The sequence below is a fragment of the Panthera leo genome, chromosome C1, assembly GCF_018350215.1.
Source record: "Panthera leo isolate Ple1 chromosome C1, P.leo_Ple1_pat1.1, whole genome shotgun sequence".
NCBI lineage: Eukaryota > Metazoa > Chordata > Mammalia > Carnivora > Felidae > Panthera > Panthera leo.
The window spans coordinates 142,913,000-143,932,999 of record NC_056686.1 but is presented as its reverse complement, the minus strand read 5'-3'; the positions used below and the strand labels follow the sequence as shown (position 1 = coordinate 143,932,999).

Genomic DNA, 1,020,000 nt, shown 5'->3' with positions numbered 1-1,020,000 from the left:
GCTCTAACACCTTGTGAGACACAATGATATTCTGTTTTCGAGCTTGCTAACAGAGATAATGGTCTGCCGCCGAATACTATGTGTTATATTCCTGAGTGGTTTTGCAATGGTGCTAAATTCTTCTGAAGTGTTGCTTTGGCCTTTCTTGCATGAAGGTCTTGGCACATGGATCAGGAGGCTCTATATAGTTTATCAGAACATAATTATTGAGTTTCATGTAGGCCTGGCACATTCATGAAAATGATGAAATTACCTAGACTGAAATGAAATCCAAATTTTGATCATGAGATAATTCCGAATTACAGATATGTTCCCAGTTGAATCTAAGGTGAAATAAAGCTGTAAGACTCTGTAGTTTATATGTGGCATATTTATTTATTGTAGTTACATTCTAAGCTTTTTTAGTAAGAAAAACAGTTGAGAAAATCTAGAATAAGTAGTTCACGAATACATTTAAATGTCCCAAGAATCTTGTGAAGTAAGATACTGCTGTTATACCCATTGTAAAGAAATCGAATTTACGGTCTTAAAGCAATTTGTTCAAGGGCACAAAGCTAGGAATTGGCAGAACAAATAATAAAATCCAGTCTGGCTTTGCAGCCTACATATTTTATCACTATGCAAATTGCCTCTCTATTTAGTGATGTCTAAGGAGAACTATTGGCTTTCTTAAAAAGGTGGAGAAGTTTATTGCACATTGCTGAAGTCAAGATATAATGCCAATTATAAAATCCACTTTAGCCTTTAATCATGCCATTTGCACTTGTGCATACCCAAGTCGTGAATATTCAGGAGTCATTTACATGTAAATTGCCTTTACCTAGCTTCTGTTAATTTAACACGATTTAATGATTGAGTTGTATATTGGAAAGCAATCTGGAAAATATACAAGAGTTGGGATGCCTGGGTGGCTCAGTTGGTTGGTTGTCCGACTTCGGCTCAGGTCATGATCTTGCAGTCCATGGGTTGAGCCCCATGTCAGGCTCTGTGTTGACAGCTCAGAGCCTGGAGCCTGCTTTGGATTCTGTGTCTCCCTCTCTCTGCTCCTCCCCCACTCATGCTCTGTCTCTCTCTCTCTCTCAAAAATAAACAATAAAAAGATTTTAAAAAAAGAAAATACACAAGAGCAAACACAGCCCTCAATGTTTCAAACAGCTAATTTGAATCCTTCCAAAATAATAAGCAAATTATTTAAAGTTATTTTGGAGTCCAACAGAAACCCGACTTAATCAGTCTGTAATGGTCAGGTGGACTATACTGCATGGTACAAATGACCCTGCAAGGGAGCAATTTCCATAGAAGAGAGGAGTGGGCTATACAGTCACCCCGGAAGGGAGTCAGCAATTGCTTATGTGAATTAAGTCATTTAATTCAAATTATCATTAATGGATCCTAATGACCAGCTTGCCCTATTATTGTGCACAATGAAAAAGAAATTCTGAAAAATAGAAAGTTTCAGCTTAGGAGATATGAATCAAAGCCTGCTAGAGTATCTTCATATCAAGGTAAGAGACACTTGCCAACTCACCATGAGAAGGGATGCTATCCAGTTTCCAACTTCCTATAGGAGCTGAGAAGTAAAATATGCTCAAAAAGCAGAATGAAGTAGATCTCGTAGCAACCAAATTAATCTTTCATTAGCAAATAAAAACCACATATCCTCATCCAATCTTAAAAACTAAATAGTAAAAATCCCAGGAGCTTAAGACATAAAACATACCATTGAAGCTTGAATATCTCATCTATGAGTAAAAAGAAGTTCAGAAATTCAACCATTAGTGCTATCCTTTTCTAATTTATCAAGTTCAGCTTCCACCTTCAGTTAATGTATTTTGGGTGGAAAAAGCTCTTTATGTGAGTCATGCTGAGGAAGAGAATGTAACGTTTATAGGGTAGAAAGCTCAACACAGAAAAAGGAGGAGATGCTAGCAATGGCATTTCCACATCGACACTGCAAGGAAGGCATTCTGCCATAGAAACTGAACTAATTCCAAAGAAGATTAAGGGAAATAGAGACACATTTCAGACCTATTTAATGCATTGTAATCATTCCCCTTTGCTTTGGCTAAACCACCAAAGCAGGCAGTCTGGTCTTTTCAAGGAGGAAGGAAAAGGAAAAGAAAAATGAACACACACACACACACACACACACACACACACACACACACACAGAAAATCTTAGCTGACATTTTGAATGTAATAGAAAGCATGCCAAATTGTTCAGCAATAGTTTTAAAATTTTATAGTGCCCGCCACCATAAATGCATAATTCAAGGTTAACTTGGTTTATACAATAAGAAGAGACAGTAGAAGGCTCTCTGCTGTGATAGCTTATAGGGGACAGGAGTCAAATGTAATGTGGCAAATAAAAGTTCTGTGCCCCAATATTTTAGAGATTCCCATATTTTGTTAATTAATTTTTCAATGGTATTGCTCTTCAAGTCTTTCTAACATACTACCTGTTCTGTGGTTGACCCAGCACCGGAATTAGAATCAGAAAGCATGGGCTTAAGCTGGGCCCTGTTAGGTGTCGTCATTTAGCAAAAGTAATGTCACTTCTAAAGTGGAAAAAAATAAAACCAAAGTGACATATTTGTGATGAAGATTAAGTGAGGTTGCATGTATGAGACCAACTTGTAAGCACTATATATTCTACTATAAACTCTAGGTCGTTACTCTACTACGAAGTATAAAATGTTAGGCAAATAATAATAATAATAATAATAATAATAATAATAATAATAATTACTTTTGGCTAGCCATTTGTTAGTATTAAGGTATAATAGTACATTATTACCTGGATTTATGGCATGGATTTTGTAACATTCAACTTATAATCATAAAACACTAACTTTCTACATGGGGTGAAATTTTGTACAGAAATATAGGATTCCCTAGATAATATGAAAACAAGATTTTCCACTTTTAATGCTTGTTCTCTACATATCCTGTTAAAGTGTCTATGACTATATCCAAAAAGCCAAGAAATAGTAGAACTGGAACTAAAGATAAAATTAAAATCATATGTCAACAGGTAAAGGAATGTTCATCAACTTTATTATTGGTGAAAATTTATTGGGAAACAGAGGCTTGAGTTATGCATGATGTGCTTTATCTTCGGTAAATAAACATACCAAAAAAAAACTCTCTAAAAACAAACAGAAAAGCATATTCTTGAAGTTCTGAGTGTGGTCTGGGACCATGGGACTAGCAGCGTCAGCATCAACTGGGACTTTGTTACAAATACAAATACAGCAAATTACAGGGCCAAACTCAAGGCCCTTACCAACCAGGTGATTTCTATAACCACTGAAATTTGGGAACCACTGGCACAAACACAAAAAAACACAAAGGAAAACATTTTGATTTATACTTATCCTATGATTTAACTCCAAAAGAAGAATTTACAATGGCTCAAAACAGATGAGTAGTATTATTCCCACCTTCAGGTCAAAAAATTAAGAAACGGGTCTTAAGAGATTTGACCAACCAGCACAATCAGGAAAAGTCAGAACTAATGTGTTAATTATTTCACCTTGAAAATTATTTCTTTCTTAACCATTGATATATACCACTTGCCTAGCTTTGAGACCAGTAGTTTGAAAACTACTTTAAGTAAACAGAAAAAAAAAGGAAGCTTCTTGCTTGCTGTTTTCAAAAACATTGTAAGGGACACGTCTGGATATTTGTAAGATGCAAACAAAATTAAATGGGAGGAGAGAGACAAAAAAGATGGGTGAAGAAATATGAGTGTGAGAAATCCCAACAGACAGTGGCAGAATCAGATTTACATTCATAAGAGTAGAATAAAAGCAAACAAACTGGGGAGACAGAACAGAATATGAAAGTAAAAGACAATGTTGAAACTATGACAGAGAAGATAAAAGACATGGAATTCTGACAACTGAGATGTAAACAAGAACGGCATTGGTTTTCAAGTAAAATATAAAAGCAGGAAGAGAAGCCCCAATATATGATACAACATGGGGGAAAAAGTCTGGCAATGAGAAAGGACTGAGTATACATATGTGTAGCAATCACAGAATTCTACGTAAAATTGATGATAGGGCACCTGGCTAGCTCAGTCGGCAGAGCATACAACTTTTGGTGACAGGATTGTGAGTTCAAGCCCCACACTGGGTGTGGAGCCTACTTTAAAACCACAGCAGCAAGTGATGATAAAAGACCAATCTACAACATGACATATGATAATTTCGTATATTATTCGAATTCCAAAGGTAGAAAAATAAAATTCACAAAGCACCCAGGCTCCAAATCTATACAACATTGGAAATAAATGAAGGTCACCAAAATGAGAACAAACAGAGGCTATTCAGTCAGAGCTTGCTATAATAGCGAGAATCAGCTACCATCACTTGGATTTGCCAGAGACCTAAAGGCCGGCAAGGAAGCGGGGAAACTTTATAGTGAAAAGAGAAAAAAAAAACAAAACAAGAAAAAGAAGAATGCCTCAGGAATGCTCTGATTGGAAGTCGATGGCATGAGGAGGTGGGCTAATTAGAAGCAGGGCACCTTGTGTGTTTTATTACGGGAACATACATAGCTTCCTCTGGTGGATCCTGAGTTAGAAGTAGAGGCAAGAATTAGAGCAGCTGGACGTCATTGACCAACTCCTGACCATGCTAAGCTGTGGGCTGTGGTCTGTGGAGGTAGGGCTTTGGCTTCCCAGACCCGTTGCCACAGAGGCTGTTGGTCAGAGCTCCACTGTCATGTATAGTTTTACTGTTCATACCGATTGAAGGAAATAGTTAAATTCTCCTGCTTCTACATATAAGCTTGCAGGCAGTACAAATTTCATTTGGTCACAACCACTTCTGTATTTATTAGACTTGTATAGATGGAATGTATTAAAAGATATTTATAGTATTTCAAATATTAAAAAAAAACTTTTTTGTAGGTTAAAAAATTTAAGCCAATAAAATGTAGAAAAATGTATCAGAATATTTAACTGACATTAGATAATGAACAATTTTCAGAGCTTAATAGCAATAGAGGATATCACCAATATCTCTAAGGAAAGGATGAGTAGATTTTACTGCATAAACATTTATGTAAATTGCAATGAAAATGTAATATTAAAATGTACAAATACGAAAATAAAAGGTATTTTATTATTTTAATTCTAGTATTGCTAATATACAGTGTAATATTAGTTTCACGTGTACAATATAGTGATTCAACAATTCCATACAACACCCAGTGCTCATAACAAATGCACTCCTTAATCCCCATCACCTATTTCACACATCCCCCCCTCTGGTAACCATCAGTTCATTCTCTTTTAGCTAAGAGTTTGTTTCTTGGTTTATCTTTCTCTATTTTTTCCTTTGCTCATTTGTTTTCTTTCTTAAATGCCTTAAATTCCACATATGAGTGAAATCACATGGTATCTGTCTTTTTCTGACTGACTTGTTTTGCTTAGCATTGTTTTGGCACATCTTTCCAGTTCATCATCGTATTATTATTTTTTTACTTTGTTTCACACAACATGCACTCTGAATTTCTGATCTAGTACTGTTGATTTCAAAATGACCCCACACGTGGAAGTCACTGAGAAACTGAAGAAAGAGGCAGACAAGATTGGTAGGTAGGTGGCAGGTATAACAAAGTGAAGGAACTCACAAGGCTTGTCTTGGGCAGCCACAAAACAAGTTAATCTCTGCACTTGCTCACCAGAATCTTAAAAGTTTATACAGAGGCCTTAACTGGATACAGTCATATATAGCCTCTGGATGGTCTCAACACCACATTGCTCTCTCAAGGCTGCATCCTTGTAAACAGTTCCCACTGTGGGAACAGTAGGCAGGATGTACATTTCACGGACAAGGAGACAGTGGGGAGCCTCTGATGGCCTGGGATAGGCTCCTGGGTCAACTGGTGGTCATTTCTTCTCAATTAACTATTACCTACTCCAACAAAGGAATTGTTTTTCTTTTTTTTATTATTTTTTAATGTTTATTCATTTTTGAGAGAGAAAGACAGAGACAGAGACAGAGCATGAGTGGGGGAGGGGCAGAGCGAGAGAGGGAGACACAGAATCTGAAGCAGGCTCCAGGCTCTGAGCTGACAGCACAGAGCCTGATGCGGGGCTCGAACTCATGGATCGCGAGATCATGACCTGAGCCGAAGTTGGACACTCAACCAACTGAACCACCCAGGTGCCCCAGGAATTGTATTTTGCATAAAAATCATCCCCCTCCACAACCCCTTGCACATCCCATTAAGAAAACAAAACAAAACAAAACAACATAAAAACGTTTTTAAAAGTGGAAGAACCCCTTGATGCTGGTACAGAAAGGAAAACAGGCACACATATCCATTACTTGTGGAAGTGTGAAATCGTACTATCTTTAGCAGGCAATTTAGCAAAATAAATCAAATGTTTAATTGGAAGTATTCTTTGACCTTGTGATGACAGCTACTTCTAAAAATTTACCCCCAGCTGTTCTTCTGAACTTGATTTTTCCATGTACTTTCAGGATATTGATATGGTATCCCAAGATTTACTGGAGGCTATGGAGTAAACATAGTACTTTTCCTGGCTCACATTTTGAGGAGGAAATAAAAGGAACTTCTCATTTTTTCTTAAACAACTTGGTCACATACATATATGCAAATTATCAGTATCCTGGTTTGATGTGGGAGTATTCATTGTTTCCTGACATCAAAAAAGTAGCATTTCCAGGGCACCTGGGTGGATCAATTGGTTATGTGTTCGACTCTTGATTATGGCTCAGGTCATGATCTCACGGTTGTGAGATCAAGCCCTGCATCAGGCTCAGTGAGGAGCGTAGAGCCTGGTTGGGATTCTCTCTCTCTCCCTCTCTCTCTTTCTCTGTCACTTCAATGCTTGTTCTCTCTTTCTCTCTCAAAATAAATAACAATTAAATTTAAAAATATATCTAAAAATAGCATTTCTATGAGCGTAGACTGACAAATATGGAACTTTTGTTTTGGTAAACTCCATAAAATGCAGTCAACACAAATTGGGCTAATCATTACTCTTGGCTTCTTTGAACAAGAAAGCTAGATTATGTGATTTCTCTGTGAGCCCTAAGAGTTCACTGAGATTCATGTTTTTAAATGTGTCAGCAATTTAAAGTTTTTCTCTATATTTTAATTCACCCTTGAAGAAATATACATTCTAATAAATCAGTTAAGCTTCATGTGAATGTTGCAATTAATTAGACTTAGTAACATTTCTCTTTGAGTTACTTATTAACCGCAAACATTTTTTTAAGTGGGAGGCCAGTAATTTTAATATCAATTTGTGTCTTTTTAAATTTTTTTTTTACATTTATTTATTTTTGAGAAAAAGAGTGAGACAAAGCGTGAGCAGGGAGGGGCAGAGAGTGAAGGAGACACAGAATCTGAAGCAGGGTCCAGGCTCTGAGCAAGTGGTCCACACAGAGCCTGATGCGGGGCTTGAACCCATGAACTGTGAGATCATGACCTGAGCCAAAGTCAGATGCTCAACCAACTGAGCCACCCAGGCGCTTTATAAAAGTATGATTTTAATTGTGAATGTAGAGTTGTACGTAAAACCAGCAATTTGATGTGTTACTTAAAAACTCTGATAGATAAGATAGGAAAATGCAATACATAAAATCCTAAATCTCAAGTGTTTATTATTATATTGACCTGAGGCTCCTGATAATGAAGATGACGTAAAAGACCTATGAGAGTGATGAGAGTGATAGTTCTTTTCAAAACCTTTATGCACCAGAATCCCTTTCATCATGATTTAACAAATACATGTTGCATTGAAGGTTTTGGGTTTTTTTTTTATTATTATTTTTCTTCATTGTCAGTGGAATTAAATTTGAAAGAAATAAATGGCTTAGATATTTATTTTAAAGAAATATTTAATGAAATGGAGAAAACTTGTAAGAACTAGTTCTCTTAGGGAAATCTATGCTAACCTCAAGAGAAAGAATGTTCTGATAGATTTTTTTAAACTCTGTTGTATTAAAATTTTTGTTATGGAAGGAGAAATAGCCAAACGTGTGATTATATACCTATTCATGGGCTGTGGCCAATGGTCTAGCTGAATGCTGAGGGACTTGGAACGAATATGAAAAATTGGTGGCAAGAAAATTTGAAATGTGAGGCTCTTGGGTGGCTCAGCCAGTTAAGCGCCAGACTCTTGATTTCAGCTCAGGTCATATCTCAAGTTTAGTGAGATAGAGTCCCACATCAGGCTCTGCACTGACAGCACAAAGCCTGCGTGGGATTCACTCTCTCCCTATCTCTCTGCCCCTCCCCAGCTCATGCACTCTCTCTCTCTTTCTCTCAGAATAAATAAAGTTAAAAAAAAAAAAAAAAGAAAGAAAGAAAGAAAGAAAATGCAATATGTGGACAGATCCTTCTGAATGGGCAAAAGATGTGAAGTTATGTGTGTCCCATATGGATACCCACAGTAGGGTAACCTCAGCAGAGGAGGATTTGAAAAGTCAGGTGGATAGGTGACTGTCATAAAGGGACAGCATTTTGTTTTACTAAAATAAATATTCTAGATAGAGACTTGCCTTCCCTATGCACGATGCTTCTGCCAAACTACTACCTCTAGACTTACAGAATGCTTTATTCACCATCATGGTATTCCACAGCATTACTTCTGATCAAAGAACTTAACTTGCAGGGAAAAACAAAGACAAAAACAAACAAACAAACAAACAACAAAATGTGTCAATGGGCCCATGCTCATGGAATTCACTGGTCTTTAGTTAGAATGGTGGAATGACCTTTGGAAGGCCAGCAGATGCTAGGTGGTGATACTTTGTAGGACAAGGGCAAAGTTCTCTAGAAGGTTGTATATGCTGTGAATAAGCATCCATTATACAGTGCTGTTTCTCCCATAGTTGGGTTCACAGAGGTAGAAATGGAAGCAGCACCACTCGCGATTACTTACACCTAGTGACCCCCTAGTTCAATTTTTCCTTCTTGTTCTCAAGGCTCCATGCTCTGCTGGCCCAGAGGTCTTAGTTCCAGAGGGAAAAGTGTTTCGATCAGGAAACACAATGATTCTGCTGAACTAAAAGTTAAGACTGCCACCCATCCACTTTGGGCTCATCAAGACTCTGAATTAACAGGCAAAGTAGGGAGTTATGGTGCTGGCTGGGGTAGTTGATCATGACTACAAAGGGGAAATTGGACTACTTCTCCACAGTGGAGATAAGGAAGAGTGTGTCTAGAATACAGGAGATCCCTTAGAGCATCTCTTCAAGGCATTTCCATGCCCTGTGATTAAGGCCAATGAAATACCACAACAACCCAATACCGGCAAGATTACTAAAGGCCCAGATCCTGCAAAATGAAGGTTTGGGTCACTCCACACCCATAGAGAACAATTACCAGCTGAGGCAATTGCTAAAGGCAAATGGAATACAGAATGGGCAGAAGATGGTAGATATAAATATCAGCTACAATCACATGACCAGCTACAGAACTGAGGACTATAATTGTCTTCAGTATTTGCTCCTTATTTTGTTATGAATATGTTTGTGTGTGTATGCATGTTTGATTTCTTTCCTCTCTTACTCTTTTATCATGTAACATTAAGATATATTAATTAAAGAATTTAAGTTTGTTAATGTTACATCATAGTATTTAGGTTACAAGATATCATGGAGAAGAGTAAATATCACTCAAGACCTTTACTTCCTCTTCCGGAGAAGCAGTTAGTGTATTTTCAGTTGTATGCACGATCTTTGCATCTTATAAGGCAGTTATTATCTTGTTAATCTATTCATTTGAAGATAAGTATGGTTTAAGGAGTGTGTATCCATGCCAAGTAAACAAGGGGTGATGGTCAAATTGATTGGGCCAGATGATGCCCAGAGAGCTGGTTAAATTCTGTTTCTGGGCATGTCTGTGAGTAAGGCAGATGGTCCTCCCCAGTGTGGGTGGGCATTATGCAGTCGCCCTGTCCTTTGAGGGCTTGAATAGAACAAAAAAGCAGAGAGAGTTTGAATTCAGTCAGCCTGATTGCCTTTCTGGGACATGGATCTTCTCCTGCCCTGGGCACTTCTGGTTCTCAGGCCTTCGTCCCCAGACTGGAATCTATACCATTAGCTTTTAACTCTCAAGCTTTACAAACCCCTGGCTTTCCTTGGTCTCCAGCTTTCACATGGCAGATCATGGGACTTCTCAACCTCTGTAACCATGTGAGCCAATACCTCATAATAAATCCCTTGGTTCTATTTGTCTGAATAACCCTGAGTAATGTATCTTCAAAAATAATAATTGCATGATTCTGATATGTAGAAATTCTATAAGAAAATGGTCAAATCTAAAATTTAAAATAGTTAATTAAAGTTAAAACATCAAAATAAAAAATTTAGTTTTGTTTGTATTTGGGCTACTTTGAAGCCATATTTTATATTAAACCCAAAGAATACAGAATATGAAGTTTCTAAAGTAACCATATACAAAAGTAAAAAAAAAAAATTAAATAAGCTTAATTCTTTAAAGGTTTTAAATTCTTTTCTACCAAATATATCAGACAAGGTAATAGCTTGACTCCTTAGAAACTGTGAAATATTCCTTGAAGATCCAGATTGCTTTACTACGTTTCAGTAGAGGCAGGCATCTATATACACATGCTAGTGGATGATAAGTTAGTGCAAAAACAAATGGTTTAAGATATTCAATTAACCAGCCCAACAATGTAGAACAAGTATTAAAATAGATTGAATAAATTTCCATGAATCTGATGCCGTGTATCCAACATAGGGCATATACTCTATTGTATAGTGTTAATTCCTATGACATAATATAATGATTATGACTTTTTAAATAGAATTATAATTAACCATACAATATTATAGTAGTTTCAGTTATGAAAGATAGGGATTTGATAATTTTATACATTATGAAATAGTCACCATAGGTTCAGGTCTAGTTATCTTCTGTCACCATACAAAATTATTATGATGTAATTGACTCTGTTGTCTATGCTGTATATTTAATCTCTGTGACTTACTTTCTAACTGAAAGTTTGGCACCTTTAAACCCCTTCACCAATTTTGCTCATACCCTCACACCCCTCCTCTCTGGCAACCACCAATTTGTTCTCTGTAGCTATGGGTCTGTTCTGTTGTGTTTTGTTTGTTTCTTAGATTCTATGTATAAGTGAAATTATACAGTATTTGTCTTTCTCTGACTTATTTCACTTGGCGTAATAACATCTGAGTCTGTCCATGTTTCCCCAATGGCAAGATTTCATTCTTAATTTATGGCTATGTAATATTCCATACACTCTCTCTCTCACACATACACACACACACATACGCACACACACCACATTTTCTTATCTATTCATTGGACACTGAGGTTACTCCCATGCCTTGGCTATTGTAAATAATGCTGCAACAAATGTAGAGGTATATATCTTTTCAAACTACTGTTTTTGTTTTCTTTGGATAAATACCTAGAAATGGGATTACTGGATTATAGAGAAGTTCTATTTTTAGTTTTTTTTTTTGAGGAACCTCCATCCTGTTTTCCACAGTGGCTGTACCAATTTATACTTTACATTCCCACCAACAGCATGTGAGGATTCCCTTTTCTCCACATTCTTGCCAACGCTTGTTATTTTTTATCTCTCTGATAATAGCCATTCTGACTGATATGTGAAGGTATCTCATCAGAGTTCTGATTTGCACTTCCTGATGATTAGTGAAGATTGAACATCTTTTCATGTGTTTTTTTGCCACTTAGAAAATATCTATGCAGGTCCTCTGCCTATTTTTTAATCAGGTTATTTGGGTTTTTTATTAATAAGTTGCATGTGTTCTTTCTATACTTTGCACATCAACCCCTTATCCAATATAACATTTCAAGTATGTTAAGAAGGATGCATTTATGTGTTGTGGGACATATGTGATGTTTATGTCATTCATTAAACAAAAAAATCATTTTTCAGGTGCCTTTAATGTACCAGAACCTGTGGTAAAGAATAGAAAAATGAACAAGCTATAACTCCTCCTCTCAAGAATTCTGAGTCTGGTGAGCCCCAAAATAATGAGAACCAAAAGACACAGCTCAAAAAATGTGGACTATGCAAGGTGAATTAGAATCATGGAAAAGAAACCGAGGAAGTGAGGTGCTCTAAGTCTTTCTGTCTGAATGGGATACTAAATGCCTTAGTGTGGTCTGCTATTCTCTGAATGAGGAACGTGTGTGTGCGCGCGTGTGCACATGTGTGGGCAAACATGCCCCCAGGCACAGCTGGTGGAATGAGGAAATACCTGCCCATGAGTAGAAGCTATAGAAGCAAAGAAAAGGAGGACACAACAAAAGGCTAGAAATATTCCTTATTTCTTGATACCCACCTGAGAATCACGCTTAGAAATCATAGCTTTGCTTTAATGCACTGCGTTCATGACACTCAGGGACATGACAGATTGATCTTACAAAGGAGCCAATTCATCTTCTATAGATGGGAGGTTTATTTCACACAGAATCATTCAGAGAAGGAAAAGGAAAATTATGCACTAATATTTATTGAAAACCAAAGAGAATAAAGAGAGAGACACGTATTCCAGCACACATTGAGAAATACACTTGAGAACAATTGTACTAGACGCCAATTTGCAGTGTGTTCTAGGGTAAAAATGGGAAAATGGAAATGTTTTTCCAAACCCAAGGTGAAAATGAATACAAAGTGTAATAACACTAATAATATTTGTAAATGAGGCACTCAATTACAGAATATTTTTATACTCTGAATCCTGGTGCTTTTTAATTTTCAGATATAAATTTGGTTAAATTTCTTCTATTTTAAAAATGATTCCCTCTGCTATAATCTTCTTTAATATATAGTAATAGAACAGCTTGAAAGCTTCCTCACAGAAGGTTGCCACAGCAACATCCCTTCAATACGTATGCATGGAATTGGGGGAAGGGGGGTAGAAATGCAGGTGAAACGCAGTGGACTATGGAATGTAATTTAGTCGACTTTCAAGGGAGGAATAAAAAATCCAAGGGAAATGGAGAAAGGGGAAAAGATCAGACTGCAGAACATGCAGACTATTTTAGTCCTGATCACCTCTGTTCTTGTGTCACTGTGAACACACCTCTAGGTAACCTAAAAGGAGAGATGCTGCTTCTGAAAGACAGGCAAGGAGAATGGACACAAAGATGATTCTTAAGGTAGGAACAGGGAACACATTAGGTCCCAAGGCTGGCCCACAGCCAAACAGAGCCAAAGTGAGGTAGCTACCCAAGAGGGAGGCTCAGCCTACTTTACTCCCAGCTGCCTTCAATGCCAAGTGTGCCTATGTCTTTGCCAATATTTTTATGCTTCTTTACACTCTGAAGAAAAATTGACTTGAATTTAGCTATTTCACCCTCTTCTTGAACACTTTGGTCTTACTGAAAGAAGTTGTTCCTGGCTGAACAAATCCAGTTACACTTAAAAAGAAGGCAGTGTTTGACTTAAATATCAATTCCCTGCTTCTTTGGAGATTCAAAAACAGTCTCGGTACTCAGGTGTCTAATATCAGAGGACATGCTGGGCAACATTCAAATTCCAATACCCATTTTCTCATCTCCTCCCTAGAATTTCCTCCCTGTATAATTTTCCCTTTTTTCTCTATTTATATGGAAATTTACATTAACCTCCCCCTTTTCCTCAGGACCCTGGTAAATAATTTCAATCAATCTAATAGGAAGGGCTAACTTTTATTGAGATACTATTGGCCTACCTAAGCTCTTTATAGGTATTATCTCATTTCATGCTTATAACCATATCTACTATATGGTCATAATATCTACTATGAGGTAGATATTATTCTCATTTATAAGGTTAGAAACCTTAGAAACCTGAGTTTTAAAGGTGTTACATCACTTGAATAGTGTCACACAATTAATTTATGAATGAGCCAGGAATTGATCCTGGCTCAATTGGAGTACTATCTCAAGGTTCACCTCTTTTTTTTTTTTTTTTAACTTTTTAACATTTATTTATTTTTGAGAGACAGCGAGAGACAGATCATGAGCAGGGGAGAGGTAGAGAGAGAGGGAGACACAGAATCCAAAGCAGGCTCCAGGCTCTGAGCTGTCAGCACAGAACCCAATGCGGGGTTCGAACCCATGAACTGTGAGATCATGACCTGAGCTGAAGTCAGGTGCTTAAGTGACTGAGCCATCCAGACACCTCTCAAGGTTCATCTCTTAGCCATCACATTCACTAACCCACGTGAAACATCTATGATCTGTAACGGGCTCAGTGTGTTTCTTTTCTTTGGAAAACTATTTCCTTTTTTTTTTTTTTTTCAGATAAATCTTTAATGCATCAGTAGAAAGAATCGATTATGAAAGAGATTTCAGATTGGAGTATGTTTGGGCCAGTCTCTCAAATTCTACCACACAGTGACTATTATTTCCACTTTCACTAGAATTTTTGTTTGAGTTTCTGCTCTGTTTCTGTCAAGGAAAACCTCACATTAATATTTGTGCATCTGTCTACCTCAAGAGTCCAATGTCAGGGGTGTAGGCCCTTGAGGCTTTTCTGGGTGACACACTGCTCCCTCTGCTGGACTACGGAGGACACAGACAAAAGCATCTTCAAATCCTAAAGTTTGACAAGGTACATTAATTTTTTTTTTTTACTATTATTGAGAAATTAGGAGACATAAAGATCACAAGGAATTCAAGGGTATTATGATCTAACACAACTGAAAAATAGGTGATTCCAAAGAGACGTGTCCCTAGCACAGATGTGTCTTCTGTGACCAGGTTTTATTTTTTATTTAGGAGGGATTGCAAAGATATGTTGTTCACACCGCAGGAGAAGCTGACTATTGTCATCGTGATCTCTTTTGAAGATAGAGCTGCCATCATTATCTTAAATTTCTGCTATTTGTGAACCATTTCTGGTGTGTAGGCTGCACATGCTTTATTCTTCTGGGAATCTTTTATAATCTAGAAATATATCAATGTAAAAAAAATATGCAGTGACAAAGTGAAACAATTCATAGCAAAGATAATCTACATTTACTACAATGCAGACATGATTCTGAATTATGTGCAGTGTAAAAATATGGCAAAAGTATAGTGGTTGAGTCATTTCAAACCTTAAAAGACTTTATATAAATTCAATTAACACAGCAAGATTCACGGTATGTTATTCTTACTAGTCTATTCATCCATTCATCCAACAGACACTTATACACTTCTGACTATGTGATAGGGTCAGAGTTGGCCACAGGGACCTTTTTTTTTTTTTTAATGTTCTCACAAAAGCAAACACTGGGACAGGGTTTGGTTGTAAGTTGTGTTTCTCTGGGAAGTGATGGCAGGAAGCACTTGAGTAGGGGAAGGGGCAAGTGAGACAGGTAAGTTATGGCAGCCAATGAAGGGTGTGGAATTAAGCCAGCTACTACTGTGGGTAACTATTCACATGTCTGCTGGAGGACCACTAACCACTAGAGTGGTTAGGACACATTAATGGGCCTAGAAAAACTCACAGTTTTGTGAGAGACAGAGGTCAGGGACAATTGGGGTTGGTATGGGTTGACCAGGATTGATCTGAAAAAAGAGAAATACCCTTGAATTATTTGTGATTAGAGGCCAGATAATGAAGTTGAGAAATAAGTCTGTCACTGGAAGTACAAGCAATTAATAAATTAAAGATTACAGGCCTCATCTTCTGAGGAAATAGGACTTAGAGAATCCATGAGAGTCAGAAGAGAGAAGATTCAGTGAAAGATGTTCAGGGAATTGGAAGGAGAGACAATTAAGGACATTTTGAGGGGGGGTGTCACACATAATGTTGAAATAAGTGTACAGAAAAGCATTTTATAAGAATTTCAGTTGCAAAACATACATTTTGGGGGTTTCTTGGACCACATGCGTAGAGAGATATTTAGTGAAGGGTAAATAATGTATATACTTTTCGATAGAATTATCATCTGTCTTGTAACATGCTCAGCTTGTCTCTGAAGAATCTGATTTTACTGTGGGTCAGCACTGAGAACACCAGCATTCCTAACCCACATCAAATCACTCACACTTAAAATCTTAGATTATGGAACTAATATCCATGGAAACTTTTTAAAGCAAAATGCTTTCTATCCTTCATCCACTTCTATGAGTGTTTTCTTACTTGATCACAATTCTTGCTTATAGCACCATAAAGATGCATGGCTGAATCACATTTTCTTAGTGCCTCTTAGGATGCCTTTCACTGAATTATGAATACTTCTTGTATCTTTACATATTATGAAAGATCTGAAATAGTCATATGAAACTTGATTTTATATTTGCTTTGAATTTTTCATTAATGATATTGCTCATTATATGATCAATGCCTGCTTTGAAGACCCATATGAAAAATTTTCTTACTTCAACTGAAGTAATGATACACATTCTCCCCTCTGACAGTAAAATGCTAGACCTTCTTTTGCCAATATTACCCTGGCTAAAAGGAGCTTGGAAAAAAAAACATGATACCTGATTTTTTATTTTCATTTACCATATTGGCCATTTGCTGTTTTATTCTGTTATGATTTTCTTTTTTTAAATGTATTTTTGAGAGATAGAGAGGGCATGAGCAGGGGAGGGGCAGAGAGAGAGGGAGACACAGAATCTGAAGCAGGCTCCAGGCTCTGAGCTGTCAGCACAGAGCCCTATGTGGGGCTCAAACTCACAGACTGTGAGATCATGCCCTGAGCCGAAGCCAGACGCTTAACCAACTGAGCCACCCAGGCGTCCCTCAGTCATGATTTTCTAGGTCTATTTTTATTGTTATTATCATTGTGAATTTGTATGTGGCTGAACATCTCATTTTGGAAAAATATACGTAAATAAATTCTAAAGTGAAAATAATTTTTAGAGCAATGTAATTTTTAAAAGAATTACAAAACATGAATGTCCAAAGGGCATATGGCTATACATAGAATGAAGCCACTTATTTATGCTAACCCCAGGGCAGCAAAAATCACTGTTCTATCTTTACCACGACATGTCTTTTCATGCTGATATGATTTACAGTCTACAGGGAGTCTATGATATAAATATATCTGCATTTCAACATAATGAAGCAGCTCATTTTCTACCTCCACACACCTAGGAAGAAGACCCAGATTCAGTGAGACTCAATTTGTCACTTTAAATTCATCAATGTATCACATCCTCTGAATAATCCCATGAGGTGGACTGCATTTCATACTAGCTAAGTAAACTTGCTGTTAACAGAAGAGGTCAGGATTCAAACAAATCTGTCAGAATTTAGAACGTTCTTTCTGTCAAACACTTTATCGTGACTTTTGCCTTCCAACTATACAGATAACAGTATGTAAAGAAGAAAAGAAGTGTATATTAATACACTTTCAATGCCTGGTGATTATAAAAGTGTGAAAAGCTTCACAGTGCCAGCATTTGCAGACAATTACTTGTATCAAATCATTAATTGTTTGTGTCATGTAATGTGGCATTTCATTCTTGCGTGCTTTTAAAGAATAGTTTATATGTCTCTACGAGGCTTTTCTTTTAAGCTATGTCATAGGAAATCATCAAATTTGCACATATGTATTTTCTGTGGAAATGGAGATGAAGTCAGCCAGGTGGATGATTCCAATGGCAAGACTGAGGCCCTTACGACGGGTAGCTGAACTCACTCTATGCTGGCAGAACTAAAAGCAGAAAGATGGATGATGGTAAGAAAGACACACATGTGTGATATAGCAAAGTAGCCATCTAAGAAATGGAGTCAGTACATCTCTCTTTTGCAGCTTGGGTGTAAAGGATGCAAGCTACTGGTCTTCTGTAATTTGCACAGCGGTGTGAAAGAATCAGTGTATTGTCACTGATGCCGAACAACAAGGATATCCACTAATAGATGATGTTATCATAAGGAAGGGCTGATGGCTAATGGTAAGGAGTTTCTCCTCTCCAGGTTCACCTGATTTCCTCCATCCTTTCACTGACAGTAAGAGCTGCTTCATAGGCCATGGGTAGTGCAAAAAAACATCACTGAAAGTACTTGCTGTAATCATTGGGCGAAGATGCCTGGGGAGAATGCTACCTGTTATTACAGTCAAAACCCTGTTAACAAGATCGATTTTTGCCAAGAGCAAGGCTGAAGTAAGAGCTACATCTCAATGATAGGTCACCCACCCAGTTACGATTACAGGGGTGGTTGGAAAATGTCAAGGAGATGTGTGACATGGGCAGGCACCTTTTACACCACGGCACTTTTCGCCAGTGTGGTCCTTGTGGTTGTGCACCATATTCCCGTAAGGGTGGTTTTGAAAATTGACCAAATCAGAACCTCTGAGAGTGGCAACCAGAAATCTGCATTTGTCGCAAACCGATCAAGAATTTCAATATTGAAATTGACCATTACTCACTTTAGTTGGGCCATCAGTCTACTCCAGCTTGAAGGGAAAGAAGTAACTTTTCCTTAGTCTCTACCATCCAGTAAAACTGTTACACTAATAAGGATTGTTTATAACGAATGAATACTTCTTTTTCATTGTAAGTGGTTCAAATTTTGAAAATTCTGAAACCTAGATCTCAGGCTGTAAGCTAATTCTCCTTTATTATCAATTTTAAAATACAATAATTCAAATAGTTCACATCAATGTGATAATTGTTGAATAATGTTTTAAATTATTACCAATATTTTAGAAAACATAATGACTAAACCTCTATATCCTTCAAGCCAGAGCTATTGTTTTAACAAATTATCCTTATCTCCCTTTATACCAAAAAGGATTTTAGTCATTTTTGTGATTGGCTTATCATGGGACTAGCCAGAGAATTCTGCCAGTCTGATTAATATGGTTATGAATAAACCATACCTTTTAATTGTGAGTTCCTGGATGGCTAATTTGGTCACTTGCTCTTTGCAAAGTTCACATAAAAGGAAAATGTGAATTATACAACCTCATTTGCTTATGAAATTCTGAGCAAATATGTGTGGCCCAGAAGTTAATGGGCATATAATTAAGATAGCTATAGGTAGAATAAATGATAGTAGAGATGGGTGAAAAACTAAGGGGAAAAGTAAAACAAACAAACAAAAAAATGGATAAACAAAAAGTTGGTGAAGTCTTAGTTTCTTGCAAACACCTTAAGGGTGAGTTAATTTTATAGGAAATTGTTTTAACTTCTATATCCCTTGACTAGGATTTGATTCAATAGTGCTACATGAGGATTTCAATATCATTTTTTCACGTGAGTGGTATAAATTAGGAATTCATTTTCTGAAAGAACAAGGCAAAACCGAATTGACAGATCATGGTAAGATTTGTAGCTTTTCACAACTAATGACCAATTTAAGTTCTTCATGCTCTTATCAAACAGCCATTTAACAGAATATTAGTACTGGCACACAAATAGCATTAGTGTAACATCAACTTCAGAAACTGTATGATATTTACAATGTATTGCTTCTAGCCCAAGCAATTACAATGGACACATAAAACAAGAAATAAAATTTTAAAATACATTTTTTACTTATTTACATACACATTGATTTTTCATGTATATTAATTAAACATCTAATAAATGTGACGGTTTATATAGACACTCATTAAACTGAAGAAAGAAACAATTATTTGATATATGTCATTTATGCGAATTCATGAAAGTCTACATTTGGAAGAATAATCTTTAAGTCTATTTAATTTTACATTTGCTTTGTGCCTACAAATACTAATCCATGTATTCCTCACACCAGCCTTATGAGTTACACGTAACTCCTGTCATCTCCATTTTTTCATATAAACAAAATCACGATGCAGAAAAGAGCTTACCACACATTTAGTAAGCCATGATATAGAAAGATTCAAACGCAGTCTAAAGTTCATGTACTTAATGGCTATGTTCTATGGACTCTGACACAGGACCACTGTTAAGAGGTGAGAATACAGTCATACATATAAATCATTTTCTTGCTATGCTTTTTTGTCTGTATGTATATTTTAATTTGGGTAAGTTACAGACCTGTTGAGAAGCCTTCCTACCTATGACAATGACCTAATGACACTTGCATGAACCATTAAAAGCTCTCCACTCTGTTAAGTTTCCAGAAAGCAAATTCAATTTTTTTATTTAATAATTTATATTCTATTTTTTCTATAAAATAGCTTCATTAATGACTATAGATAGTAATAGTGTCTATAATTTATAGAAATCACAGTAGAAATTATGGAACTCTAGAGATAAAAATAGGATACTGTTATGATTATTCTGAATAAACCAATTTTGAAGATAAAACTCAGAGAAATTAAACACTTTGGGCTTGTTTGCTGTACAATGGGCAGCACTCAATTTCTGTCTGCCAAGGATCTTGGCCTCCCCCCCTCATAGGACCTCCATTTCCTATTGAGGAATGACTCGTCCCCATTTCAGTCATATTGAAGGGAGTGAACAATTGACATTGTGAATGTCATTGGGGCCACATCTTCCCTCTTCTTGGCCAACTGCACCTGTGGCCCACATATATCATAATCTTCACCCTCAAGGGAATTTAATCTTGAGCATCTGAGGTAAGTATGAGAGAATATGAGTTGTCCCAGTGGAACATGATGGCAGTAGCTGATTATATCTGGTGTCTTATACCTGCAGCGTCTTAGCTTTGAAACAGTTTCTCTTTTTCTTATTTCTAGCCCTTCAGAAGAATTGCTGGTCTTAGTTTCTACTCCTTAGTCTCCAAGCCTTACGTAGATCCTTACAATAAAACAGGGTTCAGTTAATTAGCTAGAATTGGTTTCGGTTACTTACGACTGTGAGTTGTAACCTATATTTATTGGTTTAATCCAATACATATCTTGCCAACTCCCTGGTTCCTGGCCACACAAACATAAAGCACAGAAAAAGGACTTGAATGAGTCTCTCTCCTTACTTGAATTGTCACACCTTTTCATCAAGGAATCCTGCCTCCCCTATATACCCAGTACCTTCACTGTCCTTCACACACAAACTCTTGCTATATAAACTCTTGGTATACAAAACCCAGAACCCTTTCTCTCCAAGTTATTTATCCAAGTGATCATGATTCAAAATAAAGAAACAAATCAATGGAGAGAGAAAGGGATATATGATGGGGGCATAAACTCATTCTATAATTCATATTACCCATATGGCATAGCAAATGGATAGTTACCAAATAAATTTTCTGAATAAGGAGTGACATTTTATATTGAGACTCAGATAACAATTGTAGAATTAAAGACTTATGAAAAATGTAGTGATAGGGTAGTACAATATCCTTTCAAATAGCTTTCATTTCTTTAAAATATATACACCATTCTGTAATAAACATTATATGTAACTGCCTGCATCCTAAGTTCTCCTAGGAAAACTTATGACTCATTATAGAAAACCATCTAAAAACCTATACCCTATGATACGACTCTCCTGAACCATAAATACCAACTGGTGCTTTAGAAGTTGCTTTCATGTAAGAACATTAGAAATTTCAATTCCTCAGATTGTGATAAAATAACCTAAATGAGAAATCTATTATGTTAACGGTCAGAGATTGTTCGACTTGCAAGGAATCATAATGATTATTTAGCTTGAAATTCACATATTTATAAATGTAGAAATGGAGGGTCAGGCTGATAAAGTGACTTGTCTAAGATCCAGGGCTTGCTAGTGGCCTTTTCTGACTCTAGGGCTAGTGTTTGCCCTATTATACTACATGTATGGTTGACAAATAACTTCTATTTTGTTTTTGGTTATTATAATGCTTGCTTTTCAAATTATATTCACTAAATTTCATAAAATTTTACAATTCACAAACATGTTTTATTAGGCTCGCTATACCATGTATTGTAAATCATCATGCTTTCAGACATTTAAGGCTTTGGAATGTCCTATTCCACTGAACAAGACCAGGTTACAAAGAAATAGTGTGGGTATATGGAACTATGGAGCAAAGAAGCCTGATGTAAGAAGTAATTCAGAAGCAAAGTAAAATAGGAAAATACTCTAAGCAAAGAGAAAATACATCAGGCTTAAGTCTAAAAGAGAATAATGTGGGTTTCTATTTGACAGGGAGAGGAAATACTCGATGGGAAACATTAAAAAGGAAATGATTCATGGCACTTCACTCGAGTCTTTATACATAAAAGATGTCACTTGTGTTCAGACGAGCGGAGAAGGCCACACCATAGGGAGGAGTGCAGGAATCATTCTGACATAGCAAAGAATAAGATGACATGGATGAACTCTTTATACCTGTAGGAACTATATTTTAATAATTTAAATAATTTTTCAATACTCTATCAAGTTAATATAAATGACTTTTGACATTCAGAAAAGAAAGACAGCCAGATGTAAAATCTGGGAAAACTAAAGAAGAAAAAAATTATTAGAGATGAAAACTCTTTAAATCTACCATCAAATCTTTCAGATAAAGTTTTCTTGTTGTTATAATTACTGAGGACATTGAAGATCCATTTTGTGCTAAATATCAGAACCATACATTTATTAACCAGTGTGGAATTTCACCATAATTTCCTTCTGCCTCTACATATAGACAGGGCTGATGATCTCTAATTGTTTTAATGCTGTATCTCTTTATGAAGCAATGACATTCAGCATAATCATTATAATATTCATTTTCTGACTAGTGTCTCTATACTATAGCTGCTCAATTGTAGAAATTAATTAGATGATCCTTATGTTGCTGAACATAAAACATCAATAGTTTGTACAATAGTTATTCTGTGGCTTCTCAGAGACATGAAAAGGGTGATCACCCCATAATTTAGAGATTTTTGACACCATGACTTACCAGTTTCCCTGCTTTGGTTCTGTCGAAAACTGAAGCTAGCCAGTGCCCGAATCACCAACCATTGTGGTCATAGTCTCTTAAATGCACCTTCTGCCCAGGTTCTGGGAAGAACTTCTTAGTGACAGATAAGGCAACACACCACAATGGCAGTGCCCTATCAAACATGTTATTTCACCTGGTCCTTACATAGACGAAGATGGGTGGGATTTCATTTTGAGATGTGATATAAGCAGTGCCTGGTCAAATGTCAATCATGTAGGCAGCAGACTAGAAAAGTTTGCCACAATGAGTGCCTTCTTTGGGTTCTTCACACTATTACACCTTTGTCAAATACACTTCTGTTGCTTGAGAGGTGTTATTTTTTTTTAATTCCCTAATCCCAGTGAATAAAGATATAGAATTTAGTTTCTTACATTAATCAGAAACGGTTCAGAAGATAGAAGACAAGTACACTTTGATGGAAGAGAGAAGCTTAAAAAATAAAGCTACTAATTGGAGAAAATATGTAGATGAGACTCTCAGCAGTCACAGAACAGCATGAGTGCAATAGATTCTAACAGCAAATGGTTGAACAAGGACCAGTATTGAAATTTGCCAATGTCCTGTTCAAATTCGTGAGACTATGTCCCAATAGGGATTACCTTTAATATCTGATCCTCTCTGCATTCTCCAAATGAGTGACTAACAAATACTGCAAACTCCAAAGTTTGGGCAGATATTAAGGCAAGTTTATGATATCATGCTATATAATTAACAAGTGTCAGAATATTCCAGAAGAAACATTCTTCAGGCTTACTGCAGTAGTGCACACTGCTGGTTGCCTACTTCCAAGACAATTCTTTATGCTCTTGCATCCTCTCAGACAGGACCCTGATTTTGTTCAGGTGTTAGATGGTCATGTGTTTCAGGGGAAGATGAGCCTACGCCAATCATAGCAGTCTCATTACTCTTGCCATTATACTTGATTGGCTTAGTCTGAGAAAATGTTTAAATTCTAGCCAATGAAATATGAAGACAAGTCTAGTTGATACCACCTAATTCTTATAAAGCGACACAATGTAAAAACCATCAGTTCTTCCATGATATCTGGAACTAAGAATTATCCCAGGACCATGATGGTAGCCAGTCTAAAAAGACAACTCAGTATAATGAGAATGGCAACACAGAAAGATTGAAAGAGAATGTATCCTGGATATTTAACCTCTCAATTAATCAATCTAGTTGTCTTATTTTTTGTATTTATTGGATGGAAATATCTCATTAGAAATAGTTGTGTTGGTTTTTTCATTATTTGTAGCTGAGCACATCTTCACTTTATATAGTAGCCAATTTATAGCATCAATATGGAATTGCAACTCCCTATCTTCTTTAGACTGGAGTGATTTAGATAGATGGAATATAAATTCATGAATAGAAGATATGAATCAGGAGTATGTGAAAAATATGGCTACTTTATGAAGCAGGACCCACAAACAATACATAAATCCATTGCCTGTTAAAAGTAAATGGCTCATTCAAAATTAATTCATCTGTGAAGGAGACAACAAATACTAAATATGGTGACAAAACTAACAGGAAGTAGACATTTCCAACTGAAAACACAGAGCATATTACACCTAGCCTGAAGAAAGTCCACATTCACTATATAAATGGAAGAAAACATTATGGGAGAAAAAAAGAGTCAAAGTCAGAGTAATTTTAAGGAGATTTGGAGGAAGTTCTAGTCTACTAAGTGACTGTAATCCTTAGAAGACCTATCCCAGGTGGGTCAGGCAGTAAATTACTTGATTATCACAATCCCAATCCAGCAAGTAGTCTAATCCTGAAGCTTTTTAAACTTTCTTCGCCTTCCTTCTCCTGGCAGATAAGCCTGAGTGGATCATTAGCCCGGCCATTTCCACACCACTGTGATTCTTGACTTCATCTCTATTTCCTGTGTCTATTTCCACTTTCATAATCCAGGCCTTTAACACATCTGACCTAGATCATTTTAAAGATGTCTAATGGATCTTCCCACTGCTAATCTCCACACACTTTCTTACCATTATCTTTCTAAAACACAAATTCAGTAAAGTCAAACCTCCTGCTCAAAAATTATTCACTGACTCTTCACTGAGGGCCTAAAAATTAATGCTCAAGCTCCTTATCACTATTTAAAATATAAAGCTTTCAATTTCATTTCCTACTGTTGCCAGTTACATTAAAAATGTTCACTTTTTTCTCATGAAGTCATGTGCTTTTTATTCTATTTTTAAAATCAGATACACTCATACTTACATGCTTTACTTCATTCTGCTTCTTCTTGTATTTCAGGGATAATTTCGTATTCAAATTTCTTTTGCCTAGAACCTCTTTAAGTCATCTTTAGGCCTTTCTCAAATACCACATTCCCTATGATATCTTCCCTAACTTCCTCAAGTCAGAAATGTTCTCTCCCACTTCTGTCTTGGTTGTAATGAGTTCATACAATGATACAGCTCTTTTCAAAGTCTGACTACAACATTTTAGTTATATCTGACTGAGAGCTCTTTAAGGTCGGGAATCAGCGACCTTTAGATTCCCACCTTGTTGGATGGGGTTGGTGATGGAGGAAGAGGTGAGTTTACTAGAGATGTGTACTAACTGCTCTCTGTCTCATTGGGTGGAAACTCCCTGCTGTTCAGGTATGAAGGGCTAGAGAGAAAAACAACAAAACAAACAAACAAAACACCTTATTAAAGTGTGAGTACAAGGTACAAACTGAAAGGTTTCTGATGGCAACATTATTTTACCTCTAGTATGACAGATTCTATAAAGATTCATGTTATTACAACACATTGCCTTTTAAATAGAGCAATGTTAGGCAGATTCTCCTGAGTTTGAGCCTGTCGCTCTCTATATGGTTTAATTACACCCCATTCTTCATTCATGTCTTTTAAAAATATAAATTAGATCCTATCTTTCCCATAAGTCTTTACCATAATATTATTGAAAAACAAAAACCAAAAAAACCTCCTTCCTCCCAAGGCCTACAACATCCTTTTCAATCTGGCCACTGGTGCCTCCCTCTGATTCTCATATCTCACTTCATTCATCAGGCTTCAAAAATCCAGCCTTTTTTCAATCCCTCATCAAATTCATTCCATGTCCAGGGGTTTAAGTCTTCCAGTTTCCTCTGCCTGGAGACTTCTGAGACCAGCCATTTGCACAGCTGGCTTACTCTCTCACTCATGTTTCAACTCAAATGTATTCTTCCTGACATGGCCTTGCCACAACACAGTAGATAGTTTTGTTCTGTTTTGTTTTCATTGTCTAAAAATATTTTAATTATTAGTTTGTTTGTATGCCTGCTGTGGGTTTCCTTGGTTGAATATAAACTCGTTGAGGGTAAGGCAGATTTTGCCTTTCTTGTTTATTGCTGTATCCCCAGCAAAGAACATAGAATATAGTTAAAGATCAATATGTTTTTATTGAATGAATAAAAAGAGAAACAAATGAATAATATTCTTAGAAAGATTTTTGGAGAATTCTCGGGAGGATATGACCTCAGCATTGCCAGCAGAAGTGCAAGAGTATTTACTCTGAAGTTGTAATGCACTGGACTTTCCAAACCACTTCCTGAATTAGGAACATACTGATGGAGGGCAATTTAGATATGAGGATTTTAAATATATTGAATAGATTTTTCTTTACAGTGTTCAATAGAATCGAGTGTACTGTTTCAGATTCTTTAAAAATATTATTTATTTACCCAGATAACATGATACTCAATGGTGAAAAACTTAGACCTTTTTACCTAAGGTCAGGAACAAGACAAAGACATCCACTCTCACCTCTTTTATTCAACTTAATACCAGAAGTCCTAGCCACAGCAGTCAGACAACAAAAAGAAATAAAAGGCATCCAAATCTGTAAGGAAGAAGTAAAACTTTCACTACCTGTGGATGACATGATACTATATGTAGAAAACCCTAAAGATTCTGCCAAAAAACTATTAGAAATGATAATTGAATTCAGTAAGATCACAGTAAGATCTATAAATTAATATATAGAAATCTACTGCATTTCTATACACTTTAATAAAATATCAAAAAGAGAAATTAAGAAAATAATACTATTTACAATTCTACCACAAAGAATAAAATAACTAGGAATAAACTTAACCAAATAGGCAAAGGACCTATACACTGAAAACTATAAAACACTCATGAAAAAATTAAAGATAACACAAAGAAATGGAAAGACATTCCATGTTCATGGATTAGAAGAAAAAATATTGTTAAAACATCTATACTACCCAAAGCAATGTACAGATTTAATGCAATCCCTATCAAAATACCAACAACATTTTTCATAGAACTAGAAAAAACAATCCTAACATTTGTATGGAACCACAAAAGACCTAAATAGCCGAAGCAATCTGGAAAAAGAAAAACAAAACTGAAGGTATCACAACTTATGACTTCAAGTTATATAACAAAACTCTAGTAATCAAAACAGTATGGTACTGACACAAAAACAGACATACAGTTCAATAGAACAGAATAGAGAGCCTGCAAATAAACCCACAATTACATGCTCAATTAATTTTTGACAAAGGAGGCAAGAACATGCAATGGGAAAAAGTTTCTTCAACAAATGGTATTGAGAAAACTGGACAGCTACATGCAAAAGAATGAAACTGGACCACTTTCTTACACCATACACAAAAATGAACTCAAAATGGATGAAGGACTTACCTGTGAGACAGAAAACCATAAAAATCCTAGAAGAGAGCACAGGAAGTAATTTCTCTGACATTGAACACAGCAATACTTTTCTAGATATATCTCCTGAGGCAAGGGAAAGAAAAACAAAAAGAAACTCTTGGGGCTACTTCAAAATAAAAGCTCCTGCACAGGAAAGAAAACAACCAACAAAACTAAAATAACACCTACTGAATGGGACAAGAGATTCACAAATGACCTAACCAACATAAGGTTAATATCCAAAATCTATAAAGAATTTATAGAACTCAAAATCCCAAAAATGAATTATGCAATTTAAAAATGGGCAGAAGACATGAACAGATGTCTCTCCAAAGAAGACACACAGATGGCCAACAGACACATGGAAAGATGCTCAACACCTCTAATTATCAAGGAGATGCAAATCAAATTCCCAAGGAGATATCACCTTACATCTGTCAGAATGGCTAAAATCAAAAACACAAGAAACAACAAGTGTTGGCAAGAATGTGGAGAAAAACAAATCAAAAACCCTTGTGCACTATTGGTGGGAATTGAGACTGGTACAGCCACTGTGGAAAACAGTATGGAGCTTCCCCCCAAATTGAAAAACCATATAATCCAGTAATTGCACTACTGAGTATTTACCCGAAGAATATGAAAACACTAGTTTGAGGGGATATATGCACCTGTATGCTTTTTGGAGGAGTATTTACAATCGCCAAATTTTGGAAGCACCTCAAGTGTCCATCAATTGAGGAATGGGTAAAGACAATGTGGTACATGTATACAGTGGAATATTATTCAACCATAAAAAAGAATGAAATCTTGCAATTTGAAATAACATGAATACAACTAGAGAGTATAACGTTAAGTGAAATAAGTCAGTCAGAGAAAGAAAAATACCATATGATTTCACTCAGATATGGAATTTAAGAAACAAAACAATAACAAAAGAAAAGAAAGACAAATCAAACATCAGTCTTTTAACTACAGAAAACAAATTGATGGTTACCGGAGTGGGGAGGTCGGTGGGGGATGGGTGAAATAGGTGAAGAGGATTAAGAGTACACTTATCATTTGGGGCACTTGGGTGGTTCAGTTGGTTGAGCGTTTGGCTTTGGCTTGGGTCATGATCTCACGGTTTGTGAGTTTGAGCCCTGCGTCTGGCTCTGTGCTGACAGCTCAGAGCCTGGAGCCTGTTTCGGATTCTGGGTCTCCCTCTCTCTCTGCTCCTCCCCTGCTTGTGCTCTGTCTCTCTCTTTCTCTCAAAAATAAATAAATAAACATTACAAAATTTTTGAAAAGAGTACACCTATCATGATGAGCACTGAATTATATATAGAATTAATGAATCACTATACTGCACACCTGAAACTAATGTTAACACTGTATGTTAACTCTCCTGGAATTAAAAGAAATATATTTTTTACTTAAAAATACATTTATTTAATTCTGACATCTTATTACAAACTATGAGAGGGAAAAACCATTCAAATTCTCCAAAAAAATCATCAGTTTTTGTTTCTTAGCTGCATAATTACCTTTAAGGTAAATTGCATGCATGCTTTGTCTTAAAAGATTTTCTTTAGGCTTTCAACATAGAAATAAATAAGTAGAACATAAAAATTTAAGCACAAATGTTAAGCTTTTTAATGCTTTCACAGAGAATGGAAACCACATTTAACATTAAATAACCTTTGTGTATTTTTAAAAATAAAGGTGATATTTTATAATCAGTAATTTTCCTTATTTTCTAAGCTACTGGGTTTTTTTTCATATTATTTATTCTTTCAGTTGTTCTCACAGATCTCCTTCATCTAATGAGTTACAAGACAAACCTGATTTGACCAGTATCTGGCTTTTCAAATTATGTTTTTAGCGGAAGGCAGAATTTCTGGCAGAAAGTTATGCAAGTGTGGAGTCAAAGGTTTGGCTCTCTAAGTCTTTCAATTCTTACAACAGCTTCATGCGGCTCATTAAGCCATGCTCAATTGTAACAGATAAAAGATAAAATCCTGGATTTTACTGAAAAACATAATAAGCTCACATCAAAGTGAAAAGGTTAAAAAAATAAGAACATAGTTTCCATAACAGATAGATTCGAAACTACTCTCCTTTCCCTCTTTAAACATGTTGACTTAGATGACAAGGACATGGGTGGGTTGCTGAATTACTCGAATACTTACAACTATCATCACTGTCTTGTTCAAAGCCAGGCATATCTCAGTATTTGAAAGCTGGTTTTATTTTTTTCTTCGAAAGAGGAGGATAGCCATTATTTTAGGAAATTCAAATGATGTAGCCATGTGGAGCTTTAGCTCATGGCCGTAGTCAAGGGACTGCTTGAAGTCGCAGTGCCAAGATGGGGGCAAAAATATAAGCTCAAGGGTACAAGAGCAAGATGTTACAAAATTAAATATTTAATTGCCTGGGTACTTAAACCAAGTAATTTGTTGATTTAGTTTTCAAGAATCAGGCTGATCTACCAAGGGCTCGTTTGGACATCATATTGCATAGGGACACAAGCATGACTGTATTGCTATGGCCAGGTAAGCATTTCCCGGTGAGCAGTGGAAGTGTTAGAACAGCCAGAGAGATCAGGAATTGGCTGCCGCTCGATGATAGTGGACTATCACAATTCATAAAGGTAGCACAAGATACAGTGCACTTGGAAAAGATAGAGAAATAGATTACTTGTGTTAAATTAATTAAACAAAAAGGTCATCAGACCGAATTGACTGCAGTGCTTTGGCGGCCTAGGTAAGCAAACCAAAACCTAACGCTGTAAAGGCTTCAAGTTAAAAAATTCAAAACGGAAGAACAACCAGTTACAGCCAACTAGGCTGCTCCAAATCAGGCAAACACGTAAGCTACAGCCATTCAAGTAAGTTCCTTGCTTGGCTCTCCCATCCTATAAGCGTTTCTCCTGAGCTCCTGTAGGTGGAGCGCTCCTAACCACTCCCAGGTTGGCCTGACCAATTAGACTTGATCTTTGCTCAATTAAACTCTTAAAAATTTTAATGTGCCTTGTATCTTTTAACACCTGTGAATTAAAAACTATAGAGGATTCTAATATTCTGGAGAGGGATAAAGAGAAAGGAGGAGGAGGAGGAGGGAGGGGTAGCAGCCATGGAGGTGGTGGTGGAGGAGAAGGAGGAAACGAAAGATACAGAGTTCGCAAACGTTTTTGTTTAAGTGTGAAAAAAACATGAAGATGGAATTTGACTAGAAGTATTTCATCTTCAACCAGAATATGATGGGAGGAATAAAAAACCGTTCATAAAAATAATTGTTGGGGTTTTCCAAAGCAGTAAAACTCAAAAACTAGTAGATACTTGTTATAGATTTATGGCTTAGGAAAAATAAAATAAAAAAGGGGAAACACATATATTATAAAGTCTATCTCCTTCCTGAAGTCATACTGGGTAATGCCTCCTAATATCCCTAGAGCTGTCAGTGGAATCGTTTTTGGGAACAGAGTTGCTCCTTCTCTTAAAGGTTCATATTAACAAGTAAGGTAGCAGTGAAGCCGTTAATCAGAGCTACTATTTATGTATGCTACATACAGAGGAGAATTTGAGCAGCAAGGATCTCCAATTACTTCATCTGAATATTGAGTGAGTTGATCATACTGGGGAAACCTGACAAGACTCTGGGAAAACTGTAAAGAAGAAACACATTGACTTGAAAAATAGCAAAATGCTCTAAAAATATTATTATGGTAAAGACGACATGAAAGATGATGAGATTTCGAAGAGGCACACATATGCAGTCTTCTGAAAATAGCACCATTCAAAGAATCTTAGGATGCTCACAATAGCAGGGAAAGAAAAAGAAAAGCCCAAGTATTTTACTACTTGCAGTGTTTTAATCTGAACTTCTGGGGGCTTGCACAAGGGTGGTGCTTCAAGTGTTCTGAGCTTATACTGGAAACCATCTCTTTCTACATGAAAGAGAAAAGTTTTAAATTTGACAAAGCTAATCAAGTCCTGCCATATCTCTATTTATACAGATATCAATGTATCTACAAACGTGTTCAATGAAAAGCAGTTCATAGCTATTGTTTTGCAAATTAAAACAAAGTTATCCTGTCTCGTGTAATTATTATAGGATTCCCACCATTCTAGGTGCTAGCAAACAGATCACGCTTTATTGTCAGTTACCTGCTTTGACCTTTTGTATATAGTTCCAGAGACTGGTGCTTAATATGTGTCTATTAATGGATACAGGAAAACATAAATGAGTGTATAAGTAAATTACTGAGTAAATATCAAACCCCTCATTTTTTTGCATTAGAAATAATAGTACCTTAGCTTAAAGTAGTCTCTAGGAATTGTCTAACAAAGCCTAGTAACTTGTTTCGTTAGCTCCCAATACATTTTTATCAGTCAGAGGTCACTCGTCTGATTGCTGCTGCTATTTTACAACAAATATTCCATGTCTGTGGTTTGCAAGCCCAGGGTTTTTTTACTCTTTTTCCTTATTTTTTAAGTGACAGCTGATTAAGAAATCAGTCTCCTGCCTTAATATGCTAATATCTGATGTACCATAGCCTACTGAATTTTAAAACTGTAATCTGTTCGAGCTCAGAGAGAATGTTGTACAATTGAAATTCATTTCAGTTTAAGCTAGTTTAGTTAAATATCAGATTTCCAGTCAATAAGAAGATGGTGAAGATACCTATGGATAATGATCATTTGCTGCTTTAGAAAAGATCCCAAATCACCATTTCATACATACTCACAAGTATGGCATTGACATCTGCATAATGAAATAAATATACAGATTTCTGTAAGGCCTTTTACCATTTGCAAGATTTATTTGATTATACTATATCCTGGTAAGGCATTTATACTTTACTAAATTCTTGATATATTCCAGTACCATGTCTTCTTGTTAACAACTATGTTATTAGTTTAGTCTTTGGAGTCTTCATTTGCAGTCTCTGTGAGTGGATGTTGGACTGAAGGAGACAAATAGTCACTGAAGAAATGGAAATCTGTTTTTAAGTAGACTGACACTAGGTTTGCCAGAAATACCATGTTTAATTATGAAAAGGCAGAGTGCAACTTATAACCCTGCACTTGAACGAGAGAAATAAATGGTGAGATGGAACATGAGTGAATACATTGCCATGGGTTTATTGGCTTGAAAAGCTGCACCTACTCTGACAGCTGCAATATAAATAAATTTGGAATGCAAAAAAAGGATGTAATGGGGCATACACAGACAATTTTCTATTCTCATCAATAACTTCCATATTTTAAAAAAATGTTTCCCTTCTGTTCTTTGGTTAGCCTTTTCTCTTAATTAAAAACACTGTGAGCTTTCCCTTATATAATCAAAGTGTCTATTTCTCTTCTCCCACTTCCTTTGATGCAGATGCCACTCAGAAGGTAGACATACAAATATAAATCTACCTTTCTGCTGATAGGTTTCCTTTGTGTTACACACATGGTAGTAATGACTTTTTAGGTATTTTATTTTCTTTGGCATTTTTTCATTTAAAATGTGAAGTGCTAAGCTAGGAAATGGTAAAAACAAATAGTATAAGAGAGTTTTCACTCTCTCTGTCACCAATGGTAATCAATACTGAAGTTTGCAGCTCCAATTCTGCGAATACCTTTCTGCCCTAAGCGATGTCTATGGTTCTACAAGCAAATGGTTGGGAACAACAAGTCTGTAAGGGAGGAAATAATAGCTTATTCCTCTACTCATCTAAATTCTCAACTGGGACCTTTGTAACAAAAGACAGATTAACAAGAGAAAAACATACACATTTATTGACTCTAAGTTTTATATGACAGAAGTCTTCATGAGGAAATGACGAATCAAAGCAATGGTTAAACCCAAGTGCTTTTATGCTAGGTGTGATGAAGAGTGGAAAGTTGTGGAAAGATGTGACAGGACAAAGGTGAACTGAGTGTAACGAACTGGGGGGTGCAGTTAGCAAGGCCTGTTCTTTTAGATGCCTTCTCTGTGTCTCTTTGTCTTTGGACATAAGGATGCTCCTTTCCTCTGGGTATAGGAAGGGGGTCTCCCACATGAGGGTTTTTGACTTACTTCCGGGGAAGGTCCACAAACCCTTCCTTCACATGCCATTTCTCAAATTCCTACAGCTTGAAATATATAATATGCCATGGTACCATATTTTGGGGTAGCATATCCTGACCATATTGATTCCCATAAAGCTATTTTTGAATTAAAAATAACAGCAGAAACAACACAACACAACAGCAAACAACACAAACAACATAAAGTCTTCAAACAGACATTCTCAGGCACAGGGCTGCTGGGATGACCTGAAGAGAGAAATTCTGACCACCCAGGGCTGGATTTACTGTGGGTAATCTCATACCTTCTTATGTTTGCAAACAGTTGGGTAGGGCAGGGAGAGAACCAACCAAGCTAATGAGGTAAAACTTTGCAATCAAGCTTTCTCGGTAGCTGTGAGAAACCAGCTATTCTGGGATGTAAGTCTGGAGAATCTGAATATCAGAGGTTTTACAGGTTTTTCTGCATCAGGCTTGGCCACCTAACGGAGAACTGCCTAGAGCATTCAGCTCCAAAATAGGTTTGTCTCTCTGTGGTTATAAGATTGTGAGTTTTCCTCAGGTGGTTAATAGCCCCACAAAGAAACAAGCAAGCCCTTGTCTATACCAGTGTTCCCATAACTATTTATCCCAAATGATTTTTTTTTCTCTCTCACTTCATTGCACTCAAGGCAAGAAAATTCAGGGTTGAAGGGCCGAGGAGTACTCACTGAGAGATGTGCTTTGTCTCTGGGGGAAGGCTCAGAGTAAGGGTCTTAAAAGGCACTAAATAAGGAAGCAGGCATGATTTCAAGTAAAATAGCCCATTGAAATTCTTATTTCTGCATTTCTCTCACTGATAACCCTAGAAGACCATCTGTTGTACAATAAGAGGAAATGATATCTGATCAACAAGGGTGTTGTGAAGATTGAGTAAAACACTGTACATGAAGTACTAGTCCAAATCTTGGCAAATACTATATGCTAAATATGTGCACATTTTCCTCCACCTCTAAATGGCCAAAGATCCCTCGAATAGGCAGTTAATTAGGCTTTAACAGGATACCTGGAGGCCGGCATAGGGGAAGGGTCGGCCAGCTCTCAGAAAAGTCAGAGGCCTGTCCTCAAGAAGTGGATCAAACTAGACAGGCTCAAGATGGTGGGTGCCATGACAGGAAACCACTGATCAAATAAGGAAGAAAAGGCAAGAAATCTTGCTTCCAAGAAACTCCTGCCCCAAGTGATGAATATTCTACCCCCTAGTGAACAACTGTTAATAAAAGGTAGAAACCCACCCCGCAGAGTGTGCAGCTTATACTCGCTCTCTCTGTCTCTGTGTCCCTGTCTCTCTCTCTCTCCACTTGTGCCACCCAACCACTGTGTCAGCCTGCCCTTGAATTCTTTCTTGCGAGGAACCTAAGAGCCTCTGGCAAAATCCTGGGGACAGGCTTGGAGGCAGTCTCAGGACCCAGGGGTCTCCCAAGTTCACCCTGCGATACCTCCACATCTTGACTTACTTCTTGAAGTCCAAATTTTACCAAAATAAATCTATGGATTCAGGAGAACAAATGAATCTTCATGGCTCTCCCTGAAATTATCCAGTTAGTCAGGATCAAGTCTTCAGATTAGAATATCAACCACACCATATCTCATAACCACCTTTGAAAGAATACTTTGGATTTAATATCCAATAGACACTTGGGCAATACTTCTGTATATAATTGAAAAAGGTGTTATTTTACTTAAGAGAGCAGATGAAATTTGAACCTGTTTAAAAAGCAAAGTTCAACTGGGTAAATTTTAATACCTTATTGTCTCTATTCAATGATTCATGAATTGGGCAACATTTCACTTAGCAGAAAGAAAGGAGCTCTGAGGAGCTGTACAAAATGAAAGACTTAAATAGGAAGAAAGAAGCAGGACAAGGAAGTTCTGACAGCAAGAAGAGGATTGATTGTGGTAAGGTCACCTTCCTTTAAGGGACAGCAGGGGTCTATCAGGCAAACTACTTCACTAGTGTTGACCACACATTTTAAATTGACTGACTTAAGACTGTACTCTAAATAGGTAATTAATTTAGGTATTAAGGCTTGGTTTGGTGACATGGGGCTTAGCATAAATGACACAATTTGAAATATATTGTCTTTTCTTTTAGCAAACCTGAACAACAAACTAGGAGTTTTCATTCTCAGTTTAGCAATTTGCTGAGAAAATTTGATGACTGATGAATTTAAGAAACTTAAATTAACAAAAGTACATCTGTGACCCTCACCACCAATGAAATAAAAAATAATTATAGGTAGACTTTTATTTTATACAATCTCAAATAATTATGGTAAAAAGGACATGCAAACTTATACCTGATTGTTTTTCTAAATGTCTGGAAAATACGTAGAGATTATTCCCACATATTTCACCGGAAAAAAACAATAAAACCAATTACACTTTCTAATGCAAAAAAACAAAACAAAACCTAAAAAACTCTACAATTTAGCTCTGTAGAAATCTCCCATTGAAGGACAAGTGAATTATTATAATAGCCTTTTAAGAAGTAGTTCAAGTCATCCCACCCATATTTAAATATGGGAAATGGAAATTAAACACCCGTATAATTCTAGAATGTTCTAACATGTCTTGAACTCAATAGGTGCCTAGTAACTATTTATTGTCAGATGTGCATGCCTTGACCTTTGAAAATAGAACATACATTTAATTTAGCAAGCTTCATACATAATGCCAAAGCATAATTATGAATACAGTATGTTTCAAGGGGACAGTAGCCTGGAAAAATGGGAAAGACCGTGATAAATTACTCCTCAAATAATGTTCTTTTTGAAGACACAATGACCCAGTGAGCAGTGCCACACTTTTTATCATGTCAAGTATATTCCCTCCTCCCCCCAAAATTAACAAGCATGTCTATAAGGAAGAAAATGTCTAAAATATGATGTAGTTATAAACCTAACATTTTAAATTTATTTTTTATTTTTTTGAGAACAGATTGGCCCTGGCTACAATTTATAACTGGAGGTTTTGGTGTTATTCTGTCTTCCACAGTCACTGAACCCATTGCTTTCCACCATTAGGACACAAGTGGCATGTTTATGCACAAGCCACATGTTTATTTCTAGGATATGAATACAATGAAACCCAACACAGACCTTCTTTTGTCAAAATATCTTGGAAGTTTATCTTCTGTTCTTTGATGATAATCTTTCCGGTAAACCAAGCTCTTGTGACAATGGATGTTACCAAGTTTCCAGTTAACCTTCTTATTTTTATATAATGTTCCTGGAAACTCTACCTTTTTGAAAATTATTGGTTTTGGAGGAATATCAGGAATATAACATATTATGCCTCAGAAAACATGTTTCCCTTGAATTCTTTGAGGTAAAATGTCACCTAAGTACCTGCCGTGTTCACTGTAATCAAATCTGTACCTGAAAGAATGGATATTTTTCTGATTTTCCCTGAGGACCTGGTTTGTGGTCTAGTTATATGAGCTAAGAATAGAAAAGGGAATAATCTAATACCAGCTGTGGCTCAGGGTCAGTTGCTGTTATAAACCAGTCTTATCAGAAAAAAAAATCAAATTAAAGTAAATTTTTTAAAAAAATTCGCAGGAAACTTCACAGCTGTCCTCAGACCCTTAAAATATTTCTATTTTATATCCTCTAAAACTATTCCTTTTTTTAAAAAATCTCCAAAAATTACATTAAGGGCTAGGCAGAATACATAAGGCCAAAGAAGCTTTTGGCTTCAAGATATTAAGTAATACCATTTACTATTGAAAAATATCTAAAATATAGTTCTAATAAGTCCAGAATGAGAAAGAATTTTAATCTTAGTTTATTATTATAAACAATTTTATAATGGTTCAACAATTTTTATAATATATATGTTGCTGAAAGTATGTTTGTATTTCGGCATGTATGTTAAATAAGGTAACCTTAGCTACTGTATTAAATAAACCCTGAAATCTCCATAGGTTAATATTATTAAAGTTTATTGTTTGCTTATTTAAAGTCCAGTTAGAGGCAAAGGCTTAAGAAATACACTTTAGTGATTCAGGAGCTCATATTGATGGAGGCTCTGCCATCTTGAATACATGTCCCTGAAGATCATCTTACATATTGATATCCAATCAGCATGCAGAGAAAGATAGAGTCTGGAGGACAGAATGGGAGACTTTTACCAACCAGGCTTGGTAATCACGTACATCACTTCCATTCACAGTCTATTGCCATAATTTAGTCACCTAACCCTCCCTATAGAGGTAGGCTGGGAAGTAGTCAAAGAAGACAAGAAAGAACAGAAAAACAGTTTTGCTAAATGGCTAACCAGTGTCTTTTGCAGTCCCTGATTCCATTAACATTCCTGTAATCACATAATTTCAATGTGTCTTCCTTTAAAAATGTTTGATCTCCAGATATATTTCTTAGGCTCATGTAAAAAGCAAACAAAATTGATGTGTAACTAGAGATTAGCAAATATCTTACCAATATTTCTAATACAATAGAGGAATATTAAATATAATAAGAGGTTATGATAAACAATGAGATAGGTATTTGTTATAAGCTCTGGTTTCTGTAAAAGAGGGCTCTCAAGAGAATAAAGATGTAACATATGACACAACTTAACCACCCAGTGGAATCATTTGTACTTGTTCAGTGTGCCTATCCCTGAGCAGCCACGAGTATTGATCAAGGCTCACATCTACAGGTTCTCCAGATCCTTGCCCTTCATTAATTGGAACCACTTCTTTGCGAGTTTCCTTTGGGTTACATGGTGGGATTTATATTTAGTACAAGAGTGGTGGGGTTTACAAAAGTCTAGCTTTCTTGCCTAAAGTTGGGACAGAATCTGGATTGCAGAGTAAGTTCTCATTCCTTGAGGGGTACACAGAAGCTAGACTACACCTGCTAACCAGGGACTAGTACTTCAGCTTCCTCTCTCTTGTCTGGCTCCTCTCATTCCCTTACAGGTTTTGCCTAATATGACTCCCTTAGCAAATCTCTTTCATGCACAAAAATCCTCACTTCAGTCTCTGGTTTTAGGAAAACTGACTCAATACAGAAGATAAGACATTTAAAGTATGTTTTTAAGTCCCTAGACATATTTAGTATAGGTAGTGAAGCTGCAAAGACTCTGCACTGAAATTCTGGAAAATATGTCTGCATCATCTCTTTACAAATCAGACTTTTCTTGTTTTGCAACTATGCTGAGAGCCTTTGGTTTCCTTTATACTCATCAGGAGCACACATGAAAAAGCAGTGAATAAACATAAATTAAAAAAAAATAAAGTTAGAAAATGAAGAAAGTTGACCACAGCAAGCTGATGAACAGAAAACAAGGAATGCAAGGAAATTGATTACCAATAGGAACTATTTCAAGTTAATCCTGAATCAGTAAGTACATATGTAACTGAAGTCAAGTATATTTAATGTCCTAAACATTTTGGCATACACTGAATGATTCTGACCTACACAAGGCTAGGCTACTTTAACAGATTTTTTTAAATTTGATTATTCAGAAAATTTAAATATACCTTCTATATCCTAGCAATTATTGAAAACAAGAATACTAAAGTGTTACATTTTGCCAAATTAATAGATAGATGTTTTGCAATCAAAAGAAAAATCTCAGGGGCACCTGGGTGACTCAGTCAGTTAAGCATCCAACTTTGGCTCAACCGTCATGATCTCATGGTTTGTGGGTTCGAGCCCCACATCGGGCTCTGTGTTGACAGCTCAGAGCCTGGAGCCTGCTTCAGATTCTGTCTCCCTCTCTCTCTGCCCCTCCCCCATTCATGCTCTGATTCTCAAAAATAAATAAACATTAAAAAATGTAGAAAAAAGAAAAATCTCAGTAGATGTATGTATATGTGGAAATTGACAAGCTGTCAATCATAGCTATATATAAATGTAAAGGGCAAAGAATAATAGATACTATTGAACAATTCTTACCCTTACTCTGTTCGGTATCAAGATCTATTACAGAGCTATAGTAAATAAGAACATCTATATGATAGAGATATTGATGAATGAAACAAAACAGAGTTCATACACTGAATAATGCTTCTTTCCCCAAATATGTTCAAATCCTAATCCCTGTGAATGTTACTTTAAATGACAAAAGGGACTTTGCAGATGTGATTAAGGCACAAGCCATCAAAGAGATAAATAGTGGAAAGATTTCTTTATGATGAGGGTAAAGGATTTAAGAATCAAGAGAAACACAAAGGGGTCTGTAAAAAAATGTACCACTTATGGGGTATTTAGGTGGCTCAGTCAGTTGAGCATCCCACTCCTGGTTTTGGCCCAGGTCATGAAATCAGGAATTGTGGGTTCAAGCCTCAGGATGAGCTCTGTGCTGACAGCACAGAATCTTCTTGGGACTCTCTCTCCCTCTCTTTTCTGCCCCTCCCCTGCTCTCTCTGTTTCAAAAATAAATAAATAAACATTTTTTAAAACAAGAAAGAAAATTTTTACATGTAATACATCTAATACCTGTAGTTGTATTAGAAATTTAAAATTCTCATTATATACTATCAAAGACAAAAACAAACATCATGAATATTCTAAACAATAGTCTAGATCCCAAGTTTCAGTTCATCAAGAAAGATATAACTATGTTAAATTTATGTGTATCTAATAAAACAGCTTCAAAATAAATGAAGCAAATGTTTATAGTAATTAAGGCTAAATAAATATTATATGTTACATTTAAGTTATGTATGTTAATGTAAAATTAGATTAATTATACAGTTCTATCAGCCTACAGTTGCATAAGGCTAAAGATAAAATCCATAAATCTACTGGAGAATAACACACACACACACACACACACACACACACACACACACACACAAATCTGTGAGTACACAGTGTCAACCATAGAAAGAGAAAACAGATTTGTATATTTTTATGGTGGAATACTATTGATCAAAGGTTCTTTGAACACATGAAATTAAACTAGAAAACAATAATAAAATATGACTAGAGAATCCCATGTTTGTAAGTTTAAAATATAAATACAAATAAATGAATAAATAAAATCATACTGAGAATTTTTAAATATTTTAAACTGAATCACATAAAATGCAAGAGATACAGCTAAAAGATTACTTTGAAGGAAACTTATCAAGCTAAATGTATGTATTAAAAGAATAAATTTTTTAAAATTAATATGGCATTCATTCTAAGAACTAGGTGGGAAAATCAGCAAATAAACCCCAAGAAAGTAGAAGGAAGGAAATAATAAAAAATCAAAGTAGAAAATAGGGAAATGGAAGCACACATATAATGAAAGATCCACAGACTGATTAAGAAAGGAAAGAGGACACTATAAAACAACTTCACAAATGAAAAACTGTGCATTATTACAGATACTTCACATTAAAGATCTATAAAACAATTACTATGAACATTATGCGAAGAACTTAAAAATGTATACAAATAAAAAGATAAATCCCTAAAAAAAAATCCAACTTTTAAAAACTGACTCAAGAAGAAGTAAAAACACTGATGGAATACAGAATTTACCAAACAGTGAGTAGTCACTCTTCTAGTCATTGAATACACGTAGGCAATGCAGTACCAGTAAAAGTTTGTTTCTTTTGGTTAAATGAAATCCCTATGAGTCTGCATTGACAATTCACTTTTTTATATAAACAGTTGTATGTCATCTCAGTAAAATACCAGACTTAAATTTCACTGAATATTAACAATAGTTTCTGGGGGGGCATGCTATATTTGCTGTATTTTGGAGGGCTTTTATTTAGTGTTTTAATTTATAAATAAAATTTTAAAATAATGTTTTATAAAATGTAACATACTCAATACACTCCATTTTTAGCTCCTAAGTAGTTTATTTGAAAGTTATTTAATAGAGTACTGCATAAAATTATTTAGCAACCTGTGTAATATTTAGCAGCTTGCAATTGTGACAACTTTCTTTCTATGTAGCAAGTTGTTATGAATAATTCCAGAAACCTGAAATTGAGAGTATATTATAGAAACATTTATTCATAGCTGGTGCTTCTAAAATGTAAAGTGATTTTCAAGGAAAATCAGGGACATATTTAGAAAGCCACTACCACATGCATTCACTACACAGTGTCAACGGGTCTTCAGTTTTACAATATTAGTCAACTACCTCAGCTAGAGAATCGTCTCTTACACAAATGACTCAATTTTCCAAGGCTGCCAGCTACTCTGGGATTTAAAAATAATTTTAGTATTCTGAAAACACCGCTTCTCCTCCCTCTTTTTATTTAAATGTTATTTCATCATCCAAACCCAGGAATTGGAAAGAAAGTCTTTCTTATGAAATAATAAGTGTATATATAAAGATAAAAGCATAAAAATTAAGTCAATTTTAAAATTGCCCTTTTAATGAACACTAATAATTTCATTTTTCTGTATCTGAATAATAAATGTGATCCTTATCTATGATTTGTTCGATATAAATTTATTTGATTATTTCTTCATTTCCTAAGGGACAAGTTAAATTGCAATACTATATAACACTTCAAATGCAGTCTTGCACATTGTTCATATAAAAACCCCATCAACAACAACAACCATATAACATAACTAAAACTATACAAAGTTTATCACATTTGATTTTTTTTCTTTTTCTTTTTCTCTTTCTTTCTTTCTTTCTTTCTTTCTTTCTTTCTTTTTTTTATGAAAACCACACACTTGACAGTTTGGAAGATTCCACTGTTATGGTCATCTCCCTTCAGAGACTATGTATCTAGAAAGAAATTCCAATTCTTTAATTTAGAATCATACAATACTAAGCATAAAAATGAAAAGTAAAAGAAGGGATTCCACAATTTAAAAAGAAATACAACCACATTTAAAAACATGTATTTAAAAAAAATTTTAATGTTTATTTATTTTTGAGAGAGAAAGAGAGAGAGAGAGAGAGCCACAGAGCATGAGCAGGGCGGGGGTTGGGGGGGGGGCAAAGAGAGACAGAGATACAGAATCTGAACTAGGTGCCAGGCTCTGAGCTGTCAGCACAGAGCCTGTCATGGGGCTCGAACTCACAGACTATGAGATCATGACCTGAGCCAAAGTCTGACACTTAACCGCTGAGCCACCCAGGCACCCCTAAAAACATATCTTAATGACTGAAAATGATGACACCATGTGGGGAGAAAACTCCTCTCATTCACTTACTTATGTTTACATAAATTGTCCTAAGCCTTTTGAAGGAAAAATGATCAATATATGTGAAATTAAATATGTGCATTGTCTTTTTCCTAGAAACCTCATTATTTAGAAATCCATAATCCATACAAATAGTCACATGTATATGATAACACAAGAGTGCCCATTGTCATTTTGCTTGTGTAGCAAAACTATAGAGATAAGTTAAAAGGTTATTAACAGAAAATGGCATTCGATCATGTTACCATGAAATACTATGCAGCCATTCAATACAAAAAAAAAGTTACTTATACAGGAATAAAAATGTGGCTTAATTACATTGTTATGTTTAAAAACTCTCCTTACATTTTATAATCAAACATATTGGAGAAATAGAATTATTCACACATTGGAAGGATAAAAAGAATATAAGATTATAAGAAGAAAATACAAACAAAAGAGTAGAGAAGGGTATCAAGTTTTCAGTTTAAATATTGTCTCTGCCTTTGAAGAAATTGATTCTGATAAAACAGCTCTTACTTTTAACTATTTTCTCTCTAACGAGTCATGTAGGAATAGTAGTATGCCCAGGGGAACTCCCTGAGTTACCATTACGTGTAAAGTGCATTGTAGATTAATCTCACGGCATTCTGCTCACTCCTGCCACTTGCATTCACAATTGCTCCCACCATAGGTGAGGTGTCTTACCAATCTTTTGACAGGTCTCCTGCAGCTAAACCCTATTCTAATTGACCTGTGAGTACACACTGAAGAATTGAGATAAAATCTATATTATACAAAGGAGTTTCATGAAACAAATTTGCCATCATTTTAAAATGAAAAAAATATGGTGCATAGTACAGATCACATGCTCAATCTAAAGCATCTGAATAAAAAGATTAATATTAATCTCAATTTGACAGTCATTACCATTTATGGCCTTAGGGACATTTTTATTCAAATAATGTCCAGAGTCATTTCTCCTCATCAGCTGGTTGTGACAGTGGAAATCAGCACCTCCCCAGTTTCTTTCTTCCCACACAAGAATACCTGTACAGATATTTCATACAATGGAAAATTGAAGGGAAGGGAATGAGAAGTTTAGGCATATATATTTTCTTTTTATATAATATACATATCTTAAGTCCCCCAGTTTCAAACATGAACAATACTATTTTTAATCTCTCCTATTCACAGGTGCTTCTTTTGACAATTTCCAACTCTCTTGAATATCCAAACCCTCAAACATGTAAAATAATTCAGTGTTCCTTAAATCACTCATTATAATCATGATGAGATGCATGATTAGTCATTGTTATAATGAAAGGGGAAGATGTAAGCAAATATTTATAAATGATAGTCAAGATGTGATCACTCTGGTGAAATTCGTTTTTCCACAAAAGGTGATGAAAGAATTATCTCAGTGTTGACAAATTTTTCTTTTGGATATAACACATTAAAAGTAAATATTAAGCTATCAAGATCACAATTTATCCATCTTATGAGCTTAAACTTTTGCCCATATACCAAAATGTTTCCATATAAAAACTTTTATTTTAAGGTGCTACATATGTATAACAAACAAACAAACAAAATACAACTTTTATCTGTGTGATGTTATTTAATCCTCATAAAAATCCCTTAAATTACGGTACGTAATTTTTACATTGGAGATTAGGAATCTAAAGTTCAGACAGAAAAGAGACCATACACAAGTACTAGAGCATAGATCAATAAAGTATGGACTTGGGACCTAGATATTCTAGGTTCAAATCCTCTCTACTTCTTATTTATTAGTTGACTTTGTTCAAGTTACTGAAACTCTGTTTCTCAGTTTCCTTATCTATAAAATGGGGTAATGGACATGATAGTACCTTTCTCAGAGCCTTATGATGAGAGGTAAATGAGTTTAAATGTTCCTGAAACAGAAACATTCTTGGCATATAGAAAGTATAATATTAGTGTAGGATATTATTACTTTAAAACTGGCAACTGATTGAGTCCAGATTTGATGTCTTTTGATTTCAAGTTTGGAGTTTGGAACCAAACAAACCTGGATTCTACTTCTTACCCACTATGCAAAAGGTGTGATTTTGGGGGTGAGTAATTTTCTTCATCAATTGAATGGGAATAAGATACATATAATGGGACTACATACATAACAGACTGCTTGTGAGGTTTGTCGATATAAAAAGGAAAACATATAATGTACTACAGAAGGTTGATGTATACCAGCAGGTTAGTAGATTATTCCACTTGCAAGTCCTGAGCAAGTACTTACATGTGTCTGTTTATGATATGCTGATAAACAAGTATGTTTATTGAAAGCTTAATGCACACACAGTGCTGAGTTCAATGACTCATTTATTTCTCAAAACAATCCATAAGGTATTATCCTCAATTTACAGATGAGGAAACCAAGACAGAGAAAGTTAGGAAACTTATTCAAGATCATAAAACCAAGTGATGAGGTAAGAGTGAGAATCTAAACAGTTGGGCACCAGACCCTGTACATTCTGCTGCCTCTGAGCATTGCCATATTTAGATGTGATACATAACGAAACAGTCCTTAATGTGATTACTTTTTTAAAAAGAACGCATAAAAATGCTATCTATTCTGGAAACCTAGGCGTCAAGATTGCCTAAAAATGCTTCCTCCACCAAATATCTAGAAATACTGGAAAAAATGCAACATTTTCCCAAATTAAGCGATCTGCCCTGAGGCCAAAAATGACAAGGCAGCCGAATGAGTTTTAATCAGTTTCTAGGAGTATGCCGGTCTCCCTGGCTGAGAGACTCGTGACTTAAAAGGCAAGCTGTAAACAAGAGGTGAGGCTTTGGACTCAAGCAAGGTGGAGAGCTGGTATGTCCCACAAAATACTGGATCTCTAAAACATGGGCTAAGGATCCATTCACTGGCTAGCAAAAGGAATGGACTAGGAACACATATTTCCTGGCCAGGACTCTCGGTAGGAAAAGAAAGAAAAAAAAAAAAATCTCTGACAATTCATAATCACTGGATTAACGTTCATTGGTTTGTTGTGCAGATTTATACTCTGTGTGTTCCAGGAAATCCTAAATAAAGGAATGGTTCAAGAAGTCCAGATTTTAGCATGGCAAGGCCCTTAGCTGAGGTAAATGCAAATCATTTCTTAAGAAATTCACCCACAACACAGGGCTCGTAACATTTCCACGGATTAAAATCAGCTGAATATAAGCTCAAAAATCACATTCATAAAATAAATATGCAGTGAACACTATCTATGAGAGTTGGCAAAAACAACACACATTAGTCCCGCAAGGATTTTGTAAATTTAAATTATAAGATGTGGAATACAAAATAGCATATCAAAGAGAAAGAAAAAGACTGGATTTTTAAAATGCAAATTAATTAATTAAAATGATGAAGTAAACGCTTAAATTATTAATAAGAAAAAAAAAAGAACATGACCAAGAAACATGATACAATTTTAAAAGTCTAGGCAGATTTGAAAGGACATTAAATAGTACTTCAGGAAATGAATGCAACCATTAAAATAAAATATAACTCCAAGGACAGGTTAAACAGCACAGTTGACACTACTGAATATGGAATTAATGACATAGAAATATGGATCTGAAGATATAACCCCAAATGTAAGATATGGAAAATAAAAAGAGTTCATGCAATGAGAGAGAGTGGCATGGTCTTACAGAGAGGTCTATTTGAGTTCCAGTAGTCTGACTCAGGCTGCAGATTGAGGCCAACTTATTAACAACAAAAGACAAAAGATGGGAAAAATTTTTCCAAGATGCTGTGAAAAAGTCAGCATCAAACAATTACTGAGAATTATGATTTAAATTAAGATAGTCATTGAGATGCAAGAATAAAATACAGACATTTTCATACAAACAAAACTGATTTTATCACTAATAGACTCTACGAAAGGAACTTCTGAAGGATGTCCTTCCGGAATAAAGAAAATGTGAAAATGATCCTGCAGAAACGTCTAATGCTCAACACAATAATATAAAGAAATAGGAAATATATAGGAAATGTAATAAAAGACTAATTGAATAAAACAACAATAATAATGGCAACATCTGTTTGGATAATAAAAGCCAGAAAGGACCGTAACCATGGACAGCAATAACAGTAAGATAGGAATGAAGGGAAAGATATAAGACATTTTTTAAATTTTGTATTATTCAGAAAGAAGGTAGAGATTGATTTCGTATAGACTTCATGAATATGAAAAATGTTTAAAGTAATTATGAGAATACAATATCTGTATAATGTTTAACATCCAAACAGTTATGTTATAGAAAATTTAAGTAATATAAAAAAGGACAAGAGAGAAGGGGGGGAAATGGGGGAAAAAAAACAGGTCTTAGAGAAGGCACAATACAAGTGGTTGAAATAGATCCAAATATCAGTAATCACAATAAATGTGAATAGAATAACACTATTTAGAGGCCAAACATTGCCTGAATGCAAAAGAAAATCGATTCGCTCATTGTTTTATAAAATTTACTTTAAATAAAACAAAAACCAAAACACAGTTCTTTTACACGTAATAAAAAATAAAAAGAAAAAATACCTGTAAAATAAAATCAAAGAAATGCTGCTCTTGATATATTAATATGAAGCTAAAATAGTTTTTTAGACGCAAAACATTGTCAGGAACCAAAAGAGTCACTACCTTAGGATAAAAGGTTCATTTTATCAGAAGTATTGTACCTTTCTCAACTTAAAAGTGGCCTTAGAAAGCAAATATTCTCCATCAAACAGAGATTTTAACTGTCTTACTAGTTGATAGATGCAGCTGACACAAACATAAAGCAACTTTTTAACAATATGACTTAGCAGCTTGATTTCTCTACCTCCAAAGTAAGAGAATGCATATTTCTCAAGCTTTCATTAATAAACAAAATGTTACATTTTAAGGCATAAAGACAGTCTCAAATATATTTTAGTAATTATTTAATATAAATTAAAATCCTCTAAGTTAGAAAAAATTTAAAAAATTAGAACAATCAGAAGAAAAATCAACCGTATACTTAAAAGTAAAATTAACAAATCACTTCAAAACAACTCACTGGCAAATAAACAAATAAATAAATAAATAATATTTTTAAAAAATATAGCATAAATTGAAAAATATAAAGACTTGATAAAGAAAACACTACAAATCAAAATGTAATACAGGCAGCCATAGAAATTAAAGAAACTTTTGTTTTCTTAAAGTTTTTTTTTTATGTTAGAAGACAACAAAAATAAATAAATAATGAGCTCAGCTTTTAATGTAAGACATTAGATAACATAGAACAGAACAATTAAAATATGAGCAGAAATTTAAAAAGGAAAACAAAAAGACAAGTTGAACAGGTATTGAGTTGTTTTCTTTAAGTCAACTAAACAAATAAAATAGACCCAAACTTCTGATCAGCATATAAAAAGACAAATTATAGATACAGCATAGGTGGAAGAGAAGTGTGTAATTATTTTTATGCCAAAACAGATGAAATGAGATATTTATAAGAAAAATAAAATTAGCAAAACTGACTCAAAAAAAATCTGAATATATCTATAACTATGTAAGAAATTAAATCAGATGATAATCCTATATTCCCCCTTATCCACCTCTGAAATAAAAAAGAAACAAAAACTTAAGAATATATGGGGTTTCAGATCCCATTCAAAGAATGAATAATTTCATCTGCATACAAGCTCTTTCACAAAATAGTACATACTGACCCATTTTATGAAGCTTATATAATCTTCATGAAAAAACAAAAAAAAATTACAAGAAAGACAAACTGAAGTTCAGTATTATGAATACAGTGCAAAAATTCTAAATACTAACCCTTTATCTGACATGTCATTTGTAAATATCTTCTCCCATTCTGTCGGGTGCCTTATCAGATAAAGGGTTAGTATCAAAATCTACAAAGAACTAATCAAACTCAACACCCAAAAAACAAATAATCCAGTGAAGAAATGGGCAAAAGACATGAAGAGACACTTCTCTAAAGAAGACATCCAGATGGCCCACCGACACATGAAAAAATGCTCAACATCACTCATCATCAGGGAAATACAAATCAAAACCACAATGAGATACCACCTTACACCTGTCAGAATGGCTGACATTAACAAAAACAGATGTTGGCGACGATGCGGATAAAGAGGATCTCTTTTGCATTGTTGGTGGGAATGCAAGCTGGTGCAGCCACTCTGGAAAACAGTATGGAGGTTCCTCAAAAACTAAAAATGGAACTACCGTATGACCCAGCAATTACACTACTAGGCATTTATCCACGGGATACAGGCGTGCTGTATGGAAGGGAAACATGCACCCCCATGTTTATAGCAGCACCATCAACTATAGCCAAAGTATGGAAAGAGCCCAAATGTCCATTGATGGATGAACGGATAAAGAAGAGGTGATATATATATATACAATGGAGTATTGCTCGACAATCAAAAAGAATGAAATCTTGCCATTTGCAACTACGTGGATGGAACTGGAGGGTATTATGCTAAGTGAAATTAGTCAGAGAAAGACAAAAGTCATATGACTTCACTCATATGAAGACTTTAAGAGACAAAACAGATGAACATAAGGGGAGGGAAACAAAAAATAAAAACACGGAGGGGGACAAAACAGAAGAGACTCTTAAATATAGAGAACAAACAGAGGGTTACTGGAGGGGTTGTGGGAGGGGGGGATGGGCTAAATGGGTAAGGGCACTAAGGAATCTACTCCTTAAATCATTGTTGCACTATATGCTAATTAATTTGGATGTATATTTAAAAAAAATAAAAATTAAATTAAAAAGAGTATAAATAAATAAGACTCTAAATATCAGCTTTCAATTCGGCCAACTACTGACCTTAGAGCTATTTAAAAAAAAAGTCGTGGGCGCCTGGGTGACTCAGTTGGTTAAGCCTCCGACTTTAGCTCAGGTCATGATCTTACAGTTGGGTGTGTTAGAGTCCCGAGTCAGCTCTGTGCTGACAGCTCATAGCCTGGAACCTGCTTCGAATACCATGTTTCCCTCTCTCTCTGCCTCTCCCTCACTCGTGCTCTGTCTCTCTCAAAAATAAATAAAGATTAAAAAAATAAAATTAGGAAAAAAATGCTAAATAAAATACTAGCAACCTGAGTCCTTTAACATATAAAAATAGAGTAGGTCATGAGCAATTTGGGTTTTTACCACTAATGCTAGGATGGCTTAATAATTAAACATTGATTAATATCATTTATCATGTCAACATATTAAAAGACAAAAACATATGACTAGCTCAATAATCATGGGAAAATAATTTTTTGAAGGGAAACACCAATTTATAATAAACATCATTATTACATTAATAACATTTCATCCATGATAAAATGTGTTGGTTGCAGACAGCATGCTCATCAAACATTTCATTTTCTCCTATATTTCCTGCATCCTTTGTAGTAAGGCAGAACCAAATGACTACGTATGCCCAGTGAATTGTGAGTGAACTATGGGCAATTTTCCATTTTTTGTTCCCTGACTTGACCATAAATGTGCCATAGTTCAAAGCAACTTAAATCCCAAAAGAGCTGTCTGGATCTGAAGTAGCATTTGTGTCAATCCAGAAACAAGTTGTTGATGTGCTAAATTCACTGACAATTTGGAATTATTTAATAGTGAATCACAGCCTACCCTATCATTAGTCATACAGACAAAAGACTTACAACCAGAATTTACAACACAATAGAAAAAAAACAAAACTATAAACTATCCAATAGAAAAAATAGGCAAAGGACATAAACAGACTTCACAAAAGGTGAAATTGAAAAAAAGAAACCTAAACACGAAATAAACATAAAAGAAAATACTCAACCTCAATATGGAATGGAAAAGTGCAAAATAACATCATAATGGTTTACAATTTCTTACCAACATATTGACAAAACTTCAAATGTGTGATAATGTTAACTTTTGGCCAAAAAGCAGAGTACCAGGAACTCATATATGGCTGGTGGGTGTGGATTGAGACAAACATTTTAGCAAACAATCTGGCAATATTTTGGAATGTTGAAAGTGCTCATAATTTCAACATATGCTCAAATGGTAGGACCCTCCATAAGCCCTTTCCTGACTCCCCAAACAGTCTGAGGCAAATCTCCTATATTTGCACTAAATTATAGAAACTTGCGTTAGAGTTATAACAGACATTAGTTACTTCAGGCTTCCCAGAATCCAAACGTACATTCTCTCTTGGGGAAATACAAGACCTCAACCAGAGGAGGCTTTGTTATCGGTAAATAATAGTCTCACTTTCTCACTAACTTATTTGAGGCTAAGGCAATTATCTTCTTATACTTGTGTCTCAACATCTAGCAGAAAACCTGCATAGTAAGTATGCAAATATGACCATTCAATTTAAAATTGTTGAGTTATTCCTGGGCACCAATTAGATTCTATGCATTGTGGTTCATAAGACATTACATGTAATATCAGCATAGAAACTTAAGAGTGAAACCATTCTAATAGTCTGTATGGTGGTTATTCCTTAGTGAGGAAGTTGTTCAAAGATAAACTCATTCAATGTGCAAGTTTTGGCCTATTTTATAGAACTTACAATTTCTTCTTAATTTATATGGTTTTTCCAAGGTACTATTTTTCTCTACTGGGAACAAATTATTTTTGAACTCCAAGAACCCGAGGTAACTGTCAGGATGTTGTATCTCAGATGCGACAAAAATTCATTTAATTTAGAAATGGAACTAGAAAAAAAATTCCACAACTTACATATGTGTGAAATGCTTTTCCATCTTACAAACATATATGGCCTTTCCCTGTCACAAGCTTCCTGTGTTCAAATGTCCATGAAACATCTGATAACTTTCTGAATTGTAAATCACAGCGATCTTGCAGAGCCAGGGAAAATTTGCTTGATTTTCTTTTATTTTTTGCATTGTGCAGAGTAGTCCATGGCATATTCAGGGAGATCAATAGAGTTTCAGCTTTGCTTTATACAGCTGGGCAGGTACAGTGGTGACTGAAAGTTCATCTGGGATTTTAATTGAATGTGCTTCTAGAGATGCACCAAAACGGATCAAAATGACTTGCTTTTAATTTCCTTTGGGGGCAACTTGCTGGCATGGGCAATGCCAAATTACCATCTTGCCTCTTTCTCTTCTTTTTGAGTTTGTCCCTTTGAGCAATGCTGTTATAGCTGCTGGTTATGCAATTAGGCATCTCTGTCTGCCTCCCCCTTCAATCTTTTTCTCCTTATTAAGCTAGTAGGAAAATGTTAAGCCCCTAGGCATTTGCATCTATTAATAGGAAGAGAAGATTAACTGTCACTGTTGCATAGATTCATGATTAGTAGACTGCTAGCAGAGTTCTCTTTTATTTCCTCCTTTTTAGCAACAAGAAAGCCATAGGCATCATTGCAACATCATAAAGTGGCTCTGCTGTAGGACCTCTAATCTGGGCCTGATGGAAGATTATTGGCGCTCCATCTTGAATTGCCCATCCACAGGATTAAGACAAAGGAAATTATTAGACTTAGTCCAACATTCTCATTTCATAGAGAAAGTGACAGAGGTCATATGACCTGTCAGAGGGTAGGCAGGTAGGTAATTCATAACAAAGCGAAACAAATCGAGTATCTAGGCCCCTTGTTATTTTAAGTTATTATACTGAACTTGTTATATTGCTTATTATTTCAGTACCAGGATTTAACATTTTCCATAAGTCAAATACTTAGAAAATTATTTTCTGGGATAATGGAAAAATTTATGAGGAGAATTTCCTGGACAGAATTACTGGAAATGAGCTAACTGTAAAGTCTGATACGAGGAATTCCAAAAGATGTTTTACTTAATTCAAAAAAGCTATTTTCTGAATCATCTGACAATTCTCAATTCACATAATTCATCTGGGTCTTAAAAAGGACAATTTTAAGCCATAATTATGTAAGTTAAAAACTAGCAAGCACAGAGAGGTAGTATGTCACATAATGAAGTGATTTTCCAAGGGTGATGCCTGAGCCAATCATCTGGGAACTTGTTAGAAATCGTCAACCTGAAAATAAAGAGCCAAAATGAGAGGCAAAGAAGAGTTTATTTAGGATTAAAGAATTGTAACTTGGGGAGCAAATATCTAGGTAGAAACTCAAAGAGTCTCCCACATGTGAGATGAAAGCAAAGAGGATTTTTGTTTTGTTTTTTTCTTTTTCAAATTTTTAAAAAATTAATTAATTAATTTCAATATTTATTTATTTTTGAGAGAGAGAGAGCAAGCAGGGGAGGGGCAAGGGTGGGGTGTGGTCGAGGATCTGAAACAGGCTCTGTGCTGACAGCAGATAGTCTGATGTGGGGCTCAAACTCATGAACCATGAGATCATGACCTGAGTTGAAGTCAGACACTTAACTGACTGAGCCACCCAGGCTCTCCTCTTTTTCAAATTTTTATTTAAATTCTAGTTAGTTAACATATACTGTCATATTGGTTTTAGAAGTAGAATTTACTACTTCATCACTTACATACGAAACCCAGTGCTTATTATAACAAGTGCCCTCCTTAATGCCCATCACCCATTTAGCCCATCTCCACCCACCTTCTTCCATCAACCCTCAGTTCTCTACCATTAACAGTCTCTTATGGGTTGTTTGCCTCCCTCTCTTTTCCCCTTCCCCTTATTCATCTGTTTTGCCTCTTAAATTCCACATATGAGTGAAATCATATGGTATTCATTTTTCTGTGAATGACTTACTTCACTTACCACAATACACTCTAGTTCCATCCATATCATTGCAAATGGCAAGAATCCATTCTTTTTGATGACTGAGTAATATTTCATTGGATGTATATAACACTATTTAATCCATTCATCAGCCAATGGATATGTGGGATCTTTCCATAATTTAGCTATTGTCGGTAATGTTGGTATAAACACCGGGGTGCATATATCCCTTCATATCTGTATTTTTGTATCCTTTCGAAAAATACCTAGTAGTGCAATTGCTGGGTGGTAGGGTAGTTCTATTTTTAACTTTTTGAGGAACTTCCATAGTGTTTTGCAGATTGGCTGCATCAATTTGCATTACACCAACCGTGTAAGAGGGCTCCCCTTTCTCCACATCTTTGCCAACATCTGTTGTTTCCCGAGTTGTTAATTTTAGCCATTCTGAGAGGGATGTTGTGGTATATCATCATAGTTTTGATTTGTATTTCCCTGATGATTAGTGATGTTGAGCATCTTTTCATGTGTCTGTTGGCCATCTGGATGTCTTCTTTGGAAAAATGTCAGCTTATGTCCTCTGCCCATTTCTTAACAGGGTTATTTGTTTTTGAGCTGTTGAGTTTAAAAAGTGTTTTTTTTTCTTTTTTTTAATTAATTTTTTAAAAAATATTTATTTATTTTGATAGAGACAGAGTGTGAGCGGTGGAGGGACAGAGAGAGAGGGAGACACAGAATCTAAAGCAGACTCCAGGCTCTTAGCTGCCAGCAGAGAACCTGATGCCGAGCTCAAACTCATGAATTGCCAGATCATAACCTGAGCCAAAGTCAGATGCTTAACTGACTGAGCCACCCAGGCACCCCAAGTTGAAGAAGTTCTTTATAGATTTTGGATTCTAACCCTTTATCAGGTATGTCATTTGCAAATATCTTCTCCCAATCCATAGGCTGCCTTTTAGTTTTGTTGATTGTTTCCTTTGCTGTGCAGAAGATTTTTTATCTTGACGAACTCCCAATTGTTCATTTTGGCTTTTATTTCCCTTTTTTCTGGTGAGTGTCTAGGAAGAAGTTGGTACGGCCAAGGTCAAAGAGGTTGCTGCCTGTGTTCTCCTCTAGGATTTTGATGGTTTCCTGTCTTACATTAAGGTCTTTCATCCATTTTGAATGCATTTTTGTGTATGGTATAAAAAGTGTTCCAGTTTCATTCTTCCGCATGTTTCTGTCCAGTTTTCCCAACACCATTTGTTGAAGAGACTGTCTGTTTTCCATTGGATATTCTCTTCTGCTTTGTCAAAGATGAGTTCACCATATAGCTGTGGGTCCATTCCTGGGTTTTCTATCCTGTTACATTGATCTATGTGTCTGTATTTTGTGCCAGTACCATACTGTCTCGATCAATACAGCTTTGTAATATAACTTGAAGTCTGGAAATGTAATGCCCCTAGCTTTGCTTTACTTTTACAAGATTGCTTTGGCTATTTGAGGTCTTTTGTGGTTCCATACAAATTTTAGCTCTGTGAAGAATGCTGGTGGTATTTTAATAGGGATTGCATTAAATGTGTGGATTGCTTTGGGTTATATAGACATTTTAACAATGTTTGTTCTTCCAATCCTTGAGCATGATATGTTTTTCCATTTCTTTGTGTCCTCTTCAATTTCTTTCATAAGTATTCTCTAGTTTTTAGAGTACAGATCTTTTACGTCTTTGGTTAGGTTTATTCCTAGGTATCTTATGATTTTTCATGCAATTGTAAATGGAATTGATTATCTGATTTCTCTTTCTGCTGCTTCATTACTGGTGTATAGAATTGCAACAGATTTCTGTATGTTGATTTTATATTCTTCAGCTTTGCTGAGTTCGTATATTAGTTCTAGCAATTTTTTGGTGGATTCTTTTAAGTTTTCTGCATAGAGTATTTCATCTGCAAATAGTGAAAGTTTTACTTCTTCCTTGCCTATTTGGATGACTTTTATTTCTTTTTGTTGTCTGATTGCTGAGGCTAAGACTTCCAGTACTATGTTAAATAGCAATGGTAAGAGTGGGGATCTCTATCTTGTTCCTGACTGTAGAGGAAGAGCTCTCAGTTTTACCCCATCGAGGATGATATTAGCTGTGTATCTTTCTTATTTGGCTCTTATGATATTGAGGTATGTTCCATCTATATGTACTTTTTTGAGAGTTTGTAACGATATTAGATGTTGTATTTTGTCAAATGCTTTTTCTGCATCTATTGAGAATCATATGGTTCTTATCCTTTCTTTTATTAACGTGGCATACCATGCTGATAGATTTGTGAATATTCAACCAGGCCTGCAGCCCAGGAATAAATCACATTTGATTGTGAATGATTCATTTAATGTGTTGTTCGATTTGATTTGCTAATATCTAGTTGAGAATTTTTTGCATCCATGTTCATTAGGGTCATTGGCCTGTAATTCTCCTTTTTAGTGGGGGTCTTTGTCTAATTTTGGAATCAATGTAATGCTGTCCTCCTTGAAGGAGTTTGGAAGTTTTCCTTCCATTTCTATTTTTTGGAACAATTTGAGAATAGGTACTAACTCTTCTTTAAATGCCTGGTAGAATTCCCCTGGGAAGACATCTGGCCTTAGACTGTTGTTTGTTGGGAGATTTTTGATTACTGATCCAATTTCTTTGCTGGTTTTGAATTTTCTCAAGTTTTCTATGTCTTCCTGTTTCAGTTTTGGTAGTTTGTATGTTTCTAGGAATTTGTCCATTTCTTTCAGATTGCCCACTTTGTGGGCATATAGTTTTTCATAATATTCTCATAATTATTGGTGTTGGTGGTGATCTCTCCTCTTTCATTCATGATTTTATTTATTTGGGTCCTTTCTCTTTTCTTTTTGATAAGTCTGGCTAGGGGGTGGTCAATTTTATTCTTTCAAAGAAACAACTCTCAGTTTCATTGATCAGCTCTATTTGTTTTTCATTTGTTTGTTTCTATATCATTTATTTCTCCTCTAATTTTTTATTATTTCCCTTCTGCTAGTTTTATGCTTTATTTGCTGCTACTTTTCTAGCCCCTTTCAGTGTAAGGTCAGATTGTATATTTGAGACTTTTCTTGCTTCTTGAGAGAGCCTATATTGCAATATACTTTCCTCTTGGGACTACCTTTGCTGCATCCCAAAGGCTTTGGACTGTCATGTTTTCATTTTCATTTGCTCCCACGTGTGTTTTTTTTTTTTTTTTAATTTCTTCTTTAATTTCCTGGTTAACCCATTCATTCTTGGTTAGGATGTTCTTTAAGCTCCATGTATTTGGGGGCTTTTCAATTTTTTTTCTTGTGGTTAACTTCAAGTTTCATAGCGTTATGGTCTGAAAATAGACATGTTATAATCTCGATCTTTTTGTACCTGATGAAAGCTGATTTATGACTCAGTATGTGATCTATTCTGGAGAATGTTCCATGTACACACAGAAAGAATGTGTATTCTTCAGCTTTAGGATGGAAAGTTCTGAATATATCTGTTAAGTCCATCTGTCCAATGTGTCATTCAAAGCCATTGCTTCCATTGATTTTCTGCTCAATCTGTCCATAGCTATAGGTGGGGTGTTAAAGTCCCATACAATTATTGTGTTATTTTCAATGAGTTTCTTTATGTTTGTTATTAATTGAATTATATATTTGGGTGCTTCAAAGTTGGGACATAAATATTTATAATTGTTAGACCTTCTTGATAAATAGGCCCTTTAATTATGATATAATGCCCTTCGTCATCTCTTGTTACAGTCTTTGTTTTAAAATCTAATTAGTCTGATATAAGTATGGCTACCCAGCTTTCTTTTGATGTCCATTATCATGACAGATTGTTCTCCATCCCCTCACTTTCCATCTGCAGATGTCTTTAGGTCTAAAATGAATCTCTTATAGGCAGTATATAGATGGGTCTTTTTTTTTTTTCTTTAATCCATTCTGATACCATATGTCTTTTGATTAGAGCATTTAGTCTATTTACATTCAGAGTAATTACTGAAAGATATGAATTTAGTGCCATTGTATTACCTTTAAAGTTAATGTTTCTGGTGATGTTCTCTTTTCCTCTCTAGTCTTTGTTGATTTTGGTCTTTTGTTCCCCACTCAAAAAGCTCCTTTTAATATTTCTTGCAGAGATGGTTTAGTAGTAATGAAACTCCTTTAGTTTTTGTCTGGGAAATTCTTTATCTCTCCTTCTATACTGAATGACAGTCTTTGTGAATAAACTATTCTTGGCTGCATATATTTCTCATTCAGCATGTTGAATATATCATGCCACTCCCTTCTGGCCTGCCAAGTTTCTGTGGACAGATATGCTGTGAACCTGATCTGTCTTCCCTCATAGGTTAAGGACTTTTTTTTCCCTTGCTGCTTTCGGGATTCTTTCTTTGTGTATTTTGTGAATTTGACTATGATATGTCTTAGGGATGGCCAGCTTTTGTTAAATTTAGTGGGAGCTCCCTGTGCTTCTTGGATTTTGATGTCTGTTTCCTTTCCCAGATTAGGGAAGTTTTCAGTTACAATTTGCTCAAATAAACCTTCCGCCCCCTTTTCTCTCTTCTTCTGGGACTCCCATGGTATAAATGTTATGATACTTTAAGGAGTTGCTGAGTTCCCTATGTCTATATTTGTGATCCAATACCTCTCTTTCCCTCTTCTTTTCAGCGTCATTATTTTCCATATTTTTTTTCTTCTATATCACGGATTCATTCCTCTGATTCGTCTTTCCTCATTGTCATGGCAACAGTTGGACTTGCAACTTGGTTACAGCATTTTTTTTATTTTGGCCTGACTAGTTTTTAGTTCTTTTATCTCTGCAGTAAGGGATTCTCTAGTGTCTTCCATGCTTTTTTTTCAAGCCCAGCTAGTATTCTTATAATTGTTGTTTTAAATTCTTCTTCAGACATCTTACTTATATCTGTATTGATTAAATTTCTGGCCATTACTTCTTTCTGTTCTTTCTTTTGGGGTGAATTCCTCTGTCTTGTCATCTTATCAGGTCACTGTTTTCTTGTGTAATTGTTAGAAAAGCCTATTATATTCCTGCTCCTGAGAGTAATGGCTATGTTAAGAAGAGGTCCCAAAAAAGGGGGCAGAGGATCCAATATGCACTGTGCTATTGTGTTTTGGCTGCTCCCACTCTTAGATCAGTTTTGTGCAGAGTTTCTCCTTGCCTAGTGTGAGAGGTGTTTAGAATTTGTTCACTGTGTGGCAAGTTTTAAGTAGGTATTTTTTGGTCTGCTAATAAGAAGCTAGATGGGAAGAAAGAAGGAAATGAAGGAAGGAAGGAAGGAAGGAAGGGAAAGAAGAAAGAAAGAAAGAAAGAAAGAAAGAAAGAAAGAAAGAAAGAAAGAGAAAAGAAAGAAAAAAAGAAAGATCCTATTTCCCTGAGAGCTCAAGATTTGTAGCACGCTATGATAAGTAGACTTGGTGCATGCAAGGGGTTTGGGCTGCTGTTGTGGGAGTGTGGTCTGCTGCACTGATTCTCAGGTAGACTTGTCCTTGTGGAGATGCACCTACAGGGCACAGGTAGGTGGGGCTTGCTGTAAGTGGCTCTGGTCTCCACTGGGGGGCCATTATGTTGCTTACTGAAGTTGGTCATTGCTGATGGGCTTAGAGAAAACAGGGTCATCTCACGCTCTCATCCCTGGATTGGGGAGTTCACACCCACTAATCTTTAAGGAGCCCTCAATAGAAGAGCAAACAAACATCCCTCTTGTGTCCCTGGCTTCTGTCAGATCTGCCTTTACTCCATCTGTTTCCAAGCTGTCTGCCTGCCAGGCTGCACAGTACTCCTGTGTTTTCTCTCAGACGCATGGCTGGGTTTCAAAAAACCAAATTTTATGGACACACACGGTGCAGACCTGTGCTGATCTTCCAGGGGAGGGCCTCGCCATGCTTCTGCCATTTGCCAGATTATCCCAGAAAATCAGTCACATGACCACGGAGTGGTTCAGAGTTTATGATGAAATGCAGCAAAAAGCCACCACCAAGGTTCGCTGCCCTCAGCCGGTGTCTTTGTTCCTTTGCTAGGGAATGGGGCAGTACATTGGCATCACCAGTTCTTTTGTACCCAGAAAGGCCATGCCACCACTCCTAAATGCACTCCAAGCCGGGGAACTATTTCTCCCCATGCAACCTAGGGGATCCTCAGACCACATTGCCCCCTTTGGGTGTTTGCCCTCCTTCCCCACAGGAGCACCACTAAGCCTGCCAGGATGACCCTGGTGATGGCATGGACTTCTAAAACTTTAGACTTTGCACTCCACTGCTTATAATAACTGAAAGCAAAGAGGTTTTATGAAGAAAAAGGAAGAGAGACAATTACAGGTGTTGAGGAAAAGGAAAAGCTTTCTAAGAGTGTCAACAAATTAAATTAATCTGGGTTATACATTGATTGACTACTGATTTTATCTTCAGAAAGTCCACAACTATCAGTCTTGTGTTTAGGATGTCTGTTCTTCTGATGACGTCTTAAAACATTGCTTAAAAACATTCTTATTTTGTCTAGTCCAAAGCTTTGGGCCCAGTTTAAATGGAAACAAATAAGGCAGGTTCTCTGCTGTGGCTGCTCCATTTAAAATTGGCTCAATCCATGTCAATTCTTCACAAAACGCAAATTCTCAGGACATGCTGCAGACCAACTGCATCGGAAATTTTTAGAAAGGCATTTTAACAAGCACTCCAGGTGATTTTGATACATGCTGAAATTGGAAGAATATAGGCAGAATCGTTCAGAGCACTGTCTCTGAGGTCAGTCACTTGGCTTGAATCCCTGCCTGCCACTTAAGTATATGACCTTAGGCAAATCACTTTATCTCTGTTCTTCAGTTTCTTTTGTAAAATGATGAAGGCAACATTAATACTACTTATTTCACAGTGTTGTTATGAACATATATGTAGAGTATGTGCCTGGCACATTATAAGCATTATGTATATTATGTATCCTTATTATTAACATTATTATCACACTACAACTAATCTACTGAATTAAGTGATCAGAATTTATCATTAAGAATGGACTTGGAGAACAAGACTATTAAAAATAATGAACAAAATGATTTTAAAAAGTTCTACTGGGAAGACAAGCCTGAGTTGAAGGACTCACTAGGCTGAGAATGAAGACTGCTTATGGACCTAGAAATTTCTACATATAATTAAGAGGCATTTGTCATAAAAATGCAATAGAAAACAAGTTCATTGCTTCATGTTTCATCATGAGCTTTCTAAAGAAATGCCTAACTTCTATGAATAACAGGGCTTTATTTTCCACACAAAAATTCTCAATTGGTTCCACAGTTCTTAGAGAAAACTAAGATGTTTTACCTGTTCCTGTCCTATGATCACTTTATAGGAATTTGTAAAGAAAATATTGAGACATTCTTTGACTACAAAACAAAGGAATGAGGCCTGTCATTTTTTTACTCTTTTGTCTTCCTTGTCCAGTGCTTCTCAAACATGGATGTGCATACAGATCACCTGGGAATCTTGTTTATATGCAGATTTTGATTCACTGGGTCTCCAGTGGGGCCTGAGACCCCACTTTTCTGTCTAGCTTCCAAGACATGCCAATACTTCCGGCCCAATCTTCACACTTTATGTAGCAAGGATTTCTATCACATATGATTATTAATAAATCCTGTTTATGCTTTCTCTACAGACTTTGAATACCATTTCTTTTGTAGCCTACCTGGTAGGGACGGTTAACCTCCCAACCTTGTTTCTGATTTTTAGTCTTCCTCACTACGATTCACACATCTTAACCACTGCCAAAGTCATCACTTCGAAACAGCTTTTAGATCACATTCCCCCTGGGCTCAGAAACTTTCAGTAGATCCCCTGCCTAAGATTCATTTACTGGCCATCAACTATATGATGGGATGATCTCTGTTAAATCCTAAGAATACAAAGATTAAAAAACACAGTTTCTGTCTCTGATAAGCTCAGACATAACAAAACAATTTTAAAACAATAAGAAAATGACAATGGTATAAATATATCTATGAGATGTTATAAAAGCATCAGAAAAATGTTTAAGAAGAATTTCTGAATTTTAGTGGATGGATGAGTAGCTTTGAAAATAAAGCCAGGTGAAAATAGGGAAGTTCATGGAAGAAAAGTAGTCAGCAGAACAAGAGCAAAAAGGTAGTGGCAGGATGCTAAATGTTTCAACAAGAGACTCTGGGAAATAAGTGTACATAGTTGGCTCTTTCGAGCAGCTGGGAGCAGACCTCAGCACATCACTTAATAGATGTATGCAGCAGTGTGGAAAGGGGAGCAGGGAACTATAAGTAGTTTGGTGTTACCAGAACATAAAGTATGTCTTTGGCTGCTATTATTCAGGATTTTCCATAATTTAACCAGACTTGTAGATTAACACTTTATGGAGACTTGGGTTAGTCACAAAACCCACTTCCTTAGATTTCAATTTACTCTTAGAGAAATCAAGGGGTAGAATCAGGCAAAGTCTAAAGGACACTACATCTCAACTCGTACTGGTATCATTGAATTTTAGTCATTAATTACCATCATTCACCTTCATATGCTCCATATATGAGTGGTTAGATTTTCTAGACCACCCCCAAAAGGCCTTGTGTTGTTCCTTTCCCAAAATTATGTTGTAGTAGTAGGGATGCCAGATCTTCAGCCAAGCTTACTGTGTCCGATATATAGGAAAAATTACAATTTAAGTCCATTTTCACTATAGCAACCATTGCTACCAAGGCTGGAAATGTAGTCCTTTGGCTGGCTCAGTTAGACTTGAGATACAGAGACAGTAGGGTCAGTTAGTATAACATGGTAGTTTAGCCAGCTCTGGGGCCAGATCAATATTGTTCTACCACTTACAGGTAGGCTATTTGGAATACTTAACAGCTTTGTACCTTTGATTCCTCATTTGGAAAAGTAGAGATAATAATTAGACTTGACCTCTGTGAATTTCTGAGAAGATTAGGTTGAATGTGATAAAAGTCCAGTTTAAGTGGCAGAAATATATTGAGTTCTCAGTAAATATTAATGAAATTGTTCATTTTATGTATTAATTTGTCTGGGCCATTGGGAACCCAGATATTTGATTAAACATTATTGCAAGTATATCAATGAGTGTGTTTCTGAATGAGATTAACACTTGAGTCAGTAGACTGAGTAAAGCAGATTGCTCTCCCCAGTATGTGTAGGTCTTGGAGGTCTGAATAAACCAAAAGATTAAGTAAGGGAGAATTTGCTCTCCACCTGACTGTCTTCAAGCTGAGACATTGGTTTTCTTCTGCTCTCAGACTCAGACTCGAATTAGGACTTACATCATTGATTCTGCTGGTTCGCAGGCCTTTGGACTCCAATTAGAAATATACCATCTGCTCTCCTGGGTCGAATTGGCAACTGCAGATCTTGGCACTCCTCAGCCTCCATAATCACGTGAGCCAATTCCTTGTAAAAATACACACATACACACACGTCCTATTGGTTCTGTTTCTCTGGAGAACCTTGATTAGTACAATTAGTTATTCTTGTTATCAGAAAGACTGCCCAGAGGGACAAAGATTCAAAGTAATCTAATCACAAAGTTAGTGGTCAGGGTAAAGGTTGTAGAAGGTCAGATCAGAATCCTAGAAGACTTTTGTTGCTGTGATTAAGGCTTCTCATTTTCCACAGCCTTCTATGCTACATTAGCCCCACATTTGGGATGGATGATTCTACAGTTTCAAGAATTCAAGATTTATTATTTTAGACCATAAATGATATTTAGGACTCTTTGGAGTCTGTGCTAGTTATGCAATCCATGTCTCTGCTGTACTAAGAGTGAGGCCTTTGAGGGCTAAGGGGTGGAAAAAATAATTTTCCCTGAAACTCCTGAAGATCCTGTGAAGTCTGGTATATTGGGTACTGGACTGGTGGAGAATTTCTGTGTACAGAATCATCCCCCCTTTTCTCTAAGCTTCTCATATTTGAAGCTACTTGTGTCATTTTACGTACTGAAGTCTAAACAGAAGATGAGCCCCTCGTAATGATTTGAGCATTCCTGCTCCCCTACTGAAAATAGCTTTCTTTCTCTGAGAATATATCTCTCATGTCCTTTAAGGTCCAGATTCTCCAAAAAGGCTTCTCAATTTATATCAAGTTTTTAAGTAACCTCTGATTCTTCTTAATTCTCAGAGAGTTTCATGGCTAGACACTCAATGGAGGTTTATCATATGCTTCATTATTTTCTAAATGTTCTGCAAAGTTCTTAGAACTTAAAAGACAGAGACACTCTCTGGCATTTGCATGTAATCTGAAAACTATTCCATATGCTAGTTATGTTGGTATTTTCATAAACACTTCATGGTGAAGATGTGATTAGTGGGTTCAGCACTGGGATGAAGTACTATTTTTGGGACAATATCCAAATGGAAGATCCCTTTCTCAAAAGACAATGAACATATTGGAGCCAGATATATGTATACTTCATCTGGAGAAAATAATTTGTGGGTGACCTGATAACTGTTCTTAAATATTGAATGGACTTCCTAGGAAGCTGGGATTGGACTATTTGTGACAGAATATTATATACTGTATTAGTATTATTATTTCCACTTCAAGCTAAGCCAGAAAGCATGATGGCACTTTGGTTACATGGACAAGTTCAGAAAAAGGAAGAAGCCAGTGCATGTGGGAATCAAGTCTACAAGACCTGACTTGCGGTGTAGCCATGCACAAGGGTAGAAAACCCACACTCCACCTAGTCAATATCAAAACACTAATTAATAAGAGTTTGCTCAGAAAGAAGGCAGGACTGAGTCTGGCACTTAACAGCCTCAGTGCCAGTAGCTGTAAAGAGCCAAGGAAGACAAGGCATCATCTGGAAGAAAGTGACAGAAATAAATATTTTATTTCAACCATTTTTGAAGATGTGCTTTCTCATTGTTAAAAATAGCTCTTTGCTTATAACAAAGATATAAGAAATTTTATACTTCAAATATTTTCTTATAAAACAAGGCATGCTTTCAAAAGGAAACAAGTACAGGGTTTTCCAATTTGTTCTGTCCATTCTACCCAAGTGACAAACAAGCAAACAGCATAAAGAAGGTAGACAGAACCTCTGAGCATGGAGAAAAGTTTACATACAATTTAAGATGAAGCTAAGGCAGAGTCTACAGCAAAGACTTGTACACACAAAGCTGTTGGGAAAATGTTGATACTGATATCACATACTTTGGATATCTTTTAAAAAGTAAACTTCATTTTTGGAACAGTTTTTGATTTAAAGAAAAATTGCAAGAATAATGCAGAGAGTTCATATATACCTATGTGAGTCATTATTAACATCTGAGTATATATTTGTTATAATTAAAGACTCAATATTGGTATATATTATTAACTAATATCCATACTTTATTCACAGTTCCTTAGTTTTTACCTAATATCCTTTTTTGGCTAAGGTCCTTCCAGGATATTACCTGAGATTTAGTCATCATGGTTCCCTAGACTCCTTTAGGTTATGAGAGTTTCTCAGATTTTCTGTTTTTGAGGGCCTTCACAGTTTTAAGGAATATTAACCACATATTTTGTGAAATATTCTTCAGCTAGTATTTGCCTGGTGTTTTACTCATGATTAGTCTGAAGTTATATGTTTTGGGAGGAAAAACACAGAAGCAAGGTGCCATTTACATCACATCACATCAAGGGTACATACTATCAACATGACTATAGGAATTTTTCTAGATGTTCTTTATCAAGTTGAGCAAATTCCCCTCTATTCCTGGTTTGTTGAGAATGTTTATTATTGATGACTTCTGGGTTTTATGAAATTTTTTCCTGCCTCAATTGATATAATCATATGATTTTCCTCTTAACCTTGTTTATGTGATAGATTACATTGGTTGATTGATTTTCAAATATTTATCCAGCCTCGCATACCTGAGAAAAATCCCACTTGGTTGTGGCATATAATTTATACACTGTATACATTATTGAATTTGATTTGCTAATATTTTGAGGTTTTCTTTAAAAAATCTGTGTTCATGAGAGATATCGGTCTATAGTTTTCTAGTAATATCTTTACTGGTTTTGGTATTAAGATACTGCTGGTCTTACAAAATGAGTTAGCACATGTTCCCTCTGCTTCTTTTTGATGGGAGAGATTGTAGAGAATTGATATCATTTGCTCCTTAAATGTATGGTAGAATTCACCAGTGAAACAATCTGGGCCTGTCACTTTCTTTTTTGGAGAATTATCAATTTTTGACTCAATTTCTTTAAGAGATGTAGCCTAATAAAGGAGGTGACTGGGGTGTGAGCTCTGGATTGGTTTGTTTGTACTTGAAAAGCACAATTGCTGACAAGTTGTTTACTATCTCTAGACGTTGGCTAACCTTGGAAAAGGCAGTTCCTCCAGGGTCAGCAAAGGTCCCAGATGTTAAAACATCAGGATACAGGTAATAAAAGACCTGGTTAATACATGGCTCCAGAGACTTCTACTCCAGGTAAACAAAATTTACTTGTAACTCTGAATTCTCCTGTCTCTCCAGATTTCAGGGTGACACTTTCCCTGCAACTACAGTTCTCTGATGGATCAAAGACAAGTTATTGATTTTCTTTGCTGTGTTCAGCTTTTTCTTGTTGTAAAGAAACAATTGAGGACTTTGAACCTCATTACATGCCAGAACTGAAACCAGAAGTCTTTAACTTATTTTTAATTGTTCTGCTGACTTTAGTTTTATGCCAAACTGAAAATATTGGTAGTAGTTTCCAGATCCAATACAATCACCCTAAGAAGTTTCTTTTTATGGAATTTTTTGCTCAGCCTAGGAGTGAGATGGGAGGCAATTCATTCATACAGCATTAGTATGTGCTTTTATTTTGCTTTAAATGTAAGATTAAAACATACAAAATATTATCTCATGGTTATCTTTTTAGGAAACTATCAGTAAATTATTTTCCTTAACATGTTAGTTATTCAAACATTCCTTAAATCAGCTAAGAAATAAATTACACAAAATTACAATAATCTCCATAAAGACTGAGATTAAAAATAAAATAAGTGAAGCATAAACAAATGAAGGATAACAAACCAGACTTGTCAAAATAAACAATCAAGTTCATGGTTTCTCAGAATAGTTAGCTAGGGAGTTTAAATTGCCTCTGTGACAGAGGACACTCCTGTTAGTGGCTGGTGTAGTCAAGTGGGGATTCCAGTACCTATTACCATGACTGTTGACAAAACCAATAGAGTTCCTGGCTTGACAATATATCTTTTTCTTTAGCAGCAAATTCTACTCAAATGACAAACTACAGACAGAATATGACCATAGACTATGTTTTGGGTAATACCACTGGGCAGAGAAATTCATTGCCCCATAAAGCATAGAGGTGAGGGTAAAAATCTCCCTAAATTGTCTGTTTACCACAATTGTGTTTCTATATTTTTAACATTGAGCATGGTGAAGTCTTATTACCCACTGTTTGTTTATACCTTGGTTTCATAGCAAATAGCATCATGTCTTGCTAAAGTCCAAATGAATTCACCTGGCTATTTAATGTTAGGAAAGGGTGAGAAAGAATTAATATTATTAAACTGTTCACATTACCCAAAAATAAACCTATAGATTCAATACAATCCCTACCAAAATTGCAATAAGATTTTTCACAGAACTAGAACAAACAATTCTGAAATATGTATGGAACCACAAAAGACCCCAAACAGGCAAAGCAATATTGAGAAAGAACAAACCTAGAGGCATCACATTGTCTGATTTCAAACTACATTACAAAGCTAAAGCAATCAAAGCAGTATGGTAATGACATAAAAACAAATACATAGATCAATGGAACAAAATACAGCTCCCAGAAATGAACCCATGCTTATATGGCCAATTAATTTACAATAAAGGAGGCAAGAATATACAATGGGAAAAGGAAAGTCTCTTCAACAAATAATGTTGGGAAAACTGGACAGCCACATGTAAAAGAATGAAACTAGACCAGTGTCTTACACTATACATGAACATTAACCCAAAGTGGGTTAAAGACTTGAATATAAAACTGGAAATCATAAAACTCCTAGAAGAAAGAAAAGGCAGTAAGATCTTTGACATCACTCTTGGAAATAGTTTTTTGAATCTGAGTCTAAAGGCAATGACAACAAAAACAAAAATAAACAAATGGGACTACATCAAACTAAAAAGCTTCTATGCAGTAAAGGAAATCACCACTAAAATAAAAAGGAAGACTTCTGAATGAGAGAGGATTTTCAAATTATATATCCAATAAATTATTATTAGCCAAAATATAAAAAGAACTCATATATCCTCAAACAAAACAAAACAGAAAAACAATTTGATTAAGAATGGACAGAGGGCCTGAGTAGACATTCTTCCAAAGGAAACATACAGAGAGTCAATGGGCACATGAAAAGATGTTCAACATCACTAATCATCAGGGAAATATAAATTGAAACCAAAATGAGTTATCATCTCACACCCGTCAGAATGGCTAGTATCAAAAGGATAAGAAAGAAAAAGTGTTGGCAAAGTTATAGAGTAAAGGGAACACTCCTACATTACTGTTGGGAATGTAAATTGGTGCAGTCACTATAATTACCATATGATCTAGCAATTCCATTTCTGGGTATTTATGTGAAGAAAACAAAAACACTAATTTGGAAAGATATATGCACCCTTGTGTTCTCTGCAGTATTATTCACAATAGCCAAGATATGAAAACAACCAAAGTGTCCATTGATGGATGAATGGATAAAGATGTGGTGTATCTCTCTGTTACTCTTTGTCTCTCTCTTGATACTACTCAGCCATTAAAAAGAATGAAACCTTGCCATTTGTGACAGCATGGATAAAAGTTGAGGGTATTATGCTAAGTGAAATAAATCAGACACAGCTAGACAAATACCGTGTGGTTTCACTTATATGTGGAATCTAAGATACAAAACTCATACATGCAGAGAGCAGATTGATGGCTGCCACATGGAACAAGTGAATGGGAGTGAGCGAAACGGGAGAAAGAAGTCAAGAGGCACACACTTCCAGTCATAAAATAAATAACTCACGGGAATATAATGTACAACGTGGTGACTATACTCAACAATATCGTATCCCATATTATGTAAATTTATGTAGTGATAGATGTAACTAGACTTATGGTGGTGATCATTTCCCAGTGTATTCAAATACCAAATCATTATGTTGTGCACCTGAAACTAATATAATATGTCAATGATACCTCAACAAAAAAAGTAGAGTATAATCATACCAATTTTATTTAATTACCATAATGTTCTTGAGAGATAAAAATGTAAATGAATGGTGCATAGAATACTGCCATGTTTTGATTATGTAAGTTGAAATTTTGATGTAGAGTTATTAAACAATTTTGTCAGACGCTAACACTTTACAGAGTACAGCTAATTTTCTTTTTTCTTGTTTTGACTAATCAATGTTACTTTCATAGAATTTTTTAAAGACCCTTGCTGAAATTTTAATGAAGACAGTCCCTAGAAGAGATTAATAAGTCATCAATTGTCTAAAGGTCATTTAAAACAGGCCATTTCTCATAAATATTCACTAAATAATGGAAAATCACCTTTTGAGGGTGAATAGGAAGACAGGTTAAAGTGTAAAAATCATTCTGAGCGTGGCAACTGAGATAGAAAGTCAGATCATAAATGCTGTAAATTTACCTACTGTATGTTAACATAACAAAAGTAACACCAACAATAAATGAGTTCATTTATCTGTTGTTTTCTAGGAAACAACTTCTAGTAAATTTCAAGGTTTCAGAATAACAAACTCAAACTATAATGTGTCTTTAAAAAGGCAGTAAAGGGGAAACTTCTAGAGTGTAACCTTCTCCTGGAATTGCTTATTAAAAGAAGATCCTGAAATAAGCAACATTTCTAGACATATTTTAATGGACTTTCTGGTTATACTCTATTTTATTTGACCAATGTATGTAGGAAAAAAAAAACTATGAAATTTATTTTTAGAGGCATAGTTTTAATGCATTACAATCTAACATAGCTAATTGATTAGCAAAATACTTTTGGTATGTAAGACATAAGGTTTTTCACTGTGTAAGTTAAACACTTGGTACATTTAGTGCATATTCATAGAATATAAAAGTACTCTTTTAAAAGTTATATTTATATTTTTAAAATAATTATATCCTTCTGTCACCTTACTTTTCTATAAACCATGAAGCTTCTCAAAAGAGTAGTCTTCACACACTGTTTCTATTCATTAAACTCTAATTTGAATTTATTTATAAATTATAGTATTTAATATTATGTAAATATATAAATTATTTTAAAATTAATATTTAAAACACACATATATCCTGAGACTAACAAAATTATAGATGAATTTGCCCTTTTATTTCTGTACAAGTATAAAACGATGGATGCAGAGATGGGCTAAATGGGTAAAGGGCATTAAGGAATCTACTCCTGAGATCATTGCTGCACTATAAGCTAACTAACCTGGATGTAAATTAAAAACAACAACAACAACAACAAAACAACAAAACAATGGATGCATGTGATCATTCATTGTAACATTATTTGTTATAGCAAAAAGAATGAATTAAATGTATATCAATAGGGCACTAATTGAAAATAACTATTTACTTAATTAATTTACTTAATTACCTACACAATGGAACTAAATGCAACTAAAAAAGGACAGAAAATCTGTACACCAATAGGGAGTAATCTATAAAGTACATTTTTAAGTTAAAAAAGGCAAAAAGCTGAACAGTTCACATAGTAGTTGCATTTTCTATAAGAAAGAAGAAATTGTATAAATTGAGTACACAAAACACATGCATATCTGCTTACTTTTGCATAAAGAAGCATTGGAAATATAAACCTAAAGCTAAAGTAGACAACTACATGAGACAGCGAAAATGTGCTAGAAATAAAAAAGGAAAAGACACTTCTCTGAATAAAAAATTCTACATAATTTTTACCCTGAGTTATATATATGCTTTATCTATTCAATAATATAAAATTACCTAAAAAGCAAACACTAAAACTTCAAATAGATAGATATAAATGATTCTAGCTATTTATCAGTTTGTTAACATTAACCACAGAGGGAGGGATATTATATCAAGAGATTTTAAAGACTGTATTTTGTACATTCTTGATAGTATATATGTGAAGGAAGGAGGGAAGGAAGCAAAGAAAGTAGGAAAGAAGGAAGGAAGGAAAGAAGGGGATTAGGAAGGAAGGAAGAAAGGAAAAAAGAGAGGAAGGGAGATCACCAAAGAAATCTTAAATCTAACTCAATAGGTATAATGTTAGTTATAAATTACCAATGTAATATTCACACCATTCTAATCATACTATAAGATAAAGCAAATAAGTAATTATGTTTATATATTAACATTATTAGGTACTAAGATTCTCAATGCAAGAGAAAAGAGATGCAGATATTATATCAAGCACACTAAATAAAAAATATCAATATAAATACATCATGCGTATGAAAAAAATTCCTAGCTCTGTTTGCTGAAAGTAAGTAGAATTATCTCAGTAACAGCTCAATAGTAAGTACCCTTTGTTCCCAAATCTTCATTTCCAATAACATACCCAGCTAAAAGAAATAAGGACTTTGTGGAACAATTGCTATTCCAAGTAAAGGGCAGGGAAAATACAGGTGAATTGTGGGACATCTTCTCATGTCAGAAAGCAAGAAAAATTTTAAAAATTACTGATGCTGTATCAAATGGACCCTGGAAACAGACTTATCACCAAATTAGGTAAAATATAAACATCTAAATAAATAACATCTGCAATTGATGGTTACACACTGAATACATATAAACCTATAATGAAAATCAAAAAACCAAAAGGAAGAAAAAATACATCATTAACCAGGTTGACTATTACAGGAACTCCTTACTCCAAAATTGGAATTAAAGATAAAAAACTAATCATTTGCCCTGCATTTTCATAAGACACTGGAATTCATCTCAGTAGATAATTAAAGTCTCGTCATTAGGTAATAATACTAGCTAATAAAACAAGAAAAAAATGGCAGAATTAGAAAATCACAATTTTGCAACCCTACATGAAGTAATTAGTTCATATAAGTATCATTAATAGATAATAAAACCATGAGGTAAAAGGTCGATGAAGCAGATATTTGCACATTACCTGACAGATTACTTTCTGAATGCAAGGGAAAAGGCTTTCCAGAGAAATATCTGACTGTGACTACCATAACCTAATAATCAAACCTAACACCACGAGTGGTACTACCTAACACCCCATGCTTCCTGATATGATGCAGTATGAAATACCCAGCATCATTGATAAATATTCTTGCCAAAAGTGTATAAAAAACTAATCAAGCCTTTAGTCCTAACTCCAAATGTTCCTAAGTAATTTTGTTATTACATTAAAATCAGTATTCTTTTTTTTTACTGCTTAAGACTATCTGAATATGGACTAATATTCAACAGTGCTTTAATTTCCACTTCTACGGTTACCAGTTAACCGGAATACCCATATTTTCTCTTCTCTGATTTGCTAGTATGCAAAATCTATTTTTTTATTTGTAGCAGGAATTTTACATAATGTTTACATTGTTAAGTATATGAAGATAAATTTTCTTAGTCTGTGGTTCTCAACCCTAATTACACAATATAATAGCTAACGAGGATTTAAAATTTCAATGCTTAGAGTGCAGATTTCATACAATGATTGAAATCTTTTTATTTGCTTGCACAGGCTATTACTGCCCCAATTTTCATACTTTCCTCTTGGCTTTGGACCTTGCCACTTGTATATTGCTTTTGATCATTATTCCACACATGCCCATCTTTTTCTCAGATTTCAGTGAAGCATCCACCGAGCGTATTGCTGTGCTTTCTCTCATTTTTGGTGTACACAGCTCTTTAACATGTTGTTGGGTTATTGGCTTTGGTTATCACAACTAATCCTCTTCAACCTTGCCTATGCACTTTATGTTTCACTGCTATTTTTTCTGATGTTTTGAAGGGAAATGCTAAAATAAACATAGGGCCTTGTTGACCAGGTTATCTCCATTTTTCAACCTGTCAGCTACCTAGATCATTAAAATCAGTAAGGATTTTCAATTCTTTCCTTATTATTCAGTCAATGAAGTCATAAATACATTTATTCTGCTTTCTACCTGCCATGCACTCTACTGGTTGGAGAATGATGAAACCACCATCTTGCTCCTCACCAGAAAAGAAAACTAAAATCAAAGAACAAAATACCTGTCTTTTAGCTCACAGCTTAATAGGAGAGCCAACCATCACATATTGATACCAAATGCAAAATTACAACTGTGATAATTATTAATAACTGGATATAAATAAAACTATAATAATATAAAATTTAGATAAATTGATCACTGAGACTAGGAAATCTTTTCTGAGTTATTGATGGTTGAGCTGATACCTAAAAAAAATGATGGTTGAGCTTATGGTTCTTCTGATACCATGGAAGAACTAAGTTTCCTTTTATGTCTACTGTTTTTGAAATACTGTGTGCTACTGTGAAAAAGAAAGTATACTGTAGAAATTATGGAAGAATTAGCCAATGTTAAATATTTGATTAACGTTATTTCCTGTGATTAGATCACCAATGATGCAGACAGTCTGTTATCTTTGATTTAATAACACTAGCAGAATCCAAATATTTTAGGATATATTCTCTCTTGATCACAAATCATTATGTAACAGGAATTAATCATAATTTTCAGTATCTTTCCACCTATAAGTACTTGTGACCTATGCCTTTGAAGAAATACCAGCTTGTTTTCTCTGCTGTGGCTTTTTCCTATCAAAGTATTTCATGCATTGACCTAAAAGGAATGATAGAAGTTTTTTGATACTGGTTTTTATATACTCTTTGTTAGAAGTACTTTCTAATTAAGGTTCAATGATTGAATACTAAACAAGAAAAAAAATTATTTGAGCTTAGAATTTTCTAGTGAGACTCCTGAGTGAAAAATCTTCTTGTAAATACACTAGAGTTAGAGGTCCAATCTATTTAAAAAAAAAATAGAAAATCATAATGATGAGAGAAAAAAAATAAACTATGATTCAACCCTTTGACAACAATAAAGATGATATCACTTTCTACATTAAAATTAGGAATCTAAAGTAAGTGGTAATTACTATTGGATTACTTCTTTTTAGTTAAAACCACTTAGTTCATTCATCGATAAAGGTAATAATACAAGGTTTTTAAAGTTCCACATGCTGAGAAAATTCCAAGTTGTGCTATTCTTGCTTAATAAGAATGCTCATTCCCAAAAGTTAAGAATTCCCCAAAGTTAAGAATGCAAAATATTGAACATCCAATTACACAAATACCTCAATATTCTATAGTTACAGGCAAAGCATCTATGAAAAAATATTGGAAGAGGGCCTCACTCTTCTTAGCACCCAGCTACTGGCAGCTAGCCAATATTTTGCAAGCATGACTCTAAACTGACTTTGTGGGGAAGCTTCCTTATTTGTACAAGTAAATGGAAGAACCGGAGATAGTTAACTTGATGTTGCAGTTAAATAAAAATGGAAGAATGGAAATAAATAATAAATCCACTGGAAGAATATAATATATATAATGGGAATTATATATATTAATTATATAATGAGGGTTATATTATTAATATACTATAGATTATATATTATATGTAATTATAATATATATTATATATACATACATATATACATATACACATACACACACACACATATATATATAATGAGGATTATAAAGACAACTCAATAGTCAGAAATTCTAGACCTTTACCTTAAAAGCACAAGGGATTTTATTTCAGGGCAATTAACCCTTGAGTATACACAGAACATGTAAATCATTCATCAGTTTCTTTAAATATCCAGTCTACAGTGAGTATAGCTTCAGGTGCATACACACTCTTAGAAAAGGCAATTTCTTCTTACATATGTAAGTGCATATTATGTAGTCTCATAAATACATATATGTCAGCAAATCATACATAATTTTAAATATTGTAATCTTAGAGTTTTCTTCCCTTTTCCTCCATTGCCCAAAAGAGGAATTTTGACTCATTTGCATTCTGGGATATTCCAAGGCACTAACATTCTTGATATTAGATCAGCAATTAAAAAAAATCTACTCAATGGAAAATACTATTTTTAGGTGTTATTCAGAGCACATGCTCAAAGCAGGAATGTCTCAGTATATTTATAATGGATTCATTATTTATTTTATTTTGCTCTTTTACAGAGTAGATACAATAACATCAGCCTTGGTCTAAAATTATTATTTTTGAATTATGGTAAAAATTGTGAAGTCCTCAAAGCTAATCTATCTACCAAAAGGTTTGTTTGTGTAGATGTTCTAACATATACACACAAAAAGAAGATAACTTTATTTCATGTTAATGCACCACTCATAAATCATCAGTCATAACAAAATAGTATAGAAAAATCAACAACTCCATTAAAATAAAACTCTACATGCCATTATATCAAACAAGATTTTCTTCTCTAGCAACAGTTGCATAATTATTTTCACTGAGTCATATCACCATATAGCACAGTTGTCTACCATTTTCCTTTTCACTCTTAAAATATTCTGGGTTGGAAAATACTTTTAATATAATATTTTTAATTTCTAACAAAATAATTTCCTTCTTCTAGGAAATGCTTTTGTCAGGGATTTGGCAAGTGCTCCACTGAACTATAAACTCTAATTGCTACCTGAGCACGTAAGCTCCTGTGGCAAGGGACTAGCAGGCAAGAAGAGTAACCATTTTGAAATGAGTTATTAACGTTGATCATGAGGAAAAAGTCATGTTGCTATTAAACAGGGAGAGCATTTAAGAATATGGTTGGCACCAAAGTGATTAACTTGGGTGCCACTCTTTTCTCCCTTGGTCAATTTGACAGTAAATAGTCTGAGAAAGTCATGGTGACCAAAGACACAGAACTCTCAGAAATGATGGTCAAGACATCAAGAAGACAGGTCCACCGTAATCCTGTAAGAGTTTTCTCAGGCCTTATATGAAGAAATGGATCAGAGTCTTACAAAGATTAGTCTGTAAAGGATGCTGCCTATATCACCTAGACACCCTTTAGAATTAAAAGCCTTATTATCCCAAATGCTGGGAATATTGCCAACACATATTCCTCACCTATTAGTCCCTTTGGGGGATTGCCTTATATAATAATAGGTGCCTCACCCAAGGCCATTCTTTCTTCTCAAGGCAGACCACAAGAAATGCGTAAATGACATGGGGTAAAGGACCGGCCCTTTTGACCCAACTTGGGGTAGCTCTGAAAGTTTATCCTAGTAAAGTCAGCTGATGCTTTGTTAAGACTGTATCTCTCTCTGCCTAATTTTGCTCCCTTTCTTTACCTTCCACAAATGTTTCCCCCTAACAGCACTCCATGAATCCTACTGGCTAAACAAATAAACAAATCAACTATGGAAAACAGAAGAGGATTCAGAGTGTATATTTGAACTCTTTATGGGGGTGCCTGGCTGGTTTAGTAGGTAGAGCATGCGACTTTTGATCTTAGGGTTGTGGGTTCAAGACCCACATTGGGTGTAGAGATTACTTAAAATAAAATCAACCCCCTTATGAATAAAAACAATTTTTACATTATTTTTGTTTTGCACATGTGCTGTATATGATTGTTCACCTTCATTCCCATAATCCTTCATATATTTGCAATTCAGAGAGAGGAAAGCTAGCATTATTTTCCCAGACTCTGTTTTTGCTAGCGTTCTGTATATTGTTTGGTTTCATCCATGGTTGAACAGCCAAGGAAGAGGCCATTCTCCTGGTGAGAAGGAAACCATTCTTCAGAGGCTTCTTGCTGTTGAACAAGGACAGAAACATTTCAAGCCAGAAGAAAGTAAAGAGTTCTGCAGATTTACATGCTCATCATGAGAATAGAGTTACCCTATTAACAGGTGCTTCTTACTGTCTGTACCTCATATAATCCATAACAATGATTCTGAATGGAATAAGATAGCACCCCCAATTATGAGTGGTTTAGGGACTATACACTTAGATTTCTCATATTTCAACCTTAAGATAGTTTTATGAAGTTATTTTCATGTATTTTTATTAATTTAAAAATTGAGACAGAAAGCATTAATAAAATATAGGGCCCCTGGATGGCTCAGTTGGTCAAGCGTCCAACTCTTGATTTTGGCTCAGGTCATGATCTCAAGGTTCATGAGTTCAAGCCCTATGTCGGGCTCTGCATTGACAGAGCCCTCTCCTCCCTCTCTACCCCTCCCTCACTCACATGCTCTCTCTCTCGCTCTCTCTCTCTCTCTCTCTCACTCAAAATAAATAAATAAACTTCTAAAAATGCATTAATAAAATAGTTTATTTTTCACTTTTCCACCCATCAAATGGAAGACTTATTTTTTTCTCTCATTGCCTGAATAAGAATAGGGAGCCACCACAATTGGTTTTGTCCATATGAAGCAGTGCAACACAACTTTAGAATATAAATTCTCAACCCCAGTGCCAAGCTCTCTTCACCAAATTCTACAAAAGTTTCCAGCAGACTTGTTACATGAAATTTTAAGAACTGAAATTAACTTGTTTCTATTTTCTGTATTAGACTTTCTATTTAGAGGAACAGTACACACTTAAAAAAATAATATATATATGTATACACACACACACACACACACACATATATACACAACTTTAGGTTTTAAAGTATGTATTTCTTGAAGAGCATTGTGATACATCTGAGCATTTTTAAAATAGCTCATATAACATTTCATCTGCCAGGAATCATTTGCTCAGTAGGACAATTCTAACACTTTAGGTGGAAGTGTATGGTTCCTTGGGTAATGTGTATGCTATTATATTTCTGTACTTATTTTACAAACACTGTGGATCTGAAACAGATCTGTATATACAGAGCACATATTTTAGAAAAAAAATGATACACAATTTCAAATAAATAAACGTTCCACTTGCATACACCTACCAATTTCATTACCTTTGTGGCATCCACTTCACATAAAACTCCATGTTGTAATTCATCTATTTAACCTCTCACATAAACATCTCTCCACCCCACCCCACCCCCGCTCACTCCACACTCACTCCCAAACTCCTTCCACAGTAATTATGGCATCTGTTGGCTTCCAGTGTAGTCTACAAAACTGGAAAACATAAAACTGCTCAGAATTAATGGACTACTTGAAAGTGAAGAAGGTGAAGCTCTCCAAGAAGTATGTTTTGATGAATGTTGGTATCAATTACAAAAATACCATCACTGAAATGAATATTTATCCTGAGTCATATATTCTTGGTAAATAGTTTCCAAGAGTATTTTCATTTCAAGAGATAATTTTAGGATGCGGTTTTTTAAATCCTAATTTGCAAAAATTTTTTATGCCAAAGGAAAACCTAGTTTCCTAATACAGCCAAAAAGGCTATAGACAAGAAAAATGTGGTAGATTTCCAGAACCATCATAAGCTAATTAGTTAGATAATGAAAGAAACATGAGATCCCATACACAGAGAGTTAGACATTACAATTATCAGCATTCCTAAAACTAACAAACCTCTGTAGTTAATACAGGTTGAGAGTAATTCTAAAATGGTACTATTGCCCATCAAATAAAGAGAATAAATAATAGCTTCTTGTATTTCTTTAGCACTTACATGCCCAAACTCTTAACTACAACACTAGACTTCCTAGTTTATTCAGATTTTATATTTGTCTTCTATAACCCTCTGAAGTCTTCAAATCCTTCTGTATCTCATTGGATCCATCCAGAGAAACAGAATCTACTCTAGCATTTCAAACAAAGAGTAGTTAATAGAAGAAAGAACTGGCTACAAAAGTGTTTAAAGGGTCAGAGAGTAGAATTACCCAGAGCCCATCTCCAAGGCCACTACTGTGTCAGCAGAATGCGATGGAAATGTCACCAAGTTAGATAAACAAGCAGCTTATCTAAGACCTCAGAAGACAGAGCAACAATGACATGGCTTCTTCTTAGAATTCTACTCGAGTACAAGTGCCTCACTTCAGTAGAGCTTAACCACCAAACAGCTGGCAAGAGAGTCTAAGAAACGTAATTTCAGGTTTCTAGCCCATAACACAGGGCAGAGTGAATGAGAAATTGGACTCAGAGACCTATTTAGCACTATTCCTAGAGAGATATTGAATAATTATATTTTAAGTTTTTTTTTTTTTTTTTGGAGGGATGATTGATATCTATTAGTATTATATATAAGAAACATGTGCTATACTGGTGTGGTCATTAGAAGCAGTGTCCTGATAAGAGTATCTGTAGGGTTAGGTTGCCATTAATGGACCCTCAGTATCTTTCACAGCTCATATTTTACACTGAAATAAATCTTACTTATTAAGAACAGCAAATTATGCCACGAGAAAGTGTCTTCCCCATAATAAGCATGCAACTGATCCTAAAATATCTTATCACTGCTAGGTCTGCTAACAGTGCTGTGCTGACACAGGGAACCTGTAATACAAACTGTCAATAGTTCCATGAGGGTCTTCTGTTAGAAGAGTCTTAATTGAAAATAGAGTTTTCGATTGCAGTCCATACATTATTCAGTAGTAGACAATTTCTAAAATGCATAGATAGTTGCTTATGGTACCCTGTATTCTAGATTCATGGATTTCCAGATGTTTTTAAATAATATTTAAATTATACAATATGTTTATGTGTGTGTGTGTGTGAACGCGTGCGCATGCACAAGTGCATGTGCATAGGGAGACATATGTTGGGATAATGTAACACAAAGATCTGAATACTTAGGGATATTAATGTCAAGACTCTAATATGAATGTAATACCTCCTAAGAGAATGCTGGCCAAATAGAAATCTAATCTACATGTATTTTTCTTTACTAGACTGTAAGAGGTCGGAATATAAGACATTTTTTAAATTGTTGATTGATTTTAGAGGAAATATTTCTAATATTACAACCCTAAATGTAATGTTTCTTGTATATTTCTGGTCTATCAAGTTGGACATGTTCTTTGTTTTTCTGGTTTACTGTTTTTAAGTTAGAAATATGTAATAAGTCATATCAAATATATTATTTATCTTTCCTTAATGTTTTTAGTATTTTAATTTATTAAAATAGTTAGGCTTATATGTTGTCTAGTGCTATTCTTACATACTTCTAGGATGACTGGGACATATTGTATTAGTCTGTTTATACTCTGCTGGATTCCATAAACAAAGGTCTAAGGCTATTTGTAATTATTTTTAATTAATTTTGGATGTGATTATTTTGTTTTGTATTTCTATTATTCTTATACTGTTGTATAATCAGGGATATTACTCTTACAGAGTATTAGAAAACTATATTTTTCTGTTTTCTGGGGGAAAATGTATATACGTTAAAACTATGTTACTTGAAGTTGCCTGGGTCAGGTGACTTTAAGGTTAGAAACTAGGATGGAGAGTTTGATTTGGATACCATTTTTTAAATTAGTACAAGATTCAAATCTTCTACTGTTTCATGAACCAATTTTGGATATTTTCATTTTATGAGATTTACTGCATCCATTAATGAAGTTTTAAATTTACTGGTAAAAGTTTTAATGAAATTTTTATTAAAATGTTTATTTTCCACATATGTGGTTCTAACCCTTTTCTCACGTTTAATATGGTTTCTTAATATCTGTTCCCAAGTATTAGGGACCAAATTGTGTTCTTCCTCAAAATTCATATACTGAGTCCCTAACCCTTATACTTTAGCATGCAGCTGTATCTGGAGATGGAGCCATTGAAGAAGTAAGTAAAAATAAGGGCTTCAGATTGGGCCCTAATCCAATTGGACTGGTATCCTTATAAGAAGAGAAAATTATGACATACCAGGAGAGAAAGCAGGAAAGCCATCACAGAGAGGAAGGGCCATGTGTGGACACAGTGAGGAGACCACCATCTTCAAGCTAAGGAGAAAGGCTTCAGGAAAAAAACCTACCAACACCTTGATTTGTACTTCTAACCTCAAAAACTGAGAAAATAAATTTCTGTTGTTTAACCCATCCAGTCTGTGATATTCTGTTATGGCAGCCCAAAGAGACTAATATACCTGGTATTGATCAGACTTACCGCAAGTTTGCTTTTTTATTTTTCCTCTGCCTAAAACCAACTTTTAGTTTTATTAAGTTCATAGTTTTAAATTTATTTTAAGCTATTTCTGTTGTTGCTTTTATTAAGTCTCCTGTATTTTAAAAAGCAACTTATTTCATTTGTTTCTACTTTCTCCAAACTTTCATAATTTTATAAATATATACTTAAGGTTTATTCCAACTGATTCCATCAGTTTACCTATATAGTCCCTTCTTTCTATCTATAGAATCTATAAATTTCTAAGATTTATAATTTCAGTGGCATTTAAAAAATTTGTTTTAATGTTTGCTTATTTTTGAGAGAGAGATTGAGAGACAGAATACAAGCGGGTGAGGGGCAAAGAGAGAGGGAGACACAGAATCTGAAGCAGGCTCTAGGCTCTGAGCTGTCAGCACAGAACCTGATGTGGGGCTCGATCTCAATGGACTGCAAGACCATGACCTGAGCCATAGTCAGATGCTTAACCAACTGAGCCACCCAGGCACCCCTGCATTTTTCTTTTTAATCTCAACAGTTATTTATAAGGGGTTTATATAGAAATGGATTGTGTTTGTTTCTTTTTTTTGCTTTTTGTGACTAATTTCTAGAGTATTGCATTGCATTTACACAACATAGCCCATATAATTTCTAAAAAAATAATATATTCCTTGTTGCTAAAAACATGGCTTATCTTTAAATATTCCATGTGTGTTTTACTCACTCATTCTTTCAACAAACTTTTATTGAGCAACTTTTTTTGTGTGCCAGGCTGTGGAAAAAGCAGGGAATAGCACCATGAATAAGAAACAAGGTCACAGGGATAAAGCTTACATTTGAAATAAGGGAGACAGATAAACAGAAGTAAGCAAATAAAATAATTTCAAGTCATTAACAAAAGTTCTAATAAAAACAAATAAGGGCTTAGATAGAGAATACAAAGGAAGGCCTAATCTAGGTAGGGTGGTCATGGAAATCTTCCCTGAAAAGATGACATTGTCTGAGATTCAAATTAGAGAAAATCTCACCATGAGAAGTTGGTTGTATGTCAGGGGGAAGGTGGAGCCAGGGGCTGTGCAGGGGAGAGCTAGGCCTGCCAAGAGGGTTCCTTTCCACTAGTATTGTGACTAACTTACCTTTTACTCTAAGGAGGATGGCTTACCGTCTGGTGGCCTAACAGTAACTGTGGTACTGTTCCACCTCTCTGGCTCCAGTACCAACTCTATGAATCTCCTTGTCACAAGATCCATCTTATTTGGAGAATTATATGCATAGATTTAATCTGCAAAATTCTTCATCATAGCCTTTTCTTTTGCTTAGCCTCCACCAGTCCTGATGATGGAATTATTATGTTTCTACCAGAAAAATTCAGCTTTTGGGATTTTCTATATTGAGCTGGCAGAATCCTCAGTTCCTTTGGGTTTCTGTCTCAAACTGATAGTATTTGCCTTATAATTTTTTGAATTCCTATCTATTTTGTCTTGTTGATGGAACTTTTCTAGCTGCCTAGTACTGTTGTGAATTTATTCTCATGATCACATTTTTTTCCCCTGTCATTTCATTGGGATTTGGGAAATGACTAGAAGTAAGTACACAAGATCAGTCAACTCTATTTGGGGTTGGGGAAGGGAATCATTTTCCCTCCACCCTTCTAGATTCTTAGCTGAGACCACCATGTAATGAAGGATAGATTAACAGGAGAAAAACAAAAGTTTAATTATATTTATACCTCTTGTATACATAAAATATATCCTGGAAAACTGAGTAACTCAAAAATATTTGAAGCTAACATTTTGGAGATGTTACTAACATCTCCAACTAAGGACAAAAGAAGCTGTGGGTGAGGGGAATCAGTTATAGGAGGACACCAGGAAAAACACAGTAAACAAGAATAGGTTGTTATGCAGAATAAAAGTTACTAGAGACTTAGAGTCATTCTTCTTTTCCAGGTACAGAGAGGGATACAACTTTACAAACGAAGATCTCCCTTATAAATGAAAACATCTCTTACATAAAAGGGTAACTTCTGCATTTTCAGAGTTTAAGCTGTGTCTGATATTTCTTAAAAATAACCAGTTCTAAATAATCAATATGCCAAAGAGGTATATTTAAAATTGTTCTTTTATTATTTATTTGAGAGAGAGAGAGAGAGAGAGAGAGAGAGAGAGAGAGAGAGGTGTGAAGGGGTAGAGAGAGAAGAGAAAGAACCCAAGCAGTCTTCACGCTCAGTGAGGAACCCACCATGGGGCTTGATCCCATGACCCCAGGATCATGACCTGAGCTGAAATCAAGAGTAAAACACTCAACTCACTGAGCCACACAGGCACCCCACCAAAGGCTTATATTTTAGAGTAGAATTTTCTACTCCAGTTTACATTGGAGTCCTACAATTTATTTCAAAAGTATCCTTTCATATATTTAAAACATGTTCAATGAAGTCCAAAAGCAATTGTGAATGTTTGTGCATTAGTTTGTGAAAATCTTTATGAGTCGTTGTCACCTGCTTTTAGAACTTCATCTTTATTTCTTCCCATTTCCCCTCATTTTTCTATATTCTTCTGTGCTATTACTATTCATTTTTGTGCATTTCTAACTGTCTATAATATTGTGATTTATCAGAAAAAATACATATTTGGTCATTCAGATGACCAAAATATGCTTCTCACATATATTTGTTCTTGTCCATGGTTTCTGACTCACAGCTCCAAAAACAATTGGAATTTCCTAAGTGACAAAAGCTTAAAGGTGTCTCATATGTTATTTAATAAGGTGACTTTCAGAAGGTACCTAAGGCTGGGGACTGTGTGCCAAGAGAACCAACCATTGTATTAGAGGGTTGGGACTTTCAGTCTTACCCCCTGACCTCTTGGGAGGGGAGAGGGGATGGAGATTATTAAATCACCAATGGCCAGTGATTTAATCAATTGCTCATATGTAATGAGGCTTCCATAAAAAAACCAAAGAGACAGGGTTCAGAGAATTTCCAATTGATGAACAATTTGGAGGTGGTAGGAGAGTGATAAGCCTGGAGAGGGCATGGAAGCTCAGTGCCTTGTTCTCAGACATTGCCCTGTGTATCTCTTCCACCTGGCTGTTCCTGAGTTATATCCTTTTTATAATAAGCCAGTGATCTAGTAAGTAAGTAAAATCTCTTTGGAAGTTTCTCTGAGTTCTTTGAGCCACGCTAGCAAATTAACTAAGCCCAAGAGGAGGTGGTGGGAACTTCTCATTTATGGCCATTTTTAAATCTCATATATGTGTACGGTGATTGATTTAAGTAGGATATGGGTATCTATATGGCTTGTGACTGGCATCTCAAGTGTGACGGGAGGCAGTCTTGTAGGACTGAACCCTTAAACTGTGGAATCTGATTTCATCTCCAGATAGATCAAGTCAGAATTTAGTTGAATTCTTAGGGAAACCCTGTTAGTAGCCAAGAACAGCTTACTGATGGTGTGTGGAACTCTCCACCATACACACACACACACACACACACACACACACACACACACACACACGGAATTGGTAGTAGAACCCATTGGGTATAATGATTAGTATTCCAGTGAATTATTTATTAAATGAATGAATAATGCAGAATAATTTGGTCCCTCTTACATAATGTATATAAACAGAAGAAAAGGAAACCAACATTTACTGTGCCTTTACAAAAACCAAGGCACTTTGTATATATTTTATATAATTACACATTAAAACAACCCAGTCTAGTTATAGCTCTAGTATACTTGTTCACTTACCTAAGATCCCAGAGTTAACAGCTGATTTAGCCAAATATTGGAACCCTGTTTACTGTTTCCAAATCCTTGCTCCTCAAAATCCCCAACAAAACCCCAAATCCATAGCAAATGGACAATGCTATACACACAATTTTTAAGAAAAGGATCTGAAACTTCTGAAAAAAAAACTGATGCAGAAAGACTACATTATATTCAGAAAAGGATGAAAGAGGGAGAGAATGGTTAACTACAGAAGGGCATTTCTAATAAACAGGGAAGTTACCATTTACTGCCACTAGTATTACCCCAGAACCTCAATCTCATCCTGTGGTGGTTCACAGGAGAAGACAATGGCTTCAGCATTTGTTGCCATGAGAACACTGATTATATTTGTTTTCTATTTCAAGCTGCAGATTTCTCACTTCAGTGCTTTTAATAGTGACAAAAGAATAATCAGTCCTGTTCATCATTCATCTGTCCTGTGGTATGCTTTAGAAAACATTGGTCAGGATCATATTTGATAAGCTTGGGAAATTGCTTGATTTTTAGCAAAAAAATGCTGTGCAAAATATTAAGTAACATGGCAATAAAATAATATTAAGTAACATAGCAAGTAACAAAGCAATAAATAGTGACGTGTATTTTTAAATTGAGGTAAAATTTACATAAAATGAAGAACAGACCTTAGGTAAACATTTTGATAACTTTTGATTGATGTAACCACCCATATTCCCATTAAGATATAAAACATTTCCATTACCAGTTACGGCGATAGGTTGATAAGCACGTAAGCGTTCATTAATAGGTACTGGTTATATCAATTATGGCAAAACAGAAAATGTATACTTGTATCTTAATAAAGCATATCTTTGTGTATTAACTTAGAAAGAATTCCATAGTATATTAATTAAGTGAATAAAGGTAATTCCCATACCCTAGGATCAAAAGTATTTTTAAATCTCATATATGTGTATGGTGATTGATTTAAGTAGGACATGAGTATCTGTATGCATATTCTCGTAAATATCCAAAAATTGATTTGTTAATGAAACTAATTTCTGGGAAACAATTGAGAATGGAAAGAGTAAAGAAGTATCTGTTTCAAACCAACAAATGGCTTTTAAAATAAAGAATAAATAAAAGAAGCAGAAGAGGGAAGCACTCTCTGAGGACCTAGTTGTTCTTTGCAAATTGCTTGCTGTGCATGGCCATGCCATACAGAACTCACTTTGTAGCTTTCTTCAATTTGCTCATTTTTCTGGATAACTTGGGAACTCGTCTGAAATATCTGGATATGCATTAGACAAATAACTACATAAATAAATTCAAGTACCCAATGGAGACCACCTCTCCAGCTTAGTTCAGGAAAATGGGTAGATAGCACCTGACTCTATTTTACCCTTTACTTAAAAATGGACTTTAAAAGATAGCAGTAGCCCTGGAATCATCTCCTAATGAAATGTGAAATCTAGGAATCTTATCATCTTCTATTACATCTTAAGCATTGTTGAATGCCCATACTCCTTCCTGTGCTGAAGAGAACTGGTTACTATAACAACCACTGCAGCAGTATTACTAACCACACACACACACACACACACACACCACACACAAAACCCACAACCTCAAACTGACAAATGTTTCTGTGTTCACAGTTTTATCAGGTAATTTAAAAATAGACAGAAACGTAGTAACAAAGGAAGAAAATGAAAGGGATTTGAAATTAGATACAAATGCATAAAGCAAGTTTAAACAAAATAGAGGACAGAGAAAACTAAACAGCTAAAGTGGCTTATACCTTGTGCTTCAGGCCATACTGTTCTGCCTTGGGAGGGCAAGACAGCGGCATTACAACTATATTCAGAGAAGCAAAGTCACAACCTTGCTTTCCATCTAGCCTCGTAGCTACAGGTGACATAGGGAGAGATAACCATTGATGCCAGACGAAGCAATGTCTATTTCCAAATATGCACCCTGATTTCATAATAAAGGCTACTGGTAGCGGTGAGAGCAACTGAAGTACAAATTTGGGAGCTTTTATTTTTACTTGGTATAAAATGGAGGTAACATTTCTCCTCCTTTCCTTATTACTGTGAGTATAAGGTGACATAGCTCTCTTAGAAAGTGATTTAAAAGCAGTTAAGTTTTATAAGATATACGTAATATGTCTAATCAAGGAAATTTAAATAACTAAATATCTGTAATTTATTGACAAGCTGCTATTTGTCATGTTTTTAGTATTGTCATTTCTCCTTTAACAACAAAAATGTTTATATCTGAGACTCAAACAATATCCTTCTAATTCTTTTCAATCAATTTAAAACTCAGTGAGTTAAAAAAATGAAAATAAATTAAAAAGCATATCCAAGAAGGGGTGGATATAGGGAATTTTGAAATAGAGTCTGAGTCTGAGATTGTAAAATATTTTGTATGTAAGTCTCAAAAGAAATAACCTTTATTTAAACTCTCCCTTTTATATGTGCATTTGGTAGTCAATCAGTAGCCTTTTGCTTTTCAGAATTTAATTATATTTAAAATACCATATTCTTGCTATGCTGCTAAACATATTTCCTTCCATATAAGAGCATAATGATCCCAGTTTTGTTTTGTTTTCTTTTGTTTTTAGATAGAGAAAGAGCACACGAGCAGGAGAGAGGGGCAGAGGGAGAGAGAAAGAGAATCTTAAGCAGGCTCCATACTCAGTTCAGAGCCCAATGTGGGCTCAATGTGGAATAACATGGGGCTCGACATGGGGCTCAACACAGGGCTCATCATGGGGCTCGATCCCATAATTCTGGGATACGTATGACCTGAGCCAAAGCAAGAGTCAGCAGCTCAATTGACTGAGCTACCCAGGTGCCCCCCAAAGAGTTAACTCATTTAATGGAGCCATCTTTATGGCTGTGAGAAAGTAAGTATAAAAATAACAATCTCTCATTTTAGCCCAGTTTTTCTGAAACTAAGAAGTAATCAAATTAGCTTGTTTTAAAGAGAAACAAAAAGATATGTGATCAGCTTGTCTCAAATGAGCTCATATATACCAAATCTAAACTGTAACAGTATTTTTATAGCTAACTGATAAATGTTGGTAAGCTTTAACTAAAGAGCTGGATTCTGTTTCTATAAACACCAGACTTACAAAACCCTAGATGATTGTCCTATGTGTTAAAACAGAACACTAGAAAGGAAGTACAGAACATAGCAGTGAGTGTGTGAGTGTGTACCTTTAGAACTAGGGTTTGGTTTTTGTTTGATCAAGTAATATCTATGATTACTTTTATGAATCACCCACCATGCTAACAAAGGCAGAGTCTATAGAAAACTAGGAGAGGAAAGATACACAGTCACAACTTCTCCTCACAGCCTGTGGAATGTCAAATTCTACATCAGTAAAGCAGCTTTTCCTGTGGCTATGAAAACCAGAGCGTGTTTCTAGCCTTTAGATTTGATGTACCTTATCTTTATAACAGTACTAAAGAAAATATCAGGCATAATAAATTTCTAATCATTTAAAATCTATATATATTTATTTTTTCTTCTAATGAAAATTATTTCTGCATCAGGAATTCTGTTAAATTTTGTTGTTGTTGTTTGTTTTAATATTTTGTATGCAGGATTTCAAATCTGAATTTTGTTCTTTGCTTTCACTGTAAAAAAAATATGGAGAGAGAGATTCTACTAAACTGAGAAAATTTGAGATTCTTATCTAAGGAGATTTGGTCCAATGTTAGCTAGAGACATGACACAATTTCAGATGACATTTTTGAGTAAATTTGATCAGATGGTAAAATTTTTCTGCAAAGGTCCTAAGCCCTTTATCAATTTACCATTATCCTTGGAAAAGTCTAACCTCTGGTCTGGCGTTCAAAGTGCTCTGCTATTCATCACTGTCTCTCTCTTTCATTGTATTTCCTCTTATTCCTTGACACAAATCACTCCAGCAGCCAAATCTGCAAGTTATCCCCCATCCACACCAACGTCTAGGTCTTTGTTCATTTGATTCCTCCTTGGAATTTCCTTTCTGTTTCATTCTGTTTATCTGCACTTAACTAATCCCTCAAAGTCTAGCTCAAGTCCCTTCTTCATGAGGGTTGCCCATGTACATCAGCCTTGAGTAATCTCTTCCTCATCCAAACCTTAAAATGCCTAATGCATTTTGCTCATTTGGCACACATTTGCTATTGAACAGTATTTGCCACTTACATGAAGTCCTTGGTCTTTAACCATATTGCACTAAGGCAGTAGGGAAGAAAATAAAAGAAAAAAAAATAATTCCACAGAAGCTAGCAGGTTTTCTTGAACATAAGAATAGTGATGATAACCAGCTATATTTATGGACTTATCATTGTATTGACTGTGGAGGAAGAGATATAAGTGAGTTTTAATCCAAACTTCACCATTTATTAGCTTTGAAGTTTTGATCAAGTTATGTAATATTCCTAAGACAATATATTAAAGACTTCATAAGTGTTACCTCACTTAAGTTTCAACATAACCTTGCATGACAGCTTCTATTATTAGATCAGTTTAAGACTGAAGAAAGTGAAGTCTGGGAAGTTTGTGTAAGGGCCAGAGCTAGTAAAGAAAAGAGGCCAGGATTTCCTTGATTGAGAGCCAGAGCTGTGGTCTTACCGGGAGAGAGACATAAACTTACACAAAAAATAACATGTTGCATATGTCCTTGCTAGCAAAATGGATTTCAGGGTTATTGGGGGATGGCAAGAGAAGATGAACCTTCCTAATTACAATAAGAACCAGTTACATGAATCAAAGGACGTTCTAACATTCACAGGAGGGAACTGTCAAAGGACAACTTCCTATTTGCAGAGCAAAGCTAAAAGCCTGCTGTTCTCCCTTACACTGGTAGGCTGGATACTTTTGGTTAAATTCGCTCCCAAATTTACCCAAATGAGTAAGGACATGACCTGCTAGAGGAGGTCTGACGTCAGCTAGCCATGGTTACAAGGATAGTTTTCTTCAACTACAACTGGGCATTTGAAGTTGAAGCCGGTTTCCAATTAACCATTCAAAATTAAAGCAGAATGTATAAAGGAAGAAAAAGGAAATATCTCAAGCACTTCTGCTTTTTAATAGGTTTGACCTTTTTAAAGTTGAATTTTGTGACAGGCTATGCTGCAAGAAAACCTGGAAGAAACAAAACTGCAAGGTTCTAAAAATATGAAGTACAAATTGTAATTTTAAAAGAGCGTAAGTCACAATTCAGCTCAGATGTCCTAAGTACAAATACCTCTTAATTACCACCCCAACGCTCTCTAAGCCACGCAAATAGACACATATAGACAGTCTTTATCTGCTGTCTCTCCCTGTCTTCACCAATTCCTCTCCTCCTGGCTTTGCTATCAGATCTATTTTGTCATAACTTCACTCAAGCATTAAGCTGATAGTCATTGGCTACATTCCTCCAGGCTAAAGCTAACACTCTTTTCTAAGTGCTTATACATGTGGATGTCTCATTTCCATTGAGGACCAAAGGCCACCCAGTGGGTTCCAGAGGCCAGTCAAAAATTAGGAAGACCTGTTTTATAGGCTACAGCTTTTCCGAAAACTATAGCAGTTGTAAGATCTTGCCTAAATCACAACTATTCTTGATCTCAGTTCTCTCATTTAGGAAATAAAATTTTTTCTAGATTACAACCAAACATGAAACTCTCATTCTTTGCCTGTGAACCTACCTATCCTGCATAGCTTCCACATCTGTAAACTCTTCCTTATCTTCTCTAACATCAGTTTGTGTTTCTTTTCTGGTTACCAGGCACTACCCTCCCCTAAGCTGATTTTCAAGCTTTTTCTGCCCTTCCACTATTTCCAACCCTATTCATTTTCTCTCTGCATTCATTAATTCATGGGATTTCAGCTGTCAATTGTTTGAGACTGAATACCAAATTTCTATCTCCAATTCTGTAACCATCATGTAATATCATTTTTTCCAGGTAATTGATATTAGCCATACAGGTCCTTACAGCAAGGTATTTTCACATCCCTAAGTTCCAGAGTTTCTCAATCTTGGAGTCAATTTATACTCCTTCAACAGTATTCACAGATAAATCTTATTCTCTCTATAAGCTTTGATATTTGAAATCGCCTGCACCATATAATTCAACTGTTGGGTCTGAGAACTGACGCCATTTACATCAATATAGCTGTTTGCTCGAGGAAATATTTTCCCCATAAACATAAGGCTATAACCCAAAGGACAACAGAACAATTTGTTTCAAGAAAAAACAAATTGTTTTGTACCAGATATGAAATTTTGATATCCAGTAGGATAACCAACACCTATGACTATCAGCCCCTGGAGGAAGCACTGGGTAAGGAAAGGTCTGAAGGTAGAGTCAGAGGATCGGAGGAGGCACCTACCAGTCCATCTGAGAAGCCAGAAACTGAAACCATTGAAGTCAAACTGAGAAGGGTGAGTTGGTAGAGAAGTCTATAGGAAGCTGCTGCCTCTATGGGTCTTTAGCCAGGGTCTGGTGATGAGCCTGAGGCTGCTGTTAGTCAACAAAATCAGCAGTTGGGTGGAGTCCAGACCTGGAGTGGAGGAGAATGAAGAGAAGCTGAAATCTCTTATCACCTGTGTGTCTGTATTGTCACCACATCTAATGCTAGAGACCTTCAGGGAGGAGCCACATCACTTCCACTTTCCAAATCTCATGTAAATTTTCCTTTTAGTCAACATAATCCAGAACCATGCAAAGAAGAGGACTAGAGGGGCAAAACAAGTTGGGCCTGTTAAATCAAGAGAAGTTTAAGTGAAGGTAGTTGACCTGAGAACAAAGAGTGGTGGATTAGAGATGGCTGCAAATTCTCAGTTGCTCTCCATAAATACGCAGAAGCTATGTCTCCTCCCCTTGAATCTTGGTTGGGGTTCGAGACACTCTGGTTTGCAGAAGTGAAGCTATGCCTGTTCTTGGCCTATCCTTTAAGAGACTTTGCAGGGATTCTGGTTGACTGGACCCTCAACAGCTTTCTTCCTGGATCCACCCCTGGGTCAGTATTGAGGCCACACTTTACTCCAGATTCTCCTATCTAATGGTCAGGCATGGCAGGGGCACTAATGTAGATCCATTGCTATAATGCTTCAACTTATGACTTTGGCTTGAATATTCCTTATTGGCCTGACAGAAACATTATCGTAACTGTGCTACAATCTAAAATCCCTTTTACCTGACATTCCTTCCTTTCCTCTCCTTCACAGGTGGAAGACCTTCCATGGCTTCCTTTCTATTTATCCTTCACAGACATTTCTCTCAAGAAATGTCTTGCACATCTAACCCCATCTTGCTATCTACTTCTTGGAAGACCTGAATTAATATAACTGGTTTGTTATGAGGCAACAAATAACTGAAACAGTTGGCCATTCTTCCACATTTGTCTAAGACATATCATGTAATGAAATTCTATTCAATAAAGATATTTTTATAAAGTGTTTGATTAAGGGCTATTCATTTATAAATTTTATATAAATCACAAATTAGGGAACAAATAGCCTTTGTTCAAGCCAGGCATTCTTTTATTTTTATAATAGGATGTATGTTTTGAAAAGAAATACCACATTCTCATAAAAACCATCTTCAGATTCACGAGCTTACAATGAGCAATCAGCAAATCTTTTCTGAGTGCCTGCTTTCTGAGAGGTATAAACCCCTGAAGAAAACAGATTGATAAGACAATGATTATATCTTCAAAGCATGTATTGTACTATGGAGAAAATGAATTGACAATTCTAATCAACAATATCATGAGGTTCACTCCTGGTTAGTCTACTTTCTTTATCTATTCACTACTGGAATAAGCTAGTAATTAACCCCAGAAATGGCTGCATTGGCTAGTGTTTGTAGAAAGAGTGGTGTGTAAAGGAGATAAAGGACCAGCAAAGAGGACAAAAATAAAAACAAAAACAAAAGAGTACTTAAAAAAAAAAAACACACACACACTAATTCCAGACTCAGTGAGAATTAGAATCGTTCATGGAAAGAAAAATGGGACTTTCAAGGTGAGCCAGGAATTTTCACTGGCAGCCTAATTTTATTGTCAAAAATTATCAGCAGAGTGAACTCTATCCTAATATAGGGAACTTGATGCTTAAGGAGCTTGAGAGTCTGGAGCATCAAGGTTCTTTACATGGCAGAGCAAGGATTCAATATTACTCTAATTTGTTTAAACAGGGTAACTTGTGGGAATTCAGAGGGTAAGAAAGGAAAGTTGAAGCCATAGCAGCTAGGAAGAAGGAAAACAGAGAAAAAAATTACATTGATAAGAGGTCATTTGAAACCTTCAATATTACAAATTCATATAGAGTGAAAAATCCTATTTCCAGGAGTATGTAACTAAGAAACCACAACAAAACCCTTAAAAAAGAAAAGACTTTGAAATTCAACATATTTTTTTCTTCTAACTTTCCATTTTCCTTCTAATTCTTGGTTGGTGAAAAGTAGAAAATTTTTTAAATTCCCCAATCAGAACTCTGGGCCACTTTTGAAAGAAAAAGGATTACTAAATCAGGCAAGTTAGCCCAATGAGTTGTTATAACTTAATAATAATGACCCCCTTTATTGAGTGATGTTATGTGTCAGGCAAGGCATTCAATGTACTATCTCATTTAATCTTTCCCAGAGGGTGTAGAGAAAGCACTATTTCCGCCCCATTTTTTTAGATGAGGTCTCTGCTCCACAAAGTTAAAATGAAATTACTCAAATTCACACAGCCTGTAAGTAGTGGAGCCAAAGATCAAACCCTGACAGAAGTCTTGTATCTATATCCTTTTATTTATAATTCAACTGATGTTTTAAAATTGTATTTGCTATTTTTTTTTTAAAAAGTTTTATAATCACATGGTTCAAATTACAAATGTTAGTAATCAATGTTAGATTTCGTATGTTCTAAAAGAAAGACTATAAGCATACATAAGCAAAAATGCATATACATGTGTATGTATAATTGCTATTTTTAAAACACAAACTATCAGGGTGCCTGGGTGGCTCAGTCCATTAAGTGTCCAACTCTTGGTTTTGGCTCAGGTCATGATCTTCAACTTCATGGATTTGAGCCCCACATCAGGCCTGCTTGAGATTCTCTCTCTCTCTCTCTCTCTCTCTCTCTCTCCCTCCCTCCCTCCCTCCCTCCTCTATCTGTCCATCCCCCACTTTGTGCTGTCTCTGTCTCTCTCAAAATACATAAATAAATTTTTAAAAAATTAGAAAAGAAGCCCCACACCCTATCACAATGTAGGCTTCTCTACAACATGCTTTTTTTAAGTTACTAATTTTCAATATCAGCTTAGAAGAAACTGCTTTTGTTGTTGTTGTTGTTGTTGTTGTTGTCATTTTTGATGGCTACCTAGTCTTCTTTCATATGGCTGTATCATAATTTGTTAACCAGCCCACTATGAGTTGGGCATTTAGATTGTTCTCAATCATTTGCAGTTACTACCATTAATAACCTTGTATTTACTTCATCTTACATGTCTCCCAAGTTCCTCTTATTCCTACCCATGCTGCTTTTCTGAGATACCTAAATCATTCTTGGTATAACCCCAAGATATTTTTTTAAGTTAGCACATTTTGAGATATGCCAATATGTCAGTGTAGTATTTTCCATCACATAGGGAGGACTGAACATGAATTTTTACCTCAAAGCATTTGTTAAACCAATAGAACAAGTGGGAGACAATGTTAGAAAAAAAAGGGTGAACAGGATTGAGGACAATTAGGAGTGACAAACAAGACTAGTCATCAAGAGGTCTTTAATGACTCCTATGTTTTAGCAAGGCTATTCTTCAGAAACTAACCTCCCACAAATGTATATCCCGGCTAATACACTGCATGTGTTTTGCCAGCTAATTCTCTCACCAAACATTTGCCTGATGCCTAGACATACTTTAAAGAGCTCTGGAAGCTATAATAATTAGTCCTAGAGGTTATTTTTTTCTCACCCATATTAATTACTTATTTGGAGAGTCAGTTCATAAAACCGAACAACTATCTTCAGCAAATCAATTTTTTTTTGAGCTCTCCGGAGGATACTTGTTATATAAACCCACAGTAAAGTTACGAATGATACTATTCTTGTTAATAACAGGGACTTTGGAAATTTTAATGCTTCTATTTTGAAGATATTTACTAAATGTATCTGTTCTCTGAACATTTGCTCCTTCTGGTTCTTTCTTTCTGATTATGCCAATCCCATTCCAATGCAATCTTATCTCACCCCATTAAGGAGAATAAACTTTATTAAAGCTCTTTAAGGGCAGGTCAGTAGAGTGAAACCCTCAGATATTAAAGTCAGAAGCTTAGAGGATGTTCAATAAATGCTATTGCTGTAATGATGATAAAATGACATTTGCCCAAGATAAGTAGGAATTAAGACAGAGGAGACTTCTTTAGCCTTAGATTGTTCGTCTTCTATTAACTCTTGATGATCAGAGGTTGAGCAGTCTCCGATGCTTTAGCATCACTAAGAAAAGGTTCATCATTATATATCTTGGTTTAGAAATCTTCCCCACATACAAATGGTATAATGAAAATATTTCTCATAAAGACTAATTTATATCTAGCTTTTGTTCTCAGTTGAATGATTATGAAAACATTTATTGAGTGAAGCTATAATCAAAGGAAGAAAAGACCAGAAGCTATTTCTAAAGTATAGGTGAACATAGAAAATATATCTTCCTCAAGCAAGCAGTATCATTCAGTTATGAATTCATCGATTAACATTTATTGTGAGCCTACTCTATGCCAGCTATTAGGATAGGAGCTGATGGTGAATAAGGCATGGTTCTTGTTTCTGTCTAGTAGGAGACACATATATAAACAAATTAATGTTATAGAATAGTATACCTATAGTAGTAGTAGTAAATAAAATTGAAAAACTAAGAGCTGGAATGGTCAATGGGTTTCATCTTATCTACCAAACCTCAAAGGTTGCTGTTAGCTTCTATATTTTTTAAAGTGTATTTATTGACTTTTTAGAGATAGTAAGAAAAAGAGCGAGCGAGCATGCGGGAGGGGTAGAGAAGGGAATAGAGAGGGAGAGTGAGAGCCTAACAGTGCTCTAACAGTTAGAGTTAACTCTAACTGTTAGAGTTAGCCTAACAGCCTAACTCTAACAGTGTGGAGCCTGATGTGGGGCTCAAACTCAGGAACCATGAGATCATGACCTGAGCAGAAATCAAGAGTCAGATGCTTAACCAAGTGAGCCACTCAGTCACCCTAGTTGCTGTTAACTTCTAGAGCATGATTTAGAAGCATTTGAAATGGAGTCAGAGATATGATCAGTGATGTCTATGGGATGGAGAAGGTCAGTCTTCACATTGTCTATTTGCTGTCTCTGCTGTTCTGTGTAGCGTAGAACAGTTGTACACTGGGTGCCTAGGTGGCTCAGTGGGTTGAGCATCAGACTCTTGATTTCAGCTCAGGTCATGATCCTGGAGTCATGGGATCGAGCCCTAGATGAGGCTCCATGCTGAGAGTGGAGCCTGCTTAAGATTCTCTCTCTCCCTCTGCCCCTCTCCCCTACTTGTGCGCATGCTCTCTCTCTCTTAAAATAATAAAATAAAATTATATATATAGTGGCCTGAGGTTTTAGAAAAGAGTTGACATTTGTGATGAGCCTTGAAAATTGGACCTAACTTTGAAGAAAGTGATGAAGGGCAGTCAAAGTGAAGGGGAAAGTATGAAGAAAGGCAAAGTTATAAAATAGCTGCAGTATTACATTCAGCACTCCCTATAACTAGAAAGCGGGTTGGAAGAGAAGCCAGGGAGTTACAGGCTAGTGTTCAACAGGAGGCAATCATAGGTCCCATTTCATGTAAACTGAGGAGCTGGAACATAATCCCCTGGGCCAGTGTTCCTGGGAACTGTAGTTCACAGATCAATTGTATCATATTTTCCAAGATGCTTGTTAAGACAACCAAATCAGAATATCTGGATATGGGGTTAAGAATCTTCATTTTTCACAAGCTTTCTAGATGATTAAAAATTGGGAAACCATTATAGCGTGAAGATCAGACTGTTCTGGGAATTTTCATGCTGAGTAGTTAACTCGTGTGTTCACAAATATTTCTCACACTAGAGCAGGCCAGGCTCGTGTTCACTATCAGCACCTGCATCCACATCCTCTCTGAATCCCCTTCATGGGCCAAGCAAAAGCAGCACTCCAGCTGTTTAATTTTATTCAGTAAGAACCTTCTGTGTAGTGAGCAAATTATAACACTAGAATTCAATTGAAATTGGAAGTATACACTCAGTTTAATCTGAGCATGTTTTAGCAAATTGGAGAAAAGGGAGAGATTTCATCCTGGTCAGAAATTTTCAGCTGTGCCAATAAAAAGCTTTAGCAATGGGCGGGATGGGGGGTACCTGGATGGCTCAGTTGGTTGAGCATCAACTCTAGATTTCAGCTCAGGTCATGATCTCATGGTTCTTAAGTCTGAGGCCTGCGTTGGGCTCTGTGCTGAAGGCACGGATTCTGCTTGGGATTCTCTCTGTCCCTCTCTCTCTGCCCCTCCTGCCCTCATGCTCTCCCTCTCAAAATAAATAAATTAATTTAAAAAAAAAAGAAGCTTTAGCAAGGGAATAACTTGCTGTCATCAGAATGGTCCTGGTCATGGCTAGGTTTGCAACAGTTGCCTACTTTCAGCTATGGACTTCTCCTGGTTTATCACAGAAAACAAAGGAAAAAGCTACTGCTATTTAATGAAGCACCCTACTTCACTAAGCAAACTCTTCCTAGTAGGTAAGTAACCCACAAGTAATTGAGATGTGTTCCCTATTTACATGTGTATATAGTATACAACCCAGTAGTTGTTTGTTTTATTTCTTTAAATGCAGGTTTGTAAAATACAACCAGAAATTTCAGATAGAGATAAGAAGATCCTGAGGATTGGGATGTGATTACTCTATACAAATCTTTACTATGCTTGTTATTATTTTATGGTACATGTTATACTCACTACATGGCATTTATTATTATTACTGGTTCATTCATTCACTTATTTATTCAAGGGATATTTATTGCCACAATGCTAGGTAATGGGGACAATACCTAACATAAAGACTCTCATATGGACTCATGACTATGAAAATAGTTTCAACTATAATAAGTGCTTTGAAGCAAAGTCACATAACACCATGGGACTATCAAATAGGAGAAAAAGAGCACATATTTAGGTGTAGGAAATAAAAACCTTAGAGAATGACCCCTCAGAACTAAAAGTAGTAATTATGAATTGGGAATGTGGGAATTGATTTTAGGTAAAGATAATTTTATATTTTCAGGCCAGGAAGATGACAAGTTTAGGGAACATAAAATGTGGAGGGACAAGGGAGGAGCGCTTATAATGAGGAGTTATGTCAGGGCTGGCAATGAAGCCTTTCAGCCATGTAAATAAAGTATTTAGGTCTTTGATTCAAGCCCTTGATAAGATCAGTTAACATTAAGTATATACTAAATGGCAGGTTCTGTGTTTATTTTATATGAACGGTTGTAGGATATGCTGTGGTGTTGCCCAGAAAACCACGCTCCTTTCAGGACTGAAATGCTCATTCCCCTGGCTGCTGGGAGTGTTGCCTGCTGACACAAAACCCAGTCCACCCCAAAGTTCCCTTGACCAGAACAGCTGCCTCCTGTAAGATTATGCTCATTCCCTGGGGCAACCCTCACTCCACGACTGGTTAATGCAGGTAAAGGCCTCTCCCCTTCACTCTTGTAAAGTGAAAACGTATTTATGAAAATTATGCATTATTCTATTAAATCTTTCACTGAATGAGTTCTTAACAGTCCTTTAGGCTACTGACCTATCAGAGTAAATATTAGCTGAGAAATACAGTATATGTAACATCGTATCAACAGGTATACTACTTTGATTCTGCATATAAAATAAAAATAGTATAATATCAATAAAATAATAATCAGATAATCGAATAAAATGGCTTTTAACATAATTGGTCAAATATGTTGAAGGAGGCAAGCAGATTTGTTGAGATTGCTTTATGCAGTAAACCATTCATAAAATGCCAAATTAAAAAAGATGTTTTTCTATTCTTGGCTATTCTATATCTTTGCATTTGATACTTTTGAGCCTTTCTTAAACTCTGTACCCTTGCTTTCATGCCATTACGTGTACTGGTTTCTCCTCAACCTTTTCTGACTATTCCTTTTCTGTCTCGCCAGGGTTCTGCTCCCTGAGCCCACCCTGCAAGTGTAAGTAGTCACACAACTCAAGCCTCACATCTACTCCTATCACTCGTTTTATTGTACTATTACTCTGACTATTCTCAGAATTTCACCCGTTTTTATGATTTAGCTACTTCCTAAAAGATGAAAAGAGATATTTTAAATCTCTCTTTTTTAATTCCCAACTTACTCCTCTGGCTTAAAATCTCCATCTTCAGGTGTTTGCTGTACAGTTTCAAAGCTGGGTATAAAAACACAAAACAAACGAAAGCAAAAATCCTGAACGGAAATCTTAGATTTTTCCCCAAGTTTTTTCTCTATCTCAACTTATGGCTTAATGTATTTGTGGCCTGTGACTCTTCCTCTTAAATATTTCTAAAATCGGTTCATTATTTCAGATACAGCCTCCACTTGGCAAAAAACAAAAAACAAAAACAAAAACAAACAAAAGCACAACGACAACAAAAAAAAACCCAGGTTTTCTTTACCTCTTACTTTTGCCTCTGATCTTATCTCCCTCAGATTCATCTTTCATTCTACTACCAGAGTGATCCAAAGAAAATCCTAATTCAATGTGTCACTTCCCAGCCAAGAATCCTTCAGTGCTTTTTTATTTTCTACATATAAATTCCCAAATCCTTAGGCTGACACATAAATTTCTGAAGATATAGCCCCTGATTATCCCTGTAGCAGTAGATCTTATCTTCATTTAAGTGATTCATGGAGCATTCTGTATGGTATTTAGTAGCACACAAAACATATTCAGAAGTGAATTACTAAATGAATGCTAGACATATTGTAATAGATTATCATGGATGACTGGACAAAAAGATCTATAGGCAACAGTAAGTGATTCCACAGTGACATAACAACATTGCCAATAGCTAAGCAGTAGTGATGGGTAATAAAACAGCTGATATGGCAATCTGAACACATGTGTTGCACAAATAAGACAATTAATTTGTCCACTGATTGGTATCTGTCTGCTCTAGAACTAGATACAAATAAAACCTCCTAAGAACAATTGGGCAAAATCTTTTTTGAGATCAAAATGAGGTGTTCCATAACACTCTTCCTATTTTAAGAAGTCCTTACCCGTTTTGAATTGGAGACCCCTTCTACAGCAACTAAATGAATGCTAAAGGCACTTTTAGAAGAAAAGTATATTTGAACCTGCATTCGCAAATGTTTACATAAAATTTCAGTGCATTTACTGAGCTTGACTTAAAAATCCCTGCTATAATCAATCTTTAATACGAATTAAATTTCCCCTATTGTTTGGTTAGGTAAGGTTTAAAGGTTATATCAAGAAAAATTTCAATAGTGTTATATACTCTATTAGAGCAGATGGTAAAACCAAAGGCAAACGATTGGTTTAAGCATAATAGGTCAATTAAAAATTAGTTTTATTAGTAGTAAAGATTTCTGCTATTAAATTAAGATGTGTATCTATATGCTAACAGTCTCACAGAGGCATGTTGCTGAAGTAGATGCAGACATGATATTTGAACATAGGTCCATCAGTATAGAAACAATTGTGAAAGTCAAAAAACATGACTATTCACATTTAATCTAAAAAATCCAGATGGTTGTCTCATGCATATGTTAATTTTTAAAATGTATTTTTCTGGACTTTCAGTCTTACTTTTCCCTTTGAATTTCAGACACACACAGAAGCAAAAATACAACAATGCTTTAGCATTACTCGAAGCGTTTAATTAAAGAATAAACATTGTCATTCCCTTTTTCAGCCCCATAGGCAAAGATTGCATTATTTAAGGAAAAAAGAATGAAGAGCTGAGCAGTAAGTGAGTGATTCAAAGCTGTATAAACACCCCTCCTGGAGTATTCAGTCAGACTCTTACCCTTCATCAAGCTCAGGATTCAGAGGCAGAATTATATGGACAATTTCCCCATCTTTCCACTCTGCCATCTGTCCGAAAGTAACCATTATTTTTCTACAACAGTTGCATTGTGGAATCTTCATTAAGGAACAAACCACTACTTGGAACAATTAGGCCGGCATTGAGGCTGTTGGCCCAGCAAAGTACATTATTCACAAAACCCACATGCTCCACATATGTTGGTTCCACTGCAGTCAAAACTGAAAGTCTCTAGTTTTACTCTGATTGAGAGCTGAGAATTAAAGCCTAGTAAGTTGGGTAATTCAAGCCAAATTTCAATTTTAGGTAAGAACTAAGGGTCAAGACCTTTTGAAGTCCTCTTAATTGTGGGCAGCAACTGGATAACCGGATACTTTCACTTTATGTATGTGCTCATTGACCACAGTTCTGTTTAAAGCCTCCCGTTCGATTTTTATTCCTTTCCTTTGTACGTTGCTGTCAGCAATTACAGATGTCAGTTGACATAGCTCACAACCACTGAAATGAGTGAGAGATTTTGTGTGTTTGACAATTCAATAATGTCATGCCCTACTAACTCTCCCTAAGAATTGAAATAATTTTAAATGATATGTGTACTAGATAAAAATACCAGATCAGTGTTCTCTTTATTCCTTTGTTCAATAGCATGCAATCAATACCTGCACTAGCACTTATGATCAGTCTGAAGAGCCCAGGAATAAAACTGATGTTTAAGCAATTGGGAGATGGCTGTATTTATTATATTGTTATACAGTAATAGAATCAAAATAGTAGATTTCATCAAGCTACTTTTGTCTTATTTTCAGGCGTACCATTCATTTGCTCTGTTTGCTTCTGTTTGGCAATTAGTGAAAGTAAAACACGTATGACAAAGGTTATTTCCTATACATAAAATTGCCTATAAATTCTTTTTCTTAAAATATTTAAAAATATTTAATCATAACTCTTCATGCTAATGGCTAACAGAAATATCTGGAATATTTTTGGCAGACTCAAAACTAAAGAACACCAGGTCAGCAGAGAGAACAGAAAGTTGATACATGTATATGTACTACTTTATCATTTACAAATTCCTTTTTGTCTATGCAGAAAGGTAGGGTGTTCTTCTAAATCCATGTAATATTTTAATAGATAGTATAAGGAATTAGGAAGGACGTTTTCCACACTGTATTTGTAAGAGAAGTGGAAATCTTCTGTCAAAGAAAAGTAGTTATGGTTTTATATGAATAATCCACCAAGTTATTATTTTATTAATAACCATTGTCCCTCCCAGAAATGGAAGCAAAACCCAACACCTTCTCTAATAACCATGCTTTACCAAGCTTAAATCTAAAATATTGTCAAATGTAGGTAAAATATATTTTATATTCATTAATATGGCTGTTATAAAAACGGAAAATAAGCATTGGTAAAGATGTAGGGAAATCGGAACCCTAGTGCACTGGTAGTGTAAATGTAAAAGGATGCATCCACTTTGGAAAATAATAGGGAAGTTCTTCAAAAAATTAAAAATAGAGTTACAATATAATTCAGCAATTCCACTTCTGGGCATATATTCAAAATAATTGAAATCAGGGGCTAAAGCCTTGTTGATAGCAGCATTATTCATAATAGCCAAAAGTTGGAAGCAACTCAAGTGCCCACTGACAGATGAGTAGATAAACAAAATGTGGTGTATACATACCATGGAATATTATTCAGCCTCAAAAAGGAAGGAAATTCTGACAAACGCTACAACATAGATGAGGCTTGAAGACATTTATGCTAAGTGAAATTAACCAGTCACAAAAGCACAAATAATATATGATTCCACTTGTATGAGGTACCTAAAGTAGCCACATTCATCGAGACTGAAAGTAGAATAATGGTGGCCAGGGACTGGAGGGAGGAGGATGGAGTGTTATTGTTTAAAAAGTATAGAGTTTCAGGGGTGCCTGAGTGGCTCAGTCAGTTAAGCGTCCAAGTCTTGACTTTGGCTCAGGTCATGACCCCAGTGCCATGGGATTGAGCCTTGTGTCAGTCGCGCGCTGAGAATAGAGCCTACTTGGGATTCTCTCTCTCTCCCTCTTTCTCTGTCCTTCCCCCATTTTCACTGTCTCTGTCTCTCTCTCTCTAAATAAATAAGTAAATAAATAAGTGAACTTAAAAAAGGAAAAGAAATAAAGCAGTACTAAGTAACTTGAATAGTGTTTTAATTACTTGTATTTCTTAGTTTTCATTAGTGTAGGCAATTAAATAAGTTTCTTCAGCATGAGTATAAGTCAATAAACAATTCTGTTACATTTAGTATTTTTAAACCAAAGGATGAGTTCATACTCCAAACCTTTAAAAAATTGTGCAATAGTTATCATTGTCTTTAAGACCAAATGCCACTAGGATGTTTTTAATTTTTTTAATGTCTACTGTTTATATCATACTCATATTTTTTCAAGGCTCTCTCTGTGCTAAATTTGCAAGGATAATTCATCTCCAACACTCTCCCATTTTCTAATCGTGCTCCTTGTTTCTTTACAATATCCCACTATAGACCATGAGGACATTGATGTCATTTTGCCACACAGGCTGGCTCCTGTATCCAGATATCTCTGTGTTCTAGATCTTTGCTTCTTTTTTCAAATTCTAATGTAAACATAACTTTTCTGTGTCTCGTTTTCTTAAAACCATGTTTTAGTGAAAACTAGCTAATTTGTTTAACCCAAATGCTAATTAGTTTGTAAGACTCCATGGTACAATGTTATCCATCTTTGGTAAAAAACTAATCTAAGCCTTCTAGGGACAATTAATCTAAAGAAATTTATATTGTGTTTGGGATTTCAGGCACTAATTTTGGGCTTAAAGGAATATTTTTCTTTAGTCAGCTGGTTGTTAGTATCCCTCAGTACTTTGCTACTCAATGTGTAGACCTCAGACTTTCAGGTCCCTCCCCTGACCTGATCAATAATAATCTGAATTTTGGGACACCAGCGTGGCTCAGTGGGTTAAGCGTCTGACTTTGGCTCAGGTCATGATCTTGCAGCTGGTGAGTTCCAACCCCAAGTTGGACTCTGTTCTGATAGCTCAGAGCCTGGAGCCTGCTTCAGATTCTGTGTCTCCCTCTCTCTCTCTGCCCCTTCCTGTCTTGTGCTCAGTCTGTCTTTCTCTCATATAAATACACATTTAAAAATTTTTTAAAAATAATAATCTGAATTTTAACAAGATTCCTAGGGATTTACGTGAACATTAAAATATTTGGTAAGCACACTTTAAGCCCCATCATACTACTGCTTATATAATAATACTATGTATAAATACTAAGACCTAATATTTTGGGTATTACTATGTGCAGGCACCATGATAAGTACATTGCATGTGTTATCTTACTTAACCCTCATGATACCTCTAGAAGGTCGGTACTGCTGTTATTGCAATCTTACAGATTGGGTGCAAAACCTGAGAACTTCCATAGTTTGCTTCAGTTCACAGAGCCATTACTTGGAAGAGTTGGGAATTAAACTCCGTCCCACTGAATGCCTAACCATGATAATTTGACCATCTTTTCTGCATGCAGAAGGGCTTATGCCACTGGGCAAAACATGGAAGTGGTAAGAACATTACCCTGGGATCACTACACCTAGTAGCCGTGGTGGTTGTATCTTCAGGTGGAAATGGCCAAGAAGAGCATTTTATCCATCCATCCATATCGGGTGAATAAGGCTCCAAAGCTCATAAATCTAACAAGAAATGATAAGCACACAGGATCTTCTCAGTTCTACTTTTCCCTTTTTCTCTAGGGTCACTTTAGCACATTATTAGCCATGCAAAATCCATTTCTGGAGACTTGACCTTGCCCTGTTTCCTCTTTCTATGTTACCATCTTGGGGGATTTAAAATCAAAGTTTCAGGTATTAAAGATTTCCAAGTATATCAGAAAGCAATTCTACTTGCCTTTTCAAAGAAGTAGTACTGGGAAAATGTTTGACTTGGATAGGAATAGCAGCTTCTTCAGACAAAGACTAACTGGAGGAAGCAAACAGAAGTGATGGTATGAAATGGAAAATAGAGAGGGACTCCAAAATTAGTTTATTTTTAATATGAATATTCCTCTTTTTATATAAAATATAGGATTATTTAAATAATACAGAGATGCTAAAAACAGAAACTGAAACCACTCCCAATCTTGTCCTTACAATTTTACTTTCCAGAAACGACCATTGTTAAGCTAGATGATTAGTCCTTACAGGGCTACCTGTCTCCCTATCACATCTATAATTTTATAAAGTTTATTTATTTATTTTTGAAAGAGAGAGAGAGAGTACACAAGCAGGGGAGGGGCAGAGAGAGGAGAGAGAGAATCCTAAACAGGCTCTGCACTGCCAGCACAGAACCCAATGCAGGGCTCAAATTCATGAACCGCAAGATCATGATCCGAGTGAAAACCAAGAGTCAGACACAACTGACTGAGCCACCTAGGCGCCTCAATTAATATAATTTTAATTTTCAAAAATTTAGATTACACAAATCATGTTATTTTGTACCATGCACTCATCTACTAATAATAAATTATAAATTTATCTTACTGTCAGGATATTTAGATCTATGCCATTACTTTAGTGGCTGCAGGTAGTCAATTGTACAGAGCCATATTGTAAAAAAAAAAACAAATTTTTATGGATAAATGTTTTGTGTCATTTTATTTCATCATTACTGTGTGACAGAAAGTATCCTGAATCCATATCACTGCATACTTACATGAAAATGTGAATATCTTTAAGGATAACTTACTTGGTATACATTTAAGGTATACTTCTACATTGCCAAATTGCTCCTTTTTACTTTCATTTTTATAAGATTTTATTTAAATTCCAGTTAGTTAACATACAGTGTATGTTATACAGTGTAATATATATACAGTGTAATATCAGTTTCAGGTGTAGAATTCAGTGATTAAACACTTACATGCAACATCCAGTGCTCATCACAAGTGCCCCCCTTAATACCCATAACCTATTTTACCCATCCCCCTACCCAACTCCCCTCTACTAACCATCAGTTTATACTCCATAGTCAAGAGTCTGTTTTCTCTCCCCACCCCTCCACGTTCATTTATTTTGTTTCTTAAACTCCACATATGACTGAAATCATATGTATTTGTCTTTTTCTGACTTACTTTGCTTAGCATAAGACTCTCTACCTCCATCCATGTTTTTGCAAATGGCAAGATTTCATTCTTTTTTATGGCTGTGTAATATTTCATTTTATTGTATATATATATATATATATATATATATATATATACCACAACTTTTTAAATGTTTATTTATTTTGAGAAAGAGAGAGACACAGAGTGCAAGCACATGAGTAGGTGACGGGCAGAGAGAGAGGGAGAGAGAATTCTAAGCAGGCTCCATGCTGTCAGCACAGAGCCTAGCATGGGGCACTCATAAACCATGGGATCATGACCTGAGCTGAAATCAAGAGTCAGACACTTAACCAACTGAGCCACTCAGACACTTAGCCAACTAAGCCACCCAGGTTCCCCTATATCACATCTTCTTAATCCATTCATCAGTCAATGGATATTTGGGCTCTTTCCATAATTCGGCTATGGTTGCTAATGCTGCTATAAACATCAGGGTGCACGTATGATTTCAAATTAGTATTTTTGTATCCTTTGGATAAATACCTATTAGTGCAATCGCTAGGTTATGGGGTAGTTCTATTTTTAACTTTTGGCGGAAACACCATACTGTTTCCACAGTGGCTGCAACAGTTTGCATTTCCACGAACAGTTAGAGAATTCCCCTTTCTCTGCATCCTCCCCAACATCTGTTGTTTACTGTGTTAATTTTAGCCATTCTGACTGGTGTGAGGAGGTGATATCTCATTGTAGTTTTGATTTATATTTCCCCAATGGATGATGAATGATGTTGAGCATCTTTTCATGTGTCTGTTGACCATCTGTATGTCTTTAAAAAAATGTCTATGTCTTCTGCCCATTTCTTCACTGGATTATTTGTTTCTTGGGTGTTGTGTTTGATAAGTTCTTTATATATTTTGGATCCTAACCCTTTATCAGGCATGTCATTTGCAAATACCTTCTCCCATTCTGAAGGGTTCCTAATTACATTAGAAAATTTTTATTTCCTAATTTGCTCTCCATGAGCAGGGAAGCTCCCTCAGGGCTCTATTCCAGTCAAGCCCACCAACCTTTAAAACTCCAGGCTTTAAGCTCCGTTGGTTGCAAGAACTCACAAAAATCAGGAGGAAGATGGCGGCATAGGAGGACGCTGGGCTCACCGCGCATCCTGCTGATCACTTATATTCCACCTACACCTGCCTAAATAACCCAGAAAACTGCCAGAGGATTAGCAGAACTGAGTCTCCAGAGCCAAGCGCAGATGAGAGGCCCACGGAAGAGGGTAGGAAGGGCGGAGAGGTGGTGCGCTTTCCACGGACTGGCGGGAGGCGGCCAGGGCAGAGGGGTGGCCCGCCAGCCAAGCAGAGCCCCCGAGTCTGGCTGGCAAAAAGCGGAGGGGCCGGACAGAGTGTGTTCCCACAGCAAGCGGGACTTAGCATCTGGGAAGTCATAAGTGAACAGCTCTGCTCAGAAAGCGGGAAGGCTGGAGGACAAAGGGAGGGAGAGTTGCTGGGCCCCAGGACAACAGAGCTCAGTTTGTTGGGGAACAAAGGCTCTCGCCAGCGTCATCTCCCTTGCCCATCCCCCAGCCAAAATCCCAAAGGGAACCAGTTCCTGCCAGGGAACTTGCTTGCTCCGTGCAAACACCCAACTCTGTGCTTCTGCGGAGCCACCCCTCCAGCAGCGGGTCTGACTCCCTCCCGTTGCCACAGGGCCCCTCCTGAAGTGGATCACCTAAGGGGAAGCGAGTTAAGCCTGTACTCCTGCCCCCTTGCACCTTGCCTACCCACCCCAGCTAATATGCCAGATCCCCAGCACCACAAGCCTGGCAGTGTGCAAGGAGCCCAGACGGGCCACGCCACCCCACAGTGAATCCCGCCCCTAGGAGAGGGGAAGAGAAGGCACACACCAGTCTGACTGTGGCCCCTGCGGTGGGCTGGGGGCAGACATCAGGTCTGACTGCGGCCCCGCCCACCAACTCCAGTTATACACCACAGCACAGGGGAAGTGCCCTGCAGGTCTGCACCCCTCCAGGGACTATCCAAAATGACCAAATGGAAGAATTCCCCTCAAAAGAATCTCCAGGAAATAACAACAGCTAATGAACTGATCAAAAAGGATTTACATAATATAACAGAAAGTGAATTTAGAATAATAGTCATAAAATTAATCGCTGGGCTTGAAAACAGTATACAGGACAGCAGAGAATCTCTTGCTACAGAGATCAAGGGACTAAGGAACAGTCACGAGGAGCTGAAAAACGCTTTAAATGAGATGCAAAATAAAATGGAAACGACGACGGCTCGGATTGAAAAGGCAGAGGAGAGAATAGGTGAACTAGAAGATAAAATTATGGAAAAAGTGGAAGCTGAGATAAAGAGAGATAAAAAAATCCAGGAGTATGAGGGGAAAATTAGAGAACAAAGTGATGCACTAAAGAGAAATAATATACGCATAATTGGTATCCCAGAGGAAGAAGAGAGAGGGAAAGGTGCTGAAGGGGTACTTGAAGAAATAATAGCTGAGAACTTCCCTGAACTGGGGAAGGAAAAAGGCATTGAAATCCAAGAGGCACAGAGAACTCCCTTCAGACGTAACTTGAATCGATCTTCTGCACGACATATCATAGTGAAACTGGCAAAATACAAGGATAAAGAGAAGATTCTGAAAGCAGCAAGGGATAAACGTGCCCTCACATATAAAGGGAGACCTATAAGACTCGTGACTCATCTCTCTTTTGAAACTTGGCAGGCCAGAAAGGATTGGCACGAGATCTTCAATGTATTGAACAGAAAAAATATGCAGCCGAGAATCCTTTATCCAGCAAGTCTGTCATTTAGAATAGAAGGAGAGATAAAGGTCTTCCCAAACAAAAACTGAAGGAATTTGTCACCACTAAACCAACCCTACAAGAGACCCTAAGGGGGATCCTGTGAGACAAAGTACCAGAGACATCGCTATAAGCATAAAACATACAGACATCACAATGACTCTAAACCCGTATCTTTCTATAATAACACTGAATGTAAATGGATTAAATGCGCCAACTAAAAGACATAGGGTAGCAGAATGGATTAAAAAAACAAGACCCATCTATTTGCTGTCTACAATAGACTCATTTTAGATCTGAAGACACCTTTAGATTGAGAGTGAGGGGATGGAAAACTATTTATCACGCTACTGGAAGCCAAAAGAAAGCTGGAGTAGCCATACTTATATCAGACAAACTAGACTTTAAATTAAAGGCTGTAACAAGAGATGAAGAAGGGCATTATATAATAATTACAGGGTCTATCCATCAGGAAGAGCTAACTATTATAAATGTCTATGCGCCGAATACTGGAGCCCCCAAATATATAAAACAATTACTCATAAACATAAGCAACCTTGTTGATAAGAATGTGATAATTGCAGGGGATTTTAACACTCCACTTACAGAAATGGATAAATCATCTAGACACACGGTCAATAAAGAAACAAGGGCCCTGAATGATACATTGGATCAGATGGACTTGACAGACATATTTAGAACTCTGCATCCCAAAGCAACAGAACATACTTTCTTCTCGAGTGCACATGGAACATTCTCCAAGATAGATCATATACTGGGTCACAAAACAGCCCTTCATAAGTATACAAGAATTGAGATCATACCATGCATACTTTCAGACCACAATGCTATGAAGCTTGAAATCAACCACAGGAAAAAGTCTGGAAAACCTCCAAAAGCATGGAGGTTAAAGAACACCCTACTAAAGAATGAGCGGGTCAACCAGGCAATTAGAGAAGAAATTAAAAAATATATGGAAACAAACAAAAATGAAAATACAACAATCCAAACGCTTTGGGATGCAGCGAAGGCAGTCCTGAGAGGAAAATACATTGCAATCCAGGCCTATCTCAAGAAACAAGAAAAATCCCAAATACAAAATCTAACAGCACACCTAAAGGAAATAGAAGCAGAACAGCAAAGGCAGCCTAAACCCAGCAGAAGAAGAGAAATAATAAAGATCAGAGCAGAAATAAACAATATAGAATCTAAAAAAAACTGTAGAGCAGATCAACGAAACCAAGAGTTGGTTTTTTGAAAAAATAAACAAAATTGACAAACCTCTAGCCAGGCTTCTCAAAAAGAAAAGGGAGATGACCCAAACAGATAAAATCATGAATGAAAATGGAATGATTACAACCAATCCCTCAGAGATACAAACAATTATCAGGGAATACTATGAAAAATTATATGCCAACAAATTGGACAACCTGGAAGAAATGGACAAATTCCTAAACACCCACACTCTTCCAAAACTCAATCCGGAGGCAATAGAAAGCTTGAACAGACCCATAACCAGCGAAGAAATTGAATCAGTTATCAAAAATCTCCCAACAAATAAGAGTCCAGGACCAGATGGCTTCCCAGGGGAGTTCTACCAGACGTTTAAAGCAAAGATAATACCTATCCTTCTCAAGCTATTCCAAGAAATAGAAAGGGAAGGAAAACTTCCAGACTCATTCTATGAAGCCAGTATTACTTTGATTCCTAACCAGACAGAGACCCAGTAAAAAAAGAGAACTACAGGCCAATATCCCTGATGAATATGGATGCAAAAATCCTCAATAAGATACTAGCAAATCGAATTCAACAGCATATAAAAAGAATTATTCACCATGATCAAGTGGGATTCATTCCTGGGATGCAGGGCTGGTTCAACATTTGCAAATCAATCAATGTGATACATCACATTAATAAAAGAAAAGATAAGAACCATATGATCCTGTCAATCGATGCAGAAAAGGCCTTTGACAAAATCCAGCACCCTTTCTTAATAAAAACCCTTGAGAAAGTCGGGATAGAAGGAACATACTTAAATATCATAAGCCATTTATGCAAAGCCCACAGCTAACATCATCCTCAATGGGGAAAAACAGAGAGCTTTTTCCCTGAGATCAGGAACATGACAGGGATGCCCACTCTCACTGCTGTTGTTTAACATAGTGCTGGAAGTTCTAGCATCAGCAATCAGACAACAAAAGGAAATCAAAGGCATCAAAATTGGCAAAGATGAAGTCAAGCTTTCGCTTTTTGCAGATGACATGATATTATACATGGAAAATCCGATAGACTCCACCAAAAGTCTGCTAGAACTGATACATGAATTCAGCAAAGTTGCAGGATACAAAATCAATGTACAGAAATAAGTTGCATTCTTGTACACTAACAATGAAGCAACAGAAAGACAAATAAAGAAACTGATCCCATTCACAATTGCACCAAGAAGCATAAAATACCTAGGGATAAATCTAACCAAAGATGTAAAAGATCTGTATGCTGAAAACTATAGAAAGCTTATGAAGGTAATTGAAGAAGATATAAAGAAATGGAAAGACATTCCCTGCTCATGGATTGGAAGAATAAATATTGTCAAAATGTCAATACTACCCAAAGCTATCTACACATTCAATGCAATCCCAATCAAAATTGTACCAGCATTCTTCTCGAAACTAGAACAAGCAATTCTAAAATTCATATGGAACCACAAAAGGCCCTGAATAGCCAAAGTAATTTTGAAGAAGAAGACCAAAGCAGGAGGCATCACAATCCCAGACTTTAGCCTCTACTACAAAGCTGTAATCATCAAGACAGCATGGTATTGGCACAAAAACAGACACATAGACCAGTGGAATAGAATAGAAACCCCAGAACTAGACCCACAAACGTATGGCCAACTCATCTTTGACAAAGCAGGAAAGAACATCCAATGGAAAAAAGACAGTCTCTTTAACAAATGGTGCTGGGAGAACTGGACAGCAACATGCAGAAGGTTGAAACTAGACCACTTTCTCACACCATTCACAAAAATAAACTCAAAATGGATAAAGGACCTGAATGTGAGACAGGAAACCATCAAAACCCTAGAGGAGAAAGCAGGAAAAGACCTCTCTGACCTCAGCCGTAGCAATCTCTTACTCGACACATCCCCAAAGGCAAGGGAATTAAAAGCAAAAATGAATTACTGGAACCTTATGAAGATAAAAAGCTTCTGCACAGCAAAGGAAACAACCAACAAAACTAAAAGGCAACCAACGGAATGGGAAAAGATATTTGCAAATGACATATCGGACAAAGGGCTAGTATCCAAAATCTATAAAGAGCTCACCAAACTCCACACCCGAAAAACAAATAACCCAGTGAAGAAATGGGCAGAAAACATGAATAGACACTTCTCTAAAGAAGACATCCAGATGGCCAACAGGCACATGAAAAGATGCTCAACGTCACTCCTTATCAGGGAAATACAAATCATAACCACACTCAGATATCACCTCACGCCAGTCAGAGTGGCCAAAATGAACAAATCAGGAGACTATAGATGGTGGAGAGGATGTGGAGAAACGGAAACCCTCTTGCACTGTTGGTGGGAATGCAAACTGGTGCAGACACTCTGGAAAACAGTGTGGAGGTTCCTCAAAAAATTAAAAATAGACCTACCCTATGACCCAGCAATAGCACTGCTAGGAATTTACCCAAGGGATACAGGAGTACGGATGCATAGGGGCACTTGTACCCCCATGTTTATAGCAGCACTCTCAACAATAGCCAAATTATGGAAAGAGCCTAAATGTCCATCAACTGATGAATGGATAAAGAAATTGTGGTTTATATACACAATGGAGTACTATGTGGCAATGAGAAAGAACGCAATATGGCCCTTTGTAGCAACATGGATGGAACTGGAGAGTGTGATGCTAAGTGAAATAAGCCATACAGAGAAATACAGATACCATATGTTTTCACTCTTATGTGGATCCTGAGAAACTTAACAGAAACCCATAGGGGAGGGGAAGGAAAAAAAAAGAGGTTAGAGTGGGAGAGAGCCAAAGCATAAGAGACTCTTAAAAACTGTGAACAAACTGAGGGTTGATGGGGGATGGGAGGGAGGGGAGGGTGGGGGATGGGTATTGAGGAGGGCACCTTTTGGGATGAGCAATGGGTGTTGTATGGAAACCAATTTGACAATAAATTTCATATATTGAAAAAAAAAAAAAGAACTCACAAAAATCAGCCCCTCTCATTTTTCCAGTCTATGGCTTTGGGGAAGTGTTCTCCTTGTGCATTCCCCTATGTGCCCCTTCTCTCTCTCTCTCTCTCTCTCTCTCTCTCTCTCTCCCTCTCTCCCTCTCTCCCTCTCTCCCTCTCTCCCTCTCTCCTTCCCTCCCCTTCTCCATGACCATGGCTCCCTTTCCTCTGCAATCCAATCTATTTCTCCCTCAAACTATGATCTACACTTTCTATCTTCTTCAATGTGGCTTCTTCTTTCTCTTTAGTTGTAGAGTTTGATGTGTCAGTCTTCAGGTTGATTTCTGGGGTATTTAGGAAGATTTGATAGTTATCTAGCTGTGTTGGAGGGAAGACCTCTACTCTGTCCCCTTAGCTCTGCCCCCAAACTGCTCTTTTTTTTAAAAATGACATCAGTTGACACTCCCATCAACAGTGTAAGAGCCTTCATATTGGTTATCTCAGACTTTTTAAAAATACTACCCATGTGGCAGCTGAAAAGTTATACCTTATTTGGTATTTTTATTTTTTATCTATTTGATTATTAGCAAAATTGAATGCTTTCATATACTTATTGATCTCTTGTATTTCAATTTTTGTAATTTCCTAATGTAATTATTTTTCCTATTTTATATTTGAATGTTCATATCATTATCTGTAGGATTTATTATATATTATGGGTGTTAATGCTTTCCAGAAGTTATACACTTTTCCTAGCTTGTAACTTAACAGTAATAGTAACTCTTATACAAATACTTCAAATTTTAGGAAATAAAATCTGTAAAATTTTTATATTATCTTAAAGCTCAAGTTACCATACTCTGTAATCCATTTTCATTTCTGGAAAACATACATATGTTTGTCAACCAAAAATTAAAAATACATTAAGGTCCAATGGCTTCATGCAACTTTTGGTCATTGTGAGTAGAGCTGGAAAATTATTTATTTTAGTTTGTCCATTCTTTACTGATTTTTAGGTCATATTAGTGATAACTTCCTAAATTATTTTTGTTGGCAGTCATTTTGGACTGAGTGTCTCAACCGAAACTTATTGGCATATAATTTTTCATAGTATTCCCTGATAATTGTTTGTATCTCTGAGGGATTGGTTGTAATCATTCCATTTTCATTCATGATTTTATCTATTTGGGTCATCTCCCTTTTCTTTTTGAGAAGCCTGGCTAGAGGTTTGTCAATTTTGTTTATTTTTTCAAAAAACCAACTCTTGGTTTCGTTGATCTGCTCTACAGTTTTTTTTAGATTCTATATTGTTTATTTCTGCTCTGATCTTTATTATTTCTCTTCTTCTGCTGGGTTTAGGCTGCCTTTGCTGTTCTGCTTCTATTTCCTTTAGGTGTGCTGTTAGATTTTGTATTTGGGATTTTTCTTGTTTCTTGAGATAGGCCTGGATTGCAATGTATTTTCCTCTCAGGACTGCCTTCGCTGCATCCCAAAGCGTTTGGATTGTTGTATTTTCATTTTCGTTTGTTTCCATGTATATTTTAATTTCTTCTCTAATTGCCTGGTTGACCCACTCATTCGTTAGTAGGGTGTTCTTTAACCTCCATGCTTTTGGAGGTTTTCCAGACTTTTTCCTGTGGTTGATTTCAAGCTTCATAGCATTGTGGTCTGAAAGTATGCATGGTATAATTTCAATTCTTGTAAACTTATGAAGGGCTGTTTTGTGACCCAGTATATGATCTATCTTGGAGAATGTTCCATGTGCACTCGAGAAGAAAGTATATTCTGTTGCTTTGGGATGCAGAGTTCTAAATATGTCTGTCAAGTCCATCTGATCCAGTGTATCATTCAGGGCCCTTGTTTCTTTATTGACTGTGTGTCTAGATGATCTATCCATTTCTGTAAGTGGGGTGTTAAAGTCCCCTGCAATGACCACATTCTTATCAATAAGGTTGCTTATGTTTATGAGTAATTGTTTTATATATCTGGGGGCTCGGGTATTTGGCGCATAGACATTTATAATAGTTAGCTCTTCCTGGTGGATAGACCCTGTGATTATTATATAATGCCCTTCTTCATCTCTTGTTACAGCCTTTAATTTAAAGTCTAGTTTGTCTGATATAAGTATGGCTACTCCAGCTTTCTTTTGGCTTCCAGGAGCATGATAGATAGTTCTCCATCCCCTCACTCTCAATCTAAAGGTGTCCTCAGATCTAAAATGAGTCTCTTGTAGACAGCAAATAGATGGGTCTTGTTTTTTTATCCATTCTGATACCCTATGTCTTTTAGTTGGCGCATTTAATCCATTTACATTCAGTGTTATTATAGAAAGATATGGGTTTAGAGTCATTGTGATGTCTGTATGTTTTATGCTTGTAGTGATGTCTCTGGTACTTTGTCTCACAGGATCCCCCTTAGGATCTCTTGTAGGGCTGGTTTCGTGGTGACAAATTCCTTCAGTTTTTGTTTGTTTGGGAAGACCTTTATCTCTCCTTCTATTCTAAATGACAGACTTGCTGGATAAAGGATTCTCGGCTGCATATTTTTTCTGTTTAGCACACTGTAGATATCGTGCCAAGCCTTTCTGGCCTGCCAAGTTTCAAAGGAGAGATCAGTCACGAGTCTTATAGGTCTCCCTTTATATGTGAGGGCACGTTTATCCCTTGCTGCTTTCAGAATTTTCTCTTTATCCTTGTATTTTGCCAGTTTCACTATGATATGTCGTGCAGAAGATCGATTCAAGTTACGTCTGAAGGGAGTTCTCTGTGCCTCTTGGATTTCAATGCCTTTTTCCTTCCCCAGTTCAGGGAAGTTCTCAGCTATAATTTGTTCAAGTACCCCTTCAGCACCTTTCCCTCTCTCTTCCTCCTCTGGGATACCAATTATGCGTATATTATTTTTTTTTAGTGTATCACTTAGTTCTCTAATTTTCCCCTCATACTCCTGGATTTTTTTATCTCTCTTTCTTTCAGCTTCCTCTTTCTCCATAACTTTATCTTCTAGTTCACCTATTCTCTCCTCTGCCTCTTCAAGCCGAGCTATCGTGGTTTCCATTTTGTTTTGCATTTCATTTAAAGCGTTTTTCAGCTCCTCGTGACTGTTCCTTAGTCCCTCGATCTTTGTGGCAAGAGATTCTCTGCTGTCCTGTATACTGTTTTCAAGCCCAGCGATTAATTTTATGACTATTATTCTAAATTCACTTTCTGTTATATTATGTAAATCCTTTTTGATCAGTTCATTAGCTGTTGTTATTTCCTGGAGATTCTTTTGAGGGGAATTCTTCCATTTGGTCATTTTGGATAGTCCCTGGAGTGGTGAGGACCTGCAGGGCACTTCCCCTGTGCTGTGGTGTATAACTGGAGTTGGTGGGCGGGGCCGCAGTCCGACCTGATGTCTGCCCCCAGCCCACCGCAGGGGCCACAGTCAGACTGGTGTGTGCCTTCTCTTCCCCTCTCCTAGGGGCGGGATTCACTGTGGGGCGGCGTGGCCCGTCTGGGCTCCTTGCACACTGCCAGGCTTGTGGTGCTGGGGATCTGGCGTATTAGCTGGGGTGGGTAGGCAAGGTGCACGGGGGCTGGAGGGGCAGGCTTAGCTCGCTTCTCCTTAGGTGATCCACTTCAGGAGGGGCCCTGTGGCAGCGGGAGGGAGTCAGATCCGCTGCCGGAGGTTTGGCTCCGCAGAAGCACAGAGTTGGGTGTTTGCGCGGAGCGAGCAAGTTCCCTGGCAGGAACTGGTTCCCTTTGGGATTTTGGCTGGGGGATGGGCGGGGGAGATGGCGCTGGCGCCTTTGTTCCCCGCCAAGCTGAGCTCTGCCGTCCGGGGGCTCAGCAGCTCTCCCTCCCTTTGTCCTCCAGCCTTCCCGCTTTCCGAGCAGAGCCGTTAACTTATGACCTCCCAGACGCTAAGTCGCGCTTGCTGTCGGAACACAGTCCGTCCGGCCCCTCCGCTTTTGCCAGCCAGACTCGGGGGCTCTGCTTGGCCGGCGAGCCGCCCCTCCGCCCCGGCTCCCTCCCGCCAGTCCGTGGAGCGCGCACCGCCTCGCCGCCCTTCCTACCCTCTTCCGTGGGCCTCTAGTCTGCGCTTGACTCCGGAGTCTCCCTTCTGCTAATCCTCTGGCAGTTTTCTGGGTTCTTTAGGCAGGTGTAGGTGGAATCTAAGTGATCGGCAGGACGCGCTGTGAGCCCCGCGTCCTCCTACGCCGCCATCTTCCCAATACTCTCAACCGAAACTTATTAAGACCCTAGAGAGTATAAAGTAAATAAATAAATGCAACGTGTACACAGATTTCTAATCTGGTGTTCACACTTTTACTGCACTGCACTTTGAACTCTAATAAATGTGAGAGATCACTAGTAAAGAAGGTTATTCTTTCAAATGGACTTGGAGATTCAGGAGGATTCTATGCAGTTCTTGTGACAAGAAAAGAGGAATTGTGCCAGGAAGGTCAGTTAGATCTATGGTGATAGATTAGTGGAATGGCAGATATCATGGTCCTGTTGTCTATTCATAAATAGAACAGAATCCAAGGTCAAGCTAGATTCAAAGAATCCTGAAATATTTGCAAAGCCACCTCATTTGTTATTTATTCCCCAAATCTCTTGCTACCAAAGATTATTTAAATTACCTAAATTTAGACAACTCTCAGTCAGATAAAGGAGTATTTCAAGACAGTAGACATTGCAGTTTATCATGAGAGTATGTTAATAACAACCAAAATGCACATAGTTTTAGAAACAAAATATTTCCCCAGTGGTGCTGGAGCACAGAAGACACCCAAGATGTACATGTGAAGATAGGGAGGATGGCAGAGTAGAGAATGCAGAGCAGTTACTCCATGGGGCTCTCTGTGTTAGGAAAGGTCAGCTTCAGGAAAAAAAAAATGACAACGGGAACAATTCCCACCAGAAACAAGACTTAAGACCTGTCGACTGCCTACTCCTCCCCCAGGAGACCAACAGAATAATCTGTGATCAAGCAAGCAAAGTTTACTTAAGTTATTTCAGAAAGAATGAACAATATCTTGACATTTTTAATAGTATCTCAGAAGAGGGAAATCACATAAAGATATTTATAGGGTTTTAGGTTTTGTCTCAGTGGTTTAATTCAGGTCTAATAAAGCTTTTGTTTGATAAGTTAGCTGTTTGCTCAGGTGAGGAAATTATTTGCCTAAATAAATGGATCTTCAGGAATTTCCTGAAGTTATTTATTATTTTACAGCATTGTTGTCTTGGGTAAGAATTTCCTGGAAGGAATGTTTACATCAAGTTGACACAGGTGATCTCATTTCCAAATCCTGATAATTAAATGCTCAGGATGCAATTAGTCTCAATGCTAAGATTTCTAAAAAAAAAAATTACATGGGAAACAAGTCTTTCTGTCTTCTAGCTCATTGTCAGTCGTCACCTCATAGCCATCCTAATCGTCTACAAGATTCTTGTTAATTGCTATGGAATAACTTCAGAGACCTGCCAGCACCCCAGAATACTATGCGTTACATGTGATGATGTCCACATTTATAATTAGACAGGCTTACAAGACAAACAATTGGTTAAGGCATGGCTAAAACTCCTTGAAATGAATGTGTGATCAGCCCATTAACCACCAAGCTTAAAAAGATGAAATAAATGTGTCCTCTGTTTCGAAAGGATGAACAGATATAAGAGAACAGAAGCACTTTACTATCTAAAATCTGGAGGAGATGGACATTCAAAGTAGAAGCAAAAGATGGAAACAGAACAAATAAGACCAGGGTTCATTATTTTGGTGTAGCTATTGCAGGCCACTTTAGTTCTGTTTGTAATGAATGTGAAGAATTAACTAGGTACATGAATAATCTAATTATTATAAAATGCAGGTTTAATCACTGTTAAACTTTCAAAAATAAAATAAATCTTGAGCTTGTCCCTTTTAACTTGTTTAGAAAGTTTTATTTTATCCATTTATTTTTTAATGTTTATTTATTTTTGAGAGAGAGAGACAGACAGACAGAAAGAGGGAGACACAGAACCTGAAGCAGGCTCCAGGCTCTGAGCTGTCATACAGAGTCCTACACAGGGATTGAACCCATAAGCTGCAAGATCATGATCAGAGAAAGTATTTTAAAATACTGAGTCAGTTTTACCTAACTGTTCACTGGCCAAGTGAATCAAAATACAATATAACCTACTGACACATTTTTAGGATGTAGAGACAAGTAATTTTAGTGTATATGATCCAAATCTGGACCCAGATACAAAATATTTACCACCATATATAACATTTACTGTAATCTCCTGCCTGACCTTTTTTACATGTAAAAAGACACTAAGAATTCTCTGTATGAAGTCAGAGCCATTAGGTGTTAATACCATGTAACTTAATTTGTGAAAAGTACAAAATAAATATGCTGTTTGGGTGTCACTTCTTTTCAGCATATGTTTATCCTCCTAGAATTACTTGTCTGACAACAGGTGGCCTCCTAAGAATACAGAATGACAGTTTCTCAGTAACTAATCTGTAAACATTTCTTCCTGGAGGACTAGCAATGAAAGTAAACAAGTCACAGTTTTCACATTACCAGATTTGAAGAATAACAGCCAAAATTTAACTATTATATCTAAAGCAATCTTAAGTACTGTTCTTATTATGCATAATTAAGGCAGGAGAATGCCTATATTTTGAAGTATTTACAGATAAATATGTAAAGATGGTCATTCTGTTTTGTTAATTACATTTATTAAATGCTATGTATATACACTAATGATTTTGAGATACTGAACATAAATTATTTCTTTCAATCATAGGTATACCCCTCTGGTGCATTAAATTCATATGGAAATTTTTCTGGCACATGAAAAGGATAGGGAAGATGAATATTCTCATTTACTGTAGCGATGATTGATGTTGACATCGACCTCCACTATTTCATGCTCTTTAAAAAACTATGACTAGAATGAGCAAGATTATCATTATAATTTTTAACTTTCAAAATAAGAACTCCACTGCCCAGCATTTTTTGAAAATTAAAGCAATGGATTCATTCTACTTTTTATTAAAAAGAACATGTCAGCTCTATTAACAATTATTAGAGTACTCTCTTCCCATAATCATTAATCTGCTTCCATTTTATATTCTTGAATAGAATACAATTATGTACTCAATAGTCCTTATACAATATTCTGATTTACAAATAATTACAGTATACAAAGAGGTGATTTATTTGTTTCCAAAAACTGAGCTGATATGAAGAGATACAGTTTCACTGTTTCATTACCAGAACCTAAAAACGATATCAACATATATTTTCAACAGATCATTTCTTGCATTTTTTTTTCTGCTGCATTCTTTGATCAAATTTAGGATTTTTAATAGGAGGTAAAAGCAAGTCTTCATGTTTGGGAATATTGACTGAAGTAAACAAAGAACAAGATGTGCCCCAAAATGCTCACTTTCTTTTTTTTTTTTTTTTTTTTTTTTAATTTTTTTTTTTTCAACGTTTTTTATTTATTTTTGGGACAGAGAGAGACAGAGCATGAACGGGGGAGGGGCAGAGAGAGAGGGAAACACAGAATCGGAAACAGGCTCCAGGCTCCGAGCCATCAGCCCAGAGCCTGACGCGGGGCTCAAACTCACGGACCGCGAGATCGTGACCTGGCTGAAGTCGGACGCTTAACCGACTGCGCCACCCAGGCGCCCCCAAAATGCTCACTTTCTAAAGCATCCTGAAAGGCTAGCACTTTCCACCTCCAGGCTACAGAAAGAAAGGCTGCAAAACACAGAAGGAAGAATGTCTGGAGAAACTTCTTTGCAAAGATTACTCAAGGATTGTCTTCTTTTCCCCGCCCTTCTGCTCAGAAAAGGGAGCAGCTTCTGTCTTTATCAATCACGTTGGGTCATGCTCAAGAGAACCCCTTGGAGAACTTAAAAGTTGGGTGTCCACAACAACTGGTATCTTCCTCATATGTAAATAATTGCTAATGGTCAAAGCCTGGCTGGAGCTATCTCTGTAAGAAGAGAAATGAGAAATCTGCAATGGGAACAAGCCATTCTTTTACCAGTGACAGGGCAGAGGTGCTTCGAGGAGCCAACTATGGCACCTGAAGAACTGAGTTAGAATTCAGTTACCTTGAAAGGAACCCCATGTACAAGGCCTAACCGCATGGCCAAAGTCCATTCAACCAAGAGCATCTTTTGACAACAGAAGCCAAGAGCTGAAGAAGTCATAAGCAGCCAGCTGGAGAAAGGTGTCACCTGAAGAGCAACTCAGCTTTGGGAGGTCACAAATGAGTGGGACTTCTTAGTAGTCACAGAATCACCCCATGAGAAAGGTAGCATTTGGGCATCTCCCGGAGAGAACTCCAGAGACAAATTATTTTATTTTATTTTATTTTATTTTATTTTATTTTATTTTATTTTATTTTATTTTATTTTTTATGAAATTTATTGTCAAATTGGTTCCAAACAACACCCAGTGCTCATCCCAACAGGTGCCCTCCTCAATGCCCATCATCCACCCACCCCTCCCTCCCACCCCCTATCAACCCTCAGTTTGTTCTCAGTATTTAAGAGTCTCTTATGGTTTGCCTCCTTCCCTCTCTGTAACTTTTTCCCCCCTTCCCCTCCCCACTGGTCTTCTGTTGAGTTTCCCAGAATCCACGTATAAGTGAAAACATATGGGAGGAGCCAAGATGGCAGAACAGCATGGAAGCTTTTTGTGTGTCTCACATCCATGAAATACAGCCAGAACAACACTAAACCATCCTGCACACCTAGAAAACTGACTGGAGGATTAACACAGCAATGTGCACAACATGAACCACAGAATTCAGCAGGTACGGAAGTGCGGAGAGGTGAACTTGGGGAGGGAGAAACCGCAGTGGGGAGGGAGCCACTTTTGGGGGCGGAGAGAGGATGGAGATGGAGGGGGAGGATATGGGAAAAGCACCCCTCCCCAAAAGCAGCTGGAGACAAAGTGGAAATTGGAAAGAGGCGCAGCAACTAAACTAAAAAGGGAGAAAGAAGAAAAGAGAGGGTTTAAATTCCACTAAGACTGTAAACAAGGGGAGCGCAAAGGCTGCAACTCCGCAGCTCTATACCTGACGGTGCTCTGGCGGGAAGGGCGAATCCCCAGGAACAGAGTGGGGTCCGGGAGGTCCTCGGGCCACATGGGGAAAAAGCAGTTCCACTGCTGGGAAACACATTTGGTAGAGACTGTTGAAGCCACCTGGTCCCAGCAGACCCCAGAGAACTGCCACATTCGCTGGTGCTGGAACAAGGTCGTTAAGGGTGAATCCTCCTGCCAGATGTATGTTGCGATTTTCCATAATCCCTGAATCCCTGCTGCTAAACTGTGTCGCGAACTTTTTCTGGGGCGGGCTGGCACCTGGCCGCAGTCTCTGGGCACCAGCAGCAGCAGGGTCCAGCAAGCGTTCCTGGGTGCAGCCGACATTTGGCCATTGCTCTTTCAGCCATTGCTCAGTGAGACCCTCCCGCAAAGGAGCGGAACGGGTCAAAGCCGCAGTCCTTCAGAAGTGAGGGGCCGGGGAAAACAGCCGCATCTGAGACAAAACACGAGAGAGAGGTACTGCCTGGGTCCCGGTCATGGAGAGTGAAAAAGCGGGGAGTGGGCAAAAGCTGAAGACAGAGGACGGGTGCGCAATTGCTGATTGGAGAGAAAAGTTCCTATACTAGAGGTTCAGGATCTGGATGACTCCATTTTCACCCCTCCCACGCATGCGCTTATGCATCTATGAGCCCTGCAACAAACGACCCCAGTAGGCTAGCAGCGCCATCTAGTGGAGAACAGAGCTGTTACACTGAGCCCCGCCCAACTGGGCCAACCTCCGTCTTCAAGAACACAAGTCTCACCAGATGCTTAGTTTATGAACTATAAAGTGCTTCATAGTCTGACTTCTAGGGAAAAACGAAGTAATTTAAGACCTATTTCAATCTGTTAGCAGGACCATCTATTCAATTCTCTTTATTTTTTCTCTTTTTCACTTCTTTTCTTTTTCTTGAATACAGAAAGAGAAAAAATTCATTTTTATTCTCAATTTCTATTAAAAATATTTTTAATTTTTTTACTATATTTTTAATTTTGTGTAAATTTTTTCAAATTCTATTTTACTTCCATCATTTTATTTTAGTCTACTACAGTGTATTCACTTTTTCAAATTTCAAACGATTTCCTTTTTTTTAAATTTTTTCTCTTTTTCGTTTCTTTTCTTTTTTCTTAAATACAGAATAAGATTAATATTTATAATTTTTATTAAAAATATTTTTCTTTAATTTTTTCTACTATATTCTTTACTTTTGTGTATATTTTTTCAAATTCTATTTTACTCCCATCATCTCACTTTAGTCTACTTCAGTGTATTCATTTTTTCAAATCCTCAAACAATTTCCTTTTTTTTTACCCCCCCCTTTTTTCTTTCTAATATGTCAAACCACTATCAACACCCAGACCAAAACACACCTAGGATCTAGCATCATGTATTCGATTTGTGTGTGTGTGTGTTTCACTTTTAATATTTTCTTAATTTTAATTTTTTTAATTTCAATTTTTCTACTTCATTAATTCCTTTTCTTCCTTCAAAATGACAAAATGAAGGAATTCACCCCAAAAGAAAGAGCACGAAGAAATGACAGCCAGGGATTTAACCAACACAGACACAAGCAAGATGTCTGAACCAGAATTTAGAATCACGATAATAAGAATACTAGCTGGAGTTGAAAATAGGTAAGAATCCCTTTCTGCAGAGATAAAGGAAGTAAAAAATAGCCAGAATGAATTAAAAATGCTATAACTCAGCTACAATCACGGATGGGTGCAGCAGCGGCAAGGATGGATGAGGCAGAACAGAGAATCAGCAATATAGAGGACAAACTTAGAGAATAATAAAGCAGAAAAAAAGAGGGAGATGAAGGCAAAAGAGCACAATTTAAGAATTAGAGAAATCAGGTACTCATTAAAAAAGGAACAACATCAGAATCATAGGGCTCCCAGAAGAGGAAGAGAGAGAAATAGGGGTAGATGGGTTATGTGAGCAAATCATAGCAGAAAACTTTCCTAACCTGGGGAAAGACACAGACATCAAAATCCAGGAAGCACGGAGGACCCGCATTAGATTCAACAAAAACTGACCATCTACAAGGCATATCACAGTCAAATTCACAAAATACTCAGGCAAGGAGAGAATCATGAAAGCAGCAAGGGATAAAAAGTCCCTAACCTACAAGGGAAGACATGTCAGGTTTGCAGCAGACCTATCCACAGAAACTTGGCAGGCCAGAAAGGAGTGGCAGGATATATTCAGTGTGCTGAACCAGAAAAATATGCAGCCAAGAATTCTTTATCCAGCAAGACTGTCATTCAAAGTAGGAGAAATAAAAAGTTTCCCAAACAAAAATTAAACGAGTTTGTTACCACTAAACCAGCCCTGCAAGAAATTTTAAGGGACTCTCTGAGGGGAGAAAAGATGAAAAAATACATACATACATACATACATACATACATACCAAAAGCAACAAAGATTAGAAAGGACCAGAGAACACCACCAGAAACTCCAACTCTACAAGCATCATTATGGCAATAAATTCATATCTTTCAGTACTCACTCTAAACGTCAATGGACTAAATGCTCCAATCAAAAGACATAGGGTAACAGAATGGATAAGAAAACAAGGTCCATCTATATGCTGTTTACAAGAGACCCACTTTAGACCTAAATACACCTTCAGATTGAAAATAAGGGGATGGAGAACCATCTATCATGCTAATGGTCAACAAAAGAAAGCCAGAGTAGCCATACTTATATGAGAAAATCTAGACTTTAAAATAAAGATTGTATCAAGAGATGCAGAAGGGTATTATATCATAATCAAGGGGTCTATCCACAATTGTAAACATTTATGCGCCAAATGTGAGAGCACCCAAATATATAAATCAATTAATCACAAACATAAAGAAACTCATCAATAGTAATACCACAACAGTAGGGGACCTCAACATCCCACTCACAACAATGGACAGATCATCTAATCAAAAAATCAACAAGGAAACAATGGCTGTGAAGGACACACTGCACCAGGTGGACTTAATAGATATATTCAGAACATTTCTTCCTAAAGCAGCAGAATATACATTCTTCTCCAGCGTACATGGAACATGCTCCAGAATAGACCATATATTGTGACACAAATCAGCCCTAAGTAAGTACATACTGTGCATATTTTCAGACCACAACGCTATGAAACTCGAAATCAACCACAAGAAAAAATTTTGAAAGGTAACAAATACTTGGAGACTGAAGAACATCCTACTAAAGAATGAATGGGCTAACCAAGAAGTTAAAGAGGAAATTAAAAAGTTCATGGAAGCCAATGAAAATGATAACACCATAACCCAAAACCTCTGGGACACAGCAAAAGCAGTCATAACAGGAAAGTATATAGCAATCCAGGCCTTCCTAAAGAAGAAAGAAAGATCTCAGATACACAACCTAACTTTATGCCTTAAGAAGCTGGAAAAGAACAGCAAATAAAACCCAAAACCAGCAGAAGACAGGAAATAATAAAGATTAGAGCAGAAATTCATGCTACCAAAACAAAAAAACAGTAGAACAGATCAATGAAACCAGAAGCTGGTTCTTTGAAAGAATTAACAAAATTGATAAAGCACTAGCCAGTTTGATCAAAAAGAAAAAGGAAAGACCCAAATAAATGAAATCAAGAATGAAAGAGGAGAGATCACAACCAACACAGCAGAAATACAAACAATAATAAGAGAATATTATGAGCAATTATATGCTAATATAATGGGCAATCTGGAAGAAATGGATAAATTCCTAGAAACATATACTCTACCAAAACTGAAACAGGAAGAAATAGAAAATTTGAACAGACCCATAACCAATAAAGAAATAGAATTAGTAATCAAAAATATCTTAAAAAACAAGAGTCCAGGACCAGATGTCTCTCCAGAGGAATTCTACCAATCATTTAAGGAAGAGTTAACACCTATTCTCTTGAAGCTGTTCCAAAAAGTAGAAATGGAAGGAAAACTTCCAAACTCTTTCTATGAAGCCTCATTACCTTGATTCCAAAACCACTAAAGAGACACCACTAAAAAAGACAATTATAGACCAATTTCCCTGATTAACATGGATGCAAAAATCCTCAACAAGATCTTAGCCAACTGGATCCAACAATATATTAAAAAGATTATTCACCACGTCCAAGTAAGATTTATACCTGGGATGCAGGGCTGGTTCAATATCCACAAAACAATCAATGTGATTCATCACATCAATAAAAGAAAGGACAAGAACCATATGATTCTCTCAATAGATGCAGAGAAAGCATTTGACAAAATACAGCATCCTTTCTTGATAAAAACCCTCAAAAAGTAGGGACAGAAGAAGCATACCTTGAGATCATAAAAGCCATATACAAAACACCCAACGCTAATTCCATCCTCAATGGGGAAAGACTGAGAGCTTTACCCCTAAGGTCAGGAATAAGACATGGATTTCCACTCTTGCCACTGTTATTCAACATGGTATTGGCAGTCTTACCCTCTGCAATCAGACAACACAAAGAAATAAAAGGCACCCAAATAGTCCAGGAGGGGGGTCAAACTTTCACTCTTTGCAGATGACATGATACTCTATATGGAAAACCCAAAAGATTCCACCAAAATAACTGCTACAACTGATTCATGAATTCAGCAAAATTGCAGGATATAAAGTCAATGCACATAAATTGGTTGCATTCCTATACGCCAACAATGAAGTGACAGAAAGAGAAATCAAGGAATCGATCCCATTTAAATTGTACCAAAAACCATAAAATACCTAGGAATAAATCTAACAAAAGAGGTGAAAAATCTATACACTGAAAACTATAGAAAGCTTACGAAAGAAATTGAAGAACATACACACACACACAAAAGGAAAATATTCCATGCTCCTGATAGGAAGAACAAATATTGTTAAAATGTCAATACCATCCAAAGCAATCTACATTTTCAATGCAATCCCTATCAAAGTAATACCAGCATTCTTCACAGAACTAAAAAAAATAATCCTAAAATTTGTATGGAACCAGAAAAGACCCCAAATAGCCAAAGCAATCTTGAAAAAGAAAACCAAAGCAGGAGGCATCACAATCCCAGACTTCAAGCTGTACTACAAAGCTGTAATCATCAAGACAGTATGGTACTGGCACAAGAACAGACACTCAGATCATAGGAACAGAATAGAGAACCCAGAAATGGACCCACAAATGTATGGACAACTAATCTTTGACAAGGCAGGAAAGAATATCCAATGGAATAAAGACAGTCTCTTAAGCAAGTGATGCTGGGAAAACTGGACAGTGACATGCAGAAGAATGAATCTGGACCACTTTCTTACACCATACACAAAAATAAGTTCAATATGGATGAAAGACCTCAATGTAAGACAGGAAGCCATCAAAATCCTCAAGGAGAAAGCAGGCAAAAACCTCTTTGATCTTGGCCATAGCAACTTCTTAATACATCTCTGGAGGCAAGGGAAACAAAAACAAAAATGAACTATTGGGACCTCATCAAAATAAAACGCTTCTACACAGCAAAAGAAACAATCAGCAAAACTAAAAGGCAACTGACAGAATGGGAGAAGATATTTGCAAACGACATATCAGATAAAGGGTTAGTATCCAAAATCTATAAAGAACTTATCAAACTCAACAACCAAAAACAAATAATCCAATGAAGAAATGGGCAAAAGACATGAATAGACACTTCTCCAAAGAAGACATCCAGATGGCCAACAGACACATGAAAAAATATTCAACATCACTCATCATCAGGGAAATACAAATCAAAATCACAATGAGATACCACCTCACACCTGTCAGAATGGCTAACATTAGCAACTCAGGCAACAACAGATGTTGGCGAGGATGTGGAGAAAGGTCTCTTTTGCATTGCTGGTGGGAATGCAAGCTGGTGCAGCCACTCTGGGAAACAGAATGGCAGTGTCTCAAAATATTAAAAATAGAACTATGCTATGACCTAGCAATTGCACTACTAGGTTTTTATCCCAGGGATACAGGTATGCTGTTTCGAAGGGGCACATGCACCCCCATGTTTATAGCAGCACTATCAGCAATAGCCAAAATATGGGAAGAGCCCAAATGTCCATCGATGGATGAATGGATAAATAAGAGGTGGTATATATATACAATGGAATATTACTTGGCAATCAAAAAAAAATGAAATATTGCCATTTGCAACTATGTGGATGGAACTAGAGGGTATTATGCTAAGCAAAATTAGTCAGAGAAAGACAAATATCATATGACTTCCCTCATATTAGGACTTTAAGACACAGAACAGATGAACACAAGTGAAGGGAAGCAAAAATAATATAAAAACAGGAAGGGGGACAAAACATAAGAGACTCTTAAATGTGGAGAACAAACAGAGCATTACTGGAGGGATTGTGAGAGGGGGGATGGGCTAAATGGGTAAGGGGCATTAAGGAATCTACTCCTGAAATCATTGTTGCACTATCTGCTAACTAATTTGGATGTAAATTAAAAAATAAAATTAAAAAAAAAATGTTTAATCCTACCAGCACTTTTATTTCCATGGAGAACTTCATTCAGCTCACACATTATCCCACTCTTCATAAATCACTCAGCTACTGACTTCAAACTTCAATGCACTCAATTCAACACTTATTGAGCAACTAGCAAGTGCCAAGGATTGAATTGGGGCTTGAGGGAATTCCAAGATAAATAGAACGTCGCCTCCACCCTCCCGAGGGATCACAGTCCAATAGGGAGGAGAGAAACATACACCAGTAATTGTAAAACAAGAGGTCATGGAGTGCCCAGGTGGCTCAGTCAGTTAAGCATCCAACTCGATTTCAGCTCTGGTCATGATCTCATTGTTCATGAGATCGAGCCCTGCATCAGGCTCTGTGCTGACAGCCTGCTTGGGATTCTCTCCCTCTCTCTCTGCCCCTCATCCATATATACCCTCTCTCTAAAATAAATAAACATTTTTTAAATAAAATAAATAAGTAAAACAAGGGGATCTTTGATGAGTGTTTCTACTATTATGTTGTGGAAAGAGAGATGATTCTGACTGTGTGCAAGCATCTAGGAAGACCATTTTCTTTCTTCCATTGATGACTTTTGCAACCTCCTCATAGAAGACTCAATTTTTGCTCACCGTGCTATGACATATTACTAAGTACAACACTTACAGTTGCAAGTACAATAATAATTAGCCTTGGCTTAGTGAGAAAAAGAAATCTTACACACAGAAAATATAGTTTGACGTAGATGATTTCTAAGTGAGGTGCAGTACCTTAAGGATATCATTAAGGACCTGGGCTCTTTCTAACTCTCCACTCTGTCATCTTCAGTACTTGATCTTTAATTATTTAGTTTGTTACTCTCTGGTTGCAAGAGGGCTGCCTCAGCTATAAACATCATTTGCTATCTAATCTATCCAAAGTAAGAAGAAAGGGGTAAGATTTCTCACTGTTTCTTTATAGCCCGGATGAATATCCTGCCCACTAGCAACCCAGGACATTTCTCTTACATCTTCTTTGCCAGTCCTGAATCATGTTTACACATAAAGGAATTACATAGCAAAAGGGAAAACAGTCATCTTACTTGTCTTTCAGCAATTATATATCATTTCCTAAATCTGTGAAGGGGCCTGCTTTCCCTGAGTCTGTCATTGTCCAAACAAATCTGAAACTGTGTTGACCCAAAAAGGGGAGGAAAACAGAACTGACAACCAAGAGAATCTGCCAGAACATATAACCAAAGTCTCAGCAATTACATCATTACTAAAACTGCACCATCACCCAATGACTTACACTATCCCCAAATCTAAAATAATTTTTGCTGATACAAAATCACGGGGCAAAAAAGGTGAAATTGTGGAGGATGAGGAATAGATTCATGGCTCAGTCAGGGGTTCTTGGTGTGTGACATAAAGGCACAAGCACTTACACACTTGATTCTTAAGCCACATTCTAAAAGCCTGAGCTGCTTTTAAAAGTACTGATGCCTACTTTCAATACCTTGCTTAAGTGGAATTACGCAGTATTTGTCCTTCTGTGGCTGACTTATTTCATTTAACATAATATTCTCAAAGTTCATCCATAATGTAGCAGGTGACAACAGTTCCTTCTCTTTGGGGCTGAATAACATTTCATTTATGTCTATATACCACATTTTCTAATGGCTTATAATTTTAGTCATGCAGGATGAAAAAGTTCTAGAAGTCCTAGAGATCCGCTGTATAACAATGTGCATGTCGTTAACAATACTATATTGTATTCTTAAAAACTTGTTAACAGGGTAGATTTCGTTCTATATGTTTTTTTACCACAGTTACACACACACACACACACACACACACACACACACACACACACACACACGTAAATGTCTATGTCACTAGAGATACTGATTTTTAGATTTAATTTGTATGGGCTAGGGCCTGGGATGTTCTTGGTTTGGCTTTTGATTGGCTAGTTGTATATTACCATGACAATTCTAAAGTATAACTGACCAAGATAGTCTCGATGGCTCCCTTAGCTTGACCAAACTTAAAACAGGTTTCTTCCTCACTGTAGGCCTCTGCCCTTCCTTTTCTCAGAGCATTTACTTTAGAAAGCTTGAATTTTTTTTTCTCTGCTCCTTTGAAATGTATGGAAATCTTTCCCTAGCCTCTTGCCAGTTTTATAGACCAAGAAGTATCTTTCTCAAGGACCTGCTTACCACTTTCTGGAATTTAAACATTCATAGAGAAAGTCCCTCACTCAGGAGTAACTCAATGTGCTCATTATACCCCATTGAAGAATATTCCTTCTAATGTCCTCCAGGACTTTTCAACTAAATCACCCCAACCCATAAAAACCCTCCCACCCTTTGTCCCAGTAGAGTTGGCTGTCTACACTTGACCTGTGCTCACCCCTATTGCTAACAATAGTATAGAATGAAATTAACTTCTGTCTTCCGACCAACCAGTGTGACTTTTTTTACTTTAGCCATACCACAGTTAAGAGTATCTAAGTGCCTTTAGAAGATCTTTCTTGGGGAGCCTGGGTAGCTTAGTCAGTTAAGTGTCTGACTCTTGATTTAGGCTCAGATCATGATCTCACAGTTTGTGAGTTCAAGTTCCATGTTGGGCTCTGCGTTGACAGTGTGGAGCCTGCTTGGGATTCTCTCTCCCTCTCTCTGCCTTTCCTTGCTCATATGCACATTATCTCTCTCTCTCTCTCTGTCTCTCTCTCTCTCTCTCAAATAAACTTAAAAAAATCTTTCTGTCTACTGAACTTCAATAGGGCTTCATTTCCCCATATGTAAATAGCACTCTCATCATAAAATGACTATAGGGATTAGGTGAGACAGGCACACTTCCTGACCTGGGGTGGGAGAGCACTTGAGAATTTCTTCCCTTGGGAACAATAGTTGCAGGGATAAGCGTTAGACAAGCTGACCTCCATAGGCTTCAGTTTATTTACTGTAAGTCCACAGTGTTACATTTCTCTGTTAATACAACCACCCAAAAATAATTTTGCTTCATATGGACTGCTATGATTAACCAATCTCATCATTAGTCAGACTTTAAGAATACAGAGGAGCCAAAGAGCTGGGATAAAGAGTTAATTGACTTGCATTTTAAGTGCTGGAAGCCGAGCTATCCCAGCCTGAGTGGCAGGGCCCGGGCTGTGGACGGATTGGTGACTGCAGGGGGGCCCACAGACAGTGAAGCTTCTTGTACTCCCGCTTTTAGGTAATTTGGCCTTAAAACTACCTGGGGTATTGTCTGTTGGGGAATCGCCCTGGGCAGGACCCCTGGGAAAAGAACCATTAGGGCAAAAAATAAGGTTCTGCAAAAAATTGTGCGGCCTTACATTTAGCCCTTGCTATCCTCTATGGAGAGTCCTCTACTTACAGGAAGGGTAGCCTCGCACCTTTGCCAGCAAGGAGGGACTGTAAAGGAGAGACATATGGATTTGAAAGCCCCACTCCGGCAACTAAGGAGTGTATCTCTGGGCACAGGTGACTTCAATCCCTAGGCCCACCCGGTCCCCCGGAGGCATTCCAGATGATGACTGAACCTAGTCGGTTAAGCTACAGAATGGTTCATTGGTTCCTAGGTGCATTGTCTCTCTGAGAATGTATGAGGCATGGGTTTCTAAGGCTTTTTCAGCCCCTTTCTGGCACCTCGGACCAAGGCAAACACTTTGTTCATCTGACCTCATGTGGTTAGGAGGTCATGTCCCTGTAACTGTTCCACTTGAGGTGTTGAGAAATGGAGGGCCTTTCACGAGAACAGCAAAGCAAATGCTTTGTAGATTATAGATAAACGCAGATGCGTAATGGGATAATGTAAGAAATTAATCTATAATCAAAGGGTATGCGGGAAAGTTAGGGGAAAATCACCATGTTATTTCTTAAAGGTTGTTTATACATAGGAACATTTTCAAAATTAGGTAATGTTAGAAAAACATAGATGACGTATGCTACAAGGAAATCACTAGCATACATAATGCCACGTTTACTGCAATAAATCGGCCAGTTCAACACACTGCTGTTGTCTGTGTCCATTTTTATTTTAGTTTTAGTTTTTGTTTTAGTTTTTTATTTTCTAGTTTTTTATTTTAGTTTTGTTTTATTTTCACCGATGCCGTTCTTCCTTCGGGAACCCCTGGTTGCTGGAGCTGGTCTCCGGCATTTAAAGGCAATGAGAAGTGATTATATTCTGGGAGTTACCCCACAAAGAATATTCAAGTAGGCTGTCTATCTTTTTCATTGTGTCTCTACTCTAAACTTCCTTTATGTCTGAGTACAGAGTTAAATTCTCTCTGTGGACATTACCCTCTATTCCAGCTTGTTTGTTTCCCATCATATTGCTAATGCTGGGCTTTCTCCTATTGTCTTCTGTTCCTTATTTTCTTCTGTTTTTTTTCTTAGCATTTAACTTCACATGTGTGTTTGTTTATACCCCTCTCCTGAGCCTCACACCCTCCCTATGAGAAGGGTAAGCCACATAAACCCCATTATAAATTAATAAACTAAAAGCAGTATTTTTCACAATCTGAGTAGGTAGCCATTGGAAACGGTTGGATGAAATTCCCATGATCTAACTCTAAGCTCAGTGTATTTCTATGTTGTCATGCTAACATATTCTAAAATATGTAATCAATATACCTTTATATTTCCAGCATTCATGAAAACATCAGGTTAAATATCGACATCCAGGCCCCTAGGGCTTATGTATTACTCTTCCTTAATTAAGCCACCTGCCTGACTGAATTTTTGAATAATGAGAAGACTGCTAGTTACCTGTGTACTGAATGGCATATTTACACTTTTGGGGTATACTTGAAAAAAACTGCTGAATTAGATTAAGAGCTGTAGATGGGCTCTTTGGTGATGCTGTTCCAGCGGCCAGGCTTCCAGATCTCCAGCGTTCGGCCATGGCTGCATGCCCCCACACCATAGCTAGTGCCAGAGTTTTCTTTACCTCCGCCTGTCTCTTTGTGTTAGGACTCTGTACCCCAAGCCTGGGCATGTTGAACTATGATAGATATCAGTGCTGGATAAATGTAGTTGTCAGATAAATGCATCCTTAACTATAAAACCTTTTAAAGAGATGAGCTTGGTAATGGGCTCACCAGGTCCTATCCAAATGATCTCTTTCATGGCCAAGGCTAATAATGAGAGAGAAAGTTTGCCTTCTGATGTAAATCAAGGCCTCATATGTAGACTTCCAGGATTAAAAATCACAAATGATTTATCCTACCACTGTATAAAGGAATTTTAATACTTAACTAAAAACATTTTTTATTGCCAATATGAGAAAATTTAACCCCCCAAAAAGAAAATTAGGCTTAAAGTCAAAAGTTATTACTAATAATTAAGGATTCAGAAAGTTGTCCAGCTGTTTGTTTCTTTAAATTTTGCTTAACATTGTACCTTTCCTTAATTTGAAAGGCTTTTATATTTTTAAAAATTATGTTTATAGGTTTCAAAATCTAACAATTCATTGAATCTTACATCTAACAACTAATGCTTGTCTTCTTCCCTTTACTATGACTTGAGTGTTACACAATCTGATGGAATGACAAGAACCTAGCTTGAATTGTGTGGCTCAAGTTTTTCTCCCTGGAAGTAATGGGCAGAATGACTTTTTTTTCATATATTCTTCAATCTGAGGTTCATTTGGGCTGTCAGTTGTTTTAAAAAGAAATATCTCATTTTTAAAATTTTTTTAATGTTTATTTTAGAGAGAGAGAGAGAGGAAGAGTGTGAGTGGGGAAGGGACAGAAAGAGAGGGAGACACAGAATTCAAAGCAGGCTTCAGGCTCTGAGCTTTCAGTGCAGAACCCAATATGGGGCTCGAACTCATGAGTTATGAGATCATTGTCTAAGCTGAAGTCGGACGCTTAACCAACTGAGCCACCCAGATGCCCCTAAAAAGAAATATCTCATGTTAATATCCATCCTCCATTACCATGTCCATTATCCCTTACTGTGAATTATTAACATCAAAATGCCATCTACCTTGTCAAGGACTGAAACAAAGGGACTTTTTGCTTTAGAAGGGGAAGAAATGATATAAAGCTATTTGGATGGCCAGAAAGATGCAGGAGGACAATGTTTAGACACCGAACACTAAATAAGCTCCTAATTCCCATAGGGAAGAAGGAAGGATAAGAGATGGAGAAAAGAGGGTGACAAAGATAAAACTAGTCCATTTTCAGGGTGCTTCTGAAAATTATTGCTATAGACACTGCAACCTAAGGTAAAAAGACATTGACTAGTTTAACATAAATCAACAGCCTAACTCACCCTAAGCTAAGTACCAATTTTCTACATTCAAATCTTTCCCTCCGTGTAGCAGGAAGGGATAGGGGAAAAGGACACTGATGACACTAAAACCTGTATGTCCTCCATTCTTCAGTGTCAAGTTAGGGGACGATGTCTGGCATATGTTGACTGTAGAACTGATTGCCCGTGAGTGAGGAATATTGGCCAGATCTGCAGGAACAATTCCCTGGAGACTCTGAAAATTCAGGTCTCAGACAAGAAGGTATGTCTGGAAGTTGGAGAGAACCTTCATTCTCTCCCTGCATGGAAATCAGCACTATCTACAACCTTTACTACCCTTATTGAGAGAAAGACACCATCCTCTGGCATAGGTATTGGCATCCCCATGTAGATTGTGGTAATGGCAAAATTTCTCCAACAAGATCAAGCAAGACCCAAGGGGGAGTCAAAGCAGAATGGGAAGAAGCCATATTGGCACTGAAGCTGACAGAAAAGATTTTAAGGTACAGGTGAAGCACCCCTTTGGTAGTGTTAGAAACAACATACTTCTCAGTTAAAACTATGACTAAACTACCAATATAAACTAGCAAAAACAAAAACATCCAAAAGCTCATTTTTTCTTGGGAATGGCTTAGATAAATTGATTCTATGGTAGTCAATACTGTCTCTCAGATAACCATGTCTGGACTGACCATCAAGCTGTTTGCCATTGAAACTATAGGCATAGTACCTAAGGAAGGACCAGGCTGTTCAGGGCTGGTCTTACAGATAAAACACATGAGGCAACTTTAGGTATCACACACGTTTCCAATCTTCTTTAAAAGTTCAGAGTCGGGCGCCTGGGTGGCTCAGTCGGGTAAGTGTCCGACTTCAGCTCAGGTCATGATCTCGCGGTCCGTGAGTTCAAGCCCCGTGTCGGGCTCTGTGCTGACAGCTCAGAGCCTGGAGGCTGTTTCAGATTCTGTGTCTCCCTCTCTCTCTGACCCTCCCCCATTCATGTTCTGTCTCTCTCTGTCTCAAAAATAAATAAACGTTAAAAAAAAAAATTAAAAAAAAAAGTTCAGAGCCAATCACCAGCCTAATCAGTTTATCCACTTCCTGAGTACCACTGTAAACACAAACTCATTAACTCTTTCTACCTATAATAAAAGACTGACTTTTTGGGAAAAGCCTGAACATCTTCCTTGATCAGAACTTCATCAAGACTACAATATAGAACTATTAATATTATTTCCAGATAAACCTTTTCTCCAAAAATGAACACAGGTAAATTTTTTACGAAGAGCCCAGGAACCATTTCTCCACCTAATTCAAAACGTGTTCATTCATCAAATGTTTGCGGGAGGCACTTGGTGCCCAGCACCACAATGGACGAGGGAAACACTGCCGAGCAAAGGGAACGCAGCCACAGCTCTGACTACAATCACAGTTCAGTGGAGGTACTGAGCATGAAGGAAATATGCCCGGTAACCAAACTATCCTGAAGGAAACAAGATCCCATCTTGCACTTATAACTAGATTCCTGGCCGTGAGTGAGGATTGGAAAAGAACTCCATAGGGAAGTGACAGGAGACGGGAGAGAGAAGGATTAAAGAAGTTAACCGGACGTAATTAACTCAGCTTTAATTCAAACCAAAGTGACTAACAACACACCAGAAACTCTGCAGTTTGAAAACAAAAATCCCTGGAGAGAGCTACAGTTTAGCCTTCAGCCACAGTCTGATCTTTATAATCACATGCAGTGTAACAGGACATAGCTGCAAGAATAGGGTCAAGTAAAATGTTGTTCATGTGGCAGACACAACCTTAGGAATTTTTCTTACAATCGACATTTCAAAAAAAAAATTTTTTAATGTTGATTTCTTTTTGAGAGAGAGAGAGTGTGAACGGAGGAGGGGCAGAGAGAGAGAGAGAGAGAGAGAGAGAGAGAGAGAAAGAGAGGGAATCCCAAGCAGGCCCTGTACTGTCAGCACAGAGCTCAATGGGGGCCTGAACCCACAAACTGTGAGATCATGACCTGAGCGGAAAACAAGAGTCACTTGACCTACTGAGCCACCCAGGAGCCCCACAACTGACACTTTTGTATTGAATGTGATGTTCCCCTCCAGTTAAGACTATCAGGCTTGCAGCTAAGCCTGGCCTACATGCCCATAGCAATGGTGCCCCCTTGTTCCCTGCGGTTCCATGAGGAACAGCAACTACTATTACCTGTCATCTGTGTCTTCATTACCACGTGATGACAGATATTACCTCATAAGTACGTAATAAAATGTGAAATATTCTTAGCCTTAAAATTCCATTAGTGCTTTCAACATACCACTGTGAAATAGTAGAAAGAGCAATCAGAAAAATGGAAAAGGCTTGAAAAGATGCAGACGTGATTGTGGGGATTTACCATTCATGAAGCTTTAGTCTCCCATCTGTAGCAATATCACTCTGTGATCCCGAGAAAGTCACTTATTCTCAGTCTCCTGAATCTACATTAACAGAAGGGGTTTGTTATTTTGCTCTTCCTCTAGCTTTTAAGGGTAGAATAACACAACCTTGAATGCACCCATCTTCCTTTTCTACTTTGTTCTTCCTAATTTTCAGGAGGGTTTTTTGTTTGTTTGTTTGCTTGCTTTATTTTTAATTAATGAAATGTTTCCTTTGGTTTCACAAAATCTTACTCTTGACCCTTGTGAGAAAATAAAGCTATTACATACATGTAGTCACTTGAAGAAAAATAAGAGCAAGTGTGTGAAAACAACTTGAGCTCTAAAAGAACGTAATTGTCATCATTCACCATAACTGAGCACTCATTGTGTGTCAGACCTTTTGTCATTAAGTAGTAAACATGGGTTCTCTCATTTAACTTTCAAGATAACCATTTGAAGTAGGTATTATTACTATGCCATTTTACAGAGGGAAAAACTGAGGCTTGGGGAGAATAACTTCTCAAGGGGATACATTTAAGTAACTGTTAGAACTGGTATATTTTTCTTGAACATGTTCTGAATTATATCCTTACGTAGTATAAATTATGTAACTCTTCATCTATAGCTGGATTTACATAAAAAAAAAATTTACCATGCCAAGTTGCAAGGTCAATTCTCTGTAGGTAGCATTCTTCTGTACTTTCACCTTTCCAGGGAATGCAAAGTAATTCAGGTAAAAAGTCAATATACCTGTTCCCTAGGTTTTTTGTTTAGCCCTGCCATCTTGGAGGGAATCTCCAGGTAGATAGTCATACTACTCTTAATACACTGATTTGTTTTACTTTCTCCCCCAAAATTCAATCTAGCAGACTCAGGGTATGAAAAATATATATATAAATAAACCAGGAAGAAATTAATTAGTAGTGCCATCCTTTCCAACACTTCTTTGTGTGAAAATCATACAGAATATCCAGGGAGGAATAAAAATAGACCAAAGTCCACACCCAGATCCCTGCACATTTAAGCACATTTCCTCAAGGGTATTTGATGCCATAGTTTCATCTTGCTAGAGGAAATATTAATAAATCCCTAAGAATATTCTAAATATTAGGACACATTCTTGTCTCATTTTTGTCTCTTTTTGAAAAATGTTTATTTATTTTGAGACAGAGAGTGAGAGAGAGAGAGAGAGTGCACAATCAGGGGAGGGGCAGAGAGAGAGAATCCCAAGCAGGCTCTGCACTGTCAGTACACAGCCGGACATAGGACTCCATCCCATGAACCATGTGATCATGACCTGAGCCTAAATCAGGAGTCAGAAGCTCAAATGAATGAATCACTCAGGTGCCCCCTCATTTTTGTCTTTTAAAGACTGAATCCCATGCTCTCCTGTAACTGGAAATCACGAAACTTGGTTTCTGAGTCTGACGATTCAAATCCAAAATTATTTAAAGAACAGAACATAAGGAAACACTTTTCTAATTTGACCTTACACAATTCAGTCCTCAGGGGCTAGAATTTGCAAATTCTATAATCAGAAAATAAGACCCTATACACTAAATCTCTTCAATTGATATGAAATTAGAGAACAGAGGCAAACATTCAGCTAATTTCGACAAAACAGGGTTGATTGACATGCTAAATGGGTTACTCATTCACTAACTTCTTAGGTGAGCCTATTATGGACCAGGCTGAGGATTTCTACAAGGGTATTAGTACTTGCTATACACTATCTTCTACTATGGGTTTTCAGAGTAGAGTAATAACAAGGATATGGGCTTCTGGTTAATTTCCAGCTTAGCTTCTTACTATTTATGAGGCATTATACCACGTAGTTAGACTGTCTGAGATTCATTTGCCCATCTGTAATACAAGGGCAAATAATGTTCACTTATTGTTATAAGCACTAAATAAAGCAATGTGCATCACAGAGAGTGGAAACTTTCTTCCAGATTTCTTTGTATCTTTGGGAATGCCCAAAATACTGAGATTTACTAACCATTTTTTCTGAAGATTATCAAATGTAATTTCTGATAATTCATCATTAGAGTTGTCCCCAGACCAATAATTCATAATTGGAACAGTTCCCATTTACAGAATAACACCACCAGCATCATCACCCAAAAGTTTCAATTTATAAGGTCCACACACATGATTTTATAATTTTATGGCCTTCTTTCCTAGGTGTTGTGCAAAGCAGTTAATTGGTGTTTGGCTTTGAGACTCTCTCCTCTGAATTTATTGGCCTGTGAATCATTCCAGATCCCTCACTGTTCTCTACCACTCCAAAGGCTTAACCTGCTTCATCCACTAGGGGCTTTGATTTCAACTAGTTCTGATCTTGTTTTGATAGGGTGCTTCTAAAGTATTGGATTGAAAGGGATTCATCCATTCATTCCATAAATATTTGTGAGGTGCCAGCCACATATAGGAACTGTTGCTAAGTATGAAAACATTATACGTGACATAAGCTATTGGTTTTGTTTTGTTTGTTTGTTCACTTGTTTGTATCAGGGTTCTACCCAGTATCAACCAAATCATAGCAAGTAAAGCCACTTTTCTACCCTAAAGAGTGCCTTATTTTATAAAGATTAATAATGACTCAATCCCAAAGGCCAGTAAGAAAGAGAGAACTTTAAGTTCCTCATTATTTAGGGGATGAAATTTAAAACAGTAGGCAGAGACTGGAGGTGATAACCCCTTTCCTCACTGCTGCATACTCGAAGCAAAGACATAGTTGAATATGAATCACCCTCCTCAGCAAGCTTTAATTAAACGGCTAATTACATGTGTTGTTCTAGAATAGAACAAAGACAATTAACCCAGCAGATTTTCCACCTAAGACTAATGTGCCTAATATGGATATGCACACACATTTTGCAATAAAACAATCCAGAAATCCTTGATCAAATCTGTATGAAGACTACATAGATATGAAAATGTTTGCTTCCAATTTTGATCAAAGTGAAGTATTTTGGGTTAGAAAAATGTGATTACAAATAAAAGCCTGTGCCAAGTTCATTGATGTTTCCCATTTTAGGGTAAATGAGATGCTTCTTTTTTTTTTTTTTTTTAACCAATATTCTGATTTGTCTTGGGGGAATAAAAGATTTTAAATCATATTCCATGTTGTATGTTCTGGAAGGTCTTACTGCCTACTAATCCCATTGCCATTTCTTAAATATAGTAGAAACTTCTGATAGTGGGTATATAGCAGTGGTTTAAAAAAATTCCCTTGACCTTTTCATTGTTAGTTCACGGAAGAATAAGAAATAAAAATGGGTAAGATGGTGTTTTGAGAGCTAAAGAAAGAGATGTTCTTTCTCTCCTCACTTACTGCCCCAGTAAAATATCTGTCAAGAAAGTTAATACCCTTGAAAGGGAGTTTGGTCTTCACTCAATTCTAATCAATATTGGAGAATGGAGGTCTTTGACATGCACTGTTTCCAGCACTCAATATTTCCTAGAGATCATTCTTCATAGTTTGGCTTTTTGAAACTACCTTGTTTTATTTTTTTTCTAATCAAGTTACCATCTCTTCTACTTGTTTAAGAGAATTCATGAAAATTTTCTAAATCTAACATAAGTGATATAGGTCTTGGATTTTTATTTTTCATTATGTATTATACGACTCATCTTCCATACACCTCTCTTGCTTCCCATTGTATTTCCATGCCTGGTGCCTGGCATGCAGAATAGGCCCTGTTTATTAAATAGACTGATGAATCTCCTTTCCATAGGCATTACCTCCTGTCCCCCAGACAAAGGAACTAAATATCCTATCAGTGATGTTTACTTCTCGTGAGTTGTGGTAAAATGCATGCTGCATAAGATTGAAATTATTTACCAAAATGAAACTTCAAAAGTTGACTGTGACTATAATCTGTAATGACGGAATTGGCACATTTTCATATATGGTGTGGAATAATCATCAAGAACACTTCTCTAGAGTCACAGTGTTTGGAATGAAATTCTGCCTCCAACACTTCTTACCCATGTGATTTGCATAGATCATTTACAAACTATGTGCTTTGCTTTTATCATCTGTGATAACTATCTCATAGAGTTTCAGCAATTTAAATATGATTATCCATATAAAAGGCATCGGGATGGTATCTGGTCCATAGTAAGTTGTTGTCTACATTATATCTATTCCATCTTATTCTGCCATGGAAGAGTGCTTTCCCACATACACCACTGGCTGCAGCCTGCATAACCACCAAAGGAAAGTAAGAATTGTCTTGACAAGGAAGGATATTGTTCACAGGGGCATTTTATCTCCTGTTTTTAAGACAAAGAAGGAAGATCCCTCTGTGCCCCAGCAACAACACACTAACCAACGCTTGCAACCAACAAGGAACCTCTCTGACCTCAAACTTCTGTTCTTCTCCAATGAACTTTTGCTTAAAACAACCCTTCTTCCCACTTTTCTCATAAAATCTAATAAAAGCTGACCTTCCCTTTGTCTCTCCAGATCTGCCTATGATTCAGTACAGCTTGTATCTCAAATTGTTATTCCCCTGCCATTCCAGAACAAACTCATTTTGCTAGTAAATAACTGCCTGTTTCATTTTGAAGGTTGACAGCTCCAAAAGAAGGTAGCGATGCTTGCCAACCTTACTGTTTTTCTGCCCCCTCAATTTGGAGATAGACAATTTGGGTTCTAGTTCCAACACTGGCACTAATTACTGTGGGCAAAAAAAATTCTGCTGTCTGGGCCTCTTATTTCCTCCTGTGAAAAAGTAAGAGGTTAAATGAAATGATCTCAGCGGTTCATTTCAGCTCTAAAGTTGCATGATTTTATAAGTTTTCCGTCTTATACTCTCCTCAGAAGGGATTATTTGGACATGATTTTTATAAGCGTCAAAATTAGTAAGTCAAGGGGTGCCTGGGTGGCTCAGTTGGTTAAGCGACCGACTTCGGCTCAGGTCATGATCTCATAGTTCGTGGGTTCTAGCCCCATGTCTGGCTCTGTGCTGACAGCCCAAAGCCTGGAGCCTGCTTCGGATTCTGTATCTCCCTCTCTCTCTGCCCCTCCCCCACTCTCCCTCTGTCTCTCTAAAATAAATAAACATTAAAAAAAAATAAAATTAGTAAGTCAAATTTTTACATTTGCTAATAATTGCAACCTTATATTATAGCTATTTTGTCGTAATTTATAAGCAGTAAATACTACCAATTCGTTCAGGAGTAGTAAACAACTATACTTCCCAAATGATTATTTTAATCATCAACATCATTATTATTTATTTCATTAGAATTGAAAAGTGTTGCTTGCACAGCATTTTATATTATATGGTTTTGCTGTTTATTAGAGAAGTGCAACTTATATTTAGGAATCTTAGCATTGGGTGAATCGTTAGTGACACTTTTGCAAGGATTTTGCTCTTCTGCATTTTATTTATTTTATTTTTTATTTTTATTTTACAGAGAGTGAGAGAGAGCATGCCCATAAACAGGAGGGGGGCAGAGGGGGAGAGAGAGAGAGAGAGAGAGAGAGAAAATCTGAAGCTGTGTGTTAATCCCAAGACTTGGATCATGTCCTGAGCCAAATTCAAGAGTCCCATGCTTAACCAACTAAGCCACCCAGGCTCCCCTGTTCTTTTGCATTTTAGTAACTCTTTTATAATTATTGGAAATTACTAGAGGCAGAAATGAAATTATATTCTTGGAAATACACAAAATGTTTTAGAAATTTCACAATATATGTCCTAAAAACTTTAGCACAGATGAGACTGAACTCTGCCAAGTTTAGGTATGTTACTTCATTTGGGAGAGAGCATCTCTGCAGAAAATGAAGCCTGTCTTGATGACATATACATCAAGGCTTATTGTGTTTCAGCTACCAATTTGAAAGGAAGTGTTTCAACATTTCCAGGCATCTCATTATTTTCTTACTTTCAATAAGATTCGAAATGACCTTTAGAAACATTTTGAAAAATATTCTCTGATGCAAACTTTGGAGGAAAAAATAATGCCATGAGCAATCAGACACAGCATACTGCTGTCTGCCAGCCATTAATATACCCTACGGATCTACAACAGGAGGGAGAAGCCTGGAGGATATATTTTCCAAACATTTGCAGGGTGAAAGCTGCCCTACTCTAGTGGGTATATTTGTGCAGCTGCTTTGGAAAACATCCCCTTGATAGGGCTCCAGTGAGCAGCTTTTTCAGCAGCTTTTTCTTTTCTTCTGGTAGTTGCTTAATCTCTTAGAGCTGGGTTAAGCATTCTTTTCTCTAATTTCTCCCAGACTGCTGCATTCATTCATTAATTTCCCACCAAGCACCATGGCTCAGGTAGGCTGGAGAACAAAGAGGGCAGGCATTAAGCCACAAATACTGTCTTTAAAAGAAAATCATCAGTACAGTTTCTTTTGAGAAAGGGGGTTTTGCAAATGACTTGTGCTGACCACTGCTATGTTAGGAAGCTTGACCCCGGTGGCCCATTACCTATCTCAAGGAAACAGCAAATTTGGAATTCTAAACGAGTTTCCCAAACTCATTTAACCTTGAGATTGTGCTGGTGTTATAGTATATCCCTATGATTCTGAGTTCAGGAGGTAAAAATCACTTATTAACTTAAAAAGACACACAGCCTCACAAATCAATTGCTAGAAGAAATTATCAAAAGGAGATGATAAAAATCTGAATTTGGGGGCTGAAGTCATCATAGTAACTCCTGAAAATTAATAGTTTTAAGTAAGTTTAATTCATAGTTTTAAGATTACTTTTAATATTTACAAAAGCAAACGACTTTTATTCTGCAACACTGTTACAAAACATTAATTTAAAAGCATTTAAAACCAGAAGAGTGTTTTACTTTTTTTCAGTAATTGAATATTAGACATTGGAAAAATATTAGAAATATTGTTGAGTTTGATTCTCACCTCAAGAGCAGCATCCTGCTTATCATAATACCTTGTTTACACTATCGAGTAACATATATATACTATGCCTTAGGATATATAGAAAAAGAAGAAACATGGAATCACACAATTTTCAGGTTTTAAAAGAGTTTTAAATTATTTAAAAAACAAAAATAAAAATTGTTTCTTCACCAATAATTGAGCGTTTCTTTTAAAAATCAAAATATACAATGTTTAGAAATTTATAACTACTATGAAAATTGCAAATGTACATAGAAAATGAGAGAATAAACTTCCATGTTCCTATAAGCAAGCTTCAATAATTACCAACATGTTATTTTTATTATTTTACCAATAATTTCCTTTATTTTCTGGATCTAGTTAGTTAGATCTACTTATTGAGTATTATATTGAGCATCCCATTGCATTGCATTAAGAGACAGATTGTATCAGTCCTCTGAATTTAATATTATAAAGATTCATCAATAGATTCCTACAATATCATCCCTTTCTTACATCCCTATCAAATTTTCACTGAAGGATTTTAGCATCTATTAATGTTATTGCCTAGGTATATTATTCCTTTAGTTATTGGACTTACAGGACTTTCTAGTTTAGCAGTCCTCCTGCATTGAATAGCCTTGATTCTTACATAAAGAATCTGAATCAACAATTTGATGACTTAGAAAATCTACTGAAGACAGGGGAATGTTTGATTCCTCCTTTTTGTTAATTCTCAAAATAATTTTGAGTTGGTGCCCTTTCTTAAGGAGACCAACAATTTTTTCTCTGTTCTGTCATTTGTTTTAAGAACCCATGCATTTTAGCATACTTTATGATTTCAGTCCATTGCAACCATAATTTGTATGTGTGTGTGTGTGTGTGTGTGTGCGCGTGTGTTCAAGCTATCCTGTCAATGCCAGTGACTCCTGTTTCCTCTTTGCTGGATTTCTTGCTTTTAGGTACAGCAGTCTATTTCAAGTTCATCTTGTACATTTCCTGCCTTAGACTCTGAATCAGCCGTTTTCCCAAGGACCACAGTTCCTTTCACTGGTAAGTTACATTTAGGGATGACACTATGGGCATTAGGAATGCTGCTTGCTTCTAGAACTTTCAGGGCACAGAGCTAGAAGATATACAAATTGTAGAAAAACAATAGATTATGAATTCATGCTGATATTTGGAATTAGCATCATATGGTTTAATGTGTAACACTTTACACGATTTTTAAAATATGTATATTTTTTCTCCTAAAAACTTGGGAATCTAAATGATGTTAGCATAATTATATTTGCTTTATCTTATGCTAATATGTATGTGTGTTACATCCAACACAGTTTGTGTATGTATATTATATAGTTTCAAAATATAATTATCCACATTGTCATTTAAAATAAGCCTGTCCACTGAGGGCAGTTTACAGTCTGTGTTGTTCTTTTCAGAACTTAGAATATGTACTTCTGCATTTTTGAGTCAAGTATTGTTTTTAAAAGTCATTTCAAATAACTGCTGTACCTGGTTATTCCACCAAGTTTATATTCTAACAGGCTCATTTTTGGTTTCTTCCATTTTAAGGGATTACTTTGGTTTTTCTGTTTGTTTTTTATTTTGGCTTTAAATTAATGAAAAATATTGACAGGATTTCAAAGTCAAAACTATGAACTAAAACACTTTCGGTTTCCAGCTTCGTCCTCTTCCCTCCTTATTCTCTCTTTCCCATAGAGTAACCATTTTTCTTACTTTCCAGATTATCTTTCTACTTAAAAAAAAAAAAAAAGTTAAAATACTTTACAAACTCTTCTTGAATGTATTAGGATTTGATCAGTGAAGGAGAACTACTATGAGTGATATAAAGGATTTATTGTAGGGATTAGACATTATGCAATCAAGAACGCTGGTTAAGCTGTCTATGTAAGCCTTGTGCCCCTGGATCTCGTGCTGGGCTTAAAGTCAGCCTGCCCAGCCGTCGGGGAAGGAATGCTGCACATAAAGCGAGGAGAATAGGGACAAACCAGAGCCTTTGAAGAGGCGCTGGAACCTACATCTGTCTCTCATCTGCACTGGCAATGGTGTCTCAGCATCTCCAAGCCTCTGACTCTGATGATGTGGATGACGTGCCCAAGAGCTGGAATGCTTTGCCACAATGTTAGCCCCCCACACCACCAGTATTGGCAGAAGCTGAAGGAGAATCCAGGGGAATTTGAAGGAACTGCCTGCTGAGCCGCTGCCCTATGCAGAGCCATCACAATGACATAGGCTGTATGAGCTGCAATGGTGCCTGACCTCACATTGATAGAAGTATATGTCTAGCAGCTGATTCCAATCAGTCTTCAAATACCATGCAAATTTCGCTTGTGACCCATCCTAACCTAGAACTATGCATGGAAGAGAACTCTAGAAAACTTAGCTCCAACTAAGCTGACACCATACAAAGCTACCACAGTCCATCCTTTGTCAATCTGTTATCCAATATGCATCTCTCTTTTATTCATACTTAAGTGTCCCCCAAAATTCAATAGCAAAATCATGATTCCATCTAACATAATGCAACTATACCTCATTTAACCAAAAACATACCACCCTCTTCCCAAAAGAGGACACAAAGTTCCTTTACTCATCTTGAGTAATGTTCATTCCTCTTCTTGGTGAAGCATGCTTCCCCTTTGGTATTCTATAACTTAAGTACTGACATGGTGCTTCCTACTATTAACACATTAGATGGTAGAGAATGGTAGAGAGTAAGAAAAAGATGGCTTACGTATATATGTAACAATGTAAACATATATGTAAACACATATGTTTATGCATGTATATCAATGTGAGGAAGAAATATTCATGACTATCAATTCATTTCTTCAACTTGACAAATGGTCATTACTGATTTTATGATGATCCTCCACTACACATTCCATTTCCGCTATGACCTTGGCAAGCACCTTAACGGATGGTGGTTCCTTGCCTAGGAGGGTGACCTAAATCTTCATTCCTGAAGGTCTGGGCCATTGGAATTGCTCCCTCTATTGATCCATTCTAGTTACCACTGACTTTAGTGACAAGACATGGGGGTTCTCAGAGGCACCCTAAAGGATCTCCTGAATTTAGCTGTACTCTTCCTTACTCTCATAATATAATGGCAACCCAATTTTCCCTTGATATTTAGGATCAATCTAACCTATAAGTGTAATAACTCCCTTTTTGCCTATTGGTTCCAATTTAATGATTCATTCCTGTACCCCATGGTGGAAGCATTTTGCCCTTGTAATCTAAGACCTCCATATGAGCAGAGCCCAATGTTACAGATATAGGAAGCAACTACTATATCCCTGGGGTTATAGACAGAACAGCCACTCCTACTCCCACTCCTTGATTCCCAGATGCATAAATCCTAACTCTGAGAGAAACCATATTATATATTAGTTGTTCATTTAGAATATACACTGCATCCTGGAAAATATACACTCTCACTCCACAAGGTATAGCAAACAAGCTGGTTCCATTACTGGAACCAAAGGCCAATCCGCCCAATATACATGAACTCATTGCTTCATTTGCTGAAAAATTAGTTTCTTGGTCAGAAGTTTCTTTGTAGAATATCATGAAAGTGAATAAGGCATGTTGTAAATGCAAAGATGGTGATTGTGGAAATATTGTGGGAAGGAAGGGAAATCCACATCTAGAATTAGTGTGTATTCCACTGAAAATAGAGTGCTACTCTATCCATGATGAATCCATGCTACTCTATCCATGATGAATATAGTCAAAAGTAATCAACCTTGTGACTGGCAGAAGTTAATTGCCATTTATAACCTAGTCTTGGAAGTGACATAATTCACTTCCACCATACCTTAATGAGACAGTCAAAAAGTCTCCTGAGTTTCAAAGTGAGATATGTATCTTTATATACTCAACTTGAAGGAGGAGTAGCAGGGTTCAAATGAACATGTTAATGTTGGATGAAAAATAAGTTGAACAATTCTTGGAAAATAGAATATACTATTCTATAAACTGAAGTTTTATCAAGAATAGGTATTTGAGATCACTACAGAGTAATATAGACAGATATTTTTTTATAGCTGCATCATATTCCATTGTGTGATTATACCATAGCTCATTCAACCAGCTCCCTACTGGTAGATATTTTGGTTTGGTATAAAAAATAGGTTTGTTTAACAAAACTAATTGTTATACAAGTAATGCTGTAATGAATAACCTAGTTCAAAAGTCACTCTTTTTTATTTTTTGTGTGTCTTCAGAGTTAAAAGTATGCATTTGTAAATTTTCTATTTTTGCTTTTTAATCCAAATTCAGTGAGAAACAAAAACATTCTATTCTTTTCTTGAGATGAGCCACTTTTATTCACAGATTCTTAGAGGGATGCATTTGTGGACTATAAATTAACATTATACAATAAGAACCAAATAATATCCCAGACATATTTGGAAATTATGGTACATATTACATAACAAAGAAGCAATCATTGAATAGACAGTGTATTAGAATATTCATTATGCAGCATTATGTGGTTTGTACCTTGATGAGAAAGCAAATTAATCCTTCTAGCTTCTCAAACAAGTCCACAAGAAGAGAAAGTCTTTAAAAAATACCATTGATTTTAAAAATACCATTGACTCCAGCATGAAATTTTTATGACTACATAGGATTCTGCAAAAAACAGTGATCCATGCTGTTTCAGATCTAGTTAAAAGCAGAATTCAATTTTGATCCAACTAAGTCTGTGGGGATTTCCTCTAACATCACACTACAGCTTTCTCTGTGAAAATGAGGTTTTTCTATGATTTAAGTAAAGAAAACTGATTCAGTCTGTCAATCTAAGTCCACATGCACCAATATCATTAAACTTTTCATTGAAAAATACTGTATTTATGTGAGATAATTCAGCTCTAAGAATTGAAACTGATGATTTTCTTTGCTTTTTTTTTTTTACATTCTTAGTCATGTTTTATATTCTTAGTCATTAAGGTGTGAAGTAATCTAAGAAGTTTAAAATACCTGAAGTAGAGCATTCTTTTTTTTTTTAATTTTCAAAGTAAAAAGAAATATTTTTAGAGAGAGAGCAGACATGTGAGTGGGGAGAGGGAGAGAAAGAATCTTAAGCAGGCCCCACGCTCAGCACAGAGCCTGACATGGGACTGGATCCCATGACTGGGATCATGACCTGAGCCAAAATCAAGAGCTGGACACTCAACCAGTTGAGCCATCCGGGCACCTCCTGAAGTAGAGTGTTCTTAAGCAGGTATGAAAGGATGCTGAAAAAAATTTTTTGAAGCTGATGAAAGTTCAGAAATTACTATGGAAAAAGAAATGGGGTATTGAGAAAAAGATGAGGCTTCAAGACTCAGGAGACTGGATGAGCCAGGCATATAGGATCAGTGGGTGTGAAGTAAGGGTATATTGTTTGTAGGGGCAGGACAGATAAGATGTGTAATAGGCACTACACCAAATGTTGAACTACCCAAATGTGACATCCATCAGCCTGTGGTTGCATAAGAAATTTTCGTTAAAAGGGAATTATAGATGGATTTGAAAAGAGATGAGAGCATTCCATGTGGGTTTTGCAGCTCATTACTTCCCTGGCTCCCTTTTACTTTCTCTATCACCTCCTATTCAGATTTCTCTTCCCATGCCTTCTCCTTACACGGTCCCCCAGTTTTATTGCCACTTTTCTCTACTTCTCACTCTACATTAATGCTTTGGAAACTTTGTTATGTATAGTAATAAATATATTTTATATTATGACCCAGAACACAAATATACATAATTAAAAAAGTAAAAGTTTTAAGACACAATACTTTCCTCCATTACATTCAATATATGCTCATATTTTGTATTCTATCCAACCCAGCTACTGTATTACTATGTCACACACACACACACACACACACACACACACACACACTGGTTTCCATCCCCTAGGGTGATATAATATCTAATTTGCATAATTCCTTAAAGTACTTACTGTACATTAATGATTTCCAAATCTAAAATTCCAACCTAGATTTCATTGTTGAAGTCTAGACATGCATATACGTATTTTTATTGGGTATCTTTCTATTGATGTCCTACATGTCTCACAAATCCAACTACCTATCAAACCTTCTCTCTTCTATTTTCCAGCTTAATGAATGGAACCAACATCCACATTGTCACTGAAAGTAGAAATATGGGAGCTGTGCTAGATGGAGAAAGAAGTTATTAATTAATGCTTTTTACCTGCAGGTAACAGAAATCTTAAACTGATTTAAACAAGGATATTTATTAGATCATTAAGGTTGGCTTAAATCCTGGCTTACTCTTAAGAGCAGGAAGCTTCTTTCCTAGAAACTCACAGAAAAACTCCCCTGGCATCTCACTGACCTGAACTGCCATGCTCATTCCTAAACTAACCACAATGTTTGGGGAAGTGTCAAGTGGTGATTAGCGTTGGCCTCAGTTCATAAACCAATCCATCTGCAAAGATGGATTGGATAACTTATCATGAATATCTACTGAAGTTTCCTTATGTGAACAACTTTTCTCAAAGAATATGAATTATATCCCAGAGTAGCTGTCTGGGAGAAAATTAAAGTTCTTGAAGGAAGAGAGAATGGGGAAACAGTTTCTAGTTAGGCAACCAATAATGCCATTTTCACATGACAAATGTACCCCATCTCTCCCTTCATGCCAACCAACTATGTTTAATCCATCACTTTTCTAGAACATGCTCAAATAGCCCTCCAATCACTCTGAACTGAGGACTCCCGGCAGGCACTTTAAATTCATCAGAGTTATCACTCTGTATTGAAATCTATTTGCTATTCCTGCCCTGAATTCTTCCTTCTACTTCATCCCCATCACCTATTAAGTCATAGAATTTCATCTCTGACACAACCCACAAATCACTCCTAAGTCACAGCTCTATTTCAAGGTCTAATCCTTTCAAGCCTAATCTATTGCAAAAGTCTCAACTTCTCTATTCTATCCCTTCTGGTTTTAAAGAGGTATTTCTAAAATGCAAATAAAACCTCCAAATCTTTGTGAGGCATACAGAGCTGTCCATGACCTGGCCCCCTCTTATTCCTGTCTGCCCCCATATAAACTGCAAGCTCCTGGCACAGTAAAACTCATACAGCTCCTTAAAATTGTACCATCGAAATTTGTATCTTTTTTTTTTAATTTTTTTAACGTTTATTTATTTTTGAGACAGAGAGAGACAGAGCATGAACAGGGGAGGGGCAGAGAGAGAGGGAGACACAGAATCTGAAACAGGCTCCAGGCTCCGAGCTGTCAGCACAGAGCCCGACGCGGGGCTCGAACTCACGGACCGTGAGATCATGACCTGAGCCGAAGTCGGTCGCTTAACCGACCAAGCCACCCAGGCGCCCCAACGAAATTTGTATCTTTATGCGTTGCATATATTACTTCCTCTGCTCAGACAGTTCTTCCTCTTGACCTACCAACTTTCTCTCACAAAGACATCCCGTGGTTCACCATGATATTCACCTTGCTGTGACAAATTAATAAACTTGATTTTGTTTGACAATGGGTGTGTTTCTCATTGTCTTTGGGCATTGTGCTTTATCAGTATAGAGCAATGCTTCATGGCACAGTCTGGCAGCAGAAAGCACCACCTGTCTTAAAGACTGAGGTATAGCAACATCTCTATACCTTTAACCTAATATTCAGTGTGAAGAGTTCTAACAGGAGATTTTGGAAAAATGATGACAGGTAGAAAAGATTACTTTTGGCAACAATCCTGTATATAAACTCCTACCAAGCAAATCAAAAGCCATCATCAGAACCCCTTTCCTTGAGGCACCTGGGTGGCTCAGTTGGTTAAGCATTGACTTTGGCTCAGGTCATGATCTCACAGTTCCTGAGTTCAAGCCCCATGTCCGGCTGCTCTCTGCTGTCAGCACAGAGCCTGCTTCAGATCCTCTGTCCTCCTCTCTGTCTGTCCCTCCCACACTCTCTCTTGCTCTCTCTCTCTCAAAAGTAAATAAACATTAAAAAAAGTTTCAAAAGAACCCCTTTCCTTATGAAAAGCAGATTGTTACACATGGTTACCAAATGTCTGACCCTTCAAGGAAGGAGTTTCATCGTGTTTCACTTCCAATTCCCCATTTCTTTAATTAAAGTATTTCACAGAATAAGGAGTGAAAGGGACAGCTCTCTTCATCTTACCACATTCTCAGAGAGATTTCTCCACTGCAGTGATACGGCAATGTTTCTTATTTTGGCCTGACTGCCCTGGTTATTAATGGAGTCTTGTCCATGTAGACGTTAGAACCACATGAGGTGAGACTCAAATCAAGTGGAAAGCTTGAAAATAACATTCCATACCTCTTAATGTTTCTTAGAGGAAGTTCTGATTGGTAATCATCAGTATTTATATAAAGGAGGTAGGGAATAGGGAAGAGTATTACAGAGAAAATGTGTGAGTATAAAACAATATTCACGTTTTTGGAAGAAAAGGGGGTATGGAAGAATAGGGACAAAGCATGCATAAGGTATAGAGCATGGATAAGAATAGCAGTAATTGAAGGCAACTAAAGTGCCTCCATGACTTCCTTAACACTTTTGTTTTTGTGAGTGAGCTTTAAAGGAAGAGGCAAACCTTAAATGGCATGGGTTGGATTGTGTCTCCCCAAAAAGATATGTTGGAATTCTAACCTCCAGTATCTCAGAATGTGGCCTTATTTAAAATAAGGTATTCCCAGGTATAAGTGAGACAAATGAGGTCATTAGTGGAGGCCCTAGTCCTATACAACCAGCCTATGAAAAGGGGAGACAGATAGGCACAGAGAGGACAATATGAGAGGAGGTGGCCACATGACTGAAATGATACTTCTCTATAAGTGAAGTAACACCAAGGATTGCCAGCAAACACCAGAAACTGGAAGAGTCAAGGAAGGATTCTCCCTAGAGCCTTCAGAAGGAGACTTGTCCTGCTGAAACCTTGATTCCCGGCTTCTAGCTTCCAGAATAGGGACAGAAAAAATTTCTGTTGTTTAAGTTACTCAGTTTTTGGTACTTTGTTACAACAGTTCTAGGAAAAGATGGGTGGCTCAGTAGGTTAAGCATCCAACTTTGCTTAGGTCATGATCTCGCGGTTTGTGGGTTCGAGCCCCGCATCGGGCTCTGTGCTGACAGCTCAGAGCCTGGAGCCTGGTTCAGATTCTGTGTCTCCCTCTCTCTCTGCCCCTCCCCGTGGGCATTCTCTCTCTCTCTCTCTCTCTCTCTCTCTCTCTCTCTCAAAAATAAAACAGTCCTAGGAAAAGAATACACAGAGAAAACATCCTGGAGGCAGCTTGAAAGAGAAAGGTGACCTTGGAAAGCAACCGGGTTAGATCAGCTCTGACAGGAAATCGTCACAGGAAGCCCCACTGTTCTTCCCACCCCTGCTGTGCTTATCAGAGATGGCAAAAGTGCCTTGAAGCTTTATTTTCTGAAGTTTAGCAGAAGACTGAATTCAGAATACCCAACTTTAAACTCCAAGCCTGGGGGCACCTGGGTGGCTCAGTCGGTTAACCGTCCGACTTCGGCTCAGGTCATGATCTTGCGGTTCGTGAGTTCCAGCCCCACATCAGGCTTCGTGCTGACAGCTCAGAGCCTGGAGCCTGCTTCGGATTCTGTCTCCTTCTCTCTCTGCCCCTCCCCACTTGTGCTCTGTGTCTCTGCCTCTCAAAAATAAATAAATGTAAAAAAAAAAAAAAATTAAACTCCAAACCTGTTCCATCAAACCAAGGGAAGCATAGCAGATTATTCTTAGGCTGGTCGCAAGCCTGTATCTATTGTTGGTTTTTAAAACAAGATCTCTTTACACACATACACAGACACACATGTGCATGCTAATTGATGGGTGGTTTTGAAAGGTTTCTCTTCAATAGAATTTAAGAATATTTTTATAATTTAAGATTTTGTGTATTGGCTTTAGGTCTACATTTTATAACTATTAAAAGTCTTGATTTCACATCTTTATTAGGAAAGCCAGTCACAAAAATACTTGCTTTGGCCTCTGAAGGATTACCTTTGAGGTTTTATTCTTGCTATAACACAGCTACTTTGGTTTCAAGCACTGACTCGATAGCACACCTTTCCCACAGACAATATACTAAATGATATTGTATTACTAGAATATTGCATTTACTCCATTATACTAGACAAAATTACAAAGTTAATATATTCTCAGATGACACATGAAGGTAAGCAAGGGTGACAATAATGTTGATGTCTTTTCATAATATCATTATTTAACCATCTTACTTATAAAAGCTCCTAGAAAGTGGAAATTAGGTCTATTAAATCATTCACAAAGTATTTAGCTTTAGTTCTCAGAAGATAAGTGCTTAAAAAATTTAAGTGATGAGTATTAATTTTCATATTGTGATGAGTATTAATTTTCATATTATTACTTATGTTATTCACAAGACTATTCATAATTTAAAATTGTGATGAATATTACTTAATATTCATATTACTCATGTTAATCATGTTATTGCTGGTATTATTTGATAATTTAAGTGATGAAAACATTCACTTGATCTAATCAAATACAAAGTGATTTATCTTCTCCAAAGTAAATTTCATCATTGCTTTAATCCAGTCATATCCCTTGTCACTCATTGTCCACAACTAAGACACTTAGTTGTGTCTTGATTTTAAAAAGACTTTTTGGGGTGCCTGGGTGGCTCAGTCAGCTAAGTGTTCAACTCTTGACTTCAGCTTAGGTCATGATCTCACAGTTCGTGAGTTTAAGCCCTGCATCAGGCTCTATGCTTACAGCACGGATGCTGCTTGGGATTCTCTCTCTCCCCTATCTCTCTGCCTCTCTCCTCCTTGTGTTCGTGTGCTCTCTCTCTGTCTCTCTGTCTCTCTCTCTCAAAATAAATAAACTTAAAAGAAAACTTTTAAAAAGACTTTCTTATTAGATGCTACAGGTTTGGAGAATCTATTTTATGGGAAGCAGAATTATAATGGCTTCCTTTATAATAACCAAGGGCATACTTTAACAGAGGTGAAGGTTTTGGCTATAAACAGGTAGAATTATAGCTTATAATCACTGTACCTCAGATGCTATTTAATAAACACATTTTTATACTTGAAGCCATTACATTTTAAAAGTAGCTAATATAGTCCAAAAGATATTTTTATCTTTATAAAAACTTAAAAAAATCATCTCAATTGAGAGAAATTTTGATATTAAAGCCCACTTTTTTTTTTTACTAAAACACTGAACATTAAAGAAAAAAAGTCACTGTCATTTAGCTTAAACTCTAGGTACATTAATGGTGTGTAAGCATGTCACTTGGGTACATAATAATGTCTGTTTTACATGCTCTTTTTCTTTGGTGTATTGGAAATAAGAGTGGGCAGAAAAAACTAATTTCTTTTGTATACCCTCTTAACTCACATACAGTCAGATGACTTGCATAGATTACAGTTTATAAGAAATATATGACATACAGGGCGTCTGGGTGGCTCAGTTGGTTAAGCGGCCAACTTTGGCTAAGGTCATGATCTCATGGTTCATGAGTTCAAGCCCCGCATCAGGCTCTGTGCTGACAGTTCAGAGCCTGGAGCCTACTTCAGATTCTGTGTCTCCCTCCCTTTCTGCCCCTCCCCCGCTCATGCTCTATTTCTTTCTTCCTCTCTCTCAAAAATAAACATTGAAAAAAGAGAAATATATGACATGCATTTTATCATTTACACTGTGCAAATAAGGAAACAGATGCAGCCAGTTTATGTGATTAGCTAGCATAATCTTATTTTCATGTGCCTAAAACCTAATCTAAACTAGTTTAAAGAAAAAAGGCAGTTATTGATGCATTAGTCAAACAAAAGAAAGGATGAGGATAGGACTGGATTTAGTGATGTTTGGATCTATGACCCCAAACTCTTTAAACTCTTTTTCATTATTCTCTATTCTCTGTATTTTCTTTCAACTCATTTCTGCATGAGGCTGGAACACAGGCTCTTTTAATTGATTCTTAGAGAAAATGAGAATATTTCCCAATAGGTCCAAATACAACACTTAAAAAAAATTAATTGGCTTAGCTTCTGTCACAGGTCCATTTCTGGAACAATCACCACAGCCAGGAACAGAGAGTTCCATTGGCTCATTCTGAATCATGTGTTTATTCTTGTTGTTTGGGCTTGCTACCTCTTATCAGAAGAGGGTATGAGGTAGGGATGGCCGGTGTAGTTGACCCATGAAAGCAATATTTTTAAGACACTTTCCCAATGCTGCCACTGTCAATTCACTTGGGATCTATCAACTCCAGTGCTATCCTTTCAAATGCACCCCATTATTGTAAAAACACATTTACTATAATTATGGAGGGTTGGGTTAAAATTGAGTCAAACTATGTTGAAGAAACATCACAGACATTTTCTTTTGACTATACAGCTTTGACGTAGAGGGGATACTTCTTATTTTCAAGTAATAAAATAAATAGTTGTTATAGTAGGCAGGAAGTCATAAAATAAGTCAACATCACAGTAAATGTGTGAGCATTTCTCTCCGTCTACCCATTTCATCACCACCTGAATATTCAAACAGCAGTCTCCTCACAGAGCATCTGTCAGAAACTAGATTTATGTAATTACATGTTAGCTCAAGAGCTTTAATTTGAGAATGATTTTCTAACCATGTTCTCTAACCATGAAATACTAGCATATAAGCATAAGGATTCATGTTACTATATCCTTCTTGTTTTCAGTGCATTTGGGTTAGCAGATCACAATTTTCCTTACATATGCGTGTTATTTTAATTAGAACAATATTTTTTTACAGAGATTTATAAGAATTTCAGTTTTGTTTTGTTTTGTTTTTTTAACTCACTTTTCTCAACTGCTTTTTTTGCCTTAATTCCACCTTCCCTTGCCTCAGATCTTGGCAGATTTCCGAAGTGCCAAAAGCACATCATCCTGGTTGGGAAAGGGAGGGGGGCGGGGAATCAGATTGAAACATTCTGCCTCAGTGGAGAACAAAGGATGAGGTGAGTTCTTTTGCTTTACTTGGGTCCCTTACCCTTTCTGAAGCTTATGACTTCATGAGTCAATTTAAACTTAACTGTTAGAAAATGCAAATAGATGCTTTTCACCTTTCTTTAATTTTTGGATAGTGACATTAGACAGTAATCAGGTAATAACTGCTGTTTGATGTTTAATTATAATGCATACTGCAAGTCCACACACACCACACACACTGCGATCACTTTCTTGCACCAAGTGTTCTTATGCTAAGCTTCCTAGCAAAATTCAGAGCATAAAAAAAAAGTCAATAAATTTTATCCTCTAAGAGAATCTGGCAGTTGACCAAAACCAAATGGTTTCAGAATCACAAACTGTACCTGTAGTCAAATGTTTCTCACTTAGTGACTTTCTCCGTAAATAGGTTTTTTTTTTAATCAGAAAATATTCTAACAAGTCATTATGGGCAAAATAAATGGTTCTAATTTTTAGTCCTTGGTAATAGTTAATGATATTTTTAAGTTCAATGCTATAGGCAACTTCAGCTTCTCAGGTCAGAACTAATTTATATAATGACTCATGTATATGCACATGTACATTAACTTGAGCTTTGCTGATAATTAAGTCTTTTGAAAAACAAAGCAGCAATAACTCTAACAGCATTGGACATCTTTTAAAAATATTTATCTGCAGAACCCAGAATCAGGGATCAGTAGAGCTTATCACAAGGAGTTTTGTATTTCGGTAGCTACTGAGGAGCAGCTTAAAATGTTTGCATTCTGGGCTTCTGCAAATCTATGTTGCTTCTTTTCAGAGAAGCTGATCTGAAGTGCTTCTTACATAAAGTTCCTAAATTCCAGAATGAATCTGCTTCAGGGTGCTCTAGTTTAAATCCTATCCCACTGATTGTGGGGCCACAGGGATAAACACAGGGCTTTTAGCTGCTTATTGTGCAAAACAGAAGCTTATTTCCACACGCGGTGGGAAAATGAGGGATAAGTACGAAATGCTTGGACATTTCCTATCCATCAAAAGCATGCTTTGTGTCAGCTATTCTTCTAGATCGAGGAATCGACAATGAGCATGCCAGACACAGCATAAACCGGCCCTGTGTATCTTGCATTTTGTTCAAGAAACACTTACCTGAATCATTGCTAACCCTCCCACGGGCTCTTCAAGGTATGCCCTGGGTGGGCATGTTGACTGATAAGGACCAGGATGCTTGCAGCTTTGCAGATGTGTGGCCCACATGAAATGGCCATATAAGTCACCTGGTTTCAAAATCCGTATTCTTCCCACTACACTCTAATTACAGGGTTAGAAGGTCAGGACGCATTTCAAGGCAAATAAGACTGACCCCCGTGCTTATCTAAACAAGAATAGCTCTTCTGGTGCTTTACTGGTATTGAAATGGATTTCTGACAGGTGCAAGCAACTGTCATTAGATCTTCCAAGTCTGCCCCCTGTACTGCAGTTAACAAGAGCCTCTACTTTCACCTGTTGCCAAAAGTGACATAGTGGTTAGAGCTTCCTGGATTTGCCCATGGCAGATGGAAAAGAGAAAGTCCTAGTGTAGAGGTAATACCACTTTAGACCTGGGAACATAATAGGGAACAGGCCACCTACTTGCCCACATCCAGAGACTTGTGCACATACATTTTGACCCCAACGAACGGCACAGCAGGGAAAATTTAACTTTCAGTATTTTTAAAATTTGAAATGTATGCATTTATACTATGTATTTTCTTTAAATGCATAAACATACATCTTTAGAAATGTCTAAGTGCAGTTTTCAGAATATGTCTGAAGTCCATTTCAGAAATGTCTAAGGACGCAGTTTTCAGAAATAAATCTTAGATGAGCACCTGGATAGCTCAGTTGGTTGAGCATCTGACTCTTGATTTTGGTTCAGGCCATGATCTTGTTGTCCATGAGATGGAGCCCCACTTTGGTCTCCATGCTCACAGCATGGAGCCTGCTTCAGACTCTCTCTCTCCCTCTCTCTCTGCCCCTCCCCCGCTAATACTCCCAAAATAAATAAACTTAAAAAAAAAAACAAAAGAAAGCTTAGAAATTACAATCAATAATTACAAATAAAGTTCGCCTGTGATAGCAAACTTTTTTTTTTTTTTTTTTTTACATTTCAGGTGTTGCCCTGTCATCCTAACATTTCATTATCCTATCACAAAATACCATGCTTCTTTTAGAGGAAAAATGCCCATCGGGGTCACATCAAATTTAATTACTGTAATATTCACATAATTATGCATTTTCTCAAGTTCCAAATGTATTATCTTAAAAATTAACTGTTTTGCAATGAAGAAAGACAGTGTAATTCTTATGGGAGGACATTTAAAAAGTAAAGAGGAAGCTAAAATATCAACGCAAAAATAATGAGAAAAATATTTAAGTCCTTCTCTCTCTGCCTCCCCCTTGTCCTCTGCATGTAGGAATATAGTACACCAGTAGAGGGGAGAAAAGATGCAGATTAATTCAATACTCAACAAATATTTGTTGGATGCCTAGTATGTACTAGGCATTGTGTCCTAGATACATGCAATGTATCACAATGATGTTGAGATCCCTGCTCTTTGGTATCTTGTATTCAAGCGGTGGATGCTTGGTAGGGGTGTGAGTTGGAGAGAAAAAGACAAAAGTAAGCATTAAAAAATAATAAATAAGTAAACTAGATAATATGTGAGCAGGTAATAAGTGCTATGGAACAAAAAGGTGAAGCAGGATTATGGACTGGTTCATTTGGCGAGAGAGGGGAGGTAGGCCAATGCGTGAAACAAGTGGGAAGGGGAGCCACCTGAAAACATAACTTGTAATCAAGGTGAGGGAATTAGCATGTGGATATCTCAGAGCAGGTATTCCAGGCAGAGGCCCTAAACCAAGAGCACTCCTGGCTTGCTCAAAGAAATGGCAAGGGGAGTGACTGGAATGAAGCAAACGGATGGGGTAGGAGTAGGAAAGGAGGCCAGAGAGTATACAGGAGTCAAAGCATGCAGTGGCTTTTAGGCTCTTGTGAGGCCACAGTCATTTATTCTGTGTAAAACAGAAAGCCACTGGGGGGTTTGGAGCAGCGCAGAGGCATACTGGGTTACATCCGGCAGCATCATTCTGGTTCTCTGGTGAGAACAGATGGAAGACGCAAGGGTGTAACCAATTACAAGAGCACTGTGGTAAACACGATGATGACCCTGACCAGCGTGGGGTAGCACAGGTGTCAAGAAGTGGTCGAACCTGGGAAATATTGGGAAGGTGGGATCAACAGGATTTGCTAATTGAGAAGGAGGTACCAAGGACACCAATATTTTTGGACTGAGTCACTGGCAGAATGGAGTTGCCACCAATTGAGATGGAAAGATATCTTTGAATTGAACATATTTGTCGGGTAAAGTAAGGACTTCAGTCTCAGACACATAAAGTTTGGTATGCGTATTAGTCATCCCGTGGAGAAGTCCAGTGGAGAGTTGAATTTTAAAGAGTTTGGACCCAGGAGAGGCATTTGGTAGAGAGCAGCCTGTGGCAGGTACCAAAATCCACAGTTCTAGAAGAAATCCCCAAAGGAGCAAGTGTATCTAAGAGAAGATGACCGGGGCACCTGGGTGGCTCAGTTGGTTAAGCCTCCTCCAACTCTTGATTTGGGTTCAGGTCATGATCTCATGGTTCGTGGGTTTGAGCCCTGCCTCAGGCTTTGGATTCTCTCTCTCCTTCTTTGTCTGCCCCTCCGCCGCCCGTGCTCTATCTCACAAAATAAATAAGTAAACTTGTAAAAAAAAAAAAAATCAGAGACGATGACCAAGGCTTGCATTCTGGAGCGCTCCAATAGTAAGAGAGGAGAGGAAGGAGGAAGGCCTCCCGGGCAGGCGCCCAGAGCACAGGTGCCACTCATCCTTGTGAAGGCCGTTTTCAATCGTTTCGACAGGGCCCATCTCTTGGTCTCCACCTTGGGAAACAAGTTACCACGTGGTCCGCACGGGGTTCTTGCTGCGCCAGGCTCACGTGTCTCCTTAACAGAAAATTATGAACAGGCGTTTGTGTGTTTATCTAGGTTTCCGCTCCACAAAATTGGTGAAGAGATTTGTCAGCAGAAATTCAGTCGATTCTCTGCCAACTCTTTCTGATGGTAGAAGCTGAGCCTGGTAATATCCTCTGCCACGTGGCAAAACATAATCGTTATGTCAGTAAAGAGGGAGTTACCAGCGGCCAGCAAATAGCTCCTCCACTGAGGACGCAGGAAGGAGCCGCTGTTGAGCAGAAGAGCCCACATTTTGTTGCTACCAGGCGCTGAAGACAAGCAAAGCAGGTAAGGTACAGGACTTTACTCCTGCTTTACTAGGAGCTGCTTTACTGGTTAGCCTGGTTAGTGCTTGAAATGCAAGGCTGTGCTGCTGGGCAAGAGTAAGAAAACAGAAAGCCGGTTTAACAGAGAGTCCCGCCTGGGTACAGAAAACCAAGAAGGGACTTCTTAGGGTGCGTGAGACACAAAGTCTAGACGACGTACTTTCCTCTTACTAATAGTCATAGAAAACTTTTTGGAAAGTTAATGAGCTATTCATGGTGTTTGCAAATCAATCAGCTTCCGAATCATGCGAACGATATTTTAGGTGAGTTTTCTTCAGAATAAAATAAAATATGAAACTAGCGTTAGAATCCTCCCATCCTCCTCCCTTCCTTCTCTCCTCCCTTTTTTTCTTCCTTCTTTCTTTCAGCTTAGCAAATGAAGGGATAACTCTCTCCCTCGAGTCTGTGTGTGACTAGCTTTGCAGGGTTGATCCTGGGAGATACTATCCTTGGAAGTGGTAGCCTCTTCCACCTTCCCCTGCTAACCGTGACAGAGGGTCATCTAGGATTCCAGTATCAGAAGCAAGGAATTTGCCATGAGTCACGTCAGTCTGAAGAATAATTTTCTGTTTTTAAATGTTTTATTATTTATTTCTGAGAGCGAGAGAGAGAGAGCAAGCAGAGGAGGGGCAGAGAGAGAGGGAGACACAGAAACCAAAACAGGCTCCGAGCTCTGAGCTGTCAGCCCAGAGCCCAATGTGGGGCTGGAAGTCAAGAAATGCAGGATCATGACCTGAGCCGGAGTCGGACGCTTAACCGACTGAGCTACCCAGGCGCCCCAAATTTTCATCATATAATATGAAACATTTTAGCTTTCCTGTTTCATTTTTATAAACCAGAAAGAAAAAAATGGATCAATTTCAAATCATTTTAGAAGAAAAATAAATAAAATGATAAATTCTTCAAATCATGCACATTTTAATGTTTCTATTTTATGTATTTTTTGCTGTCAAAATTGTAGGATCACAATATTTTCTTACTGCTAAGAGATATCCATAGGCACTTAATCATTTATTTAAATAATCTACAAAATGGAGCATAAGCATGAAACACTGAACTTGTTTGTTTAAAATGCTAACATTTTTTTTTAAAAAGACAGCATGTAGCAGAAAACTAAATTGGTATTTTTTTAATTCTACAAAAATGTATAAATATTTAAATTTATAGCAAAAGAACAATTATACCATTTAGTAATGCTTACAATATTTAAAATGTGTAATTCTTTATGCACAAGCTACTTTTATAAATGTTAAAGAATCATGTGCCAAGCATATATCTAAACCATTTTTAAGATTATTTCACGTTAGCTGTGGCTACACTGAACAAAAAACAAAAGCTCCAAAAAAATAAAAATCATATAATCATCAAGTTCTCTTTTTTCACTTGTGCTATTTTTAGTGGAGAGTAGAACTGAAAGCAAGCAGCGGCTTACATTCCTTTTTACACCAAATTAAATGCATGAGGAAGATTTCATTTTTTAAACCATTATAGATCTAGCTTTAATCATCTAATGTTCCACTCTCATTCGAACTCATTAAAAACCTAGTATTAAGTGATTTGTTCTCCCTAACTAAAAACAAAAACAAAAACAAAATAACTCTAATGATGATATTGGTTAACATAGAAGCGGTCTTTATCTAAAAAGATAGTTAACAAAAGATCTGCCCTTCATCACTAGGATTTCAGAGAGATTTTGTGAACAAATACAATGAAAATTGCCTTTAGAATTTATTGAACAATATAAAACAAAAGTTGGACACATGCACACAAACTATTTAAAATACGTTGCAGGTGTCCATTCAATGCCTTCAATTCCTACAATAGCTGACACTTAATAGGGCTTTGAATGTGGTATAGTCATACCAGATGAGTTCATGTGCTATACAGAAGAGCTCTGATTTTACCTATTCCATACTTTGACATATTGGGGAAAAATAAGAAAAAAAAGCGGTGGGTAGTGACTGAATCCTGGAAAACAAACTGCTTTCAAACTTAATTGAATTTTTTCTGTTCAGCTTAATTAGAAATTTATCCAAGATGTGCAGATCTCCACTTTGCAGAAACACAGCTTGTGGACAATGACACATCCGTTAAGATCTTAAATTTCTTAAATCTTCCTATTTGTTAAATGAGTATACTCTATGACTTATGCATATAAGTTTTGCCTCCTCTGAGTCTAGACAGAACATCTATAAGATACAAATAAAATGGTTGTGATTTACATACAGTCATCATTTCTCAAGTGGTAAAAAGCAATGTAGGTGGGCAGCCAATATTTTGAGGTTTACTGAACCAATTCATACTATTCTCTTAAGTTCCCACTAAGAAAAAAAAGATAACATCATTCCCATTGTTTTATGGTTGTAGTTATTCATTTTCTTTCTCTCTCTTTGCTCCCCCCCACCTTTTATTTATTAGGCTTCTTCCAAGAACCATGGCAAAATCGAATTTATGGGTGGTGTTTACTGGAGTCTAGAGAGCTCCACTGGGAAGCAGAGAAATCTCTAGTGATTACCCTGCTGACTTTAAGCCTGCATAGCCTAGAATCTACCCGATGCTCACAGTAATAGATCTTCTAATTTTCTGTGCAAGCTATAGGACAATCATTTTTAAGTGGAACATAATTATAAGGAAAACATAAGTGAGGAGAGGGTATGCTCCATTACTTCTTAAGAGGCTTGCTTCCCTGAAACCCATTTTGCCCAATAATGCCAGGATGTTCTGGAATCCTACTGTTTCCTGTTAATTTCTTTATTGTTGCTACAGGTCTTTATTTCCTGTTGTATTATTTTATAGAACTAAGCTTACTTAAATACGAAAGGTAGTGAGAAGTTATATATCTCTAAGGAATCAATGTACATATCACAAAATATTTAATGAAGACATTTTCTCATTGTTGTGCTCTTTCTACTTTTTTGAGTGCTTTTTAATGGAAGACAATAATAGGTTATATTAACAATGATGAGTCTTGGCAACACCGCTTATGGTTATCTGATCCCTGGGCAAGCCACATTACATATCTGGATGTCAGTCTCATTACCTGTAAATGAAGAAGCGGGGAATAGATCATCTTAAATTCCTCTCAAAGTTACTATGCTTGTGTTTTGTTCATAGACTTGCACCGAGAAAGTAAGTCATAGCTCCTATGAAACCATGAAAATACATGTGATTTTTCAGAGGCTGATACATCTCTACTCTAAGAGGGGCGGGGGGAAAAACTCCTTCAGGTAGCCATTGAATACAACCAAAAAATAAAAATTTTTATCTTAATAAAGCAACTTAAATAATATAGCAGCATGTTTATAATCTGCCATATTTCACTTTCATAAGGCAGGATATTTTACCATAGAGAACAAAATATAGTCCATACTTTAATGTAAAGAATATTAGGAAGAAAATTATCATTTGGAGACAAAGCTATGCAAATCTTGTCTAAATATATTACTAGATTTTATTTTAAAATTTAAAATACTGTGCAAAAAATATGATACAGTAGCACTTAGCAACTTTAACACACATTTTTCAGTTCATTAATTCAAGAAATATTTAAAGAATACTTACTTTGTGCCCAGAACTATATTAGATGCTGGGGATACCACAGTGAATAAAACTGGCAAAAACTGGCCTTAGGGGGTTTATATTCTAGGGTGTGTAGTGAGAATGTTGGGGAGTGGGGAGACGTTAAAGGATAGACAGAAAATAAGGAAGAAAATTTAGTTTGTCAGAGAACACACAGGGGATTGGGAGGACGGACACGGGGGAGAAGAGTTTGCATTACTGATGAGATAACATTTGGACAGACACCTAAAGAAAGTGAGGTGAGAGAACTCTGTGGGGCACAGGGAGCCAAACAATAGCACGGACACTTGCTTGGCAGCCAGAGTGGAGCAAGTAAGGGAGCACTTGAGCAGATGCAGTCAGAAATGAGTGCTTGCGGGTGGGGGGGGTGGGGGGTGGGGGGGGGAGGTGGGTGGCGGTGCGGGGGTGTGGAATCAAGCGCGCATGCGTGAGTTCAGAGGTGTAGTTCACCAGGGAACTTGAAGAATACCGTAAGAAGTTTGGTTAGAGAGACACGGAAAGTCCTTTCAGGGTCGTGAGCAGGGAAGTGGCCCAACCAAATTTATGTCTAACAAAATCACTATGTCTGTTGTATTTGATAGAGACTGTTAGAGGCAAGGGCTGGGAAATCGGGGAACCAAATTACAACCCTATCACAATTTAAAAAGTTAGAGGTGGTGGCACACCGTGGACGTCGTGGTAAGTCCTTGGTTTCTGGTTATATTTCAGAGATAGAATCAAGGGAACTTGCTGATGGATTAGATGAAAGTTGAAAGAACAGAGGAATCAAGTGACTTAAGGTTTTTGATCTGAACATCGGGAAGGTTGGAATTGGCATTCAGTGTGGTGGGGAAAACTTTAGAAGGGGAAGTTTGAAAACATTTGAAATTATCTATTAGTCTAGCCCCACAGATAACATGTATTGTGAATCCAACTGTCATTTTTAGTTTTCTGTACTGCATACAATAAGTATTTTTGTTTAAATTGAGTGTTAGTCATTGCTTTCTGGGTTTTGGTGTTTTATAACATTTTATGCCTTTTTTATTAGACACTGATACAATGTGTTTAAACCATCTGAGTGTTCTTTGAAAATCTTCTGTGGCATGAAATTTACAGTTTTAATTTTTCCTGTATTGTTGCTATATAATGGACTTTCATATGTTAAAAATGCTGCCACAGTGGGTCAAATTCAGTTTCTGTGGAGCAGCTGTATTTTTAAAAATTTGTCATTGTCCACTTTGTAGATAACCTAAGAATTTTTATTGGCAAATCCATAATTGGAACAGATAGCATAAAGAATCCTTGAGTGTTTGAGCTTTTCAAGTTTAAGGAAGAACACAGTGCAGGGACATTTTACTGTATTTTAGTCAAGACAGGAGGCAAAGAGAGCAAAATGGAAAATGTGATTGTTAACTCAGGCTTCGGTTGTCTTGTGAGGACACTATCAATTTAAGGCAGTGGTTCACTGGTTCTTGGGAGTCATAGTTCCTTTGAAGTTTGCTGGAAGCTATAGATTCTTTTCTCAAAACATTATGCCCCAACAGTCAAACTTTTGTTTATAATTTTTGGGAGATCAGGGATTCCAAGACACCATGAGGTAAGGGGTATGTATGTACACTTGAAGGAGTAAACCTGAAATGCTTCAGGTTGTAGAAACTTCTTTAGATTTGTACCAGTATATAGCCAAAAGAGAAAGGGATGCTAGCTAAGAAAGTCATACAAGAGTTTACTGGCCTTCAGAAAGTGTCCTCCTTTTCATTATAAAGCTCTGTGTGTGTGTGTGTGTGTGTGTAGAGAGAGAAAGAGAGAGAGAGAGAGAGAGAGAGAGAGACAAAAACAGAGGGTTTATGTGTAGAAAAACTGATTAAAAAATCTGAGATTTTTAAGATGAGGGCCAGAGATGTAGCATCTGCTGCTCCAGAGGATGCTTTCATTTTTCCCCCAAATTTCTTTTAAGCAGCTGAGTGTACTTCTAATGAATAAGATATGTTGAGCAACTCTACGGGCATTTTAAATGGTATCAGATACTAAAACTTACTAGCACAAATCTCAGATAGATTTCCCTTCCTTTTCACGTCTTCTACTCATGGATTTTGAACACAAAGAGTTTTAAGATGGAAAAAGAACATGTGAAGCTAGCCTAGTTATGATTGTGCTCTTGAACTACAGTTTATGGCAAATTACTTTAAGCAGTTTAATTAGAAGAAAAGTTTAATGGATGTTTATTGAGTTCATTCCCCTGATGATGAAAACCTTAGGTACTGTTGCATGGCAATGAAATTCTGATAGTACTGCATTGTTTTTTAAAACATGAAGTTAAAGTGGTAATAGTGACCTAACTAGAATCTTTTTAAATGCAATAGAATTAAAAATTATGGATAATACTCTACCCTTCCCTACAATTCTGTATAGCCTAAGAGACAAGTCATGCTCTAGAGTGAAAAGGGTTTATGTAGTTTATGCGACACAGAGGCAGTGGTTAAGAATTGAGTTTTTGGCATCAACTCTGGGACCAAGATGATGGTTATGCTCAAACTATGTTAGGAGTGATTGCAACCCAAACAGAATATCTTTTAAAATGATTTATTTTTTTTTCACCTTAGCTTCACCTTGCCCCCCTCAATGCCTAACTAGTTTCTTCTGATTTCATGCCCTTTAAATTGAACTTTCAAACTCTCCTCTATTCTGTGTAACTGATGCTTTTATGAGGACTCTGTGAGAAGTCAATATCCAATTTAATTTTTTCCTACAAAATTGAAACTTATTTTGTACGATGAATTCACTGCTCAGAAATAATTCGTGGCCTTGTTGACACAGAAATTCAACATGTTTCCATGAAGGTCCATTAGAAACCGAGTGAGTTTTAAAAACATTTGATAATCTATCCTAATGAAGATATTTCATAAGGCATTTACATTGTTTCTCTTTCAATCACTAGGACAAGAACAAAATTAAAACAAGCCCCTGACTAATCTTGTGAGATGAGGGCAGTAAAGATTTCTTTTTAAAGCAAACACAATTTCTTTTTCAAGTTGTTCTGATGTTTAATAACAGTTTGCTGTTATTTATGTATTTTATGTGCTTCTTTGATCAGATACAAATTTTAGTAGGGAAATAAGCAAACATTCCTAAAAATGAATTATAAACAACTGTATTTTAGAATACTAAAAGGATTTTAAAACTTCCCACTCAGCAAAGTTAATATTTTTCCCTAATTGAAATAATGGAAAAACAAAAGTGTAGACACTTCCACGGCTTTGGGGAAACGATCTTCATGCCCCCAAGGTCATGTTTCTTAGCAGCCATTGTTGGGATCTGCTTCCACTACAGTCCTGCATGGTAGGCACCATTTTGTCTTCTTCGGAAGGTTCATCGAGGCATTGGTTACTGTTAACATGCCTCAAGGTGAGTCTCTGTAAAAGATAACCAATAATCAGTGCAACCTATTTTATCTTGAACTTCACTAGCTCATCAGATTAAATCTCTTTTAAAAATCCCTGATTTTTTTACTGTAAACCCAGTGATCTATATGTTTGTGAATTAAACTGTGCATGTGGCTCTGAATTATTATATAACTTTTACTGTTACAGTTTCATCATTGTCTAATGCACCTTTATCTGCAGATGGTTAAGGAAATTGGCTGACCTTTATCATGCATTGCCAAGAATTCAGGCTCCTTTGCAAAAAGCCCATTTGTGAGCTCTGAGTTCACTTGAGGGCTGCAAATATTAACATGCTTTCACAAAGCCTTCATTTTCTTAGGCATGTATTCTTCAGTAACCATTTGGTAAACATGCAAAGAGATGTCACAGCTGTGACCCAAATGAACAAAACTGCTAGAGATGTTCCCATTTCAAAATACTAAACACACCATAGTATCTGTGCCTATGAGACATTCAGTGTAGAAGAATGATTATCATAGCAACAAAGAACTGTGTTCCTTGATAGTATGCTCACCATATTTTGGTTTTCATTTTTAAGCATATTAAAAATGTCTGTGCCAAATATAAAAAGGGATGTTATAGTCATATATTTTAAAATCTTATGTCTGTATTTTACTTTCTGCATAATAATGATATTCATTAATAAGCATCCTCTCAGTACCCAAATGCTGAAATGTAATTTTAGTAGTTGTACCATGTGAACCAGTCATCATGTATTTTGTCTTTTTTGAGTTCACATTTATATAATTTTTTAAAGTTTTATTTATTTTGAGAGAGCGAGAAAGAAAGAGAGCATGAGCAGGAGAGGGACAGAGAGAGAAGGAAAGAGGGACAGAGAGAGAGAATCCAAGCATGCCCTGCGCTGTCAGCACAGAGCCTGGTGCAGGGCTCAAACTCAGGAACCATGAGATCATGACCTGAGCCAAAACAAGAGTTGGATGCTTAACCAACTGAGCCACCCAGGAGCCCCAAGTTCACATTTATATTTTGAAATCATACTTTTAAACTTTTCAAACATACATTTTAAATCCACATGTTTTATGCATATTGACTTATGCACCTAAATTATATAAATTTCTGCTCAGTTTCATGGGCAATGCCTAGAATCCTCTTATATGAAAAAACTCCCAACCTCCCAACCTGAAGAAAATTGTTTGAACATATGGCAGGTGATTTGCCGGTATATCTTGAAAAAAGCACACATTATACTTTTGTTGCAAATACCAAAATTAAATGTCGACAAGTCTTTTTGGGGGAAGGGGGGGGTGGATCTTGATATTACATTGACAGTTGGATTTTAAAAATGTGGAGGGAGCCCCTGGGTAGCTCAGTCAATTCAGCACCCAGTTCTTGATTTTGGCTCAGGTCATGATCTCACAGTTCTGAGATTCAGCTGCATAGTGGTCTGTGCTGGGTGTGGAACCTGCCTAAGATTCTCTCTGCCCATTCCCCTGTGTGCATACACACCCTCTCTCTCAAAAAAAAAAAAAAAACAAAAAAACAAAAAAAACAGGGGGCATGAAATAAAAACGGTGGAGAAACACTGCCTGGACAGTTGTAATTTGTTTGGATTAGGACTGCAAATACCCTGGACTGCACTGTCCTGAGAAGAGATGGGATGGAAAATAGGCTTGTGGGGGATGCTTAATAGACAACAAGCAGGAAATTAAAAGCACAAGGCTATTAAACGTGAAGAAGATTTCAAGATTGAGGCCTTTGTTGCTCTTTCAATACATGAAATCAAGCTATTTATACTAAAAAGAGAGAAAATGAAATGGCAAAAGATAGGCAAGAAGATGGATGATGATGCCAGAAGATGGCTTATGATGCTAGAAATTATGCTGTTGGCTAATGAACCAGCAACCAACTTGAAAAACAAAACATTTCTAGAAAATTTTCATTAAAATCAACAAAATATTCTTTATTTTTGTTACTTACCTGAGGTCCTTCGTATATACATGTCCTCTTTCAAAAAAAGCAATTTAGCCTTGATTGCTTCCATTAGATCTTTTTTTTAAATGTGACTTTAAGGATCAGCTTATCAAGTACGTAGTGATAATTTACACAATATTAGTATATTTTCCTAAAAAGTATTTTCTTTGAAGGAATTCGTTAATAGTCAAAAGCCACCACTGTAAAGATAACAAAGAACTCACCAAAAACCTCTCCTTTTTAATGTAGTGCAGTAGAAAGACCAGACCTTTTAGGGTCAGGTAGACCTAAGTTTGAATTCCTGTTGCCCCAGTTACCAGCCATGAACACTTGGGCAAGCCGCCAAATCATTCTGAGGACCTGATTCTTTATCAGAAAATGCTTAACTATACATATGAGTATTTAAAAATGCTTTTCCCCATCTGCTTAACAAATTTAACCTTTATTCAACTATGTAACTGTGATCCCCCTTAGTGATCTGATAAGGGTAACAATGTTAACATGTTTCTAGGCAACATTAAAAATAACCTCTGAATGATAAACTGCATCTGTATCTGATACGCCGCATTATAAACACCTGATAGGAAACCAAATCCTGGGCATCTCTAAGCACCAAGGCTTGTAGTTTTGCATACTCTTTTGGGTTCCTCAGAGCTGGGCCTATGGAGTGGTAACACACATATGTGTTCAGTGCTTCAAGGGTGGTTGCCACACCACCCTGATATGGCTCTCATCCCTTCACAGAGGGCTGTCACCTGTTGAAGAGCTAGCTCCCCTAAGGCTAGATGAACTGCTGCAGGGTCTGCTGACAGAAGCAAGTCGTGGTTTCTGCCCTAGAATTATGTAAATAAACTTGGGACACTAAGTGTCTAGTTAACTCTAAGAAGACCCCTTTTGGGCATTACACTGCCAGGTAGGCTTTGAAAACAAACTAAGATAATATATGTAAATTACCTTGTACACAAGTTCTCTGTGCAAAACATCCAAACTTTCCCAGCTTTCTAACACGTCTCGAATGTAGTTCTAATGTAAATAATGCCCCTTGTCTTCACTCGTCTCCATACCCCGTTCAGCCTTGTCACTGAGCATTCCAAGCTCCATTGTGTCTTCTACTAACAACTTGAACTGGTTCATTCGAACCAGAATAATGCCCTAACTTCCCATGTGTTCTCATAGGAAGCTATTGCACAATGTAATGTCCTTTATTTACAGGACAATAATCCCCTTAAGATCAAGAACTAGGACATGTTCTTATTTGCACTCTTTATAAGAGTTCCATACTGGTTTTTTGACTTAAACTGAATAACGATTCTTTTCATTGCTTACTGAGAAGATATTCACAAATCACACAGGTGATAAAAGGTATAATTTTTAAAAAGCTTTTATTGTATCACTTAGCCAACCACAAAGAAAATCTTAGATATAATTTATGTTATAAACTTACTGAAAATTACATTTTAGTTTTCAAAAATGCATTTCCTTAAAGCTTCAGGTTAAAATAATAAATTCTAGAAAAGCTACCCTAAATCTGCACACAATGGAAGTATCTGAATAAATTAACACGATTAATTAATTTTAATGTTCCCAAAACAATCCATAGTTTTGGCTATGTTTTTTTAATTGATTATTTTTAGCTCTAATGCAAAATCTATTATATAAACATGACTATAGTTAGCCTAAGAAAGCTAATATGTCATAATGTATTCCATTAATTATATTTATGCATATATAAATATTTGAAATAAAGTAAAAACTGGAAAATGTCTATTAATAATTGACCAAACACTTCTTAATATAGTCAGCCTCCAAATTAATAAGCAGCTAAAAGTAAAAGACAGAAAAATAACTCCATGGAGAAATAGCACATAAAGATTTTTCTTAAGTACATTTTAAAGAATTTCTAGATTTCAATAACAGAACATAACAAAAATAGTAAAATAAATTTAACAGTCTGCAAAACAAATTTACAAAAACTTATTAGAGAATGTAATCAGTAGGATTCTCAAAAATATTTCTAAAAACTTCCATTCTTGTATAGTTTCTTAGTAGCCATTTTTGCAAAGGGCTATCATTACATGTTTCCACAGTGGGCTTCTGGGAGCCATCAGCTACTTTGCTTACTGAGAGACAGGACTGGGTGATTATGTGAAGAAGAGTGTGGGTCTGTTTGACAAAGAAAATAATGAATAATGACAAAATCAAGTACAAAGGCAGTAATAAATCAATCATTCTTGGCAACATACAATTTCTACTGGGTAAGGATGGAAGGCACACGTCATAATAATTGCATCCATGGAGCTAAGAGCCACATCCTTTTAGATGACTTTAGTATCAACTGTATTAAGTAGGAGCAAATGAAGATAAGACTGGGAAGATGGAGCAGAGCCTGAGATCAGATGTTGAAACATTTTGAGCAAAAGGTTATTTTGGACAGAAAAGGTATATTCTCAATGTTCACTCTAGTGATAAAAATATTTTTTATAGTGCTAAATGGGTTATTTTGTGAGTAGATATTCAAAATTGTTGAATACCCAGAGTTTTTTCAGTTATGGTTTGTGAGTTCCTCACTTCTTTGCCCTAAACTTGAACAGATGCCAGGGAAAAATCCAGGGGAGAATATATTGATTTAATGCTTTGCTTTACTTTGTACAGTATGGTACTCAAATTGTTTCCACCATGTTTTCACGCAGCTGACCTGTGTTAAAAGTGTTGCACATATGCATTGCCGAATTCATCTAAATGTCAATTAGAGAGTTAATGAAGAGAGGAAAAAGAAAAGGTCAGCTCCACTTGGGCTCTTAATTTGACCTAATTCTCCAAACACAATTTGTAATTAATTTTTTTCTTGTTTTCGGTCTATTTCCTCCTCAGGAGCATTAGCTCCAGGAAGGCCAGGAACTATAACTATATACATCAAGCCTAGTGCCTGCCCACAGGAGGCTCTGTATAAGTTCTGATTGAAACACTTATGAAAGGCCAATGCAGAAAATAAATTCTGTTAAAATTAAACTACATCTCTTTTGCTGCTTAATGGACACAAATCATTGGATTTTCTATTTCAAGGACTTCGTGTCTATAGTAAAATTGTAGACAAATGATTTATAAATATACAAAGGATAACATGTATAATTATATTATCATATATATGATTGTCATATATATATTTTATATTTAAGATTTTATATATACATATATATGTATATATATACATATATAAATAAGATTTTATATATATATATAAATGTATATACATTTATATATATATATGTATATATATATATATATATATATATATATATATATATATTTAGCCAAACTTGAATTTCCTGTCTATACTGTTGAAAATTCCTAAGCTTGATAATCCTCTATCTTCAGTGATGTTTCTTTTCATAAAAAAATTTTCTTGGTAAATGTCATGTTAACATCAAAGACTTTAGTGTTAGTGATTGTGAATTTCATCTTTTATTAAAACGAAAAATGAATTATAAAGTTTTCCTTGATTTCAAACAAAACAAAACTTGCTTTACCTATTCTCAGGAAATATAACTCCAGAGCATAAATACAGTATAAAATTTTCCATAAAAAATACTATTATAATATTTCCCCTAAAGTGTTTAACATGAGTGACCATGAAAAACATTCAAAGAACTTTCACTCCTGGTACTTCTGAAAAGCCAGTAGGGGGGTGCCTGGGTGGCTCAGCCAGTTGGGACTCCGACTTCAGCTCAGGTCATGATCTCACGGTTTGTGAGTTCGAGTCCTGCGTTGGGCTCTGTGCTGATAGCTCGGAGCCTGGAACCTGCTTCAGATTCTGTGTTTTCCCCCTCCTCTGCCCCTCCCCTGCTCATGCTCTGTCTCTATCACTCAATAATGAATAAATGTTAAATTTCTTTTTAAAGCCATTAAGCCAGAAGAAAAATTAGAAATCTCAAATAATCCCATTGGGATAAAAAGTATTTTTTGTTTTAAAAACCCCACAAAAACATTGAGTTTTCATTTGTTTGAAAAATAAGTGTAGTTTACTTATTTTTTCTCAGTGTTTCTCAATGATTAATATTTTATGTGTTTTCTAGTTATTTTTAGTGCTCATATTATGCAAATTTATATTCATCCAATGAAATATCCTTCCACTTTATCGTGGTCTTTCTTATTCTGTATTCAAAAAAATCTAAAAACATAAGAATTACACAATTTCTACAAAGTAGATTTGCCAAAAATCCTTTCCCTTTTCCATTTGGGGGAGTATCTTTCCAATTTGGAGCTATTATAAATAATGCTATCATAAACACCTCTGAACATCTCTCTCCACATGTATAGTCACTTATTTAGAAATTATTCTTGAAGTGAAATCACAAGATCAAAAGGTATGAACATTTTAATACATACTAGCAAAGTTTAAAAAACATCTACGATACTTATTTTGTAATAATAGCAGTAGCAGCTAACATTTCTCATGATTATATGCTAGGATACTGCATGGGTGTCAGTATTACTACATCTACACCAGTGTTGTGTGTTCCATTAAAAACATTTCTCGACAAAGACAGGATAGAGAAATAAATATAAGAACACATGTGAAATGATTTTTTTTATTTACGTATTTCTGATAGTTCTAAATAGCCAATGACAATGAAAGAGAAAGTTAACTTAAATATTTCTCCTGTGCTGATTATTCAAGACCTTGCAGAGTTTTATATTAGGTATACTTTTTATTTTCTATGAAATACTCTATTCAGCATATCAGCCCTTATCGTACTTGTTGCAAATGCCTCTCACAACTTTGGAAGACTGTCATGTTAATTCAGTTTTGAAGGTAATGTGACATACAGGCTGACATGAAGCATACTGCCGAATATCTTTCCCTATTGCTTTATTTAAAATATTGGCTGGAAAACAAGGTAAGATGAACCCTAAGCCAGGATTGGTTTTTGTTTATAACCTTACTTAATCATTTTCCTTTGAAGTATAAAACATTAGTATTTTCTGGGATTTACAAAATTTGAATTATACTATTTAAAGATGTGTAAGAAAATAATTCCTGTCTTTAAACATATACATATGTTTTGCTATCTAAGACAGGATGTGTCATGCATGGAGTATCCCTAAATCTACCCTTTTGAAAAGATAATTACTGTTGAAAGCCAAGTGACCTCAGACTAAGAAAACGAGTTTAATGACAAAGTGAGAATTATAAAATTAGGTCATACTTTTGCATCTTCTTTATTAGAAAGCACTAAGTGAAAAACTTGATAATTTAATGAATGAATAGAAGTGACTGCCTGGTCGGTTAAAGAACCAATCATACAGGCTTCAGTTTAAAAGATTCCTTACTAAAATTTAGTTTAGAAAGTTAAAAATTTTAAATGAAACTCGATTGTTATATATAATAAGCAAAAACAACGTTATATTCAATAGCAAAGGCAGTAAGATTTCCCCTATTGATAAAGTATGAAATAATAATTATTTAAACAGTAATATATAATGAAGTTGTTATTCAAAATATTAAGTATGATCTCCTGACATGGTGAACTGTGTTTCATTAGAACAGAATATGAGTAGTCTAAAAAAAATGAGTGTAATGTTTCAGAAACAAGAACTAAAATTACAATACTAAACTATTGAAATTCCTATTCACTAATTGAGTCTACATAAGAAACCACAGCTATGGGTCAATGGGAATGTGGAAAGGTAACACTAGTCAGATATACACAGCCTTCTAAAGGTAAATTGAGTCACTGTTTTTATTAGGAGTGCTACACAGGGAAATGGCTGGGTTGCCATTATAGATTACTTACCTTGAAATTATATTGCCATTTACCTGCTTTCTGATGAAGGTAAAAGGAGGAGGTGTTAGGTAAAGTCTAAATATAAGCTTCTGTGATTTCAGTAAATATCAGTCCAACATATTTTACCTACTGAAAAAAAATCCCTTATCTTGTGACTCTGGGAAACGTTTGATACAGATAGATATTGAATTCATTTTTTCAGTCAACTTGCTCAGTCACATGAAAAACAAGACTTATTTTTAGCATCATATTTTGCTCCCTTATTTTTTTCTTTGTTGCGTAGTGTTTGTTGAGCATAAGTGCTCTGTCCTAAAATTAGATTCTTACACTGTATATAGCTGCTTGAATGTTCAAAAAGAAATGTGATTATATGCGCTTATTGTCAGAAAATGTAAATTTCAAATGCATTGGAACACAACTGCAATGTTCAAATTGAATATAAGGAAATCTAGAATAGAATGGATGGATGACAACTTTATAAAAGTAATTTTTAAAATGTTTCAGTGCGATGAAATTTAGATTTCTTTTTTCTTTTTTCTAATTCTGTGGCAGTTGCTTTCATAGCACCATAGTGTTCAGGTAATTGATTTAAGAGGTTATAGACCAGATCTTGTAGTTTTGTTGGTGATGCTCAGTTGCCCCCAAACTGAACATGGTTAGCCAGGTATAAAGCGATACCGAATTAAATTCATGGCTGTGTTAAAAAAATATTAAGAAAGTGAAAAATTCTATGTTTCAAATTAAAGTTGGCCAAAGACCTGTATCTATTGCCAACATGTGCTTAGTTTCACTCAAATAAAAGAACCAATTAGATATTAAATTATGAATATGTATAAAGTTTGTAAGCAATTAGACCATACTGGCAAAGTGGTTTTATGACTGTTCGTCTAAATAGTCTATTGCAGAACATCTTTCCAAATATTAAGGAAAGGAAAAATTGTATGTGAATAAAATTGGTAAATTTTAACCAATTGATAATTGATGATATTTAATCCCTTTCATTTATAATAATACACGTTTAGCTTATCAGATCAGCATCATTAAAAGCATCAAATTGTTTCTAGTTTTTCAATGACCTCAAAAGGCAATGTAGGGTAGTGGAAAAATTGCTGGATTCAGTGCCAGAAACCTGGGGTCTAAAACCTAGAGAAACTGTTTTAACACTTTAAACTTACATTTACTAATATAAAGAATACAAATAATACTAATATCTTACAGGACTATTAGAATTTTTTGAGAAAACAGATGAAATTATAGACACTCTAAATTTCATTCCCTTCGCTTTTCCCTTCACTTATCCAAGAAGCAAACAAACTGGAGAGGCTCCATGTTTTGAGGCTTTATGATACTGTTTGAATTTTTCTCTGGATTTTCTAATAATTCTCCTATTAATGACTTTTCTAAAATTGAAAGTGCTATGGGAGATGAGGTGATGGAATGTTTCAGTTGTACACACTGTGAGATTTGCAGTTGTGAGTTGCTAGATTTCCAGTCACTAGCTTTCTTCGATTACTATATTAGAATGTCATTTCTGCCCCCATCGCTGGCAGTGTGATCTTTGTGCTTACTTCCTGCCTGATAAAGGCTGAACGAAGAGAACTTTAAGAAAAGTTTCAGCTCTTGTAATCCTGTGAACTCCACCAAGTTTTATTCTGCTTTGATAGTATACCACCCTCAGGTTCCTCAAAGAAAACTAATTTTGCCTTGATAGCAGTAGATAAATAACTGAATTAAAGAAGCAGCAAGTACCACTTTCTACTTCCCACAGGGTGGATGCCAGAAGACCAGCACTACTTGGCAATGACTCCTCTTTCCCAGCACCTCTCACCCTTTACTCCCTATCCCTCCCCCATCTCTCCTGAAGGCCTGTCATTTTCCAAAGTATATTTATGCCTTTTCTTAACTTTTCAATAATTCCAACAGTTTATAAAAAGACTAAGGAAGATAAGTAGATGTTTGGCCACTGTCTAGACCTTCTCAAACTTTAATATGTATGTAAATGACTTGGGGATTTGTTAAGATGCAGACTCCGATATAGTCTTGTAAAATTCCAAATTTCCAAAAAGTTCCCAGGTGATGTTCCTAGTCTGAGAATCACACTTTGAGTGGCAGGAGTTGGGACTGTTCTGTAGACTAAGTATTAGATTTAAATTTCTTTAAAAAAAAGTCTCTATTCTTCTGACTTTTTTACAAATAAAATCAGTCTTATTTCAAAGCTGAAAATTCCAGAAAGGTGATTCATTATTCCTACAATTATTCTACTCTTATGACCTCTCCACAGTATGATTTATACACTCATAAATTTGGCAAAAAATCTCTACTATGACTTAAATATTAATTTTAGACAAGTTGAACATCATGATTTAATTTTAAAAACAAACATAGGGTAAAGTATGTTATATAATTATTACTATGATCAGATCTTTTAAAACCTAAACATTTCTCAATATTTATGGAATATTATAAGCTTTTTCATGTGTGTTCCAGAAATGAAGTTTACATGACACAAGGTATTCCAATGCTATAAAGATACTACAGTAGCTAACTACTAGTCAACCAAAATAGTAAATTTACAAAAACATTTCTTTGTCTTAGGTGAAGCAATCTATTTTTTTTTCTCTTTTCTTTCAAAATCCCTTAGTATTCAACAGTCTTACTGCTGGCTGATGAAAATATAAACAAAATATACACCTAAGTACCAATAATATAGTTATTTCAGAAATTAAAGAATCTGAGTTATGACCATAGTAGCCATTGCCCACTCAAAAAATAAGGAAAGTTTGAAGATTAAAAGTGGCACTCTGAAATTCAACACTGCTTTACCTTATCAAAAGTACATATACTCCTTCTTTCCTTATAAATATATATTCTAGATTTCTTAATTTTTAACACAAGGCCAATAAAGTTCTGGGTTCATTGCGAAAACTAAAGAGCAACAGCAACATAAAGTTTTATTTAAAAAAAATGCTACTTGTAGGATTTCTCCTTTATCTGTACATTTATCTGTACTGTACAGAAGGAGGGAGCCAAGGGTCCAGGTTTACCCCCATGTATAATTAAAGGAAGTATCTTCTGCAGTCTTAATATAAAGGGTGGTGATGATGATAGCTCAAGAGAAAAAATGGGGGTCAGACAAAGGTGAACAAGTTACAGGGGAGACAGGAGTCTGAATAGAACACACTGGTGCATTATCGGAATGATTCAGGATGTTTGCCCTTAATTATGTCACAGAAGAAGAATATTTTATGTCCAAAGAGCTTGATTATATAAATTTTGGAGCCAAATTTTAACCCTACATAATCAATTTCAAATTATGTAAAAATTCAGTAAGTTTTCCTGCTAAGAAACTACAACATCATGCAAATTGGAAGGACATTCAAAAAGTTTTTTAAAAGAAATTATTACAATATCAATAATACCAACGACTATACATTGGTTTTTAAAATGTTACACTTGCAGAGTATTTTAGGCTTAGGTAAAACAGTGCATTTGTGAAATTTCTTTACCTCTAGTGCATTATTTATCTTGCAAGAATAGTTCTTATTTTAAGTCACCAACCATTTAACGAGGAAAATGTAACACGGATGACCCAATTCATTTTGTTAAGCAAAGGGAGTGGAAAGGAACGAAGCTGTTTCAAGGCAACCTCCTTATGGAGAAGAAAATATTTCTTTTTTATTAGCTCCATCTGATGGTTGATCTGGTTTTTACACACAGCCTGGCTATAAATTCCCAACAGTAATTTTATTGTTTTCTCTCCCTCTCTTCTATCAGAAAGATGTACTACATTGAGGAAATGCTGCTTGGCTGATTATGTACCTAATTAGGTTATCGAATTTTGCAAAGTATTTACCATTATAAAGAGCATTCTTGCTAATCTTATCAGCTTTTTTCTTTTTTCCTTTAAGTTGGGAAGCTGTAAAATTTAAAATTTGAAAATATTGTTGATATTGTCCTGTAATGCGCATCTTCATATATACCTCTCACCTAAGCGTAGCTGGCCACTTGCCTAACTTATATGAACCATGTACATGTGGTAACACATTTTAAGCACATAAAAAATGAATTTACTTTCCTTATTCGTGTTTTACACAAGTGGACTAGTTTGGCAAAAACCTGTTTATATGCTATACCATCCAAATGCTATCAGAGGCGTGCATGCTTGAAAAGAGAGTTCTTCCAATGCAGAAAAAGTAGCTTAGCATTTAAATGTATTTGAAATATATAAATGAGTTTAAGCACTAAATAATAAGTAAATTGAAGAAAATACTGTACCTCCGCATCATATTCCCATAACTGATTTCCTCTCATGTGGTGGCATTTTAACATGATTACAGGTCCGCTGAGTCTAGACACATCCAAGCACAAATCATCAGTTCGGATTTCTTTGTCAGCGGTATAAGAAAACACCTGGGAATATAAAATTCAGCTAATAAAATAATCTTAAAAACAAAGAAACCCCACAATATAGCAGATTTCTCTGTGGAAGCATTGATACCAACTTGTGTTTTCAAATAGTCCCTGCCGTGTGATATTGAGAAAGCTAGTTGACCTCTGAGTCCTTTCCCTCAACTGCAAAATAAGGCAGTGTCATCTGTTTCATAAAGTTTTCGTGAGGCCTCAGTTTAATAAACTAAAATAGTAAATACTTATTATTTGGTGGCACCACATTTCCTGCACTATACTTGTCTCGTATATCATACAACCGGTTCAATAAAATAAACTTTGTTAACCATATGGGGCTCAACAAAGGGCACTCCTTATTCTCACCACCATACGACCAGTACCCCAGCTCTATAGAGCTCATGATGTCTTTCATAAAGACGTTTAAATCTTTCTTTCCATAGGTACATCATGTAAATTTTATTAAATATTGTCAGTGTGTTTCCAAAGGTTGTAGAATTAGCTTCTCCAGAGAGCTCATTAAAGGTAGGCTCTCTGCTTTTCTTATACGGTTATAGCTGGGCTTGGCTACGATTCTCAAAATATCCAACAAATGTCAAGGTGGATTGTGGATTCGTTGTTAGCTAATTTAAACTGATACTATAAGAATCTCTTTTTTTAAAAAATTCCTGGTATGAATAATTTATTTATAACATTGATTATTGAAGGTTCATGAGTTAGTAAGTACCTAAATTACAAAAGTTATTTTCTTCTGTTAGCTATGATAAGCATGGTTCAGTGTTTTGTGGGTATTTTTTTCTTTGCAATGTCAAGAGGGAATATAATAAGGAAGATTATATGAGGATCTTTTAGTTTTCCAATGCAGTCTGATAAAATTGGAGGAAGTCAGCTCTAGAAATCAATTATACACTCTGGAGCCCTGGCCTGTAAGCTGAACAAGTTAGTCTTGAAGGGGTTGGCCTCTTCAGCACCGAGACTCAGGACTTCTCTGAAAATCACAAGTGGTAAGAGAAGAATGCAAAGTCAATGATAAGGAAATTCTTCACAAAGGTTGTACATTCTACTCAACAGTATAAAACCTTGAGAAGTGTATGAAATTCATTTAATTAAACTATGTAAAATATAGATTTGATGTACGTCATTCAGAAAAAAAATTTCCTATCTTTTGTACTTTTTAATGCTCACACTTTTAATGGGAATTATGAGTAACCAAAAGAATAAAAGAAATACCTATCAAACATAAGTACTATATCCTTTCCAAACATGGTATTTATTAATACAGTATTCAATTTAATACAAACATATTTAATAGCTGAATTTAGTAGGAGACCTTGATTTGAAGGAGGGAAATTTCTGGAGAAATTTCTTTTATCTTTTGTTTTAATGTGAAGTATAATTTTCCACATTGAAGTATTTTCTTTTAGTTGTATACAGATGCCAGTGTAAATGGAAACACCAAAGCATTCACATTTGCCATTAATTTTGTATGAGGAGTACAATCACAGCCTGAAAAATGATTTTTCCTCAGGTCTCTTATGATAGTTTGGAAACTTTACCACATTCTTTTTTCCTTGATTACTAATTTTAATTCAATCAGTAGCTATCTTAAGTGATTTATACTCAATAAAGATATATTTGTAGAATATATTCTGAGCCTATATATATATAGTACCTGAAATTATGTTTCTTTGGCCTTTGCACTTGAAAAAAATTAACTGATGTTAAAATGCTTGGTCCACAGATAATTTTTTCCTAAAAAAAATCTGTATATAATGCTTTATTTTCTGGCATTAATTTGTTCACAAATCCTAATAATTAATATGATTAATTTATTTTTCATACCTGAGAATCTCATTTTTATGCTTGATTACTATTTTTTTCTTGAAGTAAGTAGCATACTTTATTACACAGTGGTAAATGGGAGGATGGACTTTATTTTTTTAATATGATATTTATTGTCAAATTGGTTTCCATACAACATCCAGTGCTCATCCCAACAGGTCCCCTCTTCAATGCCCATCACCCACTTTCCCCTCCCTCGCACCCCCCCATCTACTGTCTGTTTATTCTCAGTTTTTAAGAGTCTCTTATGGTTTGCCTCCCTCCCTAGCTTTTTTTTTTTTCCCCTGTCCCATCTCCATGGTCTTCTGTTAAGTTTCTCAGGATCCACATAAGAGTGAAAACATATGGTATCTGTCTTTCTCTGTATGACTTATTTCACTTAGCATAACACTCTCCAGTTCCATCCACATTAGTACAAAAGCCCATATTTCATTCTTTCTCATTGCCAAGCAGTATTCCATTGTGTATATAAACCACAATTTTTTTTATCCATTCATCAGTTGATGGACATTTAGGCTCTTTCCACAATTTGGCTATTGTTGAAAGTGCTGCTATAAACATTGGGGTACAAGTGCCCTATGCATCAGCACTCCTGTATCCCTTGGGTAAATTCCTAGCAGTGCTATTGCTGGTTCATAGGGTAGATCTATTTTTTAAATTTTTTGAGGAACCTCCACACTGCTTTCCAGAGTGGCTGCACCAGTTTGCATTCCCACCAACAGTGCAAGAGGGTTCCCGTTTCTCCACATCCTCTCCACCATCTATAGTCTCCTGATTTGTTCATTTTAGCAATTCTGTCTGACTTGTGTGAGGCGATATCTCAGTGTGGTTTTGATTTGTATTTCCCTGATGAGGAGTGACGTTGAGCATCTTTTCATGTGCCTGTTGGCTATCTGGATGTTTTCTTTAGAGAAGTGTCTATTCATGTTTTCTGCCCATTTATTCACTGGATTATTTGTTTTTTTGGGTGTAGAGTTTGGTGAGTTCTTTATAGATTTTGGATACTAGCCCTTTGTCTGATATGTCATTTGCAAATATCTTCTCCCATTGTGTCAGTTGCCTTTTAGTTTTGTTGATTGTTTCCTTGCAGTGCAGAAGCTTTTTATCTTCATGAGGTCCCAATAGTTCATTTTTGCTTTTAATTCCCTTGCCTTTGGGGATGTGTCAAGTAAGAAATTGCTGCGGCTGAGGTCAGAGAGGTTTTTACCTGCTTTCTCCTCTAGGGTTTTGATGGTTTCCTGTCTCACATTCAGGTCCTTTATCCATTTTGAGTTTATTTTTGTGAATGGTGTAAGAAAGTGGTCTGGGTCATTCTTCTGAATGTTGCTGTCCAGTTCTCCCAGCACCATTTGTTAAAGAGACTGTTTTCCATTGGATATTCTTTCCTGCTTTGTCAAAGATTAGTTGGCCATACATTTGTGGGTCCAATGCTGGAGTCTCTATTCTGTTCCATTGGTCTATGTGTCTGTTTTTGTGCCAATACCACACTGTCTTGATGATTACAGCTTTTAGTAGAGGCTAAAGTCTGAGATTGTGATGCCTCCTGCTTTGGTCGTCTTCTTCAAATTACTTTGGCTGTTCGGGGTCTTTTGTGGTTCCATACAAATTTTAGGATTGCTTGTTCTAGTTTCGAATGATCTAGCATTCGAAGAATGCTGGTGCAATTTTGATTGGGATTGCATTGAATGTGTAGATTGCTTTGAGTAGTATTGACATTTCAATAATACTTATTCTTCTAATCATAGAGCATGGAATGTTTTTCCATTTCTTTGTATCTTCTTCAATTTCCTTCATAAGCTTTCTATAGTTTTCAGCATACAGATCTTTTACATCTTCGGTTAGGTTTATTCCTATGTATTTATGCTTCTTGGTTCAATTGTGAATGGAATCAGTTTGTTTGTCTTTCTGTTGCTTCATTATTAGTATATGGAAATGAAACTGATTTCTGTACATTAATTTTGTATCCTGTGACTTTACTGAATTCATGTATCAGTTCTGGTAGACTTTTGGTGGAGTCTATCGGGTGTTCCATGTACAATATCATGTCATCTGCAAAAAGTGAAAGCTTGACTTCATCTTTGCCAATTTTGATGCCTTTAATTTCCTTTTGTTGTCTGATTGCTGATGCTAGCACTTCCAACACTATGTTAAACAACAGCGGTGAGGGGCGCCTGGGTGGCTCAGTCGGTTAAGCGTCCGACTTCGGCTCAGGTCATGATCTCACGGTCTGTGAGTTCGAGCCCCGCGTCGGGCTCTGTGCTGACAGCTCAGAGCCTGGAGCCCATTTCAGATTCTGTGTCTCCCTCTCTCTCTGCCCCTCTCAGCTCATGCTCTGTCTCTCTCTGTCTCAAAAATAAATAAAAACATTAAAAACAAAAAAACAACAGTGGTGAGAGTGGACATCCCTGTCATGTTCCTGATCTCGGGGAAAGCTCTCCATTTTCCCCATTGAGGATATTAGCTGTGGGCTTTTCATAAACGGCTTTTATGATGTTTAAGTATGTTCCTTCTATCCCAACTTTCTCAAGGGTTTTTATTAACAAAGGCTGAATTTTATCAAATGCTTTTTCTGCATCGATTGACAGGATCATATGGTTCTTTTCTCTTATTAATGTGATGTATCACATTGATTTGCAAATGTTGAACCAGCCCTGCAGCCCAGGAATGAATCCCACTTGATCATGGTGAAGAATTGTTTTTATATGCTGTTGAATTCGATTTGCTAGTATCTTGTTGAGAATTTTTGCATCCATATTCAGCAGGGATATTGGCCTGTAGTTCTCTCTTTTTTTTTTTTTTTTTTTTCCTGGCTCTCTGTCTGGTTTGGGAATCAAAGTAATGCTATCTTCATAGAATGAGTCTGGAAGTTTTCCTTCTCTTTCTATTTTTTGGAACAGCTTGAGCAGGATAGGTATTATCACTGCTTTAAATGTCTGGTAGAATTCCCCAGGGAAGCCATCTGGTCCTGGACTCTTATTTGTTGGGAGATTTTGATAACTGATTCAATGTCTTCACTGGTTTTGGGTATGTTCAAGTTTTCTATTTCTTCCTGTTTGAGTTTTGGAAGTGGGTGGGTGCTTAGGAATTTGTCCATTTCTTCCAGGTTGTCCAGTTTGTTGGCATGTAATTTTTCATAGTATTCCCTGATAATTGTATTTCTGAGGGATTGGTGGTAATAATCCCATTTTTATTCATGATTTTATCTATTTGGGTCCTCTCCCCCCCCCTTTTTTTTTTTTTTTTTTTGAGAAGCCTGGCTAGAGGTTTATCAATTTTGTTTATTTTTTTTTTAAAAAACAACTCTTAGTTTCATTGATCTTTACAGATTTTTTAGATTCTATATTGTTTATTTCTGCTCTGATCTTTATTATTTCTCTTCTTCTGATGGGTTTGGGGTGTCTTTGCTGTTCTGCTTCCAGATCCTTTAGGTATGCTGTTAGATTTTGTATTTGGGATTTTTCTTGTTTCTTGAGATAGGCCTGGATTGCAATGTATTTTCCTCTCAGGACTGCCTTTGCTGCATCCCAAAGCATTTGTATTGTTGCATTTTCATTTTCATTTGTTTTCATATATTTTTTAATTTCTTCTCTAATTGCCTGGTTGACCCATTCATTCTGTAGTAGGGTGGGGTGTTCTTTAACCTCCATGCTTTTGGAGGTTTTTAGACTTTTTCCTGTGGTTGATTTCAAGCTTCGTAGCATTGTGGTCTGAAAGTATGCATGGTATGATTTCAATTCTTGTATACTTATGAAGGGCTGTTTTGTGACCCCGTATGTGATCTATCTTGGAGAATGTTCCATGTGCACTCGAGAAGAAAGTATATTCTGTTGCTTTAGGATGCAGAGTTCTAAATATATCTGTCAAGTCCATCTGATCCAAGGTATCATTCAGGGCCCTTGTTTCTTTATTGATCCTGTGTCTAGATGATCTATCCATTGTTGTAAGTGGAGTATTAAAGTCCCTTGCAATTACCACATTCTTATCAATAAGGTTGCTTATGTTTGTGATTGTTTTATATATTTGGGGGGTCTCATATTCGGTGCATAGACGTTTATAATTGTTAGCCCTTCCTGATGGATAGACCCTGTAATTATTATATAATTATAATATATAATTATTATGAATATATGAATTATATATATATAATTATGAATATATATAATTATGAAATATATATAATTATGAATTATAAATATAATTATGAGCCCTTCTTCATCTCTTGTTACAGCCTTTAATTTAAAGTCTAGTTTGGGGGCTCCTGGGTGGCTCAGTCGGTTGAGTGTCCGACTTCAGCTCGGGTCATGATCTTGCGATCTGTGAGTTCGAGCCCTGCATCAGGCTCTGTGCTGACAGCTCAATGCCTGGAGCCTCCTTTGGATTCTGTGTCTCCCTCTGTCTCTGTCCCTTCCCTGTTCATGCTTTCTCTCTCTCTCTCTCTCTCTCTCTCTTTCTCTCTCTCTCTCTCTCTCTTTCTCTCTCTCTCTCTTTCTCTCTCTCTCTCTCTCTCTTTCTCTCTCTCTCTCTCTCTCTCTCTCTTTCTCTGTCAAAAATAAATAAACATTAAAATTAAAGTCTAGTTTGTCTGATATAAGTATGGCTACTCCAGCTTTCTTTTGACTTCCAGTAGCATGATAACTAGTTTTCCATCCCCTCACTTTCAATCTGAAGGTGTTCTCAGGTCTAAAATGAGTCTCTTGTAGACAGCAAATAGATAGGTCTTACTCTATGTCTTTTGGTTGGAGCATTTAGTCCATTTACATTCAGTGTTATTATTGAAAGATATGGGTTTAGAGTCATTATGATGTCTGTAGGTTTCATGCTTGTAGTTATGTTTCTGGTACTTTGTGGTCGTTGCAACATTTCACTCACAGAATCCCCCTTAGGATCTCTTGTAGGGCTGGATTAGTGGTGGTGGATTCCTTCAGTTTTTGTTTGGGAAAACCTTTATCTCTCCCTCTATTCTGAATGACAGATTTGCTGGATAAAGGATTCTCGGCTGCATGTTTTTTTTCTGTTCATCACATTGAAGATTTCCTGCCATTCCTTTCTGGCCTGCCAAGTTTTAGTAGATAAATCCATCACTAGTCTTATAGGTCTCCCTTTATATGTTAGAGCATGTTTATCCCTAGCTGCTTTCAGAATTTTCTCTTTATCCTTATGACTTTATCCATATGACTTTATGCTTTATCCATATGACTATGATATGTCATACAGAAGATCTATTCAAGTTACGTCTGAAAGGAGTTCTTTGTGCCTCTTGGATTTCAATGCCCTTTTCCTTCCCCAGATCAAGGAAGTTCTCAGCTATGATTTGTTCAAGTACACCTTCAGCCCCTTTCTCTCTCTCTTCTTCTGGAATTCCTGATACAGATATTGTTTTGTTTGATTGCATCATTTAGTTGTATAATTCTCCCCTCATACTCCTGGATTTTTTTTTATCTCTTTTCCTCAGCTTCCTCTTTTTCCATAATTTTATCTTGTAACTCACCTATTTTCTCCTCTGCCTCTTCAATCCATGCTATGGCTGCCTCCATTTTATTTTGCACTTTATTTATAGCATTTTTTAGTTCCTCATGACTATTTCTTAGTCCCTTGATCTGTGTAGCAATAGATTCTCTGCTGTGTTCTATGCTCTTTTTCAAGCCCAGCGATTAATTTTGACTATTCTAAATTCTCGTTCCATTATATTGCTTAAATTGGTTTTGATCAATTTGTTGGCTGTCACTACTTCCTGGAGTTTCTTTTGAGGAGAATTCTTCCATTTCATCATTTTGGGTAGTCCCTGTGGTAGCTCCAAACTGCAGGGCACTTCCCCTGTGCTGTCTGGAGAAACTTGTGTTGGTGGGTGGGGCCGCAGTCAGACCGGATGTCTTCCCCCAGGCCACCACTGGGGCCACAGTCAGAATGGTGTGTACCTTATCTTTCCCTCTCCCAGGGGCAGGACTCATTGTGAAGTGATGTGGCCCCTGTCTCGACTACTTACACATTGCCAGGTTTGTGGTGCTGCTGTGATGGGATCTGGCGTATTAGCCAGGGTGGATCTGCAAGGTGGACAGGGGTGGGAGGGGCAGGCTTAGCTAGCTTTGCTGTCAGTGGTCCCCTGCAGAAGGGGCCCTACAGCACCAGGGTTGGGGTAGGGGAGGGAGGCAGGCCTGTTGGAGGGATGGATCCACAGAAGCACAGCATTGGGCTTTTGCATGGTGAAAGAAAGTTTGGTGACGAGAACTGGTTCCCTTTGGGATTTTGGCTGGGGGATGGGCGAGGGAGATGGCGCTGGCTAGCACATTTGTTCCCTGCTGAGCTGAGCTCTGTCTTCTGGGGCTCAACACCTTTCCCTCCTGGAGTCCTTTCACCCTCCCCACTCTCTGAGCACAGAGCTGTTGACTTTTAACATTCCAGATGTTAAGTCCTGCTGGCTGTCAGAACTCACGCAGTCCGGCCCCTCCACTTTTGCCCCTCTGCTTTTGTAAGCCAGACTCGGGGGCTCTGCCTTGCTGGGCGACTGCCCCTCCACCACCCTGGCTCCCTCCCGCCAGTCCGTGTAGTGTGCACTGCCTCTCCGCCCTTCCTACCCTCTTTCGTGGGCCTCTTGTCTATGCTTGGCTCCAGAGTCCGTTCTGCTAGTCTTCTGGTGGTTTTCTGGGTTATTTAGGCAGATGTGAGTGGAATCTAAGCGATCAGCAGGACGCGGTGAGCCCAGAGTCCTCCTAAGCTGCCATCTTCCCCTGACTCTACTATGCTTGAGTATTTCTAGGATGGTTTTTATTCTAATAATAAAAAAGTTAATGTATGTCATGTATATGTCTTTCTTGATTTTATTTGGAAATTATTAGGCTTGATCTCCATTATTTACTCCTTTTATCTATCCGCTTTTTACCCATAATTATCATCTTTATGCTTTTTCATATCTCCTACTGTAGGAGGTTCATGGAATTCACTTTGGGATAGACTAAAATTGCATATGCAAAATACTTTGCAGAGATCCAGGTACCCAGAAAGCAGTCAGTAATTGATATTTAGTGTTACTATATCAGTCTTAGAGGTCCTCCCAGGTTGTGGCCTTGTATGTGAATTCCTGCCTTGATAGTATGCACAGTACCCAAAGAATTTTTAGGACAGGGTCCAGCAGGTTTTGCTCTTACCTATCTGTGCTGAGCCCTTTGCATGCAGTTCTGAGGAGAGGCTCTAATACCTGAAGACTATCCTGACACTTGCAGCATATATAGTCACCCTTTACTGAATTTCTTATGACTTTGGGGACAATGTCCTTAGATTCCTTAGGAAGAAGGTGCTCCTTACGGCTGTTGCCTATTGGCTGTGTCAGTACCCCACATACGCTCCCTCAGGTGGTATGTGTAGCTCCTGGAAGAGTATCTGCCCAATCTGTTCTCCTGCTATAATTAAAACCTTTATTCCTGATTATAAGGTAAGGTATTTCAATCCTGAACACATATGAAGCACATTAACTTAAACATCACACATGTTGATGACTTTGAGATCGAGCCCTTCATTAGTGAAGTCTAATTGTATGTTCTTTTACAAAAATTGGACACTATTCCTCCCTTTCTAGTTAAAGCATTGAAATTGCTTTATCATTGGTTATCAGTACTGATTCTTACCAAAACCAGAAGTGAGTTACATAAATACTATATTTAGCATATATTTCCAGTTGCTCCAATGCAGTTTGATTCTAATAACAATTGGTTAAATCAAAGTCTAATTACTTTAAGTTGACTAGAAGCAGAGTAAAATAATCTCAGTGTCTTCCCATCCATTATAAAAGAGGAATAAGGAGGAGGTTAACATTAATTGAGCACCTGTTGTAGAAACCATGTATAATATGATTCCTATATATTACATTAAATTTGCCCTTTTGTTTCATTGTACAATTACATTCATGTTCCTATGCACACCAACTTAACATTATTGCAAAGCATAATAAGTAGAGCTCTTTACATGAATTGTACAGGTGCAATAATTTATGGTGCTTTGCTGATTATTTACAAAACAGAATTTTCAAATTTAACACAAAACATTATGACCCATCTAGCATTATGCATCTTCTTTTGTAGTCTGCTGGTCAAGCTAGCTCTACAAACAGCCACTAAAAAGGCCATTTTTACTCAATTATTTTAAGTTCAGCTACCTTATAAGAAGTGATTGATCCTTTGTTCCATTTTGTGAGCCCTTTTAGTTATTATGCCTTCCAAAACTACTTTGATGACTATAACATTTTAGTTTTTATTGTCTCCTATTACATTAGTTTGCTAGGGCTGCCGTAACAAAGTACTCCACACAAGGTGGTTTTTAATCTCCTCAGAGCACTGGAGGACAGAAGCCCCAGATCAAGGTATCAGCGGGATTGGTTTCTTCTGTGCACCCCTCTCATTTGCTTGTAGATGACTTCTTTTACTTTGTGTCTTCACATGGTCTTCCCTGTGGCTGTGTCCTAGTCACTTCTTATAAAAACAACACTCTTATTAGGGCCCACCCCTATGATCTCATTTAATCTTAATTGCATCCTTAAAGATCCTATATCTTCCAATGTAGTCCTATTCTGAGGTATGGGACTAGGACCTCAACATATGCATTTGAGGTTGGGGAGAGACACGATTCAGCCCCTAAAGCCTATTAACCCCTTAAACTGAAAGAAATAGCATGTCTTTCCCTACCTCTAGTTGGGTAGATTTTTCCACTTGTCTAGGACCCCTAGGATTCAATTCAGAAAACATAATGGCCTGTTGAATATTACTAGTGAAAATTCTGAATGAAATGTAATCCCAGACTGTCTTCCCTTTTCCTAGGTTGGAAGCCTGCAGTGGGGTAGAATATAGTTGACTCCTTTATCTCACCATTTTAAGAACTTCTTTTCTTTCTTATCTCTCCTGCCCACTCCCACATTCCCCCACACTTCTAATTGGTTTTTGATTCCACCAGGGTGGTAGAAAGTATAAGAGGTCTTACCTGAACTGTCCTTGGTAACTCCTTCCTGTTCTCTGGCCTGGCAGAGATTTAAAGCTCCCTCTTTTGAGAGTGTTTAAGGTTCTTTAGAGATTCCCATAGCTAAGCACCTCTTACTGCAGTGCTGAGAAGACAATGCATATTTTATAAGTGGGCCACTTAAAAAAAAATGTTTATTTTTGTGAGAGAGAGCATAAGCAGGGGAGGGGCAGGGAGAGGGAGGGAGGGAGACACAGATTCAGAAGCAGGCTCCAGGCTCTGAGCTGTCAGCACAGAGCCTGAATCGGGCCTCAAACCCAGGAACAGTGAGATCACAACCTAAGTCGAAGTCAGCCACTTAACTGAGCCATCTAGTTGCCCCAAGTGGGCCACTTTTTATGGCTTGACCAAGGAGGCAAGCTGACTCAGGCAGTGCAGTCACTTCAATTCAGTTGTCACAGGCCAGCTGTACTATGTGTGAGTCAAGTCACAGCCTGCCATATTCCCCAAAAGCATGAAGCGCATAGCAATGAAGCCCTTAAAATGGTGTTCTACATAATGTTCAGGGCACAATGAACTGCAGGATTTTTTTCTTTTTTTTTTTTTTAATGTTTATTTATTTTTGACAGAGAGGCAAAGAATGAACAGGGGAGGGGCAGAGAGAGAGAGGGAGACACAGAATCTGTAGCAGGCTCTGAGTTGTCAGCACAGAGCCTGACGCGGGCTTGAACTCACAGACCGCGAGATCATGACCTGAGCCGAAGTTGGACGCTTAACCGACTGAGCCACCCAGGCGCCCCAGCAGGATTTTTTTCAAGAATTATTAAGACTTTCAAATTTCAAACCATGCTTGACTTCATGGGTTGTGCACCCAGGAAGCTGCCACCCCTGCCTTGAGTCCTCTCAATAAGGTTTGTCCCTGAAAGCTAGACTCCCACCCCCTCCTCTCTAGAGGGCGGACAACTACTCCCTCCATAGAAAACCTCAGTCTTCTCCACCCTTTGATGCCCCCTGTCATGGGTTGAATTGTGTCCCCCAAAAGATATGCTGAAGTACTTTCTTGTAAGCACCTCGGAATGTGAATGTATTTGGAAATAAGGTCATTGCAGATGGAATTAGGTAAGTTACCATGAGATCGTACTGGAGTAGGGTGGACCCTTAATCCAAAATGACTGGTGTCCTTAGGAGAAAACAGAGACATACACAGAGAAAATGCCTCTGTGATGACGGAGGCAGAGATTGGAGCCAGGTGTCATCTACAAGCCATGTGGATTGCAGGCAAATACCAGAAGTTAGAGGCAGCAACAGAGGATTCTCCCTTACAGGTTTCAGAAGGAATACGGCCTTCCCGACACCTTGATTTCAGACCTGTAGCCTCAAGTATTGAGAGACAATAAATTTCTATTGTTCAAGGCACCCAGTTTGTGATAGTTTGTTAGGGCAGCCCTAAGAAACTTATATACCTCCTTCTATTTCTTATGATGGTTGCAATATGATGGTTGCAAATTTTGCATAGTAAAGTCTGATTTTAGATTTCACATCAGTGGCATCTTGGTGTCTGGGCTGAAAATGGTAACATCCAGTTATACTTTCCGAAAGCATCAATCATTTTTATAATCATTTTTCTATTTAAATACATCTTCATAAAGTGGCTCTTTGCTGTATGAGGTGAATAACCTGCTTTCATTGTAGATTTTATAGAGATCAGATTAATTTCTGTCTCTGAATTGATGTACTCAAATAACTGTAGGAGTAATGCCCAACATATAAAAGATGATAGCCAATTTCAATCTGTTCCTCTCAATCAACATTTTTTTTTTTTTTTTTTTTTTTTTTTTTTTTTAGAGAAGGTAAGCATTTTCAATATTTCACCTATGCGTATGGTTTGTTCTGGATTTTTCACTTTGGAAAGTATGTTCAAAGGCATTTATTTCATATTTTTTCAAATATCTACAATTAAAACATTTTAACAATTTTCAAGGATTGTTGTGAGAATGATCTAAAGTATTTTTGCATTCATTCTTTATTTCACACAATTAAAGATTGTGTCTATACATACCTTGCTTAAAATGCTAATGTTATACAGATACTTTTTTGAAACTACTTTTATCTTTACCCCTTTGAAAAATTTGAAGTTTGAAAAATTGCAAGCAAATTTTGCTCAGATTTGTAGCATAAGCAGCTGTATGCAAAACCACTCAAGCAACACAAGTTGCAAAAGGAAGTTCACTGTTCTGAGCCAGGGGTTCAGGAGCTAAAACGCCCTCTGGTGGCTCTTCATTGTTACAGTATTTCTTCTAACATGAGGAAATACTTTGTAATACACACACTAATTTTTCTATTTATATTATGTTTATATGTATTTTGTGTTTAAAGGGTTAATAAGTGTATTTTATTCACCTTTATTACATAGGCTGTGATTTTTCTAGATTTAGTTTTGAATTTGTAAAATACTTTTCCTGCTGAGTCCTCCTATTTACTATAAATGTTCTCAGTTTGAAGGGATGCTCTGTCACTGTATGCCAACTGCTGCACTTTCTAGATGAAGAAACTAAGCAACAGAGTTACAGGATTCGCACAATTTTCCAGAGCCACTTAGTGACGGAGGTCTTTCCGGACCCCAAATTCATTGCCACTATTCTTTTACTTGAGTACACTACCCCTTAAACCCCCGTCACTTGGTCATTTTGGAAATTTGCGCCCTCTGGGAGATGACTTTAGGTATTTCAAGTGTGGTCAATTTGAGAAATCTGCTAAGAATCCAGAAGGATAAATTATTAACATTCCCCCACTAACACACACATATCATAGTAGTTTTCCTCCCCCTCATTCTGTAAAAGTAGCCCAGGAGAATTGTTTAACAATAAAAGACCTTTAGCAATGTGATTTATTTTTCAAAATATCCTCTCAGTGTATGTCACACCATTGTGACATTAGCATGAAGAATGCATACATGGAATTGAATTCATCAATGGAGCTGCCAAGGAAAGAACCTTTGCTTCTAGACCGGATCTTTTTCTGTCTTAATTGATTATTTCAGTTTTCATCTCCAGCCTGTTACCTCAGTGGTCTGTGTGGAAGAGGGTAAGGAGAGTAGGTAGCTTCTGGCTGTGTGCTCTTTACTTATCTTACATGCCTAGATGATATCTATGGTTTTTTACAGATTTGATGCTCTAAAACTCTATTATTAAAAACAGAATGTTGGTACATATCTCGTATTCAATATTCCCATCCTCTCTTCAACATCAGCCATGATGCATCAACTCTTTCCCCTTTTACTTTGATGTAACAACTTTATATTTCTGAATTTGTGATCAGCAAGTCACTTCATCCTTCCATCCCTGACTGGGTATGTTTTGATCACTTGATTAGGGTTCTCCTTCCCATTCCACTTTTCCCAGAAAAGGGCAACTCTCCTTAAGGTTTTATTACTTTCTTCACTTTCTTCTTGTAGCACTTTGTAACTACTCTCATCTACTCATCTGCATTGTATTGCAGGTATGGTATCGTTTGCACATATGGTGAGTGGGATGGCACTCAAACAATGGGCTTTGGGAAAATGACACAGACCTGGGTTTGGCCTTCCCTCTACTACTCATCAGAACCACAGTTACTGTGAGCCTTTGTCAAAATCTTGCCTTCCTTATCTGGGAAAAGGGATAAAGATGCCCACTGTTTTCTGGGCTACTTCAGAGGTTGAATGAGGTAATTCATGTAAACTCTAAACACAATACTTGATGTAAGTAACATTTCAGTACTCGTTGTTATCTGTACAAAATCCAGGCATATAATTCACATTTGATTACATTCTGTCTCACCTCTGTGTTCTATTTTATTTTATATTTCAAATCTTGCTGCCCCAATAACAAATCCTAAGGATATACTTTTGAACACCTATGGAAACAATTCTAGGAAAAGAATATTTGCCCAATAATTACTTACTCAATTGAAATGAAAACAATTTGTCTTTGGAATCTCTAGTTCACTTTGTGAAAATTAGTGCAGGAGAGTTAGGTAATATAAGCAGGATGCACTAATACAATAACAAAATGTTACATTTCCTTCTTTATGTTTCTATTTTCCTTCTACCTCATTGTTAAATCCTCCCATTTTAGACACTATTGATGTTAAAGTTTATGTATGTTTAATACTTTACTGTCTTGAAGGGGTTTAAAGGAAGGCTTCAAGAAATGTAAAATATAAACATTGGGCTCCAAGTACTCATATTTTAGTATTGTGCTACTGAAGAATATAACTTACAAATTTAAGCCCCATTGGATATCCCACTAGATACGTTTGCATGTGCAGATGTTGTTTTCTATGCCATTGTGGTAGAATTCTCAGATGGCCCCAAGATTCCTATCCTAATACACATGCCCTTTATAAACACCCTTTGCTTGAGTGTGTGTGAGACTCTTCTCTGACAGGAAAGTCACTCCATAACTATATTATGTTATATAAGACCTAGAATTAGAAACCCAAGAGACAGATTTTCCTGCTGCCCTTGAAGATGCACACTGCCTTGTTTTGGAGACAGCCAATATGGCAGGGGAACTAGAAGAGCCCCCAGCTGCTGAGAGCAACTCCTGGCACACAGCCAGAAGAAAAACAACACCAAAAACCAATGATGGAAGCTCAGTTCCCCAACTGCAAGGAGCTAAAATCTGCCAATAACCAGGAAGCTTGGAAGGGGGCCCTGAGTCTCCAATGAGTTCTCAGCTCTGGCCAACATCTTGATCTTAGTCCTATGAGACTCTAAGCACAGAACCAGTCATGTTGCTCCTGAATTATACCTGTAGAACTGTGAGATGATAATTTTGCATTGTTTTAAGCCACAAAATTTGTAGTATCTTGCTATACAACAATAGAAAACTAATACGGTGACCATTAGGAAAAAGGAAATATATATAAAAATTCAAATTATTCTTACCATGTGAATACCTTCTCCCATGCTATGTCTCTATCGTTTAGGTATTTATTCAATTATTCATCCATCTATTTATTCAAATACTTTTGGGCATGTTAAATGCTTCAGGCCTTATCCAAACTATATAGGCTCTTCCTGAAACTGAATTCAAAACCCAAATAATCTAATTGGGTGCCAACATTTTTGTAAGAGATTCCTCCACTATTCCAGCCTACCTTAAACTCTGTTTTCCATGTTCCCATTGTAATGATTTTCTGTAACAAATTATCTTTCTCTTGATGGTATTCTCTGCTACATTTACCCTGATTATATTATTCCTTATATATTTATTCTCTGAAGAATTTGCCCTCACATATAAATTGCAAGGAAAGTCAAATGAATTACTGGATGGGATATTTTGTTTCAGCCATGGGAAATATAATACACACTTTCCCTTTATCACTAGCTCATGGAGTGATACCGTTTATCACTAGTACCATGGAGCACCAAGATATTTGGTCTTTAGGTTCTTACTGACTTATGCCTGCGAATGTAAAATAGACATAGCAGCAATAATATATATCATTCATGTGACATCTATATAAACTAGTATATTTGTTTGTGTTTATTAGCCAGAAATTCATGGTAGAAGACTTTTGTGCCATCCTTTCTGAATATATTTTTAACTGGTATTTTGATAATATTTCATATCTTAAAAGGTATCCACTTATATCATTAGGTACTTCTTGAAAGTCTGGTGTATGGAATAATAATTAGATAAAAATGATTGAATATATGAAAAGCCCCAAAAGGCAAATTATGTCGTAGATGGCACAAAGATACATTTATTGTGTATCAGTTACAACTGCCTCTTATTTGTAAAGGTAAACTATACTTTAGATTGAATTAGACATAATTTTAAAAATAATTTCCAGATTATTATAGCATTTGCACTGAATGCAAATAAAACTAAAATTTTCCAGGTGATTTCAAACTTAAAGTAGTCCTTTTAATTTATACCAGTCATCATTGCTGCAAAGATCAGACTCTATTTAGTTTGCAAGTCAAAGATTCAAGTGTAAGTAGTTTATTACTTAGATGATCCCAGGAAAAACCAGTAGGTGAGTAATGAAGGAAAAGAACTAACAAATGGTACATTACAAATTAGTTGTACTATGGATAACTGGAACTTACGCCTTTGGGGATCTCTGCATAGAACAAGCAGTCCCCTCAAAGGGTGAAGAATTTGGGATAATGTATGTTATCTGCCATCAGTTTGCTTGGGATGTGCATCCGGATGGAAATCCCCAAGAGTGACTAGGTAGGCAAAGCAGATTCTGGCAGTGAAAACCCTCAGGCAAAGGGACAGAGGTTGTGGCCTTTGGATGTTGGGCTGAAAGCAAGTGGAAGGAGAGAAAGAACAGACCACTGGGGAACACCTGCTGTGTGTTAGGCAAGATGGAAGTCATTTTAAATATACTGCATACCCTAGGTATGATAATCCACATATCATATGTTATATGTTTCTTTAATAACCTTTCGAGGTAAGCATTAGAATTCTTCTTTTATAAATGAGGGGTAAGGGGTTTGAAAGGTTAAATAAATTCCCCTCAGTCACTCACTGTCTTTGATGTACAGCCTATCAGCCCCCAAATCCCATGCTCTTTTCACACACTTAACATTTCCTTCTTTGATAGTTTAAACATTAAGCTCTAGACTATTCAGATTTCAATATTTTCCCCTAAACTGTCCATTTAATCTCCTATTCATTTTTTCCCAGGATACCACATTACATTTAGTCATCATGTCTTCTTAGCCTACTCAGACAGATGCTCAGACTTCCCTCTTTTTGATGACTTTGACAGTTTTGAGGAGTATTGGTTAGGTATTTTATAGATGTCCCTCAGTTTGGGTTTGTCTAATGTTTATCTCATGATTAGAATGTTTTTGAGAGGAAGACCATGAAGGTGAAGTGCCGTTCTCATCACATCATATCAGGGGTTCATGGTACCAACATGCCTCACAGCGTAGAGCCTTGATCACTTAGGTAGTATCAGCCATGTTTCTCTACTGTAAACTTACCATCACCACCACCTTCTCTGTTTACTGTTTAAAAGTAAGTCGAGAAGTACAGACCACCTGAAAGGTGGGCAAGAGCGTTAAAGTCTACCTTCTGGAAGGGGGATTCTCTACATAAATTATTTGGAATTCTTCTTTACAGGAGATCTCAGAGATCAATTTTAACATGTCTCTAAAAACTTCAGGCTAAAATTGGGGGCCCTATGTTTATAATAGGTTTATCTGTAACACACTATGACTCCCGTAATAAATCTTCTCTGGGCCACTTGTTTCACCGGCAAGATGAAGGAAAGTTCTCTTTAGTAGATGGAACTATAATGTGACCATTTTTACCACAGAGAAGTGGCATTTTCTCTTAGCTGTGTGTAAGGCATGGATTGAACATTGGCCATTGTGAACAATAAAAACCACTGTGATCATTCCTTGGTGTTTCCATGACCATAAAATGCACCTCTGAATTTGAAAGCTTTTTTTTTTTTTTTTTTTGAAAAAAATGCCTCAAAAAAAAATTTCTGCAAATCCCCACCAGATACACAAATTTTACTTCTTAAAAAAAAAAAAAAAAAATTCTGGGGCACCTGGGTGGCTCAGTCAGTTGAGTGTCCAACTCTTGATTTCAAGTCAGGTCATGATCCCAGGGTTGTGGGATCAAGCCCAGTGTTCAGCTGAGCATTGAGCCTGCATGAGATTTTCCTCTCTCTCTGTCTCTCCTGCTGCCTCTCTTCCCTGCCCACACAGTTTCTCTCTAAAAACATACACAAACCCAAAACCAAACCAAACTGAAACAAAAAATCCCCAAATCTGTTTAGAATGTTAGTAACTAGAAAGTTTGAGTAGAAATATATCTATCTGATAGGTTTTCGTTAGAAGGTTAAGATCCTTCATTAGAAACTGGAATGGACACTAGGCTGTTTTTATGGTAACCTAGTGAAGCCTTTTTCTCTTGAATGGAAAGGTGTAATTTCTGTATATACTACATGTAGCTTCTTGCTCTATATTGGATCAAGTCCTTTGATACAAGAATAAAAGAAATGAGCTGAAATAAAGGTCTATAGTCTGTCTCTGCTTGTGGTCAAATTATACTTGGGTTCTAAATAACCAGAATAAAAAGCCCTTTTCAGTTTGGCTGCATTCACCATGTCATTTTTAATAACAGAAGTGCATGTCCAAGTATTTTCATGAGGTTGTATTAGAAACAGGTTACAAGCTCTCCTTTGACAGCATTTACAGCCTGAAAGCCCTTTGCTCCTTTGTCCCTTCAAATCAAAATTCCCTTGCTTGACATTTACATTCTATTATCATCTTATCTCCTCTACTTAGAAAACTTAGTTCCACTATACTGGAACTGAAGTTCCAATAGAAGCAGGCTTTCTACTCCATTTGGGCCAGGTATCTTCACTGTCCTTCCATATACTCCATTCTTTGTGCTCACTGACAGCTGTGAAGCCTTTCAGACCCACTCCTGTTCTTATCTGACCTTCTTCTGAACGCTTCCTCAGGTGTAGCGGTGCAAATACTTTTTGTTTCAATGATGATTGTTTTGTATTCCCATCAAGATTGAGTATGGGGATTGTGTACCTATTATGTTTCATCTCATAAAAAGGTGGAAGTGGATTTCAACAGAATTTTACATAGATGTGTAACATACAGATAGTAATAAGAAAAATCCATCCACATAAACATTGGTAATGTTTAAAAGAAAGTATCCAATATAAGGTCAATATATTTTTCCATAGAACAATATTAATGGCCTCTGGATGGATCAGGTATTTGGCAATAAAAGAGAAAAGAAAAACCTATCTTGGGAGACAACCAACCCTTCCTATTACTCCGTGGGGTATAAAATTCTCTCAGGGATACTCATGGAAGGAATCTATGAGATGCAACAAACAGTATCTTCACCAACTTCTTTATACACAAAATAGTTTGAGTTTTAGGTATATTTTTGTGTTCCTCTTGGTGCCCATACATTGCTGAGTATATATACAGTGCTCAATGAATTCTTGATTGATAGAGTTTGTTTCTTTAAATCATTAGGTTTTGGTTACTGACAGTTCAGAATTTTCACATTGTTCTAATACATTTTCTAAAAACGTTTATTTTCTACATGTTTTTTCTCTAAATTCAAGCCATGTCCCCTGTCACTGGAACAGAGATTTCACAAATCATCTGGACTTGCTGCTCTTACTTGTCTAAAGATAGAGATAAAGACTATTAGAACTGATGAACATCTAGTTCAACCATATCAATTTTACCATACTAGAAACTGAGGGCAGAAAGGATAACTTCCATTCAGCCAATGCTATGAAATGGATGTTTGTGTTTCCCCCTCTCCCCAATTGATAATGTGACCCTAGCTGCCAATCTGATGGTATTTGGAGGTGAAGTGTTTGGGGATTAATTAGGGTTAGATGAAGTCTCGAGGGTGGGGCTCCCGTAATGGCATTAGTGCCCTTACAGGCAGAGGAAGAGACCAGAGTCAGCTCTCTTTGTGTCATGTGAAGACACAGCCAGAATGCAGCAGTGTAGTGTACCAGCCATCAAGAGTGTCCCCACAAGAACTTGACCATGTTGGAACCCTCATCTGGGACTTCCAGCCTTCAGAACTGTTGAGAGAATAAATGTCTATTGTTTAAACCAACCAGTCTATGATCTTGTGTTATTGCAGCCTGAGCAGGTTTAGGGTAGTGGACACTCAGGCCTTCTGATGTTATCTTGATGTTTTAGCATGGCTGATTCAGATCAGATATAATTAATGCTGTATAGTAAGGTATATGAAAAATAGAATGCATTTATGATACTTTTCTATTAGGGTTATTGTGAGAATCAAATTCCAGGCATATTTAAACCATCTGGTAAAGGTCTACCATAGGACTAGTGTTCAATATATGAGTTTCCATGCCCATCACTGTCCTAGACTGTTGGGACCAAGAGTTCATGCTCCATTCTTAAAAAGCTTATAATAATAACTAAACCATCTCATACTGCTGATCTGGGCTTTAATTTAGTATAGGATGCAATTAGTCTGAAAAAAAACATTGAGAAGTACTATTTTATGCAAAGAAGAAATTATTGGCATACTTCTATTTAAATAAGAGTGATAGGTTTTAATGATGAGAATAAATTATTAACTAGGAAGACAGCGCAATAGAGTGAGAAAGAATCATTAAAGGCCCTAAAACCATTAGGACCATTAAAATATGAAAGATATTTTGATATTTTGTCATGATTATGTCTACATTTCTAACAAGGAAAAATATTTATGGAATATATACTCTGAACAAATAAAATATCTAAAACATTTTGTTTTCTTGCATATCATAGATATGTAAGCTTGTATTTACTTACCTACTTATTTAAAGTTTTTATTTTTTTTGAAAAGATGGAGAAAGTGTGTGCATGAGAGAGAGAGAGGGAGAGAGAGAAAGAAGAGGAGGAGGAGGAGAAAGAGGAGGAGGAGGGGCAGAAAGACAGGGAGAGAGAGAATCCCAAGCAAGCTCTGTGCTGTCAGTGTGAAGGGTCTCCATCCCATGAACTGTGCGATCATGACCTGAGCTGAAACCAAATCAAGGATGCTTAACTGACTGAACCACCCAGGCACCCCTATGTAAGCTGCATTTAATTGGCTCATCTTCATAATATCTTATATATGATGACTCCTTTTAAAAATTGGTGTTTTAAGTAAAGAATTCTTACAAATCTTGGTGCTGTAAAAAATTATACCTGACATTTTATTTGCCTTGCAGATTTTACGGATTTTTTTTCTTTTTCCAAACTTTGTTTCTTTTTCTGGCATTGGTTAGTCAAGTATTTGATTATGAATTTCTTTCCTAGTTTTGTTGTTGTTACTGAGGCTTTATTGTACTACCTTTTCTTCCCTAAAAAAACAAGCTTTCATATTTGAAAGAAAAACAAAGACCTAGAAATTCCCTTTTCTGTCACTTCTATAGAATTTAATAACTATGATAGAATTAAGAACACAGTAGGATGAAGAATATCTTAGGTATAGCAAAGCAAATCAAAATAAGGATGGATTCTGCTTGGCTTCCAGTGAAGACAAAGTGAGCTAGCCAACCCTGTTAATTTGGAAATCATAGACACTGTTACCTTACTTAGAAACTAATAAAGTGGCCTTTACTATTAGATTAAGCCAAGATTAAATTTCATCTAAACTGCTTCAAATGGTAATTTTAAATAATTATTTATGTCCTCTGTGAAATTTAGGCATACACATGGAAAAGGGGGGAGAATAGGAGTTCATTTCAAAGGACCTTAATATTCATTATATATAGTAAATTCATGCATTCACACCATTAGTTTTTTTGGTATTAAATGTATGAAAACGTTGGCAGGAAGTTCACCTGAACAAAGAAGCAGCTGAGGGTAATGATTAAGACTCAGGTGTGGAGTCAAGAAGAATTATGCACAAGTCAGGAGAAAAGCACTTGAAGATAAAATGGAGAGAGGAATCAGGTTCAGAAGACTGAAACAAGTGTAGAGAGGAGAGCTCTGCTGGCACTTAATGGTTTAATGGAGACAAGCCTATCCTGGTAATGTTAGCGGGAAGCTTGGAGTCTTGTCTTGTACTTAACAGGGCTGCGGAGCAGATAAACAGGTGAGCCCAGGGTGAGACGGGAACAGATGGACCCTGCTAAGATTTTTGTGCTAACAGCCTACCCTTCTCAGTATGAAAAGTTCTTCTGATGGTGTAAGATAAGTACTGTGTGTGTGCTCACGGGTGTGTGTGTGTTGGGGGGGTAGATTTTATTAAACTAGAGTAGTATTAAACTTTCCTCATTATGAGAATGTATGATAGTTTAACTTTTCAAGGGAATTTTTAAAAAATATGCTGGGAATCCCGTTAGTAAAATGAATACAGATTTACATGAATTATTTCCCTAAGAGCTTAAAATATTTTAACATTTACGCCCTATAGAAATTTAATTTTAAGTTCTTTAGAGCATAGACTGATATGATACACTATAATCAATAGAATAAATAGTTCTTTTGTCCTGCTGTGTGCAGTGACATACTTTGATATAATTTCCTAAGACTGTTGTTCCTCTAGGTTTGGTCTGGTGTCCCTCCTTGCTTTTTTCTATTTTTTTTTTAAATTTACATGCAAATTAGTTAGCATATAGGGCAACAATGATTTCGGGAGTAGATTCCTTAGTGTCTCTTACCCATTTAGCCCATCCCCCCTCCCAAAACCCCTCCAGTCGCCCTCAGTTTGTTCTCCTTATTTATGAGTCTCTTCCGTTTTGTCCCGCTCCCTGTTTTTACGTTTTGTTTCCTTTCCCTTATGTTCATCTGTTTTGTCTCTTAAAGTCCTCATGTGAGTGAAGTCATATGATTTTTGTCTTTCTCTGACTAAATTCACTTAGCATAATACCCTCTAGTTCCATCCATGTAGTTACAAATGGCAAGATTTCATTCTTTTTTATTTTTTTTAACGTTTATTTATTTTTGAGACAGAGAGCATGAACAGGGGAGGGTCAGAGAAAGAGGGAGACACAGAATCTGAAACAGGCTCTGAGCTATCAGCACAGAGCCCGATGTGGAGCTCGAGCCCATGGACTGCGAGATCATGACCTGAGCCAGAGTCGGACGCTTAAACGACTGAGCCACCCAGGCTCCCCATGATTTCATTCTTTTTGATTGATGAGTAATACTCCATTGTATATATATACCACATCTTCTTTATCCATTCATCCATTGATGGACATTTGGGCTCTTTCCATACTTCGGCTATTGTTGACAGTGCTGCTATAAACATGGGGATGCATGTGTCCCTTTGAAACAGCACACCTGTATCCCTTGGATAAATGCCTAGTAGTGCAATCGCTGGGTCATACGGTAGTTCTATTTTTAGGTTTTTGAGAAACCTCCATACTGTTTTCCAGAGTGGCTGCACCAGCTTGCATTCCCACCAACAATGCAAAAGAGGTCCTCTTTCTCCGCATCCTCGCCAACATCTGTTGTTGCCTGCGTTGTTAATGTTAGCCATTCTGACAGGTGTGAGGTGGTATCTTGATGTGGTTTTGATTTGTATTTCCCTGATGATGAGTGATGTTGAGCATGTTTTCCTGTGTTGGTTGGCCATCTGGATGTCTTCTTTGGAGAAGTGTCTCTTCTTGTCTTTTGCCTGTTTCTTCACTGGATTGTTTTTTGGGTGTTGCATTTGGTAAGTTCTTTATAGATTTTGGATATGTTCTTTATAGAGTTTGGATATGTCCTTTATATGATATGTCATTTGCAAATATCTTCTCCCATTCTGTAGGTTGCCTTTTAGTTTTGCTGAATGTTTTTCTGTGTGAAGAAGCTTTTAATTTTGATGAGGCCCCAATAGTTCATTTTTGCTTTTGTTTCCCCTTGCCTCTGGAGACATGTTAGTAAGAAGTTGCTGCGGCCAAGATCAAAGAGGTTTTTGCCTGCTTTCTCCTCAAGGATTTTGATGGTTTCCTGTCTTACATTGAGGTCTTTCATCCATTTTGAGTTTACTTTTGTGTATGGTGTAAGAAAGTGGTCCAGGTTCATTCTGCATGTCGCTGTCCAGTTTTCCCAGCACCACTTGCTGAAGAGACTGTCTTTTTTCCATTGGATATGCTTTCCTGCCTTGTCAAAGATTAGTTGTCCATACATTTGTATTTTAAAGTCTAGATTGTCTGATATAAGTATGGATACTCCAGCTTTGTTTTGTTGACTGTTAGTATGACAGATGGTTCTCCCTCCCCTTGTTTTTAATCTGAAGGTGTCTTTAGGTCTAAAGTGGGTCTCTTGTAAACAGCATATAGATGGACCTTGTTTTCTTATCCATTCTGTTACCCTATGTCTTTTGATTGGAGCATTGAGTCCATTGACGTTTAGAGTGAGTACTAAAAGATATGAATTTATTGCCATGATGATGCTTGTAGAGTTGGAGTTTCTGGTGGTGTTCTCTGGTCTTTTCTAATCTTTGTGGCTTTTGGTATGTATGTATGTACATATGTATGTATTTTTTCATCTTTTCTCCCCTCAGAGAGTCCCTTAAAATTTCTTGCAGGGCTGGTTTAGTGGTCACAAACTCTTTTAATTTTTGTATGGGAAACTTTTTATCTCTCCTTCACTTTGAATTACAGCCTTGTTGGATAAAGAATACTTGGCTGCATATTTTTCTGGTTTAGCACACTGAATATATCCTGCCACTCCTTTCTGGCCTGGCAAGTTTCTGTGGATAGTCTGCTGCAAACCTGACCTGTCTTCCCTTGTAGGTTAGGGACTTTTTATCCCTTGCTGCTTTCATGATTCTCTCCTTGCCTGAGTATTTTGTGAATTTGACTGTGATATGCCTTGTGGATGGTCAGTTTTTGTTGAATCTAATGGGGGTCCTCTGTGCTTCCTGGATTTTGATGTCTGTGTCTTTCCCCAGGTTAGGAAAGTTTTCCACTATTATTTGCTGATATTACCCTTCTACCCCTATTTCTCTCTATTCCTCTTCTGGGACCCCTATGATTCTGATGTTCCTTTTTATGAGTCACTGATTTCTCTAATTCTTAAATTGTGCTCTTTTGCCTTCATCTCCTTTTTTTTCCTGGTTCATTATTCTCTGTTTGTCCTCTATATCGCTAATTCCCTTTCTGCCTCATCCATCCTTGCCGCCGCTGCATCCATCTGTGATTGCAGCTAAGTTATAGCATTTTTAATTCATTCTGGCTATTTTTTACTTCCTTTATCTCTGCAGAAAGGGATTCTGATCTATTTTCGACTCCAGCTAGTATTTTTATTATTGTGATTCTAAATTCTGGTCCAGACATCTTGCTTGTAGCTGTGTTGGTTAAATCCCTGGCTGTCATTTCTTTGTGCCCTTTCTTTTGGGGTGAATTCCTTTGTTTTGTCATTTTGAAGGGAGAAAAGGAATTAATGAAGTAGAAAAATTGAAATTAAAAAATTAAAATTAAGGAAATATTAAAAGTTAAAAACACACACACAAATTGAATAAATGATGCTAGATCCTAGGTGTGTTTTGGTCTGGGTGTTGATAGTAGTTTGACAGATTAGAGAGAAAAAAGTGGGGGGGGGGGGAGTAAAAAAAATTGAGAATTTGAAAAAATGAATACACTGAAGTAGACTAAAATGAGATGATGGGGGTAAAATAGAATTTGAAAAAAATATACACAAAAGTAAAGAATATAGTAGAAAAAATGTTTTTAAGAAAAATTAAAAAATATGAATCTTTTTCTGTGTTTAGGAAAAAAAAGAAATGAAAAAGAGAAAAAGAAAATGAAATCGTTTGAAATTTGAAAAAGTGAATACACTGTAGTAGACTAAAATAAAATGATGGAAGTAAAATAGAATTTGAAAAAATTTACATAAAAGCAAAAAAATAGTAAAAAAATATTTTTAATAGAAATTGAATGTAAAAATGAAGTTTTTCTGCATTCAAGAACAAGAAAACCGAAAGAGAAAGGAAAAGAAAAAATAAAAAGGAAATTAAAAATTTGAAAACGTGAATACACTGAAGTAGACTAAAATAAAATGATGGAAATAAAATAGAATTTGAAAAAATTTACACAAAAGTAAAAATATAGTAATAAAAATTAAAGAAAAATATTTTTATTGAAAATTGAAAATAAAAACGAATTTTTCTTTATTCAAGAAAAAGAAAAGAAGAGTAAAAAAAAAAAGGAAAGAAAGAAAACTGAATAGATGAACCTGCTAACAGATTGAAGTAGGACTGAAATTACTTCATTTTCCCCTAGAAGTCAGTCTATGTAGCGCTTTATAGTCCATAAACTAAGCCAGCAGTGAGACTTGTGTTCTTGAAGAGCAAAGTTGGCTCAGTTGAGAGGTGCTCAGTGTAACGGCTCTGTTTTTCCGCTAGATGACGCTACTACCCTACTGGGGTGGATTGTTGAGGTGCTCATTGGTGCGTAAGCGCATGCATCGGGGAGGTGAAAAATGTTGTCACCCTGCTACCCAGTCTGTTCTCCTGATCAGCAATTGCGCATCTATCCTCTGTCTTCAGCTTTCGTCCACTCCTCGCTTTTTCACTGTCCGTGACCAAGCCCCAGGCACTACCTCTCTATGAGTTTTGTCTCAGGTGTGGCTGTTTTCCCGGCCCCTTACTTCTGAAGGACTGTGGCTTTGACCTCTGCTGGAGGGTCTCACTGAGCAATGGCCAAAAGAGCAATGGCTGAATGTCAACTGCACCCAGGAACGTTTGCTGGACCCTGCTGCTGCAGGTGCCCAGAGACTGCACCCAGGTGCCAGCTCGCCCCAGGAAAAGTTCCTGAGATGGTGTAGCAGAAGCGTTTCAGGGATTATGGAAAATCACAACAGACATCTGGCACCAGGCTTCACCCTTAAGGACCTTGCCCCAGCACCAGCAAATGTGGCTGCCTTCTGGGGTCTGCTGGGTCCAGGTGGCTTCAACAGTTTCTACCAAATGTCCTTCCAGCAGTGGAACTACTTTTCCCCCTGTGGCCCAAGAACCTCCGGACCCCACTCTGTTCCTGGGGATTCGCCCTTCCCACCAGAGCACCACCAGGTATGGAGCTGCTGAGTTGCAGCCTTTGCACTCCCCTTGTTTACAGTCTTAGTGGAATTTAAACCCTCTCCTTTCTCCTTTCTCCCTTTTTAGTTTAGTCGCTGCGGCTGTTTCCAATTTTCCACTTTCTCTCCAGCTGCTTTTGGGGAGGGATGTTTTTCCCGTATTTTCATCCCCCCCACCCCCACCCCCAGTCTCCATCCTCTCTCTGCTTGCAAAAGCAGTTCCCTACCCTCAGCGGCTTCTCGCTCCTGAAATTCACCTCTCCGTGCCATGTACCTGCTGAATTCTGTGGTTCAGGTTGTGCAGATTGTTGTGTTAATCCTCCAATCAGTTTTCTAGGTGTGTAGGATGGTTTAGTGTTGGTCTGACTGTATTTCATGGACCCTTGCTGCTTTATCAGGATTCACATTAGAAATTTTTATCATTTCCAATACCAGGAATAATTGAATCATTTTGAGGGTGGCTTGTTTTTATATTATTGACACAGTTAATCATATAACCAATTTCATACTTATTAGCTAGAAAGCTCAAAGCCAAAGGTGTGGCTTGTTGAAATGAATGTAGGATTTCAGGAAATTAATTTTAAATATTTTACAGTAAAATAGTAAAAGTATATGCTAGGTTAACTTGCACTGCCAATTTTTCTATAGCTTTTGAAAAAAAATGTCATGTGATAAGATAGTGATGAGGGAAATAAAGGCAAAAGAAATGTGGCATAAATTAAATCTCCTTACAGCTTGCAGCCCACCTGTAGACACCTGAAACATGCAGTGTGACCTTCCTCAAGGAACTCATGGCTGCCTTACTTCCTTAATGCTTTTGTTTTACTAAATACTAAAAGTCACCTTATCTTAATAGTAGCTAGCCCCTCAAGGTTCTGAAAGTCTTCCAAATTCCTTAGAAACTTAATCTCTATCCCTCCTCCCTCCACAAATCTAAAAATTTATAATCAGTCAGTCTTCACAACCTCAGTGCAGCTCTTTCAGCCCATGGGCCCTGTCTCCATGCTTTAATCAAATCACCTGTTTTGCACCAAAGATATCTCCAGAATTCTTCTTAGCCTTTTGCTCAAGAATCCCATCAGATAGTAACTATCATTATGTAGAGACACAAAAATTAGACTGTAGAAGAAAAGATAAATCTAAGAAAAGGCCAATATTAGGGCTCATTTTTTAGGGACCCTTAAGAAAAAAATTTCACAGTCTCTGAGTAACGAAAGAAAGGGGTTGAACACAACAGATTTGCTATTTGTTTTTATGCCAGGAAACACTCTAGCCAGGCAAACTAGACAGAATCACATCATATGTTTAAGTTCCTGCAAATTTCCATCAATTCAAGCTTACTAGATGTTCCTTTAATATAAATAATGATGCTCTCTTCTAGGTTGCTATCCAGACCATTTAAACATTTAATGAATGGTAAGTTCCTTCTTTCCTCTTAGGCTATTTCATTTCAGTTGCAAATTTACCCTGGTGAGTTTTAATTCTAGTGCGCAAACTTTACTAAAAGGGGACCAAATTAATGTAGAAAGGGCTTCTAAGTAATTATAATACTTATAAAAATGCAAACTGTAAAGTCAATTCATATCTGTTGAATGAATGTATTCATTACAATCTGTGAGTACATTAGAATAAAATTATTACTAAAATAGTTTTTTTAGGAGAGGGTCATAATAAGGAAACTATTTGTTTACTCTCAAAATTTATTTACTGCCATAAGGTGAGATTCTTTTTAAATATAATCACATTTTAGAGGAGAAGATATTTGAAAGTATTGATAAGACCTAATAATCTCTTCTTTACCTTGGCAGAAAACAAGGTTAATAAATGACTAGCATAAGCTTCCCTAAAGGCTTGCTACCTTGAAAAATGGCTGTGAATCATTTACTACAATAAATTACATGGAATATTTCCATATGCTTTCTAGCTCTCCCCAGATGAGTGGCTCCAGGGAGAAAAAGAATCATTAGAAATGCATTTGCTAAAATATGAGTATTTTTCCATCATTTTAGATTTTTTGTCTTTAGAAAAATTGAGTACAATATATATGGGGGCTGCTTTTTCCCCCTTTTTTGATTAAAAAGGTATTATAATTCAAAGGAAGGACTCACCACTGGATGTTTAAAAATTTTATATTCATATTTGATATTAAAGTACAATGGTTATTTTATAAATATTAATCTAATTTATACCCAATTATATTTTATAAAAATTTTAAATTAAAACTAGTGTCAGATATAATATATGACCAATAAGACTAAGGCCGGTTTGCCAATTTTGATATTGGCTCTTTAAAGATCATATAAATGGGGGTGCCTGGGTGGCTCAGTTGGTTGAGCATCTGGCTTTGGCTCAGGTCATGATCTTGTGGTCTGTGAGTTCGAGCCCCGCATTGGGCTCTGTGTTGACAGCTCAGAGCCTGGAGCCTGTTTCAGATTCTGTGTCTCCCTCTCTCACTGACCCTCCCCCATTCATGGTCTGTTTCTCTCTGTCTCAAAAATAAATAAATGTTAAAAAAAAATTTAAAGATGATGCAAATGACATTTAAAATCACCTCATCAAAAAAGAGTAGTAGGGGTGCCTGGGTGGGTGAGTTCAGTGTCAGACTCTTGATTTTGGCTTAGGTTGTGATCTTGGTTCTGCTGACAGCTGGAGCCTGCTTAGGATTCTCTCTCTTCCTCTCTCTCCACCCCTCCCCCGCTCACATGCTCCTGTGCTTATGTGTGCTCTCTCTCTCTTTCAAGATAAAATTAAAAAAAAAAAAAAGTATTTCTACATCAAAAAGAGAAAGCAAAAGACAAACAATGATTGGAATAAATAAGCTGTTTAAAAGTCTGTACATGAAAACACACCAGAAATAAAATGTCAGGTCAGAAGAATGTCTGCAACACATATCACAGAAGGTAGTAATCTCAAAGTATTTGTATAAGTGGACAAGAGAAACAAGAACTCCCTCAATCAGCAATGAAAATATAGGCAAAAACATGACTATAATATCTTCAAAGTATTGATGTCCATTTTTAAACTGCTTAAGTGCATTGATAATGTTAGAGATACGATTTCAAATAAAATAAAATGTTTCTCATACTAAATTGGCAAAGTTCAAAAACAACGCAAAAATACAATACCTGTTTAGAGTTCTCCACTCTGACCATAATCCTGGGGGAGTGGAGTTGGAAATCAATACAAATGCAGTGAACATACACTTGGTGGGGAGTCGGCCAGATTCAGAATCAAACTGGCTTTACCCCCTAATCATGTTACCAATCTCTCAGGGTTCCCATTACACTCATGAGTAAAATCAGGAAAGTAACACTATGTATTTCATAGATTGTTGTGGGAATCAAAGGCGGTAATGCATATAAAATGTTTAACATAGTACCTCTCCCTATTTTAGCTATTAGTCCCATTAAACTGGTAAAACCTTAAAAAGAACAATTTGTCACCATATATAAAGCCTCATAATGTTGCATCAGTTTTGACCTATAAAATTTACTTCTAGACACTATTTTTAAAGAAGTGAATATGGATACTCACTAGATTTTTGCTACAAGGTTATTGATGAGCCTGATCTATAATGATAAAAATTCACAAATGGTACTGTGTATTAAATAATAAGGGACTGGTTAAATAAGAGCTATGCATTAAAAATAGGCCCTGTTTAGGTTACGAAGTTATTAGTCAACAGCTGAAAAGAAGCTAAATTTTTTTGGTTTTAAACAGTGAATATGTCTTAAGTTTGTGAGTGTAGTGTGTGGTCAATAGTGTAAGTAGAACACTAACAGTGAATTGAAGATACATGAAAATGCACAGAGCACACACAGAACAGAAAATTAGCAGACATATGTCTAGAGTACAAAAAAACTATTAGAACATCAAGGGAGACAAGGCTGGAAAGTCAGATGGGGATGAAATTATGTGGGATTTTGTATATATCATTAGTAAGGAATTTTTATGTTATTCACTGGGCAGTGGAGAATCGCTGGAGATTTTAATCAGATTTTAATTCTAATGTGGTATATACAGAATGTATGTATGAAATTCCATATGATATATGGAAATGAGGTCTTCTGACCACACAGGTGAAAGAAAATACAGACTAGAACAAAGATGTAGGCCCTAGTTACAAAGGGTCTTAGAGGTGGGAGTCAAGGGATATCATTTTCATGGAAATACCAGGATTTGGTGGCCAAACTTCGGAAGTGTGTATGCTGGATTTAAATTTTGGATGCTTATGTGAAAGAGAAGAAAATGGGTACAGTGTGGAACAATTGAGTTTGAGATGCCTGTAGAGATTTCCAGTAATTAATTGGCAACAGATTCCAGAGTTCAGGAGAGAGGTTGGGGATGCAGATATAAATCTGAGTTATTAGCACTGGAGGGGACATGGAACTGCTTCCAGAGAATTTCATCTTTTCAGAAGTATAGAGAAGACAATCCCATAACTTTTTAGTATGTACTTTCTACTAGGAAATTGTTCAGTTTTTCTTTCACTTGTAAAAATTTGTGTTCAAGTTTTAATCAAATTCCTCTTTATTTTCATTCTTTTGAAAGTGTTTAATGATCTCGTATTACTTGTTAATGAAAGCATTTCAAGAACAAATAGGAATGGGCTTTCTAATTTATTCTTTGAGATAGAAGATTTTATTATTAAGGTTCTAAAAGAATACCTCAAGATCAAATGTTGAATGTAATAATTCAACAGTTGATATCTTGTTTTTTATGGTATTCGGGCTACAAAAACTTCCATGCATTCTTTCATTTACTTGGCTAGTTTTTATTAGGTGCCTACCATATCCCAAGCCCTGCAGGTGCTAGGGGTGAGAGAATATGCTGGATATTTGAGTGTTTAAGAAAAATATTTCCAACAACTACTGAAAAGAAGTTTTTTTCTGATATCTCCAAGAAAATTAAAACCAACAAACAAAACAAAAAAACTGTGCAAGGAGAAATGGTTAAGGGATAGTTGTCAATTAACATAAAGCACCTTCTCTTAGAAATGCAACTGAGTGGGGCATCTGGGTGACTTAGTCAGTTAAGTGACTCTTGATTTCAGCTTAGGTCATGATCTCACAGTTCATGAGTTTGAGCCTTGTGTGGGGCTCTGGGCTGTCAGTTTGGAGCCTTCCTCTCTCTCTGTCCCTCCCTCTCATTCTCTCTTTCAAAGGAAATAAACTTAAAAATAAAAAAAGAAACCCAACTGAGTGGAAATGCTAAAAAAATGTTAACATTTGTTATGAATTTTGTGCAAAGAGTGAGAAATTTGAATATTTTATATGGGTTGGGGCTACTTTTAAAAATTTTAAACTAAATAACCATAAAAATAGATACTGCTTCCATGGTAACATAAGAGAATAACAATAAAAAACAGGGAAGGTAGCTCTGAGAATAAAATCCTAGAATCTGTTCTTTTTTAAAGTCAAAAGTGTAAACATGTTCCTAAATATAGACTAACTAGGATTAATCATCCAAGAAATATTGAGTTCCATCAAAATATAAATCATAATAGGGTTTTTATGTGATGGTTTAATTTTTTCATAATATACATTAAAACAAGAGAGGCAGTTAATTTTATTAAGCTTAATAATACCATTGAAAGTGTTGTACATTTTATCTTGCCTCTGGCATTAGCCACTGAATGAACACTTTATTTTTTTTTATAGAGAAAAGAGAAACAATTGAGAACAGAAATGGAAATAAGAGAATTGATGGCAATAGACCAATATATGTAATGAGTGTCTAGAATATGCCAAGCTAGTATTAGTTATGCAAATTTTACTAATCTGTAGAGGAAAAAAAGGGCAAAAGTCTTTTATTCACTTTGTAAATAAAATATTAAAGCTAAAAAATATTAACTAATTTACCATAAATGACCCAATTAACCAGAACAGAGCAAGGCTCTAAAATGATACTCTTTTATACTCAATAGTTCAATTTTCTCCATTTTAATTACGAAAACAATAGATATATACAGAAAAATGGGGTAAAAAGTAAAATTTCCCATTCCAATTCATTGTTCTCAGCAGAGGTAATTATATTCCAGATATAATCTGTTAAGAATGCTTAGAAATCTATTACATTTATATAAATATAGGTATTATAGATACTTTGAGAAAAATGTTCATATACATTTTTCATAAATAAAATAATTCAAAGTAAGTCATATTCCAAATTTCTTCCCTTTTCAATTTTCCATGATAATAAATATAGACCTCTCTTACTCCAGTGGCTATATAGTATTCTATATTGTAGATGCACTGTGATTTCTTTAAACATTCCTATCTGGGTAAATATTTAGTCATATCCATTGTTCATGTTATAACAAAAAGGGCTCCTATATAGACTTTTTTCTATGTGTATTTGTAGACCTGAATTTATGTAGATGGAAAAATACTGGTTTTAACTCCTATCTTGCCATTAAGTTGATAATATAGAAACATTAGAATACGTGTAGGTATGGGCTTTTTGCTTATTGTTTGTTCACTTTATTAATGAATCCCTAAGATTGATGTCTTTAGATACTTTTGGTTACTATGACAATAACAACACTTTTTGGCAACGTCTACATAGTTTTTAGGTACCTGCCATATCCCACGCACTCAGCCAATGGCTGGAGATGAAGACAGGAGTAAGACATAGTTCCTGCCAACAAGAAGATTATGGTAGAGTGGGGTAGCTTATTCCTGCATATTTGAACACTTATAAATGAATAATGTAATTTTTAACATTTATGATCCAGGTGTTTTGTGTCACTTAGAAAAATACAGATATATGACTAGTTATCCTTTTTAATACTATGGCAACTTAAAAAACTTTAGGAGGATTGGGGTGCCTGGGTGGCTCAGTCGGTTGAGCGTCTGACTTCGGCTCCGGTCATGATCTCGCAGTCCATGAGTTCGAGCCCTGCGTTAGGCTCTGTGCTGATAGCTCAGAGCCTGGAGCCTACTTCGGATTCTGTGTCTCCCTCTCTCTGCCCCTCCCCCGCTCATGCTCTGTCAAAAATAAATAAAAAAACATTTAAAAAAAACTTAGGATAAATCATCTAGGTTATCTTCCTCCTTCATTTTCATCTGCATTAGAATCAGAAGGATGTCATAAATAGTGTAGCTTTTTGGAATTCTATAGATTATCATGGTCCAGATGATCAGTTGACCTTTTTTCATAAGCTGCTGAAACACATTATGGGAGACACTTCTACATGTCCACTCAGTATCCATGGTAAATGAACTGTATGGAGTAGTCACATGTAAGTGTAGTAAAATATTCAGTTTTTGTGCTAGAGGTATTCAAGTAACACATTTCTGGCCAAAAAGACTTATAGGGAGGTATGTGAAGCCTTTAGGGAGTCTTGTTTTTCCTAATAAAAGGACAATCATGGTTACTACAGCTCTTCTCTACCCCTATTTCTTCCTGCCTTGAAAGTGGACATGATATCTGGAGTTTCAGCAGCCCTCATGTGACCAGCCAATGATAAAAGTTAACTTTACGGATTGAAGAATGCAAAGATAGAAAGTTTTTGGTTTCTTTGCAAAGTCACTGAGGACCCAAACAAATGTTAAGAGTTGACTACTTTCAAATTTTTTACTGTCATTTGGGAAAAAATTAAACAATGCACAGTTAGTCGTCTAACAGTTCAACTTTTCCATTTCCAGCTGAATTAATTGGGATTACATTGGTTTTGGTAGTAGAGGCCTCTCACATTCACGGTGAATCAATATACAAGCTGGACCATTTGTGAGTGCTCTGCCATTGTTCTGCCTATATTGTTGTTCCTATTTTGTTTCATAAAGTTACTTTTCCATGCTTTAATTTAGAGACTATGGTTTAAATATTTTCCTGCTTACACTGAAATTTTGGACAATTAGGATTTTAATAAATATTTTTTTGGTTTTTAAAAAATTCCTTTTTTAATGTTCTCCATTGAATCACACAGATCCTATTTGAAGTATAGTGTCAAAACTCAACATGGCTATTGCTTTTTCTCTGTAGATTCTTGGCACATTCAACTGCTTTACCTCTGTAACCATGATGTGCTGGACAGAATAACTTTTGTTTCCTAATTTTACTCTAATGTACTAAACAAAGAACTCACTGGTGTATGTCTCCTCCACTTTTGTAGACAACTTGTCTACTGAGGATTAGCTACTTCATACTCCATTATAAATCTCTACAAATCCCAAATTCTGTTTCTCAAAATGGCCACAACAGCAGGGCTGCCCCATCTGAAGACTCACAGCTAAGCAGCCTCCACATGCCCACCTTGCAGAGCCACTTTTCAACATTTAAAGAGCGTACAAGAAACTTGTTATAGTCTGACAGGACTCTAATAATTGGACTGCAACACACACACACACACACAAAAAAACTGTCTTGGACTTTTAATCAAGCATCAATTTTGTTTAAATACTACATTTTTTACCTGGTCCAAAGAGCATCTTCAGACACCCAAAGCAAAAATGTAACAGATGTGCTTACTCATGCATTTAAAAATTTTACTGAACCCCAGAAATTCATAGAAAACACGATATACATAAACATATACAAAAACAATTTAGAATAAGCACCATTGGGAAAACATCATAGTTGAGGGGTTATTTCATACTATTCAGTTAATAACAGAATAAAATGTGGTCCTCATTTGCCCATACATGGTAAAATGAGATAGGTCTAAAATATTTGGCTATCTTCATTAATTGGGATCATTGAAAATGCTGCCCTATTAAATTCTGTAGTGCTTTCTTAAGATACTTAGGGTAATAGGGAAATTAGTTCTTGATTTGAATGCCCATTAATTTCTTAAGCTAAGACTTTATTGTTATTGGCATGTGAGTCCTGATTTACTATGATTGCTTCACAGCAATATTCTCCCCCAAAGATGAAGCTGATAAAAAAAAAAAAAAGAGTTTACCTGATTTCCTCCCATACCATGACAGTTGAATATACCCACTTTTTCATTTTCCTTGCGGCCCATGTTGTCTAAACACTGGTTGGTTTCAACATTTCTTATCTAAAGGAAACATACAAAAACATGTCAGAAAGTCTTGCTGGTGTTATCAAATTGTATATTGATAATAACATGATAAATGTTTGCAAGGAAATTTCTCCAAGAAGAACACAAAATATTTGTCTTTTTTTCTGTCTAAACTCCTACTTAAGTAAACTTGAACAGCAATGGCATTGTCATTAGCATATAATCAAGAGGCACTCCTTGTTCAGAGAATGGGGAAATATCTATATATTACAAATTATTCATTCCCAAATCCTTTTAAAATTAGGGCAGTTGCCAAATTCCACTCAAAAATCCATAGTCTATTCTTGAACTCCTGTGGTACTGTATGCAAAGGAATTGAAACAAATTGGTTAAATATTCAAATTTATGTGTCTTTAGATTGCTTTATTACTAGATATTCCATCATATGTTAATAAAGATTAATTATTGTTTATTTCTGTAACTAAAACCTATCCATTCATCTTTTTTCATACCTAATGCCAAACTTAATGGAAAAGAGTTGATCTAAGAAGAGCTATTATAAAGCTAAATGGTGATTTCAGATTAAAAATCCCTCAAAAACAAGATTAAATTGCCAAGTGCAAGCATAAGATTCTTGGTTTACACTCAAATACTGCATTAGTTCCATAATTAATATAATGTCAATTTGTCTTTGGGACACATGTAATTACAAAAGCCAATCATTGAGTTTAAAGATGCTAAAATTACTAAATCAAGCACAAACGAATAATTAAAAAGGCATTTCTAATAAATGGAATGGGAATGTTTTTAATTTTTCCCTTAGTCTAAACTACAAGTATGTATTTATACTTGTCCACTCTGCTTCCGAAAAGTTCTTAGCTGTGACTCTTATTAGAACCTGCATATCTTACTATTCACTTATACGTTATTTGCATACATCTAATTAGTCATCTATGCTTTAGGTACATATTTCTTTCTTCATATTGGCAAATGAATAAGATCACAAACTTCTAAAAAGGGTAGATGAGGTTTATACGAATCACTTTTTTGTCTGATGCAGAATGCAAAGGGCAAGTAATGGTTCCTGGAATTGGGAAAAGTGGTGTGATTTGCTTTAAGGCCCCAGTCAGCAATTGAGAATAGTGGGGATTGGAATTCATACTTTGCAAAGGTTGAAAGAGCTGAGCAGAAGTGTCAATGCATTGAGATTTAGAGCAGGATTATAGATCCTTTCATCAAGAACCTGAGCTGCAACACATTAGAAAGATCAGAACACACCATGAATATTAAAGAGAAAGGACGTAAGCTTCAAGAAGCAAAATCATGTTCTAGTTCCACACTGGTAGGTTTAGGGCTGAAATACACTCTTAATCTGATATAGGTTGGTTCAGGCACTGAAGGATACTGAGACTATAAGTGAAGATTAAAGGTTTCAGGACCTGTAGCTTGACAGAATTGAGAAAGGTGACAATTGATAGATGATGTTTATCAGGCTGCCTATGTTGCATATGACCTAATCAACACATGACATAAAAGTTTATATTTAAATTCTTTATATCCTACTTTAACATTTCATAAAAGGCAAACTTCTTGAGAAATAATAAAATGCTATATTATTCTTAAAAAGTACAGAGTAGTATAATACTATAACCCTTAGAGGAATAAATTGTCACAAAATGATTAATTCACCTTTACATGTAAGCTATGCAATCTGATTCAGAGGACCTCTGCTAGATTCATGATACTTGAATAGATTCTGGTTAATAATTAAAGGGGCAACATGTTGTCATTTATAAAATTTTGTCTTTTTGATGGACAAAAGAAGATTTGAAGCCATATTCAGACCTGTACATACTCTGACAGTAGCATTTTAAAGGGACATATGAGGATGCATATCATCCTACTTTTTGACAAACTAAGCACAGAACTTAAGGATGCTTCCAAAGTATTTTGTCCCCAGTAATTATTATTAACCTATAGCTTATAGACCTATAAGCTTGGTCTGTAACTCCTCTTATGAATGCATTTATCCAACAAATATTATTGAGAGTATGTATACTTCATGTAAACACCATTGAAGGTGCTGAGGCTACTGAAGTGATCGAAATAAACATAGTCCTCTCCACCATGAAGCTTATATTTTAGAGAAGAGTTTAATGCACAAATACATTTGTAATATATCAGAAGCTCAAGAACTTCTATGAAGAACACAGGAAGGGTAGAGAAAGTGATGGAAGGAGTACTATTTTAGATAGGGGACTAGGAAGGCCACTCTGAGAAAATGATACTTGAAGATATACCTTAGTAAAGTGAGAGAATAACCATATTTCCATGTGTGGAGAAGTAGTCCAGACAGAGGGAACATCAAATGTATGCTCTCTGCAGCTGAGAAAAACTGAGTCAAACAACAAGCTTAGCAATATGGCCAGGGTGCAGTGAACAAGGGGCAGAGGAGAGAGGTATCCAACGCTAAATAAAGTAAGAAATCATTAAGTGTTTAAGCCTGAAGATGACCTATTTATAGCTTTCTCTGGCTGCTGTGAGAACAGATTAGAGGGAGTAAAGAGTAGAGGCAGAGAAACACGTAAGGGGAGTCTTGTCGTCATGCCGGCTAGAGATGGTGGCTGCTTGAAATAGTAGGATAGCGATAGAGGTGGATAGGTCAAACTGGGGATGTTTTTAAGACAGACCCAAATAAGATTTGTGATTGAATTGGATATGAGCTATGAGAGGAAAAAAAGACAAGCATTCCAAGGTTTTGCCTGAGCAAATGGACAAATGATGTTTCCCTTTACTGGAAACAATTTTCTGAGTTCTTGCATGTTGATAAATATATATATGGCCTTTATATTTGAAAATCAATTTGGTATATCTGAAATCCTTGGCTCACAATCTATTTCCTTGAGTATCTTTAAAATGTTATGCAATTTACTTCCAGCATAAATAGTTGCTTTTGAAAAGTCTAATGATAATCTGGTTTTCTTTGCCTTATTCTTTTTTACAAATGTCTATTTGCTTGAATGCCAAACTGATCTTTTTCTTTTCTTTAAAGTTCAATAGAGTTAACACTATGCATCTTAATATCATTCATTCTGGATCACTCTTCCAGAAACATAGCATTCCTTTTCAACATGTAGTTTCAAATTTACTTTCAGGAAAGCATTTTCTTAAATTATAGTTAGTAATGTTCATTTTATTTTATTGTTTTGATTTTTCCCATTAGAAAATCCTATTGTTTTGGATCTTCTTGCTTCTCTTCTATATGTGACCTTCTATTAAAAGTGGAATTATTGGGGGTTTCTGGGATTATTGACTTGTGTTGTTTCAAGGTTAGTCTTTGTTTCTAAATGAATTCATTCTTTAATTTCTAATTCTTTACTACATTTCATGCACTCATTTTAAAAGTATTTCTAAGTTTGATTTATAGCATTATTTTCTACATTTTATCATTATACAATTTATTTTAGTTCATTTTGAAATATTAGGTACACTTTTCCTGTCTATGGGCATAAAGCTTTGGTGTCCATGCATTGTTTGTAGAGAGATCATTCCCCTCCTTGTTATCTTTATTCTTACTGTGGCCATCCTCTTCTAATTATTATTGTTCTTATTATTACATGAATCCAATTCTCCTGACCTTTTAAGAGAGAGGGTTTTATCAGGAGACCATTTCTTTCTTTTCTATTTTTGGGAATCAGCTGGAATCTTTAAACTCTTCTGTTGCCTGATTCCCAAGTCCACACATTCCCATTTAGATGGTGGAGGGTATCACTTGGCCATCTGGGGTTTTAAAATCCCCCCAGGTAATTCTAATGTCCAGCAAAGTTTAACAACTAGCATTTTGGAGGGAGTTATGCAGGTTTTTGATGTTAAATGGTGACATTACTATTATAATTAGTCTTCCTTTCTAAAGTAACTTTTTCAGTGGTTCCCATCTGGAAAGCTTTTATAATATGGTTCTGCCTGGCCTCGCCCTCATAGATTCTGATCCAAATGCTCTAGAATAGGACCAGGAGAGAGCTTAAAGCTCTGCACATAACTTGAGTGTATATTCAGGGTTGAAACCCCTTGCATCGGTAGAACATAGTGGAGTACTTGCTAGTTGGAGGACTACCTATTTTGAAGACTCTGGGTGCTGGTGGAGAGAAAAGGAGGTCTTCATAAAGTCGATTCCCTCAGTGCCCAGTGGGAAAGTTGAAGGGCAAATGTTCCCAGCTGTCCCAACTGGGAATGTTTATATAGAAGACCACTTCTAACTAACTTCACAAGTCTGGCTCTCCCGTTCCTGTACTTTTCTGAAAAGTTGAAATAATAGCCTTCTATTTTTTGAGATCTCCTGGTTCTGTTCATTTCTCCTATTTTCATCTGGATTTTCCATTTCCTTTGTCCTCATTGTTTCTTACCCCTTAATTGGGCTTTATTCCTTGAAGTTTCTTCTAAGAAGGAACTTCAGCTAGTGAGTTTTAAGAAATCACAAGTCTCAGAGTGTGTAAGCCTTTCAGACATTAGAAAGGAGACTTTTCACTGACTTACAAATTGGACTGTATGGAAACACCTCTCCCAGTTTCAGCTACTATTATCAAAGTGGCCTGAGGCAATTTCTCATGAGTATCTGTTAGCACTTTGGGGGTTATCTGGGTCTCATTTCCATCAGACATCCCATTGCTTTCTTTGCTTCCTCCGGCAAAGATTGGAGTATCACATGGTCATGAAATTGACAACTTCTATTTTGGGATTTGTGAGAATACCTGCCACCTAATTTGATAGTGTTTTCTATCAATTTTTTGTTTTGCTATCCTGGATGCTCTGTTTTAATGGGAGAACTCAAAGAGATTCAAACACTGCATCACTGCTGCCACTGCTTATTTTTGGATTTCTAAAATAGACTGATTTGGGGGACTTCATGAAAAGATGCTTGTGCTATTTTTGATAATGTTCTAACTATTCCACAAAATGATTTGGTAGTTTCTAGACATGTAATATTACCTGTCCCTGAGGATATAGCAGGTGCTAAGAAGATATAAAATAGAAGCTCAAGTCAAATCTGATGAAGTTGGCTAGATTTGGGATCTGGACTAGAAACAGATAGGAGTCAGTGGTTTAGGACAGCTGTCAGAATGAGATGAGATGGGGTGACGACCACCACCACTAATACCACTGCCACTGCAATAATAATAATTAGCAATCATTATAATTGTATGTGCTATGTGCTGTTCCAAACACTTATGCGTAACAGGTAATTTAATATTTACAACCAACCTATTACCCCCATTTCATAAATGAAAATATTAAGATACAATGAAGTTAAATAATTTGTCCAAACAAGGAATTGAAAGCTATTATCATGACATTGGGAATTGCCCAGTCCTGACCTCCAGATAGGCGAGCAGTATTTATCAGAAAGGAGATGAGAGGAAGGAGCAAGGAAGGATTGAGTTCTAGCTAACCAGAGGTAAAGGGTACAACAGGTCATTCAGACAATGGTGAAGACATATGGAACAAGACACATGAAAGCAGGCTAGGATCAGACCTAGGGGACTAAATCATGAAGACTAGATGCCCCACTGTTGGGCTGAGGTCATGTAAATCATTTCTGGCTATGGCTAGGATGACATTAGATGCAAAAAGGATAGAACACAGAATGGGTATCAATAGCCAACTTAAAAATCGAGAGACAGAGACATCACCTGGATAGAGACAATATCAAAAGGTTTATGTCACTAGGCCGATACAATCCAGATTAAAAAAAAAATCCATGCAGATTAGTATACATCAGATTATTCTCGTCTGAACCCAACACTATGGGAATCTGCTTTATTTTCATAAAAATATAAAAATGGTCACCAATGTGTACTGACAGTCCTCATCAAGCAACTCTTACTGTAAATGATAAGGTATTGGCATACAGGAAAGTTCAATCTATGTACCTTATTTTTTGAGATGCAAAAGATGATGTGATTTAGGATGATCTTGTGTGATTTTTAAATCAGAACCCTTCTAAGTGTACCCTGGGGCTTCAAAGAATGTTGTTTAAGCAAAACAGTCAACTTCAGGAAAGACCCTGATCTCATCACTGGTACCATATTACCTGAAAACATTACCAATTATTTGGTAATGCCATTAATTCTGAGAAAAATCTAGGCAGCCAACCACTGATGATCTTCATTCATTAGAAATTCCTTACCGATTCTATTACCTGTATTCACATAAGAAGAGCAGGCCAGTACTTCTCAGATCTGTAAAATTCTTTTGACTCATTGCTTATGGTATGGGGTATCTGTGAATATGTGGCATAGGGCCAACATAGTTTTAACTTTAATTGTTGTCTGCTTTGAGATTCCTTTGTTTACACATAATCTTTTATTGCTTGGAAACAATTTTTAATGACATAAAATTGAGAGTATTTTTCCCACTTGTGTTTTTGTGTTTGAAATCAGCAAGCCTTTTTCTAAATGTTTCTACTCAGCAGCAGCCATGGTAATGTTCTTACCACTTACATAGTTTGTTCATTAGCTTTTGCTCCCTCTGCTGGATTGTAACAGCAAGCAACAATGAGAACTCTCAGTTCTAGAAAAGAGGCATATACTCCCCCCCTCACCCTCATACCTTTGCATTTTGAAACCAATATGTAAAATCCATTCTAAAGATAATAATCTAAACTTAAAATAGTTTTTTGCTTTAATTACTCCAACACATGCTTATCTTTCAATTGCACATTATGTTACTCATTATCATTATTTTACATATGTCAACCTCGTTTGGTTTCTCTTTACTTCCAAAGAAAATAGGCACATTTGCAGTGAATTCCAGTTTAATGTTAATGTTTCCATATTATAATTGCTGTAGTGAATATGCATTTAAGTAGATTTTTCTCTTTACCAAATTGTGCATAAATCAGAAGGATGAGTGCAAAATCTATATATTTGAAAAATCCAAGCTGACTGCTTATGTAGACCTGGGTTTAAAATGCCCCAATTTTAAAATTCTGACTATATGGCATATTTATCCCTGTCCACACACATACACTCAATGTAAAGAGCATAGAAAATCAAATAATTTCATTTATTTTGGTGGATAACAAAAGCACACAAGAATATTGAGAGAATTCAGTAAATGCCTAATTGGCATATAATTTGTTATGATTGTTTGTGCCAATATCTATTTAAGTAATACAATTAGAATTAGTTCTAGTCTATCAGCAATGTGAAGTAAAAAATTTTTTTTAGGTGATAAACTCACTTTGTTCTCAGGTGGGTTACACAACCCAACAGCCTTCAAATTAACATCTGATGAAGGAGTAACATTTTTTTTTTTTCCTGTACATAGGCATGTTCAGTTATCCTGGGTTGAAAATTAGCTACTGGATCCCAAAGAGTTTTAGAAACATAATGATGGGCAGAGAGAATGTGCTGTTTGTGTAAATCATCTAAAAGGAGGCTTCCTCACTGGTTATCCTATTGAAAGGTCAGGAAGACTGTGGATCTATAAATAGATCTGATTACCAACAGAGGGTAAATCTCTAAGCATGTTAGCCTCTGAGTTCAGCTGTCACTGATTGTACCCTCAATCCCTGAAACCTAGCAGCTTCACGTTTCCTATTTTTAGTTACACAAATTTGCTTTTTAACAATATTTATAGAATATGGTACCAATATGCAACAGCACCCTTAACCAAAGCTGCTATGGTTAAAGGATACAAAAGGAAAAAGAAGTTGTGAGGTCAGGAAGGCAATCCAAACTGCACAGGCTAATGTCTAAACGTCTCTGAAGCAACATGCAAGTGTAAATTATGAGCCCCAAGAGTCAAGTCACTTGGCTACAGAAATCCCTTTCTCCTTATACTCCTGTATTCTACATAGCTCACAATGCATTTTTTCCCCTCAAAATGCTGGCCTGTCATTGGTCCAAAAACTTGAGGTGAGACATATGACTTTAGAATCTTATTTTTCAATCCTATAGTACTAAAATTGGCCTTTATATTTACAAGATCAGAAACTGACATTCTAAATCTCCATAAGCTAAAGGGCTAGTTAAGAAAGAATTTAATGCTATGAAGAACTCAACTTCCTTATTCCATTATGATATGCTTCCTGAGCCTAAAAGGCACATGCTTCATTAAGCTATTTAAAGGTTTTAGTTCAAAACAATTGCACAGCTTTTAACTTCCCATTGGGAATTGTATGTAATTCATGGGCTGGATAAAGTAACATTTCAATTACCTGAGTAAGATTCAAACATAAGAAATTAAGACACTGGTATCAATAATTTTCCTAATGATTATTTTGGTGATGATACAGGATAATGAGAAACTGAATATCACATTTGCATCTTCCAAAACAGCTAAAAATGTTATAAAGAAAAAACTGACAGGGAAGCATTTATATTCACCAGTACACTGTGATATTAAATAACAGGCTTTGAACAACATTGAAGTTTAAGGAAACTTAAAATTGTTAAATGCTACCAATTTCATTTTAAATTAAGTGATGAGCACCTATGAGAAATATACATATTACAAAGAAATCATTTGTTGTCTTGATAAGTAGCTTAGATATCTGATACCACTCTGAGGCTCCCACTACTTGAAAAAAAATAACCCTCATGTATAAGGAAAGACAGCTTTTACTTTCTTCCAAAAATGGTTAATGGCAGGAGGTAAGAAAGAAAAAGCTTTAAGTAAATGTCTGTTGTCCATTAACAGTTGATCCCAAACTCATTATCAAAATGTCCGTCTTAAATTATGTATACATGACTATGCAAAATTGAATTGGGAAGTAGTGCTTGGTAAAATTGTCCTTCTGTTTCCATGGAAACAGATGCTAGATAGCATCTCTTTAAGGCTTGTTTTAAAGTGGAAAACTACAGCACATTAATATCCCACTATCCAAGTTTAAAACTTATTATATCTCATAGATTTTTGAATTTTGGGGGATTTTGAAGCAGCACTTCATAGCATGCCTATATACTTCATATAGGGCATCTTTTATTTCTTGGGATTTCTTAACTATTTGTGGGTTTTTTGTTTGTTTTTTTTTTTGTTTTTTTTTTTTTTTGCCATATCTCCTGCCCCCATTTCGGTAGAATGGGTTAAGAGTAAAGGGTTTCACTTATTTGACTTTGCATCCTTAGCATGTAACATATAGATTCCAACTCCACCTCTTATTTAATGAAAGCACTTTGAATAAACTGTAGTAACACAAGCTATTTTGTCTTTCTAGTTATAAGAAAAAGCAAGCTTTAATGTCAGACTAACATGTATTTGAATCCTGACTTTAATAGGTAGCTCAATGACCTATAGGTGAATCACATAAAACTTCTATATGTCAGTTTCCATTTTAAACGGGGATAATAATAAATCCCAAGTCATGGAGTTGAGATTTTTTAGTAAGAAATTAAATACTTTTTAAATATACATGGAATTGTTATAAGGCATCTAGCGTAGTGTTTGACTAAATGAGACATCAGTAAATGGTAGCTATAATAATTACAATAACTGTTACTACTGATGCTGCTCTACTACTCCTTGCAAGGCATTATGCTAGATGCTTTATATCTTCAATCATCACTATAGCCCTTTATGATTGTCTTCACATTGCTAACAGGCAGCAGAGAGGATACCTAGTGCCATTTGAGTAGTAAGCTATGACTTCAGGATTTAAACCTTCCTCTGCTTGCCTCCAAGGTCTGGGATTTTTTCAATACAACATGCTGCCTTTTCTGGATAGGTTTCAAAAACCCAGAAAGGTGCAATCTCTCTCTTTCAACCCATTTCTGTACATTAAAATACGGCCAACTGATCTATCACAGAAGACAGCCAATTCAAAATCAGTAGGTTGTACAAAGGAATTTACCCACACTATATTTTTAGTTTTTTAGCAAGTCAGTTAATTAGGTTTCCTTGATGTAACACAGGAAACCATAAGATTGGATTTAAAGAGAAAATTTTTAATGCTTATTTTTGAGAGAGAGACAGAGAATGAGCGGGGGAGGGACAGAGAGAGCTGGAGACACAGAACTTGAAGTAAGCTCCAGGCTCTGAGCTGTCAGAGCATAGCCCCACGTGGGGCCCAAACCCTCGAACTGCAAGATCATGACCTGAGCCGAAGTCGGACGGTCAACCGACTGAGCCACCCAGGCACCCCATAAAATTGGATTTTTAACAAAGAAGTAAATATCTAGGTTCTGTTTTAGAGCCCTTTCTCAGGAGTCACTCTGGTGGCCCCAGAGAATTTCAAAAAAGTCTCCTTACTCTTATCTGTTTTGTTATATGCCCTGGTGATACCTCATTTTAGAAAAAGTAATCCATATTTACTCATTAGCTGGGTCCACTGACTACAGCCAGAGAAACACTCTACTACAAGAATGGAAACATGCCCTTCTTCTTAGGGTACTGTCAAGTTCACAATTGTTAAACTTTTCAGTAAAGAAATGAAAGAAAGTATTAGATATTGATGATCTTCAGTAGCATTAGATCATAATAACTAGCATGCAAACAGTGTTCTAGTTTAAAAAGCACTCATTTTTTTATGTATTAAGTATAAATCACTGTAACATTAGTACTTACGTGGAAATATTGCATATTTGAAAAACAATGGCAACAACCTCCCCCCAATAAAAGCCAACAAGAATTAAAAACAACAACACCCTGAGGCACAGTACTATTAACTAGAATGACACTTAGAAAGTCATACATTCACTGTTATTACACATGAATCTTTGCACTACATTATTCAGATTAAGGTTAAATAGATGTAAACTGAAAGATTCTATAAAGAGATATTTACATGGTTAACCAGGAAGAGGAGATTTGACAAATAGTGCCGGGATGTGGCACAGAAAAACAGCCTTTAAAAACCAATTCAGTTAGGGGTCCACCCAGTTTCAGTGTTTTTTTTCTTCAATCATTTTCTACTTAATCATAAATAAATTACATTTATAGATTAAAGTTACAGATTTTTATTTTCAGCAAATGAATCAAAAAAGTGCTAGATTATATTCTATACATTTCAGATATTCTATTATCCAAGAAAATGGCAATTTTAACCTAAGGACAGACCTAATTAATAATTATTTTCCAAATGCATTGCGTCATTGCTGTCAAAATTATTTAATTACAGCCAGTATTAAATTAGTTATGATTCTCAAATCTAATCCCTACTAAGTGGAAAATTACAAATTTGGAACATATAATTCATAAAGGAATGGGTTTTAAGTTTGAGACACTGAATATATGTTTATATAGTCATAATGAAACCAACTATGTATTTCTAAAGATAATAGACATTTTAGAAAACAATGGCATAGGGTCAGTGGTTTTCAGTGGGCCTACACAGTCAACACGATTTAAATTACACTGAGATATTACTTCTCATGGATGTACAAGGAGACTCTCAGAGGCTACACGATGTGTGATATTACAGTAGACTGAGTACCAAAACAGATGACTCCAGTTAACTTCTATTAGGCCAGACAGTAATGCAATTTACAAAAATATAACTGATGCTAATCTTACTATTTGATTTTGCTTTGGAAAATATATTTTTTAAACATACTACTTATATTAACATGTAAGGGATATCATCATCATCATCATCATTCATTTTTTTTTTTTTTTAAGTAGATTCCATGCCCAGCATGGAGCCCAATGTAGAGCTTGAACTCATGACCTTGAGATCAAGAGTCAGATGCTTAACCAACTGAGCTACCCAGGTGTCCCCAGATAACATGATTTTTTTAAAAGAAATTTTCAATGTTTATTTGAGAGTGCGCGAGCATGTGTGAGCACGAGTGGGGAAGGGTCAGAGAGACAGAGGGAGACACAGAATCCAAAGCAGGCTGCAGACTCTGAGCTGTCAGCACAGAGCCTGACGTGGGGCTCGAACCCATAAATTGTGAGATCATGACCTGAGCTGAAGTCGGACGCTTAACCGACTGAGCCACGCAGGTGCCCCTAGAAAACATTATTTTTAATGGATTAATAAGTAAGTTTTAAAATTATCAGGTTTAGTTTCAATACATTAAATATAGATTTTATCCCACTTAAACCAAAGCTCTTAGCGTTCACAAGAAATTATAAGAGTGGAAGATCCATATGACCAAAAAGTTTCTGACCTGTTGGTAAATAAACAAGAAAATACTAGTCTTAAACTATCCCTTACTTTTGCAAATCTCAGTGATAAAGACCTTTACAGTCTTTGAGACTATAAGTGATTTGAGAATTTACTTAAAATAGATCTATGTAAAAACGCTTAAACCATTTTATTCATAACATAAAAAAACATTGAGTTCCTTAGAAATTGCTCCATTTGCAAAATATATTTATGACTTAACCAAAATAAATAATTCATACCTCACCAAGTGAGTAATAACGTCTTGGGATCTGGGAGTCCGGATAGATGTTTTCAAGGTACCAAGAAAAGGGCTTACACTTCAGATTTTCTCTTAGTGTTTTTCTGACTGACACATCTCCGTAATCCACTTTGACAACACCTGGAATTTTTCAGAGAAACACGCAAATCAGTTCTATTTTCGTTTTAGTACTGTTTCACTCTGTTATCAGTTTGCTATCAGTTTTTTTCCCCCTCTATAATTACAATTCCATCAAATTCAAGTGCATTTGCAGCTGCTACTAAACTGATTTTCTTACTAGCAACAAATTAGTACATGAAATAGATATCAAAAACAGATTTTCCTTTGGTTATGGCTTTTCAAATGCAAATATTTATTACCAAGTACTTACACTTCTTAGATTGAATAATTAATCAAATAAGTGTAAATTGGTATTAATTTAGCACCTCATAATTAAAGCTTAACTGAGCCGTGTGATAATGTAGCTGCTTCTCTTTATTAAAAATTCCAATCTTCATATTTTCCTAGTGTCTTTTACTCACCACCATAGATTTCATGATAAATTTATATAAATATGATCCTCACAATGAACACTTGTGTGTTCTAATTTTCTCTCTTCTAGAAATTTTACTCTATCTCAGTCTGCCATAGACCTGATTTTTTCTTTATTTTTTTCCTGTATTATTTTATTAATTAATGTAAGCCAGCTTGAATTCTTGGATAAGTTAGTAAATAGATAAGAGGTTAACATAAACAAATGACTTATACTCACATATGTACATTAAAAATGCTTAATTTCACTTCATGTAACAGTATAATATATGAAATTAAAACGAATATTTCCATTGATGGTCATAAAAGATGCTTTCCAACTGAGAATTAAAACCAACAGTGCTTGGGTCGGCTTTAGCTCAAGCGGTTACTTCGCGTGTGGTTACTAAAACCAACAGTGCTACTAATTTTTACATAAAAAGAAATCATGGTGGTATTATTTGTTCATTACTATCAATATTAAAAATGATTTGAATGAAATAATGATGAGAAGATTACATTTCTTAGATTACTTTGAAAAGGTCTCTGTTTAACCTGTTTCCTTTGAGATGAATAAGCAACCAGACTTGGGCATGCGCGTGCGCGCGCACACACACACACACACACACACACACACACACACACACCCCAAATGGCCCAGTACTTGGTATATACTGTCCCAATTAAGCAGCAAAACCTAACAATCCTATAAAATGAATAATTGTTTAGACCATCCAAATATCTGTAACTAATGTCATTATTTGAGTCACTGTATTCAAGAGGCAACACTCTTGAAGTTCATTACCTGTTAGTTTCCCCCTTCCCCCACTGTTCTTCAAACATTCTTCAGAATTTTTGTTTTTCCAAAATTAAATGCCTTAGTGTTGTTAGAAAGCATTCTGATGATGCTTAAGCAGCCAAACCATTTCCTTTTAAAAGACAATATTGATTTTTCTAGCTGGTGTTTGGATGGAAAACAATAAGGTCTTTGGGCTTTTAAAACAGATAAATATTTGCTTTCAAAATAATTCTATTCAGAACTTCCAATCTGGAGAGTAACCTTTAAAAAAAAGAGGCTGGAAAACATTTACAAAACAGATCACTACAAGAATTTCTCTTTGTATTAACTGCTACATGAATTGCAATGACCTAATAAACACTCTTGAAAATCATATATAGAGATGCTATATATAGAGTGGGGGGAGGGCAGAAAGAAAGGGAGACACAGAGAAGGCTCCAGGCTCTGGGCTGACAGCACAGAGCCCACACAGGGCTCAAACTCACGAACCATGAGATCATGGCCTTAGACAAAGTCGGATACTTAACCAACTGAGCCACCCAGGCACCTCTTTCCTAGAAGGCATTTATGAGTAATTTTCTGATTAAAAAGGAGTTTGAAGATTCATTTACATATGTTTTACATTAGATAAGAGAAAATGTTAATTGCCCACATCAGATTTGGCAAAGATTTGGTTGGTGGAAAATGACAGATGCTATTAGAAGAAGCTAAAACCTTCTCACCTTACCACCTCTAAGCCACCCCTTGGCATTGCCACTACAACATGGGTTTGTCTTAGTCCTAGATAATTACTTTAAATTACTGTTAGAAATGTACCAAAATACTATGGGCTTATGTTAATATTTTGGTGTGGATGGCTTTTTCCCTCTGTTTTTACCCACATAGAAATCAGATACTATGAGGGTCAGTATCCAAAATACATAAAGAACTTACACAACTCAATAGCCAAGAAACAATCCAATTAAAAAACAGGCATAAGACATGAACAGAGTTCTCCAAAGGCCTGCAGATGACCATCAGACATGAAAAGATGTTCATCGTCATTTATCATCAGGGAGATCCAAATCAACATTACAGTGAGGTATCGCAAGTGTCAAAAACACAAGAAACAAAGTGTTGGCAAGGATGGGGAGAAAAAGGAACCCTCTTACACTGTTGGTGGGAATGCAAACTGGTGCACCCTTTGTGGAAAACAGTATGGAGGTTCCTCAAAAAATTAAAAATAGAACTACCTTACAATCTACTAATCACACTACTGGGTATCCACCCAAAGAATATGAAAATACTAGGAGGGTACATACACCTCTTTTTTATAGCAGCATTATTTCCAATAGCCAAATTATGAAAGCAGCCAAGTGTCCATCAATAGATGAATACATAATATTATTCAGCCATGAAACAGAATGAAATCCTGCCATTTGCAATGACATGGATAGAGCTAGAGAGTATAATGCTAGGCAAAATAAGTCAGAGAAAAACAAATACCATATCATGTGTCTCATGTGGAATTTAAGAAACCAAATGAGCAAAGAAAAAAAGAGAAAGACAAACCAAGAAACACACTCTTAACTATAGAGAACAAACTGATGGTTACCAGAAGGGAGATTAATGGGGAGTGGGTGAAATAGGTGATGGGGATCAAGGAGTACGTTTGTCATGATGAGCACTGGGTGATGTCTGGAATTGTTGAATCACTATATATACACCTGAAACCAATATAACACTATGTTAACTATACTGGGAATAAAATAAAACTAAAACTAAAAACAACTATTCATTGAGCCCTAAAAAAAAGTGATATGTGAGAGACAGCAGTGGTTACCCAACATTCATGTATTTTTCCACATTTCCAGCCCTTGCAGTTATTAGGCAAGGGTATTGACTAGTCCTGGGCAATAAGCTATTAGGGGAAAGGGATAAATGTCACTTCTTGTCCTAAAGACAGAAGACCAGGTGTGACACCCTCTGGCTCTTTTTTCATCTATCATAGGGGCTAAGGAGGCCTTGTACCACAGTGGGTACGGCTACAAGATGGTAAGGCCTTTGTTAGCCTGTGTCAATGAGAGACTGTGAAGTGGAGACTGAATTATCCAGTTCCATGGCTTGAATTGATCCCCCCTCCCATCATCCTGGGTCATTGCTCTATCCTCTATTCTGCTTACTCATTCTCCACTTGTTTCCCAAACTCTTATCTACAACCCAAACCTCCCTAAAGTACTTTATCCAATTGTTTACCTAGCAATTTCACTGGGATCTAAATAGGCCTCCCAAATTTGGTATGTCCAAAATAGTCCTCTTGATTTTCCAGCTTCATTCATCTCCAGGGTTCTCCTTTCAGCAACTACCACAAATGTCCACCCATTTTCTCAGGGCAAAAACATAAGAGTAATTATCTTTAACTCATACACACACACATTCAGCTCATTAGCAATTCCTATTTGTTCTACACTCAAAATATGTCCTCAGCCCCTCAAAAATCGCCTTTGCCATCCTGGTTGCACAGTCTCTCATCTCTTGCCTGAACCAGCATTGAAACAGGCTCCTAAATAGTCCCCCCCGGCACCTACAATTCTCCATCTATCCTTTATTCACTATTGCCTACTCCCTGGACAATACAATTGAAATATAAAGTCATGTCACTATCCTGCCCCAAAGCTTCCATTGATTTTTTTCATTGTGCTAAGAATAATTGACAATATCCCAGCCATTGCCTATGATCCTTCATGAAATGAATCTTGATTATCTCTATTACCTAACCATCTGTATTCACTTCACTGTAGCCACAATGGCTTTTTTGTATTATTCTTTCCTTTTCTTCAAACATGCCAAGTTCTTTCCCAACTCACAGCTTCTACTTGTCCTTTTTCCTGTCTGGTATGATAATAATCAGGACCCTCCATGAGTTGTCCTTCAGTACACTGAAGTGTCTGCTAAGACTTCACTTCCTCAGAGTCATTTTGACCTTCCTACCTAAATGGATCCCTCCCTCCCATCATCCTGCATCATTGCTCTATCCTCTATTCTGTTTAATCATTCTCCAGGGTACTTATAACTAATTGACATTATATTATAAACTTTCTTATTATATCCCCAATAAAAATTTTGTATAAATTAATCTCTTGAAGCCCAGGGTATCCTATCTGATAATGTCTCGTGCGATGTTGTGAATACTATGTAATACATGAAAAGAGCACAGTATGTAGTATAGTGTACATTATTGGTATATAATAATTACTGAATACATATTGTATATTTTAATGTATATCTCTTGTTTCTGCATGCCTGACATCCATTCTGCCTTCTGATAAGGGCATTCAAATTCTCTTTGAGCAATCACTCCTCTCTCACTTTCAGTTTGTGTGAATTGATAACCACACCGCTCTTCCCATCTTTCCAGCTCCAACTGGGTACATAAACTAAAGGGATATCACCAGGGAATCTTGTTTAAATGCAGATTCTGATTCAATTGGTCTGAATGAGGCCTGAGAATCTGCATATCTAATAGGCTCCCAGGCGATGCTGTTGTTGTTCAGGCCAAATCCAAGTAACACCCAAGACAATCAAGGCTTTCCATTTTTCCATCTTACGCATAACCCATCATGATGATTGGCTCAGGAATGGACCTATGAACCAGCCAGCCTAATAAAAATATATACTCTGAGAATTTTCTAGGACTATTATGAAGTTGAAGCTCTATTTCCTCTGGAATTGCTAGCTGTAAAGATGATTTAAGCCTGGAATTTCTGAGGCTACCATATAGAGAAATGCCTAATACAGTGACATAAATACAGGAGTGAAATAAACACATAGATAGAAAAAGAAAGTGAAAAAAAGACAAAAATACAGAACAGAGGCCAAGCCAAGATTAAGTCTGCAGATATTTATTGTGTCCCAACTATATACAAGGTACATTTTCTAGACACTTGGGATATATCAATGAACAAATTAAAAATATCTTCCTCTATGGAGTTTACATTCTAGAGGAGAGAGACATAAACAGTAATACATTCGAAGGTGATACATGTTATGACAAAAATACACTAGTGTGAGGGAGGAATGTTGTAATAGATTCATCTTAATATGCTATTATTTTTTTCAAAGACAGCTTATAAAAGTTTCAAGTTTTTAAAGTACATCTTTAAGTGAGACTTGCAGAGACACTGGGAAAGCTCTGACAGTTAGATAAAGCTTCATAATAAGTTAAAAAGATTATTTTTGTCAACTCATGATTTGTAAGTGTGATTAATAGGTAAATAACAAGTACAGTTTTGTTATCCTTTATTTAATAACGTGTCCTTTGTTCATCATTTTAAAATCTATTTCAAGGTAGTATTAAATTTAGATATGTAGAGCAATCATGCTTTAAATTTTTAAATTGATAATAAATTGAAGATCAATAATCTCAGTTAAGTTTTTCCTTAGTAGATGGCTAATAAGCCTATAGTTATGGTTCCCTATAATCAAGGTACAGAATGGCCTGATTATAGGCCAAAGCTTAGAGTTTTATATGAAAGAATATATATTGCAGCACAGCTTAATGTGGAGAGAAGGGGAAATTATTTCCTTCAATCAGGAATATGTAAGTAGATCAATGGTATGTATATCTAATTATCAAAATACATATATTGAAACAATTAGGTCTATATGAGAATATGGAAAAATGTTAATAAAATACAGATAATTTAAATATATATAAATATTTTATTGTCATAACTAAATAAAACAAATGTGAAACAAAAAACAAAAAAAAAACCAGCACATTCCCTTTGCTACTAAAGGAGAGGAAAAAAAACTTTTAAAAAAATCTATTTTTTCCTTAAGCACACTTAAAACTATGCAGCTAATCAGTGTTTTTTATGTACAATGATATCATATTAACAATATACTTGTATATTATAGTAGACCATTATACATAGTTTCAACTCAATTTTTTAATATACTTTCAAGATTCCTTATTAATAGAAAATCACCTTCTTTCTTTTTTCTTTATTTTCTTATTTACTTTGAAACTTTATCAGGAGCTTTATGGATGAAGATCTGCATTTCTTTCTCCTCAAAAGTATTCATAATAAAAAATCATTTTTAAATATTTATTTACTTATTTTGAGAGAGAGAGTGAACACAAGCAGGGGAGAAGCAGAGAGAGGGAGAGAGAGAATTCTAAACAGTCTTAAACTCAGGAACTGTGAGATCATGACCTAGGCCAAAACCAAGAGTTGGTCACTTAACCAACTGACACACCCAGGCACCCCTAAAAATCATTTTTAAGCCACTTAGAGATTATTATATTCTAGAGTATTTAAATACTATATTTCAAATTTTTTTAACTGAAAACTATTCTTTTAAGTCACCATTTTAATTTTTATCTGTTCTTGATATACACACAAATTACCCAGGCTCATAACCACTCACTAGGAAGTTACTGGGTAGAATTACATTAACAGGCTGATGGCACATGCCAGCTAATAATATATAGTGATTATCTGTTGAATTTATTATTTCCTATTATTACTGCAATTTTATTTTAATGGAATAAAAATGAGATAATGAATTGTGCAATGATTATAGCTTCTACTGAGAGATATATCACATAGAAGCTGCAAATAAAAGACAACTTCTCAATTTATTTAAGTCTGTCTGATTCCATAGTCAATAGTTTGGGCAGGTCTTGAGGCTACATTTTCTAGGTAATTGCCTCAAACTTCAGTTCAATTTGGTAATAAAAACCTCATTTTCAACTGCTTACTCCCAGATCAAGGAGAATATGGGAAATAAGAAAAGTGAATCTTTGCAATGGCCTTTAAAAATAAAGGTAAATTTAGTATCATTTAAGGCAAATGGACTATAAAATCTATGGTAGGAAAAAAAAATCCAAGTAAGGATGTTCAAGGCAGTGTTTAGAACACTAGAACAGCCAGATTATGTAGTCATCTTCTCCGTATTCTATGGAAAATGCAAAGGAGATATGGAGCCAATAAAAATACTAGTGATCTAGGGGCACCTGGATGGTTCAGTAGGTTAAACGTCTAACTTCAGCTCAGGTCATGATCTCGTGATTCGTGGGTTCGAGACCCATTAGGGTTTGTTCGGACAGCTCAGAGCCTGGACCCTGCTTTGGATCTGTGTCTCCCTCACTCTCTGCCCCTCCTCGCTCACCCTCTGTCTCTCTTTCTCTCAAAAAATGAATAAACATTAAACAGATTTTTAAAAAATACCACTGATCTACTTGCATGAATTTGTTTTTTATCCCCCAGCAGTAAGGAAAAGTTTGCACACAATTTATATATTGGTCTTTTTAAAACCTCTTACAGGGGCACCTGGGTGGCTCAGTGGGCTAAGCGCCCAACTTCAGCTCAGGACATGATCTGGTGGTTTGTGAGTTTGAGCACCATGTCGGGCTCTGTGCTGACAGCTCAGAGCCTGGAGCCTGCTTCAGATTCTGTATCTCTCTCTCTCTCTTTGCCCTTTCTCTGCTCACACTCTGTCTCTCACTCTGTCAAAAATAATATAAAAACACTTAAAAATTAAAAAAAAACTTCTTATAGTTATTTGAGATATATTCATTGCAGATAATTCTAAAACATTAGTAAATATGTAAAGTAAAATAAAAATCAATTGTAATATGGCTATATTTACCTTATGGTATTGATTTTTCTAGATTTCTATTTATGTATAACTGTAAGATACATTTCTTACAAAAAATGATTCTGTAATATGTATAATGTAATATTAACTTGCAATGTAATTTTTTGCTAAAACAGTATGTCATGATAACTTTTCAGGTCAACTAAACTCTTCTATACCTTCGTTTTTAATGCCTCTGTGGTATTCTATTTTATGAATTAGTAATAATTCATTTCCTATACTTGGACATTCAAGTTATTTCTAATTTTGGACTTTAAAATCAATGAACATCTTTGCACATTTTTATCATGCCTTTTATTTCATTAGGATAATTTTTTAGAAGCAATGTATTTTGATAAATTATGTGATTTCAAGACATATATATGTGTGTGTGTGTGTGTGTGTGTGTGTGTGTGTGTGTGTATATATATATAAAACTAACCTGCTTTCCAGAAAGTTTCAAATTTACATAACTTCTTACAGTGTAGGAAGCTAATTTCCCTTCCAGAACACTGGCTATTTTAATTTATCCTTTAATTTACCATTTTTTAAATAATGTGAAGGTAAATGGTATTATATTACTATTTAAAATTGATTACTAGTGACTTCTGGGGAAGATGGAAGAAGAGGAGTATGGTAAGCTCACCTCATCCCATAGATACAACTAGATAACACCTACATGACTATAAATAATCCAGAAAACAATGAGAAGACTGGCAGAACAGACTCTCCACAGCTAAATGTACAGAAAAGGCCACAGCAAAGAGGTTAGGAAGGATGAGGAGGAGGTCAGGAGCTAAATAGACCCGTGGGACCGTACACCGGAGGGAGGGATGCCATGGGCTCAGGAAGAGAAAGAAACAGACCTTCATACCAGGCACCCCAGCCACAGGGAACTCACATAGGGAAGACAATCCCCATAATATTTGGCTTTGAAAACCAGAGGGGCCTAATTTCATAAGTTCTTACAACTAGGAGGGCTTAATTATAACTTTAAAAATCAGCAGGTTGAGCTATAGCGTAGAAGCAACAAGTTGAAAAATGCCTGTTGTATATGAGAGGGAGATTTGTTTACTAATCTCAAAGCTTATGCTGGAGAGGCAGGGATCCTTGAGAGACTTCTTCAAGAACAAAAGATCTGGCAGGTGCCATTTCTCTCCTCTGGTCCCCAGCCTAGATACACAAGCACCTACAGACACTAGCCTGCCCCCTCCAGCCAGGCCTCAGCTCCAGGCCCCTTCCCAGAGCAGACGTGCGAAAACTTTCCTAGCACCCCATGCCCTGTACCTGCATTCTCCCATAGACCTATTTTCTCCAATATGCTCTCAGCTAGAGCCCATCCATGGTGGTGCCACAAGCCTGGCAGTGTATAAGCAGCCCCAATAGGGGCCAGCATCACTCCAAAGTAACTCCTGTCCTGGGGAGATAGGAAGACAACCACATGCTCCAGTACAACTGCAGTCTCTGCAATGGGCTGGAGGCAGAAATCTGGTCTGACTGCAGGCCCCATGGACCAACAAATACTTCCCAGGAAACAACATAGCAAGAGCACCCTACAATTCACTGCTACTGCATCTCTGGCAAATGCCTAACTTAAACCCAAAGTAGCCCTAGACTGGCTCACTAATAACACAGGGACCAAACCCTGCCCACAACAGGCAAAGAGAGCCATTGCCATATGTGAAAAACCCACAGCCAACATCATAATAGTGAAAAACAGATTTTCCCTGAAGATGAGGAACAAGACAAGGATGCCCACTCTTACCACTTTTATTCAACATAGCACTAGAAATCCTGGCCATAGCAATCAGACAAGAAAAGTAAATAAAAATCCATCCAAATTGTAAGGAAGAAGTAAAACTTTCACTATTTGCAGATGACATGATAGTATATATATATATACTATAGATATATATCTATATATATATATAGATATATATATAGAAAGACTCCATGAAAAAAACTAGAATAAATTCATAAGGTTGCAGATACAAAATCAATATACAGAAGTATATTTCATTTCTGTATATTAATAATGAAGCAGCAGAAAAATTAATAAAAGGATCCCAATTAGAATTGTACCCAATATAATAAAATACCTAGGAATAAACTTAAAAGAGGTGAAAGACCTGTGCTCTAAAAAGTATAAAACATTGATGAAATTAAAGATGACACAAAGACATGGAAATCAACACTAAAAAATAATTCAATTTTATTTATTGGTTTGCCTTTAAAAAAGGCAAAGCAAAACCATAATGAGATGTCACCTCACACTTGTCAGCATGGCTAAAATCGAAAACAGAAGAAACTACAAGTGTTGATGACAATGTGGAGAAAAAGGAACCCTCTTGCACTCTTGGTGGGAACAGAAACTATTGCAGCTACCATGGAAAACAGTATGGAGGTTCCTCAAAAAAATTAAAAGTAGGGGCACCTGGGTAGCTCAGTGGGTTAAGTGTCCAACTTCTGCTCAGGTCATGATCTCACTTCCTTCGTTGGGCTCTGTGCTGACAGCTTGGAGCCTAGAGCTTGCTTCAGATTCTCTCTCTCTCTCTCTCTCTCTCCCCCCCCCCCCCGCCCCCTGCTCACACTCTGTCTCGGTCTCTCTCTCAAAAATAAACATTAAAAAAATAAAACTGATTACTAGTGAGAATTCTTCTGGTAACCTTGCTAATTTTTTCTTTTATGAATTGCCTATTCTTCCCCTTTTCTCAGATCTCCATAGAAGTGTTCACTTTTTGATGTTTAAGCACCCCTGATATAAATATATTTGGGGGGTGGGGTGTCCGGGTGGCTCAGTCAGTTAAGTTTCTGACTTCAGCTTAGGTCATGATCTCACCTTTTGTGAGTTTGAGTCCTGTATCTGGCTCCATGCAGACAGTATGAAGCCTGTTTGGGATTCCCTCTCCCTCTACCTCTCTCTCTCTCTTTCTCTCTCTCCCTCCCTCCCTCTGTCTCTCTGTCCCAACTCCCACTCATGCACAATCTCACACAAAAAAAGTGAAGTACAGTAAAACATTAGTCTGTAACTTGTTCTGCAAGCATTCTGCAAGATGAGCAAACGTTTCTAATAAATTTTAACTTGATAAACGAGTGGTATCTTGCATCACTTCATAAACACTGAATGTCACACAATTACAATTGAGCCAATCAGTGGTTCTTCTCTTTCTCTCACTCACTCACTGTGGGATTGTGGGTGATCATCCCTTATGCCAATGCTTAGTCTCAGGCCACAGTGTTTGGCAGAAATCTGATTTTTCAAAACATTGGAAGGTGCCCACAACTGTCACTAGTGTATTTTTTGTCACTTCAAAGCACCTATGGACAGTCCTTTGCTTTTCCATGCAAGAGTAGCTTAGGAATGCTTTGCTTCATTCTAGGTCAGGCTGCCTGCAGATATAGACCCTTTCCTCTGCTGCCTTATTGCTAGTTACATACCAGTATATGACAAGAGTTTATTAATACTGTACTGTAGTCAACATCTGTGCGAGCATATATAATGTCCCTCATGCAGAAAAAGGTTGAAAAGAAAGGTGGTAAGAAGGAGATAATTACGTTGGAAGTTAAGAAGGGAATCATATAGAAGTACAGACAAGGTAGGCGAGTGGCCGAAATTGCAAGGTTTCATAAGAAGTCCTCGTCTGCATCTCATCTGGAGAGGAGGAGAAGATTTTATAAGAAGAAAGAAGAGGAATCGTTCACTTCAAATGAGGTTAGGTATATGTGTAAAATGTGAGAAACAGTGCAAAATTTTGTAGAAAAGCACCAACCAAATAAGGCTGTAGCAGTGTGAGCGGTGAATCTTTTTAATGACACTGCAATGTCACATTTCTGTGAAATCCTCAAAAGGCAGTAAAAGCAAGTGTCATCGGATAGGTTCCTATTAAAGTTGCATGAAAAGAAAAAGATTCCACTGAGCCAATAGATAGTGATGATTCCGTTAGTGATAGTGAAAGTCATACTACATGATAACCCTCCTCTCTCTCGTCTCCCTCACATCAGCCATGAAAGTTTTCAAAGGTAAGTGCAGGTTAATGTGTTTATTTTTCTTTATATTTTGTATTTTCTTTATTATTTTGTATTAAATACTGTAATAATTTTTATATGAATATTTTGGGGTTTTGGAACGAATCATGTGAGTTTCCATTATTTCTTATGGCGAAATTTGCTTTGATTATACACATGCTTTGGATTACAAGTATACTTCCAGACTGAATTATGCTCACAAACCAAGATTTTACTCTATACTGGGGACATCTCTTGTAAATATTTAAATTTTCAAGTGCTTTTTTTTGCAGTACAAAACTTTCCCTTTGTTTTCTGCCCTTTATATTATGCTTAGAAAGGCCCTTACTATCCTAAGATGTAAAAAATGCCTAGCTATATCTTCTAACATTCCTAAAATTTTTCACTTCATATTTTTTTTTCATTTAATCATCTGAAATTCATTTTAGTGTATCTCCAACCATGTTCCTTTTGGCTTTTGCTGTTTTTGTTTCTTAGTACATATAGTATACATATTTTTTAAAATGATTCACTTGTCTTTCCTTCAGTTTGCTTTAATTAAGGACACGTAACTAGCTCTGTAATATATCTTATTGCTTGAACCATCTGTAGGCTATCCACTTTTGTAACCTAAATTTTATCTAGGATCAACTTAGTATAATATAGAGCTGGGATTTTATTTTTTTTTAAGTTTATTTATTTTGTGAGAGAAAGAGGGAGAGTGTGTGTGTGTGCACAAGCAGGGGAAGGGTAAAGAGAGAGGAGAGAGAGAATCCCAAGTAGGTTCCATGCTGCCAGTGCAGTAGAGCTATGCTTTTAGATGACATTATTTTGACCCCTCTGAAATCTAAATGAGAATTTGCTTTATGATATTGGATTTCATTAAGGGTAAATTAACAAAAAAACCCTGCATTATGGATAAGCTGAGGTCCTTGAGTATCTCATCACATAACATTGTTGGCTTTGTTTTTAATAAGAAGCCTTAGTAGCAATTTCTTTTATGAATCTAGAAACAGGAAAGGTTGTATTTTTCCTTAACAACTAATATGTTTTTATCCTATAAACACTGATAACTTTATAACTGATAAGGTAGCTTTCTATATTCTCTCCAGTGTATCATATGAATTTAGAATTTAGGAAGACATCTCAAACCATTCTTGGTTTAGGACAAACATCCATCCATCCAACCACTGATGGCATAGTATGGTTTGGTTCGATAGCAGAAGTATTAGAAAAATACAAACAGCATTATTTAAAGGACTTCATTCTCAAAATTCCACAATAAACACTTTTGTGTATACTTTCTCATTAAGTCTCTATAACTTCTCTATTATGGTGGCTTTGGTTTAAGAATGAAAGTTAACTTGCTCAAGCTTACTTAGAAAATATCAGGAGAAGGATTAGAAGTCACTCATACCCATCTAATATTTAACTCCATGCTCTTACCCACCATTCTGGAATGGGAGCAAAACACTGGAGAAACTTTGAAAAAAATCTATACAGAGATATCATTCTCTAGATGGCGGTACAAAACATGGTAATTATCATTCCTTGAAGTATAGAATAGGATCCACTTGGCAAATTCTCCCCGTCTCAACAGATCAATGTGGTCCAGGATACTGGACAAACTTGAATTTACAGAGACAAATGATCAGTAATGATATAAGTGGAATTTATTCTACTGATCTGACAACTAAATACAAGCTGGAAAGTTTCAGTGTGCAATTGACTAACCAATGTATTTCTGTAAAGTGCTTCACAAATTGTACATTATTCATCACTAGTTCCATAGAATGCTAGATATAACTGTCTTCAGTTTTTGACACATACTATATTATTATATCATCCCTGAAATGGTGATATATTTTATAATCAACGTTATCTTACATTTGAGAAAAGACAACTGTAGTGTAGGCATGGCTTGACCATGTGCAAACTTGTTTTTCTCTTTGTGGTAAACTAGCAAATTGCAATTTTAGTAATTAATTAATGAGCATTTAAATCAATGGGCATTTAAATGCATCCCTATTGCCTGAAAAACTTCCATTTGATACTTCTAGTAAAACTAAGAAAGTGTCAGGGTACCTGGCTTGCTAAGTCAGTAGAACATGCAACTTGATCTCGGGGTTGTGAATTCAAGCCCACGTTGGGTGTTAGAGAATACTTAAAAAAAATCAAGAAAGTACCAAAATGAAAATTTGCCAAATGGTTGCAGGGACTTGAAAGAAAATCCCAGGGATGACAATGTTTGTAGACATACTACATCACCGATCATCTTGATGGCATTGAGAACAGAGTAGGTGGAAAACACGTACATACCAGCAAATCTGACCCAAAAAGTTATTCAAAAGAGTCAACCTCAAAATATGAAGTTTCTTGATCAATTTACTTTTCTTATTAAAAAAAAAAAATTCTATGTATGTACAAGAATGAGATATCAAAAAGCTGTCTGAATTAGTTTGTGTCTGAAACACTTTAAAAGGGACACAATAATTCTAAGTGATGAGGTTTTACACTATAGTTTAATTGGAACTTTTTATTAGTGGTATATAATAAAATGGTGATCTTTAAATTGATGACAGCTTAAATTAGATTAAATGCAGTACTTACACATTTATTATCTGGTCATATTTTAATAAAAACAATGAGTTAAACACAGGTAACTTTACTACAGGACTTCTCATAACCTTTCTTATGATGAAGAGTATTAAAAATATCCTAACTGGATAATATTTCCCAAACTTATTTGTCCTTTTCCAAAATTTTGAGACAATGCTCCATTGAAAACATTTTGAGAAACACAGCTTTATTGTGTTTTCTATGTCTAAACCAATACATTAGTCATTCACAGGACATAAACTGATATTAGACAAAAATCTTTGTGGGGAAAAATTCTATATGCTTTTCATTTTTTTTTTCATTAGGAAGTTTCCATCTTAAGATTTTAATTAAACCAAGAAAATGGTGTGAAATACTTATACATATTTGTTAATGTATTTATGTTCAGTTCCTAGAATAGTATCTGGCATTAATGGACATTCTTTAGATATTAATTGCACTACTCTCTGGCATATGCTCTCTTTTCTCCTTTCCATCTCATTCTTTCTCTGCCTCACATATATGTATGTATAAGAAATATGGCTCTATATAATTTGCTTTCATGACTTAAAATGACTATATGTATTAAACATGTTTTGACATATGTATATTATAAATAGACCATGAGAAGATGCTCAAATATACATACATACATACACACGTGTGTATATACATATGTACACATGTATGTGTATGTACATATGCGCACATGTGTGTATACACATGCACACATGTATATACATGTATACACACACATATACATATGCATGTATACACACACACGTTAGAGGAGGGGGGAGAGTGAGTTTATGCAAAGTTTGGTTCCAAAGTGCTTGGTCTCATTAATAATTATTAGTATTTATTAAAGTGCATTTTCCTAGTTTGTATTTAGTCAGCACTCTTGTCTGCAGAGCCAATAAGGAAGTATAATTATGTTTTTGAATTATGGGAAAAAAAGGAAAAAAAACCTAACACGACCCAGAAAAACTAGTGTGAATTGATTATCCCATCTTATTATGGCAAACGATATCTGAGATTATATTATGGGACGTGTTAAAGGCAATATTAAGTACACATAGTCAATTCTTGATTATCAAGTTTAACAGAATGTAAGCCTAGGGTATATAATTTTTCTCAGTAGAATGACTTCTATAGCATTAAATATTTCTACTTATGCAGCAAAGGAAAGGGATCCTGATTATATGCAGATATGATTAAAGGAGATTAAGAATATACCAGTGCACTTAAGGACTGATTCACACTGCCTGAGTTTGAATTCTGTTCTGCTACCTACCAGATGTGTAATTTGGGGCAATATAAGCAACCTCACAAGGCCTCAGTTCTTTCCTCTATTAAATGGGCATGATAATAGAACCTCCTTCAGAGTGTTAGTGTGCTTATTCACTGAGTTAACATGTAAAACAAATAGTGCATGATACATAGTAAGTGCTCACTAAATGCTACCTGTTATGTTCGTTGTTTTATGGTGGATATGGACTTTGAGGGGCACTTCATTCCCTAATAGAAGAGTAGGCTGGTTATTCTCTGAGCCTGTGCATTTCTGTTGTATATTAGACGAATAAAGTGGGAAATCAACAACTTAACTTTGGCCCAGATGCCCTTTCAGTGAGAAGTATACCGTGCACTGCTTTTAAGACTCCTCAGAATGGCACTACTATGGACACCATTCAAGGTCTCTACCCAAGCATTTTTGTAAACCCAAGCATTTACTAATAAAATGAAGCTGAAGTGCCACATGTCTCTGCACCAGCCACTTCCCCCATCCATATTTGTGCACTGCTGTGATTGTCACACATATGCCACACAAGAAAAACAAATTCCATAATCACGGTCTTTCAGTGTAGATGATACGCTACTAAGTACAGTATGAGTTAAGATTAAAAAAAAAAACGTTCTAGGAGAACACACTGATTTTATGTTTTGAAAGAAAAATTGCAAAAGTATACTCAGACTCCGTTGTCAACAGATTTCCCCCTTGTTTCTAAACATACTATAAATGAGTGAGCTGGGAAAGGCTGAAGGAGAGCCATTAGTCACCCCCTGGGACACTGTGCCATTACTGTGGAACAGCCAATGACAAAAATTTCAATAAGCATGAGTTTGACTTATGATGTTGGGAATGGTCGAGTAACATATTGCTCCTGGGTTTCCCATGCAGTATTTATCTTCTTCCAGCACTAGGCATGTCAAAGACTTGATACGGAAAACAACACAAAGTTTATTTATTGCATACATAAGATGCAGTTCACAAACCAGACTTAACATTGGTTGGCATGAGAACTTCTCAGCAGTTACTACACAAGAGCAACATTCAGTAATGATGAAAACAGGCCAAGTGTGTCAGCTGTGCTATTGTGATGCTAAAATATCCTTCTACATAATAGTCTAGTACCCCATTATACAGACAATTCTAACATGTCTCTCTTCTTTTTTAGAGCTTTGTATTATTCTTAGGATGTCACTGGGCTAAGTCTATACTACCCTCTAATTGAACGAGGCCTCTGGGTCCATACAGAGGATTGGGCAGCTGAAGGGAAAGGCAGAATGCCAACATCTTGCATCGTTGCATGCTTGCAATGTAGTTTTTTTGTTTTCTGGTGAGGGTGTGATTTGTCTAGAGGAAACCAAAGTATTCTGAATCACATAATAGCTATGGTATTCAAATACAAACTCTGAAGGATATCAGTATTCTTTAAAATGTAAATGATCTTGCAGATGCTGTTTAGGCTTCTCACGTTATTTCTTCTATCCTCTGACTTTACTTGTTGCCAGCAGGTTAAAACCTCAAAATCAGTGGTCAAAGACAGAGGAGTAGTTACTGAAAACTGATGGAAAAAAAAATTCAAAGCAGTGGAAATTTACTGATTAACAACTGTATAAAATCACAAAATTGCGGCAAAAAAATTATTACTGTTTGAGTTACAACTGACCTTTCATGGATGGAAAACGTAGGTAAGGCTCAAAAAGTTGATTGGACCTGTGTGAGGTAGCACAGCTGATAAGAGAGTTTATATTGGAACCCAGGTCTCTTCATTTCCTGGTCAGTGCCCATAATTCTGCTCTTTCACTCAACTTGTTTTCATTGTTTCTCTGTGTTACATATTGTGCTCGGTGATATGGATGTTGAACAAAAACTATAAATGGTTTCTTCCCTCACAGCCTAATCAGTAATCAAATAACCAACACAAATGAAAATTACCAAATGTAAAGTCAAAATGTATTTGAGAGATGTTCAGGGTATAAAAGCATAGAATTGATCCTCTGCTGGTTAGAGAAGGGCAGGTCAGGGAAGGCTTCTTTGAGGAAGTTGTCATTGAGCTGAAATGGTAATCAGATGTGGGTAAGATGAGATGGAGAGTGAATTGGGTGGGCATTACAGTAAATGTCACCTAGTTTTCATTTTTAGGAACGTTTTGATTAAAAGGGTATTTTTCTTCAGCTCTTACCAAGGAATACTTTTTTAAAATTTCTGTATAATTTTCTGTGGCAAATAGACTCTAAGATGGCCTTGATTAACTTGACTTCCTGGTATTCAAGCCCCTGTGTGGGCTCTTTTTCCTTGAGTATAGGCACAACCTGTGACTTGCTTCTAATGAAGAGAATATAACAATGATGAGGGGATGTCACTACTGTATTAATGTAAGTTCCTTACTTACATCTTGCTAGCAGACCCTCTCCATTATTGGCTTGGTGAATAAGTTGCCGTGTTGTAACTCTGGCACACAGAGAGCTGAAGAATTTCAACTACTCTTATGTCAAAAAATTATAAATGCCTTTTATTCAGTTATTTTCAGTTAAGAATTTCATAATCTAATGACAAATTGCCATCTTATTCCACTTTTTGAATAGATACAAATGAGAAAAATTTCATGTTTAACTACATTCCTGCTGCTGAATTGGAACAATTTTAAAGCAATTTTAACTGATTTTAGTCACATATTAGGATATTTGCTATTGCAGATATTAGACATTAAGATAGTTCTTTATTAATATTTTCATGGGGCTCAATGATCTTAATCCCTTTCATATTTTTTTTGTAGTCCTTAATCTTGCATTTTTTCCCTTCCTGCCCAGTATTCAGTGTTTACTGAGGTAAGAAGTACTCTACAAAGTAGTGTTACAGATTTCATCACAAGTTTTTAAGAACGTTAAAATTATATCGTTGCCATATAGTATAATCACAGATTTCTGCTTGATGATAAACCAGTGTTTCCTGTTTCAGTATTGCACATAACATAAACACTATTGGACTTAATTCATATCTAGTAATTATTAGCATATTAGCATGCTTTTACGTTTTAAATGGTTGCTAGGTACTTAATTTTTTAGTGTTTTTTTTTTTTTTTAATTTTAGGTATACAACATGAGAATCAAATAGCCTTCTAAGAAACTATGTGGGAAAATATTAGACAATGTCAATAAACCAAGTATGAATTTCTTTAACATTATCAACACTATGCATAACTCTATGGTCAACTGATCTTCAACAAAGCAGGAAAGAATATCCATTGGAATAAAGACAGTCTCTTCAACAAATAGTGTTGGGAAAACTGGACAGCAACATGCATAGGAATGAAACTGGATCACTTTCTCATACAATACACAAAAATAAATTCAAAATGGATGAAAGACCTAAATGTGAGACAGGAAACCATCAAAATCCTAGAGGAGAACACAGGCAACAACCTCTTTGACCTTGGCTGTAGCAACTTCTTACTAGACATGTCTTCAGAGGCAAGGGAAACAGAACCAAAAATCAACTATTGGGACTTCATCAAGATAAAAAGCTTCTGCACAGCAAAGGAAATAATCAACAAAACTAAAAGTCAGCCTACAGAATGGGAGAAGATATTTGTGAATGACCTATCTGATAAAGGGTTAGTATCCAAAATCTATAAAGAGCTTATCAAACTCAACACCCAAAAACCAACCCAGTTAAGAAATGTGCAGAAAACATGAATAGACATTTTTCTAAAGAAGACATCCAGATGACCACAGACACATGAAAAGATGCTCAACATCACTCATCACCAGGGAAATACAAATCAAAACCACAATTGGATACCATCTTACACCTGTCAGAATGACTAAAATTAACAACTCAGGAAACAAATGTTGGTGAAAATGTGGAGAAAAGGAGAACCCTCTTACACTGTTGGTGTGAATTGAAACTGGTGCAGCCACCCTGGAAAACAGTATGGAAGTTCCTCAAAAAGTTAAAAATGGAACTACTGAACGACCCAGCAATTGCACTACTAGGTATTTACCCAAAGGATACAAAAATGCTGATTTGAAGGGGCATATGCACCCCAATGTTTATAGCAGCATTATCTGCAACAGCCAAATTATGGAAAGAGTCCAAATGTCCATCGACTGATGACATGTGTGATGTACACACACACATATATAAACACACACACAATGGAATATTACTCAGCTATCAGAATGAAATCTTGCCTATTGCAACAACATGGATGGAGCTACAGTGTATTATGCTAAATGAAATAAGTCAGTCAGAGAAAGACAAATTCCATATGATTTCACTCATATGTGGAATTTAAGGAACAAAACAATCAAAGGGAAGGGAAAAATGAAGAGAGAGGGAAGCAGACCATAAGAGACTCTTAACTATGGAGAACTGAGGGTTGATGGAATGAGGTGGGTGGGGCAATGGGTCAAATCGGTGATGAGTATTAAGGACACTTGTGTTGAGCACTGGGTGCTATATATACTTGCTGAATCACTAAATTCTACTCCTGAAACCAGTATTACAGTATATGTTACCTAACTAGAATTTAAATAAAAATCTGAAAAAATATTAAAATAATATTACCTATACTAAAGTATATTATGTTAATTTTGATTCATAGCTTCATAACCAAGGTCTCTACTCTTAAATATGGTCAATAGTAACATTAACAAATGGTTAAGATTTTATCAAACCTTAACAAAAATTCAATTTAAGTCTTTCTTAAAAAAGTAGAGGAATCTCCCTGACATTTTACATAGTGTGTTTATTTCATTAGGACATATAATTATTAGTCCTTAGCCAATATGATACATGTGTCATTATACATAAATATAAAAATTTCAACTGTTTTACCAAGAAGGGCCAAAGACATAAAATTTAGATGGCTTTTTAAAAAATAACTGCTGATGTGGTTTTGTTTTCTGGTTTAAAAGATCTAGGTATCATTTATTAAGCAGACATTATATATTTCCAGCCACCTATTATATGTTCTCTGAAATACTATTTTTAGGGTTTAATTTTATACAGGAAAGCTAAATTTTCCTGAGCCTGGGCCTTAAATATAAATATAAAACTACAGTTTATCAAATTTTAAGTGCAGAGAATAGTTTTCTTAATTATGCAGGCCAAAGCAGAAACACCATAATAAAATGGTGCAGATTAAGGTTAATCCTAGGGAAATTTACTTTTGACTTTATAATATAGAAGTTTTAATACATACTTTTGTAATACAAGAAATTGTTGCAGCCAACCTGCCCTCTGCCTTAACTTAGACAAAATAAAATGCCATTTTTATGCATATGTAAACTATTTCAGATAAGGTGCCTGAACAGAGGAGAAATAATAGTTTTGGTAAGTTTCCTAGAGTTCAGGCTTTTCCTATTAGAAGGATATTCAGGAAGAAGTCATTTTTCCTAACATATAATATTAATTATACACTTACTCATTTAATCAAGAGAAGCATAGAATTGCACATCACAGATCATTCATAAGGTAGTCAACCAGGGGGTTTCAGTGACATTTATGATAACTGAACAATTCTTAATCTGAACATTGAGTATGTGTATTAGAGCAACCTCCTGCTATGATCCCTGTGAACTTCTTAAATGGGTGTTTAATTTAAATGTGGTGTATTGGGATGGGATTCCCTGTGACAGTTCCCTCGACAGGAAACTGGAGGTAAAATGGTCAGTGGGTCTGAAATTTGAGAAGTCTACTTAGGTTTAAGGGTACTCCCAGATAATGGGGCTTATATGAACATAGTCACAAGGAGGTAGGTTAGGATAACTCAGCTAAAAACATACTATGTCCTCAAAGACCTCTGAGCTTCTCCACCAGCAGGCCACAGTACCAAGTATAGTCAAATCACTAACTCCTCTCCATGAAGCCTTTCCTAACTACCCTATCTAACCTGGCACAGCTAGTTGGGCCCAGTCCCCTTTCATGACCTACTAATCTCCTTAGCTATATCATTATCAAACATACTATTTATTTATCTTATTTAATGTCTTCCTAATATAAGGTAAGCTCCATGAAGATAAGGATTTTTGTCAATTTTATATACTTCTCGATCCTCAGAACCTAGAAGAATGCCTGGCACGTATTAAAAAGTCAATACATGTTTGTTAAGTAAATGAATAAACTATTCAAGTCAGATCAACTAATTTTATATAACTTCTCATTTTTGTCTCATTTGTAAAGTCCCCCTTAAATAATTTAAGGTTAATGCACAGACTAAAATCACAGAGTGATTATTTATTGCTAAATTTAGAATGTCTGGGCTTGATTTTGTTAGAGGAGAAAGTGCAAAGAAAAAGATAATTTCTGCCTGTCTCTCCAATGGCAATAAATTTTCCAATGCAAAAATAAAAAGTTATTGGTGTCAATTAGCATGGGCTATAGATATGTGATAAAGGTTGGTCATACAAAAGATAACGAACAGAACATGCACAATTAAAAATGAGGAAGCTATGGGACTAAAACAGGCCCTCACTAAAGAGAATTACTATCACATCATTGTTTGTAATTTAATATTTGTTGAATATACATATCAAGCTAATGTATACTTAAATATAAACTACAGTATCTATTATTCTCAGCAGACCATTTCACAGTCTTCAAAAATCCTATTTTAGGGTAGTCTTCAGGTATAAATATAAGGTCATATCTCAACTGGGTAGATTCTAACATCTAGTATATTCCAGGTTCTGATGCTAAGAGTATTCAAGATGAGGTCCATGGCAACCCTAATGAATTGTTGTAGCAAGACTTAAACTTTTTTTAGATGTGGAATTATATATTCACTAATTTGTAAAGGAAGGAATTTAAAGTCCTAGGGAACTCACCTGGGAACCTTTAGGTATTTATTGTACTTTAGGAGACAAATCAACATTCCTCTGCTTTATTTCTTCAACCAAGTCTTTTGGGACTGTGGAAAACCCACAGATAATAGTGTCCCAGATATCTATGAGTTTAAAGTAAAAATTTTTTTTTTCTCAGGACTTTTAAATTTTGTCTTATTTGTCAAATAGTTAATGCATACACATAGTTATACATAGACATTAACCTGGAACTTCTAGTTCATTTTCATTCAGTATAAAAGATATTCAGTATGATTTATACATGAATTAGGATTACAAATTCAAGAGACTTCAGTAAGACATAGACACCTACAACTTATGCTGCATGTACGAAGTTTGTTTTAAATAAAACCTTAAATTCTAATGTTCTTTTTAAAAAAAATCCAAACTTTGGTGGGGGATAGAACTTTACCTCTTTGTATTGACTCAGCAAGATTATAAAAAAGGAATTATCGGGGCACCTGGGTGGCTCAGTTGGTTAAGCATCCGACTTCAGCTCAGGTCATGATCTCATGGTTTGTGAGCTCGAGCCCCGCGTCAGGCTCTGGGCTGACAGCTCAGAGCCTGGAGCCTGCTTCGGATTCTGTGTTTCCCTCTCTCTCTGCCCCTCCCCTGCTCATTCTCTCTCTCCTCTCTCTCCTCTATCTCCTCTCTCTCTCTCTCTCTCTCAAATAAACATTAAAAAAAATTAAAAAAAAAAAAAGGAATTATCACATGACTTATCTCAAATTGTGTACATACCCCCTAGTGTAGTTCAGTGTATGCCCCCTAAAAGGACCCCTGCTATTATCTTTGTAATGCAACATTTTGGCACGAAGATATGTCATTGGGCACCTGGGTGGCTTAGTAGATTAAGCATCCAACTCTTGATTTTAGCTCAGCTAATGATCTCCAGGTGAGATTGAGCCCTGCGCTGCGCTCTAGGCAGACAAAGTGGAGCCTGCTTGGGATTCTCTCTCTCTCTCCTTGTCTCTCTGCTCCTCCTCAACTCGTGTTCAGGCACACTCTTTCTCTCTCAAAATAAATAAATAAACCTCCAAAAAGTCTTAAAAAAAATGAAAAAAAGTAAACATGAAAAAGAACATGAAAAAAAGTAACATGAACTGAACTGAAACTAGGGTCACTCTAATGGAGTTTGTGAAATGGCAATTTTTAGAAAAGAAAAAAAGTGAGGTGACTATTTGTATAAATAAGACATTCCATTACTTCCAATCATTTTGATACTCCATGTCAAAGTTATTTTCATTGCAGATTTTCTTAAGAGAACTTTTTTGTTGGATATATTACTGTTTCATAGCATTTTTTAAGGGAAAAGGTGTTATGTATTCCTTTTGACTCCCTTGTGTAACATAAAGGGGGGAGGTTTTGTAAAATCTGGATGTGTTCATTAACAAATAGAGTCTTAAAATGCAATTTAAGAGAATTATGAAACCTCTAAGTGGACATGCCGGGTTGTGCACTGCCATCACCAAAAGAAAATCTAATGTGGAATCATAGTCCTTATTACTCAAAGAATCCAGTAGATGGAAGCCTTTCCCTTTTAAAACTCAAACTGCTTCAAAAGCTTGTGGATGTATTTGCTATTCCTGATGAGAGAGTAGCTGAAAATAGCTGGGGGGGGGGGGGGGAGGCGGTGGTGAGGGAAGCTTGCTCTCTTAAGAGCATATCAGAAAGACCACAATTTACCTGCTTTGTAAGTGGTTTGAAAATTGCATTATCAAAGTCAAGTTGTTTTGACCCCCATGAGGTGAAGGAGAAAGGGAAGAATAAATAAATCGATTGATTCCTGAGGCCAGGCTCTTGGTGGCTGCAGTTTGGTTTGTCTTCCTGCATTAGTGTCCCAAGTTCTAGTTACCCTACCTCAGTGATAAATTCCTTAGGCTAGTGGTTACATCTGTTTCCTTCCATTATGCTTCTTTACTCAGATAAGCGAGGACATCCAGAATTAGGCTCCCCTGGGCCGGGATTTCTCCTGACAGAGGACACTGAAGTGCATGGCCTGGATGTTTCTCTCTGTACCTGTGTATGGTCTCTATCTTTCTCACTCTGCCTTCTTACTAGAATCCTGAGTATTATCTCTGAGGACATCCATAGATTGTTCTGACACTTGACTATCCAGGGAATAAATGCATTCTAAATAATTGATCAGATTTAATTACTAAGCTGAATTAAATCACTATTAGTCTATTAGATTGGTTGTTTAGCTCTCGGTCTCTCAGAAAGATATTCAAAACTAGGATAGTTACAATGTCTGGGTTTGGAGCATTTCACTATACAGTGTAAGCTGAGTATTTTTGTCAGTTCAAATCTCAATATGGAATTAACACTCTGGCAGGAGACCTACACTTTTCTTTAATTCTAAAAGGGGCAGTTGAATGGTGTTTTTCTATGTGTTTACAAGTCAAACTAATGAAACGATTATGTACAATGGCAACCTCTGCTAGTGTAGCTAGGGTACTTGAAATCAACACTACCTACTTTCCACTGAATTGCATTACAATTAGATAATGGTTCCCGCTCCCTTTGTTACTCAGTTTTGAAGTTTATAGTTAAGCTTTAATTTAGAGCTTTATCTCTGGTAATGGCTCCTAACTGCTCTAACTGCTCATCAGTTTTCCTTGTACTAAGCAGGAGCCATCAACTCACGTTTCATTGAAAACTCATTTAACCATCTCCCATATGTTTTTAAGGACGAAAAAGCAATATACTTAATTAAGATTTGAAAAACAACAGCTACAACAACTTCTTTAGGTTAACAGTATGGAAGCATTCTTCAACACGCGGAGATCTGGATAAAATATTTGAATGATGTTTGCTGAATACTGGAAATTCATCGTGTATCTAAATGGCTTACAGTGAAGCAATTAAATAATTTTCCAATTTGCAAAATGGAGAGTTTCATCTCCCAGTCACAGACCCAACTTCTATACTGCACAAGAACCAAGAGAGAAGGAAGCAGGAAAAGGGAGGAGGCCAGAAGTAGAAGAAATATCATTATAACTGGCGAACTGTTTCAGTTGACAAGGTGTGAAGGAGGAACTCACAAAAAGGCTTTGAGGAGTTACTGCATATTTGAACACAACTTTAACCTTACAACATGAGGCCAAAAATAGCACTCAGATGTATGAAATTTGCCTTAGACAAACCAAACAAAGCACAATACACATAAAATCCACAGAGCTGTTAGTATCTTTGTTACTACTCACACCCCATTTAAAAATCTTTAAAAGTCCTTAAAGCAGTATTCCCGCTACACATGTAACTACAAATAGAAGGTCAAGGCAAAATTTGTGCCCAAGATGGACAAGCATTTGTTGTAATCATTCTGTGATCAAAACCGATTTTGTGCCTTTGACTTAGCCAGTTGTAAGATGAAGTAATTTTTTAATTAAACTTTTTAAATGTAGTTTAAATTTTTTAAATGAGTTGTTCATTTATTTTAAAAGCAGGTATAGATTTTATATAAGAGTTTGGAGAAAAAGAAAGTCCAGTGATGGGGTACTGTGGTCTATCCATATTGTCTTTGTGATCTTCAACAAAGAAAATCTATTTTTGTACATTGCTTTTCTTAGTTGGGGGATAGACCAGATGATCTGTACATTACGTTCAAGGTTTTTGAATGATTAGAGACATGGACAAAGAGGAGAAAGGGACAGAAAAATCCTGGTGTCATTCAGATTCAAGTCTCAATTAAATTTTTGAGAATACAAGTGTCATACTACTTCAATTTTCTCGTCATTCCTGTATTTACTTTGACGACTAAAACAGCTAAGTTCAACGCTTTTTTTTTTCCCCTTTTAATTAGTGTGTTTCCTCATACATTATGCCAGATGTCTCAGTCTCTGCATCAGCATCTGGTAATAAATTACAAGTGCTGAAGCTTTATTACAAAATGAGGGATTCTTTTTGCACATTATTCGTTTTTCAAAATGTTTCTATAACTCTAATTTGTATATATAATTAAATTGAAATATCAAATCTCCATCTTTTAACTTATTTTAATGTATTGAAAAGTAAAAAAGTAAATGGAGTTTATAACATTTTCATTATTTGACTTCATCTACAAAAGGCATGACTTTTTCTTAAATATAGAGAAATATATGCTCAGTATGGAAAGTTTCAAATATATGGAAAAGAAAGAAAAAATAATCATAGACAATCCCCACTACCCAGAAATAAGTAAAAGTTATGTTTTATCACATTTATTTTCAATATTTATTTTCTATGTATTTTTCATCTCACTGAAAACATAAAAACACACAGTATTTTACATTTTTGTTTTTGCTTTTATATTTTATCATACTTCCTAAGCAATTTCCTAATGAAAACAGTTTATATATATTTTAATGGGCATATGATAATCTATTTGATGCACCATTATTTACTTAGCCCCTAACTGTTGTTAGATCTTATCCCTGTACAATATTATAAGTAACAGTGTGATAAATACACCTGTGAATAAATATTTGCATGGATTTTGTAATAACCTGTAAACCTCTTTCATAATGGGGCTCCAGGGAGCAAAAATCTTTTTTCTATTGCTTCTAGTTGCTAGGAAAAACTTACAACCACACAAATACATCAGCAAAAGCAAAGGGAATAGTGAATTCTTCCACACCCTAAGATCTTGAGACCCCTAGGATTATTAGTCTAAGCAAGTTCTAGACTCCTCTCTAAATCAAATTCAAGTTAGTTTGACAATAAAATCTCACTCAACTTGATGAATTTTCTAAGTTTTGAATTTTGAATGAATGTGTAAGTTTACACATTCATTTTGTGTAAATCCAAGTAACTTTCCTGTAATCCAAAAAATGGCTTATTTGCTTTTTGTAAAGCCATTAAGCTTCAGAATCTTCTCAAAGATGTCTGAACTATTCATCAAAAAGTAGCCTTCTATATTCTCCAAGCTTGATGAAAGCATCTCTTCAATTCTACTATATTACAATGATGTATTGAATATGATTTTAGGCAAGAGATTTCCATTTTGTTAGTATGTCAGGTGTAAGCACTGTGTCAGGTGTAACTTGCTCTCTTAAACTTAGAAAAGCTCTGTATTGAATAAATTGTTCATGCTAATTTAACTAAATATGGGATAGGTGAGTATTTCTAGACATGTCTTCCAAAGCTTTTGATCACAGTGACCCCAAAAGACTAATGCTTCTATGGGAAATAAAAAATTAACTAAATCACTAACGTGTATTGAGAACTTTATTAAGAAACATAAAAGATAGAAAAATCATGAACAGTTTATAAAATTGTTTTTGAAAATGATTTTTTTTTAAAAACCTAATGACCTGTTTCATGTTTTCTCCAGTCAGGATCAGACTACAGCTGCAAGTCAGGCAAAATGAATCCCTTCAGTGATAGAAAATAAACATGTCTGCTCCTGCTAATAGAAGATAAGATACCTGAAATTATACAGTTTTTGTCCCTTCTGGCCTCCTCAGGACTTCTTTCTTGCTATTGTTGCTCTTTATCCTAAATTATTAACTTCTCCCTCTCTACTAGATCCTCCTCATTAGAACATAAATATCCTCTAGTATTTCTGGTTTAAAAAAAACACAGTCAAAACAATAATGACAATAACAACCACAACAAATACTTTTCTTGCCACTGTCGCCTGTCTTCTTTCACACACACAAAACTTCTAGAAACATTTGACAATAAAAGTGTCTCTCAATACTGGCAGCAAATTAGAATTGCCTGAGGAACTCATGAAAAATAGTCCAAGCTCCAATCATACTTCTAAGCTCTTTCCTCTACTCCTTTCCTCCCTCCCAGAGGCTCTTGTTTAACTGATTTGATATTAGACTCGTTTAGGATTAGGCACCGGTAATTTTCAAAGTTCCATAGGTGATTCTAAGTTGAAAGGTTGAAAGATGATTGTTTGTATTCCCTGTTTGCAATTCCACACCTCCCATTTTGTTTTCAATCTACTCTAAATTGGTTCCCATCAACACTACTCCATTGAAACTCCACTAAGGGAGGTCACCAATCACTTCCACATTACCAGATACAATAGTCACTTTTTGTCCTCAACTTACCTTCTCAGTAGTATCCCTTGAAGGTGACTATTCCCTTCCTGCCAGCTTACTTTTTCTTAGCTTCCACAACACCACAATCTTGGTTTTCTTCTATCTCAACAGCCACTTTAGATTCTCTTTGGTGCTTCCTCTCTTGCTAGGCTTCAAAATATTATGTCCCAAAGTTCAATTCTGAGACTTTTTGTTTTAATCTCAACTTTCTCTCTAGGGAATCTCATTTTCTCCAATGGATTTAGATACTAGCTATACAGAGATGACTCTCAAATTGTTAATACTACTCCTGACAACTCAAGATTTGTAAATCCAGCTGCCTATTTGACATCTACACTTGAATATCTAGAAGGGCACCTTAAGAAGTACAAAACAACTCTGGATTCAATTCTACTCAACCTGAAGCGGCTCTTTTCCAATTTTCTCCATTTTAGCAAATGGTACCTCCAACCACTCAGTGGCTCATAGCTAAAATTCAGAAGATTCTTATTTCTATTTCTCTTACCATGCCCCCTCCCATCCAATCTATTAACAAGCCTGTTGACTCTACTATGGTATACACTAGTGCGGATCACTGTGTCACCCTGCTTACCACTGTCCCCATTAAAGCTAGCATGAATTCTCCTTTTGACTGTGAAAGTAGCCTTCAAACTGGTTTTCTTGCTTATACTGTTTCCTCTTATATTCAATATTCCAAAGAGCCACCATAGTAATTTTTTTTTTAAATGTAAGTCAAATTTTAATATGCTTTACAAACTCTCCAATGAGTTCTATTACCTGGGATAAAATCAAACTCCTTAGAATAGTCTAGAAGACTCTGCATGATCTAGTGCCTCTCTATTGGTCCATCTATATCTTATAACAATCCCTCCTTCAATAATTAAGGCTTACTGGCTGCTATGGATTGATATGTACTCCCTTCTCTCCTCCCCCACATACTATGTTGAAACTCTAGCCTCCAATGTGACTATATCTAAAGATAGGGCCTTTAGGATGTAATGAAGGTTAAATGAGGTCATAAGAGTGGGTCCCTACTCCAATAGGATTGGTGGCTTTACAAGAGGAGGAAAAAAGAGAGAGATCTCAGCACGCTCACAAAGAAGAGGTCCTGTGACCACACAGTGAGATGTGGACCACCTACAAGCTAAGAGAAGAGGCCTCAGCATAAATCCTACCTCACTGATACTTTTATCTTGGACTAGTCAGCCTCCAGAACTTTGAGACAAAACATGTCTGGTGTTTAAGCCACCGAGTCTATAGTATTTTGTTATGGCAGAATAAGGAGAACATTCTTTCTTTTCCTCAGAAACATCAAGTGCATCCTTATGGTTTTGCACTGTCTTCTGCCTTGACCACTGTCTCCCAGATCTTTACCTCGTTGCACCTATTCATTGGTTCAGATGCCACTTGCACAGAGAGACATTTCTGAACCATTCAATCTACAGCAGCCATCTCCTCCAGTTGCTCTTACCTGATTTTATTTTCTTCATAGCACTTTGTCTTTGAAATTGTCCTATTTATTTCCTTGTAAATTATTCATCTACTCCACTAAAGTTAAACTCTGTGAGCACTGGGACTGTATGTGTCCTGCTCATGTAGTATCTCTAGCATTTAGAACAGTGCCTAGGTTAATAGAGGCTTGTTGAATGAGTCAATATCTAAAAATCATAAGATAATTTAATAAAGCCAAAGGACTTCTGAAAAAAGAAGACAAATTCCATGATCTGAGAAATACTTAAGTGATTTGAAGGAGCTACTCAAGGTTATTGATACAGTAGTGGCAAACATGCATTGATTAAACAGAGGTCTTTGATTTCCTTCCTCTCCTGAGAGCTGGTATGGACTGGGTGGAAATTTTGCATAGGTATTGTACTGTTTCTTAAATAATTTTCACAAAACCCAGGCACATATGGATTATGATTTCATTTCATTTAAGAATACCAAAGCTCCTATAAGTGAACCTTAACCAAAGTTACAAAGTAAGCAGGATTTAGCCCAGTCTGCTTAAAAATTTGTGTCATGCTCAAAGTCCCTTTAGATACAACTAGGCACAATGTTATCTGAAAGAAATTTTGTCTCAGGCTTTAAAATTCCCCAAGGACTCTGTCCTAACAGTGTGGAGCCTGCTTGAAATTCCCTCTCTCTAGTTCTCTCTCTGCCCCTCCCCCACTTATGTTCATGCTCTCTCTCTCTCTCTCTCTCTCTCTCACACACACACACACACACACACACACACACACACACACACATAAATGAACTTTAAAAAAAAAAACAAAAGTTCCCCAAGGAAAACTTTGTCTTGGATAAATTAAATACAATCCACAAGAAAATAAACTTGGTGGCCCCTTGAAGTCTCTACTAGATACTCTGTAATATGGGAACATAATGGAACCTTCACTTGATGAAATGTGGTATAAAACTAGCAAGATCTAACTTGTGAAGGTAGTTAAGGACAATGGTGCCTCTGTAGCATCTTATTGCCACCAGCTCTTACTAGCCACCACAAACTTGTGGAGAATTTTCTGGGATGTTACACTGAGGTAATAATGACAGTAGTCAACATTTATTAAGGATTTCCTCTCCCAGGTCCTGTTCCCATAACTATATTATGCAAGTGTTATATCCCCATTTTCAGAATGAGAAAACCGAGACTCAGAAAAATTAACTGTGAGGCCTCCAACAAGGCAATGGCAGAAACAGGATTCAAACATGGGTCTGGCTCCAGAGTTCTGGTTCTCTAGGCCAACTCAGTCCCACTCCCTACCTCCCATTAGTCAATTCCTCCAAAGTTAAAACCCAGTCGATTTTTACCCTCCAAGTAAAACATGAACAAGGTAGTATCAGGGAGACATCTGATTGAATATCTTCCGTAAAGATTTTCCTTCATCCCATCTAAACAGCACCCACGATTCTTTAAGAGAAAGACTGGCCTGCAGCTGGTCAGCCATCTCTCCCAGAAGGGGCTTTGCTATTATCTCAGTGTTGGTGGGGGATTTCCAAGTTGTGGCCAGCTTTGCCTGAGCAATAGTGACCTTTGTATGGTCTATTCTACTATAGGAACAAGCTCATAGTAAAAATACCAAAAAATATTAATGCAGGATTTTCATTATGAAGTTGTAGTAGCAAGTCTGTGACATCAGAGCCAGAAATATTTTTTTACATATTTTATCCACTTTATTATCTACTGATTTTTTTTAAATCAAAGTGAATTCATTGGAGACATATACGCATAGTTTATTCTAAGGGAAAAAAAGACCCTACATTTCAAAATTCATATTTTACTAAAACCAAATCTTTCCTATCTGTAAGACTGGCCTATTGATTCTTTATAATCTAGCACTATTCATTTTCAACCATATTTCAGAAAATATCCTGAGAATCTGTATTATAATAAATTATTACACCTTACTCTTGAACTTTCTTTTCTTCCTCCAGGATTCCCATTTCCTATGACAAATGTTTTCATTCTAACTGCTTTTTGTTCCATCACTATTCTACTTTAAACAATTTTTTATCCCTGCTTGTCATCTAAAAATGCTTTTAGATATCTCTACCTTTCCCAGTCTTGCTTTATCAATAGAGAAATTGGCAAGGTCATAAAAACTTAGCCTTATAATTTTGTTCCCTGCCAGTGAGAATGATCATACTTAGATCATTTGTGTTTTATCTCTTCATTCATGGTTTACACCACAGTTATCTTATAACCAGGACCTTTCCACACAGTAAAAAGTAGATTCTATTTCTACCCCATTATAACAATTTGAATTTAAAAAAAGTTTATTAATTTTATTGCCTTCAAACTCCATCTTTATATGCATATGTTTCTCTTTGATTTCCAGCATATATTTTCTCCTGTTCTTTCAGGATTAAATATTTATTTCTTCAATCTTCTTAACTTATATTTGTAATGGTAATCTCCAAAACCTTGGTATAACTCAGGGTTATACCACTCCAGCCATTTATTGAGATTTTACTATATTCTAAGCTCTGTAGTAAAATCTCCTTATGTATATACTAATTCATTTAATAATGTCCTTTAATATCTTAGAGATAATTTTTTCTCCATTTTCCTTAAAAAGAAACTGAAGATAAAGGAGGCAATGTTAACTTTTAATGTGACATAACTAATAATCAACATAATCTGGATCTAAGGGTAGCCGTTTCTAACTATGCTTTTAACTACTCTATTTTGATTCCTCCAAGGATATGGTCAACAAGTTCTATTTTGTCATAGACCAAATCAACTTTAGACTCTATGATAATACATAGTTTACTTATGGGTAGATTTAAGAAAGATATCACAGTGCCTATGATATCTATATAAATGAAGCTACAAGGCAGTAGCAATGAAACTCCTTCTCACAGTGTCCAACCAGGCATAAGAAAAAGAGTACTCCATGGTATTTCTTGATTTACATCACTCATAATCCAGTCTAATCAGTCCCCATACACTTACCTTCAATGTGTGACCCAGTTTGTTGGGACTCTTGCACCTTTAGTGACATCTTGGAATTGACTCATATATGATCACCTGACTTCAAAGTTGGACTTGCTTTTTCTGTGTAACTATCTTCTCCTTCTATCCTCCCTGTTGACCTTTTTTCATACATTAAATATTGCTCAACTCCACTCCAGTCTCTATCCATTTCACAGAGAGGGTTTGTTCCATTTTGTGTCAATTCCTGCCCAGTCCCTTGAGAGGTCACCTTAATTTTCACCTGATAATTTTCATCTAATTAACACTATGTTAAGTTCAGAAGTCTTCTATGTTCAGAAGTCTTGACATATTATATCACATAGAAGTCTTCTATGTTCAGAAGTCTTGACATATTATATCACATTTTGGAAACTAATGCCAGTTTGGAGCAGATATGAACTTGATTTAACAGTTTAACTCTTTGTGGGGTGCCTGGATGGCTCAGTTGGTTAAGTGTCTGACTTTGGCTCAGGTCATGATCTCGTGGTTCATGAGTTTGAGCCCCACATCGGGCTCTGTGCTGACAGCTCAGAGCCTACAGCCTGCTTTGGATTCTGTGTCTCCCTCTCCTCTCCTCTCCCTCCCCTAATTGTGCATTCTCTCTCTCTCTCTCAAAAATAAATAAACATTAAATAAATTTAAAAAAACAGTTTAACTCATTGCATTTGATGTCTTATTAGTTCAGAAGAGATGTTCGTCTCTTACATGCATGCATATCTACATATAAATACATTTATGTTTATATTTATATTCCTATTTCTATAGACACATGCACATACTCATAGGTATTATTGTGTTTGCATATACACATACATATATTTTCTAAACTATATACATCAAAGACAATTTTGAAAACTTTTTTTTTTTTAAGCAGGAATTTTACTATGGCTTCAAACATAATATCAGATTAGTTCATTGTTGGTAATTAGGGCATTTTTTGAAAAGGAAGATGAAAAATAAATAGAAGAATAGCCCTAGAACTGATATGCCACTAAATCTTTCCTAATGGCTTTGGCATAAATCAGCGTTAAATGATGTATGTGCACACAATCAGGAAAATATTTAATGTATTATTAATTAAGATTAATTACAGGAATACATCAACAGCCTTTAGTTCTCATCAATGATATTTATTTCTTAAGTACTCTAGTGCAAAACATAAAAGCATTTGATGATTGTCAATAACATTGACTTTATACTAATGGACACAGGGCTAGGTCTCTTCACCAAGCTGGTATTAGGTCAGATTTCTCCAGAGGGAAATATTCATTACTCTTTGCATTAAAGACATCCTTCAGAAGATTTGTCTATCAAGGGGGATTTCCTTTTACAGAGATAGTTCCTTCTATGAAGTAAATAAGACTGTTTAGTCAGTCAATCAATCTAATTACATTTATTGAATAACAGGAAAGAATGGAGGCAATGGAATCCTAAGCTTATGGATGTTTCTACTTACTCTGAATAAAACCAGTGGAGACACATTTCCTTGTTTTAGACAAAATGGCAAGTCTGGGTCCATTTATGGGATGATTGTGTCACACCAGCCCATATTACTTTATGGAATATGCTTTCACATACTGAATCTTACCTTTATTGGGAAAGCTTACTCTTTCAAGAAATTTTGGTATGAATCATTACAATAGTGCACCTGTGAGACTGTGGAACTTTATGTAACATAAATGGCACATTCTATGGGGTCAAGTTTTTTCATTCTTTTTTTTAAATATTGGGATTTTAAAGCAAAAACTGAATATACTTTTCTTTCTATTCTTTATTGGTACCATAGTTGTGTTTTCCTGGTTTATCTAAATTTAAGGTTGCAGTTGGGAACAATGTACGTAAAAACTGTATCTAACAACTGATTGGATTAGGAGAAAAAACATGCCTATTTTTGTTTTCCCAGAGCCTACTGTAGGAACAGACTTGGTGGAAGTGGTTAGTGAAGGGAATAAATGAGTTAATAGAACCATTCAAAAGAAGAAAGCCGTAGAGCAGAATGTAAAAACCACCCCAACTAAGTGGGATTCTATTTCACATATGCCAAGAAAGGATTATGGAACTAGATTATCTAGGAGGTGCTAAATTGGCAATTATATTTATGCAGAAAATATAAGAATTATATATATGTGTACATAAATTCTTATATATAATATAAGAGTGTACATGTGTAGAACAACAATACTTAGTCCTAAAAGAAGATGGATTAAAATTTAATTTCTAAAACACAGCATTTCGGGTGAGATCTGATTTCATTGGGCCCAAAGTAGTCTAACTATATTAATTTGTTGTATTTTCCAGTTGCTATCACATCATTTTCACAGTCTTGAAGGAATTCCCCAGAAATGATATGTTCTCCCTTCAACCTTCAAGGCCATTCCACTGTAATCATCAAATTTTGCTGATTTCCCACAGGGGAAGTAATATTGAACAATATGTTAATGCTTTATAAGGTTAGGCTAAATGTCTTCTTGCCAACAAGGAGGTTGCATTATGAGGTTCCCAAAACATTAATTAAAAACTGTTTCTATTTTAACTCCATGAGATAAAATTAGAAATGTCTACAATTATAAGAGTTGTAAATTATTTCTTTGTCTCTTAGTGCAATATCACTTGCTTACAAATAGGTATTCTGAGATTATTTGAATTCTATAATGAGAGACAATAGTATCTTACCTCTGCTCAATATAAGAGATTTTGCACTGTATTCCATTCAATACATAACCTGTGTGATCTTTGGCTTATGCAATTTGCAGCTGAAGGATGATGGATTTTAGATGCTCTTTACATCAAAAAATAATTATTGAAAGGTAAATGATTAGACCATTTCACTTTTTAGACACCTCTCCCCTTAGTTAGTTTCATCTGATGGCTATAAAGGGATTAAAACTTTTATGCCAACCCACTGAGCAGTACTGAAATGTGATTCCTTTGTAGCTGGGATAAAGCACTTGGGTGATATTTTCAGATGAATAAAGACATTGACTTAAAAACACAATTGCATAAACATGATGTGGAAGGCACAGGTCTGGGAAGTCAATTCAACACTTCTATTTAACTCCAGTCTTTATCTTTTATATTTATTCTAAAAGAGCTTCACATAAAAACTCCCTACAGACAAAGAATTTGCCCACATTTAAATTTCAGTCTATAGACATAACCATTTCATTTCATCTTGCTGCTCTTTGCTTTTTTTCATATTTTGGAGTGTGCTTTAATTTTCTTTCATTACTATAATGGGTCAGAGTATGCAGAAAAGTGATTGCAGCAAAATTGAGTTTTTAAGAAAAGGTCGTGCAATTAGCTGATGGATTGACAGAGATAACTATGGTTGGCAAATCCTCACTAGGTCCATCACAGAAATCCATAGAATAAATGATCAGGACATTTACCCAAAAAAAGATAAAACAAATGCCATAGACATAATTCAGAGTGCTGCTCTGAGAAGGCTGGAGGCAAGCCAAAGTTTGAGAACATCTAAGCCGTAACGGGAAGATAAGGTTGATGATGAAAGGGTAGTGTTTCAAACTGGGATGAGATGGTTGGACAGGCACACATCTGGCTCACCAAACCTTTTTGGGTTTTTGACATAACTAAGGTATTACAGTGCTAGAGTTACAAAAATAAAACCTGGATTCAGAAAACTTCGGCAAGTCCCAGAGATTAGTAACACTGGATGAGAAAAAACAAACAAAAAACAAAATACAAGCACTGAATGCATTTAAGCCTAGAAAATATTCATGGGTTTAAGTAAATCAGAAATAAAAATAAATGCGGGACAATGACAATTTAAAATCTGCATAATGAAGTTTGATACCTCAAAAACAGACTATAAATTTTACTTGTGATTTAAATCTGTTATGGTGAAAATTCAAACAATGTATTTAATACTTGCAAGACTTTAAAGATTGACCTAAACTCACTGTGGAGCCAATAGAGTCTCCCTAGTTATGAAAATAAATATGGAGAAAATGAAAGCTGGAATCTCTTCTTTAATGGGAAAAGCTAGTTGGCCACTTGTTAGTGGAGATATTTTAGTGGAGATATTTAGATATTTACCAATGCGATGCATCGGTAAGCATAGCAGTTAACTTCTGCTACAGAACAAACCGCTCCAAACAGTGTCTAAAACAAGAGGTAGTTTTTTTGCTCACAATTCTGTGGGTCATCAATTTGGGCTTTTTTTTAGCTTTTTTCTTGTCTTTGCTGGTTGAAGGTTCATCTTGCATTTGCAAAGAGCCACTTAATTAGTGGGGCTGGCTTGTTCGTGACAATTTCAGCTGGGAAGGCTGGAATGAAGTGAAACTTCTCTCCACTTGGTCTCTCACATTGCCACCGGCTAGAATTTGGCTTGCTCACATGGCAAGCCTTCTCTCCCCCAGGATGGAGGACTGAGGTGCACAGGCCTCTTTCGTCCTAGGTTCAGAACTTAGTCATTTATGCCACAAAAGTAAATTATAAAACCAGTCCATATTCAAGAGGTGGAAAACTAGACTCACTTCTTCGTGGGAGGGAAGGATTTGTGGTCATTTTCTGCACTCTCACGTAATACGTGTTAGAATGGAAACTTTTAAGGACCATGCTGATTCTTACTGCCTATGTTTTTGCAATGATAAGAGAGTATCATCTTTCTCTGTGGTCATCTAGGTCTTTACATAACTTGGATGCTTGCCTTACCCCTGATTTCCTATTTCTAAAGTGATAGCCCAGTCTTTGTCAATTCCCTGTGATTGGGTATACTAGTCGTGGCATCTCTTACTTAGAACTGTGAATAAACTAAATCAAGTTTGGCAGCCCAGGAAGATTTACCTTAAAAAATGGGTCTAATTAGTTTTCCAAAAATAAGTCAGGCCTTAGGGGAGTACCAGAAGCTAAACTACGAAGTCCTAGGAAAATCAGAACTAAAATTCAAGTATTAGCAGTCAGTGTCCAAGGCCAAGGCGAATAATGTTGATAAAAACATTTTTGGGGCACCTAGGTGGATCAGTTGGTTAAGTGTTCAAATCTTGATTGCAGCTCAGGTCACAATTTCACATTTTGTGAGATCAAGCCCTACATCAGGCTCTGCGCTGACAGTGTGGAGCCTGCTTGGGATATATTCTCTCTCTCTGTCTCTGTCTCTCTCTCTGTCTCTCTCTCTCTTTCTCTTTGCCCTTCACCCACTTGTGCTCTCTCTCTCTCAAAATAAATAAATATTTTTTAAAAAGGCTGGTTTTCCACATTCAAAGGGTAAGAAATTGAGTGAACATTGTTATTTTACTAACCAATATAGTATCATAAAAGGTAGCATCTGTTAAGCAAGTCACTACATGACAGAAAGTGGGCTAAACACTTCACATTTAATCTGAAGGCAGCTTTGTGAAGTAGGAACCACTATTTTCAAATTATTATTAAATGATGTTAAATTTTATAAATTATTTTAATTTTACACAAGAGGAATTTGAGGATTAGAGAATGCCCAGTATTATAGCAAAATGAAAAATGTTACACAGCTGGTAAGTACTATACCTAAGATTTGAGCCCAAGACAGTTTGACTCCTTACGTTCTGCTTTGAACCACAGAATTATATGGTCATTCCAAAGAAGATTATAGCTGAAAGAAATACTAGAGACCACCTAGTTACATTTCAGAAGGGCTGATAACTTAAGCCAAAGTGACATGTTTGGTCACTGTCAGAACTGGAACTATAATTTATGACACACACACACACACACACACACACACACACACACACACACACACTACACAGATACATTGTTCTGTCTGGTTATCTGCAAATATGCCCATTTGTCGTTACATCCAGCAGTGTTGAACACATTATGCTCAATAAAATCTTCTTTGAACTTAAATAATAAAAAATAAATAAGATATTATTTTAGGTGTGTCAGTCTGAAAAATACATAGGAAAATTAGACTGTTCAAGGTCTCCCTATCTTCTTTCCTCACCAAATTTCCATGCTCCAATTACTTTATGTAAACCACCCTTCCAAATTAGGTACTGTATTTCTCTTGCTTTATTGAATTCCCTAGCTTTTTCACCAATAACAACTTCACCCTGCTACCCCAACCCTCCAAAGTACAGTTCATCTTTATGGACCAACTCAGATGCCACAACATCCCTTGGATGGAGTAATCTCACTCTCTCCCCTCTGAGTTCTTGGAGCATTGTATGCACACAGTTTGCATAGGACTTACTTTGCCTGATCGTTACTGCCATCCCACGCCAAAAAGTTCCTTGAAAGCAGAAGGTCTGCTTTAAGTTTCTTTATATCCCTGGTGTTTGGTATACTACTTGGTACAAATTATATACTCAATAAAAGTTTAGTGAGTGGTCTCATCTATGAGAATAGGCTTTCTCTGGGACATCTATCCACACACAGGTACACTGTTGCAAATTTGTCACTATAAATGGATATGGAATCAGAAGCACAACCCATGATGAACATTTCTAGTGGAAAACCAAAAGCTCACAATCATTTTGAAATATGTTTTGTTTTCTGCCAAAGTAGCACCCTGTACTGGAATAAAACCTAATCTTCTGTATCCCTTCTGACACCTTCCTCTCCTGTCTGGTCTTTCCAAACCTCCAAGATCTACCTAAGAAAAAGAGATGGACAGAGAATTGCTTGTTCCCTTAATGATCAGGAACATGAATGACTGGATGGTTTTTGTGTTCAAGAACAAGCTTGAATAGAGAGCCAATGAACTGTATATGGATTATCATTTTCTTTACATTGTAAGCAACAGCAGTAAACAAGGACATAAATGTTAATGATTTTCTTTCAGCTGAAGCCATCCCGTCAGCACTCTTGCATTCAGAGCAATGATTAAACTACTGTAACATATGCATATGTGAATATTTGCAAACACCCAATCTAGGAGGAAAAGCAGTCGATGTAATACTGTATAACTCAAAGGAACATGATTATCTATCTTTTTTATAAGATTTATTGCCAAGCCTTTTTTTTCCCAGAGATTTGCTAAAATTCATTAACTACATTTTCAAAGACACAATATGGTCCCTTCGTATGATATTTATATCTATGCTCATTAAATCATAGTATCTTTTGCAAATGTTTATTTTTGAGATCAAGAGCTGCATTTTCAGTCAGTTCACCTTAACAGATTGCCTTAGACAGCATTCTATCACATTAGGTTTAAGAAAATAGCTGTTCTAACTTACAATCCATTTTACTGGGGAGCAGCAATCTAATTCACATTGATTTTGAATAAACCTTTACATACCCATCTGCTCCATTTTAAGCTGGACTTGTACAAATCAATGCATCAACATGCACTAAGTAATCAATGGGTAAGGAAAATCATTATTTACTGCTCAGTAATAGTGTTTACATTCAAATAAAATATAATAAAATCTGTAAGGCCATTTTGGAGGAAGAACAAGTGACCCATGAATCACAAGCAGACTGTCTTCCTTTGAGTAGAGGATCTAAGGAATTTTACCAGAAAAGGAAGTCTCAGTGTGGCCTGATTTTAGCCTTTAAGTACGGAGGTAGTTGTCAACATTTTCATGATCTTTCAATCCTAGGAACTCTCCAGTTGGTGAACAGCAGTTCCAGACACTATGCTCCAGGCAGTAGCCCTCTTTGCTGGATTATGATGAGCTCCAGACCAGATCTGGTCTCTATCCACCTGCTCGCTCTTGGCTCTGATCCCTCATTTTAATTACCCCTCTTGTTTTTTGAACTTGGAGTATATAGTGGGTCTCTCTTGTGTCTGAATCCATTCTCCCTAGTGGATTACAACTTGGACTCATCCCGCTAATTCTCTAATAGGATACCTGGGCTCATTCCAACTCCACCTGAACTCCCTTCTCTGGTCCCACTGGATACCTGATTGCTGCTGTAGTCCCACTGCGAAGGCTGGGGCTGGGAGTCAAGCAACAGCCCCAGAAATAAATGAAATACCTTGTTGTTTTGATTCTCCACACTTTCATAAGGCAGCTCTACAAACAGCAGGACACATAAGCCCAGGTTTCTGCCACACAGCATAACCGAACAGATGGGCTGTGATGAAATTGCCCATCAAAATTTGTTTTGTCCTATTTTATTACAGTTATTCAGGCAAGGAATGCAGAATGAAATAAGAAATGGCTGAAAATAGGTTCTCTCTTTAGTAAATTTCAGTGAAGTTAAAAAAAATCATAGTACCATGAATGCAAACCACACATTTCTTTCACTGAAGTTTCTTGTAGACTAAAAGGGCTGGAGATTGTACTTGGCAAGTATGTGAATAGTAAAGCTTGATGTAGAAGACTTGGAATAGCACAAGGAAAATGGCAAGTACCTTGCTCAAAGATCCTGCAAATCTGCGGATCAAATCATCAAATAAAGATATATTTTGAAAATGGTAAGATTGTAGTCCTGAGAAGGAAAAGAATTAAACAAACTAGTAAACAAAACAGCACCTGTTATGAATCTTTCATTTGGTATTGTATAACCTTTCCTATAGTTTGAAGTTATTAAAACACATGGAAAGTCAAGTGATTTTGAACTCAAATAATGTTTTAAGAGATAAGACTGTAAAATTTAAAGAAAAGCAAACATAGTTTTATGGACACACATAGAATTGGCTTAGAATGAATGATAAGTGATCCCTCAATCTGCTGATCTTTAACCAAAGCGTCTAATAAAATGCAACCATGTTTAAAAAAATGTGAGCAACTCTGAGTTCACATAATGAAGAGCAGAGAAAAAACTATTTTTGGAAATACCAAAATTCACTTAAAATAATCACCTTATGACATAAATGGCAGAATTTTCAAATGAGTGATTCACTAAAAGAAATAAGAAGGAAGAAAAATAACATCAAAGATAACTAGATCCCTCTTTCATAGTAACAGAACTTGCTGTTTGGAAGAATAGTCTTCTTGGTTTTAGTGCGTATATGTAGTGCACCATGTAATTAGTGTCAGGGCAAAACAACCAAGGAGATGATTTCGATAGGTATCCTAGTAAGCAATATGCAAAAATATTCACATTCTGTAGAAATATTTATAGTTCATAAGGGCATAGTCCACATAAAGCTCAGCTATGTTCAAAATCTACTAAGTTAGAACCTCAGTATAGAAGACCAAAGAGCAATTAGAGGCAAATTTAAACAAAGGAGAAAAGTCAAAATGTTAATAGTTTCATTTTGTCTAGTAGTAATTTAATCAGTAGCTTATTTTATTAATCCATAAACATAACCAAGCATCATACTGCCATTTTTATCTTCTCTAAGGCGCACACTGAAAGATCAATGATATCTATCTATTCCTGCCATTGCACCAGCTTAACCTCAAACCTGGCTGATAATGATGTGTTAGAGAGTGTCCTGACCACCTCCACTGAATGATCAGCTATCCCAATACTATACCTATATATGATCAGCTATACCAATACTCTCATGGCAGGTCAAATAATTGTAGCTTTGGTACAGGTGGAGAACATGGAAGATCTGAGGATTTGAGTAGCTTGCCCAATGTTATAAAGAATATCAAAGTCTTTCTTGGACTGTTTTCCACCAAGCACAATGCCTCACAATTACCTCCTGCTAGTGGCTAAACTTAGCTAACCATAGAATTTGCATTCCTTAAATATCAGAAGCACCCTACTTCCTACACTGAACATGTAGTCAAATAAGAATGAGGAACAGACCTGGGATGCCAAGCCAGACCTTGAACTCTAGGACGGTTACAAGAACTCACATGGAACATCCTCTCTTCAGTGATAGAAGACAATTTTTTAAAAGTAGTAATAGTAACACAATTTCAAAGATGTGTTATCCAAGATAAAACATCATCCAAGAGTTCTATATACCATTTCTGACTCTCCCAGAAAGTTAAAAGCTTGAAGGTGTCTTAGCAAATCTATAGTTTAATGTGGAGATGAAGCAACTGATCTTGTCTCAGAAGATTATGTACTCAAAACTGTATCACAAGAAAGAAATACAAAGTTAATTAGAAGATAGATCACTTCTTCTAATTCCCAATACTATGTTCTTTTAACATACTGCCTGAGTCTCCACACCTTTTTTTTTTTTTGAGAGAAAGGGGTGCAAGTGAGTGGGGGGCATGGAGAGAGAATTCCAGGAGGGGCAGAGAGAGAGGGGGAGAGGGAAGGCAAGGGGAAGAGGGAAGGTGAGGGGGAGAGGGAAGGCAAGGGGGAGGGGGAGGGGGAGGGCTCACCTGATGTGGGACTCGAGCTCACCTGATGTGGGACTCGAGCTCACCTGATGTGGGACTCGAGCTCACCTGATGTGGGACTCGAGCTCACCTGATGTGGGACTCGAGCTCACCTGATGTGGGACTCCAGCTCAGGAACTGTGAGATCATGACCTGAGCGGAAGTCAGATGCTTAACAACTGAGCCACCCAGGCACCCCTATTTCTCTACAATTAACTTCCAGGTTAATAGAAACAGGTCAAGTATCCATATTTATATAAACAGGTAGGAAACCAAAAGCTTTTCTTTTCTTCTTCTTTTTTTTTTTTTAATTTTTATTTTAGAGAGACAGAGAGAGACCACAAGCAGGAAGTGAGGCAGAGGAAAAGAGAATCTCAAGCAGGCTCCATGCCCAGCATGGAGCCAGTAGTGGAACCCGATCCCACAACCCTGGGATCATGACCTGACCAAAATCAAGAGTCCGATGCTCAACTAAATGAGCCACCAGACTCCCCCAAAAGCTTTTCTTAAAAAGGTACCTGTGCCCCTAGGGGAAAACATGATTTTTAGGAGATGTGGTAGATACAAATTTAAATCTTAATAGCTATGTATGTATTTAATGTGCATCAATCTAAAATTTCATAGTTGAAGGTTTGGTTAAATTGGTGGATTTAAAATTGATTTAAATAAATAAAAAGTAAATAAAGGTTAGGATATGGCAAAAATAATAAAATATGCAAATAAATTAATTACATGTTTGGGAACTACTGATCTGAAAAAGAATATATTAACAGAAAATTGAGAAAAGGGGTTATTTACCAAAAGCTACATCAGTGATTCGGTTTCTTAAGTGGAATAATGTAGTGTGATTAAATGCCTCACCTAAATATGAAATAAGCTAGAATACTCCATGATATTCACCCTATAAAGGTTTTTTTCAAGATAATTTATTTCTCATGCTTTGCTTTATTGCTATATTGATTTCAAGAACTGATTAAGAAGCACTTTTTACATGGGTCTAGATTTCTCATAACTGAAATCCAATCCGAGCAAATTGAAAACTGGCAATTCCCAGGCTCTTAAGTGAAAATTCAGGATTTTAGAGTAGGAGTTTAGAAAATCTGAATAATACACTAGAGGCACTATTCTTCAAGTTTTTTGTTCCAAAGAGTGCTAAGGAAAAATCTATTTGATAGCAGTTAGATTTATATTTGCTTGATTAATAGCAGAAAGCTAATGGGAAGATCTGTAGATAACGTTGTTGAAAGTAAGGCAAACAGGTTTTAAAAACAATTCTAAGAGGCTTTGCTCACAAATAGTCATAAAACAGTGATCAAAGAGAAATCATTAGAAATCATGTTTAGTAGAGATTTAGTGAACAATATCAGACCTAAATGAAGTCAAATTGAGATACATGAAACATTTTAAGGGGAACTTGATGACAGACAAAAAAAATTCTGTTCTCAGTAAGAACAAATGGCAATTAAAGATATTGAGAAGAAGAGACAGTGCTGAGATTTTGACTTTCCACTAACAAGGGAACTTAAATCCTGTCCTTGGTGCACTGGTATCAGGAGGAAAAATGTGACCTCACAGTCCATTATTGAAAACGCTTTGATCTCAGAACATAGTGTCTAAAGTTCTAGAACATAATGAAATGGATAATTTTGCTTCAGGAAAGTACTTATTTTATGCCGTCTACTAAACAAAAAGCTGTCCTGTGGATGCTATGAGATTTTACTAGTATGCTTACAAATAAACTCTAGGGTTATCAGCTAAGCATATCAGCAATAATGAAAATGAACTTTTCACAATTCTAGAATCAACTTTTATTCTATGTGTTTTGTGTTTCATATATATGATTTTAAAAAGCAGATGGCTTCTGTAATATGTAATATACATTCTGAGGTGCTATCTACCAACATCTGAAATATGTTTGTTTCCTAAAGATAAATTTTAAACAATGTCAACCAGAGTTGTGATTCGTATCACATGGATTAACTACATTTGCCTAAAATGAAAGAGTAATCACATTATCTAAAATAATAGTGTAGGGGCACCTAGGTGGTTTAGTTGGTTAAGTGTCTGACTCTTGGTTTCGGCTCAGGTCATGTTGTGCTGGCATGGCATAGTCTGCTTGGGATGTGCTCTTGTGCTCTCTCTCTCTCTCCCCCCCTCACCCTCTGCCCCTTCCCTGCTCATGCTGTCTCTGTCTTCCTCAAAATAAACAAACTTTAATAAAATAATAATAATAATAAATAAATAAATAAATAAGTAAATAAATAAATAAAATAGTATATGTGGTAGTGAAGAAGGTTCAAAAGATTTGGGGCCCTCATCAATAGTAGCTATGAATAAATGCCAAATACCTATTAGGTGCCAAAATTAAAGATGTCTTACAACCACAGGTTCCCCACTAGTTTCATTAAGACTACACTGGATGCTCTTTCAGGCTCAGTAGTGAAAATAACCAACAGCGCCAATAAATTAAGTCCATAGACAACTACTAGGCATCTTAGGGGTTACCAGAATATTGGACAAATAAGAGACAGTGCAGATACACATGGACATTTCAAGAATTGGCATTATACTTGTGAAATCAGTCTTATGTCTCAATTTCTGTACAGAAATCATGTTACTTTCAACCTCAAAAGTCTTACATATTTCATTGCTTTAAATTATGTTTAAATAATTGAAATGCACTTTAACTTTAAATTATGTTTGAATAATTGAAATATATCTTATCATTTTTAAAGAATCTCTACCTTCTCTGAAATGTTTGAAACATTGCATTTTCCTAAGATGACCAATCCATTGATGTCAAAACTCTATTTAAACATTTAGATGTATAGACACTTAAGAAAAATAAAAAGTGAGTTATTTTAGAAAAATATTCAGATAAAGTGAATATTTTTTGCCAGCCTCTGCTGTACCTCCCAACAGTGTAAAATAGTCAATTATTTTAAAATGGTTCATTAAAATGATAGGATCTATATTACCCAACACAGCCTTGAAAAAGAACCACTTTATTTTTTTTTTAAATTTTTTTGATGTTTATTTATTTTTGAGAGAGACAGAGACATAATGTGAGTGGGTTGGGGCAGAGAGAGAGGGAGGCACAGAATCTGAAGCAGGCTGCAGGCTCCAAGCTGTCAGCACAGAGCCTGACGCCGGGCTCGAACTCACGAGCTAAAAGATCATGACCTGAGCCAAAGTCACACGCTTAACTGTCCCACCCAGGTGCCTTGAAAAAGAACCACTTTAAAAGACTTATCTCACTTCAAGACCTATAAAGCTACAGTAATCGAGATACTGTGGTATGCACAAAAGAAGAGACTTATAGATCAGTGGAACAAAATGAGGAGTCCAGAAATAAATATACATTTAAATAGATACTTGACTCTCCAGAAAGGTGACAAAGAAACACAATGAGGAAATGAAAATATTTTCAAAACTCTTGTTGAAATAACTGAGTAACTACACAGGCAAAACAAAACACTCCACCCCTACCTCACTACATATAAAAAATAATTTAAGATTAATCACAGACTTAAATATAAAAGCTAAGCCCATAAAGCTTTTAGAAGTAAACATAGGAAAACAACTCTGTGACACAGAGGTAGGAAAAGAAGTCTTAGGGTATCATAAAATCACCATGAATAAATTAGAATTCATCAAAAGTTTAAAAATTCTGCTCATCAAAAGACACTATTAAAAATGAATAGGCAAATCACAGAGAGAAAATACTTAGAAAACATATCTGACAAAGGACTTACATACAAGATATATAAAATTCTCCACAAGTCAATAATATAAAAAGACAACTCCATATTAAAAACTGGAAAATATTTGTACAGAACTATTTCAAGTAAGGATATTCAAATGGCCAATAAGCACACAAAAGGTTCTAAACATCATTAGTTACTTGGGAAGTGAAAATTAAAAGGAGATACCACCATAGACACCCCAGAATGGTAAAAATTAATAAGCCTGATAACGTCAAATCTCTGTGAAGATGTGGCAACATCTTCATATATTGTTGGTGGGATTATAAAGTGATCTGATTATTTCCCATAAAACTTAAATCTGCAACTATCTCATGACTCAGAAATTCTGCCTCTAAACATTTATGGAAATTATATGAAAGCAGATGTTCACAAAAAATATGTGTTCATAAATGGCCATAGCATTTTGATTCATAATAGCAAAACAAAACCAAATTGAACTGGAAACCACCCAGGCATTGATTAATAGCATAATTAATTGGTAAACAAAGTGTAGTATATCTGTATAATGGCATTCTATTTTAGCAATAGAAGAGACCACTGATGTATGTAATATCCCAGACAAATCTTTAAAAATGCATAATCAAAGAGGCCTTACATACCATGAGTCTATTGATACGACGTTCTAGGCCAAGCATCAGAGTTGCAGTGGAGTTGCAGCTGATTTCGGGACGATGGGACCGGCAGGTGAAGGGCAAAGGGCAATTTTTTGGGGTGATGGTAATGTACTATATTTTGAGTAGAGTCTTGCGTTACATAGTAGTTAGTATCCATTTGTCAAAACTCAGAAATATGCACTTAAGATATTTATATTTGATTGTAGGTAAATTTCACCTCAAAAAAAATGTCTCAACAAATATTGACTTTAGCTGGTGCTATTTAAGTATTTAGTGCTGTTTCAGTATTTAAGTATTAAATATTTAATATTAAGTATGAAATACTTAAATATTTAGTATTTACATAAACTATTACAGTTAAGTATACAGGGGAAGTGTACTAATGTCTGTAATTTGCTTTAAAATGCACTAAAAATAAAATGGATTAATGTGTAAAAGGTTAGGTAGGTTAATAGGTATGTGATAAAGGAAGTATACAATAAAATTTTAATAGCAGAATATAGGTGGTTGGATACACAATTGTTCTTTGTAAAGTTCCATCAACTTTGCTGTATGTTTAAAATTTTTCATAAAATTTTCAGGAAAAAGTATACTATTTTACCTATAGATAAAATAGTAGAAAGCTAACATAACTGATAGTACATTGAAAAATATATACATAGGACACTATATCCCCACAAAATGAAATTGTTTAGGGTATTTTACTTCAATATGGAGAATATAAGGACAGTGTTATCTATCACATGTTAAAATTGGTTTGATGACAGATTAAAAAGCTCTGTTTTCCTCATCAAACACCACACTTATCAACAAGGTTTTAGAACTCATTTGAAATCTGTAATGACATCCTTAAAAGAAGGTTAGAGGCACCCAGTGATTTCTGCAAACTAAAGCAAGAACAGTATTTTTGTAGTACTTATCCATGCATCTTTGATCACAACTTCTGTGAAATGGTGTCCATACAAAAACTATCTTTCTGTTTCATGTTAAAAGCTTTGAGCTTAATTAAAATATAATCATAATTATTCTTTGCATTTTGAGACTCTCAACAATATTTTGAGTACTGCTTATAAATCATTAAAACACTTAAACACTTTTAAGTAAAGTGCCCAAGGCACAATGTTTCATTGATGTACGTTATTTCATCTATTTTGAGAAAACTGATGTTCTAAGGGTAATATGAGTTTGCTAATCTCATACAAGAGATATCTCTGAATGAAGTTCAAAAAACCATTTATTTCAGGTTCCTTTTTTTTTTTTCCTTAGGTTCCCATTTTTACCAATAGCTCAGATACAAGCAAACTAAGTGTCCATCAATAGATGAATGGATAAAGATACAGGCACGCACACACTGCCACCACCACATGATGGAATATTACATAGCCATAAAAAGGGTAAGATTGTGGGGCACCCGGGTGGCTCAGTCAGTTAAGCGTTGGACTCTTGATTTTTGACTCAGGTCATGATCTCATGGTTTGTGAGATCGAGCCCCACATGGGGCTCTGTGCTGACAGCACTGAGTCTGCTTGGGATTCTCTCTCTTTCTCTCTGTCCTTCTGCTCATTCTCTCTCTCTCTTTCTTTCAAAATAAATAAACAAACATTAAAAGAAGAGATAAGATCGTATCATTTGAGACAACATGGATAGATCTAGAGAGGGTGTTACGCTAAGTGAAATTAGGCTGAGAAAGACAAATACCAGATGATTTTACTCATAAGTGGAATCTTAAAAAAATGAATAAACAAACAAAAAGAATCCAACTGATAAATACGGGGAAAAAAACTGATGGTTGCCAGAGGGGAGGGAGGTGGGGAGTTGGGCAAAATGGGTTAAGGGAAGTGGGAGGTACAGCTTTCCAGTTATGGAATGAATCAGGGGAATAAAAGGCACAACATAAGGAATATAGTCAATGATACTGTAAGAGTGATGTATGGAGACAGATGGTAGCTACACTTGTGGTGAGTACAGCATATAAACTTACTGAATCACTATGTTGTGTACCAGACACTAGTGTAATATTATGTGTCAACTATTCTCAACTGGAAAAATAGATATGAAGCTATTTTGCATAATGAAGGCTTAATACACATATACTACTCATTAAGTAGTGCCTGATAATTTTAGTTAATTTGTCAATTCAGTTAATGAAGATTTATTAAGCAGCTACAGTGTGTCATTGTGCTAAGAAGGATACATTGAATTTATAGGTTTGTACAGAAGGTTACCCATCTTTTCATATTGAACACATAACTAAAGAAGGATTAGTGAATATAACACAAGGTAAGAACATCAAGGCAGACTTCCAAGCATGACTGGAAATTTATCTTTGGGAGTTGGAGAGAGAAGGAAGAAGCTAAGGAGGCTTGCGTGTTATATCCCTTGATGATGTCAGGACAGCATCTGATAGAATCCCATTTTTTTGTACAAAGAGAAAGCCTAAAGATGGCTTCTCTCGTTTCAGTGTGGTAAATACCACCCTGTCAGAATGAATCTGAAAGTACTTAGTACACGACAAATATATCTTTGGCAATACAACCTGAGTTTGGGAAGAGGGAAGATATGGGGCCAGGTATGGGTGCAAGGCTAGGGTGTATTATTCTGCTTGTAGGTGAGTGAGGACTAACACTTAAAAGTTGTTTGCAAATTCAAAATCAGTCCACAGAAGTTAAGAATTACATGTTTAATCTTAAATTCCAATTGAGTCTAATTTCTGGCTGCAAAGGATTATGGCAGAGATCCAGACAGGAAGAAAATCAGTATCATAGTAACAAATGGAGAATCCCAGTCATGGAAACCCTAGCATGCAAGTAGAGGAATCCAGACGTGAGGGAACTAGAATACAGAAGAATGAATTGGTATGGAGAGAAAGGGTTAAGAATTCTAACAAGATGAGGGTGGTATGTGTGTGTGTGTGTGTGGGGGGGGGCTTGCTTGTTTGATGTCTGGGTGGCTCAGTCGCTTTTCTGCCTTTCTGCTGTCATTGCAGAGCCCGCTTGGGATCCTCTCTCTCCCTCTCTTTCTGCCCCTCCCCTATTCTCTTTTTCTCTCTCAAAAATGAATAAACATTAAAAAATATTTAAAAGAATCTTAACAAGACAGATTTATTGAATGCTAATTATAGGAGGCATTATGCTAATAGCCTCTACATCCATTATTCAGTTTGAATTGGCAATAAGCCCAATGAGAAATATAGTATATATCCATTATTCAGATGGTAAAATGAAGCTCAAAGAGTTTAAGTCACTTGACAAAAGTCATACAACTAGTAAATGGCTGAGCTGATGTTTGAAATGGGATCACTATAGTGCAAAAGTCATGATCATTCTATAACTTTCTACAAGAAAATTACCCATTCGCCACATAAAAAGGCCCATTCTCCCTCTGTGAGTAATTAGCATGCCAAGTTAGACTCCAGCTTCCAAGGAACCAGAGCAACAAGATCCGTAAGATACTACCAGTAAGACTAATGCTGCTCAGAGAAGCATTGTCCTGTTAGACTCTGCACTTGACTTGCCAAGTTCTCAGAATGCTAAGAGGAGGCTGACTCAACAAGCTTTGGTAGGCAGAGCTGGAGGAGAGTGAGTGGGTACACTGGGTAGGACGTACATTAAAGATTCCTACACTAGTAGGTCCACCAAGGGACCTTAGGTAGTATTGGGAATCATTTCTTACAATGGTTGCCATGGAAGGGGAAAGGAGATGAGTGTGGGCAAGATAGGGGCCATGGAGTTAGGCTCAGATTAAGTTCAAGCTTTTTGTGCCACCACTCCCTACATGGCAGACTTCAAGAAGTTATTTTAACTCAAATTTGCCTCACTTTTCTCATGTGTAAACTGGGAAAAATAAAAGGACCTGCCTCAGGGGCTATAAGTTTTAAATGAGATAACGCAATGGACCCCACTCAGAACTATGTCTGATAACATCAGCAAGTACTGAATAAAGAGCAGCATTTGTTGATTAGAAGGTAATGCAGGTTACTTTTCAGAAGATGGTTATAAGTAAATACCTGTTTCATCTACCTGAGAATTAAAGCCAAGTTTTAGGGAAACCAAGCATGGCACAAATTTAGAGATAAAGTGGCCCAGACTAGGAGCAGGTTAGGCAGAGCTGTGGAAGGGCAATTGCAATGGCAGGTCTGTGGTTCAGTTGATTGTTTATTAGAGTGTAGGCAAGGCAGGCTACCGTAAAAAATGGGGTTAAGGCAGGTACAGTGATACTTGATGAATCTCTGCTACCCTTGGGCTTCAATTTATTATTAAAAGGGTTAGTGCTAGTTATTTCCTATGCTGTTACAAGGATTGTAACCAATTAAAATTGTGTAACTACACTTCCTAAATTGGAACAATATGGACACTAGCTTTGTATTATCAAACAGCATTGAAAAAGAATTAAAAAATGTTCCTCATGGAACTGAAATGTAGAAAAAAATTCTTATGAAATAATTAGACATTCTGAGAGTTGGTGTATTTAGTAAATAGTTTGTCTCAAAGAAAATCAAGCCCTATGACAAAGCTTTTATAATCCATGGCTGATTAATATGCGTATTTTACTTTTTCATTTTTATCTACTTATATAAAACTACTTGCTTTATTGATCAAAGTGGTGAGAACCTATATTTTTCCTTGTGATAGAGATGCATGGATCAATACAATCTTAGATTTATTTGTGTACTGGTGACTGAGTGATCTCATAAAATACAGCTCTGGTCTTTATTGAATTTTTTTTTTTTTTCAGTTCAGCTCTAAAAGCTCACAACTGCAAACTCCTACAAGATGCAAGAATATTATAATGCTAACTTAGGCTTCCAAATAAATTTTTCAGCTTTATTTAATTTGAGATCTTTCAAAATAATGAAATTATGTTTACAACACCATTTCCAAAAAAGTATTCCATGACTTTGCCATTAATGCTCAGACTGAGTCAGAACTAAACTGTGCTAAGTCATCCCTGTGGCTAAAAGTCCTTCCATTCCTATGTTCTTCATAATAGAGACCAGAGTTCTTTATGTGGCATATGTGAAACTTCATGGAACTGTAAATGTCCTTTCTCTTCAGCTTCAAATCCTGCATCCCCCATCTTTTTCACCTCCAGCTCCTACCCCACACCCATATACATATCTTCTTAATCTTTAGTAATAAACTACTTCTCACTCTCCAGTAATCCAGACCTTAATAATACATACACACACACACACTTCCTCTGTCATACTCTTCTTGAAGTGGAATTACTACTTTCTACCGGTCATTTAAGACATGATTCAAGTGTGAGGCTTTCTGGTAAGTCTTTGCCTGGTCCTGGCTACCTTGTGCCCTCTGCTACATGATACTACTTTCCATTTGTTTACCCACATGTCTCCTAACTTGAATAGAAGCATATGGGGGCTACTGTACCTTTTATTTCTATGTTCCTAAAACCAGTATGTTCATTTGCACATAGTAGGGAATCCATGAATATTTAAAAAATTTTTAATGTTTATTTATTTTTGAGAGACAGAGTATGAAGCAGGGGATGGCCAGAGAGAGAGGGAGACATAGAATCCGAGGCAGGCTCCAGGCTCTAAGTTGTCAGCACAGGGCCCCACGTGGGGATCAAACCTATGAACTGTGAGATCATGACCTCAGTCAAAGTTGGACACTCAATGGACTAAGCCACCCAGGCACCCCTATTTACATCATTTAAAAATTATTCATGGGGGGCACCTGGGTGGCTCAGTCGGTTGAGCGTCCAACTTCAGCTCAGATCATGATTTCATGGTTTGTGGGTTTGAGCCCAGCATTGAGCCCCATGTCTGGCTCTGCACTGACAGTGCAGAACCTGCTTGGGATTCTCTTTCTCTCCCTCTCTCTCTGCCCCTCCCCGACTCATGCTTTGTCTTTCACTTAAAATAAGTAAATAAACTTAAAAAAAATAAATGAATAAATAAAAACCACCCTTACTGCTGACTCTGAATTAACTTTTTAAATACATTGCTTCTGCTTTATTCTTTTGTCCTTGAATCCCATAAGCTCTAGGTTACTGAATCTCTCTTGCTCTAAGCAGCACCTACGAGATTGGACATCTATTTCTGATCTGCTCATAGTTTAATAAAGCAGAACCCTCAGACTTCCAAAAGACTTGACTGACATGGTCCTCCTTCTGCTTCTCATCCAGAATTGCTATGCTCCGCAGTCAATGAGCAAGCCTCGAAGTTACTGAATACTGGATTCATTTTACATTGTTTGAGGGCTTAGATGGCCACCTAGAAAGTGTCCATAGACTTATGATATTAAGTTTGCCGGGTTGGACATCTTCCAAACTTTAGTTTCTGGATACGCCCATCTCCTTCCTTCTTGGCTTCTTTATTGCCCCTGTGTCACCCTAGGTTTGGATTTACGTCTGTTCCCTGATCTTTCCCAATTTGAATGATTTCACACTAAGTTAAGCCATAATGAGCCACATCCTAAAGAGTGGCTTCTGATAGCTTTAATATTAGATCTAACAGCAGTGCTGCTTGTGAATAATTTGACTTTATACAAAGAAGATTTTGATTTCTTCCACTTTCTAAGGAAAATATCATTAAAAGCATTTATGTTCATCTATATTTTAGTCATGGAGGAGAAAAGTCTGCATGTCAATCCCTGTTGTCAAAAATTATTTAAACTATTCTACATGGTACATAGATTATCCTTGCAATATTTCCATAAGCAAGATATGATGGTTGTACTTTATCTACATTTCATGAATAGGAAAATTTAACAGGGTAAATCCACTGACTCATTCCCTCAGTTATGTGTCTGATTATTAATGATAACTAAATGGAGATCCTTGGATCCCTATTTTATGGCTCTCTCCTTGGATTATACAAACCTGTTTACTGATGATTGCCCAAGTGCACATTCTTGGTACTCTCTAGAATTGCATTTGGGTTATAGAACAAGTATGAGTTATGGCATTTTCAAATATTATGGTAATTTCAAATACTTGGATATTTAAGGTATTTTAGTGAATCGGCAACAGAAGTGATCTGGCAATCACAGTATTCATTTCTAAAAATCTAGTGAAAAGTGCAGAAAGGCAGAATTATTAGAAGGGATTCACTAGTCTTTTCATTTCCCTGACCCTTTAAAAAGTTTGGAAAGGCTCTGTTTGATTCTGACTATGCTCTTTCATCCTTAATGCTCACCTCTGAATAATGTGTCAACTCCAGAGAGTGAGACATTCAAGTGCATTTCCAGGACCTTGTAGAATAAAAGTGTCAAGGACTGCTTTGTGAAGGTTTTCCGACTGTCTGGTGTAAAATGGTATTGGGACTTCCTCAAATAGATTCCCCTGCTGTGACACACAGTTGGGAAGCAACTCACAACACATCAGAGACAGGCCAGGCCCAAACATGAAATAGATACTGTGGCTTTGTTATGAATATGGCAGACTTCAGGGTCAAAGCTCCTGTCAGGAGGGAATGCACACTGTTTTTCAAAGGAGCTCTAGTCCGTGCTAGGAAACCTCACTTGTGTGGGTGTTTCTTCTCTCTTAACTCTGATTTCTGACTAACAGAAAGTACACTTAAAGAAAGCAAATTTTTAACACTGTGAAACTATTAAAGAGTACCAGCACTATTAAACTTGCAGTGAATACATTAAGTGCCTAATCAAGCCAATGTGCTAAAAACAACAATAACAAACTACCTGGGCAGCAATTCCTGAAAGTAACTTCTTTCCACTCTGAAATGGCTGGGAAGTCATTTAAAGTATGAGATAATACACAGTAGTTTGAAGCAGGACTATAGACTGGTTAAGGGCCAAGAGTTTGGAACAAAACCAAGATTATAAGCCTCTACTACTTGACAATTCTGTGACCTTGAGCCTCTGTATTCTCATCTTTAAAACAGGGATGTAATACAACTCTATAAAATAGTGATCAATACCTAATAAGATTAAGCGCAACAAGTCTTGAGTAGGGTACATGTTTCCTAGGAAGGATCGATAATTATTAGCTATTTCTGAATCATTAACATGAATGTACCTGAAGGTAAGGTAAGTGGCCATCGAAATATCATTCTGGGGACGGGAATATGGACAGAAGCAGTTGGATCTGGATCAGGAAGCCAGGTCCACTAATTTCTAGGACATGATTTTAGCACTTAGCCTTTCAGAGACTCAGCTGCTTCCCCTCTGAATAAGAATAATATCTACTTCTGAAATTTGTAAATAACATTAAATAAGGTCACAGATGCCGAATGCCTACTGTAGTACTTGACAAGTCCCTTTGACCTTCATGGGAAATCTATGGTTATAATGCTTTAATCTTATAATCTTTTTTTCCATCATTTTAGTTGGACAAAACCAAAGAAACCAAACATTTCTTTCATGACTCTTGTCTGACAATATATGACCTCTTTTCTGATGATATTAATCTAATTAGTCTAATTCTGTTAACTTCCAATCATGAGCAAAGACAGAGATAAGAGCAAACAAAATATATAAGCAACTGATTGTTAGAGAAAGAACAAATTTGACAATAATTGGCCAAACCATTGGGGAATGAATGATTTACAAAGTTCAGAAGAGATAGAAAAAAGTTACAAAGAACAATAAATTCAGGTTTCGGTAAATAAATATTTTGGAAGTCCTACCCTCAAACTATGTTACCAAAATAAAAAAAAGGCATTTGGAAAAAAATGTTATATTTATAACAAACATGAGAGACCAAGGGTTATTTCTTTTGTATAATATGTGCTCACATGAATTGACAAGATACTGATAAATAAATGGGCAAAACCAAAAATAGACTTTACAAAAGAAGAAACACAACTATTAAATAAACATAAACCAAGATGTCCAGAATTTTTCTTAATGCAAGCATGTAAACTAAAATACTGAAATAGGATTAGTCAGCTATTATGTTAAAATTTAAATTAATAATTACTACTGGTGATGATGTCTAATAGAACTCTAACTTTCTAACATTGAATTTCCTCTACTTTTCAATTTTTTTGATGCAGATTATTCTTGACCTTTTTACATAAAATAGATACAGATATCTATTAATTTTACATAAAATTAGTATATAGATATCTATACATTAATTATATCTATTAATATAGATATTATATCTATATATCTGTATATCTATATATCTGTATATCTATACATTAATGTATCTATTAATACATAGATATCTATACATTATCCATATACATTACATCTATATACGTTACATATACATACGTACATATCTGTATATCTATAAATTAATATATCTATTAATTATATCTATTAATATATAGATATCTATATACTAATTTTATGTAAAATTAATAGATTAATAGATATATCTATTATTATATAACACATTATATGATTATATATATTTATATATATTTATATATTATATATTTATATATTTACATAAATGTATATTATAATTATGTAATAAATATATCTATTATATATCTAATAGATATATCTATTATATCTGTATATCTGTATATGTGTATATCTATATATATCTGTATATCTATACAATATATCTATTAATATATAGATATCTATATACATTACATCTATATACATTACATATACATACATATATATCTGTATATCTATACATTACTATATCTATTAATTATATCTACTAATACATAGATATCTATATATTAATTTTATGCAAAATTAATAGATATAGATATTAGACTAACAGGTTTGGAGTAGTTTACAGAAATTTTCATACCAGAATGAGACATAGGGAACCCACAGTTCATTGCTATCTATGATGATTACATATTAAATCTTTTTTTGAGAGTGTTTCTGGAAACTAAGTTACATGGGTATTTGATCAAAGTCTAAGAGAAAATCTATGCATCGGGGAGTAAATGCATGCAGTGTTACATTTAAAAATGGAAAATATAATGTCCACTGTGAATATTTGATATTAAATATGAAACTTAAGAAATGGGAAGAAAGGATGGACAACTGACAAATTAATTATAATTTCTGACATTTCCCTAACATTTTATTTCTTTAAGGCACTGCCATACATGTTTCTCTCCTCTAATCCCTTCAAAGATTCTGTAAGATATATATTATTGTGCTTGTGCAGATGGGGATAAAGAGCACGAAAGAGGTTAAATGACTTCCTTCCTCAAGTTCAGAAAGCCAGTTAAAGACTTCAGCCAGGGCTTGAACCTCAATCTCTTGATTAAAGGTTCTCTACCGTCCACTATGCCAGCCTGATGGAATAAGAATTGGTATATGAGCTTCAATGATAAAGAGTAAGTAAACTATCATAGAGATTTTGGACAGAGAATGAGGTGGATAGAGAGAGAATGACACATACAAATGAAGTTTTCTTAAGTTTTTACTGTTTTGAGAACATTGGATAAAATGTTCTGCCAATTGCTAAATTAACTGCAGTGAAGGCCAGAAGCATTGTTGGAAATTGGAACTTGAATGGCTTTGGAATAAAGAGGAGCATTTGCACCTGACCTTGTGTTAATAGTTACCAGCTCTGAGGCTCTCCATACAAAGTTAATGGAGATCCCAGCAGAGATTGAACTTCCATAATTATTGGAAGTTTGTGTGACTATAGCATTCCTTAGTAGGTCTCAAAAGTGATTTGATTTTAGAGCTATGCTTTGGGTCAAGTATTACTCTCTCTAGAGCTGCGCTATCCACATAATATAAATTCAAATAAAATTAGAAAAGCAATTCCTTAATCATTCTAGGTACTTTTCAAGTGCTCAATAGGCAATACAGGTAGTAGCTACCATGTTGAACAGTGCAAAATGGTAGAACATTTTTAATTATTGTAGAATATTCTATTGGTAACAAATTTCCTAGAGTCTGGCTACTTCTTTGTGGGGCAGGAGGTGGGGTGGGGGGACGACTCTCAACTCTGAGAACATGGGAAGTTGTTGAACAATTTGGCAAGCTTGAATTCTTTCTCTAGGGTTGTTCTTGATCTCAGAGGACCATTTGTCTCATGCTCCAGGTGTTTGGGGATTACTTACGTACTTTCCACCTACCAAAGAGTCAAGAAAGAACAGCAAAAGCTAGAAGGAATCACATCAATCAACAGTACTGTTGGGAGTGCAGTGTGTACTTATTTAAAGTTTCCTAGAAGAGCTCTATCTCAGGAGATATACAAAAGCTGCTCATGGGAAATTCTACTCTTCTTGACATAATTCCCCAAATAGTAAATCTTCAGGCATTTCCAATTTGAAGCAAAGTTGTACAGTACATGGAGTTTGTTTTTAGCAACAATCAGATATTGTTCTAAGTGTCTGTATCTTTCCATGTTTTTAACCACAGTAGGCTTGCAGGCTTTAAGACTTCCTCTCATGGTCCTACCACTCGGCATGTGATCCTAGATAACTTCTCAAGCTCAAAATTTATCCTGCTTTTATCCCTCCATCTGCCATAAAAATACACCTTTCATACTTCTCTCCAGCTAACTGCATTACGAATTCTTGTCTATATAGTTAATGATGATGTCATAAAGAGAATGCCCTAGAAATAAGAGTAGTTGGATTTCATGTGTTTGTAGTAGTTTTACAAGTCTGTATTCTTGAAAGAGAATGAAAATTGGGATAAAACCACCTGGATTTAGTGCTGTTTCCACCATGTCTTAATCATGTAGCTACAGGCATAGTATTCAACTATCCAACTATATTGAGCTGGATTCTTCATATGAGGAATAGAGACAGTAATACCTACAACACATGGTTTTTGCAAAGATTAAATGAGATAATGGATTTGGATATAAATCCATTCTAACAATTTTTCCCCATGATGTCAGATTAATATCTTCACCAGTTTTATTTTATTTCTTTGTGAAAGCATTGATGTCAGCTCAGGGCTGTTTTCTGCAGAAAAATTCAGATGTCCTTTAACACTGTCAGAATGTTTTTTGTTAGTCTGAAGATAAAAGGATGACAGTAACGGCAACATAATGGCACATTAACAGTCTTTGTCAGGCCAGACAACAAGCAAAAACTTCTATTTGTGAGCTGTGTTGTAGGAGTTAATTTGCTTTAAGTTTTGCAAATTTATACTATGTAATTATGGAGTTTGCAAACAAAGTCTTTTGTGCTTTAAAAGCAGAAAATTTTAGATCTTAGGTTAATGTTACTGCCAGATAAAGGGTTTGTAAAGATCATAGACAGGATGCATAAAACCCTTCTTTAGAAATATTCTATCAACTAATGGGTCATAAAACCTACAAAGGGGAGAGAAAGTAGTATATATTTGGAGCCATATTCCTATTTCCAAGCCACTGAGGGGACACTCAAAAACACTGAAGCATTCTGTCTATAAAGAGACAAGTGACAGAATCATATATCTTCTCAAAATGCAAAATGTTCTTCTCAGGGGTTCACTTAGGCCTAGTAAGTCAACAAGAGCAACTCCCTTCCCAGGTTTGAATAACCCATATTAAAAAAAATTCATAATTATCTTATTTCATGCAGCCAAATCCCAAGGACTTTTCCTTTTCGAACAATACCAGTAATTATGAGTGGACCTGTTTCATTGCACACAGTGTTACAATCATGATTTGGGATAGCATATTCAAGATGACCTACAATTTCCAGGACACGGGACAAAAGGCATGTTGGGGAAGGGCACGGCTGTTTGATTGTCAACTGATATTTTTTTTTTGGATGTAAATTTCAAAGGTTAGTAATAAACACCAAAGTATTTTTTAATGAAAGCTCTAGTGTTCTAATGTATCGGGTCTATGAGATCACGCCTATTTATACCTCTTTCATAATAAAGTTGCCTATCTGACCATTGGTTTTAAAATTTCTGAAGTCAAGGAATGTGTCATTTATCATTTATCTCCAATTAAAGTCACTTTCTGAAAATAAATTTATGAAGAGTAATACGTGTAATTAACAGATATCACTCAATTCCAGCCCACCCAAAACAAATAGCTTTAATCTTTTCAAGCAGGCAATAGGCTCTAATACTGCATTTAAAAAAATCATTTTAATTACCTTTCTCTAAATCTCTGAATATTCTCCAAATCTTTGGCATCTTCTTTGAGAGGACCTGCTGGAGGTGCATACGGCAGGTCAGGTGCTGATACCACATATATTTAATTCCACATGTTAGGATGACAATAGAGTAAAAGAAATCCCAGACTTAAAAACGAGTTTGTACTCCGATATCTAAGTCAATCTCTCTTACCCTCAACTTTCTTATCTGTAAAATGGGGATAGAAAACTCATACTAAATGTGATAATTTGCAAAGCACTTGGCACACAGCAGATGCTCAAGACATGGTAATAGGCTCAGTGAGCTTAACTCAGGCAAATTCAATGTGTGTTCCATAAAAACATGTTTTAAATATCTTTAAAATTAAAAATCCTAAAGAAAATTCTGTATACATTATAAATGTCTGTATGTATACACACACGCTTAATTATATAGTGTGCCTTACTTACATGTAAGTGCATAGAATTGTATAAACCAGTAGTTGTCAAATTTTTCTGTAAAGGGCCAGACGGTACATATTTACAACTACTCAGCTCTGCTATGGTGGTGCTGAAGCAGCCCTAAATAATACATCAACAAATGAGCATGGCTATGTTGTAATAAAACTTTATTTATGGACACTGAAATATGCATTCCATAGAATTTTCAGGACCTAAAACATTACTCTTGATTTTTCCCCCAGTCATATAGAAATGTAAAAACAACAACAAACAACATTCTTAGCTCACAGGCCATAAAAACAAACAAACAAACAAACAAACAAACAAAAAAGCAGCCAGCAGGCTGGATTTGTCCCATGACCATAGTTTGCCAACTTCTGGTATAAACCAAGTCATGTATACTGAATTTATGGGTGATTTAGGGAATTTTTAAGATTACGTTTACTATACAGTTTTTCTTCCTATGTGCTAACTTAATAACTCAACCACCTTTTGAGAGGCGAATTGACTGTTATTATTAGTGTCTTTGAATGGCATTAGATTTGAACTTATTAGATCTCATTTTCTCTACACCTACTCTTGTGGTGAATTCATCCAGTGTTCTGACTTAAAAATCATCTGCAAATTGATGGCTCCCAAATTTATATCCTCAACCTAATTTTTTTCCTGAACTCTAGATTCATATTTCAAAAACCCTATTCAACATCTTCACCTGGATGTCTAAATTTGACCTCAAACTTAATGTGCCCAAAATTAAATTCATAATCTTCCTTCTAAAATTGTTTCTCTCATAGTCTTTCTATCCCAATTCATGGCAACTCCTTTCTGTTTGTTCAGGTCAAACACTGACTCACCCTGATTCTTTTCTCTCTCTTACAACACACTTTCAGTCTACTTGCAAATACTCTTGGCTCTATCTTCAAAATATATTTTAAATACAATCATTTCATGTCATCTCTATGGTTACTGTCATTATCATCTATCACTTGAATTATTGCAATAGGCCCCCAACTAGTCCCACTCTCTGCCCCTCCCCCCAACTCCTGGCTATCTATAGTCTATTCTCAATACAAGATTCAGAGTAATCTGTTCCAGTCTCAGCTCGATCATGCCACTTCTCTGTTCAAACCTTCTGAAATGGCTCAATTTTACTCAGAGAAAATGCCAAGGTCATGCTTTTTCCTACATAATTCACCCATATTCCTCATTTCCTCTTCTCCCCCTCCCCAAACTGCCAACCTCCTCTTCCTCAACTCTTGTAGTTATCACCTGCTGCAGCCACATGGATCTCCTTGCTGTACTTTAAGCATGACAGGCACATCTCTGTCTGTAATACTGTACCTAAGGCTGTAACATAGGTTTTTACTCAAATGTTACTTTCTCAATGAGGTACTTCCTGATTACGGATTGATTTCATCCCACAAATCTAATCCCAACACTTTGCTGCTTAATTTTTCTCCATCACACTGTCACTGTTTGACAAATACTGCACAATTTAACTATTTAAACCATCCTATCACAATGTAATCTTTATGAGATCAGGGATTTTCATCTGCTTATTTTCTCACTGCAGTTATCCCTACTAAAGTAGAATGGTATGTGGCAGAGTGGGACTTCAAAATGTATTTATTGAATAATTGAACAGTTTAGTGCTGGAATTATGGGAGATCTTTATTGTTTCCTTTGTGCATGCCTATATTTCCTATTTAGAAAGTAGAACAAACTTTAGATCAAGAGACACAAATGTTGGGCTTTAGTCTTGGATAGGTCACTTTACATCTGTGTGAACTTGAGTAAGTTCAAAAGTCTGTGACCTGAATTTGTATCTGTATGACTAAAATATGATAAAATGGTATATATTACATAATGTGTATATATATGTATATAGGTGTATACATATACATGTATATATAGGATTATATATATACATATATATAATGAAGTAAAAAGATACTCTATGACTGCCTAACATGGATTATTTTGAGGATAAAATATGATAAGTGTTTTTGAAAATATTTTGTAAACTATTGAATGCTATTCAACACGAGATCATTAGAAAGAGTTTACTATATGTATTTCTACTAATCATTTTAGGATAAGCAATAGACTCAATTATATTCACATATTTATTTCTGTTCCATAGACTCTATAATCTGAATTTAATGAAGGACTCATTTTGAATCTAAATTCAGGTTGATGGTATATTGTTTTTTTTTTTTTTCTTCAGCTATGGAAGAAGAAAAGAAGTCTTGAACAAAATTCAATTTTACCATCAACATCAATAAGGTACATCAGGTGACACAGGAACAATAAAAAAATGAGTTGGAAAACCATTTTATTAAGTTGAAGTCATTAATGAAACAATGTCAAGCAGTATTAAAAGCCAAATAATTTTCATGCACTGCATTTAAAGAAGATTTGTGTATTACATAGATGAGGAAGGATGAGAAGGAATGAAGGGGTTCAAGGATGATTTGTGGAGTTGCAGCTAGAGGATGAGGGAGCCTTGGTCTCCTAACCAAGTTAGACAGTTGGGGTGATGGAAATCTGCTAAGACATCGACAATGGGATTAACACAATACTATGCTGGCTGGTTTAGGAAGTCTCAACAGGTTCTATTACCTAAAAGCCATATACAATATTCCATTTCTTTCCACATCTATCATTTGAAGAGGGAAATGAGAAAGTTCTTTTTAAATTCAGTTTGGGGGCACCTGGGTGGCTCAGTAGGTTGAGTGTCTGACTCTTGGTTTAGGTCAGGTCATGATTTCACAGTTTGTGAGATTGAGCCCCACTTCATCAAGCTCTGCACTGTCAGCACAGAGCCTGCTTGGGATTCTTTTTCTCCCTGCCCTTCCCTCATGCTCGTGCATGCTCGCTCTCTCTAAAAAATAAACTTAAAAAGATCAGTTTGCTTAATCATCTAATGTACCTGCAAAATATTCTTGCAATAAACATGAAATATATATTTACAAGGAATGTATTGCAACTGACAGTATATATATATATATATATATATTTTTTTTTTTTTTTTTTTTTTTTAAGTTTATTTTTTGAGAGACAGAGAGAGAGAAAGAGAAGGAGAGAATGAGTGGGGGAAGTGGGGGGAGAGAGAGAGAGAGAGAGGGAGGGCGGGCGACACAGAATCTGAAGCAGGTTCCAGGCTCTGAGCTGGCAGCACAGAGCCTGACATGGGGCTGGAACTCAGGAACTATGAGACTATGACCTGAGCCAAAGTCGGAAGCTTAACTAACCGAGGCACCCAGGTGTCCCTGAAAGTATATTTTTATCTTTCAATAAACTTCTACTAGATTGAACATAAAAATCCCTTCTAGGGGCACCTGGGTGGCTCAGTCGGTTAAGCACCCTACTTCAGCTCAGGTCATCATCTCCCAGTCCAAGTGTCTGAGCCCTGCGTGGGGCTCTGTGCTGACATCTCAGAGCCTAGAACCTGCTTCAGATTCTGTCTCCCTCTCTCTGCCTCTCCCCAACTCATGCTCTGTCTCTCAAAAATTAATAAATGTTAAAAATTTTTTTTAAAAAATCCCTTCCAGTCATTGGGAAATAAGCCATCAATCTGAGAAACTGTGGTATACATGGAGAGAGAAGGCTCAGGTCCCAAAACTGATTGTCAACATAGAGTTTTTAGCACTAATAGTGATTCAAATCATTTCTTGGAAATCAGAATTTAAATCAGTAATTGGCAAAAACCTAACAATTTAATACCCACTGTCACTAAAGTGTATATTCATTTCTGTGTGTGAACTGAACACAATTCAAAGCTAAAACTCTACCCATGTCCTCACAGCAAATTTTAATCCTTATATTATTTCCAGTCAAACATGTGTGTAAGAACATCTATATTAGAGAAGAAACCCTGCAATTTCTTTCCAAATAATGAGTATATTTCAAACATCCATTTGGCCAGCATACTTCTTGACTATTAAGGAGGGTGGTAAGTACTGAACTTTATTAGAACATTAATGCTAGCTTAAAATATGTTTATTATTTTATTGAGTCACTGCAAAAAAAAAAAGGCTATCAATTATCCTCCAAATTAAGATCAAATTGTATAATAGTATTGGCTTATTAAAGAGTAAGGCAAGTCTGAAAGCCTAAACAAGTTATTATATATAGAATATACAGAAGATAATGATAGATATACCAACTACATATTAGTTACTCTTGGTTTTGGGACATCTTGTATTAATATACTTTATGGGAAAGCTACATTAGTATGATGCACTTGCAAATTAGTTTCTGAATATAAGTTAAATGAAAGCAGGGTCTGTGCCTGATTTTGTCCATGACTAAATGCCTAACGTGAGGTAGGTGCTCATAAAATATTTGCCTAATAAATACATGATTTTCACAACCATGTTATCTTTGGTCTAATTCCCTTAGTCCTCATGTGCGTTATGCACTTCAGCTCATTCATTAAAACCATCATATGTGATATCAGTTTGTGTTAACCATACCTTTTATTTTCTATATTATGATGCTTTGACATCCGGGACCTTGCTGATCCTGAACGGACTGACCCTCCCAAAGTTTATTTCTGGATACAGTAAACAACCTACCAGGGAGCATGCCTGACACACATAAACCAATATGGAGCCCACACCCCCATGACTTCTATCGGACTCTCACAGTTTTATACTGCTCTTCAGTGACCAAATAATCCACTTGTCCTAATCACCCAGGGCTAAGTACCAGATAACAAGGGACAGTCCCTATATACTAGAGCCTGATGGACACATTACAATAGCCAATCCTAAGCCTGCTCACCCTGCTTTGTTTGTTCCTTCCCATGGAAACTACAGGAGAGGCTCTTGTACACATTGCCTCATTCCCTCTGGCTCCAGACTGACCCCCTGTATTTTTCCCCAAGTGCCCCCCACCCCTATGTCATATCTGTTTCTAGAGATCTGCGAGTATAACAAACTTCTTCCTTTCTGATAGTTGTTTTCATCCCCACTTGTTTTATCATACCTGACTAAAACAAATCTCTGGGAAAATGTTTCCTTCCAAATTGTTGGGAAATGAAACATACCTCTACATTTGGAAAAACAGATGATGAGAGACTTCTCACCTGTGAAGTTAGCACACGTTTTTAAGTTGGTCATTCTGAGTATACTTTGGTGCTAACTTTCCACTTTGGTAAAGCATTTTGGTAACACTTAAACCAATAATGCAATGATTAACTTGTGATAGGAAAACAACAGCAACAAAAAAACTAGCTTAAATGCGTGACGGAAGAGAATGATTTTAATAATATACATGACTCTATAACATGTACTGTATCTTCTCAGGGAATGTATAATACATTGTTCAAAGACAAATATAAAATGTGTAATTCCACATTTATAAGAAAATATGTATTTGGTTATTCATACAACAAAGGCTGGAAGGTTAAACACTGAAATGCTGAATGCGTATCCTGTGCAGTGAGTTTAGGAGTGTTTTACATATTTTAAAATTTTAAATATTAAGAAATAGAGAAATTAAACTACGTACCTATAAATCTAGGTGTAACAGAGGCAAATTGTTTACCATATTAGCTTTAGATCTCTTTTTAAAAAATAAAGCATTACAAATACAACCAGAAGGCCACTTAACCCTCTTCCTTTCCTTCCTCCCCATAATTTAGCTACAAAACAATGATGTTCCACGTAATTTTTTACAGTTTCTGTAGTAAATATGTATATTACTTTGTAATTAGGAAAACCATATTAAATTTATCTGGTGTGGTACTATAACATATCCTCATACTGAGCTAATGTTAATCTACATCACTATTTTATTTTTTTAAATGGTAGCGTTTCCACTAAAACCTTGACTTTAACTTGCAATACTTATCGTATGGGTCCTGACATTCCACTAGAGGCTGCCGGGCATACCAGGGATCCTTTGACAGGGATATGTATATATTTCTTTATAGAGAAATATTATAACCATTTAAGATTTATATTCATTTGTTAATAATTAAAAATGGTAGATTCACAAAGTTACTGATTATAATGGTTACTGGTGTAATACTGATTATAAATTTCGCATCAAAGTAGAAAAAAAACGGCAATATCCTGAACCAATTAGAACTCTTGCACGAGGGGCGTCTGGGTGATCAGCCAGTTAAACCCGACTTTGGCTGAGGTCCAAGCTCTGAGTTGGGCTCTGTGCTGACAGCTCAGAGCCTGGAGCCTGGTTCAGATTCTGTGTCTGCCTCTCTCTCTACCTCTATCCCGCCTAGGCTTGGTCTCTCTCACTCTCAAAAATGAATAAATGTTAAAAAAAAATAAAATAAAATAAGAACTCTTGCACCAGGGATTTAGCAGTTAGGTAAACTGAAATTCTTTGCACCAATAAGTCCCACTCCAGGGGAATGACTGTTAATTTGAAGTAATTTCACCATTTCCTTTACTAATAAATATCAGAGCATTAAAATTTGAAACAACTGAATGCCAAGTTATAATTACTGTATCAATAAAATTTAATCAGAATAATAAATTTGACCATTTCAAACTAATGTTATAATTATATTGACACAGACTCTGGTTTTATGAAGTTTGCTTAGACAGAAGAAATTGTCCAAGATCTCCAATTCTAAATTCAATTCTAAAAGCACCCTTTAAACATAAACTCACTTTAAATAAAATGTTCCACCTGTAGAGTAACTTTGTATTCCTTTGGTGCTTAACAGGGGAAGTTCTCCACTTGAAATAAACCCAACTGATGATTTGAAATTTAAATTGACCCCTGTGGTCTCACAAATGAGCTCAGAGCCAAGAATATCCTTCATCACAGTGCAGCAGTTCTAACTCAAGTGCATGGGCTCTTACTGCCCAAGTTGACAAAGCTGTCTGGTTTTCCCGATGGTCTTTGGGTTGACCAGGCGAGGGCCACTTTTAAAAGAACACCAAAAAGTTTAGGGCTCTTAACTTCACAAAATGCAATTCTTATTTAAAATATTTTTACCACTAGTCATTCCAGTTGCTCCGCACAATCTGTTCTTTTAATCTGAAACCTAGCAGGAGCTCGCTTAGCCAATTAGACCTCTAGATGTGGTTGGTAGTTGTATATGCAGGAGGCACTCCATTCCGTCTCCTATGTCTCTCCTATCTGCTAGTCAGGCTCTTCAGCCCTTTGGTATTATAATGGGTTTGTCATTCATCCTGATAGTTAGATGTTCTTTTATAACCATTATCTATACATTATTCATCTTAGAAGCCTTAAGGCCTCCTAATAAATTAATTCACCAAGTAGATAATTAATGAATAGACACTAAAAAGAAATTAATGTAAACTTAAAGGTGATATAAGGAATAAAGGAAGTTGTCAGATCATGAAAAAACTCAGTTCTTTTATTTTACTGTGTATTTCAACATTTTAACTTCTAATGATTTTTACTAAGGATGGGCAAAGATTTAGTTCCAAAACATTCATTGCTATGTTGCTTACAACATATTTAAAATGATCTAAAATCCCACTAATTGGAGTTTGAGTAACTTCGATTAATCTATATAATTTAACATAATGCAGTCACAATTAATGAAGTATAAATATAATTTCTGAATGGGAATATGTTCAAGGTATACATGTTAATGGCTTTCCTTTTTTTTTGATCTAGAGATTAGAAAAATATGTACAAAAATGTTCCCAGTATTAGATTTACAGCTATTTCTCATTGTCTTTTTAAAAATATATTTTATTTCTATTTTTGTTGCATAGACATTCATTTTATGATAAAATATGAATTATTAAAAATGATTACATGAAGTGGCTTAATGATTAAAATGATTTTTTTTCTTAGCCAGTTGCTCGAGTGCTGCATTGAATACATAAATGCTTTATCTAGGAAACTTTATTCTTTGTAAGAAATGCAATTATATTTTCAGTTTCAAAATAATGGTGCTCAGCATTTGCCATTTGTTGAACATACTCATTGAAGAACTTTGTAAGTCTCTAATTGCGGGGACACATTTTCTATAAAATTGTTCTACTTTCCCTTGTTATTTCGCATTATAATACTAATTGTGAATCCTTTGAAATAGCAATGAATTCTTTATATCTCTGCTTAACTGTAAAAGAAATGCCAAAAAATGTCTCGAAATATCAGTAGTGAGCAATGACTACTAATAGTGGTAAATCAATACCTCCTGCTATTGTAAAGGCAATTAGCACTTTATCCCTTCTCGTAGACAAATTAAAATTATGAATATTTCTCCATGTTAAAGGAAAAAGTGAGTTGTTCTACCAAATCTGCAAATGGCAGCGGATGCTTCCTTTGAAACTAGCCTTTTGTTTTAACATATGAAACTAATCTAATGTCTTTGCTTGGCTACAAATCATGGAAGATAATATCAGAGAGGCCTTTATCTACAATTGTAGTAACTTGCAAAGCTTCACAGACAGCTGAGTTCATTATGTTGGAACTGCCAATCACATAGGCAGTCATTTATATTGCTTTTGAGCTTTCATTGTTATGGTTCCTCATGGACATTTCTTTTCTCTGCTCTTTCATAGAATATTTAAACATTCCATTCTATATCCTTACAAATGACATTCTAGAAGATCCCCATAAGATTTTCTTTGCCAAAACAGAGGAATAAAATGTTTTTTCATTCCACTAATGTTCAAGATATGATTCCTCAAGCTATTCTCAAATTTTTGAAACCATTATCACTATTATCTTGAGAATTTCTTTTTCTGTCTGCACTTATGAAAAACCATAGGATGCCATAGCCTTCTACACACTATAAGTTCATTATGAATTCCTATAACATCCATGAAAATAATTCACTGATGTCCAAGAAATCAATAAACACCCTTTAAACTGAATTGGAACTAGAAACATTCTCAGCCCTCGAAAAATTGAAGCTGTAAATATGACACAGCACACAATGTTGAGGAATTGATGTGGGTTTTCAGTCCTTATCATCTAACCCTTAAAATCCCTGCACCAGAACTTTTCCTTGGTGTCCCCGTTTCAAACAAAGGCAATAACTATCCACTCACTTGTTTGCAACAGAAAACTTGCGTCATCGTGGGCTTCATTTTCTGAATTTGAAGCTTTTAAACAATCAGTACGGTTTGTTATTTGTACCCCCCAAAATATTCCTGGACTTTGTGCACACCTCTCCATTCTCACTACTATACGAGTTTAGGCTATCAACGTTTTACCCTTGGTTTAGAACACCACAACTTGTAGTCTCCAACCTCGCCCCACTCCCATCCTTCTACCATATAACAGCCAGAATGATCTCTCGAAATAAAATCAATTCACTTTCCACTTATGTTCTTTGATGGCACCCAGTTGGCCTGTGAGATAAATTCCGTGCTGCCGTGTAACTCTTCCAACCATGTCAAATTTCTCACTTTCAGTTCCTGGAAAGCATCATGCTTTCTCTTAGTTCTCTGCAGTGACAGACTTTAATCTTTCTGTCAGAAAAACTCCATTTTCCCACTAGTCTCCTTTTCCCTGGCTAACTTCAGCTCATCATTCAGGTCTCTGCTTAGAAATCACTGCACTCAGGAAGACTGCGCTGACCTCCTAAAAGTATTTTCCCAAGGCTTCCTCTACGTTCTCTTGTCCACGCTGCCATCCTACCTCCTGCTTTGCAACTTCATCCTAACTGCTTATTTACTTGCCTTTACTTACCTTTATGGGGTAACATTAATGAGAATGGGAATATCGTTTTTTTGTTCAACATTTGTTAAAAAGGGGAGGATTATTCAAGACTTAACAGCAAAAATTATTCATATACATTTCATGACAACTCTAATTTATTGCCAGATGATTAGAACTACCTAATTTTCTTCCAGCTCAGGGCTTCTCCTTAGCCTTGAGTACCTTAAATAACCGTCCAAAAGACATCACGCTTCTTTTATATTGTTCCAATTTTTTTCCCCTCTCCTTTCAGAGGCTGAGATTTTTCTGCCTTCTGTACAAATAAAATCCATTTCTCTCTCACAAGCAAGTTTCCTATTAGTTTTATAGCTGGGTCCTTACAGTGCCCAAACACCAAGGACAATAACCTAATAACAGACTCCTTGGACTCTTCTCCATAATGGCCTTTGTTGGAGTAGCTTGCTCTTTCTTATAGCCCTTCCATAAATGTATCCATGTGAATAGAGAGCATTGTTTCAAGTGAAAAAACCCTCACTTGCTTAGCACCAAGTTGAAGCAGCGATACAGCCTTCCATTATTATCAACATTTGTGAAAAATAAGGTCTCTCTGATTCAGAGAGACTGTTTTTCAAGAGTCCATATAATTTTTCAAGAGTCAGTATTTCTTGAGGTCCTACTAAATCTTAGATGCAGAGCTAGGCAGGTCTTGGTAATACAAATAGGACAAGATTAGTCTCCTAACCATCTTCCTTCTTGGGTGGGGGTGGGGAGGCAGACTCATAAACAGATAATTCCAAAACACTGTGTCATTTTAAATCTAAGTTTTGAGGGATTCTACAGAAGCATGGAGAATGGACTGATTGATTCTGCTCAGGAAGAACCAGGAAAGGGAAAGGTAAGAGGTAGGGAGAGTATGCTTCCAAGAGGACACAGCACACACCTATGTGCTCTGAAAACACGTATGAATAAATAGATTTATTTTTTTCATTTTCTTCTGTTGTCAGGTGTTTAAAAAGACCACTAATGAATTTTCTGCATTTGCCTTTAGGCTGAAATATAATTTCATAAATTTCCCCAGTTTCAACAGACATCTTACCACTAATCTAGCTCTGGGGGGAGGTAAGTACAGGCTGCAGCTATTGACAAGTTTGAACACAAGGAAGCCATCCCAAATCATGTTTTGGTGATATCTTGGTTGCTGGGTGAGCAACTAGATGACTTAAGTGAATTATTGTAAAGGCATCCCTTAGCTTGTGTGTTTGAACGCTCTGCATCTAGAAAATTGGGTCCAGCAAAGACTACTACTTTAAAAAAAGACACCTCATTTGCAAACCACAAGTCAGGGCTCTATAGACCATATATCATTCCTTTAATACCTCACTTGGTTAGATACTCAATTTTTCTGAGGCTAGTTAGGGTAGAATTTACTATTCCCATTTTACAGATGAGTTGCTAAGGCTCAGTGTAGGTCAAGGATTTATTAAAACGAGGGAAGTCTTGCAAATACAGGGTTTGAACCATCTGCTATAAAGCATGTGTCTATGTTCCTCATTTCTAGACTTGGCCAAGGTAGAAAACTATCTTTTTATCTCTAACACAACATTCACAGACATATAAAACATTCACATTTTAATCACTTAATAACAACCTCAATACCTTTAATACCTTTAATTTAAACAAAATTTAATACCACCAAACACTAGCTTTTCTCATAGGCCATAATGTCTGAAGCAATTTACATGCTAGACAGTATGGGGTGATTAGACAAATTATAAATTCATAGTGTTCAAATGTGCTTGAATCAATAAACACTACTTTTATTCATCCATCCATTCATTCATTCATTTACTACTTATCTATTTTCCTGTTCACACATAGGGGAGCATTTGCGCCAAGCACTGGGTGAAAATATATGAATAAATCAACATGCTCACCCTTGAGAAACTCCTAATTAACTTAAAGATATAAAGAAAAACACATAGTTATAAATGCAATTTTAGAGACACGGATGAAGTGCCATGGAAGAAGATTCAACACAAAGTAATAGTTGATTAGGATTTTGAAGGCATTTTTCAGATGAATAAAGGATAAGGACATTCTGGGCTAAAATAAGAGTATGTACAAAGATACAGAGGCTAAAATGTGTCTGGACTGTTTGCCAAGTATGAGAAGCATGGTATTTTGAATACTGAGTCCAATAATTAACAACTTCAAATATTTTCCATAAGATATAATAAATTATATAACCCACTACTATTTTATTCAAGCCCAAAATAGGTCACACAGAGTCAGCACATAGCTGCTGTTTAAATTGTTTAAACCAGTCAAATGAATGTCTTCATTAATGAAGAGCCTTGGGCATTTGCCTCCAGAGCTTTTGTCTCTTTCAGAAATAACACATTTACCCTTCTCTATTTCTGTAGCAAGAAGTAACTATTAACTTATTCCAAGAGTGAGATGTTTGTGGTTTAAAATATTTTTTTAATGTTATATTTGAGAGAGAGAGAGAGAGAGAGAGACAGAGAGACAGAGAGACAGAGAGAGAGGGAGACAGAGTCTGAAGCAGGCTCCAGACTGAGCTGTCAGCATAGAGCCTGACACAGGGCTTGAGCACACCAGCCATGAAATCATGACCTGAGCCAAAATCCGATGCTTGACTGACTGAGCCACCCAAGGGCCCTTGTTTGTGGTTTCAAAGAAAAAAATTAAAGGTATTTCAAATTAATTCCCAGTATTCCAGGGCAGATGTTCACATGTTAAGACTTCCAGGTTGTTGATAAAGATAGGCATCATTCAGAGTACAAAACAGAATGCATAAACATTACTTTGTCCTTTGTCAAAATTTGATTATATCCTCACTTTTTCTAAACTAACTTTTTAGAAATTTATTTGGATTAAAATTCTAGAGGAGTTGTTATTTGTAAAGAAAATTATATTTTTGAAACAGAAATATAGGAACATTTCTAAGTAAAAAAGTGTTTTTTAACAGATTTTTGCTACTATAGATTATTTCAGAGATAATTTTATCCAAATCTTGCCACATACTTTTCTCTCCATTTTCAAAACCTTGCATTATTTTTGTTTATGTATAGCCGATGCCTTGATTGAAGTTTATCTTACATTTCATTTTAATAAAGAATAGTGTTATAAAGGGAATATTGATGATGAGCCATTAGTTTTTTATGTCCTCATAATGATAAAATAACAAAGTGCCCAGGCATGTTAATTACTTCAATCCTACTTTTGTCATATTATCTTTTGTCCTTGTTACCCTTCCAGCCAAGACAAGGGAAATCATAAATTGTGGAAGAAAAATATTTGTATTGCAATTCCTTTCAATTTACATTACAAAGGGAGGAGGATTTAAAACCAGTGGGAGACATAGCAATGGGAGGAATAAGATTACATTGTTTAAATTTAGGTCATACTGGTTATTTTCTGTCATACTTCAGGTCATTTTGTAATTTAAACTTCTACAATTTCATGTGCGTTATGTTACATAATACAGCTGAACTTAATGTCAAATGGAGGCTAGAATAAGGTGTGAACTTTTGATCCATGTTGTGGTGTGGTCTGAATTAAAAAATTTATATGCCTGTTGAGAGGTATTTCAGAGATTTCTGGAAATAAGAGCTGAATGCCCAAATCACTGGTCCCTGAACATACAGAAGCAGAGTAAGCTGGGAATCAGACTAGCTTCACTCTTAGTTGACCATAGCCCAATGTGTTAATAGAGAAAAAAGAAAACAGATGTATACATTAGGGGCATAAGGCTATTAATGTCTAATTTTACCGTATTTGCTTTTTGGCCAACAGGTGAGGGAACTTGAGAATTTTATATTCATTCTATTGCCTTTGTGGATATTTCCACCCCCAACTGTGGAGGCAGGCATGGCAAATTTGACGAGGATCAGCCCCAAACACTCACTGAGCATGTTATGCGAATGGATTTCCTTGCCCCCACAAGCAGAGACAAAAGCTCTAGTCTCTCCAGTACTTCCTGTTTGCTTGTGGTTAGTGAACATGTGGTCATTCTTTCTGGGTTTTTAAATTTCCTTTGACTGGGTTCCTAGGTAAGATTGCACCTTCTCTGGAATTTTGCTACCAGGATGGGCACATTAGCTCTCCCTGGCTCTAATAGGTAATCTTTGATTCCCATTTAGCTATTTTTTTTTCTTGTCTATACACTCCTGGGAAATAATTGCCTAGGATATAAAGGGGTTGGTAGGTCCAGGTATGAGAACTTCACTGTGACTTCTGTTCCCAAAAATGTGGAGTAATAGATGTCCAGAGAAACCAAACTGGCAAGGCTCAACAACTAAAAAAACACCTGATACGCATTTTAAAAATATAAATGTGACTATATTAAAAAAAAGAAAAACTGCAATTAATCAACTTCATAGAGATTAAAATTGCAAGTCATAAAATGGGTGAAAATACTTTCAATACTTATAAACAGCAAAGAGTAGTACACAGAATACACAAAGAATACCTTAAAATCAATAAGGGGTCAAAAATTAAAAAGTTAACAAGATTATGAACAAGGTTTTAAGTAATATCGATTGATGGTCAACAAATAATTGATGCTCAACCTCATTAACAAGATGACTGCATAGAAAACTGATATGTAAATATCAACTGCATTTATACACATTGATAATCAGCAAAATATAAAAATAACATCATTTTCACATTTCCATGTTACACTATTTTAAAGCCTGAAAATACCACTGTTGGTGACAGTATTGGAGCAATAAGAACTTTTTGGGCAGTAATACACTGGCACAACAACTTTGGACAAACACTTTTTGGGCTTTCTCTTGGAAAAAAAATAATTGAACTTGTTCAATCATTTCACCCTAGGTATATACCTAGTGCTTTTCAAATTTAATAGCCACAGAAGGATATTATAAGATGTAGTTCTGATTCAGTGGATCTAGGGTGGGGCTTTTTTTTTTTTTTTTTTTTTTTGAGAGCGAGCGAGAGAGCACTGGAGCATGAGCTGGGGAGAGGAGCAGAGAGGGAGAGAGAGGGAGAGAGAGGGAGAGAGAGGGAGAGAGAGGGAGAGAGAGGGAGAGAGAGGGAGAGAGAGGGAGAGAGAGGGAGAAGGAAGGAGGGAGGGAGGGGGATGGGGGAGAATCCTAAGCAGGCTCCACATGCAGCATGGGGGCAGGGGCGGCATTGCCTACACAGGGCTTGATCCCATGATCTTGGGATCATCACCTGACCCAAAATTAAGCTCTGGTTGCTTAACTGACTGAGCTACCCAGGTGCTACAGAGGGCAGGGCATTTTTAATAAGCTATAAATAATGCTACTGTTGCTGGTCCGTGAACCACATACTTTCAGTACCATGCCCCAGAGAATCTCTTGTACCTATGCATCAGGAGCCTTGTAAAAGAATGTTCACAGCAGTACCATTTGCAATAAGAGACAGTTGAAGACAACCCAAATATCTATATTTGGTAGCAGGAATAAACACATTATGATACAGTTATATCATAGAATACTATGCAGCTGTGAAAATGTATCAGTATGGGTGAATATTAGAAACATTCAGCAAAAACATACACTCCAGAAGAATACATAAAAAATAGTTCCAGTTGTGTAAAAGATCAAAGACAAGCAAATAAAAATGTATGTGGTAAAAACTAGCAAGGAAAGGAAGCAAAAGACTATCACAAAATTCAAAATTTAGGATAGGCAGCAGGAGAGCCAAGATGCTGCAATTAAGAAAGGACCCACAGGTGCTCTTAGTACAATCAGTACCTAGTTTGTTTGTTTTTTAATTTTTTTAAAATTTATTTATTTTTGAGACACAGAGAGACAGAGCATGAACTGGGGAGGGTCAGAGAGAGAAGGAGACACAGAATCTGAAACAGGCTCCGGGCTCTGAGCTGTCAGCACAGAGCCGGACACAGGGCTCGAACCCATGGACTGTGAGATCATGACCTGAGCCGACGTCAGACGCTCAACCAACTGAGCCATCCAGGCGCCCCAGTACCTAGTTTTTAAATAGCATGCTGGGTACAAGGATGTTTGATATTATTCTTTAATCTGCACTTTATCATGCCAGTGCTGGTCTTCATAATTAAAACAAAAAGTATTCTATACTAATTCTCTAATTATAAATTAAAATAATGTAAATGTAATACAAAAAAGAAAATGGAGGTTAACAAAATAAAAAAAAAGGAGAATCAAAATGCATGGACTATATAACGAATAAAATTTGAAGGCAAGACCTAAAAAGAGATTTCAGAAAAGGCAATTCTGCCAAAGTGATATGATCAAATTTACACCTCTCCAGTGCTAATTTGAACTAAAAAACAGACTTTAAACATACAGAGGAGTGCGTTGTTAGCATCATATCCCTTAAATATCTTCTGTAAGACTTTTGGTAGAACCCACAAATTCTATGTCAACTCTACTCGTATAGCAAGAGTTTAAATTGCAATAATGAGTTTGCTGATTCAGATCATTTATGTCAGTTCTGGAAACCTACTTAACAGAGACAGGCTTTATATTACTGAAACAAAAGGGTGCTCTCATCCAGTGTTCCCATCCAAATAAAAGTACACTTCATCTCCTCACGGAGTTGGGCCCAAGGACAACTGATAGGAAATTTCTTCAGGAAAGCGTCTTAGTTACTTCCCAGCACTGAGCTAGTATTCCACTGCAAATCCCCAACACGGATTATAGCAGAGAGAGTTTTAACCAAAAACAAAAACGAAAACACTCCAAGCAGACATTACCAGAACCTCCAAGACTAAAAGAACCTTCAGCTGTGATCCAGCAGACAGAGTATCAAATTTAAAGCAACAGGGACTCCTGATGGGCATGCCAGAATGACCTCATGGCAAAATATGCCCTTGGCGCCTGAAAGATTTAACCTATCGCAGAGAATTGTTGACACTGAATTTTGGATGACAGAGAATATTTTCCAAAAGGAGGATTTTTTTTTGTATTTTCATAGTTGATTTGAAGTCCTTCCTGCTGACAAATGTTGGTTAATGCCAATTCCTGCTTTCTAAGGCTTTAGTCAATGATGCCTTTTGTAGGTAAACAAAGGCATACAGATGCTGACTTACTGAAGGGTAGAGACTAGGATTTCAGCTTCCATCTCATCCAAAAAGAACAGAAAAATTGTCATATAAAAACATATGGCTGTTTTAGCAAATATCCACATTGATGTTGCCAGGAATTAAAAGTTTCTGGGGGAAGGGGGATTTTTGAGCTATCTGTGGAGTTGCCAAATGTAGCACATAAAAATATAAGATGTCCAATTTATCAGTATAAATATGTCCCAAGTATCAAATACTACACAGGACACACTTACATTAAAATGCTATTTGTTGTTTATCTGATATTCAAATTTGACAGGAAGTCTCATTTGGGGGAAGGGAGCTAGAATCCCTTCTATATGGAGTAATCATAAAGCTTAGTGGTTTGATTTTAGAATTATGGGGCTCAATGTTGGAAAAGCCTGTGCATCTATTTCAGGGGCCAACAAGAAGGCTAACCAGAGAAGACAAAAATGAGCCTGCACAAACTTTAAAGTGCACCAGAATCACCAGAGATCTTGTCAGAATGTAGATTTTGTTACAGTGGTGTCTCAGGACTATTGTAACAAAGCACCATAGACTGGGAGAAGTGGGGAATTATAAACAACAGGCATTTACTTCTCACAGTTGTGGAGGCTGGAAATCTGAGATCAGGATGCCAGTGTAGTCCCGTTTGGTTGAGAACCCTCTTCCAGGTCACGGACTGCCAACTTCTCGTTACAGCTTCACGTGGCAGACAGAAGGTGGAAAGGCTCTCTGGGTTCCTTTTATAAAGTCACTAATCTCATTCACGAGTGCTCCATTCTCAGGACCTAATTATCGCCCTAAGTCCCACCTCCCAATATCATCATATTGGAGGTTAGGATTTCAACATATGAATTGCTAGGTCTCATGAACATTTAGTTCCACAACAGTGGGTCTGCAATGAAGGCTGAGACTGTGCATTTCTGACAAGCACAGGGAATGATACACTGTTGGTACTTGGAACACGTGGAATAGAAAGGAGTTACAACAGTGGTTCTCGCTTTACTGCCCATTGGAAGCAGCTGGAGGCTTATTAGAAACAGATTCGTGGGCACTGTCCTCAGAGTTTGTTTCTCAATTGCCAGGTGATGCTCATTTGGCTGGCTGGGCCCACGCCACAAGAACCATGGGGTTTGAGTTTACCTGCGCAGTTGATCTCTAAATGCCTAAGCTAGTTATACACTAAGTAAAAGTTATGTGCTTATGTATGAAAAAGTAAAGCTAGGCAATATATGTGTAAAAAAGTAAAGAAGGGCAATATATGTGTAACTGCATATAATGAAAAGGAAATGTCTCATTTTAAAAATAAGTTACAAAAAGAAGGTTAAAGGGAAATTTTAATTCTTAGACTGTGAAGTGTAAAACTAGTGCCAATAATAGCAAGATTTATTGCTTTCAAAACTTCATCTCATTTACTTCTAAATATTCAAGCAAATTTGAGTGTTTGAATTTGGAGGAGTCCAATCTAGTTCTTTTAATGCAGAGGTAGTGAGGTATTCTGGTTACTGATCCTACATTCAAATTTAACAGATAATCTTGGGGCACCCAGATGGCTCAGTTGGCTGAGCGTCTGACTCTTGATTTTGACTCAGGTCATGATCCTGGGGTCGTGATATTGAGCCCTGCATCAGACTCTGCACTGAGTATGAAGCCTGTTTAGGATTCCCTCTCTCCCTCTGCCCCTCTCCCCTGCTCACATTCATGCTCTATCTCTCTCTCTCTCAAATAAAATTTAAAAAATTTAACAGAAAGTCTTATATTATTATTTTTGGCTTGAATCCCTTTCTATACATAGTAATCATATTACAGAGCATAATAATTTTAGAATTAAGAGATACAGTGTTGGAAAAACCTGTGTACCTATTACAGGGACCAGAGAGAAACAAGGAAACCAACAAGAGGAGATTAAAAGAGAGAGAGAGAGAGAGACTTAATAATTCTTTCAAACTTTAACATGCACAAGAATCACCAGACTCTTGTTATAATGCAGACTCTTAAATACGGAGAACAAACTGTTGGTTGCCAGAGGGGAGGTGAGTGAAGGGTGCACGAAATAGATGACAGAGATTAAGAGGTACAAACGTCCAGCTATAAAATAAGTCATGCATATTAAAAATACAGCACAGGGAATATTGTAGTGACATTGCATGGTGACGGATGATGACTACACTTATCATGGTAGACACAGCAATATATAGAATTGTTGAATCAATATTTTGCACACTTGAAATTAACATTGTATATCTATTATATTGCATTAAACAATAAATAAAATGCAGACTCTGATACAGTGGTGTCTTAGCTCAGGCTGTTATAATAAAGTACGATAGACTGGTACTTCAAGCTCACCTTAAATAATCATGTCTCACATAAAGAGAAAGAGCAAAGCTTTCTGTTCTGGCATGGCCATGAGCCACGAGCTGTTATCTTGCTCTCCTGTGAGGCTGGCCTGGCTCATTTCTCAGGGGTAGGCTCAGAGAGGAGTTGGTTCCTATTCTATTGGCCCAGGATCTCCTGCAGAAGCATCTTTTTTTTTTTTATTTTCTCACCCAGTCACTTCCACGGGGAGCTAAGATATGTCAGGGCTTGGCCTCACACAGATGAGATTGTGGAGATTCTGACCATAGTGGAAGCACCAGTTCAGGACAGGGAGGGATGGTGACTGGGTCTCTCAGGAATGACACAGGAATAAAAATGAGGCACACAATTTAATTAGGAGAAACTGTGCCACAAATAAGGTTGGATCTCTTTCTTGGAAACCAACTACTACTTCTGGAGGCCATGTCCAAGGCACTGTGGCAGAGCTGAACTATTCCCACCCACTATTCCGACCTGTAGCCCCAAGTGACCACATTCCTTCCAGGGAGCAGCAAGCTCTAGGGCACTCAGTTACAAAGGGTGGCCTCATTTTTGCTCTCTCACCAGAACCATTGTATCCATTCCCACCTCTTTGTTTCAGGGTCAGGACCAGCCTGCTACTCTTCCTTACCTTCTCTGCAACCTATTTTCTTCCTTGTGGCCATGCTAGTTTAACCCCTTAAATATGGAACTTGAAAGAGCATCGATTGCTTGAGGAAGGCCATGGGCTCCTCATGCAAACCAATTGACTTTATCTCCATAGACCAGAGCTTTGTAAAAGATGCTGAGATGGCATTAGCCAGTCACAGAAAAGCTTTTCAAAATTTGTCATTCAAGTATAGTACAATGTAAAAACATAAATCTTCATGCCCTTCACTGCTCAATAATATCCAATGGACCAAGATCTGATTTTATGTATTAAAAAATAGTACAGCAGGGGTGCCTGCATGGGTCAGTCGGCTAAGCATCTGAATCTTGACTTTGGCTCAGGTCATGATCATGTAGAGCATAGAGCCTGCTTAAGACTCTCTCTCTCCATTCCCCTCTTTCCCTCCCCTGCTTTCACACATGTGCATGCACGTGCTCTCTCTCTTTCTCAAAAAAAGAAAATTAGTAAGGCAGGCACCTGGGTGTCTCAGCTGGTTAAGCCTCCAACTCTTATTTTCTGCTTAGGTCATAATCTCACAGTTTGTGAGTTCGAGCCTCTCATTGGGCTCTGTACTGACAGGTGACAGTGTGGAGCCTACTTGGGATTCTCTCTCTCCCTCTCTCTTCCCACCCCCCCCCCATGCTCTCTCTCCCTCTCTCAAATAAATAAACTTTAAAAATATTTTTAAAAATAGTAAAGCAAATTTATACCCATTGCATGTGATTTTAAAGTTAGTAAGAACAAGACATAGTTGTACTAACAAATTGGACAACCTAGAAGAAATGGATAACTTCCTTGGAACATTAAACCTCCCAAAACTGAGTCAGGAAGAAAAAGAAAATTTGAACAGACTAAGTACTATCAATTAAATTGAATTAGTAATTGGAAACACCCAACAAACAGAAGTCCGGGACCAGATGGCTTCACAGGCAAATTCTACCAAACATTTTAAGAAGAGTTAATACCTATTCTTCTTAAACTATTCCAAAAAATAGAAGAGGAAGAAAAGTTTCCAAATTCATACTATGAGGCCAGCATTACCTTGATACAAAAACCAGATAAAAACACTACAAAAAAGGAGAACCACAGATCAATATCTCTGATGAACACAGATGCAAAACCCCTCAACAAAATAGTAGCAAATTGAACCCAACAATACATTACAAAAATCATTTACCACAATCAAGTGGGATTTATTCCTGGGATGCAAGGTTGGTTCAATATTCACAAATAAATCAATGTGATACATCAATAAGAGAAAGGGTAAAAATTTTATGATCATTTCAATAGACACAGAAAAAGCATTTGACAAAGTACAACATCCATTCATGATAAAGATTCTCAACAAAGTAGGTTTAGAGAGAACATATCTCAACATAATAAAATCCTTATATGAAAAAAAAAAACACAGCTAACATCATATTCAATGGGTAAAACTGAGAACTTTTCCCCTAAGATGAGGATCAAGACAAGGATGTCTACCCTTATCATTTTTATTCAATATAGTATGGGAATTCCTAGACACAGCAACCAAAAAAGAATAAGAAATAAAAAGCAATGGGGCACCTGGGTAGCTCAGTTGATTAAGCATCCAACTCTTGATTTCAGCTCAGGTCATGATCTCATGGTTCGTGAGATCGAACCCCATGTCAGGCTCCATGCTAACAGTGGGGAGGCTACATGGGATTCTCTCTCTCTCTCTCTCTGACCCTGCCCTCCACCTCATTCCCATTCACTCTCTTAAAATAAATTAATAAACTATAACCAAGAAAAAAAGAAATAAAAGGCATCAAAATTGGTAAGGAAGAAGTGAAATGTTTACTATTTGCAGATGACATGATACTATCTACAGAAAACCATAAAGACTCCAAAAAACAAAAACAAAAACAAAAACAACTAAAAGAGCTGATAAATCAGTAAGGTTGAAGGATACAAAATCAGTATAGAAATCCTTGCACTTCTATACACTAATAATGAGGTAGCAAAAAAAGAAATTTTAAAAATCTCATTTATTATTGCACCAAAAATAATAAAACATCTATGAATAAACTTAACCAAAGAGGTGAAAGATCTGTACTCTGCACACTATAAAACACTGCTGAAAGAAATTGAAGATGACACAAACAAATCAAAAGATATTCCTTGCTCATGGATTAGAAGAACAAATATTGTTAAAATGCCCATACTATACTCAGCAATCTATAGATTTAATGACATCCCTATCAAAATTCTAACAGCATTTTTCACAGAACTCGAACAAATAATCCTAAAATTTGTATGGAACCACAGAAGATCCCAAAAGGCCAAAACAATTTGAAAAGAAGAACAAAACTGGAGGTATCACAACCCAGATTTCAAGACATGCTACAAAGTGGTAGTAATCAAAACAGTGTGGTACTGACAAAAATAGACACATTGATCAATGTAACAGAATAGAGAACCCAGAAATAAACCCACATTTATATGGTCAATTAATTTTCAACAAAGGAGGTAAGAATGTCCAATAGGAAAAAGATAGTCTCTTCAACAAATGGTGTTGGGAAAACAGGACAGCTACACGTACAAGATGAAACTGGACCACTTTCTTACATCATAAACAAAAATAAATTCAAAATGGATTAAATACCTAAATGTGAGACCTGAAACCATAAAAATCCTAGAAGACAACACAGGCAATAATTTCTCTGATATCGCCTGGACTAACATTTTTCTAGATATATCTCCTGAGGCAAGGGAAACAAAAGCAAAAGCAAACTATTGGGACTATATTCTTCACAGTAAAGGAAACAATCAACAAAATTAAAGACAACCTATTGAGTGGGAGAAGATATTTGGAAATAACATATCTGATAAAGGGTTAGTATCCAAAATACATAAAGAACTAATACAACTCAACCACAAAAAAAAAAAATCCATTGAAAATGAACAGTTTTTTTTTTCTTCAAAGAAAACAAAGATGGCCAATAGACACAAGAAAAGATGCTCAACATCACTCATCATAAGAGAAATTCAAATCAGTACTACAATGAGATATAACCTCACACCTGTCAGAATGGTTAACAAACAAAAAGACAAGAAAAACAAGTATTGTTGAGAATGTGGAGGAAAAGGAATCCTCATGCACTGTTGGTGAAAATGTAAACAAGTGCAGCCACTGTGGAAAACAGTATGGAGGCTCCTTAAAAAATTAAAAATAAAATTACCGTATGAACCAGAAGTCACACTACTTGGTATTTACCCCAAGAATATGAAAACACTAATTCAAAAAGATATATGCACCCCTATGTTTATCACAGCATTGTTTACAATAGCCACATTATGGAAACATCCCAAGTGTCCATCAATAGAGGAATATATAAGGAAAATGCGGGATATATATATATATATATATATATATATATATATATATATATATATATATATCTATATATCTATCTTTATATAGGATTCTCTCTCTCTCTCTCTCTCTCTCTCTCTCTCCCTCTCTTTCTCTCTCTGACCCTCCCCTCCACCTCATTCTCATTCACTCTCTTAAAATAAATAAATAAACTATACACAAGAAAAAAAGAAATAAAAGACATCAAAATTGGTAAGGAAGAAGTGAAATGGTGTATACACACAAACACACACACACACACATAAGGAATATTACTCAGCCACAAAATAATGAAATCTTGTCATTTGCAACAACATGGATGGAGCTAGAGAGTATAATCCTCAGTGAAATAAGTTAGAGAAAGACAAAAATACCATATGATTTCACTTATATGTGGAATTTAAGAAACAACAATAACAACAACAACAACAAAGAGAAAAAGAGGTAAGCCAAATAACAGACTCTTAACTATAGAGAACAAAGTGATGGTTACCAGAGAGGAGGTGGGAGGGAGGATGAGTGAAGGACATGACTGGGATTTAAGAGTACACTTACTGCAATGAGCACTGAGTAATGTATACAGTTGCTGAACTGCTACATTCTATACTTGAAACTAATATAACACTGTGTGTTAACTATACTGGAACTCAAAACAAATCAAAATAAAAACCAAGACATCGTCGAGAATAAAATAAAGACAATAAAATGCCTAACAACAATAATAAGATGATAAGGAACAAAAATATTAAAGAACGAATAACTAAAAAAAAAAATACCACTAGAAACCATTTTCTAAATGATCTTCAAGAGCACCAAAATGCAGAAAAAAATCAATGAGTCTGATTACATCAATATCAAGGATTTCTCACTGAAAGGATGCAGAAAAAATTAATACAAACTATGTGAGAGAAGTTTGGTAGAAGGAAATTAGTTTGGAGCAAGATTTGTCCATATTATAAAAGGGGGTCAAAAGGCACAAACTTCTAGTTACAAAATAAGTAAGTCACAGAGATGAAAAGTACAGCGTAGGGAATATAGTCAATAAGATTGTGAAAATGTTGTTTGAAAACAGATGATGATTATACATCATGATGAGCACTGAGTAATACATAGGATTGTTGAAACACTATGTCATACACCTGAAAGGAATACAATGTAGGTTAATTACGCTTAAATTAAAGATATGTAAAATAAAAATAATTCTCCATATTGGTTTTGTTATATTATTTTTATTTTTGAATTATGTGAATGTATTACATATTTAAAATAAACATTTAAAATTAAAAAAAAAAAAAAAGAAAGCCTTATTTAATGAAACAGCCATGTACAAAGTTAATAGGCACAGGGGCGCCTGGGTGGCTCAGTCGGTTGGGCGGCCGACTTCGGCTCGGGTCATGATCTCGCGGTCCGTGAGTTCCAGCCCCGCGTCGGGCTCTGTGCTGACAGCTCAGAGCCTGGAGCCCGTTTCGGATTCTGTGTCTCCCTCTCTCTCTGACCCTCCCCCATTCATGCTCTGTCTCTCTCCGTCTCAAAAATAAATAAACGTTAAAAAAAAAATTAAAAAAAAAAAAAAAAAAAAAAACAAAGTTAATAGGCACAGGAGAAGATACTTGCTGGATTCTGCAAAACCACCTGACAATATTCTGTCACCCAGAAACTTTCCTCCTGGACATAAATCTCGCTCCTCATTCTTATATAAGTCCATAAGAAAATGTATGTTGTTAGTACCTAGAACAGTGCTGGGCACACAGTAAATATTTGATACTATTTGTTGAGGAAACTAATAAGTTAACGGTGGCAGCAAGTTGGAGTTACTTTGGATAAGCATGTCAGAAAGGACGAAGGGGTGAAATGCAGAGGATTCCCACAATTGAGAGCTTTATAGCACATAGATGTACACTTAGAAACCAGGAATTGGTGTTAAAGTCATAGTGTTTGTGGTATAAAAAGGAGAAAAATAAGGAGATCTGTAACTCAACACCTGGGGCACCTGGGTGGCTCAGTCCATTAGGAGGCCAACTCTTGATTTTGTCTCAGGTCACGATCTCACTTTCATGAGATAGCATTCTGTGACAGGCTCTATGCTGAGCATGGAGCCTGCTTGGGATTCTGTCTTTCCCTCTCCCTCTACCCTTCCCTCACTTGCTCTCTGTCTCTTTCTCTCACTCAAAAATAAAAATAAAAATAAATAAATAAATAAATAAATAAATAAATAAGCAAACTCACCCTAAACAATGTACATTTTTCAAACAAAACAGTCAAATAAAATACACAAATTAAAGAAATTAAAACAGTTGCTTATGATGGGAGATTAAGGGAATAAATAGGTAGACAGCTAGCGAGCTAGCTAGATAAGCCATAGCCATGAAACAAAAACTATTATTAACTGAACCCTCTTTACTCAAAGTTTAGGGGTGGCCGATCGTGATGATTAAAAATGATCACAAATACTTTGCTACTCCTTCCTAAAAGAGACAGAGCATAAAATCTCTCTTCTTGGTTTTGAGTTTCCATCGATGACTTGCTTCACTAATAGGATGTGGCTGAAGAGGCATGTGGGGATTTCCAAGTCTAGCTCATAAGATTGTTTGCAGCTTCTGCTCAGGCCTCTGGAAACATAAAGCTTCCCCTAGCGGTGCCTGGGTGGCTCAGTCAGTTGAGGGTCCGACTTTGGCTCAGGTCATGATCTCATGGCTCGAGTTTGAACCCCTCCACCAGGTTCTGTGTTGATAGTTCAGAATCTGGAGGTTGCTTCAGATTCTGCGTCTCCCTCTCTCTCTCTGCCACTCCCCTGCTCGTGCTCTGTCTGTCTCTCAAAATAAATAAACATTAACAAACACATACATACACATACATACATGCATACATACATAAAGCTTCCCCTAGAGCTTCCTTGATAGTTATTTGAGTACCCTGAGACTACTCTGCTGGAGAGGCCACAGAAAAGCACTTTAGTTGACCATCCTAGGTTAGCCCAGCCTTTTAGCCATCACAGCAAGGTGCCAGCTATGCAAGAGAAGCCATCTTGGACTCTCCAGACCAGCCATGTGCCTGCTGAATACGACTGAGTGACTTCAGTCATTGCCATATGAAGCACAGGAATTACTCTGCTGGGACCTGCCTGAATTCCTGACTCACAAAATCATTAGATACAAAAAAAAAAAAAATATTCTGTTTTAAGCCACTAAGTTTGGGGATAATTTGTTATGCAGTAACAGAAAATGAGAACAAAGACAAACAAATAACAAAACCTGACTACCACCAACTTTAATGACTAAGAATCAAGGACAAAATTCTGAAGGACTGAAAGGTTAAAGACAAACAATATTGTACACATTCTGAAACCGCTTCCTACCCTGAATCAGAGTACTTCAATCTAAGGATGCCACTAATATCCAGTTATATTTCTACTTGATTGTTCTCCTAGTCTTGAGGGCAAATCTCTTATCCTTTCTGTTTTTGGCTCTTCCCCTCTGTGTCTGGCTCCAGTTTAAGAGGCCTGAGTCAGAGAAAGATATATACTTCCTTAGTCTTTGCTGCTGAATCATCCCATTCATACCTACATAAGCAGGTGGCAGAAAATGGTCTCATATTTTAAAATAATTGGAGAAGCTAGTTATGTCATAAGAATGTAGAACGTTAGAGTTGAAATTAGAGATCATCATTTCCAATTGCCAATTTAATAAAAGTATTCAGAGATTGAATATCTCAGAGACTGAGAGATTAAATCACTTTCCCAGAATAAAAAAATCTACATGTTTAGATCTTAAATCCAAGATTTCTAATCTACCATATTGTTTTTAAAGCTAAAGTTCTAGACATGAGGTTTTGGGCTGCTGTGAATTCCATAAATGGGAACCATACCTTCCATGAATTCCAAATTGGCATGAATAAAGTTGTGTATATATGTATCTAATTGGGAATAGTTTCATATACTTCATCACATTTTCAAAGTGGTTTGTGATCTCTGTCCCAAGCTAGAAAACAATGCCTTGATGAAAGTCAGACATATATTCCTACATAAAAGTATAATTTTATTATGTAAATAATTTTGGCACATCTAATATTTATCAATAACATTTTAAATAACTGTTCTAACAATAACTACATACATACATATATAGGTATAAAATATTTAGCCCTAGATTTGTATTTCTTTATATTATTTTCTTAAGAAATTTATTATTATTTATAGTTCATTAAGTCCTTAGTATGTCTCAGATACAGTTCCAACATCTTTATTCTTTATCTTATTGATGCTTACAAAAATTGGATCTGTGAGATAAATGAAAATCTCAAAATCTCAAAAATGAAATTCATTGAGATAATTATAAAAATCCCTACTTTATAGATGCAGAAACTAAGGCATAAAAAGCTTACAGGGGTGCCTGGGTGACTCAGGTGGTTAAGTGCCTGACTCCTGATTTCAGCTCAGGTCATGATCTCATGGTTCATGAGATTGAGCCCCACTTTGGACTCTGTGCTAACAGCACAGATCCCGCTTGAGATTCCTTCTCTCCCTCTCTCCCTTCCTCTCTGCCTCTCCCCTGCTCACCCTCTCTCTCACTCTCTTTCACAAAATAAATAAAATAAACTTGAAAAAAAGATTACATAATTTGTTCTAGGTTATATAGCTATTACTGGATTCTGACTCTACAGGTAAAACAAAACAAAGCAAAACAAAAACAAAAACAAAAACAAAAACAAAACCTCCTTTCAATGTCAATGTCCCTACGAGTGTGATCTGGATGGAATTCAAATTAAATACAGAATCTTGGATGACAGGGAAATATCTGGCTTTTAGTACCAGAATGGCATGGCATCTGAAAGTAGAATAAAAGAGCCTTCTTAGCCTCTCTGGTCCATGCCTAGGGCAGACTAGACTGGCCTTTGAAAAGATAATTAAGAAACCTGTGGGCCATACAGAATAATACATTAAAAAGAATATTCACCACAGTCAGATGGGATTTATTCCTGGGATGCAAGGATTGTTCAATATTCAACCAATGTAATATACCACATTAACAAAATGAAAAATAAATCATAAGATAATCTCAATAGATGCAGAAAAAAAAACATTTGATAAGATTCAACATCCATTCATGATAAAAACTGTCAACAAAATGGGGTTAGAGGGAACATACTTTAACATAATAAAGGCCGTATATGAAAAACCCACAGCTGACATCAAACTTAAAGGTGAAAAACAGCTGTCCTTCTAAGGTCAAGAACAAGACAGGATGTCCACTCTCGCCACATTTATTCAACATAATACTAGAAGTCCTAGCCACAGCAATCAGACTAGAAAAAGAAATACGAGGCATCCATATTGGTAAAGAAGAAGTTAAATTCATGATTTCCAGATGATATGACACTATATAGAAAATCCTAAATATTCCACCAAAAAACTACTAGAAGAATAAATGAATTCAGTAAAGTCATAGGGTACAAATTTAATACTCAGAAATTAGCAACTTTTCTATATACTAATGACAAAGTCACAGAAAGAGAAAAAAACAACACCATTTACAAGTGCACCGAAAGAATAAAATACCTAGGAATAAACTTAAATAAAGAAGTGAAAGACTTGTACTCTGAAAACTATAAAACACTGATGAAAGAAACTGAGGATGACACCATGAAATGGAAAGATATTCCATGTTCATGGATTAATATTGTCAAATGTCCACATGACCCAAAGCAAGCTACAGATTCAATACAATCCCTATCAAACTACTAATAGCATTTTTTGCGACACTAGAACAAATAATACTGAAATTTTTATGGAACCACAGAAGATCCCAAGTAGCCAAAGCAATCCTGAGAAAGAAACAAAATTAGAAGTATCACAATTTTAGATTTCAAGACACACTGCAAAGCTATAATCAAAACAGTGTGGCTCTGGCGCAAAACTGACACAGATCAGTGGAACAGAATAGAGAGCCCTACAATAAACCCATGTTTATATGATCGCTTGATCTATGACAAAGCAAGCAAGAATAAACAATGGAGAAAATGCAGTCTTATCAATAAATGGTGCTGGGAAAACTGAACACTTACATGTACAAGAAGAAACTGGATTATTTCCTAATATCATACAAAAAATAAACTCAAAATGGATTAAAGACCTAAACATGAAACCTGAAACCATAAAATCCTACAAAAGAACACAGACAATAATTTCTCTGACATCAGACATAGCAACATTTTCCTAGATACGTTTCCTAAAGCAAGGGAAACAAAAGCAAAAATAAACTACTGAGACTATATTAAAATAAAAAGCTTCTGCACAGCAAAGGAAACAGTCAACAAAACAAAAAGACAACCTACTGAGTGGGAGAGATATTTTCAAATGATATATCCAATAAGGATTAATATAAAAATATATAAAGAACTCATACATCTCAACACACGCATACAAAAAACCCATTTAAAAATGGGCAGAAAATATGAATGGACATTTTTCCCAAAGAAAACCTACAGGTGGCCAACAGACACATGAAAAAATGCTCAACATCACTTATCATCAGGGAAATGAAAATCAAAACCACAAAGAGATATTACCTCATGTCTATTAGAAAGGCTAAAATCAAGAAGATAAGAAACAATAAGTGTTAGTGAAGATGTGGATAAGAAGGAATCCTCATGCACTATTGTGGGAATGTAAATTCATATAGCCGTTGTGAAAAATAGTATTTTCCTCAAAAAATTAAAAATAGAAATATCATATGATCCAATAATTTCACTATTGGGCATTTACTCATGGAAAATACAACACTAACTTGAAGAGATATGTTTATTACAGCATTATTTACAACAGCCAAGACATGAAAACAACCTAAGCACCCTTCAATATACGAATGGATAAAGAAAATGTGGTATATATGCATAATGGAATAGTATAGAATTATAAAAAAGGATGAGTTTGTGTTGTTTGAGGCATGGAAGGACCTAGAGGGCATTATGTTATGTAAATAAGCTAGTCAGAAAGAGAAATAGCATATGATTCCACTCATACATGGAATCTTTAAAAAAACAAAAAATTTGGAAAGACCACAAATACACGGAGGTTAAATAACATCCTACTAAAGAATGAATGGGTTAACCAGGAAATTAAAGAAGAAATTAAAAAAAAATACATTGAAGCAAATGAAAATGAAAACATGATAATCCAGAACTTTGAATGCAACAAAGGCAGCCATAAGAGGGAAGTATATAGCAATACATCAAAAGCAAGACAAGTGTCAATTGTACAACCCACCCTTACACCCAAAAAAGCTAGAAAAGGAATATTAAATAAAGGCTACAGCCAGCAGAAGATAAATAATAAAGATTAGAGTAAAACTAAATGATATAGAAACAACAACAACAAAGAAACAGTAGAACAGATCAATGGAACTAAGAGCTGGTTACTTGAAGGAATTAATAAAGCTGATGAACTACTAGCCAGACTTATCAAAAAGAAAATAGAAAGGACACAAATAAATAAAACCATGAATGAAAGAGGAGAAATCACAACCAACACCAAAGAAATACAAACAATTATAAGAGAACATTATGAGCAATTGTATGCCAACAAATTGGGCAATCTGGAAGAAATAGATAAATTGCTAGAAACATACAAACTACCAAAACTGAAACAAGAAGAACTAGAAAATTTGTGCATACACATAACCATCAGGGAAATTGAATCAGTAATAAAAAATCTCCCAGCAAACAACAGTACAGGGTCATAGGACTTCTCAGGGTAATTCTACCAGACATTTATAGAAGAGTTAATACCCATTCTTCTGAAATTATTCCAAAAACTAGAAATTAAAGGAAAACTTTCAAACTCCTTCTATAAGGCCACCATTACCTTAATTCCAAAACCAGACGAAGACCCCACTAAAAGAAGAATTATGTGCCAATACCCATGATGAACATGGATACAAAAATTCTCAAAAGATACTAGCAAATTGAATCCAACATTACATTAAAAGAATCATTCATCATAATCAAGTGTAATTTATTCCTGGGCTACAGGAGTAGATCAATATTCACAAATCAATCAATGTGATACACCACATTAATAAAAGAAAAGAACCATATGATCCTCTCAATGGATTCAGAAAAAAAAATATTTGACAAAATACAGCATCAATTCTTAATAAAAACCCTCAACAAAGTAGAGATAGAGGGAACATACCTTTACATCATACAGGCCATATACAAAAGACCCACAGCAAATATCCTCAATGGGGAAAAAGTGAGAGCTTTTCTTCTATAGTCATGAACAAAACAGATTGTCCACTCTCACCATTGTTATTTAACATAGTACTGAAAGTCCTAGCTTCAGCAATCAGAAAACAAAAAGAAATAAAAGACATCAGAATTGCAGGGAAGAAGCCAAACTTTCACTATTTGCAGATGACATGATATCCCATGTAGAAAACCTGAAAGACTCCACCCAAAAATTGTTAGAAGTGATATATTCAGTAAAGTCACAAGATATAATATCAATGTACAGAGATGTGCTGCATTTCTATACACCAATAATGAAGCAGCATAAGGAGAAATCAAGGAATCAATCCCATTTACAATTGCTTCAAAACCCGTAAGATACCTAGGAATAAACCTAACCAAAGAGATAAAAAAATCTGTATGCTGAAAACTATTGAAAACTTATGAAAGAATTTGAAGGTAACACAAAGAAATGAAAAAAGAAAAACATTCCATGCTCATGGATTGGAAGAACAAACATTGTTAAAATATCTACCCAAGCCATCTACACATTTAATTCAATCCTTATCAAAATACCACAGCACTTTTCCCTGAGCTAGAACAAACAGTCCTAAAATTTGTATGGAACTATGAAATATCCCAAATAGCCAAAGCAATCTTGAAAAAGAAAAGCACCTCTTCCCGTAAGCGGCCTGAGGTGATCTCTGAAAATGGTTCGCTATTCACTTGACCCGGAAAACCCGACAAAATCATGCAAATCAAGAGGTTCAAATCTTCGTGTTCACTTTAAGAACACACGGGAAACTGCCCAGGCCATCAAGGGTATGCATATCCGAAAAGCCACCAAGTATCTGAAAGATGTCACTTTGCAGAAGCAATATGTGCCATTCCGACGCTACAATGGTGGAGTTGGTAGGTGTGCCCAGGCCAAACAGTGGGGCTGGACACAGGGTCGGTGGCCCAAAAAGAGTGCCGAATTTTTACTGCACATGCTTAAAAATGCAGAGAGTAATGCTGAACTTAAGGGTTTAGATGTAGATTCTCTGGTCATTGAGCACATCCAGGTGAACAAAGCCCCCAAAATGCGGCGTAGAACTTATAGGGCTCATGGTCGATTAACCCATACATGAGCTCTCCCTGCCACATTGAGATGATCCTTACTGAAAAAGAGCAGATTGTTCCTAAACCAGAAGAGGAGGTTGCACAGAAGAAAAAGATATCCCAGAAGAAACTGAAGAAACAAAAACTTATGGCCCGGGAGTAAATTCTGCATGAAATACATGCAAATAAAAGTAAAAACAGAAAAAAAAAAAAAAAAGAAAGAAAAAGAAAAGCAAAGGTAGAGGCATCCCAATTCTGGTCCTCGAGTTATATCACAAAACTGTAGTGATCCAGACAGTATGGTATTGGCACAAAAAACAGACATTGATCCAATAGATCAATGAAACAGAATAGAAAACTCAAAAATAGACCCACAACTCTATGGTCAACTAATCTGTGACAAAGCAGGAAAGAATATCCAATGGAAAATGATGGTCTCTTCAACAAATAGTGCTGGAAAAATTGGACAGCAACATTCAGAAGAATGGAACTGGACCACCTTTTTGCACCATACACAAATATAAATTCAAAATAGATGAAAGACCCAAATTTGAGACAGAAAAGCATCAAAATCCTAGAAGCAACCAAAGGCAGCAACCTCTTTGACCTTGGCCATAGCAATTTCTTACTAGACACTTCTTTGGAGGCAAGAAAAACAAAAGCAAAAATCAACTACTGGGATTCTTCAAGATAAACACACACACACACACACACACACACACACACACACACACACACACAAACTTTTGCATAGTGAAGGAAACAATCAACAAAACTAAAGACAACCTATGTAATGGGAGAAGATATTTGCAATGAAGTGGGTGGAACTAGAGTGTATTATGCTAACCAAAATAAATCAGTCAGAGAAAGACAAATATTAAATGATTTCACCCATATGTGGAATTTAAGAAACAAAACAGATGAACACAGGGGAAGGGGGAAAAAAGAGAGAGAAGCAAACCATAAGAAACTCTTAACCACAGAGAACAAACTGTGGTAGATGGAAGGGAAGTGGGCTGAGGATGGATAAATGGGTGATGGGTATTAAGGAGGACACTTCTTGGGATTAGCACTGGCTGTTATATTTAAAATCACTAAATTCTAATCCTGAAACCAATATTACAGTCATGTTAACTAACTATAATTTAAATAAAAATTTGAAAACAAAAATCAAAAATTAAAAAAAAATAAAAATCGAAAAGCAGAAGCACAACAATAAACACAGAGAACAAACTGATTGATGTCAGAGGGGAGGAGGATGGGGGTTCAGCAAAATGGGTGAAAAGAAGAAGGAGATATAGGCCTCCAGTTATGGAATGGAAAAGTTACAGGAATTAAAAGAAGAACATAAAGAATAGAGTCAATGAAATTGTAATAACAATGTAATGGGACAAATGGTAGCTATATTTGTAGTGAACAAAGCATAATGCATCAACTTGTCAAATCATGAAGTCATACACCCGAAACTAATGTAACACTGTGTGTCAACTATACTCAACTAAAAAAAAAAGAAAACCCATAATCAGAAAAAAAAACATGTAAGTTTTATGTAAAAAAAAAAAGCTATAAATTTTATGATCCAGCAATTACACTCCCAGGAACATATCAACATTAATGCATTCATATGTTCATCCAAGGACAAGTACATAAATTCTCAAGACTTTTCACAACAGCCCCAAACTTGGAAACCGCTCAAATGCCCATCAACAAAAAGGGAATCAATATAAAGTATGTTATAGTCACATAATGGAATTCTACATAACAATAAGAATGGCTGATCTACACAACATTAGGCCCAGCAAAAGAAGCCAGACACAGATGAACACACACTGTAGAGTTCCATTAATGTAAAAGTTAAGAATAGGCAAATCTATGATCTCAGAAGTCAGGATTTATAAAAAGGTAGCAACCAGAAGGGGCATGAGGGGCTTCTAGGAGCAAGGGAGGTTAAGCGGCTTTGAAATGATCTGGTTCTTGATCTGGATCCTGGTGACACAGGTGCGTTTGGGGTATGAAAATCCATTGAACTACATACTTAAAAATAGTGCACTTTTCTGAATTGTGTTGAACTTCAATAAAGAGATAAATATTTTTTTAAAAATTTAAAAAAATAGGGGCGCCTGGGTGGCGCAGTCGGTTAAGCGTCCGACTTCAGCTCAGGTCACGATCTCGCGGTCCGTGAGTTCGAGCCCCGCGTCGGGCTCTGGGCTGATGGCTCAGAGCCTGGAGCCTGCTTCCGATTCTGTGTCCCCCTCTCTCTCTGCCCCTCCCCCGTTCATGCTCTGTTTCTCTCTGTCCCAAAAATAAATAAAAAACGTTGAAAAAAAAAAATTAATGTCCCCCTGTGAGAGGGGGGCAGAGGAGCCAAAGAGGACTGTATGCTGATAGCAGAGAGCCCAGTGTGGGACTTGAACTCACTAACTGTGAGATCATGACCTGAGCCGAAGTTGGATGCTTAAGCCACCCAGACACCGCAAGAGATTGTTATATTTTACAAATAGATTTAAAGTGACAAAACAATGAAGATCTCAGACTAGCATTTATCTTTGGTTAGTTTGGCTGAGCAAATTAAATTTTAAATAATACATGATATTAGCAATTTGAATTAAGGCATATTCTAAACATGGAAATAGCGATAAAATATATCTAACAGCTAAACTTTTCTAATGTATATTGTTGAAAATAAGATAAACGAAACTACAGTGATGGTGTTCTTATGACTGAAAGTTATTCTGTCAGAATTGTCATTACTAAATGAGCTCCATTGTGACATTATTTTAATTTTTAAACTGTTTTGTATTATAAACTGCACATTTTTGGCACAACATCTCAGTTAAAAAATTTTTGAAAACTTAGGAATTTTTCACAACTTAGTAATTTAGGAAATTCTATTCTTTCAGCACAATTTAATTATATTTCCAATAAAAAATTCTTATTGGAATTAAAGAACATAGATCTCAAGTGTCTGAATAAGTTATTTAATTGATCAAAATGAACATTCCAAATTAGATGTAACTATATGTAACTAGCCTTCGATCTATGATATATGAACAACAGTGGAAAGAAGGGGGGGCTTTGATTGAGAAATAAGGTAGGAGAGGGTGCAATGTTTTTACTAAAAGGGGATATTATGTGGAAAAGCTTAGGCATTTGTATAGATTCAGAAGATAAGAAATTATAAGCAGACAATTTTAAGTTCTCGACCAAGAAGCTTTCCAGAAATATAATGAATTGATTTGCAATGCAATGAGTTTCTTGTCTATGGAAATATTCAAACAGAGCCTAGATGTCTGTCTTTTAGAGACACTTTAATGAGAATTGAGTAAGAGGCTGGATTTCGTTATCTGAGAAACTTTCATATCAATGAATAAAAACACATTATATTTATTAGCCCCTGGTTTAAAATTGAAAAAAAAAAGCAGATTTCAACTCAAAATGAAAAACTTCTAATAAATTTTTCAACCATGTACAGGAAGTCTTGAAAAAGGATAACTATATGTCCTTGTTTATTTGGGACAGTCATGGTGCATATCTGTTATCTGGGCATGATTATTAATAGCGTCCCCTTTCACTCATAACACTGTCCTGATTTGAACAACAAATTATTTAGTCATTCTACTTATAAAGCATTGAGTAAATTGTATGTGGAAGTGACTGCCTCTGGAAGGGTCTAAGTGGACTGATAGAAATAGCAATCATTATGGCATTGAGCGGGACAAGACTTCTATGCAGGCAGATTCTTGTCTTACCAAAATCTAGAGAAAATCCCTAAGTGTTTCAGACTTTTGAACTACCAGGTTAGTAAAATGTGCAGGATTTTTTTTTAAGTAGTCTGTGATCTCTCTGGGCAATAAATGGAAGTAGAATGCTAGAATCCGATAAGTATTCTTATGCAAAGTATTATCATCTTTATGCATGGAACATAAATCAAAGTATTAGCTTCAATAGTTACATCAGCTATAGCTAGTTAATCAGTTATAACAGTTAAAATTTTAAATATATCTATTAAATGATTATATCAGTTCCCATTACAGTAATTATTTCCAAATATCTTGAATTGTATTCATGGTCCATAAAGTTAATAAACAGATGATATAAATAATGTTTATTGAATGCTACAAAAATATTGAATTTGAACAGTAAGGGTGGATCATTGTACCCTCAGAGTCTTTGATTAACCAATCAACAACTCAGATAATTAGTCCCTGAAATAATTTTATCATTACCAAATCTGAGTAGTTTCAAGTATTTCTAGAGTGAATAAATATTACTTAAGCTCTAATATAGATTTATTCACATAATTATCACTACCTCCTAGGATTTAGATATCAAAATTATTCATACATTTAGTTTTTGGTTCATCTTTAAATGAAAAATGTATAGCCCTTAGTCTAATCAGTGTGTGTGTGTGTGTGTGTGTGTGTGTGCGCGCGCAACTTCTGCAATATTCTGAAGTTTCCAGTAAGTAAATTCTACCTCATATAGATTGGATGCTCATGATTAATTTTCATTTCCTTAAAGCTTGTTCAATGAGTCAGAATAGGACATTACAATGTTTTTCAAATTGGTGTAAATGATCAAGAACACTTGTGTAAGATGGATGGATTTTTACTCTCAGAAGTTGGCCAAGAGTTTTTATTGATGTAAGAGCATTAAATATGGATCAAACATGATTCAGGTGCATACAGAGGTTTTCCCATACCTACTTTCATCTTGTGATCTTCAGAGTGCCCCAATTTTACTATATAATTTTAGCATAACTAAAATTGAACAGCTTAACACTTATATAATCAACTACATTAAATGTCGATTCTAATTCTTACCTCAGTTGAAGAGCTCGTTCTGACACTCAGCACAGTCATTTACATAAAGTTATCGGCGGTCAGATGGTTACAAATTGCAGATTTCTTTTCTTTTTTTTCTCAAATTGCAGATTTCTTGTTTTAAAGGCTCTCAGGCTAAGTCCCCTGCATTAGGTGTTCTGGTAGATTATCTTTACCTGGATTTCTATGTTATCATCATCTTTAGCTGTTTTAAATAACAATTACTTATTTATATATACTCTTAGGAGAGTGAGCAGAGTCAAAGATAACTTTTAGAGAATTAGGAAACACAGTCTTTTCTAGATCCAATAATGATAGAATGTGGATTAAACTCAGTGTGCTAAGTTGAGGCTCTTTAAAATAATTCTTGGCAAAAATAAAACAATACAAAAAGGAACTAGCCACATGCTAGCCTACCAGACATTAAATACTAATGACATTGGGTGCCTGGATGGCTCAGTCGGTTAAGTTTTTGACTCTGTTTTAAGCTCAGGTCATGATCTCACAGTTTGTGGGTTTGAGCCCCGCATCAAGCTCCATGTTGACAGTGTGGAGCTTGCTGGAGATTCTCTCTCTCCCTCTCTCTCTGCCCCTCCCCTGTTCAGTCTCTATCTCTCTCTCAAAATAAATAAACACTTAAAAAAAAAAAACAACTACTAACGATAGATTACCTTAGCATCCTAATAATTTACAGTCTTTTGGGAGTAGCTCTCCTTTAGCGTGTTAACACAAATTATCTAGAAAATAAAAACTACTTTTAGTAGTTATCTTTATTCAATGAGGTTATAAGTTAAGGAGAGCTTTGCAGCTAATCGTTGGTAGAAAAGAATGTGGGGCAATAGTTATAGGCCAGAATGGAAAGGTGATTTAGACAGGGTGAGAGTTTTGCAAAGGAAAGTAGAAACAATTTCTGAAAAGGTAAGATGCCTATTTAACAAATAGGCCTCTTGCATGCTTTCACCAGAAGCAGCATTAATATGAAGTAGTTATAGTTAATGTGGGGTTGTCAGTGCCTTAAGACCGGTGGCCACCATATTGACAACCATCTATGAGCCCCCAGATGTGAAAGCTCTACTTTAGACCATTTGCACACATACACATAGATTTATTAACACATAATCAATGAGGTAAGTAGTAATTCTGTATTAATTGCCTACAAGTATTGATGTTTAAAAAAATTTTTTTTTATGTTTATTTATTTTTGAGAGACAGAGAGAGACAGTACGAGCAGGGGAGGGGCAGAGAGAGAGGGAGACACAGAATCAGAAGCAGGCACCAGGCTCTGAGCTGTCAGCACAGAGTCCAACATGGGGCTCGAACCCACGAACCGTGAGATCATGACCTGAGCCGAAGTAGGACACTCAACTGACTGAGCCACACAGGTGCCCCATAGAAGTATTGATGTTTTAATTGCAAGAGACATGAACAAAAATTAAGAGATTAATGTCATTGTCCAAAATGCCTTATATATCTAGTTGTCATTTAAGTCTCAAAAAACTTTATGTGGAAGGCCCAACTATTATAATTCTCATTTACAGTAAGGAAACTAAGCGCAGATAAGTTAAGTAAATACAGAGAGGGGTTATGTGGAGCCAGGACCTGAAATAATCCAGGTAGTCTGCTACCAACTCTCTTTTAGGTTGCTATGTTGTTTAGACAAATCCTACCAGGTTCAAAAGATACTGCTTCAAGAACGCTTCTGTAACTTATAATAACACACAACCACAAGCCGACAAATGTTTGTCACTATGGGTATGATTAAATAAGTTTTGATATATCTATGCAGTACAGTATTATTTAGTTGCAAGGTAGAATGATATAATCTTATGTGAATTCTGTGTAAAACATTATAGGACAAACTATATAGTTAAAAGAAAGGAAATTAAAACAGTATCTATTATATGATCTTATTTACTTAATATATGTATATATGTCTATATATGTATACAAATGCATAGGAAAAGGATTTGAAGGATAGGCATCAAATGCTTCACAGAGGGTTATTTTGGAGTAGGGGGAAACAGTAGTGGTGACTGAAACATATATTTTGCCTCTGACAAATATAATAAGAAAAAATTGAGTTCAATGAACTCTAAAAACAAAACCAACCAACCAATCAACTAACCAAACAACAAATATAGTCTCTTTATTCACCCAGCTTAGTGGAGGGAAGAAATACTTTAAAAATGCATAAATACTACAACAGGGGAGGCCATTGGAGTTCCCGGGAAAATGCTAATAAACATTACACATGAATCATGAATGTTGGTGGATCATGATGGCACTTTATGCAGAGGTAAACTCACTCATTAACTCATCAAATACTATTAACTCATCAAATACTATGTTAGACATATGCAAAACTCTAAAAGCTGGAGGGAACATGTTGAGACTTTAGTTCCACATGGTTGGTGTGTGGAAAGCTAGGGTTGAAGATAGAGGACGAAAGGCTGGGTGAGCATCAGATCTGGCCACATTCCAGATTTTTGACTTTCTGTTAAGTCATTAAAAGTTTGGTAGGTAAGTGAGAGATCAAATGAAATTTAGTTTCAGGAGTGTCCTCGAGCAACATGGTGAAAGTGGGTGAAAAGTGGGCAAAGCTTTGAGGCAGGAGGACCCATCAGGATGGTCAGGAGTTTCTCTGGATTTGAGATGACTGCAAGAACGAGAATAACTGAACGGATTTGAGAAAACTTAGCAGGTAGAAGAGAAAAGACTTAGAGATTCATTTGATTTTGATGCTTATGAGTGAGAGTAGAAGTCAAGGAGAATGTTGGTCGTTCACATAAGTATCCCTTTTAAATCTTGACAGCATGTTCCCCATGTACTAAGCACTTAATTTCATTTTTCATTTAAACTAATTAAATTTGATGATGTAGGCAGTTCACTTTTTAAAGGCAAAAGCAACATCTTTTCTGTGTTTGTACCTTCCCTACCTGGCACGGTGCAGATCAGGAATTTAATAAATACCTACCCAATGAAGACAGAAGCATGAAAATATCATTATTATAAAAGAAACACAAATAAATACCCATAAAATGCCAACAATAAAAATTGACCTAGTGTCTTTAATTAATTGTAGCGAGGAAAAACAGCTCTCCACCCACAATACCAACAATATTGAGTATAGCCGTCATTCCTTTCTTCCACATTTAGCGTTTCACAGTATCAACCAGATACATGAATTACGTGCTATTACAATAAAGCATATTAAAATGATTTAGAATTTCCTCCTCCTGATATCCTATGCACTTGGTGAGAACATGGTTGGTGCTGCTGAAGAAGTGTTTATTAATAAAAATACAAAATTCACAGGTGCAAATGTGCTTTATGTTCAGAACTGCCACACTCTTTAGAGATGAATTCATGTTAACCCAACCAAAAACTGATATCCCTGGACTATTATTTAAAAAAATGTGCATGCTGCATATTTTGTGGAGAACATCAAAACCTGTGCTCATGAAATCGGCCTGGAACCACATTTTTATGACTCATAAAAGAAATTAGGACCTACATTCAAAGGGCTGGTTATTAAATATTGTATCTTCAAAAAACCAGCATGCTGAAAAACATTGGGATTTCATAGATAAAAATTTCAAGAGATAGAAAGGAACATACATCTTAAACTTTCATAATGATGCAAAGATGCTTCTAACAAAGGCTGCCTCTGATGAACTGACTTTTCTAAAGTATTTTTAAAAGGTTAACCGATAGAGTTAACCTTCAAAATAAGTTCAAGGATGTGTTGCTAAATGTGAGGTTTCTGTTTATCTGGAATACAGATCAAAATGCTACAGAATTGCCGAAGGAAACTAAGCTGTTTTCCCAGTCACATATAAATACCTTTAAAGGTATGTTTGGGGGATCTTTAAATTCTATTTTCAATTTGTGTCTGCTCAAAACAAGAGCACAAGAGGTTCATTAAGAAAAGGAAGAACAGGGGCACCTGGGGGGCTCAGTCAGTTGAGCCACCGACTTCAGCTCAGGTCATGATCTCACCATCTGTGAGTTCGGGCCCCACATTGGGCTCTGTGCTGACAGCTCAGCGCCTAGAGTCTGCTTTCAATTCTGTGTCTCCCCCTCTCTCTTCCCCTCTCCCACTAGTGCTCTGTCTCTCTGTCTCTGAAACAGTAATAAACCTTAAAAATTAAAAAAAAAAAAAAAGAAAAGGAAGAACAACTGGAGGTTACATAAGGACAGCTTCTTCTAATCACCATGTCCTTTGATGCACAGTTAGAAATCTATCTCCCCCCAAAAGAAAATCAATATTTATAGAGCATCCAGCATTTCAAATACATGGTTAGTGTTATGACTACACTGTATTTTAAAGTTCTTAAGCTTTTTACCTGTGACTGATAGGAAAAAAATGTGGGCATTTATAGTGGGTTGCTCTGTGAAGAGTGGTTTCTGCTGACATCACTTCATTTCAAAGGATTTGCTAGGACAATCACATTGCCTCCAGCTGTAACAGCCCAATTACTAGTAAAAACTGCCTCAGACTTTAAGAGCCTACAGGGCTTTAAAAATCAATGATGCTTTAGTATTTGCATCCTCAAAAAGGCAGCCAGAAAGCAAACTAAACAAGTGTTGAAAATGTATTCTTCAACACTATTTCAAAGTATTTCTATTCTTCATTCATATACCCATTTGGGAGCCATAATTAGATACAGCCAGCTCTATCAATATTGCCAATGGCTGATGGGCATAGGCTGAGACAATTAGGATGTACAGTAAATATTTTGCAAAAAAGTCAGATAAAGTAATTCACATACATAGTTATCTATACATCCCATTTTAACTTTAAATTAATGGGGGTCATGAGAAAAATAAAAATCAACATGTGTAAAAGTAGTCATATTTTAAGCTTATGGGCTCTTATACTATGCTGCTGTATTGCAGAATGCTATTGTTTGCCTAACTTGTGCCTGTTAGACTTTTATATTAGTCCTGGAAGGTAGGATTATATTACTGTGTGTGTCTATAGTTATGGTGTAATCATATTTCCCTAAGAACACGAGTAAACCAATGGAACCTTCTTTTCGGAGAGGAAACTCAGATATATGAAGAGTACCTTTAAGTACCTATAAGTACCTATAATACATCACAGATATATGAAGAGTACCTTTCATTTCCCTCTTATCAGTGGGTCCTAAATCAGGGGTTAGATCAGAGAAGTGGGTCTTTACTCAGGGGTTAGGTCAGGGAAGGGGGACAAAAGCTTCCAATGTGCTGCAGTTCTTGTGAGGAGTCTGGCACAGATCAGACATCCATGGAGAATTCAGTAGAAAAGAAGAAACAAAAGTGGCTTCCCTTTAAAGTGCATTGGTCATTCCCTTTAGTCACTCATTGGTTCTTCTTTTTTTTCAACGTTTTTTTTTTGTTTTTTTTAATTTTTTTTATTTTTGGGACAGAGAGAGACAGAGCATGAACGGGGGAGGGGCAGAGAGAGAGAGAGACACAGAATCGGAAACAGGCTCCAGGCTCCGAGCCATCGGCCCAGAGCCTGACGCGGGGCTCGAACTCACGGACCGCAAGATCGTGACCTGGCTGAAGTCGGAGGCTTAACCGACTGCGCCACCCAGGCGCCCCGGTTCTTCTAATTATTCAACACACAGTTTTTCTAGGACTGTAAAATGACAGGAAAGTTGCTAAACACTGTAACTACACGTCTCTGAACTACTATGGATAAAGAGACAAGTAATAGACAGAGAACAATATGGTACACGGTAATAATGGATTGGCTGTGGTATTAAAACTATAGGGAATACACTTTTGAGAGAGAAAGAATACCCAGTCTTTTCAAGACAGAGCTGAAGCACGAAACCAACCAATAAAACAGGCAGTATTTTATAGAGTATATTGGAAGGAAACAAAGTTGTCAGAATTCAATTCATAAAGGCTCAGCACTTAAAGATCACCCTTTGAACAGCTGTGTAAGAGGAGAACAAGATTTTTTTTTAATAGAAGCCTTGGGTGTAAAAAATGGGAGTCTCTTCACAAAACATCTTGGGCAAATTAATAGATACATAAAGGTCCTTCTAGAAAGCATTATAACATTTTCCTTAGCCCGCTTATTAAGGAAGTTTTGAGAATTAAACAGAATTCAATATAAGCTTTTTAGAGTTTTTCATAAATACATGTGTGTGTTTGTGTGCGTGTATGTATATCAGAGTAAAGGATGTAAGTCTAAGTGTAGGTGTGCACACATGGGTCTCTCTGCTATCCCCATACACCACCTTCTCTCTTCACAAACTTTCCTTTTACCCAAGGAGATGAAAAACAGAATCCCAACAATTCTGGATGATAGCAAAGAAATCCATGATGTTGATTTTAAGAGTATCAGAGACGATCAGTAATGACTAAAATAGTCATTCACTCAAAAAAGGCTCACCACCATACAAGTGACAGAGTCTTGATTCCCCCAATAAAACACATTTTATCTATTTTTGGATGATCTGAAAGCTGTCTAGGGCTAGAACTGTTTTTGACATCCAACTCTAGTTTCCAGCTTACTTCCTTTCCTTTTTCACTGAGAAGCAATTTATTGTTTTGTGTTTTTGGTTTTTCCTTCTTGCCCATACTACAGCAGGCAGGTTCCATGCTTGGCCACGCTGACAGTCTCAGAGACATACAAAAACGCAAACGCCCTTAAGAAGTTCCTAGATATTTTCAGCGTATTCCCCAAATGTCCTTTTCCTGCTTCCCAAAATACCTTTTTGGATTTAAATAAGCCCATTTCATAAGAACAATAAGCTTCCAAATGATAACGACGATTTCCAGAATATACAAACAGTCCCTGTTGAGTAACATAAAGTCAATAGTTCCAGAAAGCAAGTGTTCCTTTTTACCCATTAAACTCTAAGGCTTTCATTTCATTACAGTTTGAGAAATGGTTCTACTATTTATCTGCCTTTTTCACTCAATGGGAAATTATACAAAATCTAACACATTGCTTTTTACAAATAATATTCATCATGGGTGACTACAATACACATGGTTGCAATTATTCTCAAATACTTCTATTCCTGAATAGAAGTTGTATATAATCACACATGGCACATTTCTTTCTTCCACTACTCCTTTCTTCGTATTTGAGCTTATATATTTCTACAAGTAATGATTTGAGTTCAGAAGGCATTATCAAAAGAAAATGAAAAGGTTATATAAATGTCACTGCCTTGCTACGAATTTTACACGTTCTTGCCAAATGCGACTCTGAATATCTGGACTGGCTTTCTACTGTTAAGAGAAATACATCTATGCGTGAAATAGTGTTCCTGACAATAGCTTCTCGACATGGAAGAGGCTTGAAAATGTGCAAGAAAAATCCTTCACCTAATCACACATTTACACATGCATTGCTCTCATTTTTCTTTTCTACAGGAATACTGGATCTTAATAAGGAAGTTCATACTGCTCATTGTCCCTTTATCTGTAGAAGAAGAATTTTCACAGCCGCATATATACTTTCAGAAATCAGAGCCTGTCGGAACCTAAACTGGTGTTTCCAAACCGTTCAGTAGACTATAATGTAGGAGAGAAGATGTAAGCATGAATTTTTGGTATTCTTGTGGGTTACAAGTTGATGACATTGATGACCACAAGGCCTATGCATAAACGATCAAAATAGAATTTTAAAAAATTATTTTGTCAATACAGTTGAATTCCCATTATATTAATTTATGTTTCTGTCTCTTTGTCTAAACTTTGAGATATTGAAGGCCCTTATGTCTTCTCCTTGTTTGTATCTTCTCATAATGTCTCATGTTACTTCCTTAGAAAACAACGCAATGTCTCAGAGGTTGTTTTTTTAAATAAGTAATACAGCTATTAGGAAAATTCTAGAACATTATAAAAATAAAATCATTCATAATCACTCCACTCAGGTATGGGATTTTTTTTTCACACTTTATATTTTTCTTCTTTTTTAATGGCTAGTAACGTTCTTTAAAACAATTTTTAAATTCTTTATTAAAATATATTTTCCTTTTAAACTCATTTCAAATAAATTTAACAGTAAATGCTATGTTTTATTTTAAAAAATTAAAAAGATATAAGGAAAAGAATAAATTATTCACAATCCTATTATCCAGTGATAGCTTACATTTACCTCTATCTCCATATCTACTTTTTGTAACTAAAGTAGGATAATATCTTAGTATCCTATATTATGCTTTTCTACATATCTATTAATGAGTAGTTTACTACATCATTTAATATTCTTTAAAATGATAAAGTTTTATATCTGTGTAACTTACCATCCTATATCTTTAGGAAATCATTTAGGCAGTAGGGAACATCTCTGTTTAAATGTTAACAAAATTTCTTGCCAGCTTATCCAACTTTATTTGGGAAATAAGGAAATAAAGGCTTACTTCTTTAAAAAAATTTTTTTTTCTTAAATTGAGCTGATACATATTAATTAAATTTAGATCTCTCTGCTTACTCCACTTTTCTGGCATAATACTTGTGCCAAGAAAGAAAGAAAGAAAAAGGAATATTTAGCCATTTGAGATAAGTATAGTCCTTCTCATTTGAGATGAAAAATGACTTCATAGTACTACCTTCTCAAATACGATTTTCTGTAATATTATGGTGATAAAATACATTTTAGTTAAACCGGTGGAATAGTAGCAATAATGAAACACATATTTAGCATGTTTAATATTTTATCTTTCCCTGCAGATGAAGAAAGATATTAGAATTGTTTACCTGGGGATATGATATAGAAGAAATCTTTAAATTCATCCATCCAAACTTCTGCTAGTCTCCTGTTGTTTTTGTTGATGACATGACCAGTGCCACCAGGGAAAGTGTAGGGAGTTGCCTTCCGAAAAACATGACCAACATGGGAGCAAGTCACAATCTCCAAAGAGCCTCCACATTGCCAAATCTGTGGAAAAAAAGCAATCATATCTCAATCATTGTAAATAATGCAGTAATAATGTCTGACAAGGAACTGAGGCTAACTAAGACCAGATCTTTAGATCTTATATGGCTCAAGCAAACCTCAGATGGACACAAAATTTAGAACTGGTATACTTAGCTTGGCAAAGGATTCTAATTTAGAAGAGCTTGATATTTGTAAATATTGTAGTGTTGGACTTGTAAGTTTCACTTATTTTTTCATTGCCTTTGTTAAACTACCAAATTTTCAGTTTCTAGTAGTTAAGCTAATCGCTCCTTAATAGTATTTAGTATCTAAACTCTGCTATGAATTAATGAATTTATTATACATGTTAGATGTCATGGTAAATCTCTAAATTTGTTTGAAGCAAAATCAATTATACTCCACTCATTTTACTCCAGTAATTTTAAATGACTGTCAATTTCAGCTATCATATATTGCCAGTATCTTACACCTTTGGATATATTATTCTTATTAAAATGTGCTAGGACTCCTTTATATCCACTCACCATCTATGCATCCTTCAAAATCTATCTCCAAGATCACTTCTTCTAGAAGGTTCTGTAGGGAGGTTTTGTAGTTGTGACTTTGGTACTTTAAACATCCTTTCATGAAGAACTGATTACACTGTCTTGTAAACAATTGTTTACTTCACTATCTCTTGTTTAAAACTGTAAATTCTTAGAAAACATTTGCCTATATTTCTTGGTGTCCTAGATTTACTGTGCAGTTGAGGCTAATTATTAAGTATCCCTAACACATTTATTTCTATAAAATTACATTATTTAGCTACAGGTTATACTAATAGCATATGTGTATATGCATGCTATCTATAAAATATACTAATACACACACACACACACACACATATATATATATACACGCACAAACATATATATATATATATATACAAACATAGAACACACACTCGTATGTGTATGTTTATTACATACATGTAATATATTGCATATGTGCTACAGGTTGTTTATCCCAATAAACAAGTCATAGTTATCATTATATATTGGAAGCATTGTTCTTTTTTTTAATGTTTATTTATTTTTGAGAGAGAAAGGGAGAGGGAATGAGTGGAGGAGGGGCAGAGAGAGAGGGAGAGAGAGAATCCCAAGTAGACTCTGCATTGCCAGTGCAGAGTCCCGTGTGGGGCTTGAACTCATGAACTGTGAGATCATAACCTGAGCCGAAATCAAGAGTTGGATGCTTAACTGACTGAGCCATCCAGGCTTCCCTGAAAGGACTGGGTTTTATATGGTAATTAACATTGTTCTTTTAAGGAGAACTGCTTATTTTTGAAAGATAAAGTTTTCTCCAGTTGATCTCTCAAGCAATATTCATCTTAGAAGAGGCTGTCATTGAGCTCGGGTAGCAGTAGAGACATTCAATTTACCAGAAGATGGAAGATGCTAAATGACAAGTTATATTCATCAACTGGCTTGTACATGTGTTGTACATTGCATTACATGTGCAATCTATTCTTTCTCATTTTCTAACTGTCAAAACACCATAATGCTAACAGGAAAGAAGTTTCAGCCTAACCTAAAATGTAAGAATAAAATATAACTGAAATACAAAAGAAGAATGGAACTCGCTCTTACCCTCAAGACACAGGATAGAGCTTTCTTAAATAATCAAAGTATTTAATTGATTGGTAACTCTCTCATCTTTGTAGCATTAAATGTATAAACCTTCTTGGAATTATGAAATCCTTACACTGTTCTATTCCATTAAAATTGAGGAAGTTGATCCTTCTATCAAAGACAAATCAATACTTGTGTGTCAGTCAACTTTATGCCTAACTCTGTCTTAAGAACTTCACTGGTCTGGTTCTCCCTTTGATTTTTACCTGAGATGTTGATAATTTTGCTCCTTACTACACTATGACTACCTTCATATAATATCAGTTAAAATCTCTTATCTTTTTTCTTTTATGTTTATTTATTTTTTAGAAAGAGTGACAGAGCATGATCAGAGAGTGGAATCTGAAGCAGGCTCCAGGCTCTGAGTTCAGCACAGAGCCCCATGTGGGGCTCGAACTCACGAACAACGAGATCATGACCTGAGCCTGTCAGATGCTTAACTGACTGAGCCACTCAGGCACCCCAACCTAAAATCTCTTATCTTTCAAATAGATTCTTAAAGAGATAAACAACTAAAAAGATTACAAACCCAACAAAAAGTTCTTCCCTTGGTCCAAAGTACCTCATTTCTCTGTTTCCTCTCACTGTAAATTAGCTTCAAATGTTTATTGATATGCGTTGTTTCCCTTCCTCAATTTTCATCCATCTCCCTGTGCATAGTGAAATGCTGTTTGTTTTTGCAGCTGCCTCAAAACTGCCATGGTGGAAAACACAAACTTTTCCCTTGATGAATATCTATCTAGCTGACTCCTCTCTTAGATTGTCTTGCTTTCCCTCCCAGTACTTCAATGTTTACATATTTTCACTGTAAATATTTAAATGTTAGCCTCCACCTTCCTTTACTCATTCTCCAGGTGGTCTTATTTACTCTGATGACCTTACATAGGATCTGAATACTCACAAAGTCAACAGTGACATCTCAGCTCAGACCTCTCCTCTGGGATCCAGGGCTGAGTATCCAAACATTTATTGGGTATCTCCTCTTGCGTGTCTCAGATACACCTAAATAAATACGTCTGAAGTGGAACTGCAGATTCATCCTGGCTTTGTCAGCCAGGTCTTCCTTTCTTTCTTTTCTTAAATAATTTTTTAAAATGTTTATTTATTTTTGATAGAGAGACAAACACATAGTGGGGGAGGGGCAGAGAGAGGGAGACTCAGAATCCAAAGCAGGCTCCAGGCTCTGAGCTGTCAGCACAGAGCCCGACGTGGGGCTCCAACTCATGAACTCCTAGATCATGACCTGAGCTGAAATCGGTGCTCAACTCACTGATCCACTCTCTGTCTTTTTAATCATCAATAAATAGTGCCACCACTTACTCATGTGGTCAATCCAAAAAAAAAAAAAAAAAAAAAAAGGAAAGAAAAGAAAAGAAAAACTAAATAAAAGAGAAAACAGAAGCCTCTCTCCCTTGCAAACCCTAGAAGTCATTATTGATTTCTCTTTTTTCTATCACTTATATTATTTATTTTTTATTAACATTTTATTTTATTTTTTGAGAGACAGAGAAAAACAGAGTGTGAGCAGGGGAGGGGCAGAGAGAGAGGGAGACACGGAATCCCAAGCAGGCTTCAGGCTCTGAGGTGTCAGCCCAGAGCCTGACATGGGGCTCAAACTCACGGACAGCGAGATCATGACCTGAGCTGAAGCCAGACGCTTAACCAACTGAGTCACCCAGGCGCCCCTTTCATCACTTATATTTAATCTGTTAACAAATCCTGGCTTTACGATCTATAAAAATAATTCTCAGTATATCCATCTCTCCCTGTCTCTCTGTCACCATCCTTGTCCTAATCACCAACATTTCTTGTGGGTCAATTGCAATGGACTCTTAACTGTCTTGGTGCTCTCACTGGTGTTTCCTATAATTTGTTTTGTACTGAGAAATCAGAGGAGTCTTTTAAAAATTTAATTATTTAATTTTACTTCTGTGTTTAAATACTTCAATGGTTTCTTACTGAACTGTGAATATAAACAAAATCCTTTAGGCAGGGCCTCTCAGACCCTACATGAGTCTCTCCCTCTATCAATAAGCACTGGTGATCTTGGCCCTCTGCCATTTCCTAGAATAGCAAATCTCATACCCTTGTACACACCGAAGCCTCACCAAGGGCTTTCCCTAAACCTGGAATACAATTCTGTCTGCCCTTCACCTGACTGCCTCTTTCCCATACTTCTCATCTTAGCTAAAACATCACTGCATCAGACAGCTCTTCCTTAATTTCCATATTTAAAGGGTCCTAGCCCAGTTATCTTCTGCAATAGCACCTTGTATATTTCCTTCTTGGCTTATCACAATCTGTAATATTTGTATTTGTTTTGCTGTGCATCCCCGCCTCCGCCCCCCCCCCCCCCCCCCCCAACTAGCCTGTAGACTCTAAAAGGGCAGTGGAGCTGTCTGGTCTATGTTGCACCCCTGAGCCAAGCCCAGTGCTTGTTACACAGGAGGTATCATCGCATGTTGGTTGAACGAAAAAATGGATAACTCAAAATTAATTTCCAAGATTAATATTTAAAAAAAAAGCATTCCTGGCAGATGATGAGATGAAGTAGACATAGTTTGAAGGGGTTTTAAATAGCATTTTTTAAGGAAATACTCTGAGTATCAATCTAAGCAGAGTGGTCAAGTAAAATCAAATGCAATGGTTATTTAACATGCATTGGGAATTGAGGACGTTCTCTGGGGGTTACAACACAAACAATTAACATTAGAAATGGTTGATGGCTTATGAAAAACAAGGTGGCTAAATGATACAATCTTCCTTTTTAACATTATTAAAGTAACCCTTTGGCTGAATTCACATTATCTCTCTCTGAAAAGCATGATTTAGTGAAGTACTCAGGTATTTGTACCATGACCAGGCCATTCCACAATGTGCCCCAAGTTCAGAAGAAATAGCATATGCTGTGTTTCACCCGGAGGGAATTTCAGATATTCTCTTCATTGTGCCCCCTCCTGTTCTACAGATTAGGCATGAATGAAGAGCCTCTTTCCTCCTTCAACCAACTTCTATAGGGGAGCTCTATGAATGAAGAAGAGACCGGCATTTCACTCCCTGCTAGATACTTGCTGGGCAGTACAATCAGCTGACTACCCTGGTGTTACCAGAAGAACACAGCCCAATGTGGTGAGTGAGTTTGCAGGAAAGCCTCGAGTGTCAGGAAAAGCATGATGCTAATAAAATAGGAAACACTTACGTCCTAGAGAAACCTGAGGTGGTCTGGGACATATTGAACAGCTTATTGTAGCAGAGTTGGTAGGTGCAGTCATACAGTGATCCTGGGAAGGGTAGTCTTTGGAGACAACTGAACAAGACTTTAGTGGTTCCCAAATGCTATAGATCATGGAATATAGAAGAGGGAAAATGAGCTGTGAAACTAGCAATATGGCAGATCAGCGAGGAGACGTAATATTGAGAAGGGCAGTTGGAGACCACGTAGGGTGGGAAAGAAACTAAGATTTCCCTCTCAAAAGGCCCTTGGAAAACAGAAGGGATAGAAGGTGAAGCTGAGAGCACTTGTGAGAAAACAGTGAAGCTGTGTGTACAAGACTCATGGATGGCGGCCGCTAGTACCAAGTGGGACCACACTGAGCAAGCGGCCATCGTAAAACATGAAATCAGATGAGACCTCACATTTCTCTAGCCCTCCTATTTGACATACCCTGGGGGAGTGGCAACCCGGAATACCCTGCCTTCCCCCTTCCAAGTGCTCATGTCAGCACGGGCCTAGGAAGAGAAGAGAATCTGAGGTATGCCCTGCTTGTGAAATCAAAGCCGGAAACGGAGCATTACTAGTACCTTTAATAAGTGGAAGCGGCTAGAAAGCTCTTGAGTCTGTCCTAAATGACATCAGCATTAGAAAGGGATACTCCTCAGAGCATTTTGCAATGATTGGAGGGAAAAAAATCATTTTAAGTTTGTGCTTCTCTAAATTTAGGCTGTTCAATAAGCCTTGTTGCCTACAAATCAGGGACTGACAATTGTCTTCTGAGTCCACAGTTTACCTGTTAGCAAATACGGATTAGCACTGTAGCTGGGTAAGTGAGGATGCTTTATTTCCACTCTGTCACTTCTTGGCCCTACCCTGGTTTGTAGGCTTATTGGTTCTATGCCCTGAATATGTGCACAAAAAGAAGGATACCTAGTTGGAAAATGTTCAAAAATTGAGTTCCGTTAGTCTCTCTCCTTTCCCGCCTCATAGGCAAAGGTAACGATACATGAAAGTGTTGATTTTTTATTATCATGCTAACTTGCAATGAGACTTTGTGTGCACATGTACAGGCATAATGCAGTAATGGCTGTTGACTTTGAGACACAAAGCAAACTTGCCCCTGACTGTGACTCTCCCAGATGGAGGCAGTTCTTAGGTATATTTAGCAGAGGTAATGGAGGTAGAAGTAACTGTTCCATAACTCAGTGACTACTGGCCCGGGCTTGGCTTGTGAGTCATAGTCTACTGACTCCTGGAATAAAGTGAGAACGTCTTGCATTGCCACTAGTGTTTACAGAATGTGTGGATTAACACTTATATTGCATTTCTCAGGTAAAGCCTCTCCTCAAAATTTGCATGAAAATGAAAAGATCAAGGTAAGAATGCATAACGTTATGTATTAGTTAGGCTGATATCTGGTCATAATAACACCCAGTTAGGTAATATAAAAGCAAAACACTTAATTGATCAAATACTGAGCAAATAGGGGGCGCTGAGGTGACTCAGTGGGTTAAGCATCTGACTCTTGATTTGGGCTCAGGTCATGATCTCACGGTTTGTGAGACTGAGCTCCTCGTTGGGCTCTGTGCTGACAGCGTGGAGGCTGCTTGAGATACTCATGCTTTCTCTCTTTCTCTCTCCCTCTCTCTCTGCCCCTCCCCCACTTGTGCACACGTGTTCACTCTCTCTCTTAAAATAAACAAACACTAAAAAAGTATTGACCAAATATTGACCTAAGTACTCTGTACTTAGTAGACACTTCAGTAATGTGAAAGAATTAAGACATAAACAGTTGCCCAGAAAACTACATGATTAAATATTAAAGTAGGAAGAACTCACGTTGAGTGGAGACCCAATGATACCATAATAATTTTCCTTGGTGATTCTTCAATAAATATTTCAGAAAAGGGGAAGAAATGAAGCAAAGAAAAGAAGGAAGGAAAAGTATGACATACTCATTAAGAACTTGGGCTTGGAAATAAGCAAATAGTTTTCCTAGTGGTTCTGTCACTTACTATCTGTGCATATTTGTAAAACTTATTTAAGTCTTTAAGGCCTTAATTTTCCCACTGGAATATAGGCATAATAATAACTACTCCCTAAGACTCAAATAAGATAGTGTATATCAAGCACTGTGCCTGACACTTCACCTGGGAAGAAGTTAAATGTTATTTGTATATTATTTAACTTCCGTTGTTGTTCAGGGAAACCAATATCTGTAGATAATGTGCTTATTGTTGCTTCTTAAAAAATATTTTCTTTTAAACCTTGGTAAGTTTTGCCTTCATTTTTGCCTTTCATTTGAATTGTAATATTAACGCCTAAGGATTTAGGTACAGCACAGAGTTTAAAAGAATAGCCAATTAGTTTCCAATTAGAACACTACATTTTGTTCTCTGAAATTATTTTACAGTGTCTGAACAAACAGCATAAACTGAATAAAACATGATGTCTCATCCACACAAGCCTGTGATGTCCAAATTACTTTGTATCACTGAGCATATCTGATTGTTATTTTCCAGGCTTCCAACAGATTAATACTTGTATACTGTATCTCTCTCAAATAAATTTGACCATGTATGAAATACAAACTGTCCTTTTATCCACAGAGAATTGAAGGCAGCTAGTTACTTGTTTTCTTTCCCAGATATTTTTATGAGTGTCTTTTGATGATGGAAAAGGTTATTAATCAAAATGTAAAATGCCCATTGCTCACTTGATTATCTACTTGAGTTTCTTCCCCCAGCTAGAAGACAATTAACTAACATACATTATTCTTTTTATGTTTTTTGGCACCTACATCAGTGACATTTTAATTAAGGTTCGTAAACTTCATAAGCTCCAACTTTGCAATCTCAGTTCTAGTGCTTCTCCTTCTAATTTTACACCTGTTGTGCCAAATTCATGCAGCTGCTTGTTTTTATACTAATCTTTATACCCCTGCCCCCAACCCTCACACATACTATCTCTGGCACAAAGTCACTGTTTAATATGGCCTTAGTAGCAACCACAATATACCACAGAGGCCACAGAGCACAATAGTTATGATGCTACAGGCTCTAGCTCCTGAGGTCATACCCTAGCCCTGACACTTACTAGCAGGGTGAACTTGGTGACTTCATCCTTCTGTGCTTCAGGTCTCAGGTAAGAACACAAGACTAGCAGAACCAACTGCAGAGAGGTTTGTTGTGAGGACTGAGGCAGTTCGGTGCTTGCAAAGATATTTAGCCTTTATGTGAAAAATGGATTGAAATGGAGCAAATAGAGAGATTTCTTAAGAGGTTATCTCAGTAATCTAGGGAAGAGATGCTAATGACTTGGACCAGAGTGATGATAATGAAAACAGAGGAATGTATTAGCTTAAAAAAAACTTTTTTTAATGTTTACTTATTTTAGAGAGAGAGAGAGAGAGAGAGAGGCAGAGCATGAGCGGGGGAGGGGCAGAAAGAGAGGGAGACACAGAATCCCAAGCAGGCTCCAGGCTCTGAGCTGTCAGCACAGAGCCTGAGGCGGGGCTCGAACTCACGAACCGTGAGATCATGACCTGAGCCCAAGTTGGACGGTCAACCAACTGAGCCACCCGGGCACCCCTGTAATAACTTGATATAATTTGGGGAATTAAGATTAATAATTAATGTATGTGTTTTCCCTTGTCTATATTTTCCCTATTAGGCCCAACCATACATTTTGTTTTGGGAAACAGTTCTCAACTACCAGATTTCATGGGTCTCAGGTTCCACTGACTCACAGCCGTTCCTCCTCATCACGTCACCCCATGCAGCTCTCAATTCTATACGGATTGTGATCTTATAAAATGTTCTTGTGTGTGTGTCTGTGCATGTATATTTATGTGTATGTATGTTTATGTATATATACACTATTTACATATAGTAATCTTATCTCCCCATCCATATTATTATCTCTGAGGGGAGTAATACATGTTTCACTTTATGAAATTGAATTGCATCATCACATGTTTTACTTCATGAAATCAGCATAAGTCACATATAGTAAAAGACAAACAAACAAACAAACAACAACAACAACAACAAAACACACACACAAAAAAACCCAGAACTTAAATTTACCATTAAATCGGGGCTTACAAGGTTTAAGATGTTTTGCTGATCTTGGTGCTGATATATAATGACTTGACTGATTAATCTATTAATAGTGATATAGGGAAATCTAGAAAATTACACAGCATACACAAAATGTGTCTACCATGAGATGCAATTAGAAACCAAACGTGATTCCTTTTCTCAGTTCTGGCAAAGGGAAAACTGAAACAAAACAATGATTACTCAATTTTCAAACTATTTCATTCTACGTGTATTGTTTGTTGTGAATAATCCCTCTCAGCACTTCAACTCTCCACTTTGTTTATACATATTCAAGTAGACTGATGACAAATCCTTTAATCTTACAACAGAAACAAAGTCTAAAAGAGACTTCAGTGAGATCCTGAAGGCACTATGGTCCTTGATAGGTTAGCACAAACACAAGAGGCACAGAAGTCATTAATCAAAAGGGGCTGGTACAAGGTGTTCAGTAGGCATTTCTATTTACTCTTGACATGAAATTTTCCAGTTATTCCACATAGTTGTTTTGACTGGGGGGAATATCTGCTTTAATTGGTTGGTTTGACTCTTGACCTAGTTTTCACTCCACAGTATAATTGGGGAGATTTATGTGATCTGGAAGGGCACTCTAGAGCTGGTATTGTAACATCTCAAGATAAAGACTCTTGTATGCAAGCTGCTGTACGGCCTTTAAGTGTGCACCTGAGTTGCAAGAGATCACAGAGTCAACATGCCCAAGGAATCTACCCACTACTTGATAATTTAATGCTTAAAGCAAAAATAATCATTTTTATGGAAAAGAAAAGAAAGCATCAGATTCGAAATTGGAAAGCTATATTCTTGACTTGAGATAAAAACTGATTATAGAAATTGGAATAAGTCACTTAATCTTGAGAGGCCTCAGAAAACTCACATGTAAAAGAAGAGGAACTGAGGGTTGATAATGGCTAAATTTTCTTCCAGATTTCTAGGATTCAGATTGATCCCTTTGTATAGGGTCTATGACCACTTTTAGACATCATTTTTAGATAGGAATGACACATCTCCCCAAAATTTTAATCAACATTTCCCTACTTAGGCAAGTTGACTTGACTTTAGCTGTATTAGAAGTACATGCTGTGTAGATATTATTCTTTAAACATGAGAAAGTATGAAAGGGATAACACTATAATTATTATGAGGCAGTCATTGTGTGTATGTGCATGTTTTGGGAGTGTCCTATTTAAGAAAGGTCATAAATGTTATAAAACAAGGGCAATCACAAAAGTACTTTTCTTCTTTCAGAGAATTTTTCAGGAAATCACTATATATTAGAGTACTGTGAAGATTTTATTTTATTTTCATTTTTTATTTTTTTAATTTATTTTGAGATTGAGAGAGAGAGAGAGAGAGAGAGAGAGAGAGAGAGAGAATCTCAAGCAGGATCCTCACTGTGTCAGCACAGAGCCTGATGCAGGGCTTGATCTCATCAACCATCTGATCATGACCTCAGCTGAAATTAAGAGTTAAATGCTTAACCAACTGAGCCACCCAGGAGCCCCAGAGATTTTATTTTCATATCGGTATTAAATACAGACAATCCTGAATTGAACCTATACTATTTCATATTTCCCATCAATTTGCTACAAAAATATCTAGTTATCAAGTACTTTCCCTTCCAAAGTACTTTTCATCATTGGACATCCTGAATCTGTGATCTCTTTCCAACCTAGAAATACATTTCATGAAAGCCTCAAATTCAAAATGGACTCTTTTACACCTACTCATTTTCTATAGGACCTAACACATTAATACTGAAATAAGTCTGCCTTCCTTTCACTCCCCTCCTGCTCCCTTGCACCCTCAACTCTCAAGAGTCATTTGCTAAGTCTTTGGCAAAGTGACAACCCAACCATCTTTTTACTTTGCCTAAGACTTAGCAAATGACTCTTGAGAGTTGGGGGCAGAAGGGAGAGGGAGGGGAGTGAAAGGAAGACAAGGAAGGAGAAAATAGAGAAGAATGGAAGGGTGTGCTTATACTGGGTGTGGCTGGAAGTGGGGGAACTGTTTTGGAATAGAGCTGAGACAGTTTGAATATGAACCAGTGTGCATCAGAGGTAGGGTGAGATAGTAGGGGTTACAAACAGGAGCTTTTTAATCTCATCTCCCGCTCTCCTCATATACAAACACCCATTCCCATCAATTAAGATGCATAGTAGAGATACCTCCAACATATACACACCAACATTTTATAATGTACATTCTACTATCACCTTTTGCCTTCCAATGACTTCCTCTGCCTTGGAGCTGTCTGACCTTCAGAATTATAGCATATGATGGCCACTGTATTTCTCGGTGTCAGGAGAATTGCAACTTGTCATTATTCCACATCTTATCAGGACTGCTGACATTGAAGAAATTCCCAATTCTCCTCTAGATCCTGATGGTGTTATGGCAAATCTTGTATCTTCTGCTTAAATGACATGTATGAGTATAGCAGGCAAGAAATGAAGAACATAAAACAGCCTACCAGATATTGCAAATCCTCCGTAATATAAGGTGGCTCTGCTTAAGAAAATTAGTGTCTAGCTTGTCATATTTATAAAAAAGTATTGCTTTTTATATTAGCATAGGTTACTACAAGCAGATTAATTCATAAAAAAAGAGCAAGAGAAATAATATGTGAGACAGTCATACTCTTTTATCTTTCAACTATCAGTTTTAAAGTGTGATAAACACTAGAGGCTTTGGAAGTATTTTCAATGCATTTAAGGGGAATATTAATGAAGACAAAGGTACAATTATTGGAATTTGTGCTTTCCTCATTGTATAATTAATCCTATGAATAAATCTTGAATGTGGAAAAAAACTGTATTTAGATGCAATTTTTGAGAACTGGAGAAAAAGGGCCTGTGATTTATTAAATGATATTTGGGTCAGATAGTTTGCATTTTACCTTGGTGTCCTCCCATGTTGGATGATCTGATTGCCGGTCAGATACTAGTAACATCTGCTGCTTCCAGCCACAGAGCGGCTCCTGGCAGCTGCATGAAGCTGCCCTAGAATCCATGCCAAAACAGTCCTCTTTGAATATCAGTAGACCACCTGGGTACCCAGCTGCAGCGTGTGACAACATCTCCTGCCCTTTTTATGGATGCCAGAGATACTTAAAAAGTACTTGAATGGGGTAAGGGAAGAACCTTGGTACCTCAGAAAGAGTTATCCTTCAGTTACTTGATATCTCCATCTATAAACCGTCCACCTCCCTGGTTGCGGCCCCAGGATTTTAGATTAAATGAAATTTCCTGTGTAACTTGTAGAGTCGTCCAATGCTTTTCAAATGTATGGCCCTGAGAAGAGGAAATGACCTCTCCCCTCTCAAGCATTTTCCCTTAGGCCTTGGCTGGTGTCTTTGACAAACAGATACTAGACATTAACTTTGTGATAAGCACCATGCTGGGCTCTGGGGCGTAGAGGAAGAATAACCAAGCGCGGCTCTCTGTCTTCAAGTAGCTTGCAGCCCCGTCTAGTTGTGAGTGTTAGTACTGGGCACATTAAAGTCCAGTCATCAATTTGCATTTGACAGTTGAAGAGTAGTCTGTCCTGCCTACAACAAAAGGACTGTTTTAAGAGGCACTTATCCTAACCGTCATCCTTTCATGGACAGGATTTTCTTTTCTTAGTTTTTAGTCAGCTAGAGACATTTTGTTTCTTGTCCTGGACCTGAGACATTTTTATAGGAAGCTATAAGTTTTGCCTCAGATAAATACTTTCCCTAGGGAGCACATATAAAGCTCTAATGCTATCAGTGGAAAACTATGATTCCCTTCCAAAAATCACCTTACAGGCATCTTTTTCTTTTTTTCTTTTTCTTTTTTTTTGGTCATAAAATGCTTAGTGAGATAAATGTGAAAGATATAAAAATATCCATATTGATGTCACCTCCAGCACTCATTACAAATACCCACAAGACCCACCGTGAAGGAAAATAATATTGTACTTTGACAGTTTTTGATCTTTTAAAAATAAATTGGTAGTAGTCATTGTAGGCTGTATTACACTTTAAAAGGAGAGTGAAGAAGTAAGCCTGAAAATAGTCACGTTTAGCACGTTACTTTGCTCACTTTGTCACAAAAAAAAGAGAGTGCAGGGCAAAGTTTATTTATCCAGATATGATGCTTAAGCACAGTGAAGGTAAGTTTCCAGTCTCTGTTTCATTAGAATTGGAAGATGTTACTGTTTTGACATTTAAAGATTGTTTAATAGGGAACATCAATGCTCGTTCACATGCTTGCTGAAGATGTGTTTAATCCGAAACTTGCTCCTCTTAGCAAAACCTGTTATCAGGACCACCATCTCGGGAGAGAATTTCTGGCTTTCTACTTTTTTTGAATTCAAGAACAGCTGACCTGACTTTCTATGCATTTCCACCTTGAAACATCTCATATTGCCCTAGTTTCTTCTTTAGGAAAATGAGTCAACTCTCCCTTCCAAAATTAAACCCTGCCTTTGGGATCTTGAACTCAGAATAGGGGAGGACTAGACTAGGAGCAGAAGACATGGGTTTGATGTTCAGCCTTGCCAATTTCTATTTACATGACTTAGTTTCTTTGAAATTTAAAATCATTAGTTAAAGAATAAGACAGTAATGGGGCACCTGGGTGGCTCAGTCGGTTAAGCAGCTGACTTCCCACTTCAGCTCAGGTCATGATCTCACAGACAGTGAGTTCAGGTCCTGCATCGGGCTCTGTGCTGACAGCTCAGAGCCTGGAGCCTGCTTCAGATTCTATGTCTCCCTCTCTCTCTCTCTGCTCCTCCCCCACTTACGCTCTCTCTCTCTCTCTCTCTCTCTCTCTCTCTCTCTGTCTCTCAAAGATGAATAAATTTTTTAAAAAAATTAAAAAAAAGAATAAGACAGTAATGGCTACTCATCCACAGTGTTCTGGTACAGACATGGTGGAATAATGAGCACAAAACTTATAAACTAGGAAGTGTTGCACAGACAACCTTTATTATCTCTATAACAATCTTTCAACACCTGCAGGTATGTATCTCATCACTTGTGCCTTCTTTCTTTTTCAATATCACCTACTTTTTCTACTCTTTCCTATAAGCTTATAAAATAAAAGAATAGTAAATACAAAAGAATTAGTTTGGTCATATTTACCTTTAAGTTACTATGTGTTTTCTTTCTGATTTGCTGGGAAACTTCTTAAAAAGTTCTTTTCTCTACATATCTTCACAATCCAATTTTCTTCACATCTTATATTCTAGTATCTTGATTCTATCATCTGCAACTGCTCATAAAGTTTTTTATGAGCTTTCATTATTCTTTCTTACTTCTCTGCAACATTTGACACTGTTGACAATCACCATAACTTTCTAAGTTTTTTTTTGATATATATTTGTTCTTCTCTGACAGCTTTGACTTAGCATTCACTTTCTCTTTTATTCTCCCACCTCTAAATGTAGGTGCTACCTAAGGACATGTCTTGCTCTTCTGCTCTCCCTATTTTCTTTCTTGGCAAACTCATTGATCCTCACACGCTCATTTAATTATAAATTCTGTAAAGCTAACTCTCAAATCTGTCACCTTCCCTATACTTTGCCTCCACACTTGCAACACATTTCCAACTTCTTCAGGTACATGTTTAACTTTTCATGACCTTAAAGAGTCAAGAGTTTCTATTCTGTTCTCAAAATGAGGAAAGAAAGCGTGTAGCTCCTGGGGTCTTCTCTAAAGGGCCAGAAAATGATCTAGAGCATGATCAAGAAGTGTGAGTCTTACATCAGTCTTAATCACTATCCAAATACATCATTATAGAATTTCACTTTGCTCTTGAATAATTTATTTATGGATTCTTATATTAACTCAAGAATTCTAAAAGGTCTGATAATTGTTCAAATCCCAATAGCTTTGTTTGACCAGTTAAAAATACAGAATATAAAGTTGATTGGCCAATTAAAATACAGAATTTAAATATAAACATAAAGAACATGGTTGACCAATTAAATAGAGAAAAAAATACAAAATTGGAATTGCATATTGCTGGACTATGAAGTAATGAAATAAATAGAAAAATGTAGTCAAATTTTGGATAATGGAGTAGTTCGTGCAGAAACATATTTTAGCATTCAGACACATAATGATGAGAAGTGCTAATAATTCTACATCAATTTTTTTTAATGTTTATTTTTGAGAGAGGGAGAGAGAGAGCACAACTGGGGGAGGGGGAGAAAGAGGGAGACAGAGTATCTGAAGCGGGTTCTGTGCTGACAGCTGAGAGCCCAGTGTGGGCTCTAACCCACAGGTGGAACCCACGAGCCATGAGATCATGACCTGGGCTGAAGTCGGATGCTTAACAGACTAAGCCATCCTAGTGCCCCTCTACACCAAAATTTTTATTTCAATTTTACCCTATTTTCAGTGTAAACCAGTGGCTACTTTGATTGTAAAGGATTTTAAAATTTTTCAATTCATCAAGTTTGAATTTTTTCAGATGTAGTAAAACTGTTAATTTGGATTTATTTTTAAGGGTCATTTAAAAAATATATTAAAAATCTACAACTACCAAATAAAATAAAATTAAAAAGCTTAATAAAATATAAAAGTATAATAAAAAAGTTTAATAAAGTTTAAAAACACAAAGATACAACATAAAGTATCAGACTACCTTTCAAATGATACTTAAAACTCACTTTTATTGGTACTTAATACTCAATTTCTGAACAGTTGGATCAAAGTCTTCCCTCAACATTATTTCACACCTTCAAAAGAATCATTCCTAGTATCTAAAATCTGTTATTGCTGAAATCAGTCAGCCTTATTTAAATAAATCTCATAATTGGTTTCCTTTTTTAACTACATTTCTGGTTGACTAGAACAACAGTAAAACGATTGGTAGTCATGTACTTAAGATAGACATCACTAAGTGTGACAGTATAATCATAGCTTAAGATGTTGCACATTTATTGCAGTAGTTACCATAGAGATTTAAATTTAGCTCTTTAATAAAAAGTGCATGAATTCAATTCTGAATGCATTAAGTTTGGCTAGCAAGGTGCACTAGGTTTCTCAACTGAATGCACTTATATAAAAACAACAGTTTTGGAACTCTGTCCTAAAATTTTTTAAGGGAGCAAATATGGGCTTATAAAAATAATAGGCTCAATTTCATGAGTTTTTAATGGATACTTCATTAATTGTCACTTGAATCGTAGTTCCGCAAAATACGTATTTCATGATTTAGTTATATGTTATTCATGTAATTTTCAAGAGGGAAAATAAAAGGTGGGGAGACCAGATATTCTAGCCTAAACTTAGGTATGGCTCCAAGCACAAAGCAGGGCCACAGGAATACAGATCTGAGAGCTTGCCAGTTTCTAGCCCCTGTTCCTCTCCTCTCTCCTTGTCTACAAGACAAGACCCTTGGATTTTTAATTTATAGATTCTTCCCTGACTATCCTCCATCACAGAAATCTGTCTTTCTTTTGAACTTGATGCACTTTATATCTGAACTGGCAGACAATACCTAGACCATACTGGACTCTCTAAGAGAGATCAAGAACCACATCTCTTATATAGAACAACCACACTGTGTAATGCAGGTCTAAGTTTATAACTATATTTATTGATGGGTAAAATGAGGGTAGGTTGATACCTGGCTGCTACAGAGAGGTAACCTGAAGTATAATACAAACATTACAAAGGGCATTAAAGATAAAACTAAATCTATGGGGGAGAAAACTCCTCATATATTTAACCCATGCTGAGACGTATTATGATCATATATGTGTAAAAGAATTCTACAAAGTGCTATGTAAATGTAAAGTCTCATCAAAAAATAAACACCATTTTTGTTCATTTCTACATCTCTAGTAGCTAGTACAGTGCTTAGTACATAGCAGGTACATATTAACTATTGGCTTAATCAATCAATCAATCAAATATTGTTCTGAGAGACTGATTATTTCTTAATCCTTGAACAAGAAAACTTTCCTTCTCCAAAAGCCTTAGGATATTTGTGATCTTATTTGGAATGAGAGAATTCAGCTCATCATTTCATAGTTGTCTAAGACCTTTTGTATTTACTCCATCTTGCATTCTGCTCTACCTTGAATATTTTCCCTCAGAATAAATCCTTGTGCAGCTGGATTCTTGCTGTCAGTTCGGTCTTAGCTAAAATGCCTCCCTAGAAGTCTTCCCTGACTACTCTAACATAGTGCAGGTCTCCACCTCTCGTATTATTTTCTTCAGTGCACTTGTCATTACCTGAAACTAAGGGATTAATTTTCTTTACGGATTTATTGTCTATCATCATCCTCTAGCATAAGATCTAAATTACCATGAGTATATTTTCTGAACTAAGTTCGCACACTTCATTTGAATTTAATGTCAGGTTTATTTCTTTTAATCAAACACAGTATATGTCAATGATTCTTTGAATGTCAATACTAGAAATCTGTTCAGAAGTTATTTACTTTAACTTGCCCTTTCCATGAAGAAAAAATAGAACCTTAATTTGTAAAATAAATAGTTTAAATCTAATTCACAGCAGCACACATTTAGATACAAAAAGAAAGTTAAACATTTCATTATCAGAATATTTTAGATGCCCTTCAAATGTAAATCAGTAGGATAATTGCCTTACTTCTCAGGACCATTTTTTAATGATTAAGTACACTTGATGGGAGGTGTTAGTAAGCTTAGCCATAATGAAACGTGTCAAACTTTTCTGTGCAATACTTCTGAGCAAATTAACATTCTTCATATAGCTCTTTTTACTGCCATAAATTCAAACAGTTAAACTGAGGTCTTTCATATTTAGGATCAGAAGGATCATAAAGATTTTTATAGTTCATGTGGGTGTGCATAAGGTATCTGTACATGTTAGCAGAGAAGCGTCAAAAAACAGTCACAGAATTGGGGTGTGTTTCCCAACATTTCACATATTTGTCTCTAATACTGATTGTTAAGTTTCTCAATGCACAAAAACTCACTGAAAAAGCCAGGTATACCTGGCTTATTGATATATACAGGGAAATTCTGCCTAGAATGTTTGAAATATTCCTGTATTTGTTAAAGAACAATATTGCCAAAGATGCTGTTATCACAGTTTGGAAATCAATAGCTTCTTCTTGGTGTACCTTTATTTCCATTAAACAGTTTAATCCAAGAAGATTGAACAAAACTTAGAGTGATCTTTAAAAAAATATATTTCCAATGTGTATTTCCAAATAAAATTATAAAAATGTAATTCATCTCTGCTTTATACATTTATGGAAACAAAAATGTATTATTTTATATCATTTTAATTCAATTTCTTCCTCTTTCTATGCATTTAATTCCTATCCATGTTCCAGAGTTTCATAATTTCCCACTTCTCTTAATTATCTGAGCCCCAATTCCTTCAGGATGTCTGGTGAGCATCACTCAGCACTCATTTGCAATACAGACATTTATGCTATAAACTTCTGAAATACATACATTTTTTATCACGTTATATCCTTCCTTTATAATAACTACTACTAAAGATGCACATTCCGGGTCTTCAAAAATATTTATTCTGAAGAGTATTTTCATTAGTCTTATTCATTATTCACATTCACCTAGACTTCATAGATAGATAAATAGATAGATAGATAGATAGATAGATAGATAAATGGATAGAATAGCAAATAGAGTGTAGACAGAATGGGAAAGACATTAGATGAGTGTATTTCCAGGTTGGTAAATATAGTACACGTTTACATTTTCCAAAGAAACACTCACGTGATAAGACTGTGAGAAGTTATGAAAAAGAAGCAGTAAATGTTAGTTCGAGAAGGCTTTAGACTGTGAATGGTACAGACAACACAAAAAATTATTTTTCAAAAAAACACTTTAAGAGATAATTAAGTGACTATTAAAAACAGTCAGGGATTAATAACAAGTTCTGGCATCCCTAAGTCTCCTACAATGCCTTATATTTCTAAAAATATGTCTCCATGTAGTATGTTTGGAAGGTGAAGAATCATGTCAATGACCATCCAATATAAGTTTATACTCATATCTGGTTTTGTGCGCCAGAATAGTTTAAATGAAGAGGTATAGCTACCACATCAAAATAACCAAGCCTTAGACTATTACAATCTTTAAAAGCCAAACAAGTTCTGTTAATGTTTGCTAACATTCTTCTAAAGTTTAATTAATATATAATTTCCTGTTATTCACCTGTTTTTTCTAAGGAACCATATGAAATCAGGTATTTGTTGTAATTAACATTCAAAATAAAATTCTAGAACATTTATTTTGGAAAAATTGAGTCCTATATAGACGGCTTAATTGAATACCATATGGCTCCTACTGACCCAAATGCTTAAACATATATAATAGATGTAATACAGTCTTTAGAAACAATGTCTCAGCTACATCTTACCTGGAGATATTTTATTCTGTGGTTTTAATTAAATAAAGAATAAAGTGCTTGAATAAAGAGATATGTTTAAACAATGGTTTAGGGTAGAGTGGTTGCCCAGATGCCAGAAGAGCTAATTATAAGCACAGAAGCTAAACATTTTTAGGTTTAAGTTTAAGGTTTATCTTGCACCAAATAGGTAACCAGAGGGAAGTCTGATGGACCAAATAATCATTAATATTGGTTTATAGTCTTTAATGAGTCTACATATGAACATGATCTCATTTATGATCTCTTAGCTTTTTTTTTAGAAAAGAGGTTATAAGGGTACACATTTTCACCTATGAGATGAATAAGTTCTGTGATCTAACGTACAGTATGGTGACTATACTTAATAATGTTATATTACATACTTGAAATTTGGTGAGAGTGGATCTTAACTTGTTCTTGTCTCTCTCTCTCTCTCTCTCTCACAACACACACACACACACACACACACACACACACACACACACAAGTGACTTTCTTAGGTGATGGATGTGTTCATTAGTTTGATAGTGGTAATCATTTGACAAAATATATTGTCAAATCGTGTTGGAAACTTCAAATATATACAATTTTTATTTGTCAATTATACCTCGATGAAGCTAGGGGAAAAAGAGGCTAAGAAATCTCTATATTAACATGAAGAAAGTGCTTTATTATATTTAAAGGAAAGGGTTCCACAAAATCACGTCCACCAAAATTGTGGACAACACATGAATCTGGTGAGATTAAGCTCACTTAACTGAAATATTTCCATGATAATCCAGTTTCTATGGCCAAATAAACGAACACAGTCAAGTTTTACACACTGACAATCCATTCTGCTCAAATTTGCATGAAATAAATTTAAAAAAAGGCAGAGTTCTAAAAAATAATTAGATTTTTTGTTTAAAGTGATTTCTAACAAATTATCATAACTGAAATTTTTACTTGTCAATATTTGAATTGTGTGGACCTTTCTAGGAAGTTCTTTACTTTCTTTAAATACTTTCAAGAACCTGGATACTATAATCCCCCAAAAGTCTACAAACTTCTTTGGCTCATTTACCATACTTTTCTGTTCAGTAAGAACCTTTGCCTTTCATTTTTCCATTATTTATTATGTCAGCTCCATTTCTTTTCCACTTCATTGCTTGTGCAATTTGGAAATAAATGGATTTCACATCATAAGACATTCCACTTGGTTATATCCTTCAGATAAATATACTGCTGTTTTCATTGTGATTTGGAAGAAAAAGAAAATTGGGGCATTTAAAGAAAATTCCATCCTGCTGATTAAAATGTTGGTTATTGACAAAATAGCTGATATTTTAAGGGTAATGATAATAATAAAATTCATATTTCCATAGTATGGTAGAGCTTATTGAAAAGCTCAATAAATCTCATTTAATCCACACAATTTGCCCTGAAATTATTAGACTCTGATAAACATGGTATTTAAAAGTAACTGGGCTAACATGTAGTGAGAATCTAGACTAAAGTAGAGAGGTCTACAGTTGACTAGATAGCATCTATTACATTTTCCCTTCATTTCTTTCTCCTTGGAGGATGTCTGCAGAGTGTGTGTGTGTGTGTGTGTGTTCATATTTTTACAGCTTTATTGAGTATAATTAACATATATTGAACTGTATATACGTATGCAAAACCATCACAACAATAATGATAAATGAATACATCCATTACCCACCGAAGTTTTCATGTGCCCCCTCCTTCCACTTCTCCTCTCCCATCCCAATAGCCTATTCCTGGACAACTTACCTGCTTTTTGTCACTTGCGGATTAGCTTGAATTTACTAAAATTTTATATGAATTGTCTCATACAGTATGGAATCTATTTGGTCTAGCTTGTTTGATTCAGTGTTAATTATTTCAAAATTCAAAATTTTGTAGGGTGTATCAATAGTTCCTTTATTTTTCTCAGTAGTACTCCATGTATGGATAATCCATAGTTTATCCATTCACCTTTTGATGGGCATTTGGATTGTTTTTGGCTTTTGGCTATTGTAAATAAAACTGCTATGAACATTAGTACACATCTCTTTGTATGAACTTATGTTTTCCTTTCCTTTGAGCAATAGCTAAGAGTCGCTTAAGAAAAAGGAAAAACAGGGTGCCTGGGTGCCTCAGTCTGTTGAATGTCTGATTTCGGCTCAGGTCATAATCTCATGGTTCAGCTCAGGTCATATTCTCATGGTTGTGAGTTCAAGCCCCGCATCGGGCCCTGTGCTGACAGCTCAGAGCCTGGAGCCTGCTTCGGATCCTGTGTCTCCCTCTCTCTCTCTCTCTGCCCCTCACCTGCTAATGCTTTGACTCTCTCTCTCTCAAAAATAAAAATAAAAGTAAAACATTTAAAAAGAAAAAAAAGTAAAAATGTTTCCCAGTTATTGTACCATTTTACACTCCCAGCTCCATTGCGTGTATAGTCCTTCCAAATTCTCACCAACATGGTCCTTTTTAACTTTTGCAATTCTAATAGATGCATAGTGTTATTTCATTATGGCTTTAATTCCATTTGTCTAATAACATTAAGGATTTTCTCATGTGCTTACCTGTCATCTTTATGCCTGCCTTAGTTAAGTGTCTGTTCAAAGCTTTGAGCCATTTTCTAATTGGGTTGTTTTTTTTTTTTTTTTAATATTGAGTTTTAAGTGTCGTTTTTTTTTTTTCTGATACAAGTCTATTATCAGGTATATTATTTGTTGACAATTTCTTCCTATTGAGTGCCTTGTCCTTTCAATGTCTTGATGGTGGCTTTAAACAGCAAAAGTTTTCACCTTGATGAAGTCCAATGTATCAATTTGTACTTCTATGGGTTGTCTACTCAAAGGTAGAAAAGTTTTTCTCTTACACTTCCTTTTATAATTTTAGGTTTTATATTTTGAATTAATTTTTAAATAGTGTGAGGTATGGATTTAAGAAATTTTTGTCCACATGGATATCCAGTTGTTCCAGCAATATATATTGACAATACTCCCCTTTTTTTACTCATTTGTTTTTATTCTTGTAATGTCTGTCAAGTTTTGCGATTTGAGTTTGCAGTTAGTAATAGTTAGGAGTTAGTTAGGAGTTAGTAGTTTGAGTTAGGAGGTATTATATCCTCTTCAGTTTTCTGGAAGTTTGAGTAGAACTGTTTGTATTTCTGCCCAAAATGCTTGGTAGAATCTACCAGTGAGGTCATCTGACATAGAGTTTCTTTTGTAAAATTTTTTTTACATCACAAATTTCATTTCTTTCCTTGATACAGGGGTATTTGCTTGATTTATGTTTTCTTGTAAGCATTGATAGGTTGAGTCTTTTGTGGAAGTAGTCTATTTTATCGGAGCTGTCAAGTTTGTTGTCATAATATTGTTAATAATATTACTTTATAACACTTTAAATATTTGTAGAATCCATAATGAAGTTAGCTTGCTCATTCTTAATATTGGTATTTTGTGTCTTCTCTCTATTTTTCCTATTAAATTTGGCTAGAAATTTATCAGTTTTATTGATCTTCTCAAGGAAACAGCTTTTTATTTCATTGCTTTCATCTAAACTTTTCCTCTTTTATATTTCATAATTTTGGCTTCAATCTTTATTATTTCCTTTTTTCTTAGATATTTTGGGTTTACTCTCATTTTCCCCCCTATTTTATGAATGTGGAATCTGAACTCATTAATTTTAGATCTTATTTTCTTGTTTCTAATATAGATGTTTAATGCTATGAATTCCCTCTAAGTATTGCTTTAGTGGTACCACAAACTTTAATATGCTGTGTTTTCATTTTCATTCAGTTAAAAAATGATTAATTTCATTTTTGACTCCTTTTTTGATCCACAGGCTATTTAGAAGTGTATTGTACCAAAAAACAAATAATCCGATGAAGAAATGGGGAAAAGACATGAACAGAAACTTTTCCAAAGAAGACATCCAAATGGCTAACAGACACATGAAAACATGCTCAACATCACTCATCATCAGGGAAATACAAATCAAAACCACAATGAGATATCACCTTACACTATCAGAATGGCTAAAATTAACAACGCAGGCAACAACCAATGTTGGCGAGGATGTGGAGAAAGGGGAACACTTTTGAGCTGATGGTAGGAATACAAACTGGTGTTGCCACTTTGGAAAACAGTATGGAGGTTCCTCAAAAAATTAAAAATAGAACTACCCTATGATCCAGCAATTACACTACTAGGTATTTATCCAAATGATACAGGAGTATGGATTCAAAGGGGCATATGCACTCCAATGTTCATAGCAGCCACTATTGACTATAACAAAAGTATGGAAAGAGTCCAAAATGTCCATCAACTGATGAATGGGTAAAGAAGATATGACATATATTTATATACAATGGAATAATACTCGGTGATCAAAAGGAATGAAATCTTGCCATTTGCAACAATGTGAATGGAGCTAGAATGTATTATGCTAAGTGAAATAAGTCAGTCAGAGAAAGACAAATATCATATAATTTCACTCATATATGGAATTTAAGATACAAAACAGATGAACATAAGGGAAGGAAGCAAAAATAATATAAAAACAGGAATGGAAACCATAAGAGGCTCTTAAATACAGAGAAGCAACTGAGGATTGCTGGCAGGGTATTGGGTTGAGTGAGGGGCTTAAGGGGTCAGGGGCATTAAGGAGGACACTTGTTGGGATCAGCACTGGGTGTTATATGTAAGTGATGAATCACTAAATTCTATTCCTGAAATGATTATTACACTACGTGTTAACTAACTTGGATTTAAATGCTAAATAAATAAATAAATAAATAAAATATAAGGAACTGATACAATTCAACACCCAAAAATCAAATTATCCACTTAAAAACGGGCAGAAGACATGAACAGACCTTTCTCTAAAGAAGACATCCAGATGGCCAACACATACATGTCAGGGTGCTCAACATTACTGATCATCAAGAAAACGTAAAGCGAAACTACGATGAGGTGTCACCTCACACCTGTCAGAATGGTTAAAATCAAAAACACATGAAACAACAAGTGTTGTTGGAGGATGTACCATCGTTGCTAGGAATGTAAAGTGGTACAGCCACTGTAAATGCTCCTCAAAAAAATAAATTCAGCAATCACACTACTGGGTATTTACCCCCAAAATACAAAAACACTAATTCAAAGGGATACACACCCCTATGTTTATAGCAGCATTGTTTACAATAGTCAAATTATGGAAGCAACCCAAGTGTCTATTGGCAGATAAATAGATAAAGACCACATTATATATATATATATATATATGTATATATATATGAAATATTATAATATTCATAATTTCATTATATATTCATGAAATATATAATATTTCATATATATACATATTATATATAATATATACATTCTATGTATATGTATATATATATATAATATGTATATATATGAATATTATTCAGGCAAAAAAAAGAAAGAAAGAAATCTCGCCATTTGCAACAACAGAGATGGAGCCACAGAGGATTATGCGAAGCAAAGTAAATTAGCTGGAGAAAGACAAACACCATATGATTTCACTCATATGTGGAATTTAAGAAATAAATAATCAAAGGAAAAAAGAGAGAGGAAGGGAGAGACGGAGGGAGGGAGGGGGGAGAGAGAGAGAGAGAAGGGAAGAGAAACAGACTCAATTGTAGGGAACTAACGGATGGTTACCAGAGGGGAGGTGGGTTGGGAGGTGGGTGAAATAGGTGATGGGGATTAAGGAGGGCACCTGTGGTGATGAGCACTGGGTGATGTATGGAAGTGTTGGATCACTGAATTGTATACCTGAAAAAGTGTATGTTAACTATACTGGAAATAAAATTTTAACCCTTAGTAAAAAATTTAAAAAAGACGTGTATGATACAGTTTCCCAATATTTATCTTTCCCCATGCCCCATGAATCACTCTGGCGGGAGAGTACAGGCACTATTGCTGGTCCTGAGTCAGCACTGGGCAGTGAGGCCTCTAATCTTACTGACGGTTCTTTCCTCAAACTTAGTTGTTTTCTCACACATAGGCACTATCAGTGCTCAATGTGTCCTAAGTTCTGTCTGTGCAGCTCTCCTTCCAATATTCTGTCCACCAAATTCTATCCTGCCCAGGTCTCCTCCAGAACTCAGCTTTATCTTCTCAACTCAGGAGTACAGTGGCATCTGCTGAGGTCCTCCTTCTGGCGCTGACTTCTAGGCACTTTTTCAAGGCAGTAAGCTGGGGCAAACATAAGGGCTCTCCTTTTTTGGTTCCCATCTCTGAGACCATTGTCCTGCGTGATTCGCTGTCCCATGTCATGAAAGTCTTATTTCACACATTTTGTCCATTTTTGATTGATTTAGGTGTGTGTTTAAATCTTACATATTATACCAAGTCTAAATAACATTTTTTCAACTGAAATTTTTATTTAAACTGCTTTATGAGCATGGGGAAATAAAGTCTAGGTTCTTAATGCCTGTAGTTATCTCAAAGGATGCTATAGCAGTGTAAAAAAAACAAAAACAAAAAAAAAGTTGTTTTTTTTTTTGTTTTTTTTTTTCTTTTCTAAATGTGATCGCTTTTCTGGCCAGAGGAGTTTTAGAAGCACACCTCGACTACCGCTTAGAGCAACAGCACTTTATGTAAGTATTGCATACTCTTGTTTTAAAGGGATTTTCATGTATACTCTCTCATTTGATTATTTGTATTCAAGGCCAGATAATTAAGGTCAAGGTTGTTACGAAGTGATGCTCAGGAGTGTCATGACTTGGTCATGACAGCTGCCACTGATGACACACTTTATGTGGGGTAAGTAGGGTACTTAGCACTGTATATACAATCTCATTTAATCTTCCCCAAACACATATCAGGAAAGTGCCACAATCTTCCTTTGCCCAGATATAAACAAGCTAAAGCTTAGAGGACAAGCTACCTTGTCCAAATTTATACAACTGTTAAGTGCTCCAGCCAGCTCTTGAACTCAGGCTGTCTGACTCCCAGATGATTCTTGTAACCCTAGTCTACCTTTCATGGAAGTGGGATGCTCCTCTGGTCACCTTCTTACTCTCTTTTTCCATAACCCCAATTGGTTCCACAATGGTACATTAGCTGATTTTAAAATGAACAAAATACTGTGCACTCTTGGAAATACTGATCCTGTGCTATTGCTCATAAAAGGCAAGGACTTTTGGTTATAATGCTTCCTGGGTGGTACTTATGTTGACATCAGGGATATCATTTAAAGACAGATGATTCTTTTGGTGGTAAATTCATACCATACTGGGTCCATTTTGCCACCAGTTATTTTTAAGTATATTCATTTCTGAGTTCTTCCTATCTAAAATTTCAACCCCTACCCATCTCCAATGTTTACCATTTCATATTCCTCTTCCTTTCCTTGTTTTTTTCTCTTTAACACTTATCACTAATACATTAATATATTTCATTTCTTTTGTGTATTATTTGTCTCCACTAAAATTAAGTGCCATAAGGACATACAGTTTTCTCTGTTTTGTTTACAACTGTATCCTGTATAACTAGTGAATAGGAACTCAATAAATATAGGTTGAATAAATTAACATGTATGTTTAGACAATATTCTCAGAATTTATGATATTTCAATGACTGTTACATAATGGAGTGGAGGGCAGTATATGAGACTAAATTTTTAGAAGAATTAGGAGCTACCTGTACATATTTGCCCATCCATATTTGGATGTCATCTACCATAAGAGGCTAAAGCCTGTAGGAGGAAGATAAGATTACTAGATGACACAACCATTTCAGAACTGTGGAGGAAGATCACATTTACCTGTTAGCTTCTCCTAATACTATCAGCTGTTAGGACTGTCAGATTAGGAAGACATACATCTTAATGGGAAGGTAGTACTATGCTAGTAGCATAGCCACTGGTCTCATAATGGTGGAGTTCAATTCTCAACGACTCTACTTACAAGGTTTGTAAGTATTAGAAGTCACTGTTTTTTTTTTTTTTTTATGCCAAAGATGTTTATCTTGAAACTTCAAGGAGTTCGTTAACCCTTTAAAACTGTATTTAGCCCTATTTTGTGTGAGGGAATGGATGTATCTTTCTTGGGAAATCTAGAGTTTTCATCAAATTTTCAATATTTCCCAGTACTTTTAATACTCTGGGCATCAAATATCAAGCTATATTGTTATAAGTAAATCCACACAAATATATTCCTTTGGGTTGGCTTGGAATCCTTAAGGCCAGCCAAAATCCTAATATTTTGCAAGTGCTTAATATTTCTATGTTTTTTCCTTGCCCTACCTACATAGACTAGAGCTACAAAACAACACGAGCTTCACCATTATTATAATCACCTTTTCACAATGAAGGTTAAATGATTTGCCTATACTAACATTTCAGAGACCAGAAAACCTCAAACATATATTTATAAAAGAAATGATCCACATTTTATTGTCAATAATACTTATGTATCTCTCAAAGAAATGATTCTGTGAAAGTAAAAGCATCATGCCTTATTCACGTTTGTAGCCTCAGTATCTGAAAAATGAACATACAACATGTTTAATATATGTCAGTTGCATAATGATTGACCTGGATATTAGCTTCAGGCCATCTGAGTTTAAGTGCTCAACACATTATCATTTCATTAAGTCACACACCTTTTCATAAAATTAATCTAAAGAGAGAGTCTCATTCTTTTGCTTATATACTGTCTAGTATTTTCTCTTACCCAATATCTTCCTCAGCTAGAGTACTAATTCTTAAGTGTACATTTACATTCATGTCATAGAAAGAAAAGTAAAACATGAATGAAGAGTCTAATAGAAAGCAAAATATATGTTTTGTTTCTATTGAAAGGATATGGAAACTAAAGACAGTGATGTGTTTTAAAATATTCAAAAAACAGTCACTTATTACCAGAGTCCTCCCATATCCATGGGGGATATGTTCTAAGACCCCCAGTGGATTCCTGAAACCAAGGATGCCACTGAACCATATATGTATATATACTATGTTTTCCTTCTATACATACATGCCTATGATAAAGTTTAATTTAAAAATTAGGCATAGTAAGGGATTAACTCTAATCACTAATAATGATATAGAACAATTATAACAATATACTCTAATAAAAGTTACATGAATGTGGTCTCTCCCTCTCTCTCTCTGGTAATACTGTATTGTATTCATCCTTCTTCTTGGGATGATGTGAGATGGTAAATGCCTATGTGATGAGATGAAGTGACGTGAATGATATAGGCATTGTGACATATCATTAAGCTACTACTGACCTTCTGACAATATGTCAGAAGGAAGATCATCTGTTTCTTTACTATAGTTGACCACAGGTAACTGAAACCATGGAGAGCAAAACCACAGATATGGGGGAGTTACTGTACTCTATTTCTTAGTAATCTCAACCAACCAATCACAACCAACTTCCTGTGTCATTTTCTAGAAATCTAATCATTCTTAAGGCCACCAGTTGCATTCACTCTGTCCTCCTAGTATCTGCTTTGCCTACCATATTCTCAAATCCCTCTTTTTGGAACTTTTATATTTCTGTTGTATTTCCTGATCATGTTCTCCTGGTTTCTCATAATACTCCACCAAGTTCCTCCCTAATGCATCTTTCAATTAGTTAGATGAAGAGTATCCATCCACTAGGTGAACTATGTGATGAAAGTAAGGGGAGTTCCTTGGCAGAGAATCAAGCTTAATGAGTGAGGAGAAAAGATGTGAATAAGAATCTTAGGGGAAAAGGTTGGCAGTAGGATGACAGATAATAGCAATATTGGTATGCTGATTTTTTTTTCCTTATGTGATCCCAGCACAACATCTAAGGAACGTTGGTTAATGAATGAATAAATACTCTCATCACTACATCTCAGGGTAAGAACAAAACTTTTTTTCAGTTTTTACATACCCACACTCCCTTTTTCCTTCCTTCCTTCCCTTCCTTTCCTTCTTTCCTTTCTTCCTTCCTTCCTTCCTTTTCTTTATTTTGTTCTTCTTTTATTAACTACCATCTCTTATTTACTCCACTTTGAGAACTACACCAGGTAAAAAGCTTGGGTCCCCAAATGTCCCTAAAGGTTGTGTATCATGTGCCTGACGTCAAGAATATATTCCTGAGTATGGTATGAAATCTTGTAGAGCAAATTCTAATCTGACTATAAGTATATAAGCAAATATGGAAACAAGAACAATCCATTAACTAATGGTATTCTCAGACATTTGGCTATAAGAAAGGTTTATAGGCAAAAAATATATAACAAGGCCATTTCTGTGCTCCTAAAATGATCCAGACTATCTGAGATTCACTAAATTCCATATTATATAAATTCAAAGTAATTCTTATTTTCAGATATTGACCTTTCTTACAGAACATCAAATATAGTTCTATTTTATTAGTGAAAAACAAACTTTACTTTCTAAATGAGAAATTAAGTCATAACTCTTGAACTTCATAGATAAATATATCTAAATACTAATAATTTCATTACACAATTTTAGCAAAATCAATACAATGTTTTGAATATTTCATGTTAAATTCTATTAAAGGAAAAAAAACAGTGTTACTTATTTCATTTAAAAATAATAATATATGTGGTTTGAAGAAATCACAGTATCCCAGCATTTATCATTTGTTAGCATGAAGGCACATTTATGTGCCCGTTTTAAATTTCTGAATATAATGAAATTTAAAATTATTCATACACTTCCCAATATCATACATACAAAGGATTAGCTCTTAATTTTCATCTATTTGGAAGTCATTTAATAAGTAATTTTGCATTATTCAAACTGATTCATCAAATAATAATGTCTATAAATGTGAAATCCAACATGCTACTTGCAGAATTATCCAGAGTTCCTTTGACCACAGGTTATTCTTAAAGGTATTTGAGAATAGCCACAGGTACCATTTGTAAATTCAGGTAACATAAACACTTCCAAGCTTCAGTTCAAAAACACAATCTGATTTTATAGGGTAATGCTTTATTTAAAAAATAAAGCCCTTCTTTATTCAAAACCTGAAAGCCCTGAAGTCTTTATACTATGAATAAAAGAATTATTTTCGAAAACTTTAAAAGTAGCTGCAATTTCCCATTTAACAATAAATACTGCATGCAAAAAGACTAGCAGAGCTTCAAAATAAGTATTAAAATGACCAACTGATCAGTAATTTGCATCACTTCACAAAAAAAAAGATTTGACAGTAAATTACTGGGTCTATATGTGCATGCTACAGCATAGTGTGTTCAGAGTAAAAAAAAAAAAAAATAAAGTAAAATGCAATTACCCTAAAAGACATTTCAAGATTCTCTCCACCCCAGATATCCATTCCTGCATCGTAAGTTCCTATCTCTTCAAAGTAGTTTCTGTCAATAGAAAATAGGCCACCAGCCATAGTAGGGGTCCTAGTTGAAAAAAAACAAAAAGAAAAGAATATCTTTTGAAAACAATGTGTGGAGTTTAATGAGACTGTAGCAAATAGTTCTGAGACATTTTAAATTAAAAAAAAACAAAAACAAAAACAAAAAAACTAGTACTCAAAAATCTCAAACTGGAAACATAAAACCAAAGTGTAAGAGGTTTTAAAATTATTAAGTAGCATTTTAGTTCACATTTTCTGTAAAACTAAATTTAGGTTAGTCTATGTTTTTCTTATAGGTGATCAAATAATGGAAGGAACACTGGCCACTTAAGAGGCGGGTATGTAAATTCCTTCTGAAAAGCATAGTGAAAAGAAGTTAGGGCTCTTAGCCCTACCCTTAAAGAGATTAACTGGTCATAAAACTACAAGTTGTGATCTTTTGTTGCCTAATTATAAATCATTTTAATATGAATACTAGAAACCTGTGGAAATGGTTTCTCTATGAAAAGATCTATAGCCTATTTCATATGAAAAATATCAAACGCTATAAAATGTTTATAGGCAATTAAGTATCTAATGGTAGTTACATATTTTTTAATGCAAGAGCTTTACATCTAATTGTTTATTCTTCTTTTTACCCAATTAAAATGATAGAGTTAATCAGATGACCCTAGATAAACATAAATCACATTTGTTATTTAGAGGCTTAGAAGAATATTTGGCACAGATTTTAAAACTTTTTCCTAGGAATAAATGCCTTTTGATTCTCACACTTGAAATTTCTCTACTGAAACTAAGGAGTCAGATGTTCAGTTTTTAAAGGATTAATTAATTATTAATTTTAAAAGATGAATTAAAGTCAATGGCTAATACTACACAAGTCTTCCTATATAACCAAACTAAAAAGAAAACTAAAAAAGAAAATTCTAGTTTTTCACAAATGGACCTATCTACGCTGATGATGATTATTTTTTAATATTAATTGTAGAAAAGTAGTTTTAAACCTTCATAGTACATTAGAGGCACTGGAAGCACTTTTAAAAAACACGTTTCCATGCTTGGGTATCACTCACACTCCACAGATTCAAATTTAATTGGCCTGGGGTGGGGCCAGACCTTTGATAGTGTGTAAAGTCCGGTGCTGATTCTAATGTGCTGGCAAAAAGGAGAAACACTGGTCTAGGGGGTTTGGACATTCGAGTAGATGGAGATTGTTAAAAAACAAAACAAAACAAAACAAAACAAAATAAAACAAAACAAAACAAAAAAACAAGTGTTTTCCTTTTCTGGAGATTATATCCTCTTCTGTCACAGGATATGCTCGTGTCCTCTAATTGAACAGTATAGTTCATTGAAAAACCACCAAATAATACTGTACTTGGATATCTACCATATTGCAAAATTCTCTATTTCTCCCAGTGTTCTCACTGTTTTATACTCAAGCAATTAACTGTCCATCAGCTGGACTAGCACAGCATCCCTAGTCTCAGAACTATTTTATTACTTCTGGTCTTGCTGTGTTCCTATCATGAACAGAATCACTGACCTTCTGAGATATAATGAGAAACACTAACAGAGCTAAACAGATGGTAATTATGGAGTAGCCATGACCCTCACCTGATTGGGGTTTTGGAACTCTATGGCAATTACTATATAAGGTGTAATAGTGCTACATAGTCTATTTAATGAAAAAAGGAACAAAACTCGTTGCAATTATCTTATCATAATGCAACCAAGTGCTTAAGAATGTTAAGTGATGCATTTTTAATGATCAGTTCAGAATGCCTACCCACTTATCTATTTACTAATAAAGTACTAATGCATTTAGCTTAAATACATGCATTGAATTTCATCTTACAGTTGGTCATAGTTCCTATAAATATATGAGAAATGTACAATAAATGACTAAAATAATTTCTATATTTAACCATAAGAATGACTCAAATTTCACTTATGCTTAAAAAGTAACAAAAATAAAAACATAAAATCACAATTACTAAAAAAAAATCCTGTATTTTCTGAAGACAGATGCTCCTAGAAAGATTTTTTTTTTTGTATTTGCAATGTCAGCTCTCTCAAGTAATCTAGAGACTGTGCCTTATATAATATCTATGGTGTTATGCAACATGTTCTGTTCTAAGTTAATCGCTCTGTATTGTCCCTAATGAACTATTTACATATGCCTGTGTGGACTTTAAATGTTTAGGGTGTCTACAAAATTAAAAATCTATATATCATCTATCCTTATTAATCAATTCAATCCATTTTGGGTGGAAAAAATAATCGGCCCAATGGCTGTGAATATTACCTACACAGTCAGTAGGTGAAGATGATTTGAGTTAGTAGGAGTAAAGCACTTAGCACAGTTCCCAGCACATAACAAATCATTGGTAAGGTTAAGTGGTATATCTTTGTCATCATCATTGCTGTTATCAATAATCGTTCAAAGGTCTTGAGTGTCCTTCACTTATGACGTCCCATACACACCCTCATTTTGGATTTCAAAAGCATTTGAGTCTACTTCAGACCCAAGATGTTGAACTCTGAAATCTGCCTTGCTAAACACAGCTTTCTATTTTTAACCCCCCTATTTCAAGCGTGTGACAGTCACTTTTTATCCTATAATGCTGCTTAGGGTTCCTCTGCTACTCCATCGCCTCACGTAATGACCCGCTTCAGGAATTGTTCCCTTCTCCTCCTCTCAATCTCTCTCCAGGATTTTGCCATGTCAGTGAAAAAATAGCTTAGCCTCCTAAATTCTCTATCCTTCTCTTATCTGACCCAATTCTCTTTTTGTAAATATCAGTGTCTGGATAAATCTATCCTTGTATTATTCACTTCTGCATCTAGGAACCAGAGACTCACTGAAAGAGTAATAAGATGAGGTCACCTAGTTATACCACAAGTCCAACTTATTGACTCTCTGCTTAGTCTACAACACCTAACAATCCTGTCATCTGTGTTAATCTGTTCACTTGTCTCATTTTTTTAACTGACTCTTATCTAAGTCTCAGACTCTCCTCAAAACACTGATGATTAAGGCAATGCATAAATAAAAAAATTCTTCAGTCATGAAATCTACACTCCCCCAATCTCTATCTCAGTATGTGTATATATCTCCTCATGGCTTTTCCTTCCTCCTGCCTCAGAGGAAAGAGTATCTCCTTTCCTCATTGTGAGCTAACGTTTACTCTTTTGCCCTCAGCTGGCTCTTTTCTGACTACACTTTCAGCCACTTGTTCATTGACTATTACATTTATGTTCTATGACTTTGATTTCTAGATCATCCCCTTGAGCTTACAATACTGTTCAATCAAGTTCTATACTAAACCAAAATAGCCCTTCACTCCATCCTGCTACTCACTGAAATGAGGGAACATATATTATCTATTCCCTTTACTGGTAACCTTATTGAAAGGATGCTTTCTACATACTCCCTCAATTCCTCTTGACCTTCTAACTAGAATCTGGATTCTGTTCCCACCTCTACAGTAACCTCTTTCTAAAAGGGTCCTGCTGATTCTGAACTTGAATAGGCTTTCCTTAAAATGTCTTCCTTCGGAAGCATTTGGACATAATTCAGCAACCTCCCTGAATGAAATGCTTTTCATCTCTGACTCCAACAGCATTCTTCCAGAGAGGTTTTTCCTATTTATTTTATGAATCTTATTGATTTCCCTTCCTCTTCCTTTTCCTTGCTGGCTGTCTCCAGCTCTTAGTTGCATATCTATGACATGAGTGAAATATACAATCATAATAATGTTTTGTAGATGTGTGCACTTAATAATTGTCTTCTTTTGTCCCAATATGTAGTTTCCCTAAGAGTCTCTCAATGGAACTTTCCTCTTCCTATATTCCTTACCTGCATAAGTTCATTTGTTTTATGCCTCTTATTGTCATCTTTGTGAGGCAGAGTCCTAATCTGTGTTTCCTTTTCTCGTTTCTTCTTTCTGCATTGTGGTTTTCTAATTCCTTTCTAGATGTTTTCTAAAAAAACCCCTTTGACTCTGCTCAGGGTATATAAAATAGCACTGAGAATATGCTACCCGTTCCATATCTGCTTCTCCTTCATTGTCTTCTATTTCCTTCCAGAATTTCAATACCGAGTGATAAGACCCCTTTTAGCAACTTTCTTTTCTGTGCTTCATTTAATCATTTCCCAAATACTTCTTTCCACCCCCCACCCCCGAAGTATTTTTGACTCTTATCTCTGTTCTCTGCTATCATGGTCACTGTCCAAGTTTAGTCCTCTCATGTCTCTTTTGTTATCTTCTTGCTTCTAGAGTCTGTTGCTTCCAAAATTTATTCTACAAACCATAGCCAGATTAATTTCTCTAAATCAAAATGCCTCTCAAAGTGTCAACCAGATATTTAAATACCTATTTTAAGAAATAAATCCCAGCTCCTATTCTGGCATCAGTGATGTGGTGCCGTCCAAAGGATATCTCCATTCCTTTTAACTATTTCCCTGTATTCCAAGTGTTAAGCTGTTAATAATAAATGCTTCATACTTTCCCACCCTGGTTCGTGTGTCCACATCCATTTGCCACTTAAAAAGGATTTTCCTTTTTAAACTCCTCTTGTATGTTTAAATGTGCTCTATTCTTATGCTGAAGGCTATTATTTCATGCAGCCTGCCCTCAGTACAGCCCTCCTTCTCCAGTCTGGATATAATCTCCCACTTCTGCCTCCTTCGATAGCCCTGTCTTTCTCAAGGCATTGTGTCACTTCTTTTTGAGTATTATATTTACTTCTGTATACATTTTATCAACTCTATACATATAGCTAATATATTGGTTTAATATTATTGGACTATTAATAGATATTTGTTAAATAAGTGAAATAAACAAATAAGCATGTATCCCCATGACCATAATACAATCTATTTGTAAGTTAAAATCATGTGCAATTTTATCTTTGAAATTAAAAATAAATATTCATTCTTCACATCAGCTAAACTGATGAGTAACAAAGATACCTTTGCAAATTCCAGGATTGTAACATCTAGTAAAAGTTTTGGGATTTGAGTTTGGTAGTATTTTAGAATTAAAGATGCAAAGTTTTGCAACAATGTAGAATATAGGAAAAGACTCCAAAAAGTAAGCATTTGACATGGAAAAATACAGAAGTATTTCACCAGAAGTTGGTAAATTTAAAGAAATTATGACAATACATTTGATCATTCAGTAATATTAAACTGTGATGCCTGCATTTCCACCAATAAGATGATATATCCGGTATTCCACACTAGGATAACTATGTGTGTGAGAGGCAGGTAAACCACGGGAGACTCAAGAGGGGACTGAGTTTAGTTTTTAGGAGCTTGGATTATGTATCTAGACTGATTAAGCTCAAAACTCAACCCCACAGTGTGATCTTCGGTAAACTACTTAAACTCTGGGCTCCAATTAATCATCTATAAAATGAGGATGTATGTAACAATGCATGTTACACTCTTAGAATAGTACCAGTACAAAACAAGAACTACATAAATATTAATTTTAATAAGGAAGAGAAAACATCTGTGTTTGGCAAGATTATAATCAGCTCTTTAAGAATTATTTTCCAAGTCTAATTCATTTTTAATAGAATTGTAGTATTTTAGAGCTTTAAAATCCCTACAGATTTGGTCAACCAAATTTAGTTGCAATGTGTTTAAATGACTTGTTTGAGAGTCCCCAGTTAGGTAGTGGTCCAGTTAAGGAAATAATGTTCCTTTCCTTTCCTCTCTCCTTCTCCCTACATATCTCTCTTGCTCTTTACCAATTAGTAATCACTCAGTTTATCAATATACATCATAGAATTTGGCATAGATAATTAGAAATACACTTTTCCTGATTTCAGCTCCAAAATTATGTACAATGTTGTCCTGTGAATTTTAGCACTGCTGTTCAAAGCAATTTCTTTCAAAGTTATTGAAACATCATTTCTTCTCACTAGTTTTTCCCTTTAACATATTAGGATTCTATTAATCTCGCTTGGCAAATAAATAACGTCTCTGGGGGAAAAGTCTAAAGATTTGGGAGACTATAGCTCAGCATCAGGCTGTTATTCACAATGATCAAATAACACAATATCTAGACTGTAAGTGTGTACCTCTGTGTTAATAACATTTCTCATATACTATATGCCACAATAAAGAGAAATGATAAACCCACATATTTTATTATTTACAGAAATGTGAAGCATAAATAGCTGAAATATTCACATAATCTCAATTTTTTTAATCATAAAATATAATTTGGTTAACCATTTTGCAGGTTTAGAAACTGAGTTTCCCTCCTTCATTCTTTATTCTACTATCCCCAAAATAGAAAGCAGAAAAGATAGAAAGGAAGCAGTAGCATAACTATTATTTTATTAGTGATGAATAACCAGATGTTGAATTTATTTAAAGGTTTTTACAGAGAAATGAAATGGGGTTTAGTGAAATATTGCACGCTGAGGTACTCATTTGAACATGTATTTGGGTAAGAAGATGCAGCTTTTGGTAGAGAAGAGACTATTTAAGCACTCATGCTGGTTTAGACTCTGCACAAGGAAGCATGTTCCATCCTGTACAGCCTATGGAACACAAAGCTATTTTTAAAGGATAAGAATAAAAAAAGAAAATTCTGCTTGATATGGGCAAATGGCTCATTTTGCTGCCAAAGATCCATTTACCAACAAGTATTGGAATCAAATACTTTAACTTGTGCTTAAAGACCTATATGCCAGGAAGGGAATAGTTATTTTTTTTTCCTTTTTTCTTAATCCTTTTTCATAATCTTCACAAACTGATAAAACCCCAAGCTTCCAATTATAATAATTGGTGTAATTTTTTTTATCTTTCCTTTTTCTTTCATTTATGTTTAGGATGGGTCAAAATAAACAATGGGGCAAGATGTTTTAAATGTTTCAATTAATGCTCTGTTTTCATTTCATCTCAACAGACCACAAGGGAAGTGTGGTAAATTATCTTCTGAACCATTAGGAGGTAATATAATATAAATGTGCTATTTTCTCCAATGAATATTGATTCACATACTCCACCTAAGGTGGATTTTTTTTCTTTCAAAACCAACACATATCATAACTTAATATGAGTAGATGGGAATGTTGAACAATTAGAACATTCCAAAGTTCAACTTTTTCTATTAAAGCCTTTGTTCTTCACATAAATTTGACCCCTCCTGTGTTTTGTGTTAATATCTCCTATTGTAAAGAAGTGTCTCACAGGATTTGAGAGTATCTATCTCTATTTCTTTCCTCCAAAGTAAAAATGTATTTTCATTGCACTGAGAAAATCAAATAGAGAAAATCTAACAGGTAAAAATTAAGAAGTATATTCTTAGCTGTTATTAAATAATAGGAAATATTGTCTTATATTTGGATAACATTTTATAGGATAAAATAAGTGTTTTTTAATTATACTTACTAGAAGAACAATAAATTAGAGTCAGTGATAATTTTTTGGGGGGGGATTCAAACTGGCAAAAGATATCAAAAATATTAAAACGAATTTCACCTTCCTCGGTTGCATAATTCTAAAAAGACCACAGTATATGCAAAAACTATAGATCAGAAAACACAATTGGCAGAAAATAATGTGTAAAATAACTCTCAAATGTCTTTGCAAAAAATAAAGGAAAATCTAAGTAAATAATTGAGATTCTAGCAGCCACTCCAATTTTTACTTGGAAAAAAAAATGCCATGGGCAAATACTAATAATATATCAATTTTTTAATATTTAATTTTGAGACACAGAGAGAGAGAAAGCCTATGTGAGTGGGGGAAGGGCTGAGAGAGAGCTGGACAGAGGATCTGAAATGGGCTCCATGCTGATAGCAGCTAGCCCAACATGAGGCTTGAACCCACGACCGTGAGGGGATGACCTGGCTGAAGTCTGACACTCACCTGACTGAGCCCCATAATATATCAATTTTTAAATTGTGGAGAAACATATCTGAAAAGAAACACTCTAGAAGGAAATATAACAAAATACTTCTGCTTCTCTATACTTCCAGCTACTTGTCACATTTATTTAGCAATGCATATGTTTGTGATGTATATTATCAGAAATAAATTTTAAATAACTCCTTTCAAATATATTTCTCATTTAATATTTTAGTACGTCATGAGTTAAACAAGAGAGGGAGAATAATTTTCCTTTTATTATTGAAAAGAATGGGTAATTTCCTTATTGGAGTAGCTTTTAAATAAAACCCAGATCTTCCAAAGCCAGCTTCAATGCTTCTTCAATGATATCATTCTAGAAGGTTACAGGAAATAATATATGTGAACATCTTATGATTTTTTCACAGTAAAGGAACAGTAATTATAATCTGAGAAATTATTAATAATGTTTAATTTATTTGATCTTCTTTATAAATTCCTGATTCCAATTGAGAGAAAAATTAAGCTATAATATCAGACAAATGTTAATAAAAAGGGATATTCAAGTCAGTAAAATATGTAAAGAATAAAACTCATCATTATATCTATGTTTGATTTATTATGATAGCAAATATTAGAAGAAAATCTAAAACTCTTTGTTTTACTTTAGAAAGATATTGAGCATGGTACTCCACGTAAGGACGAAGTCATATTAAGAATATTAATAAGGACAAAATGTAAGAGTCCATAAGGCAAGACACAAAAGATGAAGAAAGTTATACAGACTTGATAAATTACTGGTAGGTTTTTTTTTAATGTTTACTTATTTATTTTTGAGAGAGAGAGAGAGGCAGAGAGAAAGAGAGAGAGAATCTCAAGCAGGCTCCACACTGTCAGCACAGAGCCCAGTCGGGGCTTGAACTCACAATGACCTGAACAGAAATAAAAAGTCAGACCCTTAACTAACTGAACCACTCAGGCACCCCTCACTGGTAGGTTTTTAATAAATTAATAATCTATTTTAATCCATGAGAGATTAAAGTAGAATCTAATATCTTTATAACTTTATTATTTATTTATTGAGGACTTATTGAGGATTTACGACAGGGCATAAATTAAGAGACTAAAACCATCAATAAGATTAAAGCCAGATTCTTTTCCAGAAGCACATAGCACTCTAGCTGTTGACGTAGTCTAACTCCTGTGCATCAACACTCTGGCCACTTAGGCTGGCCTCATTCTCTTGTCTAGCATACACATGGCCAGTGCCAGTGGGCCACATCAGGGCAGAATCAGCCAGATTCATCGTTGTATGTACAGAACCTAGCACAGTGCTCAACAGTGTGATGGCATGTTCATTTGCGTATGTAACCTAACTCATTTTAATAGCCTGAAGCATATCAAGTCGAAAATTACATGTACTGGAAAAAGGCATGCACCCCCAAACGAATGAAATCATTTGGGAGATTATCTGCACTACCAGATAACTTTTGCTACAGGTTGCCTATTCCATCAGGTAATGCAGATGCATATTCATACCGGGTTAACATGTTTGGTGAGTTTCAAACTCAGGTATTTCTTAGGCAGTAGCTTGGAAGTCAAGGTCACAAATTTGTTTATTTATTTTTATTTATTTTTTTAGGTTTATTTATTTATTTAGAGAGAGGGAGGGAGCATGAGCAGCGGAGGGGCAGAGAGAGAAGGGGACAGAGGATTTGGAATGGACTCAGCAGAGAGACCGATGCAGGGCTCAAACTCATGAACGGTGAGATCATGACCTGAGCCAAAGTCAAACACTTAACTGACCGAGCCCCCCAGGCACCCCAAGGTCACAAATTTAAAAGATTTATAGTTGTAGTAAGCATATTTCTCTGACTTTTGACTGGGACACAGGTACCAAAACATTTCCTTAAGTATAAGAATGATGACAAATGGACACTGATCCTCAGCCTCTGAGTCAGGAACACACAAAAAATAGAGGTGGGGCACTGGGCTAACCTTTCAGGCCATTTCTAAAGGGTAGCTTCTACTTAACTCCACCGGATGGTGCCAAGTAGGAATACAGGATCATTGTAGCAAGATCTTCTGACTTTTCAAGAATAGCTAAAAATTCATATATTTACTTAGAACATCTCATTTTTAAAACATTGGTATTTTTTTTAATGTAAAAAAGTATGTACGCCAAAAAAACATCTACAAAGCATGTCTGACACATAAGCTCCCCGTTTACGACCTCTAGTGTAACAATTTGATTACCCTATTGTTGCATGTATAATTGAGATATTACTGAAAAGTCACATAATAGGACTACTGAAATGTCAAGGACAGTTTACTGATTAAAGAAGACTAAATGTTCAAGATTATGTGTGCTATTATTCCGTACTCATAATTTCACAAATACCAAGTATTTTGCAAACTCCACTTAATATCCAAATGAAAATACCAAAGCCCAGAGGTGACAGTAGAATAATACATATAACCATTATAAACTTTACTTTAAATGTGGTATAACTAAGCTTAAGTCATAAGTTCAAGTTGGTTCTCTATGTATGCAGATGCATGATTGTATTTCTAAATGATGACTAACTAGCCAATTATAGTCACTAGAAAGTTCTGTCATAGCTGACATTTTAAATGAAGCATTCTGCTAAGAAAACTAAAATCTGAACCCCATTTTAATCACTGTAGCTATTCAGAATTCCGTTAATCAAGTAGAAAAAAAATGTGTCTTCAACACCTTAGAATGATTTATCTGTTTGTACAAATGTGAGAAAAATGATCACGTCTTCACGTAATAGATTACAAGTACAAAGAAAGTTCACATTACAGCTATGCTGATGAAAATTACCTGCAGGCTGTTACAACACAGCCCATGAATTAATTAACCTTTTGCCATAAAAATTTGGAAACTTCAGCAAAGACTGAGGTTTCTCTGTTTCTCTTGTTCCAGCTCCCTCAGCATTTTAGAAAGTGAAATATTGTGCAGTTACTGAGGCAAATAGATAAAATATTCTTAGATTTTTATTGGGTCTCCATGTTACGACAATAAAAGCACACAAATTGTGGTTAAAACATTGCAAGTTGGATGTTTCCTTTTTTGTTTTAATTAATGAAAGATGAAAAATAATGGTCAATTTCTATGTAGATCTTTACCTTTGTGAATGATATCAGTATTTTCTTACTATGAATGTTGGCTACCTCTTAGTTATCTACCTTTTGACTTTGTAAGAAAATAAGTTAAATGAAGCATGTCTTTTGCCAAGGTACTTAAGAAAACAATGAGCACACTCACATATTCTTTAAAATTCATTAAAACATTTTTTAATGTTTTTTTTTATTTTTAAGAGAAAGACAGAGTGTGAGCAGGGGAGGAGCAGAGAGACAGGAAGACACAGAATCTGAAGCGGTCTCCAGGCTCTGAGCTGTCAGCACAGAGCCCGACACGGGGCTCAAACCCATGAACTGCAAGATTATGACCTGTCCTGATGTCGGATGCTCAACCGACTGAGCCACCCAGGTTCCCCTAAACTTCATTTTTAATGAATAAACACATTATGTTTGAGTGTACTGGCCAAGTATTTTGATAGTTTTCACATGGAATCTGAAGCTGAAAAATCAGCTAACACTAAATGAAACCATGATCTGGGAAAACAGGATTTCTAATAAACAACGGTAAAATGAGCAACTCAAGCTGTTGCTCAAGCTGTTAGGAGCAAGGATCCATAAGATTTGGTGAATGTGAAGATTACAGCAAGACTTGAAGATCACTAAGTTACACTTTAAATATTGACATAATAACTTCATGTCTTCATGCAGTTGTTTGGAGGCACATTTTATTTTTCCCTTCCATGTAGTAATATCTCAAGAGGATTAGCAAGCACAATATTTAACTCTTCTGTAATAAACAGAGCTGTTCTTTTCCATGAGCCAATTCTTAGAGTTAGTTTTAATTCATTAGATAGTTAGTCTTGCCAATGGATAAGTCATTTCTTCAGTAGGTTACGAGACATTCTTGTTTAGATAATGGTTTATACATATTGTTTTGGGGCTTTTCTCTATTGTTCAAACTAAATCATGATTTTCCAAATTCATTTTTTATTAATTTTTTTCTTTTTAATATTTTATTTTTGAGAGAGAGAGAGAGGAAGAGAGAGAAAGAGAGAGAGAAACAGAGTGAGTGGGGGATGAGCAGAGAGAGAGGGAAACACAGAATCCAAATCAGGCTCCAAGCTCTGAGCTGTTAGCTTAGAGCCCAACACAGGGCTTGAACTCACTAACTGTAAGATCATGACCTGAGCCAAAGTCAGACACTCAACTGACTGAGCCACCCAGGTGTCCCCCAAATTCATCTTTAAAGAGCTAAATCAGTGAACTCCCTCTACAATATGTTGTTAGGAAATCAACTGTTGGTTGCAGGTAAGAGGTACACAATAATATAGTAAAATAAGAAGGTGGTAATTTTGTGTTAATAAAGTGAGTAATGCTTATTTAAACAACTAAAGATGCATATGATATTTCTTATTTTGTATTAAGAGCAAACACATTTATGAATAAATACTTCACGTTAAGTAGCTTTTTAAATTAATTTAGTACAAACAATAAATATTTCATAATCATTAATATATTAAAATTTTTCAACTGGATCTTTCTTTTGTATCTATAAGGAAGACAGCTCTTTGAAGTTGGTAAATTTAGAGTATTTGCCAAAACATTTTTGGTTATTTCAATTTTGAGAATAACTCTATTATAAAGCATACACATTTAGCTAAGATATATATGTACCTGAAGCATCAAGGCTAGCACATATCTATTACATAGAAAATTCATAGTAAATATATTTTGAACATAAGAATATACAAAGTCTCAAGAGAAATTCGGCACTCCTGCCAATAGTTAAATTTGCCTGTGTTAATTTAAACTAAATTTAAATACTGTCATTGATGCTTAGATAATTATGTAAGTGGTGATAATGTAAATGTGTATATGAATAAAAGGCATATGCCTTTAAAAGACTTAAAAATGAGAGCACAAATTCATAATACTCCTTAATTATAGGAAAACACATGCTATCCTTTGGAAGATATGAGCTACGTACCTGACAGGTAATGTTCTATCTCCTTTTCTCCTATCCATTTCTCTTTGGGGAACAGGATACCAACGGAAATTCAGTTTCCAGTTAAAGCCCCCATAAGTCATGTCTGATCCAGCCATATATTCAAAGGTATCATCACTAATCACATCAATGATGGGGCATACAACTGTTTTCCTGCAGAAAAATCAAAACCAGTTTACATATAAATAATAATTTAAACACTACATTAGCTTCTTCAAACTCAGTATAGCTGACTGGTTGAAATTTAATCATCTTGTGACTTTAATATGATTTTATTTTAATTTTATCCTTTCTTTCTGTGGAATCGTTTCCTTTCACTACATCCTCTTTACAGTCTCTACTTCATTCTATCATTTATAATCTAATCAAATATACTAATTGGTCTTCAAGCTGATTTCCAAATGCATTCTAAAGTACTAACTCAGCAGGATGAACGTGGTCTATTTTTTATAAAACCTCCACCAACACCATGATTAGTAGAGCTGCTTTGATATTATGCATCATTTTAGCTAGGGCCAACTGAAAAACAATAGCATTCAGGAAGTAGAGAGTGGATGATGGCAAATTAGACCTGGTATTTTGAATCTGAAAGGGGATAAGTTAGTTTCAAAAGATAGTTTTAAGAAAAAAATTAAACTTCTTTTCATGGGAAAATACCTGCTAGAAAAAAACAAATAAAAATCAACAAACAGAAACAATAAAAATCACGAACATCAGTGTAAGTAAATGTTTCCTCTGAAAGATATTAGGGACTTGACAATTTCTAAGTGTGTCCTTTCTAGATCTTGGAATTTACTGTAAACAATCTGTGTATTTTAAAATAGGGAAAAATAAGCAACTTAAGTTTCTGGCATTTTATCTCATGACCCATTTCTTAAAGTTAAGAGGAAGAGACAGGAGATTTGGTGTTCTCGATGGTGGCTTTTTAGGGTAAGAGGCTTTCACCTTGAGAGAAGATTAGATATTCTTTTAATCCATTTTGTGCTTTCCTCAGTCTTCCTCTACTCCTGGCTTATATGTTGCATTATGGGATCAGTCTGTCATCTCTACAGCAAATGTTAAGGTCTACTCAAGTTTCCTTTGCTGGTAGCTAGTTCTGGAAACCAGAGCTTATTTTTCATATTTACTAGGTGGTAAATACACAAATATGCTTTTGAATAGCCCATAAATGTGGAAAGCAGATAAATGTTGTCCATTATTTATCCTGGTTTTGTAACACCAGTATCACTAACATTCATTTTATTTTATTTTTTTAACATTTATTCATTTATTTTGAGAGAGAGTGTGCATGTGTGCATGTGAGTGAGGGAGAGGCAGAGAGAAGGTAGGGAGAGAATCCTGAGCAGGCTCCAAAATGTCAGCACAGAGCCCAATGCAGGGCTTGATCCCATGAACTGTGAGATCATGACCTGAGCCGAAATCAAGTGTGGGACATTTAACTGACTGAGCCATCCAGGTGCCTCACTAATGTTCATTTTTCAATTAGGTCTTCTATTCCACACAATTAGCCAAAGCCTAGAGTTCTCTGAAATCAATAGGATTTATCTAGCCTTGGAAACATTTCTTGGTAACTCTGGTCCCTACAAAATCAATACCTTTCTTCATTAAGCTTAATGACTTAATTTTTAGGGAGGCAAAATTAGATCTACTAACTTTGAATAGGACTTTATTATCTAGTTGTGGCAACTTTAGAACTTATAAGATGGACAAACATTAGAGTTCAAGATGGACAAACATTAGAGTTCACTATATGAAAGTGCAATCTAAACATGTTACATTAAAAAATAAACGATCTATTCTTGATGATATTGAATATTGCATAAAAAATTCAGTAAGTTGAATATGAAACACATGTTTCAAAAAGCAGCAAAATGTATGAAGAGTTGCCAGGAAATGCATTTAAGATGCTCTAAGTTCATTTTACTTTGCCAGTCTCACCCTCCTGTGCATATTGGACAATACACAGACTGGAAAATGTTACTAGCTGTATACAACACTCAGCTGAATAAAAGGTTCCCACTGCTTTCTTCAACTGCTATGGCCCATTTTACTAACAACCTCCATCTATCTTCCTGGCAAGTACCAAATCCTGATGTAGCTGGACTAGCTCACACTAAGCAGCCCCTGTCTTGGATGTTTAATTAAAAACTTCAACTCTAAGAAGACCTTTCTACTGTAGGTGAAATGACTACGCAAACAAGGTGTCATAAGATGCTTTGTTATTATATCAGAGAGCATTCGACATAGGTGACTTCATTAGGTGCTTAAGAATTATAATCATTTATCATCAATGTTTATGAATATCCACAAAAGAAGCTTGTACTTGACCGCATCATCATCAGAAAGAATTGCAGGTAAGTATGAGGGTTCTTAATTTCTATAAAGTATTATTCAAGTTTTTGGATTTTACAATTTGTGTATATAGATTGACAACATCATTTATATAATTAAAATTCTTATAATTTTTTGTATCATGATTTCATTCCAATGGAATGTGTGAGTGTGTGTCTTCATTTTTAAGATCCTCTAGGTGGTTTTGAATAAGACATTGAATAAAGGCAGTGAACTAGTAGAGAGAAGACTGGTCTAGGAATGGGAAGAACTGAACTGTTGTTCCCATCACTTCCAATAACTAACTGGGTCAAGCTCCTTCACTTCTTCATCCTTCCCTATTACTAGGTACACACAAGAACATTTACATTGCCTACCTCATAGGGTGCTTGTGAGGATGAAATCAGGTGTTTTGAAATGTATTTTATAAAATATGGCACCATTTCAGATTGGACTAAGTTTCATCACCTTACAAAATGATTATTCAACACATTTTTTACTGTTTGGATTATTGACTATTTCTTAATCAAATATTCATATTCAGCATGAATAAGCCAAGGTCTTTATTCAGTGGAGGAGGGGTGCTCTTTAAAAGCTAGAAGGGACAGCTGGGTGCCTCAGTTGGTTGAGTGCCGACTTTGGCTCTGGTCCTGATCTCAGGGTTCATGGGTTCGAGCCTTGCACCAGGCCCTGTGCTGACAGCTCAGAGCCTGGAGCCTGTTTCAGATTCTGTGTCTCCCTCTCTCTCTGCCCCTTCCTGGCTCATGCTCTGTTTCTCTTTTTCTCTCAAAAATAAAGAAACGTTAAAAAAAATTAAAGCTAGAAAATGAATCTCAAAAAGCAATTTACAGAGAAGTTTTGACTGGCACCTGGAACTGTCCTAACAGGCTGAGTCAAAACCCAGGCATATGTAACACATGAATTCTTACCTGTCTTCTTTTATTCTTGCCAGCAAGGGCTCCAGCCATCCTAACGTGCACTCACAGTGTGCATCCAGAAAAGTTATGACCTGCCCTCTTGAAGCAGCTGCTCCTCGAAGGCGGGCACGTATTAGCCCAGAGCGTTCTTCCATTCTAATAATTTTTACTGGCACCTCTAAGTTTTTCACATAATTCTCTAATGTCAACTTGAGAAAATCTGGAATGTGCAATAAGAATTGATAAAGTTTTGAAACTATTTTAAGACATAGCAGAAATACTACTACCCAGATGGAATTCAGCAAACAGAAATGGTAGCAGACTTCTATCAACATGTTTTGTTTTTTTTTTTTTGCATTAGGTGAAATAGATATGTAGAGATTTTTATCAGTAAATCTGGCAAAGATAAGGACATTATAGGACCTTAATATACCAGACTCTAATTTAGAAATTGGGCCACATTGACAAACAGAGACTTCTTAATTATAAGTTATTTCACTTTTACCTGCACTTAAAACAAAACAAAACAAAACAAAACAAAACACGATAGATGTCCAAAAAGTCATACTAAGGCTCAATCATTTGATTGTTTGAGTTGGGAAAAAAATAAACACTTTTGAAAATTATTTTGGCTGATTTCTTAGGTTAGTATGGACCAAATGGAATCATGGGAGAAACCGGAAGAATTAGTTTCATATTCCTGGAGTTCCAGGTACAGTGATGAAAATTTGATAGGTGATTTCAGGACTCATGTAATTACAAGGAAAATACAGATCATTGCCAAGCTATCTTTCTGACCATAATAAAGTTTTCTATTAAGAAGGAAAAATAATTATACCTCTTTCACTAGCATCATCTACCAAGATGACCTCAGAGAGCAGATAGCGTGGGGAACGATTTATCACACTGTACACAGTTCTAAGGAGAGTGCTCCAAGCTTCATTGTGAAACACAATGACTACGCTTGTGTTTGGAAGTTCATCAGGGTAGACCTTTGTCTTGCATCTGGAAAAGAAAGAAGAGAGACATGTTAATAAATTCATTTTTCATTCTGATCATTGTAATAAAGAATATCCATGATAACACAACTTTAGACTTGATAGCCCCTTACTAAGGAAACATTTCATGATTATCTAAGATAATTTTCCTTTTTAAAATGCTTTGAGTAATTACTTGGCATTTTGAAAATTAAATATGCATGGTTACTAATATTTTATCTTAATTCCTGTAGGGAACAAAGCAACATGATTTCCACAAGGCTAAGAAAGCTAAAATAACATTCTGAGACTCTCAATAGAAGTCTAGGGTACAACAGGGACATATGAATTCATTGACTGGATATAATTTTATTCCTTGTTTAGAAAAAAGATTATCATATAGCTCAAAAAGTCATAAGAACATGAACAGATATATGTTCCCAGGGTTTTAAAGCATGTAAAACTGAGATTGTTTTTCTGTTCTAAAATCGAGGCATTATGTGTTTTCCATTCAGTTTGAGAATGCCATAAACCATGTCTGATTTGAAGGAAAGGTTTAGGGGCTAGATTTACTTTGCAGATTCCCAATTAGTACTCTATAATCAATACTGGAGATGAGGAAAGGGAATAGGCTACCAGCACTTCCCAAAGTGTGATGTGCATAGGAATCACCTAGAGATTTGTTAAAATGCAGATTCAGATTCAGTAAGTCTGGGGTGCAGCCTGAGATTCTGCATTTGTCTTTTAAAAAAACTTCCTGGTGATTCAGATGCTGCCAGTCACACAGACTGGCCATAATTGTCATTACTTTTAGAACTTGATGTTTTGAGAAAAACTTTTAATTTTTCTTAGAAATCCAAAGAAGCCCAGATTTAAGTACTTGAGCAATCTAAAAAGATACATTTGCACTCTCCCTCTCTCTCTCTCTCAAAATAAATAAATAAATAAACTTAACAAAGGTTTAAAAGGGGCATCTGAGTGGCTCAGTTGGTTAAGCGTCTGATTCTTGATTTTTGGCTCAGGTCACAGTTTCTGAGTTCAAGCCCTGCATCAGGCTCTGTGCTGTCAGTGCCTGTCGCTCACTCCCACTCTCTCTCTCTCTCTCTCTCTCTCTCAAAACAAATAAACTTAAAAAGATACACATGGATAAATGGTATGTGTGGTGCTCTAGTGATCATCCCAAGTTCAACATGTAGATGGTCCTTACCCCATCAACTTGTCAACATTCAGATATTTAAGTCATTGTAATTATAATATTATAAAATTACAAAAGTCATTAAAAATGCCATTTGGTATATGAAATAGGAATGGAAGCTTATTCACCTTAGGTGATTGTTTCATGTAAAATATTCTAAGGAGCTAGAGAATTAAAATCATCCCATAAAATAAAATGAACTCAATACTTCCTGCCACTCCTGAATGATCTGACACAAAATAATGAATGATATGACACAAAATAAGCATTGTTAAAATTAGTCTCCTTCACAGGTGAATGAAAAAAATTCAATAAAATGGGGGAGGTAAGGCATATAATTAAAGACATACTGATTGTATGCCTATTGAGACTTTAATCATCTTTTAAAATGGTCTAAAATATCATCTACGCAGTGAAGCCTTCTGCAATGTAGTCAGTAAGAAGGTACTATACCTGAACTATGACATTTTTCTGCATATATTTATTTGGAAATAAATTATCATCCATACTATAGAATATATTGTGTATTGAGGAAAATCAAAATATAATGGGAAAAAGTACTTTGATCTGCAGTCTTCTTTTCCCATTCTGGTGGCAAGATGGAAATGGTTTCTATATGTCTCATCAGCATTTGACTTGGGCATCCAGGAAGCCTATCGCTAAATGAATTCAGAAAGCCATCTTGGTAAATCAGAAATGTTTTCTCCACGATTTTCCTCAAACCTCCATTTTTCTGCCTCAACGAAATAGCATGCTAAGCAAAAAGTATGGTAAAGACCATCATCATCATCATCATCATCATCAATAAAAAATAAAACTAGAGGGGCGCCTGGGTGGCTCAGTGGGTTAAGCGGCCGACTTCGGCTCAGGTCATGATCTCGCGGTCAGTGAGTTCGAGCCCCGCGTCGGGCTCTGTGCTGACAGCTCAGAGCCTGGAGCCTGTTTCAGATTCTGTGTCTCCCTCTCTCTGACCCTCCCCCATTCATGCTCTGTCTCTCTCTGTCTCAAAAATAAATAAACATTAAAAAAAATTAAAAAAAAATAAATAAATAAAACTAGAAAATCAGGCTGAAAGCAGTCCAACAGTCAACAATTATTGGTCTAACACAAGGAAAAGTGTTTATCTGTAAGGGCTATCATTGGAAAAACAGTGATTTCTTTTAAGTTAACTTTTTTTTATGTTATATAAGCATATATGTTGTATGTTTTGTACTCTAAATGCCAACAAAGAAAGAATGGATGAGACATTTAGATAAATCTAAAAATTTTTTTAATTTTTTTAATACTTATTTATTTTTGAGACAGAAAGAGACAGAGCATGAGCAGGGGATGGGCAGAGAGAGAATGGGACACAGAATCTCAAGCAGGCTCCAAACTGTCAGCACAAGCCTGACACAGGGCCTGAAACCACAAACCGTGAGAACATGACCCAAGCCAAAGTCGGACGTCTAACCGACTGAGCCACCCAGGTGCCCCTTAAATTTTTTTTGTTTATTTATTTTTCAGAAAGAGAGACATAGTGTGAGTGGGGGAGGGGCAGACAGAGAGGGAGACACAGAATCTGAAGCAGCTCCAGGCTCTGAGCTGTCAACACAGAGCCCGATGTGGGGTTTGATCCCACAAACCATGAGATCATGACCTGAGCTGAAGTTGGACACAACCGACTGAGTCATCCAGGCGCATAGATAAATCTTTTAAAATGAAAAGCATATATTCAAATCCAGCTTCTTAAACTATTTCTATCATGCTTTGTTTTTGTGGTTAAAAAAATCTAGTCACAAATGTTAATTTTATATTCAATATATGTGACAAAGTTACGATGAACTAATTTACTATTAATGCAACTATTATGTTTACTTAGAGAAAATTTCCACTGTATCATTATTTAACGTAGCATAAAAATAAAATGTCTAATATGTTTATTAATTCTTCCTCTCCTTCCTATTTAAACAACTAAGCAAAGAAAGTTTTGTGTGATAATAAAACAATTTCTAGAATAATAAGAATAATTCTTAAGCTATACAAATTAATCATTTTCAATATCAGTTATCCTGTTATCTCAAATGCATAGATGCTTATGAACGGGAGTCATTATTTCCATGGTTTCTACACTGTACCTTTACCATTGCCTGTACTTCATCACATCTATTGTTTCACCTATAGTAAGATACACTATCATTTTGTGTATCCCTAGGAAAGAAAAGCAAGTTATCAAATAAACCATAGCATATGCTTTTTTATCATTAGAATCTATTTCAAACCTAAAATAGAGCTTACAGAACAATCCTTTAAACTTATTTGAACATAGATTTCTATCAATATTGTCATGCTTGCTTATGAATCAGTCACACAAGCTTTTTGTGGCTTTGAAGTTTCTTTCATCTAGTCCAAGGGTCTCCAGTTTGAGGTTACATTGCTTAACATATGAGAGGCATATATTTAGCACATATCTCAGTAACAAAATATAAAACAGCTTCATCTTGTGACTCTCTTTCTTGGCACTATAAAGTTGTGCTTTTCAAATTTTAAGGTGCAAAACAATTAGGTGGGCATCTTGATAAAATACAAATTCTGATTCAGGAGTTCTGGGATGGGCCCAAGATTCTGCATTTCTAATGAGATCCTGGTGATATTGTCCCTGCTGTTTCCTGGTTGACACACTAAAGAAGCAAGGCTGTATAAATCAGTCAGCTGTTGGTTAACAAGAAAATACAGAGTTGTGCTCGTTACTCCAACAATAAATATTTTGGTATGAAATTTCATACTTGCCACTGTTCCCTTGCCTTTCTTTGCCCACATTTTTTTTTCCAATATTGAATCAGATTGTAACTTTTCTCAAGATATGTTGAATGACAGTTAACCTCTGCACCTGTAGTACAAACAATGTATGTAGCTTGGATGAAGTATGCCTATGTGAATAGCCATGACCACTTTCGTTTGTACAAGCTTAATAAATACAACTGCTTATATAACAACTGCCACCTGGTAGGCAATGACTGTAACTAACTGTTGACTGTAAAACTCATCCTGATTTCAGACATACAAAACTAAAAAGGTACATCTTAGAACAGGTAAATACAATACTTTTTTTTAATGTTTATTTATTTTTGAGAGAGAGACTGTGAGCGGGACAGGAAGGGAGACAAAGGATCCGAAGCAGGCTCTGCACTGACAGCAGTGAGCTTGATACAGGGCTCCAACACAAGAACATGAGATCATGACCTGAGTCAAAGTCGGACACTCAACCAACAGCCACCCAGGGTACCCCCCAATATTTTTTTGTTTAGCTAAGAAAAGGTACTTAAAGGTTGTTTAGTTTTAGTCTCCTTCTTTTCTAATGCCTTTACATATCTAAGCTGTCAGAGTTTTCAACTCACTGCTTTTATAAGAAATAATTTAAAACAAAACAAAAACAAGAAACCTGTATGATGGAGGTGGGGTAAGTACTTAAATAGATTGGACCTCTCTAAGAACCTCTTCTCCTGAGACATGACAAACGACTTCTTTGTTTGCAAGAATTATTTCACCACTGTCTACCTCAGCTTTTACATCTTTTACATAATAAGATTAAAGTAGGTAATCTGACATGTGCAGCAGACATTGTTTGGTGTGCACTACACATAAAACCTAGAATCTTCAAATGGTGGATTTGGAAACAACTTTCAAATGTTAACCAGTTCAAGCCTTCGTTTTATAGAGTACAAGCCTCCAGTCACAGAACTGGTTCAGTATTCCACATACTAAAGTAATAAATAATAATAACAATAAATTTTATTATTTAATAATATTAGTAACACTAATGTTTCTGCCCCATATTATATGCTATATTAAATGTTTTAAGTGATATTATTGGTGTGTGCAATATTAGAAAAAACATTTGAATTTAAAAATATGCCTTAATCTTACACTCAAGTATATATCTTTAAATCAGAGAAATAGCTATTCCCCTAGAATTATTTGATTAAAACGTTGCATAGAATATCAGTTTTCATTGAGATTAAATAGAGACCAAATATTCTTTTATAAATCTTTCCAATGGAGACATTATTTTTCTTTTATGTAAACATCTAAGTGGGATTGGCAAAAGTTGACATTATTGTGGGAATACAATGTATATGTAATTAACTTTGAGAGTAAAAGTGGCAGACGGCAATAGCAATTTTCATCAATTTGAAAGGAATGTTTGATGCCCATTTACTCAGATGCAGTTCCTGAAATCTGGTATTCCAGTAAAATCATAAGTTTTATTATAGCAGTGTTTTATATTTATACTATATTATGACATGCTAAATCTATAATACTTGAGAGGAAGTGAAAGATTATTTCTTTTTAATTCTGTAATAATGTATCTATGGTTTTTAATCTTGGTCACATACCGGAATAAACCCATGAGCTACCAAAAAATACTTACCTATGGGTTTCAGCCACAGAGATTCTGATTCTGATTGCCAGGTGCGATGAGATTTTAAAAATCCCTTGGGGATTTGAATGGGCAGCCAAAGCTAAGAAAGGTTGCCTAAAGTTATTTAACAGAAACACTGATATTAAATATGTATATGTGTGTGTGTGTGTGTGTATATGTATATGTACACATATATCTATATATAAATATATGTAAAACCTTTTTATTTACATCAAAATTTTAAAATTAGATGCTTAAGGTTAATATAGCTCTTTTTTGCAGTTATATCAGATGAAATTAATAGGCACTTTTCCTGTAATTGTAAGCACTAGAGTCAAAAGTCTTCTCCACTTCATTTACAATCTGTTCTGTCACCTGAATGTATACTGATGGTGGTCCAGTCTTCTGTGTATCAGCTGTTGATTTATAAATATATGAGAAATAAATCCAGTTGGTCTTCTTTAGAGAGTATGTGGGCATAGAATCATATTTCCAATGTCAGGAGCATGGAAATACAATGAAATAGCATACCTATTTACCATCTTTCCCCTTGGCTATGCACACATTATAGGAACATAGACCATTACAATTTGATTTTATCCTTTTCAAAACCATATTGATGTTTTCAGATAAGTTACTGAACACAACATGCCACATCAAAGAAAGAAAAATTGACTATAAGAGGAGAATGTGAAATCACAAAGGATCCGTAATTACACAGTGGTTTAGTTAGACACAATCCATTTAGGACTACAAAGGCTGTCAACATTGTAGTTTGCATGACTTGTTGAATTGCTGCTCAGTGAGTCAGTGGTTACCTTTTACTGCCTCAATCAAGAAGATTAATAATAGTAATTAAAAATAAAGACTTACAATACAAGTCCTCTATATACTTCTTATTTTTAAGAGCTATGGGAATTGCCTTGAACCTTGCAGAATTATGTGTGGTTTCTATGTTTCCCAATCATTAAAATTCATATTCACACAGGGAAATTTCATCATTTGTCAATGTATCCGTGCAAAGAAAACTTGGGCAACAGCAAAGTGATTCTTTCATAACTGAACAGCTTGGGGCCCCAAGTAAAATGAAGCACTTAATTTTGCGTAGGTTTCTATATGTTGATTTATATGTACGTTGTGTTAAACCTTCCAAGAGTAAGTTCCTGTAAGTCATAATTATTGATTAATTTATTTTTAAAATTCATATGTCCCAAACACCTGTATTTTAAAATCTGGTTGGACCCTGTATTCATCCTTGGCCTATTTGCTATGAGATCCTCTTCTCGCATCTTCTGTGCTCTTTGAAGTATGGAGTTGGGTGGAGAGGGAGGGTTACTGGGAAATAAGCATTTCCAAATATCCTATATTTGTTGCCTTCTGTTTGAAATATGTCATAAGGACCTCGGCTAGGAGAGTGTCATGCTGTAGGAAACAGGAACAGAAAGCTAGGGAATTTCTTTCTACATCCCCCACAAATCTCAGAGAAGACCACTCAGCCCCCTTCCTTAGCCTCGTACCTCATGTATGCCTCAATCCTCTTGACATATTATCCTTTTTCACAATATAGCTATTTAATTCAATAGACTCAGGGATTCTTCAAAAGAAGGAAGGTTAATATGACGTATCTCTGCCCTTCCAGAATTTAGTATCCTGCATGTTACAAAATACATTTAATATGGAGGGCTGCTGCATGAAAATTTCACAATGAGGCAGGCTATTGTATGAATTATCAGATTGACTTCTCGATTGTACCTCTGCATTGTTATAATCTGAACTGGAGGTGTAGAAATACCAGTTTTTCTACTTTTTTTTTTCCTTAATCTTCAGTTGGTTTTATTTTTCTAGCTGCTAGAGCCAGGGCAAATAAATGAGCTAGGAATAGGGAAGGGAAAGAGTGTGAGAAAATTGATCTGCACGTCATTGTACTATAATACAGTCCCCTCTAACATAGGTAACATCATTCCTATTTGGAATATGAGAGCAAGCTCTGTGTCTGGAAACCTATGTTTGCCTCCCCCTTCTGCTGTATAGGATCTGTGAGCAAACTCCTTAAATTTTGGTTTTGTCATCACCTAAATCAAAGGAAGACTGCTGTCATTTCTATATTGCGGTACTTTTACAGAAAGCACATGAAATTATAAAGGGATTATGTGAATTCAATCTATTATGCTATTCTTATATTACTAAGCACTGTCTCGAGTATTACAGATAAAGTGTCCATAATTGTTTGGCTCAGCTTTTCTGCTGATAGGATTCTGACCATTGCCATGTTCTAATAACATGTCTTTCGTCCTTAGTTCTTGTGGCCAACCTGCCACTTTATCCTTTACTTCCAGTGCCATTTCGATAACAGATCTGGTGTCTAGACTGCCATGGCTTGAGAACTGCTACTTGCTTGTCTAGTGCAGTGGTGTGGAATTCAGGTCCTGCCTCCTTCTCTTTTAGTCTTCTTTAGTCTTCTAAACCATTTATTGCCCTAATCTGAAAGTTCTCTGACTGCCTGTGGCTGCCTGCTAATCTTCCTCCTTACTTACCTTAATTTCTGCTTATTATTTTCTGCTGGAAAAACTCCGAGGGCCATGTTCTGCCTGCCTGCTGAGATCTCAGCTTTTTGCCTGCTCTTGAATATCCATGAACTAACTATCTAGCAACTTGTGTTCCCTCCTCCTACCCCACTACTTGCTTTACCCTATGGATTAGTCTGATTATCAAATATCGCATTCCTCAGCCAGGGTTAGGCCATCTCCTCCAGCAGTCAAGCCCTGGTTTAAGAAACATCATAATAAGATAACCAGTACTAAGTGATGAACATTTATTAAACTCTTAATCATGCAGCAGACATTGTACTATATGTTTTATGTTCTCATTTGACCCTGAGAACTGAAACCTCTGCAACCACATAGGTTTGCTATCAGAGCTGTGACAAGGCTATAAACTCATAAATAGCTTGATTGCATGCTTCAAGAGCTTCCAGAAAATAAATGGATACAAACAATAAATTGTTCAAACAATCCCCTTCTAAGGAAAATAGGTTGCTCAGCTGTCTTCTCAGGATCGTACATAACTTAACTAGACAAATGGCTTGCTTATCAATTGACTTCAAGACTCCTCATTGTATCCACCAATCCTAAACTATTACATCACTTAACTTGACCAATCTCGGTAAGATTCCTGCATTGAAAGATCAGTCTTCAACCACTAAAGCCCAGACCTCCAATCTCTGTAGATGTCCACCTTGGCCTCTTCCATGCAAGATGGCTAGGACTGTCTGTCAATGTGGTGGTTATTCTGGTGGCCTTTTATGGAATCGGCAGTTGATTATCTTTATAATATTCCTTATGAACTAGCTATACTGTTATTCCCATTTGATAATGATAAGTCAAGAACCTAGTGTTCAGATCGGTTAAATGCAATAATCTCCCCTTATCTATGGAAGATACCTCCCAAGACCCTTCCAGTGGATGCCTGAAGCCATAGATAATACCACACCCTGTATATGCTAAGATTTTTTTCAACACATACATACCCATGATAAAGTTTAATTTATAAATTAGGCATGATAAGAAGTTAACAATAATAAAAATGAATAATTATAATAATATACTGTGATAAAAGTTATGTGAATGCAGTCTCTCTCTCTCTAAATATATTATTGTACTATAGTCATCCTTCTTCTTGTGATAATGTGAGATGATAAAATGCCTACCTAATGAGAAGAAGTGAGATGTATGACACAGGTACCATGACCTAGGGTCAGGCTACAATTGACCTTCTGATGATATGTCAGAAGGAGGATTATATGCTTTGGTAACTTAAAGTCAGCCTCAGGTACACAAAGCTAAACCACAGATAAGGGGAGACTCCTATAACTTGCTTCTAAGTTGTGAACTCAGTTTCAAACCTTGGAACTCTGACTTAAAAAGGGGCTATTCTACCTCTTTCCTGATAGAATAATGTCCTTCCCCCCTTAGGAAAGAAACTGCCTTTGTTAGGGGACATTCTAAGACAAGGTACCTGGGAAGCAAGTAGGAGCCTGAAGGTATGCATTTCTAGGAAACAAAGGAAATAATTAACTATTTGAAGGAGATGAGAGAAGACTGCTTTGCTCCAGGAGAGTGGGAGCTCCAGGTAGAAAATACTTAAGAAAGTAGTAAAAAGGGACTAGTGAGAGGAGATAGCAATAAAATGATGAGAAGCTAAAGAGTTCAGCAGACTTTCTTCAGGGGTGTGATACCTAGAGGATAGTTTAAAGATGAGTTATGTCTAAAGTTCATATTTGACTACAATGTTGTAATGCACTCCAGCCTCCTCTCCTATTGTCCATTACATTTACCCTACTCATAAATGCACTGCATTCGTGGTTAAGTGAGTTTGTCTCTATTTTGAGGAAGAGGCCCATTTTGTATCTGGATTATGCTGAGAAGAACAGAGAAACCAGTCACAGAAATAACGATAAAGTAGCAGAGTTCACCCGGAAACTAAACAATTATTGGGAGGGGCTCTGGACTTCCACACATTATTCTTTTGGGGTTTAAGCTAACCTGATCTTGACTTTAACAGACTAGGTACACTCAGTTGACATCTAGTTTGTATTAAAAAAAACAAAAACACAAAACTTTATAGGAGATCTAATTTCTATCAAATAAATGGCAATCATACACTACTGTTGGAGTTATTTCTATGATGCTAATAATTAATAAGCAATGTTTTTGTTTTTTCCAGGACATAAAAGTGATAAGCGTACCAGCAAGTTTTATATTCTTTCTATTGTGAAGAATTCTCCTAAATTTTGGAAATCAACTATAATTCAACTCTGTAGCTAAAAGTAAAAAGAATACTTTCAAGTAAGTGCTGTGTGTGGCCTTTGGGGTTTTGGAAAATGAATTTATGAGCTTTTTCCCTTTCTGTGATCTCTCAGTATAACTCTCTCATGCTATTGAAAGTATTTAACAATGAAAACAATTGCATGTTTATTGACTATGATAAATACAATTAAAGTGACTTTGCAACAAACTTACTTACTATTGCCATTTTTAGGCTTAAATTCTTACCTTTGTTAGTGAAAGTAACACTGATTTTTATATCAATAGACTTGGACTCTAAACCAAGCTTTGCTTGGGCCATCATTTATGTCGAGTCAACTGACCCATGCTGAACCTCACATTTTTCACTTCTCTGAGACAATGAAACCACCATCCACCTAGGTTCAAAGCCAGAAACTCTGATGTTGACATGATGGTGATATGATGACATCACAAGTTACCAATCCTGATGACTCCTACCTCAGTGTCTTTCTTATGCTTCCCTGCTATTGTGGCCTCTCCATGGACCACCGCCTCTCCTTATAATTATTGCATAGAGTCAAAATGGTGCATTTATGGAACATTCTTGATCCCCGTAGTATTATCTTCCTCAATGCAGACTAAAATGCAGATCCAAAAACCACCCTTTTCTTCAAATGTTTTTGACATTGCCTTCATTGCCTAATGCTAAAATCTAAAGGCTCCTCTAGATCTGGTTCAGCCCCACTGATGTTACATTCTCTTCTCACTACGGCATTTAACTCTTAGCAATACTGAACATCTCAAATTTCCTTTAGGAAACAAAGCTTTCTCATGCCTTTATCTCTTTCTATCTCTAGAATTCCTTGTATTTGGACAGCATTCTTTGCTGAAGACGTCACATATTCTAGTAGGGCTCAAGTCACACTTCATATTTTCCCCAGGGATATTTAATTGTTCACTGTCCTAAAATACTGATAAATTTTATACATTTATTCTCCTTTCCTTCTTATATAAATTAGGACTCTGTGCCCAGAAAAAAAAGGCACTCCTTCTTCCAGTGAAACATGGCCCCTTGCCAAAATCATAAGCAGAGTATATCTACTCTTTCAGCTGGGTATCTTTGTGCAGTGCACACACTGGACAACTCTGTAAGGATGCCCTAAGCCTAGAAATTTTTAATTATCCTGTCCATGAAGACAATTAGTTCTGTTTTGAGAGGCAAAGTTCCATCTTTAGATGGAATTTGGGGTAGAATGAATAGTGGAGCAAAAATTAAGGAGGTAAGTGCATTTTATTTGGCCTCAATGTGGAGAGTCGACATGTATGGAGTCAAGTATGTGGGCTTTGTGATAATTTTTGCTTTGGCTCAGATAATGTTTTCATTTATTTCTAGATTTATTTACTATAAAGCAACATATATCTATATATTTATCTATGCCTGTATCTATCTATCTATCTATCTATCTATATAAATCAACATAAGTTATAAGTTATACTTAATAGGGGTGCCTGCGTGGCTCAGTCAGTTGAGCATCTGACTCTTGATTTTGGCTCAAGTCATGATCCTAGGGTCATGAGATTGAGCCCCGCATCTGGCTCCATGCTGAGTGTGGAGCCTGCTTGGGATATTCTCTCTTTCTCTCTCTCCCTCTCTCTCTCTTTCTGTCTTCCTTCTTCCCCTCTCCCCCACTCCTGCTCTTTCTCTCAAAAAAAAAAGTTATATTCAATAATATTTAAAATATTCAACAAAATTGAATATCATGGATTTTATTTATTTTTTTAATTTTTTTAAATGTTTATTTATTTTTGAGACAGAGAGAGACAGAGCATGAACAGGGGAGGGTCAGAGAGAGGGGGAGACACAGAATCCAAAGCAGGCTCCAGGCTCTGAGCTGTCAACACAGAGCCCGACGCGGGGCTCGAACTCACGGACTGTGAGATCGTGACCTGAGCCTAAGTCAGACATTTAACCGACTGAGCCACCCAGGCGCTCCGGAATATCATGCATTTTAACACTAAAGAAATGCTTCAGGGAACTATACTTTGTTTCCTGGCATAAAATTTTAATACCCTATGTTATATATATTTACAAAACCATTTTAAATCCATGAAAAGAACAAAATTAAGATCAAAGTCCCATGTGTAAAATAAATGAAGAAATTAAAGCATAGAAACAAAATTGCATTACCTACAAAAATAAAATTTTAAAAATGCCAAATAATAATTGCAAGGTTTAATTTCTGCTAAATTAAGTATCAATTAAAAGACTGTATGCCTCATGAATTTCTCTTCTTGTATATTTCTCCACACCTAGTTTTAAGTAAGAAATGAAATTTTTTTCTTCACATTAATTTTCAGTGAGTATAGCCATTGTTACTAATGGCAACAATAGGCACATCATTTTAGGGGAAGGGACATTTGTCTGATGTTTCCACATTATTAGATTCAGGTGACCATTTTGGATAAGGACACAGTTGAAGAAAGGGTTGTGCCATTCTTAGTGAATCATAGTATAAGACACATGATGGTGACATGTGCCATTACTAATGTTAACAATGATCACTTGAGTAGGATAGTTATCTTCCAAGTTTCTCTAATGTACAGTGTTTTTCTCATTACAATAAATAGCTTGTGAGAAGATGATTTGAGATTTTGCATATTTTTCTGTTTTTTTATGTATATTTCATCTGCTAGTTATGCCATCTACTGATGATTATTGCCTTTAATATAGATCTTGGGCATGCACGTTTTCATACATTTGAAAGTGTATTCTCATGGAAAATTTCTAAAAGTAGAATTGCTGATTCAAAGGTAAATGCACATACAATTTTACTAGATATTGGCAAATCTCTCATTCTAAATGTTGAGCATATTTGCTTTCCTATCATCAATGTTCGACCATTTTTGTTTTCCCATAGATTTGCAGATAGAATGTACTAGCAAACTTTTAAATTTTCACCAGTCTGATAGGTGAGTAAAGATATCTCAAAATAGTTTCAACTTGCATTTTTCCAGTTGCGAATGGAGTCACACATCTTTCAATATGTTTAATAGCCTTTGTATCTATGTGTGTGTGTGTGTGAGTGTGTGTGTGCAAATCACTGTTCTAGTTTTCTCCACTTAAATTTTTTTTTAAGTTTTTATTTCTTTTTTTTTTTTTTTTGAGAGAGAGAGAGAGAGAGAGAGAGAGAGTGCTCACAAATGGGGGAGGGGCAGAAGGAGAAAGAGAGAGAAGCAGGCTCTGCACTGTCAGCACAGAGCCCTCATGCAGGGCTCAACTCATGAAACATGTGATTATGACCTGAGACAAAATCAAGGGTTGGACACTTAACCAATTGAGGCACCCAGGCACCCTTGTCCAGTTTTGTATTGAAGGGCTTTTCTGTTTGTTTGTTTGTTTCTTTGCTTATTTGTTTTGCTTTGTGTTCCTTGATCTTTCTGACCTATACATTATAGTGATATAATCCTTTATCAGTGATATATGTTATTATTTCTATTATTTGATATTTCTCTTCTCATTTTACTTATATTTTGCCATGTAAATTTTATTATATACATGCAAATATTTCAAATTTTTTTTCATTGTATCTGCACTATAATTACAGACAGAGAATATCCCTTCACTCAGGTTATGGAGGAAGTCAGCTTTTGTTTTTGTTTTTTGTTTTTTAATTTAGATTGCTGGTCGATATGGTGCTTATTCTTTTGTATGTTGTGCAGCACACATCTAATTACATGTTTTTCCAAATGACTGATTTTTTTCAGCCTCACTTATTAGCACTAGGACAGTGATCTCAGATGTCACTTTTATCATATTTAAACTTCAATTTATTCTTGTATTTATCTCTATACTTTCTATTTCATTCCACTTATCTGTGTACCCGTACCCCACTATCACACTCTTTTACTTACAGAACTTTATACTATGTTTTAATATCTGGTAAGACTAGTAGCTTTTTTCCTTTGCTTACCTAGTTATTCTGGCATGTTTATTCCCCATGTGAGGCCCACTATATCCATCTCATTTTAATGAGTTTCAAAGTATCAATACACTCCGTCATGCCAAACTTTGCAGCATGCTTATTAACTAGAGTTTGAATTTTAATCAATTTTTCTCTTAAGGTAAAATGTAAATACAATGAAATGCACAAATATTAAATGTAAATTTCCCAAGCTTTGATAAATGCATGCACTCATATAAGCTAAACTTCTATCAAGTTATGAAACATTATTATAACTGAATAAAATTTCTTCATAAGCAAGTTTTTATCCCAAATCAACCACTTATCTACTTTTTTAAACCATATAATTATGGTTTGTACAATAAGTGCTCTTTTATGTAAGATATTTCATTCTCTCTCTCTCTAAACAGACACACACACACACACACACACATACTCAAAAAATAATGTAAACTCCTCTTTTTACCTAAACAGATTATGAACAACAACCTTATTACCAAGCATTTTTTAAACTATAATGAATAATTGAAGTCAAAGCCATCTCTATATTTCAACTCCTCCCTTCCCATCATTTACACCTCATAAATGCCCTGAGCCTCAATTGTTATTGCTAAATGTAACATAAAATACCATGCATCAGTGACTGCAAGCAATATCGAAATGTCAAATATATCTATTCTTAATTTCAATGTAATGTTAGTTAAGAGCAGCCATGGCTACTGAAGAATGAGAATCCTGGGTGATAAATACTTTTACCTGTAATAAGATAATTCCTAAATGATTTATTAAAAATGAAGTAGTGAATTTTAGCATAGTATACCATCTATTCATCTACAATTAGATGAATTAGAGAAATAGTGAATATAATGATTGCCAAATAGATTTGGTATCTGTCCAGCAGCCTTTTCATGTTGCTGGTAGCTATTCTACTGAGCTGTCTAAAAAATGGTATGTGTCTACATAATTTCATTAAAAAAAATTCAGATATACATTTGATTTAAAAAGGACTTATAAAGGGTGCCTGGTGGCTCAGTCGGTTAAGCGTCCGACTTCAGCTCAAGTTATGATCTCACAGTTCATGGGTTCGAGCTCCACATTGGGCCCTGTGCTGACAGCTAGGAGCCTGGAGCCTGCTTTGGATTCTGTGTCTCCCTCTCTCTCTGCCCCTCTCCTGCTTGCCCTCTGTCTCTCTCCCTCTCTTTCTCTCTCAAAAATAAACATTAAAAAATAATAAAAAAATAAAAAGGACTTAAAAATCCCACAAATTGTATATCAGCATAATAGATTTCTCTTTTAAACATTTCAGATTTAAATCTACTTGGTTAAATAACTAAAGGAGGATAGTTTTGTATGCTAAAGAAATTCTAGATACTATCTTCAAATAAACTAACCAAGTGCTACAACTTTTGATTTAAAAAATAGAAATCAGCTTCTTAAACCAAATAGTTCTCCTCTGCTAAATGTAAAGTCTGGACTAGACCTAACAAAACCCTTAAGTTAGTCTTCTTTATGATTCATTTAATCAGCATATTCTTTTCTTTTGGAATAAAGTGGAAACAAAAAACAAAAACTGCCTCTCTTCTGTGCACACCATAGTCCCTACTATTTCGACGATGCTCTCTTACTAATCCAACTTATTCCCTGTTCTCATACTTGCTAAACCAGTCCCTACTTGAAGAGGCAACATATGTACATCAGCTCTTTTCCCTAAGTTCTCTTCCTGAGAGATAACTATGTTGGGTAGATTTAGCTTTGGCTTCCTCATTGCAACCCCTATTTCATTAGTTTCTAGATGGTTTAGACTCCTGGTACCAACATTGGAATTTACTCCCTAGGACAGTTAACCTAATTTCCTTTCTGAAGAATTCAACCCATAGAGACATCCAGCACCATGACATAGGTAGGAGAGATGGAAACGGGTAGAAAAGAGGTAGAAGTGACTGATACAAGGTCTGGAACCCAGTAAGGAACCTAGACCCTTAAAAGACCATGATTCTTGCCACTATGAGCAATATTATACGTGGATTTCCCATTTCCTGGTTTTACAGGTTATTTAATACTCACAGAATCACAGATGAGGAAAGTGTCTTACAGACATCTAATACCTTTAATTTTATGGATGAGGAAACTGCATCACAAAGAAGAAACCTGGCAAAGGCTCACAAATATGTGGTGGCTGTGCTATCACCAGAATCTAGGTTTTTGAACTCCTTAAACAGAGTGACCTTGCCTCTTCAGTGTGTCCAGGGGCTACTGGGAGAAATTTCCCCATAAAACACAAATGCTTTACACATTTCACATTTCAGAATGTAAATACTGAAAATTGTGTGATCCCTTTCTTTGGTACCTCATTGAATAACTAGTTTCTTTTCAGTTCTTTGAGCTTCAAGATTTTTATGACAACAGATTAAACAAACAAAAGAAACAGTCCAGGTCAAAGTTCATTCAGTAGTTTACCGAAAATCATGTTGGGGATCAATATAAATACCCGCCCTCTCATTTTTGTATAGTCTATCTTTATCTGATTTTCTTATTATTAAGCCTTCTTTATCTTTCATGAAGTTGGCTGTTTAACGTACACATCACATTTTCATTGAAACAACACAGGAAAAGTGAAATATTTCAACTATTTCAAAAGCCTTTCTCATTGACTAATAATTTATATAATTCCTTGTAGAATTTATTATAGGATCCTTTTAGGAATTTAAATTTTATCTAGATTATCTAGATTTCATTAAGATTTCCTACATAGGATTTATAGATAAAATATCCAATAGCTTCTTCTCTTGGGGGAGGAGGATCAACCTATAAATTGTACAAAGAGAGCAGGCAGGAACAGAATAAAGGTATAGAGAGAATAATTAGTGAAAGAAAAAAATGGTGAGGGTCCCTCAAATGCTAGGAAAAGGCAATCACACATAGCATTTGAAATTTTTCCCAGTATAGCAAACAAAGCTTGAATTGAGACAATAATGGAGAAACTAGTAACTATTATAAAGAAATGTTGTGGTTATTTCATCTTTTGGAGGACTATAGTAGTGTGGCCTCTTGGGAAAGAGGAAAGGACACTTTGTGCTTTACTTCAAATACTAATAATAAGTAAAACAACGGACTTTCTACAATAAGAGAAAGAAGAGATGTTTTTAGCCAGGGCAAGAATAAACTTCATTTTAATGTCAGTCTTTGTGTTCTAAAAAAAAATGTTTTCACATCACAAGAAAGGTTTCAAGAGTAGTGAGTGAATAGAGTTAGTGTCTGAAATCGAATTCCTTTTTCCACATGTTGTAGGAAGGAATAAATTATCACTGGAATTTGTTACTAGACGCCTCAAATAATATTGCCTTTCATTCTCCAAGGAGAAATTACTGCAGTTGTGATTGTCAAGTTATTACATACTCAAGGTCACTCCTCTCTCGGATGTCAAATGGTACATTATGGATGCCAATTTTAAGGAACCAAATCAACTTAAGCCCAAAGTCAAAGGAAACACCTACCTGCCCAACAAAACAGTTCAATTAGGTGCAGTATGAAGTCAAGGAATTATTCTCATAAGAATTCTAATTACAATAGATACTGGCTTTAAACACAGTGATGAGAATGATTCACTCTTGATTACTGATGTTACAACTTGCTTTATTAGTGTTATTAACACCAGAATGGTAGAATTCATCAGAAATTCAAATGTAGAATTTCATATGAGATCAAAATTTTAAGAATTTCTACCACAGGGCCATAATGTAAATATGCAAGTTAAAATAGCATTTGATTCTTCAAAGATATACATGGGTGTATTTATGCACAGGCACATGTATGAATATGTGCACATGTATTTTTAAGATCTAAAGTGAAGAAATGAATGGAAAAAGAAATTAATTTAAGTTCTTGTAATGTAGAAGAAAGTGACGTTACAATTGCTGAAAGAATGTAAATTTGGTTTCATCAAATTTGAAAATTTGATCACACTGAAAATTGTGTGATCCCTTTCTTTGGTACCTCATTGAATAACTAGTTTCTTTTCAGTTCTTTGAGCTTCAAGATTTTTACTAATCCTAATAGTTATTTTCAGTTTCTTATTCTACTTTGTAATCTCTATTGCTTCAAGTTTTCCTGTGTATTAGACATTCAAACTTACACTTATGAGTCATGGATAAAATTTACTCTTGGAACATATGGGAACATCCACTTGTGGGGGGAACTGTTTGGTCAACATGATTTCAGTACCTAATGAAGTAGATGAAGGCAGATGTACCATAAAGCCAAAGAAGATCAAGCATGAGAGCCCACACTACATAGCTCATTCACAGTACTCTCAATCTAATTTTATGATCACAAGTTTTATTATGTTTTCTTAAAGAAGACCCCAAATGGGTTTAGTTTCCAAGACCTACAAACACAGACGTGCTTGGAAGTTAAGTATGATGTGTATGAGATGTTTCCTTATTCCTCACTTAACCAGAAATTAGCTTGCTGCTGGCTGAGGACTGTCTTGGCTCTGTCTCAGGCATCTAGAGGCCATATGTGCCCATTGACTGAAGGTTTCATCAAACCACGAGCTCTGCTAAACACTATCACTTCCTAGGTGGAAAGTGATTCTGCCTCAGCAGGAAACAGGGTCTGACCATGGCATATTCATTGCCAGCGACCACAAAACTATGTTGGTATTTTGATAGCTCTAATTCCGAAAGTGCACTCAAGCCAAGGCCATCTGAAAATAGCTTAACTGGAAGCACGACTGGGCCGGTGAGGTGTAGCTTCATCATAAGCAGAGCTGAAGTGTCTTATTTGTAAGAGACATCTGAAGTGATGAAACCAAATTTGAGGCATGCTAGTGATGTTAAGTATACCATTAATGTGGCTCCCTACCTGATATTCTCTAGAAAGAATATGGATAGCAAGATTTACATTTAGATAGAGGTTTGGGAAGTGGCATTATTAGAAAGAATGAGAGGGGTGAGGAGGTTAGGAGGCAGGTTTTGACACCAGATTGCCTAGACTCACACCTTGATGCCACCATTTACTTTCGATGGGACTTTTGGAAAATGATTTAATCACCTTTCCCTTTAATATCCTTACCTTTAAAATGAAATTTGTTACAACCTGTACCTTATAAGGCTGTTAGATCAGATGAATTGATACATGAAAAGCACTTGGTACAATGCCTGCATGATAGTGAACATTCAATAAATATTATTTTATCATTTACTAGTTATTATTTATCACTATTATTAAAGTAGGCTAGAAAACAGATAACAATTAAACATATACTTAGGAGATATTTGCATATTGTTGATTGATTATGATGTGTGGGGAAAGACACAAAGAAGTCTAAGAGGATTCCAGATTCACAAGAATATTATCACTATTATCACTGTTATCACTGATAGAGATAAGCAATGCCCTAAAGGAACTGGTATGGGAGATGCAAAGAGAAAGATCATGCATCACTTTAGGTTATATGTTGACTCTTACAGATGCAATAAGATATAGAAAACAAAAGATAAAAATGTTTGACTTTGAAGCTTTAGGGTTACTTAAAGTTTCAGACAGATAATTGGTTCACAGACAACTGTTGACAAAATTTCATCCACCAATAGATGAAAAAATATGACTCAAGAACAGATACTAATGTTCAAGCCATGAGAGGCAAAAGAACTCTTGGAGGAACCTTGGAAAGAACTCAGAGAATTTGGATAAGATTCAAGATAAAGTGATTTCCTGAAAGGCATAACCAGTAGTGACTAGTAAGAGAAAGATTGAAAAGTCTCTGTTGGATTCCCCAATAAGAAGTCCATTCCTCTCTAATCCTACTGAAAGGATTCCAACAGTCTTGGGTTGACAGACAGATTACACTGGGTAATGTAATAATTTGAAGGTAAGTAAGTAGACAGTCAATTGAAAACTAATTTTTCCAGAATGATGGCTGTTAAGAAAAAGTGAGAAATAGTTCATCCACTGGAGGATTTGGGGTCAAGGTAGGGCACGTTTCTTGTTTGAAGGTTTATTTACCTGTTTTTGTTTTTGTTTTTGTTTTTTGTTATATGATAGATGTGATGTGAGAATGTTTATCAGCTGAGGAAATAGTCAGTAGCGAAGGAGGGTTTGAGGACTGAGGAGGAAATATGGTTACTGCCACATCTCTGCCCCTGGCTAACGGTGGAATATATAGAGAATCACCTTTCCACATTCTTTGAGTAAAATGAGTAAATGTAATTCTGGCTGAATGCCAACATCCCAGGTGACTATGGAAAGTGAGCTGATGAAACTCATACTATTCTTTGTTTGAGTTCACCGATCTATGTACTTTACCTTTTATTGACTAGCTCTTTTGTGGAATTGTTATTATTTTTATTTTCTGGAATCTAATATCTGATCAGTATCTGATGGGATAATCTGGTGTCCTGGAAACTGAAATGTCCTCCTGGCACCATACCATGTCCTTGATGGATGCTCCCTGTTTCAGTAGATATTCCTGGTCTTCCCTTGCAATATATAACTCCTAGACTCCTAATGCTTGGCTAGGGTCTTATTCTGGATGATTTTGTATATTATCAATGAATTCTAGAGGTGATTAAGTATACACAAATTCCATTCACACAGACTCTTTTGAAAATAAGTCTTAAAATAAGTCTTTTTCTGAGCAGAGCTTTTTTTCACTTTCTACTTTAAATACTTCTATGTGGTTTTAATTTATTGTTGTTTTAGTTATTTTAGCCATGAGCATTCAATGTCTCTTAGAATCATGAAAAATGAAAATTATTTTAATCTTAACACTGCATAATTCTCATATTACTGGAATGCTGATTCTTCAGCCAGGGATTTATTTATTTTTTTTTGCAGGGGATAGATATATCTAAAGCTTTGTATACATAAGGAAATCATCAGAGTGAGCATGGTCTATAAAATTCATGAAGCTAACAACTGACAGAACATGTGCATAATATCATTTGATGTCACTGAAGTCAAGAGGTATATAAATTAGAATACAACATATGATACATTAAATTAAATTATAAATGGAAAAATGTTGATAAACTTTCTTCCTACTAATTTAGACAATTATATCTTCCCTTCAAACACACTGAACTGGTTTCTAAATGTACAGCCAGATGTAATCCCCTCCAGGAATAGTACTTTGCTCAGCTTTATGTTTCCAAATAAGAAGTTACATGTGAGCTATGTACTAAATAGTGAGAATTTCATCACTGGAAATTGAAGTTTACATTTTTGCTACATTCTTCAGGGACAGTGTTTATAAGCAGTGAGGGAAATAAGTACATTTTTTTTAACCCCCAATACTATAAAATATAAAAGCCTTTTAGGAAGACAGAAGCAACGTGAATAACTTAATTAAAAAAAAGAGAGAAATAAAAATAAATGGAAAATGTTTAATATAGCTACCATCTATGAAGAATTTTAAAGAAAGGAAAACAAATTGGTTTTGTATTTTATTCTTAATATGTATATGTAAAGACATTGATAAAAAAAATCTATAGGGGCATCTGGGTGGCTCAGTAGGTTAAGCATCCAACTTAGGGCAGGTCATGGTCTCATGGTTCGTGAGTTCAAGCTCCATGTGGAGGCTTGCTTCGGATTCTCTCTGTCTCTCCCTCTCTCTCTCTGCCCCTCTCCTGCTCCCATTCTCTCTCTCTCTCTGTCTCAAAATAAACAAATATACTTTAAAAGTATCTATAAAAAGTAGTTCTCCTGAAAGTTCTACCTATACCAAATTGCAATGCATAAAAAACAAAGAAAGAAACCCTATTGTAATATTTTAGATTATCCTCATTTAATTTCATTTTGTTAAAGAGTAATATTTGGGGAATTTTAAAAATGGAAACCATTCACATTTCAAATTCATAATATGTTATCATTATCAACAATAAGGAAAACAATTAACAAAAAATACTTAGTATAGAGGAAACAGGATCCACAAAACAACTAGGTCTTCACTAACTTCTTTTTTTTTTACTTTTAATTTATTTTATTTAAACTAGTATGTCCAAAATATCATTGTTTCATCACAAAATCCATATAAAAATTATTAAGGTATTCTACATTCTTTTTTGTATTATTTTCAAAATCAGTGTATATTTTACATTTATAGAACATCACAATTGGGATTAGCTATAATTCAAGTGCTTGATAGACTCCTGTGAAAAGTGGCTTCTCTATTTCACTAACTTCTTGAAATTTATTAAATGTAAATACTCAAAAGCCAGTAAATTTTTAAACCTAGAAAATAATGGATATAGAAATATGTAAGGGAAATGGCTCTCTAATGTTCCATTATGCAATGCAAATAGGTTTTTAGTCTATAAGAACAAAGACCCCTTAGTCACACCTTCAGCTGGCAGTTCATAACGATGACATATTCTAAATCTAGTCTTGAATATCAAATTGTAAAGGAAAAACACTCTCCCAGTGTGTCTTTAACAAGCAGATCAGAGCACACCCACTTAAAACTTGCCACATTCCGATCAAGGACCAAATATGGCCCAATGCAGGGATACAACAGACCTGAAGGGTAGAACAGCCAAAACACAATAGCAGAGTTCATATAGTGCACACCAGAGACATTCCTTGAAGCTCCAGGCCTGACCTCTTCTTCATAAAGCCATTATTTTCAGGAACAGGAACCATAACTGGCTTTTCTAACACAGAGAAGAAGGCAGAGACTTAGACAAAAGGCCAAGATGAAGGAATTCATTACAAATGAAAGAACAAGATGAGGTCACAGCCAGAGATGTAAGTGAAACAGATATAAGTAACAGGTCTGATGGAGAATTTAAAGCAACAATCATAAGGATACTCACTGGGCTTGAGAAAAGAATGGAAGACATTAGTGAGACCCTTTCACAGAGATAAAAGAGTTAAAAAAAGGATCAGTCAGAGATGAAGAATGCAATAAACGAGATTAGAAATGGGCTTGATGCAACAAACAGCAGGCTGGAAGAAGCAGAGGAACAAATTAGTGAGAGAAGAATTATGGAACATGAGAATAGACTTAGGGAACTCAGTGACCCCATCAAATATAATAACATCTTCTACTGTCAATACTCTACTTCACTTCTAAGTTCTGATCAACAAATGTGGGATAGTGTTTCAGTGTTAAGCAATTCTGTGACACAGCTGGGTGTCCTATAATTTAACTCAAATCTGAAGTTGGGATCAGATGCCACAGATTAAGGGTTCAGTTCCACAAGACTGCCTACCCCCGCTCTCAGATACTAATCACAAGTCCAAGTTGTTACCTGTGCTTCTGACTGATTCACTGTAAACAGGCCCTTTCCACAATGCCCTCCTCAGTTTTGCTCCACAGAACAGTTCACAGAACTGAAGAAAACAGGTTACTTACTGGATTGCCCATTTATTATAAAAGAATATAATTTATGAAAGGCAGATGGAAGAGATGCTTTGAGCAAGGTATGGGGAAGGATTATGGAGCTTCCATGCTCTCTCCAGGTGTGCCCCACCCTTTCTGCATCTCTATGTGTTCACCAACAGGGAAGCTTTCTGAACCCTAACCTTTGAGTTTTTATGAAATCATCATTACATAGGCAAGACTGATTAAATCATTGGCCATTCGTGACTGAACTCAATATCCAGCCTCTCTTTTCTCTATGGAGATCAAAGGATAGGGCTGAAATTTGCAACCTTCTCCTCTGTCTAGGTTTGATTTTCCTCTACGTTAACCTCTCTCCACACATGGTTGCAGAATTAGCCACCAGAAATTTTTGACTTATATCTATTACCCAGCTCAGCCATACTTCTGAAAAATATGGCATTTCTTCAAACAACCCAAATTAAAGTTGAGTGAGTGTCGCATAGATCATCTTTAGTCATGTGCCGTTCCTGAATCCAATAATGTGGCAGAGTAAAGGACTGTTCTCAATGACACACCCATCACAAGCCTATCCCTCAGTACAGGAAGTTGATAGCAATTCCACTCCAGTCACATAGACTGATGGTAGGGAAAGGTGGTTTCCCTAATTATGAACTGGAATAATGCTATTTAAATAAAATGGGACTGAGGATGAGAAGCAAAAGCAATAGTACAACAAGCAAGGTCCACATGTTGAATCATTAGGTAGAATGTTTTAGTACATCATGTCATAAATGATGAGGTTTTGAACTAAGGAGATGGAAAATTAGGGCTGGATTCAAGACAAGCTTAGGACAAAAGCAAAGACTGACATCCTTTGATGAAGGATTGGCTCTCAGTTTTAGGAGAGTGGAAAGAGAAGGGAGATTTCCTAGTGCCCCATCTTAGTGAATAGTTTGGATCATAGAGCTATTCACAGAGAAAGAATCCTAATTGTGGATTCATAATTGGGATTGATAAATTAAGTAAGGATATCAGTGGGATAGTCTAGTATGCAGGTGGACCTCAAGAGAGAGATCTGGACAAGTGGAAGTTAAAATTGTTTAACCGAATGGAAAATTAAAGAAAAATTTGTGAAATGAAAAGGGGAAAAAGACTGAGGTCTAGAACAGATGGGGAGAAGGGAGACACATGAGAGTGACTATTACTCTAACTCTTCTCAAATAATTATGAACAAATTGGAACATGTGAATCATTTTAGGTAAATATAAAATAAAAGCTAATGGATATTTTTTGGTCTCATCTGTCTTGTTATTTAAAGATGAGCTATCTTGGTGAAACATGATTTTCTTCTTTCTTTTCTTTTCTTTTCCTTTATTTTCTTTTTCTTTTCTTTTCTTTTCTTTTCTTTTCTTTTCTTTTCTTTCCCCTCCCTCCCTCTCTTTCTCTCCCTTCCTTTTCTTTCTTTCTTGCTTTCTTTCTTTCTTTCTTTCTTTCTTTCTTTCTTTCTTCTTTTTTTCAGAAAAGGGCTCCCCAGGTTAAGTTACAGTCACATTCTCTTCCTGGTTTTTCAACATCCAGATTCTCACCATCAGCCTGTGCCTACTCCACTTCCTTTCTCCCTACTAAGCAACATTACCTTCCTCTCCCCCTCATTCCCCATACCCGCCTAAATATTCTTTCCTATTTTCTAGCCTGGTATCTGCTACATATTTATTTTATTAATTTGAATCCAACTTCATGAAGAGAAGTTATACATTTATACCTGCAACCTTCTTTCTACTCATCTGTCTGCAACATTTACTTTCAAACTAAAAGTCATTTGACAACTTCAGCCTCAATATAAACAAAACTGATTGTTTCTTCACATTTAGGTGCATTTAGCCACACTTTACCTTTATAGCAACTATGACCATTCTTACTCTTTAAAACAAATCTGAAAAGCAATCTTCAATTACTGGCTCGGTCCTTTGATTTCAATACCCAAGATGAACATTACATTTTCTGTATATTGTATGACTGTAGAATATTTTAAGACTAACCCTATTTTATTTCTACTATTGTGATAAAACAAGTAGGCCTCAAAATGAAAAAAAATCTGGAAAAGAACACATGCAGTTATCAATAAGCATTATAATATATTGATTCATCTGCAATCTCCTTGAATATACTCTACTGGAATATTTCTCTAGGCATTTAAAATTTCTCTAGTAGCATTTATCGACTTTACAAAAGAAGAAGAAATGGAGGAGGGAGAGAAAGGGAATATATGCTTAAAATCTTTGCTTGATTACATGTCTCCAAAATGCTACCCCCTCCCCAAATACTTTTGCCTTTTCAGAGGCAAAAGTCCTTAGAAAACTGCCTGCACTTGCTGTCTCCACTTCTTTCCTTCCCATACTCTTTGAATCTCAATTCAGTCTGACTTCTGAACCTAACAGTTTAGGAAAATTGCTTTGGAGAGTATTACCAATGATGCATTTTCCCAAATTCAGTGGACATTTTACAAGTCTCACCTTGGTAGATTGCTCAAAGATTACTACTCCTTTCCTGTGGCTTTCTTGCCCTACTCTCTCTCTGGGTTATCCTGTTATCTCTTTAATCATTTCTCCTCAATTTACTTCTCTGGATTGTCTTTCTTGACCTATGCTTAAAAATTTTTTCAAGGATCCCTTCAATGCACTTCTCTTCTAATACTTTTACCTTAGGAAATCTCATCTAGGACCGTGGCATTAAATACCACTATATGGTGATGACTCACACCTTTCTATGCCAAGCCCTAATCTCTCCTCTGGGCTATCAACTTGATATATCCACTTGAATACCTCAAAGACATCTCAAAATTAATGTATGTAAAATTGAACTATCAAACTTGCCACTCTCTTAGTTTTCAATATCTCCATAAATGATGCCACATCTATTAATTTATTTAAACCAGAAACCTAGGAGTCATTTCTAATACTGCCCCCACCTTCAGTCTGTCAACTATACTCTCTAAATATCCACCTGGTATCTATCACTATACCTTCATAGTTTAAATCACCATAATTTCCAGCAATAGGAAAACAGCATCCTAAATGGTTTCCCTGCCACCACATTTGCCCAATTCCAAATTTCATAAACCATTCAAATGGTTTTTGTAAAATGAAATTATGATCATATAATTCCCCAGTGTGAAACAATTAAATGGGCCTCATCACACTTGCTTTTTTTAAAAATCTTTTTAAAAACTGTTTGTTTATTTTTGAGAGAGAGAGTGAGCACACGTGAGTGGGCAGGGGCAGAGAGAGAGAGACAGAGGATCCCAAGGGGCTCTACGCTGACAGCAGATAACCCCGTGTGGGACTTGAACTCACGAACCATGAGATCATAATCTGCACTGAAGTCAGATGCTTAATGAACTGAGTCACCCAGGTGCCCGGCCCTCATCACATTTAAATGAAATACAAATGCCTTAACATGGCCCTCTAGACCCTGCACATGTGGACCATGCCTACCTCTCAAACCTCATTGTCTGACATTCTCTCAAAACCTTATATGTGTAGGTACATTGGCTTTCTTTTTTATGTTTATTTATTTTGAGAGAGAGAGAGAGAGAGAGAAAGCAAGGAAGGGAGAAGGAGAGAGAGAATCCCAAGCAGGTTCTGCATAGAGCCTGATGTGGGGCTCTGCCTCACTATAATGAGATGATGATCTGCTCCAAAATCAAGACTTGGCCATTTAACCAACTGAGCCACCTAGGCTCCCCAGCACATTCGCTTTCATTCAGTCCCTTAAATGTGCCAAGATCTTTCCAGTTTTAAGTCAGGTTTTTCTCTTTGATGGGAACTCTATTGGCCAGATCCTAGTCATTCTACTGTCCTCACTTTAAATATACATATTCCCCCAAATGTCATAAATCTGTATTACCTCAAATATATACTTCTCAAAGAAGTATACCCCTTCACAAATTATTCTATTTCACTTGTCTTTTCCTCCTTTCCAGTAATCACAAATTATAATTACAGGTCCATGGTAGCTTAAAAGTTTATTAGCTATCTTCTTCTAAAATGTAGGCTTTACTAGGGCAGAATCTCTTTTGGATCAATCACATTGTATTCCAAACATCTAATGAACTCTTGGACACGTATGTTCAATAAAGAAATGAATAAGGTGTTACAGTCTAAAATGCATTTTATACTTTATCGCCAAGGTTTGGTGGCATTTTCCAATAACTAAAAATTCATAAAAAAATGGGGAAAGTACAAAAACACATAGAAAAAATATATAAACATTGTTGGGATATGTCATTCAAATATCCAAGGAATTTCAACAAAATTTCTTACATAAACATGTAGGAAAGTTAAAATACAGAAAGACTGTGTATCGTTCTAGTTTAAAAAGTAGGGTAGAAGTTTGCTATAATATCATCCTTTCAGAAGTTTACATGTACTGATTTTGTCACCGTAGACATACAGAGACACTATTGGAACTGAAGATGAATTGAGCACTCTGAGACAATGCTCAAATAATGTACTGGCATGTAGGACAATTTTTGAAAGGTTGCATTTCTTTCTAAAATTTTTCCTGGAAATAAACTTTCTAGCAGCATTGGGGACTTAGCATCAGCATTATATGAATGATGGGAGAAGCTTTCAGCTTACTGCTGAAGCAGTAAGAAATGTTACAGCTTAGAAGAAAAAAAAATCTTTAGCAGGAGATAGTGGACACTCAGTGCAATTCAGTAAAGTGAATTCTAATTTATAGATTTGGTCAAAAGTTATTAACCTAAGGTTCATCCTTTGGGTCCTATTCTCTGAGATCATATGAAAAGAGTTTGTGTTTATTTGCATACTTGCATTTTTCTTGGGAGAAAAGAATTTTAGCTTTCATTAAATACTCCCCCAAGGTTTGTGGCCTAAGAATAGGTCAACAACAACTATAATAACAAACCACCTGGATCTTAAAATTTAATTAAATTTATGAAGGATTTGGGTATTTTCATTTTTTTCCATTTGAAAACATCATTTACTCCCATTTATTGATATTCTTTTTTTTCTGAACTTCCATAAACTCTTTTACTTCTTTTCTTTTTCTCTTAGAAAACCATCATTCTTCCTATTTTTGTGGTTATACTCATACATACTGAAGATTGTGACTCTGATTGGGAACTAGGGCAGGCTGGAAGGGACTTGATCAGTGTTTATAAAGTCATGCAGAAAACAGGATATATGGAACTACTTATCAAATCCTTAATCACCATTATTATGGATATCCCTTGCAACACAACAGAGACAAAGTTAGTGGAAATAAAGAGAATTTCTACTTCTTAGTATTCAATCAGCTGACACATTTATGGATCTCGCTAAAAAAAGTATTCATATGGAATTAAAGTACATACAGGTTCAAAGAAATTGGGAAGTCAAAGTGATATGTAATTATGAAAAGCTATGACTAGAGGGCACTTGAAATAATGAAAATATATGATGCTTATCTAAAGTATGACTATGGCTGTTGTAGACATAAATATTCAATGAGCTAGACACACCGACACACAAGTGACTAAAACAGACTAGTGCAGTGCTTCAGATAGAAGATCCCAGGGTAAAGCAGATCTAGTTTGAATCTTGTGGTTCTGTGACTTCACGGCTCCAGGAAACACATTTAACCTTAGCCCTATATTATTGGGAGGATTAAATATGAAAACATAATAAATGCTCAGTATGTATTACATAATACTGTTAGACTTGACACATTGTTATGCATTACATTTATAACACTATATATGAAATAATCTTATATTTAGCTTTATATAAATGTAATATATAATTTTATGACACTAAGTGCTATTTTTCTCCTAATAAATAGTCCAAAGCCCAGGAACTAGGTCCATGCTATAAGTAAATATATTACATTTACTGAATAATGCAAGTGTCAGAAACAAAGAAAGAACCAACTATTAATTACTGTGGTATTATTCCCACTCTTTTTACAGCCTTTTATGGGATGATCTTTTAGTTATTAATTCAGTTTTTACCAAGTTCATGATATACCTCCTCTTTCGCCTAATTGGAAACCTAGTAAAAATTGCTAACATCCTTATTTGTTGCTAAGAAAAAAAAAAAAAAAATACCCTCACTATTGTGTAAGTAGAAAAGAGCCAAATTAGTAGTACAGAACTATAGGAAGTAAATCAGAAAATTGTTTTAGAGGGGACACTGAAAAGTCCCATATCAGCATTACTTACTCTCCCTTAGCCCTAACATCATCTAATACATAATGTGGTCTCTGAGAAGAATTACAATGACGGTGAGAAATGACTGCTCAGTGATCAAGGTTCAGGCCAGGGTGGAGGCATTACTAATTTCAGCTGGAAGTTTCTGGCCTCAAGCTTTCTTTTCCACAGTTTTTTGCTTTTTAATTCAATTTGGTTCTCTTCCTACCCCTTATTCTTGGATTCCTCAGTGTAGTTGATCACCTGGGTTTTATTCAGTCTACACACATTTACTGAGAGCCACATTTACCTGTACCACTGTTATGTGTGATAATTACATACTATGACTACTATTGATAATTATAATAAGACAACAATAATCACAATATAATGCTTTGTGATCACTGACTATTTGTCAGGTATATGTATTAACTCAACCAATCTTGCTATAAAATAATGTGTCCTTCTCATTTTTCTGATGAGGAAAATAAGCCACACAAAATAAGACAAGTTCTCAGAAAACAACAACAACAACAACAACAACAACAACAACAACAGCAATAGTCTAGTGGGGACATTTATAATAAATAGATTCGTAATAAAATTGGTTATAGCAATGATAGATAAGTCAACAGGTTATTAAGGGAAGGGCAACAAAAGGATTCAGCAAAGTCAGACAGAAGAACAGAGTATGGAGATGAGAAAGAAAAAGGCATATCGGTGTTGCTAGAAAATATGGCAGGAAATAGAGAGTGGTAAGCAAGATACAATGTTGGAAAGGCAGCCAGAAGTTCAATTACTTAGGGGCCATGGATGCCCTTTCAAGGGGTTTAGACTTCATCTCTGTACTTAATGAGCTCATAATTAATGATTAACAGAGGTTCTTGCTTAGGAAAGTGGTATATTTAGATGATAAATATTTAATCATCTCTCTGGTAGCCATGTAGAAAATGGATTTGATGGAGACAATAGTGGAGAAAAGGAGAGCAGTTAGAAGGTTATTGAAGATATCTAGGTAAGAGATAATAAAGCCCTAGCAAAAAAAAAAGACATAGTACAAGAGGTAAGGAGGATGAACAGATTTGATAAATATATCCCAGTGGCTGATTTTGCATAGTGAAGTAGCCTCTTTATTAGTGACCCTGGACTTTGCCCTTAACTTCAAATTTTTTTTCCTCTTACAACACTAGACAAATGTGGTCCTAAACTTAGGATGCGTACAAGGTAAATTTCTGTCTCTGAATAAGGAGGCTTACTTACGGGCGCCTGGGTGGCGCAGTCGGTTAAGCGTCCGACTTCAGCCAGGTCACGATCTCGCGGTCCGTGAGTTCGAGCCCCGCGTCAGGCTCTGGGCTGATGGCTCGCAGCCTGGAGCCTGTTTCCGATTCTGTGTCTCCCTCTCTCTCTGCCCCTCCCCCGTTCATGCTCTGTCTCTCTCTGTCCCAAAAATAAATAAAAAACGTTGAAAAAAAAATTAAAAAAAAGGAGGCTTACTTAGAACCACAACTTTCACTCAACTAAAGAAAAAATATAAAAGTTTCCAAAAATCAAATCTGCCTTACCATAAATAAACAGTAAGCATAAAACTCATAAATTTCTCAAACCATGTAAAGCAAAGTTTATAAATAAAATTCAATGCAAGAGAAGACATTTAAAGATAAACTGAATACAACTTAAATAAAGAAAACTAAAGCAATGAATTTTTTCTGATACTAAAGTTGGGCATACTCCAAAACTGTGTAATAAGTAATCCTTAGGTTTTTCAGGCAGTGGAGGTAAAATGGAAAAGAGGTCACTTGATAATTATGCCTTGGGAGGGTTACTGATAAATTAGAGGAACTAACAAAAAGTTACATGACACTTAACTATTTAACTATTTAACTATTTCATCCCGAAAAAAAAAAAAAAAAAAAAAGTGATAGAGACACTCCTAGGAACAGAGTAGCATCATTGGGATAAACACTGTGAGAATTAGAAATAACTACTATTAACAAACAAGACATGTTAGAAAAAGACAATTACAGCTATAGTAAAATAGAAACAAAATGCAAGTAGGGACACCTGGGTGGCTCAGTCGGTTAAGCATCTGACTTCGTCTCATGTCATGATCTCACGGCTTGTGAGCTGGAGCCCCACATCAAGCTCTGTGCTGACAGCTCAGAGCCTGGAGCCTGCTTTGGATTCTGTGTCCCTCTCTCGCTCAGTCCCTCACCCGCTCATGCTCTCTCTCTCTCTCTCCCTCTCTCTTAAGAATAAATAAAACACTAAAAAACATAAAAATGCGAGTCATATATGTAATTCTAAATTTTAGTTGCCCAATCAAAAAAGTAAAGAGAAATAAGTAAATTAATTAATTATATACTTTAATATATCCAAATCATTACATTTTAGTATGTAATCCATTTAAAATTATTATTTAGATAATTTACACTCTTTTTTTTCCTACTGAGTCCACATAGGTACCTTATACTTACAGCACATCTCAGTTTGGACTACTTATATTCCAGATGTTCAGGATAATCAAGTGACTAGTGGCTACTATATTAGAAAACACAGGTATAGACCATGTGACTCTGTGCTTTTTTAGGAGGAAGATAAATCTCTTTTGGAGAAAACTATGAGAATACTATTATTTAGATACTTATTTAATAAATACTTAGTCATTTTATCCATTCATTTAATAAACAGTGGTAAGCCCTTAACATGTTTAAGGCCCTGTGTCAAGGGGACATCCAGAAGATTTAAAAGGATTCTGTCCACATGGTGATTATAGATTAGAAAGAAGATATCTTTTATGCATCCGTCTATCCATTCATCCATCCATCCTTCCAACCATCCATGCATTCAATTTGCAAATATGGAACATAAGCTGATCACTATGTTATTCTGGAGGGCTAGAATAATATATAAAGAAATAATTTACCATATGGTACAGTAAATGCTTAGGAGCTAAAGAGAGACTTGTGCAAACCATTAGCTTCCCACAAAGAAAGAAGAACTGACACGAGGTGAACCACCAAATGAATAGTATACCAACCATGAGCAAAGACACAGATCACAAAATAAGATAGTATCTCTGCGACTATTCATAATTTTATGTAATTGGATAGTGGGGTTCTTATGGGGGAAGTAGCAGAAAATAAAGGTAGAAATAAAGATGGAGATGGAACTATAAAATGCCTTTAGGCCTTGCTCAGGACTTCTGACTTTATGTTATGGATTTGGGAAACTGTAAAAGTCCAACATCTGATTGACTTAGAAATTTAACTTTGGCAAACTCTGTGGAAGATGAATTGCACTGAGATCAAAATTGAGGAAAGGAGAATTGTTCAAATGTTATAATTGTAACTGAGAGATTAAAAAAAGAATACATACTAATGTCCTCTCACAATTCAGGTTTTAGAATGGAAAGAAGAAAGTCAAGTCAAGAATTCAAATCATCATGCATTAAAATGTATTTCTTCATTCAATAAATATTTATTGCACACCTACAAGGCATATGATACTTTTCCAGGGTGAGGAAAATGATAATAATAAAACAAAAACAGTCTTCTATTTTACTGTGAACAAATGGTGGTTAAATCAATATATGGTTTAAAAAAATATTATAAGTTCCATGAAACAATTAAATGGGGTAAAGTACTGAGAGAGAGAATGGAGTGATAGAACTATAGTTAAGCTGATTAAAGAAGGTTCTCTGAAGTGGTCAATGCTTGTACTTAGACTTAATTAACAAGGAGTGGGTCAGAAGTCAAGTGCCTCAAAAGAAAGCAAAGAGTAGTGCTCCAGAAGGTATGAGTTTTAATGTCCAAAGAACAGAATTATGGCCTGTGTGTCTGGATCAAATGGATTTCTGGGAATATGATAGTATAAATGTGGCCAAAGAGATGGGTAGTAGCCATATTATTGAAGGCCTATCAGGTAAGGATTTTGCATTTTATTTAATGCAATAAGAATCTATTGGAAAATCACTACTGAGGCAGGGACAGTGTCATGCTTAGTTTTTATGAAGTCCCCTTTTGCTCTTCTGTGGATGATTGGACTGGAGGTAGGTCACAATGGAAACACAAGCAACAGCAGTGGCATATGTGCCAGTCTAGGAGTCTGATAGAAGTGAATTGATTCAAGATACATTATGGAGTTAAACGAATAAGTGTTTCAGATAGTTGAAATTGGAAGTGGGATACAAATGAAAGAGAAATATCCAGAAAGACTCCTGGAGTTTTCTCCATATCACTGGGTGGAAAGTGCTGTCACACATTTAAGCAGGGAAGACTAGAGGAGGAACAGATGAAGGGGGTCCCCTGGGAAACAAGAGCTAGGGAGAGCCTTCAGGCTTCTAGTGTAAATGACTTTGAAAGAAATTACAGAACTAGGAGGAGGTTTTACAGCAAAAGTAAAATTTCCTTTAAAAATATATGATATATGATATATATATATGATATATATAAAACATATCATATATAATGTGACTTGAGACGTATACTAGTAAAGGAAATTCAGTTATAACTGCCAGTCCTGATACCTTGACAGAAAGGCTTTCAACCTTGATAAATTGAGAGCCTCCTACTGCAGAATATTAATAAGTTATTAATCATCCAGATGTTTCACATGAAAACAGAACTGGAAGTTAACAAGGAGGAATATAAAACATTCACATTTATTTGCCCATCATCTTCTGCCAGGGCTGCTCAAGGCAAAAATGGCTGACTGGTTATGAGTACTCGTAATGAATTTCATTATGATGTTTCTCCCTACCCACATTTGGGTTGCAATAAGATTTAAGTTCTGAGATACTTTTGCTTGAGGGTCAGTTACAGCCCCTGAGAATAAAAGTACAGACTGGAAAATGTAAGAAATATATATTTCATTAGCTCATATACAAAATCTATATCAATGGTTTCCAGGTCCCATTTCATAGACAATTACCTAAATTGCATATTAAAAGTCTTTCTTTTTGGTCCCTAGAATTACTACTACAGCAAAACATCCAATGTTAATTTCAAGATTCTGCACTTTTATTAATTTCCACGGTGGACCTAATGTCTAGTTAGGCTGAAACCACTGATGGAGCGTAATTGGGATTATTTATACATATACACTTTAAGATATATATCTTAAAGTGCTAAGGAATATTAGCCCACGTGTAATATTCAAAGACAGTAGACTTTAAACAGAAACAAATCTTATTAATCTATTTTTAATAGAATGCCATGGTGGTTAAAAATGGATAGAGTTATGAGAAAATTAATGAATGTTTCAATTTATAAAATCTCTTTAGTGACAGAAGTTTGGACCTTGGTATTGACCATCAGGTAGCCAATAAAATTCCTAAATTTTCTCAGGCTACCAATATGTTACTTTATTCTATGGTTTTAACTTACTCTGGGTTCCTGGACCGTATCTAAAAAAGGAGGATACTGTTAGTCATAATCAATCTGTGAACAGTCTACCTGAAAGGTCTATATTTAAACAACAACACGAACAAAAAAAACCCACTACCTCCTTTCATGCTTATATTAATCCAAAAGCAGAATTGTGTTCTCAAGGACACTCAGTGTAGTTTTCCCTAAAGAAAACAAATATCTTTAATCAGGGAACATACAGTACTTACTATGTGCAGTTAATATACATTATTTCCCTTCAAATTCTAGCTCAAATATTACTTTACCGGCATTTCTCTGGCTATTCTGATCTAATTCCTTCCCATGAAACACCAAGTTTTCATTTTCTCCACTATAGACACTCCATTAAGACTTTATACATGTCCGCATTATTCTGGCACATAGTTACCTATCTGTTTTCCCTGCAATATAGAGCTACTTCTCCTGTAGCCAGACATTCAGTAAGTTTTTCATAAAAGTGTTTTGGATTCAATTAAATCTTGGTGTAAGAAGTATTAATGCCAGAGGGTAACTTTTTTCAGTGTAGCTTAGTTATGAACGTGTGATTGTCAAACAACAAATTTTAAATAGCAATAATAAAGTTAGGTGATTCTGTCTTCGAGATGTCAAGGACAAATCACAGAGTGTACCAGTATTCATCAATACAAGCCACCCCAACTGAACAAGAATTTAGGTGAATGGGAAGAGCTGACAGACAAATCAATCTTTTTGGACATATCTGCTCAACTAGATGCCACTTCTGCAAGTGAGAAGCAGAGAATTCTCAAATACACAAGACAAAAACATCTTATGGCAAAAACATCTAGAATGGACTCTTAACCATTATCAGAACACAAACGAAGACAAAGGAAGCCTGTGAGAGAAACAGATAACAAAAAATGCTTTAAAAAATGTGGTCTAAAGAAGAACATTATATGGTCTATAATTTTGATTGTCCCTGTATGTTGAAGTGGCAAAATTATCTAAGCCCAATTGGAATAGTTATTTGTGGGGCACAATCCCATGTCACCCTAAATAAAGTTAGAGGGTGATGATACACATGTATGTCACCATCACTAACATCTCTCATCATGACTGCTAATAGGTGTGAGACACTTTTCAATGCCATGCTTCACAAAGCAGGTAACAGATGTGTTGGTCTCAGGGCTTCCTTCCTAAATTGAATTTCTGTCAAGAAAGCAACAGCAACAAATCAGACAAAGCTTCTATGACATGCCAGGATTTCAAAGTGCACCTAGAGAGAATTATTCTCCCACACCGTCATCAACATACATTCACAGAAGACTTTCTGTTGTCTTTATTAACTACCAACATCATCATTTCATCACTGTGAAGTCATTTAGATTACACTATTAATACTTATGACAACTCTTCATAGGCTGCTCATGATTCCATCAGTTAATCAGCTGAACTTGATGATAACAGCTCTCACAAACCAATACGATAATCATATGTGTAAAAAAATACAGATATTATTTATACATAACCCACCCAATAGGAGTACTCACACACACACACACACACACACACACACACACACACACACGTTATCAAGTGACCTTAAATGTAAGAACTGGTAATATTCCAAAATGTCTTTTTTTAAAGTTCATTTAGTTGTTGTGTAATTGGATTTCATTTTCTTAGAAAGAAAATTATATAAGATGTTAAATTTTCCAGGCTAGCCCCTAAAACTTCTTTTGCTCACAATATAGCTAAAAGATTAAAAAAAAATCATCATATATGTTAGCCAAATTTTATAGCAGAGTCTCCATGGGAAAATGCATTTTTAAAAAAATTTTTTAATGTTTATTTTTGAGAGAGAGAGACAGACCGTGAGCAGGGGAGACAGTGCATGAGTGGGGGAAGGGCAGAGAGAGAAGGAAGACACAGAATCCGAAGCAGGCTCCAGGCTCAGCTGTCAGCACAAAGCTGGGCTCGAATTGGGGAGAGCAAGACCTGAGCTAAAGTTGGAGGCTTAACCAACTGAACCACCCAGATGCCCCAGTAACAGGCTTTTTAATGTAGTATAGTGGCTTTCCTGCCATCCCTCCTGTCATAATGCCCTCCAGATCTCACATTCATATCTTTGGTAGGACCCCCTCCTTATTTACCATCCCCACCCCCATAGTTAAAGCAGCAAGGGCTTTTAATTGGAAGTAAAAGAGATAAGAAAAAGTATGCTTCATGTATAAGTTAAATAATAATACCTAGACAACTGACTTCAATATGCAAGGACAACATCTAATTCTCTGTTCACAGTCCAACAGATTTTGATCCCTCAAGTCAGAGCTCAGAGAGATAACAATTTATAGACAGCTTTAATACCTTAATGGGTTTTTTGAGTTAGTAACCCCCCCTGCCTCCCCACCCTCCACCAAACAAACAAACAAACAAAAAAAACAAATGTCTTGCTAAAGGTGCCTGGCTGGTTCAGTTGATTAAACGTCCAACTTTGGCTCAGGTTATGACCTTGTGGTTCTTGAGTTCAAGCCCCAGGTGGGGCTCTGTGCTGAGAGCAGACCCACTTCAGATCCTCTGTACCCCCTCTGTCCCTCCTTCACATGCGTGTGCTTGTATGCTCTCTCTCTTAAAAGTAAACATTTAAAAAATGTCTTGCTAGTAGAAATAATTTTAAAATGTTGAAGATATGATTTCTGAGGCGTCTATGTGGAATATGGGAACTGTGCATATCTCTTGAGATTCCTGCTTGGCAATTATAAGATCAAGGACATAATGCATATCTGAATAATATATTATGCTTTGAATCCAAGCCTTGATTATTACAAGTCTTAAAAAATTCAAGACAGAGTTCAGATAAAAGATTTCTTACCCTAGGTTCAAAAAGCCCTATCTTTGGAGTCCAAAAGAGACACATCCCAAAATTAGATTTAAAAAAATTGCAGACTCTCTGCACGCTAATTGTATTACAATCTCCAGTTTTATGTCCCTAATCAAATTTTATGACAAATTATAAGACTGATTATTTTTGTACTAACAAAAACTTCTAACATATACAGAAACAAAAAAAAACTCTACTTAGACATATTTTGTTTAGCTTCTACTGTTAACTGTAAAACTCTCTAACTACGCTACCTTATGAGTAAATTATACAAAAGAAAAAAAATTGAATTAATGAAACCACTGTGATACTGGATAAAGTGTTAAGGTTGAAAGGTGACTAAATCTCAAGCTTTCTGAAGTTTAACACACCCACTCTGCTCTTGTGTTTGATTATAAAGAAAGCATGATGCAGCTCAAAATCTTCCCTAAAAGCAAGGTCAAATTTTCTTTCAAGTTGGCTAGATCCAAAAAATTATTTGCAATTCATTTTAGTTTACTTCTTAGAATAAAAACATGTCTGCTTTCCTCCTGCATTCAATTTTTTAGAGTAATCCTATAATAGGTATACAATTCCATTAACAGTAAAATATTAAAATTTATATATAACACAAATTTAAGAGACCTTAATGGAAGAACAGAATCAGTTTCCTGAACCTAATGATTATTTTTTTTAATAAAAGCATGATTATTTTTTTTAATAAAAGCAATGCATTCAAATGATTAAAAAAATACAGAGGAACTAAGAATTAAAAGCCACAATCGCCTGATTAACCTCTCCAATCTGAGTCCAGTTTTTCAGATGCGTGCATTTGGAAACTTTTTGTTGTTATTTCTCTAAAGCTATAAACAAGAAACTTTTTTTTTGAAATTTGAACACATATGCCCATTTTATTGGACTATTTAACATCAACCATTAAAATTCTGCTGTGCTATGTTTTATATCATGCTACTTTTTCCAATATAACTGGAATACTATCATCAATAACTCTATCAGTTGTATTTGTATATTTGTAAATACCAGATCTAAGTCTCTATTTCTTGTTACATCAACCACAGATAGTGTCTTGATTTTCCAGTTTTTTCAGGTAAGCATGTTAACTCCTCAACCTTCCAACTTTTCCCATTTCCATCTTCTCCTTTGTTGCTGTCATTTTACTTTTTATTTTGCCAAGGTTAATAACATTTATTTTCTATTCTGCAGTCTCAGCTGAAAAGGCTATATGCTCAGAAGTATCCCTTAGAACTCACAGTCTCACTCCATAAAGGTGGAGGAAGTTACAATCTTTTTCAGTACCTTCTCTACCCCAATTTCTTCTTCCAAGATAGTAGTCATAGCCTTAAGAGAAAAGTACTGTTATATTTATAACATATTGAAAAAAAATAATGAAATAACTTGAGTATGTTGAAGGAATTTATCCTGAAGAAGATGTTGAAGATTGAGGGGGGAAAAGAGTTATGAAGGATATGTTTAAATTTCTAAAAGGCTTTCATGTGTAAGTAGAATTTCTATATGGCACCAAGGGAATAGGATAGCAACGGAACAAATCGTGTTTTGATGTAGGAAGCAGGAAATAATAGAAGCAATCAAAATTAGAACTCACGGGACTTAAATGCAGGCTGAATGACCACTTAGCAAATATATTGCCAAAAGGCATTCAACAGAAAGTTCATGAAATGACAATTTTAAGAGAATCTAATTATTTGAAATCAGAATACAAAGAGCATCAAAAGAACAGTAACTTCTATTCTGAAAGCCCATATCTGTAATTAAAATGTTACTATTCAAACATGGTTTTATTTGTAAGTATCACAGAGTTTATATAATGTTATAACTTACCAACAATGACCAGAAGTAGCTTCCTGTACATATCATCCTTGTTTTGAAATACACATTAGTCCTCATATTGACTGAATCAAAGCCTTTAAACTAAATAGAAACTGAGTTTTATTATGCCCTGATTTTATTATTTCTGTCTTTATGTTACCTCTGAATGTACGATTACCTAAGAAATTCACTGTCTTCTGTCTTTAGTGTGGCTAACACAAGGGGATTAAAAAATAAATGAAGATAAAATACCCTAAAGGATTATAAAATTTAAGAATAAAATTTTCTTTTTCTCCCTTGAAGTGTCATGAGGACTTTTTATGTGGTATGCAATCAAAATCTCAGACAACACAGGATTTGAAAAGGAATGAAAAGGATTTGAAAAGTTCAGAGTTCTCTGACTTTACATATGGTTCAATCTGCATCTCACAATCTGAAAAATCTCATTAGAGAATTTTTTTTTTCTGAGTATTGTATCCTTTCAAAGACTAGTTTTTCCCTTTCTATCAAAAATAGTTGCACCAACCCCAAGCATTACAATTTTATATTCCAATGTCCAGAAGAAAGATTGTATTTCCCCACAGCTCTCCATGGACAGAGGGAGTTTCTTGCTCAGAAGATACCAACAAATACTTGAAATGTCACATTGTTCAAACTGACTCACAAGCCCAGGCCTGATGAAATTAATGTGGGCAGGAGAAAGGACTTCAAGGATTCAGCCTCTGGCCTGGCTGGTCAATATTACCCCAAAACATCTAGGAATAGGAGCCATACAGTTTTTCAGAGTGAAGTGGGGTCACCATGAAGAGGTGTGGAGTAGCAGGAAGGATGCTCACCAGTGGCAAAATCATTTCACTACAAGAGCTTAACCATGCAGAGTTAGTTTGCATGTAACTACTCAAAGGTCTAAAAGTTGAGACAGAGTAATTCATGAAAGCCCCATAGCTGCAACTTTTTCAAAATTTGAAGAGGTTCACTGTTAATTACTACTAAAAGGAACCTATGAGCTATATCCCCTCTACGTGTGGAAAGCCTTGAGCTCTAAACAATGAAAGGATAGATAAAAAGGAAAAAAAAAAAAAAAGAAAGAAAAAAAACTCTTTGTCAGGCTGAAGGGTTGGAAATCTGAGAAGTGCTGGAGGCAGAGAAGGATCAGAATGGAATGATGAATGTTGAATTTAAGGTGAAGTATTTTATCTGAATAATTTGAAGTGAGCAGCACCCTTTCAAACTTATGAGGATTATAATTTCTTAGGAATTCTCCGTTTTGTGTGGTTAAGTACTTTCATTGATAATGGATTATCTAATCATGTCTAAAGGAAAGAACCCTGATCGATAAATGGTTGCATTTCTCCCATGGTAAGTTTTTAGAAGAAAATGGAAAAAAGGGGTCCATAGCATTCAAATTTGAAATGCTAAGAACAGCAATTTCAACTAAGAAGGTATGGTAGTGATCCAATCTGGCGGTTGAAGACAAAAGTCAGGAGAGAGAAAGAAACTTCAGGTGAAAATATTGCTGGTTCCCAGAAACAGTAGTCTATAGAAAGGGATGTGTTTATTCTCAAAAGGATCTGGCTGCCAGAGGGGAGGGGGGGGTGTGAAATAGGTGATGGGGATTAAGTACTGCACTTGGGATGAGCACCAGGTGCTGTATGGAAGCGTTGAATCACTCTATTGTATACCTGAAACTAATATTACTCTGCATGTTAACCAACTGGAATTTAAAGAAAAACTTAAAAAAAACAAAAACAAAAAAAGATCTGGCCTAAGGACAGCAGTTACAGGAGGCAGTAGCACAGGGCAATACTTAAGAATGTGGTTCTGGAGTGGACTCTTTAAGGTTAAAATACTCAAAATCCTGGCTGTTCCACTTATAAATTGTGTGACTTTGGGCAAGTTGCTTTAATCTCTTTGACTACAGGTCCCTTCCAGGTAAAATGGTGATATTAATAGTTCCTGGTTCATTGAATATTTTTTGTGAGAAAACCATGCAGAGTCCATACATAGAACAGTGTCTGGCTCCCAAAGGACATTTAACAAATCTTCACTAACAATGATACTGACACAGTTCATCTGAGTAGAATGCAGTTTTGCTCTGGAAGGAACAGTGGAAATCTTAGGGAAAACTAAGATACAAAGACATTCAGGTGTCCTATCTGGTTCAAACAGATACAACTAGTTCACCACCAAATGCACAAAAATGAATGTTTCCTCTAAGGAGCTTAACAGGAATCATGATTTCTCTCCTTGTGTACATTTTATTTTCATAGCTAAATTTTGATACACTTTACTCCTCTTTCCAATTCACTTTTTTTTTTTTAACTGCATGTGAATGGCACAGAGAGAATTAGTCTTGACATCTTCAGGTAAATGATAACATTGAATAGTGGTCCAGAATCAACAAAACACATCCCAGCCACTGTTACTATATACTTAGTTTGTAACTATTCATAACTGGTCACCAAATGGATTGATATTGTCTTCTTATAGCCTATAGCAGTTAGTCTTGAACTTGGTTGCATATCAGAAACACCTGTAGAACATTTTTTTTTAAAGGACCCATGATGGGACACAGGATACTAGTCCAGGTTGAGGCTCAAGTATCATGATTTTTAAATATTTTGTTGAGCAGTTCTGGTGAGCAATCTCAAAGCTCTGCCTACACTATCCTACAGTGATAATAACAGCTAGTACTCCTTGGTTCTTACCAAGTGCCAGGCACGATTCAATGTGGTTTACATGAATTAACACATTTGACTCTCAACTCACCTAATCCTCACAGCTATCCTAAAAGGCAGGCTCTTATTATTATTTCATTTCACAGATGAGGAAACTGAGGCACAGCGAGGGCAAGTAACTTGCCCAAAGCAGCATAGCTAGTAAGAGATGGGGCTGGAATTGAAATCCAGGAATTCTGACTCCAGAGGCGACCTCTTGCCTATCAATATTAGAAAGCAAAGCAAACTTTTGACATTTGCTTTCAAGGAATTAGTGGAGGCAAATTAGATGAGGGAAATTATCATTAGTTATTATCTCCATGGCAAAGGGGAATCCTGTGGAGCACTGCTGTGGGAGCTTCTTGGGACAGGGCAGTGTGCTTCTGTCAGACACTGTCAAGATCAGGATTATGATTAATCACAGACCAGGTGTCTGGAGTATATCAGGCTCCTGGAGGAATGTTGCAGAAGGAGAAAAACTTTGACATTAAAGTGACATATAGCCATGGTGGTCATGGTTCTTCAGGAACTAATTACCTACAGCAGACTGGTCATCTCTCCCAAAGATAGCTTTCCTAATTCTGGAAATGCACCAGAAAGGCACAAGCCTGCATGCTTCCCAGTCTGAGATCATGAGTTCTACTTAAGAATAATGAAAAAGCAGTAAGAGATATCAGTACCATGTAAGTTTTTAGGAGCGAAGAAGCAGTGAATCATATAAATATATACACATAATATTTATGCTCATCTGATTCTGTGCACGTTAAAAATTATTTACAGATACTTTAAAATAAAATCATTTGCTCTAATTGTTCAGAAATAGCCAGAGATACTTGTGTGCTTGTCCTTATCTCAAGGAAAACACACACATGCTTATATTTTGTTGTTCAGAAACACACGCATACCCACACCACACACAGTGATATGATATTTTATCAAAATGTTTCAATGCATGTGTGATATTTATTCTTTAACTATTTTAATTGGTATTTATCAATAGCTTTTCCTCAAGAAATGGAACTTATAGCCAATTTAAAGAACTCAACAAATTTAAACTTTCATTATAAATTGAGTAGTTAATGGAATTAGCAATGAAACATTTTAACCTACATGTTCCTAAAATATGTAATCTAGCTCTTGGAAACAAAAATATTAATATTTAATTCAAGCTGTACCTAAGCCTTAAGTAAATAAGAAAAGAACAACCTTAAAACTTTTAGGATTTATTTAGAAAACTTCTAGGTTCTGCCTTCTACAAAACTTTAAAAAGTATTTCTGAAAATTCTACGTATTTGACATAAAAAATTAGAAATTATTTACTAGAAACCTATGAAAAATGGGGTGTCTGGGTGGCTGAGTCAGGTGAGTGTCCAACTTCAGCTCAGGTCATGATTTTACAGTCTGTGAGTTTGAGCCCTGCGTCAGGCTCTGTGCTGACAGCTCAGAGCCTGGAGCCTGCTTTGGATTCTATGTCTTCCTCTGTCTCCTCCCCTCCCCTGCTCATACTCTGTCTCTCTCTGTCTCAAAAATAAATAAAAACATTAAATAAATAAATAAATAAAAAGAGACCTATGAAAATGGATCTAATTTCTAGCTAAGTATGAGAATGAATGAGAAAGCAGATTTTATAAAGGTAAAGGTAAAGTGTTATGCCATGTTCACACACACAGAAAATGGCAAAACAAGTGATTTTATTTCATATTTCTGTCAAGTATAAACAATTGTGTACACTATATAACTGAAGACAAGCAAAAAAAAAAAAAAAAGAAACAAACAAACAAAAAAACATTAAAAAAGAAGCTGTATCATTGATCACTTAACCTCCGTAGTTATAAATGTAACCCAAATAAACGTAACCAGTCTTATGGCCCATCTAGGTATCATGTCACATTTCTAAAAAGCATCAATTCACCATCTCACCAAATTGAAAAGTCATTTATTTTTATTTACTTATTTATTTTTTTTAACGTTTATTTATTTTTGAGACAGAGAGAGACAGAGCATGAACGGGGGAGGGTCAGAGAGAGAGGGAGACACAGAATCTGAAACAGGCTCCAGGCTCTGAGCAGTCAGCACAGAGCCCGACACGGGGCTCGAACTCACGGACCCCGAGATTGTGACCTGAGCGGAAGTCGGACGCCCAACCGACTGAGCCACCCAGGCACCCCCAAATTGAAAAGTCATTTAGATCTGTACCCAAGGCTCTGGCATGGATAACTCAGGGAGATTACATGCCTATCACACAACAAAATGTTACCTTTCTGCATTTCTCTTCCTGTAGTTGGAGATCTTCAATCTCTCCTATCACTCTCCCCTAAATCTCACCCAACAATGACACTTTTCTTGTTCCCAACGCAGCCTTCTCAGATGTTTTTCTTTACAAACAGTAGTTTTTCATCCTTTAAAATCTAAATAAATCTAAACTTAAATCATACTTTGCTCAAGACAAGAAAAGTCAGTAAGCCAGGAAACTAAGTGCTGTGTGTGTGTGTGTGTGTGTGTGTGTGAACATTTGCTATGGTTCCCACTGGAATGCAAGGAAATTTATCCTTTATGGTCTTAGCATATTGAAAGAGCCTCAATAAAGCAAATATTCTTATCCAGTCCTGTCAATCATTTCACATCTCTGTGTTTGCCTCTTATTAAAGGGTTCCACAAACCCTTGAGTGAAGACTTTTTTTTAAGGATGTTAACAATGGCAGACCTACATGTGCCCAATGACAGGAGCAAGTGGGTACTGAGCATCCGAAATATGGCTCCTTCAAATTGAGATGCGCTGTAAGTATAACATATACCCCAGATTTTGAAAACTTAATACAACATAATATAAAATGTATCATCCAGCATATATTTTAATTAAGTGTTGAAACAACCATATATCTGTATATATTGGGTCAATTAAAACTTATGCTATTATTATTGTTTTCACCTGTTTTCTTTTTACTTCTTAAAAGTGACTCTTAGAAGAAGTAAAATTGTATATTTGCCTTGCATTTGTGGTAGGAATTATATTACTACTGGACACCTCTGTAGACTATTGTCATTTTCAGATTTCAGAGGCTGCAATGTAAACAGATCATGGTTTCTACTAAATAACAGTATTTAGGGTGTTTGCTTAAGTTAATGAGGAAAAAACAAATTGATTTTTTCCTGCATAGCAGATGGTCAGAGACAGCTGACCTAGGCTTTGCCCGCTCTATAATTTTGAGATCTGGTAGAATTTTTATTGAAAGTAACTTGTTTATATCTACTGGAAGCATCTTTTAGTCAATTTTAAAAACACAGTATTTTCTATCTGTGCTATAATCGTATCTGGTTCTTTTTAACCCAGCACGTTAATCACATAGTGGTAAAATTCTAAGAAGAGCCACATGCCTATTTTCACCTTTTAACTGACTGAAGAGACATATTTTCTTCAGTGGGATATATAGAAAAGCTTAAGTCGGATTCCAGCAACAATTGGTTGGGTCAACAGCTGTAATCACAGTAGACATCAAGTTTTTGAGCCTTGACATGCCAGGCAAAGGGGATCGCTCTACATGAAGGAGGTAATTTCATGCCTGAATAGCCCTGCACTATTAAATCAGAAAATTGAGTTACAGCCCTCTCACATCATGGAACCTGCTGTAAGCAAGCCTGCCTCCAAGGAGCATTTCAGGGAATTTCATCGAGAACAAGACGCTGAAAAGAAACACACAAGGAAACCAAATAAAGTGTCTTATGATCAGATACTCTGGATTAAAAATCTTTTATTTTCATACCTTTTATAGTTTTGATAACCATTTGTATTTTACATGTGAAAGCTCATGATAGAAAAATTCAAGCAGCACTATTATAGGTATAAGAATGTGAATCTTTTTCTATTTTTTTTTTTTTTCTGAGGTGAGGCAATTTTTACTGACGTTGGTAAAACAGCTTTTCTTGTCACGAAAGCATTCACCCTGCACCCTGCCTCAGCGAAAATGGGTGGCAGCATAAAATGTGGTTAGGCATACAATATTTATTGACATAGAAGCTGACATCACTCCAGCATTCCAACTCAGTCTGTTTTTTTCTAAATAACTTCGAACTTTTATCTCATGTTTTAGATGTATATGTCCACACTTGGTCTTAGCCAAAAGGCTGAGAAGCGATAGATGTATACGTCCTATTTATGATCGAGAACATCTTCATTCTCTCTACATGATACTGTTGAAAAGGTCAGAAAGTATAATTACATAAATAAGAGAAACACTTTAATTATCCCAGTTCAAAATGTCTCTGTTACATCACCTCATTCATAACTTTTAATCTTGTGAGACGACAGAATTATTAAATCTGGTTTTCAGATTGTGAAACTGAGGCACATCAGTTTAAACACTGATTCAAGATTATTATAGTTAGTAGGCGGAAGAACCAGGTACTTAAAAACTACTTTCAATCTAGGGCAAGGTGTCTAAAAATGAAAGGTCAGTTTGAGTGTAAGATAATGCTTTGTATTTTAAGAATGAAATAAAATGTACTTGTTTTCTCTGTGATGATTTTTGTTTCTGGCATATTAAAGTAAATAAAAATAACAAAAGTAATATCTTACTCCATTTGTTGTATACAAGGACAAATAAAATATTCACCAATCTAATTTAGAAATAGTCTGCTGTTTATCAAATGTTCTTTGCTGTTAGGAGATTAATATGCTTATCTTTCCTGCTCTAACATTAATAAATACTAATTAACTTACATGCAAGGCTTCAGCCAGGCTCATAATCATAGCATCTTTTTATGTTTTGTTTCCCCAGCTGGCACTCAGCTTAGTATTGGATTTTATTTTTATTCAACATGGATACATTTTGTAACTGTAAATTATAGTAACTTTTAATAGACCTAGTTTTAAAAACCTGTAATAATGAATCTCTACAATGCATACCTTTAGTTTGTCTGCCTAGTAGCCACTCCCTTCTTCAGGGACAATACCATTCTTGATTTGGGGACTGTCATCATCCCATACTCCCTTCATATAGGTCAAGTGGGGACTGCCATGATTCTTAGTTCTTGGTCATTATTTCATGTGGTCTAGACAGTTCATCTGACCAAAGTTGAGCCAGTGAGTCCCTTCCATGTGATTTTGGGATGTCTGTCCAGAGGAGTCAAGTTGCAGTAAAATGAAAATTTGGGAGGCCATATTTTCCAGTATTTGGGGGAAGCTGTACAAAAGTGTGAGGAAATGAAGCTAATGCAGAGAGAAGAGCAGAACCAAGAGACAGAAATATGTCTGATTCCAGCTGTATCATTACTCTTTCCTTGGCTTAATTATTCTGTAAAATAAGGAAATTCTTCTCATTGACATTAATAGAAAAAATAATGCACACTATTTGCCTCCTTTTGGTGAGCTAGTTTCTATTACTTATAGCCTAAAGAACCCCAATAAAAATACCATAGGAATGGAGATTTTTATTTTATTTTTAATTGTAATATAAATAAAATTCCATCTTTAATATCTTCAATATATACTGCAATTTAGTTGTACTTCTTTCCTCCACACTCAGTCTTTAATTTCTAAATGTGATCTCACATGGTTGTTCAAATTTGAACCCATATGTCTCGCTGCCCTACTAGAGTATCTAGAACTTTTAGTATGATTAAGCCATCATGTACTATAGTAATGATAAAAGATGTATAACCTAAGCATATATGTTTATAGATGTACAACGGGACTTACTAGCCCAAACCTGGATATTTGAAACAGGAAAAATCATGTAAAGAAATGTAGATGCATTACTGCAGTATTTCACAAATGGTTTCAAAGCAAAGCTAAGCTGTTGTTTGCCTTTATTTCAGACTTGACATATTTGCTGGCCCCTTCAGCACCAAATTGTGCTAGAGATCATTAAACTACTTCGCCAATACAACTCCGAGTAAAAAGCAATAGAAATACACATCCCAGAAAAAAATAAGCACCATAATAACAAATACCTTTTAAATATTCTTTGTGATGAAAAGAAAGGAAGCTTGTGATGATTAATTTCATGTAGCACTTTGACTGGGCTAAGTGATGCCCAGATAGCTGGTAAAACATTATTTCTTGGTGTGTCTGTGAAAATTCCACCAATTTGAATTGGTGAATTGAGTAATGCAGATGGCCCTCCCAGTGTGGGTGAGCATCATACAGTCTTTTGAGGGCCTGAAAAGAACAAAAAAGTCAGAGGAGGGGAAAATTTGCGTTCTCTCTGCTAGAGCTGAGATGTCCATCTTATTCTGCCCTTGGAAAATAGCACTCCTAGTTCTTGGGCTTTTGGACTCAAATAGACTTATATCATCAGCCTCTACTCCACCCCACCTTCTCAGGCCTTTAGTTTTGGACTGAATTACACCACTGGAATTCTTGTTCTCTATTGTGCACACAGGAGATATATATATACATATATACATATATAAGTGTATAAGTATATATATATACTTATATATAAGTATAAGTATATATATATACTTATATAAGTGTATATACATACACTTATATATGTATATATGTATACGTGTGTATGTGTTTATATGTATGTGTGTGCATATATATATATATGCACAAACAGTAGGTATATATACATATATATATATATATATATATATATATATATATATATATATAAAACAGGTAGGAATATTGCGCACACATTATATATATTTATATTTATATTTATATTTATATTTATATTTATATTTATATTTATATTTATATTTATGTTTATATTTATATTTGTATTTGTACTTATATGTATATTTATATTTATATTTATATATAACTGTGTATTTATATATATATGTGTATACATATATAAGCGTATATATATATATACACACTTATAAGTATATATATATGTGTGTTTGTGTATATGCACACACAGTAGGAATATATATATATATATATATATATATATATATATACATAACCAGTAGGAATATTGTGCACACAGGATATATTTATATATGAGTGTGTATATATATATATATGTGTATACATATATAAGCATATATATATACACTTATAAGTATATATATGTGTGTTTGTATATATTCCTACTGTGTGTGCACATATATATATATATATATATATGCACACACATACATATATACAAACATATATAGATATATTTGTATATATTCCTACTGGTTATATTTTTCTGGAGAAACCTAATACAATGATAAAGCTCTTGGGCTACATAGCCTAATATGATGGTCGTCTAAAGAAAAGCACCCATGAGATTGAGTTGGAAGCTAAACTAGCTACTTGTTTCATGGAATGACATTTTTACCTGAAGGAACAACTAACTGACAGACAAACTATCATTTAACAAGTGGAAAATGCTTGACATTTTCTTGAAACTTAACAAAAATAATCCCGTGTTTTTTTTTTTCAAGGAAGACAATTGACAGTAGTGGATTTTTATCAATGGTACAAATTCAAGACTTAAAGCAAAATTTACAATTTTAGAAATCTTGAATCCTCCACTTTGAGTTTGAGAGTTTTGTAAAGAGCTTTACAGCTATATTAAAGTTTTCTGATGAGATTGGTTGTGATATTAACTGATGTAACTTTTTTATATAGATCTGTTAAACTGTATGATAGGCAATGAATTAAATTTGGAAGACTAGCAAAATTTAGTAAACAAATATTTTCCAAATGCATAATGAATTATGTTACAAAGTTTCACATGAGTAAAAGATTTTAATAAAGCAGAGTAGAAAGTTCATTGATATGATTTCAGATTCTGTGTTGCAGGTCATCTTTAAGAAACTACGTTGTGAGGTTTTGGTACAGTACCAAAAAATATCCATAGTAATCTTAAATGACTATTAAAATGCATCCCCCTTTTCCAATTATCCATATCTGTGATGTCTAATAGTCTCCATACACCTACACAAAAGCAACATTCCTGACAGATTGAATGCACAAGCAGATACGAGAATTCAGCAGCTTTCTAAGACTTACATGAGGTCACTACTACTCTTGTTAGTTTCTAAATTTGTAAAGTAGCTTTACTATTCATAAAAGTATTTTATTTAACATATCACAGGGATTTTGTTATTTTATATGAATCAACAAATACATATTTAAAACTGTTTCAATTTCAAATATGATAAATATAATTTGTTATACTCTCTCTACATAAAAAATCTGGGTTCTTCAATAATTTCTAAGATTAAAGTTTGAAAACTCTTGGTTTATCCTCCACACTGACAGTGAGAAAGAAGGACCTTTAATGACCCCAGAATACAACCAATGCCACTGTTAACAAAAAGCAGTCCTTTGAGGCTAAGACAGGTTTTGATCATGGTGTGTAGGATAGGCTGACAACTTTCAAACATCTAGAAATACTTCCACCATATTCACAAAAAAATTAGTAATTTGTGCTTCTGCCATTTGTTCAACTAGAGATGCACAGGGGAAAAAAAACACTGGATGAGGTTAGTTAAATGACTGTCTAATTTTGGGAGTCAGACAGCCTGAGTTTGAAACTCCATTTCTCAATCTCTTGACTCTGTCAACCTGGACCATTTATTTGACGTTTCTAATAAGCCCCTGTTTCTTCATAAGGAAAGACAGCTATGATAGTACCAACCTCAATAGGTTTTAAAAACATTAAATAAACAATGCATATAAAGTATTTAGCACAGTATCCAACATTCAGTAAGAATTCTCTACATACCAGTATTTCAAATTATGTTATCATAACTATTATTAGGTTGCCAGATTAAAAGACTTTCTTAGAGAGGAGAGATAAATAATTACCACTAACATACGAAGGAAAAAGGGAAAGTCTGAAATGTTCCTAAAGAATACACTTGGCTTAGACATTGAGGGAATGTCTAAAATGGGGGAAATACTGCTAATATTAAGTATTTATCTGTAATTCATTTTTTAAAGTAAGAAAAGTCATTGTTTACAATCTCTAAGAGACATGCAAGTGTAGCTTGCTGTTTTCTGGGTCAAATAAAACCTAAATTGTTTCTATTTTTACTTATGAAATCCAGTAACTATTTACAGTGAACTGAAAAAAAAAAGAGTATGTTTTATAGTTAAAACTTAAAAGGCTGTGTCTCATGTTGTGGAATTTGACCAAACTCAATGCTTTAAAATGCAGTATGGTATTGCTTCATCTTGAAGTTTTAATTTTCCCTTTGGGAAAAGCACACATTCATTTTAAATCAAGTAATAAAACCTAAAATTGTTATTTTACTAAAGTACTTAGCAGAGAGGAAATGTTAATGTAAATAGGAAAAATGCTATAAATATGAGCACTAAATAAATGCATTATTACCAGTTTAAAGTCCAAGATTATTTTCTCATCAAGGATAAAATATTTTTCTTTTAAGAATACATTCTTGGGGCCCCTGGGTGGCTCAGTCAGTTCAGCATCCGACTTTGGCTCAGGTCATGATCTCGCTGCCTGTGAGTTCGAGCCCCGCGTCGGGCTCTGTGTTGACAGCTCAGAGCCTGAAGCCTGCTTCGGATTCTGCGTCTCCCTCTCTCTCTGCCCCTCCCCCGCTCATGCTCTGTCTCTCTCTCTGTCAAAAATAAATAAACATTTAAAAAAAAAAAGAATACATTCTTATTTCGTTAAACTACATACATCTGGGTTCTGATCTCAGTTCTAAAACCTATTCTATTAAATTCTTTATTGTCCATATAGCTTAGAAAAAATAAAAAATGACTCAATATACAGCAATGAAAGATTAAATACAAACGAGTATATCCATTGAACACTTGTTTCATCATTAACATGCTTAGGGAGATCTATGGTTATTGACATTGAAAGACAGCCATGAAATTAAGTACATGGAGAAGATTAAAGAAAAGATGTATCCATAAAATCTGCCTAAGTAACACATAGACGATTGTATAGTTATATACACAGGGTGAGATATCTATATAAGGATATTAGTTTGGAAGGAAAAGTTTGGAAATATGAATAGTAAATTTGAACTATGATTATTGTGGGAGGTGATTTTTAGATTCTTTATCACACAGTTATGATTCTTTCTGGAAATTTTTCCAAAAGGATTACACTTATAATCAGAATGAAAATAAATCTATTTGCTACAACAAATACATGAAACTATAGAAATGTGTACCTTTCATTAAGAAATTATAAATGTAGATATTTAAAACCAATATTTATACTGATTTTTGAAACGAGTGTTTCATTAACTGAGGAAAAGCGCTACACACATACCAAAAAAAAAAAAAAAAAGGAAAATGAACTATCAAAACATATTTAACATTCTAGTTATGTTAAAGTAATAGAAGATAAAAGAACAATAATTATATATAATCAGCTTTTATTTTTAATGCCCAGGAAAACAATTTCCATGTTGCTATGAGTCTGCATGTATTTTGAAATAGCTTAAAAGAGTCACTGAACAAAAAGCACAAAACCCTGAAATGATTATGAGAGGGCTACAGATGTCACAAATTATTTTTCAGGCACTAATGCCTTTGATGCCATCTGTATTATGTGTGTTTGGGTTGGTTTAAACAACTTGATGACACCTTCACAAATTGGTATTCGTGCTGAGTATGTGAATCACAGTATGAACTAAGCAGCATATTTCTGCAAATTTTGCTGTGAAATTTGTTTTCAAATCAAGCACATAATAAAATGCACTCTAAGGCAGCTATAGAGAAATGTGTGTCCAAAAACATCTGCCTTCCAAAGTATCTAATTGGATATGCAGTCAAGTAACAAACAGAATTCTGTCAAAGTTAGCTGCAAACATTCTTTAAGATTTTCGTCATGAAAGAGGCCCCAAAACCCAAAACACTGACGCGTAAATGTCCTTTCTTGAAAAGCTTCTTTGCCTGGATATGAAATCACAGTTGAGTCCTCGTTAAGTTATAAATGTCAGATGAAGGAACAGGCCTTAAAATTAGCATTTAGTATATCTTCATGGCCTATTTCAGAATAAAAAGAACAAATTCAAGACATTTTATTTATTTAACAGTGAATATTAGAAAAGTCCTTTGACAGTCAATCCTTCAACCCTGGAAAAAATAACTCCATTTTAAGGGATTATCTTCCATATTTTACACTTTGGAAAACTTTATGCACATTTATCATTTTTAAATGACTATGAGAAAATCCAGAAGAAGAAGTTGAATCATATGTGCAATTTACCACCAAATTTCCCTTTTGGTAACTTAATGTAATGAAATCAGACTGAAAAATAACGCTTTCTTTCACATTCATATTCCTTCACCCATTTATACATGTATCCTGAACATTCACTGCATGTTAGGAAAAGAGAGATGAAGAAAATAGAGTCTGTAATTTGTACTCTACAAGAGGAAAACAGATGTGCAAAAAACAACCACGATGAACTGTGTATTAAGTGCTACCACAAAGATGTATACAGAGTGCTCTGCTGGGCAGTACTTTTTATCAAACCTGTGATACAGTTAGGGGTGGAAGGGCTCAGAAAAGGTTTCAAAGCAGGGAGATGATTCTGTTGGCTCATGAAAGTCGACTGAGAGGTTTTCAGGTGGATTTGGTGAGGAAGGGAATCCTAGAAAAGAGAATGGCGTGGTAAAAGAGCATGTCAGAAAGAAAACTGAGTGCTCTAAAACTCCAAGTCGGTTCTGAATGTCTGGATCATAAGGCACCTCTGGGGCAGCGGCTGCAGATGAACTTAGAAAGGCTGGCTGAAGGAGTTTTAAATAATGCCAAGGCATTTAGAGTTAGGATGTCAGTGAAAAGTGTTAGGAAGGGAGCCATATGATCATATTTGCATTTAGAAGATAATTCTAGCAGACTTGTGAAAGAAATTGGAGCTGGCTGAATTGGGAAGGAAGTTGACCGCATAGCTGGTGACAAGGAGATAAATTAGGAAGCTATTGCAAACCCTCAGGCAGCAAAAGATGAGGACAGTGCAACTGGAAGAGTGGAGAGAGAGACTTGGGGAATATGTAATTGACAGAATTAAGGACGTTGTGACTATCTGGGTATGCAGGATGAGCAAGAGGGAAGACACGCAAAATTCTGAGTTACTTTCTCACTTAGCAGCTTCCGTGTTTTAAATGGTGTTTCTTCACTCTATATTCAATTTCCCATTTGAAAAGTACCTGTCAAATCTGTCAAATGCAAAAGCAGTCAGAGACGTTTTGGTTAAAAGCTGGTCATTGGAGTACTGGCTATGGAGGCTGGTAGGCCAGTAGACAAGTGCTATTTCCCCCTTTAGTTGATTCCATCTCTTGGCGTCTCCTGGAGGTGAACCGAGGAGTAAATGAGCTCGTCTATGTCAGGCACTTGGCACTGTACCTGGCCCATCTAAAGAATGACCCCAGCTGTGCACAGGAGCAGCAGGAGATATAGTAGCAGTGGCCCTTCACCAAGTGTTGTGGAGAGCAAAGGATTTGAAGTATTGATGGATTAAATGACAATCCTGCTCTTCACTTACTTTTGGATTATTTGAGTGATTAAGGTGTGAGGGCTCAAATTCCTAAAATGGCAACTTGGGCATTGCGGCAAATTGACGTGTCTTGGCCTTTCAAAAGAGAATGGCTACTACTCAGCTGTGGAGCATTATTACGCTAAGAACCTAGTCCAGTGTAGCCAGATCCTTTTTGGTCTGGTGTCTACACCTATATTAAATAGGTCTTATTTTTATAGCAGTTTAAAGTTTACAAAAAAAAATGAGCATGAAATGTACTGTTCTCGTATACCCCCTTTCCCACTCCATTGCCTCTTACCACATAGTTTCCCCTATGTGCAAGATGTTTCTTGCACCAGGGTGGTACATTTGTTGCAACTGCTAAGCCAATGTGTGTGTGTGTGTGTGTGTGTGTGTGTGTGTGTGTGTGTGTGTATGTATGTGTGTATGTGTGTGTATGTATGTGTGTGTGTGTGTATATATATATATATATAATTATTAACTAAAGTCCATAGTTTACATTGGTTCACTCTTTGTGCTATACATTCTATGGCTTTTAACAAATGTATAATGACATGTATCTTACAGTATCATGCAGAACAGTTACACTGATTTAAAAATATCATAAAAAAATATCCTGTGCTCCCCTTTCTTCCCTAACCCATAACCCCTGACAACACTGATCTTTTACTGTCTCTATAGTTTTGCCTTTTCCAGAACATCATGTCATTGGAATTATGCAGTCTATAGCCTTTTTCGATTGCCTTCTTTCACTAAACAATAGGCATTTAGGATTCCTCCACGCCATTTGGCGGCTTGAAAGCTCATAATTTTAATTATTGAATAACATTCTATTGTCTGCATGTACCACAAAAACATTGCTTTTTTCTTTATTTCTCTTTTCATGAGACCAGAATTCTAGATTATTTTAACATGAGGTGTTTCAATATTTAAACACTGGCAACTAATCCAGTTTGTTGTCATTATTGTTTACCACTGCCTGTGTCTGTTCAAAGACAGACCCCTTAGCCACATTCCTCCAAATTATGACTCAATAGATCAGAAAGAGGCTCATGAATTTGTCTATTTAACAGACAGTTCAGACGTTGCTGGTCCCTGGTCTACAGTGTGAGTAACACTGGTTTAGATAATCCAAGCTATAAATGTGGCCTAAGACTTTTTGGATAAAATTAAGTCACTGACATTATTCTTGTGAAGAATTTGTCCTTTGCTTTAATTGATATGTTAAATGAGACATAATGAACACTATTTCTCAACATTCACATTTTTAAAAGTAATATGAATAGAACAATTATCATAATAGAAACACTACGGAATAAAGTCACATCTCCATAAAGATTGTTTCCCCTTCTCTGTTTTTATGTAGCAGCATTCATACCATTATTCATAAAAGAATTGCATCTCAAACCAAAGTAACTGCTTTTTCATTCTTTTGATACCAGGAGTTCTTAAAATGAGTTATTAAATTATATGTTCCTCTACCAGAACTTGAACAACAACAACAAAAAAATCCTGGATCATGCTGACTTCCAAGAGGCACATATTCCCACACCCAAAGGGATAGAAGATTTAATACAAAATAAGAAATGGTCCTTCTGTTCCTGCGTGCGTGTGTGTGTGTGTGTGTGTGTGTATAGCTTAAGTAGCACAATCAAAGACTGTTATTATCATTTCGGTCTCTCAGAGGAATCACTGACATGGGACTTATCCTGGTTTCTATTTACCGAAAGGGGCTTCATGGATACAAATCAGGAGTACATGAGATTACATGGAAAAAATACATATTTTGTTAATTTCCAAATGAGAGACAGCAGTTACTTTAGTTGTATATGTAAGCAAACCCTAGACATATGTAGTACCTGTTACTTTGACACTGATAGCAATCATATTTTTAAGGATATTTTCATAAGCACATCATAGTTGCAGGTACCTAGGATTATCATCTATATTTATCACTATTTTGAAATTATGGTTGGTATCAGAAGTACCTCAAGATAGAGGTAGGACTTACTATTTCAAATTTATTTTAAAGTATTTTAGTGACTGTATTTCAATATACAGTTAACCCTTGAACAATGTGAGGGTCAGGGTACTGACTCTCTAGCACAGTCAAAAATCCACATATAACTTTAAAAAAAATGTTTATTCATTGATTTTGAGAGAGAGAGAGAGAGAGAGAGAGAGAAAGTGAGTTCACCTGTGAGCAGGGAGGGTCAGAGAGAGAGGAGAGAATCCCAGAGAGAATCTGTCAGCACAGAGCCCAAAGAGGGGCTCCAACTTTTGCATGTTATATGTATTATATATTGTACTCTTACAATAAAGTTAGAGCAAATAAACTATTCATAAGGGAATTGTAAGAAAAAAACACATTTATGGTATAATATCATATTTATTAAAAAAATCCAGATGTAAGTGGACTCACACAGTTCAAACCCATGTTGTTCAAGAGTCAACTGTAAATGGCTTTATTTTCATCATATTTTGTACATTCTGAAAAGGGGTCCATAGATTTAAGTAGATTTCCCAAGGAGCCCGTGACACTGAAAGTTTAATAAACCCTACAGAACTTGGTAAAAAACATCTTTCCTGTTGCAAATTACCACTAAGGATCCCTTGGGCTTGAATTATTCCATGCAGAATGGTTCTCAGTTCTGCCATCTGACTAGTACCTCCCATATTCAGGGTCCATATTAGAAATGTGGCCACTCAATGTAAAGACTCAGCTCTTTCTGAATGAACTGCAGGATGTTGAAAGTGTTGTGTTATATGATCAATGCAGATCTCTATAAATTGAATTGACCACAGTATTGATCTGGAAAACAGCTGACATAAACAGATTAGCTATGCCATATATACTGATATATTTGCTGCATAACTTAGTTGGTCCAGAAAGTAAAAAAGAAAAAAAAAAAACTAAAAGTAAAATTATTCAAATTATTAGGTAAGCTCCTAATAATTTTTATTTGGTAAGAATATGCAGATCACTTGTCCTTTTCAAAGACTGGAAGACCTGAATTTACAACTTCTCTAATCAAACTAATAAAATGATGGGGAATATTACACACGATTTGCTCAGGAAAAAGATAATGGTTATTATAACTGCATTGAAATGAAATAATATCATCTCATGTTTTCATAAGAACTTATGATAAATCTCTTTTTAATACACAGGGACTTTTTTAATCAAGCATATGGGAAGCAATATAGTTTTATTGACAAGAAGAATCTCCTTATTTCCCCAAGACTAAAAACATTTTCTTATGATAATAAATACGCAGTGAGAAAAATGCAGTGATGATCTATTATAGTCAATAATAACAAATGAGGGCAAAAACAAAAACAAAAGTCCCACTTCCACAATTGCTTCAAATTTTCAAAAAACTTCAGCTTTATTTCTGAATGCCAAATCTAAAAAGTTAGTAAAACAAAAGTCAAGTTTCCTATATATCCTTACATAGGGAAACAGATAATATAGGTTTTATCATCAAGTAAATCTAAGAGAAGGCAAACATTTCTACTAGTCTTGCTCGAAAGCTTCCTTTGACTAGAAAAGATTTAGACAACTTAGTGTTCATTTTCCAAACTTCATGTGTGTCTATTTCATGCCCATGGAACTGTATGCAACCTTAGAAAATTCTCAGATTTACCTCCCTAAATTTCTTGTCTAATCATACCTTCCTACACCCCTTACCTCCCATTTCTCAGTCTATTTTGACTCTGTATATTGGTGCCTGCTTTCAGTGTGGCCCCAGGGATTCTGTGCCTGAGGCTAGGACTGCTTATCCAGGCTCAGACTGTGGCTGCGAGTACACGGCCGGACATCCCCTTCACATGAATACTGGTATTTGATGAAGACTTCGCAGACACTCTCAGGCACTATGTAGCTGGGGCTACTCTTAGACCATCCAATTTATCAATGAAGAGACTGAGATCGTACAATTACAATGCATTTTAAATTCTCTTCCAAATATAATAACCTGAGAAAATCCTAAATGAGCTAAATTAAGAAAACATGATGAGTTGAATATGCACTGTAAACCGCCTGCAATTAAATTATGGCTACCTAATAATTAAATTAATGCCATAAGCATTAAATTATGCCTATACCTATCTAATTTAAGTTCAAAGAACATTTTTACTTGGAATGGTCATTTGAAAATGACCTTTGAACACCCTCTTTGGGTTGCCCTATTTGACAAACTTAGTTAAAAACAGCTTATCAGGGGGCGCCTGGGTAGCTCAGTAGGTTACAAGTTCAACTCTTGACTTCAGCTCAGGTCATGATCTCATGGTTTGTGAGTTCAAGCCCTGCTTCAGGCTCTATGCTGACAGTGCGGAGCCTGCTTGGGATTCTCCCTCTCTCCCTCTCTCTGCTCCTCCCTCACTGGTGCTGTATTTTTCTCAAAATAAATAAATAAACTTAAAAAAATTCAGGTTTTTTTTTTTAGGAACCCAGATTCATATTTGGTGTTCATACTCAAGGTAAAGTAAAATTGAAACTCACTTGTTTACCTTAACATTGGATGTGTATGTGTGTACATATATTCCATTCTTGTATTAAGCACAAATACCAGGTCTACTAAACAACAAAGTATCAGATGGAAAGTGAGAGGAAAGAATTAATAAGAAACTCATAACAGAGTTATCATAACCCACAATTTACCACCACTTTCACAAATGGATTATATTATTAGTGACTCACAGCAGGCCAGAAGTACAAAACTCTCAAGTGGAATAATCTTGAAATAGCTGATAAAACAAGCTGTGAAGCTGAGAAACAGTTTAGCACTTATGTGTTCATACTTCACTGATGCTTGCCTTAATAAGACATTTAGAGCTTCTATTTTAAAGTCAAGAACCTCAGAGTGTCCAAAGTAGACAGACACTTCAGAGTCAAGAAAGCTAGGCTTGGATTCTGCCTGTCTTTTTCAATTATTAACTGTATTGTCCAGGACAAGTCAACTAATCTCTTGGAATTTCATATCTCCCATCTGTGAAATGGGATTATTATCTGATTTGCCAATCCATGCTCTGTCTTAAAGTTCAATTGAGATATAGTAGGTGAAACTAATTTATATATTGAAAGCATAGACATTTACAGTATAGTCATTATATATACTGTGCTTCAAGTTATAGGGTAATGGCAGCAAGCAAGTGGAATTGACCATAAGTTCCTACAGTAGCGGACAGTGTTAACCCCTTCCCACCCCACCTTGTGAATGAGAATTTTATAACTCATTAAGAAGTGGTTGGGAATGGAAGACTCTCTGTCTGGGGACATTTGTTGAGAAAACTCCTTCCATGCCCTGTATGTAGTTGTTCAGTCTCAAAAATAGTTCTAATCTCACTTTTTTGAGCCAGGAAAAGGAAATTGACATTGATGAATATGCTATATTCTTTAAAGATATCTTTTTTTGATAATCAACAATACAAATGAGAAAGGCCAGTCCGGGATAGTTTAAGCAAATTACTCGAGGTCCCACTATTGCTTTTTAGATTTTAGAATTGACTGAAGACTTTTCAATCCAAAGCTTTTCCAGCAAACTACAAAAATTCTTCCAGAAGATTCATTTGTTGTAGCACACCTTTCTTTCTATTTACCATCAGTCCTGGATATTTTCATGTTGAAATTTTATTGTAGGGTCATTTTATTACTTGCTCATTTGAAGGAAATACAAAATGACATCACAAGGAAAACATAATAATACTCAGGTGTTGTTTCAATAATTTAGCATACATACTTTTGCATATTTTAGTTCACTTGATTCTTACCACATCTTAAAAGACAGGCCTTATTATCATTATTTCAACATTACACATGAGAGGGGAAGTCTTTGACATTAGCCATGATGCTATGCTGCCTCTCTGGTAGAAGCAATAGAGCTAGGATAACTATGTGATTTATTGTCCATATTGGGCTTTTATTTATTAATAATTAACCAGGTATAGACTTGAGTAAATGAGATACAGTATATGGTTACCATAAACAAAGTGAATAGCATTTCAGGATCCTATCTCCTACCTCTGTCTCATTGGTTATAGTCTTGGTGGGCCCATTAGTTATAAGTACTCTTTCTGTGGTCAAGGACTAGCTCCATGATCCAAGTAAGCCAATAAAAAGGCTGCATTTTGTTTTGTTTTGTTTTTAATTTAAATCTTGGTCTACCTAAAACCCAGGTGAACTTCTTTCACTCCAGAAGCTATGCTCCTGTTTCCTGGGTATCTGGACGTGCTCAGTTCTTGTGCATTCATACATTTACATATTCTTCTTCCTCTTGAATATTGTGTGTTACCTTATATACTATAAAAATATTTACTTTTGGTTATGTTAGTTACACAGGGATTCTTTTCCTTGAAACCAAAGAAACATAATTGGCATAAAAATCAACCTAGAGGACTGCTTACATAAGAGCTGCTTATCACCTACAGTTAGCATCTCAAAGTTCTTGTAAATCTGAAATAAGCTAGGATACCAGACCTAGAACACCTCGAACTCTGGGGCTCTCCTTGGGGGTTGGTGTATTAGTTTCTTATGGCTGCTATAACAAATTAACACAAACATGGTGGCTTAAAACAGCACAAATTTCATTTAAAGCAGAGATAATACCTATCCTTCTCAAGCTGTTCCAAAAAGAGAAAGGGAAGGAAAACTTCCAGACTCATTCTATGAAGACAGCATTACTTCGATTTCCAAACCAGACAGAGGCCCAACAAAAAAGAGGACTACAGGCCAACATCCCTGATGAATATGGATGCAAAAATTCTCAACAAGATACTAGCAAATCGAATTCAACAGCATATAAAAAGAATTATTCACCATGATCAAGTGGGATTCATTCCTGGGCGGCAGGGCTGGTTCAATATTCGCAAATCAATCAATGTGATACATTACATTAATAAAAGAAAATATGCGAACCATATGATCCTGTCAATTGATGCAGAAAAAGCACTTGACAAAATTTGGCATCCTTTCTTAATAAAAACCCTCGAGAAAGTCGGAATAGAAGGAACATACTTAAACATAATAAAAGCCATTTATGAAAAGCCCACAACTAATATCATCCTCAATGGGGAAAACGGAGAGCTTTCTCCTTAGGATCAGGAACACGACAGGGATGTCCACTTTCACTGCTGTTGTTTAACATAGTGTTGGAAGTGCTAACATCAGCCATCAGACAACAAAAGGAAATTAAAGGCATCAAAATTTGCAAAGATGAAATCAAGCTTTCACTTTTTGCAGATGACATGATACTATACATGGAAAATCCGATAGACTCTACCAAAAGTCTGCTAGAACTGACACATGAATTCAGCAAGTCACAGGATACAAAATTAATGTACAGATATCAGTTGCATTCTTATACACTAATAATGAAGCAACAGAAAGACAAATAAAGAAACTGATCCCATTCACAACTGCACCAAGAATCATAAAATACCTAGGAATAAATCTAACCAAAGATGTAAAAGATCTGTATGCTGAAAACTATAGAAAGCTTATGAAGGAAATTGAAGAAGATACAAAGAAATGGAAAAAACATTCTGTGCTCATGGATTGGAAGAATAAATATTGTTAAAATGTCAATTCTACACAAAGCAATCTACACATTCAATGCAATCCCAATCAAAATTGCACCAGCATTCTTCTTGAAGCTAGAGTAAGCAATCCTAAAGTTTGTATGGAACCACAAAACACCCCAAATAGCCAAAGTAATATTGAAGAAGAAGACCAAAGCAGGAGGCATCATGATCCCAGACTTTAGCCTCTACTACAAGCTGTAATCATCAAGACAGCATGGTATTGGCACAAAAACAGACACATAGACTAATGGAATAGAATAGAGACTCCAGAATTGGACCCACAAAAGTATGGCCAACTAATCTTTGACAAAGCAGGAAAGAATATCCATTGGAAAAAAGACAGTCTCTTTAACAAATAGTGCTGGGAGAACTGGACAGCAACATGCAGAACAATGAAACTAGACCACTTTCTTACACCATTCACAAAAATAAACTCAAAATGGATAAAGGACCTGAATGTGAGACAGGAAACCATCAAAACCCTAGAGGAGAAAGCAGGCAAAAACCTCTCTGACCTCAGCCACAGCAATTTCTTACTTGACACATCCCAAAGGCAAGGGACTTAAAAGCAAAAATGAACTATTGGGACCTCATGAAGATAAAAAGCTTCTGCACAGCAAAGGAAACAATCAACAAAACTAAAAGGCAACCGATGGAATGGGAAAGATATTTGCAAATGACTTATCGGATAAAGGACTAGTATCCAAAATCTATAAAGAACTCACCAAACTCCACACCCAAAAACAAATAATCCAGTGAAGAAATGGGCAGAAGGCATGAATAGACACTTTTCTAAAGAAGACATCCAGATGGCCAACAGGCACATGAAAAGATGCTCAACGTCGCTCCTCATCAGGGAAATACAAATCAAAACCACACTCAGATACCACCTCACGCCAGTCAGAGTGGCTAAAATGAACAAATCAGGAGACTATAGATGCTGGAGAAGATGTGGAGAATTAGGAACCCTCTTGCACTGTTGGTGGGAATGCAAACTGGTGCAGCTGCTCTGGAAAACAGTGTGGAGTTTCCTCAAAAAATTAAAAATAGACCTACCCTATGACCCAGCAGCAGCATTGCTAGGAATTTACCCAAGGGATACAGGAGTGCTGATCCATAGGGGCACTTGTACCCCAATGTTTATAGCAGCACTTTCAACAATACCCAAATTATGGAAAGAGCCTAAATGTCCATCAACTGATGAATGGATAAAGAAGATGTGGTTTATATATACAATGGAATACTACTTGGCAATGAGAAAGAATGAAATCTGGGCATTTGTAGCAATGTGTATGGAACTGGAGAGTGTTATGCTAAGTGAAATAAGTCAGGCAGAGAAAGATACCATATGTTTTCACTCATAGGTGGATCGTGAGAAACTCAACAGAAGACCAGGGGGGAGGAGAAGGGGGAAAAAAAGTTACAGAGAGGAAAGGAGGCAAACCATAAGAGACTCTTAAATACAGAGAATAAACTGAGGGTTAATGGGGGTTGGGGGGACAGGAAAGTGGGTGATGGGCATTGAGGAGGACACTGTTGGAATGAGCACTGGGTGTTGTATGGAAACCAATTTGACAATAAATTTCATATTAAAAAGAAAAAAACAGCACAAATGTATTCTTTTATAGTTCTGGAAGCCAGAAGTCTAAAAACAGCTTCACTAGGCGAAAGTCCAGGTGTCAGTAGGGCTGATTTCCTCTGCAGACTCCAAGGGGAGACCCCATTTCGTTACCATTTCTAGCTTGGAGAGGCTACTGCAGTCCTTGACTTGTGGCCCCTTCTTCCATCTTCAAAGTGCATCATTCCAATCTTGGCTTCCATTGTCACATGGCCTTCTCTCTGACTCTGACTTCTCCTACACCCTTTTAAAGGACCCTCATGATTATACTGGGTCCCCCCAAATAATTCAGGATAAACTCCCCATCTCAATATACTTAATCACATCTGCAAAGTCCCCATGGTCATATAAGATGATATTCACAAATTCTGGGCATTAAGATGCAAACAGAGGAGGGTTAGGGAAAATGGCATCATTCAGCCTACTAAAGATGGCAATTTATGTACTTGATGAAATGCTATGGAAATAAAGATAGAGTGTTGCAGGAAAAATCCCCATCCAAAGAGGAAGAAAACTGTTTTACTTTAAATCTCAAATTATCATTCTATTTATAAAGAATTTTAAAACATAGTTTTCATAACTGTTTTCTTTTTTTTCTTTTTTTTTAAATTTTATAACGTTTATTTATTTCTGAGACAGAGAGAGACAGAGCATGAACAGGGGAGGAGCAGAGAGAGAGGGAGACACAGAATCTGAAACAGGCTCCAGGCTCTGAGCTGTCAGCAGAGAGCCCGACACGGGGCTCGAACTCACGGACCGTGAGATCATGACCTGTGCCGAAGTCAGACGCTTAACCCACCAAGCCACCCAGGCGCCCCGGTAACTGTTTTGTTTTAAATGTTATTTAGTGCACCAAAGTCAAAAGTTTTAAACAAGACTAATTGGAACTCCTGACATGGTATGAACAGATACAAAGTTGGGGGTGAGAGAGTTCTTCAGCGTTAGAGTCTCTCCATATGTATATCATCCTCAGTTGCTTCTTATGAATTTAGTCAGAGCTAAATATTGAGATTCATAGTTAAACATGATGGGTGCTATAAAGGGTTGCCCAGATCCTCATCTAGGAAAAAAGAACTTATCCAAGCTTCTGGAGGACTGTGGACAAATAGCTCCCATCGCAGGTTGGTTTAGAAGACTGCCTAGAATGAAGAGGGCTGTTTTTTTCAAAGCCATGACCCTCCCTAAGGTGTCTGTAACAAATGATTGATCACCCAAAGGGTATGGTGATCTGGCCCACTTATGCCAATCTGGGACAGCTCTGCAGGGGCCTCCCATCCTCAAAACGTCATAGGGTTTGCTGAAGCTTCCATTCAGACTGCAACACAGCACAACACATTGATATGCTGGAACCAGCCAGTACCATCTCAGAGAGCTGACTTGTGCATCTAACTCTTCTCTACTTCATATCCAGTGATATCAAATGCGTGGCTTAAAATCAGCCATAGTGAGAATACTTGTACAACAGAAAATGACAAACACTATAAATCAGGGCTTAAAAAATCACTATGATTCCAGAGAACCAGATATTAAACATTTATCCGCAAACCACTGGAATTCTCCCTCTGCCCACTCCTGTGTCCTTCTCTTTCTTCCCAAAGATAATGAACCCAAGAGCAATCCCCAATAAACCTACTGCAAGATAATCTTTCAAACTGCATCACACACACACACAAAAACAATAATATGTAACACTTACGATGCTATATTTTATTTTAATCAAATTCTGAAATAATTTTGAGCCCATTTTAATACTTCCAAACTTATATTTTCAGAACCTCACGAACTGTACAAAGAAGTTTTTTTGAATGTGTAAGACTAAGTTGCTAATACAATGGGCTATCAACTCCAATACTTTAGAATTTTTTCACAAATAAGGGTGTCATTTTATATAACTGTAAATTATTAAAATTATTAATAATTATAATATAATTAATTATATTAATTATAATTATAATTAATTATATTAATTATAATATAATATAATTAATTATATTAATTATAATATAATATAATAATTAATTATATTAATAATTATTAAAATTATTAAAGTTTGTAAATTGTTAACAAATTAACAATTAAAATAAAGAAACCAGAGGAACCTGGGTGGCTCAGTCTATTAAGCATCCGACTTCGGCTCAGGTCAAAATCTCACGGTCTGTGATTTGGAGCCCCACATCAGGCTCTGTGTTGACAGCTCAGAGCCTGGAGGCTGCTTCGGATTCTGTGTTTCCCTCTCTCTCTTCCCTTCCCCTGCTCTGTCTCTCTCTCTCTCAAAAATAAACATTAAAATTGTTTTAATAAAAATAAAAAAAATAGAATTGATCCATTACTATTATTTAATCCTTAGATACTATTCTAATTTCACTAATTTCTCTAATAATGCCTTTAGAGCAAAAGCCTCGTTCAAAATTGTGAGTTGCAGATGATTGTCATATCTCATTAGTTTCCTTCAAACTCAGGTTATCCTTGACTTCTATGACCTTGACATTTTCAAGTTTATAGGTCAGTTTTTTGTTGTCACTGTTGTTGCATGTCCTTCAGTTTGGATTTGTTTAATGTTTCTTATAATTGCATTCAAATTATGCATCTCCAGCAGGAATGTCACAGAAGAGTTGCTACACAGTTTCAGGTGGAGCAAGATTTTGATTCATCCCATTGCTAATGGTATTCACTTTCATCATTTGATTAAGGCAGTGCACTGCATTTTCCCCTTGTAATTAATAAGTATTTTTGTATGAAGGACCTTTGAAACCATTTAAACGTCCCATTGCTCATCAAAATGTCTATTTATATATTCATTTATTCATAACAGTATAGAGTCATGAAATCGTATGTTATTCAGTAGGTTATAGTCCATAATAGCATTAGTTATTTTGATGCAAAATTTTTCCCAAGTTTGGGTAGATGGAACTCCTTCAACCTGGCTTCTATATCCTCTATTATTCTTTATGTCTTTGCCTTTGTTCTCTGGTACAACAAGATGTTCCAAGATCATCTTATACTATCCTTGTCCCAGGCCAGCAATCAGCCATTTCTCTAAGGAACTATTGTTTCTTTCTTTTAGTAGAGAGTGATATTAAGAAATCCAAGATACGGGTGGTAGGTATGCTCCCTGTTCTTGGGATGTCATTGTTCCCAAGTCACCCAGCAGCAGTGTGTGTTTGTGTGTGTGTGTGCACTTGCACATGCATGCACTCGCACACTTACCTTTTTAAATTTCTCTCTCTCTCTCTCTCTCTCTACATTAAGATCCCAAAGTGAACATTGACATCCCCAATTCCATCTCAAAAAAATATTTCATCCTACTTCTTCCATTTCCATGTTTTAATCTCCATTTTTTAACAGTAAGAAGGCTGACTTATTTGATCATCCCCCACTGTGTGCAACAAATCTCCCACAATCATCTTCTTCCCCACCCAATTGAGCTCTGAAACTCAGTACAGAGCGCCACTCTAGTCTTATGTGTTGTCTCCCCACTCTACTCATCCTCTGACATGTAGCTTTGGACTATTCTGCCACCCAGCAGCCTTCCTTCCACTACTCAGGCTCCAACAACCTTCCCTGGGCCAGCACCTGCATGGAAAACCCATTCACACCACTTAAGTCCAGTTGCTCATGCCGAATGCCTCTCCTCATGCAATGATTCCCTGCACACGTGACTTGGCTTTGAAACCACAAACTGGCCCCCACATGAAAGCACACTTCATCTCACTCAGGCTCTAAAATTCTTTTCTAGGAAGCTCCCCCCATGATGATGTCTTCTTCATGCCATTGAGGTTCTGACATGCCAGGCCATGCCACCTCCAATGGGACTGCTATCCTAAATTTGCATAGGTTTGTTTTTTTTTAATGTTTACTTTTTGAGAAAGAGAGAGAGACAGAGCATGAGCAGGGGGAGGGGCAAAGAGATGGGGAGCCACAGAATCTGAAGCAGGCTCCAGGTTTTGAGCTGTCAGCATAGAGCCCAATGCGGGGCTCGAACTCATGGACTGCGAGACCATAACCTGAGCTGAAGTCAGACGCTTAACTGACTGAGTCACCCAGGGGCCCAAATTTGCAGAGGTTCTGTTACCAGATACAAATCTGCTTTCTATGAGGACTCTTCACTCACCCAGCTTGGGTTCTGATGCCCATATGGTTGCCCTCATTGTACTCTACAGGCTCTGATGCCTTGTACTACACGAGGGTGCCTTCTTCACCTGATTGTCTAATCAGCTGACAATGTTCCTTCCCCCCGATCGGCCCCACCAATAATGGCTTTTGGACTGACATGTTTAGGAAGAGAAGGGAAATGGGAAGGAGAGGAGAAAAGGCCTTGTGCTTTATTTGCTGTTGTGATCCTTCCCAACAGTTCTTTCAAGAAGAGACTGTCTTTTCTTTTCAAACTTTCAGACATTTAAACTAATTCCTGAAAACTCTTTAAATATGAAAGGTTCAATTAGTGCTAATATTCCTCTATCAGTCCTAGAAGAATATAATTTTTTGAAGTGCTATGTGTGTATGTTGGAGAAACATATCAATTGTTTGTGTTAAGCTTTCTGATGCATAAGGCATTTATTGTGTACTTGTTACTTTTCCTCAGCTAGAATGCAAATTCCACCATGACACAGAACATGTTTAACTCATATTTGCAATCAGAGGATCTGGTACAGTTCCTGGCACCTGGTAGATCCTAACAATATTTCTCAGTGAGTGAGTTACTTGAGTTCCTTTAGATCAGTCTTTCAGAACAAACAGAAAGCTATTTTGTTAGGCTTATGAGACTTTGGGAGAAACTGACTGGCATACCAGACCTAGGTTATGACATCCAAACACCTCACACAGAGCCTGAGATAATAACTATCTTGTGCCCGGAGATTGCAAGAAAAACATGCCTCTGCCCACTACTCTGCTGAGCTCATAATCAAGTAAGTTTTCTGCCACCTGTGGAGTATGATCCAATGATATCCTTGCCAGTGAGTTCTTCTAATAGCTTTTTACTTTGTGTAATTTTCTTCTCAGCTTGGAACCCAGATCTTGCTTTAATTTCACTTTCTCTACCAAAAACTACAATCAGTGCCCCTCAATAATGGTTGTTTCAGACTCCCTCTTCATCTAAAAGAAAGTCCAGAATATCCCATAAGTTTTCTCACTATAAGGGATTAGAACCATGTATTATATCTTATGCCAGAAAGTTACATTCCAACAATTCTGAATACTCATAAAAACTGAATTAAAAAAGCTCAAATGATTAAATGTAAATATTTATTCATAGCATTCTTAATCATATATTAAAATGATTAAATACCCAAATCAATGTTTTGTCCTTTCTAAAGCTGATTTTATGTGCATTTTGGTGAGAAGAAAAAAAGAAAAAGAAAGAAACACCAAACTGAAAGGACATTTCCTCAAACAGAATCAGGAAAATTGGATGATTCTTTCCAAATTTATTGATGCCTTTTGTTTTCGTAGACAAAGAGGCAAAAACCTCCAAACAAAAATATCAAACTATCAAACTTCTACTACTTAAAGAGCAATATTTTTATTTGATCTTCCTTTCACACTAATGCTGATTAAAAGAGAAAAAAGTAGAATTCTACTATTTGCATTTGCTTTCCTTCTTCGAGTTCTCTTTTGGAACTCTTTTGAGACAATTGGCACAATTTTCATTTGGTGTGGGATTTTTCACTTGGATTTTCAGCGTTTCTTTGTTAATTTATTCAATACATAATTAGTGAGTATAGACTATGTGTTAAATACTTTGGAGACTTCAGAATTGCAATAATGAAAAGAGTAAGTCCCAACTCCTGTCCTCCTTAAACTTAAGATTTATTATAAATAAACTTTTTTTGGTTTTTAAAAATAACATGGCTGATTTTTTCCAAACCTTTCAATTTTCTCATTTCTAAATTAGGATATATTCTGTGTGTGTGTATTCAAATTCAAATCCTGTATTTTATATTCAAATTCTAAATTTAAATTACTAGTATTTGAAGCTGACACATTATGTGCTTTCTGTTCCTTATAAATAATTTTTCAATATTAAAATTACATAAAACTTTTGAGTAGATAAATTGAGTAATTCTTTTAACCAAATATGACAGTTCTTTATTTAGTCAATACAGTTTCTATTCCCAAACAATGGAACCTATATTTTGTTGTCTGGAATGCCAAGTTAAGGTTTTTTTTTTTTTATATGTTTTAATGAACTTAAAATATCTTTCATTTGGGTGGCAGGTGCCTCCTGCCTCTATTACTTTTTGTTAAAAAATATTAACAAATATTTAAATCATAAAAATATTGAAATCATAAAAATATTCTGAGTATTTAAGCTATAATTCCAAATATCAAATGCAATCAATGTAATACAGAAATGGAATGTTATATATACTCTATGCACATTCCAGTTACATTTAAGTTATTTATCATCCAATATGTGTGTATATATATAATGCTTATTTATTTATCTCGAGAGAGAGAGAAAGAGAGAGAGAGAGAGAGAGAGAGAGAGAGAGAGAGAATGAGCAGGGGAGGGGCAAAGAGAAAGGGAGAAAGAGAATCCCAAGTAGACTCCATGCTCAGTGTAGAGCCCAACGTGGGGCTCAATCTCACAACCATGAGGTCATGGCCTGAGTTGAAATCAGTTGCTTAACCAAGTGAGCCACCCAGGAGCCCCTGGATTATTTTTATGATAATTTACCACTATTATCAGATTGGCCTTAAAAATATTGTGAATATCTGGATTCATGACTTCTTTTCCACTAACAATTCCGAACATATTTTTCTGCCTTCTGTGTTGGAACATTAGAATAATTAATACATTGCCTCCACTATGTCTGCATAGCTGTCTACTTATTGTGTAGGTTATATATATAAAGAGCCCAGTATTTGTAATTCACTGTGACGTAAATGCCTTGCACCATCTCACATGCAAAGTGGTCCAGTGATCTTCATTAGGCAGAGGTTACATCTTACAAAATCTTCATTTTCAGAAAGAATCTTAGAGCTGAAAGAAATCTTAAATGATATCAAGGTAAATGCTTTTATTTTATAAATGAGAAACAAGACCTATAGAATGTAAATGATGTGATATAACTAGTTTATGACAGAGGATGATATTTTTAAAATGAATTCTGAACGCTTATATAATGGTATTTTTTAGACCCCAATTTAAAATAGGTATTTCTGTGTGCCCCTACTTAACTTCCACCATTTTCACCAACTTCCCATTGTTATGATGTTGTGCCTAGGGATATTTATACTTACTATTCCTTTTCCTGTGATATTTTCAGTGTTGTTACTATGTAGACACCATTCTAAACTTAAGAATATAGCCACACAAAAACCTCCACATGGGTGTTTATAGCAACTTTTTTCATAATTTCCAAATTTGGAGGCAACCAAGATGTCCTTTAGTGTGTATGTGGATAAATGGACTGTGGCATATCTAGACAATGGAATATTACTCAGTGCTAAAAAGAAATGAGCTATCAAGTCATGAAGAGACATGGAAAAGACTTAAATGCATATTACTAAAAAGAAGGCATTCTGAAAAGGCTACATATTGTATGATTCCAACTATAGGACATTCTGGAAGAGTAAAAGTATGAAGAGAGCAAAAACAACCAGTGGTTGCCAAGCATTGTCGCTTGGGGAGGGAGGGTTGAACAGACAGAGCACAGAGGATTTGGGGGGTGGTGAAACCACTCTGTATGATATTATAATCGTGGCTATATATCAAAATATATTTGTCTAAACCTGTAGAATTCACAACACCAAGAGTGAATCCTAATATAAACTGTGGGCTTTGGGTGATTATGATGTATCAAAATAGGTTCATCAGTTGAAACAAAAGTTAATGGGAGATGTTGATAATGGGGAACCACGCATGTTTGGGGATAGGTGGAATAAGAGAAACCTCTGTACATTACTCTTGATTTTGTTGTAAAACTACCAATGATCTAAAATTAAAACCTTAAGTGGAACCTGGGTGGCTCAGTTGGTTGAGTGCCAACTTCAGCTCAGGTCATGATCTTACACTTAGTGGGTTCGAGCCCCACATTGCACTCTGTGCTGACAGCTTGGAGCCTGGAGCATGCTTCGGATTCTGTATCTCCCTCTCTCTGTCCCTCCCCAACTTGTGCTCCGTCTCTCTCTGTCTCTCAAAAATAAATAAACATCAAAAAAAAAAAAACTTAAAAGAAAAAGTTACAGCAAAAAGAAAGAAAATTGAAGAAATATACAATCACCCCAGGCATTAAGTATAAAATATAGAACAGCACCAAAGAACACACAGCCACCCTAACTACTATATGTCAAATGAAAAACTGCCCCAATGATCACACAGCCACCACAGCCTAGGTGTGAAGCAAACAATGGCAGTGACACGAATAGTGAAACACTCATGTATTCAAAGAATATGTGTTGAGACATAATTTCATCCTTTCTCATAAATGATTTTGGAAACTCAGCTAACCACTATAAGTGATGGTGATGACAGTAACTCATCTGATGTTTTGTGTATTGAATGTAGTAAACTGTTAAGTGGAAAATATAATTCATGGTAATGGTCATAATAATTGTATATGGGTCACTATAAACACAATAAAGATAGTGTGAAATCTAGTCACATATTTAAAGGTGGAACCAAACTAACACTTTCATCATTATAACTTTATGAAAATAAAACTAATAATTTGCCAACAAATATTCTTTGGCTGCCGTTTTTAAGCATAATTAGGATGGGAAACTTGTGTTACTTAACTCTATTTCTTTATTTAACAATGTTCTTTGTAAGACACAAATATTCAATGTACATATAAAAATAAATGAATATTATTTATTAGGAAGACCCTATCACTACCCACTATATCATCAAGAATAAATATGAAAATATGTTAGCTGTGTGGTCTCAGCCGAATTCTCTCGAAAGCATCTGCCATAGCCAGTCTATGACTGAAACATACTCATCTCATGTATACCTCCTGGCTTTCAGCCTCCTGTTTTCAGGGCTGCATTTTTGTGACACAGCCTATTAAGCACACAGTTGAAGCAATTCACCTCTGTTAAAATCACTCACAGCTGAACTGACTCTCAGACAACCGAAACTGTGTATGAAAGGCACTAAATGCCTTTTTAAAAGTTATTATGTTACTTTGGAGTTATACATGACACAAAAATTTTGCAGTTAAATCAATATTTCCCCACATATAAACACTGGTGGTTCTTCCATCAGTACAAATTTCTTTATTAGTTAACTTCTGACAAAAGACCAATTTTTTTTCCCCTTAACTCTATTGTTTTTGTTGGTCTCTGATTCAGAGTATTTATGTTAGGATGGAAAACTGCAACAAAATTTTTCAAAATAAAAAATACACTTGATTCTGTTCTGTTGCTCAGCTTTATCTTTTCTTATAAATGGATCCTCTTGGCTATAACAAGACATTTTTAACAAAAACACTGAAAAAGTGTTGCATAGTTTTTATTCTCAAAGATGTAAAGGTCTTATCTCATCCTATATTTTCTGAATTCTTGGGATGGGATTATCCTTTTCTTCCTTACTCCCCAGTGCTACTCACACCATTATTTACCCACCACCCTCTGGGTTTCTTTATTTGAAATCCACACCATCTGTCTCAGCCACCCACTTAATCATCCTTGTTGTTCTCTCTTGTCCCCGCTCCCACCACAATGCATATCAATTCTGGACTCCCTAAAATGATATCACGGTAGTAGTCACATTTATATTTCTACTCCAGAGTCCACTCCAATCATCTGGTTTGGAAATGCATTTGGCATGAATTTCTAGATGCTTTAAATGCAGACATAGTCATTCTAGTTGAATGCTCATTAATGGTATAGTACACAATCTTTGGACCTTGGGTATATATTCATTGAACAAGGCACACAGGAGCATTCCATAGATACGTATGCTTGCTTTTATGATCTCAATCTTCTTACCATTACCCCCTCACTGTTGTATGTACTTTCAGTGTCCTCTGCCCTCTTACAGAACTCAAGTAAGGAATATCAGCAAGAGCACAACTTTGGAGTCAGAGAACCTTGTACAATTTCTGGCCATGTAACCTGTATACTATACTGCCTGAGAACAGATAAATGTGGATAGGTATAATGGGATTAAAAAACTAACTTGTTCTTGGAATTTCAGCAAGTCTCAAAACATAAACCAGCTAATGCTGGAAAGATACCAGAACTAATACAGTGACTATGAATCTCTATCACTCACCCCTAGCTTCTACCAGAGAAGATGAGGAATTTGGAGAAGAGTTCAGTGAAATGAGGGAATCAAAGACATTGGGTATGTGGTGGTATTTCCTACATCTAAGGCAAGGGAGAAAAGTACTTCTTACTTAAGCCAAACCATAGAGACTTAAAAATATGCATTCTCAGAGGTTGTGACTGTATTTAAGAGATCAGGGTCTCACTCTTTGAACAGAGGTTTACTGGTTGTTTAATTTTAACCTGAAATGATGTTTTGGGGCCATCACAGAATGCAATGAAAAAGTACTTGAGGAACTGTGATCTGACTTGCTTGGTGTCTAGAGACATGCAAGGCAGGAAGCATTCTAGAGGAGTCTGTAAGGGCAGGGTGAGATAAAGAAGTCAATGGTCACAGAAGCCCATTTCCATGTTATTTGTGGCATGGGGACATGAGTTTCTAAGGGCAAGTGGACAAGGTAGAAAGTAGCTGGATTCACAGCCTCTCAATGGGTTCTGCTCTCCAGAGTTGCCTGCTGAGGCGAGGGAGCCCCAGAAGCAAGTGATTGCATAAGTACATCATCTAAAGCAGAAACTGAATGGGGACACTCAAAGTAGTTAGCTGGGAGTCTTTGGCAATTATCGAGTGAAGAAGTCTTCAAAAGGCAACTCACTAAAAATTAAAATGTGGATGCTTGTCACATGGGAGGGTATAAGGGCCACCCGCTGTTACCCCACACTAGGCTGCATCATTACTATTTGAAAATAAAACTTTTCTATTAGCTTAAAATGGCTAGAAAATTGCAGATAAGTCAACCAAAGCCTGGGAAGAGAGATCTAGTGTCATATTTAGAAGAAATTATGGGAGAAATTATGGGAGAAAAGTTCAGCTCAAGCAAAAATGTCTCTTCTTATCTCAGTTTCCTTTATTGTAAATGGGAATAATGCCGTTTCCTTTTTAAGCCTAATTTGAACACTGGAGCTGAGGATTAAGGTTAAGAATTTTTGAGCACCCAGCATAGTGATCTGCAGCTACTAGTTTCTCGATAAATGGAAGCTAAAAAAGGACCCCCAACTTTATAGTTAACAATTTGTTAGTCCTCTCTTAGCTATCATTAAATTCCAACTACTTCAATTTTGCTCTGATCTACTTAGCACAATGTAGTCATTCCCAACAGTGGACAATTTCCAGGGTCCATATTTTCTTACTCTGCTCCAGGCTAAACTTTCCTGTTGGAAAAAGAAAAACAAGATGACAAAAATGCTAACTTAGCCCAATACAGATCTATATTTCTTTTATCATGTCAGTATCCCTATGAAAGCTGGTAACAGCTTTTTTTCTCATTATTAAAAAAAAAAAATTAATGTGTATTTTTGAGACAGACAGAGACAAAGCAGGAGCAGGACAGGGACAGAGATAGAGGGAGACACAGAATCTGAAATATGGTCCAGGCTCTAGGCTGTCAGCACAGAGCCCAACACAGTGCTCCAACACATGAACCATGAAATCATGACCTGAGCTGAAGTTGGATGCTTAACCGACTGAGCAACCCAGGCACCCCCAGCTCTTTTTTGAAATCAAAGTCACATCCTGTATATAATATACTCTATATAGTATCAGAATTTATATAATTATTCATCAATTTATATGTTCCATCAACAAATATTTATTGAGTGTCCATCATACAATAGAAACTCTTCTTGGGTGCCTGGATGGCTCAGGTGGTTAAACATCTAACTTCATTTTCCTTTTTTTTTTTCATTTTATTAATTTTTTTATTATGAAATTTATTGTCAAATTGGTTTCCATACAACGCCCAGTGCTCATCCCAACAGGTGCCCTCCTCAATACCCATCACCCACGCACCCCTCCCTCCCACCACCCATATACCCTCAGTTTATTCTCAGTTTTTAGGAGTTTCCTATGTTTTGGCTCCCTCCCTAACCATTTTTTTTTCTTCCCTCCCCCATGGTCTTCTGTTAAGTTTCTCAGGATCCACATAGGAGTGAAAACATATGGAATCTGTCCTTCTCTGTATGACTTATTTCACTTAGCATAACACTCTCCAGTTCCATACATGTTGCGACAAAAGGCCATATTTCATTCTTTCTCATTGCCACGTAGTATTCCATTGTGTATATAAACCACAATTTCTTTATCCATTTGACAGCTGATGGACATTTAGGCTCTTTCCATAATTTAGCTATTGGTGAGAGTGCTGCTATGAACATTGGGGTACAAGTGCCCCTATGCATCAGTACTCCTGTATCCTTTGGGTAAATTCCTAGCAGTGCTACTGCTGGGTCATAGGGTAGGTCTATTTTTAATTTTTTGAGGAAACTCCACACTGTTTTCCAGAGTGGCTGCACTAGTTTGCATTCCCACCAATAGTGTAAGAGCGTTCCTATTTCTACACATCCTCTCCAGCATCTAGTGCATCCAGTCTCCTGTTTTGTTCATTTTAGCCACTCTCACTGGCATGAGGTGATATCTGAGTGTGGTTTTGATTTGTATTTCCCTGATGAGGAGTGTAAAGGTCTAACTTCAGCTCAGGTCATGATCTCCCAGTTTGTGGGTTCGAGCCCACATCAGGCTCTGTGCTGACAGCTCAAAGCCTGGAATCTGCTTTAGATTTTGTGTTTTCCCCTCTCTCTGCCCCTCCCCTGCTTGCACTCTGTCTCTCCTGCTTTCTCAAAATAAATAAACAAACAAACATTAAAAAATGTTTTAAAGAAATTCTTCTTAGAGCAAGGGATAAAGCAGTGAATAAAACCTAGATCTCTGCATTCAGTGAACTTATGTTCCAATGAAGGAATCAGATAATAAAGAAGACAAATACGTAAAATGTGCTCAACATGAAGTAGCCAGTAGTACAAAGGAGAAAAACAAAGCAGAGAAAAGATATAGAAAGCGTCATATGTGGGTGTAATTTTATATAATGTGTCAAAGAGGACCTCAGAGAGACGACATTTGATTAAAAACATTGAAGAGAAGGGAACAAATCGTGTGGATATTCAGCAAATAAACATACCAGCCAGAGGGAAAAGAAAGCGCAAAAGCCTTGAAGTGGTAGTGTTCTTGGTGTTCATCCATATCTGGAACTGAGAAAGTGGGTGAATACTGACAGAGAACATGCAAGAAGTAATGGAAAGCTACATCATGTAGAGCTTTGTAGGCATTGCAAAGGGTGGGTTTTACACCGAAAGAGATGCAAAGCACTGAAGAGAGGTAAGCAAAGTTGTAGCAAAGAACAAAGTAGAGGTAGGATCACTCTGTTATGCTGTTTTGAGACTGTAACCCTACAGTCTTCCTCTTCCCTTTTACCAAAAGGAAGCAAACAAACAAAAACAAAATAAAAACACTTAGTTGGAGGGGTACCTGGGAGGCTCTGTCAGTTCAGTGTCTGACTCTTGATTTTGGCTCAGGTCAAGATCCCAGGGTCATGGGATCGAGCCCCATATTGGGCTCTGTATTGAGCTTGGAGGCTGCTTAAGATTCTCTTTCTCTCTCTCCCTCTCCCTCTGCCCCTCTTTCCCATTCATGCTCTCTCTGTCTCTCAAAAAAAGAAAAAAACACTTTCTTACTACAATATTCAGATAAAAATAGTAGTAGCTTGGGCTGAGATGATAGCAGTGGAGATAACAAGAAGAATTAATATTTTGAATTTCCTGAGGCAGCATATGTGGAGTTCAGGAGAAAGAGATTGCTCAAATAAGACTTCAGGGTTTGGCACAAGCAATTAGAAGAATGGAGTTTCCATTTCCTAAGATGATAAACTCCAAGAAACGAGGAGAAAAAAGGAGGTTTTATAGGGACCTCATGTGGCACTGAGTTCTGAGCGTGTTAAGTTTCAGATTAGTGTCAGACATTCAAGAGAATAAATCAAGAACACTGTTGGATGTTCAATTCTGGATGTAATGGGAGAGGTCTTGACTGGAGATGGAGATGATATTTAAAATGAAGGGATCTTCTGTGATTACCAAGGGAGTGAATGCTGACAGAAAATAGGCCAGCTCCAAGGATTTATCCTTGGGACATACCGATGTTTGGAGGTTTCGGAGAAGAAAAGGCACCATGAAATAACAAAGAGAAGCAATGGTCACAGAAGTACGAGAAAAATTAGGGCAGCACCAGTGACTTGGTAGCCAAGTAAAAATTTGTTTCAAAAAAAAAAAAAAAGATAGGTATCAGCTGTATTTTGATGCTAATAGCTCAAGAAACATGAGGACTGAAAACTTACAAGTAAATGGAACAACATAAGAAGCATTAGTGACTTTGGCAGGAGCAATCTTGCTGGTATTGTGAGAATTAAAATTAACAGAAGTGGGTTTAAGACAAACTGGAGGTGTGGGGTAGTTCAAGGCAGTGACTATAGCCAATTCTTTCAAGAAGATTTTGAAAAGGAAGAAAAACAGATATATCTGTAAGGAGAAGTGTTGTCTAAAGGGTATTTTGTTTACATGTTTGTTTTTAAGGAAGAATAAACAGCATGCTTCACTCCTTGTGAGAATAACTCAAGAGAGAAACGGAACTAATGACTGAAGAGGTACACAGAATTGTTGTAATAATGTACTCAGGGATAGCATCTAGGTTGAGATAGATGGGCTAGTTGTCCTTACCAGCATGGACAAGACACTCATAGCAACAGGAGAGAAGGTAGAGGGCTACGAATGCAAGTAAGAAGTAGATGTGATGGTGAGACCAGTGGGGATTTTCTCTATTTGCTTCTGTTTTCTCAATAAAATAGAAAGTAAGATCATAAACCGAGAGGAAGGATGTACTGGAGGTGTGAGGGGAGTGCCAAACTTATGAAATAATAAGTTATAAAGTGGAGGAGAGAATAGACAAGGGAAATGTCCCATGACTGCTGGAGGGCCTGCTTGACGGTAGTGATCATGTGTCAGCATGACTGTCAGCATGATCATAGGAACAGTCCTCAAAATAAACTATTACATTAGATCAGTCTCTTCAACACACTGTATAACATCCTATTTGGTGCATTTCCTCATCTGTTCCTTTCCCTTGGAAACTCCATATTCTTCCTTATAGCTGCATAAGTCCTGCCTATTATTTAAGGGCTAACCCATGGTTCATATTTTCTCTGAAGTTTTTAGTAACACAACTCTCTGTCTTGTCTCTTCCTCTATTTATATTCACTAGTGTTCTCTAGTGATTGAGAACACATACTCAGAGTTATACTGCCTGGATTCAAATGTCAGCTGTATGACTGGTGAAGTTCCTTAACCTCTCTAAGCATGTTTCCCAATCCATGAAACAAACACAACAAAACACAGGATATACTTCAAGGGGCTTTTGTTGGGGAATTCCATGACAAAATGCAGGTAAACTACTTAATGTAACGCCTGCTAAGTAGAAAAAGTTCAACAAATATTGACAATTAGCTTTAGTTACTATTACCTCATTTCTTAATTCAGGTATATTAATTGATTCATGGGGAAAATCTTTCATTAATCACTAAGTTACATGACCCCATTAAAGATATGAACTGTGTGCTGTATTTGCTTTTAAATTTCTCAGAAAGTAGTGGTCAGAAAGGAAAAACTGGATGAGTGTTTACAAAGCCGAATTTTACTTATTAACTTACATTGTAAAATTTAACCTTATCTTACATAGCACGATGATACAACAGTTATTTTATAATGGATCTTTCCATTTGAATTACTTAGAAAATTAACTAACTCATTAAATATAACAACCTAGCTTCCTGTGATTTTTTAGCAAAAATATCTCTATCTATATTTATACCGCATCATTACTTATAAAGAAAAAGACATTAAAAAAAAAAACAGAAAGAATGCCTTTCCTCAGTAGAAAAATAAATCAAGACATGACAAATGCAGTAAATAAGCATATAGTGGACAATATATTTATACACATATATTTTTTACCCTAAGATCATAACCATTAAATACATATGTTCCATGTATTTCAAGTTATTTTTGATGCTTTTTTATTTTTTACAATGTTTTAATATGTTTTAATGCAACAAAATAACATGGGAATACTAAGGTATTAAATATTAAAATTAGAAATCTGGACACAAATTTTCTCATTTATATAGCAATTTTCCTTAAGACAGTATATTGGCTTCAGCAAGAAGACTTTGCAAGGTCATGAAAATATTAATTATGATATACAGTGTGAATAATTAATTGCATATCCCAACATCTCCCATGTCAATAAAACGATGACTTAATGTCATATCTGTATTAAACTATATTGACTATGAAATTAGATCTTCCTCAGCAAAATAACACTGGAAGTTGACAATAGAAACAATTTAGGCTTTGCTTAAGGAACTGATATGTATACAGGAAGCATCTGTCCATGGGAAAAAATAGTGAGGAAGAATTTCATACAGAAGTCAAATAATAGGATTATTCTAACAATAGCAGAACTCTGTTTTTTTAAGTTGAATCAATCTGCAAATGTTTGTTAAAAGCTATCTTTACTTTTTAAATTAGATACTTTTCATATGGGAAGTTAAAAACTATACATTTTGCCACAAAGTCTACTTTTCAAGGGCCAATTTTAGAAATATTAGAATCTCAAATTTTTTTTTAAATTACACTTTACCCAATTATGCTAACACTATACAGATAAATGTAGCATCAGTTTCACAAAGGAGAAATAGAAAATGAGAATATTAATTAGATTTCTCATCTCTGTTCCACATCCTTTCTTTTTAATTTGAGAAATACTACAACTTTCAGATGCTGGCAAAAACTTTGCCTGTACTGGTAACAATAGTTTCCACAATACTTTGGTTTATTTAATGTGCTCATGTGTGGAATTAATTTCATTACCCCAATTAAAATTGGTATTTAGTATGACTCTGTGTGTGTGTGTGTGTGTGTGTGTGTGTGTGTGTGTGTGTGTGAAATCAGCAATACTACCAAACTCCTAGTCACCTAAATTTGAAACATTAGTCATGTTTTGGTTCCTCTGTTTTCTCTTTTCTTGTATCCAGTCACCAATTCTGAAATGGCATTTCAAAATGTACATAGAATCATCTCCTTTCCCTTCGCCTAATTGGCTTCAGATTTAAAACACACACATACGCACACACACACACACACACACATAAAATTGAAAATTCAGTTACATGCCCATCCCTCCTGAAACACTTTTAAATTTGGTGTTTATCTTTCTCCTTCATTTTAATTTGTTACTACATATTGCTTTATGTTTCTAAGGCAACTATCCTAGGCAAGCTCCTTATCTAATAATATCTACATGAATATAATAGCCAATAGCAAATCCTATTAAATTCAAGTTTTTCTATCAAATCCTCCACATAAAATGGCAGAAATAGTTCTTCCTAAATATCATTTCCTTCATGTCATGTTTCTCCTCTCACACCTCCTAGTTGCCTACAACGATATGTCTAAACAAAGGCAAAGGCATTGTTTCTAAGATTCTTCATCATCCTCCTTAGGCCAATGATCTGGAATGGATAGTTACAACCTTGAATTCTAATTGGGCTGTTTCCTCACATGGCCTCATATACTTAACTGTCTAAACTTTATCATCCTTTTCCATTCCTCAATTATCCAAAATCTTTGCATTTTACAAATGGCTTTTATTTCAAAAAAAATTTTTTTTAGAATAAAATCTACCACATTTTATTGATAGGAGCTCTGATTTTTAATAAAGATTACAAAAATAAACATTTCTGCCATAAGTCACATAGAATGACAATGTAGGGTACAAAAAATTAGAAATATAAGAAAATTTTAATAGACATAAAAATGGGTAAATATAAAAATTTTAGTCCTAAAATTATGAAAAATATAAATAAAAGTTTAATCACTCTTAAATTATATGATTAAATCATATGATTGGGTTATATGATTAAATTATCTGATTTTTAAAATTAGGATTCAGAAAATAAAAGAAAGAAAGGTATTTGTCAATTTGGATATATAAATTCTTAAAAGGATAAATAAAAACAGAGCCAGGGAATATACCCAAGTTGACCTATAATCCATATTCTTAACAAGTAATTTCACTGGCTCTATTCTTAAAGAAAAAAAAATGGCTTGCTTCTCAATGTGCTTTTATTCTTACACAGAAAGCTATCTACTTTCTGTCTAAGCCTGGTTGCATACATATCCATTTCTATATAGCTAGGATTCAAATACACCACTTATAAAGTTTTCCTTCATTTCACCTCCATACAGTGGTACATCTAAATTCACACTTCTAGGTCCAGTTGACCCCCAAACAACATAGGATTGAAATGTGCGGGTCCAATTATACACAGATTTTTAAAATAAATACAGTACAGTACTATAAACGTATTTTCTCCTCTTGATGTTTTCTTAATAAAATCTTTTCTCTAGCTCCTGTTATTGTAAGAATGCCATATGTAATACATATAACATATATGTGTTAATAGACAATTAATTTTATTGGTAAGGCTTCTGATCAATAGTAGGCTAGTACTAGTTAAGTTTTTTGGGGAGTCAACAGTTATATGCAGATTTTTGACTGCATGGGGTTTGGTGCCACTAACTCCATGCTGTTCAAGGGTCAGTTATACTAAACTTTTTGGATATTTTCTATTTTTCATGCATAATGTTCTACAATGAAGAACTATCTCTTGGTTTTCATAAGTACACAAGCAGATCTTGATAAATGATGAATATATAAAAATGATTTAAAAATTCATTTTATAGTAAGATGAGGCTGTGTATGAAAACTATATTTGTAACTGTGGGAAGAAAGAATCTATCATTAAAAAATGTTCAAAAAACAAGGTTGGAAGTCTCACACTTCCTGATTTCAAAACTTATTACAAATCTACAGTATTCAAAACAGTCTGTTACTGGCATAAAAGCAGAAATATAGATCAATCAAACAAAATAGAAGGCTCAGAAATAACCCCCTACATATACAGTCAAATGGTTTTCAATAAGGGTGCCAAGACAATGCAATGGGGACAGTATAGTCTTTTTAAGAAATTATATTGGTAAAACAATATATCCACATTGGACACTTACCTTATACCATATAGAAAAGTTCACTCAAAATAAATCAAAGACCTAAATACAGAAGCTAAAAGTATAAAGCTCTTAGAAAAAAAAAAAACACATAGGGAAAAAGCTTTATGACATTGGATTTAGCAATCATTTCTTGGATATGACATAAAAGCACAGGCAAAAACAGATAGATTATGTCAAAATTTAAAATTTCTGTTTTTGATCAATGGACAAAGCAACAGAGTGAAAAAATGCACCCTACGGGAAAATATATATTTGCCAATCACATATCTGTAAGGAGTTAATATCCAAAATATGTAAAGAACTCCTACAACTCAAGAGCAAACAAACAAACGATCTAAAGCACAGTCAAATGATTTGAATAGATATTTTTTCAAAGAAAATATACAAATGACTGTAAAGCACATAAAATGATGTTCAACATCACTAATAACTAAAAATACAAGATACCATCCTCACCTCTATCTGTTAGGATGGTTAGTCTTAAAAAAAAAGAAAAAGAAAGAAAGAAAAGGAAAGAAAGAAAAGAGAAAGAAAAGAAAAGAAAAGAAAAGAAAAGAAAACAAAACAAAACAAAACAGAAAAAAAGTGTTGGCAAAGATATGGAGAAACTGGAACCCTGTGCGCTGGTATAGCTGCTATGGTAAACAGTATAGTGTTTCCCCATAAAATTAAAAACTGAATCAGCATGTGACTAAGTAATTCCATTTCTGGGTATATATCCAAGAGAATTGAAAACAGAGCCTCAAAGAGAGTTTGTAAACCCAAGTTCATTGTAGGATTATTCACAGTAGCCAAAAGGTGAGAGTAACCCTCGTGTTCATCAACAGATGAGTGGATAAAGGTGGTATATACTCAAAATGAAATACTATCTAGTCTTAAAAAGTTAGGAAATTCTAACATATGCTATAACATGGATGAACCTTGAGGACATTCAGCTAAGTGAAATAAGCCAGTCATAAAAAGACAAATGCTGTATGATTCCAATTATATGAAGTACCAAGAGTAGTCAAATTCACAGGGACAGAAATTTGAATGGTGATTGCCAGGGGCTAGGGGTAGGAGGAAATATGGAGTAGTCATTTAATGGATATACAGTTTTAATTTTGCAAGATGAAAAGAATTCTGGAGACTGGGTGCACAACAATGTGAATATATTTACAGAGGAGGAAAAACAAACAAATAAACAAACAAAAAACACTTTTTCTCTCTACCCTCTAGTTTATCCAGCATGAAGCCCACATATTAAATTGACAAATGAAAGAGTAACAGCAGAATAGGCATATCAATTTTATTTGATGTTACTATTTTTGGTTTTTATGTGTACGGAGGTCTTCACAGAAAAGTAGTGAATACCCAAAGAAGTGGTTAAACTTGGGAGTTTATATATCATTTTAAGAAGAGGTGATAAATTGTGGAGAAATGACCTGACAAAAAACAAAACAAAACGCAACAAGGTATTTGTGTCCCCAGGGGTGATAAATTGTGGGAAAGCAAACATATGGGAGAAACTAATAGCAGATAAGGGCTAGTTAGTAGGGTTTAGTTTATGCGTAGTCATAGCTATGCAGGAATAGCTCTGACTACAGTGAGAAAGGTTGTTCCTTTCCTGGTTCAGGAGAGAGGGACATCTTGGAAATGGAAATGCATGCTTTGCTTTTAGGCAGAGGGAAGTTGAAGAGAGCTTTTCCTGTATCTGCCTTTTCTCAGCTGCTTTCAACTTAAAATAAGCTTTATGTCAAAGTGGCATTTTACCTTTTGTATGGACTACAAATAAAACAAGGAGCAATTTGCAGTTTGGAAAAAAAAAGTGGTATGGTTTGTGGCGACATATTCTTATCCCCTTCTTCATAACACTACTAAAATGTACACTTAAAAACACTTGAGACAATACCTTTTATACTATATATATTCTACCATAATTTAAAAAATCCAATGTAATAGTGTCCAAAAATTAAATAAAGGGACTGTTGAGGGGTAGTTCAAGTGTAAATTGGGTTATGCAGCATGCTTTTTGCCTATAGTGGTACACAGATGTGTCCCTGAGAAAATACCTAGAAATGTTTTATTCCACTTTCTTATTTGAAAAGAAAGTTATGGTATAGTAATATTAACCCAAAGATAATAATAACACCTATCATCTCCATTTTCATCAAATATATATGTATTGAAGTACATACACAAACACACATAGACAAATATTCTTACACACCACTTTTAATCTAGGCAGTGAAATTAATTCCACACATGAGCACATTACATAAATCAAATATCATAGAAATTATTATTATTGCCAGAATTTTTGCCAGCATATGAAAGTTATAGTAATTCTCAAATGAAAAAGAAAAGATGTGGAACAGAGATCAGAAATCCAATTAAAATTCTCATTTTCCATTTCTCCTTTGTGCAATCAATGCTACACTTGTCATATTTTAATTCATGGGAAAGGCAATCCATATATATGGGCAGGTACACTTAGGAGATTGAGAACAGAGAAAATATATCCTATGGTTTATTTTTGTTTTATATAGTAAATAAACTTGTCCTTCGAGGGCAACTTATTCAGAATTTGTATGCTGTAGCTCTTCCACTAATAATGCAAGACTGCTAGAGTCTTTTTCTCTTTATCAGCTTGCTTGTGTGCATACGTAAGAAGCAGTTATTTGGTCTAGGATATAAATAGCTGAAATAAATCTCCTATTTCTTCATTTTTTCCCTGATGAAATATATTTAAATGCCAGCTGCATTATAACCTTCAAATAACTCAATGCCAGAACTTGAAGTACTATTAATGTCTGAATACAAGTAAATGCTAAAGAACCTTAGCATTTTGTTTTAATTGCCCATAGCGTTTTTATAAATATTCATCCAATAATTACTGTTAATTTCTTATTCAAAAATAATTGCAGAGTAAAGGGAAAAGCAGACTGCTTAAAAACTTCCCTCACTTAGTCCACAAATGGAGCCCAGGGCATGAGAATTACACATAATAATAATAATAATAATAATAATAATAATAATAATAAAACATATAAAATCTCACTAGGAACTCAGGGCAATCCTATATATACTTTGTTATTTTTGCAATTATAGGTATGCTCATACAATATCATTAATTAGTTGTTTATGTAAATATACCCCTTTTACCTCCTCACAGTCAGGGGCTGTTATTTACATGCATTTGTTTTGTTCTTAAAGCTAAGCTTCTATTAGGTAAATGACAGATTGTTTGATTGGTTGACTGACTTTTTGGCTTAATCAGTGAAAGGAAACTGGGGTTTAGAAAATTAATGTCTTGCCCAAGGTCTAATAGTGAGCCATACAGCCAGATCTTAAACTTATGGTTTTGGCTCCAAAGCTACAGACTTTGGCTCCATAGCTGAGATTTTTTTCCATTTACTTGAAGAATATTTCTCCACAGTGGGCTTTTTCTTCTCATATATGTTTTGCATATAATGGAATAGAGTCATGTACCTACCTCAGTGATTATGATCATAGTCGTGTTTTTTCAATGTTTATTTATTTTTGAGAGAGAGAGAGAGAGAGAGAGAGAGAGAGACAGAGTGTGACCAAGGGAGGGGTAGAGAGAGGGAGACAAAGAATCTGAAGCAGGCTGCAGGCTCTGAGCTGTCTGCAGAGCCTGATGTGGGCTTGAACTCACGAAACATGAGACCATGACCTGAGCCAAAGTCGGATGCTAACCAACTGAGCCCCTTAGAACCATGATTATTGAGAAGCATGGTAACAAATCTCTAATGATGACCATTAACATATTAACCTCAATGACGACCATTGAGGAAAATATTCACTCTCCTCAAAATTCTGAATCAGAATTTTATGACATTTCACTTTTTTTGTTGTTAGGAAAGATGGGAAAAGGAGAAAAAGGGGTGATAACAGCTGTCAGTTTATTTATATTTATATAAATATATGTATTTTTATTTATACATAAAAGTTTTATTTATAAAAAGTTTATTTATATGCATATACAACAAGAATCCCAGAAATGGAGGGACTTCAAGAAAATAAGAAATTTAGTAAGGTCTTCAGTCTTAACTGCACTTAAAATATCCTGTTACCATGACTGTTATTAATACTATCATTTCATTTGCTCAAGTAATTAGAATATATATAAATGTATTATACATTTAATACATTAAATATGTCAAATAAATAAGTAACTTAATGTAAATATTCAATCACTAGGATTGTATTTTCCAAAACTTAACTCTAATTTGTCCTGATGTTTCATTACAATTACTTCCAAGAAAAAAATATTTTCATCTTGTCCCTTCTCTGTGAAAACATGGGATATTTGCTTAATTTTTTTGCTCTGTACATATCTTCAAATATTTGTAGATTGATATTAAGGGCACACACAACATTAAACTTTTAGGATAATCTCTGAATTCAGTCAAGCCAGTTTAAGGGTATATTCTAGTAAAATAGACTGAGATATTTGAATTAATTCACTGCTTGTGTCATTCAGACACTTTGTAAGTAGATATCAATTCAAGTTTTCCACTAAAATTAAGTTCTTTTTAACAACTATTTCTCAATACCAATTTTGTACACCTTTATATAATTTATCAGTCATCACTTGGCTACTTTAATGTGTTCATATCTTTTTAAGATATAATTATTCAAAAATTGAACTTTAATACAAAAATTGAAAAAAAAAGATTTTCTACATTAAACAAGTATTGACAGATTTGTACATCTTTTAACTAACAGTTTGGATATCTGATTCATGATGTGTTTTTCAACATTAGTTTTTCCCAGACAGTCACACAATTGAGTCATTCAAGATGACTTGCAAATATCTGCAATAAGCCTCCACACATTTGACGATTTGTCTAGAAAGTTTGGATGGCATTTATGTTTTCTTACTGATATCATAAATTATGGTGGCACATAAAATAGAAAATTATTCTTTTCATTAATATTATTTCACAGACTATTTTAAAAATCTCAAAATTCAAGCACTAATAATCACAGCACACAGGAGGTAGTTCAAGATGGTGACACAAAAGATCCTCAGCTTGCTTCTTCCCACAGACACCAAATCTACAGCTACATATAGAACACTTCCCTCTAAAAAAAAGACCTGAAAACCAGCTTGTCAGTTTCTCCACAACAAAGGATAATGGAGTTAAATTAAGATGGGTAGGAAAGGCAAAGTCTTGGTCTCACCAAAATCCTCACCCCAGCATAGCAACCCACAATCAACAATCCACAATCCGATCATAATCAGATCTCACAAATACAGAGTTTCTCCCTGATGAGCAAGAGGTACATGCTCCACATCAGGCATCCCGGCCTTTAGGACCTGTACTGAGGGGACAAGTTCCCAGAATGGCTGACTTTGAAAACCAACAGAATTAGTGTCCAGGAAACCCAAAGGATGTAGGAAGCTGAGAATCTACACTTAAAGAGATTGCATGTAGACTCATGTAGCCAAGACCTGTGCAAAACCAGCAGTTTGAAAATCATGATATCATATGTGAAAGAGATTCATTTGCTAATCTTCAAGTGTCTGCTAGAGAGGCAGGAGCCTGTTGGGACTCTCTGGAGATGGAGATGCCAGTGAGCACCATTTGGGGGATCTCATTCTACTTAGTAGTGTCACTGATTATGGGTGTCATTTTTTTACACTCTCCCTCTATCTTGCTAGTGCCAGAGAAAATGTCCCAACCCTGCACTCTCCATGGATTTGCTATGGCTGGGAGGTACATCCCACCTCAGTGCTATCCTACAGACCCAATAAAGCTGGCAGGCACGCCCAGGCCCAGCACTACCCACAACACCACTAAAACTAATGGGAACATAGCGCATGATCCCCATTGCTCCATTAAAGCTGGCTGGTGTGCACAGTCCATATAGGGGATACCTCTTGAGTGTTGATCTATGTTGGCTAGGGGAGGTTGCATTTGTGGGCCCTACAATATTGAAACAATTGAAAAGGCGGTTTTTGGCAGGCTAATAACCCAAGGGCACAACACAGACAGAAGACTGAAACACCTGAATCTTCTGTGAAAAGGCCTACTTGCTTGTCCTGGAATTTTAGTCTGAGGGGCAGACTGCCAGTTCAGCAGATATCTACAGAGGGAATAGAGTTGATCTTAGAGAACAGAGGCCAGGGGATGCCATCTTTGTGTTCTCCAGGGACCTTGCTACAGCCAGCTAGCACCTCCCAGAAAGAAGTTTATACAATCATTAGGAGTTTTGATTTTTGCAAATGTTGCCAAGGAAATACCTCCCAATCTGGAGGCCAGCAGGTTTATAACTGTAGTCCCACAGGACTGTATATATTAGCATACTTCAAAAGCTGCTGCCTGAGGGTTTCATTTCCAATCAGCCTGAAAGTAGGGGCTAAGATCCCTCCTTCTGAAACAATGACAGGTTTTGATACAACCTCAAAAACAGGGACCTATCAAGAATAAATCAGGCTATTTAGACAACTCCAAAGGTTCAAGACACAACCAAGAGCTAGGACAAGGTTGAAAGAGAAGATTAATCTACTATATAAAGCCACTCTTTCAAGACTGGAAGAGGTAGGCGTCTCTCCTAATACATGGGCACAAACAATCAAGGAAAATGAAGAAACAGATAAATAAGTTCCAAATAAAAGAACAAGACCTTAGGGGAAAAAAAAACTTAATTAAAGGAATATAAGTAACTTAACTGATAAAGAGTTCAATGTAATGGTATAAGGATGTTCACCAAACCAGGAGACATAGTGAGAACTTTGACAAAGAGATAGAAAATACAAGAAAGTACTAAACAGAAGTCACAGAGCTGCAGAATGAAATAACTGAACTAAAAGTACATAAGAGTGCTTCAACAACAGACTAGAGGAAGTAGAAAAAGGATTATTGATCTGGAAGACAGGGTAGTGGAACTCACCAAAACAGAGTAGCAAAAAGAAAAATTTAGAAAAGAGAAAGTAGCTTAAGGGACCAATAGGACAACATCAAATAAAACATTTACATTACAGGGGTACCAGAAGGAGAATAAAGAGAGAAAGAGGAAGAAAACTAATCTGAAGAAATAATAGCTGAAAATTTCTCTAACCTGGGGATGAAACAGACATCCAGATCCAGGAAATCAAATGAGTTCCAAATAAAATGAACTGGAAGAAATCAACACCAGACACATTATAATTAAAATATCAAAAGTTAAAGATAAAAATAAAATCTTAAATCCCACAAGAGAAAAAAGGACTTGATATGTATGAGAGAACCCCCCATAAAATGATCAGCAGACTTTTCACCAGGTACAGGATATACTTAAAAAGCTGAAGGGAAAAACAGAAAACAAAAAACAAAAAAACTTCCAACCACAAATACTCTACCCAGCAGGATTACCATTCAGAATTAGCAGAAAGATAGTTTTCCAACAAGAAAAAGCTAAGGGAGTTCCTCACTACTATAGGAGACTTACAAGAAATGTTAAAGGGACTACTTTAAGTTGAAAAGAAAAAACATTAATGAGTAACAAGAAAACATATGAAAGTAAAAATCTTGATGGTATAGGTAAGTATATAGGAAAGGTGGTGGATTAAATTAGTAAAGTTAGCATGATGGTTAAAAGGCAAAAGCAGTATAAACAACTATAATTAGTTAAGGGATACACAAAATAAAAAGATGCAAATGAAGTTTGCATGAAAATAAAAAGCATGACATGAAAATTAAAATGCATGTGTGGGTTGGCAGTAAAAATGTAGTTTTAGAACATGTTGAGATGTAACTTGCTGTCAACTTTAAATAGACTATTGATTATATAGGCTGTTATATGTAAGCCTTATGGTAATCACAGATCCAAAACCTGTAGAAGATACATGAAAGATAATGAGAAAAGAATCTAAGCATAACTTTAAGGAGTCATGAAACCATAGGGAAGAGAGAAAAAGAAGAAAAAAAGGAAGAGAAAGTAACTAAAAATTACAAGATAGTCAGAAAACAATTAACAAAATGGCAATTAGTACATACCTATCAATAATTATTTTAAATGTAAATGGACTAAATTCTCCAATGGAAAAAAAAACTGGCTGAATGGATTAAAATAAACAAAAAAACAAATAAGACCAACCTATGTGCTGACTACAAGAAACTCACTTCAGATGTAAGAACATACACAGGCTGAAAGTGAAGGGATGAAAAAAGATGTTTCATGCAAATGGAAACCAAAAGAAAGCTGCAGTAGCTATACATAGACAAAATAGATTATTTATTTATTTATTTATTTATTTATTTATTTATTTATATTTTAGAGAGAGAGATAGCATAAACAAGGGAGAGGGGCAGAAGGAGAAAGAGAAAGTGAGAGAATCTTAAACAAGTTCCATGCTCAGCATAGAGCCTGGTGTGGGGCTCAATCCCACCACTCTGGGATCATGACCTGAGCCGAAATCAAGAGGCAGTCACTCAGCTGCCTGAGTCATCTAGGCACCCCCAGACAAAACAGATTTTAAAACAAAGACTATAATAAAAGACAAAGAAGGGTATTACATAATGACAAAGGATCAATCCAACAAGAAGATACAGCAATTTATAAATACCTATGCACCTAATAAAGAAGCACCTAAATATACAGAGCACATATTAACAAAACTAAAGGGAGAAATTAACAGTAATACAGTAAGAATAGGGTTTTTAGTACCTTACTTATATCAATGGATAGACTGTCCAGACAGAAAATCAATAAGGAAATATTGGCTTTAAACAACCCATTAGGCCAGGTGGACTCTATAAATATAGAACATTCCACCCAAAACAGCAATATACACATTCTTCTCAGAGGCACATGGATATATATCCAGGATAGATCTTATGTTAGACCACAAAACAAGTCTAAATATATTTAACAAGATTAAAAGCATATCAAGCACCTTTTCCAACCACACTGGTTTAAAAGTAGAAATCATTTTTAAGAAGAAGACTGAAAATTTTTTTTAAGTATGTGGAGACTTGGGGTGCTTAGTTGGTGGCTCAGTTGGTTAAGTGACCAACTCTTGATTTTAGCTCAGGTCATGATTTCACGGTTTGTGAGATGGAGCCACATGTCAGGCTCCACTCTGAAAGCATGGGGCCTGCTTGAGATTCTCTTTCTCTCTCTCTTTCTCTCTCTCTCTCTCTCTCTCTCTCTCTCTCTCTCTCTCTCTCCCTCCCTCCCTCCCTCCCTCCCTTCCTCCCTCTCTCTCTCCTTCTTTCTCTGCCCCTCTCCCCTCTCTCAAAATAAATAAACTTAAAAAAAATATATGTGCAGATTAAACAACATACTACTAAACAACGAATGTGTAACTGAAGAAATCAAAAGAACTAAAACAAACAAACAAATCCTGGAGGATGGAAATGGAAATACAACATATAAAATCTACAGGATGAAGCAAAAGCAGTTCTAAAAAGGAAGTTCATAGTGATACAGACCTACCTTAATATATGGAAAATCTCAAACAGTCTAGTTGTACACTAAACAGAACTAAAGAAAGAAGAACAAACAAAGCACAAGGTTAGAACAAGGAAGGAAATAATAAATATCAGAGCAGAAACAAGTGAAATAAAGACTAAAAGGCAGTAGACAATATCACTGAAAGAGTGAGTTCCTTAAAAAGGTAAACAAAATTAATAAACCTTTAGCTAGACTCACCAACAACAAAAAGAGAAGACCCAAATAAATAAAACAGAAATGAAAGAGCACAAGTTACAACTGATACCACAGAAATATAAAGGATCAAAAGAGATTACTATGAACAATGATACACCACCAGACTGGACAACCTAGAAAAGATGAATAAATTCCTGAAACATACAACCTTCCAAGACTGAATCATGAAGAAAGAGAAAATTTGAACAGATCAATTACCAGTAAGGAGATTGAATTAATAATCAGACCCCCCAACAAATGAAAGTCCAGGATCCGATGGCTTCACCAGTGTTTTCTACCAAACATTCAAAATTTTAATACATATCCTTCTCACACTCTTCCAAAAAAATTGAAGAGGAATGAATACCTACAAATTTATTTTACAAGGCCAGCATTACCCTAATACAAAAGCCAGACAAGAACACCACAAAAAAGAAAATTATAGGCTAACATCCCTGATGTGCATAAATGCAAAAATCCTCAACAATTATTAGCAAACCCAATTCAATATTAAAAAGATTATGCATAATGACTAAGTGGGATTTATTCCTGGGACACAAGGATGCTTCAACATCTGCAAATTAATCAATATGACATACCACATTAACAAGACAAGGGATAAAAATCATAGGATCATCTCAATAGATACAGAAAAAAAAAACATTTGACAAAATTAAATATCCATTTAAAATAAAAATTCTCAATAAAGTGGGTATAGAAGGAACATACCTCAACATATTAAAGGCAATATATGACAAGCCCATAGCTAATATACTCAATGGTGAAAAGCTGTTCCTCTATGTCAAGAAAATGACAAAAATTTCCACTTTCACCACTTTTAATCCACACAGCACTGCAAGTCCTAACCTGAGCAATTAGAAAAGAAGAAGGAGGAGGAAAAGAAGAGGAGAAAGGAAGAAGGGGGAGGAGTGGGGACGGGGGGAGAGAGGGACGGGAGAAGAGGAGGAGGAGGAGGAGGAATAGGTGAAGGAAGATGCATATATTACCCAAAGTAATCTACAGATTTAATGCAATCCCTATTCAAAATTACAATAGCTTTTTTCACAGAAACAGAACACACAATCCTAAAATTTGTATGGAACCACAAAAGATCCCAAATAGCCAAAGCAATATTTGGAAAGAAGAAATAAGCTGGAGGCATCATGCTCCCTGATTTCACAGTATATTATGAAGTTTTAGTAATCAAACAGTATGGTACTGGCATAAAAACAGACCCAGAGGTCAATAGAACAGAATAGAGAGCCCCCAAATAAACCCATGCATATAGTGGCCAATTAATTTACAACAAAGGAGGCAAGAAAATACATTGAAGAAAAGACAAATGGTGTTAGAAAAATTGGGCAGACACAAGCAACAGAATGAAATTAGACTACTATCTTACACCATACCCACAAATTAACTCAAAGTGGATTAAAAGACTTGAATGTTAAAGCCTGAAACCATAAAACTCTTAGAAGAAAATAGAGGCAGTCAGCTACTTGACATCGATCTTGGTGATGATTTTGTGGTTGTGATTCCTAAGTCAAAAACAAGAAAGGTAAAAATAAACAAGTTGGGACTGTATCAAACTGAAATTTTTCTGTACTGCAAAGAAATCCACAAACAAAATGAAAAGGCCACCTACTGAATGTAAGAAAATATTTGAAAATCACATATATGATCAGGGCTTAATATCCAAAATATAACAAATTCATAAAAAACAACAACAAAACAAATAATCCAATTTAAAAATGAACAGAGGATATGTACATACATTTTTCCAAAGGTGACATACAGATGGCCAACAGGTACCTGAAATATGTCTAATATAACTAATCAATGGAAACCAAACCTCAATGAGATATCACCTCACACCTGTCAGAATGGCTAATATCAAAAAGACAGGACAATAAGTGTTGACAAAATGTAGAAAAAAAAGAGTCTTGTGCACTATTGGTGGGAATATATATTGGTGGAGCCATTATCGAAGACAGTATGAAGTTTCCTTAAAATATTAAAATAGGAATAGCATATGATCCAGCAATTTCTTTTCTATTTACCCAAAGAAGACAGAAACACAAATTTGAAGTCACATATGCACCCTCCTTATGTTCACTGAAGGATTATTTGCAATAGCCAAGGTATGGAAATATCCCAAGTTTCCATCAATGGATAAATGAATAAAGAAGTGGTATATATATACAATGGAATACTCAGTCATTAAAAAGAATTAAATTTGGCCATTTGCAACAACATGGATGGACCTTAAGGGTATTATGCCAAGTAAAATAAGTCAAATAGAAAAAGAAATATACTGTATGATTTCACCTACAGATAGAATCTTAAAAACAAAAAAAAAAATAAACTGATACAGAGAACAGATTGGTGGCTCCAAGAGGGGAGGAAGTTTGGGGGCTGGGAGAAATGGGTGAATTAGGTCAAGAGGTACATACTTCCAGTTATAAAATAAATAAGTCATATAAAATAAATAAATAATGTACAGCATGATGACTATAGTCAATAATACAATGTTGCATATTTGATAGGTGCTGAGAGAGTAAATCTGAAAAGTTTCTCATCACAAGAAAAAAGTTTGTGTGGTGATAGATGTTAACTCGACTTATTATGGTGATCATTACACAATATATACAAATATAAAATCACTATGTTGTACACCTGAAACAAATACAATCTTATACATCAATTATATCTCAACTTAAAAAAAGAGGCTCATGGTGTTTAGAAATTCTTGTAATAAATATGTATCTAACCCCCACACACACACAAAATAAATAAATAAAAACAACCACAGTAAATATTGCATTTTGTGTAATATTTACAGTAATCCATTTGAATTTTCCATTTTAAAAAGTTGAATTGTTCTATATTTTAAGGTATAATTACTCAAGCACTTAATTTACTAAGTGATTCATAAAAGAAGAAATGCCATTGGCCACAAATATTTTAAATGATGCTCAATTAACATTTTCCTTCTCCTTTTTTTAAGCTGATGGCTCTGTACTAAGGCAGTTGTTACCTTAAGTATCCCAGATCTGATATAAAATTTATGTTCTGATAGTTGAAAATAAAGATTTCATAAAAATTTGAAATAGTGTTTAAGTGGTTTTCCTGAAAAGGTATCACCTTTATCCATTTTATTACAACATAGTATATAAAAGAAAGTGAGGAATGCACAATTATTATGGCATAAGCTTAGCATCTAAAATGTTTCAAAATTGTTTAGAAGAATAAACTTATTGTAGGTCTTTAAAAATACAAATGTGTCTATGTACAAATATGAAAATATAGACATAACTACCTATAAAATGCCATAGATCTTTGAAATGCACAAATGTAATTTTCACGTTTTAGTCATTTGTTAGAGACCAAAACTGTGCAAAATATGTACTTATTTATGAGGTTTTTTTTTGAGAGAGACAAAAGCATACAAGGATGTACAAAACCAGTACTTAGCTATCAAATGAAACTTCTGACAATCCAGCCCGACCATCTCAACAAGATTTGGTTACTTTGGTATTTTTTGAAGTAATTTAGAAAGGAAAAAAAAAAGAGATATGATAAATATGATAATATCACTATATTACTAATGTAATACAACCTATTATAGGTGGTAAACTTTATTTGCATTAACTGTTATTTTATTCTATATGGAGAAAGTCATTAGATGTCTAAAAGAACAACTTCTGTTTAAATAGAAATGTATTCTGCAACATATTTGTAAACTTGGAGATTTTCTAAAGCCTCAGGACCTATCTTTTCTAAGGACTATATTATTAGGATGATAATACTGCCACTAAATATTCTAATTTTTATTATATCCATTTAAAATTCATTCAACTATCTAGAGCATGACTTAGAGTTAATCACAAACAAGTTGAATTTTTCAACATCATTTTGCATGCAGTATTATTATTTCCAAGTGACTATTTCTTCCATGGCTGATAACTGAGCGTTCTAATTATAAAATAGTACCATAATTCGCTGGAATCCATAACAAATAATGTTAAAAGGTCAAAGAATCATACTGGCAATTGGCCATTTTTACACTGGAACAGCAAAGCCTATAATTTTCAAATACAAAGTATAAGACCTTTCTATACAGGCAACCACATAACCTATCAAAAATCCTGTTTACTCAGTATTTGGCAAGATAAAGAAAAAAAAAAGTATCTCACGAAGAGAAACCTGTTAGAGTTGTGTCTCCCACGATATCTTTGCAAGTAAAATATTCTGCTCTGCCGGAGAAGAAACTGGTTTATATTTCCCATCATATGCATGCACAATTCATCCCCGCTACAGCACAGGTATTCAAAAACAGAGCTCTAGAAGTTCTAAGCTACTGTGAGATATGGAGGTTACTAAAAATACGATTATATAACACATGTAAACTCACCCTTCTAATCTTACATCCGGTAGACTTCTGTTAAGGGCAATCAAATCACTGGCCATAAGGTTAAACTGATTGATTTTAAATAGTTCTTTCATTTTCTCCTGGTCATCTTTAGGAATCAGCACAGCCTTTCCCATTTCTCCCGGCCCTTCTTGGTTTCTCGAAATAACAGCTGTAAGACACACACAGGTACACACACACATACAAACACACAGATAATGAACTGAATAAATAAACTCATGTGTTAATTAGAGTCTGGTGTCTATTATTTACACACTGGCTTAATAATACAATCATCAAGTCTTTATTGCTTACTTACAACCATATACTATACTAATGAAACAACATATTTTAATTCATTATCTCAGTGCTGCACGCTGTCTTTTAAATCTAGACATATTATAAGATCTGACTAATCATTAAGACTTGATAGTTAAGCAATACAAACCACCAAAATTTAAAACTTCTCTGTTATGGTTTTTAATATAAAATTATTAGAGAAGGGATGAACTTGGACACTAGGCAGACCAAACTGAACAAAATAAAAGAGAACTTTTGAAAATATACCAAGACAAATTTATGTTCACATCCATTTCAATGGTCTAATATCTGACATATCTACTGCCACTACATCTTTATAAAAGCAAGCAACATTGATAATCCTTCATCCCAAATGCAATTTGATTTCTCTGTCAAAGCATTTTCAAAAAATAAGAGAACTTTCACAGTGGTGACATATAATTTCAAATGCCAAGTTAGATTAAGACACAATGTGCTCCATAACTGGAACTTCACAAGATTCTGGGCTTGACTGTTTATGAAGAGAACTCAGGGGACACCTGGGAGCTCAGCAGGTTAATTGTCCGAATTCGGCTCAGGTCATGATCTCACGGTTTGTGAGTTCGAGCCCCCATGTTGGGCTCTGTGCTGACAGCTCGGAGACTGGAGCCTGCTTTGTGTTCTGTGTCTCCCTCTCTCTGTCCCTCCCCCATGTACACTCTGTCTCTTTATGTCTCTCAAAAATAAATCAATATTAAAAAGATTATTAAGAGAACTCAGGATCACACATACAGGCTAATGTTCTGGTCATATTTCGCAAGATATCACTACACTAATGTCCCTTCTTGCTCCAAAATGCATGCTTCAATATGTGTGTGTGTGTGTGTGTGTGTGTGTGTGTGCGCGCGCGCGCGCGCGCACGCGGATACATGTTTGTGTGTCTGTTTGCACACATATGTATGTATATAAATATGTAATAGAAAAAAGTTCCAGTCAATCCTAATATAACCTCAATTTACTCTTCATAAATGATGTTAAATTAAGTTAAAATGAAAGGAAGGCTGATCTTGACTCTTCCAATATGTTGCCATATTATAGTTTCTAACACCTTAATCTTACTGAAATTAGTTCCCACATTACTTAAAAGGGCAAATATTTGGACCCAGACTATCTTAAAAATTATAAAAACTATAAAGGATATAAAGCCTATAAAAATAATTTGTAAATTATAGCCTTTCATAAAAATATAATTCCAAAAAACAGAATAGGTTTGAAATCCAGAACATAAAGAAACATTTGACTTGACATTCATAGATACAGAACATCAAGCTGGATATTATTAGTACTAACATACAGTTGGGCCACCTAGTTTAATATTCTCTTTGAAAGGTTATCCTGACTTCGGAATGTCATGAGTCAGCCTATAAAAGACACTAGGTATCTCCAAGGACCTTCAGATAGGGGTACCAAGAAGGTGATAAGCCTGGAAATCCTCTTATATACGGAAAAATAGTAACAACTGGGAAAATTTTAAATGAAAAAGATCTATGCTTCAACCTCAAACTATTTAAAAAGCTGTCATTTAAAGAAAGTTTATAAAAAGCCTCATTCACTTAATGAAGCAAAAATAGAAATGATGGCAGGAATTTTATGAGGAAGCACATTTTATTCAATTTAAGAAATAAAGTTCTGGGGCGCCTGGGTGGCTCAGGCGGTTTAGCATCCAACTTTGACTCAGGTCATGATCTCATGGCTCATGAGTTCGAGCCCCACATCAGGCTCTGTGTTGACAGCTCAGAGCTTGGAGCCTGCTTTGGATTCTGTGTTTTCCTCTCTCTCTGCCCCTCGCCTACTCATGCTCTGTCTCTCTCTCCAAAATAAATAAACATTAAAAAAAATTAAAAATATATAAAAAAATAAAAACAGAGCAGAGAGCTCAAGGGAAAAACTGAGAAAAATAACATTAAAAGAATCGCTGTTCAAAATAATTTCATTAAATAAAATTTTGAAAATTCTTCAGAAAATAAAAAAGTGATTTAAAAATTTGAGGTTAAGAATTTCTAGAAATTAAGAAAGCAATTTACAGTTCTTTTAAATGCCCTCTATGTACTCCAACAAAGGTTTATTCCATTGCAGAAAAATGTACCAGGGTCAACATAATGCTCCACGTGTAGGAAGCTAGCAGGGTTAACATGTATTCTACGTGGAAAAGACATGGCACTCAGCTACATCTTAGAGCATGAAGATCAAGTTAAGACACACAAAGTATTTGGGTTTTGCAGTTTATTCAAAGGTGCAGCCATTTGCTTGGCTTAGCACTCTGAGGATGACAGTTTTGTCAATGGTAGTTAGAGTAAGTGTGATCATGTTATGGAATTATCATCAATAAAAACAAAATTGTCATAAAGACTATCCTTATACCTAAAACCAGTTAGCAAGCACATATAATCATTTTCCTTAATTATCCTCATTTTCTTAGCGGAGAATAGAAACAACTTAATGTGTATCGGGTTAAATGTCTCCTCCCTAAAGTTAAACATTTTTCTATAATAGCCTCTAATGAATGCATAGTTGACATTTTATAAAATGTTTTTTTTTTCTTTTCCACGAGCAGACCTACTGGTGTGTTTCACCTCATTTAAGCAAAAATAATGTTAAGTAATTACAATGTCGAACTAGCCTTTTTGTTTTTCTGGGTCTTACTTGGAAGAATGCATCTTGCTAGGAAAAAGAAAAACAATTTTTTCTTCAAATACTGTAAATAGGAAATGGGAAAGATTATGCGATTGAGTATGAGGCTGGTCTGCTGGTCTGCTTTAAAAAGCAACTCCTATTTTTCTTTTCTAACCTGTTAATCTTTCTCTTGTACATAGCTTAAAAAAAAAGCCACCTACAACCTGACAATATCATGTTCTCCCCAGCCAACCTTAAAAAAAAATCATTGAAGTATTTATTTGACTTTACTGCTCTAACAGGCAAACATAATACAAAAGGCAACAAAATCTAAATTATGATTTCATGATTGTTAGTCTGAACATGAATGGAAATAACCCAATTCCAAAGCTGGTTTGGACTAGAAAAATAATATGTTGTGCTATAAGTTATTTTATTCCTAATTATATGGTGAAGTCATTAAAAGGTAATAATTAACATCATTCAAAATGACATTGTAAAGCTTGCAGAAATATAAAAGTAGAATCATTACATATATGTGTGTATATATGTGTGTGTGTATATATATATGCATCTTATTTTTTAACATAGTACATACTGCAAAGATTTCAAGGTGATTCACTTTAATCTTAGAATTTGTATTGATAAAGAGGATAACCAAAATTTAAAAATATAAATATAAACAAACCAACTGATAAATTTACCAAAAGGAACACTATATATTAATCTCATTGTTGGTTAGGTAAATTGTATTATGGATATTTTTTTTTCAATTGTAGAAATGTCCCATTAACAATGAGCATTGTTTATTTGAAAAAAGAGAGATAAGACAATCTACATTTTTTCTAAAAAAAAAAAAAAATACCCAAGTAAGAAAATATTTAAGTTGATTTTAGACTAATTACTTTATTCTGTTAAAGAACACAGTAATATACGATGTATATTGGTAAAAGCATAATATTGAACCAAAATCTAATGTTATTCCATGTTCCACACTCTCCAGGAAATTATTTCAAATTGTATTTCTATACTCAAATTTACTCAATTTGTTAATTTTTGTATTTTTGCCTTTAAAAGCTTTCTTTTGGGGAACAGTGTAGTTTTTCTCTCACTGTTATCACTACCAATTTGTCAACTGTACTCAATTTAAAACCCTGCTTTTTAGTCTCTCCCATCTTAGAATATTTATACTCCATTGCCAATAAAGCATTTCCTCTAAGACAATGCTTTTTGTCTTGTCAATCATAAATGTGTTTGGGTGGAGTCAGAGAGCAGAATATCAAACCAGCACTGGGACCACAAACCATTTTGCCCTCCACTCAGGGTTCCCTGGGCCATGCTCTTGTGCCACTCTAAAGACCTTGCATTTGTCAAGGGTAATTCTTATTTAGGAACAAGGAACTTATATCTACTTACTTAGGCTCATTTCCATTAGAAATAATAAATTCATATTCTTCAAATATGAATATTATATATTGATATTATAACATATAGCTTAATATATATTAAACAACCAAATTCATTCTAATTAATGTATAAATTAATGGCAATTTACTTACTATCTCTTTGAAAAAGAATTACATACAACTTTTATAAATCTGACACATCTCACAGTAACATTTTATTTTTGTTTCTTATCCTAGCCATATGTGGTGTTCTGATTTGTGTCCATTACATTTCAGTAACTAGATGTTTATGAACCAAGAAAGTTGTAAAAAGCTAGCTCTAACGGGATCAAGTCCAACAGACGGAACTACTGTGTTCTAGGAGGGTGCCTCTGTTAGATATTAATAAGGTAGTATTTTCACCAGCTAGCTAAATGAGAGATCATCTAAAGAACCAAGGGAACACTGATTCCAAATGTTCACTTATTTTTAAATTAAAAAAAAAAAAAGCAATAAAAGATAACAAAAGAAAGAAGAAAGATGATAGATATAGACAAAGACTAGAGTTAGAGACAGACAGAGGGAGGTAGGTGGGCACTATGCAAAAGCAATGAAACCACTGCTTGGATGATTCACTTTAATCTATGCAGAAACATACTTCTATATTTAAAATAGAATCATTCATGCACACTAAAATTTATCATTCATTTGTCATTATCTTTATTATTTATGATTATTTTTATCATGTGAACCGCAATTGTGGGAATCTTTCTAAATAAGCATGTGAACCCATACATTTTCTATTGGCTTCAAAATATGCCATAGCTTGGCTATACAATGATTTATTTAACAGATACTTTTTCATTGAACATTTATGTTGCTTCTATAATTTCTATTATAAACCATGACTCAATTAATATTTTTCCCTAGGCATACATCCTTATAGATCTGTCTGAAAACTTATTTTGAAAAGGTGGCAGGAATTTAATGAAGAAATTACATATTAACCATGCTATATAGGAATTATTCTTTTTATCGTCTCCGACTTTCCATATATACCTTTGGCCAGGAACTTCCTTCTGTATCTGATGACCAAAATAGTCCCTGTTCATCAGTTCAAACGTTAAGGAAAGATAATTGTTCTCTCCTCTATGATTGTATAGCACTTTTACTTTATCCCATTATCCTTTTATAAAACTACATTACCACTACTTGTTTATATATTATGGCAGAGAGTCTAACTATTGAGCCCATTTTCTCTTCTGCCTGGACACACATTCCCCAGTCTCTCCTGCAGTTAAATGTGGCATTGTAACTGAGGATTGAAATGATATGAGTTAAATCCAAGTGTAGTGTATAAAAACTTCCCATGTGTGATTCTCCATGTTTTCTCTCTCGCTATAGCAATTCTGGAAGCCAGAATTGTAGAAACAGCAGGGCCATCACAGGAAGGCAGTAACATGGGTATGTGAATCACCACTTGGAGGACCACCACTGACTCATCAGGTATATATGTTGCATAATTTATATTTAAAAAATCAACTCTATTTTGTAAAAATGTTGGCATTCTGGACCTATTTGATAGTGTTATTTTTATTAATGCATTTTGTTCTTTCCCTTTTATTCTATGAGGACTCATCAATGCATTCTGTTTCAACTCAATGCCTGGTACCTTTCATTCAATCAGTGAGTAATTTGAAAAAGGTAGAAGAAAATTTTGAGACAATTTAGTTCTGTGGAAAAACTGATGAACAAAGTAATTAAAATACAGGTTTTCCCCATCTCAGAGATGCACAAAAGTTTCCATTATGGTATCTGAAAAATGTAAAACTTCTAGTTCATTTTTTATATTAAAATTTAGTCTTCACTAGTGTTTAGTACTTGGGTTGTATAATTTATACAATATAAATAAATTTCTATTGATTAGTACAAGCTCAAAAATTTCTGATAGTTGCACACAATTAAAATGTATGAAGCCTATGTCTTTAAGGGGTTTTAATTATATCACCAGTGAGATCCTAAGCAGATAAAGAAACCACCATTTAAATAAAGTGAACGTTTGATTAATTTATTTTCAATCCCCAATGGTAACTTTTAATAATAGTTTGTATAACTATTACAAATGATTCTCAATAGTAACTCAATACAAAGTATGGTTGTTTAAATATCAGCAGCTCTGAGCCTTAAAATCAGGGACCAGAGGTGCCTGAGTGGTTCAGTCAGTTAAGCGACCAGCTCTTGATTTAGGCTCAGGTCATGATCTTATGATTCATGTGATTGAACCCCATGTGGAGCTCTGTATTGGGCTCCGTGCTGCAGCAAGCAGCCTGCTTGGGATTCTCTCTCCCTCTCTTCTACCCCTCCCCTCCTCACAGGTATGTGTGCTCCCTCTCTCCCTTTCAAAGTAAAATAAATAAACTTAAAAAAAAATCATGGACCGTTACTCTGCCTCTCTCATCCACAATTTCCTCTCCTATAGAATATTTAAATAACTTCACGGTTTTATTTGAATTAATGCTATATGCCAATGCACATAAGTACTACAGTGGACGCCCATAGCATACCTTCCTATAATGTTCTATACAAGAAAATGAAGCAGAGCTTATAAATTATGCCTCAAGAAGTCTTTTAAAAATATATATATCCTAAGGAAGGCTATATATTTCCAAAGTTTTACCTACATAGATGATTAAATTAATATTATGTGTTTGTACATGCAGGTGAAAATAAATCTATATTCTCTCTCTCTCTCTGTATATATGTACAGGTATATATGTATACACACACACCATAAATACTATAAACTGTGTTATATACAAATAAAACTATGCAGTAATGAAAAAAATTTTGTGCAAAAATATTCAGTGGTATGAAAGATGTTCATATTATTTGAGAAGATGTTCATACTGTTCATATTAAATGAGAAATGAGGAGGGGAGCCTGGGTGGCTCATTCGGTTAAGTGTCCTACTCTTGATTTCAGCTCAAATCATGATCTCACCAGTTTGTCAGTTTGACCCCACATCTGGCTCTGTGCTCACAGTACAGAGCCTGCTTGATATTCTCTCTCTCTCTCTCTCTCTCTCTCTCTCTTTCTCTCTCTCTCTCTCTCTCTCTCTCTCTCTCCCTTTCCCTCTCTTTCCTGCTTGTGCTCTCTCTGTCTCAAAACAAATAAACTTTAAAAATGAGAAAAGAGGATCATGAAGCAATGCTACATAATAACTCATTTCTATAAAAAAGTTAAGTCATATGATATATATGCACATGTCACCAGTGAAGATTAGCAGTGGTTCATCCCAGGAGTTTTACATTATTTCTTTAGCATTATCTGTATTTTCTAAATCAGTTCATCACCTCATAAGGTGATTTCAGTCACATATGAATCACAAATCTGTCTTCAGTGAAGAGAGACATAACTTGCTATGACATGACAGGTACAAAGGAAAGTCAGTAGATATTGGGGGCATGAAAACAGAGGGATCCGTGTTGGGCAGAGTTCCTGAAGGAAGGAAAGTTTCTCAATGTAGATAAGATGACATACAGGTAGAACATGGCCCATAAGGAATTATGTTTTTTTCTAGCAAGAAAGTTCTTCACAGGAAGTTTACTATGATTTATAGATAAGGAAAGCATTTAGTAGTTGAGCAAGGACAAGTAGCAATGTTCTCGGTTTCTTTTTAGGAAGAAGTAAACTCCTATATTAGCATCAAATGTTTTACTTTTTTTTTTTTTTCACAGTCATCCTTACAAAACATTGTACACATCTATTAAGCCAATTCTACTCTTACATACACTAAGAAGTTGTTTGGCACATGTTAGTCATAAATGTTTCCTGGAAACAACTGGCCCAGCGTTTAGTGTTCAGTGTTCACTAAGGTAATAAAATAATGCTGAAATATGAAATTATTTCCTTCTACATTAAGAATGAGCTTCCTCATTAAAAGTATTTAAAAGGCTCTCATCTTGCAATGGCTCTAGTAATAGCCTTAGTTTCAGCTTTAAGTAGGAAATCCTATCTTCCTACCTCTGCCTACAGTAACAGCAACAACAAAAAAAATTCTTTGGAAACAAAAGTATCAATTTGGGCTGTCGGCTGCTTTGGGTAGACTTTGTAAAGGCACATTTTAAGTGGAACAATGATCATTGTAATTTATTTATTATTATTATTATTATTATTATTATTATTATTATTTTCTTTTAATTGAGAGAGAGTGAGAATGGGGTGAGGGCCAGAAGGGGAGAGAGAGAGAATCCTAAGCAGGCTCCATTCTGTGCATGCTCCATCCCACAACCTGGGATCATGACCTGAGCCAAAATCAAGAGTCAGATGTTCCACTGACTGAGCCACCCAGGTGACCTAACAATGGTCATTTTAAGAAGCCCCTGACATAGCTCAACATTCAGGATAAATTAAGATACACAGTGATAAGATACACAGTGATAAACTCTTGGCAGTTGATATACCATCACACATATGATTCATCAAATTTACAAAAATATACCTACTTTACCCACCCACCTCCTACCCAGCATGAAGGGAGAGATAGCTTGAAGTAGGGATCTACACTAACCTGTGAGCAGTAGCTGACAGGTTGGGCTGCTGGTTAAGAGATTTAAAGGAACCTGATTGGAAAGTTGATGACAAGAAGTTCTGGTAAAGTATATGAGTGGTCCCCATAAAAAGAGAACAGAATATTGATATTTCTGTACCATGTAATCTTCCAGCCAAGGCTTTCAATACAGAGGAGCCTCTCAATAATCAGACATACAAAATTATCTGTCCTGTAGCTGTCAGTGCCTGTTTTCACTTAATCCAAGTATTTATTCAATTGAAAAGATACTTAATAGGCCAGGATAACAATAACACAAGGGAATACTATGCTGAGGTTTGACACCATGAACTTCTCACTACAGTTCATACGGTTATGGCCACCCAGCTAACCAATAGCAGAAGACAAGGCAAAGCCATTTATGTGGCACATTCCTGACTAACTGATATGAGATTGATTCTACCAGACCCCTTACATCACTATGAGGAAAAATGTTTTTTTTGTTTGTTTGTTTTTGTTTTTTGTAGGAACAGACATATCTGGAATGTCTTCTCTGGTCACAGTTCTGTCAGCACCACAACTTGTAGGCATTTAAAACCCTTATTTTCACTGGATTTTGACGTAATCTCACCTCAGACAAGGGGAAGTAATTTGTAACAAAAGAAATATGTCCATGGGCTCACCCAAAACCCATTGGTCTCACCAACTAGAAGCAGCTGACCTGATAGAATGGAATAATCTGCTAAAGACTGCTATAGCATCTTTTGAGAGACAAAATCTTGTGGATTTGGGATGATGTCTGACTGGATGTTATAGACCTTACACCAGTATCAAATGTATGATGTCATCTCTCCTACAGACAGAATGCACTAAGGAACTAAGAAAGAAAGTTAGAGTGGCCTCTTTCAGCAAATAACTACTTGAAAGGATATTTACTTTCTATCTCTGTAACTTCAGGCTTTATAGGTAGAAAGAAGTGCACTAGTTTCCATGGAAGAAATGCTTCCACTAGACAACACAATTTCTGTTAAACTGGAAGTTGAGTATGCCCCCTGGCCATCATAAGATCCTCAAGCTGTTAAATTTATAGGCAGAGAATGGGACTACAATAATGGTTGAGGTGACTGATGTCATTTAACAATAGGAAATCAGATCGCTACCACACAATTGAGGCAAGAAAAACTATTTCTGGAACCTAGAGGTTTCTGTAGATTGCCTCACTTCTGTAATAGGCTGGGTAACAGAATAATGAAGCAACCCAATCAAGGCAGAACTAATCAAAGGCTCATACCACAGGATCATATCACCAGGTAAAGAATACTACAGACTAGTCACTGACAGAGCTTAGAATTCAACTTGAATGAGTGTAGCTAAAAGAATATATAATTGTTGGGGCACTAATGTGGCTCAGTGTTAAGTGTCCAACTCATGATCTCAAGATTTGTGAGTTAAAACCCCACATTGGGCTCTGCCCTGGCAACATGGAGCCAGCTTGGGATTCTCTCTTTCCCCCTCTGTCCCTCCCTTGTTTGGGCTTTCTATCTCTCTAAAAATAAATAAACATTAAATAAATTAAAAAAAAGAATATATAATTGTCATTGAAGTTCTCATGAGTAGCTATGTAAATCATGAGACTATGGAAGTTATATTTTATGTCAATTAAAAATTTCTTGGGGCAACTGGGTGGCTCAGTTTGTTAAGCGTCCAACTCTTGATTGCGCCTTAGGTCATGATCTCATCGTTCATTAGATAGAGCCCCGTGTTGGGTTTTATGTTGAAAGCATGGAGCCTCTTTGGTCTTCTCTCTCCACTTCTTTCTCTCTGCCCCTCCCTGTTCTCTCTCTCTCAAAATAAACAAACATTAAAAAAAAAGAATTTCTTTCCCTACTTTTTTTGTAGATATCTTCTGTAAAGAGCACTGAGGTTTGCTAACATTTTAGAATTTGTTTGGGAATATGACTAATCTGCCATCAAATCATGAGCATATGTTGGTGATGGGATTTATGTATCTCTTGCATTAGAGCCACATATTTTTCATCTGGAAAAGAGAAGATGCTGAAAATAAAGACAAGTGGAATGCAGGAAATTTTCAATTTGTTCCTGCAGATCCACACTCCACTCTCTTTCTCAAACTAGGCCTGAGGAGGCTGACCTGTATGGACTACATCTGGCCAGTGGGAGGAACCGGTAAGAGTTTGGAGAGTAGCACAAAAATAGAGTCAAGGTATTTATTCCCTTGGTTCTTCCTTGGATAGTAGCCATCAGCTCTGTCTCCTAACCAAAGGCCACAGTCTCTGTAAAGTTGCCCTCTGCAAAGAGGTATTTTTTTATGAATTCCTATAATTCCTTTCTCCCTTTCCATTTAAGGTCTAGGAATAGTGATGAGATGACATAACCTCTGATTTCTAGCCCAGTATACAAACAACCATTCCTTGTTGCTTTATCTAAACTCTGTTGACTCCTTCATAAATGGTTCTTGTATTATACTTTCCATGGCTACTTGCTTGAAGTGTGCCATCTGTTTCCCACTGCTAAAAATTTTTGGAACGTTATGGGAGAGCTGTAGTGGATTTCCCACTTACATAATAAAGTTTACAGTTAAAGCACCCTAACAAGCACTTAACCCATCACTTTCTCTGGATTCAATTTTACTTTTCAATTTAACTCTCTAATATGACTTCCTAAAGGTCTTCAACATTTTGGGGGGCTATATTCTTCAACCAATTAAAAGTATATGAGCATGTATCTGTAATATATTATGTTTATTTATTGATGATTAATATAGATATTAAAACAAACCAAAAATAGAAAATTTAAAGTAGGGTAAAAAATAAAGAACAATTCTAATATTTTCTTTTCCCACCCAAAGGAAGTATCTTAGGCATCCTTGGGGTGCATTTGGTACATTTTGAAAACGCTGTCAATAAATTGATCATAACATGCATTTCTTCTTGTCTCAAGACATTTTACTCAAAAATTGCTGTTTGTTGACATGGTTGGTTGGTTGGCTGTTATGTAGATACTATTTCACTTTTGGTATTCACCACCTGATGCCAAGCATGGGGTTGACCTTCTTACTTGACTATACTTAATGGTACAATATCAAGAAAAAGAGAAAGTTAATGTATAGGATTTTTTAGGACAAAACTATAAATTAGATTCAAGTCATAGACCTGCTTTTCTGCCTTTCCTGATAATACCCTTGTCACATTTCATGGAATAAAGTATGTTAAGGTACTATATACATGTGTATATTCTGACGTGGTGTCATAGGAAGGGTTGGGTTGGGCAGAATACAAAAACTGGAAAAGGAAGTTTAGAATGGTGTGGCACACAGAGTGGAATCATAAAAGTACAATTTGCTGTTTTATTCTAAATACTAACAGAATGTATTCTTTGAAGTCAGGTTAAATTACTGCCAGTTTCTATGGATACTAAAAACATCATGAAGTTAATGAAGGTTTTTAAGGTTTACATTTCTGAATGATCAGATGTAACCCTAAAAGAAAGCTTGCATATTTCATCAGTAAACTTATAAAAATGAAATTATGTCAGGTCTTCAATGTAGCCGACAAGTAATGGACCTAAATGGTTACTTGATTTTTAAATCAGATCGTCTTCAGAAGCTCCAGCAATAATTTCAAGCCATCAAAATAATTAATAAAATTTGCTACAAGGGGCACCATCATATGAAATGTAATATTTTGATAATTATTTTTTCATAGAGAAAATTTCTACTGGAAGACGAAAAAAGTCCAGTGTTCTACCCAAACTAAAAGCTAACCTCAGCCATCACATATCTAATCACTACCTGCCTCCTACTGCCACCCCTTATGTTTGTGTTTTCGGCATTCCAACATTTTATTGGCCATCTGTATAAACCAGCTGCTGATCTTTGTATTTATTCACAATTACAAATCTTATTGCTTAGTATTAACTTATACTAAGTTTTGAATTTTCTACTGCCTCTGGACATTTTCTGTTAGTTACTAATAAAAGCAACCAGGATATTAATATTGTACTATAATAAAGGATGGCTTTATGTAAGAGTCAAAAATGTTAAACAGAATGTCCTGGCTGAATAATGTAAATATGCCATTAAAGTTTCAGAAATCCATCATATACTACTTTTACCATTTTTAAAGTATCCAAATATTCCAGGAACTCAACCATTCAAAATACCCAAGACCTAAGTCAATACTCATTTTCATAAGTATTTGCTGTCTGTGCCAAAGAAATATGATAATTCTAAAATTTAAATTTTTTTCATAAAAATCAAAATACTCAACCAATATGTTTTATGTTTACATGAACATAATATTTCATAAAATTCATCAGAACTACATTAAATATTATCAAATATACCCTGGCTTTTATTATATAAACCTTGTATTTTTTAAAGGAAATTTTGGTTACATTACAAGGTCAAAAGCGTATTGTAGATGTTTATTCACCTACACAAGCTACAGATTAAATTAGTGAACCAATATAAAATAACAGGCTGAGGATAAACAATAACCTCCTCCTTCTTCTTTCTTTATAGTTTCCTCTTAAAATCTTTAACATTCTACCTGACTATATATAATAAGTATACATATTGTAATATATATATGCTTATATTTATGGAAAAAATTATATAAACACACAAATGCACACATACACACATATATGGATATATACAGATTTTTGTGGTAATATTTAAAATATCATTTTGATACTACTTTTTTCTTTCATATTTGATTATTTCATCTTCACTTTTTCATAAATACATACAAAAGTATTTACTTTTCATCATATATGCATTGTTAATTTAAATCCTGTAATACTTAAAACTTATCACGATTAACATTTTTTGATGGAGATTATACACTTGAACTTAATTTTCAAGGTAACTATGAAATTTTTGAGGAATTTTTCCCATGAACCTGTTTTAATCTGAAGAAAAAAGCAGTTTACTCTGGCATAATTGCCTGCCAATGTTCAGTAATAGATCCAGTTTTCTATAAGAATAAGTAGTTGAAGTCATTTTAAGAAACAGATTTAAAATCTCTTTATATTAGGGGTTTTGTCATCCAATAAGTAATTCCATTGCAATTTATGGCTAATAGCTCTTTATTCATACTACTGGGAAGGGACAACTCATTTACTATCTATCATTATGTTGTTATATTTTCAGTTATATTTACTCTCTTGCATCACTGAACTAATTTGAATTATTTCCTTTCTTATTTCATAGCACACAGAGGTAAAAAGACTCTAGTAATTTCAGAATGAGTTTTTTTTTTTTTTAAGTGCAGCTATAAGGTGAGTGTTCTTTTAGAAGTGGCCTTTAAGCTTGCTTATTGATCAAATTTTAGTTCATCTTCCATTGTAGCACAGAAAAAAAAAAAAAGACAAAGATTTCACTACCCCTTAGATATTATTTCCTTCCAGCTCTATTTATTCACTCTGGCCTCCTTTTTCTTATGTACTGTCCTATTTCATGAGCTCTCCAACAAGAGACCAGTTGACGAAAAGACTGAATCTGGACAGATGCATGTCCATACTGACTTGCATTCATCAAAACGCACATTCCTGCATATCTTATAAAATTATAGACTCACAATATCTCAAAATTGGAAATTTAGGTTTTTTTGCCTGATTGCACAAAAAGTGTTCTGAATAGAGAATTGCTTAGAGCCAGAGTACCTCTCTTTACATTAACTATTTACAAAATAAAGTCAAGTTTAGTGTAAGTCAGTCTTGCAAATCATCCACGATCTTAACAAGTTTCTGATAATTTAAAGAGTAAGCATATGTGTTTCAGGAAAAATAGACTGTTGGGAGAATAGCAAAGTAGAGTAATGCAGTAAAGTTCCTTTTCATATTAAGTATCACATCAAACTAAACAGAATCACACAATAGTAGCAACTTGCCTATTAACTGACATAATTTGTTTATTCAGTGAAAAGAAACCAGGGATCCTCAGCTTGAGATGTGGAAGAAGGTACATTATCTCTCTTGTAACAAAGCATCTGAAACCATTATGTAAAGCCATTCTGCTCATATGAAAAGATGCTCCTAAGATTTTTAAAGCAAGCTATACATGGAGGTCCAACGCAAAATTAAAAGTTCAATTTTCACTATAATTATTTAGGGAAACTCCATTCCTATTTGTCATCTGTTAATCACATGGACTAGCAAAAAAAGAAGTGGAGAAAATGGAACCAAACTTTGTCAAATTTAATTGTGCAAGGTTCAATGTGATACACTCCTCAAAGAATACAACTCAGAAATTCTAGATCAATAAAAAAATTTTCATCTTAGAGTTCTTCCATTGCTTCTCATTTTCTCCTTGGCTAATGTAAATTATTGCCATCTTCTCTTTGTCCTGTCAGATGCCAATTCCTTATAAGGGCATTTTGTAGCCTTTTTTCCTACCTGAAGATTATCTAATTCATGAAGATTTTGTTTATCAAGTTGGGGACAGTATTCATGCAACAATTTCCAATTCTATTTTCATGTATATTACATGTTTAGTTATAATTGTTCAGATGTAATTGAATGTTTAACTTATAAAAGTGTTGGATATGATGTAATTGTCTCTTCAGGTTAATTTCAATTCAACAAGTGTTTATTGACTTCTATATGCTAGGCTTTATTTGGGATACTTGGCATATATCAATAGAGAAAAATATTCCTACCCTAGTGCTTCTTACATCTTTTAATATACATTCCTCAGTTCTGCTTCAACCACCAACAATTTCCATTTCCTTCTATGTTATCTGTTCTTATTAGTACCACTAATAATAGGCACTGTTCTAAGTGTGTTATATATGTAAATTCATGTAATCTGCATAACAAATATATGGGGCAGGCACTATTTCTCATCATCCCAATTTTATGGAAGAGGAAACACAAAAATACAGAAAGCTTAAATAACTTCCATGCTTGCCCAGTTAACAGGTGAAGCCCTGATCAAACACAGGCAGTATAACCTCAGATTTTGTGCTATTTACCTATATGTACATGTATTTGTCCAAAATCTCTCCTGAAAAGTTTATGTACCATTTCTTTTAATGTGGTTACTTTAATTACCTGTTCAGTAGTAATCCAAAACTCAGTTCACAATCTCTGATCTAGCTGTAATTATGCTGTATATTTAAAGTCAATTTAAAGGCATCAAATTCTACTGAATAAGTCTCAGAGCACAGTAATCTGTTTCTTAACCAATTTAACTTAATTTCATGGTTACTGATTTAAAATTTTCCTCTTTAATACTGAACTGACCATTGTTCATGTTAATTCAGAATTCATATCTGTTAAAAATAATTAAATTTTCCCTGCAAGTGAGGATATATTGTATTAAGAGAATAATGTATATATTTTACTAGTCCTTAATGCCATGACTTTTCTGGGCTGTGACAAAGCATAGGCAGTCTACATTTCCAAATATTTTGTCCTGGAAAAAATGATTCTAATAATCATATAATTATTTCTGCAGGAAATATAAAGTACTTAGATAGTGACCTTATTTGCATATTGTTCATTGGACACAGACCTATAACAAACTACAAAAGAGGAAATTTTACTACATCAGATTAAGTAAATCAATTTAATACATAATGACAAAGATACCTGGTTCTTATTCTGGATCCATCGTTCCAGCCTGTAAGCATATTCCTCCTGCCTAGAAACCTGCAAATGGTGGATATGTCTTTTTTTTTTCTTTTTTATCACATCCATATAATTATTAGATATATAGCTTCCTTATTTTGCATATAAATGAGATTTCCCTCCTCTGGATGATTAAATATATCTTAAGATAATTAAGGGGTTCTAGCTATGCCCATCTTCAAGTAAAAGAGAGAGAGAAATAGAGAAGGAAATCCAGATATGTTACTAATTTTAAGGTTAATTCTTGGCCCTCAGTGTTAAGATATATTTTTCTTTTTTTTCAATTTTTTTTAACATTTATTCATTTTTCAGAGACAGAGAGAGACAGAGGAGACAGTGGAGGAGAGGCAGAGAGAGAGAAAGACACAGAATTCCAAGTAGGCTCCAGGCCCCAAGCTGTCAGCATAGAGCCCAATGTGGGGCTCGAACTCACAGACCGTAAGATTATGACCTGAGCCACAGTCAGATGTTCAACTGACTGAGCCACCCGGGCACCCTAAGATACATTTTTCAAAACTAACATCAGTGATGTATTATTTAAATATATAATACACTCATTGCATGTGTGCAGTTCAATTTTTGACAAATGTATATACCCTTTAGCCACTATTCCAATCAAAACGCAAAGAATATCCATTATTCTCAAAGTCCCCATGTTTGCTTCCAGTCACACAACTGCTCAGACTTGCTCATATGTCTTCTGTCACTACAGTGTAGATTTGTTTTTATAGCATTTGTATAAATAAAATGATATAGTATGTAGCTCTTTGTGTCTGACTTCTTCCCTTAGCATATTAAGATTCATCTGTATTATTGAATACATCAGTAGTCATTTCTCTTGAGTAAACACCTAGAAATGAAATTGCTGGATTGTATGATGTATATTTTTAACTTTATAAGAAATTGCAAAGCTTCCTCTAAATCACATTCTTACCAGCTCCAGTTCCTCCACATCCTTGCTATTACTAGATACTGTTATCCGTTCTGATTTGGTCCTAAAAATGAGTAGGTAGTGACATCTCATTGTAGCTTTTTTTTGAGGGTAAAAATATTTTAATAGTTTTATTTTGATTTATACATTGTAAGTATTTAGACTAATGCTATAGTGTCTATCTTTGTCATCTTGATCTGTCCGACCAATGTTCAGAGGTGAACTTATACTGAGGCACTGTAGGGGCATTAACAGACAAACAATTCTCTTCAATCCCCTGTATTGTTCTAGAGAGGACTTTATAGAAATATACCTTATGTCAACATGGCAGAAATTGTTTCTCTAGGCTGATATCATAGAGGTTGTCCGAGGTATCTCTGTATGTCAGTTAATCATGGTCCCATTTCTAATTGTTTCTATCTCAGAAGTTTCTGTGAATGTCCCTTCTATTTCCCATGGTCCTTACTTATAACAAGAGATCTTTCTTGCAGAGATATATCAATATACTGATATGCATTTCTTTTCTGATATACTTGCTTTCTTTATGTAGGTCCAAGTTTTTGACATGTTATCCCACTCCTTTAAAAGAATTTCTTTCAAATTTCTTAGGATACATGTCTGCAAGCAATAAATTTCCTCAATTACTGTTTGGGAAATGTTTCTTTCTCTTCCATTATTGAATGACAATTTCTTTCAATATAGAATTCTACATTGAGAGTAGTTTGTTTTGTTTTTGTTTTTTGTGTTTTTTTTAATATTCTATTTGACTCCACTCTCTCCTTGTTTGCATGGTTTCTGATGAGCAGCTGGCTCTAATTATGGTCATTCCTCTGTAGATAAGGTTACCCCACTCTGGCTGCCTTCAAGATTATTATTTGTCTTCAGTTTTCTGCAATTTCAATATGAAATTCCTACATCTGTGTTTTTGATATTTATCTTATTTGTGTTTTCTGAACTTCTGGGATCTGTGATTTGAGGGAATAAATCATATGTCTTCAAATATTTCATCTACTCATTTTCTCTTCTCCTTCTGTTATTCCAATTATATAAATGTTGTGCTTTTTACTTTGTCTCATAGTCTTGGGTGTTTTGTTTTGTTTTGTTTCCCTTCTCCAATCTTTTTTCTCTTTGCATTTCAGTTTGGGTAATTTCTGCTACCTTATGTTCAAGTTTGCTGTTTCTTTCCTTGGTTAAGTCTGCTGTGAGTACACTGAATGTATTCTTCATTTCTATTACTATGTTTTTAATATGTAATATTTTTTTTGAATTTTTTCTCATAGTTTCCATATCTCTACTGACATTATCAATCTGGTGGTGCATGTTGCCTACCTTTTCCATTAGATTCTATAATGTATTATCTTAATTATTTTAAATTCCACATCTGATACTTTCAACATCTGAACCATATCTGAATCGGGTTCTGATGATAACTTTGTTGCTTCAGATTATGTTTTATATTGCTTTTTGGCAAGGCTTATCATTTTTTTCCTGAAGGCAAATTTGTATATGACAATAGATACTGAGGTATAGAAGTCTTTACTGTAAGAATTTTTGAGAATCTGGCTAAGAGTTGGTTTATTTGATGTTTACTCTATTCCATTAAAGTTATATATATTAACGTAACTTAGACGTAATGTAATTTATCCTTGTTAAGATTATTTTGGACAAATGTTGACAGCATATAATTACCACCAAATCAAAATATAGACTACTTCCTGATCAATAAGTTTGATTGTGCTCATTTGCAGACAATCAGCTCCTCACATTTCCAGCCCCTGATAGTCATTGTAACTGTCTTATGTTCCTATAATTTTTTTTTCTTTCCTAGAATTTCATATTAATAGAATCTCACATCATTCAGGTTTCTGTGTTTTCTGTGTGTCTTTCTTCTTTCACTTAATGTGATGTTTTGAGATTCAGCCATGTTCTTCTGTGCATCAATTTGTTCCCTTTTTATTAAGTAGTATTTCTCAGTAAATATGTACCCAAATTTGTTTAATCTATTCACCAGTAAATGGAAATTTGCTTCCAGTTGTTGCATGCTACAAATAGAGCAGCTCTAAACATTTGTGCAGAGATTTTTGTGTGGAGATATATATATATATATATATATATATATATATATATATATATATATATCATTAAACATTAAAGAATTAGATTGGGGAAGCATAAGGTAAATATAGGACTGAATTCATAAGAAACTACCAAACTGTTTTCCAAAGTGTTTGTATCTTTTCCATCTCTACAACAATTAATAAGATTTCTAGTTGCTCTTCATTTTAACCAGAGCTTGGTATTTTCAGTCTTTAGGCTTTAGCCATCCTAGTAGATGTATGTTCTTCTTTTGGATTTAATTTGCATTTCCTTAATGCTATAACATTGAGCATCTGTTTATATGCATATCTGTTATCACATTATCTTCTTTGGTGAAGTGTCTAGTCAAATTTTTTGCCCATTTGTTTTATTTGGGTAGTTTATTATCTCATTATGGTTATAAGAGTTCTTTATACATTCTGGATAAAATCTATTATAAGCTATATGTTTTGCAAATGTTTTCTGCCACTTTGTGGCATTTTCTTCTTTTGAAAAAACAGAACTTAAAATTTTTATGAAGCCCAACTTATCACTGTCTTTTTCCTTTTATGATTTGCTCGTTTGTGTCCTGCCTGATCGATACTTACCTACCCTACGACATTGAAATTTCTCCCATATTTTCTTCTATATGGATAGTCAATTGTTTAGCACCACTTGTTGGAAAGACAATTCTATCTCTACTATATTTCCTTGCCAAGGTTGTTTAAAAATCAATTGACCAATAATTGTCTAAAACAATTAACAGTAATAGCGTACTGGGCTATATAGCATATAGACAAGTGAAATGAGTGAAAGAAATGTCTGTCATAAGGCTTAGGATGGGGGGAATTAGTAAACTCTGTTAAAAATTACCTATACTATATGTGAAGCAATAGAACATCATTTTGTAGTATATTTAGATTAGTTTAAAATGTATATATGATTAGAGATGTCAACAACTCTCTTTCAATAACTGGTAGATCTAGCAGGCTGAAAATCAGTAAGGATATAGATGACCTGAACCTGAAATCACTAGAATATAGAATCCAATGAATCAATTTGATCTAATTAATATTTATAGAATACTCCATCTAATGACAGCAGACTACACATTTTCTCAATCACATGGCAGACTCCACAGGATACACCACATTTGGAGACACAGAATGCACCATAAAAATTTTAAAATAATAAAAAGCATATGAAGTATGTTTTCAAGCCACAATGGAATTACACTGGAAACCAAGATGTATGAAATCTATATGTGGAAATTTATAAAACTTTGATGAAACAAATCAGACATAAAGGAATAGGAGATATTCTATGTCCATGAATCGGAAGACTCAATACTGGTAAAATATCAATTATTCCCAACTTAATCTATAAACTCAAAACAATCAAAACTCAAATAACACACATTCTACATTTGCAATCTTTCCTATTTATTCCTTTCCAATTGTATAGCTAATTCACTTTGTTTGATGACCTACTCAGCAGGCAATTATCGATTGTTTCCTGTTGGACAAGCACATATTAGAAAGGAAATGATGAAATTCATTAGAGGTAACTCTCCTGATGGAAGTTCCTACACTTTGCCACCTACAAGATGCATCATTTATCATACTTTCAATGGTCAGGATCACTTGATTTTTTTAGTATCAAGTGGTAGGCTTGCCACATTAGTTTTGTACATTGACGGGGAAAGTCAGGGGTGAATGGGCTTTAGGGACTAGCAGAGGCTCCAATAGTATCCACCTTGGTTTGTCACTTTTGGTTTCCTTACCTCATCAATTAACCAAGAATACCCTAGCTAATTTTCAGAAGTTCATTCTAGAGCTGTATTATACAATATGATAGCCACTGGGCACATGTGGGTTTTTTAATTTGAATTAATTGAAATAAAATAAAAATTTAGTCCCTCAGTTGCTATAGCCATATTTCAAGTACTCAAGATTCACATGGAGCTAGAGGCTACTGTATTGGACAGTAAGAATTTTAAAACATTTCCATTACTGAAAAAAGTGCTATGAAACAGTACTTTCTAGATTCTCTATACTGGTCAAAATGGGCTTTTGTTATCCTGTCAAAGTTCTGTATAAATGTTAAAAAATCCCAGTTTGGCGGAAGATGGCGGCGTAGGAGGACGCGGGGCTCACAGCGCGTCCTGCCGATCACTTAGATTCCACCTACACCTGCCTAAAGAACCCAGAAAACCGCCAGAGGATTAGCAGAAGGGAGTCTCCGGAGTCAAGCGCCGACTAGAGGCCCACAGAAGAGGGTAGGAAGGGCGGCGAGGCGGTGCGCGCTCCACGGACTGGCGGGAGGGAGCCGGGGCGGAGGGGCGGCTGGCCGGCCAAGCAGAGCCCCCGAGTCTGGCTGGCAAAAGCGGAGGGGCCGGACGGACTGTGTTCCCACAGCAAGCGCGACTTAGCGTCTGGGAGGTCATAAGTTAACAGCTCTGCTCGGAAAGCGGGAAGGCTGGAGGACAAAGGGAGGGAGAGCTGCTGAGCCCCCGGACGGCAGAGCTCAGCTTGGCGGGGAACAAAGGCGCCAGCGCCATCTCCCCCGCCCATCCCCCAGCCAAAATCCCAAAGGGAACCAGTTCCTGCCAGGGAACTTGCTCGCGCAGCGCAGGCACCCAACTCTGTGCTTCTGCGGAGCCAAACCTCCAGCAGCGGATCTGACTCCCTCCCGCTGCCACAGGGCCCCTCCTGAAGTGGATCACCTAAGGAGAAGCGAGCTAAGCCTGCCCCTCCAGCCCCCGTGCACCTTGCCTACCCACCCCAGCTAATACGCCAGATCCCCAGCAACACAAGCCTGGCAGTGTGCAAGTAGCCCAGACGGGACACGCCACCCCACAGTGAATCCCGCCCCTAGGAGAGGGGAAGAGAAGGCACACACCAGTCTGACTGTGGCCCCAGCAGTGGGCTAGGGGCAGACATCGGGTCGGACTGCGGCCCCGCCCACTAAATCCAGTTATACACCACAGCACAGGGGAAGTGCCCTGCAGGTCCTCACCACGCCAGGGACTCTCCAAAATGACCTAACGGAAGAATTCCCCTCAGAAGAATCTCCAGGAAATAACAACAGCTAATGAACTGATCAAAAAGGATTTACATAATATAACAGAAAGTGAATTTAGAATAATAGTCATAAAATTAATCGCTGGGCTAGAAAACAGTATACAGGACAGCAGAGAATCTCTTGCCACAAAGATCGAGGGACTAAGGAACAGTCACAAGGAGCTGAAAAACGCTTTAAACGAAATGCAAAACAAAATGGAAACCACGATAGCTCGGCTTGAAGAGGCAGAGGAGAGAATAGGTGAACTAGAAGATAAAGTTATGGAGAAAGAGGAAGCTGAGATAAAGAGAGATAAAAAAATCCAGGAGTATGAGGGGAAAATTAGAGAACTAAGTGATACACTAAAAAAAAATAATATACGCATAATTGGTATCCCAGAGGAGGAAGAGAGAGGGAAAGGTGCTGAAGGGGTACTTGAACAAATTATAGCTGAGAACTTCCCTGAACTGGGGAAGGAAAAAGGCATTGAAATCCAAGAGGCACAGAGAACTCCCTTCAGACGTAACTTGAATCGATCTTCTGCACGACATATCATAGTGAAACTGGCAAAATACAAGGATAAAGAGAAAATTCTGAAAGCAGCAAGGGATAAACGTGCCCTCACATATAAAGGGAGACCTATAAGACTCGTGACTGATCTCTCCTTTGAAACTTGGCAGGCCAGAAAGGCTTGGCACGATATCTACAGTGTGCTAAACAGAAAAAATATGCAGCCGAGAATCCTTTATCCAGCAAGTCTGTCATTTAGAATAGAAGGAGAGATAAAGGTCTTCCCAAACAAACAAAAACTGAAGGAATTTGTCACCACGAAACCAGCCCTACAAGAGATCCTAAGGGGGATCCTGTGAGACAAAGTACCAGAGACATCACTACAAGCATAAAACATACAGACATCACAATGACTCTAAACCCGTATCTTTCTATAATAACACTGAATGTAAATGGATTAAATGCGCCAACTAAAAGACATAGGGTATCAGAATGGATAAAAAAACAAGACCCATCTATTTGCTGTCTACAAGAGACTCATTTTAGATCTGAGGACACCTTTAGATTGAGAGTGAGGGGATGGAGAACTATCTATCATGCTCCTGGAAGCCAAAAGAAAGCTGGAGTAGCCATACTTATATCAGACAAACTAGACTTTAAATTAAAGGCTGTAACAAGAGATGAAGAAGGGCATTATATAATAATCACAGGGGCTATCCACCAGGAAGAGCTAACTATTATAAATGTCTATGCACCAAATACCCGAGCCCCCAGATATATAAAACAATTACTCATAAACATAAGCAACCTTATTGATAAGAATGTGGTCATTGCAGGGGACTTTAACACCCCACTTACAGAAATGGATAGATCATCTAGACACACAGTCAATAAAGAAACAAGGGCCCTGAATGATACATTGGATCAGATGGACTTGACAGATATATTTAGAACTCTGCATCCCAAAGCAACAGAATATACTTTCTTCTCGAGTGCACATGGAACATTCTCCAAGATAGATCATATACTGGGTCACAAAACAGCCCTTCATAAGTTTACAAGAATTGAAATTATACCATGCATACTTTCAGACCACAATGCTATGAAGCTTGAAATCAACCACAGGAAAAAGTCTGGAAAACCTCCAAAAGCATGGAGGTTAAAGAACACCCTACTAACGAATGAGTGGGTCAACCAGGCAATTAGAGAAGAAATTAAAATATATATGGAAACAAACGAAAATGAAAATACAACAATCCAAACGCTTTGGGATGCAGCGAAGGCAGTCCTGAGAGGAAAATACATTGCAATCCAGGCCTATCTCAAGAAACAAGAAAAATCCCAAATACAAAATCTAACAGCACACCTAAAGGAAATAGAAGCAGAACAGCAAAGGCAGCCTAAACCCAGCAGAAGAAGAGAAATAATAAAGATCAGAGCAGAAATAAACAATATAGAATCTAAAAAAACTGTAGAGCAGATCAACGAAACCAAGAGTTGGTTTTTTGAAAAAATAAACAAAATTGACAAACCTCTAGCCAGGCTTCTCAAAAAGAAAAGGGAGATGACCCAAATAGATAAAATCATGAACGAAAATGGAATGATTACAACCAATCCCTCAGAGATACAAACAATTATCAGGGAATACTATGAAAAATTATATGCCAGCAAATTGGACAACCTGGAAGAAATGGACAAATTTCTAAACACCCACACTCTTCCAAAACTCAATCAGGAGGAAATAGAAAGCTTGAACAGACCCATAACCAGCGAAGAAATTGAATCGGTTATCAAAAATCTCCCAACAAATAAGAGTCCAGGACCAGATGGCTTCCCAGGGGAGTTCTACCAGACATTTAAAGCAGAGATAATACCTATCCTTCTCAAGCTATTCCAAGAAATAGAAAGGGAAGGAAAACTTCCAGACTCATTCTATGAAGCCAGTATTACTTTGATTCCTAAACCAGACAGAGACCCAGTAAAAAAAGAGAACTACAGGCCAATATCCCTGATGAATATGGATGCAAAAATTCTTAATAAGATACTAGCAAATCGAATTCAACAGCATATAAAAAGAATTATTCACCATGATCAAGTGGGATTCATTCCTGGGATGCAGGGCTGGTTCAACATTCGCAAATCGATCAACGTGATACATCACATTAACAAAAAAAAAGAGAAGAACCATATGATCCTGTCAATCGGTGCAGAAAAGGCCTTTGACAAAATCCAGCACCCTTTCTTAATAAAAACCCTTGAGAAAGTCGGGATAGAAGGAACATACTTAAAGATCATAAAGGCCATTTATGAAAAGCCCACAGCTAACATCATCCTCAACGGGGAAAAACAGAGAGCTTTTTCCCTGAGATCAGGAACACGACAGGGATGCCCACTGTCACTGCTGCTGTTTAATATAGTGCTGGAAGTTCTAGCATCAGCAATCAGACAACAAAAGGAAATCAAAGGCATCAAAATTGGCAAAGATGAAATCAAGCTTTCGCTTTTTGCAGATGACATGATATTATACATGGAAAATCCGATAGACTCCACCAAAAGTCTGCTAGAACTGATACATGAATTCAGCAAAGTTGCAGGATACAAAATCAATGTGCAGAAATCAGTTGCATTCTTATACACTAACAATGAAGCAACAGAAAGACAAATGAAGAAACTGATCCCATTCACAATTGCACCAAGAAGCATAAAATACCTAGGAATAAATCTAACCAAAGATGTAAAAGATCTGTATGCTGAAAACTATAGAAAGCTTATGCAGGTAATTGAAGAAGATATAAAGAAATGGAAAGACATTCCCTGCTCATGGATTGGAAGAATAAATATTGTCAAAATGTCAATACTACCCAAAGCTATCTACACATTCAATGCAATCCCAATCAAAATTGCACCAGCATTCTTCTCGAAACTAGAACAAGCAATCCTAAAATTCATATGGAACCACAAAAGGCCCCGAATAGCCAAAGTAATTTTGAAGAAGACCAAAGCAGGAGGCATCACAATCCCAGACTTTAGCCTCTACTACAAAGCTGTCATCATCAAGACAGCATGGTATTGGCATAAAAACAGACACATAGACCAATGGAATAGAATAGAAACCCCAGAACTAGACCCACAAACGTATGGCCAACTCATCTTTGACAAAGCAGGAAAGAACATCCAATGGAAAAAAGACAGTCTCTTTAACAAATGGTGCTGGGAGAACTGGACAGCAACATGCAGAAGGTTGAAACTAGACCACTTTCTCACACCATTCACAAAAATAAACTCAAAATGGATAAAGGACCTGAATGTGAGACAGGAAACCATCCAAACCTTAGAGGAGAAAGCAGGAAAAGACCTCTCTGACCTCAGCCGTAGCAATCTCTTACTCGGCACATCCCCAAAGGCAAGGGAATTAAAAGCAAAAGTGAATTACTGGGACCTTATGAAGATAAAAAGCTTCTGCACAGCAAAGGAAACAACCAACAAAACTAAAAGGCAACCAACGGAATGGGAAAAGATATTTGCAAATGACACATCGGACAAAGGGCTAGTATCCAAAATCTATAAAGAGCTCATCAAACTCCACACCCGAAAAACAAATAACCCAGTGAAGAAATGGGCAGAAAACATGAATAGACACTTCTCTAAAGAAGACATCCGGATGGCCAACAGGCACATGAAAAGATGTTCAACGTCGCTCCTTATCAGGGAAATACAAATCAAAACCACACTCAGATACCACCTCACGCCAGTCAGAGTGGCCAAAATGAAGAAATCAGGAGACTATAGATGCTGGAGAGGATGTGGAGAAACAGGAACCCTCTTGCACTGTTGGTGGGAATGCAAATTGGTGCAGCCGCTCTGGAAAGCAGTGTGGAGGTTCCTCAGAAAATTAAAAATAGACCTACCCTATGACCCAGCAATAGCACTGCTAGGAATTTATCCAAGGGATACAGGAGTACTGATGCATAGGGGCACCTGTACCCCAATGTTTATAGCGGCACTCTCAACAATAGCCAAATTATGGAAAGAGCCTAAATGTCCATCAACTGATGAATGGATAAAGAAATTGTGGTTTATATACACAATGGAATACTACGTGGCAATGAGAAAAAATGAAATATGGCCTTTTGTAGCAACATGGATGGAACTGGAGAGTGTGATGCTAAGTGAAATAAGCCATACAGAGAAAGACAGATACCATATGGTTTCACTCTTATGTGGATCCTGAGAAACATAACAGAAACCCATGGGGGAGGGGAAGGAAAAAAAAAAAAAAAAAGAGGTTAGAGTGGGAGAGAGCCAAAGCATAAGAGACTGTTAAAAACTGAGAACAAACTGAGGGTTGATGGGGGGTGGGAGGGAGGGCAGGGTGGGTGATGGGTATTGAGGAGGGAACCTTTTGGGATGAGCACTGGGTGTTGTATGGAAACCAATTTGACAGTAAATTTCATATATTAAAAAATAAAAAAAAAAAAAGTGGAAGACAGCTGTGTTTTGAAATAATGTTTTGCAATAAAGACCTTGATAAAATACTGCAAAAAAAAAAAAAAAATCCCAGTTTGGGGGGTACCTGGCTGGCTCAGTCGGTTGAGCATCCAACTCTTGATGTTGGCTCAGGTCATGATCCTAGACTCCATGCTGAACGTGGAGCCAGGTTAAGATTCATTCATTCATTCATTCTCTCTCTCTCTCTCTCTCCCCACTCACGTTCTCTCTCTCTCTCTCTCTCTCTCTCTGTCTCTCTGCCTCTGTCTCTCTCTATATATACATACATATATATACATACATATATACATATATGTATGTATATATTTATAATCTCCCAGTTTTGCTAAGATCCTTAATTTCTTTTTAATTTTCTTAAAGTTTATTTATTTTTGAGAGAGAGAGAGAGAGAGAGAGAGAGAGAGAGAACAAATGGGGGAGGGGCAGAGAGAGAAGGAGACACAGAATCTGAAACAGGCCCCAGGCTCTGAATTGTCAGCACAGAGCCTGACATGGGGCTTGAACTCCTGAACCATGAGATCATGACCTGAGCTGAAGTCAGACACTTAACTGACTGAGCTACCCAGGTGCCCCTAAGATCCTGAATTTCTCAGCAAAGGTCTAATTCTGAAGAAACTTTCACAAGCTAATGGTTATTAGGCATATTTCATGGAATTTGGAGCACTGCATTATGTGATGAAGGAAGGGTCTCCATGGAATGATTAATAAAGGTTCACATTTCAGAATATTTCTGGAGAGGTGCGCCTGGGTGGCTCAGTCGGTTAAGTGTCTGACTTCGGCTTAGGTCATGATCTCACAGTTTGTGAGTTGGAGTCCCGCATCCAGCTCAGAGCCTGCAGCCTGCCTTGGACTCTGTGTCTCCCTCTCTCTCTACTCCTCCCCCACTCATCTCTGTCTCTCTCAGAAAGAAATATTTCTGGAGAGATATTTCAATAATTGGATGTTGTTAATGAACGGTGTATATTATCTTCCATGTTAGGTTTATCAAGATAAATACAGAAACAAGCCTTTTATTAACTCTGATTTATTTATAGCATTTTCTTCTAAGGGGGATCTGTTGCTGGATAGAAAATTAACTTTTCATCCCTCCTACCATCACAGCACACCATTCACCTATAATAGAATTTCTCATATTTTGCATCATTCCAAACGTTTTGTGTTATTGTTTGCTTTTATTCATGTGTCTGTCTCATCCACTAGGTTATGAACTACAAGGAAAAGCCACAGGAGAATACCAAAGCCTATACAAGATTTCCCCATAAAGCCTAGTATATAATGCTTTGTGTGGAGTGAGCACTCAATAAAACTTCACTGAAACAATAACCTGACATTAATTTGAAAAAAGAAAATTGTGTAATATGGCAAACTCTTGTGAAAATAAAATCTTCTTAGTGTTGCAAGAAAACAGGATATGATCTGCTGTGTGCTTTAAGGCTTTAAAAATGATTAATTAATTAATTAATTAATTTACTTTCTTATTTATGCATTTATTTTGAAGATATGGGATATTTCTTCCCCAAATACTCTGTGTCACATTGGCTAGGTTTCCTTGATTCTCTGATTCAGTTGGTTCTCATACTAAGCTATGTCCTGCAATTTAATCTTTATCATTAATAAAAGTACTACTTTAACCTACAACTGCTAACATTTTGTCCTATATTTCAATTTTTAGAACTCATTTAGGGAAGAGGGTTGCTACTGATTGGTATTTCTCACAGTCCTTGCCACCAAGGACTTCATAACTGTGCTACTAATTTTGGATTTATCCTGGAGACAATAAGAGGTTATTAATAGTATTTGAACCACATGGTGTAAATACAGTATTTTATAACTAATCAGTAGTGGCATAGGGAATGTTTGTTTATGATGAAAATTAGAAGCAAGAATATCAGTTAAGAAAATATTATAAAAGATGACAAACACTTCTGCGTATACAAGTCCCTGAATCTGTATATACAAGAGATAAGAAGGCTTTGAGAACCAGTTCAGTGTTGAGACTTTTTCTGTTATTTTTAACTGAGTTTGAGATTACTATAAACCATTTCAATGTCACTGCCCATAACCAGTTGAAAAGATGGCAAGTGTCTTATGAAACTCTGGTTCACTGCAAGAATATTTGTCTCTTTTCTCCACTCTACTAATTATGCTAGCTCGATATGTTCCAAAACCAGAAGTCAGAAGGCAAGTGGGCATGTACCTAACTAACACCAGGAACAGGAGCAGGGGGCTAGGGGTGAGAGGAATGAAAACACTATCTGGAACCTGTGATTTGATTTTCTTTGAATATGCTATATAAATTCCACTGGAAGACTTGAAATTCTATTTTGATTTGCTTGTCCAAAGCAAATAAATAGTTTAATAAAAGAGATATCTTAAGAATAAACAGAATTCTTCCTTACTATATATACACTAATAATACATAGAATAGATTATCTGTTCTTATAGTTGAAAGAAACTTCAAGTTATTATGTTATCTAGCACCATGCTAAGAAGAAGACATCATCAGCCATGCTTTATAGATATTGTACCTAGAGAGAATAAAACCAATTATTTTAATCTACATACTTTGTGGTTTGTAGAAGCTGATAAATGCACTTTGAAATGACAATATTCAACTTATAATGGTTTATGCTTAATGCTTAAACCTTTCACAAGCTACAAAATCAAAAACATATTCAATATTACAAATATTAAAGCCAGTATATTTTAAAATATGTGAATTACTTAATTTCCTATGATTTATTCAGAGGAAATTATACAAATTCTAATTTATCCTATAAATAATCCATGTTGTTCACTTCTTTTTAAGTTTAATAAATAGAACATTTTTGGGTATAACCCACGAATAAATAGAACTGAATAAATACCATTGCATTCTATTGAGATATTAAGAAAAATGATCCTTTTTTTTTTTCTTTTTCTTCTTGCAGAGAGACCATATGCATTATGCATAATGAAAGAGATTTGAGGACAAGAATGAATTGGGGGTGGAATGCAAAAATTAGCCTATTTTGGCAATGATTTGAAAGTAAATATTAAATTAAAACTTCTAAAATAGGGATTCTTAACCCTTCTTTGCTGCATAGATCCCTTTGGTATTCTAGTGAAGCTCCTGTAGCTCTCTTCAGATTAATGTCTTAATTTTTTAGAGATAGAGACAGGGAGAAAGAGGATGCACAAGTGGGGGAGGGGCAGAGGGAGAAGGTAGGAGAGAATATTAAGTAGGTGTCAGGCTCCACACAGGGCTTGATCTCAGGAGCATGAGATCATGACCTGAGCCGAAATCAAGAGTCAGCTGCTTAACCAACTGAGCCAGGCACCCCTAAGATTAATGTTTTAAATTGAGAAAAGATACCAAGTTACAACAGAAACCAACTCTATTAAAATATAAGTAGTCAAAATGTTCTTAGAGATGTGTGATACAGTAGTATGGATTCTTCTCTGCTAACACATTAAATAACATGATCTAGTAGCAAATCTAGTATCACCAACATTTATGAAGTAGTGATGAGACTAAATGATACTTAATGATTTTAGCACATCTAGATAATACGCTGACAGCTGAAGGAATCACAAAAAGAACAGCCACTAAAAAAAATGTCACTGGAACATTAAATTGCTTACATATGAAGAACATAGGTCAGATCTATTAAGTCTTGGGCATTCGCAATAGGCATTCTGACTTCAAAAACGTTTCTCACATCCATCAATCATGTATCAGGTAGAGCTGGTAAAGAAACTTATCCTTCATATAAAAGTATATTTTTCTATTAAAACAAAAAAACAGTTGTGCCCAGGTGGCTCAGTTGGTTAATGTCCAACTCTTGGTTTTGGCTCAGGTCATGATCTCAGGGCTTCATGGGTTCAAGCCCCACATGGGGCTCTGTGCTGGCAGTGTTGAGCCTCCTTGGGATTCTCTCTCTCTCCTCTCTCTCTTCCCCTCCCCCATTCATGCTTGCTGGCTTTCTCTCTCTCTCTCTCTCTCTCTCTCTCTCTGTGTGTCTCTCATAATAAATAACTAAACTTTAAAAAAAGTATAAAAAATATTCAGCTTTTAAACTGTACCTAGAGTCAATGAAATAGGCGTAGGTGCTTGGAAATTAACTGATAGGAAACACTGCATAGTGAAAGAAACAGTTAAATGCATTATATTATTTTGAACATAAAATATACTTTATCTTTTCTCCTTAATTTAAGAATAACTTAGTGTTTTATGGATATAGGTTAGGTGAGACTAAAAGCTCTGGAAATGGAAAATATTGAAAGTAAGGCCAAACAAGATAGCTAACTGGGAAAAAAAATAGTTTATATTTAAGCCAAGAGAATGTGTTAAGTGAATAATATTTTCCTTTGAAAGTGAAGTCAGTCTGCCAATTAAATATTGTACATAACTACTCAGTGTCAAGTTAAATATTGAAATGTATTTTGGGGAGACACAAAGAGAAAGAGAGAGAGGGAGGGAGGGAGAAAGAGAGAAACAGAGAATCAGAGACAGAGAAACAGAGAAAGAGATAAATTGATTACAAAATCATACACCAATTAAAATGAAAAATCTTAATTTTTATTTGAACAGAAACTTATTTCCTCAACCAAATAGGTCTTTAGACAATTTTAAGGAAGAGTTACTGCTGGAAAATAAGTTTTACATATTTGCTATACTATTGTGTCTCAAAACTAATGCCGAATTAATCACAAGAGACTAAAGTAATAAAGGACGATAAGAATAGATGGTGAAGCTATGCAGCATAACACTAAGACTTTGAGTACAGCAAATAACCTCAGAGGGGAACAGGACATCACCCAAATATTTCCTTTTGTGACTGAACTTTTTGCTCTTCTTCTTGTGAAGGCACTATACTTTGCTATCCTGGAAACTTCCTGGTGGGCTAGTTTTGTTTTTGTTCTTTAATGTTTATTTATTTCTGAGAGAGAGAGAGAGAGAGAGAGAGAGAGAGAGAGAGAGAGAGAGAGAGAGAACAAGTGGGAGAGGAGCAGAGTGAGAGAGGGAGACACAGAATCCAAAGCAGGCTCCAGGCTCTGAGCTGTTAGCACAAAGCCCGACATGGGGCTTGAACCTACGAACTGTGAACCTACGAACCTGAGCCAGGGTCGGATGCTTAAACGACTGAGCCACTCAGGTGCCCCACCAGTGGCCTAGTTTTATAGGAACTCCTCTAGCTGGCTTTAATGGGCTGTTCAACAGCACAGAGTTTTACACAAAAGAAATAAGCTTGAAAGAGACAATAATAATAATTTATCCATGCAGAACATGTGCTCAGTTTTCAAGGCACTTTACATTTATGAATGATAAGATTACTCTTTATGCAATATCTTTGAAAATTAAATGCCAAATGCTAAACACCGACAGGCTTTATATGTAGTAAATAGCCACAAAACTACCACATCAAAAGATCTTACTTTTAGCACACCAACAGCAAGTTCCATTTATTGCCTTACATGGCTATATTTACATACTGCTTTTATTCAATTTAACAAGCATCTTGTTGTGTTGGGTGAGGTGGCTAGTATTTAGAACAAGATTACCTGGGTTTGTGCTATGCTCTTTGATATATTAATTGTATACTAGAGTATATGTATATTAGGCAAGGATATTCATCATATTATCATAAATGTTCTTACTTGCAAAATGAGGAAGATAACCACCCTATGAAATGTCTGGAACCCCCTTAGATTCAAATGAAATACTGTCTGGCAAAATGCTTTAAACATTACTGGGTATTTCATAAATGATTTTATGTATTTATTTTTATTTAACTGTTTTATATTTAATATGGCATCTCTTCTAAGAAGTCTCCCCTCAACTCCCAGTTTGGACGATTATCCTTCTTTGTGGTTACATAGTACCCTGTCTGTGCAAATGTTTATAAGAATATAAAGCTAATTCATCTTCCTCACTAAACACACACAGAAACTATACACTATTCATAGAGTATATTAGAGCAAAGTATATTAGAGATGCTAAACAAGTACTGAATTGGATTAAGTTAAAATTAATAATTTAAAAAACTGCAGGGTTGGGAAGATAGCAGCAGAGTAGGAGGGCCCTACACTTGCCTCGTCCCAGAAATGCAAATACGTGGACTGTGAAATTATCCTAAATGCTCCAGAAGCAACCTGAACACTGTCAGAACAAACTCCACAAGTAAAAGTAAGGAGGAGGCCGCACGGAAGAAAGTAGGGAGTGCAGAGATGTAGTTTGGAAGAGAAATGGATCATGGCCAGTGTGGTGGGGAAAGAGTTGAGGTCATGGAAAAGGGTGAGAGACAGACTAACACACGGGTCCCCATAATAGTTGGCTTGGAAAGTGAGAGAGAGGCTGAATTTCTTGAGTTCTTGCAACAGCAGGACTTTAAGCCTGGAATTCTAAGGGTCATTGTGCTCGGCTCCGGGAGAGCTCAGAGGCATTGGGATTGTACTTGGAGAGAAGGCAAGGCAAACAGCCCACAGGCATACGGCATATACACAGTGATCTGCAGAGTGCCTCTTGCATAGAGTGGGGAGGTTATTTACTCACCCAGGAGCCTGTCCCAGAGAGGACGCATTCACAAAGTGACCCCTCTGGGAACAAAGACACTGGCCTGTACCATTTTCCTTCCCCACCCCTCACCATGAGCACAGAGCCACCTGCAGGAGCCAGCACCTTGGCTGTCCAACTTCCTGACACCAAGCCCTTTCCCCACATGCTCCAGGAGAGCCGCCCTTTCCAGTTCTGCTTGACTCAGTCCCAGTGAGACAGTCTGCTGCGCCTACCACCTCTCCTAACCCGGGAGTTTTGAGGGGCCTTGCTTCCAGTAGTGGTGGTGGCAGGATGCACCTCATGAGCAGAGCATAACATTCCTAGTTAAAACTTGCCGCGTGAGGCACCTGGGTGGCTCAGTCGGTTGAGCGTCTGACTTCGGCTCGGGTCATGGTCTTGCAGTTCATGAGTTTGAGCCCCTCGTCGGGCTCTGTGCTAACAAATAGCTCAGAGCCTGGAGCCTGCTTCAGATTCTGTATCTCTCTCTCTCTCTCTCTCTCTCTCTCTCAATCTCTCTCTCTCCCTCTCCCCTGCTCATGCTCTGCCTCTCTCTGTCTCTCAAAAATAAATAAATGTTAAAAACAAACTTTAAAAAAATTGCCACATTCAGGCTAGGGACCAACACTGTCCACAATAGGCAAAGAGAGCTTCTGCAGATAACTGGTCTGAAGGATAAAGCGGCCACAGCACAACAGCAGAGGATACTCGGCACACACTGGAGACATTCTCTGAAGTGTCAGTTCCTGAGGAACAGGGGACATTACAGGGCAGTACAGGACCTCTTCTTCATACAGCCATTACCCTCTAGAACAGGAGATATAGCTGGCTTTCCTAACATACAGAAAAAGGCATAGAAACTTAGACTAAATGAGAAGGTAGAGGAACTTATCCCAAATGAACAAATAAGACAAAGCCACAGCCAGAGATCTAAGTGAAACACATATAAGTAATAAGCCTGACAGAGAATTTTTTTTTATTTTTTTTAACATTTATTTATTTTTGAGACAGAGAGAGACAGAGCATGAACAGGGGAGGGGCAGAGAGAGAGGGAGACACAGAATCTGAAACAGGCTCCAGGCTCTGAGCTGTCAGCACAGAGCCCGACACGGGGCTCAAACTCACAGACCGTGAGATCATGACCTGAGCCGAAGTCGGACGCTTAACCGACCAAGCCACCCAGGCGCCCCCAGAGAATTTAAAGAAATGATCTTAAAGATGCTTACTGGACTTGAGAAGAGTAGAGGATATCAGTGAGACTCTCAACACAAAGGTAAATAATAACAGAGCAAAGATAAAGGGTTCAATAAACGAAATGAGAAACACATTTAATGGAATGAATAGCAAGCTAGAAGAAGCATTAATGACCTAGAAGACAGAGGACTTCGAAATAACCAAGCTGAACAAAAGACAGAAAACAAGAATTATGCAAAAAGAGAACAGACTTAGGGAACTCAGTGACTCCATAAAAAGTAATAACATTCATATTATAGAAATCCCAGAAGAAGAAGAGAAAGAAAAGGGGATAGAAAAATTATTTGAAAAGTAACAGCTGAAAACTTCCCTAATCTGGAGAAGGAAACAGATATCCAGATTCAGAAGGCACAGAGAACCCCCAAGAAAGTCCAAAAGCAGATCCACACCAAGACATATTGTAATTAAAATGGCAAAATGCAGTGAGGAAGAAACGTTTTAGAAGCAGCAATACAAAAGAAGATAATTACATACAAGGGAAACCTTGTAAGACTATCAGCAGATTTTTTAGCAGAAATTTTGCAAACCAGAAGGAAGGGGGCATGATATATTCAAAGTGCTGAAGGGGAAAAATCTGAGGCCAAGAATACCCTATCCAGCAAGGCTATCATTCAGAATAGAAGGAGAGAAAAAGAGTTTCCCAGACAAACAAAAACGAAAGGAGTTCATAACCACTAAACCAGCCCTGTAAGAAATATTAATAGGGGACTTTTTGACTGGAAAGACTAAAAGTAACAGTGTGAAAATAGGAAGCACATAAGTAGTAAAAATAGATACTTCTGTATAAAATCAGTCAAGGAATAACAAAATAAGATGATATAAAATACGACACCATATGTCTAAAACTTGGAGCGGAGTAAAGAATGGATTCAAACTTAAATGACCATCAGGTTAAAATACACCGCTCTATGCAGAAGATGTTATGTAAAAACCTAGAGGTAGCCACAAATTAAAAACCACTAAAGTATATATACAAAGAATAAAGATAAAGAAATCCAAATATATCACTAAAGTAAATGAGTAACCCATGAGAGAAAGAAAGGATCAGAGAAAAACCTCAAAAACAACCACAAAAAGTAATAAAATGGCAATAAATACATATCTATGAATAATTACTTTGAATGTAAATGAATTAAATGTTCCACTCAAAAGACACAGGGTGAGAGAACGGATAAAAAAATAAGACCCATGTTTAAGCTGTCTACAGGAGACTCATTTTAGACATAAAGACACCTACAGATTGAAAGTGAGGGGATGGATGGAGAAACATCTATCAAGCAAACAGATGTCAAAAGAAAGCCAGAGTATAAATATTTATTTATACCAGACAAATAGATTTTAAAACAGACTGTAACAAGAGACAAAGAAGGACACTATGTAATAATATAATGGACAATCTAACAAGATATAACAATTGTAAATATATGTCCACACAACATGGGAGCACCCAAATACATAAAACAGTTAACAAACATATAAGGAATTAATTTATAGTAATATGATAAGTATAGGGGATTTTCCACACCCCATTTACATCAGCTGACAGATAATCCAATCAGAAAATCAACAAAGAAACAATGGCTTTCAATGCCACATTGGACCGGGTGGATTAACAAATATATTTAGAACATCCCATCCTAAAACAGCACAGTACACATTCTTTTCAGGAATATATAGAACATTCTCCAGAACAGACTGCATATTAGGCCACAAAATAAGTCTCAACAAATTCAGAAAGTTCAAAATAATACCATGCATCTTTTCTGACCAAAACACTATGAAAGTAGAAATCAACCACAAGAAAAAATATGTAAAGACCTCAAATATGTGGAGGTTAAATGACATGCTACCGAAAAATGAATGGGTCAACCAAGAAATCAAAAAAAGAAATCCAAAAGTACATGGAAACAAATGAAAATTAAAACACAAGAGTCCAAAACCTTTGGGATGCAGCAAAGGCAGTTCTAAGAAGAAAGTTTATAGCAATACAGGTCTACTTCAAGAAGAAAAATCTCCAATAAACAACCTAACTTTATACTTGAATGTGCTAAAAGAAGAACAAACAAAACCCAAAGCCAGTAGAAGGAAGGAAATAATAAAGATTAGAGCAGAAATAAATGATATAGAAACTAAAAAAATAGAACAGATAAGTGAAACCAGGAGCTGATTCTTTGTAAAGAATTCATAAACCTCTTAACAAAAATCATAAACCTCTGGCCAGACTCATAAAAAAAAAAAAAAAAAAAAAAAACAAAGAGAAAGGACTCAAATAAAATTAAAATTAAAGAGAAGAAATAGCAACCAACACCACAGAAATACAAACAATTGTAAGAGAATGTTATGAAAAGCTGTAGGCCAACAAACTGGACAACTATAAAAAAATGGATACATTCCTAGAACATATAAACTAGTAAAACTAAACCAGGAAGAAATAGGAAACTTGAATAGACCAATTATGAGCAAGGACACCAATCAGTAATCCAAAAACTGCCTATGAACAAAAGTCTAGGATCAGATAGTTTCACAGGTGAATTCTACCACACACTTAAAGAAGAGTTAAATACCTATTCTTCTCAAACTATTCCAAAAAATGGAAGAGGAAGAAAAACTTCCAAATTCATCCTATGAGGCCCTGATACCCAAACCAGAGAAAGACACCACAAAAAAAGAGAACTACAAGCCAGCATCTTTCATGAACATAGATAGAAAAATCCTCAGCAAAATGCTAGCCAACAGAATCCAACAATACATTAAAAAAATCATTTATCATGAACAAATTGAAGTTATTCCTGGCCTGCAAGGGAAGATCAACATTCACAAACTAGTCAATGTCACATCAATAGCAATGTCACATCAACTAGTCAATATCACATCAATAAGAGAAAGGATAAAAATCATATGATCATTTCAACATATGCAGAAAAAAAGCATTTGACAAAGGACAACATTCATTCATGATAAAACCCCTTAACAAAGTAGATTTAGAGAGAATTACCTCAACATTATAAGGGTCACATGTGAAAAACCCACAGCGAACATCATCCTTAATAGGGGAAAATTGAGAGCTTTCCCCCTAAGCTCAGGAACAACACAAGGATGTCCATTCTCAATACTTTTATTCAACATAAAGTCCTAACCACAGCAATTAGACATCAAAAAGAAATAAAAGGCATCCAAATTGGTAAGGAGGAAGCAAAATTTTCACTATTTGCAGATGACATAATACTATACTCTATACAGAAAACCCTAAAAATGCCACCAAAACACTACTAGAGCTAATACATGAATTCAGGAAAAGTTGCAGGATACAAAACAAATCTGAAGAAATATGTTGCATTTCTATACACTAATAATGAAGCAGCAGAAAAAGAAATTAAGAAAAGAATCTCATTTACAATTGTACTACAAATAGTAAAATAGCTAAGAATAAACCTAACCAAACAGGTAAAAGACCTGTACTCTGAAAACTATAGAACACTCATAAAAGGAACTGAAATAGAGGACACAAAGAAATGGAAAGACATTTCATGCTCATGAATTGGAAGAACGAATATTGTTAAAATGTCAATACTATACAAAGCAATCTACAGATTCAATGCAATCCCTATCAAATACCAACAGCATTTTTCACAGAACTATAACAATCCTTAAGTTTATATGCAACCATGAAGACCCCAAATTGACAAAGCAATTTGGAAAAAAATAAAAAAGCAAAGCTAGAGTTATCACAATTCGAGACTTTGAGTTATATTATTAATCTGTTGTGAACAAAAAAGTAGGGTACAGGCACAAAAACAGACACACATATCAACAGAACAGAATACAAAACCCAGAAATGAACCAGTAATTATGTGGCCAATTAATCTTTGACAAAGCCAGAAGGAATATCCAATGGGAAAAAGTCTTTTCAAACAATGGTGTTGGGAACACAGTATAGCTACATGCAACAGAATGAAACTGGACTACTTTCTGTCACCAAACACAAAAATAAATTGAAAATAGATTAAAGACCTAAATGTGAGACCTGAAACCATAAAAATCCTGGAAAAAAGCACAGGCATTAATTTCTGTCACATCAGCTATGGCTATATTTTTCTAAATTTTCCTCCTGTGGCAAGAGAATTAAAAGCAAAAATAAACTATCGGGATTACATCAAAATAAAAAGCTCTTGCACAGCGAAGAATGCAAGCACCAAAATTAAAAGTCAACCTACTGAATGGGAGAAGATATTTGCAAAATAACTTATTGATAAAGAATTAGTATCCAAAATATATAAAAATGTATACATCTCAACACACCAAAGCCACATAATCCAATTAAAAATGGCAGAAGACATGAATAGACATTTCTCCAAATAAGACAGACACACGAAAAGATGTCCAACATCACTCATCATCAGGAAAATACAAATCAAAACTGTAGTGGGGCGCCTGGGTGGCGCAGTCGGTTAAGCGTCCGACTTCAGCCAGGTCACGATCTCGCGGCCCGTGAGTTCGAGCCCCGCGTCAGGCTCTGGGCTGATGGCTCGGAGCCTGGAGCCTGTTTCCGATTCTGTGTCTCCCTCTCTCTCTGCCCCTCCCCCGTTCATGCTCTGTCTCTCTCTGTCCCAAAAACAAATAAAAAACGTTGAAAAAAAAAATTAAAAAAAAAAAAAAAAAAAAAAAACTGTAGTAAAATATCACCTGCTACCTGTCAGAATGGCGAAAATCAAAACCACAAGAAACGACAAGTGCTGGTGAGGATGTGGAAAAAAAAGAACGCTCTTGCACTATCGGTGGGAGTGCAAACTGGTGCAGCCACTATGGAAAATAGTATGGAGGTTCCTCAAAAAATTAAAATTGGAGGGGCGCCTGGGTGGCTCAGTCGGTTAAGCGTCCGACTTCAGCTCAGGTCACGATCTCGCGGTCCGTGAGTTCGAGCCCCGCATCGGGCTCTGGGCTGATGGCTCAGAGCCTGGAGCCTGCTTCGGATTCTGTGTCTCCCTCTCTCTCTGCCTCTCCCCCGTTCATGCTCTGTCTCTGTCTCAAAAATAAATTAAAAAAAAACGTTAAAAAATAAATAAATAAATAAATAAAATTAAAATTGGAAGTACCCCCGGGCACATGGGTGGCTCAGCCGGTTAAGTGTCCCACTTCTGCTCAGGTTGTGATCTTGTGGTTCATGAGTTCAAGCCCCTCCTGGGACTCTCTGCTGTCAGCAGAGCTCCCTTCAGTTCTGTCTCCCTCGTTCTGCCCTTCCCCTGCTTGAGCGTGCGTGTGTGCACTTTATATCTCTCTCTCAAAAATAAACAAACATGAAAACAAACAAAAAACATGGGGCACCAGGGTGGCTCAGTTGGTTGAGCGTCTGATTTGTCTCAGGTCATGATCTACCAGTTCACAGGTTCCAGCCCCACGTCAGGCTCTGTGCTGACAGGTCAGAACCTGGAGCCTGCTTTGGGTTCTGTGTCTCCTCTGTCTTTACCCTCCCCTGTTATCTCTCTCTCTCAAAAAATAAATAAAAATATTAAAAATTAATATAACTAAATAAATAAATAAGCACTACCCTACAATCCAGTAATTGCACTACTGGGTATTTACCCCCAAAATACAGAAATGCTAATTCAGAGGGATACATGCACCCCTATGTTTATAGCAACATTATTTACAATGGCCAAATTATGGACACAGCCCAAGTACCCATCAATAGATGATGCATAAAGAAGATGCAGCATATATACATAATGCAATATGATTCAGCCATACAAAATAATGAAATCTTGCCATTTACAATGTCATGGATGGAGTTATACATGGAATATAATGCTAAGCAAGTCAGTCAGAGAAAGACAAATACCGTAGGAGTTCACTCACATGGAATTTAAGAAACAAAGCAAATGAGCCAAGAAAAAAATAAATAAATAAAAAAGACAGAGACAAACCAAGAAACAGATTCTTAACTATAGAGAAAAAACTGATGGTTCCAAGAGGGGAGGTGGGTGAGGGTTGGATGAAAATAGGTGGTGGGGATTAAGGAGTGCAGTTGTTGTGATAAGGACTAGGTGATGTATGCAATTGTTGAATCACTATGTTGTACACCTGAAATTAATGTTAACACTCTATGTTAACAATACTTGAATTAAATCTTAAAAAAATTAAAAATGCTTAAGGACATTAGTTTTTATTACAGGCAAGCATATTTTGGGGTTTCTCTTAATCTCTGCAATCATTGATATTTTGGTTACAGATATCACTAAAAAAAAAAGAAAAAGCACAAAAGAAAGAGACAAAGGAAAATCCTCTGTCTTCAAATAGTTTATAAAATATACAGTGTAAAACATATATTCACCATTTACTGTCTATTTCACATCTCATTTTCTTTGTTCATGTTATTTTATTTCTTCCACAATTGAGAATCTATTGAGACATAAGTAGGACTATATTATGTTCATTTAATGGGACATGAAATCTGAGCTTTTAAGTTTAAGTACTTGAATTTATATTTAAAATTTTGTACTAGCTGCTTTTAAAATAGATGTGTTAAGCCCTCTATATTTATTTTTTGAACAAGGAAAGGACACAATCCAAATATTTACTTGGACATGGCAGACACACTAGAGTCATTTTTCTCTACATGGAGTCCTTCACACCAAAGAAGTACCATCAGCTGCCAACACCCCATAATGTTCCCTGCACTCATCAAATTCCATGCTTCTTATTCACCAAGTACACGTGGTACATTTTTTTCTCATAGAAAATTCGGTGCTCATTCGCCTGCTCTCACATCATTACCATTGTTAGTGTTGATTATTGAATAAATGATGTTCCTGTGCAACTCTAAATTTCTCTTAGTCTCGATACTGTTAACTAGTCCCTAAGTACATTCCTAGGTATGCTTAAAGCAGCTTATGATTCTAGCAAGAATAATTGTGCTTTTTAAGTACTGGGCTATGCCAGTGCAATTCCAATAGTGACAGTTTTCAGTTAATTAAGTTAATTTGAGAAGATATTTTCAGCATTGCAGGAGATACGGCCTACAAGGAGCATGCATTTCAAATTGAGTAGTTGCTTTTAAACTCCAAAAGATCCATATCATAACAGACAATTTGCATATCTCATTTCATCTAGCAAAACACCTTCACAAAAAAGATAGGGCTTTCTAATGCATACAAAATGTCAAACATTCGCCTCAATTTTCCCCTTAATAATTTTAATTAGTTCTTATTTTAGAACCAAATTAGTTTTAAAGAGAGCAGTGTAGAGTAATTCTTATCCGTGTAGATGAGATCTATCAGAAACAACTGCCGTTAACTTGGCTGCGAGTTTAGTTTTTCACAGGAGGACGGACTCATAGGCCTGAGCAGCTGGAACGGAGACTGTCAAAGCACCAACTTGAAACCAATCTGAACAACCGTACACAACCAAATGACAGCATTTTTTGCAGACATGAAGCATGAAATGCCTCCACTGGCAGCAAGATTCTCTATACTTAGCTTTGATAATAGGGTTGCCAGAGAGGGCTTCTGCCCACCTGAATTTTGATAATCAATTCTCAGAGTATATCATTAAATATCTGATTATTTCAAAGCAGTCCCGTAATCTAAATGAACCATTTAGTTACTGACCATAGAGCCTCTTGTGATTACTTGGTAAGTCTCATCAGGTCATTAATTAGCATCTCAATGAAAATTTAAAATTACCTCAATAGACTGAAAAATAAAAACTTTCAGTTTAACTGCTAAATGTTTTCACACAGATATGACTGTAATTCTGAGGAAAAGAGTTTATTAACATTTTTACAGATGAATTAAATCATTTAAAATGATTTAATACAATGATCTCCTCTTACAAAAGATGTGGAAAAGGACATACACGTTTGGATTAATTACCTTAAATGCTTCTATTTAAAACTGCTGAAAACATAAGTATAATAATGAAATATAACCAGAAAGTATGATGTAAGCTATAAAAATGATGAAAGGTAATTCATCCCTTTTCTTTAGCATGTTAAAATGCCTAATAGAGAATACATATATTTATATGATCATTTGCTTCAGCTTGTGAAGATCATTTTGAGTATCTTGAGGTTTTGAACCATTATAATCAATATCTTCTCCAAGTCAACCATCTTTTACATATGCAATTAGTATGCTCTTTTGTCTTCATTCTAATCAATGATAAGAGTAGAAGATTAAAAATTGAATGTAGATAATTTAAAATTATCTATATTGATAATATATATATACTGAAATAGATAAAGGGAATCAATAGGTACAGGAAAAAATGAATATAAATCAAATATTTTTATGCACTTATAAAAGTATGTAAAATTATATCGGTATTCAAAATAAACCTATCACAATTCAATAAAATAAAAAAAAATGAAAAAACAAATTGACTTGTTTAAAGTATCATTTAGCATATATGGTATCATCACTATCCCAAAATGGAGATCCTCTTAACAAAAATATGAGACTTCACCAAATATCTTGAGCAGTAGACCTCAAATACAACTTTAGCAGTAAAACAGAATTAGTTATTGCATATCATTATAATATTCTACTATAATTTATGCAGTCTAAGACATTTAAAGCAATTTTTAAGGTGACAAGAGTAGGCTCTTACTGAATTACTCCTTTTCATTCCTGCTAACAATATTGATAATTCTATATTTAATAATTAGTCTACATCAAATAAAAAACCCTAAGCCATTATGCAAAAGCTTCTCATAAAAACATTTGCTGTTTCTTCCTATCAAAGAAATCTTACCCAATACAGTGGTTTAAATTTGTTAGTGTTGCATTTTAGAATTTTCAGATTTAATGCTGATGTATAGAGATTTCTGTTGAGTAATCGTGACATACATATTTATGCAAAACAGAACAAAATTAGGGTCATGTAAGTGAGCAGGATAAATATAAAATATCCTAATTGGGAAAAGTTATTTTTATAAAGGTAAAGGAAATTTGAGTTGAATATCTGGACTGACGTCCTAACTATGAACAATAAATGAATTATGGAACAGCCTCCTGAGACTCTGGAAGAAGCTCAGTCACAGAGGTTATTTTAAAATAGACTGGGAAAAGTGCTGAAGACACATTTTGTAGGATAGGAAATCTAGGTTTTCAAAAGGATAGAATGAGTAAATTAAGTTAGCTATTTTTTTATGCACTTATATTTTGGGTTTGCATTGATAAAATACATTTTAAATTGCAGGCAGACAGTATTTCTCATCCCCCACCTCAAGTCTGTGTTGCAGAAGCTCTATTCCATACAACAATGCTGAGAGACCGAGGCTTTATGCTTTTGTCTAGCCTTCACTCACAGGTATGGTATATAACAGGTATGACAGGCTGAGAAAACACCTGGTGGGCCAAGAATAGAAGGGTCCTGGTTATATTTGCCCCAAATCACACTATGAGGGCCAAAGTTGTATGCTAGGGGAGGCAAACCAGGAAGAAAAGAAACTACCACCCCCTCCAAATGCCTTGCTGGAGAAGCAGGAGTGTCACCCAAGAAAAGGAGACCAGTGTTCCACCCTCAGCTATACACTAGTGAGGCACAGAGACTTTGCACAGGAGTTAAGACAGTTCGTAAGAACAGAGAGAGAGTTCCAAAGTTCTCCCCAAAGGGATGACTTTGGAACAGAATATGGGGAAGAATAAAGCCTAAAGATGTTCTCTGTAACAATGGGGATTTTGGAAGTGAGCATTTAAGAAGAGGCTGGTAGCTCCAAGAGAATAGCAAGCTAAAGTATAGACAGTTTACAGTTCACCATAGAGAACCAGGTAAAGAGATAGTCAATAAGAGTCCTCCTGAATTCAGAACAAATCTCAAAGACTAGTCTCTAACGCTATTCGTGCAAAGGAGTCTGAATTTAATTGGATCCGATTCAGGAACAATTTATATGCCCAGACAGTTTGAAAACAAAGAGCAATCAGGTGGCAACTGGTGTTGAGGAAAAAAAGCAGATCTGATCCTTTTGTGCAAACTGCCTCCCCAAATTGTTCTGATATTTTATTTTAAAACAAGCACTGTTACCACTACTTTTTAACTGTATGTAGAAATGATTAACTGTGTATATAGCACTTTTCTAGAAAACATGTACAAAATGTTTTTAAAATATGTGGGTTTGAAGGTTAAAGTAGGATTAATGAGCAGAAGGAAATAGTGTCTGAATCTAGTTAAAATTGAAGTTCACAATAGTTTCTTCTTCCTGTCTACTAGAGAGGAAACAAGAGAAAGGAATATGAGAATATAAACACAAGAGAGGAAGGCCATGGTTACATTGGTAAAATCAATTAGAGATTTAAGGCTATTATAAAGAAATACAGAGTACGAGACACAGCATACGGCCACTTGTCTTTAAATTTTTCAGTTTTGTAGTTAGCGGTTTATATTTATTTATTTATGATCTACTTCATTCAAAAAGGATATAAGGCAATTTACAGAAACATTTAAAACTTTCTGATACAAAAGCATTGCCAGAAAGTGAAATACAATCAGTAGCATAAAGCCATGGATAAATCCTACAAAAATGCTATAAGATTTAACACAATTGGGATACAGGTTTGGTTCCTTTTTTTTTTCCTTGACAAAAAAATGAGAAAATATGAATAGTTAGAGTTTCACATTTTTATTCCAAGAAAAGTATACTGTTGCTCTGAAGGCCAGCCTATTATTCTAGCACTGAGGTCTGATAGAAACATCTCCCATATGAACTCATTCTGAGAATATTGAGTAATGACAGGAAAATGGAACCCTTATATAGTGGTATCCTAAATCGAATTGATCAAATCTGAACATTATTGAATTCACACCATTTTTTCAATTGCTTTACGGGGTACACAATAAATATATTTGAAGATTACTGACCAAGCTAACATAACCACACTTTAGAGCAATAAAGTCTTTCAACTATTTAGAGTCAGGAAGTGATAAAGGTAGACAAATTAACAGCTAGACTTGGACAACTAAACTCAATGGATTGTAATATCAAATCATAGTACCACTAAAATAAAATTAATTTGAAGGAACTCCAAGATACTTGTGAATGCAAAAGTTAAAAAGGTTCCTATAAAAAAGAAGTCTCTGTATAATCAGAATATAATATGTGCTATAAATTCTACAAACAGGTGCCTTCAGTTAATATGCAATATATTTTAAGGCTCAATTATTCAGAGAATTTTTTAAATAATGTACCATAGCGTTTATGTAAGTTTCCATTAATATGAAGAACAGTCTGAAAAATTAGCCTATGAACCAATGGCACATGTGGCATTGTTAGAAAAACATTTATTTTTTCAATAGTCAAGGTTTCTCAGTAATATAAAATCTGCACAGTGTCAACAATCCTCACTTCCTCTCAGACAATAACAATTTATCTTTTTATTTTCCCTCTGAGGGACCTGAATTCACACCTGCAAACATTCAATATAAATAACTACATTCTCTCATGAAAAACCAATAATGATGACACAGTGCATGTGGTGAACTCATTGCATCTATTTCATCACAACCTAGATTTTTTTTTCATCCAGAAAGATATTTTGGTTTTGTATAAGATATTTTGGTCTTTTATACCTATAAATTCATTTGATCTTCTTTAGCCAATGTAAGTTCATTTGATCTTCATTAGCCAATGTAAGTTACTTTCTGGCGAACATCAATCTGCAGGGTCCCTCTATACTATATTTATGAAATTTGAAAATATAGATTAGTATGCTCTACTTTGGTAAATTTTCAGTTGCCAAGTTTTACTTTAATTATTGGTTTTCTGAAAGTCAAGCCATGCTTCAAATATCACCAAAATAAATTCAAAAGTAAATCCTCTGTAGACAGAAAATTACATTATTGGTTAAAAAAATCAATGTTCTGAATACATTTGAATACAATCAATAGTTTATGCAGATGAATATGTAGAACACTGATTACATTTATAAATCTTTAAGTGCTCATATCTATAGCTAAGACAAACTAATAATAATAATATATATATAAAGAGACTTCTCTATGCAGAGAAAACAATTATCAGTACATAAAAAGGAGAAAAGGGTATGGTCAGTTTCATATTATAGCTTGGTATAATGCCATCGAGTGACCATGAGTAAACAATGACAATATAATAACTTCCCAATGTATACAACTAGCATCACTATAAAATTAAATAAGCCAAATTACAAACTACTTAAGAAAATATAATTTTCATGAATGAATTCTTCATTAAAAGAAATTCAGAAGGTGGGAGATGAACTCCATTTATGCATAAAGCCTAAAATATATTATTATCACATGCAATCCTCAGAGAAGCTCTGTTGTGTGAACCAAAATGAAACTGAGGCTAGTTTAGGTAACTCGCCTGACGTCTACATAAAGTAAATAATGGAAGCATAAATCAAATCCAAGACTCTGGGACACTCAAACCTTTAAGACCTTCCTTTACAATACACCTCATCAGATCACATAGACTCATTCACACACCCTTATCTCTCGAAAGTCACTGAATTTTGAAGGAAGTCCCTGTCTATGTCTCTCCCAATCTGTGAATCTGGATGGTATTATCTCTACAACTAGCTTTGTGAGGCTAGGCTGCATCTGAAAACAGTAAAGGTTCACATGAACAAAGGAGTCATTTTCACACAGCTCTCCTACAGTTTACATTAAACATAATTGAACTGTTTTACTCGGCTATTAGTTCCAATTCACAATTTTCAATTGCCACGATTTCAAACCTAGACAAAATAACAATAATAATAATAATAATAATTAATAAAGAACATTTTTCTTCATCCAAAGAAACGATCTCAATTGGCATTTTTCTTTCATTTAGAGTGTTTTTATCTTTTGAGAATTAGCCCTACCAAATATTTCTATTTCTTGAGTGGGCATGGGGTGGTGGTGAGTACGAGAGTGAAGGGGGACTCAGCTCAGCAAAAATATAAGTATAGATCGACTGTGTGCAATTGGGGTCTCTGGCATTTTCATTACAGGAACTGTTCTGCAGGAACAGGCAGAGGAGCAACAACTAAGTGTGACCTTGAAATTACTAAAAGCAATTAGATCGCCTTAGAGAGCAAAAATAAATAAATAAATAAATAAATAAATAAACAAACAAACAAACAAACAGTGACAGAGAATATAGGAATTTCTTAAGCAATAAATCTGGTATACATGTCTAATATCAATGCTTGTGGTAAAATACACAAATTTCTAAAGAGATTTAAAAAATCTCTAAAAAGAGATTTCTAAAAAAATTTCAAATATGATGTAACTAATTGGTTTATACTGAGGGGGTAAAAACAAAAGAATGGCATTTAGCATGAAGAAGGAATTCTTTATTATGCATAAAGTTTTTCTTAGTACTGATAGCATTAAATCTCACCTGAACATTAGCAATGAGCTTCCCATTATTTTAGCTAAAATAAATACCTGTGTTATAGGTGGCATGAAAGATAGATTTGTTTTAAACACATGGGTTTTTCAAGCATTTGCGATAGAGGCAAGTGAAAGCATTAGTGTTACTGTAAGCAGTTTTAGAATATAATACGATCTAAGTATATTTAATTAATTTAAGGATTATATTATACTTAACCTAAAATCAATTCCCTGAAATTTAGTGGGCTTACTTTAGAGTTGTTATTACTGTTTTGTGGATTACAACTCAATTTTAAATAGTCCTTTTCCCATTTAAGATATATCAATTTAATTTTTATAAAACTCAGATAGGATTTGTAGAGTAGAAACTATGTAAGTCAAGATTCTCATTAACTAGTTCAGCAACAAATCCGCCATGTTAAAAATTAGCTTATTGTAGAGAGAATGTCCAGGAAAACAAATGTAAGGAACATAATAACAATAACGTGTAACATTCTTTATTATAATAAAAAGTGACATTTACACATAAAATACTATTTCTGGCCCATTACTGCTTGGGATTCTAAAAACAGCAACCATCAGATAGTGTTTAGGCTAAATTTCTCCAACAGTAAAAACTGAAAAGTGCATTTTCTTTCTTTAGTGTTCTAGAGGCAGCCTCACTCAAACCCTTTCAATATGCCCTCCACTCCCATCAGATGGACAATCTGAAAACACCTGCCCCTTTAGTCCTTAGGTTCAGAATATTGCTCTTCTCCATTCCTGCTGTCCACGGAAACGTCAAGGTTGCGTTATTCATCCTGACACTTAACTTAACACTCAGCATTGGCAATCTCCTTTTGTCACTAAAGCCTGTCATCGTCACCCTTTCTCCCACACCATTACTTCTGAAGTCTTCTTCACTTTAGCAGGTACCAAACCAGAACTGCTGTTACTGTCAATGTAATGGGAAATTGCAGGCAGGGATGTCATTACCAGATAAGAAACAGGTGCAGCTTCACTACCAGGGGTGTAAGACCTCATATAAAGGTGAGTCCTGAAAACAGGTATCCACAGATCAGAGAGCAGAAGATGGAAGCAAGATGTCTTTCTCATCTTTCAAGTCCTCCTTCAAAGCCACTCAAGGAAGACTGTTCCTTCTCTAGCTCAGAGAGATGACAAACAACAGTGCACTTATTTCTTGAACCAATCTTTGGATATTTATCATTTGTTCCTTTGAGGGAAGGAGCTGTTTGTTACACTTCATCGTATTCGTCATAATAGGTATGCATATAAGGTATGCTCAAAACACAAGTGTCCCTGCTCATTCAGAAAGCAAGAGCATTAAAGAATTGCAGACACCATTATGTTTAACACCCTTAATTTAAAAGTGAGGAAACACAGGTTCAAAAAAGTTAATCGAATCAGCAATTAGATCAATTTTCAAGGTTTATGAAATGAAAATGAAGAGATTTTAATAGCATACATAAATTTTAACTTCTCTGGTGCATAAAATGGAGAAAATTTCTTGCTTTGAAGCATCAGGACAAATGCCAGCTCAGTCATGTTTATGACCTTAGGTAAGTTATTTTACTTCAGCTTCATTTTGTACAAGATGAAAATAAAATTTGCATATGTTATGTTATGTATAAAACAAAGAAGGAAATTCATGAAATAAACATATATCATAAAATCAGAATCAAGTTCTTCTTCTTTTTTCTTTTAACTCTCAGACCCATGTATATAAGGAACTCCTAAAAGTTAAAAACAAGTCTATACCTAGGGAATCTACCTGGATGGGGAAAAGTAAACTGGTTTCTACATTTTAATCTAGAAGCTAGGAAGTAATAACTTAGGCTATCTTAGAAGAAATCTGCCATATTCATAAAGTGCTTAAAGAAATTTTTGGTGTATGAACAGGAAATTGGTTGAAATAGAGCCTTGAGACTAAGAAAACCCAAGGCTCCAGCATACTTCTTTATTGTGGTTCAACCGCAAGTGTCCATTAAAGGTTGAGGCTACTTTATATCGTTAAACACCAGACATATTGTCAAAGCACAAATAAGATAAATCAACGGTCATTGACAATGGCCTACATTCAAAGCAAAGTACATTTGGATCTCTGATAACATTCACATCTGTGAGAAGTTGCTTAATACCATGTGAAAAGTCATTGCAGTGTGAGGTCAAGTGGTATAATTTGAGTGTGGATTACCAGTAAAAAGACTCCTGAACTTCAGTGTTCAAGGTCTATGGCCCGAGTGTTAGGTATGAGTACTTTTGGAATGATAATGCTTCATCCATCATAGTCCATTTTAGTGAGTTGCACTCACTCATGGCAAGGACTAAAACAGAACTGCTGGTGCTGCCACACAGAGCAAAGTGATGGGCAGGGATGTGGATTTTCTGGCAAGAGGACACAAGGACACTCCTTAATCCAAAGTGATACAAGTCACTAGAAGACGGTAAATCCCGAAGAGATGTAGCTATGGAACACAGAGCAGAAGGTAATAGGGTACAAGAATATCTGCTCGTGTCTTGGGAAGACAGATCTGTATGCCAATACTGTGGTGGTTTCAAATATGGAAACAACGTCGACGGAAAATGAAAGTGAAAACATCAAGAGAAGGGTGTTGGGTGGAGATCAGCACCCAGAAAGGAAGGAGAGGCTTATATAGAAGATGAGTCTGTAGGCTTTATAACTTCTATGTGAAGTTTTTACTGAAATCAGCTAGATTACAGAGCTTCCTCAGGTGGATCCAGATAGTGAGGACAGAAAACTTGGTCTATGTGTGAGAAGTCTAGGTGAATCTTGGATACACAATAATATAAAATATAATACCAAATGCTTTAATGTAATCACATAGCATGGTGACTTACACTAGAAGCCATGGAAGACATGAAATACTAAACTTTCTTCAAAATCTACTATTTCCTGCCCTCCCTCCCAGAGACTAAATGTGAGGGATCCTGACCTCTTGAGTTTTCCCAAGGAACTGCAAAATTTCCAAACACTGATAAGATGAGCTATTTACTTCAGTGAACATAAGGTCCCAATTTATGAGGAAAAAGAGCTGAAATCATTTGTTTTGATAACATCATGTGAACAGCCAAAGATTAGAGAGGAATACAGGTATCTGTAGAATATGGAAGGGTGCTTTGGGTTCTGTATACCCTGGAATTTGGCCAATATTAATATGTCAAGAGAATCCTTAAAAACTGTGAAGTTATAAATCAAGGATACACTCCTCCCCTTGCCACCTCCATGGAGGGATATCATGTTTTTAAATGATCCCTCACAAAAAAAAAAAAGAAAGAAAGAAAAAAAAAAAACATTTGAAAGCTTCTTTCCATTGATTCTGGCTCTAGCATTGAATCATATTTACAGATTGATATCCTAGCCCAAATGCCTTTTATTTTTTTTAAGTTAACTTATTAGAGAGAGAGAGAGAAGGAAAGAAAGGCAGAGAGAGGAAGAGAGAGAATTCCAAGCAGGCTCTGCGCTGACAGCACAGAGCCCTACACAGGGCTTGAGATCATAATCTGAGCCGAAATCCAGAGTCAGACGCTTAATGGACTGGGCCTCCTAGGTGCCCTAAGTGCATTTTAACTTTTCCTTATTGCTACTTAACTCTTTCTTCCCTTTATTTTTTTTTTTTTTCATTAAAAACTAAGGACCCACTTAAACACCTTGGTTATAAAGGTAATATAATAAATACTTAATCCTTCCTCCTCTCTGTCTTCTCCCCCCCTTCCCCAGCCTCCAGCTTCATTCAGTCATCAGGGGGTAAGACTAGAAAGGAGTTGCTATATTCTAGTTTATGTCTGGTGAATTTTTACAAGATGAACAGATGTTGCAAGTAAAGTAGTCAAGTTGCCTACGTAAAAATGTCACAGTATACCTCTTTCCCAGCACCCTTTGTTGAAGTGATACTTGCACAGTGTATCAACTCTATGAAATAAAGAACATTAAGAAATCAAACGGATGAAAGGAGTCCAAAGTATTTGAGTACATTATATTCAAACATATCCAAGTCCAAAATACTAATTACCTATAAAAAAACTATATAAACAAAAGGATAAAATGTAATGTTTATTTTGCTCAGTACTCTTTCTCAATTTTGTCAATGTTGTTAAAGACTCTAAGTTTTTTTTAAGTTTATTTATTTATTTTGAGAGAACGAGGAAGCACAAGTGGGGAGGGACAGAGAGAGAGGGAGAGAGAGAATCAAAGCAGGCTCCACACTGTCAGTGCAGAGCCCATCATGGGGCTTGAACCCATGAAACATGAGATCATGACCTGAACCAAAATCAAGAGTCAAACACATAACCAACAGCCACCCAGGTGCCCCTCAATCTAACTTAATTTTACCTCATTTTAACTGTTTATTTTTGATGATATTATTAAAAGGAAACAGTAGTAATCATGTGTAAATTGCTAAAAAGTTAATTTATGTGTTTAAAATTATTATTTTTATCAAGTATCTAAATTAAAAAAAGATCATTTCAATGAATGAAAACTACTTACAAAATGCATTCTGTCAGGATTGAAAAGATCTGCTTTTATTCTGATCCACAAATATTTATCACCACACTGTTTTGGGAATCCCATAAGAACTTCCTTTTCTAAAAGCTCTTTAATGATATCCCATAACATTCATAATTTTTATCTCTCTAATTACAAATTCATCAATAAACATTCTGGTTATTATTCATTTCTCTATATCCAGAAATCTCTTGATGATTAACTCTATGTATGTTGATTATCTTCTACATCCCTCTATGTAACAATAGAGCTCCCAAAAAATTATTCCCAGGTTTGAATATGTTTATGTATTTCTCAAAGCTATAGCCATGGGTTGTAATCATTATAGTCACTTAGCAAAAAAATTAATTTGAAATAATACTAACTACACATGTCATGTGCCAGGCACTATTCTAAGCATCTTATAAACATTAATTAACTCATGTAATCCTCAAAACTCCAAAGATAGGTAGTATTGTTTTCCCCCTATTATTATACTTGAGAAAACCGAGGCACAGGGAGGTAATTTTCCTTAGGTCACACAGCAATCTTAAAATTTAAACACTAGCAATTTGGCTCTAGAGTCAGCTCTCTCAACCACTGCATTCACTGCTTTTCTGTGTGAATGCAAACATGTGTTTAGTAACATATTATCATTTATCTCACATATGCCATGTATTTGGTAGTTTGGACAGATAGAAAAGGGAAGAAAATTAGGACCCCTGTCCACAATAAGTTCATCATATAAATGCATAAAACAAACAGGAAAAACATAAGTACATTTAAATGACCATGAGGCAAAATTACTGTTTTCTGAATCAAGATGTCAACAATAGTAATCAGAGAGATACTTCATCAGTTCTAACATTATTCAGAGATAAGGAAGGATAAAAGAGGAAACTTCAACCAACCTACTTTAATTCTACTTGGATATCTTATAGCTTGCTTGCCTCCTTAAATGGTCTGTCAGTCTGTCTGTCTCTCTGTCTATCATCTATCTATCCATCCACCCATCCAGCCAGCCAGCGAGCCAGCCAGCCACCCACCAACAGTTATAGTATGAGAAATATACTTTCATCTCAGAAAAGAAATGTATGAATCTGAAATGAGAAAAATCATTTTAATTTTCTCTACTTACAGCACAAATTCAATTCATTAAGCATAGATTCTACTGTAACACAAATAGAAGGATTGTACCTGGAGCAAATAAACTAAACAAATAATATTTTATAGATTTGGAGATATTTAGCAAATCAGACGGGCTCAGGTCATGATCTTGTGGTTCATGGGTATAAACCCTACATTGGGCTCTGTGTTGACTGAACAGAGCCTGCTTGGGATTCTCTCTCTCTCTTTTTCTCTCTCTGCTCCTCCTCTACTTGTTCATGCTTATTCTTTCTTTCAAAATAAATAAATATTTAAAAAACTAAAAAAAAAATAAATTTTATAGACTGCTATTTTCACTCAATACTGAACAATTAATATTTCCTCTGGAATTATTTGAAGGCATTTTTTAAAAAAATTACCATTTAAGATTTCTTCACATAGACAGACCATAATATGCTTAACCTTCATTATTATTTCCAGTTTTTCAATGTTAGAAATAAAGTTGGTAGATAAATAATTAAAAATTATGAGTATTTCCAAAGGATAAATTCCTTGATGTCAATGTTAAAATTATTTATAAAATCTTGCTCTATTATTTTAGTTTACTTTCCCTAAACATGTCAATTTAACTATCAGCTATGACAATGCACATTTGACTGCACCTCCATCAAAAATGACTGTTATTTTTTAATCTTTGCCTATTTGGTAGATGTAAATGGTTTCTTATTTTAATCTAAAGTGGTGTTTATTCACAAATAATGTCACAAATAGTATGAAATATATTATTATCATTATATTTATTTTGAGCATCACCTGCTTCAGATCCTGTGATCAGTTATCTATGTGGAATTTATGTGTCACTTAAGTTTTCCAATTTCAAATGTTAGATGAAAACCGATGGGAACCTTGTAAATATAAGTTGTACGAGAACAACTCCTGAGTCTGGTAAACTTATAAGAGTTTATAAACCAAAAATCCCCTAAAGGTTTTTAGTACATGAATTAGCGATGTTGAAATTAATGAGGTTTTGTAGTTTGTATACTCAGTTGCATTTATAAATTCCCCCATGGAGCACACAAAACAATGAGCACCGAATCTCAGGTCAGAAAATCTTGATCCTTTTCATTGTTACAATAATTGATTCTTAGTGTATATTTTAGTATTCATTGTACTCTAGCTATTAAAACTTCAGAATTATTATTTGGTTTCCCTTAAGAATATTTATTACTATAAATGGTATCTAAAATGAATGAAAATAGAACAGATTTTCGGGACCATCTTGGGAAACACTACAAATATTAATAATTTTCAATTACAGTATGGAGCAAAGAAGCAAAACCAACTTAGAAATTTACTATGCATTGGAGGTTATTACTAGTCATGTGTTTTGCAGTGAAATCTCTGTTAGTATTTACATGATTAGTATTCTTTACCCAAACTTCCAAAAGCCTTTAATTACTGCCCAGTAGAGCATTTTATAAAATTTGCCTCAAGGTTAACCACTCATCTTGATTTCTTTGACATAGTCGCAGGTTAAAACTAGCCCATGCATTCCATTAGATTTAGCACTTAGAAAAAGGGTCCATGTTTCGACTATAAATAATAGGGCTATTAGGGGCACCTGGGTAGCTCAGTCGGTTAAGCATCCAACTCTTGATTTTGGCTCAGGTCATGATCTCATGGTTTGTGAGTTCAAGCCCCACATCAGGCTCTGTGCTGACAATGCAGAGCCTGCTTAGGATTCTCTCTCTCCATCTCTCTCTGCTTCTCCCCCCATTGTGTCCTCTCCCTCTCTCTCTCTCTCTGTCTCTCAGACTAAACAAATAAACTTAAAAAAATTTTAGGACTATTATATTTATAAAATACTATAAAATGCAAGGTGATTTTTACTGGACATAATTTATTTCCCATCATTGGGCCAGAGCACAGTCCCTGAAACCATAGTTCTTGGACTTACACTCTGCTCCACCATTTATTAAATCTCTGAGCATGGATACGTTACTTAATCTCTGTATCTCAGTTTTCTCATCTGTAAAATGTGGAACATGCCTGTACCTAAAGCGATAGATTTTTTTTGCTCCTAAATATTTGCCAAGGCTTCTAATAAGAAAGTAATACTTTCCCTTCCCCATAGAAAGCATGATTGATCCTGTGACCTGTGGTAACCATCCACATGGAATTTTCATCCCATTAAGACAGGATTCACCATTTGGATTCTTTTGGTCAAAGCGATGTGAATACCACTTATGCAGAGAAGTTTTAAGAACGATTGTGTGGTTAATGAGGCCCCTAGGTGGCTCAGTCGGTTGAATGGCCGACTTCAGCTCAGGTCATGATCTCCCAGTTTGTGGGTTCGAGGCCCGCATCAGGCTCTGTGCTGACAACTCAGAGACTGGAGCATGCTTTCAATTCTGTGTCTCCCTCTCTCTCTGCCCCTCCCCACTCATGCTGTCTCTCAAAAATAAAATAAACATTAAATTATAATCGAAGAGTATCTATTGCTACATTATTTACAATAGCAAAATGTTGGAAATGTATCTGATTCCCAATAATAGGAATTCATTAAATAAATTATAGTATAGCATACATTTAAGTTCTACTTAGGAAACTAAAACTGTTGTAGAAGAATATTAATAACACCTAAAAATGTTAACTTTATTAATACATATCATGTGTATATATCTATGTATCTATATACAGTAATTTCATAAATAATTTAAAATTCAAATATACTAGGTTTCATTTATTGTATGGATGTGGCTGGAAAAAAAAAGGAGAAAAAAAAAGAAATCTTTCTCATAGCAATGCAGTGCAACAGAAATAGAAAGTACTATGGTGCTGAAAATATTTAGTCTGAGTGTAGAGTGTCCAACCCTCTATATGATTTCAGTTTAGTTGATGAGACACATTTTCCACAATCTACAAAATGGTGATAGTAGTACCCACCTCATTGGGTTGTATGGAAAGGAAACAAAATCATGAAAGTGAAAACCTGATTATTCTCAATAGATGTTAACATCTTAACACCCACTCATGAAAAAGAAGAGGTATTACACTGTACCAGTGGCAGATGCTTTAGACATCAAGCAAGCAAAACATTTTTTTTTTTTCAGTTTTTGTGGTTTATCTGCATCTTTTCACCATATAACAAGTTAATGGGAATTTTTTTTGTCCTCTCTTTTCCACACATTTGCCCCAGGGACTGTGCCAAATAGCACTACCCCAATTGGTAATAAGAGTCACTAAGTCTTAAGAGCCTCCTTTTAATTGTCCTGTGTAACTGCCATTTTTATTTTTATTTTTTAATGTTTATTTATGTTTAAGAGAGAGAGAGAGAGAAAGAGAGAAAGAGTGAAAGGGGAGGGGCAGAGAGAGAAGAAGAGAGAATCCTAAGCAGGCTGTGCACTGACACAGGGGCTTGAACTCACAAATCGTGAGATCATGACCTAATCTGAAATCAAGAGTCTATTGCTTCACCGACTGAGCCACTCAGGTGCCCCGCCATTTTTGCTTTTAAGAATAACTTTTTAAAAGACAAAAATGAAACTTTATACAATTGAGATATTCACAAGAGTTGCAGTAGCTCTCAAACCTACAGTCTTAGGATTCTACTCTCTTAAAAATGATTAAGGACCCAAAGAGCATTTTTGTTTGTTTTGGCTATATCTACCAAAAATTACTGTACTACAAATTAATACTATAATTTTTAAATTTTAATGTAAAATTAATAAACCTAATCTATATTAATATACAAAACATTTTAATGAAAAATAATTATGTTTTCCAAAATCTAGTGAGAAGAGTAATATTTTGTATGTTAAAAAACTCTGGGGGTGCCTGGGTGGTTCAATCGGTTAAGCGTCTGACTTCGGCTCAGGTCATGATCTTGCGGTTTGTGAGTTCGAGCCCTGCGTCAGGCTCTGTGCTGACAGATCAGGGCCTGGAGCCTCCTTCAGATTCTGTGTCTCCCTCTTTCTCTCTACCCCTCCCCTGTTCACGCTCTGTCCCTCAGTAATAAACATTAAAATTTTTTTTAAATTCTGTAATATTCATCCTAATAAAAAGCGAGCTGTATGTTTGTGTCTACGTTTGCGTTCAATCGCTTACAATAGATTATTTTGGTTACACTGTTTCGCTTCACCCATTTATTCAGTTAGAAAAAGGAATAGTGTTTTTATGGCATTTTCCCTATCACTGTGAATACGCTCTTTTGATATTACATCAAAACTCAACAAGCAAGAGTTTCTTAAAGGTTATTTGCACTGTGGAACTTGAAGCCACAACAATGAATATTTCATACTCAACTAGGTTAAATTTATTGGTCTATCTTGCACTTTGCAGGTTTTTTAAAGCCATGCATAATTTTGCAACATCATGTAATGTAACATCATGCATGGAAAATATGTGCTCATGGAGTTAAGTGGATATTCCAAATGCTGACACATTTCAGATGACATATAAAAAGCAATATATTTGTTTGTACCATCATGACTATCCTCAGAAAAGGATTAAAGTATCCAGTTCACAGTGATGAATGTAAGTTTTCTAAATTTCTAATTTTCACTTGAAAGTCTGAGTTTTATCATTGGCAATAAATATTGCTATTTGTTTTCCTTGAGATAAACGATTCACTTCCTATTTCGAGGAAAATGCCTGCCAAGTACCCAACTTTAAAGCCCCATAATTTCTCTGGCAGTCATTCTTCCCGTTAAAAATGATGTTCTCTGAAAAAGGTAGCTACTTCAGCTTCCACTCAAACATCTGCACAAGAGCTTTTTCTCCCGACAGTCACTGCATCGACAGCGTCAAGTGGAAGTACTTTGCATTTGCTTCCCATTTCATCATAAAACTACCTTCATTTTCGCAAAGGCAACAGCACGATTTGCTGTCTCCATTAGTGCACATGAAATGAGCAAAGAATATCTTAGTATTATCATGAAAAAAATTTTTTGTATCATATATGCTCTGAAGAAGTCTCAGAGGGATCTCTAGAGATCCATAGACTGACTGGATGATCACTGACATCAAGCATCGCATATCCTTACTCCTCTGAGGCAGGTAGGAAATTAGCATACTTTGATCCTTTTAAAAGAAATTTCTCCTGTCTTCACTTAATTATTTTTTTTTTCTTCCCTGATAACTAGTGAACAATTTCCCAATAAAAAATCTGGCCTCAGGTTGCAATGTCATCACCACAGGTTGCAAATGGTGAAGTTGAACCCCACCTCCACCTGCTGTAAGGCTCCACAGGGATAAACAGATGAGTAGCTTCAGTCCTCCATTATTTATGACCGGGCAACAATGTTCTATTGGTTCTGCAAAGCATTTCATCATCTCTTGGGTGAAAACACTATGAATGAAGCAGTGTTAAACAAGGAAATATACCTATGGGCTCTGGACAACTGCTAAGGCAGGGCAAGGTTGTGATTTTTTGAGCCAAGTCTTGAATACATGGTGATGAAGAGAAAAGGTTGCAATTAGCCCGTCTCTTTGATAGTAAATAACAGACTGTAAGCTACATGTCAGGGCTTTCCATCACAAAAATAAACACCAGTCATATATACAAGTCCTATGTTCAAACATAACAATCATGCCCATATTAGATCAAGTACAGTGCATTCTCATTATCTGCAATAGCCATGTTCTATAAAGTTGCTGTGAACCCTGAATTAACAAATAGTGAACTATTGTTCTCAGGGGAAATACAGAGTTCTATTCCTGCAAGCCTCTGGTCATAACATGTTTGTCACCAAAAACACTATTTGCATCATATAGGTTCATTTGCTAAAGTCCTTTAAAAATAAGCCAGTCACATTAGCCTTGAAAATCTGCTTACCATATAACTCTCTTCCTGGATAACATTCAGCAGACATTTTTAAAGTTCTACAGCACTCTATCCTCAGAACCTGCCTCACCTGCAAGTCTAGTCCAACATTTTCATGTCGTATCACCCTTTGAAATGTGCAAACCCGCCAGCACTAGCTGAGAAAGTTTTAGTATTTTCCTGACCCTGGGTTACATGGCTGTAAATTTATTTGCTACCGGCTTCACAGCAATGCTATCCACTATGCATTTTATTGGTGATCATCTAATGAACCCACGCGCTTAGCCACTTTCCCATCTTTCTGATGGCTGCATCATTCACTACAGATGTTAGTTTAGCACTTTGCAGAGTGACCTCATGTACAGATCAGCGAATTTCCTCTTCCTTTTTTCTGGATGTATCATATTGTTGATTCATTAACACTGAACCCAGGGCCAACATCACCATTACTCATCCTGGAACAAAGCTCATCTAACCCACATATTTACTCCATAAAGCATATCTCAGCCTTCTTACACTTAGGAACGCCAGACAGCACTATGCTCAAGGGCCATTTTCAAAAGTGAAAGTGCCAACAAACCTCACAAAAATGCAAAAAAAACCCAAAAAACTTAGCACTACATAAAGTGCTAAAAGGACACTTATTTACAGCATGAGACAGACTGAAACAGAGCATTACCTTGTTCTCAGATGGCATTTTGTGCATTGGGCAGCTCAAATTTTTGTTGTTCTGTGTATATGCAAGAATGAGTGGAAAAGTGTCATTAAGTATTAGATTTGTGATTATAAATACAATTTAGTGAGTAGGTAAACTCACAAAGAATTCATGATTAATGAGGATTGACTGTACCTAAACAGTATTTAAAGTTCAAAGGTATTTGGAATTACAAAAATGGTACAAAGAAAACCAAACAAAAAAAACCAAAAAAAAAAAAAAAAAAAAAAACCAAAAAAAACCCCCCAAAAAAAACCAAGTGTATTTTCTTTCTGTAAGTAATAAAAGTGTTCATCTATAAACTCCTACTTTTTAGGGACATATGATATTGTGGTGGAGTTAAAGGTAGTAAAGTAGCTTGTTACACATGGTGTAACATTAAAAATCCAGAAACTGTGGACAATTTTAAATATGAGCTCTTCATCCAAATGCCAACAACTCTCAAGATAGGTCCAATTAAAGAAAATAAACTTCAATTATTTCAGTTTTTTTTAAATGTTTATTTACTTTTGAGAGAGAGAGAGGCAGAATGTGATCAGGGGAGGGGAAGAGAGAGGGAGACACAGAATCTCAAGCAGGCTCCAGACTCTGAGCTGTCGACACAGAACCCGACATGGGGCTTGAACTCACAGACCGTGAGATCATGACCTGAGCCGAAGTCAAACGCTCAACCGACTGAGCTACCCAGGCGCCCCTTCCCCTTATTTCAGTTTTTAGTATTGAATAAAACATGGGTAGAGAAGCCATGATGTTTGCATTAATGAAGATAAAGTGCCAACTTGCAACAAAAAAGTCATAAATCAGAAAACATTTCTGAAGCATTAAATTTCATTTTGAAAATCATTTTTGAAAAATTAGTTTTTCTTTACTGTGACTGATTATAGATGTTTTAGAAAAGGCAAATAAACATAAAAATATAATTTGCAGAAAATCCTTATTCTTGTCCACTTTAAACAATTCATAAGTATGTTAAGATCTCTTTATTGAGGTGCCTGGGTGGCTCAGTCAGTTGAGCATCTGACTTTAGCTCAGGTCATGGTCTTCACGAGTTCGAGCCCTGTGTTGGGCATGCTGCTGTCAGCCCAGAGCCTGCTTTGGATCCTCTGTCTCCCTTTCTCTCTGCCCTTCCCCTGCTTGTGCTGTCTCAAAAATAAATAAACATTAAAAGGATTTTTTAAAAAGATATCTTTATTAAGAGCTAAGTGCCAAAACCTTTCTTATCTCAAACTTGAATCTTTATCACAATAGGAAAGAGGAAAGGTTAGTAGATTATTATTTTTTTCTCTTTTTGGTGACTTTTAACAGTTTCTTTGTATCTTTTATCAAGTCCTTTCATATTCTTTATTAAAGGATGCCAGCCTTTTACTTCATCCCTATTACTCTCTTCTATGTCTCGTTTTGATGCTAATTTAGATTAAGCCTTTTTGAGTCAACTATTTTATATGGGATTATCAAAAAATAGAACTATATGATGGTATCATGTGAAGTCTCAGAAATTTAGAAATCATCTTATATAATGAGGTTTCCCTTATTTAGTGACAAAGAAGGAACATGAAAGATCCTCCTTTCATTTCTTCTTTACTCCTACACCAAGTAAAGAACTCTGTTTTGTGATAGGCTCAATAAATGTAGATTTCTAAATTCTTGGATGGCAGCTCAGTTATGAATCCCCTTAAATTTAAATGTAGAGTAACATATCAAGCACCTATAGGAACAGCCCTCATTTATATTCCTTCACTCTCAATAAGGAAAGTTCCAGGATCCTAAATTCTGGGTCAGTCATGTTGCTGGTCTTAATTATGCATTCTAATAAAATTTTCTCAATAATGAGATTTAAGTGTCACAGATTCATCAACGATTTGTTGAATATCTAACATGTGTGGTGAATTGTGCAAACCATCTGAAATAGAAAATGAATGATACTATATATGTCTCTCAATGGTCATTTTCAAGTTAATTTTTATGTGTAGAAAGAAGGAATCACCATTTTCATTAAAAGATTGCCCTTTCCCCAATATATATGTGTTGATCTATTTCTATACTATACAGCCTATACTACTGGTTGACTTTTTGATCCTTGAGCTAATCCCATACTCTATTAACTTCTTTAACTTTATGATGAGTCCTGAAATCTGATAGCATGTGTTCTTAAAGAGTATTCTAGCTATACTATGTTCTTTGAATTTCCATGTAAATATTAGAATTTTCTAATGTCCATCAAAGTGAAAACAATAGTTGGATATAGATTAGAATAGTAATAAATCTATAGATCAATTATATTCTTCATTTAATTAGGTCTTCACTAAATTCTACAAGTAATATTTTAAAGCATTACTTAAGGAATGCCTCACGCATATAGTAAGTTCATGCTTGGATATTTTATGTTTGCATGCTATTATAGATGGTATTTTTAAAATTTCATTTTACCATTTTTTGTCACTAGGATATAAAAGTAGAAGTGACTTTTATATATTGACCTGAATCTATAGTTGACCATTCTGGAGCTTTTTTATTCTTTCTGCAGTTATATGCTTTCATTTGGATTTATTTTCCTTCAAGGCAAAGAAATGTCTTTAGCATTTCTGGTAGTGAAAGTTGCTACAGAGTTTTCTTTTTGAAAAAATATTTATTTTTGTTTAAACATATTTGCTTACAAATATTTGTTTAAAATATTTGTTTAAAAAATATTTATTTTGTACAAATTTTTGAAAAACAGAGAGTTAAGTATAGAATTCCTTGTTAACTTTTTTTTTCTCTTTTGGCCCTTTAAAGACATCATTTCATGTTTTCTTGCATCTGTAAGAAAGAGTCAGTTGTCAGTCTTACTGTTGCTTTTATAAATGTAATGCATATATTTTACTCTGGGTATTTTCAAGATTTCCTTTTTATCATTAGCTTCCAATATTTGGCTCCATTGAGGCTTGGCCATGTTTTCTTTATATTTACACTGCTTACAGATTGATAAATTTCTTAAGTCTGTAGATTGATGTTTTTCATCAGATTTGGAAAAAAAGGCTTATTAGGCACTATTTTTCTAATATTGGGTCTGTCCCATTCTGTCTCTCTCTTTTCTTTCTGTGATCTTAATCATTTGTATTTTTATCTCCCTTGGCTGCATGATTATCTCTAACAATATTACTTTCTTTTTCTTCTTCTTTTTAAAAATTTATTTATTTTTAAATGTTATTTAAATTCATATACACTAACATATAATGTAATAATGGTTTCAGAATAGAATTTAGGGATTCATCACTTACATACAATACTCAGTCCTCATCCCAAGTGCCCTCCTTAATAGCCATCATCCATTTAGCCCATCCCCCTCAACCCACCTCCCCTCCAGCAATCCTTAGTTTGTTCTCTGTATTTAAGAGTCTCTTATGGTTTGCCTCCCTCTCTTTGTTTTTTAATCTTATGCTTCAGGGTGTATGCTTTCCATTAGCCTGATGTGAGTTCACTATTTCTGTCTTCTGCTGTATCTAGATTTCAGTTAATTCTCATCCAATGAAGTTTTAATTTCACAGATTGCATTTTTCAGTTCTAACATGTCCATTTGATGTTTCACACATATTTAAATTTTAAACTGCATCACCACGTGTAAGACAAGTTAGATCAAGTTGGCACTGTTCCATGCTCTATTCCTCTACCAAAGTTTACTGTCTCTTTTGAGTGGCCATCATGTATAATACAACTATACTAAAGGCTATAACTATCTTTGGGTACCTGCAAAACTGTTCCTTCCCTTTGTTTAGGAAGTATAATAACCAACCTTGGCCTGGTGAGCCTACTCTCTAAACTTCACTATCTCTTACTGGTTTCCTTTAATCCAGCCCACACCTTTGTAAATATTCCCTTTATTTAGCTTTCCCATTCACTCTTTTTCAGTGTGTTATCTTTTTCTTGCAGGAATCTTGTCTGCAAGATTCATACATAATACTAATGGGGAAAAAAAAACTATAAAAAATGTAATGTATTTAAATACTTAAAATATTTTCAAAATAGTATATTACAAAAAAATGCAACTTAGAGCAGTGAAATAGTATGAAAAATTAATCATTTTGAAATATCTGTATGGGCTGTTTTACAGATGAAAAATAGATGAAACTAGTTTAATCATGTTAAAAAGTATCACATTTCTCAAAAGATTTCTATAGAGTATCTTAACATAATAGTGCATATACAATTTGGTAGGAGTTAAATATTTATATGTGGATACCAAAGGCAATGCCTTAACAACAAAATGGAGTCCACGCTATTTCTGATCACGTCTTCATATTGTAAATTCTTATCACTTAACTTTCATCACTCTCTTGCAGCCAGGGTCAAGACCCTAAAGACTATTCTCACGAAAAGAAGTTGCAAAATTTTAACTTAAGTACAAAACCATGACTATTCTTCCTAGTTTTTCTTTATCTTTCCTCTATTTTTTCTCAAAATATTCTATTTATATTCTATAACCAAATCCGCCAGAATACAGCCACTGAACATTAACATCAGCAAATTAGATAAAAGGGAATGTTTTCTTTCATTGAGTTTATGATAACTCCATCTTTCAGTTGTTCCGTCTCAAAACTTTGCAGTCATCCCTTGATTCCTCTCTTGGTCTCACAACACAAATCCTATCCATCAACAAAAACTATTAGTTCGGACTTTAAAACATAAAATCTGACTACTTGTCACCTACTCTACTGCTCCACCTTCTCTCACCTAAATTACTATAATAGTCTATTGGTATTATTTATTCTATGTGGCCTCCATCAAAGTTTATTCTTAACACAATGGCCAGGTCATCCCTTTAAATGTAAAACAGACTATGTCACACTTACTCTCAAAACTCTACAATTATTCCTCAAAGTAAAAACCAAAGTCTATAATTGCTTCAAACCCCTGTGTGATCTTGTTCCCATTACCTCTTTAAACTCACTGCCTACTAATTTCCAACAGTTTCCTCTCCTCTAGCCATACTGGCCTCCTTACCGCTCCTCAAAGGCACAAGGCATGATGCCACCTTGACACTAGCTGTTCTCACTGCCCATTGTTATCAACTACCAAATAGCCACAGGACAAACATTTGCTCAATGTCACTGCTTCAGCGAGGCTGAACCATACCTCCAACTTAATATTTGTAAGATGTTCCTCATCCCACCACTTCCTAACCCCCTCTCTTTTCTAACTTTTTCTTGTTCCACAAGGGTCATTGCCTTATAACTTTCTGTATCATTTATGCATTGCACTCATTATTGATGGCCTCCTGTGACTCAAGTGCAATGACTGGCACTAACCAAATTTTCAATAAATGTTTATTAAATGAATTGATGAGTTATTCAACAAATGTGTATTGAAATGCCTTCAGAATTGTTGGATACTCTAAAAGTATTTTTTTAATGAACATTTACTCTGTAGATTAACCACAAAATCGAAATGATATTGAAATCACAGGGTTGCCTGGATGGCTCAATCAATTAGGCGTCCGACTCTTGATTTTGGCTCAGGTCAAGATCTCACAGTTCATGAGTTCAAGCCCCACATCTGGCTCCTGCTGACAATGCAGAGCCTGCTTGGGATTCTCTCTCTCCTTCTCTCTCTGACCCTCCCACCCTCTTTAAATAAATAAATAAACTTAAAAATAATGATATTATATGATTTTTGCTCCACCATGTCACTTGATATATTTAATTGGGGTTATCTGTTAATGTGTCTATTCCACAATTGTTTATGAAACTTCCTAGGCAATGTCTATTATATTCTCCTTGATTTCTCCAGCATTTAAAGTCAGCACTGTGTAAATATTTAAAGAATAACAGGGAGAAAAAAAGAGAATAAGAAAATGCACAGACTTCTGTCAATGTACAATTGTTTCAAAATTTTAAAAAAATTTACAAAAGAACTAATTTTCCTTCTTGCCTTTTTCTTAATGTTTCTTTAGTTTTAAGTAATCAGGTAAAAGAAACCCATACACAAGCCCAGTTAAAAGGATCAGAACTCAGTCTAAGACTAAAATATATATTCCTCATTTTTTGTAATGTTTTAGTTTTACATCTAGGTAATTGACTACTTTCAAAATAATATAAGTGTGCTAACACTTTTACTGTTTTGACACTCTTTATCATCCTTAAAATATCATGAAAAATTTATTAGAGTTTGTACCAAATTCAGGGAATCTAGGCAAAGTATTTTAAGCAAAGACATATTTAAGTGTTTAACTAAAATTTGAGCTGTTCTTATCATCAGTATCAGCTATAGGCTTGATTCCAAATTCCCATTTATTTAATGATGACTCTACCATCAATAACTTTAAGTATGGCAAGAAGAAAGATTGAAAATTAATTCAAGTACAAAGAACTCAAGGATTTTTTAAGTACTATAAAAAACACCTGATGTATGCATGAATCTAAAGTTATCAGAGCAGTGAAATTGATCAACTAATCTATTAACTATGTCCTAGGATAGGTTGATCAATATCTTGCCTTAGATTAAAAATGGAAGGATGCTACTATGATATTTCTATGATGAATAAGGTAAACCTAGCTATCCAGTCATACTTAAATTATTATAAGAAAACAAAATGTATTGTAGATTGGGGATTTATTTATTTATTTTTTAACAAGTTAGAAGACATATTTGAAGAATGGCAAACTCAACAGAATTATATTGGCTTTGCAGCAACATGTTTTCAATTATCTTTTACATAGAAGAATAATTCTTTTCTTATCTTTTCACATTTGATAATATAAAAAGATGCCCAACTCTAAGAAATAGGAGAAAATCAGCTTAATACATTTTTCTTACCTAAGCTTTTAGCTTTATGGGAGATCAGGAATTCTCACATGAAAAAAACCTTTCACAAAATTATAACACAAAGATAAAACTTAATATTGGCCTATTTAACAGTAAAATTTAGATTTCAATTAATCTCTTTTGCCTGAGGGGACAGTCAATACTTGACCCAGTAGATAGATATATTATGTATTAAAGTTGGAGAATGGCCATTAGATCACAACCCGATTGCCTTTGTTCTGGTTAGGTCACAAGTCTCCAAAAGGTCTACTTCAAAATAGAGAATGGATTTGAAACTAGAAATTTAACAAAAGTATATTTGTGAGTACTGCCACTTGCTTGCCTTACTGCTGTCTTTGTAGTTAGCTCCTTAGTTTTAAAAGTAAATCCCATTTGTTTTTCTCAGACTATTCTAATTGCATGGAACAGCATCCCTCCTCCTATCCCTAGAGCTTTCTTCCTTAAAATTGCACCTCTAGGATACTTCCTCCAATTAGTCACTCCCATTCTTAAAGCTGAAACTCAACACAATCTTGTAATTATGTGCTTATCTCTGTTTTAATGATTATACATTTGTTTTGTCTCTGAAAATGTGTATATGTTACAGAGGCAGGAATATGTTTAAATTACTATGAATGCTGTGGTCAGATAATAAATTCCAGATGGGTAATGAACTGACCAGACACCCATAAAAAAGGCATTGTATTTACTTCAATCCATACACAACCGTAAGTAATACCATGGAAAATACTGGTTCAATTAAAAAGAAGAAAAGAAAAGTAGCTACGTGTTGGAAAACATGGCTCCAGTGGGAGGACTCCTGCTATGAGAACAAATGCATCAAAAATATCCTGCCTCTCATAGGTGGAGCTTCCACTTCCACGTGGTAGCTGTACCTACAAAAGTGAAGTGGCAAAATAAAACATTATATGATAAAAATCCCTACTTATGAGGGAAATCATACGAGTAGAGAAATAATTATGTGGGATTTACTGAACCAGAGAGTCTAGATCCTTGATCAAACCTCCAATTAATTTTGCCTAAAGAGAGCAATTTGTCATATATATGCAAAGGGTTACAATAGGAGTTCTTTTACTTTTAACAAAGTTATATCTCACATCATATTTTACCAATATAATTAGAAACTGAATATGTCACACCGTGCACGTAATCCTACAGAACATTTAAAGATCATTGTAAGGTGTGCTTATAATTTCTAATTTCTTAGATATTTTATTATGGATATCATGTTCACTTCATAAAGCTTCCTATGAAGAAACTTCTACCAATAAGTTTGTTGTCAGCTTGATCCCCTCCCCCCACATTCAAGTTTCTCTGTTGGCTACCAGTATGCATTCTTCAAATGATGTTATAAATGAAAGAATAAGGCACCCACGCTCCTGTCTGCCAAGAAAGGAGCCAGTAAAGAAAGGGGAAACTACTTTGCGAATATTTGTACCCAGAAAGATAATTTCTGAGGAATTATGCATATGTCTGCCAAGGTTTTAAAATGGAAATAAGCATTTCTTTCCTATTTAACATAGGGTTTTTTTTAAGAGAAAAACAAAATATTTCATGAATAAATTTCTTAAACACTGGAATAAGTAATCAGTTGGCAGTTACTTTCATGGCGGAGTTTACAGTCATTTTATCACAAGATCTCCCATCATTGCTCCTCATGTCGATAGTAGCAGAGTCAGAGGTCACTTCAGAGCATGAAAATAAAAACAATTATTTGAAAATAACAATGCACTTGTTCAGAAAGCATTCTGGGAAAAAAAAAAATAAGGAAAAAGCCTAAAAACCATTGGGGGGGGAGGGGTTAGGAAACATAAAAAAAGAAAACCAAGAAAAAGAACTAAACCTGTACCATAAAAAGGAAACAGTCACATATATGGAAAACTTCCTCGCATCCTATAGATAGATTCAAATGATAAAATATGAAAAGTGAATCCATTTGGAAAAAAAAGTTCCATGTCATTTGCAACAACATGGATGGATCTAGAGGGTATTATGCTAAGTGAAATCAGTCAGAGAGAGACAAATAGCATATGATTTCACTCATATGTGCGATTTAAGAAATAAAACAGATGAACACACTAAAAAAGAAACAAACAGACTCTTAAGTATAGAGTATTGATGATTACTGATGGAGGTGGGGGTGGATGGGTGAAATAAATGAAGGGGATTAAGGGTACACCTATCATAAGCACTGAGTAATCTATAGAATTTTTGAATCACTACATTGTACACCAGAAACTAATATAACACTGTATGTTAATTACACTGGAATTATTTTGTTTTAAGTTCCATGCAAGAACAATGCATTGTATTCCTATGTAGAGAGAAAATGCAAGGGAGAAAAATATTGAGTATAAAATAAAGAGAAAATAAATAAATCAGAATTCCTCAGGCAAAAAAAGTGATAAAAGGAGACAGTTGTGTCCAGAACCTGGCATTCATCTGTAGGTAAAATAATAGGAAATATCTCAATTCTGTTAAATGCGTTTATCATCATCCAAAACATAGTGAGACACATGCACTATCAATTTCTAGAAGGAAAGGAAAGTCAGGAAAAGAAATAAAAAAAGAGCATTTACATAAAAAAATGACTCTCAACACTGGGCTTTCATTCACTGTGGACCCAGATTCAAAGTATAGATTTCTTTAAATTCTATTTATTTAAAACGAAGCCACAAAGCCACAAATTACCTAAACCCTTTACTAGTATCCTGTTATCTACAAATATCCACTCCACGGTTTGATACACAATCTAAATGCCCTGATGCAAAAATGTTCAATGTGGTATCTGTCTGAGCTTGGGAGGCAAGGTAGTCCTATAGAACGAGAATGTGTTTTAAATAAAAACAAGCTAAATTTATTCAATAATTATGTGCTCAACACTATTATTTACATTATTTAATATTAATCCTATGGGATAAGAATTATCATTACAACTAATTTGAAAAACTGTGGTATAAATTAGTTAAGTGATTTGCCCAAGGATGTACCTCCTGAAGGCTGAGGGAGGTGAGAAGAATGTGAACTTAAGCTAAGGCTGAGCTCTTAAACATTAAGCTTCATGAGCTAAAGACTTAACCTGGCAACTAACTAGCTATGCAAATTATTTAAACTTTATTAGATATGCCTCAGTTTCCCTTAATCATAAAATTTGCCTCAAATGTTTGTAACAATAGCTAAATTCTCTAGGTCTCAAAACAGAGACCATTTGAATTAAGTAGTATCAAAGAGTGATTCAGCTTAAGGCAATATGACAAAAGGAGATCTTTTCTCGTAAAAAACAAACTTTTGCTTCCTTTTGTCTTCATATTTATTCAATACATTCACTTGTCTGCAAGGATATGAAAGAATATTTTTCTGCCTGAATCTGTGGGTGTAAAGAAAGAAGCCATGCAAGACATGACTCTTCTTCACTAAATAAGCCACAAAGTGGATGATCAATTGTCATTTTGATCAGCCAAGGCCAGTTTACCTCTTGCAGGCTAATTCAGCCATGTCCCTTGCCCATTTACCATTTGCATCGAAGTAGAAACACCCACTCCCCAATAATGCTTCACCTCTCAGACATCTTAAGATAGAGATATCCATAATAGGACCTAGATACGGCATCAGTTGTGCTAACATTGGTCTTTACCCTCCAATCTTCTATTTAAACCATAGTTTATTTAACATTATTCATGTAATTCTGGTCCCAAGGTAATCAGAAGTGATATCCTTTTCCCAAAGAATATAAAATACTTAATTTTTTTAAAATTTTTTTAACGTTTTTATTTATTTTTGAGACAGAGAGAGACAGAGCATGAACGGGGGAGGGGCAGAGAGAGAGGGAGACACAGAATCAGAAGCAGGCTCCAGGCTCTGAGCTGTCAGCCCAGCCCGACGCGGGGCTGGAACCCACGGACAGTGAGATCGTGACCTGAGCTGAAGTCCGACGCTCAACCGACTGAGCCACCCAGGCACCCCTTAATTATTTTTTTAAAGTTAATTTACATTCAATAAAATCCACTGTTTTTGATGTACAGTTCTATGAGCTACAGCCTTGTAGCCACCACCCAAATCAAGATATAAAATACTTCCATCACACCAAAGTCACCCTTTTAATGTATAGCTGTAGCAGTTCTGGAAAACACACACAGCTATATAACTACCACCATAATCAAGACATAAAATAGGTCCATCTCCCCAAAAGGTTTCCTTGTGCCCTTTTGTGGAAAATCTTACTTACCCTCTATTTCCTTACCCTGGGAACCACTGATCTGTTTTCTGTTGTTTTCTCCAGATTGTCATATAAAAAGAACCACACAGATTATGGCCCTTTGAGTCTAGTTTTTCTCACTTAGCGTAGTGAATCTGAGATTTATTCATGTTGTTGCATTTATCAGTAGTTTGTCACTTTCAACTGCCAAGAACTCTTGCATTGTATGGTTCCACCCATTTGTTACCCAATTCCCAGTTGAAAGACACTTCTTTGCAGTGATTATTGTTTGTGGTGATTATGAAAAGAGTTGCTATAAGTATTTGCATGCAGGTATTTTTTGGTAAACCTAAGTTTTCACTTTCCTTGCATAAATACTCAGTGTGGAATTGCTGGGTCATGTAGTAACTGTAAGTTTACCTTCTAATCAACAGTCAAACAGTTTTCCTAAGTGACTATTTCGCATCCCATAGCAATTATGGATCAAGTTGCACCATATGGTACTATCATTTTGTTGCTGTTAATCACTTTAACAGGTATATATGTTTGTTTGTTTTTTAATTATTGAGTTTTGAGATTTCCTTATAAAATCTGAATAAAAGAGTCTCATCAGGTATATGACTTGGATTTATTTTCTTTCAGTTTCTCTCTACAAGTAGTCTGCTTACATTTTCATTCCCTTACAGTGTCTTTTGAAGAGCAGGTATTTTTACTTTGATGAAGGCCAATTAATCACCATTTTTATTTTATGAGCTGTGCTTTGTAGTTGTATTAGGGAACCATTGCCTAATTCAAGGTCACAAAAATTTCTACTATGTTTTCTTCTAAAAGTCTTAGAGTTAAACTTTTACATATATATCTGTGAACCATTTTGGAGTGAATTTTTGGATATAGTGCAAAGTATGGATCAATGCTACATATGGATGGCTAATTGTTCTAAAAGCATTTTTTGAAAATGCTACCTTTCTCTGTGAATTGCTTTTGTATGTTTTTTTGAAAATGAATTAACCATGTATGTGTGTCTAGATCTGGCCTCTGTATGCACTTAATTTCTGAAGGGGACGTAGGAAGTAGATGCTGGCAGCACATCTAGATATTGCCAACCAATTATACTTTTTACACATTATTTTAATTTATATTTAAGTTTTTATTTATACACTTCATCCTAGGAGCTTAAGGCACTGTTTTTTTTTTGTTTTGTTTTTTTTTTTTTAATCTTCTGCTTTTCAATACAAAGCAAATAGATTTTTCTTCCAGTTTTTGTATATGGCAAGTCAAAGGCCATAAAAGAAAAAGGCTAAATTGATATAACATAAAATCAAGATCATAAAAGTTTCAAAAGGACTTGAAAGTTTAATAGGAATTAAGATTTATTTAAGAAAATTACTATTTTTAAAAAGGACGATAGGAAGGAAAAGGAAAGAAAAAGAGAAAGGAGAAAGGACATAGTAATGGGAAATGGAAAAAGGAGCAATTATTGAACACTTACTCTTGACGTGTACCATATTAGGTGTTTCTGCATATGATATGATTTTTTTTAATAATCAATTCTGATGCAAATGCACTCAACCAGTCTTTAGAAAAGCCAGTCATAGAAATTAAGATTCTCCTAATTCAAATTCAATCTTGTCATATATCTGGAACCAAAAGTTATACTTTTTAAAAAAAAATTTAATGTTTATTTATTTTTGAGAAAGAAAGAGAGAGAGAGAGCACGAGTGCACTGGTGGGGGAGGGGCAGAGAGAGAGGGAGACAGAGAATCTTAAGCAGGTTCCAGACTCTGAGCTGTCAGCACAGAGCTTGATGCGGGGCTCAAACTCCTGAACCACGAGGTCATGACCTGAGCTGAATTCAGATGCTTAATCAACTGAATCACCCTGGTGCCCCAAAATTTATTATTCAGATATCTTTAAGAGACAAGTTCTGTTGGACTTTTAAGTAATCACAGCTGTGGGAAGTTTTGAAGATACTTAGGGGGAAAAGGGACAAAAAAAGAATCGATTCTATAGTTAAGTGTGAACAAAGAAGCCATGTGTCCATTCCTTCAACAGGCATTTAATGAGCACCCAGCACATTAAAGGTCCTGGGCTGGATGCTTTAGAAGATAGAGGAGTTAAGACCCTCTCCAGCTCTTACACTCACTTACCTCAAGAAGAGAGAAAGGATATATTCAGTAACTGTGATTCAAAAGAAAAAAGAAAGAAATTTAGTAAAAGAAATGGAAATAAAGTGCTCAGGGAGTTTTTAGAAGAGAAAAAAAATTCTAAATGAGAAGATGAGAGAAATTATAGGTGATTTGAACTGGTCCTTCTCAGAATGATAGGAAAAATGGAGCCTGAGGATATGAGGGCAAGCCATGTTAAGGAGAAGCAGCACATAAAATGCATGGAAAAAAGTGGGACATATGTAAGGAGTCGAGGAAAATAGCTAATTGGGTTAAAACATAGAAGATATGAAGATAAATTCTGAGAGATCACCTTGGGAAAGTAGACAGGTCAGATAAGTGAGTGTTTTGCTGTGCCATTTATTCCTTCGCAAATATTTCCTGTGTGCCTACTATAAAACAGGCACAAGAGCAAGGACTGGCAATAGTAGGCACAAAGAAGACACACAAGGTATCTGCCCTTACGGAGGTTAAAGACTAGAGGCTTAGGAATTAGGACTTTATTTAAGAGGCAATGATTATTAATGAAGGTTTTCGAGCAGTCAGGTGTTAGCCTAACCATGAAAAGAAGTAAACAAATAAATACAAAAAATATTTTCTTGTGCATCTTAATGCTGATTTTGCTAAAAAGTGTGGAAACTGAGAAATATATAGTTTTACGAATTAAAAAAATTTCTAAATAAACTTTTGAAAGTTTGGAGTTAGGGTAGGACAGTACACTGAATGAAATCCTTTGTTAAATAAGGGAATCACACGGTTTGCACATAGACAGCATACAGTTCATATGTTGGAATAGATTTTTTAATATGTTTACCTAGAAAGGAAAATTTCTTGTATCTATATACCTAATGACATCCATCCATCCAATGATACCTGTATCAATGAGTATGTATACTCTATTTAAAGACAAAAGCTTAATAAAACAACTCTTAATTTGATTCGAATCCTCATTATTAATTAATTGTTAAGAGCTTCAGCTTCAAGAAGAAATGAGATAATTTTTCACCATTTGCTTCTTTCAGTAATTGAGATTTAAACAGGAGTGAAATTTAACAAGTTTTACTCTACAGAATAGAACATTCTGCACATCTGATGTCTCCTTGGCATTATCTTCTGATTTCCACTCAGACAATGTCTGATTCATGAGATGATAGGAGAGATATTGCTACTGAGAGTTTGAACTACTGCTGGCTCTTATCTGAGCATCACTCCTCAGTCTGACATGATGCTCCCCAAGTTTCCGAGAGAATATTCTATTCCGGAGTTTATAATATACTGTGTCCTTGGATAGGGGGTCAAATATTGTGTCTGTGGTAGAAAGCAGACTCAAAATACTCAGCCTTTGTTGCTGAAAGAAATGACATGTGATTTCTTCTAAATTTTTCAATAATGTTTTGTTACTTCCTAGTACAATACAATATAAAGACAGTATTTCTGAAGTGAAGACTATTTAAAAGATGATGAGTGTGTAGGAAAAAGCAATAACAAAAACAATAAGTACTAGAATATTTCACTTTCTGTATATCATATATAGTATATATCATATATATGTCACATATTATATATGTTATATATAATATATAGTTTATATATATAGTATTTATGTGTTTCTGTATATGTGTGTGTGATACTATGATATTATGAAGCTTCAGAAAGCAAGCAGCAATCTATTCACATATTCCCTCTTTGAGCACCCCACCATATCTGAAACTTAGCTGTTTAAATGTGGATTCATATTTCAATATTATGAATATTCATATATTCAATATTCATATTTCAATATTTCCCTCCTAAATTGGCTGCTGTGTTTTTCAGCATCAGAAGGAGAGATCCTCAAGGCTTTGTAAGATAAAACAAAAAATAAACAGAAAGTGGGGAGCAGAGCCACATCACTCTCCAAAACCTCTGATGGTCTTTATCAGTCTTTGGAAGATGCCACCAAGGGGAATGGCACATTGCAATTGGTAACTGAAGTTCATTTCCTCAGCAACAATTTTGAGAAAAGTTTATCCAGCAGACACCGTGATGGAGCATAAGGGTACTGGCACTGGAGCCAGAGGATCAGTACAACTTCTGCCACTTTCTGCTCCACCTTGTCCACCCAAAGGCTCACTTCTTCCCCCCACACATGTATCACAGTACTATTATGATTTTTAAAAAATCATTATAGCAAAATTATACAACTGTTAATTACTGTTACATTTAAAACCCCTTGTTTGTCTCTCTTCTTGATTTCAAATTTGACTCTGTAAGACAAAAAGAATGAAAGTGGAAAAAAAATGGGGTTGACGAAAATTTCACATCCAATCTTTGGGTGGTATGTTTCAAATAACATATGGACAAAAAAATTACTGAAGTCAATAATCAACGCTTAATATAACTGAGGAAGGAAAATATATATTTATATAGAACTATACCCTTACGTTGGAAAGACTTGCTAGTATTGGTCAAAGAGAAAGGGTATCCAACAAAATGAAAAGAGATATTTTTAAAAAATTCTATGACAAAACCTGCAGGGTACCATTTTCAAAGCGGCAACAAAAGAAACTTTTTCTTACAGACTGAATAAGCAATAAAGAGGCAGCACATTCTTTTCCGGCTTGTCACCTTGACAATAAAAGGTTATGTAACTTCCTAGCATGAAAACCTACTATCATAAATACTAAACATGTGGACATCCCATTAGGCTCTTAAAGTTACTATACTTATAATTTTTTTAATAAGAAAGATAATCATCTCTCATTATATCTGGTAAACCTTGAAATCTGGATCCATTTGGTACCTATATCTCTTGACTTTTACATTGTAGCAAGGTATAGATAGATAGATAGATAGATAGATAGATAGATAGATAGATATAGATAGATATAGATAGATAGATAAGCCTATTTCACAGACCAGTATATCAGTAACGATGCACCCCAATTTTCAAGCAGCATAGGACTAATTGTAATTAACTCATTACTAATAGTAATTAACAGGTGCTGATCATTTTGACTGATCCAAAAGAGATGCTAGAGACAAGGTTTAATATAACGTTATACTTTGAGATTCCCATATATACACTGAACTTTTTTTTTAACTTCCTATTACGTTCTTGAACCACAATAATTTCCCCTTATACTATAATTAGAAGGACGGTATACATTTGACTGGAGTGCCTCTATGGCAATTTAAAAGATTCCCCACATACTTCATCTTTCTACACATTTAACAATGAAATATGACAGCACACTTTGATGAATACTTAAATTTCTCTCTCCAAACCCCCCAATACTACTTTAGCCAAAGTGCTCTACAGTACATGAAAAATATCAGGCAGTAATTACTTCCATTGGTGATAACATTTGAGTTAGCTATGATAAGATGTAGCTGTAACTTGTTTCATCCAAATAGAGACCTTCATTAAAATGTATGTGATCAATATTTTAAGTCAATTATACTTTTTCATTGCTACACATTATTATTTCAGAAAAAAAAGACATACCAAGATATTTTGGCCTTATGCCATAATAAATTATGTGTTACATTTCAGCGGACCTGTTTTTTTTTTTTTTATTTTATTTATTTATTTTGAGAGACAGAGCATGCAAGCAAGAGAACAGCAGAGAGAAAGGGAGAAAGAGAATCCCAAGCAGGTTCCATGCTGTCAGTGCTGAGCCTGAAACAGGGCTGGAACCCACAAACCATGAGGTCATGACCTGAGCCGAAATCAAGAGTCAGATGCTTAACCAACTGAGCCACCCAGGTGCTCCTCGGCTGACCTGTTTTTATTATATTTTAAAAGAAATCCTATTTTACCAAATCTCAACACTAACAAAATAAATCAAGCATCAGGTTAGCTCGTATAAGAAGCAGGCAATAGAGGGGCGCCTGGGTGACTCAGTCAGTTGGGCATCCGACTTTGGTTCAGGTCATGATCTCATGGTTCATGAGTTTGAGCCCCACATTGGGCTCTGTACTGACAGCTCAGAGCCTGGAGCCTGCTTCAGATTCTTGTCTCCCCCTCTCTTTGTCCCTCCCATGCTCATGCTGTCTCTGTCTCTCAACAATAAATAAACGTTAAAAAAAAAAGAAGCAGGCAATAGATGAAATATTTTTTTCAAAAAACTTTTTATTTGTCAATCAAGTGTTTTTCAGTAATTCTCAGCTAAAGGCAATTTTGTGACCCAGAGGACATCTGGCAAAGCCTGGGGGTATTTTTACATACTAACAATAGATATTAAGAGGGCATGGTGTTAGCTAATAGAATATAATAGATAAAGCCATGGATGCCACTAAACATACTGAATGCACAGGATAGCCCTAACCACAAAGAATTATTCAGCCCAAAATATCAACAGAGCTAAGGGTGAGAAATCCTAATTTAAGTTAATATCACAGTAAGGTTCTAAGAGGAATAAGATTAATTCAAAATGATTTTTCAAATTAGCAAACAATAACCTTTAGGGAAAAAAATAATAATAGCTCTGGGGTGCCTGGGTGGCTCAGTCTGATGACTGCCGACTTTGGTTCAGGTCATGATCTCAAGGTTTGTGAGTTCGAGCCCCATGTAGGGCTCTGTGCTGACACCTCAGAGCCTGGAGCCTGCTTCTGCTCCTGTGTCTCCCTCACTCTCTCTGCCCATACCCTGCTCATGCTCTGTCTCTCTCTCTCTCAAAAATAAAATAAATCTAATAAAAAAAAATAGCTTAGATGCAGGGAGTATTTACCATGAACCAGGCGTTATTTTATTAATTATCTTGCTCGGTATTAACCATAGTCCTGTCATTTGTGCTCTACATCCATTATTCTATGGATGAGGAAAATGAAACTTTAATATCATTAATTATCATGCTCAGTGTTACCCAGCTTCCAAGAGGCTGAGCCAATGAGTCTGCTCACTCCAGATCGTAGACTCTTGACTACAATCAATATACTGTCTTCATGTTGATCAGAGAACCTGCTTTCTGATATAGATTTCTAAAAATTGTATTTAATAAGATCTATAAAATCCCCTAATGTATTATTCTCTACTGGAAAATTTCATTCTTGAAGATCAATAAAAGTTCAAGCACACAGATGTCACTAAATCATTATTTATTAATTTATTGAGATTCTCATTTCAGCTTTAGCAAACGTACTCAAAATGTCTACAAAAATGAAAAATGCAACTAAGTGAAACATATCACACTAACAAGAGAATGAGAACAGAAAGCACTTAGCTCTGGTATAATATTACAAGTGTAAATGCAAGTTAGTGGAAGAGAAAGGTTCATTGAATCATCAGAACATCTCATACTCCCAAGTACAGCAAAAATAAGTTATATGCTACCAAAAATTCACTGAGGGAAAAGACAAACTTACTAACTAGAAAATATAGTATATTAGTTTGCTATATCTGCCATAAAAAAACACAACAGACTGGGTGGCTTAAATAAAAAAAATGTGTTTCTTACACTTCTAGAGGCTGGCAGTCCAAGGTGTGTGCAGGTCTGGTTTTTCCTGTGGCTTCTCTCCTTGGTTTGCCAATGGCTGCCTTCTCCATGTGTCCTCAGATGGTCTTTCCTCTGTGTGTGCATCCCTTGTGTCTCTTCCTCTTCTTATAAGCACACCAGTCAAATTGGATTCGGGCCTTCCTTTGTAGACTCATTTTAAATTAATCACCCTCTTACGGGGCGCCTGGGTGGTTCAGTCGGTTAAGCGTCTGACTTCAGCTCAATTCATGATCTCACAGTCCATGAGTTCAAGCCCCGCATCGGGCTCTGTGCTGACAGCTCAGAGCCTGGAGCCTGCTTCAGATTCTGTGTCTCCCTCTCTCTCTACCCCTCCCCTGCTCATGCTCTCTCTCTGTCTCAAAAATAAATAATAGAAAAAAAAACATTAAAAAAATTAATTAATTAATCACCTCCTTAAAGACCATATTTCCAAATATGGTATATTCTGAGATACTGGGTTAAGACTTCAACATTCGAATTTGAGAGTCCATAATTCTGCTAAACATATGGCAAGGACAGTTCCTAAGAAGACATGGGCTTAACCCGCCAAGAACTGTTTCATGGAGGACTAAACAGTTTGTTCAATATATATTTTTAAATCTACAAGATAGCTATGAGAACAAATAAAACCATGTCATCCCAAGGCGGCACCACAGTTGCTAAACCTAAAGATAAATGCTCTGCCAGAACAACTCGAAATTTGCTTGTGTCTATAAACAATGGCTAGTGCTTGGCAATCACAGTCTCATCTGTAGTCCTACAATGCTTTCCCTGCTGTTACTAGACAGACACACAAACAAATAAATGACTTTGATGGCAAAAATACAATGATAGCCAAAGTGCATTGTCTATACCAGTGTGAGAAAGAGATAAATGCAATCTCCAGTTCCTTTGCTTTCACTTAGGTTTCTTCTTTGTTTGTTACTGATTTTTTGCCTTTTTTTCTTTTTCCTTTTTTTTCTTTTTGGTTCTAAAGTCACAGTAACATCAGAAGTGCTGCCTTGAATTTAAGGCAGTTGTTTTCACTAGAATCGAAAACCTGCTTTTCTATGCCTGCCAAGAAAGCAGGAACATAACTGCAGAACATGTTTTTCTCCCCTCTCCTCTTGAAGCAACACAACTTGCCTCCAGAGCTGTCTGCCTATTCAGCAGGTCAGCAAAAACAAAGAGAAAAAGATGAGAGTAAAGCAGAACAGAAGGAAAAGACCAAATGGACTGAAGCAAGGGTCACAGAGCAATATTTTCTTGGACAACACAGCCAAGAGGAAGAAAGATAAGCCTAACGTGGTAACAACACAGAACATTTGTTAAGTGTAAACAAATCACTAATACGATTGTCAATTATTTGAACATAAATTTCCATTTCATTGTTGTTCTTAGTCTCCTTTATCATGGCTGTTAATGCTCCTCTCCCATCTCTTCTAACAACAGCAGCTAAAACTTGCTTGAGTTTGACTGTAATACAGTCTCCCCCTTCAATCTCTCCCTGATTAGTTGTACTTCAACAGCTTTTTCATCATGTGATTTCATTCCCTTTTTCTAAAAGGCTCTACAATTTAAAAGCACATCAGCTCTTAATTATTTGACTCCTTCCCTCCATAATTTGGTTTCACCCTACAGGTCCATATCCATCCTTATTGTGCATTACTCCAACACACACTGAATTTAATAATACCTGTCTCCTCATTATTCTAAGACCATGTCACTAGTCAGGCCAGAATGTCCTCTCTTCTCCCCTGCACTGACCATAGACATCTCATTTTCTGAAGCTCAGCTAATATCCAATCTATTCCCAAGTGACGATCTCCAAATAGATAATATGAGAGCCAGGCCTGATTCTCCATCTACCCTCTGGATCTCTTACCCTGTATCTCCCCAAGTTCCCTCACATGAAACATAACTAATATTGAATTCATTATCTCCTCCAAAAAGCTGCTTCAGACTTCCCTTTAAATACTCAGTTAGCCAAGACAGACCTGAGAATCATCCTTCATTCTCCTTCCTCTTCACCCACCCCCACATCCAATCATTTACTAAACTCTACTGAACTGACCTCTTAAAAGCCTCTGACATCTAGTCCCACTTCTTTCAAACCTTTCCCCTGTTATTCCTGCTTTCCCATCTGGCCCACTGCATTAGGGTCCTCTCTTCCTTGTCATTCCATCCTTTCTCAATAAACCAAACTATAGCTCTGTAACAGGGCAACCAACGCCCATCCTGATCTAGCACCTGGACTGGTGGTCAACCTCTACCCCTCTGAAATCCTCAAGCTAGCAATATCACCATATAACATGACTGACCTTAAGTATCTCTGAGCTAAGGCAGCTCTCTATCTGAAATGCCCTTTCTTCCATTTTCCTTTAGATAAATTCCTATACATTCTTTAAAGCAGTTCACATGCACCTATTTGATGGTCTCCCTGACTTCACCAGGCAGACTGGGTCATGTCTTCCTCATAATTCTAGAGTATTCTATACAAACTCTGTTTTAACACTGATAATGTTATAATGTAGCCCTCGCACATTATTCCTGTGAGTGGCCTATAAGTAATTTGGTTTGGGTCATACATTTTTCATGTATATATTCCCAGAATTATCAGATAAATTATTTCACATTTTAAGTAGGTACATGGTAAGTGATTGAACATATAAGGATTACTTTTCTACTATATGTATAGTACCATATTAGTTAGAAACATTTTTAAAAAGACAATCCACAGACTATTTTTATAGATGCAAGTATAATTTTGATGTTTTCCTTAAAAGCCTAAAGCATTACTTAATTTCTGAGGCTTAATAAGATTGTAAGCCTTAGTATTTTATGATTTACATTAAAAATAAGTAGAAGTATGTTAACTGCACTAATAAAAATAATATTTTAGTAAAAACAATGGGTTACTACATGTGAAATATTTCACATAAATCCTAGATCACAAGAAAATATACTGCAATTATATGTGATGGGAAACTGATACATGGTAAAATAATATCCATTTATTAGTGAACAACCAGTCTGTAATCAATTCAACAAAAAGAAAAGCAACATTTTGGTATTTTCAAAGGCCTTGTGATAGTCTTTTCATATTTTAATCAAAAATTATTACTTATGCTCAATATTATTTGAAAATGAAGACTTAGTATGTTAGGAAGAAATTCAATAAAATAAGTAAGATATTTACTTTGAAAATAGAACAAAATACTTTTTAAGGTAATATTTTTAAGCGATAGCAATTTATATTACACTTGAAGATAATCCAAAAACTTGCACGTAAGTGATAATATGCTTCACAAAGACTTTTAGCCACTTTCTCTAGAATATTAACTAGATGTTGAATTTTTTTTTTCCTTTTTAAACTCATAGTCCAATATCTACTTCATCAAAATTATTTTGTCAAGGTAGCTTTCAATTACAGACTTAGTTTTCATACTCTTGAACTTAGTCTTTTCATAAAATCAATTTATATGTTAACTTCACAAATCTTATTAAATCTTACTTCTAAGACTTGGACATTGTCTCTGTGTTATTAACATCTTTTCCATTCTCTCCATTTACTTATCAATACACATCCACTTCTGTTTTCAAAACTTAATTAAAATTTGATTCCCTACAGAGCTTTGTATCTTTAACCAAGTCCAGATCTTGCTCATCTCTTCCCTTTTAAAGTACATATCAGTCACCTATTTGCTCTGATACTTTCACATATATAAATTTTAATTTTCAGCTGGTTTTTGAAAGTAGAACTAGACTTTCCCCTTCTATGCAAAGTAGGTATTCAATAAATATTTTGACTTAATTATTAATGTATTTATAATTCTCAATTCTCTATTATTTATACTGTAGACATGATTTTCTTTTTTTTTTTAATTTTTTTAATGTTTATTTATTTTTGAGACAGAGAGAGACAAAGTATGAACGGGGGAGGGACAGAAAGAGAGGGAGACACAGAATCTGAAGCAAGCTCCAGGCTCTGAGCTATCAGCACAGAGCCCAATGCGGGGCTTGAACTCACAGACCTCGAGATCGTGACCCGAGTCGAAGTCGGACGCTTAACCGACTGAGCCACCCAGGCGCCCCAGTAGACATGATTTTCAATTCAACTTGCTTCACAGTTGGACAGATAGCATTTTATTTTCTTAAAGACTTACATGTTTAGTCACTGTTGATGACTGTTTCTTAGATTTCTTACTTCTGTGTGTGTGTTTATGTGCATGTGTGTATAACATTTAATATCTTTACAGTAAAAGTGTGAGAATAGTTTTACGAAAGGTTGATCTTTCAGGGTAGCCCAGGACAAGGGCTATGTCCCTGACTCTTTGACTCTTTTTTCTCTTTTTCCTTTGCTCATACTATTCCATTTATATACATTTTGCTTTTTGATATCAAATATTGACATAGAGCACAACCCAGAACTTTATAAGTTCTGTGTTCAGTGTGTCAGTCACATCTCTCCCACTATACCAGTTTCTCCCTAGAGTTCATCCATATTGGCCTCTTTACATTTCCTTAAAAGAGCTTGGCTGCTGGGGTGTCTGGCTGGCTCAGTCAGTTGTGTCCATCTCTGGCCCAACTCATGATCTCATGGTTTGTGAGTTCAAGCCCTGCATCGTGCTCTCTGCTGTCAGTGCCGAGCAGAGTTCTCTTCATATCCTCTGTCTCCCTCTCTCTCTGCCTCTCCCTGACTTGTACTCTCTGTCTCGCTCTCTCAAAAATAAACACTGAAAAAGAAAAAAAGAGCTTGGCTTCCATCATCATGGTGCCTTCGCACATAAATGTCTCACTAATTTTGTATGATTAACTCAAATCATTCAGATGTTAGCTCAAATGGACCTTCCTCACAAGTTTTATGAACTTTCATATCAGGTTAAAAATTTTGTTATATACTCACATGTCACTCTAGACTATTCCTTCATAGTACTTACAATTGTTTTTAATTATGTAATTGGTTGATGTCTGTCTCTCCACCCAACTAAGATGAATAGAATTCTCAGAACATAGCAGATACATTATAAATATCTATGAAATTAGTGAAGTCTTCTTGCCTGTAATGCCACGGCACAAGTATTTTTAAATATTCTTCCACTCATGTATTTAACAAATATTCAATGAAAGCCTTATACATATCAGACATAATTCTAAGAGCTGAAGTAAAGAAGTGAATAAACAAAGTGACATCACCAAAATAGTGGCATAGGTCAATCCTGATTTTGTGCCAGCTAACCTCTATTCAAGAACAAGATACCACTGAGAAAATGCTAGAATGTGGGGTTGAAAGCGAAGCATCCGTGTGCACCTCAGAGACCATGACAGACTGCATTAGAAGGGTAAGAATAGGGGCTACACACTGACCACATTGCCCCTCCCTCAGACCAGCAAATACCATAGGGAGAGATTTCCCTCGAGCTTCTGGTTCCTACAATGGTAAAAGATAACCCAGATGGGACAACCAGCCTCCTCCAGGATGTGGGTCACTGTGGGAGCTCCCACAATGATCTTGCACCATGGGGATCTTACAAGGGAGTCTGTGGGGCCCAGCCACTGGGAATCTGACTGTGATAGAGAACAGGGGAGGGGCTTGCAACAACCAGCACATGGGTCTTGGCAAACCAAGTTCATACCTGCAATTCCCAACCAGTGGATTTGCTTACCTGCAGTACCAGGTCAAGATGCCTTCTGAGCAGGGAATATGGAGGGATGCAGATTTGGAGGATCTTTAAATGAGGAATTTTACCTGACTTAAAGCCCAGTTTGCCCATGCCCAGGCAAGGTGCTGGATCACAGCCCCTTAGAGAGTAGAGAGCGTCTTCTCATCTCATCTGAACCAAGGGGCTGGCAACAACTTCTGGAAGCTATGCAACTCAGTGGCGCTCCAGCTGAGAGGTGAGCAAGCAGAGCTGATCACCTGCACAGCAAAGCCAGTACCCAGCATGAAGGCTTTTCATAACATACACAGTCAGGAGGATTAATTAATTCAGGACCAAGGTAGAGGATAGCTCCCAAGGCCTCCCAAACAGACAGCCTATTTGGGAAATTGAGCATAGCATGGAGAGGCCCCTCCCCTTCCCACACAAGCAAGGAGACTGGGACTTAGCCCAACCTGCTGTGGCTCCCAGCCCCATCTGACCAGAAGGGCTGGTGAAAACACCTGAAAGCTGTGCTGCACACTGGTGCCTTAGCAAAGAGAAGGACAGGCAGAGCCAACAGTTTGTAGAGAAAAGCCAGTGGTGCTGTTAGGACAGCAGACTTGGGGTACAGGTCAGTTTGTATTAAAACAACAAACTTCATTGGCTTTAGAGCTGCTTCCCTCACTGTACCCAGGTAGAGAATCTAGTTTGTAGCCCCACTCATCGCTGAATATAGCCTTCATCCAGTCTAACCAGGGACTCTAACCAGAGCACACAGGAAGCTGTGAAGCCCATTTCAACAGCATTATGTACCGTGGCACTTGTAAAAGAGCACAGCCTGTGGCTTCCCTCATCTGCAGAGCAAGATTAGTGGCCTCACCTGATCAAGGAATTCAGTGTACACTTGGTCTGATTCAAGCCTCTCAACAATAAGCTATACAGGCTGTGGGCTCTGACCTGCTGACCTTCCAGTGCTGCATCTGTTACTGAATATAGCACCCAGTCCAACCATCTAGGGAACCTGACCACAAAATTCAGGGAACTGTAGAGCCCATCCTATAGTCTCACATTTATAGGGAACCAAGCCATCTATAAATATGCTATAGGGATAGCATAATCCCTATCAAGATTCCAATGACAGTTTTTTTTTTTTTCACAAAAGTCAAAAAAAAAACCACTCCTAAAAGTGGAACTACAAAAGATCTCAAATAGCTGAAGACACCCTGAGAAAGAATAATAAAGCAAGAGGTAGTATACTTCCTGATTTCACATTATACTACAAAGCTATCATCATCAAAATGGTATGGTACTGGCATAAAAGGAGACAAACAGACTAATAAAACAGAATCAAGAGCCAAGAAATGAGCCCAAGCAAGTAATATGTAACAGAGGTGCCAAGGAGACTCAATGGAGAAAATATGGTCTCTTCAATAAATGTTGTTGGGATAACTAGATATTCACATATAAAAATTGCATACCACTCACAAAAGTTAACTCCAAATGGATTAAAGAGTTAAATATAAAACCTGAAACCATGAAATTCCTAGAATAAAACATGGGAATAAAGCTCCTTGGCATGGGTCTCAGTAATGATTTTTGGATATAACACCTAAAGCACAAGAAACAAAATCAAACATTTTAATGTGGGACTACATCAAACTAAAAGGCTTCTGCACAGCAAACCAAATCAATAAGGTGAAAAGACAACTTAATAAAGTGGGAAAAATATTTTGCAATCATATATTTGATAAGTGGTTAAAGTTACAAATATATAAAGAATTTATACACCTCAATAACAACAACAACAACAACAACAACAACAAAACAACCCAATTAAAAGGCAGGCAAAGGACCTGAACAGACATTTCTACAAAGGAGATTATAGAAAAGACCAACAGGTACTTGAAAAGATGGTGGACATAACTAGTCATTATGGAAGTGCAAGTGAAATCACCTCACACCTGTTAGAATGGCCATCACCAAAGAACAAGAGATAACAAATGCTGGAGTGGAGTGGAGGAAAGGAAACCCTATGCGTACTGTGTAAGTTTGGTATAGATACTACGAAAAGCAGTGAGAAGGATTCTTTAAATTAAAAATAGAAATACCATATGATCCAGCAATTCCACTTCTTGGAATATATCTAAAGGAAGTGAACATACTAACTTGAGAAGATGTCTACACCCTGATATTCATAGCAACATTGTTTACAATAGCCAAGAGATGGAAATAATCTAAGTGTTCAATGATGGAGGAATGAATAAAGAAGTTGTGATACACACACACACACACACACACACACATGCACACACAGAGGAATATTATTCAGCCATAAAAAGAAAGCAAGAGAATCTTCCCATTTGCGACAACATGTATAGACCTAAAGGGCATTATGCTAAGTGAAATAAGTCAAACATAGGAAGACAAATGCTATATGGTCTCTCACTTATACATGAAATCTAAAAAACAAAATGAACCAAAAAAAATCTCATAGGAAAAGAGATAAAACTTGTAGCTGTCAGATGCAGAGGCAGGGAGAGGGAAATGGAGGAAGATGGTCAAAAGTTACAAACTTCCAATTATAAAATAAGTAAATAAGTACAAGGGGTATGATGCACAACTCTGTAACTATAGCTAACACTGCTGAACAATATATAGGAAAGTTATTAAGAAAGTTATTAAGAAAATAAATCCTGAGCTCTAATCACAAGGAGATTTCTTCTTTTTCTTTTTATTGTATCTACATGAGAAGATGGATATTAGCTTAGTCTATGGTAATCATTTCACAATACATGTAAATTAACCCATCATGCAGTATGACTTAAACTTATATGGTGATACATGTCAATTTTTTTCAGCAAAATTGAAACAAAATAAATAAAATGGCATCTGCTGTCAGAGGTCTAACCTCACACTGAGGAAAACAAATTAAATAGATAATAGAGAAATTGACAGACATTGAAATTGTATATATATATATAGTCATAGAAATTGATATATATAGAGAGAGAGATAAAAAAGATGATTTACAGAATGTTGTGTGCTTTCAAAATGATTATGATAATGCCTGGGAGATTGCCTTAGACGGAATGGTCAGGGATCTCCTCTCTGAGGAGGTGACATTTAGGCTGTGACCAAGAAATAAGACTCAATTGATAATGTTATAACATCTAACCCTGTAGTAAGAGTCTGTTAGTTTGTCTACCCCATTGATTATAAGATCTTTCTTTGAAACCAGGTTGTTAAATCCTCACTACTTAGAATCATGAGCAGCACATAATAGACACTCAGTACATATTTCTAAGGTGGCTGGAGAAAAAAACAAAACTGTGTGATTAATGGGGCCAATGTCATCATTTCCAATTTACATGCAAGGTAATAGATCCAAAGAAGTGAAATGGTAATGGATATTCAGAGGAGAACCCAAGTTCTACTTGAGTTCCTCCAGTGCTCTTTCCACCCATTGAATCCCTCCTTCTAAGAGCTATGATATACAGCCAATAAGTTTGCTGCATCAAGTCACAGAGTAGATATATTTAAAGACACAGTTAGTGTATAGAACAAATATTGCATATTATGATTTTAATACACTGATAATAAAACATTCCAGTTTTAAATTTTAGGGATGAAAATAAAAAAATATTTTAATTTTTTTAATGTTTATTTTATTTTTGACAAAGAGAGAACATAAGCAGGGCAGGGGCAGACAGAGAGGGAGACACAGAATCTGAAACAGGCTCCAGGCTCTGAGCTGTCAGCAAAGAGCCCAATGAGGGCCCGAACTCACAAACCACAAGATCATGACCTGAGCTGAAGTTGGCACTTAACCGAATGAGCCACCCAGGAGCCCCAAAAATAAAAAGATAAATTTATCAAACATCTAGTTTATATAACACCATGGAAGGAAACAAACATTATTAATCATAGTGATTATTGTCATGAGGTTTACAAACTAGTCAGGAAGACAAATGTGAGAAAAACTAACTATAAACCACACTATAAGGTATGAAATTTAAGAGAAACACAGGGGAGGAAGCATTCAAATATATAAAGGACTGTTCAAGGGTATGGAACAAAAGAAAATACACAGACCTTTTTCCTAGAGTCTAAAAGAAGCTTATAATCCAAGGTAAAAATGCATCTATATGCTACTTAACTGAATACATTAGGTGTTTCTTGTTAAATTGGCAAAATGATTTTACCTATTCTGAATTTTTCTCTTTTTGTATGACTTTGATTCTTAGAAATCAGGAAAAAGGGGTACTTGGGTGGCTCAGTTGGTTAAGCGTCTGACTTTTGATTTTGGCTCAGGTCATGATCTCACAGTTGGTGAGACTGAGCCCCACATTGGGCTCTGCGCTGACAGCATGGAGCCTGCTCGGGATTTCTCTCTCTCCATCTCTTTACCTCTCCCCCACTCATGCTCGCTCTCTCTCTCTCTTTCTCAAAATAAATAAATAAACATTAAAAAAAAAGAAATCAGGAAAAAATAAAATTAGCAGTTGATTTGTGGCTGAACTCAAACAATAGTGAGGAAAACATCATATTTTAGCCAACAGTTTTGTTGGTTTAAAAGATTATACTGAAGCAAAAAGAAAAAGCAGTAAAATCTATATTTGAATTACATGTGCATTATAAACTTCATCTCCAATATGATGATGGTTGTGAAAGACATTATCAGTTTCCTATATCAATAGTAACTACATACAAATTATGTTTTATACCATAAGAGAAAAATCTATGGTGTCTGTATAAATTCTTATGTCTGTTTTAAAAAATATACTCTAAATATCAACAAGATAAGCCAGGCTGAATGTTTAATGGTCATCTTAAAGATTTATATAAATTAACTCATGGTGTACTTCTTCTCTTGTGTATAAATTTAATACTGTGTTTACATTGGTTTTGATCAAGTCTGTAATAGTATTTTCCCAGAAAGAAAACACAGCACATTTTCTAAGATAAAAAATATAATTAGAAGGCAATAAAAATTTTGCATTTTCTGCCTATCAGACTCCCTCCTTAAAGTTTATATATAATTATCTACATTATATATACTTAAAATATGTTAATATAAATGTATTATTTGTATATTCATAAATATACAGATATATATACAAATATATTATTCTGGCGTCAGAAGCAAGAGCTGAATGCCTAAGAGTAATGATGTACTTATTGTAAAAAAACAAGCAAAATACCGTAGTCTAAAAAATGTCCTAAAGTTTCCTCATTTAAACTAGCTTGAGTAATTTCTACAGCAAAACACATTCAGGTGTGGAAGAATATACATTTTATAAAACCCTTCAGAGGCTGTGAAATCTATAAAATAAAGATTTTTATCAAAGAACAAGATAACCACTGAATTTATAATACCAATACATCTGAAACGCATGGTTTAGCTTATAATTGTGTCCTACTCATAATAAAAAGTCAAACCAAATGAATATATTCCCATGCCTTAGCTACAGTCCCTTTTTATATGTTTGCTGTTTTTTTCTACTAATGAAGTTTCATAGCATCACTTTCTATGTAAACAGATGTTCTCTTTAAAATTACCACACAGTATTATATAGAGGATGCCAGTGTCTTCTGAATAACAATTTTTAGGTTGGAGACAGAAGGCAGAAAAATAAAATATTGATATGTTGATTTAAAATAAGAGTATTTTACTTTTGTCAACATTTTCCTGTCTTACTGATGCAATCATTTGTTTTTCTCCAGTTGAGTAATTACTAGCACCTGCCGTAAGAGTATTTTGATGCATAAAAAAAATCAGAAAGAATATTCTTACTGAATAAGCAATATAATCAAACTAATTTTATAATAAATTGTGAATAATGACCATTCCCTATGTGTCAGGCATCATTCAAGAAAATTTAAAGGTATCACCACCATTGATCCTCATAATAGCTCCAAGAAGCAGGTAGTATGATTACTTTATTTCACAGATGATAGTAAAACACAGAAGTTGAAAATCTGCCCAAGATCATACAGCTGACTTGTGGTGGAGCAAAGATCTGAGCCAAAACAATAGGATTTCAGAGCTTATAACTTTATCCATTAGTTTGCAACCTCCCAATAAAAACATTTCTTAATCACAGAATAACTCACTTAATGCACCACCATGTCAATGCCCAACAGGCATCAGAAAAATGCCTTAAATTTAAGTATTTTTGGTTTAAGCTTTAAAGAACTCCAAAATGACCTTCTTGATCTACCATTTTCATGTTTTAGTTGTGCATATTCTGGATTTTCCCCCACCGTCCAAAATACAAATGCATGCATGTGCATGCACACATGTGTCTTTCTTCTGTTTTAGACAGTGATTAAACTGTCTCCTGAGACAAGAGCCAGGTATCTACAACACCCACCAAGTGTCTGAAAAACACGTAACAGCCATTTGAATGAATGATTTTCTAATAAAAAATACATAAATGAGTTAACATAAATATATTCTTTAGTAAAATGATTTCAAAAAACATACTTTAGGGGCACCTGTGTGGCTAGTTGGTTAAGCAGTCAACTTCAGCTCAGGTCATGATCTCGTGGTCTGCGGGTTCAAGCCCCACGTCAGGCTCTGTGCTGGCAGCTCAGAGCCTGGAGTCTGCTTCCAATTTGTGTATCCCTCTCTCTGCCCCTCCCCTGCTTGCTCTCTGTCTCACTCTCTCTCAAATAATAAACATTAAAAAAAAAACACACTTTATACACATGAAAGGCCAGAAGCAGGCTGTGGATGGCAGTGAATAATTATACCTGAAATCTGTACAGTGCTTAAAGCTTTTAAGATTTACCTTCACACATACCATTTAATTTTCAAAATACCATAGGGACTACATTACTATCTGCACTTTATACATAGGGAAGTAAGTGTTATAAGAAGTTCAGCTAATGCAATATATTCAGAAAATAGCAAATCACTCCTCAAAACCATGTTTTCTGACTCTTACAGTGGGTCCATTTCCATCCCATACACTCCACAAAAAGAACAAGTTATACTTTATTTAATTCATACCCTTTCTTTAACATTAATGTGGTACATCAAATCACCTTAAATTCCTCAAAAAAATAACATATACATTGTTTAAATAATAAAAGGTTAATAAAATGGTTTCTTCTTGTAAATACCCAAGGTCTTTGTTTATTAGGTGGTTATACAAACTATGTTTTCTGGAGCAGTGGTTTTCAAACTTCACTGAACATTAGGATCATCCAGGGAGTTTGGGTTTCTTTTGTTTAATCCTAATATCCAGTCTACTCACAGTAAATTTTAAATCAGAACCCCAGGGGCTAGATTCAAGGTATCAGTATTTCTTTAAAACTCCACAAGTGTTTCCAATGTGAAGCCAAGTTTGTGGACCATCCTTCCGACTTTACCTAGATTCTTGCAGTGTTTTGTTTAGACCCTTGTTGGGTTAGAGGGTAGCTTTTGTTAGTTTGTAGAGGTCAAAGTAACAATCAACACATGATGGTGTAAAGGAAAGTGAAAAAAAAGTTTTAGTTGAAAGAAGAAGGTATGTGAAAAAGTTATGTCTATTTAAACACTCAAACACATGTTCACACCCATATGGACACATGGGCTACTAAGAACATTTTCTTGCTATTACTTGTGTGCATAAATGAGTCAATGATAAGTCAAGGCTGATTTACACTCTAAGAATTGAGTCTGGGAAGTATAAACTACCTTGTGGTAAAACAATTATTCTTTCAGAAGCTTTTGTTTGTCATCATTGTATAAATTTTGCATAAGTTAAATAGCATTTACTATGACAATATCTGCAATTCAGAATCTGTGGTTCACATTCAAGGCAATTAGGATATATCAGGTACATCAAAGGATCAATTTTGCTATTTTAGGTATACATAAATATAAACAGAAGGGCTATAATATAAAATATTCTCACTATATGATTAAAAAAAAACCCTCTAGGAAAGTCACCGTTGCTATAGCATTATTCTTAAATTGCACACTAACAGCTGGCAACTTGTATCAGTAGGTGGTACTAAAATCCAATTTGTCTTAATAAATAGTTCTTCAGAATAAATTTACATCTATATTGAGGAAGAAATAACCAATCAGCTCATACTATGGACAAGTTAAAAATACTAGAACAGGAGCGGCTGGGAAGCTCAGTCATTGAGCAACCAACTCTTGATTTCTGCTCGGGATCATGATGCCATTATTCATGAGTTTGAGCCCCTATAAGTGCAGAGCCCAATGGGATTCTCTCTCCCTCTCTCACTACCTCTCTCCTGCTCTCTCTTTCTAAATAAATAAATAAATAAATAAATAAATAAATAAATAAACAAACAAACTTAAATTAAAAAAAAAATTAAATTACCAGAACAAAGAAATCATCAAAAAATTAGTAAATAATAGAAAGCCAGGTTTATAAATCTAACAGTAGTGAAGACTTGTTAGGTATCTTCGATATTAGGCATGGAATGAGATCTTTACCTCAAAGAGGATTTTTTGTTCTTCATTTTTCCCTTCCGAAATGCAACTAAGGGTTCAACTTGTATCTGTACTATAATAATGCTAAAATCGCAAAATATGTTCAAGGTATAGATACATTCTAGATTTTGCTGAAAAGTATCTTAGAAAAATGTTTTTTTATATTTAGTTAGGATGTGTTCTCATTAAAAACTCATTTATTCAACAAATTATCCAACAAATATTATCAGATATGTACTATGCTCCAAACATTGCTCTAGGCATTAATAAATAACACAGTGATCAAAGCATGTCTGCCCTCATGGATCTAACATCCTGTTTAAACTTAAACCTTAATTAATAGTTTAAACTACTCCAATATTTAAGTTTTCTATTTTAACAAAATTATTATTTAATCATAACAGGCTACATATCTGTTACTTTTCTTACTACTCCTATTTGTAATTCAGTGATGGAGAAACAATTTGCAGTGACATTAACCAGTGTAAACAAAATATAATCTAGTTATAGGGCTAATGCTCTAGATTATACTAAAACCCAGTGTCCAAAGGAAAAAAATTAAATTAAAAAAATAAATACGATAAAACCCAGTGTCTATTTGACTTCCAACTGACCACCCTATCAAATGAAAAGAATTAAGCTACAGGTTATTCACATTCATCTCCACGGCAAATAATATACTACTAAAAATTACCACACGCACACACACACGCACATACACCACTGAATAATGAGAATAGAGATATGATGAAAGATGACCAAACCATGAGAAACTTCAGCCATTGACTCTAATTTTATTCTGAAAACTTATGTGTTGGTCATTTCTAAAATATCACACAAATGGAATCATATAGCATGTGGTCTTTTGTGTTTGCCTTTTTTCACTTAGCAAAATATTTGTGATTCATTCAGGTTTTTGTGTATATCAATAGTTCATTATTTTTCATGGCTGAGTGTCCACTGTCTGATTGTACTACAGTTCATTTAACCATTCACTGGTTGAAGGGCATTTTGATCATTTCCACTTTTTTTGGTGGTTACAAATAAAGCTGCTAAAAACAATTATGTACAAGAGTTTTCATGAACATAAATTTTTATTTTCTCAGATATATACCTATTAGTGCAATTGCTAGGTTATACTGTAATTGTACGCTGAACTTGATAAGAAACTGACAAACTATTTTCCAAAGTGGCCCATTTTACATTCTCACCAGCAATGTGAGAATTGTCCCCTATTGTTCCATATCCATATTGCCCAGTGGTTTCATATCCTCTTCTGCATCCATTACTGTCAGTCTGTCTTTCTTTTTTGAACTACAATAAAAGGTGTGTTGTGATATTTCATTGTATTTTATATTTGCATTTCCTTTAGGATTAAGGAGTTTGAGCATCTCAAATTTACTATCCATATATATTCTTTGGTAAAGAACTTGTTCATCTTTTACTCATTTGTTTTAATTGGATAAGTCTTCTTATTATTGATGTGTGGGGTGTTTTTACTTATATTTTTTTAAATTCAATTTAGCTAACATACAGTGTAGTACTGGATTTAGGAGTAGAACCCAGTGATTCATTGCTTGCGTATAACATCCAGTGCTTATCCCAACGAGTGCTGCTGTCCTTTATGCCCATCACCTATTTAGCCCATCCCCCTACCCACCTCCCTCTAACAACCCCTAGTCTGTTCTCATAAGAGTCTCCTATGATTTGTCTCCCTCTCAGTTTTTATCTTATTTTTCCTGGAGGGCCAGGCCCTGGCCAGTATATAACCCCTTTTTAACATAGTAGTACTCTCAGGTGCAGGAAACATAACAAGATTTTAAAACATGCTAAAGACAGAAATTTAGCCAAAATGACGAGATGGAGGAATTCTCCCCAAAGGAAGGGTCAAGAAGAACCACAGCTAGGGATTTGTTCAAGATATAAACAATATACCTCAACAAGAATTTAGAACAACAGTTATAAGACTACTAGATGGGCTTGAAAAAGGCATAGAAGTCACCAGAGAAACCCTAGCTGTAGCGATCAAAGACCTAAGAACCAGTCAGGGTGAATTAAAAAAATGCTATAACTGAGATACAAAACAAAGTAGATACAGTGATAGTGAGGACTGAAGAAGCAGAGGAGAGAACAGGTGAAATAGCAGATAAAATTATGGAAAATAATAAAACTGAAAAAAAGAGGGAAGGGAAGTTACTAGATCATGAGGGGAGACTTAGAAAACTAAGTGATTCCAAGAAATGAAACAATATCTGTATCATAGGAGTCCCAGAAGAAAAGAGTAGGAAAAAGGGGAGTATTTGAACAAATGATAGCTGAGAACTTCCCTAATCTGAGGGAGAAAACAGGCATCCAAGTCCAAGAGGCACAGAGGACTTCCTTCGAAATCAATAAAAACAGGTCAACACACAGCATATTGTATTGAATCTTGGAAAATAAAAGGATAAAGAGAGGATTCTGACAGCAGCTAGGGACGAAAGGTACCTAACCTACAAAGGTAGACACAAAAAGGTTAGTAGCAGATCTGCCCACTGAAATTTGGCAGGCCAGAAAGGAGCGGTGGGAAATTTTCAATGTGCTGAATACGAAAAATATGCAGCCAAAAATTCTTTATCTTATCATTGATTCATAAGAATTCATTATATATCCTGGACACAAATCTTTTGTTAACAAAATAACTGGGAAATAAGTTCTCCCAATTTGTGGCTTGTCTTTCATTGTCTTAACAGAGTCATCCACAGAGCAACAATTTATTATGATAAAGTTAAACGTATTAATGTTTTCTCTTATGGATCATGACGTTGGCATAATATCTAACAATTCTTCATTCTTATATTTTCTTGTATGTTTTCCTGGATTTGTACAGTTTGATGTTTTACATTTAGGTCTATAATTATTTTGAGTTGATTTTTGTATAAGGTGTCACATACAAATCAATGTCGTCTAATTGTTTCCAGTACTATTTATTGAAAAGATTATCTTTCTCTACTGAATTTCCTTCACACTGTTTAGAAAATTTGACAATATTGGTGTAGGTCTAGTTATGGAATCTATCTTTTCCCCAAAGACCTATTCAGACAGCATTGGTTTCTATGTGGAAAATTCCAATCTATAGAACAACTCCTAGAATTACTAAGTGAATTTACTAAGGTCGCAGGCTACAAGGTTGATACAAAACAAAAAATTGTGTATTCACATACCTTGTTACTAATCTTAAGGGAAAAGCATTTAGCCTTTCATTAATAAATATGATGCTAGTTATTTTAATGTCTTTTCTACATTAAAGGATTATCCATCTATTTCTAAAATTTTCAAAGGTTTATCATGAATACCCATTAAATTTGTCAGATGTTTTTTTCTGCATCTACTGAGATGACATGTGGAATTTCTTCCTTATTCCATTAATGTGACGTATTGCTTTGTTTGATTTTGAAATGTTAAATAAGTCTGGGATATTCTGGGTAAACTCACTTGTTCCTGATATAATCTTTTAATATATTGCTGGACTTTTTTTTCTTAAAATTTTGTTGAAGACGTTGGCATCTTCTATCACCTATCATCAGTTGGTAGTTTTTTGTGTATGTGTGATGTTTATGTTTTGGTTATGATACTAGATAAATTCTGACCTCATAAAATGAATTGGGAGTGTTCTTTTCACAATCTGGAAGACTAGGTAGAATGTATATTATTTCTTAAGAGTTCAGTAGAATTTATCAGTTAACCCATCTGAGCCTAGAAGTTTTCCTTGTCAAATGGTTTTTAACCACAAACACATGTGATCTGTTCTCATAAGTTAAATCTGTCATTTTATGTCTTTCAAGGAATTAGTTTATCTAAATTTTTGAATATATGGTATAGCATAGTATATAATAATATTTGAATACTTTTTTTTAACATTGTGGGGTATGTAGTGATATGCCCTTTCATTTCCAATCTTGACAGTTCCCTCCAACTCTTTTTTTTCTCCTTTGGTTAGCCCAACTGGGGTTTTGTCAATTTCAGTATGTGTGTGTGTGTGTGTGTGTGTGTGTGTGTGTTCTTTTTTTTTTTTTTCAAACACCAGCTTTTACCTTAATTTCTCTATTATTAATTTCTGTTATTTATTATTATTCTCTATTATTGTTCTAAATTTCATTAGTGTTGCTCTTATGTTTATTATTTTCATCTTTCTGCTTCATATAGATTTAATTTGCTCTTCTGTTTATAGTATCTTAAGGTAGAAAATTAGCTTACTGATTTATATATTTCTTTCTTTTCTAACATAGACATCTAATGCTATGATTTTCCCACTAAGAATTGTGTTATTTCTATCCCACAAATGTTATCATTTCATATTTTCAATATTAAAGATATTTTCAATTGCTCTAGAAACTCCTGTGGTTTAACTGTTAGTGTGTTTAATTGCCAAATATATGAGGATTTTCCAGATATATTTCTCTGTTTTATTTTTTAGTTTAATTATTTATGTTCATAGAACATGTTTTCTATGATTTCTATTCTTTTGAATCTATTAAGTTTATTTTATGACCTAGGATATGGTCTATCATGGTAAATCTTCCATGTGTACTTCAAAAAAATGTGTATTTTTCTATTGTTGTATGGACTGTTATATAAATGTTAATTTGGTCAAAATTGGTTGATTATGATGCTAAGGTCCTTTATACTTGTTTATTTCCCTTCCAGTTGTTTTATTAATTATTGAGAGAGGAATACTGCAGGCTTCATTTATAATTCTGGGCTTGTCTATTTATCCTTTCAATTCTATTCACTTTTGTCTCCTATATTCTGAATCAATGTTAAGTATATGCATTTTTTGGATCATTAACTGTTCTTGGAAAATTGACCTCTTACCATTGTTTACTATCCTTCTTTAACCTCACTAATATATTTTACTTGAAATCTTCTGACTTTCTTTAGACAGTTCTCTTTCAAAGTAAAAATAAGAGAAAAGTGAATTTTATTTCTACCTTCATTCATTTCGAGTGACAAAGCATGAGTGGGGGAGGGGCAGAGAGAGACAGGGAGACACAGGATCCAAAGCAGGCTCCAGGCTCTGAGCTCTCAGCATAGAGCCCAATGTGGGGCTCGAACTCACAAACCATGAAATCATGACCTGATCTGATGTCAGATGCTCAACCAACTGAGCCACCCAGCCACCCTTAGGTCTTTTTTTTAATATCTTGGCAGTGTGTCCATTTTATTGTCATTTATTTGTACCTCATAGATTTTGTTTTTTGAAGCTAAACATCTTGTGTAGGATAATAGAGAATGAGTACACAGTTTTTATGTCTTTAAATGAGAATGTCCTTTTGCTAGTGCTGGGTTTCAATCAATCTATTCAGGAGTTCAGTTAGGTTTAGGATTTGCTATTACCAAGGTTACTCTCTGTACCACAGGCTTCAAATTCCTCTGGTATTATCTTGTGTTTGCGATAGGGGCCAGTTGAACAGACAGTTTTTCCTGAATGCTTCTCCACCCTCAACTTTAGATCTTCCCTTTGCTCTGCTCCTCAGAGAAAGTCTCTCTTTACATTCTTTCACTAATCCAGCAGTATTCCACTGTCACTTGTTATTTGAAGTTTGTTGGCCCGGTTGGTGCAGAATAAGTATGGTGAGTATTTTGTAGCTCTGATTAACTGTCAGTGTTAACTAGACTGTGTGCCCCTGGGTCTAGAGATTGTGGCCTTCTCAGCACTCCAACTTCTTCTTCCAGCTGTAGTTCTGGGAGTAGGAAGTTTTCTTGCCTTGTCTCTAGGGAAAAGAGGGTATTTTTCTGCTACCTTCCCCCAGCTTCACTTGGGGACTTTAATAGTCATAGTTTGTTGTTCTTCCACCAGCAGTTTAAGGCCTTTTTTCTACAAAGAAGAAGGAGAGAACGATCCAGATGGTGTTTTCTTCCTTTCCTGGAGTGGCTGCTGTATCCTAAAATAACCTGGTATTAGAGGAGATGCTTTCTGAGGACTCTAACCAACGTGTGCATGCATGTGTGTTTGTGCATGTGCACGCATCCATTGAGAACCATGAAGAAAAGCCTGCTAGTGAATGCAAATTTCCCTTATATCTGCAGTCCCTGGGGGTACTGTATTCTCTTTCTAGCCCACAATGCCTTTATATATTAGATAAAGAGTTTAGCTAAATTCCTTATTAAATTTATTTTTATTGAACATATCTGACATATAACATGGTATATATTTAAGTTGTACACTTATTGATTTGATACATTTATATGTTGTAATGACTGCCATTGCAACAATAATTAGTATATCTATCTCATCACAAAATTAACATTTTTTTAGTGGTTGGAATAATTCAGATTTAGTCTGTTAGCAAATTTGGTGATTATTATATAATATCATTGTTTATATTAACTATACTGTGCACTAGAGCCTTAGGACTTATTTACTGCTCACTGCAAGTCAGTACACTTTAACATCTCTCCTATTCTTCCTACCCCAAACTCCTGATAACAACATTTTGCTCTCTGTTTTTATGCATTTGGCATTTCTAGATTCCACAAATAAGCGATATCATACATAACCCCTGACTGGTGGCATCTACCCCAGGCAAACAAGTGCTCATGTCCTGTCTTAAGTTTCCAGTTAGTTGCCTGTCCTATGACCTCAGCTCTCTGAGGTGTTCAAAATAAATTGTGAATTTTAAGATTTTTCAAATTTTTCTTGTTATTGTTTTATTTTTGTTGTTGTTGTTACTGTTCTAAAGCTGAGAATGATGCTCCTTCCAGCTTTCTATAGCCTAAGCAGAAAGCAGAAGTCTCTTATTAGTTATTAATCCATATATTGTATCATATTCCTTTATGAAGGCATGATTATGTCCCATAAAATGCAGCAAAATTAAAAGCTAGGACTAAACTATAAGCAAATTCTAATAAAGATATGTCAGGTTAAATAATAAATAAATTTTATGTACTCTTGGAAAGCCTCAATTACCCTAAAGAATTGGCTAAACTAATCAGAGAAAAGTTATCTATTATTTATTTTAACACATGGAATATTTTAAGATGTTAGAAGATTGGAAATGGGCAATTATATTGCCTTCTGTAGAAAAAAGAAAATGAAGGAATAATCCTCTAAATGATAGGGGTACCTATCTAAAATTTCATGCTTGGGTTTATACTGGTGCATACCATAAAACAAAAAGTCAATTTGTGAGCTCTAATGAAATTACAGGCTATTGAGTAAAAAAAAAATCATCATGCCCTTGTGAAGAATAAATTTATCAGACTAATAAAATTTATTTCCTTAGCAAAACAGCATGGGCAGTGACCTTATATAACTTCTGATTTTGCCCACAATGAAATAATTTTAAAAATCCAGAATGTATTATTTAGGACAATGTCAACATTTCCTTCAGTTAATATCACTGTGTGTATCATAAATGCCTTTACATGCAAGGATGCTCAGCATTACCTAAAAGTTTAACATCCTTCTTTGGCCACAATGCTCTAGAGATGCAGCTATGACCATGTGAAGACCAAGGTTCATTCTGATAACCAAACCCCAAATTTTATATTTTTCTGAGGCAAAGTTGACCAAAAAAGGATCTCTTCCATTCACAAATATTTTGATATATAATATGTAATAAAATGTGAGATATTTTTACAACTAACATTCTGTTTATTTTCTTGCTGTTCTTTATTCAAAATAATGTTAAATTCAAGTTTATGGAAATACCTTTGCCATAAAACTTTTCTGTGGAAATATCTGGAGACATATTCCCAGTTTCTATTTATCTATCCTCCCATGATATTTCCAGATATTACAAAGAATTTATTTTGTACACTTTTTCCTAACATTCGTTTCTTAACACTGGGAATGTTAAGTTTTCTAAACATTAAATCTCAATATCCTTCCTTCTGAAAAAAAAAAGTAGCTCTTTAAAACATTTTTATTTCTCCCAGGAAAGGTTATGCTTAAAAAGTTGTAAGCTCATGGCTTCTGCATTATATATCTCACATGTCATTCAAATGACTCCAAACAGAGAACCAGTATTGTTTGGCATCTGAAGGAGGGATCATCGGTGATGATTTTTCTCCAATTAGATATATTCTGTTTATTCAACACTGTTCCAACAAATCCCAGGCAACCTTTTATCAAGGATCACTTTTTTAAAGATCAAACATAAAAAAATTAGAATCTGCTTACTACAGAAGAATAGATATCAAGCAAGATTTCTACATATTAGACAAGTCTAATGCTGTGCCATTAACACTGCTCATTACAAGAAACATAACACAGAATAGTGGTAAAATAGGACAAATGAAGTCGCCAAAGCAAAACTAGGAACACAGAAAAACTGAGGATTGGGTGAATACCATCACTACCATATGTTGCCAAGAGCTAAAAATTTGTTTAGATAGGTAAAATAGTTTCTGACTCATTTTCTTAGCCTTCTAAATGTTGTTTGATACTGTTGAATTTTCAACTCTATTATTAAACTCTCTACTTTGTTAAATTCAGAAATATCCTGCCTTCTGCTTGTCCTCTAGTTGACCTTTCCTTTTCAGTCTCCTTTGCTATCTTGTCTTCTAAGTGCAGCATAAATGTTTGAGTTCTTGACTCTTTTCCTTTCTTACTCTAGATGCCCACCTGGGCTTACTCATCTATTCTCATGATGAGGCATATTCAACTATATCTCTACTCTAGCTCCAAGATGTCGCTTAAGTTCCAGATTTATATCTAGCTTCTATGGACTGAATTGTATCCTACCAAAATTCATATGCTGAAGCCCTAATCCCCAGGGTGAGTAGACTATGGAGGTAGGGTCTTTAGTAGCTAATTAAGATTAAATGAGGTCATTAAAGTTGGGTCATAATCTGATGGGATTATGTTCTTTTAAGAAGAGAGAGAGATATTGCTTGCTCTCCCTTCACCATGTGAGGACACAGAGAGAAGGGGGACCAGAATCTGGTCATATTGGCACTCTAATCTTGGACTTCCAACCACCAGAACTATGAGAAAATAAAATTTCTGTTCTTTAAACTACCCAGTTAAGGGTACTTTTTAATTTTAATTTTAATTTATTTATTTTTTAAAAAATTTACATCCAAGTTAGTTAGCATATTAGTGCAATAATGATTTCAGAAGTAGAATCCAGTGATTCATCCCCTACATATAACACCCAGTGCTCATCCCAACAATGAGCATTTTTTTAAATGGCTATCTGAGCTAATACCCTAGATGACCGCTAATAATCTCTACCTGGATATCCACCAGGTATCTCCAGCCAAACATGTCTTGAAAGAAACTCAGTATCTTTCCATTGAACCTGCTCTCTTTTTGTATTCTATATCTTATATAATAGTAGAAGCCAGAAGATTGAGAAAAATTTGAGATTGTCCTTACCCTTCACTTTCTGAATGCTAACTGCTCATCAAACACCATAAATTTTCTTTTCGATACTGCCATAACTTAATCTCTCTCCACTACCAGTGTGGCAATATTAGATCTCATTTCCTACGTGGACTATTTCAGTAGATTTCTCACTTCCAGTAGCTGCCTCGCTTCAAGTTTTACACTTGAGCAATCCATCTTCTGCTATAAAAACAATCAGATGAAAATGCAAATCTACCAAGCTCCCACCCCACTTCAAAACTTTCAGTATTATCCATTGCTTATATAATGTCAAACAAGCCGTCCTCTACCATCATCTGGGTCGTTCTTACATTTCTAATTTATCTCTTGTTTCATATGTACTCTCTTCGCCAGTCATTAATTCATATGTCAAGACTCATTTCAGACCCAGTTTCCCCCTCACAAACATTTTTCACCCCCTTTTCTCAAAGAACTGACTGGCCTGAATTTGATGATCCTATTGGTTCTCTTTCACAGTAAGGCTCTCATCTCCTCAAGGTAAGCAAATAAATCTTTTTGTATCCAACTTCATTACGTGATAGCACTTATTAAAATTTCTTGAATAAAAGAAGGAATAAAAAGAACCAAAGCTCCAGTGAGGCTACCATTAATATTCTGCAAATTAAAAAGCAGAATGATTATAAATAGGAAAATAGCTAAACGGTGTTATAGTAAATAAAAAACATCTCCACAAATCATTTTTTTAAATAAAAATAGTAGAACATAAAACTATAGACTGTTGATCATGGTTCAGTAAGAATTTGTGTGTGTGTGCACATGCATGCTGGCATACACAAAAGATTACCAGATAATATAACAAAACATTAACAGAAGCTACTTTCATATGGTGAATTACGGGTAAATTTTATTTTATTTTTGTTAACTATGTGTACTTTTTAAAAATATGACAAACAAAATTATTATTCCTATAGCAAAACAAAATATTAAATGAAATTAAAATGTCTAAAAATACAAACAATCCCTTTGATTTCAAAGCACGAGAGTAGTAAAACTCTGATTTGATTTATATTTTAGTCACGGTTCTTAAGGTGTAAGAATGAAGCGAAATAAATGAAAAAAACAATACGGGTGGACCTCAAGAAAGCCAAGAAAGAATAGGAAGGTGCAATCATGATTCGGGAACTAAAATCAGGGAATGAAAACAGTGCCTTGACCTGGATCTCTATTTCCCGGCAGAAACCTAATCTCTTGATCCTGCTCTTCTCCATACATCTGTTTCCTACAATCTCCCCAACCTCTCTTGTCCCCTCTGGTTTGATTTTCTCTGCTTTTCTATGTACCTAGGCCAATGTGTATAGAACCTTCCATCCTGAGTTTATACCACCTTAGTTTGAATGACCACAGGGACCAACTTGTATAAATCTCAATTCCACACATTTGACAGAATCTAATTAGCCCAGCCTATATTAGGTGTAGCCAATCAGCTGTGTCCAGGCTGCTGAGGCGGGTCCCACAGAATTAGATTTTACAAACGCATTCCTTCTCACATGGTCGTGAGTGGCAGGTTATAGGAGAGAATAAATCCCAAACAAGAAATAACAATCTCATAACAGCAAAAGAAGTAAAAAATATGAAATATTTTTCCCTCATATATTTACTAGGTTCATGAATTTATAATTGAGAATATACCACATGATATTTCAAAAAGAACAATTCTTAGGTTTTCTTTTACCGTTGAGTATCTAAACATAAAAATAGATAGGAATAATAGAATATTGCTAACAAAAATAATTATACATCTTCATACATTGTTTGCTCTTCTGTTTGACTACATAGGTGTCTGAGTCTCTAAAAATCATTCAGATTTCATTAAACAAATTAGAGATATAGCAAAGTCCACCAGACATGACATCAGAGGACCTAAGTCTGATTCCAGTTTTTCCATTTAGTATATATATGACAATTGTAAATCATTTAATTCTCTGATTGACAGTTTCCACAGTTGCAAAATGGAGAGACTGAAACCTGACATGCTTACTTTTTTGTACCGCTATGAAGGTTAAAGTGGATTAAAGGTACACTAATAAAAAACAAAGTTTGGGGGCAAAAAATTCAGCAACATATAGTGACAAATGTCAACAAAGAACTTTATTTCCATCTGTACTAAAAATATAAATAAGAGTTTGAAGATAATACTTATCAGAACCGAAGTTCATTTCAGCACTTCAGGAGACAGCTAGATCATGCAATGCCAAACATCCTCCATATCCAGAACCAAAATAAAGTCCACAATATGCATGTCAAACTTCAGTGGCAAGATATAAACAGAACACATTTCAAAAATAATAAAAATAATTATTTGTTTAGAGAAGAAAAGTTAACTCTATATTGCAGAGAAGGACTGAAGTTTTGTTTATGCTTGGCAAAGAAATCTGAGTATCTTTGCCCATCAACTAGGGAACATTAATTTTTGTGGGTTCAGACAATAAAAAAGCTGGTCATTACAGTCTTCCCAAATTCCTTGGAAACTATGTAGATTTCTGAATGTTATTATAACAAATAACACTTTAGTAATTTATAAATAACAAAACTTTAAATAAGGACCAAAGTAGTGTATCTATTGAGTAATTTCCAAAGACAGAATTCTTGAGTTTATACTGTAATGTCATAGCAATCATTTATTTAATAAGAGAATGGCTTTTGATAGTTTAAAACAAATGACAATTGAGTACTTCCATACTCCCTATTCCTACTCATATAGGTAAATTAAAAGTATATGTGGATATAATCTTACTTTGTAGTTAACACTTAATAACAATTATAATATTTAATAACTTACAATTTCAAAATATAGTCACAAATTTAATATTTGTCAGAGTCAACAGAATCAACAATTTCCTTTTTTTTTTTTGAGAGAGAGAGAGAGAGAGAGAGTGCAAGCAAGGGAGGGGGCAGAGGGAACGAGAGAGAAAGAGAGAGAGAGAGAGAGAGAGAGAGAGAGAGAGAGAGAATCTTAAGCAGGCTCCATACTCAGCAAGAAGCCCAATGCTGGGCTCAACCCCACAATCAGATCATGATCTGAGCCGAAATCAAGAGTTGGATGCTCAGACGAGTGAGGTACCCAGGCACCCCAACAATTTCCATTTCGTAGATGAAAAAAAAAGAGGGTCTCTATATTCCTAGTCCAGTGTTCTCCCTGGAGTACCGTGCTACCTACAGATACAGTATTCTTTGTTCTGCCCAAGACCACGGGTTTCTCATTAATCTTTTAATATCAATATGATAATCCTGCCCAAAAGAATAGGCTCTTTTCTGCCCACATATTTTGCACCTTCTCCAAGTCTCTGCTTGTACTTTCCTACCCACACTTTCAGAAAATTTTATTAATTCCATGTTCTTCCTTCTTAAGCTCCCACATCTTAAGAAAGAAAAATTTCCCCTTGACTAATAACACTTCCCTTTCAATAATGAGCATCTACATCACACCTTTTAGCATTCAAATACTGATTGCTCATCATTTAAAAGTAAAATTTATTATTGTTATTCAGTTTTCTGGTTGTTTCATATAATTCATTCGTATTATCTGGTTTGCTTGATTTGTCAATTTAAGAGTCTGGCCCAAAGAAAATCTGCCTGATCTCTTTTCAGGAGGCTAATCATCAAAACTAAGTTTCAAAAATTGAATCTGGGGCACCTTGGTGGCTCAGTTAGTTGAGCACCCAACTCTTCACTTCAGCTCAGGTCATGATCCCAGGGTAATGGGTTCAAGCCCTTCACTGAGTGTGGAGCCTGCTTAAGATTCTGTTAAGATGCTCTCTCTCTCCCTCTGCCCCTCTGCCCTGTTCATACTTATTCTCTCACTTGCTCTCTAAAAAAAAAAAAACAAAAACAAAAAAAGATGAATCTGTAAAAAATTGCCCCCATGCTTATAAATGACTGATCCCGATACTTGAGTACAATCATATATTCAACAAACACGCTGAACTTCCATTTTGTTTACTTTGTCCCAGCTTCCAAATATGAAAAGTAAGATCAGATGAGTAAGATGGAGAGGCTGCCATCTAAAATCATTTAGAATGTATTAAATTAATTTACGGTCATAATATTAAGTATTCCCACGCTATCATCAATCAAGGACACATGTTTCTAAAATGGTTCATGCCATTTGGTCAGGTATTTGCCCAGGGTAGAAAACATAAAATTATGCACCATTAATATATATATTAAGCCAAAGAATAGCCTAATTGGCTACCATCTGTGCTGGTAAACTGCCTAGAACAAGTAGATACTGATTGTTCAGTATCTGCTGTGTAGCCATAGCACCTCCACTTTCACATTTTCACATCAGCCAGCATGTAAATAGTTAGGGGTAATTGTTTATTGTTATGTACAATGTTAGGGGACTACAAAGATTTAAAATTTTTAAGAGATAATATAGGATTTCTTTTTCAGGTAGAAAAATTGTGGCCCTAACAAGCTAAATATTGGAGGGAAAAAATTGATTGCAATTAGGAACATTCAAAATACCTAAAAGTAAAATCCTCCCTGTAGATATAATCTTATTTTTAATTTAAGCTTTTGCTTACTTCCTGCAAGCCTTAGAGGAGCTAGTACAAAAGAAGGCGATGTAGTCAGTAATATATATTTCCAAGGGTAAAAAAGGAAAGATAGTTTTTAAAATCCAGAAAAATAGAAGAAAAGTTGCTCACTGAGAGCTGTGTTTTCTCCTGAAGTAAGGGGGGGCAACCACAAGAGACATCGCTAAGGAAAAAGAGACATAGTGATTTACCAGCCACAATGTACCAGACACCTCTTATGGGTATAAATGATATGGAATCCTACTCATTGATTAGAAACATCCCCTTCAGCAAATGGATTTTCATTGAAAATTCATTAACGAAGCCATGCCTTTGTCTTATCTAGTACTAGGAAGTAACTTATTTTATTTTTTCTAATACTCTCAATCCATGACTTAAAAATAAAACTGCTTAAATCTGCTAAATTAGATTCATTCTAATAGCAATAATTTATATTTTAGGTTACTGTGGCAAATATTAAAGAATTGAAGTACTCAAATTCTGATTTTGGAAAAGCAGTAACTATTAGTCTCCTTTATTTCTTGTGCTGACATGTATAAGCCCTTGTACAATTCCACAGTTAAACAGATATTTACCTATGAAGATTGGACACATATTTACCTGTAGCTAGCACGTGTTCTGTTTTGTTTTGATTTTCTATTTCATGTATATGTCAACAAAAGGAAATTATATGTTTTTCTATTAGTTTCTTTAGAGTCACGTAGATATAGGGAACTGTCAGAAAGATAAAAAGTTGCAGGAAAAGCAAAAAACGTAATGGACCTCAAGTAGGAAGAAATCATTATAAGGTCAGATGGAAAAGAAGGTGATATTATGTTGCAACATAATGGATAACCCATATGTCCTTAAAGGAAAGCTGAGTGATCTGACTTGATTCCCTGTCTCTAGAGATAGAAAGCTTTTGGAGAACTTGCCAACTATAATGAGATTCCAGTAAAGCATAACGAAGTAAATTATAAATTGAGGTTGGGCATCCATAGGCCAGTATTTGAAGAACATGGGTATAATTGGGAAGTACCAAGGAGGTAGTAGATAGAGGGAAGGAGTAGGTTTGTGAGGGCTCTATCTTTTCATTGAATGTAGAAAGGATTTCCCACTAGCATTAAGTCTAGATGAGGCTATAGTTGATAATGGACTTCCATAACTTCCTCAATACTCTGCATGGTAATAATTTTTGACCCTAGTACATCATACTGCTAGATCAAAGTTGATACCAGGGTGCCAGAGACTGAAGAGGAAGCATTCCTTATACAAAAAAAAAAAAAAAAAAAAAAAAAAAATCAGAAGTATATAATGAATAAAGAAAATATTAAAGTTCCCTTCTTTTTCTCCCATCCACCACCTCCTAATCCTACTGTAGCTACTAAAATATTAAATATTAAGAGTCTGGTGAATATTCTTGCATGGCTTTTCCTACATATACAAAATCCTTTTCAATAAAACAAAGAACAAATCATATAGAGTCAATTCTAAAACCATCAGTTCAGAATATGACACTAACACAATTTGGGAACATAACGTTTAGAAATGAAAGGAACTGTTCAAATTACCTAATCAAAACCTTTCATTAGTACTATTGAGGATTCTCACAATTTCCATGGGTCAGGAGTCTAGGCACAGTTTAGCTCTGCCATCTACTCAGAGTCTCATGAGGCTGAAATCAAGGTGTCGGCCAGCCCATGTTCCCTTCTGGAATTTAGTAGGCTCACATGACTGTTGTCAAAATCAGTCCCTTGTAGTTATAGGAATAAGATCTCTGCTTTCTTGCTGGCTGTCAACCAGGGGCTCCTCTCAACTTCTAGAGGCCACAGGGCCCTCTCATACCATAGTTGCTTGGCACTTCAAGGCCAGTAGGAGAATATCTCTCATTAGAAAAGGCTCAGTCATTCTTTTAAGAAATTACCTAATTAGTCAGGCTCACCTAGGTTAACCACCTTTGTGATTAACTCAGAATAATCTGCAAATCCCTCACCTTTGCCATAGCACTGAATCTAATCACTGTATGATATCTCATCATATTTTGAGGACCTCCAACACTTAAGAGGAGGGAAAGATATACAGATATGGGTCACTGAGGGCCATCTCAGAATTCTGCTGACCCCAACATTGGGGCATCATGTTAAAATTCTATCAAACCCCTATACCCAATGTGTAGTTCTTCAGTGCTATCAACTGAAAGCTTGGGTATTTACCTTGGTATGCTTCTTGTTATACTCCATCACTCTGGAAAACCAACAGAAGCTTTGCTTGGCTTCTTAACAAGTAACTCTTACTTGCAAATTGGCAGTTACCAGAAAAATAAATCTGTGCTGAATACTGGTTCCAATCTCTGCTTCCTTCCTTTCCAGGACCCTTGACCCCTCATGTGCTCCCTACCTTGGTAATTATTTAACTTTCAAACACATGTTGGCTGTGGTGTATTTTAAATTTATTTTTATTTTATTTTTAAAAATAGCATCCAGGTTTTCTGGTTGTTTCTATTAGGAATGCTAATCTGCAATAAGCAGGTCCACCATTATTCAAACCCAAAATCAATTCTCCGGTAGTTTATGAGATTTAATTCACATACAGTGAATTTACCAGATGTAGCACAACAGTAACAAGCTGGCAACTGGTTTAGTTTGAAAGAAAGTTAACTTCTTTTTTTATCATTAAAATCTGTGCAGCATTAGAAAATAAATTTTAGAAATCAGCTTTTAATGTTAATCATTCTACTTAAATTTTATTGATGATACTCTACACCACCAAGGACATTAAGCAAAATTTTTAGTACATGCACCAGAAATGTTATTTTTAAAAATGTCCTCTTTAAAATAATCTATAATTTTCATGTTATTATTTTTTTAGTAAGTGATCATAATAGAAGCAGCTTCCATTTTGAGACTTAAACTCATTCAATAAGCTTTGGGAATAAGAATCTCACAGGGTTATTCTAATGTAAAAATTTTATAGAACAAAATAGATGTTCAGCATAATTACCACCAAATTTGCACCCTTACAGTCTGTTAATTGGTAACGTCCAAACATGTGGAAAATGCTTTTGTGAGCCTAATTAATGTACTCATTCTCCTCAAAGTTTTAAACATTCGGCTAATATCTCTGGTTAACATTATCCACCTTGGTGCTACTCATAATATGGTCCTTGTCCAGGCAGCATTAGCAACACCCGATAGTTTATCTAAAATGAAAATTCTAAAGTACCCTGCTTCTAGACCTACTAAATCAGAATCTCAGGGTTATAGCTAGCAGTCTGTCTTAACAGTCTCTCTAGGTGATTCTTATGCACACTCAAGTGTGACAAGCATTTACCTAGCTCATCTTGAAAGCAATGGGAATTTTGATTTTAACAACAAAACAAATAGATCAAAATACACATGTGAAAATTTCCCCTGATATTTAAGCCTATGTTTGAATTAGTCAACAAACTGTCCCATCAGCAAGGAAGACAATAAACCCACCCCATGGTTGGATAGGCCTCTGGGACTAAGGGCAAAGGGCCAGAGCCTGAATGTACATTCGAATGTTATTTCTCATTTCCACATGATGGTTTGAGGCCATAAATTCCATCATAGTGCAGAAAACTGAACAATAAATCAAAGATACTAGCACTTCAGTCTTGAGGAATATGCAGTGAGGAATTTAAAAGGGTATTTAAAAAAATACAGCAGTGGGCACAAGTTTCCAACTTACTTAAAATCACTCAGAATAAAAGCATTACCCTGAAGATAAAATTTATAAACAATAAAAGACATAAGTAATCAAACTTCCCAAACTATAATATCGGACTATCTTGCTTGTAATTCTTCTAGAAGGTAAGATAACTACTGCTCGTATATCAATATCAATATGACTTACACATTTCGCCAACACTTTGAAATTACTTTCAGTAAAACCATGATATAAACTTAAAGTTTAATTATTTAATATGGTTTAAAAAGAAAAAATTCAAAAACTTACAGTATTCACAGAACTTGAAAGCAGAAAAACCTAAGGTCAAAAAGTGAAACATGCACAGAATATGATCTGCTTTCCTCACATTGATGGAATTCTAAAGCCACCTATTATGGAAATCCTATATTAAAAATTACTGAATTTGTTGTTCCATTCTTCCTAAGTTTAAATATACTCTTCAGTGATTACATATTTTCCTAAGACTACAAGCAATAAAATAATATACAAAATCCTGATGTTACTAACCAATCATCTACCTGGTATTTTGCTTATTAGCACCATGTAAAGATTTATTCTCTTTGCAATCAAGGATACATATTTGAAAGATAACTATGCTAAAAGTATTCTCCTCACCAATGGAAAGGTTTTAATACCTGTTCCCCCAAACTTGGTCCTATCAATGATCAGAGCTAACTGAGAGACAGCAGACCAATTTTTGTGGCAGTGAAACCATCAAAGGTTAAGTACTGATCTATGGACCCATGGAGACAGTAGCTGCAAATAAAAACACGCAGTGGTCAATCTACAGTACGTAGTAAGAAAGGCTGACCCCAAATTATTTTAAGTTCCATGTTCTGTCAGAAACTAATCTCTGTCTTTCACTGTACTGGATTTAACTCCATTTTATGAAGTCGGGTCTACAATAAATGGTTTTGTACTTCAGGCAAATTGAATCCTTTATTTGGATACTCCATAGTAAGCTAGTAACCCATAGGAATAGTACTATGGGAAAAAAATAAAAGATAACAAGACTTTGTATTCAACACAATTTTGAAAAATCAAACTATCAGTAATTAAATAAATGAAAATATTTCTAAGTTGTCCCTAAGCTCCTTGAGAGCAATAGCAATGATTTATTATTATTAATTTACATATAACCCTTCATGGGTTCCAAATGAATATGCAGCTGGTATTTACTCATATATCTGACTCAGCACTAAGTTTAGAAAACTTAATAAACTAAAATATGTTTTAATTAAAATTAGTTGAGAAATGGGATGCCTGAGTTGCTCACTTGAGTGAGCGCCCTACTCTTGATTTCAGCTCGGGTCATGAGCCCAGGGTCGTGGGATCAAGCCCCACATTAGGCTCTGTGCTGAGAATAGAGCCTGCTTAGAAGTCTCTCTCTCTCTCTCTCTCTCTTTCTGTCTCTCTGTCTCTGTCTCTCTCTGCCCCTCTCCCTTGCTTGCACACACACACACTCTAAAATAAATAAACATATACATACATACATGCATAAAATGTGTTGAGAATTGTTTAAACTTCTTTTTTATACCATATAAGCAATCAAGAGTTGATTTACAGATTTTAAACAAGTATCAGTATTAAATTTTAAAATTATTAACTATATAAGTGAACTTTAAAAATAGAAAATTTCTAATATAGATATGCAAATGTTCACAACTAATCTATTTAAAAGCTGATAAACAACTTTTGTATATGCAAATAATTCAAAAGTATCTACACTAAACTAAGGGGTATCCATGATAATATCCTTCATCATATTTAGAAATATATGAGCTCATGCTACTAAACATTTCAACTTTCTTAGATGATTTCTTAGACAATTTATAATGCTACTATAAAAATAACAAGTACTTTTTGAAAATATGAGTTAAATTAAAACATTATTTTATAATAATACAAATTTTCCTTATTCTAATTAAGTCATGGTCATGGATGCACAGTGGGCTTACACACATTTTTTTTTGAAAAGAGAATAAAAATCATTACCACAAAATGTATTTTTATAGCATAGTGGAATATAGCATATTCCACTAATATGTTAGTGGAATTTGATCATATTGATACTGGCTTCTAGGGAGAATTTGAATGTGGAAGAAATAATTTGTTAATTTTACTAATGTATCTGTTATGATCAATTCAATAAAATAATACTAATATTTTAATGTGTTTTATTAGTAAATGTATAGCCATCTTTAAAAATGTTATGCCATCTATTCAGTGTAAACTGGATATTTAATTTATAGCAAACATCGATAGTTGCTAAAATATCTAATAATTGTACAGTTTGAGGTTTGAATTATCTACATTTTTTGTTGTGTGTTTATAAACTGAGGTTTGAAGTATCTACATTTTTGTTGTGTGTTTATAAACTGACTTTCCATACTTGCTAAGAATTTAAAATATATTAATCATATATATAGCACCTTCTGAATTTCTCAAAATTACTTCACAAAGAAAAGTTTGGACTAACCTTTCCTAAGCAAGTTAATGCTTCCCTATACTCTATCATATCTGATTTCACAGTATTATCTTCTCAAAGTAGACATTTGTAAGGTTTTAAGTTTTAACCATGGAAGAAAACTGAGTACTACAGAAAGACATAAGATGTACCCTCCTCCCCAAAAAATTCATGAAAATTAGTTTACTTCTATGGGTCTCAAGGAAAATAATTAATTTGCCTAATAGGTCTGGGTGATGAGGCAGCACTTAGTGCTGTCATGACTTTTCTGCTTTTTTATTCCACCTTCTTTTCTAAAATAGGGAGAAAAAAAGCATGAGTACTATTATGTTTTCCCAGAATAAAATGATAATCTAAGACAATATGTTACAAATGCACTTTGTTTTGAGAAGGGTGATAGGAGGGGATATCCATATTCCAGAACCACCTACCACTATTGCTATGGAAATAGTTCTGTGATCATAGAAGCCCAGAAACAAATTATACAATCAGATCATTCAGGGTTCGGGTTGAATCCAACTTTATCCATACATGTATTTTTCAATGAATTATATATAAAATGAATAATTGAGTATTAAATTACCTGGTCCTACTCTACTTTAGTTCCAGATATGTGTCCACACAGTAAGGTAGGTTGCAACATGCATTCTAAATAGCATTGAACATTCTTGACATTCACTTCATTTTATTTTCATCGAAGCACAATTTGTGCCTGGATTTTTCCCTTAGAAATTAGTCAAATGAACAAGTGTATACTATCCTAGCACACTAATTTTAAACAGGCATATGCGATATTAAGATACATTTAACTATATTAATTACCACTTCATTTCACATTCTTTTACATTGTGCTATCCAGATATTGAAATAAACACAGTGGTTGATGATGAGGAAGCATAACACAAGCTGAGGATAAAGTATAAGCTAGCACCCTGCTCCCCGAGGTGGAATAGGTCTGATATTCCTCAGACACTCCTGGCTACCCAAGAACAAAGAAAAGGTGTTTAAGTGCTTGCCATGGTGATGTGGGAAACGAAGGCAACAAAAAATTAAATTCCCTTACTGCTTACAGCCCACTGACAAGTCCTTGAAACAGGCAGAGTAACCTCCCTCTAGGAGTTCAGCTGCCTCGATGATGACACTGTGCTAGGAGCAAAAGGAAATCTTGGCTTAACATCATCCTGACGCCCCAGGAACCTGTAAATATATTTTAACATATAAAAATTCCCTTGGAAACTTCCTTTATCTCAACTTCCCCAAGATATATGCTGGCAATCATACTCCAAGTTTATGACCCTCCTCCCCACCCCACCCCCGATATACTATACATCTGAAGGGTCTCACAACTGAGGTTTTACTAAACGGTAATAAATGGTATTTTCCTAACCTAGCCTCTCAATGTCCTGGAAACCTTGCTTCCAAAATACCTTAGAGAATTACTCTATCCCTGACCCCCTCCCAACCTGAAGATATATAATCAGTTACCCATCAAAACCCCAGTGCAGCTCTTTCTGCCCAAGGGTCCTGTCCCTGTGCTTTAATAAAATCACCTTTTTGAACCAAAGAAGTCTTCAAGAATTCTTTCTTGGCCATCAGCTCTGAGCACCCCCATCACCCCAAACCCAATCAATTGATATTTTAGTTATTTAGAAGATATCATAGATTGAAAGCATAGCATTAAAAAAAAAAAAAAAAAAAAAAAAAACACGGCTAATTCATTCAGTTAAAAAATTCCAGGACAAAATACTCAGATATTATTATGTCTCTAAAAAGTTTAGTTCCCCCAAACAGGGTAACAATTATCAAATTACTATTTCATTCATGTGGTTTACTTTTCTATTATGCAAACACATTATTGAAGCCATTAGCCTTCCACATTGTTTTTCTTTGTCATTGAGTCCAATCCTGTCCCCACATCTGATCATCTTCAACACACTGATCCAAAGCAGGCCAATAATGTCAGTAATGTCATCACTCTCTTATAAGAAACTGGAAATGGAAGTCTAAAGAGTAAATAATCTCTTAAGGTTAACATGGCCAGGAATGGCAGAAAGAAGAATCCAGTGTAGGTCAAGACTTTCCCTTTAACCACTACACAATAATATCTGTGTTTAATGCTTTATATAATAATTATTTGCTTATAGGTCTATTTCCACCAATAGTTTATGGCATGAACTACACCAAATTAATTCTCTTGTAACATAGCCCAAAAGAGCTTCAATAGCACTTTCTTTGAAGAGAGAAGCCCAGTTTGAGAGAGAAATGCTCGCTGTACTCCTCCCACCATGGACTCCCTTGTGACTTGGACCTCAGGACAAGCTCACCCTTTCTCCTCTGAGTCTTGCCCACATCCTCCAACGCAGCCTCACTTCTCGCAAGCTATCTGATTTGGGTTGACTCTCTCAACTCCTAGACCCTCACTCTATTTATCCAGTCAGACTTCTTCTCAGGCCTCTCTACCCTAAGCTTTCCACTCGGCCAAAAGTCAGGTCCTTCTCACGTTACCTATCCCATTGAAATCCAGCCCCAGCCAAGGGTTTATTGGAATGAGTTGTAAACTAATCCCAACATCATGAAAGAATTTTTCTGCTCTTCTCCCAGCAGGGCTTCAGTTTCTATGAGATTTATGTGATGATTTGTTCTGACTGAGTATCTTGGAGAAGGTTTTGCTGAGTGAAACTCCCAGAGTACTTTTGTTAAAGCTTCCCTGATTCTCTTTGCCCCATTTCCCAAGGTCAGTAGAACATAAGTCCCCAGAGATCTGAAAATCACAAGTGAATTAGTCAGAACTCTGGGCACCCATCCCAAATGGAAGTCAATTTGCTAGCTTCAGTTGTTTTCCCCTTCCTACAAAGCATTTTGGCGTTAGGCTAATAGCCAATTTTGTGTTTCAGTCTGCTTATCAAATGTTGAGACAATAGCTATCACAATTTGTGCACTGGTTTTCTAAAATGTTAGTCTGAACTAGCTCAAAGTTGCAGAAGAAAGTTTTCAGTTCTGCTTTTTAAGCTGTATGGCTAGGAAAATCCACATTAGATTATTCATTTAGACCTGTTTCTAGCATAGTTCTGGGATGTTTATCATTCCATATTCTCAAACCTACTCTTTTGTTTTATTTTCCAAAGTAACAGATCACCACTATATGTAATGAATGTCATGTCAGACTCTACAAGAGATTTTTAAATATGATTAAGTGAGCCTAATTCTCTTATAACAAGGATCTATAAAATTTATCATCCTCCAGTGATTCATTTTCATTTCTGCATTAAGTGTGGAAAGACTTTATTCTAAGAAACTGAAAATGCATATTAGCTACTCATTTATTTATTACAAGTGTGCCTTATACAACAGAGATTTAGGATTCTAACATTGGCAATCCATATAATTAAGTGTGGAAAGTCTTCTAAATACAAATTATCATACAAAGAATACACTGTTGATAAATATATCTTCTCTCTTGCTTTTCTGTGACAACTCCACCTTTGTACACCTTTTTCACTTCTTCATCTTTCATAAATGATAGCTAACTCACACAGAATGCCAACTCCAGTATTTAATAATTGTGTGATCTTGAGCAAGTTATTAACCTATGTGTGCCTATATAGATAAATATATAGATACAGATTTATATAGGCTGGGGGGAGCACCAACCTATAAATAGGTTAAATAAAAATACTGTTCATTGGAAGCCTTCAGTAAATGTTAGTTATTATGCTATCAATGGTCTGCCTCCTTGAGACCTAGAAAGATTAAACTCTGATGTTTTGCTCTATTTCAATGAGCATATTGTGATACATTATTGATCTTTTTGTTTTATCTCTGCAGGCTAATATCATCCTTCTTAGAGTAGAACTAATACCACTGTCCTCTGATAAGTTTATTTACTTCTAGACTTTTCTTTCTCCAAACTTCGTCCAAAATATGTTCTGATATCATAACAACATACCTTAAAACATCACTTCAATCAGTATTTTTCACTTCCTAACACTTCGAACTAAATTCCTAAGACCCATGAGGGCAGGAAAAGGGATATGCATCTTTTTACTGCCGCAGTATTTTGCAACGTGAATAGATGTGAAAAAATGCTTGACAAATAATTCTCTGTGATATTCACTCTCTCTGTAAAACTGCCCTGGGCTTTGCCACACTCATTTACATTTCCTCCCACAATCTACTTTGCCGAAAATATCTTTCCACGTCTTTACAGATATCTAAATTCTAGCCATCAGGTAGCTTCAAAGAGAAGGGAGTCCAATTCACTTCATCTCCATGCTACCTTGCAACTACCCCAAAGGGGGAAATTAAATGGGTTGACTTTTATCATCATAATTGGGCAACATATATTTAAAAATTGATACTTTAGAGGAAGGCAAACAAATACTAAACATTCTCCGCTCTACTTCTTCCCTTGGCCCTAAAGGATGTGTCCTTTTCAAGCATAGAGGGGTATGATTTGAGATTCACGATTGCACTTAGAGCTTAAATATGTGATGCAGACCTCTCACTGTACTCTGATTATAGAATATTGAGGGCAAACAAATCAGACAACAGAGTTATCAATAGAACCAAATATACCATTGTAAAGTATTACTTTACCCTGTTTTCAATCATTATGCATTAATTCCTTAGAAAATTCTTAGTAAAGTTATAACAGGAGGGATGCAGGTATTCCAGATGCACGGGTCAAGATGTTTTAAGAATAGCTAGTTGTCACCCTGTAATTACACCTCTATCTATCATTGCAAGCACGTGGCATGACCAGGATTAACCAAATTTGACATAAATTGCCCCAGTTTTTAAGATTCAATTTACTTATTTATTTTTAATTTCTAATGTTTGTTTATTTTTGAGAGAGAGAGAGACAGAGAGCAAGTGGTGGAGGAACAGAGAGAGAGACACAGAATCCAAAGCAGGCTCCAGGCCCCAAGCTATCAGCACAGAGCCCAACACGGGGCTGGATCCCACGAACTGTGAGATCATTACTTGAGCCAAAATCGGACACTTAACCCACTGAGCCACCCAGGCGCCCCAAGATTCAGTTTAAATCCAACCTGATGAGTCTCTCAGGGATAGGGGATCATTCCCTTTTGCTACCATCTCTGGCATTTACTATTTTTTAGTGAGCATTATTTCCTGATTTATGAATAAATTATACTTCTCTTTCAACCAGTCACCTGAGTTAAGTAAAAAATAAAAAAAGTTAATAAACAACTAAATATTTTTTTTTTAATTTAAAGCTTTTAGTAGTATTAGCACTTTAGGTCTTCACCATTTCAAATTTTTAAATTTTCCTCTAGAACAAGGTAGGTACATTTTACTCAGGAGGATCATTCATATCCTTGCTTCCCACAAACCTAGGATGTCAGCTGACCTAGACATCACTGCCAGTGCTTTACTTCAGGACTACACATATGTTAAATTTCTGGTTCATAGTGCTCCATCCCATCAAGTTCATAAGGAGCTTCTATGTATTTCTGTAAACCCTGTAATAAAACAACACTTTTTATTTTACCAATCGTTTCTATTTAATTCTGTTGCAGAAAAGGCATTTGACAAATACAGCATCCATTCTTGAGAAAAACCCTCAACAAAGAAGGTATACATGAAACATAACTCAACATCAGAAAAGTCATATACCAAAGACCCACAGCTAATATCACCCTCGGGAGTGGGGGGGGGGAACAGATCTTACAGCTAATATCACCCTCGGTGGGGGTGGGGAAAAGATCTTTCCTTCTATGGTCAGGAACAAAACACAGAGATGTCCCTCACCACTGTTATTTAACATAATACTTGAAGTACTATGTGCTTCAGCAATGAAGCAACACAAAGAAATAAGAGGCATCCAGAACAGCAAGGAAGAAGTCAAATTTCACTATTTGCAGATTAGATAGATACTCTATGTATAAAACCCAAAGACTTCACCAAAAAATTGCTAGAACTAACACATGAATTTAGCAAAGTCAGAGGATATAAAATCAATGTGCAGAAATCTGTTGCATTTCTCTACACCAATAACGAAGCATCAGAAAAAGAAACCAAGGAATCAATCCCATTTATAATTGTACGAAAAACAATAAGATACCTAGGAATAAATCTGACCAATGAGGTAAAATATCTGTACTCTGAAAACTATAGAGTACTTATGGAAAAAACTGAAGAGGACAAAAAGAAATGGGAAAGATTTTATACTCATGGATTGGAAGAATAAACATTGTTAAAATGTCTATACTACTCAAAACAATCTATACATTTAACATGATCCCTATCAAAATATCACCAGCATTTTTCACAGTGCTAGAAAAAATAATCCTAAAATTTATATGGAACCACAAAAGACTCTGAATATCCAAAGCAATCCTGAGAAAGCAAAGCAAAGTGGGAGGTATCACAATTCTGGATTTCAAGCTATATTGCAAAGCTGTAGTCAGCAAGACAATATGGTACTGGCATAAAAACAGACACATGGATCAATGGAACAAAACAGAAAACCCAGAAATGGACCCACAACTATATGATCAACTAATCTTTGACAAAGCAGGAAAGAATATCCAACGGAGAAAAAGATAGTCTCCTCAACTATGTTGACATGCAGAAGAATGAAACTGGACCTCTTTCTTCCACCATACACAAAAATAAATTCAAAATGGATGAAAAACCTAAATGTGAGACAGGAAACCATCAAAATCCTAGAGAAGAACAACAAGTAGCAACCTCTTTGACCTCAGCCGCAACAATTTCTTACTAGACACGTCTTCGGAGGTAAGGGAAACAAAAGCAAAAATGAACTATTGGGACTTTATGAAGATAAAAAGTTTCTGCACAGTGAAGGAAACAATCAGCAAAACTAAAAAGCAGCCTACAAATGGGAGAAGATATTTGCATATGACGTATCGGATAAAGGGCTAGTATCCAAAATCTATAAAGAATTTATCAAACTCAACACCGAAAAAATAAATAATCCAGCTAAGAAATGGGCAGAAGGCATGAATAGACATTTTTCCAATGAAGACATCCAGATGACTAATAGACACATGAAAACATGCTCAACATCACTCATCATCAGGAAAATATAAATCAAAACCACTATGAGATACCACCTCACACCTGTCAGAATGGCTAAAATTAACAACTCAGGCAACAACAGATGTTGGCGAGGATGTAGAGAAAGGGGGCACTCTTACACTATTGGTGGGAAGGAAAACTGGTGCAGCCACTCTGGAAAACAGTATGGAGGTTTCTCAAAAAGTTAAATATAGACCTACCTTATAACCCAGCAATTGCACTACTAGGCATTTAACCAAAGGATACAAAAATACAGGTTGGAAGGGGTACATGCACCCTAATGTTTATACCAGCATTATCAACACAATCAAACTATGGAAAGAGCCCAGAAAAAAATATATTACTAGAATATTACTCAGCCATAAAAAGAATAAAATCTTACCATTTGCACTGATGTGACTGGAGCTAGAGTGTATTACGCTAAGCAAAACAAGTCAGTCAGATAAAGACAAAGACCTTATGATTTCAGTCATATGTGGAATTTAGGAAACAAAAGAGTTGAACACATGGGAAGGGGAAAAAAAAGAGAGAGAGAGAGGGAAGCAAACCATAAGAGACTTTGAACTAGAGAGAGAACAAACCATAGAGTTGGAAGGTTGATGAAGGGAGGTATGTAAGGGTTGGGCTAAATGGTGATGGGCATTAAGGAGGGCACTTGTTATAATGAGCACTGGGTGTTATATGTAAGTGATGAATCACTAAAGTTTATTCCTGAAAACAATATTCCACTGTTTATTAACCAGAATTTAAATAAAAATGGAAAGAAAAAAATAATTCTGTTGCCAAACATGCATTAGAGTTGGTCAGAAAAACAAATGAATGATTCCATAACATCCTTCTCTTCAAACAATATATTTTCATTGGCTTGATATCAAGTATCCTGAAACTCAGCATGAGTTCCATTTCATCTAATACCATGCCCAGGAAATTAAGGCGCAAATCCTGTTTCTGTGATCATCTATGAGGTCACCTGTTAGCACCTACTTTTGTAGCAAAATTCTTCCAAAGATACTTTACAGAATATAATTCCTATGTCCTGCTCTGGCATAAACTAACATGCCCAAATTTCTTACAATAAGCATAAGAATAGGCTCTATCCTTGGACCATTTAAACATGTGTATATACACGTGATCTCTCCAATTAAAGTACAAGATCTTTCAACACAAGGGTTGGGCCTAACAATATTTGCCCCTTAAATGCCTGGACAGATACCTTTCCCTTTCTATGTATTTGTTTTATTCCTGAAGTAGAGGCAGAAAAGTTCCTATTCCCTGAGCCTAGACTAATTTTTAACTACAAAACCTAACAACTCTGCTAAAATGAATATGAGCCTCTCAAATGTAACAGCCAACACCAAACCCTGGTTTCACAAGAATCACCTTTCCTTCTACTCCCAAACAATTCCACTCCCAATTGTCTTGTCCAATTTTATATAAATGACCTCAGCATTTATACAAAGCTTAAGCCAAAGAGCTGGATTTCATTGTGATTCTTCCCACTCTTTCATCTGTCAGATCCAATCCAATCTATTATCAAGACATGTTCATTCTACGTATAAATGTATCTCAACTCCATGCATTTCTTCCCCTCTCCATTTCCTCCTCCCAAGTTCAAACCACCTTTCTCTCTCCCCTTAGACTACTTGAATAGTCCTCATGTTTCTCTTCATATTTCACTCCAAACTAATTGCCAAATAATATCCATAGTGAGATTTTTTTCCAACGCGAATCTAATTATGTTATTTCCCTCTCATGCCCCTCCTCTTAATGTTCATAGTTTTCAATCTTTCATTACACTTCAGAAAATAAATTCAAGGGGCGCCTGGGTGGCTCAGTTGGTTGGGTGACCAACTTCGGCTCAGGTCATGATCTCACAGTTTGTGGGTTCGAGCCCCACATCAGGCTCTGTGCTGACAACTCAGAGCCTGGAGCCTGCTTCGGAGTCTGTGTCTCCTTGTCTCTCTGCCTCTCCCCTGCTCACACTCTGTCTCTGTCTCTCTCTCAAAAATAAATAAAACATTAAAAAAGAAAGAAAGAAAGAAAATAAATTCAGTTTTACCAGGACCTAGACCTGTAGCATTATCTGCATTTTGCCTAACTTTCCATAGTAGCCTCTTATAATTCTACCCTTCATCCATGTGGCTAAACCCAATTTGGCCTTAATTCCTTGAGCATGCTGAGCTCTTCTTAGAAGCTTCCACAACTAGGGTGTGTTTTACTTTTCAAAATACTATTACAGAACACTGAGTCTTCCACTCTGATGTGAAAATCTAGTTACAGGATGATTGAGACAAACTTGAAATAAAGGGTTTTAGGGGTAGAGAGGTTAAAAATAAATGTCAAGCTACTTTACAATTGTGAGTGTCCATAAATTCAAATTGGAATTCTAAGAGTATATCTCCATGTTAGTGATTTTCAAATGTGTGATTACCAAATCCTGATATTTATATAGTTGATGTTTGTTATATGATCAAACTTATTACTACAGTCCTAGTAATTCTTTTATTATTTTTTTTTAAGTAAACTCTCTGCCTAGCGTGGGGCTTGAACTCAAATCCTCATGATCAAGAGTCTCATGCTCTACCGACTGAGCCATCAGGGACCCCTCTAGTATGTATTGATTACTATAAATCATAACTAATTAAAACCAGAACATCTCATTTGGAAAAGTAACAATATTTCCCTTTTATTTTAATAAGTAATATATATTTTTGAGTATAGAATGTTTTTCCCCTGATTTGGAGGTCCAAAATCAAAAAGAAAATATTTTAAGCCTTAAGTTTATTCTGAAACAAGCCAACCTCCATTTTAACACACATAGCTTTTGATATTTGGAAGCCAACTATTTACTATAAAAAGCAAATATAAGGTAATGACTTAGAAAAGAGGCAAAGTCACAGAGGCATAGTTGTCTTTTTTATTGCCAGAATCAAATAATAGGAGAAAGCCAGCCTCCAGGGGCTCCTGCTCAGTGTTTCAGTACCTCATCAGTGGAAATGCTATCTAGAAATTTCATATTACTTGTAGATAATTCTTGATAATCTGGCCAAGGGCCAGTTTTAGAACTACCACAAAAGTGCAAAAGTGCTCTGACCTAGACAACTGTGCTAAGATCACATAACAATTTACATCAAGGAAACTAAATACAGCCAAAGATTTCCAATAAAAAATGCAGCATTGAAAACCATCACCAAATCCAGCTTTTTAAATAGCATTTTAATAAATAATGAAACAAGGAAATGCATCAGGCAAAATAGGCCTGCAAGTCTTCTGGAGACATTCAGTCAAGACATGATTTCATGTATTGTCAAGTAGTTGTTGGGGTCAACTCTTTATTTTGCTGAGATAGGTGATAAAAATGAAAATGATGCACATAAAAGTTAATTGTTTTTTCCAGAACTTGTTCATTATTTTGTATGTTGCCCTTCAATATTAAGTAACTACTATGCAAGATACTATGTCTGGTGCTGAAAATACAATAAATAAAATGAAAACCCACTTCCTCCAAGAGCTCCTAGTCCCAAGGAAAATTCATAAATAAACATAATTTTAATGTAAAAAATTGATATAAAAGAGGAATAGCAAGTAAACAGGAAAGGAATCCCTCACTCAAATCAACTACCGATGGAGACAGTACAGTGTATGTATTAAGGGGAGACTAGGCAGGATGTTGTCCAGAGGACTTCAAAAGAAATTGGCCTTTGAACTAATCGTGTAAGGAAAATGAGTTAACCAGGAAGCAAGAGGCATCTTCCTAGGAAAGTGATGCTCTTAGCTGAGAACTGGAAATAATAAGCATATTTAATTATCTAAGAAATGGCATTTAATAAGTCATGAAGACTAAGTAATAATAAAGATAACAGGTAGTACTCATCAAGAGCTTACTATTTACTGTTAAGGGCTACACATGGATAATTGAATTTAATCTTATGAGGCATAAATAATCATTTTTTTTTTTTCCATTTTTCAGGTGAAAGACTCTAAGTTTAAACATCAAAGACAGGATTTGGTCTTGAATAGCCAATTGGAAAATTATGCATATTTTATTACAGAAGTACTTATAGAGAGAGACAATGGAACTAGGTAGAATTAACAGCAGATTCACTACTTCAGAAGATAAGAGCAGTGACCAAGATAGCAATGAACACTATCAAAAATAAAACAAAGGAAAACCACCCTAAAAATATAAACAGAAGCATCAGTGATATGTTAGACTGTAAATTATAGTTACAAAAACCAGATCAGTGTTTTCAGGGATCATGCTGGTGATTACAAAACTATATATACACTTGTCAAAATTCATGATAATGCACCATCAAAATGGGTGAATGTAATGGTTTATCAGTCACACTTCAATAAACCTGATTAAAGAAAAAACTGAATAGCGAGAAACTCACCATTTGGCTTTAAAAAAGATTGTGATACATCTCAGAAAAATTAAAGTTTGAATTTATGTAATTCAAATAATGAGATTTAAATATTCTTAAAGGTAATAGTAATATTAAGTATTATTACTAATATATTAGTGGTATTATAACTAATATTAATGTTAATATTGATAATATTACTAATAATATTTGGGTAATATTAAAGGTAATTGTTTCTCTAAATTTCTCTTCTCAGCTATATGTAAATGCTAATTTTTCTGGGTGCCTTTAGTCTATCAAAGTCTTCTCAAGCTAATGTAATACCCTTTGTAACACTAGCCTCCAAATACACTTCCAAATATCTAGGTGAAACTATACACAAAGAGGCTGTGTTCTGCATCAGAAATACCGCTGATAAGCCAAGAAGTCAATTACAAAAATAATTTAAGGTTTGCATAAACCTGGCCTTTATCTTTTTTCCTTTCAAATTCCACAAAAATCCTAAGACATAGGAATTCAAAGAAAGCATTACATTATTAGTAATCATCTCCGACCATAATACACTTTAAGAATTAACTATTTCATTAAACTTTTAAAGCTTTTAGCTCTTATAAGTAAAAATTAGCATTCAATGGTTTTCCTTTAAGAATCATTTTATTGTAAAAAACAAAAATTTAAAATTAAAGATGACAGAATCAAATTTGATAGATCTTTCCTTAAGCTAACCAGTAAAATTTATTGCAGTTCTGTGATACCATTAAATATTACCCATTTTATTCTCACATGATCTTTCCTTTAGGAAGAAGCACAATATTTTTTCTAAAGGGAACAAGGTAAGTGACACCATCTTCCTTGAAATTGCCAGTATGTCTCACTACAAAGGGCACAGAATGAAATATGTTCATTTAGACCGTATACACTGCCACATGTTAAATGGGTGTTAAAAATTAAAATAGAATGCCAAAGACATAAAGGGTTGCAATGAAATAAATTACACTCAAATTCTTTCTTATTACTTTATTATGCAAATAAAATCACATTTATTTGTCATATTTAGAAATCAGTGTAAGGGAATATTTGAAGCCTAAATCTTTCATTTCTGTGAACATAAACCGTCCATTGAACACTTCAGCGTATGGTCACAGATCAGCTTTATCAAATAACCTTAATCAACCCAAAAATTAAATGGAGAAAAGAGGAGGAAGAGAATTAAATTACATTATGGTAAATGCATATTCTAAGTTGTAGTTTCTAAAACCTACATGGTTTATAAATAAATATCTGTATTAGCCTGATTAACAATTAACTTTTACATAGAAATTACCTCTTTTTAAAAGAAAAGAAAAGAAAAAAAGAAAACCATTTCCTCATTTAAAGTTATATTATTTGGAGAAAACATTTCAATGCCATAAATAATTATATGTTTCTAAACTACTATTATAACTTGCATTAGATTTATTTGGAAGTGCTACTCCAGCTCAGAATTGGTAAAGACAAAAAGTAACACTTGTATTTATTTTATTTATTTTATTATTTAAAAAAATTTTTTTTAAACATGTATTTATTTTTGAGAGACAGAGAGAGACGGAGCACAAGCAGAGGAAGGGCAGAGAGAGAGGGAGACACAGAATCCGAGGCAGGCTCCAGGCTCTGAGCTGTCAGCACAGAGCCTGATGCAGGGCTCAAACCCACGAAGCATGAGATCATGACCTGAGCCGAAGTCAGACACTAAATGAACCAAGACACCCAGGCACCCCAATATTTATTTTAAAAAACAGTAAAAATTAAAGAAACTATAGCAAATTTCACTACTCACTGTTCATGCCAAATTTCACTATCTACATAAAGAAAATTAGTTTATAAATAAAATAGGCTTATATCAATCAGGATTGCTTTCATGTTTCTGATAAATCAACTTTATAAAATATAGCTAATATTCACCTAAATTATTGCCAAATAGACATAGTTCTCCTTTCAGTAAATTGAGTAAATTTAGTCTTGTTTTTTCTCTTCAAATAACAAAATTTTCATCATCTTAAATATACTAGTACCTGAAATATTCTCAGCACTCTGGTACAGAAAATACCAAACTTTTTATTGAATACATACTTTCTTTTTCCCTCCAGGCAGATTAAAAACAACTCTTATCTCTTTTGTTTTGTATAAGTTATATTTCTGAGACCATGTACAAATTATTTTGAAAAATGGAATGAAACATAATGTTTGGTGAAGATCATTCAACATATTTCTGAAAGTCCAGGTAGAAGTTATAGCTTCAACATGCCACTTGTTAAAGCAAATACAGAGTGAATCTTAGAATAGTCTCTATATTACCTGCTAAAGGGAGTTAAGCTTCTCAACCACAAAAGGAAGTAGCTATCTTCACTGACAGATGTTATGCAGAAACTAATCTGTCCCTGTCTTCAACATACAAACTTGGTGACAGATGATGGCTACAACTTAACAACAGAATTTGCAGCTATCAGCAACCTATTTACAGACTTGTAAAGTGAAATGGCACAGGATTTGTATCGCAGTAGAAAATGTTTTGCATACATTTATAACCTCCACATTTTGAAATTCATTTAATCCTTCCACTGAAAACAGATCAATATTTAAATAAATGTAGCAGTATTTACTTACTAAGATGAGCCAAGTACGTTTTAATCCTTGCAAATGGATCATAAAGTTTAATTCCACAGTATAACTTCTCTCTGAGCCTGTCACTTTGATTCTTAACGTTTCACTGGCCTAAAATGATCAATGTGGAACTGTATTTGTTCTTGTGGATTGTAGTGAAATATGAGAAAAAAAATGTTAATTTCTCCCAGCACACATTTGTTACAGCTGAGTGTCAATTTGAAAGAGCACTAGAAAGCTGAAATTAGACCTTTTCAGTTCCTGTAGTACAAGAGCATTCTGTGCATGGTAATTATTTGTCCTTCGTAGCAAGAAAAAGGGCAACACCACTCCTTAATCCCGAAAATGCCATTACAGTAATAGACATGATAAAATATACAGTAAATTAATAACAAGACAATAGACAATAGAAAAGGTGACTAGCAAGACAAAATTTATTTCAGGTTATTCCATCTCAAGCAGAGGAATACTGGAAATGGACCACTAGTGTTCCAGGCAACTGGTAAAAATCTGTAAACTGAAAGGATATGATCTGGTACAATGAACCACTGGTCTCAGGTGACAAGGCAAAACTCACAGTATGAAACTGTGGACTGGAGCGACTTTTGCCCTATTGTTTCTGAAAATGATCTTTCAAATATATCACAGGGATGAAAATAACTTTGCACGAGACCAAATAGTCCTTCCGATCTAATATTTAGTTTCGAAGATAAGTAGGAGTAGTTGCCCTATGTGAACTCAGATCCCGCCCTATTCCTTAATAATGGATCAGAGAATTTCCATCCATAGACGTAGAGATTTTTAATTTTAAAAATGAATCCTTTTAAAAGTAAAGTATAATTTGAATTGCTGCCAATATAGCTGATAAAATCGGAGCCCCTTTCCTCGAAAAGAAGGTTAAGGGCCTGGTCTCCTATTCCCAAATACCTCCTCAGCACCCAAGATGCCCTGAGGCTCCTTCATGATACCTTAGGACTTGAGAAACAAAGCTTGCAAACCACTGCATGCACCTAAATCCTTTGAAAGCCTACTTCTATTTTCTACTTGCACTTCAAGAAAGGTAAGATGACAAGTTACTTAGGTTTATATGATTACTGCAGAAGTACTTCCCTTCATTTGCTTTATAATGATAGTTTTCGCATTTTAAAGTTGCTTCGCGGTTCTCTAAGCTTCAGAAATGTGTATTCAGCTACTTACTGAGCATTTTTACATCAACCTCTCAGGGGTATCTCAAGAGCAACCTATCCAAGACTAAACTAATTTTCTTAGCAAAGATCACTATCATCCATGCAATAGCTCAAGCAGGAAACCTGGAACCATCTTAATCACCTCCTTTCTCAGTCATCTCCAATTTCCAACTGTCTCTAAGCTATGCCCACTATTCTTAAATCTTCTGTTCTCAAATCCATCTACTCTCCCTATTCTCCATCTCTGCTGCCACTAAACTGGTTCAAGCTACCATTATGTCACTTTCCAAGCTACTGCAGTAACCTTCCAACAGGTCTTCCCTCTCACCCACTTTTCAGGTTTTCTAATCTATTTTTTTCACATAGCAGTTAATTATGACCTTTGGGTTTCCCTGTTTAAAATCCTTCAGTGGTGTCCCACTGCTTTTAGAATTAAAAGCAATACTCTTACTATAGCCTAGAGCGATTTGACCATACCATTAGCTTCCCTGATTTCTGTCTGCCAGCAATATTAGCATTTTCTCAGTCCTTCAAATCTGGCAATTCCTCCTTGCCCCAGGGCCTTGGCACAGATAAGATCAGGTCACCATTTACATGCTGTCATATCATTTTGGATTGAAAACATTGTCATAATTGTAAATCAACATGCAATTCTATTTTTCAAGTTTATGTTCCATGCTGGCTGGACTCTCTGGCTCTCCCTTGTATCCTAGAATATATTATAGTGTCTTGCACAGAACAGAGCTCCAGGAGTATCTATCAGTTGAATTACTAAGTGATAATCTGGAATATGGATGAAAATATGGCCTACCTTTCATCTGATTTCATAGACTTTCGACCAGATTTAAAACTTTGAATCCTTTTAGTCTTCTTTCAAGAGGCAGAACAGTCTCATTTTAGATTCTGAAATTGCTTTCCTCTATTTTTTTCAACCTCTTTAATGTGGTTGAAGAATGTCTAGAATCATATATACAAAATGTTTTATTTGTATGTATGGTGTCCTATACAAAGATTCTATTAGAGAATGATTATGATTTGCATTTGTGTTTTGAAAGCTATTACTGATTAAAGAGCTCAATTCTTCAATATCCTTTTGAGCATCCAGGCATATCAATGCCTACTGAAATTGACAAACATTACAGAACGTGAGATAGTATAAGAGGAACATGTATTTGGGTCACTAAGTTTTGTCAGAGACCATAATCTTAGATCCCTAACTCCATCTAACAACAGTGAATCTATTTTTAACTTATTCCTGGATATTTAGTTGTAAGTGCCTCTGGTTCACGTACAGATATTGATCTGTTCAAAAGCAAGGAAGTCTTTACTGCTACATTAATTTTGGATCCTATGCCCCTTAGCAATCTGGCAAATCATCTAAATAAGTGTGGCTAGCTGAATTACTGACAAGATTCATGAAAATAATCCATATTTAAAGATCAAAACTATTGATTTGGGGCAATTTGTTAAAAGTAAATATAAATTAAATAATTTGACTTCAAGAAATTTTGTATGAGCTTCCTTTAGGTACACTAAAGTAACCAAGATTTAAAATAACAAACTAACAATAATATCAATAATAATAGTCACTTCAGAGTGTTCATTACATTCTAAAAACTATGCAACATTGTCTGCAGATATAAATTAATCCTAACGACAAAATTATGAAGTAGGTATTGTTATTATATTACCATTATCCCCATTTCATAGATGAGGAAACTTAGCTAAGATACTTGCTAAAGGTCACCCAAAGCAAGGAAGAAAAGCAGGAATTCACAGTCAGGCTGCCTCAGTGAAATCAGAGATGATAATCCAGGCCTAATTCCATAGGGTCTCAGCCATAAGAAAAATGAAGGGAGCGTCTTCAGATTTCCTTTCCCCATTACCATTTTAGAGGAAAAGATGGAAAGTTTCTGACTCTGAGAACCAGCAATGTCAGCAATTAAGCAACAGCTTAGGGAGTTTATAGACAATAATCTGTCTTCTTACCTCAGAGAAATTTAGTTTGCATTAAATTCAGTACTCCATTTGTAATGTTCTGGGAAGCGTGGATATCATCACTTAACAGAACATGTTTGGAAGATCTAAACAATCCATTTACTTAGGCGATGGTTTAAGCATGAATAGTATCCTCAAGGAAGAAGCTTGTGCATAAATAGCAATAATTAAAGGCAATATTTTTAAAAATACAATAACCTCCAGGTTGTTTGAGACATCACATTTCTCTAGAGGATTCAGAGGAGACTTCAATAGGTAGAGGTATGCATAGGAAGAAAAATTAGAATATCAAAAATTAGACTTTACTTCTACATTTTAATATGTATATGAATAACCTGGAAACCTCATTAATATGGAGATTCTGATTCAGTTGATTTGGGTGGAATCTAAGATTCTGCATTTTTGTAAAATGCTCTGAGGTGACGCCAATACTGCTGGCTTAAGGGCCACGCTTTGAGAGGCAAGGTGAGTCTAGAAATATAAAACAGTATGAGCAAATCTACAAGGCAGGACAAAATCATACGCATTTTGAAGAGAGTCAGTAGCACCCTTTTCCTGGGGAAACAAGAGATGGGAAGGAATATTTAAGTCATACTATGAAGGGCCTTGAATGACAGCTTACTAGTGTGAGATTTTATTGCAAATATACTACTTGTTTCCAAGGCTTTCTCAAAGAAAAATATCCCCTCAAATTGACCAGGGCAATGTTTAAAAGAACTATAACATAAATGATTGATTTAGTTAAGGCTACCACACCTTCTATTATTAGAAGAATACGCTTTTAAAAATATTCTTTAGATGGAATTATTTCAAGACTTTATTCTAACTAAAGCTCTAATGTATTTTAAATGTACATTCAAATGATTAATTTTTTAAAAGTCTAAATTCACACCACTTTCAATCAAGCATTGAAGATTGCCAATCATATATTTCCATGTTTTTCATTTTTTATCAAAAATGTACTTAAAAATACAAACATCAAATGCTCTGCAGCAATTAATTACTTAATAGTATGGAATTAAATATATGTGTTATGTAACTTATTGTAAATGGCCCAATGCAGAAGATTAACAGAAAAGCCTGTTTCTGCAATAAAAGCTAAAATGAACTCCTCTAGTTTTCCAAAATGAGCTATTTCTCATTTATTATTAGTTCCAAATGTTTTATTCATCTTTTATTCACCCAGCTCACATGATTCCAACATAGCCTGCTCTTTAGAGCAAAGTTATTTTACTTATTTAACTAAAGCCATACAAATATTTTTTTTCCTGATAAGTCAATGCCTCATTAGCTTAGAAGAAAACTTAGTTTAGGTATAGGAGACATCCATGTTTTATAAGACTTGAAACTTACTCATTTTGGAGGATCTCATTACAAAAAATACAAAATTGGAAATGGTTCCTGATCATATCGGACCCCAAAGCTTATGCTCCAATAGCTTCACAGTAAATGAAACTCAGTTTAGTAACTATAGAGCTCATATTTCATTATATTAGTTGATTAATTCATTAATTATCAAATACCTACTATATTCAAAAACCATAGAATAGCCAACACTATTATTCTAGGCACTGAGAATGAAATTTTGAATGAAACACAAAATTTTCATCATCATAGAACATATGTTCTATAGGTGGGAGAAACAACAGATCAAGGCAAATCCAGAATACAGAAGATAGGGCTATGGAATTAAAATGGGGTAAGGGGACAGAGAATAGCTTAGGAGTAGCTATTTCAGCTGACATGGTCAGGGAAGGTGCAGAATCTGATATTTAAATTGAATCCTTTAATGAAAAGAAACTAGCAGCCAGGCTAACAGGGATTTGTTTTATTTTATTTCATTTTATTTCAGTTTTATCCTCAAAGGGTGAGGAGGTGATCAATAAATATTTGTTGAAATGTTAAATGAATGCATCTGGGAGAAAACATTTTAAGCAGAAAATGCAAAGGCCCTGAGATGAGTGTAACATGTAATTTGAAGGAATGGAAACAAGGCCTGTGAGCAGAGAAAAGTAAGTTATGGAGACGAGGTTAGAGGGAAAAAACGGATTAGTTCGCTTAAATCCAGGCCAGGTTGCATATTAAATCACCTGACGAGTTTTACAAGCACCGATGCCAAGGTTCTACCAGAGACCAATTGTATCAGCAGAGACGGAGGGAAGTGGTGTTCAAACAGAAGCATTTGTTTCCAGGGCCTCCAATCAATCTGATATGCATCCAGTGTTCAGAACCAGTGATCCACAGACTACAAGGCACAGTAAGAATTTGGGTTTGAGTCTATTGCCAAGGTATGCCATGAAAAGGTTATAAGCAGAAGAAAACCAATAATAATGTCATGAAGATGTATATTACCTTGAATTGAAATTCAGGTATATTCATATTACTTTGATTTGAAATTCATTGCGCAAGTTCCCCATTTCCCCTACTTAATTTGTGCATTTTTACACAAACAAAAGGAAAACAACAAAGTCAGATGCAAAGTAGAGAATGGTATAAAATATTATCTAAGGGTGATACCCATACAATATACTAATCGAGAATTCTGAAAGTCTCTCACTCATCAAGTAGAAACAAAAAATATTCACTTCTTCATCTAGACTATTTTACATTATAAAGGTCTAGGAATATTAAGCTGTCAAAATCAACTTCTTTTTCTTACACATAACTACAATTCCCTAGGACCTTCTGACAAAACAAGTAATAGAAAGTTTGAATCAGTTTTATCTCTAAAATATGAATTCTTATGGTAGATCTGTGATTTCTGGAAAGTAAGGGAGGAAGAATACTTCAGTTGTTCCAAGACTAATTTCCATCCTTCCTCTTCACCACTACCTCCTCCCAATTCTTGATAGTCCTCACCCACATTTTTTTCATAGTAATTATACCTTCTGGAATACACTGTCCTCCTCACTAGCATGCAACTCCACAGTAATTTTGTCTATTGTGTTAGCTGATTTATCCCAATACTCAGAGAAGCATCTAGCACATAGTAGGTACCCAATAGACATTTACTGAAGGAACAAATGAAAGTAGATGAGGTCATTATTCCCATTTTCAAAATGAAGAAACTGAGGCTTATAATGGCAAATGAATTGTACAAGGTCACATACACCTTTATGAAATGACAAATTTAGGATTAAAATGAAAATCCTTTTCACGCTAATGTCCATGTGTTAACCACTATACACTGAATATTTCGTAAAGCATTTAGGGCTAAGACTAGTATTTTGTGCTGTGGACAGACTATAGACAACTTCTAGTGCCAGAGTAAGGAGTTATGACTTTGAGCTGCCATTAGTAGGAAGTTATTGAAGGACACTGAGCAGGCAAGTAACAGCATCAAAGTAGTGTTTCATGAAGATTTATCTCCCATCAGTGTGTAGAATAGATTGGAAGGAGAAGAACATCAAGGCAGCAAGACAGTTCAAAGAAAAAAGCACAAGTGAAAGATAATTTCAGGAACTAGTCTAAGTAAAGTCTATATATCATTGGCAACCTCAAATTAGTCTTCAGCTTTGAAATGCAGACCTATTATAAATGTTCATTCAACAAATATTTATTGAGGGCACACAATGTTCATAACAGCCATCAATAGACTCTTCCAGACATTTTATATCAAGTGATCAGATAAGATCATCTATATATAGCCATGTTCATTTCTTTCCACTTGGTGGGCATGAGAATAGTACAGACAAGTTACAGATCTTCAAAGAACCACCATAAAGTAGAGGGTATCCAAACTAGATCAAAGTTGATTCATTCACCATGTGTTGGTTCTATACTTGCTCTACGAAAGACACTGTGGCACATGATTTCCTGAGTCACAGATGGATCTTAAGTCCTAAATACAAAGTGCCCTTGGTAGAACAACAAAAATCCACATAAATAGCTTGAAAATAAAGAGATTATAATGGAAGAATCTTAGATAAGGTATTATGTAGACTAAGAGGAAAAACATTGGTTACCTTAAGCTTAGATTGCAGAAATCTTCAGTGAATTGTTAATAATTAAACTATAAAATACGTTCCACCAGAGAACATCAAAAATAGTGTATTAACGGATTTTGGGTAGTTCTTGGTAAATATCAGTAACTTTTAATGATATTTGGAACAGTAGATATAATGATAGTGATAACATTTCAGCAAGAGGTGTTACAAAACTCATGAGGCTGAAAACAAGGTTGCGGACTGTATAGGCCCTTTCACAATTACTATAATTTCTGAACAGGGCACTAGGTTGGAATCCTCAGTAGGTTTACCTTAGCCTCTAGTACTGGTCTTTGATAAGTGATTCATTCTCTTGGATCTCCATTCCCTTTAACAAAACAAAACAAAACAAAACAAAACAAAAAGCTATGGATCACTAACTCCTCCTTTACATATAGAAGTTCTATATATTATTTTATTGATTTATAAATTGTATTTATATAAGAATTGACTCAAAAATGTATTCTAGGTCTTTGAAAATTTTGAGAAATTTGAAAATAGTGGGGTTAGATGATTTCTAAGACTGTTACAATCTCTAAAATGCAATAACTATCTTTACATCATTCTTTCATTTGCTCTTTGTCATGTGGGTACCAATTCCAAAATGTTATATACATAAAGTTCTTTCAATGAGGCCATTTCATAGAGTACCCTGCGTGATCCTTACTAGTAAGTTTTACTCTGTGTACTTACTAAAAAGAGTTCCATGGACAAATTATAACATAGCTTCCAATTCATTTGTAGCTCCATTTGTCATGAGAAGTGAGAACTTCAAATTGTATAATATAAATGATCATTTCAGCAGCCTGCTTATAGAAGTTACTTAAAGCCTGTATATTTTAATATTTCTTAATTTCTTTTCTAGCATAGGTGACTTTCTAAAATATATATTCATATCTTCAAAGAACTCTAAATATTTTATTCTTATCCTGATATTAAAGTTAGAAAGATTAGAGAAGTGTATTTGTAGTAGCATCTTGAATCTTGATGAAGATTTCCGAATATCATCTTCAGTATCCTGACAACTACTCTGTGACTTGAGACACGCCATGTCTCACTCTTCCTGTACTTTTATGACTGTGGAACATTTTAAAAAATGGTTATTAGTAGTTGTATTTAAAAAATAGTTACTAGTACTAATAAAACTAGTAGTCTCCTAGGGCAACCATAACAAATTACCACGAACTTAGTGTCTTCAACAGAAATTTATTCTCTCACAGTTCTGGAGGCTAGGAGTCCAAAATCAGGTTGTCAGAGGGCCATGCTCCCTTCAAAGGCTCTAGTGAAGAATCTTTCCTTGCTTCTTCTTCCAGCTTCTGGAAGGAACACCTTGACTTGTGGCAGCATAATTCCAATCTCTGCCTCTATTTTCACATGGTCTCCTTTTCATTTTCATGGTCTCATTTCTGTCTCTCTCTCTCTGGTCACTCTTTCTCTTTTAAGGAAACTAGTCATTGCAATGGGGGTCCAACCTAATCCAGTATGATCTCTTAACTAACTACATCCGCAAGGGTCCCATTTCCAAACACGGTCACATCCAGACATTCTAGGTAGAATTTTTTTTCAGACACTACGCAACCCACAACACCAATTTGTTTGAAGTATTCTACCAATTTGTTGAAATATGAAAAATAGCACCTATGATAATACACACATTTTTATTAATATTATAAAGTTATGTGAAAAAAATTATGCTTTCAGCTGAGGAAAACCTGTATTTGAAAATTTCATGTTTTCTTTATATATTGATCATGTTTATGTACTGTTTATGTTCTGATTAGATTTTTAGTTAGAGTCTTGAAATGATTCTCTCCAGTAGTACTTTATTTATGGAACAAAAGCTGAATTTTTACTCTACAGATCCCTTTATCATGGTAGCATAAAGCAAGTAATCAGTCAGTATTTTTTGCCTCACTCACACAGCTGATGTGCCAGGCACTTGTAGCCACCAGAATCACAACAGTAAACTATATAGATCATTTTTTTGTTGTCAGCAGGGAGGGAGAAAATAATGTAAATAAGAAAAACATATAATATTTCAGGTGGTAAAAATGCTGCAGGGGAAAACAACACAGAAAAGAAAGATAAGGAGTTCAGGGATAAGAAACAATTTAAATTTTTAAATAGTAGACACAGTGGAGGCCACACTCTATCATATACATTTGAGGAAATGTGCAAAAAATAGGACATGAAGACAATTGGAGAAAGAACATTACTGACAGAAAAGTCAGTAAGTACAAAGGCCCTGAGGTGACATATTCCAAGAATAGCAAAAAAGGCAGGCTGAATGGAGTAGAATAAACTAAGGGAGATTAACAGGACTTTAGCACAGGTGTTACAGAACTTGGTTCTGCCATTTAGGAACTTTCACTTTTACTCTGAGTGACAGAGAGCCAATGATGTAGTTTGGGCATAGGAATCACATGATTTGATTTAAGTTTTATTTTATTTAAAAAAAAAATTTTTAACATTTATTTATTTTTGAGAGACAGAGCATGAGCAGGAGAGGGGGAGAGAGAGAGAGGGAGACACAGAATCTGAAGCAGGCTCCAGGCTCTGAGCTGTTTGTTAGCACAGAGCCCGATGCGGGGCTCGAACTCACAAACTGAGAGATCATGACCTGAGCTGAAGTCAGACGCTCAACCGACTGAGCCACCCAGGCGCCCCTTGATTTAAGCTTTAAAAGAATCACTCTAGCTGGTCTGTTGGGAATACATTATAGGTGAGCAAAGATAGAAGCGGAGAAACTGGTGAATTGGGGAGAAATGTTTGAATTCTGAATGCATTTTGAAGGAAGAAGAAAAAGGATCTGCTAAAATGGAATGTGAAAGAAAGAGAAAAGTTAAGGATGACTAAGATATTTAGCTTAAGCAACTAGAGTTCTGGGGCCGCTAAAACTGAGGTGGAGAGGACTACAGGTAGGGAACTTTAGGTGGAATATCAGAAGTTCAGTTCTGGACTCAGTAAGACTAAGATATCTTTTAGAATCCAATGGACTGTATCAAGTAAGCCTTGGGCATAAATGTCTAAAAATTAGGTGAAAAGTGTGGGATGGATATATAAGGTTGGAGGTTGTAAAACTGTAAGATAGCCTATAAAGCAAAGAGATCATATTAGATGAGATCACTAAAAGAGTGAGCATAGAGAAAGAATAGATAAATCAAATCTCATTTCCTGGGTGAACTCAACCTTCACAAGTGAGGTGATGAGAAGGAGCTTGTAAAGCAGATTGAGAAGGAGCAGTCAGTGAGATAAAAAATCAGGAGACTGTGATAGCCTTTAAAACAAGAACAAAAGTATTACAAGGAGGTAGAAATGATTAACTGTTATTCATGGTCAAGTAAGATAAAGGTTGAGAATTGGCACTCGGATTTAGCAAGATGAAGACTACATAAAGTGGTCTTCGTAAAAGCATTTTTGGTGGAGTCATGGTAGAAAGAACCTTACTGGAGTAGCCTGCATTTAACAGATAATTCAAAGACGCTAAGTGCCAAAAAATCCTGTCAAGATGATTCTCTCTTAACTTCTCCATAAGGATATCTGAAGCCTTAATGCTATGGCACGTGGTACTCAGAGTGTAGGGTTTGGTATAAAGGGGACAATGAGATAGCTCTAACGATGGTGAAGATGTTGATAATGAACACGATTCTTCCAATCCTGCAAGAGTGCCAAGTTCCTCAAGAACAATTTCTCACCTTCTGGAATCTGATCTTTTGAGATCTAGTTCACAGCTCATATAATGATTGGTAGAATTTAGCATGCTCAGAATGGGTATACCAATAATGATGTAAATTACAATTGACAGATTAAAAGACAGAAAGAAAACTACAAAAGAACCATACTATATAGCAGCAAATAATGACAGCTATAAATGAGGAACTAATAAAGAAAGACTTTTAATTTTTTATCCCCTTTTTAAAAGACAGAAATGCTTAAACAAATTATGATGTATTAGAATAATGTACAGCCAGTGAAACTGTTTTAAGGAATATTTGATGATGCAGATAAATGTACAAAATACAAATTGAGAGAATTAAAGCAAGATATATGAAACAAAACACAGTAGAATCCCTATTAGAAACATAAAGAAATAAACCAAAACTTTAACTATAATAATCTATACGTGGCTGGCTTGTAGGTGTTTTTTTATATCCTATCTTATATTTTTTACATTGAAAAAAAACATTTTTAAATAAATATTATGTGTTACTATAACCTGAAAGGAGAATTAATCTTCCAGAGAAAGAATCATATATTTAAATGATTTTTAGTAACAATATCTTAAAAGCATTTATACTCAAGGAACAAGGTTTTGTTTTCAGAACTATTAACTTCAGGTGAATGTTGTGCACTAATGTTGTTCTGTAGAGCCTTTTATGTTTCTTAAAGCAAATATTTAATCCTGGAAAGAGAGAAATGAAATTTTCTCTGGATCACACTTTTTGTTAAATCCAGAATCATGGTAAAATCCGTATCTCACAACCACAGCACCAATGTTCTTGTCACTATAATATTTTATTCCCAATATCCCCACTCATTCTACCAATCTAACAGAATCAGTATGACAGACCTCTAAGAAAACACACATAAATGTATCTCCAAACAGTATGAAACAAAAAAGATAAAGTGTAGTGGTTATAGTAATGCCAAATACAGGTTTTGGATGCATTTTCTGTACATTTCTACAGCCTGATTTTATTTATCAAACTTTTTTTATATTTAAATATGGTAAGATTTAAATATTCCCATTAATTAACATAAAAATATAATTCTAAAATATAGAAAAAGAATAGGTCTGTAGCAAGCCTCTCATTTTACAGATGAAGATAGAGTGATATGAGCAACACATTGAGAGTAGCAAAGCCAAGATTAGAAGTGAAATGTTCTCATTCTCCAGACCAGAGGAGTCTGCAAACTTGTCAAGAGTTTCATCAGATAATAGAAAGTTAAATCATCAAAAGAGTTTAGCTCTGGGATATGAATTAGAAGACAAATCAATAGAATCAAATAAACAGACTGACATAAAGACCTTGGTAGATACAAAGATTTTCTATCTAATCTATCTAATGTTCTTTTTAACATTACAAATCAGTGATGAGGGGAAAGATATCTATAACAAGTAACTATAGAAAAAAAATATACCCTCATTCCTACACTAAAATAAAATACATATGGATCAAATCACTTAACGTAAAAAAAAAAGTGTAAAAACAAAACTAAAAAAACTGGGGATTACAAGGACCTCTCCGTTTATTCCTGAACAGGTTTTTCCTCCAATTGCAGCCCAAAGTTTTATGCTGTTTTTCCTGCCCCATGGAGTTTACTTGTACTGCAAAATATGTCATAGTATAGAAACAAAATTTTACCACCACCTAGATTTTATCATTGTTGAATATATCTACAGTGACTAATATATCACAGTTTTAATTTTTTTTTAATTTATTTATTTTGAGAGAGAGAGAGAGAAAGAGAGAGAGAGAGAGAGAGAGAGAGAAAGCAGGGGAGGGACAGAAAGAGAGGAGAGAGAGAATCCCAAGCAGGCTCCACACTGTCAATGCAGAGCATGACAGAGGGCTGGAACCCACAAACTTCAAGATCATGACCTGAGCTGAAGTCAAGAGCTGGACAGTCAACTGAGTGAGTCACCCAGGTGCCCCTGATATATAACATTTTTAAGCCAACCATCCATTTATTTTTTTTTTAATTCAAAAATCTGTACAGAAGGCCAGCATATACTTACACCTAGTATTTAATGATAAAATTTACATGTAAGTACAATAAAAACTGAGAACTGTTGGGGCGCCTGGGTGGCTCAGTCGGTTAAGCGTCTGACTTCGGCTCAGGTCATGATCTCACGGTTCATGGGTTCGAGCCCCGCGTCAGGCTCTGTGCTGACAGCTCAGAGCCTGGAGCCTGTTTCAGATTCTGTGTCTCCTTCTCTCTGTGACCCTCCCCCGTTCATGCTCTGTCTCTCTCTGTCTCAAAAATAAATAAACATTAAAAAAAAAAATTTAAAAAAATAAAAAAAAAAAAAAAAAATAAAAAAACCTGAGAACTGTAAAAAAAAAATTGTGAGCAGAAAGTACTCTAATTAGCAAATATGTTTTAAATTAAATTATAAATAGTGTGGTGAGATAAGTGTCCTCATACATTGATGATGAGATTTGAAGATTAAAAGGCTTTACAGGAAGTCATCAGAAATATCTATGAAAAGCCTTTTAAAAATATGTATGCCTTGAAAAAAGTAAATCCCACAACCAAAAATCTAACCTAAGTATATAATTAGCAACATTTTCAATATTTCAAACTTCCTAAAGGTGTTTATAACATTATTTTGTGGTAAAAAAAAAATACAAGTAATCTATAAAAATTAAAAAGTACTTCATTATGAAAATTATAGTTTATACATATGATAAACTATTATGCAATGGCTAAAATCATGTTTTGAACAAATATTTCATGCAGAACAAAATGCTCATGCTATATTCATCAAAAAATTAAAATATTAAATTTTATTTTATGATGCCAATTTCTGGATGGAATTCCTGGTTATCTTTCTTCTTTATTTTTATTTGTATTTAAAATTGTTCTACAATATTTATTAATTTTATTATCAGAAAAAAATATTACTATATTTTTAAACATAGTTTTATATTAGATTTCCATTTGCCTTCAAATCCAAATGTCTAGGTGCACCTGGGTGGCTCTGTCAGTTGTGTCCAACTCTTGATTCAGCTCAGGTCATGATCTCATGGTTTGTGGATGGGGCCCCATGTGGGCTCTGCGCTGACAACACAGAGCTTACTTGGGATTCTCTCTCTCTCTTTCTCTCTCTGTCTGCCCCTCCTCAGTGTGTGTGTGCTCACTCCCTCTCTCTCTCTCTCAAAATACATAAACATGAAAACAAATTTTAAAAAAAATGTCTAGGGGCGCCTGGGTGGCTCAGTCGGTTAAGCGTCCGACTTCAGCTCAGGTCATGATCTCACAGTTCGTGAGTTCGAGCCCCGCGTCGGACTCTGTGCTGACAGCTCAGAGCCTGGAGCCTACTTCACATTCTGTGTCTCCCTCTCTCTCTGCCCCTTCCCTGCTCATGCTGTGTCTCTCTCTGTCTCAAAAATAAATAAACATTAAAAATAATTTTTTTTTAATAAAAAAATGTCTAAGGAAGATTTGGTTAGTAACATTTTGGATACTTTTCAAGCTACATAATAAATACACCAGTAAGGATAATATGAAATGAATTCTAGAAAGTAAACTCAAGTATTTGAACCCAAGTCATACATATAATAGGAAAATGTATAGGTATATACTGGGGAGTATTACATGAAAATATCATGCTGATTTCGAAAATCCATGCCTTTTTTTATCTTCAAGGAACAAATGTTTCTGGAACAGCTGGGTTTTTATTTTAGGAAAAAAGTAATCTTGACTCTTCTCACATCATACACAAAAATTAACTCAAAGCTTAAAGGCTAAAACTATAAATCTTCTGGGGAAAATACAGATGAAAGTCATCATGGCCTTAGCATAGGCAAAGATTTCTTAGATAGGACACAAAAGGAACCATAAAAGAAATAAAAATGATACACTGGACTTCATCAAAATTAAAAATCTCTGCTCTTTAAAAGATACCATTTTTTTTAAAGCAAGCCACAAACAACCCAATTACAAAATAGGCAGAAGAATATGACAGACACTTCATAAAAGAAGACTGGCCAACAAAAACATGACAAGTTATTCAGTATCACTAGTTACCAGGCATGCAAATTAACTCAAATGAGATATTTATCACACGCTTACAAAAATAGCTAAAATTAAAAGCATTGGCTATGAAATGTTGGCCAGGATGTGGAGTAACCAGACCTCTCTCTCCTATGTCACTGATGAGAAAAGCAAATAGTTTAACAACCTGAAGAAATAAACTGGCATTATGTCACCAAATTAAAATACACTTAGCCTGTGACTCAGCACTATCACTCCTTGATATTTACCAGAGTTGTGAAAACATATGTCCACACAAAGATTCTTGTACAAATGCAGCAGCTTTAGTCATAACAGGTATTGAACAAACCCAAATGTCCATCATCAGGCGAAAGGGTAAACAAATTGTAGTGTATGCAAGAAGTAATAGGAGACTTCTCAGCAGTAACGACTGATGCACTCAATAGCATGGAGTAATCTTAAAATCCTTATGCTGAGCAAAAGTCACCAGCTACACAGGAGCTCATACTGTACATTCCATTGGTCAGATGTTCTAGAATAAGCAAAACTAACCAACAGTCACCAAAACCAGATCAGTGGTTGTGTGGCTAGGTCGGAGGAATTGCCTGCACAGGGGGTGTGAAGGAATTTTTTGGGGGGACATACCTGATTGTGAGGTTGAACCCCGGGATTTCTTTGTCAAAACTCTTTCAACTGGATACTTAAAGTTGAGCATTATATTATACCTCAACAAAATTGATTACAAAAATATTCTTTAACCAAATACTATCCTCATTCATTCCCAAAGCTATATTTACATATACCCTTGATAACTGACTAACCATGGGTCCTGTTGTACAACTTATCCTCGGTAATTTTCCTTTTTGATTGGATTTTTCATTTGTAAAGCTTTCCAATATTACTTTCTAATATTTGTTTTCTGTCATCTCCATTTCCCCTAGCTTCTTTTCACAGATTAATTAAATATACCATATATCTACATCTTGTTTTTCTCAAAATTCCTTAATCTAATTTTCATAAACATTCCTCTGTGTCCTCTATGTATTGATTCATTCCACATATCTCACATGATACACATGCTCGATCCAGAGAAATACCACATGTCAATATGCAGTTATCTTACATGCCTCTGCATCAGAGACAGTATATATAGTGTAACACAAGACAAATTGTGAAAGAAAAAAGATGGTCCCCTGGCTATAAATATATCATTTGGGTTGTAAAATACACCAATAAAGGATAAAAGAAGTAGTTTGGACCAGGTATGTAAACAACAAAAAATACTTTTGCCGTGATAAGTGAGTTATTCCAAATTTCTTAATTATCAACCTAAACTGGATATCCTATAATCATGAGAACACTTGGAAAGTATCAAGCTGATGACACATTCTATTCTTTATTCATTCAATAATTATTCTTTGAGCATCCACAATGAACCAGGTAGTGTTTCAGGTGCTAAGGACAGAAGTGGACAAAACTGATAAAAATTCTATTTAGCCAATTGTCTCTGCTGCAACATAGCTCTTTAGTAAAAATATTTCCAATGATTAGAGATAAAATTTGCCCATTCCCATTTATTGGTGGGTTAATATGCAAATAGTTTTATCCGTCAATCAACTCAAGTCTTTATGGAATTGAAAATTAGATCTTGCCATCAAAAGACAGATAGTGTCTTATTGATACTTTTTTCTTTTTCTTTTTTTATTTTTATGTCATAAATTCTCTCCGCTCCTGATAGTACAGCATTGATATGCTGACATTTCATTCATACAATTCTGAATTATTTTCTCCCTTTCCTAAACAAGAGAACAAGAATGGCTTCTTTATCTCTCTATCCCCAGCTCCGATGCAAATCAAGCCTTGAAAGAATTGGCTCAGCTTGTTTAATACTGAATTAGTTAAGATTTGAGTAGAAAACTTATTAAAACTATCTAAATTTGATACTACAAAACATAAAATTTTCTTGTGCCTACCAACGAATTTGCAAAGTGAACAATTTAAATATATGTGTATGTATGTGTGTGTGTGTATATATATATATATACGTGTAATATATATATATATACATATATGTATATATATACGTGTGTGTGTATATATATATATGTATATATATATGTGTGTGTGTGTGTGTGTGTATATATATGACACCATTTCACTCTCTGCTAACCCTCAGCTGATGATCAACATAACTTTCTTTTCCAGAAACCTTCAGTGGTGCCCCATTTCCTAGAAAACAAAGTTAGAAACTTTTTTCTCCAGCACTCAAAGTCCTTTAAAATCTGTCTCCCAACTTTCAATATAAAATCTAGAAATTCCCTTTATGTCTGATTCTGCTTCAATCAATCAATTCACTGTCCTCTTACATCCTCACTTTGAAAACGGCACTTTATTTCCTCCTGTATTCACTCCCTCCCAATTTTCACAAGTCCACATAATTTATATACTTCAAGTCCTCTCCTAGTAATTCATTTGGTATCCTTCTCTCAACAGCCACTACTTTCTATTGCGTAATGTAGTTATTTATATACACATCATGTACGTACATGTCATATCTCCACTAGGCTGCAATTCTTGAAGACAGATGTTTTATTTGACTAAATTCTGTATATTTCTGAGTATCCAGCCAGTACTTCTAGTGAATAAATGGATGAAAGAATTGAATCAATTGGTCTTATTAAGCTTTGAAAAAAAATTAATGTTTCACTACTGTTCATAAATTTAACTCTTCTTTCTAAGACGTCAGAGGCTTAGCCCCAAAGACAAGTGCTGAGGAAAACTGCAACATAATATACTGTAGAAATTTAATAATTGCAAAATTGCTAAAGTCTGAAATAAGGCAAAGTGCCTGTCAGAATACTTGTCTCTTAAGTATATTAACTAAGACATTTTTTCCCCAAGGTCGGTGGCTACCTCCTTCTATGTACTCTAGAAATACCCGTATTTATGTAAATATTTCATAAATAGCACATAAATGCTATTTATTTGTTTTCTGTAAAAGGAGTCTAGGCACACCTAATTCAGGGACACAGAATACAGTTCAAGGTCCGGGCTCAGAAGTCTGACAAACCAGGTTGTGAGTCCCTTTTTCCTTCATACCAGTTTTGCAACCTTGGGGAATTCAATTAACCATTTGAGGTCTCAGTTTCACCTATGAAAATGAGGATAATAATGGTACCTTTCCTCAATGCTACACTAAGAATTAATCAAAACTATATATATACATGTAAAATTAAGTTTACTGTGTCAGATAGTAACCTGAAAAAGTACACTCAATAATAGTTCATTATTGTAATTTATTTTAAATTATAAAATAATAGTCATTATTATAATTTATTTTCATTCCCAACATTGATATATCAATGCGGTCTGAAAGAGAGATCAGAGGGACTTGTGGATAAAGTATAGAAGGCCGAAGAAAATATCAAAGGTCATAATTCTATAAGGCCTATTGATTTTTGAAAACTATTTATAAATCTGATTGAAACCTATCTGGGAAATACATGTTCTCCACTCTAACTGTGTCGATATGTCCTACTTTTTGAACGACTATAAATATTATTGCCTGAGAGCTCCAGCAGTCATCATAATTTATTCAGGGCGATTCTAATACTGACAATGTATTTAATCAATTTCACTTTTCTACCCTGCCCCCAAGAGTTGAAACCATATTTTTATTTTGAAAAAAAAGGAAAATTTGGTGTTAGTTTTAACACTTTACCAGTTTTCAGTTTTCCCTCACACCTGTACACAGGAATTCTTCTTTAAAGTACCAAAGATTAATCAACCATTCACTGTTTAATAAATGATTACATGGATGGGTGTTAATGTAATGAGGAGATCATCTAGAAAGAAATAAAAGACTGATGCAATAGCCCACTGTCAGGATTCCAAGAGAACAAGGCTACCTGTGACGTCCTTGGATTTATGAGGAAACAAAACAAAACAAAACAAAACAAAACAAAACAAAGCAAAACAAAACAAGTCATTCTCCCAGGCAGAATGAAGGGAAACATGGAAGTATTAAATTGGGGTTACTGGTCAGCAATTCCACTCATTTTCTTCATTTCCCCTAATTCAGAGCAGCAGTGAAAAGGTCTTAAGTGACACAAGGGGTTAACAGCAACTTTGTAAAACCTTAAAATGCCAGATAAGGTGACAGTGTTAGATAAATGATCTGAAAACAGAGGATCCCTAGGAAATATTTTCCTCATTGGAATTTATACATCTTACTAGCCAGGGAGACCTGGCAGGGTCTACAGTGCCTCTGAGAGTAAAGACAAAACACTCAGTTCAAGTTTTCAGAATATGTACTCCATACTGGTATCCCAATGAAAGAATGGTACTAGTACAAGCTGACATTTATTGATAACAGAGTACTTTATGTAATAAAAGTGTTAATAATCAATACCTTAATAACCAAATCCTATTCTATTGGTTGTGAAAATTCTGGCACTCCCCCTTAAACTCACTCTATATAACACACACACACACACACACACACACACACAGCACCTCTAACCCTTGTGATTTTCTAAATGATAACAGCACTAGGAGCATCTCTTGTTCTAATATTTGGTCTTTGATACAAAGCTCCTAAATCTCTTGCAATTTCCTGCGTGATGGAAGTGGTTTCTGTCCTGATAAGGCAACACTTGGTGGCCATCTAATTGGCTCCTGGCTGGGGGCTGGTCACCAGATAGACCAAGCCATGATTAGAAGCCTGGATCTCTCAGCCTCACTTCTATCTTCTGGGAAGGGGAGAGGGGATAGAGATTGAGTTAATGATTGGTCACTTCTATGAGATGTAGCCTCCATAAAAATCCCAAAAACACGGAGTTCAGAGACTCCTGGGTTGGTAAACACGTCAACCTGACAGGACATGGCACACACCAAATCCAATGGGAACAGAAGCTCCTTCCTTTGGGACCCTTCTGAACTTTATTCACCCTATGTAGATACATCTCTTCATCTGGTTGTTCGTTCATGCCCTTTATTATATTTTTTATAATAAACCAGTAAATGTAACTAGCCATTTCTCTGATTTCTATGAGGCACTCTAGCAAATTAGCAAACTTAAAAAGGGAGTCCTAGAAACCCCAATTCACAACTGGTGTGTCAAGAGTACAGGTGACAGTCTGGGACTTGAGATTGGTGTCTGAAGTGGGAGCACTCTTATGGGATGAGCCCTTATCTTGTGAGGTCTGATGCTCACTCCAGGAGATAGTATCAGGATTACAGGACCCTCAACTAATGTAGACAATAGCTTCGTGTGGAGATAAAGCCCACACATCTGGAACTGTTGTATTCTATGTGTGAGTAAAAGAAAACACGGGAGTATTTTCCCATATACTTACGCTGCCTCAGTTTCTTCATATGTAAAAGAATAATGCTTACTTCACAAATATTTTGTTAAAAAATTAATGAGTTAACATTTGTAACTAATGGAGAATAGTTAACAGTTTATAATTACTGTTATTCTGATCATTATTGGCTTATGTGCTTATCTTTGTTTACATACAAGCAACAATTCTTTCTTAGAAACCCCCTCGCTTTAAAAGTTTTTATTTTTACATTCATTTATTTTTGAGAGACAGAGAGAGACAGAGCACAAGTGGGGGAGGGGCAGAGAGAGAACAAGGCATAGAATCCGAGGCAGGCTCCAGGCTCTGAGCTGTAAGCACAGAGCCCAATGCGGGGCTCGAACTCACAGACTGTGAGATCATGACCTGAGCCAAAGTTGGACGCTTAACCGACTGAGCCACCCAGGTGCCCCAGAAACCCCCTCCCTTTTAAAGTAAATTTCATTTCATTCCCTAAGTATGTGTAATATACTATACACATACCTAAGTATGCATAATATACTAATATCAGGATCCTTAAAGAAAGCTAGGTTCCCCCCTGTCTTGAATATCATAACTTTATATCCTTCCTGTTCTCTGTAATGATAAGAACCCCTCTGGGGTTTCTAAGCAAAATCCATCCATCATGTCACCTCCATATCACTACTTCTCCTCTTGGGCCACACATTATTTGTAGACTGACCAAAAACTAGACAGTAAAAGAGTTCACTTTTCATATTTTCATGGGGGGGGGGAGCTATAAACATATAATCATTCATTTAAAGACCAGCATGATTTTTAAAATCATGACTCATATTCACTTCATTTCACAGATGGCAACTGAGGCCCAGAGAGATGAATTAACTTGCCTTTAGATATAGGCTGTTAGTAGTGCAGCCAGGAGTAGGACCCACTATGATAGAGGGCTCAAGCAAACCTGCCACATGACCTCAAATTTGTCCACAATGTATCTAGGTGCACTGCCGCAGCACTGGTCTTTTTAAATGCCTATTCTCTCAAATATCTAATTCTTCCAAATTGGGAGTACCACTAGTTAGTATTCCATGCCATTTAGGAGTTCGAAATATCCTTCAGTACATTTTAGTTCCAGGTGGCCCCAGGGTGGCATAAAAAGTTAAGATCCTCCCCTAACAAGTACTTATGTCACCAAAAAGCAATCCTTTAGAAAATAGAAGAAGAAAAAGGATTTACGTGTCTGTATTTAATATTGGAACAGGTCTGCATGCTCCCATAAAGTCCCTGAAATAATCTTTTAATCTTTTTTTAAAAAAAGCATCATTCAATAATTGATGTTAAAAAATGATAATGCTGACTCAGTAACAAAGATTCAATTATATCCCATATGCCTTATTTAATAAAGAAGAATGTAATCTATTTTAGAAAAAAAGTTTCCATAAAAGTGATGGTTTGATATTGGAGTTTAATAATGTAGCCAACTTCCTACTGAACAATTCCATTTAGTTGCCTAACAGGTGTCTCACATTCAACCTATCTAAAATAAACTCCTGTCTGCTCTCAAATCCTCTCCTCCTACATTTTTCCCTTTGAGGAAACTGGGCCAAACAATGCCCTCAAGAAACCCAAGACTTGTCCTTGACCCTCCCATATCCTACACCTGCCAGAGCCAGTCATGCATCCAGCTCCCATATCTCAAATACCTCTTCATTTTATCCACTTCCGTAACACCTCGCCACCATTCCTCTGCTCTAAGTAGGCATCACTGCCTACACAAAATTGATGGAACACTACCACAACTTCCTACCCAACCTCCCTAATGAGACTGTTTCTTCTCCAATCCATTCTCCACAATTGAATCCATACTGAATCCATACTGATCTTTCCATAACATAAAGGAAATCATATCTGCTCGCTTTTAAAGCCATTCATTGGGTTCCCAATTTTTAAATCCATTCACTGGCTCTTACTCATTTGTTATCCATATACTGTAACAAACACATTAAAAACCCCCATCAAAAACAAATCTAGGGCACTACTAATGCCCCACATTCAGTCAAAATGTTCATCCCCATCTCATGACCCTGTCTCATCCAACACATGACAATAAACATCCTAAATCCTATTATCATAATTAAACTTGCTCACTTTATACAGTCTTGTTGCATTTCTACATATTCTTAAAATGCAATTTTTAAAAATTTTTACAGCTTTTAAAACTGCACCATGTTATTTATCATTTTTGAGGGATAAAATTTACTACTGTATTATCAAAATTCATTCATAGATTCATTGTAAAATATATGTACTATTCTCTTGCATTAATATATCACAATTCATTCATCAGCTTTCCCATTGATGCGTCCATGGGTTATTCTCAGCTTTTACTTTTATGAACAGGAGTACTATGAGATATTTTTCTACGTGGAAGAAATTTGCTTAAGTATATGATAACAATTCATGGGTTACATATCAATGTTCAGATTTCAGAAATAAACTGTTATCTAAAGTTATAAAAATGTGGAGATCCATAACCTCTAACAATTGGTATTATCAACCTTTTTGATTTTTGCCAACTGAATTGATATAATATGTCATTGTAGCCTCGGGCTGTGTTTCCCTGATCACAGTTGATGTTAAATATTTCTTCATAAGTTTTTTCTGCTATATGTGTTCGCTTTCTAAGCAGTGTCTCTTCATGGCTGTTGCTCATTTTTTTTCTTATTGGGTTATTTGTACTTTTCTTATTAATAGGATATATATATATATATATGTATATATATACATATATATATATACACACACACACATATACACATCTGTATATACATACATACACTTAATAATTTCTCAGTTGCATGCTCTTTTAACATTTACAGTTTGTAACTTCTCTTTTAAGGCATATTTGAATGAAACAACTTTCTCAATTTTAATATAGTTAAATTTATCAATAATTTTCTTTATGGTCAATGTTATTTGTCTAGTATTTTTACAATTCTCCCTTAATTCAAAGTCTTATGTCCAAATACTTTTCTGCTAAAAGTTTTAGTTTTATTGTTGACATTAATAAAGTCAAAGTTTGTCTTGGTTTATGACATGAGGTAGACATCCAATTTCATGCTTTCCACATCGATTACCATTTTATTTTCAGATCCATTTATTGAAAAGCCCTTCTCTCTGCCATTGATCTGCAGTGCTCCTGTCACATTCTGAATGCCCAAATATGCATAAGTCTACTTCTAGAGTGTATGCGATTCCATTAGGCAATTTGTCTACCCATTGTGATCTCTTGTACCAATATTACAGTCTTACTAATCTTATAAGAGTTCTGTATTATCTCATTCAGAATTATCCTGTAATCTCTATTATTTCATAAAAATTTTAGTACCTTCTTCTCTAATTAGCTATTTCCTACTTGCATAATTTAGACTCAGCTTAAATGCCACAGCCTCTGTGAAATGTTATCTAAGAATCTAGACACATTTTCGTACTGAGAGCATCCCTCTTCCTCATCCTAATATCCATTGCACACATTATGCTTCGTAATCATTTCTAAATTATGTTTTTACAGAGAGAAAGGGAGAGAGAGAGACTAAGAGAGAGGGAGAGAGAAATGTTTACTTTATTAGTGACTATAAGTTCCAGATAGTAGGAACCTCAGTTCCTTTATACCACCAGGTCTTAGCAGGTAGTAGATACTTAACAAATATTTTATTTGAGTTACTTCCTCCTTTGGGGCTACACCCAAAATAACCACTACCCCCCCACACATGCCCCACTGGGGACCTGACTCACCTTGAAGAGCAAAGTCTGTCTGGAGCATCATCCAGACTATACATGCACCTTCACAACATTTAGCAGATATTGATAAAGGGTTATCATGAACCAATACTTCACTGTATGGTTTATGCATATTATCCTATTTAATTCTCAAGGCAACCCTGTGAAGCAGAATTACTATCTCTCAGGTTCTGATCTGAAGTGAAAACATTAAGATTTTGCCAAGGGATTTGCCAAAGTCATACAATTGGATCAAGGGGGAGGAGACAAGGACCAGGTTGATGAACAAAATCTGGGCTTTTAACTATGTGGCAATCTGTACTAACTGTGAACTCAGAAGTCCTGGTGCTTGAAATTTGTCTTCCTTTGTCCATCACTGGGCTTTTCCCTTCTTTTCTTTTTTTTGATATAATTGTCATAGAACATTATATAAGTTTAAGGTGTACAAAATGTTGACCCAATAGGCACTTAAATAATTGATGAATTGATAAATTAATACGTGTATCTTAAAAATGAATTCATAGTGTATGCCAGTATTGGGTACTTTAAACCAGTTTAAAATTTAGCACTAAAAGGGATCTGAGAAATCACCTAGTACAAAACCTTGTTTTTTAAATAATGGAGACACCTAAGTCCAAAAGGATCAACATTTTTTTTAAGTCAAAAAGACTGTTTCTAACATGTGCAGGACATGAAATTTTGAGGCACATACGCTTTGCACAGCATCATCTGCCTGTACATAAGTTACTATTTTAAATATGTGGAGAAATTCCTATATAGAGCAATATTCTGAAATAATAAGTAACATTAGAAAATAAAATTAAAACCCTATAGTTTAGTCCCATTTATTCAAGACAAATATTAATGTACAGCATTAACTAAGTCTTAAAAATAAGGAGAATATAGTTTAATTTTACAACTTAAGTATAAGGAAAAATTACTATTTTTGCCTTGCATCATTAAATTTCACATTTTGAGATTTAAGACTGAGCATTAAGGACTTAAATCAGCAAAGCTGTACTTTTTTGGTACTTGCAGAATAAGCTGTCATAGTTTTGCTGAATCAGATTATGACATTTTTTTTTGTGACCAATCTAGAAGTCTCTATTCAACAAATGACAAAGTGATCATTCCAAACTGATGAGACCCAACAAACCACATTTCCACTTTCAGCCAAGCAGCAGCTCAACTGAGTTAACAAAGAAGCAGAGAAGGAGGATTTTTTTCTGGGATTTTAACCAAAGATTAACATATCAATCCTCATGTTCATTTATCAAAAACCGATAGACTCATAAAGTTCTCCTCTTTGAATAATTCTAGTATAAAGGCATAAAATATGCATATAAACTACCTAAATGGGTCGAGGCTCAGTCACTTCCAAGGTACTTTCAATTTTTTGTGCTAGGCAAAAACTACAGTGAAAGAAACTCATTTCACAAAGAGGAAGATCATCAGAATACCTCCAATTGAGTAAGAGCACTGCTACAATCTGATGCAAAAAAAAAAAAAATGTCCAAAATACTTTTTCACAAAAACTAATTTTTGGAAATGCTCTTCTGTGTTTCCCAAGCCTCATATAACCAACAGTTGCTTATTAACATATTTTGATTCATAGATGACCTCAAAAATGTCTGTAACATTAAAAGCAGACTGTATCTGCTTTTTGCAAATAAATGCAAATCTCAAGCCAATCATTTAGATTTACTTTTCCAAAAGGTACAAACATTTAATTTTTTTAATTTTTTTAAATGTTTTATTTATTTTTGAGAGAGAGAGAGAGACAGAACATGAGCGGGGGAGGGGCAGAGAGAGAGAGAGAGAGAGAGACACAGAATCTGAAGCAGGCTCCAGGCTCTGAGCTGTCAGTGCAAAGCCAAATGAGGAACTCAAACTCATGAACCGTGAGATCATGACCTAAATGAAAGTTGGATGCTTAACTGACTGAGCCACCCAGGTGCCCCAAAAGGTACAAACATTTCAAATGGAACTGAAGACTTACTTTTTGTCACACTAATAAACTGCAGAAAATGAATCCCTACGACTTGACTTAATAAACCACCATGTATAAAAATCTTTACGTTTCTTTATCATTCACTCTTATCCTGTCAATGAAACCAATCCCTAAAGAGGGAAATACTGAGTTAAAGTGATGTTATCCTGTACCTGACATTACCTTTTGCACTTAACACAAGGCAATAATTTGGTTGTTGAATCTGAATCTGGCCATCAACATGCGTTTTGTTTAAAAAGTTGTTTGTTTGTTTGTTCATCTGTTTACTGCTTCTGGAAGTCTGGGTGTCATGTGTCCTTGCATTTTGCTACAACCCCCACCATCTTACTTAAGTAGTTGTCCCCTTGTATGTTAGGTGCTTAGCCTCCAAGGGTTTTTGCTTCTGGAGGCCTAAATTTTAAATTCTGTCCAATTGAATGTTCACTAAATTATTCTTTCCATACAGTCACAGAACACTGGAATTATGAAATTGGAAGGTACCTTAGAGGTTACCTAACTCTTCTCATTTCTGCCAACAGGACACCTGAGGCTGAGAGAAGGAAGTAACTTTCCCCCGGTTAAATGTACATTAATAGTTCTGCCAAAATGCTCTGCTAACGCAAGAGCTGAAAAAAATCCCTACTTCAAAGTTTCACGTTTTGTCGAGAGTCACCACAGCTGTCATCTCTGTAAGCAACATTTGCTTCGTAAGCACTTACCCCTGAGTGCAGGTAGCAGGGACCTCTCCTTCTTGTCATCGCATTTGTTACATTCACTGAAGTACAGGAGTAGGAAGACATCGACGAGAACCCACATCAGTGAAGTGGCTAGAACCACCTTGCAGTAAACAAACCTCCTCATGTCTTCCCTTGATTTCTAGTTAACACATAGATCGAAGACAGATGCTACAGTGATAAATCCAAGCCACAGGGGTGAACTCCAGGAAAAAAGCAGGATGCATCCCACTATATTAAAAAAGAAGGAAAAGAAATGCCATTAGTGCATAGGTTTTTTTTTAGTATAAAGGGATAAAACATGAAATACATGATTTATTTAATGTTCCCATATTTATAAGCACTTGACCTTCAAATTCAGAATGAAAAGCCTCAATAAGTGAGAACTGTAAGCAAACCAGGTGGCTAAAACGCTACCAGCTAATCCTAGGTCTGTCACTACTCTGCTGGGCACTTGACAACTATTTGATTTTTTCAGGTTGTACTCTTTTCTTAAAAATCCCTATGATGATATTCTGTAGAGCAGTAGGTTATCAAATAGAGCATCCTTGAACTTACCCTGATCCAGCACTTTTGAGGAGCTAATAACTGCCGAAACAGAAATCATCCCGGGATACAATAAATTGGAGTAACTAAGAACTGGACTTTACACACAGATAGGCCTGTGTCTATTCACCTCCTATCTGCAGGACCCTTTTTTAAAAAGCCTGTTTTCTCAACTATAAAATGAGAATAACAATGCCAAACCTAAGATTTGCTATGAGGACTAGCCACAATAATGCTTGTTAAGCATCTTGCAAGACAGATAATTATTAACGTATAAAACAAAATAAAGTCTCAAATTCTCAAAAAGGACCATTGCACGAAATAACTCATCAGTTACTTAACCTTAAAAACTCCATCTGGTCTGCATAGAAAGTATCCACAACAAATGTGTAATTTGGAATGGATAGCATACATTCAAAAAATTATGAGAGGGGAGACAACATATTAGTTTAAAGTGACTTCAAATAACCAAAGCACAAATTCTAAAAGGCATACAGATATGTGCACAATTACCTATTGAGAGGTATTCTAAATAAATGTAGAATTAATACCACAAACATATTTGTTTTATTTACACTATCAAAAGCAATAATTACCTGGCTAATTCATTTACAATAAATTGACAGTTAAGTCATGTACCGTAAATATAACAGGCCAAAGATAGGTTCATGCCATTTGCTACACTTAATATCAACTGAAGCTTAAAATTTTTGAGGTGAATAAGTAATACAATTTTGAAAGATATTTGAGAAGAACAGCTACAAAATACAAAGGTACTCAGAATATTTCATAAATATCTGTCTCAAAAACATCAAAGTGCAATTTGCTGAGGCAAATGCTCTTTAAATTAATAGCAGCTGACTTTGCATCATAAAGCAATACAAAGGCTACTGCCTGTAACAACCTATCCAGACTAGCAAGGAATTCAAAATTTACATAAAGTGACAGCTGAAAACATAACAGAGTCTATCTTCACTGTCTACGTTAAATTTACATTAATGCAGCATATTTTTTTAAAAAGGTATAAAATGTGCAAGTCTACAGAATATAGGATATGTGGGGTTTATCTGTTTGCTGATGATTTTTCTGGAAACAAATGTCATGCTAATTATGTACTTTATTTCATTTCAACTTCATTTTCCTGTAAAGTGTATAACTAAACATTGGAACTCAGCCTCTAAACCTGGTAACAAGTGAAGAATTCCCTGACGCATATTTCCTGTTACTTTGTGCATGCATGCTTTACTGAATACAAGGTATGAAACAATTCAAGCTGTCAAATGTTCTGTGTTTCTTGGTCCTATGATGAAGTAGTTCTCTTCAGTTTATTGTAGAAAAAAGTCCCACAGAAAAGTATATATAACACTGATGGTTACCAAATAGCCATCCCCAGATTTAAGATGGGAATATCTTAAAATAAAAGATCCTATCATAAAGATCTTACATGTTATATAAAGATCTATAATGAAAGGCATAAAAGCACCATCCCTGGCTCTGTAATAAAATGAAATGATGACTTTGGGTCAGGATTTTGCCTCTCTGTGCTTCATTGTCTTTATTTATAACATATTTCCTGTCCTATTCAGCTCGCAAAATATTGTAAAGGCTTACGCAAGATAAAGAATGAGAACATTTTTAAAAGAAAATATAAAGAATATTATAATAAAAAATCTGAAATTGCTTAACTTTAAATATTAAAATGTCTAAGATAAGACATTTCCTAATAAGAGCCTAACAGTTAATGTTATTCAGAATTTAATATAAATTTTAGCTGTAATAGAAAGTCAAAATCATATCTTATTGCCATTTCAAGCATTACTCAAATTATTCTAATTTCATAGCCTGAATGAGCTATGTATCAAGTCATTAGCACTGAGAGAAGTCTAATCCCACTATTCTAACTGATAAAACTAAGTTGTTGTGTGATTTTTTTCATTTATATTTCAAGTTTCGAATTCTATCTCTACTTTGAAAACACCTGCCTCCACCTTGAAAATGCACTAAATTTCATCATTCATTGAGCCATATCTGCTGGCACTTGCATAATGGTAATCTCATACACTGTATTCCAATACTCTTCATGAGAACAAAACTGATGGGAGCAGAAGGATGGTACAAAACACACAGTAACACAAACCAACATAAGCACAGTTGGTAGCCCAGGTTTATTTAAGAGAATCAGCATCTGTATTATGTTTTTATTCCAGTAAGCCTCTATTTATTTGCAAACACTTCTCAGTTTCTGAAGCCAAATCCAAGTTCTGCAATATCCCTGTCTTGCCAAACCAATGTGGAGCATGACTAACTTGCATAAACTACAGGCTCTTCTATCTGAAAACACAGCCCCTTTCCTAATTGTTCCAGTATCTTTTGAGCACAGTTCCTTCTCTCTTTAAAAGTACTTCTCGGGGCGCCTGGGTGGCTCAGTCGCTTAAGCGTCCAACTTTGGCTCAGGTCACGATCTCGCGGTCCGTGAGTTTGAGCCCCGCGTCGGGCTCTGTGCTGACAGCTCAGAGCCTGGAGCCTGTTTCAGATTCTGTGTCTCCCTCTCTCTCTGACCCTCCCCCGTTCATGCTCTGTCTCTCTCTGTCTCAAAAATAAATAAACGTTAAAAAAAATTAAATTAAAAGTACTTCCCTAGGTGGGAATACTTTTAAGAGAAAGCCATCAAGTACCATCTTGCTAGTTAAGATTGCCTTTCTTTTTCTTCTTGCCCACCAATCATTATATCCATCAGATATTCTATGATGCGTTACAGGATTTTTGTCTGAAGATATATACCATCTTCCTATCTTTATCAAAAACATATTTCAAATATAAAACAATCTAGATAAAGCTTAGGAGTTGGTAAATATGTTTTTAAACAAGGAGAAAGAGTTTTTTGTTTTAAAATTCGGAGGTTATCACTTCCATGGAGAGTCTAGTTTAGTTGCTATTAGACATATTTTTATCTGTACTCATTTATTTTATTTCGTAAAAATTGCATAATAGGTGCAAATTTATTCATTCTATTTTGTGAGGCTATATGTGAGGCTGCCAAAGCATCCTGGGAACTAGTGTAAGACTGCTGGTAGTGCTCCCAGAAGGTTCAGGCACCAACGTACCTCAAATGTTTTAAATAGCTAGCTATGCAGGAGCTTCTGTGAGCTGATGACTGGACAAATTTGCAGAACTGGTTTACAGACTAATAAATCTAATGTGTAAGCACTGAAAATAAAATGCGCTGCATTAGCCACAGGTATGATTGACAGGAAGACTGATCTTTGTATGAAGGAAGGTTAAAAATTAAAATGACCTAGAGGGATCTAACCATAGCTTAAACAAAGGATCCACTCTAAAAATCATACCACACTGGAAGATATACCATGAGACAAAGAAGCAAAGATAATGTTAAATGAATGCATATGGGAGAAAAATGGAATAGAAGCAAAAAAAGAAAAACAAAAAACAAAACCAAAAGGCCCTCACTGGCATTTAAACCAAGGAAAGTTTGAATATTCATAACATAAAATTTGACTATTAGGAGGCAACCTAGCATGAGATCTAAAATTATATATTGCAGAGTTATAATGCCATGAGTTGGATCTGAGTCCAACACTCACTAATTGTATGGCTTAATTCAAGTTATTTAAATCTTCTGTGCCTCTGTTTTTCTATTCAGAAAATATGAACAATAATAGCTACCTCACAGCCTATGATGAGTATTGAATTAATTAATACATGCAAAACTCTTATAAGAGTGCCTGGAACTTAGGAGGTTCTCAATATACATTACCGATTATTAGTAGTAACAGTAAAATTATTATCAACATGAAATCATCAAGAGAATGAGAAAAAGAGTAAGAATTCTCTGCCCACCTTTCCAGAAGTAGTGTATACTCTGTGTGTATTCAGGGTGTCGGGGGACAAGATGAACATCACAAATATATTTAATATTACTATTTATGAGTATTACAAATTACATTTTAAATTTAATAATTCAAAATATATTTAGAAGAGTTTCTGATGGAGATGAATTACACAGGATTTTGCAATTGTCAAAACTCGTTGAACTATACACTTGAGATTTGTGCATTTCATTCTGTGTAAATTACATATATATTTTTAAGGCAAAAACAAAATGTTTATGTACCAATCATTTGATTCCCTGATTAATACTTTTCTACCCCTTTCCTACCATTGTTTTCTCTATGGTGGTGACTTGGGTCTCAGGCTGTTCCTTACAAATACCTTGCCTCTGGGCGTACGCATATGCTATTTTCTCTGTTCACTGATGTGGTTGGTTATGGCTGCCTGCTCTTATTTCCTTCAGATCTTACTTCCCCCTGCTCAAATGTCAAATCTTGGTGAGCTTTCCTATCAACCCATTAAAAATAATACACACAACTTAGTCACTCTGGATTTCTTAACTCATTTAATCTTTCTCCTTTGTACCTCTTACCCCCAAACATATATAAAAAAATTAGTTTTTAAATTTGTTTATTGTCTGTCCCTCCTTGTTAAATAGTAAGTTATATGAGAACAATAATTCATATCTCTTATATACCCCCATTCTCCCTCAAATATTTTTACGTTTTTAAAACTCCAGCACTGGTTGTTATGGGCTGAATTTTGCCAAGCCAGAATTTGTATGTGAAGTCCTAATCTCCAAGATTTTAGAATGTGACTGTATTTGGAGATACAGTCTTTTAAAAGGTAATTAAGGTAAAATGAGGTCATATGCATTTTCCCTAATCCAAATCATCCTTACAAGAAGAGGCAATTAGGACACAGAGGAAAGACCATGTGAAGACAGAGAAGGCAGCCACCTATATGCCACAGAGAAAGACCTCAGAATGAAATCAGATCTGCTAACACACTGATTTTGGACTTCTACAATCTGTGACAGAATAAATTGCTGTGTATAAGCAACCCAATCTGTGATACTTTGTTATGGCAGCCTTATCAATAATACCCAGGTGAAAAATCCAACTCTTCCCTATTCCACTCCTAACATGCAAATAGACGAACATCACCAGAAAGAACCTCCTCAGAATATGCTGCCCGTTCTCATTTTAACTCTATAAACTCACGTCACACTACAAGTAGACTCTCTGTGCTTTGCTGCAATCCTGCAACAGTTCCTACTCAAATCAATCTCCACCTTGCTTGCCTTCCTCAGACGGCCATCTCCGCACTTTTTCCTCTTAGCTTATCATTACACTTCTACACTTAGCACAGAAGATATAAACAATAAGAACGGTATTTTGCCTACTGCCATGTTGAATTTATGAATTTTCTTGTTCCCATTTACTGCCAATCCTAAATCTGCAAGTCCCAGGGCTAGAACAGATGACTGTCCTTTTAGGAGGGCAACACCCTCTGCTCTCACATAGCGTTTCACTGGTTGCACTTGTCTCTTCCGCATCGTTTTTTCTTCTTTAATAAGTCAATGTTACCAATATGAAGATGCTACATGAATAATACTCTTAAACTAATTTAACCCCACATCCCTCTTCAGTGATTCTTCCAGCACCCTGCTTACCTTTGAAGCAAAACTTCTGGAAAGAATTATGTATAATCACTGTCTATACACCCCATATCCCTAACCTCCTATTCTCTCTTAAACCCAAAAGGCTTTAGCCCCTGCAACTATATGGAAACCTTATTTGATACAGTCAGTGTAATGGTCAAATCCAATGGTCAATCCTCAAGCACCATTTTACATAACTCCTAAGCAGCATTTGACATAGCGTGGTCAAAAACCTTGTGCTCTTTTTTGTAAATCTTCTTCTTTATGTCCAGGTGTAGAATTTAATGATTCATCACTTGCATACAATACCCAGTGCTGATCACAAGTGCCCGCCTTAACATCCATCACCTGTTTAACCCATCCCCTGCCCATGTCCCCTTCTGTAACCATCAGTTTGTTCTCCATAGTTAAAAGTCTGCTTCTTGGTTTGCCTCTTTTATTTCCCCTTATGTTCATTTGTTTTCTTTCTTAAATTCCACATATGAATGAAATCATACAGTATTTATCTTTCTCTGATTTATTTTGCTTAGCATAATACTCTGTAGCTCCATCCACATCATTACAAATGGCAAGATTTGTACACATACCACAACTTTTTACCCAATCATCGCTCTTTCCATAACTTGGCTAATGTTGATAATGCTGCTACAAACATTGAGGTGAATGTATCCCTTCAAATTAGTATTTTTGTATCCTTTGGGTAAATACCTAGTAGAGTAATTGCTGGATTGTAGGGTAGTACTATTTTTAACTTTTTGAGGAACCACCATACTGCTTTCCAGAGTGGCTGCACCAGTTTGCAATCCCACCAACAGTATAAGAGGGTTCCCTTTTCTCCAAATCCTTGACAACACTTGTTTCCCGTGGAACTCTCTCTCTTTTCTTTTTTTTAATTTCTTATTTGATCATGCAGCAAATTCCATTGGCTCTGCTTTCAGATTTGACTCACTTCTTACCAATTCCCCTGTTGCCACCAAGCCACCACTCCTAACTCCCTTTTAAAAATACAGCTTTATTGAGATAGAGCGTATAGACAATATAATTCACTAATTTAAAGTGTACAATGCAATGGCTTGTAGTACAGTCACAGAGCTATGCACAATTTTAGAACACTTCTGTTACCCCAAAAGCAAACAGTTCCCCTTTGCTATAATCTCCTAATGTTCTCATGGACTCTAGCCCTAGGTAACCACTAATCTAATTTCTGTCTATGTAGAGTTACCCATTCTGAACAGCTCTGTTTGAATACGGCGGTGTTTGGTACAGACACCTAAGTTACCAACCTACCCAAGTCACAGCCCTACCTGGTCTCAGGTTACAGTGTTGCTGTCTTAGTCCATTCAGCCACCTATGGCCACACCACTGTGGCCCACAAAACTAAAGTGGGTCATGTTTTCTTATTTTCAGGCCATTTGCAGTCTGACAATGGTATGTCTTTTGTCACAAAGGCCACCCAAAAATGGAATGATAATCATGGTATCAGATGGATTTTCTACACTTCCTACCATTCAAAGTTTTTTGCTGACTGTTGGAATGATGTCCTCAAAAAATGACCGAAGAAAAGATACCTAACCAACCTTCTAATCAACTCCCGGTCCACCCACCTGAACAAGGAAGTTGGCTTACTAAATTTGGCCTTTCCTCAAAAAGGGGTCTGTTATTGACCACGTACTAATGAAAGGGGTAGGAAATTCCGTAAAACCATTCTGAAAATACGGGATTCCACCCAGTCCATAGCGCATTTTTTTTTGTTGGCCGTAGTAAGAACCCCAAGCCAGCCTGACTAGTATACCTTTAGGTAACAGCCCAGACAAAAGGGGACTAGAGTATTCAAATTTAATTCTGGGTCATCTTCCTCTTGATCAACATGGTGCCAGAGCATAGGGCAAGAAGCTCTTGGTTGTGCCTGCTGCTAACTGAATGCCCCTATGGTGGCGCATGTGAGCCAACATGAAGGAAATCTGTAATTTTGTAAAAATATCTTCTTCCTTTTTACATTTACCTCTTCCATATGAAAGGTCTGGATCAGAGTAGGAGATAATTGAAAACAGAGATGCAGCTATATTTATTGAGCTAAGACACAACAAATTTCATGGCTTTCAAGGGAGATTAACAACCTTGACACCTGGGGAGAAAACAGATTGCATTCTAAGAGATGGAGGAAAGGGGTGGGGACAGTTCACGTTCTCCCTGTCACCTCAATCCAGCCTCAGAGCCTGGCAAAATAATCACATGGCCTGCTCGAGTGAACCAGCTCTTGTGGCTGGCAGTCTGACTGCTATTTCATTTGTCACCTAAACCTTGATAATTTCTCAAGAGTGGAACTGATTTATAGTCTTTCGTAGGTTTGAATTTTAATATAAGCATGTATTACTTTCAGCATAAAACTATTAACCTAGTTAGAAAAATTTAAGTATTTCTTTAATTTATCCTACAGTTACAATTGAGTGCCTACACAGATGCCATCAATGTGCTTGGCATGAAACATAAAAGATACAGAAAGACATAAGCCCTGCCTTCTGGTTTGGGACCCAGTAGGGGAGTCACAGAAGACTATTGGAGTAGAGATAAGAACGGAGATATGTGAAACATTAGGAATGATTCCAATATGTGAAACTCTTTTTAATGTAGTTATTATATGCAATTATTAATGTGAGACAATGCAGCAAAAAAAAATGGAATTATTGAGCATAGAGAGATTGAAAGAAGAGTGAAACTCTATATAGAATATTTATAAGGCAGATGCCACTTGTTAAGACTGTCTGTTACACACTGGTCTTTTTAGTCATGGTTGAGTATAGGAATATACATTTTATGAAAATGTTACAAATGTCAAAGCCTAAAATATATGTTAATGAGACTTTACAAGCAATAGATTATCATTAAAACATAATGAAATTAAGTCTTCATAAAGAAAGCTTGTAAAAAGTATATATGACCTTCAAAAAGATAATGAAATTCAATAGTTTTAAAAAGTGTATTCATCAACCTAAAAATTGTTCATCATTTATTTGTTTCAGGTATTTAATGACAGCTCAGTATTCATCTTATAAAATGGCATACCAGTAGTTTAACCTTGTTCATTAATAGTTACCAAGAGGGAAAAACAGAAATCCAAAATGTTCAACTGGATATAAAACCTAGAGATTTAAGACAACACTAGAGCATTTAGACAGTTCCCAGCAGACATCTGCCAGTGAGCTGGCCATCTTCTGCCATAAATCACATGATTAAAAAGAAAATAAATGTTTCCACTGAGATATCAAACCATTAGAAAACCTTAACCTCAGCTTCCTAGCTGGCCTTAAGGCTTTTCAATTCTTCATAACCAAAGGTGTAAGGAATGAATTACAAGTGTTCCTTATTTGAAATGGGGAGCATACAGAGGCTATTTCTTCTCTAGGCTTTCTTTCCAAAACAGAGGCATTTATTTGTAGAATATAATGAAAAATAATATTAAATTATCTTTAAATTTATATCAGAATCACTCTGCTCCAGCTGGCAATTAGTGGGATACAAAATAAAAGGGGGGGGGGGGGGAGTCCAAGAAAAGCCCAGAACTCTAGGGCACAAAAGGACCCTAGCAGCACAAAGGAAAAGAGATTTGATCACAGAAAACTCTAGAAAATTGGTTAGAGCTTTCTGAAATTTTACCTTAGAGCTGCATAAATGTAAATAAAATTTTATTTGCCTGCTTGAATATTTTAATATAGTGAATTTTTAAGCATAATTGATATGTGAAAGAAATGCCCACTCTTTCCAAAAATAACAGGTAAAATATTCAGTCCTCCACTCCAAGGGGAAAAAAAAAAGTCCACTGTAATAAAGCTACCATATACTTAGTTATTACATTGATTTGCAACTTCAGTTTATGTTTTGTTTATTTCCTGCAACCTTCCTGGCAAAGTTATTAATCATAAATTAAGGGCTTTAAAAGACAGGCAATTAGAGGGAAGACATAAATAAAGAATTAAAAATCAGAATATTGATTAATTAGTCTCCAATTAATTAACAGTAAAGTAAAATTAGTAGATACCCAAAGAATGAAAATTCATATTCGTATCAGCAAAGCAATCTTGTCTTATCAAATTGCTAAAGAGTGTAACTTGTTAATCAATATAAAGGAATCTAATATAATGGAGTATATAATCCAATAACAGAAAACATAGAAGTATTATAAATTAGGGAAACTTCCCAAAAACACATGAGAAAGGGAAAGATATAACTTTTTTCAAGATATAAAAGTTGAGCAGAGATTACCATTAATGTACAAGCAAATGAACAAGCAGACCAAAAACAAAGCAACATTTTCCTTGTCTTCAGGGAAAACTACCTATTAATTCAATTAAGGATTGTGCTAACTGGAGAACTGTACATAAAAAGTAAATACTGGTTTTGACAAAATTATATATCAGCAAAGGTGGGATGAAGTGGGTCCTTTTTTACTTTGTGGGTAATGTAAAATGATAGAAACTTCTTGGGAAAAATGTGGTTTATTAGAAATAAGTATAACTCTATTACCTATTTTCTTAAAAATAATCATATACTTTGAACCAATAATTTCTCTACTGGAAAACTCTCTTTAAAAGCCCTATAAGACAGAAGACGCTTTATACAGGGAGATGGTATCACATCATTGTTTATTAAAAGGAGTTCAAAATAGATACGTAACTAATTGACAGAATATTATGCTGCTGTTAGAAACTTATGCAATTTTGTAATAACATGAAAAAGCTTATATGATACTTGTAAAATTCAACAATTTAACATACACACTTGTTTATAGACTATAATCACAACTATTTTTTTTACCTTTTTCTTATAAAAGTACTAGAAAGAACAGAGGCAAATGTGTGGATTTTTTTCATTCCTCCCATTATTTTTACTAATTTTCAAATTATCCAGAAATAGTATATATTAACTGAATGATGGCAAAATATATGTTTTGCCTGAAAGTAAGAAAATTACCATGTAATAGTGATAAAGTATAAAATTCTTAGTGATGTGATATTTGTGCATACATATACGTGAGTGTATGAGCACACACGGAGCTATGATGAAATGTAACACATAGAGAGAACAGACCCAAAGGACTGTCAAAAGAATTTCACAAAAGACAGTAAGTGAGAAGGAAAAGGAGGGCAGAACTCCCTATTAAAATTAAGGCTGATTTAAGCATTCTGTTTCCAGATTTCTCTTTTTTGTTTCCAAAACTGTCTACTGTTACAGAATCTATGTGACTTTGGAAAGATAAAAGTTAGCCCCCACATAAAATTCTATTAAAACTCTACATTCCTTTCAAGAAACTAGCTAACTTTCCAAACCTGAGTCTCATGCAGGACTCAGGAACTATCTTTTTTTGGTTGCATTTGTGGTTTTTATTCCAAATAAATACCTTCCCAAAACCATCAGGACCAGTATTTAAAAGCAATGATTGAAATTGAGGAAGACTACTCATTTCTTTTTTTTTTCTTTTTAAATTTTTATTTAAATTCTAGTTAATTGACATACAGTGGAATATTGGTTTCAGGAGTAGAATTCAGTGGTCAATCACTTATGTACAATACCCAGTGCTCATCATAATAAGTGCCCTCCTTAGTACCCATCAGCCATCTAGCCCATTTCCCACCCACATCCCTCCATCAACCTTCAGTATGTTTTCTATCTTACAGAGCCTTTCATGGTTTGTTTCCCTCTCTCTTTTTCTCCATCCCATATGTTCATCTGTTTTGTTTCTTAAATTCCACATTTGAGTGAAATCAAATGGTATTTCCCTTTCTATGACTTATTTCACCTAGCATAATACACTCTACAACCACATCATTGGAAATGGTAAGATTTCATTCTTTGTGATGGCTAATATTCCAATGTGTACATATACCACACATTCTTTATCAATTCATCAGTTGAAGGACATTTGGGCTCTTTCCATAGTTTGCCTACTGTTGACAGTGTTGCTGTAAACATCGGGGTGCATGTATCCTTTCAAATCTGTATTTTTGTATTCTTTGGGAAAATACCTAGTAGTAAAATCATTGCATTGTAGGGTAGTGCTATTTTTAACTTTCTGAGGAAACTCCATACTATTGTCCAGAGTGGTTGCACCAGTTTGCATTCCCGACACCAGTGCAAGAGGGTTTCTCCGCATCCCACCAACACCTTCTGTTTCCTGTGTTGTTAATTTTAGCCATTCTGATAGGAATGAGGTGGTATCTCATCGTGGTTTTGATTTTTAGTTCCCTGATGACGAGTGATATTGAGCATCTTTTCATATCTCTGTCAGCCATGTGTATGTCTTCTTTAGAAAAGTGTCTACACATGTCCTCTGCCCTATTTATAACTGGATTCTTTGTTTTGGGGGTGTTGAGTTTGAGAAATTCTTTATAGATTTTGGATACTAACCCTTTATCAGATATGTCATTTGCAAATGTCTTCTCCCATTCCATAGGCTACCTTTCAGTTTTGTTGATTGTTTGCTTCGCTGTGCAGAAGCTTTTTATCTTGATGAGGTCCCAATAGTTCATTTTTGCTTTTGTTTCCCTTGCCTCTAAAGATGTGCCTAGTAAGAAGTTGCTGCAGCCAAGGTCAGAGAGGTTGCTGCCTGTGTCCTCCTCTGAGGATTTTGATGGTTTCCTGAAGAAGACTACTCACTTCTAATCACTCTCACTGTTGCAACCTATATTTCCTCAAATTCAACTAAGAAGAAACAAATGAATGAATTTTATGTTGCTCATGTAAGGAAACTTTAATATATTAAAGACATACCTACTTGAGCCCCAAAAGGCGCTTCCCTTCTATATGATTTAGATTAAAATGGCATGCTAAATAAAGTGCCTGAGAACTACAGTGATTGCTGCTACAGAAAAACGTGGTCTCCATCAATAGTATCCTGTAATCTGAAAAAAATCATTATTGAGTTAATGACAGAATGATTAGATTCAAAAAGCAAATTACCACGAGCAAAAACTCCCTATTAAAAGCAAGCACCCATATTATTTGTTTCCACTGAGACAAAAAAAAAATGTAAAAGATGTACTGTACAACAAATATAATCTATCCTATGGTCTGTTTTTAAATGTCTAATCTAAAAATGCTATTTTAAATGACCTTAATTCTCATTTTAATGCAATAATTAAATAATACTAAGTCTCTAGGTCACCAAAAACTGTATGTCCATTTATCACTTTGTGCCAGTCATTGTCAATTAAATCAACTTCTGGAAATAATTTTTCTTTCAGAATTATTTACCAGAAATGAGCTATGTGGAATATGGTGGGAGGCTGGAGAACAGTGGGGGGCAGGAGAGAAATGATTACCACCCTACTTAATTTTGCCTCAATTGTTAGATATCTTTTCTAGAAATAAGATTTTTGTAGTTTACAATATTGCAGTGAGAAACAATGAGTTATTAATGGACATTTTTTCTTATTACAGTTTATTTGTGAGTCAAAGTTCAAATTCTAAAAGCAAATAGTTCATAAATTTTCTGCAAAGGTTTTATAGTTTTATAGCTCAAATAGCAAAAGTATAATGCTTCAATATCAGTAACATCTGGTTCGCCCACGGGAAGATTATACTTTATGTGGCTGGATGGTTATAATGTTTTCTTTTGATTTTGATAATCCTAGTAAATACATTCTAACCACTGATTGACATCCAAACAAATCAGTGAGTGTGCTCCATTACGACGTGTCTTATCTATTAATTTCTGCAGAATGAAACATTGTTCAAACTGAGAAAGAAAATGCTAGTATGATTCCTCTGCTGCAAAAAAAAAAAAAAAAAAAAAAATGCAATCAGTATAAAGATGCTCAGATGTCCCACATTCATTCAGAGCTCCACCCCAGTGCAGAACAGTAATCAACATTTTATTTTTCTTTTTGCTCCACATTTCTGGCAGATACCTACAAAGGCAGCAATCTGAATCAATGAAGCCTATTACTGATGTATTGGATCTTTTTCTTTACGCCATTTTTAATTCCTGGTTATTCCCACTCTTCTCATTTTATTCAATTATATTTCTCTTTGATCATATTTAAATCTTATTTCTCTTCACCATATTTTTAGATTCATTTTTCACTCATCTCATTTCCTCTCCATAGTCTCCTCCTTTTTTTTTTTTTTTTTTTTTTAACTTATAAAAATCACCTAACCAGGAATTTTCACTTCAATTTGAAATCGGCTCTGCGGGATATATCATCAGATGTTTCTTCCATTCTTTCCCCAACTTTCCAGTTCTTGTCTTCTTCTTCTGTGGAGATGACACCATCTCCCCTGGCTATCCCAAAGTTCTCCCATCATCTCCACTTGCCATTTTACAGAAACTCCTTTTCTCTTATTCCAGGCCTGACTGTATATTCTCAGTTCCTTCTTCATTTCAAACCAAACCAAAATGGTAATTTTAACACCTAAGAAAGACTGTGTTTATAGTCATGGGCCAATCAAGTGCGAGTACTGAGATGCTGAAATAACAGCACAGGTATCACAACAATAAATATTGGTACCAAAGAGACAGAAATACATAAAGTGTTGGGGTGTTTTGTTTCATTTATTTTTCTCTAAACTTCATCACAATATAGTATGGTTAGGAGTATTACACAGACTTTGATTTAAGTCCTCACCTCCACCACCGTTTCATTTGGAGATACTGCAGAGATTAATTTGCCCAGGCTAACCCCAGTTGTTCCCAGGTTTACAAAATGGCAATAAGAACAATACCTGCTTGTAAGGGCATGGTAAAGTTACGTACATAGAATGAGAATCAGAGGAAATGGGACACAGTAACTAATCAGTACATGTTAGCTATCACTATTATTGTGATCAATATTATGAACAAAATAATTTGTTAATACAACTCAAAAAGAGAGAAGCATTTAAGATTTATTCAAATAGAAGCTATTTATTTCTCTCATTTGGCAAAGTGAAGTACCTATATGCTTCCAGCCCTTTGCTAGATGCAGGACAACTTACTTCACTGAGCTTATAATACAGCAATTCCAGATAAAATCAAAGACCTGTTCAAGATTAAGATTTCTGGGGCCAACGCCACTGTTAAGAGTATTGGTGCCTTGACTCACTTCCAGTGGCCTGCCTCACGGCCCACGGGCTTTGCTGTTGCCCCGCAGAACTGCTTCCATTACAGTCCTTCACCAAATGAGGCCAGTGTCCACAACACTGGCTCCTCATCTCACTCAGGCCTATGCCAAAGACATAAAATTTGGTGTGAATGCCCAAGCCTTAATGCTTCAAGGTGTAGACCTTTTACCAGATGTTGTAGCCATTGCTGTGGGGCCAAAGGGAAGAACAGTGATTACTGAACAGAGTTGGGGAAATCCCAGAGTAAAAAAAAGATGGTGTGATTGTTGCAAAGTCCATTGACTTAAAAGGTAAATATAAAAATACTGGTGCTAAATTTGTTCAGGATTTTGCCGATAACACAATTGAAGAGGCTGGAGGTGGCACTACTGCTGCCAGTGTCCTGGCACGCTCTATTGCCAAAGAAGTCTCCGAGAAGATTAGCAAAGGTGCTAATCCTATGGAAATCAGGAGAGGTGTCATGTCAGCTGTTAATGCTGTAATTGCTAAACTAAGAAGCAGTCTAAATCCGTGAATACCCCTGAAGAAATTGCTCAGATTGCTATGATTTCTGCAAAGGGAGACAAAGGAATTGGCAACATCATTTCTGATGCAATGAAAAGGTTTGGAAGAAAGGGTGTCATTATAGTAATGGATGGAAAAACACTAAAGGATGAATTAGAAATTACTGAAGGCATGAAGTTTGATCGACGTTATATTTCTCTAAACTTTGTTAGTACATAAAAAGGTCAGAAATGTAAATTCTAAGATGCCTATGTTGTATTGAGCAAAAAGAAAATTTCCAATGTTCAGTCCATCGTACCTGCTCTTGAAATTGCCAACGCTCATCATAAGCCTTTGGTCATAAAATGCTGAAGATGTTAATGGAGAAGCTCTGAGTACACTGGTTTTGAAGAAGCTAAAAGTTGGTCTTCAGGTTGTAGCAAGTCAAAGTTTCAGGTTTCGGTGACAATAGAAAGAACCAGCTTAAAGATGTGGCTGTTGCTACTGATGGTGCAGTGTTGGGAGAAGAAGGATTGCCTCTAAATCTCAAAGATGCTGGGGCGCCTGGGTGGCTCAGTCAGTTGGGCGTCCGACTTCAGCTCAGGTCATGATCTCGCAGTCCGTGGGTTCGAGCCCCGCGTTGGGCTCTGGGCTGATGGCTCAGAGCCTGGAGCCTGTTTCGGATTCTGTGTCTCCCTCTCTCTCTGCCCCTCCCCCGTTCATGCTCTGTCTCTCTCTGTCCCCAAAATAAATAAACGTTAAAAAAAATTTAAAAATAAAATAAATCTCAAAGATGTTCATCCTCACAACTTAGGAAAATTAGGAGAGGTCATCATGACGAAAGATGACAAGGCTCACGATAAAAAATGTATTCAAGAAATCACTGAGCAGTTAGATAGCACAACTAGTGAATATGAAAAGGAAGAACTGAGTGAATATCTGACAAAACTCTCAGATGGAGCAGGTGTGCTGAAGGTTGGTGAGACAAATGATGTTGAAGTGAGTGGAAAGAAGGAATTACAGATGCCCTCAATGCTACACGAGCTGCTGTTGAAGAAGGCACTGTTCTGGGAGAGGGTTGTGCCCTGCTTCAGTGCATTCTAGCCTTGGATTCCATAACTCCAGCTAACAAAGATCAGAAAATTGGTACAGACATTATTAAGAGAATACTCAAAATTCCCGCAATGACCATTTCTGAAAATGCAGGTGTTGAAGGACCATTGATAGTTGTGAAAACTATGCAAAAGTTCCTCAGAAGTTGGTTATAATGCTATGCAAGGAGATTTTGTGAATATGGTTGAAAAAGGAATCGCTGATCCAACTACGGTTGTTAAAACTGCTTTACTGAAGGCTGCTGCGGTGGCCTCTCAGTTAACTACAGCGGAAGTTGTGGCCACCGGAATTCCTAAAGAGAAGGACCCTGGAATGGGCAGAATGGGTGGAAGGGGAGGTGGTGTGGGAGGTGGCATGTTCTAATTCTTAGAATAGTGCTTTACCATTATGAATGAACTGTGAGAGGGCACTCAAGGCAGAGGTCCTCAACAATAACTTCAGAAAAGTCAGATGAAGGAAATGACCGGAGAAAAGGCTCGCTGTTATTTAAGAAAATCACTATAACCATCAGTTACTGCTTTCAGTTGACAACAATGTAATGCTTTACCGCAGTCATTGTCCATGCTTCTGGATAATTTATTTTATATTTTTGAATAAAAAGACATTTGTACATTCCCGATAACCGAGTGTCAGAGCTATGTACCAATGCACCGCTTTCAACTTAAATCACTGAGGCATTTTTACTACCATTCTGTTAAAAGCAGGATTTTGATGTTTGCCATCACCTCATCACCAGATGAAAAGTTAAGAAACAGCCTTTCTGTAGAGAGTAAGAATAATTGTGTACAAAGTAGAGAAATATCCAATTATGTGACAACTTTTCTGTAAAAAAAATATTTAAAGTTTTAAGAGAGAGTACTGATTTTATTTTTATTTTGTTCTTTATGCATTCCATCACTTTTTTATACTTTGAAAAATTAAGTTTACTATAAAAAAAATAGGAGTATGCATAAATTTGCTGGTAGACTGATGATCCAAAGGCTCCTGCGGGACACACAGGTGGAGTCGCCAAGGCAGGTGAGTATAAGAAACGAATTTCAGGAGAGGGGAAGCTGGGGGAGTCAGCAAACCAGCGTTAACTAAAGCCATGGAAGTTGGACAAATGTGTTCGGTGAGAGTGTGAGTGTGAGGGGAAGAAAAAAGAGGGTGCCACAAAGAACCTTATAGAGTACGAATTTAAAAGAAAGGTAAGCCCACAGGTAAGAATGGGCAAGGGCTATCCGGGGAAGAAAGAAAAACAAAAACAAAAACAGGAGCACACAACATTGTAAATTCCAACAGAAAGAATGTTTTCAAAGAGAGGAAGTGACCAATGGTACAAAGTTATGCCAAGAGATCAAAAACATATGTTCTCTAGACAGCCCCAGAACTAATTTTTGTGGCCTTAGAAAGAACAATTTCAGACAAACAGAAAAAGCAAGTGCCCGGTATGGTCTGGGGTGAGTGGAGGATGCAGGTTTAAGACTGAGAATATACATATTCCGGGAAACGTCTAGCTATGAGTAGAGACAAGAGTTCCCGGGTAGGTGAAGGTGGACTTGGAATAAAGGGAGGATTTGTGCACAGATGCAGGTTTGTTTATAAGGGGAACGATCCTTTGACATGTCTAATGCCGATGGGAAGAAATCAGGAAATCAGGGGAGAGGAAGAAGGCTAAAGATGCAGAAGAAAGAAAATACTTCTTTGAGTCAGGGCTTTTAGAACATACACAGGTACAAGATCCAGAACATGCGTGAAGGCTTTGGCTTAAAGAGGAAGAAGCATCAGAAGGGAAGAATGAAAGAATGCGTGGGTAGTGGTAAATTAGCAGGAGCTTCCTGGCTCATGGAGGCTGTTTTCCCTGTATGTCAGCAGTTAAGAAAGAAGGAGAGTAGAGCATAGTAAAGTAGAAAAGCTTTTATATAAAACTGAGGAGAATGGGGGAGCCTGGGTGGCTCAGTTGGTTAAGTGTCTGATTTCAGTTCAGGTCACGATCTCAGGGTTTGTGAGTTCCAGCCCCGTGTTGGGCTCTGTGCTGAAAGCTCTGAGCCGGGAGCCAGCTTCTGATTCTGTGTCTCCCTCTCTCTCTGACCCTCCCCCACTCGCGCTCTCTCTGTCTCTCTCTCTCAAAAATAAATAAACTTAAAAAAAGAGAACTGTGGAGAATGGAAGACAAATTTCTAGAAAAATACATGAAAGTTGCATCTCAGAGTAGAGGGCTCAGCTGAGGTCATCATCCCAGATTTTTGCCCCATCTCCTTGGTGGGCAGCACCTCCTCTGACGCCCTCCCAGAGGACTTCGGCACGCCTCCCTCGCTCTTCCTTTTTACTTTTACCTTCCAAGAAGAGGATTAACTCAGGTGGTGAGGATTTCATGTTGTATTTTCCATCTTTTTTAAAGAAAGTATATCAATTTAAAAGTGAGATTGTTTTAAGCATGACAAATCAGATATAATACTGTCTGATTCAAATCTCAATGAACTTTTAGTTAGCATGGCTTGAATGTGCTGAAAATGACTTAATGATGATGCATCTTACCAAACCTTTGCACTCATACCTGTAGACGCAGCGAGGGAGAAAACGCAGTGAAGGAAGTAGAAACCCCAAGAATTTCACTCTAAACTAGCTGCATGTTGCTAGGAAAAATATTGTTTGTGGTCATGACCAATATGTATAAATGTTCAAGTGGCACTCTTTATTTTTCTGTCTCCCTCCTCCCTTCCTCTCCTTCAGCTGGACCCTTCTGTTTCCAAGATACCTTCTAGTCTGAGTCTTTGCTGCTCAATTGGGTGTCTCCAGTACTGACTGAGGTTGCCTGGCAACATGACCAATAGAACATTCACCAGCCTGTGTGGCAGCTCTATTTTTTGGTTCGCAGGTGGGGGATTTGGATAGAACTGTATGAGGTTTCCGCTTTGCAATTCTGTTTGATTTCAGTGAGCATCTAATGAAGTTTATTACTTACAATATCATTATTATAGTTTATTGCATTATTCAGCATTGTACAGAGGTTTTTATTTGTCATCATAATTGTTAATACTTCCAGCAAATTTATAAGATTGGAACTGTGCTTCAAAATACTTAATTACTTTTTGGAAGCTTATTAGCATAAAGACAATTTTTTTTTTTAAATATTAAAAACCAAAAGGTTATTGACAGGGAGAGAAGTACGGGGAACTTCTTGGGGATTGGTTCTATATCTTAGTCTGGGTAGTAGTAACACAAGTGTATAGCTATGTAAAAAGTACATATATATCAATCTGTATACTTAATATTAGTGCACTTTGCACACTTTAATATACATACGGCATTTTTTGAGAGTTTTAAAAAGTAGTGACAAGATGAATAAATATACATACGCATATAGAAACAGAGGCTATATAAGCTTGATACATTTTAGTTTGGGAATAAAAATAATCCCCAGGCTTTTATCACAGAACACAGTATCTTCTTAAAGACTGGGCATCGCTACTGCATTTAATCACTTTAACAATAGAGACTATTTGGCCATATGGCAACCATGCTTTAACTAATAACTTGCTATTTATAGAAAAGGAGCTTTAACTGTCAATTCAGATGGGCAAATTGAGGAGAGCAGACAGCACTAATAGCCACACACTGCAAAAGATTTGCTATTCGCTTCAGCCACACTGGAACGAAGCGGAATGCCTCAGATACAAAGATCACATCCAGAAATATATCTCAAGAAGACACTTCATGCACAAAGTCATAGATATGCCTTGCTAGTCTGGTTTCTGAAGTGTCTAAGACCAATAACATCCTACAACGTAATGTGTACAGAAAAATAGATTTGCAAAATGTAACATAAAGTTAAAAAGAGAGGTCTGGGGCACCTGGGTGGCTCAGTCAGCCGAGCATCGGACTCTTGATTTCGGCTCAGGTCATGATCTCACACTTTCCTGGGTTGGGGTCCTGTGTTAGGCTCTGTGCTGGTAGCAGGGAGCCTGCTTGAGATTCTTTCCCTCTCTCTCTGCCTCTCCCCTGCTCACACTCTCTGGTTCTCTCTCAAAAGAAATAAATAAACTTAACAAAATAATGAAAAGTAAAATAAAATAGAGGTCCTTAGTCACTTTATTTCCTTGCATTTTATTTATAACGTTTTATTGTACAATCTCCATGTTACAGAATGTGGGCATTTTTCTGTTCTTTACCCACTGGACTTTCTAAAGAGCTTAACACTGAGGGGCCTCCTGGATGGTTCAGTTGGTTAAGCCTCGAACTTCAGCTCAGGTCATGATTTCATGGTTCATGGGTTTGAGCCCCTCATTGGGCTCAGTGCTGACAGCTGGAGCCTGGAGCCTGCTTCAGATTCTGTGTCTCCCTCTCTGCCCTTCCCCTGCTCATTCTCTCTCTCTCTCTCTGTCTCTCTCTCTGTCTCTCTGTCTCTCTCTCTCTCTCTCAAAAATAAATAAACATTAAAAAAATTTTTAAAGGGTTTAGCATTGAAATTATGCAATTTTTCAAAGTACTTTCACACTGTTCTTATTTCATTTGATCCTCATCATGCCCTTAATATATATTGCCCATTTTATAAATGAGCAATCTAAGGCACAGAGAATTTAAGTGACTTTCCCAAAGTGACACACTTTCTCTAAGCAAGCAATCTCCACAACCAGAACTGGAAGCCAGTTTTCTAAATACAACACCATGTTGTTGTTCAGTTCATACCTATTTTTCATTTCAGAACTGGCAAAACTTCACAACAAAGCCAGTTCCTGTAAAAATTCAACTTCAATTCAAGTAATTAAGTCTTTATCATTTTATTTGAAGATCTTTAGGATGTTTCTTTTGACAAGAGGCTATGTCTGGGGCAAGGAGAACTGCATAGAATCATGGTGCTTTAAAGCTGTCACATAGGTGGTGGAGGTCAGTTCAGCTACCTAACTGCTTTGTCAGCTGACAAAACTGATGTCCAGAGGGTTACAATGACTTTCACAAGTTTCATAACTTTTAATGGTAGAATTCAAACTGGAAGTCATCTTATCTGTCTCTTCATTCGACATTACATAAAGTGCTGCTATCAGAAACCTAAATTTTGAGCAATATTTCACTATGGTTCAAAGTATAAAAATGATATATTTAAAGGGTAGAAATGGAGACTCTCAATCCCATCTAAAAGATAAAGCTTCATCCAAGAAAAACAAGGTAAATTGCCTTCCTGACCTATCAATCAGTATTAGGCTTGAATAAACTCTGTCCTCCCTTAAATAACTGAATCTAATGTTAATATAAGATGAGTAACATAAAACATACTATTTATTGATCCTTTCCTATGTGACAGACCCTTTGCATATATTATCATATTCTACCTTCACCAAAATGTTTTAAGATACTAATTATCATACCCCTTTACAACTGAGAAAGTAGAACAAGTTAGGATAAGAACCTTGGCTCAAGGTCACATAACTAGCAATTTGCAGAGCTGAGATCAGAACCCAGAGATCAACATCTCTGTTTTATGATAGAATCTGTGCATTTTAACCCACATCATTCTGCTTCAGAAATTAGATTACCAGAATGCATTTTGCCCATCTTCTAATTGCGAGTGAGATTGCTAAGAGCCCACCAAATAGCTATCATCGTCTCCCCTACTAGGGACATATTCAGAGCCATTGTGTGTGCAGCAAAAATACTATACACACCAGCTACTTTTGCAACAAAGAGTAATGATGCTTAGGTAGAAAATATTGGGTAGAGGCCCCGAATTGCCAAAGTAATTTTGAAGAAAAAGACCAAAGCAGGAGGCATCACAATCCCAGACTTTAGCCTCTACTACAAAGCTGTCATCATCAAGACAGCATGGTATTGGCATAAAAACAGACACATAGACCAATGGAATAGAATAGAAACCCCAGAACTAGACCCACAAACGTATGGCCAACTCATCTTTGACAAAGCAGGAAAGAACATCCAATGGAAAAAAGACAGTCTCTTTAACAAATGGTGCTGGGGGAACTGGACAGCAACATGCAGAAGGTTGAAACTAGACCACTTTCTCACACCATTCACAAAAATAAACTCAAAATGGATAAACGACCTGAATGTGAGACAGGAAACCATCAAAACCTTAGAGGAGAAAGCAGGAAAAGACCTCTCTGACCTCAGCCGTAGCAATCTCTTACTCGGCACATCCCCAAAGGCAAGGGAATTAAAAGCAAAAGTGAATTACTGGGACCTTATGAAGATAAAAAGCTTCTGCACAGCAAAGGAAACAACCAACAAAACTAAAAGGCAACCAACGGAATGGGAAAAGATATTTGCAAATGACATATCGGACAAAGGGCTAGTATCCAAAATCTATAAAGAACTCACCAAACTCCACACCCGAAAAACAAATAACCCAGTGAAGAAATGGGCAGAAAACATGAATAGACACTTCTCTAAAGAAGACATCCGGATGGCCAACAGGCACATGAAAAGATGTTCAACGTCGCTCCTTATCAGGGAAATACAAATCAAAACCACACTCAGATACCACCTCACGCCAGTCAGAATGGCCAAAATGAAGAAATCAGGAGTCTATAGATGCTGGAGAGGATGTGGAGAAACAGAAACCCTCTTGCACTGTTGGTGGGAATGCAAATTGGTGCAGCCACTCTGGAAAGCAGTGTGGAGGTTCCTCAGAAAATTAAAATAGACCTACCCTATGACCCAGCAATAGCACTGCTAGGAATTTATCCAAGGGATACAGGAGTACTGATGCATAGGGGCACTTGTACCCCAATGTTTATAGCAGCACTCTCAACAATAGCCAAATTATGGAAAGAGCCTAAATGTCCATCAATTGATGAATGGATAAAGAAATTGTGGTTTATATACACAATGGAATACTACGTGGCAATGAGAAAAAATGAAATATGGCCTTTTGTAGCAACATGGATGGAACTGGAGAGTGTGATGCTAAGTGAAATAAGCCATACAGAGAAAGACAGATACCATATGGTTTCACTCTTATATGGATCCTGAGAAACTTAACAGAAACCCATGGGGGAGGGGAGGGAAAAAAAAAAAAAAGAGGTTAGAGTGGGAGAGAGCCAAAGCATAAGAGACTGTTAAAAACTGAGAACAAACTGAGGGTTGATGGGGGGTGGGAGGGAGGGCAGGGTGGGTGATGGGTATTGAGGAGGGCACCTTTTGGGATGAGCACTGGGTGTTGTATGGAAACCAATTTGACAGTAAATTTCATATATTAAAAAAAAAAAAGAAAGAAAATATTGGGTAGAGTTTACACAGAATTTCCTTGAAGAAAGCTAAATCAGCTGGTAGCATGCCCCTTTGCTATTGCAGTATTTTTTTTTCCATTCTTGCTGCATAGAATACAAATACAACTGATGGCTGTGCTCCAGTAGTCATGTTAAACCACTGGAAAACCCTTGAGGATGAAGTCATATGACCAAGATGCTAGAACAGGACTACAGAAGGAGACTAGATTCTCTAATGAACAAGGTACCACAATCCCAGCTCCACAATGCCATTGGCCAGAGTTCCTTTTGCAGGAAAAAACTTGAACTTCACCTTATTTAAAACAATGAAATCTTGTTACGCATAATCCGTTGAGCTTCAATTGCTCACAAAACAGTGATAGCAACAACTCACTTTTGTGTGGAAATACTACTGAAGATAGCATTAATTTGAGATTTCTGGCTCCAGTAATTGCCGACTAAGTAATGTAAAGGAAAAAACTCATCTTGCTTTGGAACACTTGAAAAGTTGAGTTAAAATATATGTGAAAAAAATGCAGTTTTGCTTCTAATATTTTGAAAGTCAAAAGCCACCAGAGAATATCGCTCTTACCCTAACAGTAGGAAAAGGGCAGATAATCTACAAAATAATAACTTTTCTTGAGCTCATAAGAGAGCTGGAGTTGCAAGGCAAAGAGATTAACCAAATTTCAAAGGGTAACAGCCATTCCGAGGAGAGACAGGACATATGAGCCTTTTCACCTTTGATAGAACATGAGAGGAACAGGTGCTCATTATGAAAGAAGGTAAGAAGAAAATAGCTAAAATTGTAACAAATACTTGAAGGCCAGAATGGGTCACCAAAACAATATAGACACCCTGGGATCACCCAGACACAAAGGAATATGCATTCATGTGTAAGCATTTTTTTTTTTCAGACTTCTACCAGCTGCTTAGCAGAAAGACTGAGGTCAAGGCAGGAGACCAGAAAAAGCACTTTGGTGTCACAAAAACACAAAATATTTTCTGATTCCCCAGACCCTTCTCTAATGCAAAGCAAAACTTAGTCTTTTAGGACACAAAGCAGAGATCTGCTACCACTGGGGGAAGAACAGGAACCTCTTCCACCAAAGAACCCCACAGAGACAAGTAAAAGTTTGGGCGGGCACCATAGGAGGAATGGGCAGGAATGCGGAAAGAGCCATTCTCCCAAGTTCCAGATGCGCAAGGCATGTCTAAGGTTAAGACTGGAGGAAAGGAACCCAGGACCCTCCTGCACCCACCAGGAGCACTATTCTTGGTAACAAGCAATAGCGCTCTGCCACTTGGGAGTACAAGGGTGCAACAAGAACTTTGCTATGGAAGCATGGGAGACATTCTAAAAGAGGGAAGGGTAGAGAACAAACAAAATATCCTCTGGCACTCTAGGTCCCACAGTAAGCCCAAGAAAGCAGCAGCTCTGCTTCTGGAACATGACATCTGTGAAAAAACAACCAATCAATATAAATCATCAGATTAACAAAGTAAAAACAGAAAAATTGTGTGCCTGGGTGGCTCAGTCGGTTGAGCATCCGACTTCGGCTCAGGTCATGATCTTCCAGTCTGTGGGTTAGAGCCCCATGTGGGGCTCTGTGCTGACAGCTCTTGGAGCCTGGAGCCTACTTCAGATTCTGTATCTCTTTCTCTTTCTGCCCCTCCCTGGCTCATGCTCTGTTTCTCTATCTCTCAAAAATAAATAAACATTAAAAAAATTTTAAATAATCTGATAATCTCAATAGATACATAGGAAGCATTTGATAAAATTCAAAACCCAGTTATGATTAAAAATCCCAGCAAAACAAGAGAAAAATAAATTTATCTATCTAATGTATGATATTTATCAAAAATTAGTACAGTAAATAGCATTTTAACAGTAAATTGGTGACAGTATTGCCTTTGACTCGGGAATAAGAGCAGAATGTCCACTCTTCCCACTTCTTTCAGCATTGCTCTGGACATTGCAGCCAATTGAATAAAATATGAAAAAGAAAAGGGTAAAGCTTGAAAAGTATTAAATAATATTATCTTTGATCAGAGAAAACATAGCTCTTTATATAGAAAATCCAAAAGAACCTATTTAAAATATTAGAATTAATAAGTGAGTTTATGATCTGCTGCAGGCAAGCTCAATATTTAAAAAAAAACTCTATTCAAGGAACAAAAAGAAAATAAGGTTTTAAAATTAGACAATATATAAGAATATTTGACTGCATAAAACATCTAGGACAAATTAACTACAAAGTATAAGACATATATGATTGAGAGAAATTAAAAAGACCTAAATAAATGAAGCATATATACTATGTTCACAGATTTAAAAAGTCAATATTTTAAGCACACTAATTCTTTAAAAATATACTTAACAATAGATTGAATGCAATTCCAACTAAAATCCCAACAATTATTTTTTGTGTGTCAAACTTGACAGAGTAATTCTAAAATTTGTATGAAATAAGGCAAGGTCAAGATTCCTGGAATAAAAACATAGTGAGGGAACTTGTCTTAATAGATAATTTAAAAATGACATTAGTTAAAATAGTGGCTTAATTAGAAAGAAGAAATTAATAGCCCAAATAAAAGTAATAGTAGGCCCCCAAAACACAGACATATACAGCACTTAATTTATGATAAAGATGCCATTTGAGAGCAGTGGGCAAAGAGAGGAATTTTCAGCATGATTCTGTAACAACTGGATATCCAGCTGGAAGAGAAAATAGGACTTGACTTCTACCTCAAACCAGCCACAAAAATAAATTTAAAGGAAATGATCTAAATGTAAAGAGGCAAAAATATGATTATAATTAAAATTAGAAACTTTTCCTCATCAAAAACTCCATTAAGAAATTGAGAAAGTTGGGGCATCTGGGTGGCTCAACCTGTTAAGCACCCAACTCTTAATTTCAATTCAGGTTGTAATCTCACAATTCATGAGAGCTGTCAGCACAGAGGCTGCTTGGGATTCTCTCCCTCCCTCTCTCCCTCCCTCCTTTTCTCTGTCTCTTTCTCTCTCTCTCTCTCTCTCTCTCTCTCCCTGCCCCCCCCCAAAATAAATAAATTAACTTTAAATAAAAGAAAAAAGACATTGAAAAAGCAAGTCACAGAGAAGAAAAGGTATTTGCAATATGTAATTGAAAGGGGAATCAATTCAAATACAATTAACTTCTGCATATTAACAATAAAAAAATCAACACACTAGAAAAGTAGGCAAGACACTTGAACAGGCAATTTACAGACAATAATATCTATATGGCAATTAAACCGCATAACAAAACCACATTTACAATAGGGAAATGTAAACTCTGTTCTTATCAGAATGGCTATAACTAAAAAGACTGTACCAAGCATGGATACAGATGAAACAAAGGGAACTCTCGTACACTACTGACTACAATGTAATTAGTGTAACTACTTTGGAAAACTGTTTAACAGTATCTACTAAAATTGAAAAGTTGTATTCAATATAACTGAGCAATTTCATCACTAACAGTAATGCATGGATATGTACAGCAAAACATATTTAAAAGAATGTTCATAGCAGCACTATTCATAATTGCCCAAACCCAGAAATAGCTCAAATGTCCATCAACAATACATGGATAAATACTGTAGTACTTTTCTACAATGGCACACTACCTAGCAATGAAAATTAATGAATCACACAAAAACATTGACGAAACTTAGATATATAAATTCAGGAATGCATGTTGTATGACCTATATATATAAATTTAAAAAATCAAGCTAAACTAACATTTTGTATTTAGGGATGCATGATAAAATGTTAAAACTACAATGGACAAGCAAGGAAGTGATCGCGAAAGTCATGAAAAAGTTATCCTTATGGAATTGATGGAAGAGGAGTAATGTTTAGAGGCAAAACAACAAGATTTTTGAGATGCAGAAAATATTCTATTTCTTTTTTTGTAAGTTTATTTATTTATTTTGAGAGAGAGAGAGAGAGAGAGAGAGAGAGAGAGAGAGAGAGAACACATCTGTAAGCAGGGGAGGGGCAGAGAGAGAGGGAGGGAGAGAATCCCAAGCAGGCTCCATGCTGTCAGTACACAGCCTGAAAAAGAGGCTCCATCTCACAAATGGTGAGATCATGACCTGAGTTGAAATCAAGATTCAGACACTTAACTGACTGAGCCCCCTGGGTGTTCCAGAAAATGTTCTATTTCTTGATCTGCACAATGAAGTTACATGGGTCTTTGCTTGTAAAGTTCATTGTTTTGTGCTCATAATGCATAAAAATTCACAGTAAACACATGCAAAATGTCAATAATTCTGGAATTAAATCTTATAAATTTAAAATTATGATAAATGAGATAGAGTTCCATGAACATAAGTAACATATATTGAGAATTTACTATGTGTCAGGGACCACTGTAAGTGCTTTATCTTTTTTTTTTTTTAATTTTTTAAGTTTATTTATTTATTTTGAGAGACACAGTGATGGCACTAGTAGGAGATGGCCAGAGGCGGGGGGGGGGGGGGGGGGGGGGGGGAGAGAGAGGGAGAGAGAGAGAGAGAGAGAGAGAGAGAGAGAGAGAATCCCAAGCAATCTCTGTGCTGCCATCACAGAGCCCAATGCAGGGCTTGAACCCATGAACCATGAGATCATGACCTGAGCCAAAACCAAGAGCCAGACACTTAACCAACTGAGCTACCCAAGGGTCCCTGTAGGTGCTTTACCTTATTTAACTTTCACAATTATTCAGAAAACATACTACTTCTCCTATCACATTTCAAAGGTGAAAAAACTGAGGCCAGAGAGCTTACATACTTGACACACAAAAAGTTACACAGCTAAAGTCGCGTAGTTAAAATCTCACATTACAAAAGTCACATGGCTAAAGACGCCTTATTCTGGGATCTGAACCCATGCAATGGTATGGTTCTGGAGGCCAGGCTTTTAAGCAGCATATTATGCTACTTCTCCAATATAGGAAAAGAGAGATACTCTCTATGTTGGGTGTTAGTTTTTTTCCCTTGTCAAAATTATTGTTTAGTATGATGGTAAACTAACTCTAAAATATTGGTCTTTCATGCACCCAAGATATTTAATCTTTAATTTAGCACTCTATCCTTGTTTCAGTTTAAGCTCTGCTAAGGAAGGAAGACAAATCATATTAAGATGACATATTTACTATTCTAATTTATAATTGAGCAATATCATAAATTACACTGTTCCTGTTGCCCAGCATAGGAATGAATGTATCTAAGAGATTCATCACTAACCATAAGGGATACTTCTCCCTAAAAGTCAGAAGATGTTTCTCCCTACCCCAAAGACTTAACTGAAGAAGGGGCAAACCCTGAAGAAAAAAACAAAACAAAACAAAACAAAACAAAACAAAATAAAACAAAATAAACAAACAAAAAAAACACAACTATTTATCTGACTATTGGTAATGTCATTTTCCAGTTCATTCAACCTGGAAATCTCAGTTATTTTTTTCAGAAATGATGTGCAGTTACAGATTCTAGAGCTTGACTTAACACATTCAAGTGTCACCTTGGCTATTTTCTAGCTATTTAACCAACAACAATTTACTTGGCTAAATTCTGCCTCAGTTTTCTCTTGTGCAAAATGGGGATGACATCAGTATCTACCTCTCAGAGTTGTCTGATATAAAATTAAATGACAAATATAAGTTATTTAAAACAGAGTCTGTTACACAGCAAATACCACACAAGGGATTCTGGTTATTATTACTCCCTGTCCCCATCTCCTTCAAAGCCTCACCTCCATCTAGTCCTTGTCTCCATTCCCACTGCTGCTACCTCAGGTCTTACCCTCTACTCTTATTCTTATACTGCTCTATTTTCCTAAAATTTGTTCTCTTATCTACAAGTCTTCCAACTGGAATCCATTGTGAAGACACCACCAGGCTAGTATTCAAATAGAAATTTTTGTTCACATGATTGGCCTTCCCAAAATATTCTTTTTTTTTTTTTCTATTGCCTACCAATTAAATTCAAAGTTGTAAATGTGTTTACCACTATTTCCTACAGCCTAGCCCCAGCCTTAATTTTCCAGTGTTATCTGTTTTGAGACCAACACAAGAAACTTATCCTGCTGCCTAATTAATGTCAAGTACGCCACTTCAATTCTAAGCTCTTTTATGCCATTTCCTTGACTTCTCTGTGAACATTTTCCACCTGCACCAAGATCTAGTGCAAATGCAACCTCCATGATGAAATCTTGAGCGAATGCTGTTCAGAATTAAACCTTTCTTAAATCTCCTCTAATGCTTTATTCTTTTTCACATATAGGGACTTGTTTTTTTTTTTATTATTTCTCAAATTATTTAAAGGGCTTTATTAATTCGATTACTTTAGGCCACTCTCCTGACACCATATCCTAATACCACATCCTTCATTTATGCCTGTGCCTGTGTTATTTCCTTGAATTGAACACAGAATTTTCTTGAGTCATTTTTGTCCTTCCCTCCTACTTGCTGCTCCAGTACTAAACCAGCATGGTGTTTCTCATATTAGCGGAGCATGCAATTAATATCTATTGAATGAAGTGAAATATTATCACTAAATGTAATCACTAGCTTTGTTTTTCAGAGACCAAACACGAAAATTGAAAGGAGAAGCATTCTGTAAGTCCTTTATTCTCAAAACCAACAGTAGTGTGAGAACACAGAGTGACCTATTCTCTCTTAGGGCAATAATATTTTAAATACCAGAAAGTTCGAAAATATCCCTCAGGTAAAATGTTGCTGGCAGTTTGTTTCAAGAAGTTATGTGTAAAAGGACTGGAATCAGTGGATGATTGCAATGGAAAAAGATGAAGATCACCAAAGAGATGGAAAGGGAAAGTGTCAGTGTGGTCAGTGTGGTGTCGTAAGCACGTCCCTCAGTGATGACACACTTTACGAGGACAAATAGGGAGGGCGATAATTAAGTCTAGCTAAACTCTTCATTCCATTGCATGAAATGGCAGGAGAACTGCAGGAAAACAGTGTGGTTAGGCATTTCAAATTCTGAGGAGAAGCACAAGATATGGTCTCTGCCTTAGAGAGGGAACTTTTTCACTTTTTAAGTTTTCTTTACACAAGCAGCATTTTTTAAAGGCGATTTGTTTCAGATTGCCAAGTGGTCCTATTAGCAATATGTAACAGCGAGAAACTTAGCATGTCTGATTTCATACTGCTATTTCCTTTGCTGCTGTGGTGAATAGTTTAGTAATTCTGCTTAGCCCTGTATGTAGGCACGTTACAGCTAAGATCTGCAGAAACCACTCTTTACCCAAAACCTACTTCACCCAGAAGATAAGGAAGTACAGAAATGATTATTCTATGATTAAGACTTACAGGAATGGCATGACCAGATTTCTGTGTACAAAGATGAACTGAGCAAGGACAAAGAAGTTACATGACCTTTCTTGGATTTCTACAGATATTAGTCACCTTTTGACTCCAACTCCTTTCCACCATCCCCTTTTGCTAATGTACAAGCAGCTCAAATTCTATGCTGAGGGAAGATGCTTCTCTGGGATGGTAGTCTGCTATTTCCTCAGTTTGCTGTCTTTCTGAATAAAGTCGCTTTCCTTGCCCCAACCCCTTGCCTCTTGACTTACCGCCTGTCCTGTGGGAGCAGAATAAGCTTGAGCTGGGTAACAAATGAAAGGCAATTATCATTTATTTTAGTTGAAATTCAATAATCAACTACTTATATACTAAAGAATTCTTATGCATGATCTGAGGTTTTGGAGCAGTGTTTTTATGCAAATAAAAGAAAGTTACATCAACCACAAATTTTCAGTCCTTAACACTCAGGTGAAAAGTATAAAGAAACAGGACTTTAGAATTGGATCAGCCTCAAAGCTTCATTGCCATGAATGATAGATTGAAACTTTCTATTGTGCATTTTCCTCAAACAAAACAATGGGGACAATAACATACCTACTTCATCATATTATTGCTTAGATTAAATGAGATATTGAATGCAAAGTACATGGGATAGAGTAAATACTTAATAAATTTTGTTTCCTTGTCCACATGGCTTCAATGTCCATAAATTGTTTCATAAAGCATCAGATGAGATTATGACCTCAAGTTAACTGACCATCATTTCAACTATTTTCTTTATTTTATATCTGTAAGTTTGTCCTGTCTCTTTCAAAATAAGCATTTCAGACTCTGGAAACACTTCACACTGCCTCTTCTTTTCTACAAAAAGCACACACATTTCAGCCTAGATATACAAATAACACACAATAGGATATATATGTGTGCTGATTTTATATACTGTATATTTACATGCTGATTACCTAAATGGTTTGTTTCTTCACTAAAAGTTAAAAGATGTCTACATTTATAAAGAAGGCTGAACTTTAGTTCCTTTTGGCACATGTCAATCAACAGTATTCACTGAGTACTTTTGTGGTGTACTTTATGTAACGTTAGGATGCTTATTAACAAATATATTTAAATTGAATTATCAAATTACTTTGTACCTGGAATTGTGCTATACTTTACACGTGTTAACACACTAGAAATTAAGTAGTTCCTAATATTACATCCATTTTATTTTTTTATATTAACTGTAATTTATTGTCAAATTGTTTTCCATACAACACCCAGTACTCATCCCAACAGCTGCCCTCCTCAATGCCCATCACCCACTTTCCCTGTCATCCCACCCCCCATCAACCCTCAGTTTATTCTCAGTATTTAACAGTCTCTTATGGTTTGCTTCCATCCCTCTCTGTAACTTTTTTCCCCCTTCCCCTCCCCCATGGTCTTCTGTTAAGTTTCTAAGAATCCACATATGAGTGAAAACATATGGTATCTGTCTTTCTCTGCCTGCCTTATTTTACTTAGCATAATACCCTCCAGTTCCATCTAATCTTACAACCATTTTAAAGAAACATTAAGTATGTTTTTTTGAGAGAGGGAAAGAGCAAGCAAGGGAGAGAGGTGGGGGGGGGAGAGAGACAGAGAGAGAGAGAGAGAGAGAGAGAGAGAGAGAGAGAGAGAGCAGAGCCAGACATGGGGTTCGATCCCACAAACCTGGGATCATGACCTGAGCCAAAATTGAGAGTCGGACCCTCAAATGACTATGCCACCCAGGTGCCCCGACATTAAGTAATTTGTTCAGTCATACAGCTAATAAGTGATAAATCCAGTATTTAAAGCCAGGTGGTCTGAATTCCTAAACATACTCTAGACTACGTTTTTAAAGTTGTTATATTGGGAGACAGCATAAAAACATCAATGCTACCATTATTGTTTCTACATTTTTTGGAAATTCTCCTTTAGAACTGTCTTCCTAAACATCTCACTTCATCAAACAAGGAACACAAGCATGTAAAATCTAGGAGTCTGATTCTGTGGTCCCTCCAAACTCTGAAAATAATAATAGGCTTTAATTTTATTTGGTTGTTTTTTTTAATGAATGAGAGAAAACTCTTGAAGAACTTCAGAATACTAATTCTAAACCTGTTTTTTGTTTTTGTTTTTGTTTGTTTTTATCAAAGATTACCTTAGGTGATTTTTTCAGGACCTACATTTTCATTTATTTCACACCAGTTCAAGGCAGTCCAAGCTTGGGGTGTGTGGGTGGCTCTGTCGGTAAAACATCCCAACTTCAGCTCAGGTTGTGATCTCCTGGTTCATGGGTTCGAGCCCCATGTTGGGCTCTGTGCTGACAGCTCAGAGCCTGGAGCCTGCTTCAGATTCTGTGTCCCCCTCTCTCGCTGCCCCTCCCCTTCTCTCTCTCTCTCAAAAATAAATAAACATTAAAAAAAATTTTAAAGCATTCCAAGTTGGACTGGAGATTGGAAAGCATCATTTGACAAGAAAGCAATGACATGATAGACAATACAGAAAAAAATACATTTTCAGAATAATGCTTAAAGAAAACAGAAATATAAATAAATTATCAGAACACGTTTAAACTCTTAAATATTCAGCCTCTTAGATAGGTTATTTAACTGTCTACATTAATAGTTGGAGACCATATTTTCTGAAAAGTCTTGGTTCAAAGCCCAGATTCACCACTTTGAAAAGATGTTGAGTAAGGTAGTAAAACTTCTTAGGTCTCAGGTTTATTTATAAAATGAGGATAAAAATAATAATCTTAAAATATTTCAGGGAGAATTATAGGCAACACACACAAGTTACCTGATTCACAGTAAATCTTAATACTGGGCCAATCTTAATACTTAATTTAATACTCTTTTTTAAAGTTCCCGTATCAGCACTGGTTAATAACACCTGCTTTCTACACTCTACTCAACTTATGATCAAGAGAAAAACATCTCATTTAAATATAAGTGAGAAATATCATGTGCAAGTTATATAAGTAGAACAATAGTAAAATTTGTCATCAGAAATCTTGAATTTATACAACTTAATTCAGACTAGCAAACAGCTCATCAAATTTTTTATCTTTTATATACATTTTGCCTCAATATTCACAAATATCAAGAACCATAAATAGAAATGTGTTCTTTTATGACTGCCAAATTCATTCAGCATGACTGCAATTGAGTGGAAAAATAAAAATACATATTACTTACTGTATGTGGCGTTTGGCAATTTCAAAATGATTTGCAAACATTCATCTTCAAAATACTCCTACAAAATGCATCTGTGAAGAGAAAAAAATCCAAATGAGTAAGCGATTTGCCAAGGTCACAGAAAAGCTAATCCAGACCAACAGAAACTTAGACAATACATAAACATACTGAAATAAGGTTTTGCAAAATATAGTTTATACACCTAGGAAAGTATAATGGGCTGATGAACAGAAATATTCCCAACTGTATGCAAATATCCCGTATTTAAGTCAAAGATAATACTCTTAAGAGGTAAGAAGAGTCTGCACATTGACTTCAAGAATATATGTGACAAACACAGCTTCCCTAGAACATGGCAGAACAACATAAAAGCAATTAAAAAGCATGATATAAGTAAATTTAAGTTGGAGACTTGAGGTGCTTATTAAAATAATTCAAGCTTTTTAAAATGTACTTTTGTCTGATATATGAAGATCACTGAGTTAGAAAAGAATTTTGCTTGATTTATCCAGAGAATTGCACCAATTCGCTTTGTAATTGCATTTCGATTCTAATTGAAAACCACGCACTGAGAAAAATGCATGCGTGCCATTTGCACACCTTACAAATATACACAAACATCCATTTCTTTCTTCTCAGAAGTTCACTTCTAAGGGGAAAGTTCATCAGATTCTAGTAATTAAGTTGTTTTAGAGAAGAGGTGTTGGGAAAAGCACATTAATTTCAAACCTCAAAATATTTTCAACTTCAATGGATTTTATTCTACTGGGTATAGTGTGTTATAAAAGAAATACCTAAAAGGAAACAAAACCAAACACAACCTGATGACATATGTAACCCTTTAAAGTACAATGTGTTATTTCAGGCAGATCAAACACACTATGGAGGGTAGAAATAAAAATCCTCTTAAGTAGCAAGCATCGTTAGTGGCATTCTCAGTGACCAGCAGAATCTCTGCCCACAGAGATTTGGTTTACAGTACTGAACAGAAATATGAGCTTACTAATGAGGGACGTGTACTTTTTGAGTTCACCAAAACCAAGTGTAATCAAATCAACAGTTTGACAAGCAGAAGAGGCATTCAGAGTTGAAAGTCTCATTTTTCTTCCTCTAGTGAATGGAAGACAAGATGACATGGACCTCTACCTGGCCCAAGAAGGAATGAGTTTACTAATACTCAACACAAAGCTTCTCAAACAAGAGGAGACTAGACAGAGTTAGCAATTTACAGTTAAATGCCAAAAGTGAATGAAGACACTTTTAAGAAGCTATGCATGTTTATAATTTCATTTTTGTAAGTGTAAAACTTAGAGCTTAACAGAAGATACAAATCCAGGTTCACATATAATTTCAAAAGAATTATAAAGTTCTAGCAATTTGCCAGACCTTATATTTCTTCAGATTTTAGCATATTCACCCTCCTAGGCAAGAGAACTGAAGTTAGCACTAAGCATGCCATTTGCCTAATTTGACACAGCTTAGAGGTGATCCTAGGCTCAGCAAAAGCTTTTCTAACACAGACTCTTCTCATTACAGCACCTGCTAGTCCCTACAACATATCCAGAATAGAGGGTGCAAACTGGAACATAATAACCAGATCGGGCTTGCTTACTGACATGTTTTGTGTATCCCATGCCATGGTTTTAAAACCATTTTTTATTTATTTATTTATTTATTTATTTATTTATTTATTTATTTATTTATTTATTTAAAGTAGGAGATTTCTCATAAGAACCCACATTCCTACCCTCTTTGAAAGAGCAAAGATTTTGTAAGGCTGGGCTCACAGCCTCCAAGAACAGAGAAATGGCTGCCCCTCTTGGATGTGCACACTTTCTACACTCTCCTCTTTCCTACTTTTGCAAGCTGCCTTCTACCCTGCCATGTGCTAGCACTAAAGTATTTTGTTCCTGATCCCTATGTACCAAGTACAGTAAGACCTGTTTGCTGTGAAACTGGAGAGGAGGAACTTTCCTTATTTATAGTCAAAAAGCTTATTTCATTACGAGAGGCAATTGGTTATAATGACATTTCATTGGATTCTTATAATCAGGTATTATTGATTATCCTGTTTTATTTTATTATTTTATTTTTTTATTATCTTGTTTTAATCTATACACGTTTTCAAGTTTCATGGACTTGAATTTCCATTTGTTCAAATATAGGTTTGATAATTTTTAAAGCTGAGGGAGAAATTTATAAACCCAACTGATTGGGACAAATCAAGGAATGAAATAATCTAAAATAAGGATTACATTTACCATGAACATATCTTCCAGAAAATTACTTCGTAGACTGGCAGGTGTACTATTTGATAAAACAATTGTAATAATAAAGAAAACTTCAATTTAACTAAATAAACTAGATTAAGAGAATACAGACCACTGAAGGTTAAAATCTGCAAACCATAAATTCTGGTTACATCATGACATATTGCAAATAACTTGAAATGTCAATATGTTTTGTATAATGTTTTAAAAAACACAGACCTGAAATTCTGGGTAGTTGTGGTAATACCAGCCACCTAAATCTGAAACTATTCACACATTCTGCAAAAATATACAGCTAAGGTGCCTGGGTGCTCAGTTGGTTAGGTGTCCAACTCCTAATTTTGGCTCAGGTTATGGCCTCACATATCATGGGATCAAGCCCTGTGTAGGGTTCTGGACTGACAGCACCCAGTCTGCTTGGGATTTTCTCTCCCTGTCTCTCTTCCCCTCCCCTGCTCATGTGTTTTCCCTCTGTCTCCCCCTCTCAAAATAAATAAATAAATATTTAATACACACACACACACACACACACACAGCCAACAAAAACAAATAAAAACACACAAATCCTAGGCCTTCAGTATAACTGGAAGTTGGACAATAATAAAAAATGTCAAATTATCTGCAAATAGAAAATTAAACACCAATCTATAACAGAGTTACCTTTCAAACTCAAACTATATGTATTACAGAGATCTAAGAAGTCCAGAAAAATAGTGAGGAAAAGAGGAAAGGAAAGGTCCTAAAAGTGACACAAAACTCACTTTCAGAATGTCTACTAAAACTATAAAAATGTGAAAAACCTATCCAGACATTTTAGAACATGTACACAGAGAAGAAAGAGACAAAAGTATATAAACTTCAAGGTGGCAACAATTTTTTCTGAGGGACAAGTAAGGCATTTAAAAATGATAGGATATGTCAAAAAGACATAGGCCCCAGCTTCAAAAGTTCTTAATAGTCATATCTGGGACAAGTGGAAAATTGGAATACATAATTATCATAGAGAAAATTATTCATTATAGAAAATATAAATAACAGAAGTGAATAAAGTATATAGGGAAAAAGAAAATCCTGTTCCTTTGCCTGGAATGCAAAAATGTAACATCTAACAAATACAAAATGTAATATGTCATGATGTAACCAGAATGTAACAAAATGTAGATGTATTGATGAAGTTAGAAAATCACCATTAAGCAAACATGATAGGTAACTGTCAACAAAACACCTGTGGATCAGCAAAACACTCGTGGGTAAAAGTATGAGGTTGAGCAAGATATTTCCATAGTCTTAAAGCATCTTCTCACAAACCTCTTATTAATAATAATGGGGAAAATAATAACTTCCACAGACACCTGGGTAGCTCAGTCGGTTCAGTGTCCAACTCTTCATTTTGACTCAGGTCATTATCTCAGTTTGTGGGTTTGAGTACCTCGTCGGGCTCCAGGCTGACAGCATGGAGCCTTCTTGGGATTCTCTCTACACCCACCCCCTGCCCCTTCCCTGCTCACTCACTCACTCACTCTCTCAAAGTAAGTAAATAAGCTTAAAAAAGGAAAATAAATAAAATAATAATGTTCAATGCAGAAACTTGGCAGAGACCACTGTAACAATCAAAGACAACATCAGTAATGGAGCAAATAAACATGATGTGCCTCCAGGTCTGATGCACTTAAAAAGGACACATCACTTCTGTGGTACACACATTTGCCATAAATGCATAACCCGAGTCGATCATTAGGGAACATCAGGCAAGCTCAAAATGAGGAAAGTCTGAAGATATCTTCAAATTCAAAGTCATGAAAGACTGAGAAAATGTTCCAGATTAAAGGATTAAAAGGCATGACAACCAAATGCACATATTATCCTAGATATACTGTTATATAACAGTATTTTGTTGATAATAAATTTCTTAATTCCCATAATTTTACTGCGGTTATGTAAGACAATGTCCTTATTCATAGGAAATACACACTAAAATACTTCAAATAAAGAATCATGATGTCTGCAACTTACTCTCGAAAGATTCAGGGAAAAAATATGTATGTTAAGTATGTTACATGTATGTGTAATATGTTGCATCATTTATGTTACATATATGTAATATATGTAACATACAATTATGTAATTATGCTATACACACACATACACACACATATGGAGAGAGAGCAAGCAGAAATAATAAAGAAAAAGGAGCAAAATGTAAACAACTAACGAATCTGGACAAATAGTATTTAGGGTCTTAGGTACAATAATTGCAAATTTTCTATATGTTTGAAAGTATATCAAAATTTTAAATTAGAGAAAAAAGGTAGAAGTAAATAAATGTTTTACATTCATTAGGATATTTTGAGATTACAAAAAAATGGTCAAACAGATAAATCAATGACATGTTTTCAGATCAAGAAAAAAATTAAGAAGTTAAAAATAAACAGAATCATTGGCCAGGTTTTGGACAGCTAATATGACAAAAATCCATTTTACCTATCTCTCTATATACATCCTCCTGCATTTTACATATTTTATGTTGATATGTAATTTATATATTAAATACTCCTATATTTAAAATAAAATATTGTTTATTTACAATTCACATATTTGTATTTGCATATTAAATACATAAAATAGAGCAGAATGAAAATAATTTTGGAGTCTAGCTTTGGGTTTTACATAAATAGTACAGAAAATATTATATCCAGCAAAAGTAAAGTTAAATAATGAAATTTTATTAACAAAAAAGATCATCAACAACTAAAGGGAAAAAAATAAAGAAAAAGATTATCAGATAGTATTTAAAGGGTATCAGTATAAGTGGTTATTCCTTATATAAGTGGTTATTCCTTATATAGTTGTTTTGGTAAATAAAAAATTACCAAGTTCTTGTTTATAAATTCAGAAAAAAATTAAAAATAAAATCAACCTTAATTCCTTAAACAATATATCTTATGTATAACTATCCTGTCTTTATTTTCAGACCACTCTTTAAAGAATTATATATACATATTATTTTATAATTAATTTCTCTTTTTACTTGTGAATTTTTTTCTGTAGCAATATCATGCTTTTTATCATTAAATGCAGAACCATTTTCCTGATTGATATCCCATGCATGTCATTATTTATTTTGTACTTTTTCACATCTGTTACCAAAAATACTAAAAATAAAAACACTGCTGTATACTGTTGTATATATCTTCTGCCAGAGCATGATTGTTTTCTTAGGCTAAAATACATAGAAGGGGAATTGTTAAGTCAAACAGCATGAGGCTGTTAAGACTTGATAATATTTTACTCTATTAATATGTTAATATAGTAAGTTAAATAATATAGCATTCATTAATATATCAATTATGTTAATAATACTTGACATATTTTATTAATACATATGTGCACAATTTTCATATTTGAACCACACAGTCAGGTTATATTTTATAATCCCTGCGGCCAGGGGTGGTCCTGACATAGTATTTGTTGTCTGTTTATAACTCGACTTGGCCCTAGTTCTTCATATTGTCATGTCTTGAATTGATTCCATGCATTCTTGGTATTATACATATTGAGTAGAACTTTCAAAGAAGTTACCACAAAATTTGACTTGAAATTAAAAAACTGTTTCTATGAGAAAAAAAAAAAAAACAGAACATTTTAATTAAATAATTATTTATTTTTGGAGGATTTAACACAATTCCTTCTCTTACAAAGCAATAATCAAGTACTTCATAGGACTTAAAGAAGGAAAATAAGTACAAATAGACAAACATGCATTACAGTCTTGTAACTGGATTGTCACATGGCAAGGTGGTAAGGGGAAGGCAGGACTCACTGCAGGGTCCCCTGAATAATCCAAGCAGTTCTTCCGTGTCTCATTTCTAATTACAGAATGGTGTCAGAATGTCTGCATACTGTCATTTTATTTACATGAGCTATTACCATTTACATTTACTACACTAAATAGTACCTTTTTTTTTTTTCAAGTGTCATTTTAATTGATGGCTTGCACCAATCTTCAACTTACTGCAGCCACTCTTCTTTCTTCCTGTGTTCACTTTGGATTCTTGCAGCTCCCCTACAGTTTTAGCAACTTTCTGGTCTGTAGATTCCATATTTTATATTCTTTTAACTTTAATTCTGGAGATTAATACCAATTTCATTCAATATAAACACCCATCAACCTTCTAAAGTCTTCGCTGGTCTGCCCTGGCAGGTCACCGAGCCACTGACAATCACAAGTTATGCCTCCCTTCACATGCCATGTGAGACAAAAGCTAAACTTTACCAAAGCGAGAGTGACGAACTCTTGTTTCCTCTCATATTTAAACCTCGTCATTGTGTCAAAGAATAAAATTAGATTAAATCAGAAAGATTTACTTCTCTCAAAATCATGTTGGTTGTTATTCCCATTTGTTCTGCCCTTTTGAGATGTGTGAGCATCAACTGTCTTTTTTATTTATTCCTCTATTTTCCTAGATATCAAAGCACAGTGATTAATCTATAACTTCTAAAGTCATCACTAGTATATTCTCATTCTCTCCCTCTCTCTCCCTCCCTGTCTCCTTCTCTCTCTCCCTCTCCTGATCATTCCCCACTCCCTACACTTTCACGTGGCCTTCAAGAACCCTAAGCTAACTCCCTTGCACAATTTCTATTGCAAATACAACTTAATAATCATCCCATGATAATTTCAATCATGAAAAGCATGACAAATCAGAAGCTCCTGAATATTGTACATTATCTCCATCTAATTCTCCTGAAGACCATTAACCAACTGATATGAGTACATAATTCCATATCCAGTCTATACTCTATGGTTAAATGCATAGGTAATGCTTTGACCAACGTCCTGGGAACCTTCGCCCCTTGATTTCTGACAGTGTGTCTACACTGTACAGTCTGTATGCTGTGAAAAATGTTTATCTATCCCTCTTCTCTATTTGCCCAGTTTGGGAGAAGTCAAGACCTTTTCCTAAACCAAGTCAATTCTTGTTTTCCCGCCATTTTTTTTTCATTGAATGTTCAAGGAACTGGCAAAGTGCCTTTTACCTGTCTCTCCATTCAAAGAGCTTTGAATACCTTCCCCTTCATCACCTGCTGCTGTCTACATGGAGATGAGAAAATTTAGACCCTTTATCCTGTAAATTGAAAGCTAAAACAGTTTTGCTTAACTCACTCCACCCCACTCTCAGCAAACACACAGTAAAGCATGGCATATTTTATACCCTTCACTTTAGCATTTTCTAGTTTCTGCAGAAATTTTACCTTTTCCTTTACATATCCCTATCTTTTGACTAATTCCACTTGCATGAAGTTATTCTAAACCAATTAGAGATACAGGCAAAGATCGATGTTCAGAGAATGTCATCAGTGCAATTTATAATATTTACTATTGTAAAGATTTAAAAGCAATCAGAGTGTCTAACAATTAGACATCAACTACATAAGTTGTGGTTTGTGCAGATAATAGAATTCTATGTAGTCACAAAACTCATGTCTCAAATAGTATTTATTTATATGCAGAAATCTAAACTATATTTAAAACAATTTACTTTCTAAAATAATATGAATAAAGGGGCAACTGCATAAATAATTATAAATATATATTTACATATATGTATATAAAATTCAGAAAGATTGACCGACTATATAGCAAAATGTTAATCGTTATCTCTGAATGATGTTAAAATATAAGCAGTATTAATCTTTCATTCTTTTCTTAATGTTGCAAATCTTCTGCAAAAATATATACATCATGTTATAATCCAAAAAGAAAGAATACTAGTTTACAAAAACTCAGAGGGAACAAAAGCAACAAAGTACATATATAAGAACCAAACGCACGGCTATAAATCAGACAAAACCTTAGCATTGAAAGAGCTGGAGACCAGCATAGACAAAAGTAGGGCATAATAAGATGCAACCGTCAAAAAGTTAGTAAAACATATTTTAAAATGTGATGCGGCTGGACTTGTCAGGTGCCTCCCCAATAACTATTCTCTCCTTCCTTGGATATTACGTTCACTTCTATGCCCTTTGGCTTTTATCTAAAATGTAGATAAAATTGTTAGAACTCTGGGCAGCTGTTTTGAGTGCATAAATCTTCGGCCGGCTACAAGGATCCTAGCCCCCTGGTGACATGACAGAGCCATCTTATCACGCTTGGGTTACCAATATTAAGATTTCATATGTCGTGAGGAAAAAATAAATCACTAACTTCTTTAGGCTACGTGGGAGATACACTGGCTACACTTTCTAAGTGATGCTTATCATCTAAGAGTTTTCAGATACGAATAAAGAAAATGTTTCTCTGTGATGGATGTAATGATTATTTGACCAGCATATGTATTACCAAATATTAAGATTCATATGCCAAATAATACTTAAAATGAAGAAGGATTTAAAGGAGTGCAGAGAAGAGAAATGGAAAGAATTAACATTTAGGAAATTAGGATACCTTAATAATGACTCAAATGAGAAATTTATATTTCATAAAAAGAAATATTGAATAGTTTAGATTTAAGTGTGTAAAGGATTTTTAAAATTAAATTTCAAACAGTGAAATAGCATTAATAGTAGCAGAAGAGATTAGATTACATATTAAAAATGAATTTCCAGAAACTAAAAATTGTTTAGATAATAGTTATTTTTTAAAAAAAACAAAGACTCTTTTAAACATCTTTAAATCTACATTTAGAACTGAGGCCTTTCAAATCATGAGATCCAATCAGAAATATGGTATGAATATATGATGAACTTTAGGTAGTGATTGTTAGTTTTATTCTGCATGTTTTATGGTCAATATTTGTGTTTTTCTTCATGCTTTATGTCATTGCTTAAGTGTGTAACATTTGTATTAACTTCTTTTGAGAATTAGTTAAAATTTGTAGAGAATGCATCCTTACCTCAACCACACCATCCAAATACATGGTGTGGCAGGTTGTATCTTCCAAAGATGGTCACAACATCTCCTATCCAGCATGCTCTTCTATGTGACCCTGACATCCCACCCCTCAAGAGATGAAGGTATAACTTTACCTCCTGGAATCTGAGCAGACTCCATGACTCATTAGACCAAGAAGATATGGTAGAAGAAATACTGTATCATTACTATGTGTGGCCTTTCACTGGCCTAGAATCTTCTGTTTTCTGCCCCTTGGAGCCTTCAACTGCCATGTAAAAAGTGAAGGCTACTCTGCCATGTTGAGGAGCAATCAGGCATCAGACATGTGACCAAAGAAACCATATTGGACATCCAGGTCATCTGGCCTTAGAGGACTTCACTCCCAGCCACCACCTGATGGCAACTACGAGAGAGAGCCCAAGTGGGGAGCTCCCAGCTGAGCCCAGTCAGTCCACAGAACTATGAGACATTATGAATAAACTGTTGCTTTAAGCCAATAAATTTCAGGACAATCTTTTGCATAGCAATAAGATAACCAAGAAAAAAAATGTGATCATTCTAGAGTCTAAAATATGGAAATATGAGGCAATAACCTAACATCTTTTATTTATTTACCTGAAATAATATATATATAAACATATACTGACCAGAATGTGAATTGTTTTTATGATAATCTCTCTATTTTTCTGTCTCTGTCTCTACCTTTATCTATGCAAGTTATCTTACTTCCAATTAAAATTATTTCCAATGGTTTTCTGGCTACACACACACACACACACACACACACACACACACACTGTTTTGGGGCAGCCATTCAGCTTATAAAAAATAATATATAGCAGAAACCTGAATGCCGTTCCCATATGAGGAACTGACAATACAGAAAGCAGTTTAAATTTGTTTTCTGTTCTCCCCCAAAGCATAACTGAAACCAATAAGACCAAGGAGAAAATTTAAAAGGAATCATATTGAAGCTCAGCACAAGGAAAGGTTCTCTTCCTGTGAGAAATGCCAAAACAGAATGGGCTGTCCCAATAAAGGGCTTAAGGAAGAGTTCGAGAAAAAGTTAAAAATCCATACTTTAGAAATGTGGAAAGAGACCTCAAGTACTGGCTAGTTGCTGAAATTAAATGTTTTTTTTTTTTTTTTTTTTTTAACGTTTATTTATTTTTGAGGCAGAGAGAGACAGAGCATGAACGGGGGAGGGTCAGAGAGAGGGAGACACAGAATGTGAAACAGGCTCCAGGCTCTGAGCGGTCAGCACAGAGCCTGACGCGGGGCTCGAACTCACAGACCGCGAGATCATGACCCGAGCCGAAGTCGGACGCTTAACCGACTGAGCCACCCAGGCGCCCCTTAAATGGTTTTTAAGCACCCTTCTGAATCCATGATTTTGATAAATTTGTGCTGATTACTTTGGAATACACTGCACTAATATTTTTATATCCCCATCATATTCCAGAAAAAGATACCAGGAATGTCGCAAAGATTCATTCAAATAGAGCATCATTAAATTCATAACCCTTTATCCACTGAATCAATATTTAACAATTTCTCAAGACATTTATTGAATGACTAGCTATGTTATGGACTTTGGTAAGCCTCGGGGGAACAATAAGAAATACAATGCCTCTGTTGTGAGGAAGCACATAATTTAAAATGGGAGCAAGGAGGACACAATTAACTATGATAACATGGTGTAAGTTAGCAACAACAATAGGCAAAAAGTGTTATGGGAACAGAAAAAAAAAAAAAGAACAGAATAACTCTGGCTTGAAGACTTGAAAAAATTCTTTAAAAAAGAAGTATCATTTGATCCTTGGTGTGAGGGGACAGGCAATTCAAAGCTAACAAGCAGTGTGAGCAAAGAAGCTGCCATGGACATCAATGACATATCCAGGTAACACAGAAAGAATCCAGAGAGTCCTGAAAATAGGTTAGGAGGGTTTAAAAGATGAACTGTGAAGCTACAAAGGTCATTTGGGATAGAATTCTATGAATGATCTGGAATGATACACTAAGGAATTTGACATTTACTCTGCAGAGCTTTCGAAGGTTTTACACCCAGGAATGACATGTTCAAAATTGCAGAGAGATCCCTCCATTGACAACGTGGAGTATGCAATGGACTGGACAGTGTGGGGGGGCTTTCTTTAGAGAATCACGTTAGTCTTGGGTTTAGATTAGGTACAAATTTGACTGAGAGCAGGTAGGGTGACAGGATCACCCCTCAAGATCCTTCTCAACCTGAAACTCTAGTTTCTGTCCCTTGCAAAAGAAAAGTGATCCAGACAAATTCTTATACATGACAGAAGTGGCAGAACTCTCAGGCCACAATGGCGAAAATCATGACAACACTGCCATTTCAAACACCCAATGTATTTAACAAGAAGTATATAGGGGCGCCTGGGTGGCTCAGTTGGTTAAGCGTCCACTTTGGCTCAGGTCACAATCTTGCGGTTTATGAGTTTGAGTCCCACGCTAGGCTCTGTGCTCACAGCTCAGAGCCTGAAGCCCATTTCAGATTCTGTCTCTCTCTCTCTCTCTGCCCCTCCCCACTCGTGCGCACGCTCACTCGCTCTCTCAAAAATAAACATTTTTAAAAAAGTATATAAAGTGCACAATCTTGACTGTCTGACAGTGGAATTTGAGAGAAAAAAATCACAAGGAAGATATTAACATAGCACAGTGAGAAGGCATTTTCAACTATCTTACTGGAAAAAAACATAAAAATTTGAGTGACCTAAATCCTTTTCGGTCTGCGTCATTTTCCAAAGTAGCATCTTCTGTTTTGGAAGGCCCAGGGGACATATCCTTACATGTGCAATCTAATTAAATGCATGTAGAAAGGACTTAATTGTGTAGGACATTTTGCTAGGTGCAGCACAAAAAGAACTGTGTTGGACTGCCTTCTTGGATTTCATAATCTATCAAAGACTGACAGATGTAGATATACATCTATAATTTATGAAGATGGAAGAAAGGTTTCATTTAACTATAGGAACAGGCAAAAATACATGTACTTACATTGAATGCTTCATGAGCATTGATATGCAGGACAACTCCTTGATTAGTCATTTCAAAGAAAAGCACAGCTAAGGGTCAGAGAATAAATATCAGTGACCAGATCTCACTCCAGAGACTTGTTGTAAGAAAAAAGGGAATCTCAGCTCTATCTGGCTTTAACAGTGCTAAAAGCCAAGGTCAGTGAAGCAGTCCGAGGCACAACATGCCATAGGACTGCAGGTGCTTGAAGGAAGGAGAAATGGGCCAACCATGACATGGCATCAGTTCTCGGGTACTAGCTCCTTTCCTTTCCTGATTTCCTTTTCATTGGTGTTGGGCAATTCCAACGTGCACATGTGACCTTGCACAGGGAGATCTATATACGGGTAACAGCAAAAGGTAAGAATTCATAAAACACCTAATAAAGTATGAACCTAGATTGAGAAAGTTAACACATGAAAAAGTTAGAAATTGGGGTGCAGTGTGAATTTTTTTTCCTTTGGACTAATATATAGTGTGTGACATCAGAATCCTTAAGTCCTCTGAATGAGTTGCTTGATGGCAATCAGCCAAGTATATCATCAGATCGCAATTCTTGATATAAAGAACCTCACTGTCCTTCAAGCCCCGGTTCAGTGGTAAATGAACAAATGAGGTGAATGTTTTCCTACAAAATACAGTCATGAATAACATGGTATGAAGACAAGTGGTGAGAAACACAGAGAAGAAAAAGTAAAGTTTCTACAAAATACCAATACACAGTAATGTACTCATAAATTGTAAGTTTATAATGTTGATACATAAAGATGATAATTATATTTGTTTATGGCACGAGGCTCTTTCTTGTTAGAACACATGGCCTTATGAAAACATGCAGCTCTATTCTGCAGATGTTCATCTCTGAATAAGAAAATAATCCTCAGAAGCCAGAATGAGAAAATGATCTTTTTAATAGTATGAGACTTCAGGAAGGCAGAAACTTGACAGGAAGCAGTAAGAGCAGATGCAGAGAAAAAGGGATTTTGCCTAGGGGACCCCAGCATTTTAGAATTGCAAAAGCACTCAGTAATTGCATGCAGTGAACATGAACCCATTGCTGAAAACTCATTTGTAAGTATGTGCCCCTTAATGAAATTTTGGAAGCACCTGACCTTGCACCATTTATGTGGTGCCTTAAAATAAATGGATCCAAAAACCACTGGCTAGATGTATTAATTATGTACACTGACTGCTTAAGGAGTCATTTCATGCACCAATCAAGGGTACTGCCGTATTAAAATGCAGCAACAGTTTATTGGCCCACAATTGTATATATCGAGTTCTTGTGAGAAATAGCCCTTTGGCTAATTAAAAGTGTATGAGATTTAGACAGTAATAAAACACAGATGATTATAATACATATTGATTAAATTCACAAAGTAAATTTTATCATGCCAAGTGATAAGTACGTATGTAATATGTACATATAATAAATAGAATGAATATATGAATTAAAAAATAGATGGAAAGAAAACATCAGTTAAAAATGACTAAATGTAGTAGTTTTAGGTGTGGTGTATTATTATGGAGAGAAGTGACATATATGTATGTATGTGTGTGTTTGTGTATATATATATATACCATAAGGTATATAAGGTTTTATATATAACCTTATATACAAGGTTTTAAGGTTGGTGAAAAACTCAAAACTGAATTATCAAACAATAAGATCAGTAACTTATATTTAGCTTGAGTGGTACCCAAGCACAAGATCACAAGATGGCAGAGGTCACACTTCAAAACATCCAGGGAACCCATAAAAACGAACACTCAATTTTCAGTAGAAGCCCTTTGGGAAACACACACACACACACACACACACACACACACACACACACACACACACGGTAGCCATTAGCCCTGTCCTATGACAGGAAACAGGAAGTACAGGATATATCGTTGATTTAGAGTTAATTAAAACTGCATTGTAAAATCAGTCTTTGCTCTCCTTCCTATACCTTGGTTTTACATTTATAATGATGGGGAATTTTTTTTGTGAGTAACTAACTTCCAAAACACTTGTTAAATAAAATGAAAACTGATCATAAAGCAAGCTTACAAGGTTAATTATCAGTGGACTATCACACTATAAAGTAATTACAGGTGGTATAGTATCTTGGCCGATAGACACAACAGTACAAGAAAACCAACAGTCTGTGACTTAATGTAAACTTTATTGAAAACTGTTAACCTCATACATGGTTCCCACACATCACAGGAGCTATAACTTGATTTTAAATATTTCTCACTTAGAAATTCTTCACAGGGTTGTTGAAACTGATAATAAAGTTTTCTTTTTCATCAATTTCAAAATATTATTCAGGAGGCACAGAAAACATCATGATGGGAGGAAAAAGGAGTACTAAGCAAATACAAACTGAGGACTCAACATTATTTCTAGGCTGCACTAGAAAACTGTCTGAATCACAATAAGAAAAAATTATTTTAATAATATCATTATTTGTAATGTAAAATGAATTCTTAAACACATAAAACACATACATTGTTTAATAACCTATAAAACCACTTATATAATTAACTCTCACAAAACATAATGTAAGTTAGTCCTTTGTCACTTTTTAAAAATAACTATTCTATTTTACTGAACATGTTTTTGCAGTTAAGGAACTTGTAGGTTACATTAAACAATTAGTTCTGGAACATTTCAACAGTCTGAAAATCATTCCAAAATAAATCAAAAACAGCATGATGCACCATTAGATTCCTATCAGTAGTTTATTAATTTATGTACAATTATCATTTGTTCAAATTACTGTGGAGGAAATGACAAACTATCAGTGTTTAAAACAACACATTTTCTTCGTATAAGAAAATTGGTATTCAAATATGTCTAAATGGGAAATCAATTACAATTTGCTATTTCAAATTATGTGTTCTTCTAAATTAAAAAAAGAATAGAAAACCTCCAATTACCATTGATAAAAAAATCATTAAAACAACTAGACATCACATATTGAATATGAAACTCAAAAGCACAAAAAATAATAACATGTCACATCTTTTTCATTCAGGCGCTAAGGCTCGGATGGCGATACATTTTAAAATTTTTACTATTTTTCGGATTCACACACAAACTAAGCTCTCATCTTTCAATCTCTCTTAGGATCATCCTCCAGAAAAAAAAATAATAACACAGTCAAAGCTGATCAGAAAACTAAAGAGAAAATGGAGGACGACTGCTCAACTTAACTAAGAACACCTAACAAAAATCAGCAGTGACACTGGAATTTTCCAAATAAAGCAAAAGAAGAAGCTTCCCACCCTTTTGCTAAGCTAGATGCACTCTCTGCAAAGCAGCCATTCAGTGTTAAGCACTATGAACAATTTGTACAATATTATGATATGATATTCATCATGATGTATTTTTGCCTTCACACATTCTCTTCTCTCTTAGATAAAATTTCTAAATATTTTACTAATACAGTTTAACTGGGTTTCTGTTTTACTTGGCTTCAAACCTATCTTTGACTCCTATTTATTTATTGTCTCTTGGGATCTGATTTTGCAGTTACTCTTTACAATAGCTCTTCCAGGTTTGATCATTTTATTTTGGAAACTGGTTAAGCAGGCCAGATTTACTAGGCACCTGTCATGCTAAATGCCAGGAGAGGACCCTGGAACAGGAGATAGCATTAATAATAGCTAGCATTTGTTGAGCATGTGCTAAATACCAAGAACAATAATTGATACACTACATGCATGCCACCTAAACCCTCATGACAACCTATTAAAATACTTAGGTGGGTGAAAATAAATATCTAGCTCTTACTATTGTGAAAATAAAGTGAGCTAATCCTATGAAAAGATCTTAAAAGAGAACCTCATGTCCAATTAGAGACCTAGGTTGTATTAGTGTTAGCTATTATTTCTATTACTGTAATTTTTAAGATCAGGTAACTAAATTCCATAGAGGCTATGTAACTGTCATTTGCCATTCTGTTAGTAATTGGATGAGTCATAGTTTTTGAACTGTATTTGTGCAAGCCCCACAGACTTGTGCCTTTAACCCAACCAAGTTTCATTGCCTCCTCCAAACTTGAATGTCTACATTTTTTCTACCTTCCAATCAAGGGCTAGTTCACATACTTAAATGTTCTAATGAATTGCCAAGAACATTACCTTTAAAAGGGAATTTAACAGACCCTTGATTCATCAAACTAAGTGATGTAACAGGACAAAGCAGCTCTCACTGCACCTATGTCACTGTTCAAAAACCAGATCACTCAGAAAATGGTAAAAGGAGATTGTAATCACAAGATGTCCACAGAAACCAGATATTCGCAGCTTTAAAGAATGTCTCCTGGTTAATTTGACTTTTCTCACTTCAGAATCCCCTATCCTTCCATACCATAAAAATACTAGATTTTAACATATCAATTAAAAGTATGGGGTTTTTTTTTTTCTTAATTTTCCACAGTACATTTTTGTGTTACCTATGTTCCAAGCTATGGAGGAAAACTAGGAAACTTTCTCTCCGACTCTATCTGTCTCTCTCACTACTACAAATTTTCTTTTGGTTTGCTGAACTGATGTTCATAGTCTGAAGATGCTAAAGCACACACACATATACACATACACACATGCACACACATATCACACACACACACACACACACACACACACACACACACACAATTCTTCCAACAACTAGCAGGTTAGCAATTTCTTGTGAAATGCATCTGTGTTCTCACATTCATTAGGAATAGCTACCAACTTTATTTACAGCAACTATTTCTGGTTAGCTATGAAACTAAAATGTTAGCCAAATGATAAGATGCAGGGAGAAATTCAAGAGCAGCTGCCAATCTAAGAGGGCAATATTCTCACATCTGTGTAACAGTGAAATGCCCATCCTTCATCTATCAGTTCTGTGAGTCTGCAGACACATTAGGTAATCACAGTAACTGGTATAATTTAATGACACAGAGGGCTATAAAATTTACCATCTATATCTGGAAACCACTACAAAAAGTTGTTTAAAATTATTGCTTAGTGTCACTAAAATATTTCCTTTTGTCAGGAAAACAGAGGTGGAATGAAGATAAGATCTTTTACAGAAGCTTCTGGTAATGCTCTGCATCTTTACATCAGCAAAAATATATATATGTTTTAATTATAAGAAAATAAATTGTTGCATAATGAAATAAAAATGCTATCGAAACAACTCTATCTAGGGAGTGATTATTCCAGATTAACAAAACTGTATAAAAGAGTATGATTCTGATTTGAGTGATCAATTCAGTCAGACACAAGGTAAAAACTAAAGTTAAAGGAGAATGAGGACCACTGGTGAAAAGGCAATTACACCTTTAATAAAGAGCTAGAGCAAGCAAGAAGCCTGAGTCAGTCTTAAGAACTATCATACCTAGAAAAATTCATTTCATTCTCCAAGAAAATAATAGGCCTATCTTTGTAAAAAAATACACACTAGAATATAGAGTGATACCAGGTATTTGCTCATACCAGTTGCTTTATTTAAAGAGAAGGAAACTGAACTGCAGAAAAGTGAAATGACATGCTACAGACTTATGAATGGATTTTATCCACACTAGAATCCAGTTCTTCTCTTAGCCCCGTGATCTTTCCAATTCCGTAAGGGATGAATGCTACTGTGCTAGTGTTCAGTTCGGTATTTCTATTTCTTTATATAGTGCAGCCCCCTCCCTCAAGCCCAACCAGTTCCTCTCCCCCGTGGGAACCATAATTAATTGCTTATTACTTCTACAACAGAACTCTTAAATTTGTCCAGACTTTATAAAAAGATTGACTGTCTCTATGAACCAGGGTGATTTAACAGAAGAAAGTAACTGGAATTTGTAGAAATCTGAGAGTATGTAACCATTTAAAAGTAGCCACATTTTTATTTTTTTTAAATTATTTTTAATGTGTATTTATTTTTGAAGGAGAGAGAGAGAGACAGTGCGAGTGGGGGGAGGGGCAGAGAGAGAGGGGGAGACCCAGAATCTGAAGCGGGTTCCAGGCTCTGAGCTGTCACCACGGAGCGGTCTTCCGGCTCATGACCTGTGAAGGTGATGACCTGAGCTGAAGTTGGATGCTTAACCACTGAGCCACCCAGGCGCCCCAAAAGCAGCCACATTTTTAAAAAATCAAATCAAAGCATACTTTAACTAAACAAATGTATCTGAAGTGTTTTGGACATTATCTAAATTATCTCACATGCCACATTCCCCACTTCTCTGTACTCCTCCTCCTAATATATTCATTCTTCCTCCTCTTGGTTTTCTTTCTAACTTTAAAGAATACACCGTCACTGCTATTTCTTGTCATCAACTGTAGACTGTCTCTTCACCCCAGTTGGTATTAGGCTAATCTTCCAATCCCTATTATTTCCTGCTGCTTTCTCCAAACCCCATACCAAATGCCCAGCCCCCACCATTTTCATGTGTACTGTAACATTATCATTGCTGATAATATTTGCATTCTGTTCTGTAGTCCTGATTATCTTCTACATTTCATCTAAATATTGATACTAAAAATTTAGAACGAGTAAACACCATTTATATTTAATTAACATAAAACTATGTTCATTTAAGAGCTAACTAAAGTTCTAGGATTTTTTTTAAACTTTTTGTAATGTTTATTTATTTTTGAAAGAGAGAGAGACAGAGTGTGAGCAGGCGAGGGGCAGAGAGAAAGGGAGATACAGTATCTGAAGCACACTCCAGGCTGCCAGCTATCAACACAGAGCCTGACATGGGCTCGAACCCACAAACCGCGAGATCATGACCTGACCCGAAGTTGGATCCTCAACTGACTGAGCCACCCAGGCACCCCTGTAAAAGTTGTAGGATTATTTTCCTTTCTTGCCTATCCTTTTCTTCTTCCTGGAGATACTACCTTTATTTTTTCCCCTGGCACGATTTTTCTTTTCTTTCCAAATACATCTTGAACAATAAACATTTTATAATGCCTCCTTTTGTCAGAGAGACTCTCACTGACCTAAGCACTCCATTTTTTACACTAATCCTATACCAGACTGGAGCAACCTAAGCTGTTTGCCTTTCAGGATTACTTCATAGCTAGCATGCCATGTCTTTTCTCTTAATTAGACATTGCTGGAATTGGACTTCAAGTAACTTTGTGAGAAAGGTTAATATTTGTGGAAAATAAATTTAGTCTTTGTAGGTCTAAATATTACTTTATGCTACCCTTGCACTTGATTGACATTTTGAGCAGATATGGAATTTAAGTTGCAAATCATCTTTCTTCAGAAATCTGAGAATTATCTATTAATTCTTGTTTTTATTGAGATATAATTGATATGCAAATTATTCTGGTTTCAGGTGTACAACATAGGGATTCAACATTTGTATACATTGTGAAATGATGACCACGATAAGTCTAGTTACCAAACGTCACCTGCCAAAGTTAACGCAATATTGACTATATTCCCCATGTTGTACATAATATAATAAATATAATATAATATAATATAATATAATATAATATAATATAATATAATAATTTTGATAGGGATTTATTTATTTTCTAACTGGAAGTTTGTACTTTCTTGACCTCCTGCTTCCTCAATCCCCTTCTCCTCTGGCAACCACCAATCTGTTCTCTATACCTACAAGACTGGATTTTGTTTAGTTTTGTTTCTTAGATTCCATATATAAGTGAAATTATGTGGTATTTGTCTTTCTCTGACTTACGTAACAGAATACCCTCAAGGTCCATCCAGGTTGGTTCAAATGGCAAGATTTCACTTTTTGTTATGTCTGAGTAGTATTCTACTGTGTATGTGTGTATGTATGTATATATATGTATATATGTATGTATATATGTGTACATACATACACATCTTTTTCATCCATTCATCCATCAAGAGCCACTTAGCCTGTTTCCACATCCATATTTAGGCTATCGTAAATTATACAGCAATAAAAATAGCAGTGCATGTATCTTTTCAAATTAGTGGGGTCTTTTTCTTTGGATAAATACCTGGGAGTGGAATTGCTAGATCAAATGGCATTTCTATTTTTAATATTTTGAAATCCTCTATATTGCTTTCCATAGTAGCTGCACAACTTACTTGCCCACCAACAGTGCACAAGTGTTCCCTTTTCTCCACATTCTCACCAACATTTGATATTTCTTATCTTTTTGAGAATAGCCACTCTGACAGGTGTAAGATGATATCTCAGTATGATTCTGATTTGCATTTCCCTCATGAATAGCGATGTCAAGCATCTTCCCATGTGCTTGCAGTCATCTTCTTCGGAAAAATGGCTATTCAGATCCTCTGCCAATTTTTAAATCAGATTGTTTTTGTTATTGAGTTTTAAGTTCTTTATATTTTTTAAATATTAGCTCCTTAACAGATATAGGATTTCCAAATAACTTCTCCCACTCAGTAAGTTGCCTTTTTGTTTTGTAGCTTCTTTCCTTAACTGTGCAGAAGCTTTTTAGTTTGATATAGTCCCATATGTTTATTTTTGCATTCGATTCCCTTGCCTTTGGAGTCAGACCCAAAAAGAGATTGCTAAAGCCAATGTCAAGAAGCTTATTGTCCATATTTTCTTCCTCAAGTTTTATGGCTTCAGATCTTATATTAAAGACTTTAATCCGTTTTGAGTTTATTTTTGTACATGGTATAAGATAATGAGGCACCTGTGTGGCTCAGCTGGTTAATCATCTAACTCTTGATTTCAGCTCAGGTCTTGATCTCAGGGTTATAAGTTTAAGCCCTACATCAGGTTCTGCACTGGACTTGAAGCCTACTTTAAAAAAAAAAAGATAGTAATCCAGTTTCATTCTAATGCATATATCTATCCAGTTTTCCCAACATCATTTATTAAAAAGAGCGTGCTATCCCTACTGTATATTCTTATCCATTTTATCAAAAATTAATTGACCAAAAATAGGTGGATTTATTTCTAGGTTTTCTATTCTGTTCCACTGATCTGTGTGTATGTTTTTAAGCTAGCATCATGCTATTTTGATTACACAGCTTTATAGAATATTTTGAAATCAGGGAGTATGATACCTCTGGCTCTTTTTCTCTTTATCAAGATTGTTTTTGGCCAGTCAGAATTTTCTGTGCTTCTATATAGATTTTGGAATTATTTGTTCAAGTTTCAAAAAAAAAAGCCATTGCATTTTGATAGGGATTGCATTAAATCTATATTGCTTTTGGTAGTATGGTCATTTTAATATTAATTTAATAGCATTTCTTCCAATATGTGAGCACAGAATACCTTTCCATTTATTTGTGTGTTCTTCAGTTTCTTTTATACTTACATACTTTTCATGCACCTCCTTCATTGAATTTACTCCAAGGCAATTTATTCTTTCTAACTGGAAGTTTGTACTTTCTTGACCTCCTGCACCCATTTGACTTCCTCAATCCCCTTGTCCTCTGGCAAACACCAATCTGTTACCAATGAGTGTAAGAGGGACTGTTTTCCTGATTTCTCATTCTGATAATTCGTGATTAGTGTACATAACAGATTTTTGTATACTGATTTTCATTCCTGCAATTCTACTGAATTAATTTATTAGCTCTAAAAGGCTATTTTAGGTGGAGCCTTTAGGATTTTCCATATATAATACCATATCATCTACAAATAGTAACAGTTTGACGAATTCCTTTCCAACTTGGATGCATCTTCTTCCTAATTTCTCTGGCTAGGGTTTTCACTACCGTGTTGAATAAAAGTGGAGAGACTGGGCATCCTTGTCTTGTTCCTGACCTTAAAGGAAGAGCTTTCAGATTTCCATAGTTGAGTATGATATTAGCTGTGGGTTTGTCATATACGCCCTTTATTATGTTGAGAAATGTTCCCTCTAGACTCACTTTGTTGAGAGTCTCTATCATAAATGAATCCTGAGATTTATCAAATGTTTTTTCTGCATCTGTTGAGATGATTGTATAGTATTTTGCTTTCATTTTGTTAACATGGTGTATCATTTTGATGGACTATGGATGTTGAGCCATCCTTGCATACCTGAAATACATCCTATTTGATCATGGGATATGATAATTTTAATGTATTGCTGAATTTGATTGCCTAATATTTCATTGAGGATTTTTGCATCTATGCTCATCAGGAATATTGGCCTCTAATTTTCTTTTTTTATGATGTCCTTGTCTGGTTTTGGTATCAAGGTAATGTTGGCCTGGTAAAATGAGTTTGGAAGCTTTTCTTTCTCTTGAGTTACTTGGAAGAGTTTGAGAAGGATAGGTACTAAGTCTCTGAATGGTAGAATTCACCACTGAGGCAGTCTGGTCTTGGATTTTTCATATTTGGGAGGTTTTCATTACTATTCAAAATCTTCTTATTAGTGATTTGTCTACTCAGATTTTCTATTTTCTCAAGTTTCATTCTTGGAAGACTGTTATGTTTCCAAAAATATATCTTCTTGCTGGATTGACCCCTTTATCATTATGCAATGCCCCCTTTGTCTTTTATTATAGAATGTTTTAAGTCTAATTTATCTGATAAGGGTTTCTTTTTGTTTACATTTGCAGGGAATATCTTTCTGATCCCTTCACTTTCAGTCTTTGTGTGTATTTACTTCTGAAGTGAGTCTCTTGTAAGCAGCATATAGACTGGTGTTGTTTTTAATTATTCTGTCTCTTAATTGGATAATTTAGTCTCTTTTTCTCTCCTCTTTTGTGGCTTGATGATTCCTTAGCTTATGTTTAGTTTTCCTTTTGCATTTTCTTTTGTGTATTTACTATAAGTTCTTGTTTTGTGGTTACCAATGGGTTAACATATATCATCTTCTGTAAATAATAGACTATTTTAATTTAATGTCAAGTGAAATTTAAACACATTCTAAAGCTACATTTTTACTCCCCCTGCACATTTTATGTTTTGATATTACACTTACATCTCTGTATTTTACGTATCCCTTAACTAATTATTGTGGCTTTAGTTAATTTTACTATTTTTTTCTTTTAACATTCATACCAGTTTTGTAAAAGTATCTGATCCACTACCTTTCATATATATTTATATTTTCCAGTGAGATTTTTACTTTCTTATGTTTTCTTATTGTTAATTAGTGCCATCTGTTTTCAGCTTAAATCTGTTGATTTAGCAGTGATGAACTCCTATGACTTTTGCTCCTCTGGAGAACTCTTTAGCTCTCCTTCAGTTCTGAATGATAATCTTGCCAAGTAGAATATTCTTGGTTGGAAGTTTTTTTGTTTTTGTTTTTTTTTCCTTCAGGACTTTGAATATGTCATGCTACTCCCTTCTGGCTTACAAAATTTCTGTTGAGAAATCTGTTGATACTCCTATGGGGGTTCCCTTGTATGTAATAATTTGTTTAATTCTTGGTGCTGTTAATATTCTCTCTTTAATTTTTGATGTCTTCACAATGTACCTTAGTGTGGATCTCTTTGGATTTTATTTGGAATTCTCTGGGCTTCTTGAATGTGGATATCTCTTTCCTTGCCTAGATTAGGAAAGTTTTCAACCATTATCTTCCAATAAGTTTACTACTCCTTTCTCTCTTCTACTTCTGGGACCCCTAAAAAGCAAATGCTATTCCACTTGCTGTTATCCCACAGGTCCATTAAGTTATCTTTCTTTTCTTTTTTTTTTCTTTTTGCTGCTTTGTCTGGGTGAGTTCTATTATCTTTACTTCCAGTTCATTGATTTGTTCTGCTTTACCAGTCTGCTACTGAATGCATCTAGTATATTTTTCAGTTCAGTTACTGTATTCTTCAGCTCTGTGACTTTTATTTGGTACTATCTTGTATTTTCTACCTTCTTGTTGATGTTCTGTGTTCATCCATTCTTCTCCAGAGCTCAGTAAGCATCTATATGATCATTAATTTGAATTCTTTTTTTTTAAATGTTTTATTTATTTTTAAGACAATGTGAGAGACAGAGTGCAAGCAGCGGAGGGGTAGACAGAGGGAGACACAGAATCTGAAGTGGGCTCCAGACTCTGAGGTGTCAGCCCAGATCCTGACACGGGGCTCAAACTCACGAACCGTGAGATCATGACCTGAGCTGAAGTTGGGATACTTAACCGACTGAGCCACTCAGGCGCACCTAACTTGAATTCTTTATCAGGTAAATTGCTTATCTCCATATCATTAAGATCTTTTTCTGAGGTTTTCCCTTATTGTTTTGTTTGGAACATATTTCTCTGTTTCCTCATTTTCCTTGATTCTCTTTTTATATGTATGAGGTGAAACAGCTACCTCTCTGTCTTAAAGGAGTGGCCTTGTGGAGGTGATGAAACTTCTCATTCAACCTTGCCCTAGCTTTTGCTTGTCTCTCAAATCCTTGACCATCTAAATTTGCCTGATTTATTCTTGATATTCTTGATATTTATTCTTGATATTCCCCCATTTTTGAGGGTGTGGCTAGAGCTCTTCAAGGATTTTAACGTTTTTGCCTTTCTTATGATCTTTTAATTCTCTGTTCCCTACAAGGTCATTTTACTGTTAGTGGTTTTTCAATTATCTTGGTCTCTCTTTTCATGTTGCAGACTTTTCTTAGTATTTTTTTTCTTACATTATTTTTTAAATGTCTGGTAATCCATGGTTGCTATTTTATATTTAAGAATGAACAGGGCTCCTGGGTGGCTCAGTCAGCTGAGTGTCCAACTCTGGCTCAGGTCATGATCTCACCACTCATGGGTCCAAGCCCCGCATCCAGCTCTGTGCTGACAGCTCAGAACCTGGAGCCTGCTTTGGATTCTGTGTCTTTGTCTCTCTCTGCCCCTTCATCCCTTCCTTCCTTCCTTCCTTCCTTCCTTTCTCTCTCTCTCTCTCTCTCTCTCTCTCTCTCAAATAAACAGTAAAAATTTAAAGAAAAAGAATGAGGGAACAGAAAATACTGAGTCTTCTGTACTTGAGTGGGTCTTCTTGGTTAGAAGACTTTGTTTTAGGATAAGCAACTTGCTGATCATTTAGGCTTGTAGAGTCTAAGTGTCAAAATAAAAGGGACTTTATCCTATGGTTCTAGGATGTGTCCCTAGTTGCCCTTATTGTCCCTCAGACATGTAAGCAATTTCATTAGTTTGTACTAAGGAGTGTAGTGAGAGGGGTGATGAGAAAAATGTGCTATAGGGACATTTGCCTAAGAAGTAGAATTGGTAAGTAGAAGGTTGGTTATTCCAACTATACATGTTGATTAATTATTTTGTTTCAGACTCAGTGTCTCACCTCTGCTCTCCTTTTTTCTTGGCATGGAACTCAAGCCTTTGGGGGACTGTTCAGGGCACAGTGTCTCCCTCTTCAACTTCAGGCCACTTTCCTATATCTTAGTCAGTTTCCTCTGCCTTGCTTTACTCTATCCAATTTTTAACAGTCTGATATCTTTTTGACCCTTTAACGTTTAAATTAATGAGGTTTCAACAGGATGTATAATAAATAAAGACATGTCTCCATTCTTCCTCTTCAAATGGATAATCACTTGTTGAAAAGCAATTCCACTGACCTAGAGAAACTACCCTTAAAACATCTAAAATGAATAAAACCCGGAACAAACAAAACTATTAGACTACTGAATATCACCAGAGTCATGATAGCAACAATGCTGTCTTGAGTGATTCAAACAAGGTGCTCTGTTGAAATGAATGCAAACTGTACATCTGCACAGGTCTTATGGTACCCAGCAATACTACTGATTTCATGTTTTTGAAATGCCTTATACTCTGTCCTTTTTGTGGAGAATGAGAATTAACATTCTCAAAAAAAAAGAGATTTATTAAAGTTCAAAAGTATTTAATAAGATAGTTGCAAGTATATTACATTTGTGAAGGTTATTTTTCCTTACAAAGGAATGGAAATGATGCATACGTGTTATCCCACTCGAATTAGAATTCTATATAGATAATAAGAATTTGTGCATTGTAGAAGCAAAATGGGCCTATTGTCATCTGCAACGGCAAATGAAGTGTCTCATAACTAGCAATTCAATGTGTTAATTCAGCTGCACCATCCAATTACCTACGATTCATCTCAACTTAGTGCACAACAATAAAACTCTTAAAAAATCCATGACAAAATGTCTGCTCTAGGTTTATCAGATAGGGGAACTACCACCCAAAGTTGGGGAGTGGGAGCCATAGAATATAAATTATTAAAATTGTCCATCACAATCTACCCATTAATATAAAAAATTTTTGACATGAAGTCAATAGCCTAGAGTTAGTAAGAAAACACATATTGGAGGATGTATGAGGAAAATCTGACCAATAAACGAGAAGGCCATGTGGCAGCTGAAGTTGGCATCCTCTCAAATAACACAGCATTCCCTCTGAGCCCTGGGCCGGCCAACTGCCAACTGACCACAGGGCCCAGGCACACAATTCTAAAAGTAGACAGAGGTAATGAGATGTGAATTTAGCATCCCCAGCCTCCTGCTAAATGACCCAGATGCAGAAGCTAGCGCGTCTGTCTCTTACCTACTCAGAACTAACTGATGAAATGAACAGAAGCTCTTTTTTTATTTACTATTCAAGAGCAGTAATAATCTAGTCCTGCTACAAGTGGATTTACTAAGCCATAGAAGAAAGACCATTTAAAGTAGAGCGTACCATGAAGAAGAAAGGGGACAAAGGAACAAGGAAAAGATAGGGAAAAGAAAGAGTATTGAGAAATAATAAACACATTATTTACTTAAGAAAATACAAAGGCACAGTGACAACCTAGAAGAGATGAGTAACATCTGAACCACAATCAGGGACAGTGTGGCTTCTAACATTTTTTAGGACAAATGACATTTAGTCCCATTTGAGACTGAACTATCAAGATAATCAAAGATTATTGAGGCTTGAGGATTCAGAAAAAAAGAGATGGAATTCCTGCAAGAAAAAGGGAAAAAAAAACTGTACTGAATTTTGATACTGGGTTCGTTAGTAATCCCATAAACCCTTCCTTTCATTTATAGACTCTGAAAACAGCATTGTTTTAAGTGCAGATCTTTAGTTTAAAAAAAAAAAAAAAAAACAGGCTGGGGCGCCTGGGTGGCTCAGTCAGTTAACTAGACTCTTGATTTAGTCTCAGATCATGATCTCACAGTTCAGTTTGTGAGATCAAGCCCCACATTGGGCTCTGCCAGCACTGACAGCACAGAGCCTACTTGGGATTCTCTCTCTGTCCCTCCCACTCCCTCCCAAAATAAACATTAAAAAAAAAAAAAAAAAAAAAACAGGGGTGCCTGGGTGGCTCAGTTGTTAAGTGTCCAACTCTTGATTTTGGCTCAGGTCAAGATGTCACAGTTCATGAGTTCAAGCCCCAAGTTCAAGCTCCTGCACTGTCAGTGCAGAGCCTACTTGGGATTCTCTCTCTTTCTCTGCCCCTCCCCTGCACACTTGTACACTCTCTCTCTCAAAATAAAAAAAAAAACCTTAAAAAAAAATCCAGGAAGGTGGAGTGACTCATTATTGAAGGTATATAATTGAAATAATTTACATAATCTAATCAACTTTCAGTCAGCCTAAAATGATATTTATTTTTTTAAAGACTAAAGAAAAATCATTAAAACATTGTCTTAGTACATTAAACACAAATAGTAAGCAAGAGAAAGTTGCTGAAAATCAACCAAAGCTTGCAAGGAGAAAATGTATCGTATCAAAGATTAATACATCAGTTTTGTAGATTACTAGTGATTACAAATTAGCAAATATTCCATCCCCAAAAAACCTTAAAACACATGGGGAAAAAAATCCAGAAATTTCAGCAGGACTTCCCCAGTGCTTTCATAAATATGAACATTTCTTAATGTAATTTAAACAATTATTAGCAGTATCACAGGAAAATAAACTATTTCTTATTAGATTAGTTACAGATATAGATCTCAGTTATGAATTGAAGTCTATGTAGAGAAATCCTATTCAGTTATAGATTTATTTTTTTTTTTCTTTCTGCCTGCATCACTATGTGTTAGTTTCTTCTTATTTGGGCGGGGAGGGTAGGAGGGAGCAGTGTGTATCTAAGTAGAAACAACAATGTGCTTGGAAGAAATCTACTCCAATTTTTCCATATCCATTGTCTTCTTCATAATTGTCTTTTTTAATCCAGTGCCATGACTTCTAAAAGGCAAACATTTTGTCTCCAGCTCTAAAAATCCACCTTGTTGGTCAGGTTTTCTTCCTTCATTTTTAAAGGTAAAACTTACTCAAATAGGAAACAAAACATAGGAATCTGGGCTCCGTTTTCAATTCAGCTATTTCAAACTTTGTGACATAAAGCAAGTTGTTTTATTAATAATTTCATCAAAATAGCATAGTCCTTGTCCTGTCACTTACCAGCTTAGTCTGGGACAACTTACTTAACCTTTCTGTATCTCAATTTCCTTGTCTGTAAAATGGATGTACAATAAAACCCACCTTGGAGGGTTGTTATGATGAAATTAATTAATATATGTAACACTTAGGATAATGTCCAGAACAAAGTAACTTCTTTCTTCTTTAAATAAGTAAAAATTAATAAGTTAACCTGAAAAATGGTGTTAGATCAGTTGTCTAAAACATCACTGTATATCAGAATCATCTAAAAGTATTTAAAAAAAGATTCCGTAAACTCATCAGAGACAAATGAGAATCTGTATCAGTGGGATCTGACAATCTATATTAAAACAAACACACACACACAAAAACTTCGTTAGTTATTTCAATGTAAAGACTGGTTTGTTAACAAGGACAATTTAGGTACATTTCACATACCCCCACCGTCATTTTTTTTCTCTTTGATGGCCACAATAGTCACTATCCAAAGAAACTTGCCATTTAACAGCATCAGTCAGTTTTACAAAAGCAGTTAGTTTAGCTTTGGATTTCTCTTTCTTACCTAAAACAAAACTTCTTTGTCCTCACCAAGGCCACCAAAGAAGTAAAAAAGGAACAAAATGATCCCTAAGGCTAGAACACATTGGTTAGTGGGGAAGGACAGAGGAGTAAATTCTTGACACATGTTCCCTTATTTCTGCCAGGCATTCATTCATTCCTTGTCCCAGGACACAGATTGGCACTAGCTAAGTGACAGTGATTTGCAGTTAAATACCACGAAGGAACAAGTCACCCCCAATTCTCTAATCCTTTCAACAAACATTGACACCGTAAACTGAGGCTAGAGCGATTGTTAGCATCTTTCCCGGGTCCAAATTTTATTGCCCAGGCCAGTGACTAGTAAGAGAATGGAACAGCTAGCTATAAGTGCTATGTAGGTTTCATGAAGTCATGGATATGACTACCATGCTGGCCTGTGTTCTCTGTATACACAGGGTGCACGGGGTAAATAGGATATTATACTGGTTCAGACTAAGAAGGTTCCTAAGCATCAACTACAGAATATGGTGAAATGAATTACCAGACTGTGATAAAATTTTCATCAGTCTTTGTTAAATTTGAAAATTAAGTGCAATGTAGAAAAATGCACAGGAAGCTAAATACAGTTCTTTTAAGAACTATATTTTGATATTCAGTTCTGCCATCTTAGCTCGTGTTAAAATGCCCACTCTTTTATAAGATGATGATGATATAAGTAGACTTTTAAAACCATTCTTACCATGCAAAAGAAAATGTTCAATGGAGGCTGGCACTCAATTTTTTAAAAATTTTATTAGTCAGTGAAAATGTCACACTGAGAACTACTAGTGCACTGGCTTCAGAGACAGAAAAGAACTGATGGGCTCCTTGGCACTAAAGCATATTAGCTGTGTGCTTTTGAGTGAGTGAGTCCTTGTTTATACGATGGGGACAGTAATTCTACTTACTCCTCATGTGGCTATGAGGATAAAATGTGGCAAGACCTATCAGATGTTTACGTATCCACAGTACAAGGACAAAGTAAGTATCCAATAGATTTTAGCTCTTTTCTCAATTTGTAACTCAATTCACCATTTTTAGCTCCCTCATAAGTAAAATCAAATGGCTATTCCTCCACAGAGATTTGTTTCCCAAGTATGTTTTCCCATTTTTCTTTCATCAGAGTAATGGTACTATTGCATAGGGGTCTTGATAGTCATATAACTCTCATCCTTTCCATCTGAAACTAATTATATAATAAAAATCTGAAGAAGAAATTAAGTCAGTTATTATGCTTCTGATCTACCAGAACACAATCCTCCCCATATGTCAAAATCCATTTTTTTTAACAACAACAACAAAAAAAAGAGGTCCTGTACTTATAATATCAAGGCAATTAATATTAGGCAAGAGATTAAATTGACATTTACTACTATCTCTGAGGTGTAATTTGGATGATTTTGAATGTTCAGGCTTTGCTTTAAATTCTTCTTTCTGTTTACAGTGGCTACTGAGCACATGTATTATGATCACCAAAATGCCAACTAGCAGTTTAATCACACTTCCTATAATGTTCTACAAGAGCTTAAATAAGATTTAAGTGACATCAATGTAGTTTAATGTATCAAACAGAATCCTAATTAATTCCACATCATGTTAAAACACTGATATGCTATATCTTGGACAGTTCCCATCTATCTTAACAGTAAGCAGTTCTAAAAAAAAAACAAATACAAAGAAGTCTGAATATTTAATATGGGCAGTGTTTTATTTTTCTTACATAACTAATTATACAATCACAAATATGTTCATATCTAGGGTGGTAACAGTCACTATTTTCTCTCCATCCCTCTCAAAGGGATAGATTTTAATGTTTATTTATTTGTGAGAGAGAGAGCGCATGTGCACAAACACACAAGCAGGGGAGGGGCAGAGAGAGACAGAGGGAGACAGAGCATTTGAAGCGGGCTCCAGGCTCTGAGCTGTTAGCTCAGAGCCTGGCGCAGGTCTTGAACCCACAAGCCAAACAGTGAGATCATGACCTGAGCTGAAGTCAGATGGTGAACCAACTAAGCCACTCAGGTGCCCCATAATGTGGAACAACTTTTAACAGATGATATTTTGCAGCTTGCTTTAGGTCTTTTGTTAACGGGAAAATTATAGTAGAGTAAACATTAAGAGAGAACCCAAGAGTTCATAAGGACAATAACTATATGTGCACACTTGAGTGAAGTTGGGCCCATACAGGAAAGGCACATCTCCTTATTTTAACTAACATTTTAGGTGTTAGGACCCAGAAATCTCTTAATAATCTGTAGTCAAAATTTTTCAAAATTATGTATTTCAGCTTAAATAAATAGTTCCTGAGTGACATAAAGAAAATAAAATTAGAAAACTCATATCTAAAAATGAATTTTAGCTAATTCATTTACAATGGAATTGGAACATACATTTACCACACAGGTCTCTTTAGCCACCTGTAATTACTTCTTGGTAATCAAGCAAAGATACATTAAAAAATATTTTTATGGTATACTACATTGAAAGCATATACACAGGTCTAAATCTGAATCCAGGACAAACAAGTATCAAATGAATAAAGTCTACTTGATTTATATTTTGCTCTAAAAGGTAACTGTTTATAATGCCCTGAATGGATGATCAACTACTACTGAAATAATGTGTGCATTCATTTTCACTAAGTTATTTGAATTCTCTAAGTATTAAATTTCACAATACAAAGCTGGACTCTTCAAAAACACACATGCCTTCAACTGAATAGCAGACATCCTTAAATAATGTGATTTAAGATAGAAATTGTAAATTGAAGTTTAATCTGTTAAAATGACAACAGGTTTATCAAAGCAGACAGTACCAGATCTTTAAATGTGATTTATGTGTTTGAACATATACTTAGTGTGTATGTGTCTGTGCGAGGATGTGGGGGGTGATATTAAGAAAGGCCATGAAATAGATTGTCAGAGTCAATATGAATGCATATACTTAGTCTTGATTTGACGTTTCGCATGTGTTTATTCGGATGACAAGAGCAGAAGGAAGAATTGAGAACCAAAAACCAGTTAAAATTCTTTTATAATTAGCCATATGGTCACTCAGATTTCAAAGTAGTGATCCTGTTAGGCCTCATTAGATTTAAGATGTGTACATGTTCCTACTACTGATAGCAATTTAAACCCAAGAAGGTCATATATTAAAAGTCACAGTCAAGAATTTCTTGTTTATTGCAAGAGGTGCCACTTGAGAATACGATGTCTAATAACACCAATAAAGGACAAAACTGTAGAGATTGTTCATTTTCATAAAGCACAATGAACACTTATCAAAGACATGTGGCATTGTTATTTGTTTCCCATAGTGGACTTTATTCATGCTTTATTCTCAATAATATTCTTTACTTTTACTTGGTGTTATTCCAAAACACCAATATTCTCTTCATTTGTCCAACCAGAAAGAATAAAAATATTCATTTATTGCTTGTTCTCTCACCCTCTCCCTAAAATGCCAAGATTAAAAAGCTGTACAATCTCTATTACATGGAAGTGTTCCTGTCAGAACTACTACCTCTGAATGAACGAAAGAAAGAAAGAAAGAAAGAAAGAAAGAAAGAAAGAAAGCATCACCACTTCTAAAAATCTATAAGCAAAATGAAACATTGTATTTCACTCTGACAAAACTGTTTAACTTAAAATTAATGCACAGGAAGTTAAAAAGTTAAATGTGTCTCAATATTATCAGTAAGAAATCAGAACCTATCTCAACCAGCAGCAGAATTTCCACCTACAGTGTGTCTTTGCTATTTTTTAAATGCAAAACATTGGGTACAGTATCAAGCCATCTATAAGTAACATTTTTAAAGCAAAACTGCCTTGATCACGCTCCTGTACAATACTCACGGTAAATCCTCAAATTTTTAAAGAGGTGACTACTCTATCATCAAAAAAACAACACTGAAACAAAAAAAAGAAAAAACAATACTGCAGCTTTTGAATTCCTACCAGTACCTTGTATCAGGAGGCACTATATTTCCAGGTACTTTGGCAAATTTTCATATGTATGTAGCATCACACCTCTCATATGTATTTGAAGCAGTAAGGAAGCCTATAAATTATTTAAGGTAAGTGAGTCAGTTTGAGAGATCAGTTTATAGCCCCCAAATATTTCAAGCTGATAGATCTGCTCTTTATGTTAAAAGAGAAAACTTTTCACTTGTGAAAGACCACAAGAAAGTATTCACTAATAAATGATGTCATGTTCCAGTTTGCTTTCTCATAGGAAGATTAAGAGATGCCACCTATCAGAGTCTCTAAAATCATTTCTTCAATTCTGCAGTGACTTGTTAAAGAACATCAGCCAAGGTAAAGACTTGCAAAGAGAGGCAAATTCAAGAAGTGAATGAGCCAAAAAGGCACTCAGGTTTCAACATGGCTTCTACTAGTAGTCCTCAATTCCCATTCATAAAACACTAAGTAAATGAAACAAACAAGAAAAAAAAAGAGGCATAATTCAACTTCTTGTATGAAGCTCATTCACATAGCTGGGTGATCAAAGCCTATAATTAGCTGCATGCTAATCATTCAAGGAACAAGTTTTTAATAAGCATTTACTAGTTTTCCCACACTGTGCTAAGGTCTGTGTATCTGAAACTGCATCCGGGTCCACTCCGCACTCTGGCATCCAGAATTAATCTACACCAGCAACACTGTACTTCCTTTGGAAAGGCTTTCTTTTCTTCCTCCCCAAACCTGATCTCAGACACAGTGCCTCTACTTAAGCAAGCGGCTTAAGCCCTGAAATGGGATGAACATCACACAAACGGAGAATTAAAAGCATTTATTTAAACAAGCAAGAGCAGCCAGAGAAAATCCTCATTGGAGTTGAAGGTGGGCAGGGGCATAAGGAAGAGGTGTGGAATCCCAGCTTGTGGCAAACAGTGCAGAGAAATGCACATTTCTCATGTTCAAAGCCTGCCCTAGGCTATGAAGATTCTCCAAATCTATCCATTTGTGAAGTCACTCAAACAGGGTTTCAACATAAAGGTTCAAATTCTGAAGGAGAGAAGGAGTTTGTAGAGATTAGGGAAAAGGAAAAATTAATAATGCAATGCAAAAGTCACGATGAGGAAAAAGGAAAGATTAAGTGAAGGCAAGGAGAATGACCTGAGAAGGTGAAAGGTCCAAAATATGTCACCAGTAGGTTGACCTTACTTTTCAGTGTTCTCAAACAAGCTGGTTTCTTTAACACTAGAGGGCATGAATGCAAGGAAGCGAGCGCACACACACACACACACACACACACACACACACACACACACACACGCGTGTGCGCGCGCGCGCACACACACACACACACACACACGGGAAGGGGAGCGACCCTGAGCAAAGGCAGCCTTCATATAAAACTAGAGATCTGGGGGCCCAAAGAAAACCCGAGATTTCAGGCGTCTCGGGAAGCCAAGTGTCTTTACGCTGCAAATAAAATCACCACGCTGTGTTCCTAGGAAGAGTGACCGCGACCTCTCCCAAGGAAACGGCTCAAGGATTGAGTGTTATGGCAGTTTATGGCAGATAGTCCCCAATGCTCCTCTCCTCCGCTAGCAACACCTTTGCCTCACAAAAGCTCCCACCCTTTCGAGGTTAGTTTTCCCCGGATGCCAAAGCTTTCTGTGTTTGCCTACCGTCTCTTATGTGGCTACCTGTAAAGGCTGGAGGTGTAGACTCTCTACCAGGAAATTCAACTGATCTTAGTCAATTTTCGGGTTGAGGGGAGGGACGCACGCCGCTTTCACCGCCAGTAGCCTCAGTGCGCTCCGGCTCTCTGCCGCACAGGGCCCTCGGACCCGGGCAGGGGAGACTGGCCCTTAAGCCCTTCACTCAGCCCCTCTGCTCCATGCAAACCCACACAAGGGCAACCCCCGCATCCCCTCTGGCTCAGAGCAGGGAGATCTCTGTACCTGGAGGTGCCCAGAAGGTGGGCCGGGGCGTGCTCGACTGGCCGGGGCGCCTCGGGATTCGGAGAACAAGGCAGGAGAGACGAAGGAGGTAGACGGAGACAGGCAGCGACAGGCAGAGAGAAAACACGCCAAGACAGAGAGCCAAGCGTAAGAGACAGGGTAACAGGAATAGAGAGACATCCCAAGAGATACAAGGAGGAAAAGAATGGAAGAGAAACAGACCCGGAGGTCGCAGGGGGAGCCAGAGTCAGAGAGAAAGTCAGAGAAAGAAACTGAGTCAGAGACAGAGACTCGCAGAGAGAATGAGGCCGAGGGGCACCGAAAGAGAGAGGCAGAAAGGAAGGAAGACAACCGTCGAGGAAGATACCCAAGCTCTAGTGCGTCCCCGGTGTGAAGCCTAACAGGAGCGTCCGCGCACAGCCAGCCCCGGCCGCCCGCAGCTGGTGGGGAGAAAGTTGCCCCCACCGCCAAGCGCCACCAGGGCGCAGAGGGTGGCCAGCGCCCCGGATCTGAAGCGAGTAGCGGAGAAAGGAGTAGAGAGCGGGTCAGCGACAGAAAGTTCCGCGCCTCTCGATCCACCCTCCGCACCTGCAGCAGCCGGCTAGCACGCTCCGAGCTTCCGGGAGGCAGTCTCGCCGGGTCCGCGGGCGCCCCTACCCCAGTCCAGCCCGGGGCGCTGGACGCGGCGACCGACACTCGCTGCAGGACTTTGCGGCACCCACCCGGGCACCCTGGCCACCCGGAGGAGACTCGCCCCAGACAATTACGAGGAAGAGAGGGGGAGCAAGAGAGAGACGGAGACCTGCTATCGTGGCCAAGGATCCCGCGAAGAGGGAACGGCAGTCCACGCACGGGATTCAGCTTCTGACCCAGCCCGGCAGGCGCCCGCCGGCCGCGCCGAACACCGGGTGCGCCGAGCCCGCGCTCACCTGGAACCCGCGCCGGTCCGCGAACGCCGCGCGCAGCCCCGTCTCCCGCCCGCGCCTCTCTCTTCACACTTCCCCTGGAGCAGAGCAAGCCGGCTCCGGCCTGGGCCAGCCCCAGAGAGGCGCCCTCATAGCGCAGCGGCGGGCTAGAGGGCTCCGGGAGCGCCGCGAGAGCGGGCGCCGAGGCCGAGGAGGCACAGGAGACCGAGCGAGGGCTCCTAGCACATTGTCACCTCAGCAGAGCTGCCGCCGCCGCCGCCTGGTCACTTCGCCCCCGGCCCCCGCCCCCCTCCCACCCCAGCCCTCTCCCTCCCAGCCCCTCCTCCTCGCGCGGTCCCTCCCCCTCCCGTAGCCCCAGCCTGGAGGCCTCTCACTGGGCTAGTATCATTTACGTAACCAGCACCCCCCAGCCCTCCTCCCTCCCCGCTCCCGCTCCTCCCCGGGCTGGGGCGGTGTGCACCGAGCGCGCTCCAGCTGCTCCTGGAGCTACTGCTCCAGCGATGTGCACAAGTCCCGCGATACTTGGCAGGCACGGCCCCCAAGAGCAACTGTGGGGTCGGCTCCTCTCCCCCACAGAGAGCTTCGCGGCCCCTGGCCATCCAGGGTTCCCATGGGGGAAAAGCAGGCTTGCACACACCGTGTTAGCCCAGTGCACCCAGCGAGCCTCTTATAGGGGTGCTAGAGGATAGGAGACTGCCCTCGGGGAAAGCTGGGGCAACCCCACCCCCGTCGTAGTCTCTCCAGCAGAGAGATGCTGCGGGGGAGTTGAGGTTTGGAGCCTTGAAGAAGAAAGGACCGACAAGAGTTTGGCCTCTTGTCCCTTACAGTTCTTTCACCCTGACAGGATTCTAATGTTCTGGTTGGCGACAGCTGCGTCCAGCCTGCACAGTGTAAGAGATCTGGGAACGCAAAAATGCTTCCTTGCGCTCTTACATTTTTGAGGGAAAGTAAAGAAAAAAAATAAAAAGTGAGGCTTTGAATTCCTTTCTCAGTCAACGTGGTATGGGCTTTAACACACTCATGGACACACCTTGAAGTGCCGGAATGCTTGCATTTCAAAGTAAAGTCAATGTGAAGTCCTTCCTAAGTCAAGTTAATGTATAATGTAAGCGGAAGTCTTTGGTACGAAATGAGTTAAAATGTACGCAAGGATCTTGAAACAATGCCTGGCACAAAGCACAGACAAGACTCGGATATTATTAACATCTGATGACTTAGGACCTATCCCTCACTGCCATGTGGGAGGTACTCTTCTAGGAAATTGGCATTGCTGAGTTCAAATCCCCACTTTGCCATTTATTCACTGTTAGCCCTTGGTTACTTTTGGCCCTTGACTTTCATTGGTCTCAGTTTTCTTATTTGTAAGAGAGAGTAAAATAGGGGTCCTTTCCTCCTCTCCCGGGGTCACTCACCTGTGGTAGGTCCCTCTTCTTAGTTTATGTGGCAAAACTGGGGGAAGATAAAATAGCTGCTTCAAAAATATTAAGAGCAATGTTGTATATATTATTATTTTTATCTAGTATGTCAATGACACTCTTGACTGTACTCATAAAAGGAAATTTCTAGAAATGTTATATCTTTTCATGAATCAATTATCATCTAAATTGGTGTGATATGTTATACTTAATGTCTTCTCTTACATTGTCCATCCCGCCACCCCTTCCAACAATCAATCAAGGAGCATCTACCAGAGGTGATTCTGTGCATGTATGAGGACACAGGATGCCACTCCTAATACCACGGACACTCTGGAATTTCTCTCTATTGCTCCCTCTTGGGAGTTCCAATTCTACCATCAGTCTACTCACCTCTGCATGGCAAACTGAACAAAAAGTATGGATCAGCAAGTAGAAGATTAGGGTTCTAATGCTGGCATAGCCACCTACCAGACATGTGTCCTTTGAAGACATATAATCCCCCATCCTTACATTCTTCATCTCTTAAAAAAGTATAATTCCATTTTGCAACTTTTGTACTAATATTTTAACTAAAGCAAGAAGCATAATTCTGGTGGATAAAGACTGTATGTTGGACAAGATATTTAAGTAGTTTCAAAACATCTCCCTGGGAATTATTAACTTTTGCTTTATAACAAACCATTAAACAAAAAAGCAATAAAAACACCTACAAACACAGTATCTATAAATAAAACATCTATAATTTCTCAAAGTTCTGTGAGTTGTCTGGGTAATTTTCTCCTCTGGCTGGCTTAGTTTGCAGTGGATAGTCTAGTATGGCCTCACTCACATATCTGCTGGTTGGCCAGTTGATTGGGGGCAGGGCTCAGCTGGGAGGGCTCATCTTTGTTCAACCTGCTGTTATTCTTCAGTAGGCTAGCCTTGTTTTCCTGACTAATGGTTCATGCAGGATTCCAAAATGCAACAATGGAGTGCAACCTCCAAGGTAGAGCACTTCAAGATTATGCTTACACATAAGCTCCTTCTAGAGGAGCTCCTTCTAGTCTCCTTCTAGAGACTAAATTTGGTAGACGTCATCTTAACCAAGTGATCAAGGTTAAAATCATCAGTAATAGGACCAGGTGAAATCATGAACCTCACGATGTGATGTACGAAAAAGTACACAATGTAATTTGTTTCGTATTTCAGACCAATAATAATAACAATAATTGACTGCATCCATGAGAAAAAGCAAAAGAAAATTCCAACTTGAGGAAAATGCCACAAAATATCTTGTCTGTACTTTTCAAAAATATCATTCTGATGAAAATTAAAGAAAGGCTGGAGAACTATTCCAGACTACAAGAGATTAAAGAGACATGACTACTAAATCCAGTGTCTAATCAAGAATTGGATACTGGACTAGAAAAATATATAGCAACATTACTGGACAGTTGGCAAAATAGGAATAAAGTCTATAATATCTGATTTATAGACCTTTTATTTATGTTAAATTATAATTAATTTTGTATCAATATTAAATGTTCGCATTTTAATAATTTTACTATAGTTACTATAATGAAATATTTGGGGGTAAGAAAGGCATAAAGCCTGTATTTTATTCACATCTTTTCAGAAATACCTATTGAGAGAGTGATGAAGGAAATGTGACCAACTTTTAACAGTTGGAAAATTTAGATGAAGATTACTAAGGCATTTTTTGTAGTAATTTTGAACATTTTTAAAGTTCAAATTCATTTTAAAAATTGGAAGAGAGGGGCGCCTGGGTGGCGCAGTCGGTTAAGCGTCCGACTTCAGCCAGGTCACGATCTCGCGGTCCGTGAGTTCGAGCCCCGCATCAGGCTCTGGGCTGATGGCTCGGAGCCTGGAGCCTGCTTCCGATTCTGTGTCTCCCTCTCTCTCTGCCCCTCCCCCGTTCATGCTCTGTCTCTCTCTGTCCCAAAAATAAATTAAAAACGTTGAAAAAAAAATTTTTAATAAAAATTGGAAGAGAAACATTCTTTGCTTCTCTTACAAAAATAAATGCAATAATTTATGTGACTGAGTGTTGAAAGTAATAAAAATTTATTTTGTAATTTTTTTTCAAATAGAAAGCTAGGAATTTATCTTTAATCGGTGAAGAGTTATTGAAAGCATTTGTTTAGATAAACAGGATGGTCAATATTGTGCAATTGACCATCTATAAAGCATAAAGTGACTTAGATGGAGAATATACTAAAGACAGAAATATGAGTTCAGCAGATACAACGGACCAACCTGTGATTAACCAAGGCCCAAATTAAAATGGAAAACAAAGGGTGATGTCAGAAGAATAGATGATGGATGATGAACAGATGAATGGATGATGAATAAGAAAGAAAGAAAGAAAGAAAGAAAGAAAGAAAGAAAGAAAGAAAGAAAGAAAGGGAGGGAGGGGAGAAGGAAGGAAGAAGGAAGGAAGAAGGAAGGAAGGCAGGGAAAGAGGGAGGAAGGAAGGAAGGAAGAAAAAGAAGAGACATATTGCTGAAGTTTGATTGTCAGGTTTTGAAAAATTATTAGCAGTGAAGAAGGACAAAAGTGTTACATTACTGTGAGAGTTTAAAATTGGGTAAGAGAATGGAGATACCATTATTTAGAGATGCAGGAAACAACTTTGTTTTTTTTTAAATAAAAAAAACTAAAAACATTTTTTTTACAAATTATAATATTTCAGTGGATTCTCACTATTTTTAGGATATAGTCTAAAAGCCCTAACACATCTTACAAGAAGAATATTTATATTCTTGATCGTGCTTATCTCCTTAGTGCAATACAATGAGTTAAGCACTGGAGTACGTACTAAAAGAAATACAGGAAAATGAAAATAGCCCTCATGAAACTTAGAGTCTAGCCCTTTATCCAGTGAATATGTATTGAACGTTTACATCATACTCTGGGAATACAACAGTGAGCAAAAAGATAAAGACTATACTTACATGAATGCTACATTTTAGTGTAATATGTCCTGAACAAAAATAAAATACGTACTTATATCAGGTGGTAATAAATTCTCAGAAGAAAACTGAAAGAGGTTATGAGCTGAGCTTTCCAACGAGTGTACCACAAATAGTTTACAGATATCCCATGATATATTGACCACCTCAACCGCAAAAAGTGGCCAAGTGGAGTTGCCACAATTGCCAGAGTTCACAGACAGGTAGCTTCAGGTCAGAAGCTTGTTTAAGGCTCTTTGCAGGATGGCCTGAACAAGTGGAATCTGAGCATGAGTCTCATTCTTTCTGATGACGACATAAATAAAGAAGTGTCTACATCTAACCATCTACTTTAGCATTCAGCTAAAGACCCAGTGGTTTGCAAAAGCTCATGGAATGATCTGAAGATTTTTATTTTAGGGGCCAAGAAATATTGCATACATTTCAAAATGTAGCCTATTGCATATGGGGAGCAGGGAGCCTGGGCAGAAAACTCTAGTGAGCACAGCTTCAGTTAATGACCCAAAGCTCTAGTAACATAAATATACTATAATTCTGTACCATATGCCGAATTGCTATTTTTGTGTTAGCCACGTCAGCTGCAGATTGACTGCTTTAATAATGCTTAAATATTTTTTCAAATTTAAGCTTTATTGTTATTTTCAATTTGCTGATAAAAATTTAATAGATTTGAAATCTACTTCTAACCACAAAAATTCAAGATCACAACTGATAGGAAAGAAAAATAAAGCTGATATATTCTAAATATCATTTTAGCTGATATAAATGTTTTGTCATAAAAGAAAAAGTTTAAAATCTTTTACACCTACTTTGTGCAAACAAATTTTCCCCACCCGTGATGATAATTATTACATCATAATTTAAAATTTCATGATCAGGGGGTGCCTGGGTGGCTCACTCTGTTAAGCATCTGACTTCAGCTCGGGTCATGATCTCACAGTTTGTGGGTTTGAGCCTCATACTGGGCTCTGTGCTGACAGCTAGAGCCTGGAGATTGCTTCGGATTCTGTGTCTCCCTCTCTCTCTGCCCCTCCCCTGCTCACTCTCTGTCTCTTTCTCTCTCAAAAATAAATAAATTTTTTTTTAAATTTAAAAATTAAAAAATGTCATGATCGGGAAATATAGCTATTTCAGGTATAAAAATCTGTTATTAAAAAGTTCAGTTCATGGAGGCAAGATCTCATTATTTTTTTAAAGATTTTATTGGGAAGTCTTATATGATTCACTAGACCTTATCTTCTTTAACATATTTTTTTATAATAATAATTTAATAATATGAGAGCAAAGTAATTAATTTTCAATCAAGCTCCATATTGATATACTCATATTTGCTCTAGTTTACCTCATGATCCATAAAGCCCTGTATCTTTCCTAGCATCTAACGCAGTTTCAAACTTACATTTTTCCATATTTGTGTGCTTGATGTCTATTTTCTTCAATATACAGTGGGATACACCAATATAAAGTTTAGGTTTGCAGGACAATAGTGGAAATGCAAAGTTGTAGCCTCACTCTAAGCACAGTGCCTGTTGTAAACTTCAAATAAATTAATCCAACCATCTATTAACCAATAGCTAAGCCTTGCATTTAAACCTCCCTTTTTTTCATCTTTCCTTTCCCCACCATACTTTTCTTTTCCTTGTTTTGAATTCTTGATAGGGCAATAATCATTAGTGTCAAAGAATGAGAGGAGACAACTAATTTCAGCCCACCACAATCTTTCAGCACCACGGAGAGCGACATAAGTATCTCTCCCAGCCAATTTTGTGGCCATGCCTGAATAGGCTATTATTTAGCATACGTTGACAGGGATAAGTAAATAGGTAGAAAGTAGGGCAATATGTAAAAAATAATAATAATAACTATGCTACTATTGAGGATTCATAAACAAAGATAAGTAAATAAATGGAAAACAGAACAACGTGGGAAAGCATTGGCATTTACTTAAGGGAATGTGGTTTTGCTGTCACTTAACATCTCTATATCTCCATTAAATCAAAAGGCAAATAAATTATGGAAAGAGACTAAATGTCCATCAACGTATGAATGGATAAAGAAATTGTGGTTTATATACACAGTGGAATACTACATGGCAATGAGAAAGAACGAAATATGGCCCTTTGTAGCAACGTGGATGGAACTGGAGAGTGTGATGCTAAGTGAAATAAGCCATACAGACAAAGACAGATACCATATGTTTTTACTCTTATATGGACCCTGAGAAACTTAACAGAAACCCATGGGGGAGGGGAAGGAAAAAAAAAAGAGGTTAGAGTGGGAGAGAGCCAAAGCATAAGAGACTCTTAAAAACTGAGAACAAACTGAGGGTTGATGGGGGGTGGGAGGGGGAGAGGATGGGTGATGGGTATTGAGGAGGGCACCTTTTGGGATGAGCACTGGGTGTTGTATGGAAACCAATTTGACAATAAATTTCATATATTGAAAAAAAAATCAAAAGGCAAATATGAGGGGCCCTTGGGTGGCTCAGTTAGTTGAGTATCCAACTCTTGATCTCAGTTCAGGTCATGATCTCATGGTTTCTGAGATCAAGCCATGCTTTGGGACTTCACCTGGGATCCTGCTTGGGATTCCCTCTCTCTCTCTCTCTCTCTGCTCCTCTGCCTCTCATGCTCTAGCACTTGCTCTCTCTCAAAAATAAATAGTTTTTTAACAAGGCAAATATGAAGCAAATGTTAAACATAATCAGAGTTTAAAGCATAAAGCAATTACATATTCACTACCTCACTACTTGTGTACCACATATAGATATATCTCTTTTAGAAGGTAAGTCCTTGAAAAGCAGGGGCTGTATTACTGATTTCCAGGACTGAATATAATGTTTATCACATTATAGACACCCACTTATTTAGTAAATATATACATTAAATTTATTATATATACAGCAAATATATTACATCATCCTGTAAATAATATTTCACTTGCTTATTAAAGCTCATGAATAATCCATTATATTGATAAAAGTATTTCTACATTTACAAATCTAATTATTTAAAATTTAAATATGAATGCTTATCAAAAATAGCTACATAGCAGGTAAACTTTGTTTTCATATTTTAAAACATAAACACATTTAAACATATTTAAAATACCACCTTCTTGTAATGAAGGATTTTCCAGTGTGTTTTAATTAGTTGTTTGAACCTTTACCCATACTCCAGCATATTAAAAAAATGTAACAACCACAAAAATCCTTTAGTCCACCAATAGCTACTACAGCTGCCTACCCCATCAATGCACAAATGTAAGTCATTGTCTTATAGAGGAAGTAAGATATAAGTAACAAAGAAATTTATCAAAGACACTTCTTAAATTTTAACATTTGAAAAGATTCCCAGAATCATACTAAATTGTCCTCCTCAGGGGCTCCTGGGTGGCTCAGTGGGTTGAGTGTCTGACTTCTGCTCAGGTCATGATCTCATGGTCCATGAGTTCGAATCCCATGTAGGGCTCTGTGCTGACAGCTCAGAGCCTGGAGCCTGCTTCGAATTCTGTGTCTCCCTCTCTCTCTGTCCCTCCCCCACTCATGCTGTCTCGCTCTGCCTCTCAAAAATAAAGAAATGCAATAAAAAAATTTAATTGTCCTCCTCAGTCTTATTTTTCTTCAGTTATCCCATTCAAAAAAAATTATGTTGCTATACAATGTATAAAATTATGTATACTGGATAACTTTAAAAAAGCAAACTCATACATTATTCAACGTTTAACAAGGAACAAGAATTAGAAAGTACTAAGTAGAGTGTCACAAATTTTGGTCCTAGACTTTAACTAAATATCTAATTAGAATCTGGAGGAAAAGGAAAGAATCCATTTCACTTTAAATCTGTCTGCATTGCCAAATTGATGTGATAAGGCAATTTTCTCAACATTAAAGGACAGAAGAATGACTATCATTTACTAGGAGAAGATGGCCACAACTAACTGTGAGGAATTTACAAAACTTAAGTAAATAAATAAAGGGACATATTTTTATTTTGAAAGAATAGAAGCTGATATTATACTACAAATTAAATATAAAAAGAGAACATGCTATTAGGATTTTTTCATTCATTAGCCTAAAAGGTGTAACAATTCATTAAGTCATAAATAGGTAATAATTATTAAGATATCTACAAAGGAGATATATATATAACATATATACATAATATGTATTATATATATAATACACCTTACATATACGTAGTTCCCTTGAAAAGTAGAAAGCATTTTATAAATGTAAAGTATAATAATAACAAGTAAAAAGTAAAACCTAGAAGATTATTATGAACAAGAAAAATGATACAACAAGAGACCCCATGATTCTAAACTCAATAGACAGTATTAAGGAAGACATGTTAGGGTAGAGTATATAGCAATGTTTTGACGTACTATTGCCTTGGAACAGTCATTAGTATAATATAAAAGCAATCAAGGTAATTATCCATAAAGATATCAATGGTACACTCTCTGAGAAGAATTTAATAAACATGGAATTGACTTTTCATAATTTATATTCTATAATTTCAGCAATTTTAGCATAATATATATGAAATGTATGTGTGTATATGTTAGCATATGAGTATGTAAGCAAAATAGACATGTATCAAAAGGCCAGTTCTATCACTTAGCAGCTAAGTGATCTTAGGCATGCACCTCTCTGAGAAATAGGCATATTTGGGGTAAAATAAGTATTCTATACTATGTACTATTACAGATTTTTTTTGAGAAATAAAAGATGCAGTATATACAGCTGGTTTGTACTAGACACTCAATAAGTGATACTTTCTGTGTTTCCTGTATTGTAAATGATCTTAATCAATTTTCAAAGATAATTAGGCTTTAAGGTGAACCCAGTAAGATTTCATTTTCCCTGTTATGGGGACAGTTTAGGAACGGGAAGCAAAGTGATCAACACCAGTTGGCTACATATCAAAAATTCTCTCACTGCTTTCCCCTGCTTCAAGTCTCTAAACTCAATAATGGCCCTAACTTAGAATCGGAGTAAGCATTTGTACTACGAATAGTCACCTAGCCCTAATTCCTCCCCATCATATACACAACCATACATGAGCTCACATGAGCACATAGATTCCCACATTAAAATGTAAGTTCCATGGTCTTTGTCTGCTTTAGTCATAGAAATATCCCAGTAGATAGAACTAAGTGTGTGCCACTTAATAAGGGCCAAATAAATAGCATAAATCATCATATTCTTCTCTCAACAACCCCTACATTCAAGAAAAAAAAAAGGCTTTTTATCAGTCTCTTCACGATCAGCCTTTTTAATAGCCTTCTAAATAGGCAATGAGTGCTCTTCTCTGTAGAGAAGATCATCTTGCCAAAACTACCTACTGAACCCTCCATAAACATTGCACAAAGAAGAAGAAAGGGGCACTTGGGTGGCACAGTCGGTTAAGCGTCCAACTGTGGCTCAATGATCTCAGGGTTGGTGAGTTCCAGCTCCGCATCAGCTTCTGTGCTGATGGCTTGGAGCCTAGAGCCTGCTTCTGATTCTGTGTCTCCCTCTCTCTGCCCCTGCCCCACTCACGCTCCCTCTCCCTCAAAAGTAAATAAACATTAAAAAAAATTTTTTTTAAAGAAAAGGAGGATAGAATTCAACCAATTCAACAAAGTAACTCTACCCCATATTCCTAGTTTGGCCTGAACTTTGTTTAGCCAACTCTAGCAACTACAAAGATGCCCTAAACTGCCTAAAATGTGAAAAATGTAGCAAGCTCTTAAGAAAGAACAAAAATAGAAACATGATCGGTTACTCAGGACTCAAAGCACTTTGATAATAACTCTAACATTTTCCAATTCAGAACTTCTTCAAAAAGCATTATGGAAGATAATTTCCATTTTACCACATTTTTTTGGTCTTTTGTCCGTCCAGTTTCTAGAGTTTCAGATGAAAGTATAAACTCCTGAATAAATTAATGTATTTGCATATAATTTTCTCACCTATTATTGAAAAATAGATTATCTAGAACTTTTCCCCACTTTTTTATCTACTTTTAAACTATTGAGTTTTTGTTATCAGTGTCAATGGAAAGAAGAATCAGTTTTATACCTACAAATTATGGACTTCACCCCTAATATACCATCCCACAGAACTATCTGAATAGAATTCTAAGCCAATTATTCTATTAATACTGAATAGTATTGCAGCATTTACTACAAGGCTTTTTCAAAGTCTTCCACTAGAAAGTATAGAAGTGATGATTTCTAGATTTTAAAACAAGTACACATTCTTTAAATAGAAACTTATATGGATATTTCAATAACATTTAGAAAGTATTCCCCAATTTGTATTTTATAGCTACTATCTGTGGTTCAGAGCCAATCTATGCGGCTACTCTTCTTCTTTCTTAATGTTAAGCAAAACCTGGACAGTGTTTTATTCATCTACTTGTTTTATCAGTTACTAACCTCTCATATTTTGAGATAAGTATCAAAAAAAAGTGTTAAAAATACCTCTTTGAGGGGTGCCTGGGTGGCTCACTTGGTTGAGCATCTGAGTCTTGATTTCAGCTCAGGTCATGTTCCCAGGGCCGTGGTATCGAGCTCCATTCTCTGCATGGAGCCTGCTTGAGATTCTCTTGCTCTCTCCCTCTGCCCCCTCCCTCGTTTGCTTTCACTCTCTCTCCCTCTCTAAAATACATTTATTTATTTATTTATTTATTTATTTATTTATTTACTTATTCATTCATTCATTCATTCATTCATTCATTTAAAAAATAGCTCACTGGGTGCTAAAAGAGCACTAGTCAGTCACCTGTTTGTTTCTTCTGTTTCTCAATTTGTCATATTTCAAGACTTGGTACAGAAAACTGAAAGCAATAGATACCAAAAGGTGTGGAACAAGTAAGGAGACACCAAGCTAGAACATTGTGGAGACTTGTCTGTTTATGAAAAATAGACCTGGCTACAAAAAGCAGTAATGAGGGTTAGGAGCAGTGCCCAGTGACACAATGATTCTAGTAAAAGAAAATCTGTGGATATGAATTTTGTAGATGTGTGTCTTCATGGGTTAAAAACCAAAACTGAACAAAAGAAATTGATCCAATGTTAGAAAATCAGGATATTTCTTATTTAAAACCTTGATATCTGGCTTGTCTTAAAAATTAGAAGATATGGAAAAATTGAACCCACTTTATCACATGCAAAATGGAGCTAATTCACTGGACCAAGAAGCTATTATACCTCACATGGATTATTAAAACAGCCTCCTTTTTCTAACCTTGTTTTCCTCAAATCTAGTCTCAAGGAAGTAGTTAAACTAGTCCCGTTAAACCCAAGTTAGATCATATCACTCTTCTGCTCAAAATTCTACACACTTTCATGCCTCATTCAGTGTAAAGGGCAGAGTCCTTACAGTGGACTATCTTTCTGGCCCTCTACCACCCTGCTTTAGATATAGTGGTCTCTTTGCTACTTCTCAAACAGTTCAGGCATGATTATGCCTCAGGACCTTTGCGTTTCCTGTCCCGTTTGCGTATGGTGACAGTTGCATCTGGCTGTCTTTCTTCCTTCAAGTTTTGACTTAAATGTTGTTGTTTTCAGTGAAAACTAGCCACCCATACAACTGACACACCTTTTTCTCCTTTCCCTAGTTAACTTTCCTCAATAGTTATCACCACATATAGATTTTACTTATATATCTTATTATTCTGTGTCCCTCTTATAATATCAGCAACTTTGTCATACATCTTTGTATATTTTACTTCTTGCTATATCCCCTGCTCTAATAATACCATACACATAGTCCTCATTCCATAAACTGCTTTGAATGAATGAATAAGTGATGAAGTATGGTTTCCCCTACTTTGTTAAGGAGGAAAACTAGAAGTTAGACATGTAATTTGTCCAAGATCACATGCCTCAAAGATAAAAAACCAGTCTGTTACCAGGGCTCAATATCCTAAATCTTCAGGTTACAGTATCAAGGAGAGGTAGGCGATTTTTAAAGAATTAGAAAGAACAGTTCTGTGAGGAGGTGCAGAATGTTGCTATGTGAATAAATATGCTAACTCTGTCTTCATTTTCTGCACCATCTGTCTGACCTCTGTAAAAATAAAAGATCATGACTCTTGATTTAAGTGGTGAAAATGGAGAAGAAATCAATCTGTTTATTAGTACTTTGGCTCTCCTGCTTTTCTCATAGAGCCTACTTAGCTCTCCTGCTCTACTTTCCCTGGGTTTGAGTTAGTCGATGCTATAGGGATATTTGTTTGAAATTACAGTGACTTCCATCTTTCCTCCTCTGAAATATCAATTACTTTTTTAACGTACAGCATAAAGAAAAGTTCACATATCACATGTACATAGCTCTGTGAATTTAACAAAGCGAGTACATCCTGCACCAGTATTAGGCTGGTAAGTATATAGCAACCAGCTGCCCCACCTCAAAACTAAACAAAAGCACCTTGAAAAAACACAATTTCCATGACATAAATATCTCAGCATGGCCAATTTCAAGCTACCAACTTGATGTCAACCAGCTTGCAAACTTCCAACATTTAACAATCAATTCTTGCAACTTGATGCAAGACAACTGCAACACATCCCTAAAACCCAAGAAGCCCTATTGTGTTTTCCACCTAATGGCTACACCCCCTCTTCACCAAAGTCAACCAGCATCCTGACTTCCAGCATCTATTTTTGAACTTAATACAAAGGAACAATACACACTCTTTTGCATATGGTTACTTTTCCTCAATTTTGTGTTTATGAAATATATCCCTTTGTTGCAAGTAGTGGTAGGCCTCTCATTTTGAGTATAGTAGGTCATGGTATAATTTATATATCTTCTTTAGAGTTGGTAAACATTTGGTTTGTTTCTATTTTTTTTTTAATGTTTATTTATTTTTGAGAGAGAGAAAGAGCATGAGTGGAGGAGGGGCACAGAGAGGGAGACACAGAATCGGAAGCAGGCTCCAGCTGCTGAGCTGTCAACATACAGCCTGATGTGGGGCTTCATCCCACAAACCATGAGATCATGACCTGAGCCGAAGTTAGATGCTCAACTGACTGAGCCACCCAGGAGCCCCACCTTTGGTTTGTTTCTAATCATTGTTTATTACAGTATATGATTATTATAATCATTGGTTACAATATTGCTATGAAAATCCTTATGCATGTCCTTTGGTGAACATATGTCCTCTGCGCAGAAGTACTCACCACAACTTCTTCATAGGAGAATTGCTAGATCAGGGGATATAGCAGGTTTATTAGAAACTGCCAAAAATGGTTCCAAAGGGACCACTGTTTAGAGTATGTGGGAATTCTAGTTTCTCCACACCTTTTTCTAGGGAAGGGATTTTCAGCCTTTTTAATTGTATGCATACTGATATATCTCATTTGGATTTAAGTCTATTTCCCAGATGATTGGTGAGATTGAGCACATTTTTATATGTTTAGTGAACCATTTGGATATTCACTTTTGTGAAGTGGTCAACTTAAGTCTTAGGTTTATTTTTCTTTAGGTTACGTGGTTGATTTGTAGGTCTTTACATATTCCAAATGCTAGACCTTTGTTGATTACAGCTGCTAAAAACATATTTTCCCACTATGGGACCTGCATTTTGATGCTTTTAAGGGAGATCTTGAATGAGAAGAAGTCCTTTGTTGTAAAATAATCTAATATATCTATATATCTGTCATTTGTCTAGTTTTGTACCTTCCTACCTATCTACCACAGCTTTGAGATTTAATTCACATGCCTTTCAATTCATCCATTTAAAATATATAACTCAATGGTTTTTAGTATATTGACAGAATTGTGGAACCATCATCATGACAAATTCTAGAACGTTTTCACCACCATCAAAATAAACCCCATATTTATTTTCAGTGACTTCCCATTTCCCAGAAGGCCGCACCAGTCTTATGTAGCCACACATCTTCTTTCTGCCCCTCCATATTCTTCATTTTTCATATAAATGGAATCATATACTATATAGTCTTTTGTGACAGTTTTCTTTCATTTATTATCATGGTCTCAAGGTTCATCCATGTGGTATTTTGTATCAATGCTTTATTCTTCTTTAAAGCTGAATAATATTCAATTGTACAAATACACTACTTTTTTTATTCATCCATTCAACATTTGAGTTTGTTTCTGCTTTTTTAACTATTATGAATAATGCTGCTAGGAACATTCATATACACATTTTTGTGTGGACATATGGTTTCCTTTTGCTTGTGTATTTACCTAGGAGTGGAAATACTGAGCCATACAGTAACTCCATGTTTAACATTTTGGGGAACTGCCAGACTGTTTTTCAAAGCAGCTGCACCATTTTACAGTCCTACCAACAATGTATGAGGGTTACAATTTTTCCACATTCTTGACAGTAGTAGTTATTATGTTCTTTTGATTATAGCCATCCTAGTGGGTGTGAAGCGGTATCTTTTTGTGTCTTTGATTTGCATTTCTCTGGTGGCTACTGATGATGAACATTTTTTCATGTGTTTATTAGCATTTGTAACTTTCTTTGGAGAAATGTCTATTCAGGGACTTTGTTCATTTATGTTTTTCCTTTGCTCATTAAAAAAAAATGTTTATTTATTTTTGAGAGAAAGAGAGAGAGCATGCAAGGGGGGGAGGGGCAGAAAGAGAGGGAGACAGAGAATCCCAAGCAGGCCCCATGCTGCCAGCACAGAGCCCTATGTGGGGCTCATGATCCATGAGATGATGACCCGAGACAAAATCAAGAGTATGACACTTAACTGACAGAACCACCCAGGCAACCCTCCTTTGCCCATTCTTAATCAGATTATTTTTCTTTTTATACTGAGTTCTAAGAGTTCACAAAAACATTTTGAATGTTTAATGCATTCAAAGGCTTATTTAAGAGTCCTCTACCCACTCCTAGGTCATGAAGATATTCTCCAATTTTAATATCTAGAAGCATTACTGATTTACCTTTGACATCTGGAACTATAATATGTTGGCATTAATATTTATGTAATGGTGTGGGTCAAGATTAACTCTTTCTACATGAGTAAGCAATTCAACATCATTTACTGGGAAAACAATCTATTTTGCACTGCTCTTAAATTCCAAATTTGCCACAAATTTATGTTTATATAGATGTAGGAATGTTCCTGGTGTCTAGAAGATCTGTTTCACAGCAATATCACATTGTCAAAATTAATGTACTATGACACTGTTTTGATTTCTGTTATGGAAGTTGTCCATTTTCTTCCTATTCTTGGTCTTTTGTATTTGTATATAAATTCAGAATCATTTTATCAATTCTCCCCAAATGTGTATGGTTTTGAGTTATATTAAAACCATATGTTAATTTTTGGATAATTGAATTTTTAAAAGACTGACTCTCCCTATTTGTTAATGTTATATGCTCCCATTTATCATGTTTCCTTTGCTTTCTTTCAATTATATTTGAAGTTGTCCTTGTAAATATTTTATACGTTTTTCAATACAAGATTTTATTTTATTTTATAATATAAATTGTATTTTATATTTATTTTTTAAATTATTTCTAACATATAGAAACACCTTTTATATATTTTCCAGCAATATTGTATCTAGCAACACAGTATGTTTTTTTATATATTAAATATAACTTATTGTCAAATTGGTGTCCATATAACACCCAGTGCTCATCCCAACAGGTGCCCTCCTCAATGCCCATCACCCACTTTCCCCTATCCCCCACCCCCCATCAGCCCTCAGTTAGTTCTCAGTATTTAAGAGTCTCTTATGGTTCATCTCCTTCCCTCTCTGCAACTTTTTATTCCCCTTCCCCTCCCCTATGGTCTTCTGTTAAGTTTCTCAGGATCCACATATGAGTGAAGACATATGGTATCTGTCTTTCTCTGCCTGACTTATTTCACTTAGCATAATACCCTCCAGTTCCATCCATGTTGCTGCAAATGACCAGATTTCATTCTTTCTCATTACCAAATAGTATTCCATTGTACATATAAACCACATCTTCTTTATCCACTTGTCAGTTGATGGACATTTAGGCTCTTTCCATAATTTGGCTGTTGTTGAAAGTGCTGTTGTAAATATTGGGGTACTTGTGCCCCTATGCATCAGCACTCTTGTATCCCTTGGGTAAATTCCTAGCAGTGCTATTGCTGGGTCATAGGGTAGATCTATTTTTAATTTTGTGAGGAACCTCCACACTGTTTTCCAGAGTGGCTGCACCAGTTTGCATTCCCACCAACAGGGCAAGAGGGTTCCCATTTCTCCACATCCCCTCCAGCATCTATAGTCTCCTGATTTGTTCATTTTAGCCACTCTGACTGGCGTGAGGTGACATCTCAGTGTGGTTTTGATTTGTGTTTCTCTGATGAGGAGTGACATTGAGCATCTTTTCATGTGCCTGTTGGCCATCTGGATGTCTTCTTTAGAGAAGTGTCTATTCATGTTTTCTGCCCATTTCTTCACTGGATTATTTGTTTTTTGGGTGTGGAGTTTGGTGAGTTCTTTACAAATCTTAGATACTAGCCCTTTATCTGATATGTCATTTGCAAATATCTTTTCCCATTCTGTCTGTTGCCTTTCAGTTTTGTTGTTTCCTTTGCAGTGCAGAAGCTTTTTTATCTTCATGAGGTCCCAATAGTTCATTTTTCTTTTAATTCCCTTGCCTTTAGAGATGTGTTGAGTAAGAAATTGCTGCAGCTGAGGTCAGAGAGGTTTTTTCCTGCTTTCTCCTCTAGGGTTTTGATGGTTTTCTGTCTCACATTCAGGTCTTTCACCCATTTTGAGTTTATTCTTGTGAATGTTAATTATATATCTGCAATAATGACAATTGTATAGTATTTCTTTCCAATATTTATATAGATATAGATTTATTGCAGTATACTTAAAATACAATGAATTCACAGATTTAAATGTACAATTTGGTGAATTTTGACATATGTATATACTCTTAAAACAATCATCACAATAAATAATGAACATACCCAGCAGTCCTCAAAATTTCTTCATGTGTTTTTGCAACCACTTCATGAACTTCACACCAACTCCCTTACCATTCCTAGGCAACCATTATTCTGCTTTATGTCAGTACAGATTAATTTATATTTTCTAGAATTTTACATAAATGAACCATACAGTATGTATTATTGGTCTGACTTATTTCACACAGCACAATTATTTTGAGATTCATCCATGTTGTTGCATGTGTCAATAGTTCATTCATTTTCACTGCTGAGTATTCTATATACATATCACAACTTGTTTATCCATTTGTCTGTTGTGGATAGTTGGTTGTTTTCATATCTGGGGTCTTACAAATAAAGGTGCTATGAGCATTTGTGTAATCACCATACTCTTTTCCTCAGTAATTACACTATCTTACATTGTGTATCCTGATATTGTTCCATGGAGTGTTCCATAAATTTTAACTAAGCCAAGTCAATTAATAGTGTTCTTGAAGTCTTATACATATTTACTGATATTCTATGCACTTCTAACAATTTTTGTGAGAGGTTTGTTGAAATCTCCAGCTACTTGTAATTTTTCCCATTTCTCCTTTCAGTTCTATGCATTTTTGCTTTATGTATTTTGAACCTCTGAAAATCTCGTTGAATTAAGTACTTTATCTAATATTAATATAACCACTGCAATGTTCTTAATGTTCTTTTGATTAGTATTAGCATTATATTTAAAGTGTCTTTTTTGTTTTTTTCAGAGAGAGAGAGAGCACACACGCAAGTGCTAAAGGGAGAGAGAGAATATTAAGCATGATCCATGCCCAACATGAAGCCTGACACAGGGCTCCATCTCATGACCTGAGATCATGACCTGAGCCAAAATCCAGAGTGGGTCGCTAAACTGACTAAGCCACCCAGGTGCTCTTAAAGTGTCTTTTTTGAAGACAGTAAATACTTGGGTCTTTGTTTGTTTGTTATTTCTTTTTTTAAATTTATGCAGTTGTCAATCTCTGGCTTTAATTGTCCTTAGATCATTGACATTTAACGTGATTATCGATATGGTTGGATTTAAATCGACCATCCTACTCTCTGTTTTCTACTGAATCCATGTCTTCTTTGTTTCCTTTTTCTTCTATTTTTGCCTCTTTTTAGAATGAGTAAATTTATGACTCCATTATATCCTTTTTTTATTATCATTATTATTAGCTGTAACTCTGTGTTGTGTTATTTTGGAACATGGTTTAAGGTTAATAGTGTACCTCTGTAAGTTATCACGGCCTACCTTCAAGTAATATTATATCACTTCACACACAGTATAGACCTTTAAACAATATGCTTCCTTTCTCCTTTCCAGCCTTTGTACTATTCTTGTCATAAATTTTATTTCTTCATATGCTAAAATGTCACAATACATTGTTATTACTTTTGCTTCAAATAGTACATTATCCTAAAAATAAAATTTTAAACTAAGAAAGATTGTCTTTTATACTTATCTCTATGTTTACAAACTTGATACTCCTCATTCATTTGTGTAGATACAGATTTTTACCTGGCATCATTTTCTTTCTGCCTAAAGGATTTTCATTACCATTTGCTGTACTGGAGATCTGCTGGCAACCAATTCTTGCAGCTTTGCTGTCCTTAAAATTCCTTATTTTAGCTATTTTTGAAAGATAGTTTTTCTTAGATAGGATAAGGACATAGAATTTGAGACTGTGTTTTCCTTTCAGTATTTTAAAGATATTGCTGTACTCTCTTATGGTTTGAATTATTTACAACAAGAGTAAAATTGTCATTTTTAATCTTTGTCCCTCTAAATATAATGTCTTGTTCTCTCGCTAATTCTGAGATTGCCTTTATTACTTATTTTAAGCAATTTGATTACAATAATCTGATGTGTAGTTTTCTTGTTTCTCGTCCTTGGGATTGTTGAGATTCTTACAACTATGAGTTTTTAGTTTCCATACGATTTGGTAAATCTGTCATTAAAATTTTCTCATTATTTCCCTCCACACTTACTTAGTATCTCAAGTTATACCAAGGCTTCTTGAAGATGTTCCACATACCCTGGAAGTCTCCCCCGCCTTTTTTTCCATCTTTTATTTCCTGTATCATAATTTTACTTTTGGTTCCTATTCTTCAAGTTACTAATATTTTTTTTCTACAATGTCTAACATGCATTTAATCTCATCTTGTGCATTTCCCATCTCAGGAATTTTATTTTTCACCTCTGTAAGTTTTATTTGGTTCTTTTTTATATACATTTGTATCTCCTAATTATGCACAATCTTTCCTCTCTCAATTAAATATATGGAATATTATTATAAAATTTTTTCAGTGTCCGTGTCTACTAATTATCATACACGTCTTTTCTGCACCCGTTTCTACTGGTTGATTTTTCACCACATTCTGAATCATATTTTCTGGCTTCTTTCCTGGTAATTTTTGATTGGTTGACAGACATTGTGAATTTTACAGACTGCTAGAATATTTCTATTTCTATAAATTTCCTTGGGCTTTCTTCTAAAAATCAGCTAATTTGTTTGGTAAATGGTTTTTTTGTTGTTTTTGTTTTTGTTATTTTTAATGCTAGCTTTCAAGTTTTGCTAGGCAGGATGAGACAGCTTTTATTTAGGGCTTTTCTCCCATCACTGAGATTAAACCCCATTCTGATTATTCTAACCAGTGTCCTACTAGTAGACATAGAAACATTCCCAGACCTCTGTGAACTCCAAGGATATGCCCTCTATGCTCTGGTCAGATTCAGGTATTTTCTTACACACATGTTCATTAGTTATTTGCTGAATACTCAAAGACCCATTACAGATTTCTAGAGTTCTCTGTACAGCTGTCTACTCTCCAGATCTCTGCCTTGTAAACTTAACCTTGGCTTCCCTGGCCTTCCAGTTCTGTTGCAATCAACTTAGGTAGACTGTTGCAATCCTCTACAGTTTTCCCTCCCCAAATTCTCCTCATACTCTGTGGCAATTGTGGGACTCACCTTGTTTGTTTCTCCTTTCTCAGAGATCACTGTCTACCATTGCCCAATAATCATTGTCTGAAAACTATTGTTTTATATACTTTGCCACAAGCAGGATTCTAATCCTTTTATTTTTATTCCCTTTTTCTGTGTCATTTCACTACCAAGTGAAATACAATACTAGGTTCTACTCATTATTGAGGTTTAAGAGCAGACATTGTAGTCTTGTTCCTATTCTCTAAGGGAGAGCTTTAGATATTTCACTATTATGATTTTTTTGATATAATGCTCTTATTCAGTTTAAGGTAGTTTCTTCTATTCCTAGTTTTATCATGAATGGATTTTAACTTTTCTCGAATACTTTTTCTGTGTCCATTGAGATGATAATATAGTTTTTACTCCCTTATTCTGTTAGTGTGGTGAATTACATTGACTGGTTGTTGAATGTTAAAGTAATTGTACATTCCTGAAATATATCCAACTTGGTCTTACTATAGTATACTTCCATATTTAATTGGTTTTGATTACTAATATTGTATTTAAATATGTTTGCAGTTAAACTAATGGGAGAGAATGTCCTGTAATTTTTTTTTTCCTTACAATGTTCTGGTCAGATCTTGGGGTCAAGATTTTGCTAGCCCTGGAAAATAAATTTTTCTATTCTCTGAAAGAATTTTCACAATATTAGTATAATATCTTCCTTATGTATATTGTAAAATTTACCAATGAAATCCTCTGGGCCTGTAATTTCTTTGGGAAGGTTTTCAAATACAGATTCAATTACTTCAGTAGCTATAAAAACTTGATATTTTTATTTCATAATGTTTCCTTGGGGGTTAGTTTATTTTTTCCTAAGAATTTGTTTACTTCTCTAAGTTTTCATATTTATGGAATAGTTTTTTTTAATTATTTTCTCATGTTTTTACTACTCATAAGATCTATAGTGATATTTACCTTTTTTAAAATTCCTGATATTGGCAATTTGTATTTCTTTTCATTTCTAAATAGATAATTTTAACAGATTAATTCCATTAGTATTTTCTAGGAAATAATATTTCACTTTGTTGGTTTTTGCTATTTCATATCTGCCTTCTAGTCATTAATTTCTATTCTCATATTTATCATTTTTGTATTTCTACGTTGTTTGTATTTAACACAGTTTTATTTCTCTGACTTCTTGAGAGGGAATCAATCTTAGAGATTAATTTTCAGCCTAAAACAATCTAATGGACATCATGATGCCCTGCTTAAACCCTCCCGTAAGCCCCAATGCTGTGTGCTCTTCACCCTGTTTCTATATTTTGTTGCTATTAGTGCGTGGCTATAACCTCCAGAGAATTACCATCAGGAACTAAAACTATCTTACCCATATGGAGATTTGTAAATGACCGGGAACTTAAATCTCCCTTTCACGGCACACAAATTTCCTTAGCTACCTTATACCAGTGCCTCTCAATCATCCAGTTTCAACTTGCAGTTGAGACCTTTCTCAGAGAACTGTCTTTGGATTACCAGAGCAACTTTGATTATTTGGAGAATTTGAAGTGCCTAAGAATTTACATCTTCCCGGAACAGTCAGTTACAAGCTGATCCACAGACTGAAAAGCTAGGTCTCTTACTTCTAGAAGAGAAGCGTCACACTGACGCGAATGCTTAGTTCTGGAGCTCTCCACAGGATCAAACAGGCTGAGTTTTTACGTGAAATCACATATATCTTGGCTTTTTACATTTCAGCAACCTGATTTCTCCACTCCCTCATCAGTGTCTGTCTGGAGAATTTCCCAATAAATCTTTGATTTAGGGAGTGCTTCCGGGAGAAACAAACTTAAGACATACTATACATTCTCCTACAAGCTCTGCTTTAACTGGATAACACTACTTTGACATATATCTTATTCTTATTACCACTTAGCTGAAAATATTTTTTAACTTTCATTATAATTATATCTTTACCCCTGCATTATTTAGATGTATACTGCTTATATTTCCAAATATGTAGGAATTTTCATGGTACCTCTTTGTCATTGATCTTTAGCTTATTTCCACTATGATCATAGAAAATATTCTGTATGATTTCATTCTTCTGGAATTTGTTGAGATTTTGGTATCTATTCCATATTTACTCTTTCTTACTTTTGAGTGCAATATTATGTGTGTTGTGTATGCATTTTAAAAGCACATGTACTTGTTAGAACAGAACTATATGAGTTTAGAAAAAAAATAAGAGATGTATACTTGTTAACCATGGTATTAAAAATTTTCTATATTATTTTTTTAATCTGTATAAGTTACTGAAAAACATGTTCAAAATATTTTATTATGTTTGTATATTTGTCTGTTGACTCAAATCTATTGTCTATTGTTTTCTATATAATTTGAGGGGAGGGCAATATTAGATGCATTAAAATTTATAATTGCAGTATGAATAAGCTATCCTGATAGTTCCCTTAATCATTGTGAAATGTGTTACCATGAGGTCTTTGATGAAAATTTGACTACATTGAATTTTTCATTAGTTTTTACATGGAATATATTTTTTGGTTCTTTTAAACTTTCACGAACCCTCGTATTTAAGATGTTTCTCTTACAAAGGGCATGAATCATATTTTGCTTTTACATTCATTCTAGAAATCTTTATTAGAGAGGAAGTGTAATAATGTGGACACCTCTCCGGGTTATCTAATTCTAACCTTTATTATCTCTGGGTATAAGCCTGTAAATTTATAGACATGCAAATTATGTCTGGTTTGGTGGAGATTCAATTGCCTTCCCTCCTTTCCTATGAAAAACGTTTGTCAGTATATACATATTCATTTCATCTTTCCTGATTTATAAAAGCGCCTGTTCTTAGGATTCTTTTTTGAAATGGTTATATAATATATGCCAGGTTTACTCATGAGTATGAATTAAATAAACTCTTTACTAAGTGTTTAGTTCTGTATAAGAATTGTGAATTAACTTATTACGAAAATTATTAACATGATCTCCAAAAGAAATTATTTAGAATACTTACATTTAATGTAATTTCTGCTTAAATTTAAATCTAACATCTTACAGTTTTTTTCTAGTTAACCTCACAATTTCCTCTTTTCTTATAAATTAGCTTTTTCATCACTTTTTAAACTCTCATTTACTCATTAATTATGCGCTCATTTATTTTCTTAGTGAATACCTACACACAACAACATTCCTTAGGCATTACAACATGCTTTCTATTTCTGTCTCTTCCCTGACAATGTCAGCATTTTGACAACTTTATCTCCCTTAAGTTCTTCCCACCTATTATATATTATAGTCCTCTATTTGAATTGTACATATATTTAAAACTCTGAAGCAATAATTATAAGTGTTTTGTGAAATATTCATTTGGATTACTCCATATGTTTATCTTTTTCATACATTGTCATTTTTTTCTATATTCCTATGTTTCATAAGGAATCATTTTGCTTCTGTCTGAATACCTTTCTTTACTATTTGTTTTTAGTGTCTCTCTGTTGGGAACAAAAGTTTCTAAATTGTTGTTTGTCCAGAGAAGCCTTTACTTTACTTTGTCTTTATTCGTGAAACATATTTCTACTGGATATAGAATTGTAGGTTGACGATTTTTCTCAGTACTTTAAAGATATGATTTCATTGTCTTATTTTTTCCCTTATTTCTGTTAGAAAATAAGTTCCCTATCTTATTGTCTCTTCTTTGATAATAGTATATTTCACCCCAGTTGCTTTTAAGATTTGTGCTTGGTTTATAATCATTTGACAGTGATATACACAAGCAGGATATTTTATACTTATCTGACTTGGGTTTTAAAGAAAATTTTTGAATTTGTGGCTTAATATCTGTATTAATAAGAATTCTCTACAACAAATGGGATGCATGTGTGTGTGCATGTGTGTGTGTATGTGTATAGTGGATTTGGCTCATGTAGTGATTTGGAAACTGAGAAGTTCAAGGATCTGTGGTTGGCAAACTGAGACCCAGGAGAGACAATGTGTAGCTACACTCTGAGTCCAAAGGCTCAAGAATCAGGAGAACTGGTGGTGTAAATTCTAGTCTGAAAGCTGGCAGATGCAAGACCCAAGAAGAGCCAATGTTTCAGTCTCAGTCTGAAAGCCAAAGAAGACCAGTGTTCTAGATCAAGTGGTCAGAAAGGAGATCCCCCTTAGAGAACCCTTTTTTTCTATTCAGGCCTTCAATTGACTAGATGAGGCCCACCTTCATTAAGAAGGCAATCTGCTTCACTCAGTCTACTGAATCAAATGTTAATAACACCCAGAAACACCCTCACACACATAGAGCCATAATAAAATTTGACCTAATTATCTGGGCATTCTGTGACACAATCAAGTTGACACATAAAATTAATGATAATAATATCTGTTGACAGTTTTGGATAATATTCCCCACTATTTATTCAAATATTCATTCTGCTCATTCTCTTTCTTCTCCTTCAGAAGATCCCCAGAATACCCATGCTTTATCTTTCTATCATGTTTCCGAATCTCTTTGTTTCTGTATTTTCCATCCTTTTTACTCTATGCTTCAATATAGCTATTTCCTATCAACATATTTTCTAGTTCACTAATCTTCTCTTCTTCTGTGCTTAATTTGAATTAAATACATGTATGAAATTCTTAATTAAGGCTATTGGGTTTTGTTTCAGTTCTAGAATGCTCAATATATTCTCTTATATACATATATTCCAGTTTCTTGGCGACTTTTTCAATTTTGTTGTATATTTTCTTGGACATTTTAATCTCAGTTAAAAAGTCCATGTATGATTACTCCATATTTGGATTACTGGGTGGACTGTTTTTCTAATTTTAATATTTTTTGTTATTTTGCCTTCTTTTGGAATCCTTGATATTTTTATTTTTTGTTATATGCCAGTCCTGCATATAAAAAAAACATGAAAGAAAATGAACTGAGGTTCTGGCTGATGTAATCTCTCTCCAGAAAAAACAAAACAAAACAAACAAACAAATAAAAAACATATCTTTGCTTCATGGCAAGCAGTGTGGGTAGCAAAAGATGACTATACAGTTTAGGACTGAGCTGGTTTGAAGTTGTTTTTCAGCCCTTTGTGAGAGCTGGTATACTTCTAATTCACCCTTCCTCTTAGGTTGTGATAATTTCAGGTCCCTAAATGCACATCTTGAGTGTTTTCCAGGACATCTGCTCTTAGATACTCCTTGATTTCCAGTATTTGTCTCACCAGCCTCTGATACTGTCAAAAATCTGCTGTTTCTTGTCCAGTAAGTGCTTCTTTTTTTTAAAACTTCTTGGCCTCTCAGTTGCATATGACATGAACTGGCAAATAATTTTAAAAGGAAAAGGGATAAGGAATGCCACGTTTATTTCAAGTTACTTCCCTTCCTTCTCACCCTGGCCACCTTGCCAGTTCTCTGATGTTGTGGGTCAGATTTTGCAGGGGCAGGTTCCATCTTTCCTGGTTGTTCTCAGTGACAATATTGTGCCACAACAAGCTGTTTTACCATTATTGGAAATAGAATCTCTCCAAACATCCACTCTCTTTTTTTTTTTTTACACCCACTGAATTTTCTTTTGTATAGGAAAGCACATCCCCTAAGATTTTAATTCTTGCCTCATTTGTCTTCTGTTGAATTAACAAGCTTACATTTTAAACCTGAAATATGTCAACAATGAAGATCATAAATGTAAATACCATCTTTTGTGTACTTTGTGTTGAGTATTAATTTCAACTTTCTAGATCTCAAAAATATATTTCTATAGACACAGACCACTTACTAAACAAGAACCTTGGAATAATTCTGTACCTACAGATGTTCTGCTTCAAACTTGAAATTTAACCATAACACAGATGCTCATGTGATTTTCTCAAAACATAGGCAAATATTGTGTAGTAAAAATTATTAGAGAAAGTGAGGGAGAGTGTAAATACTATGCTGCACATTTTAGGAAATGTCTCAGCTTTGGGGTAAGATGGATACATGCTCAAATCCTGGCTTGACCATTTATTTACCTACCCAACCTAGGATTTAATATCTCTAGTCCTCAGTTTCCTTTTCTGTAAAATGTCTCTGATATTTATATGAGTGTGAAAGTTTAAATGAAGTATGTATAAATATGTAATTCAAAATATCCTTGACTCAATCAATATTACTCACTTATTCATTTTTTTAAAACAATTTCCTATGCTAAGTAAAAGTAGCTAGAAATACATTAGAATTGTGATGGGATTTTAGGTTTTAAAATTACAAAAGAACAGATTATTTTAAAAAGAATACCTATATATTTTTAAAGGTGAAAATTTTTATATATAAAACAAAATAAACTGTAGGAGAAAATTACTTGAGGTTCAAAAGAATTCTTTCATAGGAAGGAAAATATTAAATAGCTAAAGTTCTTACTGTAGAGCCTTTGTCCTTAAAAGTTAGGTTAAATGTCAAAAGTAATAGTGTCATAAAACCGTATAAAAATTAGAAGTAACTGAAAGTAAACCTTTAAATTGTTGCAAGTCTTTAAAACATGTTCCATTATGTAGTACAAAACCCTGCAAATTTAGGGACAATTGAAGTTGTTTTCCAATTCTGAAGTTGTTTTCAGAGAATCATGGCCAGTGTAGAATTGTAAGGGATCTTATTAAAAAGATAAGAATTATCAGATGTAGAAAGGTTAAGTAACTTTCCAAGGTTACACACAAAAAGAGTCTTGAGAAAATCACAGATTAAAATCTGTACTGAATACCTTTGATTTACCTCTTCAGTTGCATTCTCCATCCTTCTGCATATTGTGCTGTGGTCTAAAAGGCTTCTGGTTGACTTCATCCACTAGGCAGCACTATCAAGAGATTAGAGGGAAGCAGTAGGGTGAGGTGAGGGTATATAGTCCCCCCATTGCCTCCCCAAGGGTAATTCTGGGCTGACTATTTCTTGTTTAAGATTACATTTTCTGCCAGTCAGCCATCACCACGTAGCTGTTGAAGCCATTGTTACAAAGCCTCAGAGTACCGCACTATACCTGTGGTTTACCTGTGGCTCTGCCCTTTATCAAGTAAGCATTCCTCAAATTACCCAATTGCATGTGTCATTTATTTATTTATTTATTTATTTATTTATTTATTTATTTATTATTTTTTCTGTTTGGACCTTGATGCACATAGAAACCAAACTTTAACTGGGAGCCTAGCCCTTTGTGTTTTGTTAGTCAACATTTTCTCCTCAATATGATGATCAGATTATTGCTGCTTAGAAAGGTGTTGATTTATTACATACATTATATAGAATGACCCAAGTCCCAAGTATGTTCTTAAGGCCATTCTTGCATAATGTTGCTTATTCCTATTTTTGTCTCTTAAAATGTAGTTTTAAATGTAAAAGCAAATTTACATTTGAAAAAACTTCAGGGTAACAGTAACATAGTACCAAACACTTTCAAAATCCAGAAAAATAATGTATCCAAAACAGCTCAATGAAATGCTATTGCCAATGGATTTATATTAAATTATTTATTGGTTTTGTGTGTTTATTTTTCTATTTGTAATCAAAGTTCCTCAAAGCATTGGAGAAAATTTACATAGAAAAATAGCAAATTAATGAACAAGTAATAGCTATTATATACTAACAACATTAATTGGGAGTAGAGAAAACAAGTATAGCCACCTACCAGGAGGACCTTCCTCTGTTCTTAATTCCCACCACTTTTTAAAAGAAATGTTTTAAGTCAGATTATCCCCATTATTTTGTCATCCTCTGGTGGCAATTTAGTTATTTATAGCATTACCTTGTCATGTTTGTGGCAGTACATTTACCAGTACATTTAAAATAGTTTTTTGTTTATTCAACATTTTGAAGTCGTGAGTCTATTAGTTCATGAACACACAATGACTCCTTAGTGGGTTAGGACAGAGCCGGTCTAGCATAGACCCCGATTTTCCAGGGTCTAATTTTATCAATGATAAAAAAAATAATAAATATTTATACTCCAAACAGTTGAGGAAAAGTTCAGCATCGAATGAAGCTGCAAATTGTGAGTAGTACAAGGATTTCAAGTTCAGAAATGTAAAATGGTTGATGATTAATTATAATATTTTTCCTTGTCTCGTCACATCAATAAATCCTCCATGTGTTCTTTCACCTTCATTGCTTCCAGGTGTTGAAGCAATAGCTAAAGTAGCATGTTGTTTTCAGAAATCTTTAGGTAATTTGCCAACTGGAAAAGCAAGTCTAGGATTAAAGTCTTTAAAATTATTTTATCTTAACCCAGGATCAGTGGAAAAGATCAATCCATATTGCTTAATTTTATTCAGCACAGTAAGGCAAATTCAATGCTCTTGCTAAATTCACTACTCTAAAAAGAGGCATGGCTAAAATGGACATGTGTTACTTAGCACAGATGAATCCAATAATCAATCTTAGAGTAGCCACACTGCCTCAAGCCATGTGGAACAAGTGGCCTTATTACCCAACAAAAACTAGGAGTTAATATTTGGTTTCCATAAATCTAAAACTTGTTCTTGAGATTTATATTTAAAATATTTTTATATGACATGAAATGAGAGAACTAAATAATCATGTAAATATATGTGATAAGTGGATAAATTTCATTCTTATATTATGAAGTGTAGACTCACTGGGTTATAACAACACATTTATGAATTCTTAAAGCAATTCAAATTTATGAAATTTCATTATAAAAAAGTTATAACATTATTTTAAATGGGGAAAAAACTCAAATCCCAGTTTACCAGAAACTATGATATTTAAATATTTTGTATAGCATACAACCAAAATATAAAATATTTTGTATAGCATAGAACTTCATTCTTTGAATTATTTTCTATTGCTCAAAATATCACCAAAGACTGTATCAGAGCCTTTGAATAAGTAACGACTTTTATAATCTCAAATTAACTGACAACAATGTACATCATTGAGTAATGAACATTCTTATATGTTGAAATTGTATGTATTTTGCATATGAGTTTCCTTGGGACCCCACAGGTAAGATTGCCTATCACGTTCCCATATTCACTAATTCTGTAACAACCAGATTAGTCAATAAGGTTATATGCTTGGTTCAGATTGTTACCAAGAATAGAAATCTACTTGATTAGCTAAGGATAAGAAGACTTTATTACAAGCTCATAGGTGACAAAGATCTAGAACTAGAATGAGAAAATCGTCATGAAAAGAGGCAACTCCAGGGATGAGATTCTTTTCCCTTCTTTCTCATGATCTTCTTTGAGTTTCTGCTTTTCTTTGCATGTCTTGTCTGCTCTTCTCTCACTTGACTTACTGCCAACTCACTTACTCTGCTTACTCATACTTTATGGTATTTCAAATGTTTAACTTGAAGATTTGTTTATTCAATTTATTCAATTTGAAAAGCAAATATTTACTAGGCACAGACTATGTTCTAGGTATAGATGGCTTCATTTTGCCATAGCTCCAACTCTGTCTCACTTTCCATCAGTTTCTTTCCACCTATTATGTGTCTTACACAACCCAAGCCTATTATAGGCCTCTTTATGATTCAAATTTAAGTTCTGCAAAAAGAAAGTTGCTCTCTACTACAGAAGTTGTAAATTATGACTCAAAGTTCATTGTAAGCATTCAGATCTGTTTGGTTTCAAGCACATACACTGTTTTCCCCCTCACAGATCTTTAAATAATTGAATTCTGAACATTTAAACATTGGGAAACATTTGCCAAAAGAAAAAAAATGTATATATTAATGTCTGCCATCTCTTGCAAAAAGCAGGAGTTCTGGCAATACCAGGCATTTTTTTTTCTTGGTAACAATTCCTTGAACAAATTAGCTCTAGTCCCCCAGACAGGTTGTGACCACTCCCAGCTGTGTCTCACACTAAGTTGAGATTCTTTTGCCGTTTATCTAAGTCTTTATGCACTGGCTTATTTCAGAGGAGTGCCTCTAAGCAACAGAAAATTAATGACAGTACTTGTCATTGGAATCTTTCAGTCTTTTACAGTATCTGCCTGACCTCTGGGAGCTTTCCAGTTTGCCCTTCCTGGTCTATCTCATGTTAGCACACCAAGTACATTCTAGCACAGTGGCCGGCCTGTTATTGCGCTTCCCTAGAATAAAGTACACAATCCAGTGATCCTGAAAGTCAGGGCAGCTTTAAAATGGAAAACAGAGCCACAAGAAGCTACAGATTATGCAATTGCCCTTGCAAGATGATGAGGATAGGCTGACCACTATATTAGCCTATTTAATTTATTATAATGAAAACACACTTTAATATGTTTAAGAACAAAATAAAAACTTCCATCAGAAGAAGATTCAACAACTTTTTATCAGTAACACTGCTTAGAAATCATACATTTTTCAGCATGATAATTCTGAAGGCTGAAGGGTACAGCAATCTAATAGTATCCTCAGAAGGGGATCACATGGAATAGAAAGGTCGGTGGCACAGAACCCCTGAGCTCTCATTGTATTTTGAGAGATGCCAAAACAAAATTCTCCAAAAATATTTCTCCCTGGAAAATTGATTTTACAGTCTCTGCTTCTACTCTTCTAAAGCAGGGTTGGTAAACTATAACCCATGGCCCAAACCTGGCCTGCTGTTTTCATAAACAAAGTTTTGTTGGAACATAGCTACACCCATTTGTTTACTATTGTCCAAGCCTGCTCTCACACTACATAGTCAGATTGAATAACTGTGACAGAGACTGTGTGGCCTGCAGAGTCTAAAATATTTACCATCTGACACTGCACAGAAAATGTTTGCCTCTCCCTGTTCTAAAGAAAGACATAGCTAGGTACCCAAAATATATTACAAAGTTGCCCTTATAACCCAACTTCTCCTCTGCCTAATATAAATTCTGCTTGAACTCAATTTAACTCTCTTATTTTGACCTTGGTTGAAATGAAGAACTGCCACAGAATATCATCAGTAACATTTATTTGCACTGAAATCTGTTAGCAAACAATCAACTCTGCCTTTCTTCGCTGAAACTCCCAACTTTTATTTTCTGCTAATCATAGTCCCTACATAAGGATTTTTTTTAATTTCTGTATTTTTGCCTTTATTTATTTTTTAAATATGAAATTTATTGTCAAACTGGTTTCCATACAACAGCCAGTGCTCATCCCAACAGGTGCCCTCCTCAATGCCTACATAAGCATTTGAATCAAATTAAAGACCTCTCACAGCTACATACCTAATTCTCTGAACAACTTAAATCTCATAAAAACCCCACTTGTTTTTAAACTTCTTTCAATCATGGTAAAACTGACCTATCAAGAGTCTCATACTGAAAAAAATGAAATTTTCTTTTATACCTTTACAGATCACATCACCAATAACTTTTGTAATTCACCATAAATAGTATTTCCTTGGGAAATTATTGCCTTTCTTAGTACTGTCTGATGCGATATTTCTTGTGTTAATAGTCTCCACCATGCCTTTCCCAATTTTTCCCAGTGAATACATATTATGGTACAGACATTTGCCTAGTTAGGTTATTCTAGCATTGATGGAGCAAATAGGTTCAATTTATGCCAGTGTCAGCTTTTAACATATACTCAGGTAGAAACATCTCCAATGATTATTCCCCCAAATATATAATTCTCTTCTTTAACTTTAGGAAAAAAATAATTACTTAAAATGGAAATTTAAAAAATAAAGTTTCCCTTTATTCCAGCAATAACCAGCTAGAAAGTGTATTGGAAAGTTACGCCCTGCATACAAACAGCAAAGTATAAAATATTTCACGTCTAAATAGAAATTTGTAATACGAACATAGAAATACAACTGTAAAATTCTTCTTAAAAAAAAAAAAAAAAACTTTAAAAAAGTCAGTGGGGATGTGATGGCTATTTTTATGTGTCAACTTGACTGGGCCGCAGGGAGCCCATATAGTTGGCCAAACATTATTTTGTGTGTTTTTGTGCGATTGTTTTTGGATGAGATTAACATTGAAATAGACCAAGTAAAGCAAATTGCCTCCTTAATATGGATGGGACTCAATCAGTTGAAGGGCTGAATAGAACAAAAAGGCTGATAATAATCGCCCAAGTAAAAGAGAATTCTTCCTCACTGATTGACTTGAACTAAAGTAATGGCTCTTTGTGATCTCTAGCCTTCCAGGCTTCAGACAGGAGCTACACCATCAGCTCTCCTGGTTTTCAGGCCTTTGGAGTGTGACTGGAACTAAACCATCAGTTCCCCAGGGTCTTAAACTTGCTTACTCACCTACAGATCTTGGGACTTGCCTGCTTCATAATCATATATAATAATATACAAATACACATCCTATTGATTGATTCTGTTTCTCTGGAGAACTCTGACTCATAGAGGGGAGAAATACTATGTTTCAATTTTTAGCCTGAGTCCCACTTATTAAAAAAAAAAAATCAACCCCGTTAGAATAGGGAGGTATAAAGTTGTTAACTAGGCAACTGAAAAGGTGAAAAGGTAAAAAGAATCACAGAGATAGCAACTTCAGAAACAGTGACCACTCCTAGGGCTGAAGAAACAAAGGGAAGATGCTGGATTTATTAACACTGTGAAGTTTGAGGACAGGGTTTCAAAAAGATGAAACTCAGACTTTTGAGAAAGGGGCACTGGCAGTTGGTGCTGGGGCCTCTGGGGAGATATACAGAAGCCGATTCTGTGGGGGTTGGGAAATCTGCAAAGTGGATACAGTCACTGCTACAACTCCTCTGCTACATAGGCAGAAGGAATTACTGCTGCCAAAGGGGAGAGGTGTTACTAGGGAGAAGCTCACGGGAACAGAAGTCTACCAGGAGCCCACAGGAAGCAGATGAGAAGGAGAAAGTCCCTTGACCCTCTTTTAGCCTTGCAGCCTCCCTCTAGGACTCCCTATTGGCAGAGTCTGACACAGAGCAGCTGGCAAGGAGGCAATGTGGCTTTCAGAGATTTGTTTTAGCTCCAGGATCCCAAGGTGGAGTACAGAGGAGTAGGGTTGGGATTGAGAGATAACAAACAGCATAGCAAATGGTACAACTGATGTCCATTTCCCCCAAGTACATTTATAGATATAAATGGGTTGGGGTGGTACAATGATGGTAATTTAAAATATTTTAACTGTCTACATCTAGCCTTAGAAGTCTAATAGAGTTCACCAAGTGAATATGTGCAAAGAAGACATTTTTATTCCTCCTGTCCTATCTGTTCAGCACCCCTGTATCATCAGCTTCTTCCTCCTTATTTTTTTAAGAACACACCTAATTATTCATGCCAAAATTTTATACTTTTATCTCCACCTCTATCCTTAATCCATCCAATTCTAACCCAATCCAATGCTACTACCTAGGTGCAAGCCCCTAGCATATCTCCTGGATACGAAATAGCTTTCCTATCTAGTTTCCCTTCTTAAGCTATTGCTCACACTCTCAACTGCCAATTTTTCACAAAATAGTTACAGTGGTTATTTCAAAGTAACAATTAAGTAATGCATTCTCTGCCTTAAAAGTCTCCAAAAGTTTGCCTTAGTTTGGGTTTCCCCAGAGGCAGATCTTCTTTCAGCATAAGCAGGTAAAGATTGGCAGTACAAAGAGTTCACTTGACAGGTAACCCCAAAGAATACTAGTAGGAGACTGGGGATGTAAGATTTAAAAAGGGAGGAAGTCATAAACACTGCATTACCAAGCAAGTTACCAGTATAAGCAAGTGGGGATGAATCCCCTGGGGAATTCCAACAGCCAGTGTAGGACACAGGCTTCGTGTTACTCTGGATGGCCAAAGATTCCAGTTCTTGTTAATCATTTTAAGGGGTAGTGGATGGGGACTGTAGGCACTAATTCCGCAGCATATCCAGCTTGCTATTCTTTCAGGTGGAGCAGGCCACAATGGACAGATTGAGTGAACAAGCACTCAGATAAACAACCATAGACGTTGGTGGTTAGAAATCAGCCCTGAGTGCCTAGAATTGTTAAATTCCAAGAGATTGAAGATGGGACACTGAGAGCTACAAATCAGTGCAACTTTGTATCTCCATGATCCATTAATCTCTTCCTTAATCTCAAGAAAATGGCTTGCTATATTTTTTACATACATATAGACACACAACAGTAGGAGTCCATTCCTATAATTGATCCCAAAGCTAAAACTGATATATATCTATCACTGCTTCTATAGTCTCTTTAACTTTGGTCAGCATTTCTGCTGGTCTAAGTCAGATATATTCAGCCTCAGCATTATTAATATTTGGGGACAGATAATTCTTTGGCTATGGGAAATGTCTCGTGCATTGTAGAATGTTAAGCCCAGGCCTCAACTGACTAATGCCAGTTGCATACCTCTTCCTAAGTCGTGATCACAAAAATGTCTCCAGATACTGCCAAATATTCCTAGGATGGTGGGGGGGAACTACCCCCCACACTCATGAAGAATCACTGGGTGAATAGCCTACTAGGCTATTACCATCTGTCCTTAGGGGCCTAAACCTCTGGTTGTTGTCACGTTGTAGCTCTAATTGCCAAATCATAGCATACAAGAGATAAGACTCCGTGAATTCCCTGAGTTTCAGGCATAACTATGTCTGCTACCATTATATAACACTAGACCTATTTCTTCATGGAGATCAGGCTCAATTCTTCTTGCTAGTAAATAGTTCCTTTCTTTATCAGCAGGTCCACTGGTATGAGGGATTTGTAAGTTACCATGCAGTCCCTGGATTTTAGGTTTCATAGAACTTGATCTGTGTCTCCTGGTAGAAGTCCTTATCATCCCATGCCTGGAACCAAGAACTCTATTCTAAAACAACCTAAAGTTGTAGAAGTGAAAAGTAAAAACTAACAGTGAGATACATCACTCCAGCTTCTACGTCTCTATTCCCAGACCCAATTATTCTACCCGCTGGAAGACAACACCATATAATAGCCATTGACTCAAAATATATACTGCAACTTGAAAGAGAATGCCCCAACTCCATAAGGCTGGTATTCTAAATACACCCTTGAGGGGCTATCTGTATTAGTTTTCTATAACTGCAAACAACTGACCACAAACTTAGTGGCTGAAAACAACTCCCATTTTTCACCTCATGGTTCTGCAGGTTAGAAGTTCAGCATAGCTTGGCTGGGTTCAGGGTATCACAAGACTGACATCAAAGTGTTGGCTAGGCTGCGTTCTTATCTAAGCTCTGGGGGGAAATCCACTGCCAAGTTCATTCAGGTTATTGGCAGAATTTAGTTCCTTGTGGTTTTAGGACTAAAATCTCTGTTCCCTTGCTGAATGTTATCTGGGTGCCACATTCAGCTCGTCAATGGTGTTCACATTCCTTGCCAAGTGGCAGGAACAGTACATCAGATCATTCTGGTACTTTGCATTTCTGACTTTCTCTTCTGTCACCGAAGAGAGAAAACTGTCAGTCTGTGAGGCTCATGCAATTAGCTCCACCCAGATAATCACCCTATCTTAAGATCAACAGATTTGGGATATTAATTACATATACGAAATCCCTTTATAGGAAAACCTAGATTAGTGTTTGATTGAATAACTGGGAGAAGGTATATACATACCAGGGGCTTGGAATCTTGGGGATCCATCTTAGAATTCTATTCCAATGCACTCTCAATCTACCAGCTTCTCCATGATATGGTAGAAGGCAGGAGCAGTGGGTGCTATGGCCATATGCCTATTGTCATACTTCCTTCAAAAAAAACCAAACAAACGAAAAGTGGATTCCTTGGTCCAAGAATGTATCATGCTGGATATCATCCTGATAAATGAGATACTCTGTGAACTTATGAATAGTAATGCTAGCTAAGTCACCGTCGGCATGAAAGGTAAACCCCTATTGATAATATGTATCTATCTAAATAATGAAGAACTGATGGCCCACTATGGGTGGATGTAGTCTGATATAATGAGTTTGTGCTAACTTCTTGTTAACCTGGAAGAATGGGGTCTCAGAGTTTTTCTCTGAGGCTGGTTATATGCTCAGCAGCAACAGGAGTTAGATCAGGCTCGGACACATGCATGTGCTCTATCTGTGTTTCCAGGGCCTCTCCATTTTATGTCCATTGTGCAAGCAATGGAGTGGTTGAGGGTTAGAAGCTGGCTGATCTCAGGAGATGGAATTCATCACCAATTATTTAGTATGGTGGATTATTCCTGGTAGTCATTAATGTAACACAAAAAGATCTGCATATTTTGTGCAGACCATAGATCTACCCACATGCTTCTTTCCCAGACCTCATTTGATTGGGTCTTCAAGGTTTTCTCCTTCTGGTTTCCTGACCAATCAACCAAACTATGTTCAACTAGCTAGAAATCTGTGTATATCCTTAATTTTAACAACTTCTCTTTCCCTTCTAAAGTGATAACTAGGTATCCTGCTCAAAGTTCCACCAACTGGAAGAATTTTCCCCATTGGGGACTTTAAGGACCACCAGTACCTAGAGCTATAGTGTATTGGTAATCCATTTTAAGCTTTCAGCATCACTAGGAGCCAATTCATCTTTTTTTTCAAAATAGTTTTTTTTTTTGAGATATAAAGCATGAACCATACAATTCGCCTGTTTAAAGTGTACAATGCAATGACTTTTAGTATATTCTCAAAGCTGTGCATTTATCATCACAATCCATTTTAGAACATTTTCATTACCCCAAAAAGAAAGCCCTTATCCATCATCCCTAAAACTTTCAGCTGCTCTAGTGCTAGAAAATCACTAATCTACTTCCTGTCTCTATAGATTTGCCTACCCTGGACATTTCATATAAATTAAATCATAAAATATGTGATTTTTGTGACTGGCTTCTTTCACTTAGCATAATGTTTTCAAGACTTATCTACTTTGTAGCTTGTATTCATTCATACTTAATTTATTTTTAAGACTACTAATATTCCATTTATGGATATATCACATTTTTTCTCTACTCATCAGTTGTTGACATTTGGGCTGTTTTCACTTTTTGGCTACAAGAAATGATGGTTCCATGAACATTCAGGTGCAATTTTTGTGTGGGTCAATATACCTTAGAACTTGGCCAAATTTTTCTCCTTCATCAGATGGTTCTATTAAATATTCCATGAAACCCTGCATGTGATTACAGTGAGGGACAGCCATTGGTACAACAGATACCATGAAGCTCTGAACCATCAGCTTAGAACAGATCCCAAATGAAGCACTTCTTTTGTATAGTGGATTGTTGCTGCTCCTACCAGATCTTATAACTTGGTGAATGAAACAACTAGCTTACCATGGAAACTCCAGTTACATAGACATTTGATGTTTTGTCATCGAGATACTCTCTCTACCAAGGCCTAATACCACAGCAGGAGACGCTTTTAGAACAGTGAAGAATTCTCTTCTGCAAAATATATGACATTGCTCCAGAATCCAAGGAATCTGCTTGGAGAATCTTCTACTGGAGCTTGCCTGAGACTCAGCATGCTGCCACTGTTTACAACAGATACTTCTAGACTCTGGAATTTGCCAGATCACACAGACCAAAAAGCAACACTGCTTACACCACAATCTGAACTTGCCACAAAATTGTCTCTAGCTATATATCCTACTCAAAACTTGACATCCTTCTGAGTAGCCGGATAAATGGATCAGAGAAATACTTCTATGTGTAACACCAGCAGTGTCTGCTACAGTTTTCTTTGTATTTAAACCTCAAAGCTGAACAATATGTGGCATGGCATGGAAATCACTTCATGAGCTGCCCTTCCTCACCTCAGCTTCTATCACTCTCTTTTTGCTTACCATGACTTTATTACTGCTTCTAGAACATGCAAAATTTGACCCATCTTCAAGCCTTTATAAATTCTGTGTCTCTGACCAGAATGCTCTGCAGATACATCTCCTCAGATTGGCTCCTTTGCAGGAATCATGTCTCTGTTCAAACGCCTCCACATTTTGCTGACTGCCTCTGACGTAGTTCTTCCCTCCATTTACTTCTTGCTTTGAATTCTTTTACATTCTATTTCATTTCTTTATAGAAATTATATTTGAAATTATAGCACATATGTATTCATTCACTTATTTATTTTCTTCCATAAGAATGTAAATTTTACAGAAGCATGGAACTTTCCTGACTAGCTCACTGGTATATGTTTTCCATCTAGCACACAGGCTGAATGAGTGAATGAAGAAAATAGATGAATTGTCATGGATAGTCATTTTCTAGAAAGAATCAATTGACATTTTAACTGAATAAATAAACGTATCCTACTGTGTAGGATTTAAAAACTCAGGTTGGTATTAGAATAAAGAATCTCAGGTGTGAAGTATTTTCTTAATATAAAAGAATAAACCTTTAGCACATTTTAATGGAACACAATAATAGGAGTTGAGGCCTATAACAAAATCTTGCCTTAGGACTTTATGACAAGTAACTATTTGAAGAAATTTTTTCTTGATGCTCCATTATGTTTAGGGCAAAAAATATTCAGAATGGAAACATTCTTAATTTAAGACATGCAGAGTTTTTGACTTTACTTAACCAGACCTGCATACCCCACTTACAGCTATTAACTAAAAGTATTCAGGATTTGCATTTTTGGAGAGTATGAGTCTGAAGAAGTACATCTTAGCGGTATTAAAAATTATGACTTTCTCATTTGGAAGATTTATTTGAAGATGTATATATTCCTTAACTTGGTTGTTAGGCCCTACTTGAATGGAATGAGATGAAAGTAAATTCTCAATGTTTCCCCAAATGTCCCCAGACACTTCACCTAAGTTTATACACACCAGGTGTATACACAACAAGATGGGTGTACTAACTCTAGGTTGAGGGAAAGATGAGTGAACAGAAAGAGTGTACAAAACCCAATTTTGTTTTTTCACAAGTTCAATAGAAGACAACAGTATCAATAGATTTATAGTGCCCAGAACTGGGACATAGATAACACTATCTATTTTGTACTGCTCAGACTCTCCAAATGAACTCTGTTCCCATTAAGAGATATATCAGCCAAATGTAGCCTATATGTAAGAGAACTGTCAGGCTAGAGAAGGATTTGGAAACAGTGACAGAAGATGGGGCGTGTATCACAAACAACAGGCAAAAGCTTGTGTGGGAGCATGGTAGCTGTCTTTAGTACATAAAGAGCACTTATATATAGAACTAAGAACAATTAATATTTACAAGAAGTTGGATTTTCGTTCACTCTGCGGTGACTCTTTCTGACAAGTACAAGTGTCTTAACGTGATATGAAGAGCCCTGTTCAACTCTTCCCCATCCCCTTTTATGACATTGAATTTTCTACCTCAGACTATGAAAAGAATAAAAAATATATATTTAAGTAATTCAATTTGGCCATTTTATACTATAATGGTAGATATACTACACACACACACACACACACACACACACACACACACACACACACACACACATATATATATATATATATATATATATATATATATATATATATATATAATTTGTCCTAACATAGAATGTACACCACCAAGAGTGAACCTTAATGCAGACAATGGACTTTGGGTCCAAACATAACAATATTTCAAGGCAGCTTCATCGATTATAACAGAGTGAGCACTCTGATGGGGAATGTTGATAATAGGGAAAGGCATGCATGAGTGAGAGCAGGAAGTATATGAGAAATTTCTGTACCCTCCACCCACTTTTGTTAAGACTCTAAAACTGCTCAAAAAAAAAAAGTCTACTGATTTTTTTTTTAATTCAGTTGGGCCAGAATTAGGGATTAAGATTAGAGTTCATAAAGACTGAGTCAGAAGGTCTTTGAAACTGCACGGAGAGAACATGGAAATGAAAGCAACCAGGGACATTGATTGGTAGAGAGTAAGGGAGAAGAGGTGGTCCTGGCCGGTTTTATTACATTTTGGACACGGTAAAGAGATTTCAAAGGTGGCTGCAGTATCTCCAGTCCTGCAACTTTGGCAATGAGACTTCGTGGCTCCTCAAATCAAGATATGAAGTCTATATCTGCTTCCCTCCACTTCATCTCTTGCAGCCAGACTGCTTGTGACTTGTTTTAATAAATAAAATGCGGAAGAAGCAATGATGTGTCTGTTCTGAGCCTAGACTTTAAGATGCCTGGCAGCTTCTGTCTTCGCTCATGAAAGGGACCTGCCGTGCTACAAGGAGTTACAGATTAGCCTGCTGGAGAGAGGGCCACAGAGAGTCTGAAGGATGAGACGCCACATGAAAGAGAGAGTTGATGAGGAAGGACCAAAGTGCCAGGAAGCCAACCTTGAATCTTTAGGCCCAGCCCAGCTGCCAGATGAATGCAACTGAATGAGTGACCCCGCTGACTGTATGTAAATTACAGGAACAGCCTTGCTGATTCTTGCCCAAATTCCTGACCTACAGAATTATGGGAAATGAAAATTATTGTTGTTAAAACCCCTCAAATTGAGGGATTATTTGTTCTACATTTATGGACACCTGAAATACTAGGTGTTTATGATCAGAAAATGTTTTCTGTCAGATTGAGATTTCTAGCCACTGGTGATATTCAAAATACCCTATGCACAGGTTAGGTAAAGGTGGACTAAATGGCCTTTGAGGTTCTTTCTGATACTTAACTACTATAGGAACTTTCTTCCAGGTCCTCTGCTTTTAGGGAGAAAGTGAGATAAAGTGTGTTTTCCCCTATAAACCATAATCAGGCTATTACAGACTGACAACTTGTACCCCACCCCCCAAATTCATATGTTGAAGCCTTGCCCCTTAATGTGATGGTATTTGGAGATTTCTTTTGAGAGGTAGTTAAGGTTAGATTAGGTCATCAGGCTGAGGCCTTAATGATGAGATTAGTGGCCTTAGAAGAAGAGGAAAAGATATTCCTCTCTCCTTCCCCCCTCTCTCTTTCTCCTTCCCTTTTTTCCCTTTTTTCCCTTCTTTGGTGTGGTGGGTGGGGTGTTATGGGGTGTGGTGTGGTCGAGTGGGGTGGGCTGGGGTATGGTGGAATGTGGTGTGGTGTGTGTGTACCCCAAAGAAAGGCCATGTAAAAACACAGCCAGAAGTCAGCTATGTGTTACACTCATCCACACCTTCCTACCTCTACTTCAGTAATATTATTCTGCTCATTTGTAATAGACAAGTGTATACTTAGATTCTGAGCCCCTGAAAAAAATAGATAAGAGTTCAAAATTCATACAGAGCCTCTAATCTAAGTAAGAAATATAATGCAATGATGAACACAATAAGAATTCAGATTTCTGTAAAAAGTTGATAAGAAATGAAGCATATAGACAAAAAGAAAAAAAGATGAGATAAAGGGGGAAAAATCATTCTGAAATTTTTAATATATTTCAATCTATCAACAATATTGGTGAATAAGATAACACAAAAACTGTATGTCTGTATGTAAAATGGTTTGGAAATTTGTAAGGATACAGAAAACCTGGAGGATCTTTTATAGTCAACATTCCTATAAGATATTACCATTTACGTAAGATAAGAAAGGGAATACTTTGTGTGCACAGGGAAGGCAGTATATAAATGTAGAGAGAAATTGCCAGTATGCTCCAGATAATATCAGAATAGAAAAAGCACTGGGTTTTCTTTGCCTCTACCTCAGATAAGGAAAGAAATAAGGGCACAGTATTAAAGGAAAAGGAATATAAATTAGGGTTGGGTAGGAAAATAATCTGTAAAGATGGACACAGAGAAATAAGCCTTTCCTTCTCTCTATTATGTTTTGGGTGCAAAGTAAATAGGGTAAGAATGGGGTGTAAAAAACTAAAATTATTGCTTTTGATTACAAAGAAATGGCATAGGGAAACATTTATAATAGTAAGTGAGATTTTCTTATCCTATCCTTCTCACTGGTATTTTGGGACTTTTAGTTTCATTTCTCCTTCTTTACAAGACTTCCATCTTTATCATATTTTTACAAAAAAAAATTGGAGAGATTTGCAAGAAAAACTCAGCAGTGAAGGAAACAAAAATAACTTATGTTTGTATAACTTTGCCTCTTTTACATCACATAAATACGTAGATAGGTTTACACTCAATATAGAATGTTCAAAGTGGTTTACTAATGGCAGTCCTACACACTGTATACAACTCAAATGCCCATCAAAAGGAGAGTGCATAGTTGTGCCTGGGTGGCTCGGTCGGTTAAACTTCCCACTTTTGATTTTGGTTCAGGACATGATCTCACAGTATGTGAGTTCGAGCCCCGCATTGGGCTCTGTGCTGACAGTGTGGAGCCTACTTGGATTCTCTCTCTCTCCCTCAGTTCTTCCCCTGTTTGTGCTTTCTCTCTCTCTCTCCCTCTCTCAAAATAAATAAATAAACATAAAAAAGGAGAATGGATATATACATTGAGGGATATTCATACAATGAGATATGACATAACAATAAAAAATAATCTATTGTATTAGTAAAATACAGCTATTTACAGGTATAGTGAAAAACAACACCAACCAAATACAGGTACAAGAAAAAAGATGAATGAAACTCATAGATTTATTGAGTAGAAAAAAAAAACAAAGACACACAAAGGAGTTCATGCTGTATAATTTCATTTAGAGAAAGTTCAAGAACAGGTGAAATTAACTGATGATGATAGAAACCAGAATAGTGGTTATTTGTTGGAGGTGGGGGTGTACATAAGATGGGGAAAAAAAGAATCTGATAGAATCCTAGAAATGTTCTATTTCTTGATCAGGGCAGTGATTAAAATAATGTAAACGTGCAAATAATTGTTAAACTGCCCAATTAAGAGTAATGGACTTTACACACTTTACTATATGTATATCTTAACTTAAAAGGAGATAGCAATTGAAAGTACGTAGAGACTCTGTGGCAAAAGTGTTAATTCTGAAGAACCCTGGTGTGAGCACTTCAAAAGAAAGACTGTTGTTCCCCAGAGCAGCTGAGCCTGAGAAACAAAAAGAGGTTTGTGTAACTGACAATTGGAAGAATCGTCCTGCATATATTAAGACATCACAGGCAGAGAAAACAAATAGTGGTTTCAATTATGAGCCCTAAATAAAGAGCCACAAGGGTGGAAGTTCCAAATTGTGGGCTTTGGCTTGCAGTTTATCTACTTCTCACATGGGCAGCTCTACGTTGCAACTTCTAACAATGGTAGTTGCCGCGATTTATTTGTTCAACAATGGTGAGTAATTCTTCTAAGAAATTCAGAAGAACAGCTAATAAGAAAATATATGTAAAAAGTAATTACCAGGAAAAAGCAGAATACAAATAAGACATGGATAAAGGCAATAAAGATAAAGGCAATAAAGACAGATAATTGCTATGATTACACTTTAAATTTGATTCAGTTTCTCAGCAGCCAGTGAACAGAGGTAAAGCTAATCAGTTTTTTTTAATTCTCATTGTCAGGAAAGAAGACAAATATCAGTCCCCCTAAAGGAAATAAAAGTTGGTCTGGAATTAAATTTATGTCTAAATCACCCACTGAATCCAACAAGATGGTGAAGTAGAAGTAGAAACATCGTTGAATTGAAATGAAAAGACCAGGATTTTGGTCAAGAACTCATCACTGTGCAGTTAGGTAATTCCAAACTTTATGAACCACAACTTCCCTGTCTTTAAAATCACAATGGGGACACCTGGGTGGCAACCTTGGTGGTTGAGCGTCCAACTCATGATTTCAGATCAGGTCACGATCTCACGGCTTGTGAGTTCAAGCCCCATGTCAGGCTCTGTCTGCACTGACAGTGTGGAGCCTGCTTGGGATTCTTTGTCTCCCTGTCTCTCTGCCCCTCCCCCACTCACTCTCTCTCTCAAAATAAACTTACAAACTAAAATAATAATGATAATAACATCAACAGGTAACACAAATACGCTTGATATGTGCTGGGTGCTGAGTTAATTCAATCCTCGCTAAAGCCTTACTAATAAGGGCCTTTATACCCATTTTGCTGATGATGGAGTTAGGGGTAAGAGAAGATAAATAACTGGCTCCAAATCAACATGTAGTAAAACAAAGATAATCAATTCTTTTCTAACCTAATTCAGCAAGTGATTATGCAAATCACATGTGATGCTTGGTTAGTCTTACTGAAAGTACTCTGCTGTGTGAAAAATTAAAATTCACAAGAAACTATTTTGTGCCTATTTATAAGCAAAGCATTTTACTAGACAAATTGGAGTCCACAAAAGTGCAAATGGTATTCTGTCTTGATTTAATAAAGGATCACCCCTCTCTAAAAGCAACAGCCATGACAGGCCCTCATATAAGAAGGTCTTCCCTTGACTCCATCTATTTGCATGCTTTTCCATTCTGCTGATCTTTTCCACAGCCTCATTATCTTCTTCTTATTCTTCAGTTCTCACTCCCTAGCCTTCCTTGTTCTACTTGGTAGTAATTCAAATAATGAATGCTATTGTACAGTGACAAAGATTTAAGCAAAACAGAACCTAAGGAAGTACATTCAGAGCACTTGTGGTGAGGGTAAACCACAGTAATTATAACTTTATTATATAAAATTTCTTAAAATGCAACATAGATTAGCAATGACTTAATCAGACTAAAGAGAATAAGGAAAACTGAAGACAGTTATACACACATTTTAAATATTTTTTTCTTTCTCTGATGTAATTGGAGGGAGTCTTCAGGTCAAAAAGGGGAATTTTCAGCTAAGAAATATTATAGCACATTTGTATGTGAATGGGAATAACTGATTAGAAAGGGAGAAATTGTTGATGTAAAGGAAACAGAAGTTATTTGAAACACAAAAATCCCTGAATAAGCAAGAGGAGATAGGGGCCAATGCATAAATCGAGGGGTTGATCTTTAACAGGTATAGAGATGGGTCATCCATTGTAACAGTGGACAAAGCAAAATACAAAGGAGCAAGACATAATGTTAGCTGTCTCCAAAACTACTATTTGTTCCTTCATCCCTTCTAACCTAACTCAAATTATGCTAAGATGTGCCTAGGATCGATTTACCCCCTTCTATGGACTAACCAACCATATTTAGTTTTGAGCAACAATTGGTTCAGGGGTAGGTATACGATGTAATATACTCAAAGAGATACCAGAGAGAGTTTATTGAAAACTGTGCGGAACTTCTTTCCTCCTTGATTAAAAAGGAGAGACATTCAAGGGGAAACTCCTGCTCTCCCTGTTTGGGTATATTAGGACATGATGTTGGAGTTGTGACAGCTATCTTACAATCAAGAGGAGCACAGAGGAGCTCCCCCAGACTCTAACATTTTTGAACTGCAGAATTACCCATCCTGGAAACCACATATCTCTGTTTTTCTTTAATGTGATATTTAAAACCCTATTTTAAAACTGATTTTAGTAGTGTATTGTGCTGTTTGTTGACAAAAGCATCATAACTGGTTCAATTAACAATGGGTGCATGTAGACGGATGCTAAAAGATTTGCTGATAAAAAGAGATGAGTATTCTCTCCCAGGACCTTCTAGGTTATCAGTGGAGTAAGAATAGCTTTTACTGACTGTGAAGAAAGTGAGAGGGTTTAAGATATTTGAGAAAAGGGAAATATGAAAGTCCTTCTGGTGGGTAGGCAAGTAACTTTACTAGGGAAATATAAGGCGTCTTAGCACTCCTGAATGCCCACTGAAGATTAGGGACTATAAATTTAAAGTGCAAAACAGTTAGCATGGTTCTGTTGTTTCTTCAGACACGTTCAGATATTCAGGTGCGTGCGCAGAGTAAGCAGAATGATGAGCTTAATCAGGTTTGACACTTTGCCAGGCAAGTTTTGAAACCACTAGAGGAAGGCAGAGGAGTCAAGGGTCTCTACAAGGGAGTGATTAAAGTGATTAATCATGGAGGCTAGCATGAGTAAAGGGAAAATTGAGAATAAGATAAGGCAGATGACAGTGAAGAATAGTTTGGGTCAAAGGACTGGATATTTCAATGGAGGCAAAAGAACTGTTAGAGAGAAGAAGCTAAAGTGAATTTGAAAGAGAGCATGTAAGTGGTCAGAGTAGGGTACTTATGCATGAGAGTTTTGAGAGGCTAAATATTGGATACATCAATAAAATGGAGGGTAAAGTTACATGGAGTAATAATAGGCATCAAGTCAGAAAGGGAGTGAGCTAGGGACTCATGTTTCACAACCAAAAGAAGAACCTTAAAACCTTGAGATGACAGGAGAACCACCAGATCTAGCCTGAAATCAGGCACTCCAAAAGGACTGTCAATGAAAAACAGGAAACAGAAAGGAGAAATGAGCTACAAGTGGTAATGAGAAATAAGGAGGACGATACACACTGCCAGGCCCAATGGTAGTGGGATGTGGCAGAGAAAGAGATTGAGAATGCTCCAGGAAAAAGCTAAGTTTTACGAACTTCAGTTTCCTTAACTATAGAATGTTGCTAATATTGACTTTCTAGAGCAGTCCGAGGATAAAATGAGATAACATATAAGACAAGAGAGCTGTCAGCATTATAAATAGAACAAAAAACAGTCATATCCCTGTAACTCACATTTTAGAGTGTCTACCACAGTATTAAATATTGCTCTTTTGGCTATTTGTATTGACTTTTTACTCTGCTCCATGCACTCCTAAGTAGACACTGAAGAGCCAGTGATGAGAAAATTCACCTTTGTGGGGTAGCCTTAAAAGCCTCAAGTTGAGAATTCATTTGAAAATGGTTTCACATTAATAGTTCAGCCAGGCACCTATCAAAAGCATATGCAAATTTAACCAGCAAAAAAACCCCACCTCTAATCCAAGCTTCAAACTGAATTTCCATAATTAAAGATCCAAAAATTATGAACTCATGGTGAAAAAAATTCACAAAATGTACAAGAAATTGATACCATGGACAAATGGAAATACCAGACAACATAATCTCAAGATCTCAAAACTGGATATTGGAATTATCAGACACATATTTTAAAATAATTATGTATAATATATTTAAAGAAATGTAATAAAATCTTGAAGATATGAGCACAGAACAAGAAACTTTGAGAATACCCAAGTTGACCTGTAAAGCAACCCATGAAAAAGAATGAGAGAATATCTAACATACAAATAATTTCAAGGTTAATGATTATTTTTTAAACTTGGGAATGGGAACACAAATGTTCACTGAATTATTACTCTTTATAACTTTCATATTTTTATAAATGTTTATAAACACACAATATTTAATATAACCACTAAATAATTATAGGCAACTCTAAAACACATCGCATAGCCATTCAAAAGAATAAAGTTAGAATAATTAATAGACAATATATCAAAGACCTATTTGTCAGTGAGAAAAAGTTGTCAGTCAGTAATATGTACATCCTGATTGTGTTTCTATAAAGCAAATACATGAAAATTCAATTTATATTTGTAGTTATTACTACATATGTATCTGTATACCTATACATACCTGCCTATCCATCTATCATCTATCTATCTAGTATACATGTAAAAGTTAGAAAAATATCTGGGAGGATTACATTAGTGTTTTACAAGTAATGGCTTACTGTGACAGAGGAGATTGCTAAAAGAAGAAATTCACTTTTTACTTTGTGAGAATACAACATGAGTCGCGCATATTTAATAATGATAATGAATACTCTTATAACAATCACCCAGGTTAAGAATTTTGCCAGCCACCAAGAAGCCTATACATTCCCAGTCCCAATCACATCCCCGTTTCTCCCCACAGGGTACCTACTCTCTTAACTTTTATGGTAGTCATTTTTATTTGTTTCTTTATAGTTTTATCACAAAAGCGTACATCCCTAGACATCGTAGCTTTGCCCAACTTTAAAACAAAATTTGGTATGATTTTCAGTACCTTTAATCTACAAGTTTCCCCTCCTTTCCTTTTGCCATTACAATTTATCAGTTGAAGAATCTGAGCCATTCGGCCTATACAGTGTTTCACAGTCTGTAATCTGTGGACTTCACACTCATTTGAAAGATCTATGTGTTCCTCTGTTTATTTTCTCCAAATGGACAGGTAAATTCAGAGGTTTAACATGACCCATTTTCAATCTCTTTGACAAGACAATAATGGTACTGATTTTTTTCTTAGATAGGCATATAACACATGGTTGTTGTGTGTGTGTGTGTGTGCACACGCGTGTGCGCATGTGTGATGCTGGCAGCTTTATACTCAATGCCTAGATCCATTAATTACTTGGGATCGCAAATTAATGATGTTCCAATTCTATAATTTGTTGCTTACTTTTAGTTGAATAATATGACTTTTTAGTTGAAATATTATAATAAAGAGACATTATTTATTTTTCTGTGGTTCAGGATAAATACTTATTTCTCTCCCCCTATTTAACTCTTTTTAAGAGAGCATATTGAAACCATAAAATACCTGGGAATAAATCTAACCAAAAAGGTGAAAAATCTATACACTGAAAACTACAGAAAGCTTATGAAAGAAATCAAAGAAGACAAAAAAAAAGTGGAAAAAGATTCCATGCTCCTGGATAGGAAGAAAATATTATTGAAATGTCAATACTACATAAAATAATCTACATATTCAATGCAATCCTTATCAAAATAACACCAGCATTCTTCACAGAGCTAGAACAAACAATTCTAATATTTGTATGGAACCAGAAAAGACCCCAAATAGCCAAAGCAATCTTGAAAAAGAAACCCAAAGCTGGAGGCATCACAATCCCAGACTTCAAGCTATATTACAAAGCTGTCATCATCAAGACAATATGGTACTGGCACAAGAACAGACACTCAGATCAATGGAACAGAATAGAGAACCCAGAAATGGACTCACAACCATATAGCCAACTAATCTTTGACAAAGCAGGAAAGAATATCCAATGGAATAAAGACAGTCTCTTCAGCATGTGGTGCTGGAAAAAACTGGACAGCGACATGCAGAAGAATGAACCTAAGCAGTGCTAATATTTTTTGATGGTAAGTGGTATTTCAAGACTACAACCTGGGTACTAGGTGATATAGATTCTAATTGTTCCTGAGTTGGTCATTGCATCTGAACTCTGGTTTTAAAACTAGGAATGAATACGTGTATACACACACACAATACAATATACATATATACACATACTATATATATATATATATATATATATATATATATATATATATATATATATACACACACACATATGTCACATATATATAGATATATAAACTCTTGATTTCATACTTAAACTTCTGTTTCAAATTTAATACATAGGATTTAAAAATTAACCATTTGTATTACATCTGAATCTGCTTTCTTTCTCAAAGTGAATCAAAATCCTGGTTTTAAAGACCACTGAGGATTACAGAATTAGCAAATCCATAATCACTCATTTCCCACACATAAGTTTAGAATATCAATAATAATGTCAGCACATCCACTGAGAATTCTCCAAAAATATTTTTGGATATGTATCTTTCCCATACTTCCTCCCCATTTTTGGTGTTGTGCTACATCCACATGGTCTGAGTATACTATAGTCTCTCCTTTTTAATTCTCACTTAGAATTAATTCTACATGTAACTATGTTTAATGTTCATTACTAGTTCTTATGTCAATGTCTCCCTGGTCATCTTGATTGTCTGAATGGTTGCCCTCTAGTAGTCTTCTCAGAAAAGGGAACAATATTCCCCGAGTTTTTACATTGCAACAACACTGTGTTAACTTTATGTGAAAAAGTCTATTTTGCTAGATATAAAATTTGTGGGCACATTTTCATTTCTTGAGTTATTACTCAATTTTCTTTTGGTAAAAATCAATTGGTGTGTTAAAGTCTGATGATAATACAGTTTTCTTTACAAGTCACTTGCTGTATTTTGCTATTTTCATATTAAATACAAGGTAAAATTTATAATAATTAATACAAGGATATTTAGTGTACTCTTCTTTTGATTTTTTTCCAGAGATTCCCATTATCCATATGTTGACTTTTCTTTTCCTAATTTCTTTTCCTAATAGTTTTCATTTCCCAATTTAATCTATCTTTTCCCAGTTCTTTTTGATTTTTCTTTTAATCTTCTATTTCATAATTTATATGTTCACATCCATTACATACCATATTTCCTGTTTTATGATACTTATTTTACATAATTACATATACATTTATATTTTATATTATGTTCATTTGCTCTTGTGTTTAATTTTGTCTAATTTTAATCTCTATTCAATATTTTCTCTTAATTTCTTTTACTTATCTTTTAAGCTTTTCTAATACTTATTATAGTTATTCCCTTTGTTTTGTAATGTTTTTAGGTCTTCCAGCTTACTTAGAAATAAAATGTAAAATTTTTCATATTTTATATGAACATATCTTTCTAGTGTGTTTTTATCCTCTGTAGATATCATTCTGCTCCTCACTTTCTTTTTTATTATGTAATATCATATGTGGGACTTGACCTTGTATTTTCTGGTCACTCTTTTACTCTTTTACATGGAATTAGTTACATTTTTTCTTCAAGTCATTTCCAAATCATTTATTCAGAACTTCTTCAGAGAAAAAAAAATGAAGCATTTGTTTTAAACAATGAAGTAAACGAACTTTTTCTCTTTTTAACTAGTCACTATGTGTTTTGAAAACCAAGGAAGAAAATCAGAACAATCAGATACTGGATTTTCACTTATAACTCTTGTCACCTTCCACCATTCCCTTTGTTGGCAGAGTCTTACTTATATCTGCCCCTTGGTTTTCTTCATATTAACCTAATTTCTATTCCATTGCCACATTCTAAGCCAGACATTCCATTGCTCCTACTAATGCCATTCCATTGGTTTAAGAAGGTCTAAAGAAGCTCTTGACAAATGGAGATGTGTTCACTCCAGCAGGTTGTGGGTTAGGAGGATGGAAAGTAGGGTAGTTGTTAATTCTATTAGTCAGCTCAGGGTGCTGTAACAAGTACTCTAGATTGGGTAGCTCTAACAACAGAAACTGATTTCTCACCATTCTAGACGCTAGGCAGTCCAAGATCAAAATGCAAGTAAGCTAGGCTTCATTCTGAGGACTCTTCTCTTGCTTTGTAGGCTGTTTCCATTTCACTGTGCCCATAAGACCCTTATTTGTAAGCACGGGGAGAGAGGAAAGTCTTTCTCTTCCTCTTTTATGAGTCCACCATTGCTATCGGATTAGGACTCCACCCTGATGACCTCATTTTACCTTGATTATCTCCTTTCAGCCCTGTCCCCAAAGGCTGTCACTTTGAGGGTTTGAGGATTAGGATTCAGCCTATGAATTTCACAGGGACACAATTCTATCCATAGCATCAATACAGTGAAATAAATTAATTACCTGAAATAAGACAATGAAAATATCCATCTGGATTTGGAACATGGGGAAAGGTAAAAAGTATGACACTGCTTAGCCTATTAGGCTAACTAACACTGGTTCTGAGAAAGACCCTATTCTTACAGAGGCAGCCTGAAATTACAGACACTGAATTAGGGGGAAACAAGATGTCAGCTAAGCAAGAACCTCCAAATGGTTGTAATGAACACTGAATTTAATTTGTGTTATGGTTGAGAGCACTGACACTCAGGAGAGCAAAGATCACACACCCAGAAAGTAGGAGAATCTGAACTCCCCCTAGAAATATTGTAGGTCAACACCAGTGTTGTTTCTAACACGTTCTCTCTCCCTATGGTGCCATTATAAACCACACAATTTTTCTGAGGGTAGATGTTAAGCCATGAGCCTGAGGTTCTATTTTGAGTGGATTCCATTCACTAGTTTCACGTATCTTGAGCTTTTGGTTTCTGCAATGCTGTGACTAAATGAAATAAGCCTGCATAGGAATATGAATTTGTGAAAACTGATTGAACAGAAATGAAAGAATGTTGAAGCTATTTCTCCTCTGCAGGATGAATACTCTAAGTTATAAAAATAACTCAGGCTGTATTATTCTCAGGGATATTTCATGAAATTGGCATCCATATCCACTGATGTTTTAAGAATCGTCAACCTGAAAGGTGACTATAAGAATTAGATGGACTCATAAACAGCAGAGTGAGCAGTGGCTGGAGATTATATAGAACTCTTTTACTCTGTTATGAAGTTTGTAATACAGTGATTGAATCGAATGACATCATTCATCTCCTGTGACTAATACTAGGGTGACTAATAGTAGAGGAAACCAAATATCCTAAAATAAGAGATTAATGTGATTTTCATTAAAATATGTATTTTCTGGCTAATATAGAGAAAGCATAGTAGAAATATTCAGTTTTCTTTTCAGTTTTGATGTAGTATCTGGTTACATATGATTTCTTGAATAAACTCCATGATAATGGTACAATTATTCCATTAATAGATGCTAACGTTTAAAGAAAGCCTTGAAGACAGAGACTGTAATAACTATTCATTATTTCTAGGAAAACTTAAGGGCATGTGACATTTTCTCAATCATGGAAATTGATAACAAAAATATTATCCACATTGTAAGTGACATACCACAGAGAGTCCTCGTATGTATCAATATAAAGGCTGACTAGTGGCTGTAGATGAACATTCCACACAACAAGGTTGACAAAATTACTTATGCTCTTGAGAATCTTAGAGGGTTGGTAGTAGGTAGGGGTTATAAATAGAAAAAAAAAGACATAGGAGACAAAAAAAAAAAAGAAAAAGAAATACTTGAAATCACTCCAGAAGAAATGTGAAGCAAGTGATACTATGCAAACACAATGAATAAGGGAAAAACATACGTATGGGTGAGGGGAGAAAGAGAGGGTGGGAACACGAAATGAAAGAGAAATTAGTTGATAGTGACAGAGAATAGCAAATCACCTTATCAGTCCTCCTAGGCAAGATTATGCTACAGTAACAAAGAACCTAAATTTTTAATGTCTAATAAAAACATGCTCATTTTCCCCTCGTATTATGTACAACATAGGTCATAGGAACAGTTCCTATATGGTACATGCCACTCCCATGGTGAGAAAAAAGAGAGAGAGTTTCTGTTTGCAAAGAGCATTGTCATTTTCTCTTTCTATTTTATTGCTAAACTAAATTATACAACCAATTATTTACTGCTGTCTTTATTGTAATTTTATCTTTACTTCATTTCAAAGATTCTTATCTGAAGGTATAACTGAATCCCACCCGAGTACTAGCCTGTGTTCGCAGGGGAAGGTTTTCAATTCTTTTACAAGGCTCTTGCAGTGACCAAAAAGAATGTTGCTGATGGGCTCTTCAGGGAAATACACTGAGCCTCTGATCTCTAGCCATGCTGACTGGAGGTGAAATAGGAAGCAGAGTCATAGGAAATGTCCTAGAGGGATCCTGTGAAATTAAATGTGTTGAGCCAATGTGATTAATTTTTAGGATGGTTAATCTTCTGTAACCTGCATAAAGTGAATGTTATTTTGTCAGTCTAGAGAGTCATTCAAAAAGGACCTTTGGTCAGGTGACAACTGAACACTTTTCAAAGGACCAGGAGCATTGCAGAGTCATTTTTTCTAACTACTTATGGAAACAGAGCTTACCCCTTTCCAATAGTGATTTATAGCCTAATGGCAATGCTTCTGGGCATTTTTCTCTCTCAGATTGAAGCTGGGTGCTAGATGCTTTGACTGTTAAAAAAAAAGTCTTCTGTCAATGGCATATCTAACAGACTTGCCATTAGTCTGTTATTCACCTCTCTTCTGTGTCTGCTGACAAGGTAAGCATTAATTGTGGCTCCAGTGCTAGCTTTCATGTTAATGCTCATCAAATGCATTTTTAACTCTTCCTTTGATAATATAAATCACACAAAATTAAAGCTTGAAACATTTCACTCATCACAAAATGTGACTAAAATGAAATGTTAGAAATAAGTATTTCAATTCATTGCATCAAATAGGTAAAGGAAGAGAATTTTCTGCCTTTAAAGATTTACATTCATTTGCTGAAATTATAATACATAGCTTTTGTTCAGAATGGAAGGGCTGAGTAACTCTAGGCAAGAGAGGAAGGCCTCCTATTGTTTTTTTTTAACACGGCACGAAAGAAAAAATAGACAAGGCTACGTTCACCTTCATGAGATACTACACAAACTTGTATTAGAAACAGAAAATTTATAAAACTATATATAAAGTGTATAAACCTATAAAAATGTATTTTATATCAGTATCTTCTATGCTTGTTTGGAAACATGCTGGATTTCAAACATTTTATAGTATGATGGACATTTTTTTCAAATTTCAATGTAAATTGGTGACATAACTTTTGTTAATGATTTATTTTTATAAATCATCACTTGCCATGGAATTAATAATCTAGAGCTTCTAATATAAGTTACTCCAATGTGAGCAATTTCAGTGTCACCTGATGGTTTATGGAATATAAACATCAGATTATGTTGAGTTATGACAGATATGATTCATTAAATATTTCATAATGTAGGATCTCAGCATAGATAACTTTTGCTGTGTGTGTGTGTGTGTGTGTGTGTGTGTGTAACACATTGTATTAGGGCGTAAATATTCTGCACTCTATCCTCTTTCCTCTTCTCTATTACACAATAATTGCTGCCCCTGTCCTCCCAATCTGTAGCATCCCAGAAGCCTGATCATGGGCAATGAGTCAAGTGGACAATGTGGATGCTGTGCATTGTAATGAGCCCCTTTCTGCATTAAATATTTCATGTATATCAAGTCCCCATCTGCAAAGAATGCCTTCATTGCTAAGATTGCAAGTGTGCAAGAAAAACAATTGAAGTGATTATTTGTACTTTTTGATCTGGAATAAGAACACTGTATGCTGAACAAGGACAGGCTCTCTTCTTCCCTGTGCTCTGGTAGAATTTGCTGTGCCAATGCATGCCAGCCAAGGGCATAAGCAGAGGAAAGAACACATGCTTGTAAGAGAGCACTCCAACCTACATAGCTATTATGAGCGTAATATGTCCACATGCGGTTTAAGTAAATAATTTTGAATTGACTGCCTGTGGGCATAGTTCTTTTGTCCTTGATATAGTAGTTGAATTTAAGAGGCTTAGGGCATTGAAAGTAACCTTTTACATATGGGAAAAAACAAGCAAACAGACCTGATGATAATATGTGAAATAATCTCTTCCAATAATGAATATCCATGACAGGCTCTCTTTGAGGAAACAATTACAACCTGAAATTGGGTGGAATCCAAGAGGAATTTATGCATATTTTATGTAGAAATCATAAAGCAAACTTTCACAGGTTATTTTTACAAGATGTGCTTTGCTCACAAAAACTATAGGAAATGGGACCAAAAGATGCCTAGTTGAATTTGTTTTCCTGAATACATCACCTGTTTTGGGTCCAGTAGGTCATCAGGTAGTTACTGTGATCAGTGGCAGGTGTGTATCAGGTCCAAGGTCAAGTAATTCAGCTCACTGTTTCCTCCACTGAGAATAATCCTTTCGGCTTTGATGTTAATAAACAGAGAGCTCATTTTTTACTGCCTCAGTCGAGGAATGTATCCACAAAATTGGCTAATGTGCTATAATTTCTCCAAATTGATTCCATTTTCAGCCAATTTTCCAACCAAACTAAACAGTTTAAATAATGCAGGAACATTATTTTGTCTATAAATTATAATATTATAAATGGGTTGTCAATAGCAAGATAGTGATAAGTGCAGCTCGCTTAAAGAGAAATGAAGACAGACTAACCCAGCGAGGAAAGAGGTTCAAATAAATTTAGGCCACTCACCAGCATCCTCCGATAAAAGTCAAACTTGCTGGGTCTGTTTAGCCTTCTCCTTGTATTTTTCATTTAAATGTTGCCTGTGCTTTGAAACTGTGGTAGGGAACACATGGGACAAACTGTGCTGGAGCATTATTTTATCTATAAATACAGGCTTCCCTTAAAAATAGGAAGAATGAAGCTTTTTACCGTGTTTATCATTGCTTAAATTTATCTTATTTTTGCTTCAAAAAATCTCTGAAATATTGCTTTAATAAAAAGTGTCCTACTATACTTAACAGAGTATATTCTCAGAAGCTCAGCTATCACTCACTGGGTTTCAAAATGTTAAACACAGTTGTTTTTAGCTTCAGGTTCCTGTATTAAATTACTGTTTATGGTGCTAGCAATCTTTCTGGATAACCGACAATAAGCTAATTGTAAAAGGGAAAAGATTTAGAAGGGAGAGACATTTATGGGAACCACCAGTGAAATTTCCTAAATTGACAACAACATAAAAAGGAAAGGAGCTAAATTATCACCTAATGTTTTCATGTTAAGGTTTTATAATAAAAAAAAAAATTGTATGTTTTTGAATTTTAGGTGAAATTTAATTTAAAAGTTGATTAGCCTAGATCTTAAGACAGAAAAACAAGCCCTTTTTGACAAATAATTTTTAATTTCAGGATTAGAGCTGTCCATCTGTTTTTTTGGCTTCCAGACTGAAGTAGAAGCCAATTTTTTGGTACCGACTACTAAAACAGACACTTCACAGTAAAAAGGACAATCTTCTACCTTCTGAAAATTCAAAGTAATCTAAGAGGTACCAACGATATATATACCATTAATACAATCAAGTTCCTTATAAGAGAAAATTGATATATACTGTGGGAAATTAAATACCCATGACTGCCAAATTTCTAGAATACTCACTCATCTGTTTAAGATGTGTTTCTGTTTTGTTTGCCTTTTAGGTGTTATACAGATGCAAGAAATATTGTAGGGATAAAATAGAAGGCAATGCTCTCTGCCTTTCATTTTACTTGCCAGGTTAGATTATTAGTCCTTAAATCCAAAGATTTGAATTTTCCTTTGGTACATAACATGGAAGACAGGAAGGCTATTTTCTTGCATGGAAAAGAACCAAGAAAATTAACAAGACCATTATCCAATTTTAGAAGGGTATTTTCTAAAAAAAAAAAAACCTTTCACTTTTATAACTGATTCCACAAGTGAGAAAACAGACAGAAACAGCAGTAGGAAGTACTAAACTTGGCCATGTCATTTGAAGAAGTATCAGTTGAGAAACACTCTACTGTATAAGTAAAGGGTTAAGAAGCTAAGTTTTAGATTGCTGGACATTATGTACAGTTTCTGAAAGATGTTGTGAGTTTGGACTGCAGAGAGAAAGTACTAGAACAATTTTAATTCAAAGAACAATATTAAAAATGCATAGATTTTTTTAATGTATAGAACCTATATTAAAAAACCTATAAAATATTACCTCAGAACACCAAAGTGTAATTAAATAAATGGAGAGATCAACTGTGTTTCTACTAGGAATAGCATATGTATTATAAAATTGCCAATTCTTCCCAAATTGATTATACAACTTTCTGAAGAACTATTTGACAATGCAAATCAAGTGCCTTAAGAACATTCTTATCCTCTTGTAGAAATTTCTCTCAAGACAGAGAATGATACAAATAAGCATTTCTACGTGACAGGAAAATTACTTTCATGACCAAGAATAGCAGACTGAATACACAAACTAGGGTATAAAAAGCTTTAGTACATAGCCTTCAAAAATTCTGCATGGAAAATATTTAAAGCTGTTGTAAAAATTTTCTGCATGAATTTTAAGTGATAAAATATAGGTTACAGTATACTATCAAATGTCATCTCAATACAATTAAAATACTCAAATAAGAAATTACATACAGATATATCGAGAAAAAAACTAGGAAAGATGCAGGTCAAAATTTCATAGGGATTACCAACAGGCAATAGAATTACAAACAATTTCTATTTTATAAAAACTAATTTTCCATAGCTTCCAAATATTCTTTCATCGAGTTAATGAATTATGAAATATTTCAAACAGAAACATAGAGAAAAGAACACGAATGGCACAACACTCAAATTAGGCATATATTAAGTTTTTGAGATATGGAGTTAGAAATAGTCAACTGTATAGAGAAGGTGTAATAAGGAGACGTGATGAGCCAGCGCAGAAGGATTCCTCTGAGTAAATGTTATCCATTTGGTAGATGTAAGGCTGGGCCTTGCCAACTGATGAACTGACAGGAAGAGTAGAAACCAGACTGTGATTAAAATGGACCGTCAAAGCAATAAGGAGCAGTGGAGGGGACTGATGAAAGAAGAAAAGTGAGGAAAACGAGTGAAAATGATTTTTCTGGTATATCTTCTTATCTAGGAAAAGAAACAGAAATTTACTCTCAGGAGGTTCTTTTTTAAATTTTGTTAACTTCAAGATTAGGCCATCTCCTTTCAGTTTCAATATACATGTGTTAGTGGCCACCTTCTAGATCTTCCTTCCTTGGCTTTCCTACTAGATCCTGTTTCCCACTCTAATCTTCTTTTCGAAAGTTTTAGTCTTTCCAGGTTGATGTTTTTTTGCCATGTATTTTCTACCTCAGAAACACAATGTAGTCTCATGATACACAGTTTTATGTATCAGTCTCACTCTTTTATTTTTACTATGATATTGAAATTCATTGTTTTTTTACAAGATAGTGTCTCTTTATAAAATGAACAGAAGAAACATAAATGCCAAGAACAAGGGTGCTAAATAGAAAACAAAAAATGGTACACAGTCTAGATATCTCAATATTTATTTGAATGAAAAGAGATTACATCCTTCTATTTTCCCACTGCTAGATTTAAACCCATAAAATACAGCTATGTATTGTTTTATCTTTTTCAGGTTTGTATTTAAATTCTAGTTAGTTAACATATAGTGTACTATTGGTTTCGGGAGTAGAATTAGAGATTCATTACTTACATATAACACCCAGTGCTCATCACAAGTGCCCTCCTTAATACCCATCATCCATTTAGCCCATCCCCCCACCCACCTCCCCTCCACCACCCCTCAGTTTGTTCTCTATAGTTGAGTCTCTTATGGTTTGCCTCCTTTTTTCTTCCTTCCCCTATGTTCATCTGTTTTCTTTCTTAAATTCCACATATGCATAAAATCATATGGTATTTGTCTTTCTCTAACTGACTTACTTCACTTAGCACAATGCACTCTAGTTCCATCCACATTGTTGCAAATGGCAAGATTTTACTCTTTTTGTTGTTGTTTTTGTTTTTTGAAGTAGTCTCACTCTTAAACTTCAGGCTCAAATATCCAGGAACTCTTTGGATGAATTCCCTTCCACTTTAACACCAAACTCAACATGTTCATCATTTCTCACTACACACTAAATTCCCTTTCCTAACTTACCCATTTCAAAAGTGCTTCTGTAAGCATTTCTCAAAGCTCAGTTTGGGGGAGGATCATCTTCCAAACTTATTGACCTGACTGTTGACAGACTTCAAAAGATTCCCTAACAAGCTAGCTCACATGGTTGTTGGTAGGTATGTTAGTTTGCTTAGGGCTGCCCTAACAAAGTACAACATGCCGGGTGGTTCAAACAACAGACTTGATTTTCTCACAGTTCTGGAGGCTGGAAGTCTGAGCCCTGTTGGCAGGGCTGTTTCCTTCTGGGAGCTGTGCAGCACAATCGGTTTCAATCCTCTCTTCTCAGCTTATAGACGGCTATCTTCTACCTTTGTCTTCACCTTCTCTTCCCTCTGTACCTGGGTCCATATTACTCCCTGTCTCTAAGTATAATCACATTCTGAGATATTAGGGTTAGGACTTCAACATATGAATTTGTGGGGGGGGGGGGGGAACACAATTCAGCTCATATTAGCATGCCTCAGGTTCTTACTGGCTATTGATCATAGATGTCAGTTCCTTGTGTTGTCACCTGCCCACAGGGTACCTCACAATTGGGCAGCTGGCTTCCCTCAGAGTGAGCAGATAAAGGATAAATAAACAAAACAGAGAGCAGCGTCTCTTTGTAACCTAATCTTGGAATTATTTGGAATCTTGGAACTATCACTTTGCCATATTCTATTCATTCGAAGCGGTTTCTAATCCCAATTATTTATAATCTCTGTAACTGCCATCTCTTTGTCTTCATCCTTGATTACTACTAGGTATTTCTAGGACAACAGAAAATGTCACATCTGGTATCCTATTACATTCAGATTTTATGTTTTTTTTAAATCTCATTTGAAGGCTTCTACAAAATAAATGTCCTATCTTTGGTATTCTTTCCATTTGAAAATTGAGAATATTTGGCTTCACATTTGGCTGAACTAAAGCCTCCTTTTTAAATGGCAGTTTCCCTAGCCACAGAGAAGGAATCTGCACTCCGGGAAGGAACTGCCTACATATTCTCGCCTGGCATGCGCACCAAAGCTGTATCCTCCACTGCATTGCTATACATCTCAGCTAAAAGGAAAACTAATCAATTCTCTACAGATACGTTCACTGGAATTTTGTGACACCAGAGAGTCTATAAGTGCATTTTCTTGAAATGATGGGAGACAGCAGGGTGAGGATGAGGAAAATGAGACAATAGGAAGTCATGCCACATTGCTGAACAACTTTATAGTCTCTGACACCATGATGGTTTTCAGTCCAATATGCCTGACTCCACAAAGTGGCAAAATGTAATATCAAGGCTGTGTGAGGATTCTAGTATTTTATGCAACGAGACTTCAATTTGCTAAAGCAAATGACCAAAAATCCTCAGTCCCTTTACACATGATGTTCGCTCTGCCAAGAATGTTCACACCACTGTCATTTCACTGAGCTAACACCCATTGTCTCTCAGGTCCCAGTTTATATGATTGTCCCTCAGAAATATTCATCTGACCATTTCATATGTTCACTAACAAATTATCATAGGTTTTGTCCTGCTCTGTTATAATTTCGTGTTTAGTTATCCATCTTCTTGATTAAACTTTAAGCTCTGAGGAAGCAAGAATAATGTGTCTCTTAGCCATCACTGTATCCCTGGCATCCAATGCAGTGCTTGGCACGTGACAAGACTCATATACTACCACAAGTAAGGGATATTTTGCTCTTCTCAAATTTGAGTGGAAAATAGGCTATCATTTGAATGTATAATTTAAAAAGTCTCCAAGGAACATTAATTGCATGCCCCCAGTGCTTCCCTGAAGTATTTCTCTTATCAACATCTATAAGGTATTATCTAATTGTTGGTGTTAGGGCCTGACTCTGTAAACATCAAGAAGATAGTGTACATGGGGAGAGCAAAAGATTCTTTTATAGAAGAGTCTGTTAGTGAATGCAAAGATTTATACTTAATCCTAAGGGCCAGAAATATGATTGAAATTGGGAACACAGAACTAAGAGTTGGAGGGTAGGAAGATTTGTAGCAATAAGAGGTTAGGCACAGGTGAGGACTGCCCAGTATGATTACAGTGAATAGCACTGAGAGATCAGTAACTCACCTTGATCCTTTAAATGACTTTGGTGGTTCAAGAAGTAGGTTAAAGTGAAGTGTAAGAGGAATTAGATTAAGGTCAAGTGTGCAGAAAGATAGCTTCAAATGTATAAATCTTAAAAGTCTGTCCAAAAGATTATATTGCTATGGATCGCATGATTTAAGATACATGTTGTATGGAGCCATTGTAGAATGGATCACTGGTGTGGAAGAGAAAAAAGCCAGCTACTTTGTAAGACTATTTTCTGTGTAGTCAGAGAGGTGGGCAGTTCACTAAAGCTATCATTGACACTGATGGTATCTTGCTGAATCCTGCATGGTGTCAGAAGAAGAGAGAATTTTTTTGAAAAATGAATAAGTTGCATTCGCCACACATGTTAAACTACATGGAAATGAAGCGGACACTGAACAAATGTAAACAGTTCTTGATTTATTCAGACACTACAGGGGCTGACAAAAAAAAAGTTGAAAATCTTCTTGTGCTGTGAATGAATATTACTTTTACAACTAATAAAAGCCAGAACCAACTTAGCTATTGTAATCCAGATGTTTTATGAAAACTGTAGTGTCTAGTAAAACTATCACTCATCAGAAATTACACCTTTTTTTTTTAATATGAGTCTGGAAATATACATTGCAGCTTAGCCTTCCAGATTATTTTTATAATACAAAAATGGAACACAGTAATGCATTTGGGACTAACATAGACATCCCTGTTCATAACAATATACTGAAATATTAAATGTACTATTTAAAAATCTTTCTTCAACTACCATGGTAGTTGAAGTTAAAATAGACGTTATTTGAAATGCATTGTATATTCAATTTTACCAAAGTTTTTATATCTAAGTACTAATAATATGATATGTGCACTTTAAGAAATAAATTGCATTAGTGCATTTTAAAAAACAGACACCAGAGAATCAGATGCAGTGTCTCTTACTTACATATTTAATTTTTAAATAACTTAAAATTGTGTCAGTGCCATTGGCTCAGTTTACAGTGAAAGACAACACATTTCTTACACTTTAACTACTAAATAGCATCTTTTCACAGGCTCAGAAAAGAACTCAAACTTTCAAGAAACAGCATCAATGAACATGCATTCTTCACCTCTATGCATAAAATTCTTTACAGAGAAAACAGGAGAAAAAAATTTCATCACCCAATGTATGTGCCCATTTCAAAAGTCACTTAATTTATTGAGTATATACTATGCAGTAGGCACTAGGTTAAGAACTCACAAACATTATTTGCCCTTTATAAAACCCTAATAGTACGTTGTCTGAAATTTCATCTGAGGAAGCTGAGTTTAGAGAGGGAACGTAATGGGTCCAGGAGCACATAACTAGTCAATTTTGGAGCTGCGATTTGAGGCTCCATCTGCCTCAAATACTTGCTTTCCTATTTCTATTCTCTTCTGTGTTCTTACTTTGCTATATGGATTAACTTCTGGCTTTCAAAGAAGAGTTAAGGAAAAGATAAAAAATTAATTAAACACTTAGAAATAGAGTTTATAATAAAGATTGAGAAGAGTTGGAATTATTTAGCAAAGAAAATGGGACTAAAAAGTCTTTTAATATGATTATTTTTGTATTAAGTTTCATCTGTTATCAGTCATCAAATACTTGGAAATAGAGTTCAGGAGGTTAGAGAAAAGACCATTTTAATAGACTTTTCCACTGTTTCCAATGTCCTGTTCTCTTCTCCTTTCTTTTTTTTAAAATAAATTCTACCCTCAGTGTGGGGCTTGAACTCATGACCCTGAGCCCTGAGACTAAGAGTCACATGCTCTACTGACAGAGTCAGCCAGCCACCTGTTTCTTCTTGGTTCCACAGCGAGAATTGTGCTCCCATATCTTTTAGGGTCAGGCCTGCCACAGGGCTGCATTGGCCAATGAAATGGGAGTGAGAGAGGAAGGTGTCCGTTCTGTGCATGAACATGCTGAATTGTCTTTGCTCAATTCTCCAGCCCATTTGTTCCCGACATAACTATCAAGGGAGCTCATTTGATATGTTCTGTTGTATTAAGTCACTGACAGGTTATCATTTTATTACCATAGAAACCCTACCCTATCCTAACTGGTACAGATATTATTACTCCTACACAGACTAGCCCACTTTCATATGACCCCATTTCAGGGAAAATATGAATTTTCTCTGATACATATCCTTTAAATATACAAATCATGTTTGAAATTCTGCCATAACGGAGGATATACACTGTTAATAATTACTGTCTTTAAAATCCAAACATTTTTGGAAGGATGAAACATAAAAGTGTATCAATCACCAATGTTTCAATGTATATTAGATAGTTCTAGCTAACAGTAATTCCATGTGAATATTAGGCATGCCTTTGGAATAAGTGCCTGGGCAACTCCAAGTCAGAACAAGGAAGGGAGAATCTGTAAAACAGCTAATAAAAGACTCTAGAAGAGCGATGAAAAGCAGAGTGTTGAAAACCATCAAAAGGTAGTTTCAGCATCATGCTAAGTGAAGGCAGGGCCCCAAAGGAGATTGTACTGCAGATTTTACTGTTTAAAATCTTATACTTTAAAGTGCATGAGAGAAATTACCTAGAGATTGGTTATTTTGTTCATTTTTAAAGTAACATTTTATGTGGTCTCTTTTGATATAGAAAAGTATAAAATGAGTGCTTATTAATGTCCCAGCCCAGGCAACTGCTTTTGACAGGAAAAAGAAACATGTACATAAGTTAAGAATGTTTAAATAGCTTAGAAAATCACAAAACTAAAGCCTTAAGGGCTCCTTCATCCCAGCCCTCTTTCTTTTTCACCAAACTTAACTGCTGTTATCCATTTTTATATCTTTCCAAAAACTTGTCGTATAACAGCATCTATTGTCATCAGTCCTTCATTCTGCATCTTCGTATTATGTAGCTATGTATTCAATTCTAGATATACAGATGTATTTGTATTTACACAAAAGGTGTCATATCATGCAAATATAATACCTTCATAATAACTATGGAAGGCTTTGCATACCAACACATATCTAATCTTTATAATAGTCGCCAAGAATTTTATTCAGCCAGTATCCTAGTGGAGGACATTGGAGTTGTCTCGTGTCTTGCTGCATAAATAATATTCTTTTTCACGTACCTTGTCATTAATTTGCAAATACATCTTAGAGGTAAACTCTTAGACATGGAATTACTACACCTAGTAATTTGTGCATTTTTAATATTTTGGATCGATATTGCCAAAAAGATTGCATCAATTTGTAGTTCTACCAACAGGGCATGCATGTGTCTTGCCTCCTCACCCCTTACTTAACTTGAACTGGGTCTCAATGACAAATTTTTCCCACTCTATTAGAGTGTAGCTGACAAATAAAATTTTAAATTATTTTAAATGTAAAACTTCACCAACTTTAAAACCTTCCAAGTCTTGTGTACAAAAATTAATGCCTTTCTTTGATTTGCTTTTTTAAATGATGAATGAGATCAAGTGCCTTTCATATTTTTGACACTGTTTTGACTATCAACATAAACAACTTTTTAACAATTTGTTCATAGTATTTTTTTAAGGTTGATTTTGATAAGCAATTTGTTCATAATATTTTTTAATGTTGATTTATTTATTTTTGAGAGAGACCATGAACGGGCAAGCAGGGGAGGGGCAGAGAGACAATTCCAAGCAGTCTCTGCATTGACAGCACAGAACCTGACAGGAGGCTTGAACCCCTGAACTGTGAGATTATGACCTGAGCTGAAATCAAAAGAGGGATGCTTAACTGAGTAAGGCTCCCAAGCATCCCTGTTATTAATATTTTAATCATGATTTAACGTAATTAATGTGAGTGGGAAGATTTATTTAGTGTATCAAAAAACATCAGTGAATTTTTATCTAAATCAGTTTTGTTCTATGCTGTATTTTTATGTATATCCTGTTGATGCTATTCATTTATTTGTTTGTTTGTTTGTTTATTTAAATTTACATCCAAGTTAGTTAGCATATAGTGCAACAATGATTTCAGGAGTAGATTCCTTAGTGCCCCTTACCCATTTAGCCCATACCCCACCCCCCACAACCCCTCCAGTAACCCTCTGTTTGTTCTCCATATTGATTGCTGATTTTTGAGAAGGCAAGAGAGAGAAAAGGGAAATGGAGAAACTGAATGAGCAGGAGGTAAGATGAAGATGATACAGGAGAATGAAAGAGAAATGAAAACAACTAAGGAAGAAAAGAAACCAGTGATAAGGTAAGAAATAGAGAATCATGACGACAATCCTTTTTTGCTGCATTTTCCCACAGCCACATAGAGATGGAAACAAAAGTAGGAGATCTAGTACAAAGGAGAACATGACTTCTGACCTCTTCATGTATTGTGAATTCAAAATATTTGCCAAATTAAAAAAAAAAAAATAGCTACCACCTTCTCTGTGCTAAGACCAGGACTAACAGTGAATTCAACATATTGACTTGATGCTTCTGAAAATTATTGTAACACCGTTTTTTTCTGATAATTAAGATTGTAGTTTCTCTGTTCTGGTTTTAGATACAATTCAAAATAAAAGTTCTGTATTAGACATACACAATGGAATTGGCTTGCCACTACATAAACAAGTGGTAAAATTACTGTAGTCTTAGTTCACTAACTCAGAGAGTAAAATATAACTTTATTTTTCTGTAGTGCCGTTTAATTTTGAGTATGAGCTCTCACTCCAGCTGGATTGAGGATTCTTAAGTCATTTTAAAATGGGTACCCTTGACCATTTACTCATATGTAAATTCCTGAGATTTCAGGTAAAGAGGTAGTGTAGATGGTACAAAATGTGGGTGCGTATAACTGGTCTACCTCACCATCTGTTCTCACTGGCATCCAATGAAATTCAGTCCACAAGTACATGTTCATTGGTCCCTATTTTGGACCTTAAGCCATTTGGGGGTCCATTCCTTTTTCTGTCTTATGCTCCCATTCCTTTCAAGTGTAAGGACATAGGGCAAGACTGCCCAAGGCCTTGTACTACTCCCATGCTACTCCTGAAGTACACAAAAGAAGACCTACTGATCCCGGGCATTGCCATGGTATGGAGAAATTTTGAGAGCCTATCTCAAGCTCCTTTGGCCTAGAAGTATTATGTGATAATTTCTGGGCTATTGCCTTAGCATGTAAGCTTGGTAAATAGAGCCACTAAACTTAACATTTAAGCCATTTTCTCCACCTTTACTATCTTCATTCTGTTTCCCCCTTACAGTCAAGAAAAATATCTAATATAGGGTAGGAATAGAAGGAGAGGTTGAAGCAGGGATACTTTGCAATATTTGCCATGATATTCCAAGACTATTGCTCATAGCTTAAATGTTTATTTATCTGTAGCCTAGGTTGTAAAACTCAAAACCCAAGAATGGACTTCTTGTCTTGTTTCCTTTTATAGTACCATTTCTTCCCTGAAGCAAGGTGCAGAATGCTTAACTGATTGCATGTAAAGATGGTCATAAGTAAAAAGAAACTATGGGAAGAAACACACACAAGTATTAATCACAATACTGTCCTTTCTAACACCACTGACAACATCCTGAATTTATTTTCCAAACAACAAGCAAGAACAAAATGTTCAACTTATTTTCAAAGTTTTAAAATTTCTAATCACTGCTGTGCTTAGAGCTTCTGCAAGCACACCCTTTATAGTTGCTTAACTAGGTATCTGGATCATCTTTTACCCTCAAATTTAAGGAAATCCTTAAGGAAAGGATTCCATTAGATCTCCCCAGAAAATGTACCAGTTTATAATTCCAGCCATGACCTCTTTCAAAGGCACAACATCTAATTCCTCTCCACTAGCCACCCCTGCCACCACCTCTCATTCTAACAGGTAACAGAGAGACACTGGGAAGTGTCTGGTGCACTGAACGAAGATAATGAGTGACTTCTTACTCTTTCCTTTAATTTTGGGGAATTTCTACCCCGTGCATCTATAATTCCTTGCAGAGTTTTATTTCAGTTTGAAACAGTCTTGATTGTCAACAAATCCCATATTAAAAAAAAAAGCCCCTAACATTTGGGTGTACTTATTATAAACCTCTCTTTTCAGTCATTTTGCAGTTATTACAAAATACAATCAGTATTATTTGAAAAATAACAAAATAAAGCCAAAAAAAAGGAAAGAAAGAAAAACAAAAGAAAAACAAACTCCCACAAGTAAATTTAGTTCACTCAGAACAAGCTTAAAGAAGACAGGAAATGATGAAACCACTTTTCACTGTGGGTACTCCATTTTCACTGAGGAAAAACTTGATTCAGACATGTTGACAGGCTAAAAGCAGCCTTGGCCGGTCAGAGGAGAAACTTAGTGCCTTAGTAATCAAAGAGGAGAACTTCTAAAATAGAGAGTCTAGGAAATGTTTCATCTATGGAAGGCACAAAGCCTGGCTGCACTAAGGTTGAAGCAATTACTGAAATGTCAGGGTTGCACAGCAAAGACAAGCTACAAAGATTCTTATGGAAGGTGACAGGCTTTTTTTCTTTAACATTCACTTTACAAATGTTTTCAGTAAACTTGTGCTTCAGAGGTAGTTCAGAAATCTTTGCAATAGATAGCATCAGGAATGAAAGCCATGAGCAATTGAGAAATTGAAAGAAGCTTCTTTTGGATGTTAATGCTTTGCTGGAATTGACATTTTGGAGTTACAAAAAAATCATTTAATAGTTTCAGTAAGCACTGAGAATGTTTGTCCTTGGAGAAAGCTAAGAGGGTGCTATGGGGAGGATAAACAGGGTGAAACCTAAAGTGCTGGTTCTCTTGGCATGTTTTCTTAATTTTATTTTATTTTATTTTTTTAATTTTAGAGAGATAGAGAGTGCTGGAGTTGGGAAGAGGGGCAGAAGGAGAGAGAATCTCAAACAGGCTCCACCCTCTGCATGGAGGTCTATGTGGGGCTCTCTCCCATGACCCTGGAACATGACCTGAGCCAAAATCAAGATTTAGACACTCAACCGACTGAACCGTCTGAGCCACACGTTTTAGGGAAATTTTCAGAGCTTCTCAAACTGAGTTAGAGAAGCAACTCCAGTCTTATACATATGTTTTCAGAAAAGGTACACACCAGCTCTGACAAATAAACTCTCCCCCCTTTTGTACTTTAATTTTCAAAAATTTGTGTATACACACTTCCAAAGTATCTAAACCACTTTCACAAAGGGTAGATCAGTGGAAATAGATTTAGTTATTTGTCTTTTACTTAATTTCCACAATAATAATATTCTCAGCTATGTCAAAATTCTGTGTTAAAAGTGGTGAAACAGGCAGAATAGATTTTCCTTATTTTATTTATGTATTTATTTTTTATTGTTTATTTATTTTTGAGACGGAGACAGAGTGTGAACAGGGGAGGGGCAGAGAGAGCAGGAGACACAGAATCTGAAACAGGCTCCAGGCTCTGAGCTGTCAGCACAGAGCCCAACACGAGGCTCGAACCCACGAACTATAAGATCATGACCTGAGCCAAAGTCGGATGCTTAACCGACTGAGCCACTCAGGCACCCCAGATTTTCTTTATTTTAATACTAGTCTCTCTACTAAAATTAGTATTCTCTTGTTTCCTATTTATTTTCTTTCATTTTCAGTTTTGGGGTCACCACCTCATTTGAAGGGTGATTTCATAATTTGTTATGAACAAATTTTCTACTCAATAATTCTAGGTCTTACTAAAGGTAAAAGCATACAGTGGATTAAAAAAGGAACAACAAAAACAACAAAAACCTTCAAACAAATCTTTGAGGAATGTATTTAGTACAAACAATTTCTGGTAACTGTACAGAACTATTCATTCAGTGTTATTCAGTGCATTGCTTTATGTTTGAGACAGGCCATAGAAGCGTGGTATGATTCTTAGTCTTACAGAGATATGTATACAGCTTTTGAATACTTTTGAATATTTTTAAGGCGGCATAAAATTAAATGTAAGTAGTATAATATAAGCTGCTTTGACAAAAAATGTTAAAATTCGTGTCTTTCTTTTTCTTTTTTTTTTTGAATTTTATTTATTTTTTATTTTTTATTTTTTTTATTTTTTAATATATGACATTTACTTTAAATTGGTTTCCATACAACACCCAGTGCTCATCCCAAAAGGTGCCCTCCTCAATACCCATCACCCACCCTGCTCTCCCTCCCACCCCCCATCAACCTTCAGTTTGTTCTCAGTTTTTAAGAGTCTCTTATGCTTTGGATCTCTTCCACTCTAACCTCTTTTTTTTTTTTCCTTCCCCTCCCCCATGTGTTTCTGTTACTTTTCTCAGGATCCACATAAGAGTGAAACCATATGGTATCTGTCTTTCTCTGTATGGCTTATTTCACTTAGCATCACACTCTCCAGTTCCATCCATGTTGCTACAAAAGGCCATATTTCATTTTTTCTCATTGCCACGTAGTATTCCATTGTGTATATAAACCACAATTTCTTTATCCATTCATCAGTTGATGGACATTTAGGCTCTTTCCATAATTTGGCTATTGTTGAGAGTGCTGCTATAAACATTGGGGTACAAGTGCCCCTATGCATCAGTACTCCTGTATCCCTTGGGTAAATTCCTAGCAGTGCTATTGCTGGGTCATAGGGTAGGTCTATTTTTAATTTTCTGAGGAACCTCCACACTGCTTTCCAGAGCGGCTGCACCAATTTGCATTCCCACCAACAGTGCAAGAGGGTTCCTGTTTCTCCACATCCTCTCCAGCATCTATAGTCTCCTGATTTCTTCATTTTGGCCACTCTGACTGGCGTGAGGTGGTATCTGAGTGTGGTTTTGATTTGTATTTCCCTGATAAGGAGCGACGTTGAACATCTTTTCATGTGCCTGTTGGCCATCCGGATGTCTTCTTTAGAGAAGTGTCTATTCATGTTTTCTGCCCATTTCTTCACTGGGTTATTTGTTTTTCGGGTGTGGAGTTTGGTGAGCTCTTTATAGATTTTGGATACTAGCCCTTTGTCTGATATGTCATTTGCAAATATCTTTTCCCATTCCGTTGGTTGCCTTTTAGTTTTGTTGGTTGTTTCCTTTGCTGTGCAGAAGCTTTTTATCTTCATAAGGTCCCAGTAATTCACTTTTGCTTTTAATTCCCTTGCCTTTGGGGATGTGCCGAGTAAGAGATTGCTACGGCTGAGGTCAGAGAGGTCTTTTCCTGCTTTCTCCTCTAAGGTTTTGATGGTTTCCTGTCTCACATTCAGGTCCTTTATCCATTTTGAGTTTATTTTTGTGAATGGTGTGAGAAAGTGGTCTAGTTTCAACCTTCTGCATGTTGCTGTCCAGTTCCCCCAGCACCATTTGTTAAAGAGACTGTCTTTTTTCCATTGGATGTTCTTTCCTGCTTTGTCAAAGATGAGTTGGCCATACGTTTGTGGGTCTAGTTCTGGGGTTTCTATTCTATTCCATTGGTCTATGTGTCTGTTTTTATGCCAATACCATGCTGTCTTGATGATGACAGCTTTGTAGTAGAGGCTAAAGTCTGGGATTGTGATGCCTCCTGCTTTGGTCTTCTTCTTCAAAATTACTTTGGCTATTCGGGGCCTTTTGTGGTTCCATATGAATTTTAGGATTGCTTGTTCTAGTTTCGAGAAGAATGCTGGTGCAATTTTGATTGGGATTGCATTGAATGTGTAGATAGCTTTGGGTAGTATTGACATTTTGACAATATTTATTCTTCCAATCCATGAGCAGGGAATGTCTTTCCATTTCTTTATATCTTCTTCAATTACCTGCATAAGCTTTCTATAGTTTTCAGCATACAGATCTTTTACATCTTTGGTTAGATTTATTCCTAGGTATTTTATGCTTCTTGGTGCAATTGTGAATGGGATCAGTTTCTTCATTTGTCTTTCTGTTGCTTCATTGTTAGTGTATAAGAATGCAACTGATTTCTGCACATTGATTTTGTATCCTGCAACTTTGCTGAATTCATGTATCAGTTCTAGCAGACTTTTGGTGGAGTCTATCGGATTTTCCATGTATAATATCATGTCATCTGCAAAAAGCGAAAGCTTGACTTCATCTTTGCCAATTTTGATGCCTTTGATTTCCTTTTGTTGTCTGATTGCTGATGCTAGAACTTCCAGCACTATGTTAAACAACAGCGGTGAGAGTGGGCATCCCTGTCGTGTTCCTGATCTCAGGGAAAAAGCTCTCAGTTTTTCCCCGTTGAGGATGATGTTAGCTGTGGGCTTTTCATAAATGGCTTTTATGATCTTCAAGTATGTTCCTTCTATCCCGACTTTCTCAAGGGTTTTTATTAAGAAAGGGTGCTGGATTTTGTCAAAGGCCTTTTCTGCATCGATTGACAGGATCATATGGTTCTTCTCTTTTTTTTGTTAATGTGATGTATCACGTTGATCGATTTCTGAATGTTGAACCAGCCCTGCATCCCAGGAATGAATCCCACTTGATCATGGTGAATAATTCTTTTTATATGCCGTTGAATTCAATTTGCTGGTATCTTATTGAGAATTTTTGCATCCATATTCATCAGAGATATTGGCCTGTAGTTCTCTTTTTTTACTGGGTCTCTGTCTGGTTTAGGAATCAAAGTAATACTGGCTTCATAGAATGAGTCTGGAAGTTTTCCTTCCCTTTCTATTTCTTGGAATAGCTTGAGAAGGACAGGTATTATCTCTGCTTTAAACGTCTGGTAGAACTCCCCTGGGAAGCCATCTGGTCCTGGACTCTTATTTGTTGGGTGATTTTTGATAACCGATTCAATTTCTTCGCTGGTTATGGGTCTGTTCAAGCTTTCTATTTCCTCCTGATTGAGTTTTGGAAGAGTGTGGGTGTTTAGAAATTTGTCCATTTCTTCCAGGTTGTCCAATTTGTTGGCATATAATTTTTCATAGTATTCCCTGATAATTGTTTGTATCTCTGAGGGATTGGTTGTAATCATTCCATTTTCATTCATGATTTTATCTATTTGGGTCATCTCCCTTTTCTTTTTGAGAAGCCTGGCTAGAGGTTTGTCAATTTTGTTTATTTTTTCAAAAAACCAACTCTTGGTTTCATTGACCTGCTCTACAGTTTTTTTAGATTCTATATTGTTTATTTCTGCTCTGATCTTTATTATTTCTCTTCTTCTGCTGGGTTTAGGCTGCCTTTGCTGTTCTGCTTCTATTTCCTTTAGGTGTGCTGTTAGATTTTGTATTTGGGATTTTTCTTGTTTCTTGAGATAGGCCTGGATTGCAATGTATTTTCCTCTCAGGACTGCCTTTGCTGTGTCCCAAAGCGTTTGTATTGTTGTATTTTCATTTTAGTTTGTTTCCATATATTTTTTAATTTCTTCTCTAATTGCCTAGTTGATCCACTCATTCGTTAGTAGGGTGTTCTTTAACCTCCATGCTTTTGGAGGTTTTCCAGACTTTTTCCTGTGGTTGATTTCAAGCTTCATAGCGTTATGGTCTGAAAGTATGCATGGTATAATTTCAATTCTTGTAAACTTATGAAGGGCTGTTTTGTGACCCAGTATGTGATCGATCTTGGAGAATGTTCCATGTGCACTCGAGAAGAAAGTATATTCTGTTGCTCTGGGATGCAGAGTTCTAAATATATCTGTCAAGTCCATCTGATCCAATGTATCATTCAGGGCCCTTGTTTCTTTATTGACTGTGTGTCTAGATGATCTATCCATTTCTGTAAGTGGGGTGTTAAAGTCCCCTGCAGTGACCACATTCTTATCAATAAGGTTGCTTATGTTTATGAGTAATTGTTTTATATATCTGGGGGCTCCGGTATTTGGCGCATAGACATTTATAATAGTTAGCTCTTCCTGATGGATAGACCCTGTGATTATTATATAATGCCCTTCTTCATCTCTTGTTACAGCCTTTAATTTAAAGTCTAGTTTGTCTGATATAAGTATGGCTACTCCAGCTTTCTTTTGGCTTCCAGTAGCATGATAAATAGTTCTCCATCCCCTCACTCTCAATCTAAAGGTGTCCTCAGATCTAAAATGAGTCTCTTGTAGACAGCAAATAGATGGGTCTTGTTTTTTTATCCATTCTGATACCCTATGTCTTTTGGTTGGCGCATTTAATCCATTTACATTCAGTGTTATTATAGAAAGATACGGGTTTAGAGTCACTGTGATGTCTGTATGTTTTATGCTTGTAGTGATGTCTCTGGTACTTTGTCTCACAGGATCCCCCTTAGGATCTCTTGTAGGGCTGGTTTCGTGGTGACAAATTCCTTCAGTTTTTGTTTGTTTGGGAAGACCTTTATCTCTCCTTCTATTCTAAATGACAGACTTGCTGGATAAAGGATTCTCGGCTGCATATTTTTTCTGTTTAGCACACTGAAGATATCGTGCCAAGCCTTTCTGGCCTGCCAAGTTTCAAAGGAGAGATCAGTCACGAGTCTTATAGGTCTCCCTTTATATGTGAGGGCACGTTTATCCCTTGTTGCTTTCAGAATTTTCTCTTTATCCTTGTATTTTGCCAGTTTCACTATGATATGTCGTGCAGAAGATCGATTCAAGTTACGTCTGAAGGGAGTTCTCTGTGCCTCTTGGATTTCAATGCCTTTTTCCTTCCCCAGTTCAGGGAAGCTCTCAGCTATAATTTCTTCAAGTACCCCTTCAGCACCTTTCCCTCTCTCTTCCTCCTCTGGGATACAAATTATGCGTATATTATTTCTTTTTAGTGTATCACTTAGTTCTCTAATTTCCCCCTCATACTCCTGGATTTTTTTTATCTCTCTTTCTCTTAGCTTCCTCTTTTTCCATAACTTTATCTTCTAGTTCACCTATTCTCTCCTCTGCCTCTTCAATCCGAGCTGTCGTCGTTTCCATTTTGTTTTGCATTTCGTTTAAAGTGCTTTTCAGCTCCTCGTGACTGTTCCTTAGTCCCTTGATCTCTGTGGCAAGAGATTCTCTGCTGTCCTGTATACTGTTTTCTAGCCCAGCGATTAATTTTATGACTATTATTCTAAATTCACTTTCTGTTATATTATTTAAATCCTTTTTGATCAGTTCATTAGCTGTTGTTATTTCCTGGAGATTCTTCTGAGGGGCATTCTTCCGTTTGGTCATTTTGGATAGTCCCTGGAGTGGTGAGGACCTGCAGGGCACTTCCCCTGTGCTGTGGTGTATAACTGGAGTTGGTGGGCAGGGCTGCAGTCCGACCTGATGTCTGCCCCCAGCCCACCGCTGGGGCCACAGTCAGACTGGTGTGTGCCTTCTCTTCCCCTCTCCTAGGGGCGGGATTCACTGTGGGGTGGCGTGGCCCGTCTGGGCTACTTGCACACTGCCAGGCTTGTGGTGCTGGGGATCTGGCGTATTAGCTGGGGTGGGTAGGCAAGGTGCACGGGGGCAGGAGGGGCAGGCTTAGCTCACTTCTCCTTAGGTGATCCACTTCAGGAGGGGCCCTGTGGCAGCGGGAGGGAGTCAGATCCACTGCCGGAGGTTTGGCTCCGCAGAAGCACAGAGTTGGGTGTTTGCGCGGAGTGAGAAAGTTCCCTGGCAGGAACTGGTTCTCTTTGGGATTTTGGCTGGGGGATGGGCGGGGGAGATGGCGCTGGCGCCTTTGTTCCCCGCCAAGCTGAGCTCTGCCGTCTGGGGGCTCAGCACCTCTCCCTCCCTTTGTCCTCCAGCCTTCCCGCTTTCTGAGCAGAGCTGTTAACTTACGACCTCCCAGACGCTAAGTCGCGCTTGCTGTGGGAACACACTCCGCCCGGCCCCTCCGCTTTTTCCAGCCAGACTCGGGGGCTCTGCTTGGCCGGTGAGCCGCCCCTCCGCCCCTGCTCCCTCCCGCCAGTCCGTGGAGCGCGCACCGCCTCGCCGCCCTTCCTACCCTCTTCCGTGGGCCTCTCGTCTGCGCTTGGCTCTGGAGACTCCCTTCTGCTAATCCTCTGGCGGTTTTCCAAAATTTGTGTCTTTAGTCTTAATTGGAAATTATATATTGTGGCCCAGAGTAGGTTTATGTTTGTGAAAAGAGGAAGAAAGTTTGTAGGAAAAAGGGAAATTATTATCAAGTTAACAGGTTATATGAAAATATGAGTGCTCTCCATTTAGTAAGTTGGAATTTCACCCTTACTAGAAATCTGAAAAGAGGGGAGAATATAGCAACATATGAATAAGGAAGTGTGGGGTTACTATGCAACCTCTTTGTTGATTCTGACAATACATTGGAAAACTAAATTTCAAAATGTCTTAATAAATCAATACTTATTTAATAATATTATGTCAGTGTCAATATTTGACTTGACTTCATTTCTACCAATATATTGTATTCAAATTAATGCCCCAAATCAGATTTAAAAAGTGAAAGCACTGGTGGGAATGCAAACTGGTACAGCTACTCCCAAGAACAGTATGGAGGTTCCTCAAAATATTAAAAATAGAGCTACCCTATGACCCAGAAATTGCACTATTAGGTATTTATCCAAAGGATACAAAAATGCTAATTTGAAGGGGCACGTGCACCTCAGTATTTATAACAACACTATCATCAATACCCAAATTATGGAAAGAGACCAGATGTCCATCGAATGATGAATGATAAAGATGTGGTGTATGTGTGTGTGTGTGTGTGTATACATTTTAAAATGTCACTTTAAAAATGTATTGTTCCTTCTGTGGGTTTCTAATAGCTTTCAGTTAATATTTGGTGAGGAGAAAAAGACAGCCAGATCCAAACCACTTTCTTGAATGAACCTATATTTCCTGTGAAAAAAAAAAAAAAAAAAAAAAAAAAAAGAGACTGGGGACTGTGTGCATACACACACACACACACACACACACACACACACACACACACACACACATACGATGGAGATATATTCAATATATATTACTTGGCAAACAAAAAGAATGAAATCTTGCCATTTGCAACAATGTGGATAGAAATAGAGGGCATTATGTTAAGTGAAATAAGTCAGTCAGAGAAAGGGAAATACCATGTGATTTCACTCGTATGTGGAATTTAAGAAACAAAACAGATGATCACAGGGGAAGGGAAGGAAAAATAATATAAAAACAAAGAGGGAGACAAACCATAAAAGACTCTTAAATACAGAGAACAAACTGAGGGTTGCTGGAGGGGAGGTGGTTGGGAGAATGAGTTAAATGGGAGATGGGCATTAAGGAGGGCACTTTTTGAGATGAGCAGTGGGTGTTATATGTAAGTGATGAATCACTGAATTCTACTCCTGAAACCATTATTACATTATATGTTAACAAACTTTGATTTAAATTAAAAACAAAATGAAAGTACTACAACCCATTTCTAGGTCTCTATAACAACATTAGTAACACATGAGGTGTTCTAAAGAGTGCTGGAACTTCCTCCACTGTCTTTGCCTCTCCCCATCCTCCTCTATTGACTTACAAAAAGGAAAATAATTTTTAATTACTTCTTATCTGACCCATTAAACCAACGTCCCTCTTTGTAAAAGTGCTTTGGATTAATTATTTTTATTTCTATAACAAAGGAACATGATTCAGATGGTTTCCGCTTTCAGGTGATATACTAGATCATTTGCAATACTGATCAGACTTACAAGACAAGAAATTATTTTTATCTTTTGGTAAATTTTCACATGGATAAGTTCACATATAAAAAAAATGAAAGGAATTTTCCTGTCAAAGGGATAATGGAAACATATAAGTACAGATTTTATAACTTGATAAATGGTTTGCTGAACCAAGTAAACTCTGCATTCACCTGAAAAGCACTTAAAACTCCTTTTATGTAAGATGTAATCAAATTTATATTTTATCTTCTATTTTTCTTTATAATTGCAATGGTGCCTTCTATTATTAAATAATATTTTTCTGATTATGAAGTTAATTTACATATATCTGAGGAAACTTAGAAAGGGAGAAAGGAGAAAAAAAAAGAAACATCTATAACCCCACCATCCAGTGATATCCATTAAACAAATTTTAGACTTCAGAATTTTTTCTTGATTTGTTTCAAGATAACATTTTTCTCATTTTGTTCTGAATAAGGCAAAATATTTATTTAAATAATTGGCTTTTCCAAAAAAGATATTAAATTGATCCTCGTAAATTATTCATGTATGTGACCTTGTTTATATGATTAGCCTCTGAAGACAAAGTTTTACACGTTAAGCTTAAATGCTATTTAGTTCTCAATCAACTGTAAGTACTTAAGAAAGATAAAATATATACTTCTATGACTCCTCCAACTTTACTATATAATCTTATAACTTATTCCTTGGGTTCTTAGATTGAAGATTTTTGAAATTACTTTTTCAACAACCTGCATAAGGGGCATTCTCTGTTGGAAATGCAGCAGCGAATGATAGGAAGTAACTTCTTGCAAAATCAGTATGGTATAAACATTAATCAGGAATAGTCACTTAAGGCTACAGAGAATGTCTATCACTTTATGCTCTACTAAAGACGTAAGTGGGAGACAGGGATTTGGGCATTTAATGAAATTATATTTAAAGGATACTGATAAATATCTTGCCAGGATATCTTTTTAAAATAAGCGACCACAATAAATGTAGTCTAGTTAAATAAAGAAATAAAATTTAAATAGTCATCAAACCTAAATTGTTAAAGGTCCAAATTAGAATGCTCTATGGAAAGTTCACAAGTCCATTTCTGGGGAAAATTACGATGTATGTACAGATTCATAATTCTCTTTTATAAAATACCTTGAAGGAAGGAAGGAAGGAAGGAAGGAAGGAAGGAAGGAAGGAAGGAGAAAGAAAGAAAGAAAGAAAGAAAGAAAGAAAGAAAGAAAGAAAGAAAAGAGAAAAATACATCAACACTGAAGCCAGGCAATGGTTCTAGCCTCATATCATAAAATGTAAGAAATATTAGCCAGCCATATTTCAATGTGTATTCTTTATTGAACAACAAATTGTATTAAGCACCTTGCATGTTTTCTGGGGATTAGGAGGTAGGAAAGAATGAAGAATGAAGGAAATAAACATAGATCATACACAAACATCTTGTCTAAAGGATAGATTTAAAAACTCTGGGAATTGGAGTAAAATTATATGTAACAGTTTTAAAGGAAAATCTCCCAAAGAGCAGAGCAAAAGATAAGGATATGACAGATATTAGATAGTAACTGATAGATATAATGGAAAGGCAAAGTAGATTAACATATGGATAACTGATATGATAGGAAAAGAAAACTGAAATACTAAAACAGAAAAACATTCCTAATATAATACAAGATCTCTTTCCTGACTGAATGAAGATCAAATGCACTCATCATAATTCAAAAAAATAATAAAATGTGATACTGAGACATAAACTTCAAATCAAACAAATAATCTTAAGAAACCTAGACAGAAGTAGCTCAACACATTGGAAAAATACAGGATATTTGCAGGCTTCTGTGAATCAATATTCAATGACAAAATACAATGTAGTTGGGCTTTTGTTTCTGGTGTGGCTAAGATCCCCACTTTTAACAGTTTTAGTAAGCACAGGCACTGAATGAATGGGAAGGTTAAAACTCTGGTAGAAAAATTAGAGTCTCTCTGGTCTTAGAACAGAGCCACTGGAAAGTCAAAGTGAAATCTTGGAAAAGAGCTAGACAGGGACTACTCCCAATTCTATGCATGGCCTCTGCTCAAGTCTCTGGTTGAACCTGAACTGCACATATGTAGAGTATTCACAAATTAGCCCAAGTGAGATCCGAGCTGCCACCCAAGAGACAGATACTGGTTACAGTTTGAATTGGACGAAGTTAATAACCATCTGAAACAACACAAAATCTCTCTGAAGATTTGAACTCAAAAATTCTCTCTGAAGGAATATTATCAGAATGAAGTTCTCCACAGCAAAACATTCACAATATCCAGGATAAAATCCCAAATTACTCAGCATAAGTAACCCAGGAAATTTTTATTAAATCTGGAAAGAAAAGACATGCCAAAATGATTCAGAGGTTGGAATTAGTCAAGAAGGATTTAAAAGTAGCCATCAAGTAAAGAAAAATACGCTACCAACAAAAACAAAAAGTTAAGAATTTTCAGTGTAAAAATTTGCATTTACATGACAAAAGTTCTAGAGATGAAAGTGTAATATCTGTAATTAAAAATACATGTGGTGGGTTTAACAGCAGAATGGAGACCGAAAAGAATCTGAAGTGAATTTCGTAACATAGATAATCAGCACCCTAGTGAGAAAAAAAAGATAAGTTAAAAGGCAGAAAATGTATTTGAAAATAGTTTCACAAGTGTAGTGAAAAGGTAAATTTAAAGATTCAAGAACCTTAGAGGGGCCCCTAGGTGGTTCAGTCAGTTGGGCATCTGACTTCAGCTCAGGTCATGATCTCGCAGTTCATGAGTTCGAGCCCTGCGTCAGGCTCTGTGCTGACAGCTCAGAACCTGGAGCTTGCTTCAGATTCTGTGTGTCCCTTTCTCTGCTCCTCCCCCACTCACGATCTGTCTGTCTGTCTCTCTCAAAAATAAATAAACCTTAAAAAAATTGAAAAAAAAGAAACTTAGAGAATCCTGAGCAAAAAATATTTTTAAACTTAGACAAAATAGACAATCCTTTGCAAAATACAATTTACCAGAACCAACAGAAGATGAAACAAAATTCTGAATACTCCTCTATCTATTAAAGAAATTAAATTTTGAACTTGTCAAAAATCTTTCCAACAAATAAAACTCCAAGCACAGGTTAGTTCACTGCTGAATTCTATTAAACATTTAATAAGTGAAAAACACCAACATTATGCAAAATTCTATCAGAAGATAGGGACCAGCATATACCTACTAGCAAAACCTGACCAACATGTATTATTCCTCAACAAAACCAAAACTGACACCAGTATCCCTCATGACTATGGATGCAATAGTATTCAGCAAAATATAAATAAATCAAACCCAGCAACAATAAAATGATAATTTGTTATGATCAAGTAGAGTTTATCTCAATTTTAAGTGATACCATTGATAAATCAACATAACTTACTATATTAAAACACTAGAGGTTGAAACATTATAACATCATTTTAGCATTCTAGAACTATTCATGATAAAAATTCTCATAAAACTAGGGCTAAAAGAGAACTTTCCAGTATGACAAAGGCATATATGAAAACGTACAAACTAACATCATGCCTAATTATGAACTAGTGTTTTTCTCTAAGGTTGAGGAAGGGCAAAGAGCCCCCTCTCAGACTTGTATTCACTGTTATGGTGGAAATCCTAATCATTGCTGAAGAGCAAAATAAGAGAAAAGAAAAAAGAAACAGTATCAAGATTAGAAAGGAAGAAACAAAATGTCTCTACTTTCAAATGACAAAATTTACAGGAAATTTCCTAAGGCATCCACAAAAACAACTATTATAATTGCTACCAGGGATTTTCAAATGTCAGGTTTCAAGGTTAGTTACAGAAGTTGATTATTATATAGTCAAGGCAAAATATTGAAAAATAAAAATTAAACACTGATAAATTCCATTGCCATAGCAACAAAAATATATATGAATAAATTTAAGAAAAGGTGTAAGACCTCTAAATGGCAAACTACAAAACAGTGCTAAGATACTTAAGAGGAGATCTAATTTAATTGAGAATAAACCATTTTCACAGTTTGGACTCACTGTTATAGACAAATAATTCTATAGGTTCGATTAAATTAAAGTTTAAATAAAATTTAAAATACAAATGGGGCACCTGATGACTCAGCCGGTTTAGTGACCAACACTGGATTTAAGCTCAGGTCATGATCCTATGCGCAGGTCCTTATCTCAGGGTTATTGAGTTCAGGCCCCCATATCCAGCTCCACACTCACAGTGTGGAGCCTGCTTGAGATTCTCTCTCCCTCTCTCTTCCCTTCCCCCACTCTCTCCCTCACACATGCACGTGCTAAGTGAATAAACTTAAAAAAGAATAAATAATAAATAAAAATAAAAATGAGATTAAAATCTTAGCAGATGGTTATAGAAATTAACAGACTGATTCTGAAATTAATATGAACAGTTAAAGACCCAGGAATATTAAAAGCATTCCAGGAAAAGAACAAAGTTGAAATACTTGCCCTACCTTACTTTAAGATTTCCTATAAAACTTCAATAATCAAGATAATGAAATACAGTTTAAAAAAAAAAAAACTGAAAAATACATCAACAGATTTGCAACAACTAAAACTGAAAAGCATGCCAAATGAAGGAAATCTTACACAAGATAATAAAAATGCAATAATTCCATTTTTTGTAGAGTTTTTAAAAACTTAGAACATTCTATATTGATCCAAAAACAAAAAAGTTGTTAATTATTACCTCAGAAAATAGGGTTGGGATTGACTTTTGAAAGGCATTAGGGAACTTTCTGGGGTAGGAGCTATAGTCTGTACCTGAAGAGAGGTTTAGGTTATATGGAGGTATCCATGTATCAAGATGTTGCAAATATACAATTAAGATTTGTGCATTTTATTGGATGTAATTTATACATCTACAAGTTATAAATATTAAAATCTGATTAGTGATACACATGTGAAGTATTTGGTGGGAGGAAGGTACTAGTATTTTCAATTTATTTCAAAATCATCAAAAAATAAAATGGATTAATGAATGGATACAAAAATGGATAGATAAATGAATGTGTGATAAAGCAAGAATGGTAAAAACTAATGTAGAATCCAAGTGGTCAGTATTTTGGTGTTCACTGTAAAATTCTTTCGATTTTTCTCTATGATTGAAATGTTCATAATAAAATACTGGGGGGAAAAAAGACAATGGAGGAATGTCTACAATGTTTTCAAGGTAAAGTAGATCTCTCAAGGATTGTATACTAAGTCAATTAAAACATATATAGACAATAGATATTCATGTTCAAATATTAAAAAGCAGAAGGCCTAAATTACTTATTTGTCCTGAAAAATCAAGTTGCATGCATAATCCAACCAAAGGAGGAAAAGAAAGAAAAGTTACAGAGCTATCACGTTTATCTACATTTATAATTATATAATAAATTGTAAATGTCACAATAAAAAAAAACATAAACCAACATAAATATGAGAACTATGATAGACTAACACAAAAATCTCATTGTATGTCATTAAGAAGTCACAGGGGCAGCTGGGTGGCTCAGTCGGTTAAGCGTCCGACTTTGGCTCAGGTCATGATCTCACGGTTTGTGGGTTTGAGCTCCGCAATGGGCTCTGTGCTGACAGCTCAGAGCCTGGAGCCTGCTTTGGATTCTGTGTCTCTCTCTCTCTCTCTGTGCCTCTCCCCCACTTGTGCTCTGTCTGTCTGTCTGTCTCCCTCTCTCTCTCAAAAATAAATAAAATGTAAAAATTAAAAAAAAAAAAAAGAAGTCACAGATGGCACAAATAAAGAAATATAAATTAATTTCTTAAATAATTCATATGAGACACAAAACTTCAGATGCTAATAAATAAAAATAAAATTATATTAGTTTAAGCAGTGATATAACATTTTTAAAATAATGAGATTAGCAAACATAAACTATATAACTTTCAAATTGTTGCATTGGAGAAATGGAAAGGGCAGTGTCACTTTCAAGAAAGCATGAATAATACAGAGAGAGGCTTAAATAGAAAAGAGAACTGGTAAGAATAAAATCAGAAAATGTAAATTATGATGAAAATAGGAATTTTAAAATAGATAAAAATGATAAAAAATAAGATAATGATAAAAATAAGATAAAAATGATAAAAATAAGAACAATATACTCAAATCATATATTAAAGTCAAAGACTCTTCAGTGATTAATAAATCCCCATAAATGTTCCATATAAGAGAAAAAAGATTCATAAAAATAAATGAATTAAAATATTAACAAAGATACACTGGAAAAATAAAAACCCAAAGCAAAGCAAAAGAAAAGAGATAGAAAGATTAACATCAGATAAAGTTAACCTCAAGATGAAAGGTATTAAGTCGGACAATAATGATTAAGATTTGGTTATATTTATGAAATATATAATCCCCATAAACACTACTTATATTTATTTCTATAATAAATACTTATGTAGTATGTATTAGAAACTAGACACTAATTTTTTTTTAATTTTTTTTAAACATTTATTTATTTTTGAGACAGAGAGAGACAGAGCATAAACGGGGGAGGAGCAGAGAGAGAGGGAGACACAGAATCGGAAGCAGGCTCCAGGCTCTGAGCCGTCAGCTCAGAGCCCAACGCGGGGCTCGAACTCACGGACGGTGAGATCGTGACCTGAGCTGAAGTCGGACGCCCAACCGACCGAGCCACCCAGGCGCCCCTAGACACTAATTTAAAAACTTTACAATTTAATGCAAACAAACCCATGAAGCAATTATAATTATCTCTGTTATGCTGATGAGGAAACCAAAGGTTTAAATACTATAGTAGGTAAATTCTCATAGATCTTTATGTGCTATATAATATTGTATTATAATATGTAAATAAAACCGCTAAAATATTAAGGAGAAATTGAAATAGAACTATTACACAAGATTCTGATACATTTTTCTAAGTTTTTAGAAATGATACATTAACATAAGGAAGAAAATTTGAATATCAAAGAATATTTGAAATCTCATAGATGTTTATCAATTTTTTACAATGCAAACAGAAGGTTTGCTTTATTTTCAAAATACATGGAGAATATCCAAAACACTGATAATATGCTAGGTGACCAAAAGATGAAAAAAATCCAAATATATTCTAACATATACATAAAAGCATATTGAAAAGCAACATATGTAAACAAAGATATTGAGTAGAAAAAATAAAAATGGAAATTCCCAAAACTAAAAAAATGTAAAAAACACATTCCTATCCATCTCTAGTGTCCTGACTTTCCTGATCCTTTAAAATTATTGTCTTCATGACTGCCTTCCCTCCTCCCTAAGTCTATAAGCTGTTCAGAGTGCATGTCTAGGATGGACGCCTGACTCAGTGTGAGGTGAAGGACCCTGACAGGATAAAGAGGACATCTGTGGTAGAAGGAATCCTACCATGGAATGTTGGATCCCAAACGGGTTCGAGGAGTGCTTTCCACTGGGAGGGTGATGGCAATTATGGGAGTCATAGAAGCAGCCCAGGATAGGTTGTTAGAGGTTGTGGGAGTAAAAAGGGATCCACATAGTCAGGGATGAAGCAATGTATGACAGTGGTCCTGGAATTAGGCTGAAAGTAGTGAAGAGGACATCTACATGGCAGCATGTGGCATCAATGACAGCAATGACAGGTGCTAAGTTGCATTCAAAGAGATTTGAGAAATGGATTTCTCACTGTCAAAAAAGGAAGAGACAAATAGGAGTACCTTGAAAAGTGAAATGTAAAATGAATCCTACAATGTTAGATCAAAATTAGATTATTAGTGTGCAACTAATTTTAAAAGATAGATTGAAATACACATAAAAATGTGGGTATTTGAGTGTGAATATATATATATATTTTCAATATATACATGTAATCCAAAATTCTGTTTATTGATAGGTCATAGGAGCAGCAATATCCCAATAGCAATAAACATATCTAGTTCCTAGAACTTGGTTTCTAAATACAATTGAACATTGAAAATAACCAAGGTTCCTGGGAGAGAGAACTTTCTGATTCCAGAGTTGAAGATGAGAAAGAACAATGTGAACCTACAACATCTTAAAGATTGATAGGGTATGTCAAAAGGACACAAAAGTTATCTTAAAGGGGTTCCCACTGGCCAACTCAGACAATTTGGACATAAAAATAAATAATGATAGCAGTAGATTAAAACCCAGTGTGCAGAAAGTACACTCATAAGTTCACTCTGATTTAAATGAATGGATGAATAAATGAACTGCAAGAAGAAAACACTAATTTGTGATGTATTGTCAGCTAACAAATATAGAAGAAATGAGGGGAAATGAAAAGCCCATCATTTGAAAACCCAAAACACCAATGGATGCTTGAACTAGTGGGTAAAAAATTGATAAGGAAAGGAGGGTTTAAATAACCTCAAAGCACTTCTCCACAAAATACTTATTATTTCCAAATCTAAAAAGAATAATTTACAGTGGAGAAAATTGTCAACCACCAACCTAAATCAAGTGTTCACCGCTAACATCACCAGTAATGGGATAAGTCAAAATCATGTACTACCCGCCAGAAAGCACTAAAATGATCACAGTATCTTCTGTGGTATTTCCTTCCAAAGATTCAAGGCCTGAATCTAATCTTAGGAAAACATCAGACAAACCAGACTGAGGGACATTATGCAAAGTTACTGCCCTGGCATCTTAAAAAGAGTTTCCAGGGGCACCTGGGTGGCTCAGTCGGTTGAGCAGCAGACTCTTGGTTTTGGCTCAGGTCATGATCTCATGGTTGGTAAGTTGAATCGAAGCCCACACTGGGCTCTGTGCTGACAGTTCAGAGCCTGCTTGGCATTCTCTCCTTCTCTGTGCCCCTCCCACTCTCTCTTTCTCCACATAAATGAACTTTAAAAAAAATGTTCCCAATGAGGAACTAGGAAATTTTTCTAGATGGAAGAAGCCTGAAGAGACATGACAACAGAATGTGGCACACAATTCTGGATTGGATCCTTTAACTGTGAAGAACATTGTTAGGACAACTGGTAAGGCTTGAGCAGATCTGTGGAATGTAGGGTAGCAACAGCTATCTCACTGTAGTTATTACAAAAGCAAAGTCAATGCCTGTTCTCATCAAGGACATTATTAAGACAACTGGCATCATCACAACATACACACAACAACAACAACAACAACAACAACAACCTATATTTAGAGTTCTTTCCAGTAACACAATTTTGCCAATTTTCAAGTTGCAACTTCTTAAAAAGGCATCTTACTCTGTGTGTCACTCAGTAACATACTATGCATATGACAGCTTAATACTTCTGATGCACGACAGCTTGGGGGAAAAAGTCTATTCTCTCTGCAAAACAACTTAAAATAATTTAGATTAAAAAAAAACAACAATAAAACAGTAAACTCTCAGAACGAAAAATCCAAGTTCTTTTATCAAAAAAAAAAAAAACTCAAGTAAGCAAGACTGGCGGTTATAAATAAAAGCAGGTAGGGTATGCCTATGGATATTAATTAAACTCCCTGAAAATACAAATTCAAAAATACAGTTCAGAACATGACAACAGAACATTCTGTAATGAATCCCTACAGTGGTGACTGTTATGTTTTGTCCTTCAGGTAATATCAAGCAGTGATTTTGTCACTGTGGAGAGCAGCCAGGGAGCTAGAGGTACCGATGGTAAATTCATGGTTCAAGTTCACATCACCAGATTTTGAGGGAGATGCAAAAAAAAAAAAAATTAAAATTAAAGAAAAGACAGATCTGGTCTTGATTACGGCCTTCAATCCAAAATTCAAAAGCTAGTATTTTCAATTAAAAAGCAAAATGCCCACATGTATGGGGGGAAAAAAAGAAAAAAACAGGGAACAACAACCACAGCAACAAAAAACTAAGGCCCCAAAATGTTCAACTCTGATTTAGCTTGTATACAGAGTATAATTTCCAACCTCAAAAGTAGCACAGAATACACTTGTATATAGAGTCACAGCCCAGAGAGGAATGAATGCTACACTTGTCAGCCCCATGGTTGCACCTCCTCCTTTCCTAAAAAGGAAAGCAGCCCAAGTTATTGGGCAGGATCCATTCTTTTGCAGTCAATCAAAACTCATTGGTCTTTAGGATATTAGTGCATTTGCATGACATCAACCATTCACAGGGTCTGCCATTTCAATGTGCAAACCTATTCCTGAGCTCTTGCTTCAGATTCCACTCCAAACTTGTTTGTCTACTGTAAATTCAGGAGACCAGATTTGACACAACTATGTTTTGATAAGCTAAATCAAAGCACTTCCAATTCAGGTTACTGTTTTTGTTTACCCACCTGCAGCTATGATTCTTCTCGGGGAGATTAACACCGGGTTCACACATAAGGGAAAAGGGAAAACAACTGTTTGTGTGAAGGCATGCTAACCATAACACATTATGAAACTGAAAAGCAAAATCCCTTCCTGGTAAAAGTTTTACAAGGTAGAGGGAAGAACCCTAAGTACAAAACAAAAAACAAGCACATTTTTGGGGTGTATGCAGAGGTCATCAGAGGCCAGCATAGTTAATTGAGGTACTTGGACTGTAGTCTGTGACACACATGGCTTAAGGGAGTCACAAAACTTAGTCACTCAAACAATATCTACTTGCACAATAAAACATATACCCAACATGGTCCTGAGCTGTGCCCGAGTGCCTAAGACAATCAAGCAACCTGACTGCTTCCCTGAGGAGGAAGAAAGCATAAATATTGAAGGGTGGAAAGGGATGGCTCTGAGATGAATTGAAAATGTCAAAGAGAATGCTATTGAATGCAGGGCGGGGGGAACTTCGATGTTTTAAATGGACAGTCTGCTGGAAAGTTCAGACTCCTAAGTTACTCAGAATGATTTAACTTACAATAAGTCTCACTCTACACGTTTGCCTGCTATGAAATGAATACTTTGCCACAACATGCCTGCAGTGGCTTCCACTTTAGACCACCACATTATTGCCAACAACCATTTGCTCAATAGCAGTTATAAATGCCTTACAGAGACAGGAAGCTACTTTTGAGACTTAATAACACTCCTTCTAAAAGTCTTCACTGAAAAGGGCTGAATTGTACTGTTGCTGGAGTTAGCCCTTTTATAGAGAACAGGAAAGAGTTTCCTTAAAGTGATTTTAAGCCCATGATGCAACATGGCAGCATGAATGTGCAAATATGTACGCATGTGGGTGTTGGGTGTGAAAGAGATAATTAGGGAGAGAAGAGTAGTACCCAACTAATCTTATCACAGTGGTCTAAAGAAAATCATTTTACAAATATTAAAATGTTTTTACCTTTAAGGAACTATATATGAATAAAGAAACACAGATCCTGTCTTCTTCAAGTTTACAGAGTAACTTAAGTGGCAGGCTAACCTCACCAGCTCAGTTTATTGCACATTCTAATCTACATCAATGAATACACAATGGATGAAGAGGAAAGATTATCTGCAACCCAACAACATTTATATTTTGTTAAGTAGGAATCCTTTCATTCATTCTAATACAAGGCTTAATCAAACAGGGAGTTGTTTTCCTTGTATTACAGGATACTAAGATGAACAGTAGTTAATGTTGATCCATCTTTCCACTATTCCTCTTTGCCATGAATTCCTATCCTTAGGTTTGCTGCCTAATGGTTGCAATATGGCTACTAAAACTCCAAGTAACACAACACCTTAAAAGGTGGAAAGAAAGGGTAGGAGAGTGGCCACAGCTGAGAAGGAACTTATCTTCTGTCTCATTGCTTTTATTAGGGAGCAAAACATTCCACAAGTCCCAACTGACAAATATTCCCTTATATTTTTGGCTGATATTGGATCACATGCTCATTCCCAGTATGGACTCCAAAACCACCTTCTGGAAATTCAGAGTCCTCCATCCATTACCTAAAAAATATTTGCTTTGTTTACTGAAAATGGAGGAAATGCTTAAGGGCAACCATAGTTTCTGCACATGTTTTCATACCCATTTGCACATTCTCCAGTGGTATGGGTTTTTCTCATATGTTCCTATTCACTTGCTGATAGAAAAATATGACTCAGCCAGCCATTGCACTCACTTCCAAGCTGAGAAGGTGCTAGGGTAGAGTTTGTAATTATATTACAACATAGAAACTGCTCTATCCAAAAATGAAACCCATGACTTCTGCCTCATTAACCCTTTACAATAATCAACTGTGATAATGGCTGCCAAACAAGGTTATAATGTATGAAGTTCTATGTATTTTCATTCAACATTAATGTACACATTCACATGCTCACATGAGTTAGGAAAAGGATTCAAAACCAGTAAATCTGAAATTGACAGATGTTACAAGAGGCTGTTACAATGTCTGTTCCAAAAACTTAGGGATGAATTCTTGAACCCCATTTAATGATCTGCTGTGGACTTAGCATAAGTGAATCTATTTAAATTCACGTACAAGCCAGTGATAGTTTCACTCCAGTAAAACTTCTAGAATGATGAATTTTCCCGAGATCTACTACTCATTGTTTTTCCCCTGTAGAGTATGTCAGATATGTCAAGGATTCTTATATTTCTTTTTTCTAATATGAGAGAAAAGAGTATTCTATTCATTTCAAAAAGAAGCACATGACTATATCACTATTTATTAGCACTGGGAACGTCAATGAATGCTGATGCATATAGCAGTAAAGCACATTACTTAAAACAAACAACAACAAAAAACATAAAATGTTTGTGTGCATTTAGTATCATCACTAGCCAAGAAATTTGTTCTCCAGTTCTTTTTACAGGGCGTCTTTCTCACAGTGGTATATAGTACCTAAATATTGGAGACAAAATTATGTCAAAATATGAAACCGACAAATATAAACTATTTCCTAACCACAACCCTTAGCTTGAAATCTTAGTTTAACAGTAAAATTTAATAATTATCTAAAAAATAGATTTAACGAACAAAAATATATTTAGCCTTCTACATGGTAAGCTTCGGATCCTATATTTGTATCACTCTGTCAATATAATATACTTCAGTAATACCAAGCTCCACTGTTAGTCAGGTGTGGACCTGGAAAATGAGTAAGCTATTGGGACCAATGAAACTACATGCTGTTTTGATATTAAACTCAAGCCTCAATCTGCTTCTGCCATGTTTAGATGTAAATAGGCAACCTGGATACATGGAATAATGTGCACCAAATATACTCCTTTTTTACTTAGTAAAAGTTATTTATAGCATTTCCATACTTCATAAAACAGCATCTATACACCCTCCCAGCTTCATATAAACTTTCCAAATTTACAGATTTAAAATCAGAGACAGAGCTAGATGAGATTTGAGATTTGGACTAGTTTTATAATTAAGGACACTCAGGACACCTCTTTATGACTTACTTGCAGTTTGAGAGCAAAGCTAAAACTAAAACTAAATTCTTATAGATCACAGCTTGTTTTGTTTTTTGTTTTTCTTTACAACACAAAATTCAATTCATAAAGGGATCATTATTATTTTGGGACTCTTATATGCACTAAAAACATGCTTAAAAGTTAGCCAAATTATTATGTCTAAAATTACAAAACATGAGAGAAATGAAAGAAAACAAATAATGGGGGTAATGTTCATGAATTGGCTGTCTCAATATTAAATTAGTTAGCTGATCTTTCCATTCAGCGCATACTAATATCCTTGTGAGATTTTTTTGGTAGATATTAAAAATCAGATTCTAAAATTTGTATGGAAAGGGAGAGGTCAAGTATATCCAAGGCAAATTGGAAGAACAAAGCTGGATGATTTACCTACCAGAGAACAAAATATTTTATAAAATGTTAAGACAGTATGTTATTGACACCTTTTTATGTTGCATATCATGAAAAGATGCTCAACATCACTCATCATCAGGGAAATACAAATCAAAACTACATTATCACCTTACACCTGTCAGAATGGCTAAAATTAACAACACAGGAAACAACAGATGTTGATGAGGATATAGAGAAAGGGGAACCCTCTTACATTGTCAGTGGGAACACAAATTGGAGCAGCCCCTCTGGAAAACAGTATGGAGATTCCTCAAAAAGTTAAAAATACAACTATCCTATGGCCCAGCAATTGCACTAGTAGGTATTTACCCAAAGAAGACAAAAATGCTGGTTCAGAGGGGCACATGAATCCCAATGTTTATAGCAGCATTTTATCAACAATAGCCAAATTATGGAAAGAGTCCAAATGACCATCGACTGATGAATGGATGAAGAAGATATGGTGTGTATGTGTGCGTGTACACACACACACACACACACACACACACACACACACAGGAATATTATTCAGCCATTAAAAAAGAGTGAAATCTTGCCATTTGCAATGATGTGGATGGAGCTACAGCTTATTATGCTAAGCAAAATAAGTCAGAGAAAGACAAATAAGATATGTTTTCACTTATATGTGAACCAAAGAAAAATACAGATGAACATAGGGGAAGGGGAAAAAAGAGACGGGGGGCAAACCATAAGAGACTCTTAGCTATAGAGAACAAACTGAGGGTGGATGGAGGGGAAGTGGATGCAGGATGGGCTAAATGGGTGATGGGCATCAAGGAGGGCACCTGTTGTGATGAGCACTGGATGTTATATATAAGTGATGAATCACTAAATTCTAATCCCGAAACCAATACTACACTATATGTTAACCAATTAGAATTTAAAAACTTGAAACAAATGAACAAAAAACAGAAGCAAAGAAAGTATGCTATTGGCATAGACAGACAACGGACCTATAGAATAAAACAGAGTCCATAATATTTTTTAAATTTTGTTATTTGTAAATATTTGATATGTATATATGTGTAAGTATATATGTACATGCACATATATAACATGGTAAAAATATATTCATCCGACTTATGACAGAGGAACAACACAGTACATGGAGGAAGGATGGTCTTCCCAATAAATGGTGCTAGGTCAAGTGAAATTGGAGAAAAATAAATCTTGACTCCCCATCTGTATGAAAGTTGATTCCAGAGGGACAGAGATCTAAATATGGAAGGTGACACTATAAAGCTTTTAATGACAAACACAGCACAATAACTCTGTACAGCAACAGGCAAATATCTCTGAAACAGGACACAATAGGCAGTAACCATAAAATTAAAAATAATAAGTTATACTATACTAAAATTAAGAACTTATGTTTATTGATAGCATTGAGAGAATGAAAAGTCAACCCACCGAAAGGAAAAAGGTATTCATAATGCAAACATTGACAAAATACTAATATCCAAAATATCTTAAGTAACTCTTATAAAATCAATAAGGAAAGTTCACGAAATCCAAAAGAAAAATGGGGAAAGGTTTTTGCAGACACTCCATTGAAGAAAATATCCAAATAGCTTTATTATATGCTTATTGCAGAAAAAAAGTGCTCAACTACCTTAGTCAATAGGAAATGTAAGGTAAAACCACAATGTGATACTATTACACACCTACCAGATTGGCTAAAATAAAAAATACAGAAAGTACCCAGTGTTAGGCTTGGAGAAACTAGATTTTTCATAGACTGTGTACAAGTGGAAATTGATAGAGCCACTTCAGACTCACACTATCTAATAAAGCTCAACATGTGCCTACACTCTTATCCAGCAACTCCATTCCACTCCAGTCCTAACAGAAATGAATGTTGAATGTCCACAGCAGCACATTTATAATGGTCAAAAACAAAAAAGGAACTACCAAATAGCCATTAACAGTAGAAAGGATAAATTGTGGCCTATTCATGTGTGGAATGATAAATAACACAACAATGAGAATGAATGATGTACAACTATACACAAAACTATGGATAAATATCATAAACCTACTGAGCAAGAGAAGCCAGAAACAATACCTTATAATTCTGTTTATGCAAAGCTTCTAAACAGACAAAACCAATCCATTCTATTAGAGATCAGAGTAGTATTTACTCATGACAAAAGTTAATAATGGCAAAGTAGCAGGATTTAAGATAATTCAAGAAACATAGATGACTTCAGAATAACCCTAAGTGTGGTCATTTTGCCTATGGGTTTCTGAGAAAAGTAAGCTTTAGAATCTGTATCAATTAATTGAAATTCATAGGATAATTAGCTAATGTCATCTAAGACTCAATATTGCTATTTAGAAGTTCTAATTGTGTGATTTCTGGTCAGCAACCAGGACCCCATGAGTTGTGAATAATAATTTTGAACAGGAAGTCAGCTACTTAGTATTTGTTTCCTTAACATGGAAAATAAAGGTAAAAAAACTTGTGAGTTAAATGCTATGCGTTATTTGTGTACATCTTCAAATAAAGAAATTTCTTATGTGACACATAGAATAGGTAAAAGTTTAGGCCTTCTTTATCTGAATGAGTCTTATGTGACCTATCATCGCCTAGGTTGGAGTAACGTTTATTAAAGTTACTTTGCAGGAATTTCATTAAAGTGTGACTCACTCAGCCATATTTCTTTACAGTCAAATTATGGCTGTATTAGGGGATGGCTAAAGAATAATTAACCTAAAGCATTTATTCCCTATGAAAAAAAGTAAACTTGCAATTTTTAAAACCTACTGAAGTCATTTCTATGAAAGTTACTAGAGAATTACAAGGCATTGACTTGTATTGATTCCAATCAATCACTGTAATTGAACCTTCCCAAATGGCTCAAGCTATAATTTAGGAAACTAATGTATGAAGCCCATGCACATGGAGATCTATATCACATTTGAGTCACTTTTCCACACGTGTGTGTGACTGCATATGTTTCTATGTGTGCTGCTAGTAAAGGACCACAAAAACTATTCCAAACATACATGAACTGTGTCCAGGTTTTCCTCAGAAGGCTTCATTTTAAGATTATGGTGAAATTAAAATCTTCCTCAACAGAATAACAACTCCATACCGATGCAGAAAAGTCATTGTTAAAGAAAAAATAGAGGCTCGATGCATTTCCTAGTAACACTTTACACCAAAAAATTCTTACTAATTAAGATTGCCACACTTACACACACAAGATAGTACAAGGAATGTTTTATAATTTACTCCAACCAAACAGGATTGGGGAGACCTTTTAAACATTCAGCATAATGTGGGGGGGGTTCCAGAAGATGGCGGCGTAGGAGGACGCGGGGCTCACCGCGCGTCCTGCCGATCACTTAGATTCCACCTACACCTGCCTAAAGAACCCAGAAAACCGCCAGAGGATTAGCAGAACGGAGTCTCCAGAGCCAGGCGCAGACGAGAGGCCCACGGAAGAGGGTAGGAAGGGCGGCAAGGCGGTGGGCGCTCCACGGACTGGCGGGAGGGAGCCGGGGCAGAGGGGCGGCTTGCCGGCCAAGCAGAGCCCCCGAGTCTGGCTGGCAAAAGCGGAGTGGCCAGACAGACTGTGTTCCGACAGCAAGCGCGACTTAGCGTCTGGGAGGTCATAAGTTAACAGCTCTGCTCAGAAAGCGGGAAGCCTGGAGGACAAAGGGAGGGAGAGCTGCTGAGCCCCCGGATGGCAGAGCTCAGCTTGGCGGGGAACAAAGGCGCCAGCGCCATCTCCCCCGCCCATCCCCCGCCAAAATCCCAAAGGGAACCAGTTCCTGCCAGGGAACTTGCTCGCTCCGCGCAAACACCCAACTCTGTGCTTCTGCGGAGCCAAACCTCCGGCAGCGGATCTGACTCCCTCCCGCTGCCACAGGGCCCCTCCTGAAGTGGATCACCTAAGGAGAAGCGAGCTAAGCCTGCCCCTCCAGCCCCCGTGCACCTTGCCTACCCACCCCAGCTTATACGCCAGATCCCCAGCACCACAAGCCTGGCAGTGTGCAAGTAGCCCAGACGGGCCACGCCACCCCACAGTGAATCCCGCCCCTAGGAGAGGGGAAGAGAAGGCACACACCAGTCTGACTGTGGCCCCAGCAGTGGGCTGGGGGCAGACATCGGGTCGGACTGTGGCCCCACCCACTAACTCCAGTTATACACCACAGCACAGGGGAAGTGCCCTGCAGGTCCTCACCACTCCAGGGACTCTCCAAAATGACCAAACAGAAGAATTCCCCTCAGAAGAATCTCCAGGAAATAACAACAGCTAATGAACTGATCAAAAAGGATTTAAATAATATAACAGAAAGTGAATTTAGAATAATAGTCATAAAATTAATCGCTGGGCTTGAAAACAGTATACAGGACAGCAGAGAATCTCTTGCCACAAAGATCGAGGGACTAAGGAACAGTCACGAGGAGCTGAAAAACGCTTTAAACGAAATGCAAAACAAAATGGAAACCATGACAGCTCGGCTTGAAGAGGCAGAAGAGAGAATAGGTGAACTAGAAGATAAAGTTATGGAGAAAGAGGAAGCTGAAAGAAAGAGAGATAAAAAAATCCAGGAGTATGAGGGGAAAATTAGAGAACTAAGTGATACACTAAAAAGAAATAATATACGCATAATTGGTATCCCAGAGGAGGAAGAGAGAGGGAAAGGTGCCGAAGGGGTACTTGTAGAAATTATAGCTGAGAACTTCCCTGAACTGGGGAAGGAAAAAGGCATTGAAATCCAAGAGGCACAGAGAACTCCCTTCAGACGTAACTTGAATCGATCTTCTGCACGACATATCATAGTGAAACTGGCAAAATACAAGGATAAAGAGAAAATTCTGAAAGCAACAAGGGATAAACGTGCCCTCACATATAAAGGGAGGCCTATAAGACTCGTGACTGATCTCTCCTTTGAAACTTGGCAGGCCAGAAAGGCTTGGCACGATATCTACAGTGTGCTAAACAGAAAAAATATGCAGCCGAGAATCCTTTATCCAGCAAGTCTGTCATTTAGAATAGAAGGAGAGATAAAGGTCTTCCCAAACAAACAAAAACTGAAGGAATTTATCACCACGAAACCAGCCCTACAAGAGATCCTAAGGGGGATCCTGTGAGACAAAGTACCAGAGACATCACTACAAGCATAAAACATACAGACATCACAATGACTCTAAACCCATATCTTTCTATAATAACACTGAATGTAAATGGATTAAATGCGCCAACCAAAAGACATAGGGTATCAGAATGGATAAAAAAACAAGACCCATCTATTTGCTGTCTACAAGAGACTCATTTTAGATCTGAGGACACCTTTAGATTGAGAGTGAGGGGATGGAGAACTATTTATCATGCTACTGGAAGCCAAAAGAAAGCTGGAGTAGCCATACTTATATCAGACAAACTAGACTTTAAATTAAAGGCTGTAACAAGAGATGAAGAAGGGCATTATATAATAATCACAGGGTCTATCCACCAGGAAGAGCTAACTATTATAAATGTCTATGCGCCAAATACCGGAGCCCCCAGATATATAAAACAATTACTCATAAACATAAGCAACCTTATTGATAAGAATGTGGTCATTGCAGGGGACTTTAACACCCCACTTACAGAAATGGATAGATCATCTAGACACACAGTCAATAAAGAAACAAGGGCCCTGAATGATACATTGGATCAGATGGACTTGACAGATATATTTAGAACTCTGCATCCCAGAGCAACAGAATATACTTTCTTCTCGAGTGCACATGGAACATTCTCCAAGATCGATCATATACTGGGTCACAAAACAGCCCTTCATAAGTTTACAAGAATTGAAATTATACCATGCATACTTTCAGACCACAATGCTATGAAGCTTGAAATCAACCACAGGAAAAAGTCTGGAAAACCTCCAAAAGCATGGAGGTTAAAGAACACCCTACTAACGAATGAGTGGGTCAACCAGGCAATTAGAGAAGAAATTAAAATATATATGGAAACAAACGAAAATGAAAATACAACAATCCAAACGCTTTGGGATGCAGCGAAGGCAGTCCTGAGAGGAAAATACATTGCAATCCAGGCCTATCTCAAGAAACAAGAAAAATCCCAAATACAAAATCTAACAGCACACCTAAAGGAAATAGAAGCAGAACAGCAAAGGCAGCCTAAACCCAGCAGAAGAAGAGAAATAATAAACATCAGAGCAGAAATAAACAATATAGAATCTAGAAAAACTGTAGAGCAGATCAACGAAACCAAGAGTTGGTTTTTTGAAAAAATAAACAAAATTGACAAACCTCTAGCCAGGCTTCTCAAAAAGAAAAGGGAGATGACCCAAACAGATAAAATCATGAATGAAAATGGGATGATTACAACCAATCCCTCAGAGATACAAACAATTATCAGGGAATACTATGAAAAATTATATGCCAGCAAATCGGACAACCTGGAAGAAATGGACAAATTTCTAAACACCCACACTCTTCCAAAACTCAATCAGGAGGAAATAGAAAGCTTGAACAGACCCATAACCAGCGAAGAAATTGAATCGGTTATCAAAAATCTCCCAACAAATAAGAGTCCAGGACCAGATGGCTTCCCGGGGAGTTCTACCAGACATTTAAAGCAGAGATAATACCTATCCTTCTCAAGCTATTCCAAGAAATAGAAAGGGAAGGAAAACTTCCAGACTCATTCTATGAAGCCAGTATTACTTTGATTCCTAAACCAGACAGAGACCCAGTAAAAAAAGAGAACTACAGGCCAATATCCCTGATGAATATGGATGCAAAAATTCTTAATAAGATACTAGCAAATCGAATTCAACGGCATATAAAAAGAATTATTCACCATGATCAAGTGGGATTCATTCCTGGGATGCAGGGCTGGTTCAACATTCAGAAATCGATCAACGTGATACATCACATTAACAAAAAAAAGAGAAGAACCATATGATCCTGTCAATCGATGCAGAAAAGGCCTTTGACAAAATCCAGCACCCTTTCTTAATAAAAACCCTTGAGAAAGTCGGGATAGAAGGAACATACTTAAAGATCATAAAGGCCATTTATGAAAAGCCCACAGCTAACATCATCCTCAACGGGGAAAAACTGAGAGCTTTTTCCCTGAGATCAGGAACACGACAGGGATGCCCACTCTCACCGCTGTTGTTTAATATAGTGCTGGAAGTTCTAGCATCAGCAATCAGACAACAAAAGGAAATCAAAGGCATCAAAATTGGCAAAGATGAAGTCAAGCTTTCGCTTTTTGCAGATGACATGATATTATACATGGAAAATCCGATAGACTCCACCAAAAGTCTGCTAGAACTGATACATGAATTCAGCAAAGTTGCAGGATACAAAATCAATGTGCAGAAATCAGTTGCATTCTTATACACTAACAATGAAGCAACAGAAAGACAAATGAAGAAACTGATCCCATTCACAATTGCACCAAGAAGCATAAAATACCTAGGAATAAATCTAACCAAAGATGTAAAAGATCTGTATGCTGAAAACTATAGAAAGCTTATGCAGGTAATTGAAGAAGATATAAAGAAATGGAAAGACATTCCCTGCTCATGGATTGGAAGAATAAATATTGTCAAAATGTCAATACTACCCAAAGCTATCTACACATTCAATGCAATCCCAATCAAAATTGCACCAGCATTCTTCTCGAAACTAGAACAAGCAATCCTAAAATTCATATGGAACCACAAAAGGCCCCGAATAGCCAAAGTAATTTTGAAGAAGAAGACCAAAGCAGGAGGCATCACAATCCCAGACTTTAGCCTCTACTACAAAGCTGTCATCATCAAGACAGCATGGTATTGGCATAAAAACAGACACATAGACCAATGGAATAGAATAGAAACCCCAGAACTAGACCCACAAACGTATGGCCAACTCATCTTTGACAAAGCAGGAAAGAACATCCAATGGAAAAAAGACAGTCTCTTTAACAAATGGTGCTGGGAGAACTGGACAGCAACATGCAGAAGGTTGAAACTAGACCACTTTCTCACACCATTCACAAAAATAAACTCAAAATGGATAAAGGACCTGAATGTGAGACAGGAAACCATCAAAACCTTAGAGGAGAAAGCAGGAAAAGACCTCTCTGACCTCAGCCGTAGCAATCTCTTACTCGGCACATCCCCAAAGGCAAGGGAATTAAAAGCAAAAGTGAATTACTGGGACCTTATGAAGATAAAAAGCTTCTGCACAGCAAAGGAAACAACCAACAAAACTAAAAGGCAACCAACGGAATGGGAAAAGATATTTGCAAATGACACATCGGACAAAGGGCTAGTATCCAAAATCTATAAAGAGCTCATCAAACTCCACACCTGAAAAACAAATAACCCAGTGAAGAAATGGGCAGAAAACATGAATAGACACTTCTCTAAAGAAGACATCCGGATGGCCAACAGGCACATGAAAAGATGTTCAACGTCGCTCCTTATCAGGGAAATACAAATCAAAACCACACTCAGATACCACCTCACGCCAGTCAGAGTGGCCAAAATGAAGAAATCAGGAGACTATAGATGCTGGAGAGGATGTGGAGAAACAGGAACCCTCTTGCACTGTTGGTGGGAATGCAAATTGGTGCAGCCGCTCTGGAAAGCAGTGTGGAGGTTCCTCAGAAAATTAAAAATAGACCTACCCTATGACCCAGCAATAGCACTGCTAGGAATTTACCCAAGGGATACAGGAGTACTGATGCATAGGGGCACTTGTACCCCAATGTTTATAGCAGCACTCTCAACAATAGCCAAATTATGGAAAGAGCCTAAATGTCCATCAACTGATGAATGGATAAAGAAATTGTGGTTTATATACACAATGGAATACTACGTGGCAATGAGAAAAAATGAAATATGGCCTTTTGTAGCAACATGGATGGAACTGGAGAGTGTGATGCTAAGTGAAATAAGCCATACAGAGAAAGACAGATACCATATGGTTTCACTCTTATGTGGATCCTGAGAAACATAACAGAAACCCATGGGGGAGGGGAAGGAAAAAAAAAAAAAAAGAGGTTAGAGTGGGAGAGAGCCAAAGCATAAGAGACTGTTAAAAACTGAGAACAAACTGAGGGTTGATGGGGGGTGGGAGGGAGGGCAGGGTGGGTGATGGGTATTGAGGAGGGCACCTTTTGGGATGAGCACTGGGTGTTGTATGGAAACCAATTTGACAGTAAATTTCATATATTAAAAAAAAAAATAAAAAAAAAATAAACATTCAGCATAATGTGAATACTCTGCAGGGTGGAAATTCAAGGAACACCCCTTTTTTCATAGGATTAAAATGTGTAGCACATTAGGAATGCCAATTAAAGTTTCTAATTACATTTTTGGAACCAACTGCCAGTGGCATCCATCTTCCTCAGAAGTAACATCTGTGAAGCTGGCAGCACGGGACTAGATTTTTGGACACTATGGGGTAGGCTATCATAAGCTTTATGTTTTTTTCCACCCAAAAAAATCTCCTTGAACTTTTCTCAACCTTTCATTTAATTTTTGAAAACTTCTCATGGTTTTATCTTATCTTGGAGTTTAAAGGCAGAACAACTACGTCTTGGTTACATTAGTTTTTTAAAGGGACTTTGGACAAAAACAGAGCAGACAGATATCTCTTCATGACCAATTACATAGTAAAGAAGCATCTTCTGGTCAATGCCAATTGAGCCCCCAGAAAAAGACTTCTTGAAGAAATTTTCTTTGAGTTTATTTATTTTGAGAAAGAGAGAGAGAGAGCGAGCACTTGCACACACAAGTGGGGAGAGAGAAGGAGAGACAGAACCCCAAGTGGGCTCCACACCATCAGCACAGAGCCTGACACGGGGCTCGAACTTACAAACCCTGTGATCATGACCTGAGCTGAAATCAAGAGTTGGACGCTTAACCCACTGTGCCACCCAGGTGCCCCTCCCCCCACCAAAAAAGGTTTTGTGCAGGCTAGCCACATCAACACACCATCTAGTGAATTGGAGTAACTACAGATAAGCCCAGTCTCTTTTCATGTGACAGGAATTCAAACATTTGATAACACCTGCAATGGTTAATTTTACCCATCAACTTGACTAAGAAATGCCAAAAAAAAAAAAAAAAAAAGGAACTGTCCAGATAGCTGGTAAAAAACTTAATTTCTGGGTAAGTCTGCAAGGCTGTTTCCCCAAAAGATTAGAGATTAGCATTTGAATCAGTAGACTGGATGAAGAAATAAGGTCCCCTTTCAACCAATGTGAGCGGGCAACATCCAATCTGAGGGCCCACATAGAACAAAAAGGCAAAGGAAGAGGTAGAGGTAATTCTCTCTCTCTTTGAACTGGGACATCAGGGTTTGGATATCAGAGATTCTGGTTCTCAGGTCTTTGGACTGTGAGACTTACACCAGTACCACCCCCCACCCCCGATTAAGTCCCTACCCCTACTTCACCCCATACCTAGTTCTCAGGCCTTACTCAACTGAATTACACCATGAGCTTTCCTGGCTCTCCAGTGTGCATACAGCAGACTTCTCAGCCTCCATAACTTTGTGAGTCAATTCCTGTAATAAATCTCCTCTTTTATGTATCTTTAAATATCCTATTGGTTTTGTTCCTCTGGGGAACCCTGAATAATCCAATATCCAAGCCATAATTTCTATCTCAATTTATCATTCCGGTCTTCCCTCTTCCAAGCGAAACATTCTCAGCTTCTTTAAGCCACTGATTAGATAGTTGATGCAATCTTTCTGATAATATCAGCACCGACTATAAAAACAGAAAACCAACGCTTAGGCTCCCTGATATCATCATCACAGATTCATTGGAATAAAAACAGGGAAGGGGTGCCAGTGGGAGTTAACCTCATCTAGTTCATTGCAACCAACAGACAATCCTTCCTGGAACTAAAGGGTAATCTCCATGGCATTCCTTCCTACATAAAATGTGGAATCCTGGAGTTTAATGAGACATCTAGTGTAAAGACATAAGGTTTAGATACAGACCTCAAACATCCTGTTCAGGAGCAGTGCATTATGTTTGTCTAGTGCCTTCTGCTTTCAAAACACATTCTTATTTTAGAAATTAATAGTGTTTATTCCCTTTATGTAATACGTTTTCAGTTTAACCTGGATATTAATGAAAGTAACATATCATGGGAATCTCAAACACCATGTCAGTAAGGCAGTGGGATCAATAGAATCTCAAAATGCATTCTAATCCTGATCATCACAAGACTGTGAGGTCAGCAGAATAAAAGTTATTACTAACAATACATAGATGAGAAAGCTCGGGTTCATAAAGGTAAAAGAGCTACAAGTTCTCATAACTGGTGAAGAATGGAAACAAATCCTCCCCCAGGATTTCTTTTCGTGTCCAATCCTGACCACACTTCGCTGCCTCTTCACATCGTGGAGGTATAAGAATGTGCATAGGGCTGTGGGGCAAGATGTAAAGAATACCGAGGATGCCCAGAGCTGCAAACATCGCCTCCATTATTTTTGTGAGCCTTAAACTCCAGAATAGGGATTTATTCTTGTGGCGCTTAAAAGCTTTCTAACTTTTTAAGAATAACTTGTGAAAATAAAGGAAAAAAAACAAACAAACAAACTAAAAACCTTTGACTTTATACCAGAATACCTTTCAGCAGGAAGATGTTAATAGGAGACACTGAAAGACACTCAAGACAAATTTCACTGTCTCATTTTTGTGTCCTGGTCCTAGCGCTTGATCATTCTTTTTTTTTGTCCGTGTCCATTTTATTTCATTTTGTTTTTGACTCTTAACAACTAGTTTAATCTCTCCATCCCTCATATGATTTCTACCTTATTTTTTAAGCAGCCATTTTAGGTCTGTATTGTGATAGTAATAATAATTAAACTGCATTTGTTTTCAAAATCATTTTCCAAAATGTATGAACTTCTTCAGTTAAAAAAAAAAAAAAAACACAGGGAATCTTATTGACATGCTTAAAGGAAAAGGAGAGGTGAGCAGCGTTCTCAGAATTTCAAATGATTCCAGAGCACCAACAGAGGAGAAAGTTTATAGACATCCTGTGGCTTTGAGTAAAAAAATTTACTAATGTTGGGACACCTGAGTGGCTCAGTCAGTTAAGCGTCCAACTCTTGGTTGCATCTCAGGCATGACCTCACAGTTCGGTTTGTGAGTTCAAGCCCCACACTACTTGGGAATTCTCTCCTCTTTCTGCCCTTCCCCCGCTTGTGCTTTCTCTCTCCCTCTCTCTCAATAAATAAATAACATTTAAAAAAATTTACCAGTTTTAAGTTATTTTTATTTCTTGTCTCTACTAGGTTTGATAACTTTGTAAGTAAATCTAGCTGTAAATAATTAATGACCAAGCACTAAATATTGAGAAAGGTTTTACTCAATGCTTAAATAAGACTTCTGGCTGGTTGCTGTACAATCTGTTCAATTTTTACTCAAAGCAAGCCAGTTACCAGACGGCTATTATATTACCTTTATAGTCATTACAAAATCATTGTTCTTTAAAAATTCAGCATATTATTAAAATATTAAACATGTGTACTTCTTCCTTTTTTTTATTATGAAATGTTCTATCAGAGCAGAAAGGATTAAAATTAGTATGTAGAAATTTTAAAATTAGTAAATATTATAGGCACTCAAATTGTGTTTATTTTATGTAGGAGATAATATTGAAATAATTCTTCAAGTTGTATTCTTTCTCCACATCACACCATGTTCAAGGTTTTGTTTTTTTTTTTTTCCAGACAAGAAAATTCCAAATAATTTAGGAGCAATACCTGAGAAAGCATTCTACCTAAAAAATGCATAAATGAGTGTCCTGGAATAGTTTAGAAGTTATTTCTTCTATAGAATCTTAAATCTCTGCTAAAAACGCCACAGCAGTAGCAGAAATTCCACTCCGCTTATTGTCTAAAAGAATACTGAAGCGGAGTGGAATCCGTGCAGAACGGAAGAACTGGTTAATATGCCCTCTTATTTCCCATCAGTGGCAACACTCCTAGCAATTACAACCGACAAACAGCCAACAGAAGAAAAAAAGGCAAAGCAGAATGTTTATTATCTTGAGAGGTTCATCAGGGAATGTTTTTGTGGCAGGGGAATGAACAGTGCCACCAGGCAGGGAAACTTCATTGCTTCCAAAGTGTCTCAGGGACATTGAATACAGTTGTTAAAAGCGCTTCCTATCCCTTAATTCTCACTCTTACAGATAAAGTGACAAGGGTGTGGTTCAGAGTATGCCAGGTGAGATGCGGGTAAACCAATGGTATTTGGAATAAGTGTTCTTACTAGGATTTGGGATTAATCTCCAAAGGAATAGCATCTCTTTATGAAGAACATGAAAATATTACCCTTCTATTCTATGTTTTGAGTAGGAGGCTTTCTCATCTGGCCGGTTTAAGAACAGAGAGGCTGGAAGCTGTTTATTTTTTAGCTCACTTTCTATGGAGCTAGAAGAAATTTTAAACTTACAGGTCTGCTAATGAGACAGACATAACTTTTCCAGTGTTAAGTGGGATAGTATTGAAAACTGAGTAAATCATTAGTAAGCCATTAGAAGGTCTCTGGTGGTCATTGTCATGACCCCTAAATTCGGTCATTATACTACCCAGGTCTTTTTTTTTTTTTTAATTTTTTTTTTTTTTTAACGTTTATTTATTTTTGGGACAGAGAGAGACAGAGCATGAACGGGGGAGGGGCAGAGAGAAAGGGAGACAGAATCAGAAGCAGGCTCCAGGCTCTGAGCCATCAGCCCAGAGCCCGACGCGGGGCTCGAACTCACGGGCTGTGAGATCGTGACCTGAGCTGAAGTCGGACGCTCAACCGACTGAGCCACCCAGGCGCCCCACTACCCAGGTCTTTAGTGGACAGCAGTGCCCAATAAGGCAACACCTCACTTAGAATTTTTAATCTGAGCTGTGTGCAATTCAGAATGTTTCCTATTTGGGACACCTGAGTGTCAGACTCTTGATTTTGGCTCAGGTCATGATCTCACAGTTTGTGAGTTTAAGCCCCACGTTGGGCTCTGCACTGACAGTGTGAAGCCTGCTTGGGATTCATTCTCTTTCTCCCTCTCCCTCTCCCCTCTCCCCTCTCCCTCTCCCTCTCTGCCTCTCCCCTGCTCTCTCTCTCTCAAAATAAATTTAGAAAAAACATTTAAAAGATATATTTCCAGGGCGCCTGGGTGGCTCAGTTGGTTGAGCGTCCGACTTCAGCTCAGGTCACGATCTCGCGGTCCGTGAGTTCGAGCCCCTCGTCAGGCTCTGGGCTGATGGCTCAGAACCTGGAGCCTGCTTCCGATTCTGTGTCTCCCTCTCTCTCTGCCCCTCCCCCATTCATGCTCTGTCTCTGTCTCAAAAATAAATAAATGTTAAAAAAATTTTTTTTAAAGATATATTTCCTACTCATAAAGACTTAAAAGTTTTTGAACTTCAGAATGAAATGTTAATGGGCCACCTGGGTGCTCAATCGGTTAAGTGTCTGACTTCCGGCTCAGGTCCTGATCTCACAGCTTGTGAGTTTGAGCCCCGCATCGGGCTCTGGGTGGACAGCTTCGGATTTTGTGTATCCCTCTCTCTCTCCGCCCTAACCCACTTGTTCTCTGTCTCTCTCTCTGTCTCTCTCAAAAATAAATAAACATTAAAAAAATTAAAAAGAAAAAAAGAATGAAATGTTATGACTGGCTGCCTGGGAGCTACCATTCCCCGTTGAGTGTGCTGTAGAGGTTCTGAAACAGCCCATGAGACCAAAGCTCCTCCATCCCAATTAAGTTCCATCTTGTTTTTTCTCTGACTCTCACTCGCTTCTTTAGGTAATGGTGGTAGGTCCTGTCACAGGTGAGAAAGCAATCAACTGATATTCAACAGAGCAAGAGTTTTCTTTGCATCTATCTCTCCCATCTCTCCTCAATTCTCAATCCTTAGTTACAACTGAAACACATCGCTGACCTTTCAACAATATGAGAACAAAAGAAATGCTCAGTATCCCAAAGTCCTTTACTCAGAAACCCTTCCCTTGGCTGTTTTCCCTATGGGTGTATAAAATGAAAAAAATGCCAGCTTGAAATTTTGGCCACTTTCAGCTCTGAAAGCCAATCCGTGAATCACACAAAACACCTAGGAATAGAAAACAGGGCTAAAAGGTAAGCCAAATGAGACAGTGACTTTAGGGTTGAGAGTGTTAATGTAAGATAAGAAAGAGGAATGGGTAGATTAAAGATGGAGGGTCCAGGACTTAGATGGGAAGCCGAAGGAGAAAATATTCTGACACAAGCCTGCTAGAATGCCTTACATCAGCCATTTGCCTCTTAAAAAGTTAACAAGTAACATATGCCAAAGACTAGAGATGGAATTACAGCCTTAATTTATGTATGTTTTCAAAGTACATTGTGTTTAAAGTAATACAAAGCACAGAAACCTGCTGGGAGAAGGCAAGGCTGCAGAGCCATTAGCATCTACCATTTAAAGCTGTTAAAAGGCAGTGCACCAGTCACAGTTGAGAGAGCTGCTGACACACTGCAGTGGAGCTGAGCCAGCTAAAACCCCCGGGGGAGCTCAGGAGACTGGAGGGCTACACAGCCATCAAGCCACTGTCTCTGAGACTCTGTGTATTTCCAAAGACAGTTTGTTCTAGACTTCATTCCCAGATCTAATTACCTCCAAAAGCCATTGGTAGCAATTAACACTTAGTAGGCACACAAAACTACCCTTGATTACAATTAGCCCTTACAGATCAATTAAAATGAAATTGCACACATCCCAGTGAAGTTAACAATGGAGCTGCATGAGCCCAGCCACCATTTACCTCCTGATTTTGAGGTAAACCATTTGGAATTCAGAGCCTTCCTGTTCCTTGCAAACTGATAGTTCGCTAAGAGCAATGCCCCCCCCCCCCAGCCATGGTAGAATAGAATGACACATGTTAGACACTGACAGAGAAGATAACCTTGTCAGACATACATTTTATATTCATGGATAAACTTAAGAAATAAGGAATGTGAAGTCTCCAATTGGCATTTGAAATTTTAATTAGCTCTCAATTAACAACTTATGGTAATATTTCCTACTAAAAGGTATAAAGAAGGAGACTCGAAGTGAATGAAAAGAGGGGGTAAAAGTATAAAGCAGCATAGTCCTGTTTGTTTCTTGATGATCTAGACCCGGATTAAATACTAAGATAAAATAAATTAGCCTTAAAACACAAACTGTGGGGAACAGGATTTTACCATCTTCACTTTGCATTACTTCATTTAGCTGGTGGGGCTCTCGGGAAGACTGAATAGATACATGAAGTGCCTTTTACTTAGCACTTGATCATTGCCTATTTTCCTCTTCCTTAATTGCAACTCAATTATTTAAGCTTCACAGTTGCAATGTTTCACCACCCAAAAAAAAAAAAAAAGTCTATGGCCATGTATGATGAAATAATTGGGTGAGTGAGGGCAGAAATTCATTATTTAAAAACATGGTATCTAGGGTGCCTGGGTAGCTCGGTTGGTTAAGCATCCGACTCTTGATTTTGGCTTGGGTCACGATCTCACAGTCATGAGATTGAGCCCCGCTTCCGGGTCGGCTCAGGACATGAAGCCTGCTTAAGATTCTCCCCACCCCCCCTCCCCGCCCCTTTCCTGCACTCTCTCTGTCTCTCTCTCTCTCTCTCTCTCTCTCTCAGGAAAAAAAAAAAAAAATATATATATATATATATATATATATATTTATTTATTAAATCTCAGTGAGCTTATTCTTTGAAGGACAAATAAAATGGCAGCTCCTTTCAAAAAGCAAGCCATAATTTCTAAGAGTATCATATACAATAGTATAACTGTCATATTAAAATAATAGAAATGTTGTACATCTAATTGAAGGGCATTTTTAAACTTGCTAGTAAGAATTGGAGGTATAAGAATTGTAGATTATTCTCTGGATCTTTTATATTTTCTAGATATTTTATTTTCACCTGAAGATTCTCAAGAAGGAAACAATTATAATTTCAAATATAATTATCTATCATGTCAAAAAAATCACAAACCACCAAGTTTATTTTTAGTGGCCTCAAAAGAACTGATATTTAGAGAGGTAGTAGCTTTTTACTCAAAATTCCAAAAAGACTACTGGGATTATGGTTTTCTTTTTTCCCAGCATCCAAGAAGATTGAATATCCCCATCCCCTTACAGTTAGGTGGGTACTTCTGCCTTGGCAAATAAAATGTGAATAGAATTGAAGCCTTTAACAGCTATAATTCTCTGTGTCCCCTTCTTTGTCACAGAAACCAGTGATAATGCAAAGGACAGACACCACTTAACTTGCATTTCTGAGTAAAGAAAATATGGAGCAGAGCCCACAGCTGTCCTATGATAGACACGTAGCACAAGCCAACAACAGACCTTTATTGCATTGCACCATCATGAATTTGGGTTTATTTGCTACTACTAACTGAACTGCTTTTGATTGGTACAATTGCTTAACTTTTTTGCTAAAAAAAATACCAGTAATTTATTAGAAAACAGAGCTTTTATTTCAAACAGGAATTCAAATAGTGGTTCTGCCACTTTTTAGCTAGGTGACATTGCTAAAATTCTCAACTTCTCTAGACTTCCATCTACTCCTCTATGAAATGAGTATTATGGTAACTACTTCCCAAGGTGGCTGCATGAATTACAGTGAAGAGATACAAAGGACCGGACACAGTTCCTACCATGTCATATTGAGCTATAAAATATGAGGCAGCTTTTACAATAATTATCTCCTTGAGAAGACTATAGCTTCAGCTATTTCAGGTTACTTACAATGACATCAAGTTCTAACTTGAGGCCAGATTTTTTTTTAATGTTTCCACTAATGTAACCCCATGTACACTATGAATGTTATAAAGCTACAGATTTAGGCCAAATTATAATAGCAATTTTTATGAATCCATTTCAGCATCCTGATCTTAGTAATTTTGATAAATGACTCTTTCAAAAACTTGGCTTTAGTAGTGACTGAAAATGGTTCAGAGAGCTGAGTTTAGAGCTGAGTTATTGTACAACAAAGTTCCTGTGGCAAAGCTGGGGAAAATAAAGGCCTTGATATAGTGTTTTAAAGACAGATCTTTTCACTCATGATACAAGTATTTCTTGTCTATTTCTTCAATAACATCAAATCTTGTATCCAAGATTTCCATTCTTAAAGGAAACTAAAAATAAAAAGAGACTAGAAAATAGTGATCTTTTGTAGCATACGATCTCATTGTTCTTGGAAATTTGTACTCTTGGAGACCACTTGATTCTTAAAAGTAATCAAATTCACAACGGCAATAAGAAATGAAATGTATGAACTTGTGAGTGTGACATATATGATTTACCATAACAACTTCACTTAAATACTTCCTGATGTTTATAATCATTTTATTGACAAATTGATAATAGTATTAAAGAACTACACATAGAATAAATGAACCAAGATTGTTGGGTGATTGGATACATACTACTGTCCAGTGGAGAAAAAGCATAAAAAAAAGATAGGCCCTTTAGGAGCTATAATTCAGAAATAAAAATACATATTCCTTCTAAGGTTAATATGTACAGTTCAGATGATAATTATACTAGGGTTCAGAAGAGATAAAATGGTTTAAACCAATTGTTCCTAGGAACTCCGAGTGGTCACTGAGACCTTTAGGAGACCCACAAGGTCAAAAGTATTTTCATAATAATAACCAGATATTACTTAGTTTTACTTCCATTCTGAGTGTATGTTGAATTTCTAGACACTACATAAGGTGTGAGGATAACATCTCTGTGACAGCCAATGGAATGTGCACGTTTGTATTTTTGTATTCTCAATGTTCTCAGTTTTAATTACCAATTGGTAAATATGAATAGATAAACCTGTATAAAGTTCTTTGGGTCCTCAAAAAAAATTAGGTATGTAAAGGGATCAGGAGAACCACTGATTTACGTTAAAGTAACAGTGCTTCTATTTTTTAAGGTTATTAGCGGATTATTACACCACCTGATGAAACTGAAAGAGTGAATGTAGGATAGGTTCTGAGTTGATTATACATAAAATACAGCTAATACATATCTAACCAGATGCAGAGAATGGGGATGGAGAGAACTGTTTCAACACGCTGAATCCTCTCTAATGCTGCCATCTTTCTCTGTTTCTGTGGACTCCCTTCCCTTCTTTATATCGAAAAACTTCTGGAATCCTCATGTCATTTAATGTAGGCAATGGTAATTGGGTTTTTGGTCTACTCGACTAAGAAGAAGTTATGTAACTGCCCCCACTTGCTGGAACTCAAATTCAATCCAGAACTCTCCCGGTACTACATTCAAATCAATAACCTTGGCCTGATAAAAATGTATGCTCCTCTTGTTCTAACATCCATAGTGTCCATACTAACACGTATAACCCACATTTTTGCTCATGCGTATATTATCCTTTCATGTTTGAATTTGTAATTAATCACAAAGGACATGATAGGCTATGACCCTAGTAATAGGTGTGGCAATATCGAGAGGTGGTAAAGGAGCAGCATGAAAATAATTGGCTTCGCACTGAAAGTAACTATCTCAAGTGAACTTGCTCTCAAGCAAGGCAGCCCAGCAGTGAAGAGACAAGGGAGGCTCGGATGCAGGAGCACATACATTGAGGTCTCTTACTATTTCATGTGATAGGGAGAACTTAGATCATATATCTGCATCCAGGTTCAAAAGAAGCTGGGAAATAAAATTCTGGCTTGATTTGAATTTAAAATGTGAGTATTTCTCCAAATTTGGATGGTGGATGAGAACTACAAATATGATGAAGGTCTCCACAGAATTCTTTGATTTCTTCAGTATTATGAGGAACGATGTGTGTGATGATAAAGCATATGGCTTTTTGACTTTGATTAATGGCAATGTTGTAGAAATCAAGACATTTCTTCTTAAACTCTACAATTTAGATCTTATTTTCCCAACGTTATTCTAAGGATAAAAAAAAAAAAACATACAGAATTTCTGGGCAATGATTTTTTGGATCCGACACCAAAACCACAAGTAACAAAAGCATAAATTAACAAGTGAAATTACATCAAACTAAAAAGCTTCAGCACAGCAAAAGAAACAATCAACAAAATGAAAAGGCAATCTACTGACGATATTCGCAAACCCTTTATAAGTGTTTAATATCCAAAATATATAAGGAATTCATACAAATAACAAAAAAGCCCACAAACAATCCAATTTAAAAATGGGCAGAGGAACTGAACAGAAATTTCTCCAAAGAAAATATCCATGGCCAACAGGTACGTGAAAAAGATGCTCAACAGTACTAGTCATCAGAAAAATGCAAATCAAAACCACAATGAGATATCATCTCACACCTGTTAGAATGGCTATCATCAAGAAGACAACAGATAAGTGTTGGATAGGATATAGAGAAAAGGGAACCCTTGTGTACTGCTGGTGGGAATGAAAATTTGTTCATCCACTATGGAAAACAATATGGAGGTTCCTCAAAACATTAAAAATGAATCTACTATATGATCCAGCAATTCCACTTCTGGGTATTTACACACAATGGCATATTATTCAGGAGTGAGAAAGAAGGAAAATCCTGCCATTTGCCACAAGATGGATGGACCACAAGGCATTATGCTGAAATAAGTCAGACAAAGAGAGACAAATACTGTATGATACCACTTTTATATGGAGTCTAAAAAAAGCAAACTTGTAGAAGCAGAACAGAATGGTGAGTACCAGGGGTTGCAGGTACAAGAACTGAGATGTGTGTCAAAGGGTACAAACTTGCAATTAGAAGATGATTAAGTTCCTGATATCTAAGGCATAGCATTGTAACTACTATAATCAACAATACCATATTATATATTTCGAAGTTGCTAAGAGACTAGATCTTAAATGTTCTCACTACAAAAATGAAATGATAATTATGTGGCATGATAGAGGTGTTAGCTGCTGCTACAGTGGGAATCGTACTGCCATATGTAAATGTATCAGACAGGTCATATGCCTTAAAGTTACACAATGTTATATGCCAATTGTATTTCAATAAAAAAAATAGGTAAGAAGTGTTCATACTGAAAGTAGGTAGTTCATTCAGTGTGGAGCAAATAGTAAATGCCAGAGAACTTCATTCTACAATCCATCCTCTTTTCTTCTAGGCTATCTTGGGAAAGAACAAAAATTGCAGCAGAAATTATATTCTGGAAGGGAAGTAAAAAATAAGGACAGTAAAAATGATGGGAAAGGAGCAAAGAAAAGGGCTCATTCAGCTGGAGATACATGAATATACGTTTAGGAATGTGAAGGTCTATTTCATGGTGAATCTGTTCCTACAGGTATGTATTTATGTGCACACACATATGATTTAATGGAAATGCTTTTGGAGTGAAACACTGTTCAGCCCATCTCACTAGGTCATTAAATGTTAAGATGATTTGATAACATTTAAATCATCCAATATATTGATCTCCAGTGGACAAATTATCCCCCACAGTTTCGATTCCAAGACAATTTTGTAGTGTGTTTATAGGGTTTTAATTTTTAAAGACTATTTTTCATAGTTGTCCTAGAGTTGGGATAGTAGTCTTTTGAACACATTTAAATAATCACAGTAAAAGACATAGTCTAAAATAAGAAGCATATATATTTTGCAAAAGCTAATTGAAGAGGGAAATACTATGACAGATGCTATTTTAAATGGATATTTAAGTGGAAGAGAAATCATGCTAAGGAAAAAATCTTACTGCTGCTGTAGTCTACATATTGTTCTCAATACTTTTCTCCCCTCTGTATCCACCCGCTTTGCCATGCTGCTCTCCAGTTTCTCCCACAAGAAGCAGAGGACATTTCCCTGGCCCTGCTGATGTTGGGTTGGGTCATGTGACTTGCTTTGATCATGTAATGTTAGCAGTTACACTAAGATCAAAGACTTGAAATGTGTTTGTGCAGTTGGCTTTGCCTTCTGCTGTTCATTCCTTTCCCTTTAAGAAGAACAGGTTCCAGATAGCTGTCGGTCCAAGGAAAATAAAAGACACGTGGAACAGACCTGGACTTAACGCATAGTTTGGAACCAAGCCCAACAAACCAAGCCTAGATGGGCTGAATGCCAGCCAACTGCAGATGCGTGAGTGAAGAACAAATGGATATTTTTGCATACCACTGAGTTTTATGGTGGTTTGTTATCAGTGACAGTAGCTTCATTATGTTGTTTAATACTGGGACCTCCATCAAAGAACAGAAATGTCTTCGTAAAATCTCCCGGAAATGCTGCCATGGCTCTTATCAACAAACCTACTGACCCATCAGGGCAGATAGTATTATAACCTTTATTTTACAGAGGGAAAACATAGGCTAAAGAAAGTCAAGTGACTCTCCCAAGACTAGTTAGTGGAGGAGTCAGAATTCAAACCCAACTTTTACTCCCAACTCAGTGCTCTCTTCCAAATCCTATTTGTGTTAGATATATGGTGCAAGAACAAATTTCTGCACCAAATCAACATCAGCTGCTGAATCTACACACAGAGCAAAATATTTAGTACAGTCTAATATACTTGGCTGCCTTAAAGAATGCTGAGGTATGCAATGTTCAGTGGTTGACACAACCATTCCAAAATTAACTCAATCGGTATGAATGAGATTATTGAATTTCCCCAAGTTTAGCTTTACTGTTAATGTTTATCATATGACTCGCGAGTGCATCCAAGAACTTATTTGGTGGCAGTCCCCTGGGATATGTTTATTACATTTAAAAATATATATTAGAAAGATAATGCTCTGTTTTCATGCTGCAGTAAATTCCTTGTGTCGTTAATCTGTGTGAAAATATTTGAGTTTCTATTAACCTAACTGCAAGACATCAGCCCATATTTGCTATCTGACTAGAAATAAGTCATTGGTTCAGATGGCATTTATATTCCAGAAAGGAGGTGTTTGCTGTTAAGAAGCAGAAAAATGAAAATATTATTCTTTCCAAAACAGTTCTCCGAAGTCGCCTGCATACGCACACAAAAGCTGCTTTGTCTATTTTATTATAATTGCAGTAAGCTCCAAAGCTTTAAAAAGAGATTTTTTGCTCCTGCACTGAAAACTGAGGTGCATTTGTACACTGAAAGGGAAGTGTATTGTATTCTCAATGAGAAAATTATACTCGTGCCATTCACTGTGCATTGAAAATTAGAATAAAATTAGAGGTAGTTTTTGAAGGCATTTAAGGAAAAGTTAATATGATGCTCAAATAATATAGCTGTGCTTTGTGTCAATTGAGTGAATGGCTTACTTTTTTTAACTATAATTTTTAAAAAGTAGAAAAAATCCTACTTAAAATGTCTACAAATTTAATCATAAATTGTTGGAATTGAGCCAAAAAAAAAAAAAAATGATCCTCTATGAGTCAAACTATTGTGGGATATTTGGGCTTGAACGTTTTGGTGATAAGAAAAAAAATGAAAGTTTTGGATAATATAATACATTGTATGTAAATGTGAGTTATTTCCTGTGATTCTTATATTACTATTTCTATAAGTTGTTTTTCATCAGGAATGAATGTGTTTTTAAGACCCCACATATTGCAAAAGTATAATAAAACATTTGTAGAATTGGAAAAATGGAATATTCCATTCTATGTTAATATTCCAAGGAATGCGTTTAAGTAATTAGAAACACAGTAATTTCCATCTGGAATGGTCTTCAGAAATAATCAAATCTACTGACTGAGCCAGCCTGGGGAAAGCCAACAAAGGGGGTCAGATTTGGGCAAGAGTCAGTTCAAGCTAAAGATAAAACCAAAGTGCAGGACCACATTAGAGTCAAACCAGGTGGCCCTGGTTGTCTTTCTGTTCATTTTCAGATGGGTGGGAAGAAAGCAGTAAAGTCCTGCCTACACTGGAAGTTTTGTCTAGTAGCTTAGCTAACCTAAGGGTATCTTGCTCATTTCTGTAGAGCTCTGTAGCTCACAACTCTGGCTGCACATTAAAATCACCTGGAGAGCTTTTGAAAAATATGATACCCAGGCACCACGCTTAGAAGCTGGGATTCAACTGTTCTTACGTAAGGACTAAACAATTGTTAAATCTCCCAGGGTGATTCTAATATGCAGCCAGGGTTGAGAATCACTGATAACTAGTCTAAGCCTGGGAAGAAAACAAAGTAAAGTCAAGTATAGTTTTAGCTCATTCATTAATTCATTTGCTCATACAATAGTAATTATCTTAACACTCAATAAAAAGTAAAGTAGCTCATATCTAATAAGTCTTGGCATATGCTAAGCTCTGTGCTAAGAGCTTCACTTGCCACTAAAGCCTTTCACCAATTCCAAAGTAGTTACTACCCTATGAATGAGAAAACAGAGGCTCCGTTCACCCTGGGAGTGTGTGGCAGTGCTGGGACCCAGATCTGCCAGAACCCAGAACCATCCTCTTAATTACTCCCACTTAGTCTCTGAAATATCAATGGCTTGCAAAAACTCTGTTGAAAAGCCAAATTCAAGAGAGTTTCATGTCGAGACTACACCATGATGAAGGTAATTTAAATTCCTGGTTCTAATGCTGTATACATTTTGTCTTTTTTGCATAATTTCAATTTGACAAATGAGGCTAGTTGGGGGCTTGGGAGTAAGGAGGAAGACAGGGGCTCACTTATATCTCTTCCAGACCTTTTTTTTTTTTTAGAGAGAGAGAAAGAGAGATCTCAGGAGCAAAGGGAGGAGGGGGGGGAGAGAGAGAGCAAGAGAGAGTGAGAGAGACTTAAGCAAGTTCCATGCTCAGCATAGAGAGCGATGCACAGCTCAATCCCATGACTCTGGGATCATGACCTGAGCCAAAACCAAAAGTGGGACACTCAACTGACTATGCCACCCAGGCACCGTTTCCAGGCCTCTCTAACAAATGATGCTGTTGGCTTTACAGGTTAAATAAAAAAGCTTAGGTTCTCTTAGGCTCTTGATAGTACTTAAAAAAAGAAAAGGAAAGAAAGGAAAGGAAAGGAAAGAAAATAAAAGAAAAGAAAAGTAAAGAAAAGAAAAGTAAAGAAAAGAAAAGAAATGAAAAGAAATAATCAAATCTAATACCTTATTTTACTCTGAAGTAGCCGTGCCAAAGTGATTGAAGTGACTTCACTGCTGCTACTCCATGATGGTAGAATCCACATTGTCTCCATTATCTGATACAGTCTCTAACTAAGCAGTGTACATGCTGGTGTCTATGCACTGTGTGTTTGATAGCTAACAAAAGAAAACACAGGATGCAATTAATTCAATTCTACTTTCAATGCGGATTGATAAGAATAAACCTAAATAGGACCACATGAGATAGGCAAAGAGGAAGCAGATTTCAAGCACCATTTAATTGCCCTATAGTTAGGCAAATAGAATTCCTAACTAGAGATGTCCATGATTAAACTAAATAAAATGAAAGCAACTCTTCAAAAATACTAAGAAGACAGGCAGAAGAATGACACCAAGGAAGGGCGGGAAGAAAGAAAGAAAAAGGAAAGATGAAAAATCTGTTCTAGAAAAATATATACCCTTAGGAAACAAAAGGAAACATATACAAATTTATGCCTTCTAGGAATGTAAAAGAATCGAAAGAATATGAAATGAGAATAAAAGAATAAAGAGGGGCACCTGGGTGGCTCAGTCGGTTAAGTGTCTGACTTCAGACCAGGTCATGAACTCATGGCTCGGGAGTTCCAGCCCTGTGTCATATCAGGTTCGGTGCTGACAGCTCGGAGCCTGGAGCCTGCTTCAGATCCATGTCCCTCTCTCGCTCTGCCCCTCCCCTGCTCATGCTCTGTCTCTCTGTCTCCTCTCAAGAATAAATAAACATTAAAAAAAAGAATACAGCAAATTAAAGAAAAAACTTACATCATTAAGAAATAATAAATAAATGAGATGCAGTAAGGAATAGAGTCAGTAAACTGGAAAAATAAATTAAGTTTTTTTTAATGAGGAGGAGAAAGAGATGATGTAAAGCATTTTGAAAGTATATGATGGCTATAGAAAACTGATATCATGCTTTAACTCAAACTATCTCAAAGAAACTGTTACTATCAAAATGTTTCACATTATTGAAGCTACAAGTCAGTTCCCAAGCTTCTTGTTCCTTGACTACCAAAATCACCTAGCTCATCTATTCATTCTCTCCATTGAAACATATCCCTTATGTTTCTAGGATACCCTAAGCTTTACCATTCTCTTATTTCCTGGCCTCTGCTTCTCAGTGTCTTTGTTGGTTCTTCCTCAACTCCCCTACGCCTTACTATTGATATGTCTTAGAGCTCAGTCCTTGCTCCTTTACTTTTCCCTATCTATGCTCACTTTCCAGGTGATCCCTGGTTTCATGCCTTTAATTACTATCTTATATTTGATGACTTAGAATTATCATCTTAAACTTTACATGTCTAAAAACCAGGTCCCAATATCCTCTCAAATTGATTCCTCTGAAGACTGTGCCATGCAAGTTAACAGCAACTCTATTCTTGCTGTTACTGAGGCCAAAAACTTGAAGTGACCCTTGATTCATTCCTTTTATCATACACTATATCCAGTCCACCAATTAATCCTGTTGACTACATACTCAAAATACATACAGAAGCTCATCACTTTTCACTACTCCCACTGCTATTACCCTAGTCTAAGCCATTAGTATCTTTCATCTGGATTATGACAATAAATTCCAACTGCTTATCTCCTTGCTGGAGTGACAAATGCAAGTTGATTTTAAAATACAAGTCAGATTATGTCATTCCTACATTTAAAACTCTCGGGTACATTCGCACGTTATTCAGATTAAAAGCCAAAATCCTTATTAGGACTTTTGAATCACTTTGGGAGCTGACCCACCATTCCCTCTGACTTTACCCCCTGCTGCTCTCCCTCTGTCATTCGGCTCCAGCCACACTGGCATCCTTACTAGTTTTTGAATAGGTCAGATATCTTCCTGCCTCAAGATCCTCGTAATTTATTTTGTCCTTGTTTGGAATATTTCCCCCCAACATATTCACGTGTCATACTCACTAACCTCTAGTTCTCCATTCCTTCTTGATCATATGGAACGTTGTATCTCTGAGGGCTCCTGCGGTTTGTTGGGGTCATATGACTAGTTATAGGCAATGAGGTAAGAGTGACAGTGAGATCATTTCTGGGCTAAGCCCTGCAGGATGCTCTTGTCTTTCTTTCCTCCTGTTATGGTGAATATGAAAACACTGTGCTGATTTGGGGAAGCCACAAAGTTGCAGAATTTATAACTGAAGAAAGCACAGGCAGAAAGCCAAGCAAAGCAGAAAGGACACTAGGTTTTAAAACCCAAAAGAATTTAATGTAGGAGATCAAGTGATTGCGAAGCCAATGTGAGTGCTAGAGGAGCAATAGGCAGAAAAGGCCACTCTGCTAGCTTTGAGGTTCAGAACCACAGTGGTGAAAGAAAGCACCACAGAAGAAAGAAATTGCGGTACTACACTAGAATTGTGAGGAACTAACTCAGAAATCACAGATGCCCTGCAGCAATGGAGGGCTTTTCCTTCAGGGAAACACATAATGGCTTCTGCAAATCCTCACATTTGCCACCAATCTTTGTTATTACATTTAGAAAATGGCTTCTGACTTTTGTCTCCCTCTCAGTTCTTATGAGAGTATGTCTCCTTGGCAAAATGTGGCAGAATTGAGATCCTTAGAGACAAGAGTGTCTGAGACATGTAGATCCCTCATTTTCGGCCCATCAGAAAAGGAGGCAGATCTACAAAGGGATAAAGTTACCGAGAGAAAAAGTTCTCTACTTTGGTTAATCAGCATCCATATGCTAATCATGTTGTCTTTGCATAAAAAATATCAAGAACATGTTTCTGCCTAACATAATGCAATGAACTCTTGCAAAACAAAAATGTGCTTACTTCCTTTCAAAATGAAGACCCAAGTCCTGTCTTCTTTGTGATGATTGTTTCTTCGAATTTAGTTACAACTCACATTTATAAAACTACAATTTAATCTGTATATTAAATCAATAAAAACACTATTCTAATGGCAGGAAGAGAACACCAACTACTAACTTCCTCCTTTCTGAAACTGAAAGTGGTCAGGAGGTCATAAATGATATTTATTTTATCTTCTGTCTTCTACCATATGTTTTGGGCGTCTTTACTTTTCATCCATTATCTCAGCTGGTCATGATTCTCACTTAGTAGACTAAATCAAATCTTCATTCCTAAAGTACTGGAGACTGTAGTGGACCTGTCCATATTTGATTGCTGGGCTGAGAATAGGTAATTCTTCAGGTGTGGAACTAGTATCCTTAGAAAGGCCTGCTTGCAGTATTTGTCATCTAGTGCCTGGAAACTTGGACTTGGGGAAAGGTTCCAATCATTTCCTGATAAGAATGGCTCACAGTACCCAAACTGTTTGTACAAACAATGTTGTTTATGCTGAATACTTGCTTTTTTGTGGAAATCTATAATTTTGCTACATGTCTAGAAGGTGCATAAGCAATAAGCCCCCACTAAAAACTGGCACCGAGTCTCTGTTGAGCTCTGGTAGATAATATTTCACATGTTGTTACAACTCATTGCTGGAGAAATTAAGTGCATCCTGACTGACTCTACTGGGACAATATTCTTATAAGCTTGTGCCTGGTTTCCCCTGGACTTTATTCTATGTGTCTTTTCTCTTTGTTGATTTTTCTCTGTATCCTTTTGCTGTAATAAATCACATCAGTGAGCACGACTATATGCTGTACTCATGTGTGTTCTCCTAGTGAGTCACTGAACCTGATCATTGTCTTGGGGTCCCTACGATGTTGCCGTACCTTTCATTATTTTTGAAAAATATATTTAAAGCTTATTGTCCAATAATAGTATCTTACATAGTCCCTTTAAATGGAAATTAGCTTTGTGAAAATTCTCTTAGCACTCATTATGTTTAATTTTTTTACTTGAGAAAATCAAATGCTAAGTGTTTAACTCAATGACGTTTACAAAACAGACCTATCTCAGTTAACAATGCAGTTATGTCTCAATAAATCCATTGTAAGTCAAAAATGCATTTTATACACCTAACCCACTGAAATTCATAGCTTAGCCTAGCCTACCTGAAATGTGCTCAGAACACTTACATTAACCTATAGTTGGGTGAAATCACCTAACACCAAGCCTATTTTGTAATAAAGTGTCTAATATCTCGTGTAATGTATTAAAAACTACTGAAAGGGAAAAAGAAGAATGGTTGTGTAGGTACAGAATGATTGTTAAGTATTAGTAGTTATTTATCCTTGTGATCCTGTGGCTGGCTGGGAGCTCAGGCTGGCTGTCACTGCCCAGCATCAGGAGAGAGTGTCCTACTGTATACCCTACCTCAAGAAAACATCCAAATTCAAAATTCAAAATATGGTTTCGACTGAATGCATATCACTCTTGCACCATCATAACGCTGAAAAAATCTAAGTTGAACCGTTGTAAATCAGGTACCATCTGTATATATGTAACTCACCCATCTCAAGATAACATATGTTTCTAATACCCCTAAAGATAAACCCTATTTTAACACCACAAATCAGCTGTTTATGTTCTTAAAAGGCATGCATGATAGAGAATGTACCTTTCTGTTTCCGCCTTCTCATTATATCTGTGAGATTCATTGATATAATCCTATGTAGCACTGGTTTTTAAATTTCTGTCAAGAGATCTTAAGAAATTCTCCTTAGGTCACATATGTAGTTTGAGAATAGGCAGAGCAACAGACATAGATACATGGGATGCTAGAATCACCCACACGAGCCACCCTCTTGTACCTTTAGGAGATGCTGGGGCCAATTTAAGATGCATTTGATCTTGGGCTCCTATATATGCCCAGCTTTATGACATGATAAGCAAGATAATACTCATTGATAACAGACTTCTTGGAACTCCCAGAGCTCAGGAGTAAACCTAAATCTGTTTCACAAAAATAAGAATTATTACTTGAGTAAGGCATGGACTTTTGCCAAACTCAAAGGATGTGTGTTTTGATTCCACTTTTGGGATCTACAAAAGACAATAGACAGCATTTCCAAGAATAATTTCCAAAAGTTTCAATTATCATTGGATCTTCTGGGTCAGAAAATTCATACGCAGAACAGGTCACATGTATCCAGGACCAGCTTCAAAGGTTTTTTTCTTGCTCTGGAATACTCTCAAAGCTGGATTAAATACTGAATGGATTGTAGCACACTCAAATATGCTATATATTGATTCTAATATTGAAAAAGTCCCACCAACATTTTAGTGTTGGGAATATAATATGCAAAATAGCTTGCACTTGGAGGTAATATTACAACATAAGCCTTGGTATTAAATCTCTAGAAATTTCTGAGGTAGTGGCACAAGAGTTTTCTTGAGGCTTAATATTCTCCACCCTCTAGCACACATGTCTTACACAAGCACATAGGAAACCTGTTCATAATTTTTAAACAGGAAAATAACACCAATATAATAGACTGCACACGTGTCCTCAATATATGTGGAATAGCAGGTTGGTTAATGTTGCTGGGTACTAGATGAAGACAAACAATCAGAGGTAAGATGATGAAATTGCGCTGCTGTCCTGCTAAATGAAAGCAAATTGCTTCTGGTGGTCTTTGCTAATCAATAAAGAGAAAACAGTTTTCACCAGATCAATAGCTGCATACCAGGAACTAGAGCCTGCGTTGATTCAATCCAACTATAGGAACAATGTCTGAAATAGTGGCACGATTTAAACCAAAACGCAATTATGTTTATGATAAGACATTTTCATTCTCCAAGAATGCATTCGACTTCAGTACTGACCAAAAAGAATCATCATACACATAGCTTTCAAGTCTTTGAAGGTGGAATCAATCTGTGATATTTCCAGGGATGCACTGTTTTTTTCTTTTTAAAAATTATTATCTACCTAACTACAATGCTCAAAAGTATACTTCTTGATAAATTTCTAAGGCCAAACTCCTCAATCAGCTGCCAGATGAACAGAACAGTACTAGTACTTCCAAAACCTACTTTGTACTCCCTTCTAGTTACTACCAGTCGCATAGGTAACCACTATCCTCACCTCTAAAAATACAGATTAGTTTTCCTTATTTACATAATTTATATAAAAGGAATAATACAGTGTGTATGCTTATGTATCTTGCTTCTTTTGCTCAATATTGTATTTGTGAGATTGATCCACACTGCTGTGTGGAGTCGTACATCTTTCATTTCCATTAGTGTAGTATTCCATTTTGTAACTACATTACACCTTATTTAATCAAGCTACTATTAATGCATGTTTGGGCTAATTCCTGTTTTGGCTAATTCAAATAGCATTGCTAGTAACATTCTGATACAGGTCTTTGGAGACTATCAGTATACATTTCTGTTGAGTATACACCTAGAAATGGAATTTCTGGCTCATAGGGCATGTATATGTTCAAACTTATTAGACACTGTTAAACATTTTTTCCCAAAGTGGCTGTGCTAACTTTTACTGTCACCAGCAGTGTATGGAATTTCTGTTCCATATCCTCACCAACACTTATTTTCTGTCAACTTAATTTATATTCCTTCTGGTGTTTGTACCATATTTCAATAAAAAGTTCACTTAAAAATCTCATTTTAAAAAATTAAGAAGAGATCACTTATTATTAAGAAGAGATCACTAAATTATTTAGTGATAATGGTATTCCACCAACTTGTTCAGATCAGTGAACATGATGGCCCCTCAAGACAGTCATATTCTAGGAAAATTTTCTACCATCAGAAATAAACTTTTCTGTAAAGAACCAGATAGCAAATATTCTGGGTTTTGTAGGCCAGATAGTCTTTCACAACTACTCAACTCTGCCACCATAGCATGATAGCAGCTAGGGACAACATGTAAATAAATGGATGTGGCTATGTTCCAATAGAACTTTATTTACAAAAACAGGTGGTAGGTCATGATGTGCTGACCCCTACTCTAATTTAAAGTAGTATTCTGAAAAGGATTTGAGAATTTCACTGAGATTAAAAACAACTGTGCAGTTACTTTGGCATATTTTCAACATTGGGAATAATAATATTTACCTAGGTGTCTCCTACCATTATTTTCGTAGATATGAAATCTTCAAAAGTAACCGTTAATTTCCATACGATAGAATGTAAAAGGGTATGTCTAAGAACCATGTTGAAAACCTACTTTTCTTCCTACTTCTTAATTTTTGTAACTTTTAAAGGCAATTTGTACTTTCAGGTGATATCTGAAGGCACTTACATTTGGAAGCTGAGAGATTCTTCTATATATGCTAAGTCATAATTTGCTTTTGATGGGTTTTGTGTTTTCCACATGGATCCAAGTTATTGCACTAGAGAGTTACTGAAGCTCCAACAGGATCAAAGATTTAATAAATCATTATTAATTTTTATGCAGGTAGAAACCAGTGTAGTGATACAGGTGAATGAGAGGCTACGTAAAAAGTTTTTAAGGTAGAAAAGAAATAATTCTGAAGAAGAGGTAAAGACTTCTTCTTTTGACACTACCAACAACGAAATCAAGAAAAAACAAACAATTTGAGAGAATCAGTGGGGCCAAAATAAATGTGTGTTCTCATGATGTTTCATGCCATTTGTCACCATTCTGCATGGTAGAATGCTTCATAGAGCTGTCTGATACCCAAGTTCAATATTTCAATATGTAACGCAATGTGATTCTCAAGCAGAAAAAAAAATAGGTTAATCACCACTTCTGTAGCACTTAGTTGGAATAAAATACTCTGCCTTCCCCTATGAAGCAAGAAGAGTTCACACATAATGATAGAAGAGGCATAATACAGACACAGTAACTCACAACTGTTATGGAAAAAGGCTAGGAACAATGAACAATGTGAAAACAACATGCAGAAAACCTCACACTGATAATACATATAAATTCACACTAATAATTACCGTAACAGATTTGATCATTTTGCTCCCACAAATATCATTTGTGTATTATCTGTGTCAAATTTTAATTTCTCCCAGGATATCTGTAAAATGATGTATAATTTTTCAAATAAGTGCTTTAACTATTTTTCTGGCCTGAAATATGCATGTATTTTCATTCTGAAGAGAAAATATTGAGATAAGACTTCAGAGAGAGCTGCCAATGTCACCAAAAACTCCTACCAGGTGATTTCTTTTAATACTGACTTCTGGTTTCTGAAGGAGAGAGGTAGCCGGGTGTGAGGGGTAATTGTTTCTTGTTACACACTTTTATCCATTTATTTGCTTCATTCTACCATCACTAGTTTGAAATGAAAATACAGAACCTCTCAAGAGATATAAAAGCATTTACCATTGAAGATATACAGATCCTAGAAAAAGTAGTTACTCTGAAAAGATTAGAAAGGATGGAAAGTGGCAAGAGATATTTTTACCATTTACTTCAAAGCCTACATAAGCAGATTGTACCTGGAGGCAGAAAGAGCATCCTTGGAGCAGTGGTACAATTTGAGAGGCATCACAAGGCCAAGGACATTTCTCTCACTGGCCTTACTGTTCTATTTATTCCTTCCAATAAAATGCTTTCTTAGATTAGAAACACTGGAGAATCAGGATAGATTAAAATTATAGCCGATATTAGACAATATATAGTACAATTAATTCCCCTCCAAACACTGAAAGTTATTGAGATGAAGATCATTTTGAACTTGATCAAGAGAAATTTCTTAAACTTTCCAATTATGTGCATGCAAACTGTACTTTTGATGAAAACTGCAAGTATTTGCTTTTCTAATTTCCACTAACATTATAACTTATAATGACTGACCACTCCCTATGTGTTAGACATTTTACTCAGCACTTCACCTGTATTTTATTTGATTCTTCCAATCACTTAATGAAGTTGTGGAAACTGAAGTTTGGGGGGTTATAGGACTTTTACAAATTTCACACAACTATGGAATCTCATAGCCAAGATCTGAATCCAGGTTTGCTTGTTGTCTGAATTTGGGCATCACTAAGTATGCTGTACATCTCTATCTACATAAAAACCTTTTAAGTAACTAAAACCAAATAATGGAATTTTGTGATTTTTCCTGAAGTATTCTGTTTTGTTTTTTCTTTCTTCCTAACAATTTACCTGGTTTTCATAACATCCTTCATTCCATTTGTGGAAAATCTCTAAGTGTAGAAATTGTAACCAAACACTATAATCCGGATGTGTTCTAATTGATTCAGAATAGAGCAAATCATGCCCTCCCTCTGGCACTTCATTTCTAATCAAATTGGACAGGAGTCTTGTTACTTTAGAACAATTTAGGCTATGGTCTTTAGCCATGGCAACATTTTCTTGTAGGAGTATGTGTGTGTCAGAACCAAGAATAGGACTTAACTTTTTCCCAATTACTTTTCATATTATTATGCACATCAAACAATTTTGACTTGCTAAATATTTCAAGATAACAACTCAGCTGCATGTAACATATGTCACATTATCTAGTAATCTGCAAATTTTATGAGAAAGTCACTTGAGGTTTCATCCTATCATTGACTCAAATGTTAAATATAAATTTCTAAGGAACTACGTTATCAATTTGTATCCATATTTATTTGAGAGCAGGTGTTTTAACTGTCTTTTGAGGATAGAAAAGCATGCATAGTTTGCCCTGATGAATGTGGATAAGCCAAGTACAGTTGGAAAGCTGAGCTGGAGTTCAGGAGGGAAGATAAGATGCTGATTGAGGAATGTATACAAAGGTAATAGCTGGGTTACAGAATGGTAAAGGAAGCGAGTATAAAATGAGAGGTAAATGTTACTAGAATATGATAGAAATCTGGGTAATCAGAAGTAAAAAGAGAGGTTTAAAGGAAAGAAATTGGAGACCCAAAGACAACAACATTAACACTTTCCACTGTTAAACAGATGCCATAAATATGGCAGAAGAACAAAATAAATAGGAATAAACAATAGTTTATGGGGCATCCGTAGGCAAGTCACCAAACTACGCTTTGATGATCTCAACGTTAATTCTCTAAATATAAATAGCATACAGTGCATAATACTGTATATGTCATAAAAGCAAACATTCAGGACGATGTTTAGCTGCTAGGGCAGGAATGTGTAATAATCCTACTCAATTGAAAGGGGTCTACACCATCCAAGCCTAGTAGATAGGAGAAAAAGCTTGAGGACTATTAAAGATTATCTCCTAAAACTGGAGGGGTAGTAACTTACTTGTGCATATCTGTGTAGGAACTTCATGTTCTGTGACATTTAAAACCCAGACCATTTTTCTCTTGAAGAAAAATCTGACACCATAATTTTGGTGTATATCTTCTAAATGTGAACTTTTGGAATGAGTCTCAGATCCCGGCTCATGGCCACTAGATTTCACAGTGGGGAAGATCATGCTGACTGATAAAAAGCATTTTTAGTAGGATGTTGCGAACAGAAAACAGATTGCAGAGAGCCACAGAGTGGATGATGGAGGAGAAGAATGAGGAAACAGAGATAGTGAATCAAGAGTACTCAGAGAAGGGACACTGAAGGGAAATTGAAAATGGTGTGAGAGCCTGAAGAGAAAACTTTGGTTGTTTGTTTTTCTTTGATTTCTATTTTGTTTTTGTCTTTCTTAATAGTGGGCAGTATGGAGATGAGCATATTTGCAGATTCAAGTGAAGTAGTCAGTACTGAAGAGGAGAATATTAAAGAGAGGAAATTATAGGTTGAAGAACATTCTAGAGATTAGAGGAATGATAACAAGAAAACTACAGAGAAGTAGTAGCTTAGTCTCCCAGATATCTCTAATGTTATGATGACATAATCCAAGGTCACGATGAGGTCTTTTCAGCACAGAATCTAATATTTACTTGGTTTTTCTCAGAAAGGTATCATTTATCAAGGAAATTTTACCAATTTATGCCAGTGTAATCCCTGCAGAACTGAGGCTTTGTCCTTATTTCCCCCTCTACAAAGTTTCTCTATCCATGTCAGGTTGGAACGTATTTTCTAGCTCAATCAAGGATTTACTGCAGTGTGTATGTCCTTAGGGAAATTGGTGGATGTTTGCCGTTTCGTGTGAGGACTTGTCTCTATGACCTTGTCTTCCCAGAATCAGAGGCAGGGTCTCGAACTACATCCTTTAAGGTATAAAATAAGAAGTTATCTAGCTTTACTAAAGGCTATTCCTGGTAAACTAATACTAATTGTATCTGGGTTTTATGTACAGTGTACCTTTAATCACTGTTTCAATGGTATGGACTCATGATGAAAACAGCAGCATGGTAAATTATTCATATACAGCCACATCTCATAGAAGAGACATTGATATATATATATATTTGTACATTGATACCTGCTGTTTACTGTCTTCTACTTTTAAAAATTGTCATCATTTTGTTTCCCTAGGTAGGGGGTGAAAACCTTTTTTTTTTTTTTTTTTAATTTCCTTTGAGGTAGTAGAAATAGGCACATTTATTTTCTCTCTATATAGGACAAGAGATAAAACAGCTGTTATCCTTCCGGTCTTCATTTGTCACATGACGACACAACATTTACCCATTTCACAATGCACTCTACTTATCCAATTTTTAAACTTCTCTTCCCATATTTTTTCCTATATTTATTTATTCACTCATCCATTCATTCAACAAATATTTATTGCTTTCTTAATGGAAGATGAAACATGGTCTCCACCCATAGTTTGGTGAGATATGGGTAGAAAAACAGGTGAAAAATATCCCAAACAATAAAATCTAGGGCAGATGATAAATTCTACAGATAAAGAAAAAACTATGTTATGGACTTCAAAATAACAAAGGATTATACTGGAGAGGATCATTTTACAGGTATAAAAGTACATCAAGGAAAGTTTAAGCAAGATTCATGAAAGAAACTGAATTTGGACTGAAACTGAGGAATGAAGGGTGGGTGTAGGAGGGTAATGGGGAAAGAAGGCACATGATACATTTTGCTACATTATGTCCTAAATTCAAAGAATGTACATAATAATTTGTGGAATTAAACTGATCTGGAGGTCTGGATTACTGGTAAAACAGTGGTATTATTAGCAGGTTTTTTTAAAAAAAGCAGAAGAGAAGATTTATGGGGAAAAAAGACCTTACATTTATTTTTGGATATGTTGTGTTTAAGTTTTGGGAAGGATGATCAGGTGAAGACAATCTCAGAAAAGGACCAGAATTGGACAGATTTGTTAAAACTGAAAATACAAAAAAGTGAATGACATGTATTATGCATAACAAGTGCACATTTCTGGAATGAATTTTGTTTATCTTCTTATTTTCCAAATGAAGAAATTGAGGCAAAGAGATAAACCATTTAGTGGGTCAATGGTTACAGACAGGAGAAAAACACAAGTTCAGAATTCTCTTCATGAAACTATTACAAGTTTCGGAAGTTTTAACAGTCAGGATTTGATCAAAAGAGCAGAATCACTCTGAGTATTAGAATTAGAGATCTTTATAGAACTTAGGCTTTATACAGTTGTGAGAGCTGCTTAGGCAATTGAGCGTAATGCCATTGCCTCTTCATCTCGTGTTTTCCTAAGGCCAGCAGGGCTGGAATTTGGGAAGGATATGTAAATTTATGTAAGGGGAAGGAAGGAAAAGTTGGAATCTGTGAGGACAAACAGGAACCTCCAAAGATAAACTGGTACCCATGCCTATTTCTCACAGCCTCCAATCATGATGATGCAAGTGGTATGCATGATAAGCTGGCCCTCTTCCCTCCACAACTGGTCATGAACCTGGCCCAGAATTTAGAGGAGCTAAAGGAAGAGATCCAACAGGAACTGGAAGCTGCTAAAACAACCATTGCCCCACACGAACAAGGTGAACCAACTGATTATCAACAATATGCATGAGCTTCAACAGTACCTGGCTCTGTCCTGACCTACAGAGCATAAAGACATAGCTGCTCCTTCACTTCCACTTTCTAAACTCTGAGTTAATTCCTTTTGTGGTTTATCGGGAAGCATAGAGAAAGGGGATTCGGGGAAATGTAGCTCTAATTTAGCTAAACTGACATAATACAAAGCCACCAGTCTATCCCTTGGCAATCTAGCACCATACTTGAATCATCTTAAACCATGTCCTTTGAATTGCACCTAAAACTTCCAAATAAATACAATAGCAAAATTGTGTTTGTACTTAATATGATGCAAATATGCCTAATACAACCAAAAGTGTGCTGGCCCTATCCCCAAAACAGTGTATTAACTCCCTTTATCCATCTTTGGATAACACAAATTCTTCTTCTAGCTGAGTCACTCTCCTCTTTTGGTATCCCTACAGTTTAAATAATGAGATGTAACATTAGCTACTAAGAATACATTCCATGTTAATACTGGGATGTGGTAGAGGAAGATAACTGATTCACATTACACATATATATATTCACCTAAAATAAGGAATATTTACAACTATTGCAGATTCTGGTTTTTGCAACTGATTGTGTGGTTAAGCCAATACTTAGAATTTTCTTCACCGATTCGATGTTTTCTTTGCCTTCGGTAAGCACTTCCATTGGGCGTAAGTCCTTGCCAGGTAGGGTGCCCCTAATCTTCATTTCCTAAAGGTTTGGGTCATTAGGAGTACTGCCTATAGTGGGTCAGGAGGTTGGGAAAGGACCACTAGGAAAATTTTCATTTGTTTGCAGCCAGATGTTGGCAGGGGTAGTAGTAGTGAGCTGCAGGGGCTGGTCATAAAAAGGGTCTACTTATAGGGATAGCAGTTGATGCTGCATTTCAAGGGGCTATCAACCCCACTGACTATCCATGACCTTCCTAGAGAGCAGTCTCAGTAGGGGTGGGAGGTAATATTTTTACATGGTGGTTGGCATCCACCAGAGTGAACATTCTAATAGAACCAGAAAGAAGCAGTATGGTCTTTGATGACCTGGCTTGGGAAGCTGCATGAATCATTGATTCCACTGTTGGTCAAAGCAATCACAAAGGAGAGGGTATATCAACCCTAACTTCTGATGGAAGAATATTGAAGAACCAGGGACCACATTTTATGAAACTATGATAATGGTTTGTGATTCCCTTCATATTCTCTACACTTCTGTTTACTTAGACCACACACAGTTTTCCAATTACCTTGTACTTTTTAAAGTATGAACAGAGGTGTTTATATTGTTTTCTCCTCCAAGAACATCCTAAGTTTGTATCTCTATCAAGATTCTGCTATTTTTTGATTCAGCTTTAATTCTAATTCATGTATTTCTTCATTCACTCATTCAACAAATCTTTATTAAGGTTACTGAGATCCCAGAAAAATCATATCCAAATACCTTTTTCTAGAGGTGAATTTTCCCTTTCTTGAGCCATCAACTTATTTATTAACCTCTATTTATTACCCTTATCTATTGTCTCCAATTATAACAATACATATGTTGTTTTCCTTGCACCCCAATTGTTATGATTTTTTTAATACAGTGAATATATGTTGTATTCCCACTCCTATATTTATGGTAGTTTATAAAACATATTTTGTTCGATAAAATAGCTGGATGGCTGAATGGCTGGCTCGTTTGTACAGATCGATCAATAGATGGGCAGACTCATAGGTGGATGAACTAATAAAGAATATAAATGACTTCATTGTCAGTTATCATCGTAGAAATTAAGATCTCCTTTTAACACTCTGATTATGTAAAAATAAAGTTCAAAAGTAGCTTTGCTTTTTCTAATGTAGTATAAAGTAACACTTAGATGAAATATATTTACCAACAATATAGAGGTTACCTGCTTCAATGACTCCCTTCCTATAACTCTCATCTCTTTCAGGGACATGGGTCAGAAAGACTAGGCTAAAAGATGAAATGAGAAATCTGAGGAAGTTGAAAGTCTATTATGGAAAATAAGTTGAAAAGTGAGTTAAGCTAAGCTAGTTGACTGTAGTACCTAGATAAGGAATTTTTTTATCACTTTTTTTTTTGTTGTTGTTGGCTAAATCAATATATACTAGGTGAATGCACATTTTGTGTTTGATACTAAAAATGCTCTCAGGGCACCTGGGTGGCTTGGTTGGTTAAGCGTCCAACTTCGGCTCAGGTCATGATCTCACAGTCTGTGAGTTTGAGCCCTGCGTCGGGCTCTGTGCTAACAGCTCAGAGCCTGGAGTCTGTTTCAGATTCTGTGTCTCCCTCTCTCTCTGCCCCTCCCCTGTTCATTCTCTGTCTCTCTCTGTCTCAAAAATAAATAAACATTTAAAAAAATTAAAAAATAAATAAATAAAAGTGCTCTCAAAGTTAATGCATACCTATATCTGGACAGGTATACACGTGTATGTTTTGTGAATGCTGTTTATCTTAGGATCTGCTAATGATGTCTATAAAAATTCAGGTAACTTAATAAATAATATATATCTTAGAATTAATTTTAAGTATCAGCTAGAATGAATCAGCTCAGGTTAACATGAAAAACAAAACTTTATTCTGCACAACCAAACTTTAAACCTTAAAGTAAATAAGCCAAAAAAAAAACAAAAAAAAACAAAACAAAACCTTGAAAAGATATGTCCTATTAGTTCAAGACAATGTTATTAACAGCAAATATCTTTAAGCTCCAACAAAATGACCATGTATCATTGTATCACCATTACTGTATTATCATTTCAGGCCCTAGAACATCTCTGCGTGATCACTGAAGGCATCGAATGAACACTTAGAACCAAGGTTCAGTGAATCCTTTCATACATAAATGAATGCAGAAATATATGTGTGTTTGGAAAACATATTTCCTTATGGAGGCAAGCTTGTTTTGTGAAATGTTTGTGTTGTTACTTTCCTTAGAAATGCTTCCTTCAAAGATGAGGTAAAGTCTGTGTCATGAACAATTAGTGATTCCAAATGAGTCAAATTCAAATTAATAATGACTTTGTATTCATCACTACACTTGTGTGTGTGATGAACCATATTGTCTGATTCAGAATTCTACTAAAGAGCCATGCCAGGCCCCTGTTGTTCTGGCTGTTCCTAGGAGAGCTCCATACACATGGTAGTATTTAATTCCTCTTGATGATGATTATGACATGTGGTCAGACAATGAAGTTAGGTGACCTTGGACACACATGCCATTTAATTTCCTAGAGTAACACATCTTAGACATGACTTAAAACCCCAACCTGGGGCTCAAGGAAGAAGTGAGAATTTGAGTGATCTAGTTGAGCTTGCAGAAGACTGTATGCTGTTTTAAACTATCACACCTAATTTAATGCAATTAAGCATGACTGACACTTTCTTTTCAGGAAGGAATTAGAAGCAAACTGGCAATGAGAAAGAATAACTTCCCTTACCCAGAACAGACAGCTCTCCCCAGGGTGAGGGTGAGCTCACTAACAAGGGCAGGATGTCGACATTGACGGAGAAGCACTCTTATTGTCAGCTGCTGCCATTTACATTATTATCCTAAGCACAATACTGTCCCTCACTCAGTATAGAGTGCAAAAGATTGTTCTTTGGAGGGAATTCTTTAATTTGATGAGAGTTGTTGCAGCCATATTTCAAACTGACATGCAAAATGTCAATCAGTTACTTTCAGGTAATGAAATTGATCTACTGTATTTCTGTGCAGCACACGGAATAGCTTAAAGCTCGGTAAACATTTTCTTTTCACTTTTTTTCTGACATGGCCCAAATTAAATAGTGATTTATTGTCAGCACATTACAAGGAAGCTTATAAACTTAAAGTATATTCTTTCCACATTGGCCTCCTCTTACCCACCTAATGGAAACCTCAAAAAGTCTAGTTTTATAACATTGTAGTTACTGTACCATACCCCTTTGCTGATTTTAATAAGCACATTTTATGCTTCTGTATATACCTATTTTGTATTATCTTTACACTTTTAAAAGTAAAAGCTAATGGCTATTGAAACTTCTCAAATCAGGCAGGTCGATGGAAAATCAAATATTCTGACAAAATTATTACTAGATAGTCAATGCCTTACAGAAAGAGCCATCCTGGAGCTTATTTTTACTGTTGCTTTGAAAGAGTTCCTTCTCCCCACCCTTTCTGTTGTCCTTGTATCTTCCTTCCACAAGTCTCCCTGGGTGTGTCTGATACACTGACAGGCGAGCTGAGCAGCCCTCAAAAGGGTTGCTATGGGAATGGATGGCTTGAAAGTGCCTACTTAATAGTCTCAGTCTCAGAAATAGTATTGAGTTTTCAGACAAAATGGTAAAAGTCCAGCCCTGCATAGAAAATGAGGGTATCCTCAAGACATTGTCCTTTGCTTTTGCATTCCTAATGAACATAATTCTGGCTTTATAAATACTTTGTAAACATTTGCTTCACTTCCTACAAGTAGTAAACTCAGCTCTCTGAACTCATCTCAGATAAAGGATTTAAATAAAGATCTTATAGCAAGGCACTTTGATTATGGAAGATGATTACTATTTGGACAAAAGGAACAAATTATTCACTGCAGTGTATTTTCATGAGAGAACACTCATTATAATTAGTTGCTGAGGGAAATTTGAGTGACAGGATGCTCCCTCCTATGGAAACTATACTTTGTTAAGTCCACAGAGCAATGTTGTTAGGCTTGATTTCCTGGTTATCAGAGAGATCTAAATAGTCACTACATAAATCAATCTGTCACAGGCTGAGTTCCCTGGGAGAAGAGATGGAGATTAGTGGGATTAATGTGCAACAGTCTAGTGGACAATACTCTCAGTATAAGCACCTGTGGGGGAACAAAGAAAGCTGAACTGGGCAGATGGGATAGTTGAATTTTGGTAAAGTTGCAATCAAAACCCTGCCAATCATATTGAGAAATCTGGAGCTGGGATGGCCCTTTAGATTTGCCCCAGTTTGGAGCAAAGAGACTAGACATTCCTATCTCTGCATCAACCAGTCATTACATGTGCAATGGCCTCTTGAAATGCCCATGGGTCATGTCCCATGACTTTTCATAATCCAATAACCTTTGGGTCATAATTCAAGAACGTTTGGGTTATTCAACTCTTTTCATTCAGAGAGAAAGTCAGCTAAGAGAAGTTGGTCATCAACACTCCCAGCAGTTGGGAAATGTGTACCATGGTTCTGGAGGGGAGATCTGTGCAAGAATGACAACATCCACTACTTCAACAAAACTGAGTACACATATCCTTGGCACAGCAATCCTACTTGGGAAAATCTATTACAAAAAAAAAAAAATAGAGGGAGTAATATGTAAAGAATTATACATAAAAATATATCAACAGTTTTCTAGTGGAAATTTTATAAAGAAATATTAATGTGCTTAAGTAGGTGAATCAAATGCATTACAGTATACACACACTGTGAACAATTATAAAGCTATTGAAGAGAAGTTAGATCTATACACACTGCTCTGGAAGGACCTTCACAATATATTGCGTATACTATGTAAACGAAAAAAAAAGCTGCAAAAATATGTTTGGCACAAATGTATTTGCATTACCTTTTTTGTAAAAAGCAAGCAAGATTTAAAGTCTGCATTATTCAAGTGGCCATATATGCTTGTATGTTCATGGAGAATAGCATGGATGAATTCATACCAGGGAGTTAATATCAATTATTTACAGGGTTGCTTGGAGACCACTAATTGCTCGTTTGTATTGTTTTTCTTATTATAATTGGTATGCTTTCACTGAAAAAGGAGGGAAATTGAAAAAAGAGATTAATTAAACTGGGGGATTCTATGTGCCTCAGAAGGTATGTTTGAAGAATTTTAAAGCTGACTGTGAATCAAAGAAATTATTTTTTTCCTAGTGTTTGTAACCTTCTTCATGTCCCACTGGTTTTGAGAAGCTGAGCATCCTTTCTCCAGAAAATGTACATAGTCAGATGTCAGATAAAGATAAATATCTATTTAAGTACAACATTAGGGGACATGGATCTCTCAAAAGCAAATTTAATTTTCCCCCATCCTAGTAGAACTTTATTGTTTTACAGTTGAAGAAAATAAAGCTCAGGTAGGTTAAGTGAATTTCTCAGGGTCACAAGTATATTATTGGCAAAGCAAGGTTAGATCCCAGGTAACTCTGCCTCCTGTCACATGAATCCAGTACTGGAGATCTGTATTCTTCTAAAGATATTCCCATGAGCACTTTTATATTTATCCATTTAAACCTATCCCCTTAATTTCTTGTGGTGGATTATACTACTGCTCCCAGGTATTCACTCCCTCCTCTGTAAAATGATTACATATGCTTACATGTTACTGTTTGACCTGCAGAGCCCCCCTATGGAAGAATGCTGCTCCTTCCCACTGTAGCACTTGGCCATGTGACTTGCTTTAGCTAATGGGAGTGATGTGACTATACCCCACCTGGGCAGAAACTTTAAGAACAATTTCAAAAGTAGGCTCTAACTCTTGCTCTTTTCTCTCTGCTTTGAAAATAGTAAGTCCCAAATAGGGTCTCCTCCCTTAACCTGGCCGTGTGTTACAAAGGCACACAGAACAGATCCACATCAGTTGAACTACAGCAGCTGGCAGATAACATAAATGAGAAATGGTTTTGTAAATCACAGCCATTCAGGGGTTTGTTATCACAGAAGAGCAAATACTCTGTATCTGTTGCTCCCCCCAACCTTTTTTTTTTTTATCTCAACAAATGAATGCCATCAACACAGTCCACTTAAGCCAAAGTGATCTTTTAAGTATGTACATTACATAGTATTAGTTCCTTGCTTAAAACCCTTCCATGGTTGCACATTGCACTTCAAATGACTTCCAAAGTCCTTATGCTGGTTAACAAAACCCTGTGTGATTTGTCTTCACTTCCTACTACTCTCCTCCTTGCTCATGCCGGTCCTTCTCTTCTTCCTCCTCATAGAATATGCCAAATTTGTGCCCTCTGCCTGGCTCCCTGCTAGTCACATTTCTGGTTAGCTTCTTCTTACTAGATCTCCATTCATAGCATCTCAAAGAGAACTTGTAGAACCAACCTAAATAATGTTGCTTTCAATTCTAATTGATCATTTACTATTATGCTTATTTTCACATATTACAATGTTTATGCACTCAGATAACATTTTTGTTATGTCCTTTAAGGAGCTTACTATAGTGTCTCTTCTACTATACTTAACTGAGTATTTGTCTTGTCCCTCAACTAGACTCAAGGGGAGTTGGATAAGATTTGGATTTTGAGGAAATAGGTAGAATTTAGATAGGCAAAGAAGATGTGAACAGAAGTGCAGAAATGGTAGAGCATTTTACTTATTCTTGTGCTCTCTACAGCATTTGCCATGAGGTCTCCCTCAAAGCAGACATTTAATACATGTTGTTTGAATTAAACTGAAAACCTAAATGCAGATTGGAAAAAAAAAGCAGAGAGCAATAATTATACTTCCTGGGTTTTCACACAAATGTTTGATTTTTGCAGATATAGACTCTGGCAACTGGAGTTAGGGCCTGGCAGATATATATACTAATACCTGTATAAATGCTACAGTAATTCTGGCTAGAATTGATGGTTGCATTTCCCATCACAACTGCATTTCTGTGCAATAGGAAATTGTTCATCAAGTCTTGTTGAAATATATATATATATGAAATGGAATTTTGCAATAGGGCTAGGTCCTTTTCTATTTTGTTACATTGTGGCCTATAGGAAAAAATAGTGTATATTAATACATTAAATTATGATCACTGTTGTGAGTACAGCATTCTAAATATATTGAAATGACAGATACATACTTTAGAAGGCACAAACATGGGCCAACATATGGGTGTATTTTGCCTTGCATGGCATTTAAAACTTGTTTCAGCAAATATTCAACACTGAAGAAATTTCACAAGTACGGATTTCTGGATTGCCTTGAAAAATAAACAAGATCTGGTAACACTGAACATGCATTCCTATATTGCTATAATTTGCCACTAAAGTGTTTCTCATTTTAGATAAGGCATGTAATCTCTAAATGACTTGCTAAACTTTTATCTGTCTTCTCCGTGAGATTGGGACTCCAACAATACATATACGGTACATGCTATTATATTTAATAACAACAAAATAAGAATTATTTGATAACTTTTAAGTATGACAATCAAATAAAAATACTTACTAAAGGTTTATGAGAAAAATACTTCGGCGTATGGTTTGCAGAAATATAAATGTTACAGCCAAGACCCTGCTCTACTTGGGGTAGGGGAGTGACTATAATCTACTGTGCTAAGACTAATATGGTCATATAAAAATATGATTAACCACAAAAGAGAGTCAGAGACAAATTTACTAATAAATACTACATCTAATCAGTGCTATGGAAGTGCAAGGAGGTAACACCAGGGTAATTGACCACAAGCAGAAGTGGGATGTGATCTTGATTTTTTTTAATATGAAATTTATTGTCAAATTGGTTTCCATACAACACCCAGTGCTCATCCCAACAAGTGCCCTTCTCAATGCCCATCACCCCCCTGCCCTGCATGATCTTGATTTTGAAGGAATGAGTGGGATTCAGATACGCAACTGTATTAAAAGGGATGCATTTTCAAGAACAGAGGGTAGTTAGGTCAGATGACAGAATGAAAAGTTTATATAAAACAACAGAAAAGATGTGGCTAGACAAGTTCCAGAAGACAATATTTTGGGAGGTCTTGAATAAGACAGTGTCTATGTCAATTTATATATAATTTTATGTGAAAAGCCTAGAAATACAGCTGCCTGCAAGCATGTTCTTTAAAAATTCACTTCAAGCCTAGGCTGCAGAAGGTAGACTTGGGTATATTAATAGATCAGCCTGGATTTTCTACATCAATTGAAGGATGTTGGCAGCAAAATGGAATCAATACCCAAAGCCAGCCAGAGGCTGTATGTAAGGCTCTGAAGGGTACACATGGAAGGGATAATAAGAGCCCAGGCTTGTTATACCATAGTGAAATCTGCCAAGTTGGTCTCAACCATATGCCTAATTGGTTTATGCTATAAGACACTAATTGGAGATTAAAAAAGAAGTTAAACTTGAGAAACTTGGTTGACAGAGCTATTTTATTCTCAAATGTGTAATGAATATAATGTATTCCGGATGTAGAATGCTGTCTATGGAAGTAATGTGGCTTGGTAACTGAGAGTTCAGTCTTTATACTCAAAGAGACATTGTTTCCTGGCTGTACCCTCTCATCTTCTAGCACTTTGACCCTAGCATGTCATACATTTAGCATGTCATACATGTACCTCACATTTTTCTTTTTTATATACTTTTAATGTTTACTTATTTTGAGAGAGACAGAGAGCGAGCCCGCACGGCAGAGCAGGGGAGGGGAAGAGAGTGAGGGAGAGAGAGAATCCCAAGCAGGTTCTGTGCTGTCAGTGCAGAGCTTGATCTCACAAACCGTGAGATCATGACCTAAGCCAAAATCATGAGTCAGAAGCTTAACCAACTGAGCCACCCGGCACCCCTGTAATTCACGTTCGACAACTGTGAAACAGACAAAATTGTTGTCTACTTCATAAGATTATTATGGAATTAACTAGGAGCAATGCATATAAGATGCTTAGTACCATGCATGCCACCTAGGAAAGGTTATTATTTTTACTTCTATTTCAGTATTTCCCTACCATACTGAATTCTCTTCCCTCTTCTGCTCATTCTGGACAGTGCCATAACACACACTTTTGATCTTCTAACTTTTCCATTCAAAAGCATAATAATTCCCTTCCATTCAAAAACGTAATAATGCCTAAGAATAATATTCTCCTTTCTTTACTTTGGACTTTCCACCTGAAACCTGTCTTTGCTGTGTATTTTTCTAGAACATCCTCATATTACCAAATCGAGCATATTTTACATTTTCTCAATATGCTGTGTGTTTGCTGTCGTAGAGCTGATAACTTCATGGGGATACATCTGAAGGGTCACTATTACCTGCAACCCTACTGCAAGTTTCATGCATCCCTTTTTCATTTTTTCCTCTATTTTCTTCATCATTATCTGGTCATTATCCAGCTGAGGGAGGATCTGGGCTCTTGCCATTGCCTTACTGTTTTTCTCTCGCACTGCTACGGTAACAAGCCCTTACTTCCTTAAAGCTGGAGTAGCACTTCCTATTCCATTGGCAGGCTTTGACCTCACATCTTCAACTTCATTCCAAAGTCTGATTGTTGCCCATTTCAAGAAATTTTGACCCAAGATTTGACATACCTCTTCTCTTTCTCAGCTCTGACATGATTACCTAGCAAGTTGCATTAACATATTCAAAAAACATTCTCCACCATGATGGAATTTGTTCCATGACCTTTTTTTTTTCTCTGACTAGTAGCTTTAAAATTACCTAGATGATGGGGCACCTGAGTGGCTCATCAGTTAAGTGCCTGACTTTTGATGTCGTCTCAGGTCATGATCTCATGGTTAGTGAGTTTAAGCCCCTCACCAGGCTCTGCACTGATGGTGTAGAGCCTGCTTGGGCTCTCAAAAATAGACAAACTTAAAAAAAATTACCTAGATGACATTTACAACAAAAATAATACAACTTTATTGCTTATGGAATCATTTGCCTTGAGGGTTAATGGTTAGAAGAACCCTCAAGAACCTTCTATCACTATTCTAACAACAATTCATTTTCTTTCTCTTGTCTAAGATTCAACAAACATTGAATGTCTACCACATTCCAGCTATAGTGTGGGTCATAGGAAAACAGTTTAAACAGGCTCTATTCTCACATTACCCACAGTTCTCTGTTTTTAAGCAACTCATACCTAAGTGCAGTATTTTCTGACCTTTTTGATTATATCCATTTAGAATACTTTTTTACATGATGAACACACACACACACACACACACCCATATAAAATGGAAGAACAGGTGGTCAAACATGTAAAAAAGCAATTACGATGCACTGTGACAGTTGCTGTAATTGAAATGTGTGCACACTGTCTAGTTATTGTATTCATCTTATTCTCTAGGATCTGGCAATGCATCTTCTATAGAGTAGGTGCTAAATAAATACATGCAGAATCAATAAACCTGTTGGCAGGATTTTAAAATGAGTTCTTTATTACTAAGACATTTCAAATCTAATTCATAACCTAATTAAAATATTTAATTGGTAAGGCTTAATCGCTAACATTTTTTTCAACATAGTAGGCAATGCCTTCTATTGATAAAGATTAAATGAAATACTGATAGAAAATTTCTACATGTGAAAACACTTTACCTAAAGGACTTAATTCTAGATATCTCTTGAATTATACACCCTGGGTTGTAAATTTGCTCACTTTGTGATATCTACCTTACTCTCACCTCCTGATTTTCAGCCACGCTTCCCCCTCTCCCAATCACACAAATCATACTACAAGTAAATGAGCATTCATGAAGTATTCTATTAATAGGAGTAAGATTTTTTTTCTTATATAAAGTAACTAAGATTTAGAAGCTGCCAGCTTTTACATGTCCCAACTTCTATAAAATGTCACATTTCAGTTTCCTCCTGACATAATACACAACTATTCTATTCCCAGATCTTCAAAGCACCGATAATTCTAAATGGCTTTGTGTGCCCTGTCCTACCTTCACTTCGGCCATTTTTCCTGATATTTAGGGTAGCAGTTTTCAAATACCTAGCCACAATTCTTATGTTCATGATCTTGATGTATTTATTATTAGTCATAAAAAATCTCTCATTTTAGAGCATTGCAACATCATTTTGACAGCCAAAAAAAAGCATGACAATCTCTTGAATCAAAGGTTCAAAAGTGACTGCTAGAGAATACCAAAATTTAAAAATATAAATGGAAAATGCATCTGTGGAAACTATTTTAGTTAAAAATCAATTGAATACTTTCAAGAATGAGAAAAATATCTGCTCTCTGCCTCTTAAATTCATCAACTAACAAACACAAAAATGTTTAATATCTCAAATATTTGGGGATGAGTGAATTACATATGATAAATAATTCAATTCTACAGTCTAAATCTGTGCTATTCCTCAAGAGAAATCAGAGCTGTGCTGGCCAATATAGAATTCAAAGAATTTGGGGTAGAAGGCAGTTATTTCAATAATGGGAAACCCTAAAAAAATAGAGACCTCCCAAGAGCACCTAGTCTAATTACCCTCATGAAACAGATATATCCTCAAACTGTACTATTGCTTGGTAGAGCAGAGCAGCATAGCTCCATTATTAGGGCATTTGGGAAGGGAGCATGCTCTGAGCAGGCTCTGGATAGCTGAAATATTGAGAAGTGAGAAATTAGCAATGAGCTATGGCGGTAGTAAGGATAGCAGAACTACCACTGTAAAGCAAACTCCATCCCAACTCAGCATCCACAGAGATCATCAAGTATACTAAGACAAGTACTTTTGATGAGCAAAAGTGATGTAAGACATCAAGACAATGCACAAAATATACTCAATATACACTACTTAAGATGATAGGAAGGCAACAGAACTTCAAGCCCATTAATTATATAACAAAAATTGCAGAACTAAGCCTCTTAGGTAGCCTATTATTATGCAATAAGAAAAAAAATTACTTCTATGCTTCCACTGTTTAAAAAATCTTCATAGATACAGTGTTATTCATTTGATATAAACTCTGTGGGCTCTTCCTCACAAACTTCTTACCTTCATTCTGACAATTTAAATTAAGTAAGCTTACCTTCATTCTGACAATTTGCAATGGCATTTGTGTTTAATTTTATCTTGTGGGATTCAGCCTATAATGAGGACTGTCAAGGTGCCTTTGAATCCAGATTTGCCATTCAACATATTTTCAAATATCATTTATGATATTTTTGGGTATGCTGGTTTGATAAAAATGTATTCTATGTGTCCCTGCAAACAATTTAGTATCTTAACAGTTAGAGAAATTCTTAGCCATAGATAAAAGAGAATGCTATAATAAATTTCCATATACTTACCACATATAACTCCGTTTCAACACTTTTCAACCTTTGCTAATTTCATTTCACTTCTTCCCCTACTCACTACCACTATTAACCATTCTACCCATAAATAACTCATAATATTTGCATAATTTGTATAATATTTCAATAAAACTGAAAAAATCACTCAGTGGACATTTCTAATAAGGCCTTTTCAAAATAACCATGATGATGTTATTATACATATGAAGTTAACAACAATATTTTGTTAATATAACACTTATTCTATGCTAAAATTTCTATATAAAGTTGTTTTTTTTTTTCCAAATCAGGATTCAAATGAGATCCATACAATTGCATCTGGTTAATAGGTCTTACAAGTCTTTGAAAATTTATAATATTTCTTCCTTTTCTTTATCATACCAATTATTTATTGAAAAACTGTGTCTTATAATATTTCCCATATTCTCACTTTAGGATTTGGATTTGACTATTATTTATATTGTTTCTCCACCTCTCATATTTTCTCTAAACTCTGAACTAAAGACTTAGTCAGAAGTAGGCTTAACTATTAGTGGGAATACAGCACAGGAGATGCCAAGAACATCTTAGCGCATCTTATCAGGAGGCATATAATGTATAATATATAAAACATTTAATATGTAAATTGTCCACCTGGACAGTGGGTTCAACTGTTTCAACCTGATTCCTTTAGTTTCTCCATCAATCCTTGGCCTAATGTTTGAGCAGTATTTGATGACCATTGCCTAAATCCATTATCTTATTGAGTGTTGCTAAATAATTTCTCTCTCATCCTTCTTTCAGTTGTTTATTACCTGAAAATCTCTTACAAAGAACTTTTTCTCAAAAACTTGGTTACTATGAAATATAGTTGCACAAAAAAAAGTCAGAAAAAGTGCTAGGTTGTTTTCCTTATGTATTTTCAAAATAATGAGTAGGTGCCCAATCAACCTCCTGATATGATACTATTTTAAAATATTATGGAAAAAATTATTATTATGAACATATGTATATATATTTTAGGTGTTTTAACATCTTGTGGTCTTGGGGAGGGGGGCATGCTCAAATTGTCTCCTCTTTAGCCACTGGAAACTACTTGAAATCAGGTCTTTTCTTGTTTGTTTTTTTTTTTTTTTCAATTTTTATCTTGATTTCACACAACATGGAATTACATTCATAAGTATTTCAATAAGCAAAAACTTCTAAAATACTTTTCCAAACATAAGCAGAGTATTTAGAGCCAAATAGTTTCTCAATAATTTTTTACCCAAGGTCATGCCTTTCCCAGGGAAGCCAGCATCTGATGACCAAATAAGAAAGGTTTATAAAAGTTCAGCCATTTTGTCCCAGTGTGGGACCCTCCTTTTAAAGGGAAATTCTGTCTTCAAAACTCCCCAGTGGGTTAATGGCAACCTGAATCAGTTTTTCTTCTGTCTAGTCCTGCTTCTTCCTCCTGCCCTGAACGTGTGTTGATTACTAATATATGTGCTGCCAAAGCGAGCATGGTGTTGATTACTAATAAATATATTTCAGCTCAATTGTTATTTTAGCAGCCTCTTCTGGGGAATCCAACCCATAGCACAAATATTCCATGAATTTGGACCTCAAATTACTTGACTACCTGACCCAATTGTAAGGATAATCTCTCAAAATTATATTCTACCTATTGTATTTCCGATCCATAAATTCATAGACAGATAAAATTTAGACTATCTTATTTTTATTAACAATAGCTACACCTAAAATTTTTAAAAAGGAAAAAAATTAATTAACATATGTATTTTCTACTGCATCATCATGAATTCTTTGATAACAGAGTATTAATCTGAATATAGCTGTTCCAAATTTTAGAATGACATCAGAATTTCTGCTTCAAATGGTGAAAAATTAGAAGGAATTTCTAAATGCATAGGGGACTAATTACATTTGGAAAAACTGGTGACCTTATTGCATTTTTTTAAACTAATGGCAAGGATGCAAAGGAATGCATATCAATCATAAGTATTGGCCTTTCTGCCTTTAAATTTGTTTTATAAAATTATTATCAAGTTCAAGTCAACTGTAAAAAGCTTTTATACCTCTGATACTGGGTTCAGGTATTTGAATGTGCCACAGTATAATAAAACATATTTGTTTAAGCCCTCAGAAGTATCACCAACATGAAAAATTCAGGAAATCTAACTTTATACATGACCTATGAGACACATACAACAAAAATTTTATTTATATGTAAACTGGAATAGAATTGACTAAAAAGAGGAAGAAAAGGATTTTGAAATGATGACTACCTGCTTCTATCTTTGGTGCTAACAGTCTTTTTTTTGACCATTTGGAACTTCATCAGCTAGATAATATCTGGGAAGATTACAGGTCATTCATGCAGAATGATACCCACTAGTACAAAAAAAATATGCAAATGTTACATTGAAGGTGGTAGTCAGAAGCAAACATACAAACAGCTGACATGCAAATACCATATCCTCTCCTTTGATAAAAACTGTGTGATCACCACCTAGTACATTTTAGGTAGTGGGTGCCATCAACCTAATGGCATTTATCTATTCTGCTCACCTTATCAGGATCCTAGCTTCCTCACACACTCCATTTCTCAACACTTGCTCAAATCTGTTCTCATAAAGGAAAAGTACATTTCAACAGCACCATGGTCAGTGCCAGTGCTCATTACTAAGGTCATCATTGTCCTTTCAATGTACAGAATGCTTTCCATTTCAAGATTTTTGTCAACTTAAGAATGAATAAAAGTATTTAAGGGCTGTGTGCAGGTGAACTCAGGATATTCTCGACCAGGGAAAGAGAATGGTATATGGGGGGAATGCTAGACAAGGTATTGTCTATTCTGCCCTGAGCCATTAAAGGATTTTTTCATTCACTCACCATGGCCCTGTTGCAAATGCCAACAGTTGTTCCATCTAATCTGGTATGATCCCTGGCTTCTTTCACACAATTTGTCCTTGCACATGTTCATTAAAATTTTTTTCTTACCCTGGAAACAGACTCTATCCTATAAATTTGATTCTCACCTCTGGTACCCATCAAGTCTCCAGACTCCTCTTTCATCCTCTTATACCACAGCATTTCTTCCCCCACCCCCCTTTTTTTCTTCCCTCGAATCCTTTGTTATCTCACATCAGACTCTTACTCTGGACATGAGCTCAAAGCAGTCTCAACAGTACAATTTTGATTTTAGGACATATGAATGTGCAACACACCCAAGTTTCCATCTTATAATTCTTAAACCTGGATGGGATACCTACTTTTTGAAAATAGTTTAAACACAGTGCCTCAGTTAAGAAACTTTTTGTAATGCTAATATTATTCATAGTTCTAAATTATTTCATTTTGTAGATCTTTTTCCATTAGTTGCTAAACATTTGTTATTGGAATAAATAGTAATTTCATTAGAAATACAGATGCCTCCAAAATCTTAAAATTGTAACCTTCTAGTGAATAGTATTTTTCACAAGCTATTAAACTTTTCTTAAAATTACTTATATATGCTTATTTAAAGCAGTGAGAATGTATTATTTTATTTTTATTCGGCCTGTCAGCCAACACCTATTGGGTAGTTCACTGTGTGTAGTGAAGTAGAGGAAGAACAGATAAGGCATCAGAATTCCCGAGTCACATTTTATCTTTACCATTAATTATCATATCCAAAATAGCCTCAATCTACTCCATATTTGGTATTATTATCCACAAAACAGAGACAATGGTAATATTTTTCTTGCATACCTCATAAGGCAGGAGTCAAATGTGATCCTGTAAATGTGAACTCATTTTGTAAAGTGTAAAACTCTCTCCACAAATTTAAGATTTTAGTAGCATTTTGTGCAAAAATGCTGAACTGGGTGCTGGTTGCCTAGATCCCCAGTGTAACAACAGGTCTCCCTGCCACTCTTTAATGTCTTTTCACTACCTCATTTTTGGGTAGGAAATAAAAAAGTACACATGAGAAAGGAATGTAGAATTAAGATCCTGTGTAAGTCTTGGGAAGAACATTTGGAAACAAGTGTACTGTGAAACAAGCATTTATCCCACCTGTAAAAATGCTTTCCCTAGTCTAGTTGTCCCTGACAACCCCTGGAGTCTTTTTTTCTTTTTTTTTTCCAAAATGTGCGGTCTCCACACTAAGATCATCTTAATTAAGAAATCCTGATGAGTAAAAAACAACTCTATATGTACATATGATGATAGATTTAACAAGTCAACGAAAAGTATTGTACTTGCCCAATTTTAATCTTTCTCTACATTAAAAGAAGCACACTATTCTGTTTTAAATCATTTTATCTCAGGATTTTGTCATAACTTAACTGGAATTTTAGTGCTATTAAAGAAAAAGCTTCTAAAAATCAACAAAAAAAACCCCAGTTAATTGTATACTGGGGAAAAAAACCTGTCAACTATGCTCCCGAATATTATTATTACAAGGCTATGAAATTACACTATTAAAAAAGAAAAAGTCTATTTTGTAAAGGCATATTACATTTAAAAGGCCATTACATTTTAATGTGTAAAATTAAGTATATAACTCAAGCTTTGAGCAAAGACACATCCAGTCTCTTGCTCAGCAGAGACCATTCTACCATGAAGTACACATTTTTCTTCATATTCTTATAGGATGTAATCCAAAGTAACCTTGCCTCTAACTCTTTACGGTTAATTTTTATAAATGTTTTTAATTAGGGAAAATTTTTCACTATAGTGAGGATATAGGAACTTGCCATATGCAGATAGAGTTTTCTGTTATATGAATTTTAAAAGCAGCAGCACAATGACAAATGTTTCAGAGCAGTGTTAAAATAGTACAAATGGGAATATAAGCACAGCAAAGAGATATGTAGGATATTGTGCTGACAGATTTTGCCCTATGGACACATTTGTTCATGAAGCAAAGTGGACAGAAAGAACAATATAAAAAGCTCAAGAAGTGATCTTAATAGTACAAATTAGTGCTATCATTGCCCTAGCCCCAATCTGAATGTAGAATTTTCATATGCTTTGCCTGATCTTGAAAACACACTTATAATACCATGTTGGATTTTAATGTCTTTAATGTTCATTCATTTATTTTGAGAGGGGGGTGTGGAGGAGAGGTAGAGAGAGAACAAATCCCAAGCAGATTTCACACTGTCAGTGTAGAATCCAACGTGGGGCTCAAACTCACAAACCATGAGATCATGACCTAAGCCAAAACTGAGAGTACGACGCTTAACTAAAAGCCACCCCAGGCATGCCCATGTTGGATTTTAATGTAGGGAGAACCTACAGGACTAATGAGACTGAGGGTATAGCCAGTGAGTCACAAAGTAGGCTTAGCTTTGGTGGTGGTTGTGGTGGTGGTGATGGGGCTGTGAGGAAGGGGTATCAGTTTTACACCTTATGTCTGGAATGGAGGCCAGGACACATAATTCATTACATACAATTTTCCTGCAGCCTGGATAGCAACAATTGCTGGAGAAAAACAAAAATCTGGAGATCCTCCTACTGGTGTTGTTTATTTACAGAGAAATATTTTTTTTTTTCTTTCCGGGTCTACTTTTCATGTTTTATTTTCTGTTTTATTAATTCCTGCTCTTAAACTCTGCATATCTCTACTTCTAATTGGTTCTTTCCCTACATTTTTCTGAATTTTTTACTCAAACTTTTTTTATTTTTTTTTTTAATTTTTTTTTCAACGTTTTTTATTTATTTTTGGGACAGAGAGAGACAGAGCATGAACGGGGGAGGGGCAGAGAGAGAGGGAGACACAGAATCGGAAACAGGCTCCAGGCTCCGAGCCATCAGCCCAGAGCCTGACGCGGGGCTCGAACTCACGGACCGCGAGATCGTGACCTGGCCGAAGTCGGACGCTTAACCGACTACGCCACCCAGGCGCCCCTCAAACTTTTTTTAAACATACAATTTAATGTTTGAGAATTTAGGCCTCCTTCACCCCACAAATTACAATAGTATTTAAATTACTAGTAAATTCTAATAATTTTTATGTTCTATTGTTAAATTTCTTGGCCTAGCAACAGATGTGTACTCCTTAACAAATATATGGTTTTATATAAGTTATCAAGTTCTAATATAAATGCATTTGATTGCAGAACTGGTATGAATTTTGTTGAAACACACTTTATATCAAGTTCATGAACAATTTTTAAAGGTTTCATTTATACACTAAAATCATATGTGTTTTAATTGTGGGTTGAATTAAGGCAAACTTATTGTTGTGTTGCTCAATAATTGTTGAGTGTCTGTCCTATCAATAACGGACAAATGTTGTGGAAATCTCCTGTATGGTGAATTTCTTTTCCATCCCATAGTCTAATAAAATTATGCTTATAGGTTTTTGAAGATAGGTTATTAGGTACATACAATTTTAGAATTGCTGTATCTTTCTGGAGAATGAAACCTTTCGTCATTTTGTAGTAAAAATTACTTTTGTTTTTTAGAAATGACTTTTGTTGTTGGCATTTATTTTGTCCGATTAAAATAGCTACTTTTTGTTTAGATAGTATTTGCCTGCTACATATATTTTCATTCTTTCCTTCATACCTTTCCATGTTCTTATACATTAAATGTCTATTGTAAACAACTTATAAAATCAGAATAAAATGTGTTTTATCACAATTAACATATATATACATAACAAACACAAAATAAGACCACCGGAACTTAATAAAAAAACTTGAAAACCACTGAAGATTAGAAGTTATTAAAAGGCAACAAGCCTAGGAATGTCTCCTAGAATAGCCAATAAAATATTAGAAAATAGAGTATTCGCTCTTTATCTGAGAAAGATACATTCCAAGACCCTTCATGGATGCCTGAAACTGCAGATAGTCCCACACTCTACATGCACTATGTTTTTCCTATATATAAATACCCATGATAAAGTTTAATTTATAAGTTAGGCAAATAAGACATTGACGACAATAAGTAATAACATAATAGAACAATTATAACAATGTACCATAATAAAATTTATGTGAATGTGGTCTTGCTCAAAATATCTTATTGAACTGTATTCACCCTTCTTGTGATACTATGAGATGATAAAATACCTATGTGACAAGATGAAGTGAGGCGACTGATGCAAACATAGTGACATAGTGTTAGGCTACTACTGACCTGACAATACTGCTGGAATAACAGAGTCAGCGCTTGAAACTCCAGGTTTTAAAGTATAGCGTGAAGATAAAATAATTTAAATAACTTAGTGCCCCCACCAGAATAAACATATAATTAACTGAAGAAAACAGAAAAATCCGAATAAGTGTATCTAAAAAAGATCTAAATAAGTATAAAAAATTAGTATGTGATTGAAGTGAAATGTTAAGTCCTTTGAAAATATTACTAAGGAGAATTTTATGATATGAATTTTATTAGTGGGATATTATAAACAATAGTTAGAATATACTAAGATAAATAAGTGGTTAAATAATAGGACAAGAAATACACAGTCTGATTTGTACTTTTTCTCATGCTATGTTCCCAAAAAGATTTTGCTATTTTTATTTTTTTATATATTTATTGTTGAGAGAGAGACAGAGAGAGACAGAGCATAAGCGGGGGAGGAGCAGAGCAAGAGAGGGACCCAGAATCTGAAGCAGGCTCCAGGTTCCAACCTGTCAGCACAGAGCAATGTGGGGCTCTAACCCATGAACCATGAGATCACGACCTGATCCAAAGTCCCATGCTTAGCCAACTGAGCCACCCAGGCGCTGCCCCCCCAAAGATTTTAGATTAGAGTGCCAAAAGTAATCATTAAGAAAATAATAGAAGTCAAGGAAAATGTGAGTATTTTCTAAGCATGACAACAAAAGCAGAAAATCATAGGGTATGATAGGGAAATCATAGGGTATGATAGGGTATGATAGGATAAAATCAGTGGAGAGGAAAATGTTAGGACCTGAGGTCCCTGGTTGGGAAAAGCACATGTTTTAGGACAATGCTGGGAATGGCTGACCACAAGCATACTCCCTCAGGCTTAAGGTTCCTCTTAAGAATGTTAACAGACACCTGGGGTGCCTGGGTGGCTCAGTCTGTTAAGGCTCAGGTCATGATCTTACAGTTTGTGAGTTCCAGCCCTGTGTCAGGCTCTGTGCTGACAGCTCAGAGCCTGGAGCCTGCTGCAGATTCTGTCTCTCCCTCTCTCTCTCTGCCCATCTCCCGCTAGCACTCTGCCTGTCTAAAAAATAAAATAGTAAACATTTTAAAAAAGAATGTTAACAGATTCCTATTCCTCTTCCGTTTCCTCTAAGCAATTAGACAAAAGACTTAACTAAAAATAAGCAGTATAGTATACCATAAAACGTATGACCCACAACGAATGGTATGGCCATAAACTACCCCTCATATGGAAACAAGCCAATCAAAAAGGAGTGACCAGCCATTTAGAGCTACCTAGCCAATAAGTGTAGAACCTAAGAAACAAGGAAAAAGGAAAGGGGACCCCCAAAACCCTGTAAAACAGTCCCTTGCCTATTGTTGTGGGTATTCACTTTTGAATGCCCCCTCTCTGTAAAGAGAGCTTTCTTACTATTCTTACTTTCTGATGTTATACTCTTATAAACTTTTGCCTGCGGTTCTTTTTCTTTTGTGTCCACCTCTTCATTCTTCGAAGCAGCATGACAACGAATCCCAGGTATTGAGGTTAAAAAAAAAAAATCCTGCAAGAGAGGCACCTGGGTGGCTCAGTTGGTTAAATGTCCAACTCTCGGGCTCAGATCATGATCCCAGAGTCATGAGATTTGAGCCTCTCTCAAAATAAATAAATAAACATTAAAAAAATGAAGCAGACAATCATAAAGGAAACTCACATAAACTATCAGGGTTGCTCTGAGAGCTATACCAGTAAGTATATTCTTTTAACGCACTGTGGCCCCTGTCACAGGTAAACACAGAGCAAGCATTAACACTGAATTAAAAAAAAAAAAAAAACTGTAACTCTTCCTTCCTGGTTTGGGCAATTCCAAAGAGGGTGGAGAGAATGGGTGAGAATTAGGAAACCATACATATATGAATGTCAAATTTAGCATTATAGTAATAGTTTTTTTATAGTTGACATACTATGTTACATTAGTAATGTCACAATACTTTCAGGTGTGCAACACAGTGATGCCACAAGTCTATATGTTATGCTGTGCTCATCACAAGCATAGCTACCATCTGTCACCACAGAACAATATTACCATTGACTATATTCCGCATCCTGCACGTTTCATCTCTGAGACCTACTCATTCCATTACCGGAAGCCTGTATCTCCCACTTCCCTTCACCCATTTTGTCCATCCCCCACTCCCCTCCCCTCCAGCAACCACCAGTTTGCTCTCTGTATGTATAGGTATGTTTCTGCTTTGTTCCTTGTTTTTTAGCTTTCATATATAAGTGAAATCATATGGTATTTGCCTTTCTCTGTCTGACTTACTTCATTTAGCATACTTCCCATCCATGTTATCACAAATGCAAAGATGTCATTCTTTTTATGGGTGTGTGTGTGTGTGTGTGTGTGTGTGTGTGTGTGTGTGACATCTTTATCCATTCATCTATCAGTGAACACTTACATCCATACCTTGGCTATTATAAATACTGCTGCAGTATACGTCGGGTGCATCTATCTTTTCAAAGTAGGCTTTGTTTTCTATGGGTTAACGCCCAGGAATGTAAGTTGGTAGAAAAGATGGAGGTTCTTCACAAAATTAAAAATGGAAATACCATACAAGTTATACTGACTTTTTATCCTCAAATATAGTCAACATTTAAGCTCAGTAGAAAGTAATTCTACAATTAACTCTTTATAAAAACAGGGCAGAACACCATGCCCTCTTGGGTGTTTCTCATACCACCTTTTATTCCTGAACTTGGGAGTAGTCCAGTGTCTGAGGATGTGGTAATACCACTTTGACCACCAGGTCTCCACTGGAAGGAGCCATCAGGGAATGCTGGTGTTCTCCAAGGTTTGGTTAAGACTGCCTTTCTCCAGCTTCCTCATCTTCAAGAACTAAAGATAAGAGGAAGCCATAGAGATCCTGATGCTCCCTTTAAGACCAATTTCCTTCTCTCAACCTCTGTATCACCATCACTAGGTAATCAGGCCTCCAGAACACGGTATAAGTTAGCAACTACCTCATCTTACCCCTTATAAGCTCTCAAACTTCTTCATCAGTTTCTGCCTTGAAACCATCAGGACAAATCTCATTGTGAAATGTATCCCTGCATATATCATTACTACAAGAAGCTGATAATTCCCAGGTCATCCTTTTTCCTCAAGACTCTAATCCTCAGATTGCCTTGTATATCAACTCTTCTGACTCCTTCTTCTAAACCTGTACTCTGAACTGGTGGTCAGTAATCAGCAAATTCCCCCACATCCTCAAACTCCTTTCTGAACTTTCCATTTCTTGTTTTAACCAAAATCCATTTAAGCCTAATCCTCACAAGTTGGAAATGTTTACCCTCATCCACCTCTTTTATCACAAGTCCTTGAGATAGAGTGGATTGTTCTTCACTATCACTTTCAGAGCATTCTTTCTCTTCCCTATACTCTCCTACCTTTGCATCTTCTGCCAGAGCAGTCATGGCCACTTCCCCTCACTCCTTAATAATTTTAGTCCCTTGTACACTGCTGTCACTCTTTCCAACAACTCCTCTGTTTTATTTTTGGTGGTTCCAATGTTCATGTGCATGGTCATTCAAACTCTCAGCCATCCCATTCTTTGAATTCTTTTTTTCTATATATTGAGATGTCCCCCCCACCCCACATCAAACACTCAATCATATTCTTAGAAACCTTGGAATTATCAATTACTATGTTCCCTCCAAAACTGTGATTCCTTGCATCTTGAATTCTTCCACCTACTAATTCCTTGCCTTCCAGCTCATTCCATTTGTTGTTCAACTCCAGTAAAACTTTAATTAAACCAAGATACAGATCTATTGATCCTAACTTCTTTTTCTTTTAAATATTTATGTATTTATTTAAGTAATCTCCACACCCAACATGGGGCTCAAATGTACAACCCTGAGATCAAGAGTCACATGCTCTTCCAACTGAGCCAGCCAGGCACTCCCATCCCAACTCCTTTTCATTGGCTCTAACACCGATCATGGTCTTCCTTTCACCCGCTGAAAACCATGTACAATCATTACAATCATCTTCTTGTGTTTATCACTGCCTTCACCATTCCTCTTTTTACAACAGTGCCTGACAAAAACACAGTTATCATTAACTCTTCAAATACTCTTTATCTAGGCCTATCCAATTAACATGACTGGAAAAAACACACAAATGTGTTCTCCAGTTTACATTAACTCCATGACCAATAACCTCGAATGGACTTTTAATATTGCTCAGCAATCCAGCCTTATTGTACAGTTGTTTTATTCACCCACTCTCTTTAAGGGAAAATTCAGACTTTTTTTATTTTCTTCAAATCACCAGAATCTCTAGCCCATATATACTCTTGGCCAGTGACATTTATTCTTATCCCATTGAGAAAACAGACATCAAAAGACAACTTCCAGAAGCTTCCATCACTATTTTTTCATTACTACCTATTACTGTGGCCACATAAATTAGGTTTAAGGTTAAGATTAGAGTTATTCCACATACTCTGCATTTGTTCTTAGTATAGAAGAACTGTCATTTCCCTGTCCACAACCAACACTTCACCTGTGTACTAGACTTTGTCCTCTCCTATGCAAAGATCTATTATTCCAACAATTTGTCTTCCTTTCTCTACTTCATCATTTGCTCATTCTCTGTGATTATTCTCATCAACAAACAAAAAATACCACAATCTCAATCCTCCTCCAGCTATCATCTCATTTATCTGTTCTCCTTTTATCAAAGTTCCTCAAACATTACTCATATTTAATGTTTAAAATATCTCTCATTATTCTTTCTCAACTCAAATTCTCTCAAACTACTTCTACCAATTCACTGAAATATCTATTTTTAAAATAACCAATGCATTTAATGGTGCTAAATCCAATGATCAGTCTTCATCTTATATACTTATCAGCAACATTTGACATAATCAATTACTCTATTATTCCCAAAATACTTTCTCCATTTGTGTGACACACTTTCTTGGTTTTCATCTTACCTCATTGGGTTCTCCTTTTCAGTCTCCATTGCTGACAGATTCCCCAACATATCCGTCTATGGACCTCTTCTCTTTCTACACACAAGCCCTTGATAATGTCATGTATCACATTTTACAAGCTATTTTTAAGCCAACAGCTTTTAAAGTTATGTTTCCAGCCTGGATCTGTGTTCAAGACTTGTACGTGCAAATGTTTATTCAGCATCCTCCTTGGAGTAGCTAGCAGGTACCTTAAATATGTCCCAAAATAAAATTTCTGATCTTTCCACCCACTACAAATTTGATCCTTGTACCACTATCCCAATAGCAACAAATTTAAACTTCATTTTTTTTATTTAACCATGTTTAAAGTTATTAAGTTAATTTCTTTGCTTCTCTCCCACTTTACGCCAACCAACAGCATTGCTACATACTCCAAAATATATCCATAATCTAACCACTTTTCATTCTTGCTACGGCTACTCCTGATGCCCAGGCAAACATTTTTATCTAGCCTGATTATTTGATCACTATTTACGTGTGTCCCTGCTTTGCCTCCTCTCTTGTCCTCCTACTGCCCATTCTCAGTGGACCACCCAGAATGACTGTGCAACACCCAAAGAACTCAGATCATTTCACTCCTCTGTTCAAATCCCTCCAATGATTCCCTATCACAGAGAGCAAGCCAATGTCTTTACAGTGATCTACAAAGCCCCAAATGATCTGCCTATCAGTCTACCCCTCATATCTTCTCTATTGCTATGACCCTATTTTGCTCCATTTCAATCACTTCCCACATCTCCAGCCTTTGCTTTCGACCTCCTTCTTCTTGGAATGACCCTGCCAAGGTACCTAGCTTCTTCAAGGAATCACTTAGGTCTCCCTGGCTATCTACATAATACGACACCCTTCCTCCACGCCTCACACTCCCTAGCCTCCTTAATTCACGTTAGTGTCCATTATGACACTCACCAATATCTGATTATTTCATATTTATCATATGCCTTCTCATTCCAGCCTTCATTGAAACTGTAGCTCTATGACAGCAAGAATTCATGGCTCTGTCTTCTGTATATGACACTTAATAGGCACTCTGTGAAAGATTATTGAATTCATGAATAAATGAATAAACATAGTATATGACCAATTATTATCAAATGGCACAATTGATCCTGTTCTCTTGTAAGCTTCTATAACACTTAAAGCCTATATGTCAGTTAACACCTAATTATAAAGGTTTTTTCTGTCAATAATTACCAGTTTCAACTCATATGTAAAGACCATATTTTAAATTTATCTTACATTTGCCACTGTACTTTAATTATTTCTCAATTACTGTCAGGTGCTCATAAAATCTTGCATATAGATTAAAATACTCTTTGATAACATGGATCTAAAAGCTCCAGGAAGGAGAATGTAACCAATTTGCTGATATTTCCCTCTCTTACCTCTGCTATTTTAAACAAAGTCCAGTAAAAAGTGATCACATTAGGAAATCTTGAATTCTCAGTTCTACTGTGTCTATGCAAAAGAAGAGTAAGTGAAGCAAAAGGAGAAAAAAAGGCAGGAGAGGGGAAGCCAGAATTGGACTTCCTCCTGCCTGAGCAGATCTTTTGGATTTACCCTCAGGTATTGTTGTTTAATTACACACCATGTAATAGAAAGCAATATCTTGAGCTTCCTTCTAGTTAGAATACTTAATTCAGTAGGGATGAGGCAATGAGGACTTCAAAGGGAATTAACACATCATATAGATTATACATAAGATACGAGCATTTTAGAAATTCAGCAATTTGGTATATGACCAGAGAAATAATATTACAAGCTTGAATAACCACAAACAATGTTATAATATACAAAGGTAAGAAGGATCCTAAGAGTTTATTTTATGTACTTCAATGTGAAAAGAAGTTTCACCCATTTTGTTGCCTACTCTTGAATTTAATGCACTCCTTGCCCATAAGTGTTACCTTATATCTGACCCGGTAGTTCATCACTATAACTTACACTATCTCCTTGACAGAGATATAGAATACCTCTTCACAGGAACATTTTACTCAAGGACACGTATCAAGTCACCTTTCCACTTCTCTTCTCCAGGCTAAACTATGTCAACTGCTCTTTCCTTCATAGATTCTGCTTTCTGACTGTAATCATTTCTGTCAGTCCTATTATTTCTTTCTTTCTTAAATGCCTAGAAATTTAGGGACCAATAGCTGGATGCATTATTTCAGAGGGCTTAAATGGTGTGCAATAGGATAGAGAAGCAGTAAGAACCCTGACCTAGGAAATGAAAAGCCTAGATTCTAGAGTTATTTTAATGACTCTTTATAGTTGCCTTGGGCAAAGGAGTTACCACCCTGACTCTTAATGTATCCAAATTTTAAAAACCAGAGAAATACCCCATTTTATCTAAGGGGGTCTTTGATTGGGGTAGGAGAATGCGTCATGAAATAGAAAGCATTTTGTAACTATACATTTCCTGCCAACCACAGTCTACGAGGAAATTTTCTCCATTAAAGAAAAGCTACAGGAGGATTTTTTTTACACACTAATGTCATTGGAGAAAATCAAATTTCTCTTTCTTAGGAGGGTTTAAAACTATTAAATATGACTTTTTGAACCTGTTTAGAAAGGCATATTTAATGTTTTTAAAATGCATATAGTGCTCTTCATTTCTTTATTAGATAACGTAACAGGGAGCAGAGGATGACATAAGAAAATAACTAGGTAACTGCCTGTCTTTGTTTAAACTCTTTTTTCATTCAAAATGTGACTACATTTTGACTGTGTAAAATTAAACATAAACGGGTATGTATTCAGCAGGGTGCATGGGGTATTGGACAGAAAAAAATCTTCTCACATAATGAATGTTTTGTGCCTGATTTCCTTCGCAGCATGCTAAATATGTAATCACCAAATGTGATACAGAAATGCATGGAGTCTGGGATTTCCTCTTCATAGTCTTCCCCATCACACATCAACACACCTCCACACACACGCACACGCGCGCGCGCACACACACACACACACACACACACACACGCACCTCATGTTCACATATTCAGTTTCTGATCAATGTTATTCAAATGAAGCATTTTCTCGTTTCCTTTTTCTCCCTGACTTAAGACATCTGAAATTTAAAAACCCATTTTCTAAAACATAAAATATGATACTAGAAACAAAGCCCCAGAATGATTTGCAAGGCCTTTGAAGCTTACTGACTTATGCAATACAGAAACTACAAAAGCAGTCTACACATATCTCTAGTCAGTACACAAAATTAGTAGAATCCGGGGCAGAACAGACACGGACACAGAACCACAAAATCTTTCCCTGGGAAGGAAAGGGAGAGGCACCTCTCCAACTCTGCCAACTTCATCCTTTGGCCAAATACCTTGGTATACATTTTTAAATATCTACATTTCCAACTTCCTGCCCTAGCTTACTTTTAGTGTCATGGAATTTCTTCTAGTCAACTAAATAACAGTTTCCTTTAATCTTGAACGCTGAAAAGGTAAATTGAAAACAACAACCACAAAAAAATTCTACTACGCTGTGGGTAGGCGGTTATAGAAAAAATTCCTCCGTATATGTTTCTTTGGTTGCAAATGCCAGGTACTCCCTTCAAACTACCTGAAGTAAAAGAGGTGTATTGTGATAGATATTGTGCTGTTATGACTACCACATGAGGAGCAGTAACAGTTCTCAAGAAAGAACAAGTTTTGGCTGAGCAGATGCCCAGAAATGCATCTACTAAAAGAACTAGACAAGGGAAAATAATAAAGCACGTGTTTTATTCCAAGAGGCTCGCCCCTTTACCTTTTCTTGGAAAGTTCTTTTTCCTCTCTTTGAACATACACTTTCCTCCAAAGTAATTGTCTCCTGCTTCCTAGGCAATCTGCTTTGCAAAATCACTCTTTTTTACCACCTGGTATTTCCCAACTTCAGTTTTCACATTTCCAAACTGGACCTAAAGATGCCTGCCTTCCAGAAGTAAGACAGAGAACCAAAATGAGGCAATACATGAGGAAAAAAAAGTCTATCATAGTGCTTAGTGTGTAACTTATGCTCAATAAAGTTCTTTATTTTTGTTTTTCAGGCATTAAGTCGTATGTTTTCAATCATTAAATCATATGTTAGTGACATAATTTGTCACTTCTCCCAAGGATGTAGAGATGAAGAAGAGATTCTCTAGGAGTAGTGGTTTCATGTATCCACCTCTTGGAGTGAAAAATCATAAAGAACAAGTATAAAAATATCCCAACAATGTATTATCAGAGGATAGTATGAGCTGAATGGACAGCCATAAATTTCTATTACTTTCAACACATTTATATTATTTCCAACAAAAATGCTCTTTCGGAGTGCCTTGGATGGCTCAGTTGGTTGGGCATCTGACTCTTGATTTCGGCTCAGGTCATGATCCAAAGGTCATGGGATTAAGCCCTGCATCAGGCTCCATGCTGAGCATTGGGTCCTGCTTAGGAGTCTCTCTCCCCCTCTGCCCCTCTCTCCCACTTGTTCGTTGGTTTCCTACCTCTCTCTTTCTCTCTCCAATTTAAAAAATAAATAAAATAAAATAAAATAAAATAAAATAAAATAAAATAAAATAAAATAAAATAAAATAAAATAAAATAAAATAAAATAAAATAAAATAAAATAAAAATATTGAATATAAATAAATTTTAAAAACCTGAATATAGGTAGCATACAAGTTAACAATTTGAGTTTGATCACTTATTTATGATTATTTACTTATTTATGCTCAACATGTGTTTCTTCTGGGTGAAATCATAAACTCAAAATTATGTATGACTCTTTTATTGAAGAATTTTCCCAGTGGTTCTGGACTACTGAGTCCCTGTATAACTTCTGTTTATTTTCCTGACAATTTGTCAATATACCACACAAAGTTATGGAAATTCTTCTACACTGCATCTGACATATTTCAATGAGATGATGGAAAATCATGATCTTTAAGTCAACAGCACTGAAAAAGTAGCTAATTAGATTTTCAAATCTTTAGGGTATGTAAGATTTAAAAGTCAGACATCGGGAATTATTAAAAGGAAAGAGATTGACAGTTCTGTCCACAGACTTTATTGATTACAAAATGATATTTGTAAAACCACAACATTAGAGAGAAAAAAGTACCAAAATATTTTTCTATGAAAAATCCAGGGGGTTTTATATAGGATGCCAAAGAAATATTAAAGGTTTTTATGGAACTACACCATCAAAATTTCAAAGATTAGAGTGTTCTGAAAATAAGCTACGAACACCTTACTTACAAATAGATTACGCACTGGACCCATTAGTCAACCACTTCTTAAAAATATGGCAAAGAGGCCAACTTAAGAAGATGAATCAGGTTATTCACCACCCGATGATGAGTATTTCCTGGCAAGGTGGCTAAGAAAGGACTACTGAAGTAGGAAAACAAAGAGAAAACATTTTTTGGAAGAGACTATGGTTTTAGAGTATCTAAAAATAACAGAAAGTATCCAAACATATTTCTAGTCTCTCTATAATTGAAACATTGTTAAAATCTTGAAGGGGAAAAGACTTAATATCTACTCAAGTTTATTATTATCTGCAATGATGAAAGGAAGTAAATTGAATTTTTTTTAAAAATGACACTTTTTGAGAAAATGTCTCATTTTCTTCTGGCTTAAGCACATTTCTCCTAAGAAGAAAATTTTATATTATCAGCTATACAATTTACAAATATGAATTGAACTACATGCAATTTGTGGGGAAGATACAGCTTAAATTTTCTTTTTGTTTATCTATTTTAGAAATTAAAAGTATATTTAGCAATTTCCTTGAAATTTGACTGGACAACTTGATGAGAAGCAAAAGGCATAACCACTCTCAAATCTACATAGCTATTCTATATCCTACTGATTTTCTTGCAACTCTGTAATAAATACGAGTGAAAAGTGCTATTAATGATAAAATCAAAAGCTTTGAAAGAAGTTTCATTAAGCATGAAACTAACACCTGGGAAGAACTTAGCCATCCCCATTAGAAATGTGGAAATAATGAAACATTTTTAGACTTGTTTAGATATTAAGATTTGTAACAAACCTTAATCCAACTTAGTGTTCAAAAACATCCTCCCTCCTTCACCACCAATTCTAATCCTCTTTCATAATTTCTCAATTTTTGTTGCAGCTGAGACATCTGCCTTGTTCAGAAAGTAAGTCTCCTCTCTGTTGTTAAAGCCCAACAACAAAAGACTGCCAGGTGCAAAGCACATATGTGATAGAGGACTTTCATTTAAAATATACAAAGAACTCTTAAAACCGGACAATGAAAAAAAAAAAAAAACAATTAAAAACTGAGCAAAAAACCTGAACAGACACCTCACAATAAGATGTATAGATAACAAACATATGAAAAGGTGCTCAATATCACATACCACCAGTAGGGAACTGTGAATTAAAACAACAATAATATACCATTCCACATCTACTAAACTGGCTAAATTCCCAAACACTGACAACACTACGTGCTGACAAGAGAGCGGAGCAACAGGAACTCACGTGTATTGTTGATGTGACTGCAAATTAAATGGTACCTTGGAAGAGTTTGGCAGTTTGGGTTTTTTTTTTGTGTGTGTGCTTTTGTTGTTGTTGTTGTTGTTTACAAAGCTAAATATCTTTGTACCATACTATTCAGCAATCACATTCTGTGGTATTTACCCAAATAAGCTGAGAGATTATGCCCACACAAAAACCTTCACAAAAGTAATTATTTATTCATAATTTACCAAACTAGAAGCAATAAAAATATCCTTTAGTAGGTGAATGGATATATAAACTGATATACCCAAACAATGGAATATTATTCACTGATAGAAATAAGTTATCAAGTCATGAAAAGGCTTGATGATCCCTACATGTATATTATTAAGTGAAAGAAATCAGTCTGAAAGGCTATATGCTGTGTGATCAACTGCATGACCTTTTGGAAAAGGCAAAAACAGAAACAGTAAAAAGATCAATGCTTTTCACAGCATGGGATAGAAAGGAAAAACAGGTGGAGCATAGGTGATTTTTAGGGCAGTGGAACTATTCTATATGATAATTAATGGTGGATACAAGACATTATGCATTTGGCAAAATCCACAGAAGGTGCAAAGAAAACAGTGAATCCTACTGTAACTATGGACTTTAGTCAATAATAATATCCATCTATATTGGTTCATCAATTATAATAAATATCCCACACCAATGCAAGATGCTAGTAATGGGAAAACTGAGTGGAGAGAGTATATGGGAACTCTGTATTTTCTGCTCAGTTTTTCTGTAAACCTGAAACTGCTCTAAAAAAAGTCTATTAATTAAAAATAAAAAGTTAAAAGACCACCAGGAAAATACTTGAAGTAAAAAATAATAGAATTACTATGTTTTTTACAGCAAGAAAAACATAAACCAGAGAACTCTGGGAAATTATCAATTACAAGGACTCAGGAAGGCTTTTAATAGCATTTTGATTTGAGCTTGGTAATTTTTTTCATTTTTTAAAAATATTTATTTATTCTTGAGAGAGAGAGAAACAGAGACAGAGTGCAAGTCGGGAAGGGCAGCGAGAGACTAAGACAAAATCTGAAGCAGGCTTCAGGCTCTGAGCTGTCAGCACAGAGTGTGGTGCGGGGCACGAACTTACAAACCATTAAACCGTGGCCTGAGCCAAAATCAAGAATCAGCTGCTTAATGACTGAGCCACCCACACACCTGGAGCTTGATAATTTCAAAGAGGTTCTAGGAAAGAGTTGGGCCAGTTCTGGCTTGAATGTCATCAGAGGCAAGAACAATGGGTATCTTAATAATCTTTAAGAAGTGAGGGATTAAACCTTACTTTACCATTGGTAAAGAAGCAGTAGTTACTGATGTTAGTCAGAGAAGGGGGTTAAGTCATTTTGGTGGTTACAAAAAGGCATGGTGTTTGTATCCCAACCAGATTCAATTACAGTATCATTCAAAATCCTTTCAGATGCAAGCAATTTAAAATTTGCATGAATAGACTTAAACAGTAGGAAGAAATTATCACTCATAGCAAGATACATACTTATGATATTTTAGGTTTGGTAACTGTGAGGTTTCACAACATGATATAGGACCCAGATTCTTCTCATCTTTTCATTCTATAATACTCAGTGTTTTGGTTTTTTTTCCCTATCTTTCAATTTTGTTTTTAAGTTTTTATTTAAATCCAGTTAACATACAGTATAAGTTTCAGGTATATAACATAGTGATTCAACACTTCCATACATCACAGGTGCTCCTAACAACAAGTTCACTCCATAACACCTATTTTACCCATCCCCCCCATCTACCTCCCTCTGGTAACCCAGTTGCTACTACAGTTAAGAGTCTGTTAGAGTGTCTTGATTTATCTTGATTTATCTTTCTTTTTTTCCCGTTGCTCACTTGTTTCTTAAATTCCACATGAGTGAAATCATATGGTATTTTTCTTTGACTTATTTTGCTTAGCATATCACACTCTAACTCTATCCGTGTCATTCCAAGTGGCAAATTTTCATTCTTTTTTATGGCTGAGTAATATGCCATTATGCATGTGTGTGTATACACATTTTCACATATATGTACATATATGTGTGTGTGTGTGTATATATATACACACACACACACACATATGGATTATATATATATACACACACACACATATGGATATGTATATGGATACATAAACCACAGCTTTTTATATGTGTGTATATACCAGATCTTTATCCATTTATCAATCAATGGATATTTGGGCTATTTCCATAATTAGGCTATTGTTGATAATGCTGCTATAAACATTGGGGTGCATATATCCCTGTGAATTAGTATTTTTGTATTCTTTGGATAAATACTTAGTAGCGTGATTGCTGGATTGTAGGGTAGTTCTAGTTAACTTCTTGAGGAATCTCCATACTGTTTTCAGAGTGGCTGCAGCAGTTCGCATTCCTACCAACAGCACAAGAGGGTTCCCTCTTTCTCCACAGCTTCACCAAACACCTGTTGTTTCTTGTGTTGACGACTTTACCTAATCTGACAGGTATGAGGCAATATCTCCTTGTAGATTTGATTTGTATTTCCCTGATACGTGATGCTGAGTATCTTTTCATCGGTATGTTGGCCACCTTATAAGTTCTTTACATATTTTAGATACTAACCCTTGATCAGGGTTAAACCCTGAGACTTTACTGAATTTGTCAGCTTTAGCAGTTTTCTGGTGGATTCTTTCAGGTTTTCTACGTAGAGTATCATGTCATCCGCAAATAGTGAAAGCTTTACTTCTTCCTTGCTGATCTGGATGCCTATTATTTCTTTTTGTTATCTAATTGCTGTGGTTAGGACTACATTAGATAGGTTAGGACTACATTCCAGCACTACATTAAATAACAGTGGTGAGAGTGGACATCCCTGTCTTGTTTCAGATTGTAGAGGAATAGCTCTCAGTTTTTCCCCATTGAGGATATTAGTTGTGGGTTTTTCATATACAGCCTTTACGTTGTTGAGATTCGTTACCTCTAAACTTACTTTGTTGAGGGTTTTTATCATGAATGGATACTGTACTTTTGTCAAAAGCTTTGTCTTTATCTATTGAAATGATCATAGAGTTCTTATCATTTATTAACCTGATGTTTCACTTTGATTTGTGAATACTGAACCATCCTTGCAACCCAGGAACAAATCCCACTTGATTGTGATGAATAATTAAAAAAAATTTTTTTAATGTTTATTTGAGAGAGAGAGACAGACAGACAGACAGACACAGAGTGAGGGAAGGACAGAGAAGGGGACAGAGGATCCAAAGTGGGCTCTGTGCTAACAGCAGAGAGCCTGATGTGGAGTTCAAACTCACAAACCTCGAGATCATGACCTGAGTTGAAGTCAGACATTTAACTGACTGAGCCGTCGAGGCACCCCATGGTGAATAATTTTTTCTAATGTATTGCTGGATTCAGTTTGCTTGTATTTTGTTGAGGATTTTTGCATCTATGTTCATCAGAAATACTGACCTATAGTTCTTTTTTTGTAGTGTCTTTATCTGGTTTTAATATCAGGGTAATGTTGGCTTCATAAAAATTAATTTGGAAGCATTCCTTCCATTTCTATTTTTCAGAATGGTTTAAGAAGAATAGGTATTAACTCTTCTTTAAGTGTTTGGTAGAATCCATCCGTGAAGCCATCTGGTTCTGGACTTTTTATTGAGAGTTTTTTGATTACTGATTCAATTTCTTTGCTGGTTATCAATCTGTTCAAGTTTTCTATTTCTTTATGTTTCAGTTTTGGTAAGGTAGGTTTCTAGGAATTTATCCATTTCTTCTAGGTTGTTCACTGTTGGCATATAGTTTTTCATGATATTCTAATTATTTGTATTTCTGTGGGGTTGATTTTTCTATCTCCTTTCTCATTTGTAATTTTATTTATTTGGGTCTTTTCTCCTTTTGATAAGTCTGGCTTAAGTTTCATCAAGTGTGCTGTTTTTTATCACTTGGCTTGTCCCCTTGCGGTCAAAAGAGGACTATGAGAACCTTCAAGTATGATATCCCCACACAACACTCAAAGACTTTAAAGGAGAAAAAGACTGCATTTCTTCCTTTGTTGCTTTTTATGACTGAGAATAACTTTCCAGCAACTTCTTTTTCCCATATGCATTTTCCTCTATTTGTCATGTTGTTCCTTAATCTGAATTATCATTATGTGTGTCCCCGACTAAGTTCCCTATGTCTGGCACTAGGTCCAGGAAATATTTTTTCAATTTAGACCAGGAGTACGCAAATGTTTCTTTGAAGAGGGCCACATGGAATCCCTATTTCCTGTTGTATTTTGGTTTTACTCACAACTCTTTAAAATTGTACAACCATTCTTAGCTTAAGGGCTGTGCAAAAACTAGCTTTCAACAATAATGATGCAAAATGATACAATATTTCATGTTTTATCATGAACACAGTTCAACTGAATAAATATTACTGGGCATTGCTTGTGTGCCAGACATGGAAAATGCCACCATGTTAAAAGTGAGGCAGGTTCCTATTCAAACAATAGGCATTTAACTGAGGAAAAAATTGTAGAATCAGAGGAAATCACTGAATATAGTGAATCCTTAGTGTCCAGAAGATCCCTTATGAAAAGAACATAGCATCCAGAAGTGTTATTTTTAAAGCCCATATTCAGAAAAAATATGTATGTTTTATTTCTCTCTCCCTTTGAATTACTCTGTGTTGATTATTTTATGTACGAAACTACTCAAAGAGTTCTATGCTCCTATTACAATAACATGTATCTTTGTGTTAGTGTCTTCCTCTTTTCACTTTTCACCTTCTATGTGTCCCATGAATAAGTTTATCCTTCTTTGAGTTGGAAGAATTCCCATATCTGCAGCTGGGAACCAAATCCTTATGTGAGAGTTTGGTAACTGGTGATTGATTATTATTGGCGCAGTTGGGATGGTATCTCCATGGAATACACCTCTTATGAGGGTATAGGTTTCACGCTCTTGAGAAATGTTTTCCCTTTAGAACATCCTCTTCAATTTGCAAAATGGAAGGAGTACATAGAAACTAGTAAGAAGTTGGTGTGTAAACAGGAAAGATTAACGATGCCCTAAATCAGTTTTGGACAACAAACAACTCCAAAAGTTCAGTGGGTGGCTTCCATCAACCTTCATTTAGTTCCCCTCATGTAACATGTATCCTGCAGGGAGGCTGCGGATGCACTGGAACTCATCAGCACTCCAACATAGTCTCATTCTAGAACCCATTGTGGAGAATAAACTCCTACGGAGGACATTTTGTTTTTATGGCAGAGGCATGAGAAAAGACCAAGATGAACCAAGCCATCATATTTAAAGATTCTCCACTGGTCTCTTCGGGGGGGGGGGGGGGGGGGGCAGCGGGGGGAGTAACCAAGAAGGATAATAGGAAAGGGAGAACTTCCCAGACCACGGAGCCAAAATCCATGCAGAACAGTGAACAGGGTTGCAGAGCAGCGGCCCAGTGAAAGATCATTGCCCACTCCAGCACAAGGACTTTTCACAATGTTTTCTCAAAATTCAAAAGTGCTGTGACTGTGTGAATTCTCTGAGCTTTAAATTCTCCTGGATGAAGCCACTTTCTCAGCCTGCTTCCCAATGTGGAAATAAAAGTCGGAGGATCAAGGGTTTTGTAATACTTTGAACAGTCACAATGTTTTTGTTTTAGGCTCCTGTTACTTTTGTCCACACAAATTTCTCAAAAACAGCATTATTTAAAACTCAGTTTTATGACAGTCAGCTCCATAAGCAAGCACTAGCCCCACAATTCCTGTTGAAAGTAGATTTTTCTCTTGACTTAATTTCAGGTTCTTTGAGTCAGATTTTTGTGGAACTATGCCCTTCTCTTTACCACATTTTGTCCAATGGAAAGAACATCTGAATCCACTCAGAAATCTTAACGTGGAATGCGGCATAGCCATGTTTAGTATTTACCCTGAGACTGTAGACAAAAGATTTCCTAATTTTATGTCTGATGATGAGAATTGAGAAACCATTCCTTTTTCCAATTCTGCAGGTTCTAGGATTGCTGGGCTCTCCATCTCCTTGCATCTCTACTTTCAGACACACCATTTCTTTTCTGATCTCAGCTTTCTTATGGTGCCTTCTCAAATGCACCTAACAACAAGCAACTCATGCTAGTAATGTACACTTTTGAAACCTTTCTGCCCAAAGCCATGACCCTTTATTATACATCAACTGCCTTCCAAACTGTCTCAAACAAAAATGTTACAAAATATTTTGCCACCATGTAATACTTTACTTACCTAGTTTCCAATAACCGTTTCTCTTCCTCCTGGTGTCCCACGAAATCTCTGTCACATATATTTGACATTTTTGTTACAGCAGCGCACAAGATTTAACAGCTATTTCTCAATTGGACATTCTTGCTGCTGTAACAAGTAACCCCTTAGCTCAGTGGATTACCAAAGAAAGCATTTTATTTCTCACACATTACATGCAAACTGTGGTTTGGCAATGACTACTATGTCAGTGTTCAACTCTGCTTGGCTCTGCTGTGAGTCTTCTCGTTCAGTGTGGAGGTGCAGTCCCTGTCTGGGACATGTGGTTTTTATGGCAGAGGGCAAAAGCAAGAGGCTGAGATGAATTACAAAATCTCTTTCAAAGCATACATCTCATTTGTTCATATCCATTGATCAAAATAAAAGGGCAGGGAAGTATTTCCCACCAGAGGGGGGCACCAGGTCACAGGGAATCAGTGGAGAGGAAAGGGAGGAAGGCAGTATATACCAGAAATACAGTCTAAGACAAATGCTCTACAGCAGGAGGCTCCTTCTAAGATTACGTTTCCTGGATGAGTTACTCCTTGGATCACAATAAAAGCTCTTAAATAGGAGAGAAAGAATCATAATAAGTCCTTACATTTTTTTTTTTCCATTTAACTTTGGAATCCTTAGGGGTAATGTGTTCAAAGAGTCAACATAGAGTCTGGAATAAGTTAGGTATCTCATTTCCTTCTTCCAATCTCCGAACGAACTCCCTTGCCCAACCTTTCTACACTGTCCTTATCAGACGAGGTAAAAACATTTTCACGTTTAAAACAAATTTTGGGGACTGTGATAGGCAAGAGTTTCTCCAAATGACTGCCACACAATACTGACAGGTGTTATGTTTAAGCCAATCTGTTTATTGGCTCCTCAGAGTGTACCATCTCTAAAAACTTCCTATCATTCCTCAGTTATAAAACAAATACCTGGCTCAATGGATCCTAAATAAAAATTACACTGGTAAAAATGTTTTAAAAGGCAGGCAGGAAATTAATTTTTCATGATATATAAAATTTTATCTCTGATCTTTAAATCATCTCTTGTATTTATCTTGTCCTAGAAATTCAAGTGCTTCTCTTTTATAGGATTTCTCCAAGTCAAACAACATTTTAAATAAACTGAAGCATATTATTCTTTATCACGGCCATATATTTTCATAATAATTATATTTAGTCCTCTTCTCCTTATATAATTATGCCATTTTTATTTTATTTTAAAGACCTAAAGAATATCTGCCATTATTTAGAAGGAACCTACTTAGGTTCAGCTATTGTTAGAGTAAAGGCAGTGTCCTCCTTTGTAGCACAGTAAACTCCTTTTCACCTGTCCTTGGAAAGCACATTTAAACAGAGTGGCATTTATAAAGATTTGAAAAGATTTGATGCCAAGTGCCATAGTATAGCAAACTTCACCAACACTATAAATTTATACTTCAAAAAGCTAATAGGTCTTTGATAAAGCACATTTACCGTTGAGATAAGTACAGCTAAGTATTCTTATTCTACGTTGAGGAAAAGCAAGGTTGAGGAAAGTATAAAGTAATTTGCCCAATGTCAAAGTAGTCAGCTGATCTTGGACTAGGGCCCTAGCAGGTTACAGCGAAAAGGAGGATTCTAGAAATTACAAACTACTCACTCATATTACAGCATTTCTACTGCAGGAATAAATAGCCTCCCATCATAGGAACCTATTTCAATGGGGAATGTGTATTTAAATAGCTGAACATCAAAATTAATAAAGAATAATATTACCTATATATTTCAAGATATATATTAGACATAAAAACTAGAAAATTTGGGGTCGTCTGGGTGGCTCAGTCGGTTAAGTATCCAACTTTGGCTCAGGTCATGATCTCACAGCTCTGGAGTTCAAGCCCCATGTCGAGCTCTATGCTGACAGTTCAGAGACTGCAGCCTTCTGGTTCTGTGTCTCCATCTCCCTCTGCCCCTCCCCAACTCGCTCTCTCTCTCGCTCTCTCTCTCTCTCTCTCTCTCTCTAAAATAAAATAAACATTAAAAAAAAAACTAGAAAATTTGTATTATCATAGAACTTACAGGACTTCCCTAAGCTCTTCTATTTTCAACAGGGGTGACCACATCATTCATTTATTCACCAAGAAATCACTCTTAATCCAGAGTACATATGTATTACTTTTATATACATGGTTAAAAATTCAATTGCCACTTGTCTGCCATTTAATGCAATTTTAATATTTGGGATAAAGATCAAAGCAGAATATAGTTTGCCACAAGGTCATTGTGCAAAATTGTAAAGGATGAGACCTCCAGGCACTACCTATTAAAGATAGAACTTTCATTAATAAGATCTTTGTTTTTTATTTTGTGAAAAATTCTGAGCACACATAATAAATAGTGAATACAATTATCAGCAGGGTGATATGGGACACTGTGCTTGCATTTTCCTGAGACATTTGGACTCCTTTTCTAGGAAAATTTATGGAATGTCCATTACCATATCTATTATGTGTATCTCTGGCACCAATAATCATAGCGCCTTGACCCTCCGGCTAGACCATAAATTAAATACACAAATCATCTCTGTTTTACCTCAACCTTGAGATGGCATGCACACTCAATTTTTGAAGAAATGCCATAAAATGTGCTTTTGTGGCTATTCCAATGCCTCAGGATTCAAGCAACTACTTTAGCAGATATCAGGAATACCTTAAAATATGACCTTATTCTTACCTCTTAGGTATAAATTTATATGACTCACTTCCCTGTCAAAATCACTTAAGATCTTAGTAAATAAGACCTTTTGATCTCTGTGAAATTTGAATCACTTTTTATACCCAATATCAGTAGAAAATCCACAGTTTGCTCATGGGCGGTGGGGAAGAGAACTATAAAATAGTAATATTTATTTATAATTAACATACTAGGACTTACATATTCATGAAATGCTGTTCTTCAAAGTTGTCCCCTTGAACACCTTAAGTGAATTCCAATGATGTTACCTATTTCAAAAACACTGCAGATATCAGTGTAAATATTCCCCAGTGTGGCCTTCCTTTAGAGTTATACCTTACTTATAATCAAAAATGTTGTGACCCAATGTATTACTCACTTTGCCAAACTAACTTCTAACTGATGTTTTTGCCCCAAAATTAAATGTTACCCTGCACATTTCACTCTATTATGACCCAAAATCAAAGTGTTCAAGAACTGACAGGGATTCCAAAATAGAAAGTCAAAAAAATATTTTGAGAAAATAACAATATAAAATTAGTATAAAAGTAGACATAAAGTCCCAAATAGTCCTTGGCACACTAGTCATCATGCAAGTTGTTGTGCCTGTGTCAGCTAGAGGTTAGAGGTGACCCCAACCCAAAACATCAACTCTATTCTGCTTGAGGACTCTAACCTACTTCTCCCAATGTTCTGGAGAAACTTGCATTCTACTATTTTCTGCATGACATGATGATTATAACAGTGGTAACCATCTCAGTAATAATAACAATGCGGGTGCCTGGGTGGCACAGTGGGTTGAGTGACCGACTTCAGCTCAGGTCATGATTTCATGGTTTGTAAGTTTGAGCTCCGCATTGGGCTCTGTGCTGACAGCTGAGAGCCTGGAGCCTGCTTCAGATTCTATGTCTCCCTCTCTCTGCCTCTCCCCCACTCATGCGTTCTCTCTGTCTCAGAAATAAATAAACATTAAAAATTTTTTTAATAGGGGCGCCTGGGTGGCTCAGTCGGTTGAGCGTCCGTCTTCAGCTCAGGTCACAATCTCACGGTTCGTGAGTTCGAGCCCCACGTCAGGCTCTGGGCTGATGGCTCAGAGCCTGGAGCCTGCTTCCAATTCTGTGTCTCCCTCTCTCTTTGCCCCTCCCCCATTCATGCTCTGTCTCTCTCTGTCTCAAAAATAAATAAACATTAAAAAAATTCTTTAAAAAAAATTTTTTTTAAATAATAACAATGCATATTTTCAATGGGCTAAGTACTTTCTAAATGCAATACTTCCTTAAACTTCACAATAATCTAATTTAATTCTCAGAACAGTCCTATCAAGTAAATATTGTATGAGTTCCATTTTACATGTAATGTCTTCAAAGATAAAATGAGACTTCACTCAAATGCTATTATTGATTTAGCATTGGTCATCTGTCGAGTGGTCTGAGTATTTACATTTAAGATTCACTGTCAAGGAATAATCATCCTTTCATCCAACCTTCACCCCCATGGAGAAGCCACTCAGATAATTCCTGGAATTCCTTCAGTGATTTAACCGTGTCTCAAGGTGGGAAATTCTTGGTTACACACTTTTCTTGTATAAAGATTTAATATTTTTTTATAAAATAAGCATGTTTTAAGGTTTTCCTGAACTAATTTGATCATAAAATCTGTCTCCGTAGAATATATTTTAGGCTTATTATTCAAAAGGAAAGACTTTCTCATCTAATCAAAAGCCCTAGTAAAGCTCATGCCACTCTACATGTGGTGATACATCCAACAGAAAGACCAATACAAACTTAATATTCAGAAAGTAATGCACATCTTTATGGAATGCGCTCAAGTAGACAGCACAGAGATAATTTCATTGTATTGACATAGAGCACAGCTTCTATAAAACCTCCATGCCCTGTTGTATACTCTGCCAAATCCTTATGCTATCTGCTAAAAAATCTAGGGCTTTCTTGCCTTCAAAGTGCTATAGAAAAAGTTCAAATCTGCACTGATTATATATCCCTCTTCTACTTCTCCTTCCTGTCAGCTTCCAAATTAACTCTTTCCCTAAGTATCTCCCTCTTTGTATCAGAATACTTTCAGCTACAAGTAAACAAATACAAAGTCAAACAAAAGTCACATGGATAATGCAAAACATATCTTCCTAAATAAGAATAGAGGTAAGGTGAGTTCAGGGCAGTTACTTAGCGGCTCAAAAATGTGAGGCCTTCAGTTTGGTTGTTCTTCAATTTTTGCTCTCTTTTTATGGCAATAAGATGGTTGCAACAACTCCAGATATCACAGTCTAACCCTAAAACATCCAAAGCAGGAAAAAAAAAAAAAAAGACCCTTGCGCATGTTCCTTTTTAACAATGAAGAACATTTTCTCAGAACCACCAACTGATATTTTTTTCTTATTTTTTTTTTAACGTTTATTTATTTTTGAGACAGAGAGAGACAGAGCATGAACGGGGGAGGGTCAGAGAGAGGGAGACACAGAATCTGAAACAGGCTCCAGGCTCCGAGCTGTCAGCACAGAGCCTGACACGGGGCTTGAACTCATGGACCGCGAGATCATGACCGGAGCCGAAGTCGCCGCTTAACCGACTGAGCCACCCAGGCGCCCCCACCAACTGATATTTTAATGTCCCATTGGTTAGCATTTTGTCATGTACCTATACATCTGCAAGACGGACTATAATTAGCTGGTATAATCAAGACTCAAATCATGAGGTTGGAGAGGAGCCTATGAAGTATCTGACAAAATGCTGATCTGTTTAGAAAGAAGAGGCATAATTTTGAGTAGGAAACCAACAGTACTTATTATGTGCCCTTTCTATTTATCTTCTCTCTCGCTCTTGCAATACATATTAGCATTATTCCCATACGGCCCTACAAAATCATCCATAAAAAAAATAAGGAAAGCTAAAGTTACAAATAACTATACATTAAATTTTCTATGCCACATATACATATACATCATGGAAAATATTAATGTACAAATATTATGTTATTTGTCATTTTTTTAAGCAATAGATTATTCATCTTTCTGTGGAAATGAATAGACTCTTACAAGATCATTTTTATTGACTGGATCGGCAATTAATTTTGTGACTGCCCAAATCATTAACCATTTGTGTATTCTTGTGAGTGTTCTTTGCCTGTTTTTCTTCACTTACTATTTCCACAATATTTGTAATTATATTACATTTTATTTTTAATATTTAAAAAAAATAATTGAACTATTATTCACACATGGTAAATTAGCTTCAGGTATACAACAGTGATTCAACAATTATATATATTATGAAATGCTTACCATGATAAATGTATTATGTTATTGACTATATTCCCTCTGCTATACTATGTTTTCTTATTTATATAGGACCTATAGTATGTTACAAATATTAATTTTCATCATATATATTGCAACTACTTTCTCAATTGACTTTTGATTTTTTTTTTATGTTTGTATTTTTTCACTTTGAAAGGATTATAATTTTCAGGTAGTCAAATCCATCAAGTTTTTTCTGTGAAGACCTAGTTTTCCTAAGCATGTTACTCTTAAAATGCACTCCCCACCCTAGAGTTATAGACAATTTCTTTGTTTCTGTTTTTTTACCCATGGCATACATTAAATGCTTTGACCCTGGAGCTCGTTTACTGAGGTTCAAGTCCCAGTCAGCTACATTTTAGGTATGTTATTTTGTGCAATTAAATCATAAATATTAGGTCAAAAAGAAGTCATTTAGAACCTACAATACTTGGCTATTCTTTTAGTATTTTTATTATGTATTTTATAGGTGAAGTTTTCATTGTTTTGGATTTAATTTGGTATATAGTACAATTTAGGGAGTTAACTTTATATTTTTAATGGTTAACCAGTTGTCTGAAAAACCACTACTACATTCCTTATCTAATTTATGCATTACTGGACTATTTTGTCACATTTCTTTGTATTTCCTATATTTTTTCTGTATTTTAATACTGTGCTTCTTGGTACAAAAAAAATTCTTGAGCCTCACTGTGAACTGTAAGCTCTTATAAATTTCCTTTTCCTCTTTTCTCATTGGAAAGGTTTGTCTTGGCATCAACATCTTCTAATGTTAATAACACAATTAATATTTTCTTACTGTTGACATCTTCCTAGTTTGTTTTCACTTTAATTTACTTTTCCTATGTCTGAAACATTTCATTTAGCTACATTTATGGTAAACGGCCTACAGCTGGGTTTTAGTTTTTGACCCAATCTGTTCCCAAATGTTAAAATGTTTTCTTTGATGTCGTGTTCTGCATTCCTAATCCTTTACTTTCTTTCCCTTAGTATTTTTTTTTTTCTTTTCTGTGCATGTTTGTATGTGAATGTTTTAGTACGATACTTTGGATGGTTTCCTTCTGCTTTCACTATATTGCTAACTTTCTATAATATGTTAAAAATCTTATTTATTTATTCATCTACTTTGGTAATATTAACAACTTTCACTAAAAATAATGAGATAGGAGCATATTCTCTGGGACTTTCACCTCACTCCCAGCAGTCAACAACAGACAGCAGACCAGAAGTTTGGCTCTGTTCCCAAACTGTAGCTCAGAACAGCTTTCAAAGTACAGGCAGTATCTCTGATTAGTAGTTAAATCATCACCTCCTTCACCCTAGCACTTCTCCCTAGTTAGGAAGAGTGACCCAAGAGCCAGAAATTAGTATGGCTTAAAGAACATTTTATTGCACCTGTAGTTACCTCTGGGATTCTCAGATTTTATGTATGTTATGTATACATAGCTTATTATATATAAAAATTATATTTATTATATATTCAAGTATATATAATTACATTATATTTATATTTGTGTATTTTATATTTATTCATATATTTATATTTATAATTTAAATTTATTTATATTTGAGTATATTTTACATATAATTTATATATGTATAAATGTGTGTGTGACTACCTCTGGGATTCTCAGAGGTATATATATTTTTATGTGTGTATATATATACTATATATTATATATACCTTCATATTTTAAGTACTAAAATAATAGTCTTTAAGTCCCTTCAATCTTATCAAACCATTGTTGCTGTTAAAGCATAAAGCACTATCATTGTGATGGGTACTCAGGTACCATTTTAGAATTTCAGAAGCAATTAAACAAGGCATGTGTGTGAATATGCTTTTAAAAGGAAAACAAAGTATTTTCCTTTCATCTTCTACCTGTTTCAAAATTGCCACATAATGTTCCTTCTTTTTCAATCTATACTCAGTACTATCCCACCATGGGTGGGATACAGGACAGAAAAGCTGTGGGATGTAAGATACAACACTTGTCCTTAGGACTTTTGTTAAGCCTTCAGAGAAATGAAACATCTTTAAATAGGTTATAGAACCAGATACAAGCTTAAATACAATTTGTTAGAAGATACTTAAAATGTGATTCATCTGCTATTAATCTCTTGACCTCCTCTGCAGCATGTTGTCACCAAACAGGGAACAATCTAGAAGGCTTTCAGAATCTAACACCTCTGCTGTAAACATTTCAGATTAAAGTCCCTCCAGCTGGTTCAAAGAAGTCCTTAATTCTTCCGGAGGCTGCCTCTCTAGTTCAAGAACAGAAAGAAAGTTGATGGTGGGCTATGGAAGGAAAATAGTTTCAAGGGAGGAAAAACATACATATATATTGGATACAAACAAAAAGTTTTAGGAAATCTAGCTAAATATATGTGGCTATTCCTTTAAATATCAGCTATGCTTTAAAGTACCTCTCGCTATTTGTTCCAGGGAAGTTCTTAGCATCTTAAACAGGAACTCTATATGTAGGAGTTGGGGAAAAAAATCTGTTTAGCCTCATTAAAATTAGATAATATCACTATCCCCTTTCATTTTCATACTTATTTCTGGACGACCCTCAGATGTGCATCTGTTTCATATGCTTGTTTCTCAGTCTGCACTATCGTTTTCTAAATTGTGATGAAAATTTCTACAAACATTTCCAAGGAAATTTTTGGATATGTTTAAGAACTATGGAGACCATAGCTACCAAAGTTACAAAAGCTATTTGACAGTTTTATTAATAGCAAATACCACCACCTTTTCCTACTAAAATTACCTTATAGCTGAGTTTGTCAAATTAAAAGAAACAAAGAGAAAACAGAGCCTTGTCTATTTCTAAGCAAATACATACTTACATTCAACTTAGGCTCTGTGTCCAATTTTGTACTTCCTAGGAAAATATGTTCTTATAAAAATGTATGTGATGTTTTATATATATTATTTCAGTTGAAATGAAAGATAATGATAATTTTGTTAGTCTTCCTTTGGTGGTGCTAAGAGTTCTGAATACAAAAGATACTTAATTGGATACTTTCTGCCTTTAGTCATACTTGAACATTTGCAGTAATTTTTTCTTATCATTGGCTTAAACCACAGAATAATCCATTTAATGTGAATTTTCTCTGATAACATATTTAGAAAACAAGACTACACAAACCATGAAGGAAGTCTGCTTTACTGTCTGATGTTATCTTTTATTCATCATTGTTTTGTTTCCCCAGTTCTTAGCATGGTTCTTTGCATGTAGAAGGTAGCAATAAATATTACTCAATGATGCAGGAATGGAGCCACCCTTAAATTTATTCCGAAGAGTATGCCTAACCTTTGGTGTTACTCATCAGGTAAGTACTGGACACTTACCATGAGTTAATTTTGAGAATTTAATGGCAAATAAGTCACGGAACATAGGGTCCTAGTGGATGAAAATTTGACAAGCCGCCACAATAACTGCTAATACAGAGATGGTACTGAGTGCTCCAGGGGCTGCTGAGAGGCATCTCACACAAGCTCCTAAGAGAAAATGGATATATATACTGAAATATGAAGCATAAGTAGTTATTACTCGGGCAAAGGGAGATGGAGAATAGAAGTTGTTGATGGAAGGCATGGAGATAGAACACATCAGGCAAAAGATACAGTGTGTGAAAAAAAAAACCCAGAGAAAGACATCACTTGGAATTTTTAGAAAACTGTAAGAAGCTCAGTAAGTCTGGAGAATAGAACGTGAGGAGGACAGAAGTGAGACGAGAGACAGCAGAGGTAAACAGGGGCCACATCTCCAACTTTAGGAAGAAATAGAATACCTGGCTCTGGGCCATGTGGCTACTAGTCATGCTTCTGTGTTGGTCACTAATCCGGGTTTCACAATGGGTAACTTACTAGGAACATTTGGTTTGTCTTGAGAGTTCAAGGTTATGTCTTCTTGGTCTCCAAAACACAGTGTTAGATTAGGGTGTATTGGATAATTCTGCAGAGAGCTCTCTTAAAGCCTTTACTTCTACTAGTCAGAAATAACCTATAGAAAGAATATCTTCCACAGATTCCCAAGGCTTCAGCTGCATGCAGGGCAGTATATATATTTGTTAACCCACTCTTGCTTTGGATCTAATGGGTGCTCACTATCTTGCATGACACTCCCTCACTATTACTGCTTTTACAGATGGATATGAGAGTGCAAATAGGGGGGGCAGGGTGTTGAATATCACCTTGTTTAGAACTTGGCTTCTGACCTCCTCCTCACTATTGCTCTAATTATAAGGGTCCTCATATCAACCCAAGAGACTCTAGTGCCAGAATTTATGAAGTCCATGAATATGAGGGTACTGCATGAAATCTCAGCACGAGTGCAAATTTGGCTCCCTTTTCTCCTCTGAGCCTAATCTTTCAAAGTGATTTGACTCAGAACAATTCGTCAAACATAGCAACAATATTTGCTTACCTTATCCTCAAAACTCTGACCAGCCTTTCTTGAAGACAGTTTTGCTTAAATGTGTGGGAAAAAGCCAGTTTATTTTTATACAGAAGTAGAAGCAAGGCCAAGAACTGATAACCAATTTTTTTTAACTCTGGGTAAAAGTAAAGTCTGACACACGTTCACCCACATTGCTAAAATGAAGACAAGAAATGACAAGTGGCTCCAGAGGAATTGATTTTAGACTGTTTAAATCTGGATCAGTCAAGGGAAAAAGTTCTACTAAAAAACTTTCATCAAATACGCCATGCTCTCTCAAAGAACATCCTTATATTTAAGAAGTTAAAAAATCATTTTTTTTCCATGAGAGCTAATAGCTCACTGCAGTATGCTGAAGTAGTGTATAATAATAAAGAAAACAAGACAGTTTAGGAGCATATATGATGGCCTTAGATAATTGAAAAGCTTCTATCCATAAAGTCATATGAGCTTGCTTAGCAAGACTTTAATTTTGGTCTGGAGTCAAGAAGTGATTACCAGCTCTGTGTTAAAAAAAAAAAAAAAAAAAAAAAAAAAAAGCCTATCTATTACTGCTACCTGAGAGCAAAAAGAATGGGGTCTAGACCAAGCAGAATAGAAGGCTGCCAGAAAGCTATTTGGAATTTCAAGAATGGAGGAAAATGGACCGAGCACATTGAGTTTTTCTTTTCCTGTGCCTTAACGCACCCAGGGTGGAGAGAGGGAGGCAGAAAATTATAGTAGAAATCATCCTGTGCAGACAGAATGTGAGAGGACCTGACCTCTGGCCTTGGCTTGGATTCTAACTGCATGATCCTAAGAAAGTCACTTAACTTACCTGAGCCCTATATTCCTCACACATAAAAATGAACAACTGAACTAGATACTCTCTGAGCTCTAGTCTGTGAGCTTCAGGAAAATAAAAACTTTGTTTCTTCTTTGCCTCAGTAATGAGCCTGGTACACAGTAGGCATCTAATAAGTGCTCCTTGTGCTAATTAAAAAAAAACTATGTTACATTTCTCTTGATAGAAAAACATCATACATGTATATACTTAGAGGTTAAAATAATTCATAAAAGATACATATTGACAATGTACATTGATTAGAATAACAAATTACATAACTAAGGAAACCACACATAATTTGAAAGAAATACTAAGAGTTTCATAGAGATGGCATTTTGACGTAGAATGCAACTAATAAGTATGACCAATACTTTCTAACATATTTTTATGGATACCAGTTACAATAGTGATCTTGTTCAGGAGGGGATACTTGTTTCTACTGAGATTGTAAGGATAAAAATGGTCAAAGCCAAATAACTGAAGAATGAAACCAAATCATTGGCTGCAGTGAAGTCTAACTGCAATTCTTTTTATTCTGAAAGTCCTATGTGAATAGGAGAGAGATTGAGAGAGTGATCGGTAAACACAACATTTGCATAAAATTTCCACATGCCACTCTCAGGTTACACTGATGCCCCTTTGAAAGAGATGTGGTATGGGGCTAAGTCCTTTGTGACACTCACTACAAAGGGCTAAGGACATGGGGTGATGGCCCCCAAGGCAGTCAGAACACAACTTGGCAGGGGGAGACAACGACAGAAGGAAAGGGAAAACCTTTGGAAATGCTACAGCTTCTCTACCTTTCTCTAGTTAGTAGTATGTTGATTTCCGGCCATCCATGAAAGAGATTATTAAAGATAAATGTAAAAGGTATCTGTGGGGAAGGGGAAGCTCTCCTAACAATGGTAACACAGATAATGATGTATACACATTAAATTTTCCTATATCCAGAGTTTTAAATGTGGGTGTAGGGGTCCCAGGGCGGCTCAGTCAGTTAAGCATCCGATTTTAGCTCAGGTCATGATCTCACAATTTGTGAATCCGAGCCCCACTTTGGGCTCTGTGCTGACAGCTCAGAGCCTGGAGCCTGCTTCAGATTCGGATCTCCCTCTCTCTCTGCCCCTCTCCCACTCACATTCTGTCTTTCTCTCAACAATGGACAAACATTAAAAAAAATTTTAATGTGTGTCTACAAGCTGAAACAAAACTCTAAAATAACATGGTTCCTTTCTTGACACCTAAGCCTGAGACCATTTTACATGGAGTTTTACCATTTCTACAGCATGTATAATCTCACCTCCAGCCTTTTATTTTTAAAATATTAAATCAGCCGAAGGGGAAATTTATTTGCAAATATTCAGTGAAATAAAACACGGGACATCCTTCTCTCTTTGCTCATAAAAGATGTTGAGGAGTAATTATTTTCACAGCAAATATTACAGTAGAGTTTACCAAAAGAGGCTGAAAATGAAAGAAATACTGAAATTTTTTAGTCTATAAAATAATACTATGCCCCATGTATACCAACATAAAAAGAATAGGGTTATGATCACCTTGAGTCAAATAACTATTTTCTTTTAAAAAAAAAGTTTATTTATTTTTTAGAGAGAAAGAGAGAGCACAAGCAGGGGAGGGACAGAGAGAGACACAGAATCTCAATCAGGCTCCAGGCTCTGATCTGTCAGCACAGAGTCTGACATGGGGCTCAAACCCATAAACCATGAGATCATGACCTGAGCTGCAGTTGGACATTCAACTAACTGAGCCACCCAGGTGCCTCTTCACTGTGTCTTTTTTTTCTTTAAACACATTATATACATAAACATGTGACATTTGGGTATCTACTCTAGAATGGATCTAATTCAATTAGAATTAGTCCTGATGTAGGCTGTCAACATATGGCTGCTCTGATTCATAAATTCCTCAAGATCCCAGCTTTTCTCCTCTTGTTTCTAGATCATGAGTAGCTGTCACTCCTAAGTTTACCTGATGTTCCAAAATAGCTTCTTTTGCTTAGTCATTATATCTGTATGGAATGAAAAGAGAAGGATATGTTCCCTCCTAGAAGATACTTCCCAGTACTTATAAATACTTCCTATGTTCCACAGGCCAGAACTTAATGGTAAGATTACACCTGACAGCAGTCAGTCTTACTGTAAGCAGCCATATGTACTTGTAGATATGTAGAATAAAGAAGAAAACTGGAATAACACTTTTATTTTTTAGATGAATGATCAATATATCCTGTTATTAAAGCTACCCAAGACATAATAACCTCATATGGCAACCAAGTTGTGCTGAATACAGACCTATCTTTTAATGATGAACATTTGAACCCATTCTTAAGTTCCTTGACTGGAGGGTGGTATTGATGACATTAAATCCCAGACATCATGCCTCTTGAAAGGTCAGTGTCTTTGGTTCTGCTTATAAAAGAAAACATTCCCCAAAATCCATCTTATAAATGCATTCCATTAATCATAAAGTAAACCAGGTCAGAATTTCAAATTTAGCACAACCACAAAGCCAACCATTTCAAAATTAATACTCTTCTAACAAAGAATCAGTCCGTTACGTTAAAAAGGGCAATAGGTGTCAAGTTCTATCATAGTATGGTATATCAGCAGTATTTTGTAGAGTTGATTATTTTTTCCAAGAACATTCTTCACTTGTTTTCCATGACTTTATACTCTCCTGGTCATAGTTTTTGCTCATTGGCATGTGTGTGTACACACACACACACACACACACACACACACACACACACACAAACACACACACACACACATGTATTTTTCTCTTAAGCTCTTTTCACCAACTTCTATTGACATATTTGGTTTATTGTCAGTCTCCCCAAACCAAAATTAAGCACCATGAAAGCAGGGGTTTCAGGCTTCTGTTCACTACATCTTTAGTACCTAGACCAGTATTTATAATATAGAAAATGCATAATGTGTTTGCCAAAGAAACTAATGTTATATCTTTGCATAAAAAGCATAAAACATGACCTGTGTGAACTCCTCATATCTACTGTTCTGTTTGCTAAGCCAGATCCATAGTTAATGGAAATTTGCTGATCTATAAATCCTCATGGTTTGCTCTTTGCCTTTCTTTATTTTTGTTTTATTTATGCAATAGCAACAGATCAGCTGGATACAGATCCACATCAGACTAAACATTTGCTCTTCTGAGAATTTGCCAATGTACGCATTTTAATTGACCTATTACACATGGCTGAATGAATCAAATGATTCACCACGGTTAAGTCCCTTTTGATTACATAGGAATAATGCAGCTTTCTAGCACTCTTCCTTGCCTAGATATTTAATATTATTTGGTGTATACTCTCTTTCAATTTGCACTCCATCTTCCATTTGGTGGAGCCCTTTTTTTTTTTTTCATTTTTCCCAAGAGGTGCATCTTTTGTGTGCCCATATGAGATTAAAACATTATATGAGGCCTAAATACACACAACATTTGCTTCTGTGCGTGCGCTGAAATCATTTTCTGGCATTATAACACACATAAGGTCTATTGTACAACACGCTTTCATTTCATCTATAACCAAACTGAACAGGAGTGACAATGTGGAAATGAAAAGAGTTTACTCCTGTTCAGCTTGAGAAATTGCATCTGACACGAAGTGAAAGGAAATATGTGGGAATGTTGAAACCAGAAAAGAAAAACAGTGAAATTTGTCACAGGAAGAAAAATGTCATTCTTTATAGTCCTCTCCTCAAGGAAAAAAATATATATCATGTTTTTTAACAATTAAAAGTGTCAGCATCCTTTGCAAGTTATTTCTTATAGTTTACTTAATAGAGTTTAGGTTTATTACATTGTATAGTCTCAAATCACTAAAGACAATATTTTCCCATCATTACTGCTATAAACTGCTTCAGGAACATGTAATATTAAAATCATGGCAGGAAAACTCATCAGTGGCTAAGGCACTTAACATAGCTCTCAATTTAGAAATAAATTTCTAACCAATACTGCACTATAAATTGGAAGAACAAAAAAGCTTACAAAAGAAGTAAATTTAAAGATAGTAAGTGTGTCTAAACATGGTGTGGTTGAGACTTACTGTTCTGTTTAGCCTCTTCTTCTCTGGTTAACAATGCCTTCTATTTCTTTCCCAGTACCATCATTTCCCCTTTCACAATCTGTATGTGATTTGACTCCTTTCATGACTCTTATAGTCTGTAGGTTTGTGCTCCCAACATTCACATGTTAAAGACCTAAAGACCTAAACCCTATTAAAATGCTATTTGGAAGACAAGCATCTGGGACATAATTAGGCTTAGATGAGGTCATGAGGGTGGGATCTTTTTAAATTTTTTTTTTTTTTTTTTTTTTTTTTTTTTTTTTTTTTTAGTTTGGAGAGAGAGAGCATGAGTGGAGGAGAGGGGCAAAGGGGAAGAGAGAGAAGTGAGAATACACGCTGAGCATGGAGCCTGACACAGTGCTCAATCCCCTGATCCTGGGACTGTGACCTGGGGTGAAATCAGGAGTCCGATGCTCAACCAACTGAGCTACCTGGGCACCCCAGGAGGGGTCTTCCATATGGGATTTTGCCCTTACAAGAGGAGGGAGGAGAGGAAAAAAAATCTCTACCATGTAATGACACAGAGAAAGGGGGGCTGTCTGTACCCTGGCTGTCTGAGCTCCCACCAGAACCCAACCATGCTGGTACCCAGATGTCAGGCTTTACGCCTCCAGAACTGTGAGGAAATAAATTTCTGTACTTTAAGCCACTCGGTCTATGACCTTCATGTGTATTTATGAGTTAGGCCTGGCCCATCTGTGTATTTCATCCTTCTGACCATACTAACTGAATCATGGGGGATTATGTGGCATAACTCAAACCGTTAAGAGTGAGATCCAGATATTTTTTTTAGAATTCCCTCAGCCTTTCTCAGCTGGGGTTCCTCACCTGAATCACAACACAGCAAATGGTTTCATGACTGCATTCTCAATTATCCCAGAGACAGCACCTCACTGTTAACGTGCAAAATGCCGAGGAAAAAAAGTTAATTGTTCGTGTGTGATACATCCATTGTCTTGAAACTGTGAATGTATTAAGGCAGCAGAATTTAAATCTCTCGGATTTAAACTCCAGTCGGGAAAGTCTCCCTTACTGGGGAGTGTGAGATTGGAAGAATGAAAAGCTGGAGCTCCTAGGTGCCCATAGAGCTCGAGAAGGAAGCACACACGCAGTAAGTGCAGAACCAGGAGGTGGAAACGTTGCGCGAAGGCAGAGATCACATCATACTGCAACTAGCACCACGCCTATAATATTCAGTTACACAAACCAACCCTTCCTTCTAGTTTACACCCATTTGAGATAGATTTTCTCATACTTGCAGCAGAAGTCCTGATTGATATATTTATATGTTTCGGTGGGACTTTGGAAGAAAATCAAATTGTGTTTTATATTATAAAGTGTTACTTTTAGACAGTGTGAAACAGAAAAATGTTCTACTCCACAGTCTATCAGAAAGAGACAAGAAGAAATTGGGAAAGAGAAACACAGGCTGTGCGTTTATAGCATAAACTAAACAAATGCATAAAACACCTCACTTTGCCCCCTCTCTTTGATTCTGGCTTCTCTTGTTCACACCAGAGAAGGAGAAACATGTTTTCTCATGGCTGGGACAGAATTTATCTAGTCCTCTGTGCCTGAAGGCGTTGGGATGGTAGTGATGTGGAGGTGGGAGTGGGTGAATGTTTACATAAGTTCAGCTGTGCCACCTCATTAAGACGTGTCCATCAGCCCTGTAGCCACGGATATAATCCAAAGTTGTTGCTACAGCTGCGATGCTTTAGTGACAGCTCTGAGAAGCAGGACAAAGTGATCCATTCAAGAGCCTGTTTAGAAGTGATTTTGTGAAATGAGAATAAAATCAGGAGACATGTATAAATTATCCTTTCTTAGTCATACCAGTTTAGGAACTAAAAAGAGCAGAGTCATAATAATGAAAATCCAACCTTCGTACTACAGCGTCCAGCCACCCTCAGAGCCTCCCCTAATTATATTCGGGCATCTCCTGAGGGGTTTCACATCTTGATCTTTCACTTCTCAAAATGTGATAATGCATATGGTAAAACAGTCATGAGGCCTCAGAGAGCAGTAGTAAAGAGGTCTGGCTTTAGGTTCAAATCCCAGCTCTATTATTAACTAGAAGTGTACCCTTGGGTCAATTAGTACAATGGAGAAGATAGCACTTTCCTGATACAAAACGACTCAGTAAGATTTTAAATGTGAGAGGCTTAACACAGTGCCTGGTGCATTTACAACATCAACTGAGATTTCTTAAAATTGCTAATAAAGTTGTATTGACTCCTATCTCAGTGTTAAATACTAAGACCACAGAAGACTGAACTTCCTAAGAGCTACTGAAAGTGCTACTTAAGAAGTCATTTAGAAGCAAATAAATGAGAACTACCTGGCTGAGCCTAGTCAGAAGTAAAATCGTGAAAGATAAAAAATATGTTGTCTTAGTCCACTAAGTTTGAGGTGCTTTAGTAGGAAGCAGTGAATAACTGGAACACTAAGTATTTGTGTTTTCATGGCTAGTGTAAATAGAAAATTTTCCCTTTTTCCCATCTTGTTATTTGCTCACTTGTTCATACAAGAAGACCATTTTTGTATATTATTTATATATCATTTATTTTATAAATTAAAATTTTAAGAACCCATTATGTTGAATTTTCTTTTTTTTTTTTTTTCTTTTTAGAGAGAGTGTGTACACACACCAGGGGAGGAGAGGGGCATAGGGAGGAAGGGAAAGGGAGAGAGAGTGGGGGGAGAATCTTAAGCAGGTTCAATGTTTAGCACAGAGCCCGACATGGGGTTTGATCTCACAACCCTGAAATCATGACCTGAGCTGAAATCAAGAGTCAGATATTCAACCAACTGAGCCACCCAGGCACGCCCATATTATTTTTAATTGATTTTAAGTTACTTTTTAGGTTTCTCATATATGAATTCAAATACCATTTGCAACGTATTTTTATACTACTTTTTTTATTTGCATGTCTAATTGTATTGGTCAATACATCTAGAACAAGGTGAAAATACAGTGGCAATATAGGTCTCCTGTTTTATTGCCAATGTCAATGAAAACGCTTCTAGATATCTTACCTGGATTTAAACAAAACCACTGTAAAGAAAGTTCCCTGTATTTTTACTTTACTTAGAGTTTTTAAATAGCTTTTTCAAATATCATGAATAGCTATTCAGGTTTATCAAATTTTCAAAGCATCTTGCTCAGTCATTCTGGAATAATATTTCTGATGAATTATTATTTTCTGTAACATATAATTGGATTTGTTTTGTTACACAATCTGAGAGCCTTTTTCTTAATAGATGATTTCTCTTATTTACATTTAATGTCATAAAAATGGTCGAGTTTAATAATTTTATGTTTTATGTTTTTAATCTTGTTTTTCCTAATATTTGGTACCTGGTCTATATTATCCCTTTTGAGTGAGTGTTTTTTTTTTTTTTTTATTTTTTTCCTATCAAAGTACCCAGAAGATTTACAGACTGTGCTTAATTTTCTAATAAGTACTATTAACACCTCAAATTATATAATTAAACATTTCTTAATTCATCAACTCTAAAAAATTCTTTAAACATAAAACTATACTGGGGCACCTGGGTGCCTCGGTCGGTTAAGCATCCTACTTCAGCTCATGCCATGATCTCACCATTCAGGAGTTCGAGCCCCGTGTGAGGCTCTGTTCTGACAGCTCAGAACCTGGAGCTTGCTTCGGATTCTGTGTCTCTCTCTCTGTGTGTCCCTTCTCCACTTGTGCTCTCTCTTTCTCTTAAAAATAAAATAAAAACATAAAGAAAAATTTTAATGTAAATATATACAAATAAAAATATGCATTTATATTTTCTTGACTTTCTCATACTCTCTCCATCCCCCAGTATGTCATACTAACTAGCATTTGGTATTTTATCTAGACTTATGTCATTTTATATTTCTTATGGATCTAAAATTTATTTATATTATTATTTACTCTTAGATAGTAGTTTCGTATTCTTTCTTATAGCTTTATCATTCTAGACACTCTGATTTTGATTTGCTTCTTGACTGGTTGAGTTTGTAATCAAGTAGTTACCCCAAGTACTCATGGGTGCTATAAACATGAGGTTTTGCATGCTTGGGAATAAATTTGTTCTAAGCTGGATGAGGGCGAAAGGGGTAATTAGTAAAAGGGTTAATCACAGATTCCCTATTGCTTCTAGCTTATGAAACTGTTGTGTTTGCATGAAAAGATGCTCAACATCACTAATCATCAGGAAATGCCAATCAAAACTCTGATGAGAAATTACCTTACACCTGTCAGAACAGCTAGAATCAACAAGACAAGAAATAATAAGTGTTGGTGACAATGTGGAGAAAAGGGAACCCTTGTGCACTGTTGGTGGGAATACAAACTGGTGCAGCCAGCATGGAGGTTCTTCAAAAAATTAAAAATAAAAACCATATGATCCAGTAATTCCACTACTGAGTATTTACCCAAAGAAAATTAAAACATTAATTTAAAAAAAAATATGCCCCCCAACAATGTTCATTGCAGCATTGTTTACAATAGTGACAGTGACAATGTAGATGGACCTCAAGCGTATTATGCTAAATGAAAGAAGTCAGAGACAGACCAATGCTGTATGATTTCACTTATATGTGGAATCTAAAAAACAAATGAATAAACAAACAGCAGGAAAAGCTCCATAAATACACAGCACTAATGGTTGCCAGAGGAGAGAGGTGTGAGGAGGGGCAAAATGGGTAAAAGAAAGTGGGAGACACAGGCTTCAGTTATAGAACGAATAGATTATGGGGATAAAAGGTGTAGTGTGGGGGAATATAGTTAATAGTACTTAACAGCACTGTATGGTGACAGATGGTAGCTACATTTGTGATCAGCATAGGGTAATGTATAGACTTGTGGAATCACTATGTTGTACACCTGAAACTGATGTAATACTGTGCGTCAATTGTCCTTCAAAAAAAAAAATCTGCTGTGTTTAAAATTTATACTTAGCAAAATGGTCAGGAGGAAGGTTTAGGGAAAAAATATGTTTTGAACAAACGTTTTTACCTAGATCACTCTGTTGATACTTTCAATAGGAAATATAGACCTGTAGTTCAGCAGAAAGATCAGATTCAGAAGGTAAAGAAAGGTATTAGAGTTATTACCATACATGGAGTAGTTGAACTTATTGGAAAAGAGAGGATCACCAAAACTAAACATAGATAACTGATAGATTTTTGTGTAATGTGATCACTTAAAAAGGAAATAGAAAAGAAATGATTTACATGAGGAGATTCGAAAACAGTCAAAGGTAGGAAGAAATTCAGGAGAAATCAGTGTTGTGGAAGCAGAAGATGTTTCCCAAAGCAAGGTATGATCACCCAGAGCACATATTGTAAGTCAGACAGTAAGTTCTAGTATTTTTAATAAAAAAATTAAACCTTCATCGTGTGCCTTTAGTCATTGGTAACCTTTATTACAACAGTTTTAGTAGAGTGCTGTGGGCAAAATTCTGATTGTCATGGGCACTGTAATTGGAATTAATATCTAGTAAACTGTATGTGAGAAACCAAGGGAGAGTGCAAGAAAACTGAAATATGTAAACATCAAGGAAAACGTTTTCCACATTCATTTGACTTTTAGATTTCAAATAATCAGCAAAGTAAAGGTAAACTAGAAATCTGGTTTGGCTGTATGGATTATTAGTTACCCTCATTGATGTAAATTGCCTATCATGGACAGATAATTACCAAGTACAGAATATCTATGATATGTATTGTCAATATGGGTCAGACTATTTTGTGGAGAGTTATTTAGCTAAAACTAACCCGATTTCACGAAACTTCAGCGTTCATGGACTTGTAGAACATTACTCTGTATGTGACTTTAAAGAAATGGAAAGGCCACTAGCTCCTGGGAGAGTTCTTATTGCAGGAGAGAATGGGTCAGTGACTTATCAAACCCAGTGATTGTATTTTATGTTACATTAGAGTGTAACATTGAGTGGGGAACATTGCATATTAAATCATGGAAACATAATTTTTCTAGGAATCCGTGCTGTTAGGGAAAAAGGGTATAAGCCCTCTCGTGTCTTCTCCACCACCCTGCCACCATCTCCTCTACCCTCACACTTACTCCCCATTTCACTCCACCAGGCAGAAATTGTTCACGAGGATGGCAAATAAACAACATTTTGTTGAGACAGGAAACACCTGGCAAAGAACCTAAACAAAAACAACAGGGTCATGAAAGTTTTTGAGAAAACGACACTGTTGACACAATAGGCAGAAAGGATTACCTAATCACGTGCTCATAGGATCCATTTCCCCAGCATCTTGAGGTTTTTTGTTGTTGTTTTGCTTATTTTTGAGACAGAGTGAGCGAGAGCACCAGTGGAGGAGAGGCAGAGAGAGAGGGAGACAGGATCCAAAGCAGGCTCTGTTCTGATGGCAAACAGCCCATTGCAGGGCTGGAACTCACCAACCACGAGATCATGGCCTGAGCCAAAGTCAGAGGGCTTAACCGACTGAGACACCCGGTGCCCTCTAAGTAATCTAATTGAAACATTTATCTTTCTACTTTTAGTTTACAACTTCTATGTATTTTGTAGTTAAAACTTTGCAAGGTTCTTAAAGGCACTTTTGCTTATAGCTGAACTATGTCTACCTTGAGTAGTTTAGACAGCTTTTGGCTGGGTGGTTCTATAATTCAAAAAGAAAATCTAAAACTGGCCATTTACCTTGTTATAATAACACCTGTGCAGTTATACTGATTACTTAACCACCTTGCCTTGTTTTTTCTACCTTATACAGAGAAAATAATCAAGAGGCCTAAGAACAACAGAGCAACTGTTTTCCTAAATTTGATATTTTGTATTGTTAATTCTTCCACATTTGTTACATTAACATTAGGTGAAATACGAAATTGCCGTGTTATATGTCACAAACGGTCAAATCCCGGTAATTTCATGTGCTTCATGCATAAACAATGATAATTTTATTTCCATGAATCTCCTCACACACTCCACTGCATCCGCCCCTCAGTCAGCAGCTCCCCTTCTCCCTTCTTCCATCATGTAAGAACAGTTGCTTATTGGGATCTCAATGTAAGTGATGCTTCCTTTTAGAAGTCTTCCTTGACCTCTTAATCCATTCAGGTTGCTATAAATAAACTACCATAAACTAGGTGGCTTATACATAGCCAACATTTCTTTCTCACAGTTCTGGAGGCTGGGAAGTCCAACTTCATGGAACCAGAACATTCAGCACCTGTGAGAGCCTGCTGCTTCGGTAACACCTACCTTCTCCCTGTGTCCTCACAAAGCAAAAGGGCAGGGGAGCTCTTTGGGGCTTCTTTTGTAAGGGCACTAATCCTATTTATGAGGGCTACAAACTCATGGCCTAATCACCTCCTAAAGGCCCCCCGTCAAAATTATCATACCGGGGATTACTTTTCAACACATGAATTTTGGGGGGACACAAATATTCAGACCATGGCAACCTCCGTACTAAGTTACCTCTCTCCCCCATGGACACTCATGCACACTTCCTTTATAAGAGGTTTCACAGCTGAAATTTTACATTTATAATTGTGATTATTTAATCAATGCCTCTTTTGCTCATCGGACTTTAAGCAACAGGAACATAGAAACCATGTTTGTTTTACCCATTTTGTCTCCAGTACCTGGTACTATGCCTGGCATATAGTGTGTGTCAAATAACTGAAAGGTGGAAGAAATGAATAATCTTAAAAATCCAATATTTATTTTGTACCCTTTTGTACCCTTATTCAATAAGGGTACTCTAAGGGTACTCCGCACTTACAATTTATACCCAGTAAAGTTAAAACATAGCATCTAAAAAGCTAAAAGCATCTTATATACTCAAATATCTTAGTACTTAGAAAATGGATGTTTATTTTTCCCATCTGTTTATTCATTATTTCAAGAATATGTAGAGCTAATCTGACTCATTAATGAACTGTGAGTGAATTATAGTGAATTATAGATCCTGTTATCAAAGATACCATTACATCAATAGTAACCATATTCTTATAAATTTTAAAGTAACTAAATGGTAAAAAGTGATCCCTAAGAATATGGTAATAGAATTTTAGTTCTTAAAGAAAGATTTTTATTTCTTGTAAATTGGATAAATATATTTCTTTTGGCCAAAAACTTTAAATGGTTTTTGGTACCTGAAGTTACTGAATGTCTATATAACCAGAGTTTTACTATTACTAATTTAAAATCAATTCTAGTAGACTAATTTATAAACAGTCTGCTCGGGTACTCAAATAATTCAAAAGTCAATAACATATATAATACCATAATTATTTACGTGGATAAATGAAGTCCCTTAGAAACCACTATATGCTAGACTAGGCAAATCAGTATTTACTCCGGAGATGGTCATCAATGTAGAACATTAATCAAGCCAAGTGAAAATTGAATGCAATTAATGGCTTAGGAACTACAAATATTCTCTTGACTAAACCGAAAAATGGCTGATTCTGTATTGCATGATAAGCATGCAAAGAAATTGAAAATATTTTGGCAAATACCCAGGAAACTTTGACTACTTTCCCAGATGTTCTAGCTGTTCACTCCAAATAGACTACAAATACTAAAAGGTACATAGAATATAAACTTCTGTCTTCTTACAGAAATTGGCAGCCTTGCCTTGTGACAGTGGAAAAGAAGACTAAAAATTCCTTCCACAACTCACTTTTAGAAACAATAAAATCTAAATATTTACTGTTTATGAAGAGATCAAGGCCAAAGGAAAGAGAAAAGAAATAAAAGTAACAATAATTATTGTATATTCCACTATGGCAAAACAAAAAAAATGGGTGGGGCGGGGGAGAGGTAGGAAATCAAAGTAATTTCTGAGGGCACAACCCAGGTCTTTTGTAGGCTTACCGGCTCTCACAAATTAGCAAGGCATCAACATATCTTTGTTAAGTCAATGAATTAATAAATGAATTAATGGCTATTTATCTTTTCTTATTCTTACACGCCAGGCTTCTCTCTTATCAAAAGAACATCCAGAATCTTACATCTAATTATTACAGTTTCAGTCCTAATGAATAGTGCAGGATAAAATAACCAATCACATACCCATACACACACACACACACACACACACACACACACACACACACAGAAGATAATAAGAAAGTCTTAGGTACTAATATTTATTTTTGAATAGAAATATCAACTTTTATTATCCTTTTGGAGATACCTATTTTATGCACACTTGTAGAAAGAATATGAAAAAAGACAAGGTTAACATTAACAATTCAGCATTTACCAATAAAAGAATGGATAAAAAATAAATAAATGAAAGAAATGAGAAAAAAAGAATCAAAGTTACTGATGGTAAACACACTAGAGTAGAAGACTGCCTCAAAATTCTAGGTACTTTGTATTTATTCATTGATTAAATGACTGCCTCAAAACAAGAATTATTTTAAAACTCAAGTGCCACTCTAGAAAAGAGTACTTTCCCAAAATATTTAGTAATACAATCAACATTTATTGGGCAATTCAATGTCCTATACAATGTCCAAATATTGAAGATCCCAACAAAGCATAAGGACATCTCATAACAGGTCATAAACGTGACATAAGATACAAAGACAAAGACATATGAACAATGATCTACAACGCAGAAAGTCAAACACTATAATAAAGAATGTGTAAAGATCTTTAAGGGAGGAGGATATGCATTAGATAAATGAAGGCAAGAGAGGAAGTTTCATTTGGAAATATCCTTGGAGGATGGATAGGAATTTTAAATATGAACACCAATATCTAATACTTCAAGAGAAAAAAAAGATAAAACAATTCCTTTACACACAACGATTTACTGACTGGAGTATAGCATACTGCTGTAACCATTATCACTACTACAATGTACATTTTACTGTTGGTCCTTCTATTAATAACAATTTTGTGCCCATAGTTGTTCCTTTTTAATCATTTGCCACAAAAAGTCTATACAATGGATTTAATTTTAAAAGGATTTTTACTAAAAGGTTATATTTCCATTTTTATTTTTCTAATAGATCCAGCAAAACTACTTTGATTTTCATAAATTTTCAGAGTTCTAGTCCCAGATGGCGCCATTAGAAGCTCCTGAACTTATCCCATGGACACACCAAATCTACACATGGAACCATTCCCTCTGAAAAAAATCCAGAAACTGGCTAAGAGATTTATACATGTTGGATGAACCCACATGGAAAAGGGCAAAAGAGGCTGAAACACATTCTCACCATAAACCCCATCCTCACACAGCAACATGCAATCAGGAAGAAACTCTCCAACCTCTCCCAGAGGAATAAAGAGTTTGGACACAACATCTGGGGCCCCAACTTTTAAAATTTCTACCTGAAGGATGGGTTCCCAAAACACTAAGCTCTGAAAGCCAGCTGGGCATGCATCAATGAGACCCACAAGAGCATAGCAAACAAAGACACAATTCTTGGTGGGTTCACAAGAGCTCAGTCAGTCTATCACCCAGGGCATAGCATAGACAGAACAGATAGAAACATCCATCTCCCTATCTTTCTCTGAAAAAGCCCTATTTGCAAACTTTAAAAGTTGCTGCCTAAAGTTCAGGCATCTCATTTAGCACACATCTAGAGACTCTAACCTTTTCTAGAGACTGTGATCCTCTCTAGGAACTGGGAAGCCCAGAGGGTGTCACTTCCATGTTGTCTCTCTGGCCCACAACAGGATACCAGTGTCTCCCTAGAGAGAGCTTCTGCACACATCTGACACACCAGTCTTTGCAGCTGCCACCAGGGAACACACCCTTGATTGCCCAGTTCTGGTAACCAGCAGGGCTTGCATTCACAGGTCCCACACAATTGTAGCAAATGAGAGTTCTTAACAAGCCATTTTCCCAGGGCCCAGTACACAGAGGGCAGACAGGAAGGCCCATCTTCCAGTCTTTCCCTGAAACATACCTATTTGCATAGTTTAAAAGATGCTGCCTGAGGGTCCAGCTTCCAGTTAGTCTACATCTAGGTGCTCACCGAGATACTGCCCACGGGTACATGAACAAGTTCTTGACACACCCCCAACTACTGAAAGCTATTAAGAACAAAGGCAGCTCAGACAATCACAAAGGTTTGAGAGACAACCAAGAGCTTGAACCAGGGTAGAAGTTTCATCTCCTACACAAAACCACTGTCAAGGGGCACCCAGGTGGCTCAGTTAGTTAACATCCAACTTTGGCTCAGGTCATGATCTCACAGTTTGTGAGTTTGAGCCTCACATCAGGCTTTGTGCTGACAGCCCAGAGCCTGGAGACTGCTTCAGATTCTGTGTCTCCCTCTCTCTGCCCATTGCCCACTCATGATCTGTCTCTTACTCTCTCCAAAATAAATAATAAACATTAAAAAAAAAACACTCTGTCAACACTGGGAGAGGTGACTATTTTTTTTCTAATGTGCAGAAACCGTCACAGAGAATCAAATAAGATGAAGAAACAGAGGTATATGCTCCAAACAAAAGAACAAGATAAAGTTCCAGAAACATACCTTAATTAAATGGATAAGTAATTTACTTGATAAAGAGTTCCAAATAATGGTCATAAAATATGCTCACTGAAGTCAGAAAAACAATGCATGAAAAAAAGAGCATTTCAGCTGATAGAAAATATAAGAATGTACCAAACAAAAACAACATAGCTGAAGAAAACAACTGAATTGAAAGATTCAATAGATGAGTTCAACAATAGACTAGACCAAGTAGAAATAAAGGATTAGTGGATGCAAACAGGGCAGTGGAATTTATCCAGAAAAGGGGAGGGGGGGGAAGTGTTATCTTACAAGACATATGGTACATCAAGTGGACGAATATGGGGTCACAGAAGGAGAAGAGAGAAAGGGGCAGGTAGCTTTTTCAAAGATATAATGGCTGAAAACTTCCCTAACCTGGAGAAACAGACATTCAGAGACAGGAATCCAAAATTCCAAACAAGAAGAATCCAAAAAGAACCACACCAAAGACATTACAATTGACAAACGTTAAAGAGGAGAGAATCTTAAAAGCAGCAAGAGAAAAGGAAAAGCAACTTGTTCATATACATGATAATTGGCAGATTTTTGCAGGTGAAAAGTGAACAGCATGATATATTCAAAAAGAAGAAAGAAAAAATATGGCAACCAAGAAGATTCTACCCAGCAAAACTGTCCTACAGAATTGAAAGAGAAATAAAAGGTTGTCAGGACAAGCAAAAGCTGAAGGAGTTCATCACCACTGGACCAGCTTTATGAGAAAGGCTAAAGGAACTTCTTTAAGCTGAAACAAAAGAAGGGTAAGTAGTAACAGGAAAATATATAAAAGTATAAATCTTGGGTACAGGTAAATTTGTAGTTGACTTAAAAAAATAACTCTAATGTTGTAATGGTGGTGGCTAAATCAATTATAAATCTAGTAAAAGGTTAAAAGATAAAGCATTACAAATAACTATACCTACAATAACTTGTTAATGGATTCACAAGCTAAAAAGATGTAAATTGTGACATTAAAACAAGAAATGTGTTTAAGAATTAAGCCAAGGGGCGCCTGGGTGGCTGAGTCAGTTAAGCGGCTGACTTCAACTCAGGTCATGATATCACAGTTTGTGAGTTTGAGCCTCTAGTTGGGCTCTGTGCTGACAGGTCAGAGCCTGTAGTCTGCTTCAGATTCTGTGTCTCCCTCTCTCTCTAACCATCCCCTGCTTGTTCTCTGTCGCTCTCTATCTCTCTCTCTCTCTCTCTCAAAAATAATAAACATTAAAAAAAATTTTATGGGAATGCAAGCTGGTGCAGCCACTCTGGAAAACAGTATGGAGTTTCCTCAAAAAACTAAAAATAGAACTACCCTACGGCCCAGCAATTGCACTACTGGGCATTTATCCAAGGGATACAGGTGTGCTGTTTCGAAGGGACACATGCATCCCCATGTTTATAGCAGCACTATCAACAATAGCCAAAGTATGGAAAGAGCCCAATGTCCATCGATGGATGAATGGATAAAGAAGATGTGGTATACATATATAACGGAGTATTACTCAGCAATCAAAAAGAATGAAATCTTGCCATTCGCAACTACGTGGATGGAACTGCAGGGTATTATGCTAAGAGAAATTAGTCAGAGAAAGACAAAAATCATATGACTTCACTCATATGAGGACTTTAAGAGACAAAACAGATGAACATAAGGGAAGGGAAACAAAAATAATATAAAAACAGGGAGGGGGACAAAACAGAAGAGACTCATAAATATGGAGAACAAACCGAGGGTTACTGGAGGGGTTGTGGGAGGGGGGATGGGCTAAATGGTTAAGAGGTACTAAGGAATCTACTCCTGAAATCATTGTTGCACTATATGCTAAGTCATTTGGATGTAAATTTTAAAAAATAAAAAATAAAATTAAAAAAAATTTTTTTAAAGAATTAAGCCAAAATTGAGAAGAAATCTGCTAGCTTATCAGATCCTTATACATTCTCAACTTCGATGTTTTGGACTAATGTAGAGAGTCAAGTTCCTGATTTATTTATTGGTGTAAAATCTGAGATTCAATATCAATGTCTTGGCTTGTTGATATTTGGCACTCTGCTATTAGAGTGGTGTTTTGTAATTGAGATGAAAACAAACACTTAAACAAATAAAAATCATGAAATGTGCAGGGGGAGAGTAAAGATGTAGATCTTGTGTATGTGTTCAAAATTGTTAGCAGCTTAAAATAGACATTTATAAATATGTTTACTATAAGCCACATGGTAACCACAAAGCAAAAACCTATAGTAGAGACACAAAAGAGAAAAAGAAAGCAATCTAGGCATACCACTACAGAAAATCCTCAAATCACAAAGGAAGAGAACAAGAGAAAAAGGAAGGAACAAAGGGGGGAAAAAAAACATCCAGAAAATAATGAACAAAATGGCAATAAGTACATACCTATCAATACTTATTTTATCAATACTTACTTTAAATGTAAATGAACTGTATTTTCCAATCAAAAGACACATATTTGTCAAATGGATTTAAAAAATATCCAACTGCATACTACCTACAAGTGAGTCACTTCACTCTAAGGATACACCCAGACTGAAATTTGGGATTTAGAAAGGATTTAGAAAAATACATTCCTCCATATGGAAACCAAAAGAAATCAGGTGTAGCTATACTTATATCAAACAAAATAGAGTTTAAACCACAGATTAATAGGAGACCAAAAAAAGAAAATCATTGTATAATATTAAAGAGATCAATCCAACCAGAGCATATAACATTTATAAAGATTTATGCACCCAATATAGGAGTACCTAAATAGATAAAGCAAATACTAACAGACCTAAAGGGAGAGATAGACAGTAATACAATAATATTAGGGAAGTTCAAAACCCCACTTTCAATGATGGATAGAAAATCCAGAAGGAAACAATAAGAAGGTGTCAGACATAAACTACATGTTAGAACAGATGGACTTAACACATAGTTATAAAACATTCCATCCAACAACAACAATATACACTTTATTCTCAAAAACATTTGGAACAATCTCCATGATAGATCATACATTAGGCCACAAACAGTCTTAAAAATTTTGAGAGGATTGCATTCATGTCAAGCATCTTGCAACAACCACAATAGTTTGAAACTAATAATCAATTACAAGAAGATAACTGGAAAATTCACAAATACATGGGACTAAATACCATGCTACTGAAAAATCAGTATGTCAAAAAGGAAATCAAAAGAGAATTTAAAAAAATATTTATACAACTGAAAATGGAAACACAACACACCAAAAATTATAGGATTCACCATAAAGTTCTAAGAGGAAAGTTTACAACAATAAATGCCTACATTGAGAAAGAAAGAAAGAAAGAAAGAAAGAAAGAAAGAAAGAAAGAAAGAAAGAAGTCAAAGAACCTAACTTTACTCCTCAAGGACTAGAAAAATAATTTAAAAAAACCCAAAGCTAGTATGAGAAAATAACAAAGATCAGAGCAAAAATAAATGAAATAGAGACTGAAAAGACAATAGAAAAGATTAATGAAACAGGTGGCTTGTGTTTTTTTAAGATAGACAAACCTTTAGCTAGTCTCACCGAAGAGAGACAGAACACTAAAACAAAATTAAAAATGGAAAAGGAGACATTACACCTGATACCATAAAAATACAAAGAATCATAAGACACTAGTATGACAATTATGTACCAAGAAATTAGACAACCTAGGAGAAATGGATAAATTCCTGGGAATATACAGCCCACCAACACTGAATTACGAAGTTATAATGCAAAATCCAAAAAGACCAATTACTAGCAAGGAGACAGAATCAGTAATTAAAACCTTTCACAAAGAAAAGTCCAGGACCAGATGGCTTCTACCAAACATTTTAAAAAGAATGGATTCCAACTCTTCTCAAACTCTTCCAAAAAGTAGAAGAGGAGGGAATGTTTCCAAATCCATGTTATGAAACCAGCATTACCCTGATACCAACACAAGGATGCTACAAGAAAAGAAATTACAGGTCAATATCCCTGATAAACATAAATGCAAAATCCTCAACAAAAACTGAATTCAACAGCACATCACATACCGTGACCAACTGGGATTTATTCAAGGGATGCAAGACTAGTTTAACATCTGCAAATCAATCAGTGTGATACAGGAAATATACGTCAATACATTGACAATATTGCCAACAGGAAATTATGTCAATTATATCGCAATAAAATGGAAAAAATAAATTTCATTCCCTTCTTGTCTGTACAGTCTTTTTTTAAGTTTATTTATTTATTTACTTTGAGAGAGAGAAAGAGAGGGAGTGGGGAGGGGCACAGAGAGGGAGGTAGGGAGAGAGAATCCCACACAGACTCCTCACTGTCAGCACAGAGCCCAATGTGGGGCTTGAACTCACGAACCATGAGATCATGGCCTGAACATAAGTCAAGAATCAGGACACTTAACCAACTGAGCCACCCAGACATGCCTGTATTTTTATAAAACCACAATTTCTTATGTCCCCTCACATCAGTTGTTCACTTAGGTGTAGATTTTTCTGGCAAAAAACTTACTTCCCATAATGCTTTTCTTGGTTCTCTCACCTGCTGTATAAGCAGATGTACTGGAGTTCCTCAGCTAAAACTGAGTTCCAGGTGGGCCTACTGATTATTCTATCAGTTCTCTAAAGACAGCTGGAAACATGATGGTGTGGCTTATCTCTGGCAGCACTTTTTTTTTTTTTGGTCAAATGGATTTTTGTGCTGTTGGAAAGCATCTGTTCAAATTAGCTGATCTAGAAATTATTGTATCCATGAAATTTTCTATAGAATGAAATAATGTACAGAGGACTCAAGTGTATGAAAGATGCCTTACTTTGCAGAAAACTATAGGGTCCACATATATGATTCATTTTCCCTCCCATTCTGTGTTTTATGTAACTATGACACCATTTTCCTGAGGAGATAAGAAATACTAAAAATTAAATTTGAGTGTCTGAGCTAAATTGAAACTCATGGGTGCTTTTCCTGGGTGCTCTTGATGGCACGCTTTCTCTATCTCATGAAATCACAAAGAAGAAAGCAGATTATAATTCACCATACTCAAGCCAATGGATTATGTAAAAGTCCATAAGGAATCAAAAGGGAAACATTCATGCAATTCTACTCCTGGTCTTAAATTATTATCAATTACCTTTGTATTATGCTTACATATCATTTTTATCATGTAGGTGACTTTATAAATTAAAAATTTTTAAATGATTCAAAATACCATTACAAATAGAACAATAGCATATTCCTTTCCCAAAACGTTTCTCTGAAGACCAATGACTTTCTGTGATTGACCTCACTTCTATTGATGGCTTAACAACACATTTTATAATCACCTTAAACATAAATAGAAAGCCATAAAACTTTGCAAGCAAATAAAACTTTGGGATACTTTACTAAATATCTTCCTTTTTTTTTTTTCTTTTTCTTTTAGCCCCATGACTCTTGGGCAAAGCCCCTCTGATGCCTTGGTAAGATCTTCCAGTAAATCTGGGATTGACAACACCTAGGATCGATCTTAATTCCTAAACTGGAGAGTAGCACAAAAATCTGTATCACTTAACAAGAGGGATTTTAGGTTTTCCCAGGCTATGAGGTTATACTCTGGGAAAGCTGGAGTTTCCCTGCTCCCTACTCATAAAAACCAATATGCTAGGGCACGTGGGTGGCTCCGTCAGTTGAGTATCTGACCTCAGCTCAGGTCATGATCTCCTGGTTCATGAGTTCAAGCCCTGCATCAGGCTTGTTGCTGTCTGTACAGAGACTGTTTAATTTCCTTGTCCACCTCTCTCTCTCTGCCCCTCCCCCCACTCATTCTCTCCCTCTGTCAAAAATAAAACATTTAAATATTAAACAATATGCCTAGGAGAACCTAGGAGATAATAGACCCTTTGTAAGTTTAAGGTTGCTACTTGAGATCGACCAGAATATATTAGACAGAAAACTAGCCCAAGACGAAAAGACTTTTACTCATTGTCTGATTTAATTGTCATGTTAGCAATGAAAGCTGAATTATGTAAGTGCTCATAGCATTTATGTCTTTTTTATATTCTCCTGTATAAATCCATTGTAAATTGCAAAGGACTGTTAACAATTCCAGGAGTAACACCAATGTGTTTCACACACTTGAGCAGTCTTAGTTTTGTGAGAATAATGCCATAAAATATTGCTTACTGACCATACCTAAAGTCACACAACATTCTGCTCAGCTGACCTCGAGTCCCTGGATCTCTACTATCCCAGAGGTGAAATGGTTCTCATTCTCTGAGACAAAATCGCAGTCAACTTTCTCATTTTGTGCTGTCTTTCTAGACTTAAACAGCTAAAGCTATTGGATTTGTGCCTTCAGAATCTTAAGGTCTTTATTTCCACTGACAGTCAAGGTCACTGCCAATCAGGCTTCTTCATACAGTTTTGTGAATTTTCAGCACAGAGAGGAGGTTTGACTTAACAAATGGCACATTATCTTTTACTAGGGTAATTTGACTTCCCTATGATCTAATGATATCAACTGTCCTAGGAGGCTATTACAATGACTCTGTACCAAACACGTTGTCTTCGAGTTGATATTACAGCTTATGAATTTAGATTTTAGATCTTATACTGGAGTAAGAATTAAGATTAAAATTAGTTTTATATATGCTATTTTCCTCGAGATTAAATTATTACAATCCAGCATGAAAGAAAAACTGTTTTACTGACTCAGTTACAGATTTACCCTGGACGCTTAAACTCAAGAAGTGACATAAAAAATCATCACATATATTGGTGCCATATATTGGACTATGTTAAAACCGGTGGTAAATGTGCAAAGAGAACTATTTTAAAGTTATATTTCTTTAAGAATTTAGAGTTTAAAATGTTTAAAATGATTCTAAGGATACATCAATACTTACAAAATAATATGCATGTGTATAAAATTATATATAAATGTATATACAAATAAACATTTTGATTACAAGCTCCTTGAATAAAAAGGTCTTTTATATGTGCTTTTGATATGTATGTATATGCACAATTATAAATACATATGTATACAGGGATGGATTGTCATGTTGAGAGTATAAATTTTAGACAACATACATTTGTTGAAAATAATTAAGTAAAATTTTCAGACATGGAAACAAAAGACTTTATATTCATCTTTAAAACATTTTGATTTTTTTCCACAATATTTTGTCCAAGAATGCAGTCTTTTACAAAAGAAATGTGTCTGAACAATAGTGAGTAGCATAAAGCCATCAATCCAATTTTGTCTAAGACTGTTACAAAATTAAGAGTATCATATGTGTGTGTGTGTGTGTGTGTGTGTGTGTGTGTGTACTATGCACACATGCACTCTTAGGCTGTAGTACCCAATAAAGACAACTCAGGGAGAAGGTACTTACAAAAAAACAAAAAAAAAGAAAAGCAAGTCTTTCTCTTTTCGAGAAATACTATATACTAATTTTTTTTCTGCTTCAGGTAAAGGAAGCAGCTATTCTGTGAGTTAGAAGAGCAAATCAAGGGGGCACCTGGGTGGCTCAGTTGGTTAAGCGTCTGACATGGGCTCAGGTCATGAGCTCACAGTTCGTAGGTTTGAGACCTGCATCAGGCTCTGTGCTAACAGCTCAGAACCTGGAGTCTACTTTGGATTCTGTGTCTCCCTCTCTCTCTGCCCCCTCCTACTCACGCTCTGTCTCCCGTTTTCAAAAATAAATAACTTTAAAAAAATAAAAGAAAGAAAGAAAAGAAAACCACAGGTATTCCTTTAATTTATTGGAAGAGCAGTGTTAAGGAAATGTGTCTGCCAAAGAAAGCATGTTTGGCTTGTAAATGATAAGCAATCCAGTAATGCTTCGACACTGTAGCTTTGAAATTTTAAGACCTTGCTAAGAGGTGTTTTTTTTTTTCATTGCAATCTAAAATTTAGGATAAATCAAAGAAAAGGTTAAGTATCATAAGAAAGGTAATGGCACATGCCGTGAATATTCTTTTCTTGTGAAAATTCCTCTAATAATGCCATGTCAAAATACATCAAAGATGGTGTCTTTAGTAAGTAGTTCTGGGGTAACTAATACGCATATGAAGGGTGCAGAAGTATCTTGGCCTTCTACCTCATACCAAACACACAAAAAGTCCATTCTAAATGATTTTCAGATGTAATGTGGAAAGCAAATAAAGGTTTCTTAAACAGCATGTTAAAAACACCAACAATCACCGAAAAAATTGATAATTTTCACTATGTTAAAATTAATTACTCTGCTTATCAAAAGAGACCATTAAGAGCAAAAAGGCAAGCCACCCAAAGCAGCTGGGTGGCTCAGTCTGTTAAGCGTTCAACTCTTGATTTCAGCTCAGGTCGTGATCTCACAGTTCATGAGATCGAGCCCCTGCATTGGGCTCTGTGCTGACAGCATGGAGCCTGCTTGGGATTCCCTCTCCCCCTCTCTGTGCCCTTCCACCCTGCTGTCACACACATGCACTCTCTCAAAATAAATAAACTTAAAATTATAAAAAAGAATAAAAAGGCAAGCCCAACGAGTGGGAGAAGACATTTATGCTATATATCCAACAAAGGATTCATGTAAAATTACATTAGAAAACTCAAAATCAACTAAAAAAGGCAATCAAATGAAAAGATGCACGAAAGGCTTGAACACTTTTGAAAAAGTGTATATGCAACTATTCAAACATACAAAAAGCTGGGTACTTCTTCAGTTATCAGAGAAATGAACGTTAAAACCCAAAGAAACATCAGCACACAGACTTCAGAGTGGCTAAAATGAGAAAAACCAAAAATAAGTGTTGACAAAGATATAGAAAAAAGTCAAACCCTCAAGTACTACTTATTTGGCAGCTTCTACTAAAATTGAACGTAAGTATAACCTATGGACTAGAATCCCCCTCCACCCAACAGGAATAACATACATATATTTTCCAAAAGGCATGTACTAAAATGTTTACAGCAGTACTACTCACAACAGCCCTAAGTCAGAAATTACCCAAATGTTCATCAGGATAAATGAATTGCAGCATATTCACCAAATGAAATACAACAATGAGAATAAGTGAGCTATAAACTTCTTTCAATATTACAGATGAATTGCAAGACATGTTGAAAGAAAAATTTAGACTCAAGGAATATGCTAATAAGGAATATTTATTAATATACAATAAACATAAAGAATGATTATATATGTATTAATAACATTCATTCTTAGTAGTTAATCGTGACTATATTATATATTACTGTATTAGATTATGAAATTGTCAGATTTATCTCAGAACAGCAACAACAATTAAAAAAAAAAACAAAACTCATCCTTAACCTAATTAATCTGTGAGGCTACAAAGTCAATTGGCGATCCCGTTGGAGGAACTACGTACTGGCTAGGGGCTAGTACTGTTTAGTATTGTTCCGCTCTCCCCCACTTGAGCTCTGGTTTCATGGGTACGTTCACCTTTTTGGAAATGTATTGAGCTATACATTTGTAATAGATGCACCTTCAGGCATGTGTATCACAATACAATCAGAATAATGTCATCTCAAAACTGAGTATTTAAAAAAACTGTACTTTTACTCAACAAAGCATAAAAATTCACCGCTATGGAGATGAGTGAATTTTTTAAAAAAACATTCTTTCTTTGATAGTCTAGGAATCTAGTACTACTTGATGGCCATGTATCCAAGTAACAGTTTCAGATTCTGATGTTAATAGAAACCTTGATAAAATATTTAAATTTTAATACACAAAATAGCAGATTCAAAGAACTAATGGTATTTTTGCCTCATGATACAAGTCAATCTATGCTTAACATGTGAAGTTTAAAGTTAAACAAATTTTCCCTCTATGAGACAGAATCCAAAATTAGAGTTTCAGTCTCAGTCTACCATTTGAGAATCTCCTTCAGTAGAGTTAGAGATGTAAACAGCAGAAATAACAGAAATCACCTGGTCAAAATAAGAGGAAACAATTTAATGGAAGCATAAGGAAGCTAAAGTATTTCTCTGTCCTGCATTCCTCAGATACCCAAACCTAATGCTAATTAAACTCCATGACCTTACATGATCAGCCTGGTCACAGATCCTGGGGTCAAATAACTAAGAATCCTATCCAGGAATTCAGTAGTTTGATAATGTTAAATCCTACTGTTCTTGATATTTCCCTAGGCTAGCATTATTTATCACCAGCTTTTTTGTATATATAACCTATTTTTATAACTAGCTCTGGTCTCTTCTTTGTTAAGCAATTTTGCCTAATAACCTGGTTCCCATTACTTGGTTTCTGTTTTGAGTGATCTGTCCAGGAATATCCTGATGGTGCCTTGCTTCACGTTTCAGTACTTCCTGAACGGAAGTCCCACTGTGCTGCTTCTCATTTTTCTCATGACCTGCCTTCTGTGAGATTCTCACTGGATTTGCTTGGTGCTGATAGCCAGCATGTCCTTGGACAGTGACCTATGCCTATTCCCAAGCTTTTCCAAAATCATGCTCTGCCTACAAGCCAAGACATTCACATGGCACTCACTCTTCACCAACCTGCATAGCCTTGCCTGAACTACCACAAATACTAGATTTCAGACTTCTTTTCCAACCGCCTCACCTCACCTGGAAAGACACCCTTAGGAGCCACATTCTGGCATGCGTTATGCATCTGCCTCTCTAGAATCTCAAAATGCTGTTTTCTGGGGTGCATTCCAAATCCAGTGGTTTCTTCACGCCTCTGACTCCCAACCAGTACAAGCCAGTTCCTCTGACAACTCCAGTGAGAAGGCAGCAGAAATCAGAGCAAAATACATTTATTTTTGACTCAGTCAGGCTCGAGATGCAACAAGATAAGAACTGGCCTAGAATTCCCCATCCCTGGCAATGTTTACCAAATCCTGTCCCATTTGAGCATGCATTAGGACACTGAGATGGAACTAAAAGGAAAGACTGAGAAAAGCAAAAGAAGAGGCAAGAAAGAAGAGTATGAGATAAAAGGAGGAATATGTTAGAGCAGTTTGTGGACTGCTGTTTCTCATTCATCTGCCATTATTAAGTCTCCTTTGTAGATCACATTACCTCTATAGCCACCTCTCCACTATTTGCTCATTCTGGCCTTGCCCTATTTATCAGTCAATGTATATTCATTCATCTTTGCTTTATTTTTTTTCATTTTTTTTAACTATAAAGAGCAAGCTTTGGCCACCCTAGAACTTAACTTAGCCTTACCCCTAACCACATGAGTTCAAAAATATCATTAATCCCGGGTGGCTCAGTCAGTTAAGCGTCTGACTCTTGATTTCAGCTTAGGTCGTGATCTCATGGCTTGTGAGTTCAAGCTCCACATTGGGCTCTGTGTTCAGTGTGGAGACTGCTTTCGATTTTCTCTCTCCCTCTCTCTCTTTGCCCCTCCTCTGCTCACACACTCTCTCTCAAAATAAACAAACATTTAAATAAAACAGCAAAAGAGATTTTATTAGTAAAGATGTATTACCTTTGATATCATATAATTAAGAGACATAAAGAAGGCAGAAATACAACTACATTGAAAAGCATCAGTATGGTACACGAAGTTGCAGGTGTCTCCCTTTGCATTTTTTACCTACCAATCTTTATTTGGAATTTGTCTTTTATTTCTGCCTAACATAATTAACAAACCTTATAGAGGGAAATTTTCATTATAAGTCGCAGAAAATTAAATGTGAAATAACTTCAGATTAAATAATCTGTGTGCATATATAGAGAGGCACATATGTATGCATGTGTATGCACATTTGTGTATGTACACACTTAGGTATGCATAAAATATATATTAGAGATAATAGTATATAATGTATGTAATACATAATAGTATATATTTGACAATATTATATGACAAGTAATATATGACAATTATGACAGTAAATATTATATAATGTACATATAATAATTTATAATGTATATAATATATAATACATATATTATATAATAATATCTATTATTTATAAACATTAATATATATTTAAAATATTTATGTACAAAATATATATGTTATGGAGATATAAATATATGTTTTTATCTATACATACACACCCAATTTTAAGTCCCCTAAGCTTCGTTGAAAACTAATCTGGAAGCAAATGACATTACACACAAGATTTGCTAACAATGAAGGAAAAATATCCACCCATTAATTAATGTTAATTTACAACGCCTATTATCATTTCCCAATGTATTTGGAGAAAAGCCTCTGGATTTAAGAGTTTCCAGCACTTATAGAGACCACATAGTCAAGCATTTACCTCGTGATCCCTCCTTCGCCCTCCTTTCCCTTCTCCTCACCCTTCACTTTTTCTTTGTGTAATGTTCTGTGCATTTGTTGTCTATAGATGCCCAACAAATTACCAAAAACATAGCGCCTTAAAACAACACACATCTATTTATCTCACTGTTTCTGCAGGTCAGGAGTCCAGGCATAACAGCTTAGATGTGTTTTCTGCTCAGGCTCTCACAGGTGCTAATCTGAGGGCTCAACTAGGTAAGAATCTGCATCAGGTTGTCAAAAGAATGCACTTACTTGTGGCTGTTGGAAGACACCCTCATGTGCTAAAGGCAGCCCAGAGCTCCCTGCCAGGTGGCCCTCTCCATAAACAGGGTGTTTGCTTATTCAAGGTCGGCAGAAGAATCTCTGACTCCATTCTGCCACTACAGAGTCATATACAACATTAACTTAATCATAAGAGCAACATCCCATCACCTTTGCAATATAATATAATCTAATCCAAAGATATGACACACTGGAAGTCAATTTAGGGTGTGTCCACACTGTATGATTATACTTTTGGTTAACAATTCCTTTTCAAAGATCACTAGCCAAATTTACCCACACTGCTGACCTTTAGCCTTTAGTACAGACTCCACTAAGTTTATTTTTTAATCAGAAACAATGTTTTTAACTCCAAAAAAGAAATTAATGCTAATATGTTGACCCCACTTAAATGGTATCTCCAAAGAGTCATTTAAATATTTACATCTACTGTTTTCACATGTTTGATTGACAAGCATTTTATAAAATATTGATGTCAAAAAACAGCATGGTTCTCATAAGAATACTATCTTTTCTGTTTAAAGTTTATACTGAAAAATTTGTTCTTCTTTATAATGACAACAAAAGTATATGTCTACTTCTCCACTTATTTTAAAAGCCAAATGAATACTCATTTAGTACTGTGTTAGTATTCAAAGAAAATTATGAAAATGGAGCGGATAGAACATCGAGACAGCATAGATAGTATGTAATAAAGGGCTTTATAAATGTACTCTTCAAATCTTCCCAATCTTTTCATAAAGTCAAACAACCAGAATAGTGAAAAGGAAAAAATAAAACCATGGACATTTGGGAAAAATCTACTGACCAAATATCGCTATCAATTTCTTAGAATATAGGTTGGTGGTGTCAAATTAGAATATAGAATATTCTATATATATTCTATATATATATATATATTCTATATATATTGGTATATATATATTCTATATGTATTATATATATATATATATATATATATACCAATACATATAGAATATATGGTATATATACACATCATATATATGGTGGGTGTATATATATATACATATATATATGTATATATATATACATATACATATACATATACATATGTATATATATATATATATATACACACCCACCATATATATGGTGTGTATATATATATATATACACATATATATATATATACATATATATGGTGTGTGTGTGTGTGTGTATATATATATATATACACACACACACACACCAACCTTAGAATATAGGTTGGTGTCACCAAGAGAGAGAAAGGGTAGCTCCAGTGGTACTAAGAGCTCAGAAACAGTAAGTAGTCCCACCTTTCCCCCCCCCAAAAAAAACTTACATGCAAGAAGAGAGTAGTCTCTTTCTGGAATTCTCAGCCTTGCAGATCTAAGAATAGTGAAAGTTGAAAAAGACTACACTGGCTCCCATTTGAGAGTGAGTTCCAACATAAGGAACTAGGCAAGGACACTAGTCAAGTCCACCAAAGAAGGGTTTTGAGTTATTGAACAAAAACTCTTTCTTAAAAAAAAAAATTTAATGTTTATTCATTTTTGAGAGAGAGAGAGAGAGAGAGAGAGAGAGAGAGCACAAGAAGGGGAGGGACAGAGATGGAGACAGAATCCGAAGCAGGCTCCAGGCTCTGAGCTGTCAGCACAGAGCCCAACATGGGGCTCAAAACCATGAACCGTGAGATCATGACCTGAGATGAAGTCAGACACTTAACAGACTGAGTCACCCAAGCTCCCCAGAACAAAAACTCTTCTATGGAAGGACAGAAGGACAGAGACTCAAGAGGATTTTTAAAAATTTGATGTATAGAAGGCAAACTGAGTAAGGCAAAAACCCAAGGAATAAAGGAAAAAGAAGTTTCAGATTCTAGGTAATAGATGGAGGGAGGTCCCAAGGAGGTGCTGCTTAGAATTGTGGACATGATTCCACAAGGAAATCCTATTTTTAATACATTACAGTTAAAATGGAAGAGGGCTATCAAGAAGTGAAGCCAGTCTGACCCACTTATCACAAAAGCATTCCTTTAAAAATACAAGAAAACCATTTTTTAAAAGAAAAAAAAGAAGAAAAGGAAATTAAGGTAAATATAAAAACATGGAAGTCCACTAAAAAGCCTGCCTACAAATCAGAATTAAACAGTACCACAGCCATGTAAACAGAGGGGGAAAAAATGTTAATCAAAAAACTCTAAAGTGCTTCATGAAATATATAAATCATAAATAGAAAATTCTTAAAAATAAGATTAAAAAACAAGAGGAGCTTTTGCAAATAGAATTTTTAGAAGTACCAAATAAGAAATACAAAAAAAAAAAAAAAACCCCACAAAAAAACAAAACAACAAAACACAACAAAAAACAAAACCATGTTGTCAGTATGGAAAGTTCATGTAGAATAAACTTGAATGAAGGGATACCTTACAGGAGGTAAAGGAAGGAAAGCAAAGGATAAAAAGGAGTAAAACTGGCCAATAATGTTTATGTATGTATATATGGATGGTTAGATAGACATAGAAAACAAGAAAGTATAACATAGATATAATACATGATCCCAAGGAAAAGAATCATCATAAATAATATAATTCATATAATCCTGGAAAATAAAAGGCAGTATTTGCAAAGGTACTCATACAGTTGGAAGAAATTACTGAAGAATGGCCCACATTCCAACAACTTCAAGTAAAACTATTGGGTTTAAAATTAAATAAAGAATTCTTGAGCATCTAAGGCAAAAGACGAAATCAGGTACATAATTACATTGGAAGTAGGCATCAACAGAAACACTTCATAACATAAGACAATTGAGATATAAATACTTAAGGGAGAAGTGTGAGCTCAGGATTTTAAATTAAGTCAAATTGATTTTCAATCATACTGTTATAAATTTGCAAGAGCACAGAGAACACTGATCACCAGATCTATTCCTAAGAATTTAAAATGGAAAAGCCCAACACCACGAATTCAGGGCAAGTTTCAGCATTTCAATTGTAAAATGATGACTACAATAAATGTAATTGTACGGCTAATACCAATCGTTGCTGATAACATGAGCAAATAGGGTGTAAACATGTTCTGTGACCAAAAAAAAAAAAAAAAAATACATATTAGTCTTTAATTTTTTCTTAATGTTTATTTATTTTTGAGAGAGAGAGAGAGAGAGAGAGAGCGAGTGAGCATGAGCAGGGGAGGGCTAGAGAGAGGGAGACATAGAATCTGCAGCAGGCTCCAGGCTCTGAGCAGTCAGCACAGAGCCCGACACAGGGCTTCAACTCACGGACAGCGAGATCATGACCTGAGCTGAAGTCGGACGCTTAACCGACTGAGCCACCTAGGCACCCCTGAAAATGTTGTTTTATATGTTTGATTCAAATTTTGGAAATTTTAACATAATTCACATTAATAGATTTGAGAAGACAGACATTTGTTTAATAAAATTTGTATTATTTCAACTCAAAACTCAATGGGAACATTCTAAAAGCATTGCCAATGAAGTCTGGAACAAATTAGGTGTATCTTCAGTTGTTTTTCACATTAAATTGCAGGCCTTATGTAAACCCAAGTGGTTTTAGACAGATAGATATGGCATAAAAATTTGAAAGATTTTCAATTGCAGAAACTATACTATTACAACTACAAAAACAAAAGAATCAATGAGAATCTGCTCGAAACAGTAAGAATTTCATAAAATGGTGGGATATAAAATTAACATTCTAAAATCAAAAGTCTTAGCATTTACAAGCAGTAACAACACCACTTTCAAAAAGGCTTTCTCTATGGTGAAATAATAATAATAATAATAATAATAATGTTAATTATTATTAATTGTTAGGTACAAACTTTTAAAAGTGCAATAAAAGATAAAAGGAAAAATATAGAAAGACGTGAAAGATACATAGTCAAACAAATGTATATCTTAGTCTTGAATATGAAAATTCCACTCATAAAGGTGTCAATTCTAAGTTAATTTTGGAATGTAATCAGTCCCAATAAAAATACCATAATGTTTTACCTTGGAATAAGACAAGCTGATCAGAAAGTTCATTGAAAAGTAAACAAGCAAAATCAGCAAAGGAGATGCTGAAAAAGTATGTGGTGGGGGTGATTATCATTCCTAATATAAAACACTTTAAAGGCTCGATAGTTAAAACAACATGGTATTATTTCACTAATAAACTGAAAAAACAATGGAAATGAATAGTATATCCAAAACATCAAGCATGTATAGAACTTAGTAATGATAAAAGTGTTATCTAAAGTCAAGGGGTGACAGATTTTTAATAAATGGCATTGGGACAAATGGATAAGCATACAAAAACTTATAAAAATTTTATCCATTCCTCCTATCATATACTAGGATAAATTCCAAGTGAATCAGAGATTTCCAAATAAAGAAATAAAACTATGAGGCACCTGGTAGCTCAGTCATTGAGTGCCCTACTCTTGATTTCAGCTCAGGACATGATCCCACGGTCATGGGATCAAGCCCCACACCAGGCTCTGTGCTGGGGATGAGTCTGGTTAAGATATTCTCTCTCTCTCTCTCTCTCTCTCTCTCTCTCTCTCTCTCTCTCTCTCTCTCTCTCTCCCCCTCCCTCCCCCCTCTCTCCCTCTCTCTCCCCTCCCCCTGTGCCCCTCTTCCCCACTCACACTTGCTCTTTCTCTCTAAAAAACTTTAAAAATAATAAATAAATAATAGGAAGAAAGAAAGAGAGAAAGAAAGAGAGAAAGGAAGGAAGAAAGAAATAAATTTACAAAAGTACTGGAAAACTGGTGAATTTGTTTTTTAATCTGGGAGGAAAAAAAATTCTTTCTATATATCTATCCATGCATCCACCCATCCATGGAGCATTAAAGGAATTAGATACAAGAAAAAAAAATCCAAGTATACACCTTATAACCTTGTAATTGTACACTTGATTAGTAACATCTATATACACTGGAAACTTTTCCCTTAAAAGATGAATCTATTTCCTAGCTTTGTCCATTGGAAAGCCCTAAAGCAATGTCAGCCCACTAGCAGAGAATACTTACAGGACTCATATTATGGTCTTTATTTTTTCCCACCAAAGGGTACTAGTACTCTTTGAAGAAATGGCTGATACCAGGTCTGAGGCGAATAGTGTACAAGATAACACTAGGGCACCATGTCTAAAGATTATAGGTGTCAACTTGGTGGGACTCCCACTGTCCTAAATTACATGACATAGAGCATCAAAAAGTATAGACACTGTAATGGATGAGAACACTTGATACAGTAAAATCTGTAAGAAATAATATTTTACAAACTGATTAGATACTATAAAATTTGCTAGAAAACAACTTACTAGCTTGAAAATTGATCTTTTAATAAAAAATTAAAAGACATCCTTTTTTCTTATTGAAAAACAACAAAGTCAGTTCCTCTTTAGAGAGAGTTATAGCTAATCAACACAGCTAAAGTGGTAAAATTGGAAAATCACCATTTTGCAAATGCTAATTAAATAATGAATACAGACAACAATCCATGGATTCTAAAATTACTAAGTAAAAAGTTTATGGGAATCTTTTAATGGAGGGACCAGGCTGTTAATACTTAAATGTAAGCATTAGTAAAAAGTGAAATGAACATTTTTGTTCTTCCTAATGTGATGCACCAGGAAGTATAGAGCACACCCGATGAGGATGTCTTGTCAAATAACTGAATCCAAATCTAATTATCCATCTATATATTTCTACAATTTTTATAATAAGGGCATAGAGAGACATGGTAAATGATACTAAAAGGAAACAATCAGACAAAGAGGGTGTTGACTCAATTTCTCCAACTCAACTGTGGTATGGAAAGCAAAAGGACGAGAGATTGTCAAGAGCACAAAGAATATTTAAGAGACATAAAAATCAAAAGCATTGTGGCATCCTTCTTGGATTTATACTCAAACCAACTGTAAAAAGACCTAAGACAATTAGGAAAATTTCAAAATGTATTGGGTATTAAATAGAATTAGGGTATGATGCTAATTTTGTTAGCTGTAATAATGGTGGTTGTATTACAAAATTACAAAAATAAATGACTTTATTTATTAGAGAAGCATACTCATGTATTTTTGGGTGAAATAACACAATGCCTGGGAGTTGCCTTAATATATTTCTGAAAACAGGGACATACGAGGCAGCTCAGTCAGTTCAGGGTCTAACTCTTAGTTTCAGCTCAGGTCATAATCTATTGGTTCCTGAGATCGAGCCCTGCATCAGGCTCTGTGCCGACACTGCTGAGCCTGCTTGGAATTCTCTCTCTCCCTCTCTCTCTGTCCTTTCCCCACTTGTGCTCTCCCTCTCTCTCTCTCAAAATAAATAAACTTGAATGTGTGTGTGTGTGTGTGTGTGTACACACACACACTTATATATAACATATATACATATATATGTATATACCCTGAAAACAAAGCAATACCTGTGAGATTTTCAGAGTTGCCAATATTCATTCTTATCACCACAAAAATATAATGAAATTTCTGTATGCCAAAATATCCAACTTCCCAGACACACTACCACATCTTATTGGTGTCATTGGCCATTTTTCCTAACTTTTCACATACTGATATTTATAAAATATCCACTGCTTCAGAACACTGCATTTGTCTGTTGGGAAAGAAGCAAAGGCAAAACTGATGATCACCTGACTCTCAAGAGTTTAGGATTTTTCAGTGGAGCTGTAACACATAACTTGAAGAGTATGTGTATACTCTTCAGCCAGTATATTTTAACAGAAGGTATCTATGTACGGGAACAGTGTAGAATTATTTTCTGATTTGGGGAGGGTCATCAGCTGAAGGCAGTTGATTGCTTCTGCACCTGTCTCGGGACTATTGTCAAAAACAATTGAATTAGATGTACACTTATAAATGTCAACCTACAAAGGACCTTGGGTAGGAAAGACAGCAGGGCTCAATTTGCTACTTCAAGTACAAACCACTTTTAGAAACCACAGTAAGGAGGTCAGCAGCGGATGTTTATGATGCCATCTCTAAAATATGTGGGCTACAGCTGGAGGAGCTATTACAAATGACAGAACAACTCTTCATGAGTTGCTGCTGGCTCTGTTTTCAGTGAAGCCCCGTTAGGCCTATCTGCAAATTCTGCCCACTAAGGATATATGGAGCTGCCTCAGGCTCACGCAGAGCAGTAGAAAATAACAGCATCCCCAAACAGTAAACATATGAGGGACTCAGATGTTTGCTAGGTGTTCCTACATTCTAAGTTGGAAGTCTTTCTAAGTGCTATTGGCACTGAGCATTAGGTTATACTTTTATTTATTTAAACATCTGTGCACTTAAACATATTTATGATACCTGTGATCTCTAAGCAAAACCAGAAAAACTCTGCTCTGGTAGAGCTTCTCGTCAAGTGGGGGAACATACTTTTATTAAATAATCACACTAATGAGCATGAGGAACACAAAATCACAAACTGTGATAAGAAAAGGTTGTTTTTTTTTTGTTTGTTTTTGTTTTATGAGTATGTATCAAAGGGATCCTTTAGTTGGCTAGGGATTCCAAAAAGGCTTTCCCAGGGAAGGACAATTATCTGAGGTTTGAAGGAAGAAAAAGTATGCTCTGGGAAAAGTTGATATGGCAGAAACTTTTCCAGGCAGAGGTACTGAAGGAGTATACATGCAGCTACAGGAGGACAGAAGGGCCATGACAGAACTACAAGGAGAATGAGTTATAGATGAGAATGAGGTAAGCCTAACTTTTAAAAACTCTGTAGCCACATTAAGGAATTTGGATTTTATTTTAAGAGCAATTGGAAGTCACTGAGGAATATTAAGCAGAGGAGTAACAAGATCAAGTCTCTATTTTAAGAAAATCACTCTAGTTTTAGTATGGAGAATGCACTGTAAAGAAAGTTGAATACATAGAAAGATAGTAAATGGGTGTTGCAAATGTCCAAGCAAGATATTACAGTAAATAAAACAAAGTTTGTGGCAGTGGAGGTGAAGAGAAAGCCTAAGAGACATGTTAAGAAGGCATAACTTGGGAAGGGATTACTTAGGGGACGGGGGAATGGGGAATGGGGCAAGCGATGTAAGGCAGAGGGAGTTGTCAAGGAAACCCCTTATGTGTCTTGTTTGTGCAGTTGGATGGGTGGAGGCCACATTTGTGAAGATTAGAAACATTCAAAGAAAATTAGGCTTGGAGATGTTAGGTCTGAGATAGGTTGAATACAGGACACTTTATTGGAAATGCCAAATGGACAAATGAATGCAAATATCTATAGCTCAAAGGAATGTCTAGAAATATGAGAGGCATTAGCCAGATGGTAAATGAGGCCAGAAGCAAAAACAAGATATCCTCAAGGGAGACGGTACAGAGCAGGGCCCTCAGTGAGCTGAATCAAGTCAACAGGGAAGGTTGATTTGATTTTTACCAGCCAAATGTTTTCAATTTTTCTGAACTTAAGAATATTTCTATATTACATGCATTTTCCAGTTTAACAATTTTCTCTCTTTTCTACCAGGCCTCTTAGTACATTTGCAATACCTGCTTGCTTTAAAGGCATTTCGGTTTTTGTAACATGGCAGGAGAAAAGAAGAGGATGTAGGGTACTCTTGAACAATTTCATTACATACTGAACATTAGGGTAGAGACCCATGAAGCCCACAAAAGAAATTGAGAAAATGGCTAAAATGCTAAGGGTTAGGACAGAAATCTTTTTTAAAAAGTATTATGTCTTTATGGAAAAATGTATAAAATTCTGAAAATGATATTTGCTTAAAGATGTATTTTACATTATCTGAACCATGATCGTTATGCACTGTAGAATATTCATTTTAAATTTCATTTTTCTCTGATGTGTTAAGGATATAAAGTCTATACGCTAATGGGGAAATAGACATTTAAATGAGGTATAAATTTCTTTTAACTTACAATGCATCTTACTGTCATTTTTTTCTAATTACAATAGCCTAAATATAATAGAAATTATTTCATTAGGCTATCATATGTAATTCTTCATTCCTACATGGTCCCATTTTGAAAAACTGGGAAGTCATTATATAATTTCCAGCATCACCATCTATAAAAAGAGAATAAGGAATGAAAAATATTGAAAATGTGTGGAAGCACTTAACTGAAAAAAAGTTATTTCACTATAACTGCAGAAAGAAATATTAGGATGACAAAGGATCATCATTCATCTGCAACCCTTATAATAAAAATTTATAGTGGCATTTGTCCTTCCACAACAAATTTATTTTCCCCAGCTTTAGGCAAAGGCATTATGCTGTATTTAATGCATTGAATTAATGAGTATTCAAATAAGTTACATGCTAATAATAATCTTCTTATAATCTTATGCAATTATCATCTTTCTCCTTTAATACTGTAATTGGTTCAACTATACATTAAAAGAAAATTAAATCTGTTCTTAAGAACAATCATGCCGAAGCACCATAACAAAGTGGTTAAGAGCATGCACAGTGCAGGTCCAAACTGCCTGGGTTCAGGCGTCAAACATTGCTGCTTTCCCACTGTTTGAGTCTCAATAGTTTATGTCTCAGTTTCTCCATATGTAAAATAGGATAATAACATTAACTACCTCATGGAGTTGGTCATGAGAATCAAATTAATCACTGCAAGTGCTTACAGTAATGTCTAGCAGGTAACAAACAATCAGTGTTTGTTGCTATTACTTTTGTTATTATTATTTAAAACCAAAGCTTTTGTTTCCCACTCATGAAATTATAATCAAAAGAATACCAAAATATATTTGGGAGATGCTACAGATTGAACGTTCACGTCCTCTCAAAATTTATATTTTGAAAACCTAATCCCCAGAGAGATGTTACTTTCAGTTTGGGCCTCGGGAGGTGATTGTATCACAAGGGTGGACCCTTCATGAATGGCATTAGTGCTTTTTTACAGAGGCTGAAGAGAATGCCCTCTCCCCTTCTACCAAGTGAGAACTGAGCAAAATGTATCAGAGAGCAACTCTTCATCAGACAGTGAATCTCCCTGAGCCTTGATCTTGGACTTCCAGCCTCCAGAAATGTAAGAGATAAATGTCTGTTATTTACAAGCTACCTAGTCTATAATATTTTGTTATAACAGCCCAAAAAGATCAAGAAAGGAGAATACAATCCATTCTACCCATGTAAGCTATAGAAACACACAATCAAATGAAATTTTTGAAAGGCACCACAGACTGTAATCATGTTTTTCACTTACTCAGCCAATATTATTGAGTATCTACTATGTGTTAGGTGATATTTTATGTCTGGGGATACACACCAGTCTCTGCCCTAACACAGCTTATATGCAAATGAAGAGATACACATTAAACAAACACTATCTCTGTCGCTCACACACGCATACACACACACAGTCTTTGTCTCTCACATTCACACACAAACAATAATTTTACATTTTGGAAAAATATCACAAAAGGAAAGCATAGGATATCATATGGTAGGAGGACTTGACTAGAGCTAAGAATTAACACATGGTGAAAAGGTCACTTCAGTCCTCCAAGAAAGTACACAAAAGACAGTCTGTGTATACAGTCGATATGGTATGTGTATATTACCCAATACATGCACATAAGTACATGCACACAGCATTACAGGCTTCTGGTTGTGGTAAAAGCCCTTTCTGAGACAATAATATATGATTCAAAATAAAGACTGATTTGTAATGTTAGAAACTGTTTTAAACTCCAGATGCATTTCTTTCAAATATGCTTTGGAAAAACTGCATCTACAAAGTGCTGAGTTAAGGAGAGAAGAAACTGCATGACAGAGCATAAATAGCTTCTGTCACTATTGCCATTCCCATCTGTGTGGCACCAACTGCCACATTTGAGGCAACTGACCAAGCTTTGTGTTCTCCTTTTAACTTGAGTGTATCACAAAAACTTTGATTTTCAAGTTAGTTCTTGGAAGACACAGCAGCTAGCTCTCATTATCTCCTGTATCCCTCTTCATGTCAAACACCATAAGAAACCCAAGCTGCCTAAGGTATACCTCATCCACTCCCCAATCTGGGAAACCCATGGAGACTCAGTCCATCCTGGGCAGAGCCTCTTATATCTTCAGCATCTTTGGAAGCTCCTTTCCCCTGCTTCCCCTGTCTGGAGCTTGACTCTCCCCAAAGGACATTGCTTCACCAGAGTACGCTCACCTGAAGCTTCTTTCTTCCCCCACCCATCATCCTCTTTATATATATGTATTATATATATATATATTATATATATTATATATATATATATATATTATATATATATATAATATATATAATATATATATATATGAGACAGAGAGAGAAAAACGTGAGCAGGGAAGGGGCAGAGAGATGGAGAGAGAATCTGAAACAGGCTCCAGCCTGTCAGCACAGAGCCCAACGCAGGTCTCAAACTCACAAGCAGTGAGATCATGACCCGAGCCGAAGTCAGATGCTTAACGGACTGAGCCACCCAGGCTCCCCGACCCATCATCCTCTTAATCCTGAAAGTAGGTAGCTGTTATCCTGGCTCCCCATTGCCATTTCCAGATCTTTCCACTTTCTCCTTCCTAAAACCTAGTTTTTTATTTCATCCATTTGAATTCTACCATTAGGCGCACTTTTCCTAATTCCTTGACAAGGTTCACTTCATTCACTTTCATACCTTCCAGGAATATCCTTATCATACGTCTTGATGATTTTAACATCCTGCAAACAGTCCAGGCTGTTCATTGATATGGTATTTTCCAGTGAGCTTTACACCCAATTTCACACACATGATCAATCTAAACTTGATTTTTACCAATAAACATAACCTCTATAATCTTAGTTTCCAACATGCTACTCACTGGCCATTATTTCCTTCTTTTTCCAATTTTCTCTTTTTAATACACTCCAATCCAAGAATTATTTAACCATGGTTTCCCTACTTCCTAGAAAACCATTTTACGCCATTGCTCTCTCCTTCACTTCAAACATCTTCTTTCTATCATCCTCATTCTCACTGATAAGACTGATTCCAATTTCATGGAGGAAAAACAAATGGAATTAGACAGAAGACCCTCACCAGTTCCCTCCACCTCCACTGCTCACCTGCCTGCATCTGTGTTTATAAACCCTGACTACCCCCCAGAGACTAAGAAGCTGGCCATTCTGGCTCCCTCTCTGTCAGTTTCAATTACCTCGGTGCATGATCCTGCTTCTTCTCCCCTGCTCTAGAACACCCCCCTTGAAACTGTCCTTTCTCTGTTCTGCACCTTCAATCTGTTCCTCTCTACTGGATCATTCCCAGCAACACATCAATGTGTTAAAATTTCTCTCATTTTAAAAATATTTTCGACCCACATTTCCCTTACTTATTGCTCTGTTTCTCTTCTATCCTTGGTAGCCAACCTCAGAGTTCTGTTACTCTCTTAAAGTCTTCTGCTCTCATTTTGTTCTTGAATCCATTTAAACAGGCATTTGTCCCACAACGCCACTGAAACTTCTGTCTGGTGTCCACAAATAACATCCATGTTGTTAAATCCAGTGATAAATTTTTGCTCATATTTATTTGATCAGAAACATTTCATCCATTGAGATATAACTGATATGTCACATTGTGTAAGTTTATGTTGTACAATAGGATGGTTTGGTGTATGTATATATTGTGAAATGTTCACAATAAAATTAACACATCACCTCACATGGTTATCCCTAGGAGGAAAGGAAGTTGAGAACTTTTTTTTTTTAACATTTATTTATTTTTGAGACAGAGAGAGACAGAGCATGAATGGGGGAGGGTCAGAGAGAGAGGGAGACACAGGCTGAAACAGGCTCCAGGCTCTGAGCTGTCAGCACAGAGCCCGACGTGGGGCTCGAACTCAGGAACCGCGAGATCATGACCTGAGCCGAAGTCGGCCGCTTTAACCAACTGAGCCACCCAGGCGCCCCGGAAGTTGAGAACTTTTAAGATCTCATAGCAACTCTCAAGTATACAACACAGGTTAGGTTTTTTTTGTTGTTTGTTTGTTTTTAACTACAGTCACTATGTTGTATTTTAGATCCCCAGAACTTACTCATCTTAAAGTGGAAGTCTGTCATCCAGATGGCCAACAGGCACATGAAAAGATGCTCAACGTCACTCCTCATCGGGGAAATACAAATCAAAACCACACTCAGATATCACCTCATGCCAGTCAGAGTGGCCAAAATGAACAAATCAGGAGACTATAGATGCTGGAGAGGATGTGGAGAAACGGGAACCCTCTTGCACTGTTGGTGGGAATGCAAATTAGTGCAGCCTCTCTGGAAAACAGTGTGGAGGTTCCTCAAAAAATTAAAAATAGACCTACCCTATGACCCAGCAATAGCACTGCTAGGAATTCACCCAAGGGATACAGGAGTACTGATGCATAGGGGCACTTGTACCCCAATGTTTATAGCAGCACTCTCAACAATAGCCAAATTATGGAAAGAGCCTAAATGTCCATCAACTGATGAATGGATAAAGAAATTGTGGTTTATATACACAATGGAATACTACGTGGCAATGAGAAAGAATGAAATATGGCCCTTTGCAGCAACGTGGATGGAACTGGAGAGTGTTATGCTAAGTGAAATAAGCCATACAGAGAAAGACAGATACCATATGGTTTCACTCTTATGTGGATCCTGAGAAACGTAACAGAAACCCATGGGGGAGGGGAAGGAAAAAAAAAAAAAAAAGAGGTTAGAGTGGAAGAGAGCCAAAGCATAAGAGACTCTTAAAAACTGAGAACAAACTGAGGGTTGATGGGGGGTGGGAGGGAGGGGAGGGTGGGTGATGGGTATTGAGGAGGGCACCTTTTGGGATGAGCACTGGGTGTTGTATGGAAACCAAATTGACAATAAACTTCATATATTGGGAAAAAAATGGAAGTCTGTACCTTTTGACAAGCTTCACTCATTTTCACTCATTTCTTGTCAAAATTAGTTAACTATATATGCATGGGTTTATTTCTAGACTCTCGAATCTGTTTTATCAGCCTATGTGTCTGTTTTTATGCCATTACCATTCTGTTTTGATTACTATAGTTTGGTAATCAGAAAGTGTGGTCCCTCCAGCTATGTTCTTTCTCAAGATTGCATTGGCTATTTGTGGTCTTTTGTGCTTTCATACAAATTTTAAGAGTATTTTTCTATTTCTGTAAAAACTGACATTGGATTTCACTTACCAGCAACATTTGACACGACTGACCATCTGCCCTGAAGCACTATTTCACTGGGCTCACAGGATCTCCCACTCTCCTGTTTGTTTTTCTACTACACTGGCCTCTCTTTTTGAGGTTCTGCTGATTCCTCCCCATCTCCATAACCATTTCAGAGGGCGGCACACCAGGGCTGAGTTCTCACGCTTCTCTTCTCTGTCTACACTCTGATTTGATTCAGTCAGTTCATGTCTTTAAAGGCCATCTATATACTGACTCCAAAGCATATATCTACAAAATATAATTATGCTTTGACCTCCAGATTCATATGTCCAACAACCAACCTAAGATCATATACTGACACTGAATGGACAAAACTTGATGTGTCCCAAACTTAATTCCTGATATCCTCCTCACAAACTTCCTTATCTCAATAATGAAAACTGCATTTTTTCCAGTGGCTCATCACATTAAAAAATTTTAAGTTATCTTTGATTTCTTTCTCACATCTGATATTCATCAGTGAACACTGTTAGCACAAACTTTAAACTCTATTCAGAATTTTACTCCTTCTTACCAAAACCATGGATACTATTTGGTCCAAGCCCTAATCACATCTCTTCTGTATTACGATAGTCTTCTACCCTGTCTCCTTTACCCAGGCTTTGTCTTTACTTAAGGCTTACTTTGACTTTTTTTTTATTTTTTAAGTTTATTTATGTATTTAAAGAGAGAGAGAGATGGAGAGTGCAAGCAGAGGAAAGGCAGAAAGAGAGGGAGAGAATTCTAAGCAGGCCCCACCCTGTCAGCACAGAGTCCAACATGGGGCTCAGTCCCACGAACAGTGAGATCATGACCTCAGACGAGATCAAGAGTCGGATGCTTAACCAACTGAGCCACCCAGGATCCCCTTCCTTTGTCTCTTTCACAATCCATTCACAACACTGCATCCAGTATCGTTGTTTTATGTTATCACTTATAGCTCACTACTCCTCGGTCCAAAAGCTCTGTTGGTTTCTGGGGTAAACATAAGATGTACCACGAGATGCGCTTTCAATGAGGAAACTGCCTCCCAAATGTCGAGTGTGGTCATCTGACAGCCTCTGTTGTCACTCCCTCAGGATCTACATCAGGTGCAAAAATTGCTTCACCTGCATCTAACAACTAAGCAAAGCAGGTGTAGAAAGGCCCAGTCATTTTGGCCTGATGTAAGACAACTCTGATGAGCTGTATTTGTTCCAGGATCCCCATTGGCTTGGTCAAGGTTTTGTTGGACATTACAATTTGTCTTCTCCAATTAAAATTACAATATCTTACCCAACAGCCCTCTCTAGACCCTCTCAGCTTTATTTTTCTCCATAGTATTTATTGCTGTCTGGCATACTTTATAATCTACACATTTAATTTTTATCCCTGCCCTGAATAGAATATATTCTCCATGAAGGCAGATCTTTTTGTTGATTGCTGTATCCCCAGTGTCTAGAAAATTGCCAAGACTTGGTATTCACTTAATAAATATTTGTTAAATGGACTAGTGAATTAAGTCATTTACATACGCTGTCATTAAAGATAAAGAATTATATAAATTGTGCAAAGCCAAGGATTATCAATGATAGAAGTATTTGGAGACTGACTTGGATGTAGATAAGGTTCATTACATGTACTAGGCACTTAGGAAGTGCCTGTTGTTAGTGACAGTAATAGTGATGGGCATTATAGTGATGCCTGCTGAATGCTCTAAAGACCAGTGAAGAGTGCTCTGCATACTTGAACAGCTAAATCAAAACTTAGGGGATTAGTAACCAAGACATTTTATACATTGTCAATATGCAAATATGTATGGTAATAACCCAGAACTGAGAAATCACTTTGCTACTAGTTAGCTGGTATCTTGTAGAGCCAGGCTCTTAAATGGTATTCCCAGAAACATGAAGCAGGAAAGCAATGACCTTTCAGTCTAGATTCTTCTCTCTGGTACAAAACCAAGTGCCCATTTGGACCTATCCCATGAAGTCTTTCAAATATTGCCACAGTCTCTCAGAGGTCAGGCCTTTATTAACTCAGAAGAAGACAAAGCTAGAGAAGTCTTGAAAAAAAAAGGGGGGGTTGGAAATGGAAAGTGGGATACCAAGAAAACTCTGGTTAGATACTACCAAATATATTAGTCTTTCTTATTTTAATGTGGTCATCAGCAAAGTCCTGTTAAGAAAAGATAGCTACTTCACAAAATAGACCTCGCTATGTAACTAACAACCCCAGAACTTAGTGATTTAAAAACAACAATTATGCATTTGTTCCAGATTCCATGGGTAGGCAATTTGGACTGGGCTCAGACAAACTGGAAAGTTTGTCTATGCTGAGCCCATTGTAGAATTTGGGCCTCCAGCTGAGACAGCCGGGATGGCTAGGAAAGCTGAGGCTGTTCTCACAGTCTCTCTCATGCAGCTAAGCAACTTGAGGAAGGTCGCTCTGCCTGTCTCAAGTCCTTGTCAATGGGCTGGCTGTAAGTTATAAGGAGGTTTAGTTTTTTTTCTAGATTTCTTTTTCCTTTGTTCTCCATATCACCTGCAGTGTTCCAAGAAAGCAAGAGTAGAAACTTCAATTGCTCTTGAGGCCCAGGCCTGGAGCTCTCACATGGAATTTCTGCCATGTTCTACTGACAAAACAAGCCAAGAGACCATCCCAGTTTTAAGGAGGGGCAAAATGGACTCCACCTCAGGAATTGAGGAATCACAAAGAATTTATTCCTATTTTTCATCTACCACTGACTTATATAATGAAACTGAGTCCTTAAAACCACAATTAAAGAATATGTATAAGGTCTTCAAGTTTTTTGTTTATAGGTCTCCAGCTGCTGAAGCATCTGGCATTTGATATACTTTTATTTTCTACACTTTTATTGACATAATTCATATACCATAAAATTCACCATTTTAAGGTGTGCATTTGAGTGATTATTAGTATATTCACACAGTTGTGCAACCATCCACCACTATCTAATTTTTATCACCCCAAAGAGAAACCTCATAACCATTAATAGTCACTCCACATTCTCCCCTTCCCACAGCCCCTGGCAACCACTAATCCATTTTCTGTCTCTATAGATTTGCCTTTTCTGGATTTTTTACATAAATTAAATCATGTAATATGTGGCCTTTTGTGTCTGGCTTACCACAATGTTTTCAAAGTTCATCCATATTGTAAAATATATCAGTGTTTTACTCCTTTCTATGGCTGAATATTCTACTGTAGGAATATACCACATTTTATTTATTCATTCGTCAATTTATGGACATTTGGGTTGCTTATACTTGAGGCTATTGTGAATATGCTGTTATGGATATCTATGTACAAATTGTGTGTACATATTTTTAATTCTCTTGGGTATATATCAGAAGTGGAATTATTGGATGTAATATTATATCAAGTATTTTTCACTATATGGTTGCTTGATTGAAGCATACCAATGTGTTTTATACGTTCTTAAAGATACAAAAGTGGAAACAAAAGTCCACTTTGATACAGGTTTCTGGTAGGGTAGGTCAAATGGAAAGGTTTGGGGGCCCTTTTCCCAGGAAGTTTGAACTCATTCCTATTGTCCAAGATAGTTAAGACAGGACAATTTTCCAGAGGCAGCAGCAGTGATCCCTAACCCATCACCTACATTTGTGTGTTTTACAATAAACAAGGTATTTTCCTTACTGTTCTTTGGGGTTATTAATATATATCATCAGTTGAGGTCATTGACATCCCCTATTGTTTGGAAGCATACCCTTGGCTTCATATTGCCCTATAGTGCCCTATAGCTCTTATTTCTCCTATCAATGTGAAATCAAGGTGCTTTATAAACCTTGCTGCATAAGCATGATCCACAGAGTAGTAGCTACGGCACAGGTATCACCTGGGAGCTTCTTAGAAATGTCAAATGTCAGGCCCCATTCTAGATCTACATCATTAAGAACCTACATTTGAACAAGACCCCCGCCCCCATGGATTTGCATGCACGTTAAAGTTGGAGAGGCAATGCCCTAGAGCAATTTTATCGAGCTCCGATAGAACTTAAAAGCTGGAGGCTCAGTCTTCCAAAGTCTACCTATGAGAATAGAGACATTAAATAATATTACCAACAATAAAGAAAACAATTACTGGATGTCAGCTATGTTTCAAGCACTACACCAAGTGCTTTCCAAGAATTTTCTCATTCTATTCTTATGGCAATCAACTACTTTTGTCCTATTTTACAGGTATCAAGATTAGAACTCAGAGAGCTCAAGCTCCTTGCCAATAGTCACAGCTTTTAAAAGATCCAGGAGTCAAACTCTAGTTTAGCTTATTCTAGAGTTCAAGCTCCACACCACTACTCTATCTTGCTCAGTAATTTCTGCAAATAATACTCCCATAATCTAATTCATTAAAAAAAAAAAAAAAACCAAGATCTATTCTGTATAATATCTAAGCTTCCCTAACTAGTTACATGTGTTCTTATCTATTCATGAGAACACAAGCTTCAGGAAATGAAGGTAGGAATTTTTGTTCTTGTCACTGCTATATCTCCAGTATCTAGAATAGTACCTAGCAAACATTAAGCCTCACTAAATTTGTTGAATGACCAAACTAATTTATACGTCAAAACCCTAACCATGGCTTATTAAAATGAGAGAAATTTCATCTTCATTCATTTTTTGTCCAATTTCTCAACCTTGGAATTTACCTGTAATATGAATGCTAATGGCTGGTTTATTGTGGTACTGATGCATTTGTCTTCAATGAAAACAGAAGTAATATGGTGTTCTATATGAGCAGTAACACCTCACCATGCCATCTTATCACAGAGCATTTTGACACAGTACAACCTTGAAGGAGCTGTATTGGGGCAAAAAATGTATCTTGTCAGTTGTTGTTTTATTAGGAAACATCAATGTGGAAATGTCAGTGTGGGCCTGGCACATTGGTGCATTTTGCAAAAATTGAAACTGTGCAGCATAATAGGGACACAATATGCATTGTGAGAAGTTAAGATGTATTACCCAAGGGACTAATAGTGCAGGAAATTCTTGAAACCAAACATTCTACTTCATCCATCTTTCACATGATTATTTTACAGTGGGACCACTTGTTATTCACCTCCATTCCATTAGGCAACCAAATTACATGCCAAGCTAGCTTTATAAATAGAACCCTGAGTAGGTGGGCCATAGCCGAAGGGAAACAAGAGAATACATTCATTTATATAATCTCATCTTTTAGAGGAGAAATTGTCTTATCCATTTATACGTACAGAAATTGTCAGAATTAGTCAGAGAGAGGTAGGAAAGGGTACAATTATTCAAAAATAGGAAAACACAGAAGACCTTCAGCATTTATTTTATATAATAAAAGGATATAAATCTATATCAGACATGCTGAAAATTACATTGTGGTTATTGAGGCAACATCCACACTGATTTATTGACAAAGCTATTCTGCATCTAATGCTAATACCGATCTTGATCTGCACACAAGTCTTATTGGCATTAATGAGAATATCTTATTTGACTGTGGATAGCAAATGGCTAACTAGGTAATGAGATGAAGGGGACTGCATAATCTTATTTGACACCTGACAAAAAGGGCACACCTGCACAGCCAAAGGGGAGCTGTTCTAATTAATCCTTTCATGAAATTTTACAAACTTGCCTCCAAAACTTCAAAAGCAAGATATTCTTATTGAAATACAGAAACTCACCTACAGAAACAGCTACATAATTTGTAGGGCCCAGCGGAAAATGAAAATGCAAGGTTTCCTGTTCCAAATCACTGGAGGGAAGAGGGGAAGAAATGCCATTAAAGGCATTAAAACCTAAAGCTTTTTCCTCTCTTCTGCACTCTGTCTTCCAATTTGTCATGATGATGCGATATTTACTACTTAATTTCATTCTAAGAATGTTAAGATTTTAAATTATTAGCGTGAATTTTACCATTTATCTTTGTATGATGAAATGCCAGTTTTAAATGTAATTAACAGAGCATTTAACTCCTATTAGGAACAACTGAGATTAAGACTAATTTTGTGGCTTGTCCCTTCAGAGTGCACAGAGAGGACCAGAAGAGAAAAACTCAAGCCAGATTCAGGAAGAAAATGTCCCCCAACATCAATTTGTATATTCATGGGGCAAGTGCAGACCCTCACAGCTACCAGGAGCTTGGCTCACATCCCAGAGCTAACAGGTGCTGATACCTGACCACAGCTGGGTTCTCCTTCCAGCCAGCCAGGGAAGTTGAGCCAGGCACATCCTCCCCCTAAGGGCTAAGACTCCAACACACCACAACCAAGGCCATTGTAACCTCAGTGCAAGGTACCCACATCAGGTCAGGGTTGGGTGAGAGGCTCCTGTGGAGCTGCCAGGCCAGGGTGGGGATGGCTGCCACCAGGTTTCCTCTCCCCAGATGCAAGAGTATGACCCCAATTTTTGCCATACCCACACCCAGGCCCTCTCTGGAGGGCAGGGTAGTAGTGGTGGCCAGTAGGGATGAAGGCAAGGCCAGATGGGATCCAGGATTCCAGGAGATAAAGAAGTGAGCAACCCAGAACCCATCCATAGGGACTTATGCACTGCGCCAGTCCCATGCCCATGGAATAGTTTTGCTTACTAATGCATCATTTACTATAGAGGCCGCCTGGGCAGGTGTGGGGGGCCGGGCCCCGGTGCCAGGCTGAGACCGGGTCGAGCAGTGTTCCCCGTTGACTCAAGCCAACCCGGTGGTCCCCCCTCCCATTCATGTGGGAGGCCGGGCCCGGCGCCAGGCTGAGACCGGGTCGAGCAACGTTCCCTGTTGACTCAAGCCAACCCGGTGGTTCCCCCTCCCATTCCCCCACTTTCAAGGGCATACAAAAGCCTTGTCAAGGCTGAGAAAGTTAATTCCTGAAGCCTGTGGTCTGCAGGTGTTGGCAATAATGCTACCTCCCTTTTTCTACCCTGAGTCAGATAGAAACAAACATGGGAATTGTGTTTTGCTAGTAATCTTATCAACAAGGTCTTGTGACCCGTCTAGAAAATGCACAAGAAACACAGAACTAAATGTTTTGGTGGGCAGCAATTATGTGAAACCTGTTTATTCTTAGAATGACCTAACCCATAAGAGTCTGGTTATAAAAGATTGTGTACAGCAACAATAAAGCCGTCACTTGGGCCATCAGCCCAGGGGACCCTCCTGTTCCCAAACTTTCTCTTCTCTTTTTTTTTCTTGCATTCCCCTACCCTCAGGACCCTGACCTCGGTGTTTGTCGCACCGGCCGCAACAGGCAGGGACAGCTGTTTGCCCTCCAATATCCATTCTCCACTTCTTCTATAGTAACAGATCCTTCGCCTTTTAGCTAGGCACAAGGACATTTGGGATAAAGTAGTCATTTTCTAGTCAGCCTTGCAGCTAACTACGAGGGGTGACTAAATAGTGGCTAATGATGTATAAATCGAATCAACATCTGTACCCATCCTTTGCCTCTTTGTCTTTTCTTCTGCTGTGCAGAACATGGATAGCATATCTGGAGCTCCAGATGTCATCTTGAACCTTAAGAACAAGGGCCATACTTCAGGGATGAGTGAGCAGGGAGCTCAAAGGAATTGTGTTCCTCTGGATTTCGTGGCACAGAGCCATCTGACCAGCTGTGGACTGCCCACCACCAATCTTAAGGGAAAGACATATATACACACCTAACTTGTTTCAAGTCTTTCTTTTCTGAGTCTCCTTCTCACAGCCAAACTGTAATCCTAAGTACAGCATAAAAAGTATAGTCAGGTTTTTATGCTACCTCATTTACCACTGATCCTTGTTGGGGTGATAACTTAACCAATCCCCAGACCTCTTTTCCACCTCTGTTTGCCCTTAAACTCCTGGAGAATATTCTTCAATGTTTACATTTTGCCATGCCTTTATGTTACTTTATATAACCCAAAATGATCATAAATGATCTTACTAATTTAGGATTCCTGGTAAGAGGTAATAATTGCTTACCACTTAAGAGTAACTACATACTTCAGTTTGGTTCAGTCTCTACCATAACACAGAGATTGAACTCTCAGCTATAGAACACTTCATTCTTGTAACCTAGTAGAAATTGTTCGGAAAAGTTTTCCAAATAAATCCTAAACGATGAGAAGGCTTACTTGAATCATGAGTTGCCATCCAAACTAGACAATCATTGTTGTTAATTTTTCTCATTCAGGTTATTTTTTAAGTGAGCATTTATGAAATGAATTAAAGTGATTTTCCACTCTGTTACTGTTAGAAGGAAACAGTACTACCAAATTGACAAGTATTCAAGCACCCAAATAATTAAAGTTTACTTTCTGACTTAAGTGAAACCAACAAAGATTTCATACAATATTTACGTTATGTCCAACCTGGTAAGAATGCTTGTAAATGTTGTAAGTGCCCACTGACATATGAATTGTTAGCAAGGGAGAAAGATCAAAAAACATTGGAAGAGGGGTGCCTGACTCTTGATTTCAGCTCAGGTCTTGATCTCTGCTTAAGATTCTCTCTCTCCCTCTCTCTGCCCCTCTCCCCACTTGTTCTCTCTTTAAAACATGCAACAGAAAAGAAACATGGCTACTAGTTAGACTTATTTTTCCCTAGATATTAGGGATTTAGAAAAATATTTAAATATAATCACAGGGTTTTTATTAACTCACGTACCAACATTATATTCAGTGTATATTTCTTAGATCTTCCTTTACCAACACTAACTTTGGATTTATGAGTCAGAAATCATACATTTCTGTATTTACTTTTTCCATCTTTCTCTGTCTGTTGTGCTTATGATCGATCACCAGGCAGAGGAAGATAAAACTGAATATTTATGTGGAACACACGAAAGGACCCTGCTGTGAGCTATTAGCTTAGTGGATGACGTGTGCTCCCAGTTGGAAGCTGAAGGGATGGGAAAAGCTGTTGCAACCCTTTATAAAAGGCATAAAAAGCACCTGTTTGCCTGCTTCATTAAACTTCCCCTAATGAATGCCTCCAGGGAGCAGAACTGGGGACCTTCTTTCCTTTCCTGCTATAAAGAGAGAGAGGTATTTAAAAGTTTTCATTTAAATGTTGAGGACTGTTATCTGTAACAATTTGTGAAAATTGTAATTCCCTTCAGGAATATAAATGAGCCACTACTTGCATGTATTCCTGATGATGACAGACACCAGAAAGATGGTTCCTTGTGCCTAACTGAAACTTTTGTTCTCCTAGAGAATCAAAGTCACAAACATTTTAAGCTTTCTCTACCGAACACTTGGCTGAATAACTACAGCAGAAAAAAACTCAGCTCAGCCACTACCTCTTCTGAGAAACATAAACATGCACTTTAAGACTCCATGTGTATATTTTTTATTAAAATACTTATCACCCTGTAATATTTGCATTTCCTTTTGCGTCTCTCAGGCAGGACAAGGTCTTATTTTATCCCGAATCTCCAGGCCCCCGAATGTGCCTGCCACAGTGCACACATTCAATAAATTGAAGTGTGGATCAGCACAATAAACACAAGAACCCTGGTCTTCCATTAACTTCCATGATATTGTTCTTAACCTCTCTGGCCATACCATCTCACTATCCTTTGTAGTCTCCTTTTCCTCAGTTTGTTTTTGTTTTGTTTTGTTTTAATGTTTATTTTTGAGAGCGAGAGACAGAGCATGAGTAGGGGAGGGGCAGAGAGAGGGAGACACAGAATCTGAAGCAGACTCCAGGCTCTGAGCTGTCAGCACAGAGCCCAGTGTAGGGTTTGAACTCATGGACCATGAGATCATGACCTGAGCGGAAGTTGGACTTAACCGACTGAACCACCCAGGCGCCCCATCCTCTGTTTAATATCTAAAGTGTGTTCATAAATGTGACATCTACCTTCACCCTCCCAAACTTTTCACTCAACAATTGATCCTCCTGTGGATGAGGGTGACCTCAGCTATAGACTTGTTTTAAAGCAGGGACTTTCAAATTGCAGTTACAAAGCAATTAATGGTGTGTGGAAAGAAAGTACCAGAACTTCTATCTATGGATGTTTTTCAATCTCAGCCTTTTAAGATTTCTATTAATAATGTACATCACACACAAAATTGTAAAAGTATGTAATGATGTAGTTTGAAGTGCTGGGGTTCGAAGTCAATCGCCAAGAAAGAACTCTTGAGCCATCCTTGGTGCAAAATGGCAGTTTTACTGAAGCACCGGGACAGGACCGATGGGCAGAAAGCAGGATTGTGAGGAGTGACTGATTATATACTTGGGAGCTGGAGAAGGTAAAGGCAAGGGGAGTTTCCAAAAGGATATTCAGATGCTAAGGAAGACTCACTGACTCCTGGAGGCCTTCCTATCTTCAAGCTAAAGTTGTTTTACCCTCTAGCAAAGCGCTTAACACTAAGACAGTTGGGAGTTCCTGGAAGAATGTCTTATCTGCCAGCCTCAAGTATTTGTCAATAGGTTGCAGGTTACAACAAAATTTAATTTTACCTACATTTCTGTCATTGTTTCCCACATCATGTAAGTCATCATCATATATATATATATATATATATATATATATATATATATATATATATATATATATAAAGTTGGTTGCAATTTCAAAACTTCATTAGATATGTATGTTTATTGATGAGGTATAAAATGCAAAATAAAAATCATATGTGCTACCTCTCCAGGTAGTAGGATAAAAGTCATAATCTTCCTTGCCAGATCTGTTCCTCCTGATGCATTCCCCAACTCAGTAAATGACACCAGTATTCACCAGGCACCCAAGAGAGAAGATGCATTGCACCTGCACACTCACTCACTTACCAAAGACACCTTGATGCTTTTATCTTCCAAAGAGATTCCTCATGCCCAGATAGCTACAGTCTTAGTTCAGGCTCTTGCCTGGTAGTTGCGAAAGCATTAAACAGGTTTTTCTCTGCCAGAGTGTTCCTTGGAAAATCCAACCAACTACCATTTAAGAATCCTTTAATGATCTCCCAAAGTTCAAGTGCGAGATTAGTGTTCATTTTCATGCCCTACCCATCCCTGCAGCCTCATCTCTCCCTCTCACTCACCAGGGGAGAACTACCTATATTTCCTTAAACACAGCAGGCAACACACACTTTTGGGAATTCACACTGATTTCTTACTGAACTGTCCTTCACCTACTTTGCCTACTAAATCCTACTTGTCCTTTGAAAAGCAGCTCAATACCAATACCAATGTTATATACTAATTATGTATCAACAAATCTGGGGTGGGGGGGCAGTTTGTGTTGTGATTTCTCAGTCAGATCTAGTTAGCTTTCAACCAAATGTGCATAACAATGAATACTGTCAAACCCTTGATCATACTGTTTCATAAGAATATATTTATTCATGTTATTATATATAATGTATTTTATAATTCTTTCATGTTACATATTTTTATTGCATCTTATGTCCATAATTTTATATATATATATTTTTTATTTTTATATATTTTTATACATATATATTTATATATTTATATGTGTATACACATATATATTTATATGTGTATACACATATATATTTATATATGTTTATATGTGTATACACATATATATTTATATATGTTTATATGTGTATACACATATATATTTATATATGTTTATATGTGTATACACATATATATTTATATATGTTTATATGTGTATACACATATATTTATATATTTATATACATATTTATATATATTTATATTTATATATATCTTCAAACTAAAAACCTTTATCACACTAAAAATTTGACTCACATGTCTGTGTGTCTTCCTAAAGTAAAAGTACCCAGAGAATAGAAACATCACTTATTTGATAATGTAAAGTTCTATACTATTATATGCCCAATGTAAAATAATGGAATAAATAAGTGAATGAGTGACAAACTAAAGTGGAAAGGATTATCACAGTCAAAAACAGAAATAACAAGGGTGCCTGGCTGGCTCAGTCAGTTAAGCATCCAACTTCTGCTCAGGTCATAGTCTCATGGTTTGTGGGTTCGAGCCCCACGTCAGGTTCTGGGCTGACAGCTCAGAGCCTGGAGCTGGCTTCAGATTCTGTGTCTCCCTCTCTCTCTGCCCCTCCCCTGCTCACTCTCTGTCTCTCAAAAATAAATAAACATTTAAAAAATAAATATCAAAACAAATAGCGATAAATAACAAAACAGATGTTTTATTCAGTTTAAAAATGTATGCAATTTATGCCCTTGAACTATATAAACAAGGCAAGGAGCTTAAGTATCCTGCTATAACTTTTCCATTAGGAAAATAATCTAAAGTATTTATCACCCACGTTGCATAGTGTCCCTGTGTAAATTAGTTACACTGCTTTAAAATAGGCTTGGAACTCCTTCATAAGAAGCGCTATGCACTCAGTCACCTACAACATATACCAAATATAACATACAAGCATCTTTCACATAGTGGTTTTAGGTATATTTCCTAAATGTCACCGTACTCCTTTAAAAGAAAATAAGCATATTTAAAACTATAGAACAAGATTATACTTGAATCTGTTGTGCACCAAAAGAAAAATTTTGCAGCTATAATGGAAGTCATAAAAGTCCACTAATAAAATGTGCAGTTTAAAAGCAATTTCCATTCAATTATCTCAATGAGTTCATATTTACGAACAAAATAACTTAATTGTGATTTACATAATATCTCATGGTCTCTTCTGTCCATATACTTTTGTCTGTGATCACGGGATTATTCAGACTTGATGATTATATTCTAATAATTCCCCCATCAAGATAATGTGTCACTACATGTGTTCTTAAACTATTTTGGAAATTATCAAAATAGAAAAGAAATGGTCTTGAACATGAGCCTTTAATAAGACAAATGATAAGCACCAAGGAAGCAATACCAAGAAAATAGGAGGTGCCACTATACCAATGTTTCAGATTTACATTTATTTTTTAAGCATGGAGATGAAACTCATGCTTGGAACCACTAATGAGTTCTCCTGTCATCAGAATAAAGAAAGAAATGAAGCATTCTTGAGGACAGAGTTCAGATTCATTCAGGTTACATGTTTGCATATACATCTGTAATTTTTCGGTGAAGCTAACAATCCATAGTTCACAGAGCCTGAACTAGAGAAAACAGCTTGGTTCTTCCATCACCAGAAAATTCTGGAGAATTATAAACTTCAAATTACTCTTCTGAGGTCACTAAATTTATCTGCTAATCATCCCAACAAATCAGCATCTCTAAATTTTATTTTTTTTAACATTTATTTATTTTTGAGACAGAGAGAGAGCATGAACAGGGGAGGGTCAGAGAAAGAGGGAGACACAGAATCTGAAACAGGCTCCAGGCTCTGAGCTGTCAGCACAGAGCCCGATGCGGGGCTCAAACCCACAGACCGCGAGATCATGACCTGAGCCGAAGTCGGACACTCAACCCACTGAGCCACCCAGGCACCCCAACAAATCAGCATCTCAACCAGCCTAAATTGCTTAGTGTCCAACTTATTCTTATAACCTCTGGGGGAAAAATGCAACAATTCCATTCCTTTAGGTACCTTACTGCCTGAAATAAAATTCATTATACCTATCAAGGTAATTAAAACATATAATAGCTCAAATATGTTGTTATATGTCATTTTAAAATGAGTGATTTTTTTTCTAGTAAGACAGGTGGATGTCCAGCTCATGCTAACATGATCATGTTTAATCGTTTAATCTAGCATCTGCTGCTTTTGTGGCCAACCCTGTAGGGAGAGAGATTAAAGATGGGCCACATCTGCAGATAGTAATAGCAAATAAAGGCAGTCATGCTCCAAAAAGCAAAGACCTTCAGGCCACATTATGTGATGCTGGAATGCATTTGTGATGGATCCAGAACACTTTATTCTAGATTCATCTAAGGAGTAATACTATCCTTGAAGTGCTAAAACAAACCCAGAACGATCAAATGTAGTAGATTCCAACAGTGCCTTGTTATTCCCTTCAGCTTTGGATACTAGCATTCTGTTTGTAATACAAGATAGAAGAAAAAATAGGATTTAGAATTTTTGTCACATGAAATGTTTCCCACTCAAGCCTATTGTTGTATATTTTACAGCAAAAAATGACAAATCAAACCATTCTCTTGCCAGCTTATTCATCTGAAAAAATTCTATGTGAATAAACCCTGCATACACAGATAAAATACACAGAAAAAGCCCAGGAGGGGGCAACAAACTCACAAAACAGTAATAAAACAATGCTTCTTGCCAGCAGGTGGCGCTGCAATCCATCGTTAGCCAATTGGAAATCTAAGAACTACTCGTACTATGCTGTTTACTTACCTCTAATTTCTTATTTGAATTTTTCCTGTCTTTTTGGTGCATTATGTCATGCTGTGCCCAACTGTTTTCAATCATCAAAGAACGGGAAGTAAACTGTTACACCCACAGGACTTATTGATTAACTCTGCTAACAATATCAACAATCAATATTTCATAACAAACATGCTATCAACCCTGTGGGTTATTAAATAAAGCCATTTAACTTTGGGAAATGTCTATCTTAGAGTTCATAAAAAGAACCCTATTTAAATGTGAAAATGTGTGGAATAGCAACACTTTGGTGTAAAATTAGGCTGAATGAGTCTATAATGGTCTTAGGAGCCTTGAACCCAACAGGTTCACCCTTAATCCGATTCATATAGGTCTTAGGAGCAGTTATAGACATAAGCAATCTATCATGTATAGAATGACACGATTAACATAAATTGAAGAAACATAAGTCATTTATTACAAGGATGAAAATCATCTAGCTAACATATGAATCTTACATACCCTTATGTATCTGAGGCACAAATCACTAACCAATTACAGAACTATATTTTGCTGAACCAATAAAAGCTTTTTCAATAAGCTCTCGCTTCAGATGAAACCAATTTTCCATTCCTAGTAATAAAAATAAGACCCAGAATGATGTCACCAACATGACCACCTAAGAGACCAGCCTTCATTTTCCTACAAAGAGCAACAATTGGACAATTATCAAAAACCAGCTCTGGGAGAGCTCTAGAGTCCACTTAAGAAACTTTAGCAATACAGTAGAACAAAAAAAACTGAGAATAGCAAACAAGAATAGAAGGAAGACAGCTTCGTTTTGCCTGCATCATCCCAGCTCCCACACTGGCATTGCTTGGTGCGGTCAATGAACTTCCCAGCCAGAAAGAGTTTCCCTTGATGGGAAAGAAAGAGGAAGGTGAGTAGCCAGATTCCTTAGCCTTTTAGGGCACCACACAAAGGCACTGATTTAGTTTCACCTCATCCAGACTGGCAAATTAAGGCATACAGAGACAACTAGGAATAAGAAAAAAAAGCAGGGGATACCAGCACTAGCCATGCAGCAAAAGTAATCACAGTTCACCATGACCTGCTCTGCATACAAATCCAGCAGCTTTTGCCACTGAAGAAACCAATGGCCAGCTGCTTTCATGGATCCCTTGCAGATTTCAACAGTTTTCACCCCACAGGCATTCACTTCCACTAACACCAGCCTCCTGAGTCTTCACCACCTCCCCGCCTAACTGGAGCCTAGGAACTGAACCTATAGCCATCCCAGTCCTCTGCGGCTATGGCAGCATAAGATACCAGCCTAGACACCCTGGCTCACCCCCACCATTATGCACGTGCTTAGAGCCAGCCCCACTAGCTATGCACTCATATGCCACTGGCCTGACACCCATCACTGGCCTACACTATAATGGGCATGTCCAGGGGAGGTTTATCACCAGAGGAGTGATTGCCAACACTCAGGGCCTATGTAGCTGCTTATGGGCCAAGATCAGTCTCCGTCTCTGTTAGTGGCCTGTAGTATTATGCTCACCTGCAGCTAGCCCCTCCTACTGCACACCCGCACATCCCCAACCCAAACCCTACACCATCCTCCACTGCCACGTATCCCTGGTGAGATGCAGCAAGCACAGGAGTGCATGCCAACAGTCAGGGTCCCTGCAGCTGCCAGTGAGTCCATAGTTGGCCCCAGACCTGCAGCTGCCAGTGAGTCCATAGTTGGCCCACCACTATACGAGTGTCTACAACTGACCCTTGCCACTACATGGGCACCTGCAGCTCACTGTGTGCACACCAGTCTCACAAGAAGAGAGGGAGAAAAGGGTATATCTAAAGAAATAATGGCTAAGGACTTCCTATCTCTAGGGAAAGATTTGGACATCCAAGTACATGACTACAGTAGTTCACCCAAGACTTCAATACAAAATGATGTTCTCTAAGACACGTTATAATGAAACTGTCTAAGATCAAAGACATGGAGAGAGCTCTAAATGCAGGGAGAGAAAAACAATTTCTCTCATTCAAAGAAACTCCCATAAGGTTATAAGCAGATTTCTCAGCACAGACCTTGGCAGGCCAGGAGAGAAAGGGATGATATATTCAAATTGTTGAAAGAAAGAAACTGGCAGCCAAGAATACATTACCCAGAAAGTCTGTCCTTCAGAAATGAAGCTGAGGTAATGAGTTTCCCAAGCAAACAAAAGCTGAGGGATTTCATCACCCCTAGACCTGCCTTATAAGGAATGAGGGAGGGGCGTCTGGGTGGCTCAGTTGGTTAAGCATCCAACTTCCGCTCAGGTCATGATCTCATGGTTCATGAGTTCAGGCCACACATCAGGCTCTGCACTGGCAGCTCAGAGCCTGGAGCCTGCTTCATATTCTGTTTCTCTCTCTCTCTCTCTCTCTCTCTCTCTCTCTCTCTCCCTCTCTCCCAAAAATAAATAAATATTTTAAAAATTAAACAAAAAAAATAACCAAGAGGAGTTCTTCAAGCTGAAATGCAGGGACATTAGTTAGTAACATGTAAACATGAAAATATACAACTCACTGGTAAAGGTAAGCTTAGAGTCAAATTCAGATTACTCTAATACTGTAATACGGTAGTGCGTTAACTACTTAAATCTACTCAAAAGGTGAAATGTCAGAAATATTTTTTTAAGTTTATTTTTGAGAGAAAGAGAGAGAGAGTGTGTGTGAGCACACGCACAAGTGGGGGAGGGGCAGAGAGAGAGGGAGAGAGAAAGAGAATCTCAAGCAGGCTCCACACAGCACGGAGCCCAAGGCAGGGCTTGAACTCACGAACCACAAGATCATGACTTTAAGTCAGACGCTTAACTGACTGAGACACACAGATGCCCCTAAAAGATGGAAATATTAAAAATAGCTATAACTACAATAATTTGTTCCTTAATACATGATGGAAGAGATGTAAATTATCTCAAAAACATAAAAGTAGGGAGTAGAAGGGTAGAGATTGTATACCATTAAAGTTAAAATGTTAGTGTAAAACAGACTGTTATATGTATAATGTATACCAATAAAATATATCAAATAGACTGATGGATTAAAAAAACAAAAACAAAAAACAGGCCCTAACTACATCCAACCTACAAGATACTCACTTCAGCTTTAAGGACACATACAGCCTCAAAGTAAAGGAATGGAGAAAGAGATTTCATGCAAGCAGAAACCAAAAGAGAATAGGAGTAGCTATATTAATATCAGACAAAATAGACTTTAAGGCAAAAATGGTAACAAGAAACAAAGAGAGTCCTTATATAAAGCTAAAGGGGTCAATTCATCAAGATGATGTATCAAAAATATATGTACACCCAACCTCAGAGCACCTAAACATCTTAAGCAAATACTAACAGATAAGAAAGAAAAAGTAGACAATACAGTAATAGTAGGGGACTTCAAAACCTCACTTTGGTGAATGAATAGATTCCCCTAGCCAGAAAAAAAATCAAGAAGGAAACGTTAGGACTTAACCACACTAGATCAAATGGACTTAACAGACATCTCTAAAACATTCCATCCAACAGAAACAGAATATACATTCTTCTCAAATGGACACAGAACATTCTCCAGGATAGATCATATGCTAGGCCACAAAATAGGCCTTAACAAATTTAGGAAGACTCAAGTCCTAGCAAGTATCTTTTTCAACCACAATGGTATGAAACCAGAAATCATACAAGGGACAGTTGGAAAATTCAAAAATATGTACAACTTAAACAACACACTTCTGAACTACCAATGTGTCACGGAAGAAAAAATCAAAACAGAAATTTTAAAAATATATATATTTTTTAAGTTTAGTTTTGAGAGCGTTGCGCATGAGCAGGGGAGGGACAGAGAGAGAGAGGGAGACAGAGGATCCTAAGTCGGCTCTGCGCTGACAGCAAAGAGCCCGACTCTGGGGTCAAACTCACCAACCTTGAGATCATGACCTGAGCTGAAGTCAGAAGCTCAACCAACTGAACCACCCAGAAGCCTCTAAAAATATCTTGAATCAAAAGAAAATGGAAGTACAATATGCCAAAATTTAGGAGATGTCGCAAGAACAGTTCTAAGAAGGCAGTTCCTAATGGTAAATGCCTACATTAAGAAACAGATGGGTTCAAGATGGCAGTGGCTAAGATCCTAAACTTACTCCCACATACAGATACAACAATATATATTAGATATGGATTATTTTCCTCAGGGGGGGAAAAAAGCAGAAACCTGAAACAACAGAGCCTCCACAAAAAAAAAAAAAAAAAAAGCACTGAGACAGGTAGGAGAGGCACAGAGACACCATCTCACTAAAAACACCCCATCTCAGGTGCAGCAATCCACAGTCAGGAGGGATCTCAAAAATTCAAAAATTTTCCCTGAGGAATGAAGGGTTTATGCTTCACCTCAGGCACCCCAACCCTTAGATCCTACATGAGAGAGTGGAGTCCTACAAACACTGGGTTTTGACAACCAACAGGAATTACATCCAGGAAAACTGAAGAACTGTAGGGAAAAGAGAACCTGCTCTTAAAGGGCTCATTCACTTGCCCTGGGACCCAGCACAAAAATACCAATTTGAAAGCACCAATAACGTATGTAAAGGAGATCCACTTAGGTACCTTCTAGAGAAACAGGAAACCATTAGGACTTTCTCCAAGGATGGAGCTATGGGCAGATGCCCTATTTGTGACTTTCAACCTTACCAAGGTCCATTCCTGCAGTACCATTTTGGAACTATCCCACCTACTTGCTAGAGCTGATGGGTGCGCCCAGCCGAGAACTCCGCAAACCCCAGACTGCAACCACTTTCTCTGGGCCCAGCCCCTGGCCCCCCAGGCATTTAGTTGCACCTGAGAGAGAGCGCCAGCCCCGCCCACTCCCACTCACTACCATCTGCGTGAACACGTGTGAGCTGTTTGCATGTGTATGAGCAAGCATGCACACATGTATAACGGAATATTATTCCACCATGAGAAAGAAGGAAAGTCTCACGTTTGGAACAACACGGATAGAACTTTGAGGGCATTACGGTAAGTGAAATAAATCAGAGAAAGACAAATAAGGTATACGTGGAATCTAAAAAAGCTGAACTCCTGGGGGGGTGGGGAGCTAGAATGGTGGTTACCATGGGCAAGGGGATGGGGAAATGGGGGAGATGTTGGTCAAAGAGTAAAAATTTCCAGTTACAGGATGAATAAGTTCTGGAGATCTAATATGCAGCATAGTGATTATGGTTAATGTTGCAGTATTATATACAGTTTTTAAAACTATAGTTTAAGTTAGAATATTTTGTGGGTTGCTAAGAGAGTAGATATTAACTACTCTCACCACAAAAAACAAATATGATGGAGGTGTTTGCAAAATGATTACCACCTTAGTATTAGCTAAGTATTAAGTATATCAAACCAACACATTATTCACCTTAAACTTATACAGTGTTATAGGTCCATTATACCTCAATATAGATGGGGGAAAAAGAAAAATGAGGTCCACACATGCTAGTGTTGTTCTAGAAACCATTAAATACTTACAGAGCCAAAGCTAGAATAACAATTTTACCATTTAAAATAATAATCTTCCCCCCAGGCAATCAAAAAGAATGAAATCTTGCCATTTGCCACAACGTGGATGGAACTAGAATGTATTATGATAGATGAAATAAGTCAGAGAAAGACAAATACCATATAATTTCACTCGTGTGTAATTTAACAAAACAGATGAACATTGGTGAAGAGAAGGAAAAATAAGGTAAAAACATCAAGAAGGCAAACCATAGAGACTCTTAAATACAAAGAACGAAAGGTTGCTAAAGGAAAGGGAGGAATGAGTGAATGGGTGATGGGCATTAAGGAAGATACTTGTTGGGATGAGCCCAACAAGTGATGTAAGTGATGAATCACTAAATTCTACTCCCAACACCATTGTTACACTATATGTCAACTAACTTGGATTTTTTTTTTTTTCAACGTTTTTTATTTATTTTTGGGACGGAGAGAGACAGACAGAGCATGAACGGGGGAGGGGCAGAGAGAGGGAGACACAGAATCGGAAACAGGCTCCAGGCTCCGAGCCATCAGCCCAGAGCCCGACGCGGGGCTCGAACTCACAGACCGTGAAATCGTGACCTGGCTGAAGTCGGACGTTTAACCGACTGCGCCACCCGGGTGCCCCAATCAACTAACTTGGATTTAAATAACATTTAAAAAAATAATAATCTTTCCGCAACACTAGGAACTCCTGCAAACCTTTCATTTTATAGTTTTGGTTAACTAGAATACAAAGAAGTAAAATCCTGCCAGGGATTTTAAAGTAAGTAGGTAGCAGATATGATTCAAACCTATGTGTTGTGACACTTAAAAAGAATATGTTGAGAAAAATACATTATTTCAATTTCAGAAATAGGACTTTTTCTGTTTATTCATTCAATCCCATTCTCAACAATTGTTATGTGTTCTGTATACATTTCAGGAACCATGCCAGGCATTAAGTATAGCTTGATGAACAAAACAAACATAGTCCTTCCCATCAAGGAGCACGCTGCAGACACTAAGATTCTAATTATGATAAGGGCTACAAGAACTAAGATTAAAAAAAATTACTAAGAGGGTATATTTAGACTGGTTAGTCAGAGAATATGTCCAAATTAAGGAGGAACAAAGCTGGAAAAATGAAAAGAACCAGTCAGAGCAAGAGTACAAGATATGTGTGTTGGGCAGGGGTCAGGAAATGGAGGCAGTGCATTCCAGAAAGAGAAAACGTGTGAAGGCCCTAAGGCACTATCATTCTTTCTCGGGGCTGTAATGAGGGTCTTTGTTTCTGTCAAGATTAATTTTTAAAAAATAATTTTAAAAAAAAAAAATTTTAATGTTCATTTTTTGAGATAGAGAGGGAGAGAAAGAGAGAGAGAGAGAGAGAGAGAGAGAGAGAGAGAGAGAGAACAGAGCATGAGTGAGGGGCAGAGAGAGAGGGAGACAAAGAATCCAAAGCAGGATCAAGGCTCTGAGCTGTCAGCACATAGCTCAACGTGGGGCTCAAACTCACGAACTGTGAGATCATGACCGGAGCCGAAGTCGGACGCTTAGCCGACTGAGCCACCCAGGTGCCCCAAGAATATTTTTTTAAATGATATACTCTCCTCTGTGTGTCAAAGCAAGGATTTCATGCTATCCATAGGTCTTATAACCCGTGATGGTACCTGTGATTATTTCATTAAGTTGCTGTGTGCTGGGTTACTCTAGTGCAAATTTAACATTTTCCTTCTTAGTTGAGAAGTACTTTGGGACTGTGCAAATCCGGTTGCCCACTAATTTTAGCATCCATTGGTGGATCTTATTTGCAATATTTATTACTGTAGTATTTGCCTAATGGTTATTTTCTATTCTCCTTTTCCTTTTACATTTATTAATTGAAATTCTACAGTAAGAAAGTGCTCTTATTTTTTATTTATTATTCAATTATTTATTTATTTATTCATTCAATTTTTATGTATTCAATTATTTATATGCCTAAGGATTCATGGAGATTTGTTATACGGGCTAAAATTCAATATTGTCATTAGTTATTTTGTTGCTCAAATTATTCCAGCTTTAGCCATTACTTCCTTCACTTTTGTCCACCCTATTGTTTCAACAAACCTTTTTTTAAAGGATTTCTTTGTTTTCTGGCCCCACAAAGGGTTCTAGGCTCATTTTACATATTTTTTTTTATCTGAGCCCTGAAACCAATCACTTCTCCTGGAAGCTGTGGTTTCCTTTTATTGGAGAGGTAATTCTTAACTCAGAGCACATATTAGATTTGCCTGATGGGTTTGAAACCAGTCAAAATCTATTGAATCTGAACTTCTGAAGACATAGCCTAGACACCTGAATTTTTAAAAAGCCACAGAGTAAGCATATACATTTTTTAAGCATTATTTTTACATGGTTGAGACCTAGTGTTCTAAAAAGTAAGCAAAGTATCTGCTATATCTATGGCCTGATAAAGAATGAAGTTGGAAACATTAAAAAAATTATCCATCCTGCAATAACAAGTCCAATCGAGCTCTTTTTCTGGATGCTCTCTGTCTCTTATCAAGATCAACCTCTAGTCTCTTCTGACCTAGAATCAAAGCCTGGGCAGAGGAAGATGCTAAGAACTTAGGATAAAAATAATTACTAAATTAAAAAATAAAGAACTGAGGGGCACCTGGGTGGCTCAGTCGGTTGGGCATCCAACTTCAGCCCAGGTCATGATCTCGCAGTCCATGAGTTCAAGCCCCGCGTTGGGCTCTGTGCTGAAAGCTCAGAGCCTGGAGCCTGCTTCAGATTCTGTCTCCCTCTCTCTCTGCCCCTTCCCACTCTCTCTCTCTCTCAAAAATAAAATAAAAACATAAACAAAATTTTGTTTAATAAAAATTGTTTTAAAAAGAAATAAAGAAATGAGAACCCAGTGAAAGGGAAGGTAAAATTAAACTGTATAGGAGAGAAAGCTGTTTAACTGTGAGGAGAAAACAAAAGAGCCCCAACTGAGTACTGGGTACAAGAGAAAATTGGAAAAGACTAAAGAGAATCTAGAAGTATTTTGGTGGGCCTTGAATTCTATCCTTTGTACTGTTCTTCCATAGATCTGAGAGCAATCTACCCAAAACTATATTCATACTTCTCTTTCCCAACTATTATGATGAAAATTGTCTCTACTCCCATTCAGGGCCAACACTTATCCTCCTCCATCCCCCAACTGCTGCAAATTCCCCAACTTCTAAGTGACTAGGTCCCTGCCTTAGACCCTTTGCCTCCTTAATCCATTTAGCCAAATGAATCATCCAGTACAATAATTTTTTCATGCTACAGCTATTTACTGATGATTTAGGCATTAGGCATTAGGCACTGAGAATCCATTGTCCAAAAAAATAAACAACAGCTACAATTAGCAGTTCTAGTCTAAATTGTGCAGACAGATAAAGACGTAGTTGAAACACCATGCCATGAAAGAATATTGGTATGGATCTACTCAGAAGTATCAGAGAGGAATGAGGATTTTGCCCTCACCCACTCTATTTCAACTCATATCACTTTCTTAGACTAAAGTACAATGGTGTCATAATTATTCTTTCTTTTATGGTCACCCCAACCTCACAGTTCTTTCTGCACACAGTATCCAGAATGATTCCTCAAAAAATAAATTAAATCATGCAATTGCTGTCATGGACTATTGGTAGAATACAGACAAAATTCCTTAACCTGTATACCAGGGGGCACAGTGCCTGGCACCTGTCAATCCATCCAGCCTCTTGCTTCCCACCAAAAGGAGATCTCTTAATTTCCCAGACACTCCTTTTCTCTCTCATCTAAGGATCTCTGAATATAAAATACCACTTTGTAGAAAATATCTTCTTTATCCCTTTTGTCCAGGTAACTTCTAACCAGCATTTAACTTAATTTGAGCAGCAAGTTTTCCCTAATTCCCCTAAAGTACATTAGGCACCAGCATTAGGTGGTCCTGTAGGATCATATACTTTATCATTACACCAATCACATTTTATAACTTCCATTCATTACTGACCGGACTTCTTCACCAAAGGAGTTTCTAACTCATTTGCTTACCACTGTGATCTTAGTGTATATCCAAGTGTTTGGTACATGGGTGTTGCTCAGCAAATATTTGTTCACTAAATATACAATCAGAATGGTTCATTGCTTGCTGATGGCAAAACATAGAGGGGTAAATATTTCTAGGAATTTTGTAGATAGAGGAAGATGTTCATAGCAAAGGGACTAGTGAGTGCAAAGCACAGAAGCCTGAAATAGCCGCACATGTTCAGGAGACTGCCAAGGACCCCCTGCTGTAGGAACAGAGTGAGGCAGGTCAGAAAGTGGGAATATCTGTCTGGAAAGAAAATGGACCAGAATAAGATGGGCTCTATGATCTGTTAAGCAATTTCCCCTTCGGAGTATACCTTATAGGAAGCCACTGAAGGACTTAAACCCCAATAATTTTGCTAATAAAACAAAGATAGTGAACCATTTTGGGTAAAAATATTCTTTCTCAACATTCAACCTGGAAATGGACCAAAAAGATGGGAAGCTTAATGGATCTTAGGATAATATTTACCAACTAACCATAACACTTAGAAACTCTCAGATCTTCAGAGGGTGGTGGGGAGTGAGAAAAGATTTGGACCTTGGAGAAGGCAAGGAGCCACAAGCCAGAAAGGGGAAAGCATTCCATCTGTGTGCTTTTCTTTTCCCACATTGCCCTGGACTGGTGACTGACCAGGATTTGGGGGCAGGAAGGTAGTATTCTGCTAGAAGCCTCAGGATCATAGCAGGCATCCAAGAGCATGGTGAGAGTAGCCAACAGAATAAAGAAACAGTGTCTTGAGTGTTCTTAATCCTGATTCCTTTACAAATCCTTGGGCAATTTCTTTTTTGTTTCAATATATGAAATTTATTGTCAAATTGGTTTCCATACAACACCCAGTGCTCATCCCAAAATGTGCCCTCCTCAATACCCATCCCCCACCCTCCCCTCCCTCCCAACCCCCATCAACCCTCAGTTTGTTCTCAGTTTTTAAGAGTCTCTTATGCTTTGGCTCTCTCCCACTCTAACCTCTTTTTCCTTGGACAATTTCAACATGAGTAGTAGCCCCTTGTTAATAGCAAAGACTGGAGTGGAAATCCTTGTAAGTTCTCTAGGAATGGAGTGGTGAAGGATGAGGAAGAGAGAGAAAAGGGAGATTTGAATCTGGACTCTAACTCTAAAAATTCTCATCTATGAACCTTATTCCCAACCTCACAACTCTCCTGGAGTTGCAGAAGCCAGGGCCCAGGCTTCGAAGTTAGTGTTATTAGCAAGAAGAGGCTGTAGGTTTGGCCAGCCACTGCAAAAACCACCTTAACGACTGCAGAGCAGAGAAAGTAAGAACACAAAATAACCATTTATTTTCAAAGATAGGGAAAGATATGAGCAAGATAAAGAAGGAACATGAAGTCTGAGTGCAGCCAATTGGTGTTAGTGGGCTGGAAAAATATATTCATCAAAATAAGGAACTCAGTGGAGGTGTTAAAAAAAAGATTTAATAGGCCTAAAAAATGATTTCATAAGCTGGAAGATTAGGGCAAGGAAGTCCTCAAGAAAGAATGAACAAAAGATAAAAGGGAGGAAATAATGGAGATAAGATATATAAGAATTTAATAAAAATGTCAACCTAAGAATTCCAGAGCAAGAACAAAGAAAAAACAGGATTATTTGAAGAAATAATGAAAAAGAATTCCCCAGAATTAGAGAAAATAAAATATCTCAAATTGGAAGTAATGTAATGATATAAATATCCCTTAGAAAACAGAACTTGAAGCAAAGCTTACAGGCTAAAGATTTTTTGGAAACTGCAATTCTAAGGTGGCAAGAGTAGGTGAAAACAGGAAGTGAACCAAAGAAAGAGAAGAGGCAAATACAAGGTGGTATGTTTCCAAGTTCACCATAGCTTTCTGAAGTAAATCACAGCTTGGTGCTCAGTTATATATGTTGTACATATACCAGAGAAGCAGTGGGCTCAGGGAATAGGACTTATCTGCCAGCTCTTCCCATTTTCTGTCCTTCATTGGTCAAAGTTTTCCTCACAGGATGTTAACATCCCTGAACTTCTGATTTGTGTTATGTACCCCTCCCCACCCCAACTGCCTACCTTTGTGACTTCTAGAAACCACTCCCCACACTTCTGGGATTCCCCTGAACTCGAGAAAGTAACGGGAAAACTCATAACCTCCACGAGTCTGGTCAGGCCTACCCTGATCAGTGATACCAGCACGGTTGGCATGATTCAAAGCTGTGCTGAAGCCATGGCCTTAATCAGGGGAATGTGAGACAGTCATCAGCCTTGGTAGAATCCAGAGTCTGTTAAAAAGTGGCCAAAGGCTGGGGACAGGAAAGGTCAAGAAAATCTGGGTAGGTCCACTAACTGGATCTAGTACAAATACGAAACTTAATAAAAGACATTCTCTTCATGACCCCACCCCTCACCCTCTTCAAGTAAAATGTATCCTTTTTTTTTAAACCACCAAAGACATTCTCTTTGGTATTTACCCAAAGGAATTGAAAGCTTATGCCCACACAAAAACCTGCATATGGAAGTATATAGCAGCTTTATTCATAATAATTGCCCAAACTTGGGAAAACCAAACTTTCAGTCGGTAAATGGATTAACTGGTACATCCAGACAATGTAATATTATTTAATGCTAAAAAGAAATGAGTTATCAACCCATGGAAAGGAGGAAACTTAAATGCATGTTATTAAGTGAAATAAGCCAATCTGAAAAGGCTACATACTGTAGGATTGTAATATTCTGGAAAAGGCAAACTATAGAGACAATAAAAAGATCAGTGGTTGCCAGGGACTAGGGGAGAAGGAGGGATGAAAAGGTGTAGCACAAAGGATTTTAAGGGCAGTAAAACTACTCTGTAAGGTACTATAATGGTGAGTGCATGTCAATGTACATTTGTCCAAACCCTCACAAAGTACAATGCCAAAAGTGAACTATGGACTTTGGATGAGAATGATGTGTCAATGAAGTTTCAGGAGTTGAAGCAAATATATCACTCTGGTGGAGGATGGTAATAGTGGGGGAGGCTATACATGTGTGGGGGAAGAAGGTACATGGAGAATCTGTCCCTTCCAATACACTTTGTTGTGAACATAAAATTTCTCCAGAATCTATTGAAATGCACACAAGTGCTTCCACGCACACACATGCATATGCATACACACACACACACACACACACACACACCTGAAATCTTCCAGAGATAAAGAAGATCACTTATAAAGGAAAGCATCACCAAATTTATTAACAACAACACTGGATAAAAGAGGCTAATGGAGTATTCTCTTAATAGCTTTGAAGAAAAAGAATTTTGAACTTAGGTCTTTATGTAGAGTTAAAATTTCCATTATAAGTTAAATAAATAGGGGGAGGAGCCGAGATGGCGGAACAGCATGGAAGTTTTTAGTGTGTCTTGCATCCATGAAATACAGCCAGACCAACACTAAACCATCTTGCAAACCTAAAAAACTGATTAGAGGATTAACACAACAATCTGCACAACCTGAACTACAGAATTCAGCAGGTACATGGTGCAGAGAGGTGAACTTGGGGAGCGAGAAGCTGTGCAGGCAGGGAGCTGCCTTTGCAGGCAGAGAAAGGACAGAGACTGGGGAGGGGGGGAGAACACGGGAAAAGCACCCTTCCCCAAAAGCAGCCAGAGAGAAAGTGGTAAATTGGAAACAGCTGCAGTGACTAAACTGAAAAGGAAGAAAGGAGAAAGGAGAGGGCTTAAATTCCATTAACACTGTAAACAAGGGGAGTGCAGAGTCTGCAACTCAGCAGCTTGAGCAGAGTGGAGTCCAGGAGGTTCTTGGGACACACAGGGAAAAGCAGTTCCACTGCTGGAAGGACATTTGGTAGAGACTGTTGAAGCCACCTGGTCCCAGCAGACCCCAGAGAATGGCCTCATTTGCTGGTACTGGAACAAGGTCGTTTAGGGTGAAGTCTGGTGCCAGATGTGTGTTGTGATTTTTCCATAATCCCTGAAATGCTGCTGCTACACTATCTCATGAACTTTCTCTGGGGCGGGCTGGCACCTGGCTGCAGTCTCGGGCACTGGCAGCAGCAGGGTCCCACAAGCATTCCTGGGTGCAGCCAGCATTTGGTCATTGCTCCATGAGACCCTCCCACAGAGGGGCAGAATGGGTGAAAGCCGCAGTCCTTCAGAAGTAAGGGGCAGGGGAAAACAGCCGCATCACAGACAAAATTCAGGAGAGAGGTACTGCCTGGGGCTTGGTCACAGACCATGAAGAAGCAGGGAGTGGATGAAAGCCAAAGACAGAGGATGGGTGCACAATTGCTGATTGGGAAGAACAGAGTTCCCATACTAGAAACTGGGTAGCTGGATGGCGCCATTTTCACCACTCCCGCACATGCACATACACACTTACGAGCGCCACAACACTCCACCCCAGTAGGCTAGCAGTGCCATCTAGTGGAGAACGGAGCTGTTACACTGAGCCCCACCCAACTGGGCCAACCCGAAGACAAGTCTCACCAGCTGCTTGGTTTATGGACTATAAAGTGCTACATAGACTGACTTCTAGGGGAAAACGAAGTAATTTCAGTCCTATTTCAATCTGTTAGCACGACCATCTATTCAATTTTATTTTTTCTCTTTTCACTTCTTTTCCTTTTCTTGAATACAGAAAGAGAAAAAATTCATTTCTATTTTCAATTTTTATTAAAAATATTTTTTACTATATTTTTAATTTTGTGTAAATTTTTTCAAATTCTATTTTACTTCCAAATTTTATTTTAGTATACTTCAGTGTATTCACTTTTTCAAATTTTCAAATGATTTCCTTTTTTTTCTTTTTCTTTTTTCTCTTTTTATTTCTTTTCCTTTTCTTGAATGCAGAAAGAGAAAAAAATTCATTTTTACTTTCAATTTATATTAAATATTTTTTAACTTTTTTTTTTTACTTTTATGTAAATTTTGTCAAATTCTACTTTACTTCCATCATCTTATTTTAGTCTACTATAGTGTATTCACTTTTTCAAATTTTCAAACTATTTTCTTTTTTATCCTTTCTCCTTCGTTTTTCTTGAACAGAAAGAAAAAATTCGTTTTATTTTTAATTTTTGTTAAAAGTATTTTTAATTTTTTTCACTATATTATTTTGTGTAAATTTTTTCAAATCTATTTTACTCCCATCATCTTATTTTAGTCTACTTCAGTGTATTCATTTTTTCAATTTCTCAAATGATTTCCTTTTTTTTTTCCTCCACCCCCACCTTTTTTTCCCTCTAATCTGTCAAACCACTTTCAACACCTGAACCAAAACACACCTAGGATCTAGCATCATCTATTCAATTTGTGTGTGTGTGTGTGTGTGTGTGTGTGTGTGTGTGTGTGTTTAAATTCAATTTTAATTTTTTTAATTGTAATTTCTTTTGATTTCAATTTTTCTAACTCATTAATTCCTCTTCTCCCTTCAAAATGACAAAACAAAGAACTCACCCCCAAGAAAAGAGCACAAAGAAATGACATCCAGGGATTTGACCAACAGAGATACAAGCAAGATGTCTAAACCAGAATTTAGAACCACAATAATAAGAATACCAGCTGGGGCTAAAAACAGATTAGAATCCCTTCCTGCAGAGATAAAAGAAGTAAAAAGTAGCCAGAATGAAATAAAAAAATGCTATAACTGAGCTGCAATCACGGATGGATGCTGTAGCGGCAAGGATAGATGAGGCAGAACAGAGAATCAGCAATATAGAGGACAAACTTATAAAGAATAATGAAGCAGATAAAAGGAGGGATATGAACACAAAAGAGCACAATTTAAGAATTAGAAAAATGAGAGACTCATTAAAAAGGAACATCAGAATCATAGGGGTCCCAGAAGAGGAAGAGAGAAAAATAGGGGTAGAAAGGTTATGTGAGCAAATCATAGCAGAAGACTTTCCTAACCTGAAGAAAGACACAGACATCAAAATCCAGGAAGCACAGAGGACTCCCATTAGATTCAACAAAAACCGACCATCAACAAGGCATATCATAGTCAAATTCACAAAATACTCAGGCAAGGAAAGAATCATGAAAGCAGCAGGGGAAAAAAAGTCCCTAACCTACAAGGGAAGACAGGTCAGGTTTGCAGCAGACCTATCCACAGAAACTTGACAGGCCAGAAAGGAGTGGCAGGATATATTCAATGAGCTGAATCAGAAAAATATGCAGCCAAGAATTCTTTAACCAGCAAGGCTGTCATTCAAAATAGAAGAGAGAAAAATTTCCCAGACAAACAAAAATTACAGGAGTTCATGACCACTAAATTAGCCCTGAAAGATATTTTAAGGGGGACTCTCTGAGGGGAGAAAAGATGAAAGAAAGAAAAAAAGCCCAAAAGCAACAAAGACTAGAAAGGACCAGAGAACAGCATCAGAAACTATAAGCATCATAATGGCAATAAATTCATATCTTTCAGTACTCACTCTAAACGTCAATGGACTCAATGCTCCAATCAAAAGACATAGGGTAACAGAATGGATAAGAAAACAAGATCCATCTATATGCTGTTTACAAGGGACCCACTTTAGACCTAAAGACACCTTCAGATTGAAAACAGAGATGGAGAACCATCTATCATGCTAATGGTCAACAAAAGAAAGCTGGAGTAGCCATACTTATATGGACAATCTAGACTTTAAAATAAACACTGTATCAAGAGATGCAGAAGGGCATTATATGATAATTAACGGGTCTATCCACCAAGAAGACCCAACAATTGTAAACATTTATGTGCCACATGTGAGAGCACACAAATATGTAAATCAATTAATCACAAACATAAACAAACTCATCGATAGTAATACCATAATAGTAGGGGACTTCAACACCCCACTCACAGCAATGGACAGATCATCTAATCAAAAAATCAACAAGGAAACAATGGCTTTGAATGACACACTGGACCACATGGACTTAACAGATATATTCAGAACACTTCATCCTAAAGCAGGGAATACACATTGTTGTCAAGTGCACATGGAACATTCTCCAGAATAGATCACATACTGGGACACAAATCAGGCCTCAACAAGTACAAAAGATTGAGATTATACTGTGTATATTTTCAGACCACAACGCTATGAAATTCAAAATCAACTACAAGAAAAAATTTGGAAAGGTAACAAATACTTGGAGACTGAAGACCATCCTACTAAAGAATGAATGGACTAACCAAGAAGTTAAAAGAGGAAATTAAAAAGTATATGGAAGTTAATGAAAATGATAACACCGCAGCCCAAAAACCTCTGGGATGTTGCAAAGGCAGTCATAAGAGGAAAGTATATAGCAATCCAGGCTTTCCTAAAGAAGGAAGATCTCAGATACACAACCTAACCTTACACCTTAAGGAGCTGGAAAAATAACAGCAAATAAAACCCCAAACCATCAGAAGACAGGAAATAATAAAGATTAGAGCAGAAATTAATGCTATCGAAACCAAAAAAACAGTAGAACAGATCAATCAAACCAGAAGCTGGTTCTTTGAAAGAATTAACAAAATTGATAAACCACTAGCCAGTTTGATCAAAAAGAAAAAGGAAAGGACCCAAATAAATAAAATCAAGAATGAAAGAGGAGAGATCACAACCTACACAGCAGAAATAAAAATAATAGTATTATGAGCAATTATATGCCAATAAAATGAGCATCTAGAAGAAATGGACAAATTCCTAGAAACATACACTACAAAACTGAAACAGGAAGATATAGAAACTTTGAACAGACCCATCACCAGTAAGGAAATTGAATTAGCAATCAAAAATCTGCAAGAAAACAAGAGTCCAGGGCCAGATGGCTTTCCAGGGGAATTCTATCAAACATTTAAGGAAGAGTTAACACCTACTCTACTCTCTTGAAGCTGTTCCAAAAAATAGAAATGGAAGGAAAACTTCCAAACTCATTCTATGAAGCCAGTATTTCCTTGATTCAAAAACCAGAGACCCCACTAAAAAGGAGAACTATAGACCAATTTCCCTGATGAACATCGATGCAAAAATCCTCATCAAGATACTAGCCAACTGGCTCCAACAATACATTAAAAAAATTATTCACCACACCAAGTGGGATTTATATCTGGGATGTAGGGCTGGTTCAATATCTGCAAAACAAGCAGTGTGATTCATTACATCAATAAAAAAAAAGGACAAGAACCACAAGATCCTCTCAATAGATGCAGAGAGCATTTGACAAAATACAACATCCTTTCTTGATAAAAGCCCTCAAAAAAGTAGGGATAGAAGGAGCATACCTCGAGGTCATAAAAGCCATATATGAATGACCCAACACTAATATTACCCTCACTGGAGGAAAACTGAGAGCTTTCCCCCTAAGGTCAGGAACAAGACAGGGATGTCCACTCTCGCCACTGTTATTCAACATGGTATTGGAAGTCTTAGCCTCTGCAGTCAGACAACATAAATAAAAGGCATCCAAATTGGTCAGGAGGAGGTCAAACTTTCACTCTTTGCAGATAGCATGATATTCTATATGGAAAACCCAAAAGAATTGATTCATGAATTCAGCAAAGTTGTAGGATATAAAAATCAATGCACAGAAATCGGTTGCATTCCTATACACCAACAATGAAGCGACAGAAAGAGAAATCAAGGAGTTGATCCCATTTACAGTTGCACCAAAAACCATAAAATACCTAGGAAGTAATCTAACCAAAGAGGTGAAAAAGTCTATACACTGAAAACTATAGAAAGCTTATGAAAGAAATTGAAGAAGACACACAGAAATGGAAAAAGATTCCATGCTCCTGGATAGGAAGAACAAATATTGTTAAAATGTCAGTACTACCCAAAGCAATCTACATATTCAATTCAATCCCTATCAAAGTAACCCCAGCATTCTTCACAGAGCTAGAACAAACAATCCTAAAATTTTTATGGAACCAGAAAAGACCCCGAATAGCCAAAGCAATCTTGAAAAAGAAACCCAAAGCTGGAGGCATCAAAATTTCAGACTTCAAGCTGTATTACAAAGCTGTAATCATCAAGACAATATGGTACTGGCACAAGAACAGACACTCAGATCAATGGAACAGAATAGAGAACCCAGAAACGGACCCACAAACATATGGCCAACTAATCTTTGACAAAGCAGGAAAGAACATCCAATGGAATAAAGACAGTCTTCAGCAAGTGGTGCTGGGAAAACTGGACAGCAACATGCAGAAGAATGAACCTGGACCACTTTCTTACACCATACACAAAAATAAACTCAAAATGGATGAAAGACCTCAATGTAAGACAGGAAGCCATCAAAATCCTCGAGGAGAAAGCAGGAAAAAAACTCTTTGTTCTTGGCCGCAGCAACTTCTTATTCAACACGTCTACAGAGGCAAGGGAAACAAAAGCAAAAATGAACTACTGGGACCTCCTCAAAATAAAAAGCTTCTGCACAGTGAAAGAAACAATCAGCAAAACTAAAAGGCAACCGACAGAATGGGAGAAGATATTTGCAAATGACATATCAGATAAAGGGTTGGTGTCCAAAATCTATAAAGAACTTATCAAACTCAACACCCAAAAAACAAATAACCCAGTGAAGAAATGGGCAAAAGACATGAAGAGACACTTCTCCAAAGAAGACATCCAGATGGCCAACCGACACTGAAAAGATGCTCTACATCACTCATCATCAGGGAAATACAAATCAAAACCACAATGAGACACCACCTTACACCTGTCAGAATGGCTAACATTAACAACTCAGGCAGCAACAGATGTTGGTGAGGATTCGGAGAAACAGGATTTCTTTTGCATTCTTGGTGGAAATGCAAACTGGTACAGCCTCTCTAGAAAACAGTATGGAGGTTCCTCAAAAAACTAAAAATAGAACTACCCTACGACCCAGCAATTGCACTACTAGACATTTATCCAAGGGATACAGGTGTGCTGTTTCGAAGGGACACATGCACCCCCATGTTTATAGCAGCACTATCAACAATAGACAAAGTATAGAAAGAGCCCAAATGTCCATCGATGGATTAATGGACAAAGAAGAAGTGGTATATATATATACATATATATATATATATATATACACATATATATATGTGTATATATATATATATACACACGTGTGTATATATATACGTATATATACATATGTATGTGTATATATATATGTATATATATATATGTATATATATATATATATATATACACACACACACACACACACACACACACACAATGGAGCATTACTCAGCAATCAAAAAGAATGAAATCTTGCCATTTGCAACTACGTGGATGGAACTGAAGGGTATTATGCTAAGTGAAATTAGTCAGAGAAAGACAATAATCATATGACTTCACTCATATGAGGACTTTAAGAAACAAAACAGATGAACATAAGGGAAGGGAAACAAAAATAATATAAAAATAGGGAGGGGGACAAAACAGAAGAGACTCATAAATATGGAGAACAAACTGAGGGTTGTGGGAGGGGAAAGGGCTAAATGGGTAAGGGGCACTAAGGAAACTACTCCTGAAATCATTGTTGCACTATATGCTAACTCATTTGGATGTAAGTTTAAAAAAATAAAATAAATAAATAAAAATTTAAAAAATTACTTTGATAAAACAAAAATAAATAAAAAGTAATAATAAATGTTAAATAAATATATTCTCTGGTGCATGAAGGTTTGGGTAATTTACAAAGTATATTGTGAAAACAAAACATATGATGGCTGCACTCTAGCAAAAAGGAGAGTGTTCATAAGGAAGAAACATATCCAAACAGTAAAAGAGTAACTGAATCAGGTATTTTGTTGTCTGGGTAAATGACCAATGGAAAAATAAATAAATCCAAAACTTAGGTACTAACACGACAAAGAAAGAAGGTAAGAAATAGAGAGGATGGGAGGAAACATGGGGAAGTAATAGATACATTCATGGTCTTGATTGTGGTGATGATATCATGGGCGTATCATCATTAAACTCCTGGAGTTGTGTACATTAAACAGTACAACTTTTTACATGTCAACCATACCTTAATGAAGTGTTTTGTTTTTTTTAAGAGGAGGGTAAGAGCAAGTGACCTAAGGGACATGAAAATTTGCTCAGATTATTTTCTTTTTCACTAGACAGATATTGATAAATTTAGACATTAACAAAGATAGTTTTGATCTGAGTAACTTAGGGATAACCACAGATGATACATTTGAAAGTGTGCTCCCAAACAGAAGAATTTGATTTGTTCAAGATAATGAGGAAGGCAAAAAAATAGAAAAGAGGAATTATGGAAAATAAAATTCCCTGAATAGGAAGACAAAATTAAGTTCTAGGAGGGAAGCAATTTCAATAAATATCAATCTATAAAAGTAAATAAGATTCAGAAACTCTCAAATTGGAAGAAGGACCAGGAAGATGTTGTCTGTGAGAAATATATTTAACCCAAAAGAATTCAGAGACTAAAAACAAAACGGAAATGTATTTGTTCAATTATTTATCTTGATCACTATGAACTGAATGGATATTTTATCCTATAGATTGAAATTCAATACCATGTCTGGGGCTCTGGATTCTATTTTGGATTTTCTCAGAAGATTACAGAATTTTTTTTTAGGTTCGCAAATAACATATGTTGAGAATTATTAATTAATATTACAGAGGCTGCTGCTGAAGAAACCTAATATAAATCATATGGAGACCAAATGTTCAAACAACACTGAAGTCAACTCAGCTGGGCAGAAACCAGTTTTACTCATTCTCTGCCAGGCATCTGTTTTTCTCTACCCAAAGGCAAATTAAAAATGAGTAATAGTCGTAATAATAATAATAATCTTTGCTCCTCAAAGGCAAATTAAAAATGAGTAATCATCATCAATCATCACAGCTAACATTTGACTACATGTTCTTAATACATACCAGGTGTTATCTTAAGTCTTTTTAACATGTATTAACTCATTTACTGTGCACAGTAACCCTATGAGACAGATGCTGTTATTCTCCCAATTTTATAGATGAGGAAGTCAAAACACTAAGGCATTAATACCACAGAGTTAGTAAGTAAAGGAACCGTGATTGGAATATAAACAATTAGGCTCTGGAGCTTATGCTGTTAACCATCATTACATAGTGCTGCTGTCAATAAATTTACAAATATTGCTTTTATTCTCATCTGGTGTAAAAAGTCCATAGCCCTCTCAAGTAACGGCTGTTTTTTTTCTTCCACAGATTTTGTTCATTATGCCTGAAAGTTGTGTAGGTGCTTTTCACCTCCCCACCTCCACACTGTGTCCCCCAAACTACTGCCTTTTCTTCCCTAAAAACCCGCTTTGGAAGCTCCAACCATCAGTTTCCACCGCATGCTGCTTTGCTTTGAAGGAGTCAACTACAAACTGCAGGGTCCTCCTCCTTTCCTTAATGACTCAGCCCCTGGATCACTGTCATTGTCTCCAATACTCACACGTCCAAGTGGTTTCAGGATCCTTACAGATAATCTGTATGATTCCCTGGACTTTCAGTTCAATTCCTCCACCCCTCAAACACGGTCCCCACCAGATCTCACCCTCTCATATAGTAGGTCACCTAGTGATTACAAATAACTGCATCTTCTCTTATTTTTCCATGAATGAACACTACTTTATTTTTAATTTAAAAATTTGGAAAAAAAGTATTTTATTATATCAAGCAATTGATTTTGCATCTCCTTCAAAATTTCACATTCAAGCAATAACACAACCTCTGTTTCCAGCACTCTAATTATAGTACCCAGACTCCAATTACTCTTCACCACTGAGACCTGATTTATTTTATCTGACCACCTATTCCTGCACCCTCCATCTCCTTCCTGTCTTAGCTTCCCTGTTACCACTGTGACATTACATAGTTCAAATTTATGAACACTTATAGTCACTCAGAAAACTTATGCTCCTACTCAGTTTTGTCGTATGCATTTGATACAAACCCAACCTTGGTAAAAATCAACTCTCTTATTCATTTCATTTACTCTGAACTTCTACTCACACAGCTGAAAGTAGCTAGTGAAAAATATACAACCGTGCTAACTGGCTTATATTTAATTTCATGACCACTGATTTCATGTGGTCCCAGTGCATTCATTTTCCTTCTCTCCTAAAATTACGATATTCTCTTGCCTCAGACATCAAACACATTCTCCTCTGACTTTCTATTTCATTGAAACAAAAGAAATACAAACGTCCCTCCTCTACACTCAAGGACATTCTTTTAGAAATTCCTCCTTTTGCCCTGCCTCATCAATTTCTTCCTTTCCGCTAGATTATCCCCACGAGCATGCGAACACACTTTAATAGCTCTGATGAAAAGAGAAAGGGGTGGAGGGCGGGGAGGAAGGGAGATGGGGGGAGATGGGGGGGAGATGGGGGGGAGATGGGGAGACAGGGAGAGTTTTTTATCCTTACCTCTGGAATGAGTCTGCTCTTGTCTAACAGCACCCTCCATGTTGCCTGAAACTACAGTGGTCAACTCTTTCTTCTCTCCAGTATTTGCCTCCTCACCCTCTCCTGCTTGAAACATTTTCTTTGGTTGAAATCTGTAACAAGCTTTCTTGTTTGCATCTTGCCTCACTGACCACACTGTTTCTGCTTCCTTTGCTGATATACTCCACTCCCTACAGCTTCTACACCAGTGCTTTTCAATTCTGGATGATATAAGAATCACCTGTTGCCATTTGCAGCAACTTGGATGCACCTGTAGGGTATTATTCTAAGGGAAATAAGTCAGAAAAAGACCATATAAAAGACCTTATGAAATACCATATGATTTCACTTATATGTGCAATCTAAAAAAACAAAACAAAACAAACAAAAAACAAGCAAAGCAGAAACAGATCCATAAATACAGAGAAAAAATTGTTGGTCACCAGAAGGGAGGGGCTGGGAGATGGGCAAAATGGGTGAAGGGAAGTGGGATGAATACATCACAGGGATAAAAGGTACAGCATGGGGAAGATAGTCAATGGTATTGTAATAGTGTTTTACAGTGACAAATGGGGCTACACTTGTGGTGAGCAGGGCATAACATGTAAACATGTTGAATCACTATGTTGTATACCTGAAACACTGTGTCAAACATACTTCAATAAAAAAAAAGAATCATCTAGTGAGCTTTAAAAATGCATTCATGCCCAGGTCTCAGCTATACTAATTAAATCAGACTCTCTGGAGGCAAGGTGAAAGGTGTAGGCAATTTTGTTAAACGTCCCCAGGTGATTCTAATGTGCAGCCAGGATGAAAAGTACTGCTGTAAACACAGGAGGGCCCCAGGGCTTGTCTCAGACCTTGAATCTTTTCCATCTGCACTTCTGTAGGCGATCCTATCCGATTTCTCAGTTTCAGATACTCCAACACCTGGTGTCTTCTTAATGTATAGCTTTAGCGTAAACCTTTTTCCTGAACTCTGGAATTTCGTTTGTAACTTTCTGTTGTCACCTACTTTGGGATGGATAACATAGTTTCCAAAGCTAACGTGCCCTCTGCTTTCATCCCCAACTCAGTAACTACCAATTCTATCCTGCCAGCTACATGGACCCACACAGAGTAAATGTTATCTTGGAGTCATCATATATGACTCTCTCTCGTTTGTATCTCATCTTCAAACTGTCAGCCAATTCTGTTTCAAAACAAATCCAGAACCTGATTGCTTATCTCACCACTTTCAATGTTAGGATCTGATTTGAGCCCTTATCTTTTTTCTCTGCATTATTACTATGGTTCCTAACTGGTCTTCTTGCTGCTACCCTTCACCAAGACAGCAGAGTGTTCCTTTTACAGCATTATTTAGATCATGTCACACCAGTGCTTAGAATTGTCCGATAGCAACAATCTCTTGAACTCCTGGTATGACACGACTCCTGCTACTATGTCGACCTCATCTCCTTCCATTCTCTCTGTTTCTATTCTAGCACATCAGGTATTGTACTGTTCTTGGAGCATGCCAGATACACTCTTGCTTTTGTACTTGGCATTCCATCTGCCTGGATGGAAACTTCTTCTCTCAAGTATCTCCCATGACTCACTCAAATGTCATCTCATCACCCAGGTCTTCCCTTGACCAACCTATGTAAAATAATACTTCCTCAACCTGCATTCAGTATTACCCATCTTTGCTTTATATATGTTTGTTTTTAGTCTCCCCAAATAAAGCACAAACTCCTTGAGGACAAGATCTTTAAGTATGGTTCTTGGCATGTTGTAGGTACTCCGTAATCACTTGCTGAATAGAAGTCAAGCTGGGGAGCTAAGGCTTCTGGCCATAGCGTGTGTGGTGCTATTATAAATAATAGAACATCAAAGGACCAGATAAGATTTTTGGAAACAATATATACCTCAGAAACCTTTCCCCTGGCCCCTTTCATTAGGATTATCCCTTTGATTTGGATGGGAAAATGAAATTGGGACAAGATTAAAAAAGATATTGCAATACTGTGGCTTAAAATAAATCATTGTGAAATGTGCATTCTCTGAGTCACCTTTGGGCTGGAACATTTTCTGCTTTAAATGCTCTGTCTCTTTTCTAAATTCCCTGAGACCCTAAAGGGCCACAGCTCCTAAGGATAAATCCTAGCATGGTTACAAAAACATTCATCAGATAAGTAAAGTCAAACAACATGGCGCAAGGTGAAAATGAGATCAAGATATATTTGATAGCAAAATAAGTGTCACTAAAGTCCAAATTCAATTCTGTACCTGAACTAAACATTTTAATTTACGATCAGAACGCTATCCCCTCTACCCGTCTCCTCCCCCCACCCTAATGAAATGGAGCTGGGCTTCTTGAAAACTTTATATAATCTACAGAGCAAAAAAAAAAAAAAAAAAAAGAGAGAGAGAGAGAGAGAGAGAGAGAGAAAGGCCTTTTGCTGGTCTATTCTGAGAATCTCTTAGGGGCTAAAGCTTTGCATGTTGTAATCCAATCCAAGAGAGGAAGAAAATAGTTGTAACTAATTAATCAAAGTTAGCCAATCCCTTGGCTAAACAAAGATCTCTCTCTCTCTCTCTCTCTCTCATACACACACACACACACACACACACACACGCACAGAGTTAAATATTGCTTGATGAAATCTGATACCTCTTATTTACGTGTTAGCAATTAAATGACCTTCCATAACAATGCTTTTAACAAATTCCATCTACTCAATTTATTTGCAAAATGTCTTTAAATAGTTATCCTGGCTTTTTCTGTACTGCCTGTACATTAATCTAACTATTTACAACAGTTTCAAACTCTTAAATATAAGCAAAGGTTATCACTACCTTTATTTTACAACTTTAGGGCAAAATCTTTAAAGACTATAAAAAGAAGAAAAATTCTTTTGAGAGTCACGTAGATATGTGACTATAGCATACTGTCTCCTACACACACTAGATGTCACTGCATGACCTGAAATATTGGCTGTAATTTGATCTGTTTCTTTGCAATCCTTATAGGCAAGATTAACAAAGGTACAAAATAATCTCAAGGTATGGTTCCCAAAAAGCAGGCCCCTTTGCTTGTATTTGGTCAATTGCATCCATAAAAATAAAATATTTTTCACAGGCAGAATTGCTCTGCCAGCAATTCTATGCATTAAAGTACATACAAAACATTGTAAGTTTTCTTTTCATCATCAATTCCCCCCTCCCCAAATCCTAATATCAAATAGAAATGTTTGCAATTGATGAGTAAATAATGGTCTCTCTTTTAAAAGATGCTGGGAGAGACTTGAAAATAAAAATTCCCTAACGGGTTTAATGTGTTTCAAATTCAGGATAGGTATAAAGTGCCCTCCATGTGTCAAACATCAGTAGGCACCAGGAGATCTACACATGAAGGGGATATAAACAAAGACTGTGGGAATATAGAGGAAGAGGCTCATAAAGGGTTTAGGTAATGGACATCAGCCCCAAAAGAAACATAGCTGATCTTCATCTGAAAAAACTCATGTATAAATACACACATTTGAGGTGCTTTATTACTTGTTCTTCTTTAGCCTAGAGTGACATTTATCAATTATATTCAGTGCTCTCTGAGATGTGAATAGGTGTTCAGCAGAAAAGAATTCCATGGTCGAATGAATTTGAAAAACGTTTGGCTATTTAAAAAATCAACAGGCTTGTTGTTAATTGCAGAATTCCTCAGTTTCTAATATTTGAATGTGGATTGTAAGTCCCTAAAAGGGGAATGCAGTACCTTTCCTGTCTTATTTAACAAGTGATACCATCTTAAGGAATACCAGTATCTCACTGAGCAGAGTTCTACTGAAAAGTAGTAGGAAATATGGCAGTGGATGGTAAGAATGTGAAGATTTAATATTTATGGCTTCTAATATTATATAGATTCAAGAAAAAGAAACATGCTCTTAATTTTACATAATTATTGGAAATTGATAGATCTGAAAAGACTATCTAAAAAAGCTAAGATCATTTTTTGGTTTTGATTTTTCCTTTTTGTAATTAATTCAATATGAGAACAAACAAGTGTTTTATGCAGTACAATTCAAAACTCACATCAATTATTTAGCTGAAACAAACCAGAAGAAACATGGAAGAAATTTCATATGCACAGTAAATTTCAAGCTACGCTCCCAGATTTCCTGGCAGTTAAATATTGATTCCCCTCTGTCACTAGGGTGTCCTTCAAAAAGCATTCTCTTAGCCGAAACCATGGTTTATGTGAACTTGTTGAGCTAAAGAAAATGGGACAATGCTGTGAAGAATATATTGCAATAGAGGCTGTTAATGAAGCTTGGGGAGAGTCAAACTCTAAAATCTCGTTTGAACACTGGCAGATGATCAGTGCTGGGTATCTTCCATTTGCCCCTTTCACCTCTACTCCAAGCCCTTCTCCACCCTGCTTTCTTCTGCTGCAGACTGATTGGGTAGTACATCAATAGGGCTGCCATAACCTCTGATTTCCAGTCAGTTGAGTCAATGGGAACTTTATCTGGCAAAAGACCAAGAGAAAAAGCAAAGTGAGGTCAGGATATTTGTTTTCCTGGCACTTTCCCTGCAATGTTACTTCACACTAACTTTTCCCTCAGTGAAAGTTCATTGCTTCTCTCAAGTCAGCCTTGATGTTTCTCTGATATTTCCTTTTGGAAACATTTTGATTTTATTTTTTTACATTTAGTTCAATAATCTATTTCTTGTTAGTTTTTTGGTATATTATAAAGTAAGGTTCAATATTTGTTTTCCTTGATACATTTACCCAGTTGCCCAGCAACAACTTCTTGAAAACTTTTCTTTTTCCACTGTGTGGTTCTGGAGCATTCGTTGAAAATCAATTAGCTATATATATATATAGGTCTATTTCTAGACTCTCTATTCTGTTCTACTGTTCTTTATGTCTATCCTTTTGCCAATTTCACATATAATATAGTGTATTTCTACTAAATTTGTTCTCCTTTTAAATTGTTTTGAGTATTCTAGGTTGTTTTGATTTCTACATAATGTTTAGAAGCATCTGATCAATTTATATAAGTGTCTGTGAGAAATTCTTGTTGGAATTGTGTTGAAACATGTGTGTGTGTGTGTGTGTGTGTGTGTGTATAAAGTTAGATAAAGTGCCATTTTAATAATACTGAGAATTCAAATGCATGAATGTGGCATATCTATCTGTTCATTTACTTAGGCCTTTTTAAAGTCTCTCAGTGATATTCATTGCTTTTAAGTAAAGGGCTCTTGTTTATCTTTTGTTAAATTATCCCTACATATGGATTGCTGCTAGTACACAAAAATTTGTTTGCTTGCTTTTTATATTAACCCTTGATCCTCTGAAAATGCACTCGCTGGTTCTAGTGCTTGTTTTTCAAATTCTCTAGTCCCGTAAAACTGAACAATTCATCAGCCAAGAAATAGTTTTAGTCTTTCTTTGTGAACTTTATAACTTTTATTATTTTTCTTGTTCTATTGCAATAGCCAAAAATGCTAGTACAGTATTGAAGTCATGAGCATACATGTTTGTCTTGTTCCTAATCATAGGGAAAATGTTCACAAGAGTGTTGACTAAGTTTTTTTGTAGATGTTGTGTGTTAGTTAGAGAAAATACCAATTTAATTTGAGTTTCTGAGAGTTTTTATTAGAAATTGGTGATTTAACACATTATATCAAATACTTTTAATGCATCCCTCAAAATAATATGTTGGTCTCACTTAGTGTATTATCCTGGTGAACCACATTGACATTTTTTAATGCTAAAACAAAGTTTTCGTTCCTGAGATAAATTTTACTTGATCCTTTTCATATATTGTTGACTTTGATTTACTAACATTTTATTAAAGATTTTTTCCATCTGTGTTTATAAGGACTATTAGTCTGCAATGGTTTTATTTTTGTAATGCCTTGTCACGTTTCAGCATTTGGATTATGCTGGCTTCATAAAATGAGTTAGGAAACATTCCCTCTTTACTATCCTTCTATTTGCTGAAAGATTTTGTTTAGGATTGGTTTTACTTCCTCCTTAAATTGTGATAAAATTCACCAGTGAAATCATCTGAAATTTTCCGGGCAAGGTCTTTTGATTTCAAAAATTCACTTTTTGTAGACATAGGCCTAGGAAGATTTTGTGTTTCACATTGTATAAATTTTGGACAAGTTATATTTGTCAAAGAATTTGTCCATTTAAGTTATAGAAATTTTGGAATAAAACTTATTGACAATATTTTATATTTTTCTTTTAATATTTGTAGGATTTTTTATTTCTAATATTGGCGATTTTTTTCCCCTCTCTGTCACTAAAGTAGTAATTATTTTTGTTTGGGGTTTAATTTTGTTGATATCTTCAAAGACCAGATTCTGCATTAAATATTCCTTCTGCTTTCCATTTCATTGATTTCTGCTCTTAGCTTTATTATCTCCTGACTTCTACTTATTTGGGGCCTATTTTCTCTTATTTTTCTAACTTCTGGTAGAACTGTAGATCATTCATTTGGAGCCCTTCTTTTCTAATAACATTTAATGATTAAAGTGTCCCCCTAAACAGTGCTTTGCTACAATCCCACATATTTTGCTATATGGTTTTCTCATTATCATTCAGTTTGAAATTTTCATTTTCTTTGTGTTTTTCCATTTACTCCTGATTATTTAAAAGTTGGTTGTCAAATTTCCAAATATTTGGAGTTTCCCTAGATGTTTCATTATAACTGAATACTAAGCTATTTTACAGTCAGAAAATGTGTTTTATAATATTTGAGTACTTTCTAAATTTAATGAGACTAGTTTTGGATCCAAACATATGGTCTATCTTAATGAATGTATCACATGCCCTAAAAAAGTATATTCTATACTTATTTATGGGTAGAATTCTATAAATATAAATTGGGTTAAGATGGTTGCAGCTTAATTTTTTAATTTTTTTAAGTTTATTTATTTATTTATTTATTTATTTTGAGGGAAAGAGAGCATTAGCAGGGGAGAGCAGAGAGAGAGAAACCCAGACTCCATGCTGTCAGCATGACTCGAACTCACAAACTGAGTAATCATGACCTGAGCCAAAACCCAGACTCAGAGGCTTCATTGAGTCACCCAGGCACTTCAACTGTAGCTTAATTTTTGAGTATTCTAGCTCTGCCACTTGCTCCGCATGTACATGAACATTGTTCTCTTTGTTTCTTTGTTGTTCTGCTCAATTTGTTTTCTATTCCATTCTGGGAAGGGAGATTTGGCTGATTCATCTGCGTTCATGGTCTCAGGCTCTCCTGCCAGTTCCTTTAGTTTTATCTGTGGACCATTTGGACTTACCCATAATTGGATTGTGCAAACCAATCCATAAAGTTTGGGTTTATCTTCTCCAGTTGCTAGACTGAGTTTTTGGATAGGTACCAGCTAGTTGTTTTGATCTTCTCATGTCCTTCAGTCATCCTGTTGCTTTCTTTTACTACTTCCTGCACATGCTAATGCTACATTGGTCTCTAGCTATCAGCGGTTTGTCCTGTATTTTAGGGTTAATGTGGATATTTTGTCACCTTGTTTCATTGTAGATGCTGCCTTTGGGTTAGATTTTCATATTTTAATTGCTTTCTGTTTTCATAGGGGAATTTGATAAAATACATAAACTATTCCACCACCAGCATCATCCTCCCAGAGTTCTTTAAACTCTTAATATTTTTACTTATGTTTTCTCCTTTATATGTAGTATACCATTTGAGTCACTTTTTATGATTAATTTTTAAATTAGAATTGGAACTTAATTTTTCTCCAACCTGTTTTCCTAGCTCCATATATTATAAAACTTATCTTTTGATTTGAAATTCTTAATAATATAGAAATAAACATAGTATAGTTTGGATTTGTTTCTGAGTTCTCTGACATGCTTGTCTGGCTTTTTCTTTCATTAGTACTGCACTGTTTTAGTTCTTACAGGGAAAGTCGGTGCTCATTAGGATCCCCTTCAAAACTATTTCAGATATGTTCACAAGAATTAAAGCAAATCAAATCCCTTTGGGATTTTGACTCATATAACACTGTACCTTACAAATGAATTTAAATAGAATTAAGATGTTTACATATTAATTACCTCATCCAGGAATGTGATATATTATTTGTTTATTCAAAACTTCCTTTATGTTTTCTAGCAAAGTTTTAAAATTTTCCTTTATAAAGATCCACATTTCTTATGTTTATTTTATGCATGCTTCATGTTTCATTGCTATTGTGAAGTGACTTATTTCTAACATATAATCTATTATTGCTGGGTTAAAGAAAAATTATTATTGCATATTGACCATTCAGCTTTTTTCATTTAAACTCCCAACTAGATAGATTATGATCATATATTATATGACAAATTAATATATAGTATATTAATATATTGTTATATTTTTATATTAATAAATACAACATATAATATTCATATTATATGTTAATGTATGTTAAGATGTATTAATATATATTACAATATATATATATATCGTTGGTGTATTGTTGGTATTGTCATTCTAAAGTTGGAGTATCAGGGTGAAGACACATCTTCAAAATGCAAAATGTATAAGGAGGCTCTCCACCTTTATTTATGATCTAGCACAATTTATGTAACATGAGATCATTGTTTCTTCAAAGTGTGATTTAGTTCATGAGTAAGATGATTTGGGACCAGTATTTCTCTTGAATAATATTTTGAATTATTTTTGTAATATAGTACCTGATTTCTAACTTGCCAGGCTTTCTTATTCTTGAGTCAATTTTGATGATTTACATTTATCTAACAAATCAACTACCCTTTAAAATGTATTTGCATAGAATTACACACAATATTTTCTTATAATTTTGAAAACTACTCTAGATCATAGTTTTCTATGGCTGCTATAATAAATTGTAACAAACATGGTGGCTTAAAACAATACAAATTTATTATCTTATAGTTTTAAAGTCCAAAATAGGCCTCACTAGGCTAAAACCAGGGTATTGACAAGATTGTTCTCCTTTCTAGAAGCTTTAATGGAGAATCCATTTCCTTGCCCTTTTCAGCTTCTGGAGGCCATCCACATTCCTTGGCTCCTCCTCTTCCTCCATTTTCAAAGCCAGGAACAGTGATTAGGGTTCTTCTCCTATCTTATCACTCTGACCTCTTCTGCCTCCCTCTTCCCCATTTAAAGACACTTGTGATTATATTTTTCTACCCAGATAAGTCAGGATAATCTCCCTTTCCTAAATTCAACTGGTTAGCAAGTTTAGTTCTTATTTGTAACCTGCCCCTTTGCCATGTAAGTTAACATAGTCACGGGTTCCAGGGATCAGGACACAAACATATTTTTGAGGAACATTATTCTGCTTTCCCCACTGATCATAAAATTATTCTTTTAAGTTAATTTTTACAGTAATTACATTGCATTGTGGTAAAAAAAAAAAGGGGGGGGCTAACGACTTTTTTAATGGTAATGTCAAATGCTATTTATTCCGTTTCTGTTTCTTTTATTATGAGAAATCAATTCATATTTTAGTCTAGATATCTTGACTTATTTATGGAATGGAATTTATTTTGATATATGACATGTAATACAAATCTTAATGAATTTAATTTAATCCAAACAATTTTCCCAGAACCATTTATTCTATAACTCACTCTTTCTCCTATTGATTTGTACTAGTTCTTCTATCTTCTCAAATTCCTAAGCATGCCAGGGTATTTTCTAGGTCATGTGTTCTCTTTTGAATAGAAATTGGCCGGTCTTACACCACACATAAAAATCACCTCCAACTAGATCGGATACTTAAATGTAAAGCCTGAATTGATTAAACTTTTAGAAAAAAACAGAGTCAGTGAGCTCCCTGCCATGGGATCAGAGCAATGATTTTTTTGCAGTTGATACCAAAAGCAAAGGCAGCAAAACCAAAAACAAGTGTAACTGCATTAAATTAAAAGTCTTTTGCACAACAAAGGAACTAATCAACAAATGAAAAGACAACTTATGGAATGGGAGAAAACATTTGTAAACAATATATCTGATTAAGGTTTAATACCTAAAATATACAAAGAACTCCTATAACTCAACAGCAAATAAAGAAATGGGCAAAGGACCTGAATAGAGAATTTTCAAAGAAGATATACAAATGACTGACAGGTATTTGACAATGTACTCCATATCACTAATCACCAGGGAAATGCAAATCAAAACCACAATGAGATATCACCTCATACCTGTTAGGATGGTTATTATCAAAAAGTCAAAAGATAACAAGTGTTGGAAGGATCTGGAGAAAAGGGAATCATTGTACACTGTTGGTAGGAATATAAATTGGTGTAGCCATTATGGAAAACAGTGTGGAATTTCCTGAAAAAATTAAAAATAGAACTACCATATGATCTAGTGACCTCACTTTAGGATATGTGTATCCAAAGGAAGTAAATTCACTACCTGGAAGAAACATCTGCATTCTTATGTTTATTGAAGCATCAAGCACATCATTAAGGACATCATTAGTTAATAGGACATTGAGCTGGTTGGTGACTATGGAAGTGAAAGTAGGTCACGTAGTAGCCTAAAAAAAAAAATTATTTACGAAGCATCACAAAATCTCCACCTGAAGCAGAGTATTATAGCTCTGGGGTGCTGAGAGACAAGTAGTGCCTAAAAGAACATCCTAGCAAGAAGGACTCAGAGTCTCTGCTTAGTATGATTGAGTGTGACATGCTGAATGCAGAAACACTGCACAAAGAAGAGTGGTCATCCCAGAAAAAGAACTCAAGTTCACTGGGTGGAAATGTCTCCTGTGGTCATTTCAGTCAGGTTCACTGTGGGGACAATGGCCTCTATCACAGAAGTGTCCAGCATAACTGAAGAAATGAAAACCAAAATGTGTGTGTTTATGTTCTAGATCCTGTCTTGAGTGAATTACAAAACGAAGTTCTAGAAATGAGGAGCAATCTCTGTCAGTGGGCCCCAGGCATCTGTGATATGATTTATTCAATAGCTAAGACACAGGATTCTATACTCTTTAAGGAGTTTTCATTTAACTTAATAACCTTTAGCGCTGCTGTAGAGATTCTTTCTAAAACACAAATCTGGCTGTTTCAGTCTGTTGCTTAATCCTCTTTCATTTCTCCCCATGACTTTCAAGTGGAAATCTAAATTCCTTAAGACAATATAAGCAACTTTTCATGGTCTGGCCTCTATAAACTCTATAATCATTCTCCATCTTGTAGTCAGTACTCTAAAAATACAAGAAGTACTTGCAGATGAAGAAAATAAAATATACCTTTTCTCACACCTTGGTCCATTCAACATGCTTCACCCAGCTAAATCCCCTTCTATTGATCCTTCAAATTAAGTTTAGTATCATGTGCTCATCACAACCCTTCCAACGCCCCAATCTGGATTAGATGTTCTTTACATATCTCCCATAGATTTATCATAATCTACAACAAATGTCTCTGTCAGTTGGCCTTCCCAATTACTGGAGGGCACAGACTGCATCTCTTGGTTCTTATGTTAGTCCTTTCAAGTCGCTATAACAAAAAATACCATAGACTGGGTGACTGAAGCAACATTTATTTCTCCTGGTATGTGAGAGGCTGAGAAGACCAAGATCAAGTTGTCAACATATTTAGTGCCTGGTGAGGGTCTGTCCCTGGTTCATAGACAGCCATTTCTTGACATAATCTCAAAGAATGGAAGGAGTGAAAGAGCTCTCTGAGGTCTCTTTCATAGGGGCACTAATCTCATCCATAAGAATAGACCTCTTATGACTTAATCACCTCCCAAGGATCCCACCTTCTAATACCATCACATGAGGGGTTAAGATTTCAACACATGGATTTGGAAGGGGGACACAAACATTCAGTCTACAGCAGCTTTATACCCCTAAATGGTACAATGTACACAAAATGGTCCATAAATGGGAGGGGGCCAAGATGGCAGAACAGCATGGAGTTTTCTTTGCATCTAGCATCTGTGAAATACAGCCAGATCAACACTAAACCATCCTGCACACTGAGAAAATTGATTTCAGGATTAACACAACAATCTGCACAACCTGAACCACAGAACTCAGCAGGTTCATGGTGCAGAGAGGTGAACTGGGGGAGAGAGAAGCCGCAGAGGTCAGGGAGCCACTTTTGCATGTGGAGAGAGGACAGAGATGGGGTGGTAGCAGGGAGAATATGGGAAAAGCACCCCCCAAAGTGTTAACAGCTGTAGGGACTGGACTAAAAAGGGAAAAAGGAGAAAGGAGAGGGTTTAAATTTCATTAATACTCTATAAACAGGAGGAGTGCAGTGTCTGAAACTCCACAGCTCAATACCTGTTCGTGCTCTGGTGGGAAGGGCGAATCCCCAGGAGCAGAGTGGGGTCTGGGAAGTTCTCAGGTTACACAGGGAGAAGCAGTTCCACTGCTGGAAAGACATTTGGTAGAGGCTGTGTGGCCACCCGGACCCAGCAGACCCCAGAGAACAACCACATTCAGTGGTGCTGGAACAAGGTCATTAAGGGTGAAGCCTGGTGCCAGATGTGTGTTGTGATTTTCCATAATCCCTGAAACGCTTCTGCTACACAATCACGTGAACTTTTTTGGGGCAGGCTGGTACCCAGCTGCAGTCTCAGGGCATCTGCAGCAGCAGGGTCCTGTGAACATTCCTGGGTGTGGCCGGCACCCGGCCATTGCTTGGTGAGACTCACCAGCAGGGGGTCAGGACAGGTCAAAGCGGCAGTCCCTCAGAAGTGAGGGGTCGGGAAACACAGCCATATTTGAGATAAAACTCAGGAGGGAGGTGCTACCTGGCAACCTAACGCAACCTAATGGCTTGGTCACAGACAGTGTAAAAGTGAGGAATGGACAGAAGCCAGAGACAAAGGACAGGTGCACGACTGCTGGTCGGAGAAGGCATAGTTCCAATACTAGAGACTGGGTAGCTGGGTGACGTCATTTTCACCCCTCCCGCACAACACGTGCCCACGTGCGTTACACTAAGACCCACCCAACTGGGCCAACCTCGCTTTTGAGGAACACCGCAAATCTCTCCCCCTGCTTAGTTTACAGACTATAAAGTGTTTCATAGTTTGACTTCTAGGGGAAACTGATGTAATTTCAATCATATTTCAGTCTATTCACTGGTTCATCTATTCAATTTTCTTTTTTTTTCTTCTTTTTTGTTTCTTTTCTTTTTCTTGAATAAAGAGAAAAAAATTTATTTTTATTTTCAATTCTTATTAAAATATTTTTCTTTATTTTTTCTATTATATTTTTTATTTTGTAAATTTTTCATTTTCTATTTTACTTCCATGATTTCATTTTATTCTATTTCATTGTATTTATTTTCTCCAATTTTCAAAGTTTTCCTTTCCCACCCCACCCCCCTTTTTTTTCCAATCCTTTCAACAACCAGACCAAAACACACCTAGGATCTAGCATCATTTATTTGATTTGTGGGTGTGTGTGTTGTTTTTAATGTTTTAATTTTAATTTATTTGCCTCATTAATTCCTTTTCTTCTGCCAAAATGATGAAACAAAGGAATTCACTCCAAAACAGCAGAAAGAAATGACAGCCAGGGACTTAATCAACACAGATACAAACAAGATGTCTGAACCAGAATTTACATCACAATAATAAGAATACTAGCTGGGGTTGAAAATAGATTAGAATCCCTTTCTGTGGAGATAAAAGAAGTAAAAGCTAGTCAGGATGAAATAAAAAATGCTATAACTGAGCTGCAATCTTAAATGGATGCCATGGTGGCAAGGAAGGATGAGGCACAGCAGCAAATCAGCAGTGTAGAGGGCGAACTTATGGCAAATAATTAAGCATAAAAAAAGAGGGGGACTAAGGCAAAAGAGCATGATTCAAGAATTATAAAATCAGTGACTCATTAAAAAGGAACAACATCAGAATCATAGGGGTCCCAGAAGAGCAAGAGAGAAAAATAGGGGTGAAGGGTTATGTGAGCAAATCATAGCAGAATACTTTCCTAACCTGAAGAAGACACAGACATCAAAATCCAGGAAGCACAGAGGACTCCCATTAGATCCAACAAAAACTGACCATCTACAAGGCATATCATAGTCAAATTCACAAAATACTCAGGCAAGGAAAGAATCATGAAAGCAGCAGGGGAAAAAAAAGTCCCTAACCTACAAGGGAAGACAGATCAAGTTTGCAGCAGACCTATCCACAGAAACTTAGCAGGCCAGAAAGGAGTGGCAGGATATAGTCAATGTGCTGAATCAGAAAAATATGCAACCAAGAATTATTTATCCAACAAGGTTGTCATTCAAAATAGGGAGAGAGAAAAATTTCCCAAACAAAAATTACAGGAGTTCGTGACCACTAAATTAGCCCTGAAAGAAATTTTAAGGGGGACTCTCTGAGGGGAGAAAAGATGAAAGAAAGAAAAAAAAGCCCAAAAGCAACAAAGACTAGAAAGGACCAGAGAACAGCATCAGAAACTACAAGCATCATAATGGCAATAAATTCATATCTTTCAGTACTCACTCTAAACGTCAATGGACTCAGTGCTCCAATCAAAAGATATAGGGTAACAGAATGGATAAGAAAACAAGATCCATCTATATGCTGTTTACAAGGGACCCACTTTAGACCTAAAGACACCTTCAGATTGAAAACAAAGAGATGGAGAATCATCTATCATGCTAATGGTCAACAAAAGAAAGCAGGAGTAGCCACACTTATATTGGACAATCTAGACTTTAAAATAAAATAAACACTGTATCAAGAGATGCAGAAGGGCATTATATGATAATTAACGGGTCTATCCACCAAGAAGACCCAACAATTGTAAACATTTATGTGCCACATGTGAGAGCACACAAATATATAAATCAATTAATCACAAACATAAACAAACTCATCGATAGTAATACCATAATAGTAGGGGACTTCAACACCCCACTCACAGCAATGGACAGATCATCTAATCAAAAAATCAACAAGGAAACAATGGCTTTGAATGACACACTGGACCACATGGACTTAACAGATATATTCAGAACACTTCATCCTAAAGCAGGGGAATATACATTGTTGTCAAGTGCACATGGAACATTCTCCAGAATAGATCACATACTGGGACACAAATCAGGCCTCAACAAGTACAAAAGATTGAGATTATACTGTGTATATTTTCAGACCACAACGCTATGAAACTTGAAATCAACCACAATAAAAAATTTAGAGTGAAGACAAATACTTGGAGACTAAATAACATCCTACTAAAGAATGAATGGGCTAACCAAGAAGTTAAAGAGGAAATTAAAACGTACATGGAAGCCAATGAAAATGATAACACCACAGCCTAAAACCTCTGGGATGTTGCAAAGGCGGTCATAATAAGGATGTATATAGCAATCCAGGCCTTCCTAAAGGAGGAAGAAAGGTCTCAGATACACAACCTAACCTTATACCTTAAAGAGCTGGAAAAAGAACAGTAAATGAAACCTAAAACCAGCAGAAGACAGGAAATAATAGATTAGTATAGAAAGCAATGCTATTGAAACCAAAAAACAAACAAACAAACAATAAGAAGTAAAACATATCAATGAAACTAGATGCTGGTTCCTTGAAAGAATTAAAATTGATAAACCACTAGCCAGTTTGATCAAAAAGAGAAAGGAAAGGACCCAAATAAATAAAATCAAGAATGAAAGAGGAGAGATCACAACCAACACAACAGAAATAAAAACAAAAATAAGAGAATATTACGAACAATTATATGCCAATAAAATAGGCAATCTGGAAGAAATGGATAAATTGCTAGAAACATATACACTACCGAAACTGAAACAGGAAGAAAGAGAAAATTTGAACAGACCCATAACCAGTAAAGAAATTGAATTAGTAATCAAAAATCTCCCCAAAAATAAGAGCCCAGGGCCAGATGGCTTTTCAGGGGAATTCTACCAAACTTTTAAAGAAGAGTTAACACCTATTCACTTGCATCTATTCCAAAAATATAAATGGAAGGACAACTTCCAAACTCATTCCATGAAGCCAGCATTACCTTGATTCCAAAACTAGACGGAGACCCCACTAAAAAGGAGAACTATAGACCAATTTCCCTGATGAACATCGATGCAAAAATCCTCAACAAGATATTAGTCAACCGGATCCAACAATATATTAAAAAAATTATTCACCATGACCAAGTGGGATTTATACCTGGGATGCAGGGCTGGTTCCATATCTGCAAACAATCAGTGTGATTTATCACATCAATAAAAGAAAGGACAAGAACCACATGATCGTGGACAAAAAAGCCAGCATCCTTTCTTGATAAAAGAAAGTAGGGATAGAAAGCTCATACCTCGAGATCAGAAAAGCCATATATGAAAGACACACCACTAGCATCATCCTCAATGTGGAAAAACTTAGAGCTTTCCCCCTAAGGTCAGGAACAAGAAAGGGATGTCCACTCTTACCACTGTTATTCAACATAGTATTGGAAGTCTTAGCCTCAGCAATCAGACAACACAAAGAAATAAATGGCATCCAAATTGGCCAGGAGGAGGTCAAACTCTCCCTCCTCACAGATGACAGGATATCCTATATGGAAAACCCAAAAGATTCCACCAAAAAACTACCAGAACTGATTCATGAATTCAGCAAAGTGGCAGGATATAAAATCAATGCACAGAAATTGGTTGCATTCCTATACACCAACAATGAAGCGACAGAAAGAGAAATCAAGGAGTTGATCCCATTTACAGTTGCACCAAAAACCATAAAATACCTAGGAAGTAATCTAACCAAAGAGGTGAAAAATCTATATACTGAAAACTACAGAAAGTTTATGAAGATAATTGAAGAAGACACAAAAAAATGGAAAAAGATTCCATGCTCCTGGATAGGAAGAACAAATATTGTTAAAATGTCAGTACTACCCAAAGCAATCTACATATTCAATGCAATCCCTATCAAAATAACACCAGCACTCTTCACAGAGCTAGAACAAACAATCCTAAAATTTTTATGGAACCAGAAAAGACCCCGAATAGCCAAGGCGATCTTGAAAAAGAAACCCAAAGCTGGAGGCATCACAATTCCAGACATCAAGCAGTATTATAAAGTTGTAATCATCAAGACAGTATGGTACTGGCATAAAAACAGACACTTAGATCAATGGAACAGAATAGAGAACCCAGAAATGGACCCCACAAACATATGGCCAACTAATCTTTGACAAAGCAGGAAAGAATATCCAATGGAATAAAGACAGTCTCTTCAGCAAGTGGTGCTGGGAAAACTGGACAGTGACATGCAGAAAAATGAACCTGGACCACTTTCTTACACCATACACAAAAATAAACTCAAAATGGATGAAAGACCTCAATGTAAGATAGGAAGCCATCAAAATCCTGGAGAAGAAAGCAGGAAAAAACTTCTTTTACCTTGGCCACAGCAATTTCTTACTCAACATATCTCCAGAGGCAAGGGAAACAAAAGCAAAAATGAACTACTGGGACCTCATCAAAATAAAAAGCTTCTGCACAGTGAAGGACACAATCAGCAAAACTAAAAGGCAACCGACAGAATGGGAGAAGATATTTGCAAATGACATGTCAGATAAAGGGTTGGTGTCCAAAATCTATAAAGAACTTATCAAACTCAACACCCAAAAAACAAAAAAATCCAGTGAAGAAATGGGCAAAAGACATGAAGAGACACTTCTCCAAAGAAGACATCCAGATGGCCAACCGATACTGAAAAAATGCTCAACATCACTCATCATCAGGGAAATGCAAATCAAAACCACAATGAGACACCACCTTACACCTGTCAGAATGGCTAACATTAACAACTTGGGCAACAACAGATGTTGGTGAGGATGCGGAGAAAGAGGATCTCTTTTGCACTGCTGACGGGAATGCAAGCTGGTGCAGCCACTCTGGAAAACAGTATAGAGTTTCCTCAAAAGATTAAAAATAGAACTACCCTATGTCCCAGCAATTATACTACTAGGTATTTATCCAAGGGACACAGGTATGCTGTCTCGAAGGGGCACATGCACCCCAATGTTTAGAGCAGCACTATCAACAATAGCCAAAGTATGGAAAGAGCCCAAATGTCCATCGATGGATGAATGGATAAAGGAGATGTGGCATATATATATATATATATATGTATATGTATATATATATAATGGAGTATTACTCAGCAATCAAAAAGAATGAAATCTTGCCATTTGCAACTACGTGGATGGAACTAGAGGGTATTATGCTAAGTGAAATTTGCCAGTCCGAGAAAGACAAATATCATATGACTTCAGTCATATGAGGACTTTAAGATACAAAACAGATGAACATAAAGGAAGGGAAGCAAAAATGATATAAAAACAGGGAGGGGGACAAAACAGAAGAGACTTCAATATGGAGAACAAATGGAGGGTTACTAAAGGGGCTGTGGGAGGGGGGATGGGCTAAATGGTTAAAGACCTTAAGGAGTCTACTCCTGAAATCATTGTTGCACTACATGCTAACTAACTTAGATGTAAATTTTTAAAAAATAAATTAATTTTAAAAAGGTCCATAAATGTTTCCTGAATAAATTTACTAATTACTTGTCATAAAAATCTTGGAGGAGGAGAAACGGTTGGTGGATAATGGATTTGAGCAGTGATGTTAGTAGGTAACTTGCCCAATTACATCATCACACTGACTTTTAAAAACATCTTTAAAGATATATTTGTCAACTGCAGAATCACAGATATGCATATAGTAAACGTTGGACTATTTGTTGTCACTCTTATCAGTGTACAAATATAAAAACACTACCACTCCTGCTTGTTATCTGAAAATAAGTGACCTTCATTGTTTCCCTCCATAGTGTCTACGAATTTGCCAGAGACATCTCTTCGTGAGTTTAAATACACAAGTCTAAATTCAACATGCTATGGACAAGACTTCTTTTCCTCCTTTGCTTCCAGAATGATTTCTCCTTCATATTTTTATATAAATATTTGAGGGAAACAGCACACACTTGTCCTATAGAAACAGAAGATATAATCATGACTTGGAGTCACTGAGCTGAAGCTGAGAAATTGGAGAAATTGCATCTTTCATGCGTCTTTGCAGCCACCTGCTTCTCCCCATTTTCAGGCTGGTGCAAGTCCTGTTTCTTTAATGTGGGAAGGGATGCACCAGTGACACTAAAGGCCTTATGCAGCTCGGTGCTTTTTTCACTTTAAAATCTAAATCACACAGGCTTTAAAGAGTGGGCAGAAAAATCAGGATGAAACAATGACAAAAATTTCATGGAGGCAAAAATTGTCTATGCTGCACATCTAAAAATAGGATGCTATAGGTCTGTAATGTATCATTCTGAAAACTTCTCGGCAAGTTCAGTGGTCAGGGCTTTTTAATCAAACTTGGGGGTGAGTTATTACACGCTTTTCCTGGACCTTTATTTCAACAACAGTAAAAAGGTATTAACAGATGAGAACATAGTGGCTGCTACTCATTGTGTTCTTCCACGTGCCTGTGCACTGACAGAAAGCTCTGACTCAAAGAGGTCACCTATGTGACACAAGGACAGTGTTCACTCTCCTCCTACAGAAAGAAGTCAACACTCACCAGATGGCATCAGGTCAGAAATCCAGGGAGTCCATTTAAATAAAAGAGGAAGACGCAAGCACTTGGTTTAATTTTTATTGTTTACTGCTGGCTGTTTTTCCTCTGAACTATAACAAAATCGATGCAAAAATCAAAAGATAAATTAGACAGATGCAGTCTTTATACTTTAGAAACTTAAAGTTTAAATGTTTTACTAAGTATGAACGTTTACATATCTGTTGTAAAGAAATCGATACCTGAAATCTCTTATTTCAGTTCTAAACTCTAAAACTTGGTCAGTATTATTATTTACCTATTAGTGGACTACTTAAGGTAGGGGCAAACTTACCTTGTGCCAAAATAACTTCCAGATAGAGCATTGTGTTAAAGGTAAAGCAATGCAAATATTTTTAAAATGTTTAAAAAATAAAAAATAATATACAAGTATAATTCTGAATGAGGATGAACCTTCTAAGTTTAGAAGCAAAGAAAAAAATCCCTCCTTAGTCCATAGCTTTCTGAATACATAGCACATACTAGCTTTACTGATGGGAGTGATAACCCAGATAATTTTTTTGGATAGGGTAAGGGGCTAATATGCAAAGCACTTCAGGCTACTTTCCCTCTGCAGTGAATTCTGGAAGACACTCTTCTTTCTATCTCTCAGACAACTAATTCATTCTTTAAAAAAACTTCATTGAAGTGCAATTGCTATAGAAAGAACTGCACATGTTTAATGTGTACAATTTGATGAGTTTGGACATATAAAAACACCCATGATACCATCACCACAATCAAAGTAATAGACATATCCACCCCCCTCCACAGTTTTCTTGTGTCCCTTTATTTTGGTTTTTGGTTTTTGTTTTGTGGTAAGAACACTCAATATGGGATCTATCCTCTTAGCAAATTCCCAAGTGCACATTACCATATTGCTAACTATAGGCACTATGCCTTACCACAGATACCTAAAATTTACTCATCTCACATAACTGAAATTTTGTAACTATCGAACCACTCATTTTCACCATGCCCGGGTCCCAGGCAGCTACTATTGTATTTGCTGCTTCCATAGGTTTAACTACTTTAGATACCTTGTATACATATGGTATGTGTCCTCTGTGACTAGCTTATTTCACTTAGTCCAGGTGGGTTTTATGTATTGATAAGGTTGGCTTAACTTTGTATTTCACAGAAATTTATTTTATCTCATTTTGCTTCCTTCTTTATGCTAGGGTTTTATGGCTGACCAAAAGAATGAGAGTTAGATGTGTTTGCCAGTGTGAATGGATGATCAGCCTCCACCGACCGCTGCTCACCATTCTTTTGCAGAATTGACCAGGCAATTTACAAGGTGGATGTGAAAGGTCTCCTGTGGGGGGGGGGGGGGGGGGTGCGGGGGTGGTTTTTTCTAAATGTCTTCTGGTAGATGGGTGTATAATCTATATAATGAGACTCAGAACAGCTTTCCTGTAGCTGGCACCTAGTGAGGAAGAGAAAGCAATCCTGTCTGATGTTGCATGTAAAATGTAGATGTTGTATTTTATTAGGGAAACGGTTAATTTTATGATAGCAACTCAAGACTGTTTATTAGACAAAAAACTTATGGAAGAGTTTGCAACAATTTCATACCCTGGTTCAATGCCCTGACAGATGTTATGGGAGCATTCTACAAGATTAAGGCAGAGCCAGGTTGGAGTGTACATCCCCAGTGAGCAACCCGCCAAAAGCAGCTGTGTTGGAGACATGTCCGAACCTGTGTCCCTAAGGTGGGTCTTACGTGAAAGAACTTTCTCTGGTAAGGTAATAAATATGTGCTTTCCCCTTTAAAAAAATTAAATAAATAAAGCAATGAAAAAAATCACAGATAAAAATGTCGATGCATGAAAATTCCACATACCCAAGAAGACTACAGCCCAATTTAAAAGGCAAATCAACTGGAAAAATATTTACAAATATTTCATATAGGCAGTTAATATATTTGATACAGAAGACTTACTATAAATCAGTAAAGCAATACAAATGATAAAATGTCAAATGAGAAATAGACAAAGCACCTGAATCTGAACCTGAAGATTACAAAGTAGGACATACAGTTCCATAACACATAAGTGAAAATATTATCCATCCACAATGAGAACATGCAATTTCAAACTTGCAATGGTAATTTAATTTTTCCAATCATAATATTTGGTGCTCAAGAACAGCATTTCCTGGGGGACTTGCTAAAAATACAAATTTATAGGATCCATCCCAGACCTACGAGAGCAAAGTCCCAGTGGAAGGATGCAGGAAGCAAGTTAAAAAAATTCTGATTCAATTGACTTGCAGTAGGACCTGGGAGTCAGAAAGTTCCCATCTCTGTCCTAGGTGATCTCAAGGCAAGCTTGAAAATATTACTCTGAGCAGTGGTTCTCAACCATGGGTGGACTATTGAATCACCTAGGGAAATTTAAGAAATACATATGCTTGGGCCCTGCCCTCAGAAATTATGAATTAATCTTTATGGGTTCCATTTGGATATTAAACATTTTTAACACCTAGTATAGAGGACATGATAAATTGGTATTCATATGCTTTTCAAATGCGAGTGAAGATTGGTTACAACCATTTTTACAAACAATTTGGTTGTGTGTTGCTTTTTAAAAAATAACATAATTTTCAGTAAAAATGGCAATTTTGTAAATTTCCTATCCTTGTAATCTAAATATAGAAGACATTTGTGAACGAAAAATGTTCCTCGTATGTAATTGGTTCAGTAACAGTATTTGAGAGTAACGCAACTGCCCAGCTATAGGGTAATTGTTTAATAAACAAGGGTATGTTCACATAATGAAGTGCTATATACTCATTAAAAAATGTGCAAGTAATAATTTTTTAATGTCATGGGAAAATATAGGATTAAAGGGGAAAAGTAAAGTCTAAATTGTATTGTACAGTCAAGACAAAGTCAAAATACGCATAGTAAAAACACAGAAGAAAAGTTGGCTTTTCTAAATACCTAAATGCATATATTTATTCTGGTGGTTTGATGACATATTTTGCTTATTTCTGGCTTGTTTTTTGTGTTCCAGGTGCTGAGTCCGCTGTTATGAATGAACATGAATGCTTACTCTTACTTTTCATATAATGTAATTTATTTTTTAAAAAAGCTTGCCCCCAAAAAGCAAATATCCTTTCTATGTCTGATATGCTTTTTTGAAAAATGCCTACTTAATATTTCTATAATATGCACAAATAGAGAACCAAGGAAAAGGCTTTTGATATTAAAATTGTCTGGTCCTACATCAAGACAATTCAACCTGTAGATCCAATGATTACTGATTACAGATGCCTATCAATATTAGCCTAGAATAGTTTTGTAGAACTTATTACATGCCATAGATATTTCTTCTGGAAAGAATAAAGAAGTAAATATATTGTGAAATGCTGAGCATTTAACTTTCTGAAAGTCAAAACTCTTTCCAATGAAGTAGAAGTCACTAGTTAAATAAATGTAACGGTGAGTCCTTCTATGTATCAATTTTTTTTTAATTTAAAGTGTTCCACATCACTATCTATTTTTCTAGAAATTAGTTTTTTCTATACCCACATTTTTAAAGGATTTTTCCCAAATCTGTAAGATTTTCCTAGGAAATAGGTGAATAACAGAAGTAAAGCTGAGAGAAAAATGTTCATGCAAAATGCAAAATGGAAAGATAAATAAAAGATTTCTGCAGAAAAGCTCTAGCAGCCTAGTTCCCCTTAATTCTAATAATGATTAATATAATTTTTACCATAGCAGGTTTGTAGTTAATTTTGATCTAAATACTGCAAGCAATTTTATTCAACAAAATCTGAGTGGCACAGGGTGGTGTTGAGGTGAAAAAACAACCACGTTCCCAGAGATCTGAACTAATTGGTAGGAATAGCTATTTTCCTCTTACAATTTTGTGGCTGGTTAGTAGATAACACCAAAAGAAAATAAAGTTATTTCTTTTAAGAATGTGATCTTGAAATCTAAAGGTTTGATAAGATCAAACCTCCCCTGAGCTCCAAGGTTTGATCACTTTTATACTAGCTTCTAACTAAGTAGTCTCAACAAACATACTCAAATTCTGAAAATGTTTCAATTAACATTTTAAGGAATTTTTTTTTGTAACTCAAGTCCTACTTGTGGGACCTTACAAGTGTGCTATGTAACTCTATTCAGTTTTGTCACATAGAGAAGGAAGTATCCATCTCTACTCATTCATGCTCAACTTCTCCTAAACATACAATTGTGTGCAAGTTAATATCCCTGGAAGTTGACCTCTGTTCAATTTTGCTCTTCTAAATTCCTACTACTTGCCTTTACTATTCATTTTAGCATCGCTTTATATTTTCTTAAATTCTTCTGTAACTTTTTCACATATGTGGTATGTTTTATTGTTAAGTACCATCCATATTAACTAAGATAGACTGTACAATGAGACTTAAATAATTTTTTTCAATCAATTAATAATACATTTGTCTAAAGAAGAAATTGTTGGGACACCTGTGTGGCTCAGTTGTTTAAGTATCTGACTTCAGGTCAGACTTCAGGTCATGATTTCACAGTTCATGGGTTCGAGCCCTGCTTCTGGCTCTGTGCTGACAGCTCAGAACCTGGAGCCTGCTTCAGATTCTGCGTCTCCCTCTCTCTATCTGCCCTTCCCCCACTCACGCTCTGCCTCTCTCTGTTCTCAAAAATAAATAAATGTCTAAAACATTTAATAAAAAAAACAAAGGAGAAATTGTTGGGAGTATTCTTCAAGGCTAATGTAATCATGAGCACTAGAGCAATAAACCAGGTGAATTACAGATAAGGCCCGGAAGTCTGGATCTTTAGCTAGTAAACTATCCTTAATATAAAAGTAGCTATTTAGAAGGATCTAAGTTTACTGAAGAGGATATATAATCAAGATCCCAAAATTGAAAACTCTTTAACTAAAAAGGGAGTTCACTCTGCAAGGTGGTCATAAATTAGTAAAAAAACATTAAGGAAATCTCTGAACATGGAATAAATGATGTTTGGGGAGAGAAACATAAGTGGGTTTAACTGGCAATTAGAACAGAATTGATAATGGAGTTGAAAATGGCAAGACAGCTACTATGTTTTAATAGAAATGTAGTAAATGTATTCTATCAAAAGTTTGGGCTGGGCTTCCCATTACTGGTTTCCACCTGTTAATAGTTGAAAGAAAAAATAGGAAGTAAGGAAGAGAGAGGGGGGAGGAGGGGAGTGAGGGAGAAAAAAAAAAAGTAGAAGAGAGAAAAAAAAAACCTCAAGTATTCTTCTAGAGCTTAAGAAACAACTGACAGGTTTATAACATTGCACTGAAACTACCAGCAAAATCACAATGGGCTGAAGCCTCAGTCAGGCCCCTAAAACATCTGTAGCTTTGTTTAAAATGACTAAGATGAAACACATCAGTTTATGGAAAATGAGGAAGGCTTCCAGCAGTTGGCCAGTGTTCTAGGTGATTGATATTGATGAGCAATAAAACAACTGATCTACTGCCAACGGAGAAAAACATTGCAAGCACATCCAAAAACTCATCTGCAATGAAGATTATAAGGGTGCCCACTCTGACCACCTTCCCACCCTCACCAGAGAGGTGTCCCTGCTCCTGGCAACCACTTCCACACAAAGGCCACAGAAGAGCACCTCCTCCCCCTAACCCCTCAAAAATCTCTACAAATATCTTACAAAACCTTTACTCTTTATTCTTCCAATAGTTTCCTTCCTCCTTTTCTTTCCTTCCACTCTCCTTTTTCCTCCTTCTTTCTTTCCCTCCTACCTGCTTTTCTTTCTTCCTAAAATCCACACACACACACACACACACACACCTCCCAGATCATCCCTACTCCACCAGAACTCTGTCGCAGGCAAGACGGAATCAAGCACAGGCGGCTGGCCCGCGCTTTAGCAAGCACCATCTGGCACCTGCGATTCATCGCCACTTTCCATCCGCCCAGAGGTGAGAGGGGCAGAAGGCAAAGGACGCGCGCGCAGAGATGGTGTGACCCAGTTCTTCGGCAACTTTCAGCTGATCTCAACCCCTCCCCCAACCGAAACTCTTTAATCATCCATCAAGCCAGAAAAGTACAGTCACTTCTGCCTCGTCTTTGGAGTTGGAAAAGAGGCGAAGCAAGGAAAGCAAGGAAAGGAGGTTCGCCCCTTTGCTTCCCCCATTGCCAAACGGCCGCGGCGCAGAGCCGCGGTGCGGCCGGAAGGGGCCGCTGTTCGCTCAGAGCAGCCACGCCGCTGCTGCCGCCGCCGCCGCACCTCCCACGGCCCCACTGGCCCAGCCCCGCCAAGTTCCAACAGCCCCCAGTCGAGCGAGCTCCGGGAACCAGCACCGCCCCGGCAGGAGCAGACGGCGCTCAGACCAGCCGAGCTGCGGCGTGCGTCGGAAAGGCTCCTGGGAAAGTCCCACGACCCGGGGACTTTGGAAAGGAGAGAGCGAGCAGCCCCGGCGCGCGCAAATCTGCAAGTGAGCGCTCCGCTCCCTACCATTCCTCTCGCATCCCTAGCGCCTTCCCACCCCTCGGACCCGCGCCTCCCCGGGCGCTCGCCGGCTCCCGCGATGAATCCAGCGCTGGACAACCAGACCGATGTGGCGGGCCTGCTCCTGGCCAACAGCAGCGAGGCGCTGGAGCGCGCCGTGCGCTGCTGCACCCAGGCGTCGGTGGTGACCGACGACGGCTTCGCCGAGGGCGGCCCGGACGAGCGCAGCCTGTACATCATGCGCGTGGTACAGATCGCCGTCATGTGTGTGCTCTCGCTCACCGTGGTCTTTGGCATCTTCTTCCTTGGCTGCAACCTCCTCATCAAGTCCGAGGGCATGATCAACTTCCTGGTGAAAGACCGGAGACCGTCTAAGGAGGTGGAGGCGGTGGTCGTGGGGCCCTACTGACCGGCCCTCCCACCTCCGCGACAGCCGCCCCAACGCCTCCCCACCGAGCCAGCCCCGCCGCTCCCCTCACCATCCGAGACTGGGCGAAGCAAACCTGTCGGAGTCAATTATTTCTCTCGACTTTCGCCTTTCGGGATGAAGCGACCCGTTTCTCACTGGCCCTCTGAAAGCCCCTATTCCTGGCAGTAGGAGGAGAGCGCCCTGACTGGACTCAGCAGCAAGTGGCAAGAAGAGGGCAATTAGGGCGCAGAACTTTGGAAGCTGCCGGTAGCGTGGGATGCGGGGAGACCGACCGGGTCGACGGCCCTCCTCCACCGCAGGTGGGCCAAGCTCTCGGGGCAGGTGGAGAGGGCGGGCAGGGGAGAGACCCAGCGGCACCGATTGCCTGGTGGCCCGAAAAGTGACCGGTGTATACGCCACGCAACAGAACTAATGGGGACACACAAATCAGTGTCAGGATTCGCGCCCATTCTCTCCCGCTCCTCTCAGCCCCTGGCGGGAGAGACTATAAATACCTTTGATTGATTGTAACGTGCCGTTTTAAGGGATTTTGTGTTTGTTTGCTTGAATACAAATATTTGATAAGTCCTTTGTTGCCCTAGTGGCCTGTTTGCTTGCCTGGGGTTAGAGTTTTGTTGTCGTGGGAGAAGGGGTAGAGGGAGGGGGAGCCTGCGAATGTGAACTGGGTGATTTGTTTCTTTTATTGAATTTGCAACGGGGGGGGGGGGCGTGGGAGGTTAGGGTGCGGGGGTGGGGAGGTGGTTAACGCCCTAGCTAGTGCCGGGGCGAAGACTTGGAATAGAACTTGTAGCTCGTGACTGCACGGTTTACGCCACAAAAGTGCTCTTGACATTCATGACACAGTTTTGAGTTTTTTCTTTCTTTCTTTTTTTTTTTTTTTTTTTTCGTATTTAACATTTCCTTAATAAACGCAACATATAAGTGTTTTGTTCCTGGCTTCCTGGTGGTCATTCTGGGCTCTGGGCAGAAGGGAATGCGTGGTGGTGAGGAGTCAGGTTACAGGCCCAGGGAATTCGCTTTGGAGAGCTGCAATTCAACTCGTGGATCCCGAGGAGGGACGAGGGTGTGGGCAAGACGGAGAGGCCTAGGGACTAGTCAGACGTGGCCAAGCCTCAGGCACAGGAGCCATGCTGGAGGCAGCATCCTTTGTTTTCTCTAACAGTTAATATTTTATGTTTCATTTAGGCTCAGCTCTCTGAGCCAGGACAGACAACAGGAGGCCCCCGCGGGGAAGATGACACTTCCGTGCAGGGCTCCAGTGAGAACACAGGGTTACACCGCTAATGAAGGGAAGAGATGGTTTGGCCAGCCTTCAGGGAGGGCGTCTTGCCCCTGACCAACGTCAGCAAGAGGGCGTCGGGATGCTGCCGAAGAATCAATAAATAATTAATGAATAAATGTGAGGAAAAGTAGCTGCTAAAGTATATAATGAGGCTAAGTCTCCCTGAGGTAAAACACTGTTACTAAAACATGGCATGCATTGTCTTTGCCATATTACATTTTCTAGGGAAAAGGCCTGGTTAAAAGGGGAACTCGATCTGCTTTTTTAAATTTGGAGTTCCCAACCCCAGGCCAGATAAAAAGGTTCAGAGGAGTTAGCCAAGGTCCTGAAGTCCTGTGGGGGGTGAGTATTACAACCCAAACTGGGAAGGATGGGCTGGAGTGGAACTACAGATGGTGGGAGGCACATTTAGGACTTAGAAATTGAACAGTGATGGAAAGAAGAGCCTAGAAAATGGTGAATGTGAAAGTAACCCATACAATACAAGAACTTCAAGCCCAAACTTGATAAGAGGGTTAGAGCAGCTTGTATTCACGCTTGGGGGTTAGGATCCTAAATATTTTCAAAAATATAAAGGATCCTCTACTATACTATAGCAATGCAAGACTTCACAACAGCAGATACAAGACTGACTAAAATTCAATAAAAATAATGTGTCCCATTTACTCAGGAAGAAGCACAACTGGTGGAAACATGTCCATTGAGTCAAAGATGGGGATCTAAAGGCTTGAGTGTCCTTTAACATCCTATCCCTATTAAGTGTGGATTTCACTCTCAAATCTTGCCAGGAATTATGACTTCAAATGGTTTTTTGAATGCTGGTAGGTTGCAGGCTTGCAAAAAAGGATTGGGAAGTTTTGCCTGCTGTTCCTGTCTTTGCAGCTGGTAAGAGTTTGCTTATTTGTTTTGTTTTTGTTTTTGTTTTTTGTATCTGGGGAGGGGAGCAGAGTCAACACGTAGTTAAGGGTGAGTCATGGAAGACAGTTTACTTTTGCTAATGGATAGGACAGGAAATGGAGGCTTTTTATTTTAGTAGACAGTTTCTGTGGCACCAAGTTAATCTGCTGCCTCCATGTTTCAAAGAGAGAAACAAAACACAGCAACCCGTTCACGCTGGGACAAACCAGACGTTTAAAATTAAACTCGGGTTTCTTTCGTGGCTGCCACATCTGCTGAGGGTTCCGTATTCCTACAAATTTATTAGCCCATCAGTGAATTCAGTGCTCTGGTGGAAATCGATTTGGAATCAAAAACTAATCAGCCAGAGTTTTTAGGAATCCTGCTACGTGTTCTGCTGTGCAAGGAGCATGCTTCTAGCGAGTTTCAGACAGAAAGGTTTCACACCTACGGGGCCATTTTTGCTTGTTTGTATAGAACAGACATTTCCATTGAAAGCCCAAGTCCTGAAAATTGAAAAAGGGGCCCGCCCAAGCTATTCTGTTCCTACCATCTCCCCTAGCAATACAATTCCCTTCATACTTGTTCCTCTTAATACTGCTTTACACCTCTTTCCTCCTCCCTGCAAAAGAAAATTTAGTTTCTCCTTACCTCAACTATCCAAATTTATTCTCTTGCTCCCAGAAATTGTGATTGTCAGACAAACCAGAACGTGCAACATTTAGTCCTTAGGTAAAAAAAGATATGTGAACAGAGCTATGTAATCCATGATCTATGCATTTATAGGGAAATGCACATAGTCTGAAAATATCATAGCCCTGGGGACCATTTCCTGCCAACAACTCTTCTCCACAGCCCTTAGATCCATTTGTTACTTCGAGAGATGCCAAGTGGTTCTGGTTTTTATAGATGAGGTGATGTGTGCAAGAAGCTTTTTACACTCCCTATTCCCTGATGGCCACACGGCAACCACTTTCTTTTGTCCCACACCACTCCCTGTCTCACCCTGCCTTTGGCTCCGTCTCTCTCTGATTCTACAAATACATTAAACGAAACTTTTTAATCCTGCCCAGAGTGTATGGAGCATCTATCCTCTCCCACAGTCATGCTGTAAAGGCAAGTGAGTTTTAAAAGTCACTATCTGTTTTGCCTGAGAAAACAGTTTCTGCTTTAAGAGATTGGGAATTGAGACAGAAAGATGCAAACAGGCAGATTATATCATCCCACACTTAGGTCCACCATTTGGTCCGTAATTAGTGGGAAGTCCTGAGAGAGAGAGACAGCTTTCTGTAAAAGCTTGCTGCTTCGGACACAGTCCATGGGGAGGTATCTTATATTTCCTGAAACCCTTCTGGAAATACAGCAGGAGCAGAGAGAGGTTTTTGTGAGACTCAGCAAGTAGATTAGCAGGGTGGTAACCCCTCTCAGGCTGTGAAGACAACCACTGATGCCACTGAGACTGAGTGCCCTCCACCTAAGGGGCTTAGCCAATTGTTGATACATGTTATTTTTCTTAGGATTTTAATATAGACCTTGCCACTCTCTCTGAAAATGTATTAAGAACTTGAGTTCTGGACACCTTAAGGGTGTTTGAGGGAAGTCAAAATATAAAGGTCATCCACCTGTCTTAGGTCTTGTGCTTGATTATTGATTTCTGAGCCATCCTAACTTCTCCTTGGATCCAGAGTCAGTCCTGTGACTGTGTCTTCCTGCACTAATTTTGAGTGGAAAGGGAAAGACACACTGGACTATGATGCAGGAAAGCTTTGTTCCAGTCTCTGAGTAGCTGAGTATCGTCATCCCTGAAATGAAAAAGATGAATTCTAAAAGGACATTCCAATTCTATGGTTCTATTGAATTAGCTTGTTTAACATTTCCTTGTCCATTAAGATGTTCCATACATCTCTTTATGAGGTACCTTAGAAATATATTTTATCTTTGCAATCTTGGTCCTTTGCATAGAAATGTTATTGCCCAGAGTCAAGTACTCTTTGACTCATAATGTGTTACTTGCAATAATCAAAGCAAAATTTCAGACACCCAACCAGGCTTGGGTAGACAGCAGTTTATAAACTGATGGAGCACACGTCATCTCACCAGTGCCTTAAATATTCCGGATCTCTATATTCTCACTGGATGGCACAATGAAAGCAAGCCCATCGAACAAAAACAGGAAACAACTGGCAAGCGATTTGTCTAGATCGTGCACATGCAGAATAATACGTGCTGTTGTTTACAGAAACTTCTTGGGTGTTTGAAGACAAATCAACAGCCAATTTTTCTCCCCCAAAGCATTTTTCCCTCTGAGCCTCTGTGACAGCACACAGCAGCTGTTCCACATGCAGTTTAGAGCCTTCGTTAGCCTTGGCTTATTATAATTGTCATGGGGGGGGGGGGGGGTTGCAATGCCAGGAAAGGATTCCAGGGTTCAGTTTGTTCTGTAAAACTCAAACCTAGTTTGAAAGCCTGTTGAAGCTGCAAGTCTACAGCAATCCCCAAAACAGGAATCAACAAATCTTTTATCCACCTGCCAAATCCCATTTAGATATGTGCACAATAGCTCAAATGGGATATGTTTTAAAGTCAGTTCCAACAAGAGTAATTGTTTCCTAATCTCTGAATTTAAATGCTCAATGGTTAATTGCTTCCATGGCCAATCTCACAGTCTTCCTTTCCAAATATTTTTGTATTGCTTTAGATGCTTAAAATGTTTCAAAGTCTAGGATCAAATTTATAGCATCAGCTTAGGTTTAAAAATTCTTGGAAAGTACAGTTTAGGAAAAACTAAAGTAGGTAATATTATTAGCAAGTCATGTATCATTTATGGTGATCATAATAGAATAGTCTAAATTTACTACTTATATTTGAAGAAGTCAAAAGATTTCAGAGGGAGCTTCTACAAGGACTGTTACAAAGATAACTAGATGCACTTTTAAATACTTCTCAGTAAGCTTACCAACAGTGGCTTGCTTCTAACCTAAATAATATATACTCAATGAGAATTAAAAAAAGCATATACTCATTGATCTATTTATTATTTTTTGAAGGGCGTTTCCATCCCTAGATATACGTAAGAGTTGGCTTGCTGAAATATTTTTTGAGTGGGTAAATGCAGGCACAAAGTGATCAATACATTAAAGGTCAAGCTATCTGTGATAATGCTGGAACAAAACTCTGCCCTGCTCCCATTGTAAAACTAGTTTCCATTATACGGTAATATTTTCCAAACTCACCAGTCAAACAGATAGTGTTTGTCAAGCACTCATGTATACATGGTACATTACAAGTTATTACTGAGACAATGAGATGATTCCTACTCATTTGAGCCATAAAACACAGGCACAGATAAACACACAGGAGGGAAGGCATGTGAACTACCCCAAAGAGTCAAATAATAAAGAAATTGCTCCTATTTACTATTTCTGGAATTCAGAGTGATATGAATATACATACATAATTACACTATAGCCTCCATGTTGGCAGTTTATTACGAGGAGAAAATGTTAGTTTTTCTCATCAGATTTTTTTTCATATTTGCTTTCTGCCCTCACCAATTCCTCTTTCATTATATACTCCATCCCTCACCCACATCTAAAGATATACTGCCCTGAAAGAGTCATTGATTTTTATCAGACCAAGACTCCACATGTCTGATTACTTTGGGAAAAGAATCCCTCTGGGATACAGAGTGTCTCTTTTGCTGTATTTATTTTCCTATAAATTGAGCAGGATCATGTAGTTCATATTCTAAATAGTATTGATTAAGGCAGGTGCACGTGCACTTACTCACATACTCCGTCTCCCATATTTTATACTGATGAAACATAGCCATTCTACTGCAGACTATAAGTAAGCATCACATATTCTCCAGCTGTTTTATACTATCTGTTTCCAATAAAATGACGCATAGAAAAGTTGCAATAGTCCCAAAATGTTGAGTGAATAAGATCTATGCAAGGTGCCTAGAGTCTTACAATACATCTCTATCTTGACATATATGTTTCAATCTTCATCTAAGAACTGGAAAGAAAAAAAGAAAACTAAAACCCCAAGGGACAGAAAAGTCAAAGATTATATATTGCACAAGCTTAAAAATCTTTAAATGCTAAGTTAAGAGAAATGAGAAAGGACCCTAAATTTGAAGATCAATGAAAACAAGAAGAACCTATTAAGTCTCTAGAAATTTACAGGCGATTCTGAATTCTCAAAATGGCAACTAGGAAATTGTACATTTAGAAAACTTAAGAAAGGATCAAAGACTACCAGGTGAAAGAGCTAGGCAATGAAAGAAGAATGTGAAAAATTGTTAATTCCTCCTCCATTTCTTTCTCCTCTGCAGAGTCTCACACTATTGCAAGCATCCTGTTATATATAGCTAGCTCAATTTTCTTATATCCAAAGGTCAAAGAGGCCTTGCCTGATCTTCTTATCTTTATCATCAATAAATATTTATTATTTAGTATCTAGTATAGGCATGACTCTGCACGAGCTACTAACTTAGACCTTGGAAGGTGAGTGCAAAGTATCATGGAATTTAAAGAGGCCTTCTGTGATCCCATCCTGTCTTCTGCTTGATTTGTGTCTATGGAGATCCAGTTACATATGAGATACACATACTTGTGACTTTTCCCCTTACAGATGAAGTACTCTCTATTCTCTATAATTAATGTGAAGGCCTGGACTACTCAAACAACTTAATTTGACTTTTTCCCATGCCTTCAGGTAGCATACATAAGGTTCACTGTACATTATATATTCAAGCTCAAGATAAGCATGAATATGGAAGGCCTAAAGAAAGAGCTCCAAATGAATTTCTTGAGGCTACCTATATTTTTCTACAAATTCAGCTTGGGAATACATGTTTTATTCATTTCCCCCACCATGAATTTTCAAGGCCTGAATAATTAACAAAAAGGATCAAGTGTGAAATTCCCTGCCTGACATTTCATAAATGAGCTAAGAAAAGAATGTATCCTTGTTCTGAGTAACATAAATATCTTCTAAATTTACAAAACGTTCAACCCAGAATGCACTACGTTAATTGAGACTCTTTGAGTTGCCATCATCATAAACCCTATTCAAGCGAAGGTTAAGTTAAGATGCTGAACTTCCTGACTCAGGGGACTTGCAAGACCAAGGGTACAGCTACTTCAGCTGCACAAGAAGCTGATGTATCATGCCATTCTGATTCTTCCACAATCTCCTTCTTTCAGCAAAGCTCTTCCACCTAGAGAGAGAAGGGGAATAAAAAAAGACCCCCCCCCCTCCAAGCCCACACTCACATCTTACCTGTCTAATGACTGTAGCAGAAAGAAACTGTCTTCCTGGGCGAACTCTAGCCCAGTTTGGACCATGTGTTTATCCCTGAACAAATCTCTGTGACTGGGGTGGTTGGAGGAAGCAGGGTGTCCTTGGTCACTGCCATTCCTGTGGTGAGAGGGAGAGAACACAGGGAAGAAGGGTCAGTTCTATTCAACCACAAGCCCATGAGTCCTCACAGAAGAGATTCTGTCTGTTATCAGAAGAAGCAACAGGGCTGCTGGACATCCTAAAATGATTCTCACCTAGTTCAAAGGAACAACACCAGCTAGACACTGGTAGAGTCAAGTAATTAGACCTACAGCTCCTGACTCTTAACTTAGTATTCTTTTAAAAACCATTTATTCTATCAACTGTCTTTCAGCAAGACTCAGAAGCCTTTTCACATTTCTTTCATGATTCTGTGTCTGTGCTGATGTAGTTCCACAAGCCCTGGGTAGTAGCCTGGATTTCTTGGGCAGGCATTGCCACCACCTGGTACCCAGTGATAGGAATTTCAGCCAGTCGTCAGACATCTCCATTTGTCTATGAAAATAAAATCATTTGCCCACCCTAGGTCTGGCCGGGCAGAAAAATGTCCTTGAGATGGTAAATTTTATGTTAAGAAAATCTTTAATATGATCAATTATTAAGCAAAATGAACCAGATTTATTTGCTGCAGGACTTCTCTTCTAAACTTTCTCGCTCTCTATGGGATAGATAAAATATTTAGCGTTTCCAAGTTGATCTGACAAACTCACTTTGATGGACTCTCTCTCATGACCCATCTTCCTTGGAAATGCTGTTTCTCTGTAAGTACATGTGATATTTTTATTGCCTTTCTTTGAATCCTTCTTTATTCTGTTTCTAAATTGTCCCTTATCTGAAATCATCCTAACCCAGAGAGCTGGCCCAGCTTTCTGATCCCACTTTGGATTATAATTTCTGGGAGTTGGTATTTGGTGTGTAATCTTTTTACACCTTAACATTTGACCATTGGGGGCATACTTCATTACACGGTGGTCTACAAAATCTTGTTCTCACTCTGACACAGTAAAACATGTACTACCCTGATTTACTTGAATTGAGATCTATATCAAGGCCTGCTTGGATTTTATTTTAAAAGAATGAAATATCTAAGTTTTTTATATCCTCTCAGTGAATAATAATTTTTTTTAATGTTCTTTTATTAAAGTTCTCTAACATTAAGAAGATTTATAAGTAGAAACTTTTAGGGATGTCAAGGCAATTAACCGTGGTAAATATAAGATACATCATTTTAAAATAATAATATATAAAGAACCAAATAGCAATATTGAAAATTTGAAAATTTACAATTGAAATGTATTCTTCATTTTATTTTATTTTTATTTTTACTTATTTTTGAGAGAGATAAGGAGAGAAGTAGGGGAGTGAGGAGAGGAATAGGGAGAGGGAGAAGGAGAGAGAGAATCTCAAGAAGTCTCCATGCCCAGTGTGGAGCCCTATGCAGGGCTTGATTTCATGACCATGAGATCATGACCTGAGCTGAAATCAAGAGTCAGTCCCTTAACCTACTGAGCCACCCAGGGCCTCTGTATTCTCCATTTTAAAGGAGAATTTACTAAAATATTCCTTTGGCTTTGGGATAAACATCTACTTCAAAATTAAACCCATATTTACCTTTGTATGAGATTGCACACCTCAAATATTATAATACAGAGATTAAATTTTGCTGAATTCTTTGCATTTGTTAAATGTATTCTAATTCCCCATTCTACAAAGCAAAGACTTTACTGACTATTGAGATAAGGAAAAGCTATTCAAAGGTGGAAACTTCACTCTTTGATATGGAGTTTCATTTCATGCTTAATGTGTTGTGTAGACAAAGAAAATATTAATAATGTTCCACGATTTGATGATTTTTGAGATAAAAATATTTTCAATTATAATTCAAGGGATTCAGAAAGAGTGCTTAGACATTGGAGAAGTACTATAAGAAAGGTTTTATGACCACCAAGGGCACTGTCTTTTTAGAGCGTGGGTTACCTGTCAGGTATCAGTAGCTTAGGAAAAGTTGAATGAGGGATGCCTAGGTGGCTCAGTTGAGCATCTGACTTTGGCTCAGGTCATGATCTCACAGTTTGTGAGTTTGAGCCCCACATCAGGCTCCATGCTGTCAGCTCAGAGCCTGCTTGGAATTCTCTCTCTCCCTCTCTCTCTGCCCCTCCCCACTTGCATTTCTCCCTCTCTCAAAAATGAATAAACATTAAAAAAAAGAGAGAGAGAGGTAAAAAAAAGAAAGGTTGAATGAAGTTATAAATTTTTTATATTTCCATGTTTCAATGAAATTATATGCCATAATATTAGGCCATTCTATAAGACTATCTGACTTTCTTCTATCCTATGTTTTCAATTGAGAAATGAAAAGTTATTATTTTAAGAGAATTTTGTTTCCACACTGATTCCAAAGCACTTAATCACAGTATAATATAGTCCTATTTTCTCTCTTCTCTTCTTCCTATTGTCTTCTAGTTGTATCGTATTATTGACATAGCGGATTTTCAAGTTCTGTTCATAGAAACTTGGTAGGCATCAAAAAGGTTCTTGTTGATTACTGTCGTCATCATCATCCATTCATAGCAATGACTAATAGCTGCTAATGTTAACCATAGTTGGTACTGTACACGTTACTTCAAACTCCTTACATCTTTAGAAGTAATGTCCCACTCCCACAAATGTGAAAATGGAGGGACTGAGGGTTGGTAGCTATTCCAAGGTCACATAGCTGAAATGTTCTCGCGCTAAGAGGTGAACCCGGATCTGAGACATCACAAACCAAGAGCACCTCCTGAATGTTATCCTGCTAATTCTTCTGGTGTCAGATTGACAGTGGGGCAAGTTTCAACTTTTTCACACACGGTGCTGTGTCATTGAAAACTTGTATCCACCCCTACAGCTTTGAGTAATGATTTCACATAGAGGAGATGCAAAGCAATTTATCATTCTGGTAGATTTAGAGTTTGCTAGTAGCAGATGGTTCTAGGAGGTGGGAATGTGGGTTTAGGAGGCAATTCAAATGAGCCTCAACTTGTCCAATTATATAGCCCTCTGACTTGGAAATGAATAGAGATTTTAAAAAACGATTTTCTCCCTGAATTCTATAACCACCAAGGCCTCTAGTGTTCATTTATGTTGCTTAAACAATTTTTTGTTGAAACTCTGCTTACAATATAGTTGTGACTAAATTATTTTATTCTAAAACAGGGCTCATTTGCTTGATGTCAACAAATGTCATTTAAAGTTATGAGACACTTTTGTACACTAGACTAGCTTACAAAATTATAATTTATTTTATGGAGTCCTTATTACTATTTGTCCCCCTTCTAAGCACTTTTCATGTATTGGATCACACAGTCTTTACAACCATCTTATGAGGTAGTTTCTCTTCTCATTTGTGAGAAAACTGAAGAGCAGAGGGAACATATATTGACTGACTAAACCTGGAAACTAAAGGATTCTGAGAGACTTGAGCAATGATCTGACTTTAACAAGATAAAATTTAACCTGGGAAAATACAACGTCCTGTCTTGGGTCTAAAACAGCTGTGCACATATAGAATGGGGAAAATACAGATCACAAATACAAAAGATGTAAGCTGTTTTTCAAAAAGAAGTGCTAGACAAGTCAATGGAATATTGAGATAACCAAAAAAGAAAAGAAAAAAATTGAACTTAGCCTGCATTGATGGAAGTAGGGGCAGGTATGAGGCCAGCTCTATTCTGTTTCTTGATTATTCCAATCTTAGAGTGGTTCTGTCTTAATATCATTTTTTTTTTAAGTTGTAAACAAACTAAATGTATTCAAAGAAAGCAACTATACTGGCAAGGGTTCTAAAACCATGTTAAATGAAAAACGGTCAAAGGAGTAGGTAGCAGTGTTTACCATTGAAGAAAAGGAGGGGGAAGCCTCAGGAATAACAGAATAGCTGTGCTCCAATATCTGAGTAACTGACATAAACAGGAGGAATTATATGTGTTTAGTATACGCCCAAGTAGGAAAATTGGCAACAGTGAGCAGAGGAAGCCACACACAGAGAGAGGTCAACTCTTAACCAGCAAGATTTTTCTAATAGCTGGAGCCTTACAAATGTAAAGTGAACTGCCTTTGGAGAGAATAAATTCCATTTTTGGATGCCCATTCAGGAGGGATGTTACAAAGGAGATTCAAGAAATAGACTAGATGTTTGAGGTGCCTTCCAGTCCTGTGCTTTCATTATTCTTGACTCTTCTCTTTTGGATAGAAGACTGCAGGCACCTGGCGGGAGGCTTTGCTGTCTGGCCAGAAAGAACAGCAGCCTGATCGGGGACTTTGGAGTTACAGGGTTTTGGCAGAAGTAGCAAGACCTGGAGTACAAATCAGAAGGCTGAGTCCTCTTTTCTCACTCGGATGCCTGCCTTTTCTTACAACTTGCCCGTTGTGCTAAAATCATCTTCTATTACATCTTGGCCATAAATATTGTTAAGTTTCTGATCTCACTCTTTAAGGCACCACTCTTAATTGGTTTGTCCAGAAGTTACACTCAAAATGACTTTGAAATTATTTTACTGAGGGAGGTGCAGACATAGCCTGTCAGCTTTCTCCAAGTTTAAAAGCTAGTTCTTACATTAAGCTCCCTGCCTCTAAAGGAAAATTAAGCTAGCTTGGGGCACATATTTATCCAAAACAAAAGGATCCCTGAGGTATGGACTCACGGATTTAACAGGATTTTGTTTCCTTACTATATAGCTAAAAAGGTGTTAATGGATAAATCATTCTTTCTAATGCAGCATAAGATGTGGTCTCTGTCACACTAAATAATCAGATATAAGAAACAATGCATTTATTCTGGGAAAGAAAACTTAATACCTTGATGTCTCAAGGCTTGAGAACACACACAGAATCCAGGCCTGTAATTATAGCATTGTGTTTCAGAATCTGCATAGCCCTGCAAAGAACACAGTCCCTGATGTGAAGGGTAGGAAGTTTTTGCCAGTGTGCTGTCAAAATTTCAAAGTATCTTTCCACGATACCACAGTCTACCTCCTAAGAAAAAAAAAAAAATTTAATTAGTTTTCCAACAAGAGTAATGTTTTAGGCTAGATCTTTCCAGATGGGAGAGACATTCCTAGTAGACACACACACACTGGAGACACGAAGACAACCTTTCTGAAAGCAGATTGATTCTGTTCATCCCATTGGAAAGAGAGGATGTAGTAAGTTTCACTGAGAAGGAGACCACTCATACATCCTGAATCAGAATGAGCCCTGTTGGGGGTGCCTGGGTGGCTCAGTCGGTTAAGCATCCGACTTTGGCTCAGGTCATGATCTCGCGGTCTGTGAGTTTGAGCCCCGCATCAGGCTTTGTGCCATCAGCTCAGAACCTGGAGCCTGCTTTGGATTCTGTGTTTCCCTTTCTCTCTGCCCCTCCCTCACTCGCACTCTGTCTCTCTCTCTCAAAAATAAACATTTAAAAAAATTAAAAATTAAATAAAAAAAAAATCAGTCTCTTGGGGACGGGGGGGCCCCTGCATGGTTCAGTGGGTTAAGTATTTGACTTCACTTCAGGTCATGATCTCACGGCTTCTGAGTTCAAGCCCCTAGTTGGGCTCTGTGCTGACAGGTCAGAGCCTGTAGCCTGCTTCGGATTCTGTGTCTCCTTCTCTCTCTGCCCCTCTTCTGCTTGCTCTCTGTCTGTCTCTATCTCTCTCTCTCAAAAATAATAAACATTAAAAAAAATTTTTTTAAAGAAAATGTTATTCACTTAAAATTGGTAAAATGTCTTCTTAATGGTTTAATGTTTTAAAATAAAAGGAGAAAATTTGTGAAATCATAAGACGCAAGTTGTCTATTTCCCAGGTGACACCACTCTTAAACTAAACACAACTTACTATTAAAAATACCCTGACCTAATTTCATACAGTCATGTGACCTCACAGTCCTGTATTCCAAAGTCACTGTATTTGGCATTCTCATCTTAGGATCTTGCTTAAATACCCCTTGCTATAATATAATTACATGCTCTGTCCTCAGAGTGGCCTTTATTTTGAAAATCTGCCAGGAATGCCATCATCTGGGTGTTAGAGTTTGATTAAACATAGCCCCAGAGAATGTCTTTCAAAGGATACATTTCACCTGGTTTCCATTTATAAAACACAAAATAGCATATGCTTTGAAATGACAATAAATCATCTTTAAACTTAGACTTAAAAATAACATATTATTTTGTCTTAAACTCTGATCAGAGAGAAAAATGCTTCCTAGAAGGAATCTTGTGGTTTATCTATGTCATATATCTCTGGGGCACCTGGTAGCACAGTAGTTTGGTGGGAGAGGGTCCCAAATGTCTAACTAACATAGACAACTGGTGCTCATGACTTCCTCAGCTCTGCTGAATCTTCAGACCTTAACCAGACTCATTTCTGCCCAGTTTCTGAGCTGATTAGAGAATATGATAGGGGCTTCCTGGGGACCAGCTGATGGAATCTTATTGATCTTACAATATCTGGCATGCTCAACACATGAGAATCTTTGTCCAAAGAACCACAGCCTTTCCTCTGAAGCCCACTTATTTGTCTAATCTACACAGATGGCTTCTGTCTAAATGTCTTGGCATGTGTGGTAGAGTTGGACTGATCGTTTTACACTGCCACACCTTTCCTCTCTCAGGGAACTGGAACTCTGTCCAGATATGCTCCTAGTAGTTGCTAGGACCATCTAGAATTGTGATGCCACCACCTCATTCCATAAAGCATAATGCTGCTTCAAAACTACTACTATTTTGTCCCAACATTTACAGTACATGCTTTGTGTACTCACGACAGCCAAGCTCAAACTCAAGTTAACCATACTCCTAACCTATTTGGAGGAGTCCTGGATCCCCTCATTTTGGAGTCCACGTTGCCATGGAGTTAGCTCCTCAACTCTGGCCCCTTGTTTCCTATTCCTTTCCCATTCCCCTGATGTGCTATGAAGACCCCCGTATGCTTTCAGCCCAGGTTTTATACCTGGCTGAGAGCCATGTCTGTTCAAGTGAAATGTACATTTCTGCTGCTTACTCTACCTGCGTACCCAGTGAGACTGTAGGCAACTGACAAAGTGTTCAATGAGAGGGTAAACGTTCAAACACAGAGGCCAGGAAGATGATTTAAGATGCCGTTTTGGTCCTGAACTTGAGAAGCACTGGACGTGGCCACTCCTTTGACACACACTTGAATTTGGGGTGGGTCAGCTAATAAAAGCTCTTAAAAACATTACTCAGATAACATTGCATTGTTCTTCACTATGTAATGCTCCCACAATACTTCAGGATAAGGTTAAATTACTTTTAAGTTATTTATCATTCTGGACTCACTGGTTCACTCATCTTTCTTATTATGTAGATTAAATCAAGAGTTGATTTTTATGTGGAAGAAATTCCTAGAAGTAAAGAAGGTGAGGTTATAAATGATATTTTTAAAGAAACTTCTTTCCTCAAGATATTTAAGAATAAAAAAGAATCTTCTGTGTAGAAATATTTTATTAAATTTTATATTTAATAAAATGAGTCAGGAGAGTGAATCATAAGATTTCTGCAAAACCTTTCTAGTATCCTATGAAAAGATGTAGCTACTGTTTACATGCCAGTGATTGGGGATTATGGTTTCATGCAACAATATTCTGACTTAGCCTATTTATGAGCCAGGACCATAAGGGATGCTCCATCACTTTCATATTTACAGATAAATATGCCAGCCTCCGTTGTTTTTTGTTTGTTTGTTTTTTACTGCAAGACAAGTCTTCTGAACAGTGCAAATATTAAAACCCTTTGGGAGTGGAGGCTCAGTAGTGTGGCTCAGTGAGTCTAATTTGGATTCTATTTCCCTTGATTCTAGGGAATTGGGAAGGTGAGTGTGAAATGACTTCGGTTCCCGACACCAGTTGCATAGATTTATTTCAGTGATTGATTAAAAGATCACATGGTTTTGCTAAGCACTGCAACCCTGTATCAATCTTCAAGAGAGCTGAAACTGCCATTGATTCTGCCCTGCTGTCTTAGGAAGGAAATTCTGAAAGACTGCATCCAGCCGTTAATAGGCATAAGCCGAGTTAATAGTTGCTTCAATTGCTGAGCAGTGGTAGGGCATGAAAAGAAGCAGGTCCAACACATTTCACTGTCGTCTTTAAACAAAAAGTCTTCATCTATTTTATTTGGTCAATTAAATTTAGATGCAGACAATATGAATGATTTTTGCAGCCAAAAATTAAAGGGATGCTTACTTTGGAAACATTTAACCTTGAATAACCAATTTGATATTTCTTTTAGGCTACTATCTGATGCATGGGAGTGTATGTCAATTATTATTTTCTTTGTTATTTTTAATTACAGAAGAAGTGTGTGCCATTGTAAAAAAAATTCATCATAACAGAGGTTTATAAGGAAAAAAGTGAAAATCTCCACCTGCTCCATAAAAATTCTCAGGGGGGTGGGGTAACAATAAGGGTTTTGGATTTAAAGAAAGTGAGAGAAGAGAAAGACAAATACCATATGATTTCACTCATATGTGGAATGTAAGCAACAAAAGAAATGAATAAAGGATAAAGAGACATATCAAGAAACAGATTCTTAACTATAGAAAACACACTGATGGTTCTCAGAAGGGAGGTGGGTGGGGGATGGGTGAAATAGATGATGGGGATTAAGTCGTGCCATTGTTGTGGGGCACTCAGTGGTTCATTGGGTTAAGTATCGGACTTTGGCTGTGGCTCAGGTCATGATCTCACAGCTCCTGTGCTGACAGCTGAGCCCAGAGCCTGCTTTGGGTTTTGTGTCTCTGTCTCTCTCTGTCTCTTCTCTGCTCATGCTCTCTCTCTTTATCTCTCTCTCTCTCTCTCAAATAAATAAACATCAGAAAAATTGTTTTAAAAAGGAGCGCATTTGTTGTGATGAACACTGGGTGTTGTATGGAAGTGTTGAATCACTATATTGTATGCTTGAAACTAATATTACACAATAGGTTAATTATACTGGAATTAAAATAAAAACCTAATAAATAAAAGAAAATGAGACAAGACAGAGATCCAGGTAAGGGCAGGTACAAATTTCGCTCTACAAATGCAAGTATACAGAAAATGGTATTTTTCTTTTTCTACAACCACTTAGCATGTTTTTTTTATTTTTTTTTTAAATTTTTTAACGTTTATTTATTACTGAGAGACAGAGAGACACAGAGCATGAGCTGTGTGGGGGGAGGGGTAGAGAGAAGGCGAGACACAGAATCTGAAGTAGGCTCCAAGCTGTCAGCACAGAGCCCCACTCGGGGCTCTAACTCACAAACTGTGAGATCATGACCTGAGCCAAAGGCGGTCACCTAACCAACTGAGCCACCCAGGTGCCCCAACCACTTAGCATGTTGTAGGAGCTCCCATGCTGTTGAATCAGTTCTTCTCCTTGATGAACACCTCACCTCCCTCCTCAGAGTTGGGCACATGGTTGTGACATTACACAGTGCCAAGGTTTCTTGACTCTTGTCCAACAGGTTCCTGGGTGGTAGACTCATCGAGGTCCCTCCCTGCAGAGCCTCTGAAGGTTAGGTAACTTCTGGTATTAAGTTTGTGCTGTCCTTGGACTAATAATGATAAGGGAGCGTAGGGCAAACTGAGGGCAAAATACAGGCTGGCACACCACACCCCACCCCACCCCAGGTGGAATATGTGTGATATTCCTGGGACATTCCTGGCTATCCAAGAACAAAGGCAAGGGGTTTAAGTGCTTGCCATGGTAATGTGGGAAACTAAGGCAAATGAAGAATTAAATTCCCTTACTGCCTATAGCCCAATGACAAGTCTTTGAGACCAGCAGAGTGAACTCCTTCTAGGAGCTCAGCTGCCTCAAGGATGACACTATGCTGGGGGCAAAAGGGAATCTTAGCTTAACATTATCCCAACTTCGAGGATCCTGTAAATCTACTTCTTTTATCTCATCTGCCCCAAGATATATGTTGGCAATCATACTCCAAGCCTATGGCCCCCGATATGCATCTGAAGGGTCTCATGACTGAGGTTTTATTGAATGGTAACAGCTGGCATTTTCCCTAGCAACAGCCAGCCCCTGAAGGTCCTGGAAATCTTGTTTCCAAAATTCCTTAGAGACTTACTCAATCCCTGACTCCCTCCTGACCTGAGGGTATATAATGAGTTACCTGTCACAACCCCAGGGCAGCTCTTCCTGCCCACGGGTCCTGTCCCCATGCTTTAACAAAATCACCTTTTTGCACGAAAAACGTCATCAAGAATTGTTTCTTGGCCGTCAGCTCTGGACCCCACGAACCTCCTATCACCCCAAAACTTCATCAATAACAATTGTGAATGTCCCAGGATGTACAAGAATCCTACCATGGTTCCTGCACCACCCTGGAAGTCCTGACTTTGTGAAGCTGACTCAAACCCGTCTACCCAGACACACCACACAGCCACCTCTCTGGAGAGGGACCCTCCTTTCAGTTCTTCAAATCCCCCCGCAGGCTGTCACTGCCCTGCCCTACTCTTATGCTGGCTTTGCCCCAGGATGGCTGAAGGATGGGATTAGGAGTCTCCTCCTCACAAACCCCCTTCTATCAACATCTCATTGTTTACCCCCAACTGTCTTCCTCCTTTCTCTTTGATGACGGAAGTGATGAAGGTGGCATCTACTAACCTTACTGTACCTTCCTCCAAATCTCTTCTCCATGCCTGCGTCATTTCCATTTTTTCTGGCAGAGTAAACATGTGAAATTCAAACTCAACTACTTCTTTTTTCCTCTTCTGTCCACTATGTCATCCCTTTTGAGAGGCAAGAAGGAAAAGAGAGCAGCTGGTTAGAGGAAGGGTTAAAGCATATAGAAAAATACAGTGAAGGGTAAATAACTGATAAATAACAAATATTAATATGTGATGAATTAAATATTATTAAATATTTCAAAATATTTTGAAAATTATATGCAGCACATTCTGCCACATAAACAGTGGATTTTCTGTTTCTTTTAATTTTTTGTAAAAAATAAAATCGTGTTAAGTATCTGGAGACAATTCTGTAACTTCCTATTTCCCTTAAGTAGTATATTATGGGTGCCCTTCAAGTGTAATTCCTACAAATATGTCCCAATTTTAAAAGCAGCTGCCTAAAATGATGTACCCATGGCTGAAATCAAGCCAGTATGCAGCAGTGTTCTTGTGCTAATTGTTTATGGCCCATGTCCATTCTGACTAATTCATTCTATGTGGTCAGCACCAGTGTTGTACTAGGATTTAGTTTTGTGTTTCCTCTTCCTACTATCACCTTTGGATGCACCTTATTAACTGTATAGACACTCAGGTTGTTTCTAATTTTTTTGTGACTTAAACGACATTGCAGTGGACATCTTTGCACGTATTTCCACATGCATCGTTATAGTATTTCTAGTGCATAGATAGCTAAAAGTGGAATAATTGGGCTGAAATGTATGAACATTTAAAATCTTCCAAAGGTTTTGTTTTTGTTTTTGTTTTTTGTTTTGTTTTGTTTTGTTTACCTATTACACACCTACCATAAGTATAGGTATGTCCTGTTATCTACACCCTTGCTAGTACTGAATATTATAGATGTTTTAAATTTTCATCAACTTTTTGGTAAAGAATATTAACTCACTATTTTAATTTTTATTACTTGTATTTCTAGTATGGCAGAGATTGTGTTTTCAGGACACTTGTACACTTCTTTCTCAAATTTACCTCTCTTCTATTTGTTTGACCTTTGGTTACTGATTTATAGATGCTTTGTTAGTAGTAATGATTTTTTGTTATTTTATATATGTGTTAAATATTTTCTCTCAGTATATCACTTACTTATGTGTCTTGCCCCATATAAAAATTTTATATTTCTGAAAAGTCATACCCATTTATCTTTCCTTTTTAACTGTGTTAGTTAGAAAGCCTTCCATTTTGAAATTATTTTATATTTCGTTCTTACATTTAGATCTTTCATCGTTACAGAATTTCTTTGGGCATGATGTAAAGTAGAATGTTAACATGCTCTCCCCAAATTATTCCAATATCTTTTCTTTTTTTTCTTTTTTTTTATTTCAAGTTTTTATTTAAATTTTAATTAGAAATTAACACATATGGTAAAATTGGTTTCAGGTGTAGAATTTAGTGATTCATCACCTACATATGACACCCAGTGCTCATCACAAGTGCCTCCTTAATACCATCACCCATTTAGCCCATTCCCCCACCCCACTCCCTTCCAGCAATCCTGTTTCTTCTCTATAGTTAAGAGTCTCTTATGGCCCAATATCCTTTCAAAGATATTCAAATCTTATACTATTTCCACAGTGGATTTGAAATGATAATTAGAATATATTCTTCCAAATGAATCCATTTGCCTATTTAAAAAAAAAAATACCAAACTGCTTAAATTACTATAACTATTTCTTATACTCTGATATGTGTTAGGGCAAATCAGAATTCATTTTTTCCCCAAATATTCTTGGCAATTCTAGAATATTTTCTCTTAGATTTGAACGTTAGAATTAGTTTTTTAGGATTATACTAAAGTCATAGAACAACTTTTGGGAGTGTCTATATTTTTTTAATGTTTGAAAGCAGCATAAATAAGTTTTCTGGTGCTTGAAGACTGGGACAAAATTCACCATAAAACCATCGGCATCAAGTGCCTTTGGAGATAGAGGTTACCTATGTTTTATTTATTTTCTCTTATGTTCTTTTCATCTTATATATTTAAATGTATTTATTTTAATTTTAAAATTGTTATATGTACAATAAATTTTCTTCTGAATATCATGTTTTTGTGATTAGTAGAGTATCATCACATATTCCATATATTCAGTTTTGTGATTTCATCTATAACTTAAGATTTATTCAGAAATTAATTCATGCATTTTCCAAATGATTTGATAACCTTTCACTATGCTATCTAGTTATTTTACTTTATTTCCACACAAAGCAGCTTTAATAATATGTACTTTTAGGAAGTTATTGAAACTTCTGTTGACCTTAGCACACGAAGAACTTCTATAAATACCGCAAAGTCATTAGCAAATGATGTGAAATCTCCCTTACTGGTTAATTTCTACTTACTTTGAATATCTTTGAATGTTGTATGTGAGTGTATGTTCCTATGTGTGTGTGTATGTATGTGTGTGTGTGTATAACCAGTTCTAGGACTTTTAGGTTAAAGTCTCCTGAAATTATTATTATTTAATTTCTCCTTGTATTTCTGTCAGTTTGTACTATATTTTGTTGATCTTTTATTATTCAGTATATGCAAATTCACAGCTGCAAGAAGTATTTGGTGGATTGGATCTTAGTCAATATAAACTATTCCTTTTTATTTACAAATAATTTTTCCTTAAGTTCCATTCCATACAACTTTCATATTTCCGTCTTTAATTCATCTGGTGGCATTTGCCTGTTACATTTTTTCTGCCTTTTTGTCTTTTCAATGTATCTTTGTGTTTTGCCATAGTCTTTCTAAACTTCCAAAGTCAGGTTCCTACAAAATTCCAAAGAGATTGATATTAATCTACCACAGTTGTTTTTTCAAACTTTTTTTTTCTACCAATTTTCTAATGAGTTTTAAAAAACCCTGACATAATATTTATTTAATACCAAATCTAAACTAGCAGTATTTTATTTGTGGCACAAGATGTAGCATAAGATGGAGGAAGGCAGTAAAGTAGGTAAATCAACAGATATGTACAGTATGACCCTTGATTTTAAGGGGCATATCTTCTTTACAAATAGAAAGAACAAGGAAATGCCAATAGTATGGAACTTACAATTTGTGTGATATTCAAAGAAGGATGATAATGCTTACTAAAATAGTTGGAGCAAACTTCATGGGTCTTTTTAGTAGTGTAATAAAGGAATACCATTTTAGTATTTTATAGGAGAATAGCATAAAGAAAAAAACATTCATTGAATTATCCATTTGATTCAACAAACATTTAACAAGCAACTACTTTTTCCAAGAACTGAAATGGGTGTTGGGAATACAATAGCGTACAAGAATGGCTCCATGAGGGGCACCTGGGTGGCTCATTTGGTTGAGCAACTGACTTCGGCTCAGGTCATGATCTCACAGTCTGTGAGTTTGAGTCCCTGTGTGGGGCTCTGTGCTGACAGCTCAGGGCCTGGAGCCTGCTTCAGATTCTGTGTCTCCCTCTCTCTCTCTCTGCACCTCCCCTGCTTGTGCTCTGTCTCTCTCTCTTTCTGAAAAATAAATAGACATTAAAAAAAATTTTAAGGGCTCCATGAAATGAAGCTTAGTGTTTACCAGGAGATTATATCATCTGAGTAGGTAGAAAATTACTTTCTGTAACTTTTCTGTAACTTTCTGTATTTTTCTGTGAAAATTACTTTCGGCAGCAGGAAAATCAGGTTAAGGGGCCTAGGAAAGGCTTTCCCAAAGTATAAAAATGAAACTGAGGTCAAAAGAAAGAGTAGGATATAACCATGCAAGTGGGTGGGAGAGAGTTTATTAGGAAGAAGGAACAGTGTGTGCAAAGGCCCTGTAGCAGGGGAAATTTAACTTGTTTTGCCTCTCTTTGAAGCAAGAGAAAGGGGTCACATGGCATGGGAAGCAGTGGGAGGTACACTAGAGCTGGTTGAGGTAGGACTTTTAAGTCAGGTTAAAGATTTTGTTCATTGTCTTCAAAGTGATGGGAAATTGCCTGCCCTCAGAGCCCAGCACTAATGCTGTGTCTTCCAGGGCCAGTGTGAATGTCCTGCAGCACCTGAAGGAGCAGCTCAAGCTGGAGGCCAAGGAGAGGATCAAGGCTGAGGGAGCTTCAGCAGTACCACCTGCAGAATGCCTGCAAGGATGCCCACCTGGTAGATGTTCCAGTTGGACGCAACCTCTTCCCAGAGCCCAGATCCTGGGCTTTTTTCTAAAGGCTGTAGGAAAGAAGTTCATGGAGGAATTCTTTTAAGTGCAAAGTGATAAATAACTGCTTCCAAGTCTCAAGAAAACACTTTTCTACAACCAAATAGCTTTTAGATATTTCAGACCTTTCCTGTGGCCTGGTCCTATAGCCAAAATTCTATAGAAATTGATGAGTTTCTACTGAGATAAGGAAACCGGGTGAAGGAGTAGACTTTAAATAACAATGGCCTGATTCTTTTGGTACAGTGCTTTTATACTTAAGACAAAAATGTTACCACCAAGTACACCCTTTCATAAGCAAATTACTAGTGTTTCTACACCTGGAATATTATGTTTATTTTATTAAGTGGATATTTACATACTGGGAAGGAAAACTTTTTTTTTTTTTAAAAAGTGAATATTTGTAATTTGTTGTTCCTAAGATTTTTATACCATAACACAATTTGTTATTTTCTTTTTCTCATGAATTTACAGTTTCTATACGAGGACAAACGTGAAACTGGGGGAATAATAGGCTTTATTAACCAAATGATGTCTTGATTTTTGTAAGTGAGAAGATTGTTTTATTTGTGGCATGAAACACGAGAGCTGTTTCTTAGCAAACTTGTTTGGATAGATTCACATTGCGTTGTGTATTAGATTGCCCCATCCTATGTAAGAAGCAGATTTTTTCCTTATCTTCTCAACCTCCTCTACTTTATAGTTGTGGTTGTATGTAAAAAAAAAAAACAACAACTACGTTATTTCATGTCTTTAAAAAATGTTAAAAAATTGTTTTAATGTTTATTTATTTTTGAGTGAGAGAGAGAGAGAGAGGGAGGGAGGGAGGGAGGGAGAATGCAAGCGGGGGAGGGGCAGAGAGAGAGGGAGACACAGAATCTGAAGCAGACTCCAGGCTCTGATCTGTCAGCACGGAACCCAACGCGGGGCTCAAACTCACGGACGGCGAGATCATGACCTGAGCCTGTCACACACTTAACCAACTGAACCCCTCAAGTGCCCCTTTAAAAAATGTTTAAATGTGATCTTCAGAACACTGCAAATGATTAAAAACAAAATAATGTGAAATAAAAATTAAAAATAAAGTGATGGGAAACCACTGCCAAAATGTTTAAATAGAGTAAGGATTTGAGTTTACCATGCAGTGGATTGGTTTGATCAGTGTTAGCAGTTTAGGAATATCTCTCTAGCTGGAAGGCATCTCCACGACTCTCCCTCTGTGAAGAATGGATTGGAGGCATTGAGAGAAGCCATGGGGAAAGGAGGTTAGTGCAGGGGTGCAAGTGAGATTTGATAGGTTTGTCTAGAATGGTAGCCATTGAAATGGAAAGAACTATTTGTAGTTGAACAATATTTAGGAGGCAGAATCAATAGTGCTTTAAGATGGATTAGACATATGATGAGGAAAGAAATGGATGTGTCAAGCAATGACTCCAGGGTTTCTGTCTCCTCAACGGGGTGTAGAACAGGGGGAAATCATAAACTTTGCCCTGGTCATGATCACAGTCATTGAGAATGGGTGTACATGCGTGCAAGTAATGACAGTGATACCATTGTGGCAAACAGCTGAAAATACATCAGGGAGCTGGTGCAATACAAATGAAAATTAAATCAGTTAGGAGGCAGAAAAAGGGTAACTAAAATTCAGGCAGTGATATTTAGAGTCACACAGAACTAGTTTTTGTATGACCCCTTGGTGATTTTAAAAAAACACATAATTACCATTCAGGCTCTTGGCTTTGTCATTTTAACAGTGTAAAATCGTATGCACTCACAGGGTTCTTGTGAGAGTTAAATGGGATAATGTGGTTGAAGTGTCTAGTTCAATAAGCGCTTAATAACTTTTTTTATTTTTTAAGAGTGAAGGGAGAGAGCATGTCCCATTGTCAGCCTGAGCTGCAACCTTGTAATATTGCTCATCATAGTCGCTGTTTCAGACGTTTGGGAAAAGATAGAAGGAGATGAGATTATTTGTCTCCGAAGACCTTTATTAGGGAAGTCTGTTCTCTGAGCACTAGTCCAGCAGGCAAGCAGGCATTTTCCTCACATACTCTATAGTAACATAAATTTTAGACTGCGATTAAAAAATTATTGACCTGCTTTATGGAAGTTGTCCAAATTGTCTCTTCACAAAACACAGGTGAATTTCCATTCAGTCTGACAACCAAATATATGGTGCTCAGGAGGCATGAAAATTCCCAGGCTGTAGCCATTTGTTTACGCCTAGGAAAGAGCCAGCTACTTGGCTATCCTGTGTCAAAATACCCAAGAAAGCAAGCCCTAACCCAAAGTAGGGCAGTAAGACTGGAACATGTAAACTCTATAAAGTGACCATTCTGGGTTCTGACTTCCCATAGAAAATTAGGAGATCTGACAACACCGGATCTGCCCTCAGCTCTCTGGTTCACACAGTTCCTACTACTTTCTATTTGGTACCTTACACCTGGTCCTTTGTGTTCACTTATATTAGCTTCCTGGACCCTGCATTCATCCAAGTGCATAACCCAGACATTTCTTTCACTGACATTAGTTGTTAAGCTGTCAGGAGCGAAACCACCTGGGTTCAAATCCTGGCTCTGATACTTATTATCTAACCACGGAGAGTTATGTAACTTCCCTAACCTTTAGATTTTTTTAATCTGTAAAATAGGAATATTAATATTTAATTTAAAAGTTGTCATGCAGATTAAAAACATAACATATATAAAGCCCATAGGACAGTACCTAGCAACAGATCAGTGTTCACGGCAAGGTACGAAGGAAGTGGATAGATACTTCTCTTAGGAGTTCTTCTGAAGGCTTTAGTACATACAAATAAATATCTTCAGGGGTCTGACTACTCTCAGAAAGCCACTCCAAGTAATCACCACACATTCCCTTGAGATTTCCTTAACCAGTGTTTATGAATTACTCAGCCACACATTATCAACACAAAACTTGAGCATTTCTAACCTGTGTTTTCTGTTTTTTTTCTCCAGAGGATGGCTCAAATCTAGCCTCTGGAAAAGCCTAGATAGGGCCCACTCTAGGACTCCAGAGAAGAGGCCAGCACTTTAATGCAATTTCAGTACTTTTAAGAAGATGTTGGTACTTGCCAGCCACCGTCCTATCTCGTTCATTTCATTTAAAGTGTTTTACTCCTATAGTTATGTTCCTTGAGTTAAAACTTTGTCCCTTGCTTGTTAATCCTTCTAAGTTATCATAATATAAATGAGTTAATTGGAATTTTAGAAGTTAAGGAAGAACTACATGTAAGAAGAAAATTCGAGCATCATATAAAACAAAGAAAAGAAACAAAAATTTTTCTTCACCCAACTCTTCATTCCTCTCCCCCATATAACCATATTGTCAGCTTTAGGTTATATTCTTCCAAAGAGGAAAAAAAAAATAGGTTTACTCAAACATACATGTGTATGTGTTTTTTAATTATAAATGGAATCATACTAAACATGTTTTTCTATAAAACTTTACATGTAAATATATACATATTAATATTTGAATGGCTGCAGTGTATTCCATTGCATGGGATATTACGCACACATAAATCTTTGTAACAAATCCTCTATTGCTGGGCATTACAAATAATGTTACAATGTGAACACACACACATATTTGTGTATCTTGGCATACTTTTCTTTCAAGACATGTTGAAGACCTAAGCTAAGCCAATAGCCTCTGAGATGGCAAAATGGAACATATGGGGAAATAAGAAAGTCTGGAGCAATTTCCAGATTTCTTTTTTGGACAAATGGGTATGTAGGATGATATTCACAGAACTAAGGAATACCACAGAGTAGAAAGTGGTTTTGGGGAAAGTGGGGTTTGGGGAAATGATGGCTTCAGTTTTTCACAGGTTAAGTTTCAGTTGTCCATGGAGCATCCAACCCAAGCCTTCTTGTAAGTACTTCGATATAATTGCCTGAAATTCAAGAAACAAGTCTTGGCTGCCAAATTTGTTCTGCAGCAGACTGTGAAAAAGGACAGTGTCGGAAATTAGCAGCCTGGTCAAGGAATCACTTAAAGTAGGATTCTGGATGAGTTAGAAAGAAAGAATACAGTTCCATTATGGCTTGAATGATAATACTTACAAGAGAAAAGGAGACTATATCCACCTCAAAATGACTTACTGCTGTGTAATAGCGATGTATTTCACTTATTAAGGCTAAAATAAACACATTCATATGCTATATATGTTTTTTTGTCTGATCCACAGCACAGTTGGAGGGGAACTCTGCCGAAAAGAACAGCAAGGGCTGAAATTGCAAACCTAAAGTTATAAAATCCTCACAAAAACTTGTCAGCCAGAGATGGAAACAGTGTCTGTTATAGAAGCTTTACCAGAGATGTTGGCCTTCAGGAAATTGTCTCTCAGGTGCTCTCCAACTCTAAGTCTGATTCTGACTAATATAAAGAAGAATTCAAGTGTTTGTTTAGTCGGGAGTCAAGGGCTTATTCTAAAACCAGCCCTGAAGGCAAAGGAATCCACAACTTAGTCTCAGGAACCCTCCATCCAGCTGGCTTCACCGGTTTGTCAATCAAAAACAAGTCACATGTTTCTGCACCTACCCAGTCACCTGGGGCCAGAACTCTAATTGGAATAAGAAGGGAAAGCAGCATTCTAACACTGCCTGGGGACATTCTTTCCCATTTCTTGCACAGCAGACTTATAATGTAGAAAATGAAATTTTCTCCCAAGCTTGGTTTTAGCTCAGAACAAAAACATACAGTACACTTGAATTACAGAAAAATGCTGGTGTGGTAGAACACATCAGAACGCATGGTTTGGATCTGACACTTAACTCTCACCTTCTCTTTCTATACTAGTTAACAGTTGGGAAAATTTCTCTTACTAAAAAGGGACAGAGGCAGTTGAATACACCTTAGTAGTCTCCAACCCAGTGTCATGCACTTGAGGACAGCAGTTCTTTAAGAATTATTCGATAATGATAATAGAGATGAAAGGCACAATAAAGCTGAAGAAGAAAAGGGTTCTATACATTTATAAATTTGAGCAGATAATTGAACTAAGTGGGTCTTTGTGACAATAGTATGGGTTGGTTGAGAGAGGTTACTGAGGCCAAGCCATTGCTAACTCAAGTATAAGGTAAGAAAATAATCTTATCTGTTTAGATGAAAATGTGAAAGGAGAAGGAAGGAACACTGCATTTGTTAATTAATGCTGATAATTTTAGGTCAAACCATACTTTCTCTGGTTATAGATTATTTTTACAGTTTCAATTAAATTATTGGTAGAGTAATATTAATCACACAATATTTGTTTTAGTAGAATAAGGCTGAAAATACACAGCAATTGAGAAGAAAGTGCATCACATCACATCTCTGTATTTAGAGGTTTTTGATAAATATTGAAGTATGAAATTGAATTGTATGCAATAAACACTTTATACTTATTATTGAAATCTATAGAAAATCTTCTCTATGAGACACCTGTCAGGTCTTAATTAAAATATTATGTCATGTTTCCTGTAGCCCTTACTTGAAATATGCTATAGAAAACTCAAGGTCCTATGGAAAGAAATCATAAGTGAAGACCATATTCATACAAGTTTCCAGTGGATGTCCATCAAAGCTGCTCCTAGTCAGTTGTGACTGGCTACTATTACACAAGAGAGACATTTCAGTGGCCTGTATGATACTATATTACAAGGTCAGCTTCACTCTAATAGAAAATGCTTTGGAAGACTGAACTGATATGAGTTCATCAAAATATAATAGACATCTGCAATCAAATTCTATCCAGGGAATATTCTGGGCACAATTTAAATTGTGGGGGAAAAAAAATTTAACCTAGGGATAGAGGACTCAATTATCTGTGGGAATCAGAACTCATCACCTAATATATCATCTAAAGGACCATCAGAGATCTTAAAGAAGCAATCAGAGTGACAAAATCAGTGTCTGAGTTCATGATTTCTCTGAGTCTTTCAGTAGTCAATTTTAGCATGGATCATTTGGGTTCCATCATTTTTTAAATTTAAACTGACAGATATTTATAACAAAAAAGTAAGAAGAATCTTTAAACCTGCTGTTTTGCTTTCTTAATGTATATGAATTATGAGGAAAAAAACAAAAGAGAGACTTTAGTAGAAAGTGGGAAAGAGATTTCGCATTGCCAACGTGTTAAGTCAGAATAGATTGCAAGGAATTTCTAACAATTATTACCTAAAAGACTCACTCTAATTTTTGATAGAATAAGCCTTATTAAGAAAAATGTCCTTATAATAGTCAAACTCTATCCAAGAAAGTTGAAACCCTCTAGGTCTTCCCTCCAGAAAGATTTAGTGTAAAAAACTGTTTCACAGATGATTCAATCATTGAGGAACAAACAGAAGAGTAAGGTAACAGAAGGAAGCCATTTCTACCTCAAGGGTAGGAGGGACAGTGGCAGGTAATGTTGTCTCTCTGGAGGGAACCAGAGCCATGGCAGAAACATCTCGGTCAGAACTGGCACCTCAGAGTGAGGGAACAAGTTACAGTGAAGCAGTCACTGCTAGAGACACCACAGATGCAGAAGTAAAGGGGCAGAACCAGTCAGACTTCTCTCTTCCGTCTTCTGCCCTTTAATCTTTGGCCAGTGCCTGTCTGTATAAGTCCCCTTGGGCTGCCATAACAAATCATCATAGACTGGGTGGCTTACAAAGCAGCCAGTTTTCTCACAGTTCTGGAGTCCAGAAGTCCAAGATCAGTATTCCTGGTGAGATACTGGTAGATGGCTGGTAGATGACCACTTTCTTGCTCTGTCCTCACATGGCCTTTCCTCTAGGCATGGAGAATGAGAGAGAAAGAGAGGGAGAGAGGGAGAAAAAACAAGAAAGAGCTCTCCAGTGCCTCCTGCTTATAAAAGACACTAATCCTATCACATCAAGGCCCCACCCTTATGACCTCACTTAACCTTGATCATCTCCTTTGAGGGTCTATCTCCAACCCTAGCTACATTTGGGTCAGGGCTTCAATTATAAATTTTGAGGAGACACAAACATTCAGTCCATAACACTGCCTTTGACTGAAACACCAATGGGCATGGGACACTGGGGAATGTCCTGAGATACAGAAAAGGTGGATAAGGGGGAATATATCTGAGGGTATTAGCCAGTACAATATCCTGAGTATCATATTATTTTACTTTAATTTTTGATTTTACCTAGAGAAAAACAAATAATAGAATTGAACAGACTTAAATATAACTTGGTGAAATATGTATTCTTTAATTATTATAATGGCAGATTACTATATGCCATTTAATTTAATGGCATTTAATAGTTGTGATCAAATTCTTGGCTATGAAAAATGGCTAATTTATCATCAAAAATACTTCCCTCTAAACCTGAAGGTTTATGATCACTGAAGCATTACAGAAATTTTATTTCTAGGTAACAAAAATTTGCCTGCTGAAAAAAAAACTGTTATAAGAATAAAATGAAAATAGAATGATATTCTATAAACTGGAAAACACATAAAAATAGGTTGGCTTCAAGATTTCCTTATTAATCTTTCATCCCACTCACTCATATAGTTGCACATGCTGTTGACAAATATAAAACACTAAAATTCCTCACTTAAATAGCACCAAAAAAACCCAAAAAAGCCTACTATCATTTACGAAAGGGGTCTTTTATCCCAATCAGTATCCTAAATCTGAGAAGTCACACACA

General features: G+C 36.1%; 2 protein-coding genes and 2 pseudogenes across 3 annotated transcripts; 3 read left to right on the top strand and 1 right to left on the bottom strand.

Annotated features, from left to right (window-relative positions):
• Window positions 1-167,423: 167,423 nt before the first annotated feature.
• On the bottom strand, window positions 167,424-670,447 carry GALNT13 (polypeptide N-acetylgalactosaminyltransferase 13). Of its 2 annotated transcripts, XM_042948794.1 has the most exons (13): window positions 670,397-670,447; window positions 635,876-636,121; window positions 481,387-481,555; window positions 383,700-383,866; window positions 382,874-383,081; window positions 379,596-379,766; window positions 366,550-366,667; window positions 335,725-335,905; window positions 228,595-228,734; window positions 216,184-216,282; window positions 179,852-179,986; window positions 175,586-175,615; window positions 171,768-171,953 (listed from the first exon to the last, which is right to left on the bottom strand). In XM_042948794.1, the coding sequence occupies exons 2-13, from the start codon at window positions 636,015-636,017 to the stop codon at window positions 171,768-171,770; spliced, it is 1,746 nt and encodes a 581-aa protein (XP_042804728.1). In that variant the 5' UTR covers window positions 636,018-636,121; window positions 670,397-670,447. The 2 variants fall into 2 exon arrangements, with proteins under 2 accessions (XP_042804727.1, XP_042804728.1); XM_042948793.1 differs by lacking the exons at window positions 171,768-171,953; window positions 175,586-175,615 and adding an exon at window positions 167,424-167,828.
• LOC122226132 lies at window positions 321,769-322,406 on the top strand (annotated as a pseudogene).
• LOC122226015 lies at window positions 650,381-653,003 on the top strand (annotated as a pseudogene).
• Window positions 670,448-989,344: 318,897 nt separating the features above from the next.
• On the top strand, window positions 989,345-989,964 carry RPRM (reprimo, TP53 dependent G2 arrest mediator homolog). The gene has a single exon (XM_042952506.1). It carries the CDS (start codon window positions 989,580-989,582, stop codon window positions 989,907-989,909), a length of 330 nt encoding a protein of 109 aa, XP_042808440.1. The 5' UTR covers window positions 989,345-989,579; the 3' UTR covers window positions 989,910-989,964.
• Window positions 989,965-1,020,000: the final 30,036 nt, after the last annotated feature.

Bases quoted from the DNA above. Each gene is read 5' to 3' on its own strand.
- GALNT13 (XM_042948794.1), bottom strand. From the start codon at position 636,017: ATGAGGAGGTTTGTTTACTGCAAGGTGGTTCTAGCCACTTCACTGATG. The intron at 175,616-179,851 runs GTACAGTATTTT...TACCTTCATCAG, and splicing joins TATGGGAATATGATGCGGAG to AAAGCAGGTAAATGGCAATA. The intron at 171,954-175,585 runs GTAAGTAATCTA...TTTGTCAAACAG, and splicing joins AATGGCAATATAATTTCAAG to ACCCACACTCTTCTTCACAT.
- RPRM (XM_042952506.1), top strand. From the start codon at position 989,580: ATGAATCCAGCGCTGGACAACCAGACCGATGTGGCGGGCCTGCTCCTG.